General features: G+C 41.1%; 34 protein-coding genes, 1 non-coding gene and 4 pseudogenes across 48 annotated transcripts in view; 18 read left to right on the top strand and 21 right to left on the bottom strand.

Annotated features, from left to right (window-relative positions):
- Window positions 1–21,027: 21,027 nt before the first annotated feature.
- Window positions 21,028–22,703, bottom strand: LOC127238537 (suppressor of cytokine signaling 5-like; annotated as a pseudogene).
- Window positions 22,704–29,233: 6,530 nt separating this feature from the next.
- On the bottom strand, window positions 29,234–52,808 carry LOC127238536 (zinc finger protein 54-like). Its single transcript, XM_051207146.1, is given in 7 exon segments — window positions 29,234–29,364; window positions 40,669–40,820; window positions 41,302–41,472; window positions 46,884–47,669; window positions 47,671–48,289; window positions 49,881–50,007; window positions 52,779–52,808. Coding segments are annotated over 7 exon segments (2,016 nt in total).
- A 12,438-nt stretch (window positions 52,809–65,246) lies between these two features.
- On the bottom strand, window positions 65,247–80,644 carry LOC127238535 (zinc finger protein OZF-like). Its single transcript, XM_051207145.1, has 5 exons — window positions 80,537–80,644; window positions 71,812–71,886; window positions 68,306–68,432; window positions 65,633–66,670; window positions 65,247–65,548 (listed from the first exon to the last, which is right to left on the bottom strand). The coding sequence occupies exons 1-5, from the start codon at window positions 80,642–80,644 to the stop codon at window positions 65,247–65,249; spliced, it is 1,650 nt and encodes a 549-aa protein (XP_051063102.1).
- Window positions 80,645–85,061: 4,417 nt separating this feature from the next.
- LOC127238533 (zinc finger protein 54-like) lies at window positions 85,062–97,345 on the bottom strand. The gene is given in 4 exon segments (XM_051207144.1): window positions 85,062–86,467; window positions 88,093–88,219; window positions 92,477–92,551; window positions 97,277–97,345. Coding segments are annotated over 4 exon segments (1,677 nt in total).
- Window positions 97,346–101,838: 4,493 nt separating this feature from the next.
- Window positions 101,839–103,533, bottom strand: LOC127238532 (zinc finger protein OZF-like). The gene has a single exon (XM_051207143.1). The coding sequence runs from the start codon at window positions 103,531–103,533 to the stop codon at window positions 101,839–101,841; it is 1,695 nt and encodes a 564-aa protein (XP_051063100.1).
- Window positions 103,534–118,197: 14,664 nt separating this feature from the next.
- LOC127238531 (zinc finger protein 665-like) lies at window positions 118,198–119,478 on the bottom strand. The gene has a single exon (XM_051207142.1). The coding sequence runs from the start codon at window positions 119,476–119,478 to the stop codon at window positions 118,198–118,200; it is 1,281 nt and encodes a 426-aa protein (XP_051063099.1).
- Window positions 119,479–135,897: 16,419 nt separating this feature from the next.
- LOC127238530 (zinc finger protein 345-like) lies at window positions 135,898–136,931 on the bottom strand. Its single transcript, XM_051207141.1, has 2 exons — window positions 136,371–136,931; window positions 135,898–136,202 (listed from the first exon to the last, which is right to left on the bottom strand). Exons 1-2 carry the CDS (start codon window positions 136,929–136,931, stop codon window positions 135,903–135,905), a joined length of 861 nt encoding a protein of 286 aa, XP_051063098.1. The 3' UTR covers window positions 135,898–135,902.
- Window positions 136,932–164,312: 27,381 nt separating this feature from the next.
- LOC127238529 (zinc finger protein 501-like) lies at window positions 164,313–167,374 on the top strand. Its single transcript, XM_051207140.1, is given in 3 exon segments — window positions 164,313–164,414; window positions 165,961–167,159; window positions 167,162–167,374. Coding segments are annotated over 3 exon segments (1,446 nt in total). The 5' UTR covers window positions 164,313–164,380.
- A 14,837-nt stretch (window positions 167,375–182,211) lies between these two features.
- Window positions 182,212–213,837, top strand: LOC127238528 (zinc finger protein 420). Its single transcript, XM_051207139.1, has 9 exons — window positions 182,212–182,327; window positions 195,910–195,994; window positions 197,594–197,720; window positions 199,155–200,403; window positions 202,371–202,521; window positions 202,744–202,884; window positions 207,465–207,521; window positions 209,773–209,899; window positions 211,058–213,837. Exons 2-9 carry the CDS (start codon window positions 195,989–195,991, stop codon window positions 213,061–213,063), a joined length of 3,864 nt encoding a protein of 1,287 aa, XP_051063096.1. The 5' UTR covers window positions 182,212–182,327; window positions 195,910–195,988; the 3' UTR covers window positions 213,064–213,837.
- On the top strand, window positions 202,741–323,426 carry LOC127238815 (zinc finger protein 664-like). The gene is made up of 4 exons (XM_051207560.1): window positions 202,741–202,884; window positions 314,588–314,727; window positions 320,543–320,669; window positions 322,128–323,426. The coding sequence occupies exons 2-4, from the start codon at window positions 314,698–314,700 to the stop codon at window positions 323,381–323,383; spliced, it is 1,413 nt and encodes a 470-aa protein (XP_051063517.1). The 5' UTR covers window positions 202,741–202,884; window positions 314,588–314,697; the 3' UTR covers window positions 323,384–323,426.
- LOC127238808 (zinc finger protein 678-like) lies at window positions 235,312–243,675 on the top strand. Its single transcript, XM_051207549.1, has 3 exons — window positions 235,312–235,388; window positions 238,880–239,006; window positions 239,944–243,675. The coding sequence occupies exons 1-3, from the start codon at window positions 235,359–235,361 to the stop codon at window positions 241,818–241,820; spliced, it is 2,034 nt and encodes a 677-aa protein (XP_051063506.1). The 5' UTR covers window positions 235,312–235,358; the 3' UTR covers window positions 241,821–243,675.
- LOC127238809 (zinc finger protein 420) lies at window positions 251,511–259,695 on the top strand. Of its 2 annotated transcripts, XM_051207551.1 has the most exons (4): window positions 251,511–251,552; window positions 252,437–252,563; window positions 257,843–258,613; window positions 258,729–259,160. In XM_051207551.1, exons 1-4 carry the CDS (start codon window positions 251,523–251,525, stop codon window positions 259,022–259,024), a joined length of 1,224 nt encoding a protein of 407 aa, XP_051063508.1. In that variant the 5' UTR covers window positions 251,511–251,522; the 3' UTR covers window positions 259,025–259,160. The 2 variants fall into 2 exon arrangements, with proteins under 2 accessions (XP_051063508.1, XP_051063507.1); XM_051207550.1 differs by having other exon boundaries at window positions 257,843–259,695.
- Window positions 285,753–303,537, top strand: LOC127238527 (zinc finger protein 813-like). The gene is given in 9 exon segments (XM_051207138.1): window positions 285,753–285,858; window positions 286,004–286,143; window positions 287,048–287,169; window positions 288,850–288,903; window positions 293,562–293,646; window positions 296,210–296,336; window positions 297,356–298,390; window positions 303,085–303,380; window positions 303,382–303,537. Coding segments are annotated over 9 exon segments (2,121 nt in total).
- LOC127238804 (zinc finger protein 345) lies at window positions 286,022–536,670 on the top strand. Of its 6 annotated transcripts, XM_051207543.1 has the most exons (6): window positions 518,079–518,195; window positions 520,480–520,604; window positions 528,729–528,813; window positions 530,105–530,231; window positions 532,694–534,607; window positions 535,028–536,670. In XM_051207543.1, the coding sequence occupies exons 2-6, from the start codon at window positions 520,513–520,515 to the stop codon at window positions 535,507–535,509; spliced, it is 2,700 nt and encodes an 899-aa protein (XP_051063500.1). In that variant the 5' UTR covers window positions 518,079–518,195; window positions 520,480–520,512; the 3' UTR covers window positions 535,510–536,670. The 6 variants fall into 6 exon arrangements, with proteins under 6 accessions (XP_051063498.1, XP_051063496.1, XP_051063497.1 ...); XM_051207541.1 differs by lacking the exon at window positions 518,079–518,195 and adding an exon at window positions 286,022–286,143 and having other exon boundaries at window positions 532,694–536,670; XM_051207539.1 differs by lacking the exon at window positions 518,079–518,195 and adding an exon at window positions 307,301–307,422 and having other exon boundaries at window positions 532,694–536,670.
- On the bottom strand, window positions 330,731–336,340 carry LOC127238525 (zinc finger protein OZF-like; annotated as a pseudogene).
- Window positions 345,022–349,371, top strand: LOC127238814 (zinc finger protein 883). Its single transcript, XM_051207559.1, has 4 exons — window positions 345,022–345,085; window positions 346,236–346,362; window positions 347,769–348,305; window positions 348,384–349,371. Exons 1-4 carry the CDS (start codon window positions 345,056–345,058, stop codon window positions 349,358–349,360), a joined length of 1,671 nt encoding a protein of 556 aa, XP_051063516.1. The 5' UTR covers window positions 345,022–345,055; the 3' UTR covers window positions 349,361–349,371.
- Window positions 374,999–380,859, top strand: LOC127238524 (zinc finger protein 501-like). The gene is given in 3 exon segments (XM_051207136.1): window positions 374,999–375,049; window positions 377,926–378,052; window positions 379,469–380,859. Coding segments are annotated over 3 exon segments (1,548 nt in total). The 5' UTR covers window positions 374,999–375,019.
- LOC127238813 (zinc finger protein OZF-like) lies at window positions 392,992–693,194 on the bottom strand. 4 transcript variants are annotated; one of them, XM_051207558.1, is made up of 5 exons: window positions 693,151–693,194; window positions 406,525–406,613; window positions 398,889–398,998; window positions 396,101–396,227; window positions 392,992–395,206 (listed from the first exon to the last, which is right to left on the bottom strand). In XM_051207558.1, exons 3-5 carry the CDS (start codon window positions 398,910–398,912, stop codon window positions 393,678–393,680), a joined length of 1,680 nt encoding a protein of 559 aa, XP_051063515.1. In that variant the 5' UTR covers window positions 398,913–398,998; window positions 406,525–406,613; window positions 693,151–693,194; the 3' UTR covers window positions 392,992–393,677. The 4 variants fall into 4 exon arrangements, with proteins under 4 accessions (XP_051063515.1, XP_051063512.1, XP_051063511.1 ...); XM_051207555.1 differs by lacking the exon at window positions 693,151–693,194 and adding an exon at window positions 491,773–491,901; XM_051207554.1 differs by lacking the exon at window positions 693,151–693,194 and adding an exon at window positions 428,294–428,405.
- On the bottom strand, window positions 413,574–430,786 carry LOC127238523 (oocyte zinc finger protein XlCOF6). The gene is made up of 6 exons (XM_051207135.1): window positions 430,740–430,786; window positions 428,087–428,426; window positions 425,772–425,857; window positions 417,317–417,426; window positions 414,414–415,679; window positions 413,574–414,329 (listed from the first exon to the last, which is right to left on the bottom strand). The coding sequence occupies exons 1-6, from the start codon at window positions 430,784–430,786 to the stop codon at window positions 413,905–413,907; spliced, it is 2,274 nt and encodes a 757-aa protein (XP_051063092.1). The 3' UTR covers window positions 413,574–413,904.
- Window positions 451,261–511,190, bottom strand: LOC127238811 (zinc finger protein 54-like). Its single transcript, XM_051207552.1, is given in 5 exon segments — window positions 451,261–451,950; window positions 451,952–453,620; window positions 454,981–455,107; window positions 478,346–478,402; window positions 511,073–511,190. Coding segments are annotated over 4 exon segments (1,959 nt in total). The 5' UTR covers window positions 478,376–478,402; window positions 511,073–511,190; the 3' UTR covers window positions 451,261–451,817.
- Window positions 498,362–509,922, bottom strand: LOC127238812 (zinc finger protein 420-like). The gene is made up of 4 exons (XM_051207553.1): window positions 509,864–509,922; window positions 504,668–504,759; window positions 501,712–501,838; window positions 498,362–500,601 (listed from the first exon to the last, which is right to left on the bottom strand). The coding sequence occupies exons 2-4, from the start codon at window positions 504,704–504,706 to the stop codon at window positions 498,995–498,997; spliced, it is 1,773 nt and encodes a 590-aa protein (XP_051063510.1). The 5' UTR covers window positions 504,707–504,759; window positions 509,864–509,922; the 3' UTR covers window positions 498,362–498,994.
- Window positions 551,036–562,975, top strand: LOC127238521 (vomeronasal type-2 receptor 116-like). Its single transcript, XM_051207134.1, has 6 exons — window positions 551,036–551,226; window positions 552,898–553,192; window positions 553,457–554,253; window positions 555,577–555,787; window positions 558,973–559,096; window positions 562,071–562,975. The coding sequence occupies exons 1-6, from the start codon at window positions 551,036–551,038 to the stop codon at window positions 562,973–562,975; spliced, it is 2,523 nt and encodes an 840-aa protein (XP_051063091.1).
- LOC127238817 (MOB-like protein phocein) lies at window positions 569,624–570,294 on the bottom strand (annotated as a pseudogene).
- Window positions 571,318–584,574, bottom strand: LOC127238520 (vomeronasal type-2 receptor 116-like). Its single transcript, XM_051207133.1, is given in 7 exon segments — window positions 571,318–571,473; window positions 571,475–572,337; window positions 574,745–574,868; window positions 578,766–578,993; window positions 580,648–581,460; window positions 581,734–582,025; window positions 584,378–584,574. Coding segments are annotated over 7 exon segments (2,673 nt in total).
- On the bottom strand, window positions 590,482–664,494 carry LOC127238806 (vomeronasal type-2 receptor 116). The gene is made up of 8 exons (XM_051207546.1): window positions 664,298–664,494; window positions 661,294–661,585; window positions 660,219–661,031; window positions 658,151–658,378; window positions 651,508–651,631; window positions 647,889–648,738; window positions 597,989–597,999; window positions 590,482–590,486 (listed from the first exon to the last, which is right to left on the bottom strand). The coding sequence occupies exons 1-8, from the start codon at window positions 664,492–664,494 to the stop codon at window positions 590,482–590,484; spliced, it is 2,520 nt and encodes an 839-aa protein (XP_051063503.1).
- LOC127238818 (zinc finger protein 420) lies at window positions 612,906–618,454 on the top strand. Its single transcript, XM_051207562.1, has 3 exons — window positions 612,906–612,947; window positions 615,378–615,504; window positions 616,038–618,454. Exons 1-3 carry the CDS (start codon window positions 612,921–612,923, stop codon window positions 618,191–618,193), a joined length of 2,310 nt encoding a protein of 769 aa, XP_051063519.1. The 5' UTR covers window positions 612,906–612,920; the 3' UTR covers window positions 618,194–618,454.
- Window positions 680,511–691,573, bottom strand: LOC127238807 (zinc finger protein 345). Of its 2 annotated transcripts, none has more exons than XM_051207547.1 (4): window positions 691,420–691,573; window positions 687,091–687,172; window positions 684,266–684,392; window positions 680,511–683,369 (listed from the first exon to the last, which is right to left on the bottom strand). In XM_051207547.1, the coding sequence occupies exons 1-4, from the start codon at window positions 691,557–691,559 to the stop codon at window positions 681,484–681,486; spliced, it is 2,235 nt and encodes a 744-aa protein (XP_051063504.1). In that variant the 5' UTR covers window positions 691,560–691,573; the 3' UTR covers window positions 680,511–681,483. The 2 variants fall into 2 exon arrangements, with proteins under 2 accessions (XP_051063504.1, XP_051063505.1); XM_051207548.1 differs by having other exon boundaries at window positions 687,091–687,176; window positions 691,420–691,519.
- A 2,553-nt stretch (window positions 693,195–695,747) lies between the features above and the next one.
- On the top strand, window positions 695,748–696,983 carry LOC127238816 (actin-like protein 9). Its single transcript, XM_051207561.1, has one exon. It carries the CDS (start codon window positions 695,748–695,750, stop codon window positions 696,981–696,983), a length of 1,236 nt encoding a protein of 411 aa, XP_051063518.1.
- Window positions 696,984–709,318: 12,335 nt separating this feature from the next.
- Window positions 709,319–732,437, top strand: LOC127238805 (vomeronasal type-2 receptor 116). The gene is made up of 6 exons (XM_051207545.1): window positions 709,319–709,533; window positions 716,308–716,599; window positions 717,541–718,347; window positions 718,963–719,190; window positions 727,311–727,434; window positions 731,515–732,437. Exons 1-6 carry the CDS (start codon window positions 709,319–709,321, stop codon window positions 732,435–732,437), a joined length of 2,589 nt encoding a protein of 862 aa, XP_051063502.1.
- A 17,283-nt stretch (window positions 732,438–749,720) lies between these two features.
- On the top strand, window positions 749,721–760,424 carry Znf331 (zinc finger protein 331). The gene is given in 10 exon segments (XM_051207132.1): window positions 749,721–749,846; window positions 752,609–752,692; window positions 754,715–754,841; window positions 757,697–757,793; window positions 759,059–759,103; window positions 759,446–759,734; window positions 759,736–759,769; window positions 759,772–759,825; window positions 759,828–760,272; window positions 760,274–760,424. Coding segments are annotated over 10 exon segments (1,452 nt in total).
- A 4,985-nt stretch (window positions 760,425–765,409) lies between these two features.
- LOC127238374 (cationic amino acid transporter 3) lies at window positions 765,410–772,902 on the bottom strand. Its single transcript, XM_051206962.1, has 11 exons — window positions 772,506–772,902; window positions 770,982–771,140; window positions 770,098–770,275; window positions 768,717–768,829; window positions 768,327–768,549; window positions 768,043–768,182; window positions 767,844–767,946; window positions 767,506–767,717; window positions 767,194–767,360; window positions 765,937–766,045; window positions 765,410–765,767 (listed from the first exon to the last, which is right to left on the bottom strand). The coding sequence occupies exons 1-11, from the start codon at window positions 772,876–772,878 to the stop codon at window positions 765,640–765,642; spliced, it is 1,905 nt and encodes a 634-aa protein (XP_051062919.1). The 5' UTR covers window positions 772,879–772,902; the 3' UTR covers window positions 765,410–765,639.
- A 10,555-nt stretch (window positions 772,903–783,457) lies between these two features.
- Window positions 783,458–784,117, top strand: LOC127238727 (chromobox protein homolog 3-like; annotated as a pseudogene).
- Window positions 784,118–814,262: 30,145 nt separating this feature from the next.
- On the bottom strand, window positions 814,263–814,369 carry LOC127239052 (U6 spliceosomal RNA). Its single transcript, XR_007835952.1, has one exon. It is a non-coding gene; the product is annotated as a U6 spliceosomal RNA (small nuclear RNA).
- Window positions 814,370–875,395: 61,026 nt separating this feature from the next.
- Window positions 875,396–897,970, bottom strand: Nlrp12 (NLR family pyrin domain containing 12). Its single transcript, XM_051207467.1, has 10 exons — window positions 897,585–897,970; window positions 895,279–895,359; window positions 891,460–893,140; window positions 886,973–887,143; window positions 885,410–885,580; window positions 884,487–884,657; window positions 882,250–882,420; window positions 880,270–880,440; window positions 878,643–878,813; window positions 875,396–877,484 (listed from the first exon to the last, which is right to left on the bottom strand). The coding sequence occupies exons 1-10, from the start codon at window positions 897,871–897,873 to the stop codon at window positions 877,397–877,399; spliced, it is 3,165 nt and encodes a 1,054-aa protein (XP_051063424.1). The 5' UTR covers window positions 897,874–897,970; the 3' UTR covers window positions 875,396–877,396.
- Window positions 897,971–906,340: 8,370 nt separating this feature from the next.
- Window positions 906,341–907,315, bottom strand: LOC127238591 (olfactory receptor 49-like). The gene has a single exon (XM_051207214.1). It carries the CDS (start codon window positions 907,313–907,315, stop codon window positions 906,341–906,343), a length of 975 nt encoding a protein of 324 aa, XP_051063171.1.
- Window positions 907,316–912,278: 4,963 nt separating this feature from the next.
- On the bottom strand, window positions 912,279–913,253 carry LOC127238583 (olfactory receptor 49). Its single transcript, XM_051207206.1, has one exon. It carries the CDS (start codon window positions 913,251–913,253, stop codon window positions 912,279–912,281), a length of 975 nt encoding a protein of 324 aa, XP_051063163.1.
- Window positions 913,254–937,978: 24,725 nt separating this feature from the next.
- On the top strand, window positions 937,979–947,258 carry Myadm (myeloid associated differentiation marker). Of its 3 annotated transcripts, XM_051207157.1 has the most exons (4): window positions 937,979–938,123; window positions 938,738–938,806; window positions 941,891–941,978; window positions 944,895–947,258. In XM_051207157.1, the coding sequence occupies exon 4, from the start codon at window positions 944,897–944,899 to the stop codon at window positions 945,848–945,850; it is 954 nt and encodes a 317-aa protein (XP_051063114.1). In that variant the 5' UTR covers window positions 937,979–938,123; window positions 938,738–938,806; window positions 941,891–941,978; window positions 944,895–944,896; the 3' UTR covers window positions 945,851–947,258. The 3 variants fall into 3 exon arrangements, with proteins under 3 accessions (XP_051063114.1, XP_051063113.1, XP_051063115.1); XM_051207156.1 differs by lacking the exons at window positions 937,979–938,123; window positions 938,738–938,806 and adding an exon at window positions 939,234–939,388; XM_051207158.1 differs by lacking the exons at window positions 937,979–938,123; window positions 938,738–938,806 and adding an exon at window positions 941,672–941,782.
- A 4,964-nt stretch (window positions 947,259–952,222) lies between these two features.
- On the top strand, window positions 952,223–977,980 carry Prkcg (protein kinase C gamma). Its single transcript, XM_051207246.1, has 18 exons — window positions 952,223–952,647; window positions 953,000–953,031; window positions 953,949–954,031; window positions 958,763–958,874; window positions 959,036–959,167; window positions 960,426–960,582; window positions 961,876–962,010; window positions 962,330–962,417; window positions 962,714–962,743; window positions 965,913–966,065; window positions 966,740–966,928; window positions 970,056–970,147; window positions 970,234–970,296; window positions 971,573–971,711; window positions 975,131–975,211; window positions 976,132–976,239; window positions 977,462–977,602; window positions 977,758–977,980. Exons 1-18 carry the CDS (start codon window positions 952,478–952,480, stop codon window positions 977,944–977,946), a joined length of 2,094 nt encoding a protein of 697 aa, XP_051063203.1. The 5' UTR covers window positions 952,223–952,477; the 3' UTR covers window positions 977,947–977,980.
- Window positions 977,981–979,211: 1,231 nt separating this feature from the next.
- Cacng7 (calcium voltage-gated channel auxiliary subunit gamma 7) overlaps window positions 979,212–998,785 on the top strand; it is a 30,701-nt gene continuing 11,127 nt past the window's right edge. The window contains exons 1-4 of one of the 2 annotated variants that reach the window (XM_051207437.1): window positions 979,212–979,230; window positions 983,724–983,948; window positions 984,942–985,028; window positions 985,381–985,521. In XM_051207437.1, the coding sequence (XP_051063394.1) occupies window positions 983,753–983,948; window positions 984,942–985,028; window positions 985,381–985,521 (424 nt within the window). In that variant the 5' untranslated portion in view covers window positions 979,212–979,230; window positions 983,724–983,752. Of the gene's footprint in view, window positions 979,231–980,474; window positions 980,642–983,723; window positions 983,949–984,941; window positions 985,029–985,380; window positions 985,522–998,785 lie in introns of those variants that run through there. The other variant, XM_051207436.1, reaches the window with a different exon arrangement.

The following is a 998,785-nucleotide window of genomic DNA, read 5'->3' as shown; positions in this document are numbered from 1 at the left end:
AAAATACAATTAAGGTCTGGGCACAGTTGTCTATCTGTTACGGATGCTGTGTTTGTGTTACACAGGATCACAGCAGACATGTATCAGAAGAAAATTCATTATGAGAAAATGTCATTTAAATGCTGTACCTGTAGATCATGCTAAAACCCTCACACCTATCAATCCAGCGTGTACTTAGGCCTTATGTGTCTCTACTCTAACAGGCTCAGTTGGATGTTTAAACCCTAGTACAATGCCACACCATTAAATAGCAAAATGGGTAGGTTAGAAGGCAGACTATATGATGGATTTTATAGACAAAGAGTTTCTGTTTTTTTCCATAGTAGCAAGGATTTTAACATCACTACATGCTTTCACTTTTAATTTTATGAGAATATTTGGGCCACTAAGATGAGATAGAAATTTCTGTATCTGCAATATTTGATATAATCAAAATTTCCCTAAGAATATGCATAAGCCATAGACAAATAACAATTTCAGAAGTTTCAAACAATATTTCACTTCACTCCCAAAGAGCATAAAAACTGAGGGAAATCTAAAAATACATCCAAAAATGTTTAAGGTAAAACTACTAAGAAAACCTTACTGAAAGATACCTTAGCTCATAGCAAGAATTTACCAAAAGTCTGATTAATTAAATATCGAGGAAATAAAATTATAAATCAACAAACGGGGCAAATGAACTAAACAGACACTATTCCAAAGACAAAGACCACTCAAATGGCCAATAAACATTGCAAAAGCATTCAGGATTCCAAAAAGACCACCATGGAAATGCAAATTAAAACTACTTGGAGCTGGGCAGTAGTGGTAGAGCATGCCATTAGCCCCAGTACTGGAGGCAGAGACAGGCGTATCTCTCAGGAATTTGAGACCAGCTTGGTCTACAAGAGCTAAGTTCCAGGACCAGGACAGCTTCCAAACCACAGAAACCCTGTCTCAAAAACCAAAAACAAGAAAACAAAAAAACAAACAAACAAAAAACCTACTTACAAACCTCTGGCCTCATTCCAGGCAGAATGGCCGCATCTATTAACCTGACAAGAAATGTTTGAGTGGATATGGACAGAAAGGGAATCCCTCTCACTGTTGATGGAGGGGAGGGAGAAAAATTAATACAGCCATTCTGGAACATCAAGGCCCAAATTATTGAAAAAATTTTACGAGAGAACTAACATGTATCCCAGGCGTTCTTCCGCCAAGTTACACCCAGAGAAAACACCCAACTACAGAGATAAAACAGTAAACATGTTGTTTTATCACGAGAGGAAATATATTGGAATCAAACTAATTATCAACAGATGACTGGATAATGAAAAATTGTATAAAATGGAATACAATTCAAGCTGGAGAGAAAATAAAATAAAATTTGAAGGGAAATGGATGGACACAAATGTAACATTAAATGCGGCCACACACTTTCAGAAAGAAGACTCTACAATTTTTGCTCATATGCAGAATCTATCCATAATATATGTATATAGAAACAACGTATAAGGGGGCACAGTATAACATGGAGAAGAAAACAGAAAAAGGTTAAATTATCAGGGACTGAATGCAGGTATGAATACCAGTTATGAAAAAGGACATAAAACTAAATCCTTTTCTAGTTCTAATTTTCAAAGCTTTTGGGGGTTTGGTGTGGTGGGTTAGTAAATCAAAGCTTAGTAGATTGTGAAATATAAACCCCATGTAGGCTCCAGAGTTTCTATTCCCTGTGAACTGACTCTAACGCATAATAATTACACGTTGTAGTGTTTGTTTCTGCTTAATTCCAGTGTGGGATTTTTCTTGTTTGCCCAAAGTGAGCTAATAATAGAAAAATTTAAAAAATCAGAAGCAGAAAACTAAGAGTTTCAATATATCAAAAAAGTATAACATTTTTAGATAAAAGAGTAAAAAGGACCACTGACCTGGGACATCTTTACTGGAGAATCAGCCGTTTCTTACAATTTCTCTTCTTCGAGTTCCTCTTTCAGGAACAACGAATACATAAGCAGCTTCCTTTCAAATAAAGTGGTCAAAAGGAAGAGTTAAAATTAATACTTAAAGCTCTTAGAGAAAATGTCAAACCACATGAGAAATACCCAAGCAACAGTATTCTATCAGGTCTCTAGTCAATGATCCCAGAAGAGCATGGAAGACATCTGAAGCTTGAAGAGAAAATCACCATCAAGCATCTTATTGCACAAAGAAACTAATCCTAACATTGATGGAGAGAAAAGGCATTCAAGATAGTCACCAATTAAAACAGGTTTCACTTCATTAAATACATTAGAGGTAAAAAACCAAATACACAGGAGTATCAGAGGAATCATTCAAGAGAACACGGGAAATAATAAATGCCATGGGAAGAATAAATACAGAGAAACTGGGAAGAATTATCTCTGAGCCATACAGCAAATCACTCACTATTTTCCAAAAAAGGAGGAAGATTAGAACAATCCAACCAGTGACAACATGAAAAACAAAAACCATTGGGGAAAATGCCAGAAAACAAAACAAAACTAGCCACACTGAGAAATCACAAAAGAGGATCCTCAACCAAGCAGACACTTCAAGTTAATAAATTCATGCCCCAGCTACTCTCCATTCCTTGCCATAGGCCAAAGGACTCAACATCCTACTCCAAAGATACTTGCTCACCCTTATTCATTTCTGCTCTACACACAATAGGCTACAAAATGGAAACAACACAATGTCTCAAAATGATAAATGGACAGTGAAAATGTGGTAGTACATACATACCAGAGAAAAACAGACATTGTACGATTTCTCTCAGGGAAATTCCTAGCTCCCAAATGCTCAGATGTGAATACACAACCTGGGGTAACTGGAGTAACCAGAAAAGTAACAAGACAGCCCTGGGAGGTGTGTGGGAGTAGTAGAGAAGGGAGTAACAGGGAAACAATTGATCTGAAGGGGAAATGGAAAACAGGTGTGAGGATTTAGTTATGATAAGGGGCAGATATTAACGCGAGAAGAAGTGTGTGAGGGGGTAGATAACAGTAGGGGTGTGTAGAAATTTATAAGGAATCCACCTATTCCCTTGACTATTATCCAGCCGGCAAATTTGTTGTATAGTAAGTACATAAAGCCTGTGGGGAAGCACATACATTTAGTGATAAATGAAAATTTCCCAACTGGATGGTGCTCCTTGGGGCAATATTTTGTTTGTGCTGTAACAAGTAAAGCTTTGCCTGAAGATCAGAGTGCAGTGCTAGCCATACTAGTTAGTCACAGAGGCCAGGCAGTCGTGGCACACACCTTTAATCCCAGCAGTGGTGAGACAGAGGCGGACAGATTCTGCGAGTTCAAGACCACCCTGTGCTACTCAGGGTTTTAATCAGCCTAAAAGAAAAACACAGCTCACCCCTTTAATCACATCACCAGAATGGTAGAGCCAGGATTGACATAACTGTGAGGAGAGGGGAGTATGTATACAAGGCTGGAGAAGAGAGGAGCTCAATGCATTCAGTAGGAGGTTTTGTAGAGAGAGCATTCAGCCTGAGGATTCCTCAAGATAGGATGGCCCTTTTGGTCTGAGCATTTGTAGAGGTAAGAACCTCCAGTGGCTGGCTGCCCATGCCTCTGATCTTTTAACACTCACTCTGCTTGCTCAGGTAATTGTCCCGCTTTCAGTTTTGGGGCCTTGTCTTTCACAGTACCCCGAAAACTCCTCGAAGGCCCTGAGCCTCTAAGGTAATGAACTAAGAAAAGGACAACTTAGTCCAAAGCTCATTTTAGCCTAGTGCAGAGCAGGTGTGTCGGAGGAAGGTGTTTTCCCACCATGTGTCCCTGGACCAGTGGTGGGAAAGCAGACCCCTGTGTGAGACATCTAGGTGAAAAGTCTCTCCAGACTCCAATAAGCCTCTCCACTGATGCAGCAATCCAAAGCAGACCAAATCCAAAAATCTAATTAGAAAAGGCCCACGTTTACTGGACCCAACTTACTGCCGTGGATGGCCTCACAGCTCCCCCACCCAAAGAGGATATGGGGAAAGGGAGAGTGGAAAAAACACAAGTCTGTTCTCTGCAGAGCAGTTTAAATCCCCTGGGGAATAGTCTTGGGATGTCTGGGGGAGGAGGCCATCATTTGGCAGGAGGCCTTTGGAGGTGCAGCAAGGTTTGCAGGGAGATGGGGGCTTGGGTGGAACCCCACCATAACACTGCTAATATCTGATTCTGGATTTTTATATTGAAGACCAAATAGAAGTCAACTATACAGGATCCTCACAAGAGCTATAGATTTTCTAACAAAGACCAATATCAGCAGTAAGAAGCCTGCTTACATAGAAGTTATTGGACACAGTTGTCCGAGAGACTTCCAAACATTACTTGGTATTGTTGTTGCCCATGGTTGCCTCAGAGACAGAAGATGATTCCCCTAGTGCTGAAGAAGTCACAAACTTAAGACACAAATACAGAGAACTGGAGACAGAACCGGCCTTAAAGCCTCTCTCCCAGGGGACTAGCTCCCATGGTACGAGAAGGCAACATGCAAGCTTCAAAAGGCAGAGCCAGACAATAGTGTTACCCAGCTATGACAACTATGGACCACAACACTGCATGCAGCCCTGGGCATACAAGGTGGCACATATACCTTGGTGGTAACCAACAGCTAGTAATTGGATTAAGACACTCTCAACAAGAGTGAGAACATGCCTGGTACTGGAAGCCTCTCCTCTTTCCCCAAGGCTAGCAAAGGCATGGATCTTAGAGAGTCTACAACCAGTCTTTACTAAATCAGCAAAGTCCTTACTGCACTCTATTTATCTTAATTTCCAACAGACAATAGGAGACAATAAGAGGGAGGATGGATAGAATTTAACATGCTGTAAACCTACTTCCTGATTCTTATCAAAACTATGTTGGCATCATTTTCAGGATTGGAAACAAAAACATTAAAAGGTAGAGAAAGCTATAATACCAAAGCTCAAAAAATTCTGAAAACAATAACAAACCTAGAGGTAAATTAATTTTTACCAATTTTATAGTACATAAAAATCTAAAAAATGAAAATGATTCAACAATGGCATGAAAACATGGTCTGTGATGTTAATGAATGAGGACAGCATCACTCACATACATAGTCAAATAAAATTTTATTGACTCCATTATCAGTTGTTCTGAAAAAAGTCTTCTCATGCCCACATTAGGAAAAATCCAGATGATTTCTCAGTGGGTGTCTCCAGGAATTATTACAGTGAAACAGAATGTGTCAAACCTGATTTCATTTACAGCCCCCCTTTACGCCACCTTCACCAATCCCTCCACCAAGCCTGGATCATTACTTAGCCACTGTCTCCTGTCTTCTCAGGCCTGTTGTTCTGCTCCAAAGGTGAGTAGGTCAGGTGCATCAGTGAAGTCTGCATATGAGAAAAGGATACTTCAGAAAGCATCTAGATTTCTGACACAGATATCTTCTCTGTCCGCTAACAAGTAAACTTGTCTGAAGATGAGAGGGCAGAGTTAGCCACTAGTTCACCATAGAGGTCTAGTGTCTCTGTACAGACAGAGAGAAAGTGTTACCGCTGGGCAGAGAGAGGACTATCGGCAGGGAGAGACAGGAGGTCAGCTTTTTGTGGGGCCGAGTAGTAAGGTAAGAGCTGTCTGTGGCTTGTTCCTTCCTCTCTGACCTTTTCAGCATTTGTCCTGAAGTGTTCTCTTATTAAGACCAATTAGAACTCATGCAACAATTTGGCAACCAACGTTACCGCAGGGATCTTGAAAAAGGCCACTTGCCTGTGGCAATTGCAGCCTCTGGTACATGTGAGTGGCCCACCAGTCACAGCCAAGCAGGTTAGATTTTCTTTCCTTTTTCCCAAGCCTCAGGACCAAGTTTAGTTTTTTTTCCTGTTATGGCTTCCTCTACAATAGTCTCCAGCTGCTACACAGACTCCAAAAGCTCATGGGCTCCAATCACCACAGGGCTTCCCAGCCCTAGACCAGCTAGGGTATGCCTTCAGGCAGCTCCAATCACATTTGCTGTTTCTTGCACACAATCCATGTGTGTTTTCAGACAGCCAGCTCTCCCTGTGGGTTGCCGGCTTCCCTGAAATCCCTTCTTGAGATGCTGCCCTACTAGGTGTTATGGTGGGAAGTTCCACCCAATTCCTCCTTTTCCTATCTTCCTCCAAACCCCCTGCTGCATCTCAGAAAGCCCGACAAATGATGATTTCCCCCCGCCTCCCCAGAGGTACTCCAGCCCACTCCTACAGGATATTTAAACTGCTTCCCCAGAAACACACGTATCCAGTTTGTTTTGGAGAGACGGATTACTGCATTGGCGGAGAGGCTAATCGGGTTGTAGCCGGATGGAAAAATTTTCGTCTGGAGGTCCCACCGAGGGGGCTGTTATGCCCCCTATTGGTCCAGGGCCCTGTGGTGGGAAAACATCCTTCTCCCCCATACCTGCTCTCTGCCGGCTAGATCTGCTTTAGACTGGGTTATTCCTTTTCTAAGTCACTGCCTTAGAGACCCCTAGGGCCTCCACAATTTTCAGGTGTCCGGCAAGACACAGCCATACCAGGCCCCCCGACCTGTTACTGGAACAAGGGCCTGCGCCTTATCCAGTGGGAAGCCTTCTTCTTCTTCAGAAGATTCTCTGTTCAAGGGATCTCCTACACCCTGTCTGTTTTTGACCCAAAGCCTACCACAGTGGACAACATTGTGTTAGGCTTTGGGTTCCTGGCATGTTGGACTTGTGAAAAGGGCTCTTGCCATCAAAGCCAGATCCCCAACACCCTTGGGCTGCCTTTTACAAAATCTATTTAAATTGTGGTCTGACACCATATGTCCTGAACACCTGATTTCCTCTACACCTTTAGGCCTTGACAATGGGACACAATGGCACACCAGGGGGAGATTTTTGAACTTCCCCTGCCCCAGGCCCTTGAAAGTTTTTGCCAGCATAGGGACATGGGTCCAGAACCCCATGTGTCCACGGTTTCTGGATACTCCCGCCCTTTCCTTTTGTGCCGTGTCTCACAGTACTGGTCATGTTAGCTAGAGTCACAGCACCTCCGCATTCCTGCCTATCTTGTGGAACCGGGGGACCCGAAAATTCCACCCTGACCTTGCTGCCTGAGACACTGGTCCCGCCCTCCACCTCCCAACCCCTGCCTGCCCCAACCTCTTCTTCCCTTCAGGGCCACACATTTCATTCAGTGGCCCACATTCCTTTCATTCCTCCTCCGTCCACTTCTTCCCCCTTCAGGACAAAGATAGAGAACAACTTCCCCTCCTTACCCACCTTCTCTCTTTCCCTTCCCCTGACGGCCCCTCTTATCTTCAACCCTATCTCCTTGTCCCCCTCAACACATTGTCCATGTTGGCCCCCAGCCTCCCCAGTGGGAGTCACAATCCTGGCCACCCATCTAATTTTGGAGTCGCTACAGATACCAGAGCTAATTTTAAAAAGCTGAGGAGGGGATTTCCAAACTCCCATATGGGAACTGGTTTTCAATGCCCAAAGGAGGCAGCCGAATCCTCCTAAAGACAAGGCGTGCTTTGAGTCTAAGGCTTAGCAGCTGCCCTGGAGGTCACAAGGTGTATAAGGGAAGCTTCCACCATGAGTGGGGTCCACCCACTGGAGCTCAAGGCAAGTCAACTCTGCACAGGAGCCTGCATTGGACAAGTCCACTAGCTTTTCCGCCTGGACCCCCAACCACAAATATAAGGACATGCCCCATCTGCCATCAGCCTGGACACTGGAAATCAGACATTCCCCATGCAGGGCTCGTCCTCAACATAAATACAGTTACACAAAACCGGATAGAAGAGAAAAGGGAGAGTAAATGTGCAGAGGGTGCCTCATGGCCTTCCCCTGTAATCAGATTGATGCCTACCCCAATGTCATCATTGTTGAACATTCATCCCAGTAGCTGAGGGAAGCAGATGCAGAGATCGCACAGCTAAGTACTGGACTGTTCTCCCAGAGTCCAAAGAGAGATAGGAGGGATTATACTAGCAAAGGGGTCAAGATAATGATGTTGTAAACCCGAAGATACAGCTCATTACAGCTAGTGGGAGCTCGCTGACTCTCGAATGACAGCTTGGGAAACCTGCATAGGACCAAACTAGGCCCTCTGAATGTGTGGGTAACAGTTGTGAGTTTGGGCTTCTGGAACCCATTCCCTGTGGAGGGGGATACCTTGATCAGCCTTAATACATCTGAGAGAGAGTTGGTCCTCAAGTTGATGTGCCAGACTTTGTTACCCTCCCAGAGGAGGACTCCTTATCCCCCTCTGAAGAATGGTTAGGGGGCAGGGAGCAACAGTAGGAGGAAATGGAGAACTGAGGTTGGTATGTAAAATTAAAATGGAAAACAACTTTCAAACAAAAAGGGAGAAAAAGCAAAACAGCCATTCCCACACACACCAAGGAAAGACACCCACAGCAGAATTTCAGAGTCGACTTATGAACAGCAGAGAAACTGCTCGCACCCCCGATCCCCTCTCTTCCTGGTCCCAGCCCCGGTAAGCTCCTCACTGGGAGGTCTTGGCCACTGGGCTGGTGGTTCCCGACACGTTGACTGTCACTTTCCTAGGCTGCCCTGCGGGAGACTGCGGCTCCGGAGTTTTCAGGTCCTCATGGTACCCGCCATGTCCTCCGCACCCAGATCTGCAGCAGAGGATTCCACACGCAGGACCCGAGCAGCGACAGAGAATGGGGGACTTGGTACTGGATGATCTTGGCTTTTCTCCAACTTCCTTACTCTCATATTATGTCCCAGACTTCCGTTTAGTACACCTCCCAACCCCTCCCACTCACTCTTCCCCCTATGCCCAGCCAATGGACCATGTCTTCTCAACTACTGTTTCCTAGTGAGTGTTTCCTCCTCCACTTAAGCGTCCCTCCCACCTTCTCAGCCAGCTCCAGCTGTCAGGCTGCCCTGACCCACTCTGCACAGACTCTGCCAGCTTCTTTTGCTGCCAGCCTAGACTAGAACTGCATCCACAGAGGACGCTGCACCCGGTATTTGACCCCACAGTGAGCTCTGAAGCCTTCAGGTAAATGTGACAAACAGCCTAACTGGACTTGACTACCAGCCTCCTGGACTACAATCTCATACCAAAAAGTATGCTGCAATTCAGATGCCAGAGTCCTATCGCCATCACAAACATGACAAAGCCAAACCCAAGTACCTGCAGTTGTGACCTGTGGGAGAGACATTTTAGGAACTGGATTTGAAAATAAATAGATATTCAACAAAGCCAGAGGTCAGGCTTTATTGCCCAAGGTTGAGTTCATCCCTGCATTGTATTGATCTCATCAGCAGATGGAGGTCTTGGCCATTTTGGTAATTCAGAAACAAGTTCTTTTGTGGTTCATGTTAAAGGTGCTTTAGATACAATTTAGAATTTTTTATGTTTGTTAATGTGATTTTATTGTTCTATCTCATGTCCTCCAGTGTTACTAGAGTTCCTGATTTTGACAAATATCTGTCAAATAAAGTCAGTGAAAGAAATGCCCATTCGCCATTCACTTCAGAGTCATATTTCGGAAAGGCTAGCCTGCCCTGGATCACATGAGGGTTTAAGTACAGCGTTGCTCAGGAGCATGGTGTCAGGCAGGCTTTTGCTCAAATGTACTCCAGGAATGAGTGTGAGGTGTGTGTTGTAGCAAAGAGGGAAGCTCTGATCAGGTGATTTAGCTTCCGCATCGGAGGGATATTCTTCCATGTTTACTGTCCTGCACAAGAGGCAGGCCCTCCAGTTCTGTTGAAGCTGCAGGGGAGCGCCATCTCCCTGGTCACTCAACTGTGTCATTCTCAATGTAGATACTTGTTGGTGTCATAGATTTGGGATCACCACCACATTCCTCTGTATGTGGAACCTAATCAGAACTCAAACAGGCATTTTGGTGCTTTGTACAATCTTTGATCTTGGGGTCCTCTAGGAGTGAAGGGTCTTCTGGCTTGGCCTGTTCATCTGGGGTGGTGGGGTTTTAAAGGGCTGTAGGCTGTTACAGTGATGTCTCTCCAAGTGACAGCATTTGATCAATTTTTTCCTGAGTGAGGTAAGGTGACACTTGACCTGGTAGGCTTATGTTTCAATCCAGCTAAGTCTAGAGATCCTTCAATCTGGAAGTGGTTGAAGGGGGAGATGCGCATGGCTTTCACTTATGACCTTTAGGCATCCAAGAACGTTATTTTGCTGGTGAGGACGCTGCTCCGATCATCTGGTGAATAACTCTTTCTGGGCTGAAGTCCTTGTGGACAGTGAATAAAGATAGAGGTCCAGATAGTCCAGTTTCAGTCCGTGAGGGTCTTCTGAAGGCCGCCTTAGCAGTTTTCTCTAAAAGCAGGTGGGTCACAACTTGCTGGCAATGAAGAGGTAACTGCTCTCTGCTAATAGACTTCTCTTGATCTTCAATTCATGCTCATTGTAATACACATATGTGCAGCTTGACATGGTTGACATCTAGTGACTGAATGGCCACCTTCAGCAGCTTCCTTTGACTTGGACTGAGGAAGCTCTGCCAGGTGTGCAGGCCCACAATGAACATCTTGACTCTGGTATTGAGCTCAAAAGGTGACATGAAGCATGCTGAAACTTACTGAGAGCAGATGTCCTAAAAGCAGTTAAGGGGGCTGGTGGAGGCTTTATCAATTCTTGGAATTTTTTAGTGCATGGCCAATTAAGACACTCTGCCTGTTTCAGATGGGAAAATAAGTATATGATGTTCCAGCCTAAATGTAGTTACACCTTCCCATATATGGCTCTGCAATGCATTGGAGGAAAATAAGAATAAGGGAAAAAGGGAAGGGTTAAGATATGCCATTTTTCAGATTCCATACAGCTGTTGTAATCAGTAATCAACAGCAACTGTACCATCGTACGATCTCACAATGAGACTACAGTCAAATTCAGGAAAGCGAAAGGCTCACAGGGCCCCATCCTTTACCTTCTCAAAAGCTGGCTCTGGGTGGATTGTGAGAGAAGAATGTTGCCATTAGCTGCAGTCCTCTACTGAACCCAGCAGGCTCCAACACATAGTTCCCAAACCCACAGTCTTACAGATGCAATCTCAAGTTAATCTCAATGAGTCCCAAGCAAAATGAATGAAGATGAATACAACAAAGATTAGTTGCAAATGTGGACCAGGATAATTGAGATGTAGGAAGTGAGAAAGTATTTGAGGCAAACACACACACACACACACACACACACACACACACACACACGAGAGAGAGAGGGGGAGAGAGAGAGAACATATAATAGACATTTTTAAAACGAACAGCTGTCTGCTGCCTTCTTTGCTGTATCAGCTTAATATCAGGTAATACCAAGGGTCAGGAAGTTCCTCTTTTTCTTTCAAGTATTTATGTAGCTGCTTTTCTTTGAAGTTCTAATAGAATGCTGTCAATCTGGTCATGGAGTTGTTGGGGGATTTTATTACTCTTTATTGTTGCTTCTGTTTACATTTTATTTATAGGTTATAATTTCATGTTATGGATCTCAAATTACATCTGTTTTGCCTGAGTCTCAAATTCAGTGAAATAGAAGTCTTAATATCAGTAGAAATAAGATCCACTTGTTTACCTTTTGTCTATCAACCAGGCTGTTGTGAAATGATAATAAAAATATTCATGTTTGCAAGGTTATGCAAGCTTTTTAATCCCAGCACTCATGGGGCACGGGCAAGGGAACTGTGAGATCACAGCCAGCCTGGTCCAAGTAGTAAATGATAGGACAACTGGAAATACACAGAGAGTTCTGTCTAAAAACAAAGATGACTTCTCCTGGAAAAGTACCTTTCATGCAGTAACAGAAGTACCATTTGGGCTTCCAAATGGAAGCCATTGAACAGCCTTATCCAGCTATGATTTCCATATGAACCTCACCAATGATCATCATGAGCCCAATAACCCTGAGTGCACTAGTGGAAGACATACCTTGGTGATAATCCAACAGCTCTCTCAATTGGACTCTTAGAAATGCTTAACAAAAGAAAAACCATGACTGGTACTGGGGAAACCAGAGCTAACTACTCAGTGCTGGTGAAGTTTGTGTCCCTAATAATGGCTCCACTTCATCTTGAGTCAAGGTCAGAGAGTTCAAACCTGTTCCTTAGGCTTCTAATGTTAAAGTAATAATACCTAAAGGTCTAAGGCATGGTATTGTAGGATATTTGATATTGGTAGATACCTTATCTAAATAACAACAGATTTGGTCTGAGGTGTGTTTCTACTGACCTTCCAAGGCCAGATAATGGGAAATTGAGTCTAAGGTGTGGGTTACCAAATGTTTGGGAGAAAATCTGTTTCCTTCCTTATACATGATAAAGAAGTCTTTGCCATGTTCCCCTTTTGGTGGGGGTACTTAAGAATGCTAAATAAACTTGAGGTGTCCAATATTCACTGGATTGCCCCCTCGGCTCTATCCTGTGTCTCTCTGTTTTTTTCTTGGTGTCTTTATATGCTATTTTTCAGAGTCTATACTTCCCCTTTCATTTTATGAACTGGGAAAGTTGGCTGAATCAACTGAAGCCCCACAAAGATGGGTTACAAAATAAGTCATGAATCTTGGAGGAGAATCCAACAACCACCGCTTTAGTAAACCAGTGTAATCCCTAAAAATATAGAATAAACCATTCCCTTGTACCCGAGTTAGATAAATGTAGTTTTTACCTGTCATCAAGGAAATGCTTTGCAACAGATTGAGACCACTGCATATGAACCACAATTAATCAAAATGCAGAGTTTGGGATGCCGGGCTCAATGGATTCAAACTGAATATAAGTCAAAGGAAAATTTTGGAAAGAGATATAAAGGTTGTAAGAGGCAGAGGATCAGGGAGTTTTGCCTAGGACATTGTGTCTCCTTGTGTCTAGTCAGGGTTCTCTAGAGTAACAGAACTGATAGAATGAATCTCTATCTCCAAATACAGATACATGTATTTATGACATATAAGTATATATTTACACACACACACACACACACACACACACACACACACTGAGTAGTTTTCCCACCAGCCTGGTCCTACAGCTGCGCCAGCCCCCAACAACACATAGAAAATGTTGTATTAGATACAAAGCTGTTGTCTGTTACTAGCTTTACTTATTGGCTAGCTATGTCTTAAATATTAACATATTTCTCATTAATCTAAGTGTTATATATGGCCTATCTTACTGAGAGAGGGAATGCGGACCTCTGTTCTCTCAAGTCCTACATGTTGAATCTCCAACCTCTCCTCTGAATTCTCCTTGTCTTCTAATCCCACCTATCTTGCTTTTCTATTGGCCAGTGCTTTGTTCATTAACCAATAAGTATAAATACCATATTTATAGAATTACCCAACACACACACATAACAGAGGATTTATATGATTTATAGGCTGCTGTTCAGCTAATCCAACAATGGCTAGCTGTGAACAGAAATTCCAAGAATCTAGTTATCAGTCCGACAATGCTGGATATCTCAGGTGGATTTCAGTATATCTCAGAATTCCAAAAGAAGTGGGCTCCAATGCCACTGAAGTAATGAATGTACTAAAAAGCCACAGACAGCAGAAGGGGAGCAAAAGCTTCATTCTTCTATGCCATTATATAGGCTTCTAGCAGGAGTGACCTCCAGATTTATCCTTAAGCCTCATGATCCTTTCCAAACACTGTGTCCTCCCACCTGAAGATATGGATTGAAGATGTTTGTTTTGCTAAGGTCTGGACTAATAGTGGATTCACACACTTCAAACCATAGAAAAGTAATCTCTCACAGGTGTGTCCTCCATTTCTGGACTGTAGTTAATTCCAGATGTAGTAAATTAAGAAAACTTATGGTTTAGCAGAAAATGAAGGAATAGTTTAGTCATCAAATGTAAAAGGCAACATTTCAAGGGGGCTGAGGGTACTACTTCTTCAGGTATGATAAACCAGGTGAGCACCTGAGAATTCAAAGTTCTCAGCTGTAAAAGGGTCCTCCCACACAGATGCCCACCCTGAGTATTAGGATCCCATTCTTTACCAATTAATGCCCTTACTTAAACTGCCTATACTGTCTAAGGCTGGAGATGTGATTTTGTTGTTGTTGTTGTAATTTAGCTCACTATGTAATGAGGGCTTCAGTTTGGTTTTGCAACTGTAGTTCCTATGGCTGCTGGACAGATTTTCTTCCAGGGCACATTGAGAAACATTTAGGCTGTTTATTTACATCTGTACCTGGTCAATTTTATCACTAAGTTCTTAGTTTGTCCTCATAGTATTCTGAAGTGCTAGAAACTGGTTAGTTTTATCACTGAACTCATGCATATCCAGAGTTGCTAATTGGAAACAAACCAGTGGGCATCATTTTCACTTTCTCACAAACCATCATAAGTTTTATACACGGAATTCTAAAATAAGTTTGCTTCCTTGCCAGGTGATGAATCAGGATAATAAAATCCACTTATCTGCCTTAAATTTGTAATGTAGTTCACATTCGTTGGCTTTCAGTAATTTCCAAGCTCCCAGAAGAGGGAGTTACTGGGCAGGGCTTTCTGGGAACCTGTAGGTGCTGGTAAACTTAAAAGCTTATTCTAGACACACACACACACACACACACACACACACACACACACACACACACACACACCACGATTCATCCTTATATTTCTGTTGTTCTAGAGAGATATCTGGGACGACAACTGTATGGTTGGGGTACCCTTTCTAGAGTAACAGAATGAATGGAATGAATATCTATCCTTCTGTGTGTGTATATACACACAGGAAGAGAACACCAATTGGTTCTTGAATATCAAATAGTCAGCCTTGGAAACATAAATACCAGTAACACCTTTATAACCTACTGAGTAGTTTAGGATATGTGTGCAGATACATACTCATATATAATGTATTAGGTGCTAATAAAAAAGAGGGCACATGTTTTTGAAAGATAGCAGGGAGCATATATTGGAAGATTTCTGTGTCATGAAAGCAAGAAGAGAAATGTTCTAACTATAAATAACCTCAAAATTAATAAAGTCAAAAAAGGAAGACAAAAAATAAAACAAATGAATAAAGGATGACAATACCCCAAGGTAAAACCAATGCACCAATCTATATAACTATCAGGAAATGCAGACAGTGCTGCCCTAGCGATAATGTCAATCATCAGGAATAGAAATGATAATTAATAGTGGCGTAAGTATGGGGAAAAGAGGCAGACGCAGACACTGGAGTGGGAGTGGGAACTTGAGAATCAACTTTTGAAATCAGTCTATATGTTCTTCAAAACTGAATAACAGAAAGAAAATGACTGTATGATCCAATTACAGCACTGTTGTGTGACAATTATTCCTGTGGAACCATGACAGATATTTACTTTGGCAGATAAGGATCCAATGACAAACCAAAGAGTTGAAATCAAAAAATTTCTAAAGTTGGTGAAAAAATTATTCAGTTTGTTTTCTCTTTTTGGGTGTTTTGTCTGCATAATTGTCCAATTGCCCTTAGTGTGCTCCTTGTGCCCACTTTAGCCAGAAGAGGTCATTGGATGCCCTGGAGTGAGAGTTGCGGATTGAGTGTTCATGTGAGGGTACTGGAAATTCAAAGTGAGTCTTCTGAGAAAAAACAGAGAGTGCTCTTAACCACTGCATCATCCCTGAGCCCCAGAGGAACATTGACTTATATTGGGATATAATTTACAAGTGTGATAGCTGCATCATCTTGCAAGGGGTGATGGCTAATGAGGCTGAAATCTGGGAATCACTGCACAGCTTCGGACAGCTCAAGGAAGTTTGAAAGTGTTCTTTAAGACACTCATTACCAATTCCAGGTAACTTGCCTTGTCTAGTCTGGCCCAGACAGCTTGACTGCTGCCTGCTTCATGGCTGGTAGGAGCATCTTCGTGCAGCTCTGCTTGGTTCAAATACGTAGTGCAATGGTGGGGAATAGAGAGACTACTGAAAGGTCAACCTTAAATGAAATGTCCATGAAGTTTAAAGCTACATGAGGACCTACCATTTTTGTAACCCACGAAAGTTATAATAAGTGAGAGTAGTAGAACACATGTGCTATAAAACAATCAGGCACTGGATAATGTGTGCTAGATGTTTCAACTGTGGATAGGGCCAGAAGAGGAGAAAGAGTGGGTGGGTTAATGAAAAGGAAGGTTGTGAAGCTTATGAAATCCCACTGTCTTACAAGTTAATTGTAAATATAATTTTAAAAACTGAGCAAGAGGTACCGTGGCATGTGAAATAATGCTGCTGCCAGACTGGTGCCACATACCAGTCATCTGTCTAGGCCTTACTGGTCATAGAATCCCCATTGTCACCCCAAACAAAAGAGGTCATTACCTGTGCTCTTGCTTACCACCGTAAGTACATGATGTTGCTGAAGACATTAAACACTTTGGTTCCAAGACAGAGAGGGAGAAATCTTGAACTTACCAAGGACTTTCTTCCTTCTGACCAGGTTTAGTAGCACTGTAAGGTCCTGTCAGGCTACTGGCAGAGAAAAGATGCCCCATGGTCTTAGCCACCCCTGGCCCCAGGATCCTGTATTACCAACCTACTAGTCAAGATGTCTGGTACTGGATCCAGTAGAGGCATGACCACTTATGAGCATAATCTAACCTGTTACATGACTGCATTTGACATCTGCTCCACAGAGGGGAATTCATGCCTGGTAATGTAAATAAGGCCAAAAACGAATTAGGAATTATAGGTCCAAGGGCAGAGCCTATGGATGTTTTGTTAATGATCATGTGATCAATCTAAATATTTATGATTGCAATTATCAATTTGTACTACTCTCAAGCTTGGTACAGGGCTTCTACAGGTGGTAGTGGGGGAGTGCAGGGACTCACAACAGTTCAAAAAATGCTGAGAACAAGCACTTGTGTAAGATTGGTGCAATTAGCATTTCATTGTTGCTGAGGGAGGGTCCCATGAGACTCTTTTACCTGCAATAGTTCTACAGACAACTGTAGTATTTTAAACTTTAGAGTTAATACTTCTCCAGTCTTACTCTGTACCAAAATGAACTGAACTGAGCCATGTGGAATTTTGTTGCTATTTTAATTTTTTATTAATTAAATTTATTCATATATTTTAACTCCCCCAATACAGTTTCCCTCTCCCTCCCCCCACCGACCTCCCACCCACTCCACAATCCATTCCTCCCTTTTTCTGTTCAGAAAGGGCGAGGCCTCCCCATGCATATCCCAAGCATGCATATCAAGTTGAGGAAAGACTGGGCTCCTTTTCGAGGAAGCTAGGAGAAGAGAGAAGGGGAGGAGAGGAAAGCACATGGGATTAGGAAGAGTGAGTCAGGGAGGAATAGATGAGAGAGAGAGAGAGAGAGAGATACCAAAAGAGGGATGGCTTATGGACCTAAAGAGAAACTGACTCTAGAGAAAATGTCCAGAGATCTACAAGACTGACCCCAACTAACAATTTGAGCAACGCTAGAAAGGCTACCATAAGTGTCTTTCCTGATAATGAGATAGATCAATAACTTATCGACCATCATAGAGCCCCCATCTAATAGCTGATGGGAACAGAAGCAGACACCCCACAACTAAACCACTGAGCCTAACTGGAACCAGATGCAGAGGGAGGACAACACCAAGCAACAGAAACCCACAGAGACAGCTGACCTGAACAAGGAGGAGCCAATGGGCCCCCAGACTGATAGCTGGGAAACCAGTATTGGACCGACTCAGACACCCTGAACATGAGACTTAGTTAGAAGGCCTGGGCAGTCTAAGGGACCTCTACAGTGGAACTAGGATGTATCCTTGGAATAGGAAAGGACTTTCGATAGCATCTTCCCCATGGAGTGGATACTCACATGCCTAGAGGCGAGGGGAGGGGCCTAGTCCCTACTCCAAATGACCCGACAGGATTTAGATGACCCTCCTGTAAGGCATGACCCTACACGTGGGAGTGGGGGGAGGGAATGGATGTGAGGGTGGGGGGGACATGGGAGGGTGAGAGAGAGGAGGGAGAGGGAACTGGGATCAATATGTAAAATAGGAATAAAATTTTAAATAAAATAAAAGACTAAGCTCCTCCTCTTGTTTTAATGCTGGGCAAGGCAACCATTGTGAGGAATAGGTTCTCTAAAGCTAGCCAAAGCATGAGGGACAGCCCCTGTTCCCACTCCAATAGTGCCACATTTAGATCCCACTATATAGCTGTCACACATTGTGGAGGGCTAGGTTAGTCTTATGCTGGCTCCCTGGCTGATGGGATCCAGAATCTGAGCTCATATGAGTCCAGATTAGTTATTTCTGTGGGTTCCTTTGTGATGTGCTTCACACACACACACACACACACACACACACACACACACACACACATCTCACTCCCCATCCCACCCCCTCCCTGGCTGGCATAATCTTTCCTCCTCTCCTAGTAGGATTCAGAGAGTTCAGCTCAATGTCTCTGCATCTGTTTCTATCAGGTACTGGATGAAGGCTCTCTAATGACAATTGGGGTAGTCACCAATCTATGAGTATATCAGACTATCATTAGGAATCTTCATGTTGACTTTCTTTCTTTTTCTCTTCCTAATCATGTTTGGTTCTGCCTAGGTCTTTGGGCTATCCAGCGCCTCTAGCGTCCTGGCAGTCCAGGCAGTTTCATGGGTGGGCTACTCTTTTGCTATGAGCCTGAGGCTGGACCAGTTATTAGTTTGCCACTCCCATAATCTCAGCCCCTTTATCCCCTGCAGGGATAGACAGGGCAAACTGTGGGTCAAAGTTTGAGTGGTTGGACAGATGTCACAATCCATCCTTTGAAAGTACCCCCAGTCTCAGATTGGCCAGTTCAGGCTATGCATTCACCATTGCTAGTTGTCTAAGCTGGAGTCATCCTTGTAGATTCCTGGGAGTTTCATTTGTACCATGTTTCTACCGACTATGAAATGCCACTACTTTCCAATCAATCTCTTTCTGTACACTCCCCCTCCATTCACCTACCCTCCCTCCAAGCCCCACCTGATCCTTCATGTTCCCATCAGCACTTGTCTCAATCCATCTTTGAGACCTCTTCTATTCTCTTTCTCTGGAGATCCATGGTATTTCCCCTTGGGCACTGGTTGTTACCTTGCCTCTGTAGGCATGTGGATTGTGGCAGGGGTTAGTCTTTACTTCTAGCTAATATCCACTTAAAGTGCCTCCAGAGCTGTGGTTTTAAAAGCATGCATGACTACACCCTTTATCTTTAGGTATATCTCGCTGTATGTGATCATGACCATGACCTTCTGGCTCACTATAAGGTTTATTTTGAAGTCAAACAAAAGATGAGAATTATTTAGAGCACACTGTCATCACAGGATATTTGACAACACCGTGTGAATGGCATCTTCCAATTGCTTTTATAAAGAGCTGAATGGCCAATAGCTATGTAGGAGAGAATAGGTGGGACTTCCATGCAAGAAAGAGAAGCTGGACCTGAATCTGAGTGCCTGGTAGAAGCCATTGAGCCACAAAGCAAGTCATGAAGGAAAAGGGCCACAAGATAGGAAAGTAAATTAGGTAGAAACAGGGTAATTGAAGTTATAAGAATAAATTGGGAATAAGTCTAAGGTGAAGGCCAACCTTTTCATAATTAATAAGTTCTCTGTCATTTTGGGCAGTGGTGGCAGCCCAAAAGAAAATCCAAATACACTTTCATGATTTTATTTTCAAGAACACCAAATACGCTTTATTAGCATGAAAAACCAATCAGAACAAGACACAGCAAGCTGAAACAGACATTGGCAGTCAAAAGGGTTAGTGTTGCATACAGCCTTTTTTTTTTTTTCCTTCTAGTAGCCCTGCAGTGATACACAGAGGGGATATAAATAACCCCTGAAGCTGCTGATGTGGAACCCAGCGAAAAGTGCTCTCCGCAGGCACAGAGCACAGAGACAGACAATGAGATTGGACTTGGCTACTGTAGTGCAAATGTCTGAGAACTCAGTCCAACATTGAGAAGCAACACTAGAATCTGACAATTACTCAAGCTGTACTACATCCTATTTACTAAGTGACAAAAAAGGTGGAAAGTGATGTTATTTACAGACATAGCAGTTGTACAGTACCCATCCCATATCTACAATTTGGGTTTTCTGTGAAGAGGTACCTGCACTAAAATGCTACAAATTGCTTTTAAGTAATTCAGCTATGAGCTGACAGAGAAAATACTGCCATCCAAATGATTATAGTTTATCATAATTTGATATCAGAACTCGCAGAATTACCTCTTCTGATGTGCTAAAAATCTTCTCAGTCTTGTTTCCTCCAGGTTCACAAGCTCAAGAGCACAGGAAAAGATCCACATTCTGATGAAAAATGTGGACTGCATGTGCCACTGAGAAAAAAATCCCATTCGAATTTCCAACTGCACACCTGTCTGGAGCTACCGTCAACATCCCAGAAACAAGACTAGCAGTTAACCTGTAACTCTGACCTTGGAAAATTATCTTAGAGACCTTGGTTTATAGGAGAACAAAAGGACACTGATCATAAAACCACATGGTGACTGAACCTGTGAAGCCAGAAAAAATTGCATTTTTTTTTCTCTCCCCAAAGGAAGACAATCTTTTGTTTTCTTACTTGTCTTGGTTCAATGCTTGATTTATACTTAAGTACAAACATCACTACTTTTGAAGGTTATAAAAAAATTTTGAAAAACTGTTTCAAATATGAGTCACACTGTTCAACTACCCATCCAGTATTAGTAACATGTTTTTCTATATGAAATAGAATTCATCATAGCAAATGCCCCAGATTGCCTCACTCAGTCACCAGAGCCATTTAAAACCAGCCAGCTCACTAATTTGTGATGCTTTCACAGCTCTGGACACCTGTTCTCAATGTGTTGTTCTGGCACCTTTGTCTGTGTAATAGAAGATCACACTGGATAAAGGCTAATGACTAAGTTCACATTCTGAGTGAAAAAACCTGAAGGTTCCAACTCTGCTTCCATGATTCTACTGAGAGCAGACAAAAGGAACAGAGGTTACTTTGTCTTGACTTGTTCTCACCTAACCAGCAAACCATAACTTTCTGTTTATAGTGACACTCTTTTAAAAAGCTCACTAATACCATCATACATAGTGCCCCCTGCAGACCACTTCAGGGCAGATACACCCGGTCTGAAAAGAAAAGTCCTTATTCAGTGATATTGTAAGAAATATTTCAAAACCACACTTGCAAGAGCTGGCGTCTTTGTAATGTTCCAGCCAGTGACAATGGAGGAGTGAAATTCACAAGGGTTGAAGGCATCAAAGCTGAGAGTTGTAGTTCCACTGTTCAAACTGGGCATGCAGGGAAGGTCCCAGAAAGAAGTCAGGCCTGAGCAGAGTCCCTGAGCAAAACCATGTCCTCATGTTTTACTTTGTAGGTAGGCTTCTGCTTGCTATGGGACATCACGCTGCAGTACATGGATTCCCAGATCTGAAGCAAATCAGGCACAAGGCACAGAATGGAAACTGATCTGCTATGAGCTTTCCAGCTCCCTGTGCTGCTAACATGCAAGGGGGAGATCCCAGGATACCTAATGCTGCATCTGTGTCCATGACTGCAGGGACAGGGTGGTTGAGTCCTCCTTCTGAGTTGCAATTCGTTTCAGGTACTGAACCATGACCACTTATCTCCATCATCCCAGGGGATACTCTGGTCTAATTTGGGTACAATGGATTTGATCTGTGCATTAGCTGCAAATGTGTGTATTTGTTCGCATTGGGAGGGATCCACCCCCTTCTTCTAATGCTCAACCATCTTCTCTCTGAGAGCCTATCTTTCTCTATCTTCTGGAGACACCAGTGAGGGATCTAATCTAGCAAAAATGTTGAATGAGTGGGGCTCACAGGGGCTGGTATACTGTTTAATCTATTGTCCCTTTTAGTACTAATCTACAGAGCCAGCAGGAGAAGTTGACATTTCTTCAGCATTAACTTAGAAAGATGAATTTTTTCTTTTATTGGAAAAAGCAAGGCTTTTGATTGCCTGGTGTAAGTTCTCATGGGGAAACCCAAACCCAGTGTCCTGGAGCCCCTGTCTCAGTAAGGTGCTCCTAACCCCCAGGACTCCACAGTGCCTTATCCTCTGAGCTGCTTTGCATTCTACCAAAATTTTTCTCAGTATTCAATAAACTCTGAGTCTTTTGTGGAAAAGGACTACTTCTCCTCCTCTCCATGGGGTGTAGTGAGAGTAGAGTCTCTTTGAGCAAGCTTTGTTCCCAGGTGGCACTTGACTCATTGTCCTTTCTCAACGCTTATTCTCAACAATCTGCAGGATCTCCACAGCATAGTTTTGGCTTCACTCTTGAAAAAGATCTTTGAAGGGTTTATTCCCGTGGATGTAAGGCAACAATTCCTCATAAAGGACTGCTCTGCTGCTGGGGAGTGGAGTCTCCCAGACTGATGCTTTTCTCAAAGAGACACCTGCTACAGTACGGGATGTGTCCACATTTTAGGGGTGGCTTCCTCCTCTGGTAAACAGGAGACTGGCACCTGGGGTTTCAAGTTGTTCCACATTTCCTCCACTTTATCAATTGATTTAAAAGTGAAAGCCTACTGCGTGGGGAAGATCCCACTGTGCATGGTACTCGTGCACAGAGGAGGCTCCAATGCAGTGCTTGCTCTTCCTCTTCCTGGTCCATCCCTGGTCCATGCCCTGCCACCTGCACCCAAGGTGCAGAGAGGTGGCTGCCCAAGTAGGCCTGTGCCAGGTGTTGGGACCTGGGCAAGGAGTAGATGCTGTCTGAGTGCTGGATGACCATGAAGGACACTCAAGTGGCCAGAACACTCATGGTGGCCTAATCCAGGGGCACCTACAGCTAGAGCAGGATCTGGAGCCCAGGGCAGCACTACCAGGGCAGCACAGCCAGCCACTGGAGCAATTCCTACAGTTTTTGAGAGTTCCATCCCAGAGCTACTGCCAAGCTAGGGCAGCCTTGCTTCCTCAGGAATGAATCTGGCAACTCCAGCTTGACCAGAAATCCCCGCAAGCACACAAACCCACCCATTCCAGGGCGCCCCCTCCCAACCCCATCAGAATGAAAAATACAGGACAGGCAGGACCACCCATTAATATTTTATAGTTAATGTTTACAATTTTAGAATTAGGTAAAGGATTTGTCAAATTGAATGCATTCCAGGGATGGAACTTTCAATGAATAGCAAGAAAGGAATTGTAAAGATATGCTTTATCAGAAGACGAATTTTGTGATGCCTGTTGCAAAATTACAGATAAAACTCAAGGCCTTTTAACATTTTTAGTATACATTTGTCCTCAATATGATTGTTTTTATAAGAGACAGGGTTCATGTAATCATAGCTGTCAGGTGGAATTTACTATGTAGTTCAGGATGGTCTCACACTTAGAGATCCTACTACTCTGTCTCCTGGAGTGTGGGACTAAAGGCTTGTACCATCATGCCTGGTGCCTATTTAATTCTTGGATGTTAAACAAGATAAATGTTTTTATGACAGCTTTTCCCAGGGGCTGGAGATATATCACTTAGTGTTTAAGTTCATTGGTGCTCTTTCAGAGGATAGGGGTTTCAATCCCAACACATACCCAGCAGCTCCACAATTATCTGTAACTTGCAGCTTCAGGGCATCTGATGACCCTTGTTGTCAAAACACTCATATGTAGTGCCAGCAAAACAAGCAGGCAAAAGCACAATGACAGTAAAAGAAATAAGATTTTACTCACAGTAACATGGGGGAATTTTATTTTGGCATATACTATGTGATATTTCTCTAAGATTTAAACCTCATTAAAGATTTCTACAAGTTTCTTACGTTTTATCTTTCTATTGTAGATACTGTTGTGATTTATAGCAGAGAATACAAGAAAACACTATGTCACAAAATTTACAATGGTGTCTTTCTCTAAAATGAATTTCCTAATGTTTCCTAAGACATGTGAGGATGGAATAGGATACATCAGTCTTTGCATTTGGAAATTTTCTTTCCAATATGAATTTTCTGATGGGTTCTATGATGTTTTGGACCTAGTAAAAGATTTGTCATATTCCTTACAACTATAAGGTGTCAAAGAAAAACATATTTACAGAATGACATCTCCCATCAATAAGGTCTTCTCCAGTATGAAGTCTTTTGGTATGTTCTAAGACGTGTGCCCCGGGTAAAGGACTTGTCACAATGTGAATGTTTGTAAGGTTTCTCCCTAGTATAAACTCTCTGGTGTTTTCTCAAGATTTGTGCCACTGGTAAAAAAAATGTCTGATTCCTTAGGACTGCAAGGTCTCTTTCTAGTATGAACTCTCTGATGTACTATAAGAAGTGACAGCTTGGTAAAGGACTTGTCACATTTCCTACATTTGTAAGGTTGTTCCTCAATGTGAACACTTTGATGGTTTCCTAAATTGTGAGTTCCAGGTAAAGGATTTGTCACATTTAACACATTTGTAAGGTTTCTCCCCAGTATGAACCCTCTGATGTGTTCTAAGATGTGTTTCCGAGTAAAGGGGACTTATTACATTCCATGCATTTGTAAGGTCTCTCTCCAGTATGAACTCTCTCATGTCTTGTAAGATCTGAGCAACAGGTAAAGGATTTGCCACTATATCTTACAACTGTAAAGTCTCTTTCTAGTATGAACTCTCTGATGTGTTCTAACTTTTGAGTTCCAGATCAAGGACTTGTCACTTTCTATAGATTTGAAAGATTTCCCCAGGGTGAATTTTGCTGATGTCTTCGGTTGTGAATTCCAGGTAAAGGACTTGTCACATTCCATACATTTGTAAGGTTTCTCTCCGAGTATCGGAAGCCTCTGATGTGTTCTAAGATGTGTGTCCCCGGGTAAAGGACTTATGCACATTCCATGCATTTGTAAGGTCTCTCCCCGGTATGAATTCTCTCATGTCTTTTAAGATCTGAGCAACTGGTAAAGGATTTGTCACAATCCTGACAACTGTAAGGTCTCTCGCTAGTATTAACTCTCTGATGTGTTCTAAGTTGTGAGTCTTGGGTAAAGGACTTGTCCGTGCCACAGATTTGTGAGAGTTCTCCTCAGTATGAACACTCCGATGTCTTTGTTGTGAGTTCCAGGTAAAGCACCTGTCCGCATTCCATACATTTGTAAGGTTTTCTCCCCAGTATGAACCCTCTGATGTGTTCTAAGATGTGTCCCGGTAAAGGACTTATCATCATTCCATGCATTTGTAAGGTCTCTCTCCGGTATGAATTCTCTCATGTCTTCTAAGATCTGAGCAACTGGTAAGGATTTGTCACATTCCTGACAACTGTAATATATCTCTCTCCAGTATGAACTCTCTGATGGTTTCTAGTTGTGAGTCATGTGTAAAGGACTTGTCACATTCCATACATTTGTAAGCATTTTCATCAGTGTGAGCACTCTGATGGTTTCTAAGTTGTGAGTGCCAGGTAAAGGATTTGTCACAGTGCAAACATTTGTAAGGTTTCTCTCCAGTATGAACCCTCTGATGTGTTCTAAGATGTATTTCCTGGGTAAAGGACTTGCCACATTCTAAGCATCTGTAAGGTCTCTGTCCAGTATAAATTCTCTCATGTCTTCTAAGATCTGAGCAACAGGTAAAGGATTTGCCACATTCCTGAGAACTGCAAGGCTTCTTTCTAGTATGAACTTTCTGATGTGCTTTGGTTGTAAGCTCTGGGTAAAAAGACTTGTTACATTCCATACATTTGTAATGTTTCTCCCCAGTATGAACACTTTGATGACTGTGGACTTGAACACTGGTTAAAGGATTTTTCACAAGCATTGAGTCCGGAGGGTTCAGTGTCCAGCATGAATTCTCCATGTTCAATGAGGCATGAGGCAGTCCTGAAACATTTCCCCGCATATCCCACACTCGTATGGTTTCTCTCCGATACTGATTGGTTGTTGCAAAAGCCTGTATGCAGAGCTGAAAGAGTCACCATGTTCTCCCTGCCTGTGATCTTTTTCTTTGCAGTGTTGACTCTCTGATCTTCAGTAATGTTGGAACACAAATTTAAAGATTCCTCACGGTCTTTAGATTGGCAAGGTTCTTCTCCAGTGTGCATGCTTTCATGTCTACCTGGGTTTGATGAGTCAACAGAGGCAACCCTGTGGTTACTGCATGTGTAGTTGTCCGTAGTTTCACTTGTTCTATAAAGTGCACACGTGGAGGGGCCATGAAGCACTTTGCTAAGCACATTACACGACAACACTCCTTTTTCAGCCTTCCCATGGTGATGGACAGAATCACATTTGCAATACTTCTCTGAAAAGGAGTATAGTTCAGATTAAGAGGGCTTGTTCCAACATTGAACATATGATAAATGACTGTCTCCCATAAGTTGTCATTTAACGTAAGTGAACCTGGAACTCCAGATTAGAGCTCACAGTAATGAATATCTTTCAATCATTGTAATTGTATGGATTCTCACAAACACAGCATGACAGCCTTCAAAAAGGTCAGTGAGTTATAACAGGTATCTTTCTCAAAAACCTCTAACTGGAAGGAGATGGAAAAAATAATTGATTGCCAAGAATTAGCTTTGAGAGAGAACTTTTTTTGGGAAGCCTCCATCTCAAAGCCCTACCCCCACCTGCTGTCTAGCCTCTAGCCTGGACCCTAAGAGAGCACCGAGGCTGGAATTTGAATGCTCTCCTTATTTTGGCACCTGAAATACAGGGAATCAGGAAGGTAAATTCAGACCAGTCCTTGAGGGACTGTCTCCCAGAAGACTGGCACTGGAGGTCTCAGTAATTGTAGGCTACAGCACTATCTCACCAGGAAGGTTGCTACAAAACTGGAAGTCCCAGAACTTTGGTGGTGAGTAAAAGAAAAATTTCCCTTAATCCGCCCCACCAAGGCACCTCAAAATGTTTCTTCTGGAAGTGTCCCAGAGACACTTCCTAACTGGCTGCTTCTAAAAGAGCCCTCACCAATGAAACACTATTGGTTCCAAGGACTTAAATGTTTTGTTAAGGATAACTAACTTCCTCCCCCTCCACCCTCTCTAAGTGCTCTCTTTATACAGTCTTCCTTCTTACTAGGGGTCAAACAAAAAATCTACACTGCAACAGTCTATTATTAAGAATAATGGCTCTCTCTTCAAGGGACAGAGCTGCTACTTCACTCATGGTCTAACAAAGAAACAACAATACTTCGGCGATCCTAATTGGTGTGTACCTGTTATGGGCTTTACCCAATCATTCAACAAGATTGCTGAAAACGTAAACAAGGGTCAAATGTTTGCCCTGCATTACTATTTCAGATCCCTGCCTGCTCTGAATGGGAGCTAAAGGATTAAATTCTGCCTTTAAATCTCTGACCTGTCTGGAAGTTCAGATCCTTGGAGCCTCTTGCTGTTATTCATTTAAAAAACTGAGCAAGTTTCACTAACAAGGTGTTAGCATAAGGCTGTGCTGCTTCAAGAGACTATTTCAGCTGCTTGACTCTTACAACTTTTCCTCCTATTGTTACACTGCATATCTGCCTTCCTCTCTAAATGGATGAAGCTATCTGGCTACTGGGTTTCTTTACAAAATATGAGGCCACATATAGGAACTTCCAGTTACCCCACCAGAATCCAGTTCATGGAGACAGGATGCCTCTCCAGTCTCAGGGTATGCAAAATTCTACAGGGTTTCTAGGTTCACTTGCAGACAACTACTGGGCTCAAATTCCATAAAAGCCCACTCTCTTTACATCTCTGTTCTCTAAGAGTTTAATTATTTGCACTCTTCTGAGCCCTTCTGTTCTGGGTGGCCAGCACCTAAAACATCCCAGGGCTGCTACTTGCTTTTTGTCTAAGTCTGAACTCTACAGATTCCACCTTTAACTCTAAAATTTTAATCTCTTATCCTAACACTATGAACCTATTTCTTAAGCTGTCTGTTTGCCTTCTTATTAAATATCTGAGTTTACCTGTCCTCTCTATCATCCTGTTATATCCGTAACAATTTAAAATACACTTCTCCTTTATCCATAAAGCAGCTGCTTTGGTCTTTTTAATCGCCTCATTGTTTATGATACATTATAAAAGATTCATAATTACCAATGTCCTTATATTTTTATATTTCTGATTAAGAGTATCCTCACTTCTGGTTAAGTCTCCTTATGTATATTGTATTTTTGTTTAAGAACTTTGTTTCCACATTAAGATAACATCATTATTTTTTAGGCTAAATTTAACAGAGATAAAACATAAAGTTTCAGGTTTATATAAGGTAACTAATGCAAAATTGTTAACAATACCTTCACTTAAATCATAAACTATTAAAGATAACTATGAAATATAGCCTAATGATTAATTATCTGAATAACATTTGAAAATTTCTATAAAATGTAATATGTGTGATATAAATGTATAATTTATATAAAGATAAACTGTTAAAAATAAATTTACTTCCAACTATAAATATATAACTTATTAATTAAAATTTTACTTAATCTATATGCTACTAACAATTTAAAAATATAGATTACTGACTAATCACATAGTATTCAGATATATCCAATTAATATTTGAATATATTCTTATATATGTACTAAAAACTATATTTATAAAGATGTTGTTGTAGATATAAATAATTCTCTACTTAAGCCCCTTGCCATTTAAGATGTTTAAACTTCTCATGATAAACAGAACTATGCTTTGTTCTAGTTTCTGCCAGGCTTCTATTTTAGTTATATATACTTTGAGTCAATTGCCTTCCTTTATCTGTTAAAGGACAGGGTCAATTCTCGAGAAGTCCTGTCCAAAGACAATCTCAAAATCTAAATTTAATATCTGTAATCACTGCCCCCTATGAAGGTATGGCTAGATATACTGTTTAGCCAAAAAGCAAAGTATTTTATATTCCCTTTGAACATTTGAACATTTTTTTAAATGTAAAACTTAAAAATTCTTCTGATTTTAATGAAGATATCTCTTTAATTTATATACATAGAGCCTTCTAAACAGGAAAGGAAATATTACTGCTTTTAACCAAAATTATTTCTAGGTTTTCAAACTTCTATTATGACTCGAAAAAAAAAAAAATGAGTCTCCCTGCCTCTTTTATAACATGGATTTCAATACAGATTACAAATAGTAATAAGCTGATATATATATATATATGAGAGCATTGAGGCTGGAACCAAAATGAAAGGTGGATGAAAACTTTGAAATGTAAAATGGTCTTTCCTACTACTAAACTTGGCCTGACTCTTGTTTTTTTGTTTTTGTTTTTGTTTTTTTTTTTTCAGCACAGCGTAACAGATTTTACATCCTATGCTATCAAAACAAACAAAAAGACAGGTTATGGATTCTGCCAAGCAAAATGTTCTCACCCACAAAGACCAGGTTGCTGTAATTCTCCAACATCACATCAATGTACAAAGCCCTCTGAGCAGAGTCCAGGCATTCCCACTCCTCCCATGTGAAGTTCACAGCCACATCCCTGAATGTCAACAGAAGCTGAAATAAAAAAATATGGTTTGACCAAGTGCTACCTGTAAGTGCTTTCCTAGGTATAAGGAGATGGAATGTATATGAGGTAAGACAAATAAAGGCACATTCTATCATGAATGCATTTTACATTTTCTGTGAAAACAGGATGAAACAATAGTCTTAAAAGCAATATACATAAAACAAGAAATACATTTAAGGTCTGGACAAATTATCTATCTGTTATGGATGCTGTGTTTATGACCCATAGGATCACAGTATACACGTCTCAGAAGGAAAATTCATGATAAGGAAATGTGCTTTAAATGCTGTAGCTGTCTGTGGATCATGCTAAAACACTGACACATATCAATCCCATGTGTACTTGGGCCTTAAATGACTATATTGTAATAGGCTTAGTTTTGATGCTTAAACTCTAGATACAATGACGCCATTGCACAGCAAAGGGGTAGGTAGGTATGGAAAACAGAATTTATGACTGATTTTATAGACAAGCATTTTGGGTTTTTTCCACACATGCAAGGATTATAACAGTACTACATGCTATAGATTTTTAACACTGCCATATAAATAAGTAGCCTATGGAATTAATTTTATGAGAATATTTGGGCCACTACAAACAGAAAAATTGGCATCAGCCATATTGATATAATTCAAAATTTTCCCAAGAATATGCATAAGCCATACAGAGACAAATACCAATTTCAGAAGTTTCGAAGAATATTTCACTTCATTCCCAAAGAGTATAAATATTGAGGGAACTCCAAATAACACATCAAAAACTCTGAATAACGGTCATAGCAAGGATTTACTGAAGCATGAATAATAGCAACCCAGAGACTGATATTGGGGTTCAAGCTGAAGATCAGAGAAGCAAAGTAGCCAGCCACTAGCACTTAACTCTACTTTAGACAGAAATGGTGTTCCTGTCTCTATGAATCCTCAGAGTGCAATGCAGACTGCCTCCAAGCCTCAGAATCCTAAACTGCCCTTTGAGACTGCACTGAGCTTTTTATATACTCTCTAGTGCTGGGATTAAAAGCATAGGATCCCAAGTGCTGAGATCTCCTTTTAGACAGACTCATTCTTGTGTAGCCCTGGATGGCCTTGAACTCACAGAGATCCATCTGCCTTTGTCTCCTGAATCCTGGGATTAAGAATGTTTGCCACCACTGCCCCGTTTCTATAGCTAACTAGTATGGCTAGCTTTGCATTCTGATTTATTAGAACATAGATAATAATTTAGCAAAATTTAATTAAATACCGAGAAAATAAAAGTGCAAATGGGATAAATAGACATTTTCAAAGGCAGAAACTCAAATGGCCAATAAACATTGAAAAAGCTCTCAGGATCCCAAAAAGGCCACCATGGTAACACAAAAGTAAAACTACTTGGTATAGTGATATATTATTTATGATTCATTAAAGTTTGACTGAGGATTCAGAAAACCAAAGTCAGCCTCAAGCTATAGAGATCAGGCAGTGTTGGTATACACCGTTAATCCTAGGACTCAGGATTAAGTGGTAGACAGAAGTCTGTGAGTGCAAGGCCACCCAGATTTACACAAGATTGAATCAGTCTAAAAGAGCATTAAAGCTCATACCTTTAATCTCAGCATTAGAGGGGTATAAAAGACAGGAGAAAGTAGTCAGTAGGAGGTATTCATTCTCCAGTCATGCTGGGGAGAGGTTTCAGTTTGAGGCTTGGTGAGAGACAGGATCAGCTCAGTCAGCCTGAGGTGGCCCAGTGCTTTTCTTTTCTGATCTCCAGCTTGAAGTCTGAACCCAAGTATCAGTCTTTTATTAATTTATATTACAAGTTGGAAATACTACCTCATCACAGACAGAATGACTGTGATAAATTAACCTGGCAATAAGTGTTCGATGGCATGTGGAGAGAAAGGAAGCCTTACTCACTGTTGATGGAGGGGAGGGTGCAAATTAATAAAGCCATTATGGGAATCAGTTTGGAGATTATTGAAAAAAAAAATACAAGAGAGAACTAACATATGATTCAGCTTTTACTCCTGGCCAAAACAAAACACCCCACTACACAGATATTTATACCTCATATTTACTGCTGTTCTATCAGCAAAGGAAAAGCACTGGAGTCAAACTAATTATCAACAGATGAATGTGTACTGAAAACTGTATAAAATGGAGTAAGTTCAGCTAAAGAGAATAATAGAAAATAAAAATTTGCAGGAAAATGGATGGACCTAAAATGGGTAATTTAGAAAACACTATATTTTCACTCATATGCAGAATTTACGTGTGTGTGTGTGTGTGTGTGTGTGTGTGTGTGTGTGTGTGTGTGTGTAATAATAGTATATGTGGGCATAGTATAACACGGAGAGGAGAACAGGAAAGGTTAAATTATAAGGGACTGAATGCAGGTAATGAACACCAGTTATGGGAAAGGACATAAAGCTAAGTGCTTTTCTAGTTCTAATTCTGGCAGCTTTTGGGTTTGGGTGGTGAATAAGTCAATCAAAATATGTTCAATTGTGAAATAGAAAAACCCATATGAGGCTCCAGAGCTCCTGTTAGCTATGAGGACTCTTAACTGTATAAAAGTACATTGAGTTGTATAGTCTTTGGGTCTGTTTAATTGCAGTAAGGGATTTTATTGTTTGTCTGCTTGCAGAATTCTTCATAAAATTTTAAAAAAATTATCAGAAGCAGAAAATTAAAGATTTTTAATCTATCAAAGTATAACATATTTAGATATCAAGTGTAAAGAACCACTGACCTGCGACATGTTTACTGGAGTATCAGCCATTTCTTACTGTTTGACTTCTTTGAGTTTCTTTTTTCAGGAACAATTAATAGATGCCTTGCTTCCCTTCAAATAAAGGGGTCAAAAAAAAAAAAAAAAAAAAAAAAAAGAGAGGATTAAACTTAATAGTGAAAGTTGATAGAGAAGAATGCCAAACCATACAAAAGACCCAAGCAACAGAATTCTACCAGGTGTAAAGTCAACGATACCAAACACAGGAAAGCATGGAAAGCATTTGAAGCTTGAAGACAAAAATCATCATCAAGCATTTTGTTACACAAGAAAACTGCTCTCTTAAAATTGGTGGAGATATAAGTGCATTTCAAGATAGTCACCAATGAACACAATTGATTTCTCTAAAGCGGCACTGGAGACAATAAATTAGAGGCAAAACACACACAGGAGAGTCAGAGAAATCATCCAGGAGGACATGGGAAGTAATAAATTTCATGGGAAGAATAGATGAATACAGGAGAACTGGGAAGTATTCATCTATGAGCAAGAGAAAAAGCCACTTATTTCTCAAAAAGAAGAAGAATGTTAGACAATAATCCAACCATCAACAACATTAAAATGAAACCATAGGAAATAAAACTAGCCACACTGAACATCAAAACCAAGAATCCTCAATTAAATAAAATCTCATGTGAAATGAATTCAGCACATAACCCAGATGTTCCATTCCTTGGCATAGACACAAAGAACTTGACATTCTACCCCACAGATACTTGCTCACCCATGTTCATTTCTGGTGATTTTTTTGTTGTTGTTGTTGTTTTTGTTTTTGAGACAGGGTTTCTTCTGTATAGCTCTACCTGTCCTAGAACTAGCTCTATAGACCAGGATGGCCTTGAACTCATAAAGATCCACTAGCCTCTGCCTTCTAACTGCTGGGATTAAAGGAGTGTGACTAGTCATGATATTTTGTTTATGATGCAACAAATAAAGCTTGCTTGAGGATCACAGCATAGGCCTAGCCACACTAGCTAGGCATAGAGGCCAGGCAATGGTGGCACACATCTTTAATCCCAGCCTTTTGGGAGACAGAGGTAGATGATTTCTGTTATTTCAAGGCCATCCTTGGCTACATGAAATTGATCCAATTTGAAAGAGAAACAGAGCTCACAAAAAAATGATCCTAGCAACATAACAAACCTCAACAGATACAAAAAAATTGAAATAGTCCCCTGTATCTTATCAGACCACCATGCTTTAAAGTTGGAATTCAACAACACAAATCGCAGAAACCCTACAAACTCATGGAAACTGAACAATGTGCAATTGCACCATACCTGGGTCAAAGAAGAAATAAGAAAGAAATTAAGGACTCCCTAAAATTCAAGGAGAATGAGGACACAACATACCTGAACTTATGGGACATCTTGAAAGCAATGCTACGAGGGAAGTTCATTGTACTCAGTGCCCATATGAAGAAAACGGAGGATAGTCACATTAGAGAATTAACAGCACAACTGAAAGCCTTAGAACAAAAAGCAGCAAACTCACCCCAGAGGAGTAGATGCCAGGAAATAATCAATTTAAGGGCTGAGATCAATAAAGTAGAAACCAGGAAAACAATACAAAAAAATAAAAAAATAAAAAAAAAATCAATGCAACAAAGAGTTGGTTTTTGAGAAAATCAAAAAGATAGACAAATCTTCATCCAACTAACAAAAAAGCAGAAAGAGAACATGCAAATTAACAAAATCAGAAATGAAAAGGGGGACATAACAATGGACACTGAGGAAATCGAGACAATTTTCAGGTCATACTATGAAAACCTGTACTCCACAAAATTTGAAAATTCGAAGCAATTGAACAAATTTCTGGATAACTATCACTTACCAAAATTAAATCAAGAACAGACAAACAACTTAAACAGACCTATAACCCCTAACAAAATAGAAGCAGTCATCAAAAACCTTCCAACTAAAAAAAGCCCAGGTCCAGATGGCTTCAGTGCAGAATTCTACCAGAAATTCAAGGAAGAGCTAATACCAATACTCCTCAAATTGTTCCACACAATAGAAACAGAAGGTTCATTACCAAACTCTTTTTATGAGGCCACAATCACCTTTGTACCCAAGCCACACAAAGACACAACTAAGAAAGAAAACTACAGACCAATATCCCTCATGAACATTGATGCAAAAATACTCAAATATTGGCAAACCAAATCCAGGAATACATCAGAGAAATCATCCACCATGACCAAGTAGGATTCATCCCTGGGTTGCAGGCTGGTTTAACATGTGAAAATCTATCAACGTGATCCACCATATAAAAAACTGGAAAAAACCCCACATGATGCTGAAAAGCCTTCGACAAAATTCAACACCCTTTCATGATAAAGGTCTTGGAGAGGTCAGGGATAACAGGAACATACCTAAACATAGTAAAAGCAGTATACAGTAAACCAACAGGCAACATCAAACTGAATGGAGAGAAGCTTAAGGCGATTTCCTCTAAAATCAGAACAAGACAAGGCTGCCCTCTCTCTCCATATCTCTTCAATATCGCACTTGAAGTTCTAGCTAAAGCAATAAGACAACAAAAGGAGATCAAGGGGATCCAAATTGGAAAGGAAGAAGTCAAACTGTCTCTATTTGCAGATGATATGATAGTTTACATAAGCGACCTAAAAACTCTACCAGGGAACTCCTACAGCTGATAAAAACCTTCAGCAAACTAGCAGGAAACAAGATAAATTCAAAAAAATGAGTAGCCCTACTTTTTCAGACGACAAAGGGGCTGAGAAAGAAATCAGAGAAACACCACCCTTTACAATAGCCAAAAACAACATAAAGTATCTTGGGGTAACGCTTACCAAACAAGTGAAAGACCTATATAAGAACTTTGTGGCTCTAAAGAAAGAAATTAAAGAAGATACCAGAAAATGGAAAGATCTCCCATGCTCTTGGATAGGTAGGATAAACATAGTAAAAATGGCAATCTTGCCAAAAGCAATCTACAGATTCAATGCAATCCCCATTAAAATCCCAGCACAATTCTTCACTGACATTGAAAGGATAATAATCAACTTTATATGGAAAAACAAAAGACCCCAAGATAGCCAAAACAACCCTGTAAAATAAAGGAACTTCAAGAGGCATCACCATCCCCGATTTTAAGCTCTACCACAGAGCTATAGTTCTGAAAACAGCCTGATTTTGGCTCAAAAATAGACAAGTAGCCAATGGAATCAAATTGAAAATCCTGATATTAACCCACACACCTATGAACACCTGATTTTTGACAAAACAGCTAAAAGTTGGGGGAAGAAAAGCATCTTCAACAAATGGTGCTGGCACAATTGGATGAGGGTGTGTAGAAGACTGCAGATAGACCCATGTCTGTCACCATGCACAAAACTCAAGTCCAAATGAATCAAAGACCTGAACATAAATCCAGCGACACTGAACCTTTCAGAAGAGAAAGTAGGAGGTACCCTTGAACAAATTGGTACAGGAGATCGCTTCCTGAACATAACTCCAGTAGCACAGACTGAGATCGATAATTAATAAATGGGACCTCCTCAAACTTAGAAGCTTCTGTAAGGCAAAGTACACAAGACCAAACAGCAGCCCACAGACTAGGAAAATATCTTCACCTATCCTACATCTGACAAAGGGCTGATCTCCAAAATATACAAAGAACTCAAGAAACTAGTCAACAAAACACCAAATAACCCTATTAAAAAATGGGGGTACAGAACTGAATAGAGAAACTCTCAATAGAGGAAATAAAAAGGCTGAAAGACACTTAAGAAAGTGCTCAACATCCTTAGCTATCAGGGAAATGCAAATCAAAACAACTTTGAGATACATTCTTACTCCTGCCAGAATGGCTAAAATTAGAAACACCAATGACAGCTTATGCTGGAGAGGATTTTGGAGAAAGTGGAACACTCCTCCACCACTGGTGGGAGTGCAAACTTGTACAGCCATTTTGGAGATCAGTATGGCAGTTCCTCAGGAAAATGGGAATCAGTCTACCACAGGACCTGGAAGTCCCCGTCTTAGGCATATACCCAAATGATCCCCATCCATGCAACAAAGACCTATGCTCAACTATGCTCATAGCAGCATTGTTTGTAATAGCAAGAACCTGGAAGCAACCTAGATGCCCCTCAACTGAAAAATGGATAAAGAAGTTGTGGCACATCTTACACAATGGAATACTACTCTGCGGGGGCAGGGGGATGACAAAAGAATGGGATCTTGAAATTCACAGGCAAGTGGATGGAACTTGAAGAAACCATCCTGAATGAGCTAAGCCAGTCACAAAAAGAGGAACATGGTATGTACTCGCTCATATATAGATTTTAGACACAGAGCAAAGGATCACCAGCCTATAATTCACACCGCCAGAGGACCTAGGATACAAGGTGGATTCTAAGAGATTCATACAAGATCCCTCACAGAAGGGGGAAGGGACAACATCTCCAGAGCACATGGGGAGTGGGGGGGCAGTGAGTGAAGAGAGAACTAGAAGAAAGAGAAGGGGGGGGGAGAGGAAAGCACATGGGACTAGGAAGCTTGAGTAAGGGGAGGAAAAAAAAAGAGGAGAGAGAGAGACAGAGAGAGAACATAAAAGAGGGAGCCATTATAGGTCTGAAGAGAAAACTGAACCTAGAGAAATGTCCAGAGACCTACAAGACTGACCCCAAATAACAATTTGAGCAACAGTGAAAAGGCTACCATAAATGCCCTTTCCTGATAATGAGATCAACGGCTAACTTATCCACCATCATGGAGCCCTCATCTGGAAACAGAAGCAGACACCCACAGCTAAACACTGAACCGAACTGGAATCCAGATGCAGGGAAGGAGAACAAGACTAGGCTGCAGAAACACATAGAGACAGCTGACCTGAACAAGAAGGATCTAATGGGACTCTAGACTGACAGCTGGGAATCCAGCATGGGACTGACGCAGACCCCCTGAACATGGGTCTCAGCTAGAAGGCCTGAGCAGTCTAAGGGACCTCTGACAGTGGAACCAGGATGTATCCCTGGTGCACAAAAGGACTTCAGGGGCACATCCCCTATGGAGGGATCCTGCCTTAACCTAGAGACAGGAGAGAAGTCCTAGTCGCTACTCCAAATGACTTGACAGATGTAGATGACCCCTCCTGGAGGGCATCACCCCACATGTGGAGTGGGGGGGTAATGAGAGGGGAGGGTGGTGGGGGGGCATGAGAAGGTGGGAGAGAGGGAAAAAGTAAGGGAGGGAAGGAGGGAGGAAGGAAGGGTGAGGGAACTGGGATTAATAAGTAATATAAATATAAAAATAATAAAAAAAAGAAGAGCAACAGTGAAAATAAGCATAGCTTTAAAAAAAAGTAATCCTAGCAGTTGGGATCACAAGTTTTTAAATCCAAGCACTAGGTAGGTGGAGACAGGAGTGATAGGCTGGGTGGAGAGAGGATTGTAAAGTGGGGGTGGGATGGGGGGGCAGGCAAGAGCTCCAGCAGTCAGTTTGAAGCAGGCTGAGGAGCAGTCTGAGGACAGGATGGCCCCTCTGGTCTAAGCATCAGTAGAGGTAAGAACTTTCTAATAGCTGGCCACTCTGCTTCTCTGACTTCTCAGCTTTCATCCCCTAGTATCTGTCCAAAACTTTTTATTATTAAGAATTAGAATCTGTGCTACATTCATTGCTGCTCTACTCACAATATCTACAAAACGGAAACAACCTAAATGTTCAACTGACAAGAGGAGAGTGAAATTGTGGTACATATATCCTATGGGATATTACTCAGCTCTAAAGAGACTGAAATCGTGAACTTTGCAGGTAAACAGATGGACTGAGTGAGGTAACTCAGACCCAGGAAGAGAGACAATGTCTATTTTTTCTAATAGGAAATTTCCCACCTCCAAATCTTCATATGTCAGTACACAACATGAAGTGAGTGCAGTAATCAGAAACGGGGAAGGAGATCACTGTGGGACATAGGGGAGTGATAGAGAAAGGAGTAATAGGAAACAAATGATCAGAAGGCGAAACAGAGAAAACAGGGTTGAGGATTTAATTATGAAGAAAGCACAAATACAAACACGGAACAAGGAGGGTAAAATAACAGTAAAGATGTCTGGAAAACAAATAAGGAATCCATCTATTCCTTGACCATTATCCATCCATGAAAAAATGCCTAAAATACACATAAGTCTCTTTTAGAATACACATTTAGAGTGTACATGAAAATTTTCCAACTGCGCTGATGATGCTTCTCACCAGAATCAAAGAATTTCTAACAAAATAACCAACACCAGGTGTGAGAAGCCTGTTTTGAAGTTGTTGGTCAGAGTTGTCAAAGGAATTCCAAACATTACAGGTTACTGCTGTTGCCCATGGTTGCCTCCCCATAGGCAGAAGTTGAGTCCCTAGTGTTGAAGAAGCCACACACCTCAGACACGAATCCTAGAGGACTTGAGTGACCTCAAATCTTTCTGCCTGGTGCCTAGCTTTCATGGTACAAGAAGGCAACACACAACCTTCCAAAGGAGGGAGCCAAACAAAACTCCCACCCAGCTATGACACCTGTGAACCACAACAGTGATCTGTACTACATGACAGCCCTAGGGGTACAAGAGTGGCACACATACCTTGGTGGTAACTGTAGTGAGTTTTCACCTTGTCTGCACCTGTGGCATAGACCACGCCCATCGGGGGGTGGAGACAGGGCCAGAGGTTACCTGGGTGAACTAAGTCTGACAGGAGTGAGGCATCCTTCGGACCAGGAACCTGCTGGTGTTCATCTGTCTATGTTGTAAGTTATTTCTCCCTGAACAAACATCTATTCCGCCTATTAGTTTCTCCTGATCCTTATTAAACATCAATAGGTAACTAACAGGTTCTAATTGGATTAAGACTCTTTCAACAAGAGGGAGAACATGCCTGGTAGTGGAAATCTAGCCAGTTTCTCCAGGGCTAGCAAAGGCATGGATCTTGGAGGAGAACCTACAACCACTACTTTCCTAAGTCAGCATAAGCACTTATTGTATTCTAAATTTTTCTCCTAATTCCCAAGAGACGATAGGAGCCAGTATAAATGGAGTGTGGCAGCTTGTAAATATACTTCCTGATTCTGATCAAAACTCTGCTGGCATTATTTTGGAATGAAGACAAAAACACTAAAAGGTAGAGAATGTGCTAGAATACCAAAGGACCCAAATTTTGAAAACAATAAACAAACCTAAAGGTATTAATATCTACTCATTTTTATAACATATTAAAATCAAATAATTGAAAATCATTCAACAATGGTATGAAAACTTGGTCAGTGATGTGAATGGTAAGGACAGCATCACTCACAGGCATAGTCAAATAAATTTTACTTGACTCCATTATCAATTCTGAAGAAAGTCTTCTCATGCCCACATTAGGATAACCCTGAGATTTTTCTCAATGGGAGCGTAAACTATTATTTCTACTGCAACGAAATGTGGCAAAACTGACTTCATGTCCCACATTCACTTGATCCCCTTTCCACTCCTTCACCAATGCCTCCACCACACCTGCTTCCTTAGCCACTGTCTCCTCTCTCCTTCCAGGCCCCTTTGTTCTGCTGCACAGGTGAGCAGGTCTGGGTGATCAGTGAACCTTGCACATGAGAAAGAGATTGTTCAGGAAGCCCCTGGATGTCTAACACAGTACTGTGCTCAGTAGATGAAGAGAACACTAAATTCAGGATTATACAAAAGATTCCCCAACTCTCCTGCACTGTCAGAGCACTGAGAACAATTAGCATTTTTAGTCATCATAACCTGAATCCTACTTCGAATAACAACTCATCGAAAACCAAGGAGCAGAAATGATATTGAATGAATGGGAGGAGAATTATACACGAGTGAGGTTCTGAATTGACCATGAACCAATAATAATAGTCTTAAACCTCCCAAAGGGACACCCACAAAGAAGAGAACATTTCATGAAATTTTCCTTTTTCCTTTGAGGATTTCACTTTATTATGTGAGATGTGACACTCAATCACACAAAGCTCACACACCTGCAGATTTTGTCAAGACAGAATGAGGAGGAGCAAGGGATACGACACAGAAAACATACTTCTGCAATTCTGCAACATCCAGTCCCAGTACAAAGCCCTCAGGGGGGGGAGGGTCCAGGCACTGCCCCCTCCACCTGGGGAGAAGCCCAGTCACACCACTGGCAATCAACAGACCACAGAATCCTCCTACTTGGGAGAAAACAGGTGGGTGGAACTCTGTGTTTTACAGTCCAGCCTGGTCTACACGGTGAGGTCTGCTCCAGACAGAGCAACACTTCGAGTTCAGGTCTCAAACACCGAAAACACCAGAAACAACAACAACAACAACAAAAAACAGTTTGCCCACGTGTCCATGGACAGAGGGCTTTTCTTGGGCCAAGGAAACAAAAGACTACTGTAGACATTTTTTTTTTTCTGACATAGATTAGTTATAGTAATTATTCAAAAGATTCCTTCCAATATCATTCTATACTACAATGTATTTAAATTTGTCTTTTCCCCTCAAACAAGGTTTTTCTGTGTAGTACTGACTATCCTTGAAGTCTGTAAGTACACGCTACTAGCCTTCAACTGACAGCGGTCCATAAGGCCTGGCAAAGACACTTTGCGGAATACTGTGTTTCCAACAGTGTGCACATTCATGTCCGAGATGGCAAAATCAACGGTGGATAAAAGCACACTTTAAAAAGTTAATGTTTACAAGCATACTGTGGAACTCGCAATAAAAAAAAAAAAAAAAGGATTTTCTTATTCAATGAAATATTCAGACGTTCCTTTCATGACTATAATCTAAAATCTCTCTGCGAATCCAAGTCTTCAGGTAAATGTGCCACTCTCTTGAATATGGAAGTGTATAACAAGGGAATTAGTATGGATGATCGTACAGTTTCAAGAGCTTTGTCCTTTTTACCACTGTCAAGAGAATTTTGCTTGCAAAAATCAACAGATAAATTCAAATATTCTATTAGATTATTTTTACAAGAATATTTTGGCAAACAATATCAACAGAGAAAATAGGCTTATTCTATATGATTTAAAATACGCCAAGGGAAAGACACTCACAGCAGAACTTAAGAGCTGGCTTCCTTAGTGACAGCAGAGAAACTGCTCGCACCCCCGGTCCCCTCCCTCCTGGGTCCCAGCCCCGCAGCTCCTCTCACCTGGGAGGTTCCAGGGCCGCCGGGCTGCGGTTCCCGCCACTGCGCTGCTGACTGTGACTTTTCCAGGCCGCAAGCGTGGAGACTGCGGCTCCGGAGTTTTCAGGTCCCCGCGGCACCCGCCGTGTCCTCCGCACCCAGATCTGCACCGTGCGACTCCTCCAAGGTGCAGGACTCCGAACAATGACAGAGAAAGGGCACTCATTACAGCTGACCAAAGCTCCTTCCCATCTCCCCCCCCCCGCCCATTTTCTGTCCCACCTTCCGCTACGTCACTTCTCTAAACCCGTCCATTACCCAATCTTCCCCTACTGACAGCCAATTGGTCACATCCTTCCATCCGCTATTTCCGCTCTAATGTCCCAGCCAAAGGGAATGGTCCTTCCCGCTGCCTTCCCCACAGCTGCAGCTGTCAGGCTGCCCTGGACCCGCTCTGCGCAGACTCCCCACACACTTGCTGCCAGCCTAGACCAGAACTGCATCCAGGAGGACGCTGCACCCCGGTATCTGACTCCACAGTGAGCTCTGAAACCTCCAGACAAAAGACAGCATAACGTCGATTTGACTGCCAGCCTCCCAGGCTACATTCTTACAGCAAACGATATCAGGGTAAACTCGATGCCAGCGCCCCATCGCTAACACAGACATGACAAGCCAGAACCAGACATTGCAATTGTGCCTTGGAGAGAGACATTTCAGGAATTTGGATTTTGAAAAGAAATAGTTGTCTCAAGAAGTCAGTAGTCAGCCCATTGCTAACAGACCAGGACTGGTTTATATTTTGCTAACCCAAACATGTTGTTTTGTGACTAATGCTAAAAGTGCTTTTATATTAAATATAGGGGAAAAAATAGTGTAGTGGTGAGTGAAGAGCCTCTTGGCTGCACTAGATGCAGAAAATAAGTAAGATATGTAGCCCCAGCCCTAAAAACTTTGAACACCGAGGAGAATAAGGAAGTAAGGGAAAGAGGAGGGAGGGCTAAGACACGCCATTCTCCAGACTCCATACAGCTGTTGTAATCAGTAATCAACAGCAATTGTACTTACCTGCACTGACCTCACACTAGACCACAGTCAGTCTAGGAAAGGGAAAGGCTCACAGGACCCCACCCTTAACCTCTCAAATGTTGTCTATGGATGGATTGTAGGAGAAGAATCACTGACTTTAGCCGCAGTCCTCTGCTCAGCCCAGCAGCCTCCAAGACATAGCTCCAAATCCAGTCTCAGAGATGACTCAGGTTAATCTCTGGATCCCAAGGAAAATAAATGGAGATGAACACAACAGAGATACTTGTTGGGATTGTGGACCAGGATAGTAGAGAGGTAGAAGATGAGAATGGGTGGTGTTTGCAACACACACAGAGACACACATACTTTTATACACACATTCTCTCTGTGTGAGAGATAAATCCATTAGAGAACTAATAATATAATTTTTTAAATGAGTACAGCAGTCTGTAATTCTCTTTGGGTAAAGAAAGCATTGGTTTGGAAAAGATGCTGGATATTCTCAGAATGGGTTATCCTATCCACTTAATTACTGAAATTCTCTTGAGCTGAAATGACATTTTGATGAATATTTGTACGGGGGCACATGTATCTTCATATCCTTTGTCCACTTGGAGAGATCTACCAACATACTTTTCCAGATACCTTTCTCACCAGTTTTCCAGTCATGCTGTTTCCAGGCTCTGACCATCCAACCAATCCATTGACTACAGCCCATGAGTCAGTGAACAACCACACATTTGGCTATTTTTCCTTCCAAACAATCTGAATAATGATGTGTAGTGATGGGAGATGTCATTCTGTAAATATGTTTCTTTTATTAGTTAATGAATAAAGCACTGTTGGCCAATAGGAAAGCAAGATAGATGGGACTAGGAGACAAGGGGGATTCGAGGAAGTAGAGACTGGAGAGAACAGAGGTCCAGGCCCTCTCTCCGGTAAGATGATACCACGAGAAATACTTAGATTAATAGAAATGGGTTAATATATAAGACAGAGCTAGCCAATAAGAAAATAGTAACTAGCCTACAGCTTTATATCAAATACAGCATCTCTGTGTGTTATTTGGAGCCGGCGTGGTGGTGGGACCAGATCAGCAGGGGAAAACCACTCATAACAGTGTAGTTTCCTATTTCTACCCACTGTGTATATTTCCCATCACCTTTGTGTTTCATAATTGTTCCAGGAAGAGATATGATGCTGCAGTTATCTACTTCTGGGTGGTGCCTTATAATGTGCAGAGCCATTAGTAAACCAGGCTCTTCTTTGGTCAACTATTAATAGGGTAAACCCCATGAGACTATAGATCATGTTTGGCAGCAAAATGCACTATAACATGCTTAGAAACCAAAGGCATTTGGGTTACTTCTTCATATAACTTTCAGGACCTTCAAATGCCTGATCATGTATAAATCACTCCCATTTGATAATATATTGCTGCTGTTCATGTCCTACTTTATGTCATTGTGGGTCAGATAACACCCAGTTCATGATGGGTAGTTCAGGTTATGTGGTAACTTGGTGGCCAATTGTCAACCATTTACTGTCATTAAGGCCCAATGTCAGGCTAAAGCTGACTTTGGGAGAATAGTTGTCTGCAGATAGAGTCTTGCTACAAAATTCCAGTGGTCTTGAAAGACCCTCAGAGCTCAGAGCGTGGACCTTCATGCTCTGACTCAGGAAAGGCAATACCCCAAATCACTCATGAGAAGCGGTCTTGATTCAAAATGCAAAAGGACTTGTTTATTCCAAGTTCCCTGGGGTTCACAGTCATGCACCACACAAGGGTAGAGGACTGAGGACCTCGAGGGCAGAATTGTGACAGTTTTTATAGGGTTTACAACAAAGGCCCCACATAGGTCACTGAGGCCAGGGTTTCAGAAGCAGCCAGATAAGCAATTAGTCAGTTAATTTTCTGATATCTTACTAGGCTTGGATTACGTACTCAAGGACCTGTCTGTCGTAAGCAGCAAGGAATGTGACCTTGCCTATTTACTGGCAGAGGGCAGAGTCTGGAATTTGAGGTTTTTAGGGTTTTTTAGATAGTATTTTTAAACTTCTAGTTTCCTGGGGCCACTGGAGAGTTAGGCTATATTTTCCATCCTTACAGTCTCTTGTTTGATCTACCTATAGGGGCCTGCCAAAGGCTCCAACCAGCATCCCTATCTGCCCACCTATGCCTCAAGTATCATGGGATCTGCAGGATAATATGGTCCAAGGGGTACAGCAGCCTGCACAGCAGCCTAGAGAGAGAAAGAACTCTCTCCTGTTCCAGGCACTACACAAACCTAGCAGCATTCTGAGTCACATGGTATTTGAGGGGAAAGTAACACACCAAATTGAGGAATATCTTGTTTCCAGAATCCAAATAGGTACACTAAACCTTCTGCTTCTTTCTTGGTGCTAACTCAAAAGAAAACTCCCTTACATAAGGGATAAGATGACAATCCACTAGTAACCCAGGATTGGGTTACCTATAAGAAGAGCAGAAAATGAAAGGTGTAAGCTACACTCAAAGGCTTTACTTCTAATAATTCACAATGGGGAGTAATTGCATAAATGTGACAAAGTCATTCAACTCTTATTAGTCATACTAGAGAGAAACTATATAAACATAAAGGTTGTAGAAAAAGCCTTCAGAACAAACCCAGCTTCTAGTTCTTGTGTTGTGAGCAAAGCTCCAAGACATCCTTCCTGTTAATACCTGGAAACTGTGTTTAGCAACAAACCACTTCCAAGAGACAGACAAAGCCATAAAAACTATAGAATGCTCCCAGCACCAACCAATGAGAACAGACTACCTGAAAGTAACGGAAAAGTCAAAGAAACTACCAAATGTTCCCATCTGTACCCAACCAATCAAAAATGCTAGCAAACCAGTTGCCCCGACTCTGAGAAATTCCCCTAATTGTTCCCCAAATGTCAACCAATCAGGATCCAAGCTATGCCCCTCACTACCGACTGATGCAATCCTGTGATTGTCTTAAGCAGTAAACAGGAACTCCACTCCCTCTGGAAGCTACTGTGTCATCTTGCTAGATGGAGTCCCTGTCATGGTCGGATGAAACAGTAAACCTTGCTTTTGCAGCTTGGTGAGTCTATTTACCTGTGGGTCTTTGGGGATCCTCACAATTTACGTTTAACAGTATGCACATGATCTTCCTGGGGAATATTAGAAGCAGTACTCCTGGGATAAGTCATAAATGATTCATAACAACTTTCCATAAATCCAGTATCCTCAAGGTGTATGTATAAATATGAACTACACCAAGCATGCAAGATATGGAGATCAAAGTCTAAAGTCAGGTCAAGGGCACCATGTGGCTCAGCTTTGCTTGTTCTCGGTCAAGATGCTGGGCTGGATTAATTAATGTCTTTCACCATTCCTATCAGAAATGTGTGTGCTAGCATGGACATCTTCTCTCTTCACACTTTTTCATACCTTCTATTTTTAAGTTTAATTCTACTATGAAGATCTTGAAAGTGAGCAAACAATGAGATATTAATGGGGCAGTTTTTGTGCTGAGTTTTGGGTGGAATTTGCTTTTGTCAGCAATTTGAGCACCAAGCAAAGGATTTACCACATTGAATGTGTTTGGTGGGTATCATTTCTAATGCTCAATGACACATAGGTTTTAAATATGGTAAAAATTTATGTGTTTTTTTAGAAATATGAGTTACATGATATATAGCCCAATTATAGGTATTTGCCACATTTTTATGTTACTGTATTTTGTCAATATCATTATGATGATGATGATGATTGATGGGAAGTCCTGACAGCCTTAGAAGTGACTATGTAGATTAGGTTGGCCTAAGACTCACAGATATTTACTTGCCTCTGCCTACCGAGTGCTGAGATTGAAGGTGTATATCACCTTGCATGAAATTATTCTCAATTTTTGGATGTGGAATTAGATACATAGCTCATAGCTGTTTTTAAGTACACTTCAGGGAATATTATGCCCTCTTCTGGCCTCCATAGTCATCAACAAACAGTGCACAGAATTTCTTGTAGACCAGATACCCACACACATTAAAATGAATTCAACATTACTTTTGCAAAATTTTATTTCAATATGAACTCTGTTATTTTTTTTTAAGTTTAAAACATCAGTAAAGGCTTTCAGAAGTTCCTTATCTTAATGATTCCATTATGCATACCTGGGATTTGTAAGTCAAGAATACTGTATAAATATTATGTATGTCACATGATTTACAATGGTCTTTTCTGTCCAGGATAAACTCTCTGATATCTTCTAAGATTTGAAAGGTGGATGTAAGATATGCTACAGTCTTAACATTTGTAAAGTTTCTCTCTGATATGCTTTTAGATATTAGCAGCTACAAAACATCTTCTTACATTCCTTACATCTCTCCAGTGTGAACTCTTTGATGTAGGTCAAGGTTTTGTCCATTCCAGACATTTGTATGTACCTTCAGATGTGTACTAGATTTTTCTTGGAAGTAAAAGATTTTCTCATTTTGGACATGTGTAAGGTTACTCTTCAGTATGGATTTTCTGATGTCTTCTAAGATTTAAACTCTAGATAAAGGACATGATAAATTTTCCACACTTGTAAGGTTTCTAACCAGTATGAATTTTCTGATGTTTTTTAAGATATGTGAGTGTAGCAAAAGATCTGCTACATTCTCCACATTTGTAAGGTTTCTTTCCAGTATGAATTTTCTGATGCTCTCTAAGATATGTGCATGTGGTAAATGATTTGTCACATTCCTGGCATTTGTAAGGCTTCTCTCCTGTATGAATTCTCTGATGCTGTGTAAGAGTTGACTTTGCAGTGAAGGATTTCTCACAGTCCTTACATTTGTAAGGCTTTTCTCCTGTATGAATTCTTTGATGCTCTCTAAGAGTTGGCCTCACAGCAAAGGATTTCTCACAGTCCTTACATTTGTAAGGCTTTTCTCCTGTATGAATTCTCTGATGCTGAGTAAGTTTTGACTTCATAACAAAGGATTTGTCACAGTCCTTACATGTGTAAGGCTTCTTTCCTGTGTGAATTCTCTGGTGCACTGTAAGAGTTGTTTTCATAGTAAAGGATTTGTCACAGTCTTTACATTTGTGAGGCTTCTCTCCTGTATGAATTCTCTGGTGCAGTATAAGATATGACCTCACATTAAACGATTTGTTACAGTCCTTACATGTGTAAGGCTTCTCTCCTGTATGAATTCTTTGATGCTGCATAAGCTTCGATTTCATAATAAAGGATTTGTCACAGTCCTTACATGTGTAAGGCTTCTCTCCTGTATGTATTTTCTGATGCACTGTAAGACATGGCCTTGTACTGAAGGATTTGTCACAGTCTTTGCATTTGTAAGGCTTCTTTTCTGCATGAATTCTTTTTATGCATTGTAAGATTTGAACTCACATTAAAGGATTTGTTGCAGTCCTTACATGTGTAAGGCTTCTCTCCGGTATGAATTCTTTCATGTTTTATAAGACTTGACTTCATAATAAAGGATTTGTCACAGTCTTTACATTTGTAAGGCTTCTCTCCTGTGTGAATTCTCTGATGCACAGTGAGATATGAAGAAGTACTATAGAATTTTTTACATTTCCCACACTGGTATGGTTTCTTTCCAATGCAGATTGGTTGTTGAAAAAGACTATATGTAGTGTCAAGACGTTCATATTCTCCCTCCCTGTGCTTGCTCTTTGCAGTGTAGAGTCTGTGATGTTGAGTAATGCTTGAACACACATTTAAGGATTTCTCACTTTCTTTAGAATTGCAAGGTTCTTCTCCAGTGTGCATGCTTTCATGTCTCTCTGGGTTTGATGAGTCAACGGAGGCATCCCTGTAATTACTGCATCCGTAGTTATTAGAGTTTTCTACAGTTTCACTCGTTCTAAAAAGTGCACATGTAGAGGGGTCATGAAAAATATTTCCGAGCTCATTACACTGACAAGACTCCTTTTCAGTTTTCCCGAGTTGATGGACAGGATCACATATGAAATATTTCTCTGGAAAATGAATAAGGTCATATTAGTAGGGGGTTGTTCTAAGATGAAACATCTGATAAATGACTGTCTCTCTATGTTCTCTCCTGAAATAAGTCAACCAGCAACTACTTAGACATTTTTCTTATTCAGACTGACACTCTGCAGTTATTTGTGAATCATAACAGACATCTCATCCTTATTAAAATTGTCTAATGGCACAGGATGGATCAGGAAAATGAAGAATCAAAAATTAGCTTTGGGATTGAGATCACTGACTCATTAAATTTTTCATACATGTCTCTATGTTTAAATATTTCTCCTCAGAAATTGATTAACAGTTTAATACAATCCCAAGTTCACAGAACTCATTCTTATTAAGGGATAGACAATGAAAATTTGTGTTCAAAAGACTAAATTCCTCAAAAGATTAAAAGTCTTATTTAAGTGCATCATAGGGTTTATTTTTGTCTCTAGGAAAACACATTAGATTATTTACAAGTAATATTAGGAAGGACAGTATTCTGCTAAACACAGAGGCTGAGTTCATTTGAGACAGGTCTGTCAAAAGCAGCTATTTCTTATTTCTATTCTCCATTTTCTAAGATCCACATGGTACTATGTTTCTTAACTTTTCTCATATGGTTATTCTCAATTCTAATCTGTATACCAACTCTTGAGAGTTTATTCCAGAAGGATGTCTGTTTATCCTCTACTGGGAATAAAATATGGATTCAATATAAAGACAGACATCAAGGAAGACAATTAAAGAATAATCGTACTTCATATACCCATATTAAACTTATAATTTGTAAAATTATTGCAATCTGGTATCAAGAACATTAAATCAAATTGCATTTTGTACTAGTATTATGATCATAATTCAGGTGTTTTATTCTACTGTTGTAATAGTTAAAACAGACAGGATACATCCTGGGACTAGGAAGCTATTCTAAATTAAATGATCAAAAAATCCTTTTTAGGTGCAATGGAATATGGTAAAAAAATATTCTCAGCTCCTGCTTCATCTTTTACAAGAAGCCATCATTGTTGTCTTGCTCATATCCTAGGCCATTCCAGGGAATCTCATTTGCTCCTGAAGGAGACCATGCCTACTTTGCAAACATTAATCCATGTGTTCTGTGAAGTAGTCCATGACACATGCTGATGTTTTTAGAAAGGATATAGACATCTAACATAACACTACACTTAGTAGATGAAGAGAATATACAGTAGAGGAATGTAGGGATATTTTCCAGTTGCTATTTCCTGTCAGGATCTTCAGCAAATTTAGGGAATTTTAAATTTGCACATTGAGTTTTTCTAAGAATTTTACCATGTCAGGTACAACTATGGACATGAGGCTTTAATATATGCTACAAATATGACATGACACTAAGTTTCCAAATGCATTGTAAAATCAATATGAGGGATGCATGACAACTTTATTATGGAAAATGGAAAGAAAAATGCAAAGAAAACATTATTTTCTACTACCAAAATTTCCTATTCTCATGTTGCTCCTAAGGCAATTTTACAGTGAGTGAGGATACTACCAATAATGCCAATACATGCAAGTGACTAGTTAGAAATTCTACAAGGAAAATGTTCTTACCCACAGAGACCAGATTGTTGTAATTCTCCAGCATCACATCAATGTACAAAGCCCTCTGAGCAGAGTCCAGGCACTTCCATTCCTCTTGGGAAAAGTCCACATGCACATCCTTGAATGTCAATAGACCCTGAAATAAAAGACTTGTTTGACCATGTGCTACCAGACAGAGTGTGTTCCTGTATATAAGTAGACATGAGGAAATTAGGCATGTAAATAATGAAGACAGTTAATCAAACAGATGATTTTAATGTAGTCACATTGTATAATGGCTGGTCTAACTCTGTGAAAACAGTAACACAACAGACTCACAAGCAACATATACAAAACAACACACATTTAAGGTCTAGACATGGTTATCAATCTGTTATGGATGCTGTGTTTATGTCCCACAGGATCAGAGTGTACATGTCTCAGAAGAAATACTTATGGTAAGGAAATGTGCTTTAATTGCTGTACCTGTAGATGATGGTAAAAAATAGTGCCAATCTATCAATTCTGTGAATTCTTTGATCTTACATGATTCTGTTCTAACATGCTAAGTCCATATGCTGGAACTCTAGGTCCCATGCCATTCCACTGAGGAGCAAAGTGGTAGATATCAAAAGTATAATTCATGTTAGAGGTCTTAGGCAAATAATTTTCACATTCATTAACAATGAAGGAATGTAATAACACTGCGAACTGACAATTTTAACACTAACATATAAGAACAGGTAATCTACGGGATTAGTGTTATAGGTATTTTTGAGTCATTACCAACCAGATGGAAAAAGCCGTATCAATCATATTTAGAATAATCTAAAATTTAACTAACATAATAGGAATGTGGCAATTTAGGCAAAATAATACTTGCAGATATTTTGAAGAGTATTTCTTTTGTGTAGAGTTCTAAAAATCAAGGGAAGTCCTGTTACATGATATTTGTTTACACTGGGGGAACATGTGTCTACCTTTGCCATACCTGATTGGCTTAATAAAGAGATATATGACCAACAGGTATACAGGAGTTCCACAGAAAGCGAGGAACTCGGGAAGAAACTGGTGTAGAGAGAGACATCAGCAAGACACAGAACAAATTGGAAGCAAAGAAGAAAGGAAGGGGAAAAGCCACACAAGGGAACACAGATTAATAGAAACAGGTAAATTTGAGTTAGCAGATGTAGTTGGGAACGAGCCAAAGCTAAAGGCCAACGTTTCATAATTAATATTAAGTCTGTCATTATGGGAGCGCTGGCAGTCCCACAAAAGAAAGTCCAATGACAATGTCCAAAAATACATCAAATTATGTTTAATTTATAGGTAAAAATGTAAACTTAAGTGTAGTAACTGTGGTTGCATTCACAAATGACATAGATTACCTGTCAGTAACAGAATGTATTAAATTCTGTGAGAAATAGCATCACTTTTCAGTGTTTTACAAATGTAATAGAGCTCAGAGTAAATTTGAGCTTTTTCCACTTTTGAATTTTGTAGTTTTCTATGTGTTTCCTTCTAGTACTTATTCCATATCGTCTAACAGGTTTTAGGCTAGTAGTGCTTAATATTCTTCCTTTATTTCTCTGGACATGCATAGTGGTGACATATTCTGTCTGAGCCATGAGGCAGGAATAAATGCAAACATGAAGGTCAGAGCCCATTCCCCAAATCTCCACTTAAAAGCACTTCAGCATCAGGGTAGGGACATCAACCCATCATCTCACAGGAAACTGAATAGAGTTAAGCAGTCACAAGAAATATTCTCTCTTCATCAAATACAACGTATTATGCACAGCAATCAGTCAAAACCCCAAGAAATTATTCCAGATGCATTTCACATAATTATTCCAGATGATTCCAAGCTAGAAAGGACTGCACAGTGGGATCCTGATAGGGGTTGAAAGGAAAATAAAAGTTAAAAATACTGTTCAGGATCCCTAAATTCCATCATGGAAACACTCAGGAAAATTACTTTGAAATACTGCCTCCCCCCAGGCAGAGAACAGATGTCATCAGCAACCTAAAAGCAATTGTGAAACAGGACAAGAAGAGAAAGGAAGCCTTATTCACTGTTGAAGGAGGAGGATGTAAAGTAATACAGTCATTGTGGAAAGCAATCTGAAATTTATTCAAAGAATTTAATGGAGAATTAACACATAAACCAGTTGTTTCACTTCTCAAATGTAACCAGAAAACTCCATATTCTAATATAGAGATATTTATACACCATGTGCACTGCTATTGAAATTACAATAGCAAAGTATTAGAAGCATCCTAACTATCTATCAACAGATGAATGGATAATGAAAATGACATACATATAAAATGGAATACTATTCAGCTGAAGAGAAAATTGCAACAAAAATAACAGGAAAATTGTTGGACTTAGAATGTGTAAAATTTAGTGAGACCACACAGTGTCAAAAAAAAAAATCCACACATTTTCCCTCATATGCAGAAACTGGTCATATGTGCGTATGAAAAACAATATACATGTGGGAACAGCAGATTATGGAGAGATGACACAAGAAATATTGAATATCAGGGTTGAGTTAGAACTGAATACAGGTAATGACACCACTTGAAAAAAGGATGTAAATCTAAGAGCTTTTCTAGCTCTAATTATACTGCATTTATTTTTTTTCTGATGGATACATTCATAAAAATCTATTCAATAACAAAAATGTAAAATCGCTTTTGTATGATTCCAGTGTACCTGTTCCCAATGACTACTCTAATTTCATAAAAGTATATTGATTTGAACAGTATTTGGGTCTGGTTAATTTCAGTGTGTGTCTGTTTGTTTGTTTGTTTGTAACAATTCTCCTAATAAAACTTAAAATATTATCAATAGCAGAAAGTTAAATGCTTGTGATATCTGAACATAATGACATTTCTAGAAAAGTGGACATGAACACTGACCTGGGATATGCTTACTAGAGAACCAGCCATTTCTTTCTGTGTGTCTTCCTTAAGTTTCTCTTTCAGGAACAATGACTTGATAGATGGCTTGCTGTCCTTTCTTTTAAGATCAATGCAAAAGAAGGAAAACAAATTAATACTGAAAACTGTTAAAGAACATTGACAAGCCACATAAAAAGATTCAAGCAACAGCCCATGACCAGGTATACAGACAATTCCAAATCCAGGAGAGCTTGGATTGACATTTAAAGCTTGAAGAGAAAATCAGTATCAACTATATTATTATATCCAGGAAAAGTCTATCTTAAAATTGATGGAGACATAAAGACATTACAAGATAGTCTCAAATTAACATAACTGATTTCACTAATGCACCATTTCAGACAATATTTAGAGACAAAATTTATACAGGAGAATCAACAGGAAATAATAAATTTCATGTGAAGAATACTCAATCCCAGAGAACTGGGAAGTAATCATCCACGGGCAAGACAGAAAATTACTAATTCTCACACAGAAGGAAGAAAACCCCTACCAATAATCCACCTAGCAACAACATCAAAAAGAAGGGTATAATGAATGAAAATGCTATGACCCAAAATCTAGCCACTCTGGAGATCAATATGGAGAACACTCAAATAAATATAACCTCAAGTTAAATAATTTCAGTGTGTTGATCCAGCTGTTCCATTCCTTGTCATAGTCTCAAAGGACTCAACATCCTTCTCCACAGATGCTTAGATGCTTATTCACCCATATTAATTGCTGCTGTATTCACAACAGCTACAAACTGGAAACCACCTACATGTTCCTGAACTGGATAAATGTATAGTGAAATTGTGGTACACATACAAAATACTATTCAGCTGTAAGGAAAAATTAAAATCATTAAAACCATTTTGCAGCTAAATGGATGGACCCAGAAAAGATCATTTTGAGTGAGGTAACCCAGACCCAAAAAGATAGACATTGCATGTTCTCTCTAGTAAGAAGTTCCTAGCTCCAAATCTTCAGATGTGATTACACAACCTTAAATAACTGGAGTAAGCCAGACAAGTAAAAGGAGACCCCTGTGGGATGTGGTGGAGTAAAATACAGAAGGAAAGGAGGGAACAACGATTTTTAAAATGTGGGAACTGGAATACAGGTGTGTGTGTGTGTGTGTACGTGCGCGTGCGCGTGCGTGTGTGTGTGTGTATCTGTGTATTATTATTATGTAGGGCAGATATAAACATAGAAGAGTAAAATAGCAGTAAGGATGTTTGAAAAAGTCATAAGGAATCTTAGTATTATCTACCAAAAATACCTACAATACATGTAAGTCTCTGTAAGCATGTACAACTAGAGTATAAATGATAATTTCCCTCCTCAGCTGATGATACTCCTCACATAAGCCATAGATTTTTCTACCAAACCACCCAGAGCAACCTGCTTTGAAGTTGTTGGTCACAGCTGTCCTTGAGATTCCCAAAACAGTACAGGCAACTGGAGTTGTCCATGTTTGCCTTCTAGAGGAGGAAGGTGAGTCCCTGTTGCTGAAGTCCCACATTCTTCAGTCACAGCCAGAGGACTTGAGATGGACCAGAATTTAAAGCCTACTCCCTAGGAACTAGCTTTCATGGTATCAGCAGGCAACATAAGGAGGGAGCCAATAGTCCTACCTAGCTATGACAATTATGAACCACAACAACGATCTACACAGTATGATAACTGGAAGGGTACAAGATGGGCACACACACACATTGGTTATGGAACGGACAGCTTCTCGTTGGACTTCAAGCATTCTCAGCGAGAGGGGGTTCATGCCTGGTACTGGCAACCAAGCTAGCTTCTGGGGGATAGTAAAGGATGGATCTTGCAAGAGAGCTTAAAACAACTGTACATGACTTATGTGCATATTAACATAAAATTTATTTGCCTCCTAGAGTCAATTCTTATGTAGAAAGACTTCTCAGCACTATAGCAGGGTAATTCTGAGATCCTTGTCAGCTGATGTCTCTAGAATTATTTCTAGTGTAACATCCTGTGGCAAAACTGAATTCTTGCTCACCAGCCCATTAGCTATTGTCTACTCCCTCTCCACTTCCCAAGGTTCTTTGGGCCTATGGGTGAGCAGTTGTGGATGATCAGTTACCTTGCACATGAGCAAGAGACCATTCAGAAAGCACGTAGATTGCTAACTCAGTACTGCACTCAGGAGATAAAGATACAGGATTCTACAAGTGACTCTCCATTGTCCTGTAGAGTTATAATACTGAAAATACCTAGAAAGCATTTTCAGTGAGTGTAACTTGAGAGCCATTTCCAGTCACTTCTCAGTAAAATCACAGGAGAAACAAAACGTAATGATTGGAACCACAAAATCGTACAAAAAAATATATTAGTGGATTTATCATGAACCAAATCTGATGAAAGTCTTAAATCTGCCAAAGGGAAACACACTTGCTATCGAAAACTTTAGAAGAACAGCTTCTAAAATTTTTGCTCAGGGTTCAAAAAAAAAAAAAAAAAAAGGAACTAAAAATAATCAAAGGAACTAAAATCTGAGGGGAAAAGGATTCAACTCACACAAAGTTGCTCCTCTGCATGTTCTTTATTCTTTTTCTTTTGCGTCTCTTTTTCTCTTTCTGTTCTTTTTCTGTGTTTCTTTATTTTCTGTCTCTCTATTTCTTTGTTTCTCCCCAGTTCTTGGGGATACAGGTATACATACATACATACATACACACACACACACACACACACACACACACACACACACACACACACCAGTAATTCTTTTTACAATACAATGTGAGACTTGAGTTTCTCAGGCTCAGCAAGGCAGGTAAGATTTACACAAGAGAGATAAACTAAAATTGCCAAGAGAAACTTTTAACATCAATTGCTCAAGGCTGTGGGTCAAAGAGGGGGGGGGTCTAAGTTTATTTTGCCCAAGAAAGAAACTGGTGCCTTCTAGTGCTCTGGTTTCACTTGTAGCACAGGCCTTCAGGAAAGTTTACTTTTCCCTGAGAATGAGCAAATGCACTGATTACCTTTATCGTTATTTCTCAGATGAAACGGGAGGGAGCAGTTAATCTCTGTTCTAAAATCTTGAGTTATTAAACAAGAAGTTTGAGAATCTTTTAGTGCAGGGTTAGTTTGGATTTTCACCTCTCTATCTTCCAGTGAGGTGAACAAGGGCATGCTTATTTTTTCTATACATCTGGCAACTATGAATCAACAGCTCTGGGTGTGTAGTAATTCTATGTCCTTGGGTATCTGGGAATGTCTTAGATGTGATACTTTTGCCTGAGCCTTACACACTGACCAAATTTCTGTCAATAAAGGTTATTGCAGGAAGCTAGAATTCTGCAATTACAATGGAGAGCGGAATAAGGACCTGATAGTGGGAGACAGGTCTAAGAGATTTAATCAGTAAACTAGGACCTGTTAATGGAGAACAGGTTTTACACATAGTTAGGGAGTGTAATCAGTAAAACTCCAAATGCACGGGAGAAACTAGTTCCCAGTAAATGATCAGATTGTGGGAAGTAAATCCCAAGTTTGTTACAGAAAGGGATAAGCTCTAGGAAGAACCTACAGCGACAAACAGCCAATTTATTCACAAGTTTATAAGGCTATGTACAGATTTTATGCTATTACATCTAACAGAAGAATCCTTAATTCATCTGAGTAATCTCCTGAAAGTATAGCTGTATAATTACTATGTGATCTTACAGAGTATTTTTCCAAGAAACACTGAGCAGGAGCAAGAAAGGCTGTAAGCAAGCTATTTTCACCCACAGAAAGCAAACTGCTGCAACTCTGTAGCATCCATACTCAGTACAGAGCCCTCTGAGCAGGCTGCAGGCATTGAACCTCCTCCTGTGAGAAGTCCAGTCACACCACAGGACATTAACAGACCACAAAATAAAACACAGCACATTATGGAGGCAGAATTCTAAATAGTCTTAATAAACACAGAATCAGATATCAGTGTAAATGGTCAAAAATAAGAGAAGTAAATGAGCCAACCACTAGTGAGACTTCTTACCTCTACTGAATGCTCAGACCAAAAGGGTGAGATCCAGTTTCTAAGAGTCCTCAGAATGAATGGACTGAGCTGGTGTCTGCTTTTACCTCCTATGCCTCCCACCCAGCCACATCACTTTAGGTCTCCACCATCCTAGTGCTGAGATTAAAGGTATGTGATTCCCAAATACTGGTATTTAAGGTGTGAGCTCTATTTTTTTTTTTTTTTTTTTTTGAGAATGGTTAAATCTCTGGTAGTGTTTGGTGGCCTTGAACTGCTGTCTGTTTGAATTGCTGGGATTAAAGGTGTGGACCTCCACAGCCCGGCCTCTATGGCTTACCTAAGGGCTAGGTAAACTCTGATTTTCAGGCAAACATTGTTAGAGCATAAATAAAATATCACCACAAGCTTCAGCAGTTGTTTTGATGAACGCATTTAATACTACAACTTGGGAGACTCAGGTGGGTGGGACTCTGTGAGGACCAGTACAGCCTCCTAGGCATGGTGAGTCCTGAGCAAGGCAGAGCAACACCTTGAATTCAGGTCTCAAACACAACAAACAAAGGAACCTAAATTAACAGTGTGGTCATGTGTCCATAAACAGAGTGCTTATTTTGGACCAAGGAGATGAAAGAGTCTTGTAGAGATTTTTCTGATGTAGATAAGTTATGGCAATTATTCAAAATTCCTTCTAATTTTATCCTGTATTATGACACCTCCCCTGTTTTTCTTCATGCCCACCTCCTGGGGGACATAGTTTCTCTGTTTAATCTCAGATATCCACAAACTCCCTGTGTAGACCAGCTTGGCAAGCCTGCCTCTTCCCACATGCTGGGGTTAAAAGCTAGTGTCAATACCATCTGTTTCATAATACCTTTTTCTAACTGTGATCTGATACCATGAAGCAAGATACTGTGCTATTCTAGGTACTAGGGTGCAATATTAAGAAGTCAGCATGAGAAGACACAATTCTTTTTTTATTCCTTCCCTTATTTTCCTGACATAAGATCTCACCATGTAGACCTGGCTGTCATAGAATGCACCCTAACGATCAAGAAAGTCTCTCACTCAGGCCCACCTCTCTTTGCCTCCCCAGTAGTGGGGAGGTGTTTTTTCCTGCTGGTCTGTCTGGACCCACAGCCATGCCAGCCCCAAATAATACACGGAGACGCTGTATTAGATATAATTCTGTAGGCCTCTTATTAGTGGCTATCTAGAAGCTTATACCTGTACTCTCATCTTCTGGCAAGGGCTGCCAAAGACACAAAAGAAAGCCTATGCTTCAAGTGGAAAATTAATGGAAGGTAAAAATTTCACTTTTAAATGTCAGTGATTACAACCCTATCTGTGTAACTCATAAAAGCTCTTCTTATGGATTCAATTATATTTAGAGGTTCAGAATGCGAAATTAATAGTTTTCTGTGCTGCTCTCTTGAATAGGGAAGTGGTTTTAAGTTGAAAGCAAGCATGGAGGGATGTAAATTTGAAGAACTTTGTGCTTTCCATGTTAGCAAAGAGAACTGCTTATGAATATCAACACATACATTTAAATATTCTAGCAAGTTATTGTGTAAAACATTTTGGCAAGGACAATCAATAAAAGGGGCAAGCTTAGTGCAATTACTATAATCTGAAAGTTGCCAGACAAGAGTTAAACAACCATAGTAGGAATTTCTGAAAAATCTCCTAGCTGAGAAACTCATCAGATCCTTGGTCTCTTCCTTCTTGTATCCCAGGCCAGTATTTCCTGCCACTGCACTGTTGCTGGTGACTTTACCATAACTGCTGACCAGGAAGGAAACTGTGGCTGTGTGTAGTTTTTAAGTTCCAGTGAGTATCTGTCCTTTTCCTCTGCACCCAGGTCATGACACTTAACTCTTTATCTTCACAGTGTAACTTGTTATCCCAAAATCCAATTACTGAGAATTTTCTAGTCTCTTCCACTCTGCAGTCTTTCTTTTCAACATCTAAATTGGACCTCCTCCCTCCTTCTCCACAATGCGCCATTCCCTCCCACTGTCTCAGAACACCTTGTACTGGCTTTCAGGATGCCCTAGACCAGCTCCACAGAGTTTACCCACATGCTTGCTGCTAGCCTAGAGCAGAACTGAATGTAAGAGGACCCTGCATCCCTGTATCAGACCCCCACAGTGACTCTGAGCCCTTCATGTAAAATCAGGTAGCCTAACCTCACCTCAACTACCAAACTACCGGGATTCAATTTACATCAAACAATAACAGGCTAAATTCAGATTCCAGCATCCGATCGCTAACAGTAAACTGAAAAATCAAAACCAAATACTGCAACTGTGACTTGGGAAGAGAGATTTTAGGAACTTGTATCTTGAAAAGAAATAGACGTCAACCCATTACTAACAGCCCAGGACCAAGTTTATCCTGCACTTCATGGCTGTGACCACTAGGTGGTGGTCTGGTCACGTTCCTAACTGAAGCTTGTCTTCTGTGATTCAGGTTCAGGTGCTTTGATCCACACAGGCCCGTGGCCGAACATACACACTCATACACTCTAACCCCACCAACTCCTAGGTGAATGCGGAGACACTTGGCTCTGCCAGATGAAGGAAATAAATAAGGTATTAGTAGTGATATTTTGTTTGTAATCTAACAAAGAAACCTTGCCTAAGGATCAGAAAAACAGAGTGGCCAGTCCCTGGCCCTTACCTGTATCTCAGTCAAAATGGCCAATACTCTCTCCAAGATTCCTCAGACTGCACTGCTCCGGTCTCCTCCTGCCTTATATTCCTCTCTCCAAGCAGCCATCACTCTTGTTCCCACCTCCCTAGTGCGGGAATTAAAGGCTTGTGATCCCTAACTACTGGGATTAAAGGTGTGAGCCAGGCTTCTCTTTTGAACTGATTCACTCGACTATAGGCCAAGGTGACCTTGAACTCATAGAGATCCCTCTGCCTTTGTCTCCTGAGTGCTGGGATTAAAGGTGTGATGACCTTTGCTTGGCCTCTGTGACTAACTATTGTCTTGGGTGGGTGATTATCTAGAGCCTTAATCCTGCACTCTGATCTTCTGGCAAGCTTTATTTTTTAGATTACAAAAAAAAAAAAAAATCTTCACTGCGTTCAATTTTATCTTCAAACCAATATTGGCTCCCTATTTTATGTTCTCTCTCTCTCTTTCCTGTCTTCTATTCCTAACCAGGCTCAATCTTCCTGGTCGCACATGTTTTCCTTTCCGTCCCCTCGTTTTATCCTTCTTTTCTCTCCATTCGCTGCCCCCCCCCCATTACCCTGAGCTCTGGGGAACACAAAGAAAGGTCTAGAGAACTACAAGACTGCTGCCAACTAACAATTTGAGCTTCCATGGAAAGGCTATCATAGATGCCCTTCCCAGAGAGTAAGATCAACAACTAACTTATCCATGGAGCCTTCAACTAATGCCTGTTGGAAACAGAAGCAAACACCAATACATAAACATTGAGTTGAAGTAGAACTCAGATGCAGAGGGAGAGGACAAGACCAGGTGGCAGAAACACATAGAGACAGCTTACAGGAACAAGGAGGAGCTAACGGGCCACCAGACTGATAGCTGGGAAGCCAGCATGGACTGACTCAGACAGTCAGCACTACATTCAGTAGATAAAGATACAGGATTCTACAAGTGATTTCCCATGGTCATGCAGAGTCACAATACTGAAAATACCTAGAAAGCATTTTCCCTGAATGCAACTTGAATGCCACTTCCAATCACTTCTCAGTCAAATCCAAGAAGCAGAAACAGATCTGATTGACTGGGATCACAAACATTAAAAGACTATGTCAATGAATTTACCATGGACCAAATTTGGTGAAAGTCTTACAACTCCCAAGGGGAAACACTCTTGGGGAACTATTTTCCAAGAGACACCAAGAAGGAACAAACTATTCTCATTCACACTAACCAGTCTGCTGCATCCCTTAACATCCTATCCCAGTACAAAGCCCTGTAAACAGGCTGCAGGCCTCGAACCTTCCTCCTGAGAAAAGCCCACAGTTACACCACTGGCAGGCAACAGACCACAAAATAAAACTCAACAGGTTTTGTAGCCAGAATACCAATTATTCCTATAAACCCAGAGACAGTTATCTGTAAGGAGTACGGCTTTTCTGCCCGCCGCCTGGTCTTGTCCAGCCACCATGCCAGCCCCAAATAACACACAGAGACTCTGTATATGATATAACTCTGTTGGCCAGTTACTTGTTTCTTATCGGCTAGCTCTGTCTTAAGTATTAACCCATTTCTGTTAATCTAATATTTCCACGTGGTCTTCTTACCCGGGAAAGGGGCCAGTATCTCGTCTCCCCAGACTCTCCATCTTGACTCCTCCTTACTACTTCCTCTTTCCTCCTTGTTTCCTAGTCCCGCCTATCTTGCTTTCCTATTAGCCAACAATGCTTTATTCATTAACCAATATGAGAAACATATATACATAATGGCATCTCCCATCAGTTATCAGTATAAATGCTGACAAATCAGAGAAGTAAAAGACCCAGCCTCGAGCAAGACTTCTTACCTTTTTTGAATCCTCTGAACAAAGGAGTGAGAACCTGTTTCTAGGAATCCTCAGACTGAATGCTCTGAGCTTCTCTCTCTTCCTGCTTATATACCTCTCTGCCCAGCCACATCACCTCCTGACTCTACCTCCCCACTACTGGGATTAAAGGTGTGACCTCAGTTTCTCTATTAGAATGGTTCAAGCTTTGGTACAGCAGGGTGGCCTTGATCACCTGATTTTCCTGTTTCCTCATCCCAAGTGATGGGATTGAAGGTGTGTGCCACCACTGCCCGGCCTCTATGGCCAACTAGTGTCTAGCTCTACACTCTACCTCCAGGCAAGCTTTATTTGTTAGAGCATGAATAAAATATTACCACAAGTTGGAACAGTTGTTTTGCTGCATACCTTTAATCCTAGTAATTGGGAGAAACAGGGGGTAGAATTCTCTGAGGTCCACTTTTGTGTGTTCTACATGTTGAATCCTGAGCAAGACAGAACAACACTGTGAGCTCAGTCTCAGACACAAGAATGAACATACACTGTTTGATCATGTATCCGTAGACATAGTGCTTATCTTGGACCAAGGAGCAAAAGTCTCCTGTACATAGTTTTCTAATGTTAATGACTTGTCATAATTCTTAAAAAGATACTTTCTAATTTTATCGTGTATTTTAATGTATTCTGTTTCTTCCTTTTTCCCCACACCTGGGGACATTGTTTCTCTGTGTAATTCCAGCTATCCTTAAACTCCCTCTGTAGACCAAGCTGGCAAGGAATCCCAAGATCCACCTGGCTCTGCTTCCCAAATGCTGGGATTAGAGCCTACTGCCAACAGTAACTGTTTTATAATGCCTTTTCTAAGCCTACAGTGATTTCCAGGTTGTCAGGTGCCACATTAAGAAGTCAGCACAAAATATAGATATTTTTCCTTTCTTTTCTTTTGTGCCTGAGCAATTTCTCACCATGAGGCCCTGGCTTTAGTTGAACCCTGTGTTGAGAACAGGTTGTCTACAACACACTTTATAGATTCATCTGTCTTTGCCTTCTTGTGTTGCGATTATAGTTATTTGCCACCAAGGTGTCAGACACTTTTCAGAATGCTGAATGTACATAACAGGGTGTCAGTGTCTGAGATGGAAGACTAGCAGTGGGCAAAAAAATGTCAATTTTAAGTGTCACCGTATACCACCTGCCTGTGGATCTCACAAAATCTCTATTTGGAATTATGTTTACATATTGGGAATGTCAAATTCCATTTTTATGTGCTACTCTTCTAAGTTGGAAGTGGTTTAACACGGAAGTAAGCGTCAATGAATGTAAACTTCAAGAGCTTTGTGTCCATTCTACCAAAGCAAAAAGACTGCTTGTAAATATCAACACATGTATTCGAATATTTACTAGATTACAATAAAGGAATATTTTGGGTGTTTGCAGCTGCAGCCGCGCTACTCTCTAACACCAGCACCTTCTCTCACTTGCTGAGCTCCAGCAGAGGGAGCAGGAGGGCAAGTAAGGAGGTGCTTATAGCATGGCTCCTACAAAGCAGAGTGGCCTCAAACCCACAGGTGGTAAAAAGCACCCCAGGAAAGGACTGCCTTCCATAGCGGCTCGCAATACTGGGTCCTCTACTGGAACTGTGAAGAAAACTCATGGTTACAGGCCTGGTTCTGTGCACTCCAGGAAATCAGAGGCTACCACTGGACTTCTGATTAGCAACCTCCCTTTCCAGCCTCTGGTGGGAGAAATTGATCAGGACTTCCTAGCAGTGTTTTATTAACTCTTGATTGTCAGTGTGTCCAAGAAAGACACACAGGCCAAAACTGCTGCAGTTATTGTTCTATTTATTGCCTAATATAATATTCATACAATATATTTTAGAAAATTAATGTATATGTCTAATCCTGGCAGTTTTATTCCATGGTCATGGGACACAACAGTTGCCCCGCACAAGCTAACTTTTCTAAGAACTGAAGGTCCTGACACTTCATTCATTGATCAATTTCCCCAATATTCTTTTCCCATCAACATGAGTCCCTGTGTAGGGCAGAGGTTAACTCTGGCCATTTAACATTGTTACTTGGTGTGCCCCATAATCGCCTGAATGTATTGTAAAAAGACTTGCACTTGGTTCTGAATATCTTATTCTTGAGTAAGTACAGGCATGGATGTTTCAAGAATATCTCAGAGCCTCAACAAGAGACCTCTGGCTTCTTTTTGTGCATAGCCTCTTGGAAGGCATAAGGAAGACCTTAAAGTTAGATGAGGATATCTCCCTAAAAATCAAAGAGGTAGTATGCACATAATCTTTGTGGGGAAGTTTAGAAGCAGTACTCCTAGAAGTCATAAATGATTCCTTCAAAATTCCATCAATCCAATATCCCCATGATGTACACATAAGAAGCACCCCAAGCAACAAAGATGTGGAGATCAAAGCCAAAGTCAGGTGGTGAGCATCATGAGCTCAGCTTTGCTGGATCTTGGTCAAGATGCTGGGCTAGATGCAAGACTTTCACCATTCCCATCAGAAATGCCTACACCATCATGGACAGCTTCTCTCATTCTAAAATGAAGTTTTGAGAGTGAGCAAAAAATGAGAAATTATGGGAACAGTTTTTGTGTGTTTGATTGTTGGTAGAATTTAATTCTAATATGAAGTTTTGAAACTAAACAAACAATGAGAAATATTTGTGTTTGGTTTTTGGTAGGATGAACTTTCATTAGCAATTTGAACCCTAGGTAAAGGATTTGTCAAATCAATGTGTTTGGTGGTTGTAATTTCTATTAGACAATAACACATAAGTTTTATATATGATATAAATTTATGTGGTTTCTTGGAAATATGAATTGTATGGTGTACAGCACCACATATTTAAGTTACTATATTTTGTCATTATTATTATCATTATGATTGTTGACAGTGTCTATGATGTTCTGACAGTCCTAGAACTGACTATATAAACCGTGATGGCCTCAGACTCACAGAGATCTTTTCGACTCTGCCTACAGAGTGCTGGGATTGAAGGCATATACCACCTTGCAAGGCATTATTCTCAATGTTTAGATATTGAAAGAGATACATAACTCACTACTGTTGTTAAGCAAAGTTTCAGAGAATATGATGTTCCCTTCTGGCCTCCATAGTCATCAAACAAACAGATGCATAGAAATTCCTGTAGACTAGACACCTCACATACATTAAAAAATAATTCACACAGTTACTTTTGCAGAATTTTATTTCAATGTTAACTATGTGTTTTTCATAAGTTTTAAAACTTCAACAAAGTCTTTCAAAAGTACCTTATATTTACATCTCCATTATGTACCATGTAAATGCTGTGTCACATGATTTACAATGGTGTCTGTGCAGGATAAAATCTATGATGTCTTCTAAGATATGAGAAGTGGATATAAGAGATGCTGGTCTTAACTTTGTGAAGTTTTGTAACGAGTATGGTTTTTCTGCCTGCCGCTGGTCTTGTCCCGACGCCACGCCAGCCCCAAATAACGCACAGAGACTCTGTATTTGATATTATACTGTTGGCCAGTTACTACTTTCTTATTGGCTAGCTCTGTCTTAAGTATTAACCCATTTGTGTTAATCTATGTATTTCCACATAGTCTTTTTACCCGGAGCCAGCTGCCGTGTACTGCTCTCTCCAGACTCTCCATCTTGGCTCCTCCTTACTACTTCCTCTTTCCTCCTTGTCTCCTAGTCCCTCCTATCTTCCTTTCCTATTGGCCAACAGTGCTTTATTCAGTAACCAGTATGAGAAACATATACAGAGTGACATCTCCCATCAAAGTTTCTCTGTGATATGTCTTTTCTGATGTGCTCTAAGATATGAGCAGCTACCAAAATTCTTCTTACATTCCTAACATCTGTAATACATCTCTGTAGTGTGAACCCTCTGAAGTGTTCTAAGATTTTTTTATGTAGGCAGAGGATTTGTTACATCACAGACAATTTTTTAATGATTTTTCCAGTATGGACTCTCTGATGTCTTCTAAGACTTGAACTCTGGACAAAGGCCATGTCACATTTTCCACATTTGTAAGGTTTCTCTCCCGTATGGATTCTCTGATGCCTTGTAAGATAAGAGCATAGAGCAAAAGATTTGCCACATTCCTCACATATATAAGATTTCTCAACAGTATGAATTTTCTGATGTTCTCTAAGATATTTGCGTATTGCAAATGATTTGCCACATTCCTGGCATTTGTAAGGCTTCTCTCCTGTATGGATTTTCTTATGTGTCCCAAGATATGACCATGCAGGAAAAGATTTGCCACAATCCCTACATGTATAAGACTTCTCTGCAGTATGAATTTCCTGATGTACTCTAAGACGTGTGCGTGTTGTAAATGATTTCCCACAGTCTTGGCATTTGTAAGGCTTCTCTCCAGTATGGATTCTCTGATGTGCTGTAAGAGTTGACTTCACAGTAAAGGATTTATCACAGTAATTACATGTGTAAGGCTTTTCTCCTGTGTGAATTCTTTGATGATCTATAAGAGTTGTCCTTGCAGCAAAGCATCTATTACAGTCCTTACATTTGTAAGGCTTTTCTCCTGTATGAATTCTTTGATGCTCTTTAAGTTTTGCATTCACAGCAAAGGATTTGTCACAGTCCTTACATGTGTAAGGCTTCTCTCCTGTATGTATTCTCTGATGCACTGTAACATTTGGCAACGAAGTAAAGGATTTGTCACAGTACTTACATTTGTAGGGCTTCTCTCCTGCATGAATTCTTTTATGCCGTTTAAGATGTGTGCTCACACGAAAAGATTTGTTGCAGCCCTTACATGTGTAAGGCTTCTCTCCAGTGTGAATTCTCTCATGTTTTGTAAGATTTGACTTCCAAGTAAAGGATTTGACACAGTATTTACATGAGTAAGGCTTCTCTCCTGTGTGAAATCTCTGATGAAAAGTGAGATATGAGGCAGTACTGAAGGATTTCCTGCATTTCCCACACTGGTATCGTTTCTCTCTAATGTAGTTTGGTTGTTGCAAAAGATTATTTGTAGTGTCAAGGCATTCATCACATTCTCCCTGGGTATACTGTTTCTTTGCAGCATAGAGCCCCTGAACTTGAGTAATGCTGGAACACAAATTTAAGGATTTCTCACAGACTTTAGAATTGCAAGGTTCATCTCCAGTGTGCATGGTTTCCTCTCTATCTGGGTTTGATGAGTCAAGAGAGGCAAACCTGTGGTTATTGCATCTGTACTTATTAGAGTTTTCTGTATTTTCACTTGTTCTATAAAGTGCACATGTGGAGGGGTCATGAAGAATTTTGCCAAAAGCATTACACTGACAACACTCCTTTTCAGTCTTCACTCGTTGATAGACAGAATCACATATGTAATAATTTTCTGGAAAGTGAGTAAGGTCATATTAGAAGGGAATGTCCCAAATTAAAACATCTAATAAATGACATCTATCTATTTTTGTTCTCCCATTTAAAAAAGTCAACCAGCAGCCACTTAGATATTTTCCTTAAACTTAATTGATTGTGTTATCATGAAATCAGACTGACAGTCTTCAGCGTTAGTGAATCATAACAGATACATTAACCTTATTGAAAATGTGCAATGACACCAGATGCATCAGGAAAGTGAGGAAGAAACAAGTTCTGTGGGATGTGCTCATTGACTCATTATATTTAGAATACATGTGTCCATGTTTAAATAATTCCTCGGACTCTTATGAAGAAGAGTGCAGTTCAATCCCCGGTTCACGGTACTTGTATTTATGAAGTTACAGGAAATGAAGTGTAGCGTTCACAAGACCAAATTCCTTAAAAGATTAAAGTCTTACTTAAAAGCATCACAGGGTTTATTTTTCTCTCCAGAAAAACGCATTAGATTCTTCAAAAGTAGCAGAGGGAGACACAGTAATCTGCCAGATATCAGGGACTCAGATCACTTGACACAGGGCTGACATGGGCAGCTATTGGTTATTCCTATTCCCCCTTGTCTGAGCTCCACATGGTGCATGTTAACTTTCTTCACAGAGTTATTTGACTCTAATCTTTACACTAACTCCTGAGAGTATTTTCCAGATTGATGCCTGTCTATCTCCTACTAAGAAGATAAGGGAGTATCATTATAGAGACAGACATCAAGGAAGGCCATTAAAGAATAAACCTATTTCCTGCACCCACATTGGGCTTATGATTTGTAAAATTATTCCAATCTGATGTCAAGAACATCAATTTCATTTCCATCTTGTCCTAGTATTTTCATCCTAATTCAGGTGTAATAGGCTCGAGCTGTAGTAGCAACAACAGACAGGATGCATCCTTGCACCAAGAAGCTATGCTATATTACATTGCCAAGAATCCTTTCAAGTGTAGTGGAATATGGCAAAAACATTCTCAGCTTTTCCTTTCTCTTTTACCAGAAGCTATCACTGCTGCCTTTCTCATTCACAAACCCACTGTGCATTCTCCCCTCTCTACAATCCAGGGGAATCTCATTTGCACCCAAGAGGTTACCAGGACCACCTTGCATAGAATAGTCCACATGTTCTCTGAAGTAGCCCATGACGCATGTGTAATTTAGAGTAAGAATACAGACAGCTAACAAGGTGCTGTATTAAGCACCTGAAAAGAACACCAAGCAGAGGGATGTAGGAATGTTTCCCAGTTGCGGATTCCTGTCAGAATCTTCAACAAATTTGTGCAAAGTGTGCACATCTTCAGATACTCCTCAGAAGTGTATCATGTTGGTTACATATAGTTGCCAGGCTTTAATATATGGGTACAAATATATATGATACTAATTTTCTGATTGCATTGTGGAATCAAAATGAGGCATGGTTGACAATTTTACATGGAAAAATGAAAAAAAAAAAAAAAAAGGAATACCATGAAAATGTTCTTTTCTTATACGAAACATTCCATGGATTCTTGTGGCTTCTAAGGCAAATTAACAGAGAGTTTACAAACAACAATGCTAATACATACAATGGATTACTTAGCAATTCTACAAGACAAATGCTCTTACCCACAGAGGCCAGGTTGTTGTAATTCTCCAACATCACATCAATGTACAAAGCCCTCTGAGCAGAGTCCAGGCACTGCCACTCCTCCTTGGAGAAGTCCACAGACACGTCCTTGAATGTCAAGGCACCCTGAAGCAAAGTACATGTTTGACCATGTGTTACCAGATAGAGTGCTTTCCTACATGTAAGCAGACTTGAGGAAATTAGGGATGTACATGAAGACAGCTACTCATACAGACGATTTTAATATAGTCACATTGTATAATGGATGATTTAACTCTGCAAAAAACAGTAGGACACAACAGATGTACTAGCAATATCCACCAAACAAGACACAGTTTTATGTCTGAACATGCTTATGTATCTGTTATGGCTGCTGTGCTTATGTACTGCAGAATCAGCATGGGCATGTCTAAGAAAAAATACTTACAATGAGGAAATGTGCCTTAAATTCTGTACTTGTAGATGATGGTAATACAGTGACTGCAATCAATTCTGTGTATTTTTTGAGATTAATGTTTCTATTCCAACATGCTCAGTTTGTATATTTGAATCTTTGGTCTCTTGCCTTCCATTACATACAAAAGTGGTACACTTGAAAAGTATAATTCATGGTTGAGTTCACAGGTTAATAATCTTTTTTCCACAGTAACTATGTGTGTAATAATAGCACTGCATGGTGTTGTTTTAAACATTAACACATAAGAACAGGTAGTCTATGTGATCACTTTTACAAGTATTTTTGAGCTACTACCAAGCACATTTGACATACTCTAAAATTTACCTAGAAAATAGCAATATGGCAAGTTAGGCTAAATAACAATGTGAGGTATTTTGAAGAACATTTCCTTTTTGTAGAGTTATAAATATTGAGGGCAGACCTGTTACAGGATAATTGTTTACACTGTGTGAACATGTGTCTATGTTTTGCCTCACCTGCCTAAGGCACCTGATTGGTTTAATAAAGAGCTATGTGACCATTAACTAAGCTGGAGTTTCACAGAAAGAGAGAACTCAGAAAGAATTTGGTGTAGAGAGAAACAAAGAGCAAATTGTAAGCAAAGAAGTACAGGTACAAAGCAAGGTTACACAACATAGATTAATAGAAACAGGTAAGTTGGAGTTATAAGAGGTAGTTTGAAACCAGCCTGTGCTAAAGGCTAACCTTTCATAACTGACCTTATGTCTCAGTGCCATTCCTGGGAACAAAAGAAATACAACTATGATGTCCAAAAATACATGCTAGGATGTTTAAGTTGTATTTAAGCAAGTATGCATAATTACTAATGTGGATGCATTCAGAAGTGATGTAATGTCAGTAAGAGAATATATGACATTATGTGAGAAATATTATCACTTTGTCAGATGTAATGCAGCTCAGAAGAACAGCTCAGGAGGAAATTCGGACTTTTTCGTTTTTTGCACCTGAATTCTGTAGTTGTCAATGTGTTCTCTTTTTGTACTTATGCTGTATTGTCTAACATATTTAATGCTAGTGGTGTTTATGATTCTTTATTTCTGTGGAAGTGCACAGTAGTTACATATTCTGTCTGATCCATGAGGAAGGAATAAATGCAAACCTGTAGGTCAGAGGGCATTCACCAAGTCTCCACTTAAAGCACTGCAGCTTCATGGCAGGCAAGTAGAACCATGACTCTCACAGAAATTGACCAGGACAAAGCAATCATGAGGAATGTTCTTTCTGCATCAAAACCATGGCTTCTGCACATCAATCAATCAATACCCTCAAGACATTATTCTTGATACATGCTACAAAATGGTACATAATGAATCCCGAACATGAAAGCCTGCAGATTGGAATTCTATTTAGAGCAGAAACAAAAAGACAAATAAAAATACGAATCTATGGCCTGCTATAGTGGCACATGCCATTAATCCCAGCACTAGGGGGACAGAGACTTGTGGATCTCTGTGAGTCTGAGGTCAGCCTGGCTTACATGCTACTTGTGGGAGCACCAGGAATACACAGGAAGATTTTCTTGAAAAACAAACCAAACAAACAAAGGCCAAGGCAGTAATCTCTAGAGTTTGGGAAGTTGCAATTGAGCATCCTAAAGAAGTGAGTGGTGTGAACATGACATGCCCTTAGATAAACAGATAGCAGGTGTTATCAAATACATGGATCTATCATCACTTGATGGGGGATGTTCTTCTGTATACATGTTTCTCTTATTGCTGATGAATAAAACACTGTTTGGCCAGTAGAGACAGGAGAGGAGGGGAATCCTGAGGAAAGAGGCAGGGAGAACTGGAAGAAACCCCTTGTAGCCACCAAAGAAGTAATAGATCCGGGCATTCTCTGATAAGCCAAGACCATGCAAAAATACATACATTCATACTTACTGGTTCCTAATTAAGAGAGAAAAGCTTAAAAAGGATAGAAACCCTATTCTTCAAATGGCACCCACACAGAGACTAAAACTTAAAAGGAGGCGCATACTGGCTCGGCATTACAGGCAAAAAGCGCAGGACTTTTTAAAGAGGCCCTGCTACCAAACAATTAAATGGTGAATTAAATGGTGTTTATGAGCAGCCAACAGTATGCTTGGGGATGGCTGCCTAAACTGAGGCTTTGAGCAGAGCTCGCAGAGCAGCCAGTAAATGTACCCTGCCACGTGCAAAGCCAGCAGCTAAAATGTCTGCTTTAATTTTAGCAATGTCGTTTACGAGAGAAAAGACCGTGTCCAGGAAAAGATAGAGATATACAGTAAAGACAGATTCAGATGGAAAATGAAAATCCTCTAAATGGTTTATGGTGTGTTTAAAGGTATACGTAGGCTTGGGAGAGAAATGAAAAAGGATAAAATCCTTAAAGAAATGGAGAACCTGGGTCTGGTGGCACAGGCCTTTAATTCCCAGCATCTGGATCTCGCAGGTGAATGTAATTACATTCTTATCTTTCTTTCATTGGAACAAATTCATTCAAAACAGATGAAAAACCTTATTTAAAGCCAGAAACAAATATAACTCTAGAAAACAGAGAGAATACCCACCAGGATATTGGGATGGACTAATACTTACTTATTAGAGAAAATAACAGCACAGGAACAGAACATAAGGGACTACATGAATACTCAAAGGTTCTGTATGGAAACAATCAGCAGTACACATGGACAGACAACTGACAGGACAGACTCTACCAGGGACACTTCAGAAAGGGACTCATACCTAGAATTTACCAAGAACTAGAGAAATTAAATAGCGAAGAACTAAAACTGCCAATACATATTCAATAACCAAAACATAAAATGCCTTTTGTATCACTCCAGTGTACCTGCTCCAAAAAAACTACTCAAACTACATACAACCACATTGATTTGTATAGTTTGCATCTGGTTAATTTCAGTGTGGGATTTTTTTTGTCATTGATGTCTGCTTGTTTGAAACAATCTTCATAAAAAAATTAAAGTTCTACTAGCAGCAAATGGTAAGGACTTCCACTGTCTGAACATATATTATATTGAGAATGGTGTATATGTCCACTGACCTGGGACATGGTTACTGGAGAAACAGCCATTTCTGTCTGTTTATCTTCTTTGAGTTTCTCTTTCAGGAACAATGACTAGGTAGGTGGCCTGTTGTCTTTTCTAGTAAGGGGTGAAGAAGAAAAACAGAAAATTAATACTGAAACCTGTTAGAGAAAATATCAATCATCTGAAAAGTTGCAAGCAACCAAAATACCAGGTATCCAGACAATGATCCAAAGTTCACAGAGTTTTGAAAGACATTTAAAGCTTGAAGAGAAAACCAGTATCAACAACCTCATTGTTACATCCAGAAAAGATCTATCTTAAAATTAATGGAGACTTCGTTAATATAATTCATTTCACTAATTGGCTTGGCAGACAATAATTGGAGGCAAAAATTATAAGGAGATTGGGGGGGTTATCCATGAGAATATGGGAAACAATACATTTCATATGAATAATAGTAAATTCATGAGAAATGGGAAATAACCATCCATGGGCAAGAGAGCAAACCAATAATTCCCACACATAAGTAGTAAACCTACTGCCGATAATCCAAGCATTAACAACATCACAAACAAAAGCATAGTGAATAAAACTGCCAGGACCATAATCAAGGAAATTGGACAATTGTCAAACAAACAAATCCTCAACTTATATAAATGCAGCAAGTCAACCCAGCCATTCCATTCCTTGGCATATTCTCAGCATCTTTCTGCACAGGTATTTGTTGAGCCATATTCATTTCTGCTCCATGCACAAGAGCTACAACTTGAAAACGTTCATAAATGTCTGTGAACTTAACACTTAGTAAAAATGCCGTACACTTACACTATGAAATATTATTGCCTTGTAAAGAAAATTGAAATCATGAGCCTTGCACCTACATGGATGGCCCTAGAAAAGGGCATATTGAGTGGAGAAAACCCAGACCTCGAAAGACACACTTTGCATCTTCTCTGTCACAGGAAGTCTTAGCTCAAATATTCAGATGCAAGTACAAAACATGGAGTAAGGTCAGTAACCAGAGAAGTAAAAAGGAGGCCACTGTGGGGTGAGGTAGAGTTACGGACAGCAGAAAAATAGGGAACAATGACGCAAAAGGCAGCAAACTGGAATAGAGCTGTGTATGTCTGTGTGGGTGTGTGAAAAGTATGGAGAAGGGACAGACATGAACATATGTGAGTAAAATAGCAACAGTGATGTCTCTAAGAAGTCACAAGGAATCTCTTATCATCTTCCAAAAATGCCTACAATACATTCTCTGTAAGCATGTGCGGTTAGAGCAGAAATGATGATTTCCAGTCTCAGCTGATGATGCTCCTCACAAGAGTCACAGATTTTCTAAGAAACCACCCACAACAGCCTGCTTTGAAGTTGATGGTCACAGCTGTCGCTGAGATTCCCAAAGCATTACAGGCTACTGGGGTTGTCCATGTTTGCCTCACACAGTGAAGAGGTGAAGCCCTGCTGTTGAAGAAGCCATGTGCTTCAGTCATAGCCAGAGGATTTGTGAAGGACCAGAATAGAAAGCCTACCCCCTGGTGACTATCTTTCACGGTATCATAAGGCAACCAACAAGCTTTTAAAGGAGAAAGCCAACAGTCCTACCCAACTCTGACAATTATGATCCATAACAATGATCTACACTGCACAATAAAGCATAGAGTACAAGAGTGACACACTTGCATTGGTGGTAACCAACTGCTTTTACTTGGGTTTCACAGTGCCAACAAGAAAATCATGCCTGGTCCCGGAAACCTAGCCATTTTTGGGTGAGTGAGGGATGGATCCTGGAGGAGAACCTAAAACCTAAAACCACTAATGCATCACTCACATGTATATAAGGTTGATTTGCCTCCTAGAGTCAATTCTTATATAGAAAGTCTTCCCATAGCTACAGCAAGGTAATTCTGAGATCTTTCTCAGTGGAGAACAACAGGTTTTGTAGCCAGTACTCTAAATAGTCTTAATAAGCCAAGACTCAGATATCAATGTAAATGTTGAAAAATCGGAGAAGTAAAAGAGTCAAGCACTAGTAAGAGTTCTTATCTTTAATGAATCCTTAGACCAAAAGAGTGAGAGTCAGTTTCTAGGAATCCTCAGAGGGAATGGAATAAGCTGGTGCATGTTCCTTCCTATATACCTCTCTCCACCTAGTCAAATTACCTCTTATTGCTGGGATTAAAGGTATGAACTCTATTTCCTTTTGAGTCTGGTTATATCTCAGGTAGCCTGTGGTGGCCTTGAACTTCTATCAGCTTATTTTCTCATCCCGTGGGCTGGGATTAAAGGTGTGGCCCTCCACAGCCTGGCCTCTATGGCTTACTAAGGGCTAGGTAAACTCTGATTTTCAGGCAAACTTTGTTAGAGCATAAATAAATTATCACCACAAGCTTTAGCAGTTGTTTTGATGCATGCATTTAATACTACAACTTGGGAGACTCAGGTGGGTGGGACTCTGTGAGCCTCCGAGGCAGGGTGAGTCCTGAGCAAGATAGAGCCACACCTTGAATTCAGGTCTCAAACACAACAAACAAAGGAACCTAAATTAACAGTGTGGTCATGTGTCCATAAACAGAGTGCTTATTTTGGACCAAGGAGATGAAAGAGTATTGTAGAGATTTTTCTGATGTAGATAAGTTATGGCAATTATTCAAAATTGCTTCTAAATTTATCCTGTATTATGACACCTCCCCTGTTTTTCTTCATGCCCAACTCCTGGGGGACATAGTTTCTCTGTTTAATCCCAGATATCTGCAAACTCCCTGTGTAGACCAGCTTGGTAAGCCTGCCTCTTCCCAAATGCTGGGGTTAAAGGCTAGTGTCAACACCATCTGTTTCATAATACCTCTTCCAACTGTGATCTGATACCATGAAGCAAGATACTGTGCTTTCCTAGATATTAGGTAGGGTGCAATATTAACAAGTCAGCATGAGAAGACACAACTCATTTTTTTTTTATCCCTCTTTTCTTATCCTGAGATAAGATGTCACCATGAAGACCTGGCTGTCATAGAATGCACCATAACGATCAGGAAAGTCTTTCACCCAGTTCCACCTCTCTTCACCTCCCCAGCAGTGAGAATTTATAAGTGTTTTTTTCTGCTGGTCTGTCTCCACCCACAGCCATGCCAGCCCCAAATAATACACGGACACGCTGTATTAGATATAATTCTTTGGCCTCTTATTAGAGGCTATCTAGAAACTTAATCCCGCACTCTGATCTTCTGGCAAGGTTTATTTTTTAGATTACAAAAAAAAAAAAAAAAATCTTCCCATTGCTTAAGTTAAAATAGTGCAACCAATATATTATTCAGCCAAGCATTATTTTTTTGGATTCCACACAAAATATTAGTACAGGTATTGTTCTGCTAATAATTCATTTGTTAAATTACAAACAAATTATCATTACATGTATGTATTTCTGGACTACAAATGTGAATTACTCCATCTGTGGCTCTGGGAACCCTGAGGAAGAGGAGGAAGAAAGGAAATGAGAAGGGAAAGAGGAGGGAGGGCTAAGACACGCCATTCTCTAGACTCCACACAGCTGTTGTAATCAGTAATCAAAGCATCTCAACTTATCATCTGTGAACTCACACTAGACCACATCAGTCTAGCAAAGAAAAAGGCTCACAGACCCTACACTCTCCTCATCTAATGTTGCTATGGATGGATATTAGGAGAAGAATCATTGCCTTAACTGTAGTCCTCTACTGAGCCCACCTGCCTCCACCACATAGCTGCAAACACACAGTCTCAGACATGGCCTTGGTTAATATCACTGAGACCAAGAAAGTGAATAACGAAGCACATAGTAGAGGGACTGATTAGAATTGTAGAATAAGGGAGTAGACAGATAGGAGATGAGTCTAGGCAGTGTTTGAGGTGTGCATGCACAAAGACACACAGAATGTGGTGTATATAAAAGGATACTCATGTGGGATGTGGGAGAATATAATCAGAAGAAAAATAGGAAACAATGATCTAAAATAAGTAGGAAATGCAGTGTGTGTGTGTGTGTGTGTGTGTGTGTGTGTGTGTGTGTGTGTGTGTGTTTAATGGAGTAGGGACAGAAATAAACACAGACTGAGAATAAGGAAAATAACAGTGAGTATGTCTGAAAAGGTCATAAGGATGCTAACTTATACAACCTATAACAATCTAATAATACATCTATAATACTTCTATGTTTCCGTAAGCAGTAATTTTCTGTCTCATCTCATGAGGCTCCTCACAAGAGCCATAGATTTTCCAACAAAGTAGGTACAGCAGCCTGCATTGATATTGTTGATCAGAGCTTCCTTGAGATTTCCAAAGCAGTACAGGATACTGGGGTTTTGCATGTTCACCTCTCAGAAGTGGAAGGTGTGCCCCCTACTGTTGAAGAAGCCATGTGATTTAATCATAGCCAGGACACTGGAGATGAACCAGAATTTAAAGCCTCTTCACTGAGGAATAGTTTTCAGGGTATCTTAAGGCAACATCTAAGCTTTTACAGAGGCCAGCCAACAGTCATACACAACTATGACAATTGTGAACACAACAGTGTTCTACACTGCATGAAGCCACACATGCTACAAGCTTGGCAATCATTGGTGGTGACCAACAGAATCTACCTGGACTTAAAGCCTTCTCAACAAGTGGGAAATCGTATATGATACTGGGAACCTAGGCACCGTCTGGGGAAAGGAGAGGATGGAACTTGGAGGAGAACATGAACCCACTGTCCAGGACTCATATGCATATTCATATAAAATTGATTTGCCTCCTAGACTCAGTTCTCATGTAGTGAGTCTTCTCTTAGCTACAGCAGGATAATTCTGAGACCTTTGTCAGTGGATGTCACTAGAAATTACTTCCAGTGAATCTGAATGTGGCAAAACTATATTTGGCTCATCAGATATGTAGCTACTGTGTCCTCCTTCTCCATTTTACAGGGCTCTTTGTTGGGCTCCAGAGGTGAGCAGATCTGGGTGATCATTTACCCGGCACATGAGAAAAACATGGCTCAGAAAGCACCTAGATTTCTCAGATACAGCAGGATAATTCTGAGACCTTTGTCAGTGGATGTCTACAGTAATAACTTCCAGTGATTTCCCATGGTCATGCAGAGTCACAATACTGAAAATACCTAGAAAGCATTTTCCTTGAATTCAACTTGAATGCTGCTTTCCCACCACTTCTCACTCAACTCCAAGGGGCAGAAACAGACCTGAATGACTGGGATCACAAACATTAAAAGACTATGTTAATGAATATATCATGAACCAAATTTGGTGAAAGTCTTACATATCCCAAGAGGGAACACTCCTGGGGAACTATTTTCCAAGAGACACCAAGGAGAAACAAACAATTCTCATCCACACTAACCAGTCTGCTGTATCCCTTAACATCCTATCCCAGTACAAAGCCTTGTAAACAGCCTGCAGGCCTCGACCTTCCTCCTGAGAAAAGCCCACAGTTACACCACTGGCAGGCACCAGACCACAAAATAAAACTCAACAGGGTGTGTAGCCAGAATACCAATTAGTGCTATAAACCCAGAGACGGTTATCAGTGTAAATGCTGACAAATCAGAGAAGTAAAAGACCCAGCCTATAGCAAGACTTCTTACCTCTCCTGAATCTATTGCGGTTTAATGACGATCAGGATGACCAAATAGATGTTTATTCAGGGAGAAATGGCCTACAACCTAGACAGATGAACACCAGCAACTTGTACAGGAAGCTCTCCTCTCCAAGACCTGCCAGCAAGAGAGAGCATTCCAGGGCTCCTCCTCAGACCTTCTTCCAGAGGTCACTTCCGCCCCTGGCTCCACCCCCAATGGGCGTGGTCAGCTTCACAGAAGGAGGCAAAGTGAACATCCCTCTACAGGAATCCTCTGACCAAAGAGAACCTGTTTCTAGGAATCCTCAGACTGAATGCTCCAAGCTGCTCTCTCTTCCTGCCTGATATACCTCTCTCTGCCCAGCAACTTCATTCCCACCTCCTCATTGCTGGGATTAAGGGTGTGATCTCAGTTTCTCTGTTAGAATGCTTCAAGCTTTGGTACAGCAGGGTGGCCTTGATCACCTGATTTTCCTGTTTCCTCATCCCAAGTGATGGGATTGAAGGTGTGTGCCACCACTGCCCGGCCTCTATGGACAACGAGTGTCTAGCTCTACACTCTACCTCCAGGCAAGCTTTATTTGGTAGAGCATGAATAAAATAATACCACAAGATGGAACAGTTGTTTTGCTGCGCACCTTTAATCCTAGTACTTGGGAGAAACTGGGGGTAGAATTCTCTGAGGTCCACTTTTGTGTGTTCTACATGTTGAATCCTGAGCAAGACAGAACAACACTGTAAGCTCAGTCTCAGACACAAGAATGAACATACACTGTTTGATCATGTGTCCGTGGATATAGTGCTTATCTTGGACCAAGGAGATAAAAGTCTCTTGTAGATAGTTTTCTAATATTAATGACTTGTCATAATTCTTAAAAAGATACTTTCTAATTTTATCGTGTATTTTAATGTATTCTGTTTCTTCCTTTTTCCCCACACCTGAGAACATAGTTTCTCTGTGTAATCCCAGCTATCCTTAAACTCCCTCTGTAGACCAAGCTGGCAAGGAATCCCAAAATCCACCTGGCTCTGCTTCCCAAATGCTGGGATTAGAGCCTAGTGCCAACAGTAACTGTTTTATAATGCCTTTTCTAACTGTGAAAACACTGCCATGTGATACCATAAAAAAGCCTACTGTGTTTTCCAGGTATTCAGGTGAAACATTAAGAAGTCAGCACAAAATACACATTTTTCCTTTCTTTTCTTTTGTGCCTGAGCAATGTCTCACCATGAGGCCCTGGCTTTAGTTGAACCCTGTGTTTGAGACCAGGCTGTCTACAACACACTTTATAGATTCATGTGTCTTTGCCTTCTTGTGTTTCGATTATAGTTATTTGCCACCAAGGTGTCAGACACTTTTCAGAATGCTGAATGTACATAACAGGGTGTCAGTGTCTGAGATGGAAGACTAGCAGTGGGCCAAAAAATGTCAATTTTAAGTGACACCGTTTACAACCTGCCTGTGGATCTCTATTTGGAATTATGTTTACATATTGGGAATGTCAAATTCCATTTTTATGTGCCACTCTTTTAAGTTGGAAGTGGTTTAACACGGAAGTGAGCATCAATGACTGTAAACTTCAAGAGCTTTGTGTGCTTTCTACCAAAGCAAAAAGACTGTTTGCAAATATCAACACATGTATTTGAATATTTACTAGATTACACTAAAAGAATATTTTTGGTGTTTGCAGCTGGAGCTGCGCCACTAACACCAGTGCCTTCTCTCACTTGCTGAGCTCCAGCAGAGGGAGCAGGAGGGCAAGTAAGGAGGTGCTTATAGCATGGCTCCTACAAAGCAGAGTGGCTGCAAACCCACAGGTGGTAAAAAGCACCCCAGGAAAGGACTACCTTCCATAGCGGCTCGCAATACTGGGTCCTCTACTAGAGCAGTGGAGAAAACTCATTGCTACAGGCCTGGTACTCTGCACTCCAGGAAATCAGAGGCTATCAGAAACCACTGGACTTCTGATTAGCAACCTCCCTTTCCAGCCTCTGGTGGGAGAAATTGATCAGGACTTCCTAGCAGTGTTTTATTGACTTTTATTGTCAGTGTGTCCAAGAAAAACACACAGGCCAAAACTGCTGCAGTTATTGTTCTATTTATTGCCTAATATAATATTCATACAATATATCTCAGAAAATTAATGTATATGTCTTATCCTGGCAGTATTATTCCATGGTCATGGAACACAAAAGTTGCCCCACACAAGCTAACTTTTCTAACCCCTGAAGGTCCTGACACCTCGTTCATTGATCAGTTTCTGCAATATTCTTTTCCCATCAATATGAGTCCCTGTGTAGGGCAGAGGTTAACTCTGGCCATTTTAACATTGTTTCTGGGTGTGCCCCATAATCGCCTGAACGTATTGTAAAAAGACTTGCACTTTGTTCTGAGTATCTTATTCTTGAGTACATACAGGTATGGATGTTTCAAGAACATTTCAGAGCCTCTACTAGAGACCTCTGTCTTCTTTATGTGCATCACCTTATGGAAGGTATAAGGAAGACCTTGAAGTTAGATGAGGATTTCTCCCTAAAATCAAAGAGGTAGTGTTAGATAGTGTCACCCAGCTGACCCCCGCCCCAAGGATGCTCGTAAAGCTCATGGCCCTGTCATCTCTATGTCAGCTTTACCTGGCGGCCAGAGGACTCAGTATTGCATGTGCAAGCCTCTTTTAAAGCAAGCATGCCAAGTGCTTCTCTCTCTCTGCCTCTCTGCTTCTTTGCTGTCTCTCTGTTCCCTCTCTCTCTCCTGCTTTCGGTTGGCCACCAGCTACCTCCTCTTTCTCTCTCCTCTCTCAATAAACTCCACGTGGGCGCTGAGTCTCATGTTTGTGTTTCTTAGGCATTAGCTGTGCAGCAAAAGAACAACATTGGTGCCAAAACCCGGGCAGGCTCTCCTTGAGGGTCACTGGTGGCCGTCTGCTGGCGGGAGGCCAGCCAGAGACACTTGGAATCCTGTTTCTGATACCAGCAGTCCGCCTCTATCACCCCACCCCCACCACCTCACCCCCACCCCCCCGGTGCGCTGGAAATACCACCCCAAACAGACTTCAATTAGGTAAGGTACCCTTTTAAATTTTAACCCATTTCCTTAAGGTAGGGTACATTCCTCAGGGGTAGAAGACATACCGCCCGGGGCGGTATATCTGCTCTGCTCTCGGACTGCAGAGTCCTTTTGGCCGCTGTTGGCCCTGGCAACGTATTCGGGCTGATGAGCTTCGAATAATGCTCTGCCATTCTCATTTATGGTGTGGCCACACTCTTGAGCTGATGAGTTCCAAGACTGCATGGTCACTTTCTGCTCTACTCATGGGGAATAAACCGACCAAGCTAATACCCCTCACCACTCCACTGGGATGCCTGATAGATGCCACTTGTTAAGGCACCCAATCTTATATACCTTTGTACTGAAAAGTGGCCTAGATATCCCCTAGAAAATAATTCAAATTGGCCGCGTAACAGCTCTCTAGATCCTGATATTTTACTGGATCTTTCAAATTACTGCCAGCGAACAGGTGGATGGAAGGAGTTTTTTATATCTCTCTGCTAAATAATCTCTTACCCTAAACTTATTTCTGTTCTCTTCCCACCACGTTAAAACTCTCCTGCCCGCCGCAGCTGCAACCTGTCTCAGAGCAGTAGCCTGGGCTGAGGAAGCATCTACTCAAGACAAAATTTTATCTCAAAACTTTATGATTTCTGCCAGTTGTTGGGGATATGTTTATGGCAGCCACCATCTTGACCATGTGGCCTAGCCTCACCCCCCCCATGGTTCTTCCCTCTGCTACACCAGCCACCTAGGCAGAGGTAGTCTAGCCAGCTTCTGCCACCAACAAAACCTGTAATTCATTTACGTTTTGCTTTTATTCTTTTATTTGCTTTATTCTTTGTCTCTAATTTCTTTTTCACTATGTCATACATAGCTTCACATTCTAGTCTTCTCAATTTTACCCAGTCCTGTTTAATGTATCTGTACATTAAATTTAAATTTATGTAAATGTAAGCTAACTTCATACAACTTAAATTCAACTGTACTAAGTCTCAAATACTTCTAAATTGTTATGTGCCTTTTAATGATGGTAAACATTTAAGGTTATACATGTCTATTTCAAGCTAACAAAATATTTATGCTACTCAGTCTTTCCTGTAAGCTGTTTATAAAGGTTAAGCCTCTATTATCAAAGGGAGTTTTTCTCTACCTCTTTGTCCTCTACGGGTATAAGTCTAACCTACTAAGTTAAAACCAGTTACAGTCAGGCTGCAGGGCTCTGAGTAAAACATCCCTCCACAGCCTCTCAGCTTGGATCCAGTTTTCCACACAGATTAATTAATTACAGGAATAAAGCCTTACCTAGCCACCTATGTGCTTAAGGCAGGTAACTAAAGACATATTTTTGTGTACTAAGGTATGCTAAACAGTCAGACAGTCCTCAAATGCTCAGAGATGTAGAGAATATGGCATTTAAAATGTTTCATTAAAAAGCTTTTGTAAAGGAGAGACAGGCCAGCTGCTGGCACCACCCATTTCCTCCAAGAAGACTGATGGACACTGAAAGAAGCTCCACCCACAAAAGTGGCTACGCTAGCCACGGAGCAATCCTGCCTTTCATCTCAACTGCTGCAAAGGGCTCTAAGGACCGTGGACAAGAGGGCAGTGGAATCGACTTTCTCCACGTTGCTTGGGCCAACGGTAGGTAAGTCTTCCAAAAGCTCGTAATCCACAGGTCTCCTGCCATCAGCAGAAGGCGGACATCTTTAAAGCCTCTGACTTCAACAACTGTGGAGGACCTGGGGTGGCTGTCCATGCTGCCAGCTAGTAAGTCTCTGTTACTCTCTAATCATTCAGGTAAAATTTTATCCTTCTCAAGAACTCTGATGCTTTTGACAACTGGTAGCTTTGTCAGCTTAAAGCAGCAACAAAGGCTCCAACTGTTTCAACAGATTTCAATGGGTATTTTAATGTTGCTACTGTTTATAGTCTTTAATCAATAAAGTTTTAACAGTGTTAAACACCATACTATGCCACTATATGATCACATCTGTAACTATGACCTTACAATTAAGGTGCTTTTCATTGTGCTAAAAATCTGCCAGCTGCATGTGTTAATTCTTTCAGCCAAATCATTTCTAACATGAGTATGCTGCTAATGTGTCTTAATATTTATGTTTTCACAAACTCAAAGGATTCTTTTAAGTTCCAGGGAGCAGAATTGGATCCATTTACAGGTCAGATTCACTCCAAATAAATTACTCATCTTTTTCCTGGTCTTGGGACTTCCTTCCCTTGTCCCCGGACCCCCTTGGGAGCTCCTCCCGCACCTCACACGTCTCCCATTAAGTACTAAGACCTAAGGAAAAAAAAAAACCTAACCTTGTCCTCTGTTCTGCTAACATCTTGCCAATTCTCAAAGAGATGCCAGAGCCCCATACTGTCAGAACTGTGATGAAACAACCATCTACCAGGACGTGGCAGCACCCCAGTCTTTGCGGATTCCCCCAAAGACTATCTACGCCCCCAATTCAGCAGGAAGCAGTTTCCAGAACTCAACGTCCTTGGTCCTTGTTCCCTAACCTGCCGCGCCCAACCCCCACCTTTTTAATAACAATAAGAGGTAGGAATGTTAGGAACTAGCAGCCAGCTGACCCCCGCCCCAACGATGGGCAGGATGTCATCACTAAGTCAGCTTTACCTGGCAGCCAGAGGACTCAGTTACTGCATGCACAAGCCTCTTTTAAAGCAAGCACGCCAAGTGCTTCTCTCTCTCTCTGCCTCTCTGCTTCTTTGCTCTCTCTGTTCCCTCTCTCTCTCCTGCTTTCTGTTGGCCACCGGCTACCCCCTCTTTCTCTCCCCTCTCTCAATAAACTCCACATGGGCGCTGAGTCTCGTGTTTGTGTTTCATAGGCATTAGCTGCTCAGCAAAAGAACAACAGGTAGTATGCACATAATCTTTGTGGGGAAGTTTAGAAGCAGTAGTCCTAGGAGAAGTCATAAATGATTCCTTTGAAATTCCATCAATCCAATATCCCCATGATGTACACATAAGAAGCACCCCAAGCACGCAAGATGTGGAGATCAAAGCCAAAGTCAGGTGGTGAACATCATGAACTCAGCTTTGCTGGATCTTGGTCAAGATGCTGGGCTGGATGCAAGACTTTCACCATTCCCATCAGAAATGCCTGCACCATCATGGATAGCTTCTCTCATTCTAATATGAAGTTTTGAGAGTGAGCAAAAAATGAGAAATTATGGCAACAGTTTTTGTGTGTTTGGTTTTTGGTAGAATTTAATTCTAATATGAAGTTTTGAAACTAAACAAACAATGAGAAGTATATGTGTTTGGTTTTTGGCAGGCTGTGCTTTCATTTGCAATTTGAACCCTGATGGGAGATGTCATCCTGTATATGTTTCTCATACTGGTTAATAATAAAGCACTGTTGGCCAATAGGATAGGAAGATGGGAGGGACTAGGAAACAAGGAGGAAATAGGAAGTAGTAAAGAGGAGTGAAGATGGAGAGTCTGGAGAAAGCAGTATGCTGCCGGCTCCCTGGTAAGAGAAATACATAGATCAGCAGAAATGGGTTAATAATTAAGATAGAGCTAGCTGATAAGAAACTAGTAACTGGCCAACAGGATAATATCAAATACAGAGTCTCTGTGTATTACTTGGGGCTGGCGCGGCAGCAGGACAAGACCAGGCGGCAGGCGGAAAAACCGAACTCCTTACAGATGGCACCCAACGTGTGCCACAGAAGGACTATCTCACTACAGAACCCTAGGTAAAGGATTTAGGAAATGAATGTGTTTGGTGGCTGTAATTTGTATCGGACAATGACACATAGGTTTTATATACGATATAAATTCATGCGGAGTCTTAGAAATATGAATTGTATGGTGTACAGCACCACATTTTTAAGTTACTATATTTTTTCATTATTATTATCATTATGATTGTTGACAATCACTATGATGTTCTGACAGTCCTAGAACTGACTATATAAACCATGATGGCCTCAGACTCACAGAGATCTTTTTGACTCTGCCTACAGAGTGCTGAGATTGAAGGCATGTACCACCTTGCATGGCATTATTCTCAATGTTTGGATATGGAAAGACATATATAGCTCACAACTGTTGTTAGGCATAGTTTCAGAGAATATTATGTCTCCTTCTGGCCTCCAAAGTCCTCAAACAAACAGATAGTGCGTAGAAATTCTTGTAGACTTAATAATTCACAGTTACTTTTGCAGAATTTTATTTCAATATTAACTATGTGTTTTTCATAAGTTTTAAAACTTCAACAAAGTCTTTCAAAAGTCCCTTATATTTACATCTCCATTATGTATAGCTGGGACCTATAAGTCAAGAGTACCATGTAAATGCTGTGTCACATGATTTACAATGGTGTCTGTGTAGGATAAATTCTGTGATGTCTTCTAAGATTTGAGAAGTGGATATAAGAGATGCTGGTCTTAACTTTGTGAAGTTTCTCTGTGATATGTCTTTTCTGATGTGCTCTAAGATATGAGCAGCTACCAAAATTCTTCTTACATTCCTTACATCTCTAATACATCTCTGTAGTGTGAACTCTCTGAAGTATTCTAAGATTTTTTTATGTAGGCAGAGGACTTGTTACATCACAGACATTTTTTTTTTTAACTGTTTATTTCCTGTATGGATTTTCTGATGTCTTCAAGTTTTGATCTGAGGATAAAGGCCATGTCACATTCTCCACATTTGTAAGGCTTCTCTCCCGTATGGATTCTCTCATGTCTTGTAAGATAAGAGCATATAGTAAAAGATTTGCCACATTACTCACATGTATAAGATTTCTCAACAGTATGAATTTTCTGATGTTTTCTAAGATATTTGCATGTTGTAAATGATTTGTCACATTCCTGACATTTGTAAGGCTTCTCTCCTGTATGGATTCTCTGATGTATTCTAAGATATGAGCATGTAGTAAAAGATTTGCCACATTCCACACATGTATAAGATTTCTCTCCAGTATGAATTTTCTGATTTCCTCTAAGATATTTGCTGATTGCAAATGATTTGACACATTCCTGGCATTTGTAAGGCTTCCCTCCTGTACGGATTTTCTTATGTGTCCCAAGATATGAGCATGCAGGGAAAGATTTGCCACAAACCCCACACGTATAAGAATTCTCTCCAGTATAAGTGTTCTGATGACTTCGAAGATGTGCACGTGTTGCAAATGATTTGCCACAGTCCTGGCATTTGTAAGGCTTTTCTCCAGTATGGATTCTCTGATGCGCTGTAAGAGTTGACTTCACAGTAAAGGATTTATCACAGTAACTACATGTGTAAGGCTTTTCTCCTGTGTGAATTCTTTGATGATCTATAAGAGTAGTCCTTGCAGCAAAGCATCTGTTACAGTCCTTACACTTGTAAGGCTTCTCTCCTGTGTGTATTCTCTGATGCACAGTAACATTTTGCAACAAAGTGAAGGATTTGTCACAGTACTTACATATGTAGGGTTTCTCACCAGTATGAATTCTTTCATGTACTTTAAGATTTGACTTCCCAGTAAAGGATTTGTTGCAGTCTTTACATGTGTAAGGCTTCTCTCCTGTGTGAATTCTCCAATGCACAGTAAGATATGAGGCAGTACTGAAGAATTTCCTGCATTTCCCACACTGGTATCGTTTCTCTCTAATGTAGTTTGGTTGTTTCAATAGATTAAATGTAGTGTCAAGGCATTCATCACATTCTCCCTGGGTATCCTGTTCCTTTGCAGGGTAGAGTCCCTGAACTTGAGCAATGGTGGAACACAAATTTAAGGATTTCTCACAAACTTTAGAATTGCAAGGTTCATCTCCAGTGAGCATGCTTTCCTTTCTATCTGGGTTTGATGAGTCAAGAGAGGCATCCCTGTGGTTACTGCATCTGTAGTTATTAGAGTTTTCTGTATTTTCACTTGTTCTATAAAGTGCACATGTGGAGGGGTCATGAAGAATTTTTCCAAAAATATTACACTGACAACACTCCTTTTCAGTCTTCACTCGTTGATAGACAGGATCACATATGTAATAATTTTCTGGAAAGTGAGTAAGATCATATTAGAAGGGAATGTCCCAAATTAAAACATCTAATAAATGACATCTATCCATTTTTGTTCTCCCATTTAAAAAAGTCAACCAGCAGCCACTTAGATATTTTCCTTAAACTTAATTGATTATGTTATCATGAAATCAGACTGACATTCTTCAGCGTTAGTGAATCATAACAGATACATTAACCTTATTGAAAATGTGCAATGAAAACAGATGCATCAGGAAAGTGAGGAAGAAATAAGTTCTGTGGGATGTGCTCATTGACTCATTATATTTAGAATACATGTGTCCATGTTTAAATAATTCCTCGGACTCTTATGAAGAAGAGTGCAGTTCAATCCCAGGTTCACGGTACTTATACTTATGAAGTGTAGTGTTCACAAGACCAAATTCCTTAAAAGATTAAAGTCTTACTTGAAAGTATCACAGGGTTTATTTTTCTCTCCAGAAAAACGCATTAGATTCTTCAAAAGTAGCAGAGGGAGAGACAATAATCTGCAGGTATCAGGGACTCAGATCACTTGACACAGGGCTGACATGGGCAGCTATTGGTTATTCCTATTCCCCCTTGTCTGAGCTCCACATGGTGCCATGTTAACTTTCTTCACAGAGTTATTTGACTCTAATCTTTACACTAGCTCCTGAGAGTATTTTCCAGATTGATGCCTGTCTATCTTCTACTAAGAAGATAAGGGAGTATCATTATAGAGACAGACATCAAGGAAGGCCATTAAAGAATAAACCTATTTCCTGCACCCACATTGGGCTTATGATTTGTAAAATTATTCCAATCTGATGTCAAGAACATCAATTCCATTTCCATTTTATCCTAGTATTTTCATCCTAATTCAGGTGTAATAGGCTCGGGCTGTAGTAGTTACAACAGACAGGATGCATCCTTGCACCAAGAAGCTATGCTATATTACATTGCCAAGAATCCTTTCAAGTGTAGTGGAATATGGCAAAAACATTCTCAGCTCTTCCTTTCTCTTTTACCAGAAGCCATCACTGCTGCCTTTCTCATTCACAAACTCACTGTGCATTCTTCCCTCTCTACAATCCAGGGGAATCTCATTTGCACCCAAGAGGTTACCAGGACCACCTTGCATATAATAGTCCACATGTTCTCTGAAGCAGCCCATGGCCCATGTGTAATTTAGAGAAAGAATACAGACAGCTAACAAGGTGCTGTATTAAGCACCTGAAAAGAACACCAAGCAGAGGGATGTAGGAATGTTTTCCAGTTGCAGATTCCTGTCAGAATCTTCAACAAATTTGGAGGAATTTAAAGTGTACACATCTTCAGATACTCCTCAGAAGTGTATCATGTTGGGTACAAAAAAGTTAACAGGCTTTAATAAATGGGTATAAATATTATAAGATACGAATTTTCTGATTGCATTGCGGAATCAAATGAGGATTGTTGGAAATATTTTACATGGAGAAATGAAAAAAAAAAAAAACGAATACCATGAAAATGTTCTTTTCTTCTACGAAACATTCCATGGATTCTTGTGGCTTCTAAGGCAAATTAACAGAGAGTTTACAAACAACAATGCTAATACATACAATGGATTACTTAGCAATTCTACAAGACAAATGCTCTTACCCACAGAGGCCAGGTTGTTGTAATTCTCCAACATCACATCAATGTACAAAGCCCTCTGAGCAGAGTCCAGGCACTGCCACTCCTCTTTGGAGAAGTCCACAGACAAGTCCTTGAATGTCAAGGCACCCTGAAACAAAGGACATGTTTGACTATGTGTACCAGATAGAGTGCTTTCCTACATGTAAGCAGACTTGAGGAAATTAGGGATGTACATGAAGACAGCTACTCATACAGACGATTTTAATATAGTCACATTGTATAATGGATGATTTAACTCTGCAAAAAACAGTTGGACACAACAGATGTACTAGCAATATCCACCAAACAAGACACACTTTTATGTCTGAACATGCTTATGTATCTGTTATGGCTGCTGTGCTTATGTACTGCAGAATCAGCATGTGCATGTCTAAGAAAAAATACTTACCGTGAGAAAATGTGCCTTAATTTCTGTACTTGTAGATGATGGTAATACAGTGACTGCAATCAATTCTGTGTATTTTTTGAGATTAATGTTTCTATTCCAACATGCTCAGTTTGTATATTTGAATCTTTGGTCCCTTGCCTTCCATTACATAGAAAAGTGGTACACTTGAAAAGTATAATTCATGGTTGAGTTCACAGGTTAATAATCTTTTTTCCACAGTAACTATGTGTGTAATAAAAGCACTGCATGATTTTGTTTTAAACATTAACACATAAGAACAGGTAGTCTATGTTATCACTTCACATGTATTTTTGAGCTACTACTAAGCACATTTGATACAATCTAAAATTTACCTAGAAAATAGCAATATGGCAAGTTAGGCTAAATAACAATGTGAGGTATTTTGAAGAATATTTCATTTCTGTAGAGTTATAAAAATTGATGGAAATCCTATTAGAGAATATTTGTTTAAACTGCGTGAATATGTGTCTATGTTTTGCCTCACCTGCCTAAGGCACCTGATTGGTTTAAAATAAAGAGCTGAGTGACCATTAACTAAGCTGGAGTTATACAGAAAGAAAGAACTCAGAAAGAATTTGGTGTAAAGAGAGATTCCAGAGAAACAAAGAGCAAATTGTAAGCAAAGAAGGATGGGTACAAAGGAAGATGACAGAACATAGATTAATAGAAACAGGTAAGCTGGAGTTATAAGAGGTAGTTTGAAACCAGCCTGTGCTAAAAGCTAACCTTTCATAATTGACCTTATGTCTCAGTGCCATGCCTGGGAACTGATGGTCCCACAAAAGAAATACAACTAAGATGTCCAAAAATACATCCTAGGATGTTTAAGTTGTATTTAAGCAAGTATGCATAATTACTAATGTGGATGCATTCAGAAGTGATGTAATGTCAATAAGGGAATATATGACATTATGTGAGAAATATTATCACTTTGTCAGATGTAATGCAGCTCAGAAGAACAGCTCAGGAGGAAATTCGGACTTTTTTGCTTTTTTTTTTTTTTTTTTTTTTTTTTTTTGCACCTGAGTTCTGTAGTTGTCGATGTGTACCCTTTTTGTACTTATGCTGTATTGTCTAACATACTTAATGCTAGTGGTGTTCATGATTCTTTATTTCTGTGGAAGTGCACAGTCTGTCTGATCCATGAGGAAGGAATAAATGCAAACCTGTAGGTCAGAACCCATTCCCCAAGTCTCACTTAAAGCACTGCAGCTTCTTGGTAGGCAAGTAGAACCATGACTCTCACAGAAATTGACCAGGACAAAGCAATCATGAGGAATGTTCTTTCTGCATCAAAACCATGGCTTCTGCACATCAATCAATCAATACCCTCAAGACATTATTCTTGATACATGCTACAAAATGGTACATAATGAATCCCGAACATGAAAGCTTACAGAGTGGAATTCTATTTAGGGAAGAAACGAAAAGACAAATAAAAATATGAATCTCTGGCCTGCTATAGTGGCACATGCCATAAATCCCAGCACTAGGGGGACAGAGACTTGTGGATCTCTGTGAGTCTGAGGTCAGCCTGGCTTACATGCTACTTGTGGGAGCACCAGGAATACACAGGAAGATTTTCTTGAAAAACAAACCAAACAAACAAAGGCCAAGGCAGTAATCTCTAGAGTTTGGGAAGTTGCAATTGAGCATCCTAAAGAAGAGAGTGGTGCGAATATGACATGCCCTTAGATAAACAGATAGCAGGTGTTATCAAATACATGGATCTATCATCACTTGATGGGGGATGTTCTTCTGTATACATGTTTCTCTTATTGTTGATGAATAAAACACTGTTTGGCCAGTAGAGACAAGAGAGGAGGAGAATCCTGAGGAAAGAGGCAGAGAGAACAGAAAGAAACACCTTGTAGCCACCAAAGAAGTAATAGATCTGCACATTCTCCCATGAGCTAAAACCATGCAGAAATACATACATTCATACTTACTGGTTCCTAATTAAGAGAGAAAAGCTTAAAAAGGATAGAAACCCTATTCTTCAAATGGCACCCACACAGAGACTAAAACTTAAAAGGAGGCGCATACTGGCTCGGCATTACAGGCAAAAAGTGCAGGACTTTTTAAAGAGGCCCTGCTACCAAACAAATAAATGGTGAATTAAATGGTGTTTATGAGCAGCCAACAGTATGCTTGGGGATGGCTGCCTAAACTGAGGCAGTGAGCAGAGCTCGCAGAGCAGCCAGTAAATGTACCCTGCCACGTGCAAAGCCAGCAGCTAAAATGTCTGCTTTAATTTTAGCAATGTCGTTTCCGAGAGAAAAGACCGTGTCCAGGAAAAGATAGAGATATACAGTAAAGACAGATTCAGAGGGAAAAGGAAAATCCTCTAAATGGCTTATGGTGTGTTTAAAGGTATACGTAGGCTTGGGAGACAAAAGAAAAAGGATAAAATCCTTAAAGAAATGGAGAACCGGGGTCTGGTGGCACAGGCCTTTAATTCCCAGCATCTGGATCTCGCAGGTGAATGTAATTACATTCTTATCTTTCTTTCATTGGAACAAATTCATTCAAAACAGATGAAAAACCTTATTTAAAGCCAGAAACAAATATAACTCTAGAAAACAGAGAGAATACCCACCAGGATATTGGGATGGACTAATACTTACTTATTAGAGAAAATAACAGCACAGGAACAGAACATAAGGGACTACATGAATACTCAAAGGTTCTGTATGGAAACAATCAGCAGTACACATGGACAGACAACTGACAGGACAGACTCTACCAGGGACACTTCAGAAAGGGACTCATACCTAGAATTTACCAAGAACTAGAGAAATTAAATAACGAGGAACTAAAACTGCCAAACAATAAAGGGGCAAATGAATTGCATAGACAATCTTTAAAGAATAATATACCAATGGCCAACAAATATTGCAAAAGTGTTCAGGATCCCTAAAATGCCATCATGGAAACACAAAAAAACAAAAAAAAAAAAAAAAAAAAAGAAAGAAAAAAAGAAAGAAAGAAAGAAGGAAAGAAAGAAAGAAAAAGTGATTTGAAAAATGGCTGTCTTCAACTATCCATAAAACAAATATTAGGGAGAATCAGGTGACAGTGGAACACCCATTCACTGCTGGAGTATGCAGGGGAGTGTAAACTCATACTGTCATTGTGGGAATCAGTTTGGAAATTATTGAGTAAATCTAAGAGAGAATCTATGACCCACCAATGTCACCCCTGAGAACATAACCAGAGAACTCCAAATCCCAATACTCAAAATGTTTGTACCCCTAATTCACTGCATTCACCATAACAAAGTATGAGAATCAAAACAATTCTATTAAAATGTTATACATATAAAATGGAAATCCATTCATGGGAGAGGAAATGTCAATAAAATCTTCAGTAAAATGTTTGGATTTAGAATATGTACTAGTAAGTGAGGTCACACAATGTCAGAAAGTAGAAATCACATTTTCCCTCATTTGCAGAAACTAGCCAATAACATGACTATATGAGAAACAATTTGCATGTGGGCACAGCAGGAGTTGGAGGTAAGGGAAAGAAAGTTTGAATATCAAGGTTGAGGTGGGACTGAATACATGGAATGCACACCAGTTTAAAAACATGATATATATCTAAGTGCTTCCCTAACTCTAATTCTATCACAGTAATTTTTCTTTTTTTCTGATGGATAACTTGATAAATACATATTCAATAACAAAAATGTAAAATGCCTTTTGGATCACTACAGTGTCCCTGCTCCCAAAAATTAACTACATAAAAAATACATTGATTTTACAGTTTGTAATTGGTTAATTTCAGTGTGGGATTTTTTTGTCATTGTTGTCTGTTTGTTTGTTTGTTTGAAACAATTTTCATAAAAAATTAAAATACCACTAGTAGCAAATGGTAAGGTCTTCCAATGTCTGAACATATATTATATTGAGAAAGGTGTATATGTCCACTGACCTGGGAAATGGTTACTGGAGAAACAGCCATTTCTGTCTTTTTTTCTTCTTTGAGTTTACCTTTCAGGAACAATGACTAGATAGGTGGCCTGTTGTCTTTTCTAGTAAGGGATGAAGAAGAAAAACAGAAAATTAATACTGAAAGCTGTTAGAGAAAATATCAAATCACCTGAAAAGATCCAAGCAACCAAAATACCAGGTATCCAGACAATGATCCTAAGTTCACAGAGCTTTGAAAGACATTTAAAGCTTGAAGATAAAATCAGTATCAACCTCATCATTACATCCAGAAAAGATCTATCTTAAAATTAATGGAGACTTAGTTACTATGATTCATTTCACTAATCGGTTTGGCAGACAATAATTAGAGGCAAAATTTATAAGGAGAATGGGTGGGTTTATCCATGAGAATATGGGAAATAATACATTTCATATGAATAATAGTTAATTCATGAGAAATGGACAAGAGAGCAAACCAATAATTCCCACACAGAAGTAGTAAAACTACTGCCAGATAATCCAAGCATTAACAACATCACAAACAAAAGCATAGTGAAAAAACTGCCAGGACCATAATCAAGGACACAGATGTGGACAATTGTCAAACAAACAAGTCCTCAACTTAAATAAATTCAGCAAGTCAACCCAGCCATTCCATTCCTTGGCATAGTCTCAAATGACTCAGCATCCTTCTGCACAGGTACTTGTTGAGCCATATTCATTTCTGCTCCATGCACAAGAGCTACAACTTGAAAACCTTCTGAATGTCTGTGAACTTAACACTTAGTAAAAATGTGGTACTCTTACACTATGAAATACTATTGCCTTGTAAAGAAAATTGAAATCATGAGCCTTGCACCTACATGGATGGCCCTAGAAAAGGGCATATTGAGTGGAGAAAACCCAGACCCCGAAAGACAGACTCTCCATCTTCTCTGTCATAGGAAGTCTTAGCTCAAATATTCGGATGCAAGTACAAAACATGGAGTAAGGTCAGTAACTGGAGAAGTAAAAAAGGAGGCCACTGTGGGGTGAGGTAGAGTTACGGACAGCAGAAAAATAGGGAACAATGATGCAAAATGCAGCGAACTGGAATAGAGCTGTGTATGTCTGTGTGGGTGTGTGAAAAGTATGGAGAAGGGACAGACATGAGCACAGATGAGTAAAATAGCAGCAGTGATGTCTCTAAGAAGTCACAAGGAATCTCTTATCATCTTCCAAAAATGCCTACAATACATTCTCTGTAAGCATGTACAGTTAGAGCAGAAATGATGATTTCCAGTCTCAGCTGATGATGCTCCTCACAAGAGTCACAGATTTTCTAACAAACCACCCACAGCAGCCTGCTTTGAAGTTGATGGTCACAGCTGTTGCTGAGATTCCCAAAGCATTACAGGCTACTGGGGTTGTCCATGTTTGCCTCACACAGTGAAGAGGTGAAGCCCTACTGTTGAAGAAGCCATGTGCTTCAGTCATAGCCAGAGGACTTGAGAAGAACCAGAATACAAAGCCTACTCCCTGGGAACTAGTTTTCACGGTATCCTAAGGCAACAAGCAAGGCTTTATAGGAGGGAGCCAATGGTTCTACCCAACTCTGACAATTATGATCCATAACAATGATCTACACTACACAATAAAGCATAGAGTACAAGAGTGACACACTTGCATCGGTGGTAACCAACTGCTTCTACTTGGGTTTCACAGTGCCAACAAGAAAATCATGCCTGGTCCCGGAAACCAGGCCATTTTTGAGTGAGTGAGGGATGGATCCTGGGGGAGAACCTAAAACCACTAATGCATCACTCACATGTATATTCATATAAAATTGATTTGCCTCCTAGAGTCAATTCTTATATAGAAAAGTAATTCTGAGATCTTTCTCAGTGGAGAACAACAGGTTTTGTAGCCAGTACTCTAAATAGTCTTAATAAGCCAAGACTCAGATATCAATGTAAATGTTGAAAAATCGGAGAAGTAAAAGAGTCAAGCACTAGTAAGAGTTCTTATCTTTAATGAATCCTGAGACCAAAAGTGTGAGAGTCAATTTCTAGGAATCCTCAGACTGAATGGAATAAGCTGGTATATGTTCCTTCCTATATACCTCTCTCCACCTAGTCGAATTACCTCTTATTGCTGGAATAAAGGTGTGAGCTCTATTTTCTTTTGAGTCTGGTTATATCTCAGGTAGCCTGTGGTGGCCTTGAACTGCTGTCAGCTTATTTTCTCAAACCCTGGGCTGGGATTAAAGGTGTGGCCCTCCACAGCATGGCATCTATGGCTTAAAGGGCTAGTAGGTAAACTCTGATTTTCAGGCAAACATTGCTAGAGCATAAATAAATTACCACAAGCTTCCGCAGTTGTTTTGATGCATGCATTTAATACTACAACTTGGGAGACTCAGGTGGGTGAGACTCTGTGAGCCTCCTAGGCATGGAGAGTCCTGAGCAAGATAGAGCCACACCTTGAATTCAGGTCTCAAACACAACAAACAAAGGAACCTAAATTAACAGTGTGGTCATGTGTCCATAAACAGAGTGCTTATTTTGGACCAAGGAGATGAAAGAGTCTTGTAGAGAATTTTCTGCTAATTTTATCCTGTATTATGACACCTCCCCTGATTTTCTTCATGCCCACCACCTGGGGGACAGTTTCTCTGTTTAATCCCAGATATCTGCAAACTCCCTCTGTAGACCAGCTTGGCAAGCCTGCCTCTTCCCAAATGCTGGGGTTAAAGGCTAGTGTCAACACCATCTGTTTCATAATACCTCTTCCAACTATGATCTGATACCATGAAGCAAGATACTGTGCTATTCTAGGTACTAGGGTGCAATATTAAGAAGTCAGCATGAGAAGACACAATTTTTTTTTTTTTTAATCCCTCTCCTTTTTATCCTGAGATAAGATGTCACCATGAAGACCTGGCTGTCATAGAATGCACCATAACGATCAGGAAAGTCTTTCACCCAGTTCCACCTCTCTTCACCTCCCCAGCAGTGAGAATTTATAAGTGTTTTTTTCTGCTGGTCTGTCTCCACCCACAGCCATGCCAGCCCCAAATAATACACGGACACGCTGTATTAGATATGATTCTGTAGGCCTCTTATTAGTGGCTATCTAGAAGCTTAATCCCGCACTCTGATCTTCTGGCAAGGTTTATTTTTTAGATTACAAAAAAAAATCTTTCCATTGTTTAAGTTAAAATAGTGCAACCAATATATTATTCAGCCAAGCATTATTTTTTTGGATTCCACACAAAATATTAGTACAGGTATTGTTCTGCTAATAATTCATTTGTTAAATTACAAACTAAATATCATTACATGTATGTACTTCTGGACTACAAATGTGAATTACTCCATCTGTGGCTCTGGGAACCCTGAGGAAGAGGAGGAAGAAAGGAAATGAGAAGGGAAAGAGGAGGAAGGGCTAAGACACGCCATTCTCTAGACTCCACACAGCTGTTGTAATCAGTAATCAAAGCATCTCAACTTATCATCTGTGAACTCACACTAGACCACATCAGTCTAGCAAAGAAAAAGGCTCACAGACCCTACACTCTCCTCATCTAATGTTGCTATGGATGGATATTAGGAGAAGAATCATTGCCTTAACTGTAGTCCTCTACTGAGCCCACCTGCCTCCACCACATAGCTGCAAACACAGTCTCAAACATGGCTCTGGTTAATATCACTGAGACCAAGAAAGTGAATAACGAAGCACATAGTAGAGGGATTGATTAGAATCGTAGAATAAGGTAGTAGACAGATAGGAGATGAGTCTAGGCAGTGATTGATGTGGGCATGCTCAAAGACACACATGTGCTGTATATAAAAGGAGACTCCTGTGGGGTGTGGGAGAATATAGTCAGAAGAAAAATAGGAAGCAATGATCTAAAACAAGTAGGAAATGCAGTGTGTGTTTGTGTGTGTGTGTCTGTGTGGTTAATGGAGTAGGGATAGGAATAAACACAGAATGAGATAGAGGAAAATAACAGTAAGGATTTCTGAAAAGGTCATAATGATGCTTACTTTTACAACCTATAACAATCTAGTAATACATCTATAATTCATCTAAATCTGTATCAGCAGTAATATTGTGTCTCATCTCATGAGGCTCCTCATAGGAGCCATACATTTTCTAAGAAAGTAGCTACAGCAGCCTGCTTTGATATTGTTGGTCAGTGTGTCTTTGAGATTTCAAAACAGTACAGGATACTAGGTTTTTGCATGTTCACCTCTCAGAAGTGGAAGGTGTGCCCCCTACAGCTGAAGAAGCCATGGGATTGAATCACAGCCAGGACACTGGAGATGAACATGAATTTAAAGCCTCTTCCCTGAGGACTAGTTTTCATTGTATCTTAAGGCAACACCCAAGCTTTTACAGAGGCCAGGCAACAGTCATACACAACTATGACAATTGTGAACACAACAGTGCTCCACACTGCATGAAACCACACATGCTACAAGCCTGATAGACAATCATTGGTGGTGAACAACAGATTCTACCTGGACTTAAAGCCTTCTCAACAAGTGGGAAATCGTATATGATACTGGGAACCTAGGCACTCTCTGGGGAAAGGAGAGGATGGAACTTGGAGGAGAACATGAACCCACTGTCCAGGACTCACATGCATATTCATATAAAATTGATTTGCCTCCTAGACTCAGTTCTCATGTAGAGAGTCTTCTCATAGCTACAGCAGGATTATTCTGAGACCTTTGTCAGTGGATGTCACTAGAAATTACTTCCAGTGAATCTGAATGTGGCAAAACTATATTTGGCTCATCAGATATGTAGCTACTGTGTCCTCCTTCTCCACTTTACAGGGCTCTTTGTTGGGCTCCAGGGGTGAGCATATCTGGGTGATCATTTACCCGGCACATGAGAAAAACATGGCTCAGAAAGCACCTAGATTTCTCAGATACAGCAGGATAATTCTGAGACCTTTGTCAGTGGATGTCTACAGTAATAACTTCCAGTGATTTCCCATGGTCATGCAGAGTTCACAATACTGAAAATACCTAGAAAACATTTTCCTTGAATGCAACTTGAATGCCGCTTTCCCATCACTTCTCACTCAACTCCAAGGGGCAGAAAAGGAACTTAATGACTGGGATCACAAACATTAAAAGACTATGTAATGAATATATCATGGACCAAATTTGGTGAAAGTCTTACATCTCCCAAGGGGGAACACTCTTAGGGAACATTTTTCCAAGAGACACCCAGGAGGAACAAACAAATTATTCTCATCCACACTAACCAGTCTGCTGCATCCCTGTAACATCCCATCCCAGTACAAAGCCCTGTAAACAGGCTGTAGGCCTCGAACTTCCTCCTGAGAAAAGCCCACAGTTACACCACTGGCAGGCAACAGACCACAAAATAAAACTCAACAGGGTGTGTAGCCAGAATACCAATTAGTCCTATAAACCCAGAGACGGTTATCAGTGTAAATGCTGACAAATCAGAGAAGTAAAAGACCCAGCCTATAGCAAGACTTCTTACCTCTCCTGAATCTATTGCGGTTTAATGACGATCAGGATGACCAAATAGATGTTTATTCAGGGAGAAATGGCCTACAACCTAGACAGATGAACACCAGCAACTTCTACCAGAAGCTCTCCTCTCCAAGACCTGCCAGCAAGAGAGAGCATTCCAGGGCTCCTCCTCAGACCTTCTTCCAGAGGTCACTTCCGCCCCTGGCTCCACCCCCAATGGGCGTGGTCAGCTTCACAGAAGGAGGCAAAGTGAACATCCCTCTACAGGAATCCACTGACCAAAGGAGAACCTGTTTCTAGGAATCCTCAGACTGAATGCTACAAGCTGCTCTCTCTTCCTGCCTGATATACCTCTCTCTGCCCAGCAACTTCATTCCCACCTCCTCATTGCTGGGATTAAGGGTGTGACCTCAGTTTCTCTGTTAGAATGGTTCAAGCTTTGGTACAGCAGGGTGGCCTTGATCACCTGATTTTCCTGTTTCCTCATCCCAAGTGATGGGATTAAAGGTGTGTGCCACCACTGCCCGGCCTCTATGGACAACTAGTGTCTAGCTCTACACTCTACCTCCAGGCAAGCTTTATTTGGTAGAGCATGAATAAAATACTATCACAAGATAGAACAGTTGTTTTGCTGCATACCTTTAATCCTAGTAATTGGGAGAAACTGGGGGTAGAATTCTCTGAGGTCCACTTTTGTGTGTTCTACATGTTGAATCCTGAGCAAGACAGAACAACACTGTGAGCTCAGTCTCAGGCACAAGAATGAATATACACTGATTGATCATGTGTCCGTGGATATAGTGCTTATCTTGGACCAAGGAGATAAAAGTCTCTTGTAGATAGTTTTCTAATATTAATGACTTGTCATAATTCTTAAAAAGATACTTTCTAATTTTATCGTGTATTTTAATGTATTCTGTTTCTTCCTTTTTCCCCACACCTGAGAACATAGTTTCTCTGTGTAATCCCAGCTATCCTTCAACTCCCTCTGTAGACCAAGCTGGCAAGGAATCCCAAGATCCACCTGGCTCTGCTTCTCAAATGCTGGGATTAGAGCCTACTGCCAACAGTAACTGTTTTATAATGCCATTTCTAAATGTGAAAACACTGCCATGTGATACCATAAAAAAGCCTATTGTGTTTTCCAGGTATTCAGGTGAAACATTAAGAAGTCAGCACAAATACATATTTTTCCTTTCTTTTCTTTTGTGCCTGAGCAATGTCTCACCATGAGGCCCTGGCTTTAGTTGAACCCTGTGTTGAGAACAGGCTGTCTACAACACACTTTATAGATTCATGTGTCTTTGCCTTCTTGTGTTGCGATTATAGTTATTTGCCACCAAGGTGTCAGACACTTTTCAGAATGCTGAATGTACATAACAGGGTGTCAGTGTCTGAGATGGAAGACTAGCAGTGGGCCAAAAAATGTCAATTTTAAGTGACACCGTTTACAACCTGCCTGTGGATCTCACAAAATCTCCATTTGGAATTCAATTATGTTTACATATTATAAATGTCAAATTCCATTTTTATATGCCACTCTTTTAAGTTGGAAGTGATTTAACATGGAAGTGAGCATCAATGACTGTAAACTTCAAGAGCTTTGTGTGCTTTCTACCAAAGCAAAAAGACTGTTTGCAAATATCAACACATGTATTTGAATATTTACTAGATTACACTAAAAGAATATTTTTGGTGTTTGCAGCTGGAGCTGCGCCACTAACACCAGCGCCTTCTCTCACTTGCTGAGCTCCAGCAGAAGGAGCAGGAGGGCAAGTAAGGAGGTGCTTATAGCATGGCTCCTACAAAGCAGAGTGGCCGTAAACCCACCGGTGGTAAAAAGCACCCCAGGAAAGGACTGCCTTCCATAGCGGCTTGCAATACTGGGTCCTCTACTAGAGCAGTGAAGAAAACTCATTGCTACAGGCCTGGTACTCTGCACTCCAGGAAACCAGAGGGTATCAGAAACCACTGGACTTCTGATTAGCAACCTCCCTTTCCAGCCTCTGGTGGGAGAAATTGATCAGGACTTCCTAGCAGTGTTTTATTGACTTTTATTGTCAGTGTGTCCAGGAAAGACACACAGGCCAAAACTGCTGCAGTTATTGTTCTATTTATTGCCTAATATAATATTCATACAATATATCTTAGAAAATTAATGTATATGTCTTATCCTGGCAGTATTATCCCATGGTCATGGAACACAAAAGTTGCCCCACACAAGCTAACTTTTCTAACCCCTGAAGGTCCTGACACCTCGTTCATTGATCAGTTTCCGCAATATTCTTTTCCCATCAATATGAGTCCCTGTGTAGGGCAGAGGTTAACTCTGGCCATTTTAACATTGTTACTGGGTGTGCCCCATAATCGCCTGAATGTATTGTAAAAAGACTTACACTTTTTTCTGAATATCTTATTCATGAGTACATACAGTCATGGATGTTTCAAGAACATTTCAGAGCCTCTACTAGAGACCTCTGGCTTCTTTATTTGCATCACCTCATGGAAGGTATAAGGAAGACCTTGAAGTTAGATGAGGATATCTCCCTAAAATCAAAGAGGTAGTATGCACATAATCTTTGTGGGGAAGTTTAGAAGCAGTACTCCTAGGAGAAGTCATAAATGATTTCTTTGAAATTCCATCAATCCAATATCCCCATGATGTACACATAAGAAGCATCCCAAGCAGGCAAGATGTGGAGATCAAAGCCAAAGTCAGGTGGTGAGCATCATGAGCTCAGCTTTGTTGGATCTTGGTCAAGATGCTGGGCTAGATGCAAGACTTTCACCATTCCCATAAGAAATGCCTGCACCATCATGGACAGCTTCTCTCATTCTAATATGAAGTTTTGAGAGTGAGCAAAAAATGAGAAATTATGGCAACAGTTTTTGTGTGTTTGATTTTTGGTAGAATTTAATTCAAATATGAAGTATTGAAACTGAACAAACAATGAGAAATATTTGTGTTTCATTTTTGGTAGGATGTGCTTTCATTAGCAATTTAACCCTAGGTAAAGATTTGTCAAATGAATGTGTTTGGTGGCTGTAATTTGTATCGGACAATGGCACATAGGTTTGATATACGATATAAATTCATGTGGTTTCTTGGAAATATGAATTGTATAGTGTACAGCACACATTTTTAAGTTTCGATATTTTGTCATTATTGTTATCATTATGATTGTTGACACTCACTATGATGTTCTGACAGTCCTAGAACTGACTATATAAACCATGATGGCCTCAGACTCACAGAGATGTTTTTGACTCTGCCTACCTTGCATGGCATTATTCTCAATGTTTGGATATTGAAAGAGATACATAGCTCACAACTGTTGTTAAGCAAAGTTTCAGAGAATATGATGTCCCCTACCTGCTCCCATAGACCTCAAACAAGCAGATGTTGTATAGAAATTCCTGTTGACTAGACACCTCACATACATTGAAAAATAATTCACACAGTTACTTTTGCAGAATTTTATTTCAATGTTAACTATGTGTTTTTCATAAGTTTTAAAACTTCAACAAAGTCTTTCAAAAGTCCCTTATATTTACATCTCCATTATGTATAGCTGGGACCTATAAGTCAATAATACCATGTAAATGCTGTGTCACATGATTTACAGTGGTGTCTGTGTAGGATAAATTCTGTGATGTCTTCTAAGATATGAGAAGTGGATATAAGAGATGCTGGTCTTAACTTTGTGAAGTTTTTCTGTGATATATCTTTCCTGATGTGCTCTAAGATATGAGCAGCTACCAAAATTCTTCTTACATTCCTTACATCTGTAATAGGTCTCTGTAGTGTGATCCTTCTGAAGTGTTCTAAGATTTTTTTTATGTAGGCAGAGGACTTGTTACATCACAGACATTTTTTTTTTTTACTGATATTTCCAGTATGGATTCTCTGATGTCTTCTAAGATTAAATCTCTGGACAAAGGCCATGTCACATTCTCCACATTTGTAAGGTTTCTCTCCCATATGCATTCTCTGATGCCTTGTAAGATAAGAGCATATAGCAAAAGATTTGCCACATTCCTCACATGTATAAGATTTCTCAACAGTATGAATTTTCTGATGTTTTCTAACATATTTCCATGTTTTAAATGATTTGCCACATTCCTGGCATTTGTAAGGCTTCTCTCCTGTGTGGATTTTCTGATGTATTCTAAGATATGAGTATGTAGTAAAAGATTTGCCACATTTCCCACATGTATAAGATTTCTCTCCAGTATGAATTTTATGATTTCCTCTAAGATATTTGCGGATTGCCAACGATTTGCCACATTCTTGGCATTTGTAAGGCTTCTCTCCTGTATGAATTTCCTTCCGTGTTCCAAGAAATGAACATGCAGGAAAAGATTTGCCACAATCCCCACAAGTATAAGAATTCTCTCCAGTATAAGTTTTCTGATGACTTCTAAGATGTGTGCGTGTTGGAAATGATTTGCCACAGTCCTGGCATTTGTAAGGCTTCTCTCCAGTGTGGAGTCTCTGATGCCCTGTAAGAGTTGACTTCACAGTAAAGGATTTATCACAGTAATTACATGTGTAAGGTTTTTCTCCTGTGTGAATTCTTTGATGATCTATAAGAGTTGACCTTGCAGCAAAGGATCTGTTACAGTCCTTACATGTGTAAGGCTTTTCTCCTGTGTGAATTCTTTGATGATCTATAAGAGTTGTCCTTGCAGCAAACGATCTGTTACAGTCCTTACATGTGTAAGGCTTTTCTCCTGTGTGAATTCTTTGATGATCTATAAGAGTTGTCCTTGCAGCAAAGGATCTGTTACAGTCCTTACATGTGTAAGGCTTTTCTCCTGTATGAATTCTTTGATGCTCTTTAAGTTTTGCATTCACAGCAAAAGATTTGTCACAGTACTTACATTTATAGGGCTTCTCTCCTGTATGTATTCTCTGATGCACTGTAACATTTGGCAACGAGGTGAAGGATTTGTCACAATACTTACATTTGTAGGGCTTCTCTCCAGTATGGATTCTCTCATGTATTTTAAGACTTGACTTCCCAGTAAAGGATTTGTTACAGTATTTACATGTGTAAGGCTTCTCTCCTGTGTGAACTCTCTGATGCACAGTGAGATACGAGGCAGTACTGAAGGATTTCCTGCATTTCCCACACTGGTATCGTTTCTCTCCAGTGTAGTTTGGTTGTTGCAAAAGAGTATATGTAGTGTCAAGACGTTCATCATATTCTCCCTGGGTATCCCGTTCCCTTGCAGCATAGAGTCCCTGAACTTGAGTAATGCTGGAACACAAATTTAAGGATTCCTCACAGACATCAGAATTGCACGATTCATCTCCAGTGTGTATGCTTTCATGTCTCTCTGGGTTTGATGAGTCAAGAGAGGCATCCCTGTGGTTACTGCATCTGTAGTTGTTAGAGTTTTGTGTAGTTTCACTTGTTCTATAAAGTGCACATGTGGAGGGGTCATGAAGAATATTGCCAAAAGCATTACACTGGCAACACTCAATGCTGGAACACAAATTTAAGGATTCCTCACAGACTTCAGAATTGCTCGATTCATCTCCAGTGTGCATGCTTTCATGTCTCTCTGGGTTTGATGAGTCAAGAGAGGCATCCCTGTGGTTACTGCATCTGTAGTTATTAGAGTTTTCTGTAGTTTCACTTGTTCTATAAAGTGCACATGTGGAGGGGTCATGAAGAATATTGCCAAAAGCATTACACTGACAACACTCCATTTCAGTCTTCACTTTTTGATAGACAGAATCACATATGTAACAATTTTCTGGAAAGTGAGTAAGGTCATATTAGTACAGATTGTTCCAAATTAAAACGTCTAATAAATGAAATCTCTCTTTTTTGATCTCCCATTTAAAAGAGACAACCAGCAGCCACTAAGATATTTTCCTTAAACTGTAATGGAATGTGTTACCACAAATTCAGACTGACAGTCTTCAGCATTAGTGAATCATAACAGATACCTTAACTTTGTGCAATGACACCAGATGCATCAGGAAAGTGAGGAAGAAATAAGTTCTGTGGGATGTGCTCATTGACTTATTACATTTAGAATACATGTGTCCATGTTTAAATAATTCCTCGGACTCTAATGAAGAAGAGTGCAGTTCAATCCCAGGTTCACGGTACTTATACTTATGAAGTGTAGTGTTCACAAGACCAAATTCGTTAAAAGATTAAAGTCTTACTTGAAAGTATCACAGGGTTTATTTTTCTCTCCAGAAAAACGCATTAGATTCTTCAAAAGTAGCAGAGGGAGAGACAGTAATCTGCCAGATATCAGGGATTCAGATCACTAGAGACAGGGCTGTCATGGACAGCTATTGGTTATTCCTATTCCCCCTTGTCTGAGCTCCACATGGTGCCATGTTAACTTTCTTCACAGAGTTATTTGACTCTAATCTTTACACTAGCTCCTGAGAGTATTTTCCAGATTGATGCCTGTCTATCTTCTACTAAGAAGATAAGGGAGTATCATTATGGAGACAGACATAAAAGAAGGCCATTAAAGAATAAACCTATTTCCTGCACCCACATTGGGCTTATGATTTGTAAAATTATTCCAATCTGATGTCAAGAATACCATGAAAATGTTCTTTTCTTATACGAAACATTCCATGGATTCTTGCGGCTTCTAAGGCAAATTAACAGAGAGTTTACAAACAACAATGCTAATACATACAATGGATTACTTAGGAATTCTACAAGGCAAATACTCTTACCCACAGAGGCCAGGTTGTTGTAATTCTCCAACATCACATCAATGTACAAAGCCCTCTGAGCAGAGTCCAGGCACTGCCACTCCTCCTTGGAGAAGTCCACAGACACGTCCTTGAATTTCAAGGCACCCTGAAGCAAAGTACATGTTTGACCATGTGCAATCAGATAGAGTGCTTTCCTACATGTAAGCAGACTTGAGGAAATTAGGGATATACATGAAGACAGTTACTCATACAGACCATTTTAATATAGTCACATTGTATAATCGATGTTTTAACTCTGCGAAAATAAGTAGGACACAACAGCAATATCCACCAAACAAGACACACTTTTATGTCTGAACATGGTTATGTATCTGTTATGGCTGCTGTGTTTATGTACTGCAGAATCAACATGTTCATGTCTCAGAAAAAATACTTACAGTGAGGAAATGTGCCTTAATTTCTGTACTTGTAGGTCATGGTAATGCAGTGACTACAATAAATTCTGTGTATTCTTTGAGATTAATGCTTCTATTCCAAAAAGCTCAGTTTGTATATTTGAATCTTTGGTCCCTTGCCTTCCATTACACAGAAAAGTGGTAGACTTGAAAAGTACAATTCATGGTTGAGTTCACAGGTTAATAATCTTTTTTCCACAGTAACTATGTGTGTAATAATAGCACTGCATGCTGTTGTTTTAAACTTTAACACATAAGAAGAGGTAGTCTATGTGATCACTTTTACATGTATTTTTGAGTCACTACCAAGCACATTTGACACAATCTAAAATTGACCGAGAAAATAGCAATATGGCAACTTAGGCTAAATAACAATGTGAGGTATATTGAAGAATATTTCATTTTTGTAGAGTTATAAAAATTGAGGGCAGTCCTGTTACAGGATAACTGTTTACACTGCGTGAACATGTGTCTATGTTTTGCCTCACCTGCCTAAGGTACCAGATTGGTTTAATAAAGAGCTGAATGACCATTAACTAAGCTGGAGTTATACAGAAAGAAAGAACTCAGAAAGAATTTGGTGTAGAGAGAAACAAAGAGCAAATTGTAAGCAAAGAAGTACAGGTACAAAGCAAGGTGACAGAACATAGATTAATAGAAACAGGTAAGTTGGAGTTATAAGAGGTAGTTTGAAACCAGCCTGTGCAAAAGGCTAACCTTTCATAACTGACCTTATGTCTCAGTGCCATTCCTGGGAACAAAAGAAATACAACTATGATGTCCAAAAATACATGCTAGGATGTTTAAGTTGTATTTAAGCAAGTATGCATAATTACTAATGTGGATGCATTCAGAAGTGATGTAATGTCAGTAAGAGAATATATGACATTATGTGAGAAATATTATCACTTTGTCAGATGTAATGCAGCTCAGAAGAACAGCTCAGGAGGAAATTCGGACTTTTTCGTTTTTTGCACCTGAATTCTGTAGTTGTCAATGTGTTCTCTTTTTGTACTTATGCTGTATTGTCTAACATATTTAATGCTAGTGGTGTTTATGATTCTTTATTTCTGTGGAAGTGCACAGTAGTTACATATTCTGTCTGATCCATGAGGAAGGAATAAATGCAAACCTGTAGGTCAGAGGGCATTCACCAAGTCTCCACTTAAAGCACTGCAGCTTCATGGCAGGCAAGTAGAACCATGACTCTCACAGAAATTGACCAGGACAAAGCAATCATGAGGAATGTTCTTTCTGCATCAAAACCATGGCTTCTACACATCAATCAATCAATACCCTCAAGACATTATTCCTGATACATGCTACAAAATGGTACATAATGAATCCCGAACATGAAAGCCTGCAGAGTGGAATTCTATTTAGGGCAGAAACAAAAAGACAAATAAAAATATGAATCTCTGGCCTGCTATAGTGGCAGATGCCATAAATCCCAGCACTAGGGGGATAGAGACTTGTGGATCTCTGTGAGTCTGAGGTCAGCCTGGCTTACATGCTACTTGTGGGAGCACCAGGATTACACAGGAAGATTGTCTTGAAAAACAAACCAAACAAACAAAGGCCAAGGCAGTAAACTCTAGAGTTTGGGAAGTTGCAATTGAGCATCCTAAAGAAGTGAGTGGTGTGAACATGACATGCCCTTAGATAAACAGATAGCAGGTGTTATCAAATACATGGATCTATCATCACTTGATGGGGGAATGTTCTTCTGTATACATGTTTCTCTTATTGTTGATGAATAAAACACTGTTTGGCCAGTAGAGACAGGAGAGGAGGGGAATCCTGAGGAAAGAGGCAGGGAGAACTGGAAGAAACCCCTTGTAGCCACCAAAGAAGTAATAGATCCGGGCATTCTCTGATAAGCCAAGACCATGCAGAAATACATACATTCATACTTACTGGTTCCTAATTAAGAGAGAAAAGCTTAAAAAGGATAGAAACCCTATTCTTCAAATGGCACCCACACAGAGACTAAAACTTAAAAGGAGGCGCATACTGGCTCGGCATTACAGGCAAAAAAGCACAGGACTTTTTAAAGAGCCCCTGCTACCAAACAATTAAATGGTGTTTATGAGCAGCCAACAGTATGATTGGGGATGGCTGCCTAAACTGAGGCAGTGAGCAGAGCTCGCAGAGCAGCCAGTAAATGTACCCTGCCACGTGCAAAGCCAGCAGCTAAAATGTCTGCTTTAATTTTAGCAATGTCGTTTACGAGAGAAAAGACCGTGTCCAGGAAAAGATAGAGATATACAGTAAAGACAGATTCAGAGGGAAAAGGAAAATCCTCTAAATGGCTTATGGTGTGTTTAAAGGTATACGTAGGCTTGGGAGACAAAAGAAAAAGGATAAAATCCTTAAAGAAATGGAGAACCGGGGTCTGGTGGCACAGGCCTTTAATTCCCAGCATCTGGATCCGGCCGGTGAATGTAATTACATTCTTATCTTTCTTTCATTGGAACAAATTCATTCAAAACAGATGAAAAACCTTATTTAAAGCCAGAAACAAATATAACTCTAGAAAACAGAGAGAATACCCACTGGGATGGACTAATACTTACTTATTAGAGAAAATAACAGCACAGGAACAGAACATAAGGGACTACATAAATACTCAAAGGTTCTGTATGGAAACAATCAGCAGTACACATGGAAAGACAACTGACAGGACAGACTCTACCAGGAACACTTCAGAAAGGGACTCATACCTAGAATTTACCAAGAACTAGAGAAATTAAATAACGAAGAACAAAAACTGCCAAACAATAAAGGGGCAAATGAATTGCATAGACAATCTTTAAAGAATAATATACCAAAGGCCAACAAATATTGCAAAAGTGTTCAGGATCCCTAAAATGCCATCATGGAAACACAAAAAAAAAAAGAAAGAAAGAAAGAAAGAAAGGAAGAAAAAATGATTTGAAAAATGGCTGTCTTCAACTATCCATAAAACAAATATTAGGGAGAATCAGGTGACAGTGGAACACCCATTCACTGCTGGAGTATGCAGGGGAGTGTAAACTCATACTGTCATTGTGGGAATCAGTTTGGAAATTATTGAGTAAATCTAAGAGAGAATCTATGACCCACCAATGTCACCCCTGAGAACATAACCAGAGAACTCTAAATCCCAATACTCACAATGTTTGTACCCCTAATTCACTGCATTCACCATAACAAAGTATGAGAATCAACACAATTCTATTAAAATGCTATACATATAAAATGGAAAACCATTCATGGGAGAGGAAATGTCAATAAAATCTTCAGTAAAATGTTTGGATTGAGAATGTGTACTAGTCAGAAGGAAGGAATCACATTTCCCCTCATATGGAGAAACTAGCCAATAACATGACTGTATGAGAAACAATTTGCATGTGGGCACAGCAGGCGTTGGAGGAAAGGGAACAAGAAAGTTTGAATATCAAGGTTGAGGTGGGACTGAATACAGGGAATGCACACCAGTTTAAAAACATGATATATATCTAAGTTCTTTCCTTACTCTAATTTTATCACACTTATTTTTGTTTGTTTCTGATGGATAAATTGATAAGTACATATTCAATAACAAAAATGTAAAATGCCTTTTGGATCACTCCAGTGTCCCTGCTCCCAAAAACTAACTACATAAAAGTACATTGATTTGTACAGTTTGTATCTGGTTACTTTTAGTGTGGGATTTTTTTTTGTCATTGTTGTCTGTTTATTTGTTTGAAACAATTTTCATAAAAAATTAAAATACCACTAGTAGCAAATGGTAAGGTCTTCCAATGTCTGAACATGTATTATATTGAGAAAGGTGTATATGTCCACTGACCTGGGAAATGGTTACTGGAGAAACAGCCATTTCTGTCTTTTTTTCTTCTTTGAGTTTACCTTTCAGGAACAATGACTAGATAGGTGGCCTGTTGTCTTTTCTAGTAAGGGATGAAGAAGAAAAACAGAAAATTAATACTGAAAGCTGTTAGAGAAAATATCAAATCACCTGAAAAGATCCAAGCAACCAAAATACCAGGTATCCAGACAATGATCCTAAGTCCACAGAGCTTTGAAAGACATTTAAAGCTTGAAGATAAAATCAGTATCAACCTCATCATTACATCCAGAAAAGATCTATCTTAAAATTAATGGAGACTTAGTTACTATTATTCATTTCACTAATCGGTTTGGCAGACAATAATTAGAGGCAAAATTTATAAGGAGAATGGGTGGGTTTATCCATGAGAATATGGGAAACAATACATTTCATATGAATAATAGTTAATTCATGAGAAATGGGAAATAACCATCCATGGGCAAGAGAGTAAACTAATAATTCCCACACAGAAGTAGTAAACCTACTGCCGATAATCCAAGCAGCAACAACATCACAAACAAAAGCATAGTGAATAAAACTGCCAGGACCATAATCAAGGCCACTGATGTAGACAATAGTCAAATAAACAAATCCTCAACTTATATAAATGCAGCAAGTCAACCCAGCCATTCCATTCCTTGGCATATTCTCAAATGACTCAGCATCCTTCTGCACAGGTGCTTGTTGAGCCATATTCATTTCTGCTCCATGCACAAGAGCTACAATTTGAAAACCTTCTGAATGTCTGTGAACTTAACACTTAGTAAAAATGCCGTACACTTACACTATGAAATATTATTGCCTTGTAAAGAAAATTGAAATCATGAGCCTTGCACCTACATGGATGGCCCTAGAAAAGGGCATATTGAGTGGAGAAAACCCAGACCCCAAAAGACAGACTCTGCATCTTCTCTGTCATAGGAAGTCTTAGCTCAAATATTCGGATGCAAGTATAAAACATGGAGTAAGGTCAGTAACTGGAGAAGTAAAAAGGAGGTCACTGTGGGGTGAGGTAGAGTTACAGACATGAGAAAAATAGGGAACAATGATGCAAAATGCAGCGAACTGGAATAGAGCTGTGTATGTCTGTGTGGGTGTGTGAAAAGTATGCAGAAGGGACAGACATGAGCACAGGTGAGTAAAATAGCACACGCCTTTAATCCCAGCACTCGAGGGACAGAGACAAACAGATCTCTGTGATTTTAAAGTAAACCTGGTATACAGAGTAAATTCCTGGACAGATAAGAGTTACACAGAGAAACCCTGTCTCAAAAAATAAAAAAATAATAAGAAAAAAAAACCAAAGTAATAATAAAGCCACATAAAGATAAAAAGCTCAGAGAGAATCTGGTTACTGTATAATGTTATATTGTCTTTACATTGTTTGACTGCTAAGGAAACAACTGTTAAAACAAGATTAATTCTACTACTAGATTAATTCAATTTATATATTTTAAAAATGCTTTGACTCAAAATTTAAGTTCAAGGACAAGTTACTGGGGAAAAGGATTTCTATTTTTGTTTCCACAAAAAATAAAAAACTGTAGATTCCTTACAGACTAATGTGGTTTGAGCAAGCCAGACCCCCTGAAACAGAGTTCCTGGTGATCCAACATTCAAAACACCTTGGACAAAACAGCCTTACAGACTACAACCAGGATTTCTGCGTCTTCTTAGGATTCCCCCATGACAGCACCCTTTACCAACAGGAAGTATTTTGGAAAAAACGACGCCCAAATTCCCAAATATTGTTTATACATGTTTGTTTTCATTTAAATGAACTTAGTTATAAATGGTTAATAATCACAGCCTATTCTTTTTAAAGGTAAAAAAGGGATTATGGTATAGATGTGAATACTTTTTTCGGAATGGATTTTCATTTATTTATACAATTTAAGGTCAATCTTATGATGTGTATATTTCTCCTTCTGTTTAGGTATTGTGTTTATATAGCTCATTTAGAAATGTAATGTATAATTGAGTACAGTTTATAGATAGTACCTATGATAGTCAGATATTATAGTTAAGTTAGTTAAGATTTCTAGATATACAGACATGTACTTGAGATGGATAGGCATTCTTCAAAACTTTCAAAGACCTACAGAATATGGCATTTAAAATGGTTTAGGGTTTTTCTTGACAGTGAGACATAAATGCTCCTGGCAACACCACCTGTGTCAGAAAGGAAGATGGACATTGAAGAAACTCATTACGGAGTTTGCTTCCAATATGGCAAGACTAGCCATTTAGACAAGATACTACTCTTGTCTGGACTGTTTGACTTTATGCTGTATAAACTGGACATGCAGGACCCACAGGAAAATGACTGCTAATTCAAGATGGACATTGCTTCATGGAAGAGTCTGTCAGACAGTCTGTAGGACACAGAAAAAAGTGACCGACAAACTGCCAATACAAGAAGACAGTTTAAAGTTTCCTGCTTTGCTGAAAAGTCTGTAAGACACACTATGGCCTATGGGCTAAAGATGGAAGATTACAGAAGAACTTCAGGTGACTGACAAGCAAGATGTCTCTGTCATTTCTAGAGTTTATATACTATCCTTCTGTGGTCTTCAATGGAATTAAAGACAGATAGTTATGGTTATAGTTTTCCTTAGTTAAGCTTAAAGATAAATTACATATAGGACTTTAACTCACAAAGATAAAATACATGATGAAATAGTTTCTTCAAATCTTACTAAATGTTAATGGATTAAATAGTGTTAACTGTGATTCTTACTTGATAACTGTTGTATAATATATTTTGCTATGTTAAGGTTAAAACCCTTCTTTTTATTTAAACAGAAAAGAGGAGATGATGGGAGATTCCATTATGTATATATGTTTCTCATACTGGTTAATAATAAAGCACTGTTGGCCAATAGGAAAGGAAGATAGCAGGGACTAGGAGACAAGCCTGCACTCTGATCTTCTGGCAAGGTTTATTTTTTAGATTACAAAAAAAAAAATCTTCCCAATGCTTAAGTTAAAATAGTGCAACCAATATATTATTCAGCTAAGCATTATTTTTTGGATTCCACACAAAATATTAGTACAGGTATTGTTCTGCCAATAATTCATTTGTTAAATTACAAACAAAATATCATTACATGTATGTATTTCTGGACTACAAATGTGAATTACTCCATCTGTGGCTCTGGGAACCCTGAGGAAGAGGAGGAAGAAAGGAAATGAGAAGGGAAAGAGGAGGAAGGGCTAAGACACGCCATTCTCTAGACTCCACACAGCTGTTGTAATCAGTAATCAAAGCATCTCAACTTATCATCTGTGAACTCACACTAGACCACATCAGTCTAGCAAAGAAAAAGGCTCACAGACCCTACACTCTCCCCATCTAATGTTGGTATGGATGGATATTAGGAGAAGAATCATTGCCTTAACTGTAGTCCTCTACTGAGCCCACCTGCCTCCACCACATAGCTGCAAACACAGTCTCAAACATGGCTCTGGTTAATATCACTGAGACCAAGGAAGTGAATAACGAAGCACATAGTAGAGGGATTGATTAGAATCGTAGAATAAGGTAGTAGACAGATAGGAGATGAGTCTAGGCAGTGTTTGAGGTGTGCATGCACAAAGACACACAGAATGTGGTGTATATAAAGGAGACTCCTATGGGGAGTAATCAGAAGAAAAATAGGAACAATGATTTAAAAAAAAAGTAGGAAATGCAGTGTGTGTGTGTGTGTGTGTGTGTGTGTGTGTGTGTGTGTGTGTGTGTGTGGTTAATGGAGAACGGACAAACATAAACACAGAATGAAATACAGGAAAATAACAGTGAGGATGTCTGAAAAGGTCATAAGGATGCTAACTTATACAAACTATAACAATCTAATAATACATGTATAATTCATCTAAATCTCTGTAAGCAGTAATTTTCTGTCTCATCTCATGAGGCTCCTCACAGGAGCCATAGATTTTCCAACAAAGTAGGTACAGCAGCCTGCATTGATATTGTTGATCAGAGCTTCCTTGAGATTTCCAAAGCAGTACAGGATACTGGGGTTTTGCATGTTCACCTCCCAGAAGTGGAAGGTGTGCCCCCTACTGTTGAAGAAGCCATGTGATTTAATCACAACCAGGACACTGGAGATGAACATGAATTTAAAGCCTCTTCACTGAGGAATAGTTTTCAAGGCATCTTAAGGCAACATCCAAGCTTTTACAGAGGCCAGCCAACAGTCATACACAACTATAACAATTGTGATCACAACAATGCTCTACACTGCATGAAGCCACACATGCTACAAGCCTGACAGACAATCATTGGTGGTGACCAACAGAATCTACCTGGACTTAAAGCCTTCTCAACAAGTGGGAAACTGTGTCTGATACTGGGAAACTAGGCACTCTCTGGGAAAAGGAGAGGATGGAACTTGGAGGAGAACATGAACCCACTGTGCAGGACTCACATGCATATTCATATAAAATTGATTTGCCTCCTAGACTCAGTTCTCATGTAGTGAGTCTTCTCATACTACAGCAGGATAATTCTGAGACCTTTGTCAGTGGATGTCACTAGAAATTACTTCCAGTGAATCTGAATGTGGCAAAACTATATTTGGCTCATCAGATATGTAGCTACTGTGTCCTCCTTCTCCACTTTACAGGGCTCTTTGTTGGGCTCCAGGGGTGAGCATATCTGGGTGATCATTTACCCGGCACATGAGAAAAACATGGCTCAGAAAGCAACTAGATTTCTCAGATACAGCAGGATAATTCTGAGACCTTTGTCAGTGGATGTCTACAGTAATAACTTCCAGTGATTTCCCATGGTCATGCAGAGTCACAATACTGAAAATACCTAGAAAACATTTTCCTTGAATGCAACTTGAATGCCGCTTTCCCATCACTTCTCACTCAACTCCAAGGGGCAAAAACAGATCTGAATGACTGGGATCACAAACATTAAAAGACTATGTAATGAATATATCATGGACCAAATTTGGTGAAAGTCTTACATCTCCCAAGGGGGAACACTCTTAGGGATCATTTTTCCAAGAGACACCAAGGAGGAACAAACAAATTATTCTCATCCACACTAACCAGTCTGCTGCATCCCTGTAACATCCCATCCCAGTACAAAGCCCTGTAAACAGGCTGTAGGCCTCGAACTTCCTCCTGAGAAAAGCCCACAGTTACACCACTGGCAGGCAACAGACCACAAAATAAAACTCAACAGGGTGTGTAGCCAGAATACCAATTAGTCCTATAAACCCAGAGACGGTTATCAGTGTAAATGCTGACAAATCAGAGAAGTAAAAGACCCAGCCTATAGCAAGACTTCTTACCTCTCCTGAATCTATTGCGGTTTAATGACGATCAGGATGACCAAATAGATGTTTATTCAGGGAGAAATGGCCTACAACCTAGACAGATGAACACCAGCAACTTGTACCGGAAGCTCTCCTCTCCAAGACCTGCCAGCAAGAGAGAGCATTCCAGGGCTCCTCCTCAGACCTTCTTCCAGAGGTCACTTCCGCCCCTGGCTCCACCCCCCAATGGGCGTGGTCAGCTTCACAGAAGGAGGCAAAGTGAACATCCCTCTACAGGAATCCTCTGACCAAAGGGGAAGATGTTTCTAGGAATCCTCAGACTTAATGCTCCAAGCTGCTCTCTCTTCCTGCCTGATATACCTCTCTCTGCCCAGCAACTTCATTCCCACCTCCTCATTGCTGGGATTAAGGGTGTGACCTCAGTTTCTCTGTTAGAATGCTTCAAGCTTTGGTACAGCAGGGTGGCCTTGATCACCCGATTTTCCTGTTTCCTGATCCCAAGTGATGGGATTGAAAGTGTGTGCCACCACTGCCCGGCCTCTATGGACATCGAGTGTCTAGCTCTACACTCTACCTCCAGGCAAGCTTTATTTGGTAGAGCATGAATAAAATACTACCACAAGATGGAACAGTTGTTTTGCCTCATACCTTTAATCCTAGTACTTGGGAGAAACTGGGGGTAGAATTCTCTGAGGTCCACTTTTGTGTGTTCTACATGTTGAATCCTGAGCAAGACAGAACAACACTGTGAGCTCAGTCTGAGACATAACAATGAACATTAACCATTTGATCATCTGTCCGCGGACATAGTGCTTATCTTGGACCAAGGAGATAAAAGTCTCTTGTAGATAGTTTTCTAATATTAATGACTTGTCATAATTCTTAAAAAGATACTTTCTAATTTTATCGTGTATTGTAATGTATTCAGTTTTTTACTTTTTCCCCACACCCTGGTGACATTGTTTCTCTGTGTAATCCCAGGTATCCTTAAACACCCACTGTAGACCAAGCTGGCAAGGAATCCCAAGATCCACCTGGCTCTGCTTCTCAAATGCTGGGATTAGAGCCTAGTGCCAACAGTAACTGTTTTATAATGCCTTTTCTAACTGTGAAAACACTGCCATGTGATACCATTAAAAAGCCTACTGTGTTTTCCAGGTATTCAGGTGAAACATTAAGAAGTCAGCACAAATACATATTTTTCCTTTCTTTTCTTTTGTACCTGAGCAATGTCTCACCATGAGGCCCTGGCTTTAGTTGAATCCTGTGTTGAGAACAGGCTGTCTACAACACACTTTATAGATTCATCTGTCTTTGCCTTCTTGTGTTGCGATTATAGTTATTTGCCACCAAGGTGTCAGACACTTTTCAGAATGCTGAATGTACATAACAGGGTGTCAGTGTCTGAGATGGAAGACTAGCAGTGGGCAAAAAAATGTCAATTTTAAGTGACACCGTTTACAACCTGCCTGTGGATCTCACAAAATCTCTATTTGGAATTCAATTATGTTTACATATCAGGAATGTCAAATTCCATTTTTATGTGCCACTCTTTTAAGTTGGAAGTGATTTAACGTGGAAGTGAGCCTCAATGACTGTAAACTTCAAGAGCTTTGTGTGCTTTCTACCAAAGCAAAAAGACTGTTTGCAAATATCAACACATGTATTTGAATATTTACTAGATTACACTAAAAGAATATTTTTGGTGTTTGCAGCTGCAGCCACGCCACTAACTCCAGTGCCTTCTCTCACTTGCTGAGCTCCAGCAGAGGGAGCAGGAGGGCAAGTAAGGAGGTGCTTATAGCATGGCTCCTACAAAGCAGAGTGGCCTCAAACCCACAGGTGGTAAAAAGCACCCCAGGAAAGGACTGCCTTCCATAGCGGCTCGCAATACTGGGTCCTCTACTGGAACTGTGAAGAAAACTCATGGTTACAGGCCTGGTTCTGTGCACTCCAGGAAATCAGAGGCTATCAGAAACCACTGGACTTCTGATTAGCAACCTCCCTTTCCAGCCTCTGGTGGGAGAAATTGACCAGGACTTCCTAGTAGTGTTTTATTATCTCTTGATTGTCAGTGTGTCCAGGAAAGACACACAGGCCAAAACTGCTGCAGTTATTGTTCTATTTATTGCCTAATATAATATTCATACAATATATCTTAGAAAATTAATGTATATGTCTAATCCTGGCAGTATTATTCCATGGTCATGGGACACCAAAGTTGCCCCACACAAGCTAACTTTTCTAAGCCCTGAAGGTCCTGACACTTCATTCATTGATCAGTTTCTGCAATATTCTGTTCCCATCAATATGAGTCCCTGTGTAGGGCAGAGGTTAACTCTGGCCATTTTAACATTGTTATTTGGTGTGCCACATAATCGCCTGAACGTATTGAAAAAACAGATGCACTTTGTTCTGATTATCTTATTCTTGATTAAGTACAGGCATGGATGTTTCAAGAACATTTCAGAGCCTCTACTAGAGACCTCTGGCTTCTTTTTGTGCATCGCCTCCTGGAAGGTTTAAAGAAGACCTTGAAGTTAGATGAGGATATCTCCCTAAAATCAAACAAGTAGTATGCACATAATCTTTGTGGGGAAGTTTAGAAGCAGTAGTCCTAGGAGAAGTCATAAATGATATCTTTGAAATTCCTTCAATCCAATATCCCAATGATGTACAAATAAGAAGCACTCTGAGCACGCAAGATGTGGAGATCAAAGCCAAAGTCAGGTGGTGAGCATCATGAGCTCAGCTTTGCTGGATCTTGGTCAAGATGCTGGGCTAGATGCAAGACTTTCACCATTCCCATCAGAAATGCCTGCACCATCATGGACAGCTTCTCTCATTCTAAAATGAAGTTTTGAGAGTGAGCAAAAAATGAGAAATTATGGGAACAGTTTTGTGTGTTTGATTTTTGGTAGAATTTAATTCAAATATGAAGTTTTGAAAGTTAACAGACAATGAGAAATATTTGTGTTTGGTTTTTGGTAGGATGAGCTTTCATTAGCAATTTGAATACTAGGTAAAGGATTTGTCAAATCAATGTGTTTGGTGGGTGTCATTTCTAGCAGACATCGACACATAGGTTTTATATATGATATAAATTCATGTGGTTTCTTGGAAATATTAATTGTATAGTGTACAGCACCACATTTTTAAGTTACTATATTTTTTCTTATTATTATTATCATTATGATTGTTGACACTGACTATAATGTTCTGACAGTCCTAGAACTGACTATATAAACCGTGATGGCCTCAGACTCACAGAGATCTTTTTCACTCTGCCTACAGAGTGCTGGGATTGCAAGGCATTATTCTCAATGTTTAGATATTGAAAGAGATACATAACTCACTACTGTTGTTAAGCAAAGTTTCAGAGAATATGATGTTCCCTTCTGGCCTCCATAGTCATCAAACAAACAGATGCATAGAAATTCCTGTAGACTAGACACCTCACATACATTAAAAAATAATTCACACAGTTACTTTTGCAGAATTTTATTTCAATGTTAACTATGTGTTTTTCATAAGTTTTAAAACTTCAACAAAGTCTTTCAAAAGTCCCTTATCTTTACAGCTCCATTATGTATAGCTGGGACCTATAAGTCAAGAGTACCATGTAAATGCTGTGTCACATGATTTACAGTGGTGTCTGTGCAGGATAAATTCTTTGATGTCTTCTAAGATATGAGAAGTGGATATAAGAGATGCTGGTGTTAACTTTGTGAAGTTTCTCTGTGATATATCTTTCCTGATGTGCTCTAATATATGAGCAGCTATCAAAAATCTTACATTCCTTACATCTGTAATACATCTCTGTAGTGTGAACTCTCTGAAGGGTTCTAAGATTTTTTCATGTGGGCAAACGACTTGTTACATCACAGACATTATTTTACTGTTTCTTTCTAGTATGGATTTTCTTATGTCTTCTAAGATTTGAACTGTGGACAAAGGACATGTCACATTCTCTACATTTGTAAGGTTTCTCTCCCGTATGGATTCTCTGATGGCTTCTAAGATATGAGCATGTAGTAAAAGATTTGCTACATTCCTCGCATGTATAAGATTTCTCAAAAGTATGAATTTTCTGATGTTTTCTAAGATATTTGCATGTTGTAAATGATTTGCCACATTCCTGGCATTTGTAAGGCTTCTCTCCTGTATGGATTTTCTGATGTATTCTAAGATATGAGCATGTAGTAAAAGATTTGCCACATTTCCCACATTTATAAGATTTCTCCCCAGTATGAATTTTCTGATTTCCTCTAAGATATTTGCAGATTGCCAACAATTTGCCACATTCCTGGCATTTGTAAGGCTTCTCTCCTGCATGGATTTCTTTCTGTGTCCCAAGAAATAAGCATGCAGGAAAAGATTTGCCACAATCCCCACAAATATAAGAATTCTCTCCAGTATAAGTTTTCTGATGACTTCGAAGATGTGCGCGTGTTGCAAATGATTTGCCACAGTCCTGGCATTTGTAAGGCTTCTCTCCAGTATGGATTCTCTGATGCGCTGTAAGAGTTGACTTCACAGTAAAGGATTTATGACAGTAACTACATGTGTAAGGCTTTTCTCCTGTGTGAATTCTTTGATGATCTATAAGAGTTGTCCTTGCAGCAAAGCATCTGTTACAGTCCTTACATGTGTAAGGCTTTTCTCCTGTGTGAATTCTTTGATGATCTATAAGAGTTGTTCTTACAGCAAAGGATCTGTTACAGTCCTTACACATGTAAGGCTTCTCTCCTGTATGTATTCTCTGATGCACTGTAACATTTGGCAATGAGGTGAAGGATTTGTCACAGTACTTACATTTGTAGGGCTTCTCTCCAGTATGAATTCTCTCATGTATTTTAAGACTTGACTTCCCAGTAAAGGATTTGTTGCAGTCTTTACATGTGTAAGGCTTCTCTCCTGTGTGAATTCTCTGATGCACAGTGAGATATGAGGAACTACTGAAGGATTTCCTGCATTTCCAACACTGGTATCGTTTCTGTCCAGTGTAGTTTCGTTGTTGCAAAATATTATATGTAGTGTCAAGACGTTCATGATATTCTCCCTGGGTATCCTGTTCCTTTGCAGCATAGAGTCCCTGAACTTGAGTAATGCTGGAACACAAATTTAAGGATTTTTCACAGACTTCAGAATTGTACGATTCGTCTCCAGTGTGCATGGTTTCCTTTCTATCTGGGTTTGGTGAGTCAAGACAGCCATCCCTGTGGTTACTGCATCTGTAGTTATTAGAGTTTTCTGTAGTTTCACTTGTTCTATAAAGTGCACATGTGGAGGGGTCATGAAGAATTTTGCCAAAAGCATTACACTGACAACACTCCTTTTCAGTCTTCACTTGTTGATAGACAGGATCACATATGTAATAATTTTCTGGAAAGTGAGTAAGATCATATTAGGAGGGATTGTCCCAAATTAAACATCTAATAAATGACATTTATCTACCTTTGTTCTCCCTTTTAAAAAAGTCAACCAGCACACTAAAATATTTTCCTTAAACTTTAATGGAATGTGTTATCACAAAATCAGACTGACAGTCTTCAGGGTCAGTGAATCACAACAGATACCTTAACCTTATTGAAAATGTGCAAATACACCACATGCATCAGAAAAGTAAAGAAGAAATAAGTTCTTTGGGATGTGCTCTTTAACTCATTACATTTAGAATCCATGTGACCATGCTTATATAATTCGTCAGAATCTTATGAAGAAGAGTGCAGTTCAATCCCAGGTTCATGGTACTTATACTTATGAAGTGATAGGAAATGAAGTGTAGTGTTCACAGAACTACACTTTAAGTAAGATTAAAGTCTTACTTCAAATTTTCACAGGGTTTATTTTTCTCTCCAGAAAAACCCATTAGATACTTCAAAAGTAGCAGAGGGAGAGACAGTAATCTGCCAGATATCAGGGATTCAGATCACTAGAGACAGGGCTGTCATGGACAGCTATTGGTTATTCCTATTCCCCCTTGTCTGAGCTCCACATGGTGCCATGTTAACTTTCTTCACAGAGTTATTTGACTCTAATCTTTACACTAGCTCCTGAGAGTATTTTCCAGATTGATGCCTGTCTATCTCCTACTAAGAAGATAAGGGAATATCATTATAGAGAGAGACATCAAGGAAGGCCATTAAAGAATAAACCTATTTCCTGCACCCACATTGGGCTTATGATTTGTAAAATTATTCCAATCTGATGTCAAGAACATCAATTCCATTTCCATTTTGTCCTAGTATTTTCATCCTAATTCAGGTGTAATAGGCTTGGGCTGTAGTAGTTACAACAGACAGGATGCATCCTTGCACCAAGAAGCTATTCTATATTACATTGCCAAGAATCCTTTCAAGTGTAGTGGAATATGGCAAAAACATTCTCAGCTCTTCCTTTCTCTTTTACCAGAAGCCATCACTGCTGCCTTTCTCATTCACAAACACACTGTGCATTTTCCCCTCTCTACAATCCAGGGGAATCTCATTTGCACCCAAGAGGTTACCAGGACCACTTTGCATATAATAGTCCACATGTTCTCTGAAGTAGCCCATGACCCATGTGCAATTTAGAGTAAGAATACAGAAAGCTACCAAGGTGCTGTGTTAAGCACCTGAAAAGAACACCAAGCAGAGGGATGTAGGAATGTTTCCCAGTTGCGGATTCCTGTCAGAATCTTCAACACATTTGGGGGAATTTAAAGTGTGAACATCTTCAGATACTCCTCAGAAGTGTATCATGTTGGGTACATATAGTTGCCAGGCTTCAAATAAATGGGTATAAATATTATATGATACTAATTTTCTGATTGCATTGTGGAATCAAAATGAGGCATGGTTGACATATTTTACATGGAAAAAGTAAAAACAAAAACAACAACAAAAAAAAAACAAAAACAAAAAAACGGAATACCATGAAAATGTTCTTTTCTTCTACAAAACATTCCATGGATTCTTGTGGCTTCTAAGGCAAATTGACAGAGAGTTTACAAACAACGATGCTAATACATACAATGGATTACTTAGGAATTCTACAAGGCAAATGCTCTTACCCACAGAGGCCAGGTTGTTGTAATTCTCCAACATCACATCAATGTACAAAGCCCTCTGAGCAGAGTCCAGGCACTGCCACTCCTCCTTGGAGAAGTCCACAGACAAGTCCTTGAATGTCAAGGCACCCTGAAGCAAAGGACTTGTTTGACCATGTGTTACCAGACAGAGTGCTTTCCTACATGTAAGCAGACTTGAGGAAAGTAGGGATGTACATGAAAACAGCTACTCATACAGACGATTTTAATATAGTCACATTGTATAATGGATGATTTAACTCTGCAAAAAACAGTAGGACACAACAGATGCACAAGCAATATCCACCAAACAAGACACACTTTTATGTCTGAACATGGTTGTGTATCTGTTATGGCTGCTGTGATTATGTACTGCAGAATCAGCATGGGCATGTCTCAGAAAAAATACTTACAATGAGGAAAAGTTCCTTAATTTCTGTACTTGTAGATCAAGGTAATATAATGCACCCAATCAATTCTATGAGATTGATGTTTCTAATCCAACAAGCTCAGTATGTATATTTGAATCTTAGCTCCCTTGCCCTTCCATTACATAGAAAAGTGGTAGACTTGGAAAGTATAGTTCATGGTTGAGTTCACAGGTTAATAATCTTTTTTCCACAGTAACTATGTGTGTAATAATAGCACTGCATGGTTTTGTTTTAAACATTAACATACAAGAACAGGTAGTCTATGCAACTACTTTTACAAGTATTTTTGAGTTACTACCAAGCACATTTGACACAATCTAAAATTTACCTAGAAAATAGCAATATGGCAGGCAACTTAGGCTAAATAACAATGTGAGTTATTTTGAAGAATATTTCATTTTTGTAGAGTTATAAAAATTGAGGGCAGTCCTTACAGGATAATTGTTTACACTGCATGAACATGTGTCTATGTTTTGCCTCACCTGCCTAAGGCACCTGATTGGTTTAAAATAAAGAGCTGTGTGACCATGAAATAACCTGGAGTTTCACAGAAAGAGAGAACTCAGAAAGAATTTGGTGTAGAGAGAAACGAAGAGCAAATTGTAAGCAAAGAAGGATGGGTACAAAGCAAGGTGACACAACATAGATTAATAGAAACAGGTAAGTTGGAGTTATAAGAGGTAGTTTGAAGCCAGCCTGTGCTAAAGGCTAAACTTCCATAACTGACCTTATGTCTCAGTGCCATGCCTGGGAACTGATGGTCCCACAAAAGAAATGCAACTAAGATGTCCAAAAATACATCCTAGGATGTTTAAGATGTATTTAAGCAAGTATGCATAATTACTAATGTGGATGCATTCAGAAGTGATGTACTGTCAGTAAGAGAATATATGACATCATGTGAGAAATATTATCACTTTGTCAGATGTAATGCAGCTCAGGAGGAAATTCGGACTTTTTTGTTTTTTGCACCTGAATTCTGTAGTTGTCAATGTGTTCTCTTTTTGTACTTATGCTGTATTGTCTAACATATTTAATGCTAGTGGTGTTTATGATTCTTTATTTCTGTGGAAGTGCACAGTAGTTACATATTCTGTCTGATCCATGAGGAAGGAATAAATGCAAACCTGTAGGTCAGAGGGCATTCACCAAGTCTCCACTTAAAACACTGCAGCTTCAGTATAGGTGAGTAGAACCATGACTCTCACAGAAATTGACCAGGACAAAGCAATCATGAGGAATGTTCTTTCTGCATCAAAACCATGGCTTCTGCACATCAATCAATCAATACCCTCAAGACATTATTCTTGATACATGCTACAAAATGCTACATAATGAATCCCGAACATGAAAGCCTGCAGAGTGGAATTCTATTTAGGGCAGAAACAAAAAGACAAATAAAAATATGAATCTCTGCTATAGTGGCCCATGCCATTAATCCCAGCACTTGGGAGACAGAGACTTGTGGATCTCTGTGAGTCTGAGTTCAGCCTGGCTTACATGCTAATTGTGGGAGTACCAGGAATACACAGGAAGATTGCCTTGAAAAACAAATGAAACAAATAAAAGCCAAGGCACTAATCTCTAGAGTTTGGGAAGTTGCAATTGAGCATCCTAAAGAAGAGAGTGGTGTGAATAGGACATGCGCTTAGATAAGCAGACGGCAGGTGTTAAGAAAAACATGGATAGAGCATCACTTGGTCGGGGGATGTTCTTCTGTATACATGTTTCTGTTTTTGTTGATAAATGAAACACTGTTTGGCCTGTAGAGAGGAGGGGAATCCTGAGGAAAGAGGCAGGGAGACCTGGAAGAAACACCTTGTATCCACCAAATAATTAATGGATCTGCACATTCTCCGATGAGCCAATACCATGTGAAAATACATACATTCATACTTACTGGTTCCTAATTAAGAGAGAAAAGCTTAAAAAGGATAGAAACCCTATTCTTCAAATGGCACCAACACAGAGACTAAAACTTAAAAGGAGGCGCATACTGGCTCGGCATTACAGGCAAAAAAGCACAGGACTTTTTAAAGAGGCCCTGCTACCAAACAATTAAATGGTGAATTAAATGGTGTTCATGAGCAGCCAACAGTATGCTCTGGGATAGCTGTCTAAACTGAGGCAGTGAGCAGAGCTCGCAGAGCTCACAGAGCAGCCAGTAAATGTACCCTGCCACGTGCAAAGTCAGCAGCTAAAATGTCTGCTTTAATTTTAGCAATGTCGTTTACGAGAGAAAAGACCCGTGTCCAGGAAAAGATAGAGATATATAGTAAAGACAGATTCAAAGGGAAAAGGAAAATCCTCTAAATGGTTTATGGTGTGTTTAAAGGTATACGTAGGCTTGGGAGAGAAAAGAAAAAAGATAAAATCCTTAAAGAAATGGAGAACCTGGGTCTGGTGGCACAGGCCTTTATTTTCCAGCATCTGGATCCCACAGGTGAATGTAATTACATTCTTATCTTTCATTGGAACAAATTCATTCAAAACAGATGAAAAACCTTATTTATTGCTAAAGTATTCAGGATCCCTAAAATGCCATCATGGAAACACAAAGAAAAAATGATTTGAAATATGGCTGTCTTCATCTATCCAGAAAACAATTATTAGGGAGAATCAGGTGACAGAGGAACACCCATTCACTGCTGGAGTATGCAGGGGAGTGTAAACTCATACTGTCATTGTGGGAATTAGTTTGGAAATTATTGAGTAAATCTAAGAGAGAATCTATGACCCACCAATGTCACCCCTGAGAACATAACCAGAGAACTCCAAATCCCAATACTCACAATCTTTGTACCCCTTATTCACTGCAACTGCATTCACCATAACAAAGTATGAGAATCAACACAATTCTATTAAAATTCTATACATATAAAATGGAAAACCATTCATTGGGAGAGGAAATGTCAATAAAATCTTCAGTAAAATGTTTGGATTGAGAATGTGTACTAGTCAGAAGGAAGGAATCACATTTCCCCTCATATGGAGAAACTAGCCAATAACATGACTGTATGAGAAACAATTTGCATGTGGGCACAGCAGGCATTGGAGGAAAGGGAACAACAAAGTTTAGATATCAAGGTTCAGGTGGGACTGAATACAGGGAATGGACACGAGTTGAAAAATTTATATACCAAGTATATATATACTTTCCTAACTCAGTAATTCTATCACAGTTATTTTTCTTTTTTTCTGATGGATAACTTGATAAATACATATTCAATAACAAAAATGTAAAATGCCTTTTGGATCACTCCAGTGTACTTGCTCCCAAAAACTACTGTAACTACATAAATGTACATTGACTTGTACAGTTTGCATCTGGTTAATTTCAGTGTGTTATTTTTTTGTTGTTATTTTCTGTAAGTTTGTTTGAAACAATTTTCACAGAAAATTAAAATAGTACTAGTAGCAAATGGTAAGGACATGCAATATCTGAACATATATTATATTGAGAAAGGTGTATATATCCACTGACCTGGGACATGGTTACTGGAGAAACAGCCATTTCTGTCTGCTTTTCTTCTTTGAGTTTCTCCTTCAGGAACAATGACTAGATAGATGGCCTGTTGTCTTTTCTAGTAAGGGTTGAAGAAGAAAAGCAAAAAAATTAATACTGAAAGCTGTTAGAGAAAATATCAAATCCCATGTAAATATCCAAGCAACCAAAATACCAGGTATCCAGACAATGATCCTAAGTCCACAGAGCTTTGAAAGACATTTAAAGCTTGAAGAGAAAAACAGTATCAACCACATTATTACATCCAGAAAAGATCTATCTTAAAATTAATGGAGACATAAGTGTCTTTCAAGATATTCTCAAGTTAATATAATTCATTTCACTAATCGGCTTGGCAGACAATTGGAGGCAAAATTTATAAGGAGAATGTGAGGGTTTATCCATGAGAATATGGGAAATAATACATTTCATATGAATAATAGTTAATTCATGAGAAATGGGAAATAACCATCCATGGGCAAGAGAGCAAACCAATAATTCCCACACAGAAGTAGTAAACCTACTGCCAATAATCCAAGCAGCAACAACATCACAAACAAAAGCATAGTGAAAAAACTGCCAGGACCATAATCAAGGACACAGATGTGGACAATTGTCAAACAAACAAATCCTCAACTTAAATAAATTCAGCAAGTCAACCCAGCCATTCCATTCCTTGGCATATTCTCAAATGACTCAGCATCCTTCTGCACAGGTACTTGTTGAGCCATATTCATTTCTGCTCCATGCACAAGAGCTACAACTTGAAAACCTTCTGAATGTCTGTGAACTTAACACTTAGTAAAAATGTGGTACTCTTACACTATGAAATACTATTGCCTTGTAAAGAAAATTGAAATCATGAGCCTTGCACCTACATGGATGGCCCTAGAAAAGGGCATATTGAGTGGAGAAAACCCAGACCCCGAAAGACAGACTCTCCATCTTCTCTGTCATAGGAAGTCTTAGCTCAAATATTCGGATGCAAGTACAAAACATGGAGTAAGGTCAGTAACTGGAGAAGTAAAAAGGAGGCCACTGTGGGGTGAGGTAGAGTAACAGACATGAGAAAAATAGGGAACAATGATGCAAAATGCAGCGAACTGGAATAGAGCTGTGTATGTCTGTGTGGGTGTGTGAAAAGTATGGAGAAGGGACAGACATGAGCACAGATGAGTAAAATAGCAGCAGTGATGTCTCTAAGAAGTCACAAGGAATCTCTTATCATCTTCCAAAAATGCCTATAATACATCTAAGTCTCTGTAAGCATGTACGGTCAGAGCAGAAATGATGATTTCCAGTCTCAGCTGATGATGCTTCTCACAAGAGTCACAGATTTTCTAACAAACCACCCACAGCAGCCTGCTTTGAAGTTGATGGTCACAGCTGTTGCTGAGATTCCCAAAGCATTACAGGCTACTGGGGTTGTCCATGTTTGCCTCCCACAGTGAAGAGGTGAAGCCCTACTGTTGAAGAAGCCATGTGCTTCAGTCATAGCCAGAGGACTTGAGATGAACCAGAATACAAAGCCTACTCCCTGGGAACTAGTTTTCCCGGTATTCTAAGGCAACAAGCAAGGCTTTATAGGAGGGAGCCAATGGTCCTACCCAACTATGATGATTATGATCCATAACAATGATCTACACTGCACAATAAAGCATAGAGTACAAGAGTGACACACTTGCATCGGTGGTAACCAACTGCTTCTACTTGGGTTTCACAGTCCCAACAAGAAAATCATGCCTGGTCCTGGAAACCAGGCCATTTTTGAGTGAGTGAGGGATGGATCCTGGAGGAGAACCTAAAACCACTAATGCATCACTCACATGTATATTCATATAAAATTGATTTGCCTCCTAGAGTCAATTCTTATATAGAAAGTCTTCCCATAGCTACAGCAAGGTAATTCTGAGATCTTTCTCAGTGGAGAACAACAGGTTTTGTAGCCAGTACTCTAAATAGTCTTATCAAGCCAAGACTCAGATATCAATGTAAATGTTGAAAAATCAGAGAAGTAAAAGAGTCAAGCACTAGTGAGACTTCTTATCTTTAATGAATCCTTAGACCAAAAGAGTGAGAGTCAGTTTCTAGGAATCCTCAGACTGAATGGACTACACTGGTATATGCTCCTGTCTATATACCTCTCTCCATCTAGTCAAATTACCTCTTATTGCTGGAATTAAAGGTGTGAGCTCTATTTTCTTTTGAGTCTGGTTATATCTCAGGTGGCCTGTGGTGGCCTTGAACTGCTGTCAGCTTATTTTCTCATCCAGTGGGCTGGGATTAAAGGTGTGGCCCTCCACAGCCTGGCCTCTATGGCTTACTAAGGGCTAGGTAAACTCTGATTTTCAGGCAAACATTGTTAGAGCATAAATAAATTATCACCACAAGCTTCAGCAGTTGTTTTGATGCACGCATTTAATACTACAACTTGGGAGACTCAGGTGGGTGGGACTCTGTGAGCCTCCTAGGCATGGAGAGTCCTGAGCAAGATAGAGCCACACCTTGAATTCAGGTCTCAAACACAACAAACAAAGGAACCTAAATTAACAGTGTGGTCATGTGTCCATAAACAGAGTGCTTATTTTGGACCAAGGAGATGAAAGAGTCTTGTAGAGATTTTTCTGATGTAGATAAGTTATGGCAATTATTCAAAATTGCTTTTAATTTTATCCTGTATTATGACACCTCCCCTGTTTTTCTTCATGCCCATCTCCTGGGGGACATAGTTTCTCTGTTTAATCCCAGATATCTGCAAACTCCTTGTGTAGACCAGCTTGGTAAGCCTGCCTCTTCCCAAATGCTGGGGTTAAAGGCTAGTGTCAACACCATCTGTTTCATAATACCTTTTCTAACTGTCATCTGATACCATGAAGCAAGATACTGTGCTTTCCTAGGTAGTATGTAGGGTACAATATTAACAAGTCAGCATGAGAAGACACATTTCTGTTTTTATTCCTCTCCTTCTTTTCCTGAGATATGTCACCATGAAGACCTGGCTGTCATAGAATGCACTATAATGATCAGGAAAGTCTTTCACCCAGTTCCACCTCTCTTCACCTCCCCAGCAGTGGGGAGGTGTTTTTCCTGCTGGTCTGTCTGGACCCACAGCCATGCCAGCCCCAAATAATACGGACACGCTTTATTAGATATAATTCTGTAGGCCTCTTATTAGTTGCTATCTAGAAGCTTATACCTGTACTCTCATCTTCTGGCAAGGTTTATTTTTTAGATTACAAAAAAATCTTCCCATTGTTTAAGGTAAATAGTGCAACCAATATATTATTCAGCCAAGCATTATTTTTTTGGATTCCACACAAAATATTAGTACAGGTATTGTTCTGCCAATCTTCAATTGTTAAATTACAAACAAAATATCATTACATGTATGTATTTCTGGACTACAAATTTGAATTACTCCATCTGTGGCTCTGGAAACACTGAGGAAGAGGAGGAAGAAAGGAAATGAGAAGGGAAAGCGGAGGAAGGGCTAAGACACGCCATTCTCTAGACTCCATACAGCTGTTGTAATCAGTAATCAAAGCATCTCAACTTATCATCTGTGAACTCACACTAGACCACATCAGTCTAGCAAAGAAAAAGGCTCACAGACCCTACACTCTCCCCATCTAATGTTGGTATGGATGGATATTAGGAGAAGAATCATTGCCTTAACTGTAGTCCTCTACTGAGCCCACCTGCCTCCACCACATAGCTGCAAACACAGTCTCAAACATGGCTCTGGTTAATATCACTGAGACCAAGAAAGTGAATAACGAAGCACATAGTAGAGGGATTGATTAGAATTGTAGAATAAGGTAGTAGACAGATAGGAGATGAGTCTAGGCAGTGTTTGAGGTGTGCATGCACAAAGACACACAGAATGTGGTGTATATAAAGGAGACTCCTATGGGGAGTAATCAGAAGAAAAATAGGAACAATGATCTAAAAAAAAGTAGGAAATGCAGTGTGTGTGTGTGTGTGTGTGTGGTGTGTGTGTGTGTGTGTGTGTGGTTAATGGAGAACGGACAAACATAAACACAGAATGAAATACAGGAAAATAACAGTGAGGATGTCTGAAAAGGTCATAAGGATGCTAACTTATACAACCTATAACAATCTAATAATTCATCTAAATCTCTGTAAGCAGTAATTTTCAGATTTTCTAACAAAGTAGACACAGCAGCCTGAATTGATATTGTTGGTCAGAGCTGTCTTTGAGATTTCCAAAGGAGTACAGGATACTGGGGTTTTGCATGTTTGCCTCCAACAAGTGGAAGGTGTGCCCCCTACTGTTGAAGAAGCCATGTGATTGAATCACAGCCAGGACACTGGAGATGAACATGAATTTAAAGCCTCTTCCCTGAAGACTAGTTTTCATTGTATCTTAAGGCAACACCCAAGCTTTTACAGAGGCCAGCCAACAGTCATACACAACGATGACAATTGTGAACACAACAGTTCTACACTGCATGAAGCCACACATGCTACAAGCCTGACAGACAATCATTGGTGGTAACCAACAGCTTCTACCTGGACTCATGACCTTCTCAAAAGTGGGAAATTGTATCTGATACTGGGAACCTAGGCACTGTCTGGGGAAAGGAGAGGATGGAACTTGGAGGAGAACATGAACCCACTGTGCAGGACTCACATGCATATTCATATAAAATTGATTTGCCTCCTAGACTCAGTTCTCATGTAGAGAGTCTTCTCATAGCTACAGCAGGATAATTTTGAGACCTTTGTCAGTGGATGTCTCTAGAAATTACTTCCAATGAGACTGAATGTGGCAAAACTGAATTTGGCTCATCAGATCTGTAGCTACTGTCTTCTCCTTCTCCACTTTACAGGGCTCTTTGTTGGGCTCCAGAGGTGAGCAGATCTGGGTGATCATTTACCCGGCACATGAGAAAAACATCACTCAGAAAGCACCTAGATTTCTCAGTCAGTACTATATTCAGTAAATAAAGATACAGGATTCTACAAGTGATTTCCCATGGTCATGCAGAATCACAATACTGAAAATTCCTAGAAAGCATTTTCCCTGAATACAACTTGATTGCCACTTCCGATCACTTCTCAGTCAAATCCAAGGAGCAGAAACAGATCTGATTGACTGGGATCACAAACCATAAAAGACTATGTTAATGAATTTATCATGGACCAAATTTGGTGAAAGTCTTACATCTGCCAAGGGGGAGCACTCTTGGGGAACTATTTTCCAAGAGGCACCAAGGAGAAACAAACAAACTATTCTCATCCACACTAACCAGTCTGCTTCATCCCTGTAACATCCTATCCCAGTACAAAGCCCTGCAAACAGGCTTCAGGCCTCGACCTTCCTCCTGAGAAAAGCCCAGTTACACCACTGGCAGGCACCAGACCACAAAATAAAACTCAACAGGGTTTGTAGCCAGAATACCAATTAGTCCTATAAACCCAGAGACGGTTATCAGTGTAAATGCTGACAAATCAGAGAAGTAAAAGACCCAGCCTATAGCAAGACTTCTTACCTCTCCTGAATCTATTGCGGTTTAATGACGATCAGGATGACCAAATAGATGTTTATTCAGGGAGAAATGGCCTACAACCTAGACAGATGAACACCAGCAACTTCTACCGGAAGCTCTCCTCTCCAAGACCTGCCAGCAAGAGAGAGCATTCCAGGGCTCCTCCTCAGACCTTCTTCCAGAGGTCACTTCCGCCCCTGGCTCCACCCCCCAATGGGCGTGGTCAGCTTCACAGAAGGAGGCAAAGTGAACATCCCTCTACAGGAATCCTCTGACCAAAGGGGAAGATGTTTCTTGGAATCCTCAGACTGAATGCTCCAAGCTGCTCTCTCTTCCTGCCTGATATACCTCTCTCTGCCCAGCAACTTCATTCCCACCTCCTCATTGCTGGGATTAAGGGTGTGACCTCAGTTTCTCTGTTAGAATGCTTCAAGCTTTTGTAGTTCAGGGTGGCCTTGATCACCTGATTTTCCTGTTTCCTTATCCCAAGTGATGGGATTAAAGGTGTGTGCCACCACTGCCCGGCCTCTATGGACAACTAGTGTCTAGCTCTACACTCTACCTCCAGGCAAGCTTTATTTGTTAGAGCATGAATAAAATATTACCACAGATTGGAATAGTTGTTTTTCTGTATACCTTTAATCCTACTACTTGGGAGAAACACGGGGTAGAATTCTGTGAGGTCCAGTTTTGTGTGTTCTACATGTTCTCTCTGAGTCCTGACAGTAAGAGAACATTTCAGGGCTCCTCCTCAGACCTAATGCCACAGGTCACTTCCGCCATTGGCTCCACCCCTAATGGGCGTGGTCACTGTACTGAATATCTCAGTACAGTGAGATTAAAGGTGTTTGCTCCCAAGCTGCTAAAGACACTTTTCAGAATGCTGCATTTACACAAAAGAATCCCTATGTCTCAAGTGGAAAATTAATGGTGGGTAAAAATTTCACTTTTAAATGTCAGTGATTACAACCCTATCTGTAACTCATAAAAACTCTATTTTTGCCAGAGAGGCATCCCAAACAAAACAGGTCATTGCCAGTGCTCTTGATTGAAGACATTAATTACATTGTGTTGCTAAATACACCAAATACTCCAAGAGTCTCTGTGTGTATTGGTGCATTTATCTCAGAGACTGGAGAGAGACAGAGAGAGAAAGGGAGTCAGAGAGAGAGAGAGAGAGAGAGAGAGAGAGAGAGAGAAATCGAAATGTACCAGGAAACTCCCCTTTCTGTCTCCCTTTTGTAGGATAAGGACAGGGAAACTTGTCAAATGTGTTACTTTCTCACGAACCCATACAATAACTTCCTGCTGGGCAGCTTCTTTGTACTGGTGCAACGCTGGCATGACTGTTTATGGACATAATCAACGATTCTCTTGTTTGGTTTAGACACCTAACCCATAGAGAGATATTCATGCCATGATCAAAAATACAATCCTGAGAATTATATCAGAGGAGAGAACCTACTTCTGTTTTGTGAATGATACTTTTGCTAATATTTCATCTAATTATTCGTGCTTTGCATTATCAATTTTTATTACTCTCAACATTGGTGAAAGCAATTGGTAGTGGGTAATGGAGAGACTCAGAACTGTTCAGAAGTACTAGGAATGAGCAACTGTGTAATAATGGGGCAATTATAAATTCTTTATGGCTGACAGAGGGTCCCATGAGTCTCCTTTACTTGCATGAGTGTCTACAGGCAGTTAATGAAACCTATATTGTTAATTATTTTTGTGGATTTAAATACTTCCCCCACTTTCTTCATTGCTTCCCAGTGTAATCGTGCATTTCCTCGAGTATTTCTTCATTTGTTATTGTTTTGTTTTCTGAGGTTGAGTTTCTCTGTGTAGGTACAGTTGTTTTGCAGTTTGGACTATGAAACTTCCTGAACTCTCAGTGATCCACTTGCTTCTGTCTCCATTGTTTTGAAATTATGAACCAGTGAGCCAAGAGTTCTTGAGGGTTTCATTTTTTACACACATTTTTAAAAACCTCGTTTTACGTACCCTTCTCAGCCCCCCTCCAGTTCTCCCACTGGCTACACCATCCCCCCCATCCTACCCTCATTCACTACTCACAGAGAAAGAGGCCTCTTATGGGAAATTATCAAATCTGTACCATTATTTCAGACAGGACCAAGGCCCTCCCGCCTATATCTAGGCTGAGCAAGTTATCCTCCCATAGGGAATGACTTCAAAAAGCCAGTTCATGTACTATGCATAAATACTATTTATACTGCCAGTGGCCCTAGATTCCCCAAGTCCCCCAAATGATACCACTATCAGGAGTGTTTTGCAGACTCCCCAGCTGTCATCTAGAGTCCCTGAGCTGCCACTTTTTTTAGGTAAGTTGCTTCTCTGAGTTTCCCCAACATGGTCTTAAACCCTTTTGCTCATCACTACTCCCTCTCTACAACTGGACTCCAGGGTTTCGGCTCAGTGATTGGCTACGAACTTCAGTTTCCATCAGCTGCATTGCTGATGGGAATGCAAACTTTTACAGCCACTTTGGAAATCAGTATGTTGGTTACTCATGAAAATGGAAATCAATCTACCTCAACACCCAGCAATTTCACTATTAGTAATAAAACCAAAGGCTTCGCACAAATACCACAAGGACATACCACAGTGGGAATCATCTTTTTTGCATGTGTCAAGTAGTTTTCTTCATTTGTTTGATTTTAGCTGTTTTATTTTGAAGGAGGCTTTTACTGTGTGCCACTGACCCAAGAGGCATTAGGGTTTGCTAAGCCACTTGTGAGCATGCCTGTTACATCATATGCTGGTTTTTCTTCGGGGGGTGGGGGGGACAGCCCATTTGGTTGACAGATTGCAGAGGCAAGGACAGGTGAAGGAGGATCAAGTTAGACTTTGCTGCTCCTTTGTGTATAAAAAATACACTAAACAGGGACAGATATGTGTTATTCTAAAACACTTATCATGTCATTTCTATTTCCAGAGTTGTGTTGTTTAATACTTTTTATATCTTTTAGTCATCGTTGATAACCTGTGAAAACACAGGTACCTTTTACAATCCCTTCTAATTACCAACCCCACAACCCAGTTTCTAAGAATCTAGAGGCAATTGACAGCCCATTCTCAGGCTGACAGTTCTTGATGTTTCAAGAATGCTAGATAGAATAAAATCTCAAGCCAGCCCAGGGAAGTTGCCATTTACCTAGCAGTGTTTTATTAACTCTTGATGGTCAGTGTGTCCAAGAAAGATACACATGCCAAAACTGCTGCAGTTATGTTCTATATCTGGCCTAATATAATATTCATACAATTTATCTTTGAAAAATTAATGTATATGTCTAATCCTGGTAGCTTTATTCCATGGTCATGGAACACAACAGGTGCCCCGCACAAGCTAACTTTCTAAGAACTGAAGGTCCTGACACCTCATTCATTGATCAATTTCCCCAATATTCTTTTCCCATCAACATGAGTCCCTGTGTAGGGCAGAGGTTAACTCTGGCCATTTTAACATTGTTACTTGGTGTGCCCCATAATCGCCTGAACGTATTGTAAAAAGACTTGCACTTGGTTCTGAATATCTTATTCTTGAGTAAGTACAGGCATGGATGTTTCAAGAATATCTCAGAGCCTCAACAAGAGACCTCTGGCTTCTTTATGTGCATCACCTCCTGGGAGGCATAAGAAAGACCTTGAAGTTAGATGAGGATGTCTCCCTAAAATCAAACAAGTAGTATGCACATAATCTTTGTGGGGAAGTTTAGAAGCAGTAGTCATAGGAGAAGTCATAAATGATTCCTTTGAAATTCCATCAATCCAATATCCCCATGATGTACAAATAAGAAGCACCCCAAGCACCCAAGATGTGGAGATCAAAGCCTAAAGTCAAGTGGTGAGCATCATGAGCTCAGCTTTGCTGGCTCTTGGTCAAGATGCTGAGCTGGATTCAAGACTTTCACCATTCCTATCAGAAATGCCTGCACTATCATGGACAGCTTCTCTCATTCTAATATGAAGTTTTGAGAGTGAGAAAACAATGAGAAATTATTGAAACAGTTTTTGGGTATTTGCAATTTGGTAGAATTTAATAATAATGTGAAGTTTTGAAGGTTAGCAAACAATGAGAACTATTAGAAGAGTATTTTTTGTGATTGGTTTTTGGTAGTATGTGCTTTCATTAGCAATTTGAACACTAGGTAAAGGATTTCTCAAATGAATGTGTATGGTGGGTGTAATTTCTAACGGACAATGACACATAGGTTTTATATACGATATAAATTTATGTGGTTCCTTGGAAATATGAGTTGAATGGTGTACAACACAATTACATATCTGTGACACATTTTTAAGATATTACATTTTGTCATTATTATTATCATTATGATAGTTGACACTGGGTATGAACACGTGACAGTCCTAGAATTGACTATAGAAACCATGGTGGCCTCAGACTCACAGAGATTTTTTTGACTCTGCCTACAAGTTCTGGGCAAGGAGGCATGTACCACCTTACATGACATTATTGTCAATGTTTGGATATTGAAAGAGATACATAGCTCACAACTGTTATTAAGCAAAGTTTCAGAGAATATGATGTCCCCTTCTGGCCTCCATAGTCATCAAACAAACAGATGCATAGAAATTCCTGTAGACTAGACACCTCACATACATTAAAAAATAATTCACACAGTTACTTTTGCAGAATTTTATTTCAATGTTAACTATGTGTTTTTCATAAGTTTTAAAACTTCAACAAAGTATTTCAAAAGTCCCTTATATTTACATCTCCATTATGTATAGCTGGGACCTATAAGTCAAGAGTACCATGTAAATGCTGTGTCACATGATTTACAATGGTGTTTGTCCAGGATAAACTCTTTGATATCTTCTAATATTTGAAAGGTGGATATAAGAGATGCTGGTCTTAACTTTGTGAAGTTTCTCTGTGATATATCTTTCCTGATGTGCTCTAAGATATGAGAAGCTACCAAAAATCTTCTTACATTCCTTACATCTGTAATACCTCTCTCCAGTGTGAACTCTCTGTGAAGTGTCCTAAGATTTTTTTTATGTAGGCAAAGGACTTGTTACATCACAGACATTTCTTTACTGTTTCTTTCCAGTATGGATTCTCTGATGTTTTCTAAGATTTGAACTCTGGACAAAGGACATGTCACATTCTCTACATTTGTAAGGTTTCTCTCCAGTATGAATTTTCTTATGTTTTCTAAGATATGAGCATGTAGTAAAAGATTTGCTACATTCCTCACATGTATAAGATTTCTCTCCAGTATGAATTTTTTGATGTTCTCTAAGATATGTGCGTGTTGTAAATGATTTGCCACATTCCTGGCATTTGTAAGGCTTCTCTCCTGTATGGATTCTCTGATGTTGTGTAAGAGTTGACTTCACAGTAAAGGATTTATCACAGTAATTACATGTGTAAGGCTTTTCTCCTGTATGAATTCTTTGATGCTCTATAAGAGTTGTCCTCACAGTAAAGGATTTGTTGCAGTCCTTACAAGTGTAAGGCTTTTCTCCTGTATGAATTCTTTGATGCTCTTTCAGTTTTGCATTCACAGCAAAGGATTTCTCACAGTCCTTACATGTGTAAGGCTTTTCTCCTGTATGTCTTCTCTGATGCAGTGTAAGACTTGACCTTGTAGTGAAGGATTTGGCACAGTCCTTACATTTGTAGGGCTTCTTTCCTGCATGAATTCTTTTATGCAGTGTAAGATTTGAACTCACATTAAAAGATTTGTTGCAGTCCTTACATGTGTAAGGCTTCTCTCCAGTATGAATTCTCTCATGTTTTGTAAGACTTGACTTCATAATAAAGGATTTATTACAATCTTTACATGTGTAAGGCTTCTCTCCTGTGTGAATTCTCTGATGCACAGTGAGATACGAGGCAGTACTGAAGGATTTCCTGCATTTCCAACACTGGTATCGTTTCTCTCCAATGTAGTTTGGTTGTTGCAAAATATTATATGTAGTGTCAAGACGTTCATGATATTCTCCCTGGGTATCCTGTTCCCTTGCAGCGTGGAGTCCCTGAACTTGAGCAATGCTGGAACACAAATTTAAGGATTTCTCACAGACTTTAGAATTGCAAAGTTCATCTCCAGTGAGCATGCTTTTGTGTCTCTCTGGGTTTGATGAGTCAAGAAAGGCATCCCTGTGGTTACTGCATCTGTAGTTATTAGAGTTTTCTGTATTTTCAGTTGTTCTATAAAGTGCACATGTGGAGGGGTCATGAAGAATTTTGCCAAAAGCATTACACTGACAACATTCCTTTTCAATCTTCACTTGTTGATAGACAGGATCACATATGTAATAATTTTCTGGAAAGTGAGTAAGGTCATATTAGCAGGGATTGTTCCAAATTAAAACACCTAATAAAAGACATCTATCTATCTTTGTTCTCCCATTTTAAAAAGTCAACCAGCAGCCACTTAGATATTTTCCTTTAACTGTAATGGAATGTGTTATCACAAAATCAGACTGACAGTCTTCAGCGTCAGTGAATCATAACAGATACCTTAACCTTATTGAAAATGTGCAAATACACCAGATGCATCAGGAAAGTAAGGAAGAAATAAGTTCTTTGGGATGTGCTCATTGATTCATTACATTTAGAATACATGTGTCCATGAATAAATAATTTCTCTGAATCTGATGAAGAGTTCAGTTCAATCCCAGGTTCACAGTACTTATACTTATGAAGTGATAGGAAATGAAGTGTAGTGTTCACCAGACCAAATTCCTTAAAAGATTAAAATCTTACTTAAAAGTATCACAGGGTTTATTTTTCTCTCCAGAAAAATGCATTAGATTCTTCAAAAGTAGCATAGGAAGAGACAGTAATCTGCCAGATATCATTGACTCAGATGGCTTCAGGCAGGGCTTCATAGGCAGCTATTGGTTATTTCTATTCCCCCTTGTCTGAGCTCCACATGGTGCATGTTAACTTTCTTCACAGAGTTATTTGACTCTAATCTTTACACTAGCTCCTGAGAGTATTTTCCAGATTGATGCCTGTCTATCTCCTACTAAGAAGATAAGGGAGTATCATTATAGAGACAGACATCAAGGAAGGCCATTAAAGAATAAACCTATTTCCTGCACCCACATTGGGCTTATGATTTGTAAAATTATTCCAATCTGATGTCAAGAACATCAATTCCATTTCCATTTTGTCCTAGTATTTTCATCCTAATTCAGGTGTAATAGGCTTGGGCTGTAGTAGTTACAACAGACAGGATGCATCCTTGCACCAAGAAGCTATGCTATATTACATTGCCAAGAATCCTTTCAAGTGTAGTGGAATATGGCAAAAACATTCTCAGCTCTTCCTTTCTCTTTTACCAGAAGCCATCACTGCTGCCTTTCTCATTCACAAACCCACTGTGCATTCTTCCCTCTCTACAATCCAGGGGAATCTCATTTGCACCCAAGAGGTTACCAGGACCACTTTGCATATAATAGTCCACATGTTCTCTGAAGCAGCCCATGACCCATGTGCAATTTAGAGTAAGAATACAGACAGCTAACGAAGTGCTGTGTTAAGCACCTGAAAAGAACACCAAGCAGAGGGATGTAGGAATGTTTCCCAGTTGCGGATTCCTGTCAGAATCTTCAACAAATTTGGGGGAATTTAAAGTGTGCACATCTTCAGATACTCCTCAGAATTGTATCATGTTGGTTACATATAGTTTCCAGGCTTTAATATATGGGTATAAATATATATGATACTAATTTTCTGATTGCATTGTGGAATCATAATGAGGCATGGTTGACAATTTTACATGGAAAAAGTAAAAACAAAAACAACAACAACAACAGAAAAAACGGAATACCATGAAAATGTTCTTTTCTTATACGAAACATTCCATGGATTCTTGCGGCTTCTAAGGCAAATTAACAGAGAGTTTCCAAACAACGATGCTAATACATACAATGGATTACTTAGGAATTCTACAAGGCAAATGCTCTTACCCACAGAGGCCAGGTTGTTGTAATTCTCCAACATCACATCAATGTACAAAGCCCTCTGAGCAGAGTCCAGGCACTGCCACTCCTCTCTGGAGAAGTCCACAGACACATCCTTGAATGTCAACGCATCCTGAAACAAAAGACATGTTTGACCATGTGCTACAGTGCTTTCCTACAGCAAGCAGACTTGAGGAAATTAGGGATGTACATAAAGACAGTTACTCATAGAGACGATTTTTATATAGTCACATTGTATAATGGATGTTTTAACTCTGGGAAAACATTATAACACAACAGACATACTAGAAATATCCATGAAACAAGACACAGTTTTATGTCTGAACATGGTTATGTATCTGTTATGGCTGCTGTGATTATGTACTGCAGAATCAGCATGTACATGTCTCAGAAAAAATACTTACGGTGAGGAAAAGTTCTTTAATTTCTGTAATTGTAGATGACAGTAATACAGTGACTGCAATCAATTCTGTGTATTTTTTGAGATTAATGTTTCTAATCCAACATGCTCAGTATGTATATTTGAATCTTAGCTCCCTTGCCCTTCCATTACATAGAAAAGTGGTAGACTTGAAAAGTATAATTCATGGTTGAGTTCACAGGTTAATAATCTTTTTTCCACAGTAACTATGTGTGTAATAACAGCACTGCATGCTGTTGTTTTAAACATTAACACATAAGAACACGTAGTCTATGTGATTACTTTTACAAGTATTTTTGAGTCACTACCACGCACATTTGACACACTCTAAAATTTACCTAGAAAATAGCAATATGGCAAGTTAGGCTAAATAACAATGTGAGGTATTTTGAAGAATATTTCATTTCTGTAGAGTTATAAAAATTGATGGAAATCCTATTAGAGAATATTTTTTTAAACTGCGTGAATATGTGTCTATGTTTTTTCTCACCTGCCTAAGGCACCTGATTGGTTTAAAATAAAGAGCTGTGTGACCATGAAATAACCTGGAGTTTCACAGAAAGAGAGAACTCAGAAAGAATTTGGTGTAGAGAGAGATTCCAGAGAAACAAAGAGCAAATTGTAAGCAAAGAAGGATGGGTACAAAGGAAGATGACAGAACATAGATTAATGGAAACAGGTAAGCTGGAGTCATAAGAGGTAGTTTGAAACCAGCCTGTGCTAAAAGCTAACCTTTCATAATTGACCTTATGTCTCAGTGCCATGCCTGGGAACTGATGGTCCCACAAAAGAAATACAACTAAGATGTCCAAAAATACATCCTAGGATGTTTAAGTTGTATTTAAGCAAGTATACATAATTACTAATGTGGATGCATTCAAAAGTGATGTACTGTCAGTAAGAGAATATATGACATTATGTGAGAAATATTATCACTTTGTCAGATGTAATTGTAATGGAGCTCAGAAGAACAGCTAGGAGAAAATTCAGACTTTTTTGCTTTTTTTTTTTTTTTTTTTTTTTTTTTTTTTGCTCCTGAGTTCTGTAGTTGTAGATGTGTACCCTTTTTGTTCTTATGCTGTATTGTCTAACATATTTAATGCTAGTGGTGTTTATGATTCTTTATTTCTGTGGAAGTGCACAGTTTGTCTGATACATGAGGAAGGAATAAATGCAAACCTGTAGGTCAGAGCCCATTCCCCAAATCTCCACTTAAAGCACTGCAGCTTCAGGGAAGGCAAGTAGAACCATGACTCTCACAGAAATTGACCAGGACAAAGCAATCATGAGGAATGTTCTTTCTGCATCAAAACCATGGCTTCTACACATCAATCAATCAATACCCTCAAGACATTATTCTTGATACATGCTACAAATGAATCCCGGACATGAAAGCCTGCAGAGTAGAATTCTATTTAAGGTAAAAACAAAAAGACAAATAAAAAAATGAATCTCTGGCCTGCTACAGTGGCCCATGCCATTAATCCCAGCACTAGGGGGACAGAGACTTGTGGATCTCTGTGAGGCTGAGGTCAGCCTGGCTTACATGCTGGGGAGTACCAGGAGTACACAGGAAGATTGTTTTGAAAAACAAACCCAACAAACAAGAGCCAAGGCAGTAATCTCTAGAGTTTGGGAAGTTGCAATTGAGCATCCTAAAGAAGTGAGTTGTGTGAACATGACATGCCCTTAGATAAACAGATAGCAGGTGTTATCAAATACATGGATCTATCATCACTTGATGGGGGGGATGTATACATGTTTCTCTTATTGTTGATGAATAAAACACTCTTTGGCCAGTAAGAGACAGGAGAGGAGGAGAATACTGAGGAAAGAGGCAGAGAGACCTCTAAGAAACACCTCGTAGCCACCAAAGAAGTAATAGATCCGGGCATTCTCCGATAAGCCAAGACCATGCAAAAATACATGCATTCATAGTTACGGGGTTCTAATTAAGATAGAAAAGCATAAAAATGGACCTGGTAGGATAGAAACCCCATTCTTCAAATGGCGCCCACACAGAGACAAAAACTAAAAAAGGGGCCCATACTGACTAGGCATTAGAGGCAAAAACACAGGACTTTCTCAAGAGGCCCTACTACCAACAATTAAATGGTGAATTAAATGGTGTTTATGAACCACCGACAGCATGCTGGGTGATGACTACATAGACTGAGGCAATGAGCATTGCTGGCAGAGCAGGCAGTAAATGTACCCGCCACATGCAAAGTCAGCAATTAGCATTGGGAGAAAAAAGGAAAAGGATAAAATCCAAAGAAATGGAGAACCTGGATCTGGAGCACAGGTCTTTAATTTCCAGCATCTGGATCCCGCTGGTGAATGTAATTATATTGGTATCTTTCATCGGAACAAATTCATTTAAAACAGATGAAAAACCTTATTTAAAGCCAGAAACACATATAACTCTAGAAAACAGAGAGAATACCCACCAGGATATTGGGATGGACTAATACTTACTTATTAGAGAAAATAACAGCACAGGAACAGAACATAAGGGACTACATGAATACTCAAAGGTTCTGTATGGAAACAATCAGCAGTACACATGGACAGGCAACTGACTCTACCAGGGACACTTCAGAAAGGGACTCATACCTAGAATTTACCAAGATCTAGAGAAATTAAATAGCGAAGAACTAAAACTGCCAAACAACAAAGGGGCAAATCTTTAAAGAATAATATACCAATGGCCAACAATATTGCAAAGGTGTTCAGGATCCCTAAAATGCCATCATGGAAACACAAAGAAAAAAATCATTTGAAATATGGCTGTCTTCAACTATCCAGAAAACAAATATTAGGGAGAATCAGGTGGCAGAGGAACACCCATTCACTGCTGGAGTATGCAGGGGAGTGTAAATTCATACAGTCATTGTGGGAATCAGTTTGGAAATTATTGAGTAAATCTAAGAGAGAATCTATGACCCACCAATGTCACCCCTGAGAACATAACCAGAGAATCCCAAATCCCAATACTCACAATGTTTGTACCCCTAATTCACTGCATTCACCATAACAAAGTATGAGAATCAACACAATTCTATTAAAATTCTATACATATAAAATGGAAAACCATTCATTGGGAGAGGAAATGTCAATAAAATCTTCAGTAAAATGGTTGGATTTAGAATGTGTACTAGTAAGTGAGGTCACACAATGTCAGAAGGAAGAAATCACATTTTCCCTCATATGCAGGAACTAGTCAATAACATGACTATATGAGAAACAATTTGCATGTGGGTACAGCAGGAGTTGGAGGAAAGGGAAAGAAAGTTTGAATATCAAGGCTGAAGTGGGACTGAGTACAGGGAATGCACACCAGTTTAAAAACATGATATATATCTAAGTGCTTTCCTAACTCTAATTTTATCACAGTTATTTTTGTTTGTTTCTGATGGATAACCTGATAAATGCATATTCAATAACAAAAATGTAAAATGCCTTTTGGATCACTACAGTGTCCCTGCTCCCAAAAACTAACTACATAAAAGTACATTGATTTGTACAGTTTGTATCTGATTAATTTCAGTGTGTGATTTTTTGTTGTTATTTTCTGTTTGTTTGAAACAATTTTCATAAAAAAATTAAAATACTGCCAGTAGCAAATGGTAAGGAATTGCAATATCTGAACATATATTATATTGAGAAAGGTGTATATATCCACTGACCTGGGACATGGTTACTGGAGAAACAGCCATTTCTGTCTGCTTTTCTTCTTTGAGTTTCTCCTTCAGGAACAATGACTAGATAGATGGCCTGTTGTCTTTTCTAGTAAGGGATGAAGAAGAAAAACAAAAACATTAATACTGAAAGCTGTTAGAGAAAATATCAAATCCCATGTAAATATCCAAGCAACCAAAATACCAGGTATCCAATGATCCTAAGTCCACAGAGCTTTGAAAGACATTTAAAGCTTGAAGAGAAAAACAGTATCAACCACATTATTACATCCAGAAAAGATCTATCTTAAAATTAATGGAGACATAAGTGTCTTTCAAGATATTCTCAAGTTAATATAATTCACTTCACTAATCGGCTTGGCAGACAATAATTGGAGGCAAAATTTATAAGGAGAATGTGAGGGTTTATCCATGAGAATATGGGAAATAATACATTTCATATGAATAATAGTTAATTCATGAGAAATGGGAAATAACCATCCATGGGCAAGAGAGCAAACCAATAATTCCCACACAGAAGTAGTAAACCTACTGCCGATAATCCAAGCAGCAACAACATCACAAACAAAAGCATAGTGAATAAAACTGCCTGGACCATAATCAAGGACACAGATGTGGACAATTGTCAAACAAACAAATCCTCAATTTAAATAAATTCAGCAAGTCAACCCAGCCATTCCATTCCTTGGCATATTCTCAAATGACTCAGCATCCTTCTGCACAGGTGCTTGTTGAGCCATATTCATTTCTGCTCCATGCACAAGAGCTACAACTTGAAAACCTTCTGAATGTCTGTGAACTTAACACTTAGTAAAAATGCCGTACACTTACACTATGAAATACTATTGCCTTGTAAAGAAAATTGAAATCATGAGCCTTGCACCTACATGGATGGCCCTAGAAAAGGGCATATTGAGTGGAGAAAACCCAGACCCCGAAAGACAGACTCTGCATCTTCTCTGTCATAGGAAGTCTTAGCTCAAATATTCGGATGCAAGTACAAAACATGGAGTAAGGTCAGTAACTGGAGAAGTAAAAAGGAGGCCACTGTGGGGTGAGGTAGAGTAACAGACATGAGAAAAATAGGGAACAATGATGCAAAATGCAGCGAACTGGAATAGAGCTGTGTATGTCTGTGTGGGTGTGTGAAAAGTATGGAGAAGGGACAGACATGAACACATGTGAGTAAAATAGCAACAGTGATGTCTCTAAGAAGTCACAAGGAATCTCTTATCATCTTCCAAAAATGCCTACAATACATCTAAGTCTCTGTAAGCATGTACAGTCAGAGCAGAAATGATGATTTCCAGTCTCAGCTGATGATGCTCCTCACAAGAGTCACAGAATTTCTAAGAAACCACCCACAGCAGCCTGCTTTGAAGTTGATGGTCACAGCTGTTGCTGAGATTCCCAAAGCATTACAGGCTACTGGGGTTGTCCATGTTTGCCTCCCACAGTGAAGAGGTGAAGCCCTACTGTTGAAGAAGCTATGTGCTTCAGTAATAGCCAGAGGACTTGTGAAGGACCAGAATAGAAAGCCTACCCCCTGGTGACTATCTTTCACAGTATCATAAGGCAACCAGCAAGCTTTTAAAGGAGAAAGCCAACAGGCCTACCCAACTCTGACAATTATGATCCATAACAATGATCTACACTGCACAATAAAGCACAGAGTACAAGAGTGACACACTTGCATCGGTGGTAACCAACTGCTTCTACTTGGGTTTCACAGTCCCAACAAGAAAATCATGCCTGGTCCTGGAAACCTAGCCATTTTTGGGTGAGTGAGGGATGGATCCTGGAGGAGAACCTAAAACCACTAATGCATCACTCACATGTATATTCATATAAAATTGATTTGCCTCCTAGAGTCAATTCTTATATAGAAAGTCTTCCCATAGCTACAGCAAAGTAATTCTGAGATCTTTCTCAGTGGAGAACAACAGGTTTTGTAGCCAGTACTCTAAATAGTCTTATCAAGCCAAGACTCAGATATCAATGTAAATGTTGAAAAATCAGAGAAGTAAAAGAGTCAAGCACTAGTGAGACTTCTTACCTTTAATGAATCCTTAGACCAATAGAGTGAGAGTCAGTTTCTAGGAATCCTCAGACTGAAGGGACTAAGCTAGTGTATGCTCCTACTTATATACCTCTGTCAGCCCAGTCAAATTACCTGTTATTGCTGGGATTAAAGGTGTGAGCTCTATTTTCTTTTGAGTCTGGTTATATCTCAGGTAGCCTGTGGTGGCCTTGAACTTCTATCAGCTTATTTTCTCATCCTGTGTGCTGGGATTTAAGATGTAGGCCTCCACAGCCTGCCTGTATGGCTTACTAGTTGCTAGCTCTGTATTTCTATTTTCAGCCAAACTTTGTTAGAGCATAAAGAAATTATCACCACAAGTGTCAACAGCTGCTTTGATGCCCACCTTTAATCCCGGTACTTGTGAGGCTCAGGTGGGTGGAACACTCTAAGGAGCAGTACAGCCTGTTCTACATGGGGAGTCCTGAGAAAGACAAGAGTAATTCCTTGATTTCAGTTTTCCAACACAGCAAACACAAGATCCAAAATTAACAGTTTGTTCATGTGTCCATAAACAGAGTCCTTATTTGGATCAAGGAGATGAAATAGTCTTGTAGAGACTTCTGATTTAGGTGAGTTATGGTAACTATTCAAAAGATGCTTTCTAATTTTATCCTGTCTGATAATACCTTTCTTTTTTTTTTTTTTTTTTTTCCTTTTTCCTTACCCTCTGGGGACATGGTTTCTCTCTTTAATCCAAGATATCCTTAAACTGCCACTATAGGCCATACTGGCAAGGAACTCCAAGATCCACTAGACTTGCTTCCCAAATGCTGGGATGAAAAAACCAGTGCCAACACCATCTGTTTTATAACACCTTTTCTAATTGTGAAAATACTCTGATCTTGTTGATCCCAAGTTGTGAAGATCCCCAATGACCACCAGGGAAAGACTCACTGGTGCAAAGACATAAGTTTTATTGTTCACCCAACCATGACATGGATCTTGTCTAGCTGGCTGATTCAACAGCCACCAGAGGAACCCTCCCTCCTTCCTGTTCCCCCTAATCCCACTTCCAAACCACCCTGCCCCGCCCAGCCCTGCCCCACCCTGCCCCCACTGCACAGGGAGGGTGATATTTTCCAGGAGAGATCATCAAAATCTCTCAATTCATTTGGAGTAGAGACTAGGCCCTCCCACCTGCCTCTAAGGCTAAGGGAGTGTCCCTCTATAGGGAATGTACTCCCAAAGTCCTATTGTGCACCAGGGATACAGCCTGGTTCTACTGTCAGAGGTTCCTTAGGCTGCCCAGGCAGTCTGAGAACCACATTCAGGGAGTCTGAGTTGGTCCAATGCTGGTTTCCCAGCTATCAGTTTTTGGGGGGTTCATGAGCTCCCCCTTGTTTAGGTCAGCTGTCTCTGTGGGTTTCTGTAGCCTGGTCTTGACCCATTTTCTTATCACTCCTCCTTCCCTGCAACTGGATTCCAGGATTTCGGCTCAGTGTTTAGCTGTGGGTGTCTGCTTCTGTTTCCATCAGTGTAGTGAGATAGTCCTTCTGTGGCACTGACCACGCCCATTGGGGGGGTGGAACCATGGGCGGAAGTGACCCATGGAAGGAAGTCGGATGGAGCCAGGAAAGGCGCTCTCTTTCTGGCGTGACTCGGACAAGAGAGGATCGGGTTGAATTTCCTGATGTTCATCTGTCTAAGTTATAAGTTATTTCTCCCTGAATAAACATCTATTCGGCCTATTTGTTTATCCTGATCCTTATTTACCGCGATACATCAGCTACTAGATGAGGACTCTACGATGGCATATAAGTTGGTTATAAATCTCATTATCAGGGAAGGGCATTTAAGGTACCCTTTCCACTGTTGCTCAGATTGTTAGTTGGGGTCATCCTGTACACTCAGATTGTTAGTTGGGGTCATCCTGTACATTTCTCTAGAGTCAGTTATCTCTTCAAACCTATAATGGTTCCCTCTATTATGGTATTTTTTTTTTTTTTTTTTTTTTTTTTTTTTGGCTCTGTCTTCCTAGTACTGTCAGGTTTTTAAAGTCAAAAACTTTGGGATTCAATTATATTTAGAGGTTGGGAATGCTAAATCTCTAGTTTTATGTGCCACTCTCTTGAATAGGCATGTGGTTTAACAAAGAAGTGAGCATAGGTGAATGCTAAGTTAGACAAATTTGAAATTTGCAAAGAGAACTGTTTGCAAATATCAACACAAAATATAAATAGTCTGCTAGGTTATTATATAAGAATATTTTGGCAATGAAAATCAATTAAAAATGTAAGATTAGTGCAGTTCATATAATCTGAAATTTGTTGACACAAGTTAGACAACCATAGCAGAAATTTCATAGCAGAGAAACTAATCCCATACTTTATCCCTTCCCTCTTGTGCCCCAGCTCAGCATTTCCTGCCACTGCACTGCTGACTAGTGACTTTCCCTTGACTCCTGACCAGGAACCTGTGGCTGTGGGTTGTTTTTGAGTCTCAGCGAGTATCTGGCCTTTTCCTCAGTACCCATGTCTGCACCAGAAATCCCTCACATTGCAGGCCCAGAAGTTACATCTGGGACTTGTTTTGCCCCTTCAGTCTTTATAGTGCAACTTTGATGTCCTCAATCACTTGGCTTCCCAAGAACCCAATCATTAGTGAGAATTCTCTAGTTTCTACCCCTCTTCAGTCTTTCCTTTTATCCATCTAAAGTTCAATCCCTCCCAACTTCTCTTTACAGGTGAGTGGGACCACTGCAATGCACCATTCCCTTCCACTGTCTCAGATCACCTTGCATGCAGTTGGCTTTCAGGATGCCCTAGACCAGTCCGGCCAGCAGTGGAGGAGTGTTCCCCTTTCTCCAGCATAAGTTGTCAGTGGTGTTTCTAATTTTAGCCATTCTGGCAGGAGTAAGATGGTATCTCAAAGTTATTTTGATTTGCATTTCCCTGATAGCTAAGGATGTTGAGCACTTTCTTAAGTGTCTTTCAGCCTTTTTTTATTTCCTTTAGTGAGAATTGTTTCTTCAGTTCTGTACCCCATTTTGTAATAGGGTTATTTGGTGTTTTGTTGACTAGTTTCTTGAGTTCATTGTATATTTTGGAGATCAGCCCTTTGTCGGATGTAGGATTGGTGAAAATCTTTTCCCAATCTGTGGGCTGCCGTTTGGTTTTGTCAACTGTGTCCTTTGCCTTACAGAAGCTTCTAAGTTTGAGGAGGTCCCATTTATTAACTGTTGCTCTCAGTGTCTTTGCTCCTGGAGTTATGTTCAGAGAGCTGTCTCCTATACCAATTTGTTTAAGGGTACCTCCTACTTTCTCTTCTAAGAGGTTCAGTGTGGCTGGATTGATGTTGAGGTCTTTGATCCATTTGGACTTGAATTTTGTGCATGGCGACAGACATGGGTCTATCCACAGTCTTCTACACACCATCATCCAATAGTGCCAGCCCCATTTGTTGAAGATGCTTTCCTCACCCCATTGTATTCTTTTAGCTGTTTTGTTGAAAATCAGGTGTTCATAGGTGTGTGGGTTTATATCAGGATTTTCAATTAGATTCCATTGGTCTACCTGTCTATTTTGTGCCAATAGCAGGCTGTTTCAGAACTATAGCTCTGTAGTAGAGCTTAAAGTCAGGGATGGTGATGCCTCCTGAAGTTCTTTTATTGTACAGGGTTGTTTTGGCTACACAATGGAATACTACTCTGCAGAAAAAAATAATGCAATCTTGAAATTTGCAGGCAAGTGGATGGCACTTGAAGAAACCATCCTGAATGAGGTAATCCAGTCACAAAAAAAGAGGAACATTGTATGTACTCGCTCATATATGGATTTTAGACCTAGAGCAAAGGATCACCAGCCTACAATTCATACCGCCAGAGGAACTAGGATACAAGGTATATTCTAAGCGATTCATATAAAGTCCCTCACAGAAGGGGGAAGGGACAAGTCCACCAGAACACATAGGAAGTGGGGGGGGACAGTGAATGGAGAGAGAACTAGGAGAAAGAGAAGAGGAGGAGAGGAAAGCATGTGTGACTAGGAAGATTGAGAGACTGAGTCAAGGTAGGAATAGAAGACAGGAGAGAGAGAGAGAGAGAGAGAGAGAGAGAGAGAGAGAGAGAGAGAATAAAAGAGGGAGCCATTATTGGTTTGAAGAGAAAACTGAACCTAAAGAAAGGTCTAGAGTTCTACAAGACTGTAGCCACCTAACAATTTGAGCAACCTTGGAAAGGCTACCATAAATGCCCTTCCCGGATAGTGAGATCAGCAACTAACTCAGCCACCATCATGGAGCCCTCATCTAATACCTGTTGGAAACAGAAGCAAACACCCATACCTGAACACTGAGTCGAACTAGAATCCAGATGCAGAGGGAGAGGACAAGACCAGGTTGCAGAAACACATAGAAACAGCTGACCTGAACATGGAGGAGCTAACGGCCCCCATACTTATACCTGGGAATCCAGCATGGGACTGACTCAGGCTCCCCTGAATATGGGTCTCAGCCAGAAGGACTGAGCAGTCTAAGGGACCTCAGACAGTGGAACCAGGATGTATTCCTGGTGCACAAAAGGAACTTGTGGACACATCCACCAGCAAGGGATACTGCCTTAACCTAGAAACAGGAGAGAAGTCCTAGTCCCTACTTCAAATGACTTGACAGATTTACATGACCCCACCTGGATGGTATTGCTCTACATGTAGAATTGGGGTGGAGGGATGGGAGGGGAGGGTGGTCAGGGTGCATGTGAGGGGGAAGAGAGGTTAAGAGGGAGGGAGGGAGAGGGAACTGTGATCGACATGTAAAATAAAAAATAAATAAATAAATAAATTCTGAGTGGGGCAGGATGGAGTAAGCCATTAATACCAGCAGGACCAAAGCAGAGGTAAGAAGACCTTTGGTATTTCAGGCCAGCTGACTCTACAAAGCAAGTTGCAGGACTGCCAGTGTTACTCAGAGAAACAGTGATTCAAAAGCAAAAAGCAATTTTTCTATTAATAACTATTCCACACAAATACACATATATTTGTATACAAACACAGTCTTTGTGTGTTTATATATGCGCACCTCAAACACTGCCCACTCTCACCTCCTACCTCTCTACTACCCCAGTCCAAATTTCCAACCAATCACTCTATTAGTTTCCTCTTTATTCATTTTGCTTGGGACCCACTGACATTTACGAGGGCCATGTGTGCGACTGTGGGTTTGGAGCTATGTGTTGGAATCTGGTGGGCTCAGCAGAGGACTACAGTTAAAGAACTGATTCTTCTCCTAATAGCCATCCATAGTGTCTACATTACAGAAGTACACTGTGTGACCCTGTGAGCCCTTCCCTTTACTAGACTGATTGTGGTCTAGTGTGAGTTTAGTGAATGTAAATACAGGTGCTTTTGGTTACTGATTGCAGTAGTTGTACGGAGTCTAGAGAATGGGATATCTAAGCCCTTCTCCTCTTTCCCTTTTTATTTACTCCTTTCCTCCTCTTCCTCGGTGTTCCCAGAGTCATAGATGGCCAGAAACCACATACCTGTAGTGACATCTTGTTTGTAATCTAACAAATAAAGATTGGTTGAGTAATATATTTGCTATAATGTTTTATTTTAGAAAACAAGGGGGAAATGTAGTGATATTTTCTTTGTAATCTAACAAAAAGCTTGCCTGAGATCAGACTGCAAGGCTAAGTCACTAGTTAGCCACCCACTATGCCACTAGTTAGCCAAAGAGGTCAGGAAGTGCTTGCCATACCTTTAATAGCACTCAGGAGGCTAAGGCAGTTGAATCTCTGTGAGTTTGAGGCAGCCCTAGATAACACAAGAGTGAATCAGTCTGAAAGAAAGACAATATGTCATTACACATACCTTACTTATTCTCTGCACCTGGTAGAGCCAAGAGTCTCTGCATTAACTCAGGGGTGGGTGCTGACAGTGAGTTTGGGGGGGGGGGTCTGAGCTCCTTAGCATCAGCCATGAAAGACAAACTTGTTTCTGAGTTAGTGATGTATTTGGGTTTGGCTTCTCCTGTTTCTGTCAATGATGGTACACTGACTTCTAAATTTAGTATGTTAATGTTTGATATAAACTGAAGCCAGGGAAGGTGATAGTCAAGTTGAAGTTAGGCTATCTGATTTTATCTGAAGGGCTCAGACTCACTGTGGAGGTCAGATACAGGGATGCAGCATCCCATTACATCCAGTGCTGGTCTAGGCTAGTAGAAAGCATGGGAGGTTATATAGGGCATCCTGACAAATAGCTGTGTGGAAGGTAGTCTGAGATAGTGGGAAGGACTAGTGCATTGTGGCAAGGAACTTCACCTGTAAACAGAAGGTAGGAGGGGTTTGGACTTTGGATAGGTGTAGGAGAGGACTGTAGAATAGAGAAAGCTAGAGGAACCTCAGTGATTGGACTCTAGACTACCAAGTGAGTGAGAACTGTGAAATTGCACTGTGGAGCCAATGAGTTATGTGTCAAGGACCATGTCCCAGATAGAACTTCCAGGCCTGCCATGTAGAGAATCACATGGTACAGTTCTGGATGCTGAGGAAAGGCCAGATACTCACTGGGACTAAAAAATCTATCCACCATCACAGGTTTCTGGTCTGGAGTCATGGGAAAGTCACCAATTAACAGCACAGTAGTAGGAAATTCCGGCCTGGGACACAAGAGAGAAGGGACCAGGGGTGCGATTAGTTCCTCTACTATGAAATTTCCCAGATAATTCTCTGAAATTTGGTATAGTTTTCTAACTATTGTCCACGCATTTGAGATTAACTATTGTCCACGCATTTGAGATTACATGAACTGGAATAATCATGCCCCTTTTTATTGATTTTCATCCCCAAAATATTCTTTTAGTATAATCTAGTAGAATATTTGTATATATGTGTTGATATTTGCAAACACTTCTCTTCGCTTTGGTAGAAAGGACAAAGCTCTTGAAGTTTACCTTCAACAGCTCTAACTTCCATGTTAAACCACTTCCTTTTTCAAAACAGTAGCACATAATTCTAGGGATTTGACATTCCCAATATGTAATACAACTGAATTCAAAATAGAGATTAGTGAGATGCACAAGTAAGGTTTTAATTTTCCATCTGACATATTGGAACCCTGTTATGTAAATTCAGCATTCAGAAAAGTGTCTTTAACACCTAGGTGTCAAACATCTATAATCCCAACCCTGTGAAGCCAAAGAGAGTAGAATCTAAAGTGTGTTGTAGACAGCCTGGTCTCAACACAGGGTTCAACTAAAGCCAAGGCTTCATGGTGAGACATTATCTCAGATACAAAAGGAAAGAAAAGAACTATGTGTTTTTTGCTGACTTTTTAACGTGGTACCTTAGAGCATGGAAAAGCATAGTATGCTGTTTTCTGGTATCAGGTCACAGTATTTTCACAGTAACAAATGGCATTATAAAACAGTTATTGTTGGCAGTAGGCTCTAATCCCAGCATTTGGGAAGCAGAGCCAGGTGGATCTTGGGATTCCTTGCCAGCTTGGTCTACAGAGGGAGTTTAAGGATAGCTGGGATTACACAGAGAAACAATGTCCCCAGGTGTGGGGAAGAAGGAAGAAACAGAATACATTAAAATACACGATAAAATTAGAAAGTATCTTTTTAAGAATTATGACAAGTCATTAATATTAGAAAACTATCTACAGGAGACTTTTATCTCCTTGGTCCAAAATAAGCACCATGTCCACGGACACATGATCAAACAGTTAATGTTCATTATTATGTCTGAGACTGAGCTCAGTCTCAGTGTTGTTCTGTCTTGCTCAGGACTCAACATGTAGAACACACAAAAGAGAATTCTACCCCCAGTTTCTCCCAAGTACTAGGATTAAAGGTATGCAGCAAAACAACTGTTCCAACTTGTGGTAATATTTTATCCATGCTCTACAAATAAAGCTTGCCTGGAGGTAGAGTGTAGAGCTAGACACTAGTTGTCCATAGAGGCCAGACAGTGGTGGCACACACCTTTAATCCCAGCACCTGGGATGAGGAAACAGGAAAATCGGGTGATCAAACCCACCCTGCACTTCAAGAGATTGAATCATTCCAAAAGAGAAACTGAGGACACATCTTAATCCCAGCAATGGGGAGGTGGAGACAGAAGTGATGTGGCTGGGCAGAGAGGTATATAAGGCAGGAAGAGAGAGCAGCTCAGAGCATTCAGTCTGAGGATTCCTAGAAACAGGTTCTCACTCCTTTGGCCAGAGGATTCAGGAGAGGTAAGAAGTCTTGCTATAGGCTGGGTCTTTTACTTCTCTGATTTGTCAGCATTTACACTGATAACTGTCTCTGAGTTTAAATGACTAATTGGTATTCTGACTACAAAACCTGTTGAGTTTTATTTTGTGGTCTGTTGCCTGCCAGTGGTGTAACTGTGGGCTTTTCTCAGGAGGAAGGTCGAGGCCTGCAGCCTGTTTACAGGGCTTTGTACTGGGATAGGATGTTACAGGGATGCAGCAGACTGGTTAATGTGGATGAGAATAGTTTGTTTGTTCATCCTTGGTGTCTCTTGGAAAATAGTTCCGCAAGGGTGTTCCCCCTTGGCAGATGTAAGACTTTCACCAAATTTGGTCCATGATAAATTCATTAACATAGTCTTTTATGGTTTGTGATCCCAGTCAATCAGATCTGTTTCTGCTCCTTGGATTTGACTGAGAAGTGATCGGAAGTGGCATTCAAGTTGCATTCAGGGAAAATGCTTTCTAGGTATTTTCAGTATTGTGACTCTGCATGACGGTGGGAAATCACTTCTAGAATCCTGTATCTTTATCTACTGAATATAGTACTGACTGAGTGATGTTTTTCTCATGTGCTGGGTAAATGATCACCCAGATCTGCTCACCTGTGGAGCCCAACAAAGAGCCCTGGAAAATGGAGAAAGAGGACACAGTAGCTACAGATCTGATGAGCCAAATTCAGTTTTGCCACATTCAGTTTCACTGGAGGTAATTTCTAGAGACATTCACTGACAAAGTTCTCAGAATTATCCTGCTGTAGCTTTGAGAAGACTCTCTACATGAGAACTGAGTCTAGGAGGCAAATCAATTTTATATGAATATGCATGTGAGTCCTGCACAGTGGGTTCATGTTCTCCTCCAAGTTCCATCCTCTCCTTTCCCCAGACAGTGCCTAGGTTCCCAGTATCAGATACAATTTCCCACTTGTTGAGAAGGCCTTGAGTCCAGGTAGAAGCTGTTGGTCACCACCAATAATTGTCAGGCTTGTAGCATGTGTGGTGTCATGCAATGTAGAGCACTGTTGTGTTCACACTTGTTGTAGTTGTATATGACTGTTGGCTGGGCTCCTTAAAAGCTTGCATGTTGCCTTATGATACACTGAAAAATAGTCCTCAGGGAAGAGGCTTTAAATTCTGGTTCATCTCCAGTGTCCTGGCTGTGACTGAATCACATGGATTCAGTAGGGGCACACCTTCCACTTCTGGGGGGCAAACATGAACAACCACAGTAGCCTGTAATGTTTTGAAAATCTCTAGGACAGCTCTGACTAACAATCTCAACGCATGCTGCTGTGGCTGCTTTGTTAGAAAAAATTCTATGGCTTCTGTTAAGGGCATTTTGAGGTGAGACAGAAAAATACTGCTTACAGAGACTTAGTGTATTATAGATGTAGTATTAGATTGTTACAGGTGATAACATTTAGAATCCTTATGGCCGTTTCAGACATCCTTACTGTTATTCTACTCTATCTCCTATATTTATGTCTGTACTTTCTCCATTAATGCTACACACACACACACACACACACACACACACACACACACACACTCATATTTTTCTTTTGCCCAATATTCTCCCACACCCTACAGGAGTCTCCTTTTATGTACACCACATTCTGTGTGTCTTTGTGCATGCACACCTCAAACACTGCCTAGTCTCACCTCCTACCTCTCTACTACCCTACTATACAATTCCAGTCAATCTCTCTACTATGTGCTTCCTTATTCATTTTCTTGGTAACCAATTGTATTAACCAGAATCATGTTTGAGACTGTGGGTTTGCAGCTATGTGGTAGAGGCAGGTGGGCTCAGAAGAGGACTACAGTTAAGGCAATGATTCTTCTCCTAATATCCATCCATAGTAACATTAGAGGGGTAAATTGTGAGCCTTTTTCTTTACTAGACTGATGTGGTCTAGTGTGAGGTCAATGCAGTTAGTTCCAATGCTTTGATTACTGATTACAACAGCTGTATGGAGTCTAGAGAACGGCGTGTCTTAGCCCTCCCTCTTCTTTCCCTTCTTGTTTCCTTTCTTCCTCCTCTTCCTCAGTGTTCCCAGAGCCTTACATAATGTAACTGACTTTTTAGTCCAGACTTTAAGTACCTGTAGTGATATTTTGTTTATAATCTAACAAATGCAGCTTGACTGAATGATAACGCTTGATTGAAAAATATATTGGTTGCAGCATTTTAATTTAGGGACGGGGAGGGGATGTGGGGAGAAATTTTTTGTAATCTAAGAAATAAAGTTTACCACAAGATCAGAGCACAGAATTAAGCCTCTAGTTAGTCACACACCTAATGCAATAGTTATTCATAGAGGCCAAGCAGTGGTCACCACACCTTTAATCCCAGTACTCAGGAGAGGGATCTCTCTCTGTGAGTTCAAGGTCACCCTGGCCTACAGGAGAGTGAACCAGTCCAAAAGAGAAGGAGATCTCATACCTCTGATCCCAGCAATTTTGGATCACAAGCCTTTAATCCCCGCACTAGGGAGGTGGGAACAAGAGTGATGGCTGCTTGGAGAGAGGAATATAAGGCAGGAGGAGACAGGAGCAGTGCAGACTGAGTTTTGGTGGAGAACATTGTAGTCTGAGGATTTGTGGAGACAGCATTGCCCATTTTGACTGAGATACAGGTAAGAGCCAGGGACTGGCCACTTTGCTTTTCTTGTCTTTAGGCAAGCTTTCTTTGTTGAATTACAAAATATCACTACACATACTTTTTTTTTTTATGCATATAGAGTATTTTTTATTTAATTTTATATAACAAAGTCCAATTAAATGAAAACAAACATTTATACACAATATTTGGGAATTTGGGCGTCGTTCTTTCCAAACTACTTCCTGCTGGTAAAGGGCGCTGTCTTGGGGGATTCGAAGAAGATTCAGATATCCTAGCTGTAGTCTGTAGGGCTGTTTTGTCCAGCTGTTTGGAATGTAGGATCAGCTTGTACTCTGTTTCAGGCGGTCTGTTGTGATCAAACCACATTAGTCTGGAAGGAATCCACATCTTTTCATTTTCTGTGGAAACAAAAATAGAAATACTTTTCCCCAGTAACTTGTTCTTCAACTTAAATTTTGGAGTCAAAGCGTTTTTTTTTTTTTTTTTTTTTTTTTATTATTTTACATGTCGATCCCAGTTCCCTCTCCCTCCCTCCCTCCCTCCCCCCAAGCCTTCCCTCCCTCCTTCCCTCCCTTTTGCCCTCTCTACCCTCTCCCATGCACTCTAAACACCCTCCCCTCCCAACCCCCCACCACAATACAATATGTAGGGGAATGCCATCCAGTTGGGGTCATGTAGATCTGACAGGTCCTGTGAAGTAGGGACTAGGGCTTCTCTCCTATCTCTAGAATAAGGCAGTTATCCCTCCATGGGGGATATGTTTGCAAAGTCCTTTTGTGCACCAGGGATACATCCTGGCTCCACTGTCTGAGGTCTCTTAGACTGCTCAGACCTTCTGGCTGAGACCCATATTCAGGGGGGTCCGAGTCAGACCCCTGTTGGCTTCCCAGCTATCAGTCTAGTGGCCCTTAGCTCCTCCTTGTTCAGGTAAGCTGTCTCTATGTACTTCTACCGCATGGTCTTGTCCTCTCCATCTGCTTCTGGGTTCTAGTTTGACTCAGTGTTTATGTATGGGTGTTTGCTCCTGTTTTCAACAGGCATTAGTTGAGGACTCCATGGAGAAGTTAGTTGTTGATCTCACTCTCTGGGAAGGGTATTTATGATAGCCTTTCCATGGAAGCTGAGATTGTTAATTGGGAGCAGTCTTGTAGTTCCCTCGACCTTTCTTTGTGTTCAACTTTATCTTCAAACCAATATTGGCTCCCTCTTTTATGTTCTCTCTCTCTGTCTCTGTCTCTCTCTCTCTTTCCTATTTTCCATTCCTAACCAGGCTCAATCCTCCTGGTCGCACATGCCTTCCTCTCCTCCCTCTCATTTTCTCCTACTTCTCTCTCCATTAGCTGTCCTCCCCCACTATACCTGAGGTCTGGGGGACTTGTCCCTTCCCAGTTCTGTGAGGGACTTTATATGAATCTCTTAGAATACAACTTGTATCCTAGTTCCTCTGGTGATGTGAATTATAGGCTGGTGATCATTTGATCTAGGTCTAAAATCCATATATGAGTGAGTACATACTGTGTTCCTCTTTTTGTGACTGGGTTACCTCATTCAGGATGGTTTCTTCAAGTGCCATCCACTTGCCTGCGAATTTCAAGATACCATTATTTTTTTCTGCAGAGTAGTATTCCATTGTGTAGATGTGCCACATCTTCATTAACCATTCTTCAATTGAAGGGCATCTAGGTTGCTTCCAGGTTCTTGCTATTACAAATAGTGCTGCTATGAACATAGTTGAACAGATGTCTTTGTTGCATTGATGTGAATCCTTTGGGTATATGCCTAAGAGGGGGATTGCCGGGTCCTGTGGTAAACTAATTCCCATTTTCCTGAGGAACCGCCATACTGATCTCCAAAGTGGCTGTATGAGTTTGCACTCCCACCAGCAGTGGAGGAGTGTTCCACTTTCTCCACATCCTCTCCAACATAAGTCATCACTGGTGTTTCTAATTTTAGCCATTCTGGCAGGGGTAAGATGGTATCTCAAAGTTGTTTTGATTTGCATTTCCCTGATAGCTAAGGATGTGGAGCATTTTCTTAAGTGTCTTTCAGCCTTTTTGATTTCCTCCATTGAGAATTCTTTCTTCAGTTCTGTACCCCATTTTTTAATAGGGTTATTTGGTGTTTTGTTGACTAGTTTCTTGAGTTCTTTGTATATTTTGGAGATCAGCCCTTTGTCGGATATAGGATTAGTGAAAATCTTTTCCCAGTCAGTGGGCTGCCGTTTGGTCTTGTCAACTGTGTCCTTTGCCTTACAGAAGCTTCTAAGTTTGAAGAGGTCCCATTTATTAATTGTTTCTTTCAGTGTCTGTGCCCCTGGAGTTATGTTCAAGAAGCGGTCTCCTATAACAATTTGTTCAAGGCACTACACATACTTTATTTATTTCCTTCATCTGGTAGAGCCAACTGTCTCCTAGGAATTGGTAAGATTAGTGTCTATTTGTCGGGGGTGGGGACCCATGGGAATAGGAGGGTGGAATCAAAGCACCTTAACATCAATCACAGGAGACAAGCTTGTTTCGGCATTAGTAAAATGAAAGGACCACCATCTAGTGGTAACAGCAGTGAGTACAGGATGAACTCAGCCCTGGGCTGACTGAGACACCTATTTCTTTTCAAGATCCAAGTTCTAGAAATGTGTCTCCCCAAGTCACAACTGCAGTGTCTACTTTGGTGTCTCAGTTTCTGTTAGCGTTGAGAGGTTGGCATCTGGATTATGCCTGTTTGGTGTAAATTAAAGCCAGGAATCTGGTAATCAAGTTAATGGTAGTTTGATTTTATCTGAAGGACTCAGACTTACAGTGTTGGTCAGATACCAGGATGCAGAATCCTCCTACATTCAGTTCTGGTCTAGGCTGCAACATGCATCTGAGTACGCTGTGTGAAACCGGTCTAGGGCATTAACTGTGTGGAAGGCGATCTGAGACAGTGGGAGGGATTGGTGCATTGTGTCAGGGCCACTCACCTGTAAAGAGAAGTTAGGAGGGGTAGGACTTTTAGATGGGTGAAGAGAAAGAGTGGAGAGTGGAAGAAGCTAGAGAATTCTCAGTAATTGCATTTTGGGATGCCAAGTGAGTAAGGACTTAGAAGCTATACTGTGAAGATAAAGAGTTAAGTGTCAAAGATCAAGTCCCGGATACAACTTCCAGGCTTGCAATGTGGGGAATTTCCTGGTGCAGACCTGGGTGATGAGGAAAAGGACAGATACTCGCTGGGACTCAAAAACAACCCACAGCCACAGGTTCCTGGACAGGAGTCAAGGGAAAGTCACCAGTCAGCAGTGCAGTGGCAGGAAATGCTGAGCTGGGGCACAAGAGGGAAGGGTCCAAGAGTGGGTTTAGTTTCTCTGCTATGACACATCTCTCCTTTTCTGCTATTGTTGTCTAATTGTTGTCCAGGAATTTCATATTATATGAGCCAGAATTATCTTTCCAATTTTAATTGATATTTTCATTGCAAAAAATATTCTTCCATAAAACTTACTAGAATATTTAAATTTATGTGTTGATAGTTACAATCAGTTCTCTTTGCTGCCATAGAAAGCACAAAGTTCTTCAAATTTACATTCCTCCATGCTCACTTTCATGTTAAACCGAATCCTTATTCAAGAGAGTGGCACATAAAAATATTAATTTGTCATTCCCAACCTGTAAATATAACTGAATCCAAAATAAAAATTTCTGTGAGTTCCACAGGTATGGTTGTAAGCACTGACATTTGAAATTGAAATTTTTGCCCAGAGTTAATTTTTCATCTGAGATATATGCACTCTCTTATGTGAATACCGAGTTGTGAAAGGTGTTGGTAGCAAACAACACTGAACCCACCACTAGTGAGGAGAAGCTAGGTGGATCTCAGTGAGATGCTGGCTAGCCCCTTCTCCATAGCGAGTTCCATGACAGCCAGGACCTAATGGTGAGACCTTGTATCAGAAGAGAGAGAGAGAAGAAGAAGAAAAGAAATGTGTCTTCTTGTATTGTGTCCTACATGTTGCACCTTAGAGCCTGGAAAACACTGTAATCTGTTTCATGGTATCAGATCACCGTATTTTCACAGTTGTAACAGGACTTATAAACCAGGTGGTGTTGGTACAAACATTTAATCCCAGCATCTGGGAAACAAAAGCAGTTGGATCTTGGAGTTCCTTGCCAGCCTTCCTGCCCTAGAGGAAGCTTAAAGAAAGTTAAGTTTACACAGAGAAACTATGTCCCTGGGTGGGTGAGAAAAAAGGAAAAAGAGAAGGTATCATAGTTTAGGATAATATTAGAAAGCGTCCTTTGAATAATTATTATAACACAGCTACATTAGAAAATGTCTACAACATAGCACTCTGTCCATGGACAGATGACAAACTGTTATTTTTAGTTATTGTGTTTGCTGTGCTTGAGACCTGAACTCACAGTGTTGCTCTGTCTGGACCTGACCTCACTATTCAGACCAGGATGAAGGGGACTTCAACAAGTTCCGCCCACCTGTTTCTGTAAAGAGCTAGGATTAAAGGTGTACATCAACACAACTGTTCAAACTTGTAGTGATATTTTGTTTGTGTTCTAACAAATAAAGCTTGCCTGAAAATCAGAGTGTAGTATTAGCCCCTAGTTAGCCATAGAGGCCAGGCAGTGGTGGCACACACCCTTAATCCCAGACCTTGGAGTGAAGAAACAGGAGTTCAAGGCAATCAGTCTAAAAGAGAAACTGGAACTCACACCTTTAATCTCAGTACCTGAGAGTCACACACCTCTAATCTGAGATTTTGGGAGGTGGAAACAGGAAGTGATATGGCTGGGCAGAAAGAGGAGACAGGAGCTCAGCCCATTTATTATAAGGGTTCCCAGAGGCAGGATTTCACTCTTTGGGCCTGAGGATTCATAGAGGTAAGAAGACTCACTAAGGTTGCCTCCTTTTCTGATTTTTCAGTATTTACCCTGATATCTGACTCGGGCTTTATTAAGACTAATTAGAATTCTGGCTACAAAATCTGTTAGGTCTTATTTTGTGGCCTGTTGACAATCAGTGTTGTGACTGTGGACATGTCACGGGAGGAAGATCAATGCCTGAAGCCTGCTTAGAGGGCTTTGTACTGGGAATGGATGGTACAAAATTGCAGCAGTCTGCTTTCTGCGGGTGAGAATAGTCTGAGTGCAGTCTCCCTTGATCCTCCACTGTGTTTCTTGGAAAATTACTTGTTAAGTGTATTTCCTTTTGGCATATTTAAGACTTTCACCAAATTTGGTCATTGATAAAGTGTGTGATTCATTAGTGTATGCTTTGGGTGATCCCATTCATTCAGTTCCATTTCTGCTCCTGAGATTTGGCTGAGAAGTGATTGGAAGGGGCATCCAAGTTACATTAATGGAAAATGGTTTTCTATGTATTTTTAGTGTTATGACTCTGCATTACAACTGGGGAATCACTTGTAGAATCCTGTATCATTGTCTACTGAATACAGTACTGAGTTTGGGATCTAGGTGCTTTCTAAATGATCTCTTGCTCATGTTGGGGGTACTGATCACACAGATACGCTCACCTATGGAGCCAAACAAATAGCCCTGGAAAGTGTAGAGGGAAGAGACGGTAGCTAAGGATCTGGTAGGACATGAATCCAGTTTTGCCACATTCTGTTTCACGGACTTCCACTGAGAAAGATCTCAGAATTATGTTGCTATAGCTATGAGAAGGCTTTCTACATGAGAATTGACTCTAGGAGGCAAATAATTTTATATGAATATGAATGTGAGTCATGCATAGTGGCTTTAGGTTCTCCTCCAAGATAGATCGTTAGCTAACCCCCAGAAATAGACTACATTTTCAGTACCAGAAGTGAGTCTCTTATGGTTGAGAAGGCCTTAAGTTCAATTAGAAGCTGTTGGTTACCACCTATGCGTGTGTGACACTCTTGCACCCTTCCTGTTATCATGCAGTGCAGATCAATTTATGGTTCATAATTATCAGAGTTGGGTAGGAATGCTGCCTCCCTCCTCTAAAAGCTTGCATGTTGCTTTATGATACCATGAAAACTAGTCCCCAGGGAGGAAACTTTAAATTCTGGTCCATCTCAAGTCTCCTGGTTGTGATTGAATCACATGGCTTCTTCAACAATTGGGGCTCACCTTCTACTTCTGGGAGGAGGCAAATGTGGATTACCAAGTAGCCTGTAAATGACCTTTTGGAAATCTCAAGGACAGCTGTGATTAATTATCAATGCAGGCTGCTGTGGCTGTTTTTTTTTTTTTTTTTTTTTTTTTTTTAGAAAATCTATGACTCCTGTGAGGAGCATCATGAGGTAAAATGGGAAATTAGCGACTTAGATGTATTATAGACATATAGAGATAGAATCCTTAAGACATTTTCTGACATCCTTACTGTTATTTTTTCTCTCTCCCTCTGTGTTCATGTCTATCCCTTCTCCATTAAACATTAAACACACACACACACACACACACACACACACACACACGTATTCCATTTCACACTTTTTAGACCATTGTTTCCTGTTTTTCTTCTGCCCATTATTCCCCCACTCCACACCGGAGTCTCCTTTTTACTTCTGTAGTTACTGAAGTCACTCCAGGTTGTGTACTCACATCTGAAGATTTGGAGGTAGGAAATTCCTATGAGAGAGAACATGCAATGTACTTCTTAGTCTGGGTTCCATCAGTCAATCTTGTCTCTTCTGGGTTCATTCATTTAGCTGCAAAGCTCATGATTTCAATTTTCTTTACAACTGAATAGTATTTACATAATGACACATAGGTACCACGTTTTCACTATCCATTTATCCAGTTCAAGGACATTTAGTTTGCTTCCATTCTGCAGCTATTGTGAATACAGCCACAGTGAATATGACTGAACAGGTATCTGTGGAGAAGGATCCTGAGTCCTTTGAGAATATGCAAAGGAATGGAACAGATGTGTCCATATGATGAATTTATATAAGCTGAAAATTTATGAGGGGATACTCCATTTTTATTTCCAGAGGGGCTAGATTTTTTTTCATGGCAGGCATTTTTACTCACTATGCTTTCATTTTTATGTTGTTGCTTGGATTATTGGCAGTATTTTTCTTCCTTCTGTGTGAAAAACATAGATGATTACTTCCCATTTATTTCCCAGGAATTTACTATTATTCACATGGAATGTATCATTTCCCATATTCTCATTGGTAAATTCTCTGGTTCTCCTGTGTAAATTTTGCCTCTAGGTTTTGTCAGCAGAGCTGCTTTAGTGAAATCAATTATGCTAATTTGAGACTATCTTGAAACACGCTTATGTTTACATCAATTTTAACATAGATTGTTTTTTCTGGATGTACTGATTTTCTCTTTTAGCTTTTAATGTCATTCCAGGCTCTAGTGCACCCTATCATATTTGGTTGTTTGGATTGCTTTGGTCTTTTCACGTGATTTGACATTGTTCTCTAACAGCTTTCCGCATTAATTTTTCCCATTTCTTTTTGACCCCTTATATGAAAGGACAGCAAGCCATCCGTCTATTCATTGTTACTGAAAAAAGAAACTCAAAGAAGACAAAGAAATGACTGATTCTCTAGTAAACATGTCTCAGGTCAGTGGTCATGTCCATATTTCTGGAATAGTTATGTTCAGATATTGCAAGTCATTAATTTTTTGCTGCTCTTAATATTTTAAATATGTTATGAGAAACATAGACACTTGTCCATGCAGAATAAACAAATATCATGTACAGGACTTCCCTCAACTGTTATATTTCTTAAGAAATGAAATAGTCTTCTAAACTTCCGAAATTGTTATTAGGACTCAGTGGGAATATTCCCATCTTACTAGGAAAATTTTAGATCATATCTGCTTGGTAGTGGCTCAAAAATGCATATAAAAGTAAATCCATAGATTAGCTGTTCTCATTTACTAATGATAAAATTGACAGTATGCAGAGTTATTTCACTCACTGTTACCCTGAGAAAAAAAGAATTCCTTGCCTATGAACTCAACCATGAATTCTACCTTCCTTATCTACCACTTTGCTCTTTAATGGAATGGAATTGGACATATAGTTCAAACATACAAACTAAACCTTTTGGAATACAATCATTTAAGGCCCAAGTCCACACAGGATTGATTCGGTGTCTGTGTTTTAACATGATCTACAGGTTCAACAATTAAAGCCTATTTCTTCATAATGAATTTTCCTTCTGACACGTATACACTGTGATCCTGTGGGACATAAACACAGCATCCATAACAATAGCTAACAATGTCCAGGCCTTAAATGTGTGTGGTTTTATGTATATTCCATGTGAGCTTATTGTGTCAAACTGTTTTCACAGTTAGAAAATCCCTTATAGAATGTGACCAAATTAAAAAATCATCTTTTTGAGTAATAGTCTTCATCATCTATAAACCTAGTTTCCTTAAGTCTAATTATAATTACAAAAACATTCTGTGTGAGCATGTGGTCAAGCAACTTTTTTGTTTCAGGGTCAGCTGACATTCAAGGATGTGAAAGTGGACTTCTCACAAGAGGAGTGGCAATGCCTGGACTCTGCTCAAAGGGCTTTGTACATTGATGTGATGTTGGAGAATTACAGCAACCTGGTGTATGTAGGTGAGAAATTTTGTTTCTAAATTCCTAACTAGTCCTTTGTATGTACTGACATTTTAAGTTGTAAACTCTGAGTTAATCTGTCTTAGGAATAGCAGGAGACTAGGGGAAATTTTGGTAGTAGAAAAGAACGTCTACATGGTATTTGATTTTTTTTCTTTCCATTTTCAATGTTAGAGGTGTCATGCTTCCCTCGTTTTTATTCCACAATGCATTCAGAAACTGATATATCAGAAAATATTTATGCCCATAACTTAAAAGTTCCATGTCCATAGTTGTACCTGACATGTTTTTAATTCAGAGAAAAAAAAAAAACCTCAAGATGTGCAAACTTAAAATTTCCTTAAATTTGCTAAAGATCTGACAGGAAAGAATAAGAGGAAATCATTCCTAGATTCCTCCACTTTATGTTCTCTCCATTTGCTGAGCACAATATAGTGTTAGACGTGGATTACTGTATGCAAGTAGGCCTGATCAATTTTGGGAGCAAGTAAGATTCCCCTGAAATGGGAGAATGAGAGAGGGGAGGATGGGGCTTGGGATGATCAAGCCAACAGTGATGGCTTCTTGTGAAAGAAAAGGCAAGACCTGAGAATATTTTTGGGCTATTCAGCTGAACTTGAAAGAATTTCCGATCATTTAATTTAGTGTAGCATCCTGGTCCTAGGATGCATCCTGCCTGTTGTAAATATTAGGACAGGTGCCTATTACACCTGAATTATGGTGACAGTAATAGCATGAAATGCAATTTGATTTGGCTATTCTGACTTCTGATTAGAATAATTTTATAAATTATAAACCTCAGGTGGGTCCATGAAGTAGGATTATTCTTTAAATGCCTTCCGTGCTGTCTATGTTTATAGTCTTCCCAGTGGAAGACCAACAGTCCCCCTTCTGGAAAATATTCTCAGGAGTTGGTGTACTAACTGGACTTGAGAATAACCCTAGGAGGAAAGCTAGGAAAAACAGAACTGTGTGGAGCTCGGACAATGGCGAACAGTTATAATCAATAGCGCCCATGGCAACACTGCCTCCAATGATCTGAGCCTATGGTGTCTGGCAAAATACTGTCTTTCCTTCTATTACTTTTGAGGAATCCAATGTGTTTATCTAGAGAAAATCTTCGCCCTGTGATGCTTTTAATTAATACTTTAATCATAAAGGTATTGGGTCTTCTGAACAGTGCTCATCATTTCCTAACACTTAGTAAGTATAAATACAGTGAGCCTGGGATTGGATTACACAATTCTTCATCATTTCTGATTTAATGTAATCAGTCAATGACCTCAGTTACAAGGCTAGTTATTGATTCCTCAATTTCCTGATCCATCTTGTATCATTAGACACTTTCTATAAGGATGTGATATCTATTATGATCCATAGACTCTCCAGGCTGCCATACTGTTTTGTGAAAATACATTCAATTATAGTGAAAGAAAAAACGTCTAAGTAGTTGCTTGTTGACTTATTTTGAAAGAGAACATAGAGTCACTTATAAAATGCTTAATCTGTAGCAAGCCATATTAATATGACCATATTCATTTTTCAGAGAACTATTACATATGTGATCCTGTCCATCAACATGGGAAGACTGAAGAGGAGTCTTGTCAGTGTAATGAGCTTGGCAAAGTGCTTCATGACCCCTCCACATGTGCACTTTATAGAACAAGTGAAACTACAGAAAACTCTAATGACTATAGATGCAGTAGTCACAGGGATGTGTCTATTGACACGGCAAACCCAGACAGACATGAAAACATGCACACTGGAGAAGAACCTTGCAATTCTAAAGACTGTGGGAAATCTTTAAATTTGTGTTCCAATATTACTCAAGATCAGAGACTCTATACTGCAAAGAAAGAGCATGGGAAGGTAGAATATTATGACTGTTTGGACACTAAATGCAGTCTTTTTCATCAACCGATCTACATTGGAGAGAAAGGATACCAGTGTGGGAAATGCAAGAAATGCTTCAGGACTGCCTCAAACCTCACTGTTCATCAGAGAATTCATAGAGGGGAGAAGCCTTACACATGTAAGGACTGTGAGAAGTCCTTTACTCTGAAGTCAACTCTTACAAAGCATCAGAGAATTCATACTGGGAAGAAACCCTACAAATGCACCATTTGTGACACACTCTTTACCCAGTGCTCAAGTCTGAAAACACATCAAAGACTTCATACTGGGGAGAAACCGTATAAATGTAGGGAATGTGATAAATCCTTTGCTACCAAGTCAACCCTTACACAGCATCAGAGAATTCATACTGGAGAGAAGCCTTACAAATGTAAGGACTGTGACAAATCCTTTACTGAGAAGACAACACTCATAAGGCATCAGGGAATTCACAATAGAGAGAAACGTTATAAATGTGGAGAATGTGGCTTATCTTTTACTGCACAAACATATCTTCGAGAACATCATAAAAGTCATACTGTAGTAAAACCTTACAAATGTGGAGAATGCAACAAATCTTTCAGTAAAATCATCTATCTTAGAAAACATCAGAAAATTCATACTGCAGAGAAACCTTACAAATGTGGAGAATGCGACATGTCTTTTTTTCAGAGATCATATCTTAAAAGACATCAGATAGGTCATACTGGAGAGAAACCTTACAAATGTCTGCAATGTGAAAAATCCTTTGCCTACATGAAAAGTCTTAGAGCACATCAGAGAGTGCATACTAGAGAGAACCCTTAAAAATGTCTGGAATGTGAAAAATTCTTTGCCTACATGAAAAATCTTAGAACACGTCAAGGACTCACACTGGAGAGAGACATTACAAACCTAACAAATGTGACAAATCTTATACTAACTGCTCATATCTTAGAATACATCAGAAAAGTCATAATGGAGAGAAACTTCACAAATGCCAAGACTTTGGCATATCTTATATCCACTTTTCAAATCTTAGAAGACATCAGAGACTTCCTACTGAACAGAAAAAAACACCATTGTAAATCATAGGACATTTATATGGTATTCCCCACTTACTAATCTCAAGTATACAAAATAGAAATATAAGGATAAGGAAATTGTGAAAGCCTTTAATGAAGTTTTTGTTTTATTAGTTGTCACAGAATTAATATTCCAATAAAGTTCTGCAATAGTAACTGTATTGATTATGCTTTGTGTGTATGTGTGCTTTTTCAGCAAGAATTCCAGTTCACTACAAGTTTGTCTGAGGTCTCTGGAGGCCAGAAGACGGCATCATCTTCACTGAGGGTCTAGTTAAAAACAGTTGTGAGCTATTGTATATGTTGAAAATTGAACTTTAGTTGTCTGGAAGACCTAACAATGCTCTTACCCACTAAACCACCTTTACAGCCCCAAAAGAATATCTGTAAGAAAACAACTTATCTTGTTCAATATCCAAGTACTGATAATAAGACCATTATCTGTGGATCTCAGCACTCAAGGCAGAGGCAAGAAGATCTCTCTGTAAGGCCGATGTCATCCTGGTCTAAATAGTAAATTCTAGGACTTATGGGACTGCATAATCCTGTCTCAAATAATAACAATAATAATAATGGCAAAAACAGAAAGAAAAATGTGGCAAGACTTCTGTTTCTGCTTTACATCATAAAACTCATTTCTGAAAAGTCACATTAATATGTCCCATATATACTATCTATGTCTTGTTATCCATTAGAAACTACAGCCAGAAAATGCAATCAATTTGGCAAGTCCTTTAACTAATGCTCAAATTCTAACATAAAACCAAATTTCCACAACTAACAATTTAAGCAATAGTGGAGAGGCTACCTTAAATGCCCTTCCCCAAGGATGTTAACTACATTCACAAAAACATAGGCAATAGATAATCCCACCTCACCAAAAGACAAAAGAGGAGAGGGAATTCACACACAATACCACTGACAACAGATAATCCAAAACAACCAAGAATCAACAATCAATTGTCATTAATATCCCTCAGTATCAATGGTCTTAACTCTTCTATAAAAACACAAAAGCTAACAGAATGGATACAAATACAGAATCCATCCTTCTACTCCATACAAGAAACACACTTCAATTTCAAAGACAGACATTACCTTAGAGTAAAGCAGTGTAGCTATCCTAATATCTAACAAATTAGACTTCAAGCTAAAATTAATCAAAGCAGATGGAGAAGGGATTTCATATTCATCTCAGGAAAAAAAAACTCCATCAAGATGAAGTCTCAATTTTGAATATCTATACCCCAAATACAAAGGCACCCACATTCATAAAAGAAACATTACTAAAAGTCAAATCACACATTAAACCCCACACACTTACAGTGGGAGACTTCAACACCCTACTATCATCACTAGACAGGCTCATCAGACAGAAAGTTAACAAAGAAATAAAGTAACTAACAGAGGTGATGACTCAGTTGGGTTTAACAGACATCTATAGAACATCCCATCCAAACACAAAAATATATACCTTCTTGTCAGCACCACATGGAACCTTCTCTAAAATCAACCACATACTTGGCAACAAAACAAACCTCAACATATACAAAACATTGGAATAACCCCCTGTATCTTATTGGATCACCATGGTTTAAAGATACAATTTAAAAACACAAATTGCAGAAAGCCTTCAAACTCATGGAAACTAAACAATGCTCAATTTCATCATTCCTGAGGCAATGAAGAAATAAAGAAATTAAAGAGTTTCTAGAATTCAATGAAAATGAAGACACAACATATCCAAACACATGGGACCCATTAAAAGCAGTGCTAAGCAGAAAGCTCATAGCTCTAAATGCCCACGTGAAGAAACTGGAGAATACCCACACTAGAGACTTAGCAGCACACCTGAAAGCTCTAGAACAAAAAGAAGCAAAGTCAGCCAGGGGAATAGATGCCAGGAAATAATTAAATTGAGAGCTGAAATCAATAAAGTAGAAACAAACAAACAAAAAACTAAGAATCAATGAAACAAAGAGTTGGTTCTTCAAGAAAATCAACAAAATAGACAAGCCTTTATCCAAACTAACCAAAGGGCAGAGAAAACATGCAAATTAATAAAATCAGAAATGAAAAGGGGAACATGGAAAAAAGGAAATGGACAATTTTCTGGATAGATATCACTTACCAAAATTAAATCAACACCAGATAAGCAATTAAAATAGACATATAACTCCTAATGAAATAAAAGCATTCATCAAAAGCCTCCTAACCAAAACCAGTTCAGGGCCAGATGGCTTCAGTGCAGAATTCTACCAGAAATTCGAAGAAGAGCTAACACCAAAACTCCTCAAATTGTTCCACACAGTAGAAGCAGAAGGATCATTGAAAAACTTTTTTCAAGGCTACAATTACTCTGGTACACAAATCACACAACAACTCAAAGAGAACTACAGACCAACATCCCTCATAAATATTGATGTAAAAGTATTCACTAAAATACTGCCAAATCGAATCCAAGAACACATTAGAAAAATCATCCACTATGATCAATAGGCTTTATCCTATATGCAGGGATGGTTCAATATATGAAAATCTGTCAGTGTAACCCACCATATAAAAAAACTGAAAAAACAAAAACCACATGATCATCTCACTAGATACTGAAAAAGCCTTCAACAAAATCCAATACCCATTGGTGATAAAGATCTTGGAGACATCAGGGATAACAGGAACATACCTAAACATAATAAAGGCCATAAATAGAAAACCAACAACCAACATCAAACTACATGAGATTTCTCTAAAATCAGGAACAGGACAAGGTTGCTCACTCTCTCCATATCTGTTCAATATTGTAATTATAGCTAGAGGAATACGACAACAAAAGGAGATCAAGAAGATACAAATTGGAAAGGAAGAAGTCAAACTTTCACTATTTGCAGATGATATGATAGTTTACATAAGCAATCCAAAAATATCTACCAGGGAACCCCTACAGCTGATAAACACCTTCAGCAAACTAGCAGGATACAAGATAAACTCAAAAAATCAGTAGCCCTCCTATATATAAAAGATGAATGGGCTCAGAAAGAAATCATAGAGACATCACTGTGCACAATAGCCACAAACAACATAAAATATCTTGGGGTAACTCTAGCCAAACAAGAGAAGACCTGTATGACAAAACATTGAGTCTTTAAAGAAAAAAATTAAAGAAGGTACCAGAAAAAGGAAAGGTCTCCCATGCTCTTGGATAGGTAAGATCAACATAGTAAAAATAGCAATTTTACCAAAAACAATCTACATATTCAATGCAATCCCCGTCAAAACCCCAGCATAATTCTTCACAAACCTCCAAAAAAATAATACTCAACTTTATATGGAAAAAAACCAGGATAGCCAAAACAACCCTGTACAAAAAGGGAACTTCTGGAGGCATCACCATCCCTGATTTTAAGCTCTATTATAGATCTATAGTCCTGAAAACAGCTTGATATTGGCACAAAAATAGACAGGTAGACCAATGGAATCTAATCAAAAATTCTGATATTAACCCACACACCCAAAAACACCTGATTTTTGACAAAGAATCTAAACTCATACAATGGAAAAAAGAAAGCATCTTCAACAAATGGTGCTGGCACAACTGGATGATGGTGTGTAGAACCCTGCATTACAAAACTTAAATCCAAATGGATCAAAGGCCTCAACATAAATCCAGCTACACGGAACCTCTTAGAAGAAAAAGTGGGAGGTATCCCTAAATGAATTGTTTCCGAACAAAACACCAGTAGCACAGACACTGAGATTGAAATTAATAAATGGGACCTACTGAAACAGAGAAGCTTCTGTAAGACAAAGGGCACAGTTGACAAGACCAAACGGTAGCCCACAGACTGGGAAAAGATCTTCACCAACCCCATATCGCAGGCAAATGGATGGAACTAGAGGAAACAATCTTGAGTGAGGTAATCCAGACACAGAAAGGAAAGCATGGTATATACTCACTCATAAGGGAATATTAGACATAGAGCAAACGATTAGCAGCCTACAATCCACAACTCCAGAGAAGGTAGGAAGCAAGGAGGACCCTAAGAGAGAAATACATGGACTCCTGGATAAGGGGGAAAACACCAAGGTCTCCTGAGAAAATTGTGAACATGGGGGATGGGGGAGGAGGAGGAAGAAGAAGGGGGAGGAGAACATGAGATTTCAGAAAAATCAAATCTATGGAAGAATAGAGAAGAGCAAGAAAAGAGATGCCTTAATTTAATAGAGGGAGCCATTATAGGTTTAAAGAAAATCTGGCACTAGGGAAATATCCAGGAACAATGACCCCAAATAAGAATCTAAACAATGGTGGAAAGGGTGGGATGGAGGTGGCATGGGGGTTTGTGGGAGGCATGGAGGACAGGAGAAAGTAGGAACTGGGATTGTTATGTGGAATAATTATTTAAAAAAAACAGAAAGAAAAAACAGCTTAGAAATCCACAAGAGATCTTGGCAAGTGGTGAATAATGTCAGCACTCTAGAAGCAGAAACAGGAAGAATCTCTGTTCAGAAACAGGGGGACCAGGTTCTGCCTGGCCCATATTCCAAATGCCAAGACAACCAAGTCTACAAAGAGAAACCCCATATCAAAAAACAATACAATAAAAAAAAAAACTTGATGCCATGCCTTATTTCATTTAGACTTACTTAAGGAAAATTGGGAAGTATTTACTCAATAAAAAAATAATAAATGATATAGCTTTCTTTAACTGCCAGTAGATACTCATGTCGGTAAAGGAGACTTGTGGGACCCTTTCTCAGCCATAAAGAAATAGTAATTGTCCCAGTATAACACAGTTGCCTGTTCTTAGTACTTTCTTGACAGTTATGAGTCTCTGTATTACCCACTACCAACTGCAAGAGGAGACTTCTTTCTCCAAGTTGAGAGAGGTTAAAAAAAAATGATGACTCTAAACATGAGTATTTAGAAGGCAAATTAACAAAAAGATCATTAACAAAGTAGAACTAAGTTCTCTCCTTGGACTTATAATTCACAAACTTGAGATTTTGAACATGTGTGAATTTCTCTCCATGAGTCATGTTTCTAATCCAATCAAGAGAGGCCTTGGTTAGGTCCATATACAGTCATGGCTGTATTCCACCAGTACAAGCAACTTGCCTAGTAGGATGATATTGTATAATGTGGAGTCCAGGGGTAAATAAGGCATTTGACATCTCTTTTCTACCAGGAGCCTACAAAAGGTAGCCAGGAGGCTCTCTCTCTCTCTCTCTCTCTCTCTCTCTCTCTCTCTCTCTCTCTCTCTCTATCTATCTTTCTGATACACACACACCAAGTTTTTGGTGTCTTTAGCAACACCATGTCCATAGGGTGTTCCAGGCAAGAGCACTAGCAATGACCTGTTTTGTTTGGGGTGCATTTAGGGAATAATTGACCAGTAATTGCTGTGACCATTAGCCTGTGACTGAGAGCAGAATTATTTATCCATGAGGCATACTCTGTTCAAAGTTTTAAAATTATATTTCTTATTCACTTGTAAGACAATGGCATCTCCTGAGGCTTCTTCATACATTGTGCCTTTTGACTAACGCAACCTTGCCTACTCTTTTCTTTCTGCCTCATTCCCCATTGAACATCTAGCACACACTGATCAATGCCCCATACTTTATAATGCTTGTGTTCTACTATCTTCTCTTATTGTATTTTTTAAAACTTGGGATGTAGAATAATAGCTTCCCATGTACTTTCTTCATGGCCATCTCATTGGGATAGATCTTACAGTAGCCCCTCTCTTCTCTATCACTGGACCACATATCTTTAACACATTCTTCCTAATCTCTAATTTTGTATCACCTATATTCTACTATCCAAACTCTCTTCCTGAATCTCCCCACTAACGGTCCATTTTTGGCTTCCTGGCTTCCACATGTAGTCTTACTTGAACACAAAAAAAGCTACAAGTTTGAAGCTAGGACCCACATTCTTATTTACCCATGTGTCAGGTGATGGAAATCTAAGTTGATTCTATATGCTAGATACCATCATTAAGAAGCAATGAACATGGGGCTGGAGAGATGGCTCAGAGGTTAAGAGCACTGGCTGCTCTTACAGAGGTCTTGAGTTCAATTCCCAGTAACCACATGGTGGCTCACAACAATCAATCAATCAATCAAATCTTTAAAAAAAGAAGAAGAAGCAATGAACATGATGGGCAGGTTCTCATAGGTAGAATAGGAAGACCATGCCCAATGGTATTTACTCTGTATTAAATTTCCCTAACATTAAACCCTTTCTTGTATGATGTCCCTTAAAACATAGGCTATAAACAGATATGTAAAGGAATGAGAATCCTGAAGACAGTATTTCTCAATCTTCCTAATGTTGTGACACGTTAACAATATTCCTCATGTTATAATGTTCCCCCAACTGTAAAATAATTCTTGTTCTACATTATAACTATAATGTTGCTACTATTATGAATTGATATATATATATATATCATATTTTATGGAATCCCAAAGGGATAATGACCCAAGGCTTGAAAGACACTGCTCTAAAGGGAAGTGAAACATTTCATCCAGCAGAGAAGCTCCTAAAGCTCAGGAATAGAAAACTTAATAGCTTTGGGAAGTCACAGAAACTGGCAAGACTCACTAGTGCCCTCTTTCCTCAAGCATATATAATTACTAAGGACAGCTGACACTGGCAGACAAGTTGAGCTGCAAAGAAGATGCTCAGACCAACCAGGATGCAGACAACAGTCAAATTGCCTGGACCAGACTAGACAAGGCAAGAGAAGCTGCCTGGAGGAGGTAGTGAGTGGCTTGAAAGACATTTCCAACCTCCCTTGAGCTACTTTCAGGCTGTGTAGAAATCCACAGATTTCCAGTTTCATTAACTATCACCCTCCCAGAGTGATGCACTGGTCATTGATTCTTTGTGCTTCTCTAAGTAACCATTCAGCCACACTTTTGTAAGTCACTCCAATAAAACTCAGGAGACAGCTTAGTTTTAGAGAAAACTCAATTATTAAGAACACTGTTTGCTCTTTCAGAAGGCTCACTTTGAATTCCAAGCACCCTTACATGGTCACTCAATCTGGAACTTCAACTCCAGGGCATCCGGTGCCATCTTCTGGCCTCTGCTAGCACTAGGAACACACATGGTGCACAGACATATACGCAGACAAAATATCTCTAAATAAGAAAGCAAACAAAATCCTTATCAACTCACCAATGAAGTGTTGTCAATTTCCCAACTTTTGTTTGTCATTGTGTTTTGATGTTGTTGTTTTTTGATTTTGTCTTTCAAGACAAGGTTTCTCTGTGTAGCTTTGGAGCCTGTCCTGGAACTGACTGTAGACCAGGCTGGCCTCGAACTCACAGAGATCTGTCTGCCTCTGCCTCCCGAGTACTGGGACCAAAGGCTTGCACCACCAACGCCTGGCTATTGTTGTTGGTTCTTTATCTGTGCTAAAAAGATGGTTGGCAATGTATCTTCAGGAACAGTATCACACATCACTAGAGTGATTTCAAAAGTCCATTCTCTATTTCTCACTCCCACATCAGTGTTTGATCTACTTTCCCCATATTTATGCCAACATTAGTTGCATTTCTATTCCTGATGGTTGTCATTGTATCTACGGCATTGTGGAGGCTTAAGGAATCCTTTACATTTCCCTAACAGATGTAAAACTTTTTTTGTTTGGTTTTAGTCTGGGTTTGTTATTGTTTGCTCATTTGATTTATTTTAGTAGTGCTATTTTTACATTTTTATTTTTGAATTCATTATATAATTAGAACATTTATCCTCCTCTCCCTTTCATCTCTGCAAATTCTCCCATATACCCTCCATACTTGCATTCAAATTCATGGCATCTTTTTCATTAATTTTTATTGTATATATGTATGTTTATGTATATACATACATAATCATAAATAAACTGCTTAGTCCAAACAATGTTATTTGTGTGTTTTCAATGATGACCATTTGGTATTGATAAAAAGGGTTAGTTTTTCTTTTCCTGCTTTCAGCACCTCCCAGTTGCCTGTAGTTCTCTGTGTAGGTTTGAGGCATTGTGGGCTCCTCCCCATCAACTTTGGTTTGCTCATTGTTCTTGTCTTGGTCCAGCTCACATTTGGGAGGACATGTTGGTGAGATTTTATAGAAAAAGCTGGCATTGGTAAGTGTGATAATTATTCTTGGTTCTGAACTTGGCTATCTATGGAATGAACTAAAATCCAGAATTGAAAAGCACACCCAAGAGACATTGTTTTTGCTTGTTTTGAAAGTGACTGAATCCACTTCCAGGCTAGAACATTGAGATAATAAGATAAATGCTAATAATATATATCTTGACACTGAAGAACACACAGATTTGATCAGGATAGTGAGACCATAAGACACACCTTTAATCTGGGCCACACTTCTGCTGGAATACTATATAAATACATGGAAATATGAATCATTTTTATCTCTGCCTGCTGGTTGGCTCATATTCTTGCTAACACATCCATTCCTTCACTGATATTGAAGGCTACCTCTTTGAGATTCCAGCATGTCCTGAAGAGCAGCTGAGACATCCAGCCTTGCAGAATAAGCAACTACTAGACTTTTTGGACTTTCTGTTACAGCAAGACATTGTTGGATTAGCTGGACAGCAACCTGTAAATCATTGCAATAAATCCCCAGCGTGTGTGTGTGTGTGTGTGTACATTCTATATGTTCTGTTGTTATAGAGAACCCTGAATAATATACTGAGATACAAACTCCCTGATTAAAATGATTCTTGAGCCTTGGATGCAGGAGTGTTTTACAGATGTATCCAGTGGACCTAGGCTCTACAACTTTGTGTTTTGATCAGTTATGGATGTTTGCAGTGGTCTTTGCTAAATATAGAAGTATCTTGGAAGAGGGGTGTTTGGATTACCTGTGGGTACAAGGAAAACTGTTGTTATTTGTTAGGTATTATGATGGTTTAGTAAAGTGATAATTGTTTGTTGTCATGCAAGACTCATGCTTTCAGTAGCACTGGTAGGTAGTTAGATATTCAGTACCAGCCATAGTTTCTCATTTGTTAAGAGTATCATAAGTTCAACAGAGACCAACAAGTATGCTTGCCACTACTACACTCTTAAGGCTATTATGCCAGGATGACAGTTTTGACGTGGTTCATAGGCACCGTAGCTGGCTTTGACTTTTGTTTAACTCCCTCTTTTTAGAAAGCTTGCATGGTGACTCTCATATCATGGGAGCTATTACTCAGGGAACAATTTACATTGCTTTGAGACAATGTCTACTTTCAATATTCACCATATAGTCATGGCTGGCCTTGAATGCAGTTTCCCTTGCCCATACTTCCTGCATACTGGGTTAAAAGGCTTTCATGATCTTGCTCTACTAACTTTTTGTTATTATACCTTTTGTTTTGCTTTTTTGTTTTGTTTTGTTTTTTTGAGAGAGGGTTTTGTTGTGTAGCCTTTGCTGACCTGGAACTCTGTAAACAAGGCTGGCCTGGAACTCACAGAGATCTGCCTGACTCTGCCTCCTGAGCATTGGGATTAAAGGTGTGCCACTACCACCTGTCCTGTAACTGTTCAGCCTACATGATAGAATTGAGCGATCCATTGGGTCTGTTTACTGACATTAAAGACAAATTACACTAAACAGGACATTCTAATTAAAGTCATTGAATTTCCAGGTAAAAATATACCAAATTTCAAAAATATGAAATAAATATGTAAACAAAACATCAGTAGCAATGTAACTGAAGCTGGTATAAAATCGTGTCCTTAAAATAACTCCATGGCCAGAATTACAGGATCTTATCAGAACTCCAGAGAAAAACTAACAGCAAAGTGACTTAAAACACTTCTTGACAGCTGGATGGTGCTAGCACATGCCTTTAATCCCAGAACTCGGGAAGCAGAGGCAAGAGGAGCTCTGCAAGTTCAAAGCCAACCTGGTGTTCAGAGTTCCAGGCAGTCAGGACTACACAGTAAAACCGTTTCTAAAAAATAAAATACATTTTACCTGTAGATTGCTTTTGGTAAGACTGTCATTTTTACTGTGTTGATCCTACCTATCCAAGAGCATGGGGGATCTTTCCATTTTCTGACATCTTCTTTAATACAGGTCTTTCACTTGTTTAGTTAAGGTTACTCCCAGATATTTTATGTTCTTTGTGGTGATTGTTAAGGGTGATGTTTCCTTGATTTCCTTCTCAGACCCTTTATTGTCTATATATGGTAGGGCTACTGATTTTTTTTTTAATTAATCTTGTATCCTGCCACTTTGCTGAAGGTGTTTAACACCTGTAGGAGTTCTCTCGTAGAATGTTTCTGGTAACTTGAACTATCGTATCATTTGAAAATAGTGAAAGTTTGACTTCTTCCTTTCCAATTTGTATCCTCTTAATCTCCTTTGTTGTCTTATTGCCCTAGCTAGAATTTCAAGTACAGTATTGAAAAGATATGGAGAGAGTGGATAGCCTTGTCTTGTTCATGATTTTAGTAGAATCGCTTTATGTTTCTCTCACTTTAGTTTGATGTTTACTGTTGGCTTGCTGTATGTGGTTTTTATTATGTTTAGGTATGTTCCTGTTATACCTGATCTCTCTAAGACCTTTATTATGAAGGGGTGTTGGATTTTGTTGAAGGCTTTTTCAGCTTCTAGTGAGATGATTGTGTGTGTGTGTGTGTGTGTGTGTGTGTGTTTGTGTTTTTGTTTATTTTTTCAGTTTGTTTATATGGTGGGTTACACTGACAGAGTTTCACATGTTGAATCATCCCTGCATCTGGGATAAAGCCTACTTGATCATGGTATATGATTTTTCTGATGTGTTCTTGGATTCAATTTGCTAGTATTTTATTGAGTATTTTTGCATCAATGTCCATGAAGGAGATTAGTCTGTAATTCTCTTTCTTAGTGTCGTCTTTGTGTTGTTTGGGTACTGTGGTAATGTAGCCTCATAAAAACAGTTTGGCAATGTCCCTTCTGTTTCCATTGTGTAGAATAATTTAAGAAGTATTGGTATTATCTCTTCTTTGAAAATTTTGTAGAATTCTGCATGGAAACCATCTGGCCATGGGCTCTTTTGGGTTGGAAGCCTTTTGATGACTGCTTCTATTTCCTTAAGAGTTATAGGTCTATTTAAATTGTGGTCTTGATTTAATTTTGATATGTGGGACCTATCAAGAAAATAGTCCATTTTCTTTAAATTTTCCAATTTGTTGAGTACAAGTTTTTGAAGTATGATCTGATGATTGTCTGAATTCCCTCAGAGTCTGTTGTTATGTTCCCCTTTTCATTTCTGGTTTTGTTAATTTGCATTCTCTGCCTTTTGGTTAATTTGAATAAAGTTTTGTCTATCTTGTTTATTTTCTCGAGAACCAACACTTTGTTTCCTTGATTCTTTTTATTGTTTTCTTCTTTTCTATTTATTTGATTTCAGCCCTCAATTTGATTATTTCTTGGCATCTACTCATCTTGAGTGAGTTTGGTTCTTTTTGTTCTAGAGCTTGCAAGTGTGCTATTAAGTCACTAGTGTGAGATTTCTCCATGTTCTTTATTAGGCACTTAGTGCTATGAATGTTCATTTTGGCACTGTTTTCAAAGTATATCCAATAAGTTTGGGTGTGTTGTGTACTCATTTTCATTGAATTCTAGAAAGTCTTTAATTTCTTTATTTCTCCATGATTCAGGGGTAATTCAGTTGAGCACTGCTCAATTTCCATGAGTCTGTGAGCTTTCTGCAATTAGTGTTGTTGTTGAATTATAACTTTAAGCCATGGTTATCCATTAAGATGGGGGGTATTCCAATTTTTTTGTATGGGGTAGATTTTAGAAAAGGGTTCTATGAGATGCTGAGAAGAAGTATATTCTTTTGTGTTTAGGTGAAATGTTCTATAAGTGTCTGTTAAGCCCAGATTATCCATAAGTGATAAAAAAAAATGACATCTTGAAATTCACAGGCAAGTAGATGGAACTAGAAACAATCATTCTGAGTGAGGTAACTCAGACACAGAAAGACAAACATGGTATCTTCTCACTCATAAGTGGATATTAGACATAAATCCAAGGATAATCAACCTACAGTCTTAAGCTCCAGAGAAGCCAGGAAACAAGAACCTTAAGAAGGACATACATGGATCCCTCAGAAAAAGGAAAATAGACAAGATCTCTTGAGTAAATTGGGAGCATGGGGTGATGAGGATAGTGGTAAGAGAGTAGGAATGGCAGAAGGGGAGGAGGGAGGAGAAAATGAGGCATCAGGAAGGTCTAGTTGGGGGAAGGACAGAGAGGGAAAGCAAAGAAAGTGATATCTTGATAGAGGGAGCCATTTTGGGGATAGGGATAAACCTGGAACTAGGAAAATTCCCAGGGATTCAGAGGGGTGACCCTAGCTAAGAATCTAAGCAATAGTGGAGAGGGTACCTTAATTGTGCACTTGCCCTGTAATCAGAGTGATGTCTACCTTAATTGACATCATTGAGCCTTCATATGGTAAGTGATGGAAACAGATGCAGAGATTCACAGCTGAGCACTGGACCTAAGTCCGTGAGTCCAGTTGTAAAGAGGGAGGAGTGATAATATGAGCAAAGCAGTCAAGACCATGATGGGAAAAAACTCAGAAACAGCTGACCTGAGCAAGTGGGAGCTCACTGACTCTGGACTGACAGCTGGGGAAGCTGCATAAGACAGAACTAGGCCCTCTGAATGTATCTGACAGCTGAGTGGCCTGGGCAGTTTGTGGGGCCACTAGCAGTGGAAAACGTATTTATCCCTTGTACATAGCTTATTCCCTATGAAGGGATACCTTGCTCAGCCTAGATATGGGGTAGGGGTGGCCTTGGTCCTGTCTAGAGGGATGTAACAGAGTTTGATGATTCCCCATGGGAGGCCTCACCCTCTCTGAGTAGTAGATGGGGGTAAGGTGGGTAGAAAGTGGGTTGAGCAGGAGGACAGGAGGGAGTGAAAATAGGAATTTGTTTGTAAAATAAAATTGCTTTTAAAAAAAAACCTTCTTGGACAAAGAATAAGAATACGAAGAAGAAGAAGAAGAAGAAGAAGAAGAAGAAGAAGAAGAAGAAGAAGAAGAAGAAGAACAAGAATCCCCCTGACTCTTAATATTACCTGATATTAAACCAGATAATAAGTGGCACTTGGTGGCATACTCATTTTATTCCATCGTTTTGGAAGCAGATATAGGTGAATCTCAGGAAATTTGAGGCCATCATTGTATATAAAGGGAGTTCCACAGAGAAACGCAGTCTTGAGAACATAAAGAATAAACCCCACCAGATATCAATACAACCAAAAAGAAATAACTGACTGATACAGTCATTTTAAAAAGTTTTGTCCAGGGCAGCATGGACAAAAGCACGCCGAAGGCAGAGGCAGACAGATCTCTGAGATTTTTAAGGCCAGCCTGGTCTACAATGGGAGTTCCAGGAAAGCAAGGGTAACAATGAGAAACCCAATTAAAAAAATAATTACTTTGTTTCTATTTTTAACTATTTCACACATTTCACACACATAATTATACAGACACACACTCTGTGTGTGTTTGTGTGTGAACGCCTCAAATACTGACTATTCTTACTTCCTACCTATCTCATATCCTGGTGCACACCTCCAACTAATCTTTATGTTGTGTTCATCTCTATTGATTTTGCTCGGATCCACTGAGATTGACCATCTGTGAGACTGTGGTTTTGGAGCCTGCTGGGCTGAGCAGAGGACTGCAGCTAAAGACAGTTATTCTTCTCCTACAATCCATCCATAGACAACATTGGAGGGGTAAAGGGTGGGGGGTCCTGTGAGCCTGTCCCTTTCCTAGACTGACTATGGTCTAGTGTGAGGTCAATGCAGGTCAGTACACTTGCTATTGATTACTGATTACAACAGCTGTATGGAGTCTAGAGAATGGCGTGTCTTAGCCCTCCCTCCACTTTCCCTTCTCATTTCCTTTCCTCCTCCTCTTCCTCGGTGTTCCCAGAGCCATAGATGGTGGTGTGACTGACGTTTTTAGGTCAGGAAACACATACCTTACTTATTTTCTGCATCTGGCTCGGCATGAGTTTCTGCATTCACCGCTGCTTTAAAGATAAAAAAATAAGTTGTGTGTTTTATCTCAAAATACCTTTAGTATGAATCACAGAAGACAAACTTGTTTCTGGAACAGTAAAATGAGAAGATCACCATCTAGTGGTGAGAGCTGTGCACCTCAAGATGAACTCAGCCTTGGGCTGTTAGCAATGCGCTGACCGCTGAATTCGGATACACCTATTTTCCGAATCCAAGTTCCTGAAATGTCTCTCCCCAAGTCACAGTTGCAGCGTTTGGTTTTGGTTTGTCATGTTTCTGTTGGCGATGGGACCCTGGCATCTGAATTTAGCCTGTTATCGTTTGGTGTAAGAATGTAGCCCGGGAGGCTGGCAGTCAAGTCGAGGCTATGCTGTCTTTTCTCTGAATGTTCCAGAGCTCACTGTGGGGTCAGATACCGGGGTGCAGCGTCCTCCTGGATGCAGCTCTGGTCTAGGCTGGCTGCAAGCGTGTGTGGAGTCTGTGCAGAGCGGGTCCAGGGCAGCCTGACAGCTGCAGCTGTGTGGAAGAGGCGGGTCTCAGTGGAGCGGGGACACTAAACCGGAAACAGCGGTTGGGAGGATGTCGGACTTTAGATGAATGTACTGGGAGGATGGAGAAGTGGAAGGGGTTAAAGACGTGACGTAAACGGAAGCTGGGAGACCTAATGAGCGAGGACCAGGAAGTGGACTGAGGAGCTGCAGACAGCAGTGCCCGTTACCCATCCCCTGTCGCTGCTCCGGGTCCTGCACGGTGTAGAATCCTGTGCTGCAGATCTGGGTGCGGAGGGCACGGCGGGTGCCGCGGGGACCTGAAAACTCCGGAGCCGCAGTCTCCACGCGGGGCGGCCTGGGAAAGTGACAGTCAGCAGCGCAGTGGCGGGAACCGCAGCCCGGCGGCCCTGGAACCTCCCAGGTGAGAGGAGCTGCGGGGCTGGGACCCAGGAGGGAGGGGACCGGGGGTGCGAGCAGTTTCTCTGCTGTCCGTAAGGAAGTGGACATTGCTGTGGATGTCTTTCCCTTGTCGGAAATTTTTAGATCATAGGAACTGTACAAATTCTGATTCTTCTTTTTCATTGATCTTCACTGCCAAAATATTATTATAAAAATAATGTAATAGAATATTTGAATTCGTGTCTTGATATTTGCAAACACGGTTCTCCTTGCTACAGTGGAAAGGACAAAGCTCTTTAAATTCTTATTTGTTCAGGCTAACTTCCATGTTCAACCACTTCCTTATTCAACATAGTGGCACTTACAATTAGGGGACTTGGACTCCCGGAGAGTTTGTATATGCTTGTCATGAAAAGAATGCCTGCAAATGTAACTGAATCGGAAAATATAGTTTTTGCAAGCCCATAGATATGGATGTAAACATTAACATTTAAAGGTAAACTTTTTATCCACTATTATTTTATCATCTGAGAAGTATTCACTGTTTTATGTAAATACAGCATTCTGAAAAATTTGTCAAGTTTGTTTGCACACACCCTTAATCCCACCGCTGGGGAGGCAGATGCTGGTTGACCTCAGTGAGTTGGAACTCAGCACGGTCTCTATAGGGAGTTCCAGGACAGCCAGAGCTTCGTGGCTAGACCCTATCTCAAAAATAAATAATTAAATAAAAATAAAGAAAAGAAAGGGAAGGAAAAAAAAAAAAGAAGTGCGTCTTCTTGTGCTGAGTTCTTAATGTGCAACTGAAAAGGCACAGTATGCTTTTTTATAGTATTAAGCCACAATATTTTCACAGTTAGAACAGGCATTAAAAAGCACGTGATGGTAGTGACCACACCTTTAATCCCAGCATTTGAGAGGCAGAGGCAGAGGCAGGTGGATCTTGGAGTTCCTTACCAGCCTGCTCTAGAAAGCTGGGGCTACACAAAGAAACACTTATCTTGGATGGGCTGGAGGTGGGAGAAAAAAAGAATTGGAAAGGTATTATTGTTTATAGTAGTACTAGAAAGCATCTCTTAAATAATTAATCACTCATCTACATCAGAAAAATGTCTGCAATAGTTTTTTCTCTCCTTGGTCAAAGAAAAGCACTCTGTCCTAGATACATGACCAAACTGTTTTCTTTTCTTCTTTCCTCCCTCCCTCCCTCCTTTCCTTTCCCTTTCTTCAGTCTGTCTGTCTATCTTTTTTTTTGTGTTTGAGATCTGATTTCATTGTCTGTCTCAAAACTGACCAGATCAGTCTGGAGCTCGAAGACCCACCCACCTCTATCTCCCCATGTCAGACATTAAAACTGCTACAACACAACCTTTCTAACTGTTGTGTTTTATTTTGTGGTCTGATGACAGCCAGTGGTGTGGCTGGACTTTTCCCAGGAGGAAGGGCAGTGCCTGGACCCTGTTCATTTTGTACAAAGACTGGATGCTACAGAATTGCAGCAGTCTGCTTTCTGTGGGTGGAAATAGTTTGCTTGTCATCTCCCTTGCTCCTGCTCAGAGTTTTTTGACAAATTAAGCTGCATGTGTGTGTCCCTTTGAGAAGCATGAGGCTTCCATCATCTTTGGTCAGATAAATTCAGAATCTCACTAGTGTGTAATAGTCTCATCCCATTCATTTAGTCCTGAGATTTGACTGAGCTATGATTGGCAGTGGCATTCAAGTTACACTAACTGAAAATGCTTTCTAGATATGTTCAATATTGATACCGCATGGTAATTGAGGGATCATTTGTATAATCCTGTATTTAGTTTTCTCTTCCTCTACTGAGCACAGTACTGTATTAGAAATCCAGGCTACTGAACAATCTCTTTCTCATATGCAGGGTTCACTGATCACCCAGACCTGCTCACCTGTGCAACAGAACAAAGAGGCCTAAAAGGTAAAGAGGGAGGGGAAGTAGCTAAGGATGCAGGTATGGTGGAAAGGTTGATGAAGGGATGGCAAGGGCTCAAGGAATAGAATGGCTAGGTCATGTGCTTAATTTATTTAACTTGAGCATTGCTTAATTGATTATACTCCATATTGATTCCCAGAGTGGCTTGATTTCTGTCTGTGGCATTTTTATTCACTGTGCTTTTCTTCTTGATTTGTTGCTGGTTGGATTATTGGCAGTAATTTTTTTCCTTCTGTGTGAGAATTAGTGATTTGCTGTCTTGTCCATGGATGATTACTTCCCATTTCTCTGGGATTTTCTATTCTTCACATGAAATTTATTATTTCCCATATTCTCATTTGTAAATCCTCTGATTCTCCAGCAAAAATATTGCCTCTACTTATTGTCTGTCTGTAAAGCTGCTTTAGTGAAATCAGTTATGGTTACTCAAGACTATCTTGAAATGCACTTATGTCTCCATCAACTTTAAGTATTTTTTTTTTTTTGGATGTAATAATATTGTTGATGGTGATTTTCTCTTCAAGCTTTCTTTTCAAGTCTTTCCATGTTCTCCTGGATTTGGGATCATTGTCTGGACACCTAGTCATATTCTTTTCCTTGAGTCTTTTCATGTGGTTTAATATTGTTCTTTCACAGCTTTCAGTATTAATTCTTTCACTTTCTTTTTGATCCCTTAATATGAAAGGACAGCAAGTCATCTATTCCTTGTTCCTGAAAGAGAAACTTAAAGAAGAGAAAGAGAAAGAAATGGCTGATTCTCCAGTAAGCATGTCCCAGGTCAGTGGTCATGTCCACTACTTTTCTAGAAATGTTGTATATTCAGACATTCCAAGCCTTTAATTTTCTGCCTCTGATAATATTTAAAATTTTATTATGAAAAGTATGTTCAAACAACAATAAAAATCACTCACTGAAATTAACTAGACCTAAAATCTATACAACTAAATGTATGTTTATGCAGTTAGAGCTGTCATTGGGAACAGAAAGCCCTGCAACCTCACATGAGATTTTATATTTTTGCTATCAAATATATTTTTATGAACTTATCCACCACAAAAAAAGAAAGTCTATGACAGAATTAGAACTAGAAAGGCAATTAGCTTTATATTCTTTTTCATAACTGTTTTTCATTACCTGAATTCAGTCCTACCTCAACCTTGATATTTAACCTTTCTTGGTCTCCTTTCTCCATATTCTGCTGTGCCCACATGTATGTTTTTTCCATATATGCATATTGTTGGCTAGATTCTGCATATCAGGGCAAATATCTCACATTAACTTATGACCTGTAATTTTGAAAACATTCCCAATTTAACACATGAACAACAACAAAAAAAATGTATTGAAGCAAAATTCTGTAGAGGATGGACTGTTTCTATATTAGTGAGTGAGGGCTCCTGTGTCATGTAGGTTCTGTTTATGGTATCTGTCACATTTTGATTCATTGAAACACATGGAATAGTTGCCACAACATCTTAGCATATGTGGAATTAGAAGAGACATAGCTTGGTTTTTAGTGCTAAGTAATACTTGGATCGTACTATTAAACATTTAAGCACACTTGACAATGCAGAAAATGGTTTGACCTTAACATGAAACTGATGTTCTTGAGTATAGATTCAGATTGTAGTCTACTAGTATTTCTCTTTGGTATTTAATATCACAACAGTGATGATATGGCCTTGAGTTTGTTGACACTGGCCATCTGTTTCTCTTAGGGGAATTGCTGCTCACATCACTCACTTGGTTAGGATGCTCAGTGTTACCTTCTCAAACCACAGAGATCAGTTTTTTTGTTTTTGGTTTTTTGGGTTTTTATATATAAACATACATGTACATATACATAGTTTTGTTTTCAAGGCAGGATTTCTTTGTGTAGCTCTGGCTGCTCCTGAAAATAGCACCGTAGACCACACTGGCCTCAAACTCCCAAGTGATGGTATTAAAGTCATGTGCCACCACATCTAGCCTGAGATCAGTATTTTTCTCTTTTTCTTTTAGCCTCAAACAAGATACCAGTGTGCAGCCCTTTCTGCCTGGGTCTTAGTATCTGGAGTGCATCAAGAATAGTGTCTTGGGGTGTTGACTAATCAATGTGCAGAAGTCATCACATTTGACACAGGAAGAACATTCCTCATGATTGCCTTGCTCTAGTCAGCTCCTGTGAGAGGCATAGCTACAGGCCCCACCCTGAAGCTGCATTGTTTTAAAATAGAGATTTGGGGAATGGGCTCTGACTTGCAAGTTCGCATTTCCATCACTGACTCATGGCTCAGACAGAATGTATCACAACTTTACATTTCCAAAGAAATACAAGAAGAATCATGAACACTACTAACTTAAAATCTGTTAGACAATACGGCCTAAAATACTAAAAAGAAACACATTGACAACTACAAAATTCAGACACAGTAGCTCAGATTTTTCTCCTGAGCCATTCTTCTGAGCTACATTATATTTGCAAAGTACTGAAAAGTGACGATAATTCTCACAGAATTTAGTATATTCATTTACTAACAAGAAATCTGTGTCATTTCTGATTTCATCCATAGTTATTACACTTGTGTGTACATGTCTAGCTGCAACTTAAACATTGTTTGACGTGTTTTTAAATTTCCCTCAATTTTTACAACTCTTTTGAAGTGAAATATTTTTCAGATCTTCTGAAATTGTTATTTGTCTAAGTTGCATGATTTTTATTTCTAAAGAAAACTTTAAATTATATCAAATGTGGCTGGTATAGATTTTTCTATCTGCTTTCTAGTGACTCAAGTATTCTTATAAAAGTAATTCCATAGACTACTTGATCTCATATGTTGATCTTAAAATTGCCAGTAGGCAGTGTTGTTACACTGTTATTGTGGGAAAAACAAAAACAAAATTCTTTGCCTATAAAGCCAGTCATAAATTCTGCTTTCCATACATGCCCCTTTGATCTTTAATACAATGAAATTGGTACTAGAGTTTAAGCATTCCAACTGAGCCTGTTAGAATATAGTCATGTAAGGCAAGTACAGACAGAATTGATTCGTGTCGGTATTTTAGCATACTCTACAGGTCCATCATTTAATATGTACTTCTTCCTCCCAAATTTCCCTTCTGAGACTTGTACACTATGATCCTCTGCAACATAACACAGGATCTATAACAGATAGTTAAATGCTTCCAGACCTTAAATGTGTGTCTTGTTGCAGGGATATCCCTGTTTTTCACAGAGTTAGGTCATTCATTATAGGGTGTGATTATATTAGAAATCATCTTTTTGAGGAATTGTCTTTGCTCATCTACATCCCTAATTTCCTTAAGTCTCCTTATATCCAGGAAAGCACTCTGCCTGGGATCACATTGTCAAACTGTACTTTTTCATTTCAGGGTCTGCTGACTTTCAGGGATGTGACAGTGGACTTCCCCCAGGAGGAGTGGGAATGCCTAGACTCTGCTCAGAGAGCTTTGTACATTGATGTGATGTTGGAGAATTATAACAACCTGGTCTCTGTGGGTGAGAGCATTTTGCTTCTAGAATTTGTAACTCATCCTTTATATGTACTGGCATTAAAGTTACAAATTCTCTGTTAAGCTGTCTTGGAAATAATGGAGACTAGGGAATGTTTGGTAGTAGGAAAGAACTTTTTCATGCTATTTCATTTTTTCTTCCATTTTCCATGTTAGAGGTTATCATGTACTACTCATTTGGGTTCCACAGTACATTTGGAAACTTAGTATGGTATAACATTGATGCTCATCTTAAAGCTCCAGGTCCATAGTTGTAGCAGACATGGTTTTAATTGTGAGAAAAACTTGAGGTATGAAAACTAAGTTGTCCCTTAATATGCTAAAGATTCTAAAGGACATAGCGATTGGAAATAATCCCTAGGTCCCTCTCCTGTGTGTTCTCTTCGTGTACTGAGCCCAGTACTATGTTAGAAGTCTGCATTCTTTCTAAAAATACTAGCATGTGTCATGGACTACATTACAGAACATATGGTTTATTGTATGCAGCATAGACCTGGTCACTTGTCTGGAAAGAATGAGATTGCCCTGATAGGTGGAGAGGAGACAGTAGCCACAACCAGGGTGGGCTAGTGAATGAGCAATGGAACAGTGATGGCTTCAAGTGAAAGAGAAAGCAAGAGCTGAGAAGGGTTTTGCGTATTCAATTTCACTTGAAAGCATTTTTATAAGAATATCTATTATATCTCTGACCCTTGAAGCCTGTTGGGCTGTTTTTGTTTTTTCTCACACTGTTGGTAGGAAAACCACAGGCTGTTTTTGTGAGAATATATTCAATTACAGTGAAAGAAAAATAACTAAGTAGTTGCTGGTTAACTTCTCTTTTTTTATATAATTTTTTTTATAATTTAAATTTGAAGCACGCTAGTTTTACATGGCTGGTTGATGTCTCTTAAGAAAGAACTTAGAAAGACAGCCACTTATTAAATGTTTATTGTTGGAACAAGCCCTATTAATCTGAAATGTACCCATTTTCCAGAGAACTATTACATATGTGATCCTGTCCATCACCATGTGAAGACTGAAAAGGAGTGTTGTCAGTGTAATGAGCTTGGAAAAGTGCTTCATGACCCCTCCACATGTGCACTTTATAGAGCAACTGAAACTACAGAAAACTCTAATAACTACATATGCAGTAATCACAGGGATGCCTTTGTTGATTCATCAAACCCAGATAGACATGAAAGCATGCACATTGGAGAAGAACCTTGCAATTCTAAAGACTGTGAGAAATCTTTAAATTTGTGTCCCAATATTACTCAAGATCAGAGAGTCTACACTGCAAAGAAAGAGCACAGGCAGGGAGAATTTGATGACTACTTCAGCTCTGCATACAGTCTTTTGCAACAACCAATCTACATTGAACAGACACTACATCAATGTGGAAAATGTGGAAAATGCTTCAGAAGCGCCTCAAGCCTCACTGTACATCAGAGAATACATATTGGAAAGAAACCCTACAAGTGCAACAGTTGTGACAAATCCTATAACCAGTGGGCAAATCTTAAAGCACACCAAAGGCTTCATACTGGGGAGAAACTTTACAAATGCAAAGAATGTGGAAAGTCATTTCCTCAGTCCTCAGCTCTTAAAAGCCATCAAAAAACACATACAGGAGAGAAGCCTTACAAATGTAAGGAATGTGACAAGTCCTTTGCCCACTGTTCCAGTTTCAGGAGACATCAGAAAATCCATACTGATGAGGAACATTGTACTTGTCAAGAATGTGGCAGGGTCTTTCATCAGCTTTCACATCTTAAGAGCCATTACAGACTCCATAGTGGAGAGAAGCCTTACAAATGCAATGAGTGTGACAGATCCTTTCCCCACTATTCATCACTTAGATGGCATCAGAAAACTCATTCTGTAGAGACATTTTACAAATGCAACGAATGTGGTAAGTCCTTCCTTGAAATATCACATCTTAACAGGCATTACAGAATCCATACTGGTGAAAAGCCTTACAAATGTGAGATATGTGACAAATCCTTTACTGTGAATTCAACTCTTAGAACACATCAGAAAATTCATACTGGAGAGAAATCTTACAAATGTACGGAATGTGACAAATCCTTTACCCGGGACTCACATCTTAGAAGGCATCAGAGTGTCCATACTGGAGAAAGACCTTACAGTTGTAAAGAATGTGGCAAATCTTTTACTACATGCACATATCTTAGAGAACATCAGAAAATTCATACTGGAGAGAAACCTTACAAATGTGGAGAATGTGACATGTCCTTTATCCAGCGTTCAAATCTTAGAACACATCAGAGAGTCCATACTGGAGAAAAACCTTACAGATGCAAGGAATGTGGCAAATATTTAACTACACGTTCAACTCTTAGAGAACATCAGAAAATTCATACTGGAGAGAAACTTTACAAATGTATGGAATGTGACAAATTCTTTACCCATAACTCACATCTTAGAACACATCAGAAAGTTCATACAGGAGAGAGACCTTACAGTTGTCAGGAATGTGACAAATCTTTTACAACATTCTCATATCTTAGAGCACATCAGAAAATTCATACTGGAGAGAAACTCTATAAATGCAAAGACTGCGACATGTCCTTTCTACGGATTTTTAGTCTTAAAATACATCAGAAAATTCATACCGGAGAGAAACCTTACAAATGCAAAGACTGTCACCTATCCTTTAATCAGATTTCAGATCTTAGAATACATCAAAAAAATCATACTGGGGAGAAACCTTACAAATGTCTAGAATGTGACAAATCCTTTAACTATATGTCAAATCTTAGAACACATCAGAGTGTTCACACTGGAGAAAGACATTACAGATGTAAGGAATGTGACAAGTCTTTTACTAGCTGCTCATACCTTAGAGCACATCAGAAAAGTCATACTGGAGAGAAACTTCACAAATGCAAAGACTGTGGTATATCTTATATCCATCTTTCAAATCTTAGAAGACATCAGAAAGTTCATAGTGGAGAGGAAAATACTGTTGTAAACCATGCGACATAATGTTTATATGGTAGCCTCTTCTTACCAATCCCAAGAGTTTTTCTATACATTATAGAAACGAAGACAAGAAATTTGTAAGTCTTTAATGAAGCTTTAAATCTTATAAAATATCAGATTTATATTCAAATAAAATTCTGCAAAAGTTACTGAATTATTTTTAATCTGTGGGTGATTTATGTATAAAATTTACTGTTCAGTATGTTTGTCTGATGCCCGTGGGGGCCAGAAGAGGGCATCCGATTCCCTGAAGCTGTAGTTCAAAGCAGTTGTGTGTATGTGTGTGTTGAAAATTGAGCTCAGTGTTCTGGAAGAGGAACCAAGGCTCCAAACCATTTCTGCATCCCCTGGGAATAGCTGTAATAAAAAAAAAAAAAAAAAATTACCTTCTTCAACATCCAGTAAGTGATAATAATACCAGGCATGATGGCACATGTTTTCAATCCCAGCACTCAGGAGGCAAAGGAATGAAAATGTCTGAGTCTAAAGCAGTCCTGGTCTACATAGTGAGTTCCAGGACTGCCAGAACTACATAGACTCTGTCTCAATAATAATAATAATAATAATAATAATAATAATAATAATAATAGAATTGCTAACATAAAAATGTAACAAAGCCTTTAGTTTTCCGGTGCTGTATATCACAAAATCCATAACTCTAAAAAACCATAAAAGGTATACCATATATATTCCCTATGTCTTACTGTTCAGTAGAAATTAGTCACCAAATGCAATGAATTTGTAAAATCCTTTACCCATAAAAGAAAGTGCCCTAATAAAGTCTAATTTTTTGTTCACTTTCAAAAATCTTCATCCTATTGTCAAACCTTACAAATAGCAGAAGGTGAGAAACTGTAAAGAGAGAAGCTGTGCATGTGACATCACAAGCATGTCACGAATGGTTCAGAAATCCCCAAGGGCTCCAGATGGTGGTGCTTGCCTTTGTTGTAGGAATTTAGCAGAATCACTGGATGGGGTCGATAATAGAATGAACAGCTTTTTTATAGAAGTACCTTGACCTTGAAGAATCCTTGTGGAAAACAGTAATTGTTTACTGAAGGGTTAAGAGTACTGGCTGCCTTTTCATAAGTCCTGAGTTCAATTTCCAGCAACCACACGGTGGCTCACAACCAACTGTAATGAGATCTGGCCTGCAGGAATACATGCAGGCAGAACACTGTATATCCATCTAGTACCTGATGGAAGCAGATGCACTGACCCACAGCCTAGCACTGAACTGAGCTCCTGGAGTCTAGTTGAAGAGAGGAAGGAGGGATCATAGGAGCAAAGGGGTCAAGATCATGATGGGGAAAACCACAGAGACAGCTGAAAAAGATAACAGCTCACAGACTCTGGACTGACAGCTAGGAAACCTGCATGGGATCAAACTCGGTCTTCCGAATGTGGGTAACAGTTATGTGGCTTGATCTGTTTGCCATTCCCCAGTAGTGGGATCAAGACTTATCCTGGGTGCATGAACTGGCTTTTTGGAGCCCATTCCTTATGGAGGAATACCTTCTTCAGCCTTGAAGCCGGGGGAGGTGGGAAAGGGGCTTGGTGTTGCCTTACCTTGGGATGCCAGTCTTTGTTGACTCCCCAAGGGAGGCCTTGCCCCCTCTGAGGAGTGTATGGGGGTAGGAAAGGGAGAGGTGAGGGGGGCAGTAGAAGGGGAACTGGAGTTGGTATGTAAAATGAAAACAAAGTTTTTAATAAAAAATTAAATTAAAAAACACTGACACACAAGAAAAGACTTAAAAAAAAAGACTTCTGGACTCTTAGTACTAACTTATATTATACCAGATAATGAGCTAAGTGTAGTAGTACACTCCACACTGTAGAGGCATTGCTCTATGGTTAGCTAGTGGCAGGCTCCCTTCTCTGATCCTCAGGCTTAATTTGTAGAAGCAAGATAGCTCCACAAGAGGTAGATGGGTCTCAGTCATTTCCAGGCCAGCCCAGTCTTCAAAGTAAGTTTCAGACAAGCCAGAGCTGTTACACAGAGAACGCCTATTTAAAAAAAAAATAAATAGATTGATAAATAAATAAAAACAGATAATGATACAATCAGAAAGAAATTACAGATTGACACATTCTTTTATAAACTTTTCTCAACTCAGGATAATGGCAAATGCCTTTATTCCCAGCACTCCTGAGAAACAGACTGGATAATCTCTGGGACTTCAAGGCTATCCTGGTTTGTTATTAAAATGCTAGTTCCAGAACTGCCAGGGTTACAGAGAAAAACTCCTCTCTCTCTCTCTCTCTCTCTGTCTCTCTCTCTCTCTCTCTCTCTTCTCTCTCTTCTCTTCTCTCTCTCTCTGTCTCTTCTCTCTCTCTTATTAGCAATTTCACATTCACACACAGATGTTTATGTACATTTACAGTCAGTGAATGTTTGTGTATGCACACCTCAAACACCGCCCATTCTCACTGCTACCTCTCCACTATCCTGGTCCACAATTCAAACAAATTTGTCAATTAAGTTCTTCTCTATTGATTTTTTGTGGGATCCCCTGAGATTAACCAGGGCCATGTGTGAGTGGGTTTGGAGCTATGTGTCGGAGCCTGCTGGGCTGAGCAGAGGACTGCAGCTAAAGGCAGTGATTCTTCTACAATCCATCCATAGACAACATTTGAGAGGTAAAGGGTGGGGCCCTGTGAGTCTTTCCCTTTCCTAGACTGACTGTGGTCTAGTGTGAGGTCAATGCGGGTTAAGTACAGTTGCTGTTGCTTACTGATTACAACAGCTGTATGGAGTCTAGAGAATGGCGTGACTTAGCCCTCCCTCCTCTCTTCCTTCTCATTTCCTTTCTCCTCTTTCTCGATGTTCCCAGAGCCAAAGGTGGATGGTAGCTGACCTTCTTAGACATGGAACCACACACTTTTATTATTTTATTATTTTCTGCATGTGGGACAGCAAGAGTCTCTGCATTCACCGTTGTAATATTATACATATATATATATATATATATATATATATATATATATATATATATGTTTTATCTAAAAAGCTTCCTTAACCAGAGTCAGATGACAAATCTGTTTCTGAGTTAGTAAAATGACAAGACCCCCATGTAGTGGTGAGAGCCATGCAGTGCAGGATGAACTCAGCCCTTGGCTGTTAGCAATGGGCTGACCGCTGACTTCTCGGGACAGCAATCTGTTTTCAGAATCCATTCCTGAAATGTCTCTTCCCAAGTCACAGTTGCAGCGTTTAGTTTTGGCTTGCCATGTTTTTGTTGCGATGGGGCGCTGGCATCGAGTTTAGCCTGTTATCGTTTGGTGTAAGAATGTAGCCCGGGAGGCTGGCAGTCAAGTCGAGGCTATGCTGCCTCTCTTTTCTCTGAATGTTTCAGAGCTCACTGTGGGGTCAGATCCCGGGGTGCAGCGTCCTCCTGGATGCAGTTCTGGTCTAGGCTGGCAGCAAGCGTGTGTGGAGTCTGTGCAGAGCGGGTCCAGGGCAGCCTGACAGCTGCAGCTGTGGGGAAGGAGCGGGGGACACTAAACCGGAAACAGCTGTTGGGAGGAAGCTGAAGTTCTGGAGAAGGATGGAGAAATGGAAGGGGTTAGAGCAGTGATGTAAACGGAAGCTGGGAGACCTAATGAGCGAGGACCAGGAAGTGGACTGAGGAGCTGCAGACAGCAGTGCCCGTTCCCTGTCGTTGCTCCGGGTCCTGCACGGTGTGGAATCCTGTGCTGCAGATCTGGGTGCGGAGGGCACGGCGGGTGCCGCGGGGACCTGAAAACTCCGGAGCCGCAGTCTCCGCGCGGGGCGGCCTGGGAAAGTCACAGTCAGCAGCGCAGTGGCGGGAACCGCAGCCCGGCGGCCCTGGAACCTCCCAGGTGAGAGGAGCTGCGGGGCTGGGACCCAGGAGGGAGGGGACCGGGGATGGGAGCAGTTTCTCTGCTGTCCGTAAGGAAGTGGGCTCAGAGACATTGCTGTGGATGACTTTCTCTTGTCGGAAATTTTTAGATCATAGGAACTGTACTAACTCTGATTCTTCTTTTTCATTGATCTTCATTACCAAAATATTATAAAAACAATGTAATAGAATATTTGAATCTATGCCTTGATATTTGCAAACACAGTTCTCTCTGCTGTGTTGGAAAGGACCAAGTTTTTCAAATTTACATTCATCCACTCCAACTTTCGTGTTTAACCACCTCGCTATTCAAGAGAACTAGGGACTTGGACTCTCAAAGAGCTTTTATGTATTAGTCATGAAATGGACACCTGTAATGGAATCCAAAACTATATTTTTTTTGCGAGTTCCATATTATGGTTGGAAACATTAACTTTTAAAAGTTAATATTATCTGCCATGAAGTTTTCGTCTGACACTTACATATTGTGATGAAAATAGAACAGTTTAAAAAATGTCTTTGACAGGATTGTTGACACACACCTTTAATCCCACTACTGAGGAAGCAGAAGCTGGTCGTTATCAGTGAGTTGAAGGCCAGCATGGTCTCCATAGTGGGTTCCAGGACAGCCAGAACTTCATAAAAAGAAAAGGAACTTCAATAAAAGAAAGGGAAAACGAAATATGTATTTTTGTGCTGTGTTTTTAATGTGTATCTTAGAGCCTGGAAAAGCACAGTATGGTTTCTTATGGTATGAGGTCACAGTATTCTCAGAGTTAGAAAACGCATTATAAGCCACATGGTGGTGGTGGCACACACCTTTAATCCCAGCACTTGGGAGGCAGAGACAGGTGGAATTCTGTCAGTTCAAGGCTACCCTAGTTATAGAGCTAGTTCCAGGAGAGGCTCCAAAGCAAAAAAGAAACCCTGTCTCAAAAAAACAAAAACAACAAAAAACAAAACAAACAAATAAGGAAGGAAGGAAATCCAGGTGCATGGGTCTGGAAAGATGGCTTACAGGTTAAGAGGACTAACTGCTCTTCCAAAAAGTCTTGAATTCAATTCCCAGCAACCACATGATGGCTCCCAGCCATCTATAATGAGATTTGCTGCTCTCTTCTGTCATGGAGGCAGAACACTTTACATCGTAAGTAAATCTTAAAAAAAAAAAAAAAGTTAAAAACATTTTCTGAAGTTAGGCTCAGAAAGGAAGGAAGGAAGGAAAGAAGGAAGAAAGGAAGGAATGAATTCAGGGACATCCTGAACAATCTCTTTCTCTTGTACAGGGCTCACTAATCACCCAGACCTGTCACCTGTGCAGCAGAACAAAGGGGCCTGGAAGGAGAGAGGAGACAGTGGCTAAGGATGCAGGTATGGTATAGGGATTGGTGCTGGAGTGGCAAGGGGATCAAGTGAATGTGGAAGTGGGACAGGAAATCAGATTTGGCCACATTCTGTTCCACTAAAAATAATTCTGGAGACTTATCTGAGAAAGATCTCAAGATTATCCTATTGTGTGAGAACAGGTTCTACAGAAGAATTGATACTAGGAAGTAATAAAAGTTTTATTTGAGTATGCACGTGAATGACACTGTCCATATTTATTCACATCACTAATCATGTCTTCATAACAGTACTGATTGGTCTTTGTTTCTATGATTTGTATTATAAATGTATTAGAAATGTATTATAAAATAACCAAAATTATGACCTCTAGGTTTATTTATTATTTTCAGAATCTTGGAGCTTTTGGTATTCTAGCATGTCCTCTACCTTTTAGTTGTTAATGTGTCCATTTCTGAAAATAATAGCAACATAGTTTTATAAGAAATCAGGAAGTATATTTACAGACTGCACTGTCTTCCTAAGGATGTCTCCTGTTGTCAGTGGCCATGACAATCCCAAGTGGTTTCCATTGTAATTGTAATGCACTGTGAGATCACCTCTACATTTGATCCTCTTAGTATTTTCTGGCTCTTTGCTCTTCCTCGGTACTTTCAGGGTTCTTCTGTAACATACACAAGTAGGATCGTGAGAGGAATTGCTTGGAGTCTTGGAGAAGACAGACTTCCTTCGCACTTGTCTCCTCGTGTCTGAAAAGAACCATGAGGCAATGTTGTGCCTGTTTCCTCGTGTTCTTATGTGTTCTCCTGTTTTCTATCTGCTATGGATGTGGCGTGTATCGGTGTTGATCAATTGATCAAATGATTTTCTAACTAGTAGACCTTGTATCCATTGCTATTACTCCTAATTTCGTATTTTGATACTTTTGATTTTCCTGTCACTATTATAATTATGATCATCAGACCTCTTTACTGTTTTCCATAGTCATAGCATTTTGAAAAATTCATTCTTTCTCAGTGTTTTGTATCTTTGGACATGCATTTTTTTTTTTTTTTTTTTTGTCTGTTTTCTTGAATCCTGTAGTCTGTTTAAACCTTTTGCTTATGGAATACTACCTATTTACATTTCAAGAAGTTACTGAAAAATGCATTGGTTGTTGTTTAGCAACTTGAATATGAACACTGACTAGGCACAGTTGGAATCTGTATAAAACCTATCCAGTCTACATATTTTCTGGGATGAACATTTGGTATTAGTTAACCATATGGTGTACTCTTCTCTACAGAAGACTGTTTCTCCAGCTCTTAGAGTTCCTTCATGTTTGACTAGGGTTGAAGCTTGTGAGCTTTATGCCTTCCATGTTAGCATGTTTCTTGGTCTTGCTCTTGTTCAGCTCATGTTTAGTCAGCCACATTTTCATGATTTCATGTATGTAGCTTCTCACACATTCTCAGCATACATCCTGTTCCTCTGGCTCTTACAATGTTCCCACCCCTCCCTCCCAATGATCCCTGAGCCTGAATCGAAGGAGTTGTGTTGCTTATGAGTCAGCTGGGACTGAGCATCACAACTCTGCATTTTGACTGATTGTAGTATCATGTGATCAAACTATAATTTTTGTTTCAGGGTCTGCTGACATTCAGGGATGTGTCTGTGGACTTCTCCCGGGAGGAGTGGGTATGCTTGGACTCTGCTCAGAGGACTTTGTACATTGATGTGATGTTGGAGAATTACAGCAACCTGATCTTTGTGGGTGAGAACATTTTGCTTATAGAACCCCTAACTCACCCTTTGTATGTAATATGCTGAAGATTCTGAATGAAATAACAATTTGAAAATTATTCCTAGATTCCTCCACTTTGTGTTCCTTCATGTACTAAGCCCAGTACTGTGTTACATGTCTGTATTCTTTCTAAAAATTCTAGCATGGGTCACGGGCTACTTCACAAAACACATGGATTATTGTATGCAAGGCAGGTCTGGTCATGTGTCTGGAGCAAATGAGATTGCTCTGGAATGTGGAGCATCAGGATGGGCTAGTGAATTAGCTAAACAACAGTGATGGCTTCAAGTGAAAGAGAAAACTAGAGCGGAGAATGTTTTGGCGATATTCAATTCTATTTGAAAGGATTCTGGATCATTTAACTTAGTGTAGTGTCCTGGCCCCAGGATGCATCCTGACTGTTGTAACTCTTAGAAGACATGTGTCTTATTACACCTGAACTATGGTGAGTTAATACTAGTACAAAATGCAATTTTACTTGACTATGCTGACATCAGATTAGAATAATTTTACAAACTTTTAAGTCTAACATGAGCCCATGACGTAGTATTACTCTGTAATTGCCTTCCTTGCTATGTGTCTTGTACGACATCCTTCATTTTCTTCCCAGTGGAGAACACAGACACCCTTCTGGGAAATAATCTCAGGAACTGGGGTACAGAGTGGACTTGAGAATGACCTTAAGAGTTAGTTAGGAAACACAGCAGTGTGTGGAGCTCAGACAGTGGAGGATAGAAATAAGCAATAGCTGCCCATGACAACCCTGCCTCACATGATGTAGAACTTCTGATGTCTGGCAGAATACTGTCTTTACATCCATTACTTTAGAAGAATCTAATATATTTTTCTAGGGTAAGAAGTAAATCCTGTGATGCTTTTTTTTTTTCCAGTTTTTTATTTTATTTTACATTCCAACCATAGTTCTCCCTTCCACCCCTCCTTCTGCCCCCCACATCCTGTGATGCTTTTAAATAAGACTTTAAAGGAATTGTGTCTTGTGAACAGTACTCCTCATTGCCTATCACTTAGTAAGTACAAACACTGTGAATCTAGGATTATATTAAACTTCATCAATTTCTGAGCAGTAATATTTAAACATAGAGACATGTGTTCTAACTATAATCAGTCAGTGAGCTCCATCCCAGAATTAATTACTGATTCCTCAATTACATGATCCATCTTGTGCTGTTAGACATTTTGATAAAGATGAGATATTTGTTATATCATAGACTCTTGACAGCTGTCAGGCTATTTTTGTAAGAATACATAAAAGTACAGTAAAAGAATAAATATCTAAGTATTTGCTGGTTGACTTTCATAAGAGAGAGCTTAGGGAGAGAATCATGTATCAAATGTTTAGTCTCAGAACAAGCCCTATTAATCTGAAATGCACTCATTTTCCAGAGAACTATTACATATGTGATCCTGTCCATCACCATGTGAAGACTGAAAAGGAGTGTTGTCAGTGTAATGAGCTTGGCAAAGTGCTTCATGACCCCTCCACATGTGCACTTTATAGAATAAGTGAAACTACAGCAAAGTCTAATAACTACAGATGCAGTAATCACAGGGATGCCTCTATTAACTCATCAAACCCAGATAGACATGAGAGCATGCACAATGGAGAAGAATCTTGCCAAGCTAAAGACTGTGAGAAGTCTTTAAATTTGTGTTCCAACATTACTGAAGATCAGAGAGTCTACACTGCAAAGAAAGAATGCAGGCAAGGAGAATATGGTGACTGTTTTAACACTACACACACTCTTTTGCAACAAAAATTTTCTATTGGAGAGAAACCACACCGGTGTGGAAAATGTGGGAAATACTTCAGTGCTGCCTCAAGCCTCACTGTACATCAGAGAATTCATACTGGAGAGAAACCTTACAAATGTGGAGACTGTAACAAATCCTTTAACCATCGTTCAAATCTTAGGACACATCAGAGAGTCCACACTGGAGAAAGACCTCACAGTTGTAAAGAATGTGACAAATCTTTTACTATGTACTCATATCTTGTAGCACATCAGATAATTCATACCGGAGAGAAACCCTACAAATGTGCAGAATGTGATAAGTCCTTTAACCAACGTTCAAAACTTAGAATACATGAGAGAGTCCACACTGGAGAGAAACCTTACAGTTGTAAAGAATGTGACAAATCTTTTACTATGTACTCCTATCTTGCAGCACATCAGATAATTCATACTGGAGGGAAACCTTACAAATGCAAAGACTGTGACATGTCCTTTCTCTGGATTTCTACTCTTAGAATACATCAGAAAATTCACACTGGAGAGAAACCTTACAAATGCAAAGACTGTGACATGTCTTTTAATCGGTTTTCAAATCTTAGAAGACATCAGAAACTTCATACTGGAGAGAAACCTTACAAATGTGCAGAGTGTGACAAGTTCTTTACCCACATGTCAAATCTTAGAACACATCAGAGAGTTCACACTGGAGAAAGGCCTTACAGTTGTAAGGAATGTGACAAATCTTTTACTAGATGGTCCAACCTCAGAGCACATGAGAAAATTCATAGTGGAGAGAAACCCTACAAATGCAAAGACTGTGACATGTCCTATATCCACCTTTCTAGTCTTAGACGACATCAGAGAGTTCACACTGGAGAGAAAAATACCTTTCTCATAATGTGACATAGCATTTTTTTTTTTTTCAGTATTCTCTGCTTATAAATCCCAACAGTCTATGTAATGTGTTGTGGGATAAATTTTTGTATACTGTGAAGATGTGTCTTTGCACCATCTGATTGGTTTAATAAAGAGCTGAATAGCCAATGGCTAGGCAGGAGAAAATAGGCAGAACTTCTCAGAAGAGAAAGGAACTTGGGAAGAATCTGGTGTGGCACAAGATGCTGGCAAGACATGGAAGGAGTCAGACTTACAGAATGGAAGAGAGGTAAAGCGCCAGCCAATTGGCAAAACAAAGATTAACAGAATATGTTAGTCACTTTAAGTTATAAGAGCAGGTTGGGAACAATCCTAAGCTAGAGGCCAAGTTTTCATAACTAATAATAAATCTTTGTGTCATTCTTTGGGGGCTGGGGGTCCAAAGAAAGTCCAACAAGAAAGACAACTACAATAATAGAAATACTGAAGTTTTAAATCTTCGAAAATATCACAGAGGTTATATTTTTTAAAATTCTGCAATAATAATTGAAGTTATTAAATGTATATGGGTGTTTTGCCCAATGTGCTGCTGGCTTGCCAGGTGCCTGTGAATGCCATCAGAGGACATAAGATTCCCTGAGACTGGAATTATATACAGTTGTGAGCTCCTATGTGTGTGTTAGGAATTAAACCCCAGTCCTCTGGAAGAGCAACCAGTGCTCTTAACCGCTAAATCTTGACTCCAGCCTCTGGGAAATGCTGTAATAAAATCATTTATCTTAGATGGGTAGTAGTGGCACAAACCTTTAATCCTGGCAGAGGCAGGTGGACACTTGTGAGTTTGAGGCCAGCCTAAGGTACACAGCTAGTTCCAAAACAGCAAGACTGTTACATAGGGAAATCTTTTCTCAAAAAACAAACAAAAAATTGTTCAACATACAAGAATTTATGATAAAGATAGGCTATTTGGTGCATGCCTTTAATCCCAGCACTCAGGAGGCAGAGACAAGAAAAACTCTATGACTCTGAGGCCATCCTGGTCTAGTGAGTTCCAGGACTGCCAGGAATACATAGACCCTGTCTTGAAATAAATAAAATAAATCATAATAAGGACAAAATGTAGTAAAACTAAAAAAGTGATAAAGACCTGTAATTATTCATAATGATTGACATTGTATCTAGGGTGTGATGGATGGAGGCTTAAAGGAGTCCCAGTCTGCATTTCCCAGGTATATAACATTTTTGTTCTTTTTGGTTTTAGTTTGGGTTTGTTGTTGTGTGTTCATTTGTTTTCTTTTTCTTTTCTTTTTTTTTTTCTTTTTTAATCCTGAATTTATAAGAACATTCTTCCTCTCCCTTTCCTTCAGACAAATCCTCCCATTTACCCTCCTTGCTAACTTTCAAATTCATGGCATCTTTTTCTTGTCTTTTTGAATGCATATATATGTATGTACATATACATATATATATTTGTAAATAACTTAATACATATGTTACTTATATGCATGTTTTCAGGGCTGACTATTTGGTACCAGTTGGTGTGTGTAGCAGGAGTTCTAATAGGTATTAATAATAAAAACCTGCATCTGGGACAGCAAGAACCTCTGCATTCACCATTTCAGCTTTATAAGATCCTATATTTTATCTAAAAAGCATCTTAAGCATGAGTCACAGAAACCTAACTTAGAAGTGTCTGGGTTAGTAAAGTGAAAAGATCGCTATCTAGTGATAAGAGCCATACCGCACGGGATGAACTCAGCCCTGGGCTGGTAGCAATGCGCTGATCACTGACTTTTTGAGACACCTGTTTCTTTTCAAAATCCAAGTTCCTGAAATGTCTCTTCCAAAGATACAACTGCAGTATTCGGTTTTGCTTCTCAGCGTCATGATGGGACGCTGGCATCTGAATTTCACCTGTGATCATTTGTTCTATGTAGCCCGGGAGGCTGGCAGTCAAGTCGAGGCTATGCTGCCTGCCTTTTGTCTTTAGGGTTCAGAGCTCACTGTGGGGTCAGATCCGGGGTGCAGCGTCCTCCTGGATGCAGCTCTGGTCTAGGCTGGCTGCAAGCGTGTGTGGAGTCTGTGCAGAGCGGGTCCAGGGCAGCCTGACAGCTGCAGCTGTGCTGAAGGGACCGGTCTCAGTGGGGCGGGGACACTAAACCGGAAACAGCTGTTGGGAGGAAGCTGAAGTTCTGGTGATATAGGGGGAAAGGATGGAGAAGTGGGAGGGGTTATAGCAGTGACGTAGGCGGAAGCTGGGAAAACTAGTGAGAGGATAGGGAAGTGGACTCAGTAGGCAAAGACAAGTTACCATTTCCTGTCGCTGCTCCGGGTCCTGCACGGTGTGGAATCCGGTGCTGCAGATCTGGGTGCGGAGGGCACGGCGGGTGCCGCGGGGACCTGAAAACTCCGGAGCCGCAGTCTCCGCGCGGAGCGGCCTGGGAAAGTCACAGTCAGCAGCGCAGTGGCGGGAACCGCAGCCCGGCGGCCCTGGAACCTCCCAGGTGAGAGGAGCTGCGGGGCTGGGACCCAGGAGGGAGGGGACTGGGGGTGCGAGCAGTTTCTCTGCTGTCACTAAGGAAGCCGGCTGAGAGACATTGCTGTGGATGCCTGTCCCTTGTCGGTAAATTTCAAATTATATGGCCTGGACCAATCCTAATTTTTTTTCATTGATCTTCTGATTGCCAAATAGTCTCATAAAAATAACCTATTAGAATATTTGAATTTATGTGTTGATGTTTGCAAACACAGCAAACTTTGCTATGGTGGAAAGGACAAAGCTCTTCAAATTTACATTCATCCATGCTAATATTCGTGTTAAACCACTTCGCTATTCAAGAGAATGGCACATAGAACTAGGAATTTGGTATTCCCAAAGAGCTTTTATATATTAGTCATGAAATGAACGCCTGCAAATGCAACTGAACCCGCAAGTATATTTTTTGCGAGTTCCATGGGTATGATTGTAAGAATTAACTCTTAAACTTTTTATCCAACATTAAATTTTCTTCTGACACGTATACGTATGTGGTGTATACAGACCATTTTGAAAAATGTCTTTGGCAAGCTTGGTGGCACTCACCTTTAATCCCACCACAGGGGAGGTAGAGGCAGGTAGTAATGGGGTCCGGAGCTAGGGCTGATGAAAGCTTGCCTAACGTATGCAAAGCTCAGGGTCCAGACTTCAGCGCCACAAAAGCATAATGAGTGAGGCTAGAAAATGCTACTTAGGGCTAATGCAAGGTTGGGGGTGAACTATTGAGAAATTTTAAAAATGATTATAATTTAATGCGGTATATGATCCCTTTGAAGAGCAAGGAAGTAGAGACTAGAGAGGCCATGAAATTACTGACTGAAGTTTTCTTTCTTGATATGAGTAGTACTTGCTTAGTGATAACTCATCAGATATATATTATACACTTGATTTGTGTGTTTTCCTCCGTGATTTATTTTAAAATTAAAAGGCATAATTTTTAAAAAATATAAAAAAATAGAGCTGCTGTTGAGTATGGCCTGTTCAACCCACTTGCTTATTTATGGATTGTAGTATTATTTCCTCCCTTTGTACTTTTTTTTTTTTTTTTTTGATAGATTCTGAGTTTTTATCCATTGTAGTATAAACGCATAGCCAATAAATGTATCTTCTGTGTAGGCTGTCTCTTCATAGTTTTAATTGTATTTTCCTGAATTTCTTTTTTCCACAGTACTATATGTCAGTTCCTGCGGTTGTATCAGGTGTTGCCCCTTTATGTTGCTCTGAAGGGTTCATGGTTTCAGATCATACATGAAGGTCTGTGATTCATTGTGTGGTAGGAGAGACTTGAACCCAGATTCATGTTTTTATATGTGGATAGGTACTTTCCCCAATACCACTGTTTGAAGAGGCTATCTAGTCTGTGACACATGTTTTTGGTATTTTGGTGATGTTCACCTGATCATTACTGTTGGGCTTGTTCTGGATCCGATGCTCTGTTGCAATGGGCTGATCTGGAATCCCACTGGAATAGCTCAAGCATTACGACATTTTCCTGGGGCTGTCAACATAAATTCTACATTTTCCTTTACTATTTCTCTGAAGGTTATTGTGGGACATTTAAATGTCATGAAGTTTGAACTGATTATATAAACCACTTTCAGAAATACTGCAGGTTTTAAAATACTGTGCTCCATTCTGTCTGTGTGAAATGTCTTCCCTTGTTCTAGTTAGCTCAAGTATTTTAAATTTTGTTTTCTCTCTCCTAATTTTTTATTTGCTATTCACATTTTGATGAAGTGTCTCTAAAAGAACAACAGGTGATCTGAAACATTGAGCCATCTCTCTAGGCCCCTATTAAGTTTTATTATGTGAGTAGCAGTAGTAAACAAAATTGTAAATTTTTAAATCTACATTATCCAAAAATTTTGACTTTATATAGGCATTATTTTAATAACCTGCTCTTTCATTCTTGTTGTATATTTTGTGTATTCATAAACATAAAAATACAACCTACTCAGTCTGCATTTGGTATTGGATAGCCATATGGTATACTCTTCTCTGAGGAAGACTATTTCTCCAGCTCTCAGAATTCCTTAATGTTTGACCAGGGTTGAGACCTAGTGAGCTTTCTCCCTTCCATATTAATGTGTCTTTTGATGTTGTCCTTGTTCTGCTCATGTTTAGGCAGCCATTTTGTACAATTTCGTGCATGTAGCTTCTCTGACATTTCTAGGAGACACAATCTCAGCAAACATCCTGTTCCTCCAGCTCTTACAATGTCCCCTCCCCTTTCTCAGTGATCCCTGAGCCTAGGTGAAGGAGTTGTGTTGTTTATGTGTCAGTGGGGACTGAGCATCATAACTCTGTATTTTGGCTGATTTGTGGTTTTCTAAAATAATCTCCATGTGTCTAAAAAGAACTTTGTTTGATGAGGGGTGAGAACTACATATATTTGTGGGAATAAGGAAAATATTTAGAATACAGATAGGGATTGTGCTGATTTAGTAAAATGGTGTTTGTAAGGTCTCCTCCAAGATCCCCGACTTCACTAACCCTAGGGAAACTGGCTAGGTTTCCAATAGTAATCATGACTTCCCTCTTGTGATGAGGGTCTTTTTTTTTTTTTAAGAAGCTGTTGGTTACCACCATGTTTGTGTGCCACTCTTGTACCCTCAGGGTTATCATGCAGTGCAGATCATTTTTTCTGGTTCATGGGTGTCATTAAGGGGGAGAAATGTTGACTGGCTCCCACTGGAACCTCGAATTTTCCTTCTTGTACCATAAAAGCTAATCTGCAGGAAGAACATTTTAAGTTCTGATTCATCTCAAGTCCTCCCACTTTTGTGACCTAACTATATGATTTCTTCAACAATAGGGACTCATCTTTTGTGTCTGAGAGTCCCCCATGGGCTACAGCAATAGCCTATAATGTTTTGGGAGTCTCTTGGAGAGCAGTGGCAAATTCAAAGCAGGCTTCTCATGCCTCGTGTGGGTGGCTTTGTTAGAAAATCAGTGGTTCTTGTGGGGAGCATTATCAGTGTTATCACTTATATTCTAAATATATATGCATATTCAGACTTACATGTATTGTAAGCACTTTTCATAGATGGATAATACTGAAGGAATTGATGGATTCCTTATGATTGTTTAACATCCTTACCCTCCTTCTTAAGTGTTTTATATCTGTCCCTTCTCCATAATTAAATTCCTCCACATTTTTCCATTTCCCCCTTCAGATCACTTGTTCCCTGTTACCCCATATCTATTGCTCCCCCACATCCCACAGTGCTCTTTTTTTTTTTTTTTTTTTAATTTTCTGGCTACTGCAGTCACTCCAGGTTGTATATTCACATCTGAAGATTTGGAGCTAAGAACTTCCTATGAGAGAGAACATGTATTGTCTGTCCTACTGGATCTGGATTACCTCACTCAATATGATCTTTTCTAAGTCCATCTATGTACTAGCAAAGCTCATGATTTCAATTTTCTTTACAGGTAATAATATTGCATAGTATATGTGAGTCATATTTTCACTATCCATTTGTCAGTTGAAGACAGAGTTTCACTCCAGCTAAGTCCAACAGCCCTTTAGTCCCAAATAAACACACTGAGGCTTATATTAATTATAAACTGTTTGGCCGATGGCTAAGACTTCTCATTAAGCTATGTATTGCCATTTGGCTGTGGCTTACCTATAATGGTCTGGCATGTTACTCCTTTGGTGGCCACATGGCGGCTCCCTCTCTGGTGATGGCTTCCTTGCCTTTCCTCTTCCCAGAATTCTCTTAGTCTGGTAGTCCTGCCTGTACTTCCTGCCTGGCTACTGGCCAATAAGCATTTAATCATCATTACAGCATATAGAAGGACATCCCCCATCAGACAATTAAGTTGTTTCCTTTTTGTAGTTATTGTGGATAGAGCAGTAATGAACATGGCTAGCAAGTATCTGTCAGTTGAATTTGAGCATATGCCAAGGAGTGGAACAGCTGGGTTATGTGCTATATTTATTTAATTGAGGATTCTCTACATTGATTTTTAGAGTGGCTAGATATTTGTTTATCTCCTATGCTTTTGTTTTTTATGTTATTGCTATTTGGATTATTGGCAGTATTTTTCTTCTCTGTGGATTTAGTGATTTGCTATCTTACTCATAGATGACTGTTTCCCATTTCTCCTGTCTCTATCTGTTCTTCACATGAAATTTATTATTTCCCACGGTCTCATGGATAACTCCTTCTCTAATTTTCCTATATCTATTTTGCCTTTGATGTATTGTCTGCTGTCCTGCTTTGTTAAAATGAATTGTTTTACTTCATAAATACCCTGAACTGCATTTACATCTCTAACAATTTTAATATAGAATTGTTCTGAATGAAACTATATGGTTAATAGTGCTTTTTTGTTGTTGTTTTTGTTTGTTTTTGTTTGTTTGTTTGTTTGTTTCTCTAACCTTCAAATGTCATTTCATGGTCTTCTGGCTTTGGTATCACTGACCGGACACCTGGTGTATTCTGTTGCTTTTCATGTGATTTGACATTGTTCTTTCAGTATTAACTTTTGCTTTTTCCTTTTGACTCCTTTATTTGATAGAGAAGCAAGTCCTGAAAGAGAAACTCAGAAGAGAAACAGAAAGAAATGGCTGATTCTCCAGTAAGCATGTCCCAGGTCAGTGATAATGTCCACTATTTTTCTAGAAATGTTATATATTCTGACATTTCAAGCCTTTCATTTTCTGCTTCTGATATTTTTTTACATCTTATTATGAAAAATGTTCAAATGAACAACAAAAGCATCACACCCTGCAATTAACCAGCCGTAAAGAATATGCAATGCTATGTACTTTTATGCAGTCAGAGTCCTCATAAGGAATAGAAGCTCTGGAGCCTCACATGGGATTTTATATTTTCACTATCAAATATATTTTTATGAACTTGTCTACTACAAAAAAAAAGATAAAAAGAAATGACAGAATTAAAACTAGAAAAGCACTTAGCTTTATACACTTATTCATAACTGGTGTTCATACCTGCATGCAGCCCTCCCTCAACCCTGATATTTAACCTTTCTTGTTGTCTTCTCTATGTTCTGCTGTGCCCATGTGGACATTGTTTCCATATACACATATTGTTGGCTAGATTCTACATATGAGGGAAGATGTGGTTTCTTCTTTCTGACACTGTATGACCTCACTTAATATTGCATATTTTAAGTCATTCCATTTTCACCTGCTGATAGACAATTTGCTTAATTATAAAACTTTGCTATGATGAGTCACGGATCAATGAACCCAGGGTGTAATGTAACCATCTCTGTATTGGGGTGTGAAGTTCTCAGGTTATATCCTCAGGAGTGATATTGCTGGGTCATACATTAGAGTTCTGTCTTCAGATGTTTTCAATCATCTGCAAACTGATTCCCACAATGGCTATATTAATTTACAATCCCCCTCACATAGCAGCAGTTAGTGATGATTCTTTTCTCTCCACATCCTCCCCCACATTTGTTGTCAGGTTAGTTGATGACAGCCATTCTCCCTGGGGTGAGGCAGTATCTCAAAGTAGTATTAGTTTGTGTTTCCATAATGGCATTTTAGGGATCCTGAAGACTTAAAGTATTTATTGGCCATTTGTGTTTCTCTTTAAAAAGTGTCTATTCAGGTCATTTTTATTTCCTTGGTGTAATTCTCAGTAAATTCTAGGTATGAGCCCCTATCCAAAATGTTGCTGGTACAGATTCTCTACTGTTCAATACATCATAAGTATTAAAAAGGACACATTAAGGACTACAAAATTCAGATTGCAATAGCTCAGATTTTCTTTTGATTTTCTTCTGTGCTATATTTTATTTGCAAAGCACTGAAAGTGAGTATAATTCTCACAGAATTTAATATATTCATTTACTCACAGGAAATCTGTGTCACTTCTGAATGCATCCACAGTTAACTGCACTTACATGTACATGCTTAGCTGGAACTTAAAACACTATTTGATGTGGTTTTTGTATTTCCCTCAATATTTGTAACTTCTGAAATTGTTAGATAATAATTAGTTGTCTTTTGCCTATTTTTAGCAAAATTTTAGATTATAAGAAATGTGGTTGATGTGGATTTTTCTATCTGCTTGGTTGGAACTCAAAAATTCTTTTGTTTGTTTGTCTGTTTGTTTGTTTTTCAAGACAGGGTTTCTCTATGGTTTTGGAGGCTGTCCTGGAACTAGCTCTTGTAGACCAGGCTGGTCTTGAACTCACAGAGATCCACCTGCCTCAGCCTCTGCCTCCCTCGTTCTGGGATTAGAGGTGTGCATTACCACTGCCTGGCAGGGCTCAAATATTCTTATTAAAATAATCCCATAGACTACTTGATCTCATATGTTAGTGTTAAAATTGACAGTATATAGTGCGGTTACACTCATTGTTACTGTGGAAAAACAGCCAAAATTCTTTGCCTATAAAGTGAGTCATGAATTCTGCCTTTCATATCTACAACATTTTTTTTTTTAATGGAATGGCATTGGACCTAGAGTTTAAACATATGAACTGAGCATATTAGAGTACAATCATCTAAGGCTGAAGAATGCACAGAATTAAGTGTCAATATCTTATCATGATCTACAGGTACAGCATTTACAGCACACTTCCTCATCACTATTTTCCTTCTGAGATATGTACACTGTAATTCTGTGTGATATATTTACAGCATCCATACCAGAAAGATAACTGTGTCCAGACCTTAAATGTCTGTTGTTTCGTGTATATTGCTTGTGAAACTATTATATCATCCTGTTTTTACAGAGTTAGAAAATCCATTATACAATGTGACTATATTAGAAATTTTTTTTTTTTTGACTAATTGTCTTTACTCATCTTCATTCCTAATTTCCTGGGACCATGTTATCAAACTGTACTTTTTTTGTTTCAGGGTCAGTTGACATTCAGGGATGTGACAGTGGACTTCCCTCAGGAGGAGTGGGAATGCCTGGACTCTGCTCAGAGGGCTTTGTACATTGATGTGATGTTGGAGAATTACAGCAACCTGGTCTCTGTCGGTGAGAACATTTTTCTTCTAGAATTCATAACTCATCCTTTGTATGTACTAACTAGCATTGTAGGGTTAGGGTTAGGGTTAGGGCTAGTGAATTACCTGAACAACAGCAATGGATTCAAGTGAAAGAGTAAGCAAGAGCTGAGAATGCTTTTGCAATATTCGATTCCACTTGAAAGTGTTCTGGATCATTTAACTTAGTGTAGTGTCCTGGCCCCAGGATGCATCCTGACTGTTGTAACTCTTAGAAGACATTGTGTCTTATTACACCTGAACTATGGTGAGTTAATACTAGTACAAATTGCAATTTTATTTGACTATGCTGACATCAGATTAGAATAATTTTACAAACTTTTAAGTCTAACATGAGCCCATGACGTAGTATTACTCTGTAATTGCCTTCCTTGCTATGTGTCTTGTACGACATCCTTCATTTTCTTCCCAGTGGAGAACACAGACACCCTTCTGGGAAATAATCTCAGGAACTGGGGTACAGAGTGGACTTGAGAATGACCTTAAGAGTTAGTTAGGAAACACAGCAGTGTGTGGAGCTCAGACAGTGGAGGATAGAAATAAGCAATAGCTGCCCATGACAACCCTGCCTCACATGATGTAGAACTTCTGATGTCTGGAAGAATACTGTCTTTACATCCATTACTTTCAAACAATCTAATGTGTTTCTCTAGATAGAAAAATAAACTCTGTGATGCTTTTAAGTAAGTCTTTAATTTTTAAAGGAATTGGGTCTTCTGAACCTCATTGCCTATCACTTAGTAAGTACAAACACTGTGAACCTGGGATTGTATTAAACTCTTCTTATCAATTTCTAAGAAGAAATATTTAAAAATAGAGACATGCTTTCTAAATATAATCAATCAGTAAGCTGTACCCCAAAGCTAATGCTGATTCCTTAATTATTTGATCCATCTTATGCTGTTAGACATTTTTTATAAGGATGAGCTATCTCCTATTAATCATAGACCATTGAAGGCTGTCAGGCTGTATTTGTGAGACTATACAAATTACAGTGAAAAAAAACAAAAGATGTTCAAGTAGTTGCAGGTTGATTTATCTTAAGAGAGAACATAGAGATACCGTCATTTATCAAATATCTAATCTTGGAACAAGCCTTGGTTTTAATATGAATTATACTCACTTACAGAGAACTATTGCAAATGTGATCCTGTCCATCACCATGTGAAGACTGAAAAGGAGTGTTGTCAGTGTAATGAGCTTGGCAAAGTGCTTCATGACCCCTCCACATGTGCAATTTATAGAGCAACTGAAATTACAGAAAACTCTAATAACTACATATGCAGTAACCACAGCGATGCCTCTACTAACTCATCAAACCCAGATAGACATGAAAGCATGCTCACTGGAGACGAACCTTGCAAATCTAAAGACTTTGAGAAACCCTTAAATTTGCTTTCCAATATTACTCAAGATCAGAGACTCTACACTGAAAAGAAAGAGCACAGACAAGGAGAGTATGATGACTACTTCAGCTCTGCATACAGTCTTTTACAACAACCAATCTACATTGGAGAGAAACCATACCAGTGTGGGAAATGCAGGAAATGTTTCAGTACTGCCTCAAGCCTCTCTGTACATCAGAGAATTCACAGTGGGAAGAAACCCTACAAGTGCAACATTTGTGGCAAATCCTATAACCAATGTGCAAATCTTAGAATACATCAAAGACTTCATACTGGGGAGAATCCTTACAAATGCAAAGAATGTGGGAAGTCATTTCGACAGTCCTCAGCTCTTAAAAGCCATCTGAAAATACATACTGGAGAGAAGCCTTATAAATGTAAGGAATGTAATAAATCCTTTGCCCACCATTCCAGTTTCAGGACACATCAGAAAATCCATACTGCTGAGGAACATTGTAGTTGTCAAGAATGTGGCAGGGTCTTTCATCAGCTTTCACATTTCAGACGACATTACAGACTCCATAGTGGAGAGAAGCCTTACAAATGCAATGAGTGTGACAGAGCCTTTACACACTATTCATCCCTTAGATGGCATCAGAAGACTCATTCTTTAGAGATATTTTATAAATGTGAAGAATGTGGTAAGTCCTTCCTTGAATTATCACATCTTAAAAGGCATTACAGAATCCACACTGGTGAAAGGCCTTACAAATGTGAGGTGTGTGACAAATCTTTTACGGTGAACTCAACTCTAAAAACACATCAAAAAATTCATACTGGAGAGAAACCTTACAAATGTAGGGAATGTGACAAATCCTTTACCAAGTGCTCACATCTTAGAAGACATCAGAGAGTTCATACTGGAGAGAAACTTTACAGTTGTAAGGAATGTGGCAAATCTTTTCCTGAGTGCTCAACTCTTAGAGACCATCAGAAAATTCATACTGGAGAGAAACCTTACAAATGTGGTATATGTGACAAATCCTTTATCCAGCAATCAAATCTCAGAACACATCAGAGAGTTCATACTGGAGAGAAACCTTACAGATGTAAGGAATGTGGCAAATCTTTAACTACACTCTCAACTCTTAGAGCCCATCAGAAAATTCATACTGCAGAAAAACCTTACAAATGTATGGAATGTGACAAATCCTTTACCCATAACTCACATCTTAGAACACATCAGAGAGTTCATACTGGAGAGAGACCTTACAGTTGTAAGGAATGTGACAAGTCTTTTACTATGTACTCGTATCTTAGAGCACATCAGAAAATTCATAGTGGAGAGAAACCCTACAAATGTAAAGACTGTGACATGTCCTTTCTCAGGATTTCTAGTCTTCAAATACATCAGAAAATTCATACTGGAGAGAAACCTTTCAAGTGCAAAGACTGTCACCTATCCTTTAATCAGATATCGAATCTTAAAAGACATCAGAAACTTCATACTGGAGAAAAACCTTACAAATGTCTGGAATGTGACAAATCCTTTGCCCACATGTCAAATCTCAGAACACATCAGAGAGTTCATACTGGAGAGAGACCTTACAGTTGTAAGGAATGTGACAAATCTTTTACCAGGTGCTCTTACCTCAGAGCACATCAAAAAATTCATACTGGAGAGACACTTCACAAATGTGAAAACTGTGACATGTCCTATATCCACCTTTCCAATCTTAGAAGGCATCAGAGAGTTCACACTGGAGAGAAAAATAACTGTTGTAAATAATGTGACATAGCATTCTTTTTGTATTCTCAGCTTATAAAGCCCAACAGTATACATAGTAGAAACATAAAGATAAGAAACTTGGAGGCACCAGGCATTGGGGGTGCACACCTGATGTACGCCTTTAATCCCAGCACTCAGGAGGCAGAGGCAGGTGGATCTACAGGGCTAGTTCCAGGACAGGCTCCAAAGCAATACAGAGAAACCCTGTCTCAAAACACACACACACGCACACACACACACACAAAAGGAGGAGAAGAAAGACAGAAAAGAAAAGAAAAAAGAAACTTGGAGGCTGGAGAAATGGTTAAGAATACTGGCTGCTCTCCCAAAGGACTGGGATTCAATTCCCACCACCCAGATGGCAGCTCACAGCTGTCTGAAGCTCCTCTTCTGAGGGATATGATTTCCTCATACAGACATACTTGCAGGCAAACACCAATGTATACAAAATAAAATATAAATTATTTTTTAAAAAATAGGACTTTGAGGGTACAAAATTATTTATAAAAGATAAACTTGTAAAAAGCCTTTAATGAGGGAGCTGGATGGATGGCTCAGAGGTTAAGAGTGCTGGCTGCTCTTCCAGAGAACACAAGTTCAATTCCCATCATCCACATGGGAGCTCACAACTGTCTGTCATTCTGGTTTCAGGAGATCTGACACCTTCATACCATTGCAAATAAAATAAAAAAGTTAAATAAATTATTTTTTTAAAAAAATAAAAAGCCTTCAATGAAATTTTAAATCTTATGAAATGTCACAGAGTTTATATCAAAATAAAAATCTGCAGTAGTAAATGTGAATTAAAAAAAAACAAAAACAAAAAACTGTGTATGGGTGTTTTGCCTGCAATACTTTCTGTATACTGTATGTTTGCCTGGTGCCTGTGGATGCCAGAAAAAGACATAAGATTCCTGAAACTGGAGTTCTAGACAGTTGTGACCTCCTATGCATGTGTTGGGGATTGAACCCTGATCCTCTGAAAGAGCAACCAGTGTTCTTTTCCACTAAGCCATGTCTCCAGTCCCTGGGGAAGGTGTAATAAAATTATTTATCTTGGCCTGGCAGTGGTGGTGGCACATGACTTTAATCCCAGCACTGAGGAGGCAGGTAAAGGTGAATACATGTGGGTTTGAGACCATTGTAGTCTACACAGTTAGATACAGGGCAGCCAAAGATGTTACTTAATGAAATTCTATCTTGAAAAACAAAAACAAACAAACAAAAAAAAAAGACAACCTTAGAACTGTTTATCTTGCTCAACACTCAAAAATTCATAATAATGCCAGCCTATATAGTGCATTCCTCTAATCTCAGTACTCAGGAGGCAGAGGCAAGAAGAGGATGGTCTGAGATCATCCTGGTAGTGAGTTCCAGGGCTGCCCCATCCCCAGTTAAACATTTAGCACACATTATCCAATGTCCCATTCTCTTATATATAGCACATGTGTTCTACTATCCTCTTTTATTGTATTATTTACTTGGGTTGCAAAATGATAAATTCCCATGTAGTTTCTTCATGGACGTCTTAAGTTGATCTTTCATTAGCCTCTCTTCACTACACTACATACTTGAACCATCCTGCCACGTTATACCCACTCTGTAATTTCATATCATCTATATTCTATTATGCATCCTCTCTTGCATCACCAACCCCACATATGACATAGAGCTGATCTCCAAAGTATACAAAGAACTCAAGAAACTAGACACCAAAACACCAACTAATCCAATTTTAAAAACAGAGTACAGATCTAAACAGAGAATTCTCAACAGAACAATCTCAAATGGCAGAAAGACACATAAGGAAATGTTGAATCAGAATGGCTAATATCAAAAACACCAATCACAGCTTATGCTGGAGAGGATGTGGAGAAAGGTGAACACTCTTCCATTGCTGGTAGGGGTGCAAACCTGTGCAGCTGCTGTGGAAAACAGTATGACTATTTCTCAGAAAATTAGGGATCAACCTAGCTCAAGATGTTGCAATACCACCATTGGGCATATACCCAAAGGAGGCACATTCACATCACAAGGACATTTGCTCAACTGTGTTCATAGCAACATTATTTGTAATAGCCTAGATGCCCCTAAACTGAATAATGGATAAAGAAAATGTGATTATATTACACAATGTAGTACTACTCAGTGGTAAGAAACAATGGCATCCTGAAATTCACAGGCAAATGGACAGACTAGAAAAAAAAATTCTGAGTGAGGTAACCCAAAACCAGAAAGACAAAGTATGTACTCACTCATAAATGCATACAAGACATAAAGCAAAAGATACAGATACCCAGCCTACAATCCACAACCCCAGAGAAGCTAGAACCCTCTTCCAGAAACAGATGGAAGCAGATGCAGAAATCCACAACTAATCAATGGGCCAAGCTCCTGGAGTACAATTGAAGTGAAGGAGGAGTGATACTATGAATAAAGGAGTCAGGACCATGATGCAGAAACCCACAGAATCAAGTGACCCGAGCTAGTGAGAGATCACTGACTCAGGTCTGACAAATGGGGAACCTGCCTAAGACTGAACTAGACTCCCTTAATAATAGGTGACAATGGTGTGACTGGATCAATATGTGAGGCCACTGGCAATGGGTCCAAGATCTAACAGTAATGCACAAACTGACTTAATGGAGCCTATTCTTTGTTCAGCCTAGATCAGGGGTATTGGGGTGGAGAGGTGCCTTGGTCCTGCCTAAACAAGATGATGGGACAGACTTAGTAGACTTCCTAGGGGAGGTCTACCCTGTCTGAGGAGAAGATGAGAGGAGCGGGGGTAGAGGAAATGGGAGGAGAAGAGGAGGGGGAACTGGGATTGGAATGTAAAAAATAAATTAATAAGAAAAAGAGAAACAAACAAAAAGGCTTTCGTGACCTTGCCCAACTGTACATAACTTTGTTGTTATTATTTTGTTGTTGTTTGCTGTGTACCCTGTGCTGAACTGGAATTCTCTGTAGACCATGCTGGTTTTGAACTGACAGAGATCTGTCTGCCTCCTCAGAGAAAAGGCAGAAAGAGGAGACAGAATCAGGCCTCCTGGGTGCTGGGATTAAAGGTGTGTGCCACTACCATCTGTCCTCTTGTGGTGACTTGACAATAACCCACCGGTAAGTCTACGTGATAGAAATGACCAACTGACATGTAAGATATTTTAAAAAGTGAATATAACATACCAGGCGAATAGAACATACCTCATTTAAATAACATGAAGCACATAGGTAAACAGAACATCAGTAGCAATGTGAGTGAAGCAGGTGTAAAACGCCACCCATAAAACAACCCCATGACCACACTGACAGGGTTCTACCAGAACTCCGGAGAAAAACTAAGAGCAAAGCTCCCACATAAATACTAATTGACACACAAAAAAAGGAAGAGTTCCTGACTCTTAGTATTACCTGATGAGCTGAGCATGGCAGTACAGGCCTTTAAGCCAGCATTTCAGAGGCAGAGGTAGGTGAATCTCAACAAGTTCCTGGCCAGTGTGGTCTACAAAGTGAGTTCCAGACAAGCCACGCCTCAAAAAAAACAATAAACAAACAGCATCAGGAGCAGAGCAGGAGAGCCCCCCCACCCCCCGCAAGGGGTGAGGGGAGGGTTTTTTTTTATAGAGAAGAAAGTTGGCTGTCCCTGGGAGGAAAGGTCTGCAAAAATGTCAAGGTCCATAACTACTAGGGGTTACGATTTCCTAGGACTAAAGTCTATACCTCTAGACTAGTGGTTACTACTTCACTGTTTCCCTGGGCAGGAAAGGTCACCTAGACTGGAGGTTACTATTTTACTTCTTGGGATTCCTCCAGTTTCCCTGCTCAGGGATTGGCTGGTTTTGTGTCTGGGGCAGAGATGGCTCCAGTGTTATGGGCCAAACGGTTTCTTTTTGTGGTTTATTTTGACTTTTGGGCTCCAATTTTAGGGCTTAGGCAAATTTCTTTTACAGGTTCCAATTCTAGGGGCCAAGTGTGTTCTTTTGGAGCTAGTTTCAAAGTTAGGGTGTTTTTATCTGGCTCTGGGTTCAAGGGAAAGTTGCCTCTTTCTCAGGCTCGGGTCCCAAATGCACAGTGTGTTTCTTTCTCTGTGTTGAGGCTCAGATCCAGGACGCTTAAGGATTGTGTAGGGGCTTCAGATCAGGCATTTTCTGAGACCGGGGTCTCTCAAGAGAAGTGATGTGACCGGAAGCATCCTTATTATCTGCTTCTGGGACAGCGCTCACCATTGCATTTAAAAAAAAAAAAATCCCATATTTTATATAAATAGCAGACACCTATTATCGTTTGGTGTAAGAATGTAGCCCGGGAGGGCAGTAGTCAAATCGAGGTTATGCTGCCTGTCTTTTCTCTGAATGTGGGGTCAGATCCGGGGTGCAGCGTCCTCCTGGATGCAGTTCTGGTCTAGGCTGGCAGCAAGCGTGTGGGGAGTCTGTGCAGAGCGGGTCCAGGGCCGCTTGACAGCTGCAGCTGTACTGAAGGGACGGGTCTCAGTGGGTCAAGATCTGCAAACTGAAAGTTCTCCCCAAATATGCTGAAGATTCTGACAAGGAATAGCAATTGGAAGTCATTCCCACATATCTGTACTTTGTGTTTTCTTCGTGTACTGAGCCCAGTACCGTGTCAGATGTTTGTATTCTTTCTAAAAATTCTAAGGTGCCTCATTCACTACCTCACAGAACACGTGCATTATTATATGCAGGGTAGGCCTGGTCACCTGTCAGGAGCAAATGAAATTCCCCTGGAATGTGGAGAGGAGAAAGTGGAGGGTGGACTAGGGAATGAGCAAGAGAATGGTGATGGCTTCAAGTGAAAGAGAAAACAGGAATTGAGAATGCTTTTTCAATATTCAATTCCACTTGAAAGTATTCCCGGTCATTTATCTTAGTATAGCATCCTGGTCCCAGGATGCATCCTGCCTGTTCTGGTGGTTAGAAGATGCTGTGCCTACTGCACCTGAATTATGGTCATACAATGCTCATACAGAATGCAACTTTACTTGGCTGTGCTGACATCAGAATGGAATAATTTTACAAACTTTAACATGAGTAAATGAAGTAGGATGATTCTGTAATTGCCTTCCTTAAATGCATATCTTCATATTATAGCCTTCCTTGTCTTGTCAGTAGAGAGCACACAAACTCCCCTCTCAGGAGTCAGTGTACAGAGTGAACTTGAGAACAACCCTATGAGGAAAATTAAGAAACCCAGCAGTGGAACTCAGACAGTGGAGGGTAGAAATAAGCAATAGCTGCCATGAGATCCCTGCCTCACAAGCTAGAGCCTCTGATGTCTGGCAGAATACTGTCTTTGCAACCCTTACTTTTATAGAATCTAATGCCTTGTTTAGAAATAAATAAAATAAAGCCTTTGATGCTTTTAAAGAAGACTTTAGTTTTTAAAGGAAGTGGGTCTACTGAACTGTACTCTTCATTGCCTATCACTTAGTAAAAGCACTGTGAATGTGTGATTGGATTAAACTCTTGATCAATTTTTAAGAAGTAATATTTAAACATCAAGACATGTGATCTCCATTCGTCCCAAAGCTAATTATTGATTCCTCAATGAATTGATCCATCTTGTACCATTTGACATTTTGGGTTTTTTTTTTGTTTGTTTGTTTGTTTGTTTTTTTGTTTTTTTTCCCTGAGGCAGGGGTTCTCTGTGTAACTTTTTGAGCCTGTCCTGAAACTCACTCTGTAGACCAGGCTGGTCTCAAACTCACAGAAATCCTCCAGAGTGCTGGGATTAAAGGCGTGTGCCACCATCGCCTGGCCCATTAGACATTTTTGATAAGGATGAGAAACTTATAACAGACACCCTTCAAGGCTGTCAGCTGTTTCTGTTAGAATACATAAAATTGCAGTGAAAGAAAGTATCTAAGTAGTTGCTGGTTCATTTATCTTAAGAGAGAACTTAGGGATGCAGTCATTTATTAAATATCTAATCTTGGAACAAACCCTATTACTATGACCTTACTCATTCTCAGAGAACTATTACATATGTGATCCTGTCCATCATCATGTGAAGACTGAAAAGGAGTGTTGTCAGTGTAATGAGCTTGGCAAAGTGCTTCATGACCCCTCCACATGTGCACTTTTTAGAACAACTGAAACTACAGAAAACTCTAATAACTACAGATGCAGTAACCACAGCGATGCCTCTACTAACTCATCAAACCCAGATAGACATGAAAGCATGCACACTGGAGATGAACCTTGCAATTCTAAAGACTGTGAGAAACCCTTAAATTTGTGTTCCAACATTACTGAAGATCAGAGAGTCTACCCTGCAAAGAAAGAGAACAGGCAAGGAGAACATGATGACTCTTTCAGCTCTGGGTACAGTCTTTTGCAACAACAAATCTACATTGGAGAGAAACCATACCAGTGTGGGAAATGCAGGAAATGTTTCAGTGCTGCCTCAAGCCTCTCTATACATCAGAGAATTCACAGTGGGAAGAAACCCTACAAGTGCAACATTTGTGGCAAATCCTATAACCAATGTGCAAATCTTAGAATACATCAAAGACTTCATATTGGGGAGAATCCTTACAAATGCAAAGAATGTGGGAAGTCATTTCAACAGTCCTCGGCTCTTAAAAGCCATCTAGAAATACATTCTGAAGAGAGAAGCCTTATAAATGTAAGGAATGCAACAAATCCTTTGCCCACCATTCCAGTTTCACAAGACATCATAAAATCCATACTGGAGAGAAGCCTTACAAATGCGAAGACTGTGACATATCCTGTATCTACATTTCAAATCTTAGAAGATGTCAGAGAGTTCACACTGGTGAGAAACATACAGTTGTAAATAACGTGACGTAGCATTTGTTTGGTATTCTCTGCTTATAAATCCCAACATTATACATAATAGAAGCATAAAGATAAGGAACTTTTAAATCATATGAAATATAATGGTTTATATTAAAATAAAATTCTGCAGTAGTATCTGTATGAATTAAAAAAAAAACCAAAATGTGCATGGATGATTTGCCTGCAACATTTCCTATATACTATATGTTTGCCTGGTGCCTGTTGATGCCAAAAGAGGACATAAGATTCCTGAACTGGAGTTCTAGACAATTGTGACCTCCTGTGTGTTTGTTGGGAATTGAACCCTGGTTCTCTGGAAGAGCAACCAGTGCTCTTTCCCACTAAGCCATGTCTCTAGCATTTAGGAAAGGTGTGATAATAAATAGGAAAGGTGTGAAAATAAATAAAATCATTTATTTTAGCTCAACAGTGGTGGTGGCACATGCCTTTAATCCCAGCACTGGGCAGGCAGATGGAGATGGATATGTGTGAGTTTGAGGCCATTGTAGTCTACACAGCTAGTTATAGGACAGCCATGGCTGTTACATAGTGAAATCCCATCCTGAAAAACAAAAACAACCTAAGAATTATTTATCTTATTCAACATTCAAGAATTCATAATATTGCCAAGCTATGTAGTGCATACCTTTAATCCCAGCACTCAAGGGGCAGAGGCAAGATGCTCTCTAGTCTGAGACCACTCTGGTTTACATAATGAGTTCCAGGACTGCCAGGAATAAATGGACCCTGTCTCAAATAAATAAATACATAAATAAATAAGGATAAAATATGTGACAAAGACCTCTAATTATACTGTCCATTACAAAATTCACAATTCTGAGAAAGCACAAAGGTATACCTACCATATATCACTGAGGTCTTTTGGTGTACCAATCCAATTCTAAACTAAAAGAAATTAATCAGCTCACACATGACTTCTACTCAGCATGTCTCTATTGCTCTACTCTTTCCTTCTGCCTCTATTCTAATACTCCTGTCCGAGTTGCCTGTAATCTCTTAGCTCTAATTCTGTGTCTCAATTCTAATTCTAATTTCAATTCTATGTTCTCCTTCTTCATCATTTCCCTACACTCCTTTTACATTTCTGCTAATTTCTGTCAGCTTCTCCTGTAGCGTCTGCCTCAGGTGCTCATCTCTCCTTGTTCTACCCAGCGTATAAAGACCCACAAAATCTTGCAGTCATTCATCTGAAGGTCATGTCCCATTTCTTAAGTAAATGATAAGAAACAGAATCATTCCAATAACTCACAGTGCAGTAAATCCAGATAGTAAGAAAGAGAGCACTTTCTTTCAGTTAACACATTTTTCTTTATAGGTAATATACCTTTGTAGATGTCTATTACATTTTCATTTACCCATGATCAGTGGATGGACATCTGGGGTGATTCCTTTTCCTAGATACTGTCATTAATGCAGCAATGAACATGACAGGCAAGTGCTCCTTGGTAAGATGGCAAGTTCTTAGAATTCATGCCCAGGAGTGGTTTATTGTGTGAAGTGGTTATTGTGTACCCATTTCATCCATGATTAAATCTGTCTCCATCTTGAAGAAAGCTCCTTTAAAAACACAGGGTATTAAAAGAGAGGTAAAGGAATGGGATGGTCTATGAAAGGTGATATATTCATTCCTACAGAGAAGGTCCTGAAGCTCAGAAATAGACAACTTCATATATTCAGAAAGTTACAGAAACTAGTGCCCTCTTATGTCATGCAAATGTAATTGGTAAGGGCTGCTGACACTGTACAGAAGTAAGCTGAACTGCACAGAAGATGCTCAGACCAGCCACTGGGCAGAGAGTAGTCAATCCGCCTGGCCCAGAAGAGAAACAAAGCTGCCTGGAGGAGGTAGTGAGTGGCTTGAAAGACACTTACAACCTCCCTTGAGCTGCCTGCAAGGTGTGCAGCGATTCCCAGATTTCCAGCTTCATTAGCCATCACCCTCACAGGGTGATGCAGCTGTCATTGAGTCCTTTGTGTTTCTATAAGCAATCCCTCACCCCCACACTCTTTTAAGCCACCCCAATAAAACTCACTGGTTCACTGGGCTTAGAGATGACTGAGTGTTTAAGAGAACTGTCTGCGCTTTCAGAGGGGGCCCTCAATCTGTAATCTCAAACACAGGGCATCCAGTGCCCTCTTCTTTGTCTGCTAGCATTAGGAACACATACATGCAGACAAAACACCCCTAAAAAAATAAACGTCATTGGATCACAAATTTAAAGGCTGTTCCTTCCACGGCATTATTTGTTATAGTAGCCTCAGAGACCAGCTCTCAAGGTTCGAAGGGAATCTCCACAGCATACAGAAGCTGGATTTTTAAGTTGTTTTTTTTTTTTCCCCCACACACGTGCTGTCCAAATCATGGTCTTTATTTCCTGCCTCGAGTTTCAAATCTCTACAGTTTAATATAACAGCAATTCTTTGGCGATAGATAGGTTACAAGGCTGTTTCTCAGGGTCACAAATCATTTTTGTAGGTAGATAAGAGACACACATAGCAATAATTTGTCAGGTTTTTCGTTTGTTTGGGTTTGGTTTGGTTTTTGGTTTTTTGGTTGTTTTTTTGTTTGTTTGTTTGTTTGTTTTGGTGGCTAGTGGAAGCTGGGGCTATAAAGTTTCGGCTAATCTCTCCAAGGGGCCACAAAGGAGGTAGACTAAGCCAAAGAGAGATCTAAAGAGTTTGTGAACTTCTTCTACATTTAAGTGTAACTAAATGTATAAGCTAATAGTTTGCTATCAATAAAACGCAACAAATAAATAAATAAATGAATAAATAAATAAGTAAATGACAAAATGTTAAAAAGGGCCGTTTTCTCCAGGCTGGAGAGTGCAGCCATGCCACGCGGTGCAGCCGAGAAGACCGTGAGTAGTAACCATGGCAACCCGCACACGGTTTAGGGGTAGCCTACCGCGCTGATCGCCATCAGCATATTCGCCAAATGTTAGCAGATCTAAAAATACATGGTCTACCTTATGTGTGGTTTCAGAACAAAGAGGGGACCTAATAACTGTTCAAAGCTGGGGCATCTCCCTGCTGTTCTGGTAATCTGTGGGGTCCACTTCCCACGGTAGATGGGTGAGAAAGCTATCTCTCTGTGTGAAAAGTTTCTGCACCCCGACAAGCCTTTCCACTGAAGCAGCAATCCAAATCAGACCAAATCAAACCAAATTAGAAAAAGTCCACATTCAACCGATACAACGCTCCAGGTGGCCTGCCAGTCCTACAAAGAGATGGAAAAGAGAGATATTTTCGGAGGAGAGGCAGTTTAAATACCCTATGGGGGGGGTGTTCTTGAGCACCTCTGGGGAGGGGTCATCATTTGGCTGGCTTTCGGAGACGCTGCAGTTTGGAAGGAGGTAGAGGAGGGGGGCTTGGATGGAGCTTCCACCATAACCCTCTGGGCACGGTTGGTTTGGTTGGCTAATAGCTTCTATTAATCACACAAATCTCAGGACTAAGACATAAACAGGATACTGAGCCCAAAGTCTTGTATCAGTAAACTGAGGTGAAAGTATATACAAAGTGTTAACAGCATTTGGAGGTCAAAGCATGCTGGCTGGGGCGGGGATTGGGGGGTGAGCTCAGCAATTCTGTTCTATTTAATCTCCGAAGGGCTTTTATTTAGCAAACCCAGACACACTGTAATTCCGTTCTTGAGTACTATCTGTGAAAGTCCTGCTTGTGATCTATCTACAGAGACACCTCCTCTGACCAAATTTTCCTGTCAGCAAGTGAATTATAGAGACCAGGCTTCTAAGGTTGTTTTTAATCGGACCGTGGAACAAAGACTTGACTATGATACTTATTTTATTCACCAGAAGTACACAGTGGAGGGAGAAGTCATCCTTCTTTCACTACTCAGAAATAATTGTGCCCGATAAATGATGTATACACTGCAAAGGTTGTAGAACAAGTCCCAAAACTGTTTTAGCGGGGGACCAGGGTATCATACAAAAGAATTACATACAGAAGCAGCCAGCTATTAAAAGGGCAGTAATTCTTACTGGCCATGCCTCATGTGTTTCTCCTACATCCGATATGTATATCTCTAGAGGGTTGGCCTTCTAAATAACAGCTGTAATCTACTGCGTAATCTTTTGGACTCCATCAATTTGCCATTGGTTTCTTACATCTGCAGTAAGTGGACTTTATAATTCTTTCCAGAGAAGTAGTGTCACACATCTGATCTGTAACTGAGTAACGGCAGTTTCTTTCATTTGTCTTTTCTTTGTTTTTGTTTTTAAGAGCACCTAGACTGATTTCAAAAGTTGACTCTCTAGTTCTCACTTCCACAGCAGCGTATGGCCTGTCTCCCCCACATTTATGCCATTTTGAACTACTGGGAAAAAAAAAAAAAAAAAGATGTGGAAGTATTTACTCCAAACTCTGAAATAAAATGATACAACTTCCATTAACTGTCTGTAGACCCTTATGAGGGAAAGCAGACCCTTGGGACCCACCCACAGCTGTGATTAATTGGCAACTACCCATCTTACATCGAGGTTGAGAGTAGTATAAATTGATAGTTATAAACATGAATATTTAAGTGGAAGATTAACATGGTCATTAACAAACACCAACAGGTCTGTCTTCCTACAGTAATTCCCAAGCCATTTCCCCCCCATGGTTACAGTACTAGGCACGAATTACCCTCTACAGAACAGACCTCAAATCTAATCAGGAAAGAGGTTGTTTATGCCCAATAGTTGTACCAGTATCACACCAGTCCACACATCTTGGCTAGTAGGTTTGTGTTGTAGGATGTAGAGTACAGGTATGAATAAGACCATTGACATCTTTTCTTTGCAATCCTGTGGAACCCGGCCAGCAGGGAGAATATTCTGGTAAGTTTAAGATTGCTCTATCTTGCAACCAAAATGTTTGGTGTCTTCAGTAACACCGTGTACCTATGGTGGCCAATAGACCTAGTATCTGGGACACCTCCAAAGATTTTTAAAATCATGTTTACTATTAAATTGTAAGATAATGAATTCCATAAGGCTTCTTCGTGCATCCTTACTTTTGGTCAGCCCGTTCACTCTTCCTCCTTTCTTCTTGCTCCATTCCCAGTTAAAAATTAAGCACACATCATCCGGTGACCCATTCTTTTACAGTACAGATGTTCTAACATCCTTTCTCATTGTATTTTTTACTTGGGTTGCAAAATGGTAGGTTCCCATGTAACTTCTTCATGGACACCTCATCTAAGTTGATCTTTCAGCAGCCCCCTCTCCACTACTTACTTGAATGATTCTTCCCATATGATTCCCACTCTCTAATTTCATATCACCTATATTCTACTATATACCCCTCTTCCTGCTCCCTGCCTTCTACATGCAGTACTATTTGAACACAAAACAGAAAGGACTGATTACTCTGTATCAGCTTCTTCTGAGATTAAACACTTCCTTCTCGGAGGAAATGCCTTAAAACACAGGCTATTAAAAGAAAGGTATAGATGTACATGCAGACAAAACACCCATATACATAGTAAAAAGGTAAATGGGATGCTTCAATCAGAGATGAAACAGTTTAATGTGTAGAGAAGGTCCTGAAGCTCAGAAATAGACAACTTAATAGCATCAGGAAGTTGCAGAAACTGGCAAGATGCACTAGTGTTCTCCTGCCTCAGGCATATATAATCGGTAAGGTCTGATGACACTCAGACAAGCTGAGCTACACAGAAGATTCTCAGTCCAGCCACCAGGCAGACAGTAGTCAAGCTGTCTGGACCAGACAAGTCAGGCTGCCTGGAGGAGGTAGTGAGTGATTTGAAAGACACTTCCAACTTCCTTTGAGCTGCCTGCAAGCTGTACAGTGATTACCAGGTTCCCAGCTTCATTAGCCATCACCCTCACAGGGTGATGAAGCTGTCATTGAGTCCTCTGTGCTTCTATGAACACAGTCTTGTATGTCACCCCAATAAAACTCATGGGTCCACTTAGTTTTAGAAATGACTCAGTGGTTAAGAGCACTGTCTGCTCTTTCAGAAGACTTTGAATTCTCTGCACCCTCACATGGCCATTCAATCTACAACCTCAACTCCAGGGCATACAATGCCCTTTACTGACCTCTGCGGGCATCTCTGGTATGGAGACATGTATACAGACAAAACACCTTTACAAAGAAAAAGAAATCACATTGGTTTAACATGCTAGACTTTGATGGTTTCCCAGTTTGGTTTGTCATTGGTTCTTTATCTGTCATAAGTAGATGTCTGTCCATTATTTTCACAGGAATAGTGTCACATATCTGTTCCATAATTGGGACTACACAGTGGTTTTCTTTCTTTCATCCTCTTTTTAATTTTTTTTCATTTTTGAGGACATCTAGACTGATTTCAAAAATTCACTCTCTAGTTCTCACTCCCACAGTGTATGGCCTCCTTTACCATGTTAGATATTTCTAATGATGATGATTGACATTGTATCTATGGTGAGATGGAAACCTAAAGGAGTCCTAGTCTGCATTTTCCAGATAGATATTTAACCTGTATTTTTCCTCTTTGGCTCGGTTTTAGTTTGGGTTTGTTGTTTGTTTGCTTTATTTTTATTTTTACTGTTTCAGTTTTGAGGTTATTATATAATCATATTATTTCACCTTTCCTTTTCCTCCTGCAAATCCTCCCACGTACATCTCCCTGATCTCTTTCAAATTCATAGCCTCTTTTTTCATTAATTGTTATTGCATACTGATATATCCATGATGCATACACATATATATTTCTCAATATAACCTACTCTGCTCTATATCATGTTACTTGTATGTATATTTTCAAAGCTGACCATTTGGTATTTGATAACCTATTGGTGTGCTCTTCTCTGGGCGGGGGGGGGGGTAATAATATTTCTACTGCTCCCAGCATTCACTGGTTGTCTGTAGTTCTCGGTGTAGTGTTGAGGCCTTGGGGGCTTTCCCCCATCCACTTTGGCACATTCTTTTTTGCAAAGAGAAGTTTTCTTGATGAGGGGTAAGTAAAGGTTATGCTTATTTCTAGGTACAAGGAAAATGTTTAGATTCTTGTTAGGGAGTATGCTGGTTTAGTATCGTGGTGATTGCAGGTTCTCCTCCAAGATTCATGCCTTTACCAGCACCAGTAGGACACTAGATTTTCAGTATCCAGTCATGGTTTCCATTTTGTTAAGAGGGCCTTAAGTCCAATTAGAGAGCTGTTTGTGACCACGAAGGTGTGCTTGCTACATCTGCAATAGACTGACCACTGACTTCTTGAGACACCTATTTCTTTTCAAAATCCAAGTTCCCGAACTCTCTCTCCCCAAGTCAAAATTCAAGTATTTGGTTTTGGCTTGTCATGTTTATATTATGAATGGGACGCTGGCATCTGAATTTGGCTTGTTATTTTATTTTATTTATTTTTGGTGTGGATGTAGCGCAGGAGGCTGTCTTTTATCTGAAGTGGTCAGATATCAGGCTGCAGCATCCTCCTAGATGCAGTTCTGGTCTAGGCTGGCAGCAAGCGTGTGTGGAGTCTGTGCAGAGCGGGTCCAGGGCAGCCTGAAAGCTGCAGCGGTGTGGAAAGCAGCCTGAGACGGAGTGGGGAGGGGAACGGGTCTCCAAGGAGGAGGGACACTGGCTTAGATCAGAGGAGCGAAGGATGATGGGGTAAAGAAAGCAGGCTGCGAAAGCCTAGAAAACTGAACGGGTGGGCCAGGCCAGAGGACTTACGTAACCGGAACCTGGCTATGATGGGCGGGTGCGGAGGCGTCTCCATGCGCCGCAGGCGGGAGGGGCCGGAAAACCCTCTATTCTCCTAGAGACTTCGGGAAAAGCGTTGTGTGCAGCGAGCGGTGACGGACAGCGGCCGGAGTCTCGCGGGGACCTGGAAACTCCCGGGATCCGCAGTCGCCACGCGGGGCGGCCTGGGAAAGTCACAGTCAGCCGCGCAGTGGCGGGAACCGCAGCCCCCAGGCCCTGGAACCTCCCAGGTCAGAGGATCTGCAGGGAAGCAGCCAAGAACTGGACCGGTGGTGTGATCAGCGTTTCTGCTGCTCATAACGGTACCGCTCTCATAATTCTGTTGCAGGAGTATTACCCTTGAAGATAAGTTTGAGATCGCATGAAATGGGGCAAATGCTGATTTTATCCTTGATCCGCGGCTTCCAGAATATTCCCATAGTATCTAACGCATAGAATAATTGAATGTATTCGTCAGTGTTCGCAAACATGCAAAATAATAATAATAATAATAATAATAATAATCCCTCAAATTGTTAACATTTAAATTCATTTACTAACTCCCCCGGCCTACCCCTTCCATTTTCAAGAGCGTGGCATTTGACTTGGAGACCTGATGGTCCCAGAGAGCTTGTTAACTATCAGCCCCATGAGGAATAAACGCAGATTTCGATTCAAATAGATGTGTATTACCAAGCTACACGGTTATGGTTGTAAACCTTAGCATTTCCTAACTAAACATTTTGTTCACCATTAACGTTCCGTTTGAAATGCATACACGCTGGTGTAAATATAACAAGTGTGTGTTCTTACGCTGAGGTTTTAAAACACGCCTCAGGGTCCAGAAATGTATGGTATGCATGCTGAGTGTGAGGATATCAGGCCAGAATATATATCAGGCCAAATTTAGAACGCATTTTATTTCTGATGCAAGAGAAGCACTCTGAGCGTGGACAGATGGCCAAACTGTTGCCTTTCATTTCAGGGTTGTTTTCACGCAGTGAAGAGACTGCGGACTTCTCTCAGGAAGAAAGGGAACTGCCTAGACCCTGCGCTTAGGGTTTTGGGCTGATACTGAATATTACAGAAGTGCTGCAGTCTGGTTTCTGTGGGTGAGATTATTTTGCTTTGGTTCTCCTCAGGGTTCCTAGGAAAATTACTCTACATGTGTGTGTGTGAGCTGTGCATGTTTGAGTCTCACACCTCACAGAGGAAAGTGAAGTCCTCGGAGGGAGAGGCAGAGTTTCATGAAATTTCATCTGTTTTTCGCGTTTGCCCTTTTGAGAAGTGTAAGGTTTCTTTCATGCTTGTTCCATGATAAAAATCAGACCAATAATACAGCTCCATTTCTGCCTTTGAGTTTTGATTGAGCTAGGATTGGAAGCGGGATTCAAGTTATATAAACTCAAAATGTTCCCTGAGTATTTTAAGTGCGCCGACGCTGTATGATGTCCGGGGGATCATTTGTAGAATCATTTTCTCTGTTTGTACTGAGCGCAGTACTGTGTTAGAACTCCTGGTACTTACTAAAGAATCTCTTTCTCATATGCAGGTCTCACACTGCTCAGCCAGACCTGCTCGCCAGTGGAGGACCAAGAGCCCTGGAAGGTAGACAGGGGGAGGGGGGGAGGAGGGAGAGGGAGACAGAGGTGAGTGTGTGTGTGTGTGGGGGGGGGGGCTATTGTAAAGGATCCAGGTACAGCCGACAGATTGGCCAGGGGTTTAAGTGATAGTGAAGAAAGAGGGACACGTAATCGATTTTGCCACATTCTGTTTCACTAGAAATGATTCTGTAGACTTCCACCGAGAAAAAGATCTCAAGAGTATTCCTATTGTAGGTTTCGGAAGATTCTCTATGTAAGAATTAGTCCTAGGAATAATTGTGATGATTTTATTTGAATTTGCATGTGGGTGATGCTGTCCCTCTCCCATTTACATTTCTGATTGTGTCTTCATGCGAATATTAAATGGTTTTTATTTGTATAATTTTAATGTACGGCTTTTCCTCCTTCGAATTTTTGGAGCTTTTTTTTTTTTTTTTTTTGCCTTTTCTTTGGTTCTGTATCTTTTAGAGTTAATTATTCTGTTTCTAATATAATGCCAGCAGGCATTTGACAAGAATTGATTATTATCTATAGACTATTAAGCGCCATCTACATTGCCTTCCCATTGCTATTCCCTGCTGTCAGCCTTCATGACCTACGCAACAGTTTGCATCGCTATAATTTTTTTTTAATGCATTTTGAAGTCACCTCTAGGTTTGACCCTTCCCTCATAATTTTTGAAGTGTGTGGTTTCTCACAAGTTTTGTGCATTTTAGGATCATTTTTTTCTGTTTATACCCCCCCCCCAAACCCTGTAAGATTTGGGTACAAATGGCTTAGAATCTTTATACACAGATCTCCTCTGTATTGTCTTCGAGCACATGTTACCAGTGAGTCACTATTCAATGTCTTTTAATGTATTTTGTTTTCTACCTGCAGTTGGTGTTTTGGTGTTTGTGTTCCAGATTTTAGAGAAGAGATTTTTAAAATATTGCTATTTACTGATTTTTTTAAAAAATTTTGGTATTACTAGGATATAAGCACACTGGACAGTATTTCTTCTTCTTTTGCTTGTTTTTTTTTTTTTTTTTTTTTTTTTTTTTTTGAGACAGGGTTTCTCTGTAGCTTTGGAGCCTGTCCTGGCTGGAACAACTTGCTCTGTAGACTAGGCTGGTCTCCAACTCAGAGATACCCCCCTCCCCCGCCACAGTCCCCTAGGTGCTGGATTTAAAGGTGTATGTCACCATTGCCTGGCTTTGGAGAGTATTTCTTGAAGTTAGAGAACTCTGCCTGAAAAGTCTCCTGTTGTTCTGTGGCTTATTCTCTGAATACTTGCTAGGTAGGCATTATTGGTTTTCTGTCTGGTTTCCTTATGCATCACTGGATAGTGGATGTGGAAGCTTCCCTGCATCACTGTTTATTTTCTCCCTACAATCGCATTGGTTGCTTCCTGTATTTGGAAACTGAAATGCGTCCTGTTTGTCAGTTTGTGCTTTTGTGTCCTAGTGATGTGTTATTCTGTTCAGAGACAAATTCCCTACATCCCCCATATTTTCTGTGTGATCATATTCTTTTCCCAACACCATTGGTTGTCGAGGCTGCCTGTTGTGCAGCAAGTGTGTAGTATTTTGGTGACATTGGCATGGTCGTTGCTGTTGGTCTAGCTCTCTCCATCTGCTGCTGTATTGCATTGGGCTGTGTGTCTGTCTTTTCTGCCACTGGCATGGTGTGGTTGGTAGTATGTCTCTGCAGTCTCATCTAGAACCAAAGCCAAGACAACCAAAGCTCAGCCCCGTGGGCTGCTGTGCACTCCCAAGGTCTCTGTTCTTCCATGGACATTGGTAGGAATCTCTGTATGGTGTCTGTGAGGTATATCATGGGGAGTTTGGTTGTCGTGGGATTTGCGTTAATCATACCAGTCTCTTTCGTTGGCATTGTGATTGTCAGAGTACTATGTCCCATTCTGTGTGCATGGAAATTCTTTACATCTTCCATTGTTTTATTCAGCTCCTTCTATACAAAATAAAGAGTTCACGTTAGAGGTCTTTCTTTTGTTTGTTTGTTTTGTTCCATTAGAAAAATGTATTTTTGAGTGAGGCATGGTGGCACATACACTTGATTCCAGCACTCAAGAGGAAGAAGCAGGTGGATTTCTATGAGTTGGAGGCCAGCCTGGTCTACAAAGAGGGTTCCAGAGTAGTCAGGATTGTGTAAACAGAGAAATCCTGTCTTTAAAAAACAAACAAAAAAGTTGTTTTTTTTTTTTTTTAAATGTTCTCTCTAGTTTTCATTATGTAAATAGCATTAATAATAGTACAAAGCTTTTCTTTGTATTTTTTTATTAATTAATTTTTTTCCTGTCCCAGTCACTGTTTCCCCTCCTTATGTAGTTTCCTCCCAGTCCTTTCCCCCCAACTTTCCCACTCCTTTCTCTTCAAAACAGGACAGCCAGGCCATATATATATATATATATATATATATATATATATATATATATATCAGCATTGGTATATCAAGTTGCAGTGAGAATAGGCACTTCCTCTTCTAGATGAGACAACCTGATAGGAGGAATGGGTCCCCAAAGCAGGCAGCCTCTGCTCTCACTTTTAAGAGTCCCACGAGAAGGCCAAGCCACATAACTGTACATATGTGCAGAGGACATAGGTCAGTCCCATGCAAACTCCGTTGTTGGTGCCTCAGTCTCTATGATCCCCACAAGCTTCTCTTACTGGATGGTATTTCCTATTCACTTATATTTTTACAGATTTTTGTAGTGATTCATTTTGATACTGCATGTATGTCTGTGTAAGGGTGTCAGATCCCCTGGGGCTGGAGTCACAGACAGTTGTGAGCTGCCATGTGATTGCTGGGAATTGAACCTGGGTCCTCTAGAAGAGCAGCCATGCTGTTAACTTCTGAGCCATCTCTCCAGCTCCCACTTTCTAGACTTTTTATTTAGAACTTTTCCCATGACTGTTATTTCAATATTAAGGAACATAGTAGAACAGATTCTCCCAAATCAAAGGGAATATAGAATGCCTTTGTCCCCTTATTGATCTTAGAGAGGCTATCATTCCAAGGCCATTCCTTAGAAGGATACACCTTATCCATGCACCTTCATTCTCTTTTCCCTGGCAGCCGTCAGGTGGGTTCTGCTATGCCCTCCCTCCACTTTAATGAGTCTGCCTTGGTGTTGCCTAAAGCAACTTAGCACACAGACATTTCACTTAAGCCACAATTGACCTTTTACGTAGTCTTAGAATGGTTGCAGGTGACAGGTATTCTCACACAAAATATATGAATACAGGTAATGCAGAAAACAAGTCTGTTTTGAGAAGAGGAGTAAGTTGGAAAGGTACACTTTACCTTAGGGAATAGTGTATGGTCTGCTTAACAGTTAGGAGGTCAGCTGTAAGTAGGTCTGATGACAGGTAAGCCATATTGAGAAGGAACATGCTGTTTGCCAGATAAACTGAGTGATTGCATGATGTGTCTGTTCTCCAAGATAACACAGCATACACTGTGAATAGTGTGATTAAAGAGTCAGATATTCTATCCTAGGTATTTTCTGCCATCTAGAAAAGCTGACAGCAATGTGCATGATGGAAAACTGTAGAGCCCCTCAAAGTTTTTCTCAGGAAGTGAGTGATCTGGAATTGTGACTGCGTTCACATTGGAGGCATTTTTTTCTTTGTTGCTTTTTGAGACAGTCTCACTGTGTAGTCCTAGCAGGCCTGGAACTCATTGTGTAGACCAGGCTGGCCTTGTGTCACAGAAACCCACCTGCCTTTTAATCTGGAATAATAGGAACAAATGCATCCCCAGTCCGCCTTCTCCTCCACCTTAGCCATTCTGAATTAAGGTGAAAAGGAGTATCAGTTGGTTTTGGGTTATGCCATGGCTAAGGATAATAAACGTTTTTAAAAAATGGGTGGCGGAAGAGATGGCTAAACCGTTAAGAACAGTTTTCAGGGCTGGAGAGATGGCTCAGAGGTTAAGAGCACTGGTTACTCTTCCAAAGGTCCTGAGTTCAATTCCCAGCAACCACATGGTGGCTCATAGCCATCTGTAATCAGGTCTGGTGCCCTCTTCTGGTGTTGAAGCAGACATGTAAGCAGAGCATTGTAAACACAATAAATAAATCTTTAAAAAAAAAAAAAAAAAAAAAAAAAAAGAACAGTTTTCAGCATGCCCAGCTGTAGATGACCAACGGAAAAATGAACTCATTGGCACCTTTGGAGGGGCTTTTTTTCTCATAAGGTTGTGTCGGGGATTTTCCTTTTTCTTTAAATTTTGGTTTATTACTTTTATTTTATTTCTCTCCTTTTATTCTACAGGTCTTTTGTGTATATAACATGGCTTCCAGTTCAGTGGTTTTATGAGATCACTGAATGTGGGTAGTAGGTCGCCGTTTCTTATGCCTTATCTTATTATATTGTATTTTTGTTTTATTATTCCTTAGAAATCTGTTTGTTTTCTAATGAGCGACAAAAAGGTGATAGATCCAGAAGGGAGGGGAGGTGGGGAGAAACTGGGAGGAGTAGAGAGAGGGCAAACTGAAATCAAGATATGGGAAAAAAAAATCTATTTTATTTTGGCTTTTGGTTTTTTTCAAGACAGAATTTCTTTGTAGCTATGGAGTCTGTCCTGGAACTCGCTCTGTAGAATAGGCTCTGTAGATCCACCTGCCTCTGCCTCCCAAGTGCTGGGATTAAAGACATGCACCGCCACTGCCTGGCCTGTTCAATTTTTAACATGTTTGTGTGTGTGTAGAACCTTCCCGTCTGAGTCACTTGGATCTGTTTTATAATTTGAAGTCAGGTCTTGTGATATCCCTAGGATTATTCTGAGGATTGATCTGGACATTTGTGATATCTTGTTTCCAAATAACTTTGAAAAAGTGTTTTCTACTTTTGTAGAATGTCAGTAGTTGCACATGGGGATTGCATTGACCTTGCAGACTGTAGTTGTCAGTAATAGAACCATTTACCCCATGCCATTTTTCACAATGAATGTGCATAGTTCATTTTCTTCATAGATGTTAATTAAGTTGTTATTTGGGTTTATTACTAGATCTTGCTTGGTTGGTTAGTTTGTTTGGTTTGGTTTTTTTCTGAGGCAGGGTTTCTCTGTAGCCCTGGCTGTTCTGAAACCCACTCCATAGAATTGGGTGGCCTCAAACTCACAGAGACCTGCCTGCCTCTACCTCTTGAGTGTTGGGATTAAAGGCATGTGCCTTTACCACCCATCTCTAGTTCATTTAGAAGTTTTACCATGAGGTTTTTTTAAACTTTGTCAGATGATGTTTCCAAATTCTACTGAGATTTTTTTTTACTATATGGTTTTTATTCCCTGTAATAAATATATTTTTAATGTCATTTTTTATTTAAATTAGAAACAATCAAACTTTACTTATCAATCCCAGTTTTCTCTCCCTCCCATCCTCCCATTCCCCCCAGCAACTCCCCGATCCTGTCTCCCATCCACTCTCCAGGGAGGGTGAGGACTACCATGGGGGATCATCAAAGTCTGTCACATTATTTAGGGCAGGGCCTAGACCCTCCCCTGTGGCTGAGAGAGTAACCCTCCATGAGGAATGGGCTCCCAAAATCCATTCATTCACTAGGGACAAATACTGGTTCCATTGCCAGAGGCCCCATAGACTGCAATATGTTGATATGGCTAGTTGGATTGTAGGTAATAGTTTTGCCCCTTCCTTGTTAGAATTGGTAGTTACCTGATTTGATGTGTTGGATGGTCGCAGTTGGCTACTCCCCAACTCTCTTATTCATCTATTCCTCAAGTGAAATGTCTTATTTCCGGTGTGCTCATGCATAATTTTTTGACAGATGTTTGTATTTTCCCTCTAATTATTACCTGCAGTGGTGCTTGAGTAGAATGGTATACGTTAACTCATGACTATCTTCTAATGCATTTCTCTGTCAATTTTAAGCGATAATTTTTCTGGCTGCAATAACATGGCTGACAGTTATTTTCTTTTCGGTATTTAAATATATTTTTTTCCATTCTCTCCTCAATTTAGAATTGTTGACGAGATATCTGGTATTATTCTTGTATTTGGGTCTTTTTATGTGGTTTGATATTATTTCTTAACAGAGTTTAATACTAATTTTTGTTTTGCATTTTTGATACCTGATATCAAAAGGGTATCTAATCATTGTTCCTGAAACAGAAACTCGGAGCAGGGCAACAAGAAGAAATGGCCACTCCTCCAGCAAATACACCCCAGGTCAGTGTCATGTTCGCTTTTTTTTTTTTTTTTTTTTTTCTTGGAGAATTGTTGTATATTAAAATCTTGTGTGGTGTTTTGAATAGGAATGAATGGGTGGCTGTAAGCCAGCTCCAATGAAATGTTTTCTTTTGTAAGAGTTGCCTTGCTCATGGTGTCTCTTGACAGCAATAGAAACCCCATTTGAGGGATGTATCAGGTTTCTGTGAACTACACTTATAAAAAATGCACTTTCAAACACCTTAAGTTCCTTGCTGGAATCTCTAATAATTTTTCGGAAAAGAGTTTGAAGACATGCTATTTGGATCCATATTGGATCCTAATGCTAAATATTTAAATGCTCTAGAGAGTACTGAAGATGGCAGGCATGTGTGCCTTGATTGTGCCATGAATTTGGTATTTCTGTCAGGAGATGCACATTGCTGTCTGTTGTTTCTCTGTTTGGCATTTGATATCACAGTGATGATGTGCCTGTGATTGTTGACAGCTGACATCTATTTGTCTCAGGAGAGTTCGTTCCAGCTCATATCATTTTCTCAATTCCGTTGCTCAGGGGTAACTTCCCAAACTAGAGAAATGAATGTTGTCTCTTCGTCTTTTGTGTGCTTTTTTTTTTAGACAGTGACCCATTGTGTAGCCCCTCCTGATTGTGACTCTTTATGTGACATCATGTGGAATATATCTGTAAGAATTTTCCTGAGAGTATTGAGTAATGTTCATAAACCATCACACTTCATGCAGAAATGAAGATTGCTCTTAGTTACTTTGCTTTGGTCTTTTCCTTTGGAGGAGGAAAGCTATCCCAGCACCTCCTCTTTCTCTTGCTGAAGCTACTGTTTTCTGTAGTTGGAGATTACTTCCTTTTTGAGGGGAAGGGGGATTTGGGACAGGTTTTCACTGTACACAGCCCTGGCTGTCCTGGAATTCACTTTGTAGACCAGGCTGGCCTTGAAACTCAGAGATCCATCTACCTCTGAGTCCTGAGTGCTGGGATTAAAAGTGTGTGCCACCACTATTATCCAGCCGGAATTTAGATTTTTTTCTTTTATAAAATGTTTTAATTAAGTTTTAATGTTTTCAGTTTTATTTATTTTATTTTATTTTGTGCACATGAGGGTTTGCCTGCATATGTGTGTGCCTGGTGCCCATAGAGGCTAGAAGGAGGCTCCAAATAACTTGAAACAAACGTCAGTTTGCAAGTTGGGTGTTGGTGGCACATGCCTTTAGTCCCAGCACTCAGAAGACAGAGGCCGGTGGATCTCTGTGAGTCCAAGGCCAGCCTGGTCTACAGAGCCAGTTCCAGGAGAGACTCCAAAGCTACACAGAGAAACTGTGTCTCAAAAAAACCAAAACCAAAAGAATAAATAAATAAAAAAATTCAAAACTCTTAATTTCAAACTCAGCGATGGTTTCTGCCTTCTTCATTCTTCCTCTTTGCTATGCAAAGGGAGCAGCGCTGAACTGAGCCCTAGCATCTCAACTGATGGTGTTAGAATAGACTCAGGTGGGGCCCAGCTGCACTCAAGATGTAGTTAGTATCAGTATTATAACGGGATCAAGAGTTGTAGCATTTAGAGACACAATTTTGTTCATCACAACTTTTCCTTTTCTTGACATTTACTTTTTTAATCACAACTTTTCCATCTGAGATGTGACAACGTGATCTGGTGTGACATGAGCCCCTGCTTCATAAACAGTAGATTTCTAAATCTTAATTTTTATTTTATTATTATTATTATTGTTTTTGTTACAGGGTTTCTCTGTGAAACAGCACTAGCTATCCTGAACTATCTCTGTAGACCAGGCTGGCCTCAAACTCACTGAGATCTACCTGCTTCAGACTCCCCAAGTGCTGGGATTAAAGAGGGGTTAAAGGCATTCACCAACCACTACCTGGCTGAATTTTTATCTTTTTTGTAAAAATTTATTTACATATATACAGTGTTCTGCCTTCATTTGTACACCTGCAAGCCAGAAGAGGGCACCAGATCTCATTACAGATGGTTGTGAGCCACCATGTGGTGGCTGGAAATTTAACTCAGGACCTTGGGAAGAGCCAACAGCCCTCTTAAACACTGAGCCATCTCTCCAGCACCAGAACCAAACTCTTATATTTGGTTGTGAGCCTAGCCTTTAACAGCTGAGCTATTCCTCCAGCCCTAAATATTTATCTTATATTCCCTAAAAGTATATTATTTGTGAGACTATTATGTCATCCTTTTTTTGTGTGTGTGTTGTATGACAGACAGACTAGGGAGATATACACACACACACACACACACACATACACACACACACGGCTATTCACTGGAAATGGAGCCCATGATACGTGGACACATGGATACCACCAGCTTGGTGAACCAGTGGGTTATTGGGGTTATTTACAGGAGTAGAAATAACTCAGCTGTATCACCGAAGCCCATCCCCCAGCGATGCTGCCATCTCACAAATCTTGGAAACCTGGAGCACACTGCTTTGCTTGCCAGCAGTGTGACAGGTTGTTGGGTGTCCTTTCCTGGTGGTTCATTTGGTCAGAGACTCTTCTAGACAGCTCAGTTTGGGCTGCTGGGCTGGTCTCTGTATTTTGTATATGTGTGTGTGGGGGGGTGGGGGAGTGGGGAATGTGTCTGTGATCATCTTTTGCAGCTTAGCCTACAAAGTCAGAGAATGGCTTGGAGGGAGGGATCTAAGGAATTTGGTCAGTTTCAGTGATAATTATGAGTTGTTTACTTCTTGTTCTGATGAGATTTTTCTATAGGGCAGAATGTTTCAAACTCTCAGGGAACTGCTATACAGCACACAGAGTTAGAATATACCATTTAATTTAATTTTGTTTTATATGTATCAGTGTTTCAGTCTACACGTATGTTTATGAGCTACTTGCATGCCTATTGCCCTCGGAGGTCAGAAGAGGGCGTGGATTATGTGGAACTGGAGCTACAGGTGCTTATGAGATGTTGTCTGGGTCCTGGGAATCAAACCCAGGACATCTAGAAAAAACAAGTTGCATTTTTGACTGCTAAGCTATGTCTACATCCTATCTAAAAACATCTTAAAGAATACTTTTCTGAGGGCTGGAGAGATGGCTCAGAGGTTAAGAACACTGGCTGCTGCTCTTTCAGAGGTCCTAATTTCAATTCCTGACAACCACATTGTGGTCCACAACCATCTATAATGAGATCTTGTGGCCTCTTCTAGCATGGAGACAGAACACTGTATACATAATAAATCTTATAAAAATTATTTTCCTTCCAGGAGGCATCCCTGTGGAGTGTGTGGGGGGGGATGGGAGGGGTCGGGGGCATGGGAGGGAAGGAGAGGGAACTGGGATCAATATGTAAAATAAGGAAAAACAATAAATATATATAAAAAGAGGAAAAAATATTTTCCTGCCTTAACTATATCACCAAAATGTTCCTAGGTCCATATACCTCTTTATCTAGGATTCTGCCCAGCAACACATGGTAAAACTCTTTACATTTCTATTACAGGGTCTGCTAACATTTGGGGATGTGGCTTTGGACTTCTCCCAGGAGGAGTGGGAATGCCTGGACTCTTCTCAGAGGGCTTTGTACATTGATGTGATGTTGGAGAATTACACCAACCTGGTCTCTGTGGGTGAGAACATTTTGATTGCAGAATTCCATCTTTTGTATTTACCTGGTTTATAGGTACAAATATTCTCTCAAGTTGACTAGAAATTTAGAAATTACATGAAATTAGAGCAAATTCTAGCAAAAAAAAAAAAAAAAAAAAAAAAACAACCAAACCAAACAAACAAACAAAATAAAACAAAACCAAAAATAGACCCCAAAACTTTCTCATAGACTTTCCTTTTCATTTCATGCACTTTCCTTTTCATTTCCCTAAGTCAAACAACAAATGATCTTAACTACTGACCCATCTCTCCAGCTCACTCACCAAGTCTTTAATGAAATATTTAAAGTTAAAATAAAGTAGAATGTGTGGAGCAGAGATATACATTGCAATACACTTAGTGAGTTGAATTGTTTCATTTTAGTGTTGCAGTAAACTGTTCTTTGGCCAGGCTGTAGTGGTGCATGCCTGTAATCCTAGCACTCAGAAGGCAGAAGCAGGTGGATCTCTGAGTTCGAGGCCAGCCTGGTCTACAGAGTGAGTAGTTCCAGGACAGCTGGGACTGTTTCACAGAGAAACCCTGCCCCAAAATAAAACAAAGCAAAGTGACAACAACAAAATCTATTCAACCATTTCTGGGGTGAAGAGGCAATTTAAAAAGAGAACAATATTTTAAACGTAATCTTTCAGAGCCCTTTATTTTTCCATCATCTGTTTGTCCCACCTTCTGCAAGGAATGCAGTTTAGATAAAAATGAGGATTCTGTTGTCAGCCCCCACAGCGTGGTCAGGATTCTGAACATTTATATGGTGATAGTGAAAGTAAAAAGAGCTCCATGGAGAGAGAACCCCGCTCTAAATAATTATTACTTGTCTTTGAGAACTTAAGGTGACATCAGCTATTGAGTATATTACTTATGAGTCGATCCCCATTATCCCTAATTGTGCTCCTTCCCTAGAGAACCATGGCATGCGCGGTAAACCCAAGAAGGTCTTGAATCAAGGCTCAAACCATAATGTCCGTCAGCGTGGGAATACCCAAGAGAATTCTTCCAAATCTAATCAGCTTGGCAAAACAGGTCATGAACCCTCCCAGTGTATACCTCGTCACACAAGTGATACTGCAAAAAAAGGCAACTGTACATGTGGTAACCAAGGGAATGCCTCTACTGAATTGTCGGACCTAAACAGACATAAAAATGTGCGCACTGGAAAAGACCCTTCCAAATATAAAGACTGTGGCCAGTGCGTATGTTCTGATATTAGTCTAAATGAGAGTACCCACACCATAAACGTAGAGCATGGGTATGCAGAAAGTGATAAAGTTTTGAGTTCTGCACATGGACCTGAGCAGCGAAGAATTAATAGTGGAGAGAAACCACACAATTGTGGGAAATGCTTAGGGAGCTGCTCAAGTCTCTGTACACAGGAGAAACTTCAAACTGGAGAGAAACCATGGAAATGTAAAGAATGTGGTAAGTGCTTTAAGTGGTTATCTCACCTTAAAACCCACTGCAGAATGCATACTGGGGAGAAACCTTACAAGTGTAATCAGTGTGATAAGGGCTTTACTCGGTTATCTAGACTTAGAAACCATTACAGAATCCATACTGGAGAGAAACCTTACAAATGTGAGGACTGTGATAAATGCTTTTCTCGAGGATCTAGACTTAAAAACCATTGCAGAATCCATACTGGAGAGAAACCTTACAAATGTAAGGAATGTGGCAAAGCCTTTGCCCACTGCACAGGTCTTAGTACGCATCAGAAAATCCATACTGGGGAGAAATCCCACAAATGCAAAGACTGTGGTAAAGCCTTTTATCTGTTGTCAACACTTAAGGATCATCTCAGAGTCCACACTAGAGAGAAGCCTTACAAGTGCAAAGAATGTGGCAAGTTCTTCCATTGGTTGTCGGGCCTTAAAAACCACCACAGAATCCATACTGGGGAGACACCTTACAAATGTGGGGAATGTGACAAATCATTTTCTCATTTGTCAAGACTTAAAATCCATTGTAGAACCCATACCAGAGAGAAACCTTCCAAATGTGCAAAATGCAACAAATGCTTTACCCGATGCACAGCTCTTAAAAGACACCTGAGAATTCACAATGAAGAAAAACCTTACAAATGTGAAGAGTGCAGCAAAAGTTTTTACGTGCTGTCACACCTTAAAAGCCATTGTAAAACCCACACTGGAGAGAGACCTTACAAATGTGAGGAGTGTGGTAAGTGCTTTTCTCAGCTGGCAAAACTTAAAAACCATCACAGAATTCATACTGGAGAGAAACCTTACAAGTGTCAGATATGCGACAAATCCTTTACCCACTGCACAGCTCTTAGTACACATCTGAAAATTCATACAGGGGAGAAACCGTATTCATGCAAAGACTGTGGTAAATGCTTTTATTTGTTGTCAAGACTTAAGGAACATTACAGAGTCCACACTGGAGAGAAACCGTACAAGTGTAACGAATGTGGTAAGTTCTTTCATTGGTTGTCAAACCTTAAAAGACATTCGAGAATTCACACTGGAGAGAAACCTTACAAATGTGAAGAATGTGACAAATCCTTTACCCACTGCTCTAGTCTTAAAGCTCATCAGAAAATTCATGCCGGGGTGAAACCCTACCAATGTGAAAAGTGTGGCAAGTCCTTTTACTGGTTGTCAAACCTTAAAACCCATTCAAGAATCCACACTGGAGAGAAACCTTACAAATGTGGAGAATGTGACAAATCCTTTACCCAGCGCTCTCTTCTTACAAAGCACACCAGGATCCATACTGGAGAAAAACACGAGCATAAGAAACTTTCGAGAGCTCCTAATGAATGATTAAATCATAAAAATACTGAGAGTTTATACTGAAGAAAAATTCTTCAGATGTAACAAATATAAAAATAATTCATAAAAACATTTTACTTGTTCAACCTCAAAAAAAAAATTCGTGAGGACAAATTGTAATGAAAAAATTCATACCAGAAAGAAACTACTTGAATGTTCACTGTTATGAAATTCTCATGTCTTGTACATTAGGAATTACATGTCCTGTAATTCCATACTAGAGAGCCCCAGAACTGTATTGAATTTGTCAAAGTTTTTACCCAGTGTTAAAATTGTAGACACATCTGAAAATTCATTCTGAAGGGAAAACCCGGAAAAACTTTAATAAGGACTCATCTTTTATTCACTTTCAAAATAGTCACTCTGGAGTCAAGCCCTACAAATAGCAAGAGCATTAAAGATGTAACCTGTGGATGTGACACATGTACATGCACAGCGAGGAAATCCCAAAGAATGTGCAGGAAAATAATTTTTTAGTACTCAAGAAATGTATTCCACTGGAAAGCACAGTGATTCATGAAGAAACACTAAGACACGATAGACATTAGACAAGTGTGCTACAAAGAAGAAAACCAAATGAATGAATGTGTCCTGTATTTAAGTGGAAGAGAATATTTCTATATGAATAAATGTAATATTATTCTTACTGACATTTTTGATAATACTAGTACTGGAATTTGCAGAAACGTAAACACAGTGGTTTAAACTCAGATACATCCATGCTGTGTTGCTTACAAGTGAGTTTATGATAATGCGTGTATCAGTGAGTTTATGATAATGCGTGTATCAGTTGTTGCTGCATCAGGTCTGATGAACCTGAGATCAGGTGTCAGGGAAGTTAGATAGTTAGGGCCTGGTCACTAACAATCTGTGAACTCAAATAAAATGGACAGACTCCTGAGGGCAGGTTCAGAAAGTCCTTGGGTCAAAGTTCTTCATGCAGATGCTGCACAGACGAAGGCCCCTCTGCTTGATGACATTTTGGCAGCTATACTTGTTCATGACAGTGTTCTGGTGCCAGGGAGAATTCTGTAATTGTGTGCCTGTGAAGACTACTTTGTTTTTTTTTTTTTTAAAATAAAACACTTTCCCCTGTTATGGTCACTATTTAAAACAGCCTTCGCCACCTGAGCAGAATCCTGTCTTGGAATCCCTTTGGTTTCCAGAGTTATTCTTCCCCAACACATGGTGGTTGAAGTGCCCAGCTCTCGTGGAGCTCAGATTTCTTTGTATGTGCAGGATTCAGAGGTCAGAGCAGGGTACAGATGCAGCTACTGGCGTTTGCTGTCCACTGCGCCTAGAAATCTGCTGTGTTTTTGTTCCGTGAAGAGCTAGTAGCCTGAGCAAATTTCATTACTGTAACACAGATGGAGATGAGCTCTATTTTGTAGGAGAAAGAAGAATACACTTACATGTGAGATAAGTATTTTGGGCAATAGAAAGGGCTAGCTTAACATTCAGCCAGCAGTGAGCAATAGGAAGAGAAAAGGTCAAAAGTATTTTACAGGTCCCTGAAAAAAAAAAAAAAAAAAAAAATGGCAAACCCATGGGATTAGTGATTTCTAGCTGGATGTCCTCAATGAAATGTATGTGGAAAAATAGAGATATCAGGAAAATAAAATCTAATCTTAGAGAATATATAGTTGCGTTGAACAGTGCCACACATTTGCCTTCTTTGAAAATAGTGAATAATAACTGTGAGTGATCTTAGTAAAGTAACGCCCCTCCTATTGTAATCTGCATTTTATTATTTTTTTTTTTTGTAAAACCATGTGTATTTTTGAAATGTTCTACAACTCTTGTGTAAGGTGATATTTTTAAATAAATAAAATGTGTGCTTAATGGCTTTACATAGAAATTCAATGAGTAAATGTGAAATCTCTCACACCTTAGTTTAAGGAATGAGGAATCCAGGGTAATTTGCAAAGCTGGAGAGGACTCTCTCAAAAATCTTCCCATAGCATGTAAGCCTTATATGATTTTTTATAGTCTTGTTTATATTTCATGTTTGGGCGTTATGATGAATCTAACAAATTATTTGGCAGTGAAACTAGAATCCTAATTCGCGGTTATGGAAGTTTTTCCTTACAAACCTTCGGGCAGTACTTCTCTTTGTACCTAACCCTGGTCAACCTCACCTGAACACCAAGAGTAGGCTTTTCCTTTATATTTAAGTAAATGCTTGCACACATGGGAGTTGTTTATTTTTTAGAATTTCTTATGTCTGTATCATGCATTTGATGACTCCTGCAAGCCTTACTTCCAGTTTCTCCCCAACTTTCTTCATGTGCTCTTGTTTTGTTTTCTTTTGTTTTAGTGCCTGAATCCACCTAGTATCAACTGCATGCACATGGGTGTAAAAACCCAATTTTCTAGACCATAACAGCCTTTCAGGGGCCCTACCTCTGAAGAAAACTAATTCCTCCTCCACTCAAATTCACTTGCTCATTTGTTTTTTTTTTTTTTTTCTTTGCAACACACTTGTTTGTCTAATGTCTGTTGTGTCTTTATGACACAATAGTGTTTCTTTATGAATCACTGTGTTTTGCAGTTGGATGAAACATTTCTCCAACTCTCTTGAGTTCCGGGAAATGATTTCCACGCTCACTCTTTGGGATTTCTCAGCTGCACATGAACAAGTATCACATCCACAGGTCACGTCTTTAACATTTTTTATGCTCTTGCTCTTTTAGGGTTTGACTCCAGCTAGTGGTGTGAGGAGTCACTCTCACTAGCCATGCTGGGATTTGGGCTGCATCAAACTTGCCATGCAGTCACGGGTGCTGTTGACTCGTGTGTGCAATAACAGTGCCATGTGGGAGATGAGGAAACAGACCAGCCGTGCCGTGCCGTGCTTTACTTTCTTAAAAACAGAGACCCATGGGCTAAACACTTCTAACTTAATGCTTTATTTAGTGTGGCAAGATCATGGTGAAGTAGGTAAGAGTGATCCGCTCCTGGATCTGTGGTCCTAGCTCTGTGGGTGGAAATGGCAAAGGTATAGAAGAATATGGCCAGACAGAGAAGTGTTTCTGGGTCATTATCCATTCTGAAACGTGGATTATCTAATCACACCCTGGCCTGACCTATTAACATTAGTAATGTGACATTTGTGATATTATTAATGGATTTGCCATAATAGTTAGACTTATTCTTAGCCCTTTACAATAGCGTGTGGGTGTGTGCTGATACTTTAATTTTGTGATTACTTATAGCTTCTGAGATGAATCAGTAATGACATGTTCTTTATGAAAGTCAGTGTAGCTAACTGAAAGAATTGTGGAGTGTTTATCCCTTCTGCAGTCAAAGCTTGAGAAGTCTCAGCTGAAAAGAAGAAAGCATGATGGCAGCTGGGAGATAATGCAGACTCCCTCCATTGTGAGTGCGGAGAGATGGTTCATTAATTAAAAACAACTACTGTTCTTCCTGGGGGAATCTTCAGATCCTCTTACATCCTATTTGTTATGTACAATATGCCAGTACTATTCCCAGAGGAAAAATATCCATAATCTGGTTTATCACTCATACACAAAGACACAATTGTATGTAGGTAAGTATACATTTACACCACTAAAAACATGTTATTACATCTTAATGACCCGATTAAATACTTTCTAGACATTTTTACAAAAACCCCGTATTTTCTGTTTTAGATGACACTTAAGTGCCTTTTAATCCTCATCACCGATCATGACTGACAGTTAATTTTTCTTTTCACTTTAAGGTGGGGCATTTTTGTTTGAAATATCCCTTTAATTTTGTTTTGTGTTGAGACAGCCTCACTATGTAGCCTTGGCTGGCCTGTAACTCTATCTGTAGACCAGGGGGCCTGGAACTCACAGATACCCACCTGCCTCTTTCATCAGAGTGAGATTAAAAACAAGTACCACCAGGCAAGTTTATCATTTTTGTTTCTTCCTAGAATCTTTTTGGGGGTGTTGGGAGGAGGGTTTTATTTTTTGAGATCTTTCTGTTTTATGGTTTGGACCTTGAGTTCCTGGAACCATGTCTACATTACTAGTCTGATTTCTGGTTGTCAATGATATAATATTTAAGTCCTTTTATGTTGTATATTAAAGGCTTTTTTAGTGCCCATCAAGGCTCAGCCCACCCCAAATGAAGACCACCGTTCCACGGAATGTTAGAAGTCTCCCTTATGAATATTCTCCTTATTTAAAACTCTTCCTTATATATTTTTAGGTGGTAAATTCACACTGTCAACCATCCGTTTCCACTGACAAGCAGGAAGGAAGGTTTCAGAAAGTTGGGTTGATTTTATTCCTTTATCAGAAATCTCGGCCAAATTCCTCCCAGATATTTCTCAGGTGCTTCTTGGCCTATGGCAGGCTTATGTAAGCCAGACCCATCCTGTATTAGCAGGGAGGGGCTGAGTACCCCAGAGTTAGAAGGTACTTTATAGGTCTTTGAGGGCCACAACCAGGTTCTAGGATGAAACAACAAAATGCTGCAACATACTTATTTGATCTTAGTCCAAAGCTGAGCCCAAGGACAGTTAAACAGCTTTTCATATCCTTGTCCTAGATAGATGATAGATAGATAGATGGGTGGATAGATAGATAGATAGATAGATAGATAGATAGATAGATAGATAGATAGATAGATAGATAGATAGAGTGGTACCCCTTCCTCGACACACAGTTTCTCTGTGTAGTCATGGCTGTCCTGGAACTCCCCCTGTGTAGCCCAGGCTGGCCTCGATCTTAAGTATCCACCTGCGTCTGCCTCCCTAGTGCTGGAATGAAAGGCCTGTGCCACCACACCTGGCAAGAGTGACATATTTTGATTGTCTTAAGCTTGCCGAACAGAGTCAGCTAACCTGCCTGCAGAGAAGCAATTTTCCCTAAGCGGCAGGATTTCCCACAAGCCATTGCTAGTGCAGAGGGGAGGAACCGGGTTCCACAGCCTAGCCGGAATGTCACCAATGTCAAGGGCGCTGCCCAGAGGACCTTGGTCACCTGCACAGCTGGGCTGGCTTGGGAAACTGGGCGGAAAGAGGAAGTAAGTGGGCGGGGATGGGTGAAAGTGAGCAAATTGCATAGTGGGCGGGACCACAGTAGGCTAAGAGCCCCTACGGCGACAGGCACAGTGAATTCGCCATTCCTTAAGGAATTTCGGGAAGCACATTAAGCAGACGTGAGTGCAGAGGACACGGCGGGTGCCGCGGGGACCTGCAAACTCCGGAGCTGCAGTCGCTGCGCAGTCAGCAGCACAGTGGCGGGAACCGCAGCCCGGCGGCCCTGGAACCTCCCAGGTGAGAGGAGCTGCGGGGATGGGACCCAAGAGGGAGGGGACCGGGGATGTGAGCAGTTTCTCTGCTGTACATAAGAACCCTGCTCTCACTAAAATTTACTGCTGATAAATTTCAGATCGTATAAACTAGACTGATCCTGATTTTTTTCTTTTATGATTTTCAAAATAGTCTCTTCAAAATAATCAGAATTTAATTTATATATTGGTATTTCTAACAGCGTTCTCTTTGTTACTTCTGAAACAACACAGCTCTTAAACTTTACATCAATGCTTCTCAACTGTCATGTTCTGCCACTCCCCTATTCCAGAGAGTGGCATTTAGAACTTGTGAATTGTCAACCTAAAGTGCTTGTTAGATATTAATCACTTAAGGATCGACTGTAGGTTTGTTTGATTCACAAATATATTTTAGCCATGGTTGTGTGTATTTACTATGCAGAATTTTATCACTGATTTTCCATCCGAGATATACACATTATATTTTGTGTTCTTGTGTGAAGGTCTTAATGTTGCACCTTGTAACTCAGAGACACCTTATGGATGCTGAGAGCAAGGCTATCAGTGCCACAGTATGTCCATCGTTATAAAGCACTGTTAGAACAGCAAGCACCTCAGTAAAGACTTGAATAATTGTGACAGATCACCTATGTGGTGATATTTTATTTATGACTTTGTTGGACCCTAATTCCGGGGTCCTGATGGGCCGGTCGGAGAGTCCGGCAACACAAACACCAAAACCAGGAGATGCAACAAGCAAGAGGTGTTTATTGAACGAGTGCACTCGGGTGACAGCAATCTCGGGGAAAGCTGCACAGCCCTCAAAGGGTCCAGGTTCTTTTTATAGAGAAGACCACAAATCAGCATACATGCATGGGGCACAAGGTGATTGATTACAAAGTATGATCTCATGTTTGAGAGGTCACCCAGGTATGACCTGTTCTTATTCAAAGGATAAACCATAGAATGACTTGGAAAGTCCCCAGACTGTCAGTTGGCCAGGAGTGACCCAGACAAGGCTGTTCATCTCCGAATCATTTGTTCCAGGGTTGGGGGCCTATTCCTTGTTGTGGGCCAAGACCTGAGAGAAACTTTTTTCATACTCTGGCTTTCTCTTGGCTGTACATTTAGAGCCTTCAGTTATTCCACAAAAGTTTGATGATTCAGTAACTAGCCCTATTTAACAAGATCAGCCTAGCATACAACCACTAGCTCCATCACTATAGTAACCTTTCTTGTTCTCATAATTTCTGTTCTTTTCTCCCATGTCAATATCCATTCTTTATGATTTTCTATATTCTGCTTGCAAGAATTATTCTCCTGCCCCTTTCCTACATCCTTGCTCTGCAAACTAAAATCTTTCAACCTAATAAAGCTTGCCTGGAGATCAGAATTCGAAAACTAGCCACAGCCGTAGAAGCTGGGCAGTGGTGGCACACACCTTTAATCCCAGGATTCAGGAGACAGAGGCAGATGTATCTCCATGCGTTCAAGGTTTCTTATTTTCTTTTGTCTCCTTAGTTCAAGAATAGCACTCAGAAGGACACATGGCCAAACTCTTGCTGTTTTGGGAGGGTGGTTGAAACAGAGTTTCTTGTGTAACAGTCCTGGGAGTCCAGAAATTCTAGTCCAGGCTGGCCTCAAACTCAGAGATCCATCTGTCTCTGCCTCCTGAGTGCTGGGATTAAAGCTGTGCACCATCACTATCCCACTCAAAGTGTTGCTTTCTTATTTCTGAGTTTGTTGACATTCAATGATATTGCTGTGGACTTTTCCCAGGAAGAGGAGGAATGCCTAGACCTTGCTCAGAGGGTTTTGTACAGAGACTGGAATTGGAGAATTGAAGTAGAGTAAGGATAGAAAAAGAAAAATATTTGTTAGATACTGAATTACATTACGGATTTATTTAATTTACTTAAAACATTGCTTTTACAGCCAATTGGCAAGCCTTACTTGGAACAGAATGACCTGGAGAAATTGAATCCCCCCCTCCCTTTTTTTTTTTTTTTTGCTTGTTTTGTTGTTGAGAAAGCTGCACATTTACTTGGATGATGGCTGAAGTGAACTGGAATTCCTACCAACAGTGTATCTCTGATCTCTGTGTTCTTCCTCCTGCATTGCCCTCCTTATTTGTTATTGTTTAAGACCATGAGTGTGGTACTGTCTATGCCGAGTGATCTGTAGTTCCATTCAGTTCCCTATGTCCACATGTTTTTCTCCTTTGCGCTACTCTGCAGGTTCACTTTTCCAGCTCACACATGAAAGTCTGTGATTCATTGCTGGGGGAGAGAATCAGACCCAGGTTCATATATGTTGTGTGGTTAGACTGCTTATCCTGCAGCTTAAGATTTTGACATTTTGGTAAAATTACAGATGGTCTCAGCTGCTTCAGCTGGTTCTGGATCTGCTATTCCCTTGCCCTGGGTTGCGATTTATCTTCTGCCACTACCATCGTACGGTTTGGTCATGTGGCTCTGTAGATGAGCTAAGGTCACAGCTTTAATAGATTAATCTCTGTTGTTGGTAGTACAGCCATTTATACTGTGTCCTGTGTCATTTTTCTCTGTCAATGTGCATGGAAATTCATTTCTTTATTATATTTTTTGCTTTTTTTTTTGAGTGCCTTAAATTTTTCATAATAGACGTCAAAGTCAGAGCCAGGTGATGGTGGTGCACACCTTTAATCCCAGGAGAGGCAGACACAGGTGGATCTCTGTGAGTTCAAGGCCAGCCTGGTCTACTTAGCAAGTTCCAAGACAATCTCCAAAGCTACAGAGAAACCCTATCCAGGGAAAAAGAGAGAGAGGGTCTCATATGTATGTAGCTCTGGCTGTTCTGGAACTCACTTCGTAAATCATCTGGCCTTGAAGTCGTGTAGATAGCTCTATCTGATTCTGTCTCCTGAGCTCAGGGATCAGGCTTGTGCCACCATACCTGTCAACTGGGTGTATTTTAAGGTAAGTTTATGTGTTAGTTTCTTAATTGGTTTTTCAACACCCTTGCTACTGATAAAAACAATAGTGATTGTATATGTTCATTTTGCATTACTCATTATTATTTCAAGCATTTATCAAATCTAAGGTTTCTTATGTTGTTATCAGGGGAATTTTTATGTTTTGAGAGGTATTTTGTTTGTTTTGCTTTGTTGTTTTCTAGACAAGGTTTCTCTATGTGACAGCCTTGCTGTCCTGGAATTCCTTTTGTAGATCAGGCTGGCCTTGAACTCACAGAGATCTACCTGCCTCTGCCTCCCAAATGCTGGGATTAAAGTCACATGCCACCACACCTAGCTATCAGTAGGGAGTTTTATCTCTGTGAAAAGCGTAGTTTTCAGATTTGCTAGATCGGCATTAAATGAAACTGAAGACGTGTGCATTTTCATCTTATCACAGTGTTCCTGGTAATGATGTTCATTTTTCTCTCTGAACTGTGTAGTTGGCCTAGGTGTGATACACATGTCCTTTGCTGTACTGAGCCATGTTCCATTTCTTCATAGCTCCTTTAGGAATCCCATTATGAGTTTTTGTTGAACTGAACTTTATCAGGTGACATTTCTCTTTCTACTTTGTTGCTAGGATTTTTTCCTCTGGATTTTTCTTCCCTATAATTTTATTGGTGTTGTTTTGGTGGTTGCATTATTGCATTATTGGTACTATTTTTTTCCTTCTCTGTCACTGTGCTTTGCTGGTTGTGCCGGTTTTGTTTTGTTTTAATTAATGAATTAATTAGTTTTTTTTTTTTTTTACACAGGGTTTCTCTGTGTAGGCTTGGAGCCTGTCCTGAAACTCACTCTGTAGACCAGGCTGGCCTCGATCTCAGTGCCTGATTTATTAATTCTGAACTCTCCCATATACATCTATTCCTGAGTCCTCTCAGAAAATTCCTCTCTGTGTCTTGTTTTTGTTTGTTTTTTGTTTTTTATCTTAGTTTATGTGTATGGGTGTTTGCTCGTGTGTATATCATTATACCACATGCAAGCCCAGTGCCTGCAGAGGCCGGAGGGCATCATAGCTCCTGGAGTTACAGATGGTTGTAGTCTGCCATGTGATTTGAACCTGGATCCTTTGGGAGATCAATCAGTGCTCTTAATTGTTGAGCTGCCTCCCCCCCACACACATACACACATCCATTTTCTTTTCTCATTCTTGTGTGCATAGTCTGCTCTACTTATTATCTTCAGTGTGTTTGGGTGAAGTGGCCTGTTAATTCACGACTATCTTCAAACGCACTTAACCTCTCTGCCAACTGTTAGAGACATGTTGCTTGAATGCAATAATAGTCTCCTGGCTGTAGGGATAATAACAAGACATTTGGTATTATTCTAGTGTTTGGAACTGTTTACATGGCTTTGTTCCTAACAGCTTTTAATACACATTTTAGGTTTATCTTTTTGACACTATTCTACATAGTGCAAGAAGAGGAAAGATGGCTGGTTCTCCAGTAAACACATCCCAGGTCAGTGTCAATGCTGCAGGCCTTTAATCCAGTGTTTATGCTATTTAAAATGTTTGTTTTTCCTGTTCCTCTGATAGATAAGATTAACTGATTAAGGGGCTGGGGAGAGATGACCCAGAGGTTTAGAGTACTGGCTGCTCTTCCTAGAGGTTCTGAGTTCAATTCACAAGAACCACGTGGTGGCTTACAACCATCTGTAATGAAATCTTGTGCCTCTCTGGCCTGCAGGCAAATATGCAGGCAGAACACTGTATACATAATAAATAAATCTTTTTTTTCAAGATAGGGGTTCTCTGTATTGCTTTGGAGCCTGTCCTGGAATTCGCTCTGTAGACCTGGCTGGCCTCAAACTCACAGAGATCCACCTGTCTCTGCCTCCTGAGTGCTGGGATTAAAGGCGTGTACCACCAACGCCCAGCTAAATAAATCTTTAAAAGAAATATTACCTGATTAAGTATACACAGCCTTCCCACCATATATTTGTAAGAGTAAATGAATTTAAGTCCTGCAATTCTGAAGATGTTTTCCACTATGACTGATGATCAGAGAAATATGTGAATACTCGATAGCTACAGAGGATGAGTGTGTATGTATATCTTATATATCAGTGAGGAAGGCCATGTTTCTCCAGAGGCTGTTTGAGAGATCTATCAGATTTCCTTAAACCAGTTTTTTGAAAGTGCACATTCAGACACCCAGGAGAGTGTTGTCTGGGAATATACTATCATCCTGTTTCCCCACATTTAGGCAGTGTGATCACTCCAGAAAGCATCTTATTGAATATCTGTGCTCCTGCATTTACAGCTGAAAATTGATTCAGTTTTTCTTGTATTCTTTGTATCAAGGAAAGTACTCTATACATGGTAAATTTATTTTCATTTCAGGGTCTGTTGACATTCCAGGATGTGTCTGTGGACTTCTCCCAGGAGGAGTGGGAAAGCCTGGACTCTGCTCAGAGGGCTTTGTACATTGATGTGATGTTGGAGAATTACAGCAACCTGGTCTCTGTGGGTGAGGATATTTTTGTCGCAGAATTTGTAACTGATCCTTGGTATATACCCAGTTTGTAGGCGTGGAGACTCTCTGGGCAGCTGATATTAATCAGTGTTTCTTCCCGGTGTTTGATGTCTTCACCATGTTTTCCCTTTTGGTGGCATGATGAAGCCTTCCTTTTAGATTCACAGTGCATTCAAAGAGACCCAGTAGCAGGTGTTTCCACCCTCATCCTAAAGTTCCATTTACATCACTGCATTTGATTCATTCAGAAACTGATTATATCCCCACCCACATCCTCATGTCCCGTTTCTATTATTGTGTCTGATACACTCCAAGACTGATAATATTCCCACCAAATCCTGAAGTTCCATTTCCATCATTGCATTGACTCAGTCTTAACAGGAAGCAGAACTCAATCTGCAAACTGAAAGTGCTCCCTAAGTCTTTCTTAGGCTTTATATGTTTTATTTTATGCATGGGTGTTAGCCGGCATGTACACACATGCTCAAGGTGCCCAGCTAAGCCAGCCAAAGTCAGAAAAGGCCCTGAATCTGTAGTTACAGAGGGGTGTGAACTTCCTCAGGTGCTGGGAACCCAAACTGGGTTCTTTTGGCCATTGAGCCATCTATTTGGGATTTCCATAAGTATTTTTAAGATTCTTATATGAAATAACGACTGACAGATCATTTCCAGAGTCTTCTTCTACTATCTCATACTATTCAGTACTATTCAGTATGTTTGATAGAATCCAGCAAAATCGTGTACCATTTTCTAATACACAGGTATTATTGCATGCAAGGCAGACCTGGTCCCCTGTATAGAGCGAATCCAAATGCTCTGGAATGTGAAGAGAGAGGAGATGGTGGCCAAACAAGGTAGGGGTGAGTGGATGTACAGGACAGAAGTGAGGGACTCAAGTTAAAGAGGAAGGAAAACCAGAAAATGGTTTTGCCATGTTTGGTCTCACTAGAGGCAATTCTAGATAACTTACTACAGTGTTCTCAAGATGCATTCTACTGTCAGTGTCAGAAGACAGTGTTCTTACCGCACTGGTATTATCTTGAAAAGTATAACTAGAATGCAAATGTAATTTTATTTGACTAAGAGGGAGAGGAATTCTGTCTCAGTAACCATTCTTGTCTTCAGTTCTCTATCTTCAGGTCAATAATACATGGTTTTCATTGCTATAGTTGTTCATTTGTTTTTCGAGACAGGATTTCTCTGAATAGCCCTAGCTGTCCTGGAACTTGATTTGTCAAACAGGGTGGCCTCGAACTCTCAGAGATCCACCTGCCTGAGCCTCCTGAATGCTAGGATTAAAAGTGTGAGCCACGATACTGTTGCATTCATCATTTCTTTTTTTAATGATTGTTCTGTTACCCAGACAGGATTCATCCTCCAGCTTGTTCCTTTAAGTTTAAATAGACTGAATAATCCTACCATGTGGTTGAGTGTAGGTAGGGCTGCTGGGGATAATCAGTGTCTTATGCTGTTTTTCCAGGCCTCACATTCTGTCTGATATCATCATCTATTGTTACATGTTGGATAATGAAATGTTCCAAAATTATCACGTATTTTTGTCATTCCTGTCAATGATTGTTTCATGTATTAGGAAAATATGCTATGAAATACATCCATATTGATAAAATCCTTTCTAGGGAATAGGCCTTTTTTTTTTTTTCTTCTTTGTTAATATTCTTTATTTTTCTGGGCAGTGGTGGCACACGCCTTCAACTTCAGCACTTGGGAGGCAGAGGCAGAGGCAGGTGGATCTCTGAGTGTGAGGCCAGGTTGGTCTTCAGAGCCAGTTCCAGGACAGCCAGAGCTGTTACACAGAGAAATCCTGTTTCAAAAAACAAAACAATAAGAAAATTCTTTAGCTGCCTTGCCTACCATCTCATATGTATACTTCAGTTCTTTATTATTATCTATATTCTTGTGATTCCTTTTCTCCTTCTTTTCTTTTTTCTTTTGTTTAAGGGTTTCTTTGTTTAGCCTTGGCTATCCTAGGACTAATTCTGTAGACCAAGTTGGCCTTGAACTCACTGAGATCCCCTACCTCTGCCTCTTGGGTACTGAGATTAAAGGCGTGCACCACCACTGACCAGCATTTGATTTTCTTAATATAAAATGCTTCATGATTTTTTCTGTGTCTCACCCTTGTGCAGGGGCAGTTCTAATCTGTGTTCATTCCAGTTTTAGTATAAGTGCTCTCCATGAATGCTGTTTGGGTCACTATTGCTATGAAGTGACATTGTGGCCAAGGAAACTCTTACATTTGAAAGCATTCAAGTGGAGGTTTGCATGTAGTTTCAAAGGGTTAGTCCGTTGTCATCATAGTGGGAGCATAATGGCAGGCAGGATGGAATGGTGCTGGAATGGTAGCTTAGCACTCTCCATCATGATCCAAAGGCCTAAAGCAGAGTCACATCTGGCCTGGTATTGGCTTTTTAAAACCTCAAAGTATACTCCCAGTGATACTTTTCCAACAAGGACATGCCTCCTAAATCCTTTCTCAGTCAGTCAGCTGAAGACAAAACTTGCAAATATATGAGCCTGTGGAGGAGGGCATTGTCGTCCAAACCACCACAGATACTATTTTAAAATTTCTTCATTCAATATTTTGTATACACAGACTTGAAATGGATTAATGGCAGAAAATGTGTATTTCAATCTTTTTTGGTTTCAATTCTTTCTAAATTTATTTTAGTTTTTAATGTTATCTATGTATACATTTTAAAGTAATTTATTTGTCCTTTTGGTTTGGTTTTTGTTTTTTAGAGACAGGGTTTCTCTGTGGTTTTGAAGGCTGTCTTAGAACTAGCTCTTGTAGACCAGGCTAGCCTTGAACTCACAGAAATCTGCCTGCCTCTGCCTCCTGATTGCTGGGATGAAAGGCATGTGCCACCACCGACCAGCTTATTCTTATTTTGTGTACATTGGTATTTTGCCTGCATGTATGTCTGTGTGGGGGTGTCAGATCTTGGAGTTACAGACAGCTGTGAGCTGCCATATGAGTGCTTGGAATTGAACCCAGGGCCTCTGGAAGAGCAGTCAATGTGATTAACTGCTGAGCCATCTCTCCAGCCCCATATGTATGTGATTCTGATATATGGAGGCTGTGTCTACATGTATAACTGTACACTACTTGTGTATTTGGTGCCCTTGGATGCCCTGGAGCTGGAGTTACAGAGGGTTGGAGCTGCCATGTGTGTGATGCATAGTCAGCCTGGGTTCTCCAGAAGAGAGAATGCCCTATGCTCTTACCCACTGAGCCGTCTCTCCAGCCACTCTGTCTCAATTTTTGAAGCATTTTTACACCTTTCTTTCTTCCTTTCTTTTCTTTTCTTTTTTCTTTTTTTAATTTGTGGAGGAAAGGGTTTATTTCTTTCTTTTTAAAAAAATTTAAATTAGAAACAACCTTATTTCACATATCAATCCCAGCTCCCTCTCCCTCCCACCCTCCCCTGGCCCCCACTGACCCCCTCCCTCCCCTACCCCACTCCCTATCCACTCTCCAGGGACAGTGTGGCCTTCCTTGGGGGAATCATCAAAGTCTGTCACATCTTTTGGGGCAGGACTTAGGCCCTGCTTGATTTTTTTGCATCTTCTACTTTGGCTCTATTTTAAGAAAATCTCTGAAAGTGAACCACCTACTAACACTTTTCACAGAAGTCTGTATTACTCATAACTCTTAGTAACTTCTTTACTCTTCATATTAATTTTTACTGTTTTCATTTCATTATAAATTTCAGTCATGATCCTTTATAATTACTTTTACATATTACAGGGCTTGTCAAAGCCAGAACCTGAAAATATTTTGTCTGGTTATGAAGTGATTTCATATAAACACACATCCATCCACATCCTACACACTTTCTTGTCTCCAGTGTCTGTGGCACTGGTATTCTGATCAAGTATCATCGTTGCTATTTTATACTGTCAGAATTAGTCCTGTATTGGTTGTTGAGACAATGGCAAAAATGTTGTTTTTTTTTCTGGTGAATCTCTCATAGTTCCGTGTTCAGTTTTCTGAGCCCTGTTTCTGCTGTTGACTTGGAACGTGCCCTGTTCCAGTTCTCTCTGCTCTTCATCTCACACAGAATTTGTTGCTTTTCAACACTGGGCTTTCTATTTTGGACTTCCTCTAATTTTATTACTCTAATTAGAGAATGAAAAAAAACTGAATATCCAAGAAATGATCATCCTTGTTTCTTACTCACCTATAAATTTAATATCTTATTCTAACGTAGTGCAAACTCCTGTTTTAGAGATCTTGCTGAACAATGTCAGGGAATGTTGGTTTTGTTATGTGCCATATGCTAGCATGAAATATGAACTTTTCTATCCTGGCACCTTGCTAATGTTGTAGATTATAACTGTGACATGAGTTCATGAAGTAAGATGTCTCTATAATTTCCTTTCTCATAGCCATTTCCCCATATTTCATTGAGTGGCTTTCTCCATGGGAGAACACGCAAAGATCCTTCTAGAAAATAATCCTAGAATCAGAGAAAGTAGTGACCTTGAGAATTTCTATTTAGGGAAAGACAGGGAACACAGGGCTGGTTGTAGATGTCAGACAGCAAAGGGTCTTAAAGAAAGAGAGCATAACAACTACCCATGACTCCCCTGCTCCCATTTTGATCTACAGCCTTGGATATTTAGCAAAAATATTTTCTTTACATCCATGACTTTCGATGATTTTAATGCATCTTTAAAAAAATCTCTATCAAGATGTTTTATTTGTTTTTGAGACAAGATCTCTCTATATAGCTCTGGCTGTTCATACTGGCATGGAATTCACAGAGATCTATCTGCCTTCCTCTGTCTGATACATTTTGGGATTAAAGTCATACTTCACCATACCTAGCTCTATCAAGAAAAATTTTAAATTTAAAAGAAATATTAATATTTTGAGCAAGGATGTGCATAGCAGTATATTAAGTGAAGATATTTTGAATTTAATGTTAAATAGTTCTACAGCATTTCTGGGGAGGGAGGATTTAGGCAAAGTAACATATTTCAAATATAATTCATCAGAGAGTTCTGTTCCCAAAGTTTACTCTTGTTTCTTCAACTATTTGTCTAATTTTTTTTTCAAATGCAATTTAGATAAGGACAAGAAAGCTATTATCTGTGATGGAGATCAGAGTAGAGGTTCTCTGAGCATGCAATGGCTTCCTGAGAGTTCTATTCTAAGAATTGTATTTACTTATCTCAGAGAACTCAGGTATTGAATATGTTTCATCATGCATCAAACCCTATTAGCCCTAATTGTGCTCATTTTCCAGAAAACCAACAGATGTGCAATAACTCAGAAGAGGTCTTGGATGAAGGCTCAAAGCATATTATCTATGAAAATGTGACTGTTCAGCAGAAGTCATTTAAATGTCATGAGCTTGACAAAATGCTTCATGAATCCCCTGAATGGACACTCTGCAAAACAAACAATACTACAGAAAACTGCTACAAATACAGACAGATACAAAATCACGGGAATGAGTACATTGAATCAATCAACTTCAGTAGACGTGAAAGCATGCACACTGGACAAGAACCTTGCAAATATAAAGAATGTGATAAATATTTTGGCTTTCCCCAAAAACTTGTACATAATGAGGAAAAATCACACCAGTTCAGGAAATGTGGGAAATCCTTCAGGACCTGCTCAAGCCTCAGTACACATCAGAGAGCTCATGTTGGAGAGGAACAATGGAAATGCACAGAATGTGACAAATCTTTTAAGTGGTTGTCTGACCTTAAAATCCATTACAGAGTCCATCCTGGAGAGAAACCATTCAAATGTAAGAAATGTGACAAATCTTTTACCTATTGTTCATCTCTTAGAGAACATCAGAACATCCATGAGGGAAAACTTTATAAATGTCAAGAATGTGACAAATCCTTTACCTACTGCTCATCTCTTAGAGAACATCAGAACATCCATGAGGGAAAACTTTACAGATGTTGGGAATGTGACAAATCCTTCACCCGGTGCTCATCTCTTAGAGCACATGAGAAAATTCACACTGGAGAAAAACCTTTCAAATGTAAGGAATGTAGTAAGTCCTTTTACATGTTGTCCCAACTTAGAAAACATGACAGAACCCACACTGGAGAGAAACCTTACAAATGTCAGGAATGTGACAAGTCTTTTACCTATTGCTCATCTCTTAGAGAACATCAGAACATGCATGCTGGAAAACTTTATAAATGTCAGATATGTGACAAATCTTTTACCCGGTGCTCAACTCTTAGAACACATGAGAAAATACATACTGGAGAAAAACCTTACAAATGTAAGGAATGTGGTAAGTCCTTTTATATATTGTCCCAACTTAGAAAACATGACAGAACTCACACAGGAGAGAAACCTTATAAATGTCAGGAATGTGACAAGTCCTTTACACAGTGTTCAACCCTTAGGATACATCAGAAAATTCATGCTGGAGAGAAACCCTACAAATGTCTAGAGTGTGGTAAGTGCTTTTATAAGTTGTCTTACCTTAAAGTCCATTACAGAACCCATACTGGAGAGAAGCCTTACCGATGTAAAGAATGTGGTAAGGGCTTTTCTCAGTTGTCCTGTCTTAAAAGCCATGACAGAATTCATACAGGAGAGAAACCTTACAAATGTAGTGAATGTGACAGATCCTTTACGCACTGCTCAACTTGTAGGAGACATGAGAGCACTCATGCTGCAAAAGTTTATAAATGTGAGAAATGTGACAAATCCTTTGCCAAACATTCATCTCTTAGAACACATCAGAAAACCCATGCAGGAGAGAAACCTCATGGTTGTAAAGAATGTGGTAAGGCCTTCTATCAACTGTCACATCTTAAAGTCCATTACAGAATCCACACTGGGGAGAAACCTTATAAATGTTGTGAATGTGACAAATCTTTTACCAAATGTTCATCTCTCAGAACGCATGAGAAAATCCATGCAGGAGAGAAACCTCATTGTTGTAAAGAATGTGGTAAGGCCTTCTATCACTTGTCACACCTTACCATCCATTACAGAATTCATACAGGAGAGAAACCGTACACATGTAACGAATGTGACAAATCTTTTACCACACTGGCGAACCTTAGAAGACATCAGAAAATTCATACTGGAAAGAAAACTTCCCATAGTAAATAATGTGGCATATGCTTTTTCCAGAGCTCTGCTGGTAGGGACAAGTGCAGTCTCCACACCAGAGAATCATTATGAACATGAGAAGTTTGTAAAAGACTTAAGGGAATTTTTAAATCTTTAGAAACATCAACAGTTTATAGTGAGGAAAAATTCCAAAAATGTGACAATGTGCAAAGCCTTTCATTAAAACATTTTACTTTTTCAACCTCAAAAAAATTTATACTGAAGACAATATGTGTTAATCTAAAAAATGTCACCAACCCTTTAATTATTCCTTGAAATATCATACAGCAGAAAATTCATATCAGAGAGAAATCATATAAATGTCTACCCCTGTGCTACATTTATACCTCAATGCACATTAGAAATTCTACTCTAGGGAACCCAAAGAAATGGACTGAATTTGTCAAAGTCTTTGCGTAGTGCTAAAATAGTAGACATCTGAAAATTCTTCCTGAAGGAAAGTAAGAAAATGCTTTAAGAAAGACTTTTTCCCACCTTCAAAATATTCATTGTGGAGTGAAAACCTGTCAATAGCAAGAAGATGGGAACTTTATGGAAATGGTCTTGTGGCTGTGGCAACATGTATGCTTGTGTATGCTAGAAAATTCTAAGGAAAATTATTTTTAATGCTCTAGAAAGTTGGGAAATACTCAGTGAAAATACAGAATATAGTGATACTAGAAGATTCATATACAAATAATAAGACACAAGCCATTGTATTACAGAGAAGGAAACCAAACACACAAAATTGTCATGTATTTTAGTGGCATGATTTTTCAATTTGAGTAAATAGGAAAATGTTCTTTGGAAACATTTTTATATTCTAAGTATTGAAATTGAATGACATAAGTACAGTTGATTAGATTACACTGAAAAGCATCATTCGCTTTAGAAAATGATTATGTGATTTTATATCAATTGTTGTTGTGTTAGAGCTGATGAACCCAAGACAAGAGTCAGGGAAGTCACACCACAAAGGCTGACTCTTGTCAACTGGACAAGAGTCATGTATTTGAAAAGCAAATGTCCCAGATAACTGCCATTAAAGTCCCACTTGTTTGCTTGCTAGCTTCACCTAATAGTTTTGGAGTATAAAACAAGAATACAAACTGAAGTCTGGCAGAAACTATCCTGGCTTCATTCTACTGGTGAATAGATTTATTCCTCCACTCGGTGCTGTTGGAGTACTCATGTGAGAGAGATTCCCTCAATAGCATCACTCCGGAATGATCAGTGCCCCATGAAAAATTTATTGTGTACCACATATGCAAATGAACTTTCTTGAGTAGCAGTAGGAATGCACTTATGGGTGAGGTGTGGTGTGCTTCCACACCGCCCCCCCCAAAAAAACTATTTTCCTCAATATTTGCTTTTTTTTGAGACAGATTCTCTGTGTAGCCCTGCCTGTCCTGGAACTCTCTCTGTAGACCAGGTTAACCTTGAACTCATAGATCTACCTGCCTCTGCCTCCCAAGTGCTGGGATTAAAGGCATGTGCCACCACTGCTTGGCCTGTCGTGAATATATGCAAGAAAAAATTTTCGGATCTAGGTGTGGATTTTGAACCACCTTTAATTCCAATACTAGATAGGAGAAGGCAGAACTCTTAAGTTTGAGGCCAGCCAGGGCTACGCATTGAAACCAAACAAGAAAGCATTAGTACTTGTTGAAAATTCTTGGCAAAGTCATTTAATTGGTGATTACTATCTTTATATAGTAACAATGCCTGGATGTCTTCCACAAGATCTATGTGGAAAAAAAAATAAATATAGGTATCAGAAGAAAGTCAAATTGTTCTTCAAAAACTTGTGTTGTACAGTGTGCACCAATGCATTTTGTCTGTTCTTTGTAAATGCTGAATAATCTCTCTGTTTTCCATATCTTAGTACCATTCCTCCAATTCCTGTAAGGTGCATTTTGTTATAAAATCACATCAGGTGTGTTTCTCAAACACTGTAATTGGATTTCTTAATAAAGAAAACATTTATTTTTAATGACTTGGCATGAGCTTCAATGAAGTGCATGTGATACAGCCTCAGGTCTGAACCTCTCATATGTTAGCTCAGCGTGGGAAGAAAAGGTGTAACTGCATTTCTTGAGTCAGGGTCTCACCATAAAGCCCTGATTGTTATTGAACCTGAAAGACCTGCAGAGCGTGGACCTTCACGTTCCCACTCAGGAAAGGTGACACCCAAATCACTCACGAGAAGTGGTCTTGATGCAAATAGCATGAAGAATTATTATCCCAAGTGCACTGGGGTCCACAGTCATATACCACGCAGGGGTAGAGGGTTGAGGACCTCGAGGGCAGAATTGAGACAGCTTTTATAGGATTTACTTCAAAGCTAACAAGGCCAGTTTCAAAGCTAGCCTGTTATTTTCACTAGGCCTAAAAGCAAGGTAAGTTAAGGTCGTGGGACAGTTCAAAGCTTGGATGGTTAATAAGTTTTCCAAGGTTACAGAGATTTCATAGAGTACACAGTTTTTTACAAGGCAGGATTGTTTAGCGCTCCTGCAAGGTTATGGAGTGTTCTTTAGGACCAGGGGGCTCAGTGGCCTTGTCCTTAAGATAATGGGGGGAGGCAGGGAGAATGTACACTCCAGTCAGGGAATTATATATATCTTATTGACAGAAGCACTTGTTCTTTCTAGTTTTCCCTTCTTGCCATGAGTCCTGTATTTTTTAGTTATTAATTTTCTTCATGGACAGGATGACCCATAACAATTCCCAGACTGCTGTTGTGGATTACAACATTCCTCAGAAACTAGGTGGTTATGAATAATAATAATTTCCAGAAACTGGTCACCGTGACCAAGCTATTTCATATGTTTTCTTTTTCCTGAGCTTTGCATGTAGTTAGTGTGATTTTTAAGTACATGCAGGTAGATATTTTTAAATTTATAACTTTTAGTGGTCATTAGAGAGTTAGACTGTATTATCCTTTCAAACCCACTATGTAGACCAGGCTGGCCTCCAACTCCCAGAGCTCTGCCTGAGATTAATAGTGTGCACCACAATGCCTGTACTGTAAGGCTAATCTTCACAGAATTTGATAAAATTCTGAAATGGTTTCTTTAAAAATATTTTTGCACATTATACAAACCTCAAAACTGGCATATTATCATCGAAGTTTATATATTTCCTGTTTCAGACACAATGATAAATACAATAAATTACTCAGGCAGATTGAAGTTGCAATTACAACCTTCAAGTCAGCACCCACCCCCACCCCCGACAGGTTCCTCTGTGTAGCTTTGGAACCTATCCTGGCACTCACCCTGTAGACCAAGCTGGCCTCAAAGAGATCCACCTGTCTCTGCCTCAGGAGTGCTGGGATTAAGGACGTGTGCCATCACCACCCAGCTAGCTTTTTTCTTTGCATAGAGCCCTTGTGACAGTCACCTGATTATAGAAGTTTGTCTTTTCTTGTGTATTTAAAGAAGTGTGTAAAGACATTGCACTCTGGGTTAAAACCTCAAGTGTGAGATAGCAACAGTGAAAATGTGTATGTGTGTGAATCTCTTCAGACCTAAAGAAATTGCAGCAAAGTAGACTGATCTGTGAGGATGGAAAAATACAGCCTAACTCTCTAGTGACCCCAGGAAGCTAGAAGTTTAAAAATACTAAATACCTTAAATTCCAGGCCCTGTCCTCAGCCAGTAAATAGGTGAAAGTCACACTCCTTGCAGCTTGTCTGACTTTGTAAACTGCTTGTGAAACCCCTGCCTCAGTGACCTAACCTAACTGCCATTTGTCACCCCACCTAGGAGCCTGCACAAATTCAGGCCTCCAGGGCTGTAGAAAACTGATTGGTCTATAAAGTGAGGGCTTGGATGGTTTAAAATGATTGGCCCACATTGTGCGGGCTCTTGATGCTATGAGATGATTGGATTACCATGCATAGGCTTTGTTGTAACCCTATAAAAACTGTCTCAATTATGTACTCAGGGTCTCAGTCTTCTACCCCTGTGTGGCGTATGACTGTGGACCCCAGTGGAATAAACAAGACCTCATGTTTTTGCATCAAGACCGCTTCTCGTTTCCCGCCACTGCGCTGCTGACTGGTGATTTTCCCAGACCACCCCACGGGCACAGTAAACTCACCATAAGACTCTGTCCCAGTTTTCTGCCAACAGTCCAGAACCACATGACTCTCTCAGATCGTGCAAGAAAAAAAAAAAAAAAAAAGTCAGGATTTCCAGTTCCTCCCTCTGGGTTCTCCGTATCACCTCTGACCCCACCCATCAAGCCATATGAGCCCCCCCCCCCATCAGCACCCTCTTCCTCTGCCTTATTCAGTTTCTAATTCTCCTTTCTGTACATGGGTCTCAAAACAGCAAATGTCCATTGACCACTCACCAACACCCCTGAAAAGTTAGTGACATTCCTAATTCTGATGTAAAACACAGTCCCTCTCCTCCCTCTGCAAGGGCTTGTGGGAAATCTGCTGTCTGGACAAAACAACTACTCTACATGCAGGTTAGCTGGCTCTGTTCAACAAGCTTAGTTTATGTAGACAGTCAACATGAATGTCACTCTGCCCTGTCACGTAGAAGAAAGGAAACACCAGGGATATGGAAAGCTGTAACTGAAGTCAGGCTCATCTTTGGATTGAGGTCTCATGAGCAGCAAGCTAAAGTCCCAGAGCCACTGTGGTCCTCAAGAGAATGGTAAAGTCCCTCCCTGGGATGGGTTCTCGCTTACATGCTTACATTGTTAAGATGGAAATTTTTCAGTTGCCCTAGGCCCCAGAAAAGCCTGAGAACAGGCATTCCTGACCAGGAAGGACCCCTGCAGATGGGCTTGCAAAACATTTCCTAGAAACACAGACTCCGGTGCCAGATAAGGAGCATGAGCCTGGCCAACAACCTACCACCTGGGCCCAACCAATCAAGAGCTTGCTAGCCCCTAACCCCAAACCCCCTCACCCGCTTGCATTTTTTGTCTTTACAAACACATGTAAAATTGGGCTCAGGGCTCTCTTTCCTCCTCCTTTGTGTGGAGTTGAGCCCCAGCCGGCTGAAACCCAAATAAAGTCTCTTGCTGTTCTGCATCAAGTGCTGACTTCCGTGGTTTGTGGGTCGATTGCTGCATCCTAGGATTCGAGTGGGGGGGGGGTCTCCCCAGTGCGGGGGGAGGGTCCAACAACATGAACTGCCATTTGTCAAGAGACCTATCACAGAGGGAGGCACATGTTGTATGAGCAACACAATTGATGGGAACAAATACCCATAGTTGAGTAACGTGTGGAGAGTGAGAGACCTTGGAACCTTCAGTCCTAATTGGGATGTCTCCACCAAATCCAACTCCTCAGAGCTCAGGAAATCAGGAAGAAGAAGAGGAGGAGAGGAGATGGAGAGGAGAGGAAGTGGGGGGGGGGAGAGGAGAAGAAAAAAGATTGCCAAGAGCCAGAGGAACCTACCCATACATATGAAGTCACAGAGACTGTGGAAGCTCTTAAAAGGCCTGCACAGGTCTGGGTCAGATGGCATCTCAGAGCTGATAGGAACACTGGATATATTCTCCTGGCTCTGAAGTTCTGCTGTTAATGTCTGAACCTGCCCTTAAATTTAGGGCATGTGAACGGGTGCTCATCTCAATTCTTTCCCATGTTTGCAAAAGAATGAGCTGGTAGAGGGTTCACATTACCTGTTATCTGAAAATGTCGTTCTCTTGGCCATTGTTGCATTTGCAAAGCTTCTGAAATTTAAATTCATCCATGTTTCCAACTTGCCTGTTTTACCACTTCATATTCAAGAAAGTGGCCTTTGCCCTAGGGACTAGGCATCCCCAGGGAGATTTTTAGATATTACTTAAGGACCCACTACAGATTTGAATGAACCAGAAAGCATATATAAGCAACACTTGAAGTTTGTTGTAGACATTAACATTTACTATGCAAAATATTTACCAACATTTATTAAATAAGGTTGAAAGACCCTGGTGATCTTGGGTCATCCAAGAGGACCCCCTGCTCTGAGAGACGAGACAGAGACCATTGGATGCAAGCACAAGAGGCTATTTATTGCTCACACAGGTACCTGTGGATGCTTCAGTCTTTCGGGAGACTGAGCATACCCAGGCTAGAATTTCAGGGGATTATATAGGGTTTGGGCAACAAAAAGCGGGCTTACAGAAGCAGATGCATGGTTACAGGGATTTCATTGGTCTATTCAAATAAGGCGATTGTGGTCAACCAAGGACAGAGTTGTTTATTCGGGCTGGGCACAAGGAATTCAGTTATGACTATCTCAGCATTCTGGTGGTTTCAATAGAATGCTCCCAGGACCTTCTGTTCCCGGATATCGTTCTGCTGACCTTGTTTTGACTCAAGCTGTAGACCACACATATCCTGCAGTTGGCGTCAGATGAGAACATCTGGTTCCCTCTTGTACTTTCCCATACCTTGACCCCGGCAAGAGCAGCTCAAGCAGGCAATATGCATAGTTGGGGGGGGGTCTTTCATTCCCCACTTTTTCTATAAGATGAATAAAACCCTTTATTCATGGTTTTTCAACTTCTAATTGTTTTAGTCTCTGATATTGTTGGTTAAAACTAAGGTTTGAAGTACTGACAAGTGCTCTTTCATGAACTGTACTAGTCTATTTAAAATGCAGGGACCAAAGGTGAGAATTAAAAGGAATATAATTAGCGGTCCCATTATGGTGGATATCAGGGTCTTGAACCAAGGTGAGCGATTAAAAAGCCCCTCAAACCATCCTTGTTGGGCTTCAAATTCTTTCTGTCTCTTTGCCAACCAATCCTATAGTTTGTCTAGGGTCTCAGTCACAACTCCTGTTTGGTCCACGTAAAAACAGCATTCTTTTTTCAGGGCAGCGCATAGACCCCCTTCCTTCAAAAATAATAGATAGAGCCCTCTCCGATTCTGAAGGACTACTTCAGACAATGAAGTTAGGGAGTCTTTGAGGGCTCTGACAGATTTCTCTAGGGCTTGTAAATCTGCATTCATGGCTGCATGAAGAGATGTATATTGACTAGTCTGGCTTACTGCAGCTGCCCCTGTCCCAATCCCTGCCGCTCTTCCTGCCCCCATCAGAAGGGCCAAGGTCAAGCTCACAGGCTCTCTTTTGACTCTATGTCTATTTTCAAAAAATTCAAAAACAGTTTCTGAGGTGTGATAGGTAATACGAGGCCATAATTCATTTAGAGGTCTGACTTAGAATTCGAGCCGAGATGCAAGGAGTCAGCCCAGTGCTCCATGCCCGCCCAATAGGTCCCATTTGGAGCTGAGAGGTAATAATTGCCTGGTAAAACCCAATGGGTCCGGTTGCATAGATTATGATGGCTCTTGGGTACCGTGCCCAAGCAAAGTCCCTGCCCCGTGACCTCAGGGAGAGTTAAACCATGGCTGGGAAGATTTGAGCATTGTTGTGGGGGACTGGGATGGTTTGAAAAGTTCCCATTAATAGCTATACCTTCATAATATGGAGGGCTCGGAAGGAGACAGAGCCAACAGTCTTTGGCTTGGTCAGGGTGTGTAATGTTGAGGGCCGTGTAAGCCCCTTTAATCAGATTTAATAGCCTATCTCCGGTACCTGGGATTGGGACTAATTGGGTGACACTACGGCTCTCAGTGAACAGGGCCATTGTGCCGGCAGTGTTTTCCGGTGGGGGTGGGGGTTTAGGGGGAGCTGGCTGTGGCCTGGAAGGAGGTTTTTGGTCTGCAAGCACGGAGTTCAGTCCTATGGCTTGCGGGGCAGGGTCCCTAATTTCCAAGCGAATTTTAAAGACAACTCCTTTGTCCAGCCCCTGTAGATACCATCTCAGTCCCCAAGTCTTGCCCTGTAACCAAACAGCATAGTCCTTTTGTCCTTGGGTGGTGAAGTCAATTTTTAAAGGGAGACAAAGGGCCAACTCACAGGTCCAACCCCCCCAATTGACGGGAGGGTGGCAGTTTTCCCTGCCCAAAGGGGGGGGGCAAGTGTAATTTCGGCGCACTGTTATTAGGTCCCAAGACGAGCTTGGCTTCCAATAGGCACTCCCGGTGGTTTCACGTCCCCATTTTTTGTAAAAATATTCCTGATATCCCCCGCATCCAGACCCCCTGGGTTGACCCTGCTGAGGGCAGACATAGAAGTCTGATTGGACTAGAAAACATCAGGTCTTGGGGTTGCTACAACCCCAAAACCATCCGTCTTCTGTTCTAGGCATGTCCTTTTTAAGGAAGTCTGCACCATAAGTAGGGATGTCCCAAGTGTCCAGTCCAGCAGCCAGTTGGCAAAAATCAGGGGTGAGACTAGGCCCCCAGGTGCCAGGCGGATAAAGGCCAGAGGTGGACCAGACGACCTCGCCTGTTTGGGAAATCACTTGCCAGGTCAAATGCCGGGGGGCATGGGGAGATCCCACTTCAGATACATCCAAATCTATGTACAAAAGCATGCTTGCTAACACTAGGAACGTAAAAGTCTTATCTTTAGAGGGTTTTGAGAGCATTGAACTTCCCATGTTTGTTCAGGTGGGGCGGCCTGGTCCTGGGTCCGATGTTCTGGTTGTGTGGCCTTCACGTGGGATGCGTGGATCCAGGCAGCAATCCCGTCTACTTTCAGGGCAGTGGGAGTTGTCAGGAGCACAGTGTAGGGGCCCTTCCAGCGGGGCTCTAGATTCTTGGTTTGATGTCTCAGGACCCAGACGGAGTCACCAATCTGGAAGGAATGAGGTTGGGAGGGGGTCCTCTGCTTCTCCCGGTATGTGGCCGACAAAAGTCTCCAGACCTCTTCCTGGACTATCTGTAAGGCCCGGAGATGCGCCTGCATGGAGGAGGTGTTTGCAAAGTCAGAAATGTCGGCATTAAAGAATGAAATGAAAGACCCTGGTGATCTTGGGTCATCCAAGAGGAGAGATGGCTCAGTGGTTAAGAGCATTGGCTGCTCTTCCAGAGGTCCTAAATTCAATTCCCAGCAACCACATGGTGGCTCACAACCATCAATGATGAGATCTGGTGCCCTCTTCTGGCATGGAGGCAGAACAATGTATACATAATAAATTAATAAATATTAAAAATGATTAAACAGAAACCAAAAAGGTATTTTTGGGGTTGGAGAGATAGCTTAGTAATTAAAAGCACTGATCATTTTTCCCAGAGGACCTGGGTTCAATTCCCAGAACCCACATGGCAGAACTCCAGGATCTGATACTCTCACACAAATACATGCAGCCAAGAAACCAATAAAGACAAAATAAATAAATAAAAATTCTAATAATTACCCTTTCCAATTTGGGCCCGGCAGAATGGCTCCAGCAAAGAAGGATGGTGAGAAGAAGAAGGGCTGTTCTGCCATCAACAAGGTTGTGACCCAAGAATACACCATCAACTTTCACGAGCACATCCATGGCATGGGCTTCAAGAAGCAAGCTCCTTAGGCACTCAAAGAAATCTGGAAATTTGCCACGAAGGATATGGGGACTCCAGATGCATTCATTGATACCAGGCTCGATAAAGCTGTCTGGGCCAAAGGAATAAGGAATGTTCCATACCGTATCTATGTACGTTTGTCCAGAGAACGTCTTCAAAAATATTCTAATAATTGGAGACAACTCCTCCAATTGTCTTTAGTCCAAGACTGCCATTGTTCCTATGGACACATGGCCAAATCACTTGGTGGTGGTGTGCAGTTTTTGCTACGGTTTGCTGAATTAGCACCTCACTCTTGCCCTGTTTGCTGAGGGGTTTGAGCAACAATGGAAGTGGAATGGGGTGGGAGGTTGAGATGACTCAGCACTTAGTAATACTTTCTTGTCATGAATAGGAAGTGGCTTGAGTTCTTGTCTCCCATATGGTGGCAGACAACCAAGCATAACTTCAGCTCTGGAAATACAATTCCTATTATGCAACATGTGTGCATTGTTTTGGTGACATCCACATGGTCTTTGCTACTTCTATGGTTCTGGATCTGTTGGTCTGTTACAATGAACTGTGTCTACTCTTTTGCCATTCCCATGTTCCTTCCTTTTTCCTTTCTTTCTTTCTTCCTTTCTTTCTTTTTTGTGAACTGTATTCTGGGTAATTAACTTGTCATGAAGTTTGAATTTACCACACCAATCTCTTTCATTGACACTGCAATGAAAGTCCTTGTGGGTGAAATGAGTTTCTAGTGCCTTCCATTCTTTCAGGGAATCAGATTTTCATTATTGAGGCCTTTTCATTTTTTTTTTTTTTTTTTTTTTTTTTTTGTTTCTTTTGTTGTGTTGTGGCAATGTGACCTATACCATGGGGGCCGGAACCTCAGAGATCTGCCTGCCTCAACTCCCAAGTGTTGGAAACCAGCAGTCTGCTGACCCTGCCCCCTGATGATGGGCTGATGGGTGGGATGCTCACAGCTACACCATCTCTACGTCATGGACTCAGTTACACACGCGCAAGTTTCCCTTTTAAAGTAAGAGCACCAGGCACCCCCTCTCTTGCTCTCTTCCCCCTCTATTGTTCTCTTTCTCCCTCTTTCTCTTCCTCCACCAGCTACTCCCACCCCCCCCATCAATAAACTCCATGTGGGCACTGAGTCTCGTGTTCGTGTTTCTTAGGCCTTAATCAAAGCAAAAGAACAACACCAAGTGCAGAAATTAAAGGAGTATGCCATTACATTCAGCTTTGTACTACAGTTATAGTACAAAGGTTATAGAAATATCAATAGGAGTAGATATTAAAGCTGTTTATTTGATGATAAAATCTTTGCTTCCAAATAGTCACTGTCTTCATTAACATATATACATAGAATTAACTTTCAAATTTTGGTAATAATTTGATATATGATCTCAACCCATTGTGTTTCATAACTAACTTTCATATTCTTGTGCTTATACAATCTTTGTCCCATCTTTGTCATGTTCCCTGGGATTTGAACCAGGTCATATAGATTTCCTCTTCGTGGCTGTGCAGTCATCTGTCACTCATTCTCTGTATGCGACCAGCTAGGAATCCCTGACATAATTCATGCCCATTGTATACAAGGTTCTCTGACTAAGGCTGAATGTAGACCAAGTTATGGTGGGAACAAGAGCCTGTTAAAGCCAGTTTGAGCATCTATATATGTAGAAAAATATCATGAGTGGGTTCCCTTCTACGGTTTGTCACCCTCCCAGCCATAGGATCTTGGCAAGTTTTCCTGTTTTGTTTCTTTCTATGGAAATGGCTAGAAATTTAAAGCAAATACATTAATCACACAGATGTTTGTCAATATTCCTCCTGTGAGAGTCTAGATAATTGCTGTATTACAGTAATGGATCTGTACATGTTGAAACAATCTTGCATCCCCTAGATTTGGTAGGCGAGAAGATGGTTCACACTTAATGGTTTCTGCAACATCCAAAGGGATTTCTCCTGTTTGCATTTCCATCATGATTTAGAATAGGAACCACTTTGCCATTTCCTTAGCTATATTTGTGGCCTTTCCTTGCTTTTTTGATACAGGGCCTCATTATGTATTCTCTCTGGCCTGGAACTCACTATGTAAATTAGGCTGGCATGGAGTCTAAGGGGTCCATTTACCTCTGCCTCTGGGACACCCTGATCACAGCAACTCTTATAAAAGAAAGCATTTAGTTGGGAGCTGACTTACAGCTTCAGAGATTTTATTCATCATCATTGCAGGCAGACATGGTACTGGAGAAGAAGCTGAGAATTCTACATCCGGACCTGCAGGCAGCAGGAAGAGAGAGAGAGACTCTGGGCTTGGGAGGGGCATTTTAAAACCTCAGAGTTCTCCCCCATTGATGTGATGCACTTCCTTCTATGAGGCCACGTCTCCTAGTTCTTTTAAACTGGTCAAGTATTTTGATAAGAAAAAGAGACTTTTTAAAATAGATGCAAGCTTTTTTTACATGTCAATCCCAGTTCTCTCTCCCTCCCTTCCCCCCTGCTCCCACAACCCGCTATCCTATCCCCTTTCTGCTCCACGGAGGGTGAGGCCTTCTATGAAGAAAAAGAGACTTTTTTTGTAGTTTTGCAAAAACATTTATTCAGCATCAACTGTATACAAAACCTCCCCTAGAAAACATAATTAAGCACATGATATCACGATTCTGCTTTTTGCCTTCATGGAATTGGATAACTTCTTTTTTTTAATTAATTAATTTTATTTTATTTTATATAACAAAGTTTGAAAACAAACATTTATACACAATATTTGGGAATTTGGGCGTCGTTCTTTCCAAACTAGTTCCTGCTGGTAAGGGGCGCTGTCATGGGGGATTCAAAGAAGATTCAGAAATCCTGGCTGTAGTCTGTAAGGCTGCTTTGTCCAGCTGTTTTGAATGTAGGATCACCTTGTACTCTGTTTCAGGCGGTCTGTCATGATCAAACCACATTAGTCTGGAAGGAATCCACATCTTTTCATTTTCTGTGGAAACAAAAATAGAAATCCTTTCCCCCAGTAACTTGTCCTTGAACTTAAATTTTGGAGTCAAAGCATTTTTTTTAATTTAATTTATTATTTTACATGTCGATCCCAGTCCCCTCTCCCTCCCTCCCTCAATCCCTTCCTCCCTCCTTCCCTCCCTTTTACCCTCTCTACCCTCTCACATGCACTCTAACCACCCTCCCCTCCCATCCCTCCACCCCAATTCCATATGTAGGGGAATGCCATCCAGTTGGGGTCATGTAGATCTGACAGGTCATGTGAAGTAGGGACTAGGGCTTCTCTCCTGTCTCTAGATTAAGGCAGTTATCCCTCCATGGGGGATATGTTCGCAAAGTCCTTTTGTGCACCAGGGATACATCCTGGCTCCACTGTCTGAGGTCTCTTAGACTGCTCAGTCCTTCTGGCTGAGACCCATATTCAGGGGGCCTGAGTCAGTCCCATGCTGGCTTCCCAGCTATCAGTCTGGTGGCCCGTTAGCTCCTCCTTGTTCAGGTCAGCTGTCTCTATGTGTTTCTACCGCATGGTCTTGTCCTCTCCATCTGCTTCTGGGTTCTAGTTCGACTCAGTGTTTATGTATGGGTGTTTGCTTCTGTTTCCAACAGGCATTAGTTGAGGGCTCCATGGAGAAGTTAGTTGTTGATCTCACTCTCCGGGAACGGCATTTATGATAGCCTTTCCACAGAAGCTCAAATTGTTAGTTGGGAGCAGTCTTGTAGTTCTCTAGACCTTTCTTTGTGTTCAATTTTATCTTCAAACCAATATTGGCTCCCTCTTTTATGTTCTCTCTCTCTCTCTCTTCTCTCTCTCTCTCTCTTCTCTCTCTCTCTTTCCTATCTTCTATTCCTAACCAGGCTCAATCTTCCTGGTGGCACATGTTTTCCTTTCCTCCTCCTCATTTTCTCCTACTTCTCTCTCCATTCGCTGCTCCCCCCCCCCACTTCACCTGAGCTCTGGGGAACTTGTCCCTTCCCAGTTCTGTGAGGGACTTTATATGAATCTCTTAGAATACACCTTGTATCCTAGTTCCTCTGGTGATGTGAATTATAGACTGGTGATTCTTTGCTCTAGGTCTAAAATCCATATATGAGTGAGTACATACTGTGTTCCTCTTTTTGTGACTGGATTACCTCATTCAGGATGGTTTCTTCAAGTGCCATCCACTTGCCTGCGAATTTCAAGATACCATTATTTTTTTCTGCAGAGTAGTATTCCATTGTGTAGATGTGCCACATCTTCATTAACCATTCTTCAATTGAGGGGCATCTAGGTTGCTTCCAGGTTCTTGCTATTACAAATAGTGCTGCTATGAACATAGTTGAACAGATGTCTTTGTTGCATTGATGTGAATCCTTTGGGTATATGCCTAAGAGGGGGATTGCCGGGTCCTGTGGTAAACTAATTCCCATTTTCCTGAGGAACCGCCATACTGATCTCCAAAATGGCTGTATGAGTTTGCACTCCCACCAGCAGTGGATGAGTGTTCCACTTTCTTCACATCCTCTCCAACATAAGTCATCACTGGTGTTTCTAATTTTAGCCATTCTGGCAGGGGTAAGATGGTATCTCAAAGTTGTTTTGATTTGCATTTCCCTGATAGCTAAGGATGTGGAGCATTTTCTTAAGTGTCTTTCAGCCTTTTTGATTTCCTCTATTGAGAATTCTTTCTTCAGTTCTGTACCCCATTTTTTAATAGGGTTATTTGGTGTTTTGTTGACTAGTTTCTTGAGTTCTTTGTATATTTTGGAGATCAGCCTTTTGTCGGATATAGGATTGGTGAAAATCTTTTCCCAGTCTGTGGGCTGCCGTTTGGTCTTGTCCACTGTGTCCTTTGCCTTACAGAAGCTTCTAAGTTTGATGAGGTCCCATTTATTAATTGTTTCTTTCAGTGTCTGGAGTTATGTTCAAGAAGCGGTCTCCTATACCGATTTGTTCAAGGGTACCTCCTACTTTCTCTTCTAAGAGATTCAATGTGGCTGGATTGATGTTGAGGTCTTTGATCCATTTGGACTTGAGTTTTGTGCATGGTGACAGACATGGGTCTATCTACACACCCTCATCCAATTGTGCCAGTACCATTTGTTGAAGATGTTGTCCTCGGGATAACTTTTTTTTTTTAACATTTGAAAAAGAGGCTTTACAAATGGAGTGCTGTTGATGATGAACCAGCTTTTTTCTTAGATGGGGGTCTCTATATTTAGGCTTAATAGGGCGTGTTTTTAATCCTAGTACTGAGGAGGTTAAAGCAACATAATCTGGTTATTTCCAAGTCAGCCTGCGTTATGGAGTGAGTTACTATGCTTGTCTTTGTTTGTTTTTTTTGAGACAGTGTTTATCTGTGTAGCCCTGACTGTCCTGGAGCTGACTCTATAGACCAGGCTGTCCTCAAACTCACAGAGATCTGCCTGCCTCTGTCTCCTGAGCCCTGGGACTGAAAGTATGCACCACTACCACCCAGTTTTCCTAAGATTTTTCAATGAGTCTTTGTGCTTTTTCAAACTTTTTTATTGTAGGACTAATTTCTCTAGTGCTACAACAAATGCCAGCAAAGTCTTCATAGGGATTGATTAGAATCTTTGTAGAGGACAATTCTCCTCCATTGTCTTCTCAGGTGTGAACATGCTAGTCTGTGTCAGTTTTCACATTTCAGTGGGGATGAGAGGTTTTTCTGTGTGTGTGTGTGTGTGTGTGTGTGTGTGTGTGTGTGTGTGCGTGCGTGTGCGTGCGTGTGCGTGCGTGTGTGTACGCGCACGCCATACACTACATGTGTGCCTGGTACCCTCCATTGCCATAAAGTATCAGGTCCCTTAGAACTTGTAACAGCTACTTGTGGTTTCCCTAGTAAACTATGGGGAATAAGCCAGTGAGCAGCATCCCTCCATGGTGTCACCTTCAGGTCCCGCCTTGATTTCCCTCAGTGCTGGCCTGTAATTTGTGATCTAATACAAACCAATTTCTTCCCCATATTGGGTTTGATAAATGTTTTATGTCAGCAACAGGAAGGCATAGGAAATTCACTATTGTATACTTTATTATTCTGTAACCATATGAACATTATCTCTTTACATTTAAACAGTCTATTGTCTTAGAACCCTTCTGGATTCAGAAAAGCCTCTTTCATCTTATTTCCAGTACATGCTGAGTGAAGAGCTCAGAAGAACTCAGTACTTCAGTCCACATAGTCCAAGTTTTATTCTCATACTTGTACTCTGTGGGCCAAATCCCAGGAACACACAGACTTAGAGGTCAAGCATTGCAACTCACAGCCTCTGCTGCTATAAATCCACTAAGAGCAAAGTGCCTTTAATATCCCTTGTATAATCAGTGGCTACTGGCCAGTACTGGCTGGTTTTGTGTCTACTTGACAAAAGCCAGTGTAATCAGAGAGGAAGGAGCCTCAATTGAAGAAATCCAGGTGTAAGGCATTTTCTCAATTAGTGATCAATGGAGGAGGGCCTAGCACCACCTGTGGGTGGTGTCATCCCTGGACTGGTAATCCTAGGTTCTAAAAGAAATCCCGCTGAGGAAGCCATGTAAAGCAAGCCAGTAGGCAGCATTCCTCCATGGTCTGTGCATTAGCTCCTGCCTTCAGGTTTCGGTCCTATTTGAGTTCCTGTCCTGATTTCCTTTGGTGATGAACAACAATGTGTTAAGTGTTAGCCAAATAAACCCTTTCCTCCCCAGCTTGCATTTTTGGTTGTGGTGTGTTTGCTGAAGTAATAAAAAACCACTTTAAATAAGTCATGCTCCAAACGAAATTCATTACCTTACCACAAATAAAGATGAACTTTCCTTTCTGAATATAAGGAGGAATGTTCTTCAATGTGATGTGGGCGTGATGGCTGTCATTCCTCTGTACTAAAGGAAGGACAATCCTGAATATCTGAAATAGATTTTGTTGCCAATTTGTGGAGAAGCTAATGACTAATATCTACACAGAGTAGCACTGGATGGAATAATCTTTTTTTTTTTTTTTTTCCGAGACAGGGTTTCTCTGTGTAGCTTTGGAGCCTGCCCTGGCACTTGCTCTGTAGACAGTGATAGGGTGATTGGTCTGCCTCTTCCTCCCAGGTATTGGGATTAAAGGCATGCACCACCACTCATTGTCCAAACTAACTTTAAAATAGTGAAATATAATTGTGCTTAACAGTGCTCTCCTCAGCTGGTCTGATCTCTGTGAGTTTGAGGCCTGCCTGGTCTACAGAGTGAGTGACAGGACAGACTAGAAAACAATTCAGAGAAACCCTGTCTCAAAAAATAAATAAATAAATAAATAATAAAAAAATTAGTATTCGACAGTTAGCTTTTGATAATGCCAAAGACTGCCAAGGATTAATCAGGCCTCAGGCCTCAGCCCCAGCGGTGGTGGCACAAGCCTTTAACCCCAGCACTCTCAAGGCAGAGGCAGGCAGATCTCTGTGAGTTCGAGACCAGCCTGGTCTACAAGAGCTGGTTCCAGTACAGCCTCCAAAGCCACTGAGAAACCCTGTCTCAAAAAACAAAAACAAACAAACAAACACACACAAAAAAAACCAGGCCTCAGAGAAAGACAGGAAATGTTATGGGTTTCCTAAATGTATGTAGAAATGTGAGCCCCTACAGACAGAGAAAGTGTAGCTTGTTTAGAAGTCCAGGCTTATGGGGCAATGGTGGCACATGACTTTAATGGGGAGGCAGAGCTCTTGAGTTCAAGGCCAGCCTAGTCTACACATCTAGTTCCAGGATAGCCAAGGCTACACAGAGAAACCCTGTCTCTAATACAAAGCAAAATATACACACACAACATAAATAAACCCAAAAGAAGGAAGGAAGGAAGGAAGGAAGAAAGGAAGGAAGGAAACAAAAGAAACCCATGCTGTTTAATGACAGAATTCTGCAAAGTGGTTCAATTCCAGCAGATCTGGAATTAAAGAAACAATGTAAATTGCCCTTACAACAAATAAATGTGAAAAATTAGAGGGTTAAAATCCAGAGATAGTAACATTTGTGACAACTCCAGATTGTAATCAATCCATTCTTCAATTTCATGCCGCTACTCAAGTGTTGTTATTGATATTCCTTGCCCAAAAGATATTACTATTTCCCCTCTTCAGTGTCCTCTTAGTTGACACATAGGATATCTGGGACCTATACTACTTACCTGGAACAGTTGGATTATTGGGTCACAGTAGTTTATTAATGAAAGGAATCATCGTTCATATAGGAGTCCTTGATGAAGATTATTCAGCGGAAATTGCAGTCATGGTCTACACTGTCTACTGAATGGCAATTTAAAGGAGACAACATTGCAGTTATTATTATTGTTTTACATAATCCCTTCACGGAAAAATGCACTTCGTAAGGGAGGATTTGGTAGTGTAGATAAGTACCTTGTTAAAGGAAAACGATAAGCCATTGGATTTAAAAACAAGAGGAAAACCTTCTGCAGGATTGGTTCATTCTGGAGCCGATGTCTCTCTCTAACTATAGAAGAATTGCCAACCAACTGGCCTGTTAGTGAGGTAAATTCAATCCTGATTGAATTAGGAATTATGAGCTCTATGAAATAAAAACCAAATGTTACAAAATTGCACTGTGTATATCCAGGTGGCAAAATGGCAGTCCTACAGCCTCATGTTACTCATGTTCAGATTAATCTTTGGGGAAGAGACTTTCTACACCAAACTCTCCCCCAGAAGTATTCAATTTCGTAATTGAAAAGAAAGCTTAATTGTTGGTTGACTTATGGAATGTTAGTGCCACCATGTGGCTGACGGGAGCATTGCAGCTTGGTTAACTTCGACCTACAGCTATTCCCAAAGACTGGCCGTTAACAGTTTTGAATTTTAAAGATTGCTTTTATACTCTACACATTCATTCTAAGGTATACCTAATTATGCACTAAACAATCTATTTAAAACTTTAGGAGGAGGCACGGAAGTGGCGGCACTGGACAATCCTTGCATGTTATCTTGAGAGGCAAAGGAAGAGCTACAGCTATTTGAATTCAGACTAAAAGAGGCATTTGTGTCAATTTGTGTCTTGTGGCTTCTTCACTGTCTTCAAATTTATTTTCCCCAATAAATTATCCCTTTTGGGTCTTATAGTGTTGTGCCTACGGGTTTTCTCAACCTCTAAGGAAGTGACTACCGACTGCAAAAGCAAAAGGTTTTTATTGCTAAGAATCAAACCGGCTGGGACCTCACTCTATCAGAAGAGTAAGGTGCCCGCTTACAATTGCAAAGCATTTTTTAAAGGGAAAGGGAGGCTTCAGACTGCTAGTTTCAGCCCATAAGTTTTCCAAGGTTAATGAGATTTCATTGAGTACAAAGTTTTTACAAGGCAGGATTGTTTAGTCACCTGCAAGGTTAGGGGTTTTTCTTTCTCTAGGAATAGCGGGCTCAGTGGCCTTTTCCTTAAGATAATGGGGGGGGGGGGGCAGGAAGAATGTACTCTCCAGTCAGGGAGTTATCTGTATCAATTGGCAGAAGCACTTGTTCTTTCTAGTTTTCCCTTCTTGCCATTAGTCCTGTATCTTTTAGTTATTAATTTTCCTTCACAACAGTAGAAGAGAACAAACCTTTGGAATGGGTTTATTTATGCAATAAGGGCCACAAAATACCAACTACATTTTATTTACTCTTCTTGCTCAATTAGTAAATCAGGGGAGGATCTGATTTCAACAATCATATGGATTTGATCCATGTAATTATATTATTATATTACCCTTAACTAACAGTCTTTTTGAAAGAGCTTTATAGAACTCATTCATATTCAAATTTTACTTGTAGATTACTATGGAAAGATAGAAAATCATTATCCAGCTGGGTGTTTATTGTATGAACTGAAATTAGGATTATAAAAATTATCCAACCTTCTCCAATTCCACAGCCAGAAACTCATTTTATCGATTGCTCATCTAATGGAATAGCTGAATTCATGGTCCATATATTTACCAATCTATTAATACTTGTTCTTCTTCAGTTCAACAAGTGGGCTGTTTTGATTCATCTATTATAGTTAATTCATAAACCCCTAAATATTGTTTCAGATTCTGCTTATGGTAGGACTATTTCCAGCAATAGAAACTGCTTTGATTTCATCTTCACATCCTGTTATGTTCACATTATTACAAGGTCCTGTTTGTGCTATACTCTAAATTTCTTTGTGCTATACATCAATCTTCAAGAAATGCTTCTGCCATGAGCTCTTCTCTTACAGAAACTTGCTGTTGTGGGACTGCCTACTTCTATAAAAACTGACAATTGATCAGACTATAGTAGTAAAATATTTTTAAACTCCTTTAAGGAATTGGGATATTGAGGACTGGAGAGATGGATCAGAGGTTAAGAGCACACTGGCAGCTCTTCCAGAGGTCCTGAGTTCAATTCCAGGCAACCACGTGGTGGCTCACAACCATCTGTAATGCAAGCATACATGCAGGCAGAACACTGTATATATAATAAATAAACCCTTAAAGTGGAATATTAATCATATTAAGGTAATGCTCAAGGTCAAGGTGTAGCATCCACGCTACCATCTGCTCCACTAATCAGGCGAAGGCCTAGAGACAGTGGGTCATTCTGAATGCCAAATGCCATTTATTGAGGGGATGGTGTGGGCTTAAATATTGACTCACAGCATAGTGGAAAACAACAGGGTTTTCAGGCTTAGCTCCTCCCCAGAAGATGTGTGTTAGTAAAACAGGAAGAGTACCAATAACAACTCTGGGGCAAGATGTTCCAGCCAACAGCTTCAGGCTTGCTCAAGGTGCATCAGGGGTCCATGCTGAGCCCTACATCAGGGCATAATTGAAAGATTACATAGACCATTAAAACAACAGTTATTAAAAAAATAAAAAGGGGGCTGTGGTGGCTGACACCTTTAATACCAGCACTTGGGTGGGAGAGGTAGGTGAATCTCTGAGTTCGAGGCCAGCCTGGTATATAAAGCTAGTTCCAGAACAGCCAAGGCTACGCAAAGAAACCCCGTCTTGAAAAATAACTTTAAAAAAAGGGGGGGGGGATTTTTGGGGCTGAAGGGATGGCTCAGTGGTTAAGAGCACTGGCTGTCAGCCGGTCGTTGGTATCATACAACGTTAGTCCCTGGGAGGCAGAGGCAAGTGGAGCCCTATGAGAACGAGAATACTAGCCTGATCTACAGAGCTAGTTCCAGGATAGGCTCAAAAGCAACAGAGAATCCCTGGCTCGAAAAACAAAAACAACAAACAAACAACGACAATAACAAAAGCACTAGCTCTCTTCAAGAGGTAGTGAGTACTGAGTTATTCCCAGCACCCACATGTTGGCTTACAATCATCTATAACTGTAGCCTCATGAGATCTGATGCCTTCTGGTGGGCAAATGTACATGCAGAAAAAGCACCCATACACATGAAGTTCCTTTACAGCCAAGACTACACAGGGAAACCCTGTCCCAAAAAACAAAAATAAAAGCAAAAAAAAAAAAAAAAAAAAAAAAAAAAAAAAAAAAAAAAAAAGAAAGAAAGAAAGAAAAGAAAAGAAAACCAGAGAAACAAAAGAATATTCCTTGATATTCTCCTTTCCCCGCCCATATCTTCCTTCCTTCCTTCTTTCTTTCTTTGTTTAATTTTTACTCATCTTCACCAGGAACTCTCCTTCCTGTAACAACTTGGGGAATGTACATCATCTCTTATGTGTGAAGAACGAGAATACATTTATCTATTTTTCCTCTCAGATACTTTCCTGCTGACTTGTAAGCTTTTCTTGATTTCGTATATTTCAATGGATAATTCAGATGTGCATTTTTTCATTTTTGTTAAAGAGTGTTCATTGGGTAAAAGCGGCGCAGGATCATAAATGGCCCCCACACTCACTTTGTTCTTCATGTTGGTCCTTTTGGCTGGTTTAAGGCTTCTCTCATTTTTGTTCCATGACAAATTCAGAAACTTAGATGTGCATGGTATTGCCACCCTAGTCATTCTATCATTTTCACCCTTGTGTTTTTTTGGGCTGTGATTACAAGTGGTGGGACTCAAGTTACACTAACTGAAAATAGTCCCTAAGTGTCTTCAGTAATCTGATACTGCATGGCACATGGGGAACCGTTTATAGATCATTTTATTTTCTCATTATCTACACACAGTATTGTGTTAGATATCCAAGTGCTTTCTGAACAATCTCCATCTCATGTGCAGGGCTCACTGATCAGCCATGGAGCAGAACAAAGCTCTGGAAGATGGAGAAGGAGGAGACAGCAAATGTATCAGGTATGTTGTCGGGGTTGAGGGGTGGTTAGTGGTTCAAGTGATGCTGAAAAGGGAGTGTGGCCAGGAGAGGCAGGTGTTTAGATGGCTCAGCCGTTAATAGCTCTTGCTGCTCTGAAGAAAGGATGGGTTTCATTCTTAGCACCCTTATGGTGGCTGACAACCATCCTTAGCTTCATTTCCAGAGGTCTGATTCCTTGTTGTGACTTCAGCAGGCACCTGGCACAAACAGCACATGCATACATGGTGCAGAACACTGACGCCCATTAGCTTAAAACACAAACTCTGAGGAAAAAAATTTAAAACTGCGTTTGAGACATGAGATTGGTTTTGCCACATTCTGTTTCTCTAGAAGTGATTTGAGTATTCTACTGTAAACAATTTCAAGATTATCCTGTTTTACATGCCACTGACTTTATGTGTAAGAATTAATACCAGGAGAAAACATAATTTATACGACTGTGCACATCAGAGACGATGTCCCCATTTGATTCTTTCTCTCTGTTTCAGTATTAAATGATTTTCCCTACTAAAGTTTATCCTCTTTTAAAACTAGGGAAATCATGCGTTAGGCTTGTTTCCTGGTCTTCCCCTTTGACATTTTTGGTACTTTCTTTAAATTCTATTCCTTTAATGGTCACATTTCCCATTTTCTTAAATGATGCCTTCAGGACTTTGATAAGAATTGCTTAGTATTTCTGTAGACTTAAATTCGTCTTTATTGTCTTCCCATTGATATTGCCTGTTGTCTTTCTTCACATCAATACTTATGTTGTTTTTATTTGCTATAATTTTAATAGATTTTGAAATCTTCGTGCAGCTGGAATGCTGAATGTGGAATGCGGTTTATTGAGGGATGGAGTAGGCTTATATGCTGACTCACAGCACAGTGGAAAACAATCAAGGGTCAAGTGTGCAAGTTCTCAGGCTTAATTCCTCCCCAGCAGATGTGTGTTAGCAAATCAAGAAGAGAACCACGAACTACTCTGGTGCAAGATGTTCCAGCCAATAGGTCAGGCTTGCTCAAAGTACCTCAGGGGTCCATGCAGGGCCCTACAATGGCTGTCCATTTTCCTAACAATCGTGGTAATATGCTGTGAAAGGTTGACATTTTGAGTATGTGGCAGAAAATCATGAGTCAGTGGAATTGAGTGTTGTGAGAATTTGAGTGTTATATGAGATTTTAGGGACACGTGTGAGGCTGGAACGTCACTGGAATAAGTTCAGAGAGAAACAACATGGGGCTCTTTGGGGTACATGAACACAGTGTATGACTCTTCAGAGATTGGGTGCATGTGTTAAGAATTGAAATTTTCTGTATATTCTGTTCCTCAGCCAATAGAATTGCAGTTATGAAAGTGTAAAAAAACAAACAAAAAAAGAATGTTTTATGTTCTTTGTCTTCCTCAGTGTCCCCAAACTTTCTATATCTCACCAATCCAGAGAGACATAGATTCTGACAGGCTCTTAAGTTTGTCATTAAGTCTGCGGAATTATTTTATGTGCAGAAAAAATTTCCCTAAGGAGAAAAATATACCAGAAATAATTTATAGTTTTGAGGTACAAGGGAAGATACTGATTACAGACTTAGCCATAGAGGGAGATGGCAGGGGTGCTAACCAATCTGTTGCATGACCTTACTGGTAGATTTCAGAGGCCCATGCTACGTCCTTAGACAAGCCTCGCCTGGCAGGTTGGTAGGGTGGCATTCGAAATACACATCTTGGTAAGGCTATTAGTAACTCTTCTCTCCCACAAGCTCATAACCCTTTTATTAATTAATTAATTAATTAATTAATTTGCTATGAATGCTGCTGTCAGGGCATCTAAGATATTTCTTAGATGGCTTTATGACTTATTTCAGGGCTTTATGGCTTATTTAAAAGATTATCAGGCCTTGATCTAGTTCGTAAGGATTTCTACCGACGATGAGAGATGTGGTTTCGTTGCAACTCTTCTATACATGGATAATCAATTTCCCGGTCTCTCTTTCCTGGGTTCATCTTTGGCATATTTGGCATACATTACCTCTCCACTGTGTGTTTACTTTTAGGATTTCTGTTCTGTTCAGTTTTCTACATGTTTCTTTATATGCAGGGCCATGATGCCTTTACTCTTGTGCTTCTGTGGTAAGATGCCTATCAGGTCCTGTGATACCACCACGAGCACTCTTTCTTTGAGCTCATGGCTTTTCTGTGTTCATGTTTTCCTATCTACTTTTGTGAAAAATGTCAGTAGTTTGCTGCTATGGATTGCCTTGATTCTTCCCTTTGCTCTTAGTAATATTACTGTTTTCACCACGCCATTTGTCAGTCAAAGTGTGTGCAATCCCATTTCCTGTCTACTCTTATTTGTCATTTTTTTCCCGAGTGCCTTAAAAAGCTCATCACAGAAGTGAAGCAACCTGAATGGGTTACATTTCTAATTTACTTCTCAAGTTGTCAGTATTGATATATGTAGGGAAACTAGTGGTTTTATTTTGCATTAGTTTCATATTTTTCAATAGTACTTAAAGCACTTATTAAGTCTAAGATTTTCCCATGGTAACTGTGTGGCATTGCATGTATGACTTCATCATCATTAAAACTGAGTTTGAAATCTTGCTTTCCTAACTATTCTGTTTATTCTTTGTCTTATTCGGATTTCTCTAGTACACTCTTATGTCTCTTGATTCACTAAGACTAGAGAGCACAAGCATCTTCCTCTCCTCACAGTTTTCTTGCCAATGCTGTTCAATTTTTCTGTGCATTGTATTGTTGGCCTATTTGTGACACATGTGCCCATTTACTGTGCCGAGCCATGTTCCATTTATACCTAGTTCCTTTAGGAGTTCATTACAAAATCTTGTTGAACTTTGTCTTTTGGCATTTCCATCCTATTCTGATGGATAAAATTATGAACTGCAGTGCTGTGTGAATGGATGACCTATAAGTGTACTTCCTTCTCCATGAATTTTAATGGACAGCGTTTCTGGGTACAGTATGGTTCATAGTTATTTCCTTAAATATATGATTCCCTGCTCTCTTGTTTGCAGGATTGTTGATAAATTTACATGTCGTTCCATTCATGTATTTGTGATACTTTAGCAAACTAAGAAGTCCAGTAACTTAAGTCTGGCAGTCACCACATTAGAAGATGTGGTGTAATTAACACATAGTGATAGTGTTAATTACCTGTTATAATCATGTAAGGAAATAATATTGACCACTTGATAATGTTAAAAGCAAACACTGGAGCCACTCATCTCTCAGGTAAGAGAAAAGAGGAGGGCCGGCAACTGGAAACCTGTGCTGGGTAATTCAGAGATAATGCACTTCCGGTAACAGCGGGGGATTTCCAGGGCCAGAGAGATGGTCCCAAGTGCCAGAGTCCCTCATGACTTCTTACTTTCTCTGCCACAAGGCATGCCTGTGATGCACATATGACATGAAGGGAAACACTGATACACATAAATAAACACCCTCTTTTTATTCATTTAGATTTTTCTTCTTTAATATTTGCTTTTTTTTTTTTTGGTCATTTTTCTGTTGGATTGTTTTGAATGTCCTCATTATGATTTATGGTTGTTAGAATAGATGAGTCCTTTTTTTTTCACTATTGTTGTATATGAAGGACTTTTAATGTCACCTCGAGGGCCAGTTCATACCCAATGAAGGGTACTTACTTTGTTTCACAGAATGTCTGGATTTGGGCTAGTGTAATCTCTCTCTATGTCTCTCTGTCTCTCTTGGTTTTTGAGACAGGGTTTCTCTGTATTGTTTTGGACTGTGTCCTAGAACTAGCTCTGTAGATCAGGCTGGCCTTGAACTCACATAGATCCACCTGCCTCTGCCTCCCGAGTGCTGGAATTAAAGGTATGCACCACCAACGCCCACCTTGGCCTAGTATAATCTTATGAATATCCTATTTTGACATTTTTCATGACACGTTTTATGGAAGAGGCATTCTTGTGCATGAGGAAAGTGTTGGGAATTATATTGGTTTCCTCTCTCTCTCTCTCTCTCTCTCTCTCTCTCTCTCTCTCTCTCTCTCTCTCTCTCTCTCTCTCTCTCTCTCTCTCAGGCTGCAGCCCCTTCCTCTGAGAGACACATCTCAAGAGCCTCTTGGTAAATGGCAAGTTCACATAAGCTGCAATCTGCCACCATATTCTGACTGGCCTTATGCCCTTGAGGACCAAGGTAGCCCAGTTCAAGCCTGCTTGCTGCAGGCTGCTCATTTGACCTCAGTCCAAAGCTGCGCCCGAGTTCAGTTACAGCTTCATATGCACACCGTGTTGCTTCCCTGTCCTAAACACAAGTCAGAGTGACATATCTATTTTGATTGTCTATGTTAAACTTGCTTCAACAGAGCCAGCTGACCTGTCCTGGGTGCAGCAATCTTTCCCCAAAGCGGAAGAATTTCCCACAAGCCATTGCTAGTGCAGAGTGAGGGGAGGAACCGGGTTGCATAGCCGAACCGGGAATGTCGCCAACTCCAGCGTCCCTAGCGAATGGGCAGTGGACATTTGCCGTTTTAAGACGCAGAAATAGCGAGGAGGATGGGAATCCCGACAGGGCAAGGGAAGTGGGTGGGAGGGAGTCGGAGTGCACGTGACTCCGACAGGTATGTAATGGGTGGGGCCGGAGGAGGCACTGAGGAACGGAAGGAAGTAGGGACTCTAACACCCGCCATTCCCTGTGGGACCTGGACACCCTCTGTGTTCCTACCTTGAGGTGCAGAGGACAGAGGCTGGGGTCTCAGCGGGGTGTGGGTACTCCGTATAGCCACAGGTGCGGCGGGAGGCGGCCTGGGAAAGTCACAGTCAGCAGCGCAGTGGCGGGAACCGCAGCCCGGCGGCCCTGGAACCTCCCAGGTGAGAGGAGCTGCGGGGCTGGGACCCAGGAGGGAGGGGACCAGGGGTGCAACTGTGGAACATTGCTGTGGATGTCTTTCCCTTATCGGAAATTTCACTTTATGTGAACTGGGCCTTATACTGATTTTAACCCCCTCATGGTTGCCAGACTATTTACAGAATAATCTAATAGAGGACTTTGCATTATCTTTTGTTTGCAAACAGGGTTCTCTTTGCCACTGTGGCACTTGCTAATCGCCTAGAATTTAAATTCAACCATGCTTTCTAAATCCCGTGTTTTACTGCTTTTGTAGTAAAGAGAGTGAGTGTGTGACCTTTGCGCCTAGGGACCAGACATCGCTAGAGAACTTTTTATACATTAATCAGTCACACTAGGAGCCACTGCAGATCTTATGGAATCAGAAAGTATATTTTAGCAAGCTTTAGAGTTATGATTGTAAACGTTAACATTTACTTAACAAACTTTTCAATGCCCATTTGTTTTCCACCTGGGATGTATGCACTCTAAGGTGTAAGAAAATACAGCATTCAGAAATGTGTTTTCAAATGGTTAATTCTTAAGATGCACCTTAGGTTCTGGAAAAGCACAGTATGTATGCTAAGAAATCATCTTTTAAATAATTCCGATCACTCAACTATATGAGAAAAAATTTTCTCTTCTTGTTCCAAGAAAAGCAGTCCGCCCATGGACACATGGCCCCGTTGGCAAACATGTTCTTGTTTGGTTCTGGCTTTGTTTTGTTGAATAAGTATCTCAATCCTGCCCTGTCTGGCTAAGGACTCACCATGTACACCAGTCTGGTCTCCCGTGGGATCTTCCTCCTTCTACATTCTGAATGCTGGAATTAAAACAGTGCAAAAGACAGGTGGCTCAAACACTCACTCCCTTTATTTTTAATTTCAGGATTTGTTGAGAGTGACTGTGGACTTCTTCCAGGAGGAGGGACAATGCCTGCAGCCTGCTGGGGGTGGGGGCTTTGTACTGAGAATGGACGCTACAGAGTTTCAGCAACCTGCTTTCTGTGGGTGAGAATAGTTTGCTTGCAGTCTCCCTTGCTGCTCCTCAGGGTTCTGGGGAAAACTGCTCTTCACGTGTATGAGTTTTCTGTGAATGAGTGTCCTTCTGGCTGGTTTAAGGCTTTTTCTTTTTTGTCCCATGGTAAGTTCAGAAACGCAGAGGTGTATGATAGTGTCATTGCAGCCATTCGGTTTCATCTCCGATTGAGTTGTGATTAGAAGTGGTGGACTCAAGTTATGCTAACTGGATATGGCCCCTGGGTGTGTTCAATGCTCTGACCCTGCATGAGATCTGGGGAAACATTTGTAGGACCCTCTATTTTCTCATTATCTACTGAACTTAGAGCATAGTGCTGTGTTAGAATTCTAGGTGCTTTCTGAAGAATCTTTTTATCCTGCAGGTCTCACTCATAAGCTAGACCTGAGAAGCCTTTAGAAAGCGGAGAGAAAGGAGGCAGTAGTAGCAAATGTACCAGGTATTTTGGAGGGACTGAGTTAGATGTGGCTAGCTGTTCAAGCCATGTTGAAAGCCAGGGTGTTTAGGTGGCTCAGCTGTTAATGGCCCTTGCTGCTCCAAAGCGGACATGGGGCTCATTCTCAGCACCCACATGGTAGCTGACTACCCTTAATAACTTCAGGATAGAGGTCTGATGCCTTTTTCTGATGTCAGTGGGTGCCAGACACAAACTAAGTACACATATACATGCCACAGAGCACTGATACCCATCAGCTTAAATAAAAATCCTAAAGAAAATATTTAAAAAGCCAAGAAAATGCAAATGAGACATGCAATTGGTTTTGCCATATTATTTTTCTAAAAATGTTATTTTGTAATATTCTACTATAATCTCATCAAGATTATCCTGTTTTACATGTCACTGGCTTTATATGTAAGAATTAATGCCAGGAGAAAACATAATTTATATGACTGTGTATGTCAATGATAAAATCCCCCATTTTATTCATATATCTTTTCTCTCTTTGTTTCAATATTAAATGATTTTCCCTACTATAATTTATCATCTTGTAAAAGTAGGGAAATCCTGCCTTACGCTTATTTGCTGATCTTCCCCTTTGACATTTTTGGTAGTTTCTTTAGATTCTATCCTGAATTGGTCACATTTTCCATTTTCTAAAATGATGCCATCAGGATTCTGCTAAGGATTGCTTAGTGTCTCTGCAGGGTTTTAAACATGTCTTTATTGTCTTCCCATTGATATTGCTTGTTGTCTTTCTTCACACCAATACCCAGTGGTTTTTATTGCTTTAATTTTTAATAGATTTTGAAATCTTGGTTTGATCTTGCAGAAATCTCATTCCTTATTAAGTGAATTGATTGGAATCTTTACATAAGAGAAACTTCCTTGCTAATTTGTGTCCTCATGTTTAATGAGAACATGAAAGCCATGTGTCAGTATTCACATGCTATGTATATGTATCATTCTGTTTTCCATCTGCTATTTCTGTTCACATGCATGTTGGCCATTTTTGCAAGAAAGGACTGTAATTAATCATCTCATAGGAAACCACATTTATAATATAGTTGAATCTCATGTGAATAGTTTGCTTATGTGATTATTGAAGAAACACCTCACTGACATACATGATAGCTACAGTAAGTTGGATTCTCACTGATACTGTGTCTCTTGAGTTCATTCTGTTGTATTTTCTGCAGGATTGATTCCATTGAACCCTTGGATGTGGCCATGGACTAGGCAGACAGGGGATCTTGGTACACATTGGGTGAGCATTTATTTCATGACTAACAGTGTAAAGCATTTTAAATGTTTACTAATTGGACATTGTAATTGACTTTTAGCATGATCTCTTAAAGATATTTGCTTCTTAATTGAAATGATTTTTATTTGCTTATGTCTTTATTATATGAGATAGTCTACGTATTAACCTGTCATACTACAAATAGCTAGCTAATATGTTTAGCTCAGTTCCACTGCTCCAGCTCGTACGTGAAGGTCTTTGATGTACTGTATAGTGAGAGAGAGTCAGGCCTAGATTCATATTTTCTGCCTGGATAGATGTTTTCCCATCACCATGATTTGGTGGAGTTGCTCATTATGAAAATGCATGTCTTATTTTGGTGACATCCACATGGTCATTGCTGTTGCTCTGCTTCTGGATCTGCTGCTCTGTTGCATAGGGCTATGTATCTATCTACTCGTTGACACTCGAGTGTTCTGATGGTCATCTGGAATGACAGGTGGGATAACTGAAGATCTCTTCTGTGTACCTGGCCTGTTCTATACACTCAGGTTCTTAGTGCTTCCTTGCACATTTAGTCTTCTTCTACTTTGTGGATACTGTTTAATGCTAATCACCCTATTCCCTCTCTTCTCTGTGTTGTGTAGGATTTGTATCAAGTCATATGGATTTCCTCTTCATGGCTGGGCAGTCAGCAGTCACTCATTATCTGCATATGACCAGTTAGCAATCCCTGAAATAACTGTTGCCCATTGCAAACAAAGTTGTCTGACCCTGGCTGAAAGCTGACTGCGGAAGGCTATGCTGTGACCAGAGCCAAGTCAAAGCAGTTTGAGTATTTCTACATGTAGGAAAATGTCATGAGTGTATTGTCTCCAATGGCCTGTCACTCTGCCAGTCATAGGCTCTTGGCCATATTTCCAGTGCATTGTATATATTGCCTTCTCTGGAACTGGCTCGCAGTTTAAACAGAAACCATTTCTTTACACAGAAAACTGTCTTCAGGTTATGACACTGTTTTAGGAAATCAAAGGTTGCGGGGGGCGGGGGGGAACCCATCAGACTGCGATACAGGAGACAGCTCTACCATGCAATGCTGGCACACGGAGGATCAGCTAGTATATGTCTAAAAAATGAATCCCAAGTTCAGTTAAACATAGAGTTTCTGTCTCCCTATATGCCTCCAGACCTTCCCCATATCCCACCAATTCAGAGAGGGACAGATTCTGTCTGCCTTAAGTTAGTTTAATAGAGTCTGTTGAATAATCTCATATGCAGAAAATTATCCTAAGGTACAAAATATACCAGAAATCATTTATATTTCTGAGGCTCAAGGAGATATATTGGTTACAAACTAGACAAAGTGGGATGCCACAAGGGTGCTGACCAGTTTCCGGTAGCTCTCGTCCACTGTCCTATATCAGTGGAATAGGATACAGTCTCTAGCAGGGTGGTAGTATGGCACAGTTGACCCATATCTAGGTCAGCTCATTGATGACTTTCCTCGCCCACTGGCTTGCAAAGTACTTTCTGGCACTTTGAATGTTGTCATCAGGGCATCTAAGATTATTTCTTAGATGCTATGCTGGTTTTAGTGGTCTGCTATTTTCTCTTCCTCATCTTGCTGATATGTAAAATACCACCTGATACAGAGGATGGGTTTCATGGCTTCTTTCAAAGATTATCAGATGCTGGATATTTATCATTTCTGAAGTTGAGAACTGTATTTCTTACAATTTGGAATAAGTTGCTACCTGACTTCTATTAACTCCTTTAGCTTGAGTATTTTCTCTTTCCTTCTTGCTCTGGGTAACAATTGATGCACTGTGCTGAGGTAGTGTGGACAGACGTGGACACCTGTGTGCCTGTCCTGAGGAGATGGAATCCATTTTACGTGTGGTTTTTAATTTTTATAATGCTGATGCATGTTTCTCTTATTCCCAGATTCTTCAACTCTTTGATAATGGCAAATGTGATAATTTCTCACAGGTGTTTGATGGATTTATTGACATGATCACCTTCCTTCTGTTATAATCTAGGTATTTATTGTCTTAAATTGATAGATCTGTACCTGTTGGAACAGTTTTGTATACCTCAGCATTGGAGGGTAATATTGGTACTTTCTGCAACCTCCGAAGGGATGTCTACTGTTTGCAGTAGTTTGCATTCTAACAGGAGTTAGAACAAACTTTGCCATTTCCTCATATACGTTCCTGGGCACTTGATTATATTTGTTTTTGTTTATTATTTTGGGGTGGAGTCAGGGTCAGGGAGATTCATTATATAGCTGTCATCGTTATGAAAATTAGTATGTATACAAGGCTAGCATCTATTGCAGTAAATAAGGATCAGGATAAACAAATAGGCCGAATAGATGTTTATTCAGGGAGAAATAACTTACAACCTAGACAGATGAACACCAGGAAATTCAACCCGATCCTCTCCTCTCCGAGTCACGCCAGAAAGAGCGCCTTTCCAGGCCCCCTCCGACCTCCTTCCACAGGTCACTTCCGCCCATGGCTCCACCCCCCAATGGGCGTGGTCAGTGCCACAGAAGGACTATCTCACTACAAGCATCAAATCAGAATTATAGTTGCCTCTGTTGTTCCCCCTACAAGCCTTCTTTATTTCCCTTTGTTTTAGTTATTTTTATATTATTTAATGTATACATTTGTTTTGGCAGCATGTATGTCTGTTTGCCTGCTGCCTTTGGAGGTCAGTAGAGGACATTAGGTCCCCTGGTAGAGGCCCTGAGTTCCCTGCATGTTGGTCCTGGGATTTTAACCCAGGTAGTCTATAAAAGCATTAAGTGTTTTTAATGACTTCGACAGCTCTCTGGCCCCCAATTTGTTTTCTTTGTGTTAGCCATTCTGGCTAGGGTGAGATGGAATATCAGTTGTGTTCTTTTTAATTCCATCATGGCTGAGAATTATGAACACACTAAATGGTATTTTGTGGGAGATCTGGAGATCTTTGAAGCTACTGATAGTGGGATGTATCCCAATTTATTTCTCAACTTGCTCATTATTGGTATATTCTAAACTGGTGAGTTGTGTATAATAATTCTTTATATTTTAATAGTACAAAGGCATTTGTCAACTATAAAAGGGTGTGTTGCTATCTTCAGGTAGGTTATATATGCAATCACATAATTGTTGATAAGGTTAAATTAATGTTGTCCTTTCTTATTGTATCCCTTTGTTTCTTTGTCTCTTTGAAATGTCTGTGGCTAGTCCTGTCATTATTATTGCTACCTGTGTATGGATAGTTGTTCTGCATGTATGTCTGTGCACCACATATGTGGAGTGCCCACAGAGGCCAGAAGAAAGCATGGGATCCCTGGAACTAGAGTTACAGTTTTGTGAGCTGCAAATTGGTTGCTGTTCTAGAAGCCCAGTTCTCTGGAAGAATAGCCAGTGCTCCTAACCACCAAAACTCACTCTATCCTCTCTAGCTAGTTTAAAACTCTACTTTAAATGTCACTGGGGAAAGACCTGGAAGATAGAAGCTCCCTGTCTGCTTGCCCTCACTTTGCTAGCACATCTATTCCTTCACTGGCATTAGAGCCTACGTCCTTGGGATTCCAGCATATCTGGAAGACCAGCCGAGACATTTAGTCACTTTGGCCATTGTTTGGTTAGCTGGATTGCAGCCTATAAACCTTGTAATAAATCCTAGGTCTCTCTATTTGTTGAGAGATTCAATCTACAAGTTGTGCTACTCTAGAGAACCCTGATGATAGAATACACCTCTCCTGTGTGCTTTGGTTTCTGCTGGGTAGGATTAGTGAAGCTGTTGAGTTATGTCTGTTTCCTTCATCAAAGCTGAGTATTTCTCACCTATTGCTTCATACTGTAGATGGCAGAGCTACAAAGCTTGTTTTCTTCTTGTTGTCTTAATTTTGTTGATAGTATTAATATCCTAATTTAGTTGTCATAATGCTTATCTCAATGAGTGTTATTTGAATTCCTAGTATACTTAATAAATATCCATGGTTGTTTCTGAGAGAATTTGGTATTTTATTTACCTAGATTCTCTGAATACTTTCTCAACTATTGTTTAAAATCGATCATTTAGGGGCTAGCAAGATGGCTCCATGGTTAAGAACACTGGCTGGTCCTGAGTTCAATTCCCAGCAACCACATAGTGGTTCACAACCACCTGTAATAAGATACGGTGCCCTCTTTTGGTATGCAGGCATGCATGTAGGCAGAACACTATATACATAATAAACAAATCCTTAAAAATTGGTCATTTAAGAAGTTTGGCTGCTGTCTGTTATTTCAATATAATGGAAAAGCGTAGAAAAGTTCCCCCGAATCAGCTGTCCTCTATCCCATCTATTCTTTATGTAAAATTATCTTGTTTCCTGTGTTCTCATGGATAATTTCTCTCTGATTTTTCTAAGTATAATTTGCCTCTCATTATGATCTGCATTGCTGCCTGAATGGATGATGTGTTATCTAACAACTTTCTTCAACTGCACTTCTCTATGAATTTGAAGAGCCAGTGTTTCTGAGTACAATGATAGGGTTCACAGTCATTTTCTTTCAGCACTCCAAATAGATCTTTCTGCGCTGTCCTTTCTATAGGAATGTTGACAAGACCTTTGGCATTGTCCGTGACAGAGTTGGATTAATTTTAGTTTTATATTTTTTGACTCCTCAATGTGAAATGTCAAGAAGCATTCCAGTCTTTGTTCCTGAGACAGAAACTCAGAGAAGAACAACAGGGAGAATGGCTGCTTCCCCGGTAAATGTGGCCCAGGTTGGTGTTGTGTCTAGATTCATTTGAAAATTATTTTTCTGTTGCAACCATTCTTTTAATTCTCTGCCTCTGGCAGTGTCTTCTAATGTGTTTATTTCATATATATATATATTGGATTTCACTCAGTGATGATGTTCCTATGGGTGTGTTAACAGCTGAAATCTATTTGTCTTAGGAGAGGTTCTGCTCATGTCATGGTCTTGTTTCCACTGTTCAGTGTAAGGTCTCAAAAAAAAAAAAAAAATCAGTATTTTCTTTTGGTCTTTTGTTTTTCAGACAGGGTATAAGCAGTCCTGTCTCCACCTCCATGTAGAGTATATTAGTAAGAATTTTCTAGAGAGTATTGACTTTGTGCTGTGCATAAGCCATGGATTTTCAAATATAAACAAATGTCCCTCTTAATGACTTTCCTCTTTCCTCTTTTCCTTTCTTTTGGAGGAGGAAGACTCACTGTATTTTACAATTTTTTTTTTTCCTTTCCCTGAAGCTATGTATTATGCAGTTAGAGATTCAGAAGAAAGGTGGCAATGGACAGGTTTTCATTTCTTTATTTAACTTTTTTTTTAAGTAAAGCAGTGTTCATCTGCATGTTTTTGTGTGCATTATATGCCTGAGTGATGCCTCATGGCCATAATTCTGAGGTAGGCATCAAACTCTTGACACTAGAATCAGTCACTGTAGTGAGCTACCATGTATGTAGAGAGAATTAAACTGGGTTCTCCTCAGGTACAGCAAGTAACCTTTACTTCTGAGCCATCTTTCCAGTCCCCAGGGGGACTGTGGGTTTGTGGGTTATATTTCTGCTTTGTGACAGAGCCAGTATATAACCTGGCATTTTCTATTTTTTTGAAAAATAAAGGAAGAATCATAATGATACTTGTCTGTTCAACTTAAACTCATGTTACATGATTGAGCTCAAATACTGAAGAATAAAGGTGAGCTTACAAATTTTCTTTTCTTTTTCACTTTTTGTTGTTGTTGTTGATTTTTGGGCTTTTTGAAACAAGGTTACTCTGTGTTTCCAGGGAACATGCTCTGTAGACCTCAGGTTGGCCTCAGATACACAGAAATCTACTTTCCTCTGCCTCCTGTGGGATTAAAGGCATGTAACACTACTGCCCGGCTAAGATTCAAATTTTCAATTGAGCCAATTTCAGGAGCAATGTTATATTCAGAAGAAATGAAGAGTTAGTATAATTTAATTATTCTGTAGTGAGACCCCATATGGAATTTCTGAACTTGGTATTCATCTTGGTTGTGTGGAGTTTTAGTAAATTTTAGATAGTATTAACGCTGTCTAATGCTGTTTTTTTGTTTACTTCATGGTTGTCAAAATTTTCTTATAACATCACGAAGTTTTCGATTCTGTATTTTGTTTGGCATGTTGCATGTATGCACTGATGTTATACTGTTAAAAAAAAAAAACTGTTTTGACTATTAACTAACCCATAAATTCTTCATCCATGTTCTTTGTTCTAGAAACCATACAGCATCACACCTAGGCCTCAGCATCTGACCTGAGTATTTAGATTAGAGCCATGTGAGGCCCAGCTGCAGACAGTAGTGATCCAGTGTCCATATTTAAACAAGGTCGAAGCCCAGTTGTAAGGAGTAAGGTTTTTTCCACCTGCCACCGGTCTTGTCCCCCCGCCGCGCCAGCCCCAATTAACACAGAGACTCTGTATTTGATATAATGCTGTTGGCCCATTACTAGTTTCTTATCGGCTAGCTCTGTCTTAATTATTAACCATTTCTATGTATTTCCACGTGGTCTTCTTACCAGGCAGTGGGGCCGACATCTCGTCTCCCCAGTCTCTCCATGTTGACTCCTCCTTCCTACTTCCTCTTTCCTCCTTGTCTCCTAGTCCCTCCTATCTTCCTTTCCTATTGGCCAACAGTGCTTTATTCATTAACCAGTATGAGAAACATATTTACAAAACGACATCTCCCATCATCCAGTAGATATGGAAGAGTAGGTATGAATGATGAGTTTTGCTCATCATAATTTGGCCATCTGAGAGGAGATACTATGATCCTATTTAATTTCATCACAGCCTTTGTAGAGTTACATTCCTGCATCTAGATCTTAAGTGTCCACCTTATATTCCCAAATTTGCTGATTATGAGAAGATAATGTCATCCTCTTTTCACCAAGATAGAAAATACAACAGAGAGCATGACTATTCTAGAAAGTGTCCTTTATTAATATTAACTTGCACTTTTATTTTATGTGTTTGAGTATACTTGCTTTAATGTATGTGTGAACGCTATGCCTGTAGAGTTCAGGAGACAGCATCGGATTTGATGGAACCATAGTTGGAATCTGGTGTTTAGCACCATTTGGGTGCTGGGAACCCAGCGTGAGTCCTCTGGAAGAGCAGTCCATGCTCTTTACCTCCGAACCATCTCTCTAGCACCTCTAGAAAACTTTTGTTTTTGAATAATTGTCACACCTCATCTGTATCACCAAGAGTATCTATCTAATTCTTTAGGTCTCTTTGGCCTAGGAAAACTTTTATTTTTCCCTAACAGCACATGGTAAATGGGTAATTTTCTATTACAGGATCTGTTAACATTCAGGGATGTGACTGTGGAGTTGTCCCAGGAGGAATGGGAATGTCTGGACTCTGCTCAGAGGACTTTGTACATGGATGTGATATTGGAGAATTATAGCAATCTAGTCTTTGTAGGTAAGAATACCCTTCTTGTAGTAATCCTCATCCATTCTTTGTATTTATCTAATTTGTGTGTATGTAAACTCCCTGAACTGCCTAGAGATAGCCAGAAATAAGGGACATTTTGATAGTGAACATAACCTTTTCTTCCTTCCTTCCTTCCTTCCTTCATTATTTATTGATTTCTTGGTTTTTTGAGACACAGTTTCTCTGTGTAGCTTTGGAGCCTGTCCTAGAACTCACTCTGTAGACCAGACTGGCCTTGAACTCACATCGATCCACCTGCCTCTGCCTCCTGAGTGCTGGGATTAAAGGCATGTGCCACCACTCCCAGCCTTTTGCAGTTTTTAAGGAAAATTTTAACGTTCAAAGAAAGCTGAATATTCTGAGCAAGAAAATGCATTGTTGTACACTTAGTAATTGAATTAATTTTACTTACTATTAAATTTAAACTGTTTACCTATTTCTGATTTTTTAAAAAAATATGGAGAATTTTAAAGCTAAAGCGCTGTTGCTGGTAAGCATGTTGTGTTCTTATTTATTGATTTTTTTCACATATAGTCTATAATCCTGGCACAGCATGATTTTAATCCTAGCATTAGGAATTGCTGAAGCAAGAGGACCTGGCAAGTTCCAGGCGACACTGGTTTATATAGTGAGTTCCTAGCCCCTGAAGGCTACATAATGGACCCTGTTCCAAAAACATAAACAACAAGAAAGTAGAGAAACATTTTTCCTATGATGCTTCAGAGAGCTCCTGCCTCAAAATCCATTATTGCTTGGTTACCCATGTGTCCAGCCTCTGAAAGGTAGGCAGGTTAGATAAGAATGAGAAGGCTATTACCGATCCTTTTGTTTTGATAGCGATCAGAATAGAGCTTAAATTTAATGATAGTGAAGCACAAAAGGCCTCTGCTGAGAACTCTGTTCCTAAGAATTGCTAGCTTACTTGTCTTAGAGAATGTGAGGAAAAGCTATTGAATCTGTTACTTATGCATTAATTCCTATTATTCATGATTGTGCTAACTTTCCAGAGAACCATTGTATATGTGGAAATTGTGAAAAATTCCTGGATCAAGGCTCAAAACATATTGTTCATCATCATGTGAATATCCAAGAGATTTCTTGTAAATGTAATGAGCTGGGCAAAATGATTAATGAATCCTCCCAATATACACCTTATGACGTGAGTGATACTGCAGAAAACTATAATAAATTCAGATGTGGTAGCCACAAGGATGCTTCTGTTGAGTCATCAGTCATAAAAAGACCTAAAAGCGAGGACTCTGGAGAAGATACTTGCAAATTTAAAGACTGTATAAATTGTTTAAATTTGTTTCCTATTAGTCAAAATCAAAGGATCCACTCGAGCCTCAGTATACATCAGAAAAATCATTCTGGAGAGAAACCCCACAAATGTAATGCCTGTGGCAAATGCTTTTATCACTTGTATCAGGTTAAATACCATTACAAAACCCATACAGGAGAGAGATCTTACAAATGCAGTGAATGTCACAAACACTTTAGTCAGCTGACACACCTAAGAAGCCATCAGACAATTCATACAGGGGAGAAACATTACAAATGTAATGAATGTGGCAAAAGCTTTAGCCGAGTAACATACCTAAGAACCCATCAGAGAATTCATACAGGAGAAAAGCCTTACAAATGTAGTGAATGTGACAAATGCTTCATCCAGAAAGCTCAACTTACAATACATCAGAGAATTCATACAGGAGAAAAACCTTACAAATGTAGCGAATGCGAGAAATCGTTTACATGTTGCTCAGGTCTTAGAAAACACCAGCGAATTCATACAGGAGAGAAACCTTACAAATGTAGTGAATGTAAGAAATCCTTTACCAGTGGCTCAGATCTTAGAAGACATCAGAAGATTCATACTGGGGAGAAACCATACAAATGCAGTGAATGTGACAAATGTTTTATTCAGAAAGTCCAACTTAGAATACATCAGAGAATCCATTCAGGAGAGGAACCTTACAAATGCAGGGAATGTGTCAAAGTCTTTACCCACCTGTCAGGTCTAAGAAAACATCAGAAAATTCATAGTAGGGAAGGAAAGTTTCCATTAATACATAATATGGCACAGGCTTAGGGACCATTGCAGGCTCCCCACTAGAGAATCATAAACATGAGAAGCTTCTGAAATCCTGTAAGTGATGTTCAAATCTTAGAAAACATCACCAGTTTCTGTTGAGGGAAAATTATTCAAATGTGATGATGTAGGAAAATTTTCATTAAGACAGTCTCTCTTTTCACCCTCAAATACTTCATAATGTAGACAAAATGGAAAAGGCTGAAGAATATGCTGTTGTGTGACCATTTCCTGGAGACTGAAATGTTCCATCACGAAGGAAAGCCAATTAAGACAGGAAATAACCCCCCCCCCCCAGTAACTCAGGAAGTCCCTGAAACTGACAGCATTTGCATTGTTTAACTCCCATGAAGAAACTCAGATCACTCATGCGATTTAGAAAAGGCTTTGACAAACTGAACCACCAAAATAGGATGCCCTTCAACTTGTAGACATGCCTGTGGGTGTATAGTGTGCTCCAGGTATCCAATATTCATAAGTTGTATTCCATGCTGGGTTTTCATTTCTTATGGCACCTGTCTTTGATTCTCTTTTGTGAGCACCTTTCCCATATTTCTGTGAGTATCCCCAATAAAGCTCATTGGTTTGTTCAACAAGATAGACTTGAGTGGCATTCATACTTGCTTCTGTTGTCAGTTTCCATCTTGGGTGAGTAGATGCATATGTGTTACATCTCCCATACAACATGTGCTGCTGAACCCTATTAATTTTTTCCTGCCATCTTATTCACCAGAAAATTAATATTAAAGAGAAAGCATTTGGGCAACTAAATCAGGAAAGATTGTTTGTGTTCACTGCTCCAAGCTTACTGCCGTAATAGTACCTGGCCCTGTTAAAAGGGCTCAACACAGAACAGACTTTGGGAGCCTCAGAGAGGAGGCTGCTCTCTTTCTTGCATTCATGGAGAAGAGAGTGAGAGGTCTACAGGGATACATATGAAAATTGTAGAGAGCCACCAGTGCCATTCCCGAAGATGGTGCCGGTTTCCTGTCCATAAGCCAGCAAGGCGCGGATGTGTGATCCACGTCATGGGGTGACCGTTACAAGCATTGCGGGCTGCAACTGTCAGTAACGGACATGGCTCCTCTGAGCATATATAAGCAGAGCCCTTTTTCCTCCTCGGGGTCTTCCCTCAACTTGCTGTAATGAGCCGCGCAATAAACATAGCTGCAGAAGAATCCTGTTGTTGAGCATCGTTCTCGCAGGCAAGGCGATAGCGCTTGACAGAAAATACGGTTACAAAACTCAGTGACAGACATCCAAACATGGCTGAGTCCATGCACGACTCTGAATCATGATTAGAACTGGTGATTCAGTACCCTGTGGGCAAATACTGAATGCCATCGTCCTTTCCTCATGGCCTGCTGTACCTTAGGAATTCCCCTCTTTAAGTCCCAAAAAGTGAATTGAATTTCAATTTTTTTTTTTTTTTTTGCTAAATCTTTTACGTAATGCTAATATTGTAGACAGAACAGGAAAGTTGTAAAGTAAAACTCAAGCAAATGTGTTAATATTCAGCTTAATTGCACGTGTGACTCCAGTCATACAGATAACAAGAAACTACAAAGCTTTAAAAAGATAACCTACGTACATGTACAGCTTAGAATTTCTGAAAGGTGTGCTGGAAGATAATTTTGCAGTAGTGAAAAAAGTTGGGGAAGTATTTAGTGTAGTACCAAAACACTGTATTAGAATACTGATACTTGTGATGGCTATTCCTGGTTGTCAACTTGCCTACATCTATAATTAACTGTGGCACACCTGTGAGAGACTTTTGCTTAATTTGAAGTGCTAAAAATCCACTTACAATCCAGATTGTTGAGGTGGGACAACCCACCTCTAATCTGGCTCAAGCTTTCTGCTGGAAGCCTACATAAGGGCATGGAAAAAGGAAGCTGTTGCTTGTTGTTTGCTTGCATTTAACTTACTAGCAAATCCATTGCTTCACAGGCATGAGAGCCTACTTCTTTAGGATTCTGGTGTTTACTGTGGACCAGCTGAGACATCCAGCCTTGGGACTAAACAATTACCTTTTGTACACAGGTAGCCATTGTAGGACCACAGTTGGGAGAGGGAGAGAGATTGATTCATTCTTTAGTTCTGTTCTAGCAAACGAGTCAAACCTACATCCGTCTTGTAGCAGAACTTTCCAAAACGAGTCTCCCATATGGTACTAGTTTTGAAGGGTTCATGGGGAGCAGCCGAGGCTTGGCATTGTGTGGCAGGGTCAGAAGTTCCCTGAGGAGAGAGAATGTTGAGGAATGTCTAGCCGAGTTGCAGTGGAAACTCCAGCATATTGGAACTGCCAGGATCATGGGATGACTGTCACAGACAATGTCAGGTAATGAGCTTCTGAAACAAGTGTATTTTATTCGTGGCATAGTTGGAAAAGGGAAGTACTCATGGTCTTGGCCCTAGGAGATCATGAGTTCCAAACATCAAACAAAGAGCTATTTTGTATAATTGGATATTGGTTTGAATTTGATTTTATGATTATTATACCACAGCTCCTGTAACTTAGAAAAAGACATTATAGTGGTTTGAAATTAAGTGACCCCAAAGGGAGTGTCACTATTAGGAGTTGTGGCCTTGTTGGAATAGACGTGGCCTTGTTGGAGGAAGTTTGTCACTTTCTGTGAAGGTAGGCTTTGAGCTCTCATATAGCCTCAAACCACACCAAGTCAGACATACCACTTCTGTTGCTTGCAAGCCAAGATATAAGGCACTCAGTCACTTCTCCAGCATCATGTCTGCCTCCATACCTCCATGTAACATCATGATGATAATGGACTAAACCTCTGAAAATGTAAGCCACCCTAATTAGTTTTTCCTTTATAAAAGTTGCCATGGTCATGTGTCTCTTCACAGCAACAGAAACACTAACTATGACAAAAGTTCATATCAGAGACAGGTATTGCTGTGATAGACCTGACCATGTCTTTGAAGGAATATGCACCTTGAGACTGTGGATTATAAAAGCACTTGAAGTTTTAAGTGCTACTTAAATAAGCCATCCTAGTAGGAGCATGAAGCACATGAGTATTGAGTGATTTGAACTGTTGTATAGGGCTGGCTCAAAACGTTTCAGAGCAGAAGAATTTTAATATGTTGGCTAGAGATCATTCTTGTGTTATTTTGGTCAAGATTGTGACTGCTTTTTGCCCTTCTCCAGAAAGTCTGCCTCAGATTAACATGAAGAGATTGGGATTAATTCCATTGGCAGAGAAAATCTCAAAACGGCCTTGTATAGACTCTGTTGTGTGGCTATTAGTGGTAACTCTAATGAAGATATATAGTGAACAGGGGCAAGAAAATGAAATTTGAGAAGGAAAGGGATGGATTATGTCTTCTGTTTAAGGAGATACACAAAAGAATATATCTTCTTAGCACCCCATGGAACTTTCTCTAAAACTTACCACATACTTGGTAACAAAGCAAACCTCAATACATACAATACATACAAAGAAAAATTGAAATAACCCCCTGTATCTTATCAGATCATCATGGCTAATGTAAGAATTCAACAACAACACTATATCATGAAACATTAAAAACCCAGAGACAGATATTGGGGTTCAAGCTTCAAGCTGAAGATCAGAGAAGCAAAGGAGCCAACCCAGTAGATCTTACCTCTATCCAGCTGAAATGGCAATCCTGTCTCCTCGAATCCTCAGAGGCAAAAGCTCTCAGTTCCTGTCTCCTCCTACCTTGTATTTCTTTCTACACCCAGACATATCACTCCTGTGTCTACCTCATTATTGAGATTAAAGGCATGTGATCCTATGTGCTGAGATCACCTTTACGTGAGCTGTTTCTTTTAGGACTGGGTCAGTTTCATATTGTCAGTGTGGTCTTGAAATAACAAAGATCTCTCTTCCTCTTAATACTGAGTCCTGGGATTAAAGGTGTGTGCCACCAGTGCCTGGCTAGCTAGTATGGCTGCTGGCATTAAAGGTATGTATCACCACTGCCTGACTTCTATAGCTTGTGTTTGGCTTTTCTTTCTGAATCCTTAGGCAAGCTTTAATAAATCATAAATTATATATCATCACACAATACTAATTGCAGATAGCCCATAAAGTCATGGAAACTGAACGATGCTCATCTGAATCGCTACTGGGCCAAGGAAGAAATAAAGAAATTAGAGTCTTCCCAAAATTCAATGAGTATGACAGCACAACATACCCAAACTTATGGGATACAATGAAAGCAGTGATAAGAGGAAAGTTTATAACACTAAATGCCTACATGAAGAAGCTAGAGAAATTCCACACCAGGGAATTAACCGAGCAACTGAAAGCTCTAGAACAAAAAGAAGCAAACTCACCCAGGAGGAGGAGATGGTTGGGAATAATCAAACTGAGGGCTGAAATGATTAAATAGAAACAAAACAATACAAAGAATCAGTGAGACAGAGTTGGTTCTTTAAGAAAATCAACCAGATAGACAAATCTTTATCAGAACTAACCTAAAGACACAGAGAGGATATCCATATCAACAAAATCAGAAATGAAAAGGGGACATGTTGTAAGACCCTAATTCCAGGGTCCTGATGGGCCGATGGGAGAGCCCTGCGACACAAACAGCAAACCAGGAGATGCAACAAGCAAGAGGCGTTTATTGAGCGAGTGCGTACTCGGGTGTCAGCAATCTCAGGGGAAAGCTGCACACCTCTCAAAGGGTGTGACAAATCCTTGCTGAGTGCTTCATTTCTCAGAATACATCTGAGAACCTACACAGGAGAGACTTACAAATGTAGTGAATGTGACAAATCCTTTACCACAGAGGACCATCTTAAGAGCCATCAGAAAATCCACTCAGGAAGGAAGCCTTACAAATGTAGTAAATGTGACAAATCATTTACTAAGAAAGTGATGTTTAGAACTCATCAGAGAATACATACAGGAAAGAAAACTTACAAATATAGCAAAAGGAGAAAAATAATCTATTACCGAGGAAGGAAATCTTAGAACTCACCAGAGAATACACACAGGAGAGAAACCTGACAAATCCTTTAGCTGGGACTCATCTCTTAGAATTCATTACAGAACACATACAGGAAAAATTTTTATAAATATGGTGAATGTAACAACTCCTTAACCAGAAAAGGCAATCTCAGAACTCATCCAATAATACATACATTAGAGAAACTTTAGAAATGGAGCAAATGTGAAAATTCCTTTTTTTGTAGATTTGGCTCTTGGAATATGTTCTGGGATATTTGATCACACTGTGAAACCCGAATTTTAATTATATCAACCTTGGATTGGGGGCAGAACCCAGAACTAACTGATTGGAATTATCCATAGGAAGTAGGAAGGGTTATGAAAGACTGATAAGGCACACAGGAATGATTAGGGAGTGACTTGGAAGTTTGTGGTCTTCTGGTTTGAGATGTTTGGAGAAACTCTGTTTGTAAGTCATTTTGTTATTTCTTGGCCTTTCTGAACTAGCAGGTGTTACCTCAACATCTGACTCCTGAGTCTTTACTGGTAAATAGAACATGAGTGACTTAGTTAAAAACTACATGTTGGGTCATGGGGTCACAGTCAGGTGCAACTGCTAAGCTGATAGAAAAATGACATTAGTACATCAGAGAATACTTACTAAAGAGAAACCTTACAAATGCAGCGAATGTGAGAAATCCTTTACTATTTGCTTTTTTCTCAATACATCATGGAATTCATCTAGGAAAGAAACCTTACAAGTGTAGTTATCTTAGTTTGGGTTTTACTGCTCAGAAAAGATACCATGACCACAGCAACTATTTTAAAGGAAAATATTTAATTTCCTTTCAGAATAAAAGGAAATCAGAGATTTATACTCATTATCCTCACGGAACTCACTTTGAGTTTCTCTCCATTTAATTTGATGTTGGGTGTTGGCTTGTATATTGCCTTTATTATGTTTATATATGGTCTTGTGATCTTGATCTCTCCAAGAAAGGGTGCTGGATTATGTTCAAGACTTTTTTTTTTTTTTTTTTTAGCATCTAATGAGATGATCATGTGGTTTTTTTTTTTTTTTTGGTTTGTTTTTGTTTGTTTTGTTTTTTCTTTCAGTTTGTTTATTTGGTGGATTATGTGGAACCAACCCTGTATCTCTGGGATGAAGTGTACTTGGTCATGGTGGATGATTTTTTTTTTTTTTTTTATGTATTCTTGCGTAATGAGAACTTTCCTGCCAACCTGGTCCATAAAACACAGAGACTTCTATTAATTATGAAAGTGTTGCCCATTGGCTATGGTTTCTTATTGGTTAGCTCTGACTTAATTATTAACACATTTTCTATTAATCTAAGTATTTCCTCATGGTCTTCTCCTACTAGAGAAAGGTCTGGAAACTCCTCTGTCCTCCTACATGGTGACTGACTCAGTGTGTCTGCAAAGAAGAGAGAAATTTCTTGTTCGTCTCTGCTTACATTCTGATTCTTTCCAGCTACATCACTTCCTACCTGTCTACACAGACCTCAAGACATTTATGGTTAGTGATTAGCAGTTTCTGTCCAGCTACGTCACTTCCTGGGATCTCTTGACAACTCCTCTCTGCCTATATTTTCCAGAATCCTCCTCAAAACCTAGTCCCACCTATCTTCTTGGATCATTAGCCCCACATCTGACAGAAGGCTGCTCTCCAAAACACTCAAAGAAGTCAAGAAACTAGTCACCAAAAACCAAATAATGCAATTAAAATGTGGGGTACAAAACTGAATAGAGAATTCTCAATAGAGGAATCCAAAATGGCTGAAAGACACTTAAGAAAGTGCTCAACATCCTTAGCCATCAGGGAAACGCAAATCAAGGCAACTCTGAGATACCATCTTATTTCTGTCAGAATGGCAGACAAACTTCCTGTTAATAAAACCACAATTTCAACATCTTCGGGTAAAGCTATAAAGATAAATTCAGCCCTGGGGTGCTAATGGGCTGATTGAAATGAACACTCACATCCTGAGACACCCATTTCCTTTCAAAATCTTGAGTTCCTGAAACGTCTTTCTCCACGTGAATATTGCTAATCATGTAATTCTGGATACTTGGCTGGAAGTAGTGGAGGTCTGTGAGGGAAGGGTAGAGGTGGCCTTTTAGTGGCATCTCATTTGCATAGTGGTAGAAATTATTATCAGCTTTACAGCAAAACTCTCCAGAGTGAGTTACTGTGTCTGAAATTTAGAATATTTCACATAAGAGTAGAACGTGCTGCTGGAATTTCACTTTAACCTTTTACTTGCATGGAACATTTTGTTATTTTCTTGGGTCAAGCTATCCATACAGCTCCTCCCCCTTGTTTTCAAGCCTGATAGTTTGTCTCCTCTACCTGATCTCTTTGAATTATTATGTAGGCTTATAACATTTTTCATTTCTTGCTTCACTTCAGTTTGGGTTTTGTTTTGTTTGTTAGTGCTTTTTAGCTACTAAAGGTGGTAGACCTTAATTCCAGGGTCCTAATAGGCCAGTGGGAGAGCCCGGTGATACAAACACAAAAACCAAGAGATGCAACAAGCAAGAGGTGTTTATTGAACGAGTGCACTCGGATGACAGCAATCTCAGGGAAAGCTGCACAGCCCTCAAAGGGTCCAGGTTCTTTTTATAGAGAAGACCACAAATCAGCATACATGCATGGGGCACAAGTGATTGGTTATAAAGTATGATCTTATGTTTGAGAGATCACCCAGGTATGACCTGTTCTTATTCAAAAGATAAACCATAGAATGACTTGGAAAGTGCCAAGACTGTCTGTTGGCCAGGACTGACCCAGACAGGGCTGTTCATCTGGAATCATTTGTTCCAGGGTTGGGGGCCTATTTCCTTGTTGTGGGCCAAGACCTGTGAGAAACTTTTTTCTTACTCTGGCTTTCTCTTGGCTGTACATTTAGAGCCTTCAGTTATTCCACAAAGGTTTGATGATTCAGTAACTAGCCCTATTTAACAAGATCAGCCCACTAGCCCCATCGCCATAGTAACCCTTCTTGTTCTCATAATTTCTGTTCTTTCCTCCCATGTCAATTCCATTCTTTATGATTTTCTATATTCCTCTTGCAAGAAGTATTTTCTTGCCCCTTTCCCATATCCTTACTCTGCAAACTAAAATGTTTCACAGGAATTCATTTTTCGTGTCCTACATCGTTCTCATCTCCTTCAGGCATTTGTTAGTGTTTTCTTACCCATGAATCATTGTGTGTTCCAATCCTATTTGAGTTGATTTATGTATTTTACATGCTGTTACCTCCTTGAACATGACTCAGCTTTTTGAATTCTGTATATTGGATGTCATTTAAATTGCTCTCCTTAGGGGTTACAGATACGGTTTGTGATATGATCCAAAACCTCTTTTATCTAGTTTTAGTTTGTGTTGGGAATGGGACCTGAGCATTAGATTTTAGTAAGTTAGTTTACTTTTGCTGAGTGCTTTTATCCCAGGAGGCAGGTGTCCCAAGATGAGAAGTTAGGCGGGATAACTTGTGTCTTAAGGGTTCAGAGCTCACTGTGGGGTCAGATCCTGGATGCAGTTCTGCTCTAGGCTGGCAGCAAGCGTGTGGGGAGTCTGCGCAGAGCGGGTTCAGGGCAGCCTGACAGCGGCAGAGGGAGACAGAGTGGGAGGGACCGGTTCTGGAAAGGGCAGGGACGTAGCGTGATCAGAGGAGTTTATTGGGAAAGAATTTATGGAGTCGAGGAGAATTGGGAAACTAATAAAAAAAGCCCGCGATCGGATGGTGTACTGGAAAACACAAAATAGGAAGCGCGGTGTAGTGGGCGGGACGAGGAGGATCCGTTGCAAAGAACCGGACTGAAGGAACCGGAAGGTCCGCCATTCCTTGTTGGTCTCCGGGAGCTGCATGGTCCTGATCAGGGTAAGGAAGACCTGGCCGGGTCCTCGGGGACCTGAAAACTCCGGAGCCGCAGTCTCCGCGCGTGCAGCCTGGGAAAGTCACAGTCAGCAGCGCAGTGGCGGGAACCGCAGCCCGGCGGCCCTGGAACCTCCCAGGTGAGAGGAGCTGCATGGCTGGGACCCAGGAAGGAGGAGACCCAAGACCCGGGGTGCGAGCAGTTTCTCTGCTATCCATAAGGAAGCTGGCTGTGAGCCATTGCTGTGGGTGTCTTCTTCCTTTGTCGATAAATTTCTAATAATGTGACCTGGACAAATCCTGCTTTTTTTTTTCATTGATTTTCTGTTTGCCAAAATATCCTTGTAAGATGGTAAAGTTACGAATTTTAGGGGAGAAATGTTAATTCCATTGATTAATGTCAAAACTCTGAAATTTGAAATCAATATAACAATGGCATAAAGAGAGGTATAGAAGTCTGAATTTTTTTTTTTTGTGTACCTGAAATCATTTTCACTTGTTTTTTAAAAGTTGCATTTATATACCTTAAATCATCATCTCAGACCCTCACAGTTTACTCAAGCTTTCATATCATCATACCTATATTAGATTATTGGAATTGTATAACATATTTGAGCTTTCATATGCTTAGAACATTACAACTTGCATATCATTTCCCTGGACTCTCATACCCTGTAGAAGCTCCAAATTTCCTATAGCGTGAAGCCTGTCAGTTATTCAGTAAGGAACCTAGTCTCCCTAGAAAAGGAAGGAATTATATTAACTATTAAATATGAATTGGAATGACATGGTAGCTATGTTCTTGCTGTTGTTAAACTCACTAGCTACAATTGGCTACCAACATCATTGGAGATATGTCAAGAATAACTTTGTGTAGGAAGTGTAATACAAATGGCCTCTGTATCAATTAAAATGACAAATGCACACTTAGTTACTCTAGGCTCCTCTATGATGTTTTTGGGGACATAGTTCACCAGTCTTATACAGGCAGTCATAAAAGACATTGTTAAGCCTTACCTTGCTACACAGAGCAGCTTGGTCATCAGCTGCCAGAAAATCTGAGAGAATTTTTCTATATATGAGGAACTTGAGAAATTCACATTACCTGGATGTAATCCCAATGAAGCTCATTGGATCAACAAGTTTGACATAAGTGTTATCCATAATAATTTCTGTTGTCAGCTTTCAGTTGAATAGATGCATTTGCATCACCCTAGGAAAACAATTCTCATCCAACATGTGCTGACACCACTTGTTTTTCCTCCAAATTTCATGCACAATGTAAGTCTGATATTAAAGAAACAGAGTCAGCTACATTAGAGAAGATTGTTTTTGTTGACTGTTCTTGGATTACTGCCATAGTATTACTTGCACGTGTCAAAGGAACTCAGCACAGGAAGAATGTATATGCTTAGGGAAGAAGCTGCTTTATTGCTACATTCAGGGAAAGAGAGAATGTAGTCTGCAAAGGGACAGATGAAAATATATATACTAAACTGTCAATGAGAGACATTCCACGCTGGGCTGTGTCTATGTGTGCCTCTGAATAGTGCTTAGACCTTGTGATTCAGTCATGTACTAATGAAAACGAGAACACGGTTACCCATGAGCAAATACTGAACACATTGCACTGTCTTTGTGTGGTGTTTTATTTTATAAATTCCACTCCACAAGCCCCTCAACATCATTCAACTTCAACTTTGTTAAATACTTTTAACAATGATAGTATTGTAGATATACCAGACATAAAACTCAAGCAAATATGTTAATAAGGTCTTACCTTCTGCATAATTGACTGTGTGTCCCTCCACACAAATATCAAGGTACGGTGATTCATACTGCACAAGCATATATGCTGCCCATGTACCCATACACATGAAATAAAAGGCAAATCTAGAGGGGCATTGTCTGCTGGCAACTCTTTAATCTCACCATTCCTCATACCAAGTTATATTTAACTGTTATTAGATGAGCAACAGGTATAAGCTGAACCCTCGACTTAAAAAAATAAGAAACTAACAATAAAAAAATTCATGTTAATGAAGTGGCCAAAAATGAAGTTGAGAAAATGGCACATTAAGGCTTTATTCTAACTCCTGGAGGGAATGGAAACTACTGCAAATAGGAGAAATTCAATCAAAGGTTGCAGAAACCACAAATGTGATATCCATATATATTTCCCACCAAAACTGAGATATACAAGTCGGTTTCAACAAGTATAGACATATCAGTGTAAGACAGCTATTTATAGATTCTGAGGGAAGGAATATGATTGTGTTGATATATTCATAATAGCGATGTTGGAAATTTTTACATTCATTTATTATCAAAGATATGAATAGGAAGAACATACCTTAGCATAATGTACTATTAATGCCACATTTGTAAATCCAACATTGCACTAAATGTGGAAAAATGTAAACAATCCAGTGAACTCAGAATAGAGATAGGGGTATCAACTCTTTCCAGACTTACTCAACACAGTGTGTCTATTGTTACTAAAAAAAGGAAAAAAAAAAAAAGTATCTATTCACAGGCATAAGTGGAGGTAAGATAGTAACATAATCCAAATTGTTAGTAACATAAAACTGAGTGTCAATAATTATAAATATTCCACAAGAAAGTTCAGATCTGATTATTTTTGAAATAAGCTATAAAACCCACGTTCTGCATCAGTTGGTGATTTTCATTCAACTTGGTAATGGTGAGAAGACAACAGACCACTAGTAACAGCAGGATAGTGTCTAAGACATATTTTATACTCTTTGTTGATAGTGTTCAAAGTGCCAAAACGTACTGTGTGTATTTGTGGGGGAGGAGAGGTATCAATGACCTCACCTGGATGTGGAACCTCTGTGTCATACATACTACCTACCTGCCAGGTAAAGTATGTCTTGACACTGAAGGAGCACAGGATCTTGAGAGTGACAAGGAAAGATCAGAAACTAGCTGGTCATTACCCTTGTGGTGTCCAATTAAGTCTTCTCTGTAATGAATATCCTCTCATTGACCAACAGAAGTACGAGTTCTGCTGTATTTTGTTCCTTGCAGAGAGGTTTCTGCATATGAGAAAATTTAGCAAACTCTAGTGAACAAACATAATAGAGCCAGTCAGAATCTGTGTCTCTGTGATATTGCCGTGTGTAGAAGTTTGGGAGGCAAACAGAGAACTAGATGGATATAAAACATTCAGTTTAACTTAACTCAGGCTCAGAGTTTAGATGTACATCAGGTGATCCTGTGTGTGTCAGCACTAGACACTAAAGCTGTGTTACTGCTTGGTTAGTGCTTCTCTTGCTTTCCTAAAACAGTGTCATAGCGGAAGGATAGATTTCTGTGTAATGAAATACATTCTTTTTAAATTTTTGGGCAGTTTTAGAGAAAGGCACATTTGCAATATATTGGAAATCTGGCCAAGAATCTATGAGTTGGAGGGTGACCTGACATAGAGAATAATTAATATATTCATGATATGCTGCTTGTTAAATGCTCAAACTGCCTTTCGCTGGCTTTTTTTTTTTTTTTTTTCCCACACCATAAACTGGAGCAGCTTCTGTCCATGAAAGCTTTTTTTTTTTTTTTCAAGATTTATTATGTATGCAGTGTCCTGTTTGCATGTATACCTGCAGGCCAGAAGAGGGCACCAGATTTCACTACAGATCATTGTGAGCCACCATGTGGTTGCTGGGAATTGAACTCTGGTCCTCTGGAAGAGCAGCCAGTGCTCTTAAACTGAGCCATCTCTACAGCTCTCTGTTAAAGACACTTAGTATGCAATGTGCAATGGCTATTTCAGGGGTTCATAACTAGTCACATACAGAGATTGAGTGAAAAAATGAGCACACAGCCATAAAGATGAAATCCAGAGATGTGGATCAAAGCCCAGCAAGTATGGCACAATATGGGAGAAAGAATGTAAGCAACATCGAAGGAAAAAAATAAGCTGAATACAAATCACAAAAAATAGTCAGGAGAAAACTGAGGGTGCACAGAGAATACAGAACAATCCCAGGGGATAGCTTGAGTTTCCCAGCGGTTATTCCAGATTGCAGAGCCAGCAGAGCAAGAGAACATGAAAATACCAGAAGAGTTGAGATAGAGACCAATGAACCAGAACAGTATCATTGACCTTGTGAATATCACCAAGATAACACTCCCACCCACCCACACAGGTGTTGCATATTAGTCAGCCTCATCAGCCAGTGGTAATGGTGAAAGTATCTACTGGGACAGAAAATATAATACTGGTTCTGATTCTATATATACAATGGATCATAAACATTCGTGTACCAGTTGGAAGGCTGGCACTGAAAAAAAAATTAATGCAATAAAAATATGCGTGGAAAATGTTAAATTCCAACGTTTGAAGAAACAGCCTACAGCACAGCTTTTCCTATTATGGGAAATTGATTCCAGAATGTATCATAAAATAAAGAAAAAAAGCAAAGAAATAAAAATCATTTAAATAAGCAAGCAAGTATTTTGAATGAAGCATGCTGAAAAGCAGTAAGTACACATTTCAAATTATAAACTCCAGAAGTAATGAAGAAGAGATCCCATCTCTGCCTGGTCACTGTCCATACTCAAGATTTCAACAAGCGGATTATGCAGAAAATGCAACAAAAAGAAGTTAGAGACAGTGTCAGTCAGAATCCAATGTACTGCAGCCACCATTCAAGTCAGTGTGATGATTCTTTAACAACCAAATGAGCAAAAATTTCACAAAAGAATCGACTTATTACTTGAAGTTTTGATTTTTTTTTATAAAAAAGATGTATCATGTGTATTCCGTATTCTGCTGGCATGCACACCTGCACATCAGAAGAGGGCACCAGATCTCATTATAGATGGTTGTGGGTCATCATGTGGTTGCTGGGAATTGAACTCAGGACCTCTGGAAGTGCAGCCAATGCTTTTAACCTCTGAGTCATCTCTCCAGCCCTGAAGTTTTGGATTCTTGAAACAATGAATTATTCACTGACCCACATAAATGTGAAAAGCAACAGCAGATAGAACACGTAAGAATATACACATGGTTTGTGAACACTGACACAGCTTTCTTGTTCACAGTCAGATGTGGAAACATAACTGACAGGGAGATTTCTACACTGTAAGGATGCATAACAATTTCCGTCAAGATGGGGAAATCCTGCAAAACAGAAACAGTAATCCTGAATTGATGTGAAATTTTGAGAAAGCACAGAGATGAACTTTCTTCCCAGGATCAAAACAAGTTTTGACAATGTGTTAAATTTATTACAATGAAAACAGCTGAGTAATACTGTGAAGACAGACAAGTGAAGATATCAGTGAGAAGCCAATAAAGAAAGAGTTTAATAATCTTCAAGGGTCCAAAGAAATTCTGTTACAAGCTAAGAGATCACACAGAAATTATACTGCCTTCATTTCTTGAAATGACCCACCAGAGCTAGTGGTTCTGGGTGATGGAAATACACCAATATGAAGGTCATCTTTGGCCTTATAGTCTTACCAATAAAAGTGGCTGTTTCAGCTGGGCATTGATGGCCTTTAGTCCCCGCCCTTGGGAGGCAGAAGAAGGCAGATCTCTGTGAGTTCGAAGCCAGCCTGGTCTACAGAGCTAGTTCCAGGACAGGTTCCAAAACAATACAGAGATACCCTGTCTCGAAAAAAATCTTGCTGTAGATTCTTCCTGTATCTTATTCCTCTCTGTAACAAATTTGGGATTTGCTCCTCACAGTTCAGCACTATCTGATCATTTACTATTCACAATCTCTGTCACGCATTTGGAGTTTACTGATTATATTACTTAGCTATAGGTGAAGCTTGTTTTCCATTCCCAGGTCTTAATTTACAGATTACACCCCTTAGCTATGTGTGAGACCTGCACCCCGCTATGAGGTCCCTACTTCCCATCTCCTATGTAATTACAGAAATCTGTCTTCTTGCAATTATCCCTATAAATTCATTTGGTCAGTATTTAGTGCACAGGCAAAAACATTCCATCTAAGACATCCTCAGATATCAAAGAACATAGAATTACTAAACACCCAAAGCTGTTGATTTATACCTGCCCAGATGGGTGGAAAGAATAAGCATGATCTAGTTTTACCTTACTGTCAGATAGACGCAATAACCTAATTTAACCCTGCACTAAAAGATTCTAAAATTTCTTGCACTTATGTTCAACACAGTTTATTAACCCAAGATCTAGCTCATAAATTTACTGCTTCTGTTTCCCTGAGAAGATAATGACAAAGGCAATCATCCCATTTGCTCATCCTCAGGGAAAAGCAAACTTTCCTGAAGGCCTGTGCTGCCACTGAGGACAGGGCACCAGGTTCTGTGTCTTGTGTAAGCAATTGATGCTAATAGCTTCTCTAAGCAGGAAATCATAGCAAAATCGTGACAGTAAACCAAAAGCTGCTTGCTTGCATTCCTCTGTTCTTTACTGGGTTGTGTTTTTTCCTGATAGTACCTATGCATGCTGGGGGAAAAGTGGCACTGGGTAAAATGATGTTTGACTTACTCCTGATTTAGTGAATGCAAACATTATTTTTCTTTTTTTTTAAGGAATTTTTAAATTTTTGTATATTCTGTTTTACCAATGGCCTGATCAGGAGTGGCCTTTCCATGTGAAACTCAGGTATCCTCTGTGAGATTTTTAGATATTAGTCACATAAAATACCACTGCATGTTTTATTGAATCAGGGAGTATATTTTCCAAAGAATTACTGAACAAAGTGTTTTCCCCAGTTTATTGTCCATCCGGGAGTTATAAAATGTCTTGAAGTTTCTCTTATGACATCCCTTTCTACTGGTATTTTCATATCATAGGGCTTTTATTCATGATTTGTTTCCTATCTTTTTGTGGGTAATATGAGGTGTAGTAATTTTCTTCCTTCTAGTTAGAAATGGTAGTTTGCTGTTTTGTGTGTTGAAAATAAAACTGTACTTCCAAGCTGCCCTACTTAACTATTCATTTTGTAAAGTGCCTTATTTCCTGGATTGCCATTGTTATTTTATCTCTGATATTTCTATGTCAATTTTTCCTCTGATCATGATCTGCAGTGTGCCTTGAGTGGATGATATGTCATTTTCTACCCTTCTTCATGTACCCTTGCTTCTGCATGATTTTTAAGAGCCTATGTTTCTGGGTACAATGATAAGGTTCATAGTCATGTTCTCTTACCACTCAAAATGTTTCCTTTCATGTTCTCTTGTGGTCAGAATGTTGACAAGATTTCTGATATCGTTTTGGCTTTGTGGGATCTTTTTGTATGGTATGGCATTGACCAAAACAGAGTTGTTTTCTTTTCTTTTCAGATTTCTGTTTTTGACAACTAGATGTGAAATTTCAACAAGAATTCCAGGTTTTTATTTTTATTTATTTATTTTTTCCTGTGTGAGAAACTCAGAGAAGAGCAAAGAGAACAATGAATGCTTTTGTGATAAATGCTCTCCAGGTCAGTGTGATATCCACATTTCTCTGAAAATTGTTCTTATTATTGAAATAATTTAGATTTTTTGATTCTCTACCACTGTCAATGTTGTTGAAAATGTTTATTTTTGCCTTATTTATCTGCTTTTTCTTTTCTTATATTCAAGATTATGTCTTTAAATCTTTCAACTATGTAGCAGGGACTGGTCCCATTATATTTTCCTTGATTTTATACTGTGAGGGTATGAAATTCCATGGACTTTAGACTTGATGTATAAAGTTCTAAAACACAAGCTATTGTATATGACACTCAAGAAATATATTGATGGCCATTTTTCCATAGAATGGAGTTGTATTCTGTTTGAATAGTGAGGAAGGATTGTCTCATGTGCCAAATAGTTCCATTTGGGGAATGGACAGTTTTCCAGAAACAGGCTTGAGAACATGGACATAACTATTACATGGACCTTTTCAGTCATGTCATGGAGCACTTTATAGAAGAGTAGAATTAGAAAAGACTCACTATCCTGAACCCTAATCGTAAATATTTTAGCACCTAAGAGAGCCCAGATGATGGAAGGAATATGTGGCTTATCATACTAGAAAGTTGTTGTGTCTGTGAAGAAATGATGTTTACAGTATTTTGGTTTTCTCTTTTTGTCATATTATGTCACACAGTGATGAGGCATGTGGTGACACTGGAAATGTATGAGTCTCAGGAGAGATTTCTATTGTGTAACTCTCTTTAGAAAATTCTTATTTTTTCTTCATCTTTTCTTTCATTAGCAGAAGGGACCAAGCAGTGCTGTCTCCACATTTGTATGGCAATATGTGGAATATATTAGTAAGAATTTTCTAGAAAGTAGTGTCTTGGTTCTACACATAAGTCATCAATTTTCAAGCATAAACAAATGTCCCTCTAAATCACATTACTCTTTACTTCTTGAGACAGAAGGCCCTTTCTAGCTTATGTTTTCCAATTGCTGAAGAGTTCTGAAATTCTGAAGTTGTGACAATGTTTCTATTTCTTTCTTTACAATGATATTTTATTTAAGTACATGAGGGTTTATCTGCTCATTTTTATGTACACTGAATGATACCTTATACCCCTGGATCCCTGAGGTCAGCACCAAACACAATGCACTGCAGTCAGATGTTGTAGTTAATTTCCATGTGTTTAGAGAGAATAAAAATAGGTTTCTCTAGAAGAACAGAAAGTGCCTTTTACTGCTGAGTCATGTTATCAGACTGGTGCACACTTGTGACATTATACAACACTGTGCATTCTAGTTTTGAAAAATAAAGAAGTAATCACAAGTAATACATGTCTATGCTAAAATCCTGTGAGATGAATTAACTCAAATAAGGATGAGAAAAATAAAGTTGAAATTAAGAGGTTTAAGTTTTATTTTTGTCATTCACAAAAAGCACTAATATGTTCAAAATTAATGAACAGTTAGAATATTTCTCATTCTATTGAATACATTTGTTTTGATACGAGAAAACATTTCTTCATCTGAATGCACTGTCATATATGCTTTGTATTTACATGTATATTTCATAATATTCTACAGTAGAGGTCATGAAATTGTTGTTTTTTAGGATGGTTTGTGTCAACTTTTAGAAAAATTCAAGTAACATTAATGTTGTCTATTTCTGCTTTTCTATTTACTTCACGGTTGCAAATATTCCTCCTAACATAGCCTCACAAAATATTTGATTTTTACGTGACATTTGGAGCATTGGATATATGCAATGATTTCATAATCCCGAGTCTGAAGAAAAACCTCAATTGAATTTTTCATGAACTCTGTATTCCATCAGGGTGCAGCATTGTACCTAGGCCTCATTATCTGAACTGAGCATTTTGGAATAGAGTCATGTGAACCCAGCTGATGGGAGATGCCATTATGATGGGAGATGTCATTCTGTATATGTTTCTCATACTGGTTTAATGAATAAAGCACTGTTGGCCAATAGGAAAGCAATATAGGCGGGACTAGGAGACAAGGAGGAAAGAGGAAGTAGTAAGAAGGAGTCAAGGTGGAGAGTCTGGAGAAAGCAGTATGCTGGCCGGCTCCCCAGTAAGAGAAATACATAGATCAGCAAAAATGGGTTAATAATTAAGACAGAGCTAGCCAATAAGAAACTAGTAATGGGCCAACAGATTATATCAAATACAGAGTCTCAGTGTGCATTAATTGGGGCAGGCGCGGTGGCGGGACAAGACTGGCGGCTGGAGGAAAAACCCTACTCGTTACACCATTATGTATATATGTTTCTTATACTGGTTAATGAATGAAGCACTGTTGGCTAATAGGAAAGGAAGATATGAGGGACTAGACAAGGAGGAAAGAGGAATTAGTAAGAGGAGTCAAGATGGAGAGTCTGGAGAGAACAGAACCGCCGTTCCTCCACTCTGGGTAAGACCATATGGAAATACATAGAAATGGGTTAATACTTAAGACAGAGCTAGCTGATAAGAAACAATTAACTGGCCAACAGCATAATATCAAATACAGAGCCTCTGTGCATTATTTGGGGCTGGAGCTGCGGTGGGACAAGACCACTGGCGGGAAGAAAAACCTTACTCCTTACATATGGCGCCCACGTGTATATATGTTTTTAGTTTTTTATTCTGTCTATGTGCTAGGAATATCCATTGTAATATGATATCTTCTCTCTGCATCAAAATCCCTGAAGGATATTCTCTAGATGGTAATATAACCAGAATACAGTCTAGGTTTGGATCCACACGGTCCACATGTGCTTCTAGTATCCTCTTTTCTACCCATTGTAATTCCTTTTAAGCTTCAGCTGATAGTATTCATGGACTATTCAAGTCCTTGTCTCCTTTAGGGCCATTTTCAAGTTTTTTAAATCATGACCTTATACTCCAATAATCTCTCGTAGTGATTTTTGAAAGATCATTAAGAGTCTGGTAGCGATCTCTCCTGATCTGTACTTTTTGTGATCTAATTTTCTGTAGACCTATTTTATATCCTAAGTAGTTGATAGACTCTCCTTTTTGTATTTTTTCAGGTGCAACTTGTAATCCCCAGTGAGTTAAAACTTCCTTTACTTTCTCAAACATTTTTTCTAATATTTCTCCTTTAGAGTCAGCTAACAATATATCATCCATGTAATAACAGATTATGGATTGTAGAAACTGTTTACAAATTATTTCTAGCGGTTTTTGTACAAAATACTGGCACAGGATGGGGCTATTAGCATTCTCTGTGGCAAAACCTTCCATTGATATCTCTTCACCGGTTGAGAATTATTGTAATTAGGTACCATGAAGGCAAATTTATCTTTATCTTGTTCTTGTAAAGGTATAGTGAAGAAGCAATCCTTTAAATTAATAACTATAATAGGCCATTCTTTGGGTATCAAAGAAGTCAAGGGCATTCCAGGCTGTAGAGAGCCCATTGGCTGGATAACTTTATTGATGGCTCTCAGGTCTGTAAGCATTCTCCATTTACCAGATTTCTTTTTGATAACAAATACAGGAGAATTCCAAGGGCTGGTTGACTCCTCGATATGTCCAGCATTTAGCTGTTTCTGAACCAGGCTTTCTAAAGCTTCTAACTTCTCAGAGGTCATAGGCCATTGTCCTACCCAGACAGGTTCCTCTGTTAGCCATTTTAAAGGTAGGGCTTTTGGTTCCTCTGTTTAGCACTTGTATTTTGTTTTTGTACAGGCTGGATATTTGGTATCTGCCTTGTATAGTACTTTATAATATTTTTTCCACAATCATGAGGTCGTTTATGGTTCCTATCTAATACTGGAGGAATGTTACTCTGTGTATTCCATTGCTTTAATAAATCACGACCCCATAAATTTATCACTACATCAGCCACATATGGTGTAAACCTTCCTCTCTGTCCTTCTGGTCCTATACATTCAAGACATCTCGTGCTCTGTTTTACTTAAGACAGGGTTCCAATCCCTAAGAATTGAACATTTACCTCATGCAGGGGCCATCTTCAAGGCCAAAATTTATTAGTTATGATAGTTACATCCGCCCCTGTGTCAAGTAACCTGTCAAACATTCTATTATTCATCTTAACCTTCAATCTAGTCCTTTGACTATTTAAAGAGGTTTACCAAAATATAAGTTTTTTTATTTCCTTTTGTCATGTTTGATTCAACTTCCCGCACTAGTTTGTCATCCAGAGCGGTATGAGTTTTTATAATAGGCACAGAATTTTTAATTGTCCTGTGGGAGATTGTCTCCACTGTGACTGGGAATGTTTGAAACACCTGTGACATGGGGGCCTTTGAGAGGGCCCCCAAGGAGTTTCCTGGTGTTAAAGGGTTTCCTTGCTTGTCTCTGGTCGATCTACACTCCTTTGTCTGCCTTTGCCATACCTTCTACATAACCCAGGAGGCTGAACTTCAGGTGACTGACAAGGCATGATGTTTCTGTCATTTCTAGAGTTTATATACTACCCTTCTGTAGTCTTTGAAGGAGTTGAAGACAGATAGTTATGGTTATAGTTTTCATTAGTTAGGGTTAAAGATAAGTTACATATAGGACTGTAGACTCACAAAGATAGAATAGATGATGGAATATTTTCTTAAATCTTACTAAATGTTAATGGACTAAATAGTGTTAACTGTGATTCTTATTTGATAACTGTTGTGTGATATATTTTGCTATGTTAAGGTTAAAACATTTCTTTTTATTTAGACAGAAAAGAGGAGATGATGGGAGATGCCATTATGTATATATGTTTCTCATACTGGTTAATGAATAAAGCACTGTTGGCCAATAGGAAAGGAAGATAGGAGGGACTAGGAGACAAGGAGGAAAGAGGAAGTAGTAAGGAGGAGTCAAGATGGAGAGTCTGGAGAGAACAGAACCGCCGTTCCTCCGCTCTGGGTAAGACCACATGGAAATACATAGAAATGGGTTAATACTTAAGACAGAGCTAGCTGATAGAAACAAATAACTGGCCAACAGCATAATATCAAATACAGAGTCTCTGTGCGTTATTTGGGGCTGGAGCTGTGGTGGGACAAGACCAGTGGCAAAAGGAAAAAAACCTTACTCCTTACACCCAGTTTCAGAGAGCACTGATCTAGGGTCCATATTTAAGCAAGGTCAACAGGTGTACAACTTCAAAGCACACTTTTGCTCATTATAACTTTACCATCTGAAACATAACAGCAATTTTATGGTTGATACCAACACACATTTCATAAAGGAAAATTCCTGAATTTAGACCTCAAATGTGCATGTTGTATTCTCCAAAAGTTTTCTGATGGCAAGACTATTACATCATCCTGTTTTTACAGAGATTAAAAGTACAGTAGACTCTAAATAGCTTAGAAAGTATCTTTATTAAAATTAAATGGTAATTTTTAATGTATTTCCATATATTTGCTGGAAAGTACGTGTTCTGTTTATGAGTCCTGCCCATGACGTGTAGCATTGGATCATGGATCTGATATGAAATTCTGTTTTGTGGTGCCATGAATGTGCTGGGAATGAAACTACATTTTCAAGGACTTTCAGACATTAGCAAACTGGAGACTAATTATTCATATTAATGATTGTGATAAATCTTTTATCTGCTACTCGGGTCTTAGAAAACATCAGAAAATTCATGGAGGAGAGAGACCCAATGGATGTAAACATTACATTATGTCTTACTATACATTGTCTTTGAAAGAGTAGCAATACAGCACTGCTAGGAAACTCTTGTCCTTTAAAAATTGCTGTGCCTCATCAATATCACAAACATCTCTCTAATTCATTACTTTGTTTGTTTGATTTCCAAGTAATCATTTTTTGAAGCTCTGAATGGAAAATATGTAACTTTCCATTACAGGGTCTGTTATCATTCAGGGATGTGGCTGTGGACCTCTCACAGGAGGAATGGGACTGTCTAAACTGTGCTCAGAGGTCTTTGTACATGGATGTGATGTTGGAGAATTACAACAATGTACTTTTTGTGGGTAAGAATTCTCTTCTCATGGAATTCCTGATTCATCCTTTTGATTTCCCTACTTTGTGTATCTATAAACTATGTGAAACTAGAAAATGCCAGAAATGAGAGAAATTGTGGTTACCAATATAACCTTTTAATGGTGCTTCATTTATGTTTTCTTTTTTTCGTTTTTTTTTTTTGTTTGTTTTTTTTTGTTTGTTTGTTTTTGTTTTTTTTTGTTTTTTGTTTTTTGTTTTTTGTTTTTTTTTTTTTTTCCAGACAGGGTTTCTCTGTGTAGCTTTGGAGGCTGTTCTGGAACTCACTCTGTAGACCAGGCTGGCCTCGAACTCACAGAGATCTGCCTGCCTCTGCCTCCCAAGTGCTGGGATTAAAGGCATGGGCCACCGAACCCAGCTCATTTTCCCTGTTCTATAGAATAGAAACTAATGCTATATTCTCTGTGATCTCTTTAGCCTTCCTATGTATTAGTCAAAGGATATTTCAAAGATCAAAGAATATTGAATTTTCTCTGCATGGAATTAGAATAATTTTATTTTGTTACTGGATTTAACTCCCATAATCACCTGTTTGTAATTATAAACAATGCAAAAGATTTTATAGAATGTGCTGTGTGTCCCGAGAATGCTGTTGTGCTTATTTATTTATTTTGGGATATGATTGCTACGTTCAGTACAGGCACAGCATGATTTTATTATTTTTACTTTGCAGGATAATTGAGAGTCCATGGTGAGTTCCATGCCAATCTGGGTTATGTGTTTCAAGTAATGTGACTCTCTGACACGCAAAAGCAGGGAAACATGCTTCATGTAATCCTTCATAGAGCTTCTTTCTCAAGTTTTTTCCTTCCCAAATAACTATGTGTCTGACCAGCTACATGGTACAGTTTCTGTATAAGAATGAGAAGTCTCTACACAGGACTGACCTATGTCCTCTACATCTGTAAGACAGTTGTTTAGTTTGGTCTATTTGTGTGTCTCCTGGCATTGGGATCAAGTCCTTCCCTAATGCTTTGGCTTGCTATTGGGAAATTATTTCTCAGAGTTGGTTCCTTCACACAGCGTTAATAGAAATGAAGGGGATTAGATATACCTAAACATAATTTGAGATGCTTTGTTGACACCCATGTGAGGCCTGCCTCTTTTAGAATACAACTGAGGAGTTGATGGGGAAGAATGTGGAGGCAGGGAGATGGAACAGGAAGAGTGGAGGGAAGGAAAACTGCAGTCAGGATGTCAAAATGTGGGAAAACATAATGTAAGAAAAGTATGTGTATGTTATTTTAGTCCCAGTGGTTTGATGTAGGTCAGATTGCCAGTGATTGTAAAACGGAAAATTTCCTCTGTTAATAGTGCTGTCCCTGAAAGTTACTAGTTTATATGTCATAGAAAACCTAGGAAAACATCAGTTGTTGAATCTGTTACTCATGCATTCATTGCTATTATTCACAATTTTACTAATTTTTCAGAGAACCATTGCAATAGTGGTAAATGTGAGAAGCAATTCCATCAAGACACAAAGCACTTTATCCATGATCATCAAAATATCCAAGAAAAGATTTATAAATGTAATGAGCTTGCCAATGTGATTCGTGAATCCTGGCAATGTACACCTTATGACACATGTGACACTGCAGATAATTACAACAAGTACAGATTTGGAAACCACAGGGATGCCTGTTTTGCCACCTTAAATCTCAACAGACCAAAAACTAGGAATGCTGGAGAAGAACCATGCAAATATGAAGAGAGAATAACCTGCTTAAATTTGTGTTCCATCATTAGTCAAAATCAAAGAGTTCATAGACATATGGAAGAACACAAAAGTACTGAGTATGATAAAGCTTTTGACTCTAAAACAGAAATCTCACTGAAAGAAACAGACCATGGGAAGAGACCACACCAGTGCTGGAAAGGTAGAAAATGCTTCAAGACTTACTCAAGCTTCATTGGGCATCAGAGAACCTATACTAGACTAGAGAAACCCTATAAATGTACAAAATGTAGTAAATCATTTCTTCACTTTTTTCAACTTAAAGAACATTACAAAATCCATGGAAGAGAAAAACTCTGTGATTGTACAGAATATAATAAGTGCTTTTCTCATACATCAAACTTGGAAAGACATTACAGAATCCACACTGGACAGAAACCTTACAAAAGTAGTGAATGTGACAAATCCTATGGTTCCTTGTCTCTGAGAAGACATCATAGAATGCATACAGGAGAGAAACCTTGCACTGAATGGGACAAATCTTTTACTACAAATTCTGATGACAAAACACATCAGAGAATCCACACAGAAGAGAAACCTTACAAATGTAGTGCATGTGAAAAATCCTTTTCCTCAAAAGGCAGTCTAAAAATTCATCAGAGAATCCATACAGGAGAGAAACCTTACAAATGTAGTGAATGTGACAAGTCCTTTTCCAGGAAAGACCATCTTAGACATCATCAAAGTAGTCATACAGGAGAGAAGCCTTACAAATGTAGTGATTGTGACAAATGCTATACTCAGAAAAGTCATCTTAATATTCATCAGAGAATTCATAGAGGAGTGAAACCTTACAAATGTAATGAATGTGGTAAATCCTTTACCCAGAAAGGATATTTTACAATTCATCAGAGAATACACAGAGGTGAGAAAACTTACAAATGTAGTGAATGTGATAAATCCTTTATGGATGGCTCATATCTTAGAAGACATATGAAAACGCATAGGTGAGAAAACTTACATAATACGGTGAGTGCTAAATCCTTTACATGAAAAGAGAAGCTTGGAACGCAACAGAGAATATATATATATATATATATATATATATATATATATATATATATTTGAGAGACTTTATAATGCAGCAAATGTGAAAAAAAAACCTTTAGTGTTGACTCATCTCTCAGAATGTGTTGTAAGTATGTGATTGTAGTCTGAAATCTTAGTGTTAATAGTATCAAACTTGTGTCAGGGTTGAAGTTCAGAACTAGTTGACCAGAAATATCCAGAGTGTATGGAGGTGCATGGCAGACAGATAAGACTCACAGTAAGAGTAGGAAGTAACTTGGAGTTTTTCACTCTTTTTTGATTTTATATGTTTCAATGGACACTCTTTTATGCTGGGCCTCTGGCCAAAGAGGAAGTTAGCTGTTACTTCCTGCCCTCTGAACTGGTAGGTTTTCACCCCAAAATCTAACTCCTGAGCCATATTCTAAATAAAGCAATTAAGACTTAGTTTAAAACTACTTATTGTGACTATTGCAGAACCAATGGCAACAAGACCCAGTAGGGCTCCGCCTGAGCAACACAGTTTTCAGTCAGGGCTGTGGGACCACAGTCAGGTGATACCTCTAAGCTGAGAGCAGAACAACACACATCAGTAAATGCATACAGAAGAGAAATCTGACATATAGCAAATATGAGAAATCCTTGGCTTTTTACTCATTTTTAGCATATATATATAACTCATTCAAAATAGAAACTTTACAGTCGTAATTATCTTTCTTAGTTTGGCTTGTATTGCTCTGAAGATACACCATGACCAGAGCAACTCTTTTAAAGAGAAGCTTTTAATTGCAGTTGGTTTACAGTTTCATTAATTTAGTCCATTATCTTCATTATGGGAAATGTAGTGACATGCTGACAGACATGGTAGTAGAGAAGGAGCTGAGCGTCCTACATCTTGATCCCGAGGCAGGAAAAATTGAGCTGTGTACTAGGTATGGCTTGAGCACGTTTGAGACCTCAGTCTCTGCCTCCATGGTGACACACTTCTTCATAGAGCCACTCTCCCTATAGGCAAAGCATTCAAACATGAGTGATATACTTAATCAAATCACCACAAATGTCAGTATGAGAAACGCTTTATCTTCAAAAGCACCCCAGCTATTCATATGTGAGAGAAAACTTAAGAATGTAAAAGGAAAAGTATTTGCCTGCCTCTCAGACCTAAAAAGTCATCTGAAAATTCATACCTGCTTAACAGTTGCCAAAGGAAACAATTGGCTTTAACCAAGCTCTCTTCATAGGTACACTTGAGACTTCACACTGCAGGATCATTATGGTCATAAAAAGGTTGTGAAAGCCTTTTAAGTTTTGTTAAAATTTTAGAAAACATCAAGAGTTTATTCAGACTGAAATTTTGAATAAATATAAATGGAGGACAGTTTTCATTAAAATTTTTAGTTGTTCAACCTGAAATACTTCATAATGGAAACAGAGTAGAGAAACCTGATGCATATGATGTTGTGGAATAGTCTCCTGGTTATTTATAAGGGAAGCTAATTAAGTCAGGAAATAGGATTCATAACATTTTCAAGAGTTCTCTGAAACCAAGAGGATTCAGAGTTCTTGAATGAAGAAACTCAGGCAAGTCATTAACCTGAGAAGAAGATTTTAGCTATCAAAATAGCATGTTCTCTAATTGGAGATATTCCTACAGATGTGTAGTGTTCTCCAAGTGTGCATTATTCATAAGCTGTATCACATGCTGGTTTTAAACTTCATGATAGCAACTGTGGTTGAGGCCCTTATGCTCTGGTTCTCCACATTCCTGTACTTAATTCCAATAAAGCTCTTTGATTGAAAAAGTTGGACTTGATCCTGTATTCCGTTGGAGTGTGTAGATGCGTATGCTTTTTCCATCTCCCCAGGAATGTGTGTCAGTATGCATGTGGGGAACCTGTTAATTGTTCCTCCAAACTTTCTGTAGACAGGTACCTAATAATAGCATCACAGTTCTCAACCTGTGGGTGTGAGTCCTTTGGGATTAAAAAACCCTTTCCTAGGGGGTGCCATTTTCTATGGTTTTATGACCTGAGATACCATGCCTGTTGCCTCTATGTGGTTCTGCCCACTTTAGAGTGCTTGGGACTGTATTAAAATCTTGAAGCATTAGGAAAGTTGTAGCCACTATATTAGAGAAGAGGCACTTGAGTCTACAAACAGGAGAAGATTGTACTTAATTGCTCCAGGTTAAAATTCTTGGCAGGACTTGATTAAGTTATCTAGGTTCCACATATATAGAATGAAGCTCAGATACAAAGCTGGTTTCTTCCTTGCTATAATCTGGCTATACATCTGTCAGTGACAGACATCATACAAACTGGACTATCTTCCTGAATATGTCTAAAATCATGATATAGGAAAACTCCAGTTACCTTCAGAAGAATATTACCCATGGGTATATTCTACAGACCATTGTGAGTTACCTGTGTCATGCTGTAACTTATCACTCCCATTTAGAATCCCCACGAAATAATGGAATTTCTATTCCTTTACTAAAATGTTTTACCCAATAATAATATGGTAGAAATCCTTATCCTAGTGACAGAAGAGAAGTCTTAGTCCCTACTTCAAATTACTTGTCAGATATACATGACCCCACCTGTATGGCATAGCCCTACATGTGGAGTGGGGGGGGGGTGGGACGGGAGGGTGGTCATGGTGCATGAGAGGGTGGGAAGGAGAGGGAACTGAGATCAACATGTAAAATTTTTAAAAAATAAATAAATAAAAAAGAAGCTAAATTAGAACCAAAAAAAGGGGGGGATTATGGTAGAAATCCTAGAATATTCATATGAAACAAAACTCAATAAAGTGCTTGCTGAAGATTCATCTGCAGCCTTTATTTGTTTGTTTGTTTATTTATTTATTTATTTATTTATTTATTTTACATGTCCATCCCAGTTCCCCAGGATATGCCCAATCTCTAGCAGCAAAAGCTACTTGCTTAAATCAGCAAGGGATCCAACAATGGAGTTAGAAAGCATCCATTAATTTAATTTTCAAGATCTTTTTAAGTGCCAGGTAGTATGAGAACCATGCTTGGTTACAAGTTGTTGGAAGCCATCTTTTCGGGGCTGCAATCGGACCAAGCCAAGCAGCCCCAAGTATGTACCTGAGTCAGGGTGTGTGAATGAGAGAAAGGCTAGCTACAGTCAGTAAATAAAAGACAAAGAGACACAGAATAAAATCAGGGCGGTAGATTCAGTTAATATTGTATTGCCACAAGTTTATTTTCCACCACCTTAACCAAAAGCAGAACATGGTATTATACATACAGAATAGACTTCTTCCTCCTTACTCTAAGGGTTCAGTAACCACACCTTAGATTCGACTTCTTGTTCCCTAGCCTTGAGGGTCAGGAGTAGCCACTCAGACTGTTTGTTGTTATTCAGAATACTGTAGCCACACCTTTTACCTTTAGGTCATGTGACTTGCTGAGGACAGTTTTGAACTCTCTGTTCTTGTGCCAAGATGGAGGACAGCCATCTATTATGGGCACCGACAACAAGTGATAACAGCAAATCCTTTTGTAGATGATTCTTCTCTAGCTGAATGTACTCACGACATCTTCACACTGTTCCATATGGCATTCTCCAACATAAGTGGCATTTCCTGGCACTGCAAGATCCTATATAAAGCCTGTTTAGTTCCCAAAAGTGTAGTCTGTGAAACTCCCTCTAGGACGGGCCTGAGGCTCGTGAAATCTGGCTCTTACCGTGCTCTTCCACGAATGCTGAGTCTTCCAATCACCTTCCAATCACCTCACCTTTCTGATATGGTGATCTCCCCTGCCTCGCTCATTTGCATATGACCATCTCTGACCATGCTCTTTTCCACACAGCTCCAGTCCTAAGGCTAACCTGGATGCAGTTTACACAGCCTTGCCATAGGCTTGCTACCATTGTAGACAAGAGCTATGTTTATAAATGGTTACAGAATGAAGAAAGCAATAATGTCACAGGCTCAGTGTGAAATGACTTCTCATTGCGAACACGTTTAAAAAATTTACCATGCTATTTGAAGTCTGTACTGATTTTGCATACTGACTTCAATGTCATCAAGCAGAATATTCTCTATACACTGAACACTTGATATTAGAATGTCCATAGTCTCCTGATTGCTGCAATCTCCAATGCTGTCTCTTCTCTCAGGTCCAAAATGATAATGCAGCAGCAATTGATAGAAATCATCTATTGACAATTTCAATAAAAGATTATATTAACCATGAGCTTCTGTATCAGTAAACTCCAATACTGACAACACAAAAAATATTCTAATATTTTTTATTGTGAGCCTAGCCTTGAACAGCTGAGCCATATTTTCAGCCCCTAGAATATTCCCATTCAAGTACTAACCAGTCCCGACCCTGCTTAGCTTCTGAGATCAGATGAGAAAATATTCCCTAACAATATTTCCTCATGGCTTGAATATGACATTATTCTGGTAATGAAAATCCATGGATAAATATGTAATGATATGGATTTGTTATCTCCAATACACTGAGTTATCTAGGTATAAAATTTCTGACTCGTGGCTTTAGTATCACTGTTCTATTGTAACACTTTGGAGTCAACTAGATACTTTCTCATACCTTCTCTATATGTTGAATTTGTTTTCCAGCACACCTTTAGGGATTCTTAAAGTATAAATGAGCATATATTTATTGACTCTTGTTCATAATGTCATCAAAGCTCCAAAGTTACATATTTTATGGATGAACTTACGAATGAAATTAAGCTGAAGATGAATCTTTAGCAAATCCATTTATTGAGTTTTGTTTTATATGAGTATTTTAGGATTTCTACCATATTAGTCTTAAATAAAGGCTTTTAGAAATGGAATAGAAATTCCACTCATTCCTTGGCTTTTGTCAGACAGGGTGATAAGTAATAGCGTGACACAAGGATCCCAGAATGGTTTGTAATATGTGCCCATGGGTAGGATTTTTTCTGAAGGTCACTGAAGTTTTTCTGTATTGTGAGTCCACACATATTGAGGGACACAGTCCTGTTAGATGTATAGTCTTCTGTACATGTTCCTCTTATTGGTTGATGAATTAAATACTGTGGCCAAGAGAACAGCAAAATAGGCAAATTGCCATGTGTTGGTGGCATATGCCCTTAGTACCAGCACTTGGGAGGCAGAGGCAGGTTGGATCTCTGAAATTGAGATCAGCCTGGTCTACAGTGCTTGTTCGAGGATAGGCAATAAAGCAATACTGAAAGACCATGTCTCAAACAAATCAAAGCAAAGCAAAACAAAACATTAGATAGGCAGGTCTAGGACAAGGAAGATTCTAGAAAGTATAGGCAGAGAGGAGGTGCCATGGGATCCCCAGAAACAGAGGGCCCAAATGAAGCATTCTCTGGTAAGAAAAGACCATGTAGAAATCCTTAATAGAAATGGGTTAATAATTAAGACAGAGCTAGCCAATAAATGGTTCTAGTGATTGGCCAACATATTTATAATTAATAAAATCTTTGTGTATTTTTTTTTGGGGGGGGCTGATGCGGTAGTGGGGCCAGGCTGTCAGGAAGAATGTAACAATGTCACTGACAGTTTTATAGCTCTATTTTATTCTGTCCTTTTAATACAGTCCCAAGCACTCTGATGTGGGCAGGCCCACATAGAGACAACAGGCATGATATCTCAGTTGCTAAAACCAATGAAAATGGAAACCACTGTGAAAAGGGTCTTTAAATCTCAAAGGGCTCACAAGTCCCAGTTTGGGAACTGTGACTCTATTACCAAGTGCCTGGTTTGGTTTGGAAGAACAATCCATGGGTTCAACACATGTCTAATGACACACATTGCCTGGGGAGATGCAAAATGCATGTGCATCTACTTAGTCCAAATGGAAACTGAAAACAGTATCAAGTCCAGTGTTTTCAGTTCATGGGCTTTATTGGAATTAAGTACAGGGATATGGAGAAGCAGTTGTTTACCAGACTCAAACACAGTTGCTATCATGAAATTCAAAACCAGCATGTGATACAGCTAATTAATTATGCACACATGGAGCATGCTATTTTGATAGCCAAAATCCTCTTTTCAGGTGCATACCTTGGCTGAGTTTCTACATTCAAGAATGTGGAGTCATCTGAGTTCCAGGGATTTCTTCAAAATGTTGTGCTATTTACTGCCTTAATCAGCTTCACTTCAGATGGTATCATTCTAATATCCAGGAAACTATAACACAGCAGCATATACTTCAAGTTCCTCTGCTTTGTAGTCATTATGAAGTATTTGAGGTTGAACAACTAAAAAGTATTAATGAAACTGCCCTCCATTTTTGTATCTTCAAATTTCTGTTTGCATAAACTCTTCATGATTTCTATGATTTTTATATAACTTATGGGCTTTCACAAGTTTTTCATGTTCATGAGTCTCTAATGTGAAATCAAAGTGTAGCTAAGACAAGAGCTTAGTTAAAACACATGCCAATTTTTTTTCCCATGGAAACTTTTCTGCTGGTATGAATTTTCAGATGTTTTCTTAAAACTGAGAGTTAGGTAAAGACTTTTCCTTGTATATTTGTCAGTTTTCTCTTCCATATGAACACTCTGGGTGATTATAGATCAAAGGTTTCCTCATACTATCAATTATGGTCTTTGAATAGATAATGTCCCCATGGATTCTCATTTAAATGCTTCGCCAATAGGGAGTGTGGCTTTATGAGAAAGTGTGTCACCAGGGAGGTAGGGACTGATGTCTCTAACATGCTGAAACCATATCTAGTACACCATATGTAGTTTTTAACTAAGTCTCTACTGTTTTATTTCCTTACACACACTCAGGAGTTAGATTTTGGGGTGAAAACCTGCCGGTTCAGAGAGTGAGAAGCAACCAGTTGACCTTCCTCTTTGGCTAGAGACCCAGCAAGAGTGTCCCTACAACATCTCAACCAAAAAAGAGTGAAAAACTCTTAAGTTACTACCTATTCTGCCTGTGTCTGTGTCTCCCATGCACCTCCATATACTCTGCCTATTTCCTGTCAAGTACTTCTGGACTCCAACCTCATCCAACTTTGATATTATTAACACTCAGGTTCCAGAGTACAATCAAATATCCTGCAACATATTCTGAGAGAAAGGCTTGTCAAATTCGATGCATTCTAAAGTTTCTCAAATGTATGTATTCTCTGTTGAGTTCCAAGCTTCTCTTTTCATATAAAGGATCTCTAGCACTCAACACATTATGTAATTTTTCTCATGTATATGAGTTTTCAGATGTCCCCTAAGATGTGAGGCAACCGAAAAGGTTGTCACGTTCTCTACAATAGTAAGGGTTTTATCCTGTGTGAATTATCTGATGTTTTGTAAGAGATCCTTTATGGGTAAAGGATTTGTCACATTCACTACATCTGTAAGGTTTCTCACCTGTATGTAGTCTATGATGAACTGTAAGATTCCCTTTTGGGCATTAAAGGATTTGACACATTCACTACATCTGTAAGGTTTCTCACCTGTATGTATTCTATGGTGAATTTTAAGTTGCCCTTTCTGGGCAAAGGACATGTCACATTCACAACATTTATAAGGCTTCTCTCCTGAATGAATTATTTGATGACATCTAAGATGTTGTCTCAAGGAAAAGGATTTATGACATTCATTACATTTGTAAGCTTTCACCTCTCTGTGTATTCTCTGATGCTGTCTAAGATAATGTTTCAGGGCAAAAGATTTGTCACATTCAGTACATTTGTAAGGTTTCTATCCTGTATGTATTCCTTGATGATTTATAAGGTACTGTTTTTTGAGCAAAAGATTTTTCACATTCAGTACATTTGTAAGGTTTCTCTCTTGTATGTGTTATCTGATGCTTTATAAGATAACATTTCTGGGCAAAAGATCTGTTACATTCAATACACTTGTAAGGTTTCTCTCCTGTGTGGACTCTGTGATGGTTTCCAAGCTTGTATTTTGTGTTATAGGATTTGTCACATTCACTACATTTGTAAAGTTTCTCTCCTCTATGTATTGTCTGATGAATTTTAAGACTGCACTTCTGGGTAAAACATTTATCACAATTGCTACACTTGTAAGGTTTCTCTTCTGTGTGGACTATGTAATGTTTTCTAAGATAGTTTTTTTGTGTTAAAGCATTTGTCACATTCACTACATTTGTAAGATTTCTCTCCTGTATGTATTTGCTGATGCCTTTTGAGAAGAGAGCTTGTGATAAAGCGTTTGCCACATTCATTACATTTATGAGGTTTGTCTCCTGTATGTCTTCTCTGATGGATTCTTAGAGATGAGGAACGAAAAAAAGGATTTGTTACATTCATTATATTTGTAACGTTTCTGTCCAGTGTGTATTCTGTAATGTCTTCTAAAGTTTGATTTATGAGCAAAGCATTTACCACATTCTGTACATGAGTAGACTGTTTCTCTAGCATGGATTTTGTAATGTACCTTGAGTTGTAAAGAATGCAGAAGTGATTTACTACATTTTGTACATTTATAAGGTTTCTGTCTAATATGGGTTCTCTGATGCCTAATGAGGCTGGAGTGAGTCTTGAAGCATGTTCCACATTTCCTGCATTGGTGTGGTTTCCTCCCACTATAAGTTTCTTTCAGTGTCATTTCTCTTTCACAGACAAAAGATTTATCAGACTCTGCATTTTTGTGTTCTTCCACGCCTGTGTGATATCGTTCATTTTGGCTAATGACAGAAAACAAATTTAAACAGGTCACATAGTCTTCACATTTGCGAGGTTCTTCTCCAGCATTCCCATTTTTGTGTCTGTTGAGATTTAAGGTTACGACAGAAGCATCTCTGTGGTTTCCAAATCTGTACTTACTGTAATTTTCTACAGGATCACTTGTGTCATCAGGTGTATGAAGGCAGGATTCAAGAACCACTTTGACAAGCTCACTACATTTGTAAGTTTCCTCTTGGATACTTGCATGATCATGGATAAAAATGCTCTGTCTCCTCATGCAAGACCTTCTCACCCTTAAGACATATGTGATGGTTCTCTGAAAAATGAGTACAATTGTGATTAATAGCAATGAATGCATGAGTAACAGATTCAATACCTGATGTCTTCTTAGGTTTTCTATGACATATAAACTAGTGACTTTTAGAGTCAGAACTCCTAACAGATGAAATTTCTGTTTCGCATTCACTAAATGGATGCTCATAAGATTCTCAAAGGGGCATTGGTAGCACATGCCTTTAATCCCAGCACTCAGGAGACAAGGCAAGTAAACCTCAGTGAGTTTGACACCAGCCTGTCAGCCTGGTCTATAATAGCTAGTTCCAGGACAGCATCCAAACCCACAGAGCAACCCTGTCTCAAAAAAAAAAAAAAAAAAAAAAAAAAAAAAAAAAAAAGACCAAAATAATCTGTTATCTGATATATATCAAACCACAGGACCAATAGTAGTGTACTCATACTTTTTCATTTATTTGGTAACCCGACTGTAGGTTCCCCTTCCCTCCTCTCTTCAAGTTTCCTTTCCCTGCCTCCCTATTGGGCCCCCTCCGATTCTTCTTCTGTTAGTGTTCTAAAAGAGGCAGGTCTCCCATGAGTGTCAACAAAGCATGGCATATCAAGTTGAGGTATATCTAAGCTCCTTCCTTTGTATTAAGGCTTGGGAAGAAACCAACACTGAGAAATAGTTCCCCAATAGGAAGCCAAAGCATTAGGGAAAGGCTTTGATCCCATTGCTAGGAGTCCCACAAACAGACCAAACTAAACATCTGTGATACATATGTAGAGGACCTAGGTCATTCCTGTGTAGAGCCATCTCATTCTTATGTAAACACTGTCCATGATAGGATTCATATGTATTGGGGAAGGAAAAAACTTGAGAAAAAAGCACTGTGAAGGATCATATGGGAATATTTCCACTTTTCTTGTTTTTGAGACACTCTCATAACTTGCAACTCATCAGGAATTCAGCATGTCCTCTCCCTTCTCCCTCCAAAATGTAAATAGTAAAAGCATGCTGTGCCATTACTAAGCAGAGCAATCTTATCTCAAAATGAGTAAACGAAGCAATAGTCTCATAATTAACACCCCTTTGTCTGAAACGTTTTGCACTGTTCATAATAAGAAATAGCTGGAGTTACATCCAGTAACAGAAGGGACATATTCTAATTATGATAAGTACCATAATATACTTCCATGCCCACATAATTCAATATTCTTTTCTCTTTGATGTTATTTGTATATAAGATAGGCAGGCTAAAGCGATCACGGTGAATATAGCATTTGCTACTCTTCCAGATGACACAGAAAATGTAAATGAAGCACCATTAAAAAATTGTGCTGGTAAGCAAAATGTCCCTCATCTCTGGGATTTTCTAGATTCAGAGAGTTTACAGATACACACAGTAGGGAAATAAAAAAGATGAGTACAGAATTCTATGAAGGGAATTCTTACCCACAAAAAGTAGATTGTTGTAATTCTCCAACATCACATCCATGTACAAAGCCCTCTGAGCACAGTCTAGACATTCCCATTCCTCTTGTGAGAGGTCCACAGCCACATCCCTGAATGATAACAAACCCTGCAATGGAAAATTAATTATTGAGCATTCATTGCTTCTCAAAATGATTTCTTGAGTAAGGAGACCCAATGAATTAGAGAGACGATTTTGATATAGATGAGGGATGGAAATTTTTAACTGACAAGAGTTTTCTATAAGTGCTGCATTGCTATTCCCTCAATGACAATGTATGGGAAGACATAGTTCACTGCTTACATCCATTGGGTCTGTCTCCTCCAGAAATTTTCTATTGGTTTCTAAGACCCAAGTAGCATAAAAGATTTGCTACAATCCCAAAATTTGAAAAATTTTTCTCCAGTTGGCAGCATATAATGGCTTAAAGTCTTTCAAGCTGAAGTCTGATTCCCAGCACACAAATGGCACTACAAAACAGAATTTAATCTCAGATCCATAAGATCCAATGCTACTGCTTACAGGCAGGAGTCATGCACTGTACACATACTTTCTGGTAAAAACTTGGAAACACATAAAACAAAAGAACAATTTAATTTCAATAAAAGATACTTTCTAAACTATTCATAGTCTATTGTACTTTTTATCCCTGTGAAAACAGGATGACATAAGAGTCTTGCAGTCAGCAAACTTTTAGGGAATATAACATCCATATTTGAGGTCTAGATACAGTAATGTACCATTATGAACTATGTCATGACATCAAACAGAATCTCATTGTCCCATCTTAGATGGTATAGTTACAATGGGAAATGTATGCTTTGAAATTGTACACCTGTGGATCCTTCTTAAATATGAATGCTAGAACAATGCTGTCTGAAGTTGGGTTCAATTAACTCTATTCCAAGATGTTCCGTTCAGATCCTGAGATACAATGCTGAACCCTGTCTAGAACAAAGAGTTAGAATAGGGAATGCAGAATCCATGGTTGAATTAGATTCAGTTTCTCTTTGAGAGTAAGCAGTATAAAATCATTACATATATTCTATGCTCCAAACATGTAGAATCAAAAACTTTGTGAAGCTAATTATGAGAAATATTTATAATCATGAATATAAAAGCAAAATCAGATGACATTAATGTTATTTGAATTCTTCTAAAAGTTGACACAAACAATACTGAAAACAACAATTTCATGAATTCCACTTTAGAATAATTAAAGCTTTAAATGTAAATACAAGCATATGTGGCAATGCATTCAGGTGAAGTAGAAATGTTTTCTTGTTATCAAATAAATGCATTTAATAGATCGAGAAACATTCTAACTCATCTAAGAGGATTATAGAAAACTATCATATATAATTACTCATTTATTTTTCAAAAACTAGAATACGCTATGTTATATAATATCACAAGTGTACACCAATCTGAAGACATGGCTCAGAAGTAAAAGTCACTTGCTATTCCTCCAGAGATACCTAGTTTAATTCTCTCTAAACACATGGCCATAACTACAATGTCTAACTGCAGTGCCAATGGTTTGGTGCAGACTTCAGGGAACCAGGGGCATAATACATCATACAATGTCTGTAAATATATGCAGACAAACCCTAATATCCTTAAATATGGCACAACTCTTCAAAATTTCTCCGATGTAAGAAAACCCTTCAGTGAGAGTTAAAACATAAGCTAGAGAGGGCCTTCTTTCTCCAAAAGAAAAGAGTAAAGTAATAAACAGGGGCATGCATTTATGATTGAAAAATTGACGGCTTATGTGTAGCACCAAGTCAGTAATCTCAAGAAAATTCTTACTAATATATTCCACAAAATGCCATACAAATGTGGAGACACCAATGCTCTTGTCCCTTCTGAAAAATGAAACAAACTATAAAGAAAAAATAAGAATTTTGTATAGATAGCTACCCACTGAGTTTTGAACACAATCTCTCCTAAGACTCATACATTTCCAGTGTCAACAAACCCTCATCACTGTGTGACATAATATGGCAAAAAGAGAAACCAGAATAGGGCACCCAATGATAAAACAGAGAAGTTATAAAAAAATGGATGAATTTAAATCCCAGGAACTTGGATTGCCACAACAGCAGAGGTGACCACGTGTACAGACATTTACATGCAATTCTCTAGTGGATCATGCTTCTGTAATGTCCTGACAATCATAAGATCAGTTGATAACATCAGGACTCATTCCCACAATCTAAGATTTACCAAGAGTATTAAGAAATTCATAGCAGACATCAGACTACATGTACTAAAGAGCAGCAGTAGAGAATGGATAACACCCTTGGTCCTGTTCCTGTCTGTTCCTAGCACTGACTGCAGCTCCTCTGACCTGGGAAGTCCCAGGGATGCTGGGACATCTGCTGTGGCTGCTACAACTGCCCAGCTGAAGGGTGTCTTTCCTGAGGCAGCCCCATGGACTGCTGCTGGTGTGATATGAACTCTCTGTTCACGTTTGCAAGGCATTGAGCGTTCTGATGATATTACAGTATAGACATAGCTTATCTGGTTTCCATATCTGTCACATGAATGTCATTACTTGCCTGATCCCACAGATGTACCTGCATGCAAAAAACCTGTACAAGATTAGCCAAGCTTAATGTGCAGCAGTGTAGAAGGGATCATCACAAACCACCTGCCAATGGCAACTCTTGGCCTTTGAAGAAAGAGCCAGTATTTTTAAGAGATGTAGCTTAAGTATCTATGGCTAGGCTGTGATGGAATCAGTACATTTTTTTAAAAACTGTGAATATGCAGATGTGAGAAAGCGTTGTGTTAGTGGGTAATTAGAACTGAGGAATAGGGAGTGATTTTGATTAAACACAAGACATCTGCATCAGTGAAATTCCCTAAACAATAAAAACCAATACATACCACTGAATTAATATTTTCAGTTTGGCCCTTTCAAATCATATGTACAGGCTCCACACTTACTATCATATTAGCTGTGACACCTCCATGTTCTCTCATGTCCTGTCATCTTGAATCCTTATTAGCGCCTCCATAACATATACTGTTTGTCTTAAGAGTTATATAAATTGATTTTATTTGTATGGATGTTTGCCTATAGGTAGGTCTGTGCATCTTGTATACAGTGTCTGCAGCAACATTAGAGTACAATAGCTATGTTGGAACATAAGTTATGTCACCATGCATCTCCATGGAACCGAAAGTGGAAACGACCAGACCAATAAGGGCTCTGAACTGATGACAGCCATCTGCAGCACTTGGTTTATTGTTTCCAAATTAGCTATAGTGGGAAAGCTTGCCCTGTAGACTAGGAGTAGGAGACCTGTCCATGACCCCCAATCAGGTCTCACAATTGGGACTTCAGGCCCTGCATCTTTATAAGGCAGCAAAATAGAGCCAGCCCTGTAAGTGCAGATGTGGGTGAGACAGAACCAAAGTTGTGAACATGGGAGAGCTGTCCCCATTTCTCATCTGTCTTGTGTTGGCATGGGCAAGGGGAAGATGGCCTCTGGATGCTCATCGAAATCTGAGGCAAGTTTGAGAAATGGTCCTGAGATCACAGGAATAGAAGAGCTATTTTGCCCCTCACCAGTTGCATCACTTGGCAGAGCAGGCCCTGCACCTAACCTGGGTACTATAATAGAGCTAATCATATTGGCAGATTGTGTTGTGTGATGTATTCTAACAGCATGCGTATTGGGCCTGCCTGGATGTCATATGCAACATAAATTAAGACACATTTCTGAATGCTGTATTTACAACATAGACTGCATTTGTCTCTGATGGAAAATTAATGGGATGTAAAATGTTTGATTAATGCTTACAAGCATATGTGTGGCACTCTATGAACTGTATTTTGTTTAATCATATCTGTAGTGATTCCTCATGGGATTATTAGCTACAAACATCTTTAGCATGCCTAGTCTCAGGGACAAAACACACTGTCTTGAAGAGGCAAGCGGTAAAACAGGGGTTTTAGACAGCATGGATGAGTTTAAATTGCAGGGGCACTGGAATTGCCACCGTAGCAAAGAAAACACTTTTTGCAAACAACAGACAATGCAAATGCTCAACTAGATTATTTTAAGAATTGTTTTATGACAGAATAGTGTGGCAACGGTGAGTGTAAAACAAAAAAGAAATGCACAGTTAATACCCACTTCATGGTAACTCAAACCTACCAACAGTGGAAAGATAACAACAACAGAATACTGAAAGCTGTGTCCATAAGGAAAACTGTACAAACCTGGGTACATCTGGAGGCTGGCCAGGTGGGCCGTAAAGAAAATAGAGACCTCGTGAGGGAGCAAATCAGGCACAAGAGGGAGAACTGTAACAGATTAATTCTTTATTTTTTCTTTTTTGTATTTTCTAGACAGGGATTGTCCGTATTGTTTTGGAACGTGGCCTGGAACTCGCTCTGTAGACCAGGCAGGCCTCGAACTCACAGATATCCTCCTGCCTCTGCCTCCCGAATGCTGGGATTAAAGGCGTGCGCTATCAGCGCCAGAAGACCTTTAAGGGGTGCGCCTGGCACACAGGGAAGCACCCAACTTGTGGTGACAGAAATGACCGCACCTGTCCACAGGCGACCTGCACCACCACCTCCTGCACCGCCACGGGCGGCCTGGAGCTGATGGTGTCCTTCTGAGCAGCCTCAGCTAGCACACTCCCGGTCCCCTCCCTCCTGGGTCCCAGCCCCGCAGCTCCTCTCACCTGGGCGGTTCCAGGGCCGCCGGGCTGCGGTTCCTGCCACTGTGCTGCTGACTGTGACTTTCCCAGGCCCCCCCCCCCCCCGCGGAGACTGCGGTTCCCCATGGACCCGGCCAGGTCTTCTTCACCCAGATCTGCAGCACGCGGTTCCCTCAGTCCCACAGATAATGGTGGAATTTCTGGTTCTTTCAGCCTAGTTCTTTGGAGAGATTCTTCCTGGTCTTGCCTACTACATTTCACTTCCGTTTCCATGTACTAGAAACCAGCCAACCGTGGGATCATTTTCATAATCATTTTTATCAGGCACACTTACTGCACAAACGTACAAGCTGCCTTAGCCCTCAAACACATCAAATCAAATAAAAACAAACCAAAAAACACAACCAAACCCAGTGGAGCAAAGTCTACTGTTGACAGTTTATTCTCAAGGCTCAGTGTCCATAGAAATGTTTAACTCATTTGTTGTAACCTTGTCTGCTTTGTAAGTTTCTGATGAGCAAACAGCTATATAATGAGCCATCCACTTAAAAAAGAAAAAATGACAAACAAACAAAGAAAACAATCAAAAAAGAAATGGTCACAAATGCCTTTAAGAAAATGGCACAAAGAGGCTTATTCTAATTCCTGTAGATATGTAAGATTGTGCATATAGAGAAATCCACTTGGAGATTGCAAAATAACAAGTGTAAATAACCATATATATTTCCCTACAAAGATGAGATAATAAAAATTAAAAACTGTTAAATATGTACAGATTTATCCATGAAAGACAGAAAATTATAGATGCTGAGAAAAGAAATAGGATTATTATAATATATTCCTTAAAGACAAATTTTCATATTTGGTCATTGTGAAAGATATTTTGATGCAGCTTCACTGTCTAGTGCCAACACACAAGGATCACCTGATATACATCTAAACTCTCAGCCTGAGTTAAGTTAAACTGAGTGTTTTATATCCATCTAGTTCTCTGTGTGTCTCCCAAACCTCTGCACATGGCAATATCACAGAGAGACACAGATTCTGACTGGCTCTTTTATGTTTGTTCGCTAGAGATTGCTGAATTTTCTCATATGCAGAGACATTAACACCAGGAACAAGATACAGCAGAACCCATAATTCTGTTGGTCAATGACAGATTGGTTACAGAGAAGACTTAACTGAACACCACAAGGGTGATGACAAGTCTGTGGCTGATCTTTCCTTGTAGCTCTCAAGTTCCTGTGCTCTATCAGATAGTGTCAGGAGACACTGTACCTGGCAGGTTGGTAGTGTGACACAGAGGTTCCACATCCAGGCGAGGACATTGATGCCTCCCCTTCCCAATAAATACACACAGTACCTTTGACAATTTGAAAGCTACCAACACAGAATCTAAGATATTTCTTAAGACACTCTGCTGGTGTTGCTAGTGGTCTGCTGTCTTCTTACCCTTACTCTGTTGATATGTAAATCACCAATTGATGTAGAGGTTCAGTTTAGTGGATTATTTCAAAGATAATCAGATCTGACCTTTCTTGTAGAATATAATTACTGATGCTCAGTTTTATGTTAGTAACATTTTGTAATATGTCACTGTCTAATCTCCACTTATGCCTTTAAATGGAGATTTTTTTCTTCTTTTTCTTCTTTTTTGAGTAACAGTTGACACACTGTGCTGAGTTAGTGTGGAAAGAGTGAATGCCCCTATCTCTATTGTGAGTTGACTAGACTGCTTCCATTTTTACACATTTAATACAATGTTGGGTTTAGGAATATGCGATCTATAGTACATTATACTAAGGTATGTTCTTTCCGTTCATATTTCCAACATGGCTATTATGATTATATCAACACAATCATATTCCTAATCTCAGAATCTAGAAATAGCTGTCTTGCAATTAAATGTCTGTATTTGTTGAAGCAGACTTGTATACCTTAGCTTTGAAAGGAAATATATATGGTTATCACATTTTTGGTTTCTTCAACCTCTGGTCGGATTTCTTCTATTCGTCATAGTTTTCATTCCATCCTAGAGTTAGAATATGGCCCCGATATACCATTTTCTCAACTTCATTTGTGGTCATTTCATTTTTTGTTGATTGTTTTATTGTTACTTTCTTATTTTTTGAAGTAGATGGCAAAATATAACGCGGTTGCTTATTAGAAACTCACTATGCCTTCACGGCCGGATGGAAATAACAGAGTTAAACATTCGTCTGCAGGCAGAGTGGTGAGATTAAAGACGTGCCAGAACACCATGATCCTCTAGGTTTTGGGTTTTCTTTCATTTCTATGGGTGCTTGGGCAGCTTATGTCTCTGCAGGAAGTGTGCCTGGGAAAGTCATTAGGAAAAAAAAGACTGTGGTTGGCGGTTTTGGAGGACCCATTACTGGAAGTTGGGCGGGGTTAAGAGGAGCTGGGCCTAGGGACCAATCGAAAGGACCGGAAATTCCACCATTTTTCTGTAGGACTCGGGGAACCGCGTGGTGCATAGCCGGGTCCTCGGGGCGGCCTGGGAAAGTCACAGTCAGCAGCGCAGTGGCGGGGAACCGCAGCCTTGTGGCCCTAGGGCCCTGGAACCTCCCAGGTGAGAGGAGCTGCGGGGCTGGGACCCAGGAGGGAGGGGATCCGGCCTCAGTCAGCTCCAGGCTGCCCGTGGCGGTGCAGGAGGTGGTGATTACATTAAACATTTGTGCGTTGTCATTGTGTGTGTGTGTGTGTGTGTGTGTGTGTGTGTGTGTGTGTGTGTGTGTGTTTGTATTGTTGTTTCTTCATTATAATATTTGCTTTGTGGTTTCTTTTCGCTTCTTGATAAACTCTGGGTTTTATATATTGTATTATAGAATGTTTTCTAATAAGTTTCTCCATTCTGTAGGCTGTTTCTTCATAATTTCAGTCATTACCATTTCTATGCAATATTTCAATTGGACGCAGTCAAATCTCACCAATTCGTTGGTTTGAACCTTAATTTCACTCTTTTACATGTGGATATTTATTTCTCCCTACAACAACGATTAATGAGACTGCCTATTTAGTAACAAGGCTTTGGCGTTTTGGTGAAATTGAGTTGGTCGTAGCTGTTTGGATTTGTTCTGAATCTGTTGCTCTTATTGCTTCACGTGTTTACACTGTTTACACTTCTGTTGCTGCCATGGTGTTGTTTTTCCTTTGGGTGCAGTGTCCTTTTTTTTTTTTTTTTTTAATGCCTTTAATATAGAAAAGGGTGTCAAAACCCACTACAAATGATTGGAGCCACCATGTGGATGCTGGGTATTAAACTCAGGACCCCTGGAAGAGCAGCCAGTTCTATTAACCATATAGCCATGTCTCTAGCCCTGAAGTGTCATCTTTAATCACAACTGGGATAACTCAAGCTTTGCTGTTTGTCGGGCCTTTCTCTGCACCCTTTGTAAATAATTTAAATTTGTAGAAGTCTATTTAGCTGTGAAGTAACTCATGGGTGGCTTGATTGTCATGAATTTTGAATTAATCATATAAACCTTTCAATACAGTCATATTCACAATAATGCATTCTCTTCTGTGTGCATGCTTGTTTTTTCCATATTCCAGTGTCACCCTCTATTCTGCAGTGAGTTTGACTTTCTATGTTACTTGCCTTATTTGTGCTTGGTTGTTTTTTTTTTTTCCCATTTTTTAAGTCTACCTTTTTGACTCTTTGATTAAATAAACAGAAGCAGAAACAGATTGTATAAATCTCTATTGGCTGGTTCTCCACATGAAACAATCGTTTTACCTCCAAACAGACATATCTCCTAAGTTCTAATTGTATAAACATTGTTCAATATTTAATTAGTAATGATTGATAGATAATGTTTACACAGTTTTATTTACTCATCATTAACCCCTTGCCCACCACCCTGTCCCATCCCTGGGTAGACATGTTTTCTTTCCGTTTGTCCTTCTCATATTTCATCATATTTCATGTATTATTTTGTGCCAGTTTTGACCAGGTAGTAAGGCTGTAATATGTCAGTATTCCAATTGCCATATCATGTGCCAAAATATTTTTTTTTATGTCACCTCCCTATCCTCCAGCTCTTAAAATCTTTTAACTTCTTGTCTGTAATGTTGCCTGCAGTTTAGATATGGGAATATGAAATTCCTTTTTCAAGCTGTTGTATGGGGCAGTCAGTTGTTCTCAGTATTTGATGAATTGTGAGTCTCAGAAATAACTGTCCATTGAAAACAGAATACCTTAGACCCAGGCTGAAAGCAACGCCATGCGGTGGTGGGATCACAGTTAGTATAAGACAGTTTGAATGGTTATGCGTACAGCAGAGTGTCAGTAGTGAACTCTCTCCGAGGGTCCGGGACCCTTGCTCTCACAGGTTTTTGGCCAGGATGTCTGCGCCATGTATATATCTCCTTCTGTGGAGCCATCTTCTGATCAAACCAGGCCTTCTGTTACCCAGAGAATCATCTTCCCACAATGGTACCCAAGAGCATCCCTAGCCCATATAGCACACAGGATCGAAATCTGAGTATGGCCACTGATAACTCTGCATCCCGCCCCAGCCTCCCAGCCTGCATAAGCAGTTTTTGGTACTAGGAATGCTACCACCAATGAGTCCAAGATTTGTGTGAGCTCTTGAATTCTCATGCTCTTCTTGATGTATTAAAAAGAGAGAGAGAGAGATAGAAAAAAAGTGATTTTGTATGTGGATTATGCAGTTTTAGAAGAAGTTGCTCTGCTTTTCCATCAGTATGTGTACTTTTAAGTTACAGAATTCTATTTCTTATCTAAGAAGCCACCTTTCTTTTTTCTTTTTTTATTTTACATATTGATCCCAGTTCCCTCTCCCTCTCTTCCCCCCCCCCAAGCACCCCGGCCACCTACCCCTCCTATCTTCCCCCGCAACCCTCCACGCCACTCCACATACAGGGTGATGCCCTCCAGGAGGGGTCATCTAAATCTGACTTCTCTCCTGTCTCTAGATTAAGGGAGCATCCCTCCATGGGGGATGTGCCCGCAACGTCCTTTTGTGCACCAGGAATACATCCTGGTTCCACTGTCTGAGGTCCCTTAGACTGCTCAGGCCTTCTAGCTGAGACTCTAGACAGGGCTTCTCTTTTTTGTTTCGGAACCTGTCCTGGAACTAGCTCTGTAGACCAGGTTGGCTTCAAATTCACAGAGATCAACCTGCCTCTGCCTCCCCAGTGCTGGGATTAAAGGTGTGTTTCACCAACTCCTGGACTGAGCCATTTCTTTAGGCTCCAGTTTACATCTGGTACATACTTCTGACAGTATATTATCCTGTGTATTCTAGCTTTTTAAAAATGAAGTACAGAGAGACCCTGCCTTGATAATCCAAAAAAAAAAAAAAAGAGTAATCATAAATGATACTTGTCTGTGGTAAAATCCTGTTAGATGAATTACCTCAAATACTGAAGAGAATAAAGTTGAAATTGAGTGGTTTAAACTTTCATTTGAGTCAATCCCATGAGCAAAAATATACTCAAAATTAATAAACAGCTATAATACTTCTCATTCTACTGAATACATTCTTTTGAAAACAGATGTTTCTACTTCATCTCATTGGATTGTTACATGTTCCATATGTGTTTCTGAAGGTTCTACAGTGAAACATCATATGGAATTCATGAACTTGTTATAAGTATTTTTTGTGTCAATATTTGGAAAAATTTAAGTAACATCAATATTGTCTAATTCTCCCTTTCTATTTACTTCACTCCATATGACACTCAGGTATCCCCTGTGAGATTTTTAGATATTAGTCACATAAAATACCACTTCATGTTTATTTAAACCAGGGAGTATATTTTCCAAAGAATTACTGAACAAAGTGTTTTCCCCAGTTTATTTTCCATCTGGGAGTTATAAAATGTCTTGAAGTTTCTCTTATGACATCTCTTTCTACTGGTATTTTCATATCATAGGGCTTTTATTCATGATTTGTTTCCTATCTTTTTGTGGGTAATATGAGGTGTAGTAATTTTCTTCCTTCTAGTTAGAAATGGTAGTTTGCTGTTTTGTGTGTTGAAAATAAAACTGTACTTCCAAGCTGCCCTACTTAACTATTCATTTTGTAAAGTGCCTTATTTCCTGGATTGCCATTGCTATTTTATCTCTGATATTTCTATGTCAATTTTTCCTCTGATCATGATCTGCAGTGTGCCTTGAGTGGATGACATGTCATTTTCTACCCTTCTTCATGTACCCTTGCTTCTGCATGATTTTTAAGAGCCTATGTTTCTGGGTACAATGATAAGGTTCATAGTCATTTTCTCTTACCACTCTAAATGTCACCTTCCATGTTCTCTTGTGGTCAGAATGTTGACAAGATTTCTGATATCCTTTGGTTTGTGGGATCTTTTTGTATGGTATAGCATTGACCAAAACAGAGTTGCTTTCTTTTCTTTTCAGATTTCTGTTTTTGACAACTAGATGTGAAATTTCAACAAGAATTCCAGGTTTTTATTTTTATTTATTTATTTTTTCCTGTGTGAGAAACTCAGAGAAGAGCAACGAGAACAATGAATGCTTTTGTGATAAATGCTCTCCAGGTCAGTGTGATATCCACAGTTCTCTGAAAATTGTTCTTATTATTGAAATAATTTAGATTTTTGATTCTCTACCACTGTCAATGTTATAGAAGATATCTGCTTTTTTTCTTTTCTTATATTCAAGATTATGTCTTTAAATCTTTCAACTATGTAGCAGGGACTGGCCCCATTATATTTTCCTTGATTTTATACTGTGAGGGTGTGAAATTCCATGGACTTTAGACTTGATGTATAAAGTTCTAAAACACAAGCTATTGTAAATGACACTCAAGAAATATATTGATGGCCATTTTTCCATAGAATGGAGTTGTATTCTATTTGAATAATGAGGTAGGGCTGTCTCATGTGCCAAATAGTTCCATTTGGGGAATGGACAGTTTTCCAGAAACAGGCTTGAGAACATGGACATAACTATTACATGGACCTTTTCAGTGATGTCATGGAGCACTTTATAGAGAGTAGAATTAGAAAAGACTCTCTATCCTGAACCCTAATCGTAAATATTTTAGCACCTAAGAGAGCCCAGATGATGGAAGGAATATGTGGCTTATCTTACTAGAAAGTTGTTGTGTCTGTGAAGAAATGATATTTACAGTATTTTGGTTTTCTCTTTTTGTCATATTATGTCACACAGTGATGAGGCGTGTGGTGACACTGGAAATGTATGAGTCTCAGGAGAGATTTCTATTGTGTAACTCTCTTTAGAAAATTCTTGTTTTTTCTTCATCTTTTCTTTCATTAGCAGAAGGGACCAAGCAGTGCTGTCTCCACATTTGTATGGCAATATGTGGAATATATTAGTAAGAATTTTCTAGAGAGTAGTGTCTTGGTTCTACACATAAATTATCAGACTAATTATTCATATTTAATGATTGTGATAAATCTTTTATCTGCTATTCGGGTCTTAGAAAACATCAGAAAATTCATGGAGGAGAGAGACCCAATGGGTGTAAACATTACATTATGTCTTACTATTCATTGTCTTTGAAAGAGTAGCAATACAGCACTGCTAGGAAACTCTTGTCCTTTAAAAATTGCTGTGCCTCATCAATATCACAAACATCTCTCTAATTCATTACTTTGTTTGTTTGATTTCCAAGTAATCATTTTTTGAAGCTCTGAATGGAAAATATGTAACTTTCCATTACAGGGTCTGTTATCATTCAGGGATGTGGCTGTGGACCTCTCACAGGAGGAATGGGACTGTCTAAACTGTGCTCAGAGGTCTTTGTACATGGATGTGATGTTGGAGAATTACAACAATGTACTTTTTGTGGGTAAGAATTCTCTTCTCATGGAATTCCTGATTCATCCTTTTGATTTCCCTACTTTGTGTATCTATAAACTATGTGAAACTAGAAAATGCCAGAAATGAGAGAAATTGTGGTTAGCAATATAACCTTTTAATGGTGCTTCATTTATATTTTCTGTGTTCTTTTTTCATTTTTGTTTTTTTTGTTTTTTTCCAGACAGGGTTTCTCTGTGTAGCTTTGGAAGCTGTTCTGGAACTCACTCTGTAGACCAGGCTGGCCTCGAACTCACAGAGATCTGCCTGCCTCTGCCTCCCAAGTGCTGGGATTAAAGGCATGGGCCACCGAACCCAGCTCATTTTCCCTGTTCTATAGAATAGAAACTAATGCTATATTTTCTGTGATCTCTTTAGCCTTCCTATGTATTAGTCAAAGGACATTTCAAAGATCAAAGAATATTGAATTTTCTCTGCATGAAATTAGAATAATTTTATTTTGTTACTGGATTTAACTCCCATAATCATCTATTTTTGATTATAAACAAAGCAAAAGGTTTTAGAGAAAGTGCTGTGTGTTCAGCTTATTTATTTATTTTGTGATATGATTGCTATGTTCAGTACTAGCACAGCATGATTTTAATATTTTCACTTTGGAGGCTAATTAAGAGTCCATGGTGAGTTCCATGCCAATCTGGGTTATGTGTTTCAAGTTATGTGACTCTCTTAAATACCCAAAAGCAGGGAAACATGTTTCAGATAATTCTCCACAGTGCTTCTTTCTCAAGTTTTTTCCTTCCCAAATAACTATGTGTCTGACCAGCTACATGGTACAGTTTCTGTATAAGAATGAGAAGTCTCTACACAGGACTGACCTATGTCCTCTACATCTGTATGACAGTTGTTTAGTTTGGTCTATTTGTGTGTCTCCTGGCATTGGGATCAAGTCCTTCCCTAATGCTTTGGCTTGCTATTGGGAAATTATTTCTCAGAGTTGGTTCCTTCACACAGCGTTAATAGAAATGAAGGGGATTAGATATACCTAAACATAATTTGAGATGCTTTGTTGACACCCATGTGAGGCCTGCCTCTTTTAGAATACAACTGAGGAGTTGATGGGGAACAATGTGGAGGCAGGGAGATGGAACAGGAAGAGTGGAGGGAAGAATAACTGCAGTCAGGATGTCAAAATGTGGGAAAAAAGAATGTAAGAAAAGTATGTGTATGTTATTTTAGTTCTAGTGGTTTGATGTTGGTCAGATTGGAGATTCTTAAAAGCATCCATTTAGTGATTGTAAAATGGAAAATTCCCGTTAATAGTGCTGTCCCTGAAAGTTACTAGTTTATTTGTCATAGAAAACCTAAGAAAACATTAGTTAATTGAATCTGTTACTCATGCATTAATAGCTATTATTCACAATTTTACTAATTTTTCAGAGAACCATTGCAGTAGTGGTAAATGTGAGAAGCAATTCCATCAAGACACAAAGCACTTTATCCATGATCATCAAAATATCCAAGAAAAGATTTATAAATGTAATGAGCTTGCCAATGTGATTCGTGAATCCTGGCAATGTACACCTTATGACACATGTGACACTGCAGATAATTACAACAAGTACAGATTTGGAAACCACAGGGATGCCTGTTTTGCCACCTTAAATCTCAATAGACCAAAAACTAGGAATGCTGGAGAAGAACCCTGCAAATATGAAGAGAGAATAACCTGCTTAAATTTGTGTTCCATCATTAGTCAAAATCAAAGAGTTCATAGACATATGGAAGAACACAAAAGTACTGAGTATGATAAAGCTTTTGACTCTAAAACAGAAATCTCACTGAAAGAAACAGACCATGGGAAGAGACCACACCAGTGCTGGAAAGGTAGAAAATGCTTCAAGACTCACTCAAGCTTCATTGGGCATCAGAGAACCTATACTAGACTAGAGAAACCCTATAATTGTACAAAATGTAGTAAATCATTTCTTCACTTTTTTCAACTGAAAGAACATTATAAAATCCATGGAAGAGAAAAACTCTGTGAATATACAGAATATAATAAGTGCTTTTCTCATACATCAAACTTGGAAAGACATTACAGAATCCACACTGGACAGAAAACTTACAAAAGTAGTGAATGTGACAAATCCTATGGTTCCTCGTCTCTGAGAAGACATCATAGAATGCACACAGGAGAGAAAGCTTGTAATGAATGCGAGAAACCCTTTACCACAAACTCTGATCACAAAACACATCAGAGAATCCACACAGAAGAGAAACCTTACAAATGTAGTGCATGTGACAAATCCTTTTCCTCAAAAGGCAATCTAAGAATTCATCAGAGAATCCATACAGGAGAGAAACCTTACAAATGTAGTGAATGTGACAAATCCTTTTCCAGGAAAGACCATCTTACACATCATCAAAGTAGTCATACAGGAGAGAAGCCTTACAAATGTAGTGATTGTGACAAATGCTATATCCAGAAAAGTCATCTTAATATTCATCAGAGACTTCATAGAGAAGTGAAACCTTACAAATGTAGTGAATGTGACAAATACTTTACTACAATCTCTGATCATAAAACACATCAGAGAAGCCATACAGGAGAGAAACCTTACAAATGTAGTGAATGTGACAAATTCTTTACCTCAAACGGCAGTCTAAGAATTCATCAGAGAATCCATACAGGAGAGAAACCTTACAAATGTAATGAATGTGACAAGTCCTTTTCCAGGAAAGACCACCTTACACATCATCAAAGTAGTCATACAGGAGTGAAGCCTTACAAATGTAATGATTGTGACAAATGCTATTCCCAGAAAACTCATCTTAATATTCATCAGAGAATTCATAGAGGAGTGAAACCTTACAAATGTAATGAATGTGGCAAATCCTTTACCCAGAAAGGATATTTTACAATTCATCAGAGAATACACAGAGGTGAGAAAAATTACAAATGTAGTGAATGTGATAAATCCTTTTTGCATGGCTCATATCTTAGAAGACATCTCAAAACTCATAAGTGAGAAAACTTACATAATGTAGTGAGTGCTAGAAATCCTTTACATGAAAAAAGAAGCTTGGAACGCAACAGAGAGATATATATATATATATATATATATATATATATATATATATATAAATATATATATATATATATATTTGAGAGACTTTATAATGCAGCAAATGTGAAAAAAAAAAAACCTTTAGTGTTGACTCATCTCTCAGAATGTGTTGTAAGTATGTGATTGTAGTCTGAAATCTTAGTGTTAATAGTATCAAATTTGGGCCAGGGTTGGAGTCTAGCACTAGTTGACCAGAAATATCCAGAGTGTATGGAGGTGCATGGCAGACAGATAAGACTCACAGTAAGAGTAGGAAGTAACTTGGAGTTTTTCAGTCTTTTTGGTTTTATATGGTTCGATGGACACTCTTTTATGCTGGGCCTCTGGCCAAAGAGGAAGTTAGTTGTTTGCTTCTTGCCCTCTGAACTGGTAGGTTTTCACCCCACCATTCTAACTCCTGACCCAGATTCAGCAAATAAAACAATTGAGACTTAGTTTAAAACTACTTATTGTGACTATTGTAGAACCAATGCCAACAAGACCAGACACCCCAGTAGGGCTCTGCCTGAGCAACACAGTTTTCAGTCAGGGCTGTGGGACCACAGTCAGGTGATACCTCTAAGCTGAGAGCAGAACAACACACATCAGTAAATGCATACAGAAGAGAAATCTGACATATAGCAAATATGAGAAATCCTTGGCTTTTTACTCATTTTTTAGCATATATTTATAACTCATTCAAAATAGAAACTTTACAGTCGTAATTATCTTTCTTAGTTTGGCTTGTATTGCTCTGAAGATACACCATGACCAGAGCAACTCTTTTAAAGAGAAGCTTTTAATTGCAGTTGGTTTATAGTTTCATTAATTTAGTCCATTATCTTCATTATGGGAAATGTAGTGACATGCTGACAGACATGGTAGTAGAGAAGGAGCTGAGCGTCCTACATCTTGATCCCGAGGCAGGAAAAATTGAGCTGTGTACTAGGTATGGCTTGAGCACGTTTGAGACCTCAGTCTCTGCCTCCATGGTGACACACTTCTTCATAGAGCCACTCTCCCTATAGGCAAAGCATTCAAACATGAGTGATATACTTAATCAAATCACCACAAATGTCAGTATGAGAAACGCTTTATCTTCAAAAGCACCCCAGCTATTCATATGTGAGAGAAAACTTAAGAATGTAAAAGGAAAAGTATTTGCCTGCCTCTCAGACCTAAAAAGTCATCTGAAAATTCATACCTGCTTAACAGTTGCCAAAGGAAACAATTTGGCATGTGCTTTAACCAAGCTCTCTTCGTAGGTACACTTGAGACTTCACACTGAAGAATCATTATGGTCATGAAATGGTTGTGAATGCCTTTATGTTAAAATTTTAGAAAACATCAAGAGTTTATTCAGACTGAAAATTTGAATATATACAGGGGACAGTTTTCATTAAAATTTTTAGTTGTTCAACCTGAAATACTTCATAATGGAAACTGAGTAGAGAAACCTGAAGTGTATGATGTTTTGGAGTAGTCTCCTGGTTATTGGAATGATCCCTTCCAAAGGGAGCTTATTAAGGCGGGAAACAAGATTCATAACATTTTCAAGAGTTCTCTGAAACCAAGAGGATTCAGTGTTCTTGAGTGAAGAAACTGCAGCAAGTCATTTACCTGAGGAGAAGATTTTAGCCATCAAAATATCATGCCCTTTAACTTGGAGATATGCCTACAGATATGGGCTGTGATTCTTTTGGAAATAAAAAACCCTTTCAGTGGGGGTGCCATTTTCAATGGTTGTATCTACTTTCCATGCATATAGAATGTAGGTTAAAAAAAAAAAAATCACTGACCAAAATCCTTCAACATTAACAATATCATGGTAAATTTTTAAACCTGTGCACTATGAGAAGACATCTCACATTGTACCCCTCATAGTACTGTCTTCTTCATTCTGTAACTATTAATACATATAGTTCTTGTCCATGGTGGTAGCAAGGCTGTATAAGATGGGACAAGTTCGCTTGACAGTTGGAGCTGTGTGGAAGAGTGCATGGTTAGAGGTGGTCATATGCAAATGATGGGGTAGGAATAATTACCATTCCAGAAGAGTGACTGCAAAGGAAGCAGAGTCTGCATGATTGGAGCCCTCAGCAGCATTTCTGGATTCTGTAAGAACGAGATTCCATAAGCCTGGTGGACTTTCACAGGCTGAACTTTTAGGAACAAAACAGACCAGGTATTACAACACCAGGAATACCCTGTTAGTTGCAGGACACCATATGAGACAATGTGGAGAAATCATAACTACATTGAGCTACAAAAGAATCATCTGAAAGAGGGTTTGCCACATCACTTGTATCCAAACAAGGTTCTCCTACTATCTGGCAGTTACAAAAATCTTGAAATTTAAATTAATTGATGCTTTCTCAGTCCATTGTTGGTTCACTTGCCAGTTCAAGCAAATGGCCTTTGCTACTGGAGTTTAGGCAAACCCTGGGAGCAGACTAAATATTAGTCCCATGTGTAGCCAGTGCATATTTGATTGAATCAGAAAGTATAATTTATTGAGTGGTTAAACTATTACCATTTTGTAAGGAAATCAATGCTCCACATTAATCTTTTATCTGAGATGTTTATGCACTAGGATGCAAATACTACATTCTACAATGTGTCTTCATCTGTTTTTTTTTTTTTAACATTTTTTTATTGATTCTTGGGGAATTTTACTACATGAATGTCAATCCCATTTGCCTCCCAGCCTCTCTGTATCTACCCTTCACCATTTTAATGTCTCCTTAAAGAAAAAATTTACAAATAAATGAAAAATATAAATTACAAAACAAATGCAACAGCCATAAAAAAAGAAAAAATAATAATTTCACCTATATCTTTTCTGACTCTCCATCGCTTCTTTCTTAGTGGCAATGGAAGCTATGGTGTGACATGCAGTGCACCCATTTGTCCAAACAAATTTACTTTCAATTGTTCATTAGATAATGAATTGTTGATCAAGTTCTACTACATCATCAATTCTGGACCCTCATTGAAGCTCCTCTCAGATATTCTTTTATGCCAAACTAGGACATTCTGTGGGTATGGTTCTGCAGATACTGCTTCTAGCAAATCATAGATGAGGTATACTTTCCAGTGTGTACTTTGGTGATAGCTGAGTTGGAGCTTGCGATGGTCACAACAGCCCTTGGATTTCAAAAATGGTTCACTTGGACTGCAGGTATAACAGGCAATGAATATCAACACAGACCTCTGCTGCATCTGGCCAGAGACCCAGACATGGCCCCTGGAGGCAACTTGAACCCATAAATCATTTTGGCTTTTGTGACAGCACAAGCCAGCCAGATAAGAATGAACCAAATGGCTTCTGGACACCAACTTACCTTCAGGTGATGGAAGAGACCCTGGACATGTGCATGGATTTCATTTGCAACAGGAGCCACGGACTTCCAAAAGGACCTTAGCTGCAGTAGGTCTGAGGACCCAGACATATCCCTCAAAAGCAGCTCTAGCACAGACCACATTATGGCCCCAGGGTGCCCCACCACCACTCAGATATGAATGGCCCCAGAAGCAGGATAGCACTCAGACACAAACATGACCACAGGTGGTTGCACAAGTCTCAGACATTTGTGTGGCCTTTGGTGGCAACACAGGCCATAGCCATCAACACAGTCCTGGCTGCAGTAGGACCACAGAACCAGGTATGGTCCTTAGCAGCTGTCTGGTTCCATCAGTCACCATTGCCATTGGAATCAGTGCAGACCACACAGATCAGCATGGAAACACCAGAAGCATGGCCCCCAGAAACCAACTTGAACCCAATTGGCAGTCCACACACAAGGTATCCACATGGTCATGGAAGGTAACAGGAGCCACAGAAATCAACACAGGCTGAGGCTCTGGTGTGGCCACAGACACAGACATTATTTCTCTTGGCAGAAGCCCATGTCTAGATGTCACATCAAACTGTTCTGTGCCACCTTTGCCTCTTCAGATAAGCTTCTCTCCACACAAACCACACAGGCTCTCTCCCATTCCACCAAATATTCACTCACCATGGTGGCACCACCTAATCCACTTGACAACCAATTGAACCCATGCCTGTCTTCTACCCACCTAAGCCAAGTGGTAATGGCCTGTGGTTCTCAATCTGTTCAGGAATAGTGGTGCCAGGTGGGACTAATATGTGAAGTTCTTAATGAGTGTGGAAAAGCAGAGTTTAATTGCCAAGACACTATCTGGCTGTAGTATATTTACAGTTATAAAATGCACTATAGATTAGGACAAAATGGGAATGCTTCTTTTAGGTAATTATGATCACTCAATTATATTAGAAAAATTGACTTTTAACTGTCTTTTGTCACCCTCTTCCACCAAAATCACTAACTTACCTTGGTGCTGATTGGTATGGGCTTCATTTTGTTGAATAATTATTTTAGCCTATTGCCCTCTCTCTCTCTGTGAATTCGCCATGTTGACAAAGTCTGGATTTACATGGGATCCGTCTCTGCTTTCTTCATGCTAAGATTAAAGCACTGAATCAACACTGCTGTCTTGAAACACTCTTTATTACAGGATTACAGCTTTCTCAAATTTTCATGTCTTTTTAGCATGATTTTCTTAATTTTGAAAAAGTGGCATATTTCTTTTGAAGCAAATATTGCAAATCATTAAGAAGGGAACACTTTTGTTACTGTGTTCCTCTGTTTTAATGAGAACTTCCTGGACATTTTTCTATTTTTCTTATTTTACATATCATTTCTATTTCTCCCGATACCCCCAACCCTCTCACCCCCCCCACTCCATTAGGGACGGTGATGCCTTCCAGAAGGGATCATGAAAATCTGTCAAGTCATTTAGAGTATGGTCTAGGCCATACCCCCTGCCTCTAGACTAAGGGAGTATCCCTCCATAGGGAATGTGCTCCCAAAGTCCTTTTGTGCACCAGGGATACATCCTGTTTCCACTATCAGGGGTCCCTTAATCTGCCCAGACCCATTTTCAGGGGGTCTGAGTAGTTATAATGCTAGTTTCCCAGCTATCAGTTTGGGGGTCCATAGCTCCCCTTGTTCAGGTCAGCTATCTCTGTGGGTTTCTGTAGCCTGGTCTTGATGACTTTTCTTATCACTCCTCTCTCTCTGCTACTGCAATCCAGGAGTTCAGCTCAGTGTTTAGTGTAGGTTTCTGCTTCTGTTTCCATCAGCTACTAGATAGTGCTCTATGATGGCATACAAGTTAGTTCAAGGACATGTAGACATCCTATAGGCAATACAAAAGAAAGAAATCAGAGACAGTATCAGTGAGAATCCAATTTACTGTACCTGTCATGCACATAAGTGTACAGGGTATTCAACAACCACAGTAGCAAAAATTCACATGAGATTCACCTATATGCCACATGTAGGTTTGTATGCACTGATCAATTAGAGTACCTTCTTGCAAAAATGAATCACTCCTTGACCAAAGTGTATGTGATAGAAAAAGCAGATGGGAAACAGAATATACATATAACACAGGGTCACTGACACATGATTTTCCCATTCTCATTCAAATTCTGTTAGGTTAAAACTCTAAGCAATTAATTTCAACAGAAATGGAGAGTTTCTGTTTTACGAATTGAGCGAAGGCTTAGAGATTGAAATAAAGGCAAGACAGCGGGCCATTTGTTTAATGGCAAAGTCAGAACGCCAAATGTCGAATGCTGTTTATTGAAAAGAACGGGCTTAAATACCGATTTATAGCACAGTGGAAAATTACAGGAATTTTAGGCTTAGCTCCTCCCTATGAGGTGTGTGTTGTCACAAGGTGTGTGTTGTCATGAGGTGTATGTCATCAAAATGGGAAGAGTACCAACAAAAGCCTTGGGGCAAGGAGTTCTGGCCAATAGCTTCAGGCTAGCTTAAGGCACATCAGGGGTCCATGTAGGGCCCTACAGGTCCCCCTTTCTTTTAATATAAATTAACATCTGCCTTAGGTGGAAGAGGACGCCAGCATAATTTCTTACCCGTCATTGAAGAGGTCACCCAGGCCTGTAACCTTTCTGTCTTAGGTTGGATATTTGCTCCCTCTGCCTTCCTGTCATTGGTGAATAGTTTGTTAGCCATATGTGGGCAGAGGATTCTTTTTTTTTTTTTTGGAGCCAAAGACAGTATCTGTCTTGTTAGAAAGTTGGCCTGGGCCTGTCCAATGTTGTGGCAAAGTAGCACCAAGTGTAAGGGCTACAAACCCCAATGTTCTGCCCACAAGTTGAAGTCCTTGTAAAAGGCCTTCTGCATTGGCAAGTGGCACTCCCGTTTATAGATGCTAATGATCTGCATGGCTAAAGCATGTGTATAACTTAAAAACTGATCATTCCAGGATTTCTGGAGAAAAATGATGCATTAACACAGATATGTATGAAAGAGAACAAGAAGCCATATGAGCTTCTCACAAAAATTCAAGTGTTCCTATAGGATGCTAGTTTGTAAATTTAGTTTAAAAATGCCAATTTGTACTAAGTAATCAAGTGTGTTTTAGGTAACTAAGGCTTAAGCCAAATCACCTGATAGTTGATCCACTGTGCTTGCAGTATTTACAGATTGGGAGAGGGCTATGGTAGAAACTGTTGCTTCAGTGGCGAAGGCGGCACTGGCAGCCGTGATCCTGAAATCTCCTTTCCTCTCTGCTGCACACCTGGGGTACATGGCACAGGACAACTGTTAGAGTCGGCAGACCTGCTGAAAACAATTGAAACTTTCTCCAAAATTAGTAGCATTGGTTACAACAAAAAGAATGGAACCAGAATACAGTGCCTGAGATGAAGGTGAAATTCTTGTCTTTTGGATCAAAGTGTAAATTTATAGCTGCTTGATCCAAATGATAATTAGTGGTCAGGAAAAAAAGGCCACATCTGCATTTGTGGAAAGACACAAACTGACCCTCCTGCCCATACTAGAACTGGGTCGGGGCCACACCATTTTCCAGTAGTGACATTCTTCCACATAACTGAGCCATAGTCAGATGACTGAGGGCGCCAATGCCGGTCGGCCGCAGATCGAGCAGCACCATCAATAGTTAAAAAATTTAAAATATAAAGGACAAGAGAAAGGTGATTATCAGGAGATCCTTAAACTCCTCCTTTTTTGTTTTATGAAGATAGGCTTTAATTGCGTGGTGTGTATGTTTCACCATGGCCTGACCCTGAGGATTATAAGGAATACCCATCTTATGTGAGATAAAAAATTTTTTGTAAAAAGAATTAAAACCTTGACTAGTATAAGCAGGGCCATTATTAGTTTTTAATTGTCTGGGCATTTCCATATAAGCGAAGGCTTGTAAACAATGACTCTAACATCCTTAAGCCTTTCTCTAGTATGAGCAGAGGCAAATATGAGATGAGAATGGGTATCCACAGATACATGAACAAATTGTAGTCGACCAAAGGAAGGAACATGAGTAACATCCATCTGCCAGATATCATTAGGTGTGACACCACGGAGGTTAACTCCAAGGTGTGGAATAGGTAAGAACTCTGCATATAGGGGACAATTTTTAACTATATCAATAGCTTGGTCTCTAGTAATTTTAAAATGGAATTTAAGTGACCCTGCATTAAGATGGAAGGTTGTATGATCTTTGTAGGCTGATTTATAACCAGACTCTTTTATCATCATGATGGCATTATTTGTTTTAGTATTAAAATCAGCAATGGCATTTTTTTTTTTACTTAAAGGGCCAGGCAAATCAGAATGCATTCGGAGATGTCCTACAAAAATTGGATGAGAGCGCTTTCATAGTAGGTTTTGTACGGTTAGTAAATGTTCTTGTACATGAGAGACTGGAGTTATGTAAGCAGCAGTTTCTAAGGGAGCCAATATATGATACATATATTTACTGTCCGTGTATAAGTTAAATGGCTCATCAGAAAAATGTTCAAGGGCTAATTGTATTGTAGCTAGTTTCACAAATTGTGCAGATTTTAAGTATAGAGCATTTGATAATGGGAAAAGAAACAATTATTGCATAACCATTTGAAGAGCCATCTGTAAATACATTGTGGAGCCCCTTTAGAGGATTTTGGGAAATACACAGGGTGAATTTTTAAAAAATGAGTTAACTTACTGGAAGGAAAATGACTATCAAAGCGGCAGGGTGTGGAACATAAGAAATGTGTCCAATCCTCATCAAACTGTTGAAGCCATTGTATCTGTTGTTGAGTATAGGGAGTAACAATTACATCCGGCATTTTGTCAAAAACTTGAATATTTATTTTGTATGTCTTTTGAATAATAGAGAGCATTGCCTGGGGATAAGATCTGTCTTTCTTGGGGATGCATGTTTATGCACCCATAATATAGGAACAGTTTGCCAAAATACCACGGTAGGGGAATACATTGAAGCAAAAACTAATAACATCAAGTTTTGAGAATAGTCAACATAATTTAAATGTGCAGATTGGAGGCATTTTTGCACAAGCGTATGCATTTTTGTACAGCAGGTGTTAAGGTGCGCAGAGAAGTGGGATCAGAATCTCCTTGTAAAATATCAAATAAGGGTCTAAGCTGCCCAGTGGTTAGGGCCAAACTAGATCGAACCCAATTTATATCTCCCAATAATTTTTGAAAATCATTAAGGGTGGTCAGTTTATCCAGCCTTAAAGTAATCTTTTGAGGACGGATACCAGAATATAACAATTGATGACCCAGGTATTGATAGGGAAATTTTTGCTGCACCTTTTCTGGGGCTATTTTTAAGCCAGCTAGTTGAAGATTATGTTGCAATTCCCCAAAAGCCTTATTCATTTTTTTAGTATTTGGGCCGGCTAAAAGAATATCATCCATATAATGTATAATATACAGGGATTGAAATTTTTTGTAATGGGGGCAATGGCCAATGATATATAAATTTAATAAATAGTGGGACCATTGGCCATTCCTTGAGGCAACACCACCCATTGATATCTCTTATAGGGCTCTTTAAAATTAATAGAAGGAATGCTAAATGCAAATCGCTCATTATCCTGAGGATGCAAAGGAATGCTAAAGAAAAAAAAAAAAATCTTTTAGGTCTATAATAAATGATAGCCTTGAGGAATATCTACAGGGGAAGGCAAGCCAGATTGTGTTGCTCCCATAATTTGCATACAATCATTAACAGCTCAGAGATCTTGTAGGAGTCTCTATTTTTTAGATTTTTTTTTTTTATAACAAAGATTGGAGTATTCCATGGGGAAGTGGAAGGAACAATATGTCCTGCCTCTAATTGTTCCTTTACAAGTTGATGTGCAGCCTGTAACTTCTCAATAGATAAGGGCCATTGCTCCACTCATATTGGGTTATTAGTTTTCCAGATAATAGCAATGGGAACAGGCTGCATAGCAATAGCCTCTAGGGAAAATTTCCCAGCCCAGAGCGATCTCCAGCTTTTTTGATAATTAAATTTTTAGATACAACAGACTGAGGGTCACCTTGTAGGAATTTATTCAGTCCTCTTCCTTGTACATAACCTTGGTCAGCCAGCATATTTTTAACAAGCTCAGTAGTAAGGACCGCTCCCATGGCCTGAAGCACATCTCTTCCCCAAAGATTAACAGGGATATGACTTAACATAAAAGGTTGAAAAACACCTGTATGTCCATTTAAGAAACTGTGTACTACATTTTGGAGCCACAGTAGTTTCTTTTGAAATGTCCTGGCGGTCCATATCCAAAGTAAGACTTTGGCTTGGCTCCTCCATTTTTCCCACCTCTTTTCATAACTAAAGCTATAACCTGGACCATAATGTGATGACCATCTATGTCCCAACATATGCGTATATAGTCATTAATACTTTTGGCATTATGGGGACATAAAGCCTCTTTATAATATTTGTTTGTATTTTTAAATGTCAATTGTTTAACTATGGGCATGGCATTTTTAACATTATCAAAAATGCGACCTGCCAGCTGTAGGAGGCAGTCTGTAAATTCTGAATAGGTCTCAGACAGTCCCTGCAATACCTTAGATAGTTGATCTCCTGCAGCCTTATTAGGCAGGGCTTTTTAAGTTCTAGTAGCATTAGCAGCTACATTTGTGCATAGACCGCTGGGTCAAAAAAAATTTGAGCTGCAATGGTAGCATATTGACCTCCACTTGTAGTGCTCGTGAGCATATCTAACTTTCTAGCAGGAAATTTGGCAGTAGTATTACTTTGTGCGGTTTTTTGGTAAAATTCTTGAAATTTGCCTCTCCAGAGCAAATAGTCACCCCTACTCAGCACGGCTCTACAGAGCTGCATCCAGTCACTAGGGGTGCAATTTAACGCAGTGAAAGACTCAAAAATTGTCTGAGTAAAAGGGGCATGAGGCCCATAAGCAGTGATGGCCTCTTTAAGCTGTTTTATATCCTTAAAATTTAATGGGCTGTGCTCCCTAACCCTGTTATCCTGATGATTCACTGTCTCAATTATTGGAAACAGTTGTCTTTGCTTTTTTAAGGCTAGGTTATTAAATCTTTGTTCTAAATCTTGTACTTCCTCAAAAGTCCTATTCATCTATGCCATTTTTTTCTTTTACTTTATAGCAATGAATTTTTTAGCTGTCTTGTTTAATTCTGTTGCCCTGTCTTTTTAATAGGGCTATTAATTGCCCATTGAACATCCTCATTTATTTCAAAATACAATATTTAAACATGCAGAATATTTAAACATCAAGAAGCTAAAAAATTTGCAAATTAAATATTGTAATCAAGAAATAAACCCAAGCACTGGCGGTGCACACCTTTCACCCCAAAATTTGTGAGGCAGAGGCAGGAAGGGATCTGAGTTTGAGGCCAGCCTGGTCTAAAGAGTGAGTGTAGATAGAGAGCTTCAAAGTGCCCTGCCTTCCACCTTCCGGATGGTGAGTGCTCTCTGTATTAAACAATTCCATATTTGACGAAGGCTGAGAATCTGGCTTGCTTCCATGTATGTGGACCTGTCTGTTTTTGTTTTTCACCGCATGGCATTCTGGGGTTGACTGCCCAATGGCTTTTAAGCTGTGGGCTGGAGTGAGAAGATTATACAAGGTTCCTGAATAAACTGCTTAAAGAAGAGTCTGAGCATTGCATTTTCCTTGCTGGTCAAGGTAGATGCACAAGTGGTGGCCCGTTCGGGGAACCTCTCATGGAAAGACTCAGAACTTTCTGTAGTCAGGGCAGTGCACTGGTAAGTTCCCAGTTAAAGTGGGAATCCACGACAAAAGCGGGTATTTGCTCTTCTCTGTAAACAAAGAGGGAGCAGGAAGATCCACGACAAGAGCGGATATTTTGCTCCTCTTGGTAAACAAAGAGGGAGTGAGAAACCAAAAAGTAAAAGCTTAAAAGGAAACTTTGCTAGTTTAGCAATGGGTGCTTCTCAATCGCACCCAATTTTTTGGCTCTGAATGAGCTACTTCTTTCTAAGAATTTAAAGATTAAGAAGAGCACTCTAGAGAGATTCTTCGGGGAGGTTGAGACGGTTGCTCCCTGGTGTTATGGTAATTTAACCATTAGTTGCTGGGACAAGCTTGGGAAAGACCTAGACTTTGCCTGGGAACAGGGAACGTTGAGACCAGGTACAAGACCAATGTGGAGGCTTGGTCGCAGCTGCTTAGAGGATCAAAGGTGCTGCAGGGCTGTCGAAAAGGAGCAAGAAGTGTTAGAACAGTTCAAAGAAGAGCGCTCAATGCAGTCAGAAAAGGAAAGCTCTGGGGGAAGTCTAGAGGAAAGTAGCTCAGAATCAGAGGAGGAACTAGAACCACCACCTCCTCCATACAATGTAACTTCTTTGTTAGATGATCCTGGAGGGCGGTCTTTCTGCCCAGAGGTCTGGAAGGAGGTTAAACATGAATTTTGTTCCAAGCCTTGTTCCCCTAGACAGGGCTTGGGTTTTTCCTAGAGGCATTCCCATTACTTGGAAAACAGAGGAGCCAGTGTGGGTTCCTCAGTGGCCACTTTCCTCTGAGAAATTGAATGCTGCAAAAGAACTCGTGGCTGAACAACTGTCCTTGGGACATATTCAACCCTCAGTGTCTCCATGGGATACACCCATTTTTGTGATTAAAAAGAAATCTGGAAAACGGCATCTGTTACATGATTTAAGAGCAATTAACAATCAGATGCAAATCATGGGCCCAGTACAACGGGGCTTGCCACTGCTATCATCTTTGCCAGCCTCCTGGCATAAAATTGCCTTTTCTCTATTCCCCTGTGTAGCAGGGATAGTGAGAGATTTGCCTTTACTGTTCCATCTTGTAATCATGAGGAGCTGGATCAAAGATTTGAGTGGGTAGTTCTGCCACAAGGCATGGCCAACAGCCCCACTATGTGTCAACTTTATGTTGGAGAATCTAATTGGCCCATTAAGAAAAGAATTTCCTACTTTAAGATGTATTCATTATATGGATGATATACTATTGACTGTAAAGGAAGAACAAAGTTGGAGCAGGCTTATATAGATTTAGTTAAATTGCTTGGAAAGAAAGGGTTGTTTATAGTTCCTGAAAAGGTTCAGAAAGGTAAAGTTGTAAATTATTTAGGAGCTAAGTTTAGTGATAAACAAATTATTCCACAAAAGGTAGAATTAAGAAGAGATAATTTGAAAACCCTAAATGATTTTCAAAAATTGTTAGGAGATATAAATTGGATTAGATGTTATTTGAAATTGCCAAATTATGAGTTAAAACCTTTGTATAATGTTTTGAATGAAGATTCTGCCCTAAATTCTCCTAGACAATTAACTGTAGAGGCAAGAAAGGCTTTACAGTTAGTAGAAGAAAGATTACAGAGCGCCTTTTTACAGAGGTTTACAGAAGGTCAAGACATTGTTATGTGTATTCTTCCTACATATTATCAACCCACAGGCTTGTTATGGCAAGAGGGACCACTACTTTGGATTTATCCTAAAATATCTCCTGCTAAATCTATTGAAACTTATCCCACTGCTGTGGCTAAATTAGCCTTGAATGGAATCCAACAATGTTTGCAATATTTTGGAGTCGCTCCAAATATAGTTATAGTGCCCTATTTCAGCCATCAAGTTAAAATTCTTTGTGCCACAGTAGATGATTGAGCCACTTTGCAGTGTGGATTTGATGGCAATATAGATAATCATTACCCTAAGCATCCATTATTGGGATTTTTTTTAAGGAACATCCTGTAATATTTCCCAAGGTAACATCGTCTGAGCCTATTTCCATGGCTCCAAATGTATTTAAAGATGGTTCTAAGACAGGCTGTGGAGCCTACATGATAGAAAGACAGGAGCCTGTGTTGTGTTAGTTCCAGCCTGGCTCCCCTCAGATTGTAGAATTAAAGATAGTAGTGGAAGTCTTAGGCCTGTCCTTTTGCTTTTAATTTGATATCTGATTCAGCTTATGTTGTTAATGCCATTAAGGTTTTAGAAGTGGCTGGACCTATAAAGAGTGCCAGTCCGGTTTGCCTTTTATTTCAGCAATTACAAAATTTAATTTGGCAAAGGAAAACTTGTTTTTTTGTTCAGCATGTTACAGCTCATATTGGTCTGCCAGGGCCTTTAATCAAAACAGTCACCCCTGAAAACAAAACAAAACCAACAAAATAAAAGTCCACAATCACAAAATTAAATGTCAACAAACACTGAAAAACAAAACAAAACAACAACAACATAAACAATACAGTCTGTTCATCACTGCATGGACATAGTTCTTCTCTTCAACATAGGGACATTGTCTGATACAGGTGAATGGCTATAAATATTCAAAAGATGCTTCTTTATTTTGTTTTCATCTAAAGTGAGACTGATAACTTTAAAATTGTGTGGCATGATGTATTCTAAGAACATGCACGTTGGGCTTGCCTGGATGTCAGGTGTAACAAGAACACAGCATATTAAGACACATTTCCGAATGCTGTATTTACATCTGCTGCATATGTCTCTGATAGAAAATTAATGGGATGGAAAACGTTTAATGTTTACAACCATATGCGTGGCACTCTATGAACTGTATTTTGTTTAATCATATCTTCACTGGATTCGCGTGTGATTATTATCTACAAAGATTTCTCAGCATGCCTAGTCTCAGGGACTAAAGACACTGTCTTGAAGAGGCACGTGTTAAGCAGGTGATCTAGAAAGCATGGATGAATTTAAATTGCAGGAGCTCTGGAATTGCCACCATAGCAAAGAGAATGCTGTTTGCAAACAACAGACAATGCAAATGCTCTACTAGATTATTTTAAGAATTATTTTATGACAGAATGATTGGCAACCATAGGATAAGTATGTGTGTGGGGGGCATAGTAATGCCATCTCAAACTTAACAGCAATGGAAAGATATCAACAACAGAATATTGAAAGCTGTGGTTGTAAGGAATTTGCTATAGAAAACTGGGTACCTCTGGAGGCCATCAAGGTGAGCCGCGAAGAGAACACGCCATATGCAATGAGTGAGGTTTATTGCAAAAGAGCAAAAGGCCCTCTCGAATGGGGGCAGGAGAGACAGAAACCCCAAGACAGTGAATGAGCCTGAGAGTAAATCAGAAACAAGACAGAAAATTGTGACGGACAACACTTTTAAGGAGTGCAACTAGAGCACAGGGAAGCACCCAGCTTGTGGTAACAGGAATGACTGCACCTGGTTGCAGGTGATGGCCTGAGCCTCCACCTCCTGCACCACCACAGGCGGGCCTGGAGCTGATGGTGTCCTTCTGAGCAGCCTCAGCTAGCACAGCCTGGGTCCCCTCCCTCCTGGGTCCCAGCCCCGCAGCTCCTCTCACCTGGGAGGTTCCAGGGCCACCAGGCTGCAGTCCAGCCACTAAGCTGCTGACTGTGACTTTCCCAGGCCGCCCCTCGTGGAAACTGCAAATCCTGGGAATTTTCAGGTCCTGGAGGACCCAGCCTGATCTTCTTCACCCAGTTCTGGACCACGAGGCTCTCCGAGTACAATAGGAAATGGCGGAATTTCCGGTTCCTTCAGTCTGGTTCCCTGGACAGTCTCCTCTTGGACAGTCTGCCCACTACACCTCGCTTCCAGTTCCAAATACTGGAAACCAGCCAAGCATGGGATCATTTTCATTATTACTTTCATCAGACATACTGCACAAACAAACATACAAGCTGCCTTAGCACTCAAACACATCAAATCAAATCAGAACAAACCAAACCCCAAACCTAGTGGAGCATGGTCTGCTGGAGACAGTTTATTCTCAACGCTAAGCATCCAGAGAAATGTTTAACTTATTTGCTTGTAACCTTCTGTGTTTGTGTTTCTGATGAGCAAACACCCAGCTATATAACGAGCATAGATACCTCAGAACAGAAATATGGATATCTTCTCTCTGCAAATTAACTCAGCAGTTTGTCAATTGTCTCTCAGAAAAGAGAAAAATGTCGATTTAGAAGCATTAATGGAGGTAAGAGTAACTTATCCCAAACTGGTAGTTAGATAAAACTGAATATCAACAGTTACAAATATTCTTTGAGAAAGCTGTTAATCTTTGAAATTAGCCATGAAAACCGTGTTCTATTTCAGTAGGTGTTTTACACATCAACAAGATATAGCGAGAAAAGGGCAGGCCAATAGAACCATCATGGTGTGTAAGAAATGTCATAGAGACCCTATTGACGGCATTCAAAGTTCTAAAGATATTGTGTGTATTTGTCAATGACACAACACCCATTTGCCATGCACACAGTATGTCTCTACACTGATAGAGTACAGGACCGTGAGAGCTACCAGAATCAATCAGCAATAGGCTGGTCAGCACCATTGTGCTTCCGCTCTGTGTGGGTGCCTATAACGACGGCATCAGTATGGCAGTTCCTCAGGAAAATGGGCATCAGTCTACCACAGGATACAGCAATTCTACTCTTAACCCAAAAAGATGCACACCCATGCAACAAAGACATCTGTTCAACTATGTTCATAGCAGCATTATTTGTAATAGCTAGAACCTGAAAGCAACCTGAATGCCCTTCAACTGAATAATAGATGAAGAAAATGTGATACATTTACACAGTGGAATACTACTAAGTGGGAAAAAAGCCAGTGGAATCTTGAAATTCACAGGAAAATTGATGGAACTTAAAGAAACCATCCTGAGTGAGGTAACCCAGTCACAAAAAGAGAAACATGGTATGTACTCACTCATACGTGGATTTTAGACATAGAGCAAAGGATCACCAGCCTACGATCCACACCACCAGAGAAGCTAGGAAACAAGGAGGACCCTAAGAGAGACATACATGTCCCCCACAGAAGGAGATTGGGAGTGGGGTGGCAGTGAGTGGAGAGGGCGATAGAATAAAAATATGGGGAGAAGAGGGGAGCTGAGAACATGAGGGAGCAGGAAGACTGAGTTGGCAAAGGAATAGAGGAGAACAAGAAAAGAGATACCATAATAGAGAGAGCCATTGTAGGTCTGAAGAGAAATCTGTCACTAAGGAAGTGTCCAGAGACCTACAAGGATGACCGCAATTAACAATTTTAGCAATATTGGAAAGGCTACCTTAAATGCCCTTCCTTGATAATGAGAATGATAACTACCTTATGTACCATACTAGATCCCTCATCTAGTAGCTGATGGAAACAGGAGCAGACACCCACATCTAAACACTAAACCAAACTCCTGAAATCCAGTTGCAGAGAGGAAGTGATGACTAAAGGGGTCAAGAACCGGCTGCAGAAATCCACAGAGTCAGCTGACCTCAACAAGGGGGAGCTCACAGACCCCAGACTAGGAAACCAAGCCCATTCCACATAGAGGGTTACTCTCTCAGCCTAGACACTTGGGGGAGGGCCTGGGCCCTGCTCCAAAGGATATGATAAACTTTGAAGACTTCCCATGGAAGGCCTCACTCTTCCTGGGGAGCAGAAAGGAGATGGGGTGGGAGTTGGTAGGGCAAACAGGAGAGAAATTGGTGGTGAGGGAACTGGGATTGATGTGTAAAGCACTTGTTTCAAATTTAAATAAAAAATATATTTAAAAAGAGTTCTGTGGGAAATATTTACAAGTATAAAAAAGAAAATATAATTTTTTAAAAAAAATCCCCTTAAAGAAAAATAAAGTTTTCATTCACTAAAATCAGGAGTAAGTCAAACATCATTTTACCCAGTGCCACTTTTCTCCCAGCATGCATAGGTACTATCAGGAAAAAACGCAACCCAGTAAAGAACAGAAGAATGCAAGCAAGCAGCTTTTGGTTTACTGTCACGATTTTGCTATGATTTCCTGCTTAGAGAAGCTATTAGCATCAATTGCTTACACAAGACACAGAACCTGGTGCCCTGTCCTCAGTGGCAGCACAGGCCTTCAGGAAAGTTTGCTTTTCCCTGAGGATGAGCAAATGGGATGATTACCTTTGTCATTATCTTCTCAGGGAAACAGAAGCAGTAAATTTATGAGCTAAGATCTTGGGTTAATAAACTGTGTTGAACATAGGTACAAGAAATTTTAGAATCTTTTAGTGCAGGGTTAAATTAGGTTATTGCGTCTATCTGACAGTAAGGTAAAACTAGATCATGCTTATTCTTTCCACCCATCTGGGCAGGTATAAATCAACAGCTTTAGATGTTTAGTAATTCTATGTTCTTTGATATCTGAGGATGTCTTAGATAGAATGTTTGTGCCTGTGCACTAAATACTGACCAAATGACTGTAAATAGGGATAATAGCAAGAAGACAGATTTCTGTAATTACATAGGAGATAGGAAGTAAGGACCTCGTAGCGGGGTGCAGGTCTCACACATAGCTAAGGGGTGTAATCTGTAAATTAAGACCTGGGAATGGAAAACAAGCTTCACCCTTAGCTAAGTAATATAATCAGTAAACTCCAAATGTGTGACAGAGATTGTGAATAGTAAATGATCAGATAGTGCTGAACTGTGAGGAGCAAATCCCAAATTTGTTACAGAGAGGAATAAGATACAGGAAGAATCTACAGCAATATTTTTTCGAGACAGGGTATCTCTGTATTGTTTTGGAACCTGTCCTGGAACTAGCTCTGTATTCCAGGCTGACTTCAAACTCACAGAGATCCGCCTGTCTCTGCCTCCCAAGTGCTGAGACTAAAGGCGTATGCCACCAATGCCCAGCTGAAACATCCACTTTTATTGGTAAGACTATAAGGCCAAAGATGACCTTCATATTTGTGTATTTCCATCACCCAGAACCACTAACTCTGGTGGTTCGTTTTAAGAAATGAAGGCAGGCTAGGCAGTATTAGCACAGACCTTTAATCTTAACCATCGGGAGGCAGAGGCAGGCAGCTCTCTATGAGATCGAGACCAGCCTGGTCTACAATAGCTATGTCCAGGACAGCCTCCAAAGCCACAGAGAAACCCTGCCTCGAAAAAGCAAAACCAGAAATGAAGGTGGTATAATTTCTGTGTGATCTCTTAGCTAGTAACAGAATTGCTTTGGACCCTTGAAGATTATTAAACTCTTTCTTTGTTGGCTTCTCACGGATATCGTCACTTGTCTTCACAGCATTACTCAGCTGTTTTAACTGTGATAATTTTAACAGGTTGTCAAAACTTGTTTTGATCCTGGGAAGAGATTTCATCTCTGTGCTTTCTCAAAATTTCACATCAACTCAGGATTACTGTTTCTATTTTGCAGAAATTCCCCATCTTGACGGAAATAAATTGGTCTGCATCCTTACAGTGGAGAAATCTCCCTGTCAGTTATGTTTCCACCTCTGATTGTGAACATGAAAGCTGTGTCAGTGTTCACAAGCCATGTGTATATTCTTACATGCTCCATCTGCTGTTGCTTTTCACATTAACGTGGGTCGGTGAATAATTGTTTCAAGAATCCAAAACTTCAGGGCTGGAGAGATGGCTCAGAGGTTAAGAGCATTGGCTGCACTTCCAGAGGTCCTGAGTTCAATTCCTGGCAACCTGACGGTGGCTCACAACCATCTATAATGAGATCTGGTGCCCTCTTCTAATGTGCAGGCATGCATGCCAGCAGAATACTGAAATAAATGTCTTTTTTAAAAAAAAAAATCAAAACTTCAATATATGATAGAGTTGATTCTTTTGTGAAATTTTTGCTCATTTGGTCGTTAAAGAATCATCACACTGACTTGAATGGTGGCTGCAGTACATTGGATTCTGACTGACACTGTCTCTAACTTCTTTTTGTTGCATTTTCTGTTGAAATCTTGAGTATGGACAGTGACCAGGCAGAGAGGGGATCTCGGTGCTGATAGGGAAGAACTTCTTCATTACTTTTGGAGTTTATAATTTGAAATGTGTACTTACTGCTTTTCAGCATGCTTCATTCAAAATACTTGCTTATTTAAATGATTTTTATTTCTTTGCTTTTTTTTTCTTTATTTTATGATACATTCTAGAATCAATTTCCCATAATATGAAAAGCAGCTTATTTCTCTGCAGGAAGTGTGCTAAGGAAAGTCATTAAGAAAAAGAGCCTGTGGCTCCTGGGTTTAGAGACCTGTAACAGGAGGTTGGGTGTTTTGGGCGGGGTTAAGAAGAGCTGGAGCTAGGGACTAAACGGAAGGACCGGAAATTCCTCCATTCCCTTTTGGACTCCTGGAGACCTCAGTCTAGAACTGGACAAGGAAGACCCTGCTGGGTGCCGGGGATAATTCTGCTCCTGAGTTTTCAGATCTCTGTGCGGGTCGACCTGGGAAAGTCACAGTAAGCAGCTCAGTGGCGGAACAGCAGCCCGGTGGCCCTGGAACCTCCCAGGTGAGAGGATCTGCTGGGCTGGGACCCAGGAGGGAGGGGACCCGGGCTGTGCTCACTGAGGCTGCTCAGAAGGACACGGTCAGCTCCAGGCCGCCCGTGGCGGTTCAGGGAAACGGCTGCTCTGGTCATCATCTGCAGCCAGGTGCGGTCATTTCCTTCACTACAAGCTGAGTGCTTCCCTGTGCGCCTTTGTCTGGCGTTGGTGGTGCATGCCTTTAATCCCAACACTCGGGAGGCAGAGGCAGGATGATCTCTGTAAATTCCAGGCAAGCCTGGTTTACAGAGGGAGTTCCAGGACAGGTTCCAAAATAATACCGGGAATCCCTGTCTGGGAAATACAAAAAAGAAAGAAGAACCTGTGCATCTCGTCACAGTTCTCTCTTTTGTTCCTGGTTTGCTCCCTCCCGGGGTATCTGTTTTCTTTACGGCCCACCTGGCCAGCCACCAGAGGTACACAGGTCTGTACAGTTTTCATTACAGCACAGCTTTCAGTATTCTGTTGTTGATATCTTTCCATTGTTGGCAATTTGAGTTACCATGAAGTAGGTATTGCTGTGTATTTCCTTTTTTCCCCCATTCACCGTTGCCACACTATTCTGTCATAAAACAATTCTAAAAATAATCTAGTAGAGCATTTGCATTGTCTTTTGTTTGCAAAAAGCGTTTTCTTTGCTATGGTGGCAATTCCAGTGCCCCTGCAATTTAAACTCATCCATGCTGTCTAAAACCTGTTATATATACTGCTTGCCTCTAAAAGACAGTGTCTTTTGTCTCCGAGATAGGCATGCTGAGAGATGTTTGTAGACATACCTATAGGCAAACATCCATACGAATAAAATTAATATATATATAACTCTTAAGACAAACAGTATATGATATAGAGGCGCTACACAAGGATTCAAGATGACAGGACACAAAAGAACATGGAGGTGTCACAGCTAATATGATAGTAAGTGTTGAGCCTGTACATATGATTTGAAAGGGCCAAACTGAAAATATTAATGGCAAGTCAGTGGTATGTACTGATTTTTTATTGTTTTGTGAATTTCATTGATGCATGTGTCTTGTGTTTAATCAAATTCACTCCCTCTCCCTCTGTTCTAATTACCCACTATCATAACGCTTTCTCGCATCTGCATACTCACAATTTTTTAAAAATGTACTGAGTCCATCACAGCCTAGCCATAGATACTTAAGCTACATCTCTTAAAAATACTGACTCTATCTTCAAAGGCTAAGTGTTGCCATTGGCAGGTGGTTTGTGATGATCCCTTCTACACTGCTGCACATTAAGCTTGGCTAATCTTGTACATGTCTTTTGCATGCAGGTACATCTGTGGGATCAGGCAAGTAATGACATTCATGTGACAGATATGGAAACCAGATAAGCTATGTCTATATTGTAATATCATCAGAACACTGAATGCCTTGCAAACGTGAACAGAGAGTTCATATCACACCAGCAGCAGTCAATAGGGCCACCTCAGGAAAGACACCCTTCAGCTGGGCAGTTGTAGCAGCCACAGCAGATGCCCCAGCATCCCTGGGACTTTCCAGGTCAGGAGGAGCTGCAGTCAGTGCTGGGAACAGGCAGGAGCAGGACCAAGGGTGTTATCCATTCTCTACTGCTGCTTTTTAGAACACGGAGTCTGCTATGATGATGTTATCAACTCATCTTATGATTGCCAGGACATTTATAGAAGCGAGATCTGCTAGAGAATTACATGTAATTGTCTGCACACATGGTCCCTCTGCTATTGTGGCAATCCAGTTCCTGGGATTTGAATTCAACCATTCTTTATAACTTTTCTGTTTTTCCACTGGGCTAATTAAGAGTGGTCTTTCCACATGACATTCAGGCATTCCCTGAGTGCTTTTTAGATATTAGTCACATAAGGTACCACTGCAGGTTTTGTAGAATCAGGAAGTATATTTTCCCAACAATTACTAAACAAACAGTTTTCTCCAGTTTATTTTTCATCTAGGAGTTATCAGAAAATCTCTTGAAGTTTGTCTTATAACATACCTTTCTACTGGCCTTTTCATATCATGTGGTTTTTATTCATGATTTGTTTCTAATACTTTTGTGAGTAAAATTAGGGTTAATAATTTTCTTCCTTCTAGGTAGAAATAGTAGTTTTCTGGTTTTGTGTGTTGAAAATAATCCTGTACTTCCAAGCTCTCCTGTTCATCTATGCATTTTGTAAAATGCCTTATTTCCTGAGTTTCCTTTGTTAATTTATCTCTGATTTTTCTGTGTTTACATTGCCTCTAATTATGATCTACAGTGCAGCTTGAATTGATGACTTTTGTCTCTTTCTAACCTTCTTTATATATTCTTCCTTCTCCATGAATTTTAACAGACCATGTTTCTCGATACAGTGATACTGTTCATAGCCATTTTCTTCCACCACTGTAAATGTCTCCTCCCATGTTCTGCTGTGGTAGGAATGTTGTTCTGGTATCCTTTTTTTTTTTTTTTTTTTTTTTTTTCTTCTTTAGGATAAAGCTGGAGAAGGTGGGTTCAAAGTAATGGGAGAGCAAAGTGGGTTCCACAGCAGGCGACGATGACTGAGGCAGAGGGGATAGCATGACAGGCAGACAGAGCGTGAGTGACAGATGAGTTTATTAGAAAGGGGAGTGTGGGGGAAGGAGAGGAGAAATGGAGACACTGGGAACAGGAGGCAGAGAGAGAGAGAGGGAGGGAGAGGTTAGAGAACTGCTTGCTTAAAGAGGGCAAGGCTACACATGTGTACTCAGTCCTTCCTCAGCCCTGTAACTCGTGACATAGCCATGATGTGGCCACGCATGGCATGCAGAATGCCAGTTTCCAATGTTCCCTCCTCTTATTAAAAGGGTGGGGGGTTACTGTGGCAGGTTAGGGGATGAGAATGTCAAGTGTCGAGTTCTCAAGACTACTTCCTGCTGACCTGAGGGGGGGCGTTGGTCATTTTTGGGGGACCTGAGAAACCCTGGGTGTTGCCACCTCCTGGACTTTGTGGTTGCTTCATCGAAGTCTTGGCTGTGTGGAACTCTAGGACTGCTTTAGACCTGGCAAAATGTTGGCAGAGTTAAGGACAAGATTAGGTTTAGAATAAGAATTTTTCTTCTTAGGGCCTGGTACTTGAGGGGAGAATTGTAAGATGAGGGAGGTGTCCCCGAAGTGGTTCCAAGAGAAGGGAAAGGGTGTCCCGGAACCAGGAAGAGGTTGAATAATATTTATTTGGAGTGAATCTGACCTGTTTGGGTAAGTCCAATTTGGCTCCCAAAGAGTCATTTGAGTTTTTGAAAACATAAATATTAGGCACATCAGCAGCATACTCATGTCAGAAATGATTTGGCTGGAAGCATTAACACTATTAAAATTGATAGATATTTTTAGCACAATGAAAAGCATCTTAATATTGAACTTACACTTAACTTGCATTTCTCCATCTTGTTAATGTCTTTCTTCTCATACCTTCATAACTTATATTCTTAGACTTTCATACATCTTATACTTTCCTTTCTTTATACAGATAAAATTTAAAACACCAATTGCTGAAATCTGTTTTGTAACAGTTGGAGCCTTGGTTGCTGCTTTAAGCTGGCAATGCTACCAGTCATCAAAAGCCTCGGAGTTCTTGAGAAGGATAAACTTTTACGTGAATTAATGATTAAAGAGTAAGAGACTTACTAGCTGACTGCATGGACAGCCACCCCCAGGTCAGAGGCTTTGAGGACAGTCATGTTCTGCTGATAGTTGAGACCTGTGGATTAGGAGCTTTTGGAAGACTTACCTACTGTTGGCCTAAGCAACGCGGAGAAAGTCGATTCCATTGTCCTCTTGTCCATGGTCCTTAAGAGTCTTTTGTAGCACTTGAAAGGCAGAATTGTTCAGTGCCTAGCATTGCTACTTTTGTGGGTAGAGTTTCTTCAGTGTCCAGTCTTTGCAGCTGGCCTGTCTCTGTTATACAAACTTTTTAATAAAACATTTTAAATGTAGTATTCTCTAAAGCTCTGAGCATTTCAAGACTGTCTGTCTAATATAATCTCAGCAGATAAAATTCGTCTTTAGTTATTTGCCTTAAGCACATCAGTGGCTAGGTAAGGCTTTATCCCTGTAAGTAATTAATGTCTGGAAAACTGGAGCCAAGCTGAGAGGCTATGGAGGGATGTTTTACTCAAAGCCCTCCAGCCTGACTGTAACTGCTTTTAACTTAGTAGGTTAGATTTACATCTGTAAAAGACAAAGAAGTAGAGGAAAATTCCCTTTTGTAGTAGAAGCTTAAGTTTTATAAACAGCCTACAGGAAGGACTAGGTGGCAAAATATTTTGTAAATTTGAAGTACATTTTTATAGCCTTAAGTGTTTACCATCATTTGAAGATACATAACAATTTAGAAAGATTTTCCACCCACAGTTAAATTTATGTTGCATAAAAAAACCTGAAAGCCTCGTTTATGGGTAGAAAATGAGAAACTCTCAGAGCATCCTGAGCAGAGGCTGTCTCAGGCCAGCTCACTGTGAGCCGCTGGCATCTGCATGGAGAAGAAGCAGACTAGAAGGGCAGCAGAGATAGACCAAACAGGAGAGAGAGAAATTTGAACAGGAGCATTAGATTGTGAGTGGACTTATGGCTAGGCCACATGGCCAAGATGGCAGCTGCCATAAACAGGGTTCTAACTGCTAATGGAAATTAGAAAGTTTTGAGCTATAGCCACAGAAGGGCAGCAGAGATAGAACAAATAGGAGCATAAGATGTTTAGCAGAACAGGACATTTTTAGGTGGAGGGAGGTTCCCACTCTGTGACAGGCTACAGCTGCAGCAGGCAGTTAAGTTTTAACATGCCAGGAAGAGGAGAGAAACAGACAAGTTTAAGGAAAGAGATTGTTTAGCAGACAGGTAGATGAAACCTTGGATAGATGGTAACTCCTTTCATTTACCTGTCCACTGGCAGAGTATTGGATGGGCTTAGCTCCTTGTTTGGTTTATTTCCCATGGGTGAAGCAAAAAAATGGCCGCTCGCTCTTGGAACTCTTCAGCCCAAGAATGCACCCAAGAACAAGATGCCCAATAAGCAGAAATGGCTAATTGGTTGAAAGCTCATCAGCTGGAAAGCAATGCCAGAGGGCAAAATGCCTGATAGGACTAGCAGTCTGAAAAGGCGAAAAGCCAAGTCATAAAGTCAAATGAGAGGCATAAAGCCGAAAGTCAAATGTACTGCTCATTGAGGGTGGTAATATAACTCACCTGTGGGAAATGTACCAGAGATCTTAGCCAGCGAACAGGGAGATGAATCTGTGATATTGGTTTAAGATCAGGATCCTTGACAGTCTCTGGCCATCTGACAGTAGGCATTGGGAGATCTTAGGGAGAGAGCTTATCTGAGTCATAGCACGAATGTCGCTCCTTTGTTACAGTTTTGGGAGAAAGCTGGAGGGGTTTCTTTGTGTTTTAACATGGTGGGTTCCATGCAGGTGAGGGTGACCGAAGCACAGGGAATAACATGCCAGGTAGAAAGAGCTTGAGTGAGAAGTTTATTAGAAAGGGGAGTGAGGGGAAAATTAAAGAAACAAAGAGACACCAGAACAGAAGAGAAGAGAGAGAGGAGAGCATGCATGAGAGAATACAGAGATTGAAGACAGAGAAGCATTTACTTAAAAGGAGCAAGCCTACATACACATGCATACTGAATCCTTACTCAGTCTCATAAATCATGACATAGCCATGATGTTGCCATGCTAGGCATGCATATTCTACCCATCCTTAGTATGTGGTGTCAGCAAATGCCAGTTTTCAACAATTGTTCTTGGGGGGGGGTCTTTTTATATGGTATGGAATTGACCATAACAGAGTTTTTATTATTTTCAGATTTCTATCTTCGACAACAAGATAAAAATTTCAACAAGAATTCTAGTTTTATTTGTTTATTTTTCCTGAAACTCAGAGAAGAGCAACAAGAACAATGAATGCTTCTGTAGTAAATGCTCCCCAGGTTAGTGACATGTCCACATTTCTCTGAAAATTGCTTTTATTATTGAAACCACTTATATTTTTAATCTTAATCACTGGCAATGTTATTGAAAGTGTTTAATTTTGCATTATTCATCTATTTTCTCTTGTATTCAAGATTATAACTTTAACCTTTCAACTATATAGCAGAGACACTCTCCATTATATTTTCGCTTGATTTAATACTATGAAGTTATGAATTTCCATGGACGTTAGACTTGAAGTTCTAAATCACAAGCTATTGTAAATAACACTGAAGGACTATATTGATGTCCATTTTCTATATAGAATGGATCTGTGTTCTTTATAATAGAGAGGAAGGACAGACTCATGTGCCACATAGTTCCATTTCTGGAGTGCTCAGTTTTCCAGAAATAGGCTTATGAACATGGATATGCCAATACATAGAACTTTACACTGACATCACTGTGCAAACTATAGAAAAGTAGAATTATAAAAGACTCACTGTATTTAAACCTAATGATAAATAATTTAGCATCCTAGAGAGCCCAGATGATAGAAGTAATATGTGGCTACTGTTGCTAAAAAGTTGACGTGTTTGTGAGGAGATGGCCCTATTCTGGTTTCTCTTTTTGCCATATTATGTCACACAGTGATGAGGGGTTTGTTGACACTGGAAATGTATGAGTCTTAGAAGAGGTTGTGTTCAAAGCTCAGTGGGTAGCTCTCTTTAGGAAATTCTTATTTTTTCTTTATCTTTTGTCTCATTTTTCAGAAGGGACAAGAGCATTGGTGTCTCCACATTTGTATGGCATTTTGTGGAATATATTAGTAAGAATTTTCTTGGGATTACTGACTTGGTGCTACACATAAGCCTTTAAATTTTCAATCATAAATGCATTCCCCTGTTTATTTATCTTTTCTTTTGGAGAAAGAAGGCCCTCTCTAGCTTATGTTTTAACTCTCACTGAAGGGTTTTCTTACATCGGAGAAATTTTGAATAGTTGTGTCATATTTCAGGATATAAGGGTTTGTCTGCATATATTTACGGACATTGTACGAATGTATTATGCCCCTGGTTCCCTGAAGTCTGCACCAAACCCTTGGCACTGCAGTCAGACATTCTAGTTATTGCCATGTGTTTAGAGAGAATTAAACTAGGTTGTTATGGGTAGGTTTTCCTGGCGGTCTGGTCCCACTGCCACGACAGCCCCAAGTAACACACAGAGACATTGCATTAGATATAATTCTGTTGGCCAGTTACTAGTTTCTTATCGGCTAGCTCTGTCTTAAATATTAACCCATTTCTATTAACCTAAGTACTTCCACGTCGTCTTAGCTTACTGGAGAGAGGGGCTGGCGTTCTTCTCTCTATCCTCCATCTTGACTCTCCTCTCTACTACTTCCTCTCTCCTCCTAGTCTCCTAGTCCCACCTATCTTTCTTTCCTATTGGCCAACAGTGCTTTGTCCATTAACCAATAATAGAAACATATTTACAGAATGACATCTCCCATCACTAGGTATCTCTGGAGGAATAGCAAGTGACTTTTACTTCTGAGACATATCTTGAGATTGATGTACACTTGTGTAATTATTTAACACAGCATATTCTAGTTTTTTGAAAAATAAATGAGTAATTGTAAATGATAGTTATCTATAGTCCTGTTAGAAGAGTTACAATGTCTCTCATTCTATTAAATACATTTATGTGATAACAAAAAATAATTTTTTTCTTTACCTGAATACATTGCCACATATGCTTGTATTTACATATATAGCCTTAATTACCCCATAATGGAATTCATGGAATAGTTATTTTCAGGATTGTTTGTGTCAACTTTTACGGAAATTCAAATAACATGTTGTCTAACTCTCCTTTTCTATTTACTTCATGGTAACTATTCCTCATGAAATAGCTTCACAAAGTTTTTTATTCTGTATGTTGTTTGGAGCATATGGTATATGAAATGATTTTACACTCCTTATTCTCAAAGAGAAACTGAATCTAATTCAACCATGGATTCTGCATTCCATATTCTACCTCTTTGTTCTAGGCAGGGTTCAGCACTGTACCTATGCCTCAGGATCTGAACTGAACATCTTGGAATAGAGTCAATTGAACCTAACTTCAGACACCATTGGTGTCCATATTTAAGAAGGGTCCACAGCTATACAATTTCAAAGCATACATTTGCTCATAATAACTACACCATCAGAGACGGGACAATGAGATTCTGCTTGATGTCAGGACATACTTTATAACGGTACTTTCCTGCATCTAGAACTCAAATGTGGATGTTATTTATATTCCATAAAAGTCTGCTAACTGCAAGACTCTAATGTCATCTTGTTTTCACAGAGATAAAAAGTATAGTAGACTGAATATTTAGAAAGTATCTTTTATTAAAATTAAATTGTGCTTTTGTTTGATGTGTTTCTATGTGTTTGCCAGAAAGTGTCTGTACTAGGCATGTCTCCTGCCTGTAAGTTGTAGCATTGGATCTCATGGATCTGAGATTAAATTCTGTTTTGTAGTGCCATTTGTGTGCTGGGAATAAAACTTCAATTTCAAGGACTTTAAGTCATTATACACTGCCACCTGGAGACAAATTTTTCAGATTTAGGAATTGTAGCAAATCTTTTATGCTACTTGGGTCTTAGAAACCAATAGATAATTCCTGGAGGAGAGAGACCCAATGGATGTAAGCAGTGTACTATGTCTTCCCATACATTGTCATTGAGGGAATAGCAATGCAGCACTTATAGAAAACTCTTGTCAGTTAAAACTTTCCATCCCTCATCTATATCAAAATCGTCTCTCTAATTCATTAGATCTCCTTACTCAAGAAATCATTTTGAGAAGCAATGAATGCTCAATAATTAATTTTCCATTGCAGGGTGTGTTGTCACTCAGGGATGTGGTTGTGGACCTCTCACAAGAAGAATGGGAATGTCTAGACTATACTCAGAGAGCTTTGTACATGGATGTGATGTTGGAGAATTACAACAATCTACTTTTTGTGGGTAAGAATTCCCTTCATAGAATTCCATACTCATCTTTTTTATTTCCCTACTTTGTGTATCTGTAAACTCTCTGAATCTAGAAAATCCCAGAGATGAGGGACATTTTGCTTACCAGCACAACTTTTTAATGGTGCTTCATTTATATTTTCTGTGTTATCTGGAAGAGTAGCAAATGCTATATTCACCGTGATCTCTTTAGCCCGCCTATCTAATATACAAATAACATATCAAAGATCAAAGAATATTGAATAGTGCGGACATGGAAGTATATTATAGTACTTATCATAATTAGAATATATCTCTTTTGTTACTGGATGTAACTCTTCAGCTATTTCTTATTATGGACAGTGCAAAAGGTTTTAGACAAAGGGATGTTAATTATGAGAATGTTGGTTTGTTTATTTTTAAAATAAGATTGTTGTGTTTTAGTACTGGCACAACATGATTTTAATATTTACACTTTGGAGGGTGAAAGAATACATGCTGAATTCCCTGCTATTCTGGATTATGAGTTGCAAGTTATGAGAGTGTCTCTAAAACATAAGAAATGTGGAAATATTCCCATATGATCCTTCACAGTGCTTCTTTCTCAAGTTCTTTCCTTCCCCAACACATATGAGTCTTATCATAGACAGTGTTTACATAAGAATGAGATGGCTCTTCACAGGAATGACCTAGGTCCTCTACATATGTATCACAGACATTTAGTTTGTTCTGTTTGTGGGACTCCTAGCAATGGGGTCAAAGCCTTTCCCTAATGCTTTGGTTTGCTATTGGGGAACTATTTCTCAGTGTTGGTTTCTTCCCAAGCCTTAATACAAAGGAAGGAGCTTAGATATACCTCAACTTAATATGCCATGCTTTGTTGACACTCATGGGAGACCTGCCTCTTTTAGAACACTAACAGAGGAAGAATCGAAGGGAGCACAATGGGGAGGCAGGGAAAGGAAACTTGAAGAGAGGAGGGAAGGGAACCTACAGTCGGGTTACCAAATAAATGAAAAAGTATGAGTACACTACTATTGGTCCTGTGGTTTGATATATATCAGATAACAGATTATTTTGGTCTTTTTGGGGGGGTCTTTTTTTGAGACAGGGTTTCTCTGTGGGTTTGGATGTTGTCCTTGAACTAGCTGTTGTAGACCAGGCCGACAGGCTGATGTCAAACTCACTGAGGTCTACTTGCCTTGTCTCCTGAGTGCTGGGATTAAAGGCATGTGCCACCAATGCCTAGCTCAGATTAGAATTTCTCATGAGCATCCATTTAGTAAATGTGAAACAGAAACTTCATCTGTTAGGAGTTCTGTCCCTAAAAGTTACTAGTTTATATGTCATAGAAACCTAAGAAGACATCAGGTATTGAATCTGTTACTCATGCATTCATTGCTATTAATCACAATTGTACTCATTTTTCAGAGAACCATCACATATGTCTTAAGGGTGAGAAGGTCTTGCATGAGGAGACAGAGCATTTTATCCATGATCATGCAAGTATCCAAGAGGAAACTTACAAATGTAGTGAGCTTGTCAAAGTGGTTCTTGAATCCTGCCTTCATACACCTGATGACACAAGTGATCCTGTAGAAAATTACAGTAAGTACAGATTTGGAAACCACAGAGATGCTTCTGTCTTAACCTTAAATCTCAACAGACACAAAAATGGGAATGCTGGAGAAGAACCTCGCAAATGTGAAGACTATGTGACTTGTTTAAATTTGTTTTCTGTCATTAGCCAAAATGAACGATATCACACAGGCGTGGAAGAACACAAAAATGATCACACAGGCGTGGAAGAACACAAAAATGCAGAGTCTGATAAATCTTTTGTCTGTGAAAGAGAAATGACACTGAAAGAAACTTATAGTGGGAGGAAACCACACCAATGCAGGAAATGTGGAACATGCTTCAAGACTCACTCCAGCCTCATTAGGCATCAGAGAACCCATATTAGACAGAAACCTTATAAATGTACAAAATGTAGTAAATCATTTCTGCATTCTTTACAACTCAAGGTACATTACAAAATCCATGCTAGAGAAACAGTCTACTCATGTACAGAATGTGGTAAATGTTTTGCTCATAAATCAAACTTTAGAAGACATTACAGAATACACACTGGACAGAAACGTTACAAATGTAATGAATGTAACAAATCCTTTTTTCGTTCCTCATCTCTAAGAATCCATCAGAGAAGACATACAGGAGAAAAACCTCATAAATGTAATGAATGTGACAAACGCTTTATCACAAGCTCTCTTCTCAAAAGACATCAGATAATACATACAGGAGAGAAACCTTACAAATGTAGTGAATGTGATAAATCCTTTAACATAAAATGCAATCTTAGAAAACATTACAGAGTCCACACAGGAGAGAAACCTTACAAGTGTATTGAATGTGACAAATCTTTTGCCCATAAATGCAATCTCAGAATTCATCAGACAAATCATACAGGAGAGAAACCTTACAAATGTACTGAATGTGACAAATCTTTTGCCCAGAAATGCCATCTTATAAAGCATCAGAGAGTACATACAGGAGAGAAACCTTACAAATGTACTGAATGTGACAGATCTTTTGCCCAGAAATGCCATCTTAGAAATCATCAGAGTACACATACAGGTGAGAAACCTTACAGATGTAGTGAATGTGATAAATCCTTTACCCAGAAAGGGTCTCTTACAAAACATCAGCTTATTCACACAAGAAGAAAGACTTACTAATGTAGAGAATGTGGCAAACTTTTCGGTTGTCTTAGAAGACATATGAAAAGTCATATAGGTGATAAACCTTACATAATGTGGTGAGTGCTAGAGATCCTTTACACAAAAGAAAAGCTTGGAATGTATACATTTGAGAAACTTTAGAATGCATTGAATGTGACAAAACCTTTCTCAGAATATGTTGCAGGATATTTGATTAGACTCTGAAACCTGAGTGTTAATAATATCAAACTTGGATCAGGGTTGGAGTCTAGAAGTACTTGATAGGAAATAGCCACATGATATAGAGACAGATAGAAACACAGGAAGGAGTAGGTAATAACTTAAGAGTCTTTCACTCTTTTTGGGTTGAGGTGGTTGTAGGGACACTCTCTTTCTGGATCTGTAGCCAAAGAAAAAGGTCAACAGGTTGTGTCTTGCTTGCTGATCTTGCAGGTTTTCACCCCCAGATCTAACTCCTGAGTCTGTGTCAGTAAGTAAAACAGTAGACACTTAGTTAAAAACTACATATGGTGACTATGGCAGAGTGAGTGCAGGAAGACTAGAATTCCCACCAGTGTTCCACTTGAGCAAAAGGGTGCTGATTGCATGGTTGTGGAGCCACAGTCAGGTGCATTCTCTAAACTTATAGGAAAATGATATGAACACATCAGGAAATGCATACAGAAGAGAAATCTTACAAATGTAGCAAATGTGAGAAATCCTTTAATTTTTGCTCATTTTTTTTAGAGTACATTATAGAACTCATTCAAAAGAAAACCCTTACAGTGGTCGTTATCTTAGTTTGGGTTGTATTGCTCTGAAAATACACCATAACCATGGCAACTCTTTTAAAGGAAAACACTTAATTGCTGTTGGTTTACAGTTTCAGAAATTTAGTCCCTTTTCTTCATTATGGGAAACATAGTGACATGCAGAAAGACATGCTACTAGAGAAGGAGCTGATCCTTAGGAAGGAGAAAGTGACCTGTATACTAAATATGGCTTAAGCATGTTACAGACATCAGTCCCTGCCTCCCTGGCGACACACTTCCACATAGAGCCACATTCCTGATTGGTGAAGTATTTAAATGTGAATCCACAGGGACAATATCTATTCAAAGACCATAATTGATAGTATGAGAAACCTTTAATCTAAAAAAATTGCCCTGAGTATTTATATCGAAGAGAAAACTTACAAATGTGTAAGGAAAAGTCTTTACCTGCCTCTCAGTTCTAAGAAAAGATCTGAAAATTCATACCAGCAGAAAAGTTTTCATGGAAAAAAAATGTCATGTTTTAACTAAGCTCTGTTCTTAGCTACACTATGATTCCACACTAGAAAATCATGAACATGAAAAACTTGTGAAAGCCTATAGGTTATGTTAAAAATCATAGAAAAACATTTAGAGTTTGTTATGCAAACAAATTTGAATATATAAAAATGGAGGACAGTTTTCATTAATACTTTTTAGTTGTTCAAACTCAAATACTTCATAATGATTACAAAGCAGAGGAACTTGAAGTATATGCTGTTGTGTTATAGTTACCTGGACATTGGAATGATATAATCTGAAAGGAAGCTGATTAAGCACAAGATTTTGAAGAAATCCTGAAACTGAAATGATTCAGTGTTCTCAAATGTAGAAACTCAGACAAGTTATGCACCTGAAAAGGTGGATTTTACCCATCAAAATAGTGTGCTCTTTAACTTGGAAATATGCCTACAGATATGTAGTATGCTCCATGTGTGCATAATTCATAAGCTATATTACGTGCTGGTTTTTAATTTCATGATAGCAACTGTGTTTGAGTCCCTTATGCTCTGGTAAACGACTGCTTCTCCATATTCCTGTACTTAATTCCAATAAAGCTCATTGACAGAAAACATTGGACTTGATACTGCTTTCAGTTTCCATTTCAATTGAGTAGATGCACATGCATTTTGCACCTTCCCAGGAAATGTCTCATTAGACATGTGCTGAACCCATGGATTTTTCCTCCAAACCTACTATAAACAGAGACTTGATAATAGAGTCGCAGTTCTCAAACTGGGGCTTGTGAGCCCTTTGTGATTTCATGGTGGTTGCCATTGTCAATGGTTTTAGGAACTGAGATACTATGCCTGTTGTCTCTATGTGGGTTGCAACACTAGGAAAGTTGGAATCACTATGTTAGAGAAATGGCATTTGAGTCTATAAAAAGGAAAAGATTGTTTGTACTCGATTGCTCCAGGCTTAGATTCATGGCAGTGCTTGATTAAGTTATCAAGTTACCACACATACAGAATGTAGATACTTTGAAAGCTCAAATAGAAAGCTGCTTTCTTTCTTGAATTAAAGGAGTAACAGAGAAGCCTAGAAAAGGACAAAAGACTATAGAGCTATAAAACTGTCAGTGACAGACATTGTTACACTCTTCCTGCCAGTCTGGTCCCACTACTGCATCAGCCCTAAATGAATACACAAAAACTTTATTAATTATAAATCGGTTGGCCAACAACTAGGGCTTTTTATTGGCTAGCTCTTAATTATTAACCCATTTCTATTAAGGATTTCTACATGTTTTTTTTTTAACATATCAATCCCAGTTCCCTCACTCCCTCCGTTCCTCCCTCTTTCCTCTCTCCCATCCTCCCCTGTCCCCCCCAGCACCCTCCTCTCCCATCCCCCCCACTCCACATGTAGGGTAATGCCTTTCAGGAGGGATTATCTAAATCTGTCAAGTCATTTGGAGTAAGGACTAGACCTTCTCTCCTGTCTCTAGGTTAAGGAGTATCCTCCATGGGGAATGTGCTCCCAAAGTCCTTTTGTGCACCAGGGACACATCCTGGTTCCACTGTCTGAGGTCCTTTAGACTGCTCAGGCCTTCTAGCTGAGACCCATGTTCAGGGGGTCTACATCTGTCCAATGCTGGTTTCCCAGCTATCAGGCTGGGGGACCAGTAGCTCCCCTTGTTCAGGTCAGCTGTCTCTGAGGGTTTCTGTAGCCTGGTCTTGTCCTCCCTCTCTGCATCTGGATTCCAGTTCGGCTCAGTGTTTAGCTGTGGGTGTCTGCTTCTGTTTCCATCAGCTACTAGAAAGGGCTCTATAATGGTGGATAAGTTAGTCATCAATCTTTTTATCAGTAAAGGGTATTTATAGTAGCCTTTCCACTGTTGGATATAAATATTCAAAAGATGCTTCACAATTTTGTTTTCATCTAAAGTGAGTTTGCTAACTTTAAAAATTGTGTGGCATGATAAATTCAAACAACATGCACATTGGGCTTGCCTGGATGTAAGATGTAACATAAGAATACAGCATATGAAGACACATTTCTGAATGCTGTATTTACAACTTAGACTGCAAATGTCTCTGATGGAAAATTAATGGGATGTAAAATGTTTGATTAATGCTTACAACCATATGTGTGGTACTCCATGAACTATATTTTGTTTTATCATATCCGCACTGATTCCTTGTAGGATTATTATCTACAAAGATGTCACAGCATGCCTAGTCTCGGGGACAAAAGACACTGTCTTGAAGAGGCAAGCGGTAAAACAGGGGTTTTAGAAGCATGGAGGAATTTAAATTGCAGGAGCTCTGGAATTGCCACCATAGCAAAGAGAATGCTGTTTGCAAACAACAGACAATGCAAATGCTCTACTAGATTGTTTTAAGATTTATTTTAATGGCAGAATAGTCTGGCAACCATAAGATGGGTGGGGGGAGAAGAAACACAGAGCAGTACCCACTTCAGGGTAACTCAAAGTTACCATCAATGGAAAGTTATCAACAACAGAATATTGAAAGCTATGTCTGTAAGAAAAAGCTGTACAAAGCTGCATACCTCTGGCAGCTGGCAAGGTGGACCACTAGGTGAACATGTCATCTGCAGTGGATTTAGGGTGAGAGGTTAACTGTGGGAAGAGGATGAGCAAAAAAGCAAAAGGCCGCCTCAGAGTGGGGTCAGGAGAGATGGAGACCCCAAGAAAGAGATCTGGTCAGAGAGCAAACCAGGAATTGTGACAGACAACACTTTTAAGGGATGTGCCTGGTTCACAGGGAAGCAAGCACCCAGCTTGTGGTGACAGGAATGACCACACCTCTCCACAGGTGATGACCTGAGCTGCCACCTCCTGCACCACCACAGGCGGGCCTGGAGCTGACAGTGTCCTTCTGAGCAGCCTCAGCTAGCACAGCCCTGCTCCCCTCCCTCCTGGGTCCCAGCCCCACAGCTCCTCTCACCTGGGAGGTTCCAGGGCTGCTGACTGTGACTTTCCCAAGCCGCCCCTCGTGGAAACTGCAAATCCTGGGAATTTTCAGGTCCTGGCTTTCCTCACCCAGTTCTGGACCACGAGGCTCTCCGAGTACAATAGGAAATGGCGGAATTTCCGGTTCCTTCAGTCTGATTCCTTGGACAGTCTCCTCTTGGCTCAGCCCACTACACCTCGCTTCCGGTTCCAAATACTGGAAACCAGCCAAGCATGGGATCATTTTCATTATTACTTTCATCAGACATACTTATTGCACAAACATACAAGCTGCCTTAGCACTCAAACACATCAAATCAAATCAGAACAAACCAAACTCCAAACCTAGTGGAGCATGGTCTGCTGGAGACAGTTTATTCTCAACGCTAAGCATCCAGAGAAATGTTTAACTTATTTGCTTGTAACCTTATGTGTTTGTGTTTCTGATGAGCAAACAGCTATATAATAAGCCTTCCACTAAAGAGAAAGGGGGAGGGAGAGGGAGAAGGATAGGGAGAGGGAGACAAACAAAAAACAACAGAAAAAAAAAATGGTCACAAAATCCTTTAAGAAAATTGCACAAAGAGGCTTGTTTTAATTCCTGCAGGGATGTAAGCTAGTTCATATAGAAAAATCCAATTGGAGTTTGCAGAAATGATAAGTGAATTACCATATATATTTCCCTATAATGATGAGTTAATAAAAAATAAAACTATTTAACAGGTACAAATTTATCCATATAATACAGCAAATTTTAGATTTGAGAGAAGAAATGTGATGATTTTAATGTAGTCATAAAAGATCTATGGTAAATTTTCATATTTGGTCATTGTGAAAGATTTTAGAGTCAGGGAGTAGGAAGAAGATACTTCAGTACAAAGTATGTTAGAAGCCACAATCCTATATCTAACATTATATCCAATGTGAAAAAGTAGAAGGAGCATGGGCACCTCAGAACAGAGATATGGGTATCCACTCTTTGCAAGTAAATGCAGGAAAGTTTGTCAGTTTGTCTCTCACAAGGAAAAAATGTTGATTTTAAAAGCATTAATGGAGGTAAGACAGTAACTTATCCCAACCTGTTAGATAAAACTGAATGTCAACAATTGCAAATATTGTTTGAGAAAGCTGTGTTCTGATAATCTTTGAAATAAGCCATAAAACTCATCTTCTAAATCAGTTGGTGATTTACATATATCAACAGGGTAAGAGTGAGCAAAGGGCAGACCACTGGGAATATCATAGTGTGTAAAAAATATCTTAGAGACCTTATTGACAGCATTCAAAGTTCTAAGATATTGTGTGTATTTGTCAATGACCACACTCAGTTGTGAACACTCTGTGACACATCAACTTGCCATGCACACAGTATGTCTCTACACGGTTAGAATACAGGGCCATGAGAGCCACCAGAATCGATCAGCAATAGGCCGGTCAGCACCATTGTATCTTCTTTGTAACCAACATCCTCTCAATGATACTCAGTAAAACACATGACTTTTAATGTATTTTGTCACTTACATACTGAATATGAAAAAAATTCACAGGTTCTATTGAACAAACTTAAAAGAGCCAATTAGAATCTGCGACTCTCTGTGTTGTGGGGAGGTGAGGGACATTTAGAGGCATGCAGAGAAATATATGACTATAAAACACTCTGTTTAACAGAGCTCAAGGTGATCCTGTCTGTGTCGACACTACAAATAAAAGGCGTGTAATGAGTCACAGCTTGGTTGTTGCTTCCCTTGGACTCCTAAAGTAGTGTCATAGTGGGAAGACAGTTTTCTAAGTAATGAAATGGATCCTGTTCGAATTTTTGGTCAGTCACACAGAAAGAAATATTGGCAAAACTTTGGAAAAGTGGCTAAAAGCCTATGACTGGGATGGTGGCAGGTCTTAAGAGGAAATACTCTCAGGATATTAAGCTACCTGTATAAGAGATCAAACTGTTTTTACATGACTATTTTCACACCATAACCTGGTGCTGATCTCAGCCTCTGTTCAAGAAATTATGTATGTAATATGTAAAAGTCACTTCAGGGATTCATAAGAAACCACATAACAGAGACTTAGTGACAGTTTTCCACCCAAGCATAAAGAAAAATATCCATAGATATGATTCAAATCTAAGCAAAGAGAATGAAAGAGTTGAGAAAGTATGAAAACAGAAGAATAAGGTGTTAAGCTATGAAGAACAATACACTAAATTATTAATAAGAAGAAAGAGGAGAAAGCTAAGGCAGTACAAATACCTTGAGAGTACAGAACAACCTCATGTATGATATTGAGTTATGTGAGCTGTGCAAATGACAGTGCAAAGCAACAACAGAAAAACAACATGAAAATATCAGAAGACAATACAGACACAGACCACGACAGGGCATCAGTTCCAGAACCAGTATGACAAAAAAAGGACCTTGTGAATGTCACCAATAAAATGCACATGTGTTGCATAGTACGAATCCTCACTAGTGATGGTAATGGGGAAAGTAGGTACCGGAAGAAAATATGATTATAGATCTGATTCTCATTATACAATGAATCACATACTGAAGGGGGGGATGTCCTTCTGTATGCTCTGAATGTCCCATGAACTTCTGAAGGGATAAGAAGGTAGTTGAGAGATTAAGTCATCAGGGAAATCTAAAAAAAGATACTAGTGTTCCATGTTACATTTTTAAGTTTTAGATTAAAAGCTAAAAGTTTGCATTCAATAGAGAAGGGAATACTCCTCCAATGCTGGTGGGAGTGCAAACTTGTACAGCCATTTTGGAGATCAGTATGGCAGTTCCTCAGGAAAATGGGCATGAGTCTACCACAGGATACAGCAATTCTACTCTTAGGCATACACCCAAAAGATCCACATCTATGCAACAAAGACTATGTTCATAGCAGCATTATGTGTAATAGCCAGAACCTGAAAACAAACTGAATGCCCCTCAACTGAAGAATAGATGAAGAAAATGTGATACATTTACACAGTGGAATACTACTAAGTGGGAAAAAAGCCAATGGAACCTTGAAATTCACAGGCAAATTGATGGAACTTAAAGAAACCATCCTGAGTGAGGTAACCCAGTCACAAAAAGAGAAACATGGTATGTACTCACTCATACGTGGATTTTAGACATAGAGCAAAGGATCACCAGCCTACGATCCACACAACCAGAGAAGCTAGGAAACAAGGAGGAAGCTAAGAGAGACATACATGTTCCACACAGAAGTAGAAAGACACAAGGTCTCCTGACAATATTGGGTGTGGGGGGGCAGTGAGTGGAGAGGGAGTTAGGAGGAAAGGGAAGAAGAGAAGGAAAGAGGAGAACATGAGGGAGCAGGAAGATTGAGTCAGGGGTGGAATAGAGGAGAGCAAGAAAAGAAATCCATAATAGAGAGAGCCATTATAGGTCTGGAGAAATTTGGCACTAGGGAAAAGTGCAGACACCTACAAGGATGACACAAACTAATAATCTGAGCAATAGTGGAGATGCTATCTTATATGCCCTTCTCTGATAATGAGATTGATAACTACCTTATCTGCCATCCTAGAGCTTTCTTCCAGTAGCTGATGGAAACAGGAGCAGACACCCACAGCTAAACACTGAGCCGAACTCTTGGAATCCAGTTGCAGAGAGGGAGAAGTGATGACCAAAGGGATAAAGACCAGGCTGTAGAAACCCACAGACAGGTGACCTGAACAAGGGGGAATTCATGGGCCCCAGAGTGATATCAGGGAAACAAGCCTAGGACCTACCCAGAGCCAAAAACCTGCAATTTCCTAGGGGTTCTAAAGGAGTCCCTTGGTGCTACGATGGAGCTGGAGGGGGACATTAAATGGGGTTTTCTGGGGACATGAAAGCTCCCAGAAGCAACTGGAGTTCTGAGGTGTATGGGCAAGTCAGCAGCCCATGATGGGAAACAGTCTCTGAGTCCTGAATCTTCCTAATTCAGAGGAACTCTGAGGTTTGGGAAATAGCCTAAAGCTGTACCAGGTATGTGATCAGTTTCTCAGCTGACTCTTGTAAGGATGACCACTCTCTAAATGCAGCTATGGGTAATTTACCCATGTTGTTTCTTTCAAAGTGGAGCTTCTCCTGATTCTTTACTTTTTAGTTGTTAGACTTTAAAAATAATAATTAATAATAATAATAATATTGTGTGGTAGATACCCAGAGACCACTCAGCTTGAGCAAAGTCCAAATTGAGAGTCTGTGTTAAGCTAGCCTATGGCTCTCTCAAGAGAAACATTTCTCACATGTCAGTCTGGAATGCATTTTACAAGAAGCTCTTAAAAGCAAAACTACATCCTGATTGGTAGTTGCAAGTAAAGCAAGCAAGCAATTTCACAGAAGCAACGAACATGCAGTTATCTTGGGCATTTTGATGGTGTGTACTACTGCTGGCAGCGGCAGTGACCACATTTCCAAGCCAGCTGCTTGATGGGAGCATAGACCAAGGTGGTGAGCATAGCTCTCAGTGCTGGCAGTAAATGTACCCCCACCATCTTGGATAGACAGCAGCTAAAACAGCTGTGGCTTTCATTTTTATCAATGTTGTTGTTTAGCAGATAAAAGAGTCATGGTCGGAAAAAGAAAGATTTACAGTAAAGACAGATTCAGATAAAGAAAAACTTCCAAAAGTTTAAAGATTTTTTAAAAATACACATTGGCTTGGGAGAGAAAAAGAAACAGGATAAAGTGGTTTAGGAAAGAAAGAAAAGAAAGGAAGAAATAATGAGTAGTTGTATGTGATGGCACATGCCTGCAATTCCAACAGTCAGGAGGCAGAGGCAAGCAGATCTCTGTGATTTCAAGGCCAGCCTTGTGTACACAGTAAGTTCAAGGGCAGCCAAAGTTACACAGAGAAAACCTGTCCCTAAATAAATAAATAAACAAATAAACAAATAAATAAAATGGAGAAACAGAAGTAAAAGAAATAGAGTAATAAAAAAAGCCACATATGATGGGAAATACACAGAGAGTCTGGATACTGTATGCTCTTGTGTTGTCTTTGAATTGCTCACTTGCTAAGGAAGGAACAAAAACTGCTAAAACACACTTGGTTACCGATGCTGCTGAATTAATCCAATTTATATATTTTAAAAAATGCTTTGACTTCAAAATGTAAGTCTAAGGACAGGATACTGGGGAAAAGAATTTCTATTTTTATTTCCACAGAAAATGAAAAGCTGTAGATTCCTTCCATGCTAACATGGTGTGATCAAGCAAGACTCACTGAAACAGTGTCCCATTGATCCAACATTAAAACAGCTGGTACAAAGCAGCCTTGCATACTACAGCCAGAATTTCTTAGGCTTCTTAGGATTCCCACAGTATTACAGCGTCCCCAACCAGCAGGAAGCAGTTTGGAAAGAACTACACCCAAATTCCCAAATACTGTCTATAAATGTTTGTTTTCATTTAAATGGGGTCAGTTATAAATGGTTAATGATCATAACCAATCTCTTTTTAAAGGAAAAAGGGGATTATGGTATAGAAATGAATGCTTTGTTTTGGAATGGTTTTTCATTTATTGTTACAAATTTCTCCTATTGTTTAAGAATTGTGTTTATATAGCCCATTTAAAAATGTAATGTATAATTTAGGATAGTTACCTATGATAGTCAAAACTTATAGTTAAGTTAGTTAGGTTTGCTAGATATACAGAGATATATTTCAAATGGATAGGCATTCTTCAAACCTTTCAAAGACCTACAGAATAAGGCATTTAAAATGGTTTAGGGTTTTCTTGACAATGAGGCACAATTGCTCCTGGCAACACCACCTGTGTCACAAAGGAAGATAGACATCGAGGAAACTAGTTATGGAGTTTAGTGCCAATATGGCAAGGCTATAGCCATTTCAGGCAAGACACTGCTCTGTCTGGACTGTTTAATTTTATGCTGTATAAGCTGGATATGCAGGACCCTCAGAAAAGTGACCGAAACAAGATGGACAGTGCTACAGGGTTTCTGCTTTATGGAAGAGTCTGCAGGTTGCTGAAACACAAGAATCATCAATGGCTATATCAGATGCGGATACTGCATACTACAATACAAATCTTCCCGGCAAGGTCTGTATACTGCTATAACAGTGCCAAGACGATTTTGTGTCTAACAGGCTTTCTGGTTGGATTTGCAGCTTGCTGGCTCCACATAAGGAAACACAGGCATGCCATTTGAAACCTGGATAAAGTCCTAGGCCCTAGGAGGGAAATATGCCTGGCATTTTGTTTAAAGTCTAATATTCAAACTGTCTTTACATGGTTCTCTTCACTGAGAAGAGAGCTGCTTTCATTCAAGGTCAGAGAAACTTTGTCACAATGTGCAAAACTATTTCAGAGACTCTTAACTAGTCCAATATAGACATCAAGTAACTGCTAACTGCACAGCCTATAATAACAGTATCACATAACACATTCAAAACATGGGGAAAAAAATCAGGCGGCAAAAGATTCTGAGCTGGAGGATGGAAAGTTGACAAATGCCTTCATGGGGGTAATTAGTCATTTTCAATATAACTATATAGCTAAGCAGTTAGAATAGCTTCATAATATCTTATTACCTGTTTGGTTCCTGAAAATTTAGCCCCCAGACATCCATCTGAAATACCAATCGGGCTCCTGTAATATGGTTTTTACCAGGAATTTGCACAAATGCTGCTGAATTTTCCAGTCCAACAGAGCCCTTGTTTTATTTTCCATATCTCCTCTGATAAGGAAATTGTGCCTGCCCCGCTGGCATTTATATTTGCCATCATGTCCGTGCTAATTTCCACACAGATCCAGGTCTCAGGCTAACTTGGACATGTATACATATTTGCCACATGCTTTCCACCATTGACAAGATCAGTGTGTATGGAAGGTCACTAAATGAAGAAAATACTATGACGGGTAAAAGGTGAGATGTCTTTTAATTGCACACAATTTTACAAATCTGAATTTGCTACAATAACGAGTAATCTGTGCATTAGGATAATCTCAAGGTTTTCAATCAAAGGGGCCTCATCATTGAACCCCTGAATTGGAATTCCCAAAGTCTATGCATCTAATTGCAATCTGCATATTCTTAGGGGACAATCCTGAAATCTAGTTTTCCACTGTCTCCTGTTTCAGGTTCAATGGGCCAGATGCAGCAGCAACTGATACAAATTATGACTATTAGAAACCACAGCCAGAATTTACCTAAGATTGTACTAACCATAAACTCATGAGTCAACAAATTCCAATGCTGAGAACACCAAAATGTTCCCAAACCACACTTTCTCCTGAGCTGAATATAACTTTCTTCTTGTACTAAAATCTCTGAAAAAATTATTTATCAGTATGGTTTGCTCATAGTATCAATATAATGTTTTGGAATTGGGCTAAATATTTTTCAGTATTTCTCAGTACTTCAGAATAATATTTCAGCATATTTGGGGAGATGTCTAAGGTAACATGAGCATGGACATTGTGTCTATTTCACATATGTTCATTATTTTACAAATAGACTGACCCATGACATTAAGCTGAAAATAGGTCCTTTGTAATGACTTATTATGTTTCATGATGAATTTTAATGGAAGTCTACAAAATTAGGATTGTTTAAATGACTTAACACAAAATAAAATTCAATTTATTTTCTGGGTCATATGGAATGCAATTGTAAGGTACAGCAGGACAGATCACCACAGTGGTGCCTCTTATTAGGCCATGGGTAGCCTTGTTCTGAGGGTCATTGGAGCTTGGTTGAAACGTGGAATTCAGAGCCATATAGGGACACAGCCCAGTTCAGATGATGTCTCTCACTGACCCAGGCTTACCTACTTCAGTGACTGAAATACTTTCTCTCTGATATCTATTTTCTGTTTGTTATACAGAAAGTTTTGAGAGACCGTTTCTTCAGCACATATTTAACAAGACACTTTTCCTGGGGAGATGCAACATATATGTCTATGTACTCACCCCAACAAGAAACTGAAAAGACAACCAAGCCAAACTTGTAGAACCAATGATTTTTTATTTTAGGGTTACATAGAGAAATATGGTAAAGTAGTGGCTTACTGGAGCAGAGGGGACTCAAGGACAAGTTGTAATCATAGAGCTCCAAATCAGTAAGTGGGATAATACAGGACATGTGGAGCACACTGCATGCCAGTGGGCACATCTACAAGTTAAAGAGCATCCTATTTTGGTGGATCATTTTGCCAAATGCTTTTCAAGTAATATGATCTGTCTGAGTTTCTTCATTTGAATTAAGCACACTGAATCCTGTTAGTTTCTGGGGTTCCCTGGAGTTATTTTGAGGTGTACATTTCTAGCCTTAGTCTAGCTCTCATCCAAGACAGACCAACTCGGTCTCCAGGAAACTGATATATAACAGCTCAACCTTCAGATTTCTGCATTTTGTCTTCATTATAAAGTATTTGGAATTGCACAAGGATAAATTATTAATGAAAATTGTCCTACATTGTTACATTTTCAGAATCTCTTTCAGTATACACTCTTAATGTATCCTAAGATTTGACCATTACTTAAAAACTTTTACAACTTTCTCATGTTCACAATTTTTCTGTAGCATGAAGCCTGAAGTATTGCTAAGGCAAAGTATGAATGAAGTATATGTCACAATATTTCCTATGGAAACGTTTCTCCCATGTATGAATTTTCAGAGGTTTTTGTAGACCTGAGACACAGAAAAGGTTTTTTTTTCATATATTACATTGTAAAGGTTCTCTCCTACACAAACTCTTTGATGTGTTCTCAGGGTGACTTTGTGAGCAAAGATTTCTTGCACTTACTATATTTGTAATTTTTCTCTCCTGTATGAATACTCTAATGTCTTCTAAGAGATGAGGAGCCGATAAAGGATTTTTCACCTTCAGTACATTTGTAGGGTTTCTCTCCTTATGAATTTTCTGATGTTTTCTAAGATTTGAGCAACTGATAAAGGATTTGTAACATTCACTACATGTATAAGGTTTCTCTCCTGTATGAAGTCTCTCATGAGTTCTAAGATGGTCTTTTGTAGTAAAGGATCTGTCACATTCACTACATTTGTAAGGTTTCACTCCTGTATGAATTCTCTGATGAATTCTAAGATGGCCTGTCTGGGTAAAACATGTGTCACATTCACTACATTTGTAAGGTTTCTCTCCTATATGAAGTCTCTGATGAGTTATGAGACTGCTTTTCTGAGTAAAGGATTTGTCACATTCATTACATTTATATGGTTTCTCTCCTGTATGAATTCTGTAGTGAATTCTAAGATGGTCTTTCTTGGTAAAGGATTTGTCACATTCACTACATTTGTAAGGTTTCTCTCCTGTATGAACTCTCTGGTGATTTGTAAGATGGCCTCTTTGGGTAAAGCATTTCTCACATTCACTACATTTGTAAGGTTTCTCTCCTATATGAATCCTCGCATGAGTTCTAAGACTGCTTCTCTGTGTAAAGGATTTGTTGCATTCATTACATTTATAAGGTTTCTCTACTGTATGAAGTCTCTCGTGAGTATTAAGGTGGTCCTTTGTGATAAGAGATTTGTCATTTTCACTATATTGGTAAATATTCTCTCCAGAATGCACTTTGCAATGCCTTTTAAATTCTGACGTATGATAAAACCACTTAGGACACTCCGTACATTTGTAGGGTTTTTCTCCACAATGGAACTTGCAATGTACTTTGACTTGTGATAAACGCAGAAAAGATTTACTACATTTTGTACATTTAAAGTGTTTCTGTCTGGTATGAACTCTCTGATGTCTCCTAAGACTTGAGTCTGTCTTGAAGCTTTTCCCACATTTCCAGCTTTGGTGAGGTTTTTTCCCATTATTGGGTCTTTTCAGCGTGAATTCATGTTTAGAGTCAAAAGATTTATCATGCTCTGTATTTTGGGGTTTTTTCCTTACTGTGTAGACTCTTTGATTCCGACTAATTATGGAGCACATATTTAAACAGTTTATACAGCCCTTACCTTTGCAAGAGTCTTCTCCAATGTTTCTATTTTTATGTCTGTTTAATGATTCAACAGAAGCATCTCTGTGGTTATCAAATACGTACTCGTTGCAGACTTCTGGACTATCTCTAGTATTATATGTATATTGGGAGCATTCATGAGTTATTTTACAAGGCGCATTACATTTATAAGGCTTCACTTGGGTAAATGCATGCTGCTGGACACTATGCGTTGAGCTTTGATCCAAGACTTTCTCATAATTATAACATATGCAACGATTCCCTGGAAAATTAGCACAATGAGAGAAAACAAGGATTAATGCATGAGTAAGAGATTTAATAACTGATTTGCCTAAGTTTTCTAAGAAATATAAACCAGCAATTCTTGGGGTTAGAACTCTCATCCCAGGTCTTTTCTGATTTACATCACTAAAGGATGCTCAGAAGAACCCGAACTCTGATCTTTTATCAAACCACAAGGACCGAAAGTAGCCTTCTCATTTCTACCTATACTTTGTACCTTGCAAAAGATATCCCAAACAGATGATCATGCAATAATTAGAGGAGCTACCTGGAGAATCACATGAACAAAGTTCATCTATCTTCTTGTAAATGGTTTGAGACACAGCCACACTGGGTAGGTTTGGTCAGCTAAGAACTCATTATGTAACCCAAGTTGTAATGGAACTTAACATATTCTCTTGCTTCAGCATCACTACTGCTAGGATTAAAATCATACAGTCTCAGGCTTATATAAAGAGAATATATCTCAAAAACTAAGAAAATAAACCAACCAACCAACAAAATGCTCTCTACCAATAGCTCTTTTTTATTTAAAACCTCCTAAACTTGAAAAATCAGAAACAGGTGAATAGTTTAATCAGTGTAAAATCAAAATATTCCAATTATTATGTGTAATGCACTATATTTCCGTGCTCTGAATATTTAATTTTTTTTTGATTTTGATGTTTCTTTAAAAAGTAGATAGGAACATTGGGGAGATTACACAGAATATAGCATTGCTCACACCTCTAGGGAATAATGTGAAGTAGGCACAGTGAAAGACTTAATAACCAGAATTTCTGTTATTTTCTGGGAGTGTCTAGATAGACTCCATATATACAAAAGAGGTAAATAAAGAAGACAAATCAGGAATTCTAGAGAAGGGCATTCTTACCTACAAAGACTAGATTGTTGTAATTCTCCAACATCACATCCATGTACAAAGCCCTCTGAGCACAGTCTAGACATTCCCACTCCTCCTGTGAGAGGTCCACAGCCACATCCCTGAATGTTACCAGATTCTGCAATGGAAAAGTTATATACCATGTGCTGCTGGACAAAATGCATTCCTAGGTAAAAGAGGTTAAAGAACTAGAGACACTTCTGTGACACAGATGAGGAATGGCATTTGTTCAAAGACTAAGTTTTTCAATAGGTCTACAGAACTGTGTGAGATGTTATTCACTGCTATTCTTTCATAGACAAGGTATAGACTGGCAATGCGTGCATTCTTTTTGTTTGTTTTTGTTTCTCAAAACAGGGTTCCCCTGTGTAGTTTTGGCTATCCTGGATTTCACTCTGTAGACCAGGCTGGCCTCAAACTCACAGAGTTCACCTCCTGAGTTTTTGTATTAAAGACATGGGCCACCACTGCCTGGCTTCCATTCTTCCATTACTAAGGTCTCCTGCTTTCATGAATTTTCTGAAGTTTCCTAAGATCTGAGCAGCAGAAAAGAGATTTGCCACAATTACTACATTTGAAAATGAGCTCTGCTGTTTGGATTCTGTAATGACTCTTATAGTCATTTAAAATGTAATTTGGTTCCCAGCACCCTTGTGGCACTACACAATAGAATTTAACCCCAATTCCATGGGATCCCATGTTCATTTCTGAACTCTACAGAGGAGGCATATGTAGCACACATCCACATGTTCATGCAAAAAATACCCACATAAATAAAATAAAACTGTAAAACTGATAGTTATAATAATAGATGGTTCTCAAAGTAGTCATTGTTTATATAGTATTTTCTGTCACTATAAAAAAAAATGACAAGTCTCACAGTCAGCAAACTTTTGGGGAACATAACACAATTATGAGGTCTGCATCCAGGAACTTGCCTTTACAAAGTATATATTAATATCAAATAGAATCCCTGGGTCAATAAAAGATGTTCAAGTTATGATGAGCAAAACTGAACTGTACTTCCAAATTCTACAACTGTCAACCTTGCTCAATGACAGACACTGCATCGGTCCTATCTGCACCTGGGCCACACCATACTGTATTCTAACATGTTCAGTTGAGATCCTGAGTCCTAGATGCAGTACTGCACCCTTTCTAAAACAAAGGTATAGAACATGGAATGCAGAATTCAGAATCTGAGTTTCTGCTTTAAACAGTAAGGAGTGGAACATCCGTGTGTACATCCAACATTGCAAACAACACATACACTCAAATACTTTTTTTCTTGGAGGGGGGGGTGAAGGTTGAGACAGGGTTTCTCTGTGCAGCTTTGGAGTCTGTCCTGGAACTCACTTTGTAGATGTGGCTGGCCTCAAACCCACTGAAATCCACCTGCCTCTGCCTCCCAAGTGTTAGGATTAAAAGTGGCACCAAAAAGGTTTTGGTACCAAGCTCAAGGATGCAGGGGCATAATCCATCATGCAGTGTGCATAAAATCATGCAGAAGAACACTCATACCCTTAAACAATATGTTATTGCAAAAAGAGAAATAGAGGACAACACAGAAGCATTGACAGAAGAGAAAAAGAGCAGAGTTTCACACAGCCACACTTCTTTTATTCTCTATAATTTTTCATGATTGTGATCATGATACATGTAAAATTATATGGGCTGATTTTTAGAATTGCACCTATTTTGGTACTAAATGTGGTATAGTCTGATTAGGAAAAAAAAGAAACAAATAAAAATCTGTCCATCTCTACAACTCTTCAGAATCTCTCCCTAAGTAATATGTAGCCTCAGAGAGAGAGAGAAAAAAAAAACCCAAACAAACAAACAAAACAAAACAAAATAGGGTGGAGGGAGCCTTATACCTCCAAAAGAAAAGAAGAATAAAGTGATTATGTGGGCAATTCTTTATGCTTCAAAATTGATGCTTACGCACAGCACCAATTCAATCCTCTTCAGAAAATCTTACTAGTATATTCCACATGATACAATACAAAGCTGGAAACATTGGTGCTTATGCCCTTATGAAAAATAAAGCAAAAGAGAATCAGAAAATAATCAGTCTATTGACAACTTACAACTGAGCATTAAGAATGATATGACCAGGACTTTTCTGATGAAAAGATTAGGTGTGGGAACACACCCAGAATCACTGTGTAATATTAAATGTCAAAGGGAGAGACTATTATACTACAATTTGCAAGTGCTCACTGACACATCAATTTTATGGAAACAGCAAGCCAATGCTTCCTTCCATCAACTGTATTCTCTAGAATGCTGTTACATTTATTATTGAGATCCAAGACAGTGAATCTCTTCTAATTCTACTTTTTCACAAATTGCTCAGTGGTGTCATTGAAAAACTCCATGTATTTTCATAACCACATTATTGGACCTTGTTCTGGAAACCAGAAATGAAATTTACATAATACATGAGAACAGCCTTCTGCACTAATATAAAGGGACACAAGTTCATCTGATGTAGATATTGGCCTTCAATATATTTCTTTGAGTACCATTTGCAATAGTCTTTTAAAAAAAAATACAGGTCTTAAGTCTGAAAATTTATGTCCTTGAAGTAAAACATGGAATGAAAATATAACAGGAAAGGCTGTGCTATGTATGTGAAAGATCTACTTTTGATTATCAGAAATGAAAGAGAAGATAAATTAAACACTTTAGATAACATCACTAGAGGTAGAGAATTAGTCTTAAATGATTTCAATAATAAAAATAAATTTCAAAGAAATATAAACATGATACTGACCTGGGAAGCCAGAGGAGCATTCATTCTTCTTATTCTCTGTGTTTCTGTGTCTGGAAAAAAGACTGGAATTCTTGTTGAAAGTTCACATTGAGGTCTCAAAAAATACAAAGCTAGAAGAAGTAATACAATTTTGTTATGAGCAATGCCAAAGCACATAAAAAGACCCCAAAAACCAACATGATACCAGAAATCTTGTCAACATTCCTACAGATAGGACAGCATAGAAGGATATATTTAGAGTGGAAGCTAAGCCAGACTTCACAGTTGTGTGAGAAAGCAAAAACCAAACACCAGGCCAATTTGGTCACGTGTTATGCAAAGAGTGCTTTCCACAGAAAAGGGAGACAAAAGACAATTGAAGTCAATTTTTTCTCATACATTTCAGTGATAAGATTAAACAGATACTAACCTATAGAGTATATTATAATTGTAAAAAAGTGTAGCCTGATATCTTCTCACAGTTTGTATGCATACTACACTTTTCCTGACTCAAAGGTATAATATTGAGCACCACATATGTAAAAACACATTTCTGGATGCTGTATTTACATCCTAGCCTGCATAAACCCCAGATGGAAAATTAATTGGAGAAAACAGTTAATGTTTATAACTATAACTGTAAAGCTTGCTAAAATATATTTCCTGATGCAATGAAATCTGAAGTGGCTCTTTATGTGACTAACATCTAAAGGATGCTGTGGGAAAGGTCACTTTCTTGACTAGGCAAATGGGAAGTCAGAAAGCATGGTTGAATTTAAATTCCAAGAGCTTTGTATTTGCCAAAATAGCAAAGAGAACCACGTCTGCAGACAACATAATGCAAATTCTCTTATCCTGGCAATGTTAAGATGATTGCAAAAATAAGGACACATTCATACGATCTAAAATTTACCTAAAGGATTAAAATATCTACAGCAAACTATCAGACTGCATATCCTGATGAGCAGCAGTAGAAAGCTGATCATACTTTTGGTTCTGTTCCAGCTTGTTTCATACCTCTGAATCTCCTCTAATCTGCTAAATTCCAGGATTACCTGGATGCCTACTAGATCCCAAAGCTGAATGGTGACTTTCCCCCAGGCTGCCAATGAAACCCAGTTGCTGTGATATAAGATGTTTGTTCATGTTCCCATGGTACTCAGGTGTGATGAAATCAGAGCACAGGCACAGCTGATTTGGTTTCCATATTTGTCACGTCATTACACAACTAGTTCCATGGAAGCTGTATCTACATGCAATAAACCTTCACAGGTGTAAGGGTATGGTTTTTTCTGCCTGCCGCCGCCCGGTCTTGTCCTGCTGCTGCGCCAGCCCCAAATAATACACAGAGACTCTGTATTTGATATAATACTGTTGGCCCGGTTACTTGTTACTTATCGGCTAGCTCTGCCTTTAATTATTAACCCATTTCTATGTATCTTCACATGGCCTTCTCTTACCGGGGAGGCGGCTGGCGTCCAGCTCTCTCCAGACTCTCCATCTTGACTCCTCCCTACTACTTCCTATTTCCTCCTTGTCTCCTAGTCCCTCCTATCTTCCTTTCCTATTGGCCAACAGTGCTTTATTATTAACCAGTATGAGAAACATACAGAATGACATCTCCCATCATCTCCTCTTTTCTGTCTAAATAAAAAGAAGGGTTTTAACCTTAACATAGCAAAATATATTATACAACAGTTATCAAGTAAGAATCACAGTTAACAATATTTAGTCCATTAACATTTACAAGATTTGAAGAAAATATTTCATCATCTATTTTATCTTTGTGTGTCTAAAGTCTAAGTAACTTATCTTTAACCCAACTAAGGAACATTAACTATAACTATCTGTCTTCAACTCCTTCAAAGACCACAGAAGGATAGTATATAAACTCTAGAGATGACAGAGACAATTCACTGCCTGGTTACCCAAAGTTCTTTTGTAATCTTCCATCTTTAGCCCATAGGCCATAGTGTGTCTGGCAGACTCTTCAGCAAAGCAGGAAACTTTAAACTGTCTTTTTGTATTGGCAGTTTGTCAGTCATTTTTCTCTGTGTCCTGCAGACTGTTTGGCAGACTCTTCCATGAAGCAGGAACTCTATAGCAATGTCCATCTTGAATCAGCAGTCACTTTTCTGTGGGTCCTGCATGTCCAGTTTATACAGCATAAATTCAAACAGTCCAGACAAGAGCAGTATCTTGTCCAAATGGCTAGTCTTCCCATACTGGAGGCAAACTGCATAATATGTTTCTTTAATGTCCATCTTCCTTTTTGACATACATGGTGTTGCCAGGAGCAGTTATGTCTCATTGTCAAGAAAAACCCTAAACATTTTAAATGCCATATTCTGTAGGTCTTTGAAAGGTTTGAAGAATTCCTATCCATCTCAAATACATGTCTGTATATCTAGAAATCTTAACTAACTTAACTATAATATCTGACTATCATAGGTACTATCTATAATCTGTATTGAATCATACATTACATTTCTAAATGAGCTATATAAACACAATACCTAAACAAAAGGAGAAATATACATCTCACAAAATTGACATTAAATTGTATCAATAAATGAAAGTCCATTCCAAAACAAAGTATTCATATCTATACCATAATCCCTTTTTTACCTTTAAAAAGATATTGGTTGTGATCATTAACCATTTATAACCAACCCCATATAAATGAAAACAAACATTTATAAACAATATTTGGGAATTTGGGCGTCGTTCTTTTCAAACTACTTTCTGCTGACAGGGGGCGCTGTCATGGGGGATCCTGAGAAGATGTAGAAATCTTGGCTGTAGTCTGTAAGACTGCCTTGTCCAAGCTGTTTTGAATGTTGGATCATCAGCGACTGTTTCAGGGGGCCTGGCTTGATCAAACCACATTAGTCTGGAAGGAATCCACAGCTTTTTATTTTTTGTGGAAACAAAAATAGAAATCCTTTTCCCCAGTAACTTGTCCTTGAACTTAAATGTTAGAGTCAAAGCATTTTTAAAATATATAAATTTAATTAATCCAGCAGCATTTCCTTTATCAGTTGTTATTTTCTCAGCAGTCAAACAATGTAGAGACAACACAATAGCATACAGTAACCAGATTTTCTCTGAGCTTTTTATTTTTATGTGGCTTTATTATTACTCTGTTTCTTTTACTTTTTATTTTTTGAGACAGGTTTTTCTGTGTAACTCTTATCTGTCCTGGAATTTACTCTGCATACCAGGTTTACTTTGAAATCACAAGAGATCTGCTTGCCTCAGTCTCCTGAGCGCTGGGATTAAAGGCGTGTGCTACAACACCCAGTTCCTCTTTGTCTATTTAAAACCATTTTATTTTTGTCTCCCAAGCCTATGTATTTTTTTAAAACACACTGTAAACTTTTAGTACCTTTTCTTAATGTGAATCTGTCTCTACTGTAAATCTTTATCTTTTTATGGCCATGAGTCTTTATCTGTTAAACAACAACATTGTTAAAATGAAAGTCTTTGTTTCTGCCGTGGTTTACCAAAGATGGTGGCGGGTACTTTTACCGCCAGCACTGAGAGCTGTGCTCACCACCTTGGTCTGCGCTGCCACCCAGAAAGCATGCTGCCGGCTTGGAGATGTGGTCACTGCCATTGCCATCTCTCATACACACCAATAAATTGTTAGCAGAGTTTCTTGAAAGCCCCACGTTGGGCGCCATTTGTAACGGTATGGTTTTTTCTGCCTGCCGCCGCCCGGTCTTGTCCTGCTGCTGCGCCAGCCCCAAATAATACACAGAGACTCTGTATTTGATATAATACTGTTGGCCCGGTTACTTGTTACTTATCGGCTAGCTCTGCCTTTAATTATTAACCCATTTCTATGTATCTTCACATGGCCTTCTCTTACCGGGGAGGCGGCTGGCGTCCAGCTCTCTCCAGACTCTCCATCTTGACTCCTCCCTACTACTTCCTATTTCCTCCTTGTCTCCTAGTCCCTCCTATCTTCCTTTCCTATTGGCCAACAGTGCTTTATTATTAACCAATATGAGAAACATACAGAATGACATCTCCCATCACACAGGAATAAGCCAGATCAAACCAGAAAAGTGAAAAAGATCATCACACCACTACCTGGGATATTATAGGCAACTACTGGCCTTGGAAGAGGCAGAAGCAGATTTCCTCAGAGGTCTGGCTCTTGTGCATAGAGCTAAGCTGGCATGGATTCAGTACATTCCAAAGAACATGAATATGAGATGTGATGAAGTATTATGGGAGTGGTTAATTAGACCTGAGGGACTGGGGGTGATTATGATCAAACACATGATACATACATGATTGAAATTCCCAAAACAATAAAACTAATATGTATCACTGACCGAACATTAATTTCTTCAGTTTGGCCATTTGAAATCACATATCTACACTCCACACTTCACTCTCACACTAGCAGCAACACCTCCATGTTCTTTCCGGTCCTGAATCCTTATGTAACATCTCTACTTCATTTACTGTTTCTCTTTCTTAAGACTTCAGTATTTTAACTTTGTGTGCATGGGTTTTTTTTCCTGTGGGTAGATCTGTTCACTTCATGTATGAAGTGCCCGTAGTGGTCATAAGAGGACACTAGAGCCGTTGGAACCTGAGGTGAGTCACCATGCATGGACAGGGGACTAAACCTGGAAATTGCAAGAGTAACAAGTGCTCTTATCTGTTGAGCCACCTCTCCAGGACTTTGTTTATTGTTCCTTAATTAGCTATTGTGGAGACTTAAATCAACGTACAGTGGAGACTTAAATCTGTGAACAGTGAGACAGAATTCATGGAATACTGAGGGTACTTCCGTAGAGTACCAGGGTGAATGTCAACTCATGAAAAACAGTGACACTGAAGTGGGATGACAAAGACACACTGAGAAGTTTTGGCATCAGTAGGTGCTGATTGTAAAAGATAACTGTCCATAACAATGTGGCTGAGGGCTTACAAGCATAAAAATAAGTAAAAATAAGTAGTAGTGGCTCCCACCTGTAATCCCAGCACCTGGGAGGCACAGGCAGGTGGATCTTTGTGACTTTGGGGGCTAGCCTGGTATATAACGCTAGTTCCAGGTCAGCCAGGGCTACACAGGGAAACCCAACCTTGGAAAACACACACACACACACACACACACACGAAACTAAAATTCATTAAATAAATGGAGGATGACACTGGAAGATGGGAAAAACAGACTTGAAGTGGAATGGAATACATTATTGTGAAAATGACAGTACTAAAAGATATATATGATTAACACCACGAAAATCAAACTACCTATGATTATCTTCACAGGTACAGAAAAGAAACTTCTACAAATTTATATTATTTACAAATTATGAAATTACAAAGACCCTAACAGTGCAGAGAAAGTCCAGACCCACAGAGCAAAGCTTGAGTCATCCCGGCTGTGATTTCAGCAGACACTGTAGACCCATAAAAACAACCATGGTAGTGGCAGAAAAATTAACACCTAAAGTAGTAAGAGCAGCAGATCCAGAGCAACCTTACCTGCTGTGTGTGACCAACTGAATTTCACCAATACTCCAAAAATTTAAGTTACACACTATCAACCAGTCTTGTAGAGAAAGGTAAATATAGACAAATGAAAATAGGTAAAAAGCAATGAATTAGTGAAATTTGACTGTGTACAACTGAAAAAATTGCATAGAAATGGTAATATCTGAAAGTATGAAAAAAATAGCCTACAGAATGGAAAAATTTATTAGCTACTATATAAAAGTACAATATATAAAAGAACCAGATTTTAACAAAAAGCTAAAAAACTCAAAACAAGTATTATAATCAAGAAATAAACCCCCCAAAATGACAATGCACAAAAGCCTAAATATAAACAGCACATGCTACACACATGTAGTCATGAAGAAAATGTTCATCTAATGTAGACTGAGATCTCTCTGTCCAGTCAGTGTCTACACTCAAAGTCCTAAACAATTAGAAACACTGAAGACAATACAGCAAGAAGAACACAGAGACAGACTCAGTGTGAATCTACATCACTGCAGCCACCAAGTAAGACAGTGTACAGTTTAATGAAGAACCAACCAACCAAACAAACAAACAAAAAAAAGAAAACCTAGAGAAGGTACTACTCAAGTATATAAAGAAATGAAATACACTGCAAGCTATCAATGAATTAGAACCAAACTAAGAAAAAGGAAAATATAAGAAAAATATTAACTAAAGAGTACGAGTTTCTATTTTTCTTCAATGATTTCTTGAAATGCATATATTTAATATGACCCAAACCAAACATAAAAACAAGATACAGCTTCAAAAGAAAAGAAGACACCCTAAAATCAAAATATATACTTTCTATAAAAGTGTTTGCTTCAATTGCAAGGCTACAATGGGCTAAGAATAAAGGAACTGAAGGAGCTTTTTAAAAGATTTTCTGTGAAGAGGGTTGGCCATAATTATGGGAGGTAACAGGAAAAGCCGAATTGATAAATATGAAGACCACCAATAACAAACGAACAAATGGCACATTTCCCGAAAGCTATGCGATCAACATGAATGTAGTTTATAAAACTGTTACCAACTACATACATAAATCATACAACAACAAAATTGCAGGAAGCAGATAGACAGTGATTCAGGGAAGCTTCAGTGTCTACCTTTAAAACAGATGACCATGACCAGCAAGCACAGGAAACCAATAATGACTAGCAGGCTTCCAGGGAATCATCCACACAACTGAAGATGCCCAGTCTTCTCAAACATGCTACACTGTCGCCCTGTCTTAAAAATATAGTAAGTATTCAAACCTAGTAAAGATCATTGTTTAAATGTCTCTTCTTCGAGAACCTTGAATGTTGACATCGGTAGATAGAAAACAGAACCCCACCCCCAAAAAATGTGAATACGGACTCACTGACAGCACATTCTCATTCAGACACATAAAGAAATGTAACAGGATGTTTATGTTCTAGAAAGAGGCTAAGTAATTTGTACCAAGATCTTACAGACATTCTTTTACATAGAGAAAAATCTTCCCCAAATTTATAAAATTGTGAGAAACCACGATGACTTCAAAAATCATGAAAGGTCAAATGCAATTTCAAAATATATGAAAGATGCAGCAGGCTCAGCTGTTGAGTGATGAAGACAGACCACAAGATACCAAAGAGAAGCAATGTGGATGGAGTTCAATACTTGCCAGACCTATTAAGTAAATCTTATCAAACTCCTGCTGGCATTATTTTAGAAAATAGAGATAGTCACCCTAAAAGACACAGAACCTGAAGGAACTAAAAGATGCTCCAAAAAACTCTCTGCATGCAGAACAAACCAAGAGGCTTCAATGGTTCTAAGTACATTATTAAAATTATAGTAATGGAACCACTTAATATTGGTGTAAAACCACAACTATTGATGGGAATGAGAGATGGACAGCATCCTTCCCATGAAAAGCCAAAAAAAAAAAAAAAAAAATCTGTTTCTGATTATTAATAATTATATACACAGATTTCAATCACCTTCGAAAGAATAATAAAGGGATTATTCTCAGTGGAATTCTCTGTAATCACTTCTTATGAAATAGAATGTGACAACCAATTTCAAGTCCTGTTTCTACTGTCACTTGAACCTTTCTGCATCCCTTCACCCCTTCCTCATATCCCTGTAGCATACATACCTGGATCTTTTGTTACTGTCTGCTCTTCACCATCCAGGGCTCTTGGTTCTGCTTCACAGGTGAGGAGGACTGGCTGAGCAATGTGAGACCTGCATAGGACAAAGAGAGTCTTCAGAAAGCACCTAGACATTTTTACAGAACAAAAATGAAAGACGCTAACACCAGCTCAAAAGATAAACATGAAGGAGAGAGGAAATGTCAAGAAAAATGTCTCTCTGGGGATTTCACTTCACTCTGTAAGATGTGAGACTCATTCACACGCAGCTCACACAATATGCAGAGCAGTTCTCCCAGGAACCCTGAGCAGGAACTAGGGAGACCAAAAGGAAACTGTTCACACCCTCAGAATCCAGACTGGTGTACTTTGATAGATCTCTACAAAAAGCCCTGTGAGCAAGGTCAAGGCATTCCCACTCCCACAAGACCTCAACAGCATGAACGTCAACAAATCCTCAAATAAAAAACGACAGTTTGGCCATGTGTGTAATTGGTAGAGCGCTTTTCTTCAACCGAAGAGACATTTTCCTGATACAGGTGAGTGCTCATAACTATGCAAATGATGCTTCCTAAAAATTTGATTCAACCTATGACTAAGTGGCCTGACACAGCAGCCATGTTGGTCTTGCTTAGACAGAGATGTAACTTAAGAATACAGTATATGAAGGCACATACTCCACATCGGAAATTAATGGTGAGTAAAAGGTTTGCTAAATGTTTACAACCGTATGTGTGGGACTCCACAAAATGTATTTTTTGTTTAAACATATCTGTACTGATTCCTCATGTGATCTGGGGACCCCTACTCTTGGGAGACAATGACCATTTTCTTGAATGAGAAAGTAGTAAAACCAGATAGTTAGAAAGCAGGGATGAATTTAAATTCAAGGAGCTTTGGAATTGTCACAATGGCAACCAACCGGGTTTGCAAAAAACAGACCATGCAAATGCTCTACTAGATTATTTTAAGAACCATTTTATGACAGAATAGTCTGGCAAAAAAAAAAAAAAAATCACAGTAAGACACACTCAATGGTATCTAGAACTTACCGACAATGGAAAAATATAAACGACAGACTTTTTTTTTAAAGCTATGTCTGTCTGTTACGGATAAAGCGGTGGAAAACTGGGTACCTCTGGCGGCCAGGCCCTGGCTGCTAAGAGAACACGCCATGTGCAACGGGTGTGGGTTGAGAGGTTTATTAGGGGAGGAGGATGAGCAAAAAAAATCTAAATGACATCTCAGAGTGGGATGATGAGAGACGGAGACGGAGAACGGGTAAGAGCAAACCAGGAGTAAGACAGAGAACCCTGACAGACGAGCACTTAAGGGCTGCGCCTGACGCCCAGCTTGTGGGGATGGAAACGATCGCACCTGGCTGCAGGTGATGACCTGAGCCGCCGCCTCCGGCACCGCCACGGGCGGCCCGGAGCTGACGGTGTCTTCTGAGCAGCCTGAGCGAGCACAGCCCGGTCCCCTCCCTCCTGGGTCCCAGCCCCGCAGCTCCTCTCACCTGGGAGGTTCCAGGGCCGCAGGGCTGCGGTTCCCGCCACTGCGCTGCTGACTGTGACTTTCCCAGGCCGCCCCGCGCGGAGACTGCGGCTCCGGAGTTTTCAGGTCCCCGCGGCACCCGCCGTGTCCTCCGCACCCGGGTCCCGAATCGTGGCCCCCCCCGGAGGCCAACAGGGAATGGAGGAACTTCCGGTCCCGTCAGCCTGGTTCCTGGAGCGGCTCCTCCAGGCCCCGCCCACTACCCGCAGCTTCCGGTTACGTCTCCTTTAAACCCGCCTACCGAAGGCTTTTTTTTTTCTTAGTTTACCAGGTCCACACTCCTGTACTTTAAGAAAGGCAGAGCACGATAGAAAGACGCTCTGCGACGGGGTTCAAACAGAGGGTTGTTGTTTTATTATTATTATTATTACTACTATTATTATTATTTTATTATTATTATTAAAAGGGATGGTAAAAGGAGGAAAGGAAGGGGGAGACAGCTTCTGGACACAGGAACAGCAGGATTGGAAAGAGGAGGAAGGAGGGATAGAGAGAAAGAGAGGAGAGGAAAGACAGGGATGGGAGGTGCGCAGGGCCCTTTTTATCAGTGGACACATTGCTGTCTATGCTGGGTGGGAGATACCCATAGCAGGGTATGGAGGATCAGAATCTACCTTTCCAAATTTATCTTTGTGCTCCTAAACAACTGTGTGCTCTCAGACAGTGTGCACCACTTCTAGTAACACCCAGTCCTTGCATCGTGAAGCCACAGTAGGCAGAGTCATCTCACAGATATCGTGTGCCTTTCTCAAATTCTGCTCATCCTGGTTCTAGTTGGGCCCCATCTTCTTGTAACCCTGAGGAAAGTTGTCACTGGCACACATAAGCTAATATACATGATCTAATAATAAACAAAAATGTGCAATTTGCCAGATTGTGTCTCTAGAAATGAGTCTGGAATATTCTACTGTAAATGTCAAGATTATCCTACTATATGTTACAATTTATGTGAAAAATGCACCAGCATTGGCCCAGCACATCTTACAGGCAGGATATATTATAGGTTGGAGGTTTCCCCATTACTAGGAATCTTCAGTAGGCCACTTTTGTAGATTCCAGTTGAGTTTCTACTACTGCACTCCTTAATAGTCTTGCTTGCATAAGACATAATTTGTGCAATATTTTTAGATTCTAATTTGTCTATCTTCTTTATACTGATCCTCTGGATCTTCCTTCTCAGAAGCCAATCAAGGGAGAATTACTTGCTGGTACAGGTCAAAGGAATATGCAGGAAGCAACAGTGGAAAAATGGAAGAACCAGAGCTAAAGAATGGGTAAGAATGACCAAAAACCACTTTTGCACCTGACTACATCCCTCTCTGGCCATCTACCAAATCTCTCATCGAACTGAAACCATGAACACTTCCACATGGCTGACAGAGGGGTCCATATTAAGCCCTTCCCTAAATGTCTATTGGGAGACTGTAGTAGACAGTGGAGGGGCATCACATTATGAGAGTTGGAGTCTTTCGAGAGTTAACCAGTAACCTCCCACCCCAGTGAAGGTAGGTAACTCTAGTCAAAGTCAGTTATCATGAAAGGATGCTTTCATTTCTGCAACTTCTTTCTGCATCATCTCTATAGAAACTCTTAATTGAGGCAGGATCATGAACAGCATTACAGGGCCATACTTCTCTCCTTTCTCTAAGAGTTTACCTGAAGCTGCACTTCACTCATTCACCCCTTTTAAAACTGATGAGCAATTCTTCCGCCTGTTTAATAAGTATGCTAATACTTTTACTCTATAACTACCTTGACATCCTTTTTCACAAGAAACAGGATGAAACTAGAGCTGCTGACCCACTGTGGCTGCCATTCAGGGCTCCTGTTACATGTGGTTAGTGAGCAGCACTCAAATTACAGTCAGCACTTATCTTGTGTTTCCCACTGATTCATCCTACAGTCCCCTTTCGGGAAAATCCATGTTACACACCATTAGTCATGAACTAAACTTTCAACAAAGGGGTACTAAGATTCCCTCTGTCTACTCACTGCCCACACTAACTATACTCAAAAATACCAAATCCTGCAGGACCAAGACATACAGTATTTGGGGATATTCAACTTACTGTACTCACCTTCCAAGTCAGTGTGCAGCTTCTTCCAAAACCAAAGAAGCACAAACTTCATGTAAAATTCAACTATATCACACATATTCTTTTGTATGAAATGACTAATAATGGTACATTCTTGCAATAACAAATACTCACTGACAAAAATGCACATAAACAACTACAGAAAACAAAAAAGACATGTATGACGTGAACATTGAGAAATAGCTAGTAGATTCTCACTAAAACAGTTAGGCATTGGTGGTGTACTGCTTTAATCCCAGCACTCAGGAGATAGTGACAGGAGAATTTCTGTGATTTTGAGGCCAGCTTGGTGTACTGAGTTCCAGCACAGCCTCCAAAGCTACAGAGAAATCCTGTTTCGAAATAGATAAATAAAAATAAAGGAAGAAAGAAATAAGAAAGGGGGGAAGGAAGGGAACAACGAAGGAAGGAAACACAATTAGTAAGAGCTTCATTGATAATTGTAAACAATTTGCCTCAAGAATGGGCCATTTATTCAAAATGAACAAATGGGCCATTTATTCAAAATGAACAAAGTGAAAAAGATATGAAAATGAGGAAGCTAACCTTTAGAAGATCAAATCAGGATTCAAAATCTATTGCAATTACTGCAAAGGAAACTATTGAAAAATGTGAAGACAGACAACAGGAGTAACAATGGCACAAAAACATAGACAAATTTTATTACTGTGTAGAGATAGTGAGCAAGTTTTAATCAAAGTCCTGTTGGAGGTATATTAGGAAATGGAAAACAAAGAAAGAAAAAGAATCTAAAGGAACTACAGAAACAATCAAAAACTAGATTAGGAAACAAAATTAAGGTGGAAATATTCCTAATTATACAGTATCCTAAAATAAAAAGTAATGAATTCTTTGAAGTTTCATGAAGACATAGGACTAATGCACAGTAAAATTAATAATTTTATTTTATAATTGCATTTTCTCTTAGTAGCATTTTTCACATAAGTTGTAACATATAATAGGATAATCTTGACATTTACAATAGAATATTCCAGACTCATTTCTAAAGAAACAATCTGGCAAATCCAAATTGCACATTTTTTGTTTTTAAAACAAAATTTTTTATTTATTAGATCATGTATATTAGCTTATGTGTGCCAGTGCTTTGTAGCATGTATGTGGCTGGGTGCTGGCTGACATCAGAAAGAATCTGGTCAGAAAGTCAGAAGTCTTAAAAAAAGGACTTGAAATTCAATTCATTCCTTGGGGCTTGTAGTGTAGGGTTCACAAGGGATAGCATGACACAAGGTTACCACAATAGTCTGTAGTACATGTTCACGGGTTGCATTGTTCTGAAAGTCATTGGAGTTCAGCTGAATCATAAGATATTAGCATGAGTTCAGATGATTCAGAAAGACAATTCAGTTTGGATGATATCTGTCACTGACAATTTAGTAGCTGTATTTTCATTTGTATTTTGCAGACCTTTCACTTTTACTTGAATGCATGGGAGAAAGTAGCCTTCTATCTGAGACTTCCAACTCCCTATATTCTATGTCAGGACCCTTTATAACTTAAAAGTATTACTATGAATGTAACACTGCAGTATTGAGTAAAAAAAAAATCTTCCTTATTTTTGAAGGCTCAAATAAAAACTTTTCTCTAATACAGTGGCTCGAACTTTCCTCATGCTGTAAGCCTTTAACACAGTTTCATGCATTCCTTTGTGGGTGTATCTGCATTTGGGCAGACCTACCTACAGACAATAGATGCATGGTATCTCAGTTCCTAAGAGCATTGAAAATATATTTTCCTATATCTTAGACAATTCATATGAAAGAGTCTTTTAATCCCAAAGGAAACATGGCCCACAGGTTGAGAACTGCTAGTCTGTTATCAATTTCTTGTTTACAAGTTTGAAGGAACAATTAGAGGGTTCAGAAAATGTTTAAGGGACACATTCCCTGTAGAGATGCAGCATGCATATGTATCTACTCACCCTATCTGGAAAAATTAAATAGAATAAAGTTCAACTTTTTGAATCATTGTGCTTCACTGGGATAGCTTACAGAAATATGAGGAAGCAATTACTGGAGCATAGTGGACTCAAACCCAGCTGCTATTATGAAACTCGAAACCAACATGTGATACAGCTTATGAATACTGCATACTTGGAGCACACAGCACACTTGTAGGTATATCTAAAGAGCATTCTATCTTGGCTAAAATTCTCTTCTAAGGTGCATGAGTTGTCAGTTTCTTCATTTGAGTCAAGAACACTGAATCCTGGTAGTTTCAGGGAGTGTTTGAAGCTCTTTTGAGTGGTGCCTTAAGGAACTTCCCTTCAGAAAGAATCATTCCAGTCTCCAGGAAACTGTTACATAGCAGTGTATACTTCTTGTTTCTGCATTTTGTCTTCATTTGAGGTTGAACACATACAAAGTCAATGAAAATTGTCCTAGATTTTCAGTTTCCCTCTGCATTAGCTCTTGATATTTTCTAAGATTTGAAAGTATCATATAGGCTTTCACAAGTTTGTCATGTTCATAATGAGTGTCTAGTGTGGAGTCTCAAGTGTAGCTAAGAAAAGATTGGTTTAAGCGCATGCCAAATGTTTTCCCATTGAAACTTTTCTGCCAGTATGAATTTTCTGATGTTTTCTTAGACCTGAGAGACTGGTAAACACGTTTCCATGTACATTACATTTTTAAGTTTTTTTCTCGCATATGAATACTTTGATGTGCTCTCATGGTGATTTTGTAGACAAAAGGTATTTCATATTGACTACTATGGTGGTTTAAACAGCTATGGCCCCCATGGACTAATGTTTGAATGCTTGGCTCATAAGAAGTGGCAATATTAGGAGGTATGGCCTTGTTTGAATAGCAGTGGCTTGTGTTGGAAGAAATATGTCACCGGCTATGAGGTCTCACATATGCTCCAGCCATACCTACTACAAAGTTCAGTTCCTGCTGCCTGAGGATGAAGATGTACACATCTCACTTTTTCTCTAGCACCATGCCTGCCTACATGTCACTATGTTTCCCATCACTAGGATAATGGACTAACTCTGAGACTGTAAGCAAGCTCCAATTAAATGCCTTCCTTTAAAAGGATTGCCATGATCATGGTGTCTCTTCAGAGAAATAAAACTTGAACTAAGATAACCACACTTGTAAGGGTTTTCTCCTGAATGAATTCCTTAATATGTTCTAAGAAAGGAGCACATAGTGAAGGATTTCTCAGTCATTAAAGTTTCTCTTTAGTATGTGTTCATGTTCTTCTGTCTGCTTAGAAGTTGCACCGCTGTGAGCCCATGGCCCTGTATTAAATACAGTTGCTTGGGGGGAAGCTTGGTGGAATTTCTGGTTCTGTTGTCACTGGCAGTGCCACAGCCACCATATGTAGTTTTAAACTATTTGTCTATTGTTCTATTTACCAATAAAGACTTAGTAGTCAGGTGTTAGGGTGAAAACCTGCTAGATCAGAGAGGCCAAGAAGCAACCAAATGACCTTCCCTTTATGCCAGAGACCCAGCAAGAATGTCTTTCTAACCCATCTCAAACCAGAAGACTGCAAAACTCCAAGTCACTTCCTACTACTTCCTGTGAATCTAGCAATCTTCCATACCCCTTCATACTCTCTAGGGCTAATTCCTGTCAATTAATTTTGGGTTCTGCTCCCTGATCAATGTTGATATTATTAAAACTCAGGTTTCATAGTGTGATCAAATATCCCAGAACATATTCTAAGAGTTGAACCTACAGAAAAGAATTTTTCACATTTACTACATTTCTAAAGTTTCTCTAGTGTATGTAATCTCTGATGAGTTCTAAGATTGCCTTTTGTGGTAAAGGATTTGTCACATTCACTACATTTATAAGATTTTTCTCCTGTATGGAGTCTCTGATGTATCCTAAGAGATGAATCCCAGGTAAAGGATTTGTCGCATTCACTACATTTGTAAGGTTTCTCGCCTGTGTGAATTCTTTGATGAGTTCTAAGATTGTCTTTTGTGTTGAAGGATTTGTCACATTCACTACATTTGTAAGGTTTCTCGCCTGTGTGGATTCTCTGATGAGTTCGAAGATTGCCTCTCCCTGTAAAAGATTTTTCACATTTGCTACATTTATACGGTTTCTCTCCTGTATGTATTCTCTGATGAGTTCTAAAGGTCACTTTCTTGGTAAAGCATTTGTCACATTCACTACATTTGTAAGGTTTCTCTCCTGTATGGATTCTCTGATGATTTCTAAATGTCCCTTTCTCAGTAAAGGACTTGTCACACTGACTACATTTGTAAGGTTTCTCTCCTGTATGGATTCTCTGATGATTTCTAAATGTCCCTTTCTCAGTAAAGGATTTGTCACATTGACTACATTTGTAAGGTTTCTCACCCGTATGGATTCTCTGATGAGTTCTAAGATTTGAACTACTTTTAAAGGATTTGTCACATTCACTACATTTATAAGGCTTCTCACCTGTATGTCTTTTCAGATGAGTTCTAAGATTTGAGGCACTTGTAAAGCATTTGTCACACTGACTACATTTATAAGGTTTCTCTCCTGTGTGGATTCTCTGATGAGTTCTAAGATGGTCTTTTGTTATAAAGCATTTTCCACATTCACTACATTTGAAAGGTTTCTCACCTGTATGGATTCTCTGATGACTTTGAAGATGGTCTTTTGTGGTAAAGGCTTTGTCACATGTGCTACATTTGTAAGGTTTCTCTCCTGTGTGGATTCTCTGATGATTTCGAAGATGGTCTCTTGTGGTAAAGGATTTATCACATTCACTACATTTGTAAGTCTCTCCTGTGTGGATTCTCTGATGTATTCTAAGATATGAGGCACTAAGAAAGGATTTATCACATTCACTACATTTGTAAGGTTTCTTTCCACTGTGGATGCTGAAATGTCTTTCAAAGTCTGATGTGTTATAAAAGCATTTACCACATTCTGTACATTTGTAGGGATTTTCTCTACAATAGATTTTGTAATGTACTTTGAGTTGTGAAAAATGGAGAAAGGAATTACTGCATTTTGTACATTTATAGGACTTGTCTCTACGATGGGCTCTCTGATGCCCAATGAGGCTTGAATGAGTCTTGAAGAATTTTCCACATTTCCAGCATTGGTGTGGTTTCTTCCCGCATTCAGTTTGTTTCAGTGTGATTTCTGTATTAGACTGAAAAGATTTATCATACTCTACATTTTTGTGGTCTTCCTTTCCTGTGTGAGTTTTTTTATTTTGGCTAATGATGGTAATCAAATTTAAAAAGTTTACTTGGTCTGTACATTTGCAAAGTTCTTCTCCAGCCTTCCCACTTTTGTGTCTGTTGAGGTTTAAGTTTTCAACACAGGCATTTCTGTGGATACCAAATCTGTACTTGTTGTAATTTTCTGCAGTATCACTTGTGTCAAAAGGTGTACAATGGCAGGATTCATGAGTCACTTTGAAAATCTCATTACATTTATAAGTCTTCTCTTGGATATTTTCATGATCATGGATAAAATGCTTTGTGCCTTGATGCAAGAACTTCTCACATTTACCATATATGCGATAGTTCTCTGAAAAAATATAGTACAATTATGATAATAGCAATTAATGCATGAGTAACAGGTTCAAACCTGGTGTTTTCTTATGTTTTCTATGATATATAAACTAGTAACTTTAAAGAACAGAGCTCTTAATAGAGGACTTTTCTATTTTAAATCATTATATGGATGCTCCTAAGAATCTCCAGACCAATCTATATCAAAGCACAGGGCCCAATTAATAGCCTGCTCCTTTTTTTTTTTTCTTTTATTAATTTTTTTTCCATTTATTTAACATCCTGACTGCAGTTTCCCTTCCCTCCTCTCTTTCTGTTTCTTGGCCTGGCCTCCCTCTGTCTCCCCATCAACTCCTCATCTGTTTCTGTTCTGAAAGGGGCAGGTTGATGGGAGATGTCATTCAGTAAATATGTTTCCTGTATTGATTAATGAATAAAGCACTGTTGGCCAATAGGACAGCAAGATAGGCGGGACTAGGAGACAAGGAGGATTCAAGGAAGTAGTAGGGGGAAGTCAACATGTAGAGACTGGAGAGAACAGAGGTCTGGGCCCTCTCTCTGGTAAGATGAGACCAGGTAGAAATACTTAGATTGATAGAAATGGGTTAATATTTAAGACAGAGCTAGCCAATAAGAAACATTAGTAACTGGCCAACAGCTTTATATCTAATACAGTGTCTGTGTGTGTTATTTGGGGCTGGTGTGGCTTTGGGACCAGGTTGGTAGAAAAACTGCTCTTAACAGCTGGCCTCCCGTGGGTGTCAACAAAACACCGTATATTAAGCTGAGGTAGGACTAAGTCCCTCCCTTTGTATTAAGGCTGGGCAACAGAACCCACTATGAGCAATAGTTTCTCACTAGCAAGAAAAAGAGTTAAGCAATTCCCTGATCTGTTAGGAGTCTCCAAAATAGACCCAACTAAACAACTGTCACACATATGTAGAGGACCTAGGTCACCTTCATACATAACCTTCTCATTCTTATCTAAACACTGTACCTTGCAGCTTGTAAGACAAGTGGGTGTTTGAGCAGTAAGAACTTAGAGAAATAAGATCTGTGAATGATCATATGAAGAATGTTTCTCTACTTGTTATGTTTTTGAGAAAGAGTCACACAGTACAGCTTTGGTCAGTTAGGAATTAAAAACCCAGGTCAGCAGGAAACACACCATGCCCTCCTTCTTCAGCTTCTAAAGGGCAAATATTAAAATCATGTTGTGCCAGTACTAAACATAGCAACCACATCTCAAAAATAAACAAAAACAACATTCTCACAAACAGCATCTTTCTCTAAAACCTTTTACATGGTTTATAATCGCAAATAGGTGAAGATTTTAAACCAGTAGCAAAATTAAAATATTTTAATTGTTTTGAGTACTGTAATATATTACCTTGCTCTGACTATTCAGTAATCTTTAGCCTTTGAGATTTTCTTTGTATATTACATAGGAGGGCTCGATAGGTCACAGAGAATATACCATTTAATACTCTTCTAGAGAACACAGAAAATGTAAATGAAGCACCATTAAAAAGTTATATTGATAATCAATATTTCCCTCACTTCCGAGATTTTCTAGTTTTAGAGGGTTTACAGATACAAAAAGTAGGGAAAAGGAAAGATAAATCAGGAATTCTACAAGAAGAGAATACTTACCCACAAAAAGGAGATTGCTGTAATTCTCCTGCATCACATCCATGTATAAAGCTCTCTGAGCACAGTCTAGACATTCCCATTCCTCCTGTGAGAGGTCTACAGCCACATCTCTGAATGATAACAGACCCTGTAATGGAAAATTACCTAATTATCATACACTGCTTCACAAAATGATTTCTTGGATAAAAGACACCTAATGAACCAGAGAGATGTTTATGATATAGATGAGGCATGGCAATTTTTAAAGACACAAGTTTATAGAAGTGCTATATTGCTACTCTTTCAAGAGACAATGTATAGGAAGACAGTACATTGTTTACATTCATTGCGTCTCTCTCCTCCATGAATTTTCTGATGTTTTCTAAGAACTGAGTAACAGAAAAAAAAGAATTGTCACAATCACTATATTAAAAAAAAATTGGCTGGAGAGATGGCTCAGAAGTTAAGAGCACTGGCTGCTCTTCCAGAGGACCTGAGTTCAATTCCCAGCAGCCATATGGTGGTTCACAACCATCTATAATGAGATCTGGTGGCCTCTTCTGGTGTGCAAGTATGCATGCAGATAACTGTATACATAATAAACAAAATCTTTAAAAAAATATTGCCTCTAGTTTGCAGGCTGTAATGTCTTAATGTTCTTAAAACATTAAGTAGTTTGATTCATTCCCAGCACATTCATAGCACTACAACACAGAATTTACTTGCAGATCCTTGAGAACCAATGCTCTCTGAGGAACCTTATTTGTAAGAGACACACACATACACTTTCAGAGAAATATATGAAGATATATATATATATATATATATATATATATATACACATATATAATATTACAGTTTAAGTTTAATAAAAGATGCTTTCTAAAATATTCATAGTCTTTATTGTATTTTTCATCTCCGTGTAAACAGAATGACATAATATCCTTTTAATCAGCAAAATTTTAGGGAAAATAACATACACATTTGAGGTCTAGATGTAAGAATTTACCTTTATGAAGTGTGTGTTGATATCAAACAGAATCCCAGTCTCACATCTCAGAAGGTAAAGTTAAAATGAGCAAAAGTATGCAGTGAAATTATATAACGTCAATGTTAAGGACTAGATTAATCCTTTCTGAACCTGGGTTTATCTGACTCTATTCTAAAATGCTCAGTTGAGATCCTGAGGTCTAGGTACAATGCTGCTCCCTTTCTTAAAGAGATAGAATATGGAATGCAGAATTCATGGATGATTTACATCATTTTTTTCCCTTGAGAATAAGGAGTGTAAAATCACTGTATACATCCAATGTTCCAATCAACACATAGAATCAAGTTTGTGAAGATATTTTTTGAGAAATATTTACAACCATGAATAGAAAAGGAAGAATTATACAACATCAATATTATTTGAATTTTTCTAAAAGTTGACACAAACACTGATGATAACAATTTCAAGAATTCCATACTGTGTTTCACTATACAATAATTAGAAATATACATGTAAATACATGGCATATGTGACAATTCATTCAGGTAAAGTAAAAACATATTGTTTCAAAATAAATGTATTCAATAGGAAGAAAAATATTCTTACTCTTCATTAATTTTTTTTTTTAATTTGGTTTTTCGAGACAGCGTTTCTCTGTAGGTTTTGGAGACTATTCTGGAACTGTTTTGAAGACCAGGCTGGCCTCGAACTCATAGAGCTATGCCTGCCTCTGCCTCCCGAGTGCTGGGATCAATGGTGTGTGCCACCACTGCTTGGTGACTCTTCATTAATTTTGAATATATTATTGCTTATGTGACTGAATCACATGAAAATTTAATATCAACTTTATTCTTTTCTTCAGTATTTGAGCTAATTCATTTAACAGGATTTTTAGCATAGATAAGTACCATTTATGATTACTCCTTCATTATTCAAAAAGTAGAATACACAATTTATAAGCTATTACAAGTGTACACCAGAAATGTAAATCCAAAGCCTGAAGTCATGGCTCAGAGATAAAAAGCACTTGCTATTCCTGAAGAGAAATCTAATTTAATTCTCTCTAAACACATAGAAACTAATCACAGTGCCTGAATTTAGTGCCAAGGATTTGGTGCTGATCTCAGGGATCCAGGGGCATCTCATCCAGTATACATAAAAATATGCAGACAAATCCTCAAATACTTAAATAAAATATTACTGTAAAGAAAGAAATAGCAACATTGACACAACTCTTCAGAATTTCACCCTGTATAATATAAACCTTCAGAGAGAGGAAACACATAGGCTGGACAGCCTTCTTTCTTCAAAAGAGAGTAAAGTAAGAGGGGCATGCATTCATACTTCAAAACAGATATGTGCAACACCAAATCAGTAGTCTCTAGAAAATTCCTACTAATATATTCCACATAATGCCATACAAATGTGAAGACAGCAGTGCTTATGCCTCTTCGGGAAAAATGAAACAAAAGATAAAGAGAAAATACGAATTTTCTAAAGAGAATTACCCACTGATCTTTGAGCAGAATCTCTTCTGAGACAAGTACATTTTAGGTGTAAACACACCCCTCATCACTGTGTGACATAATCTGGCAAAAAGAGAAACCAGAACACTGCTACCTTCATCTCCCCACAGACACATCAACTTTCTGGCAAGAGGAAGCCACATATTACTTCCATCATCTGTGTTCTCTAGGGTGCTAAAATGTTTACTATTAGGGTTCAAGACAGTAAAGTCTTTTCTACTTTTCTATAAATTGCTCAGTGATGTCAGTGAAAAGGTCCATGTATTAGCATATTCATGTTCATAAGCCTGTTTCTGGAAAACTGACCATTCCAGAAATGCAACTATGTGGCACATGAAACCTTCCTTCCTAGCTAACATAAAAGGACACAAGTTCATTCTATGTAGAAAAATGGCCAAAAATATATTTCTTGAGTGTCATTTACAATAGCTTGTATTTTAGAACTTCAAGTCTAAAGTCCATGGAAATTCATATCCTCATAGTTTAAAATCCAGTGAAAATATAATGGGTCAAGTCTCTGCTATAAATTGAAATGTTTAAAGACATGATCCTGAAATATAAGGAAAGAAAAAACAAATAAATAAGGCAAAAATAAACACTTCCAAAAACTAACATTGCCAGTGATAGGAAATTAAAGTCTTGAATAGTTTCAACAACAACAACAAAAACAATTTTCAGAGAAAGGTGGATATATCACTGACCTGGGGAGCATTTACCACAGAAGCAATCATTGTTCTTATTGTTCTCTGAGTTTCTTTTTCAGGAATGAAGACTGGAGGTCTTGTTGAAATTTCACATCATGTTGTCAATAATACAAATCTAAAAATAACACAACTCTCTTATAGTCAATTCTGCCAAACCACACAAAAAGAACCCCACCTCTCCCCCACAAAAAACCAAAATGATATCAGAAATCTTGTCAACGTTCCTACAGAGGAGAGAATATTTACTGTGGTGGAAGAAAATGACTATGAACCTAATCAATACACCCAGAAACATGGACTCTTAAAATTCATGGACAAAGAAGGGTATATGAGGAAGATTATAAAATGACAAATACCATCCACTCAAGCTACACTGCAGTCATAATTAGAGGAAAAGTTTATTTATAACCCAGGAAATAAGGCATTTTACAAAATGAATAGATGAATAGGAGAGCTGGGGAGTACAGGATTATTTTCAACACACAAAATCAGCAAACTACCATTTCTAACTAGAAGTAATAAAATTAGTACCCCTAACTTTTCCCACAAAAATATTTAAAAAACAAATCATGAAAAGTCCCATGATATGAAAATGCCAATAAAAAAGAGATGTCATAAGACAAACTTCAAGAGATTTTATGATAAACTCTTATAGGAAACAGGAAGAATGAAACACAGCTGAACTCAGTAAAAGGAAGGTATGTTGCATTGAAGCCAGCAGTACAGTGCAGGAAAAAAAAAATGAATAGCATTAGCAGGAAAACTAAAAGGAGAGTATGGCAGCATGTGTTATCCAATCAGAGAAAATCTAGAGGCTTAAGAGCAAGCCAGAAAAAAAAATTAATAAGAGCAAAGAATTAAGTAGGAACAGATAGCAAAGGCACCAAATTCCCTTTTAATGATGACGCGATCAGGCAAAAAACTTCCTAGATTCACCACAGGAAAATCTTAGATTTGCTAAGTTCTCCTCCTACTATTGAAAAGTACAAAACTAATACAAAATTACTACTTTGTCTATTTATTAATAATGACAATTTGAAATGTAATTTATAAATTTAAGCCATTCAGGTTGTTTCCAAAAGATCTAGGAATAACACTTGTGATGAATTCACTTCTATGAAGAAAATTTTAGGGCATTCAGGGAAAAAGTAAGAAGTAATGTTACTCATAATCATTACAAGTTCCTCTCTCTACCTGGAAATCTACCTATCCTCTCCTGCCAACTTATTGGCTGTTCAGCTTCTTGTAAACTAATCAATGCAACATATATTCACACAGTGTAAAAATAAACAGCAACACGAAGGTTTTTGCAGAGGGAAACCACATGAAGACCTTCAATTTCTAGCAAGCAAGCAGAAACTGTCCTGTTCTGACAAGATTATGTTTAAGGCAACTCAAAACCATCTTTGGGTATCTTTGTAATCAAGTTACAGAATTTTTAAAAAAGCAGTTAGTCATACCATAACATGTAGACAGTCATGTCTGCACATTTTAAGGGTGAGTGAGAGGTCAATGAGTAAGGTTACTGGGAATTTATTTTCTAGAGACTGAGTCACAGACAAATGATCATGAGTACCAAGACAGATACCTAAGTTGGAGTTTTTTTAGCCATCACACTAGAATACAATATCTGACCATTTGATCACATTTCCTTTCATTCTACCTGGTAGATACACCACATGTATTTACCATGTGTGTCATGTCATCTTGGAGAACATCCACATCTATCTGCCAAATATCATATTTTTTTTTTCTCAAAGTGACAATGAATTTGTCATCAGAACTAGTTACACTCATTCTTGTCATCATCTAAGAAGGCTGTATTATATGGCTCATTTAGGTAAAATGTATCTTTATAATTTACTCCTTCTTTCAATGTGGACCTGTTGTTTTAAGGTGCACGCACTCTTTTGAGTGAGAATACTTATCCTTTGAAATCCAAGTGAATGCATGTATAGTTAGAATAGTACAATTCAGGCCATATATCTTTAAATGGAATGTCTGTGTTCTACAGTACGTGTTTCTCAACTTTCCTAGAGCTGTGAACCTTTCAAACAGTTCTGCGACCTCTTATGTCAATGTATCTGCATGTGCAGACCTGCCTGGAGATGGATAGAGAAGTAATCCCTCGGTTCATAAGATCATCAGAAATACGTTTTCCAATAGTCTTAGGTGACCTATGAGAAAAGGAGGTTTGACACCTCCCCCAACAGGTCTTGACTCACAGGCTAAGAACCATTATCTTAGACAATGTCAAGCAGAATCATCAAGGAGGACACATGGCAGAAACTACCTGATGGCTGCCAGGGAAAAGAGACTGTTTTCAGGAATAAGGTGAATCATTTCAGGATATGCTCTTGGTACTAATCACTGATAATGCCAGGTCTTTCAAAATCCTATCACCTATCTTCCTGAACATGAATAGAACTATATCTTAGTATTCTTCCAGACAGTTCTCAGATTCCCAATTAGTAATATATATGACTACAGTACCACCCCTCAGTTCCTGTCTATTATAGATTTCCTCTCTGGCAATCAACTTTGTAGTTCCAAATGAAAGTAAGGATGTGTAACATGAGTCTCCTGGTATATATACAAATACTGCATATTAGTACACACATACAAATATTAATGCATGTATCAAAATTAAGGACTCATTGTGAATGCTACAATACTATTACTACACATTTTCATGACCATGGAATTAGAATATACATAGCACTTTATTACACTGACATTATATTTATATCATACCAAATAGTTTTCTTGACATTAAACAGACATTTGGATGATTTCTTCCCTTGCTATTGCTCAAGTACTTTAGAGTGACACTGGGAGAGATGATGTCATTTAATACTATCATCATTCTGCCTGATCAAACTGGTCATTGTATGGCCTGATGCTATGTTTACCGCTCACGATTTGGGGAAACTTCCCTACCCCTTTCCAAGATACTGAAATAACAAACAGCTCCAAATTTCCAATGATAAAATTTAAACAATAGTCGAGGCCAGGCAGTGGTGGCACACACACTCCTTTAACCAACACTTGAGAGGCAGAGGCAGGCAGATCTCTATGAGTTCGAGGTCAGCCTGGTCTACACAGGTATTTCCAGGAAAGCCAGGTAACCACAAAGAAACCTGGTCTCAAAAAAACTAAAAGTACAGAGAGAAAGAATCAACCACAAGTTATCCACGAGGACATGGGAGAGTACATTTTATTTGAGGAAAAAATGAATAGCAAAAAACTGGGAAGCAACCCATCATGTACAACACAGGAAAGCACTAACCCTCACTGGCAATGGAGAGAAATATAAAAATTAATCTACCAGCCACAACAAGAGCAAAACCTTCTGTGTTAAAAGCCCTAAGGAACAGAATCTCAGTAAGAACCGAATTCAATCCACTAATCTTCATCATAAAATCCTGAGTAGTAGTTGGAATAGATAAAACAAATCTCAACACAACACAATCTACTTGTCAATCTAGGTTTACAAGCCACAAAGAAAATGTACAGTACTGACATGACACCATAACAAGACGAAGATTCACAATCTTCCCAATTGTATTCATTATACCTTTGACCTAGTTGGAATCAATGGACTGAGGACTGGTAGGAGCACTGGTGTTCTTCCAGAGGAACGAGGTTATAGAGCAACAACCAAATGGCAGCTCATAAAATTGTCTGTAACTCTACTTCCAGGGTATTCCATGATCTCTCTGACCTCTGTGGGCACTGCACATGTGTGGTATACACAGACATCCATGCAGAACTAATATGTATACATGAGTAAAAAGAATAATAATAATTAAAAAAAACTAGCTATGAAAATTTGAAAGAGACAAAGAAGCAAAGAGATACAGTTGGGAAGGAAAACATTTAACTCAACCTTTTCAGTGTTGGTGTGATTGCATATATAACCTGAAGATGCCATCAGAAAACTTTATACTTGACAAAAGCCTTAGTAATATTGAAGAATACAGAAGTAAAACATAAAAATCACCAGTTTTCTATACATCAATAAAGAGCATGTTGAAAATTTGGATTCTTTCCCATTGTTTGTAGCTTAAAAGGCTTCCAGATTTTCCCTCCCCAAACATTAATAAACATGTTCACTCTCCTTAGACTTGAGGGAATTACAAACTTGAACACAATTGATATTTAACACTAGGAAGAATGACTAACACAAAGAAAACAAATTAGTGGATCAAGAGATGGTGCAGTGGGTTAGAACAGTTACAACTCTTCCAGAATACCTGGGTTCGAATCCCACACCGATATCCTGACTCACAACTACCTGTAACTTCCTTCCCAACAGATCTAATGTCTTCATGGGACATCCACAGGCACCAGACATGTGTGCTGCAAAGATATACATTATGCCAAAACACCCATGCACATAAAAGAAAAATTAAAAAAATCAGAAAAATAAACAGAAACCAAGTCTAGTGGGCACAATTTAACTTCACAACTCCGGATACAGAGATAAGTCTATCTCTGTAGTCTGCTGTTAGACTTGCCTACATAGTGTGTTTCAAATAAGTAACATCTATATATCGAGACCCTCCTCAAAAAAATTATACACAGCAAAAAAATGATCTAATGGTCAAAAATGCAGATGAGGAAATGGGAAATTAGAATCTTACTCTAATTTCTGGTGGTAATGAATTCAGGAGAAATCCTTCCAAAGCTCAGGGACTCCTAACTGGATACATACAGAGAATGTGTGACTGCTGAGTACACAGCTATAACCGTAAGTCCTGATGCAAATCCCAGAGGGCACAGCAGACAAGAGGACAAAGATTGTGTTAGCAGAATAGGGAGGGTTATCTATGAAACATATGCAACAGTGAATAAACTTCACAAAAAACAGAACCTCAAGGAACTACAAGATGCTCCAAAAACTCTGTGTACAAGAACAACCGAGAAGCTTAAATGGTTCTAACTACACAGCATATTAAAATTATAGTAATGAAAACACTTACTAGTGGCATGAAACAGAGAGATGGAAATGGAAGAGGGAAAGCATCACTTCCATGCAAAGACAAGCAAAATTATATCTGCCTCTGAGTATTAATTACACACACAGACTTCACATACCAACAACAGGGCAATCTTGAGATTTTTCTCAGTGGAATTCTCTAGAATCACTTAGAATGAAGTAGAATGTGGCAAAACCAATTTTGGATCCTGTTTATACTGTCACTTGATCCCTTATCCATCCCTTTACCCCTTCCTCAATCCCTCTAACATACCTGCATCCTTTGCTACTGTCTCTTCTCTCTTCTCCATCCAGGGCTCTGTGCTCTGGTTCACAGGTGAGCACACTGACCTTGTGAGACTGCATAGGAGAAAGAGATTCTTCAGAAAGCACCTGGAACTTTTCAAGGAGCACAAACTACAGATGCTAACACCTGCCAAAAGGACAAACATGAAGGAAACAGAAAATATTAAAAAAATGTCTCTTTCTCTGAGGATTTCACTTTACTGTGTGAGATGTGAGACTCATTCACACACAGCTCACACACTTGCAGAGCAGTTTTCCCAGGAACCCTGAGCAGAAGCAAGGAAGACTGCAAGAAACTACTCTCAGCCTCAGAATCCAGACTGTTGCAGCTCCACAAATTGAGATCTCTGCAAAAAGCCCTGTGAGCAGGGTCTAGGCATCCTCACTCCTCCCACAAGAAGTCTACAGGCAGTCACTAAATGTCAACAATCCCTAACAACAAAGCAAAACAAAAAAACAAAACCAAGTTTGGGCAGGTGTGCATAGGTAGAATAATTTTCTTCTACTAATGAAACATTTTTCTGATACAGGTGAGTCATCATAAATATTCAAAAAATGCTTTATAATTTTGTTTAAAGTGTATCTGATAACTATAACATGGTTTGGCCAGATATACTCTTACAGCATCCATACTGCACCTGCCTGGGCCCAAAGTGTAACATAAGAACATATGAAGACACATTTCTGAATGCTGTATTCACATCCTAGACTGCATTATGTCTCAGTCGGACAATTAATGGGGAGTAAATTGTTGAGTTCAAGGGCATGCAAATAATGGGGGGATCACCAAAGTCTATGAAATCAGAAAAGAACTTTCTTCCAAAAAAAAAAAAAGAAAGGAAGAAAGAAAGAGGAAGGAAAGAAAGAAAGAAAAGAAAAGGAAAAGAAAAAAAATCACTGCAAGGCTCAGAAAGCTTACCAGTAACTGGGACCATGGCCAGTTTGGGCTTCTGAAATTGTAACAACAGGAGCTGGGTTTGGGCCTCCTCTTATAGTAAAATCAGGCACCAGGTGTGGGTCAACAAGCGTTTACAACCTTGAGATCAGGCTTAATGTCACATTACATTTTAAGTTTTACAACTTTTGGTTATATGGTATTAGGATGTTAACCTAAGATACCTGCAAAAGCCTGTGGCTGATGATACAACCACTTTTTTTTTTCCACCAAGAAAATTGTGTTTAATTTAAACAGTGCTAATGTTACACATAAATAAAAGTAAACATAGTGATAGTATAAATCAGCAAACACATATCCAAAAAGTTCCGTGCCACTTTTTTTTTTTAAGAGGTTACATTTGTCAAGTTGACATTTGTAAGGGATGACAAGAAGACATAATAATAAAACAGAAGGCTTCTAACACAGATCATAATATATTGTTTTTTCATTAAATATGAAGTATAACAAGAATTAAAATATAATATAAATACTGGTATATATGACCTACTCACTTTACAAATTTTGATGTTTTTTTTTTCTATTGTATGTACAGATTAAATATACACTGTTACTCTGTTAATCCAGAAAACAGTTTTGTTTACAATTATTGATTATTCATAGACACTTAAGAATTTTATAAAGTCTTCACTTTCATAAATATTTGCCTCTGATCTTGGGCCACACACCCGGGCTTGTGATTAGCTGTGCATATGTGGGGTGTTCTTGTGACCTTTAGAGTAAGTATGTGACTTCCAAGAATTCTCTTTCCCATCTGTTGTGACAATAGTATTCCAGTCAGAAGTAATTTCTTTGTCTGGTTGTGGGTGGAAATCTGGCTTGGAACAAAATGGTGTCCAAGGTTGCCTATGTATTAATAAGCTCTGAGAACAAACTATTGTTTGTGGATGAACACTCCTTTCTTAGTCTTGTCTAGATAATTTTTTTTAAAACTATTTTATGTTAGCATTCACAGAGGTTTTCATTAGAGTTAGGATCTACACCTGGCAGGCAATATAAGCATTTGTGTTTTGTTTTGTTTTTTTGTTTGAGTCTATTCAATTTGGCTTAACATAATATTTGTAGTACCAACAATTTTTTTTGAAATATTCATGATACTTTTTTTTTTCTGTTCCTGAAACAATGCAAGGCAGAGAGGAGAGTCACTAGAACAGTTGAAATTTAAGGCAGTACAACGCAGAGGGTCCCGTACTGGCAATAGTTAGAAGTTAACCTTTGTCTGCAATACCTGCCTAGGCAGGAAGACCTTTTGGCAGGTGTTATCATCTTTCATGAAAAATTCCAGGTAAAGGAGCAAATCAGGAACAAGACAGAGAACTGTGACAGACAACACTTTTAAGGGCTGCGCCTGGGGCGCAGGGAAGCACCCAGCTTGTGGTGATGGAAATGACAGCACCTGGCTGCAGGTGATGACCTGAGCCGCCGCCTCCGGCACCGCCACGGGCGGCCCGGAGCTGACGGTGTCTTCTGAGCAGCCTGAGCGAGCACAGCCCGGTCCCCTCCCTCCTGGGTCCCAGCCCCGCAGCTCCTCTCACCTGGGAGGTTCCAGGGCCGCCGGGCTGCGGTTCCCGCCACTGCGCTGCTGACTGTGACTTTCCCAGGCCGCCCCGCGCGGAGACTGCGGCTCCGGAGTTTTCAGGTCCCCGCGGCACCCAGGTCTGCAGCGCGCTGCTCCCGGAAAAGAACAGGGAATGTTTCACTTTCCTCCCTTCGCTCCCTTCAACCTGGCTCCTTGGAGCAGCTCCTCCTGGCCCCGCCCACTACACCCCGCTTCCGGTTTCCCGCTTCCAGGGTCCCACCTACCGCACAGATCCTTTTCCCCTACACCCCTCTTAGCATGCTATGTCTCCGCCCCGTCGGGGACCCGTCCCTCCCCCTGTCTCATGCTGTCTTCCACACAGCAACACCTGTATGATTTCATTATCTGTAACTACGTGTTAGATGTCGAAGTTCCCCAGCATTTCTGTTTACTTTCTACCTAGTGATTGTGTCATGTGTTTGGAAACCGTTGAGTAAAATGAACAATATAGCCTTGTAGCAAATGGTGCATTTTTACCATTGGTCAGTATTCTTCCTTTTCTGTTGGATTGTCTGTTACCTTACATAATTGTGGCCACCCATCTTCTTTATTGCTGCTATCCTCATTCACAGTCCTTAAGACCTGAAGTGACAAAGACTAAATCTTCAAGACTGAAGTGATGCAGAACCACCAAGACACTTTCATTTGAAAAGGCAAGAAGAGGTCCAGTCATTGTTTCTGAGACACAATCTCAAGAGGAGAGCAACAGGGAAACATGGATGCCTCACCAGTAAATACATTCAAGATCAGTGAAATGTCGTGTCCCCCCTCCTCCCAATGTCATATGCAAAACTTTAAAACTCCTGTTTTGAAAATGTTACCTGAGGGATGGAGAGACAGCTCAGCAACAAAGAACACTTACTGCTCTTGCAGAGGACTGGAAGTCAGTTCATAGCACTCATGTGTTGCCTTGTAGCCATCCATAATTCCAGTTCCTTGGGGTTTAATGTCTGTTAAGCATTTCTCATACCTACCCCACATGATGCTTTGTATGCTATTCAATACAGACAGAGAAAAACACTTTGTTATGGATAGACAGACACATACAGAGTACACAGACAAACAAACACACAGAAAGAAACAGACAGCAAGCAAACATACAGGGACAGATTCACAAGATAGCCTTCAAGCAGACACAGATCCAAACTCATGAAACAGAGAACCAGGGGATAGAATGGACAGGGAGCTTCAAGTAGAGAATTCAAATCTGGACTTTCTCTTTGTTAAATGATTCCAAGGAAAGAAATGCTTTCATTTCTTTCCTTGACTCAAATAGGATGCATTATATGTGGCATGGAGTTAATCACTAACGTGCACAATTAGCTGGAGACATCATTCTTTTTCCATACGAAGAGAAACAATAGAACTTACTACAAGGTAAAACAAGCAGTCCTGTCATCTGGAAGGGGCCCGTGGGATCAGAAGCCTGTGTTTTAAGGACAGACCCCTAGCTCTGTATTTGTATTTCTGTGTGCTCACCTCCCTGCAGAGCTAGGATGCCTCTTAACCTGTCATGATCATCACAGCACAGCTTAAAACTCAGAACACACCAGAGAAACCTGGTTCTCATTATAATCAGGACAAATCTATTTCTTAGCTACAATCTCCGAAGTGGCTTGGGAAATTCTGGAGTCTGGTTTCCTCAGACTATGCAGATGGGCATGGATGTACACAGAGAACTGTAGGCAACAATCAGAACAACATCTGTGGTTAAATGGCTAAACAGTACAGTATGTCTGATAGTTTCTATTCCTAGTGTTTTTGGGGAAAGTATAGAGTCCTTTTCCACAAGCAGTGTACAACATTGTTCCTTTCCTCACATCCCTGTCAGAATTCATTATAAGTACTGGTGAAGGCCATTCTGACTGTTGGGAGAGACCGAATCTTAAAAGAGAGTTGGTCTTCATCTCTTTGATAGCTGTGTATACATGACTTTTGGTCAGCATGACTTGAGAGATACACAAGCTAACTGCCTGGCTTAATCAGGAGACACAAGTGTACAAGCATGTGTGATCCCTATTGACACTAAAGACACTAAAGACTTGAATTAGGGATTCTAAAAAGAAATGATGAAATCTCTCAATTCATACCATACACCAAAATTGCACCAACATGGACAAATTCAAGAGATTTAGAAGCTGCAGCAAAAATGAAGCAGGGATAAATGAACCTTGATTTTAAAAAGAAGCCTAGAAGTAGATTGATTTGCCACAGAATTATGTCAGAATTTCAGAGAAACTACTTAAAGTATTCCTTGATGTAAAATGAAGACAAGACTTCCAGATTCTTTATGACGTTTACATTACCTGATATCAAAGCAGATAGAGAGGCAAAATGAGAAATTTTAACTTTTATTATTATCTGTTTGCCATTTCATATGATAGACCTTGATTAATGCACACCTTGATCGATCCCTTGCTCCCCGCACTTGCGGCCCATACACATCCATCCTTCTCTCTGTCTCCCCCAGTCTCTCCCCAATCTCTCCCTCATTCCATAACTCTCTCATGTTCATTTCTATTCATTTTGGTTTTTTGATCTACCAAGATTAACCAGGACCATCTGTGAGGATATGGTTTTGGAGCTACGTGTTGGAGCTGTTACCTTCATCACAAAAGACACAACTAGAGACAGTGATGTCCGTTCTCCTAAAGTCACAGTGGAGAGGTAAAGGGTGGGGCCCGGTGAGCCTCTCCACTTCCTAGAGTGATTGTGGCTAGGCCTGGTCTTGAGTGAGCCCAGTGCCGGTGAGTACAGTTGCTCTAGTTTACTGATTAGGAGTAGTCTGGAGAACTCATGTCATGGCCGTTCCCTATCTTTCTTTTATTTCCTTCCCACCACCTCTTTCTCAATATTCTTAGAGCCACAGCAAGCATGGTGCAAATGACTTCTTTAGGGCTGTGCCCGTTTACATAGCTCATTTTCTCCATGTTGGTCAGCTTCTACATTCACCAACGAGGTTTTGAATAGAATGTTCTGTGTTTCCCATGAAAGCACCTTCAGTATGTTTCCCAGAAGACAGACTTGTTTCTGAGTTAGCATGACCACAACATCAGCACCAGCTGACAGCACAGATTGACTTCAGCACTGGGCTGTTAATGGGCTGATTCACCACTGACTTCCTGAGACACCTATTTCCTTTCAAAATGCTTAGTCCCTGAAACGTTTTACTCCAAGTCAACTTTGCTATTAGTGGAATTCTGGATGCTTGAGTAGCAATAGTCGGGGTGGGGTCTGTAAGGGAAGGATAAAGATGGCTTCTTAGCATCCCTCATTTGCATAGTGGTGGAAATTATTATCCTGCTTCCCAGTAAAGCTCTCCACAGTGAGTTACTGTGTCTCAAATTTAGAATTTTTCATATAAGTGTAGAACATACAAATGGAATTTCACTTTTACCTTTAACTGGTGCTACTTGTACGGAGCATTATTTTAATTTTAATTCATTATTTTGTTTGAACGAGCCATCCAGCAACTCTACCTTATCTTCAACCCCTGATACATGTGTTACATGTTTGACCATCTTGAACATGACTCTGCTTTTTGAGATCAGTATATTGACTATCATTTAACTTGGGGATAGTAATATGGTTTGTGCTTTGAGCCAAGGCCATTTTTATTTTAGCTTTAATTTATTTTGCAAGTGGGCCTTGAGCCTCACAACTTACGGTGTTTGTTGTGTTTTGCTGTTTTTATGTTTGTTTGGTTTGGTTTTTTGAGACAGGGTTTCTCTGCAACTTTAAAGCCTGTCCTGGAACTTGCTCTGTATATTGGGATGGCTTCGAACTCACAGAGATCCACCTGTCTCTGCCTCCCTAGTGCTAGGATTAAAGGCAAGAGCCACCACCACCCTCGAATCAGAGACTTGTGTTAGAGACTGGACCTGACCTTCAGCTAAGAGATGTCCCACAGGTGAGCAGAGCAGCCTTGAGTGTGAACCTAGTGTGAAGAAGACCTTCAGCATAATTAAGTAAATTTTGTTGTATTAACTACATGCATCTGCCTTCTTGCTCGCGACACAGGATAATTAATATCCCAAGATTTCAGAACCCAGGGTGGGGGATCAGATACCGGGGTGCAGCGTCCTCCTGGATGCAGCTCTGGTCTAGGCTGGCAGCAAGCGTGTGGAGTCTGTGCAGAGCGGGTCCAGGGCAGCCTGACAGCTGCAGCTGTGTGGGAGGGGCGAGGGATTGTAGACACCTGTCAATCAGAGGAGTGTAGTAGGAAAAACAACAACAACAACAACAAATCTGCAGCAGGGACTTGGGAAACTAAAGAAAAAAGAGAAGCTCGTGGTAGGCTGGTGTAGAGGACATGTCACCGGAAGCAGAATGCAGTGGGCGGCTCCGGAAGAAGCCATCTCCAAGGAACCTTGCTGAAATGACAGGAAATTCTTCCTTTCAATGTTGGACTCGGGGAGCCCCGAGTCCGGAACCATCAAGGAAGAACCGGCCGGGTTCGGGGACCTGAAAACTCCGGAGCCGCAGTCTCCGCGCGGGGCGGCCTGGGAAAGTCACAGTCAGCAGCGCAGTGGCGGGAACCGCAGCCCGGCGGCCCTGGAACCTCCCAGGTGAGAGGATCTGCGGGGCTGGGACCCAGGAGGGAGGGGACCCGGGCTGTGCTCGCTCAGGCTGCTCAGAAGGACAAAATTCTGTCGTGGATATCTTTGCGTTGTCAGTAAGTCTGAGATCTTATGAACCGAGTTGTACCGTGATTTTTTTCCCCCACCCATCTTACTATTCCCAGAATTCTGTCATAAAATAATTCATAAAGTAGCCCACTAGAGCATTTGCATTGTCTGCTGTTTGCAAACAAGGATTTCTTTGCTATTATGGCAGTTCCAGATCACGCTTTCTAACTCCGGTTTCACCACTTGCCCCTTTCGCCCTGAGGAGCAGGCATTCCCACAGGGGTTTGTAGATAGTAACCACACGGGGAACCAGTGCAGATTTGATTGAATCAGAAAATATTCTCTATCAGCGCTCCAGTTATGGCTGGAAACATAACATTTACTAAGCAAAGTTTTTGTTGCCTATTAATTTGCAGTCTAGGATGTAAATACAGCTTTCATAAATGTGTCTTCTTATGCTGTGTGATTGCTACATCTTAGGTCCAGGCAAGTGCAGTATGCATGCTGTGAGAATATATTTTATAGCTAGCATGAAACAAAATTTCAGAGGTCATGTGAATAATTATGACCACTCACCTGTATCAGAAAAAAATGTTTCTGTGGTTGAAGAAAAGCGCTCTGTCCATGCACACCTGTCCAAACAGTTGTATTTTTTTCAGGGTTTTTTTTTTTTTTTTTTGACATTAAGTAGACTTCCTGCCGGAGGAGTGGGGAATGCCTGGATCTTGCACACAGAACTTTTTTTGTACAGATCCTTGTGGAAGAACTGTAGCAGTGTGGATTCTGAGGGTGGGAATAGTTTTCTTGCAGTCTGGCTTTCTCCTCTCCAGGGTTCCTGGGAAAACTACTCTGCATGTGTGTGAGCTGTGTGTAAATGAGTCTCACATCCCAGAGAATACAGTGAAATCCTCATCACTAAATATGTGGAGCATATAGTGTGTACATTTTGGTCATTTCAACTGCTTTTGAGCATGGTCTATTTATTTCACTTGCTTATTATTGACTACCTTATTATTTGGTTTGTGATTTTTTTCTTTTTTTTCATCTTTGATAAATTCTGGATGTTTTGGTATTGTACTGTGAAAAGTTTGCCAATGAAGAATTCATTGTGTAGGCGGTTTCTTCCTTTTTTTTTTTTTTTTAAATTATTAGTCATTTCCATGTAAGTTTTTAATTGCATGCAGTCTTGTTTGTGGGTTCTTGCTTTGTGTCCTGATAATTTGTAGGCTCATTTATATCACTGTATCTGCTACTCTTACAGCTTTGGGTGTCTTTTCTTCTGTCACTGCCATGGTGCTGTTGTTTGTGTGTGTCTGCACTGTTGTGAGAAATCACAGTGGGGCGAATCAAGCTCTGTTCTGTGTGCCTGGGCTTGCTGTGCACTCACACAGTCTTACTGCTTCCTTGTAAGTTTGCAGGACCCTCTTTACCGTATCTTTGAAGTTTATCATGGATAGAATGATTGTCATGGATTTTGAGTTAACCACATACATCTTTTGACACTGCAATTTTCACAATAATATGTCTTATTCAAAGGGCATACAAGGTTTTCTGTCTTCAAGTGGTCTTAATTCCTTCAGTGAATTCAAGTTTCCATTTTATAGGACTCTATTCTGCTAATTTTTTTTCCTTTTTAAAAATTTACTGTTTATTTTCTCTTTAGTTTTAATTAGTTAAATAGAGGCTCCCAGCAATCACATGGTGGGTCACATCTGTAATGAGATCTGGTGCCCTCTTCTGGCTTGCAGACATAAATGCAGACAGAACACTACATATAATAAAGAAATAAATAGAGGCAATAACAGCTCATATAAAGACTTTCTAATTGGTCGGTTATATAGATGATAAAGAAAGGTCTTCTTCCAATTAGATATTGATAGTGCCACAAGCAGCGCCTTCAGGATGCTTGGCATCACCAGTGGCTGTTGTGCATATTCTATTTCTGGTCCATGAAAAGTTTCAGGTGCTTTCTGAAGACTCTTTTGTCCTATGCAGGGTCTCACAATGCTCAGTCAGTCGTAATCACCGTTGAAGCATAAGACAGAGCCCCGGATGATGAAGGGAGAGTACCAAAGGAAGTATGCCGGAGGGATTGCGGAAGGGGTAGGGAGAGAGAGGATCAAGTAGAAACAGGACATGAAATTGGTTTTTCAAGACTGTTTGGTTCAAAATGTTTCTGAAGAATTCCACTGAGAATAATATCAGAATATTCTTATTGTAGGTAAGAAAAGACTTTCTGTGTAAGTACAATTTTACTAGACTTTGCATGTGAGTGATGCTATTCCTCCCTGATTTACATCACTGATCATGTTTTCATGTCTTTTTCATATGTTTTTAAAGTCTACAGTTTTTAAACATGTACAACAGCAGTACTTTAGCACTAGAAAGGTTACAATGCTCTTTTCTCAGAGTCACAAAGTATTCCATGCAGGTAGACAAGAGCCACACATCATATGAGATAACACAATACAGTGTAGGTATTGGGGAGACACCATGGTTGTCTTTGCACTTGTGAATTTATAGGCAGGAACAGTATGTATTTGTAGGCAATATTTTCATAGGCCTTGCCTATGAATTTCTTCCATCAGATTCGTTGATTTCAGTGGATTGGCCTTATAAATATCAGCTGTCATCTGTAATTGCCTCATGGCCCAGAATATCTCATGACAGCTTTCATGTAAATTTGTACCATTGAAGTATACACCATGGAGAGAGAGATTTAGAATTAGTCATATAAATCTTTTAACACTGTGGGTTTTACAACATGCTCTATTCCATGTGTATACAAAGTGCCAACTCATTTCAAGATTCCATTTTAGATGTGTCTTTTCTGCTTGTTTCCCTTAACCAATTTTGTTTGTTTTCTGTTTTACTTAAGTAGGAAAAAATAGCAGTTTTCATAAATCCTTGGTAATTGGGTCATTATATAGATAATGAAAGCATTCTGCCTCCAACTGGGCATTGATAACACCCTTTGAGTTCTATTTCTGTAAACCTTAATTTTTATAATTAGTAAATATTCATATTTAATATTTGTATCAGCTTATTCACTCACCATTATCTTAAATCACCCTGTGTCCCATCCCTGGTTAAACACATTTTATTTCCATAAATCCCCCTCATACTTCATGTATGATTTTGGGCATGTGTGGCCCAGATAGGCAGACCAACATGTATTTGTATTTCCAACTGCAATGTCATAAGGCAGGTTTTTTCCCCATCCTCCCGCTATTACAAACTTTTTTTGGTTTTTTTTTTTTTGAAAAGTTTTCTGGTATTATTTTAGGTTTTAAGTTTTTTTTTTATGTGGCTTGACATTATCCATAACAGAGTTGTATTAATTTTAGCTTTTTATTTTTGACATATTGATGTGAAGTTTCAAGAAGAATTCCAGTCTTTGTTTCTGTGAGAATAACTGAGAGAAGACCAACAAGAACAATGAATGCTTCTGTGGTGAATGCTCCCCAGGTCAGTGTCATGTCCATAGTTCTTTGAAAATTGGTTTTATTATTAAAGCCATTCAAGACTTTAATTCTCTGCCTCAGGCAATGTTATCTAAAGTCTTTATTTTATTTTCTATGATTTACCTTTCTTTTCTTCTGTGATAATCAAGAGTATGTCTTTAGATCATTCATCTGCATAGCACAGCTTTGGCCCATTACATTTTCACTCGATTTCAAACTGTGATGACATAAATTTTCATGGAATTAATAACTGCCATTCTGAAAGAGAATCTATTGTAAATGCACTCAAAGAAATATATTGATGGCCTTTTTCTACATAGAATGGACTTCTGTCCTTCCTTTTATATTCATGAGGAAAGGTGGTTTCATGTATCTATTTTATTTCCAGGATGGTCAGGTTTCCAGAAACAGGCTTATGCAAATGGACATGCAAGTACATTGACCCTTTCACTGACGTAACAGAGAAATTTATGCAAGAGTACGGTTACAATTAGAGGAGACTTGCTGTCTTGAATCCAAATAGTAAATATTGCAGCACCATAGAGCGTACATAATGGAAGGAATAATGTATGTTTCACTTCCATAAAATGGATTGGTCTGTGAGGATCCTTGTCTCTTTGGCATTTTATATAAAATAATGATGATTGGCGTGTTGATACCCAAAATCTATTTGTCTCAGTAAAGGTTCTGCCATTTCTCAGTGATAAGTTCTCAATAAACAGATGTTGATCTCTCTCCCCACCTCTATTTTTCGTAAGTGTCATAAACACTACTGCCTCTTTTAATTCCATCATGTGGAATATATTACTAATAATTTTCTAGGTAGTATTGACTTGGTGCTGTGCATCAGGCATCAATTTTCAAGCATCAGTAGATGTCCTTTTAATTATTTTACTGTCTTTTTAATTTTTGTAAGAAGAATGTTACTTCCACCCTATGGTTTTACTCTCCCTGAAGCTATGATTTTGTGTAGGGAGAAATTCTTAAGTAGTGATGGTTCCATTTCTTTCTTTTCAGTAATATTCTATGAATGTATGAGGGCTCATATATTTTTGTTCTATGTACACTGCATGTGCATTATGCCACTGGATGCCCATAATTGGCACCAAACTCTTGGCACTGAAGTCAGGCATTGTAGTGAGCTGCCATGTGTGTAGAAGAACAGCAAGTTCTCCAGACCATAGGTTTACATTTGTGGTGCACATTTGTGACAAAGGCCATATATAACTTTTCATCTTTTAGTTTTCAACAATGATGGAAGAATTATAGGTGATATTTATCTGTGCAGCCTAAAATACTGTTAGATTAATGAACTCTAATACTGAAGAAATGAATTAAGGTGAAATTAGAAGATTCAGATTTTTAACTGACCCATTCTCATGAGCAATAATATATTCAAAATGAATGAAAGATTAGTGTAATCATTACTCAACTTAATACATTATTTCATTCACAAAAAATGTTTCTACTTCATTTTAATGCATTGTCACATATGACATTTATTTATGCATAGTCTCTTTTTGTAGTGAAACACTCTGGGATTTATGTAATTATTATAATCTCTATTGTTTGTGTCCACTCTTAGAAAAATTTAAACAATAATAATTCTGTCTAAATCTGAATTTTCAGTTTACTTCTTGGTTTTGAAGATACTATAAAATAACTTCAGCAAGAGATTTGATTCTATGTCTTATTTGGGATCTTGGATGTATGCATTGATGTTGCTGTGCTTACTCTTCAAAGAAGAAATACTGATTTTAACTCATTCATGAATTCTGGATTCTACCTATTTGTTTTAGACAGGCTGCAGCACTGTTTTGGGACCTCAAAATTTGAAGGGAGCATTTTAGAACAGAATAAGAAGAGACCCAGCTGCAAACAGGCAAACAAGATTTATCTAGTGTCCAATATTTGAGCAAGGTCAACAATTGTAGAATTTGGAAAAATAATTTTGCTCAATAGCTTTACCATCTGAGATGTGATGCTGGGATTCTGTTTGATACCAATACATAAAAGTACATTTCAGTCTCTAATGCCCAAATGTGTATCTAATATAGCCTAAAAGTTTATTGACTTTGAGAATTATATCATTACCCTGTTTTCATACAGATTAAAAAAGTTAAGACTATGAGTATTTTAGAATAAGACTATGGGTATTTTAGAAAGTATCTTTAAAATTATAATTAAATTTTATGTCATTATATATGTGTGTGTGCTATTTATGTCTCCTGCCTGAAGAGATTGGATGAGTGAATTGGCTCTTATAGAACTGGAGTTAATATCTATTTTATAGTGCCTTAAGGGTGGTGGGAACCACACCATATTTTAAAGTACTTTCCAAGACTTAATGGAATCCAAACCTGACATAAAAATTTCAAATGTATTGATGATTGCAAATCCTTTATCTGCTGCTCAGGTATTAGAAAAAAATCAGAAAACTCACGAAGGAGAAACACCTTAGAAATATAAGTAATGTAATAACTCATTCTATGTATTTATGTAAGAGCAACAATGCTTAACTTCTGACACATCTCTGGACCACATCTCAAACACTTTTGTCTTTGATTAATTGCTTTGCCTCAACTACATTACAGAGCTATCGCTAATTCTTTAGATCTCTTTTATCTAGGAAAGCATTTTGTGAGTAGCACATGGTAATTAGGTAATTTTCCATTACAGAGTCTGTTATCATTCAGGGATGTGGCTGTGGATCTCTCACAGGAGGAATGGGAATGTCTAGACTGTGCTCAGAGAGCTTTGTACATGGATGTGATGCTGGAGAATTACAACAATCTAGTCTTTGTGGGTAAGAATGTTCTTCTATAGTCCCTGATTTATCCTTTGTTTTTCCTATTTTGTGTATATATAAACTCTTTGAACTTTCTAGAGACTCCTAGCACTAAGGGAAATTCTAGTTATTAGCATAACTTCTTGATGATATTTCCTTTACATTTTTCTGTTTTCTCTAGAAGAGTGACCAGTGTTGTATCTCCACCTCTCTTAAATAGTATTGAAGGAAAAATTTTAAAAATTGTACATTCAGGGCATGGGACTATATAACAGTACACATAATAATTGGAATATTTTGATTTTGCTATTATTTTAAAGACTCATTTTCTTATTTTTAAAAAAATTCAGAATGTTATAAGTACAGAAAGAGCTGTTGATTGTGAGAATGTTATTCTTTTATTAATTTAAGTTTTGAGATATGGTCTCAATGTGAAAAATTTCTTTCCACCTCCTCATGCCTTAAAACACCATGGAGAATTCAAAGGGTACCAACTGCCACAGCATGATTTTAATCCTAGCATTGTTGGATACTAAAGAGGGTATTTTGAGTTCTATCTTACCCTGGGTTATATTAAGCTTCTAGCTCTTCAATACTTCACAATGTGACTCTGAAAACCATAAGAAAATAGAGGGTCATTCTTCATATGATCTTTTAGAGAGGTCCTTTGTCAAGGTTTATTGTTTAATCACCCACTTGTCCTGTCTCCTGCCAGGTACAATGTTTAGATAAGAATGAGTGGCCTATTTTGGTTCCTGTGGTTTGGTATATATCAGATTGGAGGTTCTGATGAGTTTCCATTTAATGATTGTGAATTAGAAAATGCCTTTGCTGAAAGCTTAATTCCTGAAAATCTCTTGTTTGCATGCCTCAGAAAACATTAGTTATTGAATCTCTTACTCGTGTATTAATCCATGTTTTCCATAATTGTATTATTTTTCCAGAGAACCATTGCACATGTGGTAAATATGAGAAGATATTGGATCAAGGCACAAAGCATGTTGCCCATAATCATGTGACTGTCCAAGAGAAGCGTTTTCAGTGTAATGACCTTGGCAAAGTTATTCATGAATCTGCTCAAAGTATACCATATGACAGAAATGGCATTGCAGAAAACTGCAAGAAGGACAGATTTGCTTACCACAGAGAAGGCAGTGTAGAATTATTACATATAAACAGACATCCAAGTTGGAACACTGGAGAAGAACCTTACATGTACAAAGAATGTGTAAACTCTTTTGATTTCTGTTCCATCATTAGTCAACACCAAGGAATCCATACAACAAAGAATGGACACAATAATATAGAGTATGATGAATCTTTTGACTCTAAACATAAATTAATGCTGAATCAAACCAATAGTAGAAGGAATCCATACCAATGCAGGAAATGTGGAAAATGCTTCAAGTTTTACTCAAGCCTCAGTAGACATCAGAGAGCTCATACTACAGAGAAATCCTGTAAATGTACAAAATGTGGTAAATCCTTTCTGCATTTGTCTCAACTCAAAGTACATTGCAAAATCCACTGTGGGGAGAAACCCTACAAATGTACAGAATGTGGTAAGTGCTTTTTTCATGCATCAGACTTAGAAAGACATTACAGCTTCCACAGTGTAGAGAATACTTACACATACAGTGATTGTGGCAAATCTTTTGTCTGCTGCTCAAGTCGTACAAAACATTGGAAAAATGGAGGAGAGAAACGTTTTGAACTTAAACAATATACTAGGACACACCTTGAATACCCTTGTAGAACCTATACAGGTGAGAAACTTTACATGTGTAATGAATTTGAGAAACCATTTACTGAGAAAGGAAGTCTTAGAACTCATCGGAGAATACATACAGGAGAGAAACCTTACAAATGCAGTGAATGTGACAAATCCTTTACCCAGAAAGGCAGTCTTAGAATTCATCAGAGAATACATACAGGAGAGAAACTTTACAAATGTAGTGAATGTGAGAAGCTCTTTATCTGTGTCTCTCATCTTAGAAGTCATAGGAGAATACATACAGGAGACAAACCTTATAAATGTAGTGAATGTGACAAATACTTTACCCGTGGTTCAGCTCTTACAAGACATCAGAAGATTCACACAGGACTGAAACCTTACAAATGTAGTGAATGTGACAAATCCTTTACAAGGAAATTCTATCTTAGAACTCATCAGAGAATGCATACTGGAGAGAAACCTTACAAATGTAGTGAATGTGACAAATACTTTACTCATGCCTCAGATCTTAGAAGACATCAGAAAATTCATACAGGAGAGAAACTTTACAAATGTAGTGAATGTGAGAATCTCTTTATCTGTGTCTCTCATCTTAGAAGTCATCAGAGAATACATACAGGAGAGAAACCTTACAAATGTATTCAATGTGAGAAATCCTTTAGTCATAGTTCAGACCTTAGAAGACACCAGAAAAGTCATACAGGAGAGAAACCTTACAAATGTAGTGAATGTGACAAATCCTTTACAAGGAAATTCTATCTTAGAACTCATCAGAGAATCCATACTGGAGAGAAACCTTATAAATGTAGTGAATGTGACAAATACTTTACCCATGCCTCAGATCTTAGAAGACATCAGAAAATTCATACAGGAGATAAACCCTACAAGTGTAGTGAATGTGACAAATCCTTTACCCAGAAAAGCAGTCTTACAACTCACCAGAGAATTCATACAGGAGAGAGACCTTATAAGTGTAGTGAATGTGACAAATCCTTTGTGAGTAAATTCTATCTCAGAACTCATCAGAGAATACATACAGGAGAGAAACCTTACAAATGTAGTGAATGTGACAAATTCTTTACGAGAAAATTTTATCTCAGAACTCATCAGAGAATACATACAGTAGAGAAACCTTACAAATGTAGTGAATGAAGCAAATCCTTTACCAACAGCTCCGTGAGAAATTTTATAAATGTAGTGAACGTGACATAGTGTTTACCGAGAAATGCAATCTTGGAGCTCATCAGAGAATCCATTCAGGAGAAAAGCCTTACCAATGTAGTAAATGTAAGAAATCTTTCATCCAGAAAGCCAACTGAAGAACACATCAAAGAATTCATATGAGAGACTCTTTACAAATATAATGTATGCAGAGTAGTCTTTACCTGCTTTCCAAGTCTAAGAAATCACCCGAAAATTCATAACTGGAATTAAAATTTTCCATAGGAAATTATAAGGATAGTCTTTATCCAAGCTCTGTTCTTAGCTACACTTGATGCATCATACTAGAGAATCATTTTGAACATGAGAAACTTGTAAAAACCTTTAATAGTGTTTACTCTTGCAAAACGAGGTTATGTTAATGCAAATTCTGAAAATGTGACAATGTAGGAGAATTTTCATTAACTTTTTACTTGTTCATCCTCAAATACTTCATAATGAAGAAACCTGAGGAACATGCTATTGTGTAACAGTTTCCTAGAGACTCAGTTGATCCACTCTGAAGGGAAGCTAAATAAGGCAGGACATAGAGCTTGAAGGTCTAAAGAGCTTCAAGACATCCCAGAAACTAGCAAGATTCATTATGTTTCACTCAAGTGAAGAGATTCAGACAAATCATGCCACTTAGAAGAGGATTCGTCAACTTAACTCATCAGGACTGGATGCTCTTTAACCTGTAGATATGCCTATGGGTGCTCTGGGTACATAACATTCACTAGGTGTATGCCATGGATTTTAATGATGGAAACCATCTTTATGTACCTTTTGCTCTATAGTCCTGTAAGGCAAATAAAGCTGACTGGCTTAACAAGCTACACTTGGTTCTGTTTTCAGTTCCCAGATGCGTGTGTGCATGTGTGCACGTGTGTATGTATGTATGTTGCCAGGAAAAATGTTTCATGAGATGAGTGTTGAACCCATTAATTGTTCCTCCATATTTGTAAACAGAAAATTGATATTACAGCAGCTGTTCTCATCATGAGAGTTGAAACACCTATGGGTGTTAAACTATCCTTTCACATGGCTGGCTATGACCATAGAAAAACTGATTCCTGGTGGTCTTAGTAACTGAGATACTGTTCCTCTTTCCATCTCCAGATGGGTTAGTCTACATGCAGATATGCCCACATATAAACACCTGGAACTATATTAAAGGGATTGCATCATTAAGGACCTGGAATGAAGGCATTTCAGTCAAGTAAAGTAGTGAAGATTGTGCTCACTGCTCCAGGCATACTGCCATAGTAGTTAGGTAAGCAAAATGAACTCTATATAAATAAAATGTAGAGGCTTTGGGAACCTGAGAATGCTACTCTCTTTGCATTTTAGGAGGGGTGATATAGAGGTGTGCAAAAATGACATGAAAATTCAGCTACAAAACTGTTACTGAAAAATGTCATGCAAACTGGGCTGTTTCATCCATGGCTCTGAACTCATACTAATACCCCATGTTTTAACCAAACTCCAACCACCCTCCGAAAATGCTACCCATGGGCAAATACTACAGACCATAGTGATGTCCTCATGTCCTGTGGTACATAATCACCCTGCTCTGCAAGCCCCAAGAAGTGAATTTCAACTTACTTTGCTAAATCCTTCAAACAATGCTAATATTGAAGATATCCCAGAATATACATCATGAAGCAAAACTCAATAAATGACTTAGCTAGTCACATGTCTTCAGCATTATGTCATGTGTGAAACTATGAAGATTTAAAGAGATAATCTATAAAAAGACAAAATATACAAGTTCATAGACACTTAGAGATCCCCAAAAGTGTGCTGGAAAACCAATTTGAACTACTGAGGAAATATGAAAAAGTGTCTAAGCTCAAAGCATTATATTAGAATTTTGATACTAAAACCAGAAAGACTCAGAAATTTTAGATTTTAGAAAAGGTAGTGTGTAACACTGAGCAAATCCATATCACTACACAATTTCTTTAGATTTCAATTGAAGAAGAAAGTCATATTCACGGGAAAACATTTTTTTAAGAATATTTTGGTGTTCTCAGCAATGGATTTTGTTTAAAAAAAAAAAAGCCCCTGATTAGTGCAATCTTTAATAAATTCAGACTCCTGTTTTCAAATGAGTGAAGATAATTTCTGTCACTTGTCCTGTGTCCGGGATGTTCAACCTTAGCAAGCATTGGGAAGTTAGGTTTCTATACTGGTTGTTAACAATCTGGAGATGACAACAAGTTGGAAAGACTCTGGGGTTTTCAATTGCAAGTGTTCAATGTTTTGAAACCCCTCTGCTTAGTCACCTTTAGGTCGTTATCCTACTTCACTGATTTCCAGTGTCATTTTAAATCTGTAAACTTGTGCACAATGAAAAGCATTTCACCTTGTACCCCTTACACTGCGTTGTTTTCTTCATTTTGTAACTTTTTATACACATGCCTTCTCTAATTCGACACAGCAAGTGTGTGGAAAGCGGCTGGACTCCCCTTATCCCTATCCCGACCACACAGGTGGGATAGCAGTTTGTTGAAAAGTACAGTGCATGGGTGCTGATTCTTTGGGCCTCTATCTTCTTTTCGGTCGACTTGTTTGTCTCTCGAATTGTCTTCGCTGCTGGGCGGTCACTGACCTGAACCAGCTGCAGTAGATTTCGAAAGTTCTGTTGAGAAATCTCTTAAATATATCATTTCAACTAGCTTGCTGATTTCTATCATCCCCAAATTGTTGCCTCTCCATTTTTAATCGAGCTGCAGGAGAAAGAGGATGATCTGCACCTGGGAAGCGGAAGTGAGCAGGAAGTGGGACCCTGCTTCACATCTTAATGGCGTGCCCCAGGAACCCACACCTCCACAGAGGCTCCAAGGTTCCACAGCCTCCCAAACAGCGCCACCAGCTGGTGATAAAGTGTCCAAACAAGTGAGTTTGTGGGAGGTGTTTCACTTTCAAACCACAGTTAGCAAGCAGTCTCTCTACTGCTGAGCTACACGGTCCCATATGCTCTTTCTCACACCATCTGTGAAAAAGATAAAACATGTGTCAGTAAGGTTTCCATTACTGTAACAAAATATCTGAGGTAACCAAGTTATGAAGAAGGAAGGTTTGTTTATGTCAGTCTGGGATGGTTTCAGTCTGTGCCTAGTTGGTATCATTGCTTTGGGCTTCTGGTGGTCTAGCACAACATGGACCAATAACATGTTTTAGTGAAGACCTTCACCCCATAGCGGTGGACCAAAATGAAGATATAAGGATTCCCCCAAGTCCCTTCAAGAATGTCCTGGTGACCTGACAGCCCCCACTAAACCCCATATTTCTCCACCACTGTTTGGTGGGATGCACTGCTGGAAAATAGAACAATTTTTAGAGTTCTCCATTTTGTCTTCATTAGGATTTTTTAAAATTTGAACAAGTAAAATAACCTAATAAAACATTTTCCAACACTGTTTCATTTCTCCAGAATATAAACACTTGATGTTTTCTGACATTCAATCATCTCTCAAGAGCTTTCACAAGTTTCTCATGACCATAATCATTCTCGTGTGGAGCCTTAAGTGGCCTCTGAAGAGAGAGAGCTCTGGATACAATATATGCTACATTATTACTATGGAAAGTTTTCCTCCACTATGAATTAGCAGATGTTTTCCAACACCTGAGACCTGGATATAGTATTTACCACATTCACTGTATTTGTGAGGTATAGCATGGTAAATAAGAATCTGGAAAATGATAGGCTGATGGATGTTTGAGGGGAGAAATCACTTACACCAGAAACAGATGACTGCCACAGATTCCCAACCCAAGGATGCCTCTGGATGCTGTCTCCAACCAGGAAGCTAGAGAGTGAGCTGCAGTCTGGGACTCCAGACCTAGCCCCCCCAGGTCATGCCTGCACCTGTCCCTACTGCCCAATGGGTGTGATCAGTGTTGTTCTTAGAAATCTCTTCTGTGCTACTATGATTAAACCTCCACCTTAAACTCCTCTTTGATTTAGTTTCTCCTCATTTCTGTGACCCCTCTCTCATTTTGAAATAATTGGAACTTTTTATGACTACAAATGCATCAGCCTTAAAGATAGTGGACAACTTATTACTTTTTGTGACTTGTTTGCAAGAAATGCTTTGTGACCCCAAGAATATATCCTTATACCCTTTCTATTGCCAAAGTATTGCTGTATAAAAATTGTGGATTTCTGTAACTCAGGGTAGAAGAATAAAGAGCATGCATGATTCCAGTAGCAACCATGCGTTCCTCTATTACCTCTTAGATTAGATGCTTTCTAAATTCCTTTTGCTAAGCTGTAGCCTCTGACATGAACCCTGGGAGGTAGTTTTTGAGCTTGATTCACAAGCTACCAAAAAGAACTAGTTCAAATTCCAAGATATTTGTAATTGCTATAATAGCAAGAGAACCATGTTTGCGAACAAGAGATATGCAAATCTTCTTCCAGATTATTCTGCCATAAATATCTCGGCAACTGTAAGATAAATGAAAAGGATACTGATTAGATTTGGTTTGTTGATATCCTAGCTTTTCCTTCTCCCGGGGTCCTGGGCAACCTGGCCCTGTTCCTTCTCCCTACTCCTCTCCTCCTGTCCGGGTGGTTTCTCCTCAGCAACTGCCTTCACAACAGCCTTCACCTGGGCCTGTGCCTTCTCCTTAGGGAAACTTTCCTGGTCATGTGGCCTCTCTAGTCCTCCGGGTTTCTCCCCGCCTCCAGGATTGCTTTTCTCCGAGTGACAAATTAAATGTTATTTTTGTTATACTGTATGTATATTTCTATGCTTGTTTGGGGTATTATGTTTATACAACTCATTTAAAAATATAATGTATAATTATGCAGATTAGCCAGGTGTTGGTGGCACATACCTTTAATCCCAGTACTGGGGAGGCAGAGGCAGGCAGATCTCTGTGAGTTCGAGGCCAGCCTGGTCTACAGAACTAGTTCCAGGCCAGGCTCCAAAGCAAGACAGAGAAGGCCTGTCTTGAAAAACCAAAAAAAAAAAAAAAAAAGGAAAAAGAAATGCAGATTAATAGTCATCTGTAACAGTCAAACTTACTGTCACATTAGGTATGTCTTCAAGGTGATAAACATATGTTTAGATAGATGGTCTTCAAATACTTCGACGGCATAGAGAATATAGCATTTAATATGTTTAATAACCTAAGGCTTTTCTTGATATCGAGACATGTCTCCTCCTGGCAGCACCAATCTACTTCACAGAAGGTAATGGGTGTCAAAGAAACTCCGCAGGGAGCTTGTTTTCTTTGTGCCAAAAGCTACCCATTAGGGCAAAAAACTACCTTTGCCTCAATTGCTGACAAAATTCTATCCAAACTGGATCAGCAGGACAAAAGAAACTGACTGCCAAACTTTCCCAAGGCAAGGTAGGATAATACTTCCAAATTCCCTGCTTCTTAAAAAAAAATCTGTCAGTTATACTAGCCTGTAGGTCAAATTTGGATGCTCCAACCTTACAGAAGAACTTAGGGTGACTGTTCAGATGGCCAAATGTCACTGTCAATAGGTAGCATTTCACCTTTCTGGGGTCTTTGGCAGAGTTGAAGACTAGGTAGTCATAGGTTTCTTTAGCAATGATAGAAGGTAAATTAGGTATAAAACTTTAGATTCACTAAGATAAAATAGATAATAGAATATTTTCTCTAATTTTGCCAAATACAAATGTACTGGATATTATAACTGTAATTCTTACTGTTTTGTTGTAAATAATTTTGGTGTGATAATTAGGGAGTGTTGTAACTTAGAAAAAAAAAAGTACCACAAGAAAAAGGGACAGTAAAAGGGGGGAAGAAAAGGGCGGAGAGTGGCCTCTGGGGACAGGAACAGCAGCAGAAGAGAAAAGAGGGGATTAGACAGGCAACACGCAGAGAGAAATGACAGAGAAACAGAGGGAAATGGGAGGAAAGGGGAACGTAGTGAATATGCACAGGTGGTGCTCTTAGTGGCTGTAGCTGAGGATGTATCCTGTCAGAACACCAAGGGCAGACCAATACAGATGCCTGAATACTAACAGGGAAGGCAGCTGGAATGTGAAAAAAAATTCTCTCACTCTTCCATACCTCACCATATTTTTGCCCACCATATATTTGCCACGATAGTGCCAGGATGCCTGTTGCCACAAGGTTCCCGGTGGTTCCATGGTTTCTCTTCAAAGTCCAGGGAGGAGAGTTCCTTGCAGGAGCATGGATCTTTTCCTGCTCAGTCTTAGTGGCTCTCAGCATGCTCATGTTTTCTCATTGTGGTCCACGGTGGAGAGCCAGGAAAATTTATTTCTATAACACAATGTAGAGCAGCTTCTTTTTTGAATAGAATATGGAATGCACTTAACTGCTTTAAGTATTGGGCTAACAAAATGAGCTATAACAACACGTATTTTAGGAGCTAGGTATGGATTTGGTGAGCCTTCAATTTTAGCATTTGACAGGCAGAATGTGAAGGTGGGTTTCAGAGATACCATGACTAAGACAACTCTTATAAAAGGAAACATTGATTTGTGGGCTTGCTTAATTTCAGAAGGTTAATTTATGATCAAAAGGACAGGATTTATGGTGGCAGATGGGGTTGAAGCTTAAAACTACACCTTCTAATCCTTCCCAAAAAATCCGATAACTGGGGACCAAGCATTCAAATACTTAAGAACATGGGGGCCTTTCACATTTAAACTAGGACATTCCACACCTGACCCACAAAGGCCGATGGCAGTACCTAATGAAAAATGCATTCAGTAGAACCTCAAAAATCCCTATAGTCTGTCACAGTTTCAACTTCATTTCAGGGCCCTATTCTGAGACTTAAGTCAATCTCTTAACTGTAACCCTCCATAAAAAGAAAACATGCTTCCAACATACAAAAGAACAGAATATGCATTATTATCATTGTAAAATGGAGGCACAAGGTTATAGCAGAGGCAGGCAGATCTACGTGAGGTGGAAGCCAATCTACTCTCCAGAGTACAAGCCAGCCTGTCTCAGCAAGAAAGAAACAGGAAAAACAAAAAACAAGAAATTAAAGGTATATCCTCTACATTGATTGCCTCTTCTTCTCCTCCTCCTTTTTTTTTTTTTTTCCAAGACAGGGTTTCTTTGTATTGTTTGGAGCTTGTCCTGGAACTAGCTCTGTAGACCAGGCTGACCTCAAGCTCACAAAGATTTGCTTGCCTCTCCCTCCCAAGTGCTGGGATTAAATGCGTGCACCACCAATGCTGGGCTTCTCTACATTGATTTTAAATTCTCTAAAATGTACCTTTCAGTGCAGTGATAGCACGAATATTAGGAGACCGACTGTATTGGTTTGAATAAAAATTTTCCCATTGGCTTATGTATTTGAACTCAAAGTCCTCAGTCACAATGTTTTGAGACTGGTAGTTGCTGGAGCATTGTTGAATATTTTATGGCATTGGTGGATGACTCAGAGGGGGGAAAAAGTTACAAGTCTCTTCATATTTCTCTCTCCATCCTTAGTAGTGGACTCTTTTACTTTTTGAACCATTCACCAAAATAATCTCTTCCTTACATAAATGTCCGTGGTCAGGGAAATGAACTTTTTCCAGAAACATGGACTTCTTCACTGACATCGGTGAACAATTTACAGAAAAGTAGAATAAGAAGAGACTTGGTGTCTTTAATTTTAATAATATTATAACACCCTAGAATCACAGATGATGGAAGGAAAATGTGGCTTGCTCTTGCCATAAGATAGTTGTGTGGATGAGGAGATGCAGATTGCATCTCTGGCTTTCCTTTTTGCCAATTTTTTTTCACAGTGATGATGGGTGTGTTACAAGTGAAGTTTTTGTCTCAGGAGCTGTTCTGTTCAATGCTCTGTCTTATGTTCTCAATAAATAGATTACAATTTTCTCCTCATTTTGTGTTATTTTTAGAAAAGGTGTAAGCACTGCTCTCTTTGCCTTTGTATTGCATCATGTGGAATATATTAGTAGGAAAGGTCTAAAGAGTATTGACTTGGTGCTGCACATCAACCACCACTTTTCAAGCATAAATGAATGTCCCACTTAATTTGGAGGAAGAAGACTGCTTCCACCCTGTGTTTTTCCTCTCCCTGAAGCTACATACTACATATGTAGAAATTCAATACAGCTGTGGCGACATATCTCCTTCTTTACAATGAAGTTTTAAGTATGAGTGTTCATATGCATTTTTTTTGGTTTGTTTGTTTTTGTTTTGCTTTGTTTTTGGTTTTTGTTTTGCTTTGTTTTTTGAGACAGAGGTTTCTGTATTGTTATAGTGCCTGTCCTGGAACACGTTCTATAAATAAGGCTGGCCTCAAAATCACGAAATCCACCTGCCTCTGCCTCCTGAGTGCTGGGACCATCTGCATATTTTTTTGTGTACACTTCATGATATATTATGCACCTGGACTCCTGTGGTAGTCACCAAACCCGTCACATTGTATTCAGGTACTATAGTGAGCTGCTATGTGAAGCTACTTCATGGATTTAACAACCCACACATTCACCTTTTCAATAACAAATGGGAAATTCTTTCACCTTTTAATTATATTTATGTCTGTTACTACTTTTTTTCTTTAAATATGCCTAATGTCCTTTTTACAAGAAGCAGATTGAAAGCCAAGATGCTGACCCATTAAACCTACTACTCTCGGCTCTTGTTTGAGCTGGCCAGTGAGCAGCACTCATCACAGTTGGCACATATCTTTTGTTTCCCACTGATATTATCTTAAAACCAGTCTTTTGCCAGGAATCTCCATGATACAGTGTTCTGTCTGCATATTTACCTGCACACCAGAAGAGGGCACCAGATCTCATGATAGATGAATTAAACTCAGGACCTCTGGAAAAGCATTCAGTGCTCTTAACCTCTGAGCCATCTCTCCAGCCACTACTGAGTTTCTTATAATGGAATAAAAGTAAAAAGAAATAACCAAACAAACAAAAAACAAAAAAGTCTTATACCTGCCAAAAGGATCATCATGAAGAACACACAAAGTACCCTGTGATATTCCTTTCTCTTCTCAGGGTCTAACTTGGTGAGATATGAGACTCATTTACACTGAGCTCACAAAAGTGCAACACATACACACACACACACCTGTTCACAACAAATGGGATCTGAAAACAGAACCAAGTGTAACTTGTTGAGCCAATCATCTTTATTTGTCTTTCTTACAGAAATATGGGGGAGGGGTGCTTTACCAGAGCAAAATTCAACCAGCATGGGACACACCTAATGAATATTGGATACACAGAGCAAACATAGGAATATCTACAGGTTAAAGAGTATCCAGGTTTGGTGACTCAATTTGCCAAATCTTCTAAGGGGTATGCTTTGTCTGACTTTCTTCATTTGAGTGAAGCACACTGAATCCTGTCAGTTTCAGGTATTTCTTGAAGTTATTTTGAGTGATGTATTTCTGGCCTTAATCAGCTTCCTCTCAGGGTGGATCACTTCAGTCTCTAGGAAACTGTTACACAAGAGCATTTTTTTTTCAGTCTTCTCTGTGTTAACTTCATTATGAAGTATGTGAGGTTGAACAAGTAAAAGGTTTAAAGCAAAATTTCCTACATTGTCACATATTTATAATTTCCCTCAACATAACCTCTTGGTTTCCAAGATTAAACGTTTTAAAGAATTTCACAAGTTTCGCCTGTTCATAATGTGTCTACAGTGTGAAGCTTCAAGTGTAGCTAAGGACAGAGCTTGGACAAAGCACATGACAAAGTTTCCCATGGAAACTTTTCTCCCCAGGTATTAATTTTCAGGTGTTTTCTTAGACTTGAGAGACAAGTAAAGATACGACATTCATAAGGTTTCTCTCCTATGAATTCTTTGATGTGTTCTAAGGTTGGCTTTCTGAATAAAAGATTTCTCACACTGACTACATTTGTAAGGCTTTTCTCCTGAATGAATTCTCTGATGAGCTCTAAGATTAAACTTCTGGGAAAAGGATTTGCCACATTCGCTACACTGGTAAGGCTTCTCTCCTGTATGTATTCTCTGATGAGTTCTAAGATAGAATTTCCTGATAAAGGATTTGTCACATTCACTGCAATTGTAAGGTTTCTCTCCGGTATGTATTCTCTGATGAGTTCTAAGACTGCCCTTCTGGGTAAAGGATTTGTTACATTCACTGCATTTGTAAGGTTTAACTCCTGTATGAACTTTCTGATGTCTTCTAAGATCTGCACCATGGATGAAGGATTTCTCACATTCACTACATTTGTAAAGTTTCTCTCCTGTATGTATTCTCTGATGTCTTCTAAGATGAGAGCCACAGGTAAAGAGATTCTCACATTCACAACATTTGTAAGGTTTCTCTCCTGTATGTATTCTCTGATGACTTCTAAGATTGCTTTTCTGAGTAAATGATTTATCACACTCACTACACTTGTAAGGTTTCTCTCCTGTATGTATTCGCTGATGAGTTCTAAGATAGAATTTCCTGGTAAAGGATCTGTCACATTCATTACACTTGTATGGTTTCTCTCCTGTATGTATTCTCTGATGAGTTCTAAGACTTACATTCTGGGTAAAGGATTTCTCACATTCATTACATTTGTATGGTTTGTCCCCTGTGTGGATTCTCTGATGTCTTTTAAGACCTGAAAATGTATAAAGGGATTTGCCACATTCATTACATATATAAAGTTTTTCCCCTGTGTAGGTTCTACCATGGTATTCAAGGTGTGACCATGTATAGAACACTCTAGTACCTTGCTTACATTCAGGAAGCCTCTCCCATCCACTAGTTTTCTGATGTTTTATAAGACCTGTACAGCAGATAAAGGATTTGCCACAAACACTATATTTGTAAGTATGCTCTTCAGTGTGGAATCTGTAATGTCTTTCCAGGTGTGATGCATGAAAAAAGCACTTACCACATTCAGTACATTTGTAAGGTTTTTCTCCAGAATGGATCTTGTAATGAACTTTGAGATGGGACATATACAGAAAAGATTTACTACATTTTGTACATTTATAAGATTTCTTTATAGTATGAGCTCTCTGATGTTTACTGAGGCTTGAGTACATCTTGAACCATTTCCCACATTTCTTGCATTGCTGTGGCTTCTTTGCACTAGTGGCTCTCACTGTGAGTACACATTTAGAGTCAAAACTTTTACCATACTCTGTATTTTTGTGTTCTTCTTTTCCTGTGTGGAGTCTTTGATTTTGACTAGTGATGGAACACAAATCTAAAAAGTTTACACTTTCTCTGTATTTGTAAGGTTCTTCTCCAGTGTCCTCACTTTTATGTCTGTCTGTGTTTAATGATTCAACAGAGGCGTCTCTGTGGTTAAAAAACCAGTCCTCGCAGTTTTCTGCAATGTCCTTTCTGTCATATGGTGTACTTTCAGAAGATTCATGAATAACTTTTCCAAGTCCATTATATTGGGAATGCTTTTCTTGGATATCCATATGACCCTGGACAATGTGCTTTGTACCTTGATCCATAACCGTCTCATATTTACCACATATGCAATGGTTCTCTGGAAAATTAATACAGTTAGGGATAATAGCAATTAATGCATGAGTAAAAGATTCAATTAACTGATGATTTCTAAGACATGAAAACAAGAGATTCCCAGGTATTAAATTTTCATCAAAGTCATTTTGTGATTCACAATCATTAAATGCAAGCTCATAAGAACTTCCACTCTGATATATATGAAGCCACACAAAACAATAATATGCCTTTCATTCTTATATGAAAACTGTACCCTGCAGAAGGTAGGACACATGAGAGAACAAGCAATAAAGAACTTTGACAAAGGAGTTCTCTGAAGGATCATATGAAGAATGTGACTCTTAAGATTCTTGTTCATGATTCTGAGAGAGTCACACTGGGAAGCATTGCTGAGCTATGAGCTCAGTATGTAACACAGGGTGATATGGAATTCAACACACCCTCTTCCTTTAGTATCTAAAGTACTAGGATTCATGCAGTGACAGTTAGTTACTTTTGAATTCTCCATGGTGTTTTGAGGCATGAGGAAGTGGTAAGAAAACTTCCACATTGAGACCATATCTCAAAAATTAAATAAAAAAACTACATTCTCAAAAACCAACATGTGGTGATATATTGTTTATGTTTAAATAAAGCTTGCCTGAACATCAGCATGCAAAGCTAGCCATAATCATGGAGGGCAGGCAGTGTGGCATACACCTTTAATCCTAGGGCTCAGGAGACAGAGGCAGATGGATCTCTGTGAGTTCAAGGCCACACAGGGCTACATAAGAGTGAATCAGTCTAAAAGAGAAGCAAGAGCTCACCCCTTTAATACTAGTACTAGAGAGTTATGTAAGAGAGGAGCAGGGTCTACAGAATTCAATCAGCTGGCAATTAGTGTCCAGCCTCATTGAGGAGCTCCCTTTTAGGCATGGTAGAGGTAAGAAACTGGCTTGACTGCTTTGCATTTCTGATCTTCAGCTATAACCTGAATATCTGTCTCTAGGTTTTTTATTATTTGTGTTACTCCAACAGCTATTTCTCTATTTATAACCTTTTTAACTTTTCAAAATCAGAAATAATTGAATACTTTAATCCAATAGTGAAATAAAACATTTCAATTATTATGTGTACTATAAATTTTTACAATGAATATACAGCTTTTTTGAATTTTGAAGTTTTCATTAAAAATCATGAGGGCTGAATAGATTACACGGAATATAACATTGGTCACTCTTCTACAGAACACAGAAAATGTAAAGGAAACATCATGAAAAAGATACGTTAATAACCAGAATTTCCATTAGTGGTAGAAGTTTCTAGACAGTTCAACGAGTTTATATATACACAAAGGAGGACATAAAAAGGATTAATCAGGGACTGTACAAGAACATTCTTACCCACAAAAACTAGATTTTTGTAATTCTCCAACATCACATCCATGTACAAAGCCCTCTGAGCACAGTCTAGACATTCCCATTCCTCTTGTGAGAGGTCCACAGCCACATCCCTGAATGATAACAGATTCTGTAATGGAAAATTACCTAGTTACCATGTTTTAATTACCATATGCTGCTGCACAATATGCTTTCCTAGGTAAAAGATTTCCAATGATTCACAAGTAGTTTTGTAATTCAGATGAGGCACAGAAATTAATCAAGAATAAAGAAGTTTGAGACACTCCCAAGAGATGTGTAAGAAGTTAAGCATTGTTGCTCTAACATGGACAATATATAAAATGATGTATTATATTACTTACATTCATAAGGTGTTTCTGGTGTCCTCCAAGACCTGAGCAGCAGATAAAGGATTTGCTGCCATGACTACATTTGAAAATTTCATCTAGAGTTTGGACTCTGTAAAGTCTTTTAAAGTCTTTTATAATGTAGTGTGGTTCCCAACACACTCAAAGCACTATACAACAGATTATAAACCTACTTCTATAAGAACCAATGCACTTGTCTAAACTTTAGAGGTACAAGGAATACATAGCACACATACCTACATAATACATTCAGGCAAATATACTGACATTCATAAAATTAATTTTAATTAAAGATACTTTCTAAAATATTCATAATATTTACTGTATTTTTAATCTCTGTGAAAACAGGATGACACAACAGTCTCAAAATCAGTAAACTTTTAGCAATAAGATACACATTTGAGCAGTAGAAATTGGAATATATCTTTATGTTCTGATATCAAACAGGACCCCACTATCACATCTCAGCTGGTCAAGTTATGATGAGTAAAACTATTTTTTTCAAGTTCTATAACTGTTGACCTTGCTCAAGTATCATATATATTAGATCAATCCTGTCTGCAGCTGGGTCTCACCTTACTCTATTCTAAAATGCTCAGTTCAGATCCTGAGGCCCAGGTACAGTGCTCCAGCCTTTCTAGAACAAATATGTAAAATTCAGAGTGCAGAATACACAGATGAATTAAAATCAGAGTTTTTTTTCTTTAAAGAGTAAGCACTGTAATATCAATATAAACATCAGAAGTCCAAACAACACATGAAATCAAATATTTTGTGAAGTTATTTTAGGAGAATATCTTCGCAACAATGAAGTGATTTGAGAAGTCAGAATTAGAGAGCATTAATATTAAATTTTTCTAAAAGTGGACATAAGCAATACAAATTATAACAATTTCATAAATTCTATGTTATCTCACTACAGAATGAGAATGTGTATGTAAATAAAAGGCATCGTGCCAATGACTTCAAATGAAGTAGAAACATTTTCTGTGAATGAAATAATGTATTAAATTGAGTGACAGTTATACTAACTTTTCATTAATTTAGAAAACACTGATGCTCATGACTTTGGGTCAGTTGACAATTTGAATCTTCTAATTTCAACTTTATTCATTTCTTCAGTATTAGAGCTCATTCATCTAACAGTATTTTAGGTTGTATAGATAAATGCCACTTTTATTCTTCCTTCACTGTTGAGAACAAGAAGATGCAAGGTTATATACTGTCTTTGTCGCAAATGTTCACCAGAAATATAAACCTGTGGTCTGAAGAAATGACTCAGGAACTTGCTGTTCCTGAAGATAAATATAATTTAATTCTCTACACACATATGGCAACTCCCTTCAATGCCTTATTTTAGTCCCAAGTATTTGGTACCAACCTCAGGCATCCAGGGGCATAATGTGTCATGCACTATAGGTTAAAATATTCAGATGAACACTCACATAGATATATAGGATATTATTGTAAATAAACAAATAGAACCATCACCACTACTCTTAAGAATTTCTCCCTACAAAAATCAGTTTCAGGGAAAGGAAAAACATAGGGTGGAAGGAACCTTCTTCCTCCAAAAAAATTAAAAACACAGTGAACTGATTAAGAGGGATATCTGTTGATGCTTGAAAACTGATTCTTGATGCACAGCACCAAGTAAATACTGTCTAGAAAAAAATTCTTAGATACATATTCCAAATGATGGAATACAAAGTGGAAACAGTAGTGCTTATGACCTTTATGAAAAATAAAGCAAAAGAGAAAAATAATCATCTGTCTATTGAGAACTTACCACTGAGAATTGTACAGAGTATTTCCTGAGACAATGCCAAAAAGAGAAACCAGTATCATCAAAGAGAAACCAATTTTATGGCAAGAGAAAGATACATTATCCTTTCCAGGGTGTTATCCTGATTAAAGACATTGAGTGTTCTCTAACTGTACCATTTGCATAATGGCTCAGAGATGTCAGTGAAAAGGCGAATTTATTTTCATGTAACCATTCATAAACCTGTGTCTGGAAAACTGACAGTCCTACAAATGCAATTATGAGGCACTTGAAACCTTCCTTCCTCATGAATGTAAAAGGACACAAGTCTATACTATGTAGGAAAAGGCCATCAATATATTTCTATGAGCACCATTTACAGCAGATTCTTCTTCAGAATGGCAGGTATTAATTCCATGAAAATTTATGTCCTCACATTTTAGAATTGAGTGAAAATGTAATGGGCCAAGGCTGTGCTATGTAGATGAATGATCTAAATATTTACTCTTGATTTTCAGAGAAGAAAACAAAGATAAATCATAGACAATAACATTACAGACGTAGAGAATTTCAAAGAAATGAGGACATGACACTGACCTGGGGAGTATTCACCACAGAAACATTCATTGTTCTTGTTGCTCTTCTCTTGGCTTCTTTCTCAGAAACAAAGATTGGTATTCTTGCTGAAACTTCGCATCAAGACGTTGACAATACAAAGCTACAAGTAATAAAACTCTGTTATGGATAATGCCAAACCACATAAAAAGACTTAAAACCAAAATGATACCAGAAAATTATCAACATCCCTACACATAGGAGAGAATCAAAGAACATATTTAGAATGGCGAAAGAAAATAATTATAAACCTTATCATTGCATCCAGAAACACAGGCTCTTAAAATAGCGTGGATCACCAATCAAGCAGCACTGCGAACCATCATTAGAGGAAAAGTGCAGGTAGAAAACTCAGAGAGAAATTATCCATGCGAGCATAGCAAATAATGCATTTTATATAAGGAGTTAATGAATAGAGAAGCACTGGGGAGTAACAGACTGTCCAACAAACAAAACATCAAACTACCATTTCTAACAGGATTGAAACAAACACATGAAATTGGTTTTGTAAGATTATATTTCATTGAAAATGTTTCTAGAGAATTTGAGAAATATAGTATTCCTAACTAATACTCAGAAGCAAGTACATTTTTAATTGCCTCTGCATGTAGTGATGCTATCCCTCTTACATCACTGACTGCATCTTCATGTGAATATTAAATGTTTTCATCATCATTCTATTTTTATCATAATTTTAATATGATTAGTTATAACAATTGATGCCTCTTGGCTTTTCCTCCTAAGAGTTTTGGATGATTTAGTAGTTTCTTCATGTTCTCTAAATTTTAAGCTAGTTTCTCCATTTCCTAAGACAATGCTAGCATAATTTTGATAAGATTTTCTTACTATCCTTGCAGAGTATTAAACTCCACCTATATTGCCTTCCCATTGATAAACCAAGTACTCTGTCTTAATGTTAACTCTGCAAGTTATTCCTTGCTATAATTTTAATATATTTTACAATTAACTCCGGGTTTGATCCTTCTCTCAAATTGTGTATTCTTCTGTTTTGTTCCTACTGTTTCTGTGAGCATTGCAGGTTTAGGGAGACACTTGGCTGTTTAGTTTTTCAATACAGGGTTTCTCTGTGTAGTGTTGGAGTCAATACTTCCCTATTATTCTGCAGTACCTGAAAATGAAATCACATATGTCCTTGGGGATTTCCTTATTGGTGTTGTTGCTTTATTATTTATTGATTTATTGATTGAGGCAAGGCTTCTCTCTATAGACCATGTGGACTTGAACTTACAGAGATCATCCTACCTCTGCCTTCTGAGTACTGTGATTAAAGGCATGCACAACCACCACCACCTGGAGAGAAGACACTTTTTAAACATAGCTATTTACTAGGAGTAAAGAATTGTTTTGGACCTGGGCCACTGCCTATGGCCATATGTAGGTCTGACAGCCAGAGTCTTCCATGACCCATGTTGCCACCAAGGCTGCAGGAATGGCCAGAATGTGGACTGTCACCTGTGGCTATTTTGTTGTTCAAGGGCCATGATGCCACAGGGGTCATGCTGATCAGAGTCACTTGTGCTGGTACTGGGGGACATGAAAACCACGGGATCTCCATGACTTAGAGCAACAACAGGAAATCTGAGGTGAGTTTCGATGAGGGCTCAGTGATGATGGTGCACCAGAGGCCTTGAACCAGACCAATGACCCATTTCAATGAAAATTTTGTGGGTGCAGCTGACTGAACAAAAAGTGTATACTGCTTGACACATGGCAGTTCCTGATGACAGTAGGATGAATGAAGAGGTGGTAAAAAGGTGGAGGAGATAGATGGGGTTTTGGATTTTAATTAATGTTTTTGGGTGGAACATACTGCAGGGGTGTATATGGAGGAGCTGGGTGGTAAGTGGAATTGATGATCATGTGAAATTTCCAAGGAATCAATAAAGAATTATGTTTAAAATTTTAAAAAAGAATAGTTTATTTTTCTGTTTTTTGTTTGTTGTTCTTTCTCCTTTTGAAAAACTTTCTGTGTAGCCCTGACAGTTATGAAATACTCTGTGTAGATCAGGTTTGCCTAGAACTCCAGGATTCACCTGTCCCATCTTTTGAGTGATGGAACTGAAGACTTGTGTCACCATGCCAGGCTGACTTGTTCTGATATGACTACAGTGGAGCATGCTGCTCTAAATTTGAGAAGATGTGGCATCTTATGCTCTTCTATGGACAGTTTTCTGCAGGCCTACTAGGATTTACTGGTTTTCTGTGTTGTTCATGGTCATTTCTCAATATCTGTCTAATTTCCAACACTGCTGATTGAAGAATGTTAATGTCTGTCTAACTTTCAACATTGCTGGTGGAAGAATGTTGAAGTCCCTTGCATCACTGTCCATTCGCTTCCTAAAGTTCTGGCATTGATTTTTTTTTTTATGTATTTGGGACTATTTTGTTAAATGCATTCATATTTTATCATATAACTTTCTGGCAAATGAACCATTTGACAATTTGTTCATATTTTTAATTTTGCATGTTGATGCTGTGTCTCTGTGTTCTTCCTCCTCCACTGTCTCCAGTGTTTGTTATTGTTTAGGACCTTGGGTGTGCACACTGACTAGGCAGAGAAGAGTTCTCAGTGTATATTAGATGAATATTTTCTTCATGACTAAAAATTTGTGGAGCAGGCACTATGTAAATTTTGGTGGTTTCAACTGCTTTTGAGTATGGTCTGTTCAGTTCATTTGCTTATTATTTATTGTATATGCTTTGTGATTTTTGTTTTAAAATTTTTAAAAAAGATTCATTTATTGTACGCAGAATTCAGCCTGCATCTATGTTTGCATGCTAGAAGAAGGCACCAGATCTCATGTAGATAGTTATGAACCATGTGGTTGCTTCAAATTGAATTCAGGACCTCAGGAAGAAGGGTTCTTAACTTCTGAGCCATGTCTTCAGCCTTTGTTTTAATTTTTGATAAATTCTGAGTATTTATGTATTGTACTATGATAAATTTATTAATAAATACATGTATTCTGTAGGATCTTTCTTCATACTTTTAGTTATTATGATTTCCAGTCAAGTGTTTAATTGTATAGTCTTTTTTGTTGATTCTTGCTCTATTGTCCTGTTAATGTGTAGTCCCATTTAGAAACTAGGTCTCTATGTCTATATATTGCTGTATTGTACCTTGTGTCACTCTTCACGTTTCCAAATTCATTGAATTGGTCCGACATTCACTCTTTTACATGTGGATATTTAATTTTTCAAATATGATTAATTGATGTGGCTGCCTATTCTGTAACATGCTTTTAAGGGGCTTGGTGAAATTATATGGTCACAGCTCCTTGGGCTGGTTCAACATCTGCTTTGGTGTCTTTTCTGGTGCCACTCCCATGGTGTTATTGTTTTTGTGGTTTTGCTGAAATCGCAGTTGGGATGATGTTCTATGTGCCTGGGGTTTCTCTGTACTCAAAAAGTCTTAGTGATTTCATGTAAATTTGTTGAATTCTCCTTACTGTAACACTGAATTATATCATGGGGAGATAGATTTAGAATTAGCTACGTGAATCTTTTAACACTGTGGTTTTCACAAAATGCTCCATTGCATATGTACACAAAGTTTTTGATCTTCCAGTGTCATCTCAATTCCTTCAGTGAATTTAAATTTCCATTTTGGATGACTCTTTCTTCCTTGGTTAGTTTTTCTTTAAAAAAAAAAAAAAAAAGAAAAGAAAAAAAAAAGAAAAAAGAAAAAAGAAAAGAAAAAAAAAAAACTTAACTATTCTAAACCATCCTAAGGGAGGTACCCCAGTCACAGAAAAACAAACATGGTATGTACTCACTCCTAAATGAATATTAAACATAGAGCAATGGTTTACCAGAGTAAAATCCACACCTCCAGAAAAGCTAGGAAACTAGGGGAACCAAAGAGAGACATATCTGGTCCCCCAGTGAAGGGGAAAGAGACAAGATCTGAATACATTGGGAATATGGGGTGGGGAGAAGACAGGAAAAAGGAGGGGAGAAGAGCAGGGAAGGAAGAATCAGGAAGATTGAGTGGGGAGATGAATAGAGGGGAGCAAGAAAAGGGACACATTAATACAGGAAGCCATTATAGGTTTAAAGAGAAAACTGTACAGAGATCCACAAGGATGACCCCAACTAGGAATCTAAGCAATGATGAAGAGGCTACCTTAAACGCCTTTCTCCTATAATAAGAAAGATGACTACCTTAAATGCCATCCTAGAGCCTTCATGCAGTAGCTGATAGAAGCAGAGATCCACAGCTAAGCAATGAGCCAAACTCCTGGAATCCAGTTGTACAAAGAGGAGTGACTAACAAAGGGGTCAAGAACAGGCTGGGAAAACCCACATAAAGAGATGACCTGAGCAAATGGGAACTCATGAATCCCAGTCTAACAGCTGGGGAAAAACAGAGGATCAAACCAGGCCCCCTGAATGTGGATGTCAGACAGGAGGATTGGGCAGTCTATGGGGCCTCTGGCAGTGGAACCAGGATGTATCCCTAGTGCATGAAGAAGCCCAGCTCAAAGGCACAGAAAACATATTCAATAAAACCATAGAAGAAATTTTTACAATTTAAAGACGGACATGCCTACGAAAGTAGAAGAAGCTTACAGAACACCAAATAGACTGGAACAACAAGAAAATCCCCTTGGCCACAGAATAACCAAAACACCAAACATAAAGACTAAAGAAAGAACATTAAGAGCCGCAAAGGGAAAAAGGCCAGTAACACATAAAGGCAGGCCTATCAGAATTCACCTGGAAATTCTGAAAGCCAGAAGGTCCTGGATAGACAGATGTTCTACAAACACTAAGAGATCAGAGATGCCAGCGTAGACTACTATACCCAACAATATCTGTCTCTGGGTTTTATTATTCGTTTTACAGTTGTCAATGTTAGATGTTACTGAATTGAGGTTCCTCTAAGATGACTTTTAAATGATTTTCCTGATTAAATAACCAGTGTCATGGAAAATTTACAAACATATACCCTTCACACAAAAGTATTTTCTTAATTTTCTAACCATTTATGAATATAATTCCAGTATGTGATGCCAGCAGGCATGAGGCTATGTAGAGTGAGTTCAAGGCAGCCTGAAACCTGGAGTTCTGTGGAAGGCAGCTGGTCAGAGTGACACTGATGAAAATCTGTGGGTCAGAGAGAATCACTTCATCAGAGGAGTGATGGAGAAATGACGCAGAAGGTATATGTGCTTGGAAATTCAGCAGCACTTGTGGATGTGCATGGTGAGAGCCAGATTCTAGGAGTTATGTTGCTTGAACCAGGGGATGATGGCCTGAGAAAAATCAGCATTCCCAGAAGGACGTCCAGTAAGCTGCTATTAGGTATCAAAACAGGACACAGTATAGCACAAAAAATAAAAGACCCCGGGACTGATATTAGGGTTCAAGCTTCAAATCAGAAAAGCAAAGCAGCCAAGCAACTAGATCTTACCTCTATCCAGCTGAAATGGCTGATCCTGTCTCCAGGAATCCTCAAAGGCCAAAGGCTCTCAGATCCTGTCTCCTCCATATATGCCTTTTACCACCCAGCAATATCACTCCTGTCTCCACCTGCCCAGTGCTGGGATTAAAGACCTGTGACCCCAAGTGCTGAAATCACCTTTGTGTGAGCTGTTTAAGGCTGGATCAATTTTGTGTAGTCAGTGTGGCCTTGAACTAACAGGGATTTGTCTACCTCTTAATTCTGAGACCTGGGACCACCACCTAGCTTCTATAGCTAACTACTATGGCTGCTTTGATATCTTAATCTCCGGTGGATTTAATAAACCATAAACAACATATTAACACAACACAGGATCTCCCAGGAATTGTGAAATCTGCTCTCAGCTGCAGGTCACCTTGTGAGGCAGCCTGGGAATCTCCTGATTCATTAGTGAAGAATGGGGATGGGAGAGATGCAGCCTAATAGAGCTGTGTTGCTGAGACTTGGGAAGTTGGGAACTAGAACATGGCTGTGATCAATTTCTGTGCTTCTGCACAGAACACTAGCTCTCATGGTTGTGCTGTGGATACCTATCCATGTTAGCAAACCTTAGATCATTAGAAGTAGTGCCTATCCAGTTTCTTTTCATTTATCTATAATTTTCCAGGATATTTACAGAAGGATAATCTGGTGGAGGATTTACTTTATCTCTTGTTTTCAAACAGGTTTTCTCATGCCACTATGGCAACTACAAAGCACTGGAATGCCAGAAACCTGCTCCACTGGGGTTCCAGAAAGAAGGAAGGTGTGGCATTGGAGAGAATGATGACAATGACCACCCGCTTTTGTTCAAACAAGTGGCCCCAAATAGCTTGAGCCATCTTATTTATAAAAGTTCTAAAGTACTTTAAAATTATATTTCAGCATTCTTGGGGGATTTTGAGCTTCAAATAACCATGTAGATGTAGTCTGGCTCATACATTAGGATTTTAAGAGTTCATAGTTTCTTAGTATTTATACATATTCATGTATACATGAAATTAAGCTAAGTATAAGTATTAAAGCATTTTCTTAGGTTTTAATTCATGATAAATTTTCTGGGATGTCCATAGTATTGGCAATGTGTAAAGTATTTCCAAAAAGAATTTAAATTCAATCCATTTTTGAGCGTGTATAGTGGAATTTCTAAGGGGGGAAAAAAAAAAACAGGACAGAAGGACATGGCAACCGTATATAGTGATTTCTTATGGCAGCATTGTCCTGAGGAGCATTGGCATTTGATGGAATCATGGGATCTTAGCATGAGTTCAGAGTCAAGGAGATACTCCGCTCATTTTTAATGATGCCTGTCACTGGCAGTTTCATAGCTGTGCTTTTATTCATCTCCCTGAAGAAATCTCTTTGATGCAAGTAAGAGAGCAGCCTGTAGTATGGACATTAGGACGCCGGTTTGCCATTTCAATTACAATGTTCCTGCATGAACTCATCCCAAACTGGTCACAATGTTTTAGGCAGATTAGATGTTGGAGCAGTCATTAAAAAAAGTGATTAGATGTTAGAGCAGTCATTGAAAAAAGTGTCACCAGGGATTCAGATTTAAAAACAGAAAAAAAAAAAAAAAAAAGGCCTCAAGCCAGCTTAGTTCTGAGTATCTACTTAATGACTGCTGTTGAAGATATGAGATATGACCTCTCTCGGCTTTGTGCTTCACCAACACTGCTGCTTGTTGTCATCCCTCCCTACAGTGATGAGGCTTGAGCACATCTGAACCACTAGCCAAAGTAAGATTTTTTTTCTTGGTTGCCTTGTTCACTGTTCTATATAAATGCAACAGAGGTGTAACAATCACAGTAAACAAAAAATGATTGAATTTAAGGCCCTTTATGGAGAGAGAGTTCATGTTCAGAAACCAGGACAATAACATATAGTATGGTTATTCATGGTCTCAGTGTGGGGGTGGGGATACACTACTGTAGTTTTTATAAAAGCTCCAATGTCAAACCACTTTGGAAACATTTAAAGGAAAGCATTATGCTCAGTCTTTACCAGAGAATCTTCTTATTTCAGTGCACAGATATAAGAAAACCATAGTGGACTAAACTAGGAGGTTAAATGACGTCAAAGTCAACTACGATAAATGGAACAGCTGTATCTCCCTCTACAACCCTTAAGAAATGATGATTAAATAAATCTGAGGTGTTTTCTGAGGCCCTGATGAGTAGAAACAGAAAAAAAAAAAAGTTCCTTTACAAAAACAGGAATATTCTTGGCAGAGCCAATAATGTAGGCAAGAGATGTGGGATGTTAACTTCCTCACCCAGAGAACCCAATTCTTTGCATCATAACGAATTGGAAATATCTCTCACAAGGCTGCTATGTACTTTTCTGTGATGTTAAGATATCCTATGTTCTCCTTGAAAACAATGATTGATTACATACCTGTTTACTGCAAGGAATCACAATGACTAAATAGCAAGATCGGGAAGATAAGAGCTTACTGTATTGTTGTTCATTATTGAAGGAAGTGCAGACAGGAAAACAGAGCAGCATCCTGAAGGCAGAGCTGATGCAGAAGCCATGGAAGGGTGCTGCCTACTGGCTAATGTTCCTTGTCTTGCTCAGCCTGCTTTATATATACATATATATATATATCCCAGCACCACCAGTCCACGAATGGCATCATCCATGATCAACTGAATCCTCCCACACTGATCATCAATTGAGAAAATGCCTTACATATGGACTTAATGGAGGCATGTCCTTAACTGAGATTCCTTCTTCTCTAAGAATTTTAAGCTCGGTACAAGTAAACACAAAAAGAGACAGTACAACTGACTTGAAACACAACTATATCACTATTAATCCACAAGCCTTGCCTTATTCATCCCACAATCTAACAGTAAGAACAAGTAACTTTAAAAATGACAGTCTACAAATTCAAACACATTAAGATTCTAGTACCATTAAAGCAGCCAATTCCTTTTAAAACTCAAAGACTTTTAATATTCAAAGTCTCTCAATTGTGGGCTCCAGTAAAATGAAAAATAAACCAAACAAATTAAGAGGGAAAAATCAGGGCACAGTCACAATCAAATCACAGTAAAAGCATCAACAAATGTCCAATGTCTGAGATCCGCCCATGACCTCGTAGGGCTCTTCCAAAACAATGGGTCATTTCTCCTGCTTTGCCCTCTGTAGCACAGACAGATTGGCTTACAGGCTCTGGCTGGCTACACTCCACTGCTGGTACTGTTCTTGGTGGTCATCCCATGGTACTGGCATCTCAAAACTGCTACGGTATTCTGCTGCAACTGGGCTAGATTTTCACCAATAACTGTTCAAAGGATTTCTTTCTGGTGTCAAGCCTCAACTTCTTTGCGTGACACCCTCAGCTTTGGGCCTTCAACAGACTGAGGTTGCATCTTCACCAATGGGCTCTCCTGCAATTTAATACTTGCAAGCCTCAACTGCTCTCTCTGAACCCTTCCTTCATACTTACCAAACCAGTAACACCTGGATGACTCTTACTCATTAATCGTACTGCCTACATGAGGTATAACAAAAGTTCTCTTTGCTCTCAGAAAACACTTTCCAGAAGATGTCACCTCGTGAAACTTGTTTGATCTTAATCACCAGTAATTTCCAAGTAATTAGCTGGTTAGCTCCAACTAAGCAGCATCAATTAGTTGTCCCAATAACAAAAAGATTTCGCTTCAATATTGCTGATGTTTTGTTCATTGTGGTTGGCCATTTAGCCCCAGTTGACAAGAATGACACAATGTTAATTCAAAAGAGCAAATGACCCTGATTGAGTCTTTACACAGTCCTCTGAATTCATAAGCCCTTTCTCCATCTTTTGCCCTGCTCTCAACATTCTTGACTTCCAGACTCCTAGCAAATGTCCCACTGAGATCCCAATCCCAACATTAATAGCTTCTGTAGCCAAATGTTCCAAAACCCTTCTACAATCAACTTCAAAACAGGTTTAGGTCAGTCACAGCAATACCCCATGATCCTAATACCAACTTGTCTTAGGGTATTATGACCAAAAAGTAGGAGTGGGAGGAAGCAGATTATTTGGCTTACTCTTCTATATTGCTGTTTATTATTGAAGGCAGCCAGGACAAGAATTTAAACAGGGCAGGATCCTAGAGGCAGAAGTGAAGGCAGAGGTCATGGAGAGGAGTTGCTTACTGGCTTACTTGACTGGCTTGCCTGATTCACTATGGAGCCCAGTATCACAAGCATGGGGATGGTACCACCCACAATTCACTGGTCTCTCCCACATTGATCACTAATTGAGAAAATTCTTTACATCTGGATCTCATGGAGGCATTACCTCAACTAAGGTCCCTTCCTCTCTAACTCTAGCTTGTGTCTAGCTGACAAAGAACCAGCCAGAACAAAGCCTGACACCTGCCAAAGAACAAACATGAACAATAGACAAAGTATCATGTAACTGTCTTTTCTCCTATGAGGTTCTACCTTTACCATGTGAGGTATGAGACTCAGTCATAATAAACCCACAGATTGCAGGGTAGTTTTCATTGGAAACCTGAGGAGCAGTAGAGAATACAAGAAAACAATTTGCACCCACAGAAAGCAGACTACTTCAATTTTGCCACATCCAATCTGTGTTCAGTTCTTACTGATCAGGGTATAGGAAAAGCTCTGACTTCTGAGAGAAGTGCACAGCTACAGAACTGAAAGTTATCAAATCTTGAGTTTAAAATAGTGTTTGAGAAGCTATGCTAGGACACTGCTTTGATCCTAGCATTAAGGAGGCAGAGACACACAGATGCCAGATTAATTCCAGTCATGGAAAACATGGTAAGATCTGAACCAGGCAGGACAAGAAACTGAGATACTTATTCAACAAAAGAAAGGTAAAAACAAACAGCACCAAGATAACCAGGCCACTCATCTAAGGGAAGTGTGTTTGGTTTGACAATGGATACAATAGACAGAGTCAATTTTCCTAAGACATTTTAGTAATCAAAATTATTTTAGAAATTCTTTCCAATATTGTCCCAATCTATGAAGCATTTTCTAGCTGTAAATATAGTGTTGTCTGATAATACTTTCACTGAAAATATATGATGCTTATCCATACTCTAAGGAATAAATTAAGAATTTCCCATGCGAACACATTTTTCAGTGCTGTAATTATATCCCAGAAAGCACACATCTCAGAGGGAAAATTAGGGAGTGAAAATTTGCTTACTAAATGTTAACATTTTCAGCACTATTTTGGGATGTCAAAGATAAGCTAATACTAATACCGCTCAAAATGTTCCACACAATAGAAACAGAAAGAACATTGCCAAACTCTTTTTACAAGGCTACAATTACCCTTTTACCCAAACCATACAAAGACACAACTAAGAAAGAGAACTACAGACCATTATCCCTCATGAACATTGATGCAAAAATACTCAATAAAGTACTGGCAAACCAAATCCAAGAACACATCAGAAAAATCATCCACCATGACCAAGTAGGCTTCATTTCAGAGATGCAGGGATGGTTCAACATATAAAATTCTATCAACATAACCACCATATAAACAAACTGGAAAAAAAAAAAAAAAAAAAAAAAAAAAAAAAACCATGATCATCTCATTAAATGCTGAAAAGCCTTTCACAAAATCCAACACTCCTTCATGATAAAGTTCTTGGAGAAAGAGCAGGGATATAAGGAACATACCTAAATATAATAAAGGCAACAAACAACAAGCCAACAGCCAAGATCAAACTAAATGGAGAGAAACTAAAAGCAATACCCCTGAAACTGGGAACAAGACAAGGTTGTCTGCTCTCTCCATATCTATTCAATGTAGTACTCGAAGTTCTAGCTAGAGCAATAAGACAACAAAAGGAAATCAAGGGGCTACAAAGTGGAAAGGGAAAAGTCAAACTTTTGCTATTTGCTAATAGCATGATAATCTATATAATTGACCCCAACAATTCTACCAAGGAACTCGTACAACTGATAACCACCTTCAATAATACAACAAAATACAAGATTTACTAAAAAAAAAAAAAAAAAAAAAAAAAAAAAAAAAAAAAACAGTAGCCCTCCCACATACAAATGATAAAAAAGATGTTTATCACCTTTTACAACAGCCACAAATAGCATAAAATATCTTGAGGTAACTCTAACCAAATAAGTGAGAGACCTGTGTGACAAAAACTTTAAGTCTTTGAAGAAAGAAATTAAAGAATACATCATAAAATGGAAAGATCTACCATGCTCCTGGATAGGTAGGATCAACATAGTTAAAAATGGCAATCTACTAAAAGCAATCTACAAATTCTATGTAATACCCTTCAAAATCCCAGCAACAAAGAGCAGCCTTCTGCCTAAGGCTGCTGAAACTCTACATTAATTAACTCAATTGCCTTTGCTCTAATACAGTAGTTCTAACTTTCATAATGCTGTGATTCTTTAATATAGCTCCAGGAAGTTCTATGTATGTCTATCTGCATGTGGGCAGAACATCCTCTAAATGGATAGATAAGCAATATCTTAGTCTCTAAGATCATAGGAAATATATGGTTTCCTATGGTCTTAAGGAACCCTTTAAGAGTAGTCCCAAAGGGGACAAAAAGCACAGGTTTAGAACTGCTGTTTTAATATCAGGATTCTGTTTACAATTTTATAGGAAATTTTAATGGGTTCAACAAATGTTTTATAAAACACTTTGCATAGGGAGATGCAACATTTATATCTATCTACCCACCCCAACGGGGAACTGAAAACAGAATCATATGCAATTTGATGATCCAATGACCTTTATTGGAGTTAGTGAAAGGAATATGACAGAAGGGACTCAAAAACACCTGCTACCATGAAGCTTGAAACCCACACTGATACTGAGGATATCTGAAGAATATTGCACATCTACAATATTGTACATTATTTTGGTGGTTCAGTTTCTCAAGTCCTCTTATAAGTGGCATGATTTGTCTGAGTTTCTTCATTTCAGTTAGGGATACTGAATCCTGTCAGTTTCTGGAATTTCTTCAAGCTATTATTGTGGTATATTTCGTGCTAAATCAGCTTCCCTTCAAAATGAACCATCTCAGTCTCCAGGAACGATTCAGGCAACATAACCTTTTCCAGGCACCTCCACTTTGTCTTCAACACGAAGGACTTGTGAATAAACAAGTAAAAATTTTAATGAAAAAATTCCTATGTTGTCACGTTTCAGAATTTTCATCAGCATAAATTCTTGATGTTTTCTAAGATTTGAACAGTACATAAGTATTTCACAAGTTTCTCATAATGATTCTGTAGTATGGAGCTTTAAATGGTGCTATAAATAGAGCTTGGATAACATTATTTCCTATGGAAACCTTTCTTCCCAATATGAGTTTTGAAGTTTCTTTAAGATTTAAGAGGAAGATAAAGATTTTTATGCATACTATACATTTGTGAAGCTTCACCTATAAAAGAATCTTGGATGTTTTCCAATGGTGACATTCTAGAGAAAAGATTTCTTAGATAGATTTGTAATGTTTTACTCCTGGATGAATTCTTTAATATATTCTAAGAAATGAGCCAAAAGGAAATGACTTCTCACATTTGCTAAATTTGTAAGGTTTCATGCCTATGCATATTCTCTGAGGTCTTCTTAGAGATGAGGCACTAATAAAGGATTTGCACATTAACAACATTTGAAAGGTTTCTCCCTTGTATGAATACTTTGATGTATTCTAAGATGGGCTTTCTTAATAAAGCATTTGCCATTCCAATATATATTAAATTCACAAGGATTCTCTTGTATGAATTCTCAGATGTTTTCTAAGGCCACCATTCTGCTTAAAAGATTTCTCACATTGACTACATTTGTAAGGCTTTTCCCCTGAATGTATTCTCTGATGAGTTCTAAGATTAAATTTCTGGGAAAAGGATTTGTCACATTCGCTACACTGGTAAGGCTTCTCTCCTGTATGTATTCTCTGATGAGTTCTAAGACTGCCCTTCTGGGTAAAGGATTTGTTACATTCACTACATCTGTAAGGTTTAACTCCTGTATGAACTTTCTGATGTTTTCTAAGATCTGCGCCATGGATGAAGGATTTCTCACATTCACTACATTTGTAACGTTTCTCTCCTGTATGTATTCTCTGATGTCTTCTAAGATAAGAGCCACAGGTAAAGAGACTCTCACATTCACAACACTTGTAAGTTTTCTCTCCTTTATGTATTCTCTGATGAGTTGTAAGACTGGTTTTCTGAGTAAACAGTTTGTCACATTCAGTACATTTGTAAGGTTTTTCTCCTGTATGTATTCTCTGATGCCTTTTAAGATGAGAGGCGCGGGTAAAGAGATTCTCACATTCATTACACTTGTAAGGTTTCTGTCCTGTATGTATTCTCTGATGAGTTCTAAGACTGTGTTTCTGAGTAAAGGATTTCTTACATTCATTACACTGGTAAGGTTTGTTCTGTGTGTGAATTCTCTGATGGATTTTAAGATTTGAGGAGGTGGAAAGGGTTTTGCCACATTCATTGCATCTGTAAATTTTCTCTCCAGTGTGAACCCTGTAATGTCTTTCAAAGTCTGATGCACGATAAAAGCATTTACCACATTCTGTACATTTGTAGGAATTTTCTCCACAATGGATCTTATAATGTACTTTGAGTTGTGACAAATGAAGAAAGGATTTACTACATTTTGTACATTTATGGGGGTTTCCTTTAGTATGAGATCTTTGATAGCCACTGAGGCTTGAGAACATCTTGAAGTATTTTCCATATTTGCTGCATTGGTATGGTTCCTTTTCACAATAGGTTTGCTTTAGCGTGTGTTTAGAGTGAAATACATTATCATACTTTGTGGTTTTGTATTCTTTCTTTTCTGTATGGATTCTCTGATTTTGAATAACAATGGAACAGAAATTTAAACAGTTTATACAATTGTTGTATGTGCAGTGTTCTTCTCCAGTCTTCTCATTTTTATGTCTGTTTGTGCTGGAAGACTCAACAGATGCATGACTGTAATTACTAAATCTGTACTTGTGGCAATTTTCTGCAGTATCACTTGTGTCATATGGTATACAAAGGCAGACTTCATGACTCATCTTGCCAGGATCATTGCATTTATAAGCCTTCTCTTGGATATGTGCATGCTCATGGACATTATGCTCTGTGCCTTGATCCAAGACCTTCCCATACTTATCACATATACGATGGTACTCTGGAAAATTAGTGCAATTATGGATTATAAGAATTAATGCATAAACAATTCAACTGATAGTTTCTAACATATGTAAACTAGAAATTCTCAAGAATAGATATCTCTACAATGGTGTTTTCTGTATCAAAATAATTAAATGGATGCTCAGAAGAGCATTTGGTATGATCTATATCAAAGTATGGCGACCAATAATAATAGTCTTCTTATGCTTAAATAAACAATGTACCCTGTGGAAGGCAAATATGAGAATGAGTAGTAAAGCAACTCTGAGAAAGGATCTCTGTGAAGGGTCATTTGAAGAATCCTTTTCTATTTTCTTGTTTACATTTTTGACACAGTGTGACACTGTGCAGCTTTGCTCAGCTAGGAACCCATTATGTAAACAAGGCTGGCATGGAACTCACCATATACTCTTGTGTCAGCATCCAAAGTGCTAGGATTCAAATCATGCTGTGCCAGTACTAAACATAGAGAACATAAGTAAAAGGTAAATAAGTAAACGAAAACAACAGCTTTTTCTTCATTAAAAACCTTCTGCATTTTGGGTTGGAGAGAAGGCTCAGCAGTTGGGAGCACTGCCTGCTCTTACAGAGAACCCAGGTTCAATCCCCAGCATCCACATGTCAACTCACAACTGTCTATAACTCCAAGAACTGACACCCTCTCAAAGACCTACATGCATGCAAAACACTAATGCACATACAATAAAAAATAAGTTTAAAAAAAGAAATAAAGACAAATGGCTGATGCATATTATAAAAAACTATTTTAATAATCAGAAATTTTAACTGGCAAAATTAAAATATTCCAATTATTATGTGTACTGCAATATATTTCTTTATGCTAAATAATCTATTTTCTTTGCATTTTCCAATTTTCATTAGAAACTAAATACAGGAACTGAGTAGATTACACAGAATATGGCATTCCAGAGAACACAGGAAAAAAAAAAAAGTACCATGAAAAGGCTATTTTGGTAACAAGAATTTCCCACATCTCTGGGAGTCTCTAGATAATCCAGAGTTTACATATACACAAAGAAGGTAAATACAAAGGATGAGTCAGGAATTCTACAAGCATTCTTACCCACAAAGACTAGATTGTTGTAATTCTCTAACATCACATCCATGTACAATGTCCTCTGAGCACAGTCTAGACATTCCCATTCCTCTCTTGAGAAGTTGACATCCACATCCCTGAATGATAACAGACCCTGTAACACAAAATTACCTATGTACCATGTGCTGCTAAACAAAATGCATTACTAAGTAAAAGAAACCTAAAGAGTAAGAGATATATTTGTGATATAGATGAGGTCTGGCAAACATTCAAGGACAAAAGTTTTCTAGAAGTGTTGGTGGGGATGTGTCACAAGTTGAGCACCACTGCTGTTCCACAGACAATGTATAGAATGACAATGCTTACATAATGTCTCTCTCCTTCATGAATTTTATGATGTTTTCTAAGACCCGAGTAACAGGTAAAGGGCATACCTCATCTCTTCACTTTGGATCATGTAATAACTTTTAAATTTCTTTAAAATGTCATTCATTTCCTAGCATACTCAGTCACTATACAATATATTTTCACCCCAGTTCTGACATCCAATGTTCTTTTGAACTCTCCAGACAGGAGGCATACGTAGCACACACACACACAAACACACACATGCATTCAAGCAAATACACAGATTTACATAAAATCAAATTTTAATAAAAGATGCTTTCTAAAACAGTTAGAGTTATCACTGTATATTCTATCTCTGATTTAACAGGAATTGTTATGCAATCAGCACATGTTTAGGGAATATAACATACAGATTTGAGGTATAGATGCAGTGATGTAAGTTTATAATCTTTGTATTGATATAAAATAGGATGCCTCAAATTATACAACTGTTGTTCTTCCTGAAATATGGATATTATACCAAATCTGTCTGCAAGTGAGTCATATAATATTCAATTATAATATATTCAGTGGATATTCTGAGGCCTAGGTAAAATGTGGCATGTTTTCTAGAACAAAGACGTCTAATGTGGCATGCAGAATTCACAGATTAATTAAATGTCAAAGATTTTCTTTAAAAAGAAAAGAATATAATATCGGTGCATATACCCAACATTCCAAAAACCCTTAGACTCAATTGAAAACCACTGATTCAATTGAAAATTTTAATCTTCTAATCACAACTCTATTCTTTACTTCAGTATTTAAGCTCAGTCATCTTCCAGCATTTTAGGCAACAGATAAAATATCATCTGTAATTCTACCTTCACCATTCAAAAGCTAGAAGATTCAACATTATATACTACTTCTGGCACATATATGCAGCAGAAAAGTAAATCTTAGGGTTATAGGCATGGCTCAGAGGGTTAAAGAAACTTGCTGCTCCTGCATATGATCCTAATTCAATTCTGTATACAACATGTCAATTCATGCCATTGCCTAACCCTAACCTTAACCCTAAGAGATACAGGTGTATAATGCATCATACTTTGTACATTAAAAAAATGCAGATGAACATTCATATACTTAAATAAAATATTACTGTAAAGTAAGAAATAAAACTTTTTGAATATGTCTCCCTAGGTAATCAATACACTGTTTTAGAAATTTATTTTAATGTATGTTACTTTTGTTTATGCTACATTTGTTTAACTCTCTGAAGCTGTGGATCTTTGCCTGTCAGAAACACCAGCTGGTCTAATAAAGAGCTGAATGACCAGTAGTGAGTCAGGCAAAACAACAGGCAGGACTGGCAGGCAGAGAGTATAAACAGAAGAAATCTGGGGGGAAAAAAGAGCAAGATAGAACAAGGAGAGGAGAAAGTCAGGGATCAGCCACCCAGCCAACCACAGAGTAAGAGTGAAAGTAAGAAGTAAGAAAAGGAAAAGATCCAGAGGCAAAAGGTAGTATAGATAATTTAGGTTAAGGAAAAATGGGTAGCGCTGGGTGTTGGTGGCACATGCCTTTAATCCCAGCACTCAGGAGGCAGAGGCTGGTGGATCTCTGTGAGTTCAAGGCCAGCCTGGTCTACAGAGCTAATTCCAGGACAGGCTCCAAAGCAATACAGAGAAACTCTGTCTAGGAAAAAAAAAAAAAAAGGGAGGGGGCAACAAGACAAGCTAAGGCTAGACATTCATAAGAAAGTGTGATTTATTTGGGAGCTGTGTAGCTGACATCCCACCAAAAGAGCAAAAACAAACAACAATAATACATTGCTCCAGGGAAAGGAAAACATAGGGAGGAGGAAGTCACTTCAAAGAAAAGAGTAAATTAAGAGGGACATTCATTTATGCTTGAAAATTAATGGCTTATGTGGATTACCAAATCACTACTCTCCAGAAAGTTCTTAAAATGTATTATACTTTATGTAGTACAAATGTAGAGACAGCAGTGCTTACGCCACTTCTGAAAAATAACACCAAAGACGAAGAGAAAACAACCTGAGAACTTCCCACTAAGCATTGAACAGAACCTTTCCTGAGACAAAGATTACAGGTGTCAACACATCTATCATTTTTGTATATTAAATGTCAAAGAGAGAAACCATTATATTACAATGTGTATTTTCTCACAGGCACACAATTGTATGGCAAGAACAAGGAACATGTCTCTTCTATCATCTATGCCTCTATGATGTACAGTGCACAGGAAATATTCACTATTAAGATTTGAGACAGTGAGTCTCTTCTAATTTGACTTTTTCATAATTCATCAGGGATGTCTTGGAAAATTATTCATATATTTGCATGTCCACATTCATAAGCCTAGTTCTGGAAACTTGATCATTCCAGAAAGGCAATTTATGTGGTACATAAAAATCTTCTTTCCTCATGAATATAAAAGGACACAAGTCCATCCTGTGTAGAAACTTGCTACAAGCCTAAAGATCACATAGTAATTAATTAATCAGTCTCCTTTCACAATATCAACCCATAATGATAAAGAATTGTTCGGGAGGATTAAACCAGGACATCAGGCATATTGGAATATAGTCTTGTGAATGAATCGGCTTTTTCTTGCTGTAGATTCTTCCAGTAGGTCATTCTTCTCTGTAACAAACTTGGGATTTAATTCCCATAGTTCAGCACTATCTGGTCATTTACTGGACACAATTTCTCCCAAGCATTTGGAATTTACTGATTATAATCCTTAGCTATGTGTAAAACCTATTTTCCATTACCAGGTCTTAGTTCCTTGATTGAATTCCTTAGCTATGTGTGAGACCTGGTCCTCTTGTTCTCTCTCCTATCTACTAACAGAAATCTGCCATTCTGCAATTATCCTTATTGACAGGAATTTGGTTCGTGTTTATAGCCCAGGCAAAAGCAATCCATCTAAGACATTCCCAGATATCTAAGGACATAGAATTCCTACACAAAGCTGTTGGTTCATAGCTGCCCAGATAGAAAAAATAAGCATGCCCTAGTTTTATCTCTCTAGCAGATACAGAAGCAATAACTTAACCCATCACTAAAAGATTCTCAAACTTCTTGCATTTATCTTCACCACGGTTTATTAACCCAAGATCTTAGCTCAGAGAATTACTGCTTGTCTTTCCCCTGAGAAGGTAATGACAAAGGCAATCAGCCCATGCCAAAACAGAGCACTGGAAGGTGCCAATTCTGTGTCTTGTGCAAATTAAACTTAGGTCCTCTCCTTGACTTGCAGCCTAAGCAACTGATGCTAAAAGCTTCTCTTAGCAGGAAACAATATAAATATCTCAACAGCAAGTCAAAAGCTGCTTGCTTACATTCCTCTCTTGTTTATTGATTGCCTGGTTACCTTTACATGCTGGAAGAAGAGTGGCCACTGAGTAAAAAGACAATCTTTGCCTTAATCGCGATTTTTACTGATAATAAACTTTTATCTTTTTATCTAACCACTTACAAATGTAGCTTAGCACACTACTCTCCCTTTCTAGAATTCCCTGACAATTTAATCTCTTAACTAACCTTCTCCCTTAGGGAGTTCAGGGAACATTCACTAGCCCCTCTCATCACTGAGCTGACAAACAGAACTTCCCCTATGTGAAGGTTTTATCTGGTTTTATGGTACAAAAAATTCCAGCTTCAGAACCCTACTAGGGCTGGAAAATTGCTGGTTGTTATAATAATAATAATAATAATAATAATAATAATAATAATAATAATATGTAAACTGGAAAACTGGAAACATTTGGTTTCGGATAAAGAATAATAAGAAGCATAGATAGAAAGATCATGTTGTAAGCAGATTTTTTTTCCCCTCAGATTTTAGTTCCTTCACTTATTGTGACCTTTTTTTTTTTTTTTTTTTTTTTTCTTGGAAACTTGAGCTGATGTAGTATAATGTTCTTGAATACTGTAAAGATTTGTCACTCTTATTGATTTAACAAAATGCCGATTGGCCAGTAGCCAGCCAGGCAGTATAGGCCGGGCTACCAGACCAGGAAAACACTGAGAAAAAGGAAGGCAAAGTAAGTTGCAGCCAGACACAGAGGAAGCAATACGAGAATGCCTCACTGAGAAAAGATACCAAACCATGCGGCTAAACATACATAAAAATTATGGGTTAATTTAAGTAATTTAAGTTGCAAGAGCTTGTTAGTAATAAGCCTGAATAATAGGCCAAAGAGTTTATAATTTATATAAGCCTGTTTGTTTGGGACTAAAGGGCAGTGGAACCTGGTGGGGCAGAAATTTCCATCTACACTAATGCCCTCTAAAGTTTTCAAGAGAAACTGGCCATAATATATTTCTATGAGTAACATTCACAAGACATTCTTTTTCAGAATTGCAGAACTTAAATCATTGAAATTTATGTCCTCACAGTATAAAATCATGTGAAAATATAAAGGGACAAATTGAATCATTTAATTTTGATTATCAGAGGAGGAAAAAACCAAATAACTTCAAAGAACATTATCAAATACAGAGAATTGAAGTTTTGAATGATTTCAACAATAAAGTCAATTTTCAAAGGAAAGTGGACACGACACTGACCTGGGGAGCATTTACCAGAGAAGAATTCATTCTTCTTATTGTTTTTCTCTGAGTTTTCTGTCACAGGAACAAATATTGGAATCCTTGTTGAAATTTTAGATCAATGTATCAAAAATGCAAAGCTAAAATTAATACAATTCTGTAATGGACAATGCTAAAGAACATAAAAAGGCCCCAAACCCAAAATGATTCCAGAAAACTTTTAAACATTCCTACAGACAGGAGAGAGCATGGGAGGATATATTTAGAATAGGGAAAGAAAACAACTATGAACCTTACCATTGCACCCAGAAACTCTTAAAATTCATGGAAGAGAAAGGGTACCTAGAGAAGCTTACAAAATAACAAGAGACTTCCACCCAAATAGCATTGCAGATCAAAATTAGAGGTAAAATATACATAGAAAAAACAGAAATTATCCATGAGAGCACAGGAAATAATACATTTTATATAAAGAATAGATGAATAGGAGAGTTGGGGATTAATAGACTATATCTGAAACACAAAACTTGCAAACTCCACTGCTAACAGTAATTATACCACAAGAATATTTTTTTAAAAAAGTAATGAATAAAACCCCTGTAGTATGAATGTCACTAGAAACGAAAATACCATAAGACACACAGCAACAGATTTTGTGATAAACTCATAGAGGAAACAGGAACAGAACACAGCTGAACACTGTAAAGGACAGGTGTGTAATGAGTATAGAGAAAAAAATTTATTAGCAAGAAAACTGTAAGAAGAGTAAGATGCATGTGTTGTCTTATTGAAAGCAAAGGCATAACAGTAATCCAGAGAAATTTGAATAGGATAGGATTCAAGAGAAACAGGTAGGAAAGGCACCAAATTCCACTTTAATGATGATATATGATCACATACAAACCTTGACTATAACCATGGGAAAAATCTTAGATTTGTTAAGTGTATTAATGAAAAATACAACACTAAAACACAAAATCATAACTTTTCCTATTTATTAATAATGACAATTAGAACAGTAATGTAGAAATCTAAGTCAGTCCGGTTGTTTCCAAAAGATCTAGGAAAAACTCTAAGTAATCATAAATTTACTTCTTTGAATAAATTTTTAAGGCATTCAGGGGAAAAAAGTAGCACAAAGACATGAACTTCCAAGAATACTAACTGATAAGCAAAAAACATACATATAGCTTGTCTTAATTAGGGTTTTATTTCTATTTCTTCAATGAAACAAATTGACCAAAAAGTTGGAGAGGAAAGAATTTATTTGGCTTACACTTCCAAATTGCTGTTCATCATTCAAGGAACTCAGAATAGGAACTCAAACAGGGCAGAAACTGGGAGGCAGGAGCTGATACAGGACATGGAGAAGTGCTGGTTATTGGCTTGATCCCCATGGCTGCCACAGCCCACTTTCTTATAGAATCCAGGACTACTAGCACAGAAATTGCTCCACTCACAATGAGCTGAGCCCTTCTTCATCAATCACTAATAAAGAAAATTACCTACGCCAGGTGATGGTGGCACACGCCTTTCAATCCAGCACTCAGGAGACAGAGACAGAAAGGTTTCTGTGAGTGAGTCGGAGACAAGCCTTCTCTACAGAGTGAGTTCCAGGATAACTGGGGGTTTCACACAGGGTAATTCTGACTTAAAATATCAAAACCAAACCAAACAAACAAACAAACAAATAAAAAAAAAAACCTTTCATGGAGGCATTGTACCAAGTTGATAAAAAACAAAACAAAAAAACATTTCTGCATGTGGCTATATTACCAACAACAAGTAGAACTGATGTAATGCCATGAGGCAAATACCGACACTTTCCACAAAAGCAGATACAGTAACATTCATATGGAGATAGGAAAATAACAAATATCAAAATCGTCCATAAGAATGAGAATGTTTGCGGGTAACACAGGACCTGGTGATATATCATGGTACAGAGGCACAAGAATAAAGACAGTATGGTCCTACACATAAAGAAACATGTAAAAAAAAAAAAAAAATTGATCAGAACAGAGATCTCAAAGGAAAACTCAAAGTAGAGCAACAAAGTGAGCCAAATACATGGGAGACAAACCCAGGCAAAGAGAGTGGTTTGGGCATTCTATGCTGGGAAAGACTATCTATGTGTAGGTGAGTGATATTAGATCCGTATCTCTTCCCCTACACAAAAAAATCAACACAAACTACACCAAGGACATTCCTGAAAATGCTAAAAGTTCTGGAGGAAAACATGATTAATCCTTATTAATTTAGAAATAAACACACACATACACTGAAAGATTACAAGAACACAGTAATTAACCAGGAAAAATGACAGAGAGATTTCATGGAGTACAATGCTCTGCATGTCAGAAGAGTATACAAAGAATGAATGGTAGCTAAGAAAGTGAAGTACATACTTTGCTCTTCTTCGAAAAAGTGCTTAATATATATATACTACATAAACATCTGCTTAAGGTAAAAACAAAATGGATCCTGGGATGGAAACAAGAGATTTTAGTGGAGATAGGAAAAGAGGAAATAATTGGTATTGGAGGATTGGCAGTAGTTATGTTATGAAAATGAGGTGACAATTGCTGTCTCCATGTAATGAGGCTTAGGGAAGGAATCCAAACCATGGGGCAGCAGTGTGACAGGGGCGTATTGTGAATGAGCACCTCAGCACTGTGTTCTTCATAAGTCATCATAAGCTAATCAGAGCGGGGGGGGGGGAGGGACGGACCTCTTCCCAGCATAATGACAGGAATGAGAAGGCAGGGAAAGATGTTTCTCCAAAAACAATGAAAATTGTCAGCAATGTGAACATGCAGTCACAATGCCAGATCAGTCAGTTACTTTATTAGAAAATGTTTGATGTGCTCTAAAATTTTCTTTCATTGACATTGCTATCAGTAGTCTTAGGTAGTAGAAAACACCTAGTGTTATGGAGTTTGTGATTGGGGGGGGAAAGGGGGACAAACTCAATCTAATTATAAAAGAAAAGATTTAATGATTAGCTGCTAGCAGGACAATGGGGGTTGAGATATGATTGAATGGCTTAATTAAAATATCACCAATTATCCCTACATAAACGGGAATCAAGGGGCTAGAGAGATGTCTGAGAGATTAAGAGAACTGGCTGCTCTTCCAGATATATGCAGGCAGAACACTGCATACATAATAAAAGAATAAAAAATTTTTAAAAATATGTGGAAATTAATGATTTCTTTTATATGATCTAGAGCCAGTGAAGAATGTCAATAGTTATGATTTCACTGTCTTAAAAGAACACATGGTATAAAGTAACAATTATAAAACTTCATAGTCCTAATGAGCTCTCATTGTTAACCTTTATACTAAGGAAGCAACAAGTCTCAAATATTTTAGATTGCCTGTACCTTCACTAATGGTAAGAATTTAAGGTATATTTGTTACAACATACTATATATGTGATTCAACTCTGGTTTAGAATATACTATATATGATTATGAAATGTTAAGGTTATGGAAGTTTATTCAATTTAACAAAAGCTGACTTAGGAATTTACACCTAAGTCCTCATAATTTTGCAAATTGTTCAACACCAAGCTTTTAGAAAATTTAGATAAAGTATATTTGATAATCACAATTTATAACCTTCCAAGGTTTACTCAGGTTAACAACAATATTTATCTAGCCTCTTTTTCTTGGTTCACTTCGTTAAGCTTTAGATTTCTAGATAAATTAAGCCATACAAAACACTGCAATGTTGTATAATTGTGCACTATTAAAATAATAAGTAAATTTGCCAGTCTCACTATGGCCTTTATCTGTGATTAACAATTTTGATATTGAAAGAGCTTCAATTGAACCTAATAGGGATGACACATAATGTCCTAGTCTTATGAAAGCTACTTAGTGTAAACTGACAAGGATAATAAAACATACAAGTTAATGGTGAGTCACCTTCTAAATGGTCAAATTCTTTATTGTGTTCAGAACGATACTTGTAGCCATGTAAAGTACTAGTACAATTAATTACAAAAATAAGCTTCATCTAGTGTCCTGAATGTTTTCAAAGTTAAGCCTAAAATAAGTAACTAGAAACAAACTTTGTCTATTTAGACATACCTAACAGATAATGGTCCCCCAAATCTTCAGAGACCTGCAAAATATGTCATTTAAAATGTTTAATAAAAAGCTTTCTGTGATAGAGAGACATGCCAACCTGAGGTAGCATCCTTAATTACCTACAAGAAGATGGCTTTTGCAAAAGAACATCCACTAGAGCCTGCTTTAGACATGGCAAACCTGGCCTCTGGGCAAAAAAACTGCCCTTCACCTTGAATGCTGCAATGACCCTGTCCAGTCTGTGGACAAGCACAACAATGGGGAGTTGACTAACCTGCTCTGCCAAGACAAGAGAGATCATTCCTCCTCCCAGATCTCATTCCACAGGAAAGTCTGTCGGGTCTTCTGAGACTGGTAGCCAAAGACTGCCGCCCTGGGACTTCTGCTGCCAACAACCACAATGGAACCTAGGGTGACTGTTCAAATAGCCAGCAAGTTTGTGTCAGTTTTAATAGAATCAGAGCTGCTTGGTCTGCATTTTAGGCTTGCTCAAGTGAATTCATCTTTCTCAGTGTTGATGACTGGGCTAGTGATACATTTGCAAGCTTAACAGCATCAACCAAGGCTTCAGTCTCTGTTTTCATGAGTAAAATTCAGGGCACACTCCTCACATTCCCTGAGCTACTACTAGGTCTACTCACACTTTACCTTATTACTAGGCTCATAAAAAAGAGACAAACTCACAAAACAGATGTCAATTAACTTGTTACTATTCCTTTATTTAAAGGCACTCACTCTACAATGACAGCCCCCAGGAATCAGGCTCCTGTGTCTCGAAGTGAATATTTAGACAGAAAATATAGACGTAAAGTTTAAAGTTTAATCTGTGAGGATCTAAAAAGGTATTTTTAGGTGTGTGAAAATGCAAGTTATAATTTAAGGCATGCAAATGTAAGTTATAAATATTAGAAGTTTAACTGGAGATAAGTGATATATAAATGAAAAAATGTTTTCAGATTTCTTTCCCTCAGTATGCTATTGAATTAAGCCTTCAAAGGTTTCGAATTTTAACAGTAATCAGTGGAATTCTGATAAGCTATTAATTTAGCTATGGTAAATCCCAAACTCAAGATTTTATATTTCCTTTAATTGTAGTGTAAACTTAAAAGTGTTCCTCATTGACTTAAAATGTCTTTCTAATCTATGTACATCCAGCCTTCTGGATAGAGGGAAGAAGCCCCTCTTTCATGGTCTGTATTCTTGCTGAAAATGAAGAAAATGAAGATCAAGTAAGTTTTCCCCCTTCTGCTACACAGAAGGCTTCTGTCCTCTCTGAGCTCACCTTAAGGGGTTTTCATGTTTTTAACACAAGTTTCACAAGGTTCTACAAAACGGTGTGAGTGTTCTGCCTTTTCTATGTCGTGGACTTCAATATAGATTACAAACAATGGTGTGGTGTTTTAAAATACAGTGGTGCCCAAAGGGAGGGGCACTATGAGGAGGTGTGGCATTGTTGGAGGAAGTTTATCACCATTCAGGTGGACTTTGAGGTCTCTTATGCTCAAGGGATGCTCAGTGAGGGAGTCCACTTCTTGATGCCTGCAGATAAAGGTGCAGAACTGAGTTCCTTCTCAAGCGCCATACCTGTTTGCATGCTGCAATGTTTCCTACCAGAATGATCATGGACTGAACCTCCAAAACTGTAAGCCACCCAATTTAAATGTTTTCCTTTATAAAAGCTGCTGTGGTCACGGTATCTTTTCACAGCAATTGCAACCCTAAGACAGGTGGTTACGGTAACCTCTATAAACCGTGTGAGTCAACAACCTTTGTAAATATGTGAATTTCAGCACAGATTACAAACGGAGGGAATGCTAAAATGACTAATACATAACTCCTGTAAACTCCAAAAATAACTCTTGTAAGCTCCAGGAAATTGACTTGAGTCTACCTCTCATGGATCAGTTGCTCTACAGATAACAACCTTTCCCTGGTATTGTGACTCCCTCCCTCAACTACCAGGGCCATGGGCCTAAAGATTTATATATATCCTAGCATGCTGCCAGGTCCAGCTGTCCTCTCATACTCTGCACCTCTACAGCTTTCAGAGAAGCTGCACCACCATCTTCAGAAGGTCATCATCAGAAGGTATGCCAATACTCTGCAGCACAGCACAAATCAACTGTGAGCTATTAGCTGCATACTTCCATATGTGACAAGCACACCTGTTAGGTGTCTATCCTCCACAGTTCTCTGTCTTGCTCATTCTCTGTCTACTGGTCTGTCTGTCCATCTCACTCTCCCATGTTCCCACTCCAAGATGGATGTTCGCTCTCCCCCTTCCTCCAATACACTTCTTGCACTAGATCTGTTGTACATAGTGTGTTCTGGTAGCAGCACACCTTGGAAGGGCCCATCAAAGGCACCCATATCGACACATTATCTTTTCACCTTTACCTTGATACAAATGATATATGAGAATAGAAAATACCTGCAGGAGAAAAATAGCAGAGCAGTTGCAATGATGGGCATTGACAAAAGATCCTTTCTGATGGACGTAGAAACAGAGTTCAAATTAATTTCAAGTCAGGGATGCGGGACTACTGTAACACCCACAAAACCAAAACCATCAATTCAAGGTGCAAAATATGTAGGAACTGTGGCAATACCTCCATAAAAGGCTTGTACATAAAATATCTCCCTTGCTTACCATAAAAACTATTAAGAATGTGAACACAGAAGGAACATATTATATGCCCTTTTGTATGCTGCAAATATGTGTTGCTTTTATTGGTTGACAAGTACAGTTGATTTGTCCACTAGCTAGGCAAGAAATCCAAACAGAGGTGGAGAAAGAAAGGCAGAGTCAGAGAGACACATGGGGAAGCAAGGTGTGAGGTAAGAAGCCATGAATATCATGGCAAAATATAGACCAAATGGGTCAATTTAATTGAGAAAGCTAATCAGTAATATGCCTGAGTCATTGGCCAATTATAATTAACATTACACCTCAGAATGATTATTAAACAAGCTACTGCAGGAACTGATGAGCAAAATAGAAAACACCCAACTATATGTGGCACCCATCATATGGCCTTAATCTGCACAAGGCCCCAAGAAGCTTTAAAGGGGTTCTAAAGACACATAAATGGAGCCTCAGTGGGCTTCCTAGTCTCTCATGCCAGCCATGATGCACAAGCGCATCTCCTGAGAGATGCCTGTGAGAAGGAGCCAGTCACAAACCACCATGAGCTAGCACTGTGGATTCCCAGTCTCTTAAAGGGGATGCAATATAAACAGGCTTTTCCCAGCCACTGCCTGTGGACTTGACAACACAGCCTCTGGCCTAAGAGCACAGATGCACACTACTTAATACTGTTTCCCAGAGTTGGGGGAGGTAAGTGTACTCCCACCATGTTGGAAAGCAGAGCAGGGCAAAGCCAACAGCCAAAGATGTCACTTTATCCTAGCCATGCCTGCTCAACGTTTTTAAAACTCTCCTAGTCAAAAAAGGATTACAGATACACAATCAAACAGATTTGAGACAAGGAAAAAAAAATGCCTCTAAATGGGTCACAGTGTGTTTGACAAGTGTGCATGAGCTTAGGAGAGGATACAAGGGGGAGCAGCATCAGAGCCTATAAGCAGCATCAGAGATGCCAGGAAGCAGCGTCAGAGGAAGACCCGAGCTTCAGGCCAAGCAGCGTGAAGAAAGCCACAAGCCTCATTTCATACTCATCACATGAAAAAAAAAAAAAAAAATCCATTAAGAGAAAATCTCAGTTCTGAACATCTATGCCCCATACACAAGGGCTCCTGCATTTGTAAAAGAAACATTACCAAAGCTTAAATCACAAATCAAGTCACACACACTAATAATGACAGATTTCAACACCCCACTCTCACCACTGATCATATCTGCCAGACAGAAGCTTAACAGAGAAATAAGGGAACTAACAGAGGTTATGACCCAAATAGACATCTATAGAACATTCCACCAAAACACAAAAGAATATACTTTCTTTTCAGTACCTCCTGCTTCTCAAAAATAGACCACATACTCGGTAACAAAGCAAATCTCAACAGATACAAATAAATCCCTGTACCCTATCAGATCACCAGAGCTTAAAGTTAAAATTCAACAGCAATATTAATTTCAGAAAGCCCACAAACACATGGAAATTGAACAACGATCAACTGACCCACCACTGGGTCAAGAAAGAAATAAAAGACTTCCTAAATTTTAATGAAAATGACTGCACAACACAACCAAACTTATGGGACACAATGAAAGCAGTGCTGAGAGGAAAGTTCACAGCACTAAACGCCTACATACAGAAGCTGGAAAACCCCCCATACTACTGAATTAACAGAACAACTGAAAGTGTTAGAACAAAAAGAAGCAAACTCACCCAGAAGGAGTAGACAACAAGAAATAGAAATCAACAAAATAGAACGCAGAAAACAATACAAAGAATAATGGAACAAAGAGTTGGTTCTTCGAGAAATTCAACAAAATATAGACAAAAACTTTACCCAAACTAACCAAAAGACTGAGAGAAAATATCCAAATTAACAAAATCAGAAAAGAAAAGGGGGCTAACAACAGACTCATGAGAAAGCTAAGATCTGATATGCTACTCATATGCTGTATAATGCACATGACAACATTATTTTTTTAACATACAAACACAAAGATCTGAGAGGTCAGCAGATCACTCACAGTGTCTGTCAAAAACTGCTGTGCATGCTGCAACCGGGAATAGAAATATCAACAACCATACCCAGATTTGGTATGTATGCTATAATCCTAATCTGCCAGGCAAGGAACGCCCACTGGTGTCATACTGGCAAGACTATTTTGTGGGTAACAATAGGCTTTCTAGTTTCATATGAAGCAGGCCCCACAGAAGAAAATACATGGATGGTACTGGACCTGGTCAAAGCCAGTGACTGTGAAGGTCACAGGCCCTAGGAGGATATCTACTACTGACAATCTGCTACATGTACAAATATTCAAATTGCCTTTCAATGGTTCAGATCACACTCATCCTGGTAATGCTTTCAGCCTGGATCTAAGGAACTTTGTTTGCAATGGGCAACAGTTATTTCAGAGATTCATAACTGGTCAAACACTAAGAACAAATTGGTGGTTAACTGAACAGGCTATGATGGGGATTCCATATTACCACATCTAAATTGCAGAGAACATATAAGAAGAGGTAAAAGATTTTAAGACCTGGAGGATGGGGAGGTAAAAACCTGAAAACCATATGTCTAGCCACATGACATAGCAGTTGGAATTATGGATGCATTATGATCTGGACACCTGATGCAAACCTGCCCAAATCTTGTGAGAAATATGAGAAAGACACCTGTCTACCCAGAGATAGGAAGAATGTATCAAGGGGTAACGGTGAGTGAATAAACTTATGAAATCATTAAATATCAATACTAATTAATTACAAAAGTAATCAAATACAATTTAAGAGGAGATATCAATGTCCATTTGGAGGGAAAATCTTTAGTTGATATCTGGGTTTGCTTTTATTTAATTAAAACTGAACAGTAACGATTTTAAAAGTTTAAAAAAAAAAAAAAAAAAAAACCTAACCAAGTACCAGAAAGCCTTATAAAATAGAAACTTGAATTCACTGAAGGAATAGAGGATGACACTGGAAAAACAGGCAGGCACATGGAACAGAATGCATTAGTGTGAAAAATGACAGTGTTAAAACATTTATATGATTAACTCAAAGTCCATGATAATCAAGCTTTCAATGATTCTCTTCACAGGTATAATAAAGAGACTGCTACAAATTTACATTACTAACAAGGTAAATATCCAGTTGTAAAATAATTAAAATAGGTGAAAAGCAATGAATTGATGACATTTGACTGTGTGCAATTGAAAAAGTTTGCATAGAAATGGTAACAACTGAAAATATGAAGAAAAAGCCTTCAGAATGGAATAATTTATTAGCAAACTTTTCACTGTACAATGCATAAATACCAAGATTTTAACAAGAAGACATAAAAATGCAAAGCAAATGTTATAATCAAGAAATAAACCCCCAAAACTGGCAACGCACAAAAGCTTTGACATAGCCTAAATGTAAACAACACATGCTCCATGTTTACTGATACAGAAAATGTTCATCTAATATACACTAAGATCTCTCTTTTCAGTCACTATCTACACTCAAGGGCCTAAACAATTACAAACACTAAAGACAATGAAGGAGAAAAAACACACAGAGACAATCTCAATGTGAATCCACCTCACTACAGCCATCAGGCAAGACAGTGTGCAGTTTAATGAAGAACCAAATAGAAAAAGAAAAAAAAAAAATCAAGAAGATAGTTCTCAAGTTTATAAAGGAATGAAATATACTGCAAACTGTCAATGAGACAGACAGAAGCCCAGAAAGGGGTCAACATATAGTATCTGTTTATATTTTCCTTTAGGGAATTCTGGAAATGAGTATTTTTAATATGCCCCAAACCAAATATGAAAATAAGATGCTGCTCCAAAAGAAAATGAGTAATACCCTAAAATCAAAACATATACTTTCTATGAAAGTATTTACTTCAAATATAAGGATTCAAAAGATGAAGTTTTTATAAGACTTTCTGTGAAGAGAGTTGGTCAAAATTATGGTAGGTTACAGGTAAAGTCGAATTTATAAATACACAAGATAAACAATATTAACAAATGATCAAATGGTACATTTCCAGAAATCTATGTGATCAACATGAACACAGTTTATGAAAAGGTTTCCAAATACATGAAGCAATCAATGACAGAATTGTTAGGAGCAAATAGACGGCGATACAGGTAGGCTTCAATGTCCCCATTGAGAAATATAAGCATGATCAGGAAGCACAGAAAACCAAGAATGACTACTGGGCCTGCAGGGAATCACACACACAAAATCAGAGAATGCCCAGTCTTCTCAAACTTCAATCAGCATGCTGTGGCCCTGCCTTAAAAATAGAACAAATCTTAAAACTTAGTAAAAATCTCCAAGATGAATATAAAAAAAGAGAGATGTAAATTCTGACTCGCTACATGTCCTCATTCAAACACGTGGACAAATGTAAAAGGATGTTTATGTTCTAGAAAGAGCCTAAGTAATTTGTACCAAAATCTGAAAGGCAATCCTTTATAGAGGGAAAATCTTCCTATAATTTATAAAGCTACATGAAACCACAATGACTTGAAGAATTATGAGAAAAATATCAAACCCAAAGGCAACTTCAAAATAAATGAAAAAATGTAGCAATGCAAGTTGTAGAGTGTTGAAGACACACAACAAGGGATATCAAGAGAAGACAACCTAGATGGAATGTAATACTTGGCAGAAATATTAAGCAAATGTTATCAAAATCCTGTTGGCATTATCTTAGGAAGTAGAGAAATTAACACTAAAAGAAACACAACCTGAAGGACCTACAAGACACTTCAAAAACTCTGTTTACAAGCCAAGCCAAGAGGTTTCAATGGTCCCAATTAATCGCCATATTGAAATCATAGCAATGAAACCACTTAATATTGGTATAAAACGACAACCAGAACATGAATAGAAGCGAGGCAGCATTGCTGCCATCCAAAGTCAAAGGAAATTATATTTGCTCTGAGTATTAATACTTACATGCACAGGCTTCACACACTGACAAAAGGACAATCTGGAGATTATTCTCAGTGGAATTCTCTAGAATCATTTAGAATGAAGCAGAATGTGGCAAAAACCAATCAAGTCCTGTTTCTACTGTCATCTGAGCCATTCCCTTATCCTTTCATGCCTTCCTCAATGCCTGTAACATACCTGGGTCCTTTGCTACTGTTTCCCCTCTCTTCTGCATCCAGGCCTCCTTGTTGTGATTCACAGGTGAGCAGGACTGACTAAGGGGTGTCAGATTTGTACATGAGGAGGAGATTCTTCAGAAAGCACCTGGAACTTTTCAAGGAACAAGAATGAAACATGCAATCACCTGTCAAAAGGAAAAAACGTGCAGAAAAGAGAAAATATCAAGAAAAATGTCTCCGTGAGATGAGAGACTCATTCACACACAGCTCACACTCACACAGAGAAATCTGTCCAGGAATTCTGAGGGGGAGCAAGGGAGACTTCAAGAAAACTGTCCCCACCCTCCAATTAAGACTGCTGTAGCACTACAACACATCTCTGCAAAAAACAAAAACAAAACGCCCTAAGAGCAGGGAAGAGGCATTCCCTCTCCTCCTATGAGAAGTCTAGTCATAGCATTGAATGAATGTCAACAAACGCTGAAATAAAAAACAACAGTTTAGCCACTTATGCATGGGTAGAGTGCTTTTCTTCTACAAGAGAGACATTTTTTTTTTTCTGATACAGGTGAGTGGCCATAAATATTCAAAAGATGCTTTGTAACTTAATTTTCATCTATAGTGGGTTTCCTAACTTTAAAATAGTCTGGCATGATAATCTCATAGCATTCATGTGGGGCTTGCTTGAACCTAACGTGTAACATAAGAAAACAGCATGTAAAGACATGTTTCTGAATGCTGAATTTACATCCTAGACTGCATCTGTGTCTGATAGAAAATTAATGGGGAGTAAAGGGTTTGCTTAATGTTTATAACCATACGTGTGGTACTCTATAAACTTTATTTTCTGTTTATTCATTCTATACTGGTTCCTCATATAATTATTATCTAGAAAGCTCTGTGAGGATGCCTGGTCTAGAGACAAAGGCCACTCTATTGGATAGGCAGGTGGTAAACAGGATTAGAAACCATAGACTAATTTAAATTCCAGGAGCTTTCCAACTGCCACGATAGCAAACACAGGCCTGTTTGCAAACAACAGACAATGGAAATGCTCTACTCCATTACTTTAAGAATTATTTTATGACAGAACAGTGTATGTGGTGGTGGGGTACTCATGGAAAGACACTCTGTATGGAATCTTAAGCTTATCATCAATGAAAAGGTATCAACCACAGATTATTAAAAACTGGGTCTGTAAGGATAAAATAGCGGAAAACTGGCATCAGGCCAGGCTGGGTCACTAAGAGAGCACGTCACGTGCAGCAGGTCTAGGTTTATTAGGGGCGGAGGATGAGCAAAAGAGCGAAGGACCGTCTCATAGTGAGGACAGGAGAGACGGAGACCCCCAGACCGAGAACGGGTAAGGGCAAACCAGGAGCAAGACAGAGAACCCTGACAGACGAGCACTTAAGGGCTGCGCCTGACGCCCAGCTTGTGGGGACGGAAACGACCGCACCTGGCTGCAGGTGATGACCTGAGCCGCCGCCTCCGGCACCGCCACGGGCGGCCCGGAGCTGCCGATGTCTTCTGAGCAGCCTGAGCGAGCACAGCCCGGTCCCCTCCCTCCTGGGTCCCAGCCCCGCAGCTCCTCTCACCTGGGAGGTTCCAGGGCCGCCGGGCTGCGGTTCCCGCCACTGCGCTGCTGACTGTCACTTTCCCAGGCCGCCCCGCGCGGAGACTGCGGCTCCGGAGTTTTCAGGTCCCCGAGGACCCGGCCGGGTCTTCCTTACCCGGTTCCGGACCAAGCGACTCCCGGAGTCCAACCGGGAATGGTAAGATTTCCTGTCCTTCAGCCAGGTTCCTAGGAGACGGCTCCTCCTGGCCCCGCCCAAAACACCAGTGCTTCCGGTAACGTGTTTCCTCTCCCGCCTATCGCGGCCTCTTTTACTTAGTTTCCCAGGTCCACCTTCTGTTGTTGGTCCCCCCCTCCAACTCCTCTCATTGACAAGTGTCCCCGCCCCTTCCCCACAACTGCAGCTGTCAGGCTGCCCTGGACCAGCTCTGCACAGACTCCACACACGCTTGCTGCCAGCCTAGACCAGAACTGCATCCAGGAGGACGCTGCACCCCGGATCTGACCCCACAGTGAGCTCTGAAACCTCCAGATACAAGTTATCCCGCCTAACTTCTCATCTTAAAATACACACAGCAAAAGATAGGCCCCATTTCCAAAAGAAAAAAGAAGAAAAAAAATATTTGGCTCAAATCACAAATCATAGCTATAAGCACTAAGGGGAGCAATTTAAACGCTATCCAATATACAGGACTCAGCAAGAGGAGTCATGCTCACGATGGAAAAGCATGTAAAGACAGAGGCAGGGTCAAAATGATTTATGGGCAAAGAAAACACTAACTAATGCCTGTAGGAACTGTAGGATATGAAAAATGAATTCATTAAATAGTTAAACTTGGACTTTATGCAAGCATTGCTCTAGCGTATTTTTCAGGCAAAACAAACTGTTAATCAAAGGCTTTGTGGTTGGTTCGGTGTTCACATTTCTCTTTTGGTAGCATGCAAAGTACCTTAACACTAGAACATACTTGTGCAGCCTCTGAGAAGGCACCCGCTTGACCTCTCCACGTTCAATGAATTGTGTGGCTCTTACCTTCAGCTACGAGGCCTTGCTGTCAGTTTGTGGAGAGCAACTTATTGTCTTGGCATCAGCCTGGACTGTTTGGAAATTACCATTGAACCCCTTTATCCAACAACTCAACTGGCTGTGGCACAGTTCCAACACTTGATGTCTCTTTGGTGACAACAGGGGTAACACGACTCCATCATTTGTGGAATCATAAAATATACAGGCAGATAGCAACCTTCTAAGATCAATATGCCTTATGGATATTGGTTGACAAACAGTGATGTATGAAAAACTGTTACCTTGATGAGTTTTGGTCAGTTGGAGCCAGTGACTCAATCCCTTGTAAAACTATGTTAATGATTTCGGTAAAGCATCCCATTCCTTCCCCCATGGGATGCTTTCTAGGCTGTGCCATAATGACAGAGCAAAGCTCTTTGTTAGGGACAGAAACAAACACACTGAAAACAGACAGACACACAGGGATAGATTTTAAAGACAGCCTCCAGGCACGCACAGATTCAAATACATGCAACACACAAAAAATAGAAGGTACGGGGAGCAGCAAGTAGAGAATTCAAATCTGGACTCACTCTTGGTTAAATGACTTGAAGGAAAATGCTTTCGTTTCTTAATTCAGACAGTTTTTTAATCACTAATATGTTTAATCCATGAACATATGCAGAATCTATTATCTGGTTACATCATTTTTTTGCATATAGAAGGAAAGATAAAATACACCACAGTGTGGTGGCAATCTGTCTGAATCATTGTATATAGAGCAAACATTAGAATAGCTGTTTTTCCTGTATCTACAGTAAACATTAAAAGGAATAGTTGTTTCATAGCATATACATTGAAGAAACCATTGTGGGAAACTGATTCTTTTCCGTGATTTATAGAATTGTTTTTCCTCAGGAATTTTATAGTCTTTGCATGACTTTGGTCTGAAGACCATCCTGGAACACCTGAAGGAAGCATCTCGAATTGTTGGGCATTGCAAACTGTATGCAATAAGAACTGACACTGCAAGAACTGACACTACCTCAGAAAACAGTGATTAGATAAGGAGCTTTAGTATAGGTTGTTTTACCCAAGAAAGAACTTTTGTGTAACAATCAATAAATATGCCTTGCGTGACTGCTTGAATATCAGCTCATAGAAACTATTCCTCCCTATGGCCATAGTCAGTGACCTTTTTATCATCCCACACAACACAGAATACCTTATACCACAATGTGAAAGAAGTAGCCCTGCCCTCTAAAAGATGATCATGGATTCAGAACACTGTACTTTAATGGCAGATTGCACTAGCTCTGAGTTTATACTTTCATGCGTTCACTCTCCTGCAGAGCTGGGATGCCTTTTTTATCTGTCATGATCATGCCAGCAAAGCTTGAGCCTCAGGACACACCAGAGAAACCTGGTCCTCATTATAATTATGACAAATCTATTTCTTAGGTATCATCTCTAAAGAAGCTTGAGTAAGACTGGTGGTGGTGGTGGTATACACCTTTAATCCCAACACTTCTACATATAGAGTTCCAAGACAGGCTCCAAAGCTACACAGAGAAAGCCTGTCTTGAAAAGCCAAAAAAAAAAAAAAAAAAAAAAAAAAGGTAAACAAAGGAAAAGAAGAAACTTGGGTAAGTCTTGAGTTTCTTTTTTTCTCAGTTTATACAGATGGGCATGGGTGCACACAGAGAATTGTAGGCAACAATCGGGATACAATATATAAAGAAGTGACAAAACAGTGTAGTGTATGTGGTAGTTCTACATCTAGTTTGTTGAGAAATGTTAAGTGTTTTCCACACACAGCCTAATCAGTAGACATGAATATACAAGCATACCTGGTGCATACTGACTTTAAAGACCTCTAGGCAACTATATTGAAAACTCTAAAATAAATGTGGGAATATTCTGATTCATAACACATACCAAAATTACACCAACATGAAATAAATGGATATTTGAGTAGCATCAGCAATGAAGCAGCAACACACCCCATTACAAAGGTAGAGAGAAGCAGATTGACTCAAAACAGAATTGTGTCAAAACTTCAGAGAATAAGTGATACTGAAGCTACTCAAATTATTCCTTGATGTAAAAAAACGAAAAGATTTCGAGACTCCTTCTGAAGCTAATGTTACGATTCTAAACCAGATAATGTCATGAAAACAAAATGACATACCATTGTGGTCATTTTAGTCACTATTAAGATGATTATTATCCTTTAACATTTCACCTAGAACACTTCTCATTGTACACACTCTCATCTCCAAATCCCTGCAATCCTGTTCCACCGTTCCAACTAGTCTCTCTCTCTCCTCTCTCCTCTCTCTCTCTCTCTCTCTCTCCCATTTCTATTCATTTTGTTTTTTTTTTTTTTTTTTTTTTTAACCAACCAAAACTAACCAGAGACATCTGTGAGATTATCGGTATGGAACTAAAGATATTGATTCCCCTTCTAAAATCTATCCATGGCCACAGCTGAGCGGTAAAGAATGGGACCCTGGGAGCCTCTCCCCTTCCTAGACTGAATGTGGCTAGGGCTGGTCTTGAATGAGGACAATGCAGGTAAGTACAGTTGCTCTGGGTTACTGATTACTATAGTTGTATGGAGTCTGGAGATTGACACATCATGACCATTCCTCCTCTTCCCCTTCTTATTTCCTTCCCATGTCCTGTTCATCAATATTACCAGAGCCATAGATGGCATGGTGTAACTGGCTCGTTTAGGGCTGTGGCCATACACGTTGCTTCTTTTTTGCATCTTGGACATCCACAAGTTTCTGCATTCACTACTGATTTTCAAATTGAATTTTCTGTGCTTTATTTGCAAGTACCTTTAGCATGCTTCCCAGGAGACAAACTTGTTTCTATTAGTAAAATCACAATTACACCACCTATCTGTGAAAATGGTACAATGCAGAATGAATTCAATAGTAGGCTGCTAATGGGCTGAGTGATCACCGACTTCCTAAGACACCCATTTCCTTTCCAAATCCTGAGTTCCTGAAATGTCCTCCCTCGTGTCAATATTGCTAATAGTGTAACTCAGGATGTTTGGCTGGCAATATTGGAGGTCTGTGAGGGAAGAATAAAGGTGGCTTTTGATGGGGATTTGAATCTGTTGTTTGATTTCCTTAGGATTGTCATGTTTCCATATTATTTCCTATATTATTCCAACCAATCCATGAGTATAAGACATACTCCCATCTTCTGAAATCTTCAATTTCTTTCTTTAATGACTTGAATTTAATTCCTTTTAGTACCTTTTATTGACACTTTCATACAATATATTTTGATCAGTTTTAGAGGCTCACAAACATGCCCAATTGTTTTTTCTCTCTCTAAAAATAAAGAAATTAAATAAAGCAAGAAACAAAACATTACAAAAACTCAAAAGACGTAAATTAAAACAAAAGACCAATAGGCCAGGATTAAAAGTATGTGTCATCATCACTTCTATTTCATTTTTTATTGTTTTGATTTTTTATTGAATTTCTGTCACATCCTAAATATATTCCTTAGGATACAGAAGTGGTTGGGAATTGTTTATTTCTTCAGTTCTGATCCTCTCATTTAACATCAGCTGTGGTGTTAAAGACCCATGTCTTCCTGGCTTTTTTGTTGACCAGAGACCCTTTTAAACAGCCCCCCACCACCAGCAGTGGTTCCTCAGTGAAGATTTGTGTGGTCATGCAGCTATCCCTGAAGCTTTGACACAGTGATAGTCCCAGTTCCAAAATAATACAGACATGCCCTCTGAATTTTCTCATTTGACACATTGAAAATGTTCTCCATCCTTGCTGTTTGGAAGCACTAATACACTGTGTTGAGTTAGTGTGGAGGGAGTGAACGGTCTTTGTCTCTCTTCTGATTAAAGTGAAATGATGGCAGCCCTTTTCATTTCGTGTGAGGTTAGGTTCAGGGTTCTGATTGCTATATTCAATAAGTTGAGGTTTGTCCCTTCTATTCTTCAGAGCGTTTTAAAGTAAGCAAATGGGATATTTTGGTACAGGCCTTTTATGGATATTCACATGGTTGTCTGTCTTCTCTCAGTGATCCTATATATTTTGTGCCTGGAGTTGACATCCATCAGGGAGAATCTCTTTCAAACTTCTTCTTGCAACTGGTCTGTGATTTTTCCTTTGCAATTTTTTTTTTCTCCTAATCTGCTTTTGTATCAAGATAAAGCCAACTGGTTGTAATCTCCAGAGTTTTAACAGTCAGTCCAGAGACCACCAATCTTTCCATTAGCTGCTATCTACATCTCTGATGTAGCACAACTGACAGAAACTATCTGTGATAATTTGAATACAAATGACTGAATTTACTAAGATTGCACTAGCCACAAGCTCAGGTTTCAATAAACTCCATTGCTTGCGAACACCAAAACATTCTCAAGCAATATTTTACTATGAATATAAAACTTTCTTCTTGTATTGAAATCTGAAGAAATTTTGTTAATTATGTGGATTTATTCATACAACCTTGTCTAGGTGCCAAAATTTGAGTCTTCCTGTTTTAGTAATATTATAATAAAATGCTTTATAGAGTTAAGACAAAATACTATTTCATACTATTTCACTATATCAAATTCATTTTCCAGCACACTGTGGGAGATTTCTAAGCTGTCTCTTTAAAACTTCATGGTTTATTGTATTTGTATGGATAGACTCACCCATGAAATAAAGCTGAATATAGGTCCTTAGCAGAAACATTTACCAAGTTTTGTTTCATGATCAGTATTCTGGAATGTATTCAAAATTAGCATTGTGTAAAGGATATAACAAAAGGAATTGAATTTCACTTCTTGGTGCGATTAAGTACAGCAATACATAAGGACAACAAAATGGTCTGTAATATTTGCCCATGGGTAGTATTTTTCTGAGGGTGATTGGAGATTGGTTGAAATGTGGGATATTTGCTTGAGTTCAGACCCATGCAGGGAAACAGCATAGTTTAAATGACTTTTATAGGTACACTTTCATTTATCATTTTGCATACCTATCATTCCTCATAGAATGCAAGGAAGAGAACAGCCTTCTGAGGTGCCCAAACCTTCTAAATTCTGTATGTGTAGAGTCCTTTTATCTTATACAAGAACTATTATGGCGGTAAGTCTTGAGCATGGAGTACAAGCTTCCTTACTTTCCTTGACCCAAATGTTTTCACTTTCCAAATGCTGCAAGCCCTTAAATACAGTTTCAGGTGCCCATATGTGAGCATAGCTGCATGTGGGCTAACCTGCCTTGAGATGCATGAAGGAACAGTATCTCAATTCCTAAAGCCATCAGAAATACATATTTTCCTACGGTCTTAGTAGCCCCAGTAAGAGGGTAGTACTTTGACACCCAAAGGGGATGCAACCCTCAGGTTGAGGGGTTGAGAACACCTGCTGTATCTACATACAAGTTTGGAGGAAAAAATGAATGGATTCAGCAAGTTTCATGAAACACTTTTCTTGAGAGATGAAACATATATTTGCATCTATTCACTCCAACTGGCAACAGAAAACAGAATCAAGTGTAACTTATTGAACCAATCAGCTTTATTTCCTTTGGTGAATTTTTCACCAGAGCTAAGGAACAAAAACAAACAAACAAAAAAACAGTTGGCATTATTAAAGTCCAACCAGCATAGGATATACTTAATGAATACTGGATACCCAGAGCAAACACAGGCTATCTACAGGTTAAAGAACAGCCAGTCTTGGTGACTCAATTTGTCAAATCTTCTTCCTAAGGGGCATGATTTGTCTGAGTTTCTTCATTTGGGTTAAGCATACCCAATCTTGTCAGTTTCAGGGATTTCTTGAAGCTCTTTGGAGCTTTAAGCTCTACGTTATGCTTTATTCAACTTCCCTTCAGAGTGAATCATTTCACTCTCTAGAAAGCTGTTACATAACAATATATTTTTGTTCTTCCAGTTTCTTCATTATGAGTATTTGAGGTTAAACAAGTAAAAGTTTTAATTAATGAAAATGTTCCTACATTGTCACATTTTCAGAATTTCCCTCAGCATAAATTTTTGTTTCCAGGATTAAACATTATTTAAACATTTTCACAAGTTTTCCCTGTTCATGATTCTCTACTACAAAGCTCCACCTGCAGTTATGGCAGAGTTTGGTGAAAGCAAATGCCACATTATTTTCAATGGAAATTTTTCTTCACAGTTATGAATTTTCACGTGATTTCTTACACAAGAAACATGTCAAACTTTTCTGCATGCTTTACATTCGTAAGGCTTCTCTCGTATGAATTCTTTGATGTGTTCTAAGGCCAACTTTCTGATTAAAAGATTTCTCACACTGACTACATTTGTAAGGCTTTTCTCCTGAATGAATTCTCTGATGAGTTCTAAGATTGCTTTTCTGGGTAAAGCATTTGTCACATTCACTACACTGGTAAGGTTTCTCTCCTGTATGGATTCTCTGATGAGCTATAAGAGAACCATTCCGGGTAAAGGATTTGTTGCATTCACTACACTTATAAAGTTTCTCTCCTGTATGAATTCTCTGATGAGTTCTAAGACCGCTTTTCTCAGTAAAGGATTTCTCACATTCATTACATTTGTAAGTGTCCTCTCCTGTATGTATTTTCTGATGTCTCCTAAGATGAGAGCCACAGGTAAAGTCACACTCACTACACTTGTAAGGTTTCTCTCCTGTATGTATTCGCTGATGAGCTCTAAGATGGCTATTCTGGATAAAAGATTTCTCACATTCATTACATTTGTAAGGTTTCTCTCCTGTATGTGTTCTCTGATGAACTCTAAGCTGGCTATTCTGAGTAAAAGATCTGTCACATTCACTACATTTGTAAGGTTTCTCTCCTGTATGTATTCTCAGATGAGCTCTGAGACTGACTTTCTGGGTAAAGGATTTCTCACATTCATTACACTTGTAGTATTTTTCACCTGTGTGAATTCTCTGATGTCTTTTCAGATCAGAAAATCTAGAAAAGGATTTACCACATTCATTACATATGTAAAGCTTCTCTCCTGTATAGGTTTGACCATGGTATTCAAGGTGTGACCATGTATAGAACATTCCAGTATCTTGTTTACATTCAGGAAGACTCTCTCCTCCATTAGTATTCTGATGTTTTGTAAGACCTGAGTAGCAGACAAAGGATTTGTCACAATCACTAGGTTTGCAAGTGTTTTCTCCATTGTGGGAGCTGTAATGCCTTTCCAAGTCTGATGCAAGAAGAAAGCACTTACCACATTCGGTACATTTGTAGGGGTTTTCCCCACAGTGGACTTTGTAATGTACATTGAGATGGGACATATACAGAAAGGATTTACTACATTTTGTACATTTATAGGATTTCTCTCTAGCATGAGCTCTCTGATGTCTACTGAGGCTTGAGTACATCTTGAACCATTTCCCACATTTCTTGCATTGCTGTGGCTTCTTTGCACTACTGGCTCGTTTCAGTGTGAGTATATCTTTAGAGTCAAAATCTTTACCATACTCTGTATTTTTGTGTTCTTCATTTCCTGTGTGGAGTCTTTGATTTTGACTAGTGATGGAACACAAATCTAAAAAGTTTACACTTTCTTTGTATTTGTAAGGTTCTTCTCCAGTGTCCTCACGATTATGTCTGTCTGTGTTTAATGATTCAAAAGAGGCATCTCTGTGGTTAAAAAAACAGTCCTCACAGTTTTCTGCAATGTCATTTCTGTCATACGGTGTACTTTCAGAAGATTCATGAATAACTTTTCCAAGTCCATTATATTGAGAACGCTCTTCTTGGATATTCACATGACCCTGAACAATGAGCTTTGTACTTTGATCCAAAACTGTCTCATATTTACCAAATGTGCAATGATTCTCTGGAAAATTAATACAGTTAGGGATAACAGAGATTAATGCATGAGTAAAAGATTCAATAACTGATGTTTTCTAAGACACATAAACTAGAAATTCTCAGGGATTAAGCTCCCAGGAAATGCCTTTTCTGCTTCACAATCATTAAATACAAGCTCATAAGAACCTCTAATCTGATATATATCAAACCACAGGGACCAATAATAGGCCTCTTCTTATCTTAATACTGTACATTGCAGAAGGGAGGACAAATGGGTGACCAAGCAACAAAGATTTAACAAAGGATTCTAAAGAATCATATGAAGAATAACCCTCTACTTTCTTGTTTATGATTCTGAAACAGAGTCACACCTCTGAGAAGCCCTGCTGAGCTAGGAGCTCTATATCCCAGGGTGATATGGAACTCTTGCTTCAATATCCAAAGTGCTAGAATTAAAAGTATGCTATGCCAGTTGTTCCCATTTGAATTCTCCATGGCGTTTTAGAGCTTAAGGTGGTGAAAAGGAATTTTCCATAATGAAACTACATCTCGAAAATTAAATATAACATTCTTACCATCAACAGCTTTTTCTCTAATGTCCTAAACTTTTTAAAATCTAGAGTAGTTTAATAGTCATTTCAGAATATTCCAATTATTATATGTACTACAATATATTGTCCCTAACCTTGAATATACATTTTTAAAAAATTGAAGTTCTCATTAAAAACCATATATAATGGCTAGAGCGATCACACAAAATATAGCATTGGTTATTCTTCCAGAGAACACAGAAAAATGTAAACAAATCATCATGAAAAAGTTATGCTAGTAACCCTAATTTGCCTTAGGGCTGGAGTATACATAGTTCGGAGAGTTTACGCATACATAAAGTGGGTAAATACAAAGGATTAATCAGTAACTGTACAAGTATATTCTTTTTATGTACATTTTAAAAAAGATTTATTTACTTATGTATTATGTGTTATGCTTGCATGTATGTGCACGCCAGAAAAGAACACCAGATCTCATTATAAATGGTTGTGAGCCACTATGTAGTTGCTAGGAATTGAACTCAGGACCCTTAGAAGAACAACCACTGAGCCAGCTCTCCAGCCCTCTACAAGAACATTCTTACCCACAAAGAGTAGATTGTTGTAATTCTCCAGCATCACATCCATGTACAAAGCCCTCTGAGCATAGTCTAGACATTCCCACTCCTCCTGTGAGAGGTCCACAGCCACATCCCTGAATGATAACAGACCCTGTAATGGAAAATTACCTAATTACCATGTTTTAATTGCCATGTGCTACTGCACAATATGCTTCCCTAGATAAAAGAAATTTAAAGAATCAGAGATATTTCTCTAATACAGATGAGGCAAAGCAATTAATCAAGGACAAAATTGATTGAGAAGCTCTCTAGATGTGTGAGAAGTTAAGCATTGTTGCTCTAACATAGACAATGTGTAGAATGACTTATTACACTACTTACATCCATATGGTGTTACTCATTTATGAATTTTCTGATGTTTTCAAATGCCTCAGCAGCAAAAAAGGGATTTGTCACCATCAGTGCATTTGAAAATTTATCTCCAGGTTTGATTCTATACAGTCTTTTAAAATGTATTGTGGTTCCCACCACCCTCAAGGGATTATACAAAAGATTTTAACAACAGTTCTGTAAGAACCAGTGTACTCATTTGAACTCTACAGGCAGGAGGAATACATACCAGACACATACATCCAGGCAAATATACCAATACACATAAACCTAAATTAAAATTTAATTTTAAAGATACTTTCTAAGACAGCCGAACAACTTTTTTTTTAATACATGTGAAAACAAGATGACATAGTCTTAAAACCAGCAAAAATTTAAAGTATATAGTTATACACCTAAGCACTAGAGGCAGGAATGTACCTTTATGTTTTGATCTCAAATAGGAACCCAGTATCATGTCTCAGATGGTCAAGTTATGATGAGCAACACTATTTTTCCGAATTCTGTAACTGTCGACCTTGCTCAAATACTGGACACTAGATCAATCCTGTTTGCAGCTTGGTTTTACCTTACTCTATTCTAAAATGCTCAGTTTAGATCCTGGATACAGTGCTGCAGCCTTTCTAGAACAAATAAGTAGAATACAGAGTGCAGAATTCATGTATGAATTAAAATCAGTTTCTTTCTTTAAAGAGTAAGCACAGTAACATCAATGAATACATCAGTGTTCCAAACAACACATATTTTATGAAAATATATCTTCACAACCATGAAGTAATTTGAGAAGCCAGCATTAGAGAGCAATGGTATTATTATTTAAACTTTCCTAAAAGTGAATACCAGCAATACAGATTATAATGATTTTATACATTCCAGATGGTGTTTTACCACAGAATGAGAATATATGTGTAAATAAATGGCATATATGCCAATGCATTCAAATGAGGTAGAAATATTTTCTGTGAATAATGTATTAAATTGAGTAATTATGATTATACTAACTTTTCATTAATTTTGAATAAATTATACTTCATGAGATTGGGTCAGTTGAAAATGTGAATCTTCTAATTTCAACTATATTAGAGCTCATTCACCTAGTAGTATTTTTGGCTACATAGATAAATAACTGTAATTCCTCCTTCACTCAAAAATTGTAAGATGCAAGGTTATGTACTGTCTTTGTCACAAATGTGCACCAAATGTAAACCTGGGGTATGGAGAAGTAACTCGGAGCTTAAAGGCCCTTGCTGTTCGCACGGAGAAAACATAATTTAATTCTCTCTGACCACATGTCAGCTCCTTACAATGCCTGACTTCAGTGCCAAGGGATTGCTGCTAACCAGACATCCAGGGGCATAATGCATCATGCAATATACATAAAAATATGCATATGAACACTCATATACTTACAAAGAATAATATTGTAAAGAAAGAAATAGAACCATCACCACTACTCTTAAGAATTTCTCCCTTTGCCAGGCTTTGGTGGTGCATGCCTTTAATCCCAACACTTGGGAGGCAGGGGCAGGCACATGTCTATGAGTTTGAGGCCAGCCTAGTCTACAGAGCTAGTTCCAGGAGAGGTTCCAAAGCAATACAGAAAAAAAACCTGTCTCAAAAAAAAAAAAAAAAAAAAAAAAAAAAATTTTTTCAGGAAGAGGGAGAACGCAGGGTGGAAGGAAATTCCTTCCAAAAACCAAAAATACAGTAAATGAATTGAGAGTGATATCTGTTGATGCTTGAAAATTGATTCCTCAATCACAGCATCAAGTCAATACTGTCTAGAAAATTCTTAGTTACATATTCCACACGTTAGAATTGCAAAGTGGAGACAGTACTGCTTATGTAGCTTATGTACTTTATAAAAACAAAGAAAAATAATCATCTGTCTATTGAGAACTTAGTACTGAGCAGTGAACCAACCCTTTCCTGTGACAAACAGATTTCATGTGTCAGCACACCCACCATCACTGTTTGACATAAAATGCCAATGAGAAACCAAGATCTTAACAGAGAAATCAATTTTATGGCAAGAGAAAGACACATTAATCCTCCCATTATGTACTGTCTAGGGTGCTATGATTCAGAGTGAAGACAGTGAGTCTCTTCTTGTTTTACTTTGCATGAACTGCTCAGTGATGTCAGTGAAAAAGTCAATGTATCTTCATGACCACAATCATAAGCCTGTTTCTGGAAATCTGACCATCCCAGAAATGCAATGTATGAGCCATATGAAACTTCCTTCCTCACAAATGTAAAAGGACACAAGTCCATCCTATGCAAAAAGTGTCCATCAATATATTTCTATGAGCTCCATTTATATGGATTCTCTTTCAGAATGGCAAATATTAATCCCATGAAAATTTATGTCCTTAAAGTATAAAACCAAGTGACAATATAATAGGCCAAGGCTATGCTATGTGGATGAATGATCTAAAGATTTACACCTGATTATAAGAGAAGAAAACAAGAATAAATCATAGGAAGTCAAGACTTTAGATAACATAACATTACCAAGGTAGTGAATTAAAGTCTTGAATGGCTTTAATAATAAAAACTTTTTTCAAATAAATGTGGATATCACACTGACCTGGGGTGCATTTATCACAAACGAATTCATTCTTCTCATTGTTCTTCTCTCAGTTTCTCTCTCAGAAACAAAGCCTGGAATTCTTGTTGAAACTTCATATCAAAATGTCAAAAATACAAAGCTGAAGTTAATACAAGTCTCTTACACACAATGACAAACCACAGTAAAAGACTTAAAACCAAAATGATACCAGAAAATTTATCAACATCACTATACATAAGAGAGAATCAAAAGACCTATTTAGAATGGGGAAACAAAGTGACTATGAACCTTATCATTACACCCAGCAACATGGGCTCTTAAAATTCACGGAGAAGGAAGGGTACAGAAAGAAGCCTATAAAATAGCACAGGTTCCCCAGTCAAGTAGCACTTCGAGCCATCTTAGAGAAAAAAATATGGGCAGAAAAAAAATCAGAAAGAAATTATTCAAGAGAACACAGAAAATAATGCATTGTATATATGAATATAAGGAATTAATGAATAGAGAGAGGTGGGGAGTAACAAACTATGTTCGGCAAAATAAATAAGTAAATAAAATCACTGAACTACCATTTCTAACTAGAACAAAACAAATTAGTACCAGTAATATCACCAACCAGAACACTGAAAATTTTTTTAAAGCCCCATGATATGAAAATCCAAATGACTTAAAATAAACCAACAGACTTTAAGATAAACTCCTAAAGGTAAGAGGAAGAAATAGATAAAGCTGAACACAGGAAAGGGCAAGTGTGCTATAGCAATGCCAAGAGTACAATTCAGAGGAAAAATGAATAACAATAATAGAAAAACTGTAGAGAGAAGATGCATATAATCTCCAGTCTTACTGAATCCAGAGCCACAAGAGAGAACTGGAAAAATTTGAATACCAAAAAGAATTAAGGAGAAACAACTAAGAAAGTCACCAAATTCCTTTTCAATGATGATGTGGTCATAAAAATCAACACACCATTTGATAAGTGCTTTATACATAATTAAAAACAACAAAATACACATCACTGCCTTTCCTATTTATTAATGACAATTGCAATGCAATAACGTAATTTAGAAATGAAAGACATTCAAGCTACTTCCAAAAGAACTAAGGATAATGTTAAATAATGATGAATTTACTTCTATGAAGAAAACTTTTTTTCCTTTGAGACAGGGTTTCTCCATGTAGCTTTCTTTGGTTCCTCTTCTGGACTCACTTTGTAGACCATACTGGACTTCAATTTAAAGAGATCCACCTGGCTCTGACCCTGAGTGCTGGGATTAAAGGCATGCACTACCACCATCCGGGCAAAACTTTTAAGGCATCCAGGAGGGAAAAAAAAAAAAAAAAAAAAAAGGAAGAGAGGGAGGGAGGGACAGAGGAAGAGAGGAAGGAAATAGTACACAAAGAAATAGATTTCCACGAACACTGACTAATGTATACTGTTTGTCTTGGTGAGGGTTTCTATGTTTGCCATGCAACAACATGATTTAAAAAAAAAGCATGGTAGAGAGGTTAGAGTTTATTTGTTTCATACTTCCATTATCACTGTTCATCATTGAAGGTAGTCAGGACAAAAGCTCAAACAGGGTAGGAAGCAGGAGGCAGGAACCAGGAGACAGGAACTAATTCAGAAACCATGAAGAGCTATTGCTTACTAACTTTCCCATCACATTCCCCACTCTCTGAATCATATAAATAAAATAATTCATTCACATTTCTACATGGCTAATGGTTGATATTTTAATTAAGGCATTCAATCAGAGCCTAACCCCATCTTATGTAAATCCCTTTCTAACTCTCTGAAAGTACAGGCATTTGCAATACTGAAGGACCTGGAAGCTAGCTAGAGTTTTGGTATGCTAATAGGCACTACAAATAGTCTAATGATAATGTCCTCAACCTTTCCTGATTCTTTATCAATAGTAAACCAAAGAAGGTGGAAATTAAGTTCCTTGAGGTATGCTAGTGGCCAGGGCTGGCCACTGAGGACCTTCGGAGGGTCCAACACTCTAATTGCTACACATAGTGCCTAAGGACACAGGCAGCTAAGCCATGCCCCACAGAGCAAAAATGCCAAGTTCTGGACTTGAAAACTTACCAATCCTCACCGTGGAAAGCTCTGTGCCCAAGAAATGCTTTATAAACCCTGTCTTTGGCTCTGTTCTGTGATGCTTCCTGCCACAACAGAGGCAGAGACACACTTGGGTTCTTCCCTCTCAATGAATCTCATGTGTGCGGTTGGCTGTGTAGTGTGACTTCATGGTATTCCTTGCTTCCCAAATGTAAGAATAATCTTCCCTTCACACGTTTAACTCTTGCATTGGGGAAATCTTCCTCACGGGAGCAGAACTGAAACACTTGCAGAGGCAGGCAGATCTATAGCACTAGGGAGGTGGAGATGGAAGTGATATGGCTGGGTGGAGAGAGGAATATAAGGCCGGAGGAGACGGGAGCTCAATGCATTTAGTCTGACAGGGACAGGATTGCATTGGTCTGAGGATGCTGTAGAGGTAAGAACTAGTGGCTGGCTGCTCTGCTTCTCTGCTTTCAGCATCAACCCCTATACCTGATTCCAGATTTTTTGTCAACTAATTATTTCTTTTGGTTTTTCAAGACAGGGTTTCTCTGTATTGCTTTGGAACCTGTCCTAGAACTCACTCTGTAGACCAGGCTGGCCTCAAACTCAGAGATCCGCCTGCCTCCGCCTTCCAAGAGCTAGAATTAAAGGCGTGAGCCACCAACACCTGGCTCAGATTTTTATTATTAAGACCAATTAGAATTTTTGCAACATTTGTCTACCCATGAATAAGACAGAGGGTAAAAATGGGGTAAAGGTGACTGAATAAACCTATGAAATCATTATCTATCAATACCTATTAATTACAAAATTTATACAAGTACAACTTAAGAGGAGAAATCAATGTCTATGGAGAGAACTTTTGCTTTTATCATGTACTTAATCAACCAATTAGAGAAGATTTATACTATTTTTGCTTTAATTCGTTCAATTAAAACTGAATAGTAAACAATAAAAAAAATAGTTAAAAAAAAAAAAGAAAAAAACCTAACCAAGCACAAGATAGACATACAAAATAAAAACTTGAATTCACAGAAGGAATGGAGGGCGACACTGGAAAATGCAAAAATCAGGCATGCACATGGAAAAGAATGCATTATTGTGAAAAATTACAGTATAAAAGATGTATATGATTAACCTCAAGGTTCATGACAATCAAGCTACCAATGTTTTACTTCACAGGAACAGTAAAGAGACCCCTACAAATTTACACTATTAACTAATTACAAAATTACAAAGACCCTAGGAGTGCAGAGAAAACCCTGACAAACAGAGCAAAGATTGAGTCATCCTAGCTGTGATTTCAGATGACACCGCAGACCCACAGGAACATCATGGCAGTGGCAGAAGAGTAGACACCTAAAGTAATAAGATCAGCAGATCTAGAACCAATCTGAGATGCTGTGACCACCGGAATCTTACCAAAATGCCACAAACTTGTATTACAGGCTAGGCAGCCTCATCAACCAGTGTTGTAAGGAAAGGTAAATAGCAACATATAGAAGAATAAAAATAGGTGTAAACCAATGAATTGGTAAAATCTGACTTGTGCAACTGAAAAATTGCATAGAAATGGTAATAACTGAAACTGAAAAAAATAACATGCAGAATGCAGAAATGTATTAGTAAGCTTTTCATAGTACAATACATAAATACCCAGATTTTACCAAAAGCTAAAAAAAGTGAAATAATATTATAATCAAGACATAAACCAACCTGGGTGGTACATGCCTTTAATTCCAGCGCACAGGAGGCAGAGGCAGGCAGACCTCTGTGAGTTCAAGGCCAGCCTATTCTACAGAGCAAGTTCCAGGACGGGCTCCAAAACAATACAGAGAAACCCTGTCTTGAAAAAAACCAAAGACATAAACCAAAAAACAAAGTGACAATAAACAAATTTGACAATGCCCAATGTTCCACATGTTAGGCATGAAGAAATGTTCATACAATGTACACCTCTCTACCTTTCCAGTGTCCACACTTAAGGTCCTAAACAATACCAATCACTAAAGAAAATGTGAGAGGAAGAACACAAATATACTGTGGGAACCCAACTCATTCCAGACAATAGGCAAGACTGTGTGTAGTTTATTGAACAACAAAACAAGAGAGAAAACCTAGAAAAGATGATACTCAAGTTTATAAAGGAATGAAACATACTGCAAAATATCAATGAAATAAAAACTCAGGTAAAAGGAAGCTAGTATTTCTTTATATTCTCTTTCAGTTATTTATGGAAACATATGTGATTAATCACATATCACATATCACAAATCAAACTTGATTATAGAATACAACTTCAAAAGAAAATGAGAAAACACCTTAAAATAAAAATATATACTTTCTATAAAAGTATTTACTTCAAATGTAAGGATACAAAGGGCTAGAGTGAAGAAATCTTTTAAAAGACTTTCTATGAAGAGGGCTTGTCATAATTATGGCAGGAAATGCCAAATCTATACATACACAAAACAAAGAATATTAACAAGTAATTAAATACTACATTTCCAGAAAGGTATGTGATCAACAGGAATGCATTTTATAGAAGTTTAAAGCAAACAATGGCAAAATTGTAGAAAGCAAATAAAGAATGATACAGGGAGACTTCAATGTCCACCACTGAGAAAAAAGACCATGAACAGCACAGAAAACCAATAATGCCCAGAAGCATCAGAGAATCATCTACACAACAGCAGACAACCCCCAGTCTTCTCAAACTTCAATCAGCATGTTCCAGTGTGGATCTGTCTTAAAAGTAGAGCCAAGTCTTCAAACCTAGTAACAAAAATAACCTGAGTACTGACTAACTAATAGCATATTCTCATTCAAACACAGTGAAGAAATGTTAAATGGTGCTTATGCTCTAGAAAGAGTATAAGAAATTTGCACCAAGATCTGATAAGCACTCTTGTACATAGAAAAAAAAAATCTTAAAAAGTTATATGTGCCTCTGATTATTAATACTTGCTTGACGTTTTCAAACACGGATAATATGACAATCTTAAGATTATTCTCAATGGAATTCTCCAGAATCATTTGGAATGAAATAGAATGTAGCAAAAACAATTCCCTGCCCTGTTTCTACTGTCACCTGAGCCATTCCCCACCCCTTTGCCCCTTCCCCAATACCTGTAGCATACCTGGGTCCTTTGCTACTGTCTCCTCTCCTCCATCCAGGGCTCTTTGTTATGATTCACAGGTGAGCAGGACTGACTGACAAGTGTGTGGCTTGAATATGAAAACGTCCTTAGAAAACACCTGGACTCTTCACGGAATAAAAATAAAAGATTCCAACACTTGCCAATAGGATGAATATGAAGGAGAAAGCAAATATCACACAGAAGTCTTTTTCTCTGAGGATTTCACTTTACTCATTCACACACATGCAGAAGAGTCTTTCCAGGAACCCTGAGGAGGAGCAGAGAGACTGCAAGCAAACTATCCCCACCCTCAGAACCACACTGCTGCCGGTCTCCAACGAGCTCTGCAAAAAGCAAGGTGAGTAGGGTCAAGGCATCTCCACTCCTCCTACAAGAAGTCCACAGTCACAGCACTGAATGACAACAAACCAAGAAATGACAGCAACAAAACACTTTTGCCACGTGTCCATAGGAGAGTGCTATTCTTCAGCAGAAAAAAAGTAATTTTCTTCCAATATAGGCGAGTGATCATAAATTTTCAAAACACAATTATTACTACTCTTGCTTTCATCTAAAGTGCGTTTGCTAACTATAAAATACTGTGGTGTGATCGACTCTAACAGCAGTCATTCATGTAAGATTTGCCTGCATCTAAGGTGTCACTTATGACACAGCATATGAAGACACATTTCTCAATGCTGTATTCACATCCTAGACTGCAACATCTCAGATGGAAAATTAATGAGAAGTAAAAAGTCTGCCAAATGTGTGGAACCGTATCTGTGTCACGTCACAAAACATATATAATTATCTACAAAGCTCCCCGGGGACGCTTAGTCTCGGGGGCAAAGGCCACTCTCTTCATTAGGCATGTGGTAAAAACAGGGGAGTTAGAAAGCATGGATGAATTTAAATTCCAGGAGCGTTGCCAACTGCCACGATAGCAAAGAGAACCAACCGGGCCTGCAAACGACAGACTCTGCAAATGCCTTACCAGATTATTTTAGAAATTCATGACAGAATTGTCTGGCATTCATAAGAGAAAGAAAAAAAATCAGAATAAGACCCACTTTCCATAGAATTTCAGACTTGCCAAGAACAGGAAGGTATCTGCAACAGAATTTTGAAAGCCGTGTCCTTCTGAGCAGCCTGAGCGAGCACAGCCCGGGTCCCCTCCCTCCTGGGTCCCAGCCCCGCAGCTCCTCTCACCTGGGAGGTTCCAGGGCCGCCGGGCTGCGGTTCCCGCCACTGCGCTGCTGACTGTGACTTTCCCAGGCCGCCCCGCGCGGAGACTGCGGCTCCGGAGTTTTCAGGTCCCCGAGGACCCGCCGTGCCCTCCGCACCCAGATCCGGACCACGAGGCTATCTCAGTCCAAAAGGGAATGGCGCAATTTCCGGTCCCTTCAGCCTGGTTCCTTGGAGACGGTTACTCCAGGTCCCGCCCACCAGGCTCCACTTCCGGTTATGCTTATCCTCTCCACCGCCCTTATTAATTATTTTCTAAATCCATCCCGCTGTTTTCTTTGGGGGACCCGCCCCTCCCACTCTGTCTCCCGCTGCCTCCCACACAGCTGCAGCTGTCAGGCTGCCCTGGACCCGCTCTGCACAGACTCCACACACGCTTGCTGCCAGCCTAGACCAGAGCTGCATCCAGGAGGACGCTGCACCCCGGATCTGACCCCCACCCTGGGTTCTGCAACCTTCGCATGCAAGTTATCGTGTCTTACCTTCTCATCTTGGGATACCGGCCCCCAGGGTTAAAAGCACACAGCAAAAGACAAACGACCCCCTGAATTCTCAATACTAATTAAAACGAAGATGAAAAAGCCCTTGGTTCAATGCACAAACCATACCCGTAACCCTTAAGGAGAGAAAGATAAATGATATCAGATATAGAGAGAACTCAAAAACCTAAGTCATGGTCAAGATGACAAGATGGTCAAGCATTTAAAACACGTCAATCAACTCAAAGATAGCGATCCGTGAGCGACAAAACAGTAACAAATGCTTGAAGGAAACCAGGACACAATAGGATATGACATATTCATATGTGTAGTTTGAAACACCAAAAATACCCAAACAGAAATGAAACGAAATATGAAAGATGCAATAAGCATAATAATAATGAAAAGGGATCACGTATGAGACACAACTTCAGCAAAAGTTACAGCCTCTTCGACTATAAGAGATATTTTCATAATATTACATTGTCATCCTTGTGATCCTGCCAATGGGCAGTAAAACACACAGCTCAGCTTCATGTAGTACTGTTGCAATTCTCTAATATTGTAAGAAAAACAAGGATTGTAAAGTGCTATTTTGTAAATATATGAAGGCATCCTAATGAATTCTTTACATAAAGAAGGAGATCGAGTCCCAATTGACCATCTCTTATCACCAAATGAAGTTTTCAGTACCATGACTAGGTTATATCCAATTGAGTTGTTGGCTAAAGGGGCCCCAGAGAAATCCTCAAATAATCCATGCTATTGCCAAAAGGAGAATTTGTTCTCCACAAAGTGACAGTAAGGCCCTAATGCTGAATACAAGACACATGGAACTCAATAAACATGGAGAGGACTAGCTGGCAACTACATAGAACATTCACCCTTATGTTCTAGTGTCTTTGGTACAGGAATGTACTTTTTAGGTTACCGAAAGAGAAACATATGCATTGACCCAGTCACAATTGACCACACCTTTGATCTACAATCTGTCCTACCTGCAAAATATTCTAGGGCAATGGTGGCACAAAGCTTTTGGAGTTTTGGAGTAACTAACCAATATTCAATCTGACTTAAGACACACTCTACTAGATGGAACCCATACCTTACACTGCTTATGTGACCAAGAATCAGAGACTGGATACCACAGACCTATGATAAAACCAAATACCACTGGTCTAATAAAAAAAACATTAATAAAAACAACTCTAACAATATTCTTTTATGCTCATCAATCTGTGCCTTATTCAGCCATCAGAGGATCTTCCTCCTGCAGCAGATGGGAACAAATACACAAGCAAGACAATACACACAGAGAAACTTTGGAACACACAGCTCTAAATTGGATGCCTCTATCAAATACCACCCCTCAGAGCTCAGGGAACCCCACAGAAGAGGATGAAAACAAAGTGTAAGAGTCAGAGGGGATGGTATATACCAAGAGAACAACTAGGCAAAGATCACATGAAGTCACAGAGATTGAAACAGCAAGCATAGGTCCCACACAGGCCAACAGGGATTACAACTTCTAGTTTAATAATTTTATGGGATTCCTAAGTGTGTGGGTGAGTGGGACTCTGATTCTTGTGCCTATCCCTGGGACTCTTACTTTTATTGATCTGCCTTGACCAACGCCATTGTGAAGTTTTTATTTTAGCTTTTTATATTTTATTTTGTTGTGTTTTGTTGTTACCTCTTACAAGCTGTTCTTTTCTAATGAAAGACATAAAGTGAACCCAGAAGGGAGGGGAGGCAGGTGGGAAGAAGGAACTAGAAGGAGTAGAGGGAGGGGAAACTGTAATCAGGATATATTGTGTGATAAAAGAATCTTTTTAATAAAAGGTGAGGAAAAGTAGAGAGCTATCTTTTAAAATCAATGAGTTTCATAATGTCCCTTAAAAATGAGAATACCAAAACAAAAAATAATTGGTGACTGAGGGCTCTCCTGTGTTTTTCCTTTTCTTGAAGCTATGAATGATGTATGTTGAGATTCTGAACAATTATTACAATGGACAGGTTTCCATTTCTTTAAAATAATAGTTTTATTTAAGTATGTCAGTGTTCATCTGCATGTTTTTCTGTGCTACATTCACCCACATGATGCCCCTGAAGCCCTAAAGTTGTTACTAAACTTTTGGCACTAGAGTCAGGTACTGTATTGAGCTGCCTTGTGAGTAAGAGAGAATGAAGCTGTTTCCTTGTAGAAACATTAAATATCCTTTCTACACAGCTATCTTTCCAGTCTCCAGGTTTACGTTTGTGGTGCATATTACTTATGGATCCAGTAACTAACCTATTTTTTCAAATGAAGGAAAAGTCAAATAATACTTATATCTATGCAATCTAAAATCCTGTTAGAAGATTGGGATCAAATACTAAAGAGTTGAAATGGGAAGATTCAAATTTTCAATTGATCTAATCTATTCAAAATTAGAAAGGAGTATAATTCTCATAGAGTTAATACATTCATTTCAACCACAGATCTTTATGTTTCATCTGAACACGCTGATGTATATTCCATTCACTTATAAATATTATTATCTTCATTCTGTATTGTAACCACACATGGAATTTTAAAATCATTATTCATCAATATTGGTTGTGTCTGATCTTAGAAAAATTTAGATAATATTAATGCTATCAAAGGCTGATTTTTCTGTTTGCTTTTTATTTTCATTATTATGAAAATCTTCCTATTAAATAACTTTACAAAATATTTGATTCTATTACTTGTTTGAAACTTTGATTTGAAAGTGCAAGATGAGGTCCAGTCATTTTTTTTCTGGGGCACAGTCTCAAAAGAGCAGAGCTCAGGGAGAAATGGCTGCTTCTCTGTTCTCAATGTAATGTCTATTTTTTTCTGGGAATGTCATATATTGAGGCTATGAAAACCTTTTATAGTGAGATAGTCCTTCTGTGGCACTGACCACGCCCATTGGGGGTGGAACCATGGGCGGAAGTGACCTGTGGAAGGAGGTTGGAGAGAGAGCTAGAAAAAGCTCTCTTGTTGGCAGGACTCGTTCAGGAGAGCATTGGGTGGAATTCCCAGGTGTTCACCTGTCTAGGTTGTAAGTTATTTCTCCCTGAATAAACATCTATTCGGCCTATTTGTTTATCCTGATCCTTATTTAACCGCAACCTTTTTTTTTTTTTTTTGTTTTTTTTTTTTGTTTTTTTGTTTTTCTTTTTTGAGACAGGGTTTCTCTGTGTAGCTTTCTTTGGAGCCTGTCCTAGAACTTGCTCCAGAGTCGAGGCTGGCCTTGAACTCACAGAGATCCGCCTGCCCCTCTACCTGCAGGCTGCTGGGATTAAAGGCATGTGCCACCTCTGCCCAGCAAGATTGTGAAAACCTTTGAAACTCCTTTTCTTGAAAATGTTATCTGGGGGCTGGAGGGATGGGGTGGCTCAACAACAAAGAACACTTTATGCTCTTGCAGAGGACGGGAAGTCAGATCATAGCACTCATGTGTTGGCTTGTAACCATTTGTTATTCCAATTCCAGAGAATTTAATTTCTATTAAGGATTTCTCGTACCTACCCCACATGATACTTTTTATGCTATTCAATAAATCTGAGAAAAACACTTTGTCATGGACAGATAGATAAGTACAGAACACACAGACAGAGAGATAAAGAGAGACAGCACACAGACACACAGAGATAGATTCCCAAAACAGCATTCAGGCAAACACAGATTCAAACTCATGGAACAGAGAAAAAGGGGATGGAAAGGACAGGAAATTTCAAGCAGAGAATTCAAACCTGGAATTGTTCTTACTTAAACAACTCCAAGGGGAAAAGGCTTTTACTTCTTTTCTTGCCTTAGCTAGGATTATTTGTGACATGGAGTAAATCACTAACATGTTCAATCCATGCATGCATCTAGAATTACCTGGTGATGTCATTGTTTTTCCATGTAGACACAAACAGTAGAACTTGAAAGAAGCAGTCCTGTCATGTGGAAGGTGCCCACAGGCTCAGAACCCTGTGGTTTAAGGACAGAACCCAAGCTCTGCATTTCTGTTGGTGAGTGCTCACCTCCCTGCAGAGCTGGGATGCCTGTCGTGATCATTTCAGCACAGATTAAACCTCAGAACATTCCAGAGAAACACGATCCTCATTATAATCATGACAAATCCATTTCTTAGCTACAATTACTAAAGGAACTTGAGTAATTCTGGAGTTTCTTTTTCTCAGCCTATGCAGGTCGGCTTGGGTGTACACAGAGAATTACAGGCAATAATCAGAAGAGCATCTATGGATGAATGGCTAAACAGTACAGTATATAGAGTAGTTCTATTTCTAGTGTTTCTGAGAAATGTATAGACTCCTTTCCAAAGTGGCTTCTCTAATTTATACTCCCAAGCAGAGTGCAACAGTGTCTCTTTCCTCACATTCATCTCAGAATTTGTTATAAATACTGGTGATGGTCATTTTGGCTGGGGTGAGATGTAATCTTAAAGGAGATTTACTCAGCATCTCCCTGATAGCTGTGTACACAGGGTTTTCGATCAACATGACTTGAGAAGTACCCAAGTTAACTGCATTGCCTAATCAGTAGACACAAATGTACAAACATAGCTGATACCTACTGACCCTAAAGACCTCACCACACTAAATTAGGAACTCTAAAAGAAATGATCAAATACCTCATGAATACCACACACCACAATTGCACAAACATGAACTAAGAGATTTAGAAGCGAAGCAGCAGCAAAAAACAAAACAAAGATAAAACAAACAAACAAACAAAAAAAACCTGACACAGGAGTACCCTGACTAAAAAGGAAAGCCTAGAAACTGTGACAAGTCACAGAATTATGTCAGAATTTCAGAGCTATTTAATGTATTCCTTGATGTAAAATGAGTGCAAGACTTTCAGATTCTTTATGAACTTAGCAGTACCTGAAATCAAACCAGATACAGAGGCAAAATGAAAATTCTTAACTTTTATTGTTATCTTTTTGCCAATTCAATTCACATGTTAGACCTTGCTTAGTGCACCCTCCAATCTCTTACTCCCTACAATGCTGGCCCTCTTCTCTGCCTCTCTCTCTCTCTCTCTCTCTCTCTCTCTCTCTCTCTCTCTCTGTCTCCTTCACTGCTTAACACACTCTCATGTTCATTTCTAGTAATTTTGTTCATTGGTCCACCATGATGGGCCATGGTCATCTGTGAAATAGTGGCTTTGGAGCTATGTGTTGGAGCTATTGGCCTCATCAGAAAAGACACAACTTATGACATGGCAGTGATTCCCCTTCTCCTAAGTCTATCCATGGTCACAGTTGATAGGTAAAGAATGGACCCTGTGAACATCTCCAGTTCCTAAACTGATTGAGGCTGGGGTTGGTCTTGAGTGCTCTGATTTACTCATTATGAGTTGTGTGGAGTCTGGAGAATGACATCGTGTACTTTACATGTTTGATCATCTTGAACACTGAGTCTGGTCTTCGAGTTCTGTATACTGGGCATCATTCAAATTTCTCTCCTTAGTGCATACAGATATGGTTTGTGCTTTGAGCCAAAGGTGTTTAATTTGTTGGGTAATGGGACATGGCTTCAGAATTTAGGGTGTTTGTTGTCTTTTGCTGTGTATTTTTTACTCAGGAGTCTGATATTCCAAGATGAGGTTAGGCAGGATGCAATAAGCATAGAAAAGAAAAAAAAAAAAAAAAAAACCTTTTAGACATGTAAAAATAGCTTAGTCAAGACCTCCACTACATCCCAAGGCTGGACATGACAATCAGAAGTAAGTGGCATCACTCACTCAAGATAAACAGACACAGTCCTAGACTCCAAGACATCCACTGGACGGCATTTAAGCAGAGATCAAGAGTAAAGCTCTGCTCTGCCCATCTGGAGAGAGGCCACCTTGATTTGCCCAGGATCAGGAGAGTCACTCTAGGATCCTCCCTCGAATCAGGCACTTCTGTTAGAGACTGGACCTGACCTTCAGCTAAGAGATGTCCACAGGTGAGCAGAGCAGCCTTGAGTGTGAACCTAGTGTGAAGAAGACCCTCAGCATAATAAAATACAATCTTAGTTATACTAACTACGTGCATCTGCCTTCTTGGTCGCGACACAGGATAATTAATATCCCAAGGTTTCAGAACCCAGGGTGGGGGTCAGATCCGGGTTGCAGCGTCCTCCTTGATGCAGCTCTGGTCTAGGCTGGCAGCAAGCGTGTGTGGAGTCTGTGCAGAGCAGAGCGGGTCCGGGTCAGCCTGACAGCTGCAGCTGTGTGGGAGGGACGGGTCTCAGTGGAGCGGGGACATTTGTCAATAAGAGTTTATGGGGTGGGGGTGGCTGGGTGGGGAAACAGCAGGGTGGACTTTGGAAAAAAGGCCGCGAACGGCGGGTTTCGAGGAAATACGTAACCGGAAGCGGTGTATAGCGGGCGGGGCCAGGAGGAGCAGCTATACAGCCCGAAAGGACAGGAAATTCCTCCTTTCCCCGTTGGATTCTGGGATCCGCGTGCGGAGGGCACGGCGGGTGCCGCGGGGACCTGAAAACTCCGGAGCCGCAGTCTCCGCGCGTGCGGCCTGGGAAAGTCACAGTCAGCAGCGCAGTGGCGGGAACCGCAGCCCGGCGGCCCTGGAACCTCCCAGGTGAGAGGATCTGCGGGGCTGGGACCCAGGAGGGAGGGGACCGGGCTGTGCTCACTCAGGCTGCTCAGAAGGACAAAATTCTGTCGTGGATATCTTTGCGTTGTCAGTAAGTCTGAGATCTTATGAGCCGAGTTTTACCGTGATTTTTTTTTTCCCCACCCATCTTACTATTCCCAGAATCCTGTCATAAAATAATCATAAAGTAGCCCATTAGAGCATTTGCATTGTCTGCTGTTTGCAAACAAGGATTTCTTTGCTATTGTGGCAGTTCCAGATCACGCTTTCTAACTCCGGTTTCACCCCTTGCCCCTTTCGCCCTGAGGAGCAGGCATTCCCACAGGGGTTTGTAGATAGTAACCACACGGGGAACCAGTGCAGATTTGATTGAAATAGAAAAAAATACTTAATGAGAGCGCTCCAGTTATGCCGAAAAACATTAACATTTACTAAACAAAGTTTTTACTGCCCACTAATTAACCGAGATATATGCAATCTAGGTTGTAAATGCGGCATTGGTATGTGTCTTAATATGCTGTTTTCTCATGTTACGTCTTAGATCCAGGCGAGTGCAGTGCACATGTTGTGAGAGTATATCAAGCCACAATGTTTTTTTTTTTTTTTTATAACCAAGTCCATTTAAATGAAAACAAACATTTATAGACAATCTTTGGGAATTTGGGCGTCGTTCTTTCCAAACTACTTCCTGCTGGTAAGGGGCGCTGTCATGGGGGATTCTAAGAAGATGCAGAAATCCTGGCTGTAGTCTGCAAGGCTGCTTTGTCCAGCTGTTTTGAATGTAGGATCACGTGGTACTCTGTTTCAGGCTGTCTGCTCTGTTTCAGGCTGTCTGGCTTGATCAAACCACATTAGTCTGGAAGGAATCCACAGCTTTTCATTTTCTGTGGAAACAAAAATAGAAATCCCTTTCCCCAGTAACTTGTCCTTGAACTTAAACTTTGGAGTCGAAGCATTTTTTTAAAAATTTAATTTATTATTTTACATGTCGATCCCAGTTCCAAACTACTTCCTGCTGGTAAGGGGCACTGTCATGGGGGATTCTAAGTTGCAGAAATCCTGGCTGTAGTCTGCAAGGCTGCTTTGTCCAGCTGTTTTGAATGTAGGATCACGTGGTACTCTGTTTCAGGCTCTGTTTCAGGCGGTCTGGCTTGATCAAACCACATTAGTCTGGAAGGAATCCACTGCTTTTCATTTTCTGTGGAAACAAAAATAGAAATCCCTTTCCACAGTAACTTGTCCTTGAGCTTAAACTTTGGAGTCAAAGCATTTTTTTTTTTTTAAATTTAATTTATTATTTTACATGTCAATCCCAGTTCCAAACTACTTCCTGCTAGTAAGGGGCACTGTCATGGGGGATTCTAAGTTGCAGAAATCCTGGCTGTAGTCTGCAAGGCTGCTTTGTCCAGCTGTTTTGAATGTAGGATCACATGGTACTCTGTTTCAGGCTGTCTGGCTTGATCAAACCACATTAGTCTGGAAGGAATCCACAGCTTTTCATTTTCTGTGGAAACAAAAATAGAAATCCCTTTCCCCAGTAACTTGTCCTTGAACTTAAATTTTGGAGTCAAAGCATTTTTTTTAATTTAATTTAACATGATCCCAGTTCCCTCTCTCTTCCTCCCTCCCTTCCCCTCTCTGCCCTCTCACATGCACCCTAACCACCCTCCCCTCCCATCCCCCACCCCAATTCCATATGTAGGGGAATGCCATCCAGTTGGGGTCTTGTAGATCTGACAGGTCATGTGAAGTAGGGGCTAGGGCTTCTCTCCTGTCTCTAGGTTAACAGGCCACAATATGTTAAAGTTGGCAAACTCACTATAGATGAAAACGGAATTATAAAGCCATTCTCTTGTATCAGAAAATACCTCCTTTGTAGAAGAAAAACTCTCTGCCCATGCACATGTGGCCAGACTATGGTATTTTATTTCATGGGTTGTTGACATTCAGAGCTGTGACTGTGGACTTCTTGTAGGAGGAACAGGGATGCCTAGGTCTTACTCCAAGAGCTTTTTGCATAGATCTCCTATTGGAGAACTGCAGCAGTCTGGATTCTAAGGGTGAGGTGTTTTCTTGTAGTCTCCCTTGCCCCTCCTCAGGGTTCCTGGGAAAACTGCTGTGCTTGTGTGTGAGCTGTGTGTGAATGAGTCTCACATCTCACAGTAAAGTGAATTCCTCAGAGACAGACATTTTTCCTGATATTTTCTCTCTCCATCATGTTTATCCTTTTCACAGGTATTAGCCTCTTTAGTTTTTGTTTCATGAAAAGTTCCAGGTGATTTCTGGAGAATCATTTTCTCCTATGCAGTCTCACATTGCTCAGTCAGTCCTGGTCACCTGTGAAGGAGAACAAACAGCCCTGGATGGTGAAGAGAGAGGAGAGAAAGGACCCAGGTATGTAAGAGGGACTGAGGAAGGTGTAGGGAGGGTTAAAGTGACAGTAGAAACAGGGCATGAAATTGGTTTCACCTCATTCTCTTTCATTTAAAACGATTCTAAAAAATTCCACTGCGAATTATCTCCGAATATTCCTATTGTAGGTATTAGAGGACTCACTATGTAAGAATTAATATTCAGAGGCAAGTATAATTTAATTTGGTTTTTCATGTGAGTGATGCTGTTACTCTTCCATTCATATCACTGATTATGTCTTATCAATATGAAATGCTTTAATTATCATAATTTTAATACTATGTTTAGTTATGCCTTTTGGGATTTTTCTGCTCCTGAAATTTGGAACATTTTGGTCAGGTGGTGGTAGTGCATGCTTTTAATCCCAGCACTCAGGGAGGCAGACCAATGAGGATCTTTGTGAGTTTCAGGCCAGCCTTGTCTACATTTTCTCTTCCAGGACAGCCAGGGCGATTTTACAGACAAACCCTATCTTGAAAAAAATGAAAAAAAGAACTTGCGACATTTTATACTTTTTTCAGATTCTCTATTTTTTATGGTTAATTTCTTTATTTTCTAAATTAGTACCAGCAGGATTTTGATAAGATTTGCTTAATATCTATGTGGAATATGAAACTCCATCTACACTGTCTTCCCTTTGATTTCCCATCTTCTGTCTTCACATAAACTCTTAATATTTTGTATTACTATAGTTTTAATATATTTTCAAATCACCTCTGGGTTTGATCTTTGTCGAATACTTTTTAAATTCTTTGTGATTTCTCATTTTCAAATTTTAGGAACATATTTCTCTCTATATTTAAGAAATCCCTGTAGGATTTTGCTATTTAGAATCTTAGAAACATCGTTTTATGTTTCTTCACTTGTTTGAATGTGAACATGGTAGCAGTGAGTTAACATTCACATGTATTATATGAATCATATTATTATATATTTAAAATATAGCTAGATATTAAACATTAAATATGTTTATAAAGTAAATATAATTATGTTAAACACATATTATTACTTATTGTAATATAATATAATATATATATATATATATATATATATATACACACACACATATATATCTTATTCAGTAGTCATTGTGGATTCTGCCTTCTGTTAATGTCAGCATTCTGAGATGAGGAAAAGACATTTCTTAAACATTGGTCTTTACTTGGGTTTTGGTTTTTTTTTTTTCCTTTTTTTTTTTTTTTTTTTGGTTTTTTTTTTTTTTTTTGTTTTTTAGGTTTTGAGGTACTTTCCATGTAGTCCTGGCTATTCTGGAACTCTTGAGTGGACCAGACTTGTCTTGAATTCAGAGATCTACCCACCCCAGCTTCTGAGTGCTGGGATTAAAGGCTTGCACCGCCAGGCCATGTTGACTTTTTCTGACATGTGCATACTGGACCATGCTACTGGAAGACTGAGAAAACTGGGAGACTTCTGCTCTTGTGTGGGTGATTCTCTGCAAGCCAGCTAGACATTAATGGTTTTCTGTGCTTTTCGTCTTTCTCAGTGGTAGACATTGAAGCTTCCATACATCACTTGTCTATTTCTTCCTACAGTTTTGTTATTGGCTGCTTCATGTATTTGGGAGCTATTTTGTGAAATACATTCATATTGATATTGATCATAAAGCTTTCTGGAAAATGAACCATTTGACCATTTGTTAATACTCTTTGTTCTGTGTGTTGATAGATTTGACTTTTTCAACTTGCCTCCCACCATAATTATGACCGACCCTCTTCACAGCAGACCTTTTAAAAAAAGTATTTTTTCTTTCTTTGCACTTTGTATCCTTACTTTTGAAGTAAATACTTGTGTTGGAATATATATGTATATATACATATATATTTGACTGTCCTTTTTTGAAGTTGTCTATTTGCATAGTAGTTTGGCTTAGGGAGCACTATCTTTATACATTTCAAGAAGTCACTTAAAGAAAATATAAACTCATACCATTTTGTTAGGTTTTGTCTATTTCTTAAGTCTCTTTTCTTCTGTCTGCATTGCTTTCTCTATTGTTTTATTCTGCCGCATGTTCAGTTCCTCAAAAAACTTTATCATCTTCTCTATGTTTTCTTTTTTCTTGTTCGGTTGTCCAAGAAGCTGCACAGTGTCTCCATGTTTTTCCTTCCGCATTGTCTTCAATGTTTGTTATTGTTGAGAACCTTGAGTGTTGACATTGACCAGGCAGAGAGGCGATTTCAGTGTAATATTAGATGAGTATTGTGTGTGTGTGTGTGTGTGTGTGTGTGTGTGTGTGTGTGTGTGTGTGTGTGTGATTAAATGTGTGGAGCATGTACTGTGTACATTTGGGATGCTTTAATTGCTTTTGAGCTTGGTATGTTCAGTTCATTTGCTTATTATTGATTACAATACTATTTATTTGCTTTGTGATATTTTTCCTTCTTTTGGTATATTCTGGATATTTTTGTATCATACTATGAAAAGTTTGTTAATAATATATACATCCTGTAGCCTGTTGCTTGATACTTTTAGTTATTACCGTTTCCTTTATACCAAATCTTTATAATTTGAAGTTCCATTTAGAAACTAGGTCCCTGTGTCTATATATGGATGCACTTCCTCCTGTGTGACTCTCCTGGTTTCACAATTCATTGAATTGGTCTCAGTTTTATTATTTTACACGTGGATGGTTACTTTTCCTGACATCATTAATTGATGAGGTTTCCTATTCTGTAACACATTTTTTAAGTGTTTTGGTGAAATTCACATGGTCACAGCTCCTTGTGTTCATTCTGCATCTGCTGCTCCTATAGCTTTGGGTGCCTTCTGCCACTCCCATGGTACAGTTGTTTGTGTGGCTCTGTGCCATCATCACGGGTGTGATGACAAGCTCTTCTCTATGTGCCTAGGCTTGCTATGCACTCACACAGTCTAAGTGCTTCCATGTACATTTGTAGGATTCTCTTTAATGTATCTTTGAAGTTTAAAATGGGGAGATGATTGTCATGGATTTTGAATTAACTATATATATCATTTAACACTGGTTTTTATAATAGTATGTTTTTATATCATGTGCGCGAAAGGTTTTCCATCTTCCAGTATCATCCCCACTTCCTTCAGTGAGCTCAGTTTCCATTTTAGAGGTCTCTCTTTTTAAATTAATTTTTTTTAAAAATTAAAAAATATTACTATTTTTTCTGTTGAGCTTTAATTAAATAAATAGAAACAATAATAGCTCATAAAAACCCTTTTTAATTGGTTGGCTGTATAGATGATAAAAAGATTCTGCTTCAACTAGGCAGTGGTAGTTCCTCTTGAGTTCTATTTATAGGCTTTTTTCATAATTAGTGAATATTGATATTTAATAATTGCATCTTTTTTTTCCCACTATTACACCCTCATCACCCTGTGTCCCATTCCTGGTTAGCCACATTTTCTTTCCATTCATTCCCCCCCCCCCCATATTTAATGTATGAATTGCCTAACATCTCAGATGATGATTTCTTCTACAACTCATGCTGGGATTTCAGATGCATTAATATTGTGCAGGTTTTGTGCATGAGGCACAGCTGCCATGGGATCAGGTTTGGGCACCAAGGTAATGGTTGCCTTGTAAAGAGTTTGGCAATGATCTTTCTGTATCTATTGTGTGGAACAATTTGAGGAGTATTGGTAGTAGCTCTTCTGTTAATTTCTGGCAGAATTCTGTATTGAAACCAACTGACTGTGGTCTTTGTTGTTGGGAGACTTTTGATGATTGCTTCTATTTTGTTAGGAGTTATAGGTTTATTCAAATTGCTTATCTGTTCTTGATTTAATTTTGGTATGTGATATCTCTCCAGAAAATTGTTCATTTCCTTTAAATATTCCAATTTTGTGGAAAACAGGTTTTCAAAATATGACCTGATGATTCTCTGGATGTCCCTCTTTCCATTTCTGATTTTGTTAATTTGCATGTTTTCTCTCTGCTTTTTGGTTAGTTTAGATAAAGGTTTGCCTATCTTGTTTTTTTCTAGAAGAACCAACTTTTGGTTTCATTGATTCTTTGTATTGTTTTGTTTCTACTTTATGATTTTAGCCCTCAATTTAATTATTCCCTGGTGTCTACTCCTAGGTGAGTTGGCTTCTTTTTATTCTAGAGCTTTCAGGTGTGCAGTTAAGTCACTAGTTTGACTATTTTCTAGTTTCTTTATGTAGGCACCTAGTGCTGTGAGCCTTCCTCTTAACACTTCTTTCAAAGTGCTAAGTTTCATAAATTTGGGTATGTTGTGCATTCGTTTTCATTGAATTCTAGGAAGTCTTTGATTTCTTTATTTCTTTTTGACCCAAGAGTGATGTAATTGATCATTGTTCAATTTCCATGAGTTTGTAGGCTTTTTTGCAATTAGTGTTCTTGTTGAATTCTAACTTTAAACCATGGTGATCCAATAAGATACAGGGGGTTATTCCAGTTTTTTTTTTTTCCTTTTTGTATCTTTTGAGGCTTGCTTTGTTGGCAAGTTTGTGGTCAGTTTTAGAGAAGGTTCCATGGGGTGCTGAGAATAAGGTATTTTCTTTTGTGTTTGGATGGAATGTTCTATAGATGACTGTTAAACCCAATTGAGTCATTATTTCTGTTAGTTCCTTTTTTTCTTTGTTAAGTTTCTATCTGGTAGTTCTGTGCAGTGGTGAGAGTGGCGTGTTGATGATTCCCACTGTAAGTGTGTGATGTTTTATGTATGATTTAAGTTTTAGTAATGTTTCTTTTACAAATGTGGGTGCCTTTGTCTTGAGGCATGTATGTTCAGAATTGAGACTTCATCTTGATGTATTTTTCCCTGTGATGAATAAAATGAAATGACCTTTTTCATCTCTTTTGATTAGTTTTAGTTTGAAGTCTAATTTGTTAGATATTAGGATAGCTACACCAGCTTGTTTCTTAGGTCCATTTAATTAGAAAATCTTATCTCAACCCTTTAGTCTGAAGGAATGTCTGTCTTTGAAGTTGAGGTGTGTTTCTTGTATGCAGCAGAAGGATGGATTCTGTCTTTGTATTCATTCTGTTAACCTGTTTTTTGTTTTGTTTTGTTTTTTGTAAGTGAACTGAGATCGTTGATACTAAGATATTAATTACCATTGATTGTTGATTCCTATTATTTTTGGAGTGGTATTGTGTGTGTTTCCCTTTTTTTGGCTTTAGGTAATATGGGATTATTTATTGTTTATAAATTTATCTGTTTTTGTGAGTGTAGCTAACTCCCTGGGGTTGGAGTTTTACATCCAGTACTTTCTGTATGGCTGGACTTGTGGATATGTATTGTTTAAATCTGGTTTTCTCATGGAATGTCTTTTTTTCTTCATCTATAGCGATTGAAATCTTTGCTGGGTAAAGTAGTCTGGGCTGGTATCTGTGGTGTCTTTAGAACATCTATCCATGACTTCTGGCTTTCAGAGTTCCCATGGAGAAGTCAGGTGTAATTCTGATAGGTTTGCCTTTATATGCCTTTATATACTTGGACGTTTTCCTTGCTTATTATTCTTTCTTTATTCTGTATGTTAGGTGTTTTGATTATTATGTGGTGAGGGGAAATTTTTTTTGTGGTTCAGTCTATTTGGTGTTATGTAAGCTTCTTGTACTTTCATGTCCTTCTTTAGGTTGGGAAAGTTTTCTTCTATGATTTTGTTGAATATGATTCCTGTGCCTTTGAACTGGGCTTCTTCACCTTCTGCTGTAACTATTTTTCTTAGGTTTGGTTTTTTTTCACAGTGTCCCATATTTATTTTGTGTTAAGGATTTGTTGGACTTAAGATTTTCTTTGGTTGATGAATCTATTTCCTCTGGTATATCTTCATCACCTGAGATTCTCTCTTCCATCTCTTGTATTCTGTCAGTTATGCTTGCATCTATAGTTCCTAATTGTTTACCTAGATTTTCTATTTCTGGCATTCCCTCAGTCTGTGTTTTCTTTTTGCCTCTATTTCAGTTTTCAAGTCTTGGACTATTTGAATTGTTTCCTTCACCTTTTTAATTTTTTTTTTTCTTGGCTTTCCTTAAGAGATTTGTTGATTTCTTGCATTTTTTGGTTTGTCTTTTCCCCCATTTTTTGTCTTTTTTTTTTCTTCAAGACAAGGTTTCTCAGTGTAGCTTTGGAGCCTGTCCTGGAACTCAGTTTGTAGATCAGGCTGGCCTCGAACTCACAGAGATCACCTGCCTCTGTCTCACAAGTGCTGGGAATTAAATAAAGGTGTGCTTCCCCACTGCCTGACTTCTTGAATTTCTTTAAGAGAGTTTCTCATTTCCTACTTAAGGGCCTCTATCATTGTCATAAAGTTATTTTTTAAGGTCATTTTCTTCTGCTTCAATTGTATTGGGATGTTCAGGTCTCCGTGATGTAGAACACCTAGTCTCTGGTGGTGTCATATTGCTCTTCATTTTGTTGAATGTGTTCTTACACTATTGTCCACATATTTCTTCCTACAGTGGGCAAGGTGGGGGCCTGTGATTCAGGGGTTTCTTTTCCTCCAGTTGGTGTAGGTGGGACACTCAAACTGCTAAAAGTGCTCTGCAAACTGCAGGGAGAGAAGATCATCAATGGCTGTCCCCAGACAGACACTGTGTACTGCAAAGTAAACTTGCCAGTACTTTGCACATTATGCCCATCAGTATAAAACTACAAAGACTATTCTATGGGTAATAGAAGGCTTTCTGCTGTGATCTGAGGCCAGTTTCACAATGGAAATACACAGACTTATGGAAACTGGCCCTGAGACAATGAATGGAAAGGTTACAGGCCCTAGGAGAGAATATACTGACATTTTACAACATGTAAAAACAATGCAACTGCCTTTTCATGGTTCTTTCTGTTCACACCATAGCTTGGTGTGAGCTTTCAGATAGGACCAAGGAACTTCATTTGCATCAGGAAACACTTATTCAGAGACTGCTGAATGCATATCCTGAGATGGCAAAACCCATATATTACCACATAAAAATCTCAGGATTTCAAGACATTTTTAGACACTAAGTTGTTTGCTGGTTTCTTGGCATCTTCTATTAGAATATAAAATAACAGAACAAAACAAAAAAAAAAAATCGATACTGTTTGTGAATTTTATATAGTTTACTAAGACTATTTTCAGATCTGAAGCTTCCCTTAGAATGTGAATGATTTGGAATTTCAGAATTACATTAATTGTAACTTGGGAAAACTTGCCTTTCTTTATTTGAAGCATTGAGAATTTTCTCTTTCCCTTCCTTGGATGCATTGTGTTGAATTAGTGTGGAGAGAATGGACAGCCTTAGTATCTATGAGGCATTATGTGTATGATTTCATCATCATTAAAATGGAGTTTGAAATCTTACTTTCCTACCTGACTCTCCTGTTTATCTTTTATCTTATTCAGATTTCTCTAACCCACTCTTAACATCTCTTGATTCATTAAGACTGGAGAGCACAAGCATTTTCCTCTCCTTACAGTTTTCCTGCTAATTCTCTTAATTTTTTTGCTTGCATTGTACTATTGGCCTTTAACTGTGTTGACCATGTTCCATTTCCTCCAAGTTCCTTTAGGAGTTCATCATAAAATCTTGTAGAACATTTGTCTTTATGCCAGTTCTATTTCTTCTGAGATTTTCATGTCACAGGGACTTTTTTAAACTATTTGTTTTTGTTTGTCTTAGTAACCTGAGTGGTTGCTGACTGGTAGTATATTTCCTTCCAGATTGAAATAGTGGTTTACTGTGTTTGTAATTTGGACATGATCACTATACCTCAGCTCTCCTTAATTTATCTATTCTTTCTGTAGACTGTCTTATTTCCTGTGTTTTCCTTCATAGGTTCTCTCTGAGGTTCCTATGTATACTTTGCCTCTGGTTATGAACTGCAGTGCTGCTTGAATACATGTCTTCTGTTATTTCAAACTTTCTTCAAATGAAACTTCCTTCACCATCTACTTTAAGAGCCCATGTTTCTGGGTGCAGTGATAATGTTAATACTTATTTTCTTTCACCACAGAAAATATACCCTTCCAAGCCTCCTGTCTGTAGGAATGTTGAGAAGACCTTTAGTATCAATTTGGGTTTTGGTGTTCTTATGTGTTTTGGCAATGTCTGTAACATTGTATTAATGTTAGCTTTGTATTTCTGATACTTTGATATAAAATGTCAAGAAGAGTTCTGGTGTTTGTTCCTGAGACAGAAACTGAGAGAAGAGCAACAGGAAGAATGGATGATTTTCCTGTAAATGCACCCCAGGTCAGTGTCATGTCTGCATTTCTTTGAAATTTGTTTTTATAATTGAAAACATGTGAGCTTTTGTTTTTCATCCTCTGGTAATGTCATCTGCTTTAGGGTTTCTATTGCTGTGAGGAGACAATGACCACAGCATCTCTTATAATGGAAAACGTTTAATTGGGACTGGCATATAGGTTCCAAGATTTTGTCCTTTATTGTCTGGCAGGAAGCATGGTGTTAAGAAGGCAGACATGGTAGTGGAGGAGTAGCCAAGGGTTCTACATCTGAATCAGTAGGCAGGAGCAAAAGAGAGACAGAACACAGAATATCTTTATACCTTTTCTGAATGCATTGTCACATTCAATGTTTATTTGTAAATATTTTTCTCATTCTGTAGTGAAACCTCATATCTAATTTCTAAAATTGTTATTCACCTATTTTCTACTTTTATAAAAATTTAGATAATATTAACACTATCTAAGGCTGACATTTCTATTTTATGCCTGTAAATACTTTCATAAAAACCTTCATAAAATAGTTGAGTCTATGAGTTGTTTTGTATGTTGGATGTATGCACTGATGTTACATTCTTCACTATTTAAAGAAAAATCTCTCACTTTTAATTCATACATGAATTCTCCATTCCATATTCTGTCTCTTTGTTCTAGAAAGCATGTTCTAGAAAGCTATGGATCTAAAGTGAGAATGTTAGAATAGAGTCGTGTATGGCCCAGCTGTAATGACGATTGGTACAGCATATGCATTTGAGCAAGGTTGAGCATTGTAGTATTTGGGAGCATAATTTTGTTCATCCTAACTTGTGCTTGTGAGATCTTTGATTTCAAGGCAGCCTTTGTAAAGGTACATTAGACCTTAAGTGTGTATCTTAATGTTTCCTTACAACTTTGCTGATTATGATACTATTACGGCATCGTGTTTTCACAAAGATAGGAAATACAATATAGATTATTGGTATTCTGGAAAGTGCCTTTTATTAAAATTAACTTTCAGTTTTATCTTACTGTGTGAGTGCTATCTGAGTCTCCTGCCTATAGAATTTAGAAGAGAGCATTGGATACCATAGAACTGGAATAGTGCCATCTGGGTGCTGTGAGCCAAACTGTGGTCCTCTAGAAGAGCAGCAAGTGCTCTTAACTGCTGTGCCTCTCTGTAGCGTATGTAGAAAACTTGTGTTTGACCAATATTCATACCTCACCTGTATCATAAAATATCTCTTATTTTATAGTTGTCTTTTACCTAGAGAGGCATTTTGTCCTGCAGCTTATGGTGAATGTGTACTTTTCCCTTTCAGTGTCTATTGACATTCCAGGATGTGGCTGTGGACCTGTCCCAGGAGGAGTGGGAATGTCTGGACTCGTCTCAGAGGACATTGTACATGGATGTGATGTTGGAGAATTACAGCAATCTAGTCTTTGTAGGTAAGAGTGCTCTTCATGTAGATTTCCTGATTTATCATTTGTGTTTAACTACTTGTATAATTGTCTAGAGACTCCCAGAAAAAAGGGAAGTGGTGATTATCAACATACTCTTTTCATGTCTTTTCCTTTACACTTTCTGTGTTCTTGGAACAACAACCAGTGCTATATATTGCCTGACCTCTCCAGCCCTGTTACCTGTTTTTAATGTAAACCTCAAAATACAAAGACAGTTGAATATTTAGGACAAGGACAGATATTACCATATATTGAGTAATTAAAGTGTTTTGAATTTACTATTGGATTAAGCTATTTTCCAGTTTCTGAGTTTTTTTTTTTTTGTTGGTTTGTTTTTTTTCAATACATCCTGGTCCCAGAATCCCCTATCTACCTCTCCTCTCATATCTTCCAGCCTCCCATCTCATCTAGATCTATTCCTCTTTCATTTCTTTTTAGAAAGGAACAAGCCTTCACACAGCATAACAAGATATATTACATAGCAAGGCAGTAATGGCACACCACTTTAATCCCAATACTCGAAAGGTACATACCAGCAGATCTCTGAACTTAACACCAGCCTGCTGGTGGACAGAGTGAGTTCCAGGACAGCCAAGACTGTGCAGAGAAACCCTATCTTGAAAACAAATCAAACAAACCAGAAAAAACAAAAACCAAAAAAAAAAAAAAAAAAAAAACATGGCTAGACACAATTTATCACATTAAAGCTGGATGAAGCAACCATTGGTTGGAAAGGGTCCTGAAGCAGTCAGAAGAGTCAAGAGAAGTCTCCACTCACACTGTTACAAGTCCCAAAAAAGCACCAAGCTAACAACTGTAGCATATATGCAGAGGACCTAGAACAGATAGATGCCTGCAGTCTCCGTGAGTCTCTGAGCTCTACCTAGTTGTTGTCTGTGGATCATGTTCTTCTGGTATCCTCTCTGCCTCCCACACTTCTTTCTCTCATTCCTTGATGTTGCTGAGCTCCAAGGTGACAGACCTGATGGAGATCACTAATTTGAACTGCTTTCCAATTTGAACTCTCTGCCTAATGTTTGGCTGTGGGTTCTGCATCTATTACTGTCAGATGCAGCTGGTAGCCTCTGATGAGAATTGGACTAGGCGGTGATATAAGAATATCATTAGGAATCACTTTATTTACTTTTTTCCCTATCATATGTATCATGACCCTCCAGCTTCAGGTTCCTGGTCATCCAGGCAATATTAGGCATGGGCCTCCTTTCATGGTGTGTGCCTCAAATTAGACCAGTTACTGCAGTTATTGTCTGGCCACTGTCACCAATTCTGTACCTCTATTGCTCCAGCACATCTTGCAGGTGGGCTAGATTATAGGTGGAAGTTTGTGCCTGGGTTAGTGTTCCAGTCTCAGCATAAAGCCTTACCTGGTTATAGAGGATGGCTAGTTCAGACTTACAATCCCGTTTCTAGTTCTTTTTAGGGTCATCCTTATAGAATCCTGGGAGTTTCTGCTGCACTGTTTACACACACACACACTCTAACATACACATTCTAACACACACACACATTCTAACACACATGCACACACGTACACACACTAACACACACGTGTGCACATACTCTTGACACACACACTCACTCTAACACACACATTCTAACACACACACTCTAACATACACCATACACCCACGCACACACACGTACATACACGCACACTCTAACATATACCACACACACGCACATACACTCTAACATACACCATGCACACATGCGTGCGTGTGCAGACACACACACACACTCTCTCTCTAACATACATTCCCGTATACCATTGCAGTTTTCTCTCCCCATATTCTCTCCCTCCTTTCTCCCCCACAGCCTGATCTCTTCTGTTCCTATTCTCATCCACCTCCATTCCACTACCAGTGTCCACTCTTTTTCCTCTGCCCAAGGAAATCCAAGCATCCCCCTTAGAGCCCTCAAACAGAGAGGTTTTAAATTAGAGAAACAGATATTGGTGGTAAGCATGTGTTGTTTTTCTTTATTGTTTGAGATGTCTTGGCATGGTTTTAGTCATCACTTTAGGGAAGATGAAGAAACTGGTGAGTTTCATTTCAGCCTAGGTTGCAAAGAGAGTTCCTAAGCAAAGAAGGCAACCCAATGTGACTATGTCTTAGAAACCATCGCAAGAAGAGGAGATCTTCATGTGACCCTTCAGAGAATTCCTTTATCAGAGTTCATTATTGCTAGATCACTTATTTGTCTGACCTTTCACAAGGTTTAGATAAGGGTGAGAATATTGATAGTGATCCTTGCGTTTGAGGGGAGGTTCTTCTGAACTTCCATATAATGATAGTTAAGTGCAAAAAGCATCTGCTCAAAGCTCTATTCCTAAGAATTATTACTTAACCCTCTTAGGGAAATTTCAGGTTTTGAATCTGTTATTCATGAATCAAACTCTATAATCCTTAATTGTGCTAATTTTCCAGACAACCATCACATGTGTGCTGGATATAAGGACCTTCAGCATGGTACAAAGAATATTGTTCATGATTATGTGAATCTCCAAGAGAAGCCTTTTAAATGTGATGAGCTTAGCAAAGTTACCCATGAATCTTTTGAATATGTACCTTATGACAGAAGTGATATTGCAGAAAACTGCAAGATTGAATTTGGAAACCAAATAGATACCGCTGTGGAGTTACAAACCAGACAAAGAAGTGGCAACATGGGAGAAGAACACTGCAAACATAAGGACTGTGTAAGCTGTTTAAGATTCTGTTCCATCATTAGCCAAAATCTAGGAATCTGCATTGGAAAGGAAGAACACAAGAACACAGAGACTGATAACTATAACCGTGAACTCACACTGACAGGAATCCATAGTGAAAAAAAATCACAGCAATGCCAGAAATGTGAAAAATGCCTTAAGATACACTCAATCCTCAGTAGACATAAAGGATCTCATACAGAGGAGAAACCTTATAAACGGACACATTGTAGCAGTTTCGTTCTGAATTTATTGCAACACAGAATACGTAATAACATTCATTATGGAGAAAAATCCTACAATTGTACTGAAAGTAGTAAGTGCTTTTTTGATTCAGCAGATAAAAGATTTCACAGAAGCCACACTGAAGAGAAAACTTACAAATTTACTGATTATGGCAACTCCTTCATTTATTGCTCAGATCTTGGAAAATATCAGAAAGTTCATAGAGGTGAGAGGTCTCATGAAGACAAGGAGTGTAGTAACTTCTACACATTGTCACATCTTGAATATCATGATAGAAGCCATAGTGAAGAGAAAATTGACAGATTTAGTGAATGTGATAAATCCCTTTCCACTGCCTCAATTGGTAAAACAAATCAGAGGATTCCCACAGGAGAGAAACCTTACAAATGTATTGAATGTGATAAATCCTTTATTCAGAAAGCTAAACTTAAAACACATCAAAGAATTCATACAGGGGAGAAACCTTATAAATGTAGGGAATGTGGCAAATGCTTTACCCAGAAGACACACCTAATAACCCATCAGAAACTTCATACAGGGGAGAAGAATTTCAGATGTAGCGAATGTGACAAATCCTTTTCCCAGAAAGATCATCTTAGGAGACATCAGACAATTCACACCGGTGAAAGGCCTTATAAATGCACTGAATGTGGGAAAGCCTTTGCCCGTACTACATATCTTAGGTTGCATCAGAACATTCATGCAGGTGTGAAACCATACAAGTGCAGTGAATGTGACAAAAGCTTTACAAGTAATTCATCTCTTCGATTGCATCAGAGCATTCATACAGGCGAGAAACCTTATAAATGTGGTGAGTGTGAGAAATCCTTTACCAGTAGTTCATACCTTAAGTTGCATCAGAACATTCATAAAGGTGAGAGACCTTACAAATGCAATGAATGTGACAAAGGCTTTATCCAGAAACAACAGCTGAGAAGACATCTGACAATTCACACAGGAGAGAAGCCTTATAAATGTAGTGAGTGTGAGAAATCCTTTTCCGTTAGTTCAGATCTTAGAAGCCATCAGAAAATTCATGCAGCAGAGAATCCTTACAAATGCAGTGAGTGTAAGAAATGCTTTAGCAGTTCTTCATCTCTTCGATTGCATCAGAAATTTCATACTGGTGAGAGACCTTACAAATGTAATGAATGTGGCAAAGGTTTTCTCCAGAACCAGCAGCTGAAGAGACATGAGACAACTCATACAGGAGAGAAGCCTTATAAATGTAGTGAGTGTGAGAAATCCTTTTCAGTTGGTTCAGATCTTAGAAGCCATCAGAAAATTCATGCAGAAGAGAATCCTTACAAATGCAGTGAATGTAAGAAATCCTTTAGCAGTAGTTCAGCACTTCGATTGCACAAGAGAATTCATACAGGTGAGAAACCTTATAAATGCACTGAATGTGACAAATCCTTTATTCAGAAACACCAACTTAGGCGACATCAGACAAATCATACAGGTGAGAGACCTTATAAATGTAGTGAATGTGAGAAATCCTTTACCAGTAGTTCATCTCTTCAATTGCATCAGAACATTCATACAACTGAGAAACCTTACAAATGTAGTGAATGTGGCAAAGGCTTTAACCAGAAGCAACAGCTGATAAGACATCTGACAATTCATACAGGAGAGAAGCCCTATAAATGTAGTGAGTGTGAGAAATCCTTTTCAGTTGGTTCAGATCTAAGAAGCCATCAGAAAATTCATGCAGCAGAGAATCCTTACAAATGCAGTGAGTGTAAGAAATCCTTTACCAGTTCTTCATCTCTTCGGCTACATCAGAGAATTCATACAGGCGAGAAACCTTACAAATGCAGTGAATGTGAGAAATCCTTTGCCAGTGGGTCATACCTTAGAATACATCGGAAATTTCATACAGGAGAGAAACCATACAAATGTGGCGAATGTCAGAAATCTTTTACCACTGGTTCCTATCTTAGATTGCACCAGAAAATCCATAGAGGCGAGAAACCTTACAGATGTAGTGAATGTGGCATATCCTTTATCAAGAAACAACATCTAAAGATACATCATAAAATTCATATTCGGGAGAAAACTTATGAATGCAATGAATGTGGCAAATGCTTTGGTCTGAAATTCAAATTAAGAGAACACCAGAGAATTCATACAGGAGAGAAACCTACAAATGTAATGAATGTGGCAAATGCTTTATATGGAAATGCAGACTTCCAACCCCTCAGTGAGTTTATACAGGAGGAAAACCCTACAAATGCAATAAATGTGACAAATCTTTTACCGGTGAGTCATATCTTAGAGTACATCTGATAATTCATACAGGAGAGAAACCTTATAAATGTGCATGTGAGAAATCTTTCCCAGTGGCTCATACCTTAGATTGCTTCAGAAATTTCTCATACAGGGGAGAAATTTTATAAATGTTGTGAATATGCTAAATCTATTACCACTCATATCTTAGACTCCATCAGGAAATTTATAAAGGTGAGATACTTTACAAATGTATTGCATGTGACTTTACCTCACTCATATCTAATAAACAAAAAAATACATACTGTGGAGAATAGTAAATAATGTGGTATGTTCTATAGCCAAGCTATGTCCCTATGGACCACTAGAGGCTCCATATTAGAGAATCATTGTGAACAGGAAAAACTCGAAAACCCTTTAAGCAATGTTCAAATATTAGAAAATATCAAAGTTTCATACTGAGGAAAAATTCTGAAAATGTGGCAATGTGGAAAAAGAGTTTTTTTAAAACATACCTTTTCAACTTCAAATAATTAATAATGAGTACAAAATGGAGAAACCTGATGAATGTGCAGGCCTTTCCTGGAGACTAAAACAATCCATCCTGAAGGGAATCTGATTAAGACAGAAACCAGTCAATAGCATCAAGAAATACATGAATCTGACAGGATTCACTGTGTTTAACTCCCGTGAAGAAATATACCAATCATGCTGCTTAGATGAAGCTCCAAGAAATGTGAGCCACGAAGACAGGGCATCCTTTAACCTGTGGGTATGCCTGCAGGTGAGCAGCATCTTCAGATGTCCAGTGTTTGTAATCTACATCCCACACTAGGTTGGCATTTTGTGGTGGTAATTACCTCTAAGTCCCTTTTAACCCTATAAATGGCTCCTCGATAAGCATATTTTGCTAAGAAGCTCTTGTATCTTAAATTGTCCCTTATTTTTAATCAATATGCCATCGTACTGCTTTTTACCCTTTTTTGTTGTTGTTCTGTATCTAACTTGTTCTACATCTTGCTGGCATCTGCCCATGTGTAGATTCATCCCTAGTTCCTTTGTTTTCCCAGAACTCCCACCTATTCTTCCTGCCTAGCTATTGGCCATTTAGCTTCTTATTAAACCAATCAGTGACACATCTTTATACAGTGTAATTAATTATTTCACAACACTCTTCCATATTCCTGTAATTAATCCCAATAAAGCTCATGGGTTCAACAACATGGATTTTAGTGGCTTTCATATTTGGTTCTGTTGTTAGTTTCTATTTGGGTGCCTACATGCATATGTACTTTGCATTTTCCCCAGGCCAGGGAGGGGGTGCTAATGGAATGTGCTGACCCTATTTGTTGTTCCTCCAAATTGTGTGTACAGCAGAAAAATTATATTAGAGAAAGAATTTAATTCTATTGGTTTTGACTGCTCCAGGTTTACTGGCATAGTAATAACTTATGGTTAAAGGAGCTCAACACAGACAGAATATGTAGGCTTAGGGAGCCAGAGAGAGAAGGCTGCTTGCTTTCTTTGTTACATTCAGGGAGGAGAAAGAGCAGTTTGCAGAGAGACAAATGAAAACATGTCTACAAAACTGTCAGAGACATTCCAAAGTGTACTTTGTCTATCCATGCCTCTAAATTCTTAGACTATGCTTCAGTAATGCTCCAATGAACCTCAGAACACTGCTGCCCATGGGCAAATACTGAATACTATTGTATCCTTGTTTCCTATTTTACCTTAGAAATTCTGGTCTACAAGCCCCCTCCCCATCTTTTTGTTAAGGCCGTTGAACAACTGTAGTATTGTAGACATACCAGAATAATTAATCATGAACTATATCTCAAGAAAATGCTTTAATAAACACTTTGATTTTATTTCATGTGTGAGTTGATCCATACAAATATCTGTAAATTATGAAACTTACATTTGATAACCTATTAAAACAATGTGTACATACTGCTATATATCTTAAATGCCAAGGAATGTGTTTTAAAATCATTTGCAGTACCGAGAAAAGATGGAGATGTACTTATTCCAACTCTTAAGCAATATTAGAATACTGATACTTGAGACTCAGTCATTTTAGACCTAGGCCAAGAAATACATTGCAGTGCATTTAACCATACCATTGTATACATGTTTCAGGGATTTCGGTGAAAGGATAGTAATAGCCAACACAAGGGGAAATATTGTGTATGCACATTAAGGTATTTCAGTTTGAAACTGAAATGGTTAGTACCTGTAGTGTGCATACTGACTGGGCAGAGAGAGAATCTTTGTGCACATTAGGTTAGAATTGTTTTTGTGACTACTTTGTAGCTTAGGGAGTCCAAACATAAGATAGGTTTGCAGATGTGTCCGTGGAAAACAAAATGTATGCCAACTGTCATGAGTGCTGCTCACTGATGCACTGTTCAGGTTTTCTGGATGGCATCTGTTGTTTCACTCTTGTAAAAAAAAAAAAAGGAAATTAGGAGCAAATATTGAGCAAATGGTAACAATGCATTAGATAGGTGAACGAATTTCCCACTTGTGTTTGGAAAGGCAATTGTGTAGATGCAAACTCTATGGAGCACCGTCAGGGAGCCTGGAATAGAGAGAGCAGAATTACGATTCTGTAATGGTGTACCTGATTCTGACTCAATAAATTCTTTTATACAGGGACTGGAGAGATGACTCAAAGATTAAGAGCACTGCCTACTTGGCAGAGTCCAGCTTCCACAGGGTTCTGACCTTGTACAGTACAGAGGTGTGAAGTTGACCAATAACGAACAGGCCATCAGTTGTCTTTCAGATAGATGGTGTCTAATAACCGAAGCTAGTTTTCTAGATGGTTTGAATGCATTCAAGCATGAGCAGTTGCAATACATTTTAATCATTTCCTAAGAGTCATTAATATTTACCCAATTTAGTCTCTTTTTCCTCACTCTCTTGACATCATTGACCTGTCTCCATATCATCATCATCATCATGACAAGGTTTCTCTGTGTAGCTTTGCAGCCTGGTTAGCCTTGCAAGTGTTATAGTTCTGGAGGGAAAGTTATCCTGACTTGTCAAAAAGTCAGGCTATATCTACAGCTCTGAGGGGGGTTTCCTGGATACCTACAGCTATAAGGAGGAAGATATCCTAACTTGTCAGGCTGCCAGGCTATACCTGTGAAAGACCCCCACTATGCATATTGCCTGTTTGAGCTGCTCTTGCCAATTTGCCAAGGTCAGGTTATGGGAAAAGTACAGGAGGGAACTGATGCCAACCAGATATCTGTGGTCCGCAGCTTGGACCAAAGCAAGGTCAGCAGGATGGTATCCGGGATGCTGAGATAGTCATAACTGAATTTGTATTCTTTGTGCCCAACCCGAATAACTAACTGTCCTTGGTTAACTACAATCACTACATTTAGATGAAACAATGAAATCCCTGTAACCATGCTTCTGCTTCTGTAAGCCTGCTTCTTGCCACCCCAACCCTATATAAACTGCATATGCTTTAACCACGCATGCTCTCAGTCTCCCGATAAAGACTGAAGCGTCCACAGATACCTGTGTGTAAACATTAAACTGCCTCTTGCACTTGCATCCAGTGGTCTGGTCTCGTCTCTTGGGGTAAGGACCTTCCCCTGACAGGCTCCAAATTCTTGGGGTCTTTCACCTGAGGCTGTAAAGGGAAGTTATTCTAGATAGACACCTATAACACCTATAGCTCAGGAGAGAAAGGTACTCGGATTTGTTGGGATGTCAGGCTATACCTGAAACTAGGGTCTACTGGGGAATGGTCTTCCTATAGGATGTGGCAATCTCCTCGGGATAATAGCTGAACTTTGCTCTTGCTTCCCCCCCCCTCCCCCGCAAAGTTTACCAGCAGAGATGTCCATTTCTTCTCAGCTCAGGTCCAAGATGTCAGTTACTTCTTGTGCTTCACTCTGCCCAGGTGGAAACACTTGAAATGTAGCATCTGCTCTGGCTCTAGCTAAAAGGTTTTACTTCTGCTTTGTTCCTGAGGAAGTTTCACAGCAGAGATATCAGTTGCTTCCTCTGCTTTGCTAGCTTCCCAGCAGAGATTCTGCTCCCTGCCAGTGAAAGGAGATCTTCACCCAAAACTCTTTTGAGAGATTTACTTGGAAAAGAATCCAGGATAGTGGCTGCCTCTGCCAGGTTGGAGGAGAACATCTGCCAACTGAACAAGCAGAGGGGCTTATATAGGGCTTTTTAGGGGTGAAGTTTTTTTTTTTCCTCAGTGGTAAGATTTTTCAGGGAGGGAATTGATCAGATTTTGATCCCCTTCATGTTGTACAAGTTCACATTGGCCAGATTTCTTGCTCAGGGATTGGTGGGGTTCGTGTTCAGTTATCCAGGGTCATATTTGGCTTTGGTTTGGGGGCCAAAGTATGTTTCTCTGAGCCTTTTTTAACCCTTTGACTCTAGTTTCAGGCACAGGGTGTTTCTTTCACAGGCTCTTGTACCAAGACACTGGTTTCAGGGTCAGGACATGTTTCTTTGGTTCTAGTTTCAGGGCCAAAGTGTTTCTTTCACTGGCTCTGATTTTAAAGCCAGGGTGGGTTTCTTTCTTCTTTAAAATTTATTTTTATTTAACTTTATTTTATATGAATTAGTAGGAAGGTGTCAGATCTGGAACTGAAGTTGAAGACAGTTTTTGGCTGTCATGTGGGTGCTGAGAATTGTACCCAGGTCCTAGTGGACAGCTTTTCCACTGAGTAATATTAGGCTTACTGGATATTTCATTTTTTACTTCGGGATGAGGGTTCCTTAGTTTTTAATCTATAATACAAGGTTCCTGAATCCGACTTCATCCTCTTTATTTGAGTAGATATTTGAATCAAAATAGATCACCCTACCTGGAACAATTGCATTAACATAAAGCAAGGTAAACTGAATCTGGTAAAAGACGAAATGGGGAGTAGCTTTGATATCATTGGCAAAATGACTATGTACGAACAGATCATGACTAGCACAGATACTAAGAACAACACTTAATAAATGGTACCTCAAGAAACTGAAAAGCTTAAGGCAAAGGGAACCACATTTAGTCCACGAGGCTAGAGAGAAGCCCCCTCCCCCTGGGCCCAGGTGTTTTTAAAGGCAACAGACCTTAGGGCCTCAGGGTGTGCTAATTAATTTTGTCTGGGCATACCGGAGTTGCAGCTATCTCTTTGTTTCCTAAGGACCCTATTCATCACCTGTTGACTCACAAGAAAGGAGGGGCAGTGTGAATTCTTGTTATCTCAGGGCCTTGTGAGAGGAAGTTAGCAAATTCCAAGGAACAGATATTGGTTAGCTTTCCAGGTCAGACCGTCCTTTATTAACTTCACTTTTTGGTCTTTCAAGAGAGTAAAACTTAACTGCATTAGGATTTGCATTTGCTTATTGCTGTTCTTGTTTCATGACATAGCAGGTTGCTTTATTCACTTGTTTTCAGAGACCCATGCTTTTCTTCCTTCTTTTCTTCCTTCCTTCCTTCCTTCCTTCCTTCCTTCCTTCCTTCCTTCCTTCCTTCTTTCCTTTCTTTTTGCCATTTTCATTGTTACTTAGCTATACATTTTCCCTACTCCCCTCCTCCTCTTTCACCTTCTACCCCTGCCCTGCTCCCCTACTCCCAATATACTCAAGAGATCTTGTATTTTTCCCTCTCTTAAGCTGATTCATGTTTCTGGTAGGGCCCTCTTTGTTACATAAGTTCTTTGTGGTTGTGGCCTTTAGGCTGGTTGTCCTTGCTCTATGTCTAAAATCCACCTATGAGCGAGTACATATTATATTTGTCTTTCTGGATCTGGGTTACCTCACTCAGGATGGCTTTCTCTAGATAAGTCCATTTGCCTGCAAATTTCAATATATTGTTGGTTTTTTTTTTGTTTTGTTTTGTTTTGTTTTTCTGCTGAGCAGTACTCCATTGTGTAAATATACCACATTTTCCTTATCCATTCTTAAGTTGAGGGGCATCTAGGTTATTTCCAGGTTCTGGCTACTACAAATAATGCTGCTGTGAACATAGTTGAGTTGGTGTTCTTGAGGTGTGAATGTTCATCCTTTGGGTATATGCCTGAATGTGGAATTGCTGGATTCCCAATTTTCTGAGAAACTGCTATACTTAATTCCATAGTGGCTGTACAAGTTTGCACTCCCACCAGCAATGCAGGAGTGTTCCCCTTATTCCACATCCTCTCCAGCATAAGCTGTCATCAGAGTTTTTAATCTTGGCTATTCTGAGAGGTGTAAAATGGTACCTCAGAGTTGTTTTGATTAGCAATTCTTTGGTAACTAACGATGTTGAGAATTTCCTTAAGTATTTGTTCAGATCCATACCTCATTTTTATTGGATTATATTATATCTTATTAGGAATATCTGTCCTGAGTCCCTTTACTGATTCATCCACGGATTCTTCATTCCATTTTCTACTTCTTTGTCCTAGAAAGGATACAGCAGATTGAGAAATGAGATGTTTTAGTTTTCTTTTTCTTTCTTCTTTTCTTCCCCCCCTCTGACCGAACCACCAGTGACATAATTTATAGCAATAATGCTCCATCAACTAAACCTTCTAATATAATTGGAACCAATTGGGTACTTATTCACACAAGTAAACCAGTGGGGGACATTCTCATTAAACCTAATATATCAACATTCATGGTAGAGTTCTATAGAAAGGCACATTTTAGAGGCTTATAAATCAACATAGAATGTACACCTTGAATTTCATTTTTGTTTTTTCTGTTTATTTCTGAGACACAGTTTCACTTGTAGCCCATGCTGACCTGTAACCTGTTATGGAAACCATGATGCCTTGTACTCACATAGATATGCATGCCTTTTCTTCCTCTATGCTCTGCAGAAGAAAATAAAGAGAAGTTTGAAAAAGCATACCCTGTAGATAACATGATGAGGTGCAAAGAATTAAAGAGTTGCTTTTATTGAATGGACTGGGTTTCAGCCAAACAGCAGCAGGAGTTGGTATCTTTGGACACCTGATTGTGCGTTTGAAATCAAGGCAGATCCAGAAAGAATTTTTGAAATCATGCTCTCCAGTAAAGAAAATCCTAGAGGCTAGGTATGTAGCAAAGGAGTCCCTGCATGGAGGCAAGGATAGGCCATTTTGTGAAGTGTTTAAAGTGAGTCCCACGCATACAAGACAGAATGATCAGGGACAAGTATCTTAGACTAACCATGCCTCCTAGAGGAGTCTGAGACCAATTGTGCCCCCAGGAAAGGATGTTCTCTAACCTGAAAAACTATCTGCACATTTGCACTATGCTTCAGGTTTTCAGAAATTGCAACAGTGTGACAACCTGGGGCTATGACAAATATACAGCAAGGAAATTCCCAACAGTAGGCCTGAATCTTATTTCTCAGTAATCAGTAATTAATCTCCCTGTGGTCTTGGCTTACCAGTGATGCCTGGGTCTCTTGCTTCCTTGACAGCTACATGGTGTCTCCCCTGTGACTTACTCTCCTCATTCCTCTTCCCAGAATTCTCCTAGTCTGGTAGCCCCACCTGTACTTTCTGCCTGGATACATCCTGCCTGTCCATTGGACAAAACAGCTTTATTCATGAACCAATAAGAGAGATATATATTCACAGCATACAAAATGGCACCAACCATCATATCCTCTTTTCTCTCTAAATAGATTTTAATTTTAACATAGTAAAATTGTAAATAGCAAAACAATTATCAAGTAAGAACTATAGTTAATAATATTTAGTGCATTTACATTTGGCAATTTTTTTTAACATTTGGCAAAATTTAAAGAAAACATTTTACCATCTGCACTATCTTTGTGAGTCTAAAGTTTTATATGTAACTTACCTTTTATCATAACTAAGAAAAACCATAACCATAAGTATCTTCAACTCCATCAAAGACTCCAGAAGGTTAATATATAAACTCTAGAATTACAGGTATCTTGTTGCCTGGAGAGTCACCCAAAGTTTCTCTGCAATGTTGGGGCATTCATCTTCAATCTATAGGTCCGAAATGTCTGTCAGATTTTTTGATGAAACAGGATCCTTGAAGGACAATCCTGTCCCTTGGCAAGTTCAGCAGTCACTTTTCTTTGTACCCTGTTTGTCCATTTTGGACAGCATGCTTTCAAGCAGTTCAGGCAAGTGCAGTTTCTTGTCCAAAGGGCTATTCCTGCCATGTTGAAGACAAACTCTTTAAGAAGTTTCTTTGATTCCCATCTTCCTTACTAACATAATTGCTGTTGCCACAAGCAGTTGTGTCTCATTGCCATGAAAAATTCCAATAAACCATCTTAAATACTATATTCTGTATGTCTTTGGAAAGCTTTTTAAAGAATACTTATCTATTTGAAATATATCTTGGTATATCTAGAAAACCTAACTAAGAACTGTAAGTTTTGACTATTATAGGAGACTATAATTTGTATTTAATTACAATATATATATATATATATATATATATATATATATATATATATTTGAGACAGCATTTCACTGTATCTTTGGAAGCTGTCCTGGAACTAGCTCTTGTTGACCAGGCTGGTCTCAAACTCAGAGATCCGCCTGCCTCTGCCTCCTGAGTGCTGGGATTAAAGGTGTGAGCCACCACTGCCTGGATACAAATTACATGTTTAAAAGAGTTGTATAAACACAAAATCTAAACAAGAACAGAAATATACATATAACAAAATTGACCTTAAATTTGTATCAATAAACCAAAATCCATACCAATGCAATGTATTCATTTCTATTTTCAGTCAAGGCATGGTATGAACCTGTCATGCTTTTCAGTGTGTGGAGTGGAAGTATTAGAATACCCCTGTAAGGTAATCCAAAAATGCTGCCTACAATTATAAAGTCAGAGAATCAAGTAGTTGCACTTTCCATGAACCTTGACTTCTCAGTTGGTCTTAAGTATAGGGTGGAATCTAAGAGGTTGGCTCTAAGGCAAATGAAGCAATGATCTTGTAAGCCTGTGCTAGGACAAACTGATGGGAGATGTCATTCTGTAAATATGTTTCTCATATTGGTTAATGAATAAAGCACTGTTGGCCAATAGGAAATCAAGATGGGTGGGACTCGGAGACTAGGAGGAGAGAGGAAGAAGTAGGAAGGAAATCCAAGATGTTAGACCAAGAGGACAGAGGTCCAGGTCCTTTTCTGGTACGATGAGATCATGTGGAAATACTTAGATTAATAGAAATGGGTTAATATTTAAGACAGGGTTAGCCAATAAGAAACTAGTAACTGGCCAATACAGTGTCTCTGTGTGTTATTTGGGGCTGGTGTGGCTGAGGGACCAGGCTGCAGGAAAACATACTCGTAACAACAAATAGCTAAAGAGCAAAAACTTCCTTCTTCACATCCTTTATGTAGGCTGCCACCAGAAGATAGGGCCCAGATTAGAGATGGATCTTCCCACTTCTAAAGATTTGACTAAGAAAGGTCCAGCATGAATGTGCTCACTTTTTTAGGTTTTAGTTAATCCCAGTGGTAGTTAAGTTGTCAATCAAAAATAACCATCATAACCTACAAGAGACTTTGTCCAAATTAAAAATTATTACATGTTAATGTGCAACATCAGGGCTGATGAATACAAGAGAGGAGTCATAGAATTTAGATAGTTTGGAAATGGTCACTAATCACCTAGGGACTCCAAACTGATGAGGGATGTTTTTCTCTAGGCTTTGAATATACGTTTCTTTTATTGGTTGCTGAATGAAGCTGTTTCAGCCAATGGACAGGCAAGATGTAGCCAGTTAGGAAGTATGGGTGGGGCTATCAGACTAATAGAATGCTGGGAAGAGGAATGCAGAGATTGAGTTTTGAGGGAGACACCATGTAGCTGCTGAAGAAGCAAGAGACCTGGGCATCACTGGTAAGCCAAGACCACATGGAGATACACAGATTTATAGAAATGGGTTAATAATTAAAAGAGAGCTAACCAATAAGAAGACTGTGCCATAGGCCAAACCATTTATAATTAATATAAGCCTCTCTATGCTTACTTGGGACTGAAAGTCAGTGGGACCTTCACCTATACCAAACTTTCACCTATACCAAATATCTATATGTACATTTGGTTGCAAGTTTAATTATTCCCTGGCTCAAAGTTCCTCTTCATGTAGATGCATCACAGATCAGGGCCCCTCACCTTGATGAGCTGTAGACAGAGTTTCTGTTCTGCCTGGTCCCACAGCTGTTTGGACCCAAATAAACACACTGAGGCTTATATTAATTATAATCTGTTTTGCCAATGGCTCAGGTCTTATTTGGCCAACTCATTTCTTAATTATTAACCCTTAACTATTAATCTATGTATTTCCACATGGACGTATCTTACAAGTGAATGCCCAGTGACCTATCTCTCTGGCAGCTCTTTTCTGCCTTCTACCCAGCATTCTTCTAGTCTGGTAGCCCTACCTATACTTCCTACCTGACTACTGACCAATCAGCATTTACTGATCAACCAATAAGCGAAACATATATTTACAGCATACAGAAGGACATTGCCCGATCAATGACCTTTCTATTACTATACTAATTCATGACAGAGTTCTCAAGCCAGGGTATGATCTGTCATGTGTGTCTGTAAGGACAATTTATTTTTGACAGACAGCGTACTGTTTTTATCATTGTCTCACCATTTAACACACAGTCATTGCCATTCAAACAGAATCCTATTTTTTCTTTTCTTTTCTTTTCTTTATTTATTTTATATAACCAAGTCCATTTAAATGAAAACAAACATTTATAGACAATCTTTGGGAATTTGGGCGTCATTTTTTCCAAACTACTTCCTGCTGGTAAGGGGCGCTGTCGTGGGGGATTCTTTTTTTTTTTTTTTATGCATATAGAGTATTTTTTATTTAATTTTATATAACAAAGTCCAATTAAATGAAAACAAACATTTATACACAATATTTGGGAATTTGGGCGTCGTTCTTTCCAAACTACTTCCTGCTGGTAAGGGGCGCTGTCTTGGGGGATTCGAAGAAGATTCAGATATCCTAGCTGTAGTCTGTAGGGCTGTTTTGTCCAGCTGTTTGGAATGTAGGATCAGCTTGTACTCTGTTTCAGGCGGTCTGGTGTGATCAAACCACATTAGTCTGGAAGGAATCCACATCTTTTCATTTTCTGTGGAAACAAAAATAGAAGTCCTTTTCCCCAGTAACTTGTTCTTCAACTTAAATTTTGGAGTCAAAGCGTTTTTTTTTTTTTTTTTTTTTTTTTTTTAATTATTTTACATGTCGATCCCAGTTCCCTCTCCCTCCCTCCCTCCCTCCCCCCAAGCCCTCCCTCCCTCCTTCCCTCCCTTTTGCCCTCTCTACCCTCTCCCATGCACTCTAAACACCCTCCCCTCCCAACCCCCTGTCGTGGGGGATTCTAAGAAGATTCAGAAATCCTGGCTGTAGTCTGTAAGGCTGCTTTGTCCAGCTGTTTTGAATGTAGGATCACCTGGTACTCTGTTTCAGGCTGTCTGGCTTGATCAAACCACATTAGTCTGGAAGGAATCCACAGCTTTTCATTTTCTGTGGAAACAAAAATAGAAATCCCTTTCCCCAGTAACTTGTCCTTGAACTTAAATTTTGGAGTCAAAGCATTTTTTTAATTTAATTTATTATTTTACATGTTGATCCCAGTTCCCTCTCCCTCCCTTCCTCCCACCCTCCTTCCCTCCCTTTTACCCTCTCTGCCCTCTCACATGCACTCTAACCACCCTCCCTTCCCATCCTTAAAAACACTCTCAATAAACTTAAGGACTCTACCTTGCCTCTTGTAAATAACAGTTTCAGAGCCATGTTACACCATGCCCTCTTTGTCCTTAACTTCCTATGTTATGTCCTTAACTTTCTATGGCAAAGACTGCATCTATCTGCAGTCTTTTACACACTATCATCTAGTTGTGCCAGCACCATATGTTGAAGATGCTTTCCTCCTTCAATTGTATAATTTTAGCTGTTTTGTCAAAAATCAGGTGTTCGTAGGTGTGTGGGTTAACATCAGGAGTTGCAATTGGATTCCATTGGTCTACCTGTCTATTTTTGTGCTAATACCAAGGTGTTTTCAGGACTATAGCTCTATACAAGAGCTTGAAGTTGGGGATGGTAATACTTCTTGACATTCCTTTATTTTACAGGGTTCTTTTGGCTATCCTGATAACTGCTTTCTTACAGTTTCCAGGACCACCAGCTCAGGGAAGGATATGAGCAGAACCACATCCCCTCCTATTGATCACCAATTGAGAAAATGTCTTACAGCTGGATCTCATAGAGGCACTTCCTCAACTGAGGCTCCTTTCTGACTGATTACTCTAGCTTGTGTCCAGATGATGCACAAGAGCAACTATTATAGTAAAAATTAATACTAGTAGGAAATATAATTTATTTGACTGTGTATGTGAAAGATGATTTACCTATTCCATTTGGATCTCTCTTTTTTACATAATTTTTTTTAAAAATTAGAAACAATCTTATTATACGTATTAATTCCAGTCCTCTCTCCCTTCCATGCTCCAATGCCCTCACCCACCTTTACCCATCTTAGGGAGGGTGGGGAATTCCATGGGGATCATTAAAGTCTGTCACATCATTTGGGGAAGGGCCTAGGGACTCCCCCATGTATCTAGGCTCAGAGAGTATCCCTCCATGGGAATGGGCTCCCAAAATCCATTTGTGCACTATGGGTAAATAGTGGTTCCACTACCAGAGGCCCCATAGACTTCCCAGGCCTCCTAACTTACATCCACATTTAGGGGTCTTGGTTCAGTCCTATGCTGGTTTCCCAGCTGTCAGACTGGGGTCCATGGGCTTCCATGTGCTTAGGACAGCTATTCCTGTGGGTTTCCCCAGCATGGTCTTGACTCCTTTGCTCATCAACCCCCCCTCTCTACACCTGGATTCCAGGGATTGGCTAAGTGCTTAGCTGTGGATCTCTGCTTCTGCTTCTTTTAGCTACTCGATGAAGGCTCTATGATGCCATTTAAGGTAGTCATCAATCTCAATATAGGTTAAGGACATTTAAGGTTGCCTCTCTACTATTGTACAGATTCTTAGTTGGGGTCATCCTTGTGGATCTCTGGACATTTCCCTAGTGTCAGATTTCTCTTTAAACCTATAATGGTTCCCTCTATTAATGTATCTCTTTTCTTGCTCTCCTCTATTCTTGCCCCCACAAGTTCCGAGCACTCTTTCTTGCCAGCATGGTCCCACAGCTGTGTCAGCCCCAAATGAATACACACGACTTTCTTTAGTTATGAAGCTGTTGGCCAATGAATGGGACTTCTTATTGGCTAGCTCTGACTTAATTATTGACCCATTTTTTTTAAAGTCAATCTATGTGTATTGCCACTAGGCTATGGCTTCCCATCATGGTCTTATTCCTTCTAGCAGCATGGCAACTCTGGCCAGCTCCTTTCCCAAAATTCTCATTTCCAGTCTCAGCTATCTTCTTGATTTATTGGGTGAACAGTGTTTAATTAATCAGTAATTAAAAGAAACATATACAGAAACTCATCCACCATCATTTACTCTTTTATGTCTAAATTAAAAGAAGTGTTTAACTTTAACATAGTAAAATTATATATATATAAAAGAGTTATCAAGTAAGAACTATAGTTAACCATAGTAATATTTAGTTCATTAACATTTAGCAAGATTTAAAGAAAATATTCTTTGTGAGTCTAAAGTCTTATATGTAACTTATCATAACTAAGGAAAACTGTGATCATAACTATCTGTCTTCAGCTCTATTAAAGACTACAGAAGGTATATAAACTCTAGAATTGACAGAGACATCTTGCTGCCTGAACAGTTATCCAAAGTTCCTCTGTAACGCTGAGCATCTTTCTTCTGCCCATAGGCTATAGTATGTCTGGCAGACTTTCCATCAAAGCAGAATATTTGAAACTGTCTACATGTATTGGCAGTTTGTCAGTCATTTTTCTCTGTGTTCTGCAGAATGTCTGGCAGACTCTTCCATAACGCCGGAACCCTGCAGCACTGTCTCATCTTGTTTTTTCAAGTTCAGAGTTCACTTTCCTGTTGGTCCTGCATGTTCACCTTATACAGCGTACATACAAACAGTCCAGGCAAGAGAAATTTATTGCTCAAATGGCTATTTCTGGCATGACAAAGGCAAAATCCACACAAAAAAACTGTCTCACAAATTGAACAAGCACACACACGTCATGAAGTACAAAGGAAGCTGTTTGATCCGAGGAATGGAATCACTACTAAGATGAGAAGTAGATGTATTTGCCACCTAGAAAATATCAGCAAAGGACATGCTACACATGTGTGAATTGCCACAATAAAACCATTGAAGCTGAATGTTAATTAAAACATAACTAATTACACACAAAAAAACCATACTGAATCTGGAACGTGGGAATTTTCATTTGCATTCTCCACAAAAAAGGTGAATTTGTTCTGTGCTCCTATGAAAGACACTTCCTGATATATTCCTCTGTATGCACATTTTAAGGCCCCAGAATAGATCATCACAGAAACAGAAGTCATGTACTTTCAGGATGCTTTATATTAAATGTAAAAATGAGAGTAATAGTCGTTTGCCTCATCTCAAATACTCAATAAGACATATCACCATCCACAGCACTGACTTGACCTACATTTGTCCTACTTTCTCTGTTGTGTAAATACAATGAAAGAGACTCACAAGCCCACACTTATCAGAACACTCATTGGCAGTGCACATTCCAAAATGCAAACTAAATAGATGATGAAGAAAATGGCATAAGAAGGTCCCTTTTGAGTTTCTGTTTACTTCTAAGATTCCCAACAAAAGACTTCTTCAAAGCCATTATTGGAATGGAAACTGAGAAAAAAAATGAGGCACAAAGGTCTGGTGTTCTCTCTGGGTCTTGTTGAATAATTGAAAATCAGCATTTAACATTTAAATGAACTCTAGTTCTGTGATGAGCTGCAGTTTGGGAAAAACAGGATTCAAAAACATTCAGCATGTGGTCTGTTTAGTTGTTTTCAAGACAATGGAAGCATGGGCTGTGGATACACATGTGTACCTTTCACTGGTGTAGCATCACCCACACTGAGCATGCTCTGCAGAACACAATTGGTCTAAACATGCAGCTGCTTTTTGATGATATGAATTTTGTGATATAATTCCCAGTGTGTATCCATAAGTTCTGACTCAGTGTTTCCTCCTGAACAAATAACACATGTCTCACTGTTCATTTCCTAACAATATCCACTGACATCATTTCTAAAAGTGTTAGCATAAACAGATTGATGAAGAAGTCATGGGAGCAAATTTCCTTAATATGGCATCATGCCACGGACATTAATTGCACAAAGATGAGTGATGTCATGAAACTAGCTGAAATATCTTCATATGTAATTATTGACCAATTTTCATCACAAGGGATTTGGATATCAGATGCACAACCCCAGGTGAAAGAGTGTCAATGTTTTCTTAATGGGCAATGAAACAACTGCACAAAAAAGGAAAGCAATAATGAATGCACAAGTGGCACCTCCTATGGTCACATACATAAAAGCAGGTGGAGTTACGTGAGTGTGTATTTGATGTACTGCTCTGCATAACAATCCACACTTTTCTGGATTAGAGCAGAAAAAAACATGTTCACTTTGATTTTTCTCTTCTTGTACCTGAACAATTTTCATCCAGTGCTCAGTTTCATTCATCCTATGTGCTACTGGAGAATAAAGGATAACGAAGGGAAGGAAGGAAACACGGACACAGGTTGTTTTTTCGCCCTTTCAGTTGTACCAAAGGGGAAAGAATATTTCAAACACTTTTTAAATGTACAGTAAGTAAGTTTGTATTTTCTGTGTAAATGTCATCATGAATACTTCATCAGGGCTTAGGGGGATTAGGGTCAGAGCACTACCTTGAATATTCTGCCCTGTTTTTCCAGCCTGCACAAGAAACAACTTCAAATTCTTGTAGAGACTCAATGCTATTTTTCTACTTTTAATTTGTCCAGAGTTGTTATGTTATGTGAATAAGATATATATATATATATATATATGTCCACAGGTTACATGGCACAGTAGCAGGTGATATCGTATCAAAAGAAACCCCATTCGACTTCAGTGAATATCATTCTGAGTGGGTACAAGAAATTGACTTGAATCATCCAATGGAACTTTCATCGATGTGTATGGCCTAATGCATGTGCAAGGGCAACTGATGTTTGTGGCACTCATAGCTGCAGACAGTTTTCACATAAATATTCAGTTATGTGACACTGATCTTTTCGGTGACAATTTTTCTGTGTGGTAATAAATATTCTGAAATTATTTTTATTTAAAAAGTGTATAGATAAATAACTACATTTATACATGAAGACATCACAGTGGTAAATTTTTGAAGAGTGAAACAAACTGTATTTAACTCAAAGTAAATTTCTCAGAATGAAGGAATCTGTTTGATGTTTATGGGTCACATGATATGAAATGAATAGAAAAGAACAGCAGTTATCATTCTTCACATAAGCCTAAACAGAAATTGGTACTATTCTCTTCTAACTGACTTGTTACCCACAATATTACCTAAAATCTCCACATTTTCCAATTTGTAGTCTTCTATTTACAAAAATGTAACACTAGAACATAAAAATTGCTTTATGATGCTAGTATTGTGTTAGTGTAACTAGAAAGGTATTAAAAATGTTTCAAGAAGAAAAATATGTTGCTCATATAAGCCAAGTGTGAATATATGACTTGCCAGCGTGAGCTCAAAATTGATGAACAACAGTGAGGAGGAAGTACATAATCTTAACTTCTGTCCTCTGCACCATGCACAGGTTTATTCTTGTGCATTTGAGGCTGTTCTAGTCTACAGCAAATTACAAGTCAAAACAGTTTGACCATTTCCCATTTATGGCATAAATGAGCATTAATCCCATTCATAAACACATGAATATAGTCATACATCTTTACCATATATCTCTGGTATTTGAATTTATTTAAAAGTAAATCTTATAAAAAAGATTTTATAGCTGCAATTGATAAACTAGAAAATATAATGAAAGGGATAAAGCTGATATGTGGGGATATATTGTTATCCAAATCAGACATTTATAAATGCCTTAGCCAATTCAGTTAATTTCTGAAGAAACTATCATAAACTCTATGGTTCACACATCACATGCATTTTAAATTTGCTCAACAATTTAAAAATAAAAAATAATCAGGTTTACTGTTTGGTCAAAGCCTGTGCCCTGGTATTTACTTTCCGAGAAAGCACTAAAAAACCAGAGATATATAAAGCTGTCTGTGGAAGATGTTGATACTTCAACATTTATATAGGAGCTATAATCTCACGAACTTTTAAAGATTTTGTAATCTTCCAACTTCTTATGTAATTTCAGCCTCACAACACAGAACATTTATTTAAGTAATAGGGAGAGGTTGGGAATGCCATCCAGTATTATATGCACTTTTATATCCCTTCTAAACAATGTACCCTTTTACAGAAAATCATCTGAACACCATAAATATGCACTGGCCTTAGCTTTTGCCGTGGATGAAGTCAACGATAATCCTGATCTTTTACCAAATAAATCTTTACTATTTGACTTCCAATTCCATGATTGTCTGACTGAGGAAAAATTGTACGATCTCATTCAATTAACAGAAAAAACCAATGACGATATAGCCCCTAATTATATCTGTAGTAAAGGGACCACATGTGGAGTGCTGCTTTCAGGACCATACTGGTCAACCTCTTCCATAATTTATAAATATCTGAACATGTACTATTATCACAAGGTGAGAATTTGTGGGTTGTGTTTTCAATAAATCTGTCTCTGTTGCTACCAATCCTAGATGGAAACTGGACTTACACTTATGTCAAACTGTGTAGTTTGAAGTTGAGGTTATTATTTCAGAGAATTTGTGGGGCTTCATTTCCTTTTTTCAAATAGAGATGAGGGAAGGCAAAACAGGTAAGGGGGTATTTTACAACTCTGTAGAACACTGTGCTTAATGAGTTCTTAGGATTGCATGCAACTCATGTTGCTCCCTGTGTTCTAGGTAGTCCATATTACATATGGACAGTTCCAACCATTCCTGAATGATCACGAACAATTTCCAAATCTGTATCAGATGGCCCCCAATGACACATCTCTAGCTGTTGCCATGGTTTCTCTCATACTTCACTTCAGCTGGAACTGGATTGGGCTGGCCATCTCAGACAATGATCAGAGTATACAATTTCTCTCATATTTGAGAAGAGAGATGGAAAAGAATACAGTCTGCTTTGCCTTTGTGAATATGATTCCAACCAACATGCATTTATACAAGTCAAGAGCTGAAGTGTATTATAATCAAATCATGACATCATCCACAAACGTTGTTATCATTTTTGGTGACACAGACGGTTCTCTAGTTGTAAGCATTATAATGTGGGAATCTCGAGGTATACAGAAAATATGGGTCACTACCTCACAGTGGGATGTGACTACAAGTAAGAAAGACTTCAGACTTGACAAACCTCATGGGACTCTAGCTTTTGCAAATTACCGTGGTGAGATTTCTGGTTTTAAAACTTTTGTTCAGACATTGAACCCTCTCCAATACTCAGATGAAGTCTTGGCGAGTCTGGAGTGGATGAACTTTAACTGCGAAGTCGCAGCTTCCAAATGTGAGACACTGAAGACCTGCTCATCCAACACCTCATTGGAATGGCTATTGGAAGGGACTTTTGACATGGCCTTTAGTGATGGCAGTTATGACATATACAATGCAGTGTATACTGTGGCTCATGCCTTTCATGAGATGTTTCTTCAGTCAAGGGACAACAGTAAAGGGCCTGGTTCTAACTGCTTGAAGTTAGTGTTTCTTCTCTTGGATAGTTTGCTGTCATCAATGTCATGGTTTTTAATGGTCTCTCAGATGCCACAATCTAGGAGATTAGGAAATAGTTCCCCAAATATAAAGATTTCTGAACATTTTTTCAGTCTGAGAAAGTAATTCTAGGTTGGTAGAAATCCCTACTCCAAAGGCAATTTAGTGAAATACAGTTTGTCGATGAAAATCCGTGAGTTTGTTGCAAAGCATCTCAATATCATCAGCCATACTCTCATTCTTGAAACCTATCATTCCTACCACCTACATTCTCTCCATGAAGAGAAAATGTTCTTATGTTCGTTTATTTTCAATTGTGTGATTATCATTGTAGGGGATGGTTATCACAAATGGTCTGAACTGATCCTGGTACTGATTCTAGGTTGTGAAAACTTACTTGACACTATGAGAATAATTACACAGGAAATAATGTTATGGTTCAGTTCAGTATGCACACGTTTATCTGAAAGTGTGAGTAGATGGTTCTCAGTATATATGGGTGTTTGTTTTTATGCTTCTGAGTTTCTGTGTGTATGCCTTTCCTTATGTGTGTATATATGTGTTTCTGTGTATCTGCATATCTATCTATCTATCATCTATCTATCTATCTATCTATCTATGTCTTTCTAGAAGTGAGAATCAAGTTTCTTTTGTCAATGTCACTCTGTATGCATTTGGGATTCTGTGCTTGTCTATATGTATCTATGTGTATTTTTTATTTTATGGGAATTCTTTCAAATATGTATATCTGTGTCTCTGTGTATGTGTGTCTGTATCTGTCTGTCTGTGGATTGGAGTATAAATTTTCTTCATCAATATCTCCCAGTATGGTGTTTGTATCATTGTATGTCTCCTTGTGCTTATATGTCTATGAATTTGTGGTTGTATGTGAAAGTCTGTGTAAGTTTTTGCTGATTTCTGTTTCTGTGTGTCTGTTTGGCTTCATAAGACTCTCTGCATTTGTCTATAGTTCAAAAATGTCTAGCTTATATGTGTATATGTGAGTAAATAATATGTTGCTACATTATGTATGTATGTATGTCTGTATGGATATGAGTCATCTTGTATGTGTATGGTTTTGTGCACATTTCAAATGTATGCCTTTGTGTTTGATAGTTTCCTCTGAGAAAATACAGTTCTAGGAACATTATGATAATTTCATTAATTCACTTGCTTTCATTGAGATTTCTCACCTTTCTACCTTTAAAGCTGAATTTAAGATGAAATCAGAATACATTTTCCAACTTCAAGAAAGTGCACATACACTACTGAATGCTTCCTGTCTTTCAAATGTACTTGTTTCATAGGAAAACCCACCTCAGTAGCAATGCTGGGAAGAGGGTGAATATGAACCAGAAAGAAAATCTGCAGCCAGACTATGACATTTTCCAGATCTGGAATTTCCCAAATGGTCTTGGATTTAAGGTGAAGATAGGAAACTTTTTCTCACATTTTCCACATGGTCAACAGCTCTATTTGTATGAACACATGCTAGAGTGGGCTACAGGAAATAGACAGGTAGGTCTGACCAACTCCAACTTGTATTGATTTTATTGCAGTAACACTTTCAATTGGGTCCATTTGTTCTTCCTTGTAACTTAATGAAATAAAACACAATGTCACAGTTAGAAACCATTTTCTACCCTCTTTTATTTTTTTAAATTTATTATTATTTTTTCTTAATTTACATATAGAGCCCAGTTCCTTGTCCCTCCCATCTCCCCCACTCCCGAGTTCCCTTCCACCCCAGTCCCCACCCACTCCACAGTGGCCTTCCACTGTGGCCTTCCAGGAGGGATCATCAAAATCTGTCAAATCATTTGGAATAGGGCCTAGGTCCTCACTCCTGTCTCTAGACTAAGGGGGGTATCCCTCCATGGAAAACAGGTTCAAGAATTCCTTTCGTACACCAGGGATACATCCCTGTTCCACTGTCGGAGGTCTAATAGACTGCCTAGGCCTTCTAACTGAGACCCTCATTCAGGGGGTCTGGGTCGGTCCTATGCTGATTTCCCAGCTATCAGTCTGGGGTCCATGAGCTCTCCCTTGTTCAGGTCACCTGTCTCTGTGGGTTTCTGTAGCCTGGTCTTGACCCCTTTGGTCATCACTTCCCATTCTTTACAACTGGATTCCAGGAGTTTGGCTCAGAGTTTAACTGTGGGTATCTGTTTCTGTTTCCATCAGCTAGTAGGATTTTTTTCACTTTTAAGATGTGAGATTTTATTACTTCTTTGGGGACTTCAGATACTCATGCGATGACTTCTTATGGTACCAGGCCATGTTTCTTAATTTAAATATAAAACTGCTTGTCACCACTGTTTACTATTATTTCCACTAAATTGAGCAATATTCTCTTGGTACCATTCTGATTACTACACTACACAGTGAATTTTCCTCTTTTCTGGTACCTGTGAGTGACACAGATGATGACAAACTGTGGCTAATTGTAATGGAGGAATATATTAAATATATGCAAATAATTGATTTTATTATATAATTTGGTTTAAGCATTTTATAAACAGGTCCTAAATTGTCAACGTATCCATTAATATACTAATATTTACATAATCCATTTTGATACACTGTGAATTATGACTTTCTTTTATCTTTTTTTTCTTACACGGCTATGGGTATTTTGTCTACATGTATCTCTATGCAATACTAGCATGCGTGGTACATATGAATGCCAGAACATTGATTTGGCCCTGGGAACCAGAGACAGCTTAGTGTCACTCAGTGATCCCCAGGAATCAAGCATGAACCCTGTTCATCCTTAGAAATTGTTATTGATAGCTGAGCAATTTCACCTGAAACTTACCCTGTAAAAGGAATTGATAATGAGGAGAATATTTCTTGGTTTCATTAACACTTTCATAGTTCACTAAAATTGACAAGTGTTTGTCTATTTTCCTTATCTGTGTGGGTAGAAGTATTGGTAGTAAATAAATTGGCTCTTAAAATATTATAAATATATATATTCCATTATGAGTCTGAGCTATAAGATAGGTTTGAATTCTGATTTGGGTGATTTTAAAGCATCTTATTCAAACCATCCAATTGCAAAGTGGGTTGAGTTTAAGAGTCAACTTTAGAAAAGCTTATTTGAAGTTGTGTCTTAGGTAGCCCATTAATATGAAATCTACACTCAGTATTCTTTCTCAGAGTGATGAGAACCATCCTTATGGAAAGAGACATATAAGCAGAAGGTTTAAAAACTGAGCTATATATCCATTAAAGTGCAGCAATGAAATTTCATGTGTGCTCTAATAAGTCCTCACTTCACCATGATAAAAAACACACACTATAGAAATACTGAAGGTTGATAATCCTTTGTGCTATGTCTAAAATACATATGGGTGAATACATACCAGGTTTCTCTTTTTGTGACTGGGTTACCTCATTCAGTATGGTTTTTTCAGGCTACAGAAACCCACAGAGACAGTTGATCTGAACAAAGAGGAGCTAATGTGCCCCCCCCCCAGACTGATAACTGGGAATCCAGCATTGGTTGGACTCAGAAACCCTGAACATGGGTCTCAGTTAGAAGGCCTGGGCAGTCTAAGGGACCTCTGACAGTGGAAATAGGATGTATCTCTTGTGCAGAAAAGGACTATGGGAGCACATTCCCTATCCATGAAGGGTTACTCCCTTAACTTTGAAGCAGTTGGGAGGGCCTGGTCCCAACTCCAAATGATGTGACAGATTTTGTTGACCTCTCCTTGAAGGCATCATACACTCTGTGGAGTTGGGGGGGGGTTTGGGAGGTGGTCGGGGGACATAGGAGGGTGGGAGGGAGGGGGAGGGAACTGGAATCCATATGAACAATAAGAAAAAGAAGAAAGAAATACTGAAGGTTAAGAAAAAAGCAAATATTGCTCTACTCTCAGATATTCACATTTCAATGAAAGAAAAATGAACAAAAAATATGAAGACATCAAAACAACTCCAATGTTGTAGTCAGAGGCTTAAATGGGAGTATGTTCAATGAATACTGAACAAAGAATTCAAAGGTGAGACTGAAAATCAAACAGGATGCAAATCATCTCCAGGAGAATGGAATGCAATCACACAAAGATGCATAGAAAATGGAACAGAGAGAGCATATGAGAAACACATCATAAAATGTATAAGTAATGAAAAAAATCAAAATAAAATATGTAAAGAAAATACAAAAGAAATCTAATAAAAATCTCAGTGAAATTCTCACTAAGAGAATAGTTCAAGGCGAAGAGAGGATGTCAGGACTCAAAGTCAAGGCAGAAGAATCTGAAAGCTGAAAGTATGACAAAGATAAAATTAAGGAAAATGCAAGATATATGAGACCAAGAGAATAATACAATTAAGGGATCAAGTTTATAGTAAGGAAAGAAGAAAAATACTCACTATAGGCATCAACAGTATATCAAATAAGATGCAATAGTAATTTTCCAAAATAGAGTGGGGCATGTGGCCTCTAGAGACAGGAAGTGATTAAACACTAACCATAAACACAGTGAACAGGAATGGTCCATGTATCTCATGGATTACAGTCCATAGAACACAAGTCATGTATCTGGAGACTGCAACTAAAGCATAAACCCTTTAGGAACACTGTTTCCTGGCTTGCTCTGCTTGATTATTAATATTTCAATGGCCCAATACAATATAGTTATGGAAGGAGTAGGCAAAACTCACAATATCAGCATGTCTTTAATTTGTCTCAGATGCCACACTCTGTGTGCAGTGCTGACTGTGGTCCTGGATTCAGAAAACTCCGGCAGGAGGGAATGGCACCCTGCTGTTTTGATTGCAGCCAATGCCTGGAAAATGAAGTTTCTAATGAGACAAGTGAGTGTTTGCTGCTCATAAGGTTATTTCAATATCAGATTCACACTTGAATACATTCACAGAGTCTGGGTCTCCCATAGATCGAAATTAGAGAGTGTGGAAAGTGCTTGTCCCCAAAGGTGATGGAATCAAGATCTAGGGCTCTTTAAATGCTTAACATATACAGTAGTTTCTACTTGAGTAAATGGGTTAATGTTTTTTATGAACAAGATTCAAGAGTAGAGTCTCTACTGCCAGGTGAGGATACAATAAATTAAATATATTTAATTTTTAAAATTAGTTTTGCATTTTCCAACATCAAAATTGTATTTATATATCTTTCTTCTATCATTTTGCCTCCTGAATTCCCCTATATAAACACAATCACTCCTGTATTCATGTGGTGTTTTGTTATTCTACATGCACACACAGACACAAATACATACACACACTTATACAACTTAATGATGCTGAAGGAACTGTAGCCAGTCTGAGCATGCAAACATATCTCTATTGAACTCCGCTTTCCCCCATTTCTCTTTGCCTTGTTAAAAGCCATTACTTTAGTATGGTTGTTTGAATATAATTTGACCCAATAAGTCATGAGGAATGGTCTTATCAGTAGGTGTGGTCTTGTTGGAGGAAATGTGTCACTTGCAGGCAGACTTTGAGGTCTCAGATATAATCAAGACACACCCATTGTTGACTATGCATCAAAGAGGTATAAGTCTAATTTCCTTCTACAGCACCAGGTCTGCCTGCATTCCAACATGTCCCACAATGATGACAATGGACAGAAACTCTGAACTATAAGCCACCAAATTAAATGTTTTCCTTCATACAATCATGCTCATGGTTTCTCTTCATGCTATAGAAATCCTAATAATATACATTTTAATTAATTTTTAAATTTAAATTAAAACAGTCTGATTTAACATACAAATTTCAGTTCTCTCTTGCTTTTATCCTCCCATTTCCCCCCACCATCACTCCATCCCACCCCTATCCTCTCCTTAGGAAGGTGGATCACGACAGACTGTCACATCATTTGGGGCAGAACCAAGGCATCTGGGCTGAGAGAATATGGCTCTTTGGAAATGGGCTCCAAAAGCCCATCATGAACTAGGGATAAATACTGGTGCCAATGACCCTATAGACTGTCCAAGCCTCCCAAGAGACATCCAGTGGGCCTGGTTTAGTCTCATGCAGTTTCCCAAGCTGTAATTCGGGAGTTCATGAGCTCCTACTTGCTCAGGTCAGCTGTTTCTGTGGGATTCCCCAGCATGGTCTTGAACCCTTTGCTCATCACTCCTCCCTCTCTACAACTGGATTCCAGGGGTTTGGCTCAATGCTTAGCTGGGAATCTCTGTTTCTGCTTCCATCAGCTACTGGATGAAGGCTCTTTGATGGCATTGAAGGTAGCATTCAATCTCAATATAGGGTAAGGGCATTTGAGGTAGCCTCTCCACTATTGCTTAGCTTCTTAATTGGGGTTATCCATGTGGATTGCTGAGAATTTCTCTAGTGACAGGTTTCTAGTTAAGCCCATCATGGCTCCCTCTATCAAGGCATCTTTCCTTGCTTTCCTTCTCTGTCTTTCACCCAAGTCAACCTTCCTAATCCTTCATGTCCTCCCCACTCCTCTTCTCCCTTTCTCTTTCTTCTGCCTCCATGGCCCCTCTCCCATGCTCCCAATATACTCAGAAGATCTTGTCCCTTTCCCCTTCTCGAGGGTCCTTTTATGTCTCTCTTAGGGTCCTTGTTTGCTAGCATCTCTGGGGTTGTGGCTATTGTAGGCTGGTTATCCTTTGCTCTTTGTCTACTATCCACTTATGAGTGAGTACATAGGGCTCAGCTGTTCAAGGCTAAGCTCACAACCAAAAATTAAATTCTTTTTTGGTTTTTCATGATGGGGGTTTCTTATTGTAGCCCTGACTGTCTTGTTGCTATCTCTGTAGACCAGGCTGGCTTTGACCTCACCAGAATCTTCCTGCCTATGCCTCCCAAGTACTAGGTGGGCATGTACCACCACTGTCCAGCTAACTATTACATCCTTAAAGCTAGACACAAATATCTGTTCCCTTATTTGGCTACTGCCTCCTCCTGAACCTGACAAGTAAGATTCAGTTATCAAAGTATTCAAGTCTAGCTAGCAAAAAACATTTGTGGCTGCCTAATTAACCTGACAATCAAATTAAGTACTTCATACCAAGAAGGGATTCCTCGTTTTTAAAGATTCTTTACCTCTATAAACTGCCAATTTCCTACAGGTCCCATTTGACTCCTCACTATCCATAGGCAGTTCTTTGTACTCCATGAATATCTACTCCTTCCCATACTCCCTTGTTCTTTTCCCTTCTCCCTCATCCTCTATCTCCTGTTTTCTTATCCCTGACATCCTCTGAGGCTAATAAATCTGATTTCCTTTTATAATTGTTCCTGGTGTGTCTTATGCTGACTGGAGAATACCTACTGATTCTATTTAATGTTGCTTTTAGGTCAATGCATTTGGGCTGAAATATTCAAGCTACATAATGTAGGACTTCCCCTAGTATAAGACATGTTCTCCATATATCTTATTGAAAGCATTCATAAAACAGACAAGAAAGACCTCAGCAGAAAATGCATCTATGGAATCTGGGATTTAAAAATACACACTGTGCAATGCAATGGTTAATGATTTCAGATTCTGACACTTAACCGGCTAATCATAGCACCCAGAATGCACTGAAAATATCTGTGATTTCCTTAAAGATGACAAATGGAATCATTAACACACAGTTAAGTAGACAATGTAATGATTAATTGATTTCATTACACATACAGATAATGCACAAATATTGTTAAATGGAGGCATTGCTATACAGCAAGATCTTTCAACAACATACTCAGAAAAAACACATTCATTGCAATGCCTTTGCAGTACACTTAATTGAAATGTTCTTTCAATAAAAAGTATGAAACTGAACTAATCATTCTTTTCTTTCTCCACCAGATGTATATGAGTGTGTGAAGTGCCCAGAGGACATGTATGCCAATGCAGATCACAGCCAGTGTTTTCACAAAACTGTGACATTTCTGAACTATGAAGACCCCTTAGGAATGACTCTGGCTTTAATGTCCTTGTGCTTTTCTGCATTCACATCTGTACTTCTTGGGGTTTTTGTGAAACACCGTGACACTCCCATTGTGAAGGCCAATAACCGTAATCTCAGCTACATCTTGCTCATCTCGCTCATCTTTTGTTTCCTGTGTCCCTTGCTCTTTATAGGCCATCCCAATGTAGTTACATGCACCCTGCAGCAAATCAGTTTTGGAGTTGTGTTCACTGTGGCTGTTTCCACTGTGTTGGCCAAAACAGTTACGGTGCTTATGGCTTTCAAAGTCAGAGCCCCTGGAAGAAGAATGAGGTCCTTCCTGATTTCAGAAGCACCCAACTATATCATTGTCATCTGTACCCTCTTCCAAATTTTTCTATGTTTAATCTGGCTTGGATTTTCTCCTCCTTCTATTGTTACCGATGTACACTCTGAATATGGCCAAATCATCATTGTGTGTGACAAGGGCTCAGTTACTGCATTCTACTGTGTCTTGGGATACCATGGCATCCTTGCCTTAGGGAGCTTCACTGTGGCTTTCTTGGCAAGGAACCTCCCTGATACATTCAACGAAGCCAAGTTGCTGACCTTCAGTATGCTGTTGTTCTGTAGTGTCTGGATCACCTTCCTCCCTGTCTACCACAGCACCAAGGGCAAGGTAATGGTGGCTGTGGAGGTCTTGTCTATTTTGGCCTCCAGTGCAGGGTTGCTGGGATGCATCTTTGTTCCCAAGTGCTACATAATTTTGTTAAGACCTGAGAGAAATTCTCTTCAGAAGTTAAAGGGGAAAACATCTTTGTGACCCAACATTTCCTAAACTGAAACTGACAACAGTAGCATTGGTACAGACTTACCTATCATGATGCAGTGCAGGATTATGCATTACCTAGTAAACCTCACTGTTTCCTCTAATAATGATTCCTAGGGTTATCATACATGCCACTTTTCTGTATATTGTCTCCTATAATCCTCCACACAACCACTTACTTTGCAAGATGTGCATATTGATGATTACTCCAGACTAGAAGTTCTTTTTGTTCTAATATACAATATTATTTGAAATAAATTGTGTTCTTCTTTTGATTTCAGAGTGAATGTGTTACTGTGATAGGACTTGAGTGCTGAGACAAAACAATAAGCGATATTGTCATAATTGCCTTCCTACTGCCTACCTTCTCTAATTATGTCTCTATCACCACTCCAAAAAAAAAAAAAAAACACTCCAGGGACAAGCCCCATACATGACAAAACAATATATAGTAAGAGAATCAAGACAAGGCAAAAGAACATTTCTTTAACAATTTCTGAGCAATTTGATTTTCCTCATTAATGAATTGTATATTAGATCTGTACCCCATTTTAAAATTAGATTACTTAGTTTCTCATACCTAGTGTCGTGAGTTCTTCATAGGTTTTGGATATTGGTCCTTGATCAGATCTGTAGTTGGTAAAATTCCTTAGGTTGCTTCCTTGTCTCAAAGTTAGCATTCTTTGTCTAAGGGGTCCTTTACAGTTTTATGAGGACCTATTTCTTAGTTCTTGGTCTTATTTTGTGTACTAATGGTCATCTTTTCAGAAATTGTTCTCCTATTCGAATGAGTTTAAGGCTACTCCACACTTTTGCTTCAGCCAGGTTTGGTGTTTATGGTTTAAAGTTGATAGCTTTGGTAAATTTGGACTTGAGTTTTGTGGAGGGTAGTCAGTATAGATCTACTTAGGTTATTCACAATGCAGACATTCATTTAAACCAGCAGTGTTTGTTGAACATGCCATGTATGTCCAACCTTGTCTGTCTGCCTTCTCTATCAGAATCAGATGTCCATTTAGGCCAACAATTTGGGGGCCAGTCCCCAATCAGCATCAGGGGATGTGGGAAAATCCAGGAATGTGGCAATAGCATAGGCACAGTTTTTTTTAAATAAATTTTTTTGAGGATTTTGAAAGTTTTGTTTTTAATAGTTAAAACACAGGGGACTTCCTTATTAGGCTCATGCAGTTTGATTGGAATCTCCGGGTGTTTTGAAAACTGACCTTTTCTAAGTTCACTTTGATGAACTAATACTTGGATCTTGGACCTCCTTCTGGTTTGGCCTAGTTTCCTGGGGCTTGGTGAAGGACCTTAGTCCAGAAGACTTCATCAGTTTTTCTTTATAGCTTTTGAGCTATCTCTCCAACTCCTACTTCTTGGTATTTTAAATAGGTCTTATTAAACCCAGGCTGGCCTCAAATTTTCTTAGCATCACCAGGGCTTGAGTTCAGGGTGTTTACTATCATGTCTACTGAATACTTTCTCAGTATTTGTTAGCTTATTATCAGGAGCTGTGCCATGTGTCATTTAGTATTCCTTAACCATGTGTTAAGTATATCTAGGTACTTCATTAGGCCCTTGGGCTACCAAGCTGACCCCACCCACAGGAGGCCACAGCTGTAGGTCATGTATGTCTTAAGTTGTCAATGTGTAGCAGTCAGGATGCCCATAGTAAGGCAAGATTTCAAAGACAATGACAACAAGCATCATATCATGATTTACATTCATGATATAAATGAAAGATGAGAATCATCCAGCTCAGCTGGAGAGAATTTATTCTGAACAATCAGATGAATGGGAGTGATACCATCTGATAGCAAGAAAAAATGTGGGCATACAAAGATGCAATAAGAGAACAGGAATTCCTGATGGATACATACAACTTGGTAAACCTCCTTTAGAACCAAGTCCCACTTTTTCAGTGTAGAGTTAAGATTTAAATGAAAAACAACCTTATTTTACATACCAATCCCCATTCCCTCACTCTACCATGCTCTGATGCCCTCCACCAGCTCCCCAACTCCCCCCACATCCACTCCACAGGTATGGTGAGGGCCCCATGGATCATTGAAGTCTGTCACATCATTTGGGGCAGGGCCTAGTCCCTCCCCTATATACTTAGGCTGAGACATTACCACTCCACAGAAAAATAGTCTCCCAAAGCCCATTCTTGCAATGGGAATATGCCACACCAAATCCATTAGATTCTGTGTGACAAGTTCCACAGACTGAGGCCATAAGTTTAAAGGAAGGAGGTCTCCTGGAATCAGTTGTGGAACTCTAGGTCAGAGAAAAGTATTAAGCCGTAGTTCTCATGGCAATATCTCTTCCTCCATTCTTTTCACATATTAACAAAGTATTCCGGAAAGCCTATGCTAACATTTAAAACAAAAGATACAAATGAGAAACCATTCCCTGAGGCATGATCACTGGCCATGACCTCATCTCTAGGAAAACCAGCACTTTTCAAATCATTCACGTCATTCATATAAGTACAAATAGTATAGATGTAAACTTTCCCAATAATAGAATTTCATATGGCTGTATATGTGTAATTGACAGTAGGTTTAAATGCTTGGTAAAGAAAGCCTTTTGATAAGAAAAAGTCAAAGTAGCTCACTATTTTAAAGATTCTCAAGAGCTAGGCAACAACTGTTAAACAATAATGGGGAGTCCCCGCCTGTCTGATCTCTGACCCTCACCTCCGGTTCTCTGAGAGAGCTTCAGGGCCCTGCCAGAGATCCGCCTATCCTAGTGGGACAATCCTGTGTGCAGGATTTTTGACCCCCATCTGCTGGAGGCGAGTCTGGAACCAGTTCGGGTTAAATTCCCACATAACCTGTGCCAGTTCTAGCCTACAGTCCCACTGCTCTGGTTGAGCACAGGAACAGAGGGGGGATCCAACATCCTGCCAACTTTGGTGAACTTCCTGGAACTGCTCTAAGCACACTAGACTCGCCTATCCACAGGACCACCATGAGTCCCTGCTGGCCTGATCTCTGACCGCCACTGCGGGTCCTCTGCTGGAGCTCTGAGCCCCAGCCAGAGATCCGCCTATTCCAGCAGGTCCAGGTCTGTCCCAAGTCCTTGCCTGCCAGATCTTTGACCCCCATCGCTGGGCCCCTGCCTGAGGAGAGACCTCCTAAAGAGCCTGGGCTACCCAGAGCTACAGGCATCAAATTTCTGACCCACCTAAGCCCACTGGTGGAGCACGAGAGAGAGAGAGAGAGAGAGAGAGAGAGAGAGAGAGAGAGAGAGAGAGAGAGAGAGAGAGAGAGGGAGGGAGGGAGGGAGGGAGGGAGAGAGAGATCCTACCTGCACCCACTGGAAGAAGTGATGGAAAGATAGCAATAAAAGAAAACACCTAATAATAGAAAGACAAGCATGACACCACCAGAATCTAGGGACTCTACACCAATTAGACTTGAATACCCCAAAGCAGATAAAACAGAAGAGAACGACTTAAAAACTTATCTTCATAAAAATGATAGAGGCATTCAAAGAGATGTAAGAAAATCCCTTAAAGAAATGTAAGGAAAAAACAAACAAACATTTGGAAGATAGGAACAAGTCTCTTAAAGAAGGTAAGAAAAGCCAAGAAAAAAAAACAACTAAACAGGTGCAGGAAACAGTTCAATACTTGGAAACTGAAATAGAGATAATAAAGAAAACACAAGCTAAAGGAATGCTGGGAATAGAAAAACTGGGCAAACGACCGGGAATTACAGACACACACATAACCACTGAATACAAGAGATGGAAGAGAGAATCTCGGGCGCTGAAGACAAACTAGAAGAAATAGATTCTTCATCGACCAAAGAAAACCTTAAATCCAACAAATCCTTAACACAAAACATCCAGGAAATGTGGGACACTGTGAAAAGGCCAAACCTACAAATAATAGGCATAGAAGAAGGCAAAGAAGCTCAGCTCAAAGGTGCAGGAAACATATTCAACAAAATCATTGAAGAAAACCTTCCCAATCTGAAGAAGGACATGTCCATGAAAGTACAAGAAGCATACCGAACACCAAATAGACTGGACCAAAGAAAAAAGATCCCTTGAGACATAATAATCAAAGCACCTAACATACAGAATAAAGAAAGAATGTTAATAGCAGTGAAGGAAAAAGGCCAGGTAGCATATAAAAGCAGATCTATCAAAGTCTCCCCTGACTTCTCCATGGAAACTCTCAAGGCCAGAAGGTCCTGAATAGATATTCTACAAATACTGAGAGTCCACAGGCTATTATACTGAGAAAAAGCCTCAATCACTATAGAAGGAGAAAAGAAGATATTCAATGACAAACCAAAATTTCACAATACATATCCACAATGTATTGGGTTATTAGTCTGTAGTTCTCTTTCTTAGTTGTATCTTTGTGTGGCTTTGCTACCAAGTTAATTGTAGCTTCATAAAAAGAGTTTGGTATTGAACCTTCTGCTTCTATTGTGTGGAGTAATTTGAGAAGTATTGATATTAGCTCTTTTTTGAATTTCTGGTAGAATTCTGCACTGAATCCATCTGGCCCTGGGCTTTTTTTTTGGCGGGGGAGAGGCTTTCGATGAATACTTCTATTACAATAGGGGTTATAGGTCCATTTAAGTTGCTTATCTGTTCTTGATTTAATTTTGGTAAGTGATAGTTATCCAGAAATTTGTTCATTTCCTTTGAATTTTCAAATTTTGTGGAGTACAAGTTTTCAAATATGACCTGAAAATTGTCTGGATTTCCTCAGTACCCATTGTTATGTACTCCTTTTCATTTGTGTGTTTGTTGATTTGCATGCTTTTCTCTGCTTTTTGATTACTTTGGATAAATGTTTGTCTGTCTCATTTATTTTTTTGAAAAACCACCTCTTTGTTACATTGATTCGTTGTTTTTCTAGTTTCTACTTTATTGACTTCAGCCCCCAAATTGATTAATTCCTGGCATCTACTCCTCTGGTGTGAGTTTGCTGCTGTTTTGTTCTATGGCTTTCAGTTGTGCCATTAATTCACTAATGTGAGTAGTCTCCGTTTTCTTCATATGGGCACATAGTGCAATGAACTTTCCTCATAGCACTGCTTTCAAAGTGTCCCATAATTTACCATGTGTCATGTCTTCAATTTTGTTGAATTGTCGGAAATCTTATTTCTTTATTTCTTCCTTGACCCAGGAATGGTGCAATTGCACATTGTTCCATTTCCATGAGTTTGTAGGGTTTCTGCAATTTGTGTTGTTGTTGAATTCCAACTTTAAAGCATGGTGGTGTGATAAGATACAGGATGCTATTTCATTTGTATCTTGGAAGTTTGTTATGTTGCCTAGTATGTGTTCGATTTTAGAGATGGCTCTATGTGGAGCTGAAAAGAAGGTATATTCTTTCGTGTTTGGATGCAATGTCCCATAGATGTTTATTAAATCCAATTGGGACATAACTTCTGTCAGTTCTTTTATTTCTTTGTTAAGTTTCTGTCTGGTGGTCCTGTCTAGTTGTGAGAGTGGGGTATTTAAGTCTCCCACTATGAGTGTGTGAGGTTTTATGTGAGCTTTGAGTTTTAGTAGCATTTCTTTTGTGAATGTGGGTGTCTTTGTATTTGGGGCATAAACGTTCAGAATTGAAACTTTGTACTGATGGGTTTCTCCTGTGATGAATATGAAATAATATTCTTCATCTCTTCTGATTAATTTTGGTTTGAAGTTTAACTTGTTAGATATTGGGATAGCTACACTTGCTTGCTTCTTTGGTCCATTTGATTGGAAGATCTTTTCCCAACCCTTTACTCTGAGGTAATGTCTGTCTTTGAAGCTTAGATGCGTTTCTTGTATGCTGCAGAATAATGGATTTTGTCTTTGTATCCATTCTGTTAACCTGTGATGTTTTATAGGCAAGTAAGACCATTAATGTTGAGGGAAAGAAAAGACCATTGATTGTTAATGCTTGTTTGTTTTTGATTTGTTTTTGTTAGACCCGCACTCTGGCCCAATTCTCACCCCAAACAGCGGGCCCAGTGGTATCACCATGTATTTAGAATTCCACTGTCATGAAAAAAAAAGATGCTGTTTCCAAGTGTACTGACCTTGAATACACTCTGTGTAGCAGAGTGAGATTATTTAAGTATTACTATGACTCCTTGCATTTCTCTGAACTTATACATAAGTGGTTATACATACCAAAAAATATAAACAGACCTCTTAAACACTTTTATCTCTTTTTGGAAAAGTTAACAGTACATATGCAATACTACTGAATTTCCTAAAATATCAATATTTAGGGGGTTAAACTAAAGAATATTACCATTTTGTTAGTTAATGGCTTATGTGCAACCCAATAGATTGGAAAGGATTGTGATCCAATGATTGTTCAGCAGCAATTTTCCCAAACTGCAAACTCTTTTATTAATAGGCATTACAAACAGATAATACTAAACTTATTTAAAAACCAATAGTGCCACACCATTGAATATACAGCTCATGAATAACTTAAAATGCATTATCCATTTTAAAAGGCAAAACATAGCATACAAAAGCCTAGACTAAACTAATAAGCTATAATATGGGTACATGATTGATGTGTCTAAAATTACACACATATATATACATATATATAATACATATATATAATGTATGTGATCCATACATTGCTCTATGTGATTCCCTTCATGCTTTACTTCCTCCAGAAACTGAAGTCTGAAATTTCTCTTCTGAAATTGTTACAATAAGGTTATCCTCTTACACCATATTATATTTCATCACAAGTTTTGTAAATTGATGACATAAAAATGTTCCATTTTCATATTCATCAAATATCTGCCAGTGAAGAAAATAGGCATGTGAAAATATTCCATAAATCCTACAGCACCCTGATCTTAGTTTTGCTATAGATGATTGTTTTATGCTATTGCTGCTGGGAAAATATGGCTATTCAGAAGACATACACCACCATCAAGTGTGTGTCTTGTATACTTTATAGCAGGACATTCTTTTGGAGTTTTACAGCTGCACAAAGAAAAATACATTGTTCAGTTGCTGTCATTTCATGACACATATCTGGATGGCATTCACTCAGAAGCTTGACAGCAAATCCATTTAATTCAAGGCAGAATTGTCTTCAATGTTCATATTTCTATACATCTTCATCTTGGCCTTCAGGTGGTTTAACACTTGTCAATATTGGGGGAGTCTGCTCTTATATTCTGTTGAATATACTGCCAAACAGCAAGTGTACTGTCCATTTCATCAAATGATTCATCAGGCCAATTATAGAAATCCTGCTTCTTTGTGCCTGGCCTGTTCCGCCTCAGCATTGCTGTCCTTTCCGCCATGATCATCTTGCCTGAAACTAAAATACTTTTAATAGAAGAAATCTAACCCTTCTATTCTGGAACCAGGTATATTTATGCTACATAAAATGTGTTTGGTAGTTTCCACTATAACACTACTGTATTAAGACCCATGTTTTCCATCAGTAGAAATGTGACAGATGCAGAGGATTTTGATGGTCATTGTCATGTAAAGTTCATACATACTACAAGACATCAGTTTGGCAGGATGTTCATCCCTTATCGTTGCATATTTGTGTTTCTTATGCTGCACTGAAAGTTGAAGGTTCTTATGTCAAATGAATGAACAGAGACCCAGTCATCTCGTCTCATATCCCATCCTTCATCTGTAGAGTATTTCTAATTCTGATATCTTAAAAGCACATGGAAAAACTGAATCCATTTGTGGATTCTTTCATATTTTCCCATATTAAAATGTTATATAATTTTAGGTTTGTGTTGCATATATGGATGTGTGGATATGTCATTATATGCACATGTGAGTCCAGGTAACCTTGAAGCCCAGAAGAGGCCATATGATTCTTTAGATACACAGCTTCAACTTTAAAGAGTATGTTGAAGATGCATATTGATTAAGGTCCTCTGCAAGAGCAGCACATGATATTACTTGCGGAGGCATCAATCCAGCTTCCATAATATTCTTTCAATTTCTTCATCAAAACTTCCCTCTGTCTTCTTTGATGTAGTCTTTTAACTCCTAGGATGCATCAGGATCCCCTTACCCATGCTACCACAAGGAGGAACATTGTTTTAACTCTGTGTGCACACCAAAGTTCACTGTCTTAAAAATATCTTGTATTTTTTTCTCAGCACTCTACAGCCATCAAAGTCATTCATTCACTCAGATATTTAAAAAAGAGCATTGCATATATTTTGAACAGATTTGCATTTTAGAGCAGAAAAGACTATTTCCACTTTGCACTATAATCTTATGAAACCAGTAACTGAGTGAAAGTTTATAGGAGATAATGTAGACAAGATTAGCTGCCGAGATAGTGCTAAGCAACATCATTAGAGGAAACAGTGAGAGTCATTCCATAAGAGACAGGTCTGGCATTGTAATTCAATATTTGTTCGATATGAACTAACTATGCATTTGTCAGTTAGAATTAATGAAATATCACTTCTGGAAGATAATTTTTCCCTGATATTTTGAAGATATTTTTCTCACTGGTCTTATCAAAATTATGTAGCACTTGGGAATGAAAATGCATCCCAGCATCCCAGCACTGGAGGCCAAGATGGAGAAAATTTCCACAGCTACCATGACCTTACCCTTGGTACTATGGTACACAGGGAGGAAAGTGACCCAGACACAGCAGAACAAAAGCATGCTGAACGTCAAGTACTTGGATTCATTGAATGTGTTAGGCAGATTCCTGGACAAGAAAGCCATGATGAAACTCCCCTGAGCCAGGCAGGCCAGGTATCCCAGGACAAAGTAGAAGGCAGTGACTGAACCTTTGCTGCACACAATGATGATGTGGCCATGCTCAGAGTGTGCATCAATATTAACAGAGGGAGGAGAAGCTCCCAGCCAGACTGAACAGATGATAACTTGGATGAGAGTACAGATAGGAATAATGTAGTTGGGTGCCCCTGAAATTAGGAAGTATCTCATTCTTCTTCCAGGGTCTGTGACTTTGAAAGCCAGAAGCACAGTAACTGTTTTGGCCAACACAGTGGAAACAGCCACAGTGAACACAACTCCAAATGTGATTTGCTGCAAGATGCATGTAGCTGAGTTTGGACGGCCAATGAAGAGCAAGGGGCAGAGGAAACAAAAGAAGAGTGAGATGAGCAGGATGTAACTGAGCTTCCGGTTATTGGCCTTCACAATGGGAGTGTCATGGTGCTTGACAAAGACTCCAAGAACCAGAGCTGTGAATGCAGTGAAGCACAGGGCCATAAAGGTGAGAACCATCCCCAATGGGTCATCATAGCTCAGAAAGTTCACAGTTCTGTCAATGCACTGGTTCTGCTCTCTGTTGGCAAACTGGTCCTCAGGGCACTTCACACATTGATCCACATCTGAGGGAGAGAGGAATGTGTCAGTAGTTCACCATCAGTATTTTTACTGACAGGGCATATCAATTACATGTACAAAAGAAACATTGCAATGTCTGCATTTTCTTGTTGAGGATGTCTTTGAAGGACCTTGCTGCATAGACATGCTTCCATTTCATAATGCTCATTATCTCATGGGAAACAAAAGCAAAGCATTGTCTTTTGTCTATTTATGTGTATTGATGCAATCATGTGACATGACATCAGGAAGCAGATTTGGTAGTATATTCTGGGGGGGGGTATGAAGAAATAACTTATATTTGTTTACTCAAAGATGCTAAATTCATTCACCACAATTTTTCTGAGGGTTTTTTAAAATCCCAGATACCACGGAATCAGTGCCTCCCAAGGTTTTTGCTACCATTCTGACTGTTGTGCCCATGATATATGGAGACTGTGTCTTCTACTGGAACCAGAACTCTAATACATTTTCTAGTCCAAATTTCCTGCCTCAAACACATTGAAATAAAAGCAACTCTAAATGAAATTAGCAGGTTGTATGAGTGTGTATATATTTATAACTGCATATACATTCAAAAGTAACAAAATATCTGATGAAATTGAAAGTGATTGGGATTATATAGGGCAACTAGGAGGGTGAAAGCCTGAGAAGAATAATGATTGACAACTGCAAATATAAAAAAGATCATAAACACAGCCTTAGTTCTGTCTTCTTCTGGCAGTGAAACCAGCAAATTCCCAAGTATTTTTCAGAAGAAGCTGAGGCCTATCACTGAAAGTAGAAACATGTGTACAAAATTAGCACTAAAATGCCCCTACATCTTTATTCTGCTCCATTTGGGAACAGACAACACTCACCTCCTTCCCTGATTCAATCTCTGTGAGACCCAGACTCTTTGGATGGACTCAATGGTGAAGTAAATACTGATAAACAATATGATAAAGACAACAGGGCAGCCCTAAGACGGATTGTTAACACAGAATGTTGTGTTGATTAATATTCTCCTACTTATAAGTTGTGATACCCTAGATAGTAAATGTAGGAAACCATATTGTAATTCCTCTGAATCACTGGATGATTGTAGACAGTGATAGTGGTCTTCCAATTTTAAGGGGTTTATCTAGAAAAAATGTTTCATGTAATGTTTTTAATTTTTTTTTAATTTGTGTAATGATATGGGAATTTTGTTCAACTCTGAGAGAATGTACTGGTCTCCCAGAACCTGTATTCAGTTCCTATTGTAATATCAGGTGTCTCACCACTGGAGGAAACTAACCACAGAGGCATTGGATGTCTCTCACCAGCACTGGCCTTTATATGCACATAACCACCAACCTCATACACATACACATAATCAAAGTAATAATAAAGATATTTTGCTAATTGTTCAAAAATAAACATTATTCTCATGTGTTTTTACATTTAAAAATTCAATGAAACCTTGTTTAATTACTTTGGAGTATAGTATTGTGAGACTTCATGGAGTTCATGGCTTCTGAGGATGAATTCAGGTTGTCTGTGCTTATGGCAAGGGTTTTAACAGCTGAGTCATCTCATTGTCCATAAATATCCCTTAAGGACTTTCATTTCATTATATAGGATGACAGGAAAAAGCAGTGAAAAATCTATTATTTACCTTTTGTATTTAGTCAATCCTGAATAAATAATCATTTGATTAATTTGAGGCATATAGGAGATAATATTATTTGAGTAACTGTGGCTGGCTAATTTTGTGACATTATTACTAGATGTTTTATATAAAAATACTGAATATATTTTCCATATTATCTGTCAATACTTATCCCCACTTTCCTAAATTTCTAATCAAGTAGAACCTTTTATAAGAGTTTCTCGATATTGTATGAAGTCTTCTGTCTCATTCTTGTAGTTCCTAAAAATTGAACAAGTAATAATTTTCTCTCTTAATTAATCTTACAGAGGATTTGGATTTGATTACTAGCATACACATTACATAGCAAAGCAGTTGCATTGCCCTATTGTGTTCTCTGCGGGTGCCTATGCATGTGTGGTATGCATAAACTTATGTAGATACAAATACATGCAAAAAGATTTAAAATGTTTGGAAACATTCAAGACCCAAATCTAAAATACATTTAATTTTAGAGGAGATTAATCACTGGGAAAGACCCTGTATAAAATTCTTTCACACTGTACATTGATTACCAAAACTGTCTCTTTGAGAAATTGCCAGCTGCCATGAATTTACGAGTCAAGATGTGGGTAAAGGCATGAAGGACAGAGTTATTGATCATATTCCTATAAAGCCTAACTTAGTAAAATAGTACACTGGATTTTTTGCAGTTCCCTTTTAGACCTCTTCAGCATCCCAGTGTGGAGGTTTGGTGGGATGATCAATGTGAAGCATTTATAACTGCCTCACATACTCACTTGTCTCATTAGAGATTTCATTTTCTGGGCAGGGGCTGCATTGAAAACAGCAGACTGCCATTCCCTCCTGCAGGAATTTTCTGAAGCCAGGACCGCAGTCAGCACTGCACACAGAGGTTGGCATCTGAGGAAAATTAGACACATAGTGATATCACAAATTTTACCTACTCTTTTCATACCTATATTATATAGCATGTTTAGATTTCAATAAGGCACTTTCATTTATACTGTGTGAGACCACATTACAAAAATTACAGTTTAAAAAAAAACCACAAACACAGAGAAGCTAAATAAAATTGCTCTTTTCCAGACTAGTCTGTCTGTGAAACATTTTATTAATTGTTAATGGACAGTGATGTCCCTAAGCAGGGCTGTGTGGTAAATGCAAGGATAGCAAGCCAATTAGCAGTGTTCCTTTAGAGTCTATGCTTCAGTTGCAGTCTCCAGATTCCTGTTTTATCTTCCCTTGACTGTAACCCATGAGCCAAATCAATCATTTCCCGTCAATTTATTTATTGTCAGTGTTTGATCACAGCAACAGAATACCAGGCTAGGAGGAACGGGCATCTGAAAGAGGAGAAATAGCTCCTAAAATTCTCAGACAACAAACTTTAACCCCAATAAAATAGCACTGCAAAGCATGGTAAACAGAGTGAAGAGCAAAGAGCTGAATAGTCAGAGCCCAGAGTGTTTTGCGCTGAGGAAGTGCCGACTTGATGTGTAATGAGCACAATGCTTCCTCTTTTGTTGTTTTTCCTGAAACAAGGTCTCAGTGTGTAGCTTTGGTTTACCTAAACTCCCTATGCACAGTAGGCCATATTTCTTTCCTTCTTTTTTTGTATGACTTTTCATTTATTTTCTTTTTTAATTTGATAATATTTTAAGGATTATTTTGAAGAAGAGTGGATTTTCTGCTCATTTCATTTAAGTTATGGGTTCCATACAGATCTCTGTCTTGCTTGAACTAAGTATGTAGGCTAGAGTGCCTACAAAAGGGTCTCTTGCATCTGTGTTCAAATAGCATGAAATAAAGACATGAATATCACACACACACACACACACACACACACACACACACACACTCACACACACCTGGCACCATTTGATTTTAATGGTTAGTCTTTGTTTTTTTCTCTCTGTGTGGTACAATGTTGTGAATATGTTCCACAGAAATCCTTAACTTGTCAGGATGTGTTTGTTCTATTCTGTCAGCCTTTACTTCTTCTGTGTGTTTTCTCCAATTTGAATGGAGGTTGGGCTTTGTTAAGAGTCTTTTCTACACAATTGTAGATAACAACTGAATTTTATCCTCGAGTTGGTATATTACTCTTAACTTCTGTGTATGTTGAATCATGCTTGCATCCTTGGAGTGAAGTCATCTTGGTTGCAGAGACTGTTGTGTTGCTGAAATCTTTTGGGAGGTGTTAAGTCCAGAATTATTGCATCCATGTCCATTTGAATTGAATACATTTTTTTCAATTTTCCTTCATAATAGTGCTCTTCCTGCTTTTATAGAAAGTTTCTCACATATTTTCCCCATGAATGTAGCAAAGCATTGTTTGTTTGTTTTTTAAACCAATTTTATTGTCTGCACACTTCTATTAGAAAATGTGACCATTAACATTTAATTCTTATTGAAAACTATTTGTAAATTATTGTCCTTTAATTGTTATTGCAATATTTGATTCTTACCTAATAGCTGATTTTCTGACTGGTGTTCCAGTGCTGGCTCTATGTTTCTTTGACCTGTTGTTGTTTATCTTGCTTTTTATTCTGAAGGAGTTCTACATGTACTTTCATAGTGTCGCCTCATTGGTTACATATTCTGTAATCATTTTCATTATTGAAACTTGTTCTGTCTCCTTCTATAATTGGGGATAATTTTGCTTGTATAGTAACCAGGGTTGGCAGCATATGTCTCTAAGTATTTGAAATATATCTTTTACTCTCCTCCTTTAAGAGTATTCTCAGTAGAATCTGCTGTCATCCAGATGGAATCTTTGTATGACTAGGGATTTTCTCCTGCAGCTCTCAATTTCTATTTTTTTTTTACAAAAGTCATTTTACATGAAATAACTCAAGGACTCTGTCCTTTCTGATGTTGCATCTTTGCTATTTAAGTGACTATTGCATCTAGTGACATTGTCATGGTTTATTTCGGGTAATTTACACCTACATTTTAGTGGATATAATGTTGAAGAATTTAGTGTGTCTGTCTACTCTTGAATTTGTGGTTTCTAAATTTGACCTTTACCATATTACCATGATTTCCCTTCTCTTTTTTTTATTCCATTTGTACTATTTTTGTCATAATTTGATTTCATACTCCTGTTCTTCATGTCTTCCATCCTGTCTTCAATGTAAAATATTCTCTTGTTGAGAATTTTAACTGAGCTTTTTATTTGATAATTTTGCTTTACCTTTATATAGTTTCTCTGAACTTTTTAATTATTTTGTACCTTTATTGAAATCCTTTGTGACATGATCATTAGGTGTCTAATTGTTTGCAAGATTTCATAATCCCATTGTCTCTCCAAGAAGTGATTTGTGCCCTCTTTAATTTTTCTGGAACACTCTTATAATTATTCTTTTCATTTATTGTTTATCACACCATTGAACATACTCCCCTGTAAGTCCATGACTGTAAGATTTGGAGTCATGCTACTTAGGTATCTTCCTGTATATTTATTTGTTGTTTGTTTCTGTATTGCAATTTGCATTTCTGGGATCAGAACACTGGTTGAATTGCTTTCAATCCCCAGTATTCTTCCAGTGGATATTTCTGTAATGCTCAAGTGAGGTGTGATTAGAATAGACAGGCAATCTCATTGCTGTCCTCTGAATGGATATGCAGCACAGTAGGTACACATTCAGCTCATATGTTATTTTCCTTGAGAATGACATTCACATTCAGAGAAAGAACAAAAGATGAAAGTTTCATACTATCTAGGCAACCTGACATATCACTTCAGATCATGTTTGAAGACTTTCCTGAAGTTACAGTCTTTCAAAAATCAACCTACTTTGTACTAGGCAGTTTGAACTGGATACCTTAAAAACACCCACATAAGACTTCATCCCTATAAAATACTCATGACCAATGATGGGATATTTCATTTACAAATTTCCTCGAAACCAATGCTCCTAATTCAGAGAAGGAAACTAGACACTCCTTTACCAGTTTGGACAAACTATGAAATAGTTAACACAAGCAAGCGAGGTATCTCTAAATGAGAAATTTCTTTTATACTGTATGATTCAGAAATGGAGATATGGCTCAGTGTTCAGTAACAATTCTTCTCTCATGAATAGGACTGATGATTGATTTCTAGCAGCCACTGTATGGAACTAAGCTTTCTCCAGTTTACAGGGACCCAAATAACTCTTCTGGCATCCATATGGACCACACTCACAGCAGTCAGTTGCAAGCATACATGAGGATAAAACAGCCATATCAACAAAAAAGGGGGAAAAAAGAAAGAAAATCAAGGTAATAATTGATAGAATATCTAATATGTATCATGAAAATGTTAATTTGTGGTTAGAGGTGTCGACATTTAGGAACTCTATGTAAAAAGGATTAAACAAAATGAAATAATAAAAATTCATGTCTCATGTGTTTTTAACTTGCTATCCTTACAAGAGCCTAGTTTTAAACATCTTTGCCCAAGATTCAGCATAAGGGAGAAAATTCCTGTTTTGTAATCAGTCTGGTACCAAGAGAATATTGTTCGCTTTACTGGAAATGATATTAACTCATTTTAACAACTAGTTTTATATTCATATTTAAAACCAGAAACAAGTTCTGATATGATAGCAATGTACTGTATGCATGCTGGAAATTCTCAAAAGACTAATAAAATGTCAAATCAAAAAGACAAAAAGAACAAACAAAGTGGGAGGCTAGATATTGGTTCCTAATATGACAATTTATTTCATTAAGTTACATCAAGCACAAATGGTCCCACTTGACAGTGCTATTGCTGTGTAATGGAAATCAGCACAATTTGGTCAGACCCACCTGTGTATTTCCTGTGGCCCACTCTATAATGTCTTTATATACATGAAGCTGTTGTCCATGTTGAAAATGTGAGCTATACTTTCCTATCTTCACCTTAAATCTAAGACCATGTGGGGAATCCCAAATCTGGAAAATATCATACTCTTCCTGGAGTTTTTCTTTTGGGTTCATATTCACTCTGTCCCCAACAGGATTAGTGAAGTGGGTCTTCTTCAGAATTGAGTTCAGCTGAAAAATAGGCAGCACCCTATAATTTGTGTGCCCTTTTTCAAATAAAAAAAATCACATTCTGATTTTTATCTTAAAAGCAACATTATTGAAGGTGCCCAGGGAAGAAATCTTCATGAAAGCAAATGGGTAAATAAGATTATCATATTGTTCCTAGAATTTTAGTTCCCTCAGAGGAGGCTGGCAAACACAGAGAGATACATGCAGACACCAAACATTGGTATGGAACACACACATTCTCTCTCTCTCTCTCTCTCTCTCTCTCTCTCTCTCTCTCTCACACACACACACACACACACACACACACACACGCCCTGGCATTCGTATGTACATGCAGGTAAACATAAACAGCCATATGCATCCCAAAATACATACAGAAACACTGAAAATGCATACACAGGAGGAATAGGCACATACACAAATACATACAGAGAAAAACACACAGGTACAAACACCAACAGAGAGAGGCATGGGCAAACATGGGAAAACACACAAAAAACATGCCTACATCAAAATACAAAGAGACATACACTCACACTCACACACACACATATACAGACACAGACATTCAGGTATACATATGTGCAAGCACATAGACAGAAACATACAAATACACACATAGGCTCATTCAGACACATTAATTGCCATAAACACACAGGGAAAAAAACCTACCCATACAGGAAGACCCAGACAAATTTATTCTCACTTCCACAGGAAGACAGACAGATCCTCATAAAAACATACATATGAAAACGTATACAGACACAAGTGCACAGAAAAACACAAACATGCCTACAAATAGTGAGAAACATCCAGTGACACACATGAATGCACATGTATGTACTGAACTGAATCAGAGCATTATTGCCTGTGTAATTCCTCTCAGAGTGCTAACTGATGTCCCCAGAGATGACAGTGGGAGAAGGATCAGTTGAGAACACTTATGAAAATCATCTCCTTACCCTGAATAATAATAAATTAAATTAAAAAATTCTTTGACTCCAAAATTTAAGTTGAAGGACAAGTTACTGGGGAAAAGGATTTCTATTTTTGTTTCCACAGAAAATGAAAAGATGTGGATTCCTTCCAGACTAATGTGGTTTGATCACACCAGACCGCCTGAAACAGAGTACAAGCTGATCCTACATTCCAAACAGCTGGACAAAGCAGCCCTACAGACTACAGCCAGGATATCTGAATCTTCTTCGAATACCCCCAAGACAGCGCCCCTTACCAGCAGGAAGTAGTTTGGAAAGAACGACGCCCAAATTCCCAAATATTGTGTATAAATGTTTGTTTTCATTTAATTGGACTTTGTTATATAAAATAAAATTAAATTAAATTAAAAAATGGTTAAAAAAAAAGAAAATCATCTCCTGCACTGATTACCACATATTTGACAATTAATGTACAAAGATCTCATCGAATCATGGAGAGAATTCATGAGAAAGGACTGATAATGTTTACAGTATTAGAACAGGGGTGATGATATGCAGATGCTCAGTAACAAAATCACTGTCCTCGATGCATTGGGTCTTTTGTTCCTTTGCTTTTGTATTAGAGAATTCTATCAACCTCTAGATTAGCTTCCTCAGCAGAAAAAGATGCTCAGATATTGATGACAACAAACATCATCCAAAAGAAGAAATATTACCTTCAAGCAGGCAGAATCAGTTCCTTTCCCATTGACCTTTAGCTGAGTATCTACTTGTTGAAGAACCATCTCATGCACTGCATGGGACAAAGCATACACAGCATTGTATATGTCATAACTGCCATCACTAAAAACCATGTCAAAAGTCTGTACCATTAGCCATTCAATAGAGGCATTCGATGAGTAGTTCTTTAGTGTCTTACAGTTGGATACTGACACTTCACAGTTAAAGTTCATCCACTCCAGCCTTTTCAGGTATTCATCAGTGCATTTGAGGGGGCTCAATGTCTGAACAAAATTTTTAAAACCAGAAATATCACCATGATGGTGTGCAAAACCCAGAGACATAAGGGATGAGTCGATCATGACGTCTCTTTTACTTGTAGGCACATCCCACTGTGAAGTGATAACCCATATTCTCTGTAAACCTCGAGATTTCCACATTCGAAAGCTCATAGTAAGAGTACTGTCTGTGTCACCATAAATGATAATAACATTTGTGGATGATGTCTTGATTTGGTTATAATACACTTCAGCTCTTGACATATACAACTGCATGTTGAGTGGAATCATGTTAACAAAAGCAAAGCAGAGTATATTTTTTGCCATCTCTCTTCTCAAATATGAGAGAAATTGGGTACCCTGATCATTGTCTGAGATGACCAGCCCTACCCAGGTCCAGTTGAAATGAAGTATTACGGAGACCATGGCCAGGGGTAGCGATGTGTCCTTGGGGGCCATCTGATACAGATGGGGAAATTGTTCATGATCACTCAGGATTGGATGGAAGGGTCCATAGGTAAGCTGAATGACCTAGGATGCAGGGAACAGCATGAGGTACCATACATTCCTAAGAACTTGTAACGTAAACACATTTTTCCCCCTGCAAAGTGTTCTAGAAAACTCCTTTGCCTAACCCCTCATCTCTATTTCAAACAAGGAAATGTGGAAGGCAACTTTTCTCTGAATAGCACTCATGAACTACATAGATTAATATAAATGCAAGACTAGTCCCCACCTAGCACATCTGGGAATGGTACCAATGGAGATAGCATTTCAGTCAAACCCAACTCATATAAATCTTACCTTTTGGCTTTTGTGGAGGTCTAGGATTGTCCCAAGTTTTGAAGATATTTCCCAGTTTGGTCCTGTAAGCACCACATGACACATGGTATCTTCATTACAGAAATAATTAGGGAAAATATCATGACTGTGTTCCAAAAATTGATTGAGAGTGTACAATCGAGATGCACTCAAACAAATATCTGCTGCAAAATCAAATACTAAAGACTTATTTGGTAATAGATCAGGGTTCCTGTTGACCTCATCCATGGTAAAAGCCAATGCCAGAGCAAACTTGTAGTTATCTGGTGGTGTTCTGTAAAAGGGTACAGTGTTAAATATGGACAGAGATCAATAGATGATTGTTTGTAGTCAATAAAAGGACTGTCCTATACTGATTACTATTCCCAACTTCCCTCAAATATTGAAACAAATATTTTTTGTTTTGAGGTTGGAAGACATAAGAGTCTGGAAGCTTCAAAAGCTTTAAATCTTTGGGACTGGATCTCCCATAAATAAGATGTGCCATTAGCATCTTCCTCAGAAAGCATTTTCCATCTCTGGTTTGTGAGTTCTTCCTCAGAAGTTAAAGGCAAGGGCACAGGCTTTGACCAAACAGTAAGCATGACCACCTTCATTTTGAAATTACTGATTAATATAATAAATACAACATGATGTGTCAGCTAAAGAGTTTATATTATTTACTTCCGAAAACAACCGAAGTAGTTAAGCTGTCAACAAATAGCCAATTAGTATTTAAATGGGAAATTTGGCTTATGGACTTACATCATGATAATTAGTGGACAATATAGTTAACACATCCACTCATGTCCAACTTCATCTTGTTCTTTTTTTCTTTCAGGTTTATCTATTGCAGGCAAAAAATAAGTTCTTAAAACTTTATTGTTAAATAAATCCAAACTGAAAGATGTATGTCTGCACCCATCTGTGTGTTTGACAGGATTTATGTTAATTTAGACCACAAAAGGAAACAGATCACATGGTTTTGAATGACAATTTTCTATATTTCAGACCTGCCTCAAATGCATAAGTATACACCTGCTGTAGGTCTTCAAGTCAGAGATTAAGGGCATGTACCCTACTACAGTATTGTTTAACTACTTCATGTACACAGGCATGTCACATATTCACCCTTGACATATCTGACTAACATATTTTTTCTAGTTCATATCTTTTGAATACATTTGCAGTTACACTAACACAACACTAGCATCCTGCTGATATTTGTAATGCCATCATTACATATTTGTAAAATAAAAATATAAAGTGTAATATATGTGGGAATGTTTAATTGATTTTAATTAAAATGGACAACAACTCAGGTGGAAGGGAACTTTAGCATGCTGTGCTCATGTTTATGTGAAGAAGAATAATAACTAATATTTCTTTCTCAACATTTCATATACTTTGACCAATATACATAAAATACTCCTTTATCCTGAATGATTTACTCAGAGTTAAATGCAATCCATTTTCCATTTACAAATTGTACCTATGTCATGTCTATGTATATGAAAATAATCATTTAAAATATTCCTTATCAGCACAAAGAAAAAGTATCATTGAAATTTTCAGTAAACAACAAAGGAATTTGAGACTAGAACTTGTGCAACTGAAACACTGACTTCTCCACACTAAAATTAAGAAACATCAGTGACTAGAGCTGTCATAATTGCCTATGGAAACAACTACCAGCATTCCACAAAAATCAACATGTGTATAGTGCCTACATCGGTAAAATATGCAACCATTATTATTAAAATTACTGAAAGAGAAACATAAGATGTGTGATATACATCAGAGAATACATACCTTATAAATAAAAAGAAAAGACACACAATTCTTAAATATTGGTAAAGATTATCTAGTAAGAAACTCCTCTATTCCTGTTCTCATACATTTCCAAATATTATATGTCACAGCTGTCACTCAGGCAAATGACAATTGAAATAACCAGCCATCACTAATATTTGTAGCCTCACTTTTCACAGACTACAAACATATCATTTACAATCCATACATTCCTTCCTTACTATGAGAGGAGAGTAGGGAACTTGACTTTGAAAATATTTAAAAACCAGTGATTGTTCATATATATAAGTGAAGTATCAAGAAAGAAGAACACATATGGACTTCACTGTGGACAGGTCCCTTTCTTCAATTATCCAGTCAGCTTCAGAAGGCAGAATGACTATATGCAAGGAATTAGAGGAGATAACTTAATAGCTATGTGAAACCTCTCTGCAGCTATGTGTGGCACAAACATTTGTGGTCCTCACACAAGCACACACTGATGAAAGGACCATCAGTAGACTCTAAGGCTCTTTACTTTCATGTGCTTAGAACAACATTTATTGAAATTGTATGGATTTCTTTTGATGAGACAACACTAGCTACTGTACTATGGACAGTGATGGATCATGGTAGACACTGCTTCCTTCACTCCACCTCAGTCTTGTAAGTGGGAGGCTAACAGGAAAAAAAGAATACACACTGGACAAACTAAAAGTGTTAAAATAGCAATTGGTCTCTGAAAGACGTTGGGGTCATTTCTTGTTGTGGAATTGAAAGGACAGGAAAAAGAACCAAGGCCCCTCATGAAATATTCATGATGGCATTTACATGAAAAAATACAAGAAGCACTTACTGTATATTCAAAATTTGCTTGAAATAGTCCTTTGCCACAGGCCCCTGCACTATTCTGGGGAAGAAGACACAACCTTTTCCCAAGTCTTCATCCTTGTCTTCATTCTGCTTCATTTTCCAAAAACACCTAGGATAAATAAAATTGGCCATGAAAAGTGGAATGTTCAAAAACAAGAAGAGGGAAATCAAAGTGAACATCACTGTCCTATGCTACACCAGGGCAGAATGAGTTGTAAAATGTCATATAGATAAGTACATTAAATAGACACCCATTTACTCCCAGCTGCTTTTATTCCTTGGCCAAATGAGAGGCTATTTTAAAGTCCATGATTCCTTTTTGTTAAAGTGTCATCTTAGCACTGGAGTAATCTTGAACACTCTCTTCCCTGGGGCTCTGCATCTGAGGACCACAGTCCACGGGAAAAACATGGGTTGTTAAGTATACATGGGGTGAGTTCAGTCTCTTGGTCTATGACATCACTCATGCTTCTGAACAAAAGGCCCTTGGGAGACAGACATTTTGTGAAAATTTGGTCCCAAGACTATCTCAGTTTATGTGAACACCATTAGAAATTATGTCAGTGGGTTTCCTTAGAAGAAGAATGCACAAAGTCAAAATTCATGGCCACACACTGGGCATTGCATCATCAAGTTCATGCCAGGGAGAGGCAGCCTCGTATGTGAAGCATCTGAGATCCACAGAGTATGCACAGTGGGGCCTATCCTACACCAGTGACAGGTACAGAATATCGAACCAAAATCTGTGCTTCCATTGTCTTGAGAACCAATAATCAGGTCAACTCCTACAATTTCCTGGATCCTGTTGTATCCAAAACTATCACAGAATCACAGTTAATTTACATGTCAAGTGTTGTTTTTTAAATGTTCAACAATATCCAGAGAGAAAAATTAAACCTTTTTGCTTTATTTCAAATACTACATGAGTCCTATCAATCCTTCCCCTCTCAACAAATCTTTATTAATGGGACAATAAGCTGAATATCTGACTTCTAAAATAGTCAAATATTGATCTCCCTGTCCAATCCTAGGATTTCACAGATACCTTTTGATGACCAATTTCTTGTACTTTATCTTGAATTTCCTACATTATTTTGCATTCTAGTAGCATCCATGAAGAAGTCTTATGCTGAATATCTTAGAATAAACAATAGCTGTGAAGTGACAAGTATTGACTATGTAAACTCTGATACTATTATCCTAGCCATCTATTCTTGGTTGCCTTCTTGCATTCTAGAATCCTCAGTGGGAGAGTGTTCTGATAATATTTTCTTCTTTATTTTCCTTCTCACTGGCTTCACATGGTACACCATGCCCAATTCCATCAAGTCTTTTCATACTCAAATACTGTCCTTTTTATGTAAAAGTGCTTTATAAGAGGACTTGAATTCTATTCTCAGCACCCACAGGGAGGTTCACAACTATTTATAAATACAGTTCTAGAGGATCAAACTAAGTATTCTGACCTCTGTGTGCGTGCATGTACACACACACACACACACACACACACACACACACACACACACACACAATACATATTTAAAGGAAGGAAATATTCATTACTAATTTTAAAGCAAAGGAAACCATTCTATGTATATTTAATCACAGAAACTTTTTAGTAAAATAAAATATAATAAGTTAAAACAAAACCTACTACATCAAAGATAGACAAGGCAAAACAACAGGAGGAAAATTCTCCAAGAGAAGGCACAGGAATCATTTGCCCACTCATTCATGGACAATAAAATACTATTTTGAAAGCTATAGCGTAGCTGTCAAGGATCCTCAGGAACCATTTCATCAAAACATGTTTTTTCTTAAGCAAGTAGTATTTGGCTGTACTCTAGGTATCAGGGTATCTAGTCTTCAGTTCTAGGTCATCCAAGGAGTGCCAGGTAAGGATTTTGTCTTGCGGAGCAAGCCTTAAGACAAATCACACATGGGTTGATTACTCCCACAGCTTTGGGCCATGACTGTCATAGCATATTTTGCAGTTAGAAAAGATGATGCATTGAAGATATTTTGGCTTTCTTTGGAGTTAGTGTTTCTCATTTGGTACTATAAAGCACACCTTTCCATGTTAAAGACACTAGAACACAGGCTTAAAATTCTATGTAGGTAATAGCTCAAACTTTCCATGTCAGTGAACCCTGTGGGTATTGTCTTAAGCGATAAGGCTTTGCTGTCAGTGTGTGGAGAAAAACTACTGCCTTAACCACAGCCTGCTGCTTTTTTGGGGGAATTTCTCAGGACCATTTTGGCCAATGATACAACTGAATGTAACCCAGTCCCATTACAGGAAGCTTCATTTGGTGATTAGAGAGGGCCAGGATCAGCCGGTACTTTATCTCTGTCAGTATTTGTAGAATTCATTAATATCACCTTCATATATTTCAGGAAGTTTCAATTGCACCAGGTATCCATACCACATCACAATTTTAGCTGTCATTTTGCACATTTCCTCACTGAACCCTAGTTTTCCTCCTACTCCCAACATAATATTCCTGTTCCACTGCAACCCACCCCCAGCCCCCGTATAAAATCTGTTCTGTTCCCCCTTCCAAGGACACTCATGTGTCATGCTAGTCTCTTCCTCCATACCTCCATACCTAACTTCTGTGTGTCTATGGGTTGTAGCTTGGTACAGAGATAAGAGGATATATAAAATATTTATTTTCCTGTGCCTCAACTATTGTAAGTATTATAACTTCGGAGAGAATGGCATCCTGGCCATCAAAAGCCAGACATAGCTATAGCTGGGAAGGGAAAGGTTTCAAGGCTGTCAGTGGCTAGGCTTCATCTGTAAGGTGTTACAGCTGTGAAGGAAAATGTAATCTGGGTGTTTGAAGCCAGCCTATATCTAAAGCTCAGAAGATAAAGGTATCTTGACCTTCTTAAGCCAGGATATACCTATAGTTCAGAAGGAAAATGGAGACAGAAGTTTTTGTTCTGCCAAGTCCTTGAAGAATTTAGTCCCAAATAAACACTCAGAAGCTAGTATTCATTATAAAGTGTTTGGCCTATTGCTCAGTTGTATTACTAACTAGCTCTTACAACTTAAATTGACCTATAATTCTTATCTATGTTTAGCCATGTAGCTTGGTACCTTTTCTCAGTGAGGCATTCTCATCTTGCTACCTCTGTGTCTGGTGACTCTGTCTCTTTAGATCTACCTACTCCCTTTCTCTATCCCTGTTTTCATTTCCTGCCTATTAAAATCCTGCTTATCCATTGGCTGTAACAGTTTTATTCATCAACCAATAAGAGAAACATTTTCACACCATATCCCCATCATATCCTCTTTTCTGTCTAAATAAAAGGGAAAGTTTCAACACAGTAAAATACATATATCAAGTCAGAATTATAATTAAAATGTTTAGTCCATTAACATTTGGCAAAATTTAAAGAAAATATTCTATCATCTACCCTATCTTTGTGAGTATATAATTTTATATGTAACTTATCTTTTATCATAACTAAGGAAAATCATGACTATCAGTCTTCACCTCCATCAAAGACCCCTGAAGTATAATATATACTCTTTAGAAGCGACAGAGACATGTTACAGCCTGGACAGTCACCAAAAGTTTCTATGTAACATTGGGGCATCCCACTTCAGCCTACAGGCTCAAAATGTTTGGCAGACTTTTTGATGAAGCAGGAACATTGAATGACCATCCTGTCCTTTGACAAGTTCATCATCCAGTTTTCTTTGTAACTTGCCTATCCAGTTTGGGCAGCATGCTTTCAAGCAGTGCAGGAAGAGCAATTTCTTGTCTAAATGGCTATCCCTGTCATGTTAAGGGCAAACTCCATAACTAGTTTCTTTGATGTACATCGTCCTCTCTGACATAATTTGTGTTGCTATGAGCAGTTGTGTCTCATTGTTACGAAAATCCAAATAAACGATTTTTAAATGTGTATGTTCTGTAGGTTTTTGAAAGGTATTGATCAACACCTATCCATTTGAAATATATCTATCTATCTATCTATCTATCTATCTACAAAACCCAGTTGACATACTATAAGATTTTACTGTCATTTGTGACTATCTATAACCTGTATTTAATTATACATTACAGTTTTAAAAGAGCTGTATAAACACAATAGCTAAACAAGAGTAGAATGTGAATACAAAATCGCCCTTAAATTTGTATTAATAAACCAAAATCTATTCCAATGCAAAGTATTTATTTCTATACCATTTCCCACTTTTTCTCTTAGAAAGAAGGACTGCCATCATTAACCATTTAAATCCAACCCTGTTTAAAAGAAGACAAATGTTTATAAACAATATTTGGGAATGTGGGTGTAGTTCTCTCCAGAGTGCTTCCCACTCTCTATCCCATGGAGATCCTGAGAAAACCCAAGAACCTGCAAACTCCTGGCTGTAGTGGTCTGTGATGATGAATGATCTCAACCATTTGGGTTGTTGGATCACCTGGACCACTGCTTCAGGGGTCATGCTTGATCTAACTATATTATCCTAGAAGTAATCCACAGCTTTTCATCTTCTGTGGAAACAAAAGCAGAAACTCCATTCAAATTTAACATGTCCTTTGGCTTAAATTTTGAAGACAAGATATTTTCAAAATATATAGCTTACTTTAATTCAGAAGCATTTATAATCTGAATTCTTTTAGCAGCTGTTGCTCCTTCCTCAGCAGTAACACAATTCAAAGACAACACAATAACAAGCAGTATACAGACTCTGTGCATTTTCCATGTTTACGTGGCCCTTTTATTTTACTATCTTCCTTTTATTTTTATTTTTAATTTTTATTTTATTTTTTTTTTTTTTTGTGAGGCAAGGTTTCTCTGTGTATCTTTGGTTGTCCTGGAACTCACTCTGTAGATCAGGATGGCCTTGAAATCACAGAGACTTGCCTGCCTCTACACTTCAGAGGGCTGGATTATAGGCATGTGCCACTAAGATCAGCTACTGTAATCCCTTTTGAAATACTTTACTATCCATTTGCTTTTTCTCCTAAGCCTACATATATTTTTAAACACACTGTAAACTGTTTAGAAATTTCTTGTTGTTTTCCCCCTGAGTCTGTCTTTACTATATATCTGAATCTTTATCTGACCACATAGGATTATAATCTGCTAAACTGCAGGGCTACGATTAAAGATTGGAACCAGCTGCTGGTTCCAACCAGTTCCAATCTGACTTGGCAGAAGTATGGTTACTGTCAGCTCTGGGAGCCTTGCTTACCACGACTCTGATATATGTCACCATCAAGCAGCTTATAGCACCATGCCTCTAAACCTTTTCTCTCTAAATGAGTAAAAGCTAAATCTTCCATGCTGCATGTTGAGAGGCTTGGAGCGGTGGGAACCTGCCATGCTATGCTCAATCCCAAATGCCACAGTGTCTCTTAACCATGGCCGTCATGAGACCGTGAGACTAGGAAGCCCAGTGAACATTCCTTTGTCAGGTTTTATGTGGAAATTCTTGCCAAACATTTGGGCACCATGTGTAGATGGACATTTCTGTCTCATCCTGTCCTGCAGCTATTTAGTGCTAAATAAACACACAAAAGCTTATATTAACTTTTTGGCTGATGATTCAGGCTTCTTATTGGCTAGCTCTCACTCTTAATTATTAACCCATAGCTATTAATCTGTGTATCTCCACATGGTCTTTTCTTATAGAGGGTGCCTGGGCCTCTTTTTCCTTAGCTGCTACATGGCATCTCCCTGACTCTGCCTACAACCTTTCTCTATCCCTGTTTGGATTTCCAGCTAGGTTAAATTCTGTCTGTCCATAGGCCAAATTAGCTTTATTCACAAACTAGTAATAATAACATACATTCATAGCATACAGAAAGACATTCCCCATCATCCAATATCCAGGTTTGTAAAATAAATGGTTGAGTGGAAGATTATAGGAGACAATGTACAGAAAAGTAGTATATATGATAATTCTATGCATCATCATTAGAAGAGAGAATCACTATGCAATGCATACCTCTTGCTTTGTGTCCTAATAAGTTGTTTTGTATCAACACTACAACATTCAGTTTGAGTTTCAGAAATATTGGTTCAGAAAGATGTTTTGTCCTTTAACATTTGAAGAGAATTTCACTCTAGTCTGAAAAAAATTATGTAGCACTTGGGAACAAAGATGCATCCCTGCACTGGAAGCCAAGAAAACCCTTAAAGCAACCATGACCTTTCCCTTGGTGCTGTGGTAGACAGGGAGGAAGGTGACCCAGAAATTGTGGATCATCATCATGCTGAAGGACATGCACTTGGTTTCATTGAATGTATCAGGGAGATTTCTGGCCAAGAAAGTCACAATGAAGCTCCCTAAGGTAAAGGAGCCATGGTATCCCAAGAGATGGCCATGCTTAGAGTGGGCATCAATATTAACAGAGAGAGGAGAAGCTCCCAACCTGACTGAACAGAAACAGCCACAGTGAATAGTACTCCAAAAGTGATTTGCTGCAGGATGCATGTTAACTGTGTTGGCATGGCCAAAAAGAGCAAGGGACACAAGGAATAAAGATGAGTGAGATGAGTAAAGTGCAGCTGAGATTCTAGTTATTGGCTTTACAATGGGAGTGTCATGGTGCTTCACAAAGACCACAAGAACTACAGATGTGCATTAAGGAAGCACAAGGCCATTAAGGCCAGAGTCATTCCCAAGGGGTCTTCATAGTTCATAAACATCACAGCTTTCCGAATGCACTGGCTCTGATCTGAGTTGGCATACTGTTCCTCTAGACACTTCATACATTGATCTACATCTGATGGAGAAGGGAAAGCATGATTACTGCACTTTCATCATTTTTATTGAATGGACATTTCAATGAAGTGTGTTGCAAAGGCATTGCAATGTCTGCTTTGCTGTATAGTAATACTTTCATTACACAGTATTCATTCATTATCTTTACCTGTCATGAAACCAAACAATCATTATAGTCTCTATTTAAATGTTTGTTAATGAGCTATCTCTGTGGGTCCACTTGGAGTTCCTGCGGGCAAGATCCTTGACCCCCAAATCCTGGCCTCTGCCAAAGAACGAGGTCTCAGCTGGAGAGCGCCAGTTTCCAGTGAGATCCCACTACCCTGCAAAACCTTCTGAAGTTCCAGCTCAGCCCTCGTCCTCTTCAGCCGGCTATTGGCCAGAGGTGAGTCTGGGCCCAATCGGGGCTGCCTGTCCCCTACAACCTCTTTTCCCCCTCCCCCGCCTGAACCCCCTGGGTTGGCCCCTGATCCTGCTGCTCCTGTCTCTGGTCCCCATCAAGAGCACCCTTGGAGCTCTGATACACCCCCACCCATCCCCACCGCCAGCCTACCCCCCCTACCCTGTGCCCTACTCCACCCACGGTCCTGCCGCTCTGGTTGAGCACTGGGACAGAGGGTGGAGCCAACAGTCCACCCTACTTCGGAGACTTCTCGGAGCAACTCTGAACAAAGGAGAACAGACTATCCACGCGGGACCACCTGTAATTTCCACCGGCTTGGTCTCTGACCCCGCCTCCAGTCCTCTGCTGGAGTCCCGGGCCCCTCCCAGAGATCCACCTATCTCTGCGGGTCCACTCGGAGGTCCTGCGGGCAAGATCGGGGAAGTACCATAGAGAGAGGGAAGAGACACCACCAATACCTACTGGAAGAAACTATGGGAAGAAAGCAATACAAAAGAACACCTAACAACAGAAAGACAAACATGACACCACCAGAATCTAGGGAATCTACACCAACTAGAATGGAACACAACAACAAAGCAGAGGAAGCAGAAGGGTACAACTTAAAAATTACCATCATAAAAATGATAGAGGCCCTCAAAGAAGATGTGAGAAAATCCCTTAAAGAAGTGGAGCAAAAAACAAACAAAAAAGTGGAAGAAATGAACAAATTCCTTAAGAAAAGTACAGAAAGCCAAGAAAAAACAATTAACCAGGTGAAGGAAACAGTTCAAGACTTGAAAACTGAAATTGAGAAAATAAAGGCAACACAAACGGAAGGAATGCTGGAAATTGAAAAGCTGGGCAAAAAACCGGCAACCACGGACACAAGCATAACCAATAGAATTCAAGAGATGGAAGAGAGAATCTCAGGCGCAGAAGATAAACTAGAAGAAATAGATTCATCGACCAAAGAAAATCATAAATCCAACAAATCCTTAACACAAAACATCCAGGAAATGTGGGACACCATGAAAAGGCCAAACCTAAGAATAATAGGCATAGACAAAGGTGAGGAAGCCCAGCTCAAAGGTGCCAAAAACATATTCAACAAAATCATCTAGGAAAACTTTCCAAATCTGAAGAAGGACATGCCCATGAAAGTACAAGAAGCATACCGAACCCCAAATAGGCTGGACCAAAGAAAAAAGACCCCTCGACATATAATAATCAAAACACCTAGCATACAGAATAAAGAAAGAATATTAAGAGCAGCGAAGGAAAAAGGACAGGTAACATATAAAGGCAGACCTATCAAAATTACACCTGACTTCTCCATGGAAACCCTCAAGGCCAGAAGGTACTGGATAGATGTTCTAAAAGTATTAAGAGAACACGGATGCCAGCCTAGGCTACTATATCTAGCAAAACTCTCAATCAATATAGATGGAGAGAACAAGATATTTAATGACAAAACCAGATTTTCCCAATATGTATCTACAAATCCAGCCCTATAGAAAGTATTGGAAGGAAAACTCCAACCCAAGTAAGGTAACTACGCCCACAAAAATGTAGGCAACAGATAATCCAACTACACCAGAAACCTAGGGTGAAGCAGAACAAATATATTCACAATACCACTGCCAACAACAAACCTAAATCAAACAAGCATCAACAATCAATGGTCCTTACTCACCCTCAACATTAATGGTCTTAACTCACCTATAAAAAGACACAGGCTAACAGAATGGATACGAAGACAGAATCCATCCTTCTGCTGCATACAAGAAACACATCTTAGCTTCAGAGATAGACATTACCTCAGGGTAAAGGGTTGGGAAATGATTTTCCAATCAAATGGAAATAAGAAGCAAGCAGGCGTAGCTATCCTAATATCTAACAAGTTAGACTTCAAACCAAAATTAGTCAAAAGAGATGAAGACAGTCATTTCATATTCATCTCAGGAGAAATCCATCAACACAAAGTCTCAATTCTGAACATCTATGCCCCTAATACAAAGTCACCCACATTCGTAAAAGAAACACTACTAAAACTCAAAGCTCACACACTTATAGTGGGAGACTTCAATACACCACTCTCAACACTAGACAGGACCACAAATCAGAAACTCAACAAAGAAACAAAAGAATTAACAGAAGTTATGTCTCAACTGGGGTTAACAGACATCTATAGAACATTCCATCCAAAGACAAAAGAATATACCTTCTTCTCTGCTCCACATGGAAGCTTCTCTAAAATCGACCACATACTAGGTGACATAACAAACCTCAACAGATACAAGAGAATAGGAATAGTCCCCTGTATCTAATCGGACCACCATGCTTTAAAATTGCAATTCAAGAACAACACAAATAGCAGAAAACCTGTAAACTCATGGAAACTGAACAATGTGCAATTGCACCACTCCTGGGTCAAAGAAGAAATAAAGAAATTAAAGACTTTCTAATATTCAACGAGAATGAGGATACAACATACCCGAACTTATGGGACACCTTGAAAGCAGTACTACGAGGGAAGTTCATTGCACTAAGTGCCCATATGAAGAAAGCAGAGGATAGTCACATAAGAGAATTAACAGCCCAACTCAAAACCTTAGAACAGAGAGAAGCGAATTCACCCCGCAGGAGTAGATGCCAGGAAATAATCAACTTGAGGGCTGAAATCAACAAAATAGAAACCAGGAAAACAATACAAAAAATCAATGCAACAAAGAGTTGGTTTTTTGAGAAAATCAACAAGATAGACAAACCTTTATCCAAATTAACGAAAAAGCAGAGACAGAACATGCCAATTAACAAAATCAGAAACGAAATGGGGAACATAACAACAGACACAGAGGAAATCCAGACAATTTTCAGGTCATACTTTGAAAATCTGTATTCCACAAAAATTGAAAATTCAAAGGAAATGGACAAGTTTCTGGATAACTATCACTTACCAAAATTAAATCAAGAACAGACAAACAACTTAAATAGACCTATAACTCGCAATGAAATAGAAGCAGTCATCAAAATCCTTCCAACCAAAAAAAGTCCATGGCCAGATGGATTCAGTGCAGAATTCTACCAGACATTCAAGGAAGAACTAATACCACTACTCCTCAAACTGTTCCACAAGATAGAAACAGAAGGTTCATTGCCAAACTCTTTTTATGAGGCCCCAATAACTTTGGTACCCAAACCTCACAAAGACACAACTAAGAAAGAAAACTACAGACCAATATCCCTGATGAACATCGATGCAAAAATACTCAATAAAATACTGGCAAACTGAATTCAAGAATACATCAGAGAAATCATCCACCATGACCAAGTAGGCTTCATACCTGGAATGCAGGGATGGTTTAACATATGAAATTCTATCAACGTGATCCACCATATAAACAAACAGGAAAAGAAAAACCATATGATTATCTCCCTAGATGCAGAAAAAGCCTTCGACAAAATTCAACACCCTTTCATGATAAAGGTATTGGAGAGGTCAGGGATAACAGGAACATACCTAAACATAATAAGAGCAATATACAGCAAACCAACAGCCAACATCAAACTGAATGGAGAGAAACTTAAGCCAATTCCTCTAAAATCAGGAACAAGACAAGGCTGTCCTCTCTCTCCATATCTCTTCAATATTGTACTAGAAGTTCTAGCTAACGCTATAAGACAACAAAAGGAGATCAAGGGGATCCAAATTGGAAAGGAAGAAGTCAAACTGTCTCTATTTGCAGATGATATGATAGTTTACATAAGCGACCCAACTTCCTTAATAAAATAACATATTCTAAAGCACAGATCAACCCAAGAACAGAGATGGTGAGTGATTCAATACTCCGATTTCAGCAATAGACAAATAATATGAAAAAGAATAGAGAAATTCTGAAGTCAAAGGACATCATAAGTCTTTGTGTCATTATATTTAACACACTGTGCATTTCTAAATCTGTAGAAAATGCTGTATTTACAGAAATTACTGTTTTCCCACTATGCATACAGCAGCCTTCAATAACATACTCACGTGAAACAATACTTTCAAAATGTCCTCAATATGAGCATTCTGGATCAGAAACGTTATGTTTTATACCAACCGATGGGCTTTGATGCTCAACATTTTGAGAAGACAGTTGCCACACAAAATATATTAGTTCAGAAACTTTAAAAATCATCCATAGAGCTTGGTTGTTCTAAATTTGCACTCCTTTAATATAAAACTATACACATTGAATGCAAAAACACAAAACTAAATGGAACAATAGTCTTTTTCAGAGGAAATACACAAGCTTGGAGCTTGGCATTTTGTTCTCTTGGGAACAGAGATAAAAACACACTATGCACAACTCAATAGAAGTTTATATTCTCCCCAAAATCTATTAAATATGACAATTTCAATAAAAGGTATTCACAAATTGTGTTTTTTTATTAGGTCTATCCACAAAGTATGTATGGTACTTACAAAGTATGGTACTTAAGAACATATAAAAAGATATTTCTAAAATGATGTTATTGTTAAATATGTATGTAGTGAGATAGTTCTGTGGCACTGACCACGCCCATTGGGGGTGGAGCCATGGGCGGAGTGACCTGTGGAAGGAGGTCGCACTGACCACGCCCATTGGGGGTGGAGCCATGGGCGGAGTGACCTGTGGAAGGAGGTCGCACTGACCACGCCCATTGGGGGTGTGGAGCCATGGGCGGAGTGACCTATGGAAGGAGGTCGGAGGGGGCCAGGAAAGGCGCTCTCTTTCTGGTGTGACTTGGACAGGAGAGGATCGGGTTGAATTTCCTGGTGTTCATCTGTCTAGGTTGTAAGTTATTTCTCCCTGAATAAACATCTATTCGGCCTATTTGTTTATCCTGATCCTTATTTACCACGATATATGTAAGTATTTATTTGGGTTCTCTTAAACTTTGTATAAAGACCATGCCTGCCTTGAAAACCTGTCTGTGACACACAAATGTTCAGGTTATAGGTGTGCAACAACAGAATAACCAGCAACGTATACAAGGTTTACCATAAAATGTATAAAATATAATTAAAATCAAAAGGATACATTTATCTCAATAATTTAACCATTGTACATTTTTACACATGATGAAATATCATCCTCTGTAGCATAAATAGATATTGATGTCATGATGATAAATATATTCAACAATTGCTTGACATTTTAGGAGCTTTATAAATATTACCGAGAACTATGATAATTCCAAACTTAAAGAAATTAGTACAAATATTTGAGATTAAACAGAAAGAGTGTGCTATTTCTGAAAACTATTGTTCTTGTACTTGATAAATAATAATATTTTAAAAATGTTACAATTGTGCCAGAAATCATGGATTTTCTTCAGTAGAAAAATAGGTAAAGAGAAGTATTCTTTGTGGGTTGCTAAATGTTTCCCGCCTCACATAATTTACACTCTATAGAAAAAGAGATAAATAGACTCTGCACAATTAAAAGTTCAGGTTATTTTACACCTTCAGATTGACCTACTGTAAAGATCTTAAACAAACCTCACATTCTAGAATATTGCCTAGTAAGTTGCATCCAGATATTTATGTCCTTCAATTTGAAAAATACTGAAAACATGGTGAATATCTGCAGTAAACTAGAAATAAATCTTAAAATTTGAATTTTATGTTCATCTTATAAATAAATTGTCTCAAGTTATTTAAATATAAATGTATATATAATTGATACAATGCAACTTGCACATCCAAAATCAGCAATATTTTTAAGTTAATGTAAAGGAAAAGCAATCCCATTACAGTGAGAAAGACTGCTATTATTACTTTGAAGGGAAATTAAAAGATTCTGTAATGTTCATATATATATGTGCATATGTAGACTAATATGCCTACTCAGATAGGAGGCATTTTTTGTATCTACTAGACATTATTCTGTACCTACAAAGTACTTATTTACCATCTTTTCACAACAAGAAACTAAAATAAAATTAGAATATTAGACCACACAAAAACTATGGTAATAGAACATAATGCTAGCCCTGCAATTGCTGATCTTTTGTAGTTATGGAAATTAAGATAAATATACATATGTAGATACAATTGGAACATGAGGAAATTTAACCAGAAAAAAAATCCACTTTTCAAATTGCATACAGAGTTTCCCACACATAAGCAAAAAAAAAAAAAAAAAAAAAAAAATTATCAAAGTATGAAAGCCTTTGTGAGCCTTGAAGAGTATATGATTGATTGCATCTATCCCACTCTCTATGAAAAGTATAATTTGAAAATTTGTTGTCTAAATCAAGCATGATAACTTTTATAGTGTTTATAATTGTAAATTTATTTTAGTTTTACTTCCATAAGACATTAAATCACACACAGTACTCTCTACTTTTTCATATTAGACAACCCTGCTACAGAGAGCTCAAATTATAACAATCCCTTTGCAGGCATGAGGTTGCTGCTATATAACCCGGAGAGCAACTCAGGCTGATGCACAGTGGTGCCTGGGCTGCTCATATGTAAGAGTAGAGAAAAGGAGGAACAGGGAGGAATGGGGACATCATCTGCTATAAAGCATAAGAGTCTCCTTCTAGCAAGCAAAGCCAAATGTCTGATAGTAAGCAGTGATCCCTAGTGCCAGTAGACTCTTCCACAGAATATTTCTATCTAGATACACATTTTTTAAGTATCCCCAGCTGCCTGCATTATGTCCATTTGAGACTAAACCTATTACAACAGCCTCATGTCTAATGACATTTCACACTTGTACATTTTCCCTCTTCCACTGCTGAACTGATGACTTAATCCACAACCACACTGCAGCAGACACAGTAATGCCACACAGACAATAATCCATCAGTCCTGTTCTTATTTTAGGTGTTTTCCTACCCATTGCTGCCAATCTAATTCTTGTATATGTATTTCCATGTTGCTCATGTTCAGTTCCAACTTGACTGCAAAATGCACTTCTCATTTTCAGTTACATGTTGTAACTATGAGCATATCAGCCTGGAATAAAATACTCCTGACATATTTTTAAGCCTCACATACATGCTGTTTCTTTTTAACAAGACCGAAGATACTCAATTAAACTTGTCTGACACTACGCATTAATCTTTCATCTTTGATAATGATTAGAAACATTTCTCAGAGGCCTCACCACAATTAATGGGTACACCGAAAGACATTCATGACAACAATACAAATTGTATTGTATTTTCATGGACCAAATAGGAAACATGTAAGTTATAGGATTATACAAATATTAGAAGTCAGATAGAAGAATTTGAAACTGATGAAGGCATTTCTAAAGTAGAAAGTTGGTTCCAGTGTCTAATTCTGACATTCCTGCTTACAAATCTTCAGCAGGAAACACACATATTGCTTGTCATTCACACACAAGAGAATCGATGGTCACTAACTTTGGTGGCATCAGCTCTTCTCACAGGATCACTGCTAGACTTCTCGAGTCCCCTCAGTCTCTACTAACCTTCCATTATGAAATCCATCTCCAGCAGAACTAATATTGAAAATATCCAAATCCTGAGCATTTACATGCATTGCAGGGAATATAGAGGAAATCCCCAGTGTCTACGGTGGAAAAGAAAATGAATAAAACCCAAATTCCCATTCCCCTCTGAAGTCATAAGATGAGTCACTAAGAAGACAGCACCACAGAAGAGATCTAGGAATTCAAGAGAGAAAATGCCTTATTGGGATTAGGAGAGGATAATGATGTTTGAACCCATATTTCCCTAGGGCATGTGGATGTCAAATTTACATAATGAATAAATGGGAAAAAAAGACATACTCAACCATAAATTCTCTGTTAAATTTAGTCATCCTCCAGTCAATTGTTCTATTGAGTGGATAGATAGCATAAGCTGGAAAAAAAACAGAAATGGCCACATTTCCTTTACCATTTAAACGGTAATTCATTCTGACTAAGCACTCATTGCTGTTGTAGGAGCATACAAAAGTAGGAATCTGCAGAAAGCAAGAGATAAAAATCCAAGAGAACAGCATATTAGCAAAGTATCTGGCCATCCGTGAGCATGACAACAGGAACTCAAGTATACAGCAAGTATATGCACAGCTCATATGTGTGTGCATGCTTGTTTATAATTTTATTGGTGACCCTAATTATCATTGGAATCAACCCAAGTACTTTCTGACAATATTCTTCACTCCCCTGTGGAATTATCTTACACTTTCTCCCTTTAGGCTTTAAATCTGAGACCCTGAGTTAACAATAACATACAAGATGGATGAAAAATATTTTCGCCAGCCACAGGCAGTATGATTTCATCTAATACCAGGTAGAACCTGTCCCAAGGCACAAAATTCTCTTAGTGGAAATGGCCATAAGTGTGAACCAAGAAACTACTCATGGGAAAGCCATTTATGATGAGACAAACATGTTAAACCAGATGGTGCCATAATAGAAGAAAGGAAAAATGGTCAGAAAAGGCTGATGCCAGGCACAAGGAAGTCACAATAACAGGCATGATGCTCAGTAGAACCAGACACTATCAATAGTTTTGATTTCCAAGGATTCTAGAAGTGACAGAATATTCCTTCTTCCAGAAATATATTTCTGAATGGATATATTGTATTGATAGCCCAGTCTAAATAGTCTGTGTTTCTTTCTGATGTAAATAATTGTTTTTTAAAATTGATTTCTAAATTATCAACTTTATGTCAATGAAAAGATCAGGTTTCCTGTTTTAATCTGAAATTTGACTTTCTGTAATATTCTTTTATCCACTATGAATGACAGAATCAATATATTATCACAACACCCTCTATTCCTAGATTATTTGGTCCATCCACAACTTTAATTTTGAGTCCTTAGTGGCATTATGAGATGTAATACCTTATAAATACATCTAGGTGGAAGTTGTTTCATTTGGCCATTTGCTGTGAGCAAAGTTGTCAGGAGAAATGCTGTTCACTTTCCAAAAGCCCAGGGATGAGTTAAATCAATTACTCTACTGTGTGTGGCGCTGTAGCCATGATGCATGTTAATGTAAACATGACAGCAATGACAACTATGCACATCGTTAAATGTAAATCCTGTGTGAACAATGACTTCTATTCGATAATGATGGATGTGTGTTATTGGATTTGGACACAGCTTTGTGAGACTCACTACCCTTCCCTACATCATCTACTTTAACAGCCTGTCTAAAGGAGCCACTCCCCCACACTACCTCCATTTCCTGAGGACTCCATGTATTACCCTTAACATTTGCTGTCCATTGTTTTATTGATTTGTGCTAACCTGACTGGGATAGGATGAATTGTTAAAAAATTGTATTTGCATTTTCCCAATAGTTGTTGATGATGATCATTTTTGGGGATATAGTCCCCTCTATCTTGCTCTCCTATTGGCCAACAGTGATTTATTTATTAACCAATAAGAGAAACATATTTACATAGTGACATCTACCATCAATCTTAGCCATTATTTCATTCTTTTGAGAATGGTCAGCAAAGATCCCAGGCCCAATTTATTTGTATTTTATTAATCAATAAATTAATTTTTCCAGCCCTATCATAGCTTCCTCTTCTTCCTCTCCTCCAAGTATTTCTCTCAGCACACCCCATCCACTTCCTCTCTTTTGCCTTCCATGAACATCAGCCGGTCCCATGACCATTTTTAAAAGTGGTCAGCTATTTATTTGACTCATACTTTCTTGAAATTTTATTTTTCTTTTTTATCCTGGATAGATTTCTTTGGAGAAATGGATAGTCAGCAAAGGCTCTCTGCTATTCTGTGGGCTTCCTTTTCACCTGGTTGATGGTTTCTTTAGCCATGAAGAAGCTTTTAGTTTTATAAAATTCTACCTGTCAATTGTTGGGTATAATTTTCCAGCAAAGGGAGGCCTATTCAGACAGTCTTTTCCAACACTGGTAGCATGTGTGGTACTGCCCATGCTTCCAGCTGTTTCAGTGTTTCAGGTTTAGGTCTTTCTGTCATCAAATTGGAGTCCATTGTCATGCTAGGTGATAGATACTGTCTCAATTCATTCTTCTGCATATGGACTTCCAGTTTTCTCAGCACCATTAGTTGAATATGTTTTCTTTTCTCCAGCATGTTTTTAGCAATGTTCTCAAAAATGTTTTTTTTTTCATGCCAGTGACAAAATGCTTTTATTACTATGGTTCTGCACTATGTCCCAAGATCTGGAATGGGAAACCCTATATTTGTTCTGGATTATCTGGGCTGTCTGGCATCTTTTGTGATTATATATGAATCTTAGGATAGTTCCTTTTCTGAAGAGATTGAGAATTAGATTGAGATTATATGGAGCAACTCTCTGAACAAAAACAAATTAATATTTTAACCCCAAATCATTTTTTCCAGTCCACAAACTTTTGCTATGACTCAAAGGTATGACTCTACTCCAGCAGTTTATTGATCTCTTTTTCAGAACTTAAAAGAATTTATGTATTCTTCATGGAGTCACAACTTGAACCCCTGTCACAGGTCAAATGGACTCCAGATAAATCATCTGGTCATGTCAATTAACAGACTCAGCTTCATTGCTTATTGAGCTTCATTGCTTATTCATGAGGAGGAAGCTCTAACAAGACTTTCCTTAAGTTCTTTAATTTTAACTCCTGTCACTAATCTGCATCTTATGCAGCAGATTTATACTCAGCTGTTAGATACCATCCATAAATCATGTGTGGACTACAAACTGCTCCAAAACTAGTCTACACCATGACAGCCCCAGGCAATCCTGGGAGAAACTTGGACTTGCTGAGAGCTGATGTCAACTAGTTCAGTCTGTGTGATTGCTTCTCACGATTGTTCTGTTTCCCTAATTCCCTGCCAGTGTTTCACTAACATTCTTTCCTTTTTAAGCCTCAATGGATGACAGCATCCTAATTTCATCAGAGAAAATTCCAGAAAAGGGCAAAACACCGCTTATCTTCAACAGAAGGTGTGAATATTTGGTCCAGTCAAAGGAAATGGGCAAATGGCTACATAGAATGCCTATTGACATACCAAAACACATAGTGGATTTCAAGATCCCTCATTATCAAAAAGGTACCAGTTAAAATCAAATAGTCGTAGCTCTATCACTAGAGAGACTCATTAGCTGAAGTAGTTCAGCAATATGAGGACAACGTTATGGAATGTTGATTTATCTGTGTAAGGTGTGTCGCATTTGTTCATGCTGCATTTGTTTAATGATGTCAGGATGCGTTACACTTGTTTATCTTGCATTTGGATAACTATGTAGGGATGCGTTTTTTGTTTCTCCTTGTGTTCCTAAGGCACCTTATTGGTCTAATAAAAAGCTGATTGGCCAATAGCTAGACAGGAAAGGGATAGTGAGAACTGTCAGTCAGAGAGAATAAATAGAGAGTAGAAAAAAAGAAGAAAATAGATACACCACCCAGAGCCTGCCATCCCCCCATCCTTTGTCCTGATGGCCCACTGCTCCGGGTGAGCACTGGGCCAGAGTGCGGGTCCAAGAACCCCTCCACCTCCATGACATCTGAAAAGTGAACATGCCCTTTTAAAGATCACAATCGTGACAGAACAGTTTGAACCTCAGAACACACCAGACAAACCTGGTCCTTGTTATAATTATGATAAATCTATTTCTTAGCTAGAATCTCTAAAGGGACTTGGAATATTCTGGAGTCTTTTTTCCCTCAGCCTATGCACATGGGCATGGGTGAACACAGAGAAGTGGAGGCTACAATCAGGAGACCATCTAGGAAGACATGACCAAACAATGTAGTATATATGGTAGATATACTTCTAGTTTTTTTTTTTTTGAGAAAAAAAAAATCTTCACTGTTTTCCAAAGTTGCTGCTCTAATTGACACTCCCACAAAAAGTGTATAATACTGTTCCTTTCCTCACATTCATGTCAGAATATATTTATCCTGGTCATGGCCATTCTGACTGTGGTGAGATGGAATCTTAAAGGAGATTTAGTTCCCATTCCCCTGATGGCTGTGTGTACAGCCCTTTTTTTGTCAACATGACTTGAGACGTACACAAACCTAACTGCACAGCCTAATCAGTAGGTATGAGTGGACAAGCATATGTGATGCCTACTGACTTTAAAGACCTCCAGGCAACTACACTGGAAATTCCAAAGAAATGGACAAATACCCTGATTCATTTCACATACAAAATTACACCAACATGAAATAAATAAACTGATAATTATCCAGCAACAACAATGCAGTGGCAAATGAAGGAAGAGTAAAGAAAAGACAAAACAAAACAAAGAATCACTGAAGATTAATTCCTGACAGCGTTCTGTTAAAACTTCAGAGAATAACATACTGACGCGACTTAAAGCAATTCTTGATACAAAAAGAAACTGAGGCTTCCAGACTCTTAATGAAGCTAGCATTACCTGGCTCCATACCAGATAAAGATACGAAAATAAAAGTGCAGGCTGGTGTGGTCATTTGTATTATTATTGTTTTCCCTTCCACATGATATACCTCACTTACTCAGTGTACTCGCATCCCTGACTCCCTACAATCCTGGACCATTGACCATTTTCCCAATAATTCTCTCTCTCTCTCTCTCCCTCTCCCCTCTCTCTGTCTCCCTGTATGTGTGTGTCCCCTTCCCTACCCCTTTCTGTCTCTCATTCTAGTTCATTTCTATTCTTTTTCTTTTCTTTCTTTCTTTTTTTTTTTTTTTTTTTTTTTTTTTTTTTTTGACCCACCAAGATTAACCAGGGCCATCTGTGAGAGCATGGGTTTGGAGACATGTGTTGGAGCCTGGTGGGCTCAGCAGCGGAGACACAACTAAAGACAGTGATTCCCCTTCTCCTAAAGTCCATCCATAGCCACAGTTGAAAGGTAAAGGGTGGGGCCCTGTGAGCCTTTCAGGTTCCTAAGACTGATTGTTGTTACGGCTGGTCTTGAGTGAGCCCAGAGCAGGTGAACACAGTTGGTCTGAGTCACTGATTACTACAGTTGTGTGGAGTCTGGAGAATGGCAAGGTCATGGCCTTCTACCTCTTCCACTCCTTATTTCCTCCCCCTCCTCTCCCTCAATATTCCGAGAGCTTTAGGTGGCATGGTGTAGCTGACTTGCGTAAGGCTGTGACCATGTACATTGTTTATTTTCTGTATCTGGAACAGTACTGGGATTCTGCATTCACTACTGCAATTTTTTTAAAAAAAGTAAATTCTGTATATTTTATCTACAAATGCCTTTTAAGTGATTTCTGGAAGACAAAGTTCCTTGGGAGATAACAAAATGCCAATGCCACCATCTAGCAGTTACAGCAGTACAGTGAAAGATTTTAGTTTGCAGAGCAAGGATATGGGAAAGGGGCAAGAAAATAGTTCATGCTAGCAGAATATAGAAAATCATAAAGAATGGACGTTGACATGGGAGGAAAAAACATGAATTATGAGAACAAGAAAGGTTACTATGTTGATGGGGCTAGTGGTTTTATGCTAGGCTGATCTTGTTAAATAGGGCTAGTTACTGTATCATCAAACCTTTGTGGAATAACTGAAGGCTCTAAATGTACAGCCAAGAGAAAGCCAGAGTATGAAAGAAGTTTCTCACAGGTCTTGGCCCACAACAAGGAAATAGGCCCCCAACCCTGGAACAAATGATTCCAGATGAACAGCCCTGTCTGGGTCACTCCTGGCCAACAGTCTAGGGACTTTCCAAGTCATTCTATGGTTTATCCTTTGAATAAGAACTGGTCACACCTGGGTGATCTCTCAAACATGAGATCATACTTTGTAATCAATCACCTTGTGCCCCATGCATGCATGCTGATTTGTGGTCTTCTCTATAAAAAGAACCTGGACCCTTTGAGGGCTGTGCAGCTTTCCCCGAGATTGCTGTCACCCAAGTGCACTCGTTCAATAAACACCTCTTGCTTGTTGCATCTCCTGGTTTTGGTGTTTGTGTCATGGGGCTCTCCCACCGGCCCATCAGAACCCTGGAATTAGGGTCTAACAACAGCACAGGATGAATTCAGCACTAGGCTGTTAACGGGCTGACTTACCCCTGACTCCTCAGTCACCGATTTCCTTTCTAAACGCTGAATTCCTGAAATGTCTTCCCCCATGTCAATATCACTAATAGTGTAATTCCAGATATTTGACTGGCAAAAGTGGAGGTCTGTGAGGGAGATAAAGATGGCTTTTTAGTGTTATTTCATTTGCAGAGAGATGGAAATGACTATCCAGCTTCCCAGGAAAGCTATCCAGAGTGAGTTACTGTGTTTAAAATTGAAGATACTTTATATAAGAAGATTAGAATGTGCAGCTGGGTTTCACGCTGCTTTCACTGAGCATTTTATTTTAATTCTTCATTTTCTTTCATTGAGATATCCAGCTACTCTACCTTGTCTTCTAACCCTGATAGTCTCCTACCTTATTTATTTTAACACTAGGCTATTGCGCTTTCCATTTCCTGTTTCATTTCAGTTTGTGTTTTTTCGATGTTTCTAACTATTTATTGAATTTAGTTTTCATGTCCTGCATTGTCCCCATTTCCTTGTGGCATTTGTTTTTCTTCCTTGCCCATCAACCATTTTATGGGCATTCCCGTGCTTTCATATGCTTTGACCTCCTTGAACATGATTCTGGTTTTCCAGTTCTGTATCTTGGATATCACTTAAAGTGCTTTCCTCAAGGGACACAGCTATGGATTGAGATCTGAGTCAAAGGTATTTTGTCTTAATTTTAATTTGTTCTGGGAATGGGACCCAGCACCAGAATTTAGGGCGTTGTCTTTTGCTGTGCGTTTTTTAGGGGCGTTGCTATCCCAAGATGAGAAGTTGGGCGGGATAACTTGTATCTTATGGGTGGGTGTGAGAACACAGAGTCAGATACCCGGGTACAGCGTCCTCCTGGATGCAGCTCTGGTCTAGGCTGGCAGCAAGCGTGTGTGGAGTCTGTGCAGAGCCGGTCCAGTGCAGCCTGACAGCTGCAGCTGTGTGGGAGGCAGCGGGAGACGGAGTGGGCTGGGAGGGTTGCACGGGGCGGGGACACCTGCCTGGTCAGAGGAGAAATGGTAAAAGAAAAAAACAAAACAAAAGACGCAGATGGATTTGGACAGCTAATTAAGAAAGAGAAAGCGCCCGGCGTGCGTGGATTTACAGGAATCACGTAACCGGAACCGGCGCCTGGTGGGCGGGGCCAGGGTGAGCTCTACGGATCCAGGGCAGAGTGACGGGAAAACCCACCATTCACTGTGGGACCCGGGGCAGCGCCGTGGTCCGGATTCCCGGGCGGAGGACCCTGGCTTCTCTAGGACGACCTGGAAACTCACGGTGGCCACAGGTGCCACGTGGGGTTCCCTGGGAGAGTCACCAGCCAGCAGCGCAGTGGCGGGAACCGCAGCCCCGCAGCCCTGCAGCCCCGCGTCCTCCCACCGGCGCCCCTGGAACCTCGTAGGTCAGAAGGGCTGCGGGGCTGGGGCCTGCGGGAACCGAGCAGGGCTGTGCTCGCCGAGCCCGCTCTTGAACTTCTGTCGCCGAAATCTTACCGTTCTCGGGAAGTTTGAGATCCTATGAACCGGGGCTTATCGTTATTATTTTCTTTCATTTGTCTTACGGTTGTCAGAATACTTTCATGAAATAACGTGGCAGAGCGTTTGCATTTATATGATGTCTGCAAACATGGTTCTCTTCGCTGTTATTGTAGCAATCACAAAGCTCCTGGAATTTAAATTCAGGCATGTTTTCCCTGGGACTATGCACCCAGAGAGCTTTGTAGCTATGTCGAGCGAGGAACCAGTGCAGGTTTGATTGAATCAAAAGCTACACTGTGACAGGACAAGACAGTGCAGAGCTTCCTCCATCTTGTATTCTTGCGCAGACCGTTTCCAGGCTTAACTCGAATCTGATTTCCTTGATGGAGAATCCCATGGAAAATTACCCAACTCTATCTGAGGGACCTATCTTACTTAGCCTTTGTTAAAACTTGCTTGAGGAGAACCTCCTCCACCTAACCTTTTATCCTAGCTCTATGTGTGTGTGTCTTAGCTTCTGTTAAAAACTGCTTGCTTCAAACTGCTTATTCTGCAAAACTTCCTGCAACTGCCACGCAAGACTCCTGGACCTAGGTCTCTGTCCTTAAAAATCCCATGTTCTGGACACTTGGAGCTTCTGTCTAGGCCCCCAAACACTTTGGTGTGGTCTCAGTTGGCTGGAATAAATGCTTTGAGTTGGTTTGAATGATGATCTTTGGTGGGCTACCCCATAACTACTTTATTAACTGAAGCCAGTTAATTTTCCATCTGAAATGTATGCACTCTTATGATGTACAAGCAGCAGAAATGTGTCTTCCTATGCTTAGATATTAATGTTATACCTTAGATTCAAGCAAGCACTATATGGATGCTGTGAGTGGCTACCAGGTCACACATTTTATAATTAGAAAACTCACTATAGATGAAAACAAAATTAGCAAGCACTTTTTGTGTAATTATGCTGAATGACCTAGATCAGTAAAATGTCTCTATGATTCAAGAAAAGCACTCTGCCCATGCACGCTTGGCCAGTCTGTTGCTTTTTATTTTAGGGTTTGTTGATATTCCATGCCATGACTGTGGACCTCTTTCTTGCAGGAGGAGTAGAAATGCCTAGACCCTGCTCACTTTACAGAGATCTCCTGTTGAAGTACAACAGTCTGGTTTCTGTGGGTAAGAATAGTTTTTCTGCAGTCTCTTTTTCTCCTGCTCAGGGTTCCTTGAAAAACTATTCTGCATGCGTGTGAATGAGTCTCACATCCCACAAAGTAAAGTGAAATCCTCAGAGAAAGAGACATTTTTCTGATGTTTTCTCTCTCGTTTTGCAGGTGTCAACATCTTTCACGTTTGTTCCATGGAAAGTTCCAGGTGCTTTCTGAAGAATCTCTTTCTCATATGCAGGTCTCCAACTGCTCAACCAGTCCTGCTCACCTGTCAATCAGACAATAAGCTCTGGATGGTGTAGAGAGAGGAGACATTAACAGAGGATCCAGGTATCTAAGAGGAACTGAGGAAGGCATGAAGGAATGGGGAAGGGTTCAAGTGACAGTAGAAATAGGACATGGAATTGATTTTGCCACATTCTATTTCATTTGAATTGATTCTAGAGAATTCCACTGAGGATCATCCTCTGGATTATTCTATTGTAGGTATTAGAAGACTAACTATGAAAGCCTCAAAGTCAAATAAATATGAGTGATGCTTGCTGTCCCTTTCATTCACATTCCTGATTATGCCTTCACTGCCCAGCTAAAATACTATTTTTTAATTTATTTCTGAGTCTATCCCAAGCATGGTTCCATAGTTATTTTAAAATTTTTGTTACATTGTACAAAATACAAATTTAAAATATGAAGTTTTAGTAATAATGAATACAAAGGAGTCTGGGTGGTGTTTGGTCTCTCAGTGCCTTAAAATGAGGAAATGTCCATCTTTGATGTAAAGGATAAGTAATTTTCTTTATTTCGCCGATCTTCTGTGCACTGTATTCATGCATAATTTGACCAGGAAAGAGCAGGGAAAGTATCTATAGTTTCCACAAAGACAGCTCATTGATTGCACAAACCCTTTGGAGCAGGTTTTTACCAACAGCACCCACAGCTGTTCCTGCTTCCCCTCTAGGGAGGATTTTCCTGCTTGTGTCCTCTAGAGACAGGGGTGCTAGCACATCAGTAGCGCTGCTGAGCTTTAATAGGATTGGATTTATTATTTTATTTATTTACCTTTATTTTTTAACTTGTTTCCATTTACTCTATTCTTTTCTCATACAATATATATTTATAACAGTTTCCATCCCTCTATTTCTCCCAGTCTTTTTGTTTCTTTTTTGTTCTTCTTTTTCCTTAGTCTATATATCAATCCCAGTTCTCTCTCTCCCATCCTACCCCCCCCCACACACACACATCCCCTCCCCACCCCACCCACCCCCGCAACACACTCCACAGGGAGGGTGGTGCCTTCCAGGAGGGATCAACAACATCTCTCAAGCCATTTGGAGTAGGGACTGGGCCTTTCCTTCTTCCTCTAGGTTAGGGAGTGTCCTAACCTCCTGTCTCTAGGCTAAGGGAGTGTCCCTCCATGGGGAATGTGCTCCCAAAGTCCTTTTGTGCACCAGGAATACATCCTGGTTCCACTGTCTGAGATCCCTTAGACTGCTCAGGCCTTCTAACTCAGATCCATGTTCAGGGGGTCTGAGTCAGTCCCATGCTGGCTTCCCAGCTATCAGTCTGGGGGTCCATTAGTTCCCCCTTGTTCAGGTCAGCTGTCTCTGGGGGGTTTCTGTAGCCTGGTCTTGAACACTTTTCTTATTTCTCACCCCCCCCCATGCCCTTCCCTGATAATGAGATTGATAACTAACTTACATGCCATCATAGAGCCCTCAACTAGTAGCTGATGGAAACAGAAGCAGGCACCCACAGCTGAACACTGAGTGTAGAATTTTAAAGTATGCTGTTATGATCCTCTGTATTCCCTGGGTGTCTGTTCTTACATCATCCCCTTTTAACTTCAGATTTTGATAATTTGGATATTCTTCCTGCCTTTTCATAGGCGTGGATAAGGGTTTGTCTATATGGTTGATTTTTTTTTTTTTTAAGAACAAACTCTTGGATTTGTTTCAGAGCTCTCTTTGCTCTTAGTGTTAGCCCTGAGTTTGATTCTTGTTGTTTTCTACTCCTCTTGGCTATGATTACGTGTTTTTGTTGTTGTTGTTGTAGAGATTGCATGTGTTTGGTTTAATTGCTAGTCTCAGATCTCTCTGGGTTTTGCTTTTTTGTTTGTTTGTTTGCTTGCTTGCTTTAGGCACTTAGTGATATGAATTTGCATCTTAGAGCTGCTTTCATTGGGTCCCGTGAGTTTGAGTGTGCTGTGTATTCATTTCCACTAAATTCTAGAAAGCCTTTGTGTGTCTTTACCCATTTTTCATTTATTAGAGAGTTGTTCCGTTTCCATGAATTTCTAAGCCTCCTGTTGCTTCTGTTGTTAGTATCCAGTGGCGGTCTGATAGGATGCAGGGAGTTAGTTCAGTTTTCTTGTATTTGTTGAGACTTGGCTTTGTTTTGGAAAAGCGAGTCAAAATTTGTGGAAAGTTCCATGAGTTTCAGAGAAGAAGGCATATTCTTTTGTGTTTGGGCGAAATGTTCTCTAAACAACCTTTAGGACCATTTGGTTTATAATGTCTGTTATATCCAGCATCTCTCTTTAGTTATTGTCCGTGTGACCTGTCCATTGGTGAGAGTGTGTATTGAAGTCTTTCACTATTATTGTTTGAGGGTCAATATGTGATTTAAGCTGGAGAAATATTTCTTTTACAAACGTGGGTGCCCTTGTGTTTGGTTTGTAGATGTCAAGAATTGAAATGTCATCTTTGTGGATTTTTTCCCTTTGGAGAGTTTGTAGTGTCTTTCCCTTTTTGATTAATTTTGGTGTGAAGAGTCTATATTGTTACCTATTAAAATGGATACATCAGCTTGTTTTCATAGGTTCATTTGATTAGAATACTCTTTCCTAACCCTTTACCCTAAGGTGATGACTGTCCTTGATGTTAAGGTTTATTTCTTGGATGCAAAGAGATGGATGCTGATCTGTTTTCAAATCCGTTCTCTTAGTCTGTGTGTGGTTTTGTTTTGTTTTGTTTTTTTTTTATTGTGGAATTGAGACCTTTGATATTGAGATATATCAGTGATTAATGGTTGTTGATTCCTGTTTTCCTGTTGTTTTGTTGGTGGTGGTAGTAGTAGCATGTGTGTCAGTGTGACTCTCTGTGTGTGTGTGTGTGTGTGTGTGTGTGGGTGGGTGGGTGGGTGTGTTTGTGTTTCCCCTTTGCTGGTCTGAGATTATCCTTGTGTTTTTATGGGTGTGGTTTACCTCATTTGGTTGATGTTATATTCTAGCACCTTCTGTAGGACTGGTTTTGTAGACTGTTTATAGATGCTGTTTGAATTTGTCTTTAGCCAGGAATATTTCATTTTTTCCTTTGATGTAAATTGAACGTTTTGCTGGGTAAAGATGCTGGTCTGGCATGTCTGGTCTCTTAGAGTTTGTAGCACATCTGTTCATGACCTTCTGGCTTTTAGAGTTTTCATTGAGAAGTCAGGTGTAATTCTAGTAGGCCTGTCTTTAGATATTATTTAGTCCTTTTCTCTTGCAGGTTTCAATAGTCTTTGTTATTCTGTATGCTTAATGTTTTGGTTATTATGTACCAAGGGGTCTTTCTTTTATGGCCCATTGTATTAGTTGTTCTGGATATTTCTTGCAGCTTTGTAGGCATTTGCTTCTTTAGGTTAGAATCTTTTGTTCTGTAATTATGTTGAAACATTTTCTCAACCTTTGAGTTGCATTTCTTCTCCTTCCTCTATCCCCATTTTTCATAGGTTTCTTCTCTTCATCGTGCTGCAGATTTCCTGGATGTTTGTTTCAGGAGGTTTTCTTTGACTGGTATAATTGTCTTCCATCCCTTGTATTCTGTTCATGAAGCTTTCCTCTGTAGGTCTCTTTTGAATTCCTGTTTTTGTCTTGTTTTTTCATTTTCAGAATTTCCTGAGCTTGTGTTTTGTTTATTGATTCTATTTCCCTCTTCAGGTTTTATCCATTTCCTTACATTGTTTGCATTTTCCTCTCCTTATAGTTTTCTTGCAAATGTTGTTCATTATTTCTCTGCACTCTATGGTTTGCCTCTGTGTGGCACATGTGCCCTTTACTGTGTTGATATGTCTTTCATTTTGTCCTAGTTCCTTTAGGAATTCATCATAAAATCTCGTTGAACTTTGTCTTAGACATTTCCATTGAGATTTTTATAGTACAGGGCTTTTATTTCTGAATGATTTTTTTTTTTTTTTTAAATATTCTGGTTGATAAGATTACTAAGTCTTTTTCTTCCCTCCAGTTAGAAATAATGGTTTGTTGTTTTTTGTGAGTTGGGTATGGTATCCTAGTCCCAGCTCTCCTCTGTCCTTCTGTTCTTTATCCTCTGTCCTTCTTCATGTAAAATGTCTTTATTCTCTATGTATGATGGATAATTTCTCTTGCTTTTTATATGTGTAGTTTACCTCCAGTTATGGATCTTTAGTGCTGCTGGAGTGTATGACCTGTGTTATTTTGTAACTTTCTTCCAGTGAACTTAACTTTCCTGTGAGTTTTAAGAGCCAGCATTTCTGGGTGCAATTGTACGACCTAGAGTTATTTTCTTTCATCACTCTAAATATATCCTTCCATGCTTTCCTATCTGTAAGAATGTTGATAATTTCTCTGTTATCTTTTGCATTTGGGTGTTTTCTTAATGTTATCTAACACTGTTGTAACAGGACTGTATTAATTTTAACTTTTTATTTTTGATGCCTTGATGTGAAATGTCAAGAAGAGTTCCAGTTTTTGTTACTGAAACAGAAACTCAGAGAAGAGCAACAGAAAGGATGGATGATTCTGTAGATGTACCCCAGGTCAGTGTCATGTCCACACATTTTTCAAAGAAATTTTTTGGTGGTTTGGGCACTCTGGAGAAGCTACAGCAGCCCTGGAAGCTCAGTGTGTTTATTATGTACAGCTGAATAAGGAGGCAAGTTTACCTAAACTCAGGAGGAGCTGTTTCTATAGAACAGTCCTGAGGAAGTAAACATCCCAGGGAGAAAGTCATGCATTCCAAGAAGAAAGCTATACATCATTGGGGAGAAAGCAGTGGTATGCATTTTCTCCACAACCTGTTCATATTTACACCAGACCTAAGGAAGGTTTTGCCATTCCTATGAGCTTTGACACTCCTTGAAACTCCCATGGGACAGAACCATTGGTTCTTGATCCCAAATCACATGTCAACAATACACATCTACTTGGGATTTAACACACTGAGGGCTTCCTCCATGCTCCACATCAGAGACGGAATGATAGGGCAATCACCCTCAGGGAAGTAACTGGAATTAAGCAGAAATGGACAATGTGCCTGGCTGCTTCCTTCCTCTATTTCTCTAAAGTCAAGTTTCACCCCATGAAGAGCTCATATCTCCAGGGTGCCACATTTAACCCTTTAGGAACAAAGATCCTGTGAACTGAAGATCAGGATCTCAACCAAGCCTGGGAATGAGGGAGAGAGGTTCCCATGTCAGAGAGGTTCCCTGAGCCAAGCCTGCAGCCATTAAGGTCTGTAGAGAGAGACAGCAACAGGAAGACAGTCTGGGATGGCACACACAATGCCTTTTGGGAGATCAGCAGTGTGGAGCATTAGAAGGCAGAAAAGTGACATCCAGTGAATCCTATGAGCACCGTGCATAATCACAGACTTGACTGTTCCTTTGAAGCTTAAAAAAAAAAATCTGTTTTTATGCATAATTTAAAACTATAATCAAAGCAAAATGAAAAATTTTTTTATCTTTAAAAATATATAGATATAGATGAAAAGGTAAATAAAAAAGAAAGCAAAGTGGGTGCCTTTTGGTGGGACCTGCCAAAGCATGCCACTCAGCAAACACACTACACGTGCCAGAGTTGGTGCAGAAGGTTCATTGGGGGAGGGGGAGTGAAAGGCTGTGTTGGAGTGGGGTCAAGAAGAGGCAAGAGAGGAAAGAGGTGACAAAAAACGAGCCAGGGGAGTTTGCTGTGCTTTGGTGGGCACTCTTAAAGGGTGCACGTATCACAAAGCGTAAGATGGAAAGGCACCTGGCAACAGGTGATGATGTCAGTGCTTTGGTGTAGAGGCAGGCTGCTACTGTTGCAGCAGAAGCTAACTACTCCCTTTTGTTTATTAGAAAATGGGAGACCGGTAACAGGTGAGGCAGGAATGGGGGTGCCACGTTGTCCAGACTGCTTCCTGGTGTCTGGGGGTGTTGACATCTTTGGTGGCCTTGAGAAAGCTGGGGTGCTTGCCAAGTCCTGGGACACCTAGCTGTTTAACTTGCTGTCTAGGCTCTGTGAGAGCTTGTCCAGTGCTAGGAGCTATGCAAGTCCAGATCTGGTTGAAGCAGTCTGTGGCATTGGAGCATTTCGGGCTAGCCATTTTCAAGCTCTTCAGGCTGCAGATTTTGAGAGGACACCTGGCAGGATGCTGTCAGAGCAGAAGATAAAGTTAAGACGTTGGGGAGGGGGAGGGGGATATTATTAGGTCCTGGCAATTAAGAAAGGGGAGTCCCAAGAGCAGAGAATGGTAGGGGAGATCCCACCCACAGGAACAGGCAGTAGGTGGGAAACTTAGGGTATTGGTTAACAGTAGTCATCTGGAGTTCATTTGATGACCTGTCCAGGGTGGATTTAAGTCAACTCCCCGAAGCTTATAAGATTTACACGAATTATTTTTGAGTTTACCAAGAGATAGATTGTAGACACAGTGGCATTCCCACTGTTTGTAATCTGTACTGACACCCACATTTTAGAAGAGGCAGTAGACTCACGTTGTAGGGGACCTAAAATGATTCTCGTTAAAAGCATTAACACTCTTAGATGTTTCCACAAGACTGGTTGTATATAGATTAGGCAGATGTTTCTAGCCCAGTGAGAAGCACTGTTTAATGTGTACTTAGAAAACAACCAAACTGAATTTAAATTCTTGAGCTTGTGACTCCGATCATGGTAGTTAGTGGTCCTCTAGCAGAGGACCACAGGACTTATCAGAACTCCCTGGTTAATGTTAAGCCTATGAACATTTGGGACTGGTTATAATCTACTGTATGTGGTTGCTGGGAACCAAACATGGGTCCTCCAGAGAAGTCACCAGTGCTCTGAACTTCTGATCCATCTCTGCAGCATTATTAGAAAACTTTTTCCTTTGAATAATGTCACACTGACGTTATATCATGAAAGTGTCTCTAATTCCTTTGGTCTCTTTTACCTAGGAAACCATTTTGTCCAGAAGCACATGGTAAATGTGTAATTTTCCATTGCAGGGTCTGTTGACATTCAGGAATGTGGCTGTGGACTTTTCCCAAGAGGAGTGGGAATGTCTTGACTCATCTCAAAGGGCTCTGTACATGGATGTAATGTGGGAGAATTATAGCAATCTAGTTTTTATAGGTAAGAATGCTGGACCTAGTCCCTACTCCAAATGATTTGATAGATTTTGATGATCCCTCCTGGAAGGCATCACCCTCCCTGTGGAGTAGGGGTGGGGAAATGCATGGGATGGGAGGGTCAGGGGACATGGGAGGGAAGGAGGGAGAGGGAACTGGGATTGAGATATACACACACACACACACACACACACACACACACATATATATATATATATATATATATATAGAGAGAGAGAGAGAGCTCCTTTCTGAAAGTATATTATTGCTCCATCACCTGTTCAACCTTCTGCAAGATATGTAGATTAGTTAAGAATGAAAAGACTATTACTGGTCCTTGTGGTTTGACAGAGATCAGAGTGGAGGCTCTTCTGAGCATCCATTTAATGATAGTGAAACACAAAAGGTCTCCAGTGAGAGTTCTATTCCTAAGAATTGCTAATTTGTTTGTCTTTGAGAACGTTAAGGATGCACCAGTCACTGAATCTGTTTCATCAAGCATTAATCATTATCATCCCTAATTGTGCTAATTTCCAGAGAACCATTGCATATGTGGTAAATATGAGAAGGTCTTGGATCAAGGCTCAAAGCATATTGTCCATCAGCATGTGAATACCCAAGAGAAGTCTCATAAATGTTACAAGCCTGGCAAAATGATTCATGAATCCTCCCAAGGTGTACCCTATAACATAAGTGATACTACAGAAAACTGCAAGGACTACAGAAGTGGTAACCACAGTGATACTTCTCTTGAATCATCAAACCCAAGGAGACATGAAAGTGGGAACACTGCAGAAGATCGCTATGAATATAAAGATTATGGAGAATGTTTAAATTTCTGCCCCATTATTAGCCAATATGAACTAATCCACACTGCAAAGAAAGAACATCAAAATACAGAGTATGATGAATTTTTTGACTATAAACATAAGCTAAAGGTGAAACAAATCCATAGTGGAGAAAAACCATACCAATGCAGGAAATGTGGGAAATATTTCAGGACCTATTTGAGCCTTAGTAGACATCAGAGGACTCATCCTGCAGAGAAACCCTATAAATTTACAGAATGTAGTAAGTCCTTTCTCTATTTGTCACACCACAAAGTACATTACAACATCCATTATGGAGAAAAGCCCTACAAATGTACAGAATGTGGCAAGTGCTTTTATTATACACTGGGCTTTAAAAGACGTTACAGAATTCACACTGGAGAGGAGACTTACAAATGTAGTGATTGTAGAAAACCATTTATCTGCTGCTTAGGTCTTAGAAAATATCAGATTAGTGGAGGAGAAAGGCCTTACGAATGTAAACAATGTAGTAAGTCCTTCTATACATTGTCACACCTTGAATATCATTACAGAACTCACAGTGGAAAGAAACTTTATAGATGTAATGAATGTGGTAAATCGCTTTCCACCTCCTCAGGTCTTCAAAGACATCAAAGAATTCATACAGGAGAAAAATCTTACATATGTGGTGAATGTGACAAATGCTTTATCCAGAAATCCCAACTTAAAACACATCAAAAAATTCACACAGGAGAGAAAACTTACAAATGTAGTGAATGTGAGAAATGCTTTTCTGTTGGTGCATCTCTTAGAATACATCAAAGAATTCACACAGGAGAGAAACCTTACAAATGCAGTGAATGTCACAGATGCTTTATCCAGCAAGCCCACCTTAGAAGACATCAGAAAACTCATACGGGGGAGAAACCTTACAAATGTAATGAATGTGAGAAATCCTTTACTGTTGGCTCAGATCTTAGAATGCATCAGAAAATTCATACTGGAGAGAAACCTTACAAATGTAGTGAATGTGACAAATGCTTTATCCAGAAAGCCAAGCTTAAAAAACATCAGAGAATTCACACAGGAGAGAAACCTTACAAATGTGGCGAATGTGAAAAATCCTTTACTGTTGGCTCAGATCTTAGAACACATCAGAAAATTCATACTGGAGAGAAACCTTACAAATGCACTGAATGTGACAAATGCTTTATCCGTAAAGCCAACCTTAGGAGACATCAGAGAATTCATACAGGAGAAAAACCTTACAAATGCAATGAATGTGAGAAATGCTTCATCCAGAAAGCTAATCTTAGAACTCATCAGAGAATTCATACAGGAGAAAAACCTTACAAATGTAATGAATGTGGTAAATCTTTCACTGTTGGCTCGGATCTTAGGAAGCATCAGAAATGTCATACTGGAGAAAAACCTTACAAATGCAATGAATGTGACAAATGTTTTATCCGGAAAGCCCACCTTAGAAGACATCAAAGAATACACACAGGAGAAAAACCTTACAAATGCAGTGAATGTGACAAATGCTTTATCCAGAAAGCCAATCTTAGAACACATCAAAAAATCCATACAGGAGAGAAACCATATAAATGTAGTTACTGTGACAAATGCTTTATCCAGAAAGACCATCTTAGAACTCATCAGAGACTTCATACAGGTGAGAAACCTTACAAATGTAGTGAATGTGAGAAATCTTTTGCTGGTGGCTCAGTTCTTAGAAAACATCAGAAAATTCATACTGGAAGAAATCTTACCAATGCAGTGAATTTGACTAATCCCTTATCCAGAAAGCCAACCTTAGAACTCATCAAAGAGTTGATACAGGAGAGAAACCTTATAAATGCAATGTATATGGCAAACTCCTTACCTGTCTCTCAGGTCTAAGAAAACATCAGAAAATATACTAAAGACAAATCTTTTTATTGAAGTAATATGGCATATTCTTTATCCAAGCTCTACACTTATGGACCATTACAGCATCCACACTGGGGAATCAGTCTGTACATGAGAAATGTATGAAAGCCTTTGAATAACATTCAAATCTTAGAAAACAAAATCCAGACTTTGTTCTGAGGAAAAATTCTGCAAATGTGATATTGCAAGAAAATTTTCAGTAAAACATTTTACTTTCTCACCTTCAAATCATAATGAATACAAAATTGAGAAGCCTGAAGAAAGTGCTGTTGTTTGGCAGTTTTCCAGAGCCTGAAACATTCCATCCTGTAGGGAAGCTGATTAAGACAGTAAATAAAAAAATAGCTTCAAGAAGTCCCTGAAACTGTCAGGAATCACTATGCTTAATCCCACTGAAGAAACTTATACCAGTTTTGCTGTTTAGAAGAGGCTTTTGTGAATTGAACCAGTAAGATACAATGCCCTTTAACATGTAGATATGCCTGTAGGTATGTAGTATTCTCTGGGTGTACAGTGTTCATAAGCTGTGTTTCATGCTGGTTTGACATTTCATGATGGCAACTGTCTTCTATTCACTTTTGTTCTTGTAAGCGACTCCATTTCCATGATTTATGTGAGCAACCCCAATAAAGCCTGTTGGTTCAAAAAGATGTATTTCAGGAACAAGCATACTTGGTTCACTTGTCAGTTCCCATTTTAGCTGAGTGGGTGCATATAAATATTGTGTCTCTCCAGGGAAAATCTCTCAAACAATATGTGCTGAACCCATTAATTATTCCTCCAAACTTGTATACCAGAAAAGCAACAATAGAGAGAAAGCATTTAGATAACTGAAGTAGGAAGAGTGCTTACTGCTCCAGGCTCACTACTATGGTAGTACATGGTCCTATTGAAAGAGCTGGGCTCAATACAGAATGTGAGGGCTTAGGTATGAAACCCAGGAAGACAAATATGCTATGTACTCACTTATAAATGGACAACTGTTAAGTAAAGGGTAATCATGCTACAACCCACAGACCCAGAGAGACTAAGTAACAAGGAGTGCTCAGGAGTAAACCCATGAATCTCCAGGGAAGGGGAAATAGAATATATTTTTGAGGCAGACTAGGAGTGTGTGGGGATTGAACCAAGAGGGATCAGATGGGGGTAGGAGAGATGGAGGCAGTGAGTAATGGAATAGTTGATTGGAATGGACAGCCATTTAGGAAAAGATGTAGAAAACTAGTATGATGGAAACTGGCTGAAATCTGACAGTGATGCTAGCAAAGTCTACTAATAATGGGTCTGCCACCTGGGTGAAACCCAGGTCCCGTGAAAATCCTAATCCCGCTTCTGACACCAAATATCACGGTTAAATAAGGATCAGGATAAACAAATAGGCCGAATAGATGTTTATTCAGGGAGAAATAACTTACAACCTAGACAGATGCACACCAGGAAATTCAACCCGATGCTCTCCTGTCCGAGTCAGGCCAGCAAAAGAGCTTTTCCCGGCTCTCTCTCCGACCTCCTTCCACAGGTCACTTCCGCCCATCGTTCCACCCCCCCAATGGGCGTGGTCAGTGCCGCAGAAGGACTATCTCACTACAAATGGGGGGAAGGAGCATGAACTGGCCATCCTCTATAACTGGGCAAGGCTCCTATTAGTGGGCCTGGGATATTAGCACAACCACAAAATCTTCGACTTAAAATCTGCCGTGCCTGTAAGACATGCTGGGATAAAAATGGTGAAGAACTTGTGGGAGTGCCAACCAATGACTGGTGCAACGTGAGACCCATGCCCTAAGAGGGAGGCCAATCTTGACACTGTTTAGATGCTCAGAAATCAGAGCCAGGAGAACCCAGAGACGCAGGATAGAACCAAACACAACTGGAAAAAAATAAGTCAATGAAGTGACTCCTAATGATAGTCTGCTAGACACATAGGTCAGTGCCTAGCCCAATTGTCATCTGAGGGGTTTCCAGCAGTTGATGGAATCAGATGCACAGACCCAAAGACAAGAACTAGGCAGAGCCAGGTGAACCCTGGAGAGGAGGGGAGAACTGATTGTAGGAGTCAGAATGTTTGAGGACACCACCAGCACTGGTCCACAGAAGCAATCAAGCCGTCCTCATAGGGGGTCACAGAGACTGAAGCAATAAGCATGGACCTCATGTGGGTCTAATCTACATTCTCTACATATACTTTATGCTTGTTTAGTTTAGTATTCTTGCATTCCCAACAGTGGGAGTATTCAACTCTTTTGCCTTGGCTTAGGACCCTTTTCCTCCTAATGTACTGCATCACCCAGCCTTGATATGAGGGTTTGTCCTTTATCTTATTGTACAATTTTGGCTATGTCTGATGGATATCCAGGGTAAACCTGAAATGTTTTCCTAAGGGAAATGGAGGAGGAATAGATCTTAGGGAGAAGGAAGATGGGGGAGGCACGGAGGAATGGAAGGAAAGAAAACTGCAATCAGGATGTAATGTGTGAGAGAAAAATAAAAGAAAAAAGGCACAAACCCTCAACAATGTATAAACATCATGAGACTGTGTACCAAACTGGGTGTAGCTTAAGCATATAACAGACCTCAAAGCCCATCCCAACAGTGGCACATTTCCTCCAAGGCCACACCTAATCCAACAAGGTGATACTTTGTTATAGTGTCACTCACTATGTCCCAAACATTCAAACACAGGTCTATGGAGGTCATACCTATTCAAACCACAAAATATACGTACATTCTTTGTAGGCATCTTGTCTGTGAACCCGTATCTGTAGCCATATCCCTTTGGGTGTGGCTTCACGCAGACGGAAGCAGAAAGAAAGAAGCTTGAAGTCCGGCTTTTGTTTTCTCCTGGGTCAGACGATCTGGTACGAAGGGCACAGAAACACTCCAACAGTTCTTTCTATTTTCCTGTGTAAGTGTTCCCTAATAAACAACCATTTATCATTTATCTTGGGTCTAGTGAAATATTTGCACCCACACCTTTGGATCTTTTTTTTCAGTATGACTGAAACAAAGAATCAAGATGTGTGTCTTCTTATAGATAATATAGATCCCATGATCCTGGAACAATGATGTTCAAATATTAAGGTTTTACTGTGTGTTTTATTGTCTGAAGTAGATGGGGAGAGAATTGTCTCTTGGAATACACTGCACTAACTTTTAGATATGCTTACATTGTCATTACAGTACTTTATTTCTTTTTTAAAAAATGTATTCTTCTTTTCTTATGTTTTATTTGTTTTTCTTATTTTACCTGTTCCCTCTCCCTCTTTCCCTTTATCTCTTCCTCTCTCCCATGTTCTTCGACCTCCCACCCATCCCATTCACCCCCCCTACTCCACAGGTAGGGTTATGCTTTTCAGGAGGGGACAAGAAAATCTGTCAAGTCATTTGGAGTAGGGACTAGGTCCTCCCTCCTGCCTCTAGGTTAAGGGAGTATCCTTCTATGGGGAATATGCTCCCAAAGTTCTTTTGTGCACCAGGGAAACATCCTGGTTCCACTGTCTAAGGTCCCTTAAACTGCCCAGGCCTTCTAACTGAGACCCATGTTCAGAGGATCTGAGTTGGTTCAATGCTGGTTTACCAGCTATCAGGCAGAGGGGCCATTAGCTCCTCTCTGTTCAGGTCAGCTGTCTCTGTGGGTTTCTGTAGCCTGGTCTTGTTCTCCCTCTCTGCATCTGGATTCCAGTTTGGCTCAGTGTTTAGCTGTGGGTGTCTGCTTCTGTTCCTATCAGCTACTAGATGAGGGCTCTATGATGGTGGACAAGTTAGTTATTACTCTCATTATCTGGGAGGACCTTTATGGTAGCCTTTCCACTTTTGCTCAAATTGTTAGTTGGGGTCAGTCTTGCAGGTCTCTGCACATTTCTCTAGATTCAGTTTTTCTCTTCAAACCTATAATGGCTCCCTCTTTTATGGCACCCCCCGCCCCCGTCTATTCCTCTCCTGACTCAATCTTCCTAGTCTGACGTTCTCCATTATGTAAAATACCACATTTTCTTAATCTGTTCTTCAGTTGAGGGGCATCTAGATTGCTTCCAGGTTCTTGCTATTATAAATAATGATGCTATGAACATAGTTGAACATATGTCTTTGTTGCATGGATGTGGATCATTTGGGTATATGCCTAAGAGTGGGACTGCCAGGTCCTGTGGTAGACTGATTCCCATTTTCCTGAGGAACCACCACGCTGATCTCCAAAATGGCTGTACAAGTTTGCTCTCCCACTAGCAGTGGAGGAGTGTTCCCCTTCACCCACATCCGCTCCAGCATAAGTTGTCATTGCTTTTTCTAACTTTAGCCATTCTGACAGGAGTAAGATGGTATCTCAGAGATGTGCTGATTTTTATTTCCCTGATACCTATCCAAGAGCATGGGAGATTTTCCATTTTCTGGTATCTTCTTTACTTTCTTTCTTTCAAGACACAAAGTTCTTGCTATAAAGGTCTTTCACTTGTTTGGTAAATGTTACCCCAAGATACTTTATGTTGTTTGTGGCTATTGTAAAGGGTGATGTTTCTCTGATTTCTATCTCAGTCCTTTTGTCATCTGTATGTAGTAGTAGGGCTACTGATTTTTTTGTTTTGTTTTGTTTTGCTTTTGTTGTTGTTGTTGTTTATCGTATCCTGCTAGTTTGTTGAAGGTGTTTATCAGCTGTAGGAGTTTCCTGGTAGAGTTTATTGGGTTGCTTATGTAAACTAACATATCGTCTGCAAATAGTGAAAGTTTGACTACTTCCTTTTCAATTTCTATCCCTTTGTTCGCCTTTTGTTGTCTTATTGCTTTAGCTAGAACTTCTAGTACGATATTGAAGAGATATGGAGAGAGAGGTCAGCCTTGTCTTATTCCTGATTTTAGAGGAATTGCCTTAAGTTTCTCTCCATTCAGTTTGATGTTGGCTGTTGGTTTGCTGTATATTGCTCTTATTATGTTAGGTATGTTCCTGTTATTCCTGATCTCTCCAAGACCTTTATCATGAAAGGGTGTTGAATTTTGTCGAAGGCTTTTTCAGCATCTAGGGATTTTTCATATGTTACCATCCCTGCTACCCAGTGATGAAGCATACTTGGCCATGGTGGATGATTTCTCTGATGTATTCTTGGATTCGGTTTGCCACTATTTTATTGAGTATTTTTGCATCAATATAATGAGGGATATTGGTCTGTAGTTTTCTTTCTTAGTAGTGTCTTTGTGTGGCTTGGGTACCAAGGTGATTGTGGCCTCGTAAATAGAGTTTGGTAATGAACCTTCTGTTTCTATTGTCTGGAACAATTTGAGGAGTATTGGTATTAGCTCTTCCTTGAATGTCTGGTGGAATTCTGCACTGAAGCCATCTGGCCCTGGGCTTTTTTTTTTTTTTTTTTTTTTTTTTTTTGGTTTGGAGGCTTTTGATGACTGCTTCTAGTTTAATTTTGGTAAGTGGTAGTTATCCAGAAATTTGTTCATTTCCTTTGAATTTTCTAATTTTGTGGAATACAGGTTTTCAAAGTATGACCTGAAAATTGTCTGGATTTCCTCTGTGTCCATTGTTATGTCCATCTTTTGTTTCTAATTTTGTTAATTTGCATGTTCTCTCTCTGCTTTTTTTGGTAGTTTGGATAAAGGTTTGTCTATCTTGTTGATTTTCTCAAAAAAACCAACTCTTTGTTATATTGATGTTTTGTATTGTTTACCTGGTCTCTATTGGTTTCAGCCCTCAAGTTAATTATTTCCTGGTGTCTACTCCTACGGGGTGAGTTCGCTTCTCTCTGTTCTAAGGCTTTCAGTTGTGCTGTTAATTCTCTAATGTGACTATCCTCTGTGTTCTTCATATGGTCACTTAGTTCTTCATATGGTCACCTCATAGCACTGCTTTTTAAGTGTTCCATGAGTTTGGGTATGTTGTGTCTCCATTCTTGTTGAATTCTATAAAATCTTCAATTTATTTCTTTATTTCTTCCTTGGCCCAGTAATAGTGCAATTGTGCATTGTTGAGTTTCTAAGAGATTGTAGGGATTCTGTAGTTTGTGTTGTTTTTGAATGCCAACTTTAAAGCATGATGGTCTGTTAAGATAGAGTGGACTATTACAAATTTTGTTGTATCTGTTGAGACTTGTTATGTTGCTTAGTATGTGGTTGATTTTAGAGAAGGTTCCATGTGGTGCTGAGAAGGTATATTCTTTAGTGTTTGGATGGAATGTTCTATAGTTGTCTGTTAAACTCAATTGGGAAATAATTTTGGTTAGTTCCTTTGTTTCTTTATTATATTTATGTCTGGTGGTCCTGTCTAGTGGTGAGAGTGGGGTGTTGTAGTCTTCCACTATGAATGTGTGAGGTTTCATGTGAACTTGAGTTTTAGTAGCATTGAAGAATGTGGGTGCCTTTGTATTTGGGGTTTAGATGCTTAGAATTGAGATTTTTGTACTGATGGATTTCTCCTGTGATGAATATGATATTACTTTCTTCATCCCTTCCCTGATAATGAGATTGAAGACTAACTTATCCACCATCACAGAACCCTCATCTAGTAGCTGATGAAAACAGAAGCAGACACCCACAGCTAAACACTGAGCCGAAATCCTGGAATCCAGTTGCAGAGGGAGGACAAGACCAGGCCACAGAAACCCACAGAGACAGCTTATCTGAACAATCCCCAAAGTGATAGCTGGGAAACCAGCATTGGACCAACTCAGTCCTCTGAACATGGGTCTCACTTAGAAGGCCTGGGCAGTCTAAGGGACCTCTGACAGTGGAACCAGGATGTATCCTTGGTGCACAAAATGATGTTGGGAAAACATACCCCATGGAGGGATGCTCCCTTAACCTAGAAACATGAGGGAGGGCCTCGTTCCTCTGACTTGATAGATTTTGGTTATCCCTTCTTGAAGGCATCACCCTCCCTGTGGAGTGGGTGGGGTTGGATGGGAGGGTGTTTGGGAACATGGGAGGGAGAAATGGAGCAGGAACTGGGATTAATATGTAAAATAATAAAAAATATAAATAAAAACAATAAAAAACTAAAATATCAAACAAAAAAGAAAAAGAAAATAATAATACTCTCCCACTAGCAATTGAGATTCCAGAAGGCAACCTACAGTAGCTGACTATGACAATGGCATAAGAGTTTACACTTTCATCAGAGGGTCACTGCACAGTTACTATTTGCTTTAAGATCCTCAGCACAAGACTTCTTCAAGCCACAACTGGAATGTAAATAAACAAAGCAATGTATGAAATCAAAGATAAAGTTGAAGAATTTGGTCATCACAAGGCATCTGTTAAAAGGGAGGATCAGAGATTAATATTTGTTTGGAACTCAAATTCTTGGTTGGGAGGAAGTGATATGTCTTATGTAGTATTTAAAATAAGACACTAATGTCTGGGTTTTTCTCTGGATATTTTTGAATTTTTAAAAATCAACATTGATCATATAAATGAACTGTGATTCTTTGATGAGCTGGATAGTTTTAGATACAATAAGATTCAGGAATTTTGTGTATTGGCCTTATTATTTGTCCTCTATGGAATAGAATCTCAGGTGTTGGATGGATATTCTCTACTTGTCCCTGGTGGAGGAGAGATCACACTGTGCATATTATGAGGATGTTAGAGGCTCCACAAATTAGGCTACCTAGCCCTGTTATGGACTTGGTGATGTAATTCCCAGTTTGTAACCATGAATTATTTTGGCTTGTGTGTCCTTCTTAACTTATGGGTCATCTGAGAAAATTATTACCTCAATTATATTGATGTTACCAAAAGGTAAGGTAGTCCTGGGACCAAATTTTCAAAAAATGTTTCATCCCAGGGGCCTTATAACAACAAACATAAATGATGTCATGGAATGAGAGACTGAAGTACTCTCTTCTCTTGTATATGTATCAACCCATGTTTTTCACAGAACCCCAGGGAAGATAGTGTCCTATATTCCTCCAGTGGTAAAGAAACACCTGGGAGAAAAAATGAAATACCTTCTCATTTGGCCAAGAAATAAAATCAGGTAGGAATAAGTGTTTTCCCATTTAATGGGCTTATCTACGTGACATTTCACCTTTCACGCTGCCCTGGTGTAACACTGGACAGAGATGTTCGTTTTGATTTTGCTCTTGTTGCTCCTGAACATTCCTCTTCTCATGGCCAGTTTCATGCAGCCCAGATGTTTTTGGAAAATGAATCAGAATGAAGACAAGGATGGAGACTTGAAGACAAGTTGTATCTTCTTCCCCAGAACAGTGCAGTGGCAAGTGAAGAAAGAGTATTTTAATGAGATTTTGAAAATACAGTAAGTGGTTATTACTTTCCATGTAAATATTGTCATAAAGATCTCATAATTGTTCTTGAGTTTTCTATCTTGTTTTCTAGGCTCCACATCAAGAAATGACTCCAAATTCTTTTAGAGACTCATTCCTATATTATTATTTCTAGTGAGTCCAGTGTGTGCTCTGTTTTTTTTTTTTTTTTTTTCAGTAGCCTCCCACTTAGAAAGGCTGGAAGTGAAATGAAGGGAGCAGTCTCTACCATGATCCATCATCAAAAAGAGCCTTCTTTTGACATTGTCTATAGTGCTTTAGCTGGTAACATCTCATCAAAGGAAACCCCATAACAACATGAAAGCAAATACCTTAGAGTTAGTTGATGTTCCTTTCATCAGCGTGTGCTTGAGTGAAGACCAAAGATGTTGTGCCACACATAGCTGCACAGAGATTTTACATAGATAATAATTTACTCCCTCTAACTCTTTGTATGTGTTCCATTTGCCTTCTGAAGCTGACTCGAGAATGGAAGAGGGAAACCTATGCACTGTGAACACCAAATGTGTTTCCGTTTATTGATAGTTCATGTATAAACATGAAAAACCACTGGCTTTTAAGTATTTAAAAAGTCCACTTCTTCACTCTCCATTTTTCAATAAGGAAGTAATATATGTATTTTAAATGGTATGTTTGTACTTTTAAAAACTGAGGCTACAACTCATAGTGATGGATGGTTACTTTCCTTGTCACCTGCTTAAGTGACAGCTGTGGCACGTGATATTTGTAAACACTTGAGGACATGGATAGAGAAGTTACCTACTAACTGATCTTCACTGTTATTTAAAAGTCATATGTCTTTTCCCTTTATGTATAAGTTGTTTATTTTCTGTAAATTATATCACACTGGCCTCTTATGTTTCTCTTCCGGAATTTTTACTAATTATAGCTTCATATTTTCACAATGTAGGCACTATATACATGCTGATTTTGTGAAATACAGGTACTAGTTTTTACACACAGCATTTTAGTTCAATAGGGAAATATGACAGCTCAAGTCACTGATGTTTCTTAATTTTAGTTTATTGAACTTAATGTTTCAGTCACATATAATCTAGTCTCAAATTCCTTTCCTTTTTCTGAAGAGATCAATGATGATTTTTCTTTCTGTTTATGAAGAATATTTATAAAGTGTCTCTTTTTATGTACAGAGACATGAGAAAGGTACAATTTCTAAATATAAACCAGATTGTATTTATTTCTGACTAAAACATTAAGAATAATGGAGTAGTTTTATGTATATTGATCAGATTATATAAAATGACTAGGAGGAAACGAGTTACTATTCTTCCCATAAGCACAAATGCTGAAGGCTAATGTCTTCCAACTGACTTGTTCTTCATTTTTATTACAAAACAATTAAACATTCACAAACATTTTACACTTTGAATTCTTCTAATTTATAAATATGGGATCCTGGTTTTAAAAAAATCTCCATATGATGATATTGTTGTATTAGTTGTCAAAAGATGTTATATAGTAGAAAAAAATATGTTGGTCAGATATGCCCAGCATGCATATATGACATGCTTGTGCAAAAATGAAATAATTGAACAATCCTGCAGTGGGGCTGCATGCCTTTAATATCTGCACTCAGTACCTACAGCAAGTATATGTTTGTGTATTGGAGACCTGATTAGACTATAGGAAATTGAAATTCAAAAACATGTGGTCTGTGTCCTTTTGTGGCCAAAGTTAGAATTAATCTTGTCAAACACACAGAAAAAGACAGACATGTACATCTTTTACCAAATACTTCTTTGGTGTTGAAAAGTGTTTTAAAATAAATATAAAAAAATTCCTGCAACAGCTAAACCTAAAAAAAGAGCAAGATGAATATGGACATGAGGGGATTTTTTTAACTAAATTGTCCAATAATTATTATGAACTATAAGTCCATAACCAAATGTAGCTTCCATAAACACTATTGTGTACTATCTGTGATTTTTTTGTCAAACTTTGTCTCTTCCGTAATTTCATAGGAAATAATACAAACTCTGTAACTAACACATCATATGCATTTTTATATTAATCAATAATTTCTACATGAAGATGATCATGTTTACTATTTAGACAAGGTCTGTGCCCTGTTTATATCTTCTGAGTAGCTCAAAAACCAGACATGGAAAATGCCTTCTATGGAAGATGGCAGTGGCAAATCTCATTTATGGGAGATGCTTCCCCATGGAATTTATAGTTTTTGCAACCTTCCAGATTATTGTGTCTTTCCAACTTCACAACACAAGATATTATTTCAATCTTTGAGGAAGTTCAGGAATAATTTTCAGTACAAGATAGCTCATGCATTGACTACAAATAATCTTGTATTGATTTCTGTCCATATTAAACACTGTACCCTCTTACAGAACACCAACTGAGAACTACAAGTTTGCACTGGCCTTGGCTTTCACCCTGGATGAGGTCAACAGGAACCCTGATCTATTACCAAATAAATCGTTAGTATTTGATTACCATGGGCATAATTATATCTCTATGTCTCAATTATACAGTCTCAGTCAAATTATAAGACAAAAGTCTGGTTTTTTCCCAAATTATTACTGTGAGAAAGATATCATATGCCATTTGATGATTACAGGACCAGACTGGGAAATATCGATGTCAGTAATGGCATTCATGTACGTCTACAAACCCCAGCAGGTAAGATTTTCAATATGTGGGTTTACTGAAACTGTTCCCTCATTGGTACCATCTCCAGATAGGAAAAACTGTGTTTAGAGGGGGGTAGCCTGGATTTATATCAATATATGTAGTTCATGAGTAGTACTCAGTGACTGATGGGATTTCCATGTTTCCTTGCTTGAAATAGAGATGAGGGAAAAGTAATAACTAAGGAGATTGGGCAAGGAAGTTTTCTAGAACTCATTGCAGGAAAGGCTGTGTTTACAAGTTCTTAGGAGTGCATGGTAGCTCATGCTGCTCCCTGAATCCATCCTAGGTCATTCATCTTACATATGGACCCTTCCATCCAAGTCTGAGTGACCATGAAAATTTTCCATATATATATCAGATGGCCCCCAAGGACATATCTCTACCCTTGGCCATGGTGTCTATCATACTTCACTTCAGCTGGAACTGGATAGGGCTGGTCATCTCAGACAATGATCAGAGCACCCAATTTCTCTCATATTTGAGAAGAGAGATGGCAAAAAATATGATCTGCTTTGCCTTTGTATATATCATTCCAATGGACATGCAGTTATACAGGTCGAGAGCTGAAGTGTATTATAACCAAATCAAGACATCATCCACAAATGTTGTTATCATTTATGGTGACACAGACAGTACTCTTGCTGTGAGCTTTCAAACATGGAAATCCAGAGGTTTACAGAGAATATGGGTCATCACCCCACAGTGGGATGTGACTACAAGTAAAACAGACTTCATGCTTGACTCATCCCATATGACTCTAGCCTTTGCACACCATCATGGTGATATTTCTGGTTTTAAAAATTTTGTTCAGACTATGAACCCTCTCAAACATACAGATGAATATCTGGCAAGGCTGGAGTGGATGAACTTTAACTGTGAATTCTCCACATCCAAGTGTACGGCACTGAAGAACTATTCATCAAATGCCTCTATGGAGTGGCTAATGGTACAGACTTTTGATATGGCCTTTAGTGATGGCAGTTATAACATATACAATGCTATGTATGCTCTGGCCCATGCACTGCATGATATGGTTCTTCAACAAGCAGAAGCTCAGACAGTGGATAATGGGAAAGGACACCAATCTGGCTGCTTCAAGGTAGTATTTCTTCTATTGGATGATATTTGGTGTCAGCAATGTCATAATTTTAGGAGTCTTCCACAATCAGTGCACTAGTAGAAATGTATCTGAACATTTTTTTTTCTGCTGAGGGAGTAAATCCAAAGTTTGGCAGAAATGTCTAGTGCAAAGCAAATGAAACAGAAGGCACATGTATAAAGGACAATCTGTGATTTTCTTACTGAACATCTGAATACCATCGCCTCTGTTCTTAACTCCAAACAATATCGTTACTTTCTCATGAATATTCTGTGTCATTGTGAGTTCCTTGTATGTTAATCATCAAGTATGTTGTAATCTGTGTAGGATATGATAGTTGTAAGTATTCTCAACTGATTCTTCCCCCTCTGTCAGCTCTCTGGACCACAGTTGGCATGCTGTTAGTAATTTCACAGGCAGTAGTGCTGTGATTCAGTCCACTACATACAAGTGCATTCATGAGCATGACTATAGGTTTCTCAATCTCTATATGTGCATGTTTGTGCTTTTTGATGCATCTCTGTATGTATATGTCTTCATATATATATATATATATATATATATATATATATATATATATATAGAGAGAGAGAGAGAGAGAGAGAGAGAGAGAGAGAGAGAGAGAATCTGTATGTCTTCCTGTGGAATGATAATGAATTTCTTTGTGTCTTTCTTTATCAGTGTTTTTTTTCTGTTTGTTTTTTACTGTGTCAACTTGGTTGTGTATGTGACTGCATGAGCCAATTTGCGCATTTATATGTTTCCACCAATGTGCTTACACATATGTACATCTGTATTGTTGGGTCTGTGTGTGTATATGTGTGTGTTTGTGTGTGTGTGTCTGTCTGTCTTTTGATGTGGACACAAAATTTTCTGCTTATCAATGTCTCTATCTATTGGTGTTTGATCCTGTATAAATTTGTATATGTACATGGCAGGGTACATGTTTTCTGTGTTTCTGTATGTATGTTTGGATGAATATGTCTGTCTGCGTTTGCCCATATATATATATATATATATATATATATATATATATATATATATATATGAATTCCATGGCGTGTGTGTATGAGTGTGCAAGTAAATTTAGAGGTGTATTTTATGTGTATTGCTGGATGAATTGAGGCATTCTCTCTATGTATATTTTCCTCGCTCTCTCATGTGTGACTGTGTGTGTGTGTGTGTGTGTGTGTGTGTAAGTGGTTTGTTATCTATCTAAGGTGTCTGTGAGTATGCCTCTGTGATTAACAATTTACTCTGAGGGAAATAAAGTTCTAGGAGCATAAGGAAAATCTCATTTATCCATTTACTTTCACTGAGATTTATCCACTGGGCACCTTCAAAACTGCTACCTTTAAAATAAAACCGGAAGGTTTTTTTATTTCAAGGAAGGGCACACACACTATAGGATTCTGCCTGTGTTTCAGCTAAATTCATTGCTGAAGAAGACCCACTTCACTAATCCTGTTGGGGACAGAGTAAATATGAACCCGAAAGAAGAACTTCAGGAAGAATATAACATTTTCCAAATTCTGGATTTCCCACATGGTCTAAGATTTAAGGTGAAGATAGGAAAATATAGTGCATATTTTCCACATGGTCAACAGCTCCATGTATATGAAGACATGATAGAGTGGGCCACAGGAAATGGACAGGTAGGTCTGACCAAATTGTACTGATGTGCATCTAGCAGTAACATTGTCAAGTGGGACCAATTGTACTTCATTGTAACTTAATGTAATAAATTGTCATATTATGAACCAATATCAAGCCTACTGTTTTATGCCTCTTGCTTTCTCCTTTTTGATGTGACACTTTATTAATATTTTGAGGACAATCATTTACTAGTAGTTTTCAATAAACATTGAATGTTACTTGTCACATTTTCTAATTCAAATGCCTGGACCAAAAAAAAAAAAAAGCTTTAAAAAAACAAACATTGCTTCATTACCTTCATGTGGAAATATGTTAGAAACCTGTAAAAGGCAGAAAAGCATTGCTATAAATGGAAATTTTAAAAAAGTGAAACAAGAGAACCATCTCTTGAAAGAACACAGATCTAATAATTCTGGAGTAAACATTTCCCACCTGAACTCAACCCACAACAGAAAGATCAGTCTCTGCAACCAAAATGCTTCATTCCAAGGAAGAAATCATGGTTCAACATACGCAGAAGTTAACACTGACATATGACATGAATAAACTGAAGAATAGAATCAAATTATTATCTACAATTGTGCTGAAAGGACTTTTAACAAAGCCCAACCTCCATTCAGATTGAAAAAAAAAACAATAGAAACAAAGCCTGACAGAATAGAAAGAACACACCTTGACATATTAAGGTTTTCTGTGGCACACATATTGAGGGCATAGTAGCACATGGAGAGAAAATTCAATGAATACCCACTAAAGTCACATAGAGCAGGTGAGTGGTGTACATGTCTTTAATTCAATCTCTTTTGTCATAGAAGCTGGAGACTCTATTTATACACAGCCTGAACTACATAGGGAGCTCAAGCAACACAGAGGTCCATATGGAATCCTTAAGTGAAATGAGCAGAAAATGGACAAAGACATGCCTTGTGTCCATTCTTATTCAAACTAGTCCTTAAAATGTTATCAAACTAAAAAATAAATGAAGAAACACAAAAATGAAGGAAAGATATATGGTCTGGACTAGGGAGTTTAATAAATCAAAGCTAAACACTGAGACACTGTTTCAACAACAACAACAACCAACAGCCAAAAAGGAAGCAATGTAGTTCTCAATATTTGGAGAGAACATGAGATGATTCTGTACTTAGCAGATGCTGTTGTTTTGACATAGAACTTAACACAAAACAAAGATTGAAAATTTACCATACAAGAATCACGAACTTTCTAATGCAACATATAGATAGCCATCACTAATTTCATGGTAATCAAAGAAATATATATGTATACATGCATACACGGATTCCTTCAATTAACTTTAAACAATATTTTATTAAGGTTTCTCTTTTATTCCCAGTCTTTGTAAGACTTTGCCCATTGGGAAACACTCCACCTTCCTGCTCACTACACATCAAGTCAGCACTTCATCCCCAAAACAGACACTGATATCTGCCACTTCATCTCTTTGCTCTTCACACACTGTATGTCATGTATTTCAGTAGAGTCTTCTTGGAGTTAATGTGTGTTGTGTGATATTTTAGGAGATATTTCCCTTGATTCAGGTGCCCACTGTTCCTAATTTGCTGTTATGTCCCTGTGATCCAACACTGAACAAACGTAATTGAGGGGAATGGTTGATTTGTCTCAAGGGTTACAGTCAATAAAAGGGCGGTCAGGAATCTGGAGACACCAGCAAAGGCATAGACCCTGAAGGAACACTGACAACTGTCTTCCTCTGTTTGCATTTATCATAAAGTCCTTCTGAGAGACAACAATGCCCATTAAAAATTAATAAAAAGCTTCTCTGTTAGAATGACAGACTAGTCTGAAAAAGAGAAATTTTTATTTAAGCTTCTCTGTGTCTTTTTAAAACTGTACATTTTTTGTAATGTGGTCATGCAGTTGGTTTATATGAAATTACCTCGTTAATATCTAAACATGCTACATAATATGGATCTGAAAGGAGTAGGAGAAACTTCTGATATCGCCATGTATCTAATTTTCCTCAGATGCCATCCTCTGTGTGCAGTGCTGACTGCGGTCCTGGATTCAGAAAATTCCTGCAGGAGGGAATGGCAGTCTGCTGTTTTCAGTGCAGCCCCTGCCCAGAAAATGAAATCTCTAATGAAACAAGTGAGTATGTGAGGCAGTTATAAATGCTTCACATTGATCATCCCACCAAACCTCCACACTGGGAAGCTAAATGTGTCTACAAGGGAACTGACAAACATAATGTATTATTTTCATAAGTTAGACTTTATAGAAAAATGATCAGTAACTATGTCTATGTACAAAAATCCTCATGCCTTGACCCAAGCAATGACTCATTATAAATTCATGGCAGGTGGCATTTTCTGAAAGATACAGTTTTGATAATAAATGTGCAGTGTGAGTGAATTTTACACATGTTCTTTCTTGGTGATTAATCTCCTGTAATATTACATGTAGATTGTATTGAGGTTTTCAATGTTTCCAAATATTTCTAATCATTTTGCACATATGTGTGTATCTACAAAAGTTTATACATAACATGTTGTGCATAGGTGCTCACAAAGAACACAATAGGGCAATGGATCTGATTTACTATATAATGTGGTTGCTGGAAATAACAAATTAGGGATGTTTTAGTGTGAAGTTTTTACATAGGTTTCTATTTAGTGATAGGCTACAGATTCTTCTGAACACATTTGAAATTGCTGTTGGTATTCCAAGGATAATGAAGAACTAAGGCTGTATTTATGATTTTTTTTATTATTTTTGTAGTTCTCAAACATCATTCATCTATCATTTTTACACAAGTACTTATCCCATATAATCCAGATCACTTTTAAATTCATCAAATCTTTGGATACTTTTATATAAATATGAACCTATGAATATATACACACTCATAGAAACTACATATTTAATAGTGATTGTATTTCAATATGTTTGGGCCAAATAATTTGAAATAGAAAATGAATCACATATATGGGCTCAGCAGAAGTCACCGTCTCCATTATGCATGGTGACAGCAGTCATAAAAGTAGAAAACACCATAGGAGGGATTGAATCCATGGGATCTGGAACTTTAAAACACTCAGTAAAACTGTGGTTAATGAATTTAGCATCTGGGAACTCATCCATATAAGTAATTTCTTCATAGCCAACAGAATGCACTAAAAAATATCTGTGCTTCCTGCTGTCATGTCACATGATTGCATCAATGCACCTAACAGACAAATCAAATCTTTGCCATGATTCCCATAGAAATAAAGAGGATTATGAAATGGAAGCATTTGTATGCAGCAAGGTCTTTCAAGGACAGCCTCAACACCAAAATGTATACATTGTAATGTTTCTACTGTACGTGTAATGAAATGTTCTGTCAATAAAAATACTCATGGTTAACTAACGATACAGTTCTCTCTCCCTCAGATGTCGATCAGTGTGTGAAGTGCCCAGAGGACCAGTTTGCCAACAGAGAGCAGAACCAGTGCATTTACAAAGAGGTGACATTTCTCAGCTATGAAGACCCTTTGGGGATGGCTCTTGCCTTATTGTCCTTGTTATTCTCTGCATTCACAGCTCTGGTTCTTGGAGTCTTTGTCAAGCACCATGACACTCCCATTGTGAAGGCCAATAACCGGAAGCTCAGTTACATCCTGCTCATCTCACTCTTCTTTTGTTCCCTCTGCCCCTTGCTCTTCATTGGCCGTCCAAACTCAGCTACATGCATCTTGCAGCAAATCACATTTGGAGTTGTGTTCACTGTGGCTGTTTCCACTGTGTTGGCCAAAACAGTTACTGTGCTTCTGGCCTTCAAAGTCACAGCCCCTGGAAGAAGAATGAGATACTTCCTAATTTCAGGGGCACCTAACTACATCATTGCCATCTGTACTCTCATCCAAGTTATCATCTGTTCAGTCTGGCTGGGAGCTTCTCCTCCCTCTATTAACATTGATGCACACTCTGAGCATGGCCACATCATCATTGTGTGCAGCAAAGGTTCAGTCACTGCCTTCTACTTTGTCCTGGGATACCTGGCCTGCTTGGCTCAGGGGAGCTTCATTTTGGCTTTCTTGTCCAGGAATCTGCCTAACACATTCAATGAATCCAAGTACTTGACATTCAGCATGCTGTTGTTCTGCTGTGTCTGGGTCACTTTCCTCCCTGTGTACCATAGTACCCAGGGTAAGGTCATGGTAGCTGTGGAAATTTTCTCCATCTTGGCCTCCGGTGCTGGCATGCTGGGATGCATTTTCGTTCCCAAGTGCTACATAATTTTGTTAATACCAGCAAGAAAAGTCTCTTCCAACTATCAGAGAAAAATCATCTTCCGGAACTGATGTTTCATTAATTCTAAATGACAAATATATAGTTAATTCATATCCACCAAATATTGAATAGCAAGGCAAGACAAGACCTATCTGTTTAGACTAAATCTCACTGTTATTTCTAATGTTGTTTGTTGCCTAGCAGTATCCTGTTGACTACTGTTCTCTTTTTGTTTGCTATAATTTTTACTCAGTTACTGATTTTGTAAGACTAGTCATTGTTATATAGTGCAGAGTATAAGTATTCTTTTCTTCTTTAAAATAAAAAACAGTCCAAAATATATGCAATTTTCTTCTTAGAATATGTGGGTGAATGATTTATTTTGATGGCAGTTGAGTGTTGAGAGAAAAATACAAGACATTTTTGAGATGGCAAACTTCTGTTTGCAGATAGAATTAAAACTGTATTTTTTGTAGGGGAAAGGGATAAAGATATTGGTGCATACTTGGCATTAGAAGAGTAGAAAATAGAGGATGAGAAAGATGTTTTGCTAAACAGAAGAATATTACAGAAGCTGGATTGATGACTCATCACTTAATATCATGTGCGGTACATGCAAGGGACATTAGTCAATATCCATTTTCAAAATTCTCCTCAGAACCACCTACAGCAATATATCCAAAGGATTAAATGGCCTCTTCTAAGCTTTGTGGTTAACTGGACTCACATGTGCACATGTGCACGTGCACACACACACACACACACACACACACACACACACACACCTAAAATTATATACATTTTTAAACATAGGAAAATATAAAAACCCATGATATTGGTTCAGCTTCTCAATGTGCTCTTACGATATCAGAATTAGAAATAATCTACAGATAAAGAATGGGATATGAGAAGAGATGACTGGGTCTCTGTTAATGCATTTAACATAAGCATCTTTAACTTTCATTGTAGCATAGGAGACACAGAAAAGGAACTGATAAGGGAAGATTTGTTGAATTGATGTCTCAGAGAATGTCTGGATTTTTTGAGACACTGACCATCAAAATTCTCCACATCTGTCACATTTCTATTAAACAAAAACCTGGCTCTTAATAGCACAAGCATGTTGTTCAACTGGGTTCTTCACAGCATTGTTTGTAATAGCCAGAACCTGAAAGCACCTAGTTGCCCCCAACCGAAGAATGGATAAAGAAAATGTGGTGCATTTACACAATAGAGTACTATTCAGAGGGGTTAAAAGGACATCTGGACATCTGGACATTTGTAGGCAAAGGGATGCAACTAGAAGAAACCATCCTGAGTGAAGCAACTCACACGCAGAAAGAAAAACAAGGTATGTTTTAATATGTTCATACTGGACAAGGACAAGAAATTACCAATCTTTAATCTACAACTCTAGAGAAGCTAAGAAACATAGAGAACCCTAAGAGAAACATACATGGTCTCCCAGAGAAGGGGAAAGAGACAAGTTCTACTGGCAAGTTGGGAATGGGGAGAGGTAGGAGAAAGTGGAGGGGTGAAGATGAAGGGGAAGAACATAAGGGATCAGGAGATCGAGTCAGGGGAAGAAAAGACAGGGGAAGCAAGAAAAGATATAGTTTAATAGAGGGAGCCATTATAGATATAAAGAGGAATCTGTCACTAGGGAAACGTCCAGGGATCCTCAGGTATGGCTCCAACTAAGAATCTAAGGCGCAGTGGAGAGGCTACCTCAAATACCCTTCCCCTATAATGACATGTATGACTATTTTAAATGTCATCCTAGACCCTTCATCAAATAGCTGAAGGAAGCCGAAGCAGAGAATCCACATCTAAGCACTAAGCTGGACTCCTGGAATCAAACACCTTATACTGTTTGAATTGTATCTTGTAATTTTTGCTTTGTCTTTTCCTCCATTTCTTGAATTTTTTGTTTCTTTTTTCTTACATTTTTTTTTGAGGTATTTCTTCACGGTGACATTTATTCATAAACCCAAAACCCAGTTACTCTGGTGGCCTTCAGGATGCTCTCATCCAGGTTGACCAGAAGGTTACAACAATGTATAGAGGTAGGTTAACAGGACAGCATTTGCTGATCATGTGCTTCTCAAATTTATCAAGTATGTAACAAACAAGAAAATAAGAGTGGGAGGGGCACAACAAATGTCAAAGTGTAGTCTTTTGTAGGAAGGACAAATCAAATCAAAGAGCAATGCACACATCACCAATCATTGTAGACAAGGCTGCGCCATGGTGACAGACGTCCTGCTGGGTGCAGACAGCTACAAATAAAATCATGAAGTCAGGGATTCTCATTCCCTTCAACTACTTAATGCTCCACACAGGACCTTTAGGATTCAATCTAAAATGGCATGTTTTCAGACCCTCCTGTCAGATAAAACAGCTTTCTCTTGAAGAGGAGAGACCTAAAGGTCTTTATTCTACTCAAGTTCTCTATTAGGTCAGAAGCAGTTCCAACACTGTATGCAGAGTTGGTTTGTGCCACAGGAAAGCAAGACTGGTTGAGAACTACTTGGATGAGTGATTACACTGACCTAACATCTCTTGCTCACATTCAAATATTTCTCTACTGGAAGTCAATTCTGGATTCCTAAACATTTCTCTGAGTCAGTTTCCCTCATCTGCCCACTCCCCACTGGATTAATACCATCCCATTTGAGATCCATCAGGTGCAGACCTGAGGTAGATGACTTTGCCAATAGTTAAGTAGAAAAAAAATCTATATAACCCAATCAGTGTGGTGAGGGGTAGTGTCCTGTGACCCTGGCCTACACGAAAGAAGAGAAAGCCCTGTAGTGTCAGAAGGCCCCAAACCTATTTAATGTGCACAGGTGATATCAGCCTTCATTACAGCCCCAGACTGTCAGGAGAGAGATGTTCTAAATAAATATATTTTGGCACTGATGTTTGTGAGTGAGTGAGTGAGTGTGTGTGTGTATGTGTGTGTGTGTGTGTGTGTGTGCATACACATGTACATTATTATTTCTTAAACAACAGGAAAAACACTGCTCTCTCTCTCTCTGTGTGTGTGTGTGTGTCTTACATTTTATTAAAAGGATTTTTTCATTTCCTCTTTTAGGGTCTGAAACAGGGGCCTATACTCACCTCTTTCCTGAGTGGGGGGAGAACTCTTGAAAATGTTCTTTAACATAACAAGTGACATTAGCGATAGAGCTGTGATTGAGCTTTGAAAATCAACATCTTCAAAGGATAAAAATAAAAATCAACACCCACTCTTATTTGAAAACCTGAAATTCAACTGTCACATGTTTCATTATTCAGAATATTGTAAGCTGGGCATCATTGTTCTTCCTTCAGGAATATATTGCACTACATCACAATGGTATGTCAATTGTAGTTTAGCCAGAATAAACTCATTTAATCAATAAATGGGACCCCCTGAAACTGAAAAGCTTCTGTAAGACAAAGGACACTGTCAATAAAACAAAAACAAATAAACAAAAATCAAACAAACAGACAAGCAACTCTTTGGGATCTCCTGGTCTGGTGGCTACAGGCACATCAATTCACTCCCAGTGGATAAACCAGTCCAGAGTCTGCTGACACCATGTACTGGTCCCCACTCAGGGAAGAGGTGAGCATGGGCCCCTGTCTCAGATACAACCTCCACTTGCCTTCTTTAGTATCTGCTAGCTTGGCAACTGCAGGAAGTCAACTTGCTTCCAGCAGATCAAGCCATCCAGAGTCTGCTGACATCTAGGTGCTAGTGCCTCCTAAACCTAGTGGGAGAGGGAGTCTCTCAAACCTGTCTGCACCCATGGACAGACCCATCAGAGGACTGGACCTGATTGCACACACCAGAAGAAACCCATTCCAACTGGAGAGGAAGAGACCCCACCTGCAACCACTGGAAGAAGGGATGGGAAGATGACAATATAAGAACATATCCAACAACAGAAAAACTAATAAGATGCCACCAGAGTAAAGGGAATATACACCAGGAAGATGTGAACATCCCAATACAGATGAAGCAGAAGAAAATGACCAAAAAAACAAAAACAAAAACAAAAGAAAACAACTTTATAAGATGACAGATTACAGAGACCCTACAGAGGAAATGAGAAAATACTTTAAATAAATTAAAAAAAAAAACAAACAAAACTTTGCAAGAAATAATTAAAACAGTGCAAGATTTGAAAGATGAAGTAAAGACAATGAAACATACACAGCCACTTAACCTAGAGGCAGGGTGGCTTAGTCCATACTCCAAATGATGTGAGAGATGTAGATAACTCCTACAGGAAGGCATTACCCTACAAGTGGAGTTGGGGGGGAATGGGATGGGAGGGGTATTGCGGTAAATAAGGATCAGGATAAACAAATAGGCCGAATAGATGTTTATTCAGGGAGAAATAACGTACAACCTAGACAGATGAACACCAGGAAATTCAACCCGATCCTCTCCTTCCGAGTCACGCCAGAAAGAGAGAACGCCTTCCTGGCCCCCTCCGACCTCCTTCCTCAGGTCACCTCCGCCCATCGCTCCACCCCCCAATGGGCGTGGTCAGTGCTACAGAAGGACTACCTCACTACAGAGGGGGTCAGGGTATATTGGAGGATGGAAGAGAGGGATGGAGAGGGAAATGGGATTGATATATAAACTAAGAAAAAAATATACACAGCCGCCTGCTGCTCCATTGCTCTGGTTGAGCATGGGGCCAGAGTGCAGGTCAAACAACCCCTCCACCTCCGGTGAAATTCCTGGATCTGTTTTCTTTCTTTTTTTAATTTTATTTTATTTAATTTTATATAACAAAGTCCAATTAAATGAAAACAAACATTTATACACAATATTTGGGAATTTGGGCGTCATTCTTTCCAAACTACTTCCTGCTGGTAAGGGGCGCTGTCTTGGGGGGATTCGAAGAAGATTCAGATATCCTGGCTGTAGTCTGTAGGGCTGTTTTGTCCAGCTGTTTTGAATGTAGGATTAGCTTGTACTCTGTTTCAGGCAGTCTGGCGTATTCAAACCACATTAGTCTGGAAGGAATCCACATCTTTTCATTTTCTGTGGAAACAAAAATAGAAATCCTTTTCCCCAGTAACTTGTCCTTCAACTTAAATTTTGAAGTCAAAGCATTTTTTTAATTTAATTTATTATTTTACATGTCGATCCCAGTTCCCTCTCCCTCCCTCCCTCCCTCCCCCCCCAGCCCTCCCTCCCTCCTTCCCTCCCTTTTACCCTCTCTGCCCTCTCACATGCACTCTAAACACCCTCCCCTCCCATCCCCCCACCCCAATTCCATATGTAGGGGAATGCCATCCAGTTGGGGTCATGTAGATCTGACAGGTCCTGTGAAGTAGGGACTAGGGCTTCTCTCCTGTCTCTAGATTAAGGCAGTTATCCCTCCATGGGGGATATGTTCGCAAAGTTCTTTTGTGCACCAGGGATACATCCTGGCTCCACTGTCTGAGGTCTCTTAGACTGCTCAGTCCTTCTGTCTGAGACCCATATTCAAGGGGGCCTGAGTCAGTCCCATGCTGGTTTCCCAGCTATCAGTCTAGTGGCCGTTAGCTCCTCCTTGTTCAGGTAAGCTGTCTCTATGTGCTTCTGCCGCGTGGTCTTGTCCTCTCCATCTGCTTCTAGGTTCTAGTTCGACTCAGTGTTTATGTATGGGTGTTTGCTCCTATTTTCAACAGGCATTAGTTGAGGGCTCCATGGAGAAGTTAGTTGTTGATCTCACTCTCCGGGAAGGGCATTTATGATAGCCTTTCCACGGAAGCTGAGATTGTTAGTTGGGAGCAGTCTTGTAGTACTCCCTTGTAGTACCTTTCTTTGTGTTCAATTTTATCTTCAAACCAATATTGGCTCCCTCTTTTATGTTCTCTCTCTCTGTCTCTGTCTCTCTCTCTCTCTTTCCTATCTTCTATTCCTAACCAGTCTCAATCTTCCTGGTCGCACAGGTTTTCCTTTCCTCCCCCTCGTTTTCTCCTACTTCTCTCTCCATTCGCTGTCCTCCCCCACTTCACCTGAGCTCTGGGGGACTTGTCCCTTCCCAGTTCTGTGAGGGACTTTATATGAATCTCTTAGAATACACCTTGTATCCTAGTTCGTCTGGTGCTGTGAATTATAGGCTGGTGATCATTTGATCTAGGTCTAAAATCCATATATGAGTGAGTACATACTGTGTTCCTCTTTTTGTGACTGGATTACCTCATTCAGGATGGTTTCTTCAAGTGCCATCCACTTGCCTGTGAATTTCAAGATACCATTATTTTTTTCTGCAGAGTAGTATTCCATTGTGAAGATGCGCCACATCTTCAATTGAGGGGCATCTAGGTTGCTTCCAGGTTCTTGCTATTACAAATAGTGCTGCTATGAACATAGTTGAACAGATGTCTTTGTTGCATGGATGTGGATCATTTGGGTATATGCCTAAGAGGGGGATTGCCGGGTCCTGTGGTAAACTAATTCCCATTTTCCTGAGGAACTGCCATACTGATCTCCAAAATGGCTGTATGAGTTTGCACTCCCACCAGCAGTGGAGGAGTGTTCCACTTTCTCCATATCCTCTCCAGCATGACCTGTCGTTGGTGTTTCCAATTTTAGTCATTCTGGCAGGAGTAATATAGTATCTCAGAGTTATTTTGATTTGCATTTACCTGATGACTAAGGATGTTAAGCACTTTAAGTGTCTTTCAGCCATTTTGGATTCCTCTATTGAGAATTCTCTATTCAGTTCTGTACCACACATTTTGTTATTCTTATTTGGTGTTTAAGTGACAAGTTTCTTGAGTTCTTTGTATATATTTTGGAGATCAGTCCCTGTCAGATGTGGGGTTGGAGATGATCTTTTCCCAGTATGTGGACTGTTGTTTGGTCTTGTTGGTTGGTTGTTTTTTTTTTTTTTTTTTTTTTTTTCGATGACTCCTTGTATTTCATTAAGGGTTATAGGTCTATTTACATTGCTTATCTGCTCTAGATTTAATTTTGGTAAGTGATAGCTATCCAAAAATTTGTTCATTTTCTTTGATTTTTTTGAATTTTGTAGAGGACAGGTTTTCAAAATGTGACCTGGAAATTCTCTGTATTCCCTCAGTGTTCATTGTTGTGTTCCCCTATTCATTTCTGATTTTGTTGATTTGCATGTTCTCTCTTTGCTTTTTGGTTAGCTTGGGTAAAGTTTTTTTCTGTATTGTTGATTTTCTTGAAAAACTCACTCTTTGTTACATTGATTCTTTGCATTGTTTTCCTAGTTTCTACTTTATTGATTTCAGCACTCAAATTGATTATTTCCTGGCATCTACTACTCTAGAGTGAGTTTGCTTCCTCTTGTTCTAAGGCTTTTAGTTATGCTATTAATTCTCCAATGTGACTATCCTCTGTTGCATTCCTATGGGCACTTAGTGCAATGAACTTTCCTTATAGTACTGCTTTCAAAGTGTCCCATAAGTGCAGGCATGATGTGTCTTCATTCTCGTTGTATTCTAGGAAATCTGTAATTTCATTCTTTATTTCTTCCTTTACCCAAGAATGGTGAAATTGCACATTGATAAGTTTCCATGAGTTTTTAGGGTTTCTACAATTTATGCTGTTGTTGAATTCCTACTTTAAAGAATGTTGGTCTGATAAGATAGAGGGAGTATTCCCTTTTTGTTTGTTGTTTGTTTGTTTTTGTTTTTGCTGTTGTTACTGTTGTTTGTTTTTTGTATCTGTTGAGGGTTTTTATGTTGCTTAGTATGTGGTCCATTTTAAAGAAAGTTTCACAAGATTATGCAGACTCACCCGATTATCTTGAATTATTGGGTACAACAAACAGTACACAATAAGGACTGAAGTGGCAGGGGTGTGTGGTGATATATTATTTTTGGTTTATTAAAGCTTGCCTGAGGATTCAGAAAGCAAAGCCGCCTGAAACAGAGTACAAGCTAATCCTACATTCAAAACAGCTGGACAAAACAGCCCTACAGACTACAGCCAGGATATCTGAATCTTCTTCGAATCCCCCCAAGACAGCGCCCCTTACCAGCAGGAAGTAGCTTGGAAAGAACGACGCCCAAATTCCCAAATATTGTGTATAAATGTTTGTTTTCATTTAATTGGACTTTGTTATATAAAATTAAATAAAATAAAAAAATTCGAAAGGAAAAAAAATAAAGAAAGTTTCACATAGGGCTGAGAAGAAGATATGTTCTTTTGTGTTTGGATGGAATGTTCTATAGATGTCTGTTAAACCCAATTGGGACATAAGTTCTGTTACTTCTTTTATTTCTTTTTTAAGTTTTTTAAGTGTCTAGTGTTGACAGTGTGGTGTTGAAGTCTCCTACTATGAATGTGTGAGGCTTTTTTTTTATTTACAAATATGTGTACCTTTGTATTTGGGGCATAGATGTTCAGAATTGCCACTTTGTACTGACAGATTTCTCCTGTGATGAATATGAAATTACCTTCTTCATCTCTTTTGATTGATTTTGGTTTGAAGTCTTACTTGTTAGATATTAGTAATGCTACACCTGCTTGCTTCTCGGGTCCTTTTGATTGGGAGATCTTTTCCCAACCCTTTACCCTGAGGTAATGTCTGATATGTTTTTCTTGTATGCAGCAGAAGGATGTATTCTGTCTTCATATCTTTTTATAGGTGAGTTAAGAACAAAAATGTTGGTGGAAAGTAAGACCCATTGAATGTTAAATCTCTTTTGTTTTAGATTTGTTGTTGGCAGTGGTGTTGTGCATATATTTGCCCTGCTTTTTCTTTTGGGCTCTGGTAAAGTGCCGTAATCTATTGCCTATATCTTTGTGAGTGTAGTTAACTTCCTTGGGTTGGAGTTTTCCTTTGAGAACTTTCTGTTGGGCTGGATTTGTGAATATGTATTGTGAAGATCCAGCTTTATCAAAGAATATCTTATTTTCTCTATTTCTGTTGTGATTGAGAGTTTTGCTAGGTATAGTATCCTGGGCTGGCATCTGTGGACCATCTGGCCTTGAGAGTTTCTATAGAGAAGTCAGGTATAATTTTGATGGCTCTGCCTTTATATATTACCTGGCTTTTTTCTTTGCTGCCATTAATATTCTTTCTTTATTCTGTATGTTAGGTGTTTTGATTATTATGTGGCTGGGGGACATTTTTGTCCAGTAAATTTAGTGTTTTTTATACTTGTACTTTCATAGGCATGCCCTTCTTCTGATTGGGAAAGTTTTCTTTCTTTTTTTTTTTTCTTTTTTTAATTTATTTATTTTATATAACCAAGTCCATTTAAATGAAAACAAACATTTATAGACAATCTTTGGGAATTTGGGCGTCGTTCTTTCCAAACTGCTTCCTGCTGGTAAGGGGCGCTGTCATGGGGGATTCTAAGAAGATTCAGAAATCCTGGCTGTAGTCTGTAAGGCTGCTTTGTCCAGCTGTTTTGAATATAGGATCACCTGGGACTCTGTTTCAGGCAGTCTGGCTTGATCAAACCACATTAGTCTGGAAGGAATCCACATATTTTCATTTTCTGTGGAAACAAAAATAGAAATCCTTTTCCCGACTGGAAAAGTTTTCTTCAATGATTTTGTTGAATATGTTTTCTGCACCATTGAGCTGGGCTTCTTTGCCTTCTTCTATGCCTATTAGTCTTAGGTTTGGCCTTTTCATGGTGTCCCATATTTCCTGGATGTTTTGTGTTAAGGATTTGTTGAATATAAGATTTCCTTTGGTCAATGAATCTATTTCCTCTTGTTTATCTTCAGCACCTGAGATTCTCTCTTTGATATCTTTTATTCTGTTGGTTATGCTTGCAACTGTAGTTCCCAATTATTTACCCTGTTTTTCTCTTTTCTGCATTCCACCAGTTTGTGTTTTCTTTATTGTCTCTATTTCAGTTTCCAGGTCTTGAAATCTTTGAATTGTTTCCTTCACTTGTTTTATTGTTTTTTTTTTCTTGGCTTTCCTTTCTTTCTTTAACACAGTTGTTCCTTTATTGCCTTTTTTCTTTGTTTTTTTCCCCTTTATTTCTACGAATTTTTGTTTGCTTTTTTCTTCCATTTTTTAAGGGATTTTCTCATATCATCTTTGAGGGCCTCTGTTGGTTTTATGATGTTATATTTTAAGGCACTGTCTTCTGCTTCATCTGCTTTGGTGTGTTCAGGTCTAGTTGGTGTAGAGTCCCTAGATTCTGGTGGTGACATGCTTGTCTTTCTATTATTGGGTGTTTTCTTGTATTGCATTCTTCCCATTGCTTTTACCAGTGGGTGCAGGTGGAGTCTCTCTCTATCCAGCTCTCCCAGTTGGTGTTGTTGTTTCAGAAGCACCATTTCTATAGCTCTGGAAGATCTGAGGTTTCTTGGAGGCCTCTGCTCAGGCAGGGGCAGTGGATGGTGTCTGAACATCAGCTGAGTGAAACCTCAAGGTGGTCCCAGGTGGATAGTCTGTTCCAATGTGCTCAGAGCAGACCCAGGAATGGAGGTGGAGTTGGATGCCCACCGTGTTCCAATGCTCACTTCAAGCAATGGGTCAAGCAGGAGAACAGGTGAAGGAAAGGCAGGCTCTGGGTGGTTTATAGAGCACAGTACCAGGACTGTACTATCCATACCAAGGGTATAGGAGGGAGTGAGATGTGGAGCTAACCCAGGAAGTTCCCAGGGAAGGATGTGGGTGGTATTCAGCCTGAACTGGTCCCAGACTCACATCCTGCAGAGGCAGGTGATGGGGTCCAAAGATCAGGGGAGTTTGGCCTCAAGGTGGTCCCTTGTGGATAGGTGTGGGTCCAGTGTGCTCAGAGCAGACCCAGGAAGTATCATGGATGTTGTTTGACCCACACTCTGGCTGAATGCTCACTTGAAGCAGTGGGGCCAGCAAGACAAAGGGTGAGGAGAAGAGAAGCTCTGGGTGGTGTATGGAGCTGAGTACCAAGATTGTACTATCCAGGGAAAGGTTTAGGCTAGAGCGAGATGTGGAACTAACCCACGAAATTCCCAGGGAATGATAGGAGTTGGAGGGAGGGGTTAGGCAAGAACTGGTCCCAGACTCACCTCCAGCAGAGGACCAGCGATGGGATCCAAAAATAAGGTTAGTGCAGCCTCAAAGTGGTCCCAAGTGGATAGACAGGTTCACTGTGCTCAGAGCAGACCCACAAACTTCCATGGAGGTGGAGGGTCATGCACACGTGATCTGTCCCATTGCTCACATCAAGCAGGGGACCAGCAGGACAAAAGGTTCTCTATCATCTTCTATGTTATACAATTCTTATGCCTAGTATGCTTCAGGAACCGTTTCCCTTTCCCCCATAAGGGAGAATATTATTTTAACCCTGTCTACAAACAACAATTCCCTGGGTCAAAAATATCTTCTATTTTTTATCTCAGCATTCAAATGCCACTGGAATCATTCATTCACTCTGATTTTAAACAAGAAAATTGCATTGTATTTTGGATTATTTTTTTATTTTAGAGAAGAAAAGAATAATTACACTCTGCACTTCTGAACTATGACTAGTCTTACAAAATCAGTAACTGATAGAACAATAGTCAACAGGATACTGATAAGCAACAGAAAACATAACAGGTAACTGTGAGAGTTAGTATAAAAGAGGCACGTCTAAAAGACATAGGTCTTGCTTTGCTACTCAATATTTGGTGGATATGAGTTAAATATAAATTTGTCAGTTAAAATTAATGAAGTATCAGTTCCGGAAGATGGTTTTGCACTGATGGTTTGTAGAGATTTTTCTTGCTGATGTGAACAAAATTATGTAGCACTTGGGAACAAAGATGCATCCCAGCATCCCAGCACCGGAGGCCAAGATGGAGAAAATTTCCACAGCTACCATGACCTTACCCTGGGTACTATGGTACACAGGGAGGAAAGTGACCCAGACACAGCAGAACAACAGCATGCTGAACGTCAAGTACTTGGATTCATTGAATGTGTTAGGCAGATTCCTGGACAAGAAAGCCAAAATGAAGCTCCCCTGAGCCAAGCAGGCCAGGTATCCCAGGACAAAGTAGAAGGCAGTGACTGAACCTTTGCTGCACACAATGATGATGTGGCCATGCTCAGAGTGTGCATCAATGTTAATAGAGGGAGGAGAAGCTCCCAGCCAGACTGAACAGATGATAACTTGGATGAGAGTACAGATGGCAATGATGTAGTTAGATGCCCCTGAAATTAGGAAGTATCTCATTCTTCTTCCAGGGGCTGTGACTTTGAAGGCCAGAAGCACAGTAACTGTTTTGGCCAACACAGTGGAAACAGCCACAGTGAACACAACTCCAAATGTGATTTGCTGCAAGATGCATGTAGCTGAGTTTGGACGGCCAATGAAGAGCAAGGGGCAGAGGGAACAAAAGAAGAGTGAGATGAGCAGGATGTAACTGAGCTTCCGGTTATTGGCCTTCACAATGGGAGTGTCATGGTGCTTGACAAAGACTCCAAGAACCAGAGCTGTGAATGCAGAGAATAACAAGGACATTAAGGCAAGAGCCATCCCCAAAGGGTCTTCATAGCTGAGAAATGTCACCTCTTTGTAAATGCACTGGTTCTGCTCTCTGTTGGCAAACTGGTCCTCTGGGCACTTCACACACTGATCGACATCTGAGGGAGAGAGAACTGTATCGTTAGTTAACCATGAGTATTTTTATTGACAGAACATTTCATTACACGTACAGTAGAAACATTACAATGTATACATTTTGGTGTTGAGGCTGTCCTTGAAAGACCTTGCTGCACACAAATGCTTCCATTTCATAATCCTCTTTGTCTCTATGGGAAACATGGCAAAGATTTGATTTGTCTGTTAGGTGCATTGATGCAATCATGTGACATGACAGCAGGAAGCACAGATATTTTTTAGTGCATTCTGCTGGCTATGAAGAAATTACTTATATGGATGAGTTCCCAGATGCTAAATTCATTAACCACAGTTTTACTGAGTGTTTTAAAAATCCAAGACCCCATGGATTCAATGCTTCCTGAGGTATTTGCTACTTTTGTGAATGCTCTCCCCATGCAGTATGGAGACTGTGCCTTCCACTGGGACCGTACCTCTGATCCATTTTCTATGTCAAATTATGTGGCTCAAGCATGTTGAAATAAAATCACTTCAAATGAAATAAGAGGTTTCTATGAGTGTGTATATATTCATAGGTTTCCATTTATATAAAGGTATCAAAAGATTTAATGAATTTAAAAGTGATTTGAATTATATGGGGTAAGTAGGTAGGTGAAATAATAGATGAATGATGTTTGAGAATTACAAAAATAAAAATTATCATAAATACAGTCTTATTTATGATACAGAAATACAGTCCTGCCTTTCCTGGAAGTAACAACAGCAAACTCCAAATCATGTTCCTAAGAAGCTGTAGTTTATCACTGAAAATAAAAACCTATGTAAAAACTTAGCACTAACGCACCCCTACAACTTTATTCTGCTCCATTTGGGAACAGCAACATCTTCTTTCTTCTCTAATTTCCATTTATATGAGAACCAGAGTCTGCATACGTAGTCCAACGTGAATTAGATACTGATAAACAACATGGAAACTATAACACAAGAGCTTTTAAGACAGCATGTAAAAACAGAGTGTTGTGTTGATTAATAGTACCCTATATATAATTCGTGATAACCATGATATTAAGTGTAGTAAACCATATTGTAATTCCTCTGAATCACTGGACAATTGCAGACAGTAATACCAGGCTTCCGATATTTTAAAGAACAATGTTTTCATTCATTTTTTATTTAATTAATTTTTTAATTATCTGAGAATTTTGTGGAACTCTAAGAGAATGTACTGCTGTGCCAGAAGAACTGAACTCAGTTCTCATCATAATAACAAGTGTCTCACAAATGTGTGAAACTAAATACAGAGGCATTGGATGGGTCTTTTCAGCAATGTCCCATATGTGCCCATAACCACTAACCTCACACATATACGTAATGAAAGTAATAATAAAGATATTTTGCTAATTTTTAATAAATAATCATTATTTGTATGCATTTTACATATAAAACAGTTAACTATAGTTGATTTAATTACTTTGGAATATATTTTGGTGAGATGCATGGAGTTCCTACTACTACATGTGTCCTGAGAGTAAGCTAAGGTCATCAATGTTAGTGGCAAGTGATTTCACAGCTCATGCATGTCACTGGACATAAATATCACTAAGGACTTTAATTTCATTATATAGCATAACAGGCAGAAGTAGTGAAACACCATTACCCTACCATTTGTGTTATGTCAATCCTAAGTAGATAATCACTTGATTAATAGGGCTGTGTATTGGATAATATTGTTTGAATAATTGTGGCTAATTTTGTGACATTATTACAAAGTGATGTGTATAAAAATATTTAATATATTTTCCATATTATGTGTCAATACTTATCCCCACTTTCCTAAACTTCCTAATAAACTGAAACTCTAATAAAAGTTCTCTGGATATTGTTTGTCATCTTCTGTGTCTTCTTGGCAGTTCCTGAAAACTGAACAAGTAATAATTTTCTGTCTTAATTAATCACAAAGAGGACTTGATTTGATCACCAGCAACCACATTATATAGTAAATCATATCCATTGCACCTATGCACATACATGGTATATATAAACTTTTGTAGGTACACACATATGGGCAAAAAGATTAGAAATGTTTGGAAACATTCAAAAGTTGCTTTCATTATTAACTGTGTGCTGTATATAAAAATACTGATTATAAGACTCCTAATATTTTCTATGTCATGTGTCAACATTTCCCTAGAAATTAAATCACAGTGATCCTTTGAGATAGATTGCCTTGATATTGCTAGGAGTCTTCCATGTCATACTTAAGAGTTTCTGACAATTTTACAAGGAATTATTTCTGGACTTTATTATCCTACAAATGAATTGCATTTTGTTCCTACCACCCATATAGCAGGATTCAGTGGATCTGATGCCCTATTTAGTTATGCATTGATTCCTGCACATATGTGGTACCTAAAATTTTTGTAGGAACTAATTCACATATGCAAATAGAATAAATAAATATTATTGAAGATTTATGACTGGAATCTTATCTACATGCAGTTTTAGAGAAGATTAATTAATACAAAATACCTTAAGTAGTATTCCCTCACACTGCAGTTTGATAATCAAAACGGTTTCTCTGAGAAAATGCCACCTGCAATGAATTTTAATGAGTCAAACATGTATGTAATGGTATAAGGAGTTATTTAAAGGGACATTGTTAATGATAATGTTCCTATAAAAACTAATTTAAGAAAGTAATATATTTTATTTAGGCAGTGGCTGTTCATTATCCCAGTGTGAGTGGAAGAGAATGATCAATGAGAAGGATTTTTCTCAGGAAAAACACTGACTTGTCTCATTAGAAATTTCATTTTCTGGGCAGGGACTGCAATCAAAACAGCAGGCTGCCATTCCCTCCTGCCGGAATTTTCTGGATCCAGAACCACAATCAGCACTGCACACAGAGGACGGCATCTGAGGAAAGTAAGACACATGATGAAACCCTGAATTATACCCACTCCTTGCAACTAAATTGTATTAGCATGTTGAAAAATCAATTAGCTTATTTTGTATATACAAAAGGAGTGACCACATTGCACATGGTGTTTTATATAATGCCAAAACATATGAATGCAGGGAAACAGCTGATTCTAGAGATATGAGAAGAACAATTGGTTGTTTGTTGAACAAACACTACAGAAATTTCGAATGTGTTTTCTCCTTAATTTTTGTAAACTTGTCACAAAATACATTAAAATTAGAGGAAAACATAACTAAAAAAAATCTCTCCATTCTACTAGGCTATTGTCATGTCTGTAATATTATATTAGTGCTATATCTATAACTCTTATAATTATATTTACTAAAAGATATGATGACAGATATGACATTAACAACATAATCATAAATTAAAAATAATTATACTATTAATGTTATATCTGTCATCTATGACCTTTTAGTTTTTGGTATTAGATATAGGCGTGCCAAGCCCACCCTGGGCTGTGATATCCCTAGGCAGGGCTATCTGAGAAATCCAGCAGAACAAGCCAGTGTTCCTCAAGGGCCTAAGCTTCAGTTCTGTCTCTATATTCCTGCCTTGTCTTCCCTTGACTGTAACCCATGAGCCAAATTAGCCCTCCTCCTCAATTTGCATATGGTCAATATTTAATTACAGCAACAACATAGTAAGCTAGGACTAATGAACATGTGAAATGGGAAATATTTCCCTAAATCTCAGATAGCAAACATTAACTCCAATAAAATAGCACTGCAAACCATGACAGAGTGTTAATAGGAAAACAAATATATTGGGAGAACTTCATGCATTTGTTATGAGGAAGTGCTGAGTTTACGTGTATTGAACTGGATGGTGGAGTGTTTGCTGAGTCAAAGTGCTCTGCAAAGACTGCTATTTAAATACTGGGGGAACCTGAATAAAAGTTATATTGCCTAAAAGAGGATTTCTTACACCTTAAAATAAAGAAAGCTTTGGGGTGTGTGTGTGAGAGAGAGAGGGGGGGATCTATATGCTACTTCAGAATGTTCCTGATTGTTGTATGCTCATTTTGCATCCTTTGTTCAGGATTGAGTTCTGTGTCAAAGCCAGTGTCTTCTATGCATGTAATTTTTCATGTTCTCCACAATATGCTTAAGGACAAATATTCTCTTTTTTTGTGACTTACTTGGAACAGGGTCTCACAAAGTAGTATTTGTTTACCTCAACTCCCTATATAGACAAGGCTTTCTTGGACTCTACAGAGGTCTGTCTCTGTGCCTCCTGAATGCTGGGATTAAAGGTGCATGCTGTCAGTGGGCACATTTCTTCTCAAGGTATTTCATGTTTACTATTTCTATTTGTGCTTTTTAAAACAGTAAAGACAATTTTCAAGAAGAGTGGAAAAATGTATATCCTTGTCCAATTTCTGCTTAATTCCTTTAGGGAAGAGTCTCTACAAGCAATCCTAGCTGGCTTTCACTAACTATTTAGGCCACCATGGCCATAAACAGATTTGTCTGCCTCTTCCTACCAATAGTTTGGAGTAAAGGTGTGCACCACCATACACACCTGACCTCACTTACAATTTTAATTTTCTTTGAGTTTGTCATTATGTAATACAGTATTGTCAATAGACTTGCCATAGAAAAACCTTTTTAATGTGATAGGGCTGGAAAAGTTTTATTAATTAATAAAAAGAAAACTTTATTAAGTCAAGATGTATTTCTTCTATTGTGTTAGATTTCTGTTTGTTTACATTTTAACTCTTAATGGACACTAAACCTTCTTTAGGAGCCCTTTGGGCATGTAGTTGGATATCCATATAATTCTGTCCATGAGCTTCTTTATCTGTCACTATTACTTAACTGTTCTGTATATGTTGAATCATCCTTGTATCCTTGGAATGTAGTCATCTTTGGCACAGTGTTAAGTCTTCTTGTTGTGTTGTTGAGTTATATTAGCCAGTGTTTAGCTGAGAATTTTTTCATCCACATCCATCAATGTGTTTAGTCTTTAATTTTCTTTATCATGTTTCATTTCTTTACAGTTCTTCCCCCCCATACTTACAGAAGGGATCTCTTCATGTTTACAAGTGAAGATTGTATTTGGAAGCAAAAAATTAATGTTTGCTTTTACCAACTGTCTAGCTGTTTATGTATTTTGAATAGAACTTGTGAAGATTCATGTTGAATTAGTATTGAGTACTATTGCTTTATTATTGTCCATTTTTTTGTAATTGCAATATGTGATTCTTTTCCAACAGTTTTTATTTCTTTCTGGTGTTCTGTGTCTGTCTTTGTATTTCTTGACCACTAGTATTTATCTTACTTTTCAGTATAAGGGAGTTTTCTAGTGTCTTAATATTATTAGAGTAGTTACAAATTCGTTTACTTTATGTTAAACTTTGAAATTGTTATGTCTGTTTATTAGGGTTCTTCTCTCTAGTAGCATCTTTTACAGAATGAATCTGTCTCTGTCTCTCTCACTGTCTGTTTCTCTCTGTATACACACAATTTATTAGACTATCTTGCAGGCTGTGGTCTCACTAATTCAACAATTGCTAGCTTTGAATGAAAACTCCAAGAACCCAGATAATTCTCAGTCCATGAGGCTGAATATCTCAGATGATCTTCAGTATGCACTGGAATCCCCAAAAAGCAGCTTCTAATGCCAGTGCAGAACTGTACTTTTTAGAAAGGTGACAGAAAGCAAAGAAAAAACGCTTTTTTTTTTTCTGTTATTATATGGGCTTCCAGCAGAGGGTGTTTCCCAATTTAGACATTAGTTTTCCAAGATCAAATCATCCAAATTAAAGTTGTGTCTTCCCAATTTAAGGTTCACAAGAAGGATATGTCTTTTCTTAGCTCGAATGGTTTCAATCAAAGGCATGTCTTCCCCATCTCTGTCACTTTTTCTTCCTTTTTTGTTTTGTTTTTAGAGCAATGATTCTCTTTGTAGCCCTGGCTCTCCTGGAACTCACTCTATGGAACATCATGGCTTTGAACTCAGAGATCTACCTTCCCTTGTTACTGAGTCAAGGTATTAAAGGTATATGCCACCAAGGTCTTCCTATCACAAAGATCTGGGTCATGAGTAGATCTTCATACTTCAAATTAAGCAAAAGTCCCTTATAATTGTGCCCTTCATCTTTTGCTTTTACTAAATTGCAGATGTAGTCAACTTTATACCCAAAAAGAGCCACCTCAGTGTCCTTCATTTATAAAGAATAACTTTGTTGGTTGTAATAACTGGTGTTGGGAATTATGACTCTAACTATTTGAATTACATCAATACACTCCCATTTTAAGATAGTTCATAAACGAATCTGCTATTATCCAGAAGAGGCCATTCTATGGAATTGCTTGTCTTCTGCAGCCTCCAATTTCCTCTCTTTGTCCTATAACATTAAAATTTAAGTAAAATGTGTCAGGGAAGATTTTTTTCTGATATTATCTGTTCGGTATTTAATTGTCATCTGTCTCTAGATGGCCATGTATCCCATAATTTTGGAAAATACTGTTTTGTTTTATTTGATATATTGTTGATGACTACTGCGACGAGTACTTCTGTCTGTAGCTTATACAGTTTAATCTTAATTCTATCCTCTTGGTGTTGTAAATCTTTAATTTTTCCCTTTTTTAAAAAATAGAGTTTCTCTGTGTATTTCTAAAGCCTGTCCTGGAACTTACTCTTTAGACTAGGCTGACCTCAAACTCACAGAGATCCACCTGCCTCTGTCTCCTGAGTGCAGGGATTACAGCAATTAGGCATCATGGCCAGGCCATTTTTCCTTATTTTTATTATTGTCATACTTTCAGTTTTCTAACTTTTCTTTCTTGTTTTCAAGTCTTGCGATCCTGTCTTCAACTTGAACATTCTCTTAGTAAGAATTTTCACTGGATTTCTTTTGTTTCCTTTACACATTTTAGTCCAATTTTTTTCATTATTTTGTACCTTTTGGAGTATGTTTGTCACATTCTGTGTCAGTAACTTATTGTATGCAAGTTTTTGTGATCTCATTTCATTCTGCAGAATGTGATTTGTGTCCTGTTTTATTTTCAAGATCCTCTTTGAATTCTTTGTTTAGTACGTCACTAAACATACTCTCATTTAAGCCTATAACTTTAATGTTTGGAGTTGTGTTGCTTTGATATATTCATATTTTTGTTCTTTTGTTTGTGCATTGACATTTGTATGTATTGGAGCAGAGCACTGGCTCCACTGTTATTACTCTTCTGTACTACACCTTTGGATGTTTCGGTATAAAGTTAAAGTGAGGTTTGGTTAGATTATACATGAAAGTTTATTTCTGCTCTGTGAATGAATAAGTGGCTCAGTACTTATATCTTCAGCTCATATGTCCCTTTCCCTGAAAAGGAATTTTCTCATATCCCTGAGAAGGAATATTATTTGTAGGTTTCATATTATATTGACTACTTTGAGATAAAACTTCAGCCCAATATTGAAGACTTTCCTGAAGTTAACAAACACCTTTAAAATTCAAGCCACTTTGAGATCTGGCAGTTTGAATTTACACTGAAGAACCATAGTGTAATATATCATTTTTTTAAATTTAAAATACTCAATTGTCTTACTATCTATATGTCCACACACAGAAAACAGAATATAGACACACATCGTTTGTTTGAGTGAAGAATGAAATAATTAATGGGACCAAGAAATGTTCCTCTAGTGAACAATTTCTTTCACAGGATAATCTTCCAAGCTAGAAAAATGGCTCAACTGTCAATAACAATTGCTACCCATGAACACGAGTCAAATTTAAATTCTAGCACCCACTATGTATCACTAAGCTGTCTTCAGTTTCCAGGGATTCAAATAACTCTTCCATCATCCATATGCAACCTACATGCCAGTGTTAAAGAGACATACATGCAGACAAATCACACATATTCAAGTAAGGAAAAAAAGAAATTAAAAGAAAGATTATAATATATAGTATATCTAAATGTGTTAGTTATCTAAATGTATCATTAAATATATTTGCAATTTAAAACCAGTTGTTAAAATTTGAGCTTCCGTGGAAAGGCTACCATAAATGCCCTTCCCGGAGAGTGAGATCAACAATTAACTTATCCATTGAGCCCTCAACTAATGTCTGTTGGAAACAGGAGCAAACACCCACACATAAACACTGAGTTGAAGTAGAACTCAGATGCAGATGGAGAAGACAAGGCCAGGCAGCAGAAACACATAGAGACAGCTTACCTGAACAAGGAGGAGCTAACGGGCCACCAGACTGATAGCTGGGAAGCCAGCATGGGACTGACTCAGGCCCCCCTGAATATGGATCTCAGCCAGAAGGACTGAGCAGTCTAAGGGACCTCAGACAATGGAGCCAGGATGTATCCCTGGTGCACAAAAGGTCCTTGCGAACACATCCCCCATGGAGGGATAACTGCCTTAATCTAGAGACAGGAGAGAAACCCTAGTCCCTACTTCACATGACCTGTCAGATCTACATGACCCCAACTGGATGGCATTCCCCTACATATGGAATTAGGGTGGGGGGATGGGAGGGGAGGGTGGTTAGGGTGCATGTGAGAGGGCAGAGAGGGCAAAAGGGAGGGAAGGAGGAAAAGAGGGAAAGAGGGAGGGAGGGAGAGGGAACTGGGATCGACATGTAAAATAATAAATTTTAAAAAAATGCTTTGACTCCAAAATTTAAGTTGAAGGACAAGTTACTGGGGAAAAGGATTTCTGTTTTTGTTTCCACAGAAAATGAAAAGATGTGGATTCCTTCCAGACTAATGTGGTTTGAGCAAGCCAGACCGCCTGAAACAGGTACCAGGTGATCCTACATTCAAAACAGCTGGACAAAACAGCCCTACAGACTACAGCCAGGATATCTGCATCTTCTTAGAATCCCCCATGACAGCGCCCCTTACCAGCAGGAAGTAGTTTGGAAAGAACAACACCCAAATTCCAAAATATTGTCTATAAATGTTTGTTTTCATTTAAATGGACTTGGTTATATAAAATAAATATATAAAATAAAAAAAAATAAAACCAGTTGTTAAAAATACTTTAGAAAATCATAGAATGTAAATCAATGCTTTCCATACATTTTCTTTCCTCTTCCCTTAAAATGGGCTTCAGTCTTTCAGTATCTGTGTCAGAGGTTCCGCAGAAAACAGGAAAATTGCTGTGTTGTAATCAGAATGGCACCAAGTGAATATCATTTATTTTACTGGAAATAATATTAAACGTTTGTAACAACCTGTTTTATATTTACATTAAAAACCAGAAATATGTACTGGCATGATAAAAATTCACTTTATGCATATCTGAAATTCTCGATAATTAATAAAATGTTACATCAAAAAGTGAAAAGAAAAACTATATAGGAGGGTAGAAAATGTTTCCTAATGTGTGGGAAACTATTTCACTTTACTAATTTACAAGAAAGCAAAATGGAGCCAATTGACAGTGTCACTGCTATGTAATGGAAATCAGCACAATTTGGTCAGACCCACCTGTCCATTTCCTGTGGTCCACTCTATCATGTCTTCATATAAGTGGAGCTGTTGACCATGTGGAAAATACGGACTGAACTTTCCTATCTTCACCTTAAATCCAAGACCCTGTGGGAAATCCCAAATCTGGAAAATGTCATACTCTTCCTGAAGTTTGTCCTTCTGGTTCATATTCACTCTGTCCCCAACAGGATTAGTGAATTGTGTCTTCCTCATAAAGGAGTGCAGCTGAAAAGACAGGTAGCAGTCTATAGTGTGTGTGCCCTTGCTTTAAGTCAGAAAATGTATTCTGATTTCATGATATAGATATAGATTTAGATATGTGTGTGTGTATATATATATATATATATATTCTTATTTTACACATCAATCCCAGTTGCCTCTACCTCCCTCCTATGCCCCCTGACCCCCATCTCATCCCATCCCCCCCACTCTGAAGAGAGGGTGATGCCTTCCAGGAGGGATCATCAAACCTGTCAAGTCATTTAGAGTAGGGTCTAGGCCCTTCCTCCTGCCTCTAGGCTTAGGGAGTATGCCTCCATGGAGAATGTGCTCCCAAAGTCCTTTTGTGCACCAGGGATACATCCTGCTTCCACTGTTAGAGGTCCCTTAGACTGCCCAGGCCTTCTAACTGAGACCCATATTCACACTGTTCACAACAGAATTAGCGAAGTGGGTATTCCTCAAGAAGGAGCACATCTGAAGGACAGGCAGAATTCTATAGTGTATATGGCATTCTTGAAATCAGAAAACATACCAATCTGAACTTAAAGGAAACTTTTAGAAGGTGCTGAGGAGAGAAATCTCAATGATTGCAAGCAGATAAATAAAATTATGATAATGTTCCTAGACTTTTAGATTTCTCAGATAAGTACCACACATAAAAATAGACATATGTGCAGAAAACAGACATAGAAACACACAAACACACACACACACACACACACACACACACACACACACACTACTACTACTACTACTACTGCTACTACTACTACTACACAGAGGGACTCAAATCTATACAGAGATACATACATAACACAGCTTTATACTTATTTACATACACACACATGCTAAGACACACATATGAACATATAAGCACATACAGATGGAGAAACATACACACTGAAACAGACATACAGAAAGAGAAACAAGCAAAACACATACACAAGGCCTCACACATAGGCAAACTCATAGAAAAATACACATATATATAAACAACCACACAGAGAAACATTGATACAATCAAATTTACACCCACTTCAAAAGACAGGCAGACAGGCAGACATATAGAAACGTGTACACACATACACAGCAACATAAATATACATATGTGCAAACACATACACTGAAACATACAAAGGAATAGGCAGACATGCACTGCCAAATATGTACATAAAGACAGAAACAAACACCCATACAGAAAGACATAGACACAAGAAAAATGTATACTCACTTCTGGGAAGAGATATGCAGATAGACAGAAATATATATACACACAGCAGCTCCGATATACACACAGATACACAGAACCAAACAAACATATATACATCCATACACAATGAACAACATCCATTTACATGAATACACATGTATGTGCTGAACTAAAAGACAGCACAATTTCTTGTGTAATTATTCTTTCAGAGTTAGAAGGGAGGTTCCCAAAGCCTACATCTGAAGCAGAGTCAGTTGAGAACTTTTGTGACAACCATTCTGTACACTGATTTACAAATATTTCAGAATCAATAAATCAGGGTTCATCTTCTCAACATGGAGAATATTAATAAGGAAGGACTGATACGTTCCCAACATTAGAACTGGGTGATGATTTTCAGGTGCTTTGTAAGAAAATCACTTATTTTCCTTGATAAATTGCATCTTCTAATACACTGCCTTTGTACTCCAGCTTTATTCCAACCTCTAGATTTACTTCTACAAAACAGAAAATAATGAGACATATTTTCTTCTTGGGGACTATTTCATAATCTACCCAATTCATCTATCTGAGTGACTCTTAAAGACTATAACATCAATGAGAGAAAATATCATCCAATAGATGAGCCATTACTTTCAAGCAATTAGAATTGGGTCTTTTCCTATTGTCCATTGTTAGATTATATACTTGCTGGAGAAGCATCTCATGGGCAGCATGGGCCACAGCATACACAGCATTATATATGTCATAACTGCCATCACTAAAGGCCATGTCAAAAGTCCCTTCCAATAGCCATTCTAATGAGGTATTGGATGAGCAGGTCTTCAGTGTCTTACACTTAGAAGCTGAGACTTCACAGTTAAAGTTCATCCACTCCAGACTTGCAAGGTATTTATCTGTGTATTTGAGAGGGTTCAATGTCTGAACAAAATTTTTAAACCCAGAAATATCAGCATGATGTTGTGCAAAGGCTAGAATTCCATGGAATAAGTCAAGTGTGAAGTCTCCCTTTCTTGTAGACACATCCCATTGTGAGGTGGTGACCCATATTCTCTGTATACCTAGAGATTTCCACATTCTAAAGCTCACAAGTAGACTACTGTCTGTATCACCATAAATGATAACAACATTTGTGGATGATGTCATGATTTTGTTGTAATACACTTCAGCTCTTGACATGTATAAATGTGTGCTGAGTGGAATGATGTTCACAAAGGCAAGGCACACTATATGTTTTTCCATCTCTCTTCTCAAATTTGAGAGAAATTGTGTACCACGATCATCATCTGAGATGGCCAGCCCAACCCAGTTCCAGTTGAAGTGAAGTATCAAAGAGACCATGGACAGGGCTAGATACATGTCCCTGGGTGCCATCTGGTACAGATAGGGAAATTGTTGATGATCATTCAGAATGGGATGGAAAGGTCCATATGTAAGCTGAAGTACCTAGGACACAGGCAGCAGCATGAGGTTTCAAGTACTCCTAAGAACTTGTAAACACATTTTTCAGCAAAGCGATCTAAAAAACCCATACCTGTACTTTTCCTTTCAGAGAAGAAAAGGAAGTCTCATCAAGCCTCAGAATAGTAGCCCTGAACTAAGCAGTCTGAAGTAAGTCAGACACCAGTCTTTTCTTCATATTGTTCTTAGCATCTTTGAATGGCAACAACAGAGACAAGACTTCCTTAAAACCCACCACACAACTCACCTGCTGAGATTTGTAGAGTTCCAGGAAAGTTCCAGCCATCATAGATATTGCCCAGTTTTGTCCTGTAAGCACCAATATACACATGGTCGTCTCATCACAGATATAATTAGGGACGTTATCATGGTCTTCTTCCGATAAGTGAGTGAGACTGTACAACTTTGACACATTCTTACAACCTCCTTCTGGGAACTTAAATGCTAACGATATATTTGGTAAAATATCAGGGTTCTTGTTGACTTCATCCACAGAAAAAGCTAAGGCCAGTGCAAGTTGATTGTTTTCAGTTGGTGTTCTGTAAAAAGGCACACTGCTTACTAAGGATAGAGATGTACAAATGATCATTTGTAATCAAAACAAGGACTATTCTGTACTGGACATTATCCCCAACCACCCCCAAATACTGAAACAAATGTCCTGAGTTGTGAGGTTGGGACAACTTAAGAAGCTGCTGGAAGTTGCAAAAGTTCATGAGGGTGAATCTCCTATAAAAGAGATGTGCCATCAGCATCTTCCACAGAAAGTGCTGCCCATCCCTGGTTTTTTGTTGTTGTTGCTATTGTTGTTTTTGTTTTTTGAGTGCTTTCTCAAGAGGTAAAAATAAAGGTACAGGTTTTGACCAAACAAATATTTGAGCAATATGACAAATACAATATGAACCACTGAGTTAGTGGCATTTTCTTATGAAATTAACTGAATTGGATAAGGAAGTGAAATATTTCATAAGATCACTATATCCTGGGCAGCAGTTGATCTTCTACTTATAAGTCATTACAATCAGTAGGCAATATAGTTAACATACCCCATCATATCAATATTCATCTTGGTTTTCTTTCTGGCTTACCTATTCCAGGAATAATTTTTTAAAGATTTATTTTTAAATAAATCAAAATACCAACGATGTATTTGAAAAAGACGTATTTCTGATTCATCTGTGTGTACTGAGAGGAATAATGCTAATTTATTAATGCTCCGTAAACCATCAATGGATTCCATGGCTTTGAGTGGTACTTTGCTTTAGACTAGACTTGCCTAAAATGCACAGGGATACACTCCAGGTCCTGAGTACAGATAGTAAAGGCATGCACCATCCCTTACACCAGTATTGTTCACTTACTTTACATTTATACAGGCATGTGAGATGTACTCACACTCAGTTTTTCTGACCAAAATTACTTTTCTTCTTGAAACTATCTTTCATCATTATTTCCAGGTACAATAACACAGTACTAATATTCTACTGAGAACTAGGAACATCTAAAAATTGCAGTGAGATTTGTATGTGATGGTATTACATTTTTGTAAAATAGAAGAATACAAAATATAAAATGAATGGAAAATATTTATGATCTTTTTCTATAATAAAATGAGTAACAAGTAAGTGGCCATTTGAGTTTATGTCTATGGAAAGAATAATAACTCCTGTTTCATTCATATATATATATATATGACCAATCAATATCAAACATACTCCTTCATTCTGAATGATTAATTCAAAGTTAGGTATAATGCTACTGGCTTAGAATTTGTTCCTCTGCAGTGTCTTTATTTAAAACACTATTTATATATACATTATTTAAAATAAAAATCATTTTAGACAATGCTTTATTATCATACAGAAAAAAGTATCATTGAAATTTCAGTAGCATACAACAGGAATTTGAGACTAGAAATTGTGAAACTCAAACACTAACTTTTGCACACCAAACATTAAGAAACTTCAACTGCTTGAGCTGATAGAGTAGTAGCGCTCTGTTTGAAAACAACTATCTCCATTTCAAAAAAATCAAAACTGTGTATAGTTTCCACATAGGTACAATACACAGCTTTAACTAGAAAGAAGAAACAACTATCTCCATTTCAAAAAATCAAAACTGTGTATAGTTTCCACATAGGTACAATACACAGCTTTAACTAGAAAGAAGACATGCAAGATAAGTGTGATATAAGTGTTGTCAGAGAATAAACAACTTATACACAAATAGCAGATATATGCTTCTTAAATAATGGCAAAGTTGAGCATATATCTGACACTCGGGCTAGTGATAAGGGAAGTAAGCAGGCACCACTATTAGCGATAACCTCACTTTTCAAAGAATGCAAACACATCATTTACAGTCCATACATTTCCTTCTTTGCTCTAAAGAGTGAATAACTGAATTTTGAAATTAAAGGCCAGTTGTTGTACATACATGTGACATGAAGAAACAGGAAGACATATGAAGTTCGCAGTGGACACTCCTATTTCCATGCTCCATGCAGCTTAAGAAGGCATAAGGTGACCACATGCAGAGCATCAGAGAGAGTAAATGAATATCTTTGAGAAAAATCTCCTCAGCTAGGTGTGTCAGAAATATTAGTTGCCCTAGCAATACACTAGGATGTACACATTGACAGATTGTCTATCTGCTGACTCTATGGCTATTTACTTGTACCAACTTTGGATGACATTCTTTAAAATAGAATGGGGATTCTTTTGATAAGACATCACTTACTTCAGTGCTATGAAAACTGTGAAGAGGTGTACTGTATGTGATAAAACAAGGTATAAAGTCAGCTTCTGGCTCTGAAATTTGGAGGGTAACTGGGAGAAAACCCTGGACAAATTAAAAGTAGAAAAATAACTTCAAGTCTCTAAAATAATTTGCAGGAATGAAGGATGGTAGCCAGTGGGCAGGAGAAGGGGAGGGAGAGAAACTGGGGTTGGTATGTAAAATGAAAAGTAAGTTCTTAAAAAATAAAAATGGAATTATGTTAAAATTTTATCTAATAATTTCTGTTAACAAAATTATGGTTGAATTTGACATACTATCCATATTAATAGTGATGTTTTTGAATCATATATTGCTTAAAACGTTTTGACTTTAAAAGAATTTGGGGTTGTTTTTTGGTATATAAGTCTGATCAAACAGGCAGAAGATTCAAGGTATTGCTCTGATTCTCATTCCCCTGCCCCCTCATGAAATACTCCTTATAACATTTACAGACAGAATACAAAGGTACTTACTGCATATTCAACACATGGTTGAAATACTCTGTGTTCACTGGCCACTGCACTGCACCAAGGGCGAAGACACAATCTGTCACTAAGTCCCCACCCTTGTATTCATCCTGCTTCATTTTCCAAGAGCACCTAGGATGAAGGAAACTGGCCACCAGAAGTGGAATGTTCAGGAGCAAATATAGAAAAACAAAGGTGAACATTTTTAAAACATGGGCAGTGTGGATTGTGACATGCCCTGAAAATCAGCACATCAATTGGGCACCCATGCATCCACACTTGCTTTTATTTCTGTGGCAAAAGGAGAGCCTACTTGTGCATTCGTGAGTTTTTCTGCAGTTGTTTCCCTGTCCATTGAGAAAACACCGAACACTCTGTTTCCTGGGGCTCTGCATATGATGCTCACAATCTATGTGATGAGATTTGGTTGATAAATACATATGGCAATAGTTAACTAGTTTCATGACATCACTCGCCTTTGTGGAAATCAAAGCCTCTGAGAGGATGTCGTTTTGGGAATATTTGGCTCCATGACTGCCTCATCAATCTGGTTATGTTAACACTTTTAGAAATGATGTCAGTGCATTTGGTTAGGTGATTCACAGTGAGGCATGAATTATACGTTCAGGAGAACTCACAGAATCAAAATTCATGGTTACACCCTGGTAACTGCATCACACAGTCCAAGTCAGGGAAAAGCAGCTTCATATTTAGAGTAATTTAGTTCCATAAGGCATGGACAGTGTGGACTATCCTACTCCAGTGACAGGTACAGTATATCTAACCAAGCCTATGCTACCATTGTTTTGAAAAATAAGTATCAGGCCAAATCCCTAAATATCCAGAATCTTGCTGTTCCAGCTCATCATAAATCTACAGTTCCTTTTCATGATAAATGTTTATTATTAAATATTCAACATGATCCAGAGAGAAAATCTGACCTTTGTGTCTTATTTCAGACACCATTTAAAACCTATCACTCCTTCCCCAAAACAACCGTTATTAATGATAAGCTGAATATTTCATTTCTTGAACATGATCTTCCTCACTGTTCCTCAGTTCTCACAAATCAATACCTTGTGTTGACTGATTTCTTTGGCTCTATCTTTGATTTCCTGTGTTGTTTTTGCTCATTTTAAAGTCCAGAAGTGGCTAAAAAGAAGTTTTGTCTTGAGTATCTTAAAAATAAATAGAAACTGGGAAGTGATCCTCTGTTTAATGTGTAAGTTCTTCATATAATAATTTCTTAATCATCTGTTTTTGTTTGCATTCTAAAACCTGCAATGCCAAATGGGCTGATGAGTCTCTCTCAGTGGATATGGACTGCAGAGAAAACAGAACCAATGTAGAGCAAGTTTTTCCTGTGGATAGTGATCGTCTCATTTATTTATTGGGATGAGGCAAACGGGACTACTGTCCTCTTCTAGATCTTATTATACATTTAAAATTAAACATTTAAAAGGTGCATGACCTCTGGTTTTGTGACGAGCCATCCTGGGGCCCTAAGAGGTAAATATAGACTAATGTGACAGGAAAATTCTTTCATTGGAAGACAGCCAATTCAGCTTTCATAGTGCAAATAAAATTTTCAGTGGGCTATATTCTGCACAATATCCAGTTTTGCGCACAACAATTTTTAATTAGTGTGCAGCCTAAATTATTTTATTATGATACTTCACATAAACATAGCATGCCCTTTGTTGGTATTCAATCCTTTGTTGACTACATCAGTTGGTCATCTTATTTCTGATTCCTTTCCTCAGTTCACATAACTTCATTCTCACTTTATGATACTTGTGCACTTGTTCAATTTATGGGACAGATGTGATTTTATCTTCATAATGAATTCACATTGTGCCCCATCCCCGATTCCTTCAGGTCTACAACTCTTTATGTAAAAATATAGGTATATATGCTTGCACATGTGCGTACACACGCACACACTATTATATCTAGTGTCTGTGAACAATCTGAATTAGCAGAGACAATCTATTTGTCAACATGATGACCTCCTACTCCCCCACCAATTCCTGCTAATGATATAATGTAATTCTTACCATTTTGTGTAATTTTTCTGAGACTTTCATATGAACTCCAATATGCCTAAGAGAAATATCCAGTAATCTTATTTGTTTAAATTCAATATTGGTATCAATCATTTTGATGTAGAAACTATTTATTTAAACTTTTCTAAAACTTGTTTAACTGATTATTTAACTAAACCAATGTATAGGTTTAGTTAAAAATCACTGTGTATATATTTAAGTGTGGTGATTCATAAAACACAATTTTCAAAATTCTAAGAATGCATTGTAAATAGCAATAAGGAATCTTTGTATATATGAAAATTAAATCACAAAATTTTTGATGAAATCTTTTCTTAATTTCCTCTTGTTGTACACTGATTCCTATTTTTCTGAGTACTACTTTTTCTTTATAAAATCAAAATCCACAAAATGTAATCCAAAGTGTACTCAAAGAATAAAATCAGAGAGATGGATTGTTCAGTTTCATAGAATATGGAAAACTAAAATATGTACACCACATCATTCATGTTTTCAAAACCCATTCATGTTTTCAATGACCAAACTCCTTTGAATTTGGGAAAGGCTGATTCAATAATTATACGTTTGCTAGAACTCATGGCCATCATGGGTATACATGCACAAATAAAGACAGATAATGCTCCAACATACACCTAGAAGAAAACAGCTGGACAAAGCAGCCTTGCAGACTACAGCCAGGATTTCTGAATCTTCTTAGAATCCCCCATGACAGCGCCCCTTACTAGCAGGAAGTAGTTTGGAAAGAAAGATGCCCAAATTCACGAATATTGTCTATAAATGTTTGTTTTCATTTAAATAGACTTGGTTATATAAAATAAATAAATAAATAAATAAATAAATAAGAAAACTACTGATTCTATCTTAAAGGCAGCAATTTTGAAGGTGCCCAGTGGATAAATCTCAGTGAAATTAAATGGATAAATGAGATTTTCCTTATGTTCCTAGAATTTAAGTTCTCTCAGAGTAAACTCTTAATTGCCAAGCCATACTTACAGACAACTTACATAGGTAACTACCCACATAAAGACACAGACACAAAAAAAAAACCACACACATGTAAAAGAGAGAAAGAGAGAGTATCTCACATACATCCAGCAATACACACAAAACACAGCTCTAAATTTATTTGACACACATACACACACATGCCATGTAATTCCTATATATATACAGGCAACACAGACAGACATATTTGTACAAGCATACATACAGAAACACAGAAAACACATACACAACAAGGTACACATATACAAATATATACAGGGAAAAGCACATAGGCACAAACACCAATTGAGTGAGGCATTGATAAAGAGAAAATTTTGATCTATATCAAAAGACAGACAGACACACGCACACAAACATATATAAACAGACTCAACAAAACAGATATACGTATGTGTAAGCACATTAATGGAAACATATAAATACGCAGATTGGCTCCTGCAGACATAAAAAAAGCCTAATAGACACAGGAAGATGCAAACAGAAAAAAAAAAACACGCATACAAAAACACACTGACAAATTCATTATCAATTCCACAGAAAGGAATAGAGAAACTTATACACACACACACACACACACACACACACACATACACACACACACACATATGCATATGAAGACATATACAAAGAGAGATACATAGAAAAGAACAAACGTTCATATAGAGATTGAGAAACCTACAGTCATGCTCATGAATGCACTTGTATGTAGTGGACTGAATCACAGCACTACTGCCTGTGAAATTACTAACAGTATGCCAACTGTGGTCCACAGAGCTGAGAGATGTGGAAGAATCAGTTGAGAACACTAATGACTATCATCTCCTATACTTATTACAACATACTTGATGATGAACATACAAAGAACTTATCAATGACACAGAGTATTCATGAGAAAGTAATGATATTGTTTGCAGTATTAGAACTGGGGTGATGGCAGAAAATGAAAAGATGTAGATTCCTTCCAGTCTAATGTGGTTTGATCAAGCCAGACCACCTGAAACAGAGTCCCAGGTGATCCTACATTAAAAACAGCTGGACAAAACAGCCCTACAGACTACAGCCAGGATATCTGCATCTTCTTAGAATCCCCCATGACAGCGCCCCTTACCAGCAGGAAGTAGTTTGGAAAGAACGACACCCAAATTCCCAAATATTGTGTATAAATGTTTGTTTTCATTTAAATGGACTTGGTTATATAAAATAAATTTAAAAAAAAAAAGAAAGAAAAAAAGAAAATCAGAAGACTGTCATAGTCAAAAAACAAAAACAAAACAAAACAAAAAAAGAACCGGGGTGATGGTATTCAGATGTTCAGAAAGAAAATCACTGATTGTCCTTTAGGCATGTGTCTTCTGCTCCATTTGCTTTGCACTAGACATGTCTACCAAACTTTTCATTTAACTCCCTCAGCAGAAAAGTATGCTCAAACTCCTTTCATTTTGGGAGAAATATTTCCTAGTCCACTGAGTTTGGGCATCTGAAAGACTCCTAAAGATATGACATTGCTGACACCAAATATCATCCAATAGAAGAAATACTACCTTCAAGCAGCCAGATTGGTGTCTTTTCCCATTGTCCACTGGCATGACCATATCATGCAGTGCATGGGCCAGAGCATACATAGCATTGTATATGTTATAACTGCCATCACCAAAGGGCATGTCAAAAGTCTGTAGCATTAGCCACTCCATAGAGACATCTGATGAATAGTTCTTCAGTGTTGTACAGTTGGATGTGGAGAATTCACAGTTAAAGTTCATCCACTCCAGCCTTGCCAGATATTCATCTGTATGTTTGAGAGGGTTCATAGTCTGAACAAAATTTTTAAAACCAGAAATATCACCATGATGGTGTGCAAAAGCTAGAGTCATATGGGATGAGTCAAGCATAAAGTCTGTTTTACTTGTAGTCACATCCCACTGTGGGGTGATGACCCATATTCTCTGTAAACCTCTGGATTTCCATGTTTGAAAGCTCACAGCAAGAGTACTGTCTGTGTCACCATAAATGATAACAACATTTGTGGATGATGTCTTGATTTGGTTATAATACACTTCAGCTCTCGACCTGTATAACTGCATGTCCATTGGAATGATATTTACAAAGGCAAAGCAGACTGTATTTTTGGCCAACTTTCTTCTCAAATATGAGAGAAATTGGGTGCTCTGATCATTGTCTGAGATGACCAGCCCTATCCAGTTCCAGCTGAAGTGAAGCATGATGGATACCATGGCCAAGAGTAAAGATGTATCCTTGGGGGCCATCTGATATATATAGGGAAAATTTTCATGATCACTCAGGATTGGATGGAAGGGTCCATATGTAAGATGAATGACCTAGGATGGATTCAGGGAGCAGCATGAGCTACCAAGCACTCCTAAGAACTTGTAAACACAGTCTTTTCTGGAATGAGTTCTAGAAAACTTCCTTGTCCAATCTTCTTAGTTAATACTTCTTCCCTCATCTCTATTCCAAACAAGGTAACATGGAAGGCCCTTCAGTCTCTGAATAGTACTCATGAGCTACATATATTGATATAAATGCAAGGCTAGCCCTCTCTAAACACAGACTTTCATATCTGGAGATGGTACCAATGAAGGAACAGTATCAGTAAACCCAGATCTTGAAAATCTTACCTGCTGGGGTTCATACATGTCTACAAATGACAAAAGTAACATAGATATTTCCCAATATGGTCCTGTAATCATCATTTGACATTTGAAATTTTCACCACAGAAAGAATTAGGGGACCAACCAGTCGTTTCTCTTATTAGTTGCATGAGATTGTATAATTTAGATAGAGTGACATGCTTATGTCCATAGTAATCAAATACTAAAGATTTATTTGGTAATAGATCATGGTTCCTGTTGACCTCATCCAGGGCGAAAGCCAAGGCCAGTGCAAACTTGTAGTTCTCAGTTGGTGTTCTGTAAAAGGATACAGTGTTTAATATGGACAGAGATCAATACATGATTATTTGTAGTCAGTGCATGGGCTATCTTGTACTGAATATTATTCCTAAACTTCCTCAAAGATGGAAACAATATCTTGTGTTGTGAGGCTGGAAAGATACAAGAATCTGGAAGGTTGCAAAAGCTATAAATTCCATGTTCAGGATCTCCCATGAATGAGATTTGCCACTACCATCTTCCATAGAAGGCATTTTCCATGTCTGGTTTTGAGCTCCACCTCAGAAGATATAAAAAAGCACAGGCATTGACTAAATAGTAAACATGATCATCTTCATGTTGAAATTATCAATTAATATTAAAAATGTATGTGACACGTTAGCTACAGAGTTTATATTATTTCCTATGAAAATTACTGAACTGACAAATTTTGACAAAAAAAATCACAGATAGTACACAATAGTGTATATGGGAGCAACATTTCCTTATGGACTTATAGTTCATGATAATTAATGAACAATTTAGTTAACATATCCCCTCATGTCCATCTTCATACTGCTCTTTCTTTTCTTTTAGGTTTAACTGTTGCAGGCAATTGGGTTTTTTTTTCATATTTATTTTTTTGTCTCAGAAATAACTATTTTTATTTATTTATTTTTTTATATGTCGATCCCAGAACCCCCTCACTCCCTCCCTCTCTCCCTTCCTACCTTCCTCTTACCCTCTCTCCCCCCTCACATGCACCCTGACCATCTCCCCTCCCATCCCCCCAACCCCAATTCCATGTGTAGGTCAATGCCATCCAGGTGGGGTCATGTAAATCTGTCTGTTCATTTGAAGTAGGGACTAGGCAAGAACCTGGAAGCAACCTAGATGCCCCTCAACTGAAGAATGGATAAAGTAGATGTGGCACATCTACACAATGGAATGCTACTCTGCAGAAAAAAATAATGGAATCTTGAAATTCGCAGGCAAGTAGATGGCACTAGAAGAAACCATCCTGAATGAGGTAACCCAGGCACAAAAGGAGGAACATGGTATGTACTCGCTCATATATGGATTTTAGACCTAACCCTGAGGAACTAGGACACAAGGTATATTCTAAGAGATTCATATAAAGTCCCTCACAGAAGGGGGAAGGGACAAGTCCCTCAGAGGACATGGGAAGTGGGGTTCTGCATCTGGGGTGAACAGTCCATGTGAAAAATATGGGTTGAACAATACAAGAGGGTACTTCAGTCTCTCACTCCATGACATCATTCATGATTGTTGTTACAAGGCCCTTGGGATGAAACATTTTTTTGAAAATTTGGTCCCAGGACTACCTCACCTTTTGGTAACACCAATATAATTGAGGTGAGTGCTATTTTCTCAGATGACCCATAGGGAATCCATAAATTAATGCTTTAAGAAGGACACACAAAGTCAGAATTCATGGTTACAAACTGGGAATTACATCACCAAGTCCATAACAGGGCTAGGTAGCCTAATTTGTGGAGCCTCTAACATCCACATAATATGCAGTGTGGTCTCTGCTGCACCAGGGACAAGTACAAATTATCCACCCAACACCTGAGATTCTATTCTACAGAGGACAAATAATACAGTCAATACACAAAATTCCTGAATCTTACTGTATCTAAACCTATCCAGCTCATCAAAGAATCACAGTTCATTTACATGTTCAATGTTGATTTGTAAATATTCAAAATATCTGGAGAAAAAACCCAGACCTTAGTGCCTTATTTCAAATACTACATAAGACATATCACTTCCTCACAACCAATCATTTGAGTTCCAAACAAATATTAATCTCTCTGATCTTCCCTTTTCACAGATGTCTTTTGATGACCAAATTCTTCAACTTTATCCATGATTTCATACATTACTTTGTTTATTTACATTCCAGTTGTGGCTTGAAGAAGTCTTGTGCTGAGTATCTTAGAAGCAAATAGTAACTGTGCAGTGGCCCTATCATGAAAACATAAACTCTTATGCCATTGTTGTAGTCAGCCACTGAATGTTGAATTCTAGAATCTTAATTGCTGATGGGAGAGTGTACTGATTATTTTCTTTTGTTTGTTTGTTTGTTTGTATTTTGTTTTGGGGTTTTTTGTTTTTTCTTATTTTACATATTAATCCCAGTTCCCTCTCCCTCTCTCTCTCCTTCCTTCCCATGCCCTCCAACCACCCTCCCATCCCATGCCTCTCCCACACACTCAACAGGGAGGGTGATGCCTTCCAAGAGGGATCAACAAAATCTGTCAAGTCATTTGGAGTAGGGACTAGGCCCTCCCTCCTGCCTCTACAATAAGGGAATATCCCTCCATTGGATACTCCAAAATCCTTTCTGCACCAGTGATACAACCTGGTTCCACTGTCAGAGGTCCCTTAGAATGTCCAAGCCTTCTAACTGAAAACCATGTTCAGGGAGGTCTGAGTTGGTCCAATGATGGAGGTCCATGAGTTCCCCCTTGTTCATGTCAGCTGTCTCTGTGGGTTTCTTTTGCCTGGTCTTCTTCCTGTCTGCATCTGGATTCCAGTTCAGCTCAGTGTTTACCTGTGGGTGTCTGCTTCTGTTTCCATCAACTACAAGATGTGGGTTCTATGATGGTGGATATGTTAGTCATCGATCTCATTAGCAGGGAAGTGATGAAGAAGGTCATTTCGTATTCATCACAGGAGAAATCTAACAGTACAAAGTATCAATTCTAAACATTTAAGCCCCAAATACAAAGTCACCCACCTTCTTAAAAGAAATGCTACTAAAACTCAAAGCTCACATAAAACCTCACACATAATAGGAGACTTCAACACCCAACTCTCACCACTAGACAGGACCAGCAGACAGAAACTTAATAAAGAAACAAAGGAACTAACCAAAATTATGTCCCAATGGGGTTTAACAGACAACTATAGAACATTCCATTCAAACACTAAAGAATATACCTTCTTCTCGGCACTACATGGAACCTTCTCTAAAATGGACCACATACTTGGCAACATAACAAACCTCAACAGATTAAAAAAAAAAAAATGGAGTAGTCCCCTCTATCTTATCAGGCCACAGTGCTTTAAAATTGGATTTTAACAACAACACAAGATGCAGAAAGCCCACAATCTCTTGGAAACTGAATAATGCGCAATTGCATCATACCTGGGTCAAGGAAGAAATAAAGATTTCCTAGAATTCAATGAGAACACAACATACCCCAACTTATGGGACACCTAGAAAGCAGTGTTACGAGGGAAGTTCATTGCACTAAGTGCCCATATGAAGAAAATGGAGGATAGTCACATTAGAGAATAACAGCACAACTGAAAGCCAGTGAAATTCCAGAGACCTACAAGGATGACCCCAACTAACAATCTGAGCAACAGTGGAAAGGCTACCATAAATGCCCTTCCCTGATAATGAGATTGATGACTAACTTATATGCCATCATCTAGTAGCTGATGGAAACAGAAGCAGATACCCACAACTAAACACTGAGCCGAACTCCTGGAATCCAGTTGCAGAGGGAGGAATGATAAGAAAATGGGGACAAGACCAGGCTACAGAAACCCACAGAGACAGCTGTCCTGAACAACGGGGAGCTTATGGACCCCCAGACAGATAGCTGGTAAACCAGCCCTGGACCAACTCAGACCCCTGAACATGGGTCTCAGTTAGAAGGCTTGGGTATTCTAGGGGACCTCTGACAGTGGAACCAGGGTGTGTCCTTTGGGCACTAATGGGCTTTTGGAACACATTCCCCATGGAGGGATACTCCCTTAGCCTAGAGGCAGGAGGGAGTGCCTAGTCCTTACTCCAAATGACTTGACAGATTTTGATGATCGCTCCTGGAAGGCAGCACCATCCCCTTGGAGTGGGGGGTGGAATGGAATGGGAGGGGAGGTTGGGAGGTGGGAAGGATAGAGAGATGGACAGGGAACTGGAATCAATATGTAAAACAAGAAAAAAGGAATAATCTACAGATGAAGGATGGGATATGAGAAGAGATGACAGTGTCTCTCTGTGTTCATGCATTTGACAAAAGAACCTTCAACCTTCAGTGAGAGCCTGAATCCCAGCCCATGAGCAGCATCAGAGAAATGCCCGAGCTTCAGACACAAAGCAGCATCAAGGGAGCCATGAGCCTCAGAACTGGGAGCAGTGTTAGAAGGAGGCCCTAGCCTCAGCCCCAGAAGCAAGGAGTGATTACTGGATGAAGCAACAGCAGCACTTTCCTGCAGTAGCTTCCAGAAACCATTGCAAAATATTTCTGTAGGAAAAATCACCTGTGTTCCAGCCAGCATCCACTGCCATTTCTCTGTGGGTGATACCCCCCACTACATCAATTCAGCCCCCATCTACACCTCCAATGGGAAGAGCATCCACTGGAGCTGTAGCCCCAGTACCTCAAGGAGTGACCACATGAGCACTGGGCCCACTTCCAGCAAGAGGCGCCCTCACCAGGAGCTCTGCTCTATGTATGCATCTGGTCTGTGGAACCAAACCGGTGCCACACCCCCCTTGGGTGTGGCTTCAGGTGGACAGAAGCAGAAAGGGAGGAGCTTGAGGCATGACTTTCCATTGTGCGCTATTTCTGGTGAGTCAGCAGGGAAACACTCTGGTATTGTTCTGTGTAATTGTTCCCAATAAACATCCATTTATCATTTATCTTGGGTAAAGTAATATAATTACATTCTCACCTTCAGCTCTACTTGTGCCTGAAGGAGTAGTCAACAAAGCCACAGCCCCCAACTATACCAACTGGAGAAAGGGGGAACCCATGAAGCACAAACTCCACCTATACTGATTAGAGAAAGAGATGCATTGACAACAAGAACACATTCAACAATATAAAGAGTATTAAGGAACCCCTAGAAACTAGTGATGTTACAATAGCAAGACCTGAACATTCCAACACAGGTGAAGTAGAAAATTACTTAAAAATAACTTTATGAGGATAATTGAGGCCCTTAAAGAGGAAACAAAAATTCTCTTAAAGAAATGGAGGAAAAAGAAAACAAAAAAATTGGAAGATATCAACAAATCCCTTAAAGAAAACCAAGAAAAAGTAATAAAACAAGTGAAGGACATAAAATATGAAATAGAGGGAATAAAGAAAACACAAACTGAAGGAATTCTGAAAACATAAAATCTGGGTAAATGGTCAGAAACTACGAATACAGAATACAAGAGATGGAAGAGAGAATTTCAGACGTTGAAGATAACTTGAATGAAATAGATTCATTGGTCAAAGAAAATTTAAATCCAACAAACCCTCCGCATGCAGGAAATCGCAGATACCATGAAAAGAATAATAGGAATAGAAGAAGGAGAAGTCCAACTCAAAGACAGAAAATATATTCACCAAAATCATAGAAGAAAACTTCCCCAACCTAAAGAAAGGCATGCCTGTGAAAATACAAGAGGCTTACAGAACACCATATAGACTGGACCAAAGAAAGCAAAAGTCCCATGAAAGAGTCTGCCAGTCATTCTACAGGACACACACACACACACACACACACACACACACACACAATGACTAACAAACTGCCAATACAGGTAGACAATTTGAAATTTCAAATTTCCTGCTTTGATGAAGAGTCTGCCAGACACACTATGGCCTGTAGGCTGAAGAAGGAAGATTACAGAAGAACTATGGGTGACTGACCGGGCAGTGAGATGTTCTCTGTCATTTCTAGAGTTTATATACTATCCTTCTGTGGTCTTTGATGGAGTTGAAGACAAGATAGTTATGGTTATAGTATTCCTTAGTTAGGATTAAAGATAAGTTACATATAAGACTTTAGACTCACAAAGATAGGATAGATGATGGAATATTTACTTTAAATCTTGCTAAATGTTACTGGACTAAATATTGTTAACTACCGTTCTTATTTGATAACTGTTTTGTTATGTGTTTTACTATGTTAAAGTTAAAACCCTTCTTTTTTAGGCAGAAAAGAGAAGATGGTGGGAGATGTCATTCTGTAAATATGTTTTTCTTATTGGTTAATGAATAAGCATTGTTGGCCTAATAGGAAAGCAAGATAGGTGGGACTAGGACACAAGGAGGACTCTGGGAGATGTAGTAGAGAGGAGACGAAATGTAGGATGCAAGAGGAGTAAGATATCTGGACCCTCTGGTAAGATAAGACCACATGGAAACACTTAGATGAATAGAAATGGGTTAATAATTTAAGACAGAGCTAGCCAATAAGAAACGCTAGTACCAGGCCAACAGCTTTATATCAAAAAATAAAATAAAAATAAATAAATAACTTTTGTTTTGCACATCATTCTTCAAAGGAACAAAGCCGGTGAGTACAATAAGGAAGAAGTAAACAACTCTTGATGCCTCCTTCCTGAAGAAGTGCAAAACTAAAAATCTTCATTAAATAATGACCTGCTTTTGCTTTTATTTTTTCTCTTTCTTTTCTAATGAGTTATTTGTAATTGATGACATGAATAAAATGTGATGAGGCCAAGATAGCATCTGGAGAAAAGGACCAAGGTCATCTGCTAGGTAGCACTTTAAAGTTATGACAGCATCAGATTTATACCATGTTAAAAACCATTCTAAATGCAAAAAAAAAAAATTAGAATAAAACAAGAATAAGAACAAAAAGGTAGCTATTCTGTTTAGGGCAGAACCCCAAGACAAATGAGGATTTTCCCTGAAAGCATGTCTTGCCTTTATCCCTACCTACCTTTAAGCTTACCTTCATAAGCGAAGTACATACAGTTAAAGAAGTAAAGAAATGGTCACTAGACTAATCTCTGATAATTTCATTTGTTTAGCTTTATGTGTTACTTGTCAATTGGACAATGTTCATTTTGTGGACTAGGTGGGTGTCATGACTGAATGAAGTAAAAGTAACTTGTAGTCAAGTATTTCAAATCATTTGCCTTGAGTAGAACCAGCTGGAGCCTCCATGTCACAACAAACAGGAGAAAATTTAAAACCTGTAATGTTAAACATTTTACTATTAATCTTAAAAAAAAAAAAAGTCCCCTCATCATATAATAATCAAAACAATCAGAATACAGAATAAAGAACATTAAGAGCTGCAAAGGAGAAAGGCCAGGTGACATATAAAGGCAGACCTATCAGAATTACACCTGACTTCTCAGTGGAAACAATAAAAGCCATAAGGTCCTGGTCAGAGGTTATGCAGACACTAAGGGACCACGATGCCAGACTACTTTACCCAGCAATGCTTTCAATAACCATACATGGAGAAAACAAGATGTTACATGATAAAACCAAATTTAAACAATACCTATCCACAAACCCAGCACTACAGAAAGTACTAGAAAACACCAACCCAAGGAAATCAACCTATGCCCATAATAAACACATGAAATGGATAAGATTACAGCAGCAAACCCCAAAGAAAGGAACTGAACACACAGTGCCATCACCAACAACAAAAACAAAAATAACAGGAACTAGCAATCACTAGTCATTAATATCCATTAATATAAATGATATCAATTCACCTGTACAAAGACACAGGCTAAAAGAGTGGATACGAAACAGAATCCATCCCAAGAATCTGTCCAGCTGATTGCATCCACCAGATTTGTAAGGGCCAGTCCAGAAGCCTAAGTTTCTAATGTATCCTGTCTCAGATTAATCAGCCCTGATACAGCAGCAATTGATACAAATTATTATTTGCCAACAAGAGCCTGAATTTACTGAAGATTGTACTAACCATTTGTGTAAGGATTCAGGCATTACACTGGCCTGCCCCTGTCACCTGGCAGAATGCACTCAGGCAGTGCCCTGGTCAGCCCAGGGTTCCATGAGTACTAGTATGCAGGCAGGTGTAAAGGACCCCTTTAAAAGTCAGACCCCTGCCAACTCATGCTTTTTTGCCTTCTCTCTCTCTCCTCTCTCTCTCCCCCCCCCTCTCTTCTGCTCCCACTGCCTCTGTCTCTTCCTTTCTCCCTCACTCCCCTCTCTAAATAAACTCATTTAAATTCTGTCTGCCTGGTGTGTTATTCCATCCCACCTTGGTCACCCTCACCTGCTAAGGAACCTACTATGCTCTCCCATGTGGTCCCTTACCTTGGGACCCCACACACTTGGAACTGTCACTCGGGACCACATCCCCTTCTTCACCTTTTATTCTTGTAACGGTAACTAAAGAAAACATTTTGGTGTGGAAACTTGGTCAGGCCCTCCTCAATAACTCAGTGGCCTCCTGCTGTTGGATGGCCAGCCAGAAGCATTCGGGGACCCTGATTATGAACCAGCAGTCCACTTCCATCCACTGGAAATACACCGCCTACAATTTTCATTGTAAATACTTAAAACCCTTTCACTTAATGCCACTTGTTAAGGCACCCAGACTCATTTACCTTTATATTGAGAAATGGCCTAGCTATCCTTTAGAAAATAAGTCAAATTGGCCACAATTGCTGCCAGCAAACAGGTAGATGGAAGGAGTTACCATATGTCCAAGCTTTTTTCTACCTCTCTGCTAAACAATCTCTTTCCTTACATTTTTCTGTTTCCATTCTCTTCCCGGCATACTAAAACTCTCCTGCCTGCCGCAGCTGCAACCCATCTCAGGTCGAAAACCTCCCTCCAACTAAAAATGTCCTGTTCCACTAGGCATCTTGTGCTCGTGTTCAAATATCTTACTCTCGTGTTTGTCCTATATTGTTTCTTCTCTGTGCAGATGTCATTGGCTCACAGTAGGCTGGCCTGAGGCAGCATCTGCTCAAGATACTCTTGAGTTTTTCATTTTTCTGCATGAATGAGGTTTTCGGGTTCTGTGCCCTAGTGCTACTCATGCTGACTGGTTTTGCTTGGCCACCAGGTACACCCCTCTTCTCTTCCTCTCTCTCTCTCTCTCTCTCTCTCTCTCTCTCTCTCTCTCTCTCTCTCTCTCTCTCTCTCCCTCTCCCTCTCTCCTCTTCTGTTCCCGGTGCCTCTATGTCTCTTCCCTTCTCCCTCACTCCCCTTTCTAAATAAACTCCTCATTCAAGCTCTATCTGCATGGTGTGTTATTCCCTCTGCCGTGCTACCTCACCTGCTAAGGAACCTGCTACTCTCCCAAGTCATCCCTTACCTTGGGATCCCACTCACTTGGGACCCTCACTCGGGACCACTCCACCTTTTATTCTTATAACTGTAACTAAAGAACAATTTGAGTTCATGTTTTTATAAACTCCCATACTGAGAACACCAAAATGTTCTCAAACAATATTTCCCTATTAGTTTAATATAACTATCCTTTTGGCCTGAAACACATGAAATACTTACATAATGGTATGGTTCTGTTCATTGTAACCTGCCACCTTGTCCAAGGTCTAAAACTTTTGAGTCTTGCTATTTTTAGTATCAATATTCTAATATAGTACTTTGAAATTGGACTAAACACCTCACCATCCTTTTTCAGAACTTCAAAATGGAGATTTCTTAGCTGTAATGAGCATGGGCACCTTTTCTTGCTCATAGGTCATCTCTTTAAAACTTCATAGTCTCTTGATAACTGTATGGATGGACTCACACAATATTAAGCTGAATATGTCTTTACTAAATCATTCTCTTTAGTTTTATTTCATGCTGAATTTTCTGATGTCTACATATTAGCACTGTGTAAAGCATTTACAAAAGGAATTTGATTCATTTGTTGAGGATTGTAGATTGGAATTTCTAAGGTACAGCAGGACATGAGGATAGCACAATGGCATTCAGTTTTTATCCATGGGCATCAGTGTCCTAAGGGTCATTGAATTGTGGAGTCTAAGCATGATTCCAGAGCCATGCACAGACAAAGCCCAGTTTGGAGGGTGTCTATATTTAACACAGACTTACACCCATATTTTAATTTGTCCCAATGCAGACCTCTCACTCTCTTCCATGAATGTGAGGAAGAGAGTAGACTTCTTTCTTAGGCTCACTAAGCCTCTACATTCTGTCTGTGTGGAGCCCTTTCCATGGGACCATGTACTACTATTAGAAGTAAGCCTGAAGCAGTTAGTACAATCACTCTTCCCTTCATTAGTTGAATCAAATGCTTAATCCTTAACATTGATTTTTCTGGTGTACAAGTTTAGAAGAACAGCTAATGGGTTCAGCACATGTTGCATGAGAACTGTTCCTGAGGAGACACAACATTCTTATATACCCACTCAGGCAAAATGGGAACTGGCAACAGAACCAAGTATACGTGCCTGTAAATGGAGTTCTTAATTAGTCTAGATAATAAAAAGCCAGAATCAGATATAGAGGGAAATGCTAAGAGATCAGAGAGAAGGAGCAAACCACAGCACACCTTACCTCCTTAGCATCCTATTTCTCCCTACTTATATCCTGTTTCTGCCCAGCTACCTCACTTCCTGTCTGTCTGTACAGACCTTCAGACCTCTATGGTTAGCTAGTGGCAAGCTCCATTCTCTGACCCCCAGGCAGGCTTTATTTGTATACTTGCCACTGAAATCCATCTTATTGAACCAATGAGCTTTATTGTGGTTACTTACATAAATAGGGACTGGAGTTGCTTACAAGAGCAAAAGTTGCCATCATGAAATTCCAAGAGAGCATGAAATACAACATTTGAACAGTGGACATCCACAGCATACACACCTGTCAGCATATCTATGTGGTGAAGGGCATCATACTTTACTGGCTCAATTCATCAAAGCCTCTTCTAAGCATCAAGACTGATAAGTTTTTTTCAGTGGTATTAAGCATAGTGAATCCTGTCAGTTTCGGGAAATTCTTGAAGCTATTTTGAATGATTTATTTCCTATCTTAATCAGTTTCCCTGAAGGATGGAATGCTTCAGGCTCCACAAAACTGCTACACAACACACATTCTTCAGGCTTCTTCATTTTGTCTTCATTATGAAGTATTTGAGGGTGAAAAAGTAAAAATACTTGAATAAAATTTTCCTACAATGTCACACTTCCTGAATTTTTCCTCAGTGTAAAGTCTTAATTTTTTTTTTTTTTTCCTAAGACTGGAACATCACATAAAGGCTTTCACAAGATTCTCATGCTCATAATCATTCTCTAGTGTGGAGTCTGCCTTAGTCCACAAGGACAGAGATTGTATAAAGCATAGGCCACATTATTTAATTTGGAAACTTTAGTCTCCCATTTGAATTTACTCATTTCTTAGACCTGAGAGTGGTAAAGACTTTGCTATATACACTATATTTGTAAGGTTCTCTCCTGTATTAATTCATTAATGAGTTTTAAACCTGGCTTCCTGAATAAAGGATTAGTGTGTTTCTTCCGGTATGAATTTTCTCATGTTTTCTAAGAACTGAGCCAATGGTAAAGGATTTTTCACATCCACTACATTTGTAAGGTTTCTCTCCTGTATGTATTCTCTGATGACTTATCAGATTGCCTTTCTGGATAAAGCATTTGTCACATTCACTACAGTTATAAGGTTTCTCTCCTGTGTGAATTTTCTGATGTATTCTAAGCTTGGCTTTCTGGATAAAGTATTTGTCACATTCACTACATTTGTATGGTCTCTCTCCAGTATGAATTTTCTGATGTATTCTAAGATATGAGTCCGTATTAAAAGATTTCCCACATTCACTACAGTTATAAGGTTTCTCTCCTGTGTGGATTCTCTGATGTCTTCTAAGGTTGGTTTTCTGAACAAAATATTTGTCACATTCACTGCATTTGTAAGGTTTCTCTCCTGTATGAATTCTCTCATGTCTCCTAAGACCTGAGCCAGTGGTAAATGATTTTCCACATTCATTGCATTTGTAAGGTTTCTCTCCTGTATGGACTTTCTGATGGGTTCTAAGATCAGCTTTCCAGATGAAGCACTTATCACATTCACTGCATTTGTGAGGTTTCTCTCCAGTATGAATTTTCTGGTGGTTTCTAAGGTCTGAGACAATGGTAAAGGATTTCCCACATTCACTACATTTATAAGGTTTCTCTCCAGTATGAACTGTCTGGTGTCTTCTAAGACCAGAGCCAACAGTAAAGGATTTCCCACATTCACTACATTTGTAAGGTTTCTCTCCTGAATGAATTGTCTGATGTGTTCTAAGGTTGACTTTCTGGATAAAGCATTTGCCACATTCATTGCATTTGTAAGGTTTCTCTCCAGTATGAATTCTTTGATGCAGTCTAAGAGATGTGCGAAAGGTGAAGGATTTCCCACATTCACTACATTTGTAAATTTTCTCTCCTGTATGAATTCTCTGATGTTTTTTAAGACTTGAGGAGGTAGAAAGGGATTTGCCACACTCATTACATTTGTAAAGTTTCTCTCCACTGTGCCGTCTATAATGGTATTCAAGGTGTGACAATGTATAGAATGACTTACTACATTGTTTACATTTATAAGGCCTCTCTCTTCCATGAATTTTCTGATGTTTTCTAAGAACTGAGCAACAGATAAAGGATTTTCTACAATTTTTACATTTGTAAGTCTCCTCTCCAGTGTGGATTCTACAACATCTTTTAAAGCCTGATGAATGATAAAAGCACTTGCCACATTCTGTACATTTGTAGGGTTTTCCTCTATAATGGGTGTTGTGTACTTTATGGTGTGACAAATGCAAAGAAGACTTATCACATTCTATGAACTTATAGGGTTTTTCTCCAGGATGCGTTCTCTGATGTTTACTGAGACTCAAATAGGTCCTGAAGCATTTTCCACATTTTCTGCATTGGTGTGGTTTCTTTCCATTATGGATTAGTTTCATTGTAAGTTCATGTTTAGAGTCAAAAAGTTCATCATAATCTGAATTTTTGTTTTCACCCTTTCCAGTATGAATTCGTTGAGACTGGCTAATGGTGGAACATATATATAAACACTTTCCATAATCTTTATATTTATAGTGTTCTTCTGCAGTGTTCCTACTTTCATGTCTCTTTAGGTTTGATGACTCAGTAGAAGTATCCCTATGGTAATCACTTCTGTAGTTCTTGCAGTTTTCTATAGTACCATTTGTGGTATAGGGTATACACTGGAAGGATTCATGAATCGTTTTGCCCAGCTCATAACATTTGTGAGACTTCTCTTGGGTATTCACATCCTCATGGACAATATGCTTTGAGCTTCGATTCAAGACATTCTTATATTTACCACAAATACAATGGTTCTCTGGAAAATTAACACAATTAGGGATAATAAGGATTGATGCTTTATTAAACAGATTCAATAACTGTTGCATCCTGAAGTTCTCTAAGACAAATAAATTAGCAAATCATAGGAATAGAACTTTCACCAGAGGCCTTTTGTGTTTCATTGTCATTAAATGGATGCTCAGAAGAACCTCCATTCTGATCTCCATCAACCCACAAGGACCAATAATAGTCTTTTCATTCTTATCCAATCCTCATACTTTGAAGAGATTTGAACAAATAGGTGATAGAGCAATAATGTACTTTGAGAAAGGAGCTCTCTTAATAATCATTTGGAGAATGCTTCTCCTTTTCCTTGTTTATATTTTCTGCATCACACTGTGTAGCCTTCGTTGGCTGGAAACTCACTATATAACACAAGTTGGCATGGAACTCACGAGATCCACTTGATTCAGCCTCCCTACTGACAAAATTAAAATCATGCTATGCCAGGACTAATGACTATATCTCAAAAAAAAAAAAAAATTAAACATTATGCACACCACCAACAGCTCTTTCTCTAATTTAAAATCGCCTCACTTTTTTGAAATCAGAAATAGGTGAATAGCTTAACCCAACGTAAAAATAAAAATATTCAACAACTAAGTGTACTACAATGAATTTCCTTGCTTTGAATATTCAATTCCTTTGAACTCTCAAATAAGGACTAAAAACCAGTTAAGAGGGTTGGACAGATTGAACAGTATATAGCATCCATTGCTCTTGCAGAGAACACTGAAAATGTAAAGTTATGGTTATTATTATAAGAATTTCCATTATTTCTGGCAGTCTCTGGCCAGATCAGAGAGTTCCCAACCTTCAAAATAGATACATACAAAAGAAGAGTCAGGAATTGTTCAAGAAAAGCATTCTTACCTACAAAAACTAGATTGCTGTAATTCTCCCACATTACATCCATGTACAGAGCCCTTTGAGATGAGTCTAGACATTCCCACTCCTCTTGGGAAAAGTTCACAGCCACATTCCTGAATGTCAACAGACCCTGCAATGGAAAATTACCCAATTACTATTTCTTGGGGGAAAAAAAATACTTTCGTGGGTAAAAGAGATCTAAGGAATTAGAGACACTTTCATGATATAGATGGGACATAGCATTACTCAAAGGCAAAAGTTTTCTAACAATGTTTCAGAGATAGTTGAGAAGTTAATATCACTGGTGGCTCTTCCAGAGGACCCACGTTTGGTTCCCAGCAACCTCACAATAGAGTATAACTCCAGGTCAATCAATGCTGTTTTGTGAACTCTATAGGACAGAAGTACAAATACTATTCATGTAAACATTCAGACAAATACAACATATACACACACATAAAAGTGAAAGTTAATAAAAGATACATTCTAGAAATTTCATAATCAATATTGTATTTTCTATCTCTGTGAAAACAGGATGGTATAACAGACCCACAATCAGCAAACTCTGAGGGAATGTAAGATATGCATTTGAGGTCTAGGATCAGGATGTATCTTTATGAAGGCTATGTTGAAATTAAACAAGATCACATTGCTGCTTCATAGATGGAAAAGATATGAGCAAAACTGTGCTTCCAATTATACAACTGTCAACCTTGCTTAAATATGGACACTGTATCAGTCCTGTCCACAGATGGGCCTCACCTGACTCTATTCTAACATACCCAGTGGAAATCCTGAGGTCCAGATGCAATGCTGCACCCTTTCTAAAGCAAAGAAGTAGTATAGGGAATGTATAATTCATCGATGAATTAAAAGTTAGTGTTTGCTTTAGTCAGTAAGTAGTATCAGTGGAGACATCCAACATTCCAAACAAAATATAGACTCATTTACTTTGTGAAGCTATTGTAGTGAGAATATTTTTCACAAGCATCAAGTAGAAAAATCAGCATTAACATTTCTACATTTTTCTAAATGTCAACAAAACCAACCCAAATGAATTAAAATTTCAGAAATTCCCTATAGAGTTCACTAGACAATTGTTAGAAAAATATGTATAAATACATGTCCTATATAAAGTAGAAAAACTTTCTATGATCAACAAGATTGTATTAAGTTGTGTGAGAATGATGCTAACTCTTCATTAACTTTGAATATATTTTTGTTCATGACAATGTCTCAATTGAAAATTTGAATCTCATAAATTCAACTCTTTTTTTCTTGGTTTCTCTATGTAGCACTAGTTGTCTTGGAACTTGCTCTGTAAACCAGGCTGGCCTCAGACTCACCTAGATCCACCTGCCTCTGCCTCCCAAGTGCTAGGATTAAAGACATGCACCACACCTGCCAGGCTTCAACTCTATGCTTTTCTTTTGTATTTGAACTCAATAGTCTAACATGATTTTACATTTCATAGATAAGTATCATTTATAATTCTTCCTTCATATTTACAAAAATAATAGAAGACACAAGGATATACCCTAGCTCCATCATGAATGTGCACTAAAAAGGTAAACCCAACAGATGGAAAGATGGCTCAGAGGTAAAGGGCACTTGTTTTCCCTACAGAAACATACAGTTTAATTCTCAATACACAATACACATGGGAGCTTACTACAGTGCTTTAATCCCATGCCAAGGGTTTGGTGCCAACCTCAGGGCTCCATATGCATCAATGGGTCCAAGCAGTACCCATAAAAACATGGAAATGAACATGTTTTATAACTCACTTTTTGTTTAATGTAAGAAATGGAAACCTGTCCACTGCCACCTCTCTACAGAATCTCTGCCTATGTGATGCATAGCTTCAGGGAAAGGAAACATGTGGGGGAGGGGAGCCTTTCTCTGCCCAAAGAAGAGAGCAGAGTCATTAAGAAAGACATTTGTTTATGCTTGAAAATCAATGGCTTGTGTACAGCACCAAGTCCATACCTCTAGAAAATTCTAGATAATAGAAAAAGAGGTGGGGACAGGACTGCTTACGCCTTGTCTGGAAACTAAAGCAAAAGGCAAAGAAAACTCTGATGTGTCTGTTGAGAATTTCGCACTGAGCATGATTTTGTTATCAGGAGAAAGACATGAGCAGCATCTCTCCTGAGACAACTAGATTTCATGTGTCAGCACACCCATCCATCACTTGTGTATAACAGCAAATAGTTATGAGAAAAAGCCATTATACTGCAATCTGCATCTCCTCTCAGGAAAGTCAGTTTTATAGCAAGAGCAAGGCACAAATTCCATCCATCAGCTCTGCACTCTAGGATGCTGAAATACTTACTAGTAAGAGTTAAGCCTCTGAGTCTCTTCCAGTTCTACTTTTCCATAAAGAGCTCAGTGATGTAGCCCAAAAGACCCATGTATTTCTAGGGATACTTTCATAACAAGGTTCTGGAAACATTATCATTCCTGAAATGGAACCTATGTGGCCCATGACACCTTTACTCCTCACTAAAAGACCCAAGTCCAGCATCTATAGGAAATGGGCATCCATATATTTCTTTGATCATCATTCACAATGGAATCTTTCTGAATTGCAGGTCTTAAGTGCATGGAAAATATATGTCCTCCCTGTAATAATCAAGGGAGGATACAATGGGACAAGACTGAGCAACATAGGTGACAAATTTAAAGGTTTAATCTTAATTATCAGAGGAAAAAAGAAGAAGAAAATAATAGGGAATATACACTTTGGGCAAGGAATTAAAGGCTTGCATGGTTTCGATTTAAAAAAAAAGTTTTTTTTTTCAAAGAAATATGGACATGATGCCTACCTGGATAGCATTTATTGGAGAAGCAGCCATTGTCACTGTTGCTTTTCTCTGAGTTTCTGTCTTAGGAGCAAAGACTGTAACTCTTCCTAGACATTTCAGATAAAGATATCGACAATAAAAAGCTAAAATTAGTACGACCTTATTATAAACAATGCTAACCCATATAACAAAACCCCCAAATGAAAAATGATACCAGAGGTATTGTCAACATTTCTATAGACATTAGAGCATGGGAAAATATATTTTCCGGGAGGAAAGAATGTAACTGTGAACATTATCATTGCACCCAGAAATATAGGCTTTTTAAATTCATGAAGAAGGAATTGCATTTGAAGGAAGTTACAAATTAGACATGTTAGCCACTCAAACAGAACTAAAAATCATAATTGGAGGAAAACTATAAGTAGAAAAATCACACAGAAGTGATCCATGAGAAAACAGGAAATAAAGACATTTTACATAAAGAGTAGACGCAGAAAGGAAGAGCTGGGAGGAACACAACATACCATGCCCAACTCATGCAAACACCATTTCTGAGTGGAGGGATGAAAACACTACCAGTGATTACACCAACCAGAAATTTTTTAAAACTCATAAGGAATAAAAGCCCCGTGATATGAAAATCTCAGTAGAAATTAACATGTCGATGGCATTCAATGTTCAATGAGAATTTATAAGGAACTAGGGAGAAAAGGAACATGACTAAACACAGTAAAGGGCACATGTGTCCCCCATAGGCCAATAGTACTATGCAGAGAAAAACATGAACAGCATAAACAGGAAAGCTGTAAACAGAAGAAAGATGCATGCAAGCTCCAGTCTCATTTACTCCAGGGTCACAACAGTGGCATAGAGAAATCTAAATAAGCCAAAAGATAAAGGGAGGTACAGGTAGGAAGTAAAGGCAACAACCTCCTCTTTAATGATGACAAGTCACACACAAAACTCCCCCACAGATGCCATGGGAAGCTCTTAGACTTGACAAATTTCGGCTATTACTGAAAAATACAAAACTAACACATAAAATAATCAGTTCCTCTACAAATCTATAATGACCATTTGAGAATTAAATTAGAAATCCAGCTTATTCAGGTTGCTTCGGAAAGGTCCAGGAATAAGTCTGAACACAAGCAAATGGACTGCCACACACTCTGAATGACAAATGACGTAGTGTAAATGATTATATTACTAACAGCAACCAGCAGAATTGATGCAATTCCCATCAACAAAATACTGACATTTCACACAAAATACATATGAATACAGTCACATGGTCACAGGAAAATCACAATCACAAATATCAATGAGAGGAGTCCAGTCCTCTGAGAAGATGAAACGTGTTTACTTTAAATAGAAACTCTGGGTTTGGGAAACTCGGCCTCTTGCCCAAGGGTTCACAACCATAAGTGAGATATTGGAATTAACACGGGTTCTTCTCACTCCTCTGCAACAAAGCATTCTATACAGTTACTGAAATGTTTGTCAAGATCCAGAAAAACAAAATATTCAAAGCTATAGCTCTGCGACTTTATTACACAGGAACTAATGTAAAGAGAGACCCTGCAAAGGGGAGAGAGAGATCCCTGTCAATTATTAAATAAATGAGAGAGAGAAAAACTTTTCTGCTGGACACATTTTGGCACGCCTGGCTGATGGGAGATGTCATTATGTATATATGTTTCTCATAATGGTTTAATGAATAAAGCACTGTTGGCCAATAGGAAAGCAATATAGGTGGGACTAGGAGACAAGGAGGAGAGAGGAAGTAGTAAGGAGGGGTCAAGATGGACAGTCTGGAGAAGGCAGAACCTCCAGCCGCCTCTCGTGGTAAGACCACATGGAAATACATAGAAATGGGTTAATAATTAAGACAGAGCTAGCCAATAAGAAACTAGTACCTGGCTAACAGCATTATATCAAATACAGAGTCTCGGTGTGTTAATTGGGGCTGGCGCACGGCGGGACAAGACCAGCAGCGGGAGGAAAAACCTTACTCCTTACACCTGGCCAAATGAATGCCACAGCCACTCAGCCTCCACATGAGCCATGTGTGTGTTTCAGGGCCACACAAGTGGACTGGAACTCAAAGTCCTCCAGCCCCAAAACCTCTTCCCGGCTGGGGTCTGGCTTAGCTTAGAGCACAGACATCTGAGGCATTCCTGATAAGCAGGGACACAAGTGTTAGTCTGGTTGCCCCAGAACTTAAGTTTTTTGTTTGATTTTTCCTCACTTTGGAAAAAAAACTCAATATAGATTTATGAAGGGTCCCTTCATTGGGAGAAATTAAATCAGACCCAACCTCTAATACAGGAACAATTGCAACTAGGACATTAAGCTGCTTAAATTCCCTGAGGCATTGGTGATTAATTACATGGATGACCTTCTCTTCTCTTGCTCATCAAATCAACACTTAAATGCATGCTTAAATTTCATGGTAAATAAACTAAAGAGCAAAATTTAAACTTTGGGACAGGTCAATTGGCTACACTCTTATCTGCCTACCACTACTGAGGATTTAGCTCTCCTCTTTAAGTTGCTTGCTGGAGACTTCTGGCTAAATTCTATAAGAAATGTAACACCTGAAGCAGAGTGGATAATTAGCTTATTAAATAAAGCTGCTGTTGAAGCAGTAACTCAGAATTAATCTCTCACCTCCTTATCAGTTACTTATCCTTCCTTCAGCTCCTGCTGGAAGTATACGTCAACACGGTAAGGGTATTATAGAAATGTATTCATGTCACAATTATGTACAAAAATCTGTAACTCCTTATTTACAAGAAATTATACACTTAATAATGGTGGGAAGGACACATCTTAAAGAATTTCCTGGCAAACAGCCCACAGAAATCATTGTGCCATTAAATAAAATGTAAGTTGATTTGTTCCCCACTGATAATCAGCCGCAGGCTGCATTAGCATGTTACTTGTGCTCTGTAATCACTATCCAAAAAATCCCCTTTTAATATTTTTAAAGATACCCTATGGGTTCATTGCCTGTAGAGATTAACTTTAATGCTTTTACATATGGCTCTTCAAAAGGACATGAAACGTATGTTTTATATCCAAATTCCATATGCTACACACACACACACACACACACACACACACACACACACACACACAAGCTGTACCCCTTGTATAGCTCATTGGTCTGAACTTGCTACATTTAATCAAGTTTTATTAGGTGTTTTATTAAAATTTGAAACAACCATTAATATTTTAAGTGATTCCAATGCTCATTTAAATTGAAATGACAGTTTCTTGGGAGGACTAAGAATCAGCATCATCCAGTTGTGTTGGATAGTTCTGAAACCTCAGTTTGCACATCCTCACCCTGTTTCTACTGTCGCTTGAGTCCCCCCCCCAGTAGTGGGACTCTATCGGAGTCACTCTATGGAGGGTAAACATTAGAATGAATAGCTGTTTTCTAAATGTACTTAGACCTTGAAGAAATCAGTGTGGAAGGCAATGATTGTTTTCTGTGATTTAGAGTTGCTTTCTGAAGCAGCTTTACAACCTTTGCATGCTTTTGGTCACAAGATTATCCAGACTCACCCGATTATCTTGAATTATTGGGTACAACAAACAGTACACAATAAGGACTGAAGTGGCAGGGGTGTGTGGTGATATATTATTTTTGGTTTATTAAAGCTTGCCTGAGGATTCAGAAAGCAAAGCCAGCCACAAGCTATAGAAGTCATGAAGTGGTGATGCACACCTTTAATCCCAGAAGCCATACCAGCTAGCCAGGCAGTGGTGGCACACACCTTCCATTCCAGGACTCAGGATTAAGACCTAGACAGATCTCTGTTCAAGGCCACACTGACTCCACAAAAGTGATCCAGTACTAAGAGAAACATCTTACACACTGGTGATTTCAGCACAAGCCTTTAATCCCAGCGCTAGGGAGGTGGAGACAGGAGTGATATGGCTAGGCTGAGAAGGAAATAAGGATTCATGGACACAGGATTTGCCATTTCAGTTGGGTAAGGTTAAGATCTACTGGCTTGGCTGTTTTGCTTCTTTGATCTTCATCTTGAAGCTTGAACCCCAATATCTGTCTCTTGGTCTTTTAGTTTTCATGCTACAGGGGTGTGATGTTTTTTCTTCAGAAAACATGTAGTTTAGATCAGGGCTTTGGTATGAGGAACTTATTTTTCAAAAAAAAAAAAAAAAAAAAAAAAAAAAAAAAAAAACCAACAACTTTTGTGAAGCCATCATCAAAAAGGACCTAAAATTCATCTTGGAGTGACCTTCTTTGTTCGACTAACCCAAACAACACAAAACACTCGGCACCTCCCTACCTCTTCCTCAGTCCCTCTAACATACCTGGGTCCCTTGCTACTGTCTCCTCTTTCTTCTCCATCCGGAGCTCTATGCTCTGCTTCACGGGTGAGCAGGACTGACTGACCAGCGTCAGACTTGCACATGGGAAAGAGATTCTTCAGAAAGCACCTGGAATTTTTCATGGAACAAAAACGAAAGATGCTAATGCCTGTGAAAAAAAGATAAACATCAAGGAGGGAGAAAAATATCAGCAAAAACCTCTCTCTCTCTCTCTCTCTGAGGAATTCGCTTTACTCTGTAAGGCTCATTCACACACATGCAGAGCAGTTCTCTGAAGAGCAAGGGAGACTACAAGGCTATTCTCACTCTCAGAATCCAGGCTGCTACAGTTCTTCAACAGATCTCTATGTAGAGCCATGTGAGCAGGGTCTAGGCATTCCCAGTCCCACCACAAGACTGAAACCCACAGTCAATATCGACCAACCCTGAAAAGAAAAAAAAAAAAAAAAAACCAAGTTTGGCCAGTGTGTATGGGCAGAGTATTCAAACGGTGCTATCTCGTTTTGTCTCCATCTATATTGAGTTTTTCTAACTATAAAAATAGTGTGGCCTGGCCTGATATCCTCTCACAGCAGGCATACTGCACTTGTCTGGACCTAAGAGGTCACAGCAAGAACGTAGTACATGAACACATGCTTCTGAATGCCGCATTGACATCCTACAACACATGTGTCTCAGATGGAAAATTAACGGGGAGTGAAAGTTTGCTTAGTAAAAGTTGATGTTCTCAACCAAAGCTGGGACACTTGATGAAGCAATGCTATGCGTAGCCCGCCAGAGATTAGCTCTCAAACACTTTATCATCATCTCAAAGTCTTTATTCCAGCCAGTGGGGCCAAACCCAGGTGTTTGGCGACCCAAGCGAGACTCCAAGTATCCAGAACATGGGATTTTTAAGGACAGAGCCCTCGGTCCAGTTGCAGGGGAAGTTTTTGCAGCATAAGCAGGTTGAAGCAAGCAGTTTTTACCAGAAGCTAAGATAAGATGTTAGCCTGCCTAAGGGGAGGTTCCCGCACACACAGGCAACTAGGATAAAAGGTTAACTGGACGATGTTCTCCTCAAACAAGCAGTTTTAACAAAAGCTAAGAAAGATAGGTCAGCCAGGGCATCCTGACCTTTGGTTCCATGAAGAGAGTTGGGTAGTTTACATTGGGTTCTCGATCAAGGAAATCGGATTCTAGTTAACCCTGGAAACGGCGTCAGCAAGGATACAAGATGGAGGAACCTCTGCACTGTCTTGTCCTGTCACATTGCAGTTTCTGATTCAATCAACCCAGCACATGTCCTCATGTGATTACTACCTACTATGCTCTCTCTGCGTGCCTCATCCCAGGGGCAAAGAAAGGAAAGGCCACTCTCCTAAATAGGAAAGAGGTAAAACAGGGGAGTTAAGATGGATTTAAATTCCAGGAGCTTTGTGACTGCACAATAATAGCAAAGAGAACGTGTTTGCAGAGATTAAAAAAAAAAAAAAAAAAAAAAAAAAAAAAAAAACCGCTCTATCAGGTTATTTTCTGAAAATGTTCTGGCAACCATAAGATAATTTAAAAAAAAAAAAAATCACAGTAAGTCCCAGTTTATAAGATCTCAAACTTACGGACATCGGAACGATATCCACAAGAGAATTTTGAAAGCCGTGTCCTTCTGAGCAGCCTCAGCGAGCACAGCCCGGTCCCCTCCCTCCTGGGTCCCAGCCCCGCAGCTCCTCTCACCTGGGAGGTTCCAGGGCCGCCGGGCTGCGGTTCCCGCCACTGCGCGGCTGACTGTCACTTTCCCAGGACACCGGACCGGGAACCTGTAGCTACCGGGAGTTTTCACCTCTTCCTGAAAGAGCCGGCGTCCTCCGCCCCGGATTCTGGACTACGGGGCTCCCTGTGTTCCCACGGTGAATGGTGGGTTTCCCTGTCACTCTGGCCTGGATCCTTAGAGCTCATCTCTGGCTCCGCCCACTACAACCCGGATCTGGTCACCGTGGCTCTCCTAAACCCGCCCACGCCAGGCGCTTTCCCTTTCTTAGTTTTCTGGCAATTGTCCCCTCCCCACTGAGACCGGTCCCTTCCACACAGCTGCAGCTGTCAGGCTGCCCTGGACCCGCTCTGCACAGACTCCACACACGCTTGCTGCCAGCTTAGACCAGAACTGCATCCAGGAGGATGCTGCACCCCGGTATCTGATCCCACACTGGGTCAGTTACCTAACTTCTCACCTTGGAATATCAACCTTCTGGCCTAAAAACGCACAGCGAAAAGACAACAAACACCCTAAATTCTGATGTGTTTGTGTTCCATTCCCAAAACACAACATTAAAACTGAAGGGACCCGCCCACAGCAGGGTGCGCCCTCCTTGACCCCGAATTAGGCACAAACCACACCCAAACACCTACCTTCACAGAGAGATACTTTATTAAGTCGTGGAGAAAGTGTCTGATTTCTGACTTGGGCAGAAAACCAGCAGCAAACATACTTGAAAGTGTGATTTTTTTTTTTAAGAGGAAAAAGGTGGAGGGAGGTCTGTGTTAGAATGGACTGGGATGTGGTGGTATGTTTTAATTGGAAATATTAATTAGGTTAGCCAAAGGGGGCATTTGATTGCTAGACTTAAATGCTTAATTGCTAGACCTTGGTAGTCAACTCCTGGAGGAGGAGGAAGTGGCCAAATAAGGGAACAGACCTTGGTGGTTAGCTTTAAAATCGTAATTTAATGATTTTTAGCAAGGAGGAGGGAATGGGGAGCCGCAAGGCCTCCCTGAGCCATGTTTGCCATGCTGAGGCTTACTAGAGCCCCTTCAAAAACTTAGACAAAATTCCATTTACTCAAATCACAAGCTGTAGCTGTGTCCACTAAGGAGAGCAAGTTAAATGATAACTAGTATACAGAAGTCAAAACCAGTCATGTCCAAGGAGGCTAAAGCATGTAAAACATCATGTTCAAGGAGGCCAAAGCAGTAAAACATCATGTTTAAGCAGGAAAAGCGTGTGAACTTACTCAAAGGGAGTAGGAGCAAAATGATTGATGGATGAAAAAACACAAGCAAATGACAGAAGAAAATAAGGACAATGTAGAATATTGTAAGCCCCTAGAGCCACAAGTGTGACCAGGCCCTTCGCAGAGGACCTCTAACTGCCAGGTTCCACCCACAGAATGCTGCCAGGATGTAGTGGAAGTCTGTTGAAGAAAAAAGACACTCCAAGATGAAATTTGAAGGCCTATTGGACAGCAGAAAGGTCCAGCTTCTCTACTGGACTGAAACAGGAACAGCCATACGTAGGTGTATTTATTGATTGTTACACAAAATGTTTCCTCATACCAAGGTCCCTATTCAAATTCACTTGTCTTACTGAAGGGAAGCATCGCATGTCCTCATGACTTTGGTTCTTTATTATGTGTTGTTTGCAATACACAATAACGCAAAGCCTCGGATGTGACTGAGGTGTCTCGTGTCCAAAGTCATGGGATGGCTGCAATGCCCCTTCAGTAAAACAATCCTACAAAACACAGAAAACAATCAGTTTTCCACAAGGATTCTTCAAGGTCAAAGTACTTCCAGAAAACGGCTGTTCATTTTAATATCTACCGCTGATATAGCGACTCTACTAAATTCCTACATCAGAATACTCTACTCCAACTGCCCTAGCTGCTGGATATTAATTGTGGCAGAGATGATGTGAAATCAAAGAGTTGAGCAAAGGCCAGGCCTAGCTCTCCATTGATGGGAGGTGTCATTCTGTATATGTTCTCATACTGGCTTAATGAATAAAGCACTGTTGGCCAATAGGAAAGCAAGATAGGCAGGACTAGGGGACAAGGAGGAAAGAGGAAGTAGTAAGAAGGAGTCAAGATGGAGAGTCTGGAGAAAGCAGAATGCCAGCCGGCTCCCCAGTAAGAGAAACATGTGGAAATATTAGATTAACAGAAATGGGTTAATAATTAAGACAGAGCTAGCCGATAAGAAACTAGTACCTGGCCAACAGCATCATATCAAATACAGTCTCTGTGTGTTATTTGGGGCTGGCGAGGCGGTGGGACAAGACAAGACTGGCAGCAGGTAGAAAAACCGTACTCCTTACACTCCATATTTGGCTTTGTGGTCTTAATCAGCTGTAGAGCCTGAGGAAGGCAGGGTGCACCTCTTCTGACCACACCCTGCCCTTGCATTGTGAAGCTAAGGCAGGTAGAGTGATCTCATAGATACCATGGTGCACCTCTCCCATTCTGCTCACGCTGGTCCTAGCTGGGCCTCTTCTTCCCTGCACCCCTGAGTAAAGGCCTCAACATTGTCAATCAGCCTCACCGAATCCATTTGCAACGATGGATATAAATGGTCCCAAGCGCTGGGAGCCCCACAAGTCACTTGATCCGAACCCTCGCTCAAGCCCAGGACACAAGAATCTGCAACAAGAACCCTGTGGTATGGTTGGTAACAAGTTGCCAACAAAAATGTGTGCTGTGGTCATCGACATGGGTTCTGGTACGTGTAAGATGGGCTTCGCAGGACAGACTCGGCCCACCTACGTCGTGACCAACATTGTGGGCTGCCAACCCAAGAAACAAACCACCATGGGCCAGCCCAAGATGGAGACGTATATTGGTGAGGCCGCCCATGCTTGCCCGGAGTTAACCCTGATGCAGCCAGTTCATAATGGTATTGTGGTGGACTGGGAAGCAGCTGAGCTCATCTGCCACCACATCCTGGAGAATGACCTCCGGGTGGTCACCCAAGACCATCCTCTGTTGTTCACAGATCCACCCTTCAGCCCTGCCAGCAACCGTGAGAAGCTGGTGGAACTAGCCTTCGAGTCTCTGCACTCCCCTGCTATATATGTGGCATCCCAATCTGTGCTGTCGGTCTATGCCAATGGGCGCGTTAACGGGCTGGTGGTAGACACTGGCCATGGGGTCAGCTACACAGTGCCAGTCTTCCAAGGCTACAACCTACCCAATGGCATCCAGCGCCTGGACCTGGCTGGCCACCACTTGACTACGTTCTTGGCAGAGAAAATCTTGAGATCGAACTTGCCACTGAAGAAGGAAGACATTGACACCATGGAGAGCATCAAGCATCATTACTGCTACGTGGCCTCAGATTTCCAGAAGGAGCAAGATCGCCCTGATAGCAAATTGCGGCGGTGCCTGAAGCTGCCAGATGGACAGATGATCACAGTCGGGAAGGAGCTTTTCCAGTGCCCTGAACTACTATTCCATCCCCCGGAGACCTCGGGACCTTCATCTTTGGGCCTCCCCGGCATGGTGGAACACAGCCTCTGCGCAGTGCCCCAGGAGCTGCGGGCCGACATGGAACAGAATGTGCTGCTGTGCGGAGGCTCCTCTCTGTTCACTGGCTTCGAAGGCCGCTTCAGGGCTGAGCTGCTGCAATGTCTGAGTCCTGATGCCCGTGTAGTTGTGATGGCCCAGCCCAATAGAAACTTCTCTGTGTGGATTGGAGGGTCCATTCTGGCCTCACTGTGTGCCTTCCAGTCCCGCTGGATCCAGCGTGAGCAGTATGAGGAACATGGTCCCGATATAGTACACAACAAGTGCTCTTGATTCACGACAGGGTGGGGAGGGGTGTGGGAATAAAGCTTCCTTAGGACAGCTCTGTCCTGTCATGTTCCATCCTCCCCATCTCACTCACTTAAAATCACCCAGGAGCCTCAGAAACGCACTCACTTTCAGACCAATGGCCACTGGAACTTCATTCACCCTCACACATTCCTAGGTGAAATCTGACCTGTGAGACATCCCAATTCTCACCTATCCCTCCTCAACAAGGATCCCAAACACAGCAATACCTTTCTCTAATGTCATAAACCCATCTTACTGGGATCATTAGCTTACCTACCCATCCAAGGCATCCTTGGATCTGGGGAGATACATACCAACAGACTCTAGAGTTTGTTACTGGGTTTCTTAGTTGTCATGCTGACTAGGATAAGATAGAAGCTAAATGTTTCTCAGTTCCTCAAAGGTAAGTGAACTTGAACATATTTTCCATGTGTGTTGACCATTTGCATTTCATCTTTTGAGAACTGTTAGTTCATTAGCTTACTCAGTAACTGAATTGGCTGATATTTTGTTGTTTTTGTCATTGTTGTTGTTCAGTCGTCTGAGTTCTTTATAAATTTTAGGCATTAGTTCTCTGTTAAATGTATAGTGTGCAAGGAATTTCTTCCATTCTGTGGGATACTTATTGACTTGGTTGTTTGTGTGTGTGTGTGTGTGTGTGTGTGTGTGTGTGTGTGTTATTTGCTATGCAGGAGTCTTTTAATTTCATGAGCCTTAATTGACAGTTGTTGACCTGAGGTCTTGTTAAGAAAGTCTTCCGCTGTACCTATATTAAATTTTTTTTTATTTATCCTTGTGAATGCATTGTTTGAATCTCTTATGTGCATTACATGCATGCCTGATGCCCATAAAGTTCATAAGAGAGCATAAATTCCCCTGGGATTGAATGTATAGATGGTTTTACTCCACCATGTGGGTGCTGAGCACTACTGACTCCAGGTCTTCAGCAAAAGCAATGGTACTCTCAACCCCTGAGTCGCCTCTCTGGTCGCTGTGTTTTCCTTTAGCAAGTTATGGCTTTCAACTCTTCAGTGAAGATCTTTGATGGCCTCAGAGTTGATAAACATCTAATTTAATTCTTATGCATATGGCATCATTTTTAGTTTTATTTACTTTATTTTAAGTGTATGTGTGTTTTGCTTGCATGCATGTATATGCACTATGTTCATACCTAGTGCCCTCAGAAGACAGGAAGGGGGAGTCAGATACCCTGGCTATGTGGGTCCTGAAAATCAAACTTGGGTCTTCTTCAAGGGCAACAAATGCTTTTAATCTTTGAACATCTCTCTCACTCCACACCCCCTCTTTGAGGCAGGGTCTCACTGCACAGCCCTAGTTGGATTTGAACTCCTTATGTAGATCAGGGTGGTCTTGACTTCACAGAGATCCACCTGTATCTGTCTTCTGATACACAGAAAGATGAGAGGCTCTGGTGGCACTGAGTTAACCAGGTTTGTGTTTAGACCTGTTCTGTGAAATCAGATGTCAGCTCAGGATGAGGACAGTGGCAACATTGACGGTGACCAGATACCTATACTGGCCAAACTGAGTTAGCACTATTCACACTAAAATGAGACAAAGGCGAAGAAATGAAAATGATGGATGGGATCTGCTTGAAAATAAACCCAGGAGAATCTCTATAATCCATATGAAAAGCAACTATTTGCACCGCATGAAGCAGAGTTTCCTTCTGTGCCCCCAGACCTTGCCACTGGAGGCACAGAATGGAGATTCTGTGGGAAGCTAATTTGGGCTGCATGCAATTCTCCCCTCTTCTGTCAACTTGGGGATGAATTAGCCTGAAAATCTTGATACCTCCAGAACTGCACTTAAGAAACAGTCTTCACCCCGAATAATATGATTTCAGTTTCTTACATTTTTTATGTACAGGTTGTACTTGATCCTCTGTTTATTAAGGATGAATACAACACCAGACTAAAGTAATATTTCCATATTTAAATGCTTCCAATACGAATGCATAAGTTGGTTTGTAAGAAAGAAATGGTTTATATGTTCATAATGTCTGGATCTCACAAAAGTTATATAGCCTTCATCATATCCTTTACTTTTCCTTCCAGATATATAGACTAATGTCTCTTGTGGCAATATATTGTTTATGATCTAATAAAGCTTGCATGAAGATCATAATGCTGTTTTATTATAGTTAGAAATAAAGTTTTGACATTTCCAGGAGATAAATTACATGACAGTTATTTGCACCATCTGGGCACATCAAATGAATTTACACAAATCAAATGCTTGGGGACAAAGCTACGTTTTGTGTTGTTTGAGATTGGCATATTACAATTCTGTGGCCGAGGATACAGAAACTGAAATAAACATTTATGCCATGAGGCTGAATAAACCACACCAAGTTCCTTGCAAATGGATATCTTTCTGTGGAAAAGCATTTCTTTGACTTTGGCCTGAAGCCAGAGAAACTTTCAGGAACTTCCTTACTTATCAATTTTGTATCTGCAGATTATCACTCCCTTCGCATGCAGTTTTAAACATCTCAACTTGATGTATACAAATATATGCTTACTGTTTATAAAATCGTTTCCATATAATTGCAGTGATAATACTTGTATATTTTTTTAAAATTTGTTCCTATATTTTATGCTTCTAATAATTGTATAAGTACCACGTGCTAACCGATTGTGCCCACTGGAGCTCCTGCTTTTAATAATTGTATCAATTTTTGTATGTCTTATATTTTAATAAATGGTCTTCAAATTGAGGGAATTCTTTTGATTTTTAAGTATTATGAAAATCGTCCTTACATTACTCTCTCAGTATGCTTGTCAATTGCCATTTGGGTGTTTTTAATATTAGTGGACTATCTAAGGGCTACCTCTTCCATATCCTGATTCTTGGTATTGTTTTCTTTATTTCCACTTAATAGCCTGTGCTATTCCCACTCACTTCTCCCTGTCTTCTACTTTCAGGTGCTAGATCTTGGCTTTCCAAAATCTCTAGGTACATTTTCAGGTGATCTATTTGAGGTTTCTTTGATTTTTGTAATGGAGGCCCTTAAAGCTATAAACTTCCTACTTAGGACTGCCTTCGCTGAATCTCGCGGTCTTTGATAGTCCCTCCTTATTTTTGTTCAGTTCTAGGAATTTGTTTCCTTATTGATGTCTTAAATGATTTGGTCATCATTCAATAAAGTGTTTTTAAACTCCAAAAGGTTATGAACATTCTGTAGCTCCTTTTGCTGCTGGTTTCTAGCTTCATTCAACTGTGGTCAGATAGAATAGCAGACCTTGTCTAAATTTTCCTATATTTGCTGAGACTTGTTTTATATACCAATATGGGAACTACTTGAAAGTATAAATTCCATAGGCTTAAGAAGAATGATGTGTGTTTTCTAGTTTTAGGATGAATTTTTTGTAAATATGTGTTAATTCATTTGGTCTATGTTGGCTTGTAATGTCAATCTCTCTCTCTCTCTCTCTCTCTCTCTGTGTGTGTGTGTGTGTGTGTGTGTGTGTGTGTGTGTGTGTGTGTATGCTCTGAATGGTGTTCCTCTTGGTGAAAGAAGGGTACTGCAATAATCCATTATAATTGTGCTGGGGTTAATTTGTAACTTTGTATCTATCTAGTAGTAATTGTTTATGTGATTGGTACCACCTCAGTTCAGTGTATACTCTTTTAGAATTATAATTTCCTATTTATGTATTGTGATTTCTACCAGAATAATATCTATTTAACTCTTCAGACTGATTTTCTGTATGTATTTTCTTTTGTATTAGAGTAGCAACATGTGCTCATTTGTTAGTTTCACTTCCTTGAAATTTTCATGCCTATACTTTTCTCCTAGACATTGTCTATGTCTGTTGCTAGCTATGTTTCCAGGAAGAATGAAAAAAAATATTTTGATCATGATCTGATCTGTTATACTAGCCTTTGTCCTTTGACTGGAAAACTGAGTTGAAAAATATTCAAAGTTAACTAAAAATACCATCCTGAATGATGTAACCCAGTCTCAGAAAGACATTTACTCATAAGTGGATACTAGTAAAGCAAAGGATAACCAGACTAAAATCCACAGCTCCAGAGATGCTAAACAACAAGTGGGCCCCTAAGAAGGACACATGCATCACCCTGGGAAGAGAAATTAGAAGATATCTACAGGGAAAACTGGAGGTAGAAGCATGGTAAGGGAGGGGTGAGGGAGGGAGAGGAGGGAATGAGATGGCTTAGGTGGGGAGAGATCCAGTGGAAGAACAATGAAAAAGATATCTTAATAGAGAGAGGCACTATAGGCTTAAGGAGAAACCTGGTGCTAGGGAAATTCCTAAGAATCCATAGGGAGGTCCCCAGCTAAGACTCCTAGCAATAGTAGAGAGGATGCCTGAACTGGCCTATCTCTGTAATAATATTGATGAGTACCCCAACTATCATCATAGAGCTTTCATTCAGTAACTGATGGAACAAGACACAGGGATCCACAACCAAGAGTTGGAGAAGGAGGAAGGAACATATGAGCAAGGGAGATCAAGATCATGATAGAGAAATCTACAGAGACATCTGACCCAAGCTCGTGAAAACTCATGAACTCTAGAACTTCAACTATGGAGACTCCAGGGGCCTGAACTAGGCCTTCCATAGGTGGTAGACAGATGTGAAGCTTGTGCTATCAGAGGGGCCCCTGGCAGTAGGACCATGATATAATCCCAGTACATGAGCTAGTTTGTTGGAGCCCATTCCCTATGGTGGGATGCCATGCTCAGTCTTAATGCATAGGAGAGGGGCCTGGCTCTGCCCCAGACTATTGTGCCAGACTATGTTGACTCCTCATGGGAGCCCTACCTGTGAGGAGGAATGAACTGGGGGTGGACTAGTGGGAAGGTATGGGAGGGTAGGAGGCAGTGGAGGAAGCTACAGTTGTGGTGTAAAATGAAATATAAAAAAAGAAAAATATTCAAAGATAATAGTGAAAGGTGTGTTTTATTTACTTCATTTTTATTCAAAGTATTCTTCACTCATACAATACATTCCACCCACAGTTTCCCTTCCCTCTTTTCCTCCAAGCTCCCGTACCTCCACTCCCCCAGATACAACACCCACCCCCAGTTTCCTCTTGAGGGAAAAAAAAGCAGGCCTCCAAGAGACTAGAGCAAAACACATCAAAACAAGATACATTAAGAGAAGGTAGATTTCTACACACAGGGGTGGGTGTAGGAGGTGCAGGGGTGTGGTGGATGACACTTAACAGATACTCTGGAGGACAGAGGGCAGCTAGCATGCCCTAGGCAGTGGGGAATAACAGAGAACCAGGTTATAGGAGGAGAAGATTCGAAGGAGGCACCTGGCACGACTTGCTGGTAGACAGACCTCCCAACCGACCACCACACTTATGACTCCCTAGAGGGAGAACCCTCCAGGACCTCCAATAACTGCATCCGCCCCAGGCCCCTCCCAGAGTCTTGGTCTCATTGTCCACCACATGACCCCAGCTACCTCCCCCACAGGTGCAGCAGGAGTTGCCCAACAGAGCCAGAGCAGCAAAGGAGACAGCTCTCTCAGCAGCTCTCCAACCAACAGTCTTGAGACGCAGTCTCGGTCCCTCTCCGGTTCCAAGATCATGGATATCGATGGTGTCTCCTGTGAGGAACACATGTCCCAGGTGGACGTGGATTCGGGACCTGAAAACATGGAAGTAGATGAGGTTGACCGAAGAGAGAAAACAAGCCTGAGTGGCAAGGGGCCTTCTTCATCTCCTGAAGTGTCTGGAGAGCAGGCCTTATAGGTGATCTGTAAGATCTTCCACGTCTCCTGGAAGGACCGAGACAGAGACATCATCTTCCTTTCTTCTCTTTCTGCGCAGTTTAAACAGAACCCCCCCCCCAAAAAAAAAAGTGTTCTCTGATTTTAAGGATCTGATTGGCCAGATTCTAATGGAAGTGCTGATGATGTCCACTCAGACGCAAGACGAAAATCCATTTGCCAGTCTGACAGCCATATCCTTGCCTATTGCCACAGAAGCTTGGTCACCTGACAGAAATCTCCGATTCAGGACTAAGCCCCATGTTCTGCAACTTGGGCTCCTTCAGGGACAGCTCATTGTCTAGTTTGGGAGCCTCTGGTGGATGAGTAACTGGGATTCACGCAGTGATCATTTCACCACCGAAACCTGCAAGGAAGCAGACATGCTTAACTACCTCATCTAGTGTCTTGACCGAGTTGGCATAGATGGTTGAAAACCCAGAGAAGGATGGTTTTGACCCAAAAAAGCAGCTGGACAAACTGACGGATATTTACTTGCAGCTGGACTGTACTCACTCCGCTAAAGCCATCGCTGATGACCAGAGATCCTACAGCAAGGGACTGTTTGAGGAAGTCCTTTCAAAGATATGCAAGGCGGGAATCAAATCCACCATCGCAAAAGAGAAGCTAAAGCTTCTTGCTGGGGAAGTGGAAGAAATAGTGGCCAAGAATGCGCTGGCAGAAATTGACTGTAGCGATGCCCCGGATGAGTTGAGGCCCTCTGATGGACACCCTGATGACTGACCCAGTGAGACTGCCCTCTGGCACCATAATGGACCGCTCCATCATCCTGCGGCATCTGCTGAACTCCCCATACCGACCCCTTCAGCCTCCAGATGTTGACTGAGAGCATACTGGAACCAGTGCCCCAGCTGAAGGATAGCACTGAGCCATCCTTGTCACGCATCTCAGCTAGAAACAGCCAGCCAGCCAGCCAGCCCACCTTGAAGCTGCTGCTTAAACCTGCAACCAGATGTGGCCAGATCCCGAGAGCCTACCCCGAGGGACTAAACAGTAGAGATCTGAAAGACTTGATGAGAAGAGAAGCCTGATTGCTGTACATATATCTAAATGACAGTCAAAAGCTTGAGGGGCGAGTTTTACGTTTGCTTGTGTAGTAAGTAAAGCCGGTCCTTCAGCTGTCACAACCTGGGGCTATGGCAACCAAGGTCTGTAGTGATGGGAGTGGGTCTCGGTAGCAGACCCTGAGCTTTCGTTTCGTTTTGTTTTTTCAAGGTGACTAGAGAACTCAGACATTTTGCTGCTAAAGAATCTCCCCTTTCCTTTCCCTCCTTGCACTGCTGTGGGTTTTTAAAAGAGAGACAGAAGCAGACTCCCTTCTCCGCCCTCCAAACATGTCTTCCGTGAGATAACTGTGCCTGCGACAAAGTGTTAATCTTGGGATTATATTTTTATATCATATTCACATATATTTGTGTTAGATGGCATAATTAATAAAAAAAGACAAGATATTTTCAGAATTTGAATTTCTGGGATTTTTGCTTTTGAAATAGCCCTTTGATTATTTATTATTATTATTATTATTAAAGTACAATTAGAGCCCTGTTGCCTGACCCTTCTACCGAGCCCTGGTTTAAGATCCTGAAGAAGATGTGCAGCACAGCAGGATGGCTGAAATGATCGGGACTTGTGTGACTGGTGGGGTTTGGGGAGGTGAAGACTGTGCTTTGTTTTTTGTTTTTTTTCATCCTGTGTAACAATTTCAAAACTATATCCTCTGATGTTAAATAGATTCCTCAACCTTGGCTTCATTTGTAAGCTGTATCCTTTGGGGTTTGGCCTTATCAAAGTAAAAAAAAAAAATGGGAAGTATAAGAAATGTGGAAATCTGTCTGTTTACATGCCTGGACAAACGCCACCACACAGGTACACGCAAGCAGACATCCTTTGTATTACTGCTCCCTACACAACATACTTGAATCCTTTGAATTTCCTTTGGGGTTAAAAAAAAAAAAAAAAAAAAAAAGAAAGGATTTGAAACCATAAAGTGTTTTAAGGAAATGAAATCTTTAGAAACATACTTTCTTTTCTTTCCCTTTCTCATCTTCTCCACAGACAATGTGCTCTGTTCGGTTCCCAACACAAACTACAATAAACAGTGATGCCCACTCCAAAAAAAAAAAAAATAAAAGGCAAGGCAAAAGTTCTCCTATCAAGGCTGAAAAAGATAACCCAATAGGAGGATAAGGGTCCCAAGAGCAGACAAAAGAGTCAGAGAAACACCCATTCTCTGTGTTAGGAATCTCACACAAACATCAAACTTATAACCATATATATGATGAAGAGTTGATGCAGGCCGCATGCTTTCCATCTCCGTCTAATGTGAGCCCTGCTTAGTTGATTTGGTGTGGCACATTCTCTTGCCGTCCCCCATCCCCTCTTACTCCTACAGTCTTTCCTACCCCTCTTCCCTGGGGTTCCCTGAACTCCAAAATGGTGGGACCTTCAATTGAAACCTTCAATTTAGACTCTCTCTCTGGATAATGTCTGGCTGTGGCTCTCTGAAACAGGAAGTCTTTGTGATGAACACTAAACAAGGCATTGATCTATGAGTACTGTAGACTATCGTAAGGAATCATTTTATTGATTGTTTTTTCCCCCAATCTTGGTTAGTTTAACTACTCTAGGTCTCTCGGCTATCCGGTCTCCAGCCATCCAAGTCAGTGTGGGGCAATGTCTCCCTCTCGTGACCTAGGTCCCAAGTTAAACCAGACATTGGTTGACTACTGCCACAAGGTCTGGGCCGCCATTGTCCCAGCACATCATGCAGTCAGGATAATTTGCAGGGCTGAGGGTTTTGTGACCTGGTTGGTGTCCAGGTTTCTCTTTCTGTAGCCTGCAGAGTAGCTTGCCGCTGGGTGGAGGCTCCATGCATGCAACAGCTTGACCTCTCTACTTTTAATGAACTCTGTGGATGCCCTTCTAGGCAGTGGAGCCAGCCCACTGTGGAAGTTTTATTCTTCTTGTTTGTTTATGTGATAGTTTACGTTGACAGATTTTCACATAATCAACCATCCCTGCATTTCTGGAATGAAGCCTACTTCCTCACTGGGTGTGGTCTTTTTGATGAGTGTTTTTGTGTTATTAGCACAAACAAGAATTTTAATTTTCAAAATGTGAACTACAGAAGATGAAGGGGTAACTACTGATTTATAGGAAGTCATTGTTATCATTTAGAAATAAACTTACAAGCTACAGGTGATTGTGAGCCACTCCACATGGATGCTGGGAACCAAACTCAGGTCCTCTGTAAGACAGCCATACTGGTTCTTAAACCACAGACATATTGCTTCAGCTCCAAAAATAACATCTGTCTGCTAGTGCTATATAACCACCCAACAGTGATCATACAGTAGGTGAGATGTAATATAACAAAGTTCCACAAATTTTACTAGGTATAAAGACTTCTATATTCAATACAGGACCTCAACATTCTCCAGGATGGTCTTGAACTTGGTGACCCTGATGCCTCAGCCTCTGGATTGCTGAGGTTACAGGAACACATCACTACTCTGAGCTATAAAATATTAATAACAAATACTCACTGACAATTTGTCAACCCATAAATCTAGAGGCCCACTTGTTCACTAGTAAATTGTATTGTTTTCTCTGATGCGAAATCATTTTGCTTGAATTCTTTTTTTTTTTTTTTTTTTTTTTTTTTTTTTTTTGCCTTTTAATGAGCTGGTTTAATTCAAAGTGATAGAGAAAACAAAGAGGAAACAGAAGGCTCTGGTAAGATCCCAGACTGGGTTTTACTTTAAATTCACAGCTGAGGTAGGAATTGCTGAACACTAGAGACTGTACTATTCATTTTATTAATTTTTTTTACAAAAGTTTATTACAATGTACAACAGCCTCCAAGATAACACTTCATTCTAGCTGTAGGTGGCAAAGATGTTATGGCAGGGAATCCAGATGTTCAAATAGGAATGGAAGAGGGTCACCATCATCTCAGATATGGGGAACAGCTTATTTTTTTTCCAGATTTGTTAATTCCACCTGTGGCCAGGGGTCCCTTCCCCGCGGCCTTGGCTTTTAGCTCCTTGAGTTTCTTCTGCTCCTCTTTTTGCTTCTGCTTGAAAGTCTTATCTTCCTCTTCCATCTCCTTGGCCTGCTTCTTGGACTATTACAGGGGCTTCTTTTTGCCACCTTCGTGGCCTGACATGGCGCCCACAGACAGCCCCTTCCCAAACCCTCACTTGAATTCTTTTTTAAAATATTTTTCTTAATTTATGTGTCAAATTAATTCCCTTTCCCTCCCATCCTCCCATGCCCCCCCACAGAAAACCCATCCCATCCCCCATCTACTCCCCAGGGATGGTGAGGCCTTACATGAGGGATCATCAAAATCTGTCAAGTCATTTGGAGTAGGGCCTAAGCCCTCCCCTGTGTCTCTTGACTAAGGGAATATCCCTCCATGGGGAATGAACTCCTGAAGTCTGTTCCTACACTAGGAATACATCTTGGTTCCATTGTCAGAGGTACCATAGACTTCCCAGGCCTCCTAACAGAGACCCACGTTCAGGGGGTCTGGATGGGTATTATGCTGGTTTCCCAGCTATCAGTCTGGGGTTCATGTCAGCTGTTTCTGTGGGTTTCTCTAGCCTGGTCTCAACCCCTTTGCTCATCACTTCTCCTTCTCTGGAACTGGAGTTTGGCTCAGTGTTTAGCTGTGGATGTCTGCTTCTGTTTCCATCAGCTACTAGATGAGGGCTCTATGATAGCATATAAGTTAGTTATCAATCTCATTATCAGGGAAGGGCATTTAAGGTAGCCTCTCCACTATTGCTTAGATTGTTAGTAGGGGTTGTCCTTGTAGATCTCTGGGCATTTCCCTAGTGCCAGATTTCTCTTTAAACCTATAATGGCTCCCTCTATTATGGTATCTCTCTTCTCCTCCTCTTCCTCTCCCTCCTCCTCCTCTTTCTTCTTCTTCTACTCTATTCTTCCCCTGACTCAATCTTCGGGCTCCCTAATGTTCTCCTCTCCCCTCTTCTTCTCCCCTTCTCTTTCTCCTAGCTCCTTCTCCCCTCCCCCCCTGCTCCCAATTTGCTCAGGACACAATGAGTAAAAAAGAAAAAAAATGACCAACTCAAAGAAGTTTAAAAATATTTTTAAAAAGTGGTCAGGAAATCTCAAAAAAAAAAAAAAGATCATCATCTTTAGCTACACAATCAAATCAATTGAATGCAAATGCAAATCAATGAAATACAAATCAAAAGACTTTTGATAATTCATCTTACCTCAGTCAGAATGGCAAAGACTGGCAAAACAATGGACAACAAATCTTAGGGGCTGTACAACACCATTCAAGCCATGGAGTCCTCATGGAGTTGAGATAGGCTTCGAGGAGGGGCTACTGCAGCCAGAGTGTTAAGGTAGAGTGGGGAAGGAAGCGTAGTGAAACTCACCTGTGACCTAGCCCAGTAATACTGATTCCACACTATCAAGGAGAAGCCATTATCTACACAAAGATGCACATGCTGTCCTGTGCATAGCTTTCGTTGTGGTCACCTTTATGTTAACATGTATCATGGCTACAGTGTCACACACAGTAGAGTCACAGACTTAACTCATCCCTGCGCCTTTGGAAACAGAGCCCTTCTCCTGACAGCTTTACTCTGTGTTTCTAAGGTAGTATATGTATTTCTTCATGACACTATGTTCTCAGGTATAAATAATTAGTAGGTGAAGCCAGTGTTCTAGGATTGAGGGGGTATCATGACAGTATGCTGATTCTGCAGCTCACAGTGGTTAAAAGAATATTGCAGAAAGTCAAAGTTCAGCTTCAAACAGGAAACTTGTTTTCTGCATTAACATGAAGTTGATCATTTGGAAATCAACACAGCAGAACTGCTAGCTCCATCAGAAAGAGACACAAATTCTGTCGAGTGGGGCATGGATGTAATATTGGTGTTCAGGCACACATCTGTAGAAAAAGATTCTGTGACTCATGGAGACCCTGGAAAACAAAACTAGGACAGATAGTCTCTAGTTCTACAGAACATGGTGCCTACTCTTGTGACTTCGTCAGACCTGACATGGGCCACTTTTGGCCCCTTTCCCTTTTATCTACTATGGCATCTTCTGCTGTAACAACTTTGTATCATCATAAATTGCTTTCCCATGTGTAGTTTCTTGGTTCACACTAGTGACCAAATCCACTAAGAGGGTTTTATGTACTGGGATTGGTTCTCTAAGGTCTTGGATGAAATTGTACTGCCTGTGGCTAGAGACAATTCTAAAAAAAAAAAAAAAAAAAAAAAAAACTATTTTTATGCATATTGTTTGTTATTCTGAATTCAGAGCCTCAGATTCAAAGCCTGAGGGAAGAAATTATTGGATAATTCCACAGGGGAGGGAAGACTCCTGTCAGAAAGAACTTGGGATGATTCAAGGGATCACTACAGTCACCAATAAAACTAGAAACAAGCATGCACCTCCATGAGCTATGCATGTCCATGCTGGCCGCTGCAGAGTCCACCCCATCATTCTCATGGATGGACAGACACCTTGTTAATATGCTGTTCTCTTGGATTTTTATCTCTTGCTTTCCACAGATTCTTATTCCTGTGTGGTCCTATGGGAGCAGTGAGTGCTTAGTCAGAATGCATTACCGTTTAAATGGTAAAGGAAATGTGGTGATTGCTGGGTTCTTCCCTGCTTATACTGCCTACCCACTCAACAAAACAACTGATTGGAGAATGACTAAATTCACCAGAAATTTTATGATCGAGTAAGTCCTTTATTTATTTATTCCTTTCCAAGGTTGATATTCATATGCCCTAGAGGAAGTACAGATTCAAGCATTATTATCTCCTTTACCCCATTAAGAAGACATTTCCTGTCTTCCATTCCTAGACCTTTCTACAGTGTTTTCATCTTAGTGACTCGTCTGGTATATTCAAAGGGAAAGAAGAAATTTGAGGTTTATTTGTTTTCTTTTCTGCAGAAGACACTGGGAATTTCCCCTGTGTCCTCTGCCATGCTTGTAATTCCTCAGTATTTGGGTTTTTTTTTTTTTCAATGTTATCTTTGTAAAAGATTATAGAATGAAAGATTGACAGGATAGTTGAGGGGATTCTAGAGATCTAGCTGTGCTTCTGTGAGAAGGGATAATGCCACTGAAGTTAGTGACCAGCAATTCCCTTGTGTAAGACTGGAGTGACAAATATTGTCTGTGTTTGCTACTGAAGACTTGAGAGCAGAATTAGACACTGGGACCTACTCTCTGCTTTGGGAACGCCTTCATCTGTCTCAGATTCTTTTATCTGACTTTTAATGTTTGTGTTCTTTGAAAGTTTGCCATGTTTGCCTGTTTGCTGCATATATAGCCAATGTGTATTTGTTCTTTGTTATGGATGTGTTTCTGTGTGCACACTGTGATGGGTCCTCTGCAAGATATTTCCAGGCATTCTCAAAGATGCAAGATTAGTATATAGTGTCAGACAAGTCTGCTTGAGTATCTTAGGTCCTGTTAAAGAGAAACAAGCATTTTTGTTAGGCTTTAAAAAAAAAAAGTCAGGTGTATTTTATCCCAGGCTGACATGCCCATAGCTGTATGTAACCACACAATAAGTATATGATAATGAGAAGTGTAGCTTGCACTCAAGTCTGAGCTCAACAAGGGCAGCATATTCAGGAATTAGATTGGTGGCAATGGATGAAAAGTCACCTTAAATAAACATAGGACTGATGGATTTTTGTCCATGTGGTAGTAATGTGTCTGCCACAATGTGACTATGGAACAAGTCATCAATTCAGTAGTGAAAGAGGGAAAATGTTCAAGTGTGAGTAATCATTTGACATGGAGGACATTGACATAGATTTAGTCTGAAATAGACATAATGAAGGCAGCCGGGGAGATGTAAAAATTTACATCTAGACAAAATATTCCTTGGAAGAATCCACTGGCTCCAGGGATCATTGCTTACTTCAAGTAAGGTTACAAAACTGTATGCTCTATCAGACATTTGACCTTGATGCTAGAAGAGATTCTTCTGCCCTCCAGCAGATACTGTCCCTGTTCCTCCATTCCCCTGCCCTTCTCTACTTTCTAGTCTCAGCAGCTCAAGTGACACCGTGAATCTGCCTGAGTCCCTCTCTAGGTTGTACAGAGCAACCCCATGCCTGCAAAGATCACACTTGTAGTTACATGAGCTCTGTCACTGGCTTGTCCAATGTGTACAAGAAGAGAGTGCTATGTCAGTGTGATTTGATATCTTATGAAATCAAAAATGAAACTAAGATAAACTTATAAAAGGTATAAGCAATTCTCATATTTGATTTATGCAAGACATTTTGAAATCATAGTTTTCATAGAGTGAGGAATTGTGAGCATATGCACTTCAAGACTCACCACCACTTTCATGCTTTTGATAAACTTTTTTACATAGGTGTGAGAAACTATGTATGTAATTTGAAAGAGAAATTGTACTATCTTTCTCTAGTTAAATTTTCTTTTTGTGACTACACAAATATATTCATCTTAATTACCATAACCACAAAAGACAATAGCTTGTGCAGTTAGCATTATTTTATATGACACTAATTTTGTGTGGTCTAATTTTCTAATTAGATTTTACTTTCTTGTCAAAATTTAGAATCTGGTGAATGAATATTTGATAAGTGCAGAATAATATCTAATGGTACACAATATGTCTACCATATGACTAAAGCATATTAATCTACATGAGCAAGTGTTTATGCACATTACAGAATCTTTTTATGTATGTTGGTTAACTTACCTGCAAAACAATGTCAGAAGTTTTTCTCACTGTGTACGGGAGTGCTTTTCCTTAACACTAACTTAAAAATATGACTGGCTAAGTATGTCCAAGTGTCATTGTACCAGATATGTGGGCATTTGTATATTAATAACTTGAAACAATTTTTGTATTAGAACAAGAAAAGTCAGGTTTTTATTTTATTTTTCTATATTTTTTCTATTTTATTTTTTTTCTATTGTATTTTTTTTCTATTTTATTTTTGTTTTCTATTTTAGTGTGGATATTTTCCATTTTTTAGTTTTTTCAAACTAAAGTATATAAATACCTAGAACTGAATGAAAATGAAATCACAACATAACAAAATCTAAGGAACACATTAAAGCTGTCACAAGAAGAAAGATTATGGTACCCTGGGTCCATATCAAAATGTTTGGTACCCACTCCTAAGTACCAAACATAAATGATACACAGCCTACAACCCACTATACCAGAGAAGCTAGGACCCTCTTCCAGAAACTGATGGAAACAGATGCAGAAATCCATAACTAACCATTGGACCAAGCTCCTGGAGTACAATCCATGTGAGTGAGAAATGATAATATGAACAAAGGAGTCAAGACCATGATGGGGAAACCCACAGAATCAGCTGACCCAACCTAGTAAGAGATCACTGACTGCAGTCTGACAAATGGGGAACCTACATAAGACCAAACTAAACTCCTTTAATATAAATGGCAATGGTGTGGCTGGGACAATATATGGGGCCACTGGCAATGGGTCCAAGACCTAACACTAATGCACAAACTAACTTAGTGGAGTCCATTCTATATGAAGAGATTCCTTGCTCAGCCTAGACACAGTGGGGTGGGAGAGGTGCCTTGGTCTTGCCTCAACAAGATGATGGGACAGCCTTAGTAGATTTCCTAAGGCAGTCTCAAGAAGCAGATAGGAGGTGGGATAGGGAGTGGGGGAATGGGGAGGGGAGGTGGGAAACTGAGATTGGAATATAAAAATAAATTTTAAAATGTTAAAAAATAAAACTATATATTATAACAAAAACTAAGTTTGATAGTTCACAAACTAATGAATTCATGGGAATCTTGAAAAGTTTAAAAATACAAGAACAAACAACACACATAAAGGTAAATGGGAAGATTTCATCAAAGTCAGGGCAGAAATTAATGAACGAGAAGTGAAAAAACATCAATACAAACAATGAATGAAACCAATAAGATTGACAACATGTTAGCCAAATTAACAAAAGAAGAAGATAGAGAATACAAATAATAAAATTAGAGATTGAAAAGGAAACATTACAACAGACACTGAAGAAATTCGGGGATTCATAAGGACAGTTCCTCTAAACTGGAAAAATCTAAAGAAATGGATGAATTTTCAAGATATGCATATGACCTACCAATGTCAAATATAAGTGAAGTTAATAATTCAAATAGACCTATAGCAACCAATGAGATCAAGACATTAATTTAAAGATATCCCAAATTTAAAAAGTTCAAGTCAGACAACCTCAGTGCAGAATTCTACCAGGCCTTCAAAGAACTAACACAAAAATATCTCAAATTATTATACAAAATAGAAAAAGAAAGAATATTGACCTTGGGAAATTGATATTATCATGATTTCAAAAACATACCAAGACCTTACAAAAGAAATTTGTTTTCAGGAAACTAAAAAAAAAATCTGAAGGGCAAAAATACTATCACTTAAGTGGAAAAAGCAGAATGAGAAGAGCTGTCTGATAGACATCTAAGAGAGAGCTAGTGACTGGAATATATATATAAACTAAAAATCTTAAACATAAGAAAATAAATTAGGATTGGACATTGATAAATAGACACCTCAAAAGATGAAGTACAAATGTTTGAGAAACAATGGTTCAAATCACCAATGTCCTTAGCCATCAGGAAAACACAAATTAAAACTATTTTAAGAAATCATCTTATGCAAATCAAAATTACAAGATCCAAAAAAATAAAGGACAATGGATTTCGGGGAAAGGGAAAACTTGTTCACTACTGGTGGGAGCGAAAACTGATGAAGCAATTGATTTTCTTCTTTGGTGTCTGTTTGTTCACATAAAACCTCAGTTAAGCTATTTGGGAATTCTTGATACTGGATATTTTGACTGAGTTAGATACTCTGAATTATTTGGTTGAGGAAGAGTTTGCAAAGCACTTCCTTTTCTGCAGGTGTTCCATGTCTCTTTGCCTTCTAACTCAACTCCACAGCTTTTTAGATTGCTGTGAAGCCATTTCAAAGTCTTGTTTTGTTTCCTGTGACTGTAAGTTCACAGATGATCGAAAACTGTCTGGATCTGTTTCCTACTTTTTACATTCATGTACTTGATATGTTTTTCGTTGAACTATGAGAATGAGAAACTAGAGACAAATTTCAATTTTCTGTCTGTGACTTTCCAACTGCCCTGGTAACTCACTAAAGAAAGTGCTTTTTCCCAGTGTATTATTATTATTATTATTATTATTATTATTATTATTATTATTATTATTATTTTGCACATCCATGATGAATCACAAGAAAGAGGGAGGGGGGAGTAAGAGGGAGAGGAAGAAGAAGAGGGAGAAAGAGAGTAAATAGGTCAGAAGGTAACATGCTTGCAGTGCAAATATAAGAACCGAGTTTACTTTTGCAGATCACAAAAGCAAAAGGGGAGGGCATTGTGGTGCACTTGTATAAACCTGTTACTTTTGGAGAAATGAGGGGGAGAAGCAGGAGAAACCCCCCAAGTTCATGTGCCATGGAAATACCTGTTATTAAATACAGTGGATGATAACAACCCCAATTTAAGTTTTCTCTGTCTAACATCATGTGCATGCATACACACACACACACACACACACACACACACACACACACACACACTCGCCACAGAGAAATATATACACATACCACCCAACACAGATATAAAGATAAATTGTTATGGAACTGTAAAGTGCTGTTCAAACAGGTTGAGTGGCCTGAATGTTCTTGAACTAAGCGGTATCTTAGTAAGTGGTGGCTTGATCAAGAACCATTTGGGGGTTTTGTGGTTGTGTGGATTGAAGTTAAATTCTAGGAGATGTGAAGACCTTGTCCTAACTCATGTACAGAGTCTATCACAGATATAAAGCAACCAAATCTTCCCTTACCTTCTTAGAGCTCTAGTCATTGGAAGGTTCACATTCAGGTTTTTATATAGTCCTTAAAAAAATGAAACAGAGAGCCATTTAAATCACATAAAAACTTAATTCAGTGGAGGCTTCTTAAAACATATACATATATGAAGGAAATCTCAATGCAATCACTAAACAACAGGGGAGACAAAGTCACAATAGATATTTCTCGCCACCAAATTAAACTTCCTGTTTTGGATGGGTCAATAGAGTAATTAGCCAAACAGAACCCCTGGAAATGCCCAAACAATCCAGGCTACTGGCTGTTCTCCACAATTAGATGGTAAAGCCCTATTCCTGAAGACAACGCCTAAAGGACTTGTTGAACTTGGAGAAGTTAAGATGTTGTCTATTAAGAGCATTTACTCCTATGGACTGATGTTCATGGTGCTGGAAGGCAGTCTGCATTTTACCAAAGGGATAAGATGAACACCAACCTAGCTACAGACCCTGTGATCTACAGTGGTGTCCTGCCTGCACGATATACTGAAGAAAAATGGTACAAAATGTGTGGAACTGAAGAATTAATATTTGATTGGATTTTAGGTTCACTCCATGAGATGGAACACAACACTTCTCAGATTGTCAAGAACCTGAATCTAGATAGGCCTTGGATCCAGATGCTAAGGAAATGTAGCAATTAACTGCTTCCTATACTATTCTGTTATATTCATGGATCATTGTGTCACTCAGCCATCATCAGAGAAGTTCCCCCCAGCAGTGTAACACTCAGTTCTAAATGGGATGTCTTCCTTAAGTTCCTTACCTCATGGCTCAGGGAACCCAGCAGTGGAGGAGGTAGAAAGATTATGAGAGCCAGAGAAGGTGGAAGACTCTGAGGAAACAAGACCTTCTAAACATAGCAGGACTGATGGCGCATGTGAACTTTCAAAGACTGTAGAAGGATGCACAGGGCCTGTACCACACTAAGACAGATGGAATACAAGTACTGAGAGGGGAAGTGAAAACCAGCCCCCAACTTTAATTCAGAAGTTATCTCTAAGTTATCATAAGCCCCCACCCCTAACCCAGTTGCAAATACAAAAATTCATTTTCTTTAAGGGAGTATAACTGGGTATACAAACAATTCTTAAAAGGCAGGTCCTATGCTCAGTAATAGATGGAAAACAAGATAAATAAACTCAATGGCATTTGTGGAGGTTAATTCTTTGAACGCTACACATCTTTTATGTACAATTATGGTTTCTGAATTTTTGCTTTTACGGTTTTCTGTGTGCAGAAACACAAGTGTCTGCATCTATGTACTTCTTTGTAGTTTGTTTTGTCTAACTCTGGCTTGTTTGTTTTTGTTTTATTATCACCTTTTAGATAATAAATTATTTCTTATTTGTTTTCTAATAAGAGGGAGAAAGAACAGGAGTGAACTTGGGTGGGAGCAGAGGTAGGGAGAACCTGGAAGAAGTTGGTGGAAGGAAAAACGTAATTAGAATATTCTGCATGAAAAAAAGTGCTGGGAAGATAAAAATAGAAGCATACAAACTGTGAAAGCCATTGCATTAAAGTTCCACATCTGTCCTGTGTCATGCGGTGTGAGTCTTCCTCCTAAACATTCTTCTACCTTCTGTGCAGGTTTAAGTTGAGGAACTACCAATGTATTTTGGCCATGATGTTTGCCATTGAGGAGATCAACAGCAATCCCTATCTCTTACCCAACACATCCCTGGGATTCGAGGTCCACAATGTCCCACATGGTCAAAGGCACACTCTGGCCAATCTTTTTGTCTCACTTACAGGCACTGGTTATGGCATCAGTAACTACAGATGTGCAAGAGAGAGCATGCCAGCTGCTGTACTTACAGGTCCGTCATGGGCTCTATCTGAAAACATAGGGACACTGCTGGATCTTTACAAATTTCCACAGGTGAGAGATGGTGATGAAACAGGACATGATGTCAGCTCTGCTTGGTGACGTTTCAGCTGTCTGTCAGGGAAAGAGAAGAAACTTGAGGAACTTGTCATGGACAGGGAAACAATGCAGACATAGTTGACAATGCACCTATATCTTTGTAGCTTAGAATAGAGAGGAGGGGAAGGCTGAAGCACAGACTCCACACTAGTAAACCTCTGGATATTTTCTGTAGAGGGATATTTGATCACACTGTGAACCCTGAGTTTGTGTTTGTGCTAATTAAATAAAATCAACCTTGGTTTCGGGGAGGGGGGGTGAAGCTTCCAGCTATTTGACTGGAATTAGCCATAGAGATTCTGAATGATCCAGCAATACAGATAGAGAGATTCACAGGAAGGAAGAGGGAGGAACTTGGAGTTTGGTGCTTTCTTTCTTATCTGGGGTGAGTGGAGAGACATGACTCGTGTTTGGTCTGTGGCTAAAAAGGCTGGCGCAGCGGCGGGACAAGACAAGGCAGCGGGAGGAGAAACCGTACTCCTTACACAGATGCTTTCTTTTTGGCCTCTCAGATCTAACAGGATTTCACCGCCCCACCCCCACCCCAAATCAGACTTCTGAGTCTTTGTTGGTAAATAGAACAATAGACATTTTGTTTAAACCTACAAACGCAGCCACAGCAAAACTGGACCTTGGAACCTGAAGTCCTTTAGGCTGCAACCTGGGTGGCTGTTGAGGTGCTGACTGTGGGCCTGGGAGGTTACAGACAGTAATTTAAATATCGGTAGATTTGGGTGTGTCTACTAAACAAATAGAAACTTATCAGTGTACTTTTCTGATAAACCCATAAGGAGATAGATAAGAAGAATTTTCCTAAAGGCTTCAAACTACTGCTGGAGAACTAAGGGGAATTTTATTATGACAATGTTCTTGTTTCTGATTGTTTTTCCCTACAGCTTACTTTTGGGCCTTTTGACAGTACTCTGAATGAACGAAGACAGTTTTCTTGCCTGTACCAAGTGGCCCCCAAGGACACGTTTCTGACACTTGGCATTGTATCTTTGATGGTTCATTTCCACTGGACCTGGGTGGGACTGTTCATCATAGATGATCACAAAGGTGCCCAGGTTCTGTCAGATTTGAGAAGGGAGCTGGAGAAAAATGGAATCTGCATTGCATTTGTGGAAATGATCCAAGTCAGCAGGGGTTCATTTCTTACCACAGCCTGGAAAAATCAGTTGCAGATCCTGGAATCATCAGCAAATGTGATTATTATTTATGGGGACACTGATTCTCTATTGAGCTTAATAGCAAATATAAAGCAGAAGTTACTTATGTGGAAAGTCTGGGTACTGAACTCACACTGGGACTATTCCAGCTTTGATCACTATTTGCTGTTAGATGCATTGCATGGGTCCCTTATTTTTTCACACCACAATGAGGAGATTATTAATTTCACAGACTTTATGCAGACAGCCAATCCTTCCAAATACCCAGAAGACTTGTTTCTTCATGTACTGTGGCATACATTCTTCAATTGCTCATTTCTGAGGAAAGACTGTAAAATTGTGGATGACTGTCTGCCTAATGCCTCCTTGGAGTTCTTGCCAGGGAACATATTTAATATGGCCATGAGTGAGGAGAGTTACAATGTGTATAATGCAGTGTATGCTGTGGCCCACAGTCTACATGAGATGATGCTCGACCAAGTACAATTTCAAGCACATGGAAAGGGAAAAGAGGTGGTATCCTTCCCCTGGCAGGTAACGTCACTTCTGTAGTATTATACCAGCAGCAACATGAGACTCTAAGGGTTTACAAACCCACTAAAACTGGGCAATATACAGATTAGATTATTTTTTCAAAAATTTGCAAGAGAGACAGTGCAGGGAGGAATCTGTTTTAAGTCAATATATATTTGTATTTCAAAAGGCGATACAATATTTTCAAGGGTAAAAAAAATTTCAATATAAAAGTCCACCTATCCCAGAGATTTCACACAACAGAAAAGTCAGAGACAGGTAATTATCACAATGAACTTGAACACTTCTAAAATGCTTGTGTTACATAAAAGCATTTGTTTTACAGAACGAAACTCTAAATATTTTCAAAATTTAGTAGGGTATTACTATATTTTCAAAGAAGGTGAGAGTTTTTTTCCATGCACATTTATTATTTAGGTGAGCTTGGTTCTAAGTTTTCTAATGGAACTGATTAGAATATTTTTTAACATAATAATGTTTCCATTATCTTGATGGATACCTACATTAAAGGTGCTTTTCACACCACGGATTAAAATCAAGAAGGAATGTTCCCTGATTCTGCATCTGTTGCACTTTGGGGAGTCAATGTAACATAAGAGCATGCATCTCTTTTAGCTTCACCCTTTTCTAAAGAACACACAACTCAACAGTCATGCTGGAGACCATGTGGTTCTGGATTGGAAAAGGAAATCTCATGAAGAATATGACATTCTCAATTTTTTGAACTTCCCAAAAGGTCTTGTGCTAAATGTGAAAGTAGGAACATTTTCTCCAAATGCTCCAGAGGGTGAGAAATTGTCCTTGTCATCTCACATGATACAGTGGTCCACGGGACTGACAAAGGTGGGTATGTAAATTTCAAAAAAATATATTTCTGTGTGTCATGACCCTCCATGAACTCACCTAGGCCTATTAATAGACATATAATGACCACCAATTGTCTTGCATTTTGGTCTGAGGATTTTATAGACCTCAATATAAATCCATCCACACTGAACCTCATAGAAGAGAAAGCGGAAAATACCCTTAAACACATAGGAACAGGAGACCACTTCCTAAATAGAACACCAGTAGCATAGACTCTGAGACCAACAATTAATAAACAGGACATCCTGAAAATGAGAAGCTTCTATAAAGCAAAGAACATGACCAACAAGACAAAAATGGTTCCCTACAGAATGGGAAAAGTTATTCATAAACCCCAAATCTGACAGAGGGCTGAACTCTAAAATGTACAAAGACCTTAAGAAATTAGAAATCAAACTACCAAATAATTTTTTAATTAAATTTAAAACAAGATTGTTTTACAAATCAATCCCAGTTCCCGAACCCTCCAGTCTCTCCTGTTTCCCCACCACCACCACTAGCTCCCATCCCATTCCCTTCTGCTCCCCAGGGAGGGTGAGTCCTTCCTTGGGGAGTCTTCAAAGTCTGTCATATCATTTGGAGCAGGGCCCAGGCCCTCTCCAATGTGTCTAGGCTGAGGGAGTGTCCCTCTATGTGGAATGAGCTCCCAAATCCATTCGTATACTAGGGGTAAATAATGATCCACTACCAGAGGCTCCATAGACTGCCCAGTCCTCCCAACTAACACCACATTCAAGGAATCTGGGTCAGTCCTATGCTGGTTTCCCACCTATTAGACGGAGTCCAAGAGCACCCCCTTGATCAGGTCAGCAGTTAATGTGGGTTTCTCCAGCCTGGTCTTGACCCCTTTGCTCATCACTACTCCCTGTCTGAAACTGGATTCTAAGAGTTCGGCTCAGTGTTTAGCTGTGGGTGTCTGCTTCGATCAGCTACCTGATGAAGGCTGTAGAATGGCATATAAGGCAGTCATCAATCTCATTATTGAGGAAGGGCATTTAAGGTAGCCTTTCCACTATTGCTTAGATTGTTAGTAGGGGTCATGCTTGTAGATCTCTGGACATTTCCCTAGTGCCAGATTTCTCTTTAGACCTATAATGGCTCCCTCTACTATGGCATCTCTTTTCTTGCTCTCCTCTATTCTTTCCCACTCCCCTCCTTTTCCTCCTAAATCCCTCCCCCCCCCCCGCCATGCTCCCAATTTGCTTGGGAGATCTTGTCCCTTTCCTCCTTCTCCAGGGGACCATGTATGTCTCTCTTAGGGTCCTCATTGCTTCCTAGCTTCTCTGGCAGTGTGGATTGCAGGCTGGTGATCCTTTGCTCTATGTCTAAAAGTCATACATGAGTGAGTACATACCATGTTCCTCTTTTTATGACTGTGTTAACTCACTCAGGATGGTTTTTTCTAGGTCCATCCATTTACCTGTGCGTTTCAAGATTCCATAGGGGTTTTATTCCCCACTGAGTAGTTTTTTTCCACTGTGTAAATGTACCACATTTTCTTCATCCATTCTTGAGTTGAGGAGTATCTAGGTTGCTTCCAGGTTCTTGCTATTACAAATAACTCTATGAACATAACTGAACAGATGTCTTTATTGTATGAATGTGCATCTTTTGAGTATATGCCTGCCAGTGGAACTACTGGATCTTGAGATAGACTGATTACCATTTTCCTGAGGAACTACCATACTGATTTCCAAAGCGACTGTACAAGTTTGCATTCCCACCACAAGTGGAGGAGTGTTCCCCTTTCTCCAGATCCTCTCCAGCATAAACTGTCTTTGGTGGTTTTTTTTTTTTTTTTTTTTTTTTTTTTTTTTTTTTTTTTTTTTTGCCATTCTTATGGGAGTAATTGGTATCTCAGAGTTGTTTTGAATTGCAATTCCTGATGGCTAAGGATGTTGAGCACTTTCCTAAATGCCTCTCAGGAATTTTAGATTCCTCCATCAGGAATTCTCTATTTAGTTCTGTACCCCACTTTTTAATTGGGTTATTTAGTGTTTTGGTTACTAGCTTCTTGAATTCTTTGTATATTTTGGAGAACAGCCCACTGTCAGATGTGGGGTTGATGAATATGTTTTCCCATTCTGTGGGCTGCCATTTTGTCTTATTGACTGTGTCATTGTCTCACAGAAACTTTTTGATTTCAAGAAGTCCCATTAACTAATTGTCTATCATAGTGTCTGTGCTACTGGTGTTATGTTCAGGAAGTGGTCTCTGGTAACAATTTGTTCAAGGGTACCTCCCACTTTCTCTTCTAAGAGGTTCAGAGTGGCTGGATTTATGTTGAGGTCTTTGATCCATTTGGACTTAAGTTTTGTGCATGGCAGTAAATAAGGATCTATCTGCAGCCTTCTACACACCATCATCCAGTTATGCCAGCATCATTTGTTGAAGATGTTTTCTTTTTCCATTGAATAATTTTAGCTTCTTTGTCAAAAATCAGGTGTTTGTAGGTATGTGGGTTAATATCAGAGTTTTCAATTCAGTTCCATTGGTCATTGTTCTTTCTGTTTTGTTTTGGTTTTTTTTTTTGGGGGGGGGCTTTTTGTGCAAATATCAAGCTGTTTTCAGGACTATGTCTCTATAATAGAGCTTGAAGTGATGTCTCTGGAAGTTCCTTTATTGTACATGGTTATTTTGGCTATCCTGGGTCTTTTGTTTTTCCATATAAAGTTGAGTATTGTTCTTTCAAAGTCTGTGAAGAATTGTGATGGGATTTTAATGGGGATTGCATTGAATCTGTAGACTGCTTTTGGCAAGATTGCCATTTTTACTTTGCTGATCCTACCTATTGAAGAGCATGGAAGATCTTCCAATTTCTTTCTTTAAAGACACAAAGTTCTTGCCATATAGGTCTTTTCCTTGTTTGATTAGTGTAACCCCAAGACATTTTATGTTGTTTGTGGCTATTGTAAAAGATGATGTTTCTCTGATTTCTTTCTTAATCCCTTTATTGTCTGTATATAGTAGGGATACTGATATTTTTTTGAGTTCATCTTGTATCCTGCCACTTTGGTGAAGGTATTTATCAGCTGTAGGAATTCCTTGGTAAAGTTTTTGGAGTCGCTTATCTAAACTGCCATGTCATCTGCAAATGTTGAAAGTTTGACTTCTTCCTTTCCAATTAGTATCCCCTTGATCTCCTTTTGTTATCTTATTGTTCTAGCTAGAACTTCAAGTACAATATTGAGGAGGTATGGAGAGAGTGGACAGCCTTACCTTGTTTCTGATTTTAGAGGAATTGCCTTAAGCTTCTCTCCATTTAGTTTGATGTTGGGTGTTGGTTTGCTGTATATAATTATGTTCCTGTTATCCCTGGTCTCTCCAATACCTTAATCATGAAGGGGTGTTGGATTTTGTCAAAGGCTTTTTCAGCATCTAGGGAGATGATCATGTGGTTTTTCTTTTTCAATTTGTTTATATGGTGGATTACATTGATGGATTTTCATATATTGAACCATCCCTGCATCCCAGGGATGAAGCCTTCTTGGTCATGGTGAATGATTTCTCTGATGTGTTCTTGGAGTCGATTTTCCAGTATTTTATTGAGTATTTTTGTAGCGATGTTTATGATGGATATTAGTCTGTAGTTCTCTTAGTTGTGCCTTTGTGTAGCCTCATGAAAAGAGTTTGGCAATGACCCTTCTGCTTCTATTGTGTGGAACAATTTGAGGAGTATTCGTATTAGCTGTTCTTTGAATTTCTGGTAGAATTCTGCAATGAAACCATCTGGCCATGGGCTTTTGGGGGGGGACTTTTGATGAGTGCTTCTATTTCATTTTATGGGTTATAGGTCTATTTAAGTTGCTTATCTGTTCTTGGTTTAATTTTGGTAAGTGATATCTATCTAGTAAATTGTCCATTTCCGTTAAATTTTTTTAATTCTGTGGAGTACAGGTTTTCAAAGTATGATCTGAAGATTCTCTGGATTTCCTTAGTGTCCATTGTTATGTCCCCTTTTTCATTTCTGTTCTTGTTAATTTGCATGTTCTCTCTCTGCCTTTTGGTTAATTTGGACAAAGGTTTATCTATCTTGTTCATTTTCTCGAAGAACCAAATCATTGTTATATAGATTCTTTGTACTGTTTCCTAGTTCCTACTTTATTGATTTCAGCCCTCAATTTGATTATTTCCTGGCATCTACTCCTCTGGGGTAAGTTTGCTTCTTTTTGTTCTAGAGCTTTCAGTTGTGCAGTTAATTCTCTAATGTGACTATTCTCCAGTTTCTTCATGTGGGCTCTTAGTGTTATAAACTTTCCTCTTAGTACTGCTTTCAAAATGTCCCATAAGTTTTGGGTATGTTTTGTCTTCATTCTCATTGAATTCTACAAAGTCTTTAACTTCTTTCTTTATTTCTTCCTTGACCCAGGGATGGTGCAAATGCAACTTGATCAATATCCATGAGTTTGTAGGGTTTCTGCAATTTGTGTTATTGTGGAATTCTAACTTTAGAGCAGGGTGGTATGATAAGATACAGGAGGTTATTCCAATTTTTTGTATCTATTGAGGTTTATCATATTGCTGAGTATGTGGATGATTTTAGAGAATGTTCCATGTGGCGCTGAGAAGAAGCTATATTATTTTGTGTTTGGATGGAATGTCCTATACCTGTCTGTTAAACCCAATTGGGTCATAACTTCTGTTAGTTCCTTTGTTTCTTTGTAAAGTTTCTGTCTGGTGGAGCTGTCTAGTGTTGAGGATGGGGTGTTGAAACCTCCCACTATAAGTGTGTGAGGTTTTATGTGTGATTTGTGGTTGCCTTTGTATTTTAGTCATAAATGTTCAGAAGTGAGACTTCATCTTGATGGATTTCTCCTATGATAAATAAGAAATGACCTTATTCATCTCTTTTGGTTAATTTTAGTTTAAAGTCTAATTTGTTAGATATTAGAATTGCTACATCCACTTTTTGGGGGGTCTATTTGATTGGAAAATCTTTTCCCAACCCTTAACTATGAGGTGACAACTGTCTTTGAAGTTGAAGTGTGTTTCTTGTATGCAACAGAAGGATGGATTCTGTCTTTGTATTCATTCTGTTAGCCTGTGTCTTTTTATAAGTGAGTTAAGACCATTAATATAAGTGAGTTAAGAGATATTAATGACCATTGAGGATTAATTCATGTTTGTTTTGGATTTGGTGGTGGTGGTGGTATTATGATACCCCATTTTTCTTTTGGCTGTTGGTAAAGTGAGATTATCTATTACATGTGTTTTTGTGGGTGTAGTTGACTTCCTTGGGTTTTCCTTCCAGAACTTTCTGTAAACTGGATTAGTTGATAAGTATTGTTTAAATCTGGTTGTGTCATGGAATATATTGGTTTCTCCGTCTATTGAAAGCTTTGCTGCGTATAGTAGTCTGGGTTGGCAGACTGTGGATTGGCTAGTCTGCTGGGACGGGTTACCCTGTGCACAGTCCCCAGTGTTCATGAGGCTCTGATCAGGGAACTGGAGGGCGGCCTCCCTCCTTGAGCAGAGGCGGGACCAGTACACTGGCAGACTCTTGGCAGGCTGGTCTACCTGAATGGTCTCCCCCATGCACAGGCAGGCCCCAGGCCTCAGGAGGCTCTGAGCAGGCCCCCCAAATAACCCATTTTTAAAATGGGGTACAGATCTAAATAGAGAATTCTCAACAGAACTATCTCAAATGTTGGAAAGACACTTAAGGAAATCTTCAACATCCTTAGTCATCAGAGAAATGCAAATCAAAACCACTCTGAGATTCCATCACTGAACAGAATGGCTAAAATAAAAAAACACCAATAACAGTTTATGCTGGAGAGGATGTGGAGAAAGGGGAATACCCCTCCTTTGCTGGAGTGCAAACTTGTACAGACACTCTGGAAATAAGTATGAATTTTTCTCAGAAAATTAGGGATCAACCTACCTCCAGACACTGCAATACCACTTTTGGACATATACTCGAAGGAGTATATGTGGTATATTTACACAGTGAAGTATTACTCAGCAGTAAGAAACAATGACATCCTAAAATTTGCAGCCAACAGGGCAGAACTAGAAAAAAACATGCTAAGTGAGGTAACCCAAAAGCAGAAAGACAAATATAGTATGTACTCACTCATAAGCGAATACCAGAAATAAAGCAAAAGATACCCAGGCTACAATCCATAATCCCAGAGAAGTTTGAACCCTCTTCCAGATACAGATGGATACAGATGCAGAAACCCACAACTAACCAATGTAACAATCTCCTGAAGTACTGTTGAAGTGAGGGGGGAGCAAAAATATGAACAAAGGAGTCAAGACCTTGATGGAGAAACCCACAGAACCAGCTGACCCAAGCTATTGAGAATCACTGACTCCAGTCTGACAAATGGGAAATTTGTAAAGACTGAATTAGGTTCTCTCAATATAGGGGACAATTAATGGCGCTGGAGTAACATATGAGGGGATGGGCAGTGGGTTTAAGAACTAACTCTAATGCACAAACTGACCTAGTGGAGCCCATTCTATATGCAGGGATACCTTACTCAATCTAGACACAGGGGTGTGGGGGTTGGGGAGGTGCCTTGGTCTTGCCTCAACAAGATAATGGGACAGATTTAGTAGACTTCCTATGGGAGGCCTTACCCTCTCCAAGGAGCAAATAGGAGGTGGTGGGGTGGGAAGTGGAGGACCAGGAGGAGAGAAAGGAGGGGAAACTGGGATAAAAATATAAAAAGGAAATTAATAAAAAAAAGTTTTAAATTTTGTCTTAATACCTAATTGTATAATATCTAAATACCTATTTTTGCTGGATGAACTATTTAATTTCCAATCTACCTATTTATTTAATATCATAGAGCCTTCGTCCAGTAGCTTATGGAAGCAGAAGCAGAGATCACAGCTAAGCACTGAGCCAAACTCCTGGAATCCAGTTGTAGAGAGGGAGGAGTGATGAGCAAAGGAGTCAAGACCATGTTGGGAAACCCACAGAAACAGCTGACCCAAGGAAGTGGGAGCTCACTGACTCCAGATTGACAGCTGGGGAGCCTGCATAAGACCCAACTAGGCCCCCTGAATGTGGGTGACACTTGGGGGACTTGGGCAGTCTATGAGACCACTAGTATTTATTCCTAGTGCATGAATTGGCTTTTTGGAGCCCATTCCATATGGAGGGATACTGTCTCAGCCTATATGGGGGAGGGCCTCGGTCCTGCCCCAAATGATGTGACAGACTTTGATGATTCCCCATGAGAGGCCTCACCCTCTCTGAAGACTGGATGGGGCTGGGATGGGGAGATAATGGGAGATGGAGAGGATGGGAGGGAGAGGGAACTGGGATTGATATGGAAAATAATACTGTTTTAAAAATAAAAAATAAATATTAAAAAAAAGGATTATTTTGATCCCATCTTGGAAGGTTTCAGTCAATGGCCAGTTGGCCTTTTGCTTCCAGCCCCCTCCCTGTTGAGACAGAAAAATATGGTGGGCATATGTATTATGTACGTTAGTTGTTTGTTTTGTTTTTGCAAAAATGCTACCTAACAATACAGGAGGATTTTTCTTGGCTCATAGTTTATGTTCAATCTCTGCCGGAAACCATGGTACATCAACAGTCAGGGTGCAGGGACAGCCGTATGCTATTGTTCCCCTTCTTTCTCCCTTTCCATTCATTCAGGGACCATGGCTAATAAATCAGGAGCCCCCAATTTTATAGAGGATATTTTGACGTCATGTAACATAATCTAGAAAATCTTTCACAATAATTCTCATAGGTTCATTTCCACAGTGGTTCCTAAACCTATCAAGTTGACAAGATGAATCATTACTATGGAATAAAAATTTACCTTTGCATCCAGGAGTCAAGAGATAGTAGGTTTGTAGTCTCACCAAGACATGCTACCAAGAACCTAAATTTTTACTTTTATGCCTCACCTCAAAATCTATCAACAATTTTCCAACAAGTCGTGTGATTAGGGTCAAGCACTGACCACATGGACCTGTGAAGAACTAACCATAGCAGAAAAAAAATCAGTTATCTGTATTTAGAGATATTAACAGAAGTAAACTAAGGCTTCTGTATTAAAAAAAAACACTATTTATTGGAGTTTCCATAAAACCTGCCCATTTGCTAACATTCATTTTATTATTCTCAGATTCCTCAGTCTATATGCAGTGAGAGCTGTCATCCTGGATTCAGGAAAACCAACCGAGAGGGTGAGGCTACCTGTTGCTTTGACTGCACCCCTTGCCCAGAGAATGAGATTTCCAATGAGACAGGTAAATGATAGTCATGCAGAGAACATCCCTAGCTGTACACATCTGCAATATCTAAGCAAATGGGGAACATCTGTAAGTGAGCTTCCATCAGTGAAGACAATCCTCTTCCTTCCGGCTGTTAGAAAACCACAGGTTACACTTCAATTTCCAACTGGAATAACACACTCTTGGCATTGAAATTCACATCTGCTTTGTGTTCTTGAACCACTATGAACATGGCTGCCTATGGAAAACCACTCTTCCCACAGCAGTGTAGAATGCTTCATTTGCCCACACAATTTGTCTTAGTTTCTTTTCTATTGCTATGGAAAGGCACCATGACCAAGCAACTTATATAGGAAGGCACTTAATTGGCTTACACTTTCAGACTTTTAGAGTTCATGAAGGCAGAGCAGAAACGTGTTTTAGTTTGAATAAGAATGGCCCCCATTCTCTCTCTCTCTCTCTCTCTCTCTCTCTCTCTCTCTCTCTCTCTCTCTCTCTCTCTCTCTCTCTCTGTTTGCCTCATGCCTGTAGATCAGATGTAAGCTCTCAGCTATTTTTGCAACTCCATACCTTCTTGCAGCTTGCCATGTTCTCTATCTGGAACTGTGAGCCTAAAAGCTAAATGCTTTCTTGTATAAGTTGCCTTGGTTATGCTGTGAGTATATGTCTCTCTTATTGGTTTAACACAATGTTGATTGGCCATTAGCCAGGCAGGAAGCATAGGTGGGGTTACCAGATGATGGGAATTCTGGGAAAGAATGCAGACAGAAGCTGCCAAGGAGACATCATGGAGCTACCAGGAAGATAGGAAGCTGGGAATTCTCCAGTAAGATAAGGCCATGTAGAAATACATAGATTAATAGTTAGGGGTTCATAATTAAGAAAGAGCTAGCCAGTATGAAGCCTAAGCCATCGGCCAAATAGCTTATATTAGTATAAGCCTCTTTGTGTTTATTTGGGATTAAATAACCGTGGGACCAGGCAAAACAGAAATTCCATCTTCAATGTCTCTTCACAGCAATAGAAATCTAACTAAGACCGCCTGACAACAGGGACAATTGGGAGCTCACATGCTGATTCACAAGCAGGAGACAGAGAAGGCACACTGAATGGCAAAATCCTTACAATGCTTCCAAAGCAACATATCTCTCCCAAAAGGGCCACATCACCTAATCTTTTACAAATAGTCCCACCAACAAGGGACATTCTCACTCAGACCACCACATTTTGCTTGCCAACATCCATAGTCTTGTAAGCATATCATAGTTTTATTTTTTACTTTAATTTTTTTTTTACTCCCTCCTGTGCCCCCCTGGCCCCCCTTCCCATCCCATCCCCTACCCACTCCACATGGAGGGTGATGCCTTCCAGGTGGAATCCTCAAAATCTGTCAAGTCATTTGGCAATGGAGGAGTGCCCCCCTTGCTCCACATCTTCACCCACATAAGTAGTCACTTGTGTTATTGACCTTGGCCATTCTAACTGGTCTATGATGGAATCTCAAAATCCTTTTGATTTGTATCTCCCAGTGACTAAGGATGTTGAACGTTTCTTTAAATGCAAGTGGGGTCAAGATCATGAAGGGGAAATCCACAGAGACAACTGAACCAAACTCATGGGGACTCATGAGCTCTAGACCAACAGCTGGGGAGCCAGCATGGAACCAAACTAGGCCCTCCACAAATGAGTGACAGTTGTGTAGCTTGTTCTGATTGAGGAACCCCTAGCAGTGGAACCAGGATCTATCCCTGGTTCATGAGCTGGCTTTTTGGAGCCCATTCGTTATGCTGGGATACATTTCTCAGCATTGATGCAGGGGCCAGGAGCTTGGCCCTGCCTCAATTTAATGTGCCAGGCTTTGTTGACTCTCTGTGGAAGGCCTTGCCCTTTTGGAGAAGTGGATGGGGGCAGGTGAGTTGGGGGAAAGATGGAAGGTATAGGGAGGAGAGGTAGGAGGGGAAATTTTCTTATTTAAAATGAATTTAAAAATGTAAAAAGAATGCACAAAGTCAGAAAGAAAGACACCTGTTTTGACTCTTCTTTTAGTATCTCCATTGAGAAGTCAGGTGTAATTCTGATAGGTCTACCTTTTCTTTCTTGAATGGGTGTGTTGTTTCTTGGTTTCTGTTTCCTCTCTGGTTCCTAAGTGGCCAGTGATTCTAGTGACTAGCCAGTCTGTAGTTCTAATGGAGATTTTGTGGCCCATAAAACCCTTTGGGTTTTGTATGGCAACTTTTCTACTGCATTTCAAAGAACCTGTGTGGCCTCTGGTATTCTGGGTACCTAGGTGTCTTGGTGTCTGGGATGCCTAGTACATCATAGCCTCCAGTAAAACAGAAGTTTTCTGCCAAAGTTGTGGACTAGGATATAGAATGCGGTGAAAGAGGTTCTGTTGGGGGTTGTTAGGCCAGTTTTAGGGGGATGTTGGGTGGCAGTGGGCAGTGTTTTATCTTGGGTCCCTAGAACCAGTCTGGCCTAGTACAAAGCATTCTGGCCTAAGGTATGGGTGAGAATGTGGAACCACAGGGAGAGTACAGTCTGGGTCTGTTGGACAGGCTTTAAGGAGTGTTAGCAGACTGTGTGGTGTTTTACCTGTGGTCTCTAGAACCAGCCTGACCTCCAGTAATAGTGTCAGAATTATGAGCTAAAATAGGGAGCCCAAAAAATGAGGTGCTGTTGAGAGATATGGGGGGGCATTTAGGAGTGTTAACCAGAAGTGATAAGAGTCTTCCCTGGGGTCATTAGGACCAGCCTGGCCTCCAGTAAAGCTTCCAGAGCTGTTTGCTGGAATATGGATTCCAAGGGAGTGGGTGCTTGAGCCCCTATAACAAGCCTTAGCTCCAGTAAAGCAGAAGTCTTCTGCTGAAGTTGTGAAACAGTTGGGGACCTAGGGAAACATTGCAGTCTGGAGATGTTAATCGGGCTGGAGTCTCTACAATCAGCCTGGCCTCCAATAAAACTGCCAGAGTAGTGGGCCAGAATATGGGCCCAGGGGAGGGGGTACTGTTCTGGGCTGTTATTTTTATTTCTTTATTTTGTCCTGTTCTTAATGAACTTTTTCTTTAAGTTTGTTTTACAACTTTGTGTGTGTGTGTGTGTGTGTGTGTGTGTGAGAGAGAGAGAGAGAGAGAGAGAGAGAGAGAGAGAGAGAAGGGTTTTGTTAACTGTTTTGTTTGGTTTGTTGGGGTTTTGTTTGTTTCTTCTTTTTTTAAGAAAGAGAGAAAGGAAGGGTGAGGAATTGAGAGGGAATACCGGTGGGGAATATCTGGGAGAAGGAGTTGAAGAGCAAAATCATGATCAGAATACATTATACAGGGAATATGAATGATAATGTGACAATATAAAGAGAATTAAATATATTAAAAGGTATATAAAATGGACATTATTCATATATCGAAAATATGACAGAAAAATCCATAAACATGGATCATAATCTAAGAGCAAATTGATAAACTATCAGCAACAAAGTGTTCAAACACTGTCCCATGAAGGCTTTAGAATATATGAGCAGCTCTGAATCTATTCATTACATAGATGTTATTGTACATAGTTAAGAGAACAGTGTCACTGATGAAGTGGTTCAAGTCTCCAGGAATTTAAGAATACTAATTCGTTCAGGCTCCTTCAGACAATGAGGAAATACAGAACACTAGGGACTTTGCCAATGTAGGTACATGTGATATACACATAAGAGAACACCATTCTAAGATGAGGATTTCAAAGGACATTCTGTCTATTAAGCCGAAGTCCTATGTCCTCTTCAGAATGAAGATGTATTAATTAAAAAAAAAAAGCAGCATCAGAGCCAAATTAGGTTCATGCAGTGTATATCAGTGCTTTCATGACTTGCAAATCGGATACAACACTGTCACTAAAGGCAGTTACCATATGAGTAACAACAGAGAATGCACTGGGACTGTGTGATCTGTGTCAGCATGGAAGTAGAAGGCAGATTGAGTTTAATGCCTCTGTGCGCGTATCTGAAACGAAGCAAGATGATTCCAATAACATTGAGATGTGCTAAGTGCTAGGAAGCGGTTTAGAATAAAAGGAGAAACCAGAGTATGCACTCATGATCACCTGCGTTTCTGCCAGATGTGGATCAGTGTGTGACGTGTCCAGAAACTCACTATGCAAATACAGAGAAGAGCCACTGCCAACTTAAGACTGTGACATTTCTGGCCTATGATGACCCCTTGGGGAAGGCACTCAGCTTCGTGTCCCTGGGCTTCTCCTCACTCACAGCTGTTGTTCTCTGGGTGTTTCTGAAGCACAGAGACACTCCCATCGTCAAGGCCAATAACCGTGCTCTCAGTTACACCCTGCTCGTCACCCTGATGCTCTGTTTTCTCTCTCCGTTGCTCTTCATCGGCCGTCCTAGCACAGTCACCTGTATCCTGCAGCAGAACACATTTGGACTTCTGTTCACTGTGGCTCTTTCCACTGTGCTGGCCAAAACTCTCACTGTACTTATAGCCTTCAGGGTCACCACTCCAGGGAGAATGGGGAGGTGGCTGCTGATATCAAGGGCCCCTAATTTCGTCATTCCCATCTGCACCCTGCTGCAAATTGTTCTCTGTGGAATTTGGCTGGCAACCTCTCCTCCGTCTGTTGTCAAAGATGCTCACTCAGAACACGGTCACATCATCATCATTTGCAACAAAGGCTCACCTGTTGCCTTCTACTGCATCCTGGGATACCTCGGGACACTGGCCCTGGGAAGCTACCTTATGGCATTCTTGTCCAGGAATCTGCCTGACACATTCAATGAAGCCAAGTTCCTGGCTTTCAGCATGCTGGTGTTCTGCAGTGTCTGGGTCAGCTTCCTCCCCGTCTACCACAGCACCAAGGGGAAGGTCATGGTGGCTATGGAAGTCCTCTCTATCTTGGCTTCCGGTATATCACTCTTAGGCATCATCTTTGCCCCAAAGTGCTACATAATCCTCCTAAGGCCAGAAATGAACTCACTTCATCATATTAGAGACAAGACATATGCTAGAAGAAAAAATCCTTCTTAAAATCTAGTTCCAGTGTTCCATAAACTAAAGAGCTTTGGAACACAATTGTCCTTCACCATCTGAACACTCACATATGAAGTTACTATATGGCATTTGACCCACAAGTTGTTAGCTCTTTAGGTAATCATCTTGGGCTAACTGAATTCTGCATCAGTCACTTTTTTTTCCATGTTGAAATATATGCTGCATTTGGAATCCTCCCCTTGCATTCACTATTACTTTGTGTGATTGATCATAATTTGTGAGTTCTTCCGTTTGGATCATTCTTACATTTCATTAATTTGACAGCTGGATTCCATAGGTTGATGGACAAATTCAAGAGTCATTTATGTAAATATTCTTAAACATTTTGTAAGAAAAAAAAATCTCATCGTGGAAACTGCAGTGGGACACAATGAGTCACACCATGAACATGAATACCTCTGTCCATTTACCATTACTTGCAAAGTCATTGGTCTGGTTTCTACTGAGCTATAATATTGGGCCCTCACTGGGGCTCCTCCTCAGTATCCTGTTGTTGCCCTGTGTTGTGAAGATCCTGCAGCTCTGGGTCTGCAGGTCAGGTCCTTTCACATGTCCCGGCAGATCATAGACTGGGGGGGGATGGTGGCCAAGTCATATCCTTGAGTCTGAGCCTGGGCAGCAGTAGGGTTGGTCTGCCATATGTGGCGTGGGGACAAGTCTTCCATGTTCATAACTTCAGGGCTGGCTTACCCACACCTGTACTAACAAGCTTGGCTCTGTTGTGTTGCCCAGGTGAGGTGCAATGTAAGGGCTCAGGCAATACGCTGGCCTGCCCCTATCACCAGGCAGAATGCACTCAGGCAGTACCCTGGTCAGCCCAGGGTTCTACGAGAACTAATCTGCAGGCAGGTGTAAAGGACCCCTTTAAAAGACAGACCGCTGCACACTCACAATCTCTTTTTGCTTTCTTGTTCTCTTTCTCTTTTTGCTCTTTCCAGCTCCGCCCCCCTCTCCCCTTCACTTCTGTTCCCAGTGCCTCTCTATGTCTCTTCCCTCGCCCCTCACTCCCCTTTCTAAATAAGCTCCTCATTTAAGCTCTGTCTGCCTGACATGTTATTCCCTCCGCCTCAGTCACCCTCACCTACTATGCTTTCCCACGTGGTCCCGTACCTTGGGACCCCACTCACTTGGGACCCTCACTCGGGACACTCCCCCTTCTCCAGATTTATTCCTATAACTGTAGCAAAAGAACAACATGCAGAGCCTGCTGTCCTGAGTGTTGCAGCCGGTGGGGATCACAGACAGCTCTCCTGCTCTTATGACCACAGGGCCAGCTCTCACACCTGTCCTAGATGTTGATGAGCATAGGGGAGGAGGGCACTCTCCTCCACCCATGCCACCTCAAAACAGATGTGTAATGGGGACAGCTGTCCCTTGCTCACAATTTCAGGGCTGGCCCACCCACACCTGTGCCAACAGAGTTGCCTCTATTGAGCTTCCTGGTGAAGTGTAGGGCCTGCTCTCCTGAGTGTTGCCGCTGGTAGAGGTCAGGGACACTTTAGGATCCCACTTTAGGATCCCACGGCCAGCTCTCACACCTGCCACAGGCATTGTATGAGCGATGATGGGGAATGCCCTTCTGTAGATATGTTTCTCTTATTGGCTGATGAATAAAACACTTGATTAGCCAGTAGCCTGGCAGGGAATATAGGCAGAGTTGTGAGATGAGGAGAATTCTGGGGAGAGGAGCAGAGAGGAGATGCCAGGCAGACACCATGAAGCTGCTGAGGGAGCAAGATTATCCAGTAAGATAAGACCATGCAGAAATACTTAGATTAATAGAAATGAGTTAATAATTAAGAGAGAGCTACCCGATAAGAAGCCTATGCCATTGGCCAAATAGTTTAATAACTAATATAAGTCTCTGTGTTTATTTGGGGCTACAGGGCTGTGGGACCAGACGGGACAAGAAACTCTTGCTAAAGGGAATGTAGAGGGTCATCATTCCCCTGCCATGCCACCACAAGACAGATGGGAAAAGGGAAAAGCTCTCCATGCTCACAATTTTGGAGCTGGCTCACCCACACCTGTGCTAACAGTGCTGGCTCTGTCGTGTTATCCTGGTGAGGTGCAAAGCCTCTCTCCCAAGTACCCATCTATCTGGTGATGGCATGGGTTGGGGATAAATGTCCTCCCTTGCCTTGGGCAGGTAGAAGAGCTGGGCCTGTGGCCATAACAGCTGGAGGCATTCTTTAATTGCTTGAAACACACACACAAATGAAATGTTTCAAGTGCATGTATGTGTATAGGCAAAAGAGGGCATCGATCCTTTGGGGTTACTGGTGGGTGTGACCCACATCTTATGAGGGCTTGTGTATTGAATCAGTCACTTTGCAAGAGCAGTACATTATTTTTGTCTGCTGACACATCTCTACAGCTTTTGCAATATTCTATTCACTTATCAAAACATCCTTCTCTCTCTTAAACTCTAGTCTGCTAACTCTCAGGATACAGCAGGATTCTCTAGTCTTTCCTCACAAGGAGTAGCATTGTTTTTGCCTTTATCTGCAAACATGAACTCACAAATTTCCTATATTTTTCTCACAATACTCAACTGCTGTCAAAGTCCTACCTTTTCTAAGATAGCAAAAAAAAAAAAAGTCCTCTGAGAGGTGGGGTGGGTGGGAGTGTGAGGAGCAGGGGGAAACTGGATTGGAATGTAAAAAAATAAATTAATTTAAAAAAAAGAAGCCTCTGATTTTATTTCAAATCTCATTGTATATTAGAGAAGAAAATAACATTTCCACTCTGTCCTAATGTCCAATAGCCAAGCCTTGTGAAGTAGGTGGTTGAGTAGAAGATTATAGGGGACAATGTAGAGAAAATTAGTATACATGATACTGGTTTAAAAACAAAAAAAAAAAAACTTCACTAGAAGAAACAGTGAGAAGAGTCATTAGTTAATGCTAATGCATCCTAATAGGTAGTTCTGTACCAACATTACATTTGTCAGTTACAATTTATAAAAATGTTTGTTCAGGATGATGTTTTCTCTGTTAACTTCTGAAGAGAATTTCTCTCTGGTCTTAACAAAATTATGTTGGAGACAAGGGTGCATCCCAGCACTGGAGGCCAAGATGGTCAAGACCTCCACAGCTATCATGACATTGCCCTTCGTGCTATGGTAGACAGGGAGGAAGGTGACCCAGACACTGCAGAACAACAGCATGCTGAAGGTCAGCAACTTCGCTTTCATTGAATGTATCAGGGAGACTCTGGCCAAGAAAGCCACAGTGAAGCTCCCCAGAGATAGAGAACCCAGGTAACCCAAAACAGAGTAGAATGCAGTAACTGAGCCCTTGTTGTACACAATGATGATGTGGCCATGTTCAGAGTGTGCATCAGTGTCAACAGAGGGAGGAGAAGCTCCCAGGCAGATTGCACAGACAATCATTTGGATGATGGTACAGAAGGGAATGATGTAGTTAGGTGCCCCTGATGCCAGGAGCCACCTCACCCTTCTTCCAGGAGCAGTGACTTTGAAAGCCAAAACCACAGTCATTGTTTTGGCCAACACAGTGGAAACATAAACAGTGAACACAATTCAGTATGTTGTTTGCTGCAGGATACAGGAGACTGAGTTGGGACGGCCAATGAAGAGCAAGGAACAGAGGAAACAGAAGATGAAGGAGATAAGCAGGATGTAGCTGAGAGTGAGGTTATTGGCCTTCACAATGGGAGTGTCATGGTGCTTCACAAAGACCCCAAGAACCAGAGCTGTGAATGCAGACAAACACAGGGCCATGCAGGACAGAGCCATCCCCAGGGGGTCATCAAAAGCCAAATAGACCACAGCTTTGTGAATGTACTGGTTCTGCTCTATATTGGCATAGTGGTCCTCTGAACACTTCACACACTGATCCACGTCTAATGCAGAAAGCAAAAGTATCCTTAGTGCAACTCCAGCATTTCTTATTGACAGGCCACTGTCAGTATGTTGTGGAAGCTTTGCAACATCCATATTCTTTATCTCTGAAGATGTAATTGAGACTTTTCTGAACAACAATGCTTCTGTTTCATAACACCTGCCTTCTTCAAGGACAAACACAGATCCTTTGGATTCACTATAACAGAAATCTTTCTGCCTGAATTAGAAAGGATGCCCTCATGAGAGATGGAGACTTGGTCTTCTCCAGAGATGAGACCTCTTACAGCTTTTTTTTTTTAATTCCCATAAGATAAGCACCAAACACATGAATCAACTCTGTGTGTGTGTGTGTGTGTGTGTGTGTGTACTTGCATGTGCACATGTATGAGAAAGCAGTAAAAGAAAAAGAGTGTTTGAAAATAGTAAATGAGTTTGAGAGTTTGGGGTGGTTGTGTGGGAAAAAGTATGGGGATAAAGGCAGGTTATAAAATGATAAATGAAATTGCAAAAAAAATGAAATATAATTCCCTTAGTTGTGTCTTCATAGGAATACCCAACAGTTTATAAGAAACCATAATACTACTATTAAAGGTGTAAAAAAAAAAAAAAACTCTGTACATACTTAGCACGCAGAAAAGTCCTACCTCTTATATCACCATCTTTAGAAGCACATAGCACCTTTTTCTGTCCTACATAGGGATCTATATTACATTTACTTGTCATGTCTCTTAGCTCCTCTTAGAGAAGACATTGTTGGCTTTTATTAGGATACTTCCTGTAACTAGCAAGCATTCCATTATGTGAATACATTATTCATAAGTTGTATGAGCATATTCCTAGAAGCTACATTCATTGGAATTTTCTTTAACAAACATCCTGGGATTCTGTATACTTACTGGTTTATTACCCTTAGAGGCAAGCTGCTTAGAAATTACAAACAATATTTCATTGCAGGTTATAGGTCTATTTAAGTTGTCTGTTCTTTTTTTTATTTAATTTTATATAACAAAGTTCAATTAAATGAAAACAAACATTTATACACAATATTTGGGAATTTGGGCGTCGTTCTTTCCAAACTACTTCCTGCTATGTAGGACAGAAAAAGATGCCTGGTTACAAATAAAGAAACTGAGTAGGCAGTAGATCTTAGTAAGTAGATCTTAGTAAGTAATGAGGCATCAATATTGATTTGTTTGCTGTGACAAATGTGCTACACAGACCTAATAGAAACTTGCTGTGTTCTGTGACTTTTTTCCCCATCCATTTAAAACTATTCTAAAACAAATTAAAAACTGAATTTTCATTTTGAAAAAAAAAAGAAGCACATAGCACTTTCTTCCTTCCCTAATTTCCATCTAAATGAGACCTTAGTTTTATTAATTCACTCAATGGTGAAGGAATCATTGATAAAACAGCATGAGCAAGACAATATGAGAACTCTCACACGAGAGTGTTGACACAGAATATTTGAATTGAGTGATAATTCCCCATTCCCACGTTGTAATTTCCACCACAGCAAGTATAGGAAATATGATTGTAATTGTGCTAAGTTGTGGACAATAATGGAGAGCAATGACGTGCTTCCAGAATTTTAAGTCATTCTATGAAAAAAAACAAGCTATCATTTATGGCTAGCTATAATTACAGTTTTTGTTGTTGATGTTTAAGGATGGCTCAGCTGTTAGAGTATGTTTTGCTAATATAGAGGGCCTAAGTTCAGTTCCCACAACCCATGCCAGGTGACATACTACAACCTGTAAATCCTGTACACAGGGCATTGGATGGCTCTGGTGGCCTTCACATGGACCTGGTCCTGTATAGACTTTCTACTCTCTACATACACCTAATTAAAACATTAATAAACATAAGAGTTTTTATTGGTGTTTATTATTATAAATTCCCCCTATAGTTATTTTATCTTAAAACTATTTTATTATACTCCTCTCTATCTCTCTCTCTCTCTCTCTCTCTCTCTCTCTCTCTCTCTGTGTGTGTGTGTGTATGTGTGTGTGTGTGTGTGTGTGTGTGTAGAGTGCAAGGAGAGAAGGCATCTTGTAGGAATTGGCTCAATCTCACTCCAATGGGCATCATCCTCAAATGAACTCAGGCCATCAGCCTTAGTGGCAAGAGATTTGCCTGCTAATTCTTGTCACTGACCCTAAATGTCTTTTTTTAATGTTCTTGGCATTATAGACAATGACTGTCAATAAAAGTGAAAAATGATTCTGGCTTCAATTTTGTATTTGGTCATCTCCAAATCAATAACAAGTTGGCTTATATGTATTGTTATCATTTGAATAATTGTGGTTATTTCTTCTCATTAAAAAAAAACTATTCTGTGTATTGTACTGTGGCATTGTTCATTGCTGCTGTATACAAAAATCTTTAGTAGGATGAAGGCAAGTTCAAGGAAGTAGAGGAACACTAAAAGAATAACAGATATATTCTGTTACCATCACAATGATGGTCAATAACTACCATGGTCTTCTGCCCCAGGAAGCACAGTGTCTGCCATGCAGGATGTGCCAACCCAAGAGAGCCTGAGTAAGCCCCTCCTCTTCCTTATGAGGGGTCACTTCTTCATACCAAAGCCAGTAGGACAGCTGTCTTTCTCTACAACATTTGTCCACACTTATCTCCACTTTTTTATATGAAATCATATGAAACCTATAAACAGGAAAACTGGAAATTGCATGGTATAGAGTTGTCTCATATTTAGATGTTTCTCATAATTTTACCCAAAATTTCTACTCTTTAGTCACCTGACATCCTACAATGACATCAGTCTCAAAACTCTCTGGGAACCTCTCACACTGGATGTAACAGTTCTTACATCATACCACAGGCTCCTTTGCATACTCTCATTGCAGCCTTATGGTACCAGCCTGAATTCACATCTTCATGGTGTCTTCCCTTCTCTCCTGTAAGCCAAATGACAACATAAAACACTACCTATTTTTAACTGCTCTATGATCAGCATGCCCCTCACCACACAATACTTATTTACCATCCCAACACATGATGATTCAATATCTGTCTTTGTCATCAGTGTTTATGGGCAGAGGCAAAATCAAGATCTGTAGGACTCATGAAGTCAGTGGCAGGTGAGATGATTCAACAGTTCAGAGTGCTTATAGCTCTTGCAGGGAACAAGGGTTTGGACTCAGGATCCACGTGGGAGCTTATACCTTCTATAACCCAAGCTTCTGGGGCTTGCATACACTATTTTTTGGCTTTCACAATCTCCTGCACATACATGGTGTGCAGAAACTCACAGAGGAAGACATATATACATTCAAGAAGGATAAATGAATAGCCAAATATTTAAAATATTCATGACTACAATCTAGTCTATGTGTACCTTTAAAGGGATATAAGCATTGGGATAGATATTTGATTTTTCAAAACACTTTCTTTTCAAAAATACTACCTGCAATAAATTTTTTAATGAGTCCAAGATGTATGTGAAAGGACAGGTTGTTATTTATAAGGACACTATTATTAGTAATCATATACTTATGAAGACAAAATTAGGAAAGGAATAGACTTCATTTGTGTGCCATAACAGGGCCACAGAATTTAGTAGGCCCCCAGACCCTAGCTCAACTGATTCAATAATAACTGATTCCACAATTGAAATGCAAAGACATCACCTCCAAAACTAAAACAAAGGCCTAATCTATCACAGTCCTTATAGCTCTGGGAAAGTCTCAAAATGTATTAATCTTGATGTGTAGCTTCTGTAGAGCTGCTTCCAGCTAACTGCTCTTGTTAACTGAAGTATGTCAACCAAGAGTATGATTCTTGTGCTTAAAAGCTCACCCTGGGAAAGGTCCAGTGCTATCCTGGAGTCCTGAACACCCAGCGTAGTCACCAGCTGGCTAATAAAGACTTTATTTGGCCTAAACCCATGTCTGAGAAGTCTGCTTCCTTCCAGGCCCCTTTGGTGTTGCAGTGCAGATAGATCAAAGTACAATCTGGAGGATTTCTCCCTGCAGGAAACATTTACCTGTCTCATTGGACTGCCGTTCCCTCCTGATGGAATTGTATGAACCCAGGATGACGATCGACACTGCACACAGAGAAGGGCATCTGAGGAAAATCAGACATATGCTGGGACTCCTTCAGTAGTTATAGCATCTCATCATGCTGAGTAGTTAACATGTTTGCTTTCTATACATGACCTGAGTGACCACATCTCATTCGGTACATTGCATAAGGAAGGCCACACATGAATATACGAGAACAAATTGATAAAAGTTGAGGTGATTCCCAACTATTAAAAATTCAGGAACAGCCGGGTGGTGGTAGTGCATACTTTATTTTTTGTTGTGGTGGTTGTTATTTTTGTGGTTTTTGCTTGTTTGTTTTTTAGATAATTTTTTATTTAAATTAGAAACAAGCTTGTTTTACTTGTCAATTCCAGTTCCCGAACCCTCCCCTCCTCCCCTTTTCTCCACACCAAACCCCATCCCATCCCCTTTCTGCTCCCCAGGGAGGGTGAGGCCTTCCATGGAGGATCTTCAAAGTCTGTCATATAATTTGGGGCATGCTTTAGAGGCAGGAGGGAGGGCCAAGTCCCTACTCCAAATGACTTGACAGATTTTGACGATCCCTCCTGGAAGGCATCACCCTCTCTGTGGTTTAACTAGAATGTGATTTCCTTGATAGCAAATTCCATGGAAAACTACCCAACTACATTCTGTTAACCAAAGGTCAAGATGTCCTAGCTAACTTACCTTGGCTGTCCTTAAAATTGCCTGCTTTGGGGAATCCACTCCACATAGCTAACCACTTACACGAGCTGCCTGTTTGTGTGGAAGCTCCACTTGTCCCCACTAACCACTGGTCTTTGCTTCTGTTAAAACTCCTTGCTTCCCACTGGGCTGAGCTCCTGGAGTCCAGTCGAAGAGGGAGGAGGGACTATATGAGCAAGGGGAGTCAAGATTATGATGGAAAAAATCAGAAAACGCTGACCAGAGCTAGTGAGAGCTTATGGACTCTGGACTGACAGGGGGGAACCTGCATGGGACGAAACTAGAACCTTTGAATGTAGCTGACAGTTGTGAGGCTTGTTTTGTGTGTGTGTGTGTGTGTGTGTGTGTGTGTGTGTGTGTGTGTGTGTGTGGCCCCTGGCAATGGGATCAGGATTTATCCCTGATGCATGAACTGGCTTTTTGGAGTGCATTCGCTGTGGTGGAGTACCATGTGGGGGCAGGGGTGGTCCTGAACTTGATATGCCAGGCTTTGTTGACTCCCCATGGAAGATCTTACCCTTTCTGAGGTGTGGGAAAGGGTGGGAGGGAGGGAGAGGAGTGGAGGGGGGAGGAATTGTAGTTGGTATGTAAAATGAATATAAATTGTTTTTAAAAAGCTTACTTCTGCAAACCCCCACACACACACACACAGTGGCCAAGCAAGATACCAGGATGTGGTTTCTGCCTTTAAAAACTCTGTGTTCTGACCCATAGCACAGACAATAAGATCAACAATTAATAAATGGGGCTTCGTGAAAGTGAAAAGTTTCTGTAAGGCAAAGGACGCTGTCAGAAAATACGAAATGACAGCCTACAGAGTGGGAAAAGATTTTCACTAACTCCACGTGAGATAGAGGGCTAATATCCAAAGTATATTAAGAACTCAAGAAACAAGACATCAACAAACAAAATAATCAAATTTTAATATGAGATACAAATCTAAATAAAGAATTCTCAATAGAGGAAACCAAAATGGCTGAGAAACACTTAAAGAAATGATCACCGTCCTCAGACACCAGGGAAATGCAAATCAAAATTACTTTGAGATTACATCTTACACCTGTCAGAAAGGCTAAGATCAATTGCACACGTGAAAAGAGGAACCCCGTTTTGAGGTGTTTGATTTTAATTGGGCGTGTTAATTAGGTGAGCCAAAGGGGGCTTCTAATTGCTGGAGTTAAATATTTTGATAGCTGGACCTTGATAGTGACCCTCAGAAGGAAGAAAGTGGCCAAATGAGGGAACAGACCCTGGTTGGCTGGCTTTAGGAATGTAATCTGATGGTTTTTAGCAAGGCAGAGGAAGTGGAGAAGGGCAAGGCCTGCCAGAGCCATGCTCACCACGCTCGAGATGGCCAGAGCCCCTTCAAATACAATGCAATGACTATGGTACAATATCACAAAATAAACTAGGCAGTTAAACACCCTAACAAAATACTTTATGACGCTCCTCGGACTGCGCATGCCCACGGTGTGAACAACCTTTACTGGGCTGAGCCATTCGGACTGGTTTGCATGCTGGGAAAGATTTGACATAGGAGGAATGAAGAGTTGGGGCTGTACGGGGCCAAAGTACATTGTATGCAAGTATGACATTCTCAAAGAATGAATAAAAGTGTTTAAGCGAACGATGGGCTCATTAACAGCCACGACAAGTCCCGCACTGTGGACGGTATTTCCCAGGGGGTCTCTGGGACCATGCATCATGCAGAGCGTACGCAATTACATTCTGGAAGGCTCAGTTTTTAATGAGGTTCTGTCAGGCTCTGCTGGAACCATGCATGCATGCCCCTAGGCCTGTTGCCAGGAATAGGAGAGGAAAGTGGTCTCAGGATGGAAAACTGTTCTCTCTCCACATGAGATCTGGAGTGGTCGGCTGCAGGGACTCTGGGTGAAAGAGAAGCTCTTGAAAGGCAAAAACCAAGCCAGATGGAATACATCAGACTCCTGTCTCAAAAAATTTAAAAAAAAAAAAAAAAAGGAAAATGGACTGAAAGCATCTTGGAGGGATATGAGTTACACACACACACACAAAAAGAGCCCTTACCACATCCCAGGATGTCTGTGCTGTGAGTATCTGGTACATTCCCACCTGGGATTGTGTCTTGTTGCTTGGTATGAGTGAGTGAGCTCTCTGTGGGGACAATGAGGTGAGCAACTATGAAGTGTATGCACGTGGACTCTGGCCTTGGCGTGTTTCTTTAACCATGAGTTGTGTCTCTGTACCATGCCAACAGGTGTCAGAAGGTTGAGTTGGCTCCTTAAGTGAATGCAGGTGTTAGTTCTATTTTCTTTTTCTTCCTCTTCCAACTAGAGTACTTGTTTTGACTCAGAGGGATGTGACAGCTCACGCACATCCCTCACGCACTCCAAGAAGAGTATTCTTGGAGCCAGAAGAAGCAAGAACAGTAAGTGCTCTTAACTTTTGGGCCATCTCTGCGGCCCTTTACTCCTCTTTTTAAACAACTTTTTTTTCCTTACTGAGAGTCTTAGATGGGTAGAAAAATGATAGCCCAGAAAGCTCTTAACCATACTGTGCCCAGTTTTCTCTATTAATAAGATAAACAAGAGGCAATTGTTATGAGTCAATCTTTTTAATAATATATTTGTCCTCTTATGATTTAACAAGTATTGACCGTATTCTCCCCATTTTCCTTTTATCCCGACCCTTCCCAACAAGTCCCTTCAGCTAACTTCATGGCTCCTTTTGTTCTGTTTTGTGGGACTAAAGAAATAGATGGCTTAGTGATTAAAACAGTTACTGCTCTTCCAAAGGAACTAGGTTTGATTCCCAGCACCCATACAGAAGCTCACGCCCATCTATAACTCCAGTTTGGGGATCTGTTACGAGTATATTTTCTCACTGTCCTGGTCCCACAGCCACGCCAGCCCCAAATAACACATAGAGACGCTGTATTAGATATAAAGCTGTTGGCCTGTTACTAGTGTTTCTTATTGGCTATCTCTGTCTTAAATATTAACCCACTCCTACCATCCTAAGTGTTTCCACATGGTCTTAATCTTACTGCAGAGAGGGTATGGAGTTGTTCTCTTTCGGTCCTACATGTTGGATCTCCTCCCTACTACTTCCTGAATACTCCTTGTCTCCTAGTCCCACCTATCTTGCTTTCCTATTGGCCAACAGTGCTTTATTCATTAACCAATAAGAAACACATATTTACAGAATGTCATCTCCCATCAGGGATCTGACACCCTCTTCTGGCCTCTGTAGACACCAGGCATGTATGTGATTCACATACATGCATTCAGGCAAATCACACAAAAATAAGCATAAAAAGTAAATAAACCCAGAGCTAGCCACTGTGGGGCACTCCTGTAATCCCATTACTTGGGAAGTAGAAATGGGAGGATTGGAAATCCAGGATCAAAAAACAAGGCATGCCAGATCTACATGGAGACCCTGTTCTAAAAATTAAAAAAGAAGCCAGGCATAGTTGCATACAACTTTAATTTCAGAACTCTGGAGGAAGAAGCAAGTGTATTGTAGCGCCCACGCTACCATCTCTACCACAAGTCGGGTGAAGGCCTAGAGATTGAAATAAAGACAAGACAGCGGGTCATTCGTTCAATGGCAAAGTCGGAACGCCAAATGCCGAATGCCGTTTATTGAGGGGCAAGAACGGGCTTAAATACCGACTTATAGCACAGTGGAAAAATTACAGGAATTTTAGGCTTAGCTCCTCCCTACAAGGTGTGTGTTGTCACAAGGTGTGTGTTATCACGAGGTGTGTTATCAAAATGGGAAGAGTACCAACAACAGCCTTGGGACAAGGAGTTCCCGCCAACAGCTTCAGGCTAGCTCAAGGTGCCTTGGGGTCCTACAGGTCCCCCTTTCTTTAATAAATTAACACCTGTCTTAGGTGACAGAGGACGTCAGCATTAATTCCTTACCCATCATTGGAGAGGTCACCCAGGCCCGTAACCTTCCTGTCTTAGGTTGGATATTTGCCCCCTCTGTCTTACCCGTCACTGGTGAATAGTTTGTCAGCCACACGTGGGCAGAGGCATTTTCTCTTGAGCCAAAGACAGTATCTGTCTTGTTAGAAAGTTGGCCTGGGCCTGTTTAATGCTGTGGCAAAGTAGCACCAAGTGTAAGGGCTACAAACCCCAATGTTCTGCCCACAAGTTCAAGTCCTTGTAAAAGGCCTTCTGCATTGGCAAGTGGCACTCAGGTCGCATAGATGTTAATGATCTGCATGGCTAAAGCATGTGTATAACTTAAAAACTCATCAGGATTTCTGGAGAAAAATGATGCATTAACACAGATATGTGTAAAAGACAGAGAACAAGAAGCCATATGAGCTTCTCACAAAAATTCAAGTGTTCCTATAGGAGGTTAGTTTGTAAATTTAGTTTAAAATGCCAATTTGTACTAGATAATTGAGTGTGTTTTGGGTAGCTAAGGCTTAAGCCAAATCACCTGCTAGATGATCCACTGTGCTTACAGTATTTACAGATTGGGAGAGGGCTATGGTAGAAACTGTTGCTTCAGTGGCGAAGGCGGCACTGGCAGCCATGATCCTGAAATCTCCTTTCCTCTCTGCTGCACACCTGGGGTACATGGCACAGGACAACTGTTAGAGTCGGCAGACCTGCTGAAAACAATTGAAACTTTCTCCAAAATTAGTAGCATTGGTTACAACAAAAAGAATGGAACCAGAATATAGTGCCTAAGATGAAGGTGAAATTCTTGTCCTTTGGATCAGTGTAAATTTATATAGCCGCTTGATCCAAACTATGATTAGTGGTCAGGAAAAAAGGCCACATATGGCTACTCAGAAGCACAGGCATCAGGATGGGTAGATTCTTGAAGATCCATCGGACCTTTTTTTCTGGCTGTTACAATCACCATCGCTCCGCATATGGTGAATCAGCCGCTCAGGCACCCAAACAGGGTTATCTGCGTCTTGTGGAAAGACACAAACTGACCCTCGGGACTATACTAGAACTGGGTCAGGGCCACACCATTTTCCAGTAGTGACATTCTTCCACATAACTGAGCCATAGTCAGATGACCAAGGGCGCAATGCCTGTCGGTCGCAGATCGAGCAGCACCATCAATAGTTAAAAAATTTAAAATGTATAGGACAAGAGAAAGGTGATTATGAGGAGATCCTGTAAACTCCCCCTTTTTTGTTTTATGAAGATAGGTTTTAATTGTGCGATGTGCACGTTCCACCATGGCCTGACCCTGAGGATTATAAGGGATACCCGTCTTCTGTGAGATAAAAAAATGTTTGCAAAAAGAATTAAAACCCTTACTAGTATAAGCAGTGCCATTATCACTTTTTAATTGTCTGGGCATTCCCATATAAGCAAAGGCTTGTAAACAATGGCTCTTAACATCCGTAAGCCTTTCTCCAGTATGAGCAGAGGCAAATATGAGATGAGAATGGGTATCCACAGATATATGAACAAATTGTAGTCGACCAAAGGAAGGAACATGGGTAACATCCATCTGCCATCATTAGGCGTGACACCACGGGGGTTAACTCCAAGGTGTGGAACAGGTAAGAACTCTGCACATAGGGGACAATTCTTAACTATATCAATAGCTTGGTCTCTAGTAATTTTAAAATGGAATTTAAGTGACCCTGCATTAAGGTGAAAGGTTGTATGAGCTTTGCAGGCTGCTTCATACCCAGACTCTCTCATCATCATGATGGAACTATCTGTTTTAGTATTAAAATCAGCAATGGCATTTCCTTCACTTAAAGGGCCAGGCAAATCAGAATGTTCTCGGAGATGTCCTACAAAAATTGGATGGGAGCGCCTCCATAGTAGGCTTTGTATGGCTAGTAAATGTTCTTGTACACGAGACACTGGAGCTATATAAGCAGCAGTTTCTAAGGGAGCCAATATATGATACACATATTTACTGTCCGTGTATAAGTTAAATGGCTCATCAGAAAAACGTACTGCAGCTAGTTCTGCAAATTGTGCAGACTTCACTTTAAGTATAGAGCATTTGATAACGGGAATAGAAAAAACTACTGCACAACCATTTGAAGAGCCATCTGTAAATACATTACGGGCCCCCTTCAGAGGATTTTGGGAAATAACCTTGGGAAAACATACAGGGTGATTTATGGAAGGAAAATGACTATCAAAGCAGCAGGGTGTGGAACACAAGAAATGTGCCCACTCCTCATCAAACTGTTGAAGCCATTGAATCTGTTGTTGAGTATAGGGAGTAACAATTACATCCGGCATCTTGCCAAAAACTTGAATACTAATTTTGTATGCCTTCTGAATAATAGAAAGCATTGCCTGAGGATGAGGTCTAACTGTCTTTCTTGGGGATGCATGTTCATGCACCCATAATATAGGACCAGTTTGCCAAAATACCGCAGTAGGGGAATACAACTGAAGCAAAGACTAATAACATCAAATTCTGAGAATAGTCAATATAATTTAAATGTGCAGATTGGAGACATTTTTGCACAAGCTATATACATTCTTGCGCAGCAGGCGTTAAGGTGCGTGGAGAAGTGGGATCAGAATCTCCTTGTAAAATATCAAATAATGGTCTAAGCTGCCCAGTGGTTAGGGCCAAACTAGATTGAACCCAATTTATGTCTCCCAATAATTTTTGAAAATCATTAAGGGTGGTCAGATAATCCAGCCTTAAAGTAATCTTTTGAGGACAGATACCAGAAAATAACAATTGATGACCCAGGTATTGATAGGGAAATTCTTGTTGCACCTTTTCTGGGGCTAATCTTAAGCCCGCTAATTGAAGATTATGTTGCAATTCCCCAGAAGCCTCATTCACTTCCTTAGAATCCGGGCCAGCTAAAAGAATATCATTCATATAATGTGTAATATATAGGGATTGAAATTTCTCTCTAATGGGGCAATGGCCAATGATACATAAATTTGACAAATAGTGGGACTATTGGCCATTCCTTGTATCTCTGAGTTTGAGGCTAGATGGTGTAAATATCAGAAGGCAGAGAAAGATCTGAGCAGTTGTTTCCATTCCGAGGTCCTGAGAAGGAGCTGAGCAGTTGTGTCCATTTGGAGGTCCTGATATGGTCAATTTCAGAGGCTGGTCTAAGTCTACAGGACTTTGTTTTTAACTTCTTTCTCCCCTGAGTGTCTTGATATAAGGGGCTAGTCCTCCTTTGTGAGCTTCAGCTGCCATCCATAAAAGGTTCCATATCTAAACTGGGGAGCAGCTCATGCTTTAAGCCTGGCTGTGAGGAAACAGTCTCTTTTATAATTTCTCTGAAATCATGGAAAGACTCTCCTCTATAGGCAAGTATGTGGCTGGATTTAGAGCCTGGTACTACAGCTGTCATCTTCTAAGATGAGGAGAGGGCCTGGCATTTCCCTCAATGGCACATCAGAAAAGGGCTCTATGATGAGCAGTGATGTGGAACTGTAACATAAAACATGGATAGGAAGACAGAACCCATCCTTCTGCTGCATACAAGAAACACATCTAAGCTTCAAAGATAGACATTACCTCAGGTTAAAGGGCTGGGAAAAGATCTTCCAATCAAATGGAACCAAGAATCAAGCAGGTGTAGCTATCCTAATATTTAACAAGTTAGACTTCAAACCAAAATTAATCAAAAGAGATGAAGATGGTCATTTCGTATTCATCGCAGGAGAAACCCATCAACACAAAGTCTCAGTTCTGAACAGCTATGCCCCAAATACAAAGGCACCCACATTCATAAAAGAAATGCTACTAAAACTCAAAGCTCACATAAAACCTCACACACTTATAGTGGGAGACTTCAATACACCATTCTCACAACTAGACAGGACCACCAATCAGAAACTCAACAAAGAAACAAAAGAACTAACAGAAGTTATGTCTCAACTGGGTTTAACAGACATCTATAGAACATTCCATCCAAACACAAAATAATATACTGTAGGACCCCAAGGCACCTTGAGCTAGCCTGAAGCTGTTGGCGGGAAATCCTTGCCCCAAGGCTGTTGTTGGTACTCTTTCTGTTTTGATACCACACCTCGTGACAACACATCTTGTGACACACACCTCGTGACAACACATCTTGTGACACACACCTCGTGACAACACATCTTGTGACACATACCTCGTGCAACACATCTTGTGACACACACCTCGTGCAACACATCTTGTGACACACACCTCGTGACAACACAAGGAGGAGCTAAGCCAAAAAATTCCTGTAATTTTCCACTGTGCTATAAGTCGGTATTTAAGCCCGTTCTTGCCCTTCAATAAACGGCATTCGGCATTTGCCATTAAAGAATGACCTGCTGTCTTGTCTTTATTTCAATCTCTAGGCCTTCGCCGGATTCGTGGAACAGATTGTAGCACGGGCGCTACAATATACCTTCTTCTCAGCTCCACATGAAACCTTCTCTAAAACAGACCACATACTAGAAGAGAGAGAGAGAGAGAGAGAGAGAGAGAGAGAGAGAGAGAGAGAGAGAGAGAGAGAGAGAGAGAGAGAGAGAGAGAGAGAGAGAGAGAGAGAGAGAGAGGGAGGGAGGGGGGAAGGGAGAGAGAGTGTGTGTGTATACACGGCACGGAGACTCGCGCGCATGCGCACAAGGCACCATTGCGTCCATGAACGCATTCTGCGCGTCCATGAACGCATTCTGCGCGTCCATGAACGCATTCTGCACCACGGTTACCCAGTCAGAACTCCATGCTTTAGCTCACTGGGCATCTGCAGCCTTGGTGAGGACACTGGAGTGGGACACTGACTCTGCACCACTGCTGAGGTACACTGAGGTAACGCGTGTGACATGACTTCTGTAAGGAAGACAGAACTGGCGTTAGTGGTAGGGGGCAGGGTAGCGAGGCAGAGGCGAGGCGGCATTTATCTGCATTGTAGGTCATTTCTCTGACTTTACCTTCTGACCACAGCTGTGCCCTAGGTACAATGACCGAGTCAGTCCATCGGGACGATTTAGGAGCTAGCATTATGCGTATGTGTACAGGCCTGCAAAATTACAGAAATCTCGGTGGAGGTGAGGGGGTGGAGTTTGCTGTAATCACCTTTGTGGGGATGCAGAGACCCAGCATCTTGGAAATCCAGAGCCAAAACACAAGGTTTTACCAATAGCTTTGAGCTATTCTAGTTTTTTCTATTTTAACCTGTTCTCCACAGTGGCCCTGTTTACATCATCATCTGTCCTACCTCTTCAGGGTAACAGAAGAGAGTGTGTCTTCAGTAGGAAGGCATCTTAAAGGTGAGTTTCTCTTTCACCTTTTGAAAATTGAGTCATTATAAGGATAGCATACACTAACATAAATTATAACCCCTAATAATTTTATTGTTGAATAAATGCTAACGTGAATAATGGCAAATGTACATATTTTAAATCACAAGTAACATACATATGAAGGAAAGCGTGGTGGTTGCTAAGAAGTTCACGAAGAGAAACAGCTTCGGATAGTCAAGAACAATAACCCTCGATGAGCATGGTGTAGCATTTGGCAGATCTGTGAGAGGTGCATGGAACTCCAGTAGAGGACTGGTGGTGTGGGTCAGAGACCAAGCAGGTGTGGATTCCGGGTGGTCCTGCTTGTATAGGCAGGTCTAGTGTGCTCAGAACAGCTCCTGGACTGTTGGCTCCACCCTCTGTCCCAGTGCTCAACTGAAGTGGTGGGACAGTGGGCAGGGTAGGGCACCGAGTAGAGGGAGGGCAGGCTCTTGGGGGGGGGGGTGCGTGTGTATCAGAGCGAGTGTATCAGAGCAGCAAGAGTGCTCTTGATGGGAACAGGACACAGAGCGAGCAAGATCTGGGGCCAATCCAGGGAGTTCCCAGGGAAGGGGAACTGTCTCCTTTTTAAAAAAGAAAAAAAAATCAACTTCCCACTTCTAAACATATGTGTGTATTGTTTCTAGAGCAGTGCATCCTCCTAAAAATGCATGTCCATTCACAAACGACTCCAAAGCTTAGTTTGTGAATGGAATCCAGCACCAGGGATGTGGGTCCATTGCAAAGAACCCTGGATGCAGCTTCTTTGCTGAATTTTTTTACGCATAATGTCCCCGCCCACTGGTTGTTCATGGAGAGGATGCATTTCTATTTTTTTTTCTTATTTTACATATCCATCCCAGTTCCCTCTTCCTCCCTCCTTCCCATGCTCCCTCAACCCCCCTCCCATCCCATTCCCCCACACATACTCCACAGGGAGGGTGATGCCTTCCAGGAAGGATCATCAAAGTCTGTCAAGTCATTTGGAGTGGGGACTAGGACATCCCTCCTGCCTCTAACTAAGGGAGTATCCCTCCATGGGGGATGTTCGAGGATGTATTTCTTCATGCCATACAATTATGTGAGTGTTTCATGATGAAAGCCAGCCTCCGAACATCTGACATTAGATTGTTTAGACAGTTTATAAAACAGAAACTTAAGTATGAAGAAGGAAAGCTGAGTTTTCTCAAACATGCCTATAGTCTACAGAGCAAGGTCCATAGATAGATGATAGATAGATAGATAGATAGATAGATAGATGATAGATAGATAGATAGATAGATAGATAGATAGATAGATAGATAGCCAGCCAGCCAGGTGGTGGTACAGCACACGCCTTTAGTCCCAGAACTTGTGAGGCAGAGGCAGATGGATCTCCTTGAATTCAAGGCCAGCCTGGTCTTCAGAGTGGATTCCAGGCCAGCCTGGTCTACAGAGTGAGTTCCAGGAGAGAGAAACCCTGTCTCGACAAACAAACTTCAATTAATTAAAATTAATTAAACAATCATTAAAAGGGACTGGAGATGTGGCTCAGTGGTGATGGGGTACTGACCTAACATTTATAAGGAACTGGATTTGAGCCTCCGAGCAAAGAAAAATTAATGAACAGATGTGGAAAAGTCTTGATCTTTTATAGTAACTGATAAGATATTAATTATTACATATTGCTGCATGCTTTGGATAGATTATCTTAAATTTGGGACAGCCACACCTCATAATCTTTCTATTCCAATTTTAGCAGGAAAGAAACAGACACCATGAGGTTAGTTACTGTCACTCAAGCTCTGACATTCAGCAATGGCAGGGGTTCTAGCAAGTTAACATTATTGACTGACAGCCTAAATGCTCCATCTCAGTCTCCAGGTCTGTTGACCCTGAGTGATCCAAGTCCCTCCCCCCAAAGTCACCAGGTTGGTGTTTACAGACTGGTCAGTCTCCACCTAAAGCAAAACAAAGCGTTCTATACAGGTAAGATGAAGATTGTCTCTTGGGATCTGGGGGCAGAGGCCAAACGTTTGGAGACAAGGCCAGATTCTTTCCTGCATCCCAGACTTCTCCCAGACATACTCCAAGCAAGGAACTGTTAGGGTCTATCTTCCAGACAACCCCCCCACCAAAAATTAATTAATTAATTTAATGCCTCTTTTTCTAATGTTCTTTATTTGTATCCAGAACCTTCTTAATCTCTCTCAGATGTGCCTCGCTGTGTTTGTGCATAAATTCGGACATGACAATGAAAACCAGAGAGCTCTGTTGCCACTGGTTTTAATTATTCGCTTTTTCCTGTAGCTCTCACCTCTCAGACTTTGTGTTTACTGTGGAAGAAATCCCAAGATGACAGATAACGCTTTGAGTTCTGGAACCATATCCCGTGTAAGTGTGTATTTCCTTCCTTCATCTTGAAATGCTTTGGTCAGGGGTTACCCAGAGCCAAGCAAGTCTTATCTTCTTAGCTACTTCCCAATTTTCCCTCTGCCAATTAGTGATAGTCCCATGTAAGCTGTTTACTCAGCCACTGAATTATTGAGAGTCTCCTGTGTGCTCAGTTTCTTTTTGGCTCAGAGTAATATTATAACAATGAAGGAACAAAATCCCTTGTGCAAAATATTGTCATATCTGTGGCCTGACAAGTTGGACATACCGGTCCTCTTGGACCATAAGAGAAAACATCATTCATCCGTACTGACTGATCTTGTGTTCTGGGTAGGTAAGAAGGAATATGTCTGGTTATCTTAATCTTCATATATGCTAACATACAAGGCTTTATGAGGCTTCTCAAGCTGATACTGTATTAAATAGGGATATAACCACGTGTTTGCCAAGAGATACATTTTGTTGTTGGATGGGCCTTCCAGACTGGCATATGATGCTTAGTCCTTGGGTACCAGTGTCAGCTGCATCAGGGACAGGAGAAAGGAAGAACTGACAGTTGTCTCAGTCAGCCAGGTATATGACTCCAATAGTCTTAAGTCTCACTAGCTTGTCTATGCGGTGAGATTTTTCTGATACTTCTGTCGTTAAAAAGGGAGACCGCACAGTGACTTGAGCATTCAGAACACTCCAATATGCAGAGCATAAGATAAAAGATATTGAGACCATCCTGGTCCACATAGTGAATTCCAGGACAGCCAGGACTACATAGAGACACCATCCCTTACCACCCCCTTCCCAAAAAATAAGAATGCTGTGAACCAAGGCTTAGCACACACCTTTAATCCCAGAAGTCAGGAGGCAGAGACAGGTGGCAGAGACAGTTTGAGGCCAGCCTGGTCTATGGAGTGAGTTCCAGGATAGCCAGGGCTATACAGAGAAACCCTGCCTTGGGGGAAAAAAATTAAGTAATTTTAATTAATTAATATTAAAAAAATAAAAGATCTTTAAAAAGCAAATTTTTTTTTCTTAAGAACAAAGAGACAGGGTCTAGAGAGAGATGACTCAGTGGTTAAGAGCACTGGCTGCTCTTCTAGAGGACTCAGCTTCAGTTCCCAGCACCCACATGGCATCTCACAGCCATCTGTAACTCCAGTTCCAGAGGATTCCACAGCCTCTTCTGGCCTCCGTAAGTACCAGGCATATACGTGAGGCACAGTCTCATGCAGGCAAAATACCTATGTACATAAAATTAATTTCTTAAAAGGAGAGAACAGTGAATGCCTGCCTCACATGCATGATGCCCTTAGTTTCAATCCCCGGTGCTCCCAGAGAGAAAAGTGAGCCAGGATGTAGCTCGGTGATGGAGTGCTTACTTGGTACTTACAAAGCCCTGGGTTTGAGCTCCAGCATGGAGTAGGGAGGGAAAAAGCATCACCTGGGAGAGCGCAAGATTGCTCATCATAAGATGCTTGCTGTCCAGCTGCATGACCTAGTGGTGCACATCTGCAATCTCAGCAGTCTGAGGCAGGAGGATCATGAAACATAACAAGACCCTGTCTCACATATGGCTCAGCAGGTAAAGGCACTCACCACCAAAGCTTGGCAACTTAAGTTTGATACTCAGACACCACAATGAATGGAAAGAACAACTTCTACAAGTCGTCTTGACCACCACATTGTATGACACGTGCACACCCACACTCACAATCAGAATCAAGATGAACTTAACTTTTTTTTTTTTTTTTTGTTAAACTAATAAAGATGTCATGAGAGCCCACACCCATTGGCAATTTACCAAGTAGGCACTCACACGCTGTGCTTGCGAACAAAAAGGGAGGTTGTTTCATCTCCCCCGCCCCAGATCCTTATCTGCACAGCCATGGGCAGCTCTGTAGTAACACAGCCTGGAATGTGGTGTTCACGCTGCCCTCCAGTTTTCAGCTAAAGCAGTGGTAGCTGACACCCCCTTCATCATCCGGAAGGTCTCCCCTGTCACCTCACCATGTGGGTTTCTGTTTTCAGGATTTGGTGACATTGTCTGATGTGGCTATAGACTTCTCTCAGGAGGAGTGGGCCTGTCTGGACTCTGCGCAGAGGGACCTGTACTGGGATGTGATGCTGGAAAACTACTGTAACCTCGTCTCCATCGGTAAGCTGTGTACTTTGGGTAGCCTAGACTCTGCCCGCTGGAGCACCAGCATTCCCCTGTGGTTTTCAGGACCGTTTTCCAAGAGACTGGATGAACCTCTTCTTCCTGTTGCAAGAGAAGGTTCTGAGCTTTGTCAGTGTGGAAGTGGAATCCCCATGCCTCCCTCCCCATCCAGCGGTTGTCCTCCCCTGTAGTAGACCCTCCTTGTGATCATCTCTCTTCTCCCATGATCAAGGGGTGAATTGGGATTCTGGATATTTATAACCATCTTCAAAGAAGGCAACCTTGTCTTTAGATGTGTTTGCACCCGAATTGCTGTGCACTTTTGTACTTTCAGGACCCTCAATCTAGAGTTAAGTCTGTGTTTTTGTTTAGCAGAAAGTAAATCAGGGCTAGAGAGAAGGTTCAGCAGTTAAGAGCACTGGCTGCTCTTCAGATGTCCTGAGTTCAATTCCCAGCAACTATATGGTGGCTCACAACCATCAGTAATAAGATCTGGTGCCCTCTTCTGGCCTGCAGAGATACATGCAGGCGGAACACTGTATACACAGCAAATAAAAAAAAAAAATAAAAAAAAATAAAAAATAAAAAAAAGGAAGAAAGTAAATTAGGTGGTGATAGCACCCCTTTAACCCCAGGCACATGCAGGAGATCTTTGTGAGTTCAGGGCCAGCCTGGTCTACAAATCCAGTTCCAGGACAACCAGGGCTGTTACACAGAGGAGCCCTATCTCAAAAAGAAAAAAGAAAGTAAATTAGATGCAGGATTTGTGTAGACCAAACTGAGTAGATTCCCATTGCCAGCATATTGTACCTGAAATGATATCAGAAGTTACAGTCCGGGAACCTTGTGCTTGACATTGGATGCACATGCCTGCAGTGCCAACACTCCACCCAGGAGCCGCCAGGGCTTAAAGATTGTCAGTTTGAAGCCAACACATCAGGACCATGTCACAAAATAAAATAATACCAAGAAAGGCTACTGTTAGGTCTAACATGCACACTTTGTTTTGTTTTGTTTTTTTTTCTTTTTTGTTTTGTTTTTTGAGACAGGGTTTTTCTGTGTAGTTCTGGCTGTCCTGAAACTCACTCTGTAAACCAGGCTGGCTTTGAGTTCACTGAGACCCACCTGACTTTGCCTCCCTGAATGCTGGAATTTATGGTGTGTACCATCACACCCGGCATGTCAGGCACTCTTCAAAACACAATATATTCACACTGGACATTTCACGAGTTTGTCAGTAATTATACTCAAGTACAAATGCTTAGTCACAGAGAAGACAGAAACTGAACTTGCCAGAATGATGTCACACTCCCTCGCTGTGAGCACTTGAGAGTTTGAGGCCAGCCTAGGCCACATAAGAACCTCAGAAATGAACAGGGTTAGGGATACAGTTCAGTTGGTAGGCTGCTTACCTGGCAAGCATGAAAGTCCTGGCATGACAAACACCCATCCCACCAGCCCCCAGGAGGCATTCCATTGTCAACTGCATAATAACTTCAAGGGCAGCCTCTGATACGGGATAGGTGAAACCCTCTATCAAAACAAAAGAGCAGGAATTAAACAGTTCTATTTCTGCCTTCTTAACTGGATAAGGTAGCTCACTCATGCAATCCCAGCATTGGGAAACCGAGGCAGGAAGATTACCATTAGTTCTTGGGCTACAGAATAAACATACAATTCAAAGTTTATCTCACTACCCCTTCTCCTCAGACCTGGTGTCTGAAGATGTGCCTCGACTGACATGCCAACCTCTCAGCGTTCCATTCCTAGGACCAGAAGAGTGACTCTGGCAGTAATTCTGCATGCTGGCAGCCATCTTCCTCCACTTACCCTGAGGGCAAACAAACATTTGTGATAGGATGTTTCCCCAATCATCTGGTTTCCTGTTTGTTCCATAAATCTATCTCTTTCATACTGTTCGGTGATGGGCACATGCCTTTTAGTCCCAGCTCTTGGGAGGCACGAGCAGGTGGATCTCTGTGAATTCAAGGCCAGCCTGGTCTACAAAGCAAGTTCCAGAATGGCCAGGGCTGTGAGATAGAGAAACCCTGTCTTGAAAAAAAAAACTGTCTCTTTTATAAAGTCTTTATCAATATCATTTTGAGTTTTCAGTCCTGATTCCCATCCCATTGTTTGAGAGACTAAAGTAAGAAGTTTGCAACGTTGAGCATGGTTAAATAGCAAGATCCTTTTAGACATTTTTTGCTTCAAGGGGTTGGCAAGATGGTTCAATAGGTAGAGACACTTGTTGCCAGGCGTGACAGTTTGAGTTTTATCGCAAGAATTTACACAGTAAAAGGACAGGACCAACTGCCACAGGTTGTCCTCTGACCTCCACGCACACAGTCATTCTTTGTAGTCAGAACATTATCTTGAAGTATGTGAAAGCTAGGCACGTGGCCTATCCCTCCAATCCCAGGATTTAAGAGGCAGGAGCAGATAACAAGAGTTCAAGGTCAGGCTGGGTGATGGTGATGCACACCTTTAATCCCAGTGCACAGAAGGCAGGTGGATCTCTGTGAGCTCAAGGCCAGCCTGGTCTACAGATCAAGTTCCAGGACAGGCTCCAAAGCTATACAACAGAGAAACCCTATCTCAACAAACAAAAAAAGAATTCAAGATCAGCCTCAACCACATCCCAAGTTTAAGGCCACCCTGGGCAATTTGAGACAAAAAAAAAAAAAAAACTGCTATAAGTCTGTGTTCCTTTTCCATGTCTGTTCTACTGGAACCTCATCCTATTTACCTGCTACTTTGTTATCAACTAAGCAAACTTCCCTAGTCCCTGCTCCTTAGCCTCCCAACTTAAGGGAGCTGGTATTCTACCTGCTAAGTTTTTCTCTTTGAATCAGATCCCACTGGCGGGCCTAGAACATGCTATATAGCCCAGGCTGGCCTCAAACTTGTGGCAGCCCTGATGACTCAGCCTTCTAAGTGTTTCAGTTACAGGTGAAGCCACTGTACCCAGATTCTACCCTCTTCTTCAGCAAGGTTTTTTTGTCTTTTTCATTTTTGTTTGGGGGGGTTGTTTTGGGTTTTTGTTGTTTTGTTTGTTTTTGTTTTTGTTTTTAAAGGCATCGTTTTCTCCGTGTAGCCCTGACTGTCCTGGAACTCACTCTATAGACCAGGCTGGTCTTGAACTCAGAGATCCTCCTGCCTCTGCCTCCCAAGTGCTGGAGATAAAGGTGTGGGCCACCACCTTTTTACATTCCCTATTATAAAAGTGTTTGTTTTTCGGTGTCTGGCTTACTTCACTTAACATAATATCCTGCAGGCTTATCCACGTCATCCCAAGTATGTATTTTGATCTCGACTTGCCCCCCACCCCAGTCCTTTATTTGGTTTTCTTGGATATTTCTAGTATGTCATCTCACCATCTGCAACATGCATTGTATCTTGTTTCCTTTTAAGACACTTGTACCCTCTTAACAGAGAATCCAAAGAGCAGCAGTCAGTGTCCTTTCCCATTTGCCTTTAGCATGAGTGCCCATTGTGTCCCATTGTGTTCCCTATGGAAGAGCTGTGGTTCTGCTGGGGAAGCTTTTGAATTGCAGTTAGTTTTAGCTTCTGATTTTCCCTTTAAAAGAAACAAGAAATGGCTCAACAGTTGAGTGAACTTGCTCTTCTTGTAGAAGACCCTGGTTTGGTTCCCAGCACTCACATGGCAGCTCACAACCATCTATAACTCCAGTTCTAAAGGATCAATGCCTTCTTCTGACCTCCTCTGACAGCAGGCGTGAATGTAATGTGCCGGGAGCGATCGTGGCATAAGCCTTAGAGATTGCCAGCCTTTTTTAGAGTAGCCCATTAAGTTAGAAGATTGCTACCTTCAGTCCTAATCAACCTTCTCACCCTTCCCAACCTCCTGACAAGTAGAATTTAGGGCTTACAGGAATGCAGTTAGGTTACTTGGTAAACCCTCCTTATACAGTTAGGGTATTTAGCAACTCCGGAGACCTCTTCCCCTGCTAACAACCTGCTTATCTCTATCTGCATTTCCTCTTACCGATACCCTGCTCGCCTTCAGTGACCCATGACTAAGAACATCATGCAGTCTGGTTACCAGGAAACAACCTCCCTCTTCTGAATCCCCGCCTTACCTAGCTTCCCGCCCTAGCCACTATATAACATGCTTGAGAAAAATAAAATTTTGCAGCTTGATCAGAAAGCCTGTCTTGCTGCCAATTTCTCATGTCTCTTGTCCCCCATTCCAGGTCCTTTGAGGTTCAGGCCCTCATTGCTGCCCTGCTGGGCGAGGCGTAATGAACATACAGACATGCAGCCAAAATATCCATAAACATAAAATAAAATAAATATTTTTTCTTAATGTTATTTTTCTTCCAGATATGGAATTATCCTATAGAACCAACATTTTAGCTATTAGAAGAAGCATTTATGGACAGAACTTTTGTGAAATGAATCCAAGTGACAAAAGTGTATCTTCCCACGGGATTGGTGAATGTGAGAGTGAGCAACTGCAGGGCTCTGGAGAGGGAAATGCCAGTACTGTAACAGACAGTTCTAGAAGGGTACCCACTGAGAGAGCATGCACACCTACACCATACGTGAGACCTCAACAGGAGATCTACTTCTTATGTCAGGACTGTGCGAAAGCCTTTAGGTCAGCATTAGAAAATTCCCACCAGTGAGAAGCCCCATGAGTGCAATGACTGTAAGAAAGCCTTCCACTGGTGCAATCAGCTTACTCAACACCAGAAAATTCACACCAGGAAAAAAAAAAAAAAAAAAAACCTTATGAACAACTGCAGGAAGGCCTTTCACTAGGGTTAGAGCCTTGTTCACACTGGTGAAAAACCATTCTTATGTAAAGATGGTGGGAAAACCTTTAGGCATGGTAAGGAACTCACTCAGCACCAAGGGTTTCATACTGGGGGAAAAAGACTATGGGTGTAAATACTGTGGGAAGACCACAAAAGAATTCACAGTGGTGGTAAGCTCTATAACTGTGAGCACTGTGGGAAGGCCTCATTAAGCATAAGAGAATCCACACAAATGAGAAACACTTTGAATGCCAAGAGTGTGGGAAGTCCTTCACTAGAGTCAATTGCCTCACTCAGCACCAGAACATTCACACAGGGGAGTAACTGCATGAGTATAAGGAATGTAAGAAGGCCTTTCCCTGGGTTTCAAGCCTTGCTAAACATGAAAGAATTCATTCAGGTGAGAAACCCTATAAATTTACAGAATGTAGGAAGGGCTTTAATTGTGGCTATCACCTCACGCAACATGAGAGAATTCACACTGGTGAAACCCCTTATACATGTAAGGAATGTGGGAAGACCTTTTTATATGAATCAAGCTTTCTTAAACATGAAAGAATTCACACAGGAGAGAAACCCCACAAATGAAAGTAGTGTGGGAAGGCCTTTAGTCCTAGTCACCAGCTTAGACAGCATGAGAAAACCCATGGCAAAATTATGTAAAGAGTGTGGGAAGATTTACAATAATATAAACTGTCTCAGAGAACATCAGGAGACACACACACACACACTGAAAGCCTTGACTACAAAGAGCATACCAGGACCTCTGTCCTGTATTCATCCTTTCCTTGGTGATTAGTTTGTCTTAAAAAAGGCTCCCATGGTCATTTGCCTGTTCATATACAATCAGAAGGCATACTAGAAGTGACTTTGGAAGAGTATAAAAGTCACTTTTCTTAATGATCATATCCTTTCCATATTGGTGTTCTTACTGGATAATTTGATTAAGTAAATCTGTAGAAGCCTACCAATACCATTGCACCTTATTACATTTCAGGTTCATTCTAGGGAGCAACCCTGCTCATATGATGCTTGTGGCAGGGCCATTAATGTTGGTGTATACTGCACCAGGTAGGAACCCCATCCTACCTTCTGTGTTCTCTGTGAGACACTCACAAGATGCTCCTTACCCCAAACTCACCATACACTGAGGTAAATTTATCGAAAATAAACTTAAGATATCTTACCAACCAAACACCATAGCTTAACCCAGACTTCTTCAAATGTGCACAGGACATGCCCTTTATTCTACCCTGGGCAAAATCATCTAACACAAACTCTATTCAGTAATATAATACTAAGTGTCTTATATGATTTCATACCAGGTATGATAGCATATGCATGTAATCCCAAGAAGCTGATGTAGGAAGATTGAGAGTTCAAGACTAGCTTGAGAAACATACCAGATTCCAGATTAGCATATATAACATGGGCCTATGTCAAAAAAAATTGAATATTGTGTTAAAAATGAAAATCATTAGTGTATCCAATACCATCATGATATTGAAGAATCTATGGTTATATTAGGCGCACTTTAGCACCATCTTTAAGCTTAAAAACCAGTGGCTGTGTTGAGTACACTTTTACAGAGTTGAAAAGTGAGTAGTTATATTGAATATGTTTTCACGCATTCTGGAGTTAAAAAATCAAGTAGTAGTTTGGGTATGTTTTCACACTGTCATAAAGTAGAAAAGGCAGTTATATTTAGTATGCTTCCATGCTATTGTAGAGCTGGAAAAAAATTAGTTTCACAGACTTGACATCACTGATTGTACTAGGCATTTTCTTGCAAAGATGAAAATAATCAGTAGTTGTACTGAACATGTTTTCACATTGTGGCAAAGTTGAAAAAAAAATCAGTAGTTGTGTGAACACGCTTTCGCACTGTTGTGATTTTAGAAGGCTGTGGTTATCTGGATGGCTTTTGTGCCATCACAAAGTTAAAAACTCTAAACTAAAACCTCCGTAAATCAAGACTGTGTGTGTTTGTAAAATATCTGTTCTGTGTATTTGTTGTACATAAAGATCGTCACACTGTGGAAATTAAATGACCAATGCAAGTAAGTACTGCCTAATACTGTTCTTGTGGTCATCACCATTAGTGCTGTTGTCATAAGCCATTCCAGGAAGATCCCCTCTGGGTTCAGTGAGAATGTCACAGGCATGGCATAAGGATGGCAGTTGCCGCCATCTTGGGTTAAGCAGTGGTTATTCTTTTTTTTTTTTTTTTTTTTTTTTAGTGCACAAACCACATTGAATGGGAAAGATCATTATACTTCATCAGAATACAGTCTGTTGACGAAGGGAAAGGGGGAGGGGCAGAGTGGGGGCAGTACTTTGTGTGCACCAATAGCCAGGCTCACAGAGACATCAGGAATCCCCAAGGGCAACAGACACTCAGAGATCACCAGGTAGCCAATAAGTAAATGGCAATGTGTCCACCTCATTCTTCAACAAGGAAATGCAAAGAAAAACCACTACGGGATGTCAGGAGAGTCATCAGAATTCCTAACATTAAAATGAGAAAGTACATCAAATAGCTCAGCACTAAAATCAGTAAGGTGGTGGATGTTTCTTCGGTTCAATCATTCTCCCGTGTATTAAAACATCCCAGTGCTCTCTACAAATGTAACATACAAAGCAAATACTAAATGTAACATAATTGTTCATCCACTGAAAATAAATCAAATTTTAAAAGTAAGTTTGGACTGCACTTGGCTAGTCAGATGAACTGCTTGTGAATTAATGGAGCCAGCAAACATTCCAAAAGGAGACAGGGGGATGAAAGTACTTGTTTGTCTTGGTGAGGGGACCAAGACCCACATGACTCCTAGAGTCCTAGGGGGATATGGTGAGCAGGGATGGGAACTAAAGCCTTCGTAAGAGAGGTGTAGAATGAGGGGAGGATTATCTTGGGGAGGAGCCTGGAATGAAGAGGATCTGAGTTTGATATGAATGGAATTAGGTCCTTTTTAAAGGGTTAAAGACAGCTACTAAAAATATTCCCTTCATCACTCCCATTGGCCCCAAATATTTAAAAAAAAAAAAAAAAAAGAAAGGAAGGAAGAAAGAAAAGTCTCGGTTGCTGGAGGTAACTTAAAGGGAGTTTAGCAGGAAGAAACTGATTGAAACAAGACATTTTACATAAATTAAAAGTCTCTGTCACCAATTCTGGTAAGAAAGATGCACAGATAACCAAGAAAATTTTGTTGTTGTTTCACCCTCTATCAGAAGAAACCAACCTCCCCTCCACCCCCACCCCCCCCCGGACTAGTTCAACACCATCTTCCTCTAATTGGTCAATTAACCAGTTCAGCTCCCTCCATCTAGATAAAGCAATACCCAATGACCAGGAAACCAAAATATTACTGCAGCCTTATTGCCTGGTACCCTGCCAGTCACCCTGGAATACACCTCTCCTGCCTATGAAGAAACCTGGAACCTCGGATTCTCATGACGCTGAGTCTTCCAGAGAAACAGGTGTACACTGTCTGGGACCTGAAAGATGTATTCTTCAGCCTCCCATTGACACAGGTGAGTCAACTCATAGTTGCTTTTAACTGGAGAGACCCAGTGGGAGGCTACATACCTGGACCAGATTGCCCCAGGATCTAGACACTAAACGCAGACTTCCCACCCTTCCATAAAGAGGTTTCGTTAGAGAACAGATTATAAATGAGCCACTGAGAGGCTGCTGGGAGAGTTAAAGACCATTGGCTACAAAATGTGGGCTAAGAAAGCCCAACTTTGTAAAAAGGCTATCTATCTTGGCCACCAGCTGAAGGGAGGCAAAAGGAATATGTCTCAGTAAGATTGCTGACATACTTCAGATCTCAACTCCAAAGACTTAGAGACAGGTTCAAGAGTTCCTAGGAACAGCTGGTTATTGCTGCCTCCAGAGCAAAACCAGAGTTTGTGGCAATAGCAAGGCCGATGTAAACCAGCATAAAACTGGGAAGTTAAGTCCCTAATCTGGACTGAGACACTACCTGAACTGGACAGGCTAGTGTGGGATGTCCTAGCCAGATGCCAGGTCTGTGCTCAAGTAAATCCAAAACAGAGAGCCATTACCCAGGGTCCAAATGAGAGACCAACACCCCGACAAAGTCTGGGAAAACTGATTTCACCAAGATCTGGCTGGCCTGCTGGGGGGGGGGGAGAGGATAAAAGTGCTTGCTAGGAAGCAGACATTCATTCACAGCTAAGCACAGAGATGAACTCCTGGAGTGCAGTTGCAGAGAGGGAGGAGTGATGAGCAAAGGGTCCAGACCAGGCTAGAGAAACCCACAGAATCAGCTGACCTGAACAAGGGGGAGCTCATGGACCCCAGAGTGATAGCTGTGAAACCAGCATAGGACTGACCCAGACCCCATGAACGTGGGTGTAGCTAGGAGGCCTGGGCAGTCTATGGGGCCTCTGGCAGTGGAACTAGGATGTATCCCTAGTGCAGGAATGGTCTTTGGGAGCCCATTCCCTATAGAGGAACATTCTCAGCATAGATACAGGGGAAAGGGCCTAGGTCCTACCCCAAATGATGTGAAAGACTTTGATGATCCCTCATGGAAGACCTCACTCCTCCTGGGGAGTGGATAAGAGGTGTGATGGGGAGTTGGTGGTGGGAAGGAGAGGGAACTGGGATTGGTATGTAAAATAAGATTGTTTTTAATTTAAATAAAAATTACTAAAAAAAAAAAAAAAACTACTTGCTAGTTTTTAAAGATACCTTTTCAGGGTAGGTAAAAGCATCCCCCAACTGGACTGAATCTGCTCAAATAGAAGCTAAAAATCTCCTCCAGGAACTGGTCCCTGATTTGACCTCCTCCTAGCAATGGGGTCCAACAATGGTCTAGTTTTCATAGCCAACATGGGTATTCTTTTGTTTTGTTTTATTTGAGACAGGTTTCTCTGTATAGCCCTGTCTGACTTGCAAGTCACTCTGTAGGCCAGATTGGCCTCTGCTTCTCTAGTGCTGGGATTAAAGGCATGTGTTAGCACCCAGCAGGCTGGGGCCCTACATCTTAAATTGAAACAGGATGAGTTCATGGTCTGACTCATTCAGTAAAACCAGTCAGGAATTTAACAGGGCCAGGACTATCACAACCAACTCCATGATGTAAGCACCACTCAGGCTGTAAAACTCAGCACATAGACAGTATCACCTGCCTAAAATGAAAGCAAAAACCTAATCTGTCAAAGTCCATAGGTGGGGAAATCTCTAAATGTACTAATCTTTTTTCTTTTTCCTTTTTTTTTTTTTTTTTTAAGATTTATTTATTTATTTATTATGTATACAGTGTTTGCCTGCATGTGTGCCTGCAGGCCAGTAGAGGGCACCAGATACCAGATCTTATTTCAGAGAGTTGGGAGCCACCATGTAGTTGCTGGAAATTGAACTCGGGACCTCTGGATGCTCTTAACCTCTGAGCCATATCTCTCCAGTCCTAAATATACTAATATTGATTTTGTGCTTCTGTAGTTCTGCTTGTGGTTTGCTGCTCTATTGGTTTAAACCCATGCCCGAGCAGTCTTCTCTGGTGAATACCCCAGAACATCATAAATAAGAAAAAGTAATGCTCATAAGACGTCAAGTTCAAGGCTGGGCTGGGCCATACAAGATTGACTTCATCTAAACAAAAAAGAAAGGAAACATATTCATTAAGGAATCATTCATTAAGCTATTCTGCAATATAGAAATAACATGCTGTTCAGAAATATTTAATTTTTATTGTTCATTAAATAACTAAAGGGATTGGGGTTTGGCTCAGTGATAGAGCACTTGCCTAACATATGCAAAACCATGGGTCCCATTTTAGTGCAAAAGAAAAAAATTTAAGGAATTTGCTCACAAATAATAACACTTTAAAAAATAAGTCCCATCTACAGCCTACAAATATTCAAGCTTTTCCTTAACCTGAGGACACCTACAGGACTTGCCTCCGATATACAAGGCTCTAAGTTCAATGACCAGGGCTGCCTTCCCCCTACACACAGACACCCATAGGGTCTTTCTGCACCTAAGCTAATTCAACACTGGAAGTTTGTTCCTGGACAGTTTGGGAGCTTGAGGCTGTTGCTTTTGGATGTTGGTCATCCTTCTCTTCCAAGCTGTGCCGGATCCCGTATCCAAAATAGATAGCAAATCCTAAAAGGGGACAGAGACAGAGACAGTGAGGTGCAAATGGTGGCCGCTCTACCTGGATGCCTATCAGGGACTCTCCACATGGCCCCCAGGCAGTTTCAAAGACAGGCCATGAGAAGAGTATTGAATTCAGTTGCCCCGGTATCTCTCCCCCAGAAAGCTATTCACTCACCAATCATCATCCAGATTCCAAATCGAGCCCAGGTCCCGGCAGTCATTTGCATCATCAGGTACACATTCACAAAGATACTCAACACAGGGAGCAGGGGCACAGCTGGTACCTGTGATGACAGCCTATGAGAGCTTGTGCACACAGACACCTGAGCTCTCTCCACCCAGGGTAGGAGAACCAGCCCTATCTAGGATCTATGGTCAGTGCCTGCTCATACTGGAGACCCCATGGCATGCGCCAGGAGGGACAGATACTGAGCCCAGGAGCACCGGGCTGGGACTTGTGAGTAAATAAATGACTTTTTTGTTGTTGTTGTTGTTCCTTTGGTTGGTTTTCTCAAGAAACCCTGTAGCCCTGGCTGTCCTGGAACTCGCTCTGTAGACCAGGCGAGCCTCAAACTCAGAGGTCTACCTGCCTCTGCCTAGCAAGTGCTGCAGTTAAAGGCATGGGCCACCACACCTGGCAGCAGATGTCTTCTTTTTTTGGATATAGGCTCTCAAATATCCCAGGCTGACCTTGAGCTCAATAGATAGTTGAGGAGGATCCTGATGTTCCAGCCCCTAGCTCCCCTGTGCTGGGATTACAGTAATACACCACTGCTTCTGGTTTTTGCCCTGTTGGGATCAAGCTCAAAGCTTCACGCATTCTAAGCTATTGATCCGACATCTGACTACATTCCCACCACCTTTTATTCAGTACTGGGGATTATATGTACATATATATCATATGCAGATTAAGCAAGCACTCTACCACGGAGTTACGTCTCCCAGACTTGGGGGTGAAGGGCACTTTGGGTTGGTTTGGGTTTATTTAGGGGGAGATTGTTTTTCTTTATTTTTGTTGTTTTGTTTCAGTTGGTTCTTTGAGACAGGGCCTCATGTCGCTAAGCTCCGTAGGTCTCAAACTCTCTTGAATTCCTGATCTTTCTCCCTCTGCTTCCCTAGAATTAAAAGTATAAGAACGTACCCAGGCAGTAGTGGCACATGCCTTTAATCCCAGCACCTGGGGCGGCAGAGACTGTGGATCACTGAGTTTGAGGCTAGTCTGGTCTACAGAGCTAGAAACCTCAGAGACTTCCCCTGCTTCTGTCTCCCGGGGGCTGAGATTAAACACAAGGACCACTGGGCCCGGCCCATCTATTGGTTTCCAACAGTTCCCCACCCTTCCCTCGCCTGGCGATGTGAAGCATGCTTAGACCTTCAGTCAGGCAGGACCACTCTCTTAGGCTGGCGTACCTGAGCAAAGCCAGTCACCTACCTTGAAGTAGAGAGGAGTGCTGCTCTGTGGCTGCCTCCAGATGACAACAACCATCCCGACAATGAGTAGCAGCAGGGAGGCAGCCACAGCTATCAAAACCGGGTCTCCAGAGAATAGCTGTTCATACCATTGGGCCAGGACCAAGCACAGGAACAACAGAAGGAGGACTGAAAATCAAGTGGAGGGGAAGCATATCAGGACCCTGGGGCACATCCCAAATCTGTTTGTAATGTGCCCCCCCCCTGCTAGTGACGTCTTCCCCATGCTATCAGCTTCCCTCCAAATGCCCAAGGGGAAAGCCCCACTGCTCACCAAGCAGGGAGGCACACCCATAGACAATACGGCCAGATCTCAGAGTCGGGGTGGTATCTGAGGGGATACAGAGGCTCCTTGCAATTCCTGGAGTCCCTGCTGCAGAAATGGGATCCATGGATGAACATAGCTCAAGAGCAGGCTCCATCTCGACAGCTCCATTCTCGGATTCCTCCTTCTTACAGGAGCTTAAGTTCTGGTCTGGCTGGTACCTGAGTGAATGGGATAGCACGGGAACATTACCAGCTGGCCCCCCTGTATCCCACCGTCAGCCATAGTTAGCACCCAGCCAACTTTATGGGCCCATAACCCTCATCCAAGGTATAGTGGGGTCTCACCTGAGGACCAGAACAGAGAAGGCCACCAAGGAGTAGGCGAGCAGGGTCCCTATGGATGTGAGGTCCACCAGGTCACTGAGCTCAACAAGGAAAGCCATAAGTGCTACAGAGGTAAGAATGCAAAATCGGCGTCAAAACTGTGAGGAATTAGCTAGTGGACACAGCCAAGCTGATGGAGTTGATGAGGCTGGCTGCCTACCTGCAATGGTTCCACAAAGGATAGTGGCCAGGACAGGGGTGTGTGTTCGGGGATGTACACGGGCAAGTCTCCGGAACAGAAGCCCATCCTCTGCCATGGAATAGACCACCCGAGGCACGGGGAAGATGGCACCTAGGAGGCTATAAAAGCAAAGGAGACTCTAAATGATGACAATAGGCAGGCCCGGCTCCTTTAGACATTTCCCTTCCCTCTCTTCTCTGCATCTCAGAGGGCCGGGGTAGCTGAAAATCCAGTAGCAGATGAGAGAAACCTTTGATACCCACCTGGATGAAAGGGCGCATAATGTTCCCACAGCCACTGCGTATTGGGCAGGGCCCCATCCAGTGTGAATAAACGCCTTAGGCAGGGGACTGTCAATGTCAATCTGGTAGTAGGGCACCATGAGGGTAAGCGCAGAGGAAACACCAAAATACATCAGGAAGCAAATGAAGAGGGAGATAACGATGCCCAGTGGGATGGAGCGCTGGGGAGAACGGACTTCTTCCCCTGCAGGGATGAAACACACTGAGAGTCAGAAGTATTCCCAGCCCACCACACAAACCCTCTCCCCTGCCATGCGCTCCAAAGCAGGCCGGTCCCCCACCAGCCCTGTGTCCAGGGGAAGTGCAGACATGTCTATGCCTTCGATAGGATGGACAGAGGGGCTACTACACCTGTAGTTGCAAGACAGTCAAATCCAATGAAAGCGAAGAAACATGTTGCTGCACCGCGGAGAATCCCACTCAAACCAAAAGGCACGAATCCTCCGGAGCCCAGAGGACCCAAGCTGCGGCAAGAGAAGGAAGGGAGGAGGAAAACATTGCAGGGGACCAGGCCACGGTGGGTTATGCCTATAATCCCAGAACTCGTGAGGTGAATACACTGGGTTGTGGGACCATAGCAGGTCCGGAGGTGGGCCCCATCATGGCGGGTGGAAGAAAGAGACTTATGTGTAAAGTTTGGGGCCGAAAACAAAGGAAGGAGAGAGAGAAGAGACAGAGACACAGAGACAGAGGGGAACAAAGAGCGCTGCCTCCTTAGAGAAAATGACAAAAGAGGGGGAAAGTGGGTGGAGTTTTTCCCTTGAAGGGCCGAGGTCTGTACACCTGCCATGCGCAGAGAGGTGGTACACTTTGCCAGGTTTCCAAGGGGCAGAGCCAGTTTTGTCTGGATTGCACCAGAAGGGTTATGGGTTCACAGCCAACTTGGACCGCATACTTGAGAGACAGCCTGGGCTACATAGAGCAAGGCCTCATTTCAAAAAAAGACAAAAAAAAAAAAAAAAATGTAAAGATTCGGGACAAGAGATGCTAAGATACAGCTGAGTTGGTACAGTGCTGGTTTAGCATACACGAAGTTCTGGGTTTGATCCCAACACCACACAGTGCATGCGTAATCCCGGCACTTGGGAGGTAGAAGCAAGAGAGTCAGAAGCCTATGGTCATCCTGGCTACTTAGGGAGATAGATGCCAGGCTGGAATCTATGGTATCCTGACTTAACAAAACACTGTGAAGGGGACTAGAGAGATGACTCGGCTGCCTGGGGCACTGGCTGCTCTTCCAGAGGACCTGGGTTCAATTCCTAGCACCCATACGGTACTTCTCAACCATGGTTAACTCCAGTCGTAAGGGATCCAAGGCTGTCTTCTGGCCTCCATGGGCACCAGGCACGCGCATTGTGAATGTAGATATATTCTGCCAAAATCACTCACGCACAAATAAATATGAAAAACTGCCAGGCTTAGTGGCTTGCCTTTGATCCCAGCACTTGGGAGGCAGAGGACAATGGGTCTCTGTGGGTTCAAGGCCAGCCTACTCTATCTACGTAGGGAGATCCAGGACGGCTAGAGTTACATAGTGAGAAAAAAAAAAACTGTCTAAAAAAAAAAAAGTTAAAGTCTTAAAAACAAATCTGACTGAAGAGTTATATACGGTTTCCACTGTGTTGGCACACAGTCCTGGGCTGCTGTGCGCCTCATCTGGGCCCACTAGGCTGACCCCGTTCTCTCCATACATTCCTGGCTTGAGCTAGCTGTGTCCTCCAGGGCCTCTGACCTGTCAGTACTGTTGGACTCTGCCACGGCCAGCTTGTAGTCATCCTCTGTCAGCTGCCAGTTGTGTAGATTGCCCTTAAAGAAGCCAGAGAGGGAGACAAAGCACAACACCAGAAGATTCACTCCTGTGAAAACTCTGGTGACCAGGGCAGACTCTCGTGCTCCTAGGGCCAGGATTCCTGAAGGAAAACGGAATGAGAAGGATGCTCTTGCAGAGGTACCCATATGGTGGCTTACAAACCCCCTTAACTCCAGTGTCAGGGGATTCGATGCCTCCTTCACTGGTATCATGGCTTCAGACAGAAGAAAGGTTTTCACGATGGCTTATCATGGTGGTAATGGTGCACACCTTTAGTTCCAGCAATCAGGAGATGGAGGCAGGTAGATCTCTGTGAGCTCGAGGCCAGCCTGGTCTACAGAGCGAGTTTCAGGACAGGCTCCAAAGCTACAGAGAAACCCTGAAAGATGGCTTATCTGCTAAAGAGGCTTGGCAAGAAGATTGACTGGCAACCTGAGTTCTGTCTCTAGGCCCTTACACGGCTGAGAGAACCAGTGTCCACCGTTTGTCCTGTGACGTCCATATGCATGTACCCACACTCATGCACACAAGCAAATGTGACTACACAAGTAGAAGCCAACTCTATATTAGTGGATCTCAGCAGAAGGTTGGGTGTGCGGGCACTTCATACATCAGGGAAGGTATACCTCATACATTCAGTGGTGAAAGCTAGGCAAGCTGTTACCCCGCCTCCTACTACATACCCTCAGCCCCCAATTGGGGGGGGGGGTCCCTTCCCTCACTCTGCCCTCCTGTGCCTGGTGTTTCACAACTTCCAGCCACCATCCTCCCACACACACTCACAGACCCTCTTCCGCCCATCTTACCACTGAGGATAATCACCAGGCCAAGCGCAAAAAAATCTGGATACTGGGCCAAGAAGCTGGGCACCTGCAGGGGGAAGGTGGTCTGCAGGGCTTGGGAGATGCGGTTTCCTATGAGGCCGTCAAAAGCTGCACTCCAGGCCCGGGCTACGCTGGCTGCACCTGCAGGAGGAATAAGAGCCTTCATTTACAAGCAGAAAGTGAGTTAGGATATAAAAAGAGAGAGAGAGAAATATCTAATCTCAATCACTGCTGTGGGGAGGCAGGTGAAAAACACAAGGGTTTCTTGGACTAGGCATTTAGTCCTGTGGCAGAGTACTTGCCTAGCATACACAAGGCCCTGGGTTGGAGCCCCAGCACTACAAAAAAAAAAAATGATAGTCTAGGGAATTTAACAGCTTAGCACGTAGACAAACACTCCAAAATGATGAGGCCCTGGTAAAGTTAACATCCCTGCCATATACAAAGAATCCCTAGCCATACCTATAGGCCTTTAATCCCAGGAGGAAGAGACCGGCAGGCTAGTCTGTAAAGTGAGTTTCCAGACATCCAGGGCTACACAAACTGTCTTCAAAACAAACACACACACACACAGAATCCTTGGCAGGGTAAGTGTAGTGACGTATGCATGTGATCCCAACTTTTAGGAGGTAGATACTGGAAGATTCAAGGTCATCTTCAGTTACCTAGGGAGTTCAAGGTCAACCTAGCCTGCCTACATAAAACCTTGACCCACCCCCCTTTAATTCCAGCAGAGACAGGGAAACTATGAGTTCAAGTTCAGCTTAATCTACATAGTCCAGGTCAATCGTGGATACATAGCGAGACCATGTCTCAAAGCAGAAGTAAGGGCCCGGATGGGGTTGAGAGGCTGCTGAGCGGTTGAGTGGTTAAGAGTACGTTGCTCTTCCATGAGACCTGAGATCAGTGTGCAGCACCCACATCAAGTGCTCCTGCTCCAGGGGGCCCAATTCCTCTGGTCTTTGCAGACCCCTGTACTTCCATTTATGCAAATTATAAATAAACCTCAAAAACAGGAGGAAAGAAGGATAGGGGAGCAGGCCAGGCCAAGTGGCACATGCCTGTATTCCTAGCCCTTGGGAAACAGAAGGAGGTATACACGGGATTCAAGACTGTCTTCTGCTATATGGCAAGTTCAAAGCCAGTCTGGGTTACGTGAGACCCTGTATCCATAAAAATAAAACTAGAACTCCCGTAAGGCATGACGGGTCTCCAAACTGTAATCCTAGTGCTGGAGAGGCAAAGCTAGGAATATTGACACAAATTTGAAGACAGCTTGATCTCATAGTGAGACCGTCTCAAACAAAAGAAAATATGTCCACTCTGCAAATCTCATTTCTTCCAAGTTAATCCCTGAAGGAGGTAGGGAAGAGAGACAAAGGCATCTCGGGCCATACACTACGCAAGTCCCACCGTCCAGGTGCTTGTGAATGAGGATAAAAACCCACTTTGCCCACCTGATCCACCTCACCCCCATGCCCATTCGAAGTCCCTACACATACTCACCAATGATGTAGGAGAGGATGAGGTTCCAGCCAGTGATGAAAGCCAACAGCTGGCCCACTGTGACATAGCTGTAGAGATATGCAGAACCGGAACACGGTACCCTGGCTCCAAACTCCGCATAACAGAGTCCAGACAGCACAGAAGACAGAGCAGCCACTAAGAAGCAAATGATGATGGATGGTCCAGCTTTTTCCCTGGCGACCTCTCCTGCCAGGACATACACGCCTGCTCCCAGGGTGCTGCCCACGCCCAAGAACACCAGGTCCAAAGTGCTCAGACATCGCGACAAGGGAGACTCAGACTGTTGATTTTTTGCCAGGGGTCGCCGGCGCACCAACTTCTGGCCAAAGTGATGGATGTTCTGCCACAACATCCTAGGTATCGCAATGAGGGATCCAAACTGCTGGAAAACAAAGATGAGATGTCAAGAATGATCAATCACCTGACAAGGTGCGGTGGCCCACACCATTATCCCAGCACAAGGGATGCAGAGGCAGATCTGTCTCTGAGAGTTTAAGTACACCATGGTCTACATAGTGAATTCCACAATAGCCAGAGCTACCTAGCCTCAAGAAAAACAAAACAAAATAATAATAATAATAATAATAAAGGCAAACACCCTTCTTGAAACCATGTGACTTAAAACACAAATTAAAATTCCACCAACACACTCTTCTTCAAAAACAACCCACCTGGCTTCCAGTCAAACCATAAAAAAATAAAATAAAAAAGCTGTAATTTAGACAGGTGTGAAAGCACCACAAGGTGTGTACGGTGGCCAGCACTCCAGAGGCAGAGGCAAGCGGATCGCAGTGAGTTCCCAGAAAGGCAGAGCTGTTACAGAGAAACCCTGTCTCAAAAAACTAAATAATAAATAGCTGTAACTTCCTGGTAGCTGAGAGCTGTTAGAGAAACCCTGTCTTGAGGAGTGATGAGCAAAAGGGGTCAAGACCAGGCTGGGGAAGCCAACAGAAACAGCTGACCTGAACAAGGGGGAGCTCATGGACCCCAGACTGATAGCTGGGAAACCAGCATTGGACCAAACCAGGTCCCTTGGATGTGGGTGTCAGGAGGCCTGGGCCATCTATGGAGCCTCTGGCAGTGGAACCAGTATTTATCCCTGGTGCATGAACGGATTTTGGGAGCCCATTCCCAATGGAGGGATACTCCCTCAGCCTAGATACATGGGAGAGGGCCTAGGCCCTGCCCCAAATGATGTGACAGATTTGATGATCCTTCATGGAAGGCCTCATCCTCCCTGGGGAGTGGGTGGGGAATGGGAGAGGGAACTGGGATTGATATGTACAATAAGTTGTTTCTAATTTACATATATGTATACATATATATACATATAAATATATATATATTTATATGTATATATATATTTAAAGAAAAAAAAAGAGAAACCCTGTCTCAAAAACTCTAAATAAATATGAATGAATGGATGAATGAACAAATAAATAAAATACCTGTAACTTCCTGGTAGCTATGTGTGAAACCCTGTCTCAAAAGGCTAAATAAATAGATAACTAAATAGATACATAAGCTGTAATTTCCTAATAGCTGTGTGTGTGCCTGTCCCCGACCCAGTCTCTGTGCACCCAATCTTCATCCTGCAGTAAGACTGAAAGGTTGAGGCCCCTCGCTCTTCCAATAAAGCAGGCTCAGTCTGTTGAGATCAAATCTGCTTCTTGCTGTCCTGGAACTCACTCTGTAGGCCAGGCTGGCCTAGAACTCAGAGATCCACCTGCCTCTACCTGTGATGAAAGGCGTGCGCCCCCCCACCTGGCGAAGTTTCAGCTTTCTGTGATCTGACTGCTTCGTTGTTGTCATGCAGAGAACCCACGTTCCGTTCTCAGCACTCACATCGAACAACACACAACCACAGGCAACTGCAGTTCCGAAGGACTACCACGCTCCTGGCCTCCACAGGGACCAGCACATAAGCAGACACATAAGGCATGATTTCTATCGCACCTGGGACACAGGTGAACCTTCAACTTAATGCTGAGATAAACTGTCCACACAACAGGATTTCAGCCAGTGGGTTGTCAAGAATGCTGAATTCTGGAATGACTCACACACCTCTAATCCCATCCTTGAGAAAGAGAGCTGGAGGAGGTCCAGGAGTTTCTGACCAGTTTTTGGTGTTGTTTTATTGTTTTGTTTTTGGAAATTTTTTTTTGTGGGATTGTTCTGTTTGTTTGTTTTAAGACAAGGTTTCTCTGTCTAATCTTGGCTGTCCTGGAATTCAGGCTAGCATGAACTTAGATCCATCTGTCCCTGCCTCCAGAGTACTGGGATTAAAATCGTGCGCCACCGCTGCCCAGTTTGTGGCCAGTTTTGACTGCATAGAGTTGTAGCCAACTCAGTCCACTTCTACCAGTGGCATCAAAGTCAGTCACACAGCATCACTGGCTGTTATAAAGTACTGACCAGGCCTAGTGTTACCTCAGTGTCCGCGAGGAATCATTTGCAGGACCTTCTGCAGATACCAAAATCCACAGGCACTACTCTCACAGAAAATGGCTGTTTTTGTGGAACCTGCCTACCCACTCCCCTTAGACACTTTTGTTACAGCTGGTGTTTCTTACAGTCCTGGGGACCAAACTCTGAGTCTCACAGAGGCAAAATACATGCTCTACTGTTGAGCAGCATACCCAGCCTCATTTTTTTTTTTATTCAACCCTCATAGATCCACATCTATGGGCTGGAGAGATGGCTCAGTGGTTAAGAGCACTGGCTGTTCTTCCAGAAGACCTGGGTTCAATGCCCAGCACCATGGCAGCTCATAATTGTCTGCAACTCCAGTTCCAGGGGATCTTACTCTTATATACACACATGCAGGCAAAACGCCCATGCACATGAAATATAAATTATTTGTTTAATCTCTACGTAGACCTAAACTCAATATTGTTAGAACATAAAGACTTTGGGAGAAATGGCTCGATAGTTAAAAATGCTTGCCTCACAGTCCTAACGACCAGAATTCAAACCCCTTGAAACCCATGTGAATGCCTGGTGGATGCCACAGCCCACCTTTAATTCTAGCCTCCAAAGGTGACAGGGGATCCGAAAAGTAAGCTGGCTAGGAAGACTAGCCGTATCAGTCAGTTCTGGGTTTGATTGAGAGATCCTGTCTCAGTGAGTAAGGTAGAAAAGTGCTGGACTTCAACCTCCACATTCACACAGCCCATCCATGTTCCCACACATGCAAACATGCATACACAGGAATACAGAGAGAGAGAGAGAGAGAGAGAGAGAGAGAGCAGGGAAAAAGAAAATAGCAGTCTTTTAGAACCATCCATGTGAAAACACAGCTCTCACCTCAAATAGGTAAAGGAAATAGCGACCAGGAACACAGAGACCTCAGATGCTGTCTGATGGCTCATGGGGTTTTGCTAAATGAATGCATTCCAAAGGGCTTTTATCTGTTAAGACAGGGAACGTCAAGTCCAATAGAGAGCTATTTAGAAAATGCCACTCAGGGGACTCAGGATAAATAATAGTCCAAGATAAATTCTAAATTGGGCTCTGGACCAGAAACATAAGGTTCTGATCAGTCATCAGTGTGGAGTTTTCAGTTTGAGGATGGAGTTCCTTTCATAGTACGAAAGCCTGGAAAGGAGCCTCTTCGCGTCCAAACACATCCAGTCCCCCTCATAAAGCAGACACTCGGTCTTGCTTTTTCCTAATCACACAGCACAAATCACTTCTCTGACCTCCAAAATGTACTAAGTAACCCTGTGTCTTAGTCAAGGTTACTACTGCTGTGATGAAACACCCTGACTAATCAGCAAGTTATGGCTGGGCGGTGGTGGCGCACTCCCTTAGTCCCAGCACTTGGGAGGCAGAGGCAGGAAAATCTCTGTGAGTCTGAGGTCAGCCTGGTTTACCAATCAAGTTCCAGGACAGCCAGAGCTGTTACACAGACAAACCTTGTCTTAAAGAGAGAGAGAAGAAAAGAAAAGAAGAAAAAACAAGTTGTGGAGGAAATGGTTTAACTTTGGTGGTTTATGCTTCCACAGCAGTGTTCCTCATCGAAGGACAGGAGCTCAAACAGGACAGCATCCTGGAGGCAGGAGCTGATTCAGACACCATAGAGGGGTACTGCTTACTGACTTGCTTCCTGGGGGCTTACTTAGCCTGCTTTCTTGTAGATCCTAAAATAACCAGCTCAGGGATGGCCCCACCCACAGTGAGCTGGGCCCTGCCCCATCAATACTAATTAAGAAAACACTTGCATACAGCCTGATATTACAGAAGCATATTTTTTTTAATTAAGGCTCCCTCCTCTCAAATGACTTTAGCTTCTGTCAAGTTGACTTAAAACTGTCCAGCATATGAAAAAAAAAAAAAATGAGAGCTACCAGCTAGATGCTCATGCATTGAGAACCCAGTTTTGACACTATCTGGAGTTAACAGTGAGTCCATAAATTGAGGGCTCCCCAAAACTGGTCTGCTTTAGACCTACATGCAACCCCAAGCCTTAGGAACTTTTAGCCTACCAGCTACACATTGGGGTCCTCAGAGCCCAAACCCCAAATTTTATTAAAGAGATAAACTGTCTCACAGAAGAAAGTCAAGGAAATACTACTCTTCCATCAATTATTTCTGGATTTGTTTTGGTTTTGGTTTTTCGAAACAGGGTGTCATTGTATAGCCCTGGCTATACGGGAACTAACTCACTTACTTAAGCCAGGCTGGACTCTGAACTCACAGAGATCTGCCTGCCTCTGCCTCCCGAGTGCTGGCATGAAAGGTGTGTACCACTATGCCATGCAGGCGTGATTGTTTTACTTATTTGACTTATGAGACAGAATCTCAGGTCTCTCAGGTTGAGTTCAAACTCACTAGATAAAAATGGCTTCAACATGTGATCCCAATGCCTCCCCTTAAAGAATTGTTGAAAATATGCACAGGTCTAAGATGCCTCACCAGGTTTAAGGAGTGCTAGAGATGAAACCCAGGGTTTCCATGGTAACCAAGCACTCTATCAGCTATGTTAAATCCCTAGAACTTGGGTTGTTTTGAGCCTGGCATGGTGGCTAGGGCTGAAATCCCAAAACCCAGGGAGGGACCTAAAGGGTTGCCAGGAGTTTGAGGTCAGCCTGGGCCACAGATTGAGACCCTGTCCTGAGAAAACTGAATAAATTAAAATAAAAGATATTCAACCCTGTAAATCCCAGCACTCAGGAAGGCTAAATAAATAAATAAATAAAATCCAAACTGGGCTACAAAATGAGTTCCTGATCCTCCTGGTGTATAGACTTGAGACCCCGAAAAGAAATAAAAATAAGTTAGTGAATGAGGCCTGGAGATATAGTTCATCCATTAAAGTCTAGGCTCAACCAAAAATAAGTAAGTGAATGGATTCATTGTTTGGTTTTTGTTTTGTTTTGTTTTTCAAGACAGGGTTTCTCTGTCTAATGGCCCTAGCTGTCCTGGAACTTACTTTATAGACCAGGCTGGCCTTGAACTCACAGTAATCCTTCTGCATTACCCCACCACCACCACCCTTAAAGGATACAAACAAAGCAGATATGAGTAAAATAACACCTGGGAGAGAAGCCCAAGGGATAGAGTTGGGGCTGTCATTCTCCCAGCCATCTGATTATGCTCCAAGATGCTGCTTCCAACAGCCCTTTTAATAACCCTGAGCTCCTGGATCCTAGAAGAATAAAACTGACTGCTGAAAGTATAACCAGAAAAGCTTGTCTGTTTGGATTCCTAAGCACCTCTCAGTCAACATTCCTTCCTCCCAAATTTGGGACCCACCTTCTGCCACTCACCTGGGGAAAGAGAATTTCTTTCTGTCTCCAGACTTGGCCCCCGGGGAATGAAGTAAAGACAGAAACTGCCAACAAAAGCCAAAAATAAATTCATTAATTAATTCAAAAGCAGGGGGTATGGTAGTGCACGCATAGGGTCACAAAAGGAAGATCACCTGGAGGCCAGGCTGAGCTACACAGTTAATTCTTTACTAGCAATACAGCTAGATTTACATGAAGATTTCCAGGCTAGCTAGAGCTACAGAAATAAATAAATAAATAAATAAATAAATAAATAAATAAATAAATCTTGGGCCAATGGGATGGATCAATAGTAAAGGCACTTGCCACCAAATCTGACAATGTGAATTCGAATCTCAGTCCTGCAAGTTGTACACCAACAGGATTCTCATGCCTACATGTATACACACTCTGACACAATAAAAGCTTTTTCTTCCCCTTTTCATGCAATTCTTAAACCCCTTGTCATACGAATTTCCACCCACAACAAAGCTGTGTAAAAGCCTTCACAGACTCACCCAAGACACTGGCTGAAACCCTGGAGCTTGGATCTGTTCCTGAGGCTGAGTTAAGGACCTATGTCAAGCAGAGGCTGACTGAAAGTTCTTTAAGACAGCAGGTAGGCTGCCACGGAATTCAAATAGCTGCTGGAAAGTGCCTGGTAGGTAGGGTGGGGACAGATAAGGAGGGACAGTGAACATCAGTCCTAAAGCAAGCACAGCCTTTTTTCCTAGTTCTGAAGATGTCATTTTCTTTTTTTGAGGCAGAGTCTCACTTTGTAGACCAGGCTGGCTTCAAACTCCAGAGTACTGGTATTAAAAGTGCCTCTACACTTATAAAATTATAATTAAAGTAATACTAATACAGAGCGGGAGAGATGGCTCGGTGGTTAAGAGTGCTTGCTGTTCTTCTGGAAGACATGATTGAACTCTCAACACCCACATGAGGAGCTCCCAATCACCTATAACTGTGGCTTTAGGGACATCTGCTATTGCTGACCTCTGAGGGCACCTGCACTCACATGCACACATGTACACATAAAGAGAGTTTCAAAGAATAAAAATAGGGGCTGGAGAGACAGCTCAGAGGTTAAGAGCACTGGCTGCTCTTCCAGAGGTCCTTAGTTCAATTCTCAGCAATCACATGGTGGCTCACAGCCATCTACAACAGGATTTGATTTCCTCTTCTGGCCTGAAGGCATAAATGTGGACAGAGCACTCCTACCTAAAAAAATAATTTAAAAAATACATATAAACCTTAAAATAAATGAATAGGGGCTGGAGAAATGAGTAAGTGGTTAAGAACACAGGCCACTCTTCCCGGGGGACCCAAGCCCCATTCCCAGCACCCACACAAGGCAGCTCACAACCATCTGTAACTGGAATTTCAGGGGACCAGACACCTTCTTAACTCCTTGGGTACCACATGGATATGTTGCACAGACATATATGCAGCAAAAAAAAAAAAACAGCAAGATAACTCATCAGGTAATGGCACCTGTTGTCAATCCTGAGGACAAGAGTTCTATCCACAGGCTCCACAAGGTGGAAGGAGAGAGCCTACAAGCTGTCCTTTGGCCAACATATGCATGACATGACCCCCCCCCCACTACATACACACACACACACACACACACACACACACACACACACACACAGGCAAAATGAATTAAAAGGTAACTTAAAATGTTTGGGGGGGGGGGTCTGGAGAGATGGCTCATAAGTTAAAAGCTCTGGCTGCTCTCCCAGAGGTCCTGAGTTCCATTCCCAGCAAGCACATGGTGGCTCTCAACCATCTGTAATGAGATCAGGCACCCTCTTCTGGCCTGCAGGCACGCATGTAGGCAGAACACTATACACATTAAATAAATACAACTTTTTTAAAAATTAGTATTAAAGGAAGAGGTATAGATAGGTGTTACAGCCTTGTAACGAACACAGGAGAATTATTTGTTTGTTTATAGGCAAGGTCTCACTTTGTATCTGTAGCTGCCCTGGGATTCACTCTGTAGACCAGGCTGACCTTGAACTCACAGAAATCTGCCTGCCTCTGCCTCAAAAGTACTAGGATTAGAGGCATACCCACAACTATCTTCATTTCTTTCTTATTGTATTTATTTATTTATCTGTTGATTTTTCAAGATGGGGTTTCCCTGTGTAGCTTCGTAGACCAGGCTGGCCTCGAACTCACAGAGATCTGCCTGCCTCCTAGCCTCCTAAATGTTGGGAGTAAAGGCCTACATCACCACCACTGGGCACTTCATTTCTTTAAGACAGGGTTTCCTGCTGGCTTCAAACACACTATGAAGTTGAAGACAACCTTGATCTCCTGATCTTCCTGCCTCCTTTTCCCAAGTACTAGGATAGCAAGTGTGCCTGATTTAAAACTTAACAACTTCTGAGCCGGGAAGAGGTGATGCAGGCCTTTAACCCCAGCACTCGGAAGACAGAGGCAGGTGAGTCTCTGAGTTCAAGGACAGCCAGCTTTACAGACTGAGTTCCAGGATAACCAGGGCTATACAAAGAAATCCTCTTACAAAAAAACAAAAAGAAATTACAGTTTCTGTTGCAAATCAAGGCTTTATTTGTTTATTTACTTATTTTAATGAGGGGTGAGAGTTACATTTATCAGTCTAGGAAAGAAGAGTCCAGGATGTCTGCTCTTGAGTTTGGTCCCCAGGATCTTCACGGTGACAGGAGAGAAACCAACAACCAGGGCTGGCAAGAAGGCTCAGAGGTTGAGAGCACTTGTTGCTCTTGCCAAAGACCAGGGTTCTATTCCCGGCACCTGCATGGGTTCACAGTCATTCATAACTCCAGTTCCATGGGCATCCAATACTCTCTTTGACCTCTGTGTGTACCAAGTACTCTCTGTGTACACACATACACACACACACATGCACATACATACACACACAGATAAATGAGCAAATAAATAAATTTTTAAAAATCAAAATGGCTGTTAGGATCTAACCAAAGAGGGCAGTGACTGACACAGTATGAAAAAAACAAAAACAGATTTTATTTTGCATGTGCATTTTGTCTGCATGCATGTCTTTGCACCACATGCATGCATGGTGCCCATAGAGATCAGAAGAGTGCTTTAGATCCTTTGAGACTAGAGTTATAGATGGTTGTGAGCCACCATGTGGGTGCTAGGAACTGAACCCAGGTCCCTCTGGGAACCAACAGGTCTCTCAACAAGGATCTAGTACAGTTTCCCCCGCTTTTACCTTTTTACTTTTATTATTATATTTTTAATTTGATTATGTATATATTCTTTTTCTTTTTAAGATGTGAGTGTTGTGTCTGCATGTACACTTGCAGCCCAGAAGAAAGAAGGCACCAGATGCCATTATTTAAGAAGGCATCTAGGCACCAGATGCCGTTATGGATGGCTGTCAGCCACCACGTGCTTACTGGGAATTGAACTCGGGACCTCTGGAAGAAAAGACAGTGATCTTAACCTCTGAACCATCTCTCCAGTCGTTATTTTCATTGCTCTTTTGATAGGTTCTCACAAAGCCCAGGCTGGCCAACACACCCTGTTTATGGGGTACTGGGAATCAATCTCCCCGTTTCATGCACGCTACATAGGCTATCAGCTAAGCCACAGCTCCAGCCTTCCTGATCGCTATCGGATCTCCAAACTAAGGACAAAAAAGCTCCAACAGAATCTGGTTGTGGTTATACTCTCAGCAATTACAGACGCTGAGGCAGGAGGGTCAAGAAAGAGTTCAAGAGTCAACTCTCGGCAGTCGAGCTGGCTCAGCAGTTAAGACCACTGACTGTTCTTCCAGAGGTCCCTAGTTCAATTCCCAGAACCCACAGGGGGGCTCCGTAATGAGATCTGATGCCCTCTTCTAGCCTGCAGGCAGACATGCAGGCAGAACACTATACAAAATTAAAAAGAAAAAAATGTAAAAGCTATTCATAGAGCTTTCTTTGCTGGATGGTGATGGCACACACCTTTAATCCCAGCACTAGGGAGGCAGAGGCAGAGGCAGGTGGATCTCTGTGAGTTCCAGGCCAGCCTGGTCTACAGAGTGAGTTCAGAGATAGAAATAAAACAAAAAAAAAAAAATTTTTTTTTTAATAAGCAAAGGAAGTCTACCTGCAGGTATAAATTTCTGTCTTTTGTTTGGATGAGACATTGTTTACCTATGCAGCTAACCTGTAACTTGCTATGGAGAACAGGCTGGCCTCAAACTCACAGAGATCCACCTGCCTCTGCCTTCCAAGTGCTAGGATTTAAAGCATAGTCATACCACACCCTGCTTAGATCTTTCTCTTTAAAAAGACTAAGTTGATAGCAGATGAATAGATGAGGACTGGACGAATGAGTTGATCGTGTTTATTTTAATTACATTTACTCATCTGTTTTGTGTGACTGTGCTCTTGCCAAGGCCGCCTTGTGGAGGTCAAATGTCACTTGAAGAAGCCAATCCTTGCCTTCTACTACCTGGGACCTTAGTGTTGGAACTCAGGGTGTAAGGATTCACAGCAGGTGACTTTACTTCATTTCCTATCGCCCCAGCAAGGAGTGCTGACAGATTAGAGGGTGAAGATGTCCGGAAAGAGTTATAACTGACTAATTTCAATCAGTAAAATAAAGAACTTTCTCTCAGAGCACTCAACCATTTGAACCATCATTTCAGTTGCTTTTCCGTTTTTCTTTAGTTTATGGAGACAGATTTTCTCTGTGTAACAACAGCCCTGGCTGACCTGGAACTCACTTTATAGGCCAGGCCACCTCTGCCTCCCCAGTGCCTGGAATAAGGGCTTCAGCCACCAAGCTCTTAAAAAAAAAAAAAAAAAAAAAAAAAAAAAAAAAATGTTTTCTAATTTTTTTCCTTGCTGACGGGCTCTCTGGCTCCCCCACCTGGACATAGAAGGAACAGCACCTCCATGACAAGAGCCAAAACCAGTTTGGAGAAGCAGGCCATAATCTCAGCTTCGTAGGAGGCTGGGGCTAGAAAACATATTTAATGGCTGCCTTGGTTACAGGGTTACAGCTACGCTGCCTCTAATCCCAATGCTTGGGAAACAGAGGCAATTGGAGCTCTGTGAGTTTGAAGTCTGGTGGATCTAATTAGTTCCGGGACAGTCAGAGCTACGCACGGAGATCCTGTCTCAAGTGAAAAATGGAAAGGGAGGAGACTCTGCAGGATCCGTGGCCCGGAGCATCTGAGCGGTGAACTCTTCAAGTCTTCGATTTAAAAAAAAAAAAAAAAAAAAAAAAAAAATGGCCTCCAATAAAACTACATTGCAAAAAATGGGAAAGAAACAGAATGGAAAGAGTAAAAAAGTTGAAGAGGCAGAGCCTGAAGAATTTGTTGTAAAAAAAAGTACTGGACCGGCGTGTAGTGAATGGGAAGGTGGAGTATTTCCTCAAGTGGAAGGGGTTCACAGATGCTGATAATACTTGGGAACCAGAAGAAAATTTAGATTGTCCAGAGTTAATTGAAGCATTTCTTAATTCTCAAAAAGCTGGTAAAGAAAAAGATGGTACAAAAAGGAAATCTTTATCTGACAGTGAATCTGATGATAGCAAATCAAAGAAGAAGAGAGATGCTGCTGACAAACCAAGGGGTTTTGCCAGAGGTCCTGATCCTGAACGAATAATTGGTGCCACGGACAGCAGTGGAGAATTAATTTTCTCATGAAATGGAAGGACTCAGATGAGGACTCAGATGGCAAAGGAGGCAAATATGAAGTGTCTTCAGATTGTCATTGCCTTTTATGAGGAGAGGCTGACTTGGCATTCTTGTCCAGAAGATGAGGCGCAATAATTGTTTGCATATATATATATATATATATATATATATATATATAATCTGAATCTTGGGTTTTGAATTACTAGTGTAGAAAAATAGCATTCTAATGAAAATCGAGTGTGATATGCTGGTTTTGAAAGTATTGATAGTAGTTGGGATATTTTTGGTTTTTGTTCTGCGTCAAAAGGCACTGATTCCTTTGGGCAAATAAAAGCTTTCTGTAGTTGCTTCCTTTCACAATAGAATATTTGATACCATGTTGTATTTCCTCAGCTTTGAAGAACAGCTTTTCTTAAACGCTGGGGAGATCTTACAGTCAGTAGTCAACCAGAACTTATTTTTAACTGAGACACAGAAGGACCAATTCTGGGTTTTTCTTCTTCTTCTTCTTCTTCTTCTTCTTCTTCTTCTTCTTCTTCTTCTTCTTCTTCTTTGTATTCATGTGTTATGCATAAGACACATAACTTTTTTGGTTTGTCTTTTTTTTTTAATACTCAAAAACCATAGATGAAAGAAAATGTGTTGATGAGGTTCCATCATTGTGAACATTTTCCTGAAACCATAACCTTTCAGATTATGAGTAGGTGACTCTGTAATTTATTGGATAATTTTACAGCAAGCGCATCAGAATTTATGTAATATCACATACAGTCGTTTATTTACAAAATCCTGTCGTTAACAAACTTCCCCTTCAGAAAATGGAATTAGACAAAGTTTTAGTATAATAACATGACTTAAGCTGGGTGTGGTTGTACATGCCTTTAATCCCAGCACTCTGAAGGCTGATGGATCTCTGATTTAGAGTAGGTCAGCCTGGACTACACAGAGAATCCCTGTCTCTTAAAACCAAACAAAAAGACGTAAGTGGGCATGTAAAGGTTCCTCTGGTGAACCATTCCTTTGTAGAAAGATGAAATCTACTAAAAGGTTATGATTCATGGAATATCTGTTTGCTGTAGAAATGTAATACAGTTGGAAAAGATGACCCGCTGACATAAATGAACAAAATTTGGTAATATAAATTAATGACTTGCATGCTTTTTCTTTACCCTGACTCATTCCTTACTGGTAGGATCAATCTTTTCAGTATTTGGGTTCTGGTTCAGTGAGCCAGAAAAGTAACTTTGTAGTATCAGAATGTCATCTAACTGTATATTTACTTTGTTGTAAATAATGGTGAACAGTGGTCAATAAATAGTTTTATATTCCTTTAAAAAAAAAAAAAAGAAAAATGGAAAGGGAGGTAGAGAGGAAGGGAGGAAGGGAGGGGAAAGGAAAGGAAGGGAAGGAAGGAGGGAAGGGAAAGGAAGGGAGGGAGGAAGAGAAGGAGGGAAGGGAAGAAAAGGAAGGAAGGAAGGGAAAAAAGATATCAGTGGGTATGGCAACCATCTCTGCCATTTACTAGTTATAGGATATCAACAAAGTCAATTAAACATTTTCTGCTAGTTTTCCATATATGTATATGAAGATGGGTGAGAGGCTAAATGAATTAGGATATGCAAGGGGCTCCAGAGGGACTCAGCAACACTTAAGATCATCTGCTGCTCTTGGCTGACCAGGGTTCATTAACTCCAACAGCACCAGTCACACACGCGGTGCTCATGTATTCATGCAGGCAAAACATCCATCCACACAAAATATCTTAGATAAAAATGAAGATATAAGCAGAAGCAGGCAGATCCCCGTTAGCTTGAGGATAGCACGATCTGATCTACACAGTGAGGTGTGTACCTGGTGAAACTCTGTCTCCAAAGTGAGGAGTTGCTGCAGAGATGTCTCAGCAGTTAAGAGCATGGGCTGCAATTCCAGAGGCCAGAGTTTGATTGCCAGAACCCATGTTGATCACAGCCACCAGTAACTCCAGCTCCCGGGGATCCTATGCCTCTGTCTTCCACTAGCACCTGAACTCGAGTACTAGAGTGCCAGCAATCTCAAACATATACCACCCCCCCACACACACACACACACAATTACTTTTCCATGCACTACAAACTCGTGTGGGTGTTTGCTGGCTCTGTAGCAATATTCTATTTTAATTTTCCCTGGAGCAAGAGAAACCATGCAGAGTGCCAATGACAGACAAGAAACAATGCCAGGAAATATTTGTTTCATGAACCACTGAGTTCCTTGGGATGACTCGCAGAGGCATGAGGGACTCAAAGACAGTTGTGTTACTGAAAGTTCATCCCTAAGAGTCAGAAAAATCACAAAGTAAGGCCATCCTGAAGTACATAGCACGATCCTCTCTGTGGCTTTGGAGACTGTCCTGGAACTAGCTCCTGTAGACCAGGCTGGCCTGGAACTCACAGAGATCCACCTGCCTCTGCCTCCCAAGTACTGGGACTAAAAGTGTGCGCCACCAACGCCAGCTCTCTCTTGTTTTTTTTTTTTTGTTTGTTTGTTTGTTTGTTTTTGTTTTGTTTTTGTTTTGGTTGTTCTGTTTTTTGAAATAGGTTTCTCTGTGTAGCTCTGGCTGTCCTGGAACTCATTCTGTAGACCTAGAACTGACAGACATCTAGCTGTCTGTCCCTGCCTCCCAATGACTGGAATTAAAGGCCTGAGTCAACATCATCTCATTTAGCATAAACCTATCTCAACTTTTTTTTTTTTTTTTTAAGATGACTGGTAATGCTTTCTTTTCATTCCAGGCTTAGAGAGGCAGAAGCAGGCAGATCTCTGTGCCCTGGAGGCCAGCTTAGTCTACACAATGCAGTCCAAGCCAGCTAGGTTACACAGTAAGATTCTGACACAAAACAACAAAACAGCCAAGCTTGGTGGTACACACTTTGGTTCCCAGCACTCTAGAGGCAAGCAAATATCTGAGTTCAAGTGCACGCTGCTCTACACTAATAGTTCCAGGACAGCCAGGGCTACACAAAGAAATCCTGTCTAAGTGTTAATAATAATAAAATATAAAAATCAAAGGGAAGTGAGGGATGATACAAAACAAACCAAAACAGGGTGATTTGACTAGTGGATTGAATGTCAGGCTTGCTGAACCTCCTGAAGCCCTGAGTTCCATCAACAGGTCTAGCAAAGGTGTTAATCCCATCACTCAAGAGGTGTACGCAGAAGGATCAGGAATTCAGTGTTGTCCAGGGACACCAGAGGTTCAAAGTTACCCTCAGGTACCTAGCAAGTTTGAGGCCACCTTGGGATACATGAAACTTATCAAAATGTAAATAAGAATTAGTGTTAATTTTAGACTGCATACCTGGGACTTCTACACTACCACAAAAAGAAACAAGGAAAACTATATTTTTGTTTTGTTTTTCAAGACATGGTGTCATGCTAGCCTAAACCTCACTGTATTGCTAAGACTTGCCTCAAAGTCATAGCAATCCTCCTGCCTCTGCCTCCCAAGCACTGACATTACAATCACACACCACCACTCCCTGTTTAAATGACAGGAACGCTGGGGCTTGGGGATGCATGCCTCTAATCCCAGCACCCGGGAGGCAGAGTGAGGTGGATCTGTGTGAATGTGAAGAAGCTTGGTCTACAGAGGGACTTCTGGGACAGCTTGAGGCTACACAGAGGAAACCACGCCTCGAGAAACCAAAAATAAATAAATATGTGAATGAATCAGAGGAAATCTCTAGGGCAGGAAGAACATTAACAACAGAAATGGAGCAGAGTGGTTCAGGTACTTCAGAATTAATCCTTATGGTATTTTGAGAGTGACTCGATCTCCTTTAGGGATTAAGTGTTACATCAAGGATTCCCCTGAATCTGCTGCCGCACGGTGAAGAACATGGGGCAAAAATCGTACCTCTCCTAAGTCGGGGGCTTGGCACTGTACAGATGGCTCAAAATCTAAGAGGGTGAATTGCTCTTCCAGAGGACCAGAGTTCAGTTCCCACCCAGGTGGGACAGCTCACAACTCTGATACCCTCTCTGGCATCTAAGGGTAGAAACCCAGACTAACATCACTCACACACAAACAAACACACACCCTGTTTTAATCAAAATTAAATTAAATCTAGGGGTGAAACTAGAAGTGTTCCTCCCCAACCTCCAATCAGAACCAGCAGACAACTGCTTGTAAGTCTGCCGTTGGGCTCCTCCAAGGGACTGGACTGACTCTAGTGTGAAGCCTCAGGCATCAGTTACCTAACTCTCCCCGAAATGGAGCCACACCCCCACCATGGAATCCCACCAGTGACACCAAACTTGTATTTATTCAGATGTGTACCTTTGGAGACGGGGGCAAACAGTATTTAACATGCTGTTTCATGTAATCTCAGGCTAGCCTGGAACTCACTATGTACCTGAAAATGACCGTCAACTTCAGTCTGGGGATGACAGGTCCTGAGGCTAAGGCGTGATGAGGACAAACTGAGGTCCAGTCTGGGAAAGTCAGGGAACTCAGGGCTCCAAATAGACACAAGAGTAAAGGGACTGGGGTTGGGGCTAGTGCTTCGTCTGGGTATGGGCGAATTGTCTAGCAAACGGCTCGGGGTCCAATCTGCAGCTCACCACACATACACAGAGGCACACAGCTGGCTCCTCTGTGTTTTGGGGTGGTGGTTTCTGGAGACCGGAGTGGGCACAATAAACCTGCCTCTGTTTTCTAAATAGCAACATTACTACTCAAGTAAGCATTTCTGAGAATCCAGTAGATGTCGCTGTCAATACAGGAAAGGAGGAAAAAGGCGTGGCAGGGCAGATTTGTAACTCTCCACACCCAAGATTAAGATTAGCTTTGGGGAGGATTTGGAAGGCTGACGGTTTGCTTTGGGTTGTAGCATGTTTAGCGGGAAGACCGATCCAGAACTTTTTTCCCTGCTAAGCAGGGAACCTCACCATCACCCCTGAAAGAGTGTGAGGCTGGCTTCTTCACATTTGCCGCAGCCCTCCTGCCTCAGCCACCTGAATGACAGAATGCGAGCTTTTTAGCCACCATGCCCAGTTTAACCACTTTAAAATGAGCCACTTGCCTGAAGACGTGGCTTAGAGCCTAAGAGCAGTGCGCTGCGGTGGTTCTCAATCCAGAGGAGCCAACACCTGCCTCTGGTTTCTGGTGAACAAACATAACGTGTGGCAAGTAAAATAAACATACACATGAAATAAAAATAAATAATTAACTGTCGAGTAAGTGAGATGTCTGTGGATTCATGATATCACAAAGTCATCCCCTCTACCCTCCCAAAAATATTTTTCTAGTTTTGTTTGTTTGAGGTTTTGATTTTTTTTTTTTCACCTCAAGTCAGGTTTTTGTGTTGGGTATCACAGGCTAGCCTCAAACTCACAGATAATCTTCCTTCGAAGGCTACTTAAGAGCTGCAATTACAGCTCCCAGGTGGTTTCAAAATCCCAAAGGTGACACCCACTCCATTAACAGTGCCATGTATTGCTGTTCTCTCCCCCCCCCCATTAAGGGATGTCTGGATACATAAATGTGTCCATCCCCACAATGGACCACTGACGTTCTATGTCTTCGCCCATGATCCCTCTGCCCCCTCACAGAGGAATACTATTTCAGCCATGACATCCACAGCTTAAAGACACATGGAAGCAGGACACAAAGATCATGAAAGCATGTAAGTGGCTCTTTTATTTATTTATTCATTCATTCATTCATTCACTCATCATATGAGTGGTGTTGGTGTTGGGTTGGCATGCTCACATGCGGCAATGTTGCAGGACAAGGTTAGAGGGCACATGTCTGTTCTTTTCTTCATCCAGTAGTTCCCTGGGATCAAACAAAGGTCATCAGCCAGAAAGCATCTTTATCTACTGAGGGATGTCCCCAGACAACTGGAGACAACTTTTAGTAGCTGGGAGCCAGGGACCAGACAGGGGAATATGCTCATCAGCCTGGTGGATCTAATCCTTTCTAAATCCTTGCTCCACAACTACCTGCTTTTAAGTATCATCCTGTCTTTTGTGTGTGTGTGTGTGTGTTCCAGACAGGGTCTCACTGTTTAGCCCTGACTATCCTGGTACTCATCTTGTAGACCAGGCTAGCCTCAAACTCACAGAGACCCTCCAGACTCTGATTCCCCAGTGCTAGGATTAAAGGTGTATACCACCACACCTGCCTTTTTAAAATTTTTAAAGGAAAAGAGGAATTAGTTCAGGATAGAGGTGGCACACACCTTTAATCCCAGCACTTTGGAGATAGAGGCAGGCAAATCTCTCTGTTCTGCTTCAGTCTGTGAGTTCCAGGACAGCCAAGTCTACACACATGAACCTTGGGGGGGGGGGGACGGGACGGGACATGGGGCGGGACAAACAAACAACTAAAAAGAAAACCCACAAATTAAGGAATTTTCATTCCAAATTCATGTTTTAATCTCAGCTACTCAGAAAGCTGAGCTAGGAGAATCAAGTTCAGGATTAAACCTGGGCTGCATAACTAGTCTTCCCACTCAAAACACAAGAGGCAGGTGAGGTTGTGGATGCCTCTAATGCCAGTGGTCAAAGTGTGGAGGCAGCCACATCTCTAAGAGCTTGATGCCAGCTTGATCCACACAGGGAGTGCTAGGCCAGCCAAGACTATACAATGAAAATCTGTCTCAAAAATTAATCAGTTAATTAATTAAAATAATTTGTGTTCTTTGACTTAAGATTTTTTTCCATTGGTTTTTCTTTTCTTTCTTTAATGATAGGGTCTCTTGTAGCCCAGCCTCATCTTGAGCGCCATAAGGATTAGAGGATGACCTTGAATTCCTGAATCTCTGTCACTACCTCTCAAAAGGTTGGGTTTACAGGCATTCACCACCACACCCAGCCTCTTGTTTTGTGTTTTGAGATGAGGTTACTGGTAACCCAGGCAGGTACTGAACCTGCACTGTGTCCCTAGGAGGACTCAGACTCCTTACACTCCCAAATTTACCTCCTGAAGATCTGGGTGTATGAACTTCCCACCAGACTCGGACTTGGGATGCTAGTTTCTGACATTAATCTTAAATATTTAAATCACTGTTGTTCCCTAACTGGTAAATTCTCTGGCTACCCTAGCTGGATATCGGGGTAGCCAAATCATCAGGACTAGGGTGTGGATCAGTTGGTAGATCGATAATTTGGCATTTACAAAGTCCTGGGTTTGATCCCAGCCCTGCAAAATCAATAGTTCACACCTGAAACCTCAGCCCTGGGGATGTGGAGGCAGGAAGATAAGGAATCCACAGCTCTCCTCAGGTACACAGAACATTTGAACCACAGTCTGGGCTAAAAGAGACCATCCATAAGGACAACAAATGGGAGGTGTGCAAGATGGCCCGGATGCCCACATACACACAAAGTAAGTAAGTAAATAAAATGCAACAGGAGAGTAAAATGGCTCAGAGGGTCAAGGAGTTCGATCCTCAGGGATCCACGTGACAGAGAAGGAAAGAACCGACTACCACAAATTGTTCTGACCTCCACAGGCACAAAAAAAACACATTTGAAAAAAAAAAAAAAGTTTTGAATTAAAACTAGTCAGCTGTGATGGCTCAGCACTAAGAGCAAATTATGGCTTTTTTTTTTTTTTTTTTTTTTGTCCAGATAACCTGAGGTGAGTTCCAGCCTCCATATCATATAGCAAACAAGCACTTAGAACACTCCAACTAAATGAGCATCCGATACTTCTGGCCTTCCAGGGCACCCATATTCATATACTCATCCCTTACACACACACACACACACACACACTACAAAAAGGTCGGGGGTGGGGTGGGGGGCTGGAGAGATATCTATCTCAGTGGTTAAGAGAACCAGCTATTCCTGTTCAAGATCCCAGCACCTGCATGGTTTCTTACCATCCGTAACTCCAATCCCAGGGGAATCGGATGCCATCCTCTGACATCTTTTGATCCACATTTTGGTTCCCAGAACCCACATCAGGTAGCTTGTCAGGTGACCTGATTGATGTCCCTTTCTGCCTTCCAGGGGCTTCTACGCACTTATGTCCAAACCCACACACATATACACAAAAAATTTAAAAAGTAAACATTAAAGGCTACAGAGATGGCTTAATGGTTAGGAGCCCTGACTGCTCTTCCAGAGGACCTGGGTCCAATTCCCAACACTCAGGCTCACGAAGAGATGCCAACAACCACTGGCTGCAAAAGTCCCCCATGGATCAGCAGGATGAACCAGGGATCTTAAGGATCAAATTGTAGTAAGAATAAGACTGTGAGGTTAAGAGGCGTGACTGTGGGTGTGGTTAAACTGTACTTAAGCCACATATATACCTTTCATTCACATACATGCCTTTCATTCAGTCCTAACTTGCAGCAAACTAAGCTCATGAGAACAACTGGGATCGAGATGTTATCCTCTTGCCTTCTCCCAGAAGGTAAGTCAGAGAAAGGAGGTGTTGCCTAGGTACCAATGAGAATCAGTCTGGTACTCTGACAGACACATCATTGCCGACGGAGATCTCCACGTAGGTACTTTTATCAAGTACAGAGCCCAACAGGGAGAATTTGTTCTATTGTTGCGGTATCCCTCTTGCTTTTTAACTTTATGATCTTTTGTTGTTGTGCTTTTGGACTTTTTTTTTTTTTTCAAGACAGGGTTTCTCTGTGTAACCAACAGCCCTGGCTATCCTAGAACTCACTCTGTAAGACTGGCCTAGGGTTCAGAGATTAGCCTGCCTCTGCCTCCCAAGTGATGGGATAAAAGGTGGGCACCACTACTGCCTGGCTCTTGTAGGCAAAGGGATCATAGTATGGCTGTCAGGAGACTCGTTAGGATAGAGTCTCTCCTACCACGGATCCCGGGATTTGAACACCGGTAATCAATCAGGTACGGCTGCAGTTGCATTTATTTACTAAGCTATCTCTCTGCATTTTCTACTTAACCTACCTGGATTTGCAGGGACAACCTTGACTGTTTAGAGAAATTGTGTTGGTTTTTTCTTCTTCATTGAGTATGCTCTCAGATAACTTGGGAGTTCTGGTTGCTTTGTTAGTTTTGTTCTTGCTTCTTCAATATAATTTATAACTAACTGAACACAGCTGACGTAGAGATGGGCGAGACGTGTTCTAGAGGGGCTGGAGGGATGATACCATGGTGAAGAGCCCCAGTTGCTCTTCCATGGGACCCATGTGAAGCCATCCATGACTCCAATCCCAGGGGGTCCCAGAATCTTCTGGCCTCTGTGACCACTGTACATGACACCCATAACGTCAATAAAAATTTTTAGCGGGGTGGTAGTGGCACTTGCCTTTAATGCCAGTACTGGGGAGGCAGAGGCGGGTGGATCTCTGAGTCCAAGGTCAGCCTAATCTATCAATCGATCGATCAATCAATCGAGTTCTAGGACAGCCAGAGCTACACAGAGAAACCCTGTGTCCAAAGAAAAGAAAAGGAAAGGAAAGGGGGGATTGCTGTACATTGGCTAGCTGAGAAAGTATCTCTCTATGTAGGATGGGCTCCCAATATGGAGATCACTATGGCGGTTCTTCAGGAAAATGGGAATCAATCTACCATTCATATGCTAGGGATAAATACTGATCCAATACCAGAGGCCCCATAGACTGCCCAGTCCTCCTAACTAGCATACACTAACTAGCACATTCAGGGAGCCTGGGTCGGTCCTGTGCTGGTTTCCCAGCTATCAGACAGACTGGGGTTCATGAGCTCCCCTTGTTCAGGTTTCTCCAGCCTGGTCTTGACCCCTTTGCTCAAGTTATTTATCTCTTAGGGGTCTTCAGGGTCCAGTAGGTGAGTATAGTCCCCACCACTGTGGTACTACTCTCCAACAGTTTTCCTTGCCTAATAGTAGCATGAGAGTAACACCGTATTACATATTCACTTATCTATCATGTTTGTGTATGTGTGTCAGGGCCCACCTGTGGGGATCAGAGAAAGACCTTTGGCTATTATGACCATTTATTTACACAAGTCTTTGTGTCACACTTCCACCTTTCCTGGGTACACAGCCCGGAGTATTGTCACAGCTGAATCCAGTGCCTGTATAATGACATTGGTTAGCTAGAAGCAGGAGGACCTTGCCATCCACCCTCATGTTGAACAGTTCTTTCTATCATTAATCTTCCTACATACAACCCCAGAGGGTGATGAAGTGAGTGCTTCAAACACTTAAAAATTTGGGGGCAGGGGGGTGGGGATGGTTTGGTTTTAAGTCCTGAGAATAATATCCTTGAATGCCCTAAGCTATATTTCACAAGCTAAATCCCCAGTCCTTGTTTTGTTTCTAGTTTTGTCTTTGAGATTTATTTTTATTATTGTGTGTGTGTGTGTGTGTGTGTGTGTGTGTGTGTGTGTGTGTGTGTGTGTATGAGAGAGTTTGGGTGTGTGTAGGTATGTACACTCCCCCTGGAGCAGCACTTGTTTTCCTCATGCTGCGGTGACCCCCAGCCATAAAAATTACTTCCGATGCTGTGATTTTGCTGCTGTTGTGAACAGTCTTCTAAATATATGATATGCCGGATGTTTGACATGGACACCCTGTGAGAGGATGGCTGAACCCTCAAAGGGGTGGAGACCCACAAGTTGAGAACCACTCTTCTGACTTACAGACACTTTGGAGCTGTCCAAGGTAGAGGATGCTGACACTGGAAACCACATCCTCAGCAAGAGCACTAGTAAGTAGTACATGCACGCCCTTCACTGCTGAGCTATCTCTGGATTTTTGTGAGTTTGTTTTGGCTGGCCTCAGAGAGATCACCTGCCTCTGCTTTCCACGCACTAGGACGAAAATCCTGTCCCACAACACCTCAGGTAAATTCCTTATTTTATTTGCATTGTTTTGAAATGGTCTCACGTAAGCCCAGGCTGGTCTCCATCTCACTGTGTAGCTGAGGATGAGACCTTGCCATCTCTTCCATGGCATAGGCATTTGCTACCACACTCGGTCTGTTGTTTGAGCCCCTTCTTGTAGCACTTTTTCTCCATTCGAGGCTTGCTGTTGCTGCCCATGTGTGATATGCTGTGTTTAATTTTTGGTGTTAAAGGAAAGGATTCAGCTATGGTTGCGTGCTTCGGAGACCATCCTCCTCTGTATGGCTGAAATCCTTTTACATGCTTTGAGGGTTGCTGTATCAAGCTGAACACGACTCCACACGAACAACCTAGCAACCAAAGGCATAGTGGTACAGGCTCATAATCCAGGCACTTGGGAGGCTGAATCAGAAAGCCTGCCTTGTGTTCTAAGGTCAGGCTGAGCCTGAGGGAAGGAGGCTGTCTTAGAAGGAAATTCCTTATCTCGGAGATGACCTTATTAAAATATCCAAGGTTTCAGACCAAGAATTGCCTATGGGTAAAGGGACTTGCTAACAAAATGGTTTTATCAAGGAGCTATATCCTAGGACCCCCACTTTCCTTTTTCAAGATAGGGTTTCTCTGTATAGCCCTGGAACTTGATCTGTAGATCAGGCTGGCCTTGAACTCACAGAACACCTGCCTGCCCTGGGATTAAAGACCTGGGCCACAACTGCCCAGAAGATTCCACTTTTAAATCACAGCCAAACCAAACAGTGCCACTTAGTCCTGATCTCAGCACTTGGGAGGCTAAGATGGAAAGATCTTGAGCTTCAGACCAGCCAACCTAAGCTACATAGAAGGGCCTCTCCACACACACACCCACTCCTCCAAGCAAGAGCCTCACTGCTTAGCCCTTAGCTGGCCTGGAACTTATTGGAGATCTGCCTGCTTCTGCTTTCTGGGAGTGCTGGGATTAAAGGTGGCCTTATCTAATTATAATAAAGGATTTGGGAGATAATGTAGTAAAAGATCAGGAGCCAAGGCTAACCTTGTTATATAGTAAATTGGAGGACAGCCTGGACTAAGTAAGACACTTTCTCAAAAATGAGGAAAGGCAGAGGTGCATGAATCTGTGCAAATTTGAAACCAGCCTAGTTTATGTAGTGAAATCCTGTCTCAAAAGAAAAAAAAAAAAAGGTATTTTCTTGTCTTTTTATCTTTCCAAGGTAAGAACCAGAGTGGTCTATATAGGAGACGAACTACATTCACTCCAGAACAAGTGGATACAATGAATAAGGCGTTTGTAAAGAACCCATATCCAAACTCCAGTGTCAAGAAAGAAATGGCCTTAGAAATGAACTTGGATCCCACAGTCCTGCAGGTTGGCCAGCAGTAACCCTTTCTGTCTTTTTACCTAAGTTGTTTTTTTTTTCCATGACTCTTGTGAAATATTTTAAAATGTGTTACAGTTATTTATGCTATGGAATGTTTGTTTTAACAATGCAAAGATGTGTTGCAATCTTTAATGGTGCATTTGTTTAACTCTGTGAAGCTGTGTTACTTTGTCTAAAACACACTTGATAGCTGAACAGCAAAGCAGGCAGGATAGAGAATAAATAGGAGAAGATATATGGGAAAAAAAGATGAAGGAAGGAACAGGACTCCAGGGGCCAGCCAGCTACACAGCAAGCCTGAGAGTAAGAAGTAAAGAGATGCAGAAATAGAGAAAGGTAAAAACCCAGAGGCAAAAGGTAGCTGGGATAATTAAATTAAGAAAAGCTGGCTAGAGACAAGCCAAGCTAAGGCCAGGCATTCATAAGTAAGAATAAGACTCCCATGTGTATTTACTTGGGAGCTGGGTGGCAGGCCCCCCAAAGAGTAAAAGCAACAACAACACTGACTATCCTAACTTGGACCCTGACAATCATTCCCGAGCTTACTCCAATCTCAGTGGTCATAAACCCTGTCTTTCCAAACACAAACTTCCGTCCAGATCCCAGCCGTAAGCATGTGCTAGCCTCCTATAAAAAACAAACAAAACAAGCAAAAGCCAGGTACACACCTTTGCTCACAGCACTCGGGGAGGCAGAAACAGGGAGATCGCTGTGAGTTCAAGACTAGCCAGCCTAGTTTACAGGATGAGTTCCAGGACAGGCAGGGCTACACAGAGAAACCCTGTCTCAAAAACAAAACAAAACAAAACAAAACAAAAACAACAACAAAAAAAAAAAAAAAAACAGTGGTTGGTGGCCCACGCCTTTGATCCCAGCACTTGGGAGGCAGAGGCAGGCAAATCTCTGAGTTTGAGGCCAGCCTGGTCTACAGAGCAAGTTCCAGGACAGGCTCTAAAGCAATACAGAGAAACTCTGTCTGGAAAAACAAAAAAACAAACAACCAAAAAAAACAAAAATCAAAAAAACAAAACACAAAAGCAAAGTGGGCGATGTTGGGTGATGTTGGTGCACGCCTTTAATCCCAGCACTCGGGAGGCAGAGGCAGCCCAATCTATGTGAATTGGAGGCCAGCTCAGTCTATAAAGCAAGTTTCAGGCCAGGCTCCAAAGCTTCAGAGAAACCCTGTCTCTGTAAACAACAACAGACACACACACACACACACACACACACACACACACACACAAAACGGAAGCAAGGTATATTTTGGGATGACCACCTGTATCTGAAGAGAAACAGTGGAGGAGTGGAAAAGGTGAGGAGAGATGGGAGGAACTGAGAAGAGGGGAAGGGAAGCTTGAGTTAGCATGTAAAGAGAAGAAAAAGAATTTAGGGGGGGAAAAAAAACAATCAAGGAAGATGCTTTTGTGAGCAATTATGGCAAGGGAAGGGCTGTGACAGGTAAACAAGGCTACATAGGAACCCCCTGCCTGTGCTTTGTGTGTGTGTGTCTCTGTGTGTGTGTGTGCATGTTCGTGCACACGCACACACGCGTGTGAGAAAGAATGCATGCACACACGTATGTTGCATGCATGTGTGCATGCGCACAGTGCACTAGAGTGTCACTCTTAAGTGTGCAGAGGCTAAAGGAAGACTTTGAATGTCTTCCTTTATGACTGTCCACCTTGTTTCCTTGAGAGAGTCTCTCACTGAACTTGGAGCTCACCTTTTTTGTTTGAAATAGGGCATTACTATGTATGTAGCTCTGGCCAGCCTGGAACACAATGTGTAGACCAGGCTGGCTTTGAACTCACAGATGTCCACCTGCCTCTACTGTAATCAAAATGCTACCACACTGGCCCTTCATTCCTGCTTTCTGACTCCTATAGCCTCCTTTGTCCCCATAATCTCTGATTTCTGCTCTTGACATAGAATATAAGTGCAGGGTGTACATGGCAGAGGTGAAGGACTAGACTTTCTCACCTAGAAGTCCCCATATCACTGAACAATGACAGCAGCAGGCTTCTAAAGTCAGTATCCACTCAACCCCCATGGCTCTCTTTTCCACTTAGGTTTGGTTCAAGAACCAACGAGCAAAACGCAAGAGAGTCAAATGTGACACTCAGCAGGAACAAGTACACCAGCAATCACCCCAAGACCAAGAGCAATACCAGAAGTCACCCCAAGACCAAGAGCAGCACCAACAGTCACCCCAAGATCAAGAGCAGCACCAGCACTTATCCCAAGTCCAAGAGCAACACCACCAGTTACATCATTTGCAACTTCAGGAGTTACTTCAATTCCAATTCCAACAATCACCTCAAGTCCAATGTCAGCATTCACCTCTACTCCAACACCTGCCATCACCTCAACTCCAACAACAGCCATCATCACCTCAACTCCAACAACAGCCATCATCACCTCAACTCCAACACCAGCCATCATCACCTCAACTCCAACACCAGCCGTCGCCTCAACTCCAACACCAGCCGTCGCCTCAACTCCAACACCAGCCGTCGCCTCAGCTCCAACACCAGCCGTCGCCTCAGCTCCAACACCAGCCGTCGCCTCAGCTCCAACACCAGCCGTCGCCTCAGCTCCAACACCAGCCGTCGCCTCAGCTCCAACACCAGCCGTCGCCTCAGCTCCAACACCAGCCGTCGCCTCAGCTCCAACACCAGCCGTCACCTCAACTCCAACACCAGCCGTCACCTCAACTCCAACACCAGCCGTCACCTCTAGTCCCACTTCAGTTACCTCAAGTCCAACACCAACTGTCACCTCTAGTCCCACTTCAGTTGCCTCAAGTCCAACACCAACTGTCACCTCTAGTCCCACTTCAGTTGCCTCAAGTCCAACACCAACAGTTACCTCAAGTCCAAAGTCAGCAGTCAATCCAGGTCCAACACCAGCTGTCACCTCTAGTCCTGCTTCATTTACCTCAAGCCCAACACCAGCAGTCACCTCAAGTGCCACTTCAGTCACCTCAAGCCCAACACCAGCAACACCAGCAGTCACCTCAAGTGCCACTTCAGTCACCTCAAGCCCAACTCCAGCAGTCACCTCAAGTCCAACAACAGCTGTCACCTCAGGTTCAATGCCAGCAGTCACTTCATGGTGGAGCCAATGCCAGTCCATCCCAGAATGAGAATACACCACCAGAAGGCCCTACCAGCATCCTTCCTGAGGCCCATATTTATACCAACAATCTGATGCCCTCATTCCAACTGTGTCTGTACCCTGACCTTAAGGACTCCAAGTATCCCCATGAGGGCCATAAGATGATCCATTTTGGTTGTTGCCAGGATGCTGCCATATACTGGCTCCGACCCATCTCAGGGTGTCAAAAACATCTCTCTGGCTTCCCGTTAAATGATTTTGCCTCCTTACCCACAAGAAAGAAAAGGAAGCTAATAACAATGATGACTCATAGTTGACATTTGGGGGTTTTTTTGTTTGTTTGTTTGTTTGTTTTAGGGACTGGTCTTCCTATATAGTCTGGTTGGCCTGATACTATGTACATTGCTTTCTACTCCCACAGGCTGGGATACATCCTTTTAGAATTTATTTACTATCAACAGCCATTTGTATTGAGCCCAGGGCCTTACCATCCTAACCAGGTAATTGGGTGCTAAGCTACTTCATGGTGCTAAGCAGTCTCTACCACTGAACCATATACCCAAGTGTGGCACATAACCAAGAATGAGCTTGGCCACATAGCTAAGGAGAACCCTTGTGACCCTTGGGATTACGGATGCATGACACCATGCATTGGGAATTGAAACTACGCTTCTGTAGTGAGATATTCACTTTGTCTGCATCTGTGGCACTGACCACGCCCACTGAGGGTGGAGACAGGGCGGAAGTGACCTGGGGAACTAAGTCTGAGGAGGAGGCTCTCATGCTGGTGGGACAAGGATAGGAGAGCATCTGGTGGAACCTGATGGTGTTCAACTATGTTGTAACTTATTTCTCCCTGAATAAACATCTATTCAGCCTATTTGTTTATCCTGATCCTTATTAAACCACAATATCTGGTGTAAGAAGTGTGTGTTATTCAGGGCTGGTATGGCTGTGGAACCAGAGTGGCAGAAAAACCTACTCATAACAGGATTCCTGTGTGTATCCTAGGATACTGGCCTCTGAGTGTAAAAGCCATTAGCATTGTAATCATAGGAGACTCCAGACTGAAGACAATGATGTCCGTTCCCTCCTAGAACCATGGGATGAGGATTATGAAACTTGACTTCCAACCTGAGATTTCAGCCACACTAGCCTGTGCCTCCTTGCCGGCAGTTTGTAATTCTGCCCCAGCTGCACCTGGTCTTATGGTCGAAGGAATTGCTACAGAAATTAGAGCATTCCATGTAGAAAGATATGAGGATGTTTTCTTTGGTGTTAAATTGAGACTTCCTGATATGTCTGTGTGGTGGTTTGATTAGGAATGGCCTCCATTGGCTCATATTTGAATGTTTGGTCATTAGAGAGGTGTGGACTTATGAGAGTTGGTGTGGGCTTAAACTAAGTCACTCTGGATGGGTTTTGAGCATTCAAATGCTCAAGACTGGCCCAATGCCACATGCAGAACTCTGTTACCCCTCCATTATCAGATCTGTCTGCATTTTAATGTACCATGCTTCCTGCCATGATGATAATGGACTAAATCTGTGAAACTGGAAGGAAACCCCAATTAAATCTTTTCCTTTATAAGAGTTGCCATAGATTAGCAGTAGTGGTGCAAACCTTTTAAACCTAGCACTCAAGGACAAACACACAGGTAACCTGGTCTACAGAATGAGTTATAGGATTCCCAAGACTACATAGAGAAACCCTATATTGAAAAAGCCAAAAGAATTAAAATTAAAAAAAAAAAAAGAAAAAACTGGTGGGGTATGTTCTTCTGTATATATGTTACTCTTTTTGGTTGATAAATAACATACTTCTTGGCCAACAGCCACTAGAGGCAGAAAGATAGGTGGGACTAGGAGATGAGGATTCTGGAAAAGGTAGGCAGAGAGGCTGCCAGAAGAAATGCCGTGTAGTCACCAAAGAAGTAACAGGTCCAGGCATTCTCTGGTAAGCCAAGTCCATGTGGAAATACATAGATTTATAGAAATAGGTTAATAATTAAGACAGAGCTAGCCAATAAGAGGCCCTAGTCTTTGGCCAGCATTTTAATAATTAATATAGTGTCTGTGTATTCATTTGGGACAAGGTGGCTGCAGAACCTGGCTGGAAGAAATCTCCAGCAACAAAATACACAAGACAAGCTCAAGCTGGACATGATGGTATATGCTTTTAATCCCACCAGCCCAGAGGCAAAGGCAAGTAGGTCTCGAGTTTGAGGCCACCCTTATCTACAAAGAGAGTTTCAGGACAGCCAAGACTGTTACACAGAGAAACCCTGTCTCAAAAGTAAAAGCTGGGTGGTGGTGGTGCACACCTTTATTCCCAGCTCTCAGGAGGCAGAAAGAAAGAAAAAGCTGAAGAGAGGCCATGAGACAGAGATGGAAAAAGAAGCAGGAGACATGGAGGTAAGGGTGATTCCAGCTGCCTTGGAGGAAAAGCCTCCCCTAAGTCCAGTCTTCTCTCCCCACCTGTGGGCTCTCAGATGTTGCCGAACGTGAGGACCATAAAGAGTCATCAGGTGCTGTTAAAATCAGAGTGAGCTGCAAGTCCTAGAACAGAGGCTTCATTTAACCAAGGTTGTACTTCCATCAAAGATCCTGGCCCAGAAAGCATCACAAAAGCTCCATGGCTGCAGAGGTCCCCATTCCCTTGGAGACACCAGAAAGCAGACGTTGCCAGAGGCCACATCTCCAAGGTGAGCAATGGTGGGGTGGAGGAAAGGCTGGCTTAAAACTAATGTAAGTCAAGGAAAATGTTGAATTCAATTCTTCTTTAATTAACCTCCAGAATGCTGATATCCTTGGTTTTCCACAATAGCCAGAGTCTGCATTGCTGTTTTTAATAGTACGGGGCATTGAATCCAGGATCTCTTGGCTGCTCCTGGTAACTGACAGTTAATTGACAATTAAAGCAGGCCCACAGTAGCCCAAACCTGTACCCCAGCACTGAAGGCTGAGGCAGGAGTCTCAGGCCAGCCTGGGCTAAATAGTGAAGCCCTGTGTCAAAAAGCAAGATGAGGGGCCAGAGGGGCAGTTAAGAGCACTTCCTGCTCTTCTAAATTGCTGGGTTGCATTCCCAGCACACACCAAATGAAGGCTCACAATGCTGTGCAAATCCAAGACCAGGAGATCTGCCACCTTTTATGGCACCCACATGCAGCAAATATAACATACATGCAGGCAAAATACCAATGTATATGAACTAAAAATCTTCTCTTTAAAAAGCAAAAGGAGCTGGACGGTAGTAGCACAGGCTTTTAATCCAAGCACTTGGGAGGCAGAGGCAGGTGGATCTCTGTGAGTTCGAGAGCAGCCTGGTCTACAAGAGCTAGTTCCAGGTCAGCCTCCAAAGCTATGGGGAAAGCATGTCCCGAAAAACCAAAAAAATAAAATAAAATAAAATGCAAAATTATCATCCTTTCTGTTTTCCTAATAATGCAATAAAGGTGTTTAAATTAAAACAAAACAAAAACCAGCCAGGTGTGGTTAAAGAGAGCCACAAGCAGGTGAATCTCTGAGTTGGAACCAGGCCTTGTCTCCAGAACAGCCAATGCAAAAGTAAGAGCTGGCAGAGCCATTGGCTAGCATCTGAGAGGCCCTGGGTTCAGTTCCCACCACCAAAAGTAAAATATGAATTGACCACCATAGTGAGAACGAAAGAGAAACAGTTCTCCCAGGCAGAAGGTGGTAACCATGGAGGGATTGATTCAGGTAGCTGACATGTATCTATGTTAACCCACCTGGATGTTGATGGATGCAACCAAGTTTTAAGGAGGTATTCTGGGGACCAAGTAAATGACTAGATGACTAAGTAAAGGGGCCTGTCACCCAGCCCAAGTACCTGAGTTCAATGCCTTGGGCCACATGGAAATGAGAACAGACTCCTAGAGCTGTCATCTGACCTCCACATCCATGTGCCATTGTATGCTCACCCACGAATATAAAATAAATGTCAAAAAAAAAAGTAAATAGAAACAAGCAGAATGCTGGTCAGTGGTGGCACATGGCATTAATTCCAGTACTAGGGAGGCAGAGGCAGGCAGATCTCTGTAAATTCTAGGTCAGCCAGGTCTACCTCAAAAGCTCCAAGCAGCCAAGGCTATATGACAAGACTCTGTCTCAAAGACAAGCACAACAAAAAAAAAGGGATTTTGGAACCAGGTATAATCCTACCACTTAGAAGACAGATGCCAAAGGATTGTTGTAAATTCAAGGCTGGGCTTTGGGGGCTGGAGAGATAGCTAAGTGATTAAGAGCAATAGCTGTTCTACCACAGGACCCAGGTTCAATTGCCAGCACCCACATGTCAGCTCACAACTGTCTTTAATTGCAGTTCCAGAGGATCTGACACTTTCATACAGACAAAACACAACTGTGCATGAGATAAAAACAATAAAATTATTGGGGGGGGGGAGGCCAATTCTACGCCAGTCAGGACTACAGACACTGTCAAAAAACAACACAAAAAGTGAATGAAGTATTTAGATGGTGTGTATGTGTGTTTCTAGTCAGAGTCTCATTTATGTAGCCCTGGCTAGCCTAAAGCTACCCATGGAGACCAGGCTGTCCTAGAACTCACACAGATCTACTGGCCTCTTCCTCCTAAATGCCGAGATTAAATGTTTCTGCCCCAAGCCCAGAAAGGAAGGGCTTTGGAGTATATTAGAAACAGACCAGAGGAGCTAGAGGTCTTCGGGGCTCTATGGTTCAAAGAATCAGAGGTCAATTTCCAGCCCACATGTTGGCTCAAAATCAATACTACAACTCCAGAGGAACTAACTCCCTGTCCTCCCACCCCACAAACACCAAAGCGTGTGCTGCAGAGGCATACACACAGGCAAGCAAAACTCTCATGCCATAAAGTTGTTTGGTTATGTTTTTTAAATTTAAACCTACTACAAAAAAGAAAAAGACTTGAGCCGGGCGTTGGTGGTGCACACTTTTAGTCCCAACACTTGGGAGGGAGGCATAGGCAAGCAGATCTCTGTGAGTTCGAGGCCAGCCTGGTCTAGAGAGTGAGTACCAGGACAGGCTCAAAAACTACAGAGAAACCCTATCTTGAAAAACCAAAAAATAAATAAATAAATAAATAAATAAATAAATAAATAAATAAATGAAATACTTGAATAAAACAAAACACCCCTATGTGTGTATGCCTCTGGTTTTTTGTTTTGTTTGGGGGTTTTGTTTGTTCGTTTTGTTTTGTTTTTGCGACAATCTCATATAGCCCAAGAAGTCCTCCAATGTGCCACCTAAATGAGGATAGATTGAAAAAGAAAACAAACAAAAAACTTTTTTGTTGTTGGGGCATTTTGATTTATTTTTATTTTTTAGATTTAATTATTTTTCTTTGGATCCCAGGCCTTTTTTGTTTGCTTGTTTGCTTGCTTGCTTTTCCAAACAGGGTATCTCTCTGTAACTTTGGAGCCTTTCCTGGAACTCCCTTTGTAGACCAGGCTGGCCTGGAAGTCACAGAGATCCACCTGCCTCTGCTTCCCAAGGCTTATGCCACCACCATCCAGAGTCCCAGGCTTACTTTATTTATTCATTTACTGGTTTTAGGAGACAGGGTTTCTCTGTATTGCTTTGGAACCTGTCCTGGATCTAGCTCTGTAGACCAGGCTGGCCTCAAACTCACTAAGATCAGCCTGCCTCTACCTCCTGAGTGCTGGGACTAAAGGCATGTGCTACCAAGGCCCAGCTGAGGCTTTCTTTAAAGGTGGGTTTGTACTGTTGATCTTCTCCTTTTTGATTTAATACGTATGAATGTTTTATCTACATTTGTGTCAACATGTATACTGTGAGACACATATACTGCATCTATGGAACTCAAGAGAGGGCTCTGGGTCCCCTGGAAGTGAACTTTCAGGGCTGTGAGCCACGTGTGATGTCGGGAATCTAACCCTAGACCTCAGAAAGAGCACTGAATGGCTCTAAGCCATCTCTCAGGCCACGTTTTGAGTGGCATTCGTTTGTATAGTGTCTGTACGTGCACATGCGTGTGGAGGTCAGAGGACAGCCTACAGAAGCTGATTCCCAGCTTCCACTAATAGTGTATTGTAAGACCCTCAGAATGAGGAGTCTTCCAGGTTGGGTCGATACCCCAAGAACTCAATGTCCAGGCCAGTTGCTGCAAAACACAAGAGGCTTTAATGAACAGGAAACGTTTGTGCAAATGGGCTCCTCTAGCATGCAGGCTAGGGAGAAGCCCCCTCCCCCGGGCACAGGTGTTTTTAAAGGCAACCCCACAAGCTTAGGGAGGGGGTGGGACCCTCTGTCCATTGAGTACGTGACCCTTGGAGGCAGGATGGTCTGCTATTAGGGTCAGCAGACCTTAGGGCCTCAGGTGTCTGGGCAAACCAGAGTTACAGCTATCTCTTTGTTTCCTAAGGACCCTATTTACCAACTGTTGACTCACAGGAAAGGAGGGGCAGAAAGGAGGGGCAGTGTGAATTCTTGTCATCTCAGGGCCTGGTGAGAGGAAGCTAGCAAATTCCAAGGAACAGATATTGGTTAGCTTTCCAGGTCAGACCGTCCTTCATTTAACTTCACTTTTTGGTCTTTCAGTATCAGACATTGGACTCGGGTCATCAAGTGACAGCAACACCTTTACCCACTGGTCCTTTTCACAAGCCCAAAAAGGGTGGGGTTTTTTAATTATGTATTTTTATGGTGAGTGAAGATTTGGGGGGGGGTATTCTAGTATGGTTGCTATCTTATATTTTTTTTTCTTTTTGATTTCACACAATACTCTCATAGTGCCCAGGCTGGCTTCCTACTCCCTGTGTTGCCAAGTCTAACCTTCTAGTCATGATCCTCCTGTCTCAGCTTCTCACGGGAACTGTGGTGGTGCATTTCTGGAATGCCAGCACTCTGGAAGCTAAGGCAGGAAGATCGAGAATTTTCTTCCCACCAGGAACTCAGGCATAGTGGTGTACACCTTTGAACCCAGGAGGCAAAAGCAAGGGGATATCTCTGAGTTCAAGGCTGCCGGGGTCTATAGAGTCAGTTCCAGGACTGTTACATAGAGAAACCCTGTCTCAAAAAAAGAAACAGTCTAGGCAGTGGGGCACTCCATTATTCCCAGCATTTGGGAGGCAGAGACTGGAAAATGTGAGTTGGAGACCAGAGTGGTTTACAGAGTGCTCCAAAGCTACAGAGAAAAGAAAGACAGAAAGGAAAAGTAAACAAACCCCTAAGCATCAAGAGAAAACAACAAGCCAACCAACCTACCTATCATGTGGACCAAAGTTTGTTACCATATATAATTATTATTACTATGAATATTATTACTGTAATTGACACCTTAGCTATTTTGTTGACAACCGAAACTCTGGGAGTTCCAAATTAACATCCTTGCCCTTGAGCTTGTTAAACACACCGGTGTTTGCTCCTATGCTGGAAGCTGTTGCTTCCGGCCGCTTTTTGGCTTATTTTACATATTTCTTTTACAAATTGGCTTAAATAGAATCCTCCTCTTAACCAAGAAGACTACATGCTTCCCACTAAGCTTTTTCTCCTATTCAAGAACAAGCCAGACTTGGATTTCTGAAAACAGAATGATACCTTTCAAACAACGACCATTTTCTGGCCGCGGTGATGGTGAGTTTCTCCAGCTGCACCTTGAGGTCTCCATTTCCCTCCAGCTCCAGAATCGCCCTAGAGAGGCAAGAGTCTAACAGATCCCCAATTCGCAACAGTAGGCTTCAAGATCTTTGCACTCAGATGAACACTGCCTAGTTATGTAGTCCAATTAGAAAGTGACCCCAGCTCTTACGAGAACCGCTCATATCTGGGTGGAGTAAAGAAAAAAATAATTCCCCTCTCCTCACCCATCCACCTTGTTTTCAGACCCTGAGCCGGGCTCTCAAACAAAGCAGGATTACCTGGGCATGGTCATACTGGTTTCGCGGAATGATTTAAAAGAAGTATTCGTTCCACATCTGGACGCCATCGCTTCAAATACCCAAGCAGTTGAAAGCAATAAGGAATCTGCTATGCTGGAGCAGCTTTCACACTGGTTGAGGATACTGTCATCTGCTCACAGACATTACCGAACTGATAGAAGAAATCAAACGTGGCAACGGAAAAGCCCTTACGATCCACACTGGCAAGCGATAAGCCATGGCTATGGCACATGCGCATTGAGCAAACTACAAAGAAGGATGGCTCTTCATTGCTTCCCGAAAGAAAGAAAGAAATAAAAAAAAAAAAAAACAAGCAGAAATCCTTGTGCTCCCATAGGTTCTTGGGTTGCCCATAAGACCACAAGGCATTCCCTGCAAGGTACACGTGACGAGTAAAGGGGAAACTGTCTAGTTCATGAAAGCCAAAGAGGTAAACCCTAAAACGAGAATGCATTCCCTCCTTCCTCCGAGGTAACTTCATTGTCAACATTCTACACCGCGGAGGAGTTGAGGTTAATCAAAGAACTGAAAAGGCTTGAGAAGAAACAAAGAGGTGGATAATTCTGCTACACAAGCATAGGGAGAGAATAGCTACAACATGTACATGAACCACATTCAATGTTTTGGCACAGGAGACTACTTCACGGGTATAACACCAGTAACATGGAGATGGACAATTACACAATTAATAAATGGAACTCCTGAAACTGAAAAGTTTCCGTAAGGCAAAGGACACCGTCAACAAGGCAAAACAGACCGTCACCAACCCCACACCTGACACAGAGCTGATCTCCAAAACATACAGAACTCAGGAAAGTAGGCATCACAAAACCGAAATAATCCAATTTCAAACTGGGGTACAGATTTAACACAGGATTCTCAATAAAAAGAATCGCATAGCTAGGATACACATGAATAATTGTTTAACATCCTTAGTCTTCAGGGAAATGCAAATCAAAAGGACTATTGAAATAGAATCTCACACCTGTCAGAATGCCTAAAATCAAAAACACTGATGACAACTCATGTTGGAAAAGATGTGGAGTCAAGGAACACTCACCACTGCTAGTGTGAATGCAAACTTGTACAGACATTTTGGAAATCAGTATGGCGGCTTCTCAGAAAATTGGGAATCAATCTACCTCAAGACCCAGCTTTAAGACATTTGGGCATATACCCAAAGGATGCACACTTATACCACAAATACACCTGTTCAGCTATGTTCACAGCAGCTTTATTCATACTAGATAGAACCTGGAAACATCCTAGATGCCTCACAACTGAAGGACAGATAAAGACAATGTTATATATCTACACAGTCAAGTATTACTCAACAGTAAAACACAATGACATCATGAAATTTCCAGGCAAAAACCTGGAACCAGAAAAAAAAAAAATCACCCTGAGTGAGGTAACCTAGGCACAGAGAGACAAACAGGGTATATACTCACTCATAAGTGGATATAAGTCATAAAGTAAAGGATATTAGCTACAAAGGAAAGACTACATGCAGACCTTTCCTTATCTTAAATGTCTGGTTGTAGGGGAGAAAGAAAAGAAATGGGATTTTATCTCTTCTAATATGGGGGTGCAGAATATACAATTCTAAGCATTCCCTGCTTGCCAAAAGAAGGGAGTTTCCTTTTTAAAAAAAAAAAAAAAAAAAATTTGGGATGTAAAGCAGAGACTTAGATGAATACAGACAGAGAAAAAGTCCTCACCCAAGAAAGGATAGGAAAATGTAAAAGAGGAGAGAGATGGGTGGGAGTGGGAGGGGGCAGAGATTATTCTAGCCTTTGGAAAATGGAAAACCTGGATAAGCAGAATCTATATCAGAAGCAGGAGCCCTGGGGTGGAGTTGATCCTTCTGAGGCAGAATTGCTGGCTATGTTTAGGCACCTGACTCCATTCATAGTACACAGGGATAGCAACTAACCAGACTGTCAGCCCATTGACTTACAAAACTCACTGGGACTGGGGGCAGCCCAAATTAATGTTATAGGACATCCAAGGAGCTGAAGTTGGCTAATATCCAAGGCCTTTGACCTAGGCACCTCCTCTTTTCTGAATCCTGCTATTCTGCCTTATGGGTAATTCATCAAGAAATTAGCAATATTACTAAGACTCTAAGACTACAAGGTGGGCATGTACTAAAGGTCTGACTACTTGTGCTTCTTCTGATACTTCCAAACTAAGTAAACCAGTTGGTCAGAATGGAGAGGTATTAAAAGTATCCACTTCTGAATGTAAATAATACTTAAGATTCCTTTGAAGACATGGTCCTACAAAATTGGAGAGGCTTAGACATACTTGTCATGAGATGATCACCAGCCTCCACAGCTTTCAATTGGTTTCGCTGCATATACAGAAGTAGAATTTCTGATTCATTTGGTAATTCTATTTACCATCTTCTGCATCTAGAGAGAGGGAGACAAAAAATGTGTGTGTGTGTGTGTGCGCGCGCGCGCGCGCGCGCACGCGCGCGCATTCGTGCCCATAAGCATGTACCCAATGAATTAAAGTGTCCTATGTGTGGAGGTCAGATAACTTGGAAGAGTCAGATCTCTCTTTTAACCCAGGCTCTGAACTCAAGTCATCAGGTTTGGGAAGCAGGCATGCAAGCATTAAGGTTGGGCTGCCACAGCTTCCGGAACGCCAAGACTTAAGAATGAAAGCCACCACTCCCTGCAGGATAAAGTTTAGTTTCTAGAAGAACCACGCAAGTGGTTAATGACCCTTTGATCATGTAAATGAAGACATTGGTTTCAGAGTAGCAGATACATTTTAAAACTCATGACTCATCTAGATTAAATTAATGTATATCAAATGACCCCATGTAGTTAGTAAAAAAAGGTATAAAAAAAGAATGTCCCATCTACCAAGAGACCTTTAGTATGCCTATTATGTTGGCTAAGTAATCCTTTGTATTTTCTTTTGAGACAGTCTCTCAGTTAGCCCAGGATGGGATGAATTCAAATTCACTAAGTAACCCAGGCTGGCCTTGAACTCTGCCTCCCAAATGCAGAGATTAGAGGTATGTATGACCACACCTGGCCCTTTTAAGACTCTCAGTAGGCAGGGTGTACAGGGTGTGGTGGTACACACCTCTAACCCCAGCCCTTGAAGGCAGGATGATTAGTTCAAACCCAGGCCAAGGTGGAAGTCATGGTTTCCTCATCCTGTAATTGTGGCGTCCTACATTCACTCACAGTGTTCTACAACACACACACACACCCCAAACAAATCCTTATGTGGACACAATATCTATCAGAAAGAGACATGGTGGCCCACTGCCATAACCTCTGCCTTTGAGTAAGAGAGGCATGCAAACATGAGGTAAAACCATTCTCTGTTCTGTGGCCAAATTACGGCCTCAGCTACATGAGACCCTCGTTAACAGGAGAATGGAGAGGACAGAGGACATGGCTTAGTGTATAAAGGCATTTGTCCTCATGGCAGTTGACTGTAGTTTATTGTCCAGAACACACGAAGTGGAGAGACCTGGGTCACATGCATCTGTCCACATACACATGTATTCATAAATGTAGAAAAGGAAAGGGGGGAGAAACAGTGTTGGTAAACAGTTTCAGCAGATAAAGTATTTTCAGGACAAGCCCAAATTATATTCCCTAAACTGAGGAAAGAGAACATTCCACAAAGTTGTCCTCAGACCTCTGCACATACATCATGGTGTACCACACACACACATACACACACACACACACACACACACACACACAAATAATATTAACGATTAAAATTAATCTGTTAGTTGGAGGCCAGCCTGGTGTACAGGGTGAGGTTCAGGACAGCCAAAGGTACACAGAGAAATCCTGTCTCCAAAAAAAAAAAAAAATTAAAATTAAAAGCTGGAGAGATGGCTCAATGATTTAGAACACTGATACTCTTACAAAGAACTCATATGGTCCCATATGGTCCGAAATCCTCTCAAGATCTCAGGGGCATCAAGCACTTAGGCAAGTGGTACACAGATGTATATGAAGGCAAAACTCATCCAAATAATGTGAGCCTTTTTTTTTTTTTCAATAGTACACTTCTGCCTTTAAGAAAGTAAGTTTAGCCAAGTGTTGGTGGCATACGCTTTTGATCCCAGCACTCGGGAGGCAGAGACAGCCTGGTCTATAAGAGCTAGTTCCAGGACAGCCTCGAAAGCCACAGAGAAACCCTGTCTCAAAAAAACAAACAAAAAAAAGAAATTAAAAAAATAATTTAAAAAAGTAAGTTTAACTGAAGTAGAAGTCTGCTCCCCAAGCAACGCTGAGTGCCAAGGGGTCAGGAGAAAGAAGAGGGAGGTTAAATCTTTGTGAGGCAAGGACAACAAAGCAGCCTGCGAAATCAGACCTTGTTGTCCAATCTGAGAGGCTGAAAAACTGACCAGAATCTCATGATTACAGAGAATTAGGTTGGTCCAGATGGAGAGCCAAATTAGATTAAGTGCTTTTAAAATTCTATGTTCTATTTATCTTATATATAAAGGTCGGCGCAAAAAAAAAAAAAAAATACCTGATGAAAACTGGGGTCCAAAAAAAAAAACAAAAAACAAAAAACAGGGTTCTATCAAGAATTAGCTATAAGATCTCTTCTTTTCTCTTTCTTCTGAAGCAGGGTTTATCTCTGTACCTTTGATATCCGGGAACTTGCTCTCTAGCCCAGGTTGGCTTCAAACTCAGATAGATATCCACCAGCCTCTGACTCTTGCATGCTGGGATGAAAGGTCTTCACCATGGCTACTCACTGCTAGAGACTTCACCATATCGAGGCAGGATATGGAGTTTGCTTCTTTAGACAGAACACTGACATTCCCGTAATGGTTTGCATCCAGTGGGTCTCAGAGAGCGAAGTATCCCCCATCACACAGTAAGTCTAGGATGCTTCCTTCCACCATAGACAGTTCTGGCGTTTTTCCAGCCTCTGTCCTCCTGATGACTCGTTATATTTAATGGTGTAATGGTGAAATTTACCGACTCTGCAGTCTTTGGCCTGAAGCACTAACTCTTGGTGTGAATTCCATGTTCTTCCTTTCAAAAGAAATAACATTTTCTTCCTTGTCAAACTTTCTCGCAGAGAATTATCTCCATCACTCTAGCAAATGTAGCTTGAAAGGTTGAAAGGTTTCAACTTGCTCGTCACTGGATGGGCAGTCGCTTGGCACTACCGGCTCTGATCACACAGAGCAGGCACGTGTCCCATGACGCACGGTTAATGGGAGGGGACATGAGATTGGCATTTTTTTTTGTTTTTTGTTTGGTTGGTTTTTTTTTGTTTTTGTTTTTTTTGTTTGTTTGTTTTTTGTTTCTTGGCTTTTGGCTTTTGGTTTTTCAAAACAAGACACAGGGTTTTTCTGTTTAACAGACCTGGCTGACCTAGAATTCTTTGTAGACCAAGCTGTACTCGGGACTCAGGGATCCACCTGCCTCTGCCTACCAAGTGCTTGGAGTAAAGGTGTGTGCCACCACTGGTTTATGTGTATAGGTGTTGTCTACATAACTTTATTCGTATCCCATATGTTCAGATACCCTTCGAAAATGTCCTGGAGTTACAGAGAGTGTTAAGCCTTTGATGAGGGTGCTGGGAATAGAGACCTGTCTTCTGGAAGATCAGCCAGTGCTCTTAATCACTGAGCTCTTATTGGTGAGTAAAGGCTATTGAGCAGGACCAAAAATTCAAATTAATAGTCTGTATTTTGTCTGTGTGCAATGGCCTGAAGAGAAACAATTCTCATAGAGCAATCATGAATGCATGTTATACAGTTTTTTGTTTTGTTTTGTTTTGTTTTAAACAAAGAACACAGAAACTGCACACTTTTTTTTTCTTTCTCAAGACAAGGTTTGTGTGTGTAGCTTTGGCTAACCTGGAATGCCCTCTGTGGACCAGGCTGGCTTCACTCAGACATCCTCCTGCCTCTGTGTCCAGAGCACTAGGAATATAGGCTTCTGTCACCACCATCAGCACGCCCACCCCGATCACCCCCTCATTCTGACTCTCTTAAAATAATGAGGGTATAAATGCTGTACCTAGTATGGTGCTATTAATCTAGTTTAACAGCAGTTGATACCCGGGCCAGAGGGTTACATAGTAAAACCCTGTCTAAAACAAAAAAATAAAAGGCTGGAGAGACGGCTCAGAGTTTAAGAGCACTGGTTGTTCTTCCAGAGGTTCTGAGTTCAATTCCCAGTAACCACATACACGTGGTGCCTCCTTCTGACCTGTAGGCATACATGCAGGCAGAACACTGTATATAAAATAAATAAGTCTTTTTTTAAAAAAGAAAGAACATTTTGCTTGTTTGTGCACAGACCCTGTATGGGCCTGAGCTAGGACCCCTGCATATATGTTATGGCTGTGTAGCTTTGGCAGGTCTCCCAACAATAAGAATGGGGTTGTCTCTGACCCTCTTGGCTCTGCATAGAACCCATTCCTCCTACAGGGCTGCCTCATCCAGGGGTGATAGAGGATGAGGGTTTATGTCCAGTCTTGCTGTATCTTATTAGGCCGTGTTCTGGTGATATCATTGGGAGACCTACTATTTCCTTTCTTCTTCTTCTTCTTCTCCTCCTCCTCCTTCTTCTTCCTTCCCCCCCCCTCTCTCTCTCTCTCTGAGTGTAAACAGAACAGGAGTTGGCCCCATATAGAGGGGATGTGGTAGGAGGACACTGACTAATTGAAGAAGTAGAAACTGAGGTGTAGATGTTATGTATGAGAGAAAAATAAAAGTTTTTTTAAAAAAAATTCTTTTGTTTGTAACAAGATCTTGTATAGGACTCCCTAGCCTTGGACTCCTCAATCTCTTGCCTTCCCCTCTCAAGTGTTAGGATCATAACTATAGGCCAAAAAGCTGCCTTTTTGGGTCAAAACATTTAAAAGAAGTAGAATAGCTTTTTATAGATTTTTTTTTTAAATTTTATATGTATGAATGTTGTAACTGCGTGTATTTTCTGCACATGCCTAGTGCCTGCAGAGGTCAAAAGAAGGTGTAAGCTTGCCTGGAAGTGGAGGTATAGGGGGTTGCAAGCCACCATGCAGGTGCAGGGAACCAAAGTTGGCTCCTCGGCAACAGCAACTGTTATTTTTGTTTTCTTTTTAAATACGGAATGCTTCGCGAATTTGCATGTCATCTTTACACAAGGGCCATGCTGATCTTCTCTGCATAGTTCCAGTTTTAGTATATGTGGTGCCAAAGTGATCATGCAACCATTTATCTTAAACAATGAACCATCTCCCCAATACCACCACCCCTCTTAAAAATATAAATGGTTCTCCCCAGCGGTTCCCTGGGCACACACTGCTTGGGGACTAGTCCATGTATATGGACCAACAAGGTCTACTGTCTCTGAAATCGCTCCAAGCATTGCCTGCTCCACATCCAGGACCTGCACTAATTGGGTCCCAACAGCTTTCAGGAGCCACACTTCTGGTGGTGACAGGTCCCAGGGCTGACCACCGGGCTCCTCACAGAGCATCTTACACGTCAACCTGCCTACCATTTTTCAGTGTAATAGAGCTTCTCCTTCAAGCTACATGCACATTTCCATCCCATGCCACAACAAGGATTTCTTTTGGTTGGCATGATGTATTGCGTGCTGGCCCGGGAAGTTCTCTGCATGATTCGCACCATTTCCCGTGAGCACCCACAGGAAGTTATGGATGAACTCTACTTCTGCAGAGACCAGGAGGAAATGAAGAGGAAACACAGGCTGTAGCTGAGAGGAGCCTGTGACCAAAGAGCAGACATTGAAGGGTATGATCCAAGACCAGTTCCGAAGATAAGAGTTTACTGCACTTATCACGGTTTCCTAGAAATGATAAAACTGAAAATACTTTTATTTCATTCCTAGCATTCTATACTTTTTGGGAGGAAGAAAAAGGGGCCTGGGGGCAGATAGAGGACCTTGGACCAAAGTAGGGTGGGCAGGGGTGTGATAAGAGAGATAAGGTTACGATAGTAGACGGGATCATTACCTTACAGTTTCCTCCCCCACCCCTTGCCTCCATCCATCTCAAAGTAGGATGTTTGATTTATATCCTGACTTTGCATTCTCAAAACTGAGTGACCAAAGTGATACATTGTCAGACCCATTCAAAAGCAAGAAGGCCGCAGTCCCTGGTGGAATCATTTATTCAGCTGAGGCATGGGCAGGTGTATCTCTAAATCCCGCTGAGCCAGTACTGCGTAGTGACTATCTGAGGGCACTGCCAATATCCTAGAATGTGTGAGATGGAGGCAGAAGGTTCAGGAGTTCAAGGTCATCTTATCTGAAACCCAAATTATAGCCTCATTTTTTTGTTTTGTTCCCTTCTGTTTTCTTTGGGGTGGGGGGCTGGTCTTGAACTCACTGTGTATGTTGGACCCTAATTCTGGGATCCTGATGGGCTGGTGGGAGAGCCCCAAGACACAAACACCAAAACCAGGAGATGCAACAAGCAAGAGGTGTTTATTGAATGAGTGCACTCGGGTATCAGCAATCTTGGGGAAAGCTACACAGCCCTCAGAGGGTCCAGATTCTTTTTATAGAGAAGACCACAAATCAGCATACATGCATGGGGCACAAGGTGATTGGTTACAAAGTATGATCTCACGTTTGAGAGATCACCCAGGTATGACCTGTTCTTATTCAAGGGATAAACCATAGAATGACTTGGAAAGTCCCCAGACTGTCCGTTGGCCAGGAGTGGCCCAGACAAGGCTGTTCATCTGGAATCATTTGTTCCAGGGTTGGGGGCCTATTTCCTTTTGGGCCAAGACCTGTGAGAAACTTCTTTCATACTCTGGCTTTCTCTTGGCTGTCACTAGCCCTATTTAACAAGATCAGTCTAGCATATAACCACTAGCCCCATCACCATAGTAACCTTTCTTGTTCTCATAATTCCTGATTTTTTTCCTCCCATGTCAACATCCATTCTTTATGATTTTCTATATTCCGCTTATAAGAATTATTTTCCTTCTTACATCCTTGCTCTGCAAAATAAAGGCTTTCAGTATGTGAGGACAGCCTCAAGCCTCTGATCCCCCAGTGTGTATGTGCAGAGGTTACAGGCTTAGCCACTACTGGTGTATTAGGTGTTGGATTTTAAATCCAGTCCTGCTGCATGTTAAACAAGTACTTTAAGACCCACAGAGCATGGACCTTTACGCTCCCACTCAAGAAAGGCGACACCCCAAATCACTCAGGAGAAGCGGTCTTGATGCAAATAGCATGAGGAGTTTTTTATTCCAAGAGCACTGGGGTCCACAGTCATACGCCACACAGGGGTAGAGGACTGAGGACCTCGAGGGCAGAATTGAGACAGCTTTTATAGGATTTACATCAAAGCAAACAAGGCCAGTTTCAAAGCTAGCCTGTTATTTTCACTAGGCCTAAAAGCAAGGTCATGGGACAGTTCAAAACTTGGAATGGTTAGTAAGGTTTCCTAGGTTACAGAGATTTAGCACACCTTCAAGGTTAGCGGGTTTTCTTTCTCAAGAACCAGAGGGCTCAGTGGCTTTGTCCTTGAGTGAATGAATGTACTTTCCAGTCAGGAAGTTATCGATATCTATTGGCAGAGGCTCTTGTTTTCTCTGTCTTTCCCTTTTTGTTATGAGTCCCATCTTTTAGTTATTAATTTTCTTTGTGGACAGGATGACCCAAACAGTTCCCAGACTGTTGTTGTGGATAACAACATTCTTCAGAAACCAGTCATTTTGATCAAGCTATTTCATGTGTTTTTCTTTTTTCCTGAGCTTTGCATGCAGCTAGGGTGATTTTTAAATACATGCTTGTAAGGAGTAAGGTTTTTTTCCTCCTGCCACTGGTCTTGTCCCCCCACCGCGCCAGCCCCAATTAACACACCGAATATCTGTATTTGATATAATGCTGTTGGCCAGGTACTAGTTTCTTATCGGCTAGCTCTGTCTTAATTATTAACCCATTTCTGTTAATCTCCACGTGGACTTATCTTACCAGAGAGCGGGGCCTATTCTCTCCTATCTCTCCATGTTGACTCCTCCTTACTACTTCCTCTTTCCTCCTTGTCTCCTAGTCCCTCCTATCTTCCTTTCCTATTGGCCAACAGTGCTTTATTCATTAGCCAGTATGAGAAACATATTTACAGAATGACATCTCCCATCACATGCTGATGGACTTTTTCTAAATTTCTAACTTTTAGTGGTCATTAGAGAGTTAAGCTGTATTTTCATCCTTTCAGTACAACATCCCTGAGCTATAGTCTTCCCTGCTTCCCATCCCTTACATACCTATCTGTTTGTCTATTTGTAGTGTTCTCCCCAGCCATTTTTGCCTGGTGAAGTCTCAGGATGGAGACCCTGTGGTTGTGTGTTACTCCACATTCCTAAGTCTGTGTTGATATCTTTATTTTGTTATTACTATTTGTTATTTGTTTTGTTGTTTTGTTTTTCGAGACAAGGATTCTCTGAGCATCCCTGGCTGTCCTGAACCTCCCTCTGTAGACCAGGTTGGTCTCAAACTCAGAGATCCATCTGTCTATCAGGTCCTGTGATTAAAACATGCTTTGCGCTTGGTAACTTTATATTCTCCATTAGAACAGACCAGTTTTTCTGGGAGGTGAGGCCACCATGTTCTCTGTTTATTCGTTCATTTGGGTTTTTTCTTGTGTTTTGTTTTGTTTTTGAAGACAGGCTTTCTCGGCATAACAGCCCTGTCTGTCCTGGAACTTGCTTTGTAGACCAGGTTGACCTCAGAATCACAGAGCTCCTCCCAAGGGCTGGAATTTCAGGTGTGTACCACCACCAGTTGTTGGGGAGTCTCCCATTTTAATTCCCTGTATTGGAGATCCAGAGGAAGGGACTTCCGGACTCCCAGGCCGGAGGGTAAAATGGGCGTGCCTAGTCTTTTAGTCACTAGAGGTTCAGAGGTGGGGATGGGCTGGAGGGATAAAGGAATCAGCTCCCAGCACCCGATCCTTTCTGTCAGCCTGAAGTTATGACTTCTCTCTCGAGCTCTGAGGGTGAAGATTCCCTTCATCTGTACTCACAGCTTCCACATGAAGCTCTCTTCTGACTCCAGCCTTGTTCTGTGGACCCTTCTCACTCAAATCTCCAACTTTCCATCAGGTATTTGACTTTATTTCTCCAGTGTGCTAGGGAGGGCCTTATATGCACTCATTGGTATTCTGTTTCATCCATCCCATGTTGGCTTGCCCTCGTTCACTGTAATCAAGACTACTCTTGAACACCTGATTTCACCATTTCTCACCTCTCTACAGTGGGGATTTACAGGTCTGTGTCACAGTGGGTCTACTACTGCTATGTAGATTTATAAGTTGGGTGTGGAAACTTGGCCTGGCCTCATACTCAATTTGTCCTCCTGTCCCTACCATCTCAAGTGATGGGATTATATGCATGTGATACCATGCACAGCTAAGGATGTAAATACATGTTACATATATATATATATATATATATGTATATATATATTTGTGTATGTGGGTGCGTGTGTAGAGATCAGAAGACAATGTGAAATTGGTTGCCTGTGTGTGAATACCAGGAATTGAACTCAGATCATTATCAGGCTAAGCTAAAACCCAATTGATCTGGATGGGCATAGCCCATGCCTGAGATCCCAGGACTTCAGCTCCTGAGGTGGACCTACTTCAGTAGACTACGAAACACTCTTAAATAACACTATAAATATAACATTGCACATGGCAAGGGGCTACAAAATTATAAATATTCTCTAGAGAGAATTTAACCTACAGTTTCCCATTCAGCCACACTCCAACTCTCAAAAGCAGACTTCCAAGAGGGCTGTGTTTTCTTTACAAAAAAATTAGTGTGGGTCTGCATTATGAAGTCCACCTTTGACCAAAGCCCTTGAGGAACAAAGGAAGGACGGCAGAGCTGGAAGAGCAGCCAATGATCATAAATTCTAAGCTATGTCTCCAGGCTCATAAAGAAAACAATTCCTGTGGTTCCTGTGGTGGCCCTAGGGTCTGGAGATCCAGGACAAAGGAGAGAGAGAGAGAGAGAGAGATAATGAGTTGGTGCATAGTTGATCTTAAAGGAAAAATGGGGCTGGAGATATGGCTCAGTAAAGAGCACTGACTGCTCTTCTAGAGGTCCTGAGTTCAATTCCCAGCAGCCACATGATGACTCCCAACCATCTGTAATGGGATCTGACGCTCTCTGCTGTGGTGTGCAGGTGTACATGCAGACAGCACTCACACATGAGATATGTCAGAAAAATAAATCTTAAAAGAAGAACATGTTGGGCTGTGCCTCAGTGGCACAGGCCTTTGATCAGAGTCCTCAGACAAGAGACAGATCTCTGAGGCCAAGGTCTGTCTACTGCCCATGACAGTTTAACCCTTCCCACCCAAGGCTTCAAGCAGAAGGAGACTTGGCCTCAAAGAGCTGCAATGTGTTTAATAGAAGACAAAGATGACAGGAATAAAAATCAGGAAGTGAGGGTATGTGTAAGGCATTTGGGGTGTAACTCAGCAATATATCCTATGTTTAGCATGCACCATCTCCAGGGTCCTGAGTTCATACCAAGAGCAAAGTTGGAAGAGGCTTTAGGTCTCGGGGTAAAAGGAGGGAGAGGATGCAGCCTGTGTGTGTGTGGGGGGGGGGGTTGGTCACTGAGACTCTGTCTTCCAGATGACCTACACCATCCAGGTCAGTAGAATTATTAGTTGGCTGTGGGTTGCCCCATGGTGAAGCCAGTGGCAAGGGTCATGAGATGAAAGTCACCTGTGTTAAGTTACCCTGCAAGACCTCATGTCAAAACAAGTTTGAACACTAAATCTAGTGCCATACTGGTGCATAGCTTTCAGGGAGCTGTGGGTTCAATATTCTGTCCCAGAAGTTGATAAAAGATCTCAGCCTTGGAGGCACTTTCTGTCACAGGACCCAGTTGTGCTGAGTACCCCGACTGAGGCTGGCCTTCCAGGATCATGGAGACCTGTGTGTGTCACCTACTGTCATTCCAGGACATTGCAAGTAAAAGAAACAGGGAAGGGGGCAGCTTAGAGCCCACCTCTCTAGGGTCTAGATCTAGGGAAGCAATGGGCCCTGGGGGTGGGAAGCTTGGTCGGAAGGAAGACTTGCACAAGGGCCAGCTGTTATTCCTAAGGTCCATTTTCAAAAGTCATAGGAAGCAGCGAAAGAGCCCACACTCCAGTTTTAAGTTACCCATCCAAAATTTCATGGTGAGTACAAACCTGTCTCAAGCCCAAAGTTAGCTCAGTTGGGAGAGAGAGTGATGACTCAGTGGGAGAAACTGAGATGCAGGTAGACAATTAGGGTAGACCCCAGCAATAGAGCCTGTGTTTGCAAAATGGCATCATTAGGAGTCACATTCACACCCAATACCAACATTTACAAGGTTTTAAATCTCAGGGTGGAGCGAGCTATAGAATGTAGCCTCAGTAGGAGGGCAATTTATCACTGAGAATCCTATTAGAGGAACTCTGCTTTCAAATAACAAGGTTTCTAATGTCCTTTATATCTTGTGTTTTTTGGGGGGGGTTGTTATTGTTTTCGTGTATGTGTGTGTGTGTGTGTGATTTCAAGATAGGTTTTTTGTTTGTTTGTTTTTGTTTACCCTTGGCTATCATGGAACTAGCTCAGTAGACCAGGTCTGAAGTCCTATTTTGAAAGGGAAAACTGTACCAGCCTACACCATCCAGACCAGTAAGAAATATAAACTGACTGGGGGTGTCCCACGGTGGCACTGGAGTCATGCGATAGAACTCACCAGGATGAAGATGCAAGTTGGAACCCAGGCAAAATAAGAAAATGCACCAAGAAACTTGTGACAGAATCTTCTTAGCATTCAGAGAGCTCGGGCTTCAAGATTCTGTCCCAGATGTGGTTGCAAAGATCTGTGCTCCTTAGACAAAAGGTCCAAGATGCTTTTCAGTCCCGGGTGCTGGAGTCATGAGAAAGAGCTCAGCCAGGGACACTCAGCCTTGGAGGCACTTTCTGTTGTCGAGAACCAGAAGTATTGTCCCAGCTGAGCATCCCTGACCTGAGGGAACCCTTCAGGGACTGAGCCCACTCCCTGCTGTCACTTCCGGACACCTCTGGGAACCCAGGGGACAGCCTTTGGGAGATGGTCCTGATGTGTGGGCTGGGTCCTAGATCCACTGAAGCCATGGGCACAAGCCTCTGGTATTGATCCCTGAACGCGGACCAGTACTCACGCCTAAGGGCCATTTCAGACTTCCGTGAGATGGAACTAGGATTCTCAGGCTGGCTGCTGTGTTAATTAGAAATGACTACGTGCTGCACGGTCCTAAAGCAGTAATATCTTGACCTTCAGTGTAAACCATTTGTCTTGAGTCATCAGTAGAGCCTGGATCTGCACTGTGTGCCTGTGACTTAGTATTCTCCACAAGGCGCTCTGTCCTTTGATCCCATTCTGCGCACTGTGGAACTGGGAGGTGGGGTCCTGAGAACCTGGGTGGTGCTGCATCCTGGGAGTGCAGGTTTTCCAGGGTGTTGATGTGGGGCACTCGGTTCTGCTCCTCTGCTGAAGGCTCCTGGCTGCCTGAGCTTTGCTAGGGAAGGAGCAGGTCTCAGGCTGTGATTTCAAGCTGGCAGGGTGTTCTTGTGACTTGAAAAAAACACCACTGAGGGGCTTGACTCACAATCTGAGGTAAAACACCACTCTTCAAGGTCTCTGAACTCCCTTTCGTTCGAATATTGGGTTCTTTGATCAAGAACTATCACCTTGACTGCAGAGGCACAGTTGAGAAAGAGGGACCTGGGTGGCTTCTGTGACAACCCTGTTATGAGCAGTTTGCCCAACAGCCTGGTCCCAGAGTCCCGTCAGCCCCAAATAACACACAGACACTGTATTAGATACAAAGCTGTTGGCCTGTTACTAGTATTTCTGTCTTGAATAAATATTAACCCATTTCTATTAATCTAAGTGTTCCTACATGGTCTTTGGCTTACTGGACAAAGAGTTGGGACCTCTTTCTCTCTCAAGTCTACATCTTGACTCTCCTACTACATCTCCCAGAATCCTCCTCGTCCCCTCGTCCCGCCTATCTTGCTTTCATATTTTCCAACATTGCTTTATCCATTTACCAATAAGAAACATTTACAGAATAACATCTCCCATCAAACCCCACCTCCAAAAACAGCCTAAGCAAGAAGCCGTGCAAGAGAACTTATTTAAAAAAAAAAAAAAAAAAAAAAAAAAGATTGACTTAATTATGATGGTGGTGGAGGCAGGGGGATCTCTTGAGTTCAAAGCCAGCCTGGTCTACAGACCTAGTTCCAGAGCAGCTAGGGCCTGTGTGCAGAGAAACCTGCCCCCCTAAAAAATATTTATATATGCAGTGTTGTATTTGCATATCAGAAGAAGGCATCAGATCTCATTATAGATGGTTGTGAGCCACCATGTGGTTGCTGGGAAGAACAGGCAGTGCTCTTAACCTCTGTGCCATCTCTCCAGGCTCACGAGAAAACTCTTTAAAAAAAAAAAAAAAGTGTGGTATGGGGAGCTGGAGAGATGGCTCGGCAGTTAACTTGGGTTCAAACGCTGGCACTCGCATGGCATCCACAACTCTCTATAACTTCAGTTCTAAGGGACACTCACCCTCGCACAGGAGGGACAACAACACACTAAAAATAAAGTTTAAAAAACTGACAAGCATCCTGAAGTGTAGCTCTCCACAATCGATGGCTTCAGGTGGGAGTGTGGGAAGGGAAGGACACTAATAAGAGTTCGATCACCCTCCAGAGCGAATAGACATAACTCAAACTGTACTTCTTTTACGTCTTTGTCGATGCTTTACCGTGTCGGAGCTCTCAGGGGCAGATGGACGGACATGGGGGACTGGGAAGAGACTGTAACTGGGGTGAATAGTGCGAAATTCCCATAGTCCATCAATTTCTTAAAGTGTGAGAGCTATGACTAAGTGGCCCGCCTTTCACCACAGGACTCAGGAAGCAAGGGAGGCACACACAGGCTGAACTCATGAGGTCAAGCTTTGCCTGGTCCCCAAGAACGATTTTAGACCCACCCTCTGGTGATCCTCCTGCCTCAGCTCATGGAAATGTTGAGAGCTGGCATGAGTCACTCCTGCCCACAGTTATTCTCTGAAGAGCCCACTTTCTATGGTGGGAGCTCTGAATCAAGGCCTCGGACTACTCTCAGGGTTGGTAGGAGGCCAAGCCAGGCTTCGAACTCCCCGCTTCCCTGGCTGCAATGCTAACCACATTGTGTGAGCACGGGCAGTGTATCTTTAATAAAATCCAAGTCCCTTCACCATTGTCCTCCTTTGGGTTGTCATTTGGGAGTGGGGAGGGATGGTGGGTAGAGAGAAAGAGACACCAACAAAGCCCCATCAGCTGCCAGAGGTCTTGGTCAATTTACCATTTTAAGATTTATATATGTAGTGTCCCACCTGCAGGCCAGAAGAGAGTGCCAATCTCATTACCAATGGTTGCTGGGAATTGATCTCAGGATCTCTGGAACACCAGCTACTAGTGTTCTTGACCACTGAGCCATCTCTCCAGCCCCTCATTTTGGGTTTATACTTTCACTATCAACTACATTTTAATGTGCTTATCCACTACAAAGAGATAAAACTTTGTGACAGAGTTGAAACCAGAAAAACAATGAGCTTTGTCCGTTTCAGAGTCATGAGTTCCTTTGCCTGCATTCTGACCTTCCCCATCATCTAATACTAACCTCTCTTGATCTCTGAGATATTCTATGTTACACTGTTCCCACACTTACAGCTGTACACACACACATACACACACACATACACACACACACACACTATGGACTAGGACCCATATATTAGGGAGAACATGCAATTTTTTCTTTCTGATGTCTAAATAAATCTATGAATATTATACAATATTATGTGTATGATGTGTGCATGTTATATTACAACTATATTATAATATAGTTTCATAATTTCACTTTTTTTTAGAGCTGAATAAAATTCCACTTAATATACATCACATACCAGATCTACACTATCCATCTGTCCATGGACAGATTGGTTCCATTTCATTGCTATAGTGAACACAGCAGCAATAAACATGGAGTGAGAACATCTCCATGGCAGGGTGTGGAGTTCTCGGTGTATATACCCACTCCTGGAACAGCTGGCTTATATGGTAGTTTTTTGTTTTGTTTTGTTTTTTTCTGTTTTGGTTTTTCAAGACAGTATTTCTCTGTACTGCTTTGGAGCCTGTCCTGGAACTCACTCTGTAGAACAGACTGGCAGACTGGCCTCAAACTCACAGAGATCTGCCTGCCTCCCCAGTGCTGGGATTAAAGGCATGTGGGTAGATCTACTTTTAATCTTTTTGAGGAACATCCACAGTGGTTTTCAATGGCTGTGTTGATTTGCACTCCCCTCCTGCAGTGAATAAAGGATTCCTCTTTCCCCATCCTCTCTAACGTTTATTGTCAGATTTGTTGATGACAGCCATTCTGACTGGGGTGAGATGGTATCTCAAAACTGTTTTAGAGCCAGGCCAGGGTGGTTGCATGCCTTTAATCCCAGCACTCAGGAAGGCAGAGGCAGGTGGGTCTCTGTGAGTTCAAGGCCAGCCTGATTACAGAATGAGTTCCAGAACAGGCTCCAAAGCTACACAGAGAAACCCTGTCTTGGAAAAACAACAAAACAACCAAAAAAAAAAAAAACAAACAGTTTAGGGCTGGAGAGATGGCTCAGCACTTAAGAGCACCAGCTACTCTTCCTGAGGACCTGGGTTCAACTCCCAGCACCTACATGACAGTTTGTAATTGTAACTCCAGTTTCAGGATATCAGACACTCTTGCATGGACAAACACACAAACAAAACACCAATGCACATCAAAATGAGAGAATTTAAAAAAAAGAGTTTTAATGAGAGGGTTTGGCAAGATGGTGGTGAACATTTCTTAAGATTTCATTTATTTATTATGTATACAGTGTTCTGCCTGCATGTGTCCCTACAGTCCAGAAGAGGGCACCAGATCTCAATTCAGGTGGTTGTGAGCCACCTTGTGGTTGCTGGGAATTGAACTCTGGAAGAGCCCAGTAGTGAACATTTTTAATCCCAGCTCTTGGGAGACAGACACAGGTGGATCTCTGTGAGTTCAAGGTGATGCTGTTCTACAGAGTGAGTTCCAGAACAGCCAGAGCCACACAGAGAAACCCTGGTTTGGAAACCAAACACCCCCAATTTCCCACATAACATGCTTCTCTCCAAAGACTGGGAATATTGAACACTTAAAAGTAGTTATTGGCCAATACAGAGAAACTGTCTGGGGGGAAAAATAGTTATTAGCCATTTGTGCTTGTTCTTTTTGTAAACTGTCTCTTCAACTTATTAGATCAGTGGTTCTCAACCTTCCTAATGCTGTGATGACCCCACAGCCATAAGATCATTTTTATTGCTACTTTATAACTATAATTTTGCTACCTATATGAATCATAGTGTAAATATCTGTGTTCTCTGATGGTCTTGGGTTACCTCTGAGAAAGGGTAGTTAGATTCCCAAAGGAAACAAGGCTCACAAGATGAGAACTGCTTTGTTACTTTGTTTTTTTGCTTTGTGTTTTTTGTTTATTTGTTTATTGTGTATACAGTATTCTGCCTTCTTGTATGCCTGCCAGCCAGGAGAGGACAGCAGATCTCATTACAGATGGTTGTGAGCCACCATGTGGTTGCTGGGACTCAAACTCAGGACCTCTGGAAGAGCAGACAGTGTTCTTAACTGCTGAACCATTTCTCCAGCTTTTTAAACCAGGGGCTCAATGCATACAACCAAAGTTCATTCTCTGGAACCAAAATGAAGATGGCCATCTCCACAAAGTTATCCTGACCTCCACATTAGTCCTCCCTATCTCTCTCTCTCTCTCTCTCTCACACACACACACACACACCATATATAAACACAATAACAACATCAAAAATAAAACAAGTTTCTAGCCAGTCAGAGATGTACACCTTTAATCCCAGCACCAGGGAGGCAGATCTCTGTGAGTTCATGGCCATGTATAAGGAAGAAACAGACTTTCTTCCCTTACTGCTCCAAACATTTGGTAACCACACCTGAGACTGGCTTGAGGGTCAAGAGTAACCACACCTCAGATCAAGTAAGTCTTCTGTTATTTAGATAAGACATCCAAGACTAAGATTAAACATCCTACAGTACTCACACCTTAGACCTTTAGGTCTTATGACTTTAACCAAGGGTGGTTTTGAACTCTCTGAACTTAAGTCAAGATGAAGCAGAACCATCTTTATGGGTCCCGACACACAGTACTTGTACAAATCTAAAGTCGCCTTGAGAGCACTGATCTCTGGATACCAAACATGGCAAAAAAAAAAAAAAAAAAAAAAAAGCTTTTATCCTACATTTCCCATGCCCTTAACATTTGCGTTGTTGTGGCTAGAGTGATGGCTGTGATTACTGCAGACTGTGCTGTGGTGGTGAAACCCTTTAATCCCAGCACTTGGGAGGCAGAGAGGCAGAGACAGACAGATCTCTGTGAGTTGAAGCCAGCCTGATCTACAAAGTAAGTTACATGACAGCCAGGACTGTTACCACAGAGAAGCCATAACTCAAACAATAAACAGAAAAAGAGCACTGGAAGCTATTCTAAAGAACCTAGGTTTGATTCCCAGCACCCATGTGACAGTTCACAATTGTCTGTTAATCAAGCACCAGGCGAACTGGCATCCTCATGCAGGCAAAATCACAATAAATATAAAAAAAAATATGATTGTTTTCCCAGCTGTGGTGGCCCATGCCTTCAATCCCAGCACTCAGGAGGCAGAGGCAGGCAGATATATCTGCAAGTTTGACCCACCTGCTCTACAGAGCAAATTTAAGGTTAATTTTGTATATGTATGATGTGTACACATGAATTCTGGGGATATTGGCCAGAAAAGGACACCTGTTTCCCAGAGTTAAAAATGGCTGTATGTAGAACTGAACCCTGACCCTGTGCAAGAGCAGGAAGCACTCACTCCATACAGACCCAAGGAAGAAAATATTTGAAAACCAGGCTGAAATGCAGGGCGTCAGGATGCGGTGTCTTTTTAGTCACTATGGTGAAAGTCCCATGCTTTATCCCCAGGCAGTTTGGAATGGACCTGAACAAAATGACCCACAGGAGGCTGGCAGCACTTCGACTCACAAATCCATACTTGGATACTGGGTGCTGAGCAGAGCTGGGGCATCAGAATGGAGGCCCCCAGGACCTTTATTCCCTCAGACAGCTGGGATCCAGTGGCTGAGAGACAGAACTTTGTGTGTTTAGTTTTTCTCAGGGTGACAGTCATGCCTGTGCTGGAAATCACTTTGTGTTGTAACCCATCCTTGTGGGGCTTCAGTCAGATCCAGCAGACTTGCCTGCTTCCTACTGGAGAGGGTGAATGTGGATTGAGAAAGGGCAGGTGAAGACACTTAAGAAAAAGACAATGACCAGGATAGAGTCAGGAGTGCAATCTACTGAACACCCCAAGTTTATTCTTCAGCATTATATACCCCATCCAAAAAGGGGTACATGGCAAAAGACTTCTTTATCGTGTGTAAGGAAAAAACAGACTTTCTACCTTAATTATCCCATTTGGTTACCACACCCTAGACTCAACTTCCCCTTATCTGACCTTGAGGGTCAAGGGTAACCATACCTCAAGTCTGCGGTTATTTAGATAAGACATCCACTACCAAGATCGAACGTCCTACAATAATCCAGCCAGGCCTTAGACCTTTAGGCCTCATGACTTTAACCTTGGAAGACTCAAGACAGTTTTAATGCTCTGACCTTAAGCAAAGATGAAGCAGAGCCATCTTTATGGGCCCCGACAACTTTGTACCTCAGGCTGTCGTAGACCTTACTGCCATCCTCCTGCATTTGCCTCCCAAGTGCTGGGATTAAGGACCAGCCTCTGCTACATGGTGAGGTGGAGTCCAGAGGATTAGGAATTCAAGATCATCCTGGGAATCAGAAACCAAAGGGGGCTCCATGAGACCCTGTCTTAGGGCAGGAGGCCCAGAGAGTGCAGGTTGAGGAAAATGTTTGTTCTTCTTGAGTCATAAACACTCAAGCTCTGGGGAAACTCTTTGGATTTGCTGTGGACGCCATGCAGATCATTTAGCACAGGGATTGGCTGGTCAAGAATTTTAAAACCAATAATAGAGAACACCAGGGAAACACAGAATTTGACATACCAGATTTTTCAGCTGTTCACTGGGCCAAGACTCCCACCTATTGGTCCAAAGTAGAAACTACAGATTAAAATAAGCTCAGAAACAATTGATTTGGAGATAGTGGGGTTTAGAGAAGAGGTTTTATATAGCCTTGGCTGTCCTGGAACTGGTTCTGAAGACCAGGCTGGCCTTGACCTCAGAGTGCTGCTTGCCTCTGCTTCTCCAAACCCAGAAATATTTGTGCATAATACAGACTTTCCAGAGGCAATCCAAGAACTAGGAAGCAGTCACTCAGAATCTTTCCAGATATATGGAGTGGTGGCCCATACTTCCCTGGCCAGGTATCCCAGGCAATACCTTTTGTTATTTTCATATATTTTCCATCTTCATGACCCAACGTTGTAATCACACTGGGAAACTGAACACTAGAACAACAGAAGCACAAAAGATCCAAAGTGGGCTGGGGCTGTAGGTGCAAGGCTGCAGAGGCCTTAGATGAAGTAAGGTCCAGGACTGTTTCGATTTGTTACCCACTCGAATGAGGCTTCAGACATGGAATGGGCTGCACATCTGGACCTGCAAGACTGGCTGCCTACCTTCCATGCATGAAATCCAGGACTCTCTTCTGTCCTTGGGAGCTATACGGACTGCATGGCAATGGTTAACATCTGGGTGAAAAACGTTCACAGTTGCTGTGCATGGTGGCTTAGGCCTTTAGGAGACAAAGGCAGGTCTTTCCAGAGCAGACAGAGCTACAGGGAGGCATAGGCTAAAAGCAATTGGCTTTCCAAACAGCTTTGAGAGCACTGGGATTTGAAGTCCAGAACCTATAGGACAGCTTATAACCTTGCCAGCTCCAGACAATTATGTAGCTTATCTTCTGTCATCAATATGGTAAAGGCATGAATCTTGTACAGAAGACTGCCAGTAATCAAAAGGACCAGAGATGAATCACAGGATACAACATGGTAGGGAGGTGACCCATGACACCTGGTAGCAAGGATGGACCTAATTAATTGGGATTTTTACCATGCCCACACACACACAAAACACACAAACACACACACACACACACAAAAAAAAAAAAAAAAAAAAAAAAAAAAAAAAAAAAACAGGACCTACATGGATATGCCTTAATCCCAAGGTGGCAAGATCTGTCCCTCTGGTCTGCACCAATTCCATGACAGACACTATCTCAAAATTCTGTTATTACCTGGAGGTGAAACTCAGCATGCTCAAACAGCATGTCAAAAGTGGTTTAAATGTAGCTCAAGGATAGTTTCTATCAGGGACTTCATTAATGGTCTGCCACCTCACAACCCCCCCCCACTACTTGAAACCAACCTAAACATGAGCACTGCTCTGAATCTACTGTTGTGGCAAGTTCTGCCTCCAACCTTACAGGGTTCCAAGTTAAATTGGCTCTTCAGGTGAGAAAAACACCTGGTAAACCTACCCTAAGCCTGTGAGGAGAAGCTACCCACTACCATGGTAGCCTCAAGGGCACACGGTGTGTAGCACTTTCTACTCCATCCAGCAGAGGGCGCCAAGAGTGTTTCCAAGTGAGCAATTATCCACTTGGAAGGGAATATGAGGTGACAAACTTAATCCTTCCTCTCAAAGCCATGAACATAGCAACCAAATTGAGAGCCAAGAAAACCTCAGCATTCTTAAGGTAAAGACTATAGCCCTGTGTAGGTGCACACCTTCAATCACAATACCTGAGAGGCTGACCACATGAAAACCAGATGCTAAAACTCACTCACCACCCCCATCTTAAATAAAGGTACCTTCTGCTGTGCACAGAAGGCAGCTGGTCTCCTGTCTGCACCTCAGGCTTTAGTTATTGCCCCATAGGATCTTCCTCCCCACACTCTTCATCATTCACTCCCCTGCAAGTTTCACTGTGCACAGTAAATCTCATAAGGACGAGCCCCTCCCCACTGGAAGGCAGGAATGGTACCCACAGACAACACCCAATTCTTGCAACACTTTCCACTTTAGACATAAGATGCTGCGGCATTCTCTCAGTCGGCCACAGTCAAACATGGTGGACTTCTTTTTAAGATCAAGAAGTTTCACCGATGTTTGATTAGCGCAGATTGAGGTCTCAAGGGAGCTGTGTAAGGCGACTGTAGAAAAGCTGTTAGGGATTAAGGAAAATTCATCACTTATTAGCCAGGCATGTTGATCCTGTTGGATACAATCAAGCCCAGCCCCCCAAGGCAACTTCTGGGCCTGGCAGGACTATTCCAAACTCAGGGGAACTCACTGGGATCCTTGTGAAAGGCCTGGAAAACAAATGAGAAACAAGTGACAGTATGTGCCAAGGAAGGTGTACACCCTTTAAGCCCAGCACAATGGGGTTAAATAAAGAGGGGAGGGCTACCCTGGTCTACACATCACCCTCCCCAATGCAAATCAAACTGTGTATATAGGCTTGTCAGTAACCCTTCTCTGACTGTCCACCAGGCTTGGCCTTGTACTCAAAATCCAACAGACCCTGCACCCCCAATACATGTCCATCATTTGCCTGTGAGCCTATTACCACTAGTAATTTAAGTGTATAAGACCTGGGAGTAATGGTGGCAGGCAGGTCCCTGTACCAAGGCCACAGAGGAACCCTTCCTTGAAAAACAAAAAGCTGGGGGGGGGGGAAGAGTTAAAAATATATGAAATCTCCTCCCCACTTGGTCTTAGTCTTACCACCCTCCCCTGCTTTATTGCCATTTCGCTGGGTTACAATCTTAATTCGGGAACCTTATGCACAGCATCACAACTTCACAGCAACAGTCAGGTGTCCGGTGGACAGGAATTCACCTCTAGCCCCCAGGCAGCTAAGAAAGAACTCCAGGCTGCAGTTGCATGGCCTTGGGGTTTCCACCCACCTTGTCCACACACAGACAAAATGGGTGCACTCTCTGGGCAAGCCTCAGAGAGGACCTCTACTCTGATGGCAGCCACTGTGTGAGCCTCCATTCCCTCATGTACCCAGCTGTCCTGACTCAGGGACATGATGTCCACCAGGGACATCCAACTTGTCCTCAAGAGTGCATCTCAGTCAAACTCTGAGCCACCAGAACCTACTTTTGCAGATGTCAATCCTTGAGTTTTCTCAATCGGTAACACTCAAAACTTGGCGGCCCTTTTCTTCCAAGAAAAACACAAGAGAGCCCCCAAAGTGAGTATCACAAGTTGAGGGTCCAAGATTAGTACCGACAGGCCTTGCACAGACATTTAAGGTTTGTATCCCAAATATGAGATGGGAACATTTGCATATTAGATGCTGTACTAACACCTGGGTTCAAATAGCCCTTCACCACAAATCTTATAATCAAAACCCTAACACACATGCCCTAAAGTAGCCTTGATATGGCCAAGGGTAACTTTGAACCTATTAAAAGCCTCCAGAGAAAAATCCAGTTTGAAAAAATAACCATTGAGCAGGGCATTGGTGGTGCAAACATTTAATCCCAGCACTCGAGAGGCAGTGGCAGGCTAATCTCTGAGTTCAGGGCCAGCCAGTCTACAGACCTTGTTCAAGGACAGGTTCTAATCTACACAGACAAACCCTGGCTCGGGGAAAAAAAAAAAAAAAAAAAAAAAAAAAAAAAAGTAAATAAATAAACAAAAGGAAATCTAAGCATTGTAGCTTAGCTCTCACCACTACCGGGGCTGCAATAAGGACCAAGGCACATAGATAAATTATTCCCATCACACCCGAAACTGCCCCTGCCTTATTAGGGGGATGCTCCCAAGTCTGTGGAGCGCCTGTGCAAATGCTTCCAATGGGCTCAAGTGAGACGCTTGTCCCACACAGTGGGACACAAAGTGGAAGCACTTTCCAGCTCTGCCCCAGAGAGGGCGTCCACTTTGATGACCACTGTGTGGTAGTCACCTCACAGCCTGGGCCCTTGTCGACTCACCAGACCCCTTGGGTCCTGGCTAACATACATTCTCTCCTCTCCATGCCCCAAGTCCCCAGGAAAGCAGTTAACCCAGACACGTGCTACCAGGGGACACATTATAGCTGCCACATCCAAAGAGTGCCCCACACTAAAGATGCCAAATGAGTCACGAAGAATTGGGGAAATCTCCCTTTTCTCGGCCGGTAATGCTCAAAGCCGGGCGACACTTTATTCCAGAACAAAAAAAATCCCCCACAGTTTGAGTACCACAGGCTTGACATGGTCTAGAGAGATGCACAACCCTCTTGAATGAAGTATGAAATCGGGGATGAGGTTAGTATCAGGTTCCAAAACTGACCCAAGTTACCACAATTAGGGTCTATTGATAAACTTCTCCATGAAACACAATTGCCATGGACTCTGTTGAAACCCCTTCAGGAAAGTGAGTCCCACCTATGAATTGTAATATTCATAACCTCCCCCCTACACACACACACACACACACACACACACACACACACATACACACCCCTCACTCCTAAATTCAGACTTTGTTAAAACTATACAGATTTGCCTGCATGCCTCTGCATCCTTCATCCGACCCGTGGGGCCAGGAGCTGAGTCCAGGGCTATGTTGCTCTAAAATTCTTGTTCTTAAAAGTTCAAAAGCAAGCTGGTGGGTGGTAGTGTAAGCCTTTAATCCCAGCAATGGCAATGTTAGGCAGGATCACCTGTGAGTTCCAGGCCAGCATGGTATACAGAGGGAATTCCAGGACAGGCTCCAAACTACAGAGAAACCGGTTCTAAAAGCAGGTTCTGGTGTGGGGAGGAAGGCAGACAGACCTGAGTTACTCAGCCTGACCCATGTGGTCAGCTGGCTAAGTTAAATGTTCCTCCATAAATGAGGGAGGGAAACAATATCAGGTCTACAATTGCCTCTCAAACCAAGGTCCTGGCCTTCAAACCTCAGAACTGAAGAACACAAAACAAAACTAAACTAAACTGAAAAATTACCTCTCCTACAGAGAAAACCGAACACTGAAGGTGGCACAATAGAAAGTCAGAAAGCAGAAAGGACAGCATCCTCAAGGGAAGAGGGAGAGGTTCTAGGTATTATACATGAAAGCTCATTGGCCCCCTGGAGGGGAAGGTCTGGACCCACCCCACCTGGGACCATCCTTACCCAATCCACCTGTGTTCTCTGTGCTGAGCTTCCTGGGGCAGAATGACCTTCAAAGGCTCCCCCAATCCCCTCTGAGATTAAATGGATTTGTTTGTTACTCCTTGTTTTTTTTAATGGCTAGGAACTGGGTAGAGTGGTACGACTTTTTCCAGAGCTTGGTTAGGGTGATGCTGGGGTTAGGGAAGGATCACTGTTTGTTCAAGGCCCTCCTGGTCTACAACAGTGAATTCCTGACTAGACAGGGGTACATAGTGAGATTCAATCTTGTTTTTTTTTTTTTGTTTTTTTTTTCAGTGACAGGGTTTCTTCAGTAGTTTTGGAGCCTCTTAAGACCTCCAAATCCTGGCATTCTCTACCTCCAGAGTGCCCGCATTAAAGGCATACACCACCACCACCTGGCCTCCAAACTTATTTCAATGCAGTTATTGAACAAGTTAACCTTGGCAATAAGCAGATTTGGGGAAGCAGATGAAGATATGGATTTGGCCCCAGGTGGTGGCAGCACCTTTAATCCCACCCTTTGGGAGACAGAAGCAGGTATATGTCTTGAATTTGGGGTCATGACTACATAGAGAGCCCCTTCTGAATGAATGACAACACCAACAAGGATATGGGTTTATAGTCCAGAATATAGGATTCCTCTTTCTTTGTTGTTTGTTTGTTTATGTTTTTTTGTTTTGGGGGGTTTTGGTTTTTTGGTTGTTTGTTGTTGTTGGGGTTTTTTTTTTTTTTTTTTTTGCACTTCTTTTCTTTATTTGGAGACTGGTGTTTTAAGGCTAGGATAATGTTGATTCCTTCCTCTGTCTCTACTTTCCCAGTCTGGCATTGTGTATTCTGTGCTGAATCTAACCAAGAAAATCATTGTGTCAACCTAGGATCATCCTCAAATTTTAGTTTATTTTGTGTGGTATGAGAATTTATTATTGTGTGTGTGTGTGTGTGTGTGTGCGTGTGCGCGCGCACGCGCGCGCGCACGCCTGTGAGACTGCGTTTGTGTGTTTCTGTAACAAGATCTAACTATGTGTCCCTGGCTGGCCTGGAACTCACTCAGTAGTCCACACTCACCTTAAACTCAGAAACCTGGAACTCACTCAGTAGTCCACACTCACCTTAAACTCAGAAACCTGCCTGGGATTACAGTATGAACCACCATGTCTAGCCTTCCAAACCTTATTTAGAGATGTGTTCTCTAGGGACAGAAAAGCCCTGAGGGCTGGAGCCATCCCTAACTCTACTATTCGAGGCCAAATTTGGCTCCGGGCTTAATCTGAGCAACAATTAACCTCAGAAGGAACTCAATGATCCTTGGCTACAAACCACAAAGGGGATCCAGTCACATTATTGTAACTTGTATTATGTTTCTGTCCCCAACTCCTCCCTGCACCCCAAATGGTTAGTTATTCTGTGTAGCCCTGATTGTCTTAGGACTCACAGGGAGCCTGGAACGCAGAGATGCAGCTGCCTCTGGTAAACAAGTCAAACTAATCAGGGTTGGCTGTGTGACCATGGCAGGGAGACTATTTGCTGAGGACTACAGCAGTCTCTAAGGAGGTGTCCAGCAACCACTGGATGGGCTCATGACTGTCTCCTTTAAACCCTGTCACCTGTAAAATCATCAGTGCAACTCCCTGAAAAGACCACCACATCCACCTCAGCTTGTCCTCTGCAGGCTGGACAGCTGTGGCCTCACAGCTAAAGCAGGTGAGGAGCTTTCTTCCATCCTGGGATCCAACCAGACCCTGACTGAGCTTTACGTGATGCTCTGGGGGACACAGGTGTCTGGCTGCTGTGCAGGAGGCTGAGACATCCAAGCTGAAAACTCTGAGTCCTGTGGTGAGAGGTAGACCCTGATTTCTTGGGGGAGCCGGGGGATTAGGGAATGCTGGTCTCAGATTTTGGGGTAGGATCACTAAATAATTGAGATGCATTAAACATGGATAAATAATGCTGGAGAGACAGCTCCGTAGTTAAAAGCACCAAGTGATCTTACAGAGGATCAGAGTTCAATGCCCAGCACCCATGTCAGGTGTCCACATCCACCTATAATTCTAGCTCCCAGGGATCCAACTTCCTTGTCTAGCCTTCATGGCCATGCCCTACCTCACACCCATACAAACATGCACCTACATAAATCATAAAAATAAGATAAACTGTGTAAGGGTGGAACTGTTTCACTCACTGAAATGCTGTAAGTCATGAGACCAGTACTTATGCAGCATGATAGTTGAAGATTAGACTCATTAGGTTAGCTCACACCCTCCATCCTCCTGCCTCAGCCTCCTGAATGTGGGCATTGCAAGCATTTTGTCTTTATTCCTTGTTCTTTTATTTTATTTTTTATGAAGATTTATTTATTTAGTTTATATACAGTATCCCGCCTGCATGTATGTGTGCACACCAGAAGAGGGCACAAGATCTTATTATAGATGGTTGTGAGACACTACTTGGGGGCTGGGAATTGAACTCAGGACCTCAGGAAGAGCAGAGAGTGCTCCCACCTCTGAGCCCTATCTTGTTCTTTTCATTGAAGCTGGCATCTGGGTGTTCTGAGACTGTTCTTTACCCACTGGCCTTGCTTTCCACATCATGCTGTGTGCACCTGTAAATGAGAACACAAGTTACACAGGTCCCAGTTCCCAGAACCCACTCTGTGGCTCACAACCTGTTGCAGGGGATCCAACTCCAGTTCCAGGGGATGCAATAACCCCTGGTGACCTCCACTGGCACTGCAATAGGAGGTTCAGTCATACCTGTATGCAAAATACTCATCCTAAAACAAAACCAAAGGGCTGGTGAGCTGGTCAGCAGGATGAAGCAGCTATTGCCAGGCATGATGACCGGCATTCACCCTCAGTACCCAGGTGGGTAGAGAGGAAAACGTACAGGTTGATCTCGGGCCTCCACGAGCACACCATGGTAAACAGTATTAAGAGCAAAAGCACACAAACCAACAAACAAAACACCTAGGACTATGGATCCCAGCTTCACAGGAGGCTGAGAGGCACGAGGATCCCAGGATCCAGGCCTGACTGGGCAACTCAGTAAGACCCTATCTCAAAATGTGATCTAGGAGGATGGCTGGGCAGTGGAGTGTCTGCTGCCTAGCATACCCAGAGCTGTAAGTTCTAACACTGCAAGTAAATATTTAAGTTTCTGGATTTATTTGTGTACCTGGAATGCAAAGTACATGGTCAAGTCTGAGGCTACCTTGAGATCATTATTCTCTGGGTAGCAGACATGGCAGAAAAAGCCTTTATCCTTAGTCATTTAGTTGTTCGGGTCCTTAAGATTTGGATTGTTTGCCTTGGGAGATGGCTCAGAAGTTAAGAACATTGCCTGTTGTTCCAAAGGACCTGGGTTCCAATACCCACCACCAAGACCGTTCACAACTGGCTGTAACTCCATTTCCAAGGGAACTGGCATCCTCATGCAGGCAAAACACCAATGTACATAAACAATAAGAAATCTTAGGATTAATGCCTAGTGATGCCTTTAATTGCAAAACTTGGGAGGCAGAGGCAGGCAGATGTCTGCCAGTTAAAGGCCAGTCTGCTCTACAGAGTAAGTTTCAGGACAGCCAAGGTTTCACAAAGAAATCCTGTGGTCAAAAATGAAACAAACCAAACAAGATGATTTTCATGATGAGTTATGTGTATGTGTACACATGCATTCTGGTTAAACTGGCCAGAAAAGGGCACCAGATCCCTCCCAGATGGACTTAAAAAAAAAAAAAAAAAAAAAAAAAAAAAAAAAAAAACACGGTTGTTATGTGGAACTGAACCCTGGCCCTGTGCAAGAGCAGGAAGCATTCCATACAGACCCAAGGATTAAAGACAGGGTATCAGGATGCTGTCTTTTTTCTCACCATAGTTAGAGTCCCATGCTTTGTCCCCAGGCTGTTTGGAATGGACCCTAACAAAATGACCCACAGGAGGCTGGCAGCACTTCCACTCACAAAACCATACTTGGATACTGGGTGCTGAGCAGAGCTGGGGTATCAGAATGGAGGCCCCCCAGGACCTTTATTCCCTCAGACAGCTGGGATCCAGCAGCTGAGAGACAGAACTTTGTGTGTTTAGTTTTTCTCAGTTTAACAGTCATGATTGTACTGGAACTCACTTTGTACAGCAGGCTGACCTGGAATTCACTGAGATCCCACCCCCCCCTGCCTCTGCCTCCCAAGTGCATGGTGAGATGGAGTCAAGATTAGGAAGTCAAGGTCATCCTCAGATCAGACACATGAGACCCTGTCTTGTGTCTTGGGGCTGGAGGCCCAGAAAGTGCAGGTTGTGGATAATGTTTGTTCTGCTTAAGCCACAAACACTCAAGCTCTGAGGAAGCTCCTTGGACTTGCTGTGGACTCCATGCAGATCATTTAGCATGGGGATTGGCTGACTAACAGGTTTGAAGAACAGTGATGGGGAACACCAGGGGGAGACAACACAAAAATCCGGAGTATTGGACATTTCAGTCACTGGGCCAAGACAGCCACCTCCTGGCCAATGTCAGAAACTACAACAGATTAAAATAGGCACAGTGAACACTTGGGAGGAAAGGGGGCTGACTGGGGCTGTAGGTCCGAGGCTGCAGAGGAGGTAGATCAAGTAAGATCCAGGACTGTATCTGCTACCCACACTTGAGGCTTCAAGACATGAAGACAGCTGTACATCTGGACAGCTACCAGATTCACTGCCTTGCTAGCAAGACTCTCTTCTGTCCTTAGGAGCTATATAGATTACATTCCAACTGTTAATATCTGGAATGAAAAAACGTTCACAGTTGCTGTGCATGGTGCCTTAGGCCTTTAGGCAGGTCATTTCAGAGCTTCAGGGAGGCATAGGCCAAAAGTAACTGGCTCTCCAGACAGCTTTCAGAGTACTGACTGGGGATTGAAGTCCAGTACCTACATGACAGTTTATAACCATGCCAGCTCCAGGCAATAGTATGTAGCTAGGTTCCTTTATTTGAATATGGTAAAGGAATGAAACTTTTCCTAAGACAGGCTTTCTCTATAGCTTTGGAGCAGGTCCTGGAAATTGCTCTCTGGACCAGCCTGGCCTATAGCTCACAGAAACCCAACTACCTCTGGCTCCTAGGTGCTGGGATTATAGACTTGTCAGTAAAGGGCTGAAGCTTTGTAAAGGTGCCTGCCACCATGCATGAGGACTAGAGATGTATCACAGGAAGCTACATGGTGGGGTTGGTGGCCTATGTAGGCACCAAGCATAGCCCCAAAGTGACCAGGCCAGATACTGTGACACCATGAGACTTGGCAGCCAGACCATCCTGATATATAAGGATTTTGCTCCCACCTCTCACCCGAAAGGACAAAACCTCTTTAACTTATAGCATGTCTCAATACCATAATCAGCAATACTGTCTGGCACGCCTGAATTCCATTAACACCCTGACTCGAAGTCCCTTACTGCTGGAGTTGGTACCCTGCCTGTTCAAACAGTGAGACTGCCCCACCCAAAGGGTTCCAACATGTGACAGGCACAACCTGTGTGTGGAGGAGACAGGAGCTCCCCTAGCTGAGATGGGTTAGGGAGGGAAGGACAGCCCCAAAAAGGGAGTAGGCCCAGACCTTTGGAATTGCATAGAATTCAAAGCCCATTCAGCTAATTCAAGTCACCCATGGCTAGTTATTAAGACCTGCCTCAAACTGGGCTAAGCTGCTTTCAAACACCCATTATGGCTGAGGTACCATCACATGGAAACCCAACACACCCCAGCCGTGAATAGAAAACAAGACAATGTGCCAAGGAAACAGGACTTTATTGTAAAAAATTGCCAACTGTAAAATGAAAATGACTATTAGGGTTAAAAATGGAGACTAGGGTTGGGGGGGGGGTGTTTCACTCAATCTGGAACAGGGTTTGATGCAGTAAGTATGCTCATGCTGTAGACACTATACACAACTCAGTTGATTGAGGAAGCCTGGAGTACCTGCAATTAACACAACCAATTCATACAGCAACAATTCATACAGCAACAATTCATACAGCAACAATTCATACAGCAACAATTCATACAGCAACAATTCATACAGCAACAATTCATACAGCAACAATTCATACAGCGAGGAACTCAGGTCTAGGGAAGCGGTCTGGGAGTGGTGCCCCCAGGACACACTCAAACGGTGTAGCACTTTCTACTCCATCCAGAAGAGTGCGCCACATTTGAGTGTTTCCAAGTGAGCAATTATCCATGTGCACACAAGTTCCGGGATGGATGCCTTCTCCACACAGCTACACACAAAATGGGAGCACTTTCCACTTTTCAAGGCCAGGAGAGGGCCTCCATTTTGAGTATGGCTATCTGGGACCTCACAAAGATGGGAGCCTGGCCTGCAACATGGAAACAGTCCAATGAACGGTCAGCGGGCCTGGGGGAGATAGATACCTCAGTGGGGGTGAAGGGTTCAACCCCCCCCCACATCCGTAGATCTAAGGAGCCCCTACCCACTGGGCAGGTGGGAATGACACCCACAGACAACACCCAAATGTCACAACACTTTCCACTTTGGACATGGGAAGAGTGCTCCTGACATTTGAGTGCCACCCATGGGCAGTGGCGGCGGCGGCAGCAGCAGCCACCTTCCCCAGCCGCAGCAAGCACTCAATCGGCCACACTCAAAACCCTGGCGGCACTTCTTTCAAGGACCAAAAAGTGTCCCCAGAGTTTGAGTACAGCAGGTTGAGATCTGACGGGAGCTGTGAAGTCAACTGTGGAGAAAAGCTGTTAGGGTTAAAATTAACAGGGTTATTGGACAGATGAAAGCAATCCTATTCCAGGATAAAGAAAACTTAAAATATAGGGCCTGAAGAACAATTGAGGAGTACACTTTTTAATCCCAAGACTCAGCTTCTGGAGGGGCTCCCCTCCACTGAAGCCTACAATTTGGGGGAGCCTACTACCAGGGAATTATTGTCCTTAACTGCAGGACAACTTCATAGCATCAGTTTAGTATCCATGGGAAGGAACTCCCTTCCTGCTCCCAGACAGCAACTGGACGGGTTTTCCGGACCTCCCCCACACCGACAAAATGGATGCACTTCCTGTACAAGTCTCAGAGAGGGCCTTTGGCAGCTCGTGTCACCTTGTACCCAGCTGCCACCATCAGCTGTCTTCTGGAATCGTTGAGTTTTCTCAACTGGTAACACTCAAAACCTGGCGGCACTTTTTTCCAAGGAAAAACAAAAAGAGCCCCCAGTTTGAGTATCACAGGTTGAGGGTCCCAAGTCAGTATCTACAGGCCCTGCAAACAGGTTATGTTTTTTGGTTTTGGTTCCCTATGTACTAACGTAGGACATCTGCACAGTCCATGCTGTACTAACACCTGGGTTCAAATATTCTTTTCATCCCAAACCTGAAACATCTGCCTACTCTGGCCTTTTTCCCCCTACTGTGGCCAAAGGTGACCCTGAGCTAGTACCCAGAGAAATATCCTTTCAAAAAGTAGCCTTTGTAGCTTAACCTACCTCTCACCACCACCAGGCTGCTGTGCCTTGGACCTTATAGGATATTCCCATCACACCGGAAATGCCCCTGCCGTCCTTACACTCCCAAGCCTGCGGAGCGCCTGAAAATGCTTCCAATGGGCTCAAGTGAGACGCTTGTCCCACACAGTGGGACACAAAGTGGAAGCACTTTCTAGTTCTGCCTCAAGAGAGGGCGTCCACTTTGATGGCCACTGTGTGGTAGTCACCTCACAGCCTCCTCAGGCCCCCTCCAACTAACTGGCTCTATGTTCTGGCTACTGTGCAAAAGTGTATAAGAGTCCTTCCTTCCCTAACCTCCCATTCATTACCTTAACCCTACTCTTTCCCAACTCCCAGGACACTGCACTTAACCCAGACACGTGCTACCAGGGACAACACTGTAGCTCCCAGGTCGAAAGTTTCCCCCAGCTGAGCGATTCTCAACCGGCAACGCTCAAACCTGGCGGCACTTTATTCCAGAACAAAAAGTGCCCCCACAGTTTGAGTACCACAGGCTGAGATGGTCCAGAGACGCAGCACAAGTCCATACACAAGCTCACCGGGTGGAAAACTGAAGACATCGGGTCAGTTCAATCCTCCACACCCAAAAAAAGAGATTGATTAGTATCTGGGCCCAAAACTTGCTCAAGTCCATTGATAATTCAGCCACTCCGAGAACCCAATGAAATTGCCTGGGATCCTCTGGAACTCTTCCCAGCAAGTGACTCCCATCTTATTTAACGCTGACTCCCTTGTTGGAACTGTAGAATCCCCCGATCTAGGATTAAGCCCTGGCTGTGGGAACATTAGGCCGAATCCACATAGCCTTGAAATTGTACTTCCTAAAAGTTCAAAGTGGCCAGTGCCGTCTCAAATACTGGGAAGCAGTTAAGAAGCCGGCGTGGTCTACAGACATTTTTCCAGGAGAAAACCCAAGCTTCTAAACGCAGGCCTTAGTGCCCTGAAGGAAGGCAGACATGGGTAAGGCTGAGTAGGAAGTAGCTAAACTAAATGTTACCCAAAACTGAGGGCTACCAATACCAAAAGCCTACAGTTGCCTCCCAAAGCAGAAAAAAAATTACCTGTCCTGCAGAAAATACCGATCCTGTAAAGTGGAGCAGAAGTTAGTCACGAGGAGGAAGAGCAGAATCTGAAAAGGAATCGTAGAAGCCTCAGGAGAGGGAGAGGCTCTAGTTCTTATATAGTCTGAGGGCTCATTGGCCCCCTGGAGGGGAGGCTCTGGTATTCCTCCCCCACCTGGGGCCATCCTTACCCAATCCACCTGTGTCCTCTGTGCTGAGCTCCCTGGGGCTGAGTGACCTTCACGGGCTCCCGCCACCCCCTCCCAGAGGCGGAACCGGATTTGTTTGCTGTTTGTTTCTTTGTTTGTTTGTTTTTAAGTGACTAGGGTCTGGGCAGGGTGGTAGCCTTTTCTGTTGCACTTGGTGAGAATGAGGATCAGGGTGGGGGTTTGGGAAGGATCCCTGTTAGTTTAAGCCCTCCTTGGTCTACAATATTGAATTATGGACTAGCCAGGGTGAAATTCAGCGGTTTTTCTTTTCTTTCTTTCTTTCTTTCTTTCTTTTTTTTTTGTTTTTATTTTTGTCTTTTCAAGACTGTGTTTCTGAGTAGTTTTGGAGCCTGTCCTAGCTTAGAACTTGTAGAGACTGACTGTCCCTTCTCTGCCTCCTGATTGATGGGATTAAAAGACATTTGCTACCACTGCCCAGCTCCAGATTCATTCTTAAAAATATTAATAGAATTAAACCGGGCTAAACCGGGCATTGGTGGTGCACACCTTTAATCCCAGCACTGGGGAGGCAGAAGCAGGTGGATCTCTGCGTTGGAGACCTAGCTGATCTAGAAGAGCTAGTTCCAGGACAGCCTCCAAAGCCACAGAGAGACCCCTGTCTTGAAAGACAAAACAAAACAAAAATTAAAGGGAGTAATCAGAATCTGGGAGGCTCAGTTTTTTGTTTTGTTTTGATTTTCTTACTGAGTTCAAGTCCTTTTTCTTTCTCTTCACCTCTTTTTTCTTTATTCCTCACGGATGGGTGGGGTGGTCTGCTTTGCCAAACGGGATGGGGGGGTCAAAGAATAACTAGGTGGAGTTGGTTTTCTGCTACCTTGACATAGTTTCATGGATTAAAATAAGGTCTCCAGTGAGCTATGCTGCAGGCTTGCGTTTTAGGGTTTCTTGAGACAGGGCCTCAAGTACTCCAGGCTGGCCCTAAAGTCACTAAATTGCCACAGATGTCTTTGGGTCCCTTAGTTTTTGTTGGTGGCACCTATCAAGTGCTGGGTTAATGGGACAAATTCAGTCATTTCCAGGCATTTTTCAATGCAGTTTAGATGCATTGTTTATTGAAGAAATAAACCTTATCAGCCAGTAGCTAGGTCTTCCACTTGGGGAAGCAGATAGAGATATGGATTTGGCCCCAGGTTGACAACACATTTCATCCCAGCCCTACCCAGCAGAGGTAGGTGTATGTCTTGAGTTTGGGGTCTGAACTACACAGGGAGCCCATGTCTCAATGAATAACAACAGCGACAGGGATATGGGTTTATAGTCTAGAATCTTGGATTTTTCCCCCCCTCACTTTATTTTATTCAGAGACTGGGTCTTTCTAGGCTAGGGTAGCCATCCTCATAATTTAGTTTATTTTGTGAGCAAGAATTTATTTTAGTGTGGTGTGTGTGTGTGTGTGTGTGTGTGTGTGTAAGGATCTTACTATGTAACCCTGTCTAGCCTGGAACTCCCAAGTTTCCTACCTCCTGCCTCTCAGAATAAAGTCTTGTCCTACCAGGCTGGCCTGCAGTGAGCTTTTTATTTTTGGTTGTGAGCCTAGCCTTTAATGGCTGTGCCATCTCTCCAGCCCTTCAGTGAGCTTTTTAAAATTAAGGTTTTGAGTGTGGCATATACAACTTTAATGTCAGCATTCTGGGTCTAGAGGCAGGCACATCTCTGGAGTTTCAGGCCAGCCTGGTCTACAGTGTGAGTTCCAGGACAGCCTGGGGTACATAGAGGCAATCCTTTCTGGAAAAGCAAACAAAATTACATTTTATTTACGTGTGTGTGTGTGTGTGTGTGTGTGTGTGTGTGTGTGTGTCAAAGGGTACCTTTTAGCTGTGGATTCTCCCACCATGTGGGGACCAGGGCTTGAACTCACTTGGGTCTTCAGATTTGGCAGCAAGCACCCTTAGTCAATTAAGGATTAAGACAGCTGACAGTGCCTGGGGAGATGGCTCAGAGGTTATGAGCACTAACTGCTCTTGCAGAGGTCCTGAGTTCAATTCCTAGCAAGCACAGGGTGACTCACATGCACTTTTGTGGCATGGAGGCAGACATGCAGACAGAACACTGTATAATAAATAAATCTTAAGGGTAAAAAAAAAAAAAAAAAGGACAGCCGACATGCTCAGAAGAAAAGAACATTTTTCAACGTCACTAGGGTAAAAGTGTAGAAACATTCCTACAGGCCTCAATAAGGCCTCCTTTTAGTTTACCTTCATCCCTGAGGCAGCTCAGGGCACTCAGACATGAAGGAGGGGCAGAGATGGAGTGCCATTCCCTCTCACAGCTGCCTCCCAAGGTCCTGACTACAACCTTTCTACTAAGAAAACCATGAAACAGATATTTGTCACAAAGGGTCTGTTTGAGGAATTAGTAGTAAGACCAACATTTGTCTAAAACGGTTGTGTACAATTAGCATCCCCTTGAGGCTAAGGTTGTGGCTTAGAAGGAAAAGTATTTCTTTAGCATGCACTAAATCCTCCCCAGCCCCGTATATACAAGGTGTGGTAGTCTTTGCCATCTTAGCACTTAGGAGGTGGACCAGAAAATCCAGGTGAAGGATGGACATGCATTGAATTTTAAGACCACCTGGGATAGATAAAAATTAGCGACAATATTGGTTCTGTGTGCCTTTATCAGTGTGCTCCCAGGGCTTTCATCTGTTGCTGAACAGCAGAGGTAGTGAGTAGGGCTGAGAATGTAGCTAGGATGTGAGGCACCCACCTGGCCTTGCACTAGGTACTGTCCCCTAGTCTTCACCCTGCTCTGGTCCCTAGATTCATTGTCTTCTCCCAGCCAAGGGACATGGCAATGTGCAGACTAGTTAGACTTCTTTCCTTATCTGGAGCCTGCAGTGTGATCTTACTCGCAGAGCTGGACTGATGGCTTCAGTCTCATGCAATGACCACTCTGTTGCCACTGGGCTCAGCTGATCACCTCTCTTAAAGTCCCCTTCCCTTGACCGTAAGGCTACCATGTTCCCAACACATTGCTGTTCTTTCTTCTTTATCACACACTACATTGTATGAAGTGATCCACTTTATTTCTCGTTCCTTTGTGGTTTGGGGTGGGGCGGTGAGTAGTGTTATTTATCTTGAGGCACAGTCTCTCTATGTAGGTCGGGCTGGACTCAAACTCAGAGATCTACATGCCTGTCTCCCAAGTGCTAAGTTAGACGTGTGTGTCGCCACACCTGCCTGGCTTGCTCATTCATTTTTTTTTTTTTTTTTTTTTTTTTTTTTTTTAGACAGGGGCCCTCTGTGTACTCCTGGCTGGCCTGGGACTCAATATGAATAACAGGCCAGGCCAGCCTCCAGCTCCCATATGTCTATTCCTCCTGAGTGCTGGTCTTTCCGTTTTGTTTTATTTTTATGCCAGGGTGCTCCTTTGGAGGTCAAAAGACAGCTTGCCTGAGGACGTTTCTCCTCTCTTGTGGTCCCGAGGATAGAACCCGCACTGCCAGGCATGTGTGGGCAGGTGGCTCTACTCATGGACCATCCTTCTTGCTCTACAGCCACCGCCGCCTCCGGTTTCTATCCTCCTTAAAGGGATTACAAAAGAAGGTGCTGGGAATTTCTCAGAACTAAGAGGTGAGTCTTGACACCTTGTGAAATAAGGAACCAAGAAAGGACAGCCATTTTACCTGTTCAAAACTTCTCCGGGCTGAACTGAAGGATTCTGATTTGCATGTCGTCAGACCTGGCTGTCATGGTAATGAGGGATTCCTCCCTCCCTTCCCCACCCAGCCCTTGCCTTTGTCTGCCTGGACTGGTCATAACAATAAGAACACTTGCTCCCATAAAGTTCCCCACAGTGTTTCAAATCCTTTTATGCACAAAATGAATTGCTATAATCCCTTGGACCTGAGGTGGCTGGAAGATAACCTTAAAGCCATCAAAGAATAAACTACCGTTTTATCCACATTTCCTTATGTGGAAGGTGCTATAAGAAAAAGTGTGGAGGGCCTGGAGAGAGGGCTCAGTGGTTAAGATCTGGCTGCTCTTCCAGAGGACCTGAGTTCAATTCCCAGCACCTACATGGCAGCTCACAGCTGTCTGATACCTCCAGTTCCAGAGGACCTGACACCTTCACACCAATGCATATAAAATGAAGACTAGAGAGAGAGAAGAACGCATAGCTGGCCAGGTGTGCTTAAGTTAGCATTGGAAAATTGGATCATTCTCATCTGAACTGCATTCATTTGAACCAGGTGCTGTAGCTAGCACACCTTCTGTCCAGTCCTCCAGAGGCCTAGACCCGGGAGGCTCATTATGCAGCCAAGGATGGTCTGAATTTAACTATATAGACCAAGCTAGCCTTGAACTCATAGCAATGGTTGCTGTTTCAGAACCTCCAATTGTTGGGATTATGAGCTACTGTACATACCTTAATTTCCTTTAAGTGTAGACCCTGATATAGGTTTACCTCTGTCATGTCACATGGTCATTTTATTTACACGTGGCCTTCCCTCCCCAGCCCTGGGAATGAAACCCAGGGCTTTGGGTATGCTATGCAAGCATCTACACTTTAGTTTTAACTGAAGCAGAAATAACAGATTGACTTAAGTTGCAGACATGGCTCAAGCTGTTAAGAGCTTGAGCTGCTCTTCCAATGGAACCTGGGTTCAATTCCCAGCACCCACATGACAGTTCACAACTGTTTCAGGGGATCTGACATCACCACACAGACATACATGCAGACAAAACCCTGAAGTACATTAAATATAAATCTTTAAAAAATATTTAAAAAAGAAGTGATTAACAGTATAAAAAAAAAAAGCCTTGTGTGTGGCATTCTATACCTATAATCCCAGCACTCCTGGAAACTGAGGCAGGAAGCTTGCTTTGAGCTTCAGAGCTCTAGTTCCAGCTAGAAAGAATAATAAAAACTAAGCAGGATATATTTCCCTGGTAGTGTGCTTAAATAACGCCTGAATCCCTGGGTTTATTTCCCAACCTTGAAAACTTGGAAAACCAAGGCTAACCTTTAAAAAAAATTTTTTTTTTGACCCAGGAGATTCCAATTTCTGCATAGTCGCTGTGGGTGGGTGGTCCACCCTCCACACACCACACCCATTCCTCTTTCTATTGTCTAAGGCTGCTTTTCCATTCTGATACCGGAATTGAGGCTTTGTGACAGAAACCTTGTGACCTAGGAAACAATTCACCAGCAAGATCTCTACTGAAAATGTGTCCTATGGAAGCCAGCTCGAGGGGCTGGGAAAGAACGGCTATGTGTCTGTCTGTATGTGTGGCACGCGCGCGTGCATGCGTGGGTGAGTGTGTGTGTGTGTGTGTGTGTGTGTGTGTGTGTGTGTGTGTGTTTGGGACTGAACCCAAGGAACACTCACATGTCAGACAAGTATGTCCCAACCCACATTGCAGTCTTCCTATAGGGCTTATGTTTTTAAGCCTTGTGCTAAATATAATATTCTGTTATGACAATGTGCCTTGTTATTGAGAAATGATGCTGACACTCCGCAAGGCTCACAAGGAAAGCCTGGAGGTGTAGAACAGTGGAGGGAGCACGTGGTCTGGCCAGCATTCCTTCTAGGCTGGGGGAAGGAAAGGAGGAGGGGAAGGCCGGAAGAATATTGGAAATATCTGAAAGGTGGAGGCTGCTGAATCTGAAATTCGCTATCGATTTGTTGTGAGCCATGCTACGTTATAATGAGACCCTGTCTGAAAAATAGATGATTGTGCTGGCATTTGTGGAGGCAGAGGCTGGAGGATTGCCACATGTCCTTAGAGGTCTGCCTGGTCTACATAATGATTTCAAGGCTAGCCTAAAGGTACAAAGTGAGATTCTGCCTTAAGAAAACTTAACAAACAGGCCAGGTGGTGGTGGTGCTTGCCTTCAACCCCAGCACTCTGGAGGCAGAGGCAGGTGGTTTTGCTGCTAGTTTGAAACCAGCCTTGTCTACTGAGTGAGTTCCAGGACAGCCAGAGCTACAAAGAGAAACCCTCTCTGAGGGGATTGGGGGTAGAAGAAAAGATTATCTCAGTGAGGGAAATGGACTGAGTACCCAAGCGAAACTGCAGACTAGGGACTTTAGCCTGAAGAACCAAGCACAGACTGGGGAGGGGTGGGGGTGGAGGGTGGAGTGTGTGGAAAATTACTAGGGAGAGCCACCAAGATGGCCTGATTCTTGCTTAAACTGACCCAGCAGGATTCTGGAAATGGGCAGGCAGGCCTTTCTCTAACTCTTCAAAGGAGGGAGACAGAGTGACTCCTGGAGATATCAGAGATCAGATACCTAGAACTGGAGGTAACTCAGCACATTCTTTGCTGAGACTAAATTGGGCTGGGCAAAGATAGGAAGGCTGCCAAGGCCTGGTGGCTGGAACCTATGGCCTCAAAATACGTCCTCTAGAAAGTTCCCTCAGGGAGTGTGGTGTGGTGGTATCCACCTATAATCCCAACATTTGGGAGGTGGAGGCAGGAAGATTAAGAACTCTAGGTCATCTTCGGAGAGTTAGAGGCTAGCCTGGGATACTGGAAAGCCTACCTCAAATAAATTTAAACACACACACACACAAACTGATAATGTTGGTATTTGCCTTCAATCCCAGTGTTTGGGAGGCAGAGGCCAGCCATGTACTTACTGAGTTCAGGGCCAGCCACTGTTACATAGTAACTTGTTTAGTAAAATAAAAACAAAATCCAAAGTGACAATCCCAGCAATGGGGATGCAGAGACAGGAGGATTTCTATGAGCTGGAGGAGGCCAGTTGGTCTACAGAGTAGTTCTAGGACAGCCAGAGAGTTAACTCAGAGTAACCCAGTCTTGAAAAACCAAACCAAAGGCGTGATCACTGGAAATGCCAAGAGAATACAAAAAAAAAAAAAAAAAAAAAAAAAAATACAGCCCTCAGTTTGGGTTGGAGGAAGATGAATATAAACACAGCGGTAATGGCCTTGTTTTGAATGTTTGTTACTGAGACAGGGTTTCTTTTTGTAGCCCTGGTTGTTCTGGAAAGGACTTTGTAGACCTGGTTGGCCTCGAAATCAAGAGACCCACCTGGCTCTGCCTCTGAGTGCTAGCATTACTGGTGTTCACTGCCCGCTGTGCCAGGCTCCAAGCTCAGCACTAATGTTCTGTAACATATATTTCCTGAACTATAAAATAGACAAGATTTAAAAAAAAAAAAAAAAAAGACTGACAACATAATGGTTAGGCCTGGGCCCTGGTAGTTTAACAAGCTGAGCTTAGCTATCAATAGGCCAATTAAACAGGCCTGTAACTGGGCCATGGTGGCACGTGCCTTTAATCCCAGCACTTGGGAGGCAGAGGCAGGAGGATCTCTGTGAGTGTGAGGCCAGCCTGGACAGGCTCCAAAGCAATACAGAGAAACCCTGTCTCAAAACAAAACAAAACACAAAGAAAACCCAACCAACCAATCAATCAATAAAAATAAACAGGCATGTAGTAGCAAGGAAAAGAGGTTCATTCAATGTGGCCACCTTGGGAGGACAGACAAATAACAAGGCCCATTGACCCCCAACTCCAGCTTTCCAGGTCCTGATACAAAGCTTATGTTTAAAAGGAAGACCAGAGATGGAAATAGGTAAGAACTCATAGCCAGCTGGTCGGTCAAGGTGTGATCTGTCTTACTGACACGTTGACTGGGTTTCAGTTTATCCAACAAGCTGGTCTTACAAATGGCAGAAAGGCAGGTGGGTCTCAGTGAGTCTGAGGACAGCCTGGTCTACAAAGCAAGTTCCAGCACAGCAGGGCTGTTACACACAGAAACCTTGTCTCGAAAAATAAAGCTAACAAACAAGACAGTTGCAGAGAATCTGAGTTCAGTTCCAGGAACCCCTTTTGCATGGCTCACAACTCAAGCTCCAGGAGACCTGATGGGCTCTGTGGGTACCCACACACTCACTTAAAAAGGAGAAGAGGAGGAGGAGAACAAGAAAAAGAAGAAGAAAAAGAAACTAGACCAAGAAAATCCCTTAAATATGGCCAGTAGAAGTAGACTTGCTTTCGAAGAATTGTTACTTTTTTTTGTTTTGAGAAGATCTCATTCTCTTTCAGGATACTTTGTAATCTCTTTCCTAGCCGGTCCTTCTGCCTAAACTCCCCAAGTGCAATATTATGTGATTATAGGTGTAAACCACTCACTGTTTAGGGTCTCTATATCCTTTCCTTCCCTCTTCCTCTCTCCCTCCTTCCTTGCTTTGCAGTTTGGGGGGGACCCACTCCAGGACCCTGACATGCTAGTACTACCTAGTTAAGTTCCCAGCCCCTCTGAATTGATTTTATTTTCTCTTTGAGACAGGGTCTCACTATGTAGACCTAATTGGCTGGGAACTCCGCATGTAGACCAGGCTAGGCTCACAAAGGATCAGCCTGCTTTGTATGTCCAGAGTTTTAGGATCATCAAGGTTGCGCTCTGCCACTCCCAACTTGTTTTTTGAGAAAGGATTTCCTAGAGCCCAAATTGGCTAAGGCAGCTGAGGGTAACCTTGACCTAGGACCTCCTGCCTCCACCCCTAGAGCATTGATATTGCAGGTGTGTCTCTCCAGGGAGGATTTATGGGTTTTGGGACCTTGACCTAAGAAGGTTAAGTGCTTGATTCTAAAAACTGAATTTCACCTTCAGGGACCCTGTTTGTTTTCAGTCACCCTCTCCTAAAGATTCCAGTGGCTTTTCTTGTTAAAGGTGGGGCATGGCCCGGTCTCCAGTCCTGGCCACAACAGTTTTCATTCCAATCTAGTGGTTGCTGAATGGCCCAAGTCAGAAACCAGAAAGCAACCTCACCTCTCACATTATCCTCAGCCAGGCAAGGTGGTTCACACTTGGAATCTCATCTAGGAGAGGAGTCAGGAGGATTGCCAGGAGTTCAAAACCTGCTTGCCCATTCTGAAGATCAACACCCGGAGGTGGACCAGTCATCGTATCTCATGGGCACACATGGGCAACCAATGTACACACACACACACACACACACACACACACACAGAGCACCTTTTTTTAAGGAAAAAAAATTAACTAAAAACAAAATCCTTAGGCACAGAGGATATGGGGTTCTGTCCCCCACCCCCACCAGAGATTTTTGCAGTTTAAAAGAATGAGCTATTCTTAACTCTTCTTTGTCATTAAAAAATCTTCCAGGGGAGACAGATGGCTGAGAATTCTTTTCCCCTCCTAAATAGTTGCCAGGCCTGAAAAACTTCACTTACAATGGACAGATCTGGGAGAGAAAAAGATAAGATAAATTATTTATGGCTGCCAGAAGCAGCTCCCAATTTACTGACTCAAGGAATAGCCTGAAGCCAAACCGTGTAACATCAATTTAAAGAAAATTTAAGGAAGCCATGGCTTGCAACATGCTGGGCAAAGACTCTCCTACTTGACGAGTTCTGGGCCCTACTTTGGTGGCTATTTTTTTGTTTGTTTGTTTGTTTTTTTAAAGACATGCTCTTTGGATGCCATCTTCTGTGATCTGGAAGTTGCAAAGTGGCCCAGGCTGGCCTTGAACTGTACAGCAGACTGCCTCAGTTTCCAGAGTGCTGATTCTGCAGGCGGGCACTTTGGAGAAGTGAATTCCTCACTGAGATTGCCAGCTCATTAGCTGTTCGGAGCAGCAGGGTTGTGGCCGCCTTCCACATCACCCTAGGAGGTTGCCCCATCAAGGGCAAAGCATTGTAACAGTCCTGATCCTAAGGAAGATATTCTAAAGAGACACCTGGGCCCCTCCCTTTGGCTATCAGATCACTGAGACAATGGTCCCCAAGGAAATGGAATTTCCCCAGGAATCTCATGCTGGGCAGAGGGGAAAGAGTGGGGCCTGGTGTCAGCCAGAGGAGGGAACCTGTCTCCTAGGAAGAGATTCCACAGAGTTCTGCTAACTCATCAGGCCACCTTGCTGGAGCCAGGTCAATGATGGGTTAGAGACCTTGGGGAATCTCTCTTTTAATTTGGTGCTCTGCCTGCTCAGTTATCCTGTTTCAGACAAGGAGCCAGGCTTGCTTGTTTGCAGCTGCAGGGCCCAGGGTCTGGCCTTAATGGCTCCAGTACTCAGCCTGAGTCATGCACAGGGGTGCTGTTTAAGTTAATGGATGAGTTAAGGAATTTAGAAGCAAGCACCCATGGACTACTAGGAAGCAGAATTAATCTGACTTCCCATGACCCATTATGGGACCCCCCCCCCATTCTGCTAAGCACCATACAAGTGTCAGTGAACACCATTTTTTTTAATTATCATCATTATTTTATGAGAGAAGGTCTCACTAATGTGGCTGTGGCTGTGTAGACCAGGCTGGCCTCAGACTCAGAGACAACCCCCCCCCCTCCATCAAGTGCTGGAACTACAGGCATGCTTGCTTTGTGTGTGTGTGTATACATGTGACTGGTGACCAAGAGACCAGAAGATATCAGATCCCTTGAAACTGGAGTGACAGATATTTTGGAGCTGTCATATGGGTTCTGAGAACTGAACCCTGGTTCTTAACAAAAACAGCAACTGTTTTTAAATACTGAGCTATCCATCTTTTTTTTCATTTTTTTTTTTTTTTTGTTTTTGTTTTTGTTTCTTTTGAGACAGGACTCTGAGTAGCCCTGGCTGTCCTGGAACTGACTTCGTGGACCATGTTGGCCTCGAACTCAGAGATAGCCTGTCTCTGCCTCCCAAGTGCTGGGATTAGTCTTCTTCTTTTTTTTTTTTCAAATTGCATGTGTATGTGGGGGTATGTGTAGATATAAGTGTGGGTGGATAACCCTCAGAGGCCAGGGGAGGGTGCAGGATCCCCTGGAACTGCTCACTGTGAGCAGCTATGTGGGTTACCCATGTCCTCTGCAAGACCAGCAATCACTGTTAATTGCTGAGCCATTTCTTCAGTCCCCTGTACTGTTTGTGAGGATCATATAAGTAGATAGATACAGAAAGCCCTGTCAGGGCAACAGAGGCTTGAACCCATGAATCTTGCCCTTGCTCCCACCTAAAACCTCAGCTCGACCAAGCACTGTGCCCCGACTGCCAGTTAGAGGGACAAGTTGTGAAGGCTGGCTTTTCCGAGATGGTCTCATTCTGTCTGTCCCCTAGTGTTTGCATGAAAAAAACTCGTCTCCTTGCTATTGGTTTCCTGATGGTGGAGCAGCTTGTAAGGTTTGAAAGGAAGTTAGACGTTTAGACCTGGGTCAAATTTTCTGTACGCACAGGTTTTTTTCGATGGGAAATGCACGCCTGAAGATGCCTTTAGATCTGAGATCGCCGTTCTCGAGGTGACCATGAAGTAGCAGAGCAATGGGCCATCCCCATACACACCTTGAGGAAACTGACTCCAAACACTCAGGGAAATGGAAACAAAACTTACAGTAAAAGGCATCTAATTCTGGTTAAAGACCCAAAGATGTTAAACACCCATCTTGAACAGAAGTCCTCTGCAGCTTGTATAGATTTTAAGCTAGACAGACAGAATGCTGTCATCTGTAAATCAATTTAAGTAATGAGTAAAACATGTTTTACAGTGACAGAAACAGCAAGTTTAGCCATTCTGAACAAATGGGAAATTTGTTTCCGTTTGTTTTTTTTTTAATATTTTTATTTACTTATTTATTTATTATATACACAGTATTCTGCATATGTATGTATGCCTGAATGTATACCTGCAGGCCAGAAGGGGACACCGTATCTCTTTATAGATGGCGGTTGAGGCACCATGTGCTTGCTGAGAATTGAACTCAAGACCTCTGGAAGAACAGCCAGTGCTCTTAACCTCTGACCCATCGCTCCAGCCCTTGTTTCCGTTTTTCAAGACAGGCTTTCTCTGAGTTTCAGCTCTAGAGCTTGATTTGTAGACCAGGTTGTCCTGGAACTCACAGAAATCTTCTTGCCTTGCCTCAGGTGGGATTAAAGGTGTGAGCCAACACCAACAGGCCTAATGGGAAATTTACTTAGCAAAGATATTGTAACAGTTGTGTTTTTGTTTGTTTGGTTTTGGTTTTTCCACACAATGTTTGTCTGTGTAGCCCTGGCTGTCCTGGAACTCACTAGGCTAAACTGGCCTCAAATTCTGTCTCTGCCTTCTGAGTGCTGAGATTAAAGCTATGTACCTGGCAATGATAAATACATACACACACACACACACACATATATTTTCTTTTAATGGGCCAGTGTTCTTTGTTTAGGTGGCTGTTAGCCAGGGTTATCCTGGCTGACTGGCAAATTTCCCCCTAATGGTAAGAGGACCAGGTCCTTCCTGCCTGCCTGGCACAATTAACATTCTTTTTGATATGGGAACAGAGCCTAATAGGTCATAGTCTTAGTAACGAAATCTTGCAAAAAATACATCTTCATGCCGGCAGGGTCAGGGCAGTGGTGATCACATCCCTGGGGAGGCAGAGACAGGCTGATCTTTGTGAGTTCAAGGCCAGCCTGGTCTACAGAGCTAGTTTCAGAATAGCCAGGGTTACACAGAGAAAACTGTCTCAAAGAAAAACCAGAGGGCTGTGGCTCCCCATTGGTTGAGGCGTGCTTAGCATGTGTGAAACTCTGCGTGTGATCCCAAGCGTGGCAGAAACTGGTATCCCAGCACTCTGAAGGTAGAGGCAGGGGGAATACTAATTCAAGGTCATGGCTTACAAAGCTGTTTTCAGGTTTTCTCAAGCTTTGTGAGACCCCCTAATGCCCCCTCCCCTTACAAACAGAAGTGGTTTGTGATTGAAGAGGTAACTCCTGAGAGACTACTGTAATTGAGTGGGTTGGTTCTGCAAAGGGTGTCTGACTACTGGCTTCTGTAACCCAAGTGCTCCAGATAATTTTTTTTTTTTTTTTTTTTTTTTTTTTTTAGCTTTTTCTTTCTCCAGTTTGTTTTGTTTTGTTTTCTTAGGCAGGGTTTCACTGTGTAGCCCTGGCTGTTCTGAAACGTGCTTATGTGGACCAGGCTGGGCTTAGAGTTCACAGAGATCCACTTGCCTCTGGCTTTGGGACTTAAAGACAGGTGCCACCACTCCTGGAAGTTTTCTGTTGTAGATTTGCTTTACTTTTGTGAAACAAGACCTCAAAGAACTCTGCTTGGCCTCAAATTAGCTGTCCAACCAGGTATGACCCCAAATTCCTGAGCTTCTTGCCATGCTGCCAGAATGCTGGGATTCTAGGCATGTGCCACCCTGCCTACTGTTTAGAGTTAATTTCACAGAAGGCCTTATTCTGTAGCAAGGGCTGGCCTTGGAACTCACAGCAATCCTCCTGCCTCAGCCTGTTGAAGTGCTAGGATAACTGGACCAATTACTGTAGTTTGTTTTTCTGTTCAGACAGAGCCTCTCTGTGTAGTCCTGGCTGTCCAGGAATTGCTATACAGAGCAGGAGGACTTGAACTCACAGAGCTCCTCCTGCCTCTGACTCTGCCTCTCAAATACTGGCATAAAGGCATATGCCACCACACTTGGCCCCAGTTATTTATTTTAGATATGGGGTCTGTCTCATTATGTGGTTGAGGCTGGCCTCAAACTTATTTTCAGAGTCATGGGGTTATACAGCAGGTGACAATTAGTTTTGAGCATTTTATTGTATACCAAACTTATTTACTCCTAATTTTTTCCCGTCCTTTGGACTCTGCCTCCCAAGGGCTGAGGTTACACCTTGCAGACCAGGCTCAAACTGCAGGAGGAGTTAGCTTTTTCCCTCATTCTCTCAGACTGGCAGGAGCCCCCAACCCCCACCATGACTCTCCCTTCCCACCATAAGCCTAGCAGTCGGGATTCTTGCTAACTGCTAACTCTACACTTAGGGGAAGGTTCTAGGGATTTGGTCTCTCCACAAAGGGTTTAACCGGACAAAACTGCCACTCAGGAGGCTCCTGCTTCCTGCCAGATCCCAACACTGCAGATTTCAGAGCAGATACCGGAAGGAGAGCTCAGCCGCAGGCAGCTTCTCTGCCGTCAGATTGTCCAGGTTTGTGGAAATAAACAGGGAATGTGTTAGACGTTTGGCTCCAACATCCCAGTTCAGTCCAGTCTAAACCGACTCCAACAGGCCCTCCCGCTTCTCCGCAGGGTTCCCACCCGGTCAGAATTTCACACCTGTCACTGCCCCAGGAGGTCCCCTCACAGTTTCCAGTCAGGAATGCTTTGTGTGTGTTTGTGACCGGATCTCACTCTGTGAGTCTGGTTGGCCTGGTACTCGCAGAGATCCCCCCCCCCATCCCCAACTCCCTAGTTTTAGGAATAAAGTCAAACGCCACGTGTCTCAAAAGCACCTTGGGCTTCTTGTCAGAGCTGAAATCCCTCAGTTGCTTAACTTTGCCTTAAAAACTGGAATTACTGCAACGATGCCAAGGCTACCTGGTGTTCAAGTGCACTTTGGGGTTCCCAAATGGGAGTGAGTTTTTTTCCTTGCAAAGTAAGTGCCTTAATGACAAAGCCATCTCCCCAAGACATAGTATCACTATGTATGTAGCTCTGACTGGTCACTACATATGCCTGCCACCAATGTGCTGAGGTTAAAAACATATGAAAAGTATATATTAAATCTATAATATATTCAATTATAGATTTATTACATGTTAACTTATATGGATTAGAATCTATATAACCACCTAGTGCTGAAATTAAAAACATATCTCACTAGGCACGGGTAAGCCAATTCCTTTTTTTTTTTCAAGACTTGAGGAGTGGTGTTCTTTGTGTAGCCCTGGCTATCCGTGTGCCATGGTCACCCAACCACCCAGCTTCACAACTCCATTTTGGTTTTTTTTTTTTTGGTTTTTTGTTTTGTTTTCTTTTTTGTTTTTTGAGACAGAGTTTCTCTGTGTAACAGTCCTGGCTGTCCTGGAACTACCTCTCTAGACCAGGCTGGCCTTGAACTCACAGAGATCTGCCTCTCCAGTGCTGGGGCTAAAGTCACAAGACACCCCCCAACCTTTTTTCCACTTACGACCAGAAACACAGGTACAGAGTTTTGAAAAATGTTGATCACTCACTTTCCTCAGACTTTGTGAGGTTGAATTGATGAAGACCTCTGAGCACGTGGTGCCTCTTCTCCTGCCCAGTATCCATGCCCACCCACACCCCGAAACAATCAGACGGTATGGTTGCAGGCAGGGAAATGAGGAGTTTGAGGGGAGTGTTGACCTCCTACCCACTCTGAGGGTAGTCCGAGGCCTTGATTCAGAGCTCCCACCATAGAAAGTGGGCTCTTCAGGGAATAACTGTGGGCCGGAGTGACTCATGCCTGGTCTCAACACTTCCATGAGCTGAGGCAGGAGGATCACCAGGATACCAAGGCCAGTGTGGCCAAAGGAGTACAAGGAAAACAATAACATAATAAGCAGGAAGAAAACACTGGGCACTGGGGAGATGAAGATGGCTCCGTGGCTTAGAGCGCTTACTGTCCTTATTGAGGACCTGGGAGCCCTATCACCCACATGGCATGTCACCACAACCACAAACTCCACTTCAAGGGCAGCCAATGCCCGAATAGGACTTCCTTGACAACAAGGCATACATTTGATGCACATAGGTGCATGGAGGCATGGCATCTCATACACATTAAAGAGATCAAAACCGGGGTCAGACAAACACTGACTTTTGGGGATGGGAGGCACAGCCCTGCAATCCTAGCTCCTCATCTGGGGGATGACTGACTGTGTCTGAGGCCAGGTTGGAGAACTGAGGGACACTATCTTAGTTTCATTATGCAGGCAACATGATAAGGAGGGTCTTGACTGACACCTGGTGAGCTGAGTTTAATGCCTCCAAGTCCTCATAAATGACTATAATGCTGTCAGCTCCTCATGTCCCAACATCACTCTGAGAGTCAATGTGAATCTGCAAATCAACATCCAGGGTACAGTGCCTGTACCCTCACTTCCCCATCCAGTTCTGATAACTGGACCTTGCTGAAGGCTTGTAATGGCGTAACACAGACAAGTCCTGAGCTGGAACTTAATTGATTGCCATTATTGGGGTCCAGGCCGCTGTTTCAGAGGTTTGGTGGGACACACAGACAGACACACACACGCACACGCATGCACACGCACGCACACGCACGCACGCATGCACACACGCACACACACAGGGCACTTCCCACTTGAAGGACAGTAACCTGACATGGTCCTCTGGCTAGGCCCATCTTCTTGATGGAAGCTCTCCCCACACAGGAACGAGAAAAAAAAAGAAGTTCAAAGATCTTGAAGAGTGGCATTTTGCCTAAGATTGTGAAGTCCAAGCCTCAGAGTTGTTTTTTTTTTTTTTCCCCCAAGTCATTAAAACACCCTCCCAGCTGGAAATCACAGCCCAAGCCAGACTGCATCCTAAGCAGAGCACTGGAAGCCAAGAGCCTTCAGCAGAGGTTAGAGTCCCCCACAGACAGCCCAGCACCCATGCACCCCCAGGAATAGCACAACACAGGTTCTCAGGACCCCACATCCCAGTTCCACAGTGGGCAGAACGGGACCAAAGGAGAAACCACCTCATGCGGGAGAACTCTCTTGTGGGTCTAAACAATACTGTCCCTGGGCTCCTGCAGCTTGCGGCCTTTACTAAGAAAACACTGCAGCCCCGCCTAGGAATCCTGGTTCTATCCCGGCCTTTGCTGAAAAGGGTCCTTAGGAATGGCGGCTGGACCTTGTGCATATCCCATCACAGAGCTCTGTACCCAGACCCCACGACTTCAGTGGATCCAGCTCCCAAAGCTGTCTGCTGCCTCAGAGGCTGCATTATCGGCCATGTCCTGAAGTGACAGCAGGGGGCGCACATCTCCGTGTTCCTAGAAGGCCTCCCTTAGCCAGACGTTGAGCGGAGAGCAACTCTCTTGGGTCCTGACAACAGACAGCGCCTCCAAGGCTGACTGTCCCTTGTCCCTGGCTGAGCTCTTGTTCCCCAGGACTCCAGCATTTGAAAAACAAAGCACATTTTTGTTAAGACCTTGTCTAAACAGGACCTATCTTCACAACCACTTGAGGGACAGAATCCAGAACCCACATCTCCCTGAATGCTAGGCAAGAGTGTGGCAGTAGCTACAGTGTTCAATTTAATTTTGACACGGGGTCTCGCTATGTAAGGTAAGCCAGGTGACATTCATCTGATGACTCTCCAACCCGAGACCCAAAACCTTTGGGTAAATTCAGAACCCCAGAGACAGCATGTGCTAAGCATGGGCTACACTGATGAGCCATCCCCCAAATTTCTCACTCTCCTATCTTGCCCATTTCGTCTACCAATCAACCTTCTTTCCATTGAATAAATTTCGGTTTATTGAGACAAGGTCTCAGCATGAAGCTTTGGGTAGCCTAAACATGGTTCAGAACACTAGATAGGCCTTCATTTTCTGTGTCTGCCTTCCTGTGTCTCTCCTTCTGAGGGCTGTAGTGGGATGAATGTGCCAAGAGGCTCAGCCAATATGCACGTGCACATACATACACACATACATACATATATACACACACACATTCTTTTTCACATCTCTCTCTATATATTTTATTATTGTTGTTTGTTTTTCTAGACAGCGCTTCTCTGTGGCTTTGGAAGCTGTCCTGGAACTCTCTCTTTAGACCAGAGAGAGTGGCCTCATACTCACAGAGATCCACCTGCCTCTGCCTCCCAAGTGCTGGGACTCAAGGCATGTGCCATCACCGCCCGGATATACATTCTTTTTATTTTTAACACACATGAATTTCTTATGTTCATGCTGGCCTCGAAATAGGTATAGAGTCCCAGGTTGGGCTAGAAATTCATGGCTCTCCCTTCTGGAGGCAAGACCTCGATAGGGATCTCTACCTGTCATGGGGATGAAGCTAAGTTGCTGGGATGCTTTGCTTGGTTAGATACAGCACAGAATAGACCAGGCACAGTGGCCAAGGCCAGACTGGGAAAGTAGAAACAGGAGAAAGATTCAAGGTTATCCTTAGCTACATAGAGATTCAAAGACTACCTAGCCTAGAAACACCCAGTCTCCAAATAAACAAAGGAGGAGAAAAATGAGAAGGAATCCAGTATTCTAGACTATAAACCTATATCCCTGTCGCTGTTGTTATTCATTGAGATAATGGCTCTCTGTGTAGTCCTGACCCCAAACTCTGCCTCCCAAGGGCTGGGATAAGAGGTGTGTGTGAGTACCTGGGGCCAAATCCATGTCATTATCTGCTTCCCCAAATGGAAGACCCAGCTACTTGTTGACAAGGTTTATTTCTTCAATAAACAATGCATCTAAACTGCATTGAAAAATGCCTGGAGCTGGGGACTGGTTGTGCACACCTTTAAACCCAGCATTTGGGAGGCACAGGCAGGTGGATCTCTGTGAGTTTGAGATCAGCCTGGTCCACAAGAGTTCCAGGACAGACTCCAAAGCCACAGAGAAACCGTGTCTCGAAAACCCAAGAGAAAAAAGAAAAAAAAATCGAGCCTCCCAGGTAGTGATTACTTCCTTTAACATTTTACTAATATTTTTATGACTAAATCTGAAGCCGAGCAGAGGTGGGGAAATGCATTTTAATCCCAGCCCTCTGGAGGCTGAGTTTGAGGCCAGGACAGCCTCCAGAAGTACTGATAAATCCCCTCTTGAAAAAGAAAACAAAAAAAAAAAGCTATATGATACTATGCACCCCCTGGCCGGTCTGGAATTCACTATTGTAGAGCAGGAGGGCCTTGAACTAACAGTGATCCTCCCTAACCCCTACCCTCAGCCTCACTAAGTGCTACAAAAAAAAAAAAAAAAAGGGCACCACCCAACCCAGCCCCTAGTCATTTAAAAATACACACCCAAACAACAAACAGATCCACTTCCTCCTCTGAGGTGGGGTTGGGGGTTGCGGGGGAGGAGCCTGTGAAGGTCATTCTGCCCCAGGGAAGCTCAGCACAGAGGACACAGGTGGACTGGGTTGGGATGGCCTCAGGTGGGGGAGGAATACCAGAGCCTCCCCTCCAGGGGGCCAATGAGCCCTCAGACTGTATAAGAACTAGAGCCTGTCCGCCCCCCACCCAGAGGCTTCTACTGTACCCATTCCAAGCGTCTCTTCATCTTGCTGCTTACGACTACCTTCGGTGCCAGTTTTTGAGTCCAACTTTCTCTGTAGGAAAGGTAATTTTGTGTGTGTGTGTTTGAATTGAAGTTTGAAGACCAGGCCGTTGGCAGGCTTGCTTGATATTGATACCTCTCCACAATTTTGGAGGAGGTAAAATTAGTTTAGCAAGCTTATCGACATGGGTCTGGCTGACTCTGCCTTCCGCCAGACAGACCACCATTTGCCTATGTACATTTGGGAGTCTCCTGGAAAAGCTCTCTATGCCATTCCTACCTCTTATCACAGATCACAGACCCTCCTGCCTAGCTTTCCAAGCGCTGGCAATAAAGGCATGAGCCAGCAATGACCTCCTTAGGTGTTTTTTTTTTTTTTTTAACTTGGTTTTTCGAGACAATTTCTCTGTGTTTGGAGCCTGTCCTGAAACTAGCTCTTGTAGGCCAGGTTGGCCTCGAACTCAAATATATCCCTGCTTCCCGAGAGCTGGGATTAAAGGCGTGCGACACCACAGCCGGGCTGTTTTTTTGTTTTGTGTTTTGTTTTGTTTTGTTTTGTTTTTTTTGTTCTTAAATCGGCATAGCGGTGGATTTAGCCTCCTGGTCCCACGGGCACCTGGGTTTGGTCCCACATCACCGCCAGAAGTTTCGATATATTTTCGACAAGCTAGTAGTTCAGGGGTGGGGGGGGGGGAGGTTATGAACGTTACAACCCATGGTGGGAGTCCCTTTCTTGAAGGGGTTTCAATAGGGTCCCGGGCAATTGCATTTGATGGAGTTCACCATAGACCGTGATAGGTAACTTGGGTCAGTTTTGGACCCGGATACTAATAAACCCCGATTTCATACTTCATTCAGGTTTTTGAAGCGGAAGGTTGTGCATCTCTAGACCATGTCAGCCTGTGGTACTCAAACTGTGGGGGCACTTTTTGTCTTGGAATAAAGTGCCGCCCAGCTTTGAGCGTTACCGGTGACTCATCTGGCATCCTTCTAGTGTGGGGCACTCTTTGGCCTTGGAAGCTACAATGTGTCCCCTGGTAGCACGTGTCTGGGTAAACTGCTTTCCTGGGGGCATGGAGAGGAGAGAATGTTAGCCAGGACCTCAGGCGGCAGGTGGAGGGGTCCTGCGGAGTCCACAAGCGCCCAGGCTGTGAGGTGACTACCACACAGTGGTCATCAAAGTGGACGCCCTCTCTGAGGCAGAGCTAGAAAGTGCTTCCACTTTGTGTCCCACTGTGTGGGACAAGCGTCTCACTTGAGCCCATTGGAAGCATTTGGTCCCCCCAATAAAGCAGGGGCAGTTCCGGTGTGATGTGGGGAGAGCTTTTTAACAACGGCTATTTTTGAAAGGGATTTTTCTCTGGAGGCTTTCGGGATTGTTTGAAAAGGCTCGAAGTTACGGTTGGCTGTAAGGCCAGTTTAGGGCACATGTCAGGGATTTGATTGTAAGTTTTGGGATGAACGGAATATTTGAACACAGGTGTGTTAGTACAGCCTCTGATATGCAAATGTCCATATGGGCAATAAACCTTAAATGTCTGTGCAGGGCCTGTAGGTACTGATCCCTTGGAACTCGATCAGCCTGGGGATCTATTTTTACTCGGAGTCAAACTGCGCCGGATTTGGACGTTACTGATTCCGTAGACAGCTGAGAAAACTAGGTCCTGGTGGCAGCTGAGTACATGAGGGGAATGTAGGCATCCCAACTTAATACAGGCACTGCAATCTAGAGGGTCACACGATGACGGCCATCTGAGGCTTGTCAGGAAATTAGCTCTAATTTATGCACAAGGAGCCTGGAAATCCAAGTACCGTGCAACCTGGAGTCCTTTGCCTGTCTGGACCAAGCTGGAAGTGAACTCCCATGGGAAACTAAACTGGGCATTCTAAGCCAGGTAAACAGCAGTGGGGAGGATCTGCCATATATTTCCCACCTTTTGGTTTTCTCTGTAGCTCTGACAACCCCATCCCGCCACCACCTCTCCCAGCCCTTCAATTGCTAGTGCTAATAGGAGTGCAGAGCATGAATTTTGAGTACTAGGCAAGGGATCCAGTAGAGTATATGAACAATGGGGGAGGATAGTGTGTAGGCCCTCCCTCCCCTCCTTAACCCCTGGAATTAAAAACAACATGCTAGTAGGCACAGACCTTCATAGTTTCTCATTTGAATTTCAGACCTTATCCAAGGATCCCAGCGGCTAATGAAGTGGTTTTTCTTTTCTACAGTTTTTCTACAGTTGACTTCACAGCTCCCGTCAGATCTCAACCTGCTGTACTCAAACTCTGGGGACACTTTTTGGTCCTTGAAAGAAGTGCCGCCAGGGTTTTGAGTGTGGCCGATTGAGTGCTTGCTGCGGCTGGGGAAGGTGGCTGCTGCTGCTGCTGCCGCCGCCGCCACTGCCCATGGGTGGCACTCAAATGTCAGGAGCACTCTTCCCATGGAAAGTGTTGTCTGTGGGTGTCATTCCCACCTGCCCAGTGGGTAGGGGCTCCTTAGATCTATGGATGTGGGGGGGGTTGAGCCCTTCACCCCCACTGAGGTATCTGTCTCCCCCAGGCCCACTGACCGTTCTTTGGACTGTTCTCCATGTTGCAGGCCCGGCTCCATCCAATCTTTGTGAGGTCCCAGATAGCCATACTCAAAATGGAGGCCCTCTCCTGGCCTTGAAAAGTGGAAAGTGCTCCCATTTTGTGTGTAGCTGTGTGGAGAAGGCATCCATCCCGGAACTTGTGTGCACATGGATAATTGCTCACTTGGAAACACTCAAACGTGGCGCACTCTTCTGGATGGAGTAGAAAGTGCTACACCGTTTGAGTGTGTCCTGGGGGCACCACTCCCAGTTTTGGTGTCTGCAGCATAAGTAAGCAGAATCCAGTATCTGACTTCCTGGTTGAGGGGGCTGGGAAGTGAACCCAGGTTCCAATGAAGCATCCCCCCAATCGCCAAGGTCAGATTTTAGTCCTAACAATCAGCTTTTATATTCCTAAACTTCAGCTGGGCATTTTGGGTTGTCACATTAAAAATGAATAAAGTCTTGTTTTCTTGGCACTTTTGTCTTCAGTTTTCTATTAACTGTTTGTGGCACAGTGGGGAATGGCAGGTTGCTTCCAGGTGATTCTTAGGGATGGAATGCCCAGGGAGACTTTACCAGGTGTTTCTCACCTGAAGGGTGGCCAGTATAACTTGGAGCTCTAAGAACTTGCCAGAACAGTAAGTTCAAAACAGTTCTCATGTTTAGGTTGGTTTTGGTGTGGGGGGCAGTAGAAACTATCCTCGCTACATTTAAACACCCTGTTTGAACAAGCTGTTCAAGACAAGCTGTTTGAGACAAGTAATTGAACTCCAGGTAATGCAGGTTTTTTTTTTTTTGAGACTATCCTGGAATTGGTGCAGATCACAAGCACAGACCTTGCTGCCTCTGGGATTAAAGCATGCTTCTAACCCTTGTGAGTCTTTTGGGGGGTGGGAAGAGATTACTTTGGGGTGGAGGACATGGCTAAAAGGGATGTCCTTACTACCCAGTGTCATGAGTCCACCCCCTACCATGTTGTGTCCTGTGGTTCATCTCTGGTCCTCTTGATTACTGGCAGTCTTCTGTACAAGATTCATGTCTTTATCACATTGATGACAGAAGGTAAGCTACATAATTGCCTGGACCTGGCATGATTATAAGCTGTCCTGTGGGTTCTGGACTTCAAATCCCAGTGCTCTCAAAGCTGTCTGGAGAGCCAATTGCCCTGAAGCTCTGTCTACTCTGGAAGGACCTGCCTTTGTCTTCTAAAGGCCTAAAGGCATCATATGCAATAACTGAATATTTTTCATCTCCGATGTTAACCATTGACATGCAATCTATATACCTAAGGACAGCAAGGTTCCTGGGTTTCATGCATGATAGCCAGGTAGTGAGTCTCTGCAACTTGGTAAAGATGTGCTGTCCATTCCATGTCTAAAGCCTCATTTGTGTGGGCAGCAGATCCAAACAGTCTTGGATCTTTCTAAGGCATCTGCAGCCCCAGCCCACTTGGATCTTTTGTGCTTCTGTTCTAGTTTAGTTTCCCAGTGCGACTACAATCTTGGCACATAGATACATAAAGTTAACAAAGGTATTGCCTGGGATACCTGGCCAGGGGGATATGGGCCACCACTCTGTATCTGCAAGGATTCTGCTAGTTCTTGGGTTGGCTCTGGAAAGTATTATGTACAGATTTGTGGCTCTGGAGAAGCAGAGACAAGCAGAACTGTGAGGTTGAGGCCAGCCTCGTCTACAGAACAAGTTCCAGGACAGGCAAGGCGTAAAAAGCTTCAACACCATCTCCAAAGTGGTATTTACTTATTTTAGTAATGCTTATTTTAGTCAGTTGTAGTTTCTGGCATTGGCCAGGAGGTGGCTGTCTTGGCCTAGTGACTGGCTGAAACATCCAGTACTTGAATTTTCTTGTCTCCCCTGGTGTTCTCCATCACTGCTCTTCAAAACTGGTCAATCCCCATGCTAAATGATCTGCATGGAGTCCACAGCAAAATCCAAAGAGCTTCCTCAGAGCTCGAGTGTTTGTGGCTCAAGCAGAACAACAACCACAACCTGCCGCCCAGCCCCAAGACAGGGCTTTGGAGCCCCCTGGTTTCTGACCCTGGAGCCTGAGCCAACCTCTGACCCCCTCCCTGGCGAGGCTGGCCCCCGCCTTGGGGGCGGGGGATCTCGTGGTTCCGGGACCTCTTTACAGTGGCTCGCTGCCTGTGTCCGCCCGTTCTGTCCTCGCTGCTGTCCCGCTGTCTGGGGTGGTCCTGGGGCCTCCTTCTGTGCCCCGCGTCGCCCCTTCCGTTGGTTTTGTGGTCGGTGCTGCCGCTTCCTGTGGGTTTTTTGTTCGGTCCTTCCCAGCCTGGGGCGCTGGGACTCTCACTATGGTGAGTGCAGCTCCTGCCCCTGTCTTTTTTCCTTGGGCCTGTTGGTGTTCTTCCTGCTCTGGCCGGCCGGGTTGGTTCCTTCCCTTTTTGTTCCAGCTCCGGGTCTGGTGTTTTTCTGGCCACCCGGTAGCTGTGTACACATACACAACAACATTTAATTTACCATGGAAATCTCTGCTGTTTGTTAGGTTTGTTTTCCCACAAGATTTCTTTGTGTATCCTTGCGTCTGCTTTGCTCTGTGGGCGGCTAGCCTTTCTTGCAGGTGTCTGCCCCTGTTCTGGGGTTGCTTTAGACATCAGGCAGCCAGCGTCCAGTGTTTTCATTTTTTTTACTTGGGGTTTTTCCTGCCGCTGGTTGACAGTTAGAATTATCACTGGTTCTGGGTTGCCCGGTCCTTTGGGCGCTGGTTGCGTTGATGTGGCCCCCTGACATGGTGCTAGGAACTGAACTCAGGTCCTCTGTAAGATCACTTGGTGGTTTTAACTATGGAGCTGTCTCTCTAGCATTATTCATCGAGTGATTAATGCATCTCAATTATTTAGTGGTCCTACCCCCCAAATCTGAGACCAGCCTTCCCAAATCCTCCATTCTCCCCAAGAAATCAGGGTCCACTTCTGACCACAGGACTCGAAGTTTGCAGCCTGGATGTCTCAGCCTCCTGCACAGCAGCCGGACACCTGTGTCCCCCAGAGCATTGTTGGTCACATAAAGCTCAGTCAGGGTCTGGTTGGATCCCAGGATGGAAGAAAGTTCCTCACTTGCTTTAGCTGTGAGGCCACAGCTGTCCAGCCTGCAGAGGACAAGCTGAGGTGGATGTGGTGGTCTTTTCAGGGAGTTGCACTGATGATTTTACAGGTGACAGGATTTAAAGGAGACAGTCATGAGCCCATCCAGTGGTTGCTGGACACCTCCTTAGAGACTGGTGTAGCCCTCAGCAAATAGTCTCCCTGCCATGGTCACACAGGCAACCCTGATTTGCTTTACTTGGTAGGCAGAGCAGCTGGATCTGGGTACCCTAGTCTACAAAGCTGAGTTCCAAGACAGTCAGGACTACACAGAATAACTAACCATTTGGGGTCGGGGGAGGAATTGGGGACAGAAAATAATACAAGTTACAGTAATGTGACTGGATCCCCTTTGTGGATAAAGCCAAGGGTCATTGATTGCTTTCTGAGGTTAATTGTTCCTCAGTTTTAGCCTGGGGCCAAATTTGGCCTGGAACAGTAGAGTTAGGGATGGCTCCAGCCCTCAGGGCTTCTGTCCCTAGAGAACACATCTCTAAACAATGAGTCCAATGCCTGCAGCTTGGTAAGGATGCAGATTTGGAAGGCTAGACATGGTGGCTGACACAGTCATCCCAGCAGAGGGAGGCAGGTTTCTGTGTTCAATGCCAGTCTGGGCTACAGAGTGAGTTCCAGGTTAGGGCGGGATACACAGAGAAACCCTGTCTGGGTGTAGCGCCAGCGATATCATTTGTTCCAGGAATCCGGCAAAAGCCTAGAGATTGAAATAAAAAGAGACAAGACTGTGGGTCATTTGTGCAGCTGCAATGCTGAATGCCGAGAATGCAGTTTATTGAGGGGGATGGAGTGGGCTTATATACTGACTCACCGCACAGTGGAAAACAATCAAGGGTCAATCCTGCAATTTCTCAGGCTTAGTTCCTCCCCAGCAGATGTGTGTTAGCAAATCAGGAAGAGAACCAAGAACTACTCTGGTGCAAGATGTTCTAGCCAACAGCTTCAGGCTTGTTCAAAGTGCCTCATGGGCCCATTCAGGTCCCTACATCTGGGGATAAGGGAGGAAGTGGACTTGTGGATAGGGACATAGTAGCTCTGTGTTAAAGCAGGTTCAGTCTGAGTTTGTAGCCAGGATATTAACAGGTTATATAATCCCCAGATCACATAAGCAGGGGCTGGAGAGATGCTCAGTGGTTAAGGCTGCTCTTCTAAAGGAGCCAAGTTTGGTTTCCTGCACTCAGTTTTGTTGGTTCACAACATCCTGTAACAGATAGTCCTGGGCATCTGATGCCATCTCTTTGACACCCTCAGGCCCAGATGCACACACACACACACACACACACACACACACACGGATGAAAAGAAAATGCCCAATTCATGTCATGCCTGAATCTGACCCTTATTTACACAGATTATCAAATCCTCTTTTGTTTTCTAGAATCTTCTAAACACTCACAAAGTTAGTTCATTGTCTGTTTTTTGTGTGGGGGGAGGTTGCTCTTGTGGGAATGGAGTATTCTTTCTGTCTCCAATGTTTGTTGTTATTGTTATTGTACTTTTTCTCCTCCCCACCCCCCACTTTTTTTTATTTGGTTTTCCCATAAGTGGTTATCTGTGTAAGAGTTCTAGTTGTCCTGGAACTGTGCTTGCCTCTAGCTCCAGAATGCTGGGATTAAAGTTGTGCACCACCACACTCACAAAAGAAATTCCATAAAGCTCACTGTAGGCTAGAGTTGGTGGAACAAACCTTTACTGTGAGAGGCAGAGGTAGGTGACTTGGAGGCAAGCCTTGTCTACATAGAGAATTCCTGTTCTAGCCAGGGCTACATAATAAGATACACACACACACTAAAACAAATTACATGCAAAATAAACTAAATTTTAGGCAGGTGGTGGTGGACCACGCCTTCAATCCTAGCACTTGAGGGGCAGAGGCTGGAGGATCTCTGTGAATTTGAGCCCAGCCTAGTCTTCAGAGCAAGTTCCAGGACAGGCTCCAAAGCTACAGAGAAATCCTGTCTCGAAAAACAAAATTAAAATAAAATAAATTAAGTTCGGAGGATGCAGCTAAGTTGCCGGGATGCTTTGCTTGGTTAGATTCAGCACAGAATAGACAAGGCATAGTGGCCAAGGCCAGACTGGGAAAGTAGAGACAGAAGGATTCAAGGTTATCCTTGGCTACATGCAGATTCCAAGGCTACTTCACCTAGAAACACTCAGTCTCCAAATAAAGGAAGAAAGAAAAAAGGAATCCAGTAGTCTAGAGTATAAACCCATATCTTTGTTGGGGTTGTTGCTACTTGAGTTCAGGGCTCTCGGTGTAGTTCTGGCCCCAAACTTAAGAGTTCTATCCGCCTCTGCCTCCTAAGGACTAGAAAGAAAGATGTTGCCACTACCTGGGGTCAAATCCATATCTCTAATCTGCTTCCCCAAATGGAAGACCCAGCTACTTGCCGACAAGGTTTATTTCTTCAATAAACAATGCATCTTAACTGCATTGAAAAATGCCTAGAAATGATGACTGAACTGGTCACAGTCTTACGTGCAACAGAAACTAAGGAACCCAAAGACATCTGTGGCAATTTAGTGACTTTAGGGCCAGCTTGGAGTACTTGAGACGCTGTCTCAATAAACCCTAAAACACACACCTGCAACATAGCTCAGTAGCTTTGGCCCTGTGGTGTGGAGACCTTATTTCAGTCCGTGAAACTGTAAATATAGGAGAAAACCAACTCCAGCTAGTTATTCACTGACCCCCCTCCCCATCCTGTTTTGCAAAGCAGGCCACCTATACCCACAAGAGGGACAAAGAAAAAAGAGGGTGAAAGGAAGGACTTGAACTCAGTAAGAAAATCAAAACAAAGAACCTGAGCCTCCCAGCTAGTTATTACTGATTACTCCCTTACTCCCTTTAACTTTTTTTTTTTTTTTTTTTTTTTCTTTTTTCAGAGATAGTTCTCTCTGCGGCTTTGGAGCCTGTCCTGGAACTAGCTATTGTAGTTCTGCAGGCTGGTCTTGAACTCACAGAGATCCACCTGTCTCTGCCTCCTGATTGCTAGTATTAAAGGCCTGCGCCACCACCTGGCTGTTTCCTTTAATATTTTATTAATATTTTTAAGGATGAATCTGGAGCCTAGGGCAGTGGTGGCAAATGCCTTTTAACCCCAGAACTCAGGAGGCAGAGAGAAGGGCAGATCTCTGTGAGTTCGAGGCTAAGAGTCTCCAAAACTACCCAGAAACACAGTCTTGAACGACAAAAAAGAAAAAGAAAAGGCTGAATATCACTTTGTACCCTGGTTTTCTGAAATTCACTATTGTAGACCAGGAGGGCCTTGACCCAACAGTAATCCTTCCCAAACCCCCAGCCTCAGCGTCACCAAGTGCTACAAAAAAGTCCTACCCAGCCATTTAAAAACAAACAACAAACACATCCAGTTCCTCCTCTGGGAGGGGGGAAGGGAAGCAGGTGAAGGTCATTCTGCCCCAGGAAGCTCAGCACAGAGGACACAGGTGGACTGGGTTGGGATGGCCCCAGGTGGGGGAAGATACCAGAGCCTCCCCTCCAGGGGGCCAATGAGCCCTTTCGTATAAAAATTAGAGCCTCTCCGCCCCCAATCAGAGGCTCCTACTGTACTGGATCAGAGCCTGGCTGCTTGCGCCTGTCTTCAGCGCCATCGTTGGAGTTCGGCTTTGTCTGTACGACAGGTATATTTTTTCTTTACTCTCTCTCTCTCTCTGTTCAGACGTTTTTGAAGCCTAGGACGTTGGTTTTTGAGAGGCAATTAATTGTAGGGGTGCTATTGGTATTCCTCAGTTTTGGATACCAATACCAACTTGCGGCATGGACGTGGGTCAGGCTGAGTAACTCAGATTTGCTTTCTTGCAGACCACCAAGGCCTGGGTTTAGAAGTTTGGGTTTTCTCTGGAAAGTGCTATGTAGACCATGTTGGCTTCGAACTCACAGTTCTCGCTGCCTAACCTTCCCGGTCAGTGCTGGGATTAAAGAAAGCCTTGAACCAGTACTGACAAGCTTGGTTTTGAATTTCAAACCAATATAGCCCTGGATTCGGCCTCCTGGGCCTACAGTCAGCTAGCTGGGTTTAGTCCCACATCTCAGGAGACAGAGGCCTGCCTACGGGTAGGTCTATACAGTTTCAACGAGGTAGGAATTTAGGAGTGTGTGTGAGGGGGTTATGAATGACACAAACCGTAGGTGGAAGTACTTGCTGGAAGGAGTTCATGGTTCCAAGGCAATTGTATTTCAGTCGTTGGGAGTAGCTCAATTATCAATGGTCTTGGGTCAGTTTTGCTCCCAGGTACTAAAAATTACCCCCCGATTTTCATACATCATGCAGGTTTTTGGCGCGGAGGATTGAGCTGCTCCAACGTCTTCAGTTTTCTGGCGGTAAAGTTTTTCGGGTTTGTGCGTCTCTCTGGACCACCTCATCCTGTGGGGGCACTTTTTGTCTGGAATAAAGTGCCGCCAGGTTTCGAGCATTACCGGTTGAGAATAGGGCGATTTTCCCAGTTCTTAGTGGCTCATTTGGCACGCTCTAGTGTGGGGCACTCTTTGGGCTTGAAAGCTACAATGTGTCTCTTGGTAACACGCGTCTGGGTTAACTGCAGTGGTCCTGGGAGCTGGGACTTCGGGCATGGAGGGGGGAATGTTGAATGGGAAGTTTAGGGAAGGACAGGCTCGCAACAGTAGCCAGTAGCTGAAGCAATATTGGAAGAGACCCGGGGAATCGACAAGCGCCCAGGCTTTAAGGAGACTTTTAAGGAGCCACTGAGGCAGAGCTATAGAGTACTTCCACTTTGTAAGCCACTGTGTGGGGCAAGCATCTTGAGTTGAGCCCATTGGAAACTTTTGGGCATAGGCTCTCAGGTCACACGTGGGAGAGTAAGGATGGCCACTGGCCACTAAAAAGACGGCACCAGTTCGGATGTGATGGGGATATTGTTATGGGGATATTGTTAATGTTTGTGCCTTGGACTTTTAAGGAGGCAGTTGAAACATTTTTCCCCCCCTGGGGGCTTTTAAATACTTTCAATAGGTTCAAGGTGGTTACCCTTGGCTATAAGAAGGCTAGTTTAGGGCACGTGTGTCACGGTATTGATTATAAGTTGTCAGGTGAAAGGAATATTTGAACCCAGGTGTCAGTACAGCGTCTATTATGCAAATGTCCCACCTTAACACACGGGCAAAGCCTTAAATAGATGTGCAGGGCCTGTAGGAACTAATCTTGGACTCTCAACCTGTGATACTCAAAACTGGGGCCTTTTTGTTTTTTGTGTTTTGTTGAAGTGCTGCCAGGTTTTGAGTGTTAACCAATTGAGAAATACTGACACAAACTGTTAACAGTTGAAAAACTAGGTTCTGGTGGCAGCTGGCCACATGAGGGGAGTGAAGGCATCCTAAGGTAATACAGGGGCTGCCATCTCTGAGGCTTGTACAGAGAGTGCATGCATTTTGTCTGTATGGACGAGGGGCCTGGAAACCTGAATAGCATCCAGTTGCAGTATGGAGTTACTTAGCTGGGGGCTGGAGGTGAGTTCCTTCCCACTGGATACTTCACTGGTGCTATGAAGTTTTCATGCTGCACTTAAGATCCAGGAATTAAAGATTCTAACCCAGGTAAATAGCAGGGTGAGGGTGGTAAGACTTTTTTTTTTTTTTTTTTTTTTTTTTTCCGAGACAGGGTTTCTCTGGCTTTGGAGGCTATCCTGGAACTAGCTCTTGTTCCAGGATGGTCTCTAACTCAAAGAGATCCACCTGCCTCTGCCTCCTCAGGTGCTGGGACTAAAGGCACATACATCATCAACGCCTGGCTCATCTTCTGGTTTTTCAAGACAGGGTTTCTATTTGACTTTGACCTACCTACCTCTGCCACCGAAGCTCCCAGGCCTTTTACACTTTAAATTGCTAGTGGTGATAGGCTCATTAGCAAATAATGGACATGTTTTGGGGGTGTAGAGTCTCTTGGGTTTTGTGTACTAGGCCAGACTTTTGGAAAGCCAAAGAAGGGATGCCTATACACAATTTGGCTTTTTAGTGGGAGGGCAGCATGGAGGGAGATCAGTCAGTGTACCCTCCCCTCTTTAAAACCCCAGAGTGCTGGGATTAAAAGTTGTACACCATGCTAAGCACAAACCTTGTTTTCTCATTTGTTTTCAGGCCTTTCACAAGGATCCCAGTGAGTTCCATGCCTGGCATAGAGCTTAGCTTGCCTTGTGCACTAGGCTTGCTTGCATCCAACATCGTCAGCAAGCCTGGCTAATTAAGTGATGAATTTTCCTTAATCCCTAACAGCTTTTCTATAGTCGCCTTACACAGCTCCTTTGAGACCTCAATCTGCGCTAATCAAACATCGGTGAAACTTCTTGATCTTAAAAAGAAGTCCACCATGTTTGACTGTGGCCGACTGAGAGAATGCCGCAGCATCTTATGTCTAAAGTGGAAAGTGTTGCAAGAATTGGGTGTTGTCTATGGGTACCATTCCTGCCTTCCAGTGGGGAGGGGCTCGTCCTTATGAGATTTACTGTGCACAGTGAAACTTGCAGGGGAGTGAATGATGAAGAGTGTGGGGAGGAAGATCCTATGGGGCAATAACTAAAGCCTGAGGTGCAGACAGGAGACCAGCTGCCTTCTGTGCACAGAAGGTACCTTTAAGAAGGGGGTGGTGAGTCCTCTCTACCTTCCTAACCATTTAATAAACACTGGTTTTAGTATCTGCTTTTCATGTAATCAGCCTCAGATACTATGATCAATGTTGTGGCTGCAGTCTTAGATTCCTGAGTTTTCCTGTGGTTTCTCTCAGAATAGTTTATCACCTTCCTGGGGTTGGTTGGGGGGAGGGGGATTGAATTTGTCACCTCAAGCCCCTTCACCCACTGAGCTATCTTCCCAGGCCCATTGACCATTCTTTGGACTATAATTCATGTTGCAGGCCCGGCTCCATCTTGTGAAGTCCCAGATAGCCATACTCAAAATGGAGGCCCTCTCCTGGCCTTAAAGTGGAAGGTGCTCCCATTTTGTGTGTACCCTGGAACTTGTGTGCACCAGGAATTGCTCACTAGGGAACACTCAAATGTGGCACACTGTGGAGAAAGTGCTACACCATTTGAGTGTCCTGGGGGCACCACTCACTATCCCTGAGAAGTCTTCAGTTCCTTCCCTAGACCTGAGGTTTACTCAGTGTCCATGCTTTAGGTGGAGGAGAGTTAATAACCAGTTGAAGCTACAGTGGCAACTCCAGGCTTCTTGGGGGTTTAAGTAACACCACCTGAGACCTGGTCAGTGTCAGGGTTAGCCAGGGTTAAACATTTGAGTTGTTAGTTTATGGTGTCTGCAGCATGAGCATGCAGAATCCAGAATCTGATAATCTGGTTGTGAGGGGCTGGGAATTGAACTCAGGCCGTGTTCCACTGAACCACTTCCTATTTTTGAGACAGGGTTTCTGAGGCTTTGGAGCCTGTCCTGGAACTAGCTCTGTAGGCCAGGCTGCCTCTGCCTCCGAAGTGCTGGGATTAAAGGCTGTGTCACCAATGTCCGGCTCTTGGTCAACTTTCAATTCTAATAACAAGCCCACTTTTTTCCTAATCAGTTGGCAATGTCGGCAATTTTGTCACATTAAAGATAGTCTTGTTATCTTGGCACTTTGCTTCAGTTTTCTATTAACTGCTTGTGACAGTGTTGGAGTATCTTAGTTGATCCCTTCCATGTGACTTCACAGGGATGGTACCTCAGCCATAATGGGTGTTTGAGAGCGCCTTAGTCTGCTGGTCATGTCAAGGGCCCAGTTTGAGGCAGATTTTTCTAACTAGGTCTGGCTGCAGACTAACAGCTTCCATTAGCAGCTGAGTGGATTTTGATTCTATGCAGTTCCATGAGGTCTGGGTCACTCCCTTTGTGGGGCCGTCCTTCCCTTCCTGCCCATCTTAGCTAGGGAAGCCTGGTTCCAGCTCGCCAGTCTCCTTCCTTGAGGATACGATACCATGGTAGTGGTTTGCTTTTCCTCATAAGCTGAGGTAACTTTCTACCCCAGGGATTTTGTTTGTAACTTGAAGGGCCAGTTTGCCTTGCAGCCCTGTAAGCTTAGATTCCAAGAGGTTCTCATGTTTAGTCTGTAAGTTTATACGGTAACCAATGAATGCTCCGGGTTTGAAGTAGTGATAAAGCTTTAGAATGCTTCTGCACAGTGAAAAACGTGGAGAAAAGATCACTGAGCTACATTCCAAACCACCGTTGACACTTGACATGCTGTTTGAACAGACTGAGTTTGAACTACAGGTAAATTTTATTTTTTATTATTTTGCTTTTTTCAGATAAGGTTTCTCTGTAACATTGGATTCCCTGTTGGAACTCCGTAGACCAGGCTGGCCTGAAACGGCACAGAGATCCACCTGCCTCTGCCTCCCAAGTGCTGGGATAAAAGGTGTGTGCCACCACTGCCTGACTATGAGGTGCTCTTTAAAACGGTGTTTATCCTGGAATTCCTGCCCACCAGATGCACAGATCTTGCTGCTTCTGGGATTAAGTTAGGTATGTGCCACTACATCAAGGTTTTTTTTTTTTTTTTTTTTTTTTTTTTTCCTGGGTGGGGTGGAGGGATGGTACAGGTTGACCTGACTTCTTCTTGGGTTTTAACTCTTACCGGTGTGACAATATTTGGCTACATTTTTAAACTTGGTGCTGCCTGTGCATGTTTACTATCCATGTCATAGGTCATTTGCCAAACATGTTGGTTCCTGTGCTTAGTGGCAGGCTCCTTCACAAGTTTCTGCCCTTAACCATTAGTATACTGATGCCTGGAGCTAGCATGGCTATAAGATAAGCTCTCCTGCAGTTACAGGAAGTCAAACCTGCCTTCCCTCAAATCTGTCTCCCTTTGCCAATTGCTTTTAGCCTGGGCTTCCCTGTTTATCTCTGCCTGGTCTTCAGTGACCTGCCTTCATCTCATAAAGCATTAGCCACCATGCACAGTCCTTGTAAACATTTTTTTCATCCCTGACGTTAGTTAACCATTGGCATGCAGTCTATATAGCTCCTAAGGACAGAAGAGAGTCCTGGGTTTCATGCATGCTAGCAAGGCAGTGTATCTTGAAGCTGATCTAGATGTGCAGCCCATTCCACTTAAGCCTCATTTGTGTGGGTAGAAGATACAAACAATCCTGGGTCTTACTTCATCTAAGGCCTCTGCAACCTTGCACCTACAGCCCCAGCCCACTTTGGATCTTTTGTGTTTCTGTTCTAGTTGGCACATGAAGTAGAAAAATAGATGAAAATAACATGTATTGACTGGGACACCTAGCCAGGGAAGTGTGGGCCACCCGTCCATATATCTGCAAGGATTATGGGTTATTGCTTGCTAGTTCTTGAATAGCCTCAGGAAAGTTTGTACTGTATACAAATATTTGTGGGTCTACAGAGCAAGTTCAGGTTAGCCAAGGCTACACAAAAACCTTGTCTCTAACAACCCCCACCATCTCCAAGTAAGTGGAGTAAGTGCCCTTTTTAACCTGTAGTTTCAGACTGCGGCCAGTAGATGGGAGTCTTGGCCCAGTGAGCAGCTGAAAAATCCAGTATGCCAAATTCTGTGTCTCCCTGTTCTCTTATTACTGGCTTTAAAATTCTTGACCAGCCATTCCCCATGCTAAAATGATCTGCATGGAGTTCACATCAAATCCAAAGAGCTCCTGAAAGCTTGAGTGTTTATGGCTCAAGCACAGCAAACATTTCCCTCAACCTGCACTTTCTGGGCCTCCAGCCCCAAGACAGGAGCCCCCTCTGGTTTCTGATTCCCAGGATGACCTTGAGTTCCTAATCCTCTTGACTACACCCATCTGGCAGAGGCTGGTCCTTAATCCCAGCACTTGGGAGGCAAATGCAGGAGGATGGAATGAGTTCTACGACAGCCTGGTGTACAAAGTTGTCAGGGCCCATAAAGATGGCTCTGCTTCATCTTTGCTTAAGGTCAGAGCATTAAAACTGTCCTGAGTCTTCCAAGGTTAAAGTCATGAGGCCTAAAGGTCTAAGGCCTGGCTGGTTTATTGTAGGATGCTCGATCTTGGTAGTGGATATCTTCTCTAAATGGCAGACTTTGTCTGAGGTATGGTTACCCTTGACCCTCAAGGTCAGATAAGGAGCAGTTGAGTCTAGGGTGTGGTTGCCAAATGTTTGGAGAATTAAGGTAGAAAGTCTGTTTTTTTTTTTTTTTTTTTTTTTTTCCTTACACACGATAAAGAAGTCTTTTGCCATGTACCCCTTTTTGGATGGGGTATATAATGCCGAAGAACAAACTTGGGGTGTCCAGTAGATTGCACTCCTGACTTTATCCTGGTCATTGTCTTTTTCTTAAGGTGTCTTCACCTGCCCTTTCTCAATCCACATTCACCCTCTCCAGTAGGAAGCAGGCAAGTCTGCTGGATCCAACTGAAGCCCCACAAGGATGGGTTACAACACAAAGTGATTTCCAGCACAGGCATGACTATCACCCTGAGAAACTAAACACACAAAGTTCTGTCTCTCAGCCGCTGGATCCCAGCTGTCTGAGGGAATAAAGGTCCTGGGGGGCCTCCATTCTGATGCCCCAGCTCAGCTCAGCACCCAATATCCAAGTATGGTTTTGTGAGTCGAAGTGCTGCCAGCCTCCTGTGGGTCATTTTGTTCAGGTCCATTCCAAACAGCCTGGGGACAAAGCATGGGACTCTTCACTATGGTGAGAAAAAAGGCAGCATCCTGACACCCTGTCTCTAATCCTTGGGCCTGTATGGAGTGAGTGCTTCCTGCTCTGGCACAGGGTCAGGGTTCACACACAACCATTTTTTAAGTCCAGTTCCAAGAGATCCGTGTCCTTTTCTGGCCAATATCACCAGAATGCAGGTGTTCACCATACATAACATAAGCATAACTAATCATGAAAATCTCTCTTGCTCTGTTGGTTTTGTTTCATGCTTTGGTTTTTTTTTTTTTTTTGTCCAAGACAGGGTTTCCCTGTGTGGCTCTGTGGAAACTGTCCTGGAACTCCCTCTTGTATTCCAGGCTGGCCTTGAACTCAGAGATCCACCTGCCTCTGCCTCCCAAGTGCTGCTGGGATTAAAGGCGTGAGCCACCACTGCCCCTGGCTTGTTCGGGTTTTTTGTTTTTTGTAGGTTTACTTAGCTTGTTTTTGATAGGATTTCTCTGTAGCCAGGCTGTCCCGAGTCCAGCTCTATAGAGCAGGCTGGCCTGTAAGTTGCAGAAACATGCCTGCCTCTGCCTCTGGAGTATTGCATTAAAGACATCACCAACACATAGCAACAATGCAAAGATTTCTTTATGTACCATGGTGGATTTTGCCTGCATGAGGATGCCAGATCTATTGGAACAGGAGTTACAGCCAGTTGGGAAGTGACATGCTAGTGATGAGCAATGAACCCAGGTCCTTTGGAAGAATAGCCAGTATTCTCAACCACCGAGCCACCTCTCCATATTCCTCACACCCAATTTTCTGTTTGCCTTGTTGCAGACAAGGTATCTTGGCAGCCTTGCCTGGCCTGGAATTGTTGGATCACATATGTTTCCAACCACTCTGGGCTCCTTACTCCCAACCTCATCTGTCTAAACTGTTGGACTTCTGGGAGCTGGAATTACAGGGGGATGTGGCCCCCTGCTGCTGTTACTGGGAATTGAACTCAGGTCCTCTCTGTAAGATCACTTGGTGCTTTTTAACTATGGAGCTGTCTCTCCAGAATTACTCATTGAGTGTTTAATACATCTCAATTATTTAGTGGTCCTACCCCCAAATCTGAGACCAGCCTTCCCGAATCCCCCATTCTCCCCAAGAAATCAGGGTCCACTCCTCACCACAGGACTCGAAGTTTGCAGCCTGGATGTCTCAACCTCCTGCACAGCAGCCGGACACCTGTGTCCCCCAGAGTATTGTTGGTCACATAAAGCTCAGTCAGCGTCTGGTTGGATCCCAGGATGGAAGAAAGCTCCTCACCTGCTTTAGCTGTGAGGCCACAGCTGTCCAACCTGCAGAGGACAAGCTGAGGTGGATGTGGTGGTCTTTTCAGGGAGTTGCACTGATGATTTTACAGGTGACAGGATTTAAAGGAGACAGTCATGAGCCCATCCAGTGGTTGCTGGACACCTCCTTAGAGACTGGTGTAGTAGCCCTCGGCAAATAGTCTCCCTGCCATGGTCACACAGCCAACCCTGATTAGTTTGACTTGTTTACCAGAGGCAGCTGGATCTCTATGTTCCAGGCTCCCTGTGAGTCCTAAGACAATCAGGGCTACACAGAATAACTAACCATTTGGGGTGCAGGGAGGAGTTGGGGACAGAAAATAATACAAGTTACAGTAATGTGACTGGATCCCCTTTGTGGATAAAGCCAAGGGTCATTGACTGCTTTCTGAGGTTAATTGTTCGTCAGTTTTAACCTGGGGCCAAATTGGCCTGGAACAGTAGAGTTAGGGATGGCTCCAGCCCTCAGGGCTTCTGTCCCTAGAGAACACATCTCTAAACAATGAGTCCAATGCCTGCAGCTTGGTAAGGATGTGGGTTTGGAAGGCTAGACATGGTGGCTGATACTGTCTTCCCCAGCAGAGGGAGGCAGGTTTCTGTGTTCAATGCCAACCTGGGCTACAGAGTGAGTTCCAGGTTAGGGCAGGATACATAGAGAAACCTCTCTGGGGATAAGGGAGGAAGGGGACATGTGGATAGGGACATGTAGCTCTGTGTTGAAGCAAGTTCAGTCTGAGTTTGTAGCAAGGATATTAACAGGTTATAGAATCCCCAGATCACATAAGCAGGGGCTGGAGAGATGGCTCAGTGGTTAAGGCTGCTCTTCTAGAGGAGCCAAGTTTGGTTTTCTGCACCCAGTTGGTTTACAACGTCCTGTAACAGATAGTCCTGGACATCTGATGCCATCTTCTGTCCTCAGGCTGATGCAGACACACAGGGGAATGGAAAATGCCCAATGAAGCCATGCCTGAAGATGGTTCTTTTAGTTACACAAATTAATAAACGCCTTTCCCCCCATGAAGCTTCTAAACACCCCCAAAATTGTTACCTCTCGTGTGTGAGAGATGGGGGATGCTTTATGGAGGATGGGGGTTCTTTTCTGTCTCAACTGATACGGGGAACCATGGCAGAAGTGGTTAGCATGGTAGCCTAGCTGGAGCAGGACCTGAGACCATTTTCTTTGGTTTCTCTAACTTTTGGAGCCTGTCCTGAAACTTGCTGTGTAGATCAGGCTGGCATGGAATTCAGATTCTCCTGCCTCTGCCTTCCGGGTGCTGGGGTTAAGGGCTCAAGCCATTACTCTGTGGCTCAGCTAAGTTGATGTGTTCCCTGCTCCCTGCATTTACAATAAGAACAGCCAGCTTTTTTTTTTTTAAAGTATCATCTCTGATATCCCAGGCTGGCCTGATACTAAAGCTGAGGTAGGCCTGAGTTTCCCCCTCTTCCTAAGGGAAACACTCACCACAGCTTCTGGAGTCTGCAGGCTGGGTGCTGCAGCCCTTCCCCCAGCAGCCGCAGGCCCCTGTCTCCTACATCATTGAAACTCAGGTCCAGTTCTCGAAGGCAAGAGTTGACTTGGAGCACACGGGCAATCCCTGCGCATGAGTCTGAGCCCATCCGGCAAATGCCCAACCTAGAGGAAGGGATGGCCAAGCTGAGTTTGCCCCATGTCTTTCGATCATGTCACTGGAGCTGGGTTCAAATGCCAAAATTGTATGCTGGGTGCAGGGGTGTGGCTTTGCCAACCTTTGAGATAGAAAAGAGAAGGCAGAGGAAGACAGGACAGAAAGCAAGGGCCAGGCGGCTCACAACTGGCTTAACTTCAGCCTAGGGCAACCTAAATTTGTCTTCTGAACCCTATCCGTACCAGGCATGCACTTGGTCAAAAGCATACACGCAGGCAAAAAGCCAGCACTTGGGAGGCAGAGGCAGGCAGATCTGAGTTGGAGGCTGGCTTGGCCTACAGAGCTAGTTACACAGGGCGGTTGCACAGAGAAACCCTGTTGAAAAACCAAGGGGGTTGGGGAGGGGAGGTGGCGGTTGGATGGAATCTGCTTACCATACAGAAAGTACTAGGCGCCGTCCTGATCATTGGGCGCATGTGTGTTGAAGGTTGTCCTGAGCTACATAGTAAGTTTGAGGTCAGCCTGGGCTACATGAAAACTCGGTCTCAAAAAAAGGATGGGATCATGTTGCTGGAATGGTGGCTCAGTGTTTAAGGTTAAGGTTCATTATATCGAGAACCTCAGTTCCTTTCTCGGTACCCTTGTTAGGGAGCACATGACACAGGATGTGAGACCTTTCTTTGGGCACAAACATGCACATACACTCACACAGGCACATGCACATGAATAAAAATCTGTATTTTATTAAAGATTATCTCCCCCCTTTTTGTGTGAGTGTGGTTTTTCAACATGTATTCTGTGTAGCCCGCCCTCCCCAGTGCTGTGATTAAATGTGTCCTACAGGGTTTCCTCTTTTTTTAATTTATAAATTCGTTTTTGGTTTTTGTGAACCTGACCTGCAACTTGCTCGGTAGACTAGGCTGGCCTCAAACTCAGAGATCCACCTGCCTCTGCCTCCCAAGTGCTGGGACTAAAGGTCTGCACCACCAATGCCCAGCTTCCTTTTTTTTTTTTTAAACAACTTATTTTCATTCCATGTGCAGTTTGTGTTCTGCCTGTGTGTATGTCTGTGTGAAGGTGTTGGATCCCTTGAAAGGGGAGTTGCTGGCAGTTATAAGCTCCCATGTGGGTGCTGGGAATTGAACCCAGGTCCTGTGGAAGAGTATCCTTGATGGTTAGTTGATGCAGGAGCCGGTATCCCAGGCCTAATAGGTCTGTACTGTATAAAAGCAGCTGGCAGAGCAAGTCACAGGGAACCAGCTAGTAAGGAGCATTCTGTATGTTTTTTTCTGCTTCAAGCTTCTGCCTTGGTTTCCCTCCGTGAATGACAAACTATAACCTGTAGGGTAAAATAAGCCCTTGCCTTGTAGAGTCGCCTTTCGTCATGCCGGTTATCACAGTAACAGAAAGCCAACTAAAACAGAGGGTACACTTTGGTTAGTGGTATTTGTTCTGCGACCTGAAATTTTAATGTCTCTTATAGATCTCCCTGTATATATGTGTGTTTACATGCTAGCAGAGGGCACCAGATATCATCATAGATGGTTGGTTGTGAAAGCCACCATGTGGTTGCTAGGAATTAAACTCTCAACCTCTGGAAAAGCAGCCAGTGCTCTTAGCCGTTGAGCCATCTCTCCAGCACCTCTTCTGGAAATTAAATGTACAGCAGAACAGAAAGGCAATTTCAGGGGTGTGGGTGTGCCAGGAAATCTTGACAGCAAGATTCTGTAGCTAGAGCTGCTGGGGGAAATGGGAGGCCCCGTGGCCTCCGTGGAAGAGAAGACAGGGTAAGCATGCTGATTGGAAGCCCCACTCACCGGAGGGTCTGGAGCTTGCAATCTGGGTGCTTGAGGCCCTCACACAGCAGAAGCACCCCAGGATCCCCAAGGTCATTCAGGCCCAGGTCTAGCTCCATCAGGGTCTGGTTCATGCTGAGGCTGGAGGCTAGACCTTCACAGGCAGCCTGTCCGAAGTGGCAGATCTTCAGCCTGTATAAAAGCCAGCTCAGTAAGCATGATGGTGGGGGTGGTTTTCCTGGGGACATTGAATCTATCCTCAGTCCCCTGTCTTCAGAGTTCAGTGTTCTCAGGAAGCTGTATAGCACACACCTTTGATACCCACAAGCACCTGGAAGACCTCTAATGGTGGATGTTCCATTAGAAAGTAGTCTGGGTATAGTAAGCCAGGGGCTGTGGGTGTGGCTCAGTAGTAGGGTTCTTGCCTGGTGTGAGCAAGGTCCCTGGGTTCGATTCTCAGCATCCCCCACTCCTCAAACATCAAGAACACAAAAGCAAAAAAACTTCAAGGCCTGGCAATGGTGGCAAACGCCTTTAACCCCAGCACTCTGGAGGCGGAGGCAGTCACATCTCTGTGAGTTCAAGACAAGTCTCATCTACAGAATATCCAGGACTACATGGGGAAACCCTATCTAAACATGAACAAACAAAAATCCTGTTCAAGATGCCTATATATTACACATATGTGATTACATATATACATCATTTTCAAGTTATACTTAAAGATTAGTTTGTGTGAGCTTGGCATAGTGGCACATACCTTTAATCCCAGCACTGAGGAGGCAGCAGGCTGATCTGAGTTCCAGGCCAACCTGGTCTTCATATTAAATTCCAGGTTAGTCACAGATGCACAATGAGACCCTGTCTCAACGAGTATTTTGTGGGATATACCTGTGTACATGCACAGCAATAAGAGCTCTTCAGCACTGAGCCATCCCTCCAGCCCCTTTTCTTGATGGCTAATTGATTCAGGAGACCATCGTGGGCATTGTTCCAGGTCAGCTTGCAAGCGTCTCTGCTTTCACAGTGTGGGCACCAGGCACTAAACTCAGGGTGTCAGGTCCCTTTCTTTACCCAATGAACCATCTCACTAGCCCCTACAGATGTGTTTTGGTAAGACTTAACTATTGGCTGAAACAAAAACAAGATTGGCATATGTCTCAAGCCTTTGGTTCTAGCAGTTGGGGGTTATATATGTGGAGATCATGTTTTTCCTTCCTCAGTAATGGTAGAACTTCCTCAGGGGGTTGAACTTTATCACCAGCTTTGATGGCCAATGCCTTTATCTGCTGTTTCGACATCTTTCTGACCCCTGCTATCAAATCCTTTCTCTCCCCCCCCCCCCAGAGGGCACCAGATATCATAGATGGCTGTGAGCCACCATGTGGTTGCTGGGAATTGAACTCAGGACCTTGGAAGAGCGGTCAGTGCTTTTAACCTCTGAGCATTTATTTGTGAGATGGGTGGCAGGCCTCCAAAGACTTAAAAAAAAAAAAAAGCTATATGCAACTCCAATTCCAGGGGATCCAGCACCCTCATACAACATAACATGCAGGCAAAACACCAATGCTCATGAAATAAAAAATACATAACATTTTAGACCGGTGGTGGTGGCGGCGGCCCACACCTTTACACTCAGCACTTGGGAAGCAGAGGCAGGTGGATCTCTTGAGTTTGAGGCCAGTCTGGTCTCCAGAGCTAGATCCAGGACAGCTAGGGCTGCTACACAGAGAAATCCTGTCCCGAAACACCAAAAAATCCAACCAAAGAAAACTACATATCATTTATGAAAGCTTTGCCTTCATGTATATCTGAGCACTATATATGCCTGTGCCTGTGGTAACCAAGAGTGTTGGATCCCCTGTGACTTTACAGTCATGACCGCCATGTGGGTGCTGGGAACTGAACCAAGGTCCTCTTGTAAGAATAACAAGTGCTCTTAACCACTAAGCCATTTCTCTAGTTCCCTTTTACTTCACGTTTAAGTGAGCCTCTAAGAACAGGCAGTGGTGGTTACACACCTTTAATCTCAACACTCTGGGAGGCAGAGGCAGGCAGATATCTGAGTTCGAGGCCAGCCTGGTCTATAGAGTGAGTTCTAGGACAGTCAGGGTGGTTACACAGAAAACACACAAAAAGATGCTAAGATACTGAAGAACTCCCTACTGGCAATATTCTTGTCTCAGCCTCCCAAATTCAGAGGCATTTCTACTTTGATTCCTATTGATTGACCCCGAGTCAGTCTGTGAAGAACTCACCATAAAGTGCGCAGCTTGCAGGCCGGGTGCCTCAGCCCTTGACACAACAACTTCAGTCCCAAATCCTCCAGGGGGTTTCCAGTCAGGTCCAGCTCCACCAGATGTGAGTTGTTGCAAAGAACAGAGGCAATCTGTCCACCAGCTGCAGCCTGTAACTGGCACTTTCTCAGCCTGGGAGACAATGAACAGGTTGCCGGGTCCTAACCTATACGTCCTGCCCTGTTAAGTCACCTAACATGAACCTAGTAGTCCTTTCTCTTTCCTACGTAGTTGGGTTTTGTTTATTGAGACAGGGTCTAAGGAGACGAGGCTGGTCTTGAACTCACAGAGATCCACCTCTGCCTCCCAAGAGCTGGGATTACAGGTGTGCATCACCACACCTGGCTTCAAATGACTTTCAAAGAAATCTATTGGGGCTGGGTGTGATCATGCAGCCCTTTAATCTCTGCACCCTGGAGGCAGAGGCACACATCTCTGAGTTCGAGGCCAGCATGGTCTATATAGCAAGTTCTAGGATAGCAACAGCTATATAGTCATACCTATCTCAAAAGACCAAAACCCCAACCCTGGTCGAAGGTGTTCCATGCTTGGAATCCCAGCACTCAGGAGGCAGAGGATCTCTGAGTTCAAGGCCAGCCTGGTCTATAAAGTGAGTTTTAGACTGTTAACACAGAGAAAACTTGTCTTGAAAAAGCTAATTAATTAAAACAAAAATAAAAAGATCAAGATCTAGGTTAAACAAAATCTATATACCTTTTTTTAGTGAAGCTTTTTTCAAGGCCAACCTATTCTACATAGCAAGTTTGAGGTTAGCCTGGCCTACATGAGACCCTGTCTTAATAAACAGAGCAGGGGTGGGTTGGGGGATGAGACACTGAATTCCAGTAATACAATTAACATGCTGGAGGAAAGGGAGCACTCACTGGATCATCTGCAGCCTACACCCCGGGTGCCGCAGCCCCTTGCAAAGCAGCTCCAGGCCTGGCACCCCAATGCTGTTGCCACTGAGGTCCAGCCTGATTAAATTCCTGTTGGCGATGAGAGCTGCTGCAAGATCCTGACAGGCTGATCCAGCGATCTGACACCGCTTCAGCCTGAGGTGAGAAGGGAGGCAGAAGCAAGTTATCTGGTAGCTGTTCTGGAATTCTCTGCTTACATTTAGGTCCCTGCCATTGTGTCTCTCTCCATTGTTTATCTGTGTAACACTGGCTGTCCTGGATGTAGCTCTGTAGACCAGGCTGGCCTCGAACTCAGAGATCCACCTGCCTCTGTCTTCTGAGTGCTGGGATTAAATTTGTGAGCCACTGTATGTGAGTAGTTTCTGCCTTTTATCTGACATGAAGTTTCTAGCTCAGTGGCAGAGCTCTCAAATTCTATACTCTGGACAAAAACCAAACAAACAAAAAACACCCAAAAAACAAAAACAACTAAAGAGGGCTGGAGAGATGGCTCACAGGTAAAGAGCACTGAAGTCCTGAGTTTCATTTCCAGGAACCACATAATCACATGGTGGTTCATAACCACTTATAATGAGATCTGGTGCCCTCTTCTGGTGTGCAGGGATACATGCAAACGGAATACTATATACACAATAAACCTAGAAAGGGAGGGAGATAAAGGAGGTGATGGCTGTTAAGGCTTGGAAGGTAATGGTGTAGTATGGTTTTTGTTGATTGAGTTGTTGTTCCAGGATAGCCAAGGCTACAGTGAGATTCTGTATTGAAAAACAAAATCATAAAAATGTTATGGGAGCTGGATAGATGGTGCAGTAGAGACCTGTGTTCTATTCCCAGCACTCAAGAAAAACAAATCTGGGTGTGGCTCAGTGGTAGAGCCCCTGCCTAGAATCCCCCAGTGAGAAGCTGGGAGTGTGGCTCAGTGGTAGAACCCCTGACTAGCACCTAGAAGGCAGAGGCAAGTGGATTCCAGCGTAATGCTCTGGCTTCAGTTTAAAAGCTTGTTCAAAATATAAGCTGTGGGACTGGAGAGAAGGCTCGGTGGTTATGAGCATATATGCAGAGGACCCGAGTTTGATTTCTAGTACTCATGTTAGGCAGCCCACAACAGCCTGTAACTCTAGTTTCACACGGTCTCATACCCCTCTGCCCTCATGTGCAGACATACATAAAACAATAACCATAATAAATATTTTAAAAAGGGCTATTTAAAGGCAGTGGTGGCACATATCTTTAATACCAGTGCTCAGGAGGCAGAGGTAGGCGGATCTGAGTTCAAAGCCAGCCTGGTGTACAAAATAAGTACCAGGACAACCAGGGCTACACAGAAAAACTGTCTTGATGAAAAATAAAAGTGGTGTGCTGATGATGACTCAGCAGGTACAAGCTGTGCAAGCCTGACAATGCACAATTTGATCGCTACAGCCCTCTCACAGGTAGAAGAAATGGCGGCCCCTGCATTGTTACATACCGGCACCGGAGCTGTGGCAAACAGATCCGACGTTCTGGGAGAGGGTGGAGGGGGCTCACCTCAGGTTCTGAAGCTTGCAGTTGGCATGTCTGAGGCCTTGGCAGAGCAGCCGCACGCCCCGGCTGCCCAAGGCATTGCGGTACAAGGCCAGCTCGATCAGGTTTGGATTGGTGCAGACGGCTGCTGAGAGGTATGCACCGTAGACGTCCGGAAGTGTGTTCCCCGCCTGTCTGTGTAAAGACCCATGTGCAGTTTAGTCCTCATAGTCATAGTCATTATGGTTGACACAAGGAAATTCATTTAACAGCTCAGGAAAGCACCTTAGGCTTTTATAGATAATTTCTTTCCTCTTTGCTGTTTTCAAGTTTATCTCAAACCCCGACAGTCTTAGATTATTCGTGTGTGCACACACACATTGGGAGAGGGGTGTCGGGTCTCCTGTAGCCCAGGCTGGCCCTGAATTTGTTGTGGCCATGAGGATGACCTTGAACTCCAGATTGCCTGTCCCTTAACTCCCAACTGGAGTACAGCCATGTGAGGTATCATGTTTGACTTTGGAGAGAATTCTTTTAGTTATCTATTATGTCTTCTTCCTAACTTTCTAGGTTTCTGTTTTGAGACAGGGCCTCACTGTGTAGCTCTGGCTGTCCTGGAACTCACTATGTAGATCAGGCTGCTCTCACCCTCACAGAGAACTATCTTCCTGCCTCTGCTGGGATTAAAGGCATGCGCCACCACCGCCTGCTGAAAGGTTTTTAATAACAGACTCTCCATATCATGAGCCCCAGTTTAGTATCAGTGAAAATTATTTAAGCGTAGAGCCAAGATCTTGCACTATTGGATCTTTTTCTTTGTTATAGGGAATCACCCTCATGTTTGGGGATCCACCTTGTATGGACCCACTGAGTATTTAGAGACCATCTATGTTTGGCAGGAACCACCTTGCCTATATGGGCCAAGTGAAAGCATCTCCCATTTGTTGCCACTAGGTGTCAGTAGTATCAACTGCTTTCCGGGTGTGACGACCAAAAACATTCCCACAAATTTCCTGGATGTCTGTCTGAGGGCCTGGGTGGGAGGCAACAAAATCTTTGACTGGTGGTCATGGTGACTCACACTTGAAATCCCAACACCAGGGAAACTGAGGCAGGAGGACTGACTGAGACCCTGTCAAACTAGCCGGACATTGTGGTGCATGCCTGTAATTTCAGCACTTGGGAGGGGGAGGCTGGAAGATCAGAGGTTCAGTATCATTTTTCTCTACATATTGAGTTGGAGACCAACTTGGGCTACATGACTGTCTCAAAAACAAAAGTAGGGTCAATGGGATAGCTCAGCATGTGAAATTAGTTGGCTACCCAAGTCTGACACTTGCTGGGGAGTGGTGGCGCACACCTTTGATGTGAGCACTCGGCAGGCAGATCTCTGAGTTTGAGACCAGCCCGGTTCTTGGGACAGCCTCCAAAGCTACAGTGAAGCCATGTCTCAAAAAACAAGCTAAAATAAAATAAGCCTGGCACTTGAATTTGAGTCCTCAGAATCCCACTTGGAGGCGGAGGCAGGGGGATCTCTTGAGTTGCAAGCCAGCCTGGTTTAGAGTGAATCCTAGGACTACTAGGGTTACACAGGGAAACCCTGTCTTGGGAAAAGGGTGAGGCAGGGACAAGGACAGAGAGACACACACGGCATGGACCACATGGCGACCATTGCTGCTTGACAAAGTTCTGCTGTCTTTTTGCTACTTAATGATTCTCACTGTGTTACAGAAGTCCCTTATGCCTTTTCCTTTGGGAATTTTGTGTGAACTTTGTTGTAGGATGAGAATATATACAGTGCCAGTCTCTTGCTTTTTTTTTGTTTTCTTGGAGACAGGGTTTCTCTGAGGCTTTGGAGCCTGTCCTGGAACTAGCTTTTGTAGACCAGGCTGGTCTCATAGAGATCTGCCTGCCTCTGCCTCCCAAGTGCTAGGATTAAAGTCATGCACCACCATTGCTAGGTTAGTGGCAATGTCTTTAAACAAAATAACTCTTTGGGGAGAATCCCCACCACTGTGGAACTATATATCCTGATAACTGTTAACTCTCAATACAGGACTCCCAAATCACACCAGGAATAGAGAAGTTTCTAATTGGGCATGCCTGGTCCCAGGGATGAAAAACACAATGCAGAGAAACAATGGGCCCAGATTTAGAGCCTGGGGTCACTTAGGGCATGAGTTCAGTTAATGAGTATAGACTAGTACCCAGCATTTGTAGCTTACTGGATGAATGGCAAGATCTGGTCTGCCCCGTAGGGAATAAATGCCATTAAGATGTTAGACTGGCTCGGTCCCCCTTTGCCATACTCAGGAGCACACATGGAAGGAATCAGGATGGTATGGTGAAATGGAAAAAGAGTCAGGACCTTCTCTTTGGGAGCTTAAGAGGGTAACAAGTCCATATTAAGAAGACTAAGGAACAAAGGAATGCAATTAGCGAACAGCTCAGTGCTTCTTGTGCTACAAAGTACAAACACTGCCTCATGCTGTTTGAAGAATGAAAGTTGCTAACTCCAGCAACACTTCGGGTTGGTTGTTTGTCTAGACTCAATGTCTGACACCTCCTGACCACGAAGGAAGAAGTGTAAAAGGCCTCCTGGTGTGGTTATAGAACCTTAGAGAACAGTAGGCATTTAGATTCTTGTTCAGCTTCCTGCTTTTTTGCTTCAGGGAAAATACTGTAATGACATTGAAGTCTGCTTTCAGTATTGCTTGTAGTTAAAGAATAATGCAATTATAAAGAATATAATAAGGTGTAGCCTGTTTCCAACAAACAGGCAACCATCCCGATTCACCCTTGGATCATGCCAGTCTCCTTCCCCGGCCAGCTCCACAGCTCTCGTCTTTGGGTCCTGAACCCTGTTGGAGCTGAGCTGGACTCTGCACACACACAGAGTTACACAGAGAGGCATACACGGAGACATAGACACACATATAAGTGGAAGACACACACACAGATACTGAAAATAAATAAAATTTAAGGGTTAGCAGGATGGCTCGGTGAGTAAAGGCACTTGCTACCAAGCCTCAAGACCTGAGTTCAATCCTTGAGACCCACATGGTTGAGGGAGAGAAGTGAGTCCCCACAAGTTGTCCTCTAGCCTGAACCCATATGCCATGACATTGCACCTACATACACCCATAAGTACAAAATAAGTGTAGTAAAAGTTTTAAAATGAAATAACGGAAAACCCCCAAATCACTGAGAAATGGATGGCTCAGTGCTTAAGAGCTCTTCCAGAGGACCTGACGTCAGGTTCTACTAGCACCTACTACATCAGCTCACAACTGCCTCTAACTCCAGTTCCAGGGGATCCAATGTCCTCCTCTGGCCTCTGTGAGCATGCACACTCATGCATATACCCACATTCAGACACACATAATTAAAAATAATATAAGGGCTGGTGAGGTGGCTCAGTGGATAAGAGGACTCACTGCTCTTCTACAGACCCAAGTTCAATTCCTAGCACCCACGTGCAATGGCTCATAATGGCTCATACTGACTCCAACTCTAGGGGATCTGATGTCCTTTTCTGGCTTCCTTGGGTACCTGCATACACATCATACACAAATGGGCCAGGCAGTGGTACCATATGCCTTTAATCCCAGCATCCCAGCACATAGGAGACAGAGGCAGGTAAACCTGGTCTACAGAGTGAGTTTCAGGACAGCCAAGGCTATACAGAAAAACCTAATTTTAAAAAAAAAAATGTATAAGAGATAAAAATCCTTTTATTTACTTTTATTTTTTGTGTATTATTTTCCCTGCATGTATGTCTGTGTGAGGGTATTAGATCCTGGGGTTGCAGACAGTTGTGAGCTGCTATGTGGGTGCTGGGAATTGAACCCAAGTGTTAACCACTGAGTCATGTCACCAGCCCTCTGAATGATTGATTTTTGTTGTTTGATTCAAGACAGGGTTTCAATATGTATCAACCCTGGCTGTCCTGGGACTCTGGAACTCTTTGTAGACCAGTGATGGGAGATGTTATTCTGTAAATGTTTCTCTTATTGGTTAATGAATAAAGCCCTATTGGCCAATAGGAAAGCAAGATAGGTGGGACTAGGAGATAAGGAGGATTGAGGAGAGGTAGGAGATTCAAGCTGTAGAGACTTGAGAGAGCAGAGGTCCAGACCCTCTCTCCGGTAAGATAAGACCACGTGGAAATACTTAGATTGGTAGAAATTGGTTAATATTTAAGACAGAGCTAGCCAATAAGAAAGGCTAGTAACTGGCCAACAGCTTTATATCTAATACAGTGTCTCTGTGTGTTATTTGGGACTGACTTGGCTGTGGGACCAGGCTGGTGGGAAAACTGCAAGTAACAGACCAGGCTGGCCTTGAACTCACAGAAGTCTGTCTCCCAAGAGCTGGGATTAAAGATGCTTAGCACCACGACTAATAAAACCTTAAAAAGGAAAACAAGCAAAATCAAAGTTCCTGCCCCTCCCCCCAGATCACTGATCAAGGGCATGCGATCAGAAACACTGTTCCCGAAGGATACTTACAAGTGTTCAGATGGTGCTCCGGAAGGTTCTGGCTGTGGCTGGTCCCGCTCTGCGCCTGCACTGTAGGCACTCCCGTACAAATGGAGCACCACCGCGCTCCTGCAGTACCTCACGCAAAATGAGCATACAATGTGCTCCATCTTGGTTGCGATGTTGCCGACCACAACCACTTGGAAGTGGCTCAGGGCCCGCTGGATGAAGTCTTCCTCTTGAACCTCATACAGGCAGCTGAGGAGTTCCAGGGAGCCTCGCTGCAGGGTGGATCCTTCGCTACGAGCCTTGTCTCCGATCCAAGCTAACACTTCCTCCTTGACTTGGGGTGAGATGGTCCAGCCTAGATTCTTCTCCAGGTAACATCTCATCTCCTCGTTGAGGAGACCGAACAGGAAGCGGACGGTGAGCGCCAAGAAGTTCCTTTCTGAGAAGCCATACTCAGCCAGCGCTCTCCTCACTGTATCCCTGCCATGCAGGGCACAGTACATGGCTGCGAAGAATTCCTGGAAGCTCAGGTGGATGAAGCTGTAGAATTTCTCGCACTTGATGTCCTTCTGGAAGATGTTCACGTTGAGGAAGGTGGAGACGTCTGCTCCATCCAGGCTGTGTTTACCAAGGTCCTGCTCCTCAAATAGGATCTTCTGGTTCCAGAGGCCCTCTGCAGCCAGCGAGATCAGGCCTCTCTGACTGGCTGGGACCTTGAATGTTGGGGTCCCTGGCTTTGGCTGCATCAGACTCAGAAGGTAGAACATGTAAACCGCCGTGGTGGTCCTATATGTTTGTCTTAAAAGCTCCCCACTTTCCAGCTGCTGCTTGAAGCAGGTACAGACCACCCAGGACACCATGGGAACAAAACACATGGTAAAGAGGGGCTCATTGTCCATCATGAAGCTGAACACTTGGTTCGCTTGGCCAGTGTTATGGAAATACCTGTAGAAGTACTCTTTCCTCTCTGCCTCGGAGAAGCCCAGGATCTCCACGTGCCGGGGGTGTTCCAGCAAGCCACGTAGCTTCTCCAGGGCACTGGGTCGTGTGGTGATGAGCAAAGAGAGTTGGGGAAGAATCGACTTCCGAATCAGGCTGCCGAGGAGGAGTTCTGTGGGTCGTTTCTCCTCCCAACACAGGCACCAGGGACCCTGAGCATCATGGAAAGAAGGATGAAGCTCATCAAAGCCATCAATGATGAATAGGAGGCGGTTAGGAGCCCGGATGAGGTCCTGGAGGGGTGCGCCAGGCTCCGGCCAGCAGCTGGACATGAGGTCGCGTGCGCTGCATTGGACATGGCTTCTGTTCAACTCCCTGCAGCTGATATAGAAGACATAATCGAACCGGTCTTGGAAGAGCCTCCCGTCGGCCCAGTCCAACATCACTTTCTGGGCCAGCATGGACTTCCCCATTCCTGCTGCCCCTTGTAACACCACTGTGCCTGGTGGCTCAGGGCGCTCTTCGTCCGGCTCAAAGAGGGTCTCCATTTGAATAGGACTAGCCTGGTGGGCCCTGGCCCTGGCGTGTCCCCATCCTGTATCCAAGAGTTTCTGCTGGGCCCAGATAGGATTTGAATGCTCCTTTACTAAGAGAGGCCGTGTGTAACGGTGGCTCAAGTTGACACATTCTCCTAGTCGTGCATTGCGGTCTTCCATTAGTCGGAATTTCCTGCGAACATAGTCTTTGTAGGTTGCCTGAGGATCTAGTAGAGAGAAAGGAAAGCTCTGTAACATATCCATTAGCAAATTTGGGGAAAAGATTTTATTTATTTTTAATTTAGTTTAAGTTTTAGTTTTTTGTTTTTTTTCTAGACAGGTTTTCTCTGTAAAACAGCTCTGGTTGTCCTGGAAGTCGCAGATACTGGCCTGCCTCTGCTTTCCAAGTGCTGGGATTAAAACATGCACCACCACTGACTGGCCCAGTCTGCTTTTTCTCTTCCTTCCTTCCTTCCTTCCTTCCTTCCTTCCTTCCTTCGTTCCTTTCACCACAGCTTTGCCCTGTAGCTCAGGCTGGATTCTAATTTTTGTTGATTCCCCTACCTCAGGCTCCCCCACCCCCAAGCCCTGGGATTACTGGGGTAGGCCATCACCCCCAGATGTCATCAGCAATTTACAATGAATTCAGGGACTGGTGAGCATGGTCTAATGCCTACTTGTCCCAACAGGTCCTCAGAACGGTTGTTAGGAACAGTCTAACAACCTTCTCCCAGGAAGCCGAGGCATTCAGGTATAGCTGTGTGAGTACATCTGTTGTGCATCGACTGATTCTTCTGACTTAAATAGAGTGTTCCCCGAGAGAGGCTCACAAGACTCAAGTGATGGATTTCTCTGCCTTGAAACACTTATTCCTGGAGAGAGGCTCATAAAACCCCAGGAGCTAATGCCACTAGGATCAAGAAGTGCATGAAATTTATAAGGCTTGTAAAGCTGAGAAAGCCCCAAGGTTCACAAATAGAGACTAATTGCTGGAGAAGAGACTGTTCAGTGGAACTCCCTAGCAGTTGAGCAGGGGTGGGGTGGGGTGGGGCTTCAGGGTTCATGGAGTAGGGGTGGGGCTGGAGAGATGATCTAGCAGTTTGCAGGTGTATATTGCTCTTCCTGAAGACCTCGATATGAAGCTCAAACTGAGTGTAAACTTGCTATGACTCAGTCTCCCATCCCTGCAGCCCCCCAGACAAGGCTTCCCTGTGTAGCCTTGACTGTCCTAGAGCTCTGTGGATCAGGGTGGCCTCCAGAGATCCAGCAGCCTCTGCTTCCTGAGTGCTGGGATTAAAGATGTGTGCCACCACTGCCCAGCTCAATCTACCTGTTTTAGCCTGCTGAAAAAAAGAGATTACAGGTTTGAGCTCACTGCCTCTCTTCTTAGACTGTGACTCACTTGTGAGAGGTAGTTTGGTAGCTATCTCACATCCAGGAAGTGGCAAGTCTTAAAACTTAAGATAAGAACCTGTTAGAGGTAGGGAGTGAGGGTCAGGAGTTCAAGTCTAGCCTCAGCTACATGAGAGATTCCAAGCTAGAAAACAAACCAAAAGGCTGTATGACAAATGGCTGATGTAGAGAGGTTGATTGAATCAACAAAGTTGGGCCAAGAAGTCTCAGCCAGTGTAGGTGCTTGCCAACCTGAGTTCAATCCCCAGGACTCACATGGAACGGGAGAACTGATTCCTTCAAATTGTCCTCCAAGTTTCACGCATGCACCATGGCATACCCCTCATCCCCATGCAAACAAAGTAAGTTCCCTTGTCTTTTTAAAGGGACTGGAGAGGTGGTTCAGTGGTTAAGAACATTTGATGCTCTTGCAAAGGCCCCAGGTTTGGTTCCCAGCATCTATACCACAGCTCACAACCACCTAACACTCCAGTTCTAGGAGATCCAAGGCCGCCTTCTGGCTCATCGGGCATGAAGGTGGTGCCCATATAAACAGTCATGCATATTAAATAAAAACAAATAGATATTTTAAAAGTGTAAATGATTTTAAAAGAAGAAAGTCTTTGATGTATATCTACCACATAAACTCTGCAGCTCTTCACCTAGGACTCCTTGACATATACCAACATTAAATACTGTTTCTGGCTGGGTGCGGCGGCACACACCTTTAGTCCCAGCACTCAGGAGGCAGAGGCAGTTGAATCTCTCTGGCCTACATAGTTGAATTTTAGAACAGCCAGGGCTGTATAGAGAGGTACCATCAACACACACACACACATATATATGCATTTTTATTATACACATATTTTAATACATATATATCACATATGTATTTCCGATTCACCTGCCTTCTAACGAGTAGTTGCTTATGTGCAGCCAGTACACCCTCATATGTGCAGGGCTTGTAGCTCACCTTTCCTTAGCGCACTGGGAGAGACATCCAGAAGGCAAGCTGATTGGCTCTCAAGGGAGCATGGGTCATTATTCGGAGTGACTGGAAGAGACATTTTGGGAGGTCAGTTAGCACTCAGTATTCTCAGTATTGTATTATGTTTTATTCTTTCAAACCCAGGGCCTTGAGCATGCTGAGCAACGCTTCCCCCGACCCCCACCACCTACACCTCCAGGCCTGACACTGGCTTTTGCATCAAAATAGATGCCTCCTTTGTAATTCCTGCCCTCCCATGCCAGACAGTGAGCACTCACTCACCTCACTGTGCTGCAATAGAAATGGGCAGTCTGATGGTATGGAGAGAGCAACATGTGAGAAATAAACAGCATGGTTTCACACACTGAGTGAGGAGAGGAAGGTCCAAAGTCAAGTGAGGTGAAGAAACGGAATTGTGCCTAGGGTAAGATATTTTGGGGAGTAGCTAGGAAATAATTTTCTTTAGTGTGTGTGTGTGTGTGTGTGTGTGTGTGTGTGCATAGATTCTAGCTCTTAGGAAGTAGAGACAAAGTCTAGGATTTCAAGCCATCCTTGATTACATGGGGATTTCAAGGCCAGCCTGGAGCATACAAAAAGACACCATCTCAAACTTCCACACGTACAAATAAATAAATATAAATAAGCAAATCTTTTATATACATAAGCGATACTTTTCAGCTGGGCGTTGGTGGCGCATGCCTTTGATCCCAGCTCCGGGGAGGCAGAGGCAGGCAGATTTCTGTGAGTTTGATGCCAGCCTGGTCTATAGGAGCTAGTTCCAGGGCAGCCTCCAAAGCCACAGAGAAACCCTGTCTCGAAAAACCAAAAAAAAAAACAAAACAAAAGATACTTTTCTTCTTATGCAGGTATATAATTTAAGTCCCCCCCCTTTTTTTCTGAGACAGGGTCCCATTATGTAGCCTTGCTAGGCTGAACTTGCTATATAGACTAGGCTAATCTCGAACTCACAGAGGTCCATCTGCCTCTCTCAAGTAGACACCAACACACAACACACCTAGCTTGATATATTAATATATACATATATATATTACATTCATATTATATATTATATTTGTTTTTAAATTTTTGTGGGGGTGAGCTTGCATACCCCAGAGCATATGTGAAGGTCTGAAGATAACCTTGGAAAACTGATGGATTACAATACTATATTGTATTATAATATGTACATATATATTATATCATAATGTCTGTATAATGTAATATGATATATAATACATATTATAATCACAATGTGTATATATTATAATGTTATATTGTATAATATTAATAGATTTATTTTATTTAGATATCAGAAAGAAAAAAATTGCATGTTCTCCCTCATAAGTGGGTCCTAGTCCATAATGTATGCATGCATGCATGCATGCATGCATGTGTGTATGTGTGTGTGTGTGTGTGTGTGTGTTTGCTCGCACAGCTGTAAGTATGGGAATAATAGTATAACATAGAATATCTCAGAGATCAAGAGCGGTTAGTATTAGATGATGGGGAAGGTCAGAATGCAAGCAAAGTCCCCAGTGCTGGGACTAAAGGCAAGCGCTACCATTGCCTGGCCATACATATTTTTTAAAAAGACATCAAAGTAAGAAGAGGACTATTTGGGAGAAGAAGGGATCAGCAAGAGTGGGAAGGAGCCCAGCGTTGGTGCATGCCTTTAATCCCAGCACTGGGGAGGCAGAGGCAGAGGCAGGAGGATCTCTGTGAGTTCAGGGCCAGCCTGGTCTACAGAGCGAGTTCTAGGACAGGCTCCAAAGCAGCAATACAGAGAAACCCTGTCTCGAGGAAGAAAGAGAGAGAGAGAGAGAGAGAGAGAGAGAGAGAGAGAGAGAGAGAGAGAGAATAGAGTATAGAGTAATAAGGGGTGAGTGTGAACAAAGTACATCATGTACACGTATGAAAATGTCATGACAGGGTGGTGGTGGCAGAGGGAGGTAAATTTCTGGGAGTTCCAGGATATTCAGAGCTGCAACACAGAAATTCTGTCTTGAAAAGGAAGGAAGGACGAACATATCATGATTACAGTCAGAGACAAGGCCAAGCCTGAGGACCTGAATTTGACCCTGGGACCCACTTGGTAGAAAGAGACAACAGATTTTTGCCAATTGTCACATGCACACACGCACACACACATGCAGCACGCAAGCACACAGAAGAAAGAAGAGGGGCTCTGTGAGCAGAAGTCAGCCTGGCTGAAATCTGAATCCAGTTCGCAGACATTGTAAAGCTAAGAGAATGGATGTGTTCCAGGCTGGGCTCTCCCTCCGTCTCCTTACCCTTCACCAGGTCTTCTCTCTGTCCTCGCTCCCACAGGTCCTTCCTGTGGATCCTCTCAAAGGTGCTGAGAGCCAGCAGCCAAGCCTCCTTTGTCCCCATGTGGGCCACCATCAGCTGGGCCATGTCCAGAGGACCGGCCATCTCCATTCGTCCCCAGGGGATCTTGTCCTGGCCCAGTTCCTCGGCAGTGCCCACGTATAATTTGAATTTCTTCAGTTCCCCAGCCTCGAGTTCTTCCAGGTAGGTGGACAGTCGACAGAGGACATCCCTAGCTGTAGCTGACAACATGGGGGCACAGTAGTGGGGTCGGATGCTCTAGCGTGTCCCTGAAGGGGGAATGGATGCTGTAGCATGCTGCTACTGCCCCGTTGACAGGCAGAAGAGAGTGAGGTGGTATGGGGATGAGATGAGACAGCGGCAAGATCTTTCAAGAAATCACACTCGCTTCTCGGATGCCTGCCCCTCTCAACAATAGTGTTCATTCGCTCTGAAGAAGGGGAAGCTGGTATGAGGTAATCCCAGTGGCCCTTGACTGTAAGCACAATGTATGTTGAGCAAGCTTTTGCTCTGTTTTCCTGGCTTCCCTGACAAGGCAGCCACTCTCCTGTCTTTCCTCTTGCATTCCTCACTCAGGCAAGGCGTGTGAAGACTTCCTTGGCCTCTTCCAGGGATATATGTATCAAGAACCTTGTAGCCCGGCGTGGTGGCGTGCTCCTTTAATCCCAGCACTTTGGAGGCAGAGGCAGGTGGATCTTTGTGAGGCTGACGCCAGCCTGGTATACAAATCAAGTTCCAGGAAAGCCAGGGCTGTTACACAGAGAAATCTCCTTCCCTCTAAACAATTGAATTTAGAGCCAGGTGTCCGTGGCGCGTGGCTTTAGTCCCAGCACTCGGGAGGCAGAGGAAGGCGAAGCGAGTTCCAGGAAAGTCCCCAAAGCTACACAGAGAAACCCTGTCTCAAAAAAAACAAAAAACAAAAAACAAAAAAACAAAACAAACAAACAAAACAACAATTGAATTTAGATTAATTTCAATTCAGTTGTACTCCCAATGTTCTCTAATAGGAAGACTGGGGATATTGATCAGACCTGAACCAGTTTGGGGTGCATGTGCCATAGTGAAGCAAACTGTATCCTCAAGTGCTCTCTTAGGGAAAATTCTGTTTACCATCTTATGCCTATGCATGACTGGGCACGCATATGATTAAAAGCAGTTGCTTTATGGGAAAGGACACATGCAGTGAAAAGTTATGACTGAGTGTATACTGTTTTTGCAGAAGACCTAGTTTGGTTACATATGGTGACACTGGTGCTGAGATTCGCGGTGTGTGACTACTGTCCAGGGTTATTTTCAGTTGTTTGGGACCTAGAAATACCCAGCCCAAACTCTGACCATGTGGTCACACTACTCCAACCCTAAGGGATTCTCAATGAGACAAGGGTATCAGAACTGCCTCCCAGGGGTTTTTGAGGTCAGAAAGACTTTGAAGCTGGAGTGATGGCACAGCTGGAACCCTGGCACCTGGCAGGTAGACACTGGAGAGTTAAGAGCTCAAAGAGCCAGGCAGTGGTGGTGCACAACTTTAACCCCTCAGAAGGCAGAGACAGACAGATCTCTGTGAGTTTGAGCCCAGCCTGGTCTACAGAATGAGTCTCAGGACAGCCAAGTCTACACAGAGAAACCCTGTCCCCCAAAAAAACAAAAAGGAGAGAGAGAGCGATCAAGAGTGAGTGAGAATGAGCGAGAATGAGAGAGAGAGAGCGCTCATCCTGGGTTAGTATTAGAGTTCCTTGCCAGCTTTGGCTACATGAGACCCTGTGTCAGCTACACACCTCAGCTACACACCATACAACTCTCTCAGAACTTCCAGAGGACATGTAAAATAAACCTGTGAGTGTCTGAGAGAACTCATCATTGCAGGTCAGTCAAGGCTAGGCAGGGTCGGGAGGTGGTCTGTCTGGTGGGTCTCAGGATCAGCTGGAAGCTATTAGGCGATGGGATGAGACAGGTTATCAGAAAGCAAGCAGGGGCTGGGGTGTAGCTCAATGACTAAAGAGTTCCCTAGCCTGCACAGAGCCTGAGTTCAATCCCCAGTTACTACCTCACATTCCTAAAAGAAAGAAAACTCCAGAAAGCTGGTAAGTACATTTTGAAAGAAACTTAGTTTTCAGTTCAAGGACAATGGGAGTTAGAGTTTTTGTTTTGTTTTGTGTGTGTGTGTGTGTGTGTGTGTGTGTGTTGATGTGCTCTTTGCTTTTTTTGTTTGGCTTTTTTGTTTGTTTGTTTGAGATAGGGCCTTACCATATAGCTCTGTCCGGCCTGGAACTAGATATGTAGATTGGCTTTGAACTCTCAGAGAAGTTCCTACTTCTGCCTCCTGAGTACTGGGATTAAAGGTATGCGCCACCACAGCTGGCATTGTGTGTGTGTGTGTGTGTGTGTTTTCCCTGTGTGAATATCTGTGCATCCTGTGTGTGCATGGGGCCCATGGAGGCTAGAAAAGTGAATAGGAGCCTCTGGGACTGGAATTACAGACAGATGTGAGCGGCCATGTAGGTGTTGGGAATGGTACCAACTCCTCTGGAAGTGTTCTTGATTGCTGAGCCCCCCCCCCTTCTTTTAGAGCTGGGAACCTCACAACAACATAGTGTGCACACGAATTATTACTTTTTTTCATTGGGTTTTTGAGGCAAGGTCTTATCATGTGGTCCTGCTTGCTGCCTCGAACTCCAGACATAGACCATACTGGCTGCAAACTTGCCAGATACCTACCTGATGCCTGAGTACCTGCCTGATGCCAGGACTTCAGGAATGTGAAATCACACCTGGCAAGAGTTCATAAAATTTACTGTTCTGTGTATTATGTTTGTGTTTGGGTGCTCACATTATGGTGATGTGTAGAGGTCAGAGGACAACTTTCAGAGCTCAGTTCTCTCCTTTCCAGGGATGAAACTCAAGTTGCAAGGCTGGGCTGTAAGTGCCCTGACCTGCTGAACCTATCAGGAGTAAAATCTACTGTTCAGTGATGTGTTGTGAAAACTTGGGGTTTTAACAAAGTTCCAAATTGTTAATCTGGGCGTAGTGGCATACCTGTTAGCCCAGTGTTGTGCAGGTAGAGGCAGAAAGATTAGGAGTTCAAGGTCATCCTTAGCTATAGAATTCATTCAAGATCCACCTGGGGCACCCGAGTCCCTGTCTCAAAATTCCCAGGTGGTGGTAGCATACACCTTTAATCCTAGCACAGGCAAGTGAATCTCTGTGAGTTCAAGGCCAGCCTGGTCTACAGAGCAATTTCCAGGGAGGGCTACACAAAGAAACCCTGCCTCTAAAAAACAAACAAACAAAGAAAAATCAAACAAACATATTGCAAAACAAAAACCTTACCATTACCATTCCAGGATCATCAATTTACAGCCAAATGGCCAGAAAGTGGGTCTTAACTCCTTCCTAATGTACACATAAAAATAACTGAGCCTCAGAGGACGCTCCAGAGATTAAGACTTTATATAGCAGATAAAGGATGATGTTAGCTGGGTGTGGAGATACATGCCTGGAATCCTAGCACTTTAGTCTTTGGCAGGAAAAGCTCACACTCAATCAAACTGAGAATTGATAGCTCAGCCTGAATTGAGCCCAGCCTGAACTACATACTAAATCTTATCTCCAAAAAAAAAAAAAAAAAAAAAAAAAAAATACAAGGCCAGAGAGATGACTCAGCAGTTAAGAGCATTGACTGCTCTTCCAGAGGACCCAGGTTCAATTCCTAGCACTTAACATAGAAGCTCACAACAGGACATGGCACCTGTACACAGACATGAATACAGACAAAACACTAATGCACATAGAATAAAATCGAGTTGCTAGATGCTCTCGCCTTTAGTCCCAGCCCTTGAGAGGCAGAGACATGCGGATCTCTGTGAATTCAAGGCCAGCCTGGTCTACAGAGCAAGTTCCAGGACAGCCAGGACTGTTTCACAGAGAAACCCTGTTTGCAAAACAAAACAAAACAAAACAAAAAAAAAAAAAAAAAAAAAAAAAAACAACAAACAAACAAAAAACAAAAAAACTAGAGAGAGAGAGAGAGACTAGCCTCAAAATTTGAAGAAGAGGCAGAAGAAAAGATGTATGGCTGGAGAGATGGCTCAGCATTTGAGAGAACTTACTGCTCTTGCAGAGGCTTGGGGGGGGAGGGTTAGTTCCCAGCATCCACATTGATTGGGCAGTTCACTACCTGTAGCTACCCTTCCAAGAAATCCAACACCTTCTTCTGGCCTCTGTGGGCACTGCATGCATGTGGTGCCCATATACACAAGCAGGTAAACTCATATATACATAAATAAATGCAATTTTAAAAGTTTGGGGACTGAAAAATGCAGAGGACTGGAGTTCAGTTCCTGGCATCCATGTTGGGTGGTTCATAATTGTCTGTAACTTCAATTCTGGGGAATCTGATAACTTCTCCTAGACTTTGAGTGCACCTGAACTATGGTGTACATGCACACACATGCACATAATTAAAAATAATTTTTGTTTGTTTAATTTTAGTTTTTTGAGACAGGGTTTCTCTGTGTAAGAGCCCAGGCTGTCTTGGAATTTGCTTTGTAGACCAGGCTGGCCTCAGACTGAGATCCTCAGACTGAGAACCTCTGCCTCCAGAGTACTGGAATTAAGGCATGTACACAGCACTAGATGGCAAAAATGAAAAAATTTCCAGAAAACAAAAGGGCTGTGGCTATAGTTTGGCTGGCAGAATGCTTGCCTAGCATGCACAAAGCTCTGGGTTTAATCCTCAAATGAACCAGGCGCGGTAGCACACTCATGTAATCCCAGGACTCTGAGGTAGTTCTCCAGCTTCAGCATCTCAAGCTACACAGTAAATCCCAGCCTGGGCTGCTTGAGGCTGGAGGCTAAGAGTACAGTTAAGTGGTAGAGCACTTGCTTAGCATGCATAAGGCCATGGGTTTGAAACCTAGATCTAGCTAGGCAATGGTGACACACACCTTCAATCCCAGCACTAGGAGGCAAAAGCGGGTGGATCTGTGAGTTCTAGGCCAGCCTGATCTATAGAGGGCATTCTAGGGCAGCCAGGGTCACAAAAACAAACAAATAAAAACAAAACAAAACAAACAAACAAACCCTGTCTCAAAAAAGCAAGAACAAAAGAAACTTGTCAGCTGGGATGGTACACACTCAGCAGTCTAACCCTATCATTCAAAAATGGGTAAACAGGCCCAGTGAGGTCATCACCTGAAGATGATCACACATCCTCCACAAGCTGTTGTTTGCCGCCCAGGGCTTCCTCCTTTCCATGGTCTCACTCACCCACTGAGGGCAGAGCTTGAGAAACTTCCTGTGAGCTGTGTGCTCACGTTCAGACCACAGGGGCTGTCAGGAAGCTAGTAGCATCCTGGCCACACACACACCCCACCAATGCCCCATTGGTGTTTGAGACAAACAGAGTATAGAGTATACCCACACCCTAGGTCTCCACCACTTTGTCCTGATGACAAAAGGTGACGTAAGGACACAGTGTGCCACAGTTGGAGAAAATATGCCATGTTCCTAACACCTCAGGCCAGCTACCTTCAACTGCGGCGTGGTTCTCCAAAAACACAATAGGAGAGAAGAAAACAAGATGCATGACAGGCATAGAAGACAGATGGAAAACCAAGTTTGGTGGCACAGGCCACTTGGGGTTGGATGCTGTGATAAAACCCTGACCAAAGCAACTTGGCCTTCATATGCATCCATACACAAATGCACAAAGCCATGTAAACACACTTTTACAAGCCTACTACCATACATACACACAAAGATGCACACAGCACACACATCAGTGCACATACTCATGTAAACACACACATACAAGCCCGTCATTATACATGCACATAGAGATGCCTACAGATGCACATACCCAAGCAAACACACACACACACACACACACACACACACACACACACCAGAGTAGCAGCAAGATAGGAAGATAAAGGTACCTTTCGCCAAATTGGCCACTGAAGACAATCAGGACAAATACTCATGTGATTCTAATTTGTGACTGTTGTTCTTTTGCTGCAGCTAATGCCTAAGAAACACAAACACGAGACTCAGCGCCCACGTGGAGTTTATTGAGAGAGGGGAGAGAAAGAGGGAGTAGCTGGTGGCCAACCGAAAGCAGGAGAGAGAGAGAGAGAGAGAGAGAGAGTGCAAAGAAGCAGAGAGAGGCAGAAGCACTTGGTGCGCTTGCTTTAAAAGAGGCTTGCTTGCGCATGCGTAACCGAGTCCTCCGGCAGCCAGGTAAGCGCCAGGTAAAGCTGTCGTAGGGATGACATAGCCATGAGCGTCCCGCCCATCGTTGGGGCGGGGGTCAGCTGGCTGCTAGTTCCTAACAGTGACCATGTGCTATTAGAGACAGAACGGGCGGGAAGGATGACTGCAGATCCAAGTTCCTTAGTGTTTACTAAAGTTACAGGAGTCAGTCACCACTCTATTGGCCACTTGTTAATCATGAAGATCAAGAATATCCTGGATCATTAGGAGTTCTCCAGATCATACTATGCATGCTCTGCCTTTTTAATTTTAACATTTTGTTTTGTTTTTTGTTTATTTATTTATTTATTTATTTATTTTGAGACAGGGTTTATCTGTGTAGCTTTTGAGCCTGTCCTGATACTCTCGCTGTAGACCAGGCTGGCTTCGAACTCACAGAGATCCACCTGTCCCTGCCTCTGAGTGCTGGGATTAAAGGCATGCGCCACCAACACCCAGTGCAACCAGTGCTCTTAACCCCGATCCATCTCTCCAGCCCCCTGCCTTTTTTTTTGTTTTGTTTTGTTTTGTTTTGTTTTGGAGACAGTGACTCTTGTAGCCCAGATGGTCTCAAATTTGATAGGTAGCCGAGGATGCCCGCAAATCTTTGAGCCTCCATGGTCAGTCATCTTTTCCAGTACTGGAATTACAGGCTTGTGCCACCACAAACCACCAACATTTAAATTAATCTAGGTTGTTATTTTGTTTATTTTCTTTCCCTACTCAACAAAACCATGCCTATACTGCCCGGAGAAATGGCTCAGTGGTTAAGAGCATTTAATGCTCTTGCAGACGACTTGGGTTTATTTCCCAGCTCCCACGCCAGACAGCCCATAACTGCCTGTAATTCCGGTTCAAGGGGAATCTAATGCTCTCTTCTGACCTTGGAGTGTACCTGCTTGCATGTAATTCACATAAACTTAAACACACATACACACATGAATTCACAGAAGCTTAAAAGTTTTTTTTTTTGAGATTTATTCACTTTTGCTCAATGGTGGTGGCACATACCTGCCTTTAATTCAAGTACTTGGGAGGCAGAGGCACGCGGATCTCTGTGAGTTTGAGGCCAGCCTGGTCTACAAAGTGAGCTTCAGGACAGCCAGGGTTGTTAAACAGAGAAATCCGGTCTCCAAAAAGCAAAGCTAAGTGCTAGAGAGAGGGTCAGAGGTTAAGAGCACTGGCTGTTCTTCCAGAGGTCCTGGATACAATCTCCACTCACATGGTGGCTCACAGCCATCTACAACGACATCTGGTGCCCTCTTCTGGCATGCAGGTGGAATACTATACACATACATAATAAGTCTTTAAAAAAAAAAAAAAGGTTTATTCATTTTTATCTTATGTGCATGAGTGTTTTACCTTCATTATGTATGGGCACTGGGTACATGCCTGGCACGTGAGGAGGCCAAAAGAGGGTGCCAGGGACCCAGACACTGGAGTTAAAGACAGTTGTGTCACCTTGGGGGGGGTGTAGAAAATTGAACAAAGGCTCTCTACAATATTCTTGAGGGCTGAACCATCTCTCTCTGGCTCCAATTTTAAAAAGATTTAAAAATAAAGAGTTCAGGGCCAGGCATGGTAGTTCATACCCTCAATCCTAGCTTTCCAGAGACAGAGGGACGCAGATCTCCATGAGTTCTTTGCCAAGTTGGTCTACATAGTGAGTGCCAGGACAGCCAGGGCTACATAGAGAGATCTTTTTTAAAAAAAATTATAACAATGATGATGATAAGGAATTCAAGGTCATTTTTGGTACATAACAAGTTGGAGGTTAGCCTCTTTCACAGGAGACTCTGTCTTGACAAACAAACAAAAAATGAGCTAAATCAATTAATTTAAAATTAAAAATAGGTCCAGAGAGGCTTGAGATGGCTCAGTGATTAAGAGCACCCACTGCTCTTCCAGAGGACCTGGGTTCAATTCCCAGCACCTACATGGCAGCTCATAACTGTCTGTAACTCCAGTTCCAGGGAACCCAACACCTTCACGCAGATACACATGCAGGCAAAACAATAATGCTCACAAAATAAAAACAAATAAATTAAACAAACAAAAAAGGACTTTCAGGTTTCAGGGTGTATTCCTAAACTCCCAGCCCTTAGGAAGCAGAAGCAGGACTATAAGGAAATTGAGTTTAGTCTCAGCTACTTACTGATTTTCAAGCCAGCCTCCATTATACAAACCACTTCTCACAAGCAAGAATGTTGGGTAGGCACGAGTGGCTCCAGGTGAAGTTTCCAGCATTGGAAACAACTCACTAGGATTTGAAATAAAGATAAAACAGTAACAAATATTTGCAGTCTTTTTTTTTTTTTTGAGACAGGTTTTTCTGTGTAACAACCTTGGCTGTCCTGGAACTCACACTTTGCTCACTTTGTAGAACAGGTTGACCCCTAAGTGCTGGGATTAAAGCCATGCACCATTACCTCCCAAAACCTTTGCAGTCTTAAGCTCTGAGTATCTTGGAAAGAAGCTCCCTTCCCCTGAGCAAGAAATCCCTGCACACGGTGTGGACCAGTTGGTTCCTGAGGCAGTAGATGAAGGGATTCAGCAGGGGCGACACTGTGGTGTTGAAGAAAGCTATTCCTTTATTAAGGCCCAGCCTTCCTGTCTGTGTGGGGTTGAGGTACATGATGATGCAGCTCCCATAAGTGAGAGATACCACGAGAATGTGGGAAGAACAGGTGGAGAAGGCCTTGCTTCGGCCCCCAGCTGCAGGCAGGCGCAAGATGGTACTGACTATGCAGCCATAGGATAAGGTTGTGATCAATGTAGCGATGAGCAGGGTGCACACGGCCACCAGGAAGGCCACCAGCTGCAGAAGCCTGGTGTCTGCACATATCAGCTCCAGCAAAGGGGAGCTGTCGCAGAAGAAGTGATTGAGGACCCTAGGGCCACAGAAAGGGAGAGACAGCATCCAGGCAAACAGCCCAGGCAGAGCCAGGAGGCTGGCTGCCCAGCAGGCCAGCACCAGGGAAGAGCAGACACGGGGTGTCATGAGTGCAGGGTAGCGCAGGGGCCAGCAGATGGCCAGGAAGCGGTCGGTGGACATCACGGCCAGCAGGAGGGTCTCCACAGCACCCAGGGTGAAGTAGAGTATCATCTGGGCGAAGCAGCGGTGGCGGGAGATGGCCCCGCGCGCAGCCAGCAGGTGTGCCAGCATCTGCGGGGACACAGTGGATGTGAAACCCATCTCCAGCAGCGAGAAGTGGCGCAGGAAGAAGTACATCGGGGTGTGCAGGCGGCGGTCAGCCAAGGTGAGGGCGATGATGAGCAGATTCCCCAGCAGGGTCAACGTGTAGGTGACCAGGAGGACCCCGAAGAGGAGGAGCTGGAGCCCGCGCTTGTCGGTGACCCCCAGAAGCACAAACTCCAGCACAGAGGAGCGGTTGGCGGCGTAGATGGGTGCAGAGGCTTCCATCTGCAAGGGCTGCGGGGAGTCTGTGTGGGTCTCACTAACCTCGGAAATACAGCGACAGTCGGTGTCTGTCACTAAGAGTACTGCTGATCAAAGGCAGCGCTTGAGCACGTGAACACCGCGTGAATGGGATCTCTCCCTAGCTTTCAACCGCACAAGTATGGAAAAGAATTTAGACCACCATGGTAATGCACTCCTTTAATGCCAGGACATGGGAGATTGGGACAGCACAAAGAAGTTCCATCCTAACCAGGACTATATGAGATTCCATCTCAAAACATTTTTTAAAAGATTTATTTATTTGCATTTGTTTCATATGAGTGATTTATTTTCATGTGTGCCTGCAAGACAGAAGACAGAGGAGGGTATCAGACAGAAGAGAGCATCAGATTCCATTACAGATGATCGTGAGCCTCCATGCTGGGAACTGACCTCAGGAAGAGCAGCCGGTGCTCTTAACCACTGAGCCATACACTTCAAAAAAAAAAAAAAAAAAAAAAAAAAAAAAATCACAAAAATCTTACTTAAATTAGATGAATTTTGCTTCCTACTCATCCAAGATGCTTGTTAGGTACTGAATGAAAAATTTGTTAATCCTTCTTGAGGGATATGATGATACACTTGGGGGAGAGACGTTATTCTTTTTTTTTTTTTACATATGGACTGAGTTAATAAAGTCTGGAGTTGATCAGGTCATAGACAATTTTCGTTTCATTTCCTACAACTGTCATGTTGCTTATTTATACGTTTGAATAATAAAACATACTTTTGGTGAGTGCATACGCTACACCATTTTTGTGGCCTTTGTTTCATTACAGACGGCACACTGGTAGAGATTCATGCTACAAGCTGGGGCTGGCTGCCCACACCTACACTCTCCTAACTGTGACCAGTTCATGTTTCTCTGCAGCCCCCTGCCATCACAGCAAATGAATGGACTGGGGACTCACAAAGTAGGAGAGGGCTAGGTATGGGGATACAAGCCAGCAAGTTCAATCAATGCATGAGAGGTTGAGGCAGGCATATCACAGGTTTAAGGCTTAGCCTGAACTACACAGTGAGACTCTGCTCTGAAATTAAAAAACAAAAATTAACCTGGAATTTTTTTTAGCCCCCTTTGTCATGAAGCTATGGACTCTCAAGTTTTCCCACAGAAGCACATGGCAGGAATGGAGTGACAAGAGAGGCTCAGTAGTCAAACCAGCCCAAAAGACAGAGATGAAGAGTCCTCACAGCAGACACAGACCTTGTAATGCAGTGGTCCTCATCCTGTGGGGCGTGACCCTTCTAAGGGTTGAATGACCCTTTCACCCGTGTGGAATATCAGATATCCTGCATATCAGATATTTACATCACAATTCCTAACAGTAGCAAAATTAAGCTATGAAGCAGCAACAAAAATAATTTCATGGTCCGGGTCAGGACAACATGAGGAGCTGTATTAAAGGGTCACAGCATCAGGAGGATTAGAACTGCTGCTACTGTAAGGCAAGAGCACAGTGGGAGGGAGGGGTTGGGGGGATCCACAGAGATGGAGATGGGTAAGACGGGCAGCTGGGGAGAAACATGCAAGTCAAGGAGCGGCCAGAGAGCCAAGAGGGGGAGGGAAGAAGACATGGACTAAGGAAGACAGAAGACAAGAAAAATCAGGACAGAGACACAGAGAAAGGAAGGGATCAGCAAGCCCACAGGAAGACAAAGAGAGACAAGAAAGTCTCTGAGGTCTTTGAGATCACTCAGCTGGCCTGATCTCCAGAGACACGGTTAGTGTAGGAGCCAACGTGAAGATGCAGGACCTTGCCCTCTCTTCTTCCCCAAGGCCTCAGACCTCAGGGACCCAGGAAAAACTTAACATTTTCATCCTCCTAAAGGGAGTGATTAGCCCCAGGCCCTTCAGATGTTGCCCATGGGAACTCATTTGGAGCCTCGCCTTTGTTTTATTCGTTTATTTTTTTAGAGTATTATTTATTGGAAGCCAGAGTTGGCTCATTGGTTAAGAGTACCAGCAGGTTAGCCAGCCCATGGTGGCGAACACACCTTGAATCCCAGCACTTGGGAAGCAGAAGCAGGTGAATCTCTGAGTTCGAGGCCACCCTGGTCTACAAGTCAGGGTCCAGGGCTACACAGAGAGACCCTGTCTTGAAAAAACAAAACCAAAAAAAGGAAAAGAGTAGTTGCAGGTCCATTTTGCAGTTCTCACGTGGCTGCGCATAATCATCCCTAACTCCACTACCAGGTGACCCGTCTGTCTATTCTGGCTCCTGTAGGCACTGAGCCTGTCCACAGTGCAAAGACACACACTCAGTCAAAGCACTCACGTGTGAGAAAAACAAATAAACCTAAAAATATTTAAAAGAATATCACTTATCATTTCTCTATTCTTTGATAATTTCTTTCTGTCTTTTCTTTTCTTTCTTTCTTTTTTTTTCCTTCTCTTTCTTTTTTTGTGTTGTTTTCGAGACAGGGTTTCCCTGTGGCTTTGGAGCCTGTCCTGGAACTAGCTCCCGTAGACCAGGCTGGTCTCCAACTGACAGAGATCCACCTGCCTCTGCCTCCCGAGTGCTGGGACTAAAGGCGTTCGCTACCAATGCCCGGCATTCTTTGATAATTTCATACATACTGTTTACAATGTGTGTTCATGTATCTACCACTCAGCTCTCCACTCTCATAGAGTGGAGCCTTTTGCAAAAGGCTCTGTGTAGCCCTGGCTATCCTAGAAGTTGCTCTGTAGATCAGTCTGGCACTGGACGCCACTCAGAGATCCATCTGCCTCTGTCTCCTGAGTGAAGAGATTAAAGGTGGGCTCCACCACCATCCAGCTTGTTGAGTTTTTTTGTTGCGGCTCTTGATGATGATTTGATTTGTTTTGATAACCCACTGAATCCAGTCAGGGCTATTTGTTAGAATGCTGACTTATGCTATATTTAGCTTAATGTTCTTTCTTTATTGCCTCCATATATATATATATATATACATATATATATATATATATATATATATATATATATATATACACACACATACCAGAAGAGATCAGCAGATCTTATTATGGATGGATGGCTGTGAGCCACCATGTGGTTGCTGGGAATTGAACTCAGGGCCTCTGGAAGAGCAGACAGTGCTCTTAACCTCTGAGCCATCTCTCCAGCCCTTGCTTAATCTTCTTCAGGCAAGCACAGCTACAACAGCTCTGTCATGTCCAGAAGACATATGCCAGGGCACTTCTCCTCATTCTGCAGATATTTTGTTCTTTCCACCTCTTTTGAGACACTCCCTGAGCCTCTGGGGGAAGGAGTTACAATAAATGCCTGGTTTCAGGATGAGTCCCCAACCGTCACTTGTTCACAGCACTTTTACCATTATGTGTTTCCACCTTGTTGCCCTCTCAAGAATGATGAGGGTTAAGAGCAATGCTCATCAGCCGGGCACTGGTGGTGCATGCTTCTACTCCCAGCACTTGAGAGGCAGAGTTAGGCAGATCTCAGTGAGTTCGAGGCCAGCCTGGTCTACAGAGAGAGTTCCAAGATAGCCAGGACAGTTATACAGAGAAACCCTGTCTTAAAACAAATAAGCAAGGGAGCAAACAAAGAGCAGTGCTCATCTATTAACACAAATATTTAGAAGGCATTGCCAAAATACAACCATTTTTTTAAAAAAAAAACAAAATTTATTTCATTTTCTGAGTATAAGTGCTTTGCCTGCACACATACAGAATGCATCCAGTGCCCTGGGAGGTCAGAATAGGGCACCAGGTTCTCTTGAACTAGAATTACAGATGGCAGCCACCGTATGAGTACTGAGAATTGGACCTGGTCCTCTAGAAGAGCAGCCACTGTTCTTAACCACGGAGCTACTTCTCCAGCCCTTCTTAGCACATATACGTTATTTGTTTTTTGAGACAGGGGTTCTCTGTAGCTTCGGAGCCCATCCTGGAACTCCCTCTGTAGACCAGGCTGGTTTCAAACTCAGAGATCCACCTGCCTCTGCCTCTAGAGTGCTGGGATTAAAGCCACAGCCCTGCCTAGCACATACATTTAAGCAAAACAACAGTACTAGGTTCTCTTCTATGACCTGGACCTCTGGGAGATTTTGGTTTTAGGAGCGCTTAGGTGAGCATATCCCTGGTGCTTATTTAAACTTTAATCCATCTTCAGGTTCCTGAAGGGAGCCTTGAGTGGGGCAGTGACCACTGGATCACTTTGTATTCTCTTCCCAACGTGGCCAAACTGAATAAATCTGCTTTTTGTTGAAGATTTAGCTATTTCAATTGGCTTCTGAAGGACGGGTAGCCCAAGTTGGCTTCTTGTGGCACAGACCATAAATATGAATTTATAGCACCATTGTACCTGGCAACATGAGCGTTAAAATTGTTTGTTGCTTGTTTTGTTGTTTGCCTTCATTTGGCTAGAGAGATGGCTCAGCAGTGAAGAGTACTGGCTGCTCTTCCAGAGGACCTGGGTTCCATTCCCAGCATCTCCACAGCTGCCACCAACATCTGTAACTCCAGTCCCAGGGGAAACCTCTTCTGTCCTCTGTGGGCACTGCACACAAGTGATGCTCAGACATACATGCAGCCAAAATACACCCCCCCCCCACACACATAACATAAATAAGGAAAGAAAGAAAAATGAAATTATTCCACTTTGATTAAATCAGCCAGACATGGTGGCAACACATGCCAATTCAAGCTACCCAGGAAACCCAGGACAGAGGATGGAAATGCCAAGGGCTTTATCACCTACAGTGTGAGTTCAAGGCCAGCTTTTATTCAGTAACATCCCGAGACACTGTTTGAAAATAACAAGGAAAAAGAGGTCTGATTGTGTGGCTCAGTGCTAGAGTATTTGACCTCACCAAAAGCCTTGCCCTGTGTTCAAGCCACAGAAAACCAAAGTACATACATATACAATAACTAATAAGCAAATCAGTAACAATGCCTTTACACGGAGAGCACGGCTTTGCAGTCTTAAGCTCTGAATATCTTGGAAAGAAGCTCCCTTCCCCTGAGCAAGAAATCCCTGCACACGGTGTGGACCAGTTGGTTCCTGAGGCAGTAGATGAAGGGATTCAGCAGGGGCGACACTGTGGTGTTGAAGAAAGCTATTCCTTTGTTGAGGCCCAACCTCCCTGTCTGTGTGGGGTTGAGGTACATGATGATGCAGCTCCCGTAGCTCATTGACACCACGAGAATGTGGGAAGAACAGGTGGAGAAGGCCTTGCTTCGGCCTCCAGCTGCAGGCAGGCGCAAGATGGTACTGACTATGCAGCCATAGGATAAGGTTGTGATCAATGTAGCGATGAGCAGGGTGCACACGGCCACCAGGAAGGCCACCAGCTGCAGAAGCCTGGTGTCTGCACATATCAGCTCCAGCAAAGGGGAGCTGTCGCAGAAGAAGTGATTGAGGACCCTAGGGCCACAGAAAGGGAGAGACAGCATCCAGGCAAACAGCCCAGGCAGAGCCAGGAGGCTGGCTGCCCAGCAGGCCAGCACCAGGGAGGAGCAGACACGGGGTGTCATGAGTGCAGGGTAGCGCAGGGGCCAGCAGATGGCCAGGAAGCGGTCGGTGGACATCACGGCCAGCAGGAGGGTCTCCACAGCACCCAGGGTGAAGTAGAGTATCATCTGGGCGAAGCAGCGGTGGCGGGAGATGGCCCCGCGCGCAGCCAGCAGGTGTGCCAGCATCTGCGGGGACACAGTGGATGTGAAACCCATCTCCAGCAGCGAGAAGTGGCGCAGGAAGAAGTACATCGGGGTGTGCAGGCGGCGGTCAGCCAAGGTGAGGGCGATGATGAGCAGATTCCCCAGCAGGGTCAACGTGTAGGTGACCAGGAGGACCCCGAAGAGGAGGAGCTGGAGCCCGCGCTTGTCGGTGACCCCCAGAAGCACAAACTCCAGCACAGAGGAGCGGTTGGCGGCGTAGATGGGTGCAGAGGCTTCCATCTGCAAGGGCTGCGGGGGGTCTGTGTGGGTCTCACTAACCTCGGAAATACAGGGGCAATCACTGTCACAAAGAGTACTGCAGATAGAAATACGTGGCACTTACTTAGAACAATGTTTGTAATATGTAAACACCGCACGAATGTGAACTACTGTCCGCATTAAATGATCATGATGGGAATGTATTAGACTCGTGTAATGACACAGGTCCCTAGACCTTGTACTTGGGAGGCTGAGGGAAGAGGACCAGGCGTTCAAGATCATCTCCAGTTACGCAGCAAGCTGCACGGCCACCCGGACTACATGAGATACCATTTCAAAAATCCACACGGAAGCAGGGAGAAGGGAGGAAGAGGAGATTGAAGAGGTCTGAGAGGATGAGGAGGAGGAAATATTGGAAGGAAAAATAAGAAAGAAGAAGTCCAAGGGGAGGAAGAAGGAGAGGAAACGGGAAATGGAAGGAGGAGGAGAAGGAAGAGAAAAGAGAGAGAGGAAGAAGAGGAGAAAGGAATGATAGGTGCAGGAATGTTGGTTCCTCCTTCCTCAATTCATCTGTTGGGGGCAGAGAAGAAACTGATGATTCCTTTTGGTAAATCTGACAATTCACTTGGGGTGAGACTTGTTCACTGCAGGGATTGCCTTATGTAAGGACTGAACGAATGCAGACTGGAACTGGCCAGTTACTACAGAGAATTCGAGTTTTGTACACTGCCGCGTTATTTGCTTGTTTGCTGGATGATGTTTTTATGAGGGCATATGTCTCACCACTTAGGACAGGCTGGCTGGAACTCACAGAGATCTCCACATGCCTCTTCCTCCCTAGCAGCTGGGGTTAGAGGTACTCTTGCTAAGTCTTCACAAATGTAACCAAGACACAGGGCAAGAAACAGAACACAGCCTGGGCAGGAGAAACACCCACCGTGCCAGTACTGGGGAGGCTGAAGCAGGAGGATTGATGCAAACACAGGACCAGCCTGAGTTACAAATTGAGTTCAAACTCATCTGGGTTACAAAGTGAGACTCTGTCCTGAAATAGAGAAAGGTATGGGAGAAGGAATGAAGAAAGAGAGGGAGACAAGGAGGAAGAAAAGGAGAGAGGAGAAGAGGAAAAGAAAGGGTAAGGAGGGTGTAGAAAGGTGGCTTTCTACACGTACTACAGCACCCTACAACCTCAGTTCAAGCCCTAGGACCCCAGGGTAGGATAACAGAATATACTATTGTAAGCTGTTCAACATTTACATGGCCCCTTCAGAAAATAAATAAAGTAAGTGTAGTAGCCAGGTAGTGGTGGCTCGCACCTTTAATCCTGGCACTCAGGAGGCAGAGGCAGGCAGATCTCTGTGAGTTTGAGGCCAGCCTGGTCTACAGAGTGAGTTCCAGCACAGCTAGGGCTTTCTGGAAATAAAATTAATAATAAATATATAAATAAGTGTAGTTTTTAAAATGAGGGAGAGATGAGCTAGAGAGCCATCTCGGCAGTCAAGAGTCGTTGTGAATGTTGCAGAAGACCCACATTTGAGTCCCAGAATCTGGGTGGCATGACTCACAACCACTGGTAAGACTAGCTCCAGGAGCTTGAACTGGACTGTGTGGGCACCTACACTCATATACACCCAACACCTTTACTCACATGCACAAAACCCCCACAAATGCAGGTACACATAATTAAAAATAAAAAGTTATTATTTTTAAAAAGCATGAGAAGAAAGAAAAAGGGAAGAAGGAAGGATGGATGGATGGAAGGAAGGAAGGAAGGAAACACCACTCACAAGCTGCTGCTCTGGGAAGACAGTGTCATCTTCTGTAAGAGAAACCACAACAGAAAGAACTAGAGATCTTCACAGAGACGGGTTGATTGACAGCTGGAGGAAACACGCTATCCTGAGCTACTGTGAGCCACTGCATTGCTCACTGCATTGGTCTACAGGACTTGACTAGCAAAGCCCTTCTTCGTTTTCATATGTCTAGTTCTCCAGACCAGATGTGCCGATCAAGATATATAGCACAGTACTTACTTATAAGCCACATCTGTATGTACTTTTATTTCTTCTGGGGCCAGGATCTCGTGTAACCCAGGTTGGCCTGGCACTCCCTATGCAGCAGAGGATGACTTTGAGCTTCTGATCCCACTGCCCCTCCCTGCCAAGTGCTGGTACTAAAGGCATGGGCCGCCGCTACTGCGCTGCCAAATTTTTGATGGATAGCTCACTACGGTCCTCCACAGATGGTGGTGACTAAGTGAACAGGTAAGTCGTGTGAACAGAACTGGATGGAAATATGAAGGCAGGATGACTGTGAAAGGATGGGTCATTAGATGTGTTAATTAATGGCGCAGAAAGGGAATGAGGGCTGCGGATGAAATGTAAAGCCAAGGGATGACTCTGCCAAGCTCAGGCACCTCGAGGATTGGGATCCTCGGTATGACTCACTCTCATCCAGTCACGAGAACGAGAGCACCACGGGGCCTTATGAACTTCAGGATTCTCCTCAGTCCGTTACAGAGACATCAACAAAACCCACAGCGAGAGGCTGGGAGAAGGAGGTGACTTTCCCTGCCTGCGCCTCAATCTCTGTCCCCTCTAAGGTGACACTAACACCTCCTTGGTCTTCTCCATCAATGTGTTCTGACATCCTAACAAAGCCTAACAAAGTACGAAGTAGCTTACGTTATAATGTGAGCTGCAAAAAAGGAAAGTTAATTTCAAAGTTCGAGTTCCCTCTGAATTGGTGTTTGGCTTCCACCGTGCTGCTGAAGATTCATCGCTCCAACATGAAGCTGGTAGCCAGCCGTGAGACTGTTCCTAAAGGTATCGAGGCTGCTTTCCTAACCTCTTCAGGGCTCGTGGCAGGAAAACCATCCAAAGGCAGTCCTACCATCCACCTTCCTTTAATAGCCCTGTTCCAGCTGCTTTAGAAAACCTAAAACGGTTCCAGGACCTGCAAGGCACAGGCAGACAGATCTCTGTGAGTTCGAGGTCAGCCTGGTCTACAGAGCAAGCTCCAGGACAGCCAAGACCAGGGAAACCCTGTCTCAAAAAACAGGGATGGTGGGAAGCCTAAAGTGAGCCGGTTGTGGTAGCATACATCTTTAATCCCAGCACTCAGGAGGTAGAGGCAGGTGAAGCTCTGTGATTTTGAGGTCAGCCTGGTCTAGGGAGTCCCAGAACAGCCAGAGTCACACAGGGAAAGCATCTCAACCTCCACCCCCAAACAGTGCCCACACAGGTTTCTCGTCTTCATCTTTGGTTATTTTCTGCCTTTTTTTTTTTTTTTTTTTTTTTTTTTTTGGTGGGGGGGGGGTTTGAGACAGGGTTTCCCTGTGGCTTTGGAGCCTGTCCTGGAACTAGCTCTTGTAGAGCAGGCTGGTCCCATACTCACAGAGATCCGCCTGCCTTTGCCTCCCAAGTGCTGGGATTAAAGGCGTGCACCACCACTGCCCGGCTACTCTCTGCTTCTTTCTGGCCCCCAGCTTTCTAGCAAATGGGTTTGAATGGAAATCATAAAACAGGAGAGGTCCTGGCGTTGGTGGCACATGCCTTTAGTCCCAGCACTTGAGAGGCAGAGGTAAGCAGATCTCTCAGTGAGTTCGAGACCAGCCTGGTCTAAAAGACCACGGCAGCTTCCAAAAACACAAAGAAACCCTGTCTCAAAAAAAAAAAAAAAAAAAAAAGCAAAGAACAAAACAAAAAACCAGGAGAGGGCTGGCATGTTGGCACAAGCCCATGACGTCAGCCGTGGGCAGTAGAGACAGGAGCATTATGAGTTGGAGTCTAGCCTACATACACTACATAGCGTGACTCCCCTCTGAAGAAAAGATTTTATTATACCTGGAGTTTATCAGCCCCCTTTATCATGAAGGGTCAAGGTTCTCATTCTGGAGTTTTTCCACAGAGGTGCTTGGCAGAAAATGGGTTTAAAGGGCAGTCTCTACGGAGAAACGGAGACGACGGGACTGGCAGGCAGGCTCGGTAAGAGGTGAGCATGACTAGAACTAGAGGTGGAGAAGAGAGGCAGGTGGGCAGAAACTGGTGGTCAGAGAGCTAGCTGCAGGGAGGGGGGAAAAGACAGGAAGCAACGAATGAAGAAACAGAGGAAGAAAGGGTTTGCAACAAGCAAACCTTGAGAGCGAGGCAAAAGAAGCCTTTGAGATCCTTTAGAGACATGGAGTGTCCTGGACTCTAGAGACACCATTGTTTCAGGGGCCAGGTCACACTCCAGTGTGAAGCGGAGGGACTTTTCCTTGTGAATTCCCTAATTCCTCAGGCCTTAGGGACAAAGAACACTTGTAAAATTGCAGTCATCCTTAAGGGACTGATTAACTCAACTTCCTTCAAGCATTGCCCATGGGAACTTGTTTGGATGGTTGGCTATCACAAATAATGCCCCTATGAACATAGTTGAACAGATGTCCTTGTGGTATGAATGTGTATCCTTTGGGTATATACCCAAGAAGCTATTCACTAAAACACCAAATAATCCAATTAAAAAGTGGGGTACAGAACTAAATAGAGAATTCTCAATAGAGGAATCGAAAATGGCTGAAAGACACTTAAGAAAGTGCTCAACATTCTTAGCAATCAGGGAAATGCAAATCAAAACAACTCTGAGATATCATCTTACTCCTGTCAGAATGGCTAAAATTAAAAACACCAATGACAGAGCCAGGCGTCGGTGGCTCACACCTTTAGTCCCAGCCCTCGGGAGGCAGAGGCAGGTGGATCTCTGTGAGTTCCAGGCCAGCCTGGTCTACAAGAGCTAGTTCCAGAACAGCCTTCAAAATCACAGAGAAACCCTGTCTGGAAAAACCAAAACAAAAGTACAGCCATTTGGAAATCAATATGGCTGTTTCTCAGGAAAATGGGAATCAGTCTACCTCAAGATCCAGCAACTTAGTGCCCCACCCCCACTTTTTTTTTTTTTTTAAAGGACTTGTTTTATTTAAATTATGTGTATGTGTGTTGTGTCTCTGAGATCCAGGAGTGTCTGTGAGGGTAGTGGCCAGTAAAGGCCAGAAGAGGGCACTAGACCCCTGGAGTTGGAGTCTAAGTAGCTGCCCTACGCAGGTTTGGGTCCTCTGCAGGAGAAGTAGCCACTTAATTATTTCAGAAACAAAGGCAGATGCAGGGTGCACCCTTTACTTCCAGCACTCCGGTGGCAGGGGCAGGCTGACTTGTGTGAGTTCGAGGCCAGCCTCCTTTACAGACCGAGATCAGGGACAACAAAGGCTGTTAACACAGAGAAACACTGTCGTCCAAGCTGAAGGTGGGGGTTTTTGTTTTGCCCTTTGTTTCTTTGCTGATGCAGCTGCCTTTGAATCCTTCCTGCTCCTGTAAGGAAACCCCCACCCACACTCCTGTTAGTGACCCCAATAAAGGCACTGGTTTGCCAAGACTCTAATGTAACTGTAAAACTGGTGGGAGTCTGTGAGTTCGAGTCAGCCGAGTCTATATCGTGAGTTACAGCACAGCCAAGGGTACTTACAGAGAGACTCTGTCTCAGAATTAATTAATTAAAAATTGTGAACAAAACTCAGTTGGAAGAGTGTTTGCCGTTCAAGCTTAAGACCATAGGTTTGATCCCTCAGTGTTACAAAGAGGAATCGGCCTGGTAAGTGGTGGCATACACCTTTAATCCCAGCACTCAGGAGGCACAGGCAGGCAGATCTCTGTGAGTTTGGGGCCAGCCTGGTCTACAGAGTGAGTTTCAAAATAGCCAGGGCTGTTTTACAGAAACCCTGACTAGAAAAACAAAAACAAACAAACAAAACAAAAGTACTTAGAAAAAGGAACCGTTAGGGGCTGGAAAGATGGTTTAGTGGGCAAGAGCACTGGCTGCTCTTCCAAAGGTCCTGGCTTCAATTTTCAGCACCCACATGGCAGCTCACAATGCATTTCTGGCATTTCCAAGGTTAGTAATAATCAAAAGTGAACCTCCTTTTTCTAATCATTTATTTATTTTATGTGTGTTGGTGTTTTGTCTGCAAGTATATATGTGTGAGAGTGTCAGATTCCCCCGGAGCTGGAGTTACAGACAGTTGTGAGCTGTGGTGCACATGCTGGGAATTGAACCCAGGTCCTCTGGAACCACTGAGCCATCTCTTCAACCTGTGAACTGTCTTCTTATGAGATGCAGAAGAATAACCCTTTTGGCTGGGCAGTGGTGGTGCACGCCTTTGATCCCAGGCAGAGGCAGATGAGGTCTGTGAGTTTGAGGCCAGCCTGGTCTACAGAGTGAGTTCCAGGACAGACAGGGCAACAGAGAAACCCTGTATCGAGAAGGAAGAGGAGGAAGAAGAGGAGGAGGGAAGGAAGGAAGGATGAAAGAAAGAAAAAGAAAGAAAGAAAGAGAGAAAGAGAAGTATACCCCTTTCTGTGTCCTTATCTGCAATTATGCCTAACGCTGGGATCAAACCCAGGCTTCCTTGCTTGGCTCCACTGCTCAGGGAGCCACATCTCAGCCCTCTTTCTTAGCTTTGTAGCCATCTTCCGACCTTTGTCTGGCCTTTGACTTGCATAGGACTTTGGGACTCAGCAGGGGGCGATGGAACAGAGAAAGTGCAAACAGGGAACAAGCCTTAAAAGAGGAAGCGAGCTTCTTAAAACATTGCCTGTAAACCACCAAGTGACTCACTCCTGGGTGCAGTTAGTTAAGAAAGAATAAATAGAAATTGTCGTAAGGGACAAAGGCATTCGCTGCAGAATTATGGAGAGAAGAGAGTAGAGACCTTAATAAAGCACGGTCATGTACAAATTAAAGGAAGCCATTGCCTTTGGAAGGGGAAAGGGGATCTTAATTTCCACAAGCCGGTAATTAGCATCGGTTTAGGAGCTCATAAATTAGCACTTACACACAGGAAGTCCCTAAGGGCTCAAACTAAGATCCTTAGTACTCAGGGGGATAAGCCCACCAGTAACACCAGCCCTAGGGGAAGGCAGGGGCAGAAGGTCACTCTAAGTCACATGGGGAGATCCCGTCAAAAACAAAAAACTTTTAAAACCACAACCCAACATATTCTACAGAGTGTCTACATAGAAAATATTTGTGATATTTGTGAGGTAATTGCACCGTGGACCAAAACGTCAGAAATATCCAATGCTAAACCAGCACTTAACAGACATTTAACATTTTAAGAAGAGAAGGGAAGGATTGAGAGGACCAGAGTGGGGGAGGGGAGGGCGTGAATGAAGTCTTTTTTTGAGGGGGAAGGGATGTTTCTCTGTGTAGACCCAGCTGTCCTGGAATTCGCTGTATACCAGGCTGGCCTCAAACTCTGCCTCCACCTGCCTCTGTCTCCCGAGTGCTGGGATTAAAGGCATGTGGCACCACCGCCAATAAATGCCTTTTGTTTAAAACACGTATTTATTTGTGTGGTTATACACATCCCAGGTCGTACACACAGAGGCTAGAAGGCAACCTGTGGAAGCCAGTGTGCTCCACTGCCAGGAAGGTCTCAGGGATTGAACTCAGGGCATCAAGCACCTGGTTGTCTCACCGACCCCCCCCCCTTTTTTTTTTTTTAAGATTTACATATATATTTACAGGGCTGGAGAGATGGTTCAGAGGTTAAGAGCACTGGCTGCTCTTCCAGAGGTCCTGAGTTCAATGCCCAGCACCCATATATATGGTGATGTCTCATCTGTAATGGGATCTGGTGCCCTTTTCTGCAGGCACACATGCAGACTGAACACTGTATACATAATAAATAAATAAATCTTTTAATAAAATTTTAGGTTTGTTTTACTCATATAAGTGCATTGCGTGCACATGTCTGTGCACCACGTGCATGCCTGAGGAGTGCTGGGAGTCCAACCTGGGTCCCTCACAAGAATAGCGAGTTCTCTTAACCATTGAGCCCACTCTCCAGCCCGTTTATTTATAATTTTTAAGTTCATATGTGTATGGGAGGAGCTGTCCTGGAGGCCAGAAAAGGCAATGGATCCCTCTAGAGCTGTAATTGTCAACAGTTGTGAGCCACCACCACATGTGGGTGCTGGAAATTAAACTTGGTTGGTTTTTGTTTTGTTTGTTTTTTTGTTTCATTTTGGATTTTGTTTTTCCAGACAGGGTTTCTCTGTGGCTCTGGAGTCTGTCCTGGAACTAGCTCTTGTAGACCAGGCTGGCCTCGAACTCACAGAGATCCACCTGCCTCGCCTCCCAAGTGCTGGGACTAAAGGTGTGCGACACCACCATCCGGCCTTAACCTCAGTTGTTAAGAAGAGCAGCAAAGCATAGCTCCTCATGCTGAGCCGTCTGTCTAGCCCCTTTTCCGATGCGGTCCCATTACAGCCAAGGATGACCCTGAACTTCTCATCTTCCTGCCTGCACCTCCCTAATGCTGCGTTTCTGGAGAGAAACCATCAGGGTCAGTTTATTTGGTATTGGGAATCCTAAGCTGGACCACGTCTGGGAGGGGCAGCATTTGAGCCGGCAGTTACATGGGCTGGAGACCAGCTCCAAGCCAGGGCCCCAAGTGCATCCAGCTGATGATATCACCGTGGCTCAAACGAGAAGCTGAAGGAAAGTCTACTGAATTAGGAAACTATGCAATAAATCGGCTGCGGAAAATTAATGCTGTCAGTTTCGTTTTTGGCATAGCTGACCCAGCCTGGGCGATTCTTGGTTGTTAGGGCTGGCTGGCTGTTTAATAAGATCATCTGGGAGGCACGGGGGTAGGAGGCTGGAGAGATGGCTCAGTGGTTAAGAGCACCCACGTGGCAGCTCACAACTGTCTAACTCCAGTTCCAGAGGATCCAACACCCATGGCAAAACATAAAATTAAAAAAAAAATTACTTAAAAAAAAAATCACCTGGACCTTTTCTCAGAGGCTATCACTTGTGTTCCTTAACCTCAACCAAAATTGTCCCAAGATGCTGCGGTTGTTTCCGAGAGGGGATGTGACATATTAAGCTTTTATTTATTTTTTTTTTCTTCTCTCAGAAACAGGGTTTCTCTGTGACAGCTCAGGCAGTCCTGGAACTTGCTCTGTAGACCAGGCTGGCCTGGAATTCAGAGATCCACCTGCCTCTGCCTCCCAGGTGCTGGGATTAAAGATGTGTGCCACTACCGCCCATTCTATTCTTGTTTTAAATGACTGGTATTGTTTTCTTTGGAAATGGGGGACTCACTATGTAGCCCTGCCCATCCTCCTGCCTTGGCCCCCTGAGTGCTGGGAGTATAGGTCTGTATCACTTGCTCCTGGCTTGTTCTGATCCCTCTCTCACCCATCCTCTTTGGCTCAAGGAATTTAACCTAAAGTGTTCAAAATTCCAGCCAAGAGATTTATAATTAAGCTGTAGGGAAAATGCAGAATTGAGCAATAAGATGGTTCACTGGCACCTGTTGTCATGCCCCGAGGACCTAAGTGAAACCATAGGCATTGGACTCCTGGTATTCCTGCTACGGTCTCCCAAATTGGCTCTTTGCCTTCTGGGGAAGGGTCGGTTTGAGACATGGTTTCTCTGTTATATGGTTCTGCCTGTCCTGGAACTCACTGTGTAGACAGCACTGGCCTCAAACTCACAGAGATATGCCTGCCTCTGCACCTCCCCATCCCACCCACCCCACCCCGAGTGCTGGGATTAAAGGTGTGCACCGCCACACCTGGCCTGGCTATTTACTGGTGATTTTTGACACTTGGGGTTTCTTGCCTCTGGCCTTCACAGAGCTAGAGAATTTCCATGGGTGGGAAACAGCTTGTCAGAGGCAATTATTCCTCTGCCGGTTACACAATCCAGAGGCTATGCCCGATGACACCTGCTCCACTAGGCTGTCGTGCCCAGGATTGCTGCAACCCCAGGGTAGGTTCCAGAGGATCGGGAGCACTGTTATGCTCCAAGGCTCTCTGAAGTATTTAACAGCTGATCCTCTTGCCTTCACCTTCCCTTGTTCCCTCCGTCTCTTTTTTAACTTCATGTGCATATTTGTTTGGCCTGCATGTATATCCATGTGAGGATGTCAGATCCCCTGGAACTGGGGCTCCAAATAGGTGTGAGCTGTCCTGTGGGTGCTGGGACTTGAACCTGGGTCCTTTAGAAGAGCAGCCAGGACTCTTAACTGCTGAGCCATCTCTCCAGCCCCTCCCTCTGCCTTTTGACCTGCTTAAGTGCTGCCTTAGGGAACCCTGCCTGCCATAGTGTCACCATTCCTCCTGGGAACTGTGAGCCACGGCTGTGTCTTTGTTTTTGAGACAGAGTCTCTGTAGCCTAGGCTAGCCTAGAACTATGTAGCCCAGACTGGTCATGAGCTTGTGGGCTAATTGGCAGTTAAGAGCACTTGCTGCCTGGGTTTGGTTTCTAGCTCATGGTCAACTCTAACTCCAGTTCTAAGGGATCACACATGCATTTCCGGCCTCCACAAACACCTACATACATATGGTTCACATACATTCAGGCAGCTACATACACTGTCTTAGTTTGTGTTAGTTGCTATGACGAAACACCACTACCAAGAGGATGTTGGGGAGCAAAGTGTTTATTTGTCTCAAGCTTCCACATCATAGTCCTTCCATCACTGAGTGAAGTCAGGACAGAAATCAAACAGGGCAGGATCCTAGAGGCAGGAGCTGATGCAGGCACCATGGAGGGAGCTGCTTACTGAGTTTGCTCCCTGTGGCTTGCTCAGTCTGCTTTCTTATAGAACCCAGGACCACCAGCCCACTCACAATGGGCTAGGCCCTCCCGCATCAATCACAAATTTTAAAAAATAAAAATGCTTGAAGGCTTGCCTATTGCCTGATTTTTTTTTGTTTGTTTGTTGAAGGCTTGCCTATTGCCTGATTTTTTGTTTGTTTGTTTGTTTGTTTTTGTTTTTTGTTTTTTTGAGACAGACTTTCTCTGTGTGGCTTTGTAGACAAGCTGGCCTTGAACTCACAGAGATCCACTTGCTTCTGCTTCCCGAGTGCTGGGATTAAAGGAGTGTGCCATCACTGCCTGACAAGGAGACATTTTCCTAATTGGGATTCCCCTCCTCTCAGACAACTCTAGTCTATATCAAGCTGGCATAAAATTAGCCAATGCATGTACACACCACACCACACACACACACACACATACTTGGGAAAGGGAGGAAGTGGCCAGGGTAGATGGCACACAGCTTTAATATCAGCACTGGGGAGGCACAGGCAGGGGGATCTCTGTGAATCTGAGGCTAGTCTGGCCTACACAGTAAGTTCCAGGACAGCCAGGGCTACATAGAAAGACCCTGTCTCAAATAAACAAATAAGTAAATAAAGATGATGATAATCAGAAAGGAAGGAAGGAAACTTGCTTCATTAGAGACAGGCATGGTTTAGCACACCTGTAATCCCACGGCTCTAAAAGTTAAGGCCTGAGGGACATGAGTTCCAGACCCCAGAACAGCTTGGGCTACAGTCAGATAGCATCTCTAAGAAAGATGTCTTCTTCCTGCCTCTTCTCTTCCTCTTTTCTTTGAAACAGGGTCTTACTGCATACTGCAGGCTGACCTCACACTCACTACATAGTCAGGTGTGGAGGTGCACTCACTTAATCCTAGCACTCAGGAAGCTGAGGCAGGTGAATCTCTGATTTCCAGCTCAGCCCATTCTACATATGGGTTTCCAGACCAGCCATGGGTGGGGGATAGGGGAGATGTATTATTTATTGGCTAGCCTTAAACTTTTCATGATCCCTCTATTACAGCCTCCAGAGGGCTGTGATTACAGGCATGAACAACTTTATTATTCCTTAAAAAAAAAAAAAAATTAGATTTGTTCTCTGTGAATTTAATGTCAGCCTGGTCTATAGAGCCTGTTCCAGGACAGCCAGAGCTATAGTATGAGCGTTTTGCCTGCAAGTATATTTGCAATGCCCCTGGAGTGCAGAAGAGGACAAATGATTCACTGGAACTGGAGTTAAAGGCTGTTGGGAGCCCTCCAATGTGGGTGCTGGGAATGGAGGTCCGGTCCTCTACAGGAGCAGCCAGTGCGCTTATGGCTGAACCATCTCACCAGCTCTTATTATCCTTCCTGATTTCTACAGATTTAATGAGTCCTGACGCAGAGCTCTGGAAGGACGCTAGCCTTGCCTGGAAGGTCTGGCAATGGTTTAAATGCTTTAAGCTCATCAAACCCTTCAGTCGCTGAACAGTCCTGTATGTTATATGATAAATCACAATGAAAAAAAAAGCAATAGAGGGGGACTGGAGATGGCTCAGAGATTAAGAGCACTGACTGCTCTTCAAGAGGTCTTGAGTTCAATTCCCAGCAACCACGTGGTGGCTCACAGCCATCTAAAATAAGATCTGGTGCCCTCTTCTGGCCTGCAGGCAAGCATGCAGGTTGAACGCTGTATATGTAATAAATAAATAAAATATAGAAAGAAAGAAACAATAGAGGTCATTTGATCTATGTTCTCCCCACATTTCTCATCTTTGTAGCTGGTCCCATTGTCTTCATATTCAGTTCCACACATGGGGAACATATGTGAGGGTGATGTGGCTGGCCAGCTTCCATAATTCACAGTCTAATTCCCACAAGAGTTCTCTCAGCCTGTATGAGGCAGAGTGGTACCACATTCCTCTCTCTCTCTCTCTCTCTCTCTCTCTCTCTCTCTCTCTCTGTGTGTGTGTGTGTGTGTGTGTGTGTGTGTGTTACTGGGAATACAAGTCAGGGTTCCTTCATGCTAAGCAAATGTCTACCAGTGAGCCATGCCCTAAGCCCTTCGCTGATGGATGCTAGGCAAGAGGGCCTATCCTTGAACCATGCCTATGGCCCCTCTATGATGGATTATAGTCAAGAGGCCTACCACTGAGCTACATTCCCAATTCCCAGCAATAGAACGCTGAGCCCCTCCCCAAGCCCTACTGGTTGGTTCTTAGAGCAGAGGCTATACTGCTGAGCTATGTCTTCAACCCTTCAGTCGTGGATTGTAGGCAAGGTCTCTACCACTGAGCCACGCCCACTGACCCTCACTGGTGAATTCTAGACAGGTCCTTTACCACTGACCCACGTTCCCAGCCACCTGCATTTTGTTTGTTTTTGTTTTTGGAGAAGGGGGTCTCTGTGTAGCCTTTGTTGTCCTGTAGACCAGGGTGACCTTGATGGCACAGAGATCCACCTGCCTCGTCTCCTCAGTGCTGGGATTAAAGGTATGTGCCACCACTGTCTAGCTCTTACTGGTGGCTTTAAAGCTAAGTGCTGTACCACTGAGCCACACCCCCAGCCCCTCACTGAAGGATTCTAGACAGGGGCTCTACCACTGAGCTATATCCTGAGCCCTCTTTTTGCTCAGGACTCAATTTGTAGTCCAGGCTGACCTGGAACTCCAGATTCTTCTGCCTCAGTCTCCTAAATGTTGGTGTTATAGATGTGTGCTGCCATGCCTGGTTCTCTGCTTGAGACTTGACTGAGGTATTTTCCATTCTCATCTAATAAGCTAAACGTCAGATTTTTTCAAAAAGAGCTTCTCATAGAATTGTCTCTCAAGTGCTGGTGTTTGATGTGGCGTGAAAACTGTATGGTCAGGCCAGACATCGTTGCACATGCCTGCAATTGCAGCACAGGAAGGCTAAGGCAGGATTGTCTTCTAGGCTAGCCTGGGCTACATTGTAAGTACTTGGCCAGAAAAAGCTACCTGGCAAGATTCTGTCTTAGAAACAAACAAACAAACAAAAACCACTAAGAAAGAAACAAAGAGAGAGAATATTTGGCAAGAGGGTAAAGGAACCTGTCACCAAGATTGATGATCTGAGTTCCAAATGTCCCTGGAACCCACATGGTAGGAGAAGAGAATCAACTCCCCCAAAGCTGTCGTTTGACCTCTACATGTGTGCCAAGCATGCCCACACAATAAACACACATGCCGGGCAGTAGTGGCACATGCCTTTAATCCTAGTGCTTGGGAGGCAGAGGCCTGCAGTTTGAGGCCAGACTGGTCTACAGAGTGAGTTCCAGGACAGCCTCCAAAGCTACACAGAGAAACCCTGTCTCAAAAGGCAAAACAAAAATCACTAACAACAAAAAGAGCTGGCTGCCCTGTGACCTCCCGTGAGAGGCCTCCAGCAACTGTCCCAGTTGACCCCCTCATAGCAGATCCCCTCCCTTCCATCTTTCCACTCACTTCTTTGCTACAGCAAGATCCACTCAGCCTGGCAGTGATGAGATACACACATAAAGCCAACACTCGGGTGCCAGAGGCAGGTGGGCTTCTGTGAGTTCAAGGCCAGACTGGTCTGCAGAGTGAGTTCCAGGACAGTCAGAGCTACACAGAAGAAACCCTGTTTCAAAAAGCCTTAAAAAAAAAAAAAAAAAAAGCCAGGTTCTTTCAAAACCAGAAATGGAATTGTGTCATTTCCTGCCTCTGATTGCTTCCCTTTATACTTGAACAAAAGCCAGATGCCCTTGTCATGCTCTGGCCTACTTTATATTCAGCTTCCCCTCTCATCATTATCTCCCTCTCAACTTCCCATTACATTGAGAACTGGGCTATTGGGCTTTTCATTCTGGATTCCACATTCTGGGCCCTCACGTCAACTCTGCCCTCTGTCTGGAATGCCAAGGCTTTCCAGAGATCTTCCCCATAGCTGGCTTTTCTTTGCCTTTCAGTTCTCACCTTAAATGTTATCATTTCAGAATCCTTACGAAATTAAAAATAGAACCACCATATGATGAGGCAATCTGATTTCTGAGTATGCATCCAAAGGAAATGAAAGCATCGTGTGGAGGAGACATCTGCATCCTATGTTTGTGTTGGACCCTAGTGTCAGCAGCCAAGAAAAGCAGCCTGAGTAGCCATCAACAGATGAATGGGTAGCAGTAATGAGATACGTATTTTTAACGGACTATTAAAAGCTGAGCCAGGCGTTGGCGGTGCATGCCTTTAATCCCAGCACTCGGGGAGGCAGAGGCAGGTGGATCTCTATGAGTTCAGGGCCAGCCTGGTCTGCAGAGTGAGTTCCATGACAGGCTCCTAAGCAATACAGAGAAATCCTGTCTTGAAAAACAAACAAACAAAAAGTTGGGCTGGGGATATATTCCACTGGTAGAGTACTTAGTTAAAGCGTAAAAGGATCCATTCTCAGTACAGAGAAAAGGAAATAAAACAAGGCATGAGTGAGGGAAGGGGCAGGAAGGGGAGGGTTCCTGTAATGTTTTTAGGGGTTTGTTTGTTTGTTTGTTTGTTTGAGACAAGGTCTATATAGCTAATCCCTGAGTCAGTATATCGATCAGGTCAGCCTTAAACTCACAGAGATCCTCCTGCCTCTTTCTCACGAAGGCCACACATCCCTGTCCTTTGTCGCCAGATGAAGGGACATGCAAGACTTTATGGTAACTGAAATAAATCTGACATAGAACAAATCACTCACATGTGGAAAGGAAAAGCAGTTCAACTCAGGAAAGCTAAGAGGGAAAGGAGCTGGCCAGGGTTAGCAGGATGGAAGGTTGTGGGCACTGTTGTTCAAAGGCCACAAGGTTTCAGTGAGACAGATGAAAAGAAAAAGTGGGAGGGAGCAACTGGGTGACTGTAGCTAGTAACAACGCTGGTGTGCTTGGAAACTGCAAGCAGCTGGGCTCAGGAGCAGGAAGGTCTCTGAATGGGCTCAGGAGCAGGAAGGTCTCTGAGTGGACTCAGGAACAGGAAGGTCTCTGAGTGGGCTCAGGAGCAGGAAGGTCTCTGAGTGGGCTCAGGAGCAGGAAGGTCTCTGAGTGGGCTCAGGAGCAGGAAGGTCTCTGAGTGGGCTCAGGAGCAGGAAGGTCTCTGAGTGGGCTCAGGAGCAGGAAGGTCTCTGAGTGGGCTCAGGAGCAGGAAGGTCTCTGAGTGGGCTCAGGAGCAGGAAGGTCTCTGAGTTTGAGGCCTGCCTGGTATACAGAGCAAGTTCTGGGTTAGCCAGGGCTACCCAGATAAACCCTTTCTCAAAAAAACAAACAAACAAACAAACAAACAAAAAAACAAACAAAAAGAATATCAAAACGGAACAACCAAGGGAAAAAAAAATAAAAGGAAGAAAGGGAGAGAGGGAGAGAAAGGAAGGGAGGAAGGAAGGGGGGAGGAAATTGCTACATAGATTGTCTTGGGGCTTTTCTTTGGTTGAGACTCAACCTCCCTGTTTATCCCAGGGTGATCTACCACTCCATCTTTCCCAGTGCTAGGACTGCAGGCCTGCACTGCGGTGCCCACTGACTAAGTAGATTGTAAGTGTTCTGATAATGAGGAAAAAATGATAACACACACCAGGTGTGTGCCTTTAATGCCAGCACTTGGGAGGGAGAGGCAGGCAAATCTGGGTGACTTTGAGGCCAGACTGATCTAGAGTTCTAGGCCAGGCAGAACTACATATCTCCAATGATATGTGAGGTGATGTATACATGAGTTAGCTTATCATTCCCCCGAGTACATGTAAACCAAATGTGGTTAAGAGCACTGGTTTCTTTCCCAGAGGACCCAGGTTCAATTCCCAGCACCCACATGGCAGCTCACAACTGTCTGTAACTCCAGTTCTAGGGGATCTGACACCTTCACACCAATACACATAAAATAAAGTTAAATAAATTACTTTTAAAAAATCAAATGTGTTTTGTACTACACATGTATGCAATCAGGGTTAAGTTTAAGACTCTGTCTCAACCTTGTTGACTCCCTATGGGAAGCCTTACCCTTTCTGAGCAGTGGATGGGGGTGGGCTAGGGGGAGGTGAGGGAAGCAGGAGGAAGGAGAAGAAGAGGGAAGTGTGGTTGGTGTGTAAAATGAATAAGAAAAAAAAAAAAAAAAAAACAGAAAAAAAAGACTGCCTCGAATTTTTAAACAGTCACACTTCAGGCCAGCAAACAGCTAACAGGTAAAAGTGCTTGCTGCCACTACAAGTGGTAAAATTTTTTTTTTTTTTTAAATGTCAAATTTTGAGCCAGGCATTGGTCGCACATACTTTTAGTTCCAGCACTCATGGGGCAGAGGCAGTAGGCTCTCTGTGAGTTCGAGGCCTGCCTGGTCTATAAAGCAATACAGAGAAACCCTGTCTCAACAAAAAACAAACAAAAAAATGTCAAAGTTTGAACTGGACAGAAGTAAATAGTAGTCATAATTCCAGGTCTCAGGGTGCAGAGTCAATACAATCACTGTGAGTTCAAGGCCTGCCTGGTCTTTATAGCAAGTTCCAGACTAGCCAGTATCACATAGTGAGACCCTATCTGCACCTCCCCCAGCAGTAACTTTTGGTGTTTAAATGCAGAATGGAACTTCTAGGACTTGGGTTTTTGTTTTGTTGTTGTTGCTTTGTGTGTGTGTGTGTATCAGCTTCTATTGGCTTTTAGATTCTTTTCTTTTTATAAAATTATGTTTATTTTATGTGTATTGGTGTTTTGCCATGGGTGTTATGCCCCCCTGGAACTGGAATCAGGGACAGTTGCAAGCTCCCATGCAAGTGCTGGCTCTCTGGCTTCAAACTCACAGAGACCCATGGGCTTCTGCCTCCCAAGGGCTGTGACTAAGGGTGTGTGCTACCTCAGGGTTGGCCTTCAGATTCTTGTGGTGTTTTGATTAAAATTTTGATTTTCGTTTTAAAGACAGACTGACCTTCAACTGTCTTCGAAGGTAAGATCGACCATGAACTTCTGACCACACTGCCTCGGCCTCCTGAGTGCTGGAACTACAGACCCTGTGTTACTGTATGCTCCTTCTGTACACATAGTAATGTCCTCGGGGAACTGAGCAGAAACCCCACGAGAGCCACATTAATCTCTTCCGAAGACAGTGTCCCAGTTGACCAGTCTCTTAAAAGTCCACCACCTCTCATGCCTGCCACACCCAGGCCCAAGACATCACTCAGTGAATGACACTGGGGACACATTCAAGCTATAGTCCAGAACCACTCCAGTTAGAGAAGAAAGATACAAAGAAGCCTGGAGCCGGTCGGTGGTGGCACAAACCTTTAATCCCATCGCTTGGAGGCAGAGGCAGGTGGATCTCTGTGAGTCTGAGGCCAGCCTGGTCTACAGAGAGTTCCAGGACAGCCAAGAAGGCTACACCAAGAAACCCTGTCTCCAACCGCCCCCTCCAAAATAAATAAAATCTGGAAATGTTGGAGAGCAGCAGCAGGGTGAAAATATGATCGGCTAGTGTCCCTAGGCGTTGTGAGCAGAGTTGCTCCCGACAGGCAGCCAGCCTCATGAGCAGGCTGTGGTTTCAATGTGACTTAGGAAGCATTTCTTTGGATGTCTATGCCTGGCTTTCTGACAAATTCCTGGGCCTGACTTAGTCTTCCCGTGGCTTCCCATGATTTACTCAGTGTCCTCAGACTCATTTCTCCCTTCCTGGTTTGCAAATTCGTAATTTGCAAAGAGCCAGGATAGGCACAAGTTCCAGCGGCTGCTTTGCCCCGTGAGACCCTGGGAAATTCCCCATGGTGGAGCAGGAGAGGGGCTTTCACATGGTGAAATGCATCTCCTCTCCTCATAATGCAGATTGGATTAACAGATGGCAGCTTTGTCATCCTAAAACCGAAGAGGATGAAGTCGTCTGTTTTGAAGGCGTAGGCTGCATTGGGGGACAGGGCAGGAAGGAAATCTACTTGATTTCTAAAGCTGCTAAATGCACTTATCATATTGGAAATGAGTCAAGCCTCCATGTTAAGCGAACTGGGTTCTCGATGAAGAGTTAGGTAATGTAATGGGGCTGTTGAGATGGCTCAGTGAGTAAAAAGGTGCTTGCAGCCAAACCTGACTACCAGAGTTCAATTCCCAGGATCCAAACAGTACCTCAAGAGAGAACTGAATGCTCCACCGCAGACACAAATAAATGCAATAAAACATTTTTCTTTTTAAAGTTTTTATTCTTTTGAGACAGGGTTTCTCTGTGTAACTGTGCTGGCTGTCATGAAGCTCACTCTGTAGACCAGGTTGGCCTTGAACTCACAAAGATCCAGAGATTCCCGATTCCCCTGCCTCTGCCTCCCGAGTGCTGGAATGAAAATGAAAGGTGTGCACCATCACTGCCTGGCTGTCTTTCCTTTTTTTTTTTTTTTTTTTTTTTTTGAGACAGACTCTCACCACATCCTTTGTGATTTTGGATTTGACCTGCTGGGGTCATTTGACTAATGGTGGGTGGGATTGTGTGGACTGTGCATTAATCATGGTCAGCAAAAGAGGAGGAGGAGGCAGCTAACCCTCTAAGAGGTCTCCGTGGAGGAGCAGTCTCAGGTTGCAGTCATTCAGGGAGGAATCTGCAGCTCCTAGTGTTTGTCAGCATCCACACTGAAAGCAGAGGAAAACTGTGTAGTTAACCGTGAGCCTCCACCTGAGGGAAGGGTTTGCCACTCCCCTGAGTCTGAAGCATTGAGGCTCATGTAGAACACTGCCCATCCACTCAGGATTTTATCCACTTGTTTGTTTGTTTGTTTCGAGATAGGGTTTCTCTGTGTAACAGGCCTGGCTGCACTGGAACTCACTCTGTGAACCAGGCTTTGAAATCAGAGATCCACCTGCCTCTGCCTCCTGAGTGTTGGGATAAAGAGTGAGCGGCACCACTGTCCTGCACTTTATCCACTATTAACATATTCACCCAAGGTTTGCTCTGCTCATAACAGGGTCTCTCCAGGGTGATCCTGAACTCATGATGTAGCTGAAGATGGCCTTGAATTCCTGATAGTCTTGTTCCTGTCTCCTAAGTGCTGGGATGACAGACTGACTTCTACAACACCCAGCTAAACTTAATCTATCTATCTATCTATCTATCTATCTATCTATCTATCTATCTATTAAGGCAAGTTCTCTCTCTCTCTCTCTCTCTCTCTCTCTCTCTCTCTCTAGTTCTCTAGTGTTTCTCTGTGTACCAGGCTGGCCATGAACTCACAGAGCTATGCCTGCCTTTGCTTCTGGAATGTTGGGATTAAAGATCTATCTGTACCACATGCCCAGCCTAATAATTTGATTTTAAATATGTCAATACACGTATGTTAGCCGATTCCATGCACATAAAATATTATCCTAGTTAGCTTCTAATTGCAGTGATCAACCATGACCTAAAGGAACCTATATAATAAGAAGGAGCTTGTTTTGGCTTATGGGTCCAGAGGGATGAACCCAGCAAGGTGGGGATGCATGGCAGGAGCAGGAAGCTGAGAGATCACATTTTTAACAGCAAGTGTGAAACAAAAAGAGTAAATTGGAAGCAGGACAAGGATGTAGCATCCCAGACGCCGTCCCACTGATATACTTCCTCTGACAAGGCCACACCTCCAGTGCCAGCTGCTTTTTATATCATTTTAGTACAGACTACCGCCATCTGAGAGGAGGGAGCCTCAACTGAGACAATGTCTCCATAAGATGTGGCTATAGGCAACACTGTTGCATGTTTTCTTAATTAGTCATTGATGGGGGAGGGTCCAGCCAACTGTGGGTGGTAGTAGTCCTGGGTTCTAAAAGAAAGTAGGCTGGCAGGGCGTGGTGGCACCCCTTTAATCCCAGCATTTGGGAAGCAGAGGCAAAGGCAGATCTCTGAGTTCAAAGCTGGGCTAGAATACAGAGTGAATGCTACATAGAGAAACCCTGTCTTGGGGGAAAAAAAAGCAAAAGGAAGAGAGAGAGAGAGGGAGAGAGAGGGAGAGAGAGGAGGGTGGTGATGGACAGTTATATGGAAGTGTGCATGAAATAAAAACTTTCCTTCTTCCCACATTGCATTTGGCCTCGGTAGTCCATAACCCTAAGGCACTTCCTGAACCTCCCAAAACAACTCCACCCACAAAGACTGCAAATGCCCAACATCATGAGGGACATTTCTCAATCAAGCCACCACAGATATTTAACAGTGTCTCACCTCAGGATATTCTGACATAGGCACCTACACCCTTTGAATACATGTGGATGGATATTTTTGGAACCACAAATAATGGATATTACGCAACTGATATTTCTGGAAAGTTACAAAATAGACCAGTGAAAACAAAGAGGGAGAGGTACTGGGCAACTAGAAAGATATTTCCCTGAATAGATTACCAAGTTAAAACATGCAAGTAAACAAGTAGATTCCCCCACCCCTGCTTGGAGGTTAAAACTTAGACCTCACATGTTACTAAGCAAGTGCTCTACCACTGAGCTATATTTATAGTATTCTATATTACTTCTTTATTTTAAATTACATTTACAGAGCCCAGACGTGGTGGCACATGCCTTTAATCCCAGCACTCGGGAGGCAGAGGCAGGCGGATTTCTGTGACTTCAAGGCCAGCCTGGTCTAAAGGGCTACTTCCAAGCTAGGCTCCAAAGCCACAGAGAAACCCTGTCTTGAAAAACCAACTCTCCCCATAACTAAATACTAACTAACTAAATAAATAAACAAATAAATAAATAGAGCTAGTTAATAACAAGACTAAGATATTGGCCAAGCATTACCCGAGTAAGGCAGAAGTGAAAGAGAAATCTGAGGAAAGCCTTCTTGCTGAAGATCTAAGAGACAAAAGAGAAGTGGTTGGTGTGGTAGGGGCTATGGATAACAGAGTCGACTGTCTGACATCTGAACTTTCTGGGAAAGGTACCTCAGTTACTGAGGTCAGCAGCTACCAAACATGTTCACAGCATAAGGACCAAAAGAAATGGGAAGCTAATTTTTTTTTTACTTGTTTTTATTATTTTTAAATTTTTTTTTTTGTAATCTGTGTGTGTGTCTGAGCATATGAGTGCAGAGTCCCCCAAATCTAGAGGATCTCCTGGAGCAAGAGCTATGATTGACTGTGAATCACCAAATATGAATGCTAGGAACTGAACTCAGGTCTCTTGCAGGAACAGTAAGTGCTATTAACCACAAAGTGGTCTCCAGTACCACTGAAGCTTTCCCCTCCTTAAATAAGATCGTATGTAGCTCGGTGGTGGTGGTGATCCGCACCTTTGATACCAGTGCTTGGGAGGCAGAGGCGGGCACATTTCTGAGTTCAAAGCCAATCTGATCTACAGAGCACATTCCAGGACAGCCAACATAGAGAAACCCTGTCTCAGGAGGAGGGGTAGGGGGTGGGGCTTCTCATATAGTCTAAGGTGGTTTAGAACTCATTATTTTGCTATTTAACTTTTTAAATTTATTGTATATTTGTGTGTGTGTGCGCACATGTATGCATGCATGTGCATGCCTAGATGTGAATGTGGAGGTCAGAAAACAATGTTTGGGAGTTTTTCCCTTCCACTGTGGATTCCAGAGATTGAATGTAGACCTGTTCAGCAAGCATTTTTGTTCACTGAGCCATCTTACCCAGGAATAGAGCTGTTTGCTATTGTTTGCTTATACTGTTTTTACTAGCATAAGCAAGGCTCTTGGGTTTGATGCTCAGAACCACATAAACTGGTCAAGGTGATACGCACATGTAATATCAGTACTAGGGAATTAGAGACAGGTTGATTAGGATTTCAAGGTCACCCTTGTCTACCCAGCAAATTCAAGGTCATCCTGGAATAACAATAAACCTTGTTCTTCCAGATAATCCAAGTTCAGGTCCTAGTACCCACACATTGGCTCACAACCATCTGTTAACAGGGAGGGTATTGGCTCTTTTTTCTGACTTTTGAGGGTTGCATGTGGTACACATAAATTCATGCAAGCATACACATATTGAAATAAAAAATACTCTTTTAATTGAAGAATTGTAAGATAGGGAAGACTTGATTGTTAGTTGAGAAAATAAAACTTACATAGTAGGTGTTAGAAGTTATGAGACCGAAAATCATCTCATAGTTTATATCACATGAACTCTCCCATAATCACCTCTACTAGAGGGAATTTTATTATGTCATGTGGTAGACCAGATGGCTGCTTGGTGTCTCTTTGTCAACTCTTCTCTAGATAACCTAGGGCTTGCTCGGTGAGCTCTAAGCAAAAAAATGGTCATGGTATAGCACAATGGATTCAGCTCACCAACTGTAGCCAGCCACATCATCAATGAATGCCCACCTTGCTGGTAGCAGCAACACTTGCTGAGCTTCCAAGGAAGTGGAGGGTAGTAGGAAGGCCAAATGAACACCCAGTCTTCTGAGGACTACATTGGACCTCTCCTATCATGGATTGGGCAATACGTTTTTCCTCCATGGAATAAGTAACTCTGTGCTTGTTATTTGCTTTTCTTGCCCTTTGCACATCTGCCAAAAGCAGCTTGTATGCACACAATGAATGGCCCTATTCACCATTCACAGCCTCGTTAAACCACACAGTACTGCTTCTGATCAAGGGACTGTTTATTTAGGAATTGGTATGAGTTTAGAGGGGGGTTGTTCATGTACCAAAACACTCCCAAAGCAGTCAGCCTCCTAGAACGCAGGCTCAGCATATTGAGAAGGGGTAGTAGTGACAGGTTGGGGACATTTGGGTGTGGTTCTGGCCTAAAAGATGGGTAAACACTGAAGCAAGAGCACATACATGATCCCAGGTTACAAAGACAGGGAAACAAGAGTTTCCCTGAAATCACACCCTGTGACTCACTCTTTAAATGTTTGCAAACTGGGCTAGGGGAAGGTCTCAGTGGTGCAGAGCTCACCTAGCATATTTGAGGCTGGGACTTTAATCTTCAGCATCACACATTTACACACCCCAGGTTGTTGTTGTGGTTTTTTTTTTTCATGTGCTCCTGAATACTGAGGTGTTTTGGCTTTTGTTTTACATGTGCATGCCTGCATGTGTGTGTTCATGCATGCGTGTGTGTGTGTGTGTGTGTGTGTGTGTGTGTTGAAATGCATGCCACAGTGGACCTGTGCCAGTCAGAGGAAAACTTTTGAGAAACAGTGTTCACTGTCTACCATATGGGTCCTGATGGTGGAACTCAGGTTATAAAGTTTGGCTTGACCTACTGAGCCATCTCTGTACAGGAAATACTTCTACCACAGGATACAGCATGGTTAGTTGTGTAATACCTCTGTAGACCACTTGAGATGCCTCTAGCTTTGTAGGGGTGGTGGTGTGAATGACTTAGTAGAAGGGGGGAGAGAGATGTTACTAAGCCTGAACCCTTGGTGATAAGGAAGCTTGTAAGTAGAATCTATGGGAAACCCAGCCCATTATCTATACACTATATAGGCTTACCATTCGTGTGAGTATGTAAATGTCTGATGCTGGACATATTAAAAACTCAAGCAACTGAAGAGATCACACTTATCTTGTAGAAGGACCAGGGTTCAATTTCCAACACCACAATATGGCTCACAACAATCTGTAACTTCAGTTCTAGGGGATCTGGTTCCCTCTCTGAGACCAGATTTGCACATGGTGCTCATACATACACGAAGACAAAACACTTGGACACATAAAAACAAATAAATATTTAAAAAAAAAACAAATTAAAACAAAACACAAAGCCATTCCTTCCATAGGCCAACAAGATAGGTCAAATGAATAGAGGCATTTGCCAACCAAAATGATGACCTGAGTTTGATCCCCAGATCCCACATAGTGGAAGGAGAAAACTGACTCCCACAAGTTGTCTTCTGACTTCCACATTTGTACTCTGACACATAAAATAAGTAAACGTGTGTGCTTAAACTAAATTAAAACCCTTATTTATGCAGGGCATGCGATGACAAAGGGCGTCTGTTTGTGTCTCTTCCCAGGAATGCAAAGTGAGCAAGCAGTTCTTTACCTATCCATTCCCTATACCTTGGTCCCCACCCCCATTTCAGCAAAGCACTAAGCAAGCGCCCAGGTCCCCCTCCAGCTCCTCCCTCCTCCGTAGAGCACGTTGCTGGCTGTTCTGAGCTCCTGGACCCCTTCGGACCCCCCCCCCCTTCGCGACGCTAGCGCCTTCCTCCCTGGGGCTGGACATCTAAGTCTCCTTAGTCCTACAGGAAGGCGACCAGAGGCAGCCTCGGGCGAGAGCCTAGCATCCGCAGCCGCCAGTAGGCCCCGCCCAGCAGCAGCGGAGCAGGGCCGCGCCCGGGACCGCTGCAGAGCGGGGTGAGTGAGTGCGCCTAGGAGGGAGGGAATCAGGTAATCCGGGTCCCCGACCTGCCCAGAGGGCCCGCGTCGCGACCTTCAGTTCCCTCCGGCATCGCGACCTCCAGCTTACTTTCCCTTTTGACTTAGTCCAGTCCTTTCAGGTCATCAAATTCGACCATTAAAAAAAAAAAAATCCTGAAGCCCTCCCTCTGCTTTTGCTCCCCATCCCCCCCGGCACGACGGGGTCCACTGTATCCCTCCCACATGGTAGAACCCCGAATCCGAAGCTCCCGGCCTGAGTCCCTCCCTGTGTCCTGAAGGCAGGAATGCAAGCCAAAAATAGCTCGCCCTTCTAGACCCAGAAGGCTAAGCAAAAAACCAGCCACAGCTTCTATCCATCATCCTTTAGCCCCTGTTGACTGTGATCTTCTGAGATGTGGCCCAGCAGTCCTCACGCCGCAATTACAGAGTAACTGGAGATACAGCGCAATTCCCTCTAGGAAGACCCCCCCCCCCCAGCCAACACAGTAATCTAGTTTTGTCCTTTGGGGTGGGGCCTCGCTACTGAAGGTTGCTTGCTCAGAATTCCTAAAAGCTCAAGGCTTGGCACCCTAAATTCCTTTCTTTTTCAGGTAAACAAGACCCTAGCCCACAAACTCCGTTAAACTGAGAGGTCTGGCCTGCAATACTCAGCGACCTGGGTGTGTAAGATTTATTTATTTATTTTTTAAAAATCCGGTCAGTGTTGGGGATCAAACAGACAAGGACAGGAGCATGGAGAGGGAGAATTGAATGAGGGGTAAGACTAGGCGTGGGGACCCGAGCTGGCGCGGGGGAAACGGGATTCCATGTAAAACAAACCGTAAACATGTAGGTTTCTACGGCAACGGCATTCTCGGGCCTACCCTGGAGATTTCTTTCTAGAGCTATGTCAGGGAGGATAGCCCCTGGGAGCCCCCGCGCCGCCAGCTGCTGTGTCTTCCTGTTTTGTCTCCACGGCAACGGTGACCTCAGCCCTGCACCCCCTCACTGGTTGGGCTAGAGATCCACGACACGCTAGCTTTTTAGAGGGGCGTGGTGTGACATTAGTCCCGCCTTGGGGGCCGACCAGGGATAGCCCAAACGGAGGGAAAATACCTTTTCACCGCCCAAGCCAGGCCCAAACCCCGCCCTCAGCCCTGCCCTCGCATGCTGCTCAAATGGCCAACTCCACCCAGCCCCAAGACCCTTCTGGTCTGCAGCTGTCGCTCTTTTTGCTGCTGCAGACGCCACTGGCTGGAGAGGTGAGATTGTAGGGACCCCAAGGGGAGGAGTGGTGCCCAAGATTCTTGGGTCTAGAAAGAGAAGAGTGCAGGGATTCAGATGTCTGGGTCCCTAGAAACACTCCATTTGGGCCAGAACTCTTTGAGCTTGTAACAGGTTTTACTTGGTAAAGAGAAGGGATTGGAGAGTGGGTACCTGGGTCTGAGGAAGGACGGTTGAGGGTTGAACTCCTAGGTCTGACCGAACAGGCCTAGGAGTAGGACTTAGAGGGATCTTGGGGGACGAGGGCTGGATTTTTGGGTTTAATCTGGAGAAGGGAGGGGGTCTGAAATTGTTCTGAGGGAGGGGGAACTGGGCTCTGAACTTACTGAAGGAGGCGGGTGCGGCTAGGATCTGGACTCTTGGGCTTGAGCACTTGGAGGAATGGAGATCCCTGATTCTGAGGGGAGATGGGACACTTGGATGCGAGGCTTGCATCTGGTGCCCAGCGATGCTCAGGAGGGGAGAAGTCCTTGGTCTGAATTTCCTTACACAGGGCCCTAAATACGGGCAGTTGGAGTGTAGAGGGAGCTGTGAAATTAAGGCTGCATCCCCCCGCTGGTGTGGGGCGTGGCCGGGAGTCTGAGCAGGGCTGTGCCCGAGTCCACGGAGTGATAGATGACCTCAGGAGCATAGCTAGGGGGATGGTAGCAGGGGTGCAGGGTGTGGCCCGGAGAGTGGAACTAGATCTAGGAGGAAGCTCAAGGGGCGTTTCCTTGCCCTGCTTAGGTCTTTGGCTGAGCATTCCTGAGCTGTGACTTCAAAAGATGCTGGAAGCCCTCCAGACGCTCAATTTCTCTTAGGGTCTCCCTTTCTCTTTTCCCTTTCCCAAACAACTTTCCTCCAGATCAAAGGGCTTATGCTCTCCCCTCCTCCTACTCCTAGCGTTTATAGTGGGACAGTAGCCTACTTTTTTTTTTTTTTCCTTTTAAGGCAGGGTCTCTCCATGTATAGATTTGGTTGTCCTGGAAATTGCTGTGGACATCTTGCTGGCTCTGAACTGGCAGAGATCCGCTTGCCTCTGCCTCCTGGGTGTTAGGATTAAAGACGGACCAGACTCCCATTTTCTGTTGTGCTAGGTATGGGACCAGTCCCGGCTTCCCATAAACCGGCCCCAGTGGGAACTGAAGTTTCTGACTTCTTGTGCTATCTACTAAGACCACTGGAGGCCCAAGTTCTGACCTGGGGAACCTACGTTTATACTGTGTGTACCTAATTCCAGTTTAGCATGAGTTTTCTAGCCTGGAGCCAAGGAAGCAATATGTCCTCGAGGGCGATTTTGAAGAGTTTTTAAAAAGGAGCTCCTGCCTGGTCTTACTCAGAGTTTGTTCCCCACCCTGTATTGCCCATGCTTATCCTACATTTTTCCCCCCTTGAGATTTGGATTGTCTGGAAGTCTAAGACTACTGGAAGCTCTGGATTTCCAATCCTGCCTCTATCAGGTTCTGGGAATACAGCCATAACTATACCAGACTATACCAGGCTAGACTCCATTCCATTCTTGGAGGGACTCAGAACTCTAAAATAAAGAAATAAAATCTCAGCACTTGGGAGACAGAGGCATGAGGATCTCTGAGTTCAAGACCAGTACGGTTTACATAGCAAGCTCCAGGTCAATGAGGGCTGCTTAGCAAGAGTTGGCTGAAAAGAGGGTTTTTTGTTTTGTTTTTTGAGACAGGTTTTCTCTTGTGTATCTCTGGCTGTCCTGGAACACTTTGTAGACCAGCATGGCCTTGAACTCAGATTTGTCTGCCTCTGCGTCCCTGAGTGCCGGGATTAAAGGCATGTGTTCCCAACGCCCCGCTGAAAGTAGATTTGTAAAATATATTTACTTTGCTGGGGGTGGAGGGAAGCATCTACCACAGGGCACGTGTGGAGGTCAGAGGACAACTCGTGGGAGTCGGTTCTGCTTGGCTCCCAGCTTACACTTTTCAAGGAACCACAAATTGGACCCTCCCGTCTCCTTCTAGAACCCAGGATCTCATCCACCCACCCACAAGTACACCCAGTCTCCAGCAAGGGTGTCTTGGAGAGGGGCAGACAGCCTCCGAGTGGGCCTCAGGGGGTCTTGGTACCACCTCCTTGTCCCTGTCTCACTGCCCGGGCTGGGGCGATTTGCAGCCCTTATAAGGAGCGGAGACGCCAGGCCGGGCTGGGCCTCCCGCCCTGACAACCACCGCCCTGGGATCTCCCTCCGCCGACTGCAAGGCTGGGGCTAGGTTAACATCACTCACACCCCTAGCGGGCCAGGGGGCCGGCCCTTTGTCCACATTTGCTTCCACACCGCCCACGCCGCAAGTCCTGGGGGAGGAAGGAGAGGGGGCGGTGCTTCCTCGGAATAACCTCTGAGCCCTCGCCCCAGGGCTCGCAGCCAAGTATGCGTCCCCACTGGGAGATGTGTCCCTGCTGTAGCGTCTGGGGCTCCGGGTCAGGGTGCTGCTAGGCAGTCTGAGTTCCGCCCTGACTGCCTTTCTCGTCCTCAGGGCTTCTGATCCGCCTTTTCCAGGTGCGCAACCGTCTCCGCCTTCGCAGCGGGATCTTCCTAGTTCCTGGGTTCAGTGAAGACAGCAGGTGAGTGTGCTAGTGGCCGCATTTCCGAGTTCTTGGGGGTGGAGCGGCTGCAGTTAATTGCAGCTGGGGTAGAGGAAGCTCTAAGTTTAAGGGAAGAGGGCTGGGGTTTTGGACCCGGAGTCTATGAGAGGAGGGTCTAGGGTCCTGTTCTGAGTCTGACGGAGGACCCTGTAGTCTAAGAACCGAGGGCCTGGAACCTGAACTTCCGAGTCTAGGATAGGAGGGCTGTTGATTGTTGTGTCAGACTAAGGGAGGTTGGCCAGGAATACTGAATTAGATCTACAGGAGGAGGGGGCCTGGATCTCTGGGTATGAGGAAGGAGGCGGATGGTGCCTAGATTCCTAGGTGCCTAGAGGAAGGGCCTGGTAGGGTCCCAGAAGGTAGAGTCAATTATCCATGTACCCAAGAAGTTGTATCCGGGAGCTGGCTCCTGTGTACTTTGGGAGTTGTTCTGGGACACAGTGTGAGCTTCCAGAGGTTAAACCCTGACCTTTTGTCTTTCCATGGGTCTGACCTTAGCACTGCTTTTCCTGGGGAGAATTATGAATACCTTACGCTCATCTTAGAACATAAATTATAATTTATCAGACATACCGCCCCGCGGTGGTGGCGCCCCAGCACTCGGGATGCAGAGGCAGGTGGATCTTTGTGAGTCTGAGGGCAACCTGGTCTACAGTGAGTTCCGGGACAACCAGGGCTACACAGAGAGACCCTGTCGGAGGAAAAAAATAAACTAAAATAAACCAGTAACCGAAGTGCAGCTTGTTGAGCCAGTGAGTTAGTTAATTGGGTTACTTGCAGGAGCAGGGGCATCACTAAAAAACCCATCTCAGCGTGGGTGGTGTTGATGCATGAAAGAGCACACTCCTCAACTTGTGGGCAGAAGAGCCTTCTGTCCCCCCCTCCTTGGTTTTTCCAGGGTTTCTCTGTGTAGCTCTGCCCATCTGGAACTCTATTGACAAGGCTGGCCTTGAACTCCACCTGTCTCTGCCTCTGAGTACTAGGGTTAAAGGCATGCACCCCCCCCAAAACGAAATATTCACCTCCCCACACCCTACCCTCACCCCTGGCTACATGAAATATCCACACACACACCCACACACCCCACCCCATTCTCTTAATTGGTCAGTGTTCACATATTCTTGTAGTGAGGCCCCTTTGTTGAGGGGCCTCACACCGTAACCTTGTACTTTCTGAGTATGTTTCCTAAGCTTTGGAAGTTCCTATGATCTTTCCTCATTATCTTGGCTGGGCATTGGCTTTTAGTCCCAGGCAGACCTCTTGTGAATTCGAGGCCAGCCTGGTTTACAGAGTTAGTTCCAGGACAGGCTCCAAAGCAATACAGAGAAATCCTGTCTGGGAAAAATTATCTTGTGTGTCTGTGTGTGTGTGTGAGTGGGCACCCTGTGGCAAGTGTATAAAGGTCAGAGGATTTGCAGAATTCAGGTCCATCCACCATGTGGGTCTCCGGGATCGAACTCAGGTTTGTCATGCTCTGTTGCAAGTTCCTTTACCAACGGAACCATCTAATAGGCCCAGGTCTCTGCAGCTTTTGAGTCATTTCAGCCTCTCTCCTCCCTCCAGCAATCAGGAAATAACTGCAGAACTGATCCTAGCAATAAGGAAGTTTTATTTCCCTGGGTCTGGGAACCCCCTCCCCATGTTTTGGGGCACTTCAGCTGAGAGGTCATACAGCTTGCATCCTGGAAGAAGCTGTGGTTTGTCAGTGGAAAAAAAAAAAAAAAAAAAAAAAAGATGGTAGTCCTTTCTACCTACCCCCATCCTATGTCTGGGTCACAGGGGACATTGGGAGTTTGAGAGGCCTGCCCTGAGGTCCAACCCTGCATGACTGGCCTGGAAAACTAGACATTTCAGTGGCTGGAGCTGGGCCACTGAACAGTGGGAGTGGAGGGAGTTAAATTTTCCTGAACTTGAGGAACCTGTTGGCTGAGTCCCTGTAGGAAGCGATAGGCTCAGTGATAGGAAAGAAGGAACTAGGCTCTCTCTCTCTCTCTCTCTCTTTCTCTCTCATTTTTCTTCCACACATCTGAAGTAGGATTTAGGGGCAGGAAGGGGAGGAATAAAGCTTGATGTTCTGTATCAGAGATCTCTGGGAGGGTAGTCAGTTAGTTGAAGGATGGAGGTCCAGCTCTCTGCTTATATGTGGGAGCTGGAATGGAAATTATTGGAATGTTGGCTGTGTAGGGGCTGCTAATGTCTAGGTTGCTCTTACATAAAAGAAACCTTTTTGCTAGGCATGGTGGCTCACTCCTTTAATTCCCAACACAGGAGGCAGAGGCAGGCGGATCTCTGAGTTCTAGGCCAGCCTATTCTACAAAGTGAGTTCCAGGAGGACAGCCAGGACTGTTACACAGAGAAACTCTGTGTTACACTAAAAAAAGGAAAAAAGAAAAGAAAAAAAATCTACCCACAAGGCCTAGAGTATGAGGAAGTTGGCGTCTTGGCTATGGAGAAACTAGAGATGACTGAGTTTCTGTGGAGTGAAAGGGGGAACTTTTGTTCATAGGGCCTGGGGTATAAAGCCCTAGGTCACACAGGAAGTGATATAGCAGGCAGGATCTTAGACCATAATCTTTTTGTTCATTGCTGGGTCCTTTTGTATTTCTCTTCCTCCCTTTCTCTCTCTCTTTCTTGGAGACAAGGTCTCTGTAGCTTTGGAGCCTGTCCTGGAACTCGCTCCATAGACCAGGCTGGCCTCAAACGCACAAAGATCCGTGTGCTTCTGCCTCCTCAGTGCTGGTGTGTAAAGGCGTGTGCCGCCACCACCACCATCCAGCTAACAAGTTCCATATTCTGAGACACGGGGTTTTCAGAGTTTTAGATAAGACAGGGGAGAGGCTGGATATCTGGATTCCTCAGTATGAGACCTTACGCAAATGCTTTTGCTTTTCTCAGCCATGCCGGTATCAGTAACCCGCACAACCATCACGACTACTACAACGTCCTCCTCTACCGTTGTGGGGTCCCCTCGGGCACTGACCCAGCCCCTGGGCCTCCTTCGGCTCCTGCAGCTAATATCCACCTGTGTGGCTTTCTCGTTGGTGGCCAGTGTGGCTGCTTGGACTGGGCCCATGGGTAACTGGGCCATGTTCACCTGGTGTTTCTGCTTTGCCGTGACCCTCGTCATCCTGATTGTGGAATTAGGTGGCCTCCAGGCCCGTTTCCCCCTGTCATGGCGCAATTTCCCCATCACGTACGCGTGCTACGCGGCTCTCTTCTGCCTGTCGTCTTCCATCATCTATCCTACCACCTACGTGCAGTTCATGGCTCACGGACGTACCCGGGACCACGCCATCGCTGCCACCACTTTCTCCTGTGTCGCCTGTTTGGCCTATGCCACCGAAGTGGCCTGGACTCGCGCAAGGCCTGGTGAGATCACCGGCTACATGGCTACCGTGCCGGGGCTGCTCAAAGTTTTTGAGACCTTTGTAGCCTGTATCATCTTTGCCTTCATCAGCGAACCATTCCTGTACCAGCAAAAGCCGGCCCTGGAGTGGTGTGTGGCAGTCTACGCCATCTGCTTCATACTAGCTGCGGTGACCATCCTGCTCAACCTGGGAGACTGCACCAACATGTTACCCATCCCTTTCCCTACCTTCCTGTCAGGCCTGGCCTTACTCTCTGTCCTCTTGTACGCCACTGCCATTGTCCTCTGGCCCCTCTACCAATTCGACCAGAGGTATCATGGCTACCCCCGCCGTGGGTCAGATGCAAGCTGCGCTTACACACACCCCCATTCGGTGTGTTTCTGGGACCGCCGACTGGCGGTGGCCATCCTGACAGGTATTAACCTGCTGGCATATGTGTCTGACCTGGTGTACTCCACCCGCCTGGTGTTTGTCAAGGTCTAAGGCTAACGGGGGCTCCCTTCCCCGCCCCCCATCCCTTCTCGCAGCCGCTTCATCTTATTACCCAAATTTTTTTGGTACTGTCCTGTTTCCTCCTCCATCCCTCCCTCCCTCCCCGCCCCATTTCCCTTTCCTCTTTATTCTTCCTGACTCATTGTTCTCTTTCCTTGTTTCTTTTCCTTCCCTTTCCTCTTCCCCTGCCCCTGTCCTCTTTTGCCCCTGAGCTGTCTCCGACAGCTCTCTGCTTTGCCTCTTTCATGTTCTCTTATTCTCTGTATTGGTTTGTCACCTGCCTGTTTGCCTGGGAGCCCTTGGTATTCTTGCATCTTCTCCCTCACCCTTCAAAGGTGCTGGCCCCACACATCCTACAATCCTTTGCAATTCTTTACCCCAGGGGCCTCTTTAGGGGCCTCATTGCCAAAGCATGCCTGCTTGCCTGCCTGCCTGCCTGCCTGCCTTAGCTGTGCCTTAGTATGTGTGTGTGTGTTGAAGGGGTTGGGGAGTAAGGCTGTCAATAATTCCCGGTAGCCAGCAGAGAGTTTCTGTCTCTATCACTCAGCTTTGCCTAAAATTGGCTCTAGAATTTGTTTTTTTTTTTTTTTTTTTTTTTAAAGCAGGCTCCCTAGATGCTATCCTAGATGAAGGAAAGGATGAATGATGGTTTTTGCTAAATTCTCTTGTGTTCTCCAAAACAAAACAAACAAAAACATAAAAAGACCCACATGGTCTTAAAGACAAGTGTGGTGAAGTATTTCTGAGGGACAGTAATGGTGGCCCTGCTATCTTAGTGTTAAAAATAACCTGGCCTGCTTTAGTATGGACAAGAAAAAGTGGCCACTGCTGACCTTAAAGGCATTATTAGCCTCTTTTATTTTCTCCTGAACATGAATGCAAAAACAAAAGGAATAAGAAGTTGTTTGGTTTTTTTTTTTTTGTTTGTTTGTTTTCAAAGCTTTTGAAATAGTCTCATATAGCCCAAGCTAACCTAACCGTTAGCCGGTGCTGACCTTGAACCCTTGCTCTTCGTTCTCCAACTCTCAGGTGCTGAGGTTTTGCAGGTGTGCTATCACACACCAGCTGTGTAGCTTCATTCAGGAGGGAAGTTTAACTTCGGGGGAGGGACTCCTTCAAGGTTGGAGTGGCTTGGAGTGTGCTGCTCCCGCACACATCCAGGTCTGCGTGTTAGTTGCTTCGTGCTGCTGCTTCTTGCTTCTCTGGAACTCACATGCATTACTTGGTATATATATATATATATATTATATAAATGTATAAATATATATTTTATTATTATTTTTTTTAGTTTTCTGGAGCTTTAGGCTCCTCTAGCTCCTACTGTCAGTCATCCCTTCCCACCCCCCTCCACATCCATAATGTTCTTTTTTAAAACTCTCAATATAAAAGATAACAGGAAGACTCATGATTTATTTATCACGGGTGTGTGTGGGGTGGTGTGGGTAGGTGGGAGGAAAGGGCTCCAAGAGAGGTTTGAAACCCAGAATCTTCAGTTTGTTGGCTGAGCCTAAGAGCCTTGGCCTTATCAGAAAACAGTGACAGCATCTGGAGTTTTGGTTTTGGTGTTTCCTTTTAAGACAGTGTCATGTAGCCTATACTGAACTCAAGGCCTGCCTCCATCTCCAATGTTGGGATTACTGGTATGAGCCACCACACCCCATTTATGCAGCCCTGAGGACTGAACCCGGAGCTCAGCACATGCGAGGCTAGCACTTTACCAACTGAGCTATGTACCATGCCCTGTTAGATTTCCAAGTTAGGTTTAGTTTTGTTTTTCAAAACAGGGTTTCTTTGTATTGTTTTGGAGTCTGTTCTGGAACTCTATACACTAGGCGGGCCTTGAACTCAGAGATTTTCCTGCCTCTGCCTCCTGAATGCTGGGATCAAAGGCGTTTGCCACCAATGCCCGACTTCCAAGTTAGTTTTTTAAAATCAAGAGAGAGCTCAGAAGTTGGTTTAAAAAGCACATGCTTCAGCATCTGGCTTTGAATCCTAGCACCCAGGGTCCAGGCTGAGCATCCCCTCAGATGCATACAACACTCCTGCCTGTGAGGTGGGGGGCTTGCTGGCTTCGTGCCTCAGAGTAGAAGTGACCCAATGAGCTTTTCTGGTCTCTATGCCTACAGATATACATTTTTTAAAATTTAAATTTGCAGCCAGGCATCAGTTGCGAATGCCTTTAATCCCAGCACTCGGAAGGCAGAGGCAGGCTGATCTCTGAGTTAGAGGCCAGCCTGGTCTACAGAGCAAGTTCCAGGACAGACTCCAAAGTTATAGAGAAACCCTGTCCAAAAAAAAAAAAAAAGAAAAAAATTTAAGTTTGCAACAGTCTTGTTTTACATGTCAATCCCAGTTCTTGCACCCTCCCATCCTCCCCTGTCTCCTCACTCCCAACACCCATCGCATCCCCTTTCTGCTCCCCAGGGAGGGTGAGGCCTTCTCTGGGGGATCTTCAAAGTCATTTGGAGCATGGCCTAGGCCCTCCCTCATGTGTCTAGGCTGAGAGTATCCCTCTGTGTGGAATGGGCTCCCAAAATCCATTAGGATATACATTTTATAATCTTTTTTTTAAAAGGGAAGAAACCAGGAAGATGGACTGGGAAAGCCATGAACATGATTTCATGGGAACTAGCTCAGAGGTTAAAGCTACTGACAATCTCTGGCCTCTACAACCATACACAAATATAAGCCTTGAAAAACACAACGTTCAGACTGGAGAGATGATGGCTCAGCTATTAAGAGCACCAGCTGTTCTTCCAGAGGACTTGGGTTCAATTCCCAGCACCCACATGGAAACTTGCAACTGTCTGCAACTCCAGGAGATCTGACACCTTCACACCAATGCACATAAAAGTTAAATAAGTAAATAAATAAAATACAAAGTTCAAGCTGTGCATGGTTGTGCTTGCCTTTAAGGCTAGCACTCAAGAAGCAGAGGTTGGCAGACCTGAGTTCAAAGCCAGCCTGGTCTTCAGAGCTAGTTCCAGGATAGCCATAGCTACACCAGGAAACTGCCTCAAAAAGACAAATTATGTATTCCAATTTGAGTGCAACAGCTTTCTCAAAAAATGCACTCATTTCCCGATGTTTCCCAGCAGTCTCTTGAGAGTTTGTGGAACACTGTTCTATGTACCATTCATAGCTGCCTCCATGACTTTCCTCCATCCAACTTACCCTTGCTCCAGAGGGATCCACCTCATCCAAGACTGATCCTGCCCCTCCCTGCTGAAATCCACCTGAATTAAGGTATCACATACATAAAACACACATACAGGAATTCCAGAATCGGGCTAGAGAGATGGCTCAGTGGTTAAGAGCACTGGCCTCTCTTCCAGAGGACCTGGGTTCAAGTCCCAACACCCACATGGCAGCTCACAACAAACACCAATGCACATAACACTAAATAAATCATTTAAACGAAATTCCAGGATCATACTGGTTTTGTTTTGTTTTTTGCAGCTGTACCATACAAAAGCGACTTGGAAAACATTGCAAAGCTTGGAAGTGAATCAAAAAAAGGAAATAAAAAAGGAAGGGCATGACTGCTCCTAGGTATGGTGGAGAACATGGTTTACTGTAGGTAAAAGGGAGAGAATAGCCAGACATCTGGGGGAGCCCAGAGTGAACACGACCCTGAGCCTGTGGGGGTGGGGAGAGCCAGGAGACCAAGCTGCCAGGAAGTAAAAGGGCCAGGCAACCAAAATAGCTGGATTATATCGGGAAAGACAACTGGGGAAAACTCAATTCAGTCTCTGGGCTGGAGAAGTTTAGGGTAGGGGTGGGGGTATGCCCCTCATAGTCTGTAACAAGTAGGGACTGAAGAGTACCAGGAGAACCCGGCGGCGGAGGCCAGGCCTGCTTTTGATAGGATAAATAGGCACGTCGTCAGTTAGCCTTTTGTGCCAGGTTTGAGACCTAACAGGAAGTACACGGGAAAAGGGCCAGTTAGGACATGCACTCAGGGCGCGAGAAAAGTCTTACTTTTTTTTTCAATGTTCACCAAGACCTATCTGCACGAATCCCTCTTCTCAGGGGACCACCACACCCACTCCTTCCCCCATCCGGTTCAGAATACCACAACAGCTAGAGTGTTGTGGGTGTGGACCAGTTGGTACAATGTCCTCGGTTTAATCAGTACCTGAGCGCCCAGGCTGTGGTGAAGCCTGCCTGAAAACTCCGCTCTTGGGAAGGTGAAGGCAGTAAGCTCAGATGTTCAAAGAAATCCTCCACTACTTAGCAGATTTAAAACCAGCCAGAAATACACGGGGCCCATTTATTCACTTGTTTGTTTGTTTGTCAGACAAGAGTCTCATTGTGTAGCCCTGGCTGGTCTGGAATTTGCTATGTAGATCGGGCTGACATCACTCTCACCGAGATCCCCCAGCCTGTCTGGGATAAAGGTGTACAAGCGCCTATTTTAAAAAACAAAACACAAACCGGGCGGTGGCCCACACTTTTAATTCCAGCATCTGGAGACAGAAGCAGGCAGATCTCTGTTAGAGTCCAGCCTGTCCCAGGATAACCAGGCTGTTACATAGAGAAATCGCGTCTGGAGTGCCCCCTTCCGCCCCCCCCCCAAAGAAAAAATAACTAAACACAGCTGTAGCTTCCAGTCATATGCTGTATATTAACTGGGAAAGTCGCAGAGGAAGAAGCTTCCACCCGCAGCCGGAGAGAACCATGGGCACCTAGAGGTGGCTTGCGGGGTGGCAGGGAACTCTGCGTTCAGCGAAGGATTCTTGGTGGTTGACCTGAATTCCTCCACCTCCCCTGCACCTTCAGGATTCCCGACCCAACCCTGAGCTAAGCAAAACCGCAAAGAAGGCGTGGTGCTATATAGACTCAGCGCCACCGCCGCGGCCAGTCGGACGCACAGGGCACGCTGGGAGAAGTAGTTCTCTGTAGCTTCCCAAGAATAGCCTGTACGGGGGCCTCAACTATAAGTCCCAGAGTGCTCTGAGCTCGACAGCCTCTGGCGGGCCGGGGTTGCCCATGGCTTCCTGCCAGAGTGGACCCACTGGAGTGCCAGAGCAGCCAGAAAGGCGCACAGTGGGGCGTGACGTGGGGGAGGAACCAAGGGGCGTAAGCTTGGGAGGGGGGTGTGCATGGGAAATCCCAGGAACACATGGAGTCCGGAGAAGCCCCCCTCCCAAGCCCCCCTCCCCGAGATGAGTCACAGGGAGACGCGAGAGATCCCCCCCCCACGAGACAGAGTCACGAGGAGATCCAGAGCCAAGAAGCCCCCCCCACCCCACACAACCAGGCACCGAGGGGACAGGCCCTCAGAGATGGAGAGTTACAGGGAAACACAGATTGGGGAGAAACCTCGGGAGACGTACTCAGTCGGGGGAGAACCCTCTGAGATAGAGTCACAGGGAGACAGGGGAGGAGAAACCCCAGAGAGGGGGAGACACCGAGGAGAGTCGAGATGCCCAGAGACAGTCATAGGGAAATGCGGAGGTGGCGGCGGAGACCACTAGGGACAGGGACACAAGGAGTGGGGAGGGACCCTCAACGACAAAGAGGGATCAGAGGGCCAAAAGGAAAAACCCTGAGTGGGTCAGAGAAAGGGACAGAAGAGGCACAGGGAAGGAGGGATAGGCATCCCCTAGCGACAGAAGGGGAGAAATACAAAAGCAGAGAGCGACGGACATCGGGAAACGCTGAACTTAACTAGCAGAGGTGAAACAGGAAACACAGATTAGCAGAGGAAAGACCGGGAAAGGCAGGGCGATGGAGACGAAAACATTTCCAGGCACCAGAGGACAGATGTGAGCAAGAAAAGGAGAGGGAGCCATAGAAGCGGGGAATGGAGAGAGAAAACAGATGAGAGGAGGAAAGAGAGACCCGAAGCAGGAGAAAGAGGAGAGACACACCCAGAGCGAGGTATAGCGGTAAATCCAGAGATCAGACACCCAGCCAGGAGCATCGCGGACAGTGAGACGCTAGCTTCTCTGTTCATCCGGAAGTCCTCGGCACTGAACAAAAGTTTCTTGATTAAAGGAGTAATATGTCCAGACACACACAGAGAGAGATCTATCCCAGATTCAAGAGCCTGACGTGACCCACCCATGCAACTGAGTGGGGAGGCAGGTGGGGGTGTGGGGGACCAGGATGTCAGACTGGAACGTATTTAGGGGAAGGGGATGGTCAAGGTTCAGAGGACGTCCCCTCCCTGCATACAGCCTGCGGAATGGGTGTGCGCACGTGGAGGGGAGGGAGGGGCATCTTGTCCTGGGTTCTCGGGGCGGGGAGGGGGGCTCCTTTAAGCCGAAACCCCGCCCACTTGGTCGTCATGGCAACGCCTCTCCCCCCCCCACCCCCCACCCCCAGCTTCTACATTTCAGCAGGTGCCGGAGCCGGAGCTCCCGCCGCCGCCGCCACGGTCTCTCGTGTCTGCGGCTCCTCGGTGCCCCTGCCTTCTGCTCTGACCCCACCCGCCTGCAAACCCCTCGGTGGAGCCGGTGCCCGGGTGCTGCCTCCTGCCCTGCGCTGCGCACCGTTAGGTGCCTCGCCCCTGTCCTTCCCATCTCTGAATCTGCGGAGTCCCCCCATTCCCGTCCACCTGTTTCCTCAGAAAAAGGGCCAGATCGTGGTCCCTGCTGCGTTCCTGGGGCCATGGCAGGTCTGGGCCCCGGCGGAGGCGACTCAGAGGGGGGACCCCGACCCCTGTTTTGCAGAAAGGGGGCGCTGAGGCAGAAGGTGGTCCACGAGGTGAAGAGCCACAAGTTCACCGCTCGTTTCTTCAAGCAGCCAACCTTCTGCAGTCACTGTACCGACTTCATCTGGTGAGGGAAGCGGGCTGGGGGAGCGGGCTGGAAGAAGAGGGGACTTGAGGGTCAGTCATGTCACACCGGCCCCAAGCGATTGAGTAAGAGGGGCTGCAGCCCCCACTCCTGGGCTGAAGGATGTGTGGGTGAAGTCTGGGTTCCTGGGTCTGAGGGAAGAGGGGCTGGGAGCTGGATTCCAGGGTCCAAGGAAAAAAGAGCTGGGACTAGAATTTCTGGGTTCTAGTAGAAGGAGACTGAGCCTCACTCGCACACCTGGGTGAGGATGGGAAGCCGCAAACCTATGTCTTGCAAAGGGTGGGAGGGCCCTGGCACCCCTTTTGCACTGACCTTAGATCCTTGATTCTTCCAGGGGCATTGGAAAGCAGGGCCTGCAATGTCAAGGTAAGAGCTGGGACCTGGACTCTTGGGACCCCCGAGGGTGGAGGCTGGGACCTCACAGCTGAGGCGGCTGACACACGTGTTCTGTGGTCCCCAGAGAGGCGCGGGGGAGCCCTGGGCGGGGGGTGTGGCAGAGACACAGCCTGTGGTGGGGAGGAAACTCTGATGGCAGGGCCACCGCGGAGGTGGTGCTGGGGGCCCCTCCCTCGGCCGGCTCCAGGTGGGGACAGATATTTGGAGAATCTGTTTCCATGGGAACAGGGAGATTTGGAAAAGGGGAGCTGAAGGGGGGAAGGGGCTCTGAGATGCAAAGTCAGAGCTCCCCCTCCCCAGACTGTCGTTGCTATGGCAACACCATCCATCCTAAAGCAGGGGCAGGCCGGGTGGGGTCACTAATGGGCGGGTGGGGGCCGGGCGAGGGGGGCGAGTCCTAAAACACCAGCTGCCACTTGGCTGAGAACAGAGTGACTCAAGGTGGGGGGCGGGCCGAGGCAGCACCCCCCAGACTCACTTCTGTTCAAGTTGCTGCTCTCTGCTACGTCTAAGGATATTTCTGTTGTTTCTCTTCAAACACCCTCTCTCTCTCCTTGCTTTTCTCTCTCTCTCTCTCTCTCTCTCTCTCTCTCTCTCTCTCTCTCTGTGCGTTTGCAACGTGTGCACATTGGGGGGGTTGTTGTGTCACTGTGTTTCTCTGTCTCTTTTTGTCTTCCTTCAAGTTTACCTCTTGGGGTTCTGGGTCCTGCTCTCTGTCTCCGTGTGGCTCGTGGTCTGGTTCTCTCCTCTGATTTTTCTCTCCATTGGACACTGTATGTGGGAATTTCTCTTTTTGTGGTTTTCTCTGGGCTGGAATGTCTGGCTCTGAATTCGCATCTATTGGGGGTCTCTCCCTGCCTCTGTGTTTCTTGCCTTCTCATCTTCAGTCTGCAGCTTTGTGGTTCACCGACGATGCCACGAATTTGTGACCTTCGAGTGTCCAGGCGCTGGAAAGGGGCCCCAGACGGACGTGAGTGCCCAGACACCTGGTTCTTCCTCCTCAGGCCATGTCCCCGCCCTCACCCCCTCGGCGTCCGTCCCAATTTCTCTTGCTATTTTTAAGGCTGGGAGGGGAGGGGGGCTGGAGAGATAGGGGGAGCTAGTCTGGCCCAGATTCCTTGCCCTTGGCCTGAAAAGGGGGACTGAGAAGGGGCCTGAAAGAGGCTGGGGACACAGGTGAGGGGACAGAGAGGAAGCAGGGGTTGAGGGATCAAACGTCATCACTGGAAGGATGAATTTGCTATCAAGAGAGAGAGAGAGAGAGAGAGAGATCAATGCCAATACTGAAATAGTAAAATAGAGAGAACCTTGGAAGATGGACAGAGATGCAGGAAAAGAGAAATTGAAAGCCAGATGTCAGGGCACAAGCCAGGTAACCTAGCTCAGAAAAGGTGGAAGCAGAAGGATCTGGAGTTGAAGGCCAACTTTGTCTACACAGCAAGTTCCATGCAAGCCTGAGCTACATTGGCCCCATGTTAAGGGTGTGTGTATGAAACAGGAAAAGACCTTTAGATGTTTAGAGAGGCTCAGAGAGACCCCCACAGTGCACAGACACCACATAGACTCACACATGAATACATGGAGATCCACAACCTCCTGGCCCTGTCCCTCTGCACAGCAGGGGCTGATGAACACAGTCAACCCTGGCCACCCATTTAGTTTTTCCTCCTTCACTTTCTCATCAAGCCCCTGATTCTTCCCCAGTCCTGGGCAGCGAAACTGCCTACGGTAATGGAGATGTTTTCTTTCTATGGTTGCCATCAGCATCGTGAAATGGATGTGTTGAGATTGTTTTAGATTTGAGCAGCTACATTGCTGAATGGGGTAGTATATACATCTAAACATTTCCAATCTTATGTTAGCAGGTCAACAAAGATCGTTTCTTCCCAGAGTTTGGTACAAGGCAAAAGGTAGTCATATGATTTGTAGATAGGGAGGGTAGCAATCGGGAGGCTGAGACAGGAGGATCATGAGTTCAAGACCAGACTGGGCTAAAAATTGAGACACTGTCCCAAAGAAAATGCAACAAGAAAGATCCACAGAGACTCACGAGGCACTTGCCTGCTTGTCATGTGAAGGAAACAGAAATTTGCATAGAGGATGTGACTACACTGGGCACGTATTGAGCGCCACTGTGTACCAGAGCCAGGGTATGTTGTTGCCTGCCTGTGCACCTGCTTGCCTCCAACGCTAGCTGTGTTTGGTGAGGTCCTGATTACATACATACTCATCAACTATTTTACACCCACTGTAGGCTTGGAACCGTATAATTGCTCATAAGATTAGATTAGTTGTTTCTTTTTCTTCTGCTCTCATCTGAGCAGAGACTCTTGAACTAGAACACATGACCTGAGTGACAATCCCTGTATGAATGAGGAATTATCTCTTGCAGTTTATCTTTCTTAAAAATTTTAAGTATATCTTAAAGTCTTTTCTGTTCCTTGGGGAGAGAGCAAAAGTCTTTTGTTTGTTTGGTTTTGTTTTTTTTTTTCGGATGCCTTGTTTTTGTTGTTTTCTTTGAAACAGCATCTCACTATATAGTCCTACCTAGATGGCCAGGAACTTGCTATGTAGACCAGGCTGGCTACATAGAGATCCATCTGTCTCTGCCACCTGAATGCTGGGATTAAAAGTATGCACCACCACACCACATGTTTCTATGTTTTTTTTTGTTTGTTTGTTTGTTTTGTTTTTAGACAGAATCTCTCTGTGTAGTTCAGGCTGCCCTCAAACCCCCTTTTCTACTGAGGTCTCAGCCTCCCAAATGCTGAGATGCCAGGTGTGTGTGGAAACAGCTGGCTTAATTTCTTATAGTATATCTTAAGTTCCCAGGATATAATGTGAGGTGAGAATTGGGCCTATATATGGGGTCATTTCCCAGTATCAGTTGAGTCAAACGCTTGGGATAGTATCTGAAATGTATAGTAAGTAGAATATTGAATCATCGAGATGGCTCAGCTGGCAAAGGCATTTGCTGCCAAGGCTGGCAACCTGAATTTCATCCATAGGACCCACACAGTAGAAGAAGAGAATGGATTCATAAAAATTGTCCTCTGACTTCCATATGTGTGTCTACATACATGCACATGCACATGTTCTAGCACACACACGTACACATGCACACACAAGTTCAAAATAGAACACTGGGGGCTGGAGGGGAGGCTCAGGGGTTAAGAGCACTTGTTGCTCTTGTAACGACACAGGTTCAGTTCTAAGGTGGTGGCTCACAACCACCTAGTTCCAGGGGGTCAAATGCCCTCTTCTGATCTCTATGGACACCAGGCACATACATGGTGCACATACATACATACATACATACAGGTAAGATACTTGTTCACATACAATAATAAATCTAAAAGAGTGAAGATGGAAATCTCACTAAAATAAATGAAAGCCCAGGAATATCTTAATTTTCATCCCTTCAGCATAGTCTTCCAATGCTTGCTCAGAAAAAGAGAAATCTGAGGCTGGAGCTCAGGTGGCAGAGTACCTGCCTAGGAGGCCTGGGTCCTGTCCCTAGCACTGTGTAAACTGGTTTTGGTGATGGATGCCTGCATTTTCAGTGGCAGAGACAGGAGGATCAGGATTTCAAGAACCATCCTGAGCTACACAATAAGTTCCGAGCCAGCCTGTAAAAAGGAAGAAAAGAAAAATGGGGGAGAGGGATAGAGAGGAAGGGAGGCAGGAAGGAGGGGAAAGCAAGACAGTTTTCTAAGAACTAGACATTACCCTGCATGGTGGAGTGTGGGTGGGGAAGGTACTGGCTGATGTCCTAAATTCCTGCATCTATTGTTGCTTTAAGACATAGAAAGAATATTTATTTCAATTTGACAGAAGAGGATGCTGGGGCTCAAAAGTGGGAGATGAATTTGCTCAAAAAAAAAAAAAAAAAAAAAAAAAAATCACACATCTGGGAAGTGACCTGGCTGTTATTTGAACTCTTCAGGGCCAGCAATAAAACCCTCCTAATAACCACGACACCACAATAACTGCTGTCAGACTAGCAGCAGTGGGCATGTCCCACATAATAAGTTCTTCTGTGGGTCTCCCGGTAATCTAGTCAAGCCCTCTGGTGCCTGCTGTAACTAACTCTTGCCTGGCGTGGGGCCCCAGCCAAGGCAGCCTGCAGGAAGGCAGCCCGGGGCTGAAGGTGGCTCACAGGTCCTTGGAGACCAAGCAGGGGGAGGTGTGGACACAGGAAGGATCCCGGGAGCCCTCACCTTCACGCTCTGACCACTTTGTGAATAAAACCTCCCTTGAGCATTCCTTTTTGAGACTCCAACTTGACAGTTTCCTCCTCATCGTCTTCCTCTTTTCCTTCCTCCTCCACTCCTTTCATTTCCTTTTCCTTTTATCCTTCCTGCTCCTCCATCCCTCCTCCTCCTCCTCCTCTATTGCTTTCTCTCCCTCCTTATTCTCAGCCCCTTCTTCCTTCTTTCCTGCTCCTCATTCTCTCCTTCTCCCCCTTGTCTCCTCCCTGCTTCTCCTCTCCATTCCCCTTCTTCCCGTCTTCCTCTTCTCTCCCCTCCTCCACCTGTTCCTCCTCCCCCCCTGCCTTCTCTTTCTTCCCAGCCCTCCCTTCTTTTTGAAGTACTGGGATCAAACCCAGACCCTCGTGTATAACAGACAGGTGCTCTAGTACTGGGGCAACACTCTCAACCCCTTTAACGTTTTTAGACAGGGTATCACTAAGTTACCCAGGCTGGCTTTGAATTCTCTGTGTTGCTCAGGCTAACCTTCAGTTTCTGCTTCACCTGTCTCAGCTTTGAGAATAGCTGGGATGACAGGCTCGCACCACCAGGCTTCGGATGATCCCTACGCAGCGTCATTCCCCTCTGGCTATGGCTATGGCCATTTGTCTTACCATATTACTTATTTTCTGTGTTTACTATTCCGACACCCTCCACTAGAAAGACATCAGGTGACTGAGGGTTTTAGTTGTTCTGTTTTTGGAGACAGGGTCTTGAAGTTGCCCTGCAACCAGGGGGATAACGATCTTGAATTCCTGACCCTCCTACAGGCACCACCACGCCCAGTTTATGGGGTGTTGGGGATTAGAGGATTCCACGAATACCAGACAGGCATTTTTATAGGGCTACCACTCCAGCTCCTCCACGTGACCGATTTCTAATTGCATTTATCCAGTGCTGGGTTTGGCACACAGCAGGATCTTAGTGAATTTGTGGAGACTGAAAGGAGCAAGATAGAGCAGAAAGCTGACACCGAGGCCGAAGGAAGAAAATTTAAAGGGTTTCTCTCGGGCTGGGGACACCTCTCCGTTGGTAGTTCTATGCCAAACTTGGTGGTCCACGCCTACAATCTTAGTTGGAGGCCGGAGAATCAGGAAAGCTCAAGTCATCCTCTACTACATATTGCTTAAGGCCAGCCTGGGCTAAATGAAATCCTGTGTCATAGCCTAAAAATAAGCGCAAAAATCCCAAGGCTGGAGAGATGGCAAAGCACTTTAGAACACTTGCTGCTCTGCCAGAAGATCTGAGCTTCATTCCCAACACCCGTGACACTTCCTGTAAATCCAGCTCCAGGGGATCTGTCGCCCTCTTCCGGCCTCCACCTTCATTTGCACTCACGTGCAGGCTTGCATACGCAAAAATAATATTAAATCATTTTTAAAAATCACCTCTCAGAGTGTTATGTCCCTCCCTCAACTCTATGTCACTAATGACTCTTCTCGGCTCCCCAGGATCCTCGCAACAAGCACAAGTTCCGCCTGCACAGCTACAGCAGCCCTACTTTCTGCGACCATTGTGGGTCCCTCCTCTACGGGCTGGTGCACCAGGGCATGAAATGTTCCTGTGAGTGTGCCAGGCAGGATGCCTGCTGTTCCAGCCCAGATAGGGCACTAGAGGGAGCTCCTTCTTCAACCAAAATGCGTTGTCTGGGGTTGAGGGGAGATTTAAGGTAGGAATGGTGAGCGCCTAGGCCTGAAATACTATCTCTGTTTTTGTCCGACCAGGTTGCGAGATGAACGTGCACCGACGCTGTGTACGCAGCGTTCCCTCCCTGTGCGGCGTGGACCACACAGAGCGCCGTGGACGTCTGCAACTGGAAATCCGGGCTCCCACATCAGACGAGATCCATATCACTGGTGAGGCCATGCCTCCTGGCTAGCCATGCCCCCAATCTGGAACTGAGGCTGGCTGAACTCATCCAGGGTGTTCTATGCTGGGAACCAGGATGCCACACACTCTGTAGACCACCGTCCACATCCCTGACCCCATCCTCACAGGTCTCCATCTATCCGATCCCTTTCCAGCTATGATCTCATATAGCCCAAGCTGCCCTCAAACTAGATATGTGGTAGAGGCTGGTCTCTAACTTGTGGCCTGTATGACTCTGCTTCCCAAATGCTGGGTTTACAGATATGCAACACCATGGTGTGTGTGTGTGTGTGTGTGTGTGTGTGTGTGTGTGTGTGTGTGTGTGGTGTGCTAGTACTGGGGACTGAGACTACTAGTCAAGCACTCTACCATTGAGTCATATCCCCCACCCCCGTCCCAGATTTCCAATTAGTGGCCATTGAGAGGGTGGGATGAGAGGCAAGATCTTACCCAGCAGAGTCCGACTCCAGACTCCCGAGTCCGACTCCAGACTCCCGAGTCCTCGTGGAAGAAATGCATTGATTTCTGGGCACATGTTCCAGGCATCAGGCCTTAGGTACTGGATTTAGGTGGTAGAAAGATAACTCACAGAGGAGAGATTGACCTTAAATTCTTTTTTTTAAATATTGTTTTTTATTTTCTGTGTGTGTTTTGCCAGAGTGCATACATGAGCACCACGTGTGTACCTGGTGCCCACAGAGGCCAAAATAAGATGTGAGATGCCCTGGAATTGGGGCTATATAGATGTCTGTGAACCACTGTGTAGGTGCTGGGAATCAAACTTAGATGCTCAGTAAAACAAGTATCCTTAATGACTGAGCCATCTATCTCTCCAGCCTCTTTATTGCTTTAAAACGGTATCTGCTGGGTGGTGGTAGTTCATGCCTTTAATCCCAACACTCTGGATGCAAAGGCAAGCAGAACTCTGTGAGTTTGAGGGCAGCCTGGTCTACAGAATGAGTTCCAGGACAGGCAGAGCCATTACACAGAGAAACTCTGTCTCCAAAAGCAAAACAACAACAAAACAGTTGTCTATTGGATGCACATGTGCATGTATGCACTTGTGTGTTACAGAGAATGTACAACCAGCCACATCAGATCATTAGGATTGATGGCAGCCACCTTTATCATTTGAGCCATCTTTCTGGCTGGGATCCTGAATTCCTGATTGCTGGCTGCGGGAGGGCTGGGAGCTATTACTTGGACCTCTAACCCAAGTCATCCTTCCTTGCCTTCTGCCTTCAGTTGGTGAGGCCCGGAACCTCATCCCTATGGATCCCAATGGTCTGTCTGATCCCTATGTGAAGCTGAAGCTCATCCCAGACCCTCGGAACCTGACGAAGCAGAAGACGAGGACTGTAAAAGCTACGCTGAATCCCGTGTGGAACGAGACCTTTGTGTTGTGAGCTCTGGGGCCGTGATGATTGACAGAGAAGCAACGGAGGGTCCTAGTAGCCCACACAACCCCAGAGTGCTTGGGGGCAGGGTATTAGGATAGGGGCAATCTCTAATAAGAGACAGCAGAAGATGGGAGACAGGAATGGAATGGTTGAGAAAGAGGGATGGGGATTCAGGAGCTGAGGGGTAGGTGTCTGGGTATTTATTCCCCAACCCCAACCCTACATGTCACAGTGAGGAGATCAGAGGAGAGACAGAGAATGAGGAAGGCAGGTCTCTCAAGAAGCAGAGGGGCTGGAGAGATGGCTCAGTAGTCAAGCATGGGTACTGCTCTTGTCCAGGACCTGGAATCTCAGTACCAGCCTATAAGGCACAGCCTCCTGTAATTCCAGTTCCGAGGGACCTGATGTCCTCCTGTGGCCTGTACAGGCACTGGGCACACACGTGATGCATAGCGCATGCCAGCAAAATGCTCATACACATACAAAATATTTAAATTGTTAAGGAAGCAGTCAGAGAATGAGAGGAAAGGATGATGGATGCACAGGTGCTCAGACAGATGGTCACAATGAGTAGAACAGAAAAAAGGGGGGAGGGATGACCAGAGAAGAGGAGCAGAAGTGGGGTGTGCAGCAAGAGAAGGGCACAGGGACAGACAGAGAGAAGCAATTAGTTAGGTCTACAAAAAACAACAAGAGGCTGAGCATAGTTGTGCATCCCTGTGGTGGAAGTAACATGGGGGCTGAGGCAAGTACAAAGCTAGCCCGGACTACATGGAGACTCTTTGTTTCAAACAAACAAACCCCAAATAAAGAACTGGGGGGAGGTTATATAAAATAAATTTTAAAAAAATTAAAAAAAAAAAAGTAACCAAACAGAATGCAAAAAAAAAAAAAAAAAAAAGAAAGAAAAGAAAAAAAAAAAAAAAGAAAAAAAGAAGAAGAAGAAGAAGAACTGGGGGGAGGGAGGGAGTAAGTGAGGAACAGAGGAGGGGGAGGTTGGCAGGGGATAAGGACGGAGAGGGGAACCAGGGCATGAGGGAGGACAAAGAGCCAGAGGAGGAGCGCAGAAACTCAGACTAAAGAGAGAAAAGGACCAGGGAACTGATGGGAGGCACCAAGGATTTGGGGGAGGGATGGCTATGTTTTTAACCTGTGACCGCCCCGTTTGCCCCGGTGCGGTGCGGGAGACTCTCTGAGTGCCAGAGGTGGGCGGGCAAACCTCCAGTGCCTGGGGTGGATGAGGAAGCGGGGAGCCACGACTTCCGCTACTCACTCTTCTCCCACCCTTCCCGCAGCAACCTGAAGCCAGGGGACGTTGAGCGCCGCCTCAGTGTGGAGGTGTGGGACTGGGACAGAACATCCCGAAACGATTTCATGGGTGCGATGTCCTTTGGTGTCTCAGAGCTACTCAAGGCCCCTGTGGATGGATGGTGAGAAACAGGGTTATGCTGGCGGTGGACCTGGGTGTCACCTTCTCCCTCCATACGTGGTCTCTCTTTTAGGCCACCATCTCCCCCCCCCCCTTTATCTTCCAGCATAGCTCCTCCCCTTTCTCCTCTCCTTCCTCCTCCTCTTCCTCTTCTCTCCCCTTCTTCCTCCCTCCTCTCTCCATATCTCACTCTTTCTCTCTCTCCATCTCTGTGTCTGTCTTTCTGTGTCACTTACCCCCCTTTGGATGTCTTTGCCTCTCCCATGGGTGCCCTGCTTCCCTCTATCTCTGCCCGGCCCTGGTCTCCGTCTGTATGTCAGGTACAAGTTACTGAACCAGGAGGAGGGCGAGTATTACAATGTACCGGTGGCCGATGCTGACAACTGCAGCCTCCTCCAGAAGTTTGAGGTACCCTGACTGACTGACTGACTGGCTCCCCCCCCAGGGGAGCCCAGCCCAGCCTCCCCAACTTCAGAGCTGGCTTTGCCCTCTATCCCTGGTATACCACTGGTGCTGGGACTACAATTCCCAGAGACTCCAGGGCTCTTTCCTCAATTCTTAGGTGTCTAGGCCATAGGGTCTCATGGGAATTGTTGTTCTCCATCCCCAAGGCTTTGGGGTATTAGGGGCCCTTGTGGGCCTTTGCTCTAGGGCAATTATTTACCTCTCAAGGGGTCTTGACAGTAGCTCTTCTTCTCCTCCAGGCTTGTAATTACCCCTTGGAATTGTATGAGGTGAGTATCACTCAAACATCTTTGAATCTCTCTCTCTCTCTCTCTCTCTCTCTGATTTCCTGTCTTCACTTCTTTACACATAAGTTGAGCACCTACTTTATGTTTGTTGGACAATATCAGGGACTACATGAGGCAGGGCCACCATCATAGTTATTTGAGTTCAATTACAGGTAGCACAGGGAACCTCAAAGGCCTGCGGGAGGCATTCGTTTACACTGGAGTGAGTGGACAGTGAAGGCTTCTCCTTGAATTGGACCTTGAGCTTTGCTGTCTCTCTGTGGTCAGGACACTGTCCTCTGTGTTCATTCACTTTCTCATTGAACACTATTTTCCGAAGCATGGTGGGAGTGTAGAATCAGGCCATTCCCTAGGGTTCCTCTCTAATGAAGGAGGCAGCCTGAGACATCAGAACAGGGATGCGTTTGATGGTGGAAATAGCTCCAGGCACCAGGGAGCCAGCACAGCCCAAGAGTCAGGACAACTTCCTAGAGAGTGCAGATGGGAGGAAGGAGGGAAGAACACGGGGAGGGAGGCAGTAAGACTGTTTCCCTCCTGTGCTGTTTCAAAAAAAAAAAAAAAATTAGCACGTCTCTGTGTACCAGGCAAGGGTCTAGTCACCTAGAAGACAAATCAGTCCCTCCTTCTTACAACTCACCCATGATGCAAGACATGGCATCTGGCCTTGAAGTGCAGGCCAGCTATCCCAGCTAGTCTGATCACAAGTTCTTGGCTTGCCATCTGTGGAATGAGTTCGAGGACAGCCTGAGCTATCGAGTGAGTTCAGATAGCTGGGTCAACTTAGTGAGGCCCTGTCTCAAAATGGAAAGTAAAAAAAAAAAAAAAAAAAAAAAGGGGGGGGGAGATGCTGAAATTATAGCTTAGCGGTTGAGTTCTTGTCTAGGATCCCCCAGTGCTGGGCTGAGATATGCCAAAAGGCAGAGCACCTTCCTAGAATCCATAGAACTCCCTATTCAGCCCTCTTATTTAAAAAAAAAAAAAGTAAAAGTACATGAGAATATGTTATGAAGTTATAAGCGATAAGGAAAACAATGAGCATTGAGTAGCATTGGGGATTCTGTTGGTGATACTCAGTCTTCTCCGAGAAGCTTTTGGGAATTCTGCTGATAATAATGTGAGCTTGCAATAAGAAGTCTTACCAGAGAAAGGGACTGTTGGGCAAAGATCTAAATGAAGCAAGACAAGGAGTGAGCATCCCCAGAAGAGGGCCTTGTAGCAGAGGGAGGGGCATGTGTGAGCCCCTGGGGTAGAAGCCAGATAGGAGGGCTGGGAGCAACAAGGATGATGAAGTTAGATCAAGGGGTGTGGGGGAGAAAAGGAGATGGCACCAAAGAGGATGCCTGTCATCCCTCAGGAGGATGCCTGTGTTTATGCCAAGCAAGAAGGGAGCGTTCCAGGCAGAGCTGTGTTGTATCCTGAGATCATTTGGGTATTAAATGGGGCATGGTGGAAATTATATCTATTACACTTATGTTTTAGATGAGGTTATGATGAGACCCCCTTGGTGATTGAGTCACAAATACAGAGGGTCAGACTGTCCTTCTGCACAAGAACACATCTTGTAATAAATAGTTCTTGAAGCTGGGTTGGATGGTTTGTATCTGTAATCCTAGTACTTGGGAAGTAGGGGCAGGCAGATGAAGAGCTCAAGGCACATGGCAAGTTTGAGGCTGGTCTGGGCTATATAAGATCTCTCTCTCTCTCTCCTTCCCTCCCTCCTTCCCCCCTCTCTCATACACACACACAGACACCCTCCCAAAAAAAAAAAAAACTCTGACTTTCGGTCTCTTCCTGTCTCTTTATGTCCATCCACACATCTGTCTGTCCGTCCGTCTGTCCATCCGTCCGTCCATCCGTCCATCCGTCCGTCCATCCATCCATCCATCTCATATGCACAGGTACATATACACTTTTTCTTGAACCCCAGCTCTGCTCCAGGCACTTTGTTTTGTGTAGGATCTCTCAGGGAGTAAGCCAGCAGTCACCCTGATGTAGAGATGCTAATTACTCAGGGCCACTCAGGAGCTGTCCATGGTAGCACATGGGCCTCAGGAGAGGCGTGTGACCCTGATAAAAACAGTCAGGAGAAACCTGTGAAGGAGACGCTTGATTCTGGTCTATAGGAGAAACAATTTGCAGGAGATGGGACAGGATAGCCTTCAGGAAGACTCGGTGTCACCTCCCAAAGCCTTGAGGGAAGATAGAGGACTGGGTGAATGAGGCCAGAGTCTGTATCAAGGAAGGAAAGGGAGGGGCAGAGAGAAGGATTCTCAGGACCGATCAGAGCCTGGTTTTGAAGCTGCAGGGAATAAAAATCTTAATACACAGAAGCTGTTAGAGGCTTTGAAGGCAAAGGGAAGACATGACCTGATTTATTTATTTTTAAATTGGTCCTTTTGCCTGAAGAGCAGAGAACATATTAGAAAGGATGGCAGTGGGTATAGAGGGACACGTGTGGCAACTGTTGCAGTTTAGTTATGGGATCCTCTCCCCTCCCTCCACTAGAGGTAGAGGCCAGAAATGATGAGAACATCATTTAAATCATTGAAAATTCAGTATTGTCTTCAGACCCCTTAGATCAAGTTCCCAGGTCCCATCTCCAGAATACGTGGCAGTGAGGCCCTACTGTTTTTTTTTTGCTGACCTGTCAAGGAGTCTTGGTTTAGAGGCTAACAGGTACAAATCTAGAGATGTGGATCCTTTGGATCTGACTAGGTGTTAGTTAAATAATAGATCCACGGGGCAAGCAATGGAGAATCCCTCTCTCCCTCCTTCCCTCTCTACCTGCCTCCCTCCCTTTCTCCCTCACTGAATACTTCTCTCCCTTCCTTATTCTTTCTCTTTCTTAATTTTCTTTTTACTTTGTATCTCCTCCTCCCTCCCTGCCTCCCCCCCATCTCTCCCCTCTTTCTCATTTTCTGAGACAAGGTCTTGTAGCCCAGACTGGTCTTATACTCTTGATCCTCCTGCCTCAGTTTTCCTAGTGCTGGGATTATAGGCTGGGATTATTAGTTATTAAGCTAAACACAGAATGAGGATAATGCCATTTTCTCTCCATTCTGTCTTCCTTGGCCCTTTTCATTTTGGGGTGCTGTGTCTCTTGGACATCTCCAGGTTCTGACTGTCTCTGGATCTCTCTTCTTTCTCACAGAGAGTGCGCATGGGCCCCTCTTCCTCCCCCATCCCTTCCCCATCCCCCAGCCCCACCGACTCCAAGAGATGCTTCTTCAGTGCAAGCCCAGGACGCCTGCATATCTCCGACTTCAGCTTCCTCATGGTTCTAGGGAAAGGCAGTTTTGGGAAGGTTAGATTCCTTGGGGTTCTGGGGAAGGGGAGGAGGCCTGTAGAGAGGTTGGATTTCTATTCCTTAGGGAGGAAGTTTGAATGGGAGACTAACTGGACTGGAGAGATGGCTCAGCGGTGAAGAGCACTGGCTGCTCTTCCAGAGGAACCAGGTTCAATTCCCAGCAATCACATGGTGGCTCACAGCTGTCTGTAACTCCAGTTCCAGGAATCCAGCACCGTCACACAGACATGCACACAAAACACCAATGCACATTAAAAAAAAAAAAAAGATAGGCTATCTGGATATTTCTGCTATAAGTATATCAATACTGGGTTGGTAAGATAGCTCAGCAGGTAAAGGCACTTGCCACTGAGATAGCAGAGCAGATAAAGGTGCTGGCCACCAAGCCAGACTACCTGAGTCCTATTCTCAGGACCCGAGTGATGGAATGTTAGAACTGACTCCCCCAAGTTGTCACTAACTTCCACACACTCACCATAACAAATGACTGTGATAAAAATTAAATATGCCAGTACTTTTATTGAGGGGAGTAGATGGAATTGCAGAACACCCAGTCCTCCCAAAGAGAGGAGGAAGGGGCTTTCATGCTGGCTTCTATGTGAGGAGCAGTGCAGGGACCTGTAGCACTGGGTGTCACAAATGGACTGGAGCTTTCGGCCATGTGTCTGTAGGTGATGCTGGCAGAACGCAGAGGTTCCGATGAGCTCTATGCCATCAAGATCCTGAAAAAAGATGTCATAGTCCAGGATGACGACGTGGACTGCACCCTCGTGGAGAAGCGCGTGCTGGCACTGGGAGGCCGAGGTCCCGGAGGCCGGCCCCACTTTCTCACACAGCTTCACTCCACCTTTCAGACTCCGGTGAGGAAGGAGGGATGGGCTCATGGTTTAGAAGCCGTGGTGCTCTGAGAGGATGTGGCCGGGGCTGAGAGATGGATGGCACTTTGGGTAAGAGTGGTTTCATCACAAGTGTGAGGGCCTGAGTTCGAATCCCAGTCCTCACTTAAGATGTCAGAGGTATCTGTGTGTTCCACAGTCTCAGCATTGGGGGCCAGAGACAAGTGGGTCCCCAGGCTTGTCATTTTGGTGAGCTTCCAGTTCAGTGAAAGACCCTGTCTCCAGGCAATGAGGAAGACACCATGACATCCACATGGGACACATTGGCTCATGCGCATGTAACCACACTTATTACATACCACATACAACTATGAACAAATTGTTAAAATGAATGAACAAGGCTGGGGGTGATGGTGCACATCTTATATCCGAGCACTCGGGAGGCAGAGTGAGTTCCAAGCCAGCTTGGTCTATAGAGCGAGTTCCAGGACAGCCAGGGCTACAAAGTAAATTAAATGAGTGATCTGGAGGGATGGCTCAGTAGTGAAGAGAACGCATTGCTCTGGCACAACACCTGAGTTTGGTTTCCATCAATTGTGTAGTGGCTGGTAAACCACTTGTAACTCTAGCTCCAGGGGGATCTGATATTTCTGGTCTTTGGGGATCCCTGAGCTCATATGCACATGCCTGCTCCCCAATATACATAACTTAAAATGATTTTAAAAATTTATTTTATTTATTTTATTATTTTCTTCCTTTTTTGTTTTTTTTTTTTTCAAGACAAGGTTTCTTGGTGTAGCCCTGGCTGTCCTGGAACTCACTCTGTAGGCCTGGCTGGCCTCAAGGTCAGAGATCAGCCTGCCTCAGACGTCTCCCAAGTGCTGAGATTAAAAGTGTGTGCCACCACCTCCCATAAAAATCAATTTTAAAGATGAATGAATGTGGTCATACAAGTCGGATCCCGTGGGGGGTGGGGATGCTGGTGCCATGCGGGGCAGGGCCGGAGGGTGGGATCTGAGTGTGTGTTGCTAGAATGTCTGTGGTTCCTATATACTCAATTTCCAATGCCTGTAGCCAGTGTTCTGAGACTTTGTGCCCAGAAAGGAGTTATATGGGAATGTTTTCTTTCTTTTTCTCTTTCCTTGAGACAGGGTCTCAGGTAGTCCAGGTTGCTCTTGGATTTGTTATATATTGGAGGATGAGCCTGTTTATGCCATGCTGGGAATCAACCTAGGGCTTTGTGAATGCTAGGCCTTAGGGATGTCTTCTAATTGGACACACCCAGAATGATTGGACTTCTACAGTGAGCTCATCACTTTTGGATTCTGACCAAAGGATGAGTCATGAAAGGGTGTTTCCCTGAGACTGAGGGATTGAACAAGAAGTTAGAATCCACATGGCTTGGGGAGGAGATGACTTCACTTTCTCTGGCCTCTGACCAAGCAAAAATTAATTTCAGGCAACTGAGTATTAGTGGCACACATTTGTCATCCTGGCATTGGGAGGCTGAGGCAGGAGGATTGTCATGAAATTGAGCTTACCTTGGCCCACAGAGGTGGAGATCCTGTAAATAATAATAAGGGCCAGAGAGATGGCTTGTGGGTAGGAACACTTGCTGTGCACATATGAGGTTCTGAGTTCAAATCTCTGTCACCCATGTAGAAAGCCAGGTGTGGCTTCGTGAATACCCGTAATACTAGTGTTGTGGGGGTGAGGATGGAAACAGTATCTTTACTGGTTGCTACCTTAACTCTGGGTTCACTAACAGATCCTGCCTCAAGAGAATAAGGCAGAGAGATTGAGGTGGACATCCTATGTCCTCTGACCCCATACATGCACATACTACATGCACACATACACACATGCATACTTATACCTACATGAACACATATACACAGTGCACACATATACACGCATGCATACACCATCTATATGTACTAGTTCCCCCTAAATAAACAAAAAATAATAGTTGCAAATGAAGCCTAATCACCTCTAGTCCCAGACGGCTAGCATTAGATGTGTGTGTTGATGTTGCATGAGATTCAATGCTCCTGGATATCAATCCAGTTCTCTGGGTCTCTTAGAAAGTTGGGTAATTAGAGTAACAGAGATAGAGTTGAGGAGATTCTTCGGTACCGGGGTTAGAATCTTGGAACCTTCCTGTGTGTTTGTCCAATTCCTCTGGATTACTGGCTAAGTGAATCGGGAGGTCTCCATGTCTGTCCCAGGTGGGCAGGAGGAAAAAGCTGTTTTTCCTCTCTCTCCTCCCTTCCTCTCTCTCTCTCTCTCTCTCTCTCTGAGCTGCCATGGGAATTGAACCTAGGTTCCCTGGAAGAGCAGCCAGTGCTGTTAACCACCAAGCGATCACTCCAGCCCCTGGCAGAAAGAGCTGTTCTTAGATGGCTGTGGTAGACCATACCTGTAATCCCAATACTTGGAAGTCTGAGGCAGGAGGATCATGAGTTTGTTAAGGTTATCCTCTGTTATATAGTGAGTTCAAGGCTACCTTGAGCTGCATGAGACCTTTCTTGTCTTTTTGTTTGCTTGTTTGTTTTCGTTACAGGATTTCTCTGTTTTAGCCATGGTCATCCTGGAATTTGCTCTGTAGACCAGGCTGGCCTCGAACTTACAGATCCATCTGCCTCTGCCTCCCAAGTGCTGGGATCAAAGGTGTGCACCATCACCACCACTGGCTGAGATCTTGACTCAAAAAAAAAAAAAAAAAAAAAAAAAAAAAAAAGAGAGAGAGAGAGAGAGAGAGAGAGAGAGAGAGAGAGAGAGAAATGGCTCTAGCTCCTCTTGTTGAGGACCCAGGCTCAGTTCCCAGCATCCACATTGAGGATACAGTTATCTTGAGTCTCCAAATCCAGGGCATCGAATGTCCTCTCCTGACACTCAAAGGCACCAGGCACACATATGATGACAGGCAGTTGTGGCACAGCCCTTTCATCTCAGCACTGGGGAGGCAGAGGCAGGTGGATCTCGGTGAGTTTGAGGCCAGCCTGATCTACGGAGCGAGTTCCAGGACAAGTTCCAAAGCTACAGAGAAACCCTGTCTCCAAAACCCAAACCCAATCCAAACCAAACCAAAAAGCTTTTCCGTCCAGATGTGGTATGTCCCTGACGCTAAGCCACACCCACTCCTCCCCAGGACCGCCTGTATTTCGTGATGGAGTACGTCACCGGAGGGGATTTAATGTATCACATTCAGCAACTGGGCAAGTTTAAGGAGCCCCATGCAGCGTAAGTCTCAGCGCAGGTGAAGGGAATGGGAGGTAGGAGGGGGTGGTCTTGTCATTAACCTTCCAACTTCCCACGTGCTCCTCCAGATTCTACGCTGCGGAAATCGCGATAGGTCTCTTCTTCCTTCACAACCAGGGCATCATCTACAGGTTAGTATCCCCAGCACTTTCCACAGAGGGAAACACATCCCTTGAAGGGGATGATGGAATTTCAACACACAGCTCCAGGATGCTGAACGCTAGTTGCCTCCGGTTTTGTGCCTTATTGCTGTTCTAAAGCGCACCACAAGGGGGCTGGAGAGATTGTTCAGCAATTAAATCACTTTGCTGCCCTTGCAGAGGACCCGCAACTGCCAGTAACTCCAGCTCCAGGAGATAGGACATCCTCTGTTTGCTTTTTGAGGCAGGGTTCATCTGTGTAGCCCTGGCTGTTCTGGAACTCACGAGACCAGGTTGGCCTCGAACTTACAGATTCATCTGTCTCTGCCTCCTGAATGCTGGGATTAAAGGCCTGTGCCACAACCACTTTTGCCATGACATCCTCTTTTGCACCTTGCCCCAGGTACCTCGACACAGGGACACACACACAACACACACACACACACACACACACACACACACACTTTTTTAACCTAAGAAAAACAACCAAGGGACACTGGGCAGTGGTGGCACAAGCCTTTAATTCCAGCACTTGGGAGGCAGAGGCAGGCACATCTCTGTAAGTTCAAGGCCAGCCTGGTTTCCAGGACAGGGTCCAAAGCCATACAGAGAAACCCTGTCTCGAAAAACAAAACAAAACCAACCAAACAAACAAATGAAAATAAACAAATGAAACCAAAGAGAGAAAGAAAGGATACAAAGGAGAAAGAAAGAAAAAGGGAAAGAAAGAAAGGGCCAAGGGGAGGGAAAGTTTGGTTTGGCTCACAGTTTCCATCACTGAGGAGAAGTCAAAGCTGTTCACACCCACTGGTAAGAGTAGAGAGCAATGAATTAATTCAGGAAGCTAGTGCTCATCTTGTGTTTCCCATGAGCTTTCCTGCCTAGGGAGTGGTATTGAAGTCTGCCTACTTCAATCAAAGTAGTCAAGGAAGGGGGCAGGAGAGATGGCTCAATGGTTAAGAGCACTGATTGCTCTCTCAGAGGACCCAGGTTCAGTTCCCAGCTCCCACATGACAACTCACAATAGTCTGTAACTCCAGTTTTAGGGGACTGGCCACCCATGGCACACCACCAATGCACGTAAAATAAGAAATACATAAATTAAAAAAAAAGTAATCAGGGAAGCCCTCTACAAACATGTGCATAGGCCAACCTGATCTAGACAAATCCCTCATTGAGACTGTCTTCCTGGGGGGGGTAGCGGAGTGTATCAAGTTGACCATCACACCACTGTTGTGCAATTCTAGCTTGCGCTCTCATCCTCCAGGGACCTCAAGTTGGATAACGTGATGCTGGATGCTGAAGGACACATCAAGATCACAGACTTTGGCATGTGTAAAGAGAATGTCTTCCCTGGGTCCACAACCCGAACCTTCTGTGGGACCCCAGACTACATAGCACCGGAGGTAACCCCGAGCCTGCTGCTCTGCGGGTGCTATTGTCTAGTAGTCAAGGCTTGTTCCAGGTTTGTGGGCATCTTGGCAGCCGCCATCCATGGTAGTCTCCACCAACGCCCTGAGTGGAGAGACCCATATGCCGAGCACTTTAAGTTGGGGAGCTGGTCACATTCACGTGGCAAGCAGAAAGCAATGAATTAACACATGTATTTGCTCACGCATACCATTCATACACTTTCAGACTGTCCTGCCTAGGGAATGGTGCCAGTCACAGTGGGTTAGATCTACTTCAAATGGGTAAAGCCAGAAGGACTAGGGGATGAGTAGCATCCAAGAGTAGGATCAGCTTGCAGGAGCGTGAGTAGAGCATGCACTATGCCAAAGTGAAGAAGGTGGAGACTATTTCTAGCGTGTTTTGAGTGGGAAGGCCTGAGAACATTATGCCTGGTGTGAGGCTTTGTCTCTCCTGTGTGCAGACTGGGTGGGGCTTACCCTTTAGTACAGAATTGCTTGGCAGCTCATGGATAACACATGTAGCTTTGTTGTTGATTTTTAAGGAAAATTTTCCATTTTTTTTCTGCGCGAGTATATGTGTGTGTAGTGTATGCATGTATACGCATGTTTGCATGGATGTAGGCACATTTGTGCATTTGTGTGGTAGCCCAGGGTTACGGTAGGAATCCTTCACCATTTTTCCATTTTATTTGTTGAGGCAAATTCTCTCAGTCAAACCCAGAGTTTGCCGATTAGGCTAGTCTCCCTAGCCAGCTTGCCTTCTGCCTCCACTTTCCAAGGCTGCTACACCCTCCTGGTGTTTATGTGGGTTCTGGGGATCCAAACTCCGGTTCTCACGTTTATGTGACAAGCAGTTTTAACCACTAAGCCACACAGCCCCCTTTTGGTTTTTGCTCTCCCCTACCCCCACCCCAAGACAGGACTTCTCTGTGTAGCTTTGGAGCCTGTCCTGGAACTCGCTCTGTAGACCAGGCTGGCCTTGAACTCACAGAGATCCACCTGCTTCTGCCTCCCGAGTGCTGGGATTAAAGGTGTGCACCACCATCTCCAGACTTTTTATCCTTCCCCTTTTTGTTTTTAAGACAGGATATCAAGTATCCTGGGCTGAAACACTGTGTAAATGAGGATGACCTTCAATTTATGATCCCTCTGCCTATCCATCCATTGGTCCTGGAAGAATGGTTAACATTTGACAACATACTGGGGTTTATATGTTACTGCGGTTCAGACCCAGGTTTTCATGTGTGCCAGGAAAACACTTTGCTAATCTGAGCACCAAGCCCAGGTGCCTCATTCATTCTGTAGTAGAAGTAGATCATCACCCTCCTGATGTTCTGAGAGGGCAAGGACAGACCCTGGAGCTCCCTAGGGGAGCAGAAAACTTCCCGTTGGATATGATCAATGAGTAGAAGAACTCCCTGGTGTTAAGGGGCTGGAGGAAATACTTAGAAGGTTCATACTATAGTGGGTAGTATTAAGAACTGGCTTTTCTAAACCATGGAGGCTATTGTGTTGGGGGTGCTCCCTCTTGACCTTTATAGTGGACCAGTGCTAGGGTCCAAGTAGTTAATGTCATTGGTCACAAAACGTTCCTGGTGACCTGAACTCATTGCAGCAAGGTGGAAACACACACACACAGTCCTGACTCTGACTCTGGCTTATTGTAACAAGAATTCTCCTGGTTTAAGAACCTCCTGCTTTAGCTGGGCACAGTGGTGCTAGCCTTTCATCCCAGCACTCAGGAGGCAGAGGCAGGCAGAGCTCTGTGAGTTCTAGGCCATCTTATCTACAGAGTGAGTTCCAGGACAGCTATGGCTACACAGAGAAACCCTGCCTCAAAAAACAAAACAAGGGGGCTGGAGAAATGGCTCAGAGGTTAACAGGTCCTGAGTTCAATCTCCAGCAACCACATGGTGGCTCACAACCATCTATAATGAGATCTGGTGCCCCCTTCTGGCCTGCAGGGATACATTTGGGCAGAATACTGTATACATAATAAATACACATATAATTATTAAAAACAAACAAGCAAAAAAAAAAATCTAGTGTTTTAGCCAAGGGTGGTGGTGCGTATATTTAATCTCAGCACTTGGGAGGCTCAAATGGGAAGGTCTCCAGTTTGAAGACACCTGGAACTATGTAGTGAGACCTTGTACTGCTTGGGAGAAGAACATATAAAAGGAAAGAGAAAAGAATGTAATCAGGTATGGTGGCTCACTTCTGTAACCCTAGCATGCAGGAGGCAGAGCCAGGAGGATCAGGAGTTCAAGGTCATCCTTGTCTACAGAGACAACTAACCTGGGCTACATGAAATCTTGTCTTAAAAACAATAACAACAAAAACAAACAAACAAACAAACAAACAAAAAACCAAAAAACATTATCTGGTCTTTAAAACACTGACTCCCAGGACCGATGATTTGGGAACCCACATAGTGGAAGGAGAAACCTGACTCCTCAGTGTCATTCTTTGACCTCCTCATGGAAGCCATGGTATGCAGTACCCCAGTAAATAAATAAAGGAAACATTTCAAAAATAAGATATATGATTTAGCAAAAAAAAAAAAAAAAAAAAGATTAGCTCTGTATTCTGTATTCATAGCATTCAAACAGAAGGTGTAGTTACTCAGAATATTCTATGTGGGTGGGACTTGTTCCTTGGCCCTCAGGCTTTTTTGTTTCTTTGTTTGTTTTTTGAGACAGGGTTTCTCTGTGTAGCCCTACTTGTCCTGCTTCTCAGACTCACATAGATCTGTCTGCTTCTGCCTCCCAAGTGCTGGGATTAAAGGCATGTGCCACCATGCTTGGCCTAGATAGTCTTTAAAATATTAGGTTTAAGTTTATCATTTATTATTTTGTGTATGCATGGACACACATGTCACAGCATGCTTGTGGAGGTTGGAGGAGAACTTTTTGAAGTCTGTCTTCTTTACTTAAAAAAAGTATTGTGTGTGTGTGCACTCTCGAGAGTGTGTGCATGTCATGTGCTGTTATATTGCCAGCCCTTAGGTAACCTTTATATATGACAGTAAAGGAACCTGGTAAGTATATAAACATCATTTCCTGGATTTCCCAAAGGATGGAGCTCTTACTATTCAGTGTGGAGAATATTTTACTTGATATGGGTCAGGATCCAGAGAGAGAGAGAGAGAGAGAGAGAGAGAGAGAGAGAGAGAGAGAGAGAGAGACAGACAGACAGAGAGACAGAGAGACAGAGAGGCCGAAGGTATCCTGCACGTCTTAAAGAAGTCACAGCCAGATATGGTGTCATGTATCTGAATTCCTAGCACCCGGGAGGTGGAGGCAGGAGAAAGAAGAGCTTAAAGTCATCTTCCAATGCATGGTTAGTTCAAAGCTAGACTGAACTACGTGAGACTCTGTCTCAGAAAGTCTCTCTTCCTCTTTCTCTTTTAGATCATTGCCTACCAGCCGTATGGGAAGTCTGTTGACTGGTGGTCTTTCGGGGTCTTGCTGTATGAGATGTTAGCAGGACAGGTAAGGGGAAGTGGAGAGGTGTTAGCTTAACTAATGGCCCCGTAGAGTGGATGTCCCTTTTTACGTGCACGTGGCATTATTCTTGAAGAAACAGGTGGTCCCGTTTGAAAGAAATATGCTGATCTTCAGGGAAGATGGGTCAGGATAGCGCTGTCCACGGTCCTGAAACATTGTTTCACTCCTGTTAATTTTGCTTTTGTTTCACATTTTTCTCGTGGTCTTCATGGTTTTTCTTTGTTTTGTTGTTTGTTTGTTTTTGTTTTTTGAGGGGAGATAGGGTTTCTCTGTGTAACAGCTCTGGCTGTCCTGGATCTCACTCTGTAGACCAGGCTGCCTCGAACTCACGGAGATTTGCCTGCCTTTGCCTCTCAGGTGCTGGGATTAAAGGTGTGCACCACCCCCACCCCCACCTAGGGGGAGGGATGTTTTTAAATTAAAAATAACTGTGTGTGGTATTACATGTCTGTAACCCTAACACTTATGTGTGGACATAAGGGAATTAGGAGTTCAGGGTCATCTTTGGTTACATAGCCTGAGCTATATGAGATCATGTCTCAAAACAGTCAAGCAAACAAGTGAACAAACCTTCACTTTTAGTGAGGATAATAATTGCCATTCTTCCCTGCAGTCTCTCCTTCTTTGAATCCCTGTCCCTCTTGTGTATCTCTCTCCTTCCCTCCCTCTCTCATTAGATGATATATTGCCTAATTAACACCCCGTTGATTTGCATAGCAGGAAAAGACAGGCAGAGAGTAGATAGATACACAGAACTGGGGTGTGTGTGAGAGGCATTTGGAGATGAAGGTGGGATGGTTTTCTAGTCCCCCCCCCATAGTTGAATTTGAAATTGATAATGAAGGGACGCATGCTTGGGAAAGGCAGCCTGTCACACTCTGACATCATTCTTTCTACCTTTGTAGCCACCCTTTGATGGGGAAGATGAGGAGGAGCTGTTTCAAGCCATCATGGAACAAACTGTCACCTATCCCAAGTCACTTTCCCGGGAAGCTGTGGCCATCTGCAAGGGGGTGAGAGCCCCAGCTCCCAGCTTCTCCAGACCTGCAGCCCATGCACCCCAGTTGCCATTTCTCTTAGAAAAAGTTTCCTATCACTCAAACTTCTTTTTGGCCATCTGCTGCAAAAAATATTTTGCCACCTTGTCATCCTTGACCAAGAACATCTTTTGCAGCACCCACATCCTTGCATACTGCAGGAAATGCCAAAATGCCTTTATAGAGCTGGGTTGGTCATGTTACCACCAATGCCTCTGACTTTTATTCTTTTTTAAATTTTTTTCTTATTTTACATATCGGTCCCAGTTCCCTCCCCTTCCCATCCTCCCATTCCTTCCTGCCCCCTCCCATTCCCATCCACTCCCCAGGGAGGATGAGGCCTTCCATGAGAGATCATCAAAATCTGTCAAATCATTTTGGGTGGGGCTTAGGCCCTCCCTCCAGCCTCTAGGCTAAGGGAGTATCCCTCCATGGGGAATGTGCTCCAGAAGTCTTTTCGTGCACCATGAATACATCCTGGTTCCACTGTCAGAGGTCCCATAGACTGCCCAGGCCTCCTAACTGAGACCCATGTTCAGGGGGTCTGGGGTCGGTCCTATGCTGATTTCCCAGCTTTGACTTTTATTCTTTAGGGATCTTGATGAGTCGCCCAGACTGTAACCCTCAGTTTCTTCTTCCTCAGTTGGTGCAGAAGTGCCTGGCCCATAGGAGATTGCCTATTTCCAGCTCTTCCCCATCTTTCCCTCTCTTTCCTTCCTCCTTCTTTGGGATCTCTCTCTCTCTCTCTCTCTCTCTCTCTCTCTCTCTCTCTCTCTCTCTCTCTCTCTCTGTTTTTCAAGACAGGGTTTCTCTGTGAAACAGCACTGGCTGTCCTGGAACTCACTTTGTAGACCAGGCTGGCTTAGAACTCACAGAGATCTGCCTGCCTCTGCCTCCCTAGGGCTGATACTAAAGACCCCCCCACCCGATTTTTTATGATTCTTTTATTCTCTCTGACCTTTATACCACCACACATGATTTTTAAGGCATTTTAAATTGCATTTTTAAAATCTGTTGATTTTGTGTGCACAAACATAGCATAGCACATATAAGGAGTTCTGAGCACAATTTTAGGGAGTCATTTTTCCTCTTTCATCTTGTGGGTCCTTGGGATCGAACTCAGGTCATCTATCAGGCATGGTGGCAAGTGATTTTACTCACTGAGCTATCTAGCAGGCCTTCTTTGTGTCTTCTGCAGTTCCTGACCAAGCACCCGGGAAAGCGCCTGGGTTCAGGGCCAGATGGTGAACCCACCATCCGGGCACATGGCTTTTTCCGTTGGATCGACTGGGAGAGGTTGGAAAGACTGGAGATTGCACCTCCTTTCAGACCACGACCGGTCAGTTGCTCTCCCAGCTTCCGTTCCTGGGGAGTGGGGCTTACGAGCTTCAATACCTTGTGAGGAGGTGGGGGGACCCTTCATCAGAGTCCATGGGGGAGGTGTGCATAGGTTCTGATTATCAGGGCTTAATTTTTCAACCGTTCCTAAAACAGTGTGGGCGAAGTGGCGAAAACTTTGACAAGTTCTTCACGCGCGCGGCGCCAGCATTGACCCCGCCAGACCGCCTGGTCCTAGCCAGCATCGACCAAGCGGATTTCCAGGGTTTTACCTATGTGAACCCGGATTTCGTGCACCCAGATGCCCGTAGCCCCACAAGCCCAGTGCCTGTGCCTGTCATGTAATCTCATCTGCCGCCGCTAGGTGTCCCTAGTGCCCCCTCCCCACCCCTACCTCTTACCCCCTACCCCCGCCATGCAGGCTGCAGCTCCCCCCCCACCCCCGCCCGGATTCTAGGTCTCACCCCCGCCCCAGCCTTTTGGCCTCTTTTCTGCACCCCAACGGGTTCTAGATGCTGTTCCCAAGCATTGCTGACATTTTAAATGCCATGGCCTTCCTGTGTTCTAGATTCCGTTGTGCTGAGTCTTGCCCCCACCCCCCAACATCTGGATGCTCTTCTAATTGTTCCCGGAAACTCTACTCCGTGTGGGGTTCTAGACTCCATCTTGGTAGTTTTATGCCTTTCTTTCCCCTACACCACCCTGGGGGAAATAGTCTCATGAGATTGCCTGCTCCAGACTAAGATTCCAGATCAGCCCGCCCGCATCCTTCAAGGCTCCTGCTACCTCCACTTGAGTTGTAGAGTTAAGTGAGAAGCTGGGCTCCGTGTTCCATGCCACCTCCCTTCCACGCTCTGGGGATTCCTGGCATGCACGGAGGATTCTTTCCCGGACTGTTGTCAGTCAGCTTTTGTTCTAGACTTGTTCCAGAACCCATCACTGCTCACCTGCCCCGGTGCATGGCCCCAGCCTTGGTCAGAATCACACCTACCCACCCTTGTCCTCCGCAGTGCCTGCCACTCTCTGGGACTTTCTTCTCCCTCACCCCCCTCCCCTTCCTTTAGCCTCTCCCACCCAGACACAGCTGCTGGAGAATAAATTTGGGATGCTGATGCTAAAATGTTTGGATGTTTTCTCATAAGCTTGGGGAATGAAGGGGGTGCGGAGGTGGGCCGGCTGTACATAGAAGCAAACATAGCGGGTATGGAGAGCGGTGGGGGAGAGAAAATGCACAGACCCATAAAATGAAAGAGAAGACACCTTTGGCGTGTGAGCGGCACACAGAAACTGCTTCAGAGAAGACCAACGTGACCACTTTGGTCACATACGTAATGAGGAAGAACGTCCCTCGACCATTAATTGTGTGAGCAAATGAACGACCCTTCAGCCAGATACCACACGTACATATTCACCCAGAGCAAAGTGCAAACACGCACTCACACCACACACACACACACACACACACACACACACACACACACCCTACACCAGGATCCAGAGAAGTCCTGAGGAGAGAGATGAAAGGCTGGCCCCCTGTGGAGAGACAGAAATGATCAGAAAGGACCCCATGTTACAGAAGCCGAGACGATCAGAACCTGGGAGCTTAGAAACCAGTTAGCAAGGCAGAAGGTAGGCAGAAGCGTCCTCCCGGCCTCTTTCTCTCCTGACCCAGTTGCAAGTGTGTGAGGAGGGGAGTGGGGAGTGGAGGGGGCCAATCAAAATAGACTACGTTTCCCAGAAGACATCGGAGAAGACCCTGATCAGCCGCCTCCCCCCCCCCCCATACACACCAGGTGCTGGCCTCTGGCCGCCAGGGCTGATGGGGAATGTAGTCTCTGGAACGGGCAGGCTAGCAGAATGGTGTGCCTGTCAGTGTGTTTAGAGGGGACAGAGTCTCAAAAGCATACATAGTAGGTTTCTTGGAGGGCCTAACATCTCTTCTCTGGATTTCCAAGTCTCACTCCAATTGGTTTCTAAAGCTATCCCTTTCTCCGGCATCACCCCTCCTGCACCCCTCTCCGGTTCCTGAAGGCCCTAGCCCAAATTCCGACCCTCGGCGGGCGGCCTGCCCCTTTAAGAGTGGCCCCGCTGACATCACGGCGGGTGGGGGGGGGCTGGCCCCGCTCCCGGCTCCGCGGCGGCTGCAGGACCCGGCTCTGCTCTGCGCCTGCCAGCCAGCTGCTCTAGGGACCCCGGCCCGGGACGCCCCTTCCCGCCTTCTCCAGCTGCCCAGACCCCAGGCTCCGCCCCTTGCCTGGCTACAGCCCTAGTCCTCATCAGGGGACAACCCCCCCCCAACTCCGGCTTGCCCCTGCTGTCTCTCCTCAGAGAGTATCTATCTATCTATCTATCTATCTATCTATCTATCATCTATCTCTATTTCTCTATCTTCCCCACCCCATCTGCAAGCTCAAGATCCCTGAATTTCAGTTTCCCTTGGCCCAAGACTTCTGAGCTTCCCTTGCCTGGATTCTGGGGCTCTCTGACCTCTCCACTTCCAGGGCCTCAAAATCTCTGAGCCTCTGTAGTGGTGGGGGGTGGAGACACCTGAAACTACTCCATCTCTGTCTCTCCTTTTCTGTCTGTCTCCTCCAGTCTCAGGACTCGTGAGTTCCAGAATATCTCTCTCTCTCTCTCTCTCTCTCTCTCTCTCTCTCTCTCTCTCTCTCTCTCGGGCTCTCAGCCTCTGTTTCTATCTATTCTCTCTCTCTCCCTGCCTCTCCCCCCCCCATCCTGAAGGCTCATCTCATTCCCTCTCTGCATCCTTCCCCCTTCCCTCCCCGCCCCTCCCCTCCTCCGCAGTAGCCAATGAGCGGCCGCCGGTCCCTGCTCCCGGCTGCGTCCGCCGAGTGAGGCCGCGGGCGCGGGGGGTGGGGGGTGGGAGGCCGGGAGGGGGCCGGGACGCCGGGCTCGGGGGCGGGGGCGGGGGGCGCGGGCACCGGAGACCCCGGTGGCGGCGGCGGCGGCCGGGGGAAACCGCGTGGCCGGTCATGCGGCTGCGGGGCCCGCGGCCCGGAGCGTCCGCCCAGCCCTGAGAGAGGTAAGCGCGAGGGAAGGGTCCGGCAAGACCGGGGGCTCCGCGCTAGACCACTCTCAGCGGGAGTTGGGGCTCCGGGACGTTAAAGGGGCTCCAGGAGTGGGATCCTGGGGTTCCAATGTCGGATTTGGGAAGGTCTGGGTGGATGGAGGGACATTTGGGCCTGGTGGATCCCAGGGGGGGGGGGTGAGGGGTCCGAGGGTCCGGGAGTAAGAAAACAAACTCATGGGGTTTGAGTTAGTTCAGAGATCGTCTCCACTGGGCAGGAACCTGGTAGGGTCTTTGAGAAAAGGGGTAGCGGATAAAGGAGGAGGGCCCAGGCCGGTAGAGGAAGCTGTGAGTCTGGGAAAGGGTCCCTAGAAGAGCCAAGAGTTACATACACTCTAGGAGATGGAGTTTGGACTTGGGCTTTGAGAATTGGAACTTCAGCCATTCAAATATCCAGATCGCAGAAAACGCTGGGGTAAAAAAACCAGAAGGAGATCCCCTAGGCCTGGTGTTGGTGGAGGTGGGGGTGTCCCAGAGGAGGGATGGCTGCAGATAACGAGCTCAGAGTGGGTCAGGTAGAAAGAGGATGAACTGGACGGGAGAAGGAGAGGGATTAATGTGAGACGTGAGGGGAGTTGGAAGGGTCCGTCGGAGGAGCGGTCAGACCCGGAGGCTGAGGTCAGCTACCTGGACCGAGACAGTTCAGTGAGTGACTGAGTGATTGGGTGGATAAAGCTTGTTTGAGCCGAGGACTGGAAGCGGAGCAGGCAGCTGGCGGTCAAGCTCCAGAGCCACTGGGAGGGGGATGGGAGGGAGAGCCAGCCAGAGCTCTGACAGTATCTAGATCTTTGGGTCCTCCACGAGGCTGAGGTTGGAAATGAGTGAGTTCTGGAGACTCGGAGTGCCGGGATGTCGCCTTTGGTGCTAGGGTCTTTATTGGGATGAAGTGGATTCCCACTTGCCCGGTTGGGGAAATGTTTAGGGGAGGTGTCTCAAACTTTATAATGAAAAAGATAATGGGTGGGAGCTGGAGAGATGGCGGCTGAGTGGTTGAGAGCACTTGCTGCTCTTCCAGAAGACTGGAGTTTGTTATTCCAGTTCCAGGGTATCTGTCACCTCTGGCCTCTCTTGCAGGGGTATCTATCAGCTTTGGCCTCCTAGTGAACTTGCATTCTCCTCAACATACCCAACATGCAGACACGCACACACAATATCTACTTATTTTTATGGGGAATGAGTGTCTCTCTCTGGTCATAAAAGACTCTTGCTGAGGTAAATTGGGGGATGCCAAGATGAATCCTGCATGCACATCGTGGCATTTTGTAGCAAGGAAGGATTTCTTGTGCAGTGAGTTGGGAGTGTGTGTGTAAGTGTAGGTAGAAAATTTAGGGCTGTTGAGATGGCTTAGCTGGTAAAGGTGCTTGCTTCAGAGCTTAATGGATGACCTCAGCTAGATCCCTCGGACCCATATATTGAGAAGAAAGAACCAACTCTCAAAGTGTTCTCTGACCTCCACATGGTGCAATAGAGGTCTCTCTATCTGTCTCTGTCTCTCTCTCAATAAATACATAAGAGAGATTTTGGAAACCTTCAGGACCTCCCCCCTTCCTGCCCCAGTTAGCACATCTGAACTCCTAATTGGAATTTGGGAGGCCTCAGGTATAATTGATTGGGTATTTCTTGCTTGGTGAGTGCAGGACTGAGACACTACTGACTGGAAAGTTCCATCATGGGAAACCAGGGTCTGGCAAGATTTGGGAGCTGGGTGGGGTGTACTGGAATTCCTGATTGGATGGTCAGTTCAGAGTGCTGGTATCTTGTTTGCAGGATGAGGGGCATTGGTTTCACTGGAGTTGTCTGGTTGGGAATGCTGGGTGGGAGGGAGGCAGCTCAAGCTCTTGATATGCTAGAGTCTCTAATCCAGATGGTAGCTTCAGATCTCTGGGTCCTAACATCCAGCACCCCAGATTCAGGGGCATGCCTGGATCTAGAAGAGTAGGATTAGGTTTGATCTGAGATGGTATGACTGATTTGACCCCAAGCTAGGAAGATGACCCAAACTCAGAGTCCTAGAACCCACACAAGGCCGATCATGGCAGCATGTATCTGTAATGAAGGCATTTCTATGATGAGGAAGGAGATAGAGACAAGAGTCCAGGGTTCAAGTGACAGGCACCTGAGGTTGTCCTCTGAGCATGACAGATGCCAGCTGGTTATCATATACATGAACACACACACACACACACGGCTTTTAAAATATTACAATGGAGTGTTAGGGTGACCCTAGGCATCCAAGAGTGTCAAGCCAAGAGCAAGGCTGTGCTCAAAGTCAAGTGTGGGAGTCGGGGGGCCTTGGGTGGTGGCCTACTTTGGGGATTATCAAATGTGCTTCTTCAGAGACAGATTCTAAAGAAAACAATTCAGTGTACAGTTCAGGGCACAGACTTAAAGCTGGGCAGTGTGGGATAGAATTTCTGAATTAATCAAGTTGTCCATAATTCAGTGTATAAACCCAGCTAGCACCCCAGTTTTGCTTAAAATGCACTTTAAGGTCTTTTGGATGTGTGTGGTGGTGGTGGGGTCCAGTGTTCACAGCTGAAGGTTAATCAGGGCGCAGAGTCAGGATTGCGGTAGCAGCTCAAAATTTGAGGCTGTTGATTAGGTCAGTTTCTGAGTCACTGGCTTACTTCAAAGGTTAAGGACTGCTAAGGACTGGTTTCTAAAATCGGCCTTGCAAGCCAATATAGGAAGTTGAGTCTGGGGGACTCGGTCTTGGATTGAGAATTTGGATTCTAATCAGAATCCTGATACTTTTGACCTCTGGTCTAGACGTGTGCCTCAAGTCAAGAATCCTCTCCAGGTCTGAGTTAAAGATTGTGGCTGCAAGTGATGGGTCAGGGAAGTCCAATATGGTTGTTTGGAGTCAACAATTGCTTTCTCTATTCAGAGCTCAGGGCTGGGATGGTGGGGACCTGCTCAGAAATAAGATTTGGGAGTTTGGTTGCAGAGTTTCTGTCTCTGACCACGGCTAATGTCCCAAATGGCTGCATGGGTTGGGGATTCTGGGTACTCTCTACTATAGCTTCTGGTCCCGCAGGCCCCGTAGGGCGCCCCCCGCCGCTCAGGATGAGTCACTGCAGCAGCCGCGCCCTGACCCTGCTGAGCAGCGTGTTTGGTGCCTGCGGCCTGCTCCTTGTGGGCATCGCGGTCAGCACGGACTACTGGCTGTACATGGAGGAGGGGACCGTTTTGCCGCAGAACCAGACCACCGAGGTCAAGATGGCGCTGCACGCTGGCCTCTGGAGAGTCTGCTTCTTTGCAGGTGCCCGCCTCTGACTTCCACACTTGCCCGCTGGCACACTCACACCCCTCTCCCCTAGAAATCAGTAATATATATTTTTTAAGTGACAAGTTTTTAAAAAGTCAGAATTCTAGGGCTAAAGGTATAGGTAGCACAATCGGTCGAATGCTTGTTTAGCACACAGGAAGTCCTGGGATCGACCCCTGGAACTTCATAAGTTATGTGTAAGAGTACGTGTCTGTAATCTCACGGCACCTGGGAGATCAGAGGCAAGAGGATCAAAGTGATCCACTGTCATTTGAGGGAGTTCAAAGCCAACCTGAGAGACAGGAGTCTTTCTCAAAAATAAAAAAAAAAGAAAAAAAAAAAAAAAAACACGAAGCCAGTTCAGGTTCAGAACTTACTCCGTGGACAGTTCCAGTGTTTTATGGGGAGCCAAGACTCCAAGCTTGTCTTCTAGCTGAACACTGAGACTGTTTCCTTTCAGAAACCCCAGCTCCGAGGACCTTGGGAATCCAGGAGTTCTCATCCACAGCCCCCTCATCATTTAGAACATTAAAATCCAGTCCTGCCCTCCACCCTCCAGTCTCCAGAGCAAACAAGATCTTCCAACACTCTATGGCGTTTTTCAGTACTTGGGACAGAACCCAAAGCCTCTTGCATGCTTGGCAAGTGCTCTACCACCAAGCTACATCCCTAGCTTTTGCTTTATGTCCTGTTTTAAGACAGGGTTTTATTAAATTGCCCAGGCTGGATCTAGTTCATTATGCAGCCCAGCTGGCCTGAAAGGTACAAACCTGCCTCAGACTCCCCAGTAGGTATGAGTGCAGTCCTGTATCCCTAGGCTCAGCTGGCTCAGCCTATTTTCTCCAGCCCCAAGAGCAGCATAGATTGTAAATGTTGAATGAAATTTCCCATCTCCATCCTGGGTCTCGTTCTGCCCCTGACAACCTCCCTTGAGCCCCGGAGCCTCTCCTCCACCTGCGCTTTCTTATCTCTCCCCTCTCTCTCCAGGTCGGGAGAAGGGTCGCTGTGTGGCTTCCGAGTACTTCCTTGAACCAGAAATCAACTTGGTGACGGAGAACACGGAGAATATTCTGAGTGAGGGGGAGCAGGGAAGGGTCCCAGGAGCAAGAGGGTTTTGGGAGAAAGGGCAGGATTGATTAGGTAGGGAAGGGGTGGGTTCACACAAAAGGCAGAGGGTTGAAAGAGGAAAAATGTCTTGGGTGGGACGGGGAGGTGAGAACTCGGGGTCTTGGCTGGGATGGAAAGGGGAGGGGTCAAACGAAGGGCATGTTTGGTTGAAAGTGGAGTCAACAGGGGATACAGCTAATGAAGGGGTGGAGTGGGTGGGAAACAGGAGAAACTAAAGGGACAAAGAGCAAGGGGTCTGGGAGGTGTCTCACCGGAGACTTGTCCCTCACCCCTGCTTCTGCTTGTCTACCTTTCTCAGAGACAGTGCGCACAGCTACTCCCTTCCCTATGGTCAGTCTCTTCCTTGTGTTCACCGCCTTCGTCATCAGCAACATCGGCCACATCCGACCTCAGAGGACCATTCTGGCCTTCGTTTCTGGCATCTTCTTCATTTTGTCAGGTGAGTCCAAGGGACTGTGGGCTGGGGGAGAGGTGAGGAGGGTGAGAGATGGTTTTGATTTTGGGGAGCCGGAGAGGGACCTTCTTCCTCTGAGTGGTTTATTTGATGTGTGCCTAGGAGGCGTGTAGGACCTCTGTGTGAAGTAGAGATAGCACAGTGACCGTGCACCGTGTTGTTTAGTGGGCTAACCCATAGGTACATGCTTAATTAGGTGCCAGGCTCTGTCCTTATAGAAGCCCACAAGGTGAGGGCTATTAATAGACCCATTATACAGATACCGTTCCTTCAGTGGGGGGGGGGGTGGAGTCATTTGCCTGGGGCCAAAGGAGCGAGGGGCAGAGCGGAGAATCAAACTCACATCATTCGCCTCCAGAAGTTGTATTTTTAACCAGCACTGCTATTTTAGCAATTAACAGTTTACAGAGCTCTCTATTTTGGGTGCAGAATTTTATTATTTCAATTTTCCCTCCACCCCCGACACACACAAACAGATGAGAGTTCATAGAGAGCAACACGGGCCCGCCAATTCCAGTCAGCTCATGATCTATTACTGGGTTTACATTTTCCTTTATCTGTACCTTTGTCTCTGTTTTCCTTCCTTCTCACCCTAGCCCCTAGCCCCTTCCATTGTCTCCCCTGGCCTCTCCTCCTTTACCCTGCTCTTCCCTTCTCTTTGTTTCTTAGTTTCCCTTCCCCCCCCACCCCCCCAAGTCAGGGTTTTTCTGTGGCTTTAGAGGCTGTCCTGGAACTAGCTCTTGTAGACCAGGCTGGTTTTGAACTCACAGAGATCCGCCTGCCTCTGCCTCCCGACAGAGCTACCTACAGTGCTGGGACTAAAGGCATGCGCTACTACCACCTGGCCCTTTCCTATTCTTGGAAATAGAATCTTGTAGCTCAGGCTGCCTTCAAGTTCACTATGTGGCTGAGGATGACCTTGAACTTCTGAGCCTCCTGCCTCCACCTTCTTCCAGCACTGGAAGTACAGGCACATGCCACCACACCCAGTTTATGTGGTACTGGGAGGAAGTCCAGGTTCACATGCACCTAGGCAGGCACTGTACCATCTAAGCTATATCCACACCCTTTGTCTAACTATCTACCACATATCTCAGGGTTTTTTTTTTTTTTTTAAAGCATTTCAAGGTGTATTTCTGGTGCCCTTCATCACCAACACTTCGCAGTGCATGCCATTAGCTAGACTGCAGACTTCATCTGCAACTCCCTCTGTCTTCTGAGGTGCAAGGCTCTTTTTCTTTAGCATGTGTGATCTCACACTCCATCTTCCAAGAACTCTGAGGGGAGTTGTTAGCAGTCACCTGATGATGTGAGGGTTCTAAGATCCACATGCACAAGTCAACAGCGAAAACCGCTTCCAGATGATGCCAGTGTCCAGGGACCCAAGCGTTATTCTTTGGGGAGTCTTACCTTTCCAGCTCTGTCCAATCCAGTTCAATCCAGATCAGCTTACTGGAGCTCCAGTATACTTCATCCCATCAGCGCAGTCCAACTAACTTCAATTCATTCTGACTTATTTCTCTAATGCAATCAAAATTAATTCAGTGTTTCTTAATTTAACTGAAACCAGGTCCTTTCAATAGACTGGTGTGTGTGTGTGTGTGTGTGTGTGTGTGTGTGTGTGCTATTTATACAACCTTTGGTAGGTTTCCCCTCACTCTGCTCCCCATAGCCTACATGTGGGTACCATCTTTTTAGTTTACTGTGTTACAGAAGGATGACCTTGCCCATCCCACAGCTCTCTTGAGGCTAAACCTTCCCCAAGCCTTCACCCTAACCTGAGGAGACCTTTCCAGGGAGAACAGGGTGCAGCCTCCATGCAGACTAAAATCACAGCATTCGAGCCAGACACCGAGCTAAAATAAGACATGTTGGATATCACGATCCCAGAGTGTCAGAGTGGAGAGGGCTCATCATTTCTGAGATGGAAAAATAGTAGCCTAGAAAGAGAAAGTGGGACAAGAGTAGATCCCATGGGGACTTGTATTCAGTCCGCCCAGTATGTCGTATATAAAGTCCCACTGTTTTGCAGATCACAGGGATGGAACCGGTCGATTCAGCCAGTCAATGGCAGAGCTGGGCTTTGAACCAAGAGCATTCTGATTTTAAAATCTACCCTTCAAACACTGAACCAGTAACTGTTTGTCCAAGGTCAAACTGCAGATTAATGATGCCTTTGGGGCTGGAAGTCGGACGTGTGTGTGTGTGTGTGTGTGTGTGTGTGTGTGTGTGTGTGTGTGTGTGGTGTTCTAGCTTGATTTCTCTTACTGTGATAAAATACCCGAAACAAAAGTAAGTTAGAGGAGGAAGTGGCTTATTTGCTTATAATTCCAGCCTACAGTCCATCCTTTCAGGAAAGGTAAGGCAGGAGCCCAAGCAGCCAGTCATATCACATCCACGGCCTAGAGCAGACAAAAATGAATGCATCCATGCTGCTTGCTTGCTTTCTTAGCTGTGTCTTCTACTGTCAGATAGCTCAGGTCCCATCCTAAGAGATGGTACCACTTACATTCAGAATGGGTCTCCTTGCTTCTAGGGATATTCAAGACAGTTCTTCCCAACCCACAGATGTTCACTTAGGCCACGATTAGGGCAGCTGGATCTAGGTAACTGTTAATACTCCCCTCCTCTGAGGGTTAAGAGCTCTTAACTCTTCTTCCCGAAGATCTGAGTTTAGTTCTCAATGCCCACATTGGGTGGTTCACAACCCCCTCTAACTCCAGCCCTGTGGGATCTAACGCCCTCTTCTGGCCTATACAGGTACCTGCTTTTACACTCACATACAGATGCATACAAACATATCTAATTTTATAAAAACTATCTAAAAATAAAGACTCTCTTCCCAGGTGAAATAACGAGAACATACATAGGGAAGGACTCAGGTAAGCTTTTCCTATGTAGGTCTGAGCAGTCTAAAACTCATGGTGACCCACTTACCTCAGCCTCCCTCGTGCTGGGATTATAGGTGTATACAGTCATGTCTGAACTGAATTTCTTTCTTGAATCCATTTAATAGGTTTTGGCCTATTTACCCTATGCCAGGGTATTTGCTTATGTGTTTTCAAGCCAGTGGGTTGCAGTAGCTGAGCCAAAACCTAGAGAGACATGGCTTCTGATTCTTTACAGCCTGGATGAGCTCACTCTGAGAACAGTTCCCAGGAAAGAAATATTACTTTGGCTCGTGATTTCACAGATTTCATGTTGTGGGCTGTCTGGATCCATTGCTGCAGACTTGTGGCGAGATGGAATGCCATGGAAATAAAAGTATGTGGTTTAGGCTGGGGACATGGCTCAGTTGGCAAAGTGCCTAGGATGAGGATCTGAATTTGGATCCATAGCACCATCTTAAAAACAAAAACAAAGAATGCACAGTGCACACCTGTAACCCTATCACTGGGGAGGCGGAGACACGTGGTCCCTCAAGCTTATTGACTTAGTTGAATAATGAATGTCAGGTTCAGTGAGAGAGAGAGACTGTGCCCCAAAGAATAAGGTGGAGAGTGATTGGGGAATCACACCAGATCTCCCACCCCACCCTGTTCTCTCTCTGTCCTTTTAAAAACATTTAATTTTGTTTTTAAGTATGTGCGTCATGCCAGATTCCCTGGAGCTGGAGTTGCAGGGGCTTGTGAGCTTCCTGGTATGGGTGCTGGGACTGAATCTGGATCCTCTGCAAGTGCAGTACACACTCATAGCGGAGCTATTTCTCCATCCCTTGTGTGCACATCTGACCACACACACACACACACACACACACACACACACACACCATAAACAACAAGTGTTGAGCTGAACAAAGCTGGTAGAAAGTGGAGACAAGACCAGGACAAAATCTATATCTAAGCACATACCACATGCCATCTACTTCTTTCAGTTATTGTCTTGTTTCTTCAGGTTTCCAGAACCTTCCAAAGTCATACTAGCAGCCGGGGAACAAACTTTCCACATAGGAGCCTATGGGGAGGTACATTGCATATTGGAATCATAACACATCATGGAATATTTCTCTTTGTGTTGTTTTTTTCTACCTGAAAGTTAAAAATGTAAAGCTGTAAAGCCTACCCTCAACTTGCAAACTATACAAAACCAGGCAGAAGCTAGATGGTGAATGTGCACACCTTTAATCCCAGCACTCGGGAGGCAGGCAGATCCATGCGAGTTCAAGGCCAACCAGGTCTACAGAGTGAGTTCTAGGACAGCCAGGGCTACACAAAGAAACTCTGACCCAAAAAACAACCAACCAACCAACCAACAAACAAACAAACAATAGATAGAAAAACTGCAGTTGTCCAAACACTGACCTCAGTTGTGGGCATAATGTTTTGGACTGTAACAATAAGCGTTTAAGCGTACATAGTAAAACAAACGAATAAGTAAAGGCTGTAGAAAGCTTGTCTAGCATAAACAAAACCCTGGGTTTAGTGCTCAGCCTGACATGAACAAAGTGTGATGGTGCATACTTTTAATTCCAGCCCTTGGGAGGTGGGAGGATCACAAGTTTAAGGCCATCTACATCTACAAAATGAGTTCGAGGCCAGCTGGGACTACATGAATCCCTGTCTCAAAAAAAAAAAAAAACAGAAACAGAACAAAGCAGAAATAGATGGATGATTAAACAAATGTGCATGTATTGGTAGTGGCACCTCGGACATTGGGGTCTGGGCAGTTCTGCTTTATGTGAATTTTATAATTTCATTTCCTTGATTGTTACTAACTCCATTTGAAATTTTTATTATTGCCATTATCATCATTATTACAGGTCTCCCATGTGTGTGTGTGTGTGTGTGTGTGTGTGTGTGTGTGTGTGTGTGTGTGTGTTGTGATCGTGAGTGCAGAGGCACACATGTGGAGGTCAGAGGAAAACCTTGTGAAGTCAGTTCTATATTTCCACCTTTATGTGGCTTTCTGGATCAAAACCCAGCTGGCACTCATGGAGCCATCTCGACAGTCCCAATATCTTCATTTTTCCTTGTGAAAGCAGAAGTGCTAGGAGATTCCAGGATTCCAGATCAGGCATTTTTTTTTTTTTTAAGATTTATTTATTTATTATGGTTACAGTGTTGCATCTGCACATATGCCTGCAGGCCAGAAGGCAGCACCAGATCTCATTACGGATGGTTGTGAACCATCATGTGGTTGCTGGGAATTGAACTCAGGACCTCGGGAAGAAGACATCACTCTTAACCACTGAGCCATCTCTCCAGTCCCAAACCAGGCACTTTTACCACAGCTCTGTACCACCCCACTCTACAGGTCTAAAACTCTGCAGGGCACATGCCCGTAAGCTCAGCACTCAGGAGGCCGAGGCAGGGAGATTAAGAGTTTGAGACCAGCCAGGTGTTGGTGGCGTACTCCTTTAATCCCAGCACTTGGGTGGTTGAGGCAGTCTGATCTCTGTGAGTTCGAGGCCAGCCTGGTCTACAGAGTGAGTTCGAGGACAGGCTACAAAACATTACAGAGAAACCAGGTCTTGAAAAAACAGCATGGTGGTATACAACTTTAATCTCAGCATTCAGGAGGCAAAGACAGACAGATCTCTGTGAGTGTAAGGCCAGACTCATCTACACATAGAGCTCCAGCCAGCCAGGGCTACATAATGAGAGACCTTGTCTCACGCCTACCATACTCACTGGGTGTGGTGGTACACACATGTTATCCCAGTACTCAGGAGGTGGTGGAGGCAGGAGGATCAGGTGTTCAAAGTCATCCTAGGCTACATAGTGAGTTCAAGACCAGCCTAGGCTGTGAGACTTCATCTCAAAGCTAAACCAAACACAACTCCATTTGTAGACTTAGACTAGAACCATCTGGTCTAACCCCTTGTCCCCAGTGATGACATGAAGGCTCAGAGACAGGGGTCACTTCTGAGTTTGTCACTGACACACTGGCATGCAAAACTGTAGCAAGTGGTGTTGGAGGTTGGAGCAGGAGAAATGAGGTGACATATCTGGTTGTCAAACATCCCTCGCGGGTCTGTTTGGGGAAGAGGGATGGAGGGCTAGACACATTAATCTCGTTTGTCTTTCTTATTGCTGAGACAAACGCCCTAACAAAAGTGGCTTTGGGATGGAAAGGGTTACTCTGGTTCACAGTTCCTGGTGCAGCCCACCCTGGTGGGAGGAGCATGAAGCCACTAGTCACACTGCTTTAGCAATCAGAAGCAAGGAGCCATGAATGCTGCTCTGAGATGGTATAAACCACCCCTGTTTAGGGCCAGTAGTTAGCCCATCTAGAAATTCCCTTACACATATGGCCGGAAGTAGTTTGCTGCCCAGGTGATTGTAGGTTCCGTCAAACGTGACATTCAATTTTATCCATCGCAAGGCTGAAAATGGTCAGTGTGTGCAGTGGTCCAGGCATCACTGGACACATCAAGTGAGGTCTGTGCTGGGCTGGAGGTGTCCCACGGCTGTGAGAGAGGGATATTGACAGGAGAATCAGTAGACCCCGTGACGGACTGGCTGTCTGGAGAGGGGATCTGGGAGGAAGCCAGGGTGGCATAGATTTTCTTTCTTTCTGAGACAGGGTTTCTCTGTGTATCCCTGGCTGTTGTGGAACTCACTCTGTAGACCAGGCTGAACTCAGAGATCTGCCTGCCCGTGCCTCCTCAGTGCTGGGATTAGAGGCGTGTGCAGCCATGGCCCAGCTTGTATAGATTTTCTTCTTGTAGGTCACAACAGACACACATACACCTCATGCTCACTCTAGTTCTCAACCTCAGTCTGTACATTTAAAGCAAACAAGCAAACACGTCCCCTAGAACCTGACAAGGAGTTCCTTCCCATCCTGCCTCCCCCGGCACTGGGAGTACAGCCTATGGCATCACAGCTGCTGTATGCACTGCTGAGGACTGATTCTGAGGTCATGCACACCGGGTAAACACTCTACCAACCAAGCAGCATGCCCCCCCACCCCACCCTGTCTGCTTCAACATTAATTCATCAGCTACCCAATGTAGCAGGTCCCATGCCCAGACACAGTCTCATCTCCATGTCATTCACAGCTTGTCACACATCTTCCCAGATCCTTCCAGTGCGTTTCCAGTGTGTCAGAAGACACTCGGGGTTGCTCACTCCAGCCTACAAGGTCTTGCTGGTGTTCGGGTCCATGATCTCATCTCTCCACACTAATACTCTCCACATTGCCTCTGGCTTTGGGCTGACCCAGCCTTATTCAGTTCAGTCGCTCGAGATGGCAGATCTCAGCCTCACTGCAGGACCTCCATTATTCCTCCCTGCAGGGGTCTCTCCCTGACCCCCAGGGCCTCTTCTGCCTGGGTTACACAAAGAGGTTAAGGCAAGACTGGGATACTCGGCGAAACCCTGTCACCCTCCCATGCCCCCAATCTCCCCCCACCAAAACGAAAAGTCCCCCCAAACCAAAACAAAAGACCAAATTGAGGTCTGTGAGCCGGCTCAGTGGGTAAAAGCGCTTGCCACAAGACTTATAGCCTGAATTCCACTCTCTGGACCCACAGGGTAGAAGAAAAGAGCCATGTATTCACGCGCAGTCCTCTGACCCCTGTATGCACACACAACGCACTACCTGAATAAAAGCAAACAAACAGGGAAGAGGCCGGGCAGCTGAGCAACAAATAAGCAAAGGGAGTCACCTACACTCTACACTGGCAACAGTTTCTAATGTCCTACTGCCACTTCATATCTTCCTCCGTGTGTGTGTGTGTGTGTGTGTGTGTGTGTGTGTTACACTCGTGTGAGTGTGGGTACACACATGCAGAGGCCAGAGCAGGTTGTGGAGTGGCTTATATTTTTGCTTCTTAGGTTTTTATCTTTTAAAAAAATGTTTTATGACAAGGGTTCTTTTTGGACAGGGTTTCTCTATGTAACCTTGGCTGTCTTGGAACTTACTCTGTAGACCAGGCTGGCTAAAAACACAGAGATCAGCCTACCTCTGTCTCCTGAGTGATGATGGGATTTAAGTTGTGAACCACCACTCCCAGTACTGAGCTATTATTTTGAGACAGGGTCTCTGACTGACCTAGAGATTTGTATTTTGGGTGTCACTGTTTGGCCAGTGGGCTCTTAGGATGGACATGTCTATCCCACACCCTGCTGCTGGGGTTACAGGGTTCTTTTTATGTACATCCAGGGGATTCAAACTCAGGTCTTCATGTTTTCAGGGCAGGTCCTCTCACCAACTGAGTCATATCTCCAACCTCTCTGTTTTTCTTAAGAGAAGGCTGGCCCAGAAGTCACTATGTAACTAAAGATGATACTGACCCTCGTGTCTGAACATCATTAGTGCTGGAATTACAGGCAAGGACCACTGTGTCTGTTGTATATGGTGCTAGAAATCAAATCCAGGGATTTTTTCCATGCTAGTCGGGCAGTCTCCTAATTGAGCCACACCCCACTCACATACATGTTTTTCATATCCCTTATAATTAGTCTCATTATTATTATTATTATTATTATTATTATTATTATTATTATTATTAGACAGGTTTTCCCATGTAGCTCTGGATAGCCTAGCTTTGTAGACCAGCTTGGCCTTGAACTCACAGAGATCCACCTGCCTCTGCCCCCCAAGTGCTGGGAGCTGGGATTAAAGGCATGGCTTTATAATAATAATAAACTGCTTGGTTTATTTTATTATTTTTCTACCTGCTTCTTTTAGATTACAAACTCTAAAGAACATGTATCTTTTCTTCTAACCTCTCCTTTCCTCCATCTTTGTGTGTGTGTGTGTGTGTGTGTGTGTGTGTGTGTGTGTGTGTGTGTGTGTTGTGCATGAGGTAAACGTTCATGTGTGTTCAGCCCTAGGCTGAGGTTGGGAATAATTCTTGATGACATTTCTACCATTTTCACTGAATCAAACTCAGAGCTCACTGATTTGGCTAATGTCACTGGACAGTTTGTTCAGGTATCTTCCTTCTGCTTCCACAACTGAGGCTGGAATTATAGGCAGACCACCACATCCACTAGTCATTTTCATGGGTTCTGGGCTTCTAAACTCCAGCCCTGACGTTTGCATGACAAGCAGTTTAACTATAGAGCCATTTCCCTAGCCCACCAAGGAACTTTTCAAATGCATTTTCACTTGTGTCTGAAGAGCCAGATGAGTTTCTGGTAGGGAGGGAGGGAGGGAGAGTGGACAAGTGTAGGAATGACAGATCTGGTATTCCCAGGAAAGCGAACATGCATTGACCTGGTGCAACAGGGATGGATGGCAGAGGAGGCCCATCTCAGTGGATGCACGGAGGGCGATGGTCAAAGAAAGATAGATGGGTGGGTGGGCATGGAAACACCGGACTGGATGTTGCTGCCACTGTAGTTGTCCATGGTCCTGCCGCTGTAGTTGTCCATGGTCCTGAAGTCCTGATCTAAAGTAGAGGTGATTGTGCTCAGCTTGGGATGTGATGTCTACTGTGAGCTGAGGTTTGTGGACAGTTGGACTTGAAGGACCAGGAAGAGAAAATGAGAGAGAGAGAGATAGAGATAGATAGATAGATAGATAGATAGATAGATAGATAGATAGATAGATATGCATTGCAGCTTTAGAAATATAGAGGTGGGGATGGATTTTCAGAGACTCTGCCAAATGACTAGGAAGGAAAGGTCTGGCCGTTGCAGGACTCTCTTCTCAGCCCGTGGGGAGACTCAGGCAAGTTCAAGGACTGCCTGGGCTACAGAATAAGCTTAAAGGAGGCTTTATCAATTTAGCAAGACTGTGCCTCAAAACAAACCAAGAAGTAAAAGAGGACTGAGGGGGTGGAGAAGGGCGGAGAGACAGCACAGTGGTTAAGAGAACATGTTGCTCTCCCAGAGGACGAGAGTTTGATTCCTGTCCGATAGCTCCAACTCCAGGGGGTCTGATGGCTTCTTCTGCCTGGCAACCACATGCTCATGTGCGCATACATTCACACAGACACATACACAATAAAGTACCTGTTTTAAAAAGTAATTTATTTATTTTTTTTAATTTTTATGTCCATTGGTGTTTTGTCTACATATGGAACTGCATGAGGGAGCTGGTTCCCCTGGAACTGGAGTTATAGACAGGTGTGAGCTGCCATGTGGGGACTAGGAATTGAAGATGGGTCCTTTGGAAGAGCAGCCAGTGCTCTTAACCTCTGAGCCATCTCTTCAGCCCCTGTACAACACACACACACACAAAATTTAACAGGTTAGGGATATAGCTCAGCTATAGAGTGCATCTTGTCTAGAATGCCCCACTGAAGGATTAGTGATAGATCACCTACCTAGAATTAACCACTGAGAAGCTGGAGGCTTAGCTAAATGGTGCAGCACCTGCCTAGAATCCCCAAGTGAGGGGCTGGGTGCATGGCTCAATGGTAGAGCCCCTGCCTAGAATCTCTCAGTGAGGGGCTGAGGGTGTGGCTCAGTGGTAGGGCACTTGCCTATCATTCTGGAGCTCTATCACTAAAGGTAGCAGTTAATGAAATTTTCCAGAAGTCCCATATTTCTTGTCTTAGTGTTTTTATTGCTGTGACAAAACACCATGACCAAGGAGCAAGTTGGGGAGGAAAGGGTTTATTTGGCTTACACTTCCACATTGCTGTTCAGCACTGAAGGAAGTCAGGACAGAAACTCAAACAGGGCAGGATCCCAAGGGCAAGAGCTGATGTACAGGCCATGGAGGGGTGCTGCTCACCAACTTGCTTCCCACAGCTTGCTCTGCCTGCTTTCTTACAGAATCCAGGACCACCAGCCCAGGGATGGCACTACCCTCAAAGGGCTGGCTCCTCCCCCACTGATCACCAATTGAGAAAATGCCTTACAGCTGGACCTTGTGGAGGCGTTTCCTCAACTGATGCTCATTCCTCTCTGATGACTCTAGCTTGTGTCAAGTTGAAACACAAAGCCAGCCAGTGTACAGCTGTCTTTCATGCACCGAATACCGTGTTAGAGCCTAGGAATGCAATAGAAAAGATGATGGACCCATTCCCAGCCCCACAGAATTTATGTAGCTTTCTACTTACAACAAAAAAGTAACAGAGAATGCAGTTTAGGTAGTGATGAATACTACAGTGAAACCAATTTGGGGGCCAGTAAGATGATGTGAAGATGCTTGCTGCCAGCCTAACAACCTGGGCTCTATCCTTGGGATCCAAAAGGCTGAAGGAAAGAACCAACTCCTGCCTGCATGTTCTTCCCTGACCCTCACACTCCATGGTGTGCCTCTAGCTCCTGCTCACAGTATTAACTAACTAATTAATTCATAAACGAGGCAGCTCAGGGGGAAATGAGAGATAAGGAATGATTTTATCCGACTATCTGAGCCATCCAGCTTTTAGATATTTCTGCACTCTCTCCTTTCCCTTATTCTTCCTCCCCTTGCGAGCGCATGCACCTATTGGTGCAATGCCAACAGAGGCCAGAAGAGGGCGTCAAATCCCCTGAAGCTGGAATGACAGGTGGCCGTGAGATGTCTGGCATGGGTACTGAATCTGAGTCCTCTGGAAGAGCAGCAAGTGTCCTCCACAGCTTCCTCTTTTTTCCCCCCCACACACCATGCACCTTCTGCTCTCTGAAACGCCGGGGACTGAACCCAGGATCTCCCATGTGCCAAACAAATGCACAACCACTGAGCTACATCCCAGTCATCATTTTATAAGTATTGACATGGTGTGGGCCTTGTGCGAACTCTCTCTGTAGCTCAGGCAGACCTTACACCTGGCATCCTCCTGCCTCTGTCTCCTGAGTAGCTATAGTTACCAATTACATTTTTTTTTTTTCCTTTTCCATTTGAAAAATAAGTTATAGAGCCAGGCATGGTACTACACATCTGTCATCTTGGCACTCAGGGGCTTGAGGCAGAGCCGGTTTGGTGGTGCACACCTTTAGTCCTAACACTTGGGAGGCAGAGGCAGGTAGATCTCTGTGAGTTCAAGGCCAGCCTGGTTTACAGGGAGAGTTCTAAGGCAGTGAGGGCTACATACTTTGTCCCCTCCACTCCTCCAAAAGGGAGACTGAGACAAGGAAGAGTGTGAATTCAAGGCTGCCTTGGAGTATAGACTGGGGCCCTGTCTCAAAAAAGCAGGAGACGGTGGTTGTACAGAGAGAGAGTCATTTCCTGGTTTTTAAGTTAGGGGACTGGGGATGTCTCAGTGGGTAAAGTGTTTGCCGTTTGACCATGATGACCTGAGTTTTAGTCCTCAGTCACCACGTAGAAGCCTTGTTTGTAGCACACATGTGCCATCTGAAACCCCAGAGCTGGGAAGAGGAGACAGGACGGTCCCTGGCCAGCCAGCCGGTCTAGTCTAATTAGTGATCTCTAAGTTCAGTGAGAGACCCTGTCTCGAAAAACTCGAAAAGGTGGAAAGAGATTGAGGAAGACTCCTAGTGGTGACCTCTGGCACCCACACACTCACTCACACATACCCATGTGTCAGAGCACACAGAAATGTGAACATGTACACACACATGTCACACACACACGATTTTAAGGACCTTACAACAACACATTCTTTTGCATGAATACAGTGCCACTACATAAACACACCTACATTTTGACATCATGCGCCTAACACAATTTAATCTATTTTCTTTTGTTTTTCTTCAAAACTTACATATAGTTATACAGTACGTACGTGTGTGTCCACACAGGCACACACATGTATGGCATGGCACATGTGTGAAGGTCAGAGGGCAAGTTCTGGGAGTCAGTTCTCTGCTTCCACGCTGTGGGGACCCAGGGGTCAAAGTCAGGTCATCAGGCTTAGCAACAAAGGGCTTTTACACACTGAGCCATCTCTCTGGTCCAGTTTAATCCGTTTTTGTACTGTCCCATTTGTTTCAAGGATATCTTTTCTAGGGGTGGTAAGGTAGCTCAGGGGTTGTGACCCTGCCTTCTTGTGGCCCTGCGTGCAACAACAACAACAACAAAAAAAAAAAAAAAAAAAAAAAAGAGAGGAGGGGAGGGGAGAGGAGACAAGGCTGTGTGTTGTATGTTTCCCTTCAGAGCCAGGACTTCATCTAGCCTCTTGAATTTTATTTTATTTATGTCTTTTTATGGTATATACCAGCTCTGCCAATCTTTTTCTGCCCTATTCCCATCTTCCCCCCCCCCCAACAATGACTTTCAAAATATGGAAAGAATAGTATAAGGAGATCCCATGCACCCTTCGCTCGCTTCCAACAATTGCCAGCATATGGCGGATCTTTTTTTAGTCAAACATGCCATGTCCCCCTTCCTTACTTCGCTGCCTTATTTTAAAGCCAGCCTCAGACACCAGCAACTCATTTTGTCCTCACGTATTTTGGTA

The sequence above is a fragment of the Phodopus roborovskii genome, unplaced genomic scaffold (assembly GCF_943737965.1).
Source record: "Phodopus roborovskii unplaced genomic scaffold, PHOROB, whole genome shotgun sequence".
NCBI classification, from domain to species: domain Eukaryota; kingdom Metazoa; phylum Chordata; class Mammalia; order Rodentia; family Cricetidae; genus Phodopus; species Phodopus roborovskii.
This window is presented reverse-complemented; position numbering and strand designations above follow the sequence as displayed.

Coding starts and splice junctions, on each gene's coding strand:
- LOC127238535 (XM_051207145.1), bottom strand. CDS start 80,644: ATGGCAGAGCATTATTCGAAGCTCATCAGCCCGAATACGTTGCCAGGG. Junction 66,671..68,305: donor CAACAACCTGGCCTCTGTGG/GTAAGAGCATTT, acceptor CTCACTTTCCAG/AAAATTATTACATATGTGAT. Junction 65,549..65,632: donor ACGCACACGTCTTAGAGTAC/ATCAGGAAATTC, acceptor ATCTTGGGACAC/ATAAGAAAATCCATACAGGA.
- LOC127238532 (XM_051207143.1), bottom strand. CDS start 103,533: ATGCACACTGGAGATGAATCGAGCAATTCTGAAGTCTGTGAGGAATCC.
- LOC127238531 (XM_051207142.1), bottom strand. CDS start 119,478: ATGCACACTGGAGACGAATCGTACAATTCTGAAGTCTGTGAAAAATCC.
- LOC127238530 (XM_051207141.1), bottom strand. CDS start 136,931: ATGCTCACTGGAGATGAACTTTGCAATTCTAAAGTCTGTGAGAAATCC. Junction 136,203..136,370: donor AGAAATCCTTTGCTGTGAAT/GCAAAACTGAAA, acceptor TTTACTGTGAAG/TCAACTCTTACACAACATCA.
- LOC127238528 (XM_051207139.1), top strand. Junction 202,885..207,464: donor GCGGCCCTGGAACCTCCCAG/GTGAGAGGAGCT, acceptor AAGTCCTGAAAG/AGAAACTCAGAAGAGAAACA. Junction 209,900..211,057: donor CAGCAACCTGGTCTCTGTCG/GTGAGAACATTT, acceptor ACTCACTTACAG/AGAACTATTGCAAATGTGAT.
- LOC127238808 (XM_051207549.1), top strand. CDS start 235,359: ATGGCCACTCCTCCAGCAAATACACCCCAG. Junction 235,389..238,879: donor CTCCAGCAAATACACCCCAG/GTCAGTGTCATG, acceptor TTTCTATTACAG/GGTCTGCTAACATTTGGGGA. Junction 239,007..239,943: donor CACCAACCTGGTCTCTGTGG/GTGAGAACATTT, acceptor CTCCTTCCCTAG/AGAACCATGGCATGCGCGGT.
- LOC127238809 (XM_051207550.1), top strand. CDS start 251,523: ATGGCTGGTTCTCCAGTAAACACATCCCAG. Junction 251,553..252,436: donor CTCCAGTAAACACATCCCAG/GTCAGTGTCAAT, acceptor TTTTCATTTCAG/GGTCTGTTGACATTCCAGGA. Junction 252,564..257,842: donor CAGCAACCTGGTCTCTGTGG/GTGAGGATATTT, acceptor CTCATTTTCCAG/AAAACCAACAGATGTGCAAT.
- LOC127238815 (XM_051207560.1), top strand. CDS start 314,698: ATGAATGCTTTTGTGATAAATGCTCTCCAG. Junction 314,728..320,542: donor TTGTGATAAATGCTCTCCAG/GTCAGTGTGATA, acceptor TTTCCATTACAG/GGTCTGTTATCATTCAGGGA. Junction 320,670..322,127: donor CAACAATGTACTTTTTGTGG/GTAAGAATTCTC, acceptor CTAATTTTTCAG/AGAACCATTGCAATAGTGGT.
- LOC127238814 (XM_051207559.1), top strand. CDS start 345,056: ATGAATGCTTTTGTGATAAATGCTCTCCAG. Junction 345,086..346,235: donor TTGTGATAAATGCTCTCCAG/GTCAGTGTGATA, acceptor TTTCCATTACAG/GGTCTGTTATCATTCAGGGA. Junction 348,306..348,383: donor CTATAATTGTACAAAATGTA/GTAAATCATTTC, acceptor GTGAATATACAG/AATATAATAAGTGCTTTTCT.
- LOC127238813 (XM_051207558.1), bottom strand. CDS start 398,912: ATGAATGCTCCTCTGGCTTCCCAG. Junction 396,228..398,888: donor ATGCTCCTCTGGCTTCCCAG/GTCAGTATCATG, acceptor TTTCCATTGCAG/AATCTGGTAACATTCAGGGA. Junction 395,207..396,100: donor CAACAATCTAGTCTTTGTAG/GTAAGAATGCCC, acceptor CTAATTTTCCAG/GGAATCGTTGCATATGTTAT.
- LOC127238523 (XM_051207135.1), bottom strand. CDS start 430,786: ATGGATGTGTATGGGCCGCAAGTGCGGGGAGCAAGGGATCGATCAAG. Junction 428,427..430,739: donor GGAGCAAGGGATCGATCAAG/GTGTGCATTAAT, acceptor TTCCGGGAGCAG/CGCGCTGCAGACCTGGGTGC. Junction 414,330..414,413: donor AATCCATACAGGAGAGAAAC/CTTACAAATGTA, acceptor CAGGAGAGAAAC/CTTACAAATGTAGTGAATGT.
- LOC127238812 (XM_051207553.1), bottom strand. CDS start 504,706: ATGAGAAGAATGAATTCGTTTGTGATAAATGCACCCCAG. Junction 501,839..504,667: donor TTGTGATAAATGCACCCCAG/GTCAGTGTGATA, acceptor TTTCCATTACAG/GGTCTGTTATCATTCAGGGA. Junction 500,602..501,711: donor CAACAATCTACTCTTTGTGG/GTAAGAATGTTC, acceptor TTAATTTTCCAG/AGAATCATTGCACATTTGGT.
- LOC127238804 (XM_051207541.1), top strand. CDS start 520,513: ATGCAGTCTCACATTGCTCAGTCAGTCCTGGTCACCTGTGAAGGAGAA. Junction 520,605..528,728: donor AGAGGAGAGAAAGGACCCAG/GTATGTAAGAGG, acceptor TAAAATGTCAAG/AAGAGTTCTGGTGTTTGTTC. Junction 528,814..530,104: donor TTCCTGTAAATGCACCCCAG/GTCAGTGTCATG, acceptor TTTCCCTTTCAG/TGTCTATTGACATTCCAGGA.
- LOC127238521 (XM_051207134.1), top strand. CDS start 551,036: ATGTTCACTTTGATTTTTCTCTTCTTGTACCTGAACAATTTTCATCCA. Junction 555,788..558,972: donor GGGCTACAGGAAATAGACAG/GTAGGTCTGACC, acceptor AATTTGTCTCAG/ATGCCACACTCTGTGTGCAG. Junction 559,097..562,070: donor TGAAGTTTCTAATGAGACAA/GTGAGTGTTTGC, acceptor TTTCTCCACCAG/ATGTATATGAGTGTGTGAAG.
- LOC127238818 (XM_051207562.1), top strand. CDS start 612,921: ATGGATGATTCTGTAGATGTACCCCAG. Junction 612,948..615,377: donor ATTCTGTAGATGTACCCCAG/GTCAGTGTCATG, acceptor TTTCCATTGCAG/GGTCTGTTGACATTCAGGAA. Junction 615,505..616,037: donor TAGCAATCTAGTTTTTATAG/GTAAGAATGCTG, acceptor GCTAATTTCCAG/AGAACCATTGCATATGTGGT.
- LOC127238806 (XM_051207546.1), bottom strand. CDS start 664,494: ATGTTCACCTTTGTTTTTCTATATTTGCTCCTGAACATTCCACTTCTG. Junction 658,379..660,218: donor CCAATTCTAATTGCTTGAAA/GTAATGGCTCAT, acceptor CTGTCTTTTCAG/CTGCACTCCTTTATGAGGAA. Junction 651,632..658,150: donor GGACCACAGGAAATGGACAG/GTGGGTCTGACC, acceptor TACTTTCCTCAG/ATGCCGTCCTCTGTGTGCAG.
- LOC127238807 (XM_051207547.1), bottom strand. CDS start 691,559: ATGAAAAATTCCAGGTGCTTTCTGAAGAATCTCTTTCCCATGTGCAAG. Junction 684,393..687,090: donor CTCCAATAAATGCTATCCAG/GTAGGCATCATG, acceptor TTTCCATTGCAG/GGTCTGTTGACATTCAGGAA. Junction 683,370..684,265: donor CAGCAATCTAGTTTTTGTAG/GTAAGAATGCTT, acceptor TTAATTTTCCAG/AGAACCATTGTATTTGTGGT.
- LOC127238816 (XM_051207561.1), top strand. CDS start 695,748: ATGGATATAAATGGTCCCAAGCGCTGGGAGCCCCACAAGTCACTTGAT.
- LOC127238805 (XM_051207545.1), top strand. CDS start 709,319: ATGCTGTTCTCTTGGATTTTTATCTCTTGCTTTCCACAGATTCTTATT. Junction 716,600..717,540: donor ATCTTTACAAATTTCCACAG/GTGAGAGATGGT, acceptor TTTTCCCTACAG/CTTACTTTTGGGCCTTTTGA. Junction 719,191..727,310: donor GGTCCACGGGACTGACAAAG/GTGGGTATGTAA, acceptor TATTATTCTCAG/ATTCCTCAGTCTATATGCAG.
- LOC127238374 (XM_051206962.1), bottom strand. CDS start 772,878: ATGTTGTGGCAGAACATCCATCACTTTGGCCAGAAGTTGGTGCGCCGG. Junction 771,141..772,505: donor CATCCTCTCCTACATCATTG/GTGAGTATGTGT, acceptor TTCCTCCTGCAG/GTGCAGCCAGCGTAGCCCGG. Junction 767,361..767,505: donor TGGGTGTGCCTCCCTGCTTG/GTGAGCAGTGGG, acceptor CTTGATTTTCAG/TCCTCCTTCTGTTGTTCCTG.
- Nlrp12 (XM_051207467.1), bottom strand. CDS start 897,873: ATGTTGTCAGCTACAGCTAGGGATGTCCTCTGTCGACTGTCCACCTAC. Junction 884,658..885,409: donor TGTAGGCTGCAGATGATCCA/GTGAGTGCTCCC, acceptor ATTGTCTCCCAG/GCTGAGAAAGTGCCAGTTAC. Junction 880,441..882,249: donor TGCAAGCTCCAGACCCTCCG/GTGAGTGGGGCT, acceptor CCCTTCCTCTAG/GTTGGGCATTTGCCGGATGG.
- LOC127238591 (XM_051207214.1), bottom strand. CDS start 907,315: ATGGAAGCCTCTGCACCCATCTACGCCGCCAACCGCTCCTCTGTGCTG.
- LOC127238583 (XM_051207206.1), bottom strand. CDS start 913,253: ATGGAAGCCTCTGCACCCATCTACGCCGCCAACCGCTCCTCTGTGCTG.
- Myadm (XM_051207157.1), top strand. CDS start 944,897: ATGCCGGTATCAGTAACCCGCACAACCATCACGACTACTACAACGTCC.
- Prkcg (XM_051207246.1), top strand. CDS start 952,478: ATGGCAGGTCTGGGCCCCGGCGGAGGCGACTCAGAGGGGGGACCCCGA. Junction 962,418..962,713: donor GCCTCCTCCAGAAGTTTGAG/GTACCCTGACTG, acceptor CTTCTCCTCCAG/GCTTGTAATTACCCCTTGGA. Junction 966,929..970,055: donor ACTCCACCTTTCAGACTCCG/GTGAGGAAGGAG, acceptor ACTCCTCCCCAG/GACCGCCTGTATTTCGTGAT.